Here is a 1,100,791-nt window from a genome sequence, read left to right on the forward strand (position 1 = left end):
CAAGCGACTGTAAGCAGGACAAAAAGTGCCTAAAATGAGTCGACGGAGCAGACAACGGACACTTAACGAGCAGCTAAAACGGAAGTAACACAGTTAAATTTGAACCACTGTGATGCAGCCCAGCAGCTGCTTTGGCAGTAAATCTCGAAAACTGACGTGGTGCTACTATCGGACCCATACCGCATATCAGCCAACAACGGGAACTGGGTGACGGATAGGTCTCAACAGCTAGCAGCTGCAGGGGCGACAGGACGATACCAAATCCAAGAAGTAGTCTCTATCTCAAATGACGGTTTTGCGATAGCAAAACTTGCTACGCTTAAAAGTGAGTGCCGAGTACACAAAATCGGTATCTCTTCATGCAGCACAGATTCTGTGCAAAGGGGGCTGAACACATTTTTGTGCAAACGGTGGTAAACAAACGGAATGAGTGAAATGCGCACAGAGGAGGAACGCTTGGAATGCGGAATTCGCTTCTGATAACATAAAAAAAAACATTTAGATTTTAAAGTTTTTCAGAGATTTTTTCATTCGAATAGCCGAAGCGGAAGCAAATGGGGAAAAAACTTTCTCATTTGCGACAAACTTCCGGCTTTTCGCTAGAAAAATCACAGAAAACTCCACATCTTACCAACTGCCAACTGTTTGCTGCCGCGCGGGAGATGATTGACAGTTCCGTTTCCATCGATCCCCGCACAGCCGAAGGCTAACACGCCGGCTACTCACAGAATGAGTGCGACCTACACAGAATGTTCACTCAGTCAGCCAGTTTTGCATTGGTTGCCTCATTCTGTGTAGTTTTAAGTTAAAACTTTTAACACATGCGCTGCGTGGAGCAGGCTTAGCGTGTAGTGTCACCGACTGCTGTTGTCTTTTCAGTATTTAATTTCACCTAGGGGCACTGACATTGCGAATTGAATATTAAAAATTGCAAATAAATTTTATATTACCGTTGTAAAAGAACGGCAATGTGAGGCCTCCAGTTGATAAATCATGATTGTCTTTTAAGAAAAAAGCACAAATTTAGCAGTTTACGGACGTTTTTGTGGGGTATTTTGATAAACATGTTTTTTTTTTTTCACAGGCGAAATTGAATTTGCTGCCACCGAATATCAGTAGGTGGATGAGAATCACCGCTGACGCTATGACGGATCCCTGTAGTAACTTGTCCGTATGAACATGAAACTATTGAGAACCAGAGCTACCGGTCCAAAGCCCGGATAAAGTGTGGATGGTTGTGATGGTTGTTATCCATGGCCATCATGTAAAGAAAATGGATACAGTGGGGGACCGAAATCCGTTTAGTCTCGAAATCGTAGACGTACGAATCTCGGCCCCCCACAATGAACCCCAACGCCAAGGTGTGATGCGACCCGTGCCGATGGAAGAATGGTTCAGGGGGTTTCATAAATGCTCAATCACACACGGAGCCTGAAGAGCACCAGGGCGAACTCTTCAGTATGCAGCTCTTGCTGCATTATGGCAGGGTAATGATGCAGTTGACCTTTATTTCCATAGCAACTCGTGGGACCAACAAAATAATACCAGTGTTAGCAAACCAATCAAAGGTGACGACTGCCTCACACAGTCGGAAAAGATGGAAGTGGAGAACTCACTAAGCCAGCTTGGGCTTACAGAAGACCAGCTACTGTGCAGTTCACAAGAGCAGATGGAATCTACTCCGTCCCAGAAACCCAACGCACCGGGCAAGTCCAGCGCGGGACATTCAGAAGATCCTGGTATCCCCTCGTCGATTGAATCGGTGAACACGGACGACGACAAGGATGATGGAATCAAGGTCGTTATCAACAACCCTAAACCTGTACCATCCAAAAAAGGACCCAAAATGGACGATCCTATGGATGGTGAGGAAGCTGAAGGCAATGTAACTCCCAGAAAAAAACCTAACGCGCTCACAAAGGAAGCAGCTCAAAGCTCTCCGGGAAAGCGGACTAAGCCGAAACGAGGCTTTATCCAAAATCCTGGCAAAAGAGGGTACTGTGCTTGCTTCTTCTAAGCGAACGAGAAACGACCTTGATAAATCTGCTACGGTTGAAGAGGATTCAAAGCCGAAGAAGATGAAACACCAGTTAGATCCCCGAGAGCGCGCTGAAAAATCCTCAAGCTCAGTGCCACAAAAAGGTGGGTCCAAACGACAAGCCACTGGTCAGAACTACAGCGATATGACCAAGCGTGTGAAGGTCACGATGGCTCAACTAGACGTTCTACAGGATGCTCTGTTGCTTAAAGTGGAACAACAGCGTGATGAGCCACTGAAACCCAAATTCTGTAACCTTGTCTACAAATCTGGCTACATGGTTCTAATTTGCAAGGATCAAGAGACCGGAGAGAGTTCTGAAACCTAACCCGAAACAAAACCGATGATCCGCAACATCCAAAGAAGGGCGATGCTCGCCTGGATAAAAGCGGAACTCCTAAATATGGCGCTTAAGGCAGTTCAAGTGAATCTCCACCACGTACAGAGTGCAACAGATGTACTCTGTCGGAGATTCACAAAAGAAAAATTGATGGTGGCGCTTATTCAGGAGCCGTGGGTCAATAAAACCAGGATACTAGGTATTCAACTAAACTCATGTAAGTTGGTATATGATGATAGCCAGCTATCTCCAAGAGCGGCTATCTTAATACGCAATAACACTAAATGTTTTCCTATTACAGAATTCATTAAAAAGGACATCGTGGCAGTCAGGATGGAGGTGCCCACCGCTAGGGGACCTCATGGTTTCAGCGTATTTTATTGGCGATGCGGAGAATATTCCTCCACCAGAGATAGCTGCGATTGTCCATTACAGCCGTATCCACAACATCCCGTTCGTCATTGGTTGCGACGCGAACGCGCATCACACCGTATGGGGAAGTACAGATATCAACACCAGAGGTAAGTATCTTTTACAGTTTCTTTCCTCCAAAAACATCAATATATGCAATGTTGGCGACAAGCCTACATTTTCAAACTCATTCGACAGGAAGTGTTGGATTTGACTTTATGTAGTCCATCTATTTCTGACAAAATAAAAAATTGGCATGTTTCTGATGAAACATCAATGTCAGACCATAAACACATAATATTCGACTGGGAAGGGGGCTAACGATAGAAAGAACGTTTAAAGATCCTAAGAAAACTGATTGGGAAACCTATTCAGCAATTCTCCAATCTGAATCATACATAATTGAAAATAATATTAAATCCATAATGCAGTTGGAATCGGCGTCCACCTGCATTAAAAACAAAATTCTTAATGCTTTTCAAGAGAGTTGTCCGACTAGAACAACTAGTTCGAGTAGAGATGTTCCATGGTGGAACAAAACTCTAGATAAGCTCAGAAAAACAGCGCGTAGAGAATTTAACCGCGCTAAGCGTACTTCCGATTGGAGCCTATACAAAAAAGCTCTAACAGACTATAATAAGGAGCTAAGGCGCTCAAAACGGAAATCATGGGTTAGTATGTGCGAGAACATAGAGATGACCCCCGTGGTAGCCAGGCTTCAAAAAACACTCTCAAAAGAACACTCCAATGGTCTGGGTAGTATCCGTAGAGTCGATGGTTCATTCAGCGATACAGTGAGTGAAATGTTAAGAATTCACTTCCCTGACTCAATTCCTCAATCAAGAATAAGTGACGAAGGTACTGAGATTGCTGTTTCAGTTCCACAAGAGACCATATCTTTGGTTTCTGGGACAAAAAAGACGCAATTAAGGTTGCCAAAGAAGCTTTTACTTGTGCCAGAGTTGAAAGGGCTGTGAGATCTTTTGAGCCATTCAAATCTGCTGGCATGGATGGGATTTTCCCAGCGTTAATCCAAAAAGCGGAGAAAACGCTAATCTCACACATGGTAGAGATTTTTAGGGCGAGCTTGATTTTAGGGCATATTCCAGATGATTGGCGTCAAGTTCGAGTTGTCTTCATTCCTAAAACAGGTAAAAAAGACAAAACAAATCCCAAGGCATTTAGGCCGATCAGTTTGTCATCCGAGATGCTTAAAATCATGGAAAAGGTATTGTGCGAATACATAAATTCTAAATTTATGAAAGCAATGCCTTTTTCACAACACCAATTTGCGTATCAGAGTGGCAAATCCACGATCTCAGCACTACATTCGTTAGTCAATAAGATCGAAAAAACTCTACAAGCTAAAGAAATTGCTCTTGTAGCATTTCTTGACATTGAGGGTGCATTCGATAATGCTTCTTATTCGTCTATAGGATCGGCAATGTTGAGGAGGAATTTCGACCCATGCATTGCCACCTGGGTACATGCTATGCTAGCCAATCGACAGATCTCCTCTGAGCTAAGTGGTTCGTGCGTCACTGTAAAGGCTACAAGGGGGTGCCCACAAGGTGGGGTACTTTCACCGTTGCTTTGGTCACTGGTGGTGGACGAGCTTCTAGATAGCTTAGAAAGGAGAGGCTTCGAAGTGGTAGGATATGCAGATGACGTGGTCATTATTGTACGAGGCAAATTTGAAGATGTTATATTCGAAAGGATGCAGCTAGCTCTTGATCATACCTTTTCCTGGTGTCAACGAGAGCAACTAGGAATAAATCCTTCCAAAACCACCATCGAACCTTTCACAAAACGTAGGAAGGTACTATTGAGAACCCTTCTCCTAAACGAAACACAACTGACTTGCTCAAAGGAAGCCAAATATCTTGGTGTCATACTTGACCCCAAGCTAAATTGGAATTCACATCTTCAAACAGTGGTGCAAAAAGGCCTCAATTCACTCTGGGTATGCTCCAGAGCACTTGGTAAGAAATGGGGCCTGAAACCAAGTATGATTATGTGGATCTATAAAACCATTGTTCGTCCTAGAATAACTTATGCTTCTCTTATCTGGTGGCCTAAAACAAAAGAGGCTACGGCAAGGGCAAAGTTAAACAAAATCCAACGTATTGCCTGTATAGCAATTACTGGTGCAGCACGCAGTACACCCACCTCTGCCTTAGACGCGATGCTTAATCTGCCCCGGCTGAATCAATTCATAAAGCTGGACGCTGAGAAAAGTGCGTTGTGGCTGAAACGAACAAAACCCTACTATCAGGTGATCTTACGGGTCACCTCAGTATATTAAATGAATTTTCTTTAAATCCAATTGTAGAAAAGTGTAGTGACAGGATGGAAATGGTAGTCAACTATGACATACCCTATCAGGTGATCATGTCTTCTCGTCAAGAATGGGAAGAAGGTGGACCCAACATCCCTCCAGGGTCTATAAAATTCTACACAGATGGTTCCAAAATGAATAATCTGGCAGGTTCTGGAGTTTACGGACCCCGAACAAAAAACTCAATTCACTTAGGACAGTGGTCTACAGTATTTCAGGCAGAAATATATGCTATCTTAGAATGTGCGTTACTATGCCTGAAGAGGAAATACAGACACGTAAGTATATGTATTCTCTCCGACAGCCAAGCGGCTCTTCAGGCGCTTAACACTTACACGTGTAACTCAAAACTAGTGTGGGAATGCATTCTAGCATTGAAAAAACTAGCTCTCTGCAATCGAGTTAACCTATATTGGATCCCAGGGCATGCGGGTCTAGAGGGAAACGAAATTGCTGATGAGCTGGCCAGAAACGGATCTGCTAATAGGTTCACTGGCCCCGAGCCATTCTTCGGAATATCAGACAGTTTCTTAAAAATGGAACTGAACAACTGGTTGGTAAGCCAGACCTCATCAAACTGGGATGCATCTCCTAATACGAGTCAGTCAAAAAGGCTTGTAAATATAAACCCAAAGAAAACCCAACAACTATTAGGTCTCAGCAAAAGGGATCTCAGTTTATACACTGGTCTAGTAACAGGACACTGCCCCAGCAGATACCATTTACAAAAGATCGGTGTTGTTCAAAACTCCAACTGTCGCTACTGTGACGATGAGCGAGAAACATCAGAACACCTCATCTGCTATTGCAGTGCACAAATCCATCGTAGGTCCAGGATATTTGGTAAGCCCTTCTTAGAGCCTGCCGATATAAGGATCGCAACCCCCAGCAATGTTATAGGCTTTATTAAGCTAATTGCACCAGACTGGGGGAATCCTCACACTGCAGCTTAGGACCATTATTTCTTAATAATAAGGTGTTCATGAGCTCAGAAGTACATAGATCATTTAGTGACATACATGTCACTGGATGATGTATGTACTATACATACAGTAAAAGGGGATATCACAATAGTTCAAGTTAATTGGACGCAGTGATTCAACACCCGACAAAGAAGGAAAAAAAAATGAGAATCAGTGTAGAAAAAGTAATTGAAAACTGAAAATATGTTCATGTTATGTTAATTTTTGTATTTGATTTGTTATATTTACTTAAAGCAGAAACTAAAATGTAATTAAAAAAAAGTAATAAGGAAGTAATTATGAATCATGCACATTCAAGAATTTAAATAATCAAATGTAGTACTAGATTAAGAAACATCAAAAACACAATTTGTTAAAAACGCACTCAACACGAATCAATACCCCTCATACGCACTGCTGAACAGTAAATCGAGCTGCCACATGCAAGCCAATTGGTCCATTGAAAAGAGAAAGAGGCAGATGGACCGGGAACGAATATAGGGATATTTGGAAAGGGGAGGCTACAAGCAAAGACAAATTAAAGACCCCCATGTCCATTGCAGTTGCCCAAAATTTTATGGCTCATAAGGTAATCTAGAATGGGGCCCAGATAGCCGTAGCGGTAAACGCGCAGCTATTCAGCAAGACCAAGCTGAGGGTCGTGGGTTCGAATCCCACCGGTCGAGGATCTTTTCGGGTTGGAAATTTTCTCGACTTCCCAGGGCATAGAGTATCATCGTACCTGCCACACGATATTACGCATGCAAAAATGGTCATTGGCATGGTAAGCTCTCAGTTAATAACTGTGGAAGTGCTCATAAGAACACTAAGCTGAGAAGCAGGCTCTGTCCCAGTAGGGACGTAACGCCAGAAAGAAGAAGAAGGTAATCTAGAATGTCGTTCAAAGTGTACTGCGATCTGTCAAACATGGGTACCTTTTGCACTACCGAGGGACCAAATGTAGTACTAGAAGTGGTACCCAATCTGAGCCCGAGTGGGACGGACCTGCTACAAGTGTCTCGGATACTATGCACCATCTTCTGTTCTCCTTTTGATGCTTTCGACTGGTATGTTTCGCACTGGGGGATTTTTTCGGCAATGCAGTCTTAGGAGCAATTAAAACGACAAAATTTGTTCTATGCCCGACGTTTCAATGGTCTATGCCATCTTTCTCTGTTTTCTGGCGTTACGTCACCACTGGGACAGAGCCTGCTTCTCAGCTAAGTGTTCTTATGAGCACTTCCACAGTTATTAACTGAGAGCTTACTATGCCAATGACCATTTTTGCATGCGTATATCGTGTTTTTTTTTTCGTGCAACTAGGAGTTTAAAAATCTTCATAGACTGGCCTGTATATGTTCATGCTCATGCCAGTGTAATTTTTGGCGCGGTGTGGGATCCACAAAGTGCTTTCCCCACTAAAAACACTCTCCTAGGTTTAGTACCATAACCCTCCGGAACCACCTTCCAGTATTACTTCGGAGGGGAGGCTAACGTGCTGAGCGCACCTCTTCAATTTGTTACTCTACATGCTGAGCCCTTCGGCTCCTGAGCCCTTCGGCTCCTGAGCCCTTTGGCTCCTGAGCCCTTTGGCTCCTGAGCCCTTCGGCTCCTGTTAGCAGTTTTAAAACCGTTCAACGTTGTGCCTCATGCTGAGCCCTTCGGCTCCTCGCGTTAGTAATTTATTAGTACCTATTTTCGCCCATTGGCGACCCGTCAATTTGTTAGTACCTACATGCAACATTCTGATCCCTTCGGCTCCAGTTTGTACACTACTCTGCACTCATTCAGGGCGCGTACTCACACAGTTACGATGACCTTCTCCTTTTCTTTGTTCAGCTGGTAGGATGCCGAGGTCGGTCCAACGATTCCGGTTGAGCATAACTTCCGGTTCGTAGGCGCCTCGACTACCCATTACCAGCGTCCCGACGTACTCTACTCGACTAGTCCCCGACGGTGGACCTAGTCTACACCGACGAAGAAGTCCCCGGCGGTGAAAATTCTCCCGAGACCGATTCTTCTTTTTCTACGTTTCGAGCCGACCGGAAGGGTGCCGAAGTCAGTCCAGCGATTCCGGTGGAGCCTAGCTTCCGGTTCACTGGTGCCCCGACGACCCTAAAACCGGCGCTATGACACGTCTACTCAACTAGTCCCCGGCGGTGGACCTAGCCTACACCGACGAAGAATTCCCCGGCAATGGAAGTTCTCCCGAGACCGATTCTCCTGCTGCTGCTGCTGCTGCTGCTGCTACTGCTGATCTTCGCTTTTTTTTACGGGACGACCGGTAGGGTGCCGAAGTCAGTCCAGCGATTCCGGTGAAGCCTATAGTCCGGTACACTGGTGCTCCTACGACCCGGGACCGGTGCAACGCCGCGTCTACTCAGCTAGTCCCCGACGGTGGATCTAGCCTACTCCGTCAGAGAGTTCCCCGGCAAAGGAATATCTCCCGAAACCGAGCAGCCATTCTTCCTTTTCGTGCGTTCACTCTAGCTAGCAGATCGTTGGTCGCTACGCCACTTCCTCTGAAGCTCGGACATTATTCTCGATACCGTGCTATCGACAGCGTTCCAAATGCTTTCTTTTCGGCACATATCTTCGACAACGTTATCGACAGTGACTCCTCGCATGTCCCTCCTCACTTCTTCGAACCTAGGACATTCGAAGACTACGTGCTCCGGTGTTTCCTCCACATTCTCGCAATCCGGGCAACAAGGTGAAGAAGCATGTCCGAACCGATGCAGATACTTCCGGAAACAGCCGTGTCCGGACAGAAACTGCGTCAGATGGAAGTTCACTTCTCCATGCTTCCTATTAACCTACAGTGACACATTTGGAATTAGACGGTAAGTCCTCCTTCCCTTCTCCGCGTTGTTCCACTCTTGCTGCCACTTAGCCAACGAGTCCGTTCTGACGATCCTTCTCACATTTCTGGTGCCTCTTCGCTCATAACACTCCACGTCCTCGGCCAGGGTGATGCAGATGGGCATCATGCCAGCGATAACGCATACTGCCTCCGATGAAATCGTCCTATAGGCGCTCGCTACTCGTATGGCCATGAGCCGGAATGTGCTGTTCAACATCCTCCGATTACGCTTGGTCTTTACCGCTGCGGCCCAGACTGGGACTCCATACCTGAGAATAGAGACCGCTACACTCGCTAGGAGACGCCTCTTACTACTTCTCGGTCCTCCGACGTTCGGCATGATCCTCGCTATCGTGTTGACCGCCTTCGACGCCTTTTCGCAGGCGTAGTCCACGTGAGCGTTGAAGTTTAGACGGTCATCTACCATCACCCCCAGATGCTTCAAAGCACGTTTTGATGAAATATCTTGTCTACCGATGTTGATTTCAACCCTCTGAACAGCTTTGAGGTTGCTAACCAGCACTAGCTCCGTCTTATGATGAGCCAGCTGCAGTTTTGCTCCAGTCATCCACGCTTCAATCGTGTCAATCGCTTCCGTCGTCAGCATTTTGACCTCTTCCAACGTCTTGCCAGTCACCGTTAGAACGACATCATCTGCGAATCCAACGATTTCCACTCCGTTAGGTAGCACCAGCATTAATATTCCATCGTACATCGCGTTCCAAAGCGTTGGACCAAGGATTGAGCCTTGTGGCACTCCTGCCGTAATCCTGATCGACTTTTGACCCAACTCCGTTTCATATACCAGGACTCTGTTTTGGAAATAGCTTTTTAGCATACTGCACAAGTAGCCAGGAACTCGCATTCTATGCAGTGCTAAGGCTATAGCCTTGAGGACGTTCTTTTTTCAACCAACTGACATTTTTCTCTGAATTTCAGGAGAGAAAATTTTCAAGTTGAGAGGATTTGGACCGTTTGTGATACGATTTGGAGAGAGGCTGATTATTGCTATTCCTGTGTGGTGCGGTAGGAGAATATATCCTGTGTGGTGCGGTAGGAGAATATAACCTGTGTGGTGCGGTGTTTGAAGATTTGGAAGCGGACGTTATTCGTCGGTATTCCAAGATCTCCTGAACAAGATTCAAAGGAGTGTTCGACTTTGGGTCATCTTTCCTGTGTGGTGCGAAAGAAGTAATTGCCTGTGTGGTGCGGAGGAAGTTATTGCTGTGTGGTGCGCGAGGAGAAAGTTATCAAGAGGACGTTACATCAAGTTTGAAGCTTGAAATCTCATCTTCGCGTGGAAATTTAAGTTTGGAGTTCCTAAGTATCTTTTTATTATTATTTTTATTTACTGTTTTCATTGAAAGTTTTGATTTTTTTTTCAAATTTTGATATTTTTGCACCCCAATTATGGATGTTGATGTGCATAATTCTGTTTTAAAAGATGGTGATCCTCCACCGGGACCATCATCTTCTACTGCTAAAACATTTCGTATAAAAATATATCCCATTTCTTTTGCTGGTCCATTTGTGGTATTTTTTCGGAAAAAAACAAATTCCAATTAATGTTTTACTAATTTCATCCAAAGTACTCTTCTGTCAAGGAAATCAAAAAGGTTTCACTTGACAAATTACGAGTCGTGTTTGGTTCGCGTGATGATGCAAATTCACTTTTAGAATCTCATCTTTTCGCAGAATCTTATCGTGTATATGCTCCAAGTAATTTTTGCGAAATTAATGGAGTTATATATGATGAGTCTTTAGAATGTGATGAAGTTGTAAGTCATGGTACCGGTATTTTCAAAAATCAAGCTATTTCACCTGTTCATGTTTTAGATTGTCATCGTTTGTCTAAACTTTTTTTGAATGACAAAGGCTCTGAATATGTTCATTCTAATTGTTTGAAAATTACATTTGCTGGATCAGTACTTCCTGATTTTGTAAAAGTAAATAATGTCATTTTTCGCGTTAGACTTTTTTTCCCAAAAATAATGCATTGTGAACGATGCCTTCTTTTTGGACATACGAATCAATTTTGCTCCAATAAACCTAAATGTGCAAAATGTGGTCAATCACACTTATCATCGGAATGTAATAAAAAATCTGATTTGTGTATTTATTGTAATCAAAAACATAACATTCTGAAAGATTGTCCTGTGTATAAAAATAATGAATCCAAATTTCATCAAAAATTGAAAAACAGAAATCAGTTTTCTTATTCCGAAATTTTGAAAAATTCGACGGATTATACTGCTCCGAATATTTATGAATCTTTAACTGATGATGAATTTGAAGACACATTGAATTTAGATAATTACATTTATAAACCACCATCAAAAAGAAAAAGAATTCAAAAAAATACATCTAAAGCTCAGGTTAAAATTGATTCTAATGCAAAATCATTCAATGAAAATTTTCCGCGATTGAGTTCTTCATCTTCTCGTATTATTCCAGGTTTTCAACGAGTTGATTCTGATCCATCAAATAGTAATGTGAATGAAAATGTCAATACTTCAAACGATAACAATAATGTTGGTGAAAATTCTTCAATTTTAGGAATTTTGGAGGAATTAGTAGAATTGTTGGGATTTAGTGATTTTTGGAAAAAAAATATTAAAATTATTTTACCATTTGTTGCCTCCCTACTTGATAAATTGAATGCTTTTTGACCCATCTTTGCTTCATTATTTTCATCGTAATGGCTTCAAATTCCAATAATTATTTGAATATTTTACAATGGAACTGTAGAAGCATAATTCCAAAGATAGATAGATTGAGAGTTATGCTTGAACATAACAAAATTGATATATTTTGTTTAAATGAAACTTGGCTTTCTGAATCAAAAATAGTACGCATTCCATCATTCAATATAATTAGAAAAGATAGAGATATTCCTTTTGGGGGAGTTTTGATTGGAATTCGCAATGGTATTGAATTTAAATGTATCAATTTATCATTGAATGTACATTTTGAATATATTATTATTTCTGTAAAACATACAGATTATCATTTTCATATTATTTGTTTGTATATTCCTCCTAATGTAAATTTTTCATTATCTGAATTGAAAATGGTTTTAGATAGTGTTCCTCATCCTTTTTATATTTTGGGTGATTTAAATGCCCATAATTTTGCTTGGGGTAGTGATAAAATTGATGGTCGTGGATCATTAATATTGGATTTGATTGATGAATATAATTTAAACATTTTAAATGATGGATCGTTCACCAGAATTGCTGTTCCTCCATTACAAAATTCATGCATTGATTTATCTTTATGTTCAAATAATTTATCTTTTAGGTCAACTTGGAGTATAATCAATGATCCAAATAATAGTGATCATCTTCCAATTTTGATTCGAATGAGTCATTGTATGCAAAACAATCATCAAGTAAATTCTTCTATTCCTGATTATTCAAAAAATGTTGACTGGGTTAAATTTTCGGATTTAATTTCTTTTTCACTTATTAATCTTAAAGATTCAAATACTCCAATTGAAAATTACACTAAATTCATCAAAATTTTGTTCAATTGCTTACTTAAATCTCAGAAAAATAAAATTGTTTGCAATAATAAAAAAAATAAACGTCCTACATTTTGGTGGGATAATGATTGTTCAATTGCTTTAAAAAATAAATCGGAAGCTTTTAAAAAATTTCGTCGTTTAGGATCTAGAGAAAATTATTTCTTATATTGTAAAGCAGAAGCTTGGTTTACCCGTACCACAAAATTTAAGAAAAGAAATTATTGGAAACATTTTATTGAAAACCTTGACAGAGACACTTCATTATCCACATTGTGGTCTGTAGCAAGAAATTTGAGAAATTATGATAATTCTTCTCCTGTTTTAATGGAGTATTCTGATAATTGGATTGATCAATTTGCATCTAAAATTTGTCCAGATTTTGTTCCTCAATCTATTAATTTTAGAACAAAGCAATCGATTAATTATTTTCCAGAGCTTTGTTCACCATTTTCATTAGAAGAATTGGATTTGGCATTATCTATTACAAATAATACTGCACCAGGTATTGACAATATTAAATTTATCGTACTTAAAAATTTACCCTATGAAGGGAAAGTTCATTTACTTGCAATTTACAATTCATTTCTTTTACAAAATGTTATTCCATTAGATTGGCGTTCAGTTAAAGTAGTAAGCATACTTAAACCAGGAAAAGATGCTTCATTGGCTGATAGTCGTAGACCAATAAGTTTACTATCATGTCTTCGTAAACTTATGGAAAGAATGGTTTTAAATCGTCTTGAGATATGGGCTGAGCATAATAATATTTTATCTCCATGTCAATTTGGTTTCAGAAAAGGACGTGGTACTCGTGATTGTACAGCACTTTTGGCTTCTCAAATTGAACTTGCTTTTAATAAAAAACAGGATACTTTTTCTACTTTTTTAGACGTGTCTGGAGCTTATGATTCTGTACTTATTGATTTGCTTTTTAATAAAATGAATTCTTATAAAATTCCTTTAATTTTATCCAATTTCATATACAACTTATTTTCATTCAAAATTATGCATTTCTATCACAATGGGTCGTCTAAATTTACTCGTAATAGTTATTTTGGCCTTCCTCAAGGATCTTGTTTGAGTCCTTTTTTGTACAATTTATTCACATGTGATTTTTCATCTGTTATCCCAAATGGTTGTTTTTTAGTTCAATTTGCTGATGATAATGTTATTTCCGTAAGTGGATATAATAGAGAAATAATACGTCATTATATGCAAGTTTGTTTAGATAATATTGATTCATGGGCTTACGATAATGGTTTTACGTTTTCAGTGCAAAAAACTAAATATATTATATTTTCACGTAAACATTCCTCAGTAAGTGTAGATTTATTTCTTAATGGATATGAAATCGAACAAGTATTTGAATACAAGTATCTTGGTATTTGGTATGATTCAAAATTAAATTGGAACTTTCAAATTAAATACATCCAGAAAATTTGTTCTAAAAGGATTAATTTTCTTCGTACAATTACTGGTACTTGGTGGGGTGCTCATCCTTCTGATATGATTATTTTTTACAAAACTACAATACGCTCAGTTTTGGAATATGGTTGTTTTACTTTTGGTTGTGCCACTCAAACTCATTTTTCTAAACTTGAAAAAATTCAATTTCGTTGTTTAAGAATTTGTTTAAAATTAATGAATTCTACTCATACTAAATCTGTTGAAATTTTGGCAGGAGTGGTTCCACTCAGAATTCGTTTTCATGAATTAAATTGTAAATTTCTAAGTCAATGTTTCACAAATCAGCATCCCCTTATTCAAATTTTAAATGATTTACACGGAATAAATCCTTCTAGTAAAATGTTAAACTCATTTAATCATTGTTCTACCGAAAACATATTACCTGGTTTTCCAAATACATTTTATAATTGTGATATTAATGTACATTCTTTTCAGACCTTTGTTGATAAATCTTTACATTGGGAATTAAATCAAATACCAAGACATATGTGTGTTCGATATGCCAAATTATGTTTTGAGCGAAAATTTTGTGGCTTCGACCAAAAATTTATTTATTACACGGATGGATCATTAATTCAAAATAGTGCAGGTTTTGGAGTTTATAATATTGATGTAGTCCATTTTCACAAATTGAAATCTCCTTGTTCTATTTTTGTAGCTGAATTGATAGCATTGTACTTCACATGTAACATAATAAAGGATCATCCTCCAAATATGTTCGTTATTTGTACTGATAGTTTAAGTTGTATCAATTCCATCGAATCTTCAAAATTTAATTTTAAAACCCATTATTTAATTTTATTGATACGAAAATTGTTATACGATTTGCATTCTCAGGGGTTTATAATTAAATTTGTTTGGGTTCCAGCCCATAGTAATATATTTGGTAACGAACAAGCGGATTATTTAGCTAAACTAGGAGCTACTCGCGGAATTATTTATGAACGAAATGTTTTTCATTCGGAATATTATGCTAAAATCAAAAGAAATGCTTTAGATTCTTGGCAAATTGATTGGGATTCTAGTGATAAAGGTCGATGGTGTCATTCCATTTTTCCAATTGTGGATGAAAGTACCTGGTTTAAAAAACTGTCTGTCGGAAGAAATTTCATTTGCATGTTTTCAAGACTTATTTCTAATCATTATATGTGTAATATTATTATTATTATTATTATCTTTATTATCGAGATTTTCAGCCATAGGCTGGTTCATCTCCTGATATATATTTGTAATAGTCATTTATATCGTATTAACATAATTGATTCAAATTTATGTGATTGTGGAGAATCTTATCAAGATATCGATCACATAGTTTTTTATTGCAAAAAATATATTTTGCCTAGGAAAAAAATAATAGAAAAACACAAAAGTTTAGAAATTACAGTACCTATATCTGTTCGTGATATTCTTGGTAGCAAATCGCTTCCTATGTTAAATATTTTATACAACTTTTTCAGAGATATTAGTTATATTGTTTGATACTGCTTTGCTTTTTATCTCTTTCGTTTCAGAAATCAAGAAAATAACCTTCCTTTGTACCCTGCAATAATCCTCCCTTTTTGGTTACTTCCTTTTCAAGAATTTGGCTCTGATATGGATCACTTCCGGTTGAGCCTTTAGTTTTAAGATTTATTTTTGTAACGTAATAAGAAAAGATAAAGAGGTTTTGTGCCCTTTTGAGAACGATTTCCAATTGATATCACTCAAAGGGGTTTTTCCCTCTTTCAAAATTTTTAGTTCAATAAATAAATAAATAAATAAATAAGGCTATAGCCTCCCAGCTGGCGCTGTTGAAAGCATTTTTGACGTCAATCGTCACTACGGCGCAGAACCGATTGCCTCTCCTCTTCTGTTTGGATGCCTTCTCCGCATTCTGTACAACTGTCCGGATTGCATCCACCGTCGAGACCCCTTTCCGGAATCCGAATTGTCTCTTCGATAAGCCACTCTCGCTCTCTGTGCATTGTGTCAGCCTGTTAAGGATGATCCTTTCCAGGAGCTTACCAAGTGTGTCCAGCAAACATATAGGTCTATACGATGCTGGGTGCCCTGGTGGCTTCCCTGGTTTTGGCACCAACACCAGCTTCTGAACCTTCCAACTGTCTGGGAAACAGCCTTCATCCAAGAGTTTCTGCAGCGTCGTCCTGAACAAATCCGGGAACGCCAATATCGCGGTTTTTAGTGCTATATTGGGGATCCCATCCGGACCGGGAGCTTTCTTCACCTTCAGACCCTTCGCCACTGCTAGTAGCTCTTCATTAGAGATTCGCACACCTCCGGGTTCTTCTTCCTCGTCTTCGTATGGCGTAGGCGGCCAAACTGTTGGGTCATGATGCGGAAACAGACCTTCCACGATAATCCTCAACTTGTCTGGACATGTTTCGACTGGTGTCGCCGGACCTTTAAACTTCGCCATCACAATACGGTAGGCGTTGCCCCAAGGGTTTTCTTTGGCTTCTCGACATAGCTCCTTGTAACAGCTGGACTTGCTCCGCTTAATCTCTTGTTTGAAAGCAGCTCTAGCTTCACGGAAAGCGATTCTCCGTTCCTCTCTCTCTACTTCGGTTCTTGCTCTCTGGACGCGTCTTCTGGCTCGGAAGCATGCAGCACGGAGGGTACTAAGCGTCTCATTCCACCAGTACGTTGGGCGCCTTCGGTTCCTAGGCTCCAACTTTCTCGGCATCGATGCATCACAAGCCGTTGCTACCACTTCTGTCAACTCTTCTGCGTCAAGGTTCGCCCTGCTGTATGTTCGAAGCGCCTCAATAAACACCTCCTTGTCGAAGTCCTTTGTCTTCCACTTCCGCTCGTATGTCCTCATTCTCATCGGCGCTGGGGAGATTCGCCGGCCGATGCTGTAGAGAATCGCCTGGTGATCACTGTGGGAATATTCCTCGCTCACCCGCCAATTCATGTCATCCAACAACAATGGGCTACAGAACGTAACATCGATGATGGACTCCCGACCGTCTTTACGGTATGTACTGACAGCTCCTTCGTTGCACAGCCTCACATCTAGCTTCGCCAGAGCTTTGAGTAAGCTGTACCCCCTGGCGTTGGTCAATCTGCTGCCCCACTCTACGGCCCAGGCGTTGAAATCTCCTCCTATGACTACCGGCGTTCTTCCCACCAGCGTATCTGTGAGCAAATCCAACATACTATTGTACTCTTCGTCTGTCCATCTCGGAGGCGCATAACAGCTGCATACGAAGACTCCGTTGACTTTGGCAATAACAAAGCCGTCGTGTGAGCTATCGACTACTTCTTGAATGGGGAACCTGCCCATCACCTGTATTGCCACCATACCTGCTCTATCAGCCACCCAAATACCGTTTTCGAGGGGAACCCGATATGGCTCCGCAATTATTGCTACATCGCACTTGGTTTCTGTCGTGAACTGCCACAACAGTTGCTGTGCAGTGTCGCAATGATTGAGATTCACTTGCGTGATCTCCATCCTTATTGGCCCGCCTTCGCTTTTTTATACGCCGGGCATTTGAAGCCTCCCGTCGGATGATCGTTTCCGTCCTCCGGCATGCATAGCAGGCACCTAGTCCGCTTTGTACAGTCCCGAGCAACGTGACCATTTCCGCCGCAATTCCAGCATAGGTCGGACCTGTCCGGGCCCTTACAGTTTCTTGACTGATGGCCGAATCCCCTGCATTTGAAGCATCTCTCCATTTGCTTGGCGACTCTAGGTACCAATCTCAGCGGGCACACCGACCAACCAACTTTGATCGTGCCTAGCGCCACCAGTTTGTTGGCAGCATCCACTGGCAACCGGATTGCCGCCGTCTGTGTGCCTCCATACGACTTCCTTAACCGCATAGACATCTGTCCTTCTAGGTTACACTGCTCGGCCAGTGCCCACTTCAGGTCTTCTTCCGTCGTGATCTCATCCAGATCTCTGCACTCGACCACTGCCTCCTGCGAAAGAGCTCTTACGTTGGCCTCGTCGCCCAAGGATTTGGCGATGAGCTCCTTGTACGCCGTGCTCTTGACAGAGGGGTCTTTCTTCAGAACGAAGATCATGTCGCCCTTCTGCGTGCGCCGCGTTTTGACAACGTTTTCGCCCAGTTCCTTTAGCTCCGGATCTTCCTTCACTCTTTTGAGGAGCGCAGCGTACGTTGTTTTGTCGTTCGCTTCCACGACCAGAGCATCACCCTTGTACCTCAGCCTAGGAGGTTGACGTGTTTCTTTTTTCTTCTGTTCCGGCTTCTTTCCTTCCTTCACTTTCCGGTTTTTCTTCTTCTTCTGCTGACTTCCGACGATACGCCATTCACCTTCACTTCCAGCATCTCTCTGGTTGTTGACGCCTTTCTTCTCGTTTTTGTGCTTCTTTGCATCCTCTTGTTCTCCAGGTGATTCCCTGAACCTTTTCTCCGAGCGGGTATTTTGGTGACTTCTCGGCGTCTCCTGAACATCCGTCGTAGGTCGTTCCGCTGCTTCCGTAAGAGCTTTCTCAGCCGTTTCCGCTCGCATTCTGAGCGCATTCTGCTCACGCTCAGCTGCTGATACGGCGGACCTAATGCTCGTCACCATGTGCTTAATTTTCAAGTGCACATTATTTCTCTCCTTCACGAACTCGTAGAGCTCGTTAACCTTCCTCCTAATGTCTGCCAAACTCGACTTCTCCAGTCGCGACTCGTTGTGGGTAGTGCTGCTACTCGAATTGGGTGTGAACACGCGGTTTAGCAACGTCCTCTCCTGCTGTGTTGCTTGTGGCTCACTTTGTACTTGGCTAGTACTCGCTACGGTGTCCAGTGGTGTAACTGGTGATCTCGCAACCCTACTACTTCTTGCGAACGCGTTCGCGTCTTCTCCAACTGCCTTGGTGTCATCAATACTCTCCATTTTAGTGGGTCCCCCCTCCGAGCTGCTATCTTCATCCGTCGTACATAGTCGCCTTCGCGATCCCATGGTTATCTCGTACCTATGAGCGTTATAGGCAGTGAGGCCATGCGTGGGTTGACACGGACCCTTATGGGGGTCGGGTACAGTGCCAGATCGGCGTAGATCGGGGATGCTACATCCGAACCTATGTACTCATCACGCTTGATGGACAGACGTCGAACGTACTTGAAGGCCTGCCACGGTTTTAACGGGACGGGAGCAACCGCACTATTGGCCCACCCGCCGTTTCAGGGAAGTGTCACCCATCCTTACTAAGGGAGTAGAATAGTGCGGCTGTCAGCTCTGTAGCGTAGATATGTCGTGTTCCTTGTTCCAGTTCCTCAGTCCATGCTGCCAGTATGCCGTAATTAAGATCTTACTGGCGTCGATCCTAATGTGCGGGTTGGCACTCCATATGATAGGCTAAGGCACTTTGAAAGCGGTACCAGGTCGCTTGTTCAGGGCTACTTGCAGATCTGTGGTTTTTTGTAGAGATTCGCCAGAGCCCACTGATGAACCCCCGCCACATCCATACCATGCTTGAGCCCCTGGTCAGATGGACCAGACGCTCGGCCACTTCCCAAGGGAAGTACTAAAGTTGGTATTCCATACGGCTGTATGTACTAGTTTCGCTTGGAAAAGGTAAGAATCCCAAGCTCCCACCTGGCACCCCCTCACTCTAGCTGATGTCAGAAGGACAACAGTGCCCAGGTTGCACTACCAGCTAAGTACGCAACCCTTAGCTGGCGGTCTTTGTCATCGTTAGACCCGTGGAAGCGTGAGGTAGGGGCTTGTGAGGACCAGAGCTATGTTGGTCGCTCCTTCCTAGTTGTCGACTCACCATTTTGCAACCCATGCGTATATCGTGTGGCAGGCACGAAGGTACTCTATGCCCTGGGAAGTCAAGAAAATTTCCAACCCGAAAGGACCCTCGACCGGTGGGATTCGAACCCACGACCCTCAGCTTGGTCTTGCTGAATAGCTGCGCGTTTACCGCTACGGCTATCTGGGCCCCCTATACTATGCACCATCTCAATCGCAATTTGTATTCGGACGAAGTAAAAAGCCATCTACTTAGAAAGCCACATCCTATATCCAAGTGTGGTGGAAGTTGAAGTGGAGTGCGTAAATCTCCCCTATATATTGCACGGAGTCGAATCAGGTATGATAAGCACAATAGAAGCACCATAGTAGCTCCCTAACCCATCCTTTCTACCGAATGTCTGTGTAAATCAGGACCCAAAGGTTTAACGTTCAGAGGTTAGTCCAGCGTTCCAGGACACAACCCACGTGTCCCAAATAACCCTATTCGGCTAAAAAGAGAAGTGGTACGTCATCAGAGTCACTGACCGTGTCGAGGCTAAGTGGGCCCAAGCTTTCAACAGTAAAACCCTGTCTTGAGGCCCAACCTGAAAGCTCCATGGTCCACCCGGATAGGCCACAGGAATCCTCGACATCATCATACCTACCTCACCCTACGTGGCTGGTCGAGACAGACGATCATCGCCAGCCCAAACAGATCGCAGCCGTGGCCAACACCAGTGTCGCTAGCCTGTCCATGCAATATCTCGATCCCCCGACACTCCAGATTAATTCGAGAGCCAAGTATCGGTCTTCACCAGAATACATACACACGATCGTTAGTTTGAAAATAAATAGTATAAATCTTAGCAAACGTTTGAAGCCTGTTTAGTTCAAGTAAGGAACCCTTGAAAGCCTCTAAAGTCGACCCTGGGAGCCCCAGGAACCGTGCTCTAGCTTGCCGGTATCTGAGGCACAAAGGTGGTCCTCCGGACCGCAAGTAACAGTACATTGAAATAAGCAGACATTCGTGAACAGTACGTTCAACAGCGCAAGTTGGAAAGCGATAGCTCACGCACTCCATCGCCTCAAGGTACTGGTACAGTTGTGTAAGCTTCTAGAAAGCTATTTAGGTAAAATTCTACTGTATAATACAGCGGAAAGGCACCAAGGCGTTCAAATTACCGCGTAAATACCTCAAGGTTCAATCCTGGGCCCGCTGGACGATATCACCCTAGTGGTCTATGGAGAATCTATGAAGGAAGTAGAGTTGACAGCAGCGCACTATATCTCCATAGTTGAGGAATAGATGAAGTCTAGGAAACTAAGGTTGACCCGCAACAAGACTGAGGTGGTGGTGGTTAACATCCGCAAGTCCGAGCAACGGGCGCTTCTCTCGGTTGGTAATTGCCCCATAGAGTCGGGATCGCTTGGACTCTATGGGGCAATTACCAACCGAGAGAAGTGCCCGTTGCTCGGACTTGTGGATATTAACCACCACCACCTTGGTATCTTGGCTCATCATCAAGGAAGATGTTCAATGTTTCAACCAAAGAGGTACCAGAGGAGTCCACGACACGTGCAAAGAGGAAACGCTCAGAACTCCACTAAAGGTAGATGGACCCGTCGGTTAGTACCAAATATGTCAGATTGGTATAAAAGAAACCATGGGATGCTTCCACCTGACTCAGTTTCTGTCAGGACATGGTTGCTATAGACAGTACCTGCATAGCTTCGGGCACTCAGAAACTCCTGCGTGCCTCAATTGTGCTGGTGTGGAGGAAACAGCGAAGCATGTCATGTTCGAATGCCCCCATTTCGTTGTTGTGAGAGATCGCATGCTCGCTACATGCGGAGGGGACACATCCCCCGACAATATAATAGAGAGAATGTGTAACTACGGCAGTCACTCACATTATGTTAGAATTACAGCGCCAATGACGCGCCGACCAGGAGTTGACTGCAGAGGTTTAGCACTGCCGAGGCTGGTCCCTTGTAACATTGTTTAAGTCAGCTAAGGGAAGCAGTTTGCCTATGCACTGGCTCCACTTTCTTTGGGGGTACTGTAAGTTGATTCCAAAAAGATGTAGGTCTGAGGCCAAGGGTAATGTCGGTGCACTCTGTACACCACTTGAGCAATTCAGTGAGAATGTACAATGCATGGGCTGGTTTTAGTGAGTCGTCGTTAGTTGGTGCGTCATTCCCGCACTCCCTGAGTTACCTTCTCAGGGGGTCTGTTTGCAGATTTCCCCCTTATAAAAAAAACAAAGGGTGGTAAAAAGTATTCTTTATCTTTTTGGAACTGTATCACTATTCGAAGATCCGGGTCATTTTGGAAACTAGCCTTCAGGGGAATGGCGTTCGGAAAAAAGACATTCGAGAAAAATCCCCCTCACCCCTCGTGGTCTAACAAAAAAATTAAAATTTGCATTGACCGTGATCCTTTCCCCCATAGATGACTACGTGCTTTATGGACGGCTGCTGTCCACTCTTCAGACCGCTTCGAAAATACCCATATTTCATAGGTTTCAAAGATTTTCACACACAGGAATTAGTTATATTGCTACTGTTTCGCCAACTTGGATTCCAAAATTGCGTCTGATACAGAACCGTCTTAGGCCAATAACTTGGTCAATACATGGTCTTTCTATGGCATACGGTTAACCAGATATCCCGCTCCTACTTCAAATTATGATTTCGAGTGTTTCTTTAAATGGCTATGCTTCGATGTGATGTAAATGTAAGTGTTTTAATAAAAGGATTATAAAGCTCTTGCAATTGGATTCCAACTCAGGCACAAATCTTCTTCGTTGAACCCAAACCCCACAGTGCACAAAACTCATTCAAACTTGTTTTTCCCGACTAGTAAATGCGCAAAAACGCCGCACACGGTTGATGGAGGATAAATTACCAACAATTTCGAAATTAACAACAGCCTCAAAGTCTGCAGCCTATACATAACTTTACTTGATGTGGAAACGTTGCTGGTTGGGCGCCCACGGAGTTTTCGGACTGAGCTGAATGGTATGATTTTTTTTTTTCATCTGGGGTAACCGAGTTTTTTTTTGTGCTGCCCCTCTCTTACATTAAGCTTTTACAATTGGAGAGATTTTTTCCTACATTTTGCCATTGCCTTTCGTGTGTTTTGTTCCATAGAAACATTCAAATTAGTAAAAGCTGGCAAACTATTCACACCGTGGATGGCGTTGGTAGAGGTCATTACCCTACATGAGCCGTAATTTCAATTATTTTTTACCTGGGAGGGAGGCACTGATATTACACACGAAATATGAAACAACGCCTACTATTTGTATGAAATGTATGAAATGTATGGATTTTGAGCCTGTACGCATTTCGGTCTCCCACTGTATTTGAAAATTTAAAACCGACAAATCTGGCATTCCCTCTATGTGCACGATTCCACGCTGAATTTCATTTGTTTTTCTTCGGGACTACTAGAAAAAACCTGAGTAAGAATAACATAGTGAATTCGCAATCTATTAAATGTAAGTCTGATTTTCTCAAAACCATATCCCTCATCCTTTTTATATTTTTTCTTGAGAAAGCACAAATCTAGCCCTAAGATTGGTCAAACAGCAGCCTATGTATCATTATGTAGATAGTGTAGTTATCTATAGTGAAACCTCCGATAAAACACGACAAGGGTTGCATTCGTAATGCCCTCACGGACGGATTAGCATTCCCACCCACCGAGAACCAATCCAACTGCTGCTGCAATCGTGTTAACATCTCGCGTATGATGCAGTTTTCGCGCGTAGATAGACGATTCCCACCACTACCCAATTCAATTTGTCTGGCGACGTCTGAATGGGATGCAATTTCCTTCGTCAAATTGATTTTCGTGTCGTCTTTGCGTCGTCTCGTTACGTCTGCCTTCTGCCGGTAGACATGCCACTTGACTGTTCGGTGCAGTGTGAGCGATTTCTCTTCAGGCCACTCGGTGGCAACCCATCCGGAAGATAAGCACGGTGCCTTTTTTCCACTTGAGGAAAAGGATGCTCCTTCACGGTGACTCGCAGACCGTTATTAACAGGAAAAAAAATCTCCATCAAATCTGTGCTTTCCTTGATTTACAGATATATGAGTTTTTGTTATATATTTCAATTTTGAACAACCTTCACGATATGATATTGAAGTTTCTCATTGGCAACATATGAACATGATTGATGTATTGGAATGCTTCATTAATATTTTTTAATACTAATACTTTTGATAGTAACGCATAAAATTTTGATGATCTACCTACTTATTGGAAACTTTGCTCAGAGCTTACAAGAAATGAATCAAACAAACTTTGAACCAAACTTTGATGGAACTATTTGTTATTTACTGGTTAATAATAATTATAAATTGAAATAGCGAGGAGATAATAAAAAGATTGGTTCAGATTAAAGCGGAGAGTGAATTAAGTGTGTTCAAGGCAAGGCAAAATATGATTAATCTATGAAATGAAGTTCACTGCAAACAAAAGATCGCCGGCGACCAGTTATTGTCATCAGCCTTCGTTGTAGCAGCCTCCACGCATCTTGCACTCTCGCACAAGAGAAAAATTTATGTTCGATCGCCTCACTAGGTCCAGCACAGTGAAGGCATTGTTCTCCATCTGTTCGTCGCATTCTAAACAGCAGCCGCCGGTGCGGCACTTTCTGATTTGTCCACACATAAAGCGCTGATTTTTGTGACGACTAGAGTCCACGCGTCCCAATAGTCTTCCATATACGAGGCCAGTTGCAATTTGGATAGTCGATTTCCAATTTCGGTTTGTCCGTTCGATCCACGAAGAAACGGTGGATGAGATCGGCGGAGGGGAGGTGACGGATTTGGTAGGGTAAGTTTGGGAGATTGCTTATGATTAGCTTTAGGCAAGGAAGGTCTGAGATGGAATTTGCTGGGAGAGGATTTACTTGGTTTATATAGGATTGGTAAAAAGGAAGGAAATCGATCTCTAACAGGTGTCGGTTAATAAGCAGTGATGGGCATTTCAAACTTGGAAGATGCATATTTAAACCGCCATCCTGCTTTCTGCGTGCCAGTTGCATCATTGGTATAGTCGCAGGTGCTCCACGGAACAAGGACCTTCGCATGGTCGCCGTCAGTTTTGCCACATGCACCGCCAACGGAGTCAAGTGTGCTGCCATGTACCACATTTTTGAAGACAAAAACGTGTTGAACAAAATCACTTTTTGGTGTAATGTTAAAGAACGTTGTGAATGCAGCCACACTTGATGGGAAAAGTTTGCCACAATTTTGTCCCAGTTCAATGTTACCATTTCTCGCACTGAGTTTGTGTTAACTATTCCAAGAATTTTGATGCTGTTCACCGTTTGCAACCATGGAACAGTCAAAGGGACATCGGTGAGCCCAACGTCGATTGCTGACACGCGTCCAAAACATCGAAATAATTCTCTCATTGCATTCAGTTTTTGAACGCTGGTAACAATGGCTCTGATGTCGTCAGCGTAGGCCACAATCAAATCTCTGCCGCACACTTGCCCCAGCCGACGCAGTAGAGGATGTAGGTGAATTACAAATAGGTGCATAGACAGCGGATCCCCTTGGCGCACGGACCGCTGAATCGGGAATGCGGCAGAGAGGAAGCCGTTGATGAGTAGACGAGACGAAGAGGCCGCTGCTATTTGGGATAAGAGGTTCACAAGTGCTGTGTTAAAACCCATACCACGCATTGTGTTAAACAGAAAACCATGATCGACTCTGTCAAACGCATGATCGAGATCGAATCCAATCAATTTAGCAGTTTGTCTGTTTGATTTTAGCTGGGCGATTCGGTCTTTAATCGCGAGTGTGGCTTGGAAAATGTTCCCCCTGCCGTTGGAACACTTTTGCGAGTCGGTTAAAACGTTATGAGTGCGCATGACGTTTTCGATTCTAGTTTTCAGGATCCGTGCTAGCATTTTGTAATCGTAATTAACTAAGCTGATCGGCCTATACGCACGAGCGGTGTCCCCAGCTCCCCGCTTTTTCACTAAAACGATCACACCGTCGAGAAAGTGTGGGGGGATGTTTAAATTGATCGCTTCGTTCATAATCAAATTGAGTTCCCGGTGAATCACGTTAAATACCCGGAGATAAAATTCTTTCGGGAGTCCATCAGGCCCTGGCGACTTTTTGGAAGCACTAGAACGAATAGCGGAGAGAATTTCCGTGGTTGTAATTTCATTCATGCACGACATATTAACGTGATCCTGCTCGGGTATGACTCGGACGCATTGAAAACCACTGTCTTGCACATCGTCTACGTTGCCTCGTGCGTAGAGGTTGGAAAAATATTCAACCATATGGTCTCGAATCCCATCGCAGTCGTCGATAATATTACCTTCTTCGTTTCGGAGTTGTTCTATTGTCGTTTTTTGGCGCGTTCTTTCTCCCAGCTGGTAGGTAGTGATCGCTTCACCGGCCACGTACCTTTCGTTTATGTGTACAAACATTTCGGTAAAGTGACGTTGGTGCGAAAGCATTTCAGCTTTCACGCGGTTGATTGTAGCGAGCATGGTGCGATCATTATGATAGTTGTCATACGCTTGCCTAAGCAACCCATAAAGGCGCTGTTGTTCGCGATGAAATAAATCAAATGCGATTTTGGACTTCCATTGGAAAAACAGATTTTATTTTAGGTTTCGCGCCATTCCATCCAGGACGGAAAATAACGGCGTTGACGAGTCCAATACTACCATTGCGTTTGTAGCTCTTCTATATTTTCGGTGGACAACAGATGCGGCCGAAGGGACTAAAAGCCTCGGCCAGGTGCTCTATCTGGGAGGGGGAGACATACTCTCATAGTGACGGCTTTGTGATCGGAGAAACAACAAACATGAACATCTGTTGTTCTCAGCTGTTCTCCTAGGCCAGCGCTGACGTACAGTCGATCGAGCCTGGAAGAAGAATTGTGCGTGACGAATGTATACCCCGGATCGCGAGAACGAAGCTGTTGCCACACATCGTGAAGTCGAAGTTGCTGTACGGTGGTTTTGAGTGCAGGACTCGGATTGGAGCCCGTCGCATCGCACTGACGAATCACACAATTAAAGTCGCCGCCAAGGATGACGTGGTCGGTGCGGTATCGAAGGTAGTAGGATACCGTGCTGTTAAAAAACCTTTCCCGCTCAGCCCGAAGAGCGGATCCCGAAGGGGCATACATTGCACAAGGTGGTATTGTGCACACGCAGAGCAAGCAATCTTCCGTCCAGGCTTTATTCGATGTGAGAGAACTTGATGTGGGTTTTGAGAGCGATTGCTGTTCCTCTTCTCGCATGGTCGACATTACACACTACGTTGTAGCCGGGCAGGGCAAGTTGTTCGTTTTCTACCTCTTGTAGGAAAACGATGTCTAGGTCGGCAGTGCGAAGAAATACGTGCGAAGTGCGTTTATTTTTGTTGCGTTCGTTATGATGTTGATGTTTACGGTGCCGATATTGATGGTGGTGTGCTCCATTACAGTTGCATTTCGTCTCCGGAGCCTCGGCTGTGTGTGATGATCTCGTTGGCATGCCGCATCTTTTTCCCTGGCGGCGATCGCTTGCAGCGCAAACGACGGCTAATGTTGGAGCTGAGTGAGGCTTGGGAGCTGTCCGTGTCATTACCATCAGGCTTCTGTTGTGTGGGGAGGCTGCCGATCGGGGTTGGGAGTGGCGAGATTTGGATGAGAGTTTGCGATCCAGGTTGTTTTCTGGCGGGGGGAGGCATCGTGTTTTGCTGCTGTGGTGTTGTAACTCGGGTCTCATTCGGTTTGATGTCTATCTGCCGTGACGAGTTCGGTTGTAACTGTGGCTGAGGTACTTGTGGTGGTTTACTTATTGAAGCCGACAACTTCGATTGCGCTGGCTGTCTCGCGACGTTGGCATAGGATTGGTCTGCTGCGAGTTTCTGCACGAGCAGTTTTTTGTTCTGTACACATGGTATTCCGATATGTACGAACTCTTGGCAATGCATACAGGTTTGGCGCTGCCCCCTGTAACCCACCGCCGTGTCTTCACCCCGAATCGTAATAAGAGAAGGAATATTTTTCTTCACCACCATTCGAGCTATGCGTACACCGGTTTTAACACCAGCTAATGGAGATTGTTCGTCCCATAGGAGATCCCGAATATTGAGCACGTCTCCATACTCCGTGAGAAACTCGGCAATTTGGTCGTTGGTGACGTCGTTGGAGAGATCGAACAACCGCACCTCCACAGCTCCGTCCTCCATCAGTATACGCAACTTGTACGCCTTTTCATCAAACACGAAATCGTGCTTGTTGTCGTGCTCTCGGACGATTGTTTCAGCAAGTTCAAGGCTGTTGACCTCCACGAAGGTGCAGCTCAGCCGCTTGCTTGGTTGAAGAAGACGTACGTTTTCTCGCGATAGACCGAGTTCCTTCCTGACGAATTTATGAATCTCGTCGTGGGAAAATTGTCTCGGAAACTGCGAGTAATCGACGCGAAAAGTATTTTTTTTTTACGGCGACGCGGCAATTGCGAATCTACAAATTTTGTAGCGACGGCCGCTTAAACCGATTAACTCTGTATGAAATCGTCCGTGAACGGCTTCCGAACTACGCTCTATCGAAAAGATCGACTGATCGGCTCGGGAGTTGAGCACTAACTGAGGATCGAAAGTCGAATGCGACAAAAACTGGCGATGTTCTTCGTGCAGAGATAAGGATCCTAATAACTCAAGTGATGTGGAAAGTGAAGCAGAAGATGTGATTTCGGTGGATGACACGATTGATGAAACTAGTAAAAGCGGTGCCGATAAATTCAAGACAATCTCGGAAGACGAAGAAGTTTCTGCGGCATTGAAAAAGATAAAGGTGGAGAAAGAGCGTCTGAAGAGAAGAATGGAACAAAAGCTGGTGCTGGCCAGGGCTCAAATAGATCTAGAAAATGAGAAGTTGGAAATGGAGTAGGCCCTAGAGAAGCAAATTTTAGAGATGAAAATTGCATCGAAATCGGTTTTCCAGAAGAAAAAGGAAATGGAGAAGAAGAAGTAGCAGGATCAGTTAAGGTGAAGATGATTCTAAGCCAAACTTCAAATTTTCAAGAGCACGGATCTGAAGAACCAAACATCCGTTTAAGCTAAAAAAAACTAATCGATTGATCACTAGCTGGTGGTGATCAATCGATTAGGTTTTCAGCTCAAACGGATGTTTGGTTCTCCAGATCCGTGCTCTTGAAAATTTGAACTTTGGCTTCGATTCATCTTCACGTTAAAACAGCTGTGTGATAGCGAAGTGCGGGTAGAATCGGAGATCCAGAAGCTGGAAAATCAGGAGAAGGAAGCGAAACGACTAGCAACTAATATCAAAGCAACGAGAGTAGCGAAGGTTGAAGAATTACCGATAGGGCCGTTGAGTTCCACTCCGATAGCGGATCTGGAAGAAGGTACGTCCACAGCAGGAACAAAGAAGAAGACCGTCGATCGGCTACAGTCGACGATATCCATTGTGAAGAAGAAAGGCCATGAAGCAAAGAAAGAAGAAACAGAATCGAAAGAAGAATGTGAAAGCGAAGAAGAAAGTTCCCTAGATGATTCACTTGTAGAGGATCTGGGCGAATCATCCAGCTGTAATACGAGCGAAGAAGAAGAGATCGATGAGAAGAAACGTAAGCGGAGAGAAGAAGCGGTTCCGTCGAGAGCTCAAATGTCTGCGAGACAGTCGGTGTGCACCCGGATGTTGCTGCCGGGGGCGGTTTCACATATAATTGACACATTGCGGATGCTAATGGACGGCCAGAGCATTTGCTGAACACACTGTTAGTGAAGTTGCGAAAGGCTGAACCCCGAGATCAGACCAATTTGGCTCGTTCATTAGTTTCGGGATGGTTGTTCAGCAGCTATGTGACCATCTCGAGGCAACGGAGCTGAACGCAGAGCTAGGAAAAGTTCTGAAATTCACCCTACAGTAGGCAAGCGTAGCAAATCACAGTCAGCGGAGCCAGTGAAACTCATACTATACAAAATGCCTTGAAAATAGCAAAACACCTGTTGCTAAGGGCAACTTAAAACTACTGTAGAAAAATGTTCTATTTCCCGCTGCATTTCCCGCATTTACAGCCTTCTATGACACTACTGATTTAGGAAATTCATGTTCCCAACATAGGCTACTTGATGAGATTCACAATTTTGAACTACTGTATTAGAAGAGCCACGTAATTTTCGCAAAAACTCAAGCCTACTAATATTACCATTCCCAGCACTGGCTGAACGATCGTTTAGTTAACCCATTGCTGATACAGGAGTTGATTGAGAAGCTACCACCATCGACGAAAATGGACTGGGTTAGATTCAAGAGACAGCACTCCAAGATTATCCTGCGTACGCTATCTGATTTTCTGTCCGATCTGGTCACATCAACACACATATCGAAGGTTCGTCGAAACCGAAACATAATAGAACGCCATGTCCGGTATGTCGTCGCACTGATCATTGATTGAGGAATTGCGAGGAATTTCGGAAGATGACTGTTCCTCAACGTCGACAGGTAGTCGACCGATTTGAGCTATGCCCATCTTGTTTGAATGCTCACGGGAAAAGTCGGTGCAAGGCAAACATCCGGTGTTGGCGAACCTTCGCCAGCGCGCCTCTATGATCTAATTGGCTCTATACAACCGACGGTTGTAACCCCCCGGCATTAGGTACGAAGAGAAGCCGAATTGGCTTCGATGGATCAGATGACAGCTTCACACACAATCATAGCGGTGAGTCGGTATCGTACATTATAAAGATGATAACGTTGATAAGAGTGAAATACTAAACATCGTGCAATAAAATTGAACTTACAGATTTGCCTATTAGTGCAGTAAATTTATAGTTGTTTTAGCTCAATAAGTGAATTTGTCTATATTTATAAGGTAGTATAACGTTGAATTGTGTTATCGATATTCGCTAATCTTTAATGACCAATCAGGAATCTATTGGCCAAATTCGTTACACACCTAACCCAAAGTGATGAATTGAATCTACGAATTAGTTTGGTAAAATAACATAGGATCATGAAATCATGCAAATACTTAAAAACTACCTTAAAATAATTGTACGAATTAAAAGTAGGGCTGGAACAACTATTCCCGAGTCATTCGGTGTTTCGAGGACAAGCAGTTAAACATTTACCTAACATTAACCTGGTTCATGACCAAGACATAGACTGGACGAGACACAGGACAAGATTAAACGTAAGTTGAACACATAAGACTTTATGATTACCTATAAATTTAGAAGAATTATTCAGTTTTGCTGTGAAATTATAACATTACTCATGCCTTGCAGGAAAATAATAATCCCCTATCAGTAAATCCCAGAAACGGTCGTTTAATTTCGGGGTTATTATTTCGGAAATATCTTCTTCTGTTGGCGATTTCCAACATCTGGTGTAAGTACGAAAGGTGCCAAGGTCAGCATAACACTTTGTTACATAGTCCAATGCCAGAAATGCGATCGGACTGCAAAACTCACAGCGCGGCTGTCCAGTTACCGATAATTTTCCGAATGATTCCGGTAACCTTGAGCTTCGGGGAAAAGTCGATACAGTGAGGGACCGAAATCCGTACAGGCTCAAAATCCGTACACTTCATACAAATAGTAGGCGTTTTATATGGAGTGGACAGATTTAGATTCATTTCTTAGGTGTACAGATTTCGATCCCGCACGGTAACTACCATGGCTTTCCTCGATGAAGGTAGCTCGTATTCGCTGATTGAAAGCTCCATCGCAAATCGATTGAAGGCAAACGGAAAGCCACAGCACGCTATGTTTGAACCAGACGACTATAAAAATCAAATGTACATCGGATTTTTTCTCGCAAGAGCTTAGAATTTGGGTTATATTTTCATATTCAGAAAATTTTAAAAATATTCCATCGGTGAAATTTAATTTTTTTTTACTTTTAAGCCATTTGTCATACTAAATCCCACGAAAATCGCGTTTCGATGCTTTTTAGCCCATATAAAATACATGGAAAAAATTTCACCGATAGAATATTTTAAAACCTTCCGATTATGAAAATATAGACCAAATACTGATCTCTAGCGAGAAAAAATTTGATGTACATTCGATTTATATAATCGTCTGGTTCAGACATAGCGTGCCAAGTAGAGATGGGCGAAATGGTTGGATTTTGGGAGTGAATCGTAGATGACTCACTCACAAAAGTGAATCGATTCTTTTGATCGATTCAGTGACTCATTTAAAAAATCATATCTAAATCATGTATTATGTATGAGAAAGGCAATATGTAAATGTACGAGATCATTTTTTATAAATTTACGTCAACTAGACAGATACTATGAAAAGTCCAATTCAAAAATATAATCCATGGTTAATTTTTAGACTCATCTATCAAAAAATGATGTGTTTGTGAATCGTGACTCTTTTGAAAAGAAGCGTGATTCGTTCACTCAATTTTGTGAGTCGACTCTTTTGAATGATTCGTGAGTGAGTCGCCCATCTCTAGTGCCAAGTAAACAAAAAGCACTTTAATTCGCCTTCCGTGCTAATTTAGGGCTATTATACAGCCGACGTGCCTGAAATTTGCTTTACAACAGCTCTACAAGCCCACAAAGCGAATACACGAGCTAGTGGTTACTTGGGAGACAACTTAGCCATGGAAAATATCTGGTGAGCAAAGATTAGTTGAATATTTTTTTATAATGACGGTTTATGGAGCACCGCGCTTCCTTCTTATGCCCGAGCGAAGGAAGGGCAAGATAATTTTTGAATCAAATCGTTTCACTCTGACTCGTACAAAATTTTTCAGAATCTCCCTGAAGTTGTTTACGTTGTCCCGGCTCGGAGTTCACTTTACGACACATTTCTTTAAGTGATCGTTGTGCGAAAACTGCGGCCAACTAGCAATTGCAGCTATGCAAGCGGCGAAAATGCTGCATCGAAAAATGGCCCATCTCTTCTTTTCATCAAACTTTATTCCATTCCGGGAGGAAAATGGCACTTTTAATAGAGGAAAATAATTATCCTCACGATTATGATGTTGGAAGTGATAATCATCCGAGAAGCTGGTCTCCCGCTCGGCTGATCGTTAGTGAATCTATTCATAAGAACCGAAAGTTAAGCAGAGAAGTCAGCGCTCGCAGAAGTGGGCACCGGTTGCTAGTGAACGAAAAACTTTTTTAATTATTATTTTATAGTTGCCAGTTTCTCATTTCATCGGTCGGGTCTTGACGATGTCTTCTCCCGTTTTTTTTTGCCTGTTCATCGTCACTGGCGGAAAGCAGTTATTGAAATTGTTGTCGCTTGGATTCTGAAGTTCCGTTACAGGAGAGAGTGCTATCATTTTCTGAAGCTTTCTTTGGTAGTTGATGCAATTTCACGGTTTTAACAATGAATTTGTGGCTGTCGATTGTTACAATAGATAGTTTAAAAATGTGGTAGAAGTTGAATTGGGTTGAATGATTCTAAAGATATTGATATACAAGCTGAAATGAAACTTGTTCAAAACAATAAAACGTCAGGTTGCATAAGTTTAGAATACCTTTTTTTGCATTGATTTGAAGCAATATGATTGCCTCTGACAATGATGTTATTATAATAATATTTTTAAAAGCAAAGTGCAGGAAACTATTACGACAAATTGACAAACGAAGTGTTATTTACTGAAAGAAAGGAGAATGGTGACAATTCACGATTCCCAAGCATTTTTCGTCTGTGCTGACGAACTGGTCGCTTAAGCGTCCAACTGGGATCGGAAATTGAACGTGGCGCTTTATGTTTGACGATACGCGAAATATTTGCGCACTGCAGATATTTTTGACGGTGGCTTTCCGCGGTGTATATGTTTTGAAGATGAAATCAATAATTTTCCATTTTATGTGGCAGTAATGTTTGCGCTTTATGTTTATCGAAAATCCAGTGGAGATTGGTATTTGCGAGTACACTGTTTGGTGTTTGAACTCGATTTAGCCCTGCGGGAGTCATTTTCGTGCAATTGGTGTTTGGTTTGAAGAATGATCCACTATTTAATTTCGATTGAAAACAAATCATATTTGATTTTTATGAAAGGCACCTAAAATCTTGACAAGGCATTGGTTTTTTAATAATAACCTTAGAATACCTATGGTCGTGAATCTATTCGGGTTAGAAATTTTCACGACTTTCCTGAACAATGAGTATCTTCGTACCTGCCACACGATGTACATATGCAAAACTGGTCAAAGTGCTCATAAGAATAATAAGTTGAGATGAAGGCTCTTTACCAGATGGGATATAACGCCAGACGGAAGATAAATACTAATATTTATTAGCCAAATATATTTTCTGACATCAAAGATTACACTTACAAAATACTAAACATGAATACAAAAGCATTGCTGTATAGAATGCTTTTGAGAATTCCAAATGATTGCACTTAAGCAACTTAAAGTTTAACAAAGTTGAAATTTTAGACAATTCAAAGAAGTTTTTTCAATTTTAAAGCATTTGCAATTGCTCAGAAATTATTCATATTTTTCGCATCCAAACATTTTTTATTAAAATTCTCCACGCACATAATACAGCATCAAGATTTTTTTATATTTTGTATAATGTTCGTTATCTGGCTCCAGAAAGATCTCCTTCAACATACACATGTGAATGTATGTGCATTCACATACAAAGGAGCAACGTGTTGCAACGAAACCTACGCAACCCAATCCAATCTGGTCGAAATCAAAAATGCGAATAAATCAAATAACCTTCCGCTTGATAGCCCCCAGCCAAAATCAGCCGTTTGAAGTGTTTGATGTTGTCTTTGTCAGCTCTTGAAAATTGAAATTGACACGGATTTCTTCCAATTGATTCCTTCATGTCGATTTCTAGATCCTTTCAGTAAGACGAGTTTTCGGGGTGCAATGCCAATAATTTCATCAATATAAATTGTATTTATTTTTATCATCGGTTTGATAACGACTAAACTGTTTTATAGAATGTTGTTGTATTGGAGGGTGAAATTCGTCAATTCGATTCAGCACTTCCCTATTGCATACTTTGCTTCGAACTAACAACGCATGTATGTGCTCATTGCTCAAATGACCGTAATAAAAATTCTTTCGAACTCAAAATTGTTAGTACTACACTAGGCGACAATAATAAGCCTCAAATAGGATTGCCTCATGTGCTCAACACAGTAGTCGAAATACTTGACTAACAAATGAATGCATATAAACAAAGTATGTAGAAGATAATAGATCCCGGAAATTGCTTACCACGCTTAATTGCTTAATTAAATGTGTTTTCATTCTTGCATTTGAAAAAAAAAAAAAAAAACAAATGAAATACAAAAACATATCCTGTAAAACTCTTTTTGCAATTGTGTTGCATATTAGTTGACTTTCTATCAAAAAGAACTAACAACATAACGTATTGTTCCTATCAACAAGAGAGTATTTAAAAGTGCTACTTTTTAGCACTCTTTCATAACGGTGATGAAAAGTAGTACTTTTCAGTTCTGTTTTTGGGAGTTGACAAATTAATGAATGAATGCCTCTACCAATTCCTCTCTTTTGGATGTCTCAATGAGTTAGTAAACTTGCTTCTGAATCTACATCAGTTGGACGATCTGAATTCGACTTAAGTGAGGAATTGTGAGTAAAAGTCCAACGACAAATTTCGCAATCGAAAAAAAAAAATGTTTGCTACTAGTTACTAGTACCAAAAAACAAAAACTTCATTTTGCAACTTGTTGCATAAATAACTTTTCTGCAATGTCTCATCATATAAGACTGTTTTTATTCATGCCGATTTGTTATGCAACGGACTACTTTTTTGTACTGAAATCAGTTACCTAATGACTATTACGCGAAGGTTTTTCATTACGCAACTATTCTGAGTTGCGTGATGAACCATTACACAACAATTTTTATATGTTGCCCAAAAATCATGGATGCATCCCGTTATGATTTCTAATGCCTGCAAGTAGTCTTCTACGACACTGCAAAAAATGTTGTACGCAACTCGTTGCAGAACTCGAATTTTACAGCACTCGTTGTTATTATCCAACTCGCAAGCCTTGTTCAATTAATGTACAACTCGTGATGTAAAAATCATCTTTCTGAAACTTGTTGCGTAAACTACTATTACGCTACTGATTTCAGTGGCGAAATGATTCATTACGCAACGCTTTTGCATGAAGCAACTTCTTTTTGCTCCTCACTAACGCATCAAGTGTCGGTATCACACTACCTTGTCAATTTACAAACTTTGAAATGAATCAATACAATTGTTTGAACTTGGGCTCGCTTATTGTCTTGCGTTTGCCTGTCTCTTGTACAACAAAAATCATCGAGACAACATCGAGATTGATTGAAAATGTTTGCGGAATCAAGAACAGAATTGATTTAAAATTTCGGCCCCAACCTTTCACGTGCTCATTTAGTCAAATTTTTGTAGGAGAGATGTTATTTGGAGGAAATCCTTCATGTCCCTGAAAGCGCGAAGTTGTATTGTATCATTATAAACTATTTGTAAATTTCTTGGAATTGACCAAAAAATCATGCTTTTTTGTTTGAACCCAACAGAAAACATACGAAGGTTTTTAATATGGAACTTACAATGAACCTGCTTTGAAACATGTTTTCTGCCTAGAATCTTGCGAAGAGAATTGCTAATCATCTCTCAGTCAATTCATCCAGAAATGCTCCGGAATATTCCTTATGAGATGTCTCCTGCGGTTGTCTCGAACGCTCATTGAGAAGTGATGCATCAAGTGGCCAGTCCACTGAAATCTGTCGAACGTTATATGCTTAATTCCTATATCACCAAAGTCAATTTTTCACACAATCAAATATTCAAATCGCTCTAACTTTCATGTTTATCGCTTTTTGCAATATTTTTCAAAAGTACTCAAAAATACTTATATTTCTAGAGTCTGTGTTGATTTTGATCATTGGTCAAATGATTTTGGACATATTTAGAAATTCCTTGGGGGACCGATGCGTTGCTAAATCTTTTTCGGTGTTACACGCGCTGCTGCGATACAGCACCTTACATTCGAAAGAGATATGCACGAGTATTTTTTTGTCTGCATCGCACCATTATCAACTCGATGCCGGGAGTTGACTCATATTCACTCTTTGCGTTTCGTACACGTGTCAAGAATTCCACTTGAATTCATTTCAGCATTATGCTACTGTCAAAACTCTTAAACACGATGAACACAATTTATTACCCACTTATATATCGGACTTTACCAAATATATTAGGATCCACAACTATAAGCTTTCACAGAACACTTATTAAGCTTGTCCGCTTTCAAAGCATACCTTGCTGAAATTTTCCTAGAGTGATTTTTTGTTTTAGCACGAAAGAGATTGAAAGAGTAGAGATTTTGCTTCGCATTTTCTGACACAAAAACAAATTGTCTCCTGCACCTTGCTTTGAGTTTACTCTGAAAGAATGGGAGACGTCCTTTTAATTGCGGAGTGACAGTCACCTTTTTTGCAAAGCATCACTTTTCAGACATTCCCTGGCTCAATAGGTTATCCCACGTAAATTTTTCAGGCTACAGAATTTGTCTCATGACTAGGAGGAGCTCGGTGCCAGAAGGAGCTCGAAGGACATAAAGAGCTCGGTGGCAGGAGGTTATGTGATGGGAATGAGTGTTGGAGAGCAGGTACATCACACACCTGGAATAGTCTATAGTAAGATTTGTAGAGGTAACGCATAGCGCGTAAGATTGCATGTACCTTGATACCCAGGCATGAAATAAAAGAAAGGTGCCAGCTGGTAGCGAAATCGGTCAGTAGCCTGTGGTTGAAACGGTAGCCTTGTACTATGGTTCAGTTATTTCCAACAGGTTATGGGCCATGCTGAGGGTCATGGGTTCGAATCCCACCGGTCGAGGATCTTTTCGTAAAGGAATTTTTCTCGATTCCCAGGGCATAGAAGTATTTTCGTACCTGCCACACGAAATACACATGCAAAAATGGTCAATTGGTGAAGAAAGCTCTCAGTTAATAACTGTGGAAGTGCTCATAAGAACACTAATCTGAGAAGCAGGCTTTGTCCCAGTTGGGACGTAACGCCAGAAAGAAGAAGAAGAAGATGGGCCCAAGAACACCTGGAGGACGCTGAGGCGGCTTCAATGAGGGACCACGAGGAAGCACCTATACAGAGAGACATGGCCTGGACGACGAGGCAGAACCTCAACGAAGGGTTTGAGCTGGGCTGCCCAATGTACGGCCCGTGGGACACATCCGGCCCGCGATTTAGATTTATGCGACCCGCGGAGAGTTTGAAAATTCTTCCCATATTTCCCATCCATGCATAATTGATCTCTTCGAGTCAGCATCATCGCTTCATAAAATTGACGCTCACCATAAGCCAATCATTTTATCGTTGGACGCCCGTTCTCGTCACGCAAGACTGCAATCATCTCCTGAGCTTAGTGCTGACTATGACTTCTCTATTAACAACTTGATAGCTTTTCAGGATTGGAATCAGCTTCTTGACTAAGACTCTGTTGATAACTCAGTGGCTACTTTCTACCACGTTATTAAACGAATCATCAGTGCAACTGTTCCTGTCAAAGCTAAGCGGTCTATGAAAACGTTCAAGAAACCTTGGTGGACACCGCAGCTTCGTAACCTCCGTAACTGTTTACGAAAAGCCAGAAAAAGATTCTATCGTAAAAGAAATCCCACAACGATCAGTAATCTTAAGACAGCGGAGGATGATTATTTGCGCCTACAACATAATCGTTTCCGGGAATATGTCAACAGCCTCCAATCGAGTTTTAAGCAAGATCCATCATCCTTTTGGACGTACATAAATAAGCGAAAAAGTTCAGCCACAATCCCTGCCGACGTTTCTTATCGCACGCGTAGTGCCGGCTCACCCGAAGAAAACGCAAATCTCTTTGCAGAATTCTTTCGCTCAGTATATGTTGAAAATCCACCTCCAATATCTCAGGACTATATAAACAGCCTTCCATCGTACAACATACAGCTCCATAGAGTCACATTTGACGGCGATAGTATTCGTGTAGCACTCAGCAAAGTAGATGCTTCAAAAGGTCCGGGCCCGACCTTATTCCGCCAAGCTTCATCAAACAATGCACTCAATCGCTTGCGACGCCGATTGCATCGATTTTCAACCGTTCGTTGATCGAGGTCTTCCCCGAAGTGTGGAAGCTCGCCTATATCATTCCTATACATAAATCGTGGAGTGTACATGACGTGGAAAACTACCGACCAATATCTATTCTCTGCTGCTTGGCGAAGGTCTTCGAAACTTTGCTACAAGATGCTTTGTATCCAGTTGTGCTGCCCGCAATATCTGAGTCTCAGCACGGATTCGTCAAAATGCGATCAACGACGTCGAATCTAATGACGTTTACTCATGTTGTGTTCGACAAACTCGTGAAACGTAACCATTTCGACAGGGTACCTCACAATTTAGCCATCGCAAAACTGAACCGCCTTGGACTGCCTTGTTGGACCATCCCGTGGCTGAAATCTTATTTATCCTTCCGTAGAGACTTTGTAAAAGTACAAGGCGCGAGATCTGATATATGTATTTGGTATACCCTCAGGAGTTCCACAAGGAAGTTACCTAGGTCGACTTATTTTCGTGCTCTTCATAAACGATTTGTGTGATCAGCTGAACTGTGGCAAATTACTGTATGCAGATGATTTGAAGCTATTTCGTAAGATCAAAACATTGCTGGACTGTTGCGCGCTACAAGATGATGTAGGTATAGTTTTTAATTGGTCCAAGATCTTAACGGTATGCAGATGAATGCTAACAAATGCAAAGTCATATTGTTCAGCCGTCGTCAGTCTACCACAGTATTTGACTATTCTTTAAATAGCTCATCGCTGGAGAAAGTATCGTCCATCAAGGATCTTGGAGTGATCCTGGATTCCAAACTCCGATTCCATGAACATATCGCCACGATGACAGCCAAAGCCAATGTTAATGTTGAAACGGGAAGTTACGACCATTGACTTAATGAGAAAAATGATTTCATCACAGTAATCCACGGCATGTCAGTGAAAAATAATATTGCTCTAGGCGTTTGGAATGCAAATGTCAAATGCGGGAACACCAAATGCGGTAAGATTTTCAACAAGGAAGGCGAAGTCAAAATTTGATTTTCTTTGCTAGGTTGGCGGTGATATGCATCATGGTTGCTAAGTATCCTTTGGTTACTTTGTGTTACCGCATTTGAAGCTCAGTTAGACTGGATTTGCACGTCAAACGCAAACAGCAATACCTCCACTATTGGTACACTGTTCCTTTAGTTGCAGTATATTTTTAATTTGTGTTCCACTAGTTGCGTTATCCGTTGTTTTCTTTTGGGATCCTCCACTATAGGAACACTTCACCGCAACTATTGGTACAAGCAAGTAAATTTTTATCACTTTTGGTGATATTTCATCAGTTTTACGGCAATTTGAAAGCTCTTTTCAACTATTCCGCTTATCAACAAGTGAATACATTGATTTGCAATGGCGGTTCTTCGGTTAATGTAATAAAATCAGTGAAAACGGAACTACCGCAACTATAGGAACACCCTCAACTAAGGGCACGCTTACCCTAAGTCACTTTATTGCGCCTTAGTTCGCAGTGTGCTTGAATACGGAGTGCAATTTTGGGCTCCGCATCATGCTGTCCATGTCGAAAGTATCGAAAGAGTCCAAAAGCGTTTCATAAGGTACGCTCTTCGAAGTCTGCCATGGATTTTTTCTCTTTTTTTTTTTTTTAATTTCTTTATTAGTATCATTCTAAACATTACATTCATTATTTCTTATATCAAGGTGTTCTGTGTTATTAGACAACACTATCATCCTAATTTGGTAACACAAATCTAAGATTTTATTAACATTTTGTTAACAACATATTACATTTCATTTGCCGTAGCAGTTCAGATTTTTTACAGGTGAGTTGATTTCACCTGCTTGTAAGAGAAAAAAAAACGTTTTCAATGTACTTAACCTAACTTTACCTAAACATATAACGCATTAATCGTGGCAATAGAAGATTGTAACGATTTTTGCCTGAAGTTATTGATTATTTTATTTGACATTTGTTCCAATGTTTCAACATTGGATATTTTATGTAACTCATTGGTACAATACTAGGGAGGAAGCCTCAGAATCATTTTCAAAATTTTATTTTGAATTCTCTGCAGAGCTTTCTTCCTGATATTACAATCCTGATATGGCCTGAAAATTTGTTTGTATATCGAAAGCTTGTTCTTAAGACAAAGTTTTGATTTTCTATTAATAAGTGGATAGAGACATTTTACACGTATGTTACATTTGCCTTGAATGCCCTCAATGTGATTTTTGAAAGTTAAATTCTTATCTAGCATGAGCCCTAGATACTTAACTTCATCTGACCAATTTATTGGAACCCCTCTCATCGTGACAACATGTCTACTTGAAGGTTTCAAATAAAGAGCTTTTGGTTTATGTGGGAATATTATTAGTTGAGTTTTGGAAGCATTAGGAGAAATCTTCCATTTTCTGCAAGTATGAAGAAAAAATATCCAAACTTTTTTTGCAATCGACTACAGATGACACGCAGGCTTCGTCCTTTGGCGGAGAGGCCTGTGTCATGCGCAAACAAAGATTTTTGACATCCCTGAGGTAACTCATGACGGATTCCATGTCAAATCGGTCAGTCACAAAACTCGACCATCTTCGATTTGGATTAAATTTTGCACATGTTTTTGGTATGGTAGAATAAGTGTTTTCCCTAGAAAAATTGATCATTTTGACTCAAGCGTAACTTTTGAAAATGGCCTATAAATGTTTGCATGCAACTTATTTGAAAAATTCTAACTCCGAAACTGTTGATTTTAGAGAAAAATGTTCTATGAAGAAGTTGTAGTGAACCGTTTGGACTATAAGAAAAAAATATACACTGGTAAAATATTTCATTTATTTTCATACAAAATTCAAATATTAAACTTAAATTTTAAATTACACAAAAACCCCATGTTGAAACATTAATCAAATTGTACATTCGATGAACATCACTTGCATGCAACTTTTCATCTGAACGTCATTTATAGCGTATAATATAACAGTTGTGATGCCTAGGTTAGATTTTCGCCCAATTAAATTGGCAACAATTTCACGAAGATGCACGAAAGCAAAGAACGTAGGTTTGAAGTTTCTCAGATTCGTCGTCAGCTGTTAGTTCGATTTGTACAGTTCAATAAGGTAGATCGGAGTAAAAATAAAGAAAGTGAAAGTTTAATTCTATGTAGTAACTCAGAAAAGGTTAGAGAATAAAGTGCAGTGCGAGAGTAAAAGTACGTACCTGTGTTTCGCTGCTCCATTAGTAGTCGTGCTGGTGCTGTTGTATCCTGTCTGCTGTCCGCTGCTGCTCCCGATCGCCGTTGTTGCTGCTACTATACGCTGGTACCTGGAAGAGAACCCCAACCTACCTGTGCTGCCCCGTAGTGCGACCGATTACCCAAAAACACAACGTAGGAATTTCGGTAAGCGCCAACATAAAATCTGGTGCCGTGACCAGGATCGTCGATACCGTCCGGGATCCAGCATCCGTAGAGGCACGTGAGACGATCCACTGGGCGCTGTCATATTGCCGTCGCCATACCGGTGGACGCAAATTGAATAGTTCAAGGCTCGATCATTCGGGCAGCAGGTAATTGGCTGTCCATCTTTTGCTGTGCGGCCCCCCGGGTACGCTTTAGATCTCTGTTCCCTCTTTGCATGTAACTTCTCGTCGTTACTGGCGATTTCCGATTGCTGCCAAGCCGTTTGGAGCACACCAGGAGGACGATAGCCGGTGGACTACCCGAGCCGGTAGATACCGCCATTACAGTTCGGCCATTCTGCGCCATAGAAGAAAGGGGCTTCTACCCAAGCCAAGCCACTCCGCCATTGCAATCCGGCGGGCTTCGAGAAGTATCGACGCTTCATTCCATCGACGCCATTCCGGGATTTCTATTGGATTTTCGTTCCTGTCCTCGCATCGCCGTTCAACATAGGGTAGCGGCGCCTGATACGTTCCGTTTGAATAATTCATTCAAGGCATTCACTTGCCTTGGAATCGGTGAGTACCATTCCAAGAAGATTAAAGCGTTTTTGCCGGGTCTACCGTGGTCTCTCTGTTTGCCAGATCCCTCAACCTGCAATCCACTTCGTCACCAGCGTTCATGATGGCGCTTCAGCAGCTCAAAGCCACGTTGATCTCGAGGAGGACCACCATGATCGATGCACTGGGTCGGGCAGAGGCATTCCTGGAATCCTACGATGAACAGCGGGACCAGACGCAGGTGCCCATCCGGAGTACCTAAACAAGAAGATTAAAGCGTTTTTGCCGGGTCTACCGTGGTCTCTCTGTTTGCCAGATCCCTCAACCTGCAATCCACTTCGTCACCAGCGTTCATGATGGCGCTTCAGCAGCTCAAAGCCACGTTGATCTCGAGGAGGACCACCATGATCGATGCACTGGGTCGGGCAGAGGCATTCCTGGAATCCTACGATGAACAGCGGGACCAGACGCAGGTGCCCATCCGGAGTACCTAAACAAGAAGATTAAAGCGTTTTTGCCGGGTCTACCGTGGTCTCTCTGTTTGCCAGATCCCTCAACCTGCAATCCACTTCGTCACCAGCGTTCATGATGGCGCTTCAGCAGCTCAAAGCCACGTTGATCTCGAGGAGGACCACCATGATCGATGCACTGGGTCGGGCAGAGGCATTCCTGGAATCCTACGATGAACAGCGGGACCAGACGCAGGTGCCCATCTGGAGTACCTAAACAGCATGTGGGCGACTCTAGAAGAAATTCAAGGGCAACTGGAGGACACGGAAGAAACTGAGGAAGGTAGGCAAATTCATCGTGACGTCCGTGCGAATTTTGAGCCTCGGCTATTTCGAATAAAAGCCGATTTGATCTCTAAAGTTTCTGTTCTTAATCAAAACGCTCGCATCCCTGAATCTGTTCCGCATGTTTCCGCTCTCTGTGGTCTGAAGCTCCCGACGATTTCTCTTCCCGAATTTGATGGGGACTATATGCAGTGGCTAGGGTTCCACGACACATTCTTGGCATTGATTCACTCTAACCCCGACGTTCCAGCGATTCAAAAATTCCATTATTTAAAAGCCGCTTTGAAGGGTGAGGCGGCACAGTTGATCGAATCAATCGCAATCAGTTCTGCAAATTACAATTTGGCCTGGCAAACTCTCGTCGACAGATACGCCAACGATTATCTCTTGAAAAAACGTCATCTTCAAGCTCTTTTTGATATTCAGTCAGCGAAAAGGGAGACAGCTGCCTCGTTACACGCATTGGTGGATGAGTTTCAGCGCCACACTAAGGTTTTGGGCCAGTTAGGAGAACCAACCGATAATTGGAGTAGTATTTTGGAGCATTTACTTTGTACCAAGCTTCCTGATGAGACACTAAAAGCTTGGGAGGATCACGCGTCGACCAGCAACGATCCCAACTACGCCTGCTTGATCGATTTTCTACAGCGTCGAATGCGTGTTCTGGAATCTATTCTAGTAAACCATCATCAGTCGCCATCTGCCTCGTATGGCTCTTCTCACGCTTCCAAAAAGCCTTCTCACTTTCGCCTTTCATCCCATGCTTCCACATCGTACGCCAACAGCAAGTGTCCGGCATGCAACCAGGAACATCCTTTAATGAAATGTGCCAAATTCAACCGTCTTTCCCATTCCGAACGACAGCAACTCGTCTCATCAAAGCGTCTATGTCACAATTGCTTAAAAGGGGACCACATCGTTCGTAATTGCCCATCAAACTTCAGCTGCAAGCACTGCAACAGGCGGCACCACAGCCTGCTGCATTCCGGTGATTCTTCGAGACCTTCTCATGATTCGTCTTCCACTCGTACTTCCATGTCGACTCAAGCAGTCCAGTCTACCAATCACTCTGCTGTAGAATCAATTGCTAAATCGACCGTCGCTGCTACTGAAAGTATTTCTCGAGTTGTCGCTAATGCCTCCGCTTCGCAATCTCGTGAGGATGTCTTCCTACTGACGGTATTGGTGAAGGTAGTCGATGCGTACGGTCAGGACCACCTTGCTCGTGCCCTTCTTGACAGCGCGTCTCAACCGAACCTCATAACAGATCGCCTTGCACGCAGGTTACACCTACGGAGAGATCCTGTGAACATTACCATCCAAGGGGCCGGCAATTTGTCTAAGAGGGTTCGTGAGTCCATATATGCCCGTATAAAATCGAGAAACGACAATTTCGAATGCGGCGTAGAATTTCTGTTGATGGACACAGTCACTGCAGATCTTCCAGCTAAGGACTTCCCAGTGAAAGATTGGCAGATTCCGAAAAATTTGCATTTGGCGGACCCCTCGTTCAATAAGAGTCAGCAAATCGACATGGTTCTGGGTGCAAAGCATTTCCACTCGTTTTTCCCAAGTACTGCACGCCTTCAACTGGCCGATAATCTCCCAGTTCTGATGGATAGCGTATTCGGTTGGGTGGTTACAGGATCCGCTAGTACAGTTGATATCACCAAACAACGATCTGATGAGAACAGCATTGTGGCAGTTTCGATGATGACACTCGAGGAAAGTGTGGAGCGATTCTGGAAAACTGAGGCGTTAACTATCGGTGATAATTACTCCATCGAGGAGCGTCACTGTGAGACTTTCTATCAATCTACGACGATTAGGGATGACATGGGTCGTTACATTGTTCGCCTACCACGGAAACCTGATTTCGATGCAATGCTTGGAGAGTCAAAGGGCAGTGCTCTACGACGTTACGATCAGCTAGAACGACGATTAGATCGAGATCATAAATTGAAAGAAGACTACCATAACTTCATGAAGGAGTACCTCTCCCTCGGCCACATGCGGCTGGTCGAGACGGACGACGGACAGAGCTCCCATAACTATTATCTGCCTCACCATCCTGTGATAAAGGAAGAAAGCACGACTACTAAGGTCAGAGTCGTATTCGACGGCTCCGCTCGTACTTCTACCGGCTTCTCATTGAATGAAGCATTATCGTGCCTATTCTGCGCGGCGTGTGAGGTGACACGAGTCGAATGAGGTGACAATTGTCGACTCGCTCCCATTTGATTAACATTAGTCGTCTCACGGCACTCGCGGTGAGAGCGAGTCGTCTCGACTCACACGCCGCGCAGAATAAGCACGTATGTGTGGGCCCGGTGGTACAAGAAGATCTTCTTTCAATCGTTCTACGTTTCCTTACCTATCCAGTAGCCCTTGTCGGGGACATCGCCAAAATGTATAGACAAGTCCTTTTGCATCCCGATGATTGCTCTCTCCAGCGTATCCTATTCCGTTTTGATAGAAATACTCCTATTCAGACGTATGAACTACGCACCGTCACCTATGGTCTTGCTCCGTCATCTTTTCTGGCCACTCGTACGCTCCAACAGCTTGCAGTAGACGAAGGTGACAAGTATCCGCTTGCTGGCCCAACGATATGTAAGAGCTTCTATGTGGATGACTACATTGGAGGAGCTGATTCGATCGAAGAAGCTATCCAGCTTCGGGGGGAGCTTTCTGAGCTACTCACTAAAGGAGGTTTCGAATTGAGGAAATGGACCTCAAATCGACTTGAAGTTCTTCAAGGGCTCAAAAACGACCAAATTGGAACGCAATCAAGTTTGCAATTCAGCCCTAACGAAACTATAAAGACCCTGGGAATTCGCTGGGAGCCAGAAACGGACCAGCTCCGCTTTGATTCGCAAATTCAATCACGAAATGATCCACCTACGAAAAGATCCATCTTATCCGATATTGCCAGACTGTTCGATCCCCTTGGATTAATTGCACCAATTGTCATGAAAGCAAAAATCATCATGCAGGAACTGTGGACGTTGGCTTGCGATTGGGACGATCCGGTGCCTAACACCATACGAGTAAAGTGGGAACAATTTCGACATGAGCTACCAAAAATCGCCGTTTACCGTATCGACCGTTACGCCCTGCTTCCGAAGTCCAGCGTGCAGCTTCACACCTTCGCCGATGCCTCTACGTTTGCGTACGGAGCCTGTACTTACGTTCGGTGTGAAGATTCTCGAGGAACTGTAAAAATACGATTACTCGCTTCGAAAAGTAAGGTCGCTCCCTTGAAACGACTATCGATTGCACGCCTGGAGTTATGTGCATGCGTACTAGCAGCTCATCTACACCATCGTGTGAAGGAATCCATCGGCGTACACGTGACAGCGTCGTATTTCTGGTCCGACTCAGCAGTCTGTCTTTACTGGATTCGCGCGCCACCGAGCACGTGGAAGACATTTGTGGCCAATAGGGTCTCTGAAGTCCAGCATTACACTCACGGCGGCCGATGGAACCACATCTCTGGATCGGAAAACCCTGCGGATTTGGTGTCACGTGGAATGTCGGTTGATGAATTCATTGGCAACGATGATTGGAAGCATGGACCAGCTTGGCTAGCGAATCCCCAACAAGAATGGCCGATCTCAAACCCAGCGGGTGTACCTGAGGAAGACATGGAGGAAAAATCAGTCGTCGTTTCTGTTCAAATCACGCCCAGCATCAATTCGGTTTTCCTGCGGTGGTCATCTTATACACGGTTGCTCCATACGATTGCATACTGCCTCCGGTTTGCTGCTAGAACCCGTTCAAAGGCCAGAACACAGCTACCTGCCTCTCCCCAAGAGAATCGTCTTGAAGTACTTACCGTTCAGGAGCTTGCTTGTGCCAATGCCGTCCTTATTCGTTTGGCCCAACAAGATGCTTTTAAGCCAGAGATTAGAGAGCTAGAGCGCGGAAATCCGGTCTCGAAGCAGTCAGCTACTCGACGTCTACATCCGTTCCTAGATAGCGAGGGTATATTGCGAGTTGGAGGTCGACTCAACCTTTCTCAGTTGCCTTACCAGTCGAAGCATCCTGTCCTGCTTCCGAAACAGCATCCGTTCTCTCGATTGATCTGTGAACACTATCACCGTCAACTTCTCCACGGCGGCGGGCGTCTTCTGTTGTCCACAATGCGTGAAGAATACTGGCCTCTCAACGGCAGAAATCTGGTCAAAAGTGTCGTCCGAAACTGCTTCCGCTGTATACACCATCGTCCTATTCTTGCTCAGCAGCAAATTGGGCAATTGCCAGCCTCCAGAGTTGTCCAAAGTCGTCCATTTTCGGTCACAGGTGTAGATTACGCCGGTCCGTTGTATTTGAAGCCAATCCACAAACGCGCTGCATCCGCGAAGGCTTACCTGGCAGTATTTGTATGCTTTGCCACCAAAGCTGTCCATCTGGAGCTGGTTGGAGATTTGTCCACACAAGGATTCCTAGCCGCCCTACGAAGATTCATTTCAAGACGAGGAATGCCAAACCATATCCATTCGGATAATGGTAAAAACTTTGAGGGAGAAAAGGGGGAATTAGCGGAACTCTTTGAAAGATTCAATAGCGACAAGGAACAGGCCGAAATCGCCTCGGCATGCGCCCTAAAGGGAATAACTTGGCACTTGACTCCCCAAAAGGCACCACATTTCGGCGGCCTTTGGGAAGCGGCGGTCAAGACTGCCAAAAAACATTTATTCAGGCAATTAGGGAACACTCGCCTTTCTTTCGAAGGCTATTACACAATTCTCGCACAAATTGAAGCAGCCATGAACTCGCGCCCACTGTTGCCCATGTCCGATGATCCAAATGACTTGGCAGCACTAACGCCGGCGCACTTCCTCGTTGGAGCCTCGATGTCCGCCTTGCCCGACCCAGACTATCAGCATCAACCGATCAGCGCCCTCGGAATGTACCAAAATTGGCAGCTACTGGTCCAACGTTTCTGGAGTCACTGGAAGAAGGAGTACTTGCAGGAGATGATCCGGGATACCAAATATGCGGCCCGCAATAACGAGATCCAACCCGGCCGTATGGTCATCCTCGCAGATGAATCGCTACCAGCAATCCGTTGGCCTCTTGCCCGCATCATCGCAGTGCATCCTGGAAGGGATAATATACCCCGTGTTGTTACCCTACGAACCGCAAAAGGAATAATCACACGTACCTTCAACAAAATTTGTTTGCTGCCCCAGCCAACTTCACCCGAGAACGAACATCAAAATACGGCCTCATCCAGCCTGGAGTCGCATCCCGCGGCTAGTCCTGATGACGATCGACGAGACGAACAACCAACTGTTGCAGTTCCTGAATCCTGAGAAGATGTTTCGCCTGTAAATAGAAGAAAAAACCTATCCCAATTGAGAAAATCATACTTACCTGTAATGTGAATGTAGCTAGATTTGTTTTGTTTTGATGTTTTTTGTTGACGTTTGTTGAACGACATAATCATTCAAGGCGGCGGGTATGTTGAAACATTAATCAAATTGTACATTCGATGAACATCACTTGCATGCAACTTTTCATCTGAACGTCATTTATAGCGTATAATATAACAGTTGTGATGCCTAGGTTAGATTTTCGCCCAATTAAATTGGCAACAATTTCACGAAGATGCACGAAAGCAAAGAACGTAGGTTTGAAGTTTCTCAGATTCGTCGTCAGCTGTTAGTTCGATTTGTACAGTTCAATAAGGTAGATCGGAGTAAAAATAAAGAAAGTGAAAGTTTAATTCTATGTAGTAACTCAGAAAAGGTTAGAGAATAAAGTGCAGTGCGAGAGTAAAAGTACGTACCTGTGTTTCGCTGCTCCATTAGTAGTCGTGCTGGTGCTGTTGTATCCTGTCTGCTGTCCGCTGCTGCTCCCGATCGCCGTTGTTGCTGCTACTATACGCTGGTACCTGGAAGAGAACCCCAACCTACCTGTGCTGCCCCGTAGTGCGACCGATTACCCAAAAACACAACGTAGGAATTTCGGTAAGCGCCAACACCCCATTTTTAATATTTTTTAAATTTTTACCATATAATCTTGATAGTAAAAACAGGTTTGGGACAAAGTTTCATGATGGAGAAATTTTTAATAAAAAAGTTTTTCTAAGAACAACTTTTGGACGATTTTCAAAATTTTGATTTTTTGTCAAAATAAATACGTTCTGATGATACTGTAAGCATCTTGAAATGATTCTAAGCCATAATGATTATATAAATAATTTCTCTAGAAGTAGCCATTTTCGAATTATTTCGAGTTTAATGCAAAAAATATTGTTTGCCATTTTCATTAGTTATTCGCGTTTCTCCATTAATAATAATTCGTTTTCGAGAGTAAAGACCATATTTCTTTACATTTACTTATTTTCCTTGATGGAGAATCACGAATAACTAATGAAAATGGCCTATTTTAATATTTAAATAATATTTTTTGCATTAAACTCGACATAATTCATAAATGGCTACTTCTAGAGAAATTATTCATATAATCATTACGGCTTAGAATCATTTCAAGTTGCTTACTGTATCATCAGAACGTATTTATTTTGACAAAATATCAAAATTTTGAAAATCGTCCAAAAGTTGTTCTTAGAAAAACTTTTTTATTAAAAATTTCTCCATCATGAAACTTTGTCCCAAAACTCTTTTTACTATCAAGATTATATGGTGAAAATTTAAAAAATATTGAAAATGGGGTTTTTGTGTAATTTAAAATTTAAGTTTTATTTTTGAATTTTTTATGAAAATTAATAAAATATTTTTTCAATGTATATTTTTTTCTTATAGTCCAAACGGTTCACTACAACTTCTTCATAGAACATTTTTCTCTAAAATCAACAGTTTCGGAGTTAGAATTTTTCAAATAAGTTGCATGCAAACATTTATAGGCCATTTTCAAAAGTTCCACTTGAGTCAAAATGATCAATTTTTCTATGGAAAACACTTATTCTACCATACCAAAAGCATGTGCAAAATTTAATCCAAATCGAAGACTATCGAGCACGATTTTTATTTTTTTCGACTCATTCTGCATGGAATTCGTCTCATGTAAGTCAGATGTGAAAATATTGTATAATATTGGTCCCAAAATGCTGCCTTGGGGAACACCAGCTCTTACAGGAAGTCTTTCAGATCTCGAGTTCTGATAATTAACCTGAAGTGTACGATTTGACAGATAACTTTGAATTATTCTAACAATGTATGTTGGAAAATTAAAGTTTTTTAATTTTACAATCAAACCTTCATGCCAAACACTGTCGAATGCTTTTTCTATGTCTAGAAGAGCAAGACCAGTAGAATAGCCTTCAGATTTGTTGGAACGGATCAAATTTGTTACACGTAAAAGTTGATGAGTAGTCGAATGTCCATGGCGGAATCCGAACTGTTCATTGGCAAAAATTGAATTTTCGTTGATGTGGGCCATCATTCTGTTCAAAATAACCTTTTCAAAAAGTTTACTGATGGAGGAAAGCAAACTGATTGGACGATAGCTAGAAGCTTCTGCGGGATTTTTGTCTGGTTTTAAAATTGGAACAACCTTAGCATTTTTCCATTTGTCACGAAAATATGCTAATTGAAAACAATTATAAAATATATCAACTAAAAATGATAAGCTTCTTTCTGGAAGTTTCTTGATGAGGATGTAGAAAATTCCGTCATCGCCAGGAGCTTTCAGATTTTTGAATTTTTTAATAACAGTTTTCACTTCTTCCAAATCAGTCTCCCAGGCATTTTCAAAAACGTTCTCTTGATTGAGAATATTTTCGAACTCCTGAGTAACTTGATTTTCAATTGGACTAGTAAGTCCTAAATTAAAATTATGCGCGCTTTCAAACTGCATAGCAAGTTTTTGAGCTTTTTCGCAATTAGTTAGTAATAATTTGTTTTTCTCTTTCAATGCCGGTATTGGCTTCTGATTTTTTTTTTCAAGATTTTAGATAATTTCCAAAAGGGCTTAGAGCCAGTGTCCAATTGAGAAATTTTATTTTCAAAATTTTTGTTTCTTAATTGAGAAAAACGTTTCTTGATTTCTTTCTGCAAATCCTGCCATATAATTTTCATAGCAGGATCGCGAGTGCGTTGAAATTGCCTTCTCCTCACGTTTTTAAGACGGATCAAGAGTTTAAGATCATCGTCTAAAATCACGGATTCAAATTGGAATGGAATTTATTAAAGTTTCAAGAGCATTGTCAATATCAAGTTAAGTTTCTAAAGAAATGTTAACATCAAGATTAGAGTCAACATATGTTTCATGTTTATTCCAGTCGGCTTGTAAATAATTGAAAGTGGAGCTGATAGGATTGAGAATCGCTTCATGGGATATTTGAAATGTAACAGGGACATGTTCAGAATCAAAAGTAGCATGCTTCCTCCATCAGTAAACTTTTTAAAAAGGTTATTTTGAACAGAATGATGGCCCACATCAACGAAAATTCATTTTTTTGCCAATGAACAGTTCGGATTCCGCCATGGACATTCGGTCACTCATCAACTTTTACGTGTAACAATTTTGATCCGTTCCAACAAATCTGAAGGCTCTTCTACTGGTCTTGCTCTTCTAGACATAGAAAAAGCATTCGACAGTGTTTGGCATGAAGGTTTGATCGTAAAATTAAAAAACTTTAATTTTTCAACATACATTGTTAGAATAATTCAAAATGATCTGTCAAATCGTACACTTCAGGTTAATTATCAAAACTCCAGATCTGAAAGACTTCCTGTAAGAGCTGGTGTTCCTCAAGGCAGCATTTTGGGACCAATATTATACAATATTTTCACATCCGACTTACCTGAATTACCTCAGGGATGTCAAAAATCTTTGTTTGCGGATGACACAGGCCTCTCCGCCAAAGGACGAAGCCTGCGTGTCATCTGTAGTCAATTGCAAAAAAGTTTGGATATTTTTTCTTCATACTTGCAGAAAATGGAAGATTTCTCCTAATGCTTCCAAAACTCAACTAATAATATTCCCACATAAACCAAAAGCTCTTTATTTGAAACCTTCAAGTAGACATGTTGTCACGATGAGAGGGGTTCCAATAAATTGGTCAGATGAAGTTAAGTATCTAGGGCTCATGCTAGATAAGAATTTAACTTTCAAAAATCACATTGAGGGCATTCAAGCCAAATGTAATAAATATGTAAAATGTTTCTATCCACTTATTGATAGAAAATCAAAACTTTGTCTTAAGAACAAACTTTTGATATTCAAACAAATTTTCAGGCCAGCCATGTTGTATGCTGTACCAATATGAACTAGCTGTTGTAATATCAGGAAGAAAGCTCTGCAGAGAATTCAAAATAAAATTTTGAAAATGATTCTGAGGCTTCCTTCCTAGTATTGTACCAATGAGTTACATAAAATATCCAATGTTGAAACATTGGAACAAATGTCAAATAAAATAATCAATAACTTCAGGCAAAAATCGTTACAATCTTCTATTGCCACGATTAATGCGTTATATGTTTAGGTAAAGTTAGGTTAAGTACATTGAAAACGTTTTTTTTTTCTTTTAAGCAGGTGAAATCAACTCACCTGTGAAAAAACAGAACTGCTGCGGCAAATGAAATGTAATATGTTGTTAACAAAATGTTAATAACATCTTAGATTTCTGTTACCAAATTAGGATGATAGTGTTGTCTAATAACACAGAACACCTAGATATAAGAAATAATGAATGTAATGTTTGGAATGATACTAATAAAGAAATTAAAAAAAAATCAACATGAGTAACTAATTTGATACAAAGATGACTAGAGTCAGTTAAGACCAAATCAATCGTAGATGGATTTCTAGAAGAGGAAAAACATGTAGGGCTATCAGGGTATTGAATTGAGAAATATCCTGAAGAGCACTCATCAAATAAAATTCTGCCGTTGGAATTACTTTGAGAATTATTCCATAACCGATGATTGGCATTAAAGTCACCAATGACAAAAAAATTTGACTTATTGCGAGTCAATTTTCGCAAGTCAGTTTGGAGCAAATTAACTTGCTGTCCAGAGCATTGAAAAGGCAAATAGGCAGCTATGAAAGTATATTTACCAATCTGTTTTTCAACAGAAACACCTAAAGTTTCAAAAACTTTAGTTTCAAATGACGAAAACAGTTGATGTTTTATACGCCTATGAATGATGATTGCAACTCCCCCACATGCCCCATCAAGTCGATCATTAAGATAAACAAAAAAGTTAGGATCTCTTTTGAGTTTAGATCCAGGTTTAAAATACGTTTCGGTAATAACTGCTATATGCACGTTATTAGCTGTAAGAAAATTAAACAGCTTTTCCTTTTTACCATTCAAAGAACGAGCATTCCAATTTAAAATATTTAAATTATTATTTGGATCCATTAGAAAAACGTAATCCGATAACAATTTGATTTGTAAATTTTACACCTACTTGGACTGCTTTAGTCATAGTGGTGGCTTTGGACATTGCATCAATCATTAGATTCAATTGTTCAGTAAGAATATTAAAATCAGAGGCAGACATATCACTTGAAGTGGGTACATTTGATGATTTCCCATTAGAATTTTCGGTAGACGAAGAAGCTGAGTAGATGTTACCTGTGGCGGTAGGGTTTTTTCCATTTGATTTGAAACAAGTAGAATGTGTACTCATGGAACGAATAGGGGAAGAGTTCAAATTACCTGCTACGATATCGGCAAAGGATTTACCGTGGGTAGATACATTCGAAATTGAAAGATTCGAACGGCTACGACGGATTAAAACTAGTTTGTGAATGAGCATGATTATGATCTTCCTGATGGGTATGATTCCTAATCAAGCGATCGAGCATTTTTCGATACTCTACCAGGCAAATTCCAGAAACGACCGTTATCGTAACGGATATTATCTTTCATCTGCCTGGCACGAGCCTCAATGACCCTTTTGCATGAAGGGCAATTCCAAAAATTGAACTTATGATTAGCCCCGCAATTACAGCATATGAACTTGGTGGTATCTTCCTTCACTGGACAGACGTCTTTGGCGTGAGCATTTAGCATCCATGCGACAATGTTTTGTACCATGACCCCACTTTTGGCATCGACGGCACTGAGTGGGGTTCTGGTAATTTCCTCCAGGTTTCTGGAAATGTTCCCATGTCACACGGACATTAAACAAAAGTTTTGCTTTTTCTAAAGCTTTAATATCATTTAGTTCTTTTTTGTTAAAGTGAACTAAATAAAATTCTTGAGATAGCCCTTTCCGAACAATGCCAGGTTGCGTTCTCTTTTTCATAATGATTACTTGGACTGGGGAAATCCAAGTAAATCATTTATTCCATTTTTGATCTCTTCAGGTGATTTATAGTCACTTGAAGAGACCTTTCAAGACAACATTGAACAAACGTTCAATTTTGTCGTCATAAGTAAAAAATGTGTGCTCAATCTCTTCAAGATGTTTGAGAAGAAGTTCGCGATCTTTAAGAGTTAAATCGCGACAGTCTCCTTTCTTTGCGATTTGGAAGGAAACCTTGATTCCCCTAATGGAGTTCAAGATCTCCTGCCTAAATCCCCCAAATTCGGAACAACTGACCACGATAGGCGGCACTCTTTGCTTCCTCACTTGAATCAAAGAGCATGGGCTAGAGGCTGCTTCGATTTGGTATTCGGAAAATTTGTCTAGAGCATCGAACTGATTGCTCATTTCGATACAATTATTCATTTCACCCTCGGAAGAAAGTTCGCATTCCGGGGAAACGTCCTTTCTTCCATTCTTGCCACGTGTAGTAACAGTTTTAAAACCCACTTTTTTGGAAGGAAGTAGTGAATTCAGAGATTCACCCTTCCTTTTGTTTGTTGTTGATACCATGTTTAATTAATAAACGAAATAAGACGTGACCTTCGAGAGGTTTTTTCCCAAGACGGTGTCCAAGAAGGATTACCACTGCTAGCTTTCGCCAACGGGTCCAACGAAAAATCGAAGGTACGGGTCCTAACAAGGATCGTAAAGGGATCAATAGTAGAAAATAGTACTGAAAAGTACTGTTTTAGTAGCACTGAAAAGTACTGTTTTTAATTTTAGCACTGAAAAGTACTGTTTATGAAGCACTGAAAAGTACTGTTTTATTGCTTTAGGTAGTTTTTAAGAAAACTTCCAAGAGCAGAGAGAATTCGTGTACGCATAGCACGAAGGTACGATGCGCACTGAAGATTTATTTTTAATTTTGTATAATGTTCGTTATTCGGCTCTAGAAACATCTTCCCTATCATACACATGTGAATGTATGTGCATTCACATAGCAAGGAGCAATATGTTGCAACAAAACCTACGCAACCCAATCCAATCGGGTCGGAATCAAAAATGCGAATAAATCAAATAACCTTCCGCTTGATAGCGCCAAGCCAAAGTCAGCCGTTTGAAGTGTTTGATGTTGTCTTTGTCAGCTCTTGCAAATTGAAATTGACACGGATTTCTCCCAATTGATTTCTTCATGCCATATTTCTAGATCCATTCGGTTAGACAAGTTTGCGGGATGCAATGCCAAGAATTTCATCAATTTACATTTTATTTCATTTTATAATCGGAAGAGATTCGGTTTGATGACGACTCAACTGTTCAATAGAATATTGCTGTATTGGAGCGTAAAATTCGTCACTTTGATTCAGCAAACAAATGTTTCCTTATTTGTATACTTTGCTTCGAACTAGCAGCTCATATATGTTTAGCAATCATCGTAATAAAAATTCTTTTGAACTCAAAATTGTTAACACGTCACTAGGCGACAATGATGAGCCTCAAATAGGATTGCTGCACGTGCTCAACACTCTAGTCGAAGCTTTTGACCAACAAATGGGTGCCTAAAAACAAACTACCTGTATGAACCGTAATCCGGGGCAAATTGATTACTGGGGTGAAACAAATCGTTGGTATCATTGACATTCCATGTTTTCTAGTTTATAGATGTCTAATGATGGTTTTAAACTGTTTCATTTTTATTAAGGAGCCTTCGTTAGCCGAGTGGTTAGAGTCCGCGGCTACAAAGCAATGCCATGCTGAAGGGGTCTGGGTTCGATTCCCGGTCGGTCCAGTATCTTTTCGTAAAGGAGATTTCCTTGACTTCCATGGGCATAGAGTATCATCGTACCTGCCACACGATATAACGAATGAAGAAATGGCAACGTTGGCTAGAAAGCTCTCAGTTAATAACTGTGGAAGTGCTCATTGAACACTAAGCTGAGAAACAGGCTCTGTCTCAGTGAGGACGTAACGCCAAGAAAGAGAAGAAGGACAAGAAGTGTCTCTTCGTTTGTAAACTTTGCTAAGAGCTACCAACTCATAGAATTTGAACAATGACCGTAATAAATATTTTTCACACTTCACAGTGAGACAATAATAAGCCTCGAATAGGATTTCTGGTTCTTTAGTTCTTCGTCATTCATACGCTCATACACTATAGTCGATATACTTGGCTAACAAATGGATGCCTAGAAACAAAGCACCTGTATATACAAGGTAATGGATCTAGACAAATGATTACCATGATTAAAAATATTTTCATTCTTACATCCGAAAATCTCAGCAATATTTTCAAAAGATTATCAGCTTCATTCACGTAGATCTGTCATGAAACGGCCTACTTTTTGTACCGAATTTATCATAGTATTATGCTGTTTTTCATTACACCAATCTGTGATGAAAAGGCTTGCTTTTCTGCACTACATAATGCAGTACTGTGATCAGGGGGCAAATTGATCACTACAGTCGCCTCTCCACATCTCGATATCGAAGGGACCATCGAGATAGGGAGAGATCGAGACATAGAACACATTTTTGATGAATACTAGATTTAAAAACACTCCGTTGCCTAGAAAGTAATACTCAAACAAACGTGATTTTGCGCTCCTAATTTGTTTTGAATCCCAAAACTTTGGTCTAGTAACCTTCGATATTGGTCATATCGACATACGGAGAGAAAATTGAGAACAAAATATGAACAGACACACATCGAGATATGGAGATATCGAGATAAGGAGGTTATCGAGATATGGAGAGTGAAATCGCATGCAGACCGAAGGGACTTATGAAATCATCGACATAGGGAGAGATATCGAGATGTAGAGAGTCGACTGTATTTTACAACTTTTTGTTGTGTTACCCTTCAGAAATCATATTTTGTCAAATAAATTTCGACAAAACCAGTGCTTCATTATTATTTATCAGTTTATGTAATCGACTTTTCATGAAATAATATTTAACATATTTTAAAAAAAGTTTTAATATCAAAAAATGAAAATGACACACTGGGGCGAAATTGATTACCATATAACAAAGCAGGTTTAAGAATGAAACATTTCCCTATGTACTAAATTTGAGTCTCCTGAATCTAAAAATAATGTCAAAATTTTTACAAGTCGAGTATTTGACAAATTTATTGCAAAATTAAACTTTTAAAATCTGACCAATACGCCTAAATGTAGACAATTTCCTTTGAAATAAGCACATTATTTGTGAATTAACGGTTTTATAAGCAAAAAAACTACACTTGCTGTGCTGTATAATATCAAAAATGTGTACTGTAGTGCATACTTGAGCTTACACAACATTTTGAATACTCAAAACTGACATGTAGGCGTAGCACCATTGGATTGTTTAGCATCGACATTTCCAACTGTATTGCTTACACCTACAAAAAGTGTGAATATTTGTATGCAAAACTGAACCTAATAAAAATGAAATAGTTCAAAATCATCATTGGACATCTATAAACTAGAAAATATGGAATGTCTGTGGTGCCAACGAAACCTTTAACATATTTGAAAGGAAATGCTTTTTGGTACCGACCTGATCAAATTCGCCCCAGTGATCAATTTGCCCCCGGATTACGGTATCGTGAAAGTCACTACCCAACTGATATCAGTTGTGTAATGACTGTTACGCAATGATTATTTATAAGGCAACTGTTCTCAATTGCGCAATGAGACATTGACGATTTTTTTCCGAAAATTTCAAAATAATTTGTGAACGCATCTCGATATGATCTACAGCAGTGATTCTCAAAGTGGGCGAATTCGACCCCTAGGGGGCGATTTTCAATGCTAGGGGGGCGAAAATTTGTAAAACTGAATTTGGGGGGCGAAAAAGCCAGAAAGGGGGCGAAAGTGCTAGTATTAGAAAAATTGGTAACTACGGCTTATAACATTTGTAGAAAACACTCATTTTAATGGAAGATTATACCACAGACAAACAGACGTAACACTTAGTACAAATCTCGATCAAAATCATAGTCACGAGGACATGTACGCCCAATGCAAAAATTACTGTGTTTGGCCGACAAGCCAACATATGGCGGAAGTGTGTAAACGTCAAACGCGAACAAAAACGATGCGAGCGCTGCGGGTGGCGGATTAGCCACCTACTATATTTTTGAATCGACCGTTAAAAAGGAGGTCGACGGACAATGATGAGAGTGTGACGTCTGTTTGTCTGTGATTATACCCTTATGCATTTGAAAAATTCCTTATTTTTCATCTGTCTTTGTTTATGCTCATTTTCAAATAATGTTAAGCAAAACTTGTCGATTGTCAAAAATATAATGGTCGTATAATGTATTCAGTTTTTTTTTGTAGGTTATGTGATTTTCAAAACATGAATCAGCAACTGAGAGTTTCCTTAAAAATAGCGTGGAATTGTATAATTTGTGGTCACAGTTGCATTTCAAATGAATATATCAAAATCGTAAACAAAATTTTTTTATGCCGAATTTTAAAGATTAGACAGTTTATGATTTATGATTGGTATCTACCTCCTCACGCACCGTTTGTTTGACATTACTCTTTAAAAAAAATATTACCTTTATACGCTAAGTTGCAGTGATGGTAAAGTTTTCTGGATCAACAATTATTTCTTTTTAGCTTTGGAATTAATGATAAACAGTCTTCAGTATCGTAAAATAATCATCAAAAATTTCTAAACTTTGTTTCAACAATTTCAGAAAAACAAGTGATTCAATAAATCTTCATAAGATTGGAGAAATAGGAAATGGGCCAAAATTGTATCGATGGTCGCTGTTAAGTGAAAATTGCTTCAGAAGCCAGTATTGAACGCATGATAACTGAACGTTTGCTATTATAAATTACTTATTGGTTGATAATTTTTATAATTGTCGATTTCAGAAAAGATATGTTGAGAAGGTTTATTTAAGATAGCAAACTAAAGAAAACGAGAAATTTTCTTATATTGGAAAGTTAATGAATATTCCATGAAACTTCTATGAATATGAAGTCGAGGATATTTTTGACATGGGTATACCGGACCAAGTGTTTCTTGGTGATTAAGTGAAAACGTACTATAAGCATTCAAAATACCATTCATTCGTTCGATACCTGTAGTATTTGAACTTAACTAAATCATCTGCATAAAATTAGCATAAAAAATTAGAATTGGTAGAGCCCTTGACTTAACTTCAAAAGGGCAAACTTTTCCCTAGATCAGTCTGTCTGAATACCTACGATATTTGCTTTAAAATCAAAAAGTTTAATATTTATCACATATAAGATATTATTTAAATGATTTTGAAAGTTCGATCATTTTTGTACACTTATGATTAGATAAATATCAAAATCTCAACACAGTTTAGCGATTATTTGAATCAGAAAAAAAAAAACAAATTATATATCAGGGGGGCGATTCTAAACTATATTGACCTCAAGGGGGCGAAAGTCAAAACAAGTTTGGGAAACACTGATCTACAGTAATCTGGGGTAACATTGATTGGAACGGCCCTTCCTCGAATCAACATTTATCAAAAGAATATTTTCAATGCATGAATGGTTATTTTTTCCTATAAACATGAGCTACTTAAAATTAGGGTTTTTGTAAAAATTGGGTTTCGTTGGTTAGAATTTTTTCAACTTTTCGAAGCAAATTTTTCCATGATCATGTATGACACTTCTTAAAATGTATGTCTCACATGAATTCTGCAAATGAGAAAACCAAAAAAATGCGATAATTACCTAAAATGTAATTGTGAAAAACAATTCCGTGGTCATAACTTTCATTACTATTTTCCATTCATTAAAATTGACAAATTTCTTTGAAGAATAAAGAATTCCATTAGGAAATTGCCTACCTGTAGGCGTATAGCGCGGTTTAAGGTGTTTTTAAATTATAAATATCTCAGAAAGTAAAATACTTGTAAGAGTTTGGCCTTCACATTTGGCTTCAGGGGCTATGGTTTCAGTAAGTAACGACATTTTCTATATTACCGATTATTGTTCACACATTAATAAGTTAATTACCCAATGTTACTCAAAACATCATAATAAAAAAAACACAATAAACATGATGATAATAAATCTTCGAGCTGTCAACAAGTCGAGTCTAGTACACGACACTGAAGACGGCCTTACAGTTGAGGTCGAAATACGCGTATCTGTCAAAGGATACAAACTCTAGTGGAATTAAATGGTATAGTACTAAATTCGGTTTTCTTCATCTACAATAAACATACTTCTTATTCTTGGCATTAACGTCCTCACTGAGACAGAGCCTGCTTTTCAGCTTAGTGTTCTTATGAGCACTTCCACAGATGTTAACTGAGAGCTTTTTTGCCAAAGTTGCCATTTTTGCATTCGTATATCGTGTGGCAGGTACGATTATACTCTATGCCCAGGGAAGTCAAGCAACTTTCCATTACGAAAAGATCCTGGATCGACCGGGAATTGATCCCAGACACTTTCAGCATGGCTTTGCTTAGTAGCCGCGAACTCTAACCACTCGGCTAAGGAAGGCCCCAAGTTGACATGTTATTTTCTTTAAATATATTTTTTTGAAGGAAGTTGCAGCAAATATTGTTTTACCACTGTAAGATTCTCCTCTTTAATAACTTTGGAGTGAACAGAATTGTAGAAGTTTTTCGATGTAAAGTTTAAAAATGCAAACACACCATAAATTTCTCAACCACAGGTTAAGTGTAAATTTTTTGATTAGAGATTGACCTTTTTTCAAACACAAGCTTGGATCGTAAGGCCCGATATGAATATTAATTTTCTGTTACGTCCAAGACCACTTGGAAGGAACGAAATTTATTTTTATTTTAAACTAGTGGGCCCGGCAAATTTCGTCTTGCCATCAAGTAGGCTGTTAAAAAACGCTATGGATCGTCCCATACAAAATGAAAGTTCTGTTCACGCTCGTTTTTCCGACTTTCCCGGTGAATATCCTGGGATTTTTATACACACAAACACATCGGAACACTTGACGAACAAAACGGAAAAATAATCATTCATATCAGTTGACCCGTTCAGAAGCCATTTCGTGACATACAAACACCATTCCATTTTTATTTATATATAAGATAAGGAGAAAATTTTTTTTTTTCAATCGTACTGTGGGTGGCCATTTTACTTGTTTATTTTTATTAACTTTAAATATCCAATAAAAAATGGGTCTTTTTTTATCCCCACCATAAGTTTTTGACTTTTTGAACTAGGAAGAATTGAACTTCGATCCAAATGAATAAGGAATGGCAATTTTAGCAGATTTTATATCATTGATCAATAACGGCGCTGACCAAGTCCTTACTGTCAGTAGGATTTGGAAAAAATGTTAGGGTGTAATGATTGTTGCTTCTAGAGAACGATAATACCTCTGCATCTCCACAATCACCACGGGAAGGGTATTTATTAGTGAGGGAGGAAAAAATCCGGGAGTCACCTTGGGTCGGTGAAGCGATCCATGGACAAGGGGGAAAATACGACTTATAATTGGAGATAGTTTTGTATTTTTGTCTCGAGAAGTTTTTGGTAGAAGATTAAAAAATACGTCAACATCTTTCATGTCGAACCATTTAAAATGGTTTTTATTAATAGCGAAAAGTATGCATATATGTATATATTTTAAAGTATATGAAACAGGAATAATGCCGACACTTGTATTGATATATATACACTCCCGTGCATAAGTTTGGGTTCACCCCGTAAAAAACAGGCAAAAGTGTTCTGGCCATATCTCTGTGATTACACGTCCAATTGAAACTCTCTAAGCCGCATTTGTAAGGCAAAGAGTTATTCTCACTTCGTATGTATTTTTCCAAAAACATTCTTTGAACTTTGTATACTAAATTTGTACTTAAAGTTGTGACATTTTTCAAAAAAACACACTGAAAAATCATATCTAATTTCCTCAGCATTGGATCGACCAAAATTTTAAAACAAGGTGTCATTAGAATCGTAATCTTATATACTTTGAAGAGCACTCATGAAATTTTGGCGGAAAAATCTGAAAAGTATTCAAAATCAATAAAACAGTCAGTCAAGTCATCGTGTTTGGGTTTGGGTTCACCCCTCAGTATGGTGTATCGTGCAAAAGTTTGGGTTCACCTGAACTTACTTAAATCTGTGAAATCTCAGACCAATCATGTAAGCGCCATTATTTGCGCTCAGAAAAGCTTTAAACTATTAAAATCGGTTGAAAAATGGCTGAGATATTGACAAAAATTATGTGCGTGCGGATCAGGTGAACCCAAACTTTTGCACGATTTGCATCATACTGAGAGGTGAACCCAAACTTTTGCACGATGACTTGACTGACTGTTTCATTGATTTTGAATACTTTCCAGATTTGTCCGCCAAAATTTCGTGGGGTCTCTTCAAGGAATATAAGATTACGATTCTAATGACACTTTGATTTGAAATTTTGGTCGACCCAATGCTGAGGAAATTAGATATGATTTTTCAGTGTGTTTTTTGAAAAATGTCACAACTTTAAGTACAAATTTAGTATACAAAATTTAAAAAATGTTTTTGGAAAAATGCATACGAAATAAGAATAACTCTTTGCCTTTCGAATGCGGCTTAAAGAGTTTCAATTGGACGTGTAATCACAGAGATATGGACAGAACACTTTTGTATGTTTTTGAGGGGGTGAACCCAAACTTTTGCACGGGAGTGTATATAGTTCGTTTGAAAATAACATATGAATATTACTGTGCATTTTTGTCACGAATTGAAAAGTTTCTGGTAGAAGTTTAAAAAAATACGTCAACATTCATAACGTCGAACAACTCAAAAGATAGTTTTAGTAATGTCAAAAAGAAAAAAATATTTGTATATTGAAGTTGTAGTGACGAACCATACAAAATTTGTTTGAGTATTACATAAAAGTAATGCTTTCTTAAAAAAATGTGTTATCATAACCATGAAACGAGCTCACCAGTTGGTAATCTATCCTCGACTTCAGATCCATATAATCAAACTGTTCATATCTTCTCGCACTAACACAGCGCGAACAGTAAAACTTCTCGGCGTCTCGACAACGAACCGTCTTGCTTGGGCTTTCTAAAACACTCTGAAGGATTATGTGTGAGATATAAATGCTTATAAATATAATATTTTTACTTGAATATGAAAAATTTCCAAGTTGAAGAAAATTAATGCCGATACTTGAAGTGACGAACCATGCAAAGTTTATTGGACAATACATAAACGCAACATTCCTTCTGCTGTCAGGAGAAAGCTTCTTCTTCTTCTTTCTGGTGTTACGTCCCAACTGGGACAAAGCCTGCTTCTCAGATTAGTGTTCTTATGAGCACTTCCACAGTTATTAACTGAGAGCTTTCTTTGCCGATTGACCATTTTTGCATGCGTATATCGTGTGGCAGGTACGAAGATACTCTATGCCCTGGGAATCGAGAAAATTTCCTTTACGAAAAGTCCCTCGACCAGCGGGATTTGAACCCACGACCCTCAGCATGGTCATGCTGAATAGCTGCGCGTTTACCGCTACGGCTATCTGGGCCCCAGGAGAAAGCTTGTATTATCTTATTTCCTCATTTGAAAAGTAGAGAAAAGTAAACTCGATTGATTGGACCATTTTAGAACACTTTTATGCCGACACTCACAGTGAGGAACCATTTATAGTTTGCTAAATAGTAATATCCACATAACATTCTCACCGTTGTAATGGAAATTATCTTCATCCGATCGGGCAGCTACACTATCGAATTTCTATCTCTTTCCATGTTACCCACATCACATCAGTTACTGACAACTCAATTATCTGAAGCGTAATCACCAAAATAGGCTCACGCTCAACTGATTGACCTTCCAATTGGCATGATGCTTGACATTTACACAAAACAATTCGGAATTCACCAGGCCCGTTTATGCCGTCGGTGGATGGTTTTTACTCTTCTGAATCTGAATTTGTGCCGAAACGAAATAATCAGCCCTCTTTCGGTTCGCTTCCCCAGAAAAACCGATAGCCCTTCCCGAGTAGAGGTATTGAATAACTAGTATAATAAATTTTTTAAAAGCTAAATTTACCTTTATCTAGAATACATATTTCATAACATTGTAGTAAATATCTCACTAATTGTTTATTTTGTTATTCGTTATTTATTCTATTGTCTAAATATTTTTGTTATTTTAATGTCAGAGTTTTTTTGACTTAAACAATGAGTTTATTTTTTTATGTTTTTTTTTGTTATTTAACAATTAATTCAAACAACTATCAAATTCTGACATTTCAACATTTTATTTCAATGATAGAATATGATACTAATTTATCATTATCCTCCAAACGGATTCCCTACCAAAAAACATCGAATTCAATCAATTTTATCCACTGCATCCGAACGACCTACATTTATCATCACACTTTTAGGGCATCCGTCGGTCAACTTGGACGAAAAAATGACAGCCTTCAAATCGATAAATGTTGGGAAACTCAAATTTCACGTCGGCTCCAAGCAGCAGAAAAAAAATATGAAAATGGAACAAATACCGAGCGGGGTAAAACTGCTGACCACCCATTGGCAGAGCCGTCGTCGTTTTCGTCGTCATCATCATCACAGGGATAATGGCTCGGCTCACGTTTGTTGGGCTTTTGCGCGAAATTGCACAGAGCTGGAAATTTCGAGTGCTAGCTACCTACCGCTAAAACGTAGGATGTGGGTGGATTTTTGCCTTTTTTATTTTTACACCTCTCATCAACAGCCGCGTATGCGACCGAATGCGTAGAGGAGTTACTGAATCAAATTCGTTGCCGTAATTTCAAATTTCAAAAATTAAGATATTTGATCCCGCTAAATTTCCATTTCTTTGTGACAAAATTGCGGAAACGTTAAAAGTCATCGCATAAATTGATAGCCACATTTATTATTTATTTATTTACCTCTTATTCTTCTTGGCAATACTTTTTCACTGGGACAGAGTATGCTTCTCAGCTTAGTGTTTAATGAGCACTTCAATAGTTATTGACTGAGAGTTTTGTTTGTCAAAGTTGCCAAGAATAGGGTCTGACTTCTAGATTGGTGTCCTGCAATAGTTATTGATTAATTCATATTAAGTTGTTATCGCTTTTCAGTCGATAACATGGCAAAAGGAGACCAAAGGGCAGACAGTAATATATGCTATGATTTACCCAAATTACTCCTGTGTGCGACCGGTTGTGGTGCTGCTGCTGAATGATATGGCGGAATACGTAAAGCTTCTTTTGATGGATGCAAAAATTCAGCAAGCGAAACGGCACCATTCACCAGGTCTGGTAGGTATTATATGGTTTTTGCGGTTGTAAGCAATGTCGTAAACTAAAGAATTCAGGACAGAGTTTGAAATGATAAGATATGTCTTCAAAAAATGTTTTCTTTGATAACAACCAGATTTAGTTTGTGCAAGGTTACTACGAATGTCTCATCTTTCAAATGGAGTTTTTTGTTCAAAATGTACTAAACATTTCGATCCGCACTGCATAGGTACACAACCCATCTCATCAACCACTACACTGCAAACTATGTAGGTGCCCGGTTATGTACACGGTCATCAACCACCACCGACAACATCATAACAGGTCCTTCAAAAAACCAGGATACAAAGTTTCAAACACCGTCATCAAGTGCGGCCAACCAAACTGGCTGAAGTTCAAAGTGTTGGGAGCTGGGAAGAACGCGGAATATTTTTCATTTCCTGCTCGTATCCGACACAACTTGTAGGGACCTAACAGCAGAGCAACATGACTTACCATTTGGGCTCAGTTTAAAACCTTTCCAGTGTGTCCCCTCATGAACACACATACACACACTCTCTCTCTATTAGTGGCACTGCTATGGAAATGCTATTCTGACGAGCGAGAACACAAGTCTTGCCAAAAACACACGGTTAATGGGTGTGCGGTTTAATGGTGGAAAACCACAGAACCACCGTCACGTTATCTGGATGCAATGGAAAAAAAAGTACGTTCGTCCATAGAGGATGCAGAATACTGTTTGGAATACAATTATGGGAAAGATAAGAATTCTATTTCGAATTCAATTACAACGCTTATAAATTCAAAATTATAGGTATTGAAGGTTGCTAGAAATATGGACGAAAAAGTATTATACTAGCTTAACATCGCTGAAACTACATATTCACTGATGATTGTCTATCTAGGCTTAGGAGGAAAACATTTTATTTCCTCCAGTGATCGATAGTCTCTTTCAATTTCTGTAGCATCTTTATCGTTATACCATAAGGACGTGGATGAATGGTACCATTGGTACCTCACGTAACTGCGGGATTAAAATATAACTTTTGTGTGAGCTAAGGATCTGCCCCCTTGGTAAGGGTATGCGAAATACCGAATGATTCCGTCAAATACGCTTCGAAACGAAATTCCGCGGAATTCCACGGAACTCGCACAGGCGAAATTTGTATTTTGCTATTTCGTTTCGTTTCGCAAAATTGTTAAAATATTTCCACGGAAAATTGAAAACAAACGGAATAAAACGGAATTTCGCGATATTCGAGTTTAATTTCGAACAAAAACAAGCAAAGCGTTCGCTTCTACTCCTAGCTACTGTCAAAAATGGGTCCGTATTATGGATCAAATCGACTCATATCATGGATCAGAACACTATAACAGCAAATTATCTGCGAGGCAAACGAATGGTGTGCTAATGAAAGCATACGTTTTGGCGTTTCTTTAGGAATCGTCTTATCTTCGATTCATAACTGTGGTATGGGTTTCAATGCCCCACAAATATGAATCAACGCGTCTAGGCATATGTATGATATTTTATTTCCTACGAATGGAACAAATGTGTTTAAGGTGATTATAAAACGAAGCCAAACTTCGAATTTTCAAGTGCACAAGACGAGAAAATCTGACAACAGTTCGCTTTGAAAATTAATCAAAATGCTTGCTTGCTGGTGGTGACCAATGGGATAGATTTTCAACTGCGGAGCGCTGTTTGGTTCTCAAGTCTTGTGTTCTTGAAAATTTGAGTTGGTGCTTCGTTCTATAATCACCTTAAGCATGTTATTGTTGATTGTGATGCTGTATAGATTTATGGTTCGCGTAGGTAAAATGGGTCCTGCGTAATTGTTACTCTATTTGATATGATGTTCTCCGTTTAAACCAACTTTGATCCATATATGTGTGCTATTCATAACTGTGGGATGACTGTAGTATCTCTCAAACCCCCAACGTCTGACTTTTCATTAAAAATGAACTTTAAAAAATCATAACTTGGCCAATTATTAATCAATTTTGGATCTTTTGGTCTCAAACGAACCGCATACTCCTCAAGATTTATTATGTTTCGGAAGAAATGGGATTGGCCACTTGGTTCCGGAGTTATTCCGGATACAAATGGGGTATATTCGTTCCGGAAGTGATAGATCCCTTAGATTTTTCAAGATTAGCGGTAAGAAAATTATTCATTGTGTACTTTCTATAAGTAAAAAGCTGCCAGAAGGTCGAATGACATTGGTTCTCATTGATTCTGGCCATTTCGGATACCCGGTCATCTGGCACCGGTTCCTGAATGTACCCAGAGAGGACATTTTCTGAAACTCAAAGAATACTACCGTGCGACGGCACAAAATTCCTGATTTTTTATCCGGAACATCATAAATATAATGCCAAAGACCAATATGAGGTTCTGGCCACGTCCGGATACCCCGGAATCGGTTCCGGCAAAGCCTCAGTGGGACACTTTTGTAATCTTACTCACTCATATCGTGCGACGGCTCAAAATTCATGATTTTTTTATCCGGAAGATCATAGATATAATGCCAAAGACCAATATGAGGTTCTGGCCACATCCGGATACGCCGAAATTGGATCCGGGAGGGCCTCAGTAGGACACTTTCGTAATCCTACTCATTCATATCGTGCGACGGCTCAAAATTCATGATTTTTTTATCCGGAAGATCATAGATATAATGCCAAAGACCAATATGAGGTTCTGGCCACATCCGGATACCCCGGAATCGGTTCCGGCAAGGCCTCAATGATACACTTTTGTAATCTTGCTCACTTATATCGTGCGACGGCTCAAAATTCATGTTTTTTTATCCGGAACATCATAGATATAATGCCAAAGACCAATATGAGGTTCTGGCCACATCCGGATACGCCGGAATCGGTTCCGGGAGGGTCTCAGTAGGAAACTTTCGTAATCCTACTCACTCATACCGTGCGACGGCTCAAAATTCATGATTTTTTATCCCGAACATCATAGATATAATGCCAAAGACCAATATGAGGTTCTGGCCACATCCGGATACCCCGGAATCGGTTCCGGGAGGGCCTCAGTAGGACACTTTCATAATCCTACTCACTCATACCGTGCGACGGCTCAAAATTCATGATTTTTTATCCGGAACATCATAGATATAATGCCAAAGACCAATATGAGGTTCTGGCCACATCCGGATACGCCGGAATCGGTTCCGGGAGGGTCTCAGTAGGAAACTTTCGTAATCCTACTCACTCATACCGTGCGACGGCTCAAAATTCATGATTTTTTATCCGGAACATCATAGATATAATGCCAAAGACCAATATGAGGTTCTGGCCACATCCGGATACCCCGGAATCGGTTCCGGGAGGGCCTCAGTAGGACACTTTCATAATCCTACTCACTCATACCGTGCGACGGCTCAAAATTCATGATTTTTTATCCGGAACATCATAGATATAATGCCAAAGACCAATATGAGGTTCTGGCCACATCCGGATACGCCGGAATCGGTTCCGGGAGGGTCTCAGTAGGAAACTTTCGTAATCCTACTCACTCATATCGTGCGAAGGCTCAAAATTTATGAATTGCCATCATGAACATCATAGATATATTGCCGTGGACCAATATGAGGTTCTGGTTACATCCGGATACCCCGAATTGTTTATCCAACAGCATCACTCCATAAATCAATATAAAGGTTCTGACTAGATACTTGAAATCTTAGCGAAATGCTGAGGCTGGTTCGAAGGAAACAGAACCAGGATTAGGACACAGAGCCTGGACGCGGAAGCAGAATCTCTTCGTGGAGATATAGCCTGGAGGCTGAGCTGTACTCTGGAGGAAGAGTTAGCATGGACGAAAATCTAATATAGATTTGAAGGTCAATACGCGTTGAACAAATTCAGCGTGATGCGAATGCTGACTCATCTAAGGAACTGGTCAACAGTGTTGGAAGGAACTTGGTAGTCTGGAGAAAATGATGCTAGGTGAATTTGGTTGGGAGGAGCTCACGGAAGAGCTTGGCAACTAATTTCAATACTGTCGTTAGCAACTATAATAAGGGATACAAGGTGTAAAAATATGGCTTCATTTTAAGGACGAATACATATTAATAAAATGATGTAGTTTATGAACCAGCATCAAAGCTTAACAAATGATATAGAATTTCATCATATGACTTTCAAAGACATTTTCAAATTTCTTTATTATTTATATTTGGAGCACTTCTGCCACAAGATTAACTGATATTCTAAAAATAAAATTATACTTTTCTCTAGTCAATTGCATCAAGGTTAACACACAATTGTATAAGAATGTATTTAGCATTGCAAACGAATTCCAAAAAACGACATGTTGTCATAAAGGATGTATAGGATGAAATAGTCGAAAGAATTTGTAGCGAACATGTCTTAGAATTTTCTCTAAATATTTATTTTTTTCAAAAACATTTATGAAAGGGACTCTATGAATTTTGATAAGGTATAGTGCCTTTTGATTTTGGCAGAATTCCAAAAAAAAAATCATGTTGCTAATATCGAACCGTGTCAAAATAAACAGTTGTTTTTAATCATACTTTTGTATATATAAACACGGATTAAATTTAACTATTTTGAAAAAAAAGAAACATTAAGATAACCAAGATCGGGGACTAACCCATGAAGTATTTTTTTTTTTGTATATAAATTTCAGTATAAGTCGGACTCGATTATCCGGGATTCGATTATCCGGAATTTTAGACTCGATTATCCGGAGTACGATATTTGATATTCTTGTTTTTCAGTATTTGTGCATAAATTTGAGATAATTTAGTATTGCATTATACAATACGAATGGTTTAGCAGTTTTAGACGTAGGTAAGAAAAGGGGGTTTGAAAAAGTTTTTTTTGTGTACGTTGGTCAAAAAATGATTTTTCTTCTCAAGACCCCCAAATGTTCCTAGAAATAATATCTTGCTGCGCCACTGCATCATATTAATATAATAACGAATGAAAAATATTTGAGTTCTTTATTCGCAGATTTCAACTTTTTTTAAGCGATTCGATTATCCGGAGGATTCGATTATCAGGAGGATTCGATTATCCGAAGTGAAAACAATCGATACTCGAGTCCGATCTGTAGTACCAATAGATAATTTAGTTGCATTGTGTAATGAAAAACAAACTAATCTTAATATGTCTGTAGATCAATAATTGGTCGCAATGGTTCTAATCCCAAAAAAAAAATGTCTGTAGATTTAAATACAGGTTGGACTCGATAATCGCTAAATCAACATTTAAATCCGCGATAAAAGCAATAAAAAAACACGATTTTTTATCGTGTTTTTTTTATGTTGACAAAAACGGTTAGCCAGAAATGTCTCATGGACTTATCGATATGGATCCAAAGCTATTTCAATGGATTCAACGAAGATTACACAGAGTGCATATGAGTCTTATCAGAACAATTTTGGAGTAATCGCATGTTACCAGAATATTATATTGATCCATGGCATAATAGCCATGATGTGCAGCATAAAAATCATGAATTTTGAGCCGTCGCACGATATGAAGGAGAAGATTTACAAAAGTGTGCCACTGAGGTCCTGTCGGAACCGATTCCGGGGCATCCGGCTGTGGCCAGAACCTCATATTGGTCTTTGGCACTATATCTATGATGTTCCGGATAAAAAATCATGAATTTTGAGCCGTCGCACGATACGAATGAGTAGGATTACGAAAGTGTCCTACTGAGGCCCTCCCAGAACCGATTTCGGGGTATCCGGATGTGGCCAGAACCTCATTTTGGTCTTTGGCATTATATCTATGATGTTCCGGATAAAAAATCATGAATTTTGAGCCGTCGCACGGTATGAGTGAGTAGGATTACGAAAGTGTCCTACTGAGGCCCTCCCGGAACCGATTCCGGGGTACAGTGGGATTCCGTTTTTGGCAACAAAGTTTAAATTTTCAGTTGCCAAAAACGGAACCGTGCCAAAATCGGAACCCATATTTCATTTTTTTTTTCAACTATTGGTTTTGAAAACATCATTACAGTGTTAATACATCATTTTTATGGAATCATAAGGCGTTGAGACTTCGAAAAGATTTTTTTTCGAAGCATTTTTTCGAAAGATTATACTATGCTATGTTTTTCTGGTGGCGTTTTTACGCCTCAACGTTTTCAATTATTTTTTAAAAGCTTTAAGTATAGCTTTTGTATAAGAGGGCCTTGTAAAACCAATAATCGCGTAAGTGACCTTTATTCAAGAACTGGACATTTTCTTAAAACTATGAGAGAAAACGAAAAAAAAAATATATAAAGACGTATTTATGAATGAAAAGCGCTGGGTATTGCAAAGTGGCATTAGCTTTTTTCTAATTGTATGAACATTTAAAATCAGTTTAACTTTGGACTTTAACGTAAAATTTGAAAAATTCGGGCGGTTTAGAATAGCTTCTTCAACTTATGTTTCTGATAATGAATGATTGACTGCAATCAAAAGGGCAAATATAAACATGAGATGATGCATAAACGTGACTCGTGATTTGGAGAATTTTGTTTTTACTTGAAATAATTTTAAATTGAGCTTGATATATGTTTGACCTACCTTATGAAATCAACTGAAATTCACAGGATCCTGTTATGAAACCTCAAGAACCTTAAAGGAATCTTCAGGTTCTCATAAGGCATCTACAGAAAAAACGCTTGAGCTCTAAAGCATCTTGCCAAGCACCCGTAGGATCTCGCATAGAGTTCTCAGGATCTTGCTAAGGATTTTGCTAGGAATTCCGCTGCGATGTTGCTGAAAATTCTCAAGTCTCCGATGAAAAAAATATTTAAAGTTTATTATTATTAGGCTACCACTAGTTCACCTCAAATTCCTCTGGGAACCTTTTCAACTCCTCAAGCTTTTGACATAAATTTTAAAAATACTACTAGGAATTCACATTATCCCGCTTAAAAATTACAGGACGCCCTAGAGATTATTAGGAATTACCAGATTTTGAATAAATTCTCGGATCCCTCAAGAAGCCCTCAGTGTCCACTTGGAATCTGCAGATATCCTCATGATTTCGATAAAATTTCTGAAAAGTCCCACAAGAACCAAGAATTCCTTAAGGTTTTCCAGGGTACAGTTAGGGAACTCATAGACTCAGCTCGTAAGGAACATTTTGATGTTGTTGAGACCCGTATCCTTGATTAACAATCTTGTACAGAATTCTGGATCATCCTTAACAAATCTAACGCCTTACAGAGCCTATAGAAAAGAGGGAACGTAGCTTTAAATAGTTGACGCAGAAATATCAATATACACACCAATACCACCGTAGTTATCGCACGCTTCAATGATATTATTGAGAATAAATTGTAGTTTGGACCGTACTCGCATTTGTCATATTATTTAATGAAATTTATTAAAAGTTATGATACACGACATTTTGCTGTACATATTTGTATCTATTATTGCGGTGTTTTTTTACATGCGCAATGTATTTAAATGCATAATAATAAAAACAGTGAGCCAAGAAGATGAGACAAGATTTATGATGGTAACTCTGTGTGAGTCATAGATTTTTTGTTGCTCTTATGCCGGTGCTGGTGCTTTGTTCAAACAAGCTGTTCCGAATCTGAAGAAAAGTGTTTTTTATTGTATCACCTATTGGCAGACTCAAGTGGGCTGGTCACTCGATATGAATGCCTAAGATAAAAGATTGGTCTTTAGTTGAGATACTGGTGGAGATTATTGGTCTCATGAAACGTTGTCAATGTACGACCAATGATCATTCTGAAGTAAATAAGCGCGTACCCGAGTTACTAAGGACTAAGGACTGGTGAGATTTGGGAAAATATCGACGAAAATGGAGCTCTGGAATGTAATTGGTGTGGAGTTGACATGCTTTTCAAATGACTAAAGCAACAGACACGATAATATTTACAAAAAAAAATACAATTTTTAATGGTATTGAAAAATGTTGCCAAAAATGGATCCATTTTGTTGCCAAAATCGGGGGGTGCCAAAATCGGAGCATGCCAAAAACGGAGCATGCCAAAAACGGAATCCCACTGTATCTGGATGTGGCCAGAACCTCATATTGGTCTTTGGCATTATATCTATGATGTTCTGGATAAAAAATCATGAATTTTAAGCCGTCGCACGATATGAGTGAGCAAGATTACAAAAGTGTCCCACTGAGGCCTTGCCGGAACCGATTCCGGGGTATCCGGATGTGGCCAGAACCTCATATTGGTCTTTGGCATTATATCTATGATGTTCTGGATAAAAAATCATGAATTTTAAGCCGTCGCACGATATGAGTGAGCAAGATTACAAAAGTGTCCCACTGAGGCCCTGCCGGAACCGATTCCGGGGTATCCGGATGTGGCCAGAACCTCATATTGGTCTTTGGCATTATATTTATGATGTTCCGGATAAAAAATCAGGAATTTTAAGCCGTCGCACGATATGAGTGAGTAAGATTACAAAAGTGTCCCACTGAGGCCTTGCCGGAACCGATTCCGGGGTATCCGGACGTGGCTAGAACCTCATATTGGTCTTTGGCATTGTATCTATTATGTTCCGGGTAAAAAATCAGGAATTTTGAGCCGTCGCACGGTAGTATTCTTTGAGTTTCAGAAAATGTCCTCTCTGGGTACATTCAGGAACCGGTGCCAGATGACCGGGTATCCGAAATGGCCAGAATCAATGAGAACCAATGTCATTCGACCTTCTGGCAGCTTTTTACTTATAGAAAGTACACAATGAATAATTTTCTTACCGCTAATCTTGAAAAATCTAAGGGAACTATCACTTCCGGAATGAATATACCCCATTTGAATCTGGAATAACTCCGGAACCAAGTGGCCAATCTCATTTCTTCCGAACACAATAAATCTTGAGGAGTATGCGGTTTGTTTGAGACCAAAAGATCCAAAATTGATTAATAATTGGCCAAGTTATGATTTTTTAAAGTCCATTTTTAATGAAAAGTCAGACGTTGGGGGTTTGAGAGGTATTGACTGGTCCGCAGGATATGATTAACTGCACTGCCGTTGTAAAGTTTCCAAAAACGCCCATTTGCCCTGAATTCCTCGCGGCGAATAGCCCAGGAAAGGAACAATTGTGTTTGATGAACTACCGCCATGTTATCTTCCATAAGAATGAAGAGAGCAAAACCACGGTTCCCTCCGGGGAACATCGCGTGTCCTTTTGAGCAAATTCGTTAATATATCGCAAAAATTGTTTGTACACAAATGTCAAAAAAGCTGCGGAGCGTGAGTCCCTGATGTTCTGGATTTGCTCAGGTGGTGCAGATTATTGATGCGCGCATTAGTTCTCTCTCTTGCTTTCCCGCTATGACGACACTTTTAACTCTGCATAAGAACAGCGGGAAAATATAAGAGAAACTAATAGCACGCATCAATGAGTAAAGGCTCTCCGCGATTTCGTTGTTGTGTCATGAAATTCTACATGTAGCAGCGAAACCGCAGCGATTGATTGTTGCCGTAAAAATAGCGTTGATTCTGGTGATCCAAAGCCACACCTCAAATCTTCAAGAGCACAAATCTAAAGAACCAACCGTCCATTCAAGCTGAAAACTCTAACGTTTGGTTACTCGATGGCCAATCGATCAAGTGTTCAGCTGTCGAGTACGTTAGATTTGTGCTCTTGAAATTCTGAGGTATGCCTTCGATTTATATTCACGTTAAACAAGAAAGATGCATACCTTTTTATATACGTACATTATTTTATATCGAAAAATGAATCTAGGTTTATTCACGCTCTACCACACCACCAACTCCCTCTCTCCTCTTATAGCGTGACATAATTTCCGCACGACCCCCAATTAAAAAAAATGTGAATATTGATAATATATCATTACAAAACTCTCTAGTTTCGCCATCTTTCGATCGATTTTGATGATTTGTTTTAGTAAAAATCACAAATCAGTTATAAATTTGCATGCACATCAAAATTGGTTCCGGATTGGATTCAAGTTTGGTGGGGTACCGTAAAACGGAGTAACTTTGATAATGCGGGTAACTTTGATACTGCGAGACCCACAACATACTGAACGAAATAACGAAGTTTCTGTCAATCAGTTAAGAAAAACGAATGCAAAAGTAAAGAGTATTAGTATGACACTTCATTTTAAAGCTGTTTTCGTTGGAATCAAGTGCATTTGAGAATTTATATGCAAATATTTGAAAATTACAAGATTTTAGTATTTTTGCAACGCTTACAAACAATCTGTTCTACGATCACTATTTGAGAAAGTCATAACGCCATATAAATGTTCCGTAATTCATTCAATTTTGTTCGATTATCAAAGTTACCCCAAAACAGAAAACCGACTTTCGATTATATCAAACATAATATATCCATTCAGAATAAATCTTTTGGCAATCTATCAAGTGCAATCGATAGCTAGGATGTCAGTAATTGTTTTAAAATTTCTTACGTGCCACACAATTTATTTTTAATTTTCATACAAAAAATCTTACCATGGGGGGAGGGGGTGTTGAAAAACCCTGAAAATTGTCTTACGTAATTAATGGATCGCCCCTTAGTTGTAACATTAAACCCACTCATTGCCTTGTGTGAGTGTCAGATATATTGAAATGAAACCTTATAACGTTATTAAGAAGATTTCAAACAAACAGAAAAAAATCTTATCAAAACATGTAAGGATTCCGCTGAGCAACGCTAAGGTTTCCATATGATAGAGGATTTAAAAAGACGTTTTTACTGCCTATTGTCAAATTTCCAGCTTTTGACAAGAAAAAAAAACTTAAACGTGTATTCCGCGAAACAAATTCAAAAATTTCGTTTCGTTTCGAAAAATTCCGTGAGATATTTGATTTCGTATCGAGTTACACGAAACATTTTTAAATTTCGTTTCGTTTCGTCATTATCAGCGTAAGATATTGCGCGTATCGTTTCGTTTCGTATCGACATGGAAAAAATCCATATCGCATACCCTTACTCAGTAGCCTGACCACTTAGAACGATGGCGTCGTCTTCGGCAAAGTTGCTCAGTATCACAAGGGCTAACATTATTTGAGCCGAAAGTTCCGAAATTTTGCCACTAGGCGGCGCTAGTGAGCAAAGAATTTTTGTTTCACGGATAGTTCAGTAGCTTGATCACTTAGAAAGACGGCATCTTCGCCGTTCTTCTTTGTTCATTAGTGCCGCCTAGTGTCAAAATTTCGAAACTTTCGGCTCAACTTTGCCGAAGACGCTATCGTTCTAAGTGGTCAGGCTACTGAGCTATCCGCGAAACAAAAATTCTTTACTCTCTAGTGCCGCCTAGTGGCAAAATTTCGAAACTTTCGGCTCAAATAATGTTAGCCCTTGTGATACAGAGCAACTTTGCCGAAGACGCCATCTTTCTAAGTGGCCAGGCTACTGAGCTATGCGCAAAACAAAAATTCTTTGCTCACTAGCGCCGCCTAGTGGCAAAATTTCGAAACTTTCGGCTCAAATAATGTTAGCCCTTGTGATACAGAGCAACTTTGCCGAAGACGCCATCGTTCTAAGTGGTCAGGCTACTGAGCTATCCGCGAAACAAAAATTCTTTACTCACTAGTGCCGCCTAGTGGCAAAATTTCGAAACTTTCGGCTCAAATAATGTTAGCCCTTGTGATACAGAGCAACTTTGCCGAAGACGCCATCTTTCTAAGTGGTCAGGCTACTGAGCTATGCGCAAGGAGACGCCATCTTTCTAAGTGGTCAGGCTACTGAGCTATGCGCAAAACAAAATGTTTTGCTCACTAGCGCCGCCTACTGGCAAAATTTCGGAACTTTCGGCTCAGATAATGTTAGCCCTTGTGATACTGAGCAACTTTGCCGAAGACGCCATCTTTCTAAGTGATCAGGCTACTGAGCTATGCGCAAAACAAAAATTCAATGCCTACTAGCGCCGCCTGGTGGTGTAATTCCGTATCAGAATGACCACCGCATGTCAGCCCTTGAGCTACCGAACAACTCTTTCGAAGACACTAACCTTCCAAAACATCAGGATCTAGAGATATCATATGTTACAAAACTGTGCATTCGTATCCCTCATGGTTCATATAGTGCAAATCAAATAAAGGGCCCCTACCGGCCAAGTTCTCAACTAAAAGGATGATCCTCAACTCCTAAAGGTAGATCGTACTTTGCACTGAAACTTCGCCGAAGACAGTACTGTGCTATCTCTTTTAGCATACGAGATATTCAACGACACCCCCAAAGTGATGAAATCCCATAAGCCCTGGGTCTCCTATAACGCCGATTCCTATTACGCCCCCAACCATGTGTCTAATAGGAGACCTGACTGTACAACACATGGACACTTCCAGTGAGAATGTTATTTTCTCTTTGAAGGAAGTGCATATTAATATCATTTTACAACAATTTCTTTCTAAAATCTAACAACAATTGTTGATACAGGTTGATGATAGGCGGTTTGTGATGAGTTGAGGCGGTGGGCGGTTGGCGGTGGGCGGTGGGTGATGGGTGGTGGGCTGTTGGCAGTGGTGGCGGGAGGCGGCTGGTGGAGAAAAAAAGAGCAGACACATGGCAAGTAAACGATTTGATAGTGACAATTTTCGGAACATAGTGGCAGGTGACTCCTTATAAGATGTATTTTGACAAGTTTTCTTTCAAATGTTTCCTCAGATTGGCTTTCAAGCAGTTGAGGCTTCGAGACTGTTACATACTGGGGGAATATCATTGTACAGTTTACTTCCGGTGTAAAAGAACTTTTTACGGCCGAATTCTGTGTGTGGACGTCCTAGAACAAGACTACCGTGCTGCCTAGATTCTCGAATACGTGGGACTCTTCTTAGTGCTGTGTTGTGATGTGTTGAGCTCTCGGTTAGAATTTTCCAAACTTGAACAAGTGTTTGATACTCGTACATAGCTTTAATCGGAAGCATTGAATCAGATGATTCCTCATAGAGCATGATTGTTGGGTACAACCAGGGTCTACCGTATATGATTTTAAGGCACCTATTCTGGATAACCTGAAGTTCCTTCAACGTTGATTTATTTGCTGATCCCCAACATGCGACAAGATACTGAAGTCGACTATTGAATAGCGCATGGTATAATTTGATTAGCCAATTTCTCGGAACGAAGTTGCTAAGTTTTCTCATGACTCCGCAGATTGAACTCAATTTGTTTTTGAGATCGTTGATGTGTCCACTCCATTTCATCGTTGAATCCAATTTAAGGCCAAGAAACGAGTATTCCGTAACCTCTTCGATGATGCACCCCTGAATATCCAAAGCAGTTCGAGGAGGGACCGGTTTTCGAGGTGAGTGAAACACTATGTACTTCGTCTTATTAAGGTTAAGCGACAACAAATTTGTATCATAATAATTCTTCAGCAGTATAACATCTTCTTTTATTTGGTTTAGAAGTTCATCAACGATGTTTGCTTCATAGACCAACGACGTATCATCCGCAAAGAGTCGCAGCTTACCATTCAGCCGTAGCTTAGACACGTCGTTAATGAACAACAAAAATAATATCGGCCCCAAATTACTACCTTGTGGAACACCAATACATCTATTCGTGCAAAGATTGAAATGTAAATCATTTCTAATGTACATCACTAGTCCTCCATGCGAATCGTCCCTGCATGAGAAGATACCAACATAGCCATTCGGCGAATATAACATTGTTATATCTCTCTTCAACCACGTTTCTCCCAAGACAACAATATCCACCCTTTTCCTGTATCTTTCCAACAGCTCTCCTATACAATCAAATTTTGATACATCGTTCATGCCCCTGATGTTCAATTGAATTATTCGAAGAGAAGTAATTTTAATAATCGAATCTTTATTTCTCAACCATGAATTTACACAATCAAAAGCCTTATTCGTATACATTGTAATCTATTATCTAGAACATCGATGTAACGTGTATTCAACGTCGCTTTGCTGCTGGTTCCTGAACTGGTGAAGACTGGATATCTGGTGAACTTGATTTATCAAGGTTCCTTTTTGCGCCAATTCGTTGTAACCCTTGAAGTTCGTATTGAGAACGAATGAATTCTGGCTTCGATGTATCTGTTCTCTTTGCCAGTATCACACCGTTCCGTCCAGGCCAGACGTATTTGTAGTTCACCCAGTCAACATTTTGGTTGGTATAACTTTTGTTATACATCACTCTATATGAATCAATTCAATCGTATAGAATGCATGAAAAGGCTATATACCTACCAAAGTGGAGGCTATATACGTACTTGGCACGACTTTTTCAGACTTTCTGCGACCAGAAGTTCTCAACAAGCCTCGAATACGGGACCTTTGGATTAGGAATCGGACATCTTACCATCTGTACCATCAGGGCTTTTATATCTTAAGAGTGATTATATGCCAATATTAATGCATGTTTCATGCACAGCGACATTTGCTTTGTTGTTCTTTGAGGCCCATCGTCAGCAGATACCAAGTTTGGGTGGCAATTTTTGATAAGTTATTGCGATTTCATATGATGCTTTCTAGATTGATATATGATCTGTCAGTTTATACAACTTCACGCGATTCTAAGTTGCACTATATACGACATGTTTTGCTTTCAACATAGATTGTCGTTTATGAATCGCATTGGGGATTTATATACAACTTGTGTTGACATTGATAACGCCTCATTTGGCATGTTGTACGATTTTGATTTTTGACGCACGAATATGTGATTTTGGATGCACATTCTTATACGATACGTGGTTCACTGGGCAGACTCTCTTGAAGCTCTCGCACTTGCCGGTATAGTTCCATACCACGTGGGGTCATCTCATCTCTGAGCATCAGTTTTCTCGCAGGGCATGATAATGATGGATCAATTGACGTAGACAGCACAGGACCATGATTACGTTTTTTGAGAAAGAACTCTTCCTTGAACTGCTCACTCGTAAAAACAATTTTTATCGGGGCTGGCTCCATATTCCGCTGCTTCACCTCATTCAGGGATAGACGTTTGGCACTAGCGATGGCACCATCTGGCAGTTCGTACCCGATGACGGTTGACAACTTTTCTACGATTTGCTTAACGCTCTCTTCCTTCTTCATCGGCATTCCTAGAAACATGGCGTTTTTTGAAAGCGACATCCTGTTCAAACGATCCACTTCAATTTCAAGATCACTCACGGTATTGCTCAGCTCCTGATGTTTTTTCTTCATTTCGAATGCTCCAGATTTGAGGGCAGCTTGTTCCACTTTCAACGACTTCACCTCGACTAACAGAGAATCCAACTGGTTCGGTTGGAAACGTTCCATTTCGGTGATTGTGTTCTTCATATCGTGCACCTCCGAACGGGTTCCTTGAATTTCCGTTAGAACCTTACGTAGCTCAATCATAACTTGTAACTCGGGTGTTGAGCTACAGGTCGCTCGTTGGTAAAAATCCTGACATTCCATCGAGCAGAAATATGTCTTCTCCTTCAGTTTGCGGATCGCATTCCCGAGTACATTCCGACACTTAAAGTGTTTACATTTGTGGCACTGTGCACACTCAATTACTTTTTTGGCATCCTTTTCCTCCTTTTTGCAGGTGATACAGATGATGCTTTCTTCGGACATTGTTTACGGCACTTACTGGAACAACAACAACATGTATTTCTCGAACGCGCAACTCCGACAACAAGTATTCAACCGACGTACGAAATATTTCAAGTTGATATACATAAGGTACCCCGGGGCAAGTGGGACATAAAAAACCGATAGTTCAAATATCATGTTCAGAATAATTTTCAAATGTCAATATTTTGCTAATCCAACAACACGCCCACATTTTGGCAACATATTTGCTGGTGTGTGCATGATTTTGATCGAAAAATTTCGAAATTGTGAAAACCTTAGAAAAAAGATGTACAATGTGCCATTAGACGCAGTTGCCTCGCTAAACGGGGCAAGTGGGACACATCCAGTTTCGTGCGTAAAACCATTTCAGTAAGTCAACCTTTGCAATAATAAGATTGATAATTCATAGATATTTTATTTTGAGTACATATTTGATGAACATAAGGGATCATCCATAAAATACGTAACGTTTTAGGAAGAAACCATACATATAATAATATGTCACATCGCATTTAATTTTAACTGAAAATTTCTCACAAAAAGCGTAAAGAAGTATGAAACATGTTCAAAATATATCATATATAAGTAATCAATCGAAATGCAACAAGTAAACTTTCAATAATTGACGAATTTTTTTATATGTCCTGTTATTATTGTAATGCATGGCGTAAATTATGTGGGATGGAATTGTTTTCCACAACTACTGATTTTGGTAGAAATAGCAAACAAAGTTCAATAAAAATAGAAAATTAATTGTTTCCATGGTGTATTTTAAGTTTTATTTCTTTCTTCGCTCAATTTTGAATTCGTATTTCAAAAATAAAAATAAAAAAAATATTCAGAAAAATTTGGCATTTTTACGTCTGTTTCAGCAATTACGTAATATAAGATTGATATTTTTAGGACAAAAAACATTCATTTGAATGTTTTAATGCTACTCTCTAAGAAAATGTTTGGAACGTGTATGAAAAGTTTTAGTTCTGGTGCTAGTTTTGATAGGTCCCACTTACCCCGGGTATTAAGATATTTTGGGGTAAGTTAGACCATCGAAATTTTCATATGAAATAATAAAAAAATCCTGTTTATTGTAAGCAGCTTGTAATCATACTTAAAGTTGTAACTTACCGATGGTAATTCGATTTATGACACAATTATTTTTTGCGAGCCAATGCAGAACGTGAAACGTGTCACAATTTATCATACAAGTTGAAAATGGCGCTGAGCTGATAACTGTTTCAAGGAGCACATGGTAATAAAAATAACAATATTTTTTGTACTAAATATATTCCTTATTATTGTATCTTCAACTGTCTAGAAGAATACCCCCTTGAAAAAGTTTTCCTAAACGAGCTATGACGGAAGGTCCCACTTACCCCGTATTCTCACTTGCCCCGGGGTACCTTACAGTAATGACAATGATGACAAATAATATGGACACCAATGGATGACTTATGAGAAACTTAGACAATCTGATTCGTCTTATAAGTAAGCTATCGCTGTTGGGTTGGTTTGGATAACACGTCCATCGAAGATCTGCCTGATGATTTTCCGGTATTTCGATTGTGCAGCTTTTAATTATCCAAAGAACACCTCACTTTTTAGTAATTATTCAGAGCTTTTGTGAAGATTAATACAACCGTAACAGTGTTGCCAGAAGCCGAAGTTTAACAACTCATTTAATAATTAATAATTAATTACTGGGGCGTCCGATTTAAAAACGGTCTTCGGCAAAGTTGTAGCTGATTATTGTATCTCATAGTATCAGCATAGTTCTAATCCCCAAGAGCACATGGGCAAACACTATGGACGATTGAATGAATTGGTTGCTTTTCTCATGGTAATTCCCATATAAACTTTAAAGGGCTTGTGCAGTCTCAGTTTTCATCCAAATGAGCTCAAATTTTGAGAGGACACTCAGGATTTGATTTAAAATCGAATGAGCGGTGTGGAGCAAAAACGATTTTTTGAACCACTCTAATGTCCAAGCTACAAAAAGGGCGACAACCTAGAATGTGAGAACTATCGAGCGATCACTACTCTAAATGCCGCCTACAAAATACTATACCAGATCATCTTCCGTCGTCTATCACCAGTAGCAAATGAGTTTGTGGGAAGTTATCAAGCCGGTCTCGTGAACGGCCGCTCGATGACGGACCAAATGTTTGCAGTTCGGCAAATCCTCTAAAAATGCCAAGAATAACAGGTCCCTACGCATTACCTGTTCAATACTCCGGTGAATTTTCCCAGGAATGCCTCTTAAGATCCAAGAATTTCTTATGGGATTTCCACCAGAAATAGCTCCGTGGATTTCCTTCAAAAATTTATGCGGGGATTTTTTTTTACAGAAATCCCTACGACATTCCCTCCAGGAATTCCTCCGGGAATTCATTCCAGAAATGCCTTCGGGGATTTCACCCAGGAACTCCTCTTAAGATTTTCACCAGGAATTTCTCCTTAAATCGCTCCAGGGATTTTGTTTTGGAATTTTTCATGGGATTCCCACCCGAAAATATGCAAGAATTTCTTACTAAAATTATCTGGGATTCCCTTCACGGGTTCCACCTGGAATTCGTTCCATGAATTCATCCAGGGATGTCCTTTAGGAATTCCTCTGAAGATTTCCACCAAGAAATTCTCCAGATATTTCTCCGGGGTTTTCCTCCAGGATTTTGTTATTGCTTCTGGATTTCTTACAGCAATTCCTTCGGTGATTTGCTCCAGAAATTCCTCCGGGTATTTACTCCAGGAGTTCATCCGGAGATTTTCATCAGAAATTTCTCCGGTGATTTTTTTTTTTCCAAAAATTCCTCCAGGGATGTTCTCCAGAGTTCCTCCGAAACCTTCTCAATATACTTCTTTAAAGTCTTTCCAGGAATTCTTTCTTTTAAAATGTTTGCCCGGAGTTTCTTCGGAGCTGCACCGGGAACTTTGGATTTTCTTTATTGATTCTTCAGGAAATCTTTCAGAGTTTCTCCAGCAACTCCTCGGATTTTCTCCAGAAATGTTTCCGAGCTCCTTCAGGATTTTTTTTTCCCTCCATGGTTCCATCAATTTCTTCGGTGTGCTTCTTAAAGTTCCTCCAGGAATTGTTTCAAAATTTTTGCCGGGAATTCCTTTGGAGCCCCACCGGTAATTCATTCGGATTCGCTCCATAGATTCCTCCAGGAGCTCCTCCAGGAAAATGCTCCAGGAAATTCTGCAGATTTCCTCCGGGATGTCTTCCATAATTCCTGCAGAAAGTTTCTCAAAAATATATTCAGTAGTTCTTCCAGCAAATCCTTAAGAGTTCCCCAAGAAATTTTTTGGAGGTCCTCCAAGAATTTCTTCAGAGTTCCACATGGTTTTTCTCTTGAGTTCCTCCGGGATTCTTTTGGAGCTCCACCGGAAATTGCTTCTTATTTCCGTCATTTTTACTCCAGGAAATTTATCGGATTTTCTACAATAATTCCTCAGAAATACCCCGGAGCCTCCTGGGAATTCTTCTGGAGTTAGTCCGAGAATTTTCCTAGATCCTCCAGAGTTATTCCGGGAATTTCTCAGAAGTTCTATAATTTCTCCGGAATTCCATTAGAGCTCCTCCAGAAATTCATTTCTTGCAGAAATTCTCCTGGATTTCATCCATAAATTCCTCGGAAGTTCTTCGCAAGTTCAATCGGGAATGGTTCCCAAGTTTAAAATCTACTGAAAAATTCTAGCTTCCGCCAATATACTTCAGAATTTGGCTGGTTCAATACTATTTGTTTGTTTATATTAATCATATTCGAAAAGGATCGAAAAAATGCAGCAAACGGTGCATGTGCGTGCGGTTTGGTCTATTTTCACTGGTCTATTTAAATTTGACAGGTTCATTTTTTACATAGATTTGGACCAACATATGGACCACCGGTGAAGTTGCCCTAAGCGTTATCCCTTTACACGCGTTGTGGACTCCTCTGATACCTCTTTGCTTGGGGAGTCATCCCGGCTATGATGCCCACAGACTTTTTAGAAATCGTTCGGTATGCGCTCGCTACTCTTAAGCACATGATCCTCTACGTGCTTTCCAACCGCTTCAGGTTTCTGTTCGTTCTAAGCACTTTTGACCAGATTGGTCCTCCATTAACGTCCTGAATTAACGTAAAAACTTACTTGTTATTCTAGTTTATGCTGCAACCTTATTTAACACATAGCTGAAATCAAGGATTCCATTCCAAAGATTTCATTCAATACCTGATTGTCATACGGATGAAATGTAGAATGCTTAGTTCAACGACCCACCACCTGCTGTCGATTTTCAAAGAGAAAAATCTCCACAATCGCAGTCTGTAGGCCAAGGCAAACCAAGAAGCGAAAGAACGTGACTCGTGCAAGTCGTTCCACCCTTAATCCCGACACTAATTGCGGAAAAGTTGCCTGGTGGAATTGCTGGTGGCTTTGCTGTAATTAAGTAGAAACATCGGTATGGGGGGGGGGGGATCCAGAATACGAACGCAAGGGAGATTCTCCAAATGGGAACGCAGAGAAGAAAAAAAACCGTCGTAAAACATTCATACATTTTTTCTATCCATCATATTATTCATGCACAGATGAGTGCTTACTTCAAGTGTTGTAGCTACAGAGCGGCGACGATATACGAAGAGGAATACGCCCCAGGTGATAAGAGGAAAAGTGAAGTACGGAATGTCGGTGAAATGGGAAAAAACTACGGAAGGGTGAAATCGAGACAGCAGAGAGAGACAGAGCCAAGAGGGATTCATCAACGTAAGGCGGCGGAAATGGCGGTCTCAGTCACTGCGAGTAAGATTTGTAGTGCACGAAGCAGCGAAGGAAGAGATACGTAGGGGACCAAGGTGTGAAATGGACCGTCGGGGTAAAACGTGTCACCGTAATCAAGATAAATGGTGTTTCAGTCAACTAAGATCATTTCATACGATATCTTTATAAATTTAAACCCTCTCACGGAAAAACATTACTCATTTTCACATCGAAAATAATTATATGTATCGAATACAAGTTTTTAAACTTAGGAGTTAATGACGGAGTGAAAAATGCGCACACCTAATGGTTGTTCATAAATCATTGGTAAAATGCAAGCTATGCGGCAAAAAACACAAATTCAGATGAGGCAATTGAGGCAAATTTTGAAGTTTTTCCCCCCTATGCTTAAACGGTGTCAATTATGATGAGAATCATTCTCCCAAAATTTTAAGTAATTTGGAAGAAATTTGATGGTTCGCATGCCATTTGAAGTTTATATGGAAATTACTATGGAAATGCCAGACCTTTTGTTTTCAGTCTTCCAACTGATCGTCATAAAAATCTATGGAAAAGTGAACAAATTCTTCTCATGTGAAATCTTCAAAGCTACAACTTTTCCAAAGACCACATTTTGATAATAATATTTTGTTATTATTGATAACAAATGATAAATCATACTGAGTCATCGCATTCAATAACTTTCGAAGCAACACAGCTCTTGTTCTGTAGAACATAGTAGCCAGGATTGCTTTGATGTATTTTACCTGCCAGGAGCACTACTGTTGCCTGCCAAACAGTCGGTGAAGCATGCTACATACAAACCCACTTTATAATGAAGAATAACATTTTATCCTGGCATCCAATCAAAAGGAGGTTTTCGACAAAGTTGTAGCTGGGAAGATTTCACTTGAGATGAGTTCTTTCACTTTCCGTATAAAATATTATGACGAAGAGATAGAGGGCTGAACACAAAAGGTTTGCGTTTTTCACAGTAACCTCCAAACAAACTTCAAATGGAGTGTGCTCAACCAAATTACTTCCAAATTATTTCAAAATTTGGGAAAATTCTATTTTCCATAATAAAACCGTTTAACCATAATAAATCGTTTAAGCATAGGGGTGCCAAAATTTCAAAATTTTGGTTTCTCTTATGCCGGTGTTTCAAGGTATGAAATAGCTTTGTAAAAGAGATGATGTAGAAATTAAATTTTTCAACAGCATGGGTCTGTTTTCAAATATGAGATTGGTCACAATTTTCAAAGGAAATACTTATACTTTTATATTAAATAAAACTTGACCTGTATTGTTATTATACAAACTTAAGGAAAGCGAAGTAGTTTTTAAAACTCAAGTACTTGTCAGAGTAATAACAATTCTTAGAAACTTGAAGGTTGCAAATAAAAATTAATTGTAATTTATGGGTATCCATAACGCTTATGCTTATGAGATATTCCTCTGAGATCTCTTACGTGGAGTCCATCACGAATAAATTCTGTACTTTTTCAGTGCTTTCTCCAAGAACTTCTTTACCAATTTTCTTAGAGTTCTTCCCAGGATTTCCAAATAAAATCATTCACGAGATTAGCGGTTATTCTTCACCAGAGAATACTTTAGAAATTCTGTTACCAATTTGCCGTTATTCTCGCGGATAAGTTCCAGTAAGAAACTCTCGGTTCATTTCAGATTGATTTTTACTACAATCTACAACTCTATTTATATTTTCTCTTCCCTATCGAGCTTGTAAGAAACTTCTTGTAATTGCATTGTTGTATAGAATATTGTGTTGAGAAGTAACTGTTATACAATTGATGGATTGAATCTTATGTAACTGTCAGACAATGATATAATGCAAAGAATGTTGCGATCAGGAATGATCTGGAATGTAAGCATATTTTAGTTAGCTAATTAGTTGAGCATCTAATGTTTTGTGTATTTCAGGTATGGTTTATTAACGTATGAGGCAATGAGCTTAGAGCGATAACAAGTGAACAAAGTGTTGCTAGTTTGTGGGTGGTGAATTTATGTAGTGTTTGTGGCCTTAACTTGAGACATGTTCTGTTCATCCATTGGCGTGGTGCGGTATGATACACTTGTAGTGTCCGGAAGGAGGAACCGGCACATTCAAAACTAATGGCTCAATCAGCCGAATTGCAACAGGAGCAATTCCATCGCAACTTCATCGCTCGAAACACTTTACAAGACTGACGTGACATTCGCCTTTTCCCGTTTGCTTAGGTTTTCATTGTTACTGGAACTACAGTATTGGACAAAACATTTGCAACTTTTTTCGATTTTCCATACAAAATGACCAACTTTGGTAAGCTATATCTCGGTTATTTATGGACCGATTTGAATGAAATTTTGGCAGAAGATCAGACATTACTTGAATTTCAACATATATTTTTGGGTGATTTTTCCAATCACAAGTTTAAGAGCAGTAACGGTTTGACAAAGTGAATTTTTTGACGATTTTTTATAAATGGCATAACTAAACACGTTGAAGAAATAGCTTCGTGGTATCTTCTGCAAAGTTGTAGATTTTAACAAGATGAACAAGTTTGCTGAAGACAGTTTTTGTGTAGGGCTATCAGATTTTGAGATAAATAGTTTTGAATTTTTCATCGAATATTACACTTTAGTTAAACCGTTATTACTTATAAACTCGTGATTGGAAAAATTATTCAAAAATATATGTTAAAATTAAAGTTATATCTGATGTTCTGTGAAAATTTCATTCGAATCGGTCCATAAATAACTGAGATCTAGCTTACCAAAGTTGGTCATTTTGTATGGAAAATCGAAAAAGTTGCAAATGTTTTGTCCAATACTGTATATGCCCTTCTGCTTATTTGATATCTTCTATAGTACCCCTCTCAATCCCTACATTCTCCTCCTTATCTACTCTTATAATTGTAAGATAGTTTCATCTATTATCTTTCATTCATTTCATGTTGTCCTTGAGTTCTTTCATATTAAAGACAACATACATATATTCCAAAAAATGAGACAACATTTTGTATCTACAACTTCATCATCATCATTCTTCATTCCTCATTCCTCACTCTTCATTCCTCATTTATCATTCCTAACTCTCCATTTCTTATTCATCACTCTTTATTCTTCACTCCTTACTCCCCATTCCTCACTCCTCATAACTCATTCCTTACCCATCATTCTTTGTTGCTCACTCCTCACTCCTAACACCTCATTCGTTATCCCTCATTCCTCACTTCTCACTCTTCACATCTGAGTCCTAATTCTTCATTCCCAACTCCTCTTTCATTATTCCTTACAAATCATCCATCATTCCTCATCTCTTCTCATTCCTCACTCCTCATTCTTCACTTCTCACTCCTCACTCCTCATTCCTCGTTCCTAATTCCTCACTCCTCATAACTCATTCCTTACCCATCATTTCTTATTGCAAACTTCTCACTCCTTACACCTCAATCGTTATTCATCATTCCTCACTTCTCACTCTTCACATATGATTCCTAATTCTTCATTCCTCACACCACATTTCTCACTCCTCATTCCTCATTCCTTAAACCTCATTTTTCACTCGTCACTCCTTCTTCCTCACTTTTCACACCTCACCCATCATTCTTCACTCATCATTCCTTACTCCTCATTTCTCACATCTCACTCTTCAAACCTCGTTCCTCAATCCTCATTTCTTACTCCTCATGCTTCATATCTCATTTCTCATTCCTTATTTCTTACTTCTCATTCCTCATACTACACTTCTTATTGTTCACTTCTTACGCCTCATTCTTCATGTCTCATTCCTTACTCCTTACCCCTAATTTCTCACTCCTCATTCCTCATTTCTCATCTCTATCTCCTCATTATGTACTCCTCATTCCTCAATCCTCATTTCTCATTCCTCATTTCTCACTCTTCATATCTGAGTCCTAATTCTTCATTCCTCACTCCTCTTTCATTATTTCTTACAAATCATTCATCACTCCTCATTCCTTCCTCTTCACTTCGCATTTCTGATTCCTCATTCCTCACACTTCACTTCTCATTCCTCACTCCTCATCCCTCAATCCTCATTCTTTACTTCTCATTCCTCACTCCTCATTCCTCACTCCTCATTCCTCGTTCCTAATTCCTCACTCCTCATAACTCATTCTTTACCCATTATTCCTTATTGCTAAAATGTCACTCCTTACACCTCATACGTTATCCCACATTCCTCACTACTCACTCTTCACATCTGAGTCCTAATTCTCCATTCCTCACTCCTCTTTCATTACTCCTTACAAATCATTCATCATTCCTCATCCCTTCCTCTTCACTTCGCAGTTCTGATTCCTCATTCCTCACACTTCACTTCTCATTCCTCACTCCTCATCCCTCAATCCTTATTCTTCACTCCTCACTCCACATTCCTCACTCCTCATTCCTCGTTCCTAATTCCTCACTCCTCATAACTCATTCCTTATTGCTAACTTCTCACTCCTTACATCTCATTCGTTTTCCCTCATTCCTCACTTCTCACTCTTCACATATGATTCCTAATTCTTCATTCCTCACACCACATTACTCACTCCTCATTCCTCATTCCTTAAACCTCATTTTTCACTCGTCACTCCTTATTCCTCACTTCTCACTTTTCACACCTCACCCATCATTCCTCACTCATCATTCCTTACTCCTCATTCCTCACATCTCACTCTTCAAACCTCATTCCTCAATCCTCATTCCACATTTCTCATTCCTCATCTCTATCTCCTCATTATGTACTCCTCATTCCTCAATCCTCACTCCTCGTTCCTCATTCCTCACGCCTCATTTGTTATTCTTTATTCCTCACTCATCACTGTCCACACCTCACTTCTCATTCTTCATTACTCACACCTCATTTCTCATTCATCACTTCTCACTTCTCATGCTTTAATACTCACTCCTCGCTCTTCATTCCTCCTCATTCTTCGTTTCTCACTCTTCAAACTCACTCCTCAATCCTCATTATTCACTGCTTAATCCTCATTCCTCACTCTTCACAATTCACTCCTCATGCTTTACAAACTCATTCCTCACTCCTCATTCAGCATTTCTCATTCCTCACTTTTCATTCCTAACTTCTCACTCTCATTCCTTATTCATCACTTCTCAATCCTTGTTCTTCACCCTCGGCTTATTTCTCACTCTTCACAACTCACTTCTCTTTCATTATTCCTCATTTCTTATTCCTTATTACTCATTCTTCATGCCTCAATTTTTACTCTTTATTGCTCATTCCTCACTCTTTATTCCTAACTCCTCATTCCTCTCGGAGAGTTGCTTTACCTCTGGGGAATTACTTTACCCTCTCAGGGGAATTGACTTACCCTTTCAGGTGAGTTTATGCATTGCCTTGATGTATTTGACCTTATAACAAATTATGAAGCATAACAAAATAAAGTCGGGCTTATTTGAAGGATTCGCGCAATATCATTTTCCAATAGTGTTCCAACTTAATTATTTACATTACACTGAATAATACTGGTCATTCATAAATATAAAATAACATTATTTCTTATCCAACATTTGAATTCATTACAAACAACAAGAAAAACAAATCTTAAAAACACATGAATCAACGACCTCTGAATTCCATCAAAGCAATTCAACATAAAATCAACAAAAAAAATTTACCACAAAAATATGACGTCACTATTGTGCTTATTCTGCTTGCAATACCAACACAAATTATTCCAATATCAACCTCTATCGTCTTGGTTTACATCAACGGCAATGCCAAACAAAACTGAAAACATTCAAAGTTTTTACCACTTTGTACTTCCGTTTCAGGCCGAGACTTTGAATGTTTGGGAGCGCACAATATACTTACCAACTGTGCCATTGTAGTGTCCGGAAGGAGGAACCGGCACATTCAAAACTAATGGCTCAATCAGCCGAATTGCAACAGGAGCAATTCCATCGCAACTTCATCGCTCGAAACACTTTACAAGACTGACGTGACATTCGCGTTTTCCCGTTTGCTTAGGTTTTCATTGTTACTGGAACTATATGCCCTTCTGCTTATTTGATATCTTCTATAGTACCCCTCTCAATCCCTACAACACTCTGTTGGCTTGTAGTTGACCACAACGGTTCCGGGTGTTCGCGAACCCACCGGGAATCCTGCGCATACTAGGTGAGTCCCGGTTTCGCCCTTTCGCAATGTACGAAAATCTCGTTGAGAGGGCGTACATTGTCAACGGGTGGAAAATAAATAAAACCAAGAAACTAAAAGGTAGAAGTAAAACGAGAATAAAAATTAAAAAGCCAGGTGTTTAGAAAGTAGCGGAAAACTAAAATAAATTGTGAATTATTTGATTTGAATAGCGTAACGGAAGGTAAAGAAGTGAAATTATAAAAAGTGAATTATACTTAAAATTATCTGGTCTAACAGGAATTAGGTTGCTGGGAATTTGAGAATTCTAGTTGGAAGGAGTTAGCCAGCGAGGTACACCAAAATGTAAGACCCATTATTAATAATCTAAAAAATTAAACAAAAATTATTAAAATCAAAAATAAATTTCAGCTTGAAGCTGCCTTTACCGTTGCTGAAAAGAGGTGTTAATCCATCGCCAGAATCCCGAAATTCTTCCCCCAACAATCTTCAAGATTTTGTGGTTAGATCCTGCGTGCGGCGAGTATACAGAGAATGAATCCAGCAAGTCATTGTATGCTGTACGATCGCCCGGACAATGCCGACGATTTAGTTCAATGCGATAAATGTGACGGCTATGTACATTTCGCATGTGCAGAAGTAGGAGACTCGATTGCCGACGAGGATCGGAGTTTCACCTGTCAGAGGTGCATCGAGAGATTAGAATCTATCACAGTTTCATCACAACGTTCCAGTAAGCGAACAAGTACGTCTACGCGCAGTAGCCTGAGTGCGGCCCGGCTAACATTACGTCTCCAACAGTTGGAAACCGAACGACAGAATCGGCTGAAGGAATTGGAGGATGCTGAAAGGTTTCAGCGACTACGAAGACAGGTAGAAGCTGATTTTGAAAAGCAGAAGCTCGAAGCCCTCGAGTCTCAGCTGCTAGATGAGGAGGAGAATCGAAGTACTAGAAGCAGAGTAAGCGCTAGAGTGATTCACGCAAACACACATAAGTGGATTGGTTCGACAAGCCAGAGTGACGATGTTGTTGGTAGACCCTCGAATCGGACGGAGGAAGCGAATGAGCAACAAATCTTCGAGTCGACATGCAACGTAGAGATTCAAAGCGGTAATCCCGAGATTCCAGCCACGTCGACGTCAAGACCGGCGTTGAAGAACATAGGTGTCCCAAAGCAGAAGACGAGTGTACCGGTCAGTTTGACCGGAGTGGGATCAGTGTCCGATCCGAACCCGCGTACCAGAGATATGTCCACTAATGAGTTCCATATCGATACATCCCGTGGTGCAGGCCAGTCTACTAGCAACTAGGTGAGAGATAGTGTTAGCGTTTCCAATGTAAGACTAGAATCTATTGCTGAATCTGTCCAAACAAGCACACCCAAGCCCCCAACCGATAATGTTAGCATTCCTAAAGTTCAAATAGCATCTAAACTTAGGGATAAAAGTCTAACAGTATCAAGTCAGATAGCCCAACAAAGATTACCATGTAAAGGGTCAACTACAGGGGAACCTCCTCCAAAAGCAAGTGTTTCACAACCGATTAGCGAGTTAGATCCAATGCAATATCACAAGTCGGGTGTACCGGGGAAGAGGCTGGGGCCCAAAGTTGGTCAGCAACTATCCGAAATTAAGTTGTCTGAACGTTTGCCTCCAACACAAGTACCATCTACAAGTACATCACAATCCCATCAACAACAGTGTGCCGAGCCAGTTTTGTCATCGACGGGGCATACGGCAACTAGAAGTTCGAACGAGTTTCCATCGACACAACGAAGTTTCCAGCAGTATTCGCAGTGGAATCAGTCAGCATTGCTACCACCTCCTGGATATAACAAGTTAGGGTCAAAACCAGTGATCCATTATCAGCAACAGTGGCCTTCATGAATGGCGCAGTGGAGCCAACCGCAGCAGCCACACCTTTTGAACAGTACCGTAATTTCACCAGAATCAAATCCCAATTTCGTCAGCGCCGTTACAACCACTAGGGCAGCATCCGATCCCATCTTCGAGTTTAACGGAGGCAGTACCAGTTCAAATTTCTCCTTCGTCAAACAGACGAACTGCACCAACTGCTGAACAATTAGCTGCGCGTCAAGTCATTCCGAGGGAGTTGCCTACGTTTTCAGGTGATCCACAGGATTGGCCACTATTCTTCAGCTCGTTTAATAATTCGACCGAAGCGTGTGGGTATAATGATTCTGAGAATCTCGCAAGACTCCAGAGATGTCTCCGTGGCCATGCACTAGAAAGTGTTCGCAGTCGTTTGCTGATTCCTGAGTCTGTTCCCCACGTGATGAATACACTAGCCCGGCTCTATGGCAGGCCCGAAGTTATAATTCATTCACTGTTAAAGCGAATGCGTGAAATTCCCTCCCCTAAAGGTGATGATCTCAAAACCTTGATCAAATTTGGGATGGGAGTAGGGAACCTGGTTGAACACATGATTCTAGCCGATCAACGGCAGCATATCAGTAACCCTATGCTGTTGCAGGAGATGGTGGACAGACTACCACCTAACTTGAAACTACAGTGGGCATCCCACAAAAGGATGTATCAGACTGTTGATTTGGGAGCATTTAATGATTTCATGATGGACCTGGTGACGATGGCAAGTGACGTTACCCTACACATGGATCCAGCGCAGTCGAGTTCCAGCAGATTGGAGAAGCCGAAAAAGGACAAAATGTCAAGAGAGAAGCTGTTCGTGCATCAACAAACTCCATCGACAACTGGATCAAAACACATCAGCTCTACACACCAAAAGGAACCAGCTGAAGTAGTTCTCAAGCCTTGTACATACTGCAACAAAACCGATCATCGCATTGCAGAATGTCAAGAGTTCAAACAGCTAGATCTCGATGGACGCTGGAAAGTTATGAGGCGAAAAGGACTTTGCCGAATCTGTTTGATCCCTCATCGCACGTGGCCGTGTCGCTCGAAACAGGAATGTGGAGTCGGAGATTGTCGAATGCGTCATCACCCTTTGCTGCACTCTAGAAAGGCTGAGCTCAGCGCGTCTCAGTCGCCTTCTTCGGCCGTCAGAAATGTGACCTACCAGCATCATCACGCCACTACATCGTATGCCTTACTTCGCTACCTTCCCGTGACGCTATATGGAAATGGCAAAAGCATTTAATTGTTTGCCTTTCTAGACGACGGCTCGTCGTCGACTATGCTGGAGGCGGAAGTGGCAAATCTTCTTGGAATTGAAGGACCTAATGAACCTCTGGCTTTAGGATGGACAGGAGATGTCACAAGGATCGAAAAGGAATCGCAACGCATTGAAGTCACTATAGCCGGGGGAAATAATGGGAAATGTTTCCTATTAAAAGCCAAAACAGTAGGCCCCCTCAAACTTCCATCTCAGACAGTGGACTACGAAGAGCTGTGTGAAACACAACCGCAACTAAGGCATCTTCCCCTGATGAGTTATACCAGCGTCTCTCCTCGGCTCATAATTGGCGTAGACAACGCTCGACTGATAAGCTCGCTTAAAAATCGTGAAAGTGCTGCAGGAGATCTCATCGCAACAAAAACCCGGCTGGGATGGAGTGTTTATGGCACTCATCTGGTAAATAAGACATCTGTCGGATACGTGAACACACACGTGAAGCTAAGCCAAGAAGACACAGATTTCACCGATCTGTTCAGACAGTTTTTGGCGGTAGAAGAGGCTACAATAAAGCAGAATCCACAATCGGAGGAAGACAAGCGGGCTTTGGAAATATTGCAGAACACAACACGAAGAGTCGGAGGAAGGTTTGAAGTAGGTTTGCTATGGAAATACGATGATCCGTGTCTGCCTGACAGTTCTCCTATGGCGATTCGTCGTATGGAAGCATTAGAGAAAAAATTGGAGAAAGATCCTTATCTGGACGGAAAGGTGAGAGAACAAATATCAGAGTACGTCGAAAAAGGATATGCGCATCGAATCACTGCAGCGGAATTAGAGTCCACGGAGTCAGGGCGCGTATGGTATCTACCCCTAGGAGTAGTACGCAACCCGCGGAAGCCGGAAAAAGTCCGATTGATTTGGGACGCTGCAGCACGAGTAAAGGGTGTGTCGTTCAATGATAGGATGCTGAAGGGACCGGACCTTCTAACAGCACTACCAACCGTGCTGCTACGCTTCCGTCAAAAATCAATTGCCTTCAGTGGAGATATTAGGGAAATGTTCCACCAATTCCTTATTCGTCAGAGAGATCAACAAGCGCAGAGGTTTGTGTTTCGAGAACGCCCAGGACAAGCACCGCAAATTTTTGTGATGGATGTCGCTACATTCGGCGCTGCCTCCATGTATCGCACAGTATCTAAAAAACCGGAATGCGGAGGAGCACGCAGAACAGTTCCCCAACGCGGTGAAGGCAATCATCGAGAACCATTATGTAGACGACTACCTCGACAGCGTAGACACGGTAGAGGAAGCAGTTCAACTAATACAGGAGGTGAAGCATGTTCATGCTTTGGCTGGAATGGAAATCCGCAACTTTTCGTCAAACTCCGCCGAAGTGCTTGAACGCGTAGGAGAAGTGAATAAGTACCACCATAAGTCTCTAAGTCCAGATACAATCGTAGAGCGAGTGCTCGGTATGGTGTGGAGGCCATCTGAAGACGTTTTCAGTTTCGAACTAAATTTAAAAGAGGAGATCATTTGAAAGGCCTGACGCACCAACCAAACGTCAAGTCCTTCGTACAATTATGTCACTGTTCGACCCGTTAGGACTGGTAGCGCACTTCACCATTCACGGAAAGATCATCATGCAACAGGTTTGGAGAACCGGAGCAGGTTGGGACGATGTCATTTCCGGTGAAATTCTGGAAGAATGGAGAAGGTGGAGCGGTCTGCTGAAGAAGATAGAAGATGCTCGAATTCCAAGGTGCTTCTTCGCAGACACGGGAGCTCATCCGAAAGATGCAGAGATCCACGTTTTTGTCGATGCCAGCGAGAATGCATATGCTTGCGTGGCATACCTACGAAGCACACTGCGTTCAGGAGTTCCGCGGTGCACGTTGATATCGGCAAAGACGAAAGTGGCACCGTTAAAGCCGCTCTCAATACCACGGCTAGAATTACAAGCAGCTCTAGTTGGTGCCCGTCTTCTAGATAGTATCTGCAAAGCGCTGACAATACCTGTTGACGCTCGATACCTTTGGTCGGACTCGACGACTGTACTTGCTTGGCTCAGATCCGAAACTCGACGATACCACCAATTTGTCGGCTTTAGAGTGGGAGAAATTTTGAGCACAACTTCTATCAACGAATGGCGCAAAGTTCCTTCCAAGATAAATGTCGCCGATCAGGCTACTAAATGGAGAGATGGACCCAATTTCGACCCCGAAGACTGGTGGTACGCAGGACCGACGTCCGAAGGGATCCGGATAACAGTTGGCTGAAGCAAACCGATCATATGTTTGAGACGTCGGAAGATTTGCGAAACGTCGTCCTACACCATCGGACTTTACCAGCACCGTTGGTTGACTTCAGCCGTTTCTCCAAATGGTCGAGGCTCAACAGGGCCGCGGGATACGTTGGGCGGGCAGTAAAGCTATTCCTCGGTTGGAAAGCAGAAGGTCCATTAACGCAGGATGAATTGCAGAAGGCAGAATCTCTGATCTGGTGTCAAGTGCAGATGCATGAGTATCCGGATGAATACACAACGCTCGTCTACAACAGAGATAATCCAGACAGGGAACAGAAACTGATTGTTAAATCAAGCCCTTTATACAAACTGTCACCGAAAGTTGATGAAGATGGAGTAATAAGGATGGATAGTCGAATCATCGCAGCACCAAGGATTACTCTGGACATGAAATATCCTATCTTACTGCCAAGAAATAATCAGGTCACGAAATTACTGGTGGAGAGCTACCATGAACGTTTTTTGCATCAGAATAATGAAACAGTTTGTAACGAGCTTCGGCAACGTTTTCGAATTCCTCGGCTTCGCACAGTAATCTCGAAAATAGCCAGGCAGTGTCAACACTGTCGAATAGGAAAGGCAGCACCACAAGTCCCCATCATGGCACACTTCCTGAATTTCGTCTAACCGGATTTGTACGACCGTTTACGCACACTGGGATAGACTATTTTGGTCCAGTGTACGTGAAACAGGGACGCAGTCAAGTCAAACGCTGGATAGCACTGTTCACGTGTCTGTCAGTAAGGGCAGTACATCTAGAAGTTGTACATTGTTTGTCAACACAATCATGTGTCATGGCCATACGGCGCTTCGTGGCTCGAAGAGGTTCACCAATAACGTTTTGCTCAGACAATGGAACCAATTTTGTCGGAGCTAACAATCTGTTGAAAGAGCAGCTCCAGAAGATCTCCAAGGACTGCGCTCAGAGCTTCACGAATTCACAAACGAAATGGCTGTTTAACCCACCCTTGGCGCCCCACATGGGAGGTTCATGGGAGCGCATGGTCCGTTCGGTGAAGGTTGCGATGGCAGCAATCGCAGATCATCCAAGACATCCAAGTGACGAGGTTCTCGAAACCATAATTGTTGAGGCCGAATCAATAGTCAACTCAAGACCGCTAACGTACATTCCCCTGGATAGTGTGAACCAGGAAGCACTTTCGCCGAACCATTTCCTACTTTATGGTACCCAGGGAATCAACCAACCTAGTCAAGAGTTGACCGTAGATCACAGCACATTAAGGGATAGCTGGAAATTGGCCCAGTATCTGGTAGATACATTCTGGCAACGCTGGGTAAATGAATATTTGCCCACCCTGACAAGACGCACGAAGTGGTTTCAACCGGTAAAACCAATGATGCCGGGTGATTTGGTGGTGGTAGTTGAGGAAGCGACACGCAATGGTTGGTTGCGAGGACGAATCGTGGAAGTTGTGAAAGGTAAGGACGGTCAAGTCCGCAGAGCTGTAGTGAAGACGTCGAGGGGAATACTCAGCAGGCCAGCCACCAAGCTAGCAATCTTAGATGTTCGAGGTACCACAGGGGCTCCAGAAAATGAAAATTCAAGCGAACCGGAACTACACGGGAGGGGGGGTGTTCGTGAACCCACTGGGAACCCTGCGCATACTAGGTGAGTCCCGGTTTCGCCCTTTCGCAATGTACGAAAATCTCGTTGACAGGGCGTACATTGTCAACGGGTGGAAAATAAATAAAACCAAGAAACTAAAAGGTAGAAGTAAAACGAGAAAAGAAATTAAAAAGCCAGGTGTTCAGAAAGTAGCGGAAAACTAAAATAAATTGTGAATTATTTGATTTGAATAGCGTAACGGAAGGTAAAGAAGTGAAATTATAAAAAGTGAATTATACTTAAAATTATCTGGTCTAACAGGAATTAGGTTGCTGGGAGAATTTGAGAATTCTAGTTGGAAGGAGTGTAAGGGGGATCCTGGAAGGGCCTCTAAGATCTAGCTTATGCGCCAGATGACATTAGTCATCTGCTAGAACTCAAGATCGGTTTTGCCCTGCTAGCCAAATTTTCCCCAACGCTTCCTATGAATCCGCCTTAATATAATTCCCAACAACCTTCCAGAAAACTCCGTTCCCAAGCAGGTAAAATATCTTCCAAAATTTCAATAATTCCAATCTACTTATTCCTAAGTATTTCCAAAAGATTTATTTAACATTTTATACTCGTTTATTGAAAAACCAATTTAAAGTAATTTTATTGCCTTGTTGGCGATTCCTTTAAAAATAGAGAAATTATTTAAAAACTATTTTCATTTCTAAGCCGAGGTTTTAATTGAGTAAAACAGATTTTGCCTAACGCTATCTGTGAACGGATCCGTTGGTGGTAATAATTTAAATCTATCTAATCTAATCTGAGTAGTGACGGCACTCTTTTGAGTTTTCATAAAATCTTGAGTACGTGAGTTACTTCTCATTAGCTTATTCCCTACTAATACAAATCGAGATCATTTCTCCAGAGATTGGTGTAAGGGTGCTCATGCTCAATAAATTTGGCCAGGTACTTACAGTCTTGTCTCGGTGAGTTACCTGGTCAACCGGCTAGCCGACGGTCTAGTGGCCGGCAACGGCGTCGATCTTCGTGCTGCGACCGACGGGCTTCTGGATCACAATCGGCTGATGTGATGATCTTCCTAGTGGTAGTTGACGAGAGCGTAGCTTGACCAATGCCACCTGAACAGGGATCGGTGCGACGCCGGCGTGGTGTTGGATGCAAAACACGACGCTAACTCTTGTGGTATCTCTCGCGTGTGGTGAGCACGAATAACACCAATGCTGTTTCTCCGATGGTGGGGTGGGAGTAGGAGACGATCGGGCTATTGTTGACCATGGACCCTTTGAACCCGGGACGTGAGTGTGGGGCGAATCTCGCTGGCTGTGGTTTTCCTTCCCCAGTCAGACCTCTCGCGTTCGTACAGAACCACGTGTAGCGATGTGGTTCACGCGAGGCCGAATCCTTCCATCCGTTGACCACGCACTCTGGGGACACCCTTAGCGGCACGAAGCCACGAGACGAAGAGTGCCTCCAGGGAACGCCTTAGTCCGATCGAATTAGGCACCAATACTGAGAGCGTCAGGTGCAAGAGCTGCTCGTGCACTAGGCGAGGTTGTTTGGCAGCTCTCCTCCTCTCCGAAGCTCCGAGGCTAATCCACAACCCCAATGCTCCACGCGGTTACATGCGGTGACTGTGAAATAAACACTATTAGCACCCCCAACACACCAAATGATTTTCCTGAATTTACCTCACGTTACTGCTTTTCACTTTTCAGCTAGTTTTCTTTTATCTTTTTTTTAGGTTCACACTCACGTACTTTTCCTACAGAAATTCATAATTAGCTTTCATATTTGTTATTCTGTTTTTTTTTTTCAAACAATGTGCTTACAATCAATAATTTTTCCGTACAACTTCACTCACGATTTCAAATGAACTGGTTTTAACCCTCAACTTATTTCTGTAAATAGCTTTTAAAATAAATTAAATTAATTAACCTTTCCTAGTTTTTTTTTTAATCTAATCTTACTAGCAATCACTTCAAATAGGTTTTAATCACTTGAAATAAGTTCACTTTATAACTGTATGCTTCGGCGGTCTGAACTGGAAAGAACTGGTAAAGATCTTGTCCAGACCTTCAGACCTCTGATTTCCAGAAATTTCCTTTTAATTCCGGTCCAAAACTTTCTTGAAAATATTGTTTTTGTTTCCAATTTTCTTCCTATTGATCGGCTGAATAATTTCGGCTATGAAACTTTTTCACGAGACCCTGATTCGAGCACGTACACTAGGTTGCCTACCTAATAGGCGCGAAATTATTTGGAATTTAGGGATGTCTATGAAACGACGATCAGACACCCGTTTCAGGAGTTAGCCAGCGAAGTACACCAAAATGTAAGACCCATTATTAATATTCTAAAAAATGAAACAAAAATTATTAAAATCAAAAATAAATTTCAGCTTGAAGCTGCCTTTACCGTTGCTGAAAAGAGGTGTTAATCCAGTGTGTGAAGTGCGACCCAATGACCCAATGACATCATCACAGTTATTGTGCTCAATATTTCTCACAGAATTACTACTATGCTTATCTCGGAAAAATAAGTATTTTTGGAGATATTAAGACTTATATAGTGAAACCTCCATGAGTTTATGTTCCATGAGGCGATATCGAGTCATAGAGCCATACTGAAACAAATATTTATGGTTACCATCAAACAGCTTTCGAAGCATTTCTGTTCCATGACTCGTTGGCCCTTTCAAATATCGACCCATGTAGGTTTGACTGTATTCAAGAGATATTTCAAACACTTTTTGTTGATATTTCTTGTATATTCATTCCGTAGATTTGAAGAATTTACAGAAAAATATCAATTTCTGATTCAACTTGAAATGTATTTTAAAAATTTAGCTGCAGGTCTTTTGATATACTCCGCAAAATAATTTCTAGTAAAAAATGTAGTAGTAATAATTCTAGAAGAACGATATAAGATCACTAGAAATTTTTTGAAATGTTTGGAGCGATTAAGAGTGGAATCGTTGAGCTTTTATGAGGTTGAGTATATATTTTTAGTTGAATCCGAGAACATGTGCTGGATTTTTTTTTCACTTGTATGAAAAGAATTCACGTTAAAATTTTCTCACAAATTAATTTCAATAATTTCCAACAGCTTTGCAGTCTAATATCTTAGACTACCCCTCTTTGTTCTCTAAGGTTTTTTAGTATAATCTGCTCTGGAATTTCTTGAGAATTTTCAATTTAATAAATTTACATAGCAACCTGTAGTTTGATATATGCTTATTCATACGAAAGCAATTTAAAACGAAAATGAAGAAAAAAACAAAGCTGGTGGGGTTTTTATACTGGGAGTACCGGTATTATCGAGCATTTTTTAGTACCAAAATACAGTCATTTTTCTATTACGAAGTTAGCATCTAAACAGATAACACTGAATCAACAATTTCAAGCCACAATACTCGGTTCGTGGCCGCATCTCTCCATCCTCGGTTCTGCCCACGCTCGATAAATCGATACGCACTTGATCCGCTCACTTAGCTCGCGGCGCTCCACGCCTTCTTGTACCAACCGGATCCGACGCGAACACCATCTTTGCAGGGTTGCTGTCCGGCATTCTTGCAACATGCCCTGCCCATCGTATCCTTCCAGCTTTGGCCACCTTCTGGATACTGCGTTCCACACACCGTTTTCCTGCACACCGCCGAAGATTGTCCTAAGTACCCAACGTTCAAAGACTCCGAATGCTTGCATCTCCTTCTCGAACATCGTCCACGTTTCATGCCCGTAGAGGACTACCGGTTTTATGAGCGTTTTGTACATGGTACATTTGGTGCGGGTGTGAATCTATTTTGACCGCAGGTTATTGTGGAGGCCATAGTACGGCCGACTTCCACTGATGATACGCCTCCGTATTTCACGGCTAACGTTATTGTCATCCGTTTGTAAGAATCCAAGGTAGACGAACTCGTCTACCACCTCGAACGTATCCCCGTCTATCGTAACACTGCACTGCTACCTAGGCGAGCCCTGTCGCGCTCGGCCCCACCAGCTAGCATGTACTTGGTCTTTGTTGCATTCACCACCAGTCCAACTTTTGCTGCCTCGCGTTTTAGGCAGGTGTACAGGTCTGCCACCTTTTCAAATGTTCGGCCGACAATGTCCATATCATCCACGAAGCAAACAAATTGACTGAATCTCGTTACAATCGTACCCTGGCTGTTAAGCCCGGCTCTCCGCATAACACCTTCTAGCGCAATATTGAACAACAGGCACGAAAGTCCATTACCTTGTCGTAGTCCCCGACGAGATCCAAACGAACTGGAGTGTTCGCCTGAAACTTTCACACAATTTTGCACACCTTCCATCGTCGCTCTTATTAGTCTCGTGAGCTTCCCTGGAAAGCTGTTCTCGTCCATAATTTTTCATAGCTCTACGCGGTCGAAACTATTGTATGCTGCCTTGAAATCGATGGAAAAGTGATGCATTGGAACCTGATATTCACGACATTTTTGGAGGATTTGCCGTACAGTAAAGATCTGGTCCGTTGTCGATCGACCGTCAATGAAGTTTACAAAAGTTGACAGACGACGGAAGATGATCTGGGATAATATTTGTAGGCCGCATTTAGAATGGTGATCGCTCGAAAGTTCTCTCAATCAAGCTTGTCGCCTTTCTTGTAGATGGGGTATACCCCTTCCTTCCACTCCTCCAGTAGCTGTTCTGTTTCGCAGATTGTGCCTATCAGCCGGTGCAGACAAATGGCCAGCATCTCCGGGTCCATCTCTATGAGCTCAGCTCCGATATTATCCTTACCAGCAGCTTTATTGTTCTTGAGCTGGTGAATGGCAAACCTCCCTCAAAGTGGGGGCTGGTTGGTTTCCATTGCCCGCAGTACTACCGAAGGCATTTCCTCCGTTGTCCCGTTCTTCATTGCCTGTGCTCTCGACGCCATTCAGGTGTTCGTCGATGTGCTGCTTCCAACTTTCGATCACCTCACGCTCGTCCGTCAAAATACTCCCATCCTTATCCCTGCACATCTTGGCTCGCGGCACGAAGCCATTGCGGGATGCTTCTGATAGAACTTGCGTGTTTCTTGAAACCGGCACAGCTGTTCCAACTCCTCGCACTCCCTCTTCTCCAGAATCTATGACATTTGGTCGAAAGACATTTGGTCGAATGACATTTAGTCGAATGACGTTTGGTCGAAAGTACGGATATTTCGTCGAATGGACATTTGGTCGAAAATGTTTAGTTACAACAGAAAGCATATGATATTTGACCGAACTAACTTTCGTGGAAAAGATATTGGTTAAATCTTAATAGTATGAAAACTAGGGTTTACGTTTAGTCTGACTATCGTTGAGAGTAGTATTTTGTCGCTAATACAAAAGTGATTGAATCATTGAAAAAGAATCAGTAATTTTACCAATAATCTATATGCGCAATCCAACAATCCAACGCATCGTTGAGCAATAAAATAACTTGTTAAGAAGTTTTGCAAAGAATGATGAAATGTTCAAAGAATAATAAATTCACTACACGGTTAGAAATCAGAAACCAAAAACAAGATTATGACTCATGATATCATGATTCCAGCGTATTTTCGTCTTATGAAAATACACCATGATTTGGACTCATGATATCATGAGTCAGATTGCCGTAACGCAACACACGCGTTAGGTTTTTGTAGCTGATTGCTCGGAATCATGATTCAAATGCCAAAAATGCTGAGTCGCGCATCCGTTTATGATCGACAAAATAAGAAAAAAAGTTAAAAATAGCATACATTGAGATTCGAGCCAAGAACCTTTCGATTGTGAGCCATGTACTCTACCACTCAACTACTTCTTGAATTTAGAGTGATCGATACGAATAAGATGAAGTAAAGTGCGCCGCTTAGTGTTTTCACACTGGATGTTACGCTTATGAGGAATTATGATTATGACTCCAGGAACCATGAATTGTGATCCTGATATTATGACCCAACCAATTTATGAATTTCATGATTTGTAAATCATGGTATGGGGATCAGATTTTTATCCGTGTAGAGCAGTGGTCACCAAACTGCGGCCCGCGGGCCGCATGCGGCCCTCGAGAAGGTTTTGTGCGGCCCGCGAATAGATTTTGAATGTTAAAGTGATGCGGCCCGCATGTTATAATTTTTATTCATATTGATGTTTAATCCTTTGCTCTTGCAACTCTGTTCTTGGAAAGTCAGTCATTGAAATCATGTTAAATGTTTCTGCGTTCATCCATCTTCATGGCATGAAGAGTAACATGAAATTGACTTCGACTCATTCAAAGTTTCTGAAAAACTTGATTTTTTTTAGAATTTCAAAAAGAAGGCTAAGGGCCTGCAAAAAGTCTTCAAATCTCTAACAATATCTTTGCTGAACATATTTAAGTTTACAGAATTGAACCATAATCTTGGTCTTGCAGAAGTGTCCGCAGAACGTTGATTTTTCACAAAGAATATTTAATTTTGACTTGAAAATGCCTCCTATTTCTGTAAATCCTTAAAAAATTATGTTATTCGAAATACATGACCATTAATTGAATGGTTTAGGAGCCCGAACGCAAAGAGATGTACAGTATTAGACAATACATTTGCTACTTTTTCGATTTTCCATACAAAAAGGTCTACTTTTGTGGGATAAATCTCAGTTATTTATAGCCCGATATGAATAAAATTAACACAGCATGTTTGAAATTACTTAAGTGTCAACATATATTTTTAACACTTCATATATCGCGCTGTTGTATTTTGTACAACACTGTTGAAAAAACCTCGCTTCCCGTTCACATCAGTAACGCGGTGGTTATGATGGTGGCAGACCGCGCGACCACTGAAAGATTAAGTACATATATAAAAATTAAATACAAAGAGATCAAAAACAATATTGATCCGATTAATGTGAATTTCACGAAAAAAATTCAAACAATCTTATTTCAAAATATAAAAGATCTACACAAGTATCTTCAGTATAATTGTATAACTCATCTAAATGTACAACTTATTTTCAGCAAAGTCAATCTATTTCGAATTTTGAAATTTGTCGAAAAATTTACCGTTATTGCTTTTAACTCGTAGAAGAAAAAAAAGTTACAATCATGTAAAATTCGAGTTATTTTCAAATTTGTTATGAATCGATCCATAAAACATTTAGATAAAAACCTGTACAGTAGACCATTTTGTATTATTAATCAAAAAGTTGCAAATGCATTGTCCAATATATGTGGTATGTTGATCGAATTTGAGTAAATTGTATTAGTAAAGCTCTGTTTCTAGCTTTTAAAATGTATTTAAAGGTGAGTTTTTTCGTCAAGAATTATTTTATGTTAGCTAACAAAATTCATTAAAAACTTGGCATTGTTTCTCTGTCACTTATATCTTTGCTTTCTTTAATCATAAATGCTTCTTAAATCATAAAGTTCCCAAAAATGTATTATCCGTTTTCATAGAAATAGTTATTTTTTGTAATCCTATTGAAAGCTGTTAAAATTTATCCTTATAAATCATGCGGCCCGCGACTTATTCTGAAAGCGTTGAGATGACCCGTGTAATCGGTTAGGCTGAAGACCACTGGTGTAGAGATAAATGTTTCAGGCAATGTACAAAAAACCTACATCTTAAACTGAACATCATTCGACCAAAATATTTTTTGAAAGCAATTCGACCAAATGTCCATTCGACCAAATGTCCTTTCGACCAAATGTACTTTCGACCAAATGTCATTCGACCAAATGTCATTCGATGAAATGTCCTAAAGCCCTGTCAGGTCCCTTGCTGCAGGAATCTATGACATTTGGTCGAACGGACATTTCGTCGAATGGACATTTGGTCGAAAAGGTTTAGTTGCAACATAAAGCATATGGTCGAACTGACATTTCATGGAAAAAATTATGCTCGAATCTAAATACTATGGAAACAAAGATTTAAGTTTAGTCTGACTACCATCGAGAGTAGCATTTTTTCGCTTAAACAAGAAGTTGAAAAAGTATCAGTCATTTTACCAACGATCTATATGCGATTAGCAAAATTTTGATATTCAGTTTGATGGACGCTCTTCCAACGTATTAATCTACCTCTTGCGTGTTTAATGTTTCATGCTGCTTTCTTGTCCAAGTATGTTCTAAGATTCAAGATAAGCTGATCTTAAATGGAAACAAGCCAACTTTTGTCACCTTAGTCAACTGATCTTTCCTTACCCGGTACAAAAAATCAGCACTTATTTAATTTTCAATAATCCAAATCTTCTACTGCAAACTCTGTTATTAACTCGAGGTCATCAGCTTTGTCAGCAAAACCATATATTTGCTTGAGGAATGTTATAAAGCTGGAAGTCACAATAAGCTAATTGACCATAGGTAGAGTTACCGACACCTAACATTCACTTCGCCATAAAGGTTTTCTTCAAAGCAAGTTTTTCCTGCCGTTTTAATTCTGATTTCCGCTTTGAAAAATCTTACCCACGTCCATTGAGCTGCAAGACCCGGAATGCAAAGAAAGATCCCGAGCTCTCTTTCCGAATGCTTCCATCAGATGAGCTGATCTTCATTACGAAGAACGATGATATTTCAAAAGAAGAATAAATGAAGAAAATATTATGTTCACATCATTGAGTAATAAAATAACTTGTTGAGCAGTTTTTAAAAGAATGATGATATTTTAGAAGAATAATAAATTCACTAGAGCTCAGTATTTCAGTTAATGACACAAAACTGTTAAATAGTTCATTTGGATAATCAGTGAAATTTTTGATATTGGCATATCTTCAAATTACAAATAAAAAGGTGTATCAAATTTGAAAATAAGACTACAGCAAATGTCCCATTTCTTATTCAACAAAAGTTAATGATTCAGATTATTCAAAAAAATACGTTAGCTTATCAGCTAACACATATCAACTAACAACGCAACTTTGCAAAACAAATATCAATTTTACCAAATGATCTTCCAATAAACCATTTCAAAATAAGCTTTCATCCAAACATCCGTTCAACTAAACATCATTCGAAGAAAATAAGTGTTCTAAAGACATTCGACCAAATGTCCATTCGACTAAATGTCCTTTCGACCAAATGGACTTTCGACCAAATGTCATTCGACCAAACGTCATTCGACCAAATGTCATTCGACGAAATGTCCTAAAGCCTTGCTGCAGCATGACCGCCCGCGCATTTAATTCTTCTCCTCCAGAATCTGCCTGCATTCCTCGTCGAACCAATCGTTCCGTCGACTCCGTCCCACGTACCCGTACCTGTTTCGAGTTCAGATAGGCCTATGTGCAGTTTAGTTCAGATATCTCGATGCATTTCCAACCATCTGAGAGCTTTGTGAAGTTCCGTCACCACAAGTTCGGAATATATACCAAGCAAATTAAGCTCCTTTAATGGTATCCACCATTCACTATGTACGAACAATGAGTAGTTATGCATCCGACTATTTATTAGATCTTTGTTGAAAACTATTGCGGTGTTTTAAGGGTTTTCCCTGCGACTAGTTTTATTTATTATCTAAAAAGCAATAATGTTTATTGCATCACAAGGAATCAAAACAAAGTGAGTAATGTTCCATGAGAACTTTTTAAAACTTTCAAGTTCTGTTTAGATTATAAGTAAACTCTTAAAAGAACTTCAAGTTCAGGGTAAGTTCCGAGGGGAAAAGATGAAGCCTAGATCTATGAAATCAGCATATCGGGTAAAAGAATGTGTCATTTCGCTACGCGTACATGCAGCAGTGGTAAGCACTCTGGTTTCAACGCAAGGAACTCGAGTTCTAGTCTCGACGTAAGTATAAACACAAAAATATAACTCAAACACAAATAGAAAACATATGTTCCTATGGTTCATAAAATCCCCTACCAATTAGCTAACAAAGAGCAGTGAGAAAGTGCAAGTGTTGTCAGCTGTATATTACTCGTTATTACCGAAGCTGTTGAAATGGACAAAGTTCAATACTACGAATACTATTCGCTATGCTGTAACCCCTTCGGACTGGACGGCCACAAATCAGTATGGATAAATTTACGCTCGATTAGCCATGGTCTCATGACCAAGTTTCACTCGAATGGAGTTCGGTGGATTACGGAAGAGATGAAAATCTGCATTAAGTGCATGATTATGATTAACCAGAAAAAATAGATAGTATTAAGATGAAAATGTAAGTTATATACTGAATAATTAAATAAATAAAATTAAAATAAAAATAATAATAATCTTATTTGTTCCATAGAAAAGAAAGAATCCCTTTCCAGTGTAATGAAAAATTGAGGTAGAAACAGTTTTTTTTTTTCAGTTTTTCTTAGCGGTGTAATTTTTTATGAAAATTTATCATTCATTCCGACTTATACTTCATTAAAACCAATCCCATATCTTTTTTTCAGATGTTTTAGAAAATTTGCAATTGCTTTGATAAAAAATCTTTGTTTTTCCGATGCTTCGATTGAAATATGGGTTTTCAAAGAAAAGGCTTATATGGTCATTTTCCACAAACTTGGCCATAACTCAAAAACGAAAAAAATACCATTTCAAAAATTTCAGCATAAGCACCTTCTCAAAAATATATTTTTGAAAGTTTTCCACTAATTGGAACATAGTTTTCTCGGCTTTTCTTTACGAATTTTCTCAACGGTGGAAAATTTTGTGGAAAACTGTTTCCAGTTAACATTTTTTTTTATTCCTGAGAAAATTTGCTTTCATTTTCATAAAAACTTTGTTTCTACGATGCTTCTTTCTTGAGTTATGATTTTTCAAAAAAAAGGCTCAAAATGGCACATTTGCACATTTTTTTAAAAAAATGGCCATAACTCAAAAACGAAAAAAAAAATACCATTTCAAAAATTTCAGCGATGAAAGCCTATGAAATGATCTTCTCAAAAATATTTTTTTAAATTTTTCCACGATTTGGAGCATAGTTTTTCCGGCTTTTCTTTACGAATTTTCTCAACGGTGGAAAATTTTGTGGAAAACTTTTTCCAGTTAACATTTTTTTATTCCTGAGAAAATTTGCTTTCATTTTCATAAAAAAAACTTTGTTTCTACGATGCTTCGTTCTTGAGTTATGATTTTTCAAAGTAAGTACTGTCAGGGGAAAACAAAACATTTCCAAATGAGTTTTCCGGGAAAAAAGGCGACCCTGAATTTTTCTCAATTTTTTTTTTATTCATATACTCATGAGCCCTACCTGTGGAAAAAGTTTCATGAAAATCTGAGACCTTTCGGCCCAAACCCGTACGGAAATAAAAAAAAAATCCCCATTACACACAATAACAAAAACACAAAACCCTATCCCTTTGAAGAAGGATAAATAAAATAACCGAAACGTCGGACGTAGGAGCAACACACGTGTTAGCTTATTTTTAAGACTGCAGTGCCGAAAATATTTCAAGCAAGAAGTGTCGGAAGTTCTCTCTTCTTATCCAATCTGTGGATTTGCGTCACCAATGACTATCTTGACGTCTTGTTTAGGGCACTCTCCGTAGGCCTTATCCAGGCTCTCGTAGAACTCATCCTTCATGTCATCGGGCTTATCGTTCGTTGGCGCATATATGCTGATCAGGCTGTAGTTGAAGAACTTGCCCTTCATTCTCAACACCAAATAATTCGCTTCATCTGCTTACCAATCACTATGAAGCCAACTCCACGTTATGCTCTGTCGCCACCGCTGTAGTAGATGTGGTACTTGAATGTTGTGTTGGCGATGGGGTCCACCGCTCGGAATTCGCGTTCTCTGGTTCTCGGCCAGCGTATTTCCTGGATAGCTGCCACGCTCACGCCGACATTCCACAGTTCACGAGCCAGGAGCCCAACACGCGCGGGTTCATTCAAAGTGCTCACGGTTCAAGACCCAACTTTCCAATCGTTGTCCTTTATTCGTTGCCGGGTTTGTTGCCGTAAAATCAATCCGTTTGCTCTACTTTTGCCTTTCTTGATTGGTGATGAGTCTTCGATAGGCCACCTAACCAGGGTTGCGCTACCATCGTGCTAGAGGGGCTGCCTTCTCGGTGCTGACACGATACAACATTGTCCGTTTGTTCTTTACATGATGACCACAGTCGTAGCCATCACAACCAACCATCAATAGTTTCAAGTTCTTTCGGACATGCTACTATGGTGAGCGGTCATGCGCTAACGGTGTTAGCAGTTGCTTTTATGCACCAAATTAACCACCGTTTTCGTCTAGTTGATGTGGTTAGTGTGCATGCATCACGATCGTTTTTAAAAATGTTCTAGGTTCGTATTCTGGCACCGACATAAGTTTTTGTTTATCAACATAGTGATAATTTTCGGGAGAAGTACGTGAGCGAAAATATGATGGGATGAAAAAGAAATTATCCCCAGAGCGGAATGATTTTCAATTATCCTCCATCGTAACTCTAGGTAAAATAAGTGTGAGCAAATAAAAAGATCCTCACGAAAGGAAGCGAAAAAGTATTCTCCTTTCGTATGATAAATCGTCGATTTCGCGATACGACAATTCAGAACCCTGCTTAGGGGCGCATATTACCCCGTCTTCCCATACCGTATGAGCCCGTCAATTGGGTGGGTTGTATTTTTTCACTTATGCTACCATGTGGCATCTTGCGCGACGACAGAGTAGAGATAGCCCGGTGGGATGCCACTCCAGAACACTAGAATAATGAGAATAGAAATCGGTTGCAGCGATGAAGGATAGGGACAATATTCAACACGGGGGAGTTTTAAAGCACTTTTCTGTGATGTTCGTAGAGATCTTTATGCGAGCTTTGAGAACACCATTATCAGTCGAATCAAGCAGATATTGGTGGTAATATAATTGGGACTATCATAGAGCGCTGAGTAACCACTAGCACGCTAATGCGCCTTTTCGGGTTGAGAGGGATGTTAAAAATCTAATATAGGGCATGTCCATCTTATTGTTCCGAAAGAGGTGCCCTTTGCGGAAAAGTACCACGTGATTATCGAGCTGAAATCGAATAATTCAGGTTAACTTCTGCGTCCATGGGCCCTCTCGTGGTGTAAGGCTAACGCGCCCTATCTAATGAGCAGTGATTCGGATTTCAATTCTCTCGAGTTGTTACCGAGTTATCTTCTTCGGAAAATTTCAAATTTTAATGGGTGTATCAAACAGGCTGCCTTAACTGATTGTTCTCTTCCTAACCCCAAGTCACATCTCTCGAAATGTAATGCTGAGCATCATGTCCCTCCCCCATACCCATCCGAAAAACATGCGACAATACGAATTCCCAGCACAAAAGCGGAAACTGAAAAACAAAATATTCAAGTGCATAATTGTGAGCCAAAGCCTCTGTCAACAAACTGGTAAGAGGTGTAGCTTCGGTGCAAAACATGTAAAACGGCTACAGTAAATACACCCGTCCATAATATCTACATATCAACGAGCCATCCCCCCCATACCAACAAACAAGGGTCCGAAGTCCCGTACAAATAAGCGACAAGCGGATACGAAAAAATGCCGACGTCAACGTTGTCGTGGTCGTCGTCGTCGTCAGGAGACGACATCTCGACACATTTTTATTCCGATGCTGCACAAGCATAAACATGGAATGGTCACCCTCGTCAGGGATCCGGCAGCAGCAGCAGCATGATGCATTCCAGGGACTGCGAAAACGCGTCCCAAAGCTCAATCGTCTGCTTTCCGGGGGTGAAAAAATGTTGGCGTAAAACTGGGCCCCTATGGCATTGAGATCATAAGCGGAACATTTTAAAAAAGGAAAAGGGATCACAGCTCAAGGAATTGGATTTGATTGGATTGGATTTGGATTGGATTTGGATTGGATTTGGATTGGATTTGGATTGGATTTGGATTGGATTTGGATTGGATTTGGATTGGATTTGGATTGGATTTGGATTGGATTTGGATTGGATTTGGATTGGATTTGGATTGGATTTGGATTGGATTTGGATTGGATTTGGATTGGATTTGGATTGGATTTGGATTGGATTTGGATTGGATTTGGATTGGATTTGGATTGGATTTGGATTGGATTTGGATTGGATTTGGATTGGATTTGGATTGGATTTGGATTGGAATTTGGATTGGATTTGGATTGGATTTGGATTGGATTTGGATTGGATTTGGATTGGATTTGGATTGGATTTGGATTGGATTTGGATTGGATTTGGATTGGATTTGGATTGGATTTGGATTGGATTTGGATTGGATTTGGATTGGATTTGGATTGGATTGGATTTGGATTGGATTTGGATTGGATTTGGATTGGATTTGGATTGGATTTGGATTGGATTTGGATTGGATTTGGATTGGATTTGGATTGGATTTGGATTGGATTTGGATTGGATTTGGATTGGATTTGGATTGGATTTGGATTGGATTTGGATTGGATTTGGATTGGATTTGGATTGGATTTGGATTGGATTTGGATTGGATTTGGATTGGATTTGGATTGGATTTGGATTGGATTTGGATTGGATTGGATTGGATTTGGATTGGATTTGGATTGATTGGATTTGGATTGGATTTGGATTGGATTTGGATTGGATTTGGATTGGATTTGGATTGGATTTGGATTGGATTTGGATTGGATTTGGATTGGATTTGGATTGGATTTGGATTGGATTTGGATTTGGATTTGGATTGGATTTGGATTGGATTTGGATTGGATTTGGATTGGATTTGGATTGGATTTGGATTGGATTTGGATTGGATTTGGATTGGATTTGGATTGGATTTGGATTGGATTTGGATTGGATTTGGATTGGATTTGGATTGGATTGGATTGGATTGGATTTGGATTGGATTTTGGATTGGAATTTGGATTGGGATTTGGATTGGATTTGGATTGGATTTGGATTGGATTTGGATTGGATTTGGATTGATTTGGATTGGATTTGGATTGGATTTGGATTGGATTTGGAATTGGATTTGGATTGGATTTGGATTGGATTTGGATTGGATTTGGATTGGATTTGGATTGGATTTGGATTTGGATTGGTTTGGATTGGATTTGGATTGGGATTTGGATTGGAATTTTGGATTGGATTTGGATTGGATTTGGATTGGGATTTGATTGGATTTGGATTGGATTTGGATTGGATTTGGATTGGATTTGGATTGGATTTGGATTGGATTTGGATTGGATTTGGATTGGATTTGGATTGGATTTGGATTGGATTTGGATGGATTTGGATTGGATTTGGATTGGATTTGGATTGGATTTGGATTGGATTTGGATTGGATTTGGATTGGATTTGGATTGGATTTGGATTGGATTTGGATTGGGATTTGGATTGGATTTGGATTGGATTTGGATTGGATTTGGATTGGATTTTGGATTGGATTGGATTTGGATTGGATTTGGATTGGATTTGGATTGGATTTGGATTGGATTTGGATTGGATTTGGATTGGATTTTGGATTGGATTTGGATTGGATTTGGATTGGATTTGGATTGGATTTGGATTGGATTTGGATTGGATTTGGATTGGATTTGGATTGGATTTGGATTGGATTTGGATTGGATTTGGATTGGATTTGGATTGGATTTGGATTGGATTTGGATTGGATTTGGATTGGATTGGATTGGATTTGGAATTGGATTTGGATTGGAATTTGGATTTGATTGGATTTGGATTGGATTTGGATTGGATTGGATTTGGATTGGCTTTGGATTGGATTTTGGATTGGATTTGGATTGGATTTGGATTGGAATTGGATTGGATTTGGATTGGATTTGGATTGATTTGGATTGGATTTGGATTGGATTTGGATTGGATTGGATTGGATTTGGATTGGGATTGGATTTGGATTGGATTTGGATTGGATTTGGATTGGATTTGGATTGGATTTGGATTGGATTTGGATTGGATTTGGATTGGATTTGGATTGGATTTGGATTGGATTTGGATTGGATTTGGATTGGATTTGGATTGGATTTGGATTGGATTTGGATTGGATGGATTGGATTGGATGTTGGATTGGATTTGGATTGGATTGGATTGGATTTGGATTTGGATTGGATTTGGATTGGATGGATTGGATTTGGATTGGATTTGATGGATTGGATTGGCATTTGGATTGGATTTGGATTGGATTTGGATTGGATTTGGATTGGATTGGATTGATTGGATTGGATTTGGATTGGATTTGGATTGGATTTGGATTGGATTTGGATTGGATTTGGATTGGATTTGGATTGGATTTGGATTGGATTTGGATTGGATTTGGATTGGATTTGGATTGGATTTGGATTGGATTTGGATTGGATTTGGATTGGATTTGGATTGGATTTGGATTGGATTTGGATTGGATTTGGATTGGATTTTTGGATTGGATTTGGATTGGATTTGGATTGGATTTGGATTGGATTTGATTGGATTTGGATTGGATTTGGATTGGATTTTGGATTGGATTTGATTGGATTTGGATTGGATTGGATTGGATTTGGATTGGATTTGGATTGGAATTTGGATTGGATTTGGATTGATTGGATTTGGATTGGATTTGGATTGGATTTGGATTGGTTGGATTTGGATTGGATTTGGATTGGATTTGGATTGGATTTGGATTGGATTTGGATTGGATTTGGATTGGATTTGGATTGGATTTGGATTGGATTTGGATTGGATTTGGATTGGATGGATTGGATTGGATTTGGATTGGATTTGGATTGCGATTTGGATTGGATTGGATTGGATTTGGATTTGGATTGATTGGATTGGATTTGGATTGGATTTTGGATTGGATTTGGATTGGATTTGGATTGGATTGGATTTGGATTGGATTTGGGATTGGATTTGGATTGGATTTGGATTGGATTTGGATTGGATTTGGATTGGATTTGGATTGGATTGGGATTGGATTTGGATTGGATTTGGATTGGGATTTGGATTGGATTTGGATTGGATTTGGATTGGATTGATGGATGGATTGGATTTGGATTGGATTGGATTGGATTGGATTTGGATTGGATTTGATTGGATTTGGATTGGATTTGGATTGGATTTGGATTGGATTTGGATTGGATTGGGATTGGATTTGGATTGGATTTGGATGGATTTGGATTGGATTTGGATTGGATTTGGATTGGTTGGATGGATTGGATTGGATTGGATTGGATTTGGATTGGATTTGGATTGGGATTTGGATTGATTGGATTGGATTTGGATTGGATTTGGATTGGATTTGGATTGGATTTGGATTGGATTTGGATTGGATTTGGATTGGATTGATTGGATTTGGATTGATTTGGATTGGATTTGGATTGGATTTTGATTGGATTGGATTGGATTTGGATTGGATTTGGATTGGATTTGGATTGGATTTGGATTGGATTTGGATTGGATTTGGATTGGATTTGGATTGGGATTTGGATTGGATTGGATTGATTTGGATTGGATTGATTGGATTTGGATTGGATTGGATTGGATTTTGGATTGGATTTGGATTGGATTTGGATTGGATTTGATTGGATTTGGATTGGATTTGGATTGGATTTGGATTGGATTTGGATGGATTTGGATTTTGGATTGGAATTGGATTGGATTTGATTGGATTTGGATTGGATTGGATTGGATTTGGATTGGATTTGGGATTGGATTTGGATTGGATTTTGGATTGGATTTGGATTGGATTTGGATTGGATTTGGATGGATTTGGATTGGATTTGGATTGGATTTGGGATTTGGATTTGGATTGGATTTGGGATTGGGATTTGGATTGGATTTGGATTGGATTTGGATTGGATTTTGGGATTGGATTTGGATTGGATTGGATTGGATTTGGATTGGATTTGGATTGAATTTGGTATTGGATTTGGATTTGGATTTGGGATTGGATTTGGATTGGATTTGGATTGGATTTTGGATTGGATTTGGATTGGATTTTGGATTGGATTTGGATTGGGATTTGGATTGGATTTGGATTGGATTTGGATTGGATTTGGATTGGATTTGGATTGGATTTGGATTGGATTTTGGATTGGATTTGGATTGGATTTGGATTGGATTTGGATTGGATTTGGATTGGGATTTGGATTGGATTTGGAATTGGATTTGGATTGGATTTGGATTGGATTTGGATTGGATTTGGATTGGATTTGGATTGGATTTGGATTGGATTTGGATTGGATTTGGATTGGATTTGGATTGGATTTGGATTGGATTTGGATTGGATTTGGATTGGATTTGGATTGGATTTGGGATTTGGATTGGATTTGGATTGGATTTGGGATTGGATTTGGATTGGATTTGGATTGGATTTGGATTGGATTTGGATTGATTTGGATTGGATTTGGATTGATTTGGATTGGATTTGGATTGGATTTGGATTGGATTTGGATTGGATTTGGATTGGATTTGGATTGGATTTGGATTGGATTTGGATTGGATTTGGATTGGATTTGGATTGGATTTGGATTGGATTTGGATTGGATTTGGATTGGATTTGGATTGGATTTGGATTGGATTTGGATTGGATTTGGATTGGATTTTGGATTGGATTTGATTTTTTTTTTTGGATTGGATTTGGATTGGATTTGGATTGGATTTGGAGGATTGGATTTGGATTGGATTTGGATTGGATTTTTGATTGGATTGGATTTTGGATTTTGGATTATTTGGATTGGATTTGGATTGGATTTGGATTGGATTTTGGATTGGATTTGGATTGGATTTGGATTGGATTTGATTGGATTTGGATTGGATTTGGATTGGATTTTGGATTGGATTTGGATTGGATTTTGGATTTGGATTTGATGGATTTGGATTTGGATTGGATTTGGATTGGATTTGGATTGGATTTGGATTGATTTGATTGGATTTGGATGATTTGGATTGGATTTGGATTGGATTTGGATTGGATTTGGATGGATTTGGATTGGATTGGATTGGATTTGGATTGGATTTGGATTGGATTTGATTGGATTGGATTTGGATGGATTTGGATTTGGATTGGATTTGGGATTGGATTGGATTGGATTGGATTGGGATTTGGATTGGATTTGGATTGGATTTGGATTGGATTTGGATTGGATTTGGATTGGATTTGGATGGATTTGGATTGGGATTTGGATTGGATTTGGATTGGATTGTTGGATTTGGATTGGATTTGGATTGGATTTGGATTGGATTTGGATTGGATTTGGATTGGATTTGGATGGATTTGGATTGGATTTGGATTGGATTTGGATTGGATTTGGATTGGATTTGGATTGGATTTGGATGGATTTGGATTGGATTTGGATTTGGATGGATTTGGATTGGATTTGGATTGGATTTGGATTGGATTTGGATTGGATTTGGATTGGATTTGGATTGGATTTGGATTGGATTTGGATTGGATTTGGATTGGATTTGGATTGGATTTGATTGGATTGATTGGATTTGGATTGGATTTGGATTGGATTTGGATTGGATTTGGATTGGATTTGGATTGGATTTGGATTGGATTTGGATTGGATTTGGATTGGATTTGGATGGATTTGGATTGGATTTGGATTGGATTTGGATTGGATTTGGATTGGATTTGGATTGGATTTGGATTGGATTTGGATTGGATTTGGATTGGATTTGGATTGATGGATTTGGATTGGATTTGGATTGGATTTGGATTGGATTTGGATTGGATTTGGATTGGATTTGGATTGGATTTGGATTGGATTTGGATTGGATTTGGATTGGATTTGGATTGGATTTGGATTGGATTTGGATTGGATTTGGATTGGATTTGGATTGGATTTGGATTTGATTTTTGGATTGGATTTGGATTGGATTTGGATTATTTGGATTGGATTTGGATTGGATTTGGATTGGATTTGGATTGGATTTGGATTGGATTTGGATTGGATTTGGATTGGATTTGGCTTTTTCTGTTCTTCTGCTTATATTAATTACTCTTTTGGTTTTGGATTTTTCTTTTCTCTTGGCTGTTTTTCTTTGGTTTCGTTTTTGTCCTAGTTTTGTATCTTTCTTTTGGCTTTTGGTTTGGCTTTGGCTTTTTCTTCGGGTTTGGCTCTTTTCCTTGAGTTGGGCTTTTTTGTTTGGTTTTATTCCTTGAATTTGGCTTTTTTCTCTGGCTTAGACTGATATCTTTGATTTTGTAGTTTTCTTTGGCTTGACTTTTTTTCTTTTGCTCTGGTGATTTTGTTCGGTTTTCTTCTTTGACTTTGCCTTTTTTCTTTGCCCTTAGCTTTTATCCTTGAGTTTGTCTCTTTTCTTTGTCTTTGTTTTTTCTTGGCGTTGGCTTTTTTCATTAGTGTTTTTTTTTTCGGATTTATTTCTTTTCTTTGGCATTAGTGTTTTTTCTGTGGCTCTGAATGTTTTCTTTGACTTTGGCTTGGCTTTTATTTCTTTTGTTCCGGTTTTTTTGTTTGGTTTTCTTCTTTTGATTTATTCTTTGGTTTTGGCTCTTTTCTTTGGCTTTGCCTTTTATTTCTTTGGCATTAGTTTTTTTCTAAGCATTTAGCTTTTTTTTTATTGGTTTTGTCTCTTTCCTTTGGTTTGGGCTTTTTGTTTGGCTTGGGCTTTTCCTTTTTTCTTTGGATGTGGCATTTTTTTTGGCTTTGTTTTTTTTATAAAGCTTCGGCTTTGGCTTCGAAAAACATATTAGAATTCTCATATTAAAATGTGTATGATTCAGTTGAAAAGGCTCCCCTATTTTCAACCTACGCCAATGCTATTCGTTGCATTGCTTTTACGTCTATCTCGACAGGCGCAATGTGTAATGTGCGACGCGACGTGATGCTTGTTTGGGACACACCGTCGAGCACTCGTCCCAGGTGACAAACGATGGAAAATGCATGTAGCTGTACGGTACGCCAATCCTGTTCTAGTAAACACGGTGACTTTGCTTGGTGAATTGCCGTATGCATTGCTGGTTCTGTCTAATGTTAGTAGTGTAACAAAAGGAAGAACTCATCAACATCAAGCTAACCAGCAAACAGAACTCTCATTGGGAGGAGTTGGTACTCAAGAGATCGCTGTTCTTTGATGTTGCAAGGACACGATGGATTTCCAACAATCAGTTGAGTATAGCTTGTTTCATTGCTAATATAGCATTAATCGATTCAAATATTTTACTACATTTCAGATTTTTTTTTTTCACAAATAATTCGCTTCGGCTTTATCAGGTCCTGCATTTGACATGCAGATCTCTTAGAAATAACCATCCAGCAAACGTTTCTGTTGGCCACGCAAGTGGTGACGACATAAAAATCAAATTTGGGTGGTGACGAGCAAAGTCTTTCATCCGTAAATGAGTGATTTGTTTTTTTTATGAAATCATGATCTGTTTACATGTAAACACATCAATCATCATTAGCAGGGAAGGATGAAATCATACTCTCCGTAAAGATGGCTCTTCACTGTACTTGATGGATGTTTACGTTGTCTCAAGCGGCAAAATTAGAAGAAATCCAGAAAGGTAGAATTCACCATCATCCCTTTGAAATTACTTATGTATTTCTGCGGGCATTTCTTACACAGTTTTTCTTGTGGTGTTTAAATACTGTAATAATTCCAGAAGAGAAGAGGAATTTCTGGAAAAAATCTAAAAGCGTTCATGGAAGAGTTCCCAGAGTTTTCTTTAAACAAACTTTCTGATTAGTCGCAGGTTTCATATAAAATTATTCTCAGAGAAAATTTCAAGAAAATAATTTGTAGAGCGTTATTTTGGATATAATTTTCGATCAAGAAAGAAATCATGAAGAAAATTGTTAAAAAAAACTATATAAAATAATTCCCGAAAGTTGCATCTCAGATGTTTAGAGTAATCTTTAAACATTTCCCAGTATGATGTTCGCTAGAGTTACTGAAACAATTCATGAATATTACTGAGGACTCTTTGGAGAATTCCAAGCTGCTGCCAGGAACGATTTCCAGAATCAATTATCAATAGGGTTGCCCCCTCAGGTTACGCCCATGGTAAATTTATTATACGTTGCGTTGTCAACTCGTTACGGTTATGCTCCTTTTTAACCCCAATGTCGGTTCCCCGAATGTCGTTTCCCAGTAGTGGCGTAGGGTCGATGTACCAATATTGGAGGTACTAAGCGCGATCGATCTTCATTTAACCACTTAAATTCAAGAAGCGCAAAGAATGTACATATTATCGTTGTAACGGGAAGCAACGATCATTGACTTAATGAGAAAAATGATTTCATCGCAGTAACCAACGGCATGTTAGTGAAAAGTAATGCCTCCACTATTAGTACACTGTTCCTTTAGTTGCGGTATATTTTTGTTTTCTTATGGGATCCTCCACTACAGGAACACTTCACCGCAACTATTGGTACAAGTAAGAAAAGTTTGAGCAATTTTAGTGACATTTCATCTGTTTTTAAGCAAATTGAACGCTGTTTTCTAGAATTTCCTGTTTCAACAAGCCAATACGTTGATTGGCAGTGTTGGTTCTGTTGATAATGCAATAAAATCAGTGAACCACAACTACCCAGACAACCAGAAATCGCATAACAGTTTACGAACAAATTCGTTTACTCATACAAATTGCATCACATCCGCACTTAATAGTGGTTGAAATCGTTTCATCGATGAGTTTCCTCGCATAAATGCTATCTTACGAGCTCATATGTACATTTCGTTTCGTTCCGAATGCTCGTACAATCCGTAGCAGCTGTCAAATAAATTTTGTTATCATAAATTAAGTCGCATAAGAATAAAGATTAGTTCGCAATAAAATCTACACAATCTACACTAAATGATTTTAAATAGTTTCCAGATGTTATTACCAAAAATAATGCAAGTGCTCATAAAACAGTATAAGAGTATAAATTTAATGCCGCATAATTTGAAATTTAGGTCGATCGGGAACATGCCATGTTTTTTTTTTTCAGTGTAATTATTTGAAAATAATACAAGTTCGAGTAAAAGTTCAACAAACACAATAAAAAAACGATTTTGTTTAAATTCAAACGAAGTAAGATAAACTCAGTGCCTTTTGCCATATACAGTTTCAATTGAAACTGTTTTATAGGCATAAGGTACAGTGGGGGAAGTGTATCAGTGGGGTAAGTGGATCATTTGTCCATATCAAGCAAAGTTACTTGAATATGTTGAATGTTTTTGCACCATTGCTTCGTTTTAGGTTATATTCTTATGCCCACACTGATACTATTGCAAAACTGATACTACATGTACACCAACACAATCAAACTTTTCAGCTGCAAAAATAAATTAAGTTGAAAATTGTTTTCCATCAGTGAAAATAACATTGCATCTCTATCTAAAATCGAATTATACTAGTTTTTTCAACACGTGTTGAGCATTTCAGTTCTAATTGAGTGAATAACAATGAAAAATATGTTATTTTTATAAATGAATACAGATATGTTGGACATGGTACACTTACCCCTACTTTTTAATGGGGTGGGGTAAGTGGATCAATTATTATTATCATTTATTGGCAGACTGCTTACGAGAAATTGAATAAGTTTTAATATCAGCAAATGTTGTTTTTCTTCAACTTTTTTCATTCCTAGCTTAAATTTGTCAAATTGATCATAGAAAATTTGAATTAATCCACCTAAAAGTGTTTTTTTTATCTTTCTGGTATAAAAATATATAAGAGAATGAATATTGCAAAATTCGAACAAAACTTTTTGTGGTTTATCTAAACTGAGTTACAAAAGAGCAAAATATACTAATTTTCCAATTGAAAGCATATTATCGTACCTTATTTGACCATATAAACTGTTCTAGACAGATGATACAAATATAATCATATATATAATAAAATGGCTTCAGTTTATTAAAAAACGCAAATGTAGCTAATATTTTCAAATAACGAATATTTTTTGAAAACATCGTTAGGAATAATCCTACAATACTTCTGTATAGCTTGTTTGTATAAATGGATGAATTTTCTCCAAATTATTCTAGTTACAATGCTTTTTTTTTGTTCGAATTAGTGTGAACGCATGTTTAAATATTTTTCATAATATTTTGATAAAATAAAGCTACTTTTCAACTTTCAAAGTACTAAAATGCAACAAAACTAGCACTAAAAATAAGAACGAGAAGAATATAATTATTACTATACAAAATAACACCAAATTTGATTTAAGAATAGATTTTTTTTATTGGTGATCCACTTACCCCACCATGATGGGGCAAGTGGATAATTTGGCGCAAATTTTCAAGTCCCTCATACTCAAAACATAAGAATTAGAAAAATCGAAATATGTGACGATTTGAAGTATATTAGTCCCTCATTTGTTATCCATAGAAAAAAAATTGAGTTACATTATTCACGTTAGCTGTACATAACAATGAAGTTGACTATTGATTTTTCTGTATCCACTTACCCCACGGTACCTTATTATAATTGTATAACAATGATGTTACATAGTATATAATTGTTATTGACAGTGATTGTAATGTTTATGTAGAAAAGATATGAGGTTTTTACGCCTTTTTGAGCAAGTCGCGAGTTGTTGGTCTACTCAAATCGGCTTTTCCTCATCAAACGCTTCATTAAGCAAAAGCAGATGAAGCTAGAAACCAAATAAACAAATAAATAAATAAATAAATAAATAGTATCAAAAAATACGGTGGCTTTAGTGGATACATAAAAGTTTATAGTATATTTTATCTTTTGATGCAGCTGAAGACTTCATTTTATAAAGTGCACACTGATCATGCTATATCTTCCTTATTTGGTATTGAAATCGTAATCGGTTTCTGTGCATCGTTCATCTACTATTAACGATGCTCTCAAAATTAAACATTATTTTTCGCATATCAAAAAATCCTCATTTTTATGAACAAGTTGTATATTGGTATCCTTCACTTTTTTATTGAAGGTAGAGCTTTAAAACTATGAATAAATAAATTGACGCTTATATTGAGCTTTTCGGTAGTTTAGTTGGTAAAGCGCTCGTCTAGCATACAAGAGTCCTGGGTTTAAATCCCAGCCGGCACGTGGATTTTTTTTTCATAATTTCACCCATAATTTGTCCATCTTTACCACGTTTCATGAGTTAATAATTTTATCAACAATATTTCACCAATGCCTGATACTAGGTCACTTTAAGGATATATCCATTATATTTGCAGAAATTCTTTTCTTATGCTCCCAGCAAAAAAAATAATATTACTACTCTATTTGTATAAGAGAAAGTGAAATCGTGAGTTTAAACCGCATGGTAAGATATAATTTCTACTCTTTCTGGCACCTTTCTCTTTTTTAATTTAAAAATCTCATGCTGTTTAACCCTCCAATACCCAAATTTTTATTTTTGATTTAACTATTATTTTTCGTTATCTAAAATCGTTCTAAATACGTTTTGGGCATTTATTTATTTATATTCGCAAATTTTTAAATTTTGGGTTTTGATTTTTATAATTTTTATTTTTGAACATCCCTAGCTTTTTTCATTTTTTCTTGAAGCCTTTTCTAGTTGTTGATTTTTGGCAATAATAAAAATTTTAATTGTTACGGTATTTTAAAAAATATTAAATATTTCGGAGCGTATTTTATTTTCCGAGTAACTAACGGAAAAACAGGTTTGAAATGATTTTAATACCACCAGGCTCTTCGTTTGTGATAGGTTAATCGTAGAAAAATATAAAAGGTACGATTTTTTATATTACACGTTAATTGAAGCCCAGGCATTTGTAGGTTATATAAGAATGCAATTTTTCAAACAATTTCTAAAAATACAAAAAAGTTTCAAAAGTCATAAGAAACTTTTCTCATATGCGTGTTTTGAGTCAAGGTATAAGCCAAAAATAAAATCATTTTGATTTCCGAGCTACGAAAAAATACACAAAATTCCAAAGTGTACCCCGTCTAAAGGCGGGGTTGAGTATTAGAGGGTTAAAACATTAATGCACAACATTAATACAGCAGTGTAGCCAATATTCACAAATTTTAAATTTTCAAAGTTTAATTTATTTCACCGTCTTCGACTTAAAATCACAAAAACTGAACTAACTATGCTTAGATTACCTATAGTCTACATATACGGTTTTTGAAAACGTTTTTGGATACGTCAAAATAGAGTTCGTCACAAATCTGCAAAATTAAAGAATATTAGTATGACACTTCATGTCAAAGCTAATTTGAGACTTAATATATATATATATATATATATATATATATATATATATATATATATATATATATATATATATATATATATATATATATATATATATATATATATATATATATATATTTATATATATAAATATAAATGTTACGTAATTCATTCAATTTTGTTCGATTTATCCTCCATTATCAAAGTAACGCCAAAACAGAAAACCGTCTTTCGAATATATGAAAAGTTATATATCCATTCGAAATAAATCATTCGGCGATCTATCAACTACATTCAATAGCTAGGATGCCAGTACTTGTTTTAAAAATATAAATCATGATTCTTTGAAACAGCATGTATAAATATTCAAGTTTTCTTCGAAAAAACCATCGAAGTTATCCCGTTTTACGGTAACTAGAAACATTCAAGAGAAATATTGTCTATTTCGTACTCAAAACAACTACACATTGCAATAACAAACTTTGTTGAGAACTGTTTTTGAATCCGACGTCTCGGTAATTAAGTATTCATTGATGATTATCTCATTGGGAAATCTTTGACAATTGTAGTAGAACTACTCTGCGAGCATCACTGAAATGTATGCAATGCAACATAGTATAACCGCAACCAATGTGTGCTATATTGCGTCAGATGGATTTTGTTGCCTTTTGGGAAGCTACTTCAGTACTGTTGAAGATTTTGTGCACAGCGACGTGAACGACAACAAGTGATGGGTCGATTTTCAATTGTGTTACAACGTTGCAACACATAGTATTTACCCAATCGAGTCGAAATTCAATCACATCAGGAGGAAAAACGTTCGTCGATGGTGGTTTTGTCGTTACTTCTTTGTTGAGTCGGTGTGTTACGAAATAATTTTCAATTTAGATTTAGGAGACGATATCAAAAACCATCAAAGAGTATTGGTAATATTTATTGAGAAGTGGGATCAAATTACACAAATTAGAGCATCTCCATCTATAACACACACAGAACATGTCCCCGTTCCCTAATAGTGGACCAATTTACATCAGGACTGCGGAGCGCATATATCTCAATCGTGATGCATACGAATGTGTAACACTGGGATCTGGATCATCTGGATCATTCTTTTCTGTTTCCATCTACAATGTTGGCCAGCATACCATCAATAATGTTGCAAACTGTCGGTGTCGCTCGTTTGCTTTGTAGTGGTTCTAGGCACGTTATTCATTAAAAAGTACTGGTTTCAACAGCTCAGTTAATTTTTTATGTATTGATTAAATTATTTGAATAATATTTTCTTACAGAACTTGCTTGAATCGTATTAATAATTTAGTTTTATGAACTAGATTGGAAAAGCATTTTTTAAATCCACGAAATTTTCTAACATCAAAAGTTATTATCTTTCAAATTAGCATAGATTTTTTATATTCTATGTAAATTACAATAATGACTGAAAAATCATTTGGTAAAAAAAGATTATTGTTTTCACTATCATATGTCCTGTGTAACAGTTGTAATTTCAACGTTTTTTCAGCTTGCATGGAAAACATCAGAACGTTTAACGTCTTGTGTAGTCTCGAAAGCTGTGTAGCTTAAGTGTTGAGTATTATAAAATGCGTCTTTCGTTATATAGAAATTTCGATTTCATTTATTATGCAATTTGTTTTGGTTCAAGTACCGACGGTATTAGGTACGTAGCGTACTCCTTGGCATTAACGTCGTCACTGGGACACTGCCTGCTTCTCAGCTTAGTGTTCTTATGAACACTTCCACAGTTATTAGCTGAAATCTTTCTTTCCGAAGTTGCAATTTTCGCAATTGTATATCAATCAATCAATCATCATCGTACTGAATATTATTTAGACAATCAAATTAGGGACCTTCCTTAGCCGAGTGGTTAGAGTCTGAGGCTACAAAGCAAAGCCATGCAGAAGGTGTCTGGGTTCGATTCCCGGTCGGTCCAGGATCTTTTCGTAATGGAAATTTCCTTGACTTCCCTGGCCATAGAGTATCATCGTACCTGCCACACGATATACGAATGTGAAAATTGCAACTTTGGCAAAGAAAGCTCTCAGTTAATAACAATGGAAGTGCTCATAAGAACACCAAGCTGAGAAGCAAGCTCTGTCCCAGTGGGGTCGTTAATGCCAAAAAGAAAAGGAAGAAATTCGATATCAAAATTAATTGTTTTAAATTTCCTATGTCTTACTGTTCTCTAACCGTTGCGAAAATCAGAATTTTGAAAACATTGTGCATATTTTGATTTGAGATACTAATCAATCATCTTAGGATGTATTGCAAAGCTTGAACAAGGATTGTAATTTTCTGCCAAACAATACTAATGAAAGTAAACTGGGAGGATATTGATTGAAAACCCTATTTTTCATGTTATGTAACGTCTAAAGATGATTCGTTCTATCAGCACCTATTGTTACTTCAATTTTGTGCTCGGTACTTTCTACCATAGGTTTTTTTTAAAGTTCAGTTAAAAAAGGCTCAATCTCATAAAAGTATTACGAAGCCGATAGGCATTTTTTGATCTCAACAAACACAAATTGTTGACATCGAATGCGCCTCGTAAGAACTCATATTTGATAAGCTCCATAGCATCTTAAGAATATTCTGTAATATCGTAGTAGTGTAATCGCAATATAAGTTGCGACCTTGAAATTATTATAATTTGATGAATGTTTGTTTTCAGCTTAAAGTGTGGATATAATATTAATATCCCTATATGACATTGAACATTGCGTGTAAGTGTTATTCGAAATCACATTTTTCATTATCATTATCGCTTTCTTTGACTTCGTTTTGAATCATACTGAACAATTATTTTCATATATTGCAGAAAACACTCAAAAAGCTGTTTATTTGATTTTGACACTCTGAAAAATATCATGTTAGCTATAAGATACCACAAGCTTGATACCATATTACATAATAATCGATATTTCCAAAAAATATACAATATTTTCGAGTTTTCCCCTTATTTTGAAATATTACCTGGGATGTTTGATTACTGCTTATAAATTACAGGAAAGTCTCGATGAGTTCATGCTTCATGAAACCATACTAGAAACAAAATATCATGGTTACAATGATGCTCCTTTCAAACACTTCAAACACTTTCCAAAGCATGACTGAATATTTCCGTGAGTCGATGAAGGTTGAAGGTTTTCTGTATGATTAGCGGCTGTATTTAGGGGGGGGGGTGGGTTGATATATGGTCTCTAGGTTGAAAAAGAAAAAAGAGACCGAAATGGACCAAGAAAACAGAAATACACAACATAACCTAATAGGAGGGGATTTTTTTTTTATTTCCGTACGGGTTTGGGCGGAAAGGTCTCAAATTTTCATGAAACTTTTTCCACAGGCAGGGCTCATCAATATATGAATAAAAAATATTGAGAAAAATTCAGAATCGCCTATTTTCCCGGAAAACTCAGTTGGAAATTTTTTGTTTTCCTTTGACACTACTTACTTTGAAAAATCATATTTCAAGAACGAAGCATCGTAGAAACAAAGTTCTTTTTTATGAAAATGAAAGCAAATTTTCTCAGGAATAAAAAAAAAATTAGCTGGAAAAAGTTTTCCACAAAATTTTTCACCGTTGAGAAAATTCGTAAAGAAAAGCCGGAAAAACTATGCTCCAACCCGTGAAATGGTATTTTTTTTCGTTTTTGAGTTATGGCCAATTTTGTTAAATATGTGCAAATGTGCCATTTTGAGCATTTTCTTTGAAAAATCATAGCTCAAGAAAGAAGCATCGTAGAAACAAAGTTTTTTTTTTATGAAAATGAAAGCAAATATTCTTAGGAATAGAAAAAAATGTTAACTGGAAAAAGTTTTCCACAAAATTTTCCACCGTTGAAAAAATTCGTAAAGAAAAGCCGGGAGAACTATGTTCCAACTCGTGTGAGATTTTCAAAGAAATATTTTTGAGAACAGAATTTTATAAATTTCAATCACTGAAATTTTTAAGATGTACTTCTTTTTAATTCCTGCGTTTGGCCATAGTTTTGTGAAAAATGCCCAGATTTCTCGCACAAGTCTTTTCGTTCGAAAATCATAACTGAAAATAAAAGCGTCACAGAAACATTTTGTTTTGTCAAGTCGGAATCAAATTTTCTCAAAACTTTGAGATTGTTTGAAATTGAATAAGTTTCCCAGGACATTTTTCACCGTTAAGGAAAATAAATAATGATAACCCGATTAGCTCCTGCTTACAAACAAAGTATATTTGAAAAAAGCGATCAATAAGATCCAATCCTGAACATTTTTTTAAATACGCTCATTTTTCGTTCTTAAAACATGATCAAATATTGCCAAGATGAGCTGTTTACAAATTTATATATATATATATAAGTTTATAAAGCTATTTTCAAATTTAAAAGTTTATAAACAAAACTACTTAAGAACGAAACAGCATAGAAACAAAGATTTCTTCAATCATAATGTAGGCATTTTTTCAGCTACCTGTTAGGTAACTACAAAATTGACAGTTAAATCAATGGGTAGACCAGTGGTCACCAAACTGCGGCCCGCGGGCCGCATGCGGCCCTCAGAAAGGTTTTGTGCGGCCCGCGGAGTGATTTAGAATATTGGAATAGTGCGGCCCGCACGAGAATATTTATCATAACATCCATGAGATTCAACAATCATTTTTCTGTAGTGAGCTAGTCAGGGTCTTCAGATTTTATTCATTCCCTTGTGCTTAGTACTAGAATGATTATCGAGAAACTAAGGAAAATTTATTCAATTTGTTATTTCTGGAGTTTTCCTGAGAACCCAAAGTTTCTTCAACGTTTGATACGACCCTTTAACTCAAAAATCCTATGTTTTCAACGTTCCAGCACAGACAAACAGATGTAACAGCTCGAACAATTATCAATTTAAAACATAGTCACTTGAACATCTTCGCCCAATGCTAAAAATACTTCATATGGCCAACCGCGAACTAGGTGGCGGTAGAAAGCAAACGTCAATCTCGAACAAAAGTGATGCAAGCGCCTCGAGTGGCTCGTCGGCCAACTACCAAATATTAGAATTGGGCGCTATTCTGCTGTGCGATGAAAATAATTAGAGTGTTAAGTCTGTTTGTCTGTGGTTCCAGTATGGCTTTTCTTCGAGTGCATTTGTCAAAATATTGAAAAAAGTGATTTTTACTAGTCATTCTATTTTTGTTCCAGAATTGCGCTTAAGTTTCAGTTTTTCTGGGGCTAAGATGTTAATTGCTGATTATATATTGTTCCTATTTTATCCCAAATTACCACGATGTATTGAATGACTATTTTATTAATTTTGGATAGCTTCCAGACTTTTCCGTCAATATTAGATTACCTCTATACTAGCAACATCATTTTTTTACCACAAAACATTATTTAAATCGCTACAAAGTTTTCAGTTTTTGAATATTCTTGCACCATTTTTTCACACATTCTCATAAAATATCTAATATTAGTATTTGTTTCGATTTCGATCGTGTTTTGAAAAAATAACCTTTTTTGTTTCTGGTACTCCTCTGTTTACGTCTTGAAAAGTTATTATTATCATTATCATTATCTTTATTAAAGAGATTTTCAGCCCTATGGCTGGTTCATCTTCGTCCATCTTGAAAAGGTTCAAAAAACATTATACTGTATTTTTTTGATTTCTTGGAGACAACTTTACTGATTTGTATGTTTTCTTTCAGCGATGCTCCTTGTTACCTGATATGATGATCATCTTTATTTTTTTGACTTGACTTAAAACAAATAAATTTTATATGGGAAGTGTCGGTCTCCTGAAGAATATCAAAATATAAATTAAAACGAGATGACCAATGCTCAATTACGACTAAGATTCCAAAACTAGAAGAGTTTTTTTGAGAACTTGTGAAAAAATAGTCTTAAAATATCAAGCAACAAAAAAAGTTATAAAAAAAATAGTCTTTGCTTGCGAAAATCTTCCGGCCTCTATAATTCCTTTACATCTTGTGGCCCGCGTCATGTTCTAAGAGCAATTAGATGGCCCTCACAACCAGTTTGGCTGAGGACCACTGGGGTAGACAATATGGCAATTAGGTATTTACCAATTCTGGTTTAAAGCGTTGAAATGGCTTGAGAATCATAAGTTAACCAAAAAACTAACAAAGAGCAGTGAGAAAGTGCAAGTGTTGTCAGCTGTATATTACTCGTTATTACCGAAGCTGTTGAAATGGACAAAGTTTAATACTACGAATACTATTCGCTATGCTGTAACCCCTTCAGACTGGACGGCCACACATCAGTAAGGACAAATTTACACTCGATTAGCCATGGCCTCATGACTAAGTTTCATTCGAATGGAGTTCGGTGGATTACGGAAAAGATGAAAATCTGCATGAAGTGCATGATTATGATTAACCAGAAGGCTAAAAGAAACACAAAAAAACGAAAATTTTCTGGTGTTAGCAACCAAAGACAATCTTCCCGGTTGAAAAAATAGATAGTATTAAGATGAAAATGTAAGTTATATAATGAATAATTGAATTAATAAAATTAAAAAAAAAATAATAATCTTATTTGTTCCATAGAAAAGAAAGAATCCCTTTTCAGTGTAATGAAAGATCGGAGCAGAAACAGTTTTTGTCAGTTTTTCTTAGCGGTGTAATTTTTCATGAAAAATATCATCCATTCCGACTTATACTTCATTAAAACCAATCCCATAGCTTTTTTTCAGATGTTTTAGAAAATTTGCAATTGCTTTGATAAAAAATTTTTGTTTTTCCGAAGTTTCGATTGAAATATGGGTTTTCAAAGAAAAGGCTTATATGGTCATTTTCCACAAAATTGGCCATAACTCAAAAACGAAAAAAAAGTACATTTCAAAAATTTCAGCGATTAAAGCTTATGAAATTACCTTCTCAAAAATATATTTTTGAAAGTTTTCCACTACTTGGAACATAGTTTTTCCGGCTTTTCTTTACGAATTTTCTCAACGGTGGGACATTTTGTGAAAAACTGTTTCCAGTTATTTTCTTTTTATTCCTGAGATAATTTGCTTTTATTTTCATAAAAAAAAACTTTGTTTCTACGATGCTTCTTTCTTATGATTTTTCAAAGAAATGGCTCAAAATGGCACATTTGCACATATTTAACAAAATTGGCCATAACTCAAAAACGAAGAAAAAAGTACATTTCAAAAATTTCTGAGATTAAAGCTTATGAAATAACTTTTTTTATTCCTTTTCTTTCATTTTCATAAAAAAAACTTTAAAAGTACATTTCAAAAATTTCTGAGATTAAAGCTTATGAAATAACTTTTTTTATTCCTTTTCTTTCATTTTCATAAAAAAAACTTTGTTTCTACGATGCTTCGTTCTTGAGTTATGATTTTTCAAAGTAAGTAGTGTCAGAGGAAAACAAAAAAATTCCAACTGAGTTTTCCGGAAAAATAAGCGACCCTGAATTTTTCTCAAATTTTTTTATTCATATATTGATGAGCCTTGCCTGTGGAAAAAGCTTCATGAAAATCTGAGACCCTTCGGCCCACTTTGTACGGAAATAAAAAAATCCCCAGGAACCAGAAGATTAGAGTTTGATTGTTTATCATAGAACTAAGCCAGATATTTCTCTCTTTTTTTATTATTTTCCGTGACATTACGGCAGTATTACTGCTTGTATTCCTACATGTATTTCTTCATGACTTTCTTTAGGAATTTCTTGAGAATTTAGGTATTTTCATAAAGGTTCATAAATTATTCCAAAGATTTCTCTAGGAGTTCTTCGGGTGATTTTTTCCCGTAGAATTCTTTCAAGAAGTTCTCTAAGAATTTTGTTAATTATGTTTTGGATATCTCAAAAGAGTAACTTGGATTTTTTCAATGGAACAGAAGTTGCCTGAAAGGTTTAAGAGATATTCATCCTTTGATTTCCTTAATATTTTATGTTTAGAATATCGTCAAAAAATCTTTTAAAGATCTCTTGAGTGACAACTGAAGAATGAAAAAAATACCTGGAGGAACTGTACATTTTTGAAACAAAAAATCGAGGTTATCCCTGACGATATTGCTGGAGATCGTATTGTTGGAGCGCTCAAGAATTTTCTGAAGAAAATTCTGGAGAGAATCCTCTAAGTGTCTTTCAGTGAAGTGAATTTCTAGAAAGATTTCCAGATGAAATCTCTAGACAAATCACTAGAAGATTTGTTGACGTTTTTCATCGAGGCACGCGAGACGAAATTCTTGAAGAATCTGCTGAATAGCCACTTAAAAGCCTTTGAATTATTCTCTGGAGCTTGTAGAATTTTGCATCAGGATTCACTGCAATCGAAAAAGGCACAATGAGACTTTAAAGACCATTTTGTTAAAGAAGTGCCGCGAGTGTCAGTAGTGTTTGATCCTTCGACCTGGTTGTATGCTCCTAAGGGGGCGGGCGACGAGGGCAGGTTCAAACATGTCACGCGTCGTTCGCGTAGCACGGTGGGATAGTATCGTGGATCGCGTTAATAGTGTTTGATCCTTTGATCTTGTCGCCTGCTCCTGTGGGGCGAGCGACGAACACTTTTTCGGCGTTCAATGCGGTTATCGAGTAATATCGCGAACCCGGTTAGGCGCATTCATTTAAAATTATATATTTATCGTTTACCAAAACGAATTTTTTACCTAAACCTTTCCTATTTCCTATTTCCTATTTACGGAGACGCATCATCAGTGGAAGTCGCGCCTACTATGGGCTCCAGAAGAAGCTGCGGTCGAGAAAAATTCATCCCTGCACCATATGTACCATGTACAAGACGCTTATAAGACCGGTGGTCCTCTATGGACATGAAGAATGGATAATGCTGGAAGAGGACCTGCAAGCACTTGGAGTGTTCGAACGAAGGGTGCTTAGGACGATCTTTGGCGGAGTGCAGGAGAACGGTGTGTGGCGGCGGAGAATGAACCACGAGCTCGCTAGGCTCTACGGCGAACCAAGTATCCAGAAGGTTGCGAAAGCCGGAAGGGTGCGCTGGACAGGGCATGTTGCAAGACTACCGGACAACAATCCTGCAAAAATGGTGCTCGCGTCGAATCCGGTTGGCACAAGAAGGCGGGGAGCACAGCGAGCGAGGTGGCTTGATCAGGTGCAACAAGATCTGGAGAACGTGGGCCAAAATCGAGGTTGGAGAGACACAGCCTTGGACCGAGTAAATTGGCGTAACATCGTTAACGAGGTTTTATCAAATTAATTGATGTAACACCAACTAAATAAAATAAATTTCCTATTTCCAAACTCCCAGTGTCCACTTGTGGAAGTGCGGCTTTCATAAAACAAGTAACACGTCAACATTTCCCTCCCATCCCCAAATTGACCTGCATTCAGACGCAGTCGGCGCCGTTATTGTTTGTTATAATAAGAAGAGCACCAGTACTTACACATTAAGGATGCTAATGATCCCGAATAGTGTCTGTTGGTTCCCTGAGTAAGTACAGCTGTTCTTCCAATAACGGAGTAGCACCTGCGGGCAGTCAATCATGCTCATGCGCATTTTGATTAAAATAGATTTTTTAAATAAAATAGATTAAAATAGATACCCTACAATAATTTCTTCAACTCAAAACAGTTAAATAAATCTGTATGTTCAACATGAATATTTTAACATGTGAATAACAATCATAATTTGGGTTGGGTGACAAAACGTTGAAAGATAAAATGTCAAAAGCCAAAACGTGGAAAAAAAATGCGAAAGTTTGACAAGATGTCCATCTATTCTTTTCAATAGAAGAAGTGTGTATTTCACTGTTCATGATCGACAAGGTCTGGACGGAGATCAGTATTTGATCATCTCTGAAAACCTATTAAATATTTGAAAATGTGCTTGTCTTTTAATTTCCCCCCATTCTCTTTAGAGGTTATCGAAAATCGGCAGGGTTTCGTTATGTTTGCTCACTGCGTTTGTCCAAATGTTCAATGCTGGCATACAGAATTCCCTCCTTTTCAATTTTTCATCCCTGTTTGTTTGGTTCAGAAACGCTTTCCTTGAGAAATTGTGGTCTACTGATACCTAAAATTAAAGGAATAATTTTTTTTCCAGTGAAAACTATTGACATTTCTATCAACAATCCCTTATTATTGCCTACTAATACTAAACTATAAAATTGATAGCCAAGAAATGTCAAAGCCAAATCACCCCCGTTGTTTTATAACTAGCGAAAAAATCTGGATTTGAGCTCCTTCGTCAAATCAAAGACACAAAAAAAACTTATCACTGTTACGGACAAGTGACTTTTAACTTTCAATTAGTTCCATTTCCATATCTTCTAACGTACTCTAAAAAATATGTAGCCAAATTGATCACAGAACCATCATGCACACCGTTGTATTCACACGTACACACGCATAGTGGAACAAATCTTCATCCACAGTAATGATTTTTTTTTCTTCTCGGCTACTCCTACAATGTTATCCCTCAGCCACAACACACTCAATGGACGTGTGTAAAACTGAAGAGAACTTTCCCAGATTGATGGCCCAGTAAACGCTACCCCCTTCCTTATACCCTAGTGACCCTAGTGAAAAGTGATGGAGGAGCCGGATCCATCGTGTCGAGATGGATGGCTCCCATGGCAACCGCCACCACCCACACGCTCACAGTTGCAGCGATGCACTTTTTCTGCATTCTCCCACTCACACCTCGATACGCACGCACGCTACTCTGGTATTCCACTGCTGTCCGGTGCATCCGGAAAAATGTGCCTACCGATATGCGATGGCTGCTCCTGCTGCTTCCATTTACTATCGCGTGAAGCAACAGTCTTTTTTCATGCAGCATGGCAAGTGCATTGGCGACGACGATGACACGAGAGATGTCTCTCAAACTCTCTCTGCTTCTCACTTCCTTATTTTAGGAGCCACAATACATAAGGCCTCAAGACGAAAATGTACCTACTAATTTGATTCAAATTCCGGGCAGCTCTAAATGTAAGTTGAATAATGTTTGGATTTCATCACGTTTAAAAAAAAATGAAACGGAAAAGTTAAACAATGTTTCTTGAAAAAGAAAAAAATCTCAAAAAGCACAATCCACAGTGGTTGTTCTTATATGCATAAATCCGTTTTAAAACAGAATTTTCAGCCAAAGCGATACTAATGAATATGCATAGCTAGTAATTAATTTGTTAGTGACATTTTGAACAATAAAATAACAGAAATACCCAAAATTTCATGATATTAATTTAAATCATTGCTGGACAATATAAGAATTCCTTTGTTCTCACTTATTCTTTCTGGAATAGAGGCCTTTTCAATTGTTGGTCTTGATTTGGAGAGCGCCGAGAGTCTGTGGTTGTCATGTGCAACTAGATCGTGAACCACGAGACACTGATGCTGGGTGGTTGGGTGGATGCAAATTCTCGAAAGCTTCTTCGGACGTGCAATGGAATCCTGGCCGAAGCGCATGCTCACCATCGGTTTCGGAGCTTTCGATGTTTGGCGCTCTTTTGAGCCGGCCGTGGCGGGTGGCCTTCAAAATAAAGAGCGGATACTTTGTTTGTGGCGATTCCGAAAGAAAATGATCAGGAATTTCGGCGCCAGACGAGAAATTCAAATTGATGTTATTTCGATAAATTTATGTTGGGTACTGATTGGCAGATGTGCTTTTGACAGTCTTGGTTGATTTTTGTCAATACAACTCAGATGAAACGATTGATGACTATGCCACTCAAGGTTACTTACCTAATTGTACTACGTGCAAAAAACTGTTAATTGTTGTAGTTTAGGAGATTTTACTTGTGTAGGATAAAGGAGCAGTAGTGATGAGCTCAGAGGGGCCCAGATAGCCGTAGCGGTAAACGCGCAGCTATTCAGCAAGACCAAGCTGAAGGTCGTGAGTTCGAATCCCACCGGTCGAGGTTCTTTTCGGGTTGGAAATTTTTTCGACTTCCTTGGGCATAGAGTATCTTCGTACCTGCCACACGATATACGCATGAAAAATGGTCATTGGCATAGTAAGCTCTCAGTTAATAACTGTGGCTGAGACGCAGGCTCTGTCCCAGTGGGGACGTAACGCCAGAGAGAAGAAGAAGAAGTGATGAGCGCGCAATGATTCAAATCCCGCCGTTCAATGATCTTGTCGAGTTAGAAATCGTGTTTTTATGATACATGATGTACACATGTAAGAATGACGAATCAGCAAGTAAATCTCTCTGCCTGTGGAACTGTAGAACTGCTTTTAAGGACACTTAGTTGAGGAGTCCTGAATATAGTAGTGCATAGTGAAAAAGAGTTTTTGAATGAAGATCAAAAATGTATTGCGAACTGTCGTGGGTACCGAAGATCTGAATATACACTACCCGTCATAAATACGGACTCCCTAAAATAAGTATTGCAACACTTAGCTGAAATTTGAATCATCCCCCAAAAAGTTTAGCATCACCTCAAAACAGGTAAATTCACATTGCTATATCTCGAGATCCTTACGACTTGCAAAGAAGCGATCTTTAGCAAAGTTGTTCAGAGGATCAAGAACATCCGGAAAACAAAGAGTTTGGTTCGCGATTTTGCCGCTAGATGGCAATAGTGAGCATGTAAACTTGAGCCTTTTAAACTAGTTTTAGCTTGTGATCCACAAGAGTTAGAAAGTTCGAGTCTTCGGTAAAGGTGTTCAGAAAGTAAAGGACACCCCCCGTTTGTTTCCCCAATTTTGCCACTAGGTTGCACTAGTACGCATATATAATGAAATTTATAAAACAAATTCTATCTTTTGAGCCAGATGAGATAGAAAGTTTGAGTCTTTGGCAAAGTTGTGTGAACTTATTCAAGTCAGAATCTCTTCATATACAAGTGGTTCAAGTTTGATTGACTTCATATCCAAGTGATTGATGTCTGATTCTCTTTATATTCTTGTCTTTCGGGTTTGATTTACTTGCAGGTTTGACTTGAATCATGTGAAATTCACTCCTTGATTCATTTTAGATTCAAAAGATTCAAGATTTGTTCGCTCCATACCCGCAAGTGTTTCACGTCAGATTAGACTTTATTATAAAGTGAATCAGAAATGATCAATTTCATATTCAAGTGATTCAGTTCGCTCCATATCTCAGTGATTCTTATCTGATTCACTCATATTCGACTGCATCAGGTTTGATTCACTTACTGTTCAAATGATTTCAAGTGATTCATGCTTGATTCACTACGTTTTCAAATGTTTCAAGTTTGATTCGCTTTATATAAAAGTGATTCAGGTCTGATTGATTTCATATTCAAGAGATTTAGGATTTATTTCAAATGATTTATGCTTGATTCGCTTCATATCCAAGTGATTCATGTCGGATTCGCTCCATATTCAAGAGATTCAGGTTTGATTCGCTTTATATTCAATCACTTCATATCCACCTATTGCAAGTACGAATTACTTGATATCCAAGTGGTTCAGGTTTGATTCATCTATAATGTAAGTGCATTTTCCACTTTTTCAGGTATGACTTCATGTTCAAGCAGGTTATGGCTGATTAACTTCATTTTCAAGTGATTAATGCTTGAATCACTTTATGTACGTGTTTCAGGTTTGATTGGTTCAATATCCAAGATATGGATGTTTGATTTTTGAAGTAAATTTAAGGCATTCAGGTCTCATTCACTTTATATTCAAGTGTTTCAGATTTGATTAGCTCCATATCTAAGTGACTCATGTCCAATTCACTTCATATTCAAGTGTCTTAGGTGGGATTCACATCATGTGATTCATGTCTGATTCACTTCATTCTTTTTCTTTTTTTCACTGGGACAGAGCCTGCTTAGTGTTTTTATGAGCACTTCCACATTTATTAACTGAGAGCTTTCTTTGCCAAAGTTGCCATTTTCGCATTCGTATATCGTGTGGCAGGTACGATGATACTCTATGCCCAGCGAAGTCAAGGAAGTTTCCATTACGAAAAGATCCTGGACCGACCGGGAATCGAACCCAGACACCTCCAGCATGGCTTTGCTTTGTAGCCGCGGACTCTAACCAATTTAATCAGATATGATTCGCTTTATTTCCAAATGATTCATGCCATGAAGTTTCACTCATTTTTGAAGAATGCAGTACTGTTTCATTTTATATTCAAGTGATTCAGGTCCGATTCACTTCATTTTCAAATGATTCAGTTTTGATAAGCTCATATTCAAGCGATTCACGTCTATCAAATCATTCACATTCACATCAAATAAGATCTAAAATTTACTTCATATTCAAATGTTTCAGGGATTATTAGTTCCATATCGATTCATCTGATATCAAGATTCATCTTCATATTCAAGTGAATTGTGTCTAAGTTACTTCATATTCAATTGATTCAGGTGTCATACATCCCAGACTACAGTTATTCAGGTTGGTTACGTCTCGTTATTCATTTATTAAGGTTTATTTTTATTCACGTCTCAGTTCTTCAGAGCTTATTTACTCATTTTAAAGTGGTTCATGTCTGATTCATTTCATATGCAAGTGATTCAGGTCTGATTCACTAAATGTTTAACAAGTTTGAAACGCTCAATTTTACATGCCCACTAGCGCCACCTAGCGGAAAAACGCGAACCAAACTATTTGCTTTCCGGATGTTCTTGATCCCCTGAACAACTTTGTTGAAGATCGCTTCTTTGCAAGTCGTAAGGATCTCGAGATATAGCAATGAGAATTTATCTGTTTTGAGGTGATGCTAAACTTTATAGGGTGATTCAATATTCAGCTGAGTGTTACAATACTTATTTTAGGGAGTCCGTATTTATGACGGGTAGTGTATACTTTAGTAGAGGAATGGACTCTAGATTGCACAATTCTTCTACTTTAGATGTGAAATCGTGAGTCCCTTCGTCCATCATCTTCCGAGCTGCATCAATTACTATTAAAAGTTCATTGAATCTTAAGAGTATGCTGCGTGAGAACAACTGATTTTTTAAACGCCAGCCTTATTCAGTGTAGTGGCCGGATACTTTAAAGAGTGTAATGAAGTCTTGAGTTGGTTGTCGTTTCCGTAATTCCTCAGATATGGAACAGAGACACTCTTCATGGATTCGTCAATAGAGAGCGCCGTCTAGAGTGTGCTGCCTTTCTTTCATGTTGCCTTGTCTAGAAAATATATTCCAGTTTCTTAGTTTTTCGTCTTGGCCGTCTTTCTACCTCTCAGGAACCTGTATCATGTGGAACATGAGATGGAAAGCTGGTATCTTAGGCTGGAACAAATAATTTGATGAGTACAGGATGGCTCGCTGTGTGCTTGAAGGTTTTGTGTAGATTTCGAAGTTGAATGATTAACTTTCTTCCCTGAAGATACATAGACCTTGAAAGGGTAGTGGTCAAAAAAGTCCTCGTAGGCGAACTTGTCATCCTTATGTACGCTGTAGATTGTACCAAAAATCCTGTGTAGATTTATTCCGCTTGATTACGCTGAATATATATTCCGGTAATACCACTTGTTTCTTTGAAATATTCCTACAGATTCGTTATGTCCATTTCACACACAAAAGGAGATAGATTCCCATGGGGTCCCTGCTTGTTGAAGTTTCACCGACGTTGGAAGTAGTTATCGTCCATGCACAACCTTGCCAACCCTATATCCTGAGCTTTCCTTCCCAAGCTGAATCCGTTGTTTGACGTAATAACCAGTACTTGAGTGGATTTCGAGAATCGTTTTCTTGAGCGCGGGGAAAAAGAGCCACTACGTCGAATGACATTATCATCTTGTAACCTCGATTTTTCCTTACTCCAAAAGTTTCTGGGAGAACTACTTGGCATTTCAAATCGACGTAGTAAGGAGGTTTAGGTGCCAACAGTTACCGATTTGAATGATTGTATCCCGTTTGGCATGATTGCCGTTTGGCATAATGAGTGGTTTAGAAAAAGTAGATTGAAACACAATAGACGAATTCAATGTCAAATCGGTCAGTCACAGAACTCGACCATCTTCGATTTGCAGATTTCTCTTTATCCCAGCAGGGTAGAGAAATTAATTAAAAATTTCATAGAAAAACTAGAAATTTTTATATTTTTTCATGTAAACAAATTTTTTAAGAGATTTTTTTTTAAGTTGAAATCGTAAGCTTTCATGCCATAAAAAAAGATTGGAAATCGGTTAAATAAAAAATCTAATGCGCTGAGACCTACAGTGTAAGCCAATGATAAATGTCTGATTTTTTTCCACTATAATTTTTATCCTTTGACAGATACTCGCATTTCGGCCTCAACTGTAAGGCCGTCTTTAGTGTCGTGTACTAGATTTGCAAACTTAATCTTTTCTCGTTCTCGTTGTACCTGGTGAAATTTTCCAGAAGTTTTCTGAAATACGCTTGCGAGGGAAAGAAGAACAGGGTTCAAAGAATATTTCGTTCTTCACAAAAAATATCAGGGAAAATGTATTTTAAATATGACTTGTTGAACAAGATTACAATATTCTGATATCGATTAAAACTACAGTTTTCGTAATTTGTTTGAATTGTCATACAAGCTATATCTAGATGCACATAATTCAGCGTGGAAGATCTTCGCCTGTGCTGTTTGTTTAATACGTTTCCAAACTTTTCAACGTTACAATAAAACATTTTGCGATTATTATAAGCAGTTGGTAGAGAGCAAAACAGCATTGCAAAAATTAAATCATTTCCAGTTTGCAAACTTATATTTGTGATTTTTTGGCCTTGAAGCGGAACCGTAATCTTTCCCAGGATTTTTATTTTTAATCAATTAAAGAAATTAAAACCAAAGAATTGCTTCTCCACGAAACCATGTACTCTCTGACGATCATGAAATTCGGCGAAATGCTAAGCTGACCAAGAGTTTTTTGAAGCATCGGATTTTGCATCAAACAGCTGTTAAAAAAATCTCAATTTGCGCACATATCAACATGCATGTTAGTTTATTAGTTGTCTTTATTGAGACGCTTTTACTAATTAAATTTACATGTATGTTCGACAAACTTCTCGTCAAAAACATTCAGTATATTTATCAGAAAAAAAAGCGAAAAATTAAAAGGTACACGGTGCTCCATCATTTTTAAGGGTGGTAGGTCATTTGGCATAAAGTCGTTTGGCATAAAGGCCATTTGGCAAACAGTCGCTTAGCATAATTGACGTTTGGCATAATAGTCGTTTGGCATAATGAGTCTGAAACCAAGAATATCTTAAAATGACATTCGTTTTTACGTTTCTATTGAATCCTTTCGATGACATCAAGCTTGTTGTGGAGTCAATTGATACAAAATGTCACTTTATTCAACAATCATATGCTCTTGAATAAACATAAGCATATAAGAAAAGTTATTGCCAATAGTATTTTATTATTTATCCAATAATTACCCTTCTTTCAAATATTAATTCTTTTTTTGAATTCCGCTATTGGAATATTTTTTTGCACTGATGATTTTGATATATTTATCACAAATTTACCCTTCTTGTAAATGTTCAATTTTTTTTTTCTAAATGTGATGTAATCATTATTGTAGGTATAAAAACTGTTGGTTCAAAATTTAAATAAATTTCACCTTCTACATAGGCTTTTATACGAAGGCTGTTCTTTGGAGCTATATATTTTAGATATTTTTTTTTCTTTTTGTTTCAACTGACAAGAGGGTGACAATCGATAACATTGATCTGCTCAAGTTATCAGCGTAAAGAGAAATCGATTACTACAGTTACTTCGATGGGTTGTGCTACTTTTCCCTCAATGACGGTTTCCCGAATGTCGTTTCCCCGAACGCCAGATCCTCGAATGCCAGTTCCCCGAATATTCCACTTCCCCGAAAAGTTTTTGGCACTCATAATTGTCGTAACTTTATACATTTCAGGGTGGTGAACGAACTGGCCTTTTGATATGCACCCTTCTTTATTTAATTGGCGGCTTTCGAGTTTTACAGTCCTCAGCATTTTTGCCAATTTTGCCAATAGCTGAGAATGACAGAATAACTCCTTCTTTTGATTGCTTCTCGTTCTGTCTCGTTCACCATCCATCACCACTTTTCGGGAAAAGGGGTTATTCGGGGAAATGACATTCGAGGAACCGTCATTCGGAGAAACGACATTGGGGGAAAAGTAGCACAATAACTTCGATGATTCTGAACGCAATTCATGTCTTTTCGTTTTGTTATGCCACTATATTTATTGGCGTCCAATTTTCTATTGGTTTAATAATAAAAATTGCCATCTTTTAAAATATGCTGTTATTTTTATTTATACTGTTTTATTTTTTTTTTATTTAGTTTAGCAAAGTGTTAACCATATTTATATTTTGCTGTTTTATCATTTTTTTGTGATAATTACTTTAGAACATGCCAATATTCAACATATTTTCCTTTCGAGATATGCTGGAAAATATTTTATTTCAATCACAAATTTTCCCTTCTTTCGTTAGTAGACAGTGTTTTGATGTACACTTCCAAAATTAAAATTTAAATTGAATCGTTCAAATGTTGCCACAAATATTTTCTTTCAAAAATGTGTTGTTCATTTCAGTTATGCTGTGACAAGATTTTTTTGCGTTAGAGCCTTAAATATTTCAAACGAAACATAATCTGCTCTAATAGATCTTTGGATAAGAGGTTTTCACATTTTGCAAATAAATTTTCCGTTCTTATACCAAGTAATTTTCATCAAGTGTTGCGAACAAAGTGGGACATAGCTTGACCTGCTGCGAAATGTTCTATGAGCGTTCCCTTTATTAATAGCTACGAATTTGCTTTGTCAATTCACTATTTTCAAATATGTATATCGCAACAAGCTCAAGGATTCTCTATGTTCTGGGATGTGGAGAAAATTATTATTCCGAATAGATCTTCCACCAGACCCGTCATGAGTTTATTTAGTTATACTCTCTAATGTCACTACAATTATTGACACCCATAGCTTTGAATATCTCTGAACAACTACCATGCTTATTGAGAACCTACGAAAAAATTTTGCTATGGGCTCGATGGTGTTGAACTCGGTGAAAGCTTCGAAAATGGTAATATTCATTCTAGTCAATCATTATTCCAAACGACTATTATGCCAAACGGCTTTATGCTAAACGGGGTGCAATCATTTTTAAATTTCTCTATTGAGATTCTGCTAAGAGGATTCGAATAAATTAATTAGAAAAAAAATCGTTTTTATAAAACTTTTTGGTGGTCTTCATAATAGAAAGCCACAACTTACTGCTCCATTATTTGTGAAGTGTTGAATTTCAAAAATATATTTGATAATTCTTATGTTTTTTCCCCTTGGTTGCGCCAATGTCACGAAGAAACACGATTTTATTCAACCTTGAGCAATCAATAAACTAAAATATAACGTGTTTTTACTGCTTTGTCAAAATCACTTCATCGCTCCCACAATGCAATTTTTTTTCATCGGAATCATAACGAATGTAACCCGTAAAAAGTTTGATTTGAGCATTAAGGTCTTTTTAGATAATCAGCTGTTGGGTTCTTGGTAACCTGCATGCAGGGTTGGGAAAAATTCTGAAATTCACTCTATAGTAGCCAAGCAAAGCCAATCACAGTCAGCGAAGCCAGTGAAACTCACGCCCTGGGAGGGAGACACAGATACTACACACGAAATATTGAACAAAACTTTTCCAAATTGCAAGATAACTCCCGTTCATCAACGACTATTAAGACAGGCTTGGGAAAACAGTTAGTTATCTTTTATTGTGTTCCTTCGATCTTTCTGGACAAACTAGGAAAACGAGCCATAGTTTTATGTGCATTTAATTCTAATTTTGATTGGAAAAAAGTAAAAAGATGCGTGTTTCAATACTTTATATTCGATCAAATTAAAAGGTGATATCGCGGCATTGCTTATGGGGTGCAGAAATTGATTGTTGTCAACTTTGTTAAAATGCAAAAATATGTATTGATCAATTACGCACTTTTTTCATGTTTATCCATTCTTTAAGATCTGGGCTCACGGTGACAGTTCGTGACAGCAGAATCTCGGCTCACTATGACGTACATACATTTTGTATCGGTTTCTCCCTCCCAGCTCACGCCCATCGCTGCTGTAGGCAAAAAGTCTTGAAAATTGCAAAACAGCCGTTGCTAAGGGCAACCCAAAATAACTGTAGAAAAATGTTCTATTTCCCGCTGCATTTCCCGCATTTAGAGATACTAACGATTTAGAAAATTCATGCACCCAACATAGGCTACTTGGTGAGATTCACAATTTTGAACTACTGTATTAGACGAGCCACGTGATTTTCGCAAAAACTCAAGCCTACTACTATTACCATTCTCAGCACTGCCTGTATGACGTGGTCGACTTTTTAGTCATAGTGTAAAACACGGTGCTCCAATTACCGTTATTATCAAATAAAATAAACCATCCAAACGGCAGTCGGCAGTTGATTCCTGACATTGTTCTGCACCTCTGGGCCGAATTTGAAAAAAATCCATAGTCATGATTTAGAGTTACGCATTTTTGAAGTTTATATAGTAGAAATCACATGAAGTATGCTTCTTTAACTTGTTACACTAAACAGTTTATAATAAAATTTTGTAGTTTTGTTTTATTTATCTGGTTTTAGATATTGAAAAATACATTTTTTCATATTTTTTCTAGACCATCATTTGAAAAGGGCCAATCTTATGTTTAGTTATAACTAATCAGCTAATACACGAAAAATGATATCTACCAATGTAACGCCTAATAGTGATTTTAAGAAATTGTCCAAAGCATTCAAATATGTATTAAACATTCTTGAACAGGATATGCAGATAAGCCCTTTTGAAGTGTATGGAATACTCGCGAGTTAATAGTGAAATTCAAAGGAAATAGGTCAACCCCCAAACATGCCACTTCAGGGGTTCCACAGGGCTCTCATTTAGGTCCACTTTTGTTTATACTGTTTGTGAACGATCTGTCGTTTATTCTTGATAAAATAAAAGTATTAATCTATGCCGACGATATGAAATATATACTGCACATATTTGAAATATAAACTGCATAGAACACACATTCATTTAAAAATGAAGTACAAATCTTCCACACTTGGTGTAAGAAAAGCCTACAACAACAGAGTGTAACCTGATATCTTTTAACAGGAATAAAAAACATTCATAATATAACAATAACTTCACTGCCCATAACTGCATATTTGACACATTCGACATTTTTGACAATTTCGAGTTAATACTGGGGAGAGTCATCAAATGATAAATACTTTCGATCAACTTACTGAAATCTGTGAGATTGTTCTAGAAAATTCGGAAAAAAATACCAAGTTGTTTTGTCACATTGGCAATTGTCACCGCATAACAGTCACATTGAGATTATACATGAGCCTCAAAATGCAGTAGCAACGAAATTTCTATCAGAATTATTTTCTGACTATTCACTAAATATGCGATATGAGCTGTACAAAATTTCAGCCTCAAATAAGCACTTTTGAATTCCTAGTGATTTTTTGAAATATTAGTTTCCTCCCATACTGCAATAAAATGCAAACTTGAGATGCCATTTACTCAATGCCTACTTTTGTCGAATGTTACAAATATGCAGTTATGGGCAGTTCAGGTAATCAAAATGTTGAAAAATGTAATAGAATCAGAGACTTAGGCATAATTTTAGACTCAAAACTCACTTTCATTGATCTCTATAACACTATGATAAATAAACCTAATAATATGTTAGGCTTCATTAAACTTCAATGATCCATACTCAATATAAAAATTGTTTATTGCCTGTGTTAGATCAATACTTGAATATTGCAGCATCATTTGGTCACCTTTTTCAACAGTACATGAAAAAAGGATGGAGGCTAGAGTGATGCAAATTTTGAAATGTTTGCTCCCCTATGCCTTAACGATTTTTATTATGGTAAATAGCATCCTCCCAAAGTTTGAAGTAATTCGGGAGAAATTTGACTGTGCACACGCCATTTGAAGTTTATATGGAGATTACTATGGAAAACGCCAATCTTTTGTGTTCAGCTCTCTATCTTTTCGTCATTATATTTTATGGAAAAGTGAGCATATTCTAGTAATGTGAAATTCTCCCAGCTACAACTTTGCCGAAGACCACTTTTTGATTGGACGTCAGGATAAATTGTTATTCATCATCATAAAGTTGGTTTGCATGTAGCATGCTCCACCAACTATTCGGCAGGCAACAGTGGTGCTCCTGGCGGGAAGAATAGGTCAAAGCAATCCAGGCTACTATGTTCTACAGCAAAAAAGCAGTGTTGCTCTGAAAGTAATTGAATGATCTTCTCAGCATGGTTTAGACTTTGGAATCAAGAATAACAAATAATCCTTACATCCCAACAAAATGTGGTCTTCGGCAAAGTTGTAGCTGTGAAGTTTTTACATGAGATGAGTGTGTTCACTTTTCCATAGATTATTATGACGAGCAGATAGAGTACTGAACACAAAAGGTTTGCCTTTCCCATAGTAATTTCCATATAAACTTTAAATAGCGTGTGCACAACCAAATTTCTTCCGAATCGTTTCAAATTTTAAGTGGATCATTTTCATCATAATTGACATCGTTTAAGCATAGGGGAGCAAAAACTTCAAAATTTGCATCAGTCTAATGGAGGCGGTACAAAAACAATTTTCATTTTATGCTCTTCGCAAATTAGGTTGGACCGAATTTCCATTACCATCTTACAAAGCTAGATGTATGGTGATTGATATTCAAACACTAAGAGAGCGTCGTAAATATGCAATGATTTCATTTATAAACGATATTGTATCTCATAAAGTTGATTCACCAGAATTATTATCTAAATTTAACTTTTATGTACCATCCAGACGTTTACGCTATCGAGAACTATTTGCAATCAACTATTATCGTACTAATTATGCGAAAATCGGGCCAATGAACCAAATGATGACTATTCATAATAAACATTACGATTTAATTGACTTAACTAGGTCCAAAGCGAAGCTGAACCAATACTTTCGCACATTATCTTAAGAAGGAAAATTACGTTATTGAATGTATTAGTGAAACTAACGCATAAGAAACTCTCTGTAACGGTCTAAACACATGATTGACGACAATAAATAAATAAGTTAATAAATAAAGAAGTAATGAGTCAACACTATTTTTGTATTAGAATACGTAGTGCTTGAATTTTGCTCAGCAATTGTAGTTCCAAAGCCCGCAGTGAATCCTGGCGCGCTCGGCCTTTCGTCATTCTTTCGATGTCTCTCCGCTAAAGTTTGCCGGCTGCTCACGATCACTGGATGCATTTCATCTCCGAAGCATTCGCTCTATTTTCCACCCCACGGATGCAATGATCACTCTCTCATCTCCATAGTAATGCACCCAGTTCCTTGCATCCACTGCACTGAAAGCTTCCCATAGCATTCGGAAGGAAGTGGCTCTCCCCCACGAGGAAACAGCACAGGAACAGAAATTCACCACGGCATCAATTCGGACGGCTAGGACACGACTGCACTCGGAATCGTCCGTTCAGTTGGTGAGTGTTCGTTGAGGTGTTCGGTTTGTCGAAATGCCATCGGGTTGAATCCTGTGTCGAGGGCCGGTTTCTCGCTGCCACCACCCACTTTTGTAGTCCCTCCAGTTTGAAGAGCTGCTAGAAGCTGCCTGCTGCAGTGGTGGATGTAGAAGGAATAAGAAGCAGAAGCTGAAGTGGCCTCTCGGCCGGAAACAATGTGTGCGAGCGAGTGAGGAGGATGAGGGTCGCCGTCATTTTCGGTCTCATTCCGACAGATGCAGATTGGATCGGATTGCATCCGGAAGAGAAGCTTTTCCTCCTAGAAGTGTTCTGAGTGCAACTCTGTGCTTGTGCAGGGGTGGAAAACTCAATCCAGAAGGGGAATGCAGTTGGGCGTTGGATGGGGATGACTAGTGTGTGGCGAGACGCTGTGTGCCAATAAGAAGAAAATTGTCTGAGGAGAAAGCGCGGCTGAAAAGGAAAAGTGAAACATACGAAGGAAAAGCGCCAAAATTTTGCCCGTCTGTGAACTGGTGCTCGTTTCTTCATGGTCGCAGGATGTTGTGAAGACTTTTCGGCAGAGAATTCGAAGGTGAAACGAGATGCGGTGTGTTTGTGCTAGTTTCTAGTTGCGGATTTCGGTCGTGGGTGTGTTCGAGGAAGATATTTTCCACCGTCGACGTTCTACTTGTGAATGAAACTGAGTGCATCTTGGATTTCGATGAAACTGAAGTTGTGCCAATGAATCGCTAAATGGGGAGCGGAAGGTAGAGTTTATCAGATGTAAACTATGCATGGAGCATTCCGAATGTGTATACATGGAACAATCTTGTCCGGAAAAGTTGGTTAAGCTCAGTATCGAAAAGTGTAACATTGCCGAGTGGGTACTGTGATAATATGTGACACAGTTTCTAATAGGGAAGAAAGCAAATAGAGATTTGATCTATGGACTGCTCAAGAAAATCAATATGGCTAGTGTGAACAAATTTCATGCAAAATGCATTGAAGCATTGTGTTCATCTCAAATTAATTCCACATTTTAGCGTCATTCCAAAACTGTTTTAAATGTCCACAATACATTCCGGTATCCAGTTGATTTTGTTGTTCAACTATATTTGTTAAATTAAAAACTTTACAACTGTAACAGGTTTACAATGTACAAGTAAAACTAACCTGATCTAACTCGAGCTGATATTATCATCACAAATTTCAATCGTTGTATAAGATTTTGATTTACTTTCAATGTCAGCTAGAAAATAAACAAAGATATATGCTTTATGACTAACTACGAAAAGTAATGCAAGGACCGTCCAGAAATCATGTGAAGCTCTAGGTGTAGAGAGAGAGGGTAGGCTCAAGCTTTACAGCTTTTTTTTTCCTCTCTGGCATTTCGACCCAGCTGAGACAGCACCTGCTTCTAGGCTTAGTGTCCTAATGATTATTTTCCTTAGTTATTAACTGATAGCTTTCATTTTCATACGCTTTCCATATTTGCATGTGTATATCGCGTGGCAAGTACGAAAATACGCTTTGCTCTTGGCAGTTGAGAAAATTTCCCATCCGAAGAGATCCTAGACCGGCGGTATTCGAATCCACGACACTTAGCTTGGTCTTGCGAAATAGCTGTGCGTTTACCACTAAGGCTATCAGGGCCCCTAGCGTTACAGCTTATACAGTTTTGCAATTTTCGATCGTAGAAGCGTTACAGAGCAAAAAACTGAGAATAAAAAATTGACAATTTTGTAGTTACGTAATGAATGAATACTACCGTCAATAATCTTTCAGTTTTCATCATGAAGGATTCGAAATGTTTTTCCATCAAGTGTTCTGTTGAGTCATAACTTCATAGAAAAACTTTTAAGAAAACGCATGAAATATGAGTTATGTAAGCAATTTGAAACGAAACGTGAGCTCAAATCCAGTGCTGCTTAATTTTTAGTAAACGTCACATTCATTCATACATCTCTCAAAAACAATTTCAAATGCTCAACGTCAATGACAAAGAAATGCTTAATACATCTGCTAATCAATAAATAAAACCAACTTTTAATTGTTTGGATACAATAACTCTCAAGAAGTTTTCCTATACTATTTCGTGCACAATTCATTAAAAGTTCATGTATTTAAATGGATGTGCGACGTTAGGCATAATTATGATAGGCATAAATACGAAAGGCATAATATACGTTTGGCATAATGGACGACTGGCATAATTTTCGAAATCAACTCGAAATTGTTCTGGCGACAGATTGAGGGAAAAAAGTAGGTTACTTCTGGGGATTTTTTTTTATTTCCGTACGGGTTTGGGCCGAAGGGTCTCAGATTTTCATGAAACTTTTTCCACAGGCAGGGCTCATCAATATATGAATAAAAAAATTGAAAAAAAATTCAGGGTTGCCTATTTTCCCGGAAAACTCAGTTGGATTTTTTTGTTTTCCTCTGACACTACTTACTTTGAAAAAATCATAACTCAAGAACGAAGCAACATAGAAACAAAGTTCTTTTTATGAAATGAAAGCAAATTTTCTCATGAATAAAAAAAATTAATTGGAAAAAGTTTTCCACAAAATTTTCCACCGTTGAGAAAATTCGCAAAGAAAAGCCGGGAAAGCTATGCTCCAACTCGTGGAAAATTTTCAAAGCAATATTTTTGAGAAGATAATTTCATAAGCTTTAATCGCTGAAATTTTTGAAATGTACTATTTTTTTAGTTTTCGAGTTATGGCCAATTTTGTGGAAAATGACCATATAAGCCTTTTCTTTGAAAACCCATATTTCAATCGGAGCATCGGAAAAACAAAGATTTTTTATCAAAGCAATTGCAAATTTTCTTAAACATCTGATAAAAAGATATGGGATTGGTTTTAATGAATGATGATTCAAAGAAATGATTTTTCAAAGAAAAGGCTCAAAATGACACATTTGCAAATTTTTTACAAAATTGGCCATAACTCAAAAACGAAAAAAAAAAGTACATTTCAAAAATTTCAGCGATTAAAGCTTATAAAATTATCTTCTCAAAAATATTTTTTTGAAAATTTTCCACGAGCTGGAGCATACTTTTTCCGGCTTTTCTTTACGAATTTTCTCAACGGTGGAAAATTTTGTGGAAAGCTTTTTCCAGTTAATTTTTTTTATTTTATGAGAAAATTTGCTTTCATTTTCATAAAAAAAACTTTGTTTCTATGATGCTTCATTCTTGAGTTATGATTTTTCTAAGTAAGTAATGTCAGGGGAAAACAAAAAAAAAAACTGAGCTTAAATAGGCGAAATAGGCGACCCTGAATTTTTCTCAATTTTTTTTATTCATATATTGATGAGCCCTGCCTGTGGAAAAAGTTTCATGAAAATCTGAGACCTTTCGGCCCAAACCCGTATGGAAAAAAAATCCCCGTATTTAATGTCATCTACTTTTTAACAAAACGTGAACGATTTTTGGAAACTATGTTGTAGCTCATCTGGAGGGCTTGCTATCTTCATCAGAGATGGAATCAGCTTCGAAGTGATATCCAACATGGAGGATAACGGATTGCATCATATTGAAATTGTTATTTTGGAGACTGGCATCAAGGTTCATGGAATCTATCGTCCTCCTGGATTTGAAACCGATCAGGTATCAGAAGGCCGGCTCCAAAGGCACGTTCCCCACCAGTTGGGAGATTTGTGCCATCGCCATATTTGAGCCTATTTCATCATCTACCCGATGGGAGAGGAAAGGGAAGGGAAAGATGGGAGGAAATAGGAGTGGGGTCCCTTGAAGAGGGAAGATCGCATAAGCGAAATGAGAGCATGTAGCTCCACACCACAATGGGTTCGAACAGCGCCCTAAAAAGGGCACTGCAAAACGCATGAGCGTAAAGAGAGCCTATAGCTCATTACCACAGCGGGTTAAGAATAACAGAATGTCCTGAAGATTCAGGCTTCTGAATTCAGTTTCACTTAATAAGTGTTTACCAAGTAATTGGAATCGCATTTGCGCAAAAACTGGACAGTCACATATCGGGTGATACGAAGTTCCATAATCGGAGTCACAACTATCACACACAAATGAGTCAGCACGCTGAATATTTGCCATGTGATAGTTGAGTCGGCAGTGGCCTGTCAACGCTCTGACCAAGAGACTGCAATTCTGCTTTGACAGATTTGTTAAACACTTCGCCACCCTTGGAGATGGCTCAGTAATGTACAATTTTGTTTGACGACATGACTCCAAACTATTCCAATATTGCTTGTGCTGAGTTGCCGCCCAAGAATTTATCTGAAGCTTCACCCAGCACTTCGAAATTGGAATAGCCGGCTGAGGGCCAATGAAGTCATGCGATGCTCCATCGCGAGCTAGCTCATCAGCCAATTCATTTCCAACGATGGAAGAATGGCCAGGTACCCATACAAGGTTTACAGAGTTGACTGAATTCAGTTCCTCAATTTGAGTTCGACATGCGATAACAAGCTTCGACCTTGAGTTGGCCGAAGCGAGAGCTTTTATAGCAGCTTGACTATCTGAACAGAAGTATATGACTTTACCCATTACGCGCTGTTGAAGTGCTGATTGCACTCCACACATAAGGGCAAATATTTCCGCCTGAAAAACGGTGCAGTTTCTACCAAGTGAGTAAAACTGATTCAGCCTTAGCTCACGAGAATATACTCCTGCACCAGCTCTACCTTCAAGAAGGGAGCCATCAGTGTAACATACTATATTGTTTGATATACTTCTTTCCAAATAGCCAGACGTCCACTCTTCCCGTGAAGGGAATTGTGTGGTAAATGTCCTGTAAGGAAAGTGACAAGCAATTGTGAGATCACTTGGAGCAAGGACAATTTTGTCCCAATTCACCAAAAGTGGAAACAACGAAGTGTGTGTAGATCTACGATTCACTGGATTTTTCTCCAGTAAATCCAGTACCCATAAACGGTAAGAGCAAGAAAGTGCTTCTTGTTTAAGATATATGTTTAGTGGCGCAACGTCGAAAAGGACCTCGAGCGCTGCTGTGGGAGTTGTAGAGAACGCACCAGACATCGCCATCAAGCACATCCTTTGGAGATGGCCCAATTTTGATTGGATTGTTCTCACTTCGCCCTTTTGCCACCACACAAGACATCCATATGCCAATATTGGTCGAACAACTGTTGTGTAAATCCAATTGATATATTTGGGTTTGAGGCCCCAAGTTTTACCAAAGGTTCGTCGGCATTGACCGAAAGCCATGCAAGCTTTTTTGACTCTGAAATCAATGTGAGGTATCCATGAAAGTTTGGAATCTAGAATGACTCCGACATACTTTACTTGATCAGTCACATTATTCTCAGTGTCAAAAAGACGTAAAGGTCGAATTCCATTGCGGTTTCGTCTTTCCGTAAACAGAACAATAGATGTTTTATTCGGGTTAACCGAAAGGCCATATTGGCGACACCAACTCTCGACTACCTGAAGAGCACTTTGCATCAGGTCGAATAGGGTGCTTATGTACATACCAACTATCAGAGCTAGATAGTCGTCGGCAAATCCATATGTTGGAAAACCGCTATTATTGAGTTGCCTCAATAGCGTATCTGCTACGAGATTCCACAAAAGTGGTGACAAGACTCCCCCTTGGGGGCATCTGCAGACACTCAATTTTCGAATCGCTGCTTGACGCAATGTCGAGAAGAGATGTCGGTTTTTGAGCATTTGATGAATCCAATTGGTAATCATTGTAGGTAGCCCATGGTTTCGTGCGGCTTCCAATATGGCATCGAAAGACACGTTATCAAAGGCCCCCTCAATATCCAAGAAAACACCCATGCAGGATTGCTTCTGAGCGAATGCTTTCTCGATATCGTATACAACTTTGTGTAAAAGAGTCACAGTGGACTTTCCAGATTGGTAAGCATGTTGATTCACATGAAGAGGCATGTTTGCCAAATAAACATCACGGATGTGATGATTGATAATGCGTTCCAGACATTTCAGAAGAAAAGAGGTCAGACTGATTGGTCTAAAACTCTTCGCTTCTTCATACGACGCACGTCCACCTTTCGGGATAAACTTTACAGTAATATCACGCCAGGATCTGGGAATATACCCGGTAGCGAAACTGCTTACAAGTAGCTTTTTCAAAACATGTTTGATAAACTCAAACCCCTTTTGGAGCAGAACAGGATAAATCCCATCCGCTCCTGGAGATTTGAAAGGAGCAAAACTATTAAGTGCCCATTGAATCGATTCAGTAGTTACGATACTGCGAGCCGAGGCCAGAGACTCGTAACTACATGAAAAGACATTTGGTTCATCCGTAGATGCTATGTCCACACATCCGGGGAAGTGTGTATTGAATAAACATTCTAAAACTTCTTCATCAGAAGAAGTAAAGTCACCATTAGGTAAGCGAATTTCGTTCACTTGGAAATCCTTAGATTTTGCAAGGATTTTGTTCAGCCGACTGACTTCACTCAAACTGGAAGCATTTGTACAAAGGTTTTTCCAGCCGGATCGTTCAGCAGAACGAAGAGCCTTCTTGTAAGCCTTGCGAGCCGACTTGAACGACTCTGATCCAGCTGAACGGCGTCTGTTCCAACTCCTTCTACATTGTTTCCTGAGTCTAGTCAGATCGGAATTCCACCATGGGGTCCCTCTTGTAGTCTTTACAGACCGCAGAGGACATGCTTCTTCAAAAGCTTCCATAATGTAGGATGTTGTAGTATCAACGGCATCATCCAGATCACTTGGATTTTCAATGGACGGAGAATATCTATGAAATTTGGTCGCAACCAATTCAATATAGAGTTCCCAGTTTGTTGACCGGGGATTCCTAAAACGCAAAGTCTGCGCAGTTACATTTGAATGTTCAAAGAAGATGTAGCGATGATCAGATAATGATTCCTCATCTGATACATGCCAATTCGTCAACTCGTGACTGATTCTATTCAAGCAGAGCGTTATGTCTAACACTTCTTCTCTATTAGAAACCATGAAGGTTGGGCGATTGCCTATGTTAAGTAATCCAAGGTCTGTACTACTTAAGTATTCCATCAGACTGGAGCCTCTTTGCCGTGTAGTTCCGGCGTCCAGAATAGAACTACGGACAACCCGTTCCGGTGGTAAGAGTCCACCAAACGGGGTAACCCCAATTCAAGGTGTGATGCGAAAAACCGTGCTGAGGAATGAATGGTCGAAGGGGTGAAAAAGATGTTCGGCCATTAACGGAGCCTGTGGGGCACCTGGGCACCCCTCACAGTATTTGTCCCTTACCGCGTTAATGCAGGGCTCTGGCGTGGTTGACCTCTTTTCCCGTGCTACTCGTGGGATCCAAAATGAGTACAAATTCAAATAATAATCAGATTAGTAGTGGTAGTGCAGGTAGTTGCAGTAGTAGGGAAGCGAACCCCTTCGCAAGAAGTGGGCTAGCTAGATCTCCGTTGAGGAGAGTAGAAGCAGGAGGAGGCAGCAGTGCACGTAGTGCCAGTGCTGGAACCCATATTTCATCCCCGGCTAACGCATCGGGTGAAGTTATGGATGGAGCGTGGTTGATGAGGGCCATCAATAAAAGTAGAGATGGGCTCTCTGCGATGGAAGTGGCTGCACAGCAGCTCGACTCCATAATTGACTTTGCGTCCTCGAAGTCTAACATCAGCAAGGACCTCAAGCAGGCCTTGCTTAGACTTCGTAAGTCAATGTTGGCGGCCAAGCAGAACCATGTTGAACCCATGGTGACTGTGGCTGCGGCAGAACCCGTGGAACTGAAGGTGCCGAAGTCTACCCAGACGGAACCCTTCGTTTTCGCGGGCAGCCCCAAAAGCGTGGAAGCGAATGCTTACAGCAAGCAATCGCAGAAGCGCGCGAGGCAGCCGTCAGGGGAGGAGCTACCCGGCGGCGCTCGTAAGGCCAGGCGGATACTGACCCCGAAAACCGGCAGAAGTGCCGGAAAATCGGACCCCAGCCAGGCGTCCCGGAAAGCCGAGAAGGGTGGGCCCGAAAAGGCTGGCCCCTCACGGAGTGATGGGAACAGGGGGTTGCGACCTTTGAGAGGTCCTCCATCACCACAGGTCAGGGCGGAGCAGGGGGGGGACGCCCCCTGGACAACCGTAGTGAGGAAGAAGAAGAAGAAGAAACAGGAGAATCAGGAGCGCAGGGATACCAGACCTAAGAAAGGTAGGAGGGTAGGTGCCAAGCGCGAAAAGGGTGATGCGATCATCATCAAGACGGAAGAGTCCAAGTACTCGGAAGTCCTGAAGGCGATGCGCAGTGACGCGAAGCTTGCGGATCTAGGAGCCGACGTACGCAGTGTAAGACGCACTCGTACAGGTGAAATGATCCTCGAGCTCAAGCGCGACAAGGAGCGCAAGGGCGCCGCCTACAAAAGTTTGGCGGAAGAGGTCCTTGGCGCTGGTGTTGAAGTGAGGGCTCTGACGCAGTCAGTGACTCTGAAGGTGATGAACCTTGACGAGATCACTAACGCAGAAGAGCTCGTCACGGCACTGCGGCAACAGTGCGAAGTGCAGGTGCCCACCACCGCCGTTCAGCTACGGAAAGGTCCGGCAGGTACTCAGGTGGCCTTAGTACACCTACCTGTGGCAGACGCAAATAAGTCCGCTAAGGTAGGTAAGATCAAGGTTGGTTGGTCAGTATGTTCACTGAACATACATGAGCAACCAGTGATCTGCTTTAGGTGCAGGGAACCTGGACACAAGTCCTGGGGCTGTAAAGGCCCTGATAGGACTAAGTTGTGCAGGCGTTGTGGTGAGGAAGGTCATAAGGCACTAGGCTGCAAGAACCCTCCCAAGTGCTTGATTTGTTCCGGCAAGTCCGTGAACAACAATCACCCAACGGGAGGCTCAAGGTGCCCGACCTTCAAACGAGCCATCAACGAATCACAGTGCAGGTAACGCAGCTGAACCTGAACCACTGTGACGCAGCTCAGCAACTGCTGTACCAGTCAGTTGCTGAGTGGGGGACGGACATCGCCATCATATCGGACCCATACCGAGTACCCGCCGGCAACGGCAACTGGGTCGTGGATGGATCCGGAAAAATGGCGGCGATATGGACAACGGGTAAATACCCTGTCCAGCAGTTGGTGTCTACTACCTACGAGGGCTTCGTGATCGCCAAAGTAAACGGGGTCCTCTTCTGTAGCTGCTATGCGCCTCCGAGTTGGTCGACCGAGCGGTTCACGCAGATGCTGGACTGCATGACGACCGCGCTGACAGGGCGAAGGCCAGTTGTAATAGCGGGCGACTTCAATGCCTGGGCCGTGGAATGGGGAAGCCGTAACACGAATCAGCGAGGTCAAATCCTGCTAGAGGCACTGGCCGTGCTAGATGTCGATCTGGCTAATGTTGGTGCCAAAAGTACCTTCAGCCGTAACGGAGCGGAGTCGATTATCGACGTTACTTTTTGTAGTCCTGGCCTAACGAGTAGTTCGAACTGGAGGGTAGACGATGGCTACACTCACAGCGACCACCTGGCGGTTCGCTACAGTATCGACTACAACAACAGCAGGCAGCGGGTTGAGGAAGCGGCTAGGTCAAGGCCAAGCCCTCGTAGGTGGAAGACATCGTACTTCAATGATGAAGTACTTAGGGAGGCGCTCCGCCGTGAGCGTAACCTACTCGGCCTAAGCGGGGACGAACTGGTAGCGGTGCTTACGCGTGCATGCGATGCGACCATGCCTAGAAAAGTCCACCCTAGGAATGGGAGACCACCGACATACTGGTGGACTCAAGCTATTGCGAACCTGCGCCGTGCCTGCCTACGGGCCAGGAGACGGATGCAGCGAGCACGTACCGAGCAGGAGCGTGAAGAACGACGGGCGGTGTTCACCGCTGCCAAAGTCGCGCTGAAGTCTGAGATAAGGGCAAGCAAAAAGGCCTGCTTCGAGGGACTCTGTCAGAGTGCCAACGCGAACCCGTGGGGTGATGCCTACAGGATCGTAATGGCGAAGACAAGAGGTGCAATTGCTCCTACGGAGCAGTCTCCACAGATGCTGGAGGGGATCATCGAGGAGCTCTTCCCGCGCCACAACCCTAGCCCATGGCCTCCTTTTGTAGGACAGCCGGGGATTGGGGCTGGTGATGAGGATAGAGTAACTGATGAGGAACTTGTAGGGATTGCAAAATCCCTAAGCATGGGGAAGGCACCAGGCCCGGACGGAGTTCCAAACCTGGCCCTCAAAGTCGCAATCTTGGAGGCTCCCGGTATGTTCAGATCTGCTATGCAGATATGCCTGGACGAGGGAGTATTTCCAGATGCGTGGAAGAGGCAGAGCCTGGTACTATTGCCAAAGGCGGGGAAACCACCCGGTGACCCGTCGGCGTATAGACCAATTTGCTTGATTGACACGGTGGGGAAAGTGCTCGAGAAGATCATCCTCAACAGACTGTCGAGGTACACCGAGGGTGTAAATGGTCTCTCAGGCAACCAGTTCGGCTTCCGGAAAGGGAGGTCCACTGTAGACGCTATTCTGGCGGTTAAGAAAACCGCTGAGATAGCACTCCAGCGTAAGAGGAGGGGTATTCGCTACTGCGCAGTAGTGACTCTGGATGTAAGGAATGCATTTAATAGTGCCAGTTGGGCGGCTATTGCTGATGCGCTCCTGCGTCTGGGGATACCCGAGTACCTGTACAAGATTCTCGGAAGTTACTTCCAGAATCGGGTATTAGTCTATGACACAGAGGTGGGTCGGAAGTGCTTTCACATAACCTCAGGAGTCCCGCAAGGTTCCATCCTGGGTCCGGTGTTATGGAATGTCATGTACGACGAGGTGTTGAGATTGAAATTCCCGGCGGGTGTGGTCATCGTTGGCTTTGCCGACGATATTACGCTGGAGGTCTACGGTGAATCGATCGAAGAAGTGGAATTGACTGCAGCCCACTCGATCGCAATTGTGGAGGAGTGGATGAGCTCCAGGAAACTGGAATTGGCTCACCACAAAACGGAGGCTGTTGTTGTCAACAACCGAAAGTCGGCGCAGCAAGCGGTGATCAGTGTAGGCGACTGCACAATCACTTCGAAGCGCTCCGTCAAACACTTGGGGGTGATGATCGACGACAAGCTTACCTTCGGTAGCCATGTCGATTATGCCTGCAAGAGAGCCTCCACAGCTATTGTGGCACTGTCCCGGATGATGTCCAATAGCTCTGCGGTGTACGCCAGCAAGCGTAAGCTTCTGGCCAGTGTCGCCTCGTCCATACTGAGGTATGGTGGCCCGGCTTGGGGCACGGCTTTGAGTACCGATAGCTACCGTAGCAAGCTAGAGAGTACTTATAGGCTAATGTGCCTGAGGGTTGCGAGCGCGTACCGTACCGTGTCACACGATGCACTTTGTGTCATCACCGGTATGATGCCTATTGGTATCCTTATCATGGAAGACATAGAGTGCTTCGAAATGCGCGGCACAAGAGGCATACGCAGGACTGCCAGACTGGCCTCCATGGTCAAATGGCAGCGTGCGTGGGACAGTTCCACCAAGGGAGTGTGGACTCACAGGTTGATTCCGAGGTTAGATATCTGGGTCAATAGGCGCCATGGGGAACTAACATTCCACCTAACACAGGTCCTTTCGGGTCATGGATGCTTTAGACAATATCTACACCGTTTCGGTCATGCGGGTTCTCCCGAATGTCCAGTTTGTGCAGGTTTAGAGGAAACGGCGGAACACGTTTTGTTCGTGTGCCCGCGTTTCCGCACAATGCGTGACCGCATGTTTGCCACATGCGGTCGGGACACGACTCCGGACAATTTGGTCCAGAGGATGTGTGCAGACGAGTTTGGCTGGAATGCCGTTTCATCGGCTATCACCCACATCGTCTCGGAACTCCAAAGGAGGTGGCGTGTGGACTCGAGGAGTGACTAGTGCAGACGCTAATCAACAGGTGGTCCAAGGGTTCGCAGTCGGCTACGTAGGTCATACCGGTGCCCTACGGTCGAAATCGACCCTTACAGCGATTAAGTGGCCGCGGGGAGAACATCCTGGTAGCGCTGCTGTCGTGGCGCCGGCCTACTGGGTGGATACGAGCCTCTGGTTGTTCGGGGCAGGTGGAGGCCCCTTCGTCAGCAATCCCAGCTCGTGCTAGCTGATAGGGCCTGAGCCTTCAGTAGGTCAAATTGCGAAGCCCGCAGTATCAGTTCTTGATACCTGCGGTGCAGCTGGGCGCGGGCTTAGTGGTCGACCCTGCCCGCCTTCAGCGGACAACGGGAGGTGAGGACCACCCGGGAAGCTGGCAATGCGCCAGCATGCTACCTTGGTGGACCCCCATAAGCGTGTCATCGATGTTCGTTGCTGCATGGCTACGCAGCTAACCTGGAGGATGCGATGTGCAATAGCCCCTCTCCGAAGAAATGCCTTCTTGGTGGTCCCGGAGAGACGAAGGGTTTGGCGGCAATGGAAATGGTTTAGTGGGTCGGGGGTGTAGTCCTGTTTACTGCTTGTACGTAGTAAATGGTCCCCAACCCCACACTCCCGGACCTCGGTCCGGAGTCTGTTGAGCAGATTATCCCCCCATTGCTTAGAAGGAAAAAAAAAAAAAAAGACTGGAGCCTCTCAAATTGATATCTGAGCTGCCCCAGATGATGTGATGAGCATTGGCATCACTGCCCACAATCAGCGGAAGGCCTTTTGTTACGCAGTGTACGACAACTCGTTTGAAGTCATCCGTTGGGGATGGTTCATCATGTGGTAAATATACCGAACAATAGACGTATTTCCTGTTGAGGTCACCAACAGAAACATCGATTGTGACAGCACATACATCTCTGGTAGTTAACTCAGAACTGAGTGTAGCAACGATTGCTTTATTTACGAGCACGCATGCGCGGGGCATGGAGCGCGAGTTAGCCATTTCAAGTTTGCTGAAAGTAGCAAAAACTGGGTCCACAAGGTTACCTAGATGGAAGTTCCCTCTATGAAAGTAGGGTTCTTGAACTAGCGCCACTTGGGCTGCACCATTTTGCATGAGTCTGCAAAGATTGATCGTTGCTGTTCTTTTATGCTGAAGATTGATCTGAGCTAACCTAACCGTAGCCACTACCCAAACTAGGCAGGATTAAGCTTTTTGCAATCTCAGCACGAAAAAGACCAGCAACGAAAAAACCAGATCGGTATCTATTTAAAGTCGCCAAAGGCGAAACAGCACAGAACACACTGTGTAAAACGCATATTGCGAATCCATATAGGTGATAATTTAAATTAAATGTCAACATATTCATAATCCCACCCTTATTAAGCCTCAGGATAGAGACTGAAGAAGGGCAGCCGATTATCTCGGAGAAACACAAGGTCACCTGCACCATTGCTCCGGGTAGCACAGGAAGGACTCAATACTGTGGAGGGCGCCCTGGTACCCCACAGGCTCCGTTAGCGGTTAGGTTTTATTTAGACCCCCCTAACCATTCATTCCTAGGCACGGTACGCATCACACTATAAATTAGGGGTCACCTGTGAGGTGGACTTTTACCACCGGAACAGGCAGTCCGTAGTGTTAATTCTTAACCAGTTGAAACAACCGCTACCGACACTACGCGGCTATCTAGGCTGCTCGGGAAAAGGAGGTTAATATTAGCTTAGCTTAGCTTAGCTTAGACTGACTACACATATCAATGGTTGCTATTCCGTGATTGACCGAAGTCAGTGAAAATGCACAAAGAATCAACTAGAAGTTCGGCCGGGATTGGCCATAATCTTCTTCAGTGTGCATAATTCAGTGCCTCTATTTATACAGGGTCAATAACGGCGCCGGCCACGTCCTTGCAGTCAGGTGGGATTGGAGGAAGGAATGTTAGTGTGTAACCTTTGCTATATGGAGACCGTGTTTACCTCTGCATCTCCACAAAGATTACTGGGAGGGATGTTTGTTAATAGGGAGGATCGTTGGGTCACAGGATTCACTTTGATAAGCGATTAGACCATGATAAATTATTTGACGCGAGCTAAGGATCGAACACTACCAACCTGCTTCGCGAACCGCGCCACTAATAAATCATGCCACGCGAGCGACGCGCGACACGATTGATCCTGCTCACATCACCCGCCCCCGCAGGAGCAAGCGACGCGAGCAAAGGATCAAACACAACTAACCTGCTTCACGATCCGCGACACTAATAAATCATGCCACGCGAGCGACGCGCGACACGATTGATCCTGCTCACATCACCCGCCCCCGCGAAAGCAAGCGACGCGAGCAAAGGATCAAACACAACTAACCTGCTTCGCGAACCGCGCCACTAATAGATCATGCCACGCGAGCGACGCGCGACACGATTGATCCTGCTCACATCACCCGCCCCCGCAGGAGCAAGCGACGCGAGCAAAGGATCAAACACAACTAACCTGCTTCGCGATCCGCGACACTAATAAATCATGCCACGCGAGCGACGCGCGACACGATTGATCCTGCTCACATCACCCGCCCCCGCGAAAGCAAGCGACGCGAGCAAAGGATCAAACACAACTAACCTGCTTCGCGAACCGCGCCACTAATAGATCATGCCACGCGAGCGACGCGCGACACGATTGATCCTGCTCACATCACCCGCCCCCGCAGGAGCAAGCGACGCGAGCAAAGGATCAAACACAACTAACCTGCTTCGCGAACCGCGCCACTAATAGATCATGCCACGCGAGCGACGCGCGACACGATTGATCCTGCTCACATCACCCGCCCCCGCAGGAGCAAGCGACGCGAGCAAAGGATCAAACACAACTAACCTGCTTCGCGAACCGCGCCACTAATAGATCATGCCACGCGAGCGACGCGCGACACGATTGATCCTGCTCACATCACCCGCCCCCGCAGGAGCAAGTGACGCGAGCAAAGGATCAAACACAACTAACCTGCTTCGCGAACCGCGCCACTAATAGATCATGCCACGCGAGCGACGCGCGACACGATTGATCCTGCTCACATCACCCGCCCCCGCAGGAGCAAGCGACGCGAGCAAAGGATCAAACACAACTAACCTGCTTCGCGAACCGCGCCACTAATAGATCATGCCACGCGAGCGACGCGCGACACGATTGATCCTGCTCACATCACCCGCCCCCGCAGGAGCAAGCGACGCGAGCAAAGGATCAAACACAACTAACCTGCTTCGCGAACCGCGCCACTAATAAATCATGCCACGCGAGCGACGCGCGACACGATTAATCCTGCTCACATCACCCGCCCCCGCAGGAGCAAGTGACGCGAGCAAAGGATCAAACACAACTCTGCTCGGGAAAAGGAGGTTAATATTGATGATTAACTCCTGACGTGCCCAAGCAGCCAGTTGGAAAAAGTTTCATGAAAATCTGAGACCTTTCGGCCCAAACCCGTATGGAAAAAAAATCCCCGTATTTAATGTCATCTACTTTTTAACAAAACGTGAACGATTTTTGGAAACTATGTTGTAGCTCATCTGGAGGGCTTGCTATCTTCATCAGAGATGGAATCAGCTTCGAAGTGATATCCAACATGGAGGATAACGGATTGCATCATATTGAAATTGTTATTTTGGAGACTGGCATCAAGGTTCATGGAATCTATCGTCCTCCTGGATTTGAAACCGATAGATTTATCTCTATTCTTGAACGTGTGATATCGTCTGCAGACCTGGATACTCCTTGTTTGATATTCGGAGATATGAATCTTGCCATAAATAACACAGAATCACGTGGAGTTCAAAAATATTTGCAGCTATTGGCTTCTTATAACATGGTTGTAACTAATACTCACAGTACTCGCCCAATAAGTAACAACGTGCTTGATCATGTGGTTTGTCCTTCAGATGTATCTGGACGAATAACAAATTTCACTATGGACTGTGAACTCAGTGATCATTGTTATATTTTGACTCATTTTGAAACTGCAACTATGAAAGTCAGTCAAAAACTTACCAAGTCTATCGTACACCACCAGCAAATAGACCTGCACTTCCGCATGTTTCTGGAAGCCACTGACTTCTCATGCTTGCAACCTAACGAACGACTGTTGGCAGTTACGGATCGTTTCATGCAGCTGAAGCAATCGTTTACTACGCAGATATCGGTAAATATCAAAGTCAAGAGGAATGTATGCCCTTGGCTTAATCTAGACATTTGGAAGTTGGGTAGAATTTCCAACAACCTTTTTCAAAGGTGGAAGAGAAATCGCCAAGATGTGCACGTCAAAGATCTGTTAACTCATGCAAATAAAAAACTAGCAGATGCTAAACGTCGTGCCAAATCTGCATACTACCAACAACTTTTTTCGACCAACAATCCCAAGCAGTTATGGAACCGGATTAACAATATGCTAGGAAATCAACTTGATTCAACTAAGCAACAAACGCTTATAGTGGATGATACTGAGATTACTAAGCCCGAAAATCTTGGAGATGCGTTCAACAACTTCTTTTCATCTATTGGAAATAGTACTGCTAGCTGCCTTAATTCAGACGGTAATATTAACAAATTCAATACTATGGACACTTGCGGTCAATCTATATTCCTGCGACCTGCCTCACCAACCGAAGTATCCAACATCATACGAGTGTTAAACAGCTCTAAAGCAACTGGAGTTGATGGATTCCCAGTATCAGCGCTTAAGAAATACAGTGATGTCCTCTCCCCAATTATATGCACCAGCTTCAACGATAGCCTTACTTCTGGAATCTATCCCGACTGTTTGAAAAAGGCGCTCGTTTACCCTATTTTGAAAGGTGGTGACCCTAAAAATCCCAGCAACTATCGACCTATATCTGTTCTTCCTGCTATCAACAAAGTATTCGAGAAGCTTCTGTCTGCGCGTCTCCAAAGCTTTTTGGATAGTACTGCTCTACTCAATCCCAAACAATTTGGATTCAGACATGGATCTTCAACAGAAGTAGCTGTTTTGGAGTTAGTCGACGATATTGCGAATTGTATGGATAAAAAATCGGCAGCTGGGGTAGTGTTCTTGGATCTCTCAAAGGCCTTCGATACGATTAACCATTCGATTCTTCTAAAAAAACTAGACGCATATGGCATACGTGGCGTTGCTAATGATCTGTTGCGAAGTTATCTGCTGAATCGTCAACAAAAAGTAAGAGTCTCCGGGATTAGTAGTGAGTACCGTAGCAGTAACTGTGGAGTGCCTCAGGGCAGCAATCTTGGACCTCTGCTGTTTCTTATCTACATCAACGATATTGCAAAGCTCCAAATTAAAGGACACCCTAGACTGTTCGCCGATGATACTGCAATCATGTATAAGAGCAACTCCGTAACAGAACTATTTGCAGACATGTCAAACGATTTGCGTCTGGTAACGGCGTATCTAGAGAACAATTTACTGTCATTAAATCTGCACAAAACAAAATTAATGGTCTTTGGAGCTAGAGAGAACCATGCTGCACCTCATCCAACATTGACAGTAAATGGCCGTAACGATTGAAGAAGTTTCGTATTATAAATACTTGGGCATCTACATTGACAACAAGCTACGTTGGGATTGCCATATACGAAATACTGTTGATAACTGCGCATCGTTGTGTGGAATTCTAAGAAAGCTGTCGAAATATGTGCCACAACATGTTCTACTAAAAATATATTTCGCTTTTATCCATAGTCGGTATCAATATGGTATAACGACTTGGGGTACAACCTTCAACACATACCTTAAAGACATCAGATGTGTTAAAGCAATATTCAAATTGGATTACCTGCACCCAACAAATCAGCTTTACAGCACCACTGAACATAATATTCTACCAATACAAGGACTGTACATCATGAGAACAGCCACGATAATGTTTAAAATCCTAAACAATCTCAATCTGCATTATTACTGGAACTTTAATGCTGCTGCACATCACCATCAGACTCGATATGCTCATTTGCTGCAGAGAACTGGCTTTAGAACGGAAGTTGGAAGAAGAAGATTTCAAAATTTAGGGCCGGCAACATACAATCGATTACCAGAAGAAATCAAGAGTGCTCGAACGATTCAACAATTCAGGCGTAACCTTATACTTTATATAAAATCTAATATTGATCAATTCATTGTTCGATAGTATTTATGTAGAACTTTCTCTAAACTGAATTCAATAATGTAACTCGACTAATTTAAATAGCTATTTCAATAAGCTCTAACGTCCCTTTTAAGGAACACTAGCTCGATAGGGATTGTGAGTATTATTCTTATTGCTTTATAGAATGATCATAAATATTAATAAATATTTATACATCAAACTATAAATAGTTTTTTTATACTATCAGCGACAAATTTGATATTCAAATAAAAGATTACCATTCAAAATTCAAAATAGTTTGGGGCTATGTATCTCAGATTCTAGTAATTCTAATTGGTTGAAGTTTGAATGACCTTACAAAAGCTGAAGTTTTGTGTGCACTGATTTCATTACATTGCAGTTTTGTTAAAAAAATAGTTGGTTGTTCAATGACACAAGAAAGTAACCCATATATTTTAATTGTATTTGAAAAGGGTAAGTTGTTGATGGTTGATGTGTTCTGCAAAGATGCGTAACAAGTAAACAACTTTGCTGTAGAAATCAACCACCCACTTCTAATCGTTTTATAATTAAGATAAAAATATCTTGGTTACCTACTTTTGTTTTTGGAAATCCTCCAAAACTCTTTGTTAAATGGCAGCAATGTAATGAATTCGTTAAAACTTCAAGTTATTTGTGATTCGTGATCAAGTTTCAGCCAATTCAAACTAACAGATTCCCAAACTTCGGACTTCTGCATGCGAAAATAGCATTTTATTTCATACTGTTGTCACTTACTCTAGATGAACCAATCTTCTAGGAAGTAGCATCGTGACCACCAGATCTTTTGCTTGATACGTGTGTTCAGCAGGAGATCAAGCCCATGCAACATCATTTGCGATCACTTTGTTCTGGGATGTGAGTGGTCAAGAATTTGAATTTCTTTTTATCCATGTAGACGTAGTTTTTCGTACTGATGTTTTTTGATAACGAAATAACGTCGCTTCCGGAACCAGTGTACAGACAAGACAGCTTTTGAAAATTTCCTCGGTGAAGGGCCCACTTGGCGAATGTTGATACGGGAGGTAGCTTGGACATGGTTCTGCGGTTCTTCATTTCGGGTTGCCCAGTGCAATCGTGAAACGTAATTCCAAGCACTCTGAACAAGTCCGGATTCCTTTTACACTTGTTCAAAATTGATCTTGAACCTCTAGGCTGGCACCCTCTTATACCCCTAAACAAGATGTTTTTTTTAACTTCCTTGGCTACGGCATTTGCATGGAAACAATTTGTTTATCGAAGTAGAGAAAATTTTCGTTGCATTTATACAGCTAAGACCTAGCTACACAGGTCATCTAATAATCAACGATAAAATTACCGCTGTTCGTTGACGTTGATTCAACGCAACCCGTTGACGCTAACGTTAACCAACATGAAAATCAACGGAACGCCGTTCACGTTTATCTCGATAAAAATTAACGTTAACGGCGTTACTCGTTGATTAACGTTAACAACCCTGGTACTTACACAGGGAAACAATATGCGCTACTCAGGATCAGTAGCATCCTCAATGTGTAAGGACTGGTGCTCCCCCCGAACAATAACAGCGCCGGCTGCGACCGAATGCAGGTCAATTTAGGGATGGGAGGGAAATGCACTTACACAAGAAAATACTGGAAAGAGTTTTTTTTGGTAAACGATACCTAAATATATAATTTGAATTCAACAAGTAAGCATATGAGCCTCTCTAATTATTTTGTTATAATAAATTATTTTGTTCTTTCGATCTTTACTGTGCGAAGTGTTTTGATGCTGTGTTGTTCTCTCTCACGGGCAACTTGAAAACAGGGCACACAGTAAAAGTCAAACTTTTTATAGCATGCAGAGGCTCATAGACGGATGATCGATACCGATGAATCTATGACAAAAGGTCGAAAGACAAAAGGTCGAAAGGACAAAAGGTGACGCGCTTTGTATTTTTCTCTATCTTAAAACATGAATTTTGTTTATCTTAAAAGTAAGTCAATCCGTAGCAGCTGCCATATATGTTATTATCACAAATTAAGTCGTATAAGAGTGCAGATTAGTTTGCCACAAAATCTATACACTTGCATTGTATGCTTAATTCTGTCATATAAAAAATGCTTATATGTCGCCTCCACTTTTGTTCGTATTTTTATACTTTTGTACGTATATTTTGGAAAAATCGCTCATATAAGCATCGTATAACACTTAAGGTGATTGCATTATACGTACACTCTGTTTCAGAGGGGCAATATTTTCTTAATCTTCTTCTCCGTGCCCTCAACATCATCCGAGTTCGGTGACATACTCTAGAGCAGCATGCTGCCTTTGCCTTTTTGCGAGGGAGCAAAAAAAAAATGCTTGGCAGAGAGGCAACGAAAAATGAACGAGGAAGATGCAGCACAAAACACAACAGAGTAAAATTACATCAAAACAGAAGGCTATCATAACTTCCCGAGGACTGTCTTGTTCGTGCGGTACCCTCGAGAGTTCTTGTGAAGGTGAGCATCGCCGCAACAAGAGAGAGAGAGTACTAGAGCACCTCGCATTTTTTTGCACTCTCACTTGAATTGCTTTTTACTCCTCAGAAAAGTGGCAAAATCGACCCATCTTTACAAAGCAGAGGAGTTGATATCAAGCCTGGTTTTCTTAGTTGATGCTAAAATTTGTAGAATTCTGGGAAATTGTTCATAGATTCCACCAAAAACTATGCGGAATATTTTATTAGAAAATGAACATCTCTAAAGAACGTTATTTAAGAAATTTTTCAGAATTTCTGCTGAACAATATTATACATATTTTTCCAAAACTTTCCCCCTAGAGTGCTAAATAAAACACATGTAGAGTAAGGTGGGGCAAAAGTTCAACCTTAGTGATATATTCAAAGTTTCCAGAAAAACAATACCAGTTGAAACAAAACAAACACCATACAGTGAACCTTCAACATATTGGCTATAATTTTGCTGAACAAACTTGTGTCAAAATATTTACCCATTTTTAGTTAAAGCAGTTTCAAAATTGATTGTCTTAAACGAACTTTTGTCCCACCGGTGGGGCAAAAGTTCGAATCAAGCGTGGGGCAAAAGTTCGCTGGCTAAAACACGAAATATTGATATTTTTATGACAGACATACTTTATACCAGCCGTAAACTTAGGTTTGACGAAAAATACACACTTAATTTTCATTTAAAAAAAAGCCTAAAACAGGATTAATTATAATATACTCAAAAATAGCGGTTTTTCGCAAAACTAAGTAGAAATGTAAAATTTTGGTGTCATTTTTCGCACGATCAGACAAATTTTGCTAAATTTGAAGATAATATGTGGATTTTAGGCAATTTGCAATTTTTTCCGTGAGTTTATACATGGGTCGAATTTTCGCCCCGCTGATTCGAACTTTTGCCCCACTATGGGCCAAAAATTGTTTTCAAGCATTTATGCAAAAACTAATGCAACTCAAATCATCCTTATGATAGGCGTAGAAACGCCCTTACATAAAACATTGAAAAAATCAGAGGAGGTTGTGTACAAGACACGACCGCATGACGTTAACTACGCCAAGTGATTTTCTACATTTGAATTTTAGTCGATTGACATAATTGCAGCCTTCCTATAGTTCGAAATCTAACATCATATCATGACGGTCGCAACATTTTAGATTTTCAATTGACACCCAGTATATTGCCGTAAGACGTAGTTAACGTCAAAAGAAGAATGCGCAAAGAAGAAGAAATCGGTCTGCTTTTGTAGTGCACTTGCCAACCTAAAAGAATCGTGGGTTTGGTTGCGTTAGAAAGGGGTCGACATTTTCCCAATTTTCGATAGTCTATCGTCAAAAATCAAAAGTTTTCTCCATTTGAGTAAAATGTTGTATAAATTTCCGACCAATTGGTGGGAAAATATTGAAAACCTAGCGATAAATGGCTGAGTTAATAGAACTCAAAATCTTACATAATTTCGTGACGGTCGCATTATTTTAGATTTTCAATTGACACCCAGTATATTGCCGTAAGACGTAGTTAACGTCAAAAGATTTTATCTTCAATTGGTTCCTCGCAACGAAAGTTTGACCAAAAATTACAATATTCACGTCAAAAAACAACAAATAGCCATAACTTTTTCAATACTCAATTGATTTTTATAATATTTGGAATGGAAGTCTCTTACTTGAATAGCATTCGAACCACCATGACATTTATAAGTTTTGTTTTGAATTGAGCCAGATATCTTTGAAAGAAACTCTTGCCCCACTTTACTCTACACCTGATTTATTATAAAAAGACATATCCAAATCGCAGCACATTTTTGAAAGCCATTGCCCACAGGTGACAATGTTATACCTATGTTCTATATAGATGAATTGTCGAAACAACTTTTACTGTGCGCCGTGTGTTGGTACTGCCTCGCTCCCTCTCTGACGGGTAACTTGAAAACAGGGTGCACAGTAAAAGTAAAACGTATTATAGCATGTATAGGCTCATTCTTCCATCGTTATAGCACGCCTTACCTTACGCCTGACACATAGGCAGTCTGGTAACCAAACAGCAAGCTTGTCTGCTATAAAATCAAACCAGCTCTACACCTTCCCACATGAACTGGCGTAGATGCAGTGGTATATTCGGTCTACTGTGGGAGCCAGTTCAATGCATCATTATTTCCTTCCCCTTCCCCTCTCTGGTCTACATTCTGACGTGGCAGGTGCCATTGTTGCTTTTGAATAGAAGATGACCAGCACTTATCTGCCCATAACTGCAAAACAGTCACATTCGACATTATGACAAATTGGAGTTAATACCATGGAGAGTTATCAAATGATAAATACTTTCGAGCAACTTACTGAAATCTGTGAGATTGTTCTAGAAAATTCGAAAAAAAAATACCAAGCTGTTTTGTCACATTGGTAATTATAACCGCATAACAGTAACATTGAGATTATAAATGAGCCTCGTAATGTAACAGCAATGAAATTTCTATCAGAATTATTTTCTGACTATTCACCTAGTATGCGATGTGAGTTGTACAAAATATCAGCCTTAAATAAGCACTTTTGAGTTCCTGGTAATTTTAGAAATTTTTTTTACGCATTGGCGACATCCGGTTGTTTCAGCCGCTCGAGATTGTACCGGGGCGGGCGTCGGTACCGTACATCATTGATGACGGATAGTTTTGGGCGCAGTTTCACCATCACCAGGTTGTGGTCGGAGTCAATGTTAGCGGCTCGATAGGTACTGACGTCGGTTATGTCGGAGAAGAGCCGTCCGTCGATCAAAACGTGGTTGATTTGCGATTCTGTCTGCTGAGGTGATCTCCAGATGTACCGATACTGGAGGCTATGCTGGAAATAGGTGCTACGAATGGCCATGTTCTTGGAGGCGGCAAAATCTATCAGTCGTAGGCCATTCTCGTTCGTCAGTCGGTGGGCGCTGAACTAAACCGAATAGCGCCTTCCACTTTTATACTAGAGCTGACGATCTATACAGCGCACTTCTTCCTACATTAGATTTAGCGCACAGGAAAGGCAGCGCTGGTAAAAAAGCGGAAGACGCTATTCGATTAAGTACTAGAACTTTTATATGTTATCCTGAATATATCGACAAAAATCGATTAACAGATATAATATATATAATAAACAGAAATATGTTTTTAAACGTCAATATAAATTATGTATAACACCGAGAGTTTCAATGCTCCAGAAGGTCGGGAAATTAAAAAAATACATGTTTTTATATCGGATGGAAGTTTGATATCAGACCAACCTTGTTATCTTTCATCATTCTGACAGAAAAAAACGATCTAATTGACTGTGTACATAATTAGATTGCTTCATGCATATCGTTTACAACTTACACGTGGGACTGAAAGTGTCGAGAAGAAAACATGAGTCCAAGTGCGAATATTGTGAATGGGGAAAACGACGCTCGGATTCAGTTATCGAATGATAGTGTTTTGTTTTCTTGCAGGATTCCGGAAAGAAAAAACTAACACAAAACTCCAGTGCTCAATTCCTAGGATTGAAATAGAAGTGACCTACGGGACGAATGTGCAGGAATTAAAAAAAACGTAAACGAAAGGCTGATCAATACATCGGTGGTGAGCGAATGGACGGGAGTCGCTAAGCGAGAGTGAGAGAAATTAGCCGCCCAGTCGGTGTGTGTATAAATTTTGCAAATCGACCCTCCCTGAGACCCAACCCCCCAAGTTATGGTCCAGGCAGGGTGACAAATTGTCCCAGCAGCTGCGAAAAGGGAAAACTCATACCGTACAACAACACATAAATTATTGATTGGATTTCGATCACATACGGAGCGTTTTATGGTGGAGACGTATATAAAAAAGGGGGATAAAACTGAGATTTGTGCGTAGTGGTGCAGTGCAGCATATTTGAGCGGCCATATCGGTGGATATCGGTGGAGTGAAAAATATTGTGTCGCCGTGCTCCGAGCAGGACTTTGTGCGGTTGCTGCAATCGATCTTTGACGGTGATAAAAATTGTCCCAGTGAATAGTTTTCGGGAGAGGAAAACCGTATATGACCAAGAATTTCGTGTCCAGGTTAAAGTGAGGAAGTGATTTGCAAATCGAAGAACGCTAGAAAGGAAAACGTTACAACCAGAATGAGGTGTATCAGGATAAACGACCCGATGGTTATGATAGCCCTGCTTTTGGCACTAAGCTGGATGAATTTCGGTAAGTAAAGCCGCGTGTATGTTCGAATGGAAAATAATAAGCAAGTTCGTTGGATTTCAAGATTCCGAAGCATTTTGGGTGATATATACATACAAATTTTCATAACAAATATAAAAAAAAAGTTGTTGCTCATCTATATTGAATTTTTATCTGAGTTCAACAGATGTTCACTCAATAATTCCGTAAGGGATTTTTTTTGTAAAAAACAGAACTTATTACCCATCCATGCATTGACAGAAATGTGAAATAGTGAAATGAAATAAGAATTTAAAATATTGAGCTTTTAAATAAGGCCCTTATTGTGAAAATTCAACAAGTGGGGTAAAAGCAACAAGGTTAAACAATGTATAATTAACCCCTCTACCGGCAGTTTCATTTTTTGCCGCAAAATAAATATTCAAATCGTTATAACTTTTTTGTTTTTCAATATTTTTGTACCATTTTTTCACAAGTTCTTAAACAACTCTTCTAGTTTAGGAATCCGTGTCGATATTAATCATTGGTGATCGGGTTTTGAAGATATTCCTATATTCCTTGGGGGACCGACATTTTCCATTTAAAATGTCTTTGGCAGCCATTTTGTTTTGGTCAATTTTTCAAAAAAATAAAATGTGGGCTATATAATGCCAGGTAGGAGCTACCCTGAAAAAATCATACAAATTCTTGGAGATATCTTAGAATTACTATATGATGTTTTTTGAAGTTTTTAAGATCTTTATTTGTCCAGGGTGGTACCAGAAACATAAATGCTCATTATCAAAGACGGCTGCACCAAATTGCTTCATTTTTCACAACATACTCTCATTAATGTATTGTTACAAAGAGTGAATATCCGAATACGATTAAAATTCTGTAGCCTGAGAAATTATCGGGGGTTTCTGGTTACGCGTCGGTCCCCCAATGAATTTAGGAATATCTTCAAACCCAGATAACCAATTATCAATATCGACAAAGATTCTAAAACTAGAAGAGTTTTTTGAGAACTAGTGAAAAAATGGTGCAAAAATATTGAAAGACAAAAAAGTGATAACGATTTGAATATTTATTTTGCGGTAAAAAATATTTAAATCGCAATAACTTTTTTGTTTTTCGATATTTTTCTCTTCTAGTTTTCGAATATGTTTCGATATTTATAATTGGTCATCTGGATACGGAGATACTCCTAAATACCTTGGGGGACCGTCACGTAGCCATAACCCACGTAAATATCTCAGGCTACAGAATTTTAATCGTATTCGGATATTAACTTCTCGAAATGATACATTATTGCGAGTATGTTGTGAAAAAATAAAGCAATTTGATGCAGCCGTCTTTGAGTAATGAGCATTTATGTTTCTGGTACCACCCTGGACAAATAAAGATCTTGAAAACTCTAAAAAACCTCATATCGTAATTTTCAGATTTCTCCAAGAATAATGAACCGATTTGTATGATTTTTCCAGAGTAGCTCCTTATTACCTGGTATTGTATAGTATACATTTTATTTTTTTGATAAATTGCCCACAAACAAAATGGCTGCCAAAGACAGTTTATATGGAAAATGTTGGTCTCCAAGGAACATCGGAATATCTTCGAAACCAAATCACCAATGATTAATATCGACACGGCTTCCTAAACTAGAAGAGTTTTTCGAGATCCCACCCTTATTAAGCCTCAGAATAGAGACTGAAGAAGGGCAGCCGATTATCTCGGAGAAACACAAGGTCACCTGCACCATTGCTCCGGGTAGCACAGGAAGGGCTCAATACTGTGGAGGGCGCCCTGGTACCCCACAGGCTCCATTAGCGATTAGGTTTTATTTAGACCCCCTAACCATTCATTCCTAGGCACGGTACGCATCACACCATGAATTAGGGGTCACCTGTTAGGTGGACTTTTACCACCGGAACAGGCAGTCCGTAGTGTTAATTCTTAGCCAGTTGAAACAACCGCTAACGACACTACGCGGCTATCTAGCAGCAGTGTAGCTCATCTGAAACAGCATTTGGGGTAATGACACATCGATCTGCATAGATTTGATTTTAAATTGGAAGTTTCCCATGGTAATTTTGCCACTATTGAAGGTACTGGCTGGTCCCAGTCCATTTTTTTACCGTTTTCGTCTTTCAGTGTCCGTCCACATCTGTTGCGTAAAGATCTTGTCTGATACCGTCGTGGCACCAATTAGGCCAAGAGGATCGGAAAGGGTAGCTATTAGTGATTTCTCAGGCGAGTGGCAGTATCGACATCGTCCGTTTCCGTGATGACGCCATCCATGTAGACATCTTCACCTATCGCTCTTGCCGCGAGCGGAAAATGGGTTCCTTCGTCGGCTGACAACTGTTGAAAAGTACGGGTCACCAAAATGGGTGCGGGTTTGGTTCCATATGTTATGGTGTTCAATTCACCCATTGCAACTTCTTCATCTGGAGAAAACCGGTAGAATATCTTTTGGAAAGGTCAATCTCCTGGTGAAATCTGGAGAAAACATTTTCTCGACGTCTGAACGAAACATTTTCTCGACGTCTGAACGAGGAGAGTCTGTTTCGTCCGTAGGAACTGGAAATCTTTCTGCTTTACTGGCCCTACCGGAAGCGCATCGTTCAAGAATATTCCGGGTGATATTTAGCAGGAAGTGTCGAAAACAACCCTAACCTTAGTAGTGATACTGTGTCCTTTCACATGTGTCCCAATTGTAGACACTCGTCTATGAATGAAACGTACTGTTTCTGCAACTCACCTTCCCTTGCCTATCTTCGTTCAGCTCCAAGCAAACGCCAGTAGGCGATATCTCGAGATTTGCCACCATTCCATGATTATATAAATTTAGAAAGTTCGAGACAGTTCTTCGTTGTGTTCAGTATTAGACGCCACCTTCTATGATTGATCAATTGAAGTAAAAAAAAACATCCTAAAAACCCAATGTCAAAATTCGTATTTATATTTTAGAATTGATTTTTGCACGTAACAAACACTAAAAAAAAATATAAAAAAATAACAAGATCGCATGGAACCAATATTTTTTTTTAATTACGAATTTATCGTCTTACGGACATCTAAGAAAAAGTTTTGGCATATTCTATAGCAGTGCTTCTCAAACTTTTTCAACTTTCACCCCCTTGAGACCAATAGTTACCTTAAATCGCACCCCTGATATGTGAATTCAATATTTTAATTTAATTTAATCAAATATGTATATTTCAAAATATTTTCTTAAATATCGATAACCCCCAATTATTAGGAATAATTTACTGGACTGCAATTTATAATAGCAATTTTCACAATATTTTGCGTGCACTACAGGCTACTAAATCAGTTTTCGATACATGTTCGGCACAGTTTAAACAATTTTAACGTAAAATATGCAAATGCGCCAACTTGTGGCGCAGTTGGGGGATGATTCGTTAGTTGTGATTCCATAGTAATTTATCCGCTATTTCTAAAATCACTGCAATAATTTTTGATATTTATGGGAACGCTTTTTTATGTAATCAAAAATCCAGAATATTTTTCAAATAATTTTTCAATTATGCAATAATTTTGTAACACCAAGAAAAACTTAGATTTTTTTTGGGCATACTGAAGGTTCAAATCCGACGCATCTCTGATATTTCTGAAATGATAAGAATTAGTGCCTCCGAAACTTAAAAAGGGGTACTGTAGATTTTTTTTCCGTAAAAAGCTGGATGCTAATAATTCCTAGCCTCAAAGTTCTCACACAAGAAAAATCCTTGTATTGTCGCGCGCCCACCAAATCGGAACGCGCGTGTGGGACACGTGACGTGTGACTTGTTCCCGACATAACTGTCATAATGACATGTGTGGCGCTGCATTCTTACGATGTTTATGAACACAACGCACTATTCAAATATTAGTCACGACGCTTGGAGATTGAGAAGAAATATATTTAACAAAAAATGTTTGTCCTTATTTCTGTCGGATCCATAATATAAAACATTGGGCATTTGCGAAAAGTTCTAAAAATTCTCAGGTACATTTTTTGTACATCTAAAATTTACTGTGTTTTAAATATTATCTGTGACTTATCATTCGACCTCGTGAAAATTTCAAATACCGACCATTCTGAAAATTCACATGATATTAAAACATTTTGTGTTAAAACATTTTGTGTTTGACAATTATCAAGTGTTGCGTATCATAATTTTGAAATGATCATTATTAGAGATATATCGATCTAAGGTAAAATATTCCTGGAATTAGTTAAGTTTTGAATTGATTAACCTTCAGATGTGTATCCTCCAAAGATTATGCGTAATTATTTTCAAATGATCCAGTGTTAGCCTTTTCGCCCCCTTTCTGGATTTTTCGGCCCCCAAATTCTGTTTTACAAATTTTCGCCCCCTTGAGCTTGAAAATCGCCCCCATGGGGGCGAATTCGCCTACTCTGGGAATCACTGTTCTATGGCTTCGCTCAAATTTCAATGGCTCACAAATCATTGCCAAGCAGCCAACATATTTCTAGCCTTGTTTTTAATTACTCCTTAACCGCATTCCCAAATCATAAATATTTATTCACACTTGCCAGCTTTCCGTTCCATGATCTCACAGCTTGGTGTACCAAAGCGGAAATCACCGCAATTTTCCCCCTCTCTTGGCTCAAAATCTTAATGAACTCAAACGAGGCGCTAATTTGTTTGGCACGCCTTCTCTCAGCAGCACCCAATTTCCGCGAAAACCCTCATTACAATGAAAAGCACAAAAGTGCGTTTTACTTTTCTGGACCAGCACCAATAACGGACACCCCCCGATCGAAACACGGAAAATCGATTACAAATCCTTTTGATTTAATCACAGCTCGTTGATTCATCTCATTGGACCCATGACAACGCCGATGGAACATCAGCGTGACAGCCCTGAACGAAACGAGCAAACAAAAAAAAAACGCCATTCGCTCGTAAAAAGGACATCTCTTAAACCGATATTTTTACGCTCGAACAAATTTCAATAAATTTTATTTCCCTCCGCCACTCGAAATTAATATAATCAGACTTGTAATCCAGCACGCGACGAGAACTCTCAAACAAGGCACGCTTCGAGCTTAGTCTTCCAATCACGGTGTGTCGAAAATCGAAAATATAACATTAATTCTGCAAGATATGGTATTCAAGCATCCCATTCGTGAATTTGAAAATGTTCCGTCAAGGGAAAAAAGTTAGTGAGTATTATCGGCTATGGAAAATCTTTATTTTATCATACAGAAAACATGTGTAAAATTAAATCCAAATCGAAGATGGTCAAGATCTGTGACTGACCGATTTGACATGGAATTCGTCTTTAACTTTCATTTCTGTCGATAAAACATGGACAAATTCACAAAGACTCACTCAAACGCTAGTGAAAACGCTCAATAACGCTAACTCAAACGCTCAATGCTAGTATATCCTTTTCCAATGGAGGGTGCAGACTTGATGGCCATTTTTTCTCGTTAATAACGGATTCAGACACACTGTGATAACCCGTTCCAGCGCATCTTTCCACTTTTCGGGCTTGTCGACGGTGAAAACTGGGTGGGTGGCTAAAAGCCGACGGCAACAAGCGTCGAGGCGAAAATCACGCCTTCCTGGAAGACGATAAATCCTTTCGCCTTTTGTTCGACTTTTTCCCCATTTTCTTAGCTTCTGTCTGCTTTCATTGGTGTTTTACCTCGACTTGTGAGTATGAGTTGGCGCACACATGGTTGTTTCCCTTGGCTTACGAAGATGATGGGTAAGAAGGTTGTAAGCATTTTGCGGATGAGGTAAGCTCCGGGTACCGAAAAGGTGTTGGTCGGGTCTTAGGAGTAAAAAAAAGGATCAATTTTGGGCTTCGGTATGTTGAGGAGAAATATTTAGAGGGCAAACGAGTTTGTATGTTGAAGTAAACGGGACGCATTCTAGAATGTCAACTAGGTGTTTGGGGATAGGTAGCATACGAACGAAACAAGTTTGCAAGAACAAAACAAATTATGCAATTCCAAGCAGGAGAGCAGGAACAAACTCCCGTGTAAAAGTTTAAGTTCACCCTTTAATAAACATATACACTCCCGTGCATAAGTTTGGGTTCACCCCCTAAAAAACATGTAAAAGTGTTCTGTTCATATCTCTGTGATTACACGTCCAATTGAAACTCTCTAAGCCGCATTCGAAAGGCAAAGAATTACTCTTATTTCGTATGTATTTTTCCAAAAACATTATTTGAACTTTGTATACTAAATTTATATTTGAAGTTGTGACATTTTTCAAAAAACACGCTGAAAAATCATATCTAATTTCCTCAGCATTGGATCGGCCAAAATTTTAAATCAAAGTGTCATTAGAATCGTAATCTTATATCCTTTAAAGAGACCCCACGAAATTTTAGCGGAAAAATCTGGAAAGTATTCAAAATCAATGAAGCAGTCAGTCAAGTCATCGTGCAAAATGTTGGGTTCACCTGAGCCGCACGCACATCATTTTTGTCAATATCTCTGTTATTTTTCAACCGATTTTAAAAGTTTAAAGCTTTTTTGAGTGCAAATGGCGCGTACATGATTAGTTTAAGATTTCACGGATTTTTCAGTGTGTTTTTTGAAAAATGTCACAACTTTAAGTAAAAATTTAGTATACAAAATTCAAAAATTGTTTTTGGAAAACTACATACGAAGTAAGAATAACTCTTTGCCTTTCGAATGCGGCTTAGAGAGTTTCAATTGGACGTGTAATCACAGAGATATGGACAGAACACTTTTGTATGTTTTTGAGGGGGTGAACCCAAACTTTTGCACGGGAGTATAAATGTGATTTGTTAATATCTCTGGGATTACACATCTAAATATAACTCTTTAATACTTCATTTACAGCTCTATATAACAGCTTCAAATTCCGGACAGTCTACCTTGTGTGAGAGACATTCAACACGAAATGTTTCAATTTTTGTTGTTTAAAAGCTCTCACGAGCCTCATTGACGATTTCAATTGATGAATTGACTTTTCTATTTATTAAAGTCAAATTTTTGCCCCACCTTACCCTAAGCATATTCCATTCATTTGTGAATAATAATTGTAGATTGCAGTGCCCTATGCTTTCCAAATACAAATTAAGTACAATGCATCTATATCAAGCAAATTTATTAAAATTAGAAAGACAACATTGAAGGACTTTCCTCTCGAGGTTTTTTGATCAAACAAATAATTCAAAAATGATTATGGATCATCATTTTTGGCCAGAGCTCCCTCCTTTACCCCATAGATAACCACGTGGTTTATGGTAGCCCCATGTTGGTAATACATATGGAAAAGATACTGATATTCGGTCATTATCACTTCGTTAAAATCAGATTCGACACTGTTTCTCTCTGGTCGCTCCTCTATAGATTTTATCTGGACCCAAGACAGACACAAAACAGAACAGAGCTTCCGTTGACCGTACTTCATCGACGACTGTTCTGCGAACCGTATTGAAAATCCCTGCATACTTGAACGATTGTTAAACAGACTGGAAGAATCCACAAAGTCATTTCCTTGGATTTTCAACCCTACTCGCTCATGACCTTGCCACCGTCGTCGTCATCTCTGTAGTGATTGTCATAAAACGCACGGTTCACCGGAATACCACCCAGACCGTTACGACCTGTCAGCGATACAGAAGAATCCAGAGAACTGATGCTGTTTCTTGGCTGGAATTTGATGATGAGCCGGCGATGGGGAAAGCATGCAGTCATTCTGTTGCTTCTTTTTCCTTTGTCGTGTTCGTCGATTTGTGACCAACATCATCAGCAACAACAGCCAATCGTCTTATCCTTCCCCAGGATTCGCACCCCTTGGATGACAATGTTGTTGCCACTACCCGAGCAAGGAAGAATAACGCGCTCCATAATTAACTATTCTTTAGTAGTCCAGTTATTATTATGGTTTTGAAACATTGTTTAAAACAGTTGAAAAAAACTTCATTGCGGTATCCAAAAGCTTTTTAGAACTGCTTGAGTTATTGATCTACTATTGAAAAGACAACACTTCTATATGAAAAATCATCATGTATCAATATTACCGCATTGAGGTACAATACCTCAAATAAAAACTCATATGTATTCTTCAAACACCAAACTGATAATTCAATCATATATTGCATTACCTTAATAACTCATGATAAATTTGCATATAAAAGTGGACTACTGAAGAATACCTTATTATGGTATAATATCAAAATATGGTATGCATAGATAGAAACGAGTTTTACGTTTCTGTTCGGGAACACACACCCCTCTTCTATATCTCCCACGTCTTATGCTTCTCCAACATTCTGTCGAGGGGAAAGATGATTGCAGATTCTCAATGACAGCATCAAAAACAACACAAAAAATACCATAGGATTTGCTGGTTCAATCTCGTCGCCCAGACGAAGGAATGTGTGCTGTACGGTGCAGGAGGACCCATCATCACCGTGGGAAAATTCACTCCAACTTCAATCCATGTTTATTCTTTGGGATGTGTATGTGATTTGTTTTCGTTATCAATTTTCACAAACTTTGTCCCAAATGAGGAATGGGTGAAAACAGTAGGGTAAGAGGAATAAGTTAAGACCTGTCACACGGTTTTGTATTCAAACACCCATATAGGTGGTTCAGGAAAACACGACGATTCATATAATAAAGAGGTTAAACATGACCAAATTTTGTCTAACGGCATTTGGATGATTCCTTTATACCGGATGGCCTTCTCCTGTTTCTATGCGTTTTTTTTAAAAAAGTATATCACATTAGAGTGGTTCAAAAATCGTTTTTGCTTTTTTTGAGCTCAATCGGATGAAAATTGAGACTGCACAAGTCCTTCAAAATTTATATGGGAATTACTATGGGAAATGCAAGCAAATCATTCAATCCGTCATAGTGTTTGTCCAAACGCTCTTGGAACTACGTTGATACTGTGAGATACATTTATCAGCTACAACTTTGTCGAAGACCGTTTTCAAGTCGGACGAATCAGAAATTTGTTATTGATTGATATCCATTCGTAAATTCTTCTTCAGTGCTCATGTATCTTCTGAACAGGCTGATTCTGTGGTTTGAACAACTCACAGAGATTAGAGTATCTTCGTACCTGTCAAACGATAAACACATGCAAAAATGGTCAATTGGCAGAGATAGCATTGAATTAATAGCCGTGACAGTGCTCAAAAAACACTAAGCTCAGAAGCTGGCTCTATCACAGTTCCAAGGGAAGTAACGACAGAAGATGGGTCAAACTATTGAAAAACTATCAACTAACTATTGTAATTCACTAAACATTCTTATTGATTTTGAATAATTAAGCTATTTACGACAAATTCTGTTCAAACATTTTTTTAGTGCTTTGTTCTGCCAGGAAAACCGTCAAACAAAGTTGTTGGAGGGAAAACGTTAATATTTTTAATCTTATAAAAATGGATTTCATTTTTTCCAAATTAAACCGCCAAAAGTTTTCGCATACTGTATTGATTGAGCATGCTTTCAAAATCCTGAGCAACTGTATTTTCGATTAGACTAATAGGAGCAGCATTAAAATTGCGCTAGATTTCAAACTGTTTTTTCTACTCTAAAATAAATAGTTTATTGCTTTCGAAAACGGTTGTCAAAAGCAATAAACTAGAATTTACAACGATTTTTATATAAATACTCTCCATATAACTGATTTCGCGGCATTTCACAAGAATTTCTAAATTACGACCATAAAATTCTGCGAAATCGCGAATTTCCGTTTCCACAAGTTCTTGATTATTGAAATGTTGTCCAGAATTGGCTTGCAAGGCTTTTTTCAACATTCGAGATGTTTTTCAAAAAATCTTAGATACAGAATTCAATTATGAGATTACATTTTTATTTCTGAATTCATAGAAATTTTTTCAATTTTTTTTCTTGTACATTCTGTCTCACCATTTAAGGGCATGCGATATGATTTTTTTTTAATGTCGATACGAAGATCTAAAATTCGCGGACGAAATGGAATATTGGTTTTTGTTCCGCGTGATAAATTTTTCATTTTTCGAATCAACACGCATTGGGGATAAAAAAAACGAGTCACGCGAAACGAGTTCAATTGATGGTGCGATCACAGAGCACTCTCGAGCAAAGCGCAAACAAAACATCACAAAACATCTTTGGTTTTAATCTCCGATAAAAAAAATCTATCTATCACTTTGAAAAACACGTTTCCACAGATCATTTGCACGTGGCGTAGCACCATCCGCCGAATCTAATTTTCACCAGCGAAATGAAAAAAAAGCGATAGAACGCGGACGAGGTAAACGTGATACAAAATTCAAAACGCAGCCGCCCGCGCGCATGGCTTACTGCGATTCCAATTAAGTTTTTTTTTTTCATTTGACGTAAAAATCATTTGAAAACACCAATAAAAAGCTTGGAAACAGCCCCTCAATTGATTCCGAAAGGTAATTTCATAAGACAGCTAAATATATGACGCACCATAAAAAAAAGACATGAGCAAGATTCGAGTACAATTCACGCTAATGTAAATAATTGAAACCTTATTCAACTTTCCAATGAAACTTCCAAAAGATAACTAAAGGCTGCCAACAAGCTTCTCAGCACTCCCAAAGGGCAGGCATTACAATCTCATCAGATCGTAGTGATCATCTTTGCATGTTGAAATAGTTATTTATGCAACAAGTTGCAAAATGATGATTTTTTCAGCACGAGTTGTACATTTATCCAACGAGGCTCGCCGAGTTGGATAAATACAACGAGTGTTGAAAAAAATGAGTTTTGCAACGAGTTGCATACAAAATTTTTTGACATTTCGAAAAATGCCGATTCAACTTGATGAGCTTTAAAAGCACAAACAAACATTTCAAGAAAACTCACATGGGCATTCAGCCATGCGTGAAACTACGCATTCAGTATTTTTCTATCACGTAGGCTGTGATACAGTAGTACCCATGAATGTCACAAATTTTCTCGCTCGCATCGGTATCATGTTCTATATTCCTTATTGGAGGAAAGAACAGGTAAGTGCTGTCTACTAGCTGACTACAAATGCTGGACGATCCAATCCCACATCAGAATCGCCAGCCTGTGTCAGAACCAGATCGCACAACGGATATATACTCTAGTGAAGTGACATGCCTTGTAAACCAAATGGAAAGTTACTTCACTCGAGTCGAGAGTTGTCACATCGCTATACGACACCGACAATTTTCACCTTTCTTTTTTTTCTGTTTCTGTTCGGGATGAACCACTGCGACCAGTTTTCTTTGATCTTTTGTGGTATACCCGTGTCCTTTGTTTAGTGCATGTCGTTCTACTCCATTACTATTGAGAAATAATGAAGTAGTCGTTTTTTATACAAATACCGTAATCCGGGGTAACATTGATCATTTTTCTGAATGTTTCTTCAACATTTCATTTGAAAGTGCAAATGTTGCAAATTTTATATTTTTAAAACAAGTACTGCCACCCATTACTCGAGACTATATACTGTATTTTGTTTATTGAAAGATTTAAACATGTTAAAAAAATGTTTTAGGCGATTTTTTGATTTAGCTGTTATGGGGTAACATTGATCACCTATGTAAACAACGTTCGGTAATACTTAAAATATCGTTACTTACTTAAACCATGGCCCCTGAAGCCGAATATGAAGGCCAAACGCTTACAAGTCATTTACTTTTTGAGTTATTTTAAAATTAAAAACACCTCGAACCACGGAATACGCCTAAAGGTAGGCAATTCCCTATGGGAATTTTACATTCTTAACAGTAATTCGATAATGTTGCCTAATTGAGCATACTTATAAAAGTTTTGACAACGGGATCGTTTTCGCCGATGCTATTTTTAGTAAGAATCACATTTTCCTTGCATATATCGTTTGCAGAACTTGTGTGAGACATGAATCTTTGGTAGTGTCATCCTTAACAATTAAAATCATTATTTCAAAGAGTTGACAAATTTACGCATAATGTGAACTCATTTTTCGCAAAAACATTAACTTTTATTAGCTCATGAATATAAGAAAGAGAAGCACCATTCATAATTTGGAAATGTTTCATCAATAAATGATAATACGTACTTTTGATGAGATGAGTCATTTCGACCAATGTTACCCCGCTGATCAATGATACCCCGGATTACGGTATCATTCTTTACCATTTTGCATAGAGCCTCTTTGGAAAAAGATACCGCTATTTATACCTTTGGAGAAAACAGTTTTTCACCATCAAACTCTCAAAAGCGCGCCCCTTAATCAGGTTCGGCCACTAAGCTGGTTGAATTATACTGATTTTGACCATGCATCGGTACTCTAGCGTATCAAATTATTGCTTCTACTTATAAGATTCAAAGTCGTTTTTTGAAACTGTGAACAGGTTTCATCCCATGAAACATTTAGATTCCTTGAAACAAAAAACTTATTTTAGAAGTTAAGAGGTATGCTACTCCACTGATTCGGAATCGTTTCCCTCCTAGATATCGAAAGATAAACTCTTGAACTCGGAAAGAAATTGGCTCATGAGTTGAAACCAACTTCAGATGCTATAAGTATTCACAAGAACAGATACAACAAGAGTACAATATGGTAGATCTTACCCCGTAACGCACCTCAGAAAGGTGATCTACCCGCGTTACGGGCAATTTTTCACCTTACGCCAGTCGAGAATAAATTCAAGAATCAGATGCAATTGTGCTTATTCTGTGCGGGTTGTAAGGCAAGACGAGTCGGTGAGGTTTTGACTTGCTTCCCACGTCAACCGAGGTGAGAACGACTCGACTCGACTCACACGCCGCGCAGAATAACCACAAATGACATGAAGAGACTGGGTTATTTGGTTGACGCATACAAAAACAGTACTGAAAAGTGCTACTTTTCAGCACCGAAAAGAATGAAAAGTTGATTGATTTGCAACGGAATTGCAAAATAGTAGTTTACGGAACAAGTAGCAGAATGATGATTTTTACAGCACAAGTCGCAAATTTGTCCTACGAGGCTTGCCGAGTAGGATAATTACGACGAGTGCTGTAAAAATCGAGTTCTGCAACGAGTAACGTACAACTTTTTTTTGCAATTTCGTAGAAGACCACTTGAGGGTATCAGAAATTATATCGGAATGCATTCACCATTATTTTACAATTTCTGAAGAACTCAAAACAGATGCGTAATGAGAAAGCGTTGCGTAATAAATCATTACAGCACTGGTTTCAGTTGCGTAATGACTATTCCCGCACTGCATACTTTAGTGCAGTAAAGTAGGTCGTTTCATGACAGATGGGCGTGATGAAAAACAGCCTATTACGATGAGAAATGGCAAAAAGATATTATCCTTAATCCAAGAGCACATTGGAATGATACAATCTTTTCACCTTGTGCATAAAATGATCATCTTGGCAGTTGATAAACGTACCGTTTTGATTCGAACTACCCGGACGCTTAGAATTTCTAACATCGGCATTTATTCACCCAAAACTTATTACTTCATCAACTTTTATGAATCCAGCATATAGAAGACGTCATATTCAACCGCAAATTGGGTGAAACGAGTAGTTGCAGATACACCGTAGAAATGTCATAGTGAGCAACTTTTTTGACCCTGAGTTACTTAAGAAATGTCAAAAACCTTTGTTTGCGGATGACACTGGCCTCTTCGCCAAAGGACGAAGCTTGCGTGTCATCTGCAGTAGACTGCAAAAGAGTTTGGATATTTTTTCTTAGTACTTGCAAAAATGGAAGATTTCTCCTAATGCTTCCAAAACACAACTTATAACATTCCCACATAAACCAAAAACTCTTTATTTAAAACCTTCAAGTACATACGATGTTATGATGAGAGGGGTTCCAATAAATTGGTCAAATGGAGTTGGATGAAGGATTCAAAATAAAATTTAAAAAATGATTCTGGAGCTTCCTCCCTGGTATAGTACTAATGAGTTACATAGAATACCCAATGTTGAAATATTGGAGCAAGTGTCAAATAAAATAATTGATAATTTTAGACAATAATCATTGCAATATTTTATTGCCAAGCTTAATGCATTAGCTTAGCTTAGCTTAGCTTAGACTGACTACACATATCAATGGTTGCTATTCCGTGATTGACCGAAGTCAGTGAAAATGCACAAAGAATCAACTAGAAGTTCGGCTGGGATTGGCCATAATCTTCTTCAGTGTGCATAATTCAGTGCCTCTATTTATACAGGGTCAATAACGGCGCCGGCCACGTCCTTGCAGTCAGGTGGGATTGGGGGAAGGAATGTTAGTGTGTAACCTTTGCTTTTTGGAGACCGTGTTTGCCTCTGCATCTCCACAAAGGTTACTGGGAGGGATGTTTGTTAATGGGGAGGATCGTTGGGTCATAGGATTCACTTTGATAAGCGATTAGACCATGATAAACAATGATTTGTGAGATATATACATGCTTATACGTAAATATAATATTTTCATTTGAAATGAACAATTTCTATGTAGAGGAAAATTTTGCCGACACTTGAGGTGACGAACCATTCAAAGTTTGTTGAACAAATACCTAAATGTAACATTCCTACAGCTGTCAGGACGAAAGCATGGGTTATTATATTTTACTCATTTGAAAAGAAACAAAAAACTCGATTGGTTGGTACATCATAGAACACTCTTATTCTTATGCCGACACTTACAGTGGCGAACCATCCAAAGTTTGTTGAATAAAGTGAACCTTTCGCAAGTCTACACTTGTAGTGTCGAACCATTCAAAGTTTTTTTAATTACAAAAATAAAGGTATATAAGAGGTGTTCTGAAAAAAAAAATGTTAAACATAAATAAATCATGAATCAGAGTTTGTGTCGACACTCACAGTGACGAACCATCCATAGTTTGTTGAAAAATCATATTTACATCCCACCATTGTAACGATTGAATGTGCAGTCATACATATTTTATAGATTAGAAATAGTAGCATGAAACGAGCTCACCAATTAATCCGTTATCCTTGACTGAGCAGCCACAATCCACTTTCGGCTTCACTCGTTTGCTCGGCTATAAAAAGCACTCAGGAAAAAAAAAATTAGCGCGCGACCCAAAAAGAATAAAAAAAAAAAAAACTGTTCGGGCTTTCTTGACGCACTGCCCAGGAGCAAGCGTCAAGGTCGAAGGATCAAACAGAACTAACCGATCGCGGCACTTTTTCACTTTCTTCAACCGAACTCACCGATCACGCCACTTTTTCACTTACGAGACCGACGCGCGACATGTTTGATCCTGCCCTCGTCGCTTGCCCCGGAAAAAGCAAGTGTCAAGGTCGAAAGATCAAACAGAACTCTTTATTGCCAAGCTTAATGCATTACTAGAAGAACAGCTAGTGGCTAAGACTGACGAAGTGCCTGAGCACAGCCCTTCTCCGATGAAGTTGCGTGATATAGTTCCGAGAGAGATCGAGGCATAGGAGCAGTAGGGGAACTTTTTAGGAGTTGAGCACACCTAACGTGTGTTCCGCATCGTGCCAACACAAAACAGGCCAGGCTCTTGAAGCTTTTTTGTATAATACTAAAAAAAACTTAAAACCACGTGGCCTTCGTCTTATTACTCAATTGCTATTATGGGGCCGACTTCGATACAGTCTTTTTTTTGTTTCCTCACAAACATCTGAAGGAATCAATTAAGTCACAAAGGTTTCGCTATTCAGACCCTTCACAAATAATTAACTCGACGAAGACGCGCCACTTATCAATCATAATAGATTCATTTTCTGTGAGAAGCAAAATATTAGTATTGATGTTTGGTCATGCTTTGGAAACCTAGTCTCATACTCGTTTTGCTGTTTGTCCCCTGGAGACTTCGAAATACTATGGTGCCCTTCAAGCATTTTAGCAATATACATAATACTGTTAAGTTGTTGATGTTAAAATTAAAAAAAAAACTAAATACTGCTAAGCCTTAAGTTACCAGAACGATAACCCTAGGAAGAAAAATGGATGATACTAGGCTTCGGTTCGGTAGATCTTAACTCGTAACGCACTACGTAAAAATGATCTACCTGCGTTCGAAACTGCCAATCACCTACTTTTTTGGTGGTCATCGATGCCGCAAAATTACCTTTATATATATTTAAAACAAAATATGTTACAACCCAATCAATGAAATCCTGCTATCTGGATCTATCCATTGCTAATTCAAGTCCAATAACACTTCGTTTCACTTTCATCTCCACTTGTCACTCAAAACCAACGCATCAACTATTCAAAGGTTCAATTTTGTTATTTCCGGAAGCCAAACATAAGGCAACGTTGATGCCAAGCACAATATTTACTATATAGTAAAGGTATTCCGACTGACTGAATATGCAAAAGGCCGTGACTCATCTGCGACCCACTTGTGTGAACACAGAAGCCTCTCCGATGCTATTCAGCCGGGCACCGCTTTCCATTCACGAAGGTGTCCTACTATACTCCAACCAAACAAGTGATATGTATTATGTAGTTTGAGTGGGCACATCCTAGTGGAGACCTCCTGTTCACGACCGCCTTCTGAAGTACCTTCGGTTGGGGAAACGCGATATGGATACTGTACACCTCCTGTCTTGAGAAACATCTGGACTTCAGCTTCTCTTTTTCATCGCTTTCGTCAAGTTTTCCAACCCCTTTCAAGTGTCCAATCAGAGTGAATAAATTATATTGTCGGTTTTTTTTTTTCATCACTCCAGATCGAAATTGTTCGCGTGCACTGAACATCGCCATATCATGCGTTGCGCTTCTTGGGGTGGTCAAATTTTCAAACGATTTTTCCTTTATCATTTCAAACAATACTTTCATTTCTTACATCAAGGTGTGCTGTGTTAGACAATACTTTTTCATCCTAATTTGGTATAACAAAATAAAGCTTATTTTCTTTCAGACTTGGAGTTCTGATAATTAACCTGTCCGATTTGACAGATAACTTTGAATTATTCTAACAATGTATGTTGGAAAATCAAAGTTTTTTAATTTAACAATCAAACCTTCATGCCAAATACTGTCAAATGCTTTTATTATGTCTTGAAGAACAAGACCAGTAGAATAGCCTTCAGATTTGTTGGAACGGATCAAATTTGTTATACGTAAAAGTTGATGAGTGGTCGAATGTCCATGGCGAAACCCGAACTGTTGGCAAAAATTGAATTTTCGTTGATGTGGGCCATCATTCTGTTCAAAATAACCTTTTCAAAAAGTTTACTGATGGAGGAAAGCAAACTGAATGGACGATAGCTAGAAGCTTCTGCAGTATTTTTGTTTGATTTTAAAATTTCTACAACCTTAGCATTTTTCCATTTGTCAGGAAAATATGCCAATTGAAAACATTTGTGAAATATATCAACTAAGAATGATAAGCTACTTTCTGGAAGTTTCTTGATGAGGATGTAGAAAATTCCACCATCGCCAGAAGCTTTCATATTTTTGAATTTTTTTAATAATAGTTCTCACTTCTTCCAAATCGGCCTCCCAGGAATTTTCGAAAACGTTCTCTTGATTGAGAATCGAATTCCTGAGTAACTTAATTTTATATTGCACTAGTAAGTCCTAAAGACTTAAACTAATATAATTGCGTTAAGTGTTGATATGCGGCAGAGATACGTCTCGATATAACTTTCAATAGACATATGGGGCCAAGCCCACGAAAAGCGAAAGATGCACACCCCCAGGAAAGCTATACCCGTAGCCTTCGCCCACGTCTTCTATTTTTGGCCTGCTCTGGAGTGAGGAAAACCGAAAGAAAGCATATTTCTATTGACATCTATTATGTATTCCGCGCCGGCTCCAGCTGTATTTGAAGACGGGCTTTGAACTGGAAAATGTAAAACAAAAAAGAATGCTCTGAAGAGCGAAATCCCAAAGAATAGGAAAACCGTAGAGCGGCAGGCAGCAGTGACAGCGTGGAAAAATGTGAAACAAGTGATCTGATAGCGCTAGAAATGACAGGAAAATCCGTTCAGAATCACGTCAGCACTTGAAAATCAAACACAATTGTGAGATTCGCTTTCGCTGGGACTGAAAGTTGGAGGAAATCGCGGCGCGGGCTGCTCTGCTCAAGTGCGAGGGATTTTGGGATCTGGTACACTTCAGAAGCAACTATAACATTGTACCGAACCATTGCCGCTTCGGCACAGGGACAGGGTATTACTATAGAACGAGAGAACTTCCGTCGTGGTTTTACCATTTTATTCACTATTGTTCTCGATTCGTCGGATGAGTAAAATGGGCCACATCGGATGACAGGACTGAAAGCTTTGTCGTTCGGTTTCTTTGAATATTGCGCTCAGGATGGGAAAAACGGTTTCCGATATGCGTACTCTTTTACGCTACGTATTTAGATGGGTCATGAACCCAACATATAAAGATTTACAAGTACCGTGAAACCAAAAAGGAAGATAAGGAAACTAAGGCCGTTTTTCAACGAAAGACAAATAGAAAATTCGACATTGTGAATGGATAATTTGGATCTCAATTGCAACACTATCAGATTTAATTGTATCTTACCCGTTCGGTATCCACTTATTTGACAAAATAAGAAAAGAGAAACTTAAAAGTAGACTTGAGTACCTTGTATCTTTTAATTCCACCCCAAATACTTATTTTTGACACATTCGCGTATTTCGACTACCAGTTGCAGTCTTCCTCATTGTCAGTTACTCGTATCCACTCTAAGCTACAAAGTGTTCCAGTCTACTTTTAAGTTTGCTAAACGATTTCGGGTTTTTTTTTTTGCACCGTAAATCGTAGGCAAATTGATCACATTTTTATTGTTTCTACCATTTTCATTAGGAATCTTATATGTATTGTCAACCTGTTTCAACATAATCAGTAAATTGTAGTCGCTGTCAATCAATGAACATGGTTTTTCATAAAACACTTCTGAAAAATTCATAAGTCAATTTTAAATAGCTCTGAGGCAAAATTGTTCGCATAACAAAACATATTAAACATAAAAGATTACCAAATATCACCATAGTTCTGTGAATTTCAATTTTTTGATTTTATTTTGTTGATTGAACTGTCAATAATTTTCACCTGATTTGTTATGCAGCTACTACATCTTCGTATTCAATTTGTTATACTTACATCAACCATTTTTCAATAATCTTGAATTATTTTTTATTATTTTAGGTAATCATTTATTAGGATTCATCAGAAGACATCCGATGTGAACGAATTTCAGTAAATTATTGGATAACGGGAATGAAATGGACGCGCAAAATAACATCGTCACTATCACGTCAAATGGGGCCCTACCACTATTTTTCAGCCATTCGTTTCCGATTATAATTGTTTTTGTTGAAAGGCCAACCATTTTAGGGCTCTGGAAAATCGGATAATTACACTTTTTGAACAAAAGCAATGCGCTTTGAGCTAGCAAAAAATATTGTACACCGCACGTTTTTTGCGTTTTCCAAATATCGGGTGCCGAAAAAATACATTTAGATAAATAACTAACTAACTAACTAATAACTAACTCAGAACTTTGAAGAGAAGCTAGCTGTATTCGCTAATGAACTATCCTTGTAAAGAAATATACTTCTCTTTTGCATTATCAATTTCTAAGGTCCATGGGAAGCGGCCGTACATAACGTCCTCAGGACCTTAATCTCCTTTGTCAAATGACCCAACCCCACATTGCTATAATCTGCACACTTTTGATAGGCTCGCTCAAGAGAGCTATCGTAATATCGTAGCCATTTTTTGACAAATCACTGGCATACATCTAGGTTCAGATGGGACTTCGTATTTTGTAATTTGAAATTCCTATTCAGTTTGTGAATTAAGCTTTAATCCAGATTCATCCACCTAAAATAAATAAGCATAAAAATTAAAATATGAAGAGAATACATCTGAAGTATTTTTTAGTTTTGGTCTCCTGGATACACGAATGAAAATATGGTTGGTTGGTTTGACTTTATTAACGAGATTTTTAGCCCTGGGCTAGTTCATCTCGGGACCAACGGTTTTACTTCCCTTCCGAAGGAAGTCGTCACTATAACTTTTTACGTCATTAGTAACTATGTCGGGGATGGGATTCAATCCCAGGTCCTCGGCGTGAGAGGCGAGTGTTCTAACCACTACACCAGGTCCGTCCCCCTGAATGAAAATATTTATTTTTCGTCAACATGAAAATTTGTTGAATTCCAAAGATTGCTATGATCCAACTGTAAAGTATTATAGTGTCAGAGGCAAGAAATTTCAAGAAGGGGTGATTCAAAATTTATGGCATGCTAGCGTAAAAAGCTGGATACCTGAATCCACTTGTTGCATGGGTGGCGAGCTACACCGATCGTGCCTGGATGTCCAATTCTAGAAAAATCTTCATTATTCCACCATTCCAGAAACGTGTCAACAATTTGTACTACGTTGACAGCTATACCCTTGAAAAGGGCCCAATACAAGCGCTAAAACGTCGGGCAAAGCAAAACATACTGTTTTGTTTTTTTTTTTCAAGACTGAGAAAACATATAACCGTAGTTCAAATCTCAAACATCCCACTAGAGTTCATCTACAACTATGTGTCAACAATGTCGATCTATGAACCAATGGTTCTTCCGATTGGGCGACCTTCGAAACCGCGCTACGCGTTGCTTCGCTCCGCAGTCCTTGACGGGCTTTTCGACTGCCATAAAACACCTACACTTGCTTAAATTTTCAAAAGATTTTTTTATCACAGGCTGTTTTTTTTTCGAAAGAAAAACAAAACATAGTTATTGTAAATAAGGTTCTCAATACGTGCATAAAGAGACTTCTTTTGAACAATTTTTTTTAACACAAGGATTAACTTAGGTGAGATGTCATTCTCCTCCAAGATTAAGAGTGCAACGTGAATTGAACTCTGCACCGTTGCTTGCGTGTAACAGTTAATCGAATGACTCGGTTAACACTTACATTGAAGAAGCTCACTGTTTCTCCATTGTGAAAAGAAGAAGCTATGACTTGTGGTTGCTAGAACTATGAAACAATTTACTTTTAAGCGGTTTCTTAACCACCGCAAACCTAGTTTAACCATATGGGTAAACGTGGTTTACTACTTAAGCGATGGGGAAGAAATCGCCGCATAGTACGATTCGAGGGATCGAAGCAACCCGAACCAGCATAAGGACGGATGAGTCGTGGACCGTTTTAGTTACTGTCAAAAGCTGACTACAAAAGCGAAGTAAAAACCTCTGCATGCAGTTATTACCGCTAGCAGAGAAGTGAATAATAGCTTATATATAGAATGTTCTTCTTTCAGCACTGACAATTTCTTGAACTAACACTAAAGAGCCAATTATCTGTGTGTTAATGATATTCTTTTTTCAGAATAGACTGGATAGATTCTTTGGATTTCATGCTTTGTTATTTGTTACAAATACAAGCTAACTATAATTCATTATTGTTTTCAATTTCGGCCAAACAACATTCGGCCAAACGGCACTCGGCCAAATGATCCTTTTGACTAGATGGCGTTCGGTCAAACGGCATTCAGCCAAACAGCATTCGGCCAAACCTCATTCGGCCAAATGACATTCGCTCAAATGACTCGGAACTGAAGTACAATATGGTGCTGTTTGATTCATAATAAGGATGCCCTTCTTTTACTAATCAACATCTCTATGATAGACAATTTGTAAAAAAAATACAAACTATACACTCAAATCTCTTCAACTCGAAATTGACCCGAGCAGAAGAAAATAACTTTTGAATACCAAACTAAGGTATTCCATACCAGATAATTTCCAATACTTACAACCTGAATGAGGTATGAATGAGCCCTGCATAAGAGGTAAAATACCTCAAATAATATCTCAAGCATATTCTACGAACATAAAACCGATAACTAGATCAGGTATTGTAATACCTCAATAATACTTGATGTATTTTCATATAAGAGTGAAATTTTTCAATAGTAGTTCAATACCTCCAGCAGACCTCAATAGCTGTTTAATACCTCAATGAAGTATTTTTAATTGTTTTAAAGATTTTTTTCAATACCATTTTAATACCAAATTGAGGTATTGACAGCTGAACAATACCTAATTTTAGTATGATACCAAAATATGGTATGCATAAGTTATTGGGGAGTTATTTTTTCCTAATCGGGAAGAGACCATCGAGTTAGGGAGGTATTGAATTACAGAACACAAAACCAGTGCAACTGCGATCCAAAGGACCAACAAGTAAGCCATAAAAACCTATTGTTACTATGGTTCTTTATCTCGATATCGAGATACGGAATATCGAGTAGGAGAGTTTTTGCTCCACACCGCTCATTCGATTTTAAATCAAATTCTGAGTGTCCTCTCAAAATTTGAGCTCATTCAGATGAAAACTGAGACTGCACAAGCCTTTTAAAGTTTATATGGGAATGACTATGGGAAAAGCAAGCAATTCATTCAACCGGTCATAGTGTTTGCCCATGTGCTCTTGAGGATTAGAGCTACGTAGATACTATGAGACACAATAATCAGCTACAACTTTGCTGAAGACCGTTTTCAAATCGCGGCTCCGTCCCATTACCCCGAACGCCACTACCCCGAAAGCCACTACCCCAAATAAGGCATTACCCCGAAAAGTATGAGATACAGGCCAGTCTCTCATTTTATGGGCAAAATTGTTGACCATACTGTTAAAAAGTAAAGAGACCATTGATGTATGCGTCTCTAATGTAAACCGGTAATTAAGGGTGCGTAAAAATCGTCGGAAAAATGTTCATCATACATTTTTTCTTCTTTAATATGTCACCTATTCGTTAAAAATATTTTGTTGGCAATTATCCTCTTCTCTTTCTTCCTGTAACAGTGCCTGTTTCTCAGCTCAGTGGGTACTTTCGCAGTTCAAGGGTTCATCAACAAATTTCATAACGCCAAGAATTGCCATTTTTGATACCGACCCTCTCGTAACAATTTGTGTAAGTAAATTCTACAAATTTTGTATGAGGTGTAACATTTCTAAGACAACCACCCACAAAATTTTTTTGCCACGTACATCATTACGAAATTTGTCAATATGCTTTTAATAAAACAAGCCTTCGATTGACTGAGAGCTTTCGTTGATGCATCGAAGCCAAACTTCAAATTGGTTCAAAAAGGGTTTGAGCTGAAAACTTAATCGATTAGTCACAAGCTGGTGGTGATCATTCGATTAAATTTTCAGCTCAAACGGCTGTTTTGTTTTTTAGGTTTGTGCTCTCGAAAATTTACGGTTTGGCTTCGATGCATCTTCATCTTAACCTTAACCTCTATGCCCAGGGATGTCAAGGAAATTTTCAATGCAATAAGATCCGTCACCGGAGGGTTTTGAACCTATACCCTCAATATGGTCTTGCTGAACAGCTACGTGCTCACCGGTATTAGGACTTTTCGGTGATGTTCATATTTCAATTTTGTTTTAAACAAAGATTTTCATCTCTTATAAATAAAGGTTGTGTGATAGTACCACATTAATACAGTTATTATTCACGTCATAGCATTTCACTAGAAAGGGCTTCTTCTTTAAATAGGCTGTTCTTCTAAGTTTTCCTAGAATGAGCTAGTCACTATTATTGTCATAAGGAACAGCTTTATTTAAATGCAGGCTATCTTAAGGTATTTATTGTTGTCAATCCTGCTATAATTCTCATCAAAAATTGTACCTTCCTTTATAATTATTTTTGTTTTATGGCTGCAGCGGTCATGTGATTCAAAGGTAAAGGGAGTCTATAGAAGCAAATGATGGAAACGAATAGGTGCATAGGCGTCGCAAGGGAGCGACAAGATTGAATTTTTTTTTAATTAGATGGTGAGCAAGCCATTTTGAAGTCGATAAGCATCGAAGCGTCCTGCACTCTTAGATTTTTTTCACGAGCTCGGCTGTGCGAATCTCGGTTTCCCTCATTTAACCGAGACTCAGCTAACAAATTTTCCGGTTGCTAAGCAACGAAGCACGATTTACTGATACTCGGCTTTAATTTGCTGAGATCTCAGGAAATTTATTTGCCGACTACTCGGCTGTGCGAATATCGGTGAAAATTAGCCGAGACTCGGCATTCTAAATTAAGTGTGTGTATTTTGCCTTGCTTCTCTACTGGAAAAGGGTTGGCTCAAAGCTTTGAGCTTTGCTACCAACACAGGCAAAATACAGGAGGCTTCAATGTGCTCCTATGCTGACGGCAATGAACCGAACAGTTCTATCGATCGATGACTGATATTGGGAATTGACACGCAGTCAGAGAATTTGTCTCTTTCATGTGTGCTCTTCCCGCCAGTCACCACATGATCCAGTTAAAACTGCATTTTTCTTATTAGCCAAATTTCAAATTTACTACACCCTAATTTTGTGCAAATTAGAGCTATCCCTTTCATAACAAATTCACCCTTCTTTTTGAAATAGGCTGTTCTTCAGAGCATTGAAGTGTGGCTTTTTTTATCTTCTAATATTGAATATGTAAAAAAATGTTATGGCAAACTTGTTCAATACTCATAAGGAATCGTACAATTATCTCCCCAGTTTCTAATTAGAATAAGTTTCCAAATGTTATACATTCGGGGTAATGGCGTACAGGGTTGTGACCCATTCGGGGTAACGGCATTCGGGGTAGTGTCATAGAGTCCAAATCGCACGTCTCAGTAATTAGTTATTGATTTACAGACAGTCACAAATTCTTCAACAGTGCTCATTTAACTTCTGAACAGGCAACATTGCTGCATCTGGCGCGAAAGATAGCACGCACAAATCGTGGCTATCATGTTTTACTGCATATATCCAGTGATGCCTGCAGGATAGCCCAATTATTATAGCATAAGTTTATCACCTCATACAAAACTCAATAACTAATTACTGAGGCTTCCGATTTGAAAACGGTCTTCAGCAAATTTGTAGCTGATGAATGATGATTCAGAAAAGTATTGTGTTACACCATATGAGACAAACAAAGAGTTTTGTATGGAGACTGTAGCATGTTGAAAAAGTCGATTTAGTCTGAATTCAATCGTGCAATTTTATCCTAATTGTTCCTAATCCTAATTGTATCTTATATCAGAGTTGAAGTCCTATTTTGCATACTTGGTGTTGGTTACGCCACATCAAGACCCGTCCAACTCTACATGCCCCAATGTGTCCAGCGTTGAAGGTAGAATCACGCCACACTAATGCCTGTCCAGAGGACTGACGCCACACTGATGACAGAGACAGCTAGGTACCCCGAAATCGGTGCGAACGAAAACAATAGGAGTATGATGTGCCATTGGTTTACCACTGAGTTTACTGCCTGTGAAAACTATTATAAGAATTTCTAAAAAATCCACTGAATTCGTCGCTTTAAGCAAATAATCATAGTTAGTTAAATTAGTGCTAATGCCACTGCAGGTATTGATAGTATTGCTATGCTCAATATGACTAGTGGTTTAATATGATCATGCCTAATATTTACAGCAACGCTTGCGAAATCTATATGAGTTGAACCATTATTGATCCCAATATATAGCACATCTTTATGAATGGTGAGGTTAAAAGCTGTTATGTAAAATCCTTCATGCATTAAGTCCGTTATCTATTGTTGCTGCTAAGTTATTATAATAATCATCCGTTATAACGCTAAACCTCTTGAATTTGAACCTTATAAAATCGTAACCTTGAACGGTAAGATGAATGATAATCGTAGTTCATTCACTTAATTTATAAATTAACAGTTTGACCATTCAGTTTCACAGCCTGCCAATTGTTAAACGTTCGCAATCGATCAAATAATCAGTCCTGTATCACTACTTATCAAAGGTGAGCAATCCATTGTGTAGCTCAATTAAGTTGCAGCAAAATCTATTCTAAATTTCCCGCAGATAGACTGTTAAGCAGAAACGGATACAACGAAAAATCATAGTTGTGTGGTAGCGAACACTACAGTAAGGCCTAAATAACAAAAATATGTTAGTGGATTCTAATAATGTATCATCCTCCATGAATTTTGTAATTACCAATCAATAAATTTACAAAATCGACAACCTACCGCTCAACATCAGGAATTTTGTAATTACCAATCAATAAATTTACAAAATCGACACCCTACCGCTCAACACTTGGTAGATAATTTGATCAATCGTACTTTGAATTTTATATAACCATCAATGAAACAGGTGTTTTATATAACTTTGGCGACTTTTAAACCGGGACTGATTGCGACTAATAATAACTCAGCCATGTGGTACTGGTAAAAAAACATGTTTAATAACACTCTTCTCGTCATAGATTTGGTGTTAGTTGCTCTTCTTTTCCCTAGATCTATTTCTTGCTTGATTATCACGTTGAGGACAGCAACACCGTCATCAAGGCGAAAACTTTTCAAATTAAGTGATTTTGGCGTGAGATTGCGCGGAAATTTATACATATTGAAATGAAATGAGTGTTCGGAGCATCCCTCGAGTAATTTTTCTCGGAGCAAATATATTTTCATCCATTACACTGCTTGTAAACGCTGCGCTTCCATTACATGCCTGCCGTGTGTGTTACGACGAAGGTGGGAAAAGATGATGGCAGTATTCTGTTCTCCGTTGTTGATTCAATTCATTGAGAAGTTCGTAATCGAAGCATCAGGTGTAATTTTTCGGAAGATTAAATTCAGGATCAAGTTCAGCGAAGCAAGTAATTTAATATTAGGGAAAGCTACTGGGAAAACAAAGTGATGAACAGTTTGGTGATAGAAATGAAATAGAAATTGCTTAGCTCATATGATAACTACAAGACAATAAGACGCCGTCCACAAATTACGTAACGCTCTAGGGGGAAGGAGAGTAGGCTCAACCATTACAGCTCATAAAATACAGTCGACTCTCCACAACTCGATATTCTATAACTCGATATACTCTATAACTCGATGGATTTTTCGGTCCCTTCAAATTCCCATACATCGTGCTCTCCATAAGTCGATATTTCTATAACTCGATATCTCCATTAGTCGATGTCACGTGAGAGGAAAATTTCCCTCCATAACTCGATATCCATTTTAAAATCCTTCTTGTACGGGGAAACTCGGACTAAATCTTGTTTGGAAGTGAATTAATTCTTGGAAGTTGTAATAAATGTTAAAAAACATAAAAATAAAAAAAAATATTGTAGGTAAAATAATGGGATTTTTCGAACATTTTGAAAAAAGTTTTCAAATAATTGATAGTAAAATAATATCAACAATATATGATTGCTTTCTTACAGTAGTAATCATATATGCATTGGAAATAAAGGAATTTGTTTCTTCGATTTTGGGGTTTTTTGCGTTGGTATATTCTGTAACTCGATAATTCTATAAGTCGATGGTCCCTTGAATATCGAGTTATGGAGAGTCGACTGTAATTTAAAAATTTTCCTACAAAAACCGTTACGAAGGGAAGGGGTCAAAAAATACATATTTTGGCGCTACGTAATAAATGGATGCTGCCTAATAAGACTGCATTATGTTCTGCTATTTGATTGACGTCTGGTCTAACTCAATCAAAACATGTTTAATTGAGATCCAAGCATTTTACCCAGAACTGGGCAGCTTAAAAGAAAATATCCTTCTCCAGTAGCAACGACAGACCAACAAAAAAATTCTACTCAATTTCCAATCAAGCTTTTGCAAAGTTCGTCCAAGTGTTGCGAGAAGAGTGAGAAGCTTGGCGAACCTGATACACTAATTGAAAACCGATGGGCGAAGCACTTTTTGCCGCCACGCTTCTTTGATCCGGTACAATAAAAATTCAATTAAACGCCCTGTTTGTAACCACTCCCTCCCCTTCCTTGCACCACCCCGCCCTCAACCCGTCAAATTCTCAATCACATCCCCCGATGGAGTAGAAACACCTCCCTTCAATTTACCGAGTTTCCAAGAATGAATAGCTTCTCCCGTTTTTCCTTTGTGTCGCATTTTTTTCGCACATTCACCTCAGCTCTCGGTAGAAATATATTTTTCTGCTGATTTATTTTTCCGAAGCGTGGGCACGTTCTGGAACGCGCTCAAGTGCAGGACCGGAGAACCATATACTTAGGGAACCTGCCTCGCTGCAAATTGTACCCCGCAGGGATGGATACGTCAACCTACCGCACTGTTGCCATACGAAGCGATGCACAGTGGGCAAAAACGGGCCGAAACCAGTGCGGATCGTACCCTCGTGCTGTGCGTACACAAATTCGTTATGCTCTCGGAAGTTATCTAAAGCAATATAACAGTACGAGCAGAAGTACTGTTAAAGCTTTAGAAAAAGCTAGACTTATGTTCAATGTCCGTGTGGGTTCATGGTACAAAAAATTGCCGCATGGATGCTAAATGCATGATTTGCGAAGGTTCTTCTCACGCCAAGGACGTCTGTCCAGTGAAGGAAGATACCGATAAGTTCATATGCGCAAATTACGGGGGCAACCATAAGTCTAACTTTTTGGCTTGCCCTTCGCGTAGGCGAGTCGTCGAGGCTCGTGCCAGACAGATGAAAAATAATATCCGTTACGATAACGGTCGTTTCCGGAATTTTCTTAGTAGAGTATTGAGTAATGCTCATTTTTCAGTTAACGATCGCTTGATTAAGAATCATACCCATCTGGAAGATCATAATCATGCTCATTCACAAACTAATTTTTAACCGTCGGGTAGCCTTTCGAATCTTTTAATTTCAAATTGATTTACCTAAGGAAAATCTTTTGGGGATATCGTAGCAGGTAATTTCAACTCCTCCTCTTTTTGTACTACGAGTAACCGTTCTAATTGTTTCAATCAAATGGAAGAAACCCTGCCGCCACAGGAAAATTCTACTCCACCTCTGCGTCTACCGAAAATTCTAACGGAAAATCATCACCCACGTCAAGTGATATGTCTCCTTCTGATTTTAATTTTCTAACTGAACAAATGATTGATGCAATGCTCAAAACTGACTGAAGCAGTCCAAGTTGGTGTAAAATTTACTTATCAAATTGTTATTGGATGGCGTGTTTCTTATAGATCCGATAAGAAATAATTTAAATATTTTAAATAGTTCTTTCAATACAAAGGAGGACGAGTTGTTTAATTTTCTAACAGCTAATAACATACATATAGCAGTTATTTCTGAAGCTTATTTGAAACATAAATCCAAACTCAAAAGACAACTTGGTAAATTTACTTTCTAAACCTGCAGATTATACAAATTGAATGTACGTCTGATTTTTTTTCCACTAGAGTTCAGTATTTGGAATATATTTCCATAATCGGAAGGTTTTTAAATATTCCATCGGTGAAATTTAAACTTTTCCACATTTTAGCTATTTTTTCATATACAGCCCATAAAAATCACGTTTTCCTACGCATTTCAGCCCATACAAAATGTATGGAAAAAACCTTCCGATTATGAAATAATAGACCATATACTGACCTCTAGCGGGAATCACTTAGAGATAGCGTGTAGCTGTCAATTTGCAATGCACTGGGCAGCAAGTATATTTTCTTCAAAATTACTATCGGAAATTGACTCGAAATAAGTCAAAAAAAATTATCATTGGTGACTTTAATGCCAAACATCGGTCATGGAATAATTTTCAAAGTAATTCCAACGGCAGAATTTAATTTGCCCTACATGTTTTCCCTCTTCTAGAAATCCATCTACGATTGACTTGGTCTTAACCGACTCTAGTCATCTGATCAGTGTTGTGAAAAACTCAATTTCTCATAACTCACGCTTGAGATTTTTCATGCGTGAGTTGTCAATCGCGCAACTCAGCAGTCAAAAAATCATGAAGTTGGCTCACCTTTTTGACTCATTGTCTCATATTTCCACAGTTTACTCACACACGGCAATAATTTCTGGTTAGTCTGGTAAAATTATAGTAATCCTTTCTAACGTAAACAACAACATTTGGGTTTCACGAGTTTTTGACGGATTTTGCGACTGAATCATTATTTACGGTTTGAGTTGATTGAGTTATATTTGCATCAAAATCTCAAGCTTGAGATTTGCAAAGCAGATCTCTAATAAGTTTGCTCTCACGGGAGAGCGTATTGATTGAGATTTGAGTGTGAGTCTATCAACACTGCATCTGATCCATCTGATTTCGATTCTGATCATGTCCCTGTTTCATTTCCCATGAAGCGATTCTCAGTCCAATTAGCTCAACTTTTTATTATTTTCGAGCCGACTGGAATAAATACATTCAAACCTCCATGAGTCGATATTGAAGGGACCATCGACTCATGGAAATATCGAGTCATGGAAAGCAATCCTTTGGAAAGCTGTTTGGAGGGGCCATCATAGTAACCATGATTTTATATTTTTAGTATGGTTCCATGAGTCGATATCGAGTAATGGAACATCGACTCATGGAGGGATGGCTGTATGAAACATTATTGACTCTAATCTTGATGTTAACATGTCTTTACAAACAAAACTTGATATTGACAATGCTGTTGAAACTTTAACATATTCTATTGCTAAAGCAAGGGGCACTCTGAAGTGAAATTTGAATCCCTGATTATAGACGAAGATCTTAAACTCTTGAACCGTCTTAAAAACTTGTTGAGAAGGCAATTTCAATGCATTCGCAAATTTTGAAAATGCTTAATATGTTTCGATACACTTCTTAAGTGGGATATGCGGAACATCAAGATTTGCAAAATTTCAAAGTGAGTTATACAGAACTAACTCCAATTATTTGAAATTACATTGGTCACCTAGATGTTCCATAACTGGTTCCAGAATTTTCGGTTGAGTGACCAGTACGAACATTTCGTACATCAAAATAAGCAGATTTTTTTTAATTAATCATCAAAAATATCTACAGTTATCTGAGAGGTGACATGGACACAGTAGGGATACTGTTAATCCAACCTATCGTTTTCTGGTGAGCTACAATCTTGGTGGCAATGATGATGTCGCGATACACGATAAGTGTTCATCTGCAACAACCTGACAGCTCACTAATCCATCCCGAGTTGTTGAATTGTGAAGAAGAGCGAAAGAAAGAAGGCGCACAAGAGTCTGTGTATGATTAGTCTTTCGAGTATCTCCCTGGGGTTCTTCCGGAAATCCTGCTGGAGGCGTTCATAATTTCTTTCAAATATTCCTACGGATCTTTTTTTCTGGAGTTATTCTTGCTCTTCCGTAAAACCTTTTGAGATTCATTCGGAAATACCATATCATCCAGATATCATTCAAGGATGCAACCGGAAGTTTTCCAGGGATTCAGCAGGCTCTGTCTCAGTGAGGACGTAATGCCAAGAAAAAGAAGAACATCCGAAAAAAATCTTGAGAATTTTCCGGAATAATTCCAGAGCCATGTGCCGAAAAACTCCAGTATACGGAAAAACTTCAAACAGAACTTCCGGAACTATTTCAGATTTACTTATGTAAGAGCTAGAATCTCAGTGGTATTTTATAAGAGTCCCAGAGGGCTTTCCATAAGTTTCAGAAAATTCCCAAAGAAATTAACTAATAAATCCAGAAAGATTTCTGAAAAAAAAAACTAGTGAAGGATTTCCGTATGAAGAAGTGAAGAAGAAAATTATTCAAGAATTTTATCAGAAATTTTTCAGAAAATTTCTCAGAAACTGTTTAGGATTTGGCCTTTTTATAGAAATCATAAAAAGGCCAAAGCCTAAACAGTTTCTGAGAAAATTTCTGAAGAATTTCTGATAAAATTCTTGAATAATTTCGAATGGGTTTCTATAAAAAAGTTTGTTAAATAAATCATCGAGACATATCTGGAAAAATTTCAACAGGGTTTCCGGAAGAATTACTAGAATTACAAATCCTGAGACAATCTAAAAGAGATATCCAATAAAGTCACCGGGACATTCACGAAAGGTTTACTGATGAATTTATGGAAAAAAAGTCTGAGAGTTGGCTATAATAATTTCTGGAGGATTCTTGTAAGAAACCCCGAAAGATTTCTGGAAAAAATTTCAAAATATATTTAGAAGGATCCCAGATCTTTTCAAAGAATTTCATCCCTCTGGAAAGCAATCATCGGAACATTGTTGGCAGAACTCCAGGGAAATTTTACGAAAGAAACGTAAAAATCCAAGTGGAATTTCCCGGATAATCCAAGGAAAAGTCCCAGGAAGATTTTCGGAAGAATCGAAGAACGATCAGAGATATAACTATAATAATTTCAGAAGGATTTCCGAAACAAGTTAAGAGGAATCCCCGCGAGAATCCTAAAAGGATTTTTCGGAAGAATCCAACAGGGATTCTTGAAATATTCTCTGAAAGATTTTCTGTAGTATCGTAAAGAAAATTGCAAGAAGAATGCCAGAAGCGTTTCCGAAATATTTCAATAAGGATTTTTGGACGGAACATTTGAAGATAGGTTTACGGGAGAACTATAGAGAGATTTCCTAATAAATTTCAGAAGGGTTTCGTATGAATACATGAGGATTGCCGGAAGAATCTGAGAGATTTTTGGGATAATCCCAGAGAAATTTACGGATGAATTGATGAGGGTTTCAGGAAGAGTCACAGTGAGATTTTCCGAAAAATCCCAGAAGGATTTTCACAAGAATTCCAGAGAACTGTGCAATTTCATGAAGAATCCTAAAGTGATTGAATTTATAATCTTAGATGAACTCCTGGAAGAATCCCAGAATAAATTAAAGGAGAATTAAACTTTAGCCATTCGGAATCTGTTTTTTCTTGAGAGAAAAAAATTACTAATTGATCTTTAACACTTCACTTCACATTTGCAAAAGAAAAAAAAAATACTAAAATCACTAGTCAGGCGAGCAAATACTTTCAAACTCTAATATGTTGCTTCTCTTGATAGATAGGCCTATTTTGTTTGCGACTTACAGACTTCTTCAGTGTCGAGCGATCGACTCAATTTTAGTATTTTATTTTTTCTTTAACAAAAGTTAAAGTATCATTATTTTTATTATTATTAGAGTTACATTCATCTGACACATTAGTCTACATGAACACTTAAACCTATTCATAAAAATTTGTCACTCGATTTTGAAATACTCTAGAACTAAAACTAAAGTCGAACATATTAAACAACACACACATGGAGGTATCTGGCTCGTTTCGTGCGTAGTCAGTTCGGTGTGGTTGAAGACGAAGGAAACTACGCTGCCTCAGTGCCTGCCCCGCCACATTGATATTGATCTGGGCAAGGATCCACGGTACACCGATCTCTCCCAAAAGTATTTTGCCTACAAATCCATACTTCCACGCGCATTTCTCCCGATTTCTACGTATATATAAAATCTTGATACTTTCGGCTCAAATAATGTTAGCCCTTGTGGTACTGCACAACTTCTTTCTAAATAATCAGTGCAATATGGCGGAAAAATCTTGAAATTTTTGGCTCAAATAATATTAGCCCTTGTGCAACTTTACCGAAGACGCCATCTTTCTATGTGGTAAGGCTACTAAACTATGCGCAAAACAAAAAATCCATGCTCACATTGAGCCGCCTGGTGACGTAATTTCGTATCAGAATGACCACTGCATCTCAGTCCTTGAGCTACTGAACAACTCTTCCGAAGACACCAACCTTCCAAAACATCAGGATCTAGAGATATCATATGTTACAAAATTTTGCATTCTTATCCCTCATGCTTAATATAGTGCAAATCAGAAAAAGCGCCCCTACTGGCCAAGTTCTCAACTAAAAGGATGATCCTCAACTCCTAAAGGTAGATCGTACTTAGCATTGAAACTTCGCCGAAGACAGTACTGTGCTATCTCTTATGGCATACGAGATATTCAACGACACTCTCAAAGTGATGAAATCCCATAAGCCCTGGGTTTCCTATAACGTTCTGGTGTGTCTTATAGGAATGCGCGTAATAGGAGTGCGTTTAATAGGGGATCCGACTGTTTATCTTATTCTTAGCAGTTTGCTTAAGGACATCAGTACCGAAATTTATGTTTTCGACCATCTATATCAATAAAAATGGAGTGGTGTTTGTATGTCACGAAATAGGTTGAGAACGGATGAACGGATTGTACATTAGTCACCGAAATAAGCTGAAAAGCATACAAAAAATTTTCAGAGTTCACTGAAATGTGAAAACTGCACATACGCCCTTTGCGCCACCTCTAAACCTTCACCAAAAATTCTCATTTTTCCACAGGATGTTATTTTGGGACCGATGATCATTTTCCACTTTGTAAATCCTGACTACGGAAGATTTTTGGAAATAAGCCCCACCCTACTGTAGCCCTTGCTATGGGGTTTTCAATTATGCAGGGTAGGGTGGTCCATGAAAAATTGATATTTTGACCATAACTTTTTTATTTCAAATTCTATCAAAATTACGTCTTCTACACAGTTTTAGAACTAGTTGAAACGCACATTTTGGTCTAAAAATTAAGTGGTTTTATTCACTTGTTCATGCGATCTGACCATTTTTATTCAAAAAAATCATATTTTTCAAAAGTCAATATCTCAAGAGGGGGAAAAACGGGGATACAATATGCGCAGGATCTGAAAGGTATAACTTAGAGGTTCAAATAGTATATTATATCTCTGGAGGATATTAGAGGATTTACTGTATCATTTTGATGTGAAAAATGAGCATTTTTTTACTCAAAATTCATGTTTTAGCTGAAATATAGATGTGTGCTGTTAAAACAAAGTCAAAACCATCGGAAATCTTCTCAATCGAATATTTCTTTTCATATTGTTCTAAAATAAATACAAACCTTTTGTAATAGAGATCGATGGCTACTTTATATTCACAACAGTTGTTTTAATACATCAGTAATAATATGTATGAAATGTATTAAATAGAATAAGCGAGATTATCAAAGTTTATATCAATGGCGTCGTTATGCCACTATGAAATGGCTTCTACAAGCATTTACACATTCTGTTCAATGAAGCTGAATGTTTATTTTTTGTAATGTAAACTGATCCAAGCTCAAGCTCATGCTTTTCAATGTTCCAAGTAAATGTTATACAAATCCAAAGAACATTGCCAATTGCATAGTGTAAATTTATTCATTTTTAAATTAAATTTAATCACTTTCAACCATACACAGCCTGATTTTTGAAAATGTACATCGAATCAAAACATTGTTTTCATTAATGTTTCAAAACATAAAACAATCATACACAAATTCCGAACACTTTTGCGAAAAACTTACAATTTAAGCAGATATATTAATATTTTTATTATCAGTTAAGGAGAAACTTCACGGTTCACGGTAAAATTATGCAAAGAAATTTAATATTTCATATACATCGGCTGATTTTTGCTTGTTAGTTGCATTTCAAGTCAGTGTAAGCCGCAAGTGTTCGGAATATAAATATAAACATTACATAAATAAGAATAATATGCACAAAAATATTCAGTTGAACAGTTTTTTAAACAAATTTTGTATAGAATTTTACCGTAATGTTTAATATTTCAACTAAAATCATAAATTTTCAGTAAAAAAAAATGCTCGTTTTCACATCCGAATTATACTGCAAATCCTCCAGAGATATAATATACCATTTGAGCCTCTTAGTAATACCTTTCGGATCCTGTGCAAATTGCATCTCCGTTTTTCCCCCTTTTTAAGATATTGAAAAATTTAAACGTTCGAAAAATATGATTTTTTTTGAATAAAAATGGTCCTATCTCATGAACCAATGAATAGAATCACTTATTTTTTTTTTATCAAAATGCGCGTTCCAACTAGTCATAAAACTTTGTAGAAGACGTAATTTTGATAGAATTTATGGGCAAAATATCAATTTTTCATGGACCACCCTACTCTACATTATTGAAAACGTCATAGAAAGGGCTACAGTAGACTTACAAGGTTGGCGTCTTCGGCAAAGTTGTTCAAAATTAAACAAAGAACAACTTCCTAGAACACGTCAAAGCGCTAACATGAAAAGCATAAAAGTTGTCAAAAATATTTCCGTATTCTATTGGACCACCATAATGTCACTAGATGTCAAAATGTAGTCCTCATCATATGTAACAATTTTTCCGAAGACACTTTTGTTCTAAAAAATCATCTTCACAGTTAAAATATTTTTTTCCTCCTAAGCTTGCGGTCTGGCCCAATGTGGATTGGCGTCAGTTTTTCACAGTTGCCAACGGCAAGGGACACGACGTGTTCGTGTGGGAAAAAAGTTTAAGAAAGTCTTTGGAATAATCGAGAAAACCGGGGAAGACTAATGTGTCATTTTGTATGGGGATTACATGACATTTTACAACAGCCTACTTTATGGCAAGACGAAGTTTGCCGGGATCACTAGTTAGCAATAATATTTATCGTTTTTAGTTGTAAATCATGTTATATCCACTATGGCGATAACTGGTACAAAAAGTGTATGATGACCCAATTATGGCAATAATCTGCGATTTGTTGATAAATTTGCGATAAATTGACTTAATATCAATTTAACACACTACATTCCTTACTAGTGATGCATTATCATTCGCTACAAATGGCATCGGAGTTCATTTCGTGCAAAAAATCGATAAACAATAAATGTAAAACTTTTATGACGAATGCCGAATGCTAACTCAGTAAGTAATAGCTTTAAATTCAATAAGAATATAGACATAAACAAGTGAAATTGTTGAAAATTGTTGTTTTAATAGATTTCATAACATTAGTTCGAAAGCTGGCCCTTATTAATCCAATGTTTGTTTGACATAACATAAGCAAAATTTTATGTCAAAATTAAAAACCCTTACTACATATTATTGATGATTATGATATGTATGTTTTTATGTATTTTCAGTTATATGGGGTAAAATGGGGTATTATCGTAGAAGACACAGACAAAATATTATCCAAAACGGTTGGTCAATATCTATTTTGTAGTATACAATGTTGTCTTAGATTAACGTAGATAAGTGGCAATAATCTAAATATGCTTCATTGATCGAATATACTCATATGTATAAAGAGCAATAAAGGTCAAAATGGATCGATATCAGACACTTCCCAAAGTATGAACAAGAGATTCCTCGCGATTTTCACACTTAAACTTTTCTTAAATCATTATGATAACATTTTTGCCCACTGTGCGCGGTGGTACACCGCCATCATCCCTCCGCTTCTCCCAAGGCGTGTAGCTCTAAATTAAGGTGCTCTTTACTAAATTCACTTCGATCTTGCATCTGCACGTTTCTACATTATTTTCCGGTTCTCGCTCCCAGTTAGGACACCTTTTGCACCGATTCGGCACGAGAAGGAAAAACGGAGAGCCGCCGAAAGATCTTTTTGGTCTCTCCAATGTCGACGTCTCGGTCCTGTTGGTCTTCAAATTGCTGCAGGCAACGATCCAATTATTGATAACAAGCTCCAAACAATTTTCCTACAGTCGACTGAGCCGGCGGTGGTGTAGCGGGACCGCGTTTTGGTGTAACAAGATTTATTTTGCTGGTTGTTAAGGACACAACATTTTTTTGTATATTTCCGATGGAATTTGAAAGTTATGGTTGCGTGATTTATTTCGTTTTTTTTTCGGGTGTCGTGAAGATTAATCGGAAATTGTTGTTTGGAGCAATCAGTGGGAGAAACATTCAACAAGCTTCACGCTGCAGGTGCACAAGTAGAATATCGAATAGGAAATCTGTGTAAGATCCTTACATATACAAAAGATTGTTTGATATTCTCTTAAAGCCAACTGAATTGAATTTGAAGAAATATTTTTTTTTTACTTTCCAACAAGCGTTGTAAAGTGAATCGAACAAGATTACAATTCAAAAGCGTGAACCAGCTCCTAATCAGTTTTGTTTCTTCAAGTTCTTTTCACGGTTTTTAACAATAAGAATTATTTTTAAGCGCAGCAATAAAAATTATGCCATTATTGTTTCATAAGGTCAGAAATAAATTCACATTGCAAACAATGCTTAACAATGTATTAATATTCAATTCTACAAATCGAGCGAGAAAATTAAAATCGTGATTGACCTTAGTTGTGAGAATTGTATCGTTTTGAATCATATTACGGACACTTAAGGCTTCAGTGAAGTGTAACTCAGCACTACTTAAGCTTTTGAAATAAATCTTTTTAAACGGTTTATGGACAGAAGGTCGAAAGACAAAAGGTCGAAAATGATTTGCTTGGTGGGAAATTTATCCTTCTTTGAAATAAGGCATTCGATCTTTTGTCCCTTTCTTTTTTCTTCTTCGACCTTTTGTCCTTCCGACATTTTGTCCTTTCGACCTTTTGTCTTTCGACCTTTTGTCCTTTCGACCTTTTATCTCTCGGCCTTTTGTTATAGATTCTCTTAAACCCTATACTTTTGAATGGTGGCTAAAGATTCTGCTTCCTTCTTGACAACTTGAACAATTCAAATAAATCTAAATGTGTGGTCTTTTCATGATTCTTATTCCGGACGCGTCCTCAATTTTGTCCAATATTCCGGACAGTTTGATTCGAATTCCGGACAGGTCTTGAAAATCATGTAAATTAAAAACTAATCAATAATTGAGTTCATCTAGCAACTAGAGAGACCAAAGCAATTGGACATCCTTAATGTCCATATCTATGGAAAATCTTTAATAAAACGGGCGTGGAACGGGGAAATTTTGAAATATTTCGTATAAAATGTTAACGATACAAAAGATAGTGTCCATAATTTGAATCCTTGAGATTTCCTATTCGACCATTATACTGCAGAACAAGTTTTTGTCTCAAGCACCAAAATACCATCATTCACTTAATTTAGCGTTGCTCAATTGATTATGGTTTCCAAAAATATCATAGCATGTCTAGTTTCTGCGATATTGGCTGTTGAAAATGCAGAATTTTATGATTTCAGTTAACTTGTTAACTTTCATAATGTTTTCGATGCTCAATGGCTATTTTCTGATGGTCTAGAAAAGTGTAGTATATTTCCATATGAGAGAAATAAAGAATTTTGTAAGTTCTGTTTGTTACTTCGACTTTGACGCTTGCTCCAGCGAAGCGGGCGATGAGGGCATGATCAAACATGTCGCGCGTCAGTTAAGTAAAGTGAACAAGTGCCGCGTTCGATAAGTTCTGTTTGTTCCTTCGAAGCTTGACGCTTGCTCCTGGGCAGTACGTCAAGAAAGCCCGAGCAGTCGTCAGTTTTTTTCCCTCTCGGGTCACGCGCCTATTTTTTTTCTGAGTGCTTTTATATAGTCGAGCAAACGGGTGAAGCTGAAAGTGGATTGTGGCTGCTCAGTCAAGGATGACGGATCAATTGGTGAGCTCGTTTCTTGCTACTATTTCTAATCTATAAAATATGTATGACTGCACATTTAATCGTTACAACGGTTGAACGTTAATATGATTTTTCAACAAACTATGAATTATTCGTCACTGTGAGTGTCGACTCTGATTCATGAAATATTCATGTTTACCATTTTTTTCAAAACACCTCTTTCTTTTTACCTTCATTTATGTAATTAAAAAAAAAATTGAATGGTTCGACACTACAAGTGTAGACTTGCGAAAGGTTCACTTTATTCAACAAACTTGGATGGTTCGCCAATATAAGTGTCAGCATAAGAATAAGAGTGTTCTATGATGTTCCAACCAATCGAGTTTTTGTTGTTGCTTCTCAAATAAGTAAAATATAATAACACATGCTTTCGTCCTGACAGCTGTAGGAATGTTACATTTAGGTATTTGTTCAACAAACTTTGAATGGTTTGTCACCTCAATTGTCGGCATAATTTTCCCTTACATAAAAATTGTTCATATCAAATGAAAATATTATATTTACATATAAGCATGTTTATATCTCACTAATAAGTATTTATCATGGTCTAATTGCTTATCAAAGTGAATCCTGTGACCCAACGATCCTCCCCATTAACAAACATCCCTCCCAGTAACCTTTGTGGAGATGCAGAGGCAAACACGGTCTCCAAATAGCAAAGGTTACACACTAACATTCCTTCCCCCAATCCCACCTGACTGCAAGGACGTTTCCGGCGCCGATATTGACCCTGTATAAGTAGAGGCACTGAATCATGCACATAGTACAAGATTATGGACAATCCTAGCCGAACTTCTAGTTTATTCTTTGTGCATTTTCATTGACTTAGGTCAATCACGAAATAGCAACCATTGATATGTGTAATCAACCTAAGCTAAGCTAAGCTAAGCTATGAGAGAACTAAAGAATTTTGTACGGAGACTGTGAGCATGTTTAAAAAACCGATTTAATCTTAGTTTAATCGTGTAATTTACATCATATTATATCTGAAATTGATATTAAAGTCCAGAAAAACCTCCAAGATGTAATCAATAAGTAAGACTACGTGTTTTGCCAGCTAGCTTAAACTGGTTGTTCTAAGCAGTGGTTTTTACTAGATGAAAACCCCCACCATCTTATTGCTTTGCGTATCGCAGAAACATTAGCAAACTGCCATTTGGCTCCGACGTATTTTTCTCATCCTCAAAGCAGCAGTAGTAGTAGTAAAGATCGGTGCTGATAGGCCATTTCCTTGGGATAACGTTGTCGGCTGTCTGGCCAGAAAACATTCCCCCGCTATCAAAGTTGCCAATCTAGGCAACTTACAGAGCTCGGCGTCCTTGATGGGCTGTTTCTGTTTGTTCTTTTTTTTGTTGATGTTTTGGGGATAGGAGCAGTTCCTAAATCAACGGTTTACTACCGTTGGAAGATGTGTGGCAAATGGCTCGGGAACAGTGGGGCAGGCCTCGTGGGAGCTATCAAACTTACAAGGGGTTGTAAGTTTTGCTGTAAATATGATTATGATATTACACTTACATTCAAAATATTTATGAGCTGTTATTAGTTTCTTGCTTGTTATTAAGTTATCGAAGAAATTTGTCACCATCATAATGAAGAAATCATGGTATAGCTCTATCTCATAAGACTCCCATAATAAATGGTATCGTAACTTGAAAGTGATTGTTTTGGTGAACTGTAGGGTTTACGCACAATGAGTAGTTTCAAAATGTTCCTTCAGTTTTATTTTTCAAATTTTGATACAGGTAAAATCGTTTAAATCCAGAATATTTGGTGAAATTCATATTATTCTATTGCCAGAATTTCTAAATTCGACAAAAATATTTCATATCCATTCAGAAATGTACCTGCAATAATAGTCGTAAATATGGACAGTCTTTTCTTCATTTACTCCAACCGGCGGTTCTTTTTAGAGACATGGTCACTATTTAGAGCGTATCTCTCAAATGTCTGAATTTTTAATAGTGGGTCTCTTGAAGTTTTTGCTTTGACCAAAATGGTCTCCATAGCTTTATACCCTCGTCTACTTGCAGTGAGTACTGGTGCAAAATTCTAAAGGTGCCAGAAACATCTTCAAAGTTTCATGTGGCCATTCCCCAGGTTTGGCTGAAAATTCTTGACGAGTTCCATGTCAAATCGATCAGTCACAAAACTCGACCATCTTCGACTTGGATTAAACTTTGCACATGTTTTTGGTATGATACAATAAGTGTTTTCCATAGAAAAATCAATCGCTTCGACTCGAGAATAACTTATGAAAATGGCCTACAAATTTTTGCATGCAACTTATACAAAAAATTCCAACTCCGAAACTATTGATTTTCGAGAAAAATGCTCTATGGAGAAGTTTTAGTGAACCGTTTGGCCTACAAGAAAAAACTATACACTGAAAAAATATTTTATGTTTTTTTCATGAAAAATTCCTAAATAAAACTTAAATTTCAAATTACACAAAAACCCCATTTTTATTTTTTTTTTATTTTCAATATAGAATCTTTTTTTTATAGGCACTCCGTGCTCGTGGCCACAACTGTGCCGGACTCAGTTGATCTGTAGCTTCTTTGTCGATACGGATCTATTTTCTACTTATCTATATTTACATCTAGTTTCACTCTCTCCTACTCTTTTACTCTCACACCGAGCAGGTAGGAGAGAGCTCTGCTATTAGTGAGGCTAGCTGCCTGCGAAGAGGGTCAGTTTGTCTCAGTCACCATCTGATACTGACGGAGGATGGATGTGCTCCCCAAAGCACGGTCCTCCGTGAGGCGTCTTCTGGTGGCTGGACCGGTTTTTTGTGGAGGGGCTGGGAATCGAACCCATGACCTTCCGCTTATGAAGCGAAAGCGTAACCTCAAGGCTACAGACCCGCCTACCATAGAATCTTGATAGTAAACAGATGTTTGAGATAAAGTTTCATGATGGAGCAATTTTTAATAAAGAGCTTTTTTAAGAACAACTTCTGGTAGCCATTTTCGAATTATATCAAATTGTATGCAATGAATGGATTTAAATATTTAAATAGGCCACTTTCATTAGTTATTCGCGATTTTCCATCAATAATAATACGTGTTCGAGAGTAAAGACCTTATTTGATTCCACTTACTTTTTTTCTGAATAATCACGAATAGCAAATGAAAATAGTATATTTAATTATATAAATAATATTTTTCGCATTTAACTCGATATAATTCGAAAATTTCTATTTCTAGAGAAATTATCCATATAACCATTATGGTTCAGAATAATTTCAAGATTCTTATTGTATTATCAAAACGTATTAATTTTGACAAAATATCTAAATTTTAAAAATCGGCCATAAGTTTTTCTTAGAAAAACTTTATTCATAAAAATTTCTCCATCATGAAACTTCATCCTAAACATTTGTTAACTATCAAAATTCTATGGAGAAAATTTAAAAAATATAAAAAATGGGGTTTTATTCAATTTAATATATGAGTTTAATTTATATTTTGTTATGAAAATAAATAAAATATTTTCTCAGTGTACATTTTTTTCTTATAGTCCAAACGGTTCACTCCAACTTTTTCATAGAACATTTTTGTCTAAAACCTACACTTTCGGAGTTAGAATTTTTCAAATAATTTGCATGCAAAAAATTATAGGCCATTTTCAAAAGTTATTCTTGAGTCAATTTGATCAATTTTCTATGAAAAACACTGTGTTTTACCCAGCAAACTTTTGCCTCACACTGGAATTTAACTCTTGCCCCAACAGTAGGTTTAATACAATCAATTTTTACAACTGTTGTAACAAAATATGGGTTAATATTTTGACATAAGATTATTCAGAAAATTTGAAGCCAATATGTTGAAGGTTCACTGTTTGGTATGTATTTATTTTTAACTGTTCTAGAATTTCTGGATATATTCATTAGAGTGACCCTTAAACAAAAAAGTTATTAAATTCAACGGGGCACCCCCTAGATATGTGCCTTAGGGTAAGAAAAAAGCTCTCTCAAAATTTCAACTCATTTGGTTGCTCCCCTAGCTGGCGCATTCAATTCGAAGTTTGTATAGAATATTCATTTCAAATATATTGGAAATTCACCCTACATCACTGTTTAGTTCCGTATACTAGTTAATCGCGTACAATTGAACCCAGAATGACGAATTCACTAGTTTATACTATAATTAACATAGTTGCAGAAGGTTGTCTCTGGATTTAAGCTCATTTTCAATAACTTTTCAGTTGTAGAAAGTTAGTCATAGATCAGCACTTACGTACAATCACATACAGTGATACCTCCATGAGTCGATGTTCCATGACTCGATATCGACTCATGGAACCATACTAAAAACAAAATTTCATGGTTACTATGATGGTTCCTAGAAGCAGCTTTCCAAAGGATTGCTGTTCCATTGCTCGATATTTCCATGAGTCGATGGTCCCTTCAATATCGACTCATGGAGGTTTCACTGTATATGCATGCACCTTGCACCGCAGCTCGCTCAGCGTCATAGGAGGCTCTGATGCGCTTAGTGGCTACCACCCAGCTATGTTGAAGAAATACTAAGCAGTATTGTTAATCTACTGCGTATAGTTAAAACACCAACTTTCTCAATTTTAATCATCATACAACCTTCTACAATATCATTCGCTATGGTATCAAGCAGTGTTTTTGACATTCTGAGTTCAATTGAACGTGATCAACATTTTTCCTGAACCTAACAGGAGATGATGTGCTGTTTCCCATATGTTTGAGCTGAAAATCTCATGTTAACTTCAATCCGATTGCGCCAGCTCATGGAACGACCAAATGAGCTAACATTTTCAGGAAGCCTGCCTCTAACCCTAAGGAATAATCCTGGGGGTGCCCCGTGGAATTATACAACTTTATTTTTCTCCCATACTGAGCTGGGCCGAACTTTAACCCCACCTTATTCTAGTAATAAGAGCAGCATTACGTTCCGTACTGTTACAATTTATGAAAAAACTCTGAGTATTATTCTTGGAGAAATATCTGACCAGCTTCTCTGAAAACAAAGACTTATGAAAACTATTGTCTCCGGATTCCTATTTGGTCTCCTTATTTTTGGTTACTGTTGGATATCGTTTTAGTATCTTCCGTCAAGCATGGAAAACCTCTATTTTTATGTCACGGAGTGGCTACCAGTCCTGGAATCTAATCATATCCACAATAGGTGATATCACGTTCTTAATCATCACAATAACTGTTTCTAATATCTGGATTCTGAAAACTGCCAACGGCTTAGCTATTTACCAAAAGCTCCCGTTTTAAATCTTGATTTCGGAAACATTTAACGGTCGAGACCCCTCCGGCCACCCAAACAGTTCCCGAACGTAATCAAGCCAAATCATCCTATAAAAATATGAATTGAAACCCTAAAATTTGCATACATTTTACAACGGACAGAGCACAGCAGCAGCGCCCGTTCCCAGATGGTAGACGTCTTTGGCGCTCGGAAGAAGCCATTAGCAGCCATTACGAGCCTCTGTGTAAATATATTCCCAAAAAAGCGACCCTAAAAACTCTCGGAAACTAGCAATGCTTCTAATGCCAGTCAATCGAGGGTGTTCAGCTGTAAAAAATACATAATACCTAACAGGCAGGCCAATGGACGGAATCTGAATGATTAAGTGTTAAGCACGCAACGCAGCAGCCAACTTGATAAGGGTCATTTTTCCTTACGGTTTGAATCGTGCTGTAAAGAAACTTTAATGTTGAAGGCACTGTTTCCGGCTGTTTGAGTTATTTGATGTAGGGCTTTTATTTTCTTGCTCCGACTTCTCTTACTTCTAACTGCTTAGATAATAGACAAGTGTACATTTCGAAACCGTAATTTCGGAACCACTGTTTTAGACAGATGCAATCCGGCCAATCATTGAGAAAACGGAACGATGGATTCCAAGGTGTGCTATGCAAACATAGGAACCGGCTGATGCTTTCCTCTCCCAAAAGTGGTCGATGTTCATGCTCTGACAATCAGCAGAGTGTAAGAAAGTGAAATTTAATCTTTTTCGTACCTACCCATGGAAACGAACTCCATTCTCTGGTTCATGGGTGTAGCCGTGGGATTTCAATTTCGGCAGATCGCTTGTGAGCATTTTGGGGATTCTTGGTAAAATCTTTAGTAAAAGCCTGATTACAATCTTTGGTTTTCATCAAAAGGATAATCTTCGTAACGAAAAAAGGGAGGCGTAGCTCTTCTAGCTACGTCCATGCTTCAATTACATCTGGTCGAATGGCAGCTTCAGCTAGCTGATGCTTAGAAGGATCCAGGCGAAAATACTCTTGTTCCATCTTCTATGGAATGTGCTCACCGTTCGCGGACTTCTCTAGCGTGGAGGTGGAGGACGTAGCGTTTCTTCCATTCGTAGGACTTGTTGAGCAAATATTTGCCTTAGCACGTCTTGAGCAACTTCCAGCGAGAAGCCAGGGCCCCATTCAATTGCGCTCGCTGCTATCGGTACTGTTCGGTACTCATCGACTCGACAAAAAGGTTGCTCCGCTGTCGGTTTGTGTGAACAACACTCACGTACGCGAGATGGTTTCGAACTAAAAGTTTTCCGAATACTGCTCGCAAGAAATGTGTAAGTGCAGTGTGAAAAGTCAAGGAGAATGCCGAACTATTATCCGATGGTTTGACTTTTTGATCGTTAAAGTTTAGTGAGCTTGGGTGTGGAATTACAAGCAATGAAAGAGAGAGAGTTCATAATTCTTGCTGCTGCAGGAATGCACACAAATCTGCGAATAATAAAACAGGACAACACAAAAGATAATAAAGTTTTGTTGATCTTGAAAAACTTTTTATAAAACGGTAAGTTATTTTTATCTTTCTCGTATTCCAAGGAGTATCAAATGGCAATATGGTGACCACTAACCTGAATGAAGGTTCTATCACAGTACCCAAGCAAATTCCAACATAAAAAAGCAAGTCGAAAACATATCATGTATTCAGCATCAAGTTGATGTCATAATTTGATACCAATTTATCATTGAAATATTCTATATGATATTTTGTTTCCGTTCTGCTGTCATTTTTAAAGCATTCGACAGCGTTTGCCATGGAGGCTTGATTGTAAAATAAAAAAAAAAAACTTTAATTTTCCGACATACTTACTTACTTATTTGGCTTTACATCAATTATCTTGATAAAGCCTCGCCAACAATATTTCGCCAATTCCCTCGGTTCATGGCCGCTTCTCTCCATCCTCGACTGTGACCCACGCTCTCCAGGTCCTGGTGTACCTGATCAATCCACCTAGCTCGCTGCGCCCCACGCCTTCTTGTTCCGACCGGATTCGTGGCGAACACCATCTTTACAGGGTTGTTGTCCGGCATTCTTGCAACATGCCCTGCCCAGCGTATCCTTCCAGCTTTAGCTACCTTCACGATACTGGGTTCGCCGTAGAGTTGAGCGAGCTCGTGATTCATCCTTCGCCGCCACACGCCGTTCTCCTGCACGCCGCCGAAGATCGTCCTTAGCACTCGGCGTTCGAAAACCCCAAGAGCTTGCAAGTCCTCCTCGAGCATAGTCCACGCCTCATGCCCATAGAGGACTACCGGTCTTATGAGCGTTTTGTACATCGTGCATTTGGTGCGGGGGTGAATCTTTCTTGACCGCAGTTTCTTCTGGAGCCCATAGTAGGCACGACTTCCGCTGATGATGCGCCTTCGTATTTCCCGACTAACATTGTTGTCAGCCGTCAACAAGGATCCGAGGTAGACGAACTCGTCCACCACCTCGAAGGTATCCCCGTCTATCGTAACACTGCTTCCTAGGCGGGTCCTGTCGCGCTCAGTTCCGCCAACCAGCATGTACTTTGTTTTCGACGCATTCACCATTAGCCCGACTCTTGTTGCTTCGCGTTTCAGGCGGGTGAACAAATCTGCCACCGTTTCAAATTTTCTCCCAATAATATCCATGTCGTCCGCGAAGCAAGCAAATTGTCCGGATCTCGTGAAAATCGTGCCTCGACTGTTAAGTCCGGCTCTCCGCATGACACCTTCAAGCGCAATATTGAACAACAGGCACGAAAGTCCATCGCCCTGTCGTAGTCCCCGCCGAGACTCGAACGAACTGGAGTGTTCGCCCGAGATCTTCACGCAGTTTTGCACACCGTCCATCGTTGCTCTGATCAATCTTGTGAGCTTCCCGGGAAAGCTGTTCTCATCCATGATTTTCCATAGCTCTATGCGGTCGATACTATCGTATGCCGCCTTGAAATCGATGAACAAATGGTGCGTAGGGACCTGGTACTCACGGCATTTCTGGAGGATTTGCCGCACGGAAAAGATCTGGTCCGTTGTCGAGCGGCCGTCGATGAAACCTGCTTGATAACTTCCCACGAACTCGTTTGCTATAGGTGATAGACGACGGAAGAGAATCTGGGATAGCACTTTATAGGCGGCGTTTAGGATGGTGATTGCACGATAATTTTCACACTCCAGTTTGTCGCCCTTTTTGTAGATAGGGCATATAACGCCTTGCTTCCACTCCTCCGGTAGCTGTTCCGTTTCCCAGATTCTGACTATCAGCCGATGCAGACAAGCGGCCAACCTGTCCGGGCCCATCTTGATGAGTTCGGCTCCGATACCATCCTTGCCAGCGGCTTTGTTGTTCTTGAGCTGTTGAATGGCATCCTTAACTTCCCCCATCGTGGGAGCTGGTTGATTTCCGCTATCCGCTGTGCTGACGTAGCCATCGCCTTCGCTGTCCTGACCTTCTGTGCCTGTGTTCTCTGCGCCATTCAGGTGTTCATCGTAGTGCTGCTTCCACCTTTCGATCACCTCGCGTCCGTCCGTCAAGATGCTCCCATCCTTATCCCGGCACATCTCAGCTCGCGGCACGAAGCCTTTGCGGGATGTGTTGAGCTTCTGATAGAACTTCCGCGTTTCTTGAGAACGGTACAGCAACTCCATCTCTTGGCATTCCACCTCTTCCAGGCGGCGCTTTTTGTCCCGGAATAGGCGGGTTTGATGTTTCCGCTTCAGTCTGTATCGTTCCACGTTTTGCCGCGTACCATGCTGCAGCATTGCAGCCCGCGCTGCATTCTTCTCCTCTAAAACCTCTTGGCACTCCTCGTCGAACCAATCGTTTCTTGAGCTCCGTTCCACATATCCGACAACGCTTTCGGCAGCGTCGTTAATGGCTGCTTTGACTGTCCTCCAGCAGTCCTCAAGAGGGGCCCTATCGAGCTCGCCCTCATCCGGCAACGCTGCCTCAAGATGCTGCGCGTACGCATTGGCGACATCCGGTTGTTTCAGCCGCTCGAGATTGTACCGGGGCGGGCGTCGGTACCGTACATTGTTGATGACGGATAGTTTTGGGCGCAGTTTCACCATCACCAGGTAGTGGTCGGAGTCAATGTTGGCGCCACGATAGGTTCTGACGTCGGTTATGTCGGAGAAGTGCCGTCCATCGATCAAAACGTGGTCGATTTGCGATTCTGTCTGCTGAGGTGATCTCCAGGTGTACCGATACGGGAGGCTGTGCTGGAAATAGGTGCTACGAATGGCCATGTTCTTGGAGGCGGCAAAATCTATCAGTCGTAGGCCGTTCTCGTTCGTCAGCCGGTGGGCGCTGAACTTTCCAATCGTCGGTCTGAACTCCTCCTCCTGGCCAACCTGAGCATTCAAATCTCCTATGATGATCTTGACGTCGTGGCTTGGGCAGCGGTCGTACTCGCGTTCGAGCTGCGCGTAAAATGCGTCCTTGTCATCATCAGTGCTTCCGGAGTGTGGGCTATGCACGTTGATTATGCTGAAGTTAAAGAATCGGCCTTTGATTCTTAACTTGCACATTCGTTCATTGATCGGCCACCACCCGATTACGCGTCTTTGCATATCACCCATCACTATGAAAGCTGTTCCCAGCTCGCGTGTGTTGCCGCAGCTCTGGTAGATGGTATGATTACCTCTAAACGTTCGCACCAATGCTCCTGTCCAGCACACCTCCTGCAGCGCTACGATGTCGAAACCGCGGGTCTTCAGTACATCGGAGAGTATGCGAGTACTTCCAATGAAGTTGAGAGATTTGCAGTTCCACGTACCGAGTTTCCAATCGCTAGTCCATTTTCGTCGCTGTGGTCTTTGCCGATTGTTCCGGTCCGTATTCTCTCGTTGACGTTCCTGTGCTGATGTGTTTTTACGGCTGGCTCGCAGGGCCTGACACCAACCCCCTAGATTTCCGGAGGACCATTCCCCCTAAATGTTCGGAGGGCCATAGTGCGCAGTTTAGCTTAGAGTCCTTCTCTGGCACTCGGACGATGATCAGCCGCCCCTGACATGGGGAACAGACGCTGTTGTGAGCCGCTCCTAACGTGGAGTACAGACGCTCCAGGTTTGCAACAGCAAACCCCGCCTTCCCTGTCAGCATACGACCAAAGTTCCCACCGGGGGTTGGTTACCCGATCTTCCCCAAGGTTACTCGTACCCCGGCCAGTACCACGAGGAGGTAGGGATAGGAGTTAGGATATCGAATTTTCCGACATACATTATTAGAATAATCCAAAGTTATCCTTCAAATCGTACACTTCAGGTTGATTATCAGAACTCCAAGTCAGAAGACTTCCTGTAAGAGCTGGTGTTTCTCTAGGCAGCATTTTGGGACAAATATTATACAGTATTTTCTCATCTGGCTTACCTGAGTTACTCCAGGGATGTCAAAAATCTATGTTTGCGGATGGCACAGGCCTCTCCGCCAAAAGACGAAGCCTGCGTGTCAGATCTAGGAGATTGTAAAAAAGTATGGATATTTTTTCCTCATACTTGCAAAACCGGAAGATTTCTCCCAATGCCTCTAAAACTCAACTAATAATATTCCCACATAAACCGTAAGCTTTTCATTGGAAACCTTCATGTAGACATGTTGTCACGATGTAAGAGGTTCCAATAAATTGGTAAGATGAAGTTAAAAATCTAAGGCTCCTGTAAAATAAATTGTGTATAGAACCTCATACACTGAATATTCAACCAGCAAATAAAAACAATGGCCCATTTCACATCGTGAAATCACTCATCAACTGGACGATATGGCTTCCGTTCATCTTCATTGGCATCCCATGTCCATCTGCCAACCCCACTCCTAGCTTATCTAATGCCTGAGCCTTTACGGAACTTCATCTCCGCATCCCAGCCGGACGTACATCTAATGCTGAATCTAATGCAGTTCCACGACTGGCTATTCTTTTGTACCTCCCAGGAGATGTATGCTCAGCCCATTTCATGAATAAACAATTGAAATTGAATGCCGGGCTGGATTTTCTTTTCCCGTCGGATCTTGTCGGATTTTCTCCACTCGCTAACCACCCGGCTGGGCCGGGTAATACTGACCAAAATTGCTCGCTAGAATTCCATCACCGAGCGCGCCAGTCGTCAACGCCCAAATCGCCACTTCGTTCCATTCTCAAGATGAGTGTTAGCCACCCTTCTTCCTATTGGCACCGGAATCCGTCGAACGTGATGGACCATCAAGAAAAGAGATTCACGAAGCGGCCGTCAGTCGAATGACTGAAAGCTTCGGAAGATTCAGCTTCGATGTATTAGTACTCCGTTTACCTTATGGCATCTGATTTCACATAAAATCAATTTGAAAAGTTTTACTTTAAGCTGATATCTTAACAGAAAAGTAATAACTGTCAAATTCAGTTTGAATACCCCATATATATTAAAGTTAATGAAACATCAATGAACAATGCGTAATCAAGTGCAATTAAGGATACATTACGATTTGCGTAAGCTTGCATGTGAATGTAATGAGAGGATTTGGTATGTACAAGGATTGAGGGACAAAAATGGCCAAAGACTTTAAGGAATGTTCATTTTATTAAATGGACACCTTTTGTATGTGTTTGACTAATATTGTAGAATAATAAAAAAGCAACCAAAATAATTAAATTTCACACGAATAAGGAACATCGTTCAAACCGGTAGATTTTTGAAGGTTATCAAAATCAATGATTAATTGGAATTGGCTGGAAAATTCGACAATGTATATTCTTTATTTAAAAAAACGGCTTGTCCTTCAAAAGCGTAATCAATAAGAATTTAAATGGAACTGAAATGAGTAGATTTTTTAGGTTTAAAAAATGTCCTCACGAAAGTACAAATTTAATCTATTTTCATATATTCTGGTAACGCAACATTAAATAACTTAATTAAAATCTATTGGAACAACAAACATCCCTTTGGTTGTAAACATAGTACAGCAAAATGAAAATATTCGCCTCTGTTTCTTGATACGAATGAAGACTCCCCCCAGTGCGCATCGGACCTTCGTGCTGTGCGTACACGAATTCTCTCTGCTCTTGGAAGTTTTCTTAAAAACTACCAAAAGCAATAAAACAGTAATTTTCAGTGCTACTAAAACAGTACTTTTCAATACTATTTTTTCTACTATTGATCCTTTTACGATCCTTGTTTGGACCCGTGCCTACGATTTTTCGTTGGACTCGTTGGCGAAAGCTAGCGGTGGTAATTCTTCTTGGACACCGTCTTGGGAAAAAAAACAGTAGAAGCATTAACTTAAGAATGCTAATGTCGCTGCTGTTCGTGTTACCAACATCTAGTTTGCTGCGATGTGACAGCGTGAGCACCGGGCCTCAAAGTGTCAAAGGCCAAAACAAATCATCTTCTATTGCGTAGGATCGATCAATTAATAAAAAATAACGATTAAAGGTAATAATTAGTTAAATCAGTTTAATGACAACAGCGTCACTAGCGTTCTACTACTAATATTTCTATTGAAAAACCCCTCTCGAAGGTCACGACTTCTTTCGTTTATTCATTAAACATGGTATCAACTACAAACAAAATGAAGGGTGAATCTCTGAATTCACTACTTCCTTCCAAAAAAGTGGGATTTAAAACTGTCACTACACGTGGCAAGAATGGAAGCAAGGACGTTTCCCCGGAATGCGAACTTTCTTCCAAGGGTGAAATGAATAATTGTATCGAAATGAGTAATCAGTTTGATGCTCTAGACAAATTTTCCGAACACCAAATCGAAGCAGCCTCTAGCCCAGGCTCTTTGATTCAAGTGAGGAAGCAAAGAGTGCCGCCTATCGTGGTCAGTTGTTCCGAATTTGGGGGATTTAGGCAGGAGATCTTGAACTCCATTAGGGGAATCGAGGTCTCCTTCCAAATCACAAAGAAAGGGGACTGTCTCGCTTTGCCGGAAACTCGTAAAAAATCGCGAGCTTCTTCTCAAATATCTTGAAGAGAAGAAGCACAAATGTTTTACTTATGACGACAAAACTGAACGTTTGTTCAAAGTGTTTGTTTGTTCTAGTGACTATAAGTCACCTGAAGAGATCAAAAATGGAATAAATGATTTACTTGGATTTTCCCCAGTCCAAGTAATCATTATGAAAAAGAGAACCCAATCTGGCATTGTTCGGAAAGGGCTTTCTCAAGAATATTATTTAGTTCACTCTAACAAAAAAGAACTAAATAATATTAAAGCTTAAGAAAAAGCAAAACTTTTGTTCGATGTCCGTGTGACATGGGAACATTTCCAGAAACCTGGAGGAAATTACCAGAACCACACTCAGTGCCGTCGGTGCCATGGTAAAAAAAAATGTCGCATTGATGCTAAATGCATGATTTGCGGAGGTTCTTCTCACGCTAAGGACGTCTGTTCAGTGAAGGAAGATACCACCAAGTTCATATGCGCCAATTGCGGGGCCAATCATAAGTCAAAATTGCCCTTCACGCAAGAGAGTCATTGAGGCTCGTACCAGGCAGATGAAAGATAATATGCGTTACGATAACGGTCGTTTCAGGAATTTCCCTGGTAGAGTATCGAACAATGCTCATTTTTCAGTTAACGATCGCTTGATTAGGAATCATACCCATCAGGAAGATTATAATCATGCTAATTCACAAACTAATTTTAATCCATCGGGTAGCTGTTCGAATCTTTTAATTTCAAATGTATCTACTCACGGTAAATCCTTTACCGATATCGTAGCAAGTAATTTGAACCCCTCCCCTATTCGTTCTATGAACACCCATTCTACTTGTTTCAAATCAAATGTAAAAAACCCTACCGCCAAAGGTAACTCCTTCTCCGCCTCTTCGTCTACCGAAAATTCTAACGGAAAATCATCAAATGTACCCGCTTCAAGTGATATGTCTGCCTCTGATTTTAATTTTCTAACTGAACAATTGAATCTAATGATTGATGCAATGTTCAAAGCCGCCACTATGACTGAAGTAGTCTAAGTTGGTGCAAAATTTACAAATCAAATTGTTATTGGATTACATTTTTCTTATGGATCCAAATAATAATTTAAATATTTTAAATTGGAATGTTCGTTCTCTGAATGGTAAAGAGGGCGAGCTGTTTAATTTTCTTACAGCCAATAACGTGCATATAGCAGATATTACTGAAACGTTTTTAAAACCTGGATCTAAACTCAAAAGAGATCCTAACTTTTTTGTTTATCGTAATGATCGACTTGATGGGGCATGTGGGGGAGTTGCAATCATCATTCATAGGCGTATACAACATCAACTGTTTTCGTCATTTGAAACTAAAGTTTTTGAAACTTTAGGTGTTTCTGTTGAAACACAGTTTGGTAAACATACTTTCATAGCTGCCTATTTGCCTTTTCAATGCTCTGGGCAGCAAGTCCTTCACGTCATCGGGTTTGTCGTTAGTCGGTGCATAGACGTTGATCAGGCTGTAGTTGAAGAACTTGCCCCGAATCCTCAATATGCAGATCCGCTCGTTGATCGGCTTCCACCTTATAACTCGCTTCATCTGCTTCCCGATCACTATGAAACCGACTCCGTGTTCAGCTTTATCGCCACCTCTATGGTAGATGTTGTATTTGAATGCGGTGTTAGCGACGGGGTCTACCGCCCTGAGTTCACGTTCTCCAGATCTTAGCCAACGCACTTCCTGAATAGCAGTCACGCACACGCCAACTTTTCGCAATTCACGAGCCAAAAGGCTCACTCGTCCATTCAGGTTCCAGGTTCATTTAAGGTCCTGACGTTCCAGGTACCGAGTTTCCAGTCATAGTCCTTATTTCGTTGCCAGGTCGGTTGCCAAAAATAAAGCTCGTTTCTACTTCTTTCTCCATTTTTCGTGGTGGATAATGAATTCGGTATGCCCGGGGTCACGCTACCTACATCACGCTGATGGGGCTGCCATCTTAGATATAGGTGACGTGATATAGCATTTCATACTCAGTCGCTGGATGCCAGAACAGACGCTGCTTGAGCCACACCTCCTGGTGTACAGACGCACGGAACGTACCTCCTCACTCTAGCTGATGTCAGAAGGACAACAGTGCCCAGGCTGCACTACCAGCTAAGTACGCAACCCTTAGCTGGTGGTCTTTGTCATCATTTGAGACGTGGAAGCGCGAGGTAGGAACTTGTGAGGACCATTTTGTAGCCCATCTCTGGGGGAATTCCTGGAGAAATTTCAGTAGGAATTCTGGTGGAATCCTTGGAATTATTAGAGAGATTGCTACAAGGATGAATGTAAACATTTTCCTACAGAAATCTCTAGACGAAAAAAAAAAATAAAAATCCTGGGGAATCATTGAAGAGATTTCTGAAGAAATTCTTTAAAGTCTCTTGAGTTTATATTATAGGTTATATTATTCTTTTTGATTGATGAAATATCGACAACGCAGTCTTTTTTGTTAAAAACGAGCTTTATTATCATTGAAAATACAGTCGAACTCTCAGCAGAAAAAAAATATTCTTTTTGATATAGGATCCAGGTGTCTTTATGTCTAAATTGTCCATACTTACAGAAATTTCATACCTTCCATTATAAGCTAGAAGAAATCATATTTGTTAAAAAATGGATGTTTGGGACCATTTTAAATAAATTGGCCTTTTGACGCTTAATACATAATCGTTAGCGTAGGAATAGGGGGAACAGGCTTCCTCAGAGTTTTGGATGATAATAAATTATCTATATAAATATAAATGGAATGGTGTTTGTATGTCACAAAATGGCTTGAAAACGGAAAATCGGATGAGGTGTTCCGACGTGTTTGTGCATATAAAAAGTAAAGGATATTTCACGGGAAAGTGGAAAAACCTGGAGGGAACGGTGCACGGGACGTTTCATGGCGTTTTTCAACAGCCTAATTGATGGCAAGACGAAGTTTGCCGGGACCCCTAGTAAGATATAAAATTTTACCGTGGAAAAAAATCTGAATCGATTTAGGTACATGGCACTTATTATTGACCAAAAACTTGTCAGTAGTTATGTTCTTTTATTTTATATATCATGGAAATTCTTACAATGCTGTTTTAAAAGTTTAAGGATAATGCAGCATTATGATGTTCCTTGATTTTGGAGGATGCTCTGTTCGAGGTGTCTGGTGATGATGATTCCCCTTATAAGAAAATACTTACGAAATCATTACATAAACTACAACTCGCTCGATACCCGACAAAATTATTTGAAAAAATAGGCAAAATTACAAAAAGAATTACTTAGACAATGAATAGCAGGACTTTTTGGTAAAAAGGGCTTAATTTATTATAGATCTTCTCAAGGAATGTCAACCTTCCTCAGATGGAGGGCAGAAATTCAACCTGCTGTGAAAAAGCACCACAAAATCTACCACAGTTTTTAATCCAGCAATATTTTTTTTAGTTATATATTACTTAATGTTTGAAAGTAATTTTGCGTGAATAAACTTATTGTTCAAACTCTGAACTACATTTTTACAAGATAACTTACTATGGCATGAATTCTTAAGACATTCCGATAAGTATTTAGCTAAATTCAATTATATTTATGACACAATTTTTGAAGCTACCTTTCGCTATCGAAAGGAGGCTTCAGAAATTTTGCAACAAATCTCTTAGTAGTTAGCCAAATTATGTTATGAGGTTTGTTGAATCTTTTAGAGTGAATCTCCTGGAGGACAACCATGCCTTTCATATTGAGTTTTTTGTTCATAAAATAATACCGGAGTATGTACACGGATTCAACTAAAAACACTTAACCTTTCAATACTTCGAAGCTATCCTATATCTTTATTAACGAGATTTTTAGCCCTTGACTTGTTCATCTCGGGACCAACGGCTTTACTTCCCTTCCGAAGGAAGTCGTCACTGAAATTTTTAGTGACTATCTCGGGGATGGGATTCGATCCCAGGTCCTCGGCGTGAGAGGCGTGTATTCTAACCACTACACCAGGTCCGTGCCGCTCCAATGATGGTTGACAAAGCTCACACTGAGAATTTCCGCTAAAGGTTCAATAGAAATTGCTCTGTGAACTGCTATAAATCATGCTTCCGAAAATTGTATTACAATTTTTTTGCCAGAAATTCTTCTATGGGGTTTTTCGGGAAACCTTTCTTCAATGGATTATACAATAATAATCTATGCAAAATGATTTTAAAAATATCTCTTGCCTTCAAGTCTTGTTTTTTTTTTTTGAGAATATCCAGAAATACTTTTGTTCTCGAAATTAGCATGGCAGTAAACCTGTGAAAAAAATCCATGTTAATTAAATTCTTGTGCAATTCCAGGGCGGAATGCCTAGAAACTATCTGGCTAAATTCTGAGGAATCCAGAAGTCAAGGGAAGATAATTGCTGAATAAGATTCTGGGGGAACTTCTTAAAAAAATATATTGAGTAAATCCTCCTATAGAAATAGATCATGAGTAATCACTTATCTTTTGTTATTCCGTTGTCCATCTGTTGTTTATACCTGCTTCACCAAATATATTTCTTTCTTTCACATCTCCTTCTCTCACACTGTCAATAGTCTAGAGAAAAAAGATAAATTCTAGGAAAAACTGCAGAATTCTTATACCATTTTTTTTTCAAATTCCGAATAATAATTGATAATCCTGTAAAGAAATTTAAATGGTTTTCATGAAAAACCGCTATGAAAATTTGAGTGTTCGGAATATGAGTCTTATTCGGAATTTGAGACATAAAATGTTTTTAGAAATGCCGTCGACATTTTTGCATTGAACTACTGCTGTTTTTTGACAATAATTAAGCATAGTCCTCCAAAAAAAAATTGTATGGAATTTATGCTAGTAGGAAAAATTGGTTTCTAGGTACACCAATCTTGTTCGTTAGTATCATGTAACGTAGGAGTTTATGCAGAACATTTTCTAAAATGTTAGATACGAATACGGAGGCGAAGAAGAGAGAACAGTAAATCCTACAAAAATCACTTTAGTTTTTATGTGAGATATATCGTCAAGAATGTTTGGATTTTTTTTTTGAATTGGAGAATGAATTGCAAAATCATATAGTTAATCTGCTTTTTTTTTTCTTAAAACCCAGATGTATCGCTAGTACTGTTTAATAAAAATATCTGTGGAAAAAGTTGGATCAATCTCTGGTAAATTTTTGAATGAATCTTTTCTAGGAATGCTTGCTTTTTTTTCTTACAATTTTCTTAGGAAGGCATTTAAAATATTATTTTTGAAAGAGTTTTAATGGAATGCAGAGAGCAACATCAAAACGATTTTTTGAGAAATCTAAAAAAGATAATTTTCTGTTAAAAAACGCAGATTTGCGCACAATTTCTCTAAAAATTACTAAGAAAATTTTCACAAGTAAATCTATTATAGTTGGTAATGAAAATCTTGTGTAATATTAAAAGAAGTCGTAAGAATAACACCTGAAAGAATGAATAATGTTTATTTTTGCGATTTTTTCTACCCCTGAAGAATTTTTAAGAGATTTTTCGAAAGATTTGTTGAAAAAATCTAAAGAGAAACATTAAGACGACCCTCAAAGTCAAGTTTGGAAAAACTGTTGGAGAACTCTCTGAAATATTTGTGGGAAGAATCTTCCCTTGGTGATCTAGAAGAAAGTTTGAAAGTTTCCTTGGTGATCTCAAGGAACTTTATACTTTTTTTCTGAAGAAATCCTCAATAATTCCAGAAAATCCTGGAGAAATCATATATGAACAAGTGTATGATATTTTTGACTAACAATTAGAATTTATATCTAAAAAGTACGTAGAGGAAGTTCTTGTCGAAATGTTTATAATAATTTCTTAAGTATTCTTTGGTGGAATTCTTCGTGTAGTTTGTTTTCAAGTATTTAGATAGAGATTATTTGAAAACAATTCTGGTAGCATCATAAAACATAAAGAAACTCCTGGAAAAAATCTGTTGAATAATGACTACTAATCCCTAAAATGGTTTTCCGTAGGAATCCCAGAAACTCAGTTGCTAGCCCCCCTTTTTAGGCTCCTTTTAGGCCCCTTACAGAAAAAATAATCATTGCTACGCTAATGTGCATAATGTATCACTTTTTTGTAGCGCCACTGCTCTACCCATTACTGCATATTAGTAACATTCAACAAAAGAAGGCGTAGAGTAAATAGGATTCCAAGTTTGCATTTTATTGCAGTATGGCACGGTAGACACAACAAGGTAGGCTATTCCCACGTGTAAACAACGATTTTCCTTCAAAACATGTGTCGCCCTTCCTATCGTCAAGCATGAGACCTTGGGGATAGTAAAGGAGAGCAGGCCTTGCTTTCATTTGCACTCGTTCGAGTTTGCGATAGGAATGACTTCACTGCCAAATGTCATTTTTCGGAATATAATACCTTGCTTCTTTTTACCGTGGCAGTATGGGATAAAACTAAACTGTCAAAAAATCATTAAGAATTCAAAAGCGCTTTTTTGAGGCTGAAATTTTGTATAACTCATATTGCATATTGTGAGAAAAGTCAGAAAATAATTCTGATAGAAATTGCGCTGCTACTGCATTATGAGGCTCATGTATAATCGTATTCGTAGTCGCATCATGCGACTGTTATGCGGTAAAAATTGCCAGTGTGACAAAATAACTTGGTATTGTTTCTCGAATTTTCTAGAACAATCTAACAGATCTCAGTAAGTTGATCGAAAATATTTGTCCCCGGTATTAACCCAAAAATATCGAATGTGACAAATATGCAGTTATGGGCAGTGCTAGTGGTTACTGAAAGCTTTTTTTTAGCAAGAATATGATCATTTTCAAAATGAACATGAGCATGAGCATGAGCTTAGATGACCGTACAATTCGCAGTTGCTACTCCGTGATTCACCAGAGCAATCGTAGTTTCACAGAGATTTAATGAATGGGGCTTGGGACTAGCTTACCATTCTCAATGTGCACACATTTTAAAAGTCAATAACGGCGCCGACCACGTCCTTACGGTCATCGGGGAAGGAAAGGAATGTTAGTTAGACAACCGTTGCTACTAGAGAGCGAGTATACCTCTGCATCTCCACAGTTGTCATGGAAAGGATATTGGGTTAGTGGGATAAGGTAAAGATCTGGGAGTCACTAATGGTTGGTTATGCGATCCATTATATAATCACTCCTAATCAGATTATCGATATAATTTGATAATCGCAGTGTACGCCGAACAAGTGTTCATCACTCGCCCAATAGATCAAACACTACTAACGATCTGTGGCGCTTTTTCCCTTCACTACGTGAACATCGCGCGACATGTTTGATCCTGCCTTCATCGCCCACTTCCGCAGAAGAAAGCGTCAAGGTCAAGTAATCAAACACAACGAGTATATGATCATTTTCAAAATTTAGAAAAAGTCGAAAAATCTCAGATTGCTGTCTGTTATCCTTACAATGTTATAGTTCCTTTACAGTGTCGATAAGTTTAACATGACCCTAATGCACAAGGAAGGATAGAATGCTGGCATTTATTCGCCACTGTTTTATCTTATCGATCCACTGTAATTATAAACGATAATTTTAGATGAATTAGGAATTATGTCCAAATCTTTGCCAATTTCCATATATTCTCAATTCGTAATTTCTGTTTGCTCACATAACAAGACAACGAACGATATTGAGGTGGTTGCTTCGCTCCATTACCATCATCGACGGTAAACGGCTCGGTTAACAGAGACTTATTTGACATCCTGTTTCCACTGACTGCTACTCTGCTTGTATTTCCGCCACACACTCCCGGTGAGGTGGGGAACTATATACCTTCATGGTGCGCAGAGGTATCCGTTCTTAAATTGTACATATAGAGGTATTTTGGTTCATGCAAGCAGCAGCCTTCGACCAAATAAGACCCATTTTCTACCTCGGTAGTCCCAACAACAAACAGCTGCCGAAGAAAAAGCACTAACTCATCGAGACACAGCAAAAAAGACGCCTCTTGCTTCGGTCCTTACACCCGCAACCTGACCGAAACGTTCTTCAGGCTGGTTCAGGTTCACTAAACAGATTAGGAAGCACATTTTCTCATCCACCCCATCAAAACATTTTTTGTCGTGATGTATCTGATAAACCTGAATTGTAAGCTTTCGTTGAACATATTGACAGTATTCAGGCATTTGAATTGATTTGTAAAAAAAAGTTTTTCTAAGAGTGGCGAATACAGGTACAGCTACCCTACCCGAGTGGGCGAAGAAGACTAAGTAATAGTAACCTAAAATTTGCTTCGAGAGAAACATTGGCCTATCACTATTAACTTTTTTAAGATCTGACCAATAGCTGCGAGCTATTCATTAGATCTGCAAACATTAAATTTAGCTATGGTTCAGGAGTTTCAGGAACAAAATTATGATCTTATCTTCAGATCCTATGTCAATTTAGTCCTGTTTTGATTGTCAGAACTTTGTTTCTACTTGGATATATGGTTATCAATTACTAAATATTCAAACCGTTCCTCAAAAACTCCAAAACATTCTTCAGAATTGCACCAGTCTACCGCACACAGTGTCGCGTTCCTAAGCAAACGCCTGGGAAATTGTTTGGCTGTGCTTTGCTTGCCACGTCGATGCCGTGTTGTGTGTACCGATGTGATTTACCGTCTTGAGATGCTCTATTAAGCTAATACACTACCGCTGCCTTCGTCGGCACCACCACACCAAGTCCTTCTGACGGCGGCGTTGGCGAGATATGTTGCCGGCAACTACCTAGTACTGGTAATACGACCACGGGGAACAACGAACGAGGAAGAGTCCTTTATCTTGCCTGCTTCTTTTATGAGGTTAGACACCCATGGGTTCGGCAACCGCGCACACTTACCCCTCTGAATCTTGGGGAGGCAGCGGAAAACAAAGACGTTTGTGAAAGCGGGAGACGGGTTAGGCTTGGCGCTTATGCTTGGCATCGATTCTTAATGGTTGTTGAGTGGGTTTGAGATGATTCTTGAATACTATGGTTGGTATCTGGGAATATTTAGTGTGAATCTTTCAGAGATGACTAAGTAGGTCGCAATGGGTCAATAATTATCCATGGGTTTGATAATTATTGACAAGCACTTTACTGCCGTGAATCGCAAGTCAGTCCCATCTGTAAAAAGTAGGCATTGAGAAAATCGACTTAGAAGTTTACAAACTCGTTTTCCACACGAATATTCAAAAAATTCTAGGAAATTTGAACATGTTCCAAGCTTGATGAAACTTTCACAATTTGCCTTTCACTATAATATCTATCCAAAAAATATAAAGATAATCAGAACAAGGTTATTTTTTTTTGTTACACGGTGCGGAAATCTGTAGTGGAACTGATATGCGGTTACTTTTCATTATGGGACAATTTGACTTGCTGTTTTATCTCAATTTTTCCAAACAAATTATATTGTATCATTAGTGCAGCTGATGATGATGGCCTCTCCAAAATTTTTGTTAATATGCTGTAATGCATCAAGGTTTAGGGGAATCCCCGACTTCCCCGAAGCCGCCGACCCTGCTGAATATTATTCCTGGTTCCCTGCTGAATATTATTTTCGCAATTCTTTCTTCCGACATTCGCGACAAGTGACTAGCCCATTGAAGTCTGGCGTATTTTACACGCTTGATAACATTCGCATCTTTGTACACCTGATACAACTCGTGATTCATGCGTCTGCGCCACACACCATTTGCGAGTTTCCTACCGAGTATTGTCCGCAGCACTTAACGCTCGGAAACACCTTTTGTATCCTGCAAATAAATAATAAATTAATATGTTAATCAGTCCACAGTCCTGGAAGTCTCTCTTCTGTTCCTACAGCAGCCAGTATTTATAGCTCAGAAATCTCGTAGGTACAAACGAGTAAAAGGCACCAAAGTAAATGATAGGACAGTGAATATCACTTCAGATAGGTAGACATGACAACACCGATAGCTTTCCGGCCTGACTCTTTCAACGTCCACGTTTCGTGCCCGTAGAGAGCCACCGGAATGATCAATGTCTTATACAGGGCGAATTTTGTTTCCGTTTGCAAGCTGCGGGACCTAAGCTGGTTACGTAATCCGTTAAAGGCCCTATCCGCAGCCGCAATACGGCTTTTCACTTCGCGGGAAACGTCGTTGTCACATGTCACAAGTGTTCCAAGGTAAACAAATTCTTCAACAACTTCGAACACATCCCCATCAAACACTACCTCAGCACTTACACCACCAGACCTGACTCTATCTCTACCTGCAAGCATGTACTTCGTTTTGGTAGAATTGATGGTCAGGCCTATCTTCGCTGTTTCCTAGGCACGAATGCCTCTTCCACTGACCTTCGATCGATTCCAACTAGAACTACATCATTCGCAAAGCCAAGGAGCATGTGCGACCTTGTGATAATAGTGCCATTTCTCTGCACGCCAGATCTCCTAGTAGCACCCTCGAGTGCAATGTTGAACAGTAAATTCGAAAGTGCGTCTCCCTGCTTCAACCCATCTAACGTCACGAACGAGGTTGACACCTCGTCTGCGATCCGAACACTTAATTTCAAACCATCCAGCGTAGCACGTATCAGCCTAATTAGTTACACCGGAAAACCATGTTCCGACATTATCTGCCAAAGCTCATTTCTTTTCACTGAGTCGTACGCCGCCTTGAAATCAATAAACAGATGGTGAGTCTACAAGCTATACTCCCGAAATTTATCTAGGATCATTCGCAAGCTAAAGATCTGCTCCGTTGTCGAACGGCCCTCACGAAAACCAGCTTGGTATTCGCCGACAAAGGACTCCTCGAGCGGTCTCAGTCTGTTAAACAGGATGCGCGACAGAATTTTGTACGCCGATTTCAGCAGGGTAATTCTTTTGTAATTGGCACACTTCATTTTGTGCCTTTTTTTGTAGATTGGGCGTATGAGGCTATCAAACCAGCCGGCGGGCAATTCTTCGTCCTCCCATGCCTTCAGATGTACTCGGTGGATCGACTAATAAATCTGCTCACTTCCGTGCTTGAGAAGCTCGACCGGAATCTCTCCTTACAGTTCTTCAGCTCGCTGATAGCCTTTTTAACCTGTAATGTTGATCCTGTTCCTCGCTACATTTCCATTTTCACCATTCAACAATTGTTAAAAGTGCTCCTTCCACCTGGCAGCCACCACCGTTTTATCGGTCAGCAAATTCCCTTCTCCATCATTGCACATGGCAGGCACTGGTACGGTATTGTGCCGTGCACCATTGACCGTTGCATAGAATCTCCGCATATCATTTCGGGTCATGCTTTCTTGTGCTTCAGCTACCACACTTCTCTCGTGCTGCCTTTTCTTTCTGCGGTGGATTTGCTTATCTTCGGCTCTCGCTGCCCTGTACCGCTCTCTGTACTGTCAGGTAACGGCCACAGACATACGGCTTCTGGCGACATTCTTCATGTCTGTCACTCTCTGGCACTCTTCATCGAACCAGTCGTTTCGCCTTCGTCGTTGACCAGTGCCAACCACTTCCCGCACCGTGGATAGGGTCCCACACATATGTCGACATCTCCAGCAACGTTGCTTCTTCCCAACTGCTCGTCTAGTTGCTGGCGGTACTGTGCAGTCGACAAGCGTTGTATATTGAAGCGCAGCGTTCTGTTTGCTCTAGATAACCGATGGATAACCGCGCCCGAATTTTAGCTACAACTAGTTAATGAGTCGAGTCTATATTAGGGTCTCAGAAGGTCCTGACATCCATGATATCTGAGAAATGTCGCCCATCAACCAGCTCGTGGTCTATTTGGGAGCAGACATCGCCACTCGGGTGTCGCCAAGTGTGTTTGCGGATATTCTTTCGTGGGAAGTAGGTACTGCTGATTGCTATCCTTCTAGCAGCAGCGAAGGTTACTAGTCCCAGGCCATCATCATTAGTAACGGGATGAAGACTTTCCTTTCCAATGACGGGTCGGAAGAAATCTTCTTTCCCGATCTGCGCATTTGCGTCGCCGACGACTATCTTGACGTCTTGTTTTGGGCACTCTCCGTAGGTCTTATCCAGGCTCTCATAGAACTCACCCTTCATGTCATCGGGTTTATCATTCGTTGGCGCATATATGCTGATCAGGCTATAGTTGAAGTACTTGCCCTTCATCCTCAACACACAGATTCGGTTGATTACCGGTTTTTAACTAACAATTCGCTTCATCTGCTTCCCAATCACTATGAAGCCAACTCCACGCTCTGTCGCCACCGCTGTAGTAGATGTGGTACTTGAATGAAGTGTTGGCGATGGGGTCCACCGCTCGGAATTCGCGTTCTCCGGTTCTCGGTCAGCGTCACGCTTCACGCTGACATTCCGCAGTTCACGAGCCAGGATCCCACCACACGCGGGTTCATTCAAAGTTCTCACGTTCCAAGATCGAACTTTCCAATCGTTGTCCTTTATTCGTTGCCAGGTCTGTCGCCGCAAAATCAATCCGTTTACTCTACTTTTGCTTTTCTTGGTTGGAGAAGAGTCTTCGATAGGCCACCTAACCAGGGTTGCGCTACCTACATCGTGCTAGAGGGCTGTCTCCTCGGTGCTGACACGATACAGCATTGTCCGTTTGTTCTTTACATGATCACCACGGTCATAGCCATCACAACCATCCACCTTTATCAAGGCTTTGGACCTGTAGCTCTGGTTCTTACAAGTTGCAAGTTCTTTCGGACATGCTACTATGGTGAGCCGTCATGCGTAAGAGGTGTTAGTCATAAATACAGGCTGTTGAATAGGAGTTTTCTTTTATAATGCGATTTTTGATAACAGAATAATTCTTCGACATATATTTGAATTCAGTAATAATGAATAAATAAATTCATAAACCATTGATTGAAATAAACAATCATTTTTTAACTGTTGTTCATTCAATGGAGTCCATAGATTGCGCGTTGGGACATAAGTAAATCTAGTGGTAATATCTGTAGTTTTAATGTGAAACATTGCCAAAAGTGCATTAATTTAGAATGGAAATCTTAAATTTGTGTGCAAAAAAAATCCTTGTTTTTTTAGCCATAAAGTATCGCTTTTACTACCGCCCAACATTCATGTGAAAAATAGCGAAATTGAAAGATGAGAAATAGGCTTTGTTCTAATGTGGAAGTAATGCCGAAACGCAGGTGAATCATTTTGAGGTTAGAAAACCTGGCGGCCGTCTTGGATTTCGACGCCATCATGGTTTTTAGCAGCGCTCTCATGTTGAATTATGAGGCCTCCGTTAAAAAATCCATTAAGATTCTTTCTTTCTTATCTTTTCTCAGCTGTTCAACTGATTGTACATTTCTATCAATGGTTTTAGATCGACTAAATGAAAGAATTGAAGCTAATTTTCAACTCGAAGATATGCAGAAGAATCATTCAGATATCAAATAAGCGTTAAAAAATCATATTTGATAATTTGTTTTTAAAGCTACTTAAGCAGAGGGGCTAGCTCTGTTCCAGTAGGGATGTAACGTCAGGAAAAAGAAGAACAATAAGAGGAGTAAGTGTAACGGTAGCATTAAAATTCATCTAGTTGAGTGCTAACAAGGTAAAAACTCATTGTACTGCTTAAAACCAAAATGGCTTCAAAATCCAATATGGCTGCCAGATTTATTCACTCAAAATGATACTTTTATTCTTCACTCGTATCGAATAAAACACCAACGATTGAAAACTTGTTTCTTTGTTGTACAAAAAACAATGTGTAATCCGACTGCCTTGCGAGTTTCTCGGGAACAAGTAAAAATGGCTTACGCGCCACTCCCGAGGGATTACAATCTTAATCTATGCCTATTCTATTACAGCATTACCTCTTTACTCTAGCTACTCTCTTTCTTTCTTCTGTGCAGTAAATTCATTTTTGTGCGGTGCTACTTGGGGTGTTCATTGGTAGGGTGATGTGCTAGTATCCATCGCATTAAGCACTGATCAGTGAGAACTGCAATTTTCCCAGTATTGCAGTGAATGATGCTGATACAATCCGATGCCAAACAACTCTTTCTCAAAACGGCTTTAGCATTGTACAATAAGATTTTGATAAATCTTGATCTCTTTTTGGAAATAATGAAAAAAAATGCATCTTACCGTATTCTCAATCCGTCGTATCGTTTTCATTTCTGTCGCAAGTTTCCAGATTCGGCTTACCTTACGGCTTACTGTGATATAGTGAGTAGTCAAAACACAACATATCAACGCTATAATAAAATGTTTTACTAGAATATATAGATCTAAAACCATCTCTCTCCATACCTTCAGCATGATGGAATAAACTAATTTCCTTTAAAATTAATTGTTCGTCATCAAAATTCAACCCAAACTTATAAACACAATTTTTTTTGACCGAACAATTATGGCATTTGCTCACAGTGCAGCGAAAACAACACAATCAAAGGAATTATATTTTTCCGTCGAGCATCGCGCACACATTGATGCGCACAAGCTTTTTCTCCTCAGTACGACGGATTGAACTTTGTTTACATTCTCTATTTTACGCGGTCGTTGAGGAAATTTCATAAAATTTCGTGAATTATAAAACATTTACGGCATGTTATTGGAATGAAATCCTTCAGTGAAGAAGTACGAAGGTTTTCCATAGTGAAAATAAGTGCCCGGGGAAGTAAGTCACACATGGGGGCGGGAAGAAAATTGTGTCATAAAGTGATGTGACTGGTGTCAATCGTTAAGCATTTCTCTCAAATCGTGTTCGTCTATGCGATTTCGGTGAAAAAGTGCAAAGTGGATAATTGAACTGAAGTTATTTAACGAAGTACAGTAGTTTTATTTAATCGTCTTCACGCATACTACTTTCTCTATCCGTCGGGAGAAAGCATTCAATTTCCCTAAGTGGGCACGATCATCCAACTCGCTGCCCACCCGAAGTCTCATAAAAGACTTAGGGGTTCAACGATACTTGAACCACAGACTTGAACCCAGGTCGATGCCCGAGCCTTGAACACGGTCTTCTGCTAAAAGATCGCTTGGTTGTCGATTTACGCTCAGAGCCAGAAGGGAACAGGGAACTCATTCTACAAATGGTATGCGGAGTGGAGCAAATGAACTCAAATTCAATATTTCACTCAAAGTGAGTGGTCTATATACAGGAGGTAATTCAATGATCTAATTCAATATAAGGAAATCATTCTGAACAACTTAAACTAATATTCATGTTAAATTCAATTATTCGTGGTACAAATGTTTGCAATGATTACACTCGCCATATACGTCAAAATCGTAGAACATGATTTAGAAAATCGTTCATTTCATAGGGTGAATACCATTCCTCACCTAGTTTCTGTAGCCCATCTTACGCAATTTTTCCTCAGCTTTCTGATGGTTATTTCAGAATTCAAAATTAGCGGTGCGCTAATGGTGAAAAAACTATTTTTCTAACAAAACTCAAGATGGCGGCTAAATTAAAAAAAAATATATTTTTTTTCAACTTCTAATGAAAGCTACATCCTTTCTCTATACGATGCCATTAAGCTTGATATGTGTTCTAAGGGAAATATGAGACATACAACGGGAAAAAATACCCAAGATTTATTTAAAAAAATTGATTTTTCGCAAACTCTTTAGCTAGCTGGCATACGAGAGGTCCACCAATTTGAGAACACCGAAAGGACCACCCTTAAGCTTTATTGAAAGCTAGCGATCAGTGACATAAAATTGGAATTCTAACAATGGGTGCCTATGGCGGACTGGTATCAGCGAGAATTGCTCATTGCAAAGCCTCATAGATTTGCCCGAGAAAAACCTCCCATGCCAAAGTGAATCATGGAAGTGCCCGAGTAGCTCTGCACTGCACCCTATCTGTAACTTTTGAATCAATATTTTTCACGCAGCTATTTCAATGGTACACAGCGCAACAAAAATGACATTTTTGCGTGTCTCAAGAATCAAATTATGTGTCTGTAGTAGATTTGGGGTTGCTGAATCTGATGCCGTTTTCAGAAATTTTCCAGCACGTCACAATTTTTAGCTACAGGTCGTCAAAGTTGTATAAAACATTGGTTTCGTTGATGTTTACCTAAAATTTGAAGTATATTTTATTAAACTTTTTTGCGATTTTACCCACCAAGCATGTAAAAGAGGACGTAAACTTTCGTTTTAGATATATTTTGGTTGAAATTTCACGATTGAATTTAGATTAAACCGATTTTTTTCAACATGCTAGCAGTCTCCATACAAAATTCTTCGTTACTCTTATATGGCAAAATACAATACTTTTCTAAACCATCGAAAAATAACTTTTCCGCATGAAAAGTATTATGAATTTTGATGATAAGTATTGTTATACTCATAAAGTTTGAATTCTGTGGCAAATTAAGCAAATAAATTTCCTTACAAGCTGGCAAACTTGCATGCAAGTTGGCTTAAATAGTCATTTTTGCATTTTCAACACCTAATAACTCAAAAACTAGACGTGCTATGATAATAATGTAAACGGCAATGGATTCAGCAACCCTTAATTAAGTAAATAGAGGTATTTTGATGCTGGAGACAAAAATGTGTTCCGCAGTGTTATCAAAAATTCAAAAGGTAATTTGTTGTTCGTCACAGATAAAATTGAAAGAATCGATTGAAAAACGGTGGAGACATATCAATTTGCTACGCTCGCCATTGGTAGTCTATGAAGTTGACTTTTTTGTAAGGGGAAACGGCTTAGGAGTATTTTGTTGTTAGTTTTGTTGACGAATAGATTCTCGTGCACATCTTCAACGTGGAAAAATAAATACTCACACGTCTGTTTATATGCCACTTCAATAGAAGCACGCACCTTGCATTCAATGTACAATCCAACAGAATGCGTTACATGTGCGTTACTGGTAGGTTTTGTTAGCTACCACGCCATCCAATATATGGAAAACATGATGGGAGAATATATTTGTGTGACAAAATTATATAGGTGTGAGTCTATTAAAGGGCAAAATCCTCAATAACGACCATAAAAAACAACGTGGCTGCATCCATTTATTGCATAACGAATAAATTGGAAAGTTTTGACCTCTATCCTCCCCTCATAACGCTTTTTGTATGAAAAGTTTCAAAATTTTGTATGAGCCACAACACTTAAGCTTTCCTCACTAGAATAATATCTTTCGCATTTAAACGATTCAAATATCCTCATATTCAAATTATAAACTCAGAATCACTTCAACCGCTATCGAACGTTCATCTTCGGCTCCTATAATATTCACACAGCTCATCTTTCGGTTATCAGCTTCTTATCGTCAGCGTAGGATGGATGCCGAACATCCCTTTCTCCAAGCAGTTGTTATGTGAGCTTGCCAAAATAGAAGAATAAATCTTATATAGATTTCAATTTCAGCGCCATTATCCTCTCATAAAGGATTCAAATTGAAAAAGATCCCCGACACGATGAGTTTTCGTTTCTTCTGTCTCCGGTATCGTCAGCGTCATCCTCGGCGTCTTTGAGATTCTCTTTGCTGAAGTTGAACCAAGATAGTCCTAGGTTAGGCAGATACTTACCACGTCAATAAACGATGCCAGCTCTCTCAAGATTTTCCCGAAAATTGAGTTTGTTCTTTGAGACCTTCATTTTCTTGCGCCGTGCAACGAAAGTTGATGGAATGAACTCCGAAGTGCGATGAAAGAATATGAACTTCATAAACTTTGAAACTTTCTTGCTACAAAGCGAAATGAAGCAGAGTGCGCTATTGACACCCTTAAACAAGTGATAAATTTCCACTTTTCTTTCTCATTTCAGGTAAGCAACCCGCATTATTTTTCGACCACGCTTAAAGGATGTCAGGTAATCAAATAATCATGAATGTCAAGATTCAATATGTTTGATTTGGCAAAAGAAAAATCTGCGAGGGGAAACCTCGCAATCTTCCTATTTTTATATGACAGACAAAATCTCCTTATAATAGGGCACTTGTTAAAATAAATTGAATTGAGCTGCCTTCGACCGGAAACGTTCTGGTCGTCCGCCGTCTTTTTGCAGAAACGGAAGCCAAGAGCCCTGAGTTGTCTTCCAGGGTGTGTGTGTAAAGACATTGATTGCGCGCGACAAATCGAAGGAAGTGAGCACAAAATGGACACATAAATACATTTGCGCAAAGCGATGGAGCACTTCTCTTCTAGGAATATACTGGGAGACGAAGCCGTTAAGGCAATTCCCGGAGTGCTTAGTCATAGGGGGAGTCAGATCTTTGAAAACATTGGGAAGAGGGTGTTTAATGTGTTTTTGTTGTTTTTTGTTTTAAACCCTGTATAAAAATCGTAGCTCTTTTGTTTAGGGCCTTGAAAAGTGCCCAAAAACAATAAACTAAAATACTGAGTGTAGTGGTTAGGGTAATAATGTTAAATAAAATGGTATGATTTTGTTGAGTGTGTATACAACCGAAATTAAAGGTATCGCTCGAGTTCTAATCGGAACAACATAAGAGAACAAGAGAAACACGAAAAATTGAACGAAGGCTTACTTCGGATTGAAGCGAGCCCAATACAGAAAAACGAATTGAAGCCACACGATTCTCGTGTGGAGCTCGGAAGATGATGAACGCAACACGAGTGACTTGCGTAATGTGATTATATATGTAGTAGTGAAACTTCGGAGATAAAGCTCCGAGATTGCACCTACTTGACTTGGCGGAGCGAAATCGGGATCGTTAGCTTAAGTTGAAGCGGGACAATTCATTCTGGTAACTATTGCGGTAACGAACAGATGTTAATTTTATTCGTCATCTTTCGTTTACTACAATGGCGCAGCCGGTAGGCCAATCGGTCGAATTTTCTGATTTCTGTGGCCTGTTGGAACCAGTAGTTCAAGTAATTATATTTTGGTACCTCAATTATAGTGTTTGTTACAGTGACAGTAGAAAAAGTGCAATTTATTGTGAAATGGAAGTGCAATTGGAATCGTAATGGAAATTGAAGTGCATGGAAGTAGAAGTTGGAGGAAAAGCGGTCAGGGAGTTGAAAGTAGTGAGTAATGGAGGGAAGCATTGCATAAAATGTGAAAAAGATTTGATTTGAAATGGACTGAGTTCGAAATTTGATTGCATTTGATTTGGATTTATGTGATATTTGGATTATAATTGGAATAGGATTGGTCTTTGGTTGGACTTGGATTGTATTTATATCGGATTTGGATTGGATTTAAATTGAAATTCGATAGGATTTAGATTGAATTTGAATTGGATTTGGGATGGATTGTAATTGGATTGGATTTATATTGGATTTAGAATGGTTTTGGATAAAAAAAGTATGTGCTTTGATTGAAAAATGAGTATGAGTCAAAAAGGGTTTCGATTGCATTGGAAATATGAAAGAGAAAAAAAATATGATGAAATTGCAGCTGAGAAGTTGAAAAAAAAAAATAAAGAAGCAAAACAAAATGCAAGGATTGGCAAAAAAATGAATGAAGCTAATGAAAAAATAAATTGTAAAAAAAAAATATGATGACAGTAAAAAAATGAGAAGAATGATAAAAAAAAATTATTGAAGTCAGTGAAAAAAAATGGCAAAAAAATTGAAAGGATCGGCAAAAGAAAACAAATGATTAAAGTCAATGAAAAAAAATAAATGGCAAGACAAATAATTGATCGGAGCAAAAAAAAAAAGGATTGGTGAAAAAAAAAACAACTTAATGAATGAAGCGCTGCTATTAAAGAGCAATCGAATGAAAAAAAAAAAAAGAATGACAAAAAAACAGCCCATTACAGATGGAAGTAAAAACAAATTGTATTTAAATGAGGAGAAACCGAACAGTAAAGAGTTATGAAATTGAAAACAAATAATGAAAAAAAAAACAAATGCAAAAGATTTGAATGCGATTTGAAATGAATTAAGATCGAAATTGTATTGCATTTGATTCTAATTTATGAAACATATGGATTGAAATTGGATTTGAATTTAAATTAAGATAAGATTCGGATTAAATTTGGATTGGAGTTCGATCGCATTAAGATGGGATTTCGATTTGATTGGGTTTAGATTTGATTTCGGATTGACTTGGATTGAATTTTGATTGGGTTAGGATTGTATTTGATATGGAATGGATTTCAATGGAATTCAATTAAATTTGGAGTTACTGAAGTTTAAAAAATAACGAATGGGAGTTGGATTGAGTTAGAATTGGATTACATTTGAATTGGATTTGAACAGGATTTCGATCGGATTTGGATTGGATATGAACTGAATTTGGGTTGGATTTGGATTTAAATTCCGATTGAAGTTGAATACGAATCTTATCGTATTAAATTTGGATTTGATTTGTGTTCGAATTGGATATGAGTTTGCTTTAATTAAGACAGGATTTGTATTGGATTTTGATTGAATAAGATTGGGATTCGAGTTTTGATTTTGATGGAATATGGAGTATATTTGTTATAGATATGAATTAGGTTTGATATAAATTAAATTTTGATTAAAGTTATAAAAAAAAAACAAAAAAATAACGAAATTTTGATCGGTTTTGGATTGATTTGAATTTGGATTGGATTACAATTGGATTTTTGTTAGAGTTGGATTGTATTTAGATTGAAGTTGTGTCGTATTTGGATTGGATTAAAAAAAAAAAAAACTTTGGATTGGATTTAAATATGAGTTGGTAAGGCTTTGGGTTGGATTAGATTAAGATTGGTTAGGACTGAAATTTGATTGGATTTATATTGATTGTGTATAAGATTTGATTTTGATTATGCTTAGACTTGGAATGGATTGGATTCGGATTGGATTTGATTTTTGGTATGGTTAACATTTGGATTGGATTTCGATTAGTTTTGAACTGGATTCGGATTGGATTTGTATTGGATTTGGATTGGATTTCGATTGTATTTTGATTGGATTTGGATTAAATTTGGTTTTGGTATGCTTAGATCTGGTTAGCATTTCGATTAGATTAGATTGGCTCTGGATTTGGATTGGATTTGGATTTGAAATGGAGTTGGATTGAATTTGGAGATTCGGATTGAATTTATTTCGATTAGACTTGGATTTCATTTATTTATTTGATTGGATTTTGCTTGGATTTGGATTGGATATCAATTGAATTCGAATTGGATGTGGATTGCATTCGGATTTCATTTGTATTCGATTTGATTTTGATCAGGCTAAGGTTTGAATTAAATTTGGATTTGGATTGGATTTGCATTGGATTTGGATTGGATTTGGATTGGATTTGGATTGGATTTGGATTGGATTTGGATTGGATTTGGATTGGATTTGGATTGGATTTGGATTTGGATTGGATTTGGATTGGATTTGGATTGGATTTGGATTGGATTTGGATTGAATTTGGATTGGATTTGGATTGGATTTGGATTGGATTGGATTTGGATTGGATTTGGATTGGATTTGGATTGGATTTGGATTGGATTTAGATTGGATTTGGATTGGATTTGGATTGGATTTGGATTGGATTTGGATTGGATTTGGATTGGATTTGGATTGGATTTGGATTGGATTTGGATTGGATTTAGATTGGATTTAGATTGGATTTAGATTGGATTTGGATTGGATTTGGATTGGATTTGGATTGGATTTGGATTGGATTTGGATTGGATTTGGATTGGATTTGGATTGGATTTGGATTGGATTTGGATTGGATTTGGATTGGATTTGGATTGGATTTGGATTGGATTTGGATTGGATTTGGATTGGATTTGGATTGGATTTGGATTGGATTTGGATTGGATTTGGATTGGATTTGGATTGGATTTGGATTGGATTTGGATTGGATTTGGATTGGATTTGGATTGGATTTGGATTGGATTTGGATTGGATTTGGATTGGATTTGGATTGGATTTGGATTGGATTTGGATTGGATTTGGATTGGATTTGGATTGGATTTGGATTGGATTTGGATTGGATTTGGATTGGATTTGGATTGGATTTGGATTGATTGGATTTGGATTGGATTTGGATTGGATTTGGATTGGATTTGGATTGGATTTGGATTGGATTTGGATTGGATTTGGATTGGATTTGGATTGGATTTGGATTGGATTTGGATTGGATTTGGATTGGATTTGGATTGGATTTGGATTGGATTTGGATTGGATTTGGATTGGATTTGGATTGGATTTGGATTGGATTTGGATTGGATTTGGATTGGATTTGGATTGGATTTGGATTGGATTTGGATTGGATTTGGATTGGATTTGGATTGGATTTGGATTCGAAGATTCGGATTGGGTTTTATTTTGATTTTATTTATTTATTGAATTGAATTTTGCTTGGATTTGGATTGGATTTCATATCAATTCGGATTGCATGTGGATTGGATTTGGATTTCATTGGTATTGGATTTGATTTTGATTAGGCTTAGGTTTGAATTGGATGTGGATTGGATAATGATTAAATGTAAATTTCTATTGAATTTCGATTGGATTTGGATCGGAGTTGATTTAGATTTGCATTGGATATGGATTGGATTAGGATTTGTTATGGATAAGATCTGGAATGGTCGTATTTGGACCAAAATTCAGTAGTATTTCGATAAGTTGTATACAAATGTATTCAAACCTTTGTTAATACTGTTGAACGTCATAAATAAACAAAAATATATTGATATTCATTTCGGAGAGTAGAGAAGGGGAATAATGTAGTGGTTAGGGTAATAATGTTAAATAAAATGGTATGATTTTGTTGAGTGTGTATACAACCGAAATTAAAGGTATCGCTCGAGTTCTAATCGGAACAACATAAGAGAACAAGAGAAACACGAAAAATTGAACGAAGGCTTACTTCGGATTGAAGCGAGCCCAATACAGAAAAACGAATTGAAGCCACACGATTCTCGTGTGGAGCTCGGAAGATGATGAACGCAACACGAGTGACTTGCGTAATGTGATTATATATGTAGTAGTGAAACTTCGGAGATAAAGCTCCGAGATTGCACCTACTTGACTTGGCGGAGCGAAATCGGGATCGTTAGCTTAAGTTGAAGCGGGACAATTCACTCTGGTAACTATTGCGGTAACGAACAGATGTTAATTTTATTCGTCATCTTTCGTTTACTACACTGAGTTTGACCAATTGGAGATTGATGCTTTACAAAAATTGTTCTATTTTAGTTTTATCTTATCAGATTAATAACAAAATGACAACTTCCTGATATACGGAGATTTGGTTGGTTTAGATGGTTATGTGTCTCTAGTAGATTTGCGGTTGCTGAATCTGTTGCCATTCTCAGAATAATTCCAGCACGTCACAATTTTTAGCTAAGGGTCGCCAAAGTTGTATAAAACACTGATTTTATTGATGTTTACATGAAATTTAAAGTACAAATAATCAAACTTTTGTAATCTAATCCTCCTAGCATGCAAAATAGAACTTAAACTTTCATTTCAGATATAATTTGGTTGAAATTGCACGATAAAATTTCGATTAAATCGATTTTTTCAACATGCTAGCAGCCTCCATACAAAATTCTTTGTTTCTCTTATATGGCAAAATAAAATAATTCTCTAAACCATAAAAAATAACTTTTCCGCATCGAAAGTATTATAAACTTCTAAGATAAATATTGTTTTACATATAAAGATTGAATTCTGTGGCAAATCATGCAAATAAATTGCCTTACTTGCTGGAAAACTTGCATGCAAGTTGGCTGAAATAGTCCATTTTTGCATTTTCAACAACCAATATCTCAAAAACTATAAGAATTTTCTCAGTATTCTTATAGGAGTTCTCATTAGAATCATCTCGAGGTGTTTATCAAAGTTCCCTTCAGATTTTCATCAAAATATTCTCAGAATTATCATCAGAATCTTCTCAGAACTCTCATCGGAATCCTTCCCAGAATTCTCATTAGAGTCCTTCCTGGATTCTCATCCAAAATCTTCCCTTCCAGGATTCTCATCCCTCCAGGCTACTGGTCAAAATTGTTCCAGAATTTTTATAAGAATCCTTCAAAATGCTTTATCAGAATCCTTCAAAGATTTTCATCAGGAACCATGGTTTTCATCGCAATCCTTTCAAGAGATTCTCTTCGTGACTCTTCCAGGATTCTCATCAAAATACCTCTAAGATTCTCTCAAGAATCGGTCCAACAACACTGCGGAACACGTTTTTGTCTCCAGCACCAAAATACCGCCATTCACTTTATTAAGGGTTGCTGAATCTATTGCCGTTTTCAAAAATATCCTAGCACGTCTAGTTTTTTAGATATTGGCTATTGAAAAGGCAATATCTGACAATTTCAGCCAACTTGCATGCAAGTTTGCCAGCTTGTAAGGCAATTTATTTGCTTAATTTGCCACATAATTCAAACATTAGGTGTATGACAATACTTATTATCAAAGTATCACATCGGAACCATTCCATGATTGTTATTTTATCAGTTATTTATTGTTATTTTCCAGTGATCTCATCAGGAACCTTCTAGAACTTCCATCATCCAGGATTCTTATCAGCTTACTTGCAGGATTCCCATTAGAATCCTTACAAAATTCAAACATGAATCCTTGCAGTAAATCATGAATTTCAAGAACAAACAATGATCATTCGAAATCAAACAGCGGAATTTTATTACTAAACCAGAGCTACTTCTGGAGAAATGATCATAATAACCATTTCGGTTTTAAATAATTTCAATCAAATATAGTATCATCAGATTGTTTTTATTTTGACAAAAAAAAACTTGAAAATTGACCAAAAGTTGTTCTTTGAAAAACTTTTTTATTAAAAATGTCTCCATCATGAAGCTTTTTCCAAAACATCTGTTTCCTATCAGGATTCTCTGGTGAATATTTTAAAAAATATTGCGATTGGGTTTTATGTGTATGTTAAAATTTTAATTTTATTTATGAATTTTTCATGATAAAATTAAAATATTTTTTCAGTGTGTATTTTTTTACTTGTAGTCCAAACGGTGCACATTGGGGAATTCCGAACCCAAAGGTGGAAAAAATTGATAAATTTCACAATGGAAAGATAAAAAATAAGTTTTATAGCTCATTCGAAAGGAAATTTTATCAGGAATCGATTGGTGATGGTTTAATGAATGTGGGGCCACTCTGGGATAAGCTATGGTGCCCGTTTTGCCCCGATTCCTTGAAAATTTTAGATTTTCATGTTGTTTTGAGTAAAACTGTTTTATTGTGGAGATTATTTTACATGAAATCTATCATTTCTAGTCCATTCAACAATGTTTCACAGAGAACGTTATAAAAAGATGGAAATTAAGGGGATTATGGGGCCTAATGTACAATGAAATATTTTTGAAGAGGAATTTTTGTTTTAATTTTTTTCAACGTGTTTTTATATTGAAATAAATTTTAAAATAGTCTAATAATCATGAATATAGCTTGCAAAAATAAAATGTATTAAAATTTTTAGAATATGTATGATAATTATGTATGCTCTATGCAAAATATTGTGAATAATTTACCTTCTTATATCACAAATTCCAAACATTTCCAAACGATGTGCGATAGTTTGGGTAAACTATATTGATCTACATTAGAGTTTTCAATCCCGGGAACATTTCCCGGGAAATGAGATTTCCCGGGATTCCCGTTTCCCGGGAAATGATTTCCTGTTTCCCGGGTTTCCCGTATTTCCCGGGATTTCTGTATTTCCCGGATAGTTCTATTTAAAAAGGATTGACCATCCATTTTCAAACCAAAACTATCGTATTATTTACTTTTCATATCATTCCAACCAATGACCTTACTAGATCACTAGTTATACTTCGATATTGATTTGTTGTTTTGTGTAATCAAATAGTTGTTGATAAAATGGATAGCTCTTTAGGATATGCCATACAAAATACAGGATTTTTCGAAGGATCATCCATGAATTGAATACGCTCATAAAGTTTTCATGAATTTAACCGTCACATTTTCCATCGTTAGACTCTAGTTGGTTTTTATTCTTGTGCTTGAAAGATTTGATTTAAGGTTGGTACAGGTCGGACTCGATTATCCGTTCTTTCGATTTTTTTCACTCCGGATAATCGAATCTTCCTAATAATCGAATCACTAAAAGAAAAATTAAATCTGCATTAAAGGAACTTAAATATTATCTTTTTTCGTTGTTTTATTTATATAATGCAGTGGCGTTGCCAGAAGTTATTTCTAGGAACATTAGAGGTCTTGGGAAGAAATTATTTTGACCGGCATACAAAAAACCTCTTATTCAAACCCCCTTTTTACCTACATCCAAAGCTGCAAAACCATTCATATTGTATATTGGAATACCAAATTATCTCAACTTTATGCATAAAATCTCAAAAACAAGAATATCAAAGAACAAACTCCAGATAATCGAGTCTAAAAGTCCGGATTATCGAATCCCGGATAATCGAGTCCGTCCTGTACATATTATTTGAGCTTCATACGGTTTATCAAGAATAATCTCCATATGGACTCAATATCATAATTTGTGTTGTTCTGAAGCCTAGCGTACGCAACGAAATCAATAGATTTTTTTGAGAAACATAAATAAATTACATACGAAGAAGAGAATGTAGGTACCATAGAAGTTTACTGGTATAAAAATATATGACAAAGATACGAATAATTAAAAACATCATCAAATTTGCTTTATATTTACGTTTTTCAAAATTTACCGGGATCCCGGGATTTCCCGGGAAATGGCAAATTTATTTCCCGTTTCCCGGGAAATCTAATCCCGGGAAATTTGAAAACTCTAATCTATATAATCGATTGCCGTTAGCCTCATTGATAGGATATAGTGGGAGCATTTTGGCTATGTTTGCCCCAATTCCCCTAAAAACGATTTCTTTCACTACTGAAAAAGTGATCATAAACAAACAAAGTCTTCCATATATTCCAATATGGCACATTTTGATTGAAGATGTAGTAGTTAATAAAGCTTTATTCAAAATAAATTGACGCTTATATTGAGGTGTTTGGTAATCCAATCCGCATGGTTATTTAATTAATTAACTCATTACGCGTGGTAAAAATGGACAAATCATGGGTGAAATTATGAAAAAAATCCACGTGCTCGGCTGGGATTTGAACCCAGGACTCTTGTATGCTAGACGAGCACTTTACCAACTAAGTTACCGAGCCCGTAAAGCCCGTAACAAATTATGGTTCACCATGAGGATCATTGATGTCAACCAACAAGCAATCTGTTAACAGCAAATGTAGAGGCAACATAACAAACATACTAACTATAAATTATACTAATGAAATGAATGATCGATTTTGGAAAAATCTAGAATTGAGCATTATTAACAACTGCATTATCACTTTTATGATAACTTTTTCTGTAGTGTATGATGGCAATTGGAATATTGAATACCAAATATCCATAAAAAGACACAATAACTTCCCGAATAGTTTCTTGTAAAATGCAATTTGACTCTCACGAAATTGCTACAGTAATGATTGAGTAACTAACCTGATCCTGAGTAATTTGTTGCAATCAGAAAAAACGGCTGATGATTTCTTGATAGATTCATTTTCGATTTTTTATTTCGTTAATTTTTTGTTTATGTGTAAAAGATCCTCAAAATCTCCTATGTTTTATGATTTAAATTTTGTATCAGATACAGAATAAACAATTCAGTACACAATAAATTTGATTTGGGAAGAAAATTTGAATTAATTACGAAAGAAATCGTGTTTAGGGGAATAGGGGCAAAAATAGCCAAAAAACTATATGCTCCCACTATCTCCTATCAATGAGGCTAACGGCAAGCGATGTCAGTATCGTTTACCCAAACAATCGCACATCGTTTGAAATGTTTGGAATTTGTGATATAAGAAGGTAAATTATTCACAATATGTTGCATAGAGACTTAGACATAATTATCATACATATTCTACAAATTTAACTACAACTTATTTCTGCAAGCTAGATTCATGATTATTTGACTATTTTAGAATTTATTTCAATATAAAAACACGCTGAAAAAATTTAAAACAAAAATTCCTCTTCAAAAATATTTTATTGTACATTTGGCCCCATAATCCTCTTAATTTCTATCTTTTATAACGTTCTCTGTGAAACATTGTTGAATGGACTAGAAATGATGGATTTCATGGAAAATAATCTCCACAATAAAATAGTTTTACTCAAAACAACATGAAAATCTAAAATTTTCAAGGAATTGGGGCAAAACGGGCATAATAGCTTATCCCAGAGTGGCCCACATTCATAAAACCATCACCAATCGATTCCTGATAAATTTTCCTTTCGAATGAGCTATAAAACTTATTCTTATCTTTCTATTTTGAAATTTATCAATTTTGGGTTCGGAATTCTTCAATGTGCGGTGGCTCAACTTTTTCGTAGAACATTTGTCTCTAAAATCAACAATTTCAGAGCTAAACTTTTTCAAATAAATTGCATGCAAAAACCTAGATATGCCGTGGTTTCAATGCGTCTAATCACAACATCAATATATTATTTTATTTGACCTTAAAAATCTTGTATGGTAAAATTTACTTAATATATCTGCAATCAGGGTTAATGGATGACTTTTGTCGATTTTATTTTGCAAAGCTAAGTTTTCTCATAGCACATCTCAGTAATTTGTCCCATAACACACCTTTAAAGTGGGCTGAAGCAAAAAATAATATTTTTAATATAAACGTGTCTCACGTTAATATAATTTTGTGGGTTCAATTCCCGGGAGGTCCAGAATATAAGCTTGATGGGAGAATTTATACTGAGTGAATGTATCATCGTACCTACCACACGGTATACGCAAGCAAAAATGATAACCTTAGCCTCTCAAATTATAACTCGGGAAGTGATCGTAGAACACTAAGCTAGGAAGTAAACTTTGTCCCAATAAAGTAAAACATGGTAATTTTCCCCTCGCAAACGCCTATGTATTTCTGCTCAAATACTCAGAAAAGATATACTTCACTCCGAGTGTGAAGAGAGCTTTATCGATGCTCACTTTAGTCAATTTGACGAGAACTGAAAGATCCTTCAATAGGAAATTGCAGAGTCTTCCCAACGGGCAAAAACGATGCATCCACTTGCGTTTTTCCATTTATCTGGTTTTGTTTGGGAGGTCCGTTTCCGATAGGTTTGGGAGAAATGTGAACAATGGAAACAGGGTCCGGCCATCATCAGATAACGAGAAGAAATAAAAACTGGAACATGTTACTTTTGCCTTCCGAAAAGAGTTGATATAAAGGTGAGACATCCTTCCCGGTCACACGGGTAGAAACTAAAATGGAGATACACAACGGCTTACGTGTAACGCAAAAAATAATTTAAAGTATTTTTTATTTATTCCAAGAGTAGTCAAATGGCTTATATTAGCTTTACATTTTCTGAGCACTACAGTTTTTTTTTTCACTTTTAAATCGCATGAAACCAATAAAAATCATACAACAAAATGTTGTTTCAAATGAAAACGAATAATCTGAACACCCCTCAAAAAACAAAATGCGGATTTATTTTCTAGGATCGAATAAGATAGAAATTCTCGAAAACTTATTCATATAGATTCAAGTAAAAAAAGTATACAAACTTACTTTATCGATCCTACGTGTTTCGCACACGAAATTCTACACGTTTCGCTCTGAACCAACTCAATTTTTCACTTTTAGAACGTTTCATTTTTGGATTTACAAAACGACTAAAGCAAGATTTTCAACTTTCGCAACCCAACCACTACTTTCGCCGCCTCTCTGTATGGAGAGACAAAGTGACTTAACCACGAATCAAAACAAAACACGACTTGAGTCGATTTTACACTGGTAGAAAAACGTCGCAAGTAACTGAATAAAACGGCTTATCATTTTGTTATAAAAATCCTGGGTGGAATAATAGGAACTCCATAGTTTTTGAACGCGATTTCATTGTATGCCAAATTTAAGCAATGTACATGTCGAAAAATTGTTAAAAAAGGTAATTCATTTTAAAACAGTTTTAGAAGACAGGTTGTGATTCTTCTGAATTAATTTTCTCAAAACCGTATGGAAGTTACTTTCGTCGATTTGAAAAAGTATTCGAGAATTGTTCTTTTAAACTATGGGTTTTTTAAATAATAACATGTTTGTAATTTTACATTTGCGATGTAACGTTGCATAATACCACCAGGTAGTATTACAGAAGCAAAATTCATTTTTTCTCAGTTCGTATTTCGATTTCAGTTCTTTCCAGCTGTGGTAATCCGCAGTTTAGTACCCTATTCAGCTCCCAGTAGTGTGATAGTCTATCAGCAGCGAAAGAAAAGGAAGACATAGAAATAAAGTCTCCCGCGAGTGCATGTTTCTCGTAGATCGGTTTATTAGAGAGATAATACGATTTTTATGATGAAGAAACAATTTCGGTTTGGCGCTTCGAACGGTGGCCTCCTCTTTGGTTCACCGGGGAGAAATAAGCCAAAGTGGCTATCGAGGGCTTCGGGGTCGTGACGTTCGTTTCAATTTCGGATTATAGTACTTGCTGCTGTTTGGTGATGGCTGATGGGTTCACAATTATTTGAAAATATATTACAGTTCTATTGTTTCGTTCCGACAGGAAATACTTATTTTTCAGACTGTGATGAACTTTAAATTTACACTCAAAATATATTTGTCATTAGGGAACAAAGCTAGAAATCTTCTTCTTATTCTTCTTTTTTCTTGGCATTTCGTCCCCACTGGGACAGAGCCTACTTCACAGTGTAGTGTTCTTATGAGCACTTCCACAGTTATTAACTGAGAGCTTTCTTTGCCAAAGTTGCCATTTCAACTCTTTTCCGTATGGAATTACGTACTTTAACAATTACTCCTTTCATCTCCAAAATGGATTGCCCTATTAATTCTTCAAGGAATCTTTTCTATTACCACCATCTCACAGCCGCATTCGTTATCGATATTAACACTTCAGCTTAAGTGCCCACTAAACGATCTGTGAAATGCGTGAAACTATGCGCCAAAGGGAATCAATTTTCCCTCGTAGTCTTTGGCTTGCTATACATTTGGTTCGTTTCCCCAAAAAAGGACCCTTTCCGCTCCTCTCTTCGTTCCTTACTCATTATCGGTTATTATTATTGCCATCGTTATTGACGCCATTGTCACTAAGGGGAATATGACAGAGTCTTTTGCAAACGAGCTCCCACGCAACGGCTTTTCGTCACAAAGCAGAAGTTTTTTTTCCTTCTTTATTTTCTTGGCGAAAAACTCTCATCAGAAGGCCATATCTTCTGCTCGAATGGCGCGGGGCTGCCATGGCTCGGGAATGATTATTATACAGCGCCACCTTTCGGTCTCGGGAAACGATGGTTTGAATATTTTCCATCCCCATCAACGGCTACCCAAATTGGAAAACCTTTCTGGAAGTGGAAGAACATCAAAATCGGCATCGGCAAAGTGGGGAAAAGGAACATCCTGTGCTATTCGCTCAAAGGATAGCGCTGATGGAATTTGGCGAGGAGAAGAAGGTGTTTGGGAAAATTTCCGTAGATCCGTTTTGGGTACAAAATACAGCAAACATCAGCCACAACTGGCTGCAGTCTTTCGCAACCGAAGAATCGACTCCTTTCCCGATAAGACGCCCAAGATGGCATGGGAGGGGGAATGAAAGCGGCACGAATAGACGTTGTAATAAAATATATTATATTCCTTTCTATATTGGCTTTCCGGGAACTCTGGGAAAACCGAGATGATATTGTGATTTAAGGATTCATTTTGCTTATGGCTTGTCACTTCCACCTCGAAGCTACAATCGTAAGGAGTTGGTTATATCTCTCGATGCAGGATGGACACTGATGGTGAATGGAAATATAATCTACTGTTACCCAATTGCCAAGCTGATTGGGAACCATCAAGATATGGAATTTTGCTTTGGTTTAGGAATCTGGAAAGGTATTGGGATTCAACATGGAATTATCCTTTTCAAGATGTTATGTGAAGCATTACTTTCTTCAATGTACTCATATTTTGAGGAGTACACTGGGAAATTCATTTATATAGCGGGTCGGAGGTACTTAAATAGATTTTATGTAGCGTAAATGTGAAATTTCGGAGATTGACTTCAAAAAGACTGAAAATAAATTTTGTTTGACAAAGCTTGTATAAATCTTTGCCAGCTAATACAGATTTGGCCCGATTATTTGGTATTCATGATCAGCCATGAACACCGTGTGAAAATGATCTTCAGATCATTAATATTTCAAAGGTTTATGAACAAACTGATAATCAAGGAAGGTATAAAGCCTGTCCACGTTAAATTTCGGACACCCAAATAATGGCAGCAAAAAAAAGTTACTCATAATTCAACAAAAACAATTGTTTATTTCAGAATAAAAGAGTTATATCTACAAAATAAACAGTTGACAAGGATGTTAATCCTTCTTTCTGTAAAATTCTCGAACTTTCTGTGGTACACCCGCCATCCGTGTCCGAAATTTATCGTGGACAGGCTTTACTCATTTTATATAACATTCCCTTGAATTCCTATAACTAACTACACTTTTCATAGTATTTTTTTTCTCATTTTCTCTTATATTTCTTTCTTGAAACTCACTTACACTAACCAAACGTGGATCTTTTAGACGATGTCCGGATTTCAAAGCACTGGCTCGTATTCCCGGATAGTCTTTTTACACACCAATATAAACATATTTCCCACATATTTAACAACAGTCGAGTCACAGAGCTTTCAAAATAAATCTTCTTTCACACTCATGGTTAAAACTTTCTGTATACATATATTTCACAAACATTTTATTGACCCAAACATTACACAGCTTAACAAAAATGACATTTTTGCGTGTCTCAAGGATCCAATTATATGCCTCTAGTAGATTTGGGGTTGCTGTATCTGATGCCATTGTTCCAGCACGTCGCAATTTTTAGCTACAGGTCGCCAAAGTTGGGTAAAAAACTGTTTCCATTGATTTTTACATGAAATTTAAAGTATGATTAACCAATAAAAATTGTGATATAATCCACCAAACATGCAGAATAAGACTTTAACTTTCATTCCGGAAGTTAAATCAACGTGCTTGCAGTCGCCATACAAAATTCTTCGTTTCTCTTATATGGCAAAGTACAATACTTTTCTAAACCATCAAACAATAACTTTTGAGCATCGAAAGTACTCTGAACTTTGTTGATAAGTATTGCTATACACATGAGGTTTGTATTCTGTGGCAAATTGAACAAATAAATTGCCATACAAGCTGGTATACTTGCATGCAAGTTGGCTGATATAGTCGAATATTCCATTTTCAACAGCCAATATCTCAAAAACTAGAGTGCTATGATATTTTTGAAAAGAGCAATGGATTCAGCAATAATTATTGAAGTTAATTTTGGTGCTTGAGACAAAAACGGGTTCCGTAGTGTTATTAGCTCGAAGAACTAGAGTTGGAGTTGAACCGCGACAAAATGACGTCCAACATGAACAAATTATTTGTTTTTATTTTTATTTATTATTTGACACTGGTTACTAGATTGAAAATGAATGTCAAATGACCAGCATTGTTAAAAATAAAACGAGAGAATAAAAATCAAATGTATGATCACTTAATTTTGACCAGGGACGAAAATACTCAATCTACCCTTGCCTACATTGATACTTGCTGGGTAGAATCTTCGTTGATTTTTATTTGTTTTTATCCTCGCCTTGACAACACAACAAAGATTGGCCACAAGATTGTCAGTTTCCATTTAACCTGCTGATACTCAACCGTTTTGTGATAATCGGAAACAAAAAATGATATTCATTTCAATCAGCTTGACTTTTTTTGCGAAATGTTGTTCGAGAAGTTGTAATTTTCGCACGAAGCAAACTAAAGACGCTTCCGTGCATCGGATTCCGTGCATCGGATCGTTTACACTGCGGAACACGTTTTTGTCTCCAGCACCAAAATACCGCTATTCACTTAATTAAGGGTTGCTGAATCCATTGCCGTTTTCAGAAATATCATAGCACGTCTAGTTTTTGAGATATTGACTGTTGAAAATGCAAAAAATGCATGCAAGTTTGCCAGCTTGTAAGCTAATGTATTGGCTTAATATGCCACAGAATTCAAACTTTATGTGTATAACAATACTTATTATCAAAGTTTATAATACTTTCGATGCGGAAAAGTTATTTTTTGATGGTTTAGAGAATTGTTGTATGTTGCCATATAGAAGAAACGAAGAAACTTGTATGGAGACTGCAAGCATGTTAAAAAAATCGGTTTAATCGAAATTTAATCGCGCAATTTCAATTAAATTATGTCTGAAATGAAAGTTCATGTTCTATTTTGCATGTTGGGTGGATTAGATCACGAAAAATGTTGATAAATCTTTAAATTTCATGTAAACATGAATAAAACCAGTGTTTTTTTCTGTGTGTTTACTAGAAACACATAACTTGATCCTTGAGACACGCAAAAATGTCATTTTTGTTACGCTGTGTTATTACCCGTAGAGCAGCATATTTTTTGTAATTAATATGATCTTCATTGATAATCAATTTTTAAAACTGATACTCTTCTGCTTCTGATAATCAAAAACACCAACGACCGTTTACTTTCTTCATCTACTCTTGAGCCATCTTCATTGGTACAATCATATTGGTGATTACTTTGGTGGTGGCATAAATATCAGAGAATTAAGTACCGTGATGCATCAAAATCCGGACGGCACCAATATCCGGACACTCAGATAATAATCATGTTTTTCACTGTTATTTAATTGAATATAATATAAATTGTATATCTGTCTGATAATATGAATTATAAGGTCTCATATTCCCTTTAAAATCAATTTAGTAATCCTTGTAATAAAACAGAAAATAAAAATGACAAGCTTGCCCCCTTCAGCAGTCGAGGTTCATCAGTTCTTTCGCACTTCTTTAACAAAGTCAGTACCTAACATGTGAACATACTTTGAACATTGAAATAAAAGAAAAATGTGTAATTTTACGTTGATATTGTGCTCTACTTTATATACAGCAGTAAAAAGCTTCAAGGATGTCATAAAAATTGCAAACTTGTGTTATTTTATGTGTATAAATAACTGTCCGGGAGATATAAGCACTGTTTTCAATTCCGGACGAATAGTGATTGCACTTAATATTGTTAATGAGAAACTGTGTTCAAACGTAAAATTCAGAAGAAAATTAAATACACATTACATAAAGTATAGATAGTGAACATAAAGTGGAATGAAGTAAAATATCTGTGGATTTTCCTCCAATTACGGTAATGCAGTCAAAGTCACATTGCAAAACAGACTCAGGTAATTAATATCATGTTTAGCAATGTAGTTTGCGCTCTTTTAATTTTATCGAGACAGAAATTACGAGATATAGGATAAATAAGTGTGAATTTGCAGGTTTGCGGTTAATATATACAACAAACTTTTTGTAAATGTGCCAATATTGCAAATGTCCGGATTTCAATTCCAGCGTGTCCGGTTATTGAGCCCATGATTGAACATCTGTCCGGATTCAAAAACACGACGAGCAATGTAAATGCAATGGTTTTGGTGAATAAATCGTAATAAGTACTACAAAATGTGTTACATTCATCAAACTTAGATCTCAATTGGTTAGTTCCAAAGCAAAACTTTTTAAAAACTGATCTAGAACATGTAGTAAATTGTGTTTGAATATTGCGCTCGTCTTAAGCGTCCGGGTATTGATGCATCACGGTATAGTGAGCATGATTTTTTTCGACCCTGATTTTAACTTTTTATTATTAATATAATCAGAGTGTGCGGATATAGGTACCGTCCGGATTTTGATTCACCACGGTATTCAATTTAAGTGACCTTAATTTTTAAATTGAGTTCGTATATAGGGAGTCGATGCCGGTTATGGACCCTTTGCGTATTATGGATCCCCAACAGAAAAAAAACCATAAAATTAACACTCAAAACAACCTTATTCCTATGAAAATCCACCGGGGGAACTTCGAATGCATTGTTAGTCAGCAGTTTCAAGCAAAATATTTAGTCTAAGGTGCAAAAATACAGAAATTTGAACAGTTTTGTAAATGAAACCACGCAAGAGGGTCTATTACAGGCATTTCCAGGTGGGTCCATTATAGGCACGTCGGCAGTGAGCCGGATTACATGGGAATCAAATGGAGCATGATCTATGAACCTCTAAGATTCTTTAATATAACAAGAAGTTCTGTAACTTATGGGGCAGCCCTCTATCCAGCATCATTGAGACCCCCTTCTACACTGCATCAGGGTCGGCATATGCGCTTGATAAACCGCGACCAAGAAAGCACTTGAATACCGATTTAGTGACACTTAAACCCACTTTATTAACGGTTGCTTGCACACAGGTACCATTTATTCTTTCCTCCCAGTTTCTTACAGCATATCTCCTACTTTCCATTATCTCTTCTTCTCTTATTCTGATGGCGGGGCCCCTTCTACGTTCTGCTACCATACCTTCATCCTTTCACCAACATCGCAGGTTCACTCCTTTCCTCGGTTGGACTACGACCGCGACTCCTCTCCTTGCTTTCTTCCTCAAGTCTTCACCTTCGTAGGCCTTGGCTTGACGATACTGCGTTGCTGTTGGCAAAATGGCGTTTCTAGACGCGGTATCAAGCACAAGGCACAAAGCACTTACATGTTCGCAGTCTCGATGTTAACGAATATCACTGTAGCGTTCTTCGAGGCGGTAGGATTACTCAAGTGCTTCGGATCTACTACGCGCACTCCACGGCCTTCGCACTACGCCAAGGGCTGTAAAACGGCAACGGTCAAGGTCACTCCAAGGTAACACCAAAGGTAACACTAAGGGTCCTCCATTTGGGGATCGAATATGGGTTTAGTGGTGATGGGGACAATTGGGGCTCTAGTCGTGGGTCTGTTACCTGGATGGTTCCGGATAATCCATACGGCTAATATTTTCTTCTGCCTTCACGACTTCTAAATCTTATAACACTTTTTCCTGTTCGAATACTCAAAAACCATCTTGGTTTTTAAAACATAAAAATACACGAATCTCACTAAATCGCAAAAATCTCAAAAACCTCGGACAAACAGACACACCACTGGTTACAGTTCAGAGCAATATATTTCTTCGATTCAAATGTTGTATTGTTGTGTTGCATTTCAGAGAAGTTTTGAGCCATCCATGAACCTCCTGGAGTACAGGTCTTCAGATCTACATACATAGACAATGAACGATGTAGTACATGGTCTTACCAATTAATGAAATCTGAATAAAGTTTATAGCATACCTTTCCCCCAACACATGCACTCTCGCATTGTCTGCTTGTTTTTTTTACAAGGGGGAAATCAGCAAAAAGACCCCCTGAGAAGGTATCTCAGGCAGTGTGGAAATGCCGCACCAACCACAACTCACTAAAACCAGCCCATGCACTGTACATGAGCAATTCTCGCTGAATTGCTTGAGTGGTGTACAGAATGCTGAGGCCTGCCCTGTCTGGGGTCGATTCCCGGTCGTTCCAAGATCTTTTCGTAATATAAATTTCCTTGACTTCCCTGGGCATAGAGTATCATCGTACCTGCCACACGATATACGAATGCGAAAATGGCAAGTTTGGCAAAGAAAGCTCTCAGTTAGTAACTGTGGAAGTGCTCATAAGTACAATAAACTTAGAATCAGGCTTTGTCCCAGTAAGGATGTTAATGCCAAGAAGAAGAAGTGTACAGAGTGCACCAGCATTACCCTTGGCCTCAGACTCTCCTCTCACCTGAACCACCTTACGGTATTTCTTCGGGAAAGGGCCTGCACAACACATCTAGCTAGGCTTCTCCTAGCCGACTTAAACAATCTTACAGGGGACCATCTTCCGAAGGGTTAATTCTCTGCAGCCAACTCTTGGTCGGCGCGACATAGGCGCTGCAATTCTAACATAATGCGAGTGACAGCCGTTGTAAGTGCATTCCAGCACTCGGCATCCGCCAACATTCTCTCTATTATATTGTCGGGGGACGTGTCTCCTCCGCATGTAGAGAGCAAGCGATCTCTCACAACAATGAATTCGGGCAATCGAACACGACATGCTCCGTTTTTTCCTCCACACCCGCACAATTGGGGCATGCAGTAGATTCTGAGTGCCCAAACCTATGCAGGTACTGCCTACATCAACCATGCCCTCACATAAAATGAGTCATAGGGAAGTTAACTTCCCTATAGTTTCTTTTATACCCATGTGACATATTTAGTATTGGCCGATGGGTCCATCTACCCTCAGTGGAGTTATCTCATTCCTGCTGCCAACCTCTGAGCGTTGTCTCTTTACACGCGTCGCGGACTCCTCTGGTACCTCTGTGGTTGAAGCATTGAACATCTTTCTTGATGATGAGCCCGATGGGCGTCATCCCGGCCTCTTTAGACACCGTTCGGTAGGCACTTGCTACTCTTAAGCACATTATCCTACACAGTACCAAAAAATAATGTGATTTACGTCTTTTGGGATGCACATAAAAGAAGCGAGCCGAATGACGTGAATTTGTGTTCAATTTCAAATACGTTAGTGTCTGATTCGTGAAATGTCGATCACAGTACCGTCATATTCGTGTCCTTTAACATGTAAAATTACATTTTTTGTTCAATACGTCTTCAAGGACACGTTTTTGTGTCGTTCCATCACTTACATCAAGTGTCATTCAGTCATAACCAGAATTACGTCCAGAGTAATTTTCATTATTTTTAAGAGTGTATACCTACGTGCTTTCCAACCTCTCTAGGTTGCTGCTCGTTTTAAGCGCTTTTGACCAGATTGGTCCTCCATACCTTAGTCTGGATAGCACCACGCTTGCCAAGAGCTTGTGTTTGCTGGCAATTACAGCAGAGCTGTTAGACATCATCCTCGAAAGCGCCGTTATAGCCGTAGATGCCCTTTTACAGGCATATTCAACGTGGCTAGCGAAGCTGAGCTTATCATCGATCATTACCCCAAGATGCCTAAGGGATCGTTTGGACTCTATGGTGCAATCACCTGACGGGCCAGTCCTAGTTTCCTAGACTTCATCCATTCCTCAACTATGGAAATAGAGTGCGCTGCTGTCAACTCTACTTCCTCCATCGATTCACCATAGACCTATAGGGTGGTATCGTCGACGAAGCCAACAATCTTAACACCCGTCATCGTACATCGCATTCCATAGCAGCGGGCCCAGGATTGAACTTTGAGGTACTCTCGCGGTAATTCGAACGCTTTTCTACCCCTCATCTGTGTCATACAGTAGAAAATCTTACCATTAAAATAGCTTTCTAGAAGCTTACACAACTGCACCGGTACCTTGAGGCGATGAAGTGCGTGTGCTATTGCTTCCCAGCTTGCGCTGTAGAACACATTCCTCACATACAGAGTGATATCCGCGCAGTAACGGATGCTGCTCCTTTTATACTCGATTGTCACCTCAGCTGTCTGAACGACCAACTGGATAGCATCCAGAGTAGATTTACTTTTCCTGAATACAAGCTGGTTGTTGGACAGGCCGTCCGCGCCTTTCGTATACGGTACTAGCCTGTTGTGACAACAACAACTTGCCCGTCGTATCTAGTAGACAGATAGGTCTATACGCCGACGGGTCACCTGTTGGTTTCCCCGCCTTTGGTAGTAGCACGAATTTTTGTCGCTTCCATTCATCCGGGAAGATTCCTTTATCTATGCAGCATTGCAACGTGATTCTGAACATGTCCCGATCCGCAATAACTGCCGCTTTTAAGAAAACATTCGGGATACCATCGGTCCCTGCCTCTCTGAATGCTGCACCGCGTTCTTCTCTTTGTGCTTCTGTGCGAGCGCGTTGCAATTGATTCGCACCACTAGTACAACGGCGGCCTGTTCTCTCTAGGAGGGGCTTTTCTCGGCATGGAAGCATCACACGCTCGTGATATCAGCTGTTGAGACCTATCCGTCACCCAGTTCCCGTTGTTGGCTGGTATGCGGTATGAATCCGATAGTAACACCACGTCGGTCTTCATTTCCGAGACTGACTGCCAAAGCAGCTGCTGGGCTGCATCACAGTGATTTAAATTTAACTGTGTTACTTCCATTTTTGCTGCTTTGATACTCCGCTTGTGCTCGGACATTTGGGTCCGCCCGTTAAGGTGAAACATCTCGGAATCCAAAGATGGCCGTCACAATGGCCGACTTGTGCCCCTACTCACGTTTTCAAAGGCACTAAACTGGAGAAATAGCTGGACAACGTTTCTGATCTTCTTATTTTAAGCTTTCTGCTAGTGCACAAAGCCAAAATAAAAAGCTCATTGTTGTTGGATGCTTCCTTTGCGAGATTTGTGCTTTAGAAGTTTCAGTGCAATCTTAGAAGTTGATTCCAAACTGTTTCACCTTAAGTGTTCGTTGTCTGCTCTGTTGCCACATATTAGGCACATAGCGATTTGCTTACAATCGCTTGCCGTATGGCCTTCGGTGCCGCATTTTATCCATATCACTTGAAGCAATCTTCAGGATGCTGTTGTATGCTCAGCCGGCAAACCGACCAGCCTACCTTCATCCGCGCAAAATCATTATGAAAATGTCTCAAATGACCTCCAGACAGACCCCATGAAATATCCGTATAAATCCGGAACCTACCGTCCGACTGAGAATTCCAGTACAGGTCCGAAAAGTGTTGTGTCAAAATTGTATTGAAATCGGCTGAAAATTATGGAATTTAAAGCCAAAAGATCACGAAAATTTGGTTGTGAAAATAGGTCAGGGACGCAAAGGTTAATGGAATTAACGTCAATAGATTCTACGTAAATGGCGGCTTCAATGTACAAGGCACATTTTTGGAGAAGCTGTTCACAAGTCCTTTGTCTTTTCGACATTACAACGCACAAAATTGTCTAGAACGGATACATTTTTCCCCTTCACGATTCAAGGGATCGATTTCCTGCTCTAAATTGTTGCACATCGCGATCAAAAATGTTCTCGGATAAGCACATCCGATATAGGGAAACCCTACAAGAGTCCCGTCATACCCAGCATAGCTGAACGGTTCATTCATTTTGCTATTTATTCGCTAAGGAAATTTCCCAACACCGCTCACCGCAATGTGCCACAGCATCGCACATTCCAATCGTTCTTTGTAGGCCACATTCTTCCATGGCTGATCGAAATCATTTACATACACAATATCCTTTGTCGTGTCGTCGTGTTTCGTTACTCTCCTCTCTGCCGCAGGAATAAGAGTGGTCTCTTCGTTCTTCGATGGAACACGAGCGAAGCCTTTCATTTTCCAATTCATTAGAATGGAAACGGGCATCGGCTCGACAGCATCCTGTTCCCGATGGGAAGAAAATAGCAAGCTTATAATAATCAAATGCCTGAGATATGATACCTTGACTTGTTACTTCATAACTTCTGAGGAAGTCTTGCAGGTTTTTCTAGATGAATTCGTAGGATAATGATTAAACAATATTAATTGAATCACTGGATAATTCCTACATTATTTTCCGGAGGCATTCTTTGAAAACCATTCAAAATCCTTGAAGAAATTTGTGTAAAATGGTAAGAATAATTTCTGGTGGTATTTTTCAATACTTCAAATGACATGTTGATGTCTTCATGGAGATTTTGTTTGGAAAATGATCATTTTGGAAGAACTTCAGAAGTAATTCGTGGTAATTTTTGAAGAAACAAGACTAGCTTCCAATATTGAACTCAAACTTTTAAGGCACTAATTTCGGAAAAGAAGCATTCAACAATAGTGATCATTTTATTTTCGTTAATGAACTATCAGAAAACATAAATAATAAACAGCGTAACAAAAAATACATTTTCGCGTGTCTCATCATTCAAATTATGTGTCTCTAGTAGATTTGTGGTTGCTGAATCTGATTCCGTTCTCAAAAAATGTTCCAGCACGTCACAATTTTTAGCTACAGGTTGCCAAAGTTGTAAAAAAACACTAGTTTCTTCAATATTTACATAAAATTAAAAGTTTGATTGATCCAACTTTTTACCAATCTTATCCATGAAACATGCAAAATAGGACCTAAAATTTCGTAATGGATGCAATTTGGCTGAAAATGCACGATTCGATTTACATTAAATCGTTTTTGTCAACTTGCTTGCAGTCTCCATACAAAAATCTTCGTCTATATGACAAAATACAACACTTTTCTAAACCATAAAAAAATAACATTTGATCATCGAAAGTATTATGAAACTTGATGATAAGTGTTGTTATACACATGAAGTTTGCATTCTGTGGCGATTTAAATAAAACAATGCCATACAAGCTGGAAAACTTGCATGCAAGTTGGTTAAAATAGTCGAATTTTGCATTTTCAACAGTCAATATCTAAAAAACTAGACTAGTGTTATGAAATTTCTGAAAACGGCAATGGATTCAGCAACCCTTAATTAAGTGAATAGTGGTATTTTGGTGCTTGAGACAAAAACGTGTTCCGAAGTGAAAGAATATCAAGAACATTGGCCTACTATTTCTCCAGTATATTGCCTTTGAAAACGTGAATAGCGGCACATGTCATTCATCCTTTGATTCCGAGATGTTTTATCTTTATAATGGAAATGTTTAATTATCTTGAAAAGAAATCCAGGAATTCTGTAGAAATTCATGGTAAGGACAACAAAAATAGTGACTTAATAGACCATTTTGGTTAAAAAAAGAGACTCTAGAGACTAATTTATTTATTAAGGGCAGCATTTGTTCTCATTTGATTTTGAAGCACGATCAAAGGAAGCGAGAAAAAAACATCTCATCTGTTGCGGTCCATGATCGGTAATGCATCGCAAGTTGTATTGCTGTGTGCGTTTGAAATGAAAATATCAAATGCGGGAATAGCAAATGCGGTAAGATTTTTAACAAGGAAGGCGAAGTCAAAATTTGATTTTATTTGCTAGGTTGGCGGTGATATGGATCATGGTTGCTAAGTATCCTTTGGTCACTTTGTGTTACCGCATTTGAAGCTCAGTTAGAGTGAATGTGCACGTCAAACGCAAACAGCAATAACAAGTTTGATAAAACCTAGCAGCGATTAAGAGCCTCAAAGAAAGAGTGATTACAAAACCATTTTTCTCGCAGGTGTTAGTAAGATTTTTGTTTGTATTTTGCCGCCTGATGTAGTGCATACTATACTATTCTATAATATGCTGGTATTCAATGTGAATACCTTGAAATGTTATTCGCTTGGCATACTTTTCTGCTCGGGTTTCAATGGCGTAGACGCGTTGCGGATATTTTCCCTGGATGCAGTGCTGTCGTCAGCGTTTCACTATTTTCTATCTGGGTATAAAAAAGAGGACAGAGCAGTTGTGTCACAATTTGGTCGACCGAATTTTGGTCGACTGTAATGGGGGAATGTATGTTTGTTTGGAAAATGAGTGGAAAGTGTGAGGACTGCAATATGCTGCGCGGACGTGTAAATAAAACGATTCAAAATATTGTTTCCATCCTACACTGCTTATTTGATTTTTCAGCTGAATTCCAAAAGACTTTCGTCGTTGACTAGAAACATAAACTACACGAAGAGACAATTTTTGTATTGATAATTTCTCTATTTAGTACTGATCCAGTCATTTGTGATGTTTCAAGAGTTCTTCCCAAGTAATCGAATGGCATTTTAATTTGCCTTGCGTGCTGCACAATATTAGCCGTACAATAGCCTTTAAGGTCAAAAACGCAAATTGGCGGGCTAGTGGTTACTTGGGTTGTAGTAATTTTCTTGTAAAAATAGGACAGACAACTTCATATATTTTTACAATGTGACAATTTGTTCTTCTCTTTTTCTTATTTTCATTTTTCTTTTTCTTGGCATTACGTGTCATTGGGACTTCTGCTCATCAGCTAACTGTCCAAACAGTAGTTCCACAATTATTAACTGAGCTTGATACCATTTTCGCATTTCGTTTCCAGGATTTCTCCGAAACAAGTTCTCTGAAATTTTACCTGAAATTATTAGAAAAAAAAATACTATTTTATTGCTTTGTCCTTGAATGATATAAAAAAACTGTCATCTTCGTTTAATGCATATACAATTTCATAAGCTTTTAATTTTTCAACTTTTGAAAGACTAAATCTTGAGCACTTTTCCATTTGCGAGCTCATAAAAAATAGAAGTTTGACTTTTAGTCATAAACGTTCATTTTTAAACCCAATTGATTCCTGTGAAATATCATAGCTATACATTCAATTACCAAAACCTCCACAATTTTCCCTACATAGAAGCCCGATCCCCAGTCAGCATAATTTAATATTGTTGCTTTCACTCCGGAAACGAGGAGCGTGTCCCTAGGTTGTCGTGATTCGCATATATCAGCACCAGTTATCCGTTTTTCTTCCGACGGCTCGTTTTTGCAAATCCCATCGAGACTATTTTACTCAACAGAACTTTCGCGCTCCGAATGCAATCAGGTTCTTGCTTGAACTTTTGGAGCGTATCTTGCTGCTGCTAGGATTACGTATGCACACAGCGACACAAGATCTTTGCCAGTGGATATATTGAGAGTTTTTCCACTATGGTGTTCCACTATACAGAAGCTTAAGCCCGAGCAAGAAGAACTATTTTCGCTAACGACGGCTGTGCACGCGACCCGCCATAAGACTGTTGGCAGCAAGCATCTTCAATTGGTCCCCATCTAGCCACAGAATTGGAAGTTTGCCGGGGTGTGGAATGAACACTTGTTGAATTCATGCATTCTTGGCACGGATCTAGCTAAAATTTGTTATCCAATTGCGTGGAACCTCCTTTTCCTACCAGACTGGTACAATGCACTCAGGGGTAATTTGGATCAATCATGGTCAAAATAAATTCCAGCCTCTCCGAGCAGAAAATTTCGGCAGCATATTCAGCTAGGGTATGCCATACCATACAATATTCAATACTTAACACCTTAATAAGGTGTGGAAGAGTCCTTAAAATACCTCAAATAATATTTCATGCATAATCTACAAACACAAAACTGATAATTTGACCAGTTATTTAATAATTAATGATGAATTTTCATAACGAAGTGACATTTTTCAAAGGTTGTTCATTATCTCAAGCAGTCCTGATTATAGTGACATAAAAAACTCAATTTTTCAAATTCTAAATTACGGTTAAGAATATGTTCTGGTAACTCCACTGTGCAACGGCAGGAACCATAAGCTTACGAAATATAAAAAGAAAAATTGTCTTCTTACTCAATGACCCGACAGAAACACGTCTTGGGTCGGTTCCATCACAGGCCCATCAAGCGGAAATCTAATCAAAGTGATTATCCACACAAATTGTACCTTCCGCAACAAATCCTCTCCAGGATGATTGATTAAGTGCGGGCCGATTGTGGCATGTCTGCCAAAAGCCCGTCCCAGCAGCGAGGTTTGCGAGCACAAGAAGGCAGTCTGGCAGTTACAGTCGCCGGTCGCCCAAGTAATCCACCTTCCAAGCTCGGCGCTCTCTCGGGTGGGACTGCGGCATCGCAAGAAAAACCGGAACTTTTCCTTGGAACTGACGGAACATGATTGATTGATGTGTGCTTTAGGTGGTACAAGCTTGAGCCTTACAAACCACCAGCTCTTGGAAGAGGTGTGCGCCTTTGGAGCGTTTCGTTATACTATTCGCTCTGATCTGATGGTGCACCAATCAAGTTGAAGTGTTGTGATGACATTCCGAACTGTCGACATTTGGGATTTGGACGCCCATTTTCTTATCGCTGCAGGGAGCCATCGCTACATGCTAAGATATTTTGTTAACCTGCCAATCATCGCGCGGTTTGCCAGCGTCAGAACCACCACGTTGCTGTTGTGAACGAAAAGCGAGGTTTTTTCAGCGGTGTTGTACAAAATACAACAGCGCGACGACTGAAGTGTTAAAACGTAAAAATAGGTACCATATATAGGTTCAATCCAATTGCAAAGTATATAAATGGTTAGTTTTACGGAAGTTGTTTAAACTTCCACTCGGCTGGTTAGCCGTAAGCGATAACTCATAGTTAAAAAATAATAATAATAGCAGCCTGGAGCCAATAATTATTTAAATATTATAACACAGATGAAGGGGGCCTAGATAGCTCTGGGGGTAAACGCTCAGCTATTCAGCAAGACCAAGTTAAGGGTCGTGGGTTCAAGGATCGTTCCGAAAATTTTCTCGACTTCCCCGAGCATAGAGTATCATCGTACCTGCCATACAATATACAAACGTGGAGGACCAAGAAGCAGTACGAGGTGTCTTCTGGCGACCGTATCATCGTCCATATTGAGATACGCAGTCCCGGCTTGAGCTGCAGCCCCGCTGTGGCAAATGTGCCGGCGCGCACGCCAAGACGACATGCCAGCTGATTGAGGGCACTGAACCAAAGTGTGCCAACTGCGGTTCCAACCACGAGGGCAGCAGCCGCAATTGCCCCAAACGAGCGGAGTTCCTGGCAATCCGCCAGCAAGCATCCACCAAGAAGCTGGGACGGCAACGCCAGCGCCAACCACCCCCGCCGCTGACTGAGGAGCACTTTCCGACGCCACGCTACCAAGTGCCCAAACTGCCACCGCTTCCACCAACCAACCGGCAGGCATCCCGCCAGCCGGCCCCTCCGTTCAGCATCGCCTCGCGGCCGCCGCCGCCGCTCCACCGGTGCAGAATGCTCCACCGGATGGGGGAATCCTGAATCCAGTGCCCCCGGCACTCCTCCCTCCGACAACGGCTCCCTGTACACACCGGAGCAAATGTTGGAGTACACCAGGGACTTGTTCCAACGGCTGCGTACCTGCCGTTCCAAGTCGGAGCAAATCAACGCCGCCAACTCGGTGGTATTCGCCTTCCTCGCAAAATATGGCCCGTGAGGCCATCACCAAGATTCTCAATTGGAACGCTTGTTCCCTGCGGAGCAAACTCGGGTTTGCTGTCCGCCTTCCTTGACCAGGAAGGCATCGACATAGCCGTGATCGGAGACGCACCTCAAGCCGGAAGTTAACGTCTTCATCCCCGACTTCCGACTCGTGCGGCTTGACCGGTGCGGATCCGAAGGAGGAGGCGTTGCGATTGCTCTGCGGAGGAACGTAAACTGCACCCTGCTGCCGAGCATCCAGCTGCAAATCATCGAAGCCGTTGGTGTTATGGTGGAAACCTCCATCGACCCTATTAAGATCATCGCGGCGTACTGCCCGAAGCATCAACGACGGAACATCGGCGGCCCTAAAACAAGACCTCACCAAGCTGACACGGCGGCAGGGGCAGTTCATCCTGGCTAGCGACCTGAACACAAGGCACGAGACATGGAGAAACCCCGGCGAAACCAGGAATCCTGCAACAGGACCTGGAGGAAGGTCACTACACCATCCTGAGCCCAGATTCACCCACCGGCCTGAGCTGGTCCGGGGCCCACTCAACCATCGATGTCTTCCTGACCAACATGGGCGGCAACATCTCCCAACCGGTCGTTCACCTTGGTTCCCTGGGCAACCGGCATCGGGTTCCCTGGCGCAACTACCACCGTGTCATCGGGGGCCAATTCCAGCGGTGCGTCGAAGAGGCTACCTCCGTTGCCCGAGAGCAGCATGTGCCAGCATCTGGTCAGGTGAGAAACACCCTTTTTATCGATCGTGTTACCAAAGATCTCATTGGTAACACCAAACGCAGGCAGTACCAACGCATATCCAAAATAATCAAGGCCAGAATGGTGAACCTCAGGAATGATGATTTTTTCCGAAAACATCCGCTCTCTCCCAGGTTGTGCTAGGCCATTCTGGAAGATGACCAAACTTTTGAAAACCAAACCCAGACTAATTCCACCGTTCATCCCATTGAACAACACCGACTCTAAGGATCACTTAATAACTCCTGCGGATAGGTCGGCATTTCGTTAGCTCCCACAATCTAGGGCTAGACATTCCTAGCCCACACGAAACTGCTGTTTTCGAACACGCAGCTAACCTACACCGATCTCCCAACGACTTCTCGGAGGAGTTGGAGATCACTGCTGACGAATTTCTGGCCTATCTCAAAACATGAAGGCCCCAGGTTTCGACAACATCCTGAACTTCGAGCTCAAGCAATCGAGTCTCCAGTTCGACCAACATCTGACACTGATTTTCAATCAGTGCCTCCGACTTAGCTACTTCCCCTCGTCGTGGAAGTCTGCTAAAGTAATCCCCATCAGGAATCCTGGGAAGGATCATTCCTCCCCCAAAAGCTATCGACCCATCAGCCTTCTCTCAGGGTTATCAAAGCTTTTTGAAAAAGCGATCAACAGATGGCTGCAAATCCTCTGCCATGGCGTTGCTCGATGTTGAAAAAGCATTCGACAAGCGTTAACATCTCGACTTTTGAGAGGCCTGAATGTCTTATCAGATTATTTGAACAGCTGGAAGATCTGTATCAACGCGGCGAAGACCCAGGTCATCCTCTTCCCCTATTCCAAATCCCTCAGACTTGTTCCGGCTGAGGATTGTAAAATCACCCTCTGTGGATCAACGGTGGAATGGCCTGATGTAGCCGACTACCTTGGTTTAACGTAAGAAAGCAACATCTTACTCAAAGCACTATATCCACTCATCAACCGGAAGTCAACTCTGTCTCTGAAGAACAAGCTTGCTGTTTACAAACAAGTCATTCTTCCAGTAATCTGAGGCAGAATAAGTTCCTCCGGATGATCCTCAACAGTCCTCCGAGAATGAGAACAACCGAGGTCCACCGTCTGGCTGAGATCAAAACACTTGAGGAGCGCTTTGGTGACTCGATCGATAAATACAGGGCTCGTTGCCACCAATCTGGCCAGCAGGTCATCCGGGACCTCGCTCGCCCTAGGTTATCAAATTTTTTAGTGTAAATAATAATAGTTAGGTTATCAAAATATATTTTTAAAAACTACCAGAGCCCATAAGGCCAAAACACCACTTGGGTAAAACCACAAAAACAACCAACGAACAAAACTATCGCAGTCAAAGTTGAAGGACTTCACGGGTTCAATCTCTTAAACTGCAAAACATACTTTGTACAAAAACCCAAATGAAAATAAACATGAATTTAATAAAAAAAAATGTTGGGTAAGAAAGAGAGAGGTATGTAAACATAAATAAAAATGCAAACACAGGCATAAACATCAACAAGACAAAATAGTGGATAAGGCAGCTAAAATATAAGTTTGGTGTAGGAAAGTGTATTGAGATTGTGGGAGAATCGCCTAGTAAAGTTTTGAGAATTTGAAGGTGAGGAAACTCGGAAAAATCAGTGCTAAAACTTATATTTTATAACATGGTGAACGTTTATTTTAAGATCAAAAAGCGCTTGGAAAGCCGCCATCAGGCTTGATAATATTCCTCAACATCATCAGAGTTCATTGACATACTCTAGAGCAGCGTGTTGCTCTTGCCTCTTTGTGACGGAGCGCAGAAATGCTAAGCAGAGAGGCAACGACAATTGAGTGAGAAAGATGCAGCACCAAACACACACGAGTAAAATTCTATCAAAAAAGGTTGCCATCACAACTCCTCGAGGACTGTCTTGTTCGTGCGGATTGCTCAAGAGTTCTTTTGAAGCGTGAGTAAAAGTGAGCAAAAAAGAGAGAGAGTACAAAAAAAATCATCGCATTTTTTGCACTCTCACTCGAATCGTTTCAGGATCTGTGTTGAAAATCTTGGGTTCAATTTTTTCTCCTCCGAAAAACAGCAAGACTTTGCATCACAGAGGTGTTTCTGTCAAGCCTGTCCGCCATACCCGATAAAAGAGCGGAGTATTGAGAAAACTATAAAATGTAAGTAATAGAATAGAAAACAGTATAAAAAGAAACGTAATTCTTTAATTTTTTTCGTCCTGTTCTTGAATGCTAGTAAGTTATATAAATATATAAATATATAAATACGAACAAACTAGAAAATTTTATAATGTTCGGAAAAAATCTCGAAATTGGAAATCCTGAAGAATCAGGTACCAACTGCGCGGCTTGTGACCGTCCTTGTTGTTTGGAACATTTTTCAAAATATCTCCATGGTAATTTCCATATAAACCTACATGGTCGTTGGACAATCTCTAAATCAACACCCAGAGAGCTGAAAATTTCACAGAACACTATTTTTATGGTAAGGATGGTATAGAAGATATGGAAGATTGGATTTTCAAACTTTTTTACATGTTGAATTGCCCTAGTGTTGGCGTCACATCGCAAATAAAGGATTTTTCGTGGTCCTGTCAAAAATGCATTGAAGGTGCAAGTGGTGATTCCAGGTCATCGGAAATGCAAAAGGAGTTAAAGAAACTTAAAGCGGGTAAGAAGAAGCAGAAGCGGAAAATGGACAAAGAGAAGATCTTGCACCGGAAGCGACTTGAGATGCAGCAGGTGCTTAACGAAATGCGCGAACAGCTCGAAAAGGAGAAACGGGAGATGGAACTGGAGTTCAATAGGGCGCAAATGGAGAAGAAAATCGCCGGAGAGCAGGCTCATCAGTTAAAACTTGCTGAAGTGCGGACGTAGATGGAGGAAAGGCTGTAGCAACTGACGCTGAAGTGTAGTAAAGTGCCAACAGAGACTGAAAAGAGTTCGGAGGTGCAGTTTGAGGCAACGAAGTGATGGGTTCGAAGAAGCGATCGTTGAAGACGATGAAACCGGAGGAAGTGAAGCCATGGAAAATGCTCGAGAAAGGAAAGTCGTAAAAAATACAGCCCGGGAAAGCAGATCCGCCAAAAGCGAGTCCGAGTGATCCTAGAGGAGCCTATCGAAAACATTCGACGCCGAAAGTTTTCCAGAAGCTCGCGAAGAAGTCGTTTGGAGTTGGAGGTCCATCGAGTCTGCCGGAAAGTTTCCTGATCAGTCGCGATGCGGCCATCCGGAGATCCCAAGAAGGAAAAGAAGAAGTACAGTAAAACGATGCAAAAGCTGTCAGAAGTTAGCGAATCGGAAAGTGAAGAGAATTCCGAAGAAGAAGAGAAGATGAAAGCTGTGAAGAAGGAGGTCTCGACGAGGAAGAGAGCTCCGAGAAGGAGGAAGTTCTTGTCGAAGGCATAGAGGTGAAAGAGGAGAGCTCCGAAGAAGAAGATAGAAGCAGGTCGCGTCGGAAACGTGGAGAAGGCGATGAATATCGCCGAGTTCATCAAAGAGGGCTGACAAATGCACAACTGTTCGCCCGGCAGTTTTTATCCAGGAAGCTGCCTACGTTTTCCGACAACCTGAAGGAATAAGCGCTGAAACGTTACGGAGTAGGCTGCCGAAATCAGTCCCGAAAATCATCGAGACGCTGTGCATTCTGTACGGCTGGCCAGAGCGTTTGCTGAACATGCTGCTATTAAAAGTCCGCAAAGCCGCGCCACCAAAAACAGATAGACTGGCGAGTTTCATCAGTTTCGGTGTCTTAGTTCAGAAGCATGCCGATCACCTGGAAGCTACCGGGCTAACTACACATTTGGTAAACCCGATGCTAATCCAGGAGCTGACCGAGAAGATGCTCGCTGGAACGCAGTTTGAATGGGCGCAGTACAGGAGGAAGACCAAACGGGTGACCCTGAAGACACTATCGAACTTCCTCTCGAGCATCGTGAGGGATTTAAGCGAAGTAGCATCATGCAGAGCTACCGTCGAAGAAAGGAAAATCCATGAGTGGAGCGAACGAAGGCTATGGACACGCGCACAATGCGGCCGAAAATCGAAGTTCGAGTCCACCGGTGAAGCAGAAGACGCCGTGCAGGAATTGCGGCAAAATGGACCACCGAATCCGGAACTACGCGAGGTTCAAACGATTCTAGCTTGCCGAACGTTGGAAGTGGTACGAAAGTGGAGACTGTGCCAATTATGCCTGAATGAGCAAGGTAGAGCAGGCTGCAAGCTAAATTTCCAATGCAACATCGATGGCTGCAAGGAGCGCCACGACCCACTCCTTCATTCAGGGAGATCTAGCCGAAACCCTCGATCATATTCCGCATGATGCCCGCTACACTCCACTGCGGAAAGTTCTTCGTCAACACGATCGCGTTTATGAATGAGGGATCGCCGTACGCTGGTGTAGGATTCATTGAACAACCACTTAGGTGCTCGTGGAGTAATGCAACCGCTACAGGCCACACGGACCACTGCAGCGCTGGTGTCTCCAGGCTCGAGAAGGACTCGCAGTGTGTGAGCCTTCTCATCTTTGCTAGAGGATCGGAGCAGCGCTTCCTGGTCAAAAGTGCGCACACAACAGAAAGCTTAAAGCTGCCGCTTCACACATTCGACGTTTGGAAAGTGGTTCAGCAGTTCTCACACCTCCGAGGACTACCGATCGTTGGCTTCCAGCAAGCTACCCCCGCAAATACTGATCGGACTGAAACCTGTCGGCGCCACTTGAGCCACGGATAAGCCTGCTGAAAGGTCCGGATATGCTAACTGCCCGGCCGGTGCATATATCAAGGAGATGTACCACCAGTTGCGGATTCGAGAAGCAGACAAACGAGTGCAGAATTTTCCGGTCAGTTTCCGGAAGCAGCGAAGGCGATCTTCGAGAACCACTACGTTGACGACTACTTCTAAAGTGCAGATACGATCGATCAAGCAGTGAAGCGAGCGAAGGAAGTTCGGCACGTCCACTATAAAGGCGGCTTCGAGCTCTGCAACTGGGTCTCCAACTCCGAAGAGTTCCTGGTAGGATGTTTTACAGCAAGATGCTTCTCCAAGACCTATGACAAAGTGGAAGTGAGTAGGTCCAGTCGAATGACCAAGTTTGCGTAGAGATGTGAAATACCTGGTTCAGAAGATCCCAGAGTTCAAGGGCGTTCGCATTCCTCGTTATTACTTCCAGAGAGGGCGTTCCCTAGACTACAGCAGCCTTCAGCTCCACGTTTTTGTCGACGCAAGCCAGGACGCGTACGGCGCAGTAGCATACGTCCGCACCGAGCAGCAGTCCTCGGAGCAAGACTGGCCAATTCTGTCGTCGACACGGAGTGGCATTGGGTGCCAACAAAGTGCAACGTAGCGGATGCGTTGACCAAGTGGGTGAAAGGGAACACCTTCCGTTCAGACGGGTCGTGGTTCCATGCCCCAAAGCTCCTCTACAAATCGGAGGACAATTGGCCGGAGCAAGAGCACATCACAGCGAATGTCCCCGAAGAAATTCGAGCGTGTCTGTAGCTTCACGATATTTTTGTGACCAAATCGACAGTGGATCCGCTGCGGAAAGTGTAAGGTTCTGGTACGGACGGTAGCATGCGCCTACCAGTTCGCATCGAACTGCAGGAGGAAGCGAGATGGTGTGGATATCGAGGCCGTTCCAAGCACGGCGAAAGTGAAGGAGGTGGTGAAGAAGGAAGTTCGCTAGACTGTAGTACCACTGAAGCGTAACGACTCTCGAAAAACGGTGCCGTAGATGAAGGAAAGCCGAAAGGCCTGCGTCTGGTGTAAGGTGCAGAAATGTCGCCCGACGAACCCAAGAATGACTCCACTTCCGGAGTCGCGTGTCACGCCGAACCTAACACCGTTCAGCCAAACCGGCGTAGACTACTGAGGGCCAGTGACAGTGGTTGTTAGCCGCAGAACGGAGAAACGTTACATCTGCCTCTTCACGTGCATGACGGGCTGGCCACCTTGAGATTGCTCACAGCCTGACGACTCAAGCGTGTCTGATGGCCATACGGTGATTCGTGTGTCGTAGAGGAAAACCACTGGAGTTCTATTCTGACAATGGCACGAACTTCCAAGTTGCAAGCGATTGGCTATTAAATGATAGCGGGGTAATTAAATACTCTTGAAGTTTAATATCACTTGTTGGCCAAGCACGGAGATAATCTATGACTTGAGAAGAAAAATTCCCTTCTTAAAAAAAATCGAAACTTATACTCTCCGCATATACTAGAAAATACTACTAATACTCTCCACATATACTATAAAATCAGTATGTTTATAGCTGCATGCATATTCAGACAACCGGAGGTTTAAGTCAGATTCAGAGCTGTTACACTTTTTTGCAATATAAAATCGTTGAAGCATTTGTCAATCAAAACTTTATTAACAATCGAAAATTTAATAATTTAAGATTGAAATTAGGGTTCTTTTTTCGTCAGAAATTTGCCCGGCTTTAATCACTATTAGACATTTTCTCAGCTCAGAAGGGGAACTAAGCCATCCGCCTCATCTTACAACAGTACCAAGTAGGACTGTGGTATATCGCATTACTTGGTTGAAGGTTTTCTTCGCAATATAAAGGAAGCGAGTGTGAAAATCTCATAAAAAGAACTCCATCACCACATCGCCGTGCGCTTACTGAAGCAGTACCTACATAGGTATCTACAGCTGTTTCGGTGTTGGAAGAGTAAATACGCTCACGCTGACACCTGGCAGAACACGCTGAGGATGGTAACTTAGTGGGTGCAGTGCTTCCCTTAAAAGCATAACGGTCCCATATGGATTTTTGATCCAACAGCTTTTAATAGCAAAATTCATGCTTCAATATATACTTTACTATAAACATTAAAATAACCACACTATGTTCAAAAATGTCATGTAAAACTATAGATTTGATGCTTGTCCCTACCTATGAACTTTCAACCTAACAATTTGCAATATTGTCAATGCCCACTTATGCCATATGGGACAGTTACACCTTTATCAGCAAAGCGAGTAGCATATAAATTGCGCTGATACCAGTTCACCGAAAAGGGCCACCACAACACGGCAACCATCAACCGCGACGCCGAGGGTGAAATTGCAACCCAGGAGGATCATGTTGCGTGGGTGGTGTTATTTACGAATGAATTTTTAAGGGATACAAACTTTTCTGCGTGCGGGGGAAGGGGGGGGGGGGTTTAACGATGCTTTGGCTTGAATATCCGGTCGAGGATTTGGCTTTAGAATATAATTATCTTCGGCCTGATACGTCACGTTAACAGTTCTTTGTAATAACAAATGTTAACTGAAAATTTTCAACTTGACCTTACTTAAAGGAGCTCTTGTGCACATAAATGCACGATGATTATCAAGTAAAGCTGACATAAGACTGATGATCTCTCATTTATCGTTAAAATTCTCTAGAATGTTCCAGAATTAACTTCAGAATATCCACCAACAGTTTTACCTGTGATGCCATCAAAAGTAATTCAGTGAATTCCTCTAGGGATTGTACCTACAAGGATTCCATTAGGAATTTCACCAATAATTGCTAAAGAAATTCAACTAAAATTCCTTCATAGAGTTTTTCGATTATTCCTTCCACCAGAAATTAAATAAAGATTTTGTCCAGTGATTTTACTACGAATTCCTTAAGATATCCCTTCCAAGCCCACACCTGAAATTCCTCATGGGATTCCATCAGGAGCTTCTCTAGGGAATAATTTAGTGGTTCTTCCAGACATTCCATCAGAAGAACATCAAAAGTTTCCATCAGCAGTTCTTGTAAGGATTCCACCAAGAATTCTTTTGGAGTTTCCACCAGGAACTCCATCGAAAGTTCCTCCAAGGATTCCATCAGGAGTTCCTCTAGGGATTAAATCAGAAGTTTTTCTAGAGATTCTATCAGGAGTTCCTTCAGAGATTCCATCAGGAGTTCTTCTGAGGATTTCATCGGGAGTTCCACCAGCGGTTCCATCAGAAATTCTTCAGAGATTTCAACTGGAATTCCTCCAGAGATTATATCAGGAGTCCCTCTGGGGAGTCCATCCGAAGTTCCCCTAGGGATACCATCAAGCGTTCTTCTAGGGATTTCATCAGGAGTCAATTCAGAAATTCCATCTAGAATTCTTCAAGAGATTTCCTCAGGATTTTCTTCAGGGATTCAGAACTCTTCCAAGGATTACACCAGGAGTTTCTATAGGGATTCCAACAAGCGTACCTCTTGGGATTCCAGCAGTTCTTCTAGGGATTCAATCAGGAGGCCTTCTGGTGATTTTGTCAGGAATTCCTCCAGGGATGCTATCTGGAGTTCGTTCAGAGATTCCACCTGGAATTCATCCAATGATTATATCAGGAGTTCATCGAGGAATTCCATCAGGATTTCTTCTAGGGGTTCCTCCAGCGATTTCATCAGGAATCTTATTAGAAATTCCTTCAAGGATTTCATCAGGAGTTTCTAAGGGAAATTCATCAGGAGTTCTTCTAGAGATGAGAAAGACTTTTCCAGAGATTATATCAGGCGTTCCTCAAGTTCCTTCGGAGATTTCACCTGGAACACTTCCTGGGATTAAAACAGAAGTTCTATGGATTACATCAGGAATTCTTCAGTGGATTACATCAGAAGCTCTTCAATGGATCCACATAAGAGTTCCTTTCCATGATTTACCTGGAATTCCTCTAGGGATTCTAGATAGAGTTCCTCCAGGGATACCATCAGGAGATGCCGAAGGGATTGAATTAAAATTTCCTCCTGAGATTCCATTACGAGTTTCTTCATGGATAACATCAGAATTTTTACGAAAGATTATATTTCCTCCATCAGAAATTCCACCCGGAATTCCTACTGGGTTTTTTTTAGAAGTACATCAAAAGATTTCATTAGGAGTTCCTTCAGAAACACCATCTTGAATTCTTCCAGGGATTTCCTCAGGAGTTTCTTCAGAGATTCGGAACTCCTCCAAGGAGTTGCTAGAGAGATTCCGTTAGTCGTAACTCAAGGGGTTCCAGCAGAAGTTCTTCCTGGGATTCTATTAGTAGTTCATTCAGAGATTTCATCTGGAATTGCTCCAGGGATTATATCAGGAGTTTCACTAGGGATTCAGAGATTGCATCAGTAATTCCTCTAGAGATTATACCAGGAGGTCGTCATGAAATTCAATTAGGATTTCTTCTAGGAACTTCATAAAGAGTTCCTCAAGGGATTCCATTAAAAGTTCCTAAAGGGATCCCGTCAGGAGTTCCTTCAGATAATATATTAGGAGCTCTTTCAGGTATTACATAAAAAAATCTTCAAGCGATTACAGCAGGAGTTCTTCTAAATTCGTACAGAAATTCTCTCAAGAGTTTCCCTGGAGATTCTATCAGGAGTTCCTCCATCTTTTACATCAAAAGTTCTTTCATGGATTCAAAAAAGGGACTCCTTCAAAAATTCCGTTAGGATTTCCTCCAAGGATCTCAACTAAAAATCCCTCACATAATTCCTCTATCGATTCTACCAGAGATCCCCCCCATCTATATTTCGCCAAATAATGCTCCAGGATTTCCATCAAGAAAACCTCCAAGGATTTCAGCTGATATTCTCATTGGGATTGCATTAAAAATTCTTTTAAAAAGTCCACCAATACTTTTCGATGATATTATCAGGAATTCAAAAATTCTTCCAGAGGATCTTCCAAAACATTCTGGAAAAAGTTCTTCAAAGATTCTGCCTACAGGGAATTTCTCAAGGGACTCGTTAAAAATTTTCTATGACGATTTCACGATTAATTTCTTCAGAGAGTTCACCAATAGTTTCTCTAGTTATTCCATCATAATTTTTATAGAGGAGGAATTCCGCAAAGAGTTCTTCCAGGGCTAACACTGGGAATATAACCAAAATTTTGCCAGAAGGTCCATCAGGAATAACCTTCAAAGGTTTTACCAGCATTTTCAAGCTTAGAATTTATTCAGGTTTGACAGAAATTCCTCTACGGAATTAACAAAAAAAAAATCTGAAGAGTCCACAAGATTTTTTCTAGAAAAACCACCATAATTTTCGCGAGAGAATCTACCACGAATTCTGTGAAGAATTGATCTAAACATATTTTTTTCTTCTTTGCTCTAGGATCAGGAAGCAACAAAACTCCAAAAGATTATTCCTCCAGGGATTAAACTGTTGTTTACTCAGAGGATTAGGCAAAGCATTTCTCTGAATGCCTTCTGGTTGAATCCCTGAAGTAATATCTGGAGGATATTTTTTTTTTTGGGAATTTCTGGCAAAAAATCATGGAGCAATAACTTGAGAAATTTTCGGAGGTATAACCGAAAAAATCACTGGAGAAATTCCAAAAGAATTCTCTGAAGAAATTTTTAAATATATCTCTGGAAAATCTTTTGTAGCAATCTCTGAAGAAGTTCCTTAATAAATCTCTAAGGTTATATCAGATGGATTTCTTGTAAAAAATGCTGCAAGAAATACTGGAAGGAATTAATGGATAAATTCATTAAGAAATCCTTGGAGGATTTTTTGGTAGTCTTTTGAAATAATTCATGAAGAAATCCCAGGACAAATGCCTCGTAGGGTTTCTTCAGGGAGGAATTTATAAAAGATTTTTTTTTGAATGTTCCCTTAAAGAATTGCAAGCGGGATCTGGTGGAGTCACGTGGAGGAAGTTCTGGTGAGTTCTTCTGTAGTATTTCTCGTAGAATTCTTAGAGGCTTCCAAAGGGAATCCTTGAAGGCTTCTAGGTGGAATCCTTGGAGGAATTCTTGGTGGAATCTCTGAAAGAATTCCTTGATTAATCCTTGGAGAAATTCGGCTAGAATCACAGTAAGTATTCTCGAGTAAATCTCTGCAGGTTTTTTTTTTCAGAGAAAATCTTGTAGGAATCCCTGGAGCAATCTCTGGAAGAATGTTTAGATCAATCTCTGAAGAATTTTCTGGAGGAATCTTTGAAAGAGAAATTACTAGAAGAATCACTGGAAGATTTTTGATAGGAAGAATTCCTGGTGAAAATTTATGGAGGAATTTCTGATGGAATCCCTGTAGTAATTTCTTAGGAGGGATTCCTTGAGATATCTCTCAAGGAATTACTGAAAGAATTCCTGGTGGACTCGCAGGATAAGAAAAAAATAAAGAAATAATCTGTTTATGAATTTCTGAAGTTTCGCTGGAGAAATTCTTGAATTAATTTCTGGAGGATTTTTGTGGAATTCTTTAAAGAAGCATAGGAAGAATTACTAGAGAACTTCCTTGGGGAATTTTTGGATACATCCCCGGTGGAATCTGTAGAAAAAAAAAAACTAGAAAGTATCGCTGAATAAATTCCTGGTTGAATTTCTGATCGAATAGAATTAAATAAGGAATCCTGGAAGCCCTGGAAAACTCTTGATTAAATCCCTGGTGGAATTCCTAGTGATGAATTTCTTAAGGAATCCCGGACGAAGTTTTTGTAAGAATTCGTGATGTGATTCCTGGAGTAATGCATGATGAAATCCATGGAACTAATTCCTGGAAAAAATTCTGAAGGATTCTTTGAAGAAATTGTTATAGAAATCTATGGAGGAATCATCGGAGGCAGCCTTGAAGAATCACGCAAGAAATCACTTGAGGATTAGTCTTTTAAGAAATCAGAGGAATTTTGAATAATTTGTTAAGAAATATTTGAAGGAATCTCTGGAAGAATGCCTGAATGAATTCCTGGATTTTCTCTTGAGAAATTGTTAGTTTGTATCTGAATTTGTAGATAAATTATCAATAAAGTTCCTGAAAGAGTTTCAAGAAGATTTACTAGTGAAATCCTTAGTAATCCCTGGAAAACCCCAAAGTAGAGCAGCTTTAGAAAGCCACTAAAATATTCTGGATAAAATGTTTGGAAAAATCTTCGTAGCCATTTCTATATCGATAGATGAGATAATAGAAAGCGGAAATTTTTTGTCGAAAAATAAGGCTCAATGCATAACTGATTTTTTCGAGAAATTTCAACCTGGTTGAGTTCTCTTCAGATGAATGCAAGAAATTTAACCTAGTGTGAAACAGACCATAGGTTAAGTCCTTACAATCAGTTGGGATGGGGAAGGAATGTTAGGGTGTAATGATTGTTGCTTCTAGAGACCGAGAATACCTCTGCATCTCCACAATCACCATGGGAAGGGTGTTTATTAGACTGGCCCTTAAACAAAAAAGTTGTAAAACTCAACGGGGCACCCCCTAGATATGAACCTTAGGGTAAGAAAAACGCTCTCTCAAAATTTCAACTCAATTGGTTGCTCCACCAGCTGGCGCATTCGATTTGAAGTTTGTATGGGATATTCGTCTCAAATATATTGAAAATTGATCCTATGGCACTGTTTCGTTCCGTATACTAATTATTCGCATTTAAATAAGCCCAGAATGACAAATACACTAGTTGATACCCTAATGAACATAATTGCAGAAGGTTGTATCTGGATTCAATCTCATTTTCATTACTCTTTCAGTTGTTGAAAGTTAGGCTTAGATCAGCACTCCCGTACAGTCACTTATATGCATGCGACATGTGCCTCAGCTCGCCCAGCGTCATAAGTGGCTATGATGCGCTTAGTGGCTATCTCCAAGCTATGTTGAAGAAATACAAGCAGTATAGCATGATATACTTCAGATGGTTAAAACACCAACTTTATTAATTTTGATCATGGTACAATCTTCTACAATATTCTTCGCTATTACATCAAGTAGTGTTTTTGACATTCTGGGTCCAATTGATCATCAATTTTCCTGAACCAAACAGTAGATGATATGCTGTTGCTCATATGTTTGAGCTGAAAATCCTATATTACCTTCAATTCAAATGCGCCAGCTCATGGAACGACCAAATGAGCTTAATTTTTCAGAAAGGCTTCCTCTAACCCCAAGAAATAATCCTGGGGGGTGCCCCGTCGAATCATACAACTTTATTTTTCTCCCATACTGAGCTGGGCCAGTCTAGTGTTTATTAGTGAGGGAGGAAAAGATCTGGGAGTCATCTCTGGTCGATGATGCGATCCATGGACAAGTGGGAAATAAACGACTTATATTTAAAGCTAGTTTTGTATTTTTGTCTCGAGAAGTTTTTGGTAGAAGCTTTAAAAAATACGTCAACATCTATAATGTCGAACAATTCAAAAGATGTTTTTATTAATGACGAAAACTGAAAATTACATGTATATTTTTAAAAATTCTATGAAACAGGAATAATGCCGACACTTGTAGTGACGAACTATACATAGTTTGTTTGAAAATGACATATGAGTAATACTGTGCATTTTGTCTCGATATGTTAGAAGTTTTTAAAAAATACGTCAGCATTCACAATGTCGAACAATTCAAAAGATATTTTTTATTAATGTCAAAATGAGAAAAATATATGTATATTGAAATTGTATAAGAAAAAAGCATAATACCGACACTTATAGTGACGGACCATACAAAGTCTGTTTTAATATTACTTAAAAGTTACGCTTTCAAGAAAAATTTGTTATCACAAGCATGAAACGAACTCACCAGTTGGTAATCCATCCTCGACTGAACACAAAACTGACACTGACAGCAAAACTTCTTGGCGTCCCGAAAACAAACCGTCTTGCTTGTGCCTTCCCAAATACCTACCCAGCAAGACGCTCCAAATCAGAAAAAAAATAAAAACAAAATCTTCGGCGACGAAAACACGCGCGAAACCGTGAGCAAAACCTATCTGACGACGCAAAATTGAACCGTCCTGCTTGGGCTTCACGAAGAACTACCTAGCAAGACGCTCCAAAACAGGAAAAAAAATCTCCGGAAACGAAAACACGCGCGAAACCGTGAGCAAAATCTATCGTATAAGCTCATCGTTGAATAAAATAATCACTTTTTACACCGATCCATCCTTTTATCCCACCCTCTCGCTTCTCACTTATCTTCATTCTCATATTATCACAACCACATCTGAGACGATTATGTATATGACCAACACTTTAACTCGTCTCGCTTCACTTGGATGTAGAGGCATGGATGGATTCATGCATGTGTAACGGATGAACAGCTTCGAAGTAGTAGTGGTGCGATGGAGAGGCAGCATGAGTAATGAAAATTTCATTTATGTCGTTTTTCTTTATTTGCACCGCCTGCACCGTTTTCCCACCGGTGTAGCAAAAGTTGCACCCAAACCGTTCTTTTATTCCGCAGGTAGCACACCGTTTTTACACTCGATTGCCACCGGTGCAGAAAATCCTACACCCTGATCGAGCTGGGTGTAGCAGGTAATGCACTCTTTTTACCAATACATGTATGGTTCTTAACTGTCAGTGGTGTTCTTGTTTTGGTCGTTTTGGTAGATTTTGTTGTTTTCGGTAACGAACAAGCAAGATCTTCATTTGCGCTCATTTTCGACTACGCAGATAAAATGTATTTATTTCGAAATTGAATATTCTTAGTATTTACTAATGCTACAATAAATACAGGTTTTATAAGAGTAATAAGATATACTGAGTATGTTTCATCAGTAGAAGCTTTTACGGCTTATATTAAAGAAAGGAAGGCTTCTCTCAGATGTTTGGATTGCATGTAACCAGTACTACAGTAATACATTAAAAACACTTTAGTTCGGTCAAATTTTCCGAAATTTGCTCATGGATGCCAACAAAATAGAATAAGCAGCGGCTGGAGCTGTATGTTCCCGTATCTTAAGCACGGAATTCAAAATCTCTGGTTCTATGTTTTTCAAAAATATTGACGAGTAATCGACATTGATTTTCCAATAGAATTAAATTCTAATGATGATTGATTTCCGTTGCTCTCTTCGCCTTATTACAAAAAAAAATCAGCTTTTGCATCGTGAGCTAGAAACATTGCGGAAGTATGAGTTTTGGCGAAATTATTAGCCAGAGAGAGGATCGATGAAATTAAATAAGTCCTTACAGTATTGAAATATGAAAATTCTGATTTTTTAGCATATATTCATGGTATCAATTCTCAGGAAAAATAAATTAATGTTCATATGCCAAACATTTATTTAAACATTTTACATTCAGCCATGGTTGTAAACACCATTAACAAACTATCCAAAACCCGAACGAATCTAATGTTTCCGAATCCCTTACAGCAAATCATGAATAACAGAAACAGCTGTTCTATCTGTTTGAAGAATGACATTTTGTTTTGATTGACGCCTTCACTAATACTATCATACGCTGTCAAAATATTGCACCGAAACCGTTCTATTTTCCGGTGTCAATTGTTACACTCGCACGGTGCACCGTCGGGAATAATCGAAAACGACATTAATGTTTCGCCCGGCATCCATTTTCTCTTGCCGTGATGCCACACGATACCACCACCACCACCACCACTAACACATGCTTGGGTATGTCACGTATAGGGACCACCATCTAGACACTCGCGGTGTAAATAAAAGAAAATCACTTTATTCCCTAAAAAACTCGTTTTTCCGCCGAACCCGATATGATGCGTCACTACCGGTCAATACTTTCACGGTCCAGATATCGAACACTATTTATTGTACTGAATACTGACTAAAACGGGTAGAATTATTCGCACGCGAACAGAGGCTTTCTGTTTCCCGGCAGTGCTCTTTTTTAACAGTGATTTCGCAGGAATAAACTTATTGGTTAAACTCCGAACATTTTTTATTTTTTTTTCAAAAAAACTCATTATATTTTTTTTTAAATCTTAAGGAATAACAAGAATTATTCAAATAATATCCAATCTATCGAATCTGTAGAAAACTTTAGAAGCCACTCTTCAAAGTTCCTTGATGAATTTTTGTATAATCGAGTTTTTCAAGAAATATCAAGAAGTTACATCATGATATTGTGGAGTTTGTTCATATGTTCCTACAGGACAACCATTACTTTTATGCCTACTTTTTATCCACAAATTGATTCCGTAATATGTTGCCGCACTCATTTAAAAAAAAAACTTACTTGACCTTTCAAAGTTTTCCCTCTAGATTCCAACAAAAATTCATCGACTTCTATAGGTACTGAGACTGAATAATCTACTAGGAAATTTTCAAGGAATTCCCACAAATATGTTTTCAAACATAAAGAAAATAATACAATTACCATTCAAATTGCGTTAATGCTTTTTTTTTTTTTTGAAATCCTGATTCAAATCCCTAAACTAAATAAGAATTAAGAAAGAAAAGTGTTTTTGAAATGTCTCCTACAAAGCGTAACAAAAATAACATTTTTGCGTGTCTCAATGATCAAACTATATGTCTCTAGTAGATTTGGGGCTGCTGTATCTGAGAAAAACCATCGTCGAAGTCCTTTGCGTGTTTTAATGATGTGATAACGCACTCGATATCTCCAAACACCACTGTACCATATGATATGTTAGCCTTAAGTTGGTGCCTTTTAGAGGATTTTTCGCAAGGTCGGATGTTGAACGCTTTTTCACAAAGCCAACTAGAAAAATCTACCCAAGGACCATCTTTTCCAGCTGGCTATGCCTTTTACTTTCTTGGTGTTCTACTTCCTTGCATCCATTCAGATGTTCATCACAGTGCAGCTTCCAGCTTTTAATCACCTCACAAAGCGGTATACAACCTCTGAGCGATGCGTTGAGTTTCTTATAACATTCTCACGTTTACTGAGATCGAAACAGGTGGTCCATTCCATCACAATTATTATAAATATTATAATGAATTTTATGAGGCAAAGATCGTTTTTATTGATGTTCAGTTAAGACTAGATTTGTGTTTCTAAATTAGAAGCAGAAGGGTGCGAGTAACAAAACCCTACGTATGAGATGTCACTTGGAGTCAATTAATTCCTAACACTGATCACTCAGCATAAGTATTCATAAATGTTCGAGTGGCTCCATCATTCTTCGCAAGTGTGAAAATAGCATCCCGAGAAACTCCAACGGACAATTGTTGCGCTTTCCAACTCCAACTCGAAGAGGTGCCACAATCGAGGACTAGCACAACATGGCTTCCAGCGCGGCAATCGGCGAGCTTTTCCGTGAATTTCCACTATATAATTTATCTTCTCCGCGCTACGCAGGGTTTCACACATTCCAGCTCCACCACAACCCGAGCTGCAGCCAACAGCTTTCTTCCGGCTGTTGCAGAAAGTGAAAACGGAACCGGAAGATTTATGGCGAACGCTGTGCAATAAAACTAACATTTTTATAACCTCCCTCCGCCGCCTTTTGGTTTCGTACATCGCTTTGTTGGTTTTCTCGGAACAGTGAAAAAAATATACAGTCGGACATGCGAAGGATCATGTAGCCCACACCATTCACCGCCGGCGGAAAAAGAAAAGTGAGATTCTTCTAGGAAGCCCTAAGACGCGTGAAAAGCTGCTCTGTGGGATGTTCTGAGCTTTGGCCACCGAGAGTGACTTGTGGATGAAGCTATGCCAACTTTTATATGTATAGTGTGAGTGCTTCGTTCAGGAAGCCAAAGTTTAATGGAGAGGCACGATGGGAAACATAAATTTTATATTTTCACGCTTCATTGACCTTTGGCCAAGGAAGTCTTTTATTTCGGCCTGTTGAAAGGAGGGATGGAAACACTTTTAGCGCATCACTGAGCTGTCAGTACGGAAAGCAAGATGTTGAGCAAGTCAACATGTTAGGAACAAGATTTACATTTTCTCGGTCAAATCCAAATAATTATATTGAAATAAATGATAAGATAGTTTTTATAAATTGAGGATTCCTGCCTTGAGTTCTAAGGTAATCACTGTATTGCTCTCAGGAAACGTGCAACATTTTACACAGGATTCGTACTACCATTGGCGTAGCAAGCTTGTTCAAAGAAAGTAATGTCGATAGTACTAATCACGATTTTGACAAATTTCGTAGTTTGTATAGATTTGTATTGATTTTTAATTGTTTGTGATTTTGTCTCATATCACTGCACATCAGTAAATTTCTATTTTCACTACGGAAAAACTGCTTCAATAATGTTTTCAAAGAATTTCCGACGAATATTACCCTATGTTTCTTCCACGAACTTCTCAGGGATTCAACCTTGAAATTTTGAAAGATTACTCTGAGACATTCCACTATGATTTCTTCATTAATTCTTTCAGTACTTTTTCAGTTTTTTTTTCTGCATGTACTCATTTACCACTTTTTACTGAGTTGCTCCTGGGATGCATTCCCAGGATCAGTAGCTATTATTCAATAGTTTTTTTTCCAAAAGATTTTTTTGGGCTATTATGTTTCTTCTTCTTTTTGGCATTAACGTCCCCACTGGAACAGAGCCTACTTCTCAGTTTAGTGTTCTTTTGAGCACGTCCACATTTATTAACTGAGAGCTTTCTTTGACAAAGTTGACATTTTCGCATTTGTATACTGTGTGGCAGGTACGATGATACTCTATGCACAGGGTAGTCAAGGAAATTTCCATTACGAAAATATCCTGGACCGACCGAGAATCGAACCCAGACACCTTCAGCATAGCTTTGCTTTGTAGCCGCGAACTCTAACCACTCGGCTAAGGAAGGCCCATATTATGTTTGAAAAAGTATCACAAATGAACAGAAACCTTATTTTCGCATTGAAAATCACGTTGGTCAATATATGTCACCAGAATTAGTTTTGGTCACATTTTCCCTAAATTGGCCAATCACATTGATTACCGATCAAAGTGCCTAAATAAGGAATATAATGGCTAAATTAGGTGTATGAAAATAATAATTCACAGAGATTTTTTTATTTAATTTTTTAAACCATTCGGATGAATATACGAATGAAGCTCTGACACGTTGAATGTTAATGTAACTTCTTGTAATTCTTGAGTTTAAGAGCTTGAGCTTGATTGGCCGTCTGTAGTTGCTAGGGTAAGCGATCTATTAGTTGTGGGTGTTCCTATAGTTGCGGTAGTGCCGTTTTCACTGATTTTAATACATAAGCCACATAACCGACACTGCCAATCGACGTATTGGCTTATTGATACACGGAATAGTTGAAAAGAGCATTAAAATTGCTTTAAAACTGATGAATATCACTTAAACTGTTAAAACCTTTCTTACTTGTACCAATAGTTGCGGTAAAGTGTTCCTATAGTGGAGGATCCCATAAGAAAACAACGGATACCGCAACTATAGGAACACAAATTAAAAATATACCGCAACTAAAGGAACAGTGTACCAATAGTGGAGGTTTTATTTTTCACTGATATGCCGTGGGTTACTGAGATGAAATCATTTTTCTCATTAAGTCAATGGTCGTTACTTCCCGTTACATACCGTTACATGTACATTAATTGCGCTTCTTTAATTTAGGCGGTAAAATGAAGTTCAATAGTGCTTAGTACCTCCACTATTGGTACATCTACCCTACTTCAGTATCCCCAGATCAGCTGCACTTACACCAGGAACCAACCAGATGAGTGCTTCAGACTAACAGACACCCTCAGTGTATAAGTATTTGTTATCTTCTAGTTTAGACAACAATGGCACCTCTGCCAGGTCAGAATGCAGACCAATGAGAGGACGGGGGAGCAATTGATGTTGAATTTGAAACTAGCCCACACTAGACCGGATCAGTGCTCGCATAACTTCTGATCTCGCCCTAAAAGCCATTGGTAACCATGTGTGTAGCTCGTTGTTTCTGAGCATTTGAATGGATTATCATGTAATTTAACAACGCTATGGGGAGGAAAGGATCAATATCTACCTGCCCGTGATGTTGGTTTGTATGCTTATTCTTCCATTTGCTCAGAAACAACGAGCTACTCACGTGGTTACCAATGGCTTTTAGGGCGTTATCTCAGAGTATGCGAGAGTGAATCAAATTATCATCAAAATAGACGAAAAACAAACAACAAAGCAAGCTCGCTCACAACCGTTTGTTGCAACCGTTGCGATTAAGGACACAATCAAAAGCAAAATTGTCATGACAATCACAGAGTGTAATATTGTTGCAACCTTTTCAACTCGCGATTAATCAGTTATTTTAAACACAAAACCAAATTTATTTTACGGATGCTGTTTGATAATATGTCAATGTTTACCAAAAAGGAGAAAGTTCTAGAAAATTGCAAATCGAAGCCCAGAAAATCGCTGCGCACGTGGTGATCGAGCTTTGTCATATTCTGTTCAAGTGATGATAAACTCATGTTGCGGAATAATGTTGTTGCAACAAGAATAGGAGGTGACAATGTCTTTGTTGCTGCGTGTTGGGTGACAATTGATTCACTGGACCGGATATACCGTTTTGATTCATATTACGGACACTTAAGGCCTCAGGGAAGTATAACTGATCAGAAAGCATATAAAATAAATCATTCTGCATGATTCCTCCACGTTATCTAGCCTTCAATGCGCTTAACTTTCGAAAGGTGGATGAAGATCTTGATTCCACTACATGAATAATTTTAAATAAATAGAAATGAGTGGACTTTTCATGATTCTTATTCCGGACGCTTCCTTACTTTTGCCTCATATTCCGAACAATTCGATTCGAATTCCGGACAGCTCGTGAAAATTAAAATAGAAAAATCAAATAATCAATTGAAATCGGTAAACCACTAAACAAACATATCAGGAAGTTGGGCATTATGAATTTGCATAGATATATATATATATGGAAAATGTTTATTAAAACGAGCCTCGAAAGAAAGAACATTTGAGCGTCGAAAATTGAAACATTTCGTGTGAATTGTTTCCCATTGAAAGTTGAGTGTCCGGAATTTGAAGCTGTTCGTAATATGAATCAAAACGGTATCAAGCGTAAGGAAAGGCGTGCTATAGTAATGGAAGAATGGAAGCGTAGGGAAACGGTTGTTTTTTATCCGTCTCTGGTTTTAGCAATTGCTATGAACTGTAATAGATTAGGAGTGAAAGATAGAAGCTACAAAGTACGAGGGAAGGTACGGGCCCGGTATTGAACCTATGACCTCCTGGTTATGAAGCAGAAGCGGTAGCCATCAGAGCATCAACCCCGTCCCTATAAGAATCCAAAGAGTACCTGGAGGAACACCTGAAAAAAATCCTTAATAAATCTTTGCAAATATTCTGAAGATATCTCTGAAAGAACTTCTGAAGTAATTTCTCAAAGGCAGTGAAATATATCGGTACATTTCCTGAGGAATTTCTGGCAGTGGTATACCTGGGAGAATCTCTTGGTGCGTTTCTGCAGATGTTTCTGGAGGAAATGTTTCTGAAGGAAATGAAGATGTTCCCAGAGGAAACAGGAAAAAAAAAATCATGAATTAAATTTTGCAAATACTTCGAATAGAATAGCTGGTAGAATTCCTGAAGGATTTCATGAAAAATTGTTTTTAAGATTTCCTTGCTGAAACCATGAAGCAATTACTGGAGGAATTGCTGGAGTAATTTGTAGTGCAATCCATGGAAAAATCAGAAGGATATTGTGGAGAAACACTTCTTCTTCTTCTTCTTGTTGGCATTAACGTCCTCACTGGGACAGAGCCTGCTTCTCAGCTTAGTGTTCTTATGAGCACTTCCACAGTTATTAACTGTGAGCTTTCTTTGCCTAAGTTGCCATTTTTCGTATTCGAATATCGTGTGGCCGGTACGATTATACTCTATGCCCAGGAAAGTCAAAGAAATTTCGATTACGAAAATATCGTGGACCGACCGGGAATCGAACCCAGACACCTTTAGCATGGCTTTGCTTTGTAGCCGTGGACTGTAACCACTCGGCTAATGAAGGTCCCACAAAAAAAGAAAGGAGAAATTCCTGGAGGATTATATATGACAATTTATTTGGAGGAATACCTGAGAAAACTCCTGGAGAAATCATTGCAAATATTTTAAAAGTGGTCTCTGAAGAGATTTCTGAAACACTGTGAAATCCCTTGATGGATATCCAGAGGAGTTTATGAAGCAATTCCATGACAGATTTTGCTGAAAAGTAGCTCTTAACTTATTTCAATTCAATTAACTATTGTTTACCTACTTATGTTACATGGAAATACTTGTAGATAATCCTGAGGAAATCGTGAATGGTTTATCAAGAAAATTTGTAAAGGATTACTTTTAAGAATTCTAGAAATAGTTACTGACCAAATTTGTTACAGAATACTGACAGAATCTATGAAGGAACTTCTGGGAGATATATACAGGAAGAATTCCTGAATGTTGAATAGGAAATTGTTGGGAAATTTAAGAAGGAATTTTGAAGAAATCTTTGGAGAATTTCCCAAAAAAAATTCCTTGACATTTTGCTCAAGAAATCTCTAAGTGATTTTCTTTAGAAGTTTATGTAGGAATCACTGACAGAAATGCTGGAGGAATTTCCTGAGGAAATCATGAAATTTGTGGATGCATTGTTTGTGTCATATCTGGAAGAAATTCTAGAAGAATCTATGATTTTTAGAAATCCCTTGAAAACAAGATTCCTGGAGGAATTTCTGCTCGAATCTCTGAAAAAAAAATCTGAAGGTATCCCGTATTTTAGTACGAATCTATAGAAGATATCCCGAAGAAATGTTTTGCAGTATTCCTAGTGGAGTCCATTGTGGATTTGTTGTTATAATTCTTAGAATAATTTAAAAAGAAATCTTATACCTCATGTAGTAATCCCTAGTGGGATTTCTGGATGAAACGCTGAAAGAATTCCTGAAATATATTCCGGACAAATTCCTGGTGCAATTTTTGGAAGATTTTCTAAAGGAGGAATAACTGAAGTAATTTGTTGGGGATTTTTTGATGAAAATCCAGGATAAATTTCTAATGTAAATATCTGGAAAATTTCCTAGTAAAATTTCTGATAAAAACCCTGGAGGGACTTTTGAGAGAAACTCTGAAGGGGTTTTTTTTAGGAATCCCTGGTGGAATTTGAATAATTCCTTGCGGAAATCTATGTTAAATTGCTGTCTGATGATAGCTTTTGAAGGAGTCCCTGAGACAATTTCCGGGAGTATCTGTCTGGGATTTTCTGAAGTAATCCTTGGTGAAATCAGTGGAAGAATTCTTGAAGGAATTTCTAAGGAAATCCCTAGATAAGTTTCTGTATAGTGATTCGTGGAAGATTGCATTTAGGAATTCCTGGATAAACCACTCGATAAATTACTGGGGAAATTTGTAGAGGATATTCTTGAGTAATAACTTGAAGCATTCCTTAATTCCATTATTGTATTCGGGAATATCATCAGTAAAAATTTTAGATCCAAGCGGGATAAAGAACTAATTGGTTACTTTTTTATTCACTTTGGCACTTAGGGGTTTTAATCCTGCTCCTTACATGTGCCCAATGATCAAATAACGGTATTTGATGATGAGCCACAATAAATGCGTGTCAAATTATTGAAGCTTTTTCAAGAGCCACTATTTGATTGAATTCGATGTTTTTCTGCTGCTCGTATTTACGTAACAATCGGAAATATTCTCCATTCAGATTGAACAATCACATTCTGAGATGAAACTCGCAAAGACGGTCTTCTTTTTCTGTGGTTGCTAAGTTTTTTTTTCTAATTCCACTTTGTGTTTATACCAATCATGCACAAACCGTTCAAACCCTCACATGAACCTCTTAGCAAAAAATGATTGCGTTCGCATCACATCGAATCACAAATAGCCTTTTGAGAGAAATTTAATCCCAGCAAACGTTGCAAACATTAGAGATAACTAATCTTGTGTTTATATTTATCAGCAGATTTGGAAAAAACTGCGCCGCCGACTAAGATTTTTAATAACAGTATATTTTGAATACAATACTTTTCACTTTTTCAGCCATAAAAACGGCGAGCTACATTTGACGTTTCGTGACAGCGGAATCTGGGCTGCATATGACGTTGATATTTTCCTCTTCGCAAGTCTCTCTCAGATCATATCTATACCTTACGAGCAGAGGTCACTCGAAATACGATGAATAATGTTGGTGCAACAAAATCTTACAGTTCGTCAAGCGGTCGTACGAACATAAATTGGTTTGACTAAAGTGGCTGTAATCAAGAGTGACGTCTTGTTCCAGCTTTGACAGATCTCTTGCTCGATTGGAACCATTGGAACGCGGATTTGTATGGAAATGACAGTTTGCCGCTGTTTCCAATTTTGACATTGACGCCACTCTTATTTAAATCCACTCTGGGTTTGACTAACTTGGAGTTGGTCAAACAGACTTACGCATATGCTTCTATTTCTTTGAATAGCAAAGGAAGAACTGTGTGTTCATAGATGTTTTATATATGTAGGTTCATCGGTGTTCACGCATGATAGATAGGGGAACTGTGGGTAAAATGAACAGAGGGGGGGTAAAATGAACAGATTTGTGTTTTACGATAATTATGTTATAAATCTATGCAAAACATAGCACCATCCTTAATCCTCAGACTAAGAAACTATTTCGACAACTATAAAGCAACCGAGAACTGTCAAAAGCTGGAAAAGTAATCAAAAACAAAATACGCCTCTTCGTTTTCTCATATGAGGTAAATTTTCACTCGTGGAATTTAAGGTTTTTATGACTAAAACCATCCATAATCTATTGAACTGCGCAGCAGATCATATCTTTTAGGTATTTATAATATGTAGACGGAAATTGAAAGAATTTTTATCTTCTAAATATATAGAACAAATGATTTGATTATGTTCATTCTTTGGGGGTAAAATGGACCACTCGAGATTTGGGTAATATGAACACCATGGCAGGGCGATTATTACCGGATTTTATTTCAGATGCCGAGAGTTTTCCGGAGAAAATACAAAGACAGACATGGACAGCCATCCAAATGATCGCAGCTAAACGTTCAATCGATTCCGGAATGTCTGTGAGATATGCATTGATCATGTACCAGATGCCGAGAAACATGCCGCAACCCGTTCAATTTGAATGGTGTTCATTTTACCCCCAAGTATATGTTCATTTAACCCCCGTTACGTGTTCATTTTACTCACATGTTTAGAACATTGACTCTGTGGAAAGACATTTTCAAATTTATAATAATGTTGATAAAATTCTGACAAATTTATAATAATGTTGATAAATTTTGACAGGTATTGCAAATGTCATTATATTTTCCGTTGGATCATATTATTGGAAGGAGATTCTCTATTTCCCGCGGGTTTCGTGTAAGTGTCTCTGCTTACGGGTCCGCCACACCCCATTTTGGCCCTTCATACAATGGTATGAAGTGGAACCGCATGCAGAGCAAGACTCAAGCTAGGATGGTGGCTACCTACATACATACATTTGTGACTTCATAGAACTATATCAAGTATTTGTTCAAGAATTTATGCTAGCAAAATCTTTCAAGAGTTATTTTAGGTTTTGTAGTGTTAAAATTTTTCAAGTAAACTTTATGCTAATATCTCTACAGTTACTTCTAAGAAACCCTCTGCATATTTCTTGTGTAATTCATTAAAGCATTTTGTTTTCTATTTAAGAAATCTATGTACTCTTGTTTGAATTACTCCTATAGCTCCTTCAGAATTTTTCCGGAGATTCCTGCAAAACTTTTCTAAGATTTTATTTTAGCATCCAAGAAGAAAATCAGTTTTGCTAGTAAAATTAGTCAACAATGCCATCAATGGACAATTCCCAGTTATTTTTTTTTTAAAGAAATACTCCTTGAAATCTTTCAGTAATACTTACATTAATACTCGCAAGAGTGTTCCAGATATATGTACTTTTTGTTAGAATTCCTTCAAAGATTTTTCCAGTGCTCGTTTCAGGGACGATTGAAGCTATCACCATTACGAATGTTGATCTTAGAAAGCTGTTTGTGGTGCCACAGTCGATCAGCCGAAGATACTTAATTATTTAAATACTCATACCTTTCTTACGAAGTCATCAACATTAGCACAAAAATTTCAGAACAAATCAAAACAACGTGGCTACACTTCTCTATAACAAATTGAAATTCTAAATTTAGTTTCTGTTTAGATTAAATGACACAAGGCACCAGGCAGATAAACTCCAAGGTTCCGGTATTTAAGAAATGAAAAATCTGTTCCTGTTTGCTGTATTGAGAAGCATGTCCGAAAAACTAAGACAGTTCAACGTTTGTGGTAGAGCTTTCTGAGAAATAACCGCTGCTAAGTGCTCCGTTCTCTACGGAGGAGGATCTGCTGCTTCTTTTAGTGGCACATTTTCCGGCGGACAGGAAAAAAGCTTACCCATCAGTATCCTTAAGCGCAATAAAACGGTTGGAAACTCGAACTACACTTGGCCCAGTACAGACGAACAAATCGCGGCAATAAATAAACGAACCAAAACAGAACTGGACCGAGCGGTGCATAAAATATGAGCATTTTAGGAAGCCGCTTTAGGAGGAAATAAATCCTTCATCTGTTTTTGCTGCTGGATGTGCGGGGTGGTTCGATTGGCTCACTTTATGGAGCATGGATTTTTCAAGCTATTAATATGAAAAACTGACACTCTTGCGAGCACTTGTCAAAATGGAATATTACTGATTAGTGAGCAAAACGCTGTGAGTTTTGAAGGAAAAGTGTTTTTTTAATTGTAATTAAATAATTCGGTAATACTTTGAAGCCTAATTATAGTATTAATTTATCAATTTCTCATCGTAATAGGCTGTTGTTCATGACGCCAATCTGTCATGAAACGGCCTACTTTCCTGCACTGAAGTACCCTTTGTTTGTTTTATTAAAAAAAACGGTTGAGAGTTTGGTTGAAGTTTCTGAGTTTGTACTGTTTATAAAGTTATGGCAGATGATTCTACTTCCTTTAACTCATAAATCAAACCATAGAGAACCCACCATGCAAGAATCTCTTAATTTGGTACACTTGATTGATCCCAAAGAATCATCCATTAACATCTCAGCTCTGTCACCAGCAACCATAACTGCTTCGTTGCAATTTGTTTGCGTTGGTACGTCACGGACGTCACTCCAGTCGAGATTTATGGTTTTAAAGCGTAACTTTATCCGCCATTAATCTTAATCTCTTCAATGGTGCATGGGACTTGTTCGGATTGTTCTTGCAGACAACTTAAAAACGGTCGGACTTTCTGCGCTGGCAGTCAGTGGAATAGAAAAGACGTTCACCACTCGCACAACTTTCCCTGGCATCCAACGCTTTTCCTCAGCAACAATATTTCGCCTGAGTTTTGTCTAATAAAAACAAATGATTAATTAATTGTGAGTCATTTTTCTTGCACTACACGCTTCACATACAAAGCAGCACAAATTGTCCTAATAAATGGTTTCTACTTTGAGTGAAATTTAAATTGGTGCTTTGGAAGGTTGAAGTTAAATGGAGAAGTTTTAGTTTGACGAAAAAGCTTCTTTGTCTAGAGCAGAAATCAAACCCTCATCATGAGCGTAACCAGAGGGTACAGAGCGGGATGGGAGATCCCATGATTGGTGACGAAACATTATTTTGTTCGAATTTTTCAATTGATTATATCTCCAGCACTTTTATTTATCAAACCAATTCGACATGATCATCTTCTCTACGACTTTTCGGAGTACATCAAACACCAACTACCAAGAACAACTACCAATGGGTCTTACGGGAAATCTGTAAAAAATTAGTCATAAAATTCGAAAGGTTGCTCCAAAGGGTCTTTTAGGTAGAATTATAATTATACTCTTCAGGGATAGCTTTATATATTCTCTAGTTATTCTTTCAGAATTTCAAGAATTTCTCTTATAATTGTAATAAGGACTCCACTTTATTTTTTTCATATTTGTTTCATTTATTTAGTTAACATCTAAACAAATGACACTGAATCAACTATTTGACGTCATTATATGCCACGGTTTACAGGATTGTTGTGTGGCATTCTTGCAACATGCCCTGCCCATCGTATATCCTCCCAGCTTTGGCGATCTTCTGAATACTTGGTTCGCTTTAGAGAGTTGAGCAAGCTCGTGGTGCATCCCTCACCACCACACACCGTTTTCCTGCACAAGACTCCAAATGCTTGCAAGTCCTCTTCGAGCCTCACCTAAGTTACATGCCCGTAGAGGACTACCGGTTTTATGAGCGTTTTGTAGATGAATATTTGCTGACCGCGACTTCTTGTGAGGATCATAGTAGGCCCAACTTCCACTGATGATTCGCCTCCGTATTTCATGGCTAACGTTATTGTCAGCCGTCAGCAAGGATCTTAGGTAGGCGAACTCGTCGACTACTTCGAACCTATCCCTGTCTAACGGTACACTGCTTCCAAGGGGAGCTGCAACTATCAGCATTTACTTTGTCTTGGACGCATTCACCACCAATCCAACTTTGGCTGCATTGCAATTTAGACGGGTGTGCAGGTCTGCCACCTTTTTAATTGTTCCACCGACAATGTCCATATCATCCGTGGAGCAAACAAATTGACTGGATCTCGCGAAAATTGTATGTTGGCTGCTGAGCCCGGATCTCCGCATTACACCTTCTAGCACAATATTAAACAACAGGCAAGAGAGTCCATCACCCTGTCGTAGACTTCGGCGAGATTTGAACAAACTGGAATATTCACCAAAAATCTTCAAACAATTTTTCATACCTTCCATCGTTGGTCTTATAAGTCTTGTGAGCTTCCCGAGGTAGCTATTCTCGTCCATGATTTTTCATAGCTCTACGCGGTCGATACTATCGTATGCCGTCTTAAAATCGATGAAAAGTTGATGCGTATAGACCTGGTGATCACGACTATTTTTGGAGCATTTGCCGTACAGCAAAAATCTCGTCCGTTGTCAATCAGTCATCAACGGAGCCGGCATGATAAATTCCCACGAACTGGTTTACTACAGGAGACATATAACGGAAGATGACATGGGATAACACTTTGTAGGCCACATTGAGGATGGTGATCGCTGGGAAGTTTTCATACTTCATGTAGATGGGGTTTATTGCCCTTTCTTTCCACTACTCCGGTAGCTGTTCTGTTTCCCAGATTGTGTCATTTGGTGCAGACAAACGGCCAGTCTCACCGGTTCTATCTTTATTAGTTCAGCTCCGATACCATCCTTACCAACTGCTTTATTGTGATGGGGCTGGTGAATTGCATCCTTAGCCATTCTCAAAATGGGGGCCTCCGTTGTCTCGACCTTCATTGCCTGTGCTCTCAGCGCCATTTAAGTGTTCGTCGAAATGCTGCTTCCGCCTTTCAATCACCTCACACTCGTCCGTAAAGATGCTTCCATCCTGATCCCTACACATCTCAGCTCGCGGCACGAAGAGCCATAACGAGATGCGTAAAGGTTCTGATAGAACTTCCGTATTTCTTGAGACCGGCACAGCTGTTCCATCTCCTCGCACTCCGTCGCCTATAGGCTCATTTTTTTTTCTCCAAAAAGAGGCGGATCTGCTATTGCTGTTTCCGTATAGGGTTTCAATGCTAGTAATGGACCCCTTAGTAGTTGAAATTCATTCTAGACGCTTTTCCGCAATTATATCTCAGACGCATACACGTTTTGTGGAATCTAACAACAAGTTCAATGTTTTTACTTCATAGTACGCTTATGAAGCATACAAAATCATTCGATTTTTCCAGCGAAATATGCATTTGGAAAATTGTTGTCCGAATACCTATTATGGACCCTCCCGGGGTCCTTCCATGTAATCCGGCTCGCTGCCGACGTGCCTCTTATGGACCCACCTGGAAATGCGTATTATGGACCCTCTTGTGTGGTTTCATTTACAAAACTGTTCAAGTATCTGTATTTATGCGTCTCGAACCAAATATTTTGCCTGAAACTGCTGACTAGCAATGCAATCGAAGTTCCCCCGGTGAATTTTTATAGGAATAAGGTTGCTTTGAGTGTTAATTTTATGTTTTTCTGTAGGAGGTCCATAATACGCATAGGGTCAATAACCAGCATCGACTCCCTATTCCATTCCACGTCGAACCAATCGTTCCGTCGACTCCACCTCACGTAATCGGCGCTGCTCCCAGCTGCATCGTTAATGGCTGCTATAACTGTATTCCAGCAGTTCTTTAGAAGGGCTTCATCAAGCTCACCCTCTTCCGGTAATGCAGCCACTAGGTCATACCGGGGCAACCATCGGTACCGTACGTTGTTACGATAGAGAGTTTTGGGACAAGTTTAACCATCACCAGATTGAGGTCAGAGTTGATGTTAGCGTCACGATAGGCCCTGACATTTTTTTTTCGATTTCTTTAAAAGTATCATTCCAAACATTACATTCATCTCTTGTATATTGGTGTTTTGTGTTATTAGACAACACTCTCATCCTAATTTGGTAACACAAATCTTAAATTTTCTTAACATTTTGTTAACAACATATTACATTTCATTTGCCGTAGCAGTTCAGAATTTTTACAGGTGACTTGATTTCACCTGCTTATAAGAGAAAAAAAAACACGTTTTCAATTTACTTAACCTAACTTAACCTAAACATGTAACGCATTAATCGTGGCAATAGAAGATTGTAACGATTTTTGCCTGAAATTATTAATTATTTTATTTGACATTTGTTCCAATGTTTCAACATTGGATATTCTATGTAACTCATTGGTACTATACCAGGGAGGAAGCTTCAGAATCATTTCCAAAATTTTATTTTGAATTCTCTGCAGAGTTTTTTTTTCTGGTTTTAATACAGTTAGTCCATATTGGTACAGCATACAGCATGGCTGGCCTGAAAATTTGTTTGAATATCAAAAGCTTGTTCTTAAGGCAAAATTTAGATTTTCTATTATCAAGGGAATTGAGACATTTTACATATTTGTTACATTTGGCTCGAATGCTCTCAATGTTATTTTTGAAAGTTAAATTTTTATCTATCATTTTCTTCATCTGAAAATATTGTATAATATTGGTCCCAAAATTCTGCCTTGAAGTTCACCAGCTCATACAGGAAGTCTTTCAGATCTGGCGTTCCGATAATTTACCTGAAGTGTACCATTTGACAGATAACTTTGAATTATTATAACAATGTTTGTTGGAAAATTAAAGTTTTTCAATTTTACAATCAAGCCTTCATTGCAAACACTGTCGAATGCTTTTTCTATGTCTAGAAGAGCAAGACCAGTAGAGTAGCCTTCAGATTTGTTGGAACGGATCAAATTTGTTACACTTAAAAGTTGATGAGTGGTTGAATGTCCATGGCGGAATCCGAACTGTTCATTGGCAAAAATTGAATTTTCGTTGATGTGGGCCATCATTCTGTTCAAAATAACCTTTTCAATAAGTTTACTGATGGAGGAAAGCAAACTGATTGGAAGATAGCTAGAAGCTTCTGCAGGATTTTTGTCTGGTTTAAAAATTGGAACAACCTTAGCATTTTTCCATTTGTCAGGAAAATATGCGAATTGAAAACATTTGTTCAATATATCAACTAAGAATAATAAGCTACTTTCTGGAAGTTTCTTGATGAGGATGTAGAAAATTCCATCATTTCTAGGAGCTTTCATATTTTTGAATTTTCAATAAAGTTCTCACTTCTTCCAAACCAGTCTCCCAGGAATTTTCGAAAACGTTCTCTTGATTGAGAATATTTTCGAAGTCCTGAGTAACTTTATTTTCAATTGAACTAGTAAGTCCTAAATTTAAAATGTGCGCGCTTTTAAACTGCATAGCAAGTTTTTGAGCTTTTTCGCAACTAATTAGTAATAATTTTTCCCTCTTTCAATGCCTGTGTTGGCTTCTGAGGTTTTTTCAAAATTTTAGATTATTTTCAAAAGGGCTTAGATCCAGGGTCCAATTGAGAAATTTTATTTACAAAATTTTTGTTTCTTAATTGAAGAATTTTTTTTTTAATTTGCTGATCCTGCCATATAATTTTCATAGAAGGATCACGAGTGCGTTGAAATTGCCTTCTCCTCACATTGTGAAACCGGATCAAGAGTTTAAGATCATCGTCTGTAATCACGGATTCCAATCAGTGTTGTGAAAAACTCAATTTCTCATAACTCACGCTTGTGATTTTCTATGCGTGAGTTGTCAATCACGCAACTCAGCAGTCAAAAAATCATGGATGAGTTGGCTCACCTTTTTGACTCATTTTCTCGTATTTCCACAGTTTACTCACACACGGCAATAATTTCTTGTAACCCTGGTAAAATTAAAGTAATCCTATCTAACGTAAACAACAACATTCGGGTTTCACGAGTTTTTAACGGGGTTTGCGACTGAATCATTTTTCACAGTTTGAGTTGATTGAGTGATTTTTGCATCAAAATCTTAAGCGTGAGATTTGCGAAGCAGATCTCTATTGAGTTTGCTCTCACGGGAGAGCGTATTGATTGAGATTTGAGTGTGAGTCTATCAATACTGATTCAAATTTTACTTCACATTTTGGAATTGCAATCTCCTGGATTCAACAATGGAATTTGTTAAAGCTTCAAGAGCATTGTCAATCTCAAGTTTTGTTTGTAAATAAATGTAAACATCAAGGTTGGAGTCAATATATGTTTCATATATAATTAAACTCCTTTCTTGAATAGGAGGGTTTAAAAAAAAAACTAAATCTATAACTAAAGTGGAAGTCGGAAAAGTGACAACTCGCAATGCTGCTCTGAAAGCAACTGAACTTTATTCCTCCTGTTCGGTACACATTTAATCTGAATCTAAAAATCTGTTTACCTTACATGCACGTACTTTCTGGAGAACGGTGACACGTTGAGCTAGATCCATCGTCTCATGGGAATGTTTGGGGTTATAGTTGTCCGGGATGAATACTAGGAATGATGTTAAGCTGAATTTGCGTTTTTCGTCTGGTTGGGTGTAAGATCGATAATGCCTGGGAATCTTCTGTTGAATGATGATCTGATGACTGGTTTGGGGATCGCGGATTCTATGGTGACGGTGGGTTCGTTGTTAACTTATATATTCCAGTAGGCTTGAAAACTTACTTTATAATTACCATCATAACTAGCACCCTTATACCGAGGAGTCATACATAAGATTTCTGACACACGATGATACCCCTGAAAGAAACAGACATTAAAACATTTTCTTAATTAGTATTTGACCATCCACCGAAAAACCACCCCAATCCTTAGATTTCCAAAGCTCACCAAAGAGAAAGACAAACTAATTCCCCAAACTCGAACACCCACGGAGCTTTCTGCCGTACTATTAAAAATCCCACATTCGACCGATCTCCATGATTTTAGTCCCCCAGCTGACTGACTGTGAGCCCAAAGATAAAACGTTACTAATCCTGGTTTAATTTGAGTATTTCCTTATTTAGAACGCTGCTTCAACGCCATTCGCCATTCGTGTCTTTAGGGAGCCCCATCCTCACGATGAACGCTATGTAGAGATATTCATGTAGGTATCCATCGAAGCGAAGAAACAAGAAAATGAAGCCAGTCTTAGTCCTTTTGTTTTAAAACCCCTGCCCGGAGTGGCAGGTTCTAAATCTCAATTTCCTTCGTACAGCCAAACTGTCCTGGGATTTTGGAAGGAGAGAAGATTTCTCAATATCGGTATGAACACATGTATCCTCAGAGCAGTGCAGCTCTACCTTCACTACCACCCGGTATTCACAGAATGGCAACTATGTTGGACTATTTTCCATTTTTTTTTTCTGATAAACTTTCATTGGGACTCAAATTCCTCTCGGAGATTGGCTGCAGGCGAGATGCAGTATCAAAGTCACCCAAGAGAGATAGTTCCAATGAATGGGGATACCCGGTGTGTATTCTGGGATAGTCGAGATTGACCTAAAAGCTTTCATTATTGAGCTCGTTTTGACATCACCACAGTTTAAATACGCCGCGTTGAACTTTTTTTCATACATTTTTCAGCAACATGCGTGTCTTGGAAACATAGTGTTTTTGCCACTCTCCTGAGAATATACGATTATTCAGAAAATGGACACTAGAGTGATGCAAATTTTGAAATTTTAGCTCCCCTATGCTTAAGCGATTTATATTACGGTAAATAGCATCCTCCCAAAGTTTGAAATGATTCGGAAGAAATTTGGTTGTGCACACGCCATTTGAAGTTTATATGGAGATTTATATGGCAAACGCCCATGTTTTGTGTTCAGCCCTCTATCTCTTCGTCATAATATTTTACGGAAAAATGAACATACTCATCTCATGTGAAAACTTCCCAGCTACAACTTTGCCGAAGACCACTTTTTGATTGGACGTCAGGATAAATTGTTATTGATCATCATAAAGTTGGTTAGCAAGTAACATGCTTCACCAACTGTTCGGCAGGCAACAGTGGTGCTTCTGGCGGGAAGAATAGATCAAAGTAATCCAGGCTACTATGTTCTACAGCAAAAAAGCAGTGTTGCTCTGAAAGTAATCGAATGATCATCTCAGCATGATATAGACTTTGGTATCACTAATAACAAATTATCCTTACGGCCCATCAAAATGTGGTCTTCGGCAAAGTTGTAGTTGGGAAGTTTCCACATGAGATGAGTGTGTTAACTTTTCCATAGATTATTATGACGAGCTGTTAGAGGACTGAACACAAAAGGTTTGCCTTTTCCATAGTAATTTCCATATAAACTTCAAATAGCGTGTGCACAACCAAATTTCTTCCGAATCATTTCAAATTTTGGGAGGATCATTTCCATCATAATTGACATCGTTTAAGCTTAGGGGAGCAAAAACTTCAAAATTTGCATCAGTCTAATGGACACAATATAATGTAATGATTAATGCATCCCGATATGATTTCTAATACCCCCGAGTGGCCTTTAAGACATTGCAAAAAATGTTGTACGCAACTCACTGTAGAACTTGATGTTTACAGCATTCCAACTCGGCATACTTCGTTTGATAGATGAACGACTAGTGCTATAAAAATTATCATTCTGCAACTTGTTGCGTAAGCTACTTTTACTTGATGCAAAAAAAAAAACTATTCATATAGTAACCCTGACAATCTCACCAGGATCAAAAACTATGTAAATCTGTATCGATAGATGAGAAATGTATATCAGAATTATATTCAGAACAGAAAAGGGATGTCCTTGCATGCACAAGTCTAAAAGAAAAATGTTTGAACATGCCATAGAAACCTTAACTAAATATTTTACCTTACAGACTGATAACTGTGTGTCATGGAACAGTGATTGGTTATCATTTTGAGCCCTACTTTTGTCCTTGTAATGCAGACTTTGACAATTTTCGTCACTCGATAAGTAAGGGCCTGTACCCACCGAATCAGATACTTGAGCTGTGTTGCAAGGCCATAGTTTTGGATTCACTCTCACGAAAATGGCAATACACCTCTGGAAAACCATGACAACAATGTGCGCAATACCTATTCTCAGAACGTCAGACGGATGTGCAATATGTGCTCGAAACTGTCCTCCTATCGAGGCACACCGGTGAAACAATGTTGTCCGATAGAGTGTGATACGACGCCATTCGCCAGAGCGCACTACTAGGCAGGTACAGTGAATGGGAGTAACTTTAACAGTGTTGTGGAAGAAAGTTTGATTGTTTACCTATGTTCTCTCGAAATATATATTTTATAATTTTAAAACGGTTGTGAAACTCACTGAAAAAGAGCTTGCTTCTCAGCTTTATGTGCAAAGTACACTTCCACTGTTATTTATTAACTAAAAGCTTTCTTTGCCAAGGTTGCCATTTTCGCATACGTATATCGTTTGGCAGGTACGAAGATACTAAGAAATAACCATTCCTAGACCGACTGGGATTCGAACCCAGACACCTTCAGCATGGTTTTGCTTTGTAGCCACAGACTCTAACCACTTGGCTAAGGAAGGCCCTTACGAAATATATTGTCCTAAGATTTTTAGTCATCAACTTCCTAAGCAAGAAAAGCAAAATATCGCCTACTTTTCATCGCTTTTGTTTTTTTTTTTCTAGTTCACTTTCTTGATACTAAACACTATTCATGCTCCTTTTTGCCCAACATTATTTTTATGAAACGGGTCATTCGGGGAGTACATACCATACCACTAGATGTTTAAAGTTATTTCGAAATGTCTATCTTTGATAACAAAATTGATTCCAATTAGTAAAATTGGTTTGTTTATAGGATATCCCAAATTCTATATATTTTGAAACAAAGTTAAAAATTGATTTAAAACCTAAAGTTTACAAAATTTTCTTTGCTCTGGGACGTTTGAAATGTGTATAAAATCACTTATTGACAAATTTTGGTTTGGAACATGTTCACGGAGAAAAAAATATAGTAATTACAAATATATTTTGGTTTGTTTCAACCAAACGGTAGTTGTCAAAACTTTAGGTTGAATTTTGCACATACATAAAACTAATATGAAACAACTAATCGCGTTGTTTGAAATGAACTAACATTTTGCGTTAAACGTTCAACGCCGTCTTAGTTGAAATCAACAAACATTTGTTAGAAATAACTAATTTGTAGGTTATTTGATTTTGACAGTTCTCAAAACAAACGGAGAAATTAGTTGAATCAAACATTTTTTTCTAGTTTGAATCCAACAAAAAAAAAGTTTGAAACAAACAACAAATTTTTTGAAATAATGTTCTGGTTGTATTCTCTCTATTCTTGTTTTTATCATTTAATAGCAAAAATTATAAATATCCAAACCGCAACTACATATTATATATTTCCTTTAATATATCAAACAAATTTCATATCATTGACAAAATCGAAGTTCACTGATGTTCCGGGATTGCATCCGTCGACTTCGTCCATCTAATTAATAATGCCGCTTATACTTGTCACTAAGTTTCCACGCCAAATCTTCCGCTACTAGTGGACATTTTGTCAACAGTAATACTGTAATAGGAAAACTAATACATCTCACAAAACGTAAACGAAAACTAATGAAAGAAAAACCTCTAAAAACTTGATATTTTGTGTTGTTTGAATCAATCTTATTTTTTGGTTTGATTTTCGAAATTCGTTAAGGTAATGTGCAAACTGAAATTTGATATAGATAAACAAAATTTGATTTGCCAACAACTAATATATTAGTTTGATACAACGTTAATAATTGTTATTCAATCAGAAAACTATAAGTTGGGAACATATTATGAAAATAAATTGATTCAAACAAAATTTAGGTTTACAAACAACAAATGTCAGTTTCGAATCGAAAACATTACTGATTTTCACAAAGCATCATCGATCGGCTGCTATGATACCTTGGAAACCATGCTGATGATTGTTGTTTTCGGCTGTTTTTCAAAGCTGTGGACTCTACCAGCATACTTTGATTAGATGGTTTCGTTCAATGATACAATGATTCGCAAGTCTGCGGTAGAACTTGGCGGCTACCGCAGAACGGAAAATTTTCAAATGAAACGCAATAAAAATTTTAGTTTGAATTTCAACTATTTTTTTTTTTTTTGTTATTTCAAACTAACTTGTTTTTTCTCCGTGTTGTCATTATTTTCATTTGACAATTCAATCAATGATAGCTTGTTTCGAAGCAAAATTGAGTAGACAGATTGAAATCTTTTTAAATCATGTTTACTGTCAAAACTGAGATATTAAAGCGCAATTATATTTTGTTATACAGTGATCTCTCCCTTACTCGATATTATGTATCCTGATATCGAGTTAGAGAATCATAGTTAGAGATGATTCCCATGGCTACCTCGATGGCCCCTTGGATCGCAGTTACTCTGGTTTTGTGTTCTATGATTCGATAGATTGTACCCCGTTTGGCATAAAGTCGTTTGGCATAATGGTCGTTTGTCATAATGACCGTTTGTCATAATAGTCATTTGGCATAATGGCCGTTTAGTATAATGATGTAGTTGTAATGAATATTGGCATTTTTGAAGCCAGAGATTTTCCAAGCTATGAATGTCCAACATTGTTGTGACATTATAGTGTATGACTAAATAAAACTCGTGACGGGTCTGGTGGAAGATCTTTTGGGAATCATAATTTGCTCTACATCCCAGAACAAAGAGTATCCTTGAGCTTGTTGTGATGTGTATATTTTAAAATAATAAATTGTCAAAGATAATTCGCAGTTATTAATAAAGGGAACGCTCATAGAATATTTCGCTGCAGATCAAACTGTGTCCCAGCTTGGACGTAACACTTGATAAAAATTACTTGATAAAAGAAGGGAAAATTTATTTGCAAAATATTGAAAGCTCTTATCCAAAGATTTATTAATGCAGCATATTGCAAAGTGGCCTATATACGTGAGCAGATTATTTTTCGTTCAAAATATTTAAGGCTCTAACGCAAAAAAAATATTCTCAAAGCATAATTGAAATGTACAACACATTTTTATATGAAAATAATTGCGGCAAAACTTTTTAAATATTCAATATAAACTTTAATTTTGGAATTGTACATCAAAAACACCATCTATTATCGAAAGAAGGGAAAATTTGTGATTGATATTTTTACAGCATATCTAGAAAGGAGATCATACGTCCCCAAAAAAAAATTAATATTGGCAGGTTCTAATGTGATTATCATAACAACGTCTTGCAAGAATTGATAACAGCAAAATTATAAAATGGTTAACAATAAGCTTTCCTAAATAATAAAATTTAAAACAGTATAACTCTAAAGAACAGCCTATTTTTAAAAGAAGACACAATATATTATTAAATCAATAGAAGATTGGACGCCAAAAATTATTACGGCATAATAAAAAGAAGAGACATCAACAATTGCGTTCAGAATTATCGAAGTGATTGTGCTTCTTTTCCTCGAATGCCATTTCTCCGAATGAATGGTTTTCCCGAAAAGTGGTGAAGTTTAAATAGGGATTATACCGAATGATAAGCATTCAAAATAGGTATACTATCATTATTTGCTATATACATATTGGCAAAAAATGCTGAGGGTGTTAAAACTCAAAAGAACCGCAAATTAAATAAAGAAGGGTGCATATTAGATGGCCAGTTCGTTCACCACCCTGAAAATGTTACGACAATTATTAGTGCTAAAACTTTTCGGGGCAATGGGCTAATCGGGAAAACGGGATATTCGGGGAACTGGCATTCGGGGAAAACCCATCAAAGTAACTGCAGTAATCTATGTCTCTTTTCGCTGATAACTTGAGCAGATTAATGTTATCGAATGCCGCTCTTCTATCAGTTGAGAACAAAATAATATTTAAAAAATATAGCTCCAAAGAACAGCCTATGTATAAGAGAAGGTGAAATTTATTTAAATTTTAAGTCAACAGTTTTATACCTATAATTATAGTTACATCATATTTAGAAATCAAAAATAAAACGTTTGAAAGAAGGGTAAATTTGTGCTAAGTATATCAAAATCTTCAATGCAAAAATTTATTCCAATAGCGAAATTCAAAAGAAGAATCGATATTTAAAAGAAGGGTTATTTCTGGATAAATAAGAAAAAACAATTAGTAAAAACTTTCCTAATATGCTTTACTTTACTGACGAGCATATGATTGTTGGATAAAGTGTCGTTTTGTGTCAATTGACTCCAAATTAAGCCTGATATCATCAGAAAGATTCAATTGGAACGTAAAAACGAATGTCATCTTTAGAAATTCTTGGTTTCAGACTCATTATGCCAAACGACTATTATGCCAAACGACCATTATGCCAAACAGCCATTATGCCAAACGACTTTATACCAAATGACCATAATGCCAAACGACTTTATGCCAAACGGCTCTATGCCAAACGACTTTATGCCAAATGACCTACCACCCTTTAGATTTACCAAACATTCTAATTGCATTACGTTAAAAGATATATAACCAAGTTCAAGTGCTACTATAAACTAATATATCAATAATTAGAGACGATCTCTTTAAGGCGATTTTAAAACTAAACCAAAACTCGAATTTTGAAGTTCACAGATCTAGAGAACCTGACAACCGTTTGCGTTGAAAATTCGATCAATTGGATGCATGCTGGTGATGATCTATCGATCAAATTTTCAGCTCACAACCCTGTTTAGTTTTCTAGTCTAGTGCTCTTGAAAATGTGATGTTTGGTTCCATGTTATAATCACCTCAAAACATCATGAGACTCTCATCAGATTTAAATGTTTGAATATAAAGCCTCCTTGATTCCAACGAATATCGCTCTTACATAAAGTGTGATACTTTTTTTTATGTTTTTTTTGTTTTTTCGACAACTAGGTTGTAGATCCCATAATATTAAAGAAAATCCGTTTCACAGTACCGTAATCCGGGTTCAAATTGATCAAAAGAACAAGAAAGAAATTTTTAAAATTCTAACAGTTAAGTGCATCCACAAATATTTGGATTCCGATGGCCAATCCGGATACACAGTTGGAAATGTAGTATATACTGTACTCTGTTTCAGAAAATCAGAACCGTTGAAAGTTGAAATATGAATTGATATTTTAAAGATAGAACTATCTGACATAAAAATGAAAATCTGAAGGAAATTCTCAGCATGAGATATAAATTCCAACTATTACGTAAAGGTTCCTGTTACAATGGTAGGGTCCATGCAGTCTTCCGATGAACAATATCGATTCATCTCTAAACCAGTATGCCACGCCAAACCCGGTACATGTGTACTTAGGTTCAAACATCGGTTCAAACTTTGGTGCAAATATTGGCACAAAGTAGACAGACCGAAAACTATTGAAATCGACGCGGATAAATTTATACGATCACATATGAAATTTCTTGATAAAAAATAGCAAGACGTTTGAGGCTACATGCTCCATTTGAGCAGATCAACTTCACGGTGCCCCGACTGACCGTTATTATGTAAAAAAATTGTCCATCAAATCTGAGTACAGGGCTCGATTCCTGAGGTCATTATGCACCTCTGGACCAATTTTTAAAAAAATCCCTAGGCGGAATCTCGAGAAATCCTGATTTGAAGTTTTTGACTTAAAATTTCAATATAATTTATATACAAATTACACAATAGCGCCGGGAAAACCTAAAAAATATCGCTCAAAAAGACGACCAAACTGTTCTTAACTAATATATAATTGTTATAGTGGTTATATTTATAAATATGTTTAACTAACTTAACTAACCAGATTGGTTTGAGTATGTTTTTATATGGCTTAAACCAGTAAGTTTAGTTCAATTGAATGAAATCTAAAAAACTAAATTTCAATATAATGTTGTTGTTATGTTCGATAAAAGTAAAACTTTCAATGGTTAATATTATTTATTAACAGCCCATTTTTCGACTTTCACACTACGTGACCAGCCCACTGAAGTCTGCCGTATTTATTTTATTTGAAAATATTAGCTTCTTTATACATATGGTTCTACTCTTGATGTATACGTCTAGTTTTCCACCGAGCATTGTCCTCAGTACTTTACGTTACAATTAACGTATTCTGTATACTTAGCCACAACAGGGTTTTGACTACACGTAGAGCATCATTCCCACATGCCAAAAGTGTTCCAAGATTAACATAGTTTTCAACAACTTCATAAAAAAAACCCCAATAAGTACTACTAAAGTTTCAACATCACTAGGAGTCCTAGTTCTTGTCTTACTTAGCTTGTTACCATGTAATTTGTTTTTATACAATTCATTGTCATCTGTTTATTGATTTCAAGGTCGCGTTCGACTCAGTGACGCAAATCTATCTGTGGCAGGAAATACTTTAATATTAACTGGGAAAGCTGATTTAGCTGATATATACAATCAAGTGTATAGATTACATACGAGGTGTTAACTTCGTTTGTGATATTACATAAATTATAAAAAATGCCTTTCGAAATTCACTAGTCACCATTACATTCTAATGTATATACTTTTGCAGGCTTTGTAGGCGATGACTTTATTGGAATCGATCGCAGCGCAGTTGAACGGGCTTTCACTATCTTGAAGACACACAACTAAGATAAGCTTGTGATGCCAATCAACCTACCCAAATGTACATGGTTGCATGAAGAGAAAGAAGCAGGTTCAGTTGTGTTGTGGCTGAGGCAGTGCTTGAAGGGGATGTAGTTGAAATTGTCGAAGAGCCTTGGACGTGTGACAATTATGTCTCCCGTGCAGTAAAAACACTTGTTCTGGCTACGATTATCAACTTTTACGGATTACGTAATTAGCTTGAGAACCCGTTACTTGCAATGGCAAATTACATTTCTACACTGTTGCCTAATAAAAGCTTATCTAACTTCATTCATTCTCTCTTTCGTAAATAATTTCGCAATAATAAACACCACTGTAATGTTTCTATCTTACGATATCGCGATGCTTTATCATAGAAAGTGAACTGAAAAATGTTTCGAAAATAAAAATCAGTTTTCAATTATAATAATAAAAAAATACATGATAGCAGGGCAAGAGAGTGAGAGTCCAAGTGATATTGAAACTCGGGAAGAACTAGGCATTGAAATTGTTGAAGACTTTGTAAATCTTAGAATACTTCCAACATGTGACAATGATGTTCCCCGAGTAGTCAAAATCATGTTAGCTCAATATTTTAGGTAACATTTAGTGAAAAAACGAAGGATTTAACTACATCATACATCAAGACACGATAAGTAGAAATTGATAAGCGTGGATTTCAACTGTTTTGGGTCTGTCTGTTTTGTGCTATTGTTCTCAACCTCGGAAGCAACCGAGGATTTGTATCAAAATTTGAACCGCGGTTGCAACCGAGGTACAAATGAACCGATGTTCACCTTACCCATGTTTGGGTTTTGGTTCAGGTTCGAGTGTTTTGATGTTCACTTGGGAAGACTGTCCACGTGAGTATCTTTTAACGAGTTCAATAAGATTCTTGAAGGGAGTTTGATGAAAATCCTGAATGGATTCTGGTATGAACTCTTGAAAGCTTTCAATGAAATCCCTGGAAGGTTTCTGATGAAATTTCTTAGCAGTATATGGTAACAGTATTGGAAGGTTTTTGGATAAAATCCTAAAAGGGTTCCGGTGAGAATACTGAAAATATTCCTATGAGAGTCTTGGAAGAATCTCTTTGAGGATCCTGAAAGAATTGTGATGAAAATCCTGATTTCATATACGATCTCCGTATTGCTTATGATGGAAATTCTAGAAAGTTAAGAAAGGCATCTTGGAAAGATTTGATATGACTCCTAGAAGAATACTGATGAAATTCCAGGAAGGATTCTATTGAAAATCCAGGTAAAATTATGTTGAAAATATAAGATGAATTCTAATGAGTATCCAGGATCAGAAATACTGGATGGATTTCGGTAAGAATACTGGAAGGTTTTCATTTAGAATCCTCGAAGGGTTCTGATCTGATGCGAATTCTGGAAGGATGTGGGCAAGAATCCTGGAAGGATTTGAATGAGAACTCTTGAAGGTTTTTTTGCGAATACTTAAAGAATTCTGATGAGAATTCTGGATGGAATCCGATGAGAATATTGGATGGATTTTTTTTTTTTTTTGAGAATTCTGGAATTGAAATTTGGAAGAGTTTCAATGTGAATCCCTGAAGGTATTCATTTGATAATCTTGAGTGGATTCTGATATAAATCCTGGAACGATGCTGAAATATATCCTGAAACAATTTTGATGAGTGTACTGGAAGGATTCTGATGAGTATCCTGAAACAATTCTGATAAAATTATTGGAACAATCCTAATAGGAATTCAACATTAATGCTGATGAAACCCTAGTCTCTGATGAGAATCCTGAGAAAATTTTGATGAGAATCCTTAGAGGATTTTATTAAGAACTTAGAAGAAGTCTTTCAATGCAGGGGTAAACTATCCGTTCACAAGCCGTACTTGCCTACGCAACTTATCATCACTAGAGGTACCATTTAGAACATTAGATGATGTTGATTAAGAGTTGGACGCCTCTTGCACAGAAAGTATGTCGCCATTAGCACTATCACGTGGCGATTTGTCAGCACCATTCTTTGAACTAGTCGCAGAAGTACAAAACAAAGCCGGGAAACTTGTTTCAGCATCACATGAATCGCCAGTTTGCGAAAACTGTGATTCGGTATTAACAATCTTACCAGCATTCGTCTAGGTGTCCTGCGTATTGACTCCGGGGATGTTGTTGGCAGCCATTTGGAATTGATAGGTTGAAATATCAAACCCTCGGAGGAGGTAGATGTTGATTCGACGAAATCCAACGAAGGAAAGAAAGAGTCTTCTTCACAAGAGCTCAAACATGCCACAAGAGGGTATTTGTGTGGAAACTCATTGTTCAGCAATCGTATTGTACTACAACGCAACAACTGAGAGTTAACATCTACAATTACGTTTATAATACGCTTCATTAGAAACACATTGGCAAAAACCACAAAACAATGCATATCAAACGTAAAATATCTAAGTAGGAAATTTTCACTACCAGTAGCAATCTGATTACTGCGATTTTATAGACAAATGGTCATCAGGCAACCACAAGACAAGCGCTTTGTAACCTCGAATGAAAACCACATATCTCACCAGATATTAGCTAAGGAGAGCAAAACACAGAGCACGTCGATGTATTTACTCATTTACATGACAGCCGTCGTCTATGGTCACGTACATTGAAGTAGAAATATGTCAATATGCGTACCTATATGTACAGTGAGATCGTTATATATCGTTACACATATTATTTAAAAAAAAAAACAGAAGCACAATCTAATAGGCTGACGATCGGCCATTTGCCGCATAGGCAACTAAGCAAACTATTTTTCAACTTATTTTACACTAGTTTTCGTACAAGACACTCTGACGCCGATTAATTACAAGATCTCTTGAGAATAAAAGGGTCAAAGGTTTCTTGGTTAGCCTTGATCTCCAAAAAGCATTTGACAGTGTAAGTCATGCTTTCCTCTGGAAAATACTACGGAAATATGGTTTTCCGATAAGCTTGTCACCTGTTTACAGCAATTATATGCGTCTGCAACATCATGTGTACAATTAAATGGATTTCTTACGAAAGAGTTCCCAGTTAAAGCATCCGTTAGACAAGAGTGTCCTTTGAGTATGGTACTTTTCGTAATTTACATTGAGCCTCTCATACGCAAATTACAAAATAGTATCAACGGCGTTCTTGTTTATGATAGGTTTTTGGTCGTTACAGCTTATGCTGATGATCTTAAACTCTTCGTGAAAAACGAAGAAGAGTTTGATTTGATGCTTGATATTATGAATTCCTACGGTATTCATTCTAAGATTAAATTAAATCTAGAAAAATGTTCATTTGTTAGAATTAACAATTGTAAAGGAAGACCATTTTCTATTAAAGAGGTTCGCCACCAAAAAATACTAGGAGTACATGTGTCATGCAAATGGACTGAGATGTCAAAAATCACATATGATAATATAATTAAAAATATTCAACTTCAATTGAAGAATAGTAAAATTAGGAATATGAATACCCACGCAAAAGCAATATTTTTGAACACATTTGTTCTTTCAAAGCTCTGGTACATAGCGCAGGTAATTCCTCCCAGTAACCTCCATCTAGGTAAAATCAAATCCATGGTGGGGCAGTTTCTGTGGGGTAGCAGTATATTTAAAGTAGATCGCAACCTACTACATTTAAGAGACGAAGACGGAGGAATTGGCCTTGTCGATGTGGAAAGTAAATGTAAAGCCTTGTTCATTAAGAACATTTTTTACGATCGTGATGGGGCTACAAATCCTGAAGAAAACTATTTATTGACACTAGATTGCTTAAGCAGGCTCACTAGAAACGCAAAAGAGTGGATAATGGAAGCCAAACATTTAGAAGAAAGCTTTGATTTGACGTCTGTAAAATTGCTTTATTGGTATTTTATTGATAAGAGGAACTTTGTTCCAAAAGTTGAAGAAAAATTTCCCCAAATAGAATGGGAAAATGTTTGGGAAAACTTTAATTCGTGTTACATATCATTAGAGGACAAATCCAGGCTTTACTATTTTGTCAACGGTTTAATTCCCAATATGGAAATATTATTCAATTACGGTATTGGCCGTCTTCAAAATCCGAACTGCGAAACGTGTTTAAGAGTCGATAATAACACACACCGCATCATGTAATTCTCTACTGGTGCACAGCAAGTCTGGGAATGGACAAAAGAAGTTCTAAGAAACCATCTCAAAATCAAATTCAAAAACGCGGAAAATATTTTATCGTGGAAGATAAATCCCAAAAATAGTAGACAAAAAATGGCCTTGTTTATTGTGTGTAGAGCAATTAGTTTTAATCTGTATAAGGAAGGGGGTTTCCCGGGTAGAGGAGAATAGCAAAAGAATAACAAAATTAACTATTAAAATAGAATGTTTGAATAGCAAAACTTGTGCTTTGTTTGTCCGAAATAAAAGATAAAATAACAAAAATAAAAACTGAGTTTGTATGGCATAAAAACTAAATCATAACATATTTTGCCATTGTAATAACAAAATAATAGCAAAAATATAGGCAACCGTAAATAACAAAATATGTTATTATTTGATATTGATAACAAAATAATAACTAAATAAGCTATTCACGAGTAGATCAAAATAACGGTAATTTTAGTTCTTTTACTTTAATATCGAAATTTAGCATGAATTAAATATAAACTGTTAGATTTCCTGCCAAAAAACTTTTTGCTTTTTGAATCTCTAATGAATATCATATAAATAGTAAAATGAGCTATTATGGCAAAATTTGATATTGATATGTTCTCATGAATTATTTGAATAAAGTTTTCAAATATCAAAATAATGACATATTTTACTATGATGGCGATGTTTGTTATTCTTTAGATATTTAACGTTTTTTAGTATTTTTGTACAAATAACAAGTTTTACCATGATAGTTTATTTTGTTATTGATTAGTTATAACATTTATTTTAAGTATAACATATCAATGACAAATTTTGCTATGATAGTATATTTTGCTATTGATGAGATATTTTATGTCATATTTTAATAACATAATTATGGTTAAACTAGATATGATTGCAAAATTTGTTCTTATTTTACCATTATTTTGTTATTCACCTCTACCCGGGTTGTACAGTTTTAAAAAGCAACTACGAGAGATGCGTTGGAACCATAGAGTTGCTAGTTTAAATAAATGTGTTAACATAATTATGTATAAGTTACGCTATGTTATGGATAAAAATCTCTGTATATTCTTAACTTTAATGAAATAAACAATAAAAAAAAACGATTTTAATGACACTACATTTGATTCACTGTAAAAAAAATAAACGTTATTTTAGGGCTCTACAGGCTTGCTGAAAATTACTCTTTTTTTAAAAAAGAGCATCTTGAAGATACGTCCACTACCCACTACCATTTGGAGTTGCAACTAAACCCCTGCATAAGAGTGTTAAAATTTTTATATAATTTAATTAAATGAATAATTGATTCAAAAGATATGAGCAAAAGAGAGCAAAAAAGTTGTCTACGCCTTTCAAGGGTTATAAACTATTTTGTTTTCAATAAGGATAGTTTTGCATGGAATATTCGCGGTTTTTGGAGGCCTTGACAATAGTTCAAACATATTTTCAGGCCACCCATAGTGTATGCTGTACCAATATGGACTAGCTGTTGTAATAACAAGCAGGAAGCTCTGCAGAGGATTCAAAATAAAAATGAAAATGGTTTTGAAGCTCCCTCCCTGGTAAAGTGTTAATAAGTTACATGTCAAATAAAACAATTAATAATTTCAGGCAAAAATCGGTACAATCTTCTATTACCACGATTAATGTGATATATATTTAGGATAAGTTAGGTTAAGTAAATTGAAAAATCTTTTTTTTTTCTCTTATAAGCAGGTGAAACCAACACATCTGTAAAAATTCTGAACTGCTCCGGCATATGAAATGTAATATGTTGTTAAAAAATGTTAGTAAAAGTTTAATTTTGTTTTACCAGAATGTTGATGATAGTGTTGTTTAACACAGAACACCAAGATATAAGAAATGAATGTGATGTTTAAAACGATACAAATAATAAAATTGAAAAAAGAAAAAGAAAATCTAAAATAGTGATCAATTTGTCCCCGGTTTGCGGTACCGTAATCCGGGGTAACATTGATCAGCGGGGAAACATTGATCAGTATGACCCTTCTCGTAAAAAGTTCAAATCATCATTTATTTATAGAATATTTTCAAAGCATGAATGGTGCCTCTCCTTCTTACATTCATAAGCTTATATTAATTGAGTTTTTTTTTTTTTCGAAAATCGCGTTTCTTTTATGCGTAAATATGTCAACTTTTTGAATCAATTAATTTTATCACTATGGATGACACTACCGAAGATTCATGTCTCACATGAGTTCTGCAAATGGTATGTGCATAGAAAATGCGGTTGTTGCTAAAAATGACATCGCCGAAAACGATCCCGTTGTCAAATCTTTAAAAAGTTTTTTCAATTTAGTAACATTATCGAACTACTATTAAGAATGCAGAATTTCCTTAGGAAATTGCCTACCTTTAGGCGTATTACGCGGTTCAAAGTGATTTTATTTTTGAAATAACTCAAAAAACATATGTCTTGTAAGAGATTGGTCTTCATATTCGGCTTCAGGGGCCATGATTTAAGTAAGCAACGACATTTTCAACATTACCGAATGTTGTTTACATGGGTGATCAATGTTACCCCATATCAGCTTAATCAAAAAATCACTTAAAACATTTATTTAAACTTACATAAATATTTTCAAAACTGAAATACAGTATACAGTCACGAGCGGTGGGTGCCAGTACTTGTTTTAAAAATATAAAACTTGCCACATTTGCATTTTCAAATGAACAGTTTAAGAATATCCCAAAAACTGATCAATGTTACCCCGGATTACGGTACCTACATCTACACACCTACATAATATCGAATGCTCAAAGCGAGACAACTAGGAAGGGGGGTATCGAACAGAAATAGAGCCAGGCCACACGGTTATCACTGTCGATTGCTCCGCTGGGAACACTTCCGGTGTGTGCGTGTGAGCGGTGGCAGAAATGGAACGAACCGGAAGCTGACCGGCGTGACACAAAAGACAAATAAATGTAAACCTCCACGAGCAACGGTATTGCATAATGTGCCGGCGTTTCTGCACTATTGGGTGGATGAGCGCGTACATGTACGTACATAAAACATTGTTATAGCTAGTTCTTCTCTTTCCTCCGGAATTAGTGCCTCACATGAATTGCATTAATTTAAGGATTAAGAATTTGAAATTCAATCGCTTAGATTTATGAACGCCGGTTGTCGGAGAAATTGCATACCGTCCTGTTCGGGGACGAAGAATGAGGAAGATCGTTGCGATGGCGATGGTTCGAAGGCCTCTGAGAAGGATGCAGGACGAAAATTAAATGATGGGGCTATAAATTTTATAGCGTCCACTGCTAACTGGCCGCCACTCGGGCGAGTTTTATTGTGAGACATGTGGGAAATGGGGCTCATTTATATACATACGAAACTTAAACCAAACGGGCAAGGATGGGACATGGTCAAGCTATCGGATATCCATTTGGAAATTTGTCAGCTTCCATTTATTGCCGGGTCGGGTCCAGTCATGTTGGCCGTTGGGCGCCCGGAAAAGACTATCGTGTTACTCTGATCACGACATTAGATTATCTGATAAACTGCTCTGTTATGTACAAACATCCCAAGCTGCTCGTTGTGCTGTCCGACTGTTGTAAACTAGGACGGGAGAGGTTGGAGTCGTTTACTCATAACTATGTCATCAATTTCACGCGCAAATTAGGTCATCGTCAGGAATATGTGCGTCTATTTGTTTTAGAATTTGTCTATTTTTGCATCAGTTGTATGACATTTGCCATGAACTCGTTTACTAGAGTCAATTCGAAAGAATGTTCTTCTTATTCTTCTTGGCAATAACGTCCTCACTGGGACAGAGCCAGCTTCTCAGCGTAGTGTTCTTATGAGTACGTCCACAGTTATTAACTGAGAGCTTCCTTTGCCAAGTTGCCATTTTCGCATTCGTATATCGTGTGTCAGGTACGATGATACTCTATGCCCAGGGAAGTCAAGGAAATTTTCATTACGAAAAGATAATGGACCGACCGGGAATCGAATTCAGACACCTTTAGCATGGCTTTGCTTTGTAGCCGCGGACTCTAACCACTCGGCTGAGGAAGGCCCTCGATCGACTTACTACCAAATGGCTTTCTGGAAAACATACAAGCTACTAGGGACGATGTACATATTTATTCGCATTATAGTTGAAGCGATTAAGTTTGTCATTTTCACACTAAACTTAACGACACGCTTTCCCTAATCCGCCTTCCTAAGCAACCGAAAGTGGGTTCATATCTCCCCCAGCATATAATTTACGATTTTAATAGGGCAGCAAAAATTGTCATCAGTGGCGGGCAAAATCTCACCGCAAGTCTCCCCAACCAACCAACCAACCAACCGATGAAGCTGTTGCCAGAAGCCGTTCATCTTGGGAGCTTCCTGCTGAGTTGTCACTAGCGAAAGCTCTTTCCCGGCATAACCGCCAGGGATTACGATGTGTACGAGGCTGCTGCCGCCGCAAGGTAAAATGTCCAATCTCATTTTGAGGTCATAATTCAACTAACTGTGTGAGTCTGCATTCCTATGAAATGCGGGAAAATGTTTTTATAGTATTAGGATATGAAAATGCTCCAAAGAAAATCAAAAACTGCTCCAGGATAAATGGAACTACACTGAAGCATTCTCAATAAAGAGAACGTTTTCGAAAATTCCTGCTGCATCATTCCGCCAGAAGAAGTAAGAACTGCTATTAAAAAAAATTAATGCCCCTAGCAGGACGAAACTTTTTACATCCTCATTGAGAAACTTCCAGACAGTAGCAAAGCACTTTTGTTTGATACATTTCACAAATGTTTTCAGTTGCCATACTTTCCTGACAAATAGCAATTTTAAAACTGGACAAAAATCCTGCAGAGGCTTCCAGCTATCATCCAATCAGCTTGCTTTCCTCCATTGGTAAACTTTTTGAGAAGATCATTTTGAACAGAATTGTGGTCCTCATAAACGAAAATTCAATTTTTGCCACTTCGACGAACTTTTACGTATAACAAATTTGATTCGTTCCAACAAATCCGAAGGCTATTCCATTATTCTTGCTCTTCTAGACATAAAAAAAGCATTCGAAAGTGTTTTACATGAAGGATCGAGGAACATGTTACAAATTGTAATGGATAATTACTACATTTTTAATGGAGAATTTTCTTTTTTTTTCTATTGGTGCATTAAATATGCTGCCATAAACTGCTGAAGAAATTGAGTTTACGAGCCAAGCAGTTATCTCGACGACTGACTTCTGCTGGCGTGGGACTAGGTTCGTATACCTTGTCAGCTGACGACACGATGTAGAAAAAAAAGGGGAAGAGAGTTTTCCCATTTTCTTTACTGCGACACCACGCAACCGCACGTACCCGTTTAACGAAACTGTTTATAATTCGTAATAATATTTTTATTTAGATTTATGATCACACACCACCGTGTGCCGTCTTCCTTCAGCAGCTGCTGCCTTCAAGCAACCGTAATAAGCGGTGGCATCATGTTGCGCTGTTGAATCAAGCGATTCCTACCCAGGCATCAAAATTATCAGATAGCCGATGATACTATCATCTATCTGATAGACAACGGATACTATCAGTTTAGCTAGATGATACTATCACTTCTTGTCTATCTCTGATAGTATCACTGAGAGAACGGTTTCTATCAGAGATAGAGGATAGAGAGATAGTATCCCTATCCCAAAAAATTCTCATGATGATACTATCAGTACAACATCTCTCAATTGATAATGATAGAGGTTCTATCTCTATCAATTGATAATATTATAGAATAAAAATTGTTGGACTATGGGCATAGAAAATTAACTAAATTCCATATTTAGCGGCTCCAGGAGTGTAAGAATTGTTAGCAATCCATGCAATATGGGTATTTTCGGAACGAGCGCGACGAGGGGATGACGGAAATCGATGTCCGACGCAATTTTGAAATTCAATATGGTGGCCTCCGGAGTAGTAAAATCATTGAAAACTCATGCAATATGGGTATTTTCGGAAAGGGCACGATGAGAGGATGACGGAAATCGATGTCCGACGCCATTTTGAAATCCAAGATGGCGGCCTCCGGAATAGTAAAACCCATTGAAAACCCATGCAATATGGGTATTTCGGAACGGGCACGAGATGGTATGACGGAAATCGATGTCCGACGCCCATTTTGAAATCCAAGATGGCGGCCTCCGGAGTGTATAAAATCATTGAAAACCATGCAATATGGTATTTTCGGAACGGGCACGATGAAGGATGACGGAAATCGATGTCCGACGCCATTTTGAAAATCCAAGATGGCGGCCTCCGGAGTAGTAAAATCATTGAAAACCCATGCAATATGGGTATTTTCGGAACGGGCGACGATGAAGGGATGACGGAAATCGATGTCCGACGCCATTTTGAAATCCAAGATGGCGGCCTCCGGAGTAGTAAAACCATTGAAAACCCATGCAATATGGGTATTTTCGGAACGGGCACGACGATTGGATGAAGGAAATCCATGTCCGACGCCATTTTGAAATCCAAGATGGCGGCCTCCGGAGTAGTAAAATCATTGAAAACCCATGCAATATGGGTATTTTCGGAAAGGGCGCGATGAAGGGATGACGGAAATCGATGTCCGACGCCATTTTGAAATCCAAGATGGCGGCCTCCGGAGTAGTAAAACCATTGAAAACCCATGCAATATGGGTATTTTCGGAACGGGCACGACGATGGGGTGACGGAAATCGATGTCCGACGCCATTTTGAAATCCAAGATGGCGGCCTCCGGAGTAGTAAAACCATTGAAAACCCATGCAATATGGGTATTTTCGGAACGGGCACGATGATTGGATGAAGGAAATCCATGTCCGACGCCATTTTGAAATCCAAGATGGCGGCCTCCGGAGTAGTAAAATCATTGAAACCCCATGCAATATGGGTATTTTCGGAAAGGGCGCGATGAGAGGATGACGGAAATCGATGTCCGACGCCATTTTGAAATCCAAGATGGCGGCCTCCGGATAGTAAAACATTGAAAACCCATGCAATATGGGTATTTTCGGAAAGGCACGATGAGAGGATGACGGAAATCGATGTCCGACGCCATTTTGAAATCCAGAATGGCGGCCTCCGGAGTAGTAAAATCATTGAAAACCCATGCAATATGGGTATTTTCGGAACGGGCACGAAATGATGACGAGAATCGATGTCCGACGCCATTTTGAATCCAAGATGGCGGCCTCCGGATAGTAAAACATTGAAAACCCATGCAAATTGGGTATTTTCGGAACGGGCACGACGATGGATAACGGAAATCGATGTCCGACGCCATTTTGAAATCCAAGATGGCGGCCTCCGGAGTAGTAAAATCATTGAAACCCATGCAATATGGGTATTTTCGGAACGGGCACGACAATGGTATGACGGAAATCGATGTCCGACGCCATTTTGAAATCCAAGATGGCGGCCTCCGGAGTAGTAAAATCATTGAAAACCCATGCAATATGGGTATTTTCGGAAAGGGCGCGATGAGAGGATGACGGAAATCGATGTCCGACGCCATTTTGAAATCCAAGATGGCGGCCTCCGGAGTAGTAAAATCATTGAAAACTCATGCAATATGGGTATTTTCGGAAAGGGCGCGATGAGAGGATGACGGAAATCGATGTCCGACGCCATTTTGAAATCCAAGATGGCGGCCTCCGGTGTAGTAAAATCATTGAAAACCCATGCAATATGGGTATTTTCGGAACGGGCACGATGAAGGGATGACGGAAATCGATGTCCGACGCCATTTTGAAATCCAAGATGGCGGCCTCCGGAGTAGTAAAACCATTGAAAACCCATGCAATATGGGTATTTTCGGAACGGGCACGACGATGGGATGACGGAAATCGATGTCCGACGCCATTTTGAAATCCAAGATGGCGGCCTCCGGAGTAGTAAAATCATTGAAAACCCATGCAATATGGGTATTTTCGGAAAGGGCACGATGAGGGATGACGGAAATCGATGTCCGACGCCATTTTGAAATCCAAGATGGCGGCCTCCGGAGTAGTAAAACCATTGAAAACCCATGCAATATGGGTATTTTCGGAACGGGCACGACGATGGGATGACGGAAATCGATGTCCGACGCCATTTTGAAATCCAAGATGGCGGCCTCCGGAGTAGTAAAATCATTGAAAACCCATGCAATATGGGTATTTTCGGAACGGGCACGATGATGGGATGACGGAAATCGATGTCCGACGCCATTTTGAAATCCAAGATGGCGGCCTCCGGAGTAGTAAAATCATTGAAAACCCATGCAATATGGGTATTTTCGGAACGGGCACGATGAGGGATGACGGAAATCGATGTCCGACGCCATTTTGAAATCCAAGATGGCGGCCTCCGGAGTAGTAAAATCATTGAAAACCCATGCAATATGGGTATTTTCGGAAACGGGCGCGATGAGAGGATGACGGAAATCGATGTCCGACGCCATTTTGAAATCCAAGATGGCGGCCTCCGGAGTAGTAAAATCATTGAAAACCCATGCAATATGGGTATTTTCGGAACGGGCACGATGAAGGGATGACGGAAATCGATGTCCGACGCCATTTTGAAATCCAAGATGGCGGCCTCCGGAGTAGTAAAATCATTGAAAACCCATGCAATATGGGTATTTTCGGAACGGGCACGATGAGGGATGACGGAAATCGATGTCCGACGCCATTTTGAAATCCAAGATGGCGGCCTCCGGAGTAGTAAAATCATTGAAAACCCATGCAATATGGGTATTTTCGGAACGGGCACGATGAAGGATGACGGAAATCGATGTCCGACGCCATTTTGAAATCCAAGATGGCGGCCTCCGGAGTAGTAAAATCATTGAAAACCCATGCAATATGGGTATTTTCGGAACGGGCACGATGAGGGGATGACGGAAAATCGATGTCCGACGCAATTTTGAAATCCAAGATGGCGGCCTCCTGAGTAGTAAAATCATTGAAAACCCATGCAATATGGGTATTTTCGGAACGGGCACGATGAGGGGATGACGGAAATCGATGTCCGACGCCATTTTGAAATCCAAGATGGCGGCCTCCCGAGTAGTAAAATCATTGAAAACCCATGCAATATGGGTATTTTCGGAACGGGCACGATGAAGGGATGACGGAAATCGATGTCCGACGCCATTTTGAAATCCAAGATGGCGGCCTCCGGAGTAGTAAAACCATTGAAAACCCATGCAATATGGGTATTTTCGGAACGGGCACGACGATGGGATGACGGAAATCGATGTCCGACGCCATTTTGAAATCCAAGATGGCGGCCTCCGGTGTAGTTAAATCATTGAAAACCCATGCAATATGGGTATTTTCGGAACGAGCGTGCCGAGGGGATGACGGAAATCGATGTCCGACGCCATTTTGAAATCCTAAATGGCGGCCTCCGGAATAGTAAAATCATTGAAAACCCATGCAATATGGGTATTCTCGGAACTGGCGCGACGAGGGAATGACGGAAATCGATGTCCGACGCCATTTTGAAATCCAAGATGGCGGCCTCCGGAGTAGTAAAATCATTGAAAACCCATGCAATATGGGCATTTTCGGAACGGGCGCGACAAGGGGATGACGGAAATCTATGTCCGACGCCATATTGGAATCCAAGATGGCGGCCTCCGAATAAGTAGAATAATTGAAAACCCATGCAATATGGGTATTTTCGGAACGGGCGCAACGAGGGGATGACGGAAATCGATGTCCGACGCCATTTTGAAATTCAATATGGTGGCCTCCGGATTAGTAAAATCATTGGAAACCCATGCAATATGGGTATTTTCGGAACGGGCACGACGAGGGCATGACGGAAATCGATGTCCGACGCCATTTTGAAATTCAATATGGTGGCCTCCGGATTAGTAAAATCATTGGAAACCCATGCAATATGGGTATTTTCGGAACGGGCACGACGAGGGCATGACGGAAATCGATGTCCGACGCCATTTTGAAATCCTAGATGGCGGCCTCCGGGATAGTAAAATCATTGGAAACCCATGCAATATGGGTATTCTCGGAACTGGCGCGACGAGGGAATGACGGAAATCGATGTCCGACGCCATTTTGAAATTCAATATGGCGGCCTCCGGATTAGTAAAATCATTGGAAACCCATGCAATATGGGTATTTTCGGAACGGGCACGACGAGGGCATGACGGAAATCGATGTCCGACGCCATTTTGAAATCCTAGATGGCGGCCTCCGGAATAGTAAAATCATTGGAAACCCATGCAATATGGGTATTCTCGGAACTGGCGCGACGAGGGAATGACGGAAATCGATGTCCGACGCCATTTTGAAATTCAATATGGTGGCCTCCGGATTAGTAAAATCATTGGAAACCCATGCAATATGGGTATTTTCGGAACGGGCACGACGAGGGAATGACGGAAATCGATGTCCGACGCCATTTTAAAATCCAAGATGGCGGCCTCCGGAGTAGTAAAATCATTGAAAACCCATGCAATATGGGTATTTTCGGAACGAGCGTGCCGAGGGGATGACGGAAATCGATGTCCGACGCCATTTTGAAATCCAAGATGGCGGCCTCCGGAGTAGTAAAATCATTGAAAACCCATGCAATATGGGTATTTTCGGAACGAGCGTGCCGAGGGGATGACGGAAATCGATGTCCGACGCCATTTTGAAATCCAAGATGGCGGCCTCCGGAGTAGTAAAATCATTGAAAACCCATGCAATATGGGCATTTTCGAAACGGGCGCGACGAGGGGATGACGGAAATCTATGTCCGACCCCATATTGGAATCCAAGGTGGCGGCCTCCGGAGTAGTAAAATCATTGAAAACCCATGCAATATGGGTATTTTCGGAAAGGGCGCGATGAGAGGATGACGGAAATCGATGTCCGACGCCATTTTGAAATCCAAGATGGCGGCCTCCGGAATAGTAAAATCATTGAAAACCCATGCAATATGGGTATTCTCGGAACTGGCGCGACGAGGGAATGACGGAAATCGATGTCCGACGCCATTTTGAAATTCAATATGGTGGCCTCCGGATTAGTAAAATCATTGGAAACCCATGCAATATGGGTATTTTCGGAACGGGCACGACGAGGGCATGACGGAAATCGATGTCCGACGCCATTTTGAAATTCAATATGGTGGCCTCCGGATTAGTAAAATCATTGGAAACCCATGCAATATGGGTATTTTCGGAACGGGCACGACGAGGGCATGACGGAAATCGATGTCCGACGCCATTTTGAAATCCTAGATGGCGGCCTCCGGGATAGTAAAATCATTGGAAACCCATGCAATATGGGTATTCTCGGAACTGGCGCGACGAGGGAATGACGGAAATCGATGTCCGACGCCATTTTGAAATTCAATATGGCGGCCTCCGGATTAGTAAAATCATTGGAAACCCATGCAATATGGGTATTTTCGGAACGGGCACGACGAGGGCATGACGGAAATCGATGTCCGACGCCATTTTGAAATCCTAGATGGCGGCCTCCGGAATAGTAAAATCATTGGAAACCCATGCAATATGGGTATTCTCGGAACTGGCGCGACGAGGGAATGACGGAAATCGATGTCCGACGCCATTTTGAAATTCAATATGGTGGCCTCCGGATTAGTAAAATCATTGGAAACCCATGCAATATGGGTATTTTCGGAACGGGCACGACGAGGGAATGACGGAAATCGATGTCCGACGCCATTTTAAAATCCAAGATGGCGGCCTCCGGAGTAGTAAAATCATTGAAAACCCATGCAATATGGGTATTTTCGGAACGAGCGTGCCGAGGGGATGACGGAAATCGATGTCCGACGCCATTTTGAAATCCAAGATGGCGGCCTCCGGAGTAGTAAAATCATTGAAAACCCATGCAATATGGGTATTTTCGGAACGAGCGTGCCGAGGGGATGACGGAAATCGATGTCCGACGCCATTTTGAAATCCAAGATGGCGGCCTCCGGAGTAGTAAAATCATTGAAAACCCATGCAATATGGGCATTTTCGAAACGGGCGCGACGAGGGGATGACGGAAATCTATGTCCGACCCCATATTGGAATCCAAGGTGGCGGCCTCCGGAGTAGTAAAATCATTGAAAACCCATGCAATATGGGTATTTTCGGAACGAGCGTGCCGAGGGGATGACGGAAATCGATGTCCGACGCCATTTTGAAATCCAAGATGGCGGCCTCCGGAGTAGTAAAATCATTGAAAACCCATGCAATATGGGTATTTTCGGAACGAGCGTGCCGAGGGGATGACGGAAATCGATGTCCGACGCCATTTTGAAATCCAAGATGGCGGCCTCCGGAGTAGTAAAATCATTGAAAACCCATGCAATATGAGCATTTTCGAAACGGGCGCGACGAGGGGATGACGGAAATCTATGTCCGACCCCATATTGGAATCCAAGGTGGCGGCCTCCGGAATAAGTAGAATCATTGAAAACCCATGCAATATGGGTATTTTCGGAACGGGCACAACGAGGGGATGACGGAAATCGATGTCCGACGCCATTTTAAAATCCAAGATGGCGGCCTCCGGAGTAGTAAAATCATTGAAAACCCATGCAATATGGGTATTTTCGGAAAGGGCGCGATGAGAGGATGACGGAAATCGATGTCCGACGCCATTTTGAAATCCAAGATGGCGGCCTCCGGAGTAGTAAAATCATTGAAAACCCATGCAATGTGGGTATTTTCGAAACGGGCACGTCAAGGTGATGAAAAAAATCGATGTCCGACGCCATTTTGAAATCCAATGTTTTTGCTTCACACCGCTCAATCGATTCTAGATCAAATTCCTCCCAAAATTTGAGCTCATTCGGATGAAAACTGAGACTGCACAAGCCCTTCAAAGTTTATATGGGAAATGCTATGAAAAAAGCAAGCAATTCATTCAATGGGTCATAGAGTTTGCCCATGTGCTCTTGAGGATTGGAACTACGTTGATACCGTGAGATACATTCATCAGCTACAACTTTACCGAAAACCGTTTTCAAATCGAACGCCTCAGTAATCAGTTTTTGATTTATATACAGTCACAAATTCTTCAGCAGTGCTCATTCAACTTCTGAACAGGCAACATTGCTGCACTTGGTGCGAAAGATAGCACGTACAAATCATGGCTACCGTGTTTTACTGCATATATCTAGTGATGCTTGCAGAACAGTTCAATAATTATAGCCAAAGTTTAACAACTCATTCAAAAATCAATTACTAATTACTGGGGTGTCCGATTGAAAAACGGTCTTCGGCAAAGTTGTAGCTGGTTATGTATCTCACAGTATCAACGTAGCTCTAATCCCCAAGAGCACATGGGCAAACACTCTGTCCGATTGAATTAATTGCTTTATTTTCCCAAAGCAATTCCCATATAAATTTTAAATGGCTTGTGCAGTCTGAGTTTTCACCCGAATGGGCTCAAATTTTGAGAGGACACTCAGAATTTTATCTAGAATCGAATGCGCGGTGTGGAACAAAAACAATTTTTTGAACCACGTCTAATACTCTAATCTAGGTACGACTGTATTATTATAATAATTATTGACAACACTTTTTCTTCAAAAAATTGTAAAAAGGGAGAAAGAAGTAGATCAATTCTTGACAATACTGTTCCTCGAATCAATCAGAATTCAATCGCCCGACTACCCTCTCACCTACTCGAACTAGTTTTCTCCACAAAGTGACCATAATGTGTCACCTGTGCTTCCGACATTACGTTTAACATTCAGGAAATGCACCGCCAGTAGAAAATCGAAAAGTACTATTCGGATTAATGCCAGAACGTTTATATCTATTTACCTATATATGATCCACGAGAGCTTTAATTTACGTAAATGTATTATGGATCTGGTAGAAATCAAGACAAACACTTTTTTATATTATTATATTTTCGGTCCCCGAGCATCGACTAATATCTAAATATCACGTCTCCAGTTGAAAGCCGGAATCATCGACACGCGAAAACCGATTTTTCTCTGAATCTATGCGTTGAACTTAACGTTGGGCATAGTGCGCTGGGCAGCGGATCTGTTGTGCTACACAACGCACCTTACCCGACGTAGCTCCGATCCATGGGTTTGGAGAAAATCCGTTTTTAGCGTGTCGAAAACTCAGGTTTACAACAGTGCGAATAATAGTGTTCATTAAAACCGTAAGAATGCAGCGCCATGCTAAAAATCCGGCTGCAAAACGGGGTAATTTGAAGCACGTCGCGAGTGTGTTGTGCGCTGTGTCCAGTTTGGTGGCGGTGCGATAATATTTCGTGGTGCATGTTGATCCAAATATGCTTGAGTATGAAGAATTTTTGTTTAGTGTGTGTGTGATCTGTCAGTTTTGAAATCCGTGAAACAGTTTCGCAACCGGAGTAAGAGGCTTTACGAGTTGGTGACTTCCTGTTCAATGAACACAGAACTTTTTTACGGTGTTGTGAGTCGGTTTGTGATTCGTTGATCTGCGAATTTGAGAGCAGTGTGTTTTCTGGATTTTATTGTGCTCTGCAAGATAAATCCACGGAATGCGATTATCTGAAAATGTCGATATACCGTCGCAGTGGTAATGAAAATCACCAAATGTTTCAGATTTAGCAAATTTGAAACATTTGTGCCCTTGAAGGACGAAAAAATCCAAGCCTACTTGAATTTTGACGTTGCGTTTGAATTGCGCGCATATCTTCTGCGCGTTACCGCCGCCGCTGGATGTGGATTTAATATAAGCGCCGCAATAATTGGAAGATTGTGAATTCGCGACACAAGTTAAATACATTTCGTGTCAGTGACTTCCCGTCGGGCGTGTAAAGTGTTGCTGTTGTGCTGTCGGTTTGTATTCCGTTTAGCTTCGAAACACCGGTTTCACCAGCAGTGTGTTCCAATCAACAGTGTAATTGAAAAAACAATCGGTAAGTATTTTATTGTTGCTGATATTGTCTTCCGGTATTCGCTCCCAATACGACGATTCGTCCGGTGGGGTGTGCTGCTGTCGTCATGATGATGATTGACGAGAGCAATGTCAAACTCATTCATGGTTTCGAAACATTCGGAACAAAATATTGATTTTCACCGCTTACTTCACTTATGTATGAAATTGAATGAGATCCAATGGTAGAGAATTCATTTATCTACCCAAAGGTATTTTTAGGGGCAGCGGAGAATGTCCCGAAGCGTGTTTTATTCAAGCGCAAAAATCGCTCAGGCGAAACTTCCAATGAAACTAACCTCACATATCCTGGTTTTCCAACCTCAAACTAGTGCTCCTACCAGCCGGATCTCAATTTTTATGAAAGTAGTGCAATAATACAAAAAACAAACGTATGTATAACATAGAGAATGGATATTCCTACCTTTTCCGCTTAACTGTTTCACTGTGAACCGTCTTATATCAGGAAAATAAAACATTTTTCCCCACACCGGCATGTGATGGATGCGTGAAAAATCAAATCTCTCATCATCTGATTAGTTGCGCTACCCAAGTATAGACGGCTAACAGTATGTTGCGTTTTGCGATTGGGAGCGTATTGTGTTTACACCGATTTGTGCGCTAGGTATTTAAACTCTCACATAAACGTATTACAGTACTGACCGGATTTTGTCTATCCCCGATTTTGTGTCAGCTTTTTGACCCGATTTTGTCAGCCTATTTTAAATGCATCAAAAAATTGTCTTCGTCATGTTTACATTCATGAGTAATTCTCGCTGAAACCAGGCCACCATCGGCACCCATAGCTAGAATTCCAATTTGATGTCACTGATCGCTAGTTTTCGTTAAAACTTAAGGGTGGTCCTTTCGGTTTTCTCAAATTGGTGGACCCCTCGTACGCCAGGGGTATTTCTTCACGTGATATGTCTCATAGCAATCTTAGTGGCATCGTATCGAGAAAGGCTATGGCTTTCATTTGAAGTTAAAAAAATGGTGGCCATTTTGAATATGGCCGCCATCTTGATTTTTGTTAGAAAAATCGTTTTTTCACCATTAGCACACCGCTAATTTTGAATCCTGAGATCACCAACAGAAAGCTGAGAAAAAATAGCGTAAGATAGGCTATAAAAACTAATTGAGCAATGGTATTTACCCTATGAAATAAACGATTCTCTAAATCATGTTCTACGATTTTGACGTATATGACGAGTGCAATCAAAGCAAACGTCATTTTTTGTACAGCAAAGAAACAAATTTTCAATCTAAGGTGTATTATTCGAGTCAGGTGAAAAATAGAAATTTTATTTTGAGTGAAAAAATCTGGCGGCTATCTTGGATTTTGACGCCATCTTGGTTTTAAGTAGTAGAATGAGTTTTCACCTTGTTAGCACTCAACATGTTGAATTTTAATGTTACCGTTACACTTACTCTTCTTCTTGTTCTTCTTTTTCCTGACGTTACGTTCCTACTGGAACAGAGTTAGCTCCTCAGTTTAACTAGCTTTAAAAACAAATAGGACTTTTTAACGCTCATATGCTCCCTGAATGATTCTTGTGCATATCTTCGAGTTGCGAAATAGTATCAATTCTTTCATTTATTTGGTCTAAAACCATTAATAGAAATGAACAATGAGTTGAACAGCTGAGATTAGATAAGATGTTTTATTTTCAACGGAGGCCTCATAATTCAACAAGATGAGCGCTAAGATTGTAAAATATTATTCTATTACTAAAAACCAAGATGGCTTCGAAATCAAGGATGGCCACCAGATTTTCAGCCTCAAAATGATACACCTGCATTTCGGCATTCCGTCCACATTAAAAAAATGCTTCTCATCTTTCAATTGCGCTATTTTTCACATGTATGTTGGGCGGTAGTGAAATGTCTGTAAATTTCTGAAATAATTCTATATAAATCTTAAAAATACTTCTGGATGAATTTTAGAATATTTTTTAGGGAAATATAAACAGAAATCTTCAGTTAAAACATTCCATGAATGATACTTAAAAGAATTCCAAGATGAGCTTCGAGGCAATTACTAATGCCATTATGAAAAAATTTCTAGAAAACGGATTTAAAAGAATTTTCATATGATTACTTTTAGGAATTTCGGTGTCCTAAGAAAAAATCTTAGAGAATTCAACGGTCATATAGAACTGGGATTCAGATTGATTTTATAGTTCATGGAAAAAGTACAGAGGGCCGGTCTTCTCCCCCTGGTAAACAAAAAACCTGGTTACGCCCATGTCCCTCGCCCCCTTAACAGTATAGGTTGTAAACGTGGTTCATAAGCAAATATTAACACGTCAAAATTTGAAAAACAGAAACAAAAAAATATGACCCGAATTTGTCAGGTTCTCCATTGTGTTAGCCTAAAATTCATCAAGGGGCTGATGAAATCGGGTCCCTACTGTATTGGCAAATCAAGAGTGTGCTAGAAAAAATGTCAAATGTAACATGATCGATTTCTCTTAATCGATTCCCTATTTTGTTCACAAGAAATGATTAAATTATATTCTGAAATTGCTGTCCATTCGGGAGAGAACTGCTTTTTTAAATTCGAAAATTTTCAAACATAAATTGAACCTTCGAAACAGCTCTTGATTTTAACGTTGCAATTAAAAAAATAACACCTCGTTAAAATGGTTAAAAAACGTGTGAGATTTATAAACCTCCCGAGGGATAGGGTAAATGTACCAATAGTGGAGGTACTAAGCACGATCGAACTTCATTTAACCGCCTTTTAATGTACATGTTAATGTTGTAACGGGAAGTGACGACCATTAACTTAATGAGAAAAATTATTTCATCGTAGTAACCCACGGCATGTCAGTGAAAAATAATACCTCCACTATTGATGCCCTGTTCCTTAAGCTGTGGCATATTTTTAATTTGTTTTCCTATAGTAGTGGTATCCGTGATTTTTTTTATGGGATCCTCCACTATAGGAACACTTTACCGCAAATATTGGTACAAGTCAGAAAAGTTTTAGCAATTTTAGTGATATTTCATCAGTTTTTAAGCAATTTGAACGCTCTTACCGACTATTATGTGTATCAACAAACCAATACGTCATATACTACAGGAGCACTAGGGCAACTACTAGAACGCGTGTACCAATAGTGGCTCAAGCGATTTTATGCCCAAAAAATGAATTTATCATTCTTTTTATATTTTTTCTCCTATAGGAGATGTTGGAATCTTTCTCTGTGTCAATACTGTTCATTTGTCGAGTAAATCCTGAGATATTTCGAAATTCCTTGGGGGACCGACGTAAAGCTATATTCACTCTTCGGAACAATACATTAATGAAAGTATGTTGTGAAAAAATGAAGCAATTTGTTAAAGCCGTCTTTGAGTAATGAGTATTAATGTGTCTGGTACCATGATGGCCAAATAAAGTTCTTAGAAACTTCAAAAAATATAATATACTAATTTTCAGGTATCTCCTAGAATACTTAATCGTTTTGTATTTTTCTTTTGAGTAGCTCCTTATCACCTAGCTTTGTGTCGTCCACATTTTATTATATGATAAATTAACTTAAAACAAAATGAACGGAATATCTTTAAAACCAGATCACCAATGATAGATATCGACATAGATTCTTAACCTAGAAAAGTTTTTTGAGAACTTGTGAAAAAATTGTGCAGAAACATTGAGAAACAAGAAAACGTCTACTTAAGAAGATACAGGGAACCCAAACTATATTCATAGACTCTCAGGGTGTCGACTCAATTTTGCAAATAAAATTCCCTGACTTTCCCTGACCGCCCAATCGTTTTCCAGAAAAAAAAAATCCAGACCACAAAATTGATTAATTTGAACCGAAATAAGTACGATTTATACAAGAAGCTACATATCCGACAATTTGTGTTATGTTTAGTTTATTTTATAGGTTGTATGATTAAAATGAGCAAAATCTTTTACTTTACTGATATATACCTGTAACATAACATTCTTCAGCGTTCATTCAACTTGATATGATAAAACTAGGCAATTAAGTAACAATACACTTTTCAAAAATAAAATCCGATGTGATCGGCTACTGAAGTACCTCAAATATAACTTCACAAAGTTTAGACACCTTCTTGATTATGCCTGATTATAACTTTTTATAAATGACGCAACACTATAACGATCATCCACCATTTTTTTTAGTAGACGAAAGTTATCCTGAAATTTGGCTTTCCAGGTAAAATTCTAGCCATTGGCAAAAAACTATCTTGGAGTATTGCTTCAAGGAATTCCACATAAATTTCTCGGAAATTCCTTTTGAAATCCTTTAACACATTGTTCCAGATATTCCTTCAATACTTCTCTATGAACTCTTCGAAGATTTCCCTTAGAAGCTCCTCAACTCCAAGTTCCCCCAAAAAATGTCAGAGAATTTATTTTAGTTTTGAATTTTTACAAGAATAGCATTTGGAATTCCTATGTTTATTTTTGGAATACTTGTAAAGATATTTTCCAGGAATCACATAGTTTTTTCTCTCAAAATGTTTTAATTGTTTTCTTGGAATACTTTGAATAATTCACGATGATTTGTTACTGATTGTTTAGTTTAGTTAATAATTTAGAATTCAGACATGAATTTCGCCTAGGTTTTCTCCCCTAGGAATTCATCTGAATATTCTTAAGGTGATTAAAACGAAGTCAAACTTTGAACTTTCCGGTTCACAGATTTAGTTCGAGGAACTCCTCTAGAAATTCTTATATGAGTATCTCCAAGTAATCTCACAACATGTCAATAGATTATCGAGTAGATTAAATCAAAAAATAATCCTTATATAATTAAAAAAATAGAAAGCGTCCTGTGCATACCCGTACATCTGAAACATACGTATTTTCGACACAATTTAAGATTTTTCATGTATTTTCTCATGTTGCATTTTTACATCCAATATAACAAAAGTAAAACTGTGCAAAACATTCAACCGAAAATATGTATCATCATCAGGAGCACAAATCGAGAAAACTTAACAATGTTCAGAGCTGAATGATTGTTCAATTTATCACCCCCAGCGTGTAACCATTTTTTTTTTTTCAGAATAAACTCATGTTTGGTTCGCTAGATTTATGCTCTTTAAATTTTCACTTAAATATGAGAATCCTCATTTATTTTTTATACATAGTTTCGCAAGTTTTTCTTTGATATTTTGAGCAAACTTGTAAATTTACGTAAAAATTGACATGATTTGATGAAGTAAACTCCATTTTTTTCAAGATTTTGAGAAAACAAAATACGCGAAACTAGGCAAATGAGTTGATCTAGGAAATATTAGAAAAAAATATGTTTGATGCATTCCACGCCAACTTCGAAGAAGTTGTTTGGTAGTGCTTTTTTTTCAGAAAATTTGATTTCTGAGGAAGCAGTAAAGTACGGTTTACTCTATTACGCATAAGAGCATTTTCTCAATGTTGAACTGCTATTTTGAAAGTTTGGTTATTTATTTTTTCGATGCGATTAATGCGTCGAAAAAATTGAATTGCGATATGAATGTTAACATCATGATTAATAACTACAGTCGAAGCGCGTTATAACGACATCGCAAGGGACCGTCGCAATAGAGAAAAGTCGTTATAGAGAATAGATATAACATTGAAAGAATTTTCATAGGACCGAAAAATGTCGCTATAGAGAGCTTTTGTCGTTATAAAAGTTGTCGTTATAACGAGCTTCGACTGTATTGTATTATTGACTTAACCTGATCGATAAATTTGCAGACAATCAACTCTTTTGATGTTGTAGTATTGATATTTTCCCTGACCTCAAATGGAATTCCCTGACATTCCCTGACATTCCAGATCAAAAATTGAATTCCCTGACATTCCCTGACATTCCAGGTTTTTCCAGGTAGTCGACGCCCTGACTCTACGGGATAGGGATGTTGTAGGGTGTGTAAGAGGATCAGCTCAATTCGACAATTTAGAGCATTGTAGATAACATATGATAATAAGATCATAAATATTAATTTTTAGTTTACCTGATATATTCGAACCATTACTGAAAGAAAAGTTTTGATTAGGAGAGAATACATAATATCACTGCAGTACGCGAACAATACACTACCACTATGCCACAGCACTACGCAAACAACGCAACTAACTCGATCAATCCTGACCGATTCACCCGCCTCCGCAGGAGCAAGCGTCGCGGTCAAAGGATCACACACTTCTGATCAAATTTGTGTTTGTTATATTTTTATCAGCAAAAAAAAAACTTAAGGCCAACAGTGACTTCAAATGCATCTAATAGGCATAAATTAGCAGATATTTGTGAGATTTATAATTGTTAGCTGTTGGGTGTGCTAAGCTGATAAAATTGTTCATTTAAACTTATTTGGTATTGATTACGTTAAAGAATAGAACAACATTTTAATTCAAATACCGAACACTGTTGTCATTCACCTTGATTCAAATTCTGAACTGCACGAATAAATCGTATTCAAATGAATAATTTAGAAAATATTTTTTTCTCAGCTAGTTTTACTGGTCTCGAACTAGAGAATTAACACTACTCCCTAGGCATAAAATAGATTGTAAGATGTTGAAATTGAAATATGAGTCTGTTCGGAATTTCAGACAAAACGGTATATTTTTTACAACTAAGTGGTCTTCAATCTAGTATACATTAATATGTTCATTGTTTCGATCTTTCCGTATCTCGATGGTCCCTTCGATATCGCGATGTGGAGAATCGATTGTAATTGCTACATTTTGCTTTAAATTCTAGCCATGCCGAAGCGTTTGGCAAAGGATGCTGAAACTGTGGCTAACAAAGTGAGAAGATTAACTAAGCGCGTAAGCGAAGGATGGAAATGTGATGCTGGTGATCCTTGTGGATACGTTCAGTATGGTGAAACTTTCAACGCATATAACTTCGCACGTCACATCAAACTCAAGCATCCTGCTTCATACAATGAACACAGTTTGGGGGCAACTATCGAAGAAGCAAGTTCTGAACCAAAATCCGAACATTCCGTCAAGGTTTTTATGACAATTGAAAAGTTTCTCGGAGGCGCAGTTAAGATGGTCACTCAGCATAAAATGCCCTACAATTGCTTCTCGTGGGAAGGCATAAGGCAATGGGCGGCACCGTACGAACGAGCATTCAAAGTAAAGGTAAACCCTTCAAATATACCGAAACTTGTAAGGTTCACGGCAGAAGAAATTCATAAGATCATCGCTGAAGAAGTCAAGAACAAAATTGTTTCCATACAATTTGACACAACTACAAAATATGGACGCTGCATAATCGGAGTAACAATGCTGTACATTCACGAATCTACAGTTGTGAAAAGGACGTTAGGTAACTTTTATTATAATAATTGAAAATTTATCAACTTCAACTATGTAAAGAATGTAACACTATTTTCTTGAAGTCTCATATGGTTTGAATTCCATTTTATTGCAACGATGTGTTAATTAGATATGGTCTGGCTTTCCATTTTACAAACCCGACCCGTACTCAACCTACTTTAATTTTCCAAACCCGGATTCGGCCCGAACCCCAGATTTTCTTCTTCCCGAACTGAAACGCAAAATCGTTAGGCAGCGTCTAAAAATATCGTAGCATTTTTCGGGCAATTTTTGACACTCCTCTATCGTAGCATATTTTCCCATACCTAATACAAAATACTTCACAAAACCGTAGATCCCCCCCCTAAAATGCTACGTCATTTATGGACGGACCCTTACCTGGCTACGACATTTGGGTTTAAAAATCCGAAACCTGACCATCTCTAATGTTAACGTGAAACACATATTGATATTATGTCACATATATGCGAATTTACAATTTAAAAAAATAAACTTCGTGAAAGCTGATAAACTGTACTTTATAAAAGTAGTAAACCCGATTTTTGAACCACATAAATGTGGTTTGTTACAGATACAGATATTTGAAGTTAGATAAATGTCTTTTAGATATTGACACATTCCACGCCAAATCAAGCAGATATTGGCAGCGTCCTCTCAGATTTCAACGAATTTTTCTGGATGTGTTGACCATGACAAACTTACACACTACACTCTTAAAAAAAGGGATTAATAGAGTTATGTTTAAGGAAAAGCTACTAGTTGCACTTGAAGTGAAGTGAAGTGTTAGAGTTCAACTAGTAGCTTTTTCTTAAAATTAGATACTTAGTTTTTTTTTTAATTTATTTGTACCATCATTTGAAAAGGGCCAAATTTTTAACCCAATTTTGCAAAGTGGCTTATTTTATGAAGATGTACGCATCCAGGAAATTTCATTGAAATCTGAGAGAAGGCTGCCATCTCGGAATAAGATTTGGGGCGAAATGGGTCTATTGAAAGAATAATTGCATTCCCATATATTGGTTTGATATTTGGCCTTAGGTGCTGTTGAGTTGAGCCAGCGTCATACTGCCTTCAATTTGAAGATGAAAGTGGAAGAGATATACGCATCCTTTGGAATCCAGTCTTGGCAAATATATGCCGTAACTGTAGATAACGCTTCAAACGTTGTCAAGGCAGTGGATATGATGGCCGAAGACCAGTATACCGAGCCGGAGGAGGAAGAAGAGGGCAATGATGAGGAGGCAGAGGAGAAAGAAGAGGAGGATAAAGACTCCACTACAGATGAGGATGTGCAGCACTTTAAGGAAGTGATAAATGAATACGAAAGTAGTCTGGGAGGGCCACGTCTCTCATTACTCCGGTGTGCCGCACACACGTTAAACCTAGTGGTTAACGATGTGCTCAAAATCGAAGACATTGACGAGGAAATGAAATGTATAATCCGAGTTGCGAAGGCGTACCGGAAAACACATTACAGAAAATTCATGAAAACACATGGTATCAAAAAACCGCCGCTGCCTGGTGTTACCCGATGGAACAGGCATCAGGAGATGCTTGTTACCATGCAGGAAAACCAGAAGAGAATCGAGAAAGCGGGTGAAGAATTTTCAGAGTTGGGTAAGAACTAGTAAAATTTCATTATACTTTGACTTTTTTTATATACTTAAAATTTCTTAGCAGCAATAAATCGTAATTTGATTTTTATTTCAGATATAGCTCAACACTGGGAATATATAACAGAGTTCACAGATGCCTTTGAGCCTATTTATATATGTTCCAAGCGAGTACAAGCGGTGGACTGTGGACTCAGTGACATGTATTGTTTCTGGATGCGAGCTGTATTCACTCTGAAAGAGCTTCCGAACAAAAACAGATTCAAAACCCCTTTACTTGATGCCATGGAAAAGCGAGAGAGAGCACTAACGAACAACATGGCGTTCAAGAATGCCATGTTTATGGACCCCCGATTTAATTATGCGGGCTCAACATATTTTAAACCAGATGAAAGCGATTCCGCAGTGGTATATTTTTAAAACCTTTTTCTAAATTGCAGCTACATATTTATATTTTTCAGAAATTTCTTATGGAGTTGGCAAAATCCATCGATCGCAGAGCGGTGACGGTGATGGAGACCGCACAATCAACACCAACGAAAACGAATCTTTCTTCGGCGTTTGCCGAAAAATTCGGAGAATGCAGTTACACTGCGACGGCGAATCCAGCAGTTCCGAAACTGGAAAAGGCAATTCGCAATATACAACTACAAATTCGAAAAGACCCCATGGACGATGCGTTCAGAATTCTGGAGTATTGGAGATCACAAAGATCCCAATACCCAGAACTGTGGTCAATTGCGAAAATCGTTTTTGCCGCACCGGCGTCCCAATGTACTGTGGAGCGTGATTTTAGCACGTACAATGAGCTCTACAAGTCGTCCCGAACGAACTTGTCGGAGGAAAATCTGAACTCCACGTTGTTTGTTGCGCTCAACAACAATCTGATCGACAGGGTTCCAATGGATCCTGCCGGTCCAATTCTTTCGGATGAGTAAGAGCTGAGAGAAAACAGGAAACGTTATCTTACGTTATAAACAGAAGAAAAAGGCAGGGCTAAAAAGTGTCAACAATGTAAGAATCAAAAAACGCATACTAAGAAGGAGTATTGCAATGAAATACAGTGCCTTCCCGATTTTGGCAACACCCGCTTTTGTCTACCCCCGAATTTAGCAACACCCGTTTATGGCAACATTTTCTTCCCGATTTTGGCAACACAATTAAAAACATTTCAAATTGATTTTTAAGTACAGAAACCTAACATTTTGAACTAAAACAAAGTTAAGATAAATCCAAATGAAAGTGGTGGTGGCCATTACGAGCTGAAAAAGTTAATGTGGAACGTACCGTAAGGACGCCATTCACCGCTCATTTAACAGCAATTCAACATGTTAAATTCTGTCAAAAATCAGTCGTTTGATATTTTTCATAACTATTGCATTAGACGCAAGATAAACCATTTGATTTTGTAGAAAAAAGTTGAAATGTGAAAAATGAATAATGGTACCGAAAGACATGTATGCCAATGATACAGGTTTAGGACGCCATTCACCGCTCATCCTAAGTATGAGGCCCTATACACTGCACTAGTTGGAATCAATTATTTTTAAGTTAGCTGATTGTTATCTTTGTACTATACTACGACAACATATTTAACATTAGCAGCTAAGAAGCATTTTTTGATCTGCCATAGTAAAATTATTGTTGAACTCATATTTGCCTTAAACAGACTTAAATTATTTTCTAGAAAAAATGTTTCAGATAAAACCATATAAATTTCATTCTGATACAACCCTTTTTGATATACCAATTCAGTTTGTATGGGGAAAGGCAACTAACTTCAAAATTCTCATGAACACAAACTTTTGCATGGGAGTGTAATTCACTAATTGCTATAAAAAATGCAGAATTTCCTTGGGAAATTGTCTATCCTTAGGAGTAATTCAAAGTGTTCTTAATTTTGAAATAACTCAAAAAGTAAATAACTTGTAAGAGTTTGGATTTCATATTCGGTTTCAGGGACTATGATTTTAGTTAAAAATGATATTCTAAATATAACCGAACGTTGTTTCAATGGCTGATCAATGTTACCCCATATTAGATATATAAAAATCACTTGAAACATTTTTTAGACATGCTTTAAATTTTCAGAAAACAAAATACAGTTTATAGACACGAGCAATGGGTGTCAGTACTTGTTTAAAAAATATAAAACTTGCAACATATGCTATTTCAAATTCAATTTTTAAGAAATATCCAAAAAAAATGATCAATATTACCCCGGACCACGATAACCATATACCAAACTAATTCACCATGCGTGCTAATATAGTGCTATTATAGAGGTGACATGCACTATACTGTCCATAAAGGCATAACTATGAAAAAGTAGGCATTGAGAAAAAAGCGCTCAAAGTTTGAAGATTGTTCTCTTATACAAATGTTCATAATTTTCTAGTACATTTTTGCATGCCATATTTATTCAACACAACCGTACAGATAACCCATTTTGCTCCAATTCATCAGTAAAAAAAAACTTGAACATATTTCACGTTTTGTAATTGCTATTTGGGTTGAAAGTTCATATAGAGACTGTTATGCCTTTATTTTTCAATATGGGACTGCATCAACTTCATATTTTTCCACAACATTTTCAAACATAGTGTGTCTATTTTTATATGCATAGTATACATTGAAACTTGAATATTTCAATGAAAAAAGGTGTTGGCTCGGAAATCCATATGGGACAGTTATGCTTTTATGGGCAGTATATTAGCCGTACAATAGCCCTATAAGCCTAAAAAGGAAAATTAGCGGGCTAGTGGTTACTTGGGAAATGCATTTGTACACAAATTTGTAAAAAAATCTAACGGTTTTCTTGGGAGAAAAGTTACTCAATGAAATGAATGAAATTTGGAATTTCAGTAGTAAAACTTTCAACAATTTTCACTGATAATATTTCAAAATTACTAATAATGTTGCTTTAACAACTCCAACATAGTTACTTCTTTAACATGTTTTTTTAAGAAATATCGCCCAATCTTTTGGTTATTCATTTTGCTACTCTCAGCAAAATATTTCCCGAGTCTTGAATGAGCTAGCTTGATGAGATCTTGTCATTAACTCTATTGCTGGATGCGTGGCGGTGCCAGTCTCAATAAAAAGCCTCAAAAAAGTGCCATGATCCAAAGAAAGGCATGTAGTTTTTTAACCATTACATATTTGATAGATATTTTTCATTTTCTCTGTTTCTATTCATTTCTGATATTACATTTCAACTGTGATAACATTAATTTTAACAAAGTAATTTATAAGCACTTTTTACTTTTTCAACTAAGAACCTTGTTCACTATTTTTTCATAAGACGCGTGGTAATCATGTTTTTATCATAGGAAATCCTAATAATAAATCAATGAAATAAATTGTTCTGTATTTTAAATCTGTTACTTTTGATATGGTTGTACTTTAAACTTGCACATTTGCACTCCAGAACAGCCGCAAATGGCCACTGAAGGTAATACAACACTTGTGCTGTGTACAACAAGCGTGCTTTTTATATGGTACAAATAATCAGTATATGATGTCTATGATTATTAGTCAAAATCTGATATAAAAAAGGCTCCCAGAAATTGTTCACATCATTCGTGATAGTTGCCATACATTTTCTGATACTTTTAGAGAATAAAATGATAATAAATAAAAGCATTTCAAAATTCCCGATTTTGGCAACATCCCCAATTTGGCAACATAAAAATCACGCCTTGTTGCCAAAATCGGTAAGGCACTGTATATATTTTTTGTTCTAAAAATACCCATATTGCATGGGTTTTCAATGATTTTACTACTCCGGAGGCCGCTATCTTGGATTTCAAAATGGCGTCGGACATCGATTTCCGTCATCCCTTCATCGTGCCCGTTCCGAAAATACCCATATTGCATGGGTTTTCAATGGTTTTACTACTCCGGAGGCCGCCATCTTTGATTTCAAAATGGCGTCGGACATCGATTTCCGTCATCCCTTCATCGTGCCCGTTCCGAAAATACCCATATTGCATGGGTTTTCAATGATTTTACTACTCCGGAGGCCGCCATCTTGGATTTCAAAATGGCGTCGGACATCGATTTCCGTCACCCCATCGTCGTGCCCGTTCCGAAAATACCCATATTGCATGGGTTTTCAATGGTTTTACTACTCCGGAGGCCGCCATCTTGGATTTCAAAATGGCGTCGGACATCGATTTCCGTCATCCTCTCATCGCGCCCTTTCCGAAAATACATGCCATATTGCATATTGCATATTACAACACTTGTGCTGTGTACAACAAGCGTGCTTTTTATATGGTACAAATAATCAGTATATGATGTCTATGATTATTAGTCAAAATCTGATATAAAAAAGGCTCCCAGAAATTGTTCACATCATTCGTGATAGTTGCCATACATTTTCTGATACTTTTAGAGAATAAAATGATAATAAATAAAAGCATTTCAAAATTCCCGATTTTGGCAACATCCCCAATTTGGCAACATAAAAATCACGCCTTGTTGCCAAAATCGGTAAGGCACTGTATATATTTTTTGTTCTAAAAATACCCATATTGCATGGGTTTTCAATGGTTTTACTACTCCGGAGGCCGCCATCTTGGATTTCAAAATGGCGCCGGACATCGATTTCCGTCATACCATCGTCGTGCCCGTTCCGAAAATACCCATATTGCATGGGTTTTCAATGGTTCTACTACTCCGGAGGCCGCCATCTTGGATTTCAAAATGGCGTCGGACATCGATTTCCGTCATCCCTTCATCGTGCCCGTTCCGAAAATACCCATATTGCATGGGTTTTCAATGATTTTACTACTCCGGAGCCTCTCCTGGCTACAACACTGGCCCATCACCCGAAAGGCTTTGGGGATTTTCAAACTTCGACATGTAGTATCTAACAAAAATAGTCTGTTTGAAAACCCCGTGTAACACCATCGTGACCTTCCCTTGTCTGTTTCGCGAATCTTATGCTTGAGTTTTTTATGCAAAATGATTCAATCACATCCAAACCAACCAAAATAAAATCTTGATTTCTTTTTCAAATCGACGTAAGGGGCAGTCCATTAATTCCGTAAGACATTTTTCGGGATTTTTCAACCCCCCCGCCCCCCATGATAAGATTTTTTGTATGAAAATCCAAAATAAATTGAATGGAGCGTGAGAAATCTCAAACCCCCCCTCCCCCCCATAAACCCTTACGTCATTAATGGATAGCCCCTAATAACGAAGTATCACAACCTGTCTTCTAAAACTGTTTTAAAATGAATCTCTTTTATAACACTTTTTCACCGTGTACATCGCTTAAATTTGGCATACAATTTTCCCAAAAAAAAAATGGGTGACAAAATGATAAGCCATTTCATTCAGTTACTTACGACGTTTTTGTACCGGTGTAAAATTGACTCAGGTAGTGTTTTGTTTTGATTCGTGGTAAAGTATCTTTGTCTCTCCATACAACGGAGCGGTGAAAGTAATGGTTAGGTTGCGAAAATTTAAAATCTTACTTACGCCGTTTTGTTAATTCTGAAAATAAACCAGGTCCGTCACACTCGGGCTCAGATTGGGTACCACTTCTAGTACTGCATTTGGTCCCTCGGTAGTACAAAAGGTACCCAAGTTTGACAGATCACAGTACACTTTTCACGGCATTCTAGATTACCTTATGAGCCATAAAATTTTGGGCAACTGCAAGGGACATGGAGGTCTTTAATTTGTCTTTGATTAAACGTTCCAAAAGTGAAAAATCGAGTTGGTTTAGAGCAGAACGTGTAGAATTTCGTCAGCGAAACATGTAGTATTGATAAAGTAAGTTTGTTCACTCTTCTGACTTGAGTCTGTTTAAATAAGTTTTCGAGAAATAGTCATTACACCCGTAAAAAACTTTCTTATTAGTTTTCTCTCGCGGGAGTGCTCTTTGGTTGAGGTTTGAGTATGAGTCTACCACCACTGTTAATTATGCGACTGTATTAGTGTGTTCACATCTAATTTCTGATAAATAATGCAGATCATGCATTGCAGAATTCGTTCGAAAATTGATGAAGCACGCTCAAAGCAAGTAAAGCAAAAAGAGAGCGTTGATAAAACCCATTTTCTCGCTACATCACGCAACTTCATCGGAGAAGAACTGTGCTCATGCACTTCATCAGTCTCAGCCTCTAGCTGTTCTGCTAGTTCACTGTTGGAACTTAATGTCGTCTAAAACGCTGCTCACTACGACATTTCTACGGTTTCTCTGCGGCTATACGTTTTGCCCAATTGGCGGTTGAAGATCTCACCGGGGCTTTGGACAGCTTTCTGTGCGACGACGCATACTTCCCTTGGGCTGGCCTCGCGTCAGAGCCCGTTGACGCCCATGTATATTTCGTTGCTCTACGACGACTCGTTCTCCGCTGGTGATGTTCAAGATCTCATGGTTGACCAGTTGGATGCCGAGGTCGGTCCGGCGATTCCGGTTGGAGGATGACTTCCTGTTCACTGGTGCCTCGACGACCCAAAACGGGTTTGTGACAATCGATGCTACTCGGCCTACTACCCGACAGTGGAGCTAGCCTACTATGGCTACGCGCTTCTTCATGCTTCGACACTGGCCGGTGGAGTGCTGAACTCTATCCAGCGATTCCGGTTGGAGAATGACTTCCCCGACGACTCAAACCGGTGATACGCTAAGTACTACTCAGAGTAGTCTTCAATGGTGGATTTATCCTACTCCGACGAGGATGTCAAGATGGCCTCATGGAAGCGCAGTACGAGACCTTTACGTGCAGAGCGTTGCACAACAAAGTCTTGTCTGAACCCATCCGGGTTGTAGCTGGAGTAAGGCAAGGATGTATACTATCACCTCTACTGTTCCTCATCGTAATTGACAAGATCCTGATGGGCGCCATTGACGCTGTGGCAGCCTATTACTATGGAGCACTTGAATGACCTTGATTTGGCTGATGATATTGCTATCATAGCTCAACGGCGCTCTGATATGCAGAGTCAGCTCGACGATCTTGCCGAACGCTCTTCAGCGGCAGGTCTCAACATCAACGTCAACAAGACCAAATCGTTGAAAATAAACACAACCAGCCCTTCCAGCTTTACAGTAGCCGTTTAAACAGTGGAGAATGTCGAAAACTTACAATACCTTGGTAGCCAATTGGTGTCTGACGGCGGTACCAAGATCGACATTGGTGCACGGATCAAGAAGGCGAGTTTGAGAAATATTTGGAAGAACAGTCAGATTAGACAACGCGCCAAAATTCTAATATTCAACTCCAATGTCAAATCTGTGCTGCAATACGCCAGTGATACGTGGTGTATATCAGCGGAGAACACTCAACGGCTGTAGATGTTCATCAACAGATGCCTACGGTATATAATTCGGACATGGTAGCCTCACAACTGGATCTCTAATCGTCGGTGCCACCAACACCGATACCACAGCGTAACAAAAATGACATTTTTGCGTGTCTCAAGGATCAAATTATGTGTCTCTAATAGATTTGGGGTTGCTGAATCTGGTGCCATTTTAAGAAATATTCCAGCACGTCACAATGTTTATCTACAGGTCGCCAAAGTTGTATAAAACACTGGTTTTATTAATGTTCACATGAAATTTAAAGTACAATTTATCATACTTTTTTGTAATCTGATCCACCAAACATGCAAAATAGAACTTGAACTTTCATTTCAGACATAATTTGATTGAAATTGCGCGATTAAATTTCGATTAAACCGATTTTTTTAACATGCTTGCAGTCTCCATACAAAATTCTTCGTTTCTTCTATATGGCAAAATACAACAATTCTCTAAACCTTCAAAAAATAACTTTTCCGCATCGAAAGTAATACAAACTTTGATGATAAGTATTGTTAAAGTTTGAATTCTGTGGCAAATTAAGCCAATATATTACCTTACAAGCTGGCAAACTTGCATGCAAGTTGGCTGAAATAGTCATTTTTTGCATTTTCAACAGTCAATATCTCAAAAACTAGACGTGCTATGATATTTCTGAAAACGGCAATGGATTCAGCAACCCTTAATTAAGTGAATAGCGGTATTTTGGTGCTGGAGACAAAAACGTGTTCCGCAGTGTACAAATCGAAAATCGACAACGAAAGTGGGGGTGTGTCGGTCACACTCTACATCGGGACGGAAACGAAATCTGCAAACAAGCTCATGGCGGCACAGCCTCAACAAAGAAATAAATGAAGTCGACGACTGCCACAGGTAAAAGCTGGCAATAGCCCAGAATGAGTGCCCATAGGATCCATAAGTAAGTAAGTACTCTAATACCAAGAGAGGTCAAGAAAATTTTCATAAGGAAAAACCTTTTGACTGGACGGGAATTGAATTCAGATTCCTTTAGCATAGCTTTGCTTTTTAAGGTCTGGAATAATGCTTTAGACTAGGCATGAGAATGCTCAAAATTCATGACATAAACTCAGCGTTGATGCTAGAAAATGTTTTATTCTAATATCAGATGACCAGATTCTGAGGTCACTTCAGGTGAAATGGGAATCAAATACCGTTAAGTCACCAGTCACCGTGCGGCCTCCATTCACCGTGCACGTATACAAATTCCTACAGAATATTCATACAATTTTCACAAATTATTTTTTTGTCAGCAAATTAAGATAAAACTGATGAAATGAAGTAGTTTTTGTCACAAAGCATTTTGAATAACCTAGTTTATGTAGTAAAAATCATGTGAATTCTGTTCGATAATAAGATTTTTCAACACTCTTAGTAGAAACACCAAAAATTCGCATTTTTCATTTTAACGATAGAGTATGATTATTTTCAAAATTTCAACAAGTTTTCATTGTGGATACTATAAGTAAGATGTATTTCATCGTATGAGCAATGAGATTTTATGCAAATTAGAATTTTATATTGTGTTTTAGTCGAAACCCAAATGCACGGTGAATGGATCCCTCTCAGTATGTATGGTTCCTATTACCGTGCATTAGTGTAAAAGGCATGACATTATTCGGTAATACTCGATTTATTGTTATATCGTCATTAAACTACTTAATATTTAGTTTTTGAGTGAATATGGAATGATTTGGACAATACAGTCAAACCTCCTATAACGATTTTAATGAAAAAATAATGATTTAGCCAATTTTTAAACTTTTTATGGATTTTATTGTAAATGAAGATTTGAACAGTCTTAAAAATGAGTGCGCTCTCTATTAGCAACATAGTTGCTCCATCAACAACGTTTCTTCAAGAAACAAAATTAAATCATGGCGAAATCTATACGCACGGTGAATGGTGCACTAGTGTGCACGGTAAATGGTAACATAGAACGGTACGAGGCGTCCTTAACATGAGATTTTCAAACATAATTTTTGAGTAATTTTTAGTTATGCATCACTAGTTTTAGATTTTTCCCTGAATTATTATATAATTGCACGCTACGTAGTGGTATTCTAATACGCTTCAAATTATTTGGAAAAGTTTTATAATTTTTTGAAGTGCAAATTTTTCTTAAATGCACGGTGAATGGTAGCTTGACGGTATGTATAAAATGTGAAACTAGGCATGAAAATACTCAAACTTTATAAAAACAAATGACACATGAGACTGAGTGTTTCACAGCACTGCTCTAGAGCAGCAAATTTGACCAAAAAAGATTTTTACTACAAAATTGTACATAATGGAAAGGCGCCAGCTTTGTAAAGATCCTTTATTTCCTAAGAAATACACTTTTATAGATCATCTGTAATTTATATGAAGCATTGGGGCATACTATTCATAATATTTTTTCAAATCTGAAATATTCACAAAGTTCCATTCCACCATTCGGGACTTTGCAGCAACGGTGTTAAAATGCTTGAGGGGTATGATAAACCATCGCAAATGCTCGAAAAAAAAAACTCACATTCTTGTGGTGTAAAAGAAGACATCCTTGCAACCAGTAGATATAGGAAGGAAGTTAGATGAAACGATGCGAAGAAAGAAGATATTGCGGGCCAATTCACGTGCAGCGCAGTAAATATAAATTAAAATATGTATTTATGCGTACAACCAATGAGCATTTTTTTTTTCACGGTTGTTGATGCTGGTAATGGATGAACCGGCTGCGATTTTTTTTTTCTACAAATTTCATGGTTAATTTGAAGGGGTAGATTAAAGATAAAATTGTGGGAATATCATCTTCCTGTTATGGGCTAATGCAGATATCTTCATGGTTCATATAAATGGGAATATTGTCAATTGAAACATTGACAAATTTTTATACGGTATAAAAAATGTATTTTGAGGCAGTAAAACTTTTTATGGGAACATTTGTGTTAAATTCTAGGTTGATATAAAGTTTTGAAATATAAAATAATTTAATATTTGTGAAATTATGTTTTATAAATAAATACTGTTTAAAACTCAATAAAATTTTGTTATCTCCCTCTCTTTACAGGTGAGTGTCATGGTCCCGTTATCTGATACACTAATCACATTTCCTAATGAGCACGAGTCTTCATCACAGTAAGTAACCCCCAGTCGAAGACCCTGCATTGATTCAGACCTATCCAATCTGTAAACTTTTACATTCGATGAACTCTTCTACGATTATTGTCTGCCGTTCATTGACTCCAACCTTCTGACGTACCGGAATGGTTCCCACGATGGTGTAAATATTTCCTCGACTATCGCTATCCATCCGAAGGCATCCAGCGAGAGCACGAGGACATCGTTGTCGCGTATGCAGAACAGATACATCATGTACAACTACTCATTTCAACACTTGCCTTGGCTTGGTGGTACGGTCGGTTGGTACTCTCGCCCATTCCATTCCGGTGCACTCCGGATCGATCGATTTTCCAGTCACTCATCATTTGCTGGTCCAGGGCATCAGCCAGTCATCCGCATCCAGCACGGCTACGGTACCACCCGCCAATATCCGCCGGCTATGACTTACCTCCATGAATAAACATAGTGCTGCAGGTGGAAGGAAAGTGGATAGGGATAAGGGTATGCGATATTTCGAATGATTGTTTATTTATTTGGTTCTACATCAATAACCTTGATAAAAATCTAGCCAACAATATTTTGCCAAGTTACTAGATTAAAGCCCGCTTCTCTCCATCCTCGTCTGCGACCCACGCTCTCCAGGTTCTAGTACACCTGGTTAATCCAGCTAGTTCGCTACCTCACACGTCTTCTTGTTCCGACCGGATTCGATGTGAACACCATCTTTACATGGCTCTTGTAGGGCATTCTTGAAACATGCCCTGCCCAGCGTATCCTTCCAGCTTTGGTCACTTTCTGGATACTGGGTTCGCCATATACTCGTAGCTCGTGGTTATATCCTTTGCCGCCACACACCGTTCTCCTGCACGCTGCCGAAGATCGTCCTAAGCACCATACCAAGAAAACTCCCGGTCTTATGAGCGTTTTGTACATCGTGCATTTGGTGCGGGGTGAATCTTTTTCGACCGTTTCTTCTGGAGCCCATAGTAGGCACGACTCAGCAAGGATCCGAGGTAGCCGAACTCGTCCTCTAAGGTATCCCGTTCTATCGTGTCACTGCATCCTAGGTGGGCTTTGTCGCGCTCAGTTCGCCTACTATCCTGAACTTTGTTTTCGATGCACCACCACCACCACCAGTCAGACTCTTGTCGCTTCGCGTTTCAGGCGGGTGAACAAATCTGCCACCGTTTCAAATTTTCTCCCAATAATAATATCCATGTCGTACGCGAAGCAAACAAATTGTCCGGATCTCATAAAAATCGTACCTCGACTGTAAGGTCCGGCTCTTCGTATAACACCTCAGATTGCCATACTGAACAGCAGGCACAGAAGTCCATCGATCTGCCGTAGTCCCCGGCGAGTTTCGAATAAACTGGAGAGTTCGCTCGAGATCTTCACGCAGTTTTGTACACCGTCATCGTTGCTTTTATCAATCTTGTCAGCATCCTGAGAAAACTGTTCTTGTCCATGAGCTTCCGTAGCTCTACAAGGTCAATACTATCGTATGCCACTTTGAAATCGATGAACAGGTGATGCATAGGGATTTACGTAGGTAATCACGGCATTTATGAAGGATTTGCCGCACGGAAAAGATCTGGTCCGTTATCGATGAAACTTGCTTGATAACTTCCTACTAGCTATAAGTGATAGACGACGCAAGATAAACAGGGATAGCACTTTGTAAGCATCGTTTACGATAGTGATTGCACGATAGTTTCCACGCTCTAGTTTGTCGCTTTCTTGTAGATGTGACATATAACGCCTTGCTTCCACGGCTCCGGCAGCTGTTCCGTCTCCTAGATTCAGACTATCAGTCAATGCAGACAAGCGGCCAATCATTCCGGGCCCATCTTGATAAGTTCAACTCCGAAAATATCCGTGCTAGCTGCCTTGTCCTTGTGCTGTTGAATGGCATCCTTAACTTCCCCTATCGTAAGGGCTGGTCGGTTTCCACTGTCCGCTGTGCTGACGTAGCCATCTCCTTTACTGTCCAGACCTTCTGTTCCTGTGATTTCTGCGCCATTCAGGTGTTCATCGCAGCACTTCTTCCACCTTTCGATCATTTCGCGTCCGTCCGTCAAGATGCTCCCATCCTTATCCCTGCACATTTTTGCTCGCGGCGCAGAGCCTTTGTGTGATGCCTTGAGCTTGAGATAGAACTTGACACTATTTTGTAATTTGCGTATGAGAGGCTCAATGTAAATTACGAAAAGTACCATACTCAAAGGACACCCTTGTCTAACGGATGCTTTAACTGGGAACTCTTTCGTAAGACACGTACCATATTGTAGCATTGCAGCCCGCACTGCATTCTTCTCCTCTAAAACCTCCTAGCACTCCCGTCGTTTCACTTATACGATAATGCACAACTGCGCTATCAGGTTATCATCAAATTCCTTCAAGAAATGGCCTTCAGTTCTACAAACTTAAACTGCTTGAAATTGAAGAAATTTATGGCTTTCAGTCCTAAATCTTTAATAAAAAAAAATATTCCTTTTATAGAGGTCCAAACACTATGTAGGACTCTGCATAACCCTATTGAGAACAAGACTTTCAAGCTGCAACCATAATAAGTGATTTGTCGAAGATCATCGAATCAGATTGATACTCAAGCAGACTCAAACAGACATATTCTATCAACTCTTTTTAATGTATGCCAATCCTCTGAGCAGAATCCCAATAGAGAAACAAATAGATAGATTGGAGTACCTTGTACCTTTAAATACCGCCCTGATTGCTTATCTTTGACAGATACGCGTATTTCGACTCTCACTTGCAGCCTTCTTCAATGTCAGCTACTCGTATCCAGTGGAGTGGATTTCTGAGGATTTACTGGAGGAACTCTGAAAAATTTCTGGAGACACTCCGTTGCAACTATGCCGAAAATTTGAGAGAATCCTCGGTGGAGCTCCAAAGGAATTTCCGGAGGAAATCTGAAGCAACTCCCGAAAGAACTCCAAAGAAAATCCAAGTGGAACTCTGAAGAAATTCTTAGAGCCCCTCAAATTCCTGACGGCACTCCGAAGGATTTTCTGGAGGTACTGCTGAATAATTTTCAGAGAAACTCCGGGAAAATTCCTGAAGGAACTATGAAGGACATCCCGGAAGAACTCTGCAGAAATTTCTGGATGACTTTCGAAAGAATTCCTGGAGGAACTCCGAGCAATTTCTGGAGGAACTCCGAAGAATTCCTACAGGATGTATGGAGGAAATCCGAAGGATTTGTCTGTGGGGCTACGAAGCAATTTCCAGCAATAGTTTTAAAAGGATTCTTGGCGGATTTTTTTTAGAGAAACTATGAAGGAAATATTGGAAAAACTACAAAAGAATTCCTGGAGAAACTCCGAAGGAATTCTTGAAGAAACTCTGAAGCAAATTTTGGAGGAATTCCGAAGAAATTTTTGAGAGAATGACCGGTCAACAGTGAAGGAATTCTTGCCGGAACTTTGGAAGAATTTCCGGCAGAGTTTTGGAGGATTTCCAAAAGGAAATCTGGAGGGATTCCTTAGGAACTCTTAAGGAATTGCTGAAAATATTCTTGGAGGAATGCCCGAAGCAACTCTGAAGGAATTTCCGGAGGCACTCTGAAGGAATTCTTGGAGGAACTCTTAAGAAATTCCTAGAGGAGCTTCGGATGAAATTCTGGAGAGATTGCTGAAGAAACTCCAAAAGAATTGATGGAGGAATTGCCTGATGGATCTGTGGAAGAATTCCTGAACGAACTACGGAAAAATCCAAACGCCACTTTGAATGAAATCAAAAGGGATTTCCGTTGGAGCTCTGGGGGAACTTGCTGAATAAAAACCAGAAGAATTGAAAGAACTCCGGAGGAATTTCTGGAGCAACTCAGGTGGAATTACCGATGAAGCTTCGAAAGAATTCCCGGAGCAGCTCTGCAGGAATTTCCGGAGGAATTTTGAAGGAATTCCTGGAGGAACTCTGCACAAAATCCTAGAGCAACTCCAAAGGAATTCCTGGTGGAACTCTAGAGCAATTCTTGGAGGAACTCCGGATGCGTTTCTAAAAAATACTCCAGAGGCGTTTCTCCGTGGTTATTGCATGAGGAACTCCAGAGAAAATCCTGAAGAAACTATGGAGGATATTCGAAGGAATTTCCGATGGAACACCGGAAGAACTTTTCCGGAATCACTGGATGAAATCCAGAGCAAGCGCTTGAGAAACTCCAGAGGAATTTCTGGAAGAACTCTGTAAGAATTCCTGTTGGAAATCCAGAAGAAGTTCCGAGGAATTTCTGGATGAAATCCAAAGGATTTGCCGGAGGCAATATGGAAGAATTTCTGGAATAACTTAAGAAAAATCCTAGATGAACTCCGGAGGAATTACACGAGAAACTATGGAGGACCTACCGGATGGATTCTTGGGGAAATTCCTGGAGAATCTTGTGAAATGCAATGCTGCAAATCCCCAGAAAAATCTCGAAGGAAATTACCGGATGAATTCTCTGAAAAAAAAAATGCTCCAGGGAATTTCGGGAGACAGTGCCCAAAATCTCCGGTGAAACTCTTGGAGCAATATTCCTGGTGGAAATCCTAAAAGGAATTTCTGAATGAAAAATGAATGAATTTATTACCCGAAGAGATTCTTGGATAAAATCCCTGGAGTAATTCCTGTAGCAAATCACCGGATGTCTTAATGAAATCCCCAGAGGAATGCCTTGAGGAAATCGAGCTTGGCTGTTTCAGGGAGAAAATCTGAACATGTGTAAAAACAGATTTGGAACAACTTGAATCTTAATCCAAATCCAGCCTGTTACAAACATCAGACCAGAAAACTGGTATAAAATAAAATTGGAACATCATTTGCAACACCGGTGCAAGGTCTAAAAATTTGTGACCACCGGTGAAGTGGCCCTAAGAAAAGATAACATTTTAGGTTCGTGGGTATCATATTCGATACGGTTCACGTTATACCGCATGGAAAATTTCGTCGATTAAATATAGTATATAGTAAATGTAACCACATTTTCAAACTTTGATAGAAAAGTAGAGCATGACATTAGCATAGATGACCGTACAGTTCGTGATTGCTATGCAGTGATTGACCAAAGCAATCGAAGTTGCACAGAGATTCGATAAATAGGGCTTGGAATTAGTTTACCGTTCTTGACGTGCACAAATCGAAAGCTAAAATTTGAAAAGTCAATAACAGCACCGGCCACGTCCTTACGGTCATCGAGAATGGAAGGAATATTAGTTAAACAACCATTGTTAGTAGAGACCGAAGAATCCTCTGCATCTCAACAGTTGTCTTGGAGAGGACATTGGGTTAGTAGGATAAGTTAAGGATTTTCAAAAAAATTATTACAAAAAAATCGTGTCGTTCGTATCAGATGAGACTTTTCCATAATTCGTTTTGTTATTTTAAGCGTTACAAGTTCCGTTTATTGTTCGATTTCGCATCGACATTAAAAAATCCATATCGCATATCCTTATCTAGCAACAAACATTGCTTCATTTTGCAGAGCTGCCGGTGACGACGCCGTCTTATGCTCTATAGGTATGCATAGCTGCAAATATAAAAACCGTCGTTCATCCGAGCGATATGTAGTAGACAGCTATACGCTGCAACTATCATCATCATACTCTGCAACCCCCTTTGCTTAGTACTACAGCTTGGGTACACACTACAGTTGACTGTCACAATTTTCCACCGTACCGTATGGAGTTTTCCGGTCGACTTGCCCCGCTTATAACCCAGAATGGAGAACCGACCGGTTTTGTGCATGTGAACAATTCTCGATGACGCTATTTTGTTTTCTGGGTGAGAAGTCCATTCGATGATGCTTAAGATTATCAAAATATGGCGAGGAATCGTGGAAACTGTATATCAAATTGATGATGATTCAAATATTTAGTCGTTTTGATAGATTTAATTCGAACCAAATGAAGCGTTCGATAAAATTCAAATTTATGTTCTCGTTTAGTGACCGACCTTATATGCCGTCAAAAGTTCAAAGTACCAACATTCGTCCAAAACTTATTATTCCAGGGTGCTAAATTTAACAAATGTTTTGAGTTGACATATTTTCCTGACAAATGAAAAAATGCCAAGGTGGAACCAATTCTAAAACCAGACAAAAATCCTGCCGATGCTTATGGCTTCAATGCAACTTTTGAAGTTAAGGGATCACTCCAGGACTTTTTCCTGAAATTCCTTACGGATTTCTGTTATACTTCACACATCAATTAAGCTAAAGACATCTGATAGATTACTTCAAATAATTTCCTGTCAGGTAGCCAGAACTCTTTCAGAGCTTTCGGTAAGCGTTCATCAAAAAACTTTTGTTTGGAAAATCTTCTTATACATCAAAGACAATTCCTGCAGGAGTCAGCTCAATTACTCTAGAGATTATCCGATTGTTTTTTAGCTTTCATCAATGACTAGAAACTACTAAAATAGTTTATGCAACAGTTTCATGTAGAATTACTTCAAGGGTCCACCAGAATTACTTTTAAGATTCTTAAAGAAGATCTTCGTCCGGATTCGTCTTGGAAATTATCGAAGAACATGAACAAAAAAATATCTGAGAGATTCCATATCTCTTCTAAGACAATTTCTGCATAAGGTTACGATTCATACAAAACTAAGCGCTAATTGAGCAGTTCAAATTCTTCCAGCTGGCTGGAACTATTATCAGAAAAACGAATGATGATTTTCACGTTGTACAGACTGCATAGTCTGTAACCACCATATGCTATTCGCCATGTGAAGTTGACTGAAGCTTTTATTCCTCACATTCAGCGTTTTCCAACAAGCAATGTCTGCTGCATGCATTATGATGGATTCAAATTTTGAATTTTTACATTCCTACATTATGGTTGATGAACTTTCTGCATCACTAGTCTGACGTGCATTCAAACGTGTAGGTTTGGTTCGCGGTCCTAGTCGGCTAACACGTTCCACCAGACATAATTTGTATACATTTTCACATTGGTGCACAAAAACACTACTATTCGCAAAAACATAAATTGAAAGTGAACGACTGCTGTTTTGCACATGAGTATTTTTTTCTACAGAGGGATAAAGACAGAAGGGAAATTGAAAACTCTAACCGTCGGCTGGAATCAGTGAAGAGAAACCAAAATGAAAGTTTATTCTGCAAAACATGATGAAGATATTTAATTCTTTAGTACTTGATTGCATTTTTATGGTACTGCACCAAATTGAATTTATCAGTTAACCAAGCCAGTAATATTCAATGACATTCATGATAAGGATTCAAATGTCAGAGATGTAGAGATTTAAGGAAAACATTTGAGATTATTTATGAGTATGTTTTTCTTTATCGAAAATTCCATTCATTTTAAAAAAGGAACCGGTACAAGCAACCCCCTCCGAAAGTCGGAAGAGCAAATTTGACCATGTATATCTCTGTCGTTTTTGAAGCGATTGTCATTTTTTTAAGCAATGTAGTCTGGGACACGGTTAGCATTAGCATTAAGCAATTCGCACAAATTCGTAGGTGGTACAGTCCTAGACCGCTGTTGTATAGGTTGCCTTCTTCCCGTCCGTTACCAAAGTCAGAGATTTGGGACTAGAGTTTTCAATCCCGGGAACATTTCCCGGGAAATGAGATTTCCCGGGTTTCCCGTTTCCCGGGAAATGATTTCCTGTTTCCCGGGATTCCCGAGTTTCCCGGGATTTCTGTATTTCCCGGGTAATTCTATTAAAAAAGGATTGACCATCCATTTACAAACCAAAACTATCGTATAATTTACTTTTCATATCATTCTAACCAATGACCTTACTACATCACTAGTTATACTTAGATATTGATTTGTTGTTTTTTTGCAATCAAATAGTTGTTGATAAAATGGATAGCTCTTTAACGATGTTTTTTTTTCCAAAATAGATTATATACTATACAAAATACAGGATTGTTCGAGGGATCATCCATGAATTGAGTACGCTCATAAAGTTTTCATGGATTTAACCGTTACATTTTCCATCGTTAGACTCTAGCTGGATTTTATTCTAGTGCTTGAAAGGTTTTATTTAATGTTGGTACAGGTCGGACTCGATTATCTGTTGTATCGATTTTTTTTCCCTCCGGATCTTCCTAATAATAATCGAATCACTAAAAGAAAAATTAAAATCTGCATTAAAAGATCTTAAATATTATCTTTTTTTTTGTTGTTTTATTTATATAATGCAGTGGCGTAGCCAGAAGTTATTTCTAGGAACATTAGGGGTCTTGGGAAGAAATTATTTTGACCGGCATACAAAAAACCTCTTTTCCAAACCCCCTTTTTTACCTACATCCAAAGCTGCAGAATGGTTTATATATTGTATATGGCAATACCAAATTATCTCAAATTTATGCATAAAATCTCAAAAAAAAAGAATATCAAAGAACAAATTCCGGATAATCGAGTCTAAAAGTCCGGATAATCGAATCCCGGATAATGGAGTTCGTCCTGTACATATTACTTGAAGTTCATACGATTTGTCAAGAATAATCTCCACATGGACTCAATATCATAATTTGTGTTGTTCTGAAGCCTAGCGTATACAACGAAATCAATAGATTTTTTTGAGAAACATAAGTAAATTACTTACAAAAAAGAAAATGTACGTACCATACAAGTTAACTGGTATAAAAAATATAACAAAAATACGAATAATTAAAACAAAAATCATCAACTTTGCTTTGTTTTCAGGTTTTTGAAAATTTCCCGGGATCCCGGGATTTCCCGGGAAATGGCAAATTTATTTCCCGTTTCCCGGGAAATCAAATCCCGGGAAATTTGAAAACTCTATTTGGGACTAATCCCTGCTTCTTAGACAAGAATGACGGTTTCTCCAACAGTCAAGGGCTGTCCTGGCCACGTCCTTGCGAATGCTGGGGAATGGGGAGGAATGGTTAAATGAACACCTATTTATGAAAGATGCAGAGAACTCTACGACCTGTCATAGGTGTTACGGGATATTGCGGAATGTTAAAGGGAAGGGATACGTTCGGTAGACATTCTGGCAAACAAATGAATAAAACTGGCACATCGGATACATATCGGAACAAACTCACCAAGTTATTTCTTAAAATCCCCTCAGCAAATTATCGCTCGTCTCACACAGGCGTACCGACGACGCGTCTCCACCGTCCGTCTTTGGCGACTCCACCATCCTTTCACTGAATCTGGGTGGCGTAGTTCCAGCAGAATCACGAAAAACGAGTGTGAAGAAACACCTAATTACACTCACGATTGTTCGGCCAAACCACCAGTGGTGTCACAAAATTTTAAACTTTACGCACACACTTTTATCACATTAAAATACATGTATCCATACAATATTTTCAATTGGCATACCACCATCAGCCGGGCTCAGATAGCCGTAGCGGTAAACGCGCAGCTATTCAGCAAGACCAAGCTGAGGGTCGTGGGTTCGAATCCCACCGGTCGAGGATCTTTTCCGGGTTAGAAATTTTCTCGACTTCCAGGGCATAGAGTATCTTCGTACCTGTCACACGATATACATGTACGCATGCAAAAATGGTCATTGGCATAGTAAGCTCTCAGTTAATAACTGTGGAGTGCTCATAAGAACATTAAGCTGAGAAGCAGGCTCTGTCCCAGTGGGGACGTAATGCCAGAAAGAAGAAGAACCCACCATCAGCCGATTCTATTTTTCCAAACTAAATAGAAACGCGTAGCCGAAAAAAACGTGACAGAAAATTCGAAACGCAGCCGCCCGCGTGCACGGTTTCCTGCGATAAATAGATAATATTCAATGTAGTCTGGGACACGATTATATGAATAATTAAGATCCTCGCTCCAGTCCACTTTTTGGATTGCATTTAGGTCCCATAAAAACTGTGCAAAATTTCAGCTCGATCGGTGAAACTATATTTACGCGCCAGCCGTTGACAATTTGTATGGGGTTTACTATGGGAAAACTTAATTTTGCAAAGAAAAATCACCAGAGGTCGCCCATTGACCTCTTAAAAATACTGGACACACGATGAACAACATTCTCAAAGACCGCAAAGCAATCTGTTGCTTGTGACAAAAGTTATAAAACAAATACTACTCGGAAATTTAGCCCAATTTTGATATTACTGTTATTCCTTTACGTGTTAATCAACGTCGCCTTGCTAATAGGTTTCAATGAATAACTTTTTTCACAAGTGTCGGATTGTTTTGCGGTCTTCTGCAATATTCTGCAATAGAAGTGCCTATCGAGGTCTTTGTTCAATATTTTTATAGTTGTCAATGGGTGACCTCTGGCGATTTTACTTTGCAAAAGTAAGTATTCCCTTTGTAAATCCCATACAAATTTTAAACGGCTGGCGCTTATATATAGTGTCACAGATCAAGCTGAAATTTTGCACAGTTGTTATGGGACCTAAATGCAATCCAGAAAGTTGACTGGATCGAGAATCTAAGTTTTGTCCCACACAATGCACAGTGGTCCAGAAAGCAGTTTTACGCGGAAAGATGGATTTTGAGCTTTAGAATGAAACATTAGACGAAAACGGTCTTTTAAAAAGTTGTTTGTATTAGTTAAGCCCTTTGTTTGGTGTTATTGAAAATTAGGGTGGTCCACATTTTCACAGAAATGGTGTAACTAACTTTCTTATTTGTAGAAATTATGTGATACATGCTTCAGCAAAGTTATAGACCATTCAATTGTAAGCAACTTTGCGAAAAAAAAGTATGTTTGCTCTCTTAAATTTACCGATTTAGATCTTTTTTCCTACGGTGACATAGGATGGTCCAAACATAACTTGTTTTTTGGCTCTAGTGTTTTCAATTCAAATTACTCATCAAAGTAGTCTATGATACACTTTTAGAGCTTTGAAAAATGCGTAGTTTGGACAGTGAAGAAACTCGCTATCTCCTTCCGTTTGGGAGTTATTGTTGTGTTTCTCACAAAAACACGCCTACTAGGATTGTGAATATCTCTGATTAGGGCAAACATAAAAATGTCTTTTGACGACATTCAAAAGACAAAATTGAATTGTATATTATTTCAAAAACTTACAGATGTTTTATTTTTGTAACTCTAGTGAAATACCTTGAAAAACAAAGGGGTTTTAGAAGTCAATTACTTCTTATACTAAAATAGATATCATCAATATTTTTGCATGGAAATTTGCGTTTTTAAGTTCCAAAAGTCTTTCATAGACTACTTTGACGAGAGATCTAAAATATGAAAGATAGGGCTACAAAACTATTTAGAAAATTTTCATAGTAGGGAGCCAGCTCCTATTCTTGGCACTTTTAATTCACTTCGGCAGTGGGGCTTTGGGAAAGCTACGAAGCACATATGGCCACAATATGCGTCGTACTGATGCGCTTCTCATTGCAAAGTTTCAGACAATTTGAAAGTTAGTTACACAATTTCTATGAAAATGTGGTCCACTCTTATTTTCAATAACACCAAACAAGAGTCTTAACCAAACAACTTTGTAGAAGACCGTTTTCGTCTAATGTTTCATTCTAAAGCTCAAAATCTATCTTTCCGCGTAAAACTGCTTCCTGGACCATAGTGCAATGGACTCAGATACTATTAAAATTGATATTAATTTTAATGTTTTTGAAATATATGCGTCTACCCAAAGTTATTAAGCAAAAAGCACTTTATAGTTTTATGAAAAATCCATTTGTATCACAAATTCAACAATATAACAAAATTCAAAGTAATGACATGTAAATTCATAACATGAAATTGCTTGTATGCAGTTAACGATTCTATACCATTACCCGAAATACCATTACCCGGAGTGCAATTTACCGGAATACCACTTACCGGAATGTACCATTACCCGGAAAAACCATTTACCGGAATGCACCATTACCCGGAAAGCCAGTTTTTCCATTTTTGACGACCTTTGTCAGTACATTTGTATACAATTTTTAGGCTCTTTCATTGATTCTCAGCACAAATTATGTCACGCTAACCATGGACATTCTCGACTCCCTCGGTTTCCATAAACAATTTTTCAAAAGACAAACAGCTATGGACTAAATATGTTTTTCTTCTTGTCGGCGTTACGACTCAACTGAGACAAAGCCTGTTTCTCAGCTGTTCTACGAGCAATTTTAATGTTAATAGCTGAGAGCCTATGTCAAAAGACCATTTTTGCCTTCGTTCATAGTTTGAAAAGTATGTAAGTACTTGTAGTGTCCGGAGGCAGGAACCGGCAAATACAAAGTTAGTGGCTCAATCAGCCGAATTGCAACAGGAGCAATTCTAACGCAACTTCATCGCTCGAAACACTTTACAAGACTGCCGTGTCAGTCGTCTCTTCCCGTTTGCTTAGGTTTTCCTTGTTACTCAAACTATATGCTCTTCTGCTTAGTTTTTATCTTCTCTAGTACCCCTTTCAATCCCTACATTCTCCTCCTGATCTACTCTTATAATAATAAGATCGTTTCTTCTATTATTTCAATGGAAAAAAAAAAATATTTACTTTCATTCATCTTTTGCTTTCGTTGTGTTCTTTCATGCTAAAGATAACATACATATTTTCCAAAAATGTTAGAACATTTTGTTTTAACATCATCATCATCATTCCTCATTACTCGCTTCTCACTCCTAATTCTTTTTTCCTTGTTCCTCATTCCTCACACTTCATTCCTCATTTCTCACTCCTCACTTCTCATTCCTCATTCCTCACTCCTCATCCCTCATCTATCATTCCTCATCTATTACTCCTCATTCCTCAATCTCCACTCTTCATTCCTCATTTCTCACTCCTTATTTCTCACCTCATTTCTCTTTCTTCACTTCCTTCCTTATTCGTTATTACCTACTCCTCACTCCTCATTCCTTATAACATACTCCTTACTCCTCATTTTTCATTCCCCATTCCCAACTCCTCAATCTACAAACTCCTTCTATTCCTGATTCCTCATGCTTTACTCCTCATTCCTCACATCTCACTTTTAAACCCTCACTCCTCGTTCTTCACTCTTCACTCATCATTCTTCTTTAATCATTCCTTATTTCTTACTCCTCTTTCCTCGTTCTTCACTCCTCTTTCCTCGTTCCTCACTCCTCACTACTCGTTCTTCACTCCTCACTCCTCGTTGCTCATTTCTTACTCCTCATTGCTAACTCTTCACTCCTCATTCCTCACTTTTCATTCATCATCTCTCATTTCTCATTCCTCATTCTTCACTCCTCTTTCCTCAATTCTTACTCCTCACTTCCCATTTCTCCTTCCTCACTTCACTCCTCATTTCTCATTCGTCATTCCTTACTCATCATTCCTTATTCCTCACTCTTCATTCCTTATTCCTCTCTTATCACTCTTCATACCTCACTCCTCTTTCCTCATTAGTAGTAAGTAATGAGAGAATGAAAAATGTTTCATTCCTCATTTCTCATTCATTCCTTCTTCTTCACTCCTCTTTCCTCACTCCTTACTTCTCATTTCTCACTCCTCACTTCTCACTCCTCATTTCTCTTTCCTCATTCCTTACTCATTAATCCTCTTTCCTCCTCTCTCACTCTTCAATTCGAACTCCTCATTCCTCATTCCTCACTCTTCATTTATAAGTACTCAACCTCATTCCTCAATCCTCATTCCTCATCCCTCATTACTCACTCTTAATTCCTCATCTCCTCTCATTGCTCATTTCTTACACCTCATTCCTCATTCTTCACTCCTCCTTCCTCATTCCTAACTTCTCATTTATCATTCCTCACTCCTCATTCCTCACTCCTCATCTCCCATTCCTAATTCTTCCTTCTTCACTCCTCATTCCTTATTCCTAACTCCTCGTTTTTATTTCTAACTTCTAACTCTTCTTTCCTCGTTCTTCACTGCTCACTCTCGCTCCTCATTCCTCACTCCTCATCCTGCACACCTCACCTCATTTCTTACTTCTGATTCATCACAGCTCATTCCTCATCTCTTATTCCTCGTTTCTTACTCCTTATTTCATTCCTCACTTTTCATTCATCATCTTTCATTTCTTATTCCTCATTCATTCTTCATTCTTCACTCCTCACTCCTCAATTCTCACTCCTCACTTCTTATTTCTCATTCCTCACTTCTCACTCCTCATTTCTCATTCTTCATTCCTTACTCATCATTCCTTATTCCTCACTCTTATTTCCTCACCTCTCACTCTTCATACCGAGGAGTGCGGTTACAAGTAAGTAATGAGAGAATGAAAAATATTTCATTCCTCATTTCTCATTCATTCCGTCTTCTTCACTCTTCATTCCTCAATTCTCACACCTCACTTATCACTCCTCATTTCTCATTCCTCACTCATTATTCCTCATTTCTCCCTTCTCACTCTTCAATCCTCACTCCTCATTCCTCATACCTCACTCCTCATTCCTCACTCTTCATTCCTCATCTCTTATTCCTCATTTCTTACTCCTCATTCCTCATTCTTCACTCTTCTTTCCTCATTCCTAACTCCTAATTTATCATTCCTCATCCCTCATTTCTCGCTCCTCATTTCTTACCTCTGATCCCTCACTCCTCATTCCATATTCCTCAATCATCATTCTTCACTCTCACTTCTCATTTCTCATTCCTCATTTCCTACTCCTCATTTCTCACTCTTCATTCCTCATTCTTCACTCCTTATTCCTCATTACTCACTCCTCATTCCTTATTTCTCATCTCTCAGTCCTCATTCTTCACTCCTTATTCCTCACTTCTCACATCTTATTCCTCTCTTCTCATTCCTCACTCCTCATTTCTCATTTCTTGCTCCTCATTCCATATTCGTCACTCCTCATAGATTTACCCTCTCGGGGGAATTGCTTTACCCTCTCGGGGGAATTGCTTTACCCTCTCGGGGGAATTACTTTACCCTCTCGGGGGTGTTACTCTACCCTCTCGGGGGTGTTTTTTTACCCTCTCGGGAGAATTGCTTTACCCTCTCGGGGAAATTGCTTTACCCTCTCGGGGGAATTGCTTTACCCTCTCGGGGAATTACTTTACCCTCTCGGGGGTGTTACTTTACCCTCTCGGGGGAATTACTTTACCCTCCCGGGGAAATTACTTTTCCCTCTCGGGCGTGTTACTTTACCCTCTCGGGGGAATAACTTTACCCTCTCGGGGGTGTTACTTTACCCTTCTCGTTATGTTCTTTGAGCACTTCACAGTTATTAATGGAGCTTTCTTTGCCGATTGACCATTTTTGCATGTTTATCGTTGCAGTACAAGATACTCTATGCCTGGAATCGAAAAATTTCTTAAAAGACCCGACCATCTCGAACCACGCCCGGGTCGTTACTCCTTACCCCCTCTTCGGGGGAATTACTTTACCCCTCGGGGTGTTACTTTACCCTCTCGGGGAATTGCTTTACCCTCTCGGGGGAATTACTTTACCCTCTCGGGGGAATTGCTTTACCCTCTCGGGCGTGTTACTTTACCCTCTCGGGGGAATTACTTTACCCTCTCAGGAGAATTCATACATTGCCTTGACGTATTTCACTGTCGCTGTCACAATACTGTTTTCTGATTGTGTTCCAAGTTAGTTATTTACATTACGCTGTGTCGTTTATAAACATAAAACAAAGTAAAATCTTATCAAACATTTAAATTCACTCAAGCAACAAAACATATTTTAAGATACTTTTATCGTAACTCCATCACAGCAATCTAGCATAAAATCAACAATTAACACATGTCTTCCGTTTAGTGCCGAAAATATGACGCCTCACCCTGAAGGAAAATAAACAGCAATCAGCATCGACTCAAGTCGCTCTGTGTTCCGTTCCAGGCCGAGGCTTCATATGTTTGGGAGCGCACAATACACTTACCAACTGTGCCATTGTAGTGTCCGGAGGCAGGAACCGGCAAATACAAAGTTAGTGGCTCAATCAGCCGAATTGCAACAGGAGTCATTCTAACGCAACTTCATCGCTCGAAACACTTTACAAGACTGCCGTGTCAGTCGTCTCTTCCCGTTTGCTTAGGTTTTCCTTGTTACTCAAACTATATGCTCTTCTGCTTAGTTTTTATCTTCTCTAGTACCCCTTTCAATCCCTACAGTACTCTAGCTCTGAAACGTAGTCAAATTTGCCAATCAGAAATAATTTTGAACCAGCGGTATTCAATTCTACCAACCTCAGCTTAATCTTTCTGAATAGCTTCACTTTGTCGCAACGTAGGCCTTAAGCTATGAACGAATATTACGATACCAAAATTTGATTGAACATGTAATTTATTTGCGATTTAATTAGAAAAGAATCACCTGATATATATCGGAAAACTTTATCTTCAAATTTAGGCTATAAAACAAAAATTACAGGCAAAGAAAAAGAATAATGAAAAGAATTAGTTTTGTTATACATATTTGATGCCGAATATTAACGAGGTCAATACAAACATTCCGAACAAATCATGCGATTTTACGTCTTTTGGATGCACATAAAAGAAGCGAGCCGAATGACGTGATTTTGTGTCACATTTTAAATACGATGGTGTCCAATTCGGGAAATGTCAATCATAACGGCATCGTTTTTATGTCTTTCATCATGCAAAATAACATTTTCTTCCAATACATTTTTCAGAACCCATTTTTACGTTATTTCATCACTTACATCATTTGTCATTCAGTCATAATGTGAATTACGTCCGGAGTGATTTTCATTATTTTTAAGAGTGCAGGTTGAAAAAATCGCCTAACAAATAAAGTAGGGTGCATTTGAGTAAATGCATTAAAAAATGCTTGAAGTTATGATGGTTTTCTCATTCCGTTAAGTTAAAACAGTAAAGAATCCAATTTTAATATTGTATCTAAAAAAACACTAATCTTGCGAGGGAAGCGATATATAACAGTGAAATTCTCATCTTAGTTGTAAGGCTCTATGGCTTAGACACGCTCAACTGTGCATGCAGCGACACATCAGCGAAATCACGGTGATTGTTTGTCACTGTTGCCGTAAAAAATCGCCTTAATTTGGTGGAGCCTTAATGGTATGAAAGAATAATAAGCAATCATAAAAAGAAGATATTTGGTCATTTTCTTCTAAACTCATTTTGCCAAAAATGCTGAGATCGGTGAAACTCGAAAGAACCGCCAACCAAATAAAGAAGGGTAAATATCAGATGACCCGAAATGGGTCATTCTAGAAAAAGAGATATACGGGGGATTTGCATTCGTTTGATTGATTGCGGAAACGACATTCGGTGAATTGACACTCGGCGAAAAGTAGCACAACCAATCGTATCAAATATTCTATTGTTTATTCTTATTCGAACACTTGGAGAACCGACGGTCGAATGTTAAAAGTAAAGTTAAATAGTTGTAGCCAAATTTAGCCAGTTCAGCCAAACCAAGCTGCAAAAATAAGTTGAAAGAAGAGCTTATTTTTAAAAGAAGGGTGAATCATCAATGAAATGCAAACATACGAAGATGATGCATATCGATATGATCAAGTGTGAAGATATCTTAGGCTCCTCTTCGATGCTTATGTATTTTGAAGTAAGAACCTGCCCTCGTCGATGGACCGTAATTCGGTTAAAAAGACGTTGATGAGAAAAGTCGAGTAATGAAGAAATAATTTTCCGGTAAATGGTTTTCCGGAAAATGCTCTTCCGGTAAATTGCATTCCGGGTAATGGTTTTCCGGGTAATGTCGGAGAACCCAGTTAACATTCTTAAGCAGAAAAAGAAATTTTTGATTACACTCAAATTTTCATCTACTTAAAATACTCTGAAAAACCCTGTATCTATATATAGTATTTTTCGATTATTTTCAATAATTCAATTTTGAGAGTAAAAAAAAATAAAGTTCTGCTCAGACATGTTATCATTATACATGTTATATTCACGTAGAAAAACAACAAATAGTCATAACTTTTCCAAATCTCCTTCAATGTTTATGATATTTGAAGAGAAAATCTCTTACTTGAATAGAACTCGAACCACAATGGCATTTATAAGTGCTGTTTTGATCTGAGCTATAAATCTTAAAAAGAAACTCTTGCCCACTCGAACTTCTGCCCCACTTTACTCTACTACGTGCCCTAGAAAGTCGAGAAACTTTCCATTGCTAAAGATTGTTGACCGACGGAACTCGAGCCCACGACCCTTAAGATGGTCTAGTTCTAGTGAATAGCTGCGGCTTCTTGGGCCCCAGCACTTATAATCATCAAACTATTGAGATTGCTATGTTGAATAATGAAGTTTGTAACTATTGAGATTGTTATGTTGAATAATGAAGTTAGTAAGTACATCACTCCATCAGACTTATACAGGTACAGGTACTAGATATTCCATCAGACTTGTTGTTCTGCATTGGAAATAAATTTTGCCGTACCTAAACTTTAATAACTATAGAAAACTATAATTTAATATGATTAATTAAAAACACTATTTTGATATGATTTGGAAGTTGGCTCCCTATCCTCGATCTGGCAGTTCAAGAATGGATGATAACAAAAGTATGATAACGAAACATAATATGCTCGGGTAAGCTGACTATGATTTGCTTTGTTTCTAGTGTGATACTAGGGCGATTCAAATTTCAAAAATGTTTGAAAATCCAATCTCCCATATGCTCCTTACCATCCTTACCATAAAAATAGTGTTCTGTAAAATTTTCAGCTTTCTAGGTGATGATTTAAAGGTGGCCCAAAGACAATGTAGGTTTATATGGCAATTACTATGGAGAAATTTTGAGAAATGTTTTAAACACGCTAGTACTGTAATGTAAGTAGAAACTTATCATCGCATATTGAAAATTCATTCTTCAAACCTTAATGATGGATGTTGCTGAAGAAACAAATCCCTTTTGAGCTAATTTTGTTAGGGATTATTGTACATGTTTGCAGGGCTATAATCCCATTTTAAGCTAAATAATAGCAAACAAACTCATGAATATCTCTTCTGCTATCCGTAGGATTGATTTTCTCTCTTTAGCAAATTGCTTTATTATGGTTTGAAGAATAAGTTTTTACTATGGGATAATAAATTTGTACTTACATTACAGTATTAGCGTGTTTGGAACATATCTCAAAATTTCTCCATAGTAATTTCCATATAAACCTATATTGTCTTTGGGCCACCATTAAATCACCACCTAGAAAGCTGAAAATTTCACAGAGCACTATTTTTATGGTAAGGATGGTAAGGAGCATATGGGAGATTGGATTTTCAAACATTTTTGAATTTTGAACCGCCCTAGTGTGATACTCACTTGTTCTCTCAACCATGATACTAATTTAGTTAATTATAATAAATCTTTGAGCTGTTTAGTTAATTAGTTATTTGGGTTTTTTTTCAGATTCCAATCTTCCCACAAGTTTAAGGTCACAAACACTTTTTGAAGTACCTATAGGTCTTCAGACTTGGTGATGTCTCGAAGGGGTAAAAAACAGTTCTCACGTCGAATCTCATTCCCGAGATAGTTACTTATGACGTTGTGGTTTTAATGACTACTATCTTCGTCAGATACGTTTATCCCAGGAATAACTAAATCATGACTAAAATACTAGTTGATAAAGATAAGAAACACAAAAAACAAGGGAACACACAAAGTTCAACGACTGCTATTTAAGGTTAACAATGAAATGATCTACAAGTCCAGCCAGTGGGCCTTCCTTAGCCTAGTGGTAACGTCACCGGCTACAAAGCAAAGCCATGATGAAGGGGTCTGGGCTCGATTCCCGGCCGGTCCAGGATCTTTTCGCAATGTAAATTTCCTTGATTTCCCTGGGCATAGAGTAATATCCTGAAAAATGGTAACATTGGTAAATATATCTCTAATTTCATATCTGTGTAAGTGCTCATAGAACACTATGCTGAGAAGCAGGCTCTGTCTCAGAGGGAAAGTAATGAAAAGAAGAAGAAGAAGAAACATAGCCAGTGTTTCATCGAAGGTTAATGACTCCCTCAAATTCATTGTGTTAAGTTTTGTGTCCAACAACTAAATGTTCTGGTTGCTGTAGATTTCTACACTATTACAGCTTTTTAAACGTACGCTTTAGATAAGCTCAGGGTTTCAGATTTTTTTTATCTCAAACCCTTGACGAGCATAGCTTATGATGGTATTGACAAATAATTATAAGAGCGTCGCTGTATAATTGTGTCGGTAAACGTACGACTCTTCAACAAGACAAAGTCTCTAATGACAAGTTCGAATTTCAGTTGCGTTGAGAATCTGTTCGGGTTACGAATTTTCTCTATTTTCCAGAATATACAGTATCTTCGTGTTTGCCGATAGATAAAGATATGCAGAAAATGGTCAAAGAAAGTTCTCAGTTAATAACTGTGGAAGTGCTCTTAGAATATGAAGCCAAAAAAAGACTTTATCCTAGTAAGCATGTAGCGCAAGAAAGAAGATGAATAGAAGCCTCAAATATCTCGAAAACTTTGAATGACTCCAGCATCCTACCAAAAGCATAGAGATGTTTCGAACAACCATATCATCAATCGTCACCCTGTACATAACTCTCCCTGGAGCTGAGAGTGGATTGTTAGATATTTTCAATACATCATCAGATTACAACCTGGCTTCAGCATTGGACATCGTATTTGCATTAAAAAGAAATGACATTGCCCTGTTACGTTCGGGCGAAATTACTACCCCAATCGAGGAGGATGTCACGTTTTGGTGTGGTAATAGGTATGCATCCTTCACATTCCGCCATTTCCACGGGAATGTTTCAAAACTTTTCCTCCACTAGACAATCGCCAGTTTTGTCTCAAACGTATCTGGATGATCCGAAAGTGCGGCAGAAGATCGATTTCACCAAACCGATCTTGCTGGTGACGCATGGCTGGCTAGACAACCATAACCTAATTTGGCTTCAACAGATAGCGCAGGATGCACAACATTTCCTCGATACGAATGTTTGCATTGTGGGGTGGGATCAACTGGCCAAATACAACTACTTTCAAGCAGCCAAGCAGAATTGTAGACTGGTGTCCGACTATCTGACGCGATTCGTTAATTTCCTGACGCAGGAAGGAATGTCACTGGATATAATTACGTTGGCCGGCCACAGCTTAGGAGCGCATATTTGCGGTCAAGTGGGGAACAATCTGAACGGACAAATTGCAGAAATTTATGGTATAGATCCAGCGGGGCCACTTTTTACCTTTCCGGTAGATGTGGGGAAGCAAAATCGTTTGGATAAAAGCGATGCCAAATACGTGCAAATGATTCTCACCACTCGGTACACTTTGGGTGTGGGTTCCGGTGATGGACACGAAAACTTTTACCCAAACGGAGGCACTTCCCCTCAACCAAATTGCGTATTTCCGGTCTCAAGCGATGCCGAGATGGCTGACCAGATTATCTGCAGTCACTTACATTCTGCATCTTTGTTTCGTTTCTCTTTGGACCCTTCGAATGCGTTTAAGGGCCGTAGGTGCACAAATTGGGTGAACTATTTATTGGGATCATGCATGTTCAACGCACGCGATTCGCTCGGAGTATACAGTCAAAAGCTTGGCGGGGATTTCTATTTGAAAACATCAGCTGTCTCTCCTTATGTCAATAAGTTCTAGCATCGATCAAAGTACCGTAAAATGGGGTAATTAGCGCAACATTTTTCAAAATCGAAGCTATATTAATAAAATACCACGCAGTATTTATGTTAACGATATTGAGATCCCTGGAATCAGAAGAGAAAAAAAATATGTTTTGTGCACTGCCCCAAATGCGGGACCATACAACAAACCATACCTTAAATTTCCTATAAAAAAAACAATTTTTATCATGTAGCATATTAAAACTGCAGGTCTGCCCAACCTTTTTTAACAGCAGATCAAACCTAAGAAAAAATATTGTACTGCGGGACATTTTTTTTTAAATCTTAAGCATTACTTACAAACGTGTTCGTTTACCGAATAGAACAATTATGCCGAAGGGCAAATAAATCCTAATATTATAAATTAAAAGTTATGTATTTTTGACTAACAATTTTATAACTTTGGTCAAAACCAGAGTTTTATTTTAACACATATGTTTGTTCATGAAAAAAACTACGAATTTCAGATCAATCGGAGTACAGGTCGGACTCGATTATCCGGTGACTCTATCCGGGATTCGATTATCCGGAACTTTAGACTCGTTCATCCGAAATATGTTTTTTTTTTCAATTTTTATGCATGAATTTGAGATAATTTATTGTTGCAATATACAATATTAATGATTTAGCAGTTTTGGACGTAGGTAAAAAGGGGGGTTTGAAAAATAGGTTTTTGTGTATGCCGGTCAAAAAAATGGTTGTTCTTCTCAAGACCCCCAATGTTCAAAGAAATAATTTCTGGCTTCGCCACTGCATCATATAAATAAAACAACAAAAAAAGATAATATTTAAATTCTTTAATCGCAGATATTAATTGTTTTTTAGTGATTCGATTATCCGAAGTGAAAAAAAATCGAGTCCGACCTGTACTAAAAATCAAGATCGACATAGCTAGACTAAAAGAAATGACCAAAGTATAAGTATTATGAGAGTGTTTTATAATATTTTCCCTCTCAAGTTTATGGCTCAACCCTACTAAGGATTTTGTTTCGAATTATGTCTCAAATTCGGCGGTAATCCATAAAAATATGTATAGTATCACATTAGAGATTCTTTAAGGAAACCTTATAAATAACCTAAATAAAGTCTGTGACAGTCCAAGTCTCCATGAACAGCATGTCTAGAATTTCTAAAAAAATGTTTCTTAGTTTTTGCGAGAACTCTGTCTGTGTCAATGCACAGTGGTCCAGGAATCAGTTTTACGCGGAAAGATGCATTTTGTGCTTTAGAATGAAACATTAGACAAAAACGGTCTTCTACAAAGTTGTTTGTATTAGTTAAGCCCTTTGTTTGGTGTTATTGAAAATTAGGGTGAACCACATTTTCATAGAAATTGTGTAACTTACTTTCTTATTTGTATAAATTATATCATACATGCTTTAGCAAAGTTGTAGACCATTTAATTTCAAACAACTTTGCCAAAAAAAAGTTAATTTGTACCTCTTTAATTGACCTATTTAGAGCTATTTTCCTACGGTGACATAGGGTGGCCCGAACTGGTTTTCCGGCTCTAGAGTTTTCAATTCAAATTTCTCATCATGAAACACTTTTAGAGCTTTGAAAAATGCGTAATTTGATGACTGAAGAAACTCGCTATCTCCTTCCTTTTGGGAGTTATTGTTGTTTTTCTCTCAAAAACATGCCTACTTTAATTGTGAATATCTCTGATTGGGGCAAACATAAAAAATATCTTTTGACGGCATTCAAAAGACAAAATAAAATTGTATATTATTTCAAAAAATTACAGATGTGTTATTTTTGTAACTCTAATAAAATGTCCTGAAAAACAAAGGATTGTAAGCAGAAAAACATCCATAACTTTTGAACTAAAATAGATATCATCAATATTTTTGCATGAAAATTTGCGTTTTGTTAAGTTCTTAATGTCGTTCATGATCCGCTTTGACGAGAAATCTGAAATAAGAAAGATAGGGCTCTAAAACTATTTTGAAGATTTTCATAATATGTATTTTTTTATTATTTTACATTTTGAGCATGAAAATAAAATGTTACCCAAAAATGATCTTCTACAAAATTGTTTCTAAAAATGAAAGCTTTCATAATACGTCATTCAAAACTAGGGTGGCCCACACCATCACAAAAATCATATAATCAACTTTTTAATTTGCAAAAATACTGGTATATGCTCTTAGGCAAAGCGGTAGAACTTGAAATTTTGACCAACTTTGCCTAAAAAAGTTTTTCTGTAGCTCAAAATTTGTCCAATCTAGAGCATTTTTTCCTAATCATCGCAGGGTGGTCCAACAAAAAAAAGTTGTTCAACTCTTGTTTTTTTTTTTCAATATTAGTTGCTCATCAAAATCGTATATGAACGACTTTTGAAACTTAACAAAACGCAAATTTTCATGAAAAAAAAGATTGATGATATCTATTTTAGTTCAAAAGTTATTAAAGTTTTTGTGATAAAAAATATCCGTTTTCCAAGACATTTTATAAGAGTAACAAAAATAACACATCTGTTATTTTTTGATATAATATACAATTTTATTTTGTCTCTTAAATGCCGTCAAAAGATATTTTTTATGTTTGCCCAAAACAGAGATATTCTCAATCAAAGTAGGCATGTTTTTGAGAGAAAAACAACAATAATTCACAACCGAAAGGAGATAGCGAGTTTCTTCACTCATCAAAGTAGGCATTTCTCAAAGCTCTAAAAGTGTTTCATAGACTACTTTGATGAGAAATTTGAATTGAAAACTCTAGAGCCAGAAAACCAGTTTTGTTCGGACCACCCTATGGTCCTTAGCTCTAAATCGGTCAATTTAAGAGATACAAAAAAACTTATTCGCAAAGTTGCTTGAAATTGAATGGTCTACAACTTTACTGTAGCATGTATAATATAATTTCTACACATAAGAAAGTTAGTTACACAATTTCTATGGAAATGTGGTCCACCCTAATTTTCAATAACACCAAACAAAGGGCTTAACTAATACAAACAACTTTGTAGAAGATCGATTTTGTCTAATGTTTCATTTCAAAGCTCAAAATGCATCTTTCCGCGTAAAACTGATTCCTGGACCATAGTGCAATGCTTCCAGAGATGCGTAAATTTCTAGACTTTGATTTCTAGATTTAACGAACAGATTTAACAAGTCCTTAATTACCGCAAATCCGTGTAGGATGCCGGTGCCAATGGTTGTAATGTACCAGTAGATTGGACTATGGAACAAATCGTATATATTTAGATAAAAACGACATACGCTATTTCTGGTGGATAGGTTGCCTCCAGTGTGATCGATTTACCTAATTTCGGCTTGTCATTTTATAAAAAAGACATATAAATAATTAAATTTTCGCAAAAGAAAAATCTCCTTTGCACCAGTAGTTGCCGTCGTGTTCCAGTAGTGGATCATTTGATGGAAGCAGTTTTTTAAATAGATATAAAAAATGGAGAAAACTCTCAAAGATGATCTGCATGCTTCATACGAAAGATTTTTGTTGTTGCTACGAGGGAAAAATGTTAAACCTATGTTAAAACCAACAGTTTTGGTTAAAATTTATAATATCATTCCCGAACGTCTACTTCTGGAGCACTAGCGCAACTGGAACACCCATAAAGTAGAGGTTGAAATTTTTCTGTTGAAGCCAAAAGATCTCTGTTAAAGCTTTTCGTTATTTTGTTATGATTTTTTTATTGCTTAGGTAGTTCACTAATGGCACCGGCACCCTACCAGTAATTTGTGCACTATAGGAGTAATCTCGAATTCCATGAAAAATTGATCATTCACAGAATTCGACCATCTTCGATTTGCAGTAAATTTTGCACATGTTTTTGGTATGGTACAATAGGTGTTTTCCAAAGAAAAATCTATCATTTTGACTCGAGAATAACTTTTGAAAATGGCCTATAAATTTTTGCAGGAAATTTATTTGAAAAATTCTAACACCGAAACTGTTGATTTTAGAGAAAAATGTTCTGAGAAGAAGTTGTAGTGAACCGCTTGAGCTACCAGAAAAAAAATATACACTGGAACAATATTCTATGTTTCTTCGTGAAAAATTCAAAAATAAAATTTGAATTTTAAAGTAGACAAAAACCCCATCTTCATTATTTTTTAAATTATCACCATGGAATCTTGATAGTAAACCGATGTTTGTGACAAAGTTCCATGATTTAGAAATTTTAAATAAAAAGTTTTTCTAAGAACAACTTTTAGTCGACTTTTAAAATTTTGGATTTTTGTCAAAAAAAAAAAAAAGTTCCGATGATACAATATATATCTTGAAATGATTCTAAACCATAATAATTTTCCAGATATCTTCTATAGAAATAGCCATTTCAGAATTACAGTTAACTCTCCCTTAATCGATATTCCGTATCCCAAAATCGAGTTAGAGAACCATAGTAAAAGTTGGTTCTCATGGCTAACTCGATGGTCCCTTGGATCGCAGTTGCACTGGCTTCGTGTTCTGTAACTCGATACCTCCCTAACTCGATGGTCCCTTCAATATCGAGTTAGGGAGAGTTGACTGTATATCAATTTTAATATAAAAAAATATAGATTGAATAATTAAAGAGGCCATTTACATTAGTTATTCGCGATTTTCCATCAAGGAAAATAAGTAAATGGAAAAAAATATGAGAAACGAAAGAAAAAAAAATAAATCGCAACAATCTATTTTTAATGAACCACTCTTCATCAGTCTGCAAAAACGGCTCTAAATCGGTCAATTTAAAAACTAGATAAAAACTTTTTTTTTCAAACCAGTTTAAAATTTTCTGATCTTAAATTTGGAAGTCGAACAATGCCAATATTAATAATAACATGATAATTACGTTTTAACAAAGGATAACCATAATAAAAATAAATGTTTTAATAACAGGAACAACTATGCAGAGCAATATTACTCCATCGTTCTTCATTTACTGTTATTGTCGAACCAAAATGGCCGTTAAACCTTTAAACGCCATGCAATCAATTTATGATATGGAATTCGAGGCTTTTCAGCTTAGATGAACTATTGTTGCTTTATTGTCTGACATATTGTTGTCTATTTAAAATGTTAATTTCCCAATGAATTTCCAATATTTTTGCTACTAAAACACAAGACATCGTCTACCTTAGATCGGTCCATCAATCAATTAGGCCACATAAAAAAATGTTAAATAAATGTTTTTCAGATTCACAGATCATTCAATTGTCATGTAGTTTTTTGAAATAATTAAAATTTTATGTATTTTATATATAACCCATTGTATTTGTACGGTTATTTTATCTTTTTTGGGAGTAATTTACTTAAGTTTTTTTTAAAAATGTTGGCGGTTTATATAACAAAAAAGTTTATAAAATTAAGCTAAATTCTATTTGGAGGTGATTCTAACCCAATCGGATGAAGTTCAAATAATATTTGCCAACATTTAATTAGTAGGCGCAAAGTAGGAAAGCTGTGCGCTGGGCGATACGATGGACCGATTCACGAGTTCACTAATTTGACGTTTGAGCTGTGCCGAATTCACTTGTTGCCATAGTCACATAAATAACACGGCACTGCTAAAACGTCAAATAGTGAACCCGTGCATAGGTCCATTGACGCTGCCTACGGATCGATGCACGAGTTCACTCATTGACGTTTTAGCAGTGCCGTGTTATTTATGTGACCATGGCAACAAGTGAACTCGGCACAGCTCATACGTCAAATTAGTGAACTCGTGCATCGGTCCACTGCAGCACGATGAATACGAACTGGCTGTTGATGTTTCGCCTGGATGGATCGCAAGGATCAACGAATGAACTGTTGCGCTGTGCGTTGTTCGTATGATATACACACAGCTACCCAGACATCCAGAAATCGCATAAAAGTTTACGTTATAACTCGTTTATTCATTCTAATTACGTTAAACCCGCAAAACACCGTGGATAAAATCATCATATTGATGAGTTTCCTTGCATTAAACACTTTTTTTTTCTTAGTTCATTTGAACATTTTGTTTCGTCCCGTACACGCCTTCAAAATGAGTCAAATCAATCCGTAGCAGCTGTCAAATCAACATTTGTTACCACAAGTTAAGTCACATAAGATCACAGGTTAGTTCGGCAGAATATTTATACACTCGCATTGTATGTTATTATTCATCACATAATATATAAACGTATATCGCCTCCACTTTCCGCCGCCTTTTCGCGACATCTTATAAGTGAAATTTTGCACATACAAAGCCTCCAGATGATTTCGTTGTACGTACATTTTGGTTTTCTGGGTAGTATTGACGCTTGCTTTGTTCGGTTGTTCTTCCTTTGTGTACAGAAATGTGGTTGCGATCGTTGCGATTAATGATGTGAAAACAGATGACGGTTTCGTAATCCAACAGAGTTAATGTGGGGAATAACTATTTCTAGTGCTATTGAGTTCTTTTTCCTAATTTTATTGATGCCATTGTTTATTTTTTTTTTTTTTTGGGAATAAATTCCAAAACATTTTTTGGAGGAATTATTGAAGAACTAATTGTGAACATTGTATCAAATTCCTGTTGGAATTCGCGACTACGAAACTAAAAGAGATTTACAAAGCACTCGCACTTATGGAAAACCTCGTAAGGAACTGTCATCGTGTGCGTGAAAAAAAAAGCAAAAAATATATCGCTCCTTGTTTTTCTCACAGAAAACCGAGGAAAACAGCAGCAGCTTCGTAGTCCCGAATTCTCAAACGATTCTACATCTGAAATCTTTGAAGAAATGCAAATAACAGCAGGAGGGATCCATGGAGGAATTCGTGGAGAAATTGCTGCGGAAATGCACAATTAAATTTCTGGTGAAATTTTCTGTGATTTTTTCATGAAAAATACCTGAAGTTGCTCATGAAGAGATCAATGATGATCAAAGATGAATTTCCAAAAGAATCCTGAAACAAATTAATTGTATTGAAGCAGAAATTTCTTGAATAATTCATTGTCGAATTTATAATCATGGACAAATTTGATGACGCTATTCCTGATCAAGTGCTGACATAGTTGTGAATTAGAAATGCAAAATTTTTCAATTTGTCCTGAAAACAGTCGTTGAACATAATTCGGACGAATTTGTTTGAAGAATTCCTGATGGAATTCTTGGAGATGGTTCCTTATAGGAATCCGAAAAAGCAAGGCTAATTAAATTCTTTGGAAACTCTTAAACGTATCACTGAATGAATTTCTAGACGAAATAATGAAGGACTCCATGGAAAATAATCCTGGAATTGTTTATGAAGGAATTCTTGAAGGATTTCTGGATTCAAATCACAACAGTATGCTCGTACAAGGGAGTATACTGTTGTACAAAGGGAGCAGGATCCTATTTTTGTAACTTTTGATTCATTTCGGCAGTGCATGCAAAATTGGCAATGGAGGTTCTCAGTCAATAACTGAGAGTACCAAGCGGAGAAGCAGGCGTTGTCCCGGTTGGGACGGTACTTTAGAGAGGAGAAGATTTAGTAGGCTTTATCGAGAGATATCTGTCTAAAACTAAGAAATATTCTTGGAACAATCCCTGAACGCAGAATTCATTGGAGAAAATATTGGAGAAATTTCAGCAATCTCGATAAAATTCATGGAGGAATTCTAGGAGGAACACCTGGATTATTTTTAGAGTGATCTTGATAATAGCTTGTTTTCGATTTATTACTGTCTTCAGGAAGAATAAGTGCTGACATAGCTCTGATTTCGTATTCTCCTACCAATACTAAATCAGAGCTTTTTTTTTCAATATTTGCGATAACTTCGAAGTGTGTGATAAAAATGGTGTGTGTTTTTTACTGCACAAATTTCGGAGCTTTACGTAATATATGGAAATCCAAGTCACCAAACTTGGTCATTTTGTATAGAAATCGGTAAATTGATCTTTTTTTTTTTTGCCGGTCACTGTATTAAATACTGTACATAAAAACGTGTAATGAAAATGATTTCAAAACAGGTACACTTTGGTTGAGTTTTGGATGAGATGAAAAAATTGAATGACATCGCGAAATCTTTTTTATCAAGCTTAAACCCAACCAGAACGTGGCATTCATTTATCCAGAAGTTATATCAAAAACTTGCATAACAAGTGAACATTCCCACTCGAAAAAAAATCACAAGCTTCACCGTCGACAATGGCCTTTTATCACCGACACATTCATTGTGTCAACTTTCAGCGTCAGATTATTCTTATCCACGTCTCCCCTTCTGGAGTGCAGCATGTTGCAACCAAGACAATGGCGCTCTTCAAAGAATGCCGAGAGCTGCCAAATGTTTTGAAATGAGTGAAGTTTGTCTGTTCGAAGAAAGAAAAAAAACCGTCTGGAAGACTGTAGTTAGCGCGACGAGCTGTTAGAAACTGACTTGGGAATAAGAATAAAACTAATGTTACAGTTTTGCCGTCGTTGAGAAACAACTTTTAACTAATATTAAAAATATAGGCAAAAAGGGATGGTATAGAGCAAGATAGGTCATTTTGATATAGAAGTGCAATTTATACATTTGTAGTGACATGAATAAAATTCCTATAAAAAAAGGATTATGGAGTTTTTTCTTCTAAAGGTATCGCTATTAACATTAATCACCTTTCTAGAATAGTGCCACCTTCGCATTTCTCATTCGCAACATAGGGTAGGTGTACCAGTTATGGACAAAGTGGCTCCCTATTTCGCCTTACGTGAATTCATAGCCCGTCCGTGGACTATGTATTGCACATCGATATGTTACTGATCTTAGTCTATTCCTAAATAGTTAGCAGTACCTGATTACCAGGTTGCTAAAGGGATGTTTCGGTATACACCAGAGGTGCATTGAAACGCATAGATTCAGAGTCAGAACAAGACTGCCTTGTTCCTTTCACATGGGTTCCTTTTATTTGCCTTTACAATTGATCGGTTACAATTTGGTTACAATGTCAGAAAGAGATAGATGGAGACGCCTGGGACGGCGGTGACAATATTTCGGCGATAGCATTTTTGGGTTGAAACCTGAGCCTTAGCGCATCGTCCAAACGGACGACCACCAGCGTGGCTAAAGTACAATCAGCAAAACATGTGGCGCACTCGAGTGCCTCGATGCAAACTGCTTACGCATGTTGCACCGAGGCCATCGTTCGCACTTACGCGGACCTGACCTATTCTGTTGTAACAAAACATAATATGCATTTTATTGCTTGCGCTGATTGACAAGGGAAATATGTGTTTGGGTCGATATGTGTATAGCACACCTCCCCCCTTTTGAAAATGATGTAATGGAAAGAAAGTGTAATGGAATCATTTATTTGATTGCCGGTCCCAGATGCCTTTACAGAGTTTTACATGAATTTGATTTTGTTAATATTTCTTAGCTCTATTTTTTTTTATAAATAACTTTATTACTAGACTAACCGAATTTTGCACTCCTCAGCATAAAGCTGGGAACTTTCACCTACCTCATCATGTTACTTTTTTTTTTTAATTTCTCTTTTTTTATGTGAGGTTAGGCTCGGTGGGGCTCTAGTTAAAGTTATGGAAAAAGAAACTAATTTATGCTTTGATTATTCTATTTTTGTGTACATTTGTGGTTTTACCTGTAAGTATATGTTGGATTTCACAATTTGGTTCTACAATTTTTAATATTTTATAAGGTCCAAGATAAAAAGAATCTAACTTGCTTCTGTTTTCATTTTTTAAGTAAACTATGTCATTAATTACAACGGAAATGGGATTGAGGTTGTTATCGAATTGCTGTTTTCTTTGATATTTATGGTCTAATAGCTTTTGCTTTACTATTTCGTGAGATCGACTCAACTTAAATTTCAATTCGTTTTTATAAGATTCGAAATTATAAACTGGTTCGTTACTGTTTTCTAATACGTCTTGAGGAAGGTTAGCCTTTCTGCCAAATATCAACTCAAATGGGGTGAAACTATGATCCGTGTGAGGGGTTGAATTGTACGAAAATTCATAAAATTTGATCCAATCATCCCAATCTGATTGATGCTCATTGGTGAATGATCGCAGATACTCATTGAGGCATCTGTGATTTCTCTCCAAAGAACCAATTGATTGTGGGTGATATGGTGTTGAAAAGGTTTGTTTGATTTGGAGTAATTTGCTAATCTGCTCGAGTACTTCATTATTGTATTCAGTACCCTGATCAGAACGTAATTCTAGAAAATGTCCGAAAGTCAAAATAAAATTTTCGACTAATGCTCTAGCTATGGTGTTTGCTTCCTTGTTTGGGATAGGGATTATGGTTATGTACTTTGTGAGATCGCATTGAATTGTAATGCAATAACGGTTGTTTTTATTTGACTTTGGTAGAGGACCTACTGTGTCAATGGATATTACTTCAAAAGCTTTAGACGGTGTTGTAGTTATAACCATCGGTTCCTTTGTGTGCTTGATAATCTTATTTCTTTTGCACAATTCGCAGGCCTGGACGAATTGGGCAATAGACCTTTTCATATCGCGCCATCTATATTTTTCTCGGAGTCTTAAGTACAATCTAAATTGACCTACGTGTCCTCCAGTGGGTGTATTATGATGATTACTTAATAATGCTTGAATTTCTTCCGGGTCATCTATAAAGGTTGGTTCTTTATAAATGATAACTTTTAAAGTTTTCAATATGTTATTAGCAATAGTTTTGAATAAATTTATTGGTACCATGGTAAAAATAAAATCGTTTGCCGGCAATGCTAAATTTTTCGCGCTTATTCTTTTTGCAATTTTTTCAATTTCTGGAAGAGCACACTCGAATGCGTGACTTCCATTTCTAACGTCTTGATGCACTTGTGCAACAATCGTTTTGCAATTTTTCTTCAATATCATAAATTTCAATGTATTGCCCACTACGGCTGTGCACAGCTTCATCATTTTTCTTGTTTCCGTAGGGCGTTCAGTTTCATATGTAGAGAGGTGATCAGTCTCCTTTTTTTCATTTTCAATGCTAATATCCTTTAAATTATTTTTAACTAATTTTTGTGCCTTACGGGTCATAGACCTAGTATTAACTATCATAACATTAGAAATTTTTAATTCGTCAGATGTAGTAGCTATTCGCGATAATGCGTCCGCTGCTACATTTTCCTTACCTTTAATATATACAACATCGTAGTCGTATCCTTCAAGATCGATACGAATTCTAGTCAATTTCGAGGTTGGATTCTTGATTCCGAATAGATACACAAGAGGTCTGTGATCTGTTCGTACTGTGAATCGTCTTCCATACAAATAGGCTTCGAAATAATTTATGGCCCAATGTATGGCGATTAGTTCTTTTAGTATGGTCGGTTTATTTCTTTCTGCTGGAATAAACGTCTTACTTGCGAACGCAATAGGTTGTTCTCCTGCTTCAGAAATTTGAGATAAGACAGCTCCGCATCCTATGTCTGACGCGTCTGTCGTTAGTATAAATTTTTGGGTAAAATCGGGGTATTGCAATAATCTTGGAGACATCAGCTGTTGTCTCAACAGATCGAATGCATTTTGACATTTATCAGTCCATGTAAAAGTAACGTTTTTCTTCAGTAATTGGTTTAATGGGTAAGCTATGTCAGCAAAGTTTTCGACAAATCTACGATAATAATTGCAAAAAGCAACGAATCTTCGCACATCGTCTACATTTTTGGGAATTGGATAGTCCCTAATGGCTTTAAATTTGGAGTCGTCGGGCAATATTCCCTGATCGGTTATTTTATGACCAAGATAGGTCACTTCGGTTTTTAAAAATTTACATTTGGATAAATTCAATTTTAAATTATATTTCCTCATTCGTTCAAATACTGATTCTAAATTTGACAAATGATGTTTCAACGAACATCCGATAATAACAATATCATCTATATAGATAAATGCACGCTCAGGTGTTAGACCTGCCATGGCAATAGCCATCATCCTTTGAAAACTATTTGGACTAATATTTAATCCAAAAGGTAATCGTTTGAACTGATGGTGCCCAGAGTTGGTAGAAAATGCGGTATACTTCCTGGAATTACTGTACAAGGGGATCTGATGAAAACCTGACATCAGATCCAGTGTGCTAAAATATTTTGCTCTACCAAGTTGGTCTAGTATACTTTCAATTCTTGGTAGCGGGAATTTGTCTGGCATAATTTTCTTGTTTAGTTGCCTAAAATCAACAACTAAACGCCATTTGTTTTCTGAATTATCCGACTTTTTCGGGACCAGCAAAATCGGGGAATTATATGACGAAACTGAGGGTTCTATAATTTCGTCTTTTAACATTTTCTGAACTTGCCTTTCGATTTCTTCACCTTGGGCATGAATAGTTTTATAGTTGGGTATATACACAGGAACATTATCGTTAAGACTGATGTTCTGCGTATAAAAATTATTGATTGACAATTTCTCATCTTCTAGGTTAAAAATATCTTCATATCGAATGATCAATTTTTCGAGTTCTCGTTTAGCTTGTGGAGTAAGGTGTTGAGTATCAATGTTTTTCAAAATTTTATTTCGCCTTGGGGTTTTATCAGTTGAGTGTGTTTTGCGTGGTACTACTTGGAAGTTACTTAGTGGTTCCATATAAGGTTTAAAATCTGTGTAAGTAATATAAACTGCTTTATCGGTGGTATTAATGAATTTTAATATAGGTTCTTTAGCTGATATGATCGTATTTCCACAAAAAATTCCAGGTTGAATTTCCTGTGAGTGTACCACCATATCCTCTTGTAAATTTTGATTTGGTATGTAACGGGTAACTTCGCATCGTGGAGGTAAAAAGAAATTGTTTTGGAAATTATCTTCAATAGGTATCAAAATAAGCTGATTGTCTACAGTAAATGACAACATCCACGGTTCGTAGTCAATTTTACACTTATATCTTGCCAAGAAATCTTTTCCAATGATTCCGTCCGTTGGAATAGGGAAATCATTTGAAACTATTTGGAATTTCTGCTGAATAGGTATACCCTCAACTAATATGTTAGCGAAAGTACTTCCTAAAGAGTGAATTCCTTCATCTCCTATACCTGATATGACGCATTTTTCTTCAGGGTAGTAAATTTGAGACGATTTTACTTTACGACTTTTAATGATAGATATATCAGAGCCTGTGTCAACAATAAAAGTACACTGGGTTTCCGATAGATCTACTTTTAAAATAACGTAATTGGAGGTCGATGCATTCACTGTAAATGTCGACCAAACTGTGTGCCTAAAAAAGTATTGTTTTGTGCCGGCTGTTGTTGCTGTTGATAAGTGGATTGCGGCTGCTGATAAACTGGTTGTTGCTGATTTTGTTGGTAACCTACAGGCGGTAATTGTTGAAAAACGGGTTGTATTGCCTGTGGTATAGGCTGCATGAAATAGGTAGAACGTGTTTCGTATCGTCCTCTTCCTCTATTACATTGGCCTCTGAAATTTTGTCCTCTGAAGTTTTGACCTCTAAAATTTTGTCCTTGGCCATAACTGTGTCCTTGGCTATAATTGCCTCGGAAATTTTGAAATCTTGGTTGCCCATGATTACGAGAAAATGATCTTTGGCAAGCAGAAAAATTTCTTCTGTCGCTGTTAAATCCACCACGGCCACGACCACGTTTGTTGGGATTGTTGTTTGTATAGAACATTTGTGCCATCGAGGATTTCTGTCTTTCTTCAGAATAGTTTTCCTGAAGTTTTTGGATGGCTTCATTGATCTTAGTGAATGTACCGGCTCTTAGAATCAGCTTCGAATCCGCATGGTCTATTCCGTTAATCAGAGATTCGATACCACTTTTAGTAGCCATTTGCATAGCCTTGTCAGTAGGTATAGTTTCGTCAATGTAGGTTGCTGCAAGCTGTTGGGTTAGTTTCTCCACCTCTTTGCAGAATTCTTCCACAGTGCCCCTTTTTTTTAGAGCACACATTTTAGCTTTAATGTTGTCCGAACTTATTTTCGGAGCACATTGGGTTTTTAGCTTATCCAGTGTTTCATTTAAATTTTGTGCCCCCGTTATTGACTGACGTGCAACTCCAGTCAACCTTGTTTTGATAAATTTAAAAACAGTTTCGTCTGCCGCTGTTTTCTGCGCCACTGTCGCGTCTGCAAATTCTCCATTGACGGTATCAGAGAATAATGCAACGGCATCGAGAAAAGAGTTGAGATGGTCCGGAGACCCATCATAAGTTTGGATGAGGGATGTCCCCAATTTGATGTCGACAGTAGGCATTTTTACTTCCCTTTTAAATGATAACCTTTTAGAAATAATAGCCGCTCTAACTACTGTTTTAAATTTAGGTTTTAATATAATTGAATTATTTAGTAGTTTTAGAGAGTCTTCAGTTATTGTTTTAAGAGTTTGATATTTTTGACATTCCGTATTCCATAAATCTGATGCGATGGAATTTTGTGCGCTTAGCAAAATAGTTTTATATTGTTTTAAAAGCTTTATTAAAAATTCCTTTTTTTGTACGATATTTTCTTGAGATCGTGGTCTTTTTATATTTTTGGTAATATTATTGAACTCTTTTGTGATACTAGCTTCAATTATCTGAAGCTCTTCTAACATTTAAAAGATATAAAAATTCTTCAGTAGATTTGAGATAATTATTATTCGCTATTATATATATAATTGCATTGTTTGTTCGTCCCGTTAACTTTCTGCGCTCACCCTGTAAATTAGATTGAGGTTACCTGCTTGCCTGCTTGTTGTCCGGGTTGCTCTCTGCTGCTTCAATAGGATTGTTGTTTATATTGTCTATAATTTTCATTGCTCACTGTTGTGTTGAGCAGGCGCCTTTTCTGTATTTTCTCGATCACCGGTATTAATGTTGTTTTGTTGCTGTTGACGCTGTTGTTGTTGTTGTTGGAGCTGTAGCTCCCTCGTCAATGCATCTGCCTCGCGATCGTCGTAAGTAAGTCTGATGTAATGGAAGACTTCCCCTGTCTGTGCATCGACTTGGTACACATTTGTTGCAAAGAACTGCATTTTCTTCCTTTCAATGGTCTTCCAGCAACACACAAATTTCTTCACAAGTCACTTCTTAGTACAAAATCGCTAACACGCGTCCGCCTAGGTTTTTTTCCGACGCTTCTTGATGTGTCATGAGTCCCTTGTCCGTAGTGATCACTACCGATCCAGTGATACTTGGGCATACCGTCGATGCATAACTTAATAGTTCGTCTGCTCTTACAGACCTACGATTCACTAAGCCAATGTTACTGAGGCTTATTTGTTTAACTTTGTACCGATTATACGATACTTTCTTCGCTTGTAAAAAGTCTTCTTTCATTAACAAATGGATAAATTGTTTACATATACCATTTGATACGACAATTGTACTATTTTTCTTCGTTGCCAAGTTGGCCACTAAATCTTGTAATTTGTTCATCGTTAATAAGCAACAATTAATTTCATTTCACTGTACTCTCCGTCTAACGTCCTCTACAAACGTTTGTTTTCCCGTATCACTGTCCAGCCATAATATAATATAGCTAACTGTGTTACGATGGTCACTATCGTTAATATAAATTCTTCTCTTAACATACTTCTAAAGCACTGAGTTTTTCACTTTTCTATCGTAAGCTCACTAAGTTTGCTTAGTTTGTTTGCCTTTTTTATGACTTGCCTAGTCATTCGCCTTTGGATTTCTCCCCACAAACTTAAAACAAGCTGAATTGTTACACCAGCCGATATGAACCACAACCAGGTTGTTATGGAGTTCAGTGTTGTCGTGTGCTCTAACTGGTTGTTCACAATTTCGATGTGACTATCACCGTTATGATTCACTTGGGCTTTTGATTCCTCGGAGCCCATTCTTCGTGGTGTTTCACTAACTTGCACGGGTCTGGATTATTCACAATTATTCTCACTTGACTTTTTCCGACGATTACTGGTTCGGATTAACTCACGGTCGCCATTTCATAGCCCGTCCGTGGACTATGTATTGCACATCGATATGTTACTGATCTTAGTCTATTCCTAAATAGTTAGCAGTACCTGATTACCAGGTTGCTAAAGGGATGTTTCGGTATACACCAGAGGTGCATTGAAACGCATAGATTCAGAGTCAGAACAAGACTGCCTTGTTCCTTTCACATGGGTTCCTTTTATTTGCCTTTACAATTGATCGGTTACAATTTGGTTACAATGTCAGAAAGAGATAGATGGAGACGCCTGGGACGGCGGTGACAATATTTCGGCGATAGCATTTTTGGGTTGAAACCTGAGCCTTAGCGCATCGTCCAAACGGACGACCACCAGCGTGGCTAAAGTACAATCAGCAAAACATGTGGCGCACTCGAGTGCCTCGATGCAAACTGCTTACGCATGTTGCACCGAGGCCATCGTTCGCACTTACGCGGACCTGACCTATTCTGTTGTAACAAAACATAATATGCATTTTATTGCTTGCGCTGATTGACAAGGGAAATATGTGTTTGGGTCGATATGTGTATAGCACAGAATGTCTTCAAATTTTGAAAACTTTGGTGTGCTGTAGTAGTTAGATTTAAGATATATCTTGTTGTTAAAACATTCAAAAAGATTTAAAATGTGAAAGTTATCGAAATTTCACATATGGCCAAATAGGGAACCACTATGGCCATAACTGGTACACTTTCCTAGCATCGCAAAAGCAATTTAGAAGCTAAAAAATGTTATGTTAGTTCTTAAGATTTGTTTAATTAAACATAGGTGTTTTTTTTCTAAGAAATTTTTTTTTCCTAAATGTCTGCTTTCTACACAAGAAGTTTAATTTCACATCATTTGCCGTTCAGAATTTTTATAGGTGACTTGAATTTACCTGCCCATAAACCGCTTTTCGATTAGCTTAACCTAACTGAACCTAAAAATATAAAGCATTTATCGTGACAATAGAAGATGGTAATGATTTCAAGCTAAATATATGAGTGTGTTCAATATAAATATTTATTTTATTTATCTAAGAGTAATTTTAGAGAACATCGGCCTTACTTCTTAAATCCTCCGGATGTACTACTTTAGAAATTCTTAAAAAAAAATACTTTCCTACAAAAATGCATACAAGCACCCTCTGTATTCCATAACAAAAGTGTAGAAAAGTCGTATGGAAAGCATTCAGCGAATTCTTACAGCAATTGTATGAAGTCCGAGTTTCTTACAAGTCAGGAGGGATTCAAAGCTTTGGGATGTCTCGTTTAATACCAAAATTATAAATGTGGAGAGTGGAAACGATGATCGTTTAATTATTTTATAATTATTACTACATATTTACTACTTTTGCACTTCATTGGGAGAGATTCTGTTCTTGAGATTTTCTTTCTATTCTTCTTAAACTGTAAAATTTATAATCCTCTTGCAAACAGATCATACAACGCGATCTTCTATACTGCCAGGTAAAAATCGCCTGTAATTTTTCTACTGCGCACCCCGAGAATATCGGTCGGTCTCGCGTTACAAAAACCTCGCATAAAAAGCACCCAATTTCTGCACTGTTTCGCCGTATAATTTATCGCGGGGTTTATCGAGCGCTGAAACAACACCGTAGCATACGAGTGACTGCATGATAATTCCTGTGCCCATTCATAACTGCTTGTACCGGACAACTCACAGCTCTTCTGTGGTGACGTGCCACCATTAGGATAGAAGTTCTCGTGCCCATCGCCGTAATTGCCGCCCAAAATGAACCGCGTAGTAACGATCATTTGTACATATCCTGCATCAGTGCTATCCAACCGGAAGCTAGACTCCCGTCTCGTCGGATGAGTGAACAATGGCCCAGCCGGATCCAGTCCGTATATTTCCCGGATCTTCCCTTTCAAATTATAGCCCACTTGTCCACAAACATGTGCTCCAATGCTGTGACCGACCAGGGTCATACTTTCCGGAGGCATTCCCTGTTGGTTGAGAAACTTGACGAACCGTGTCATGTAGTCTGACACCAGTGGAGCATGCTGCTGAGCTACTTGTGGATAGACGTAGCTTGCCAGGTGATCCCACGCCACTATGCAAACACTGTTGTTGGTGTACTTCAGAATATCGCTGGCCGTTTGAACCATCCAGAAGCTGGAGTGGTTTCCCAGCCACCCATGCGTGATGAGTGTGATTGGCTTGGCGAAATGAATTTTGTTGTGAATGTTGGGATCGTTAACGTGAACCTGCTGTAAGTTATCAGAACTTCTGCAAAATGATTGAATTTCAAAATTAGGAACGAAGGAAACACATATTGAAGAACTTACTCGCTCGAACACCAAAACGTAACCTCTTCCTCGATTGGGGTCGTAACCTCACCAATCAAAACCGATCCATTATCACTTCCGTTAAATGCTGCATTGATTATTGAATTTAAATCAAAATCGGAGCCGCTGTTCAACACATCGAATAAATCGCAATATGATCCTCTTATTACCAACAATAACAAAATACTACAAATTATCAAGTACATTCTCATCAAAGTACTACCAACCTATTTTTGGCTGAGATTTCGCTACTAGCGCTTTTATAAATATGCAAGAATAGCGAAATAGTAATTGTGGCAGGAAGTTACTTTGTTAGGCTTATCTAGCTGGCGATCGCGGTTATCACCGTGGGTATGGAAAGATTTACACAGTTCCATATCTACGGAGGGGGTAATACAATAATGCTGGATAATTTCGGTAAACAAACTTCCTCAAGGTGTGATTATGAACCGGCAGTGCCTCTAGCTCGTCAACATCAATTATCATATCTGCCTCAGGGAGATAAGCTTGGAAAAGATTAGGATTTGATTGTGTTATCAAATGTAGCAATATTCTCATGATAATTGTACCTGACTGGAATAAACCAGTCTCGTGAGCTTTACTACCCCGATGGTCACGTTTTTCCAATGTGGGTTCTCTGTTTTCTATTTTGGGTGTCGTTTTAGAATCACTGAGGGGCGTTTAGTAGTCACATTAGCATTAGATTACAGAAAACATCCTTTTATTCTTCTTCCTGGCATTACCTCCTCTGGTATACAGATTTCAAATGTTTTGCCGACAATATATATATATATATATCAACCGCGAAGTAAATAAATTGGCTACACTTATGAAAAACGAACCTCGGTTGTTAAATTCGGCTCTCCGTGTGACGCCTTATAGCACGATATATGGCAGCCTGTCTTTTTTTTAATTCCTTTATTAGTATCATTCCAAACATTACATTAATTTTTTGGTATACAAGTGTTCTTTGTTAAAAAACACTGTTATTCTAATTTGGAAAAACTAAATCAAGTTTTTATTAACATTTTGTTACCAACATTTTGCATTCCATTTGCCGTAGCAGTTCAGAATTTTTACTGGTGAGTTGATTTCATCTGCTGATAAGATAAAAAATGCTTTCAATTACCTTAACCTTGATATATAACGCATTTATCGAGGCAATAGAAGATTGCAACGGTTTTTGTCTAAAATTACTAATAATTTTATTATGCATTTGATTCAATGTTTACACTTTGAATATAATATCCCAAGTAACACCGAAAACATCTTTATTGGCAGTAGATAGAAGATATTGTTGTATAGGAGCTTTATAGGCGAATTCCATAACAGCGTTGATAATACTGAAGTTATAAAATGGTTTCCAAAAAAATTACTTTGCCTAAACATCAAATCGAGAAGTGAACATTTGACTAGGTATAAATGTTTCCCCAATTTAACTTATATACAGGGTGTTCACAAATTATCCGTACAAACTTTGAAGACATGGCTCTATACAATCAAGCATAATAAATTCAATATTCTTGCATGGTTTTAAACATTGGCTTATTATATTCTTAAGAAGTAAGTTTGACACATTTCCGATTTCAAATATTTGCAAAACGAAGCCAAATGTATTAAGGTTTCCTAAACGGAGATGTTTTTCGAGCTTTATGACGGAAGAGATATGTCCATAGAACCCACTGGATTTGAACCGTATAATTTTCTTTTTCCAGTCTAACTTGAAGCCACTAAGCTGTAGGTTACTTCAAATAATAATAGGACATTTGGATTCATCTCTTTTAGATTTTAGAGATAACACATTTTCAGTATGACTAGCGGCACTCAGGAAAAACGTCTCCGAAAAATTTAAACTTGCCTGTCTCAGTTACAAGCAATTATTTCGAAATTTTTTGTAGTTGTATTTTGTGTTAACGTATAGATGTATTATAAAAGGTACATAGACATTGATTTTTCATTGTTTTCAACGCGAGATCAGCTTTCCAATATTTTGCTGTTCGGATAATTCGCGGACACCATGTAGGACTTGTATCGCACTTTTTATCTCCAAGCAATTATTAGCTTTACAGATGCACTTTAAAATATGTTTCAAGTTAATTCAAATATCATAACCTATGACGTACACTATGACCAGCACCATTTAACCCTCACAACAACACAATAACTTAGGTCAGATTAGTTTGTACGCCTGCTCTAATGATGAGTTAATGACGTATATTATAAGTTTTATAAACCTGCTATTGAGCTATGAACCTCTAAATCCAAGCAAGATTGTATGAGTTGAGAATTGATACATGTGACAGTACCGGCTAAAAATATGAAACAATGCTAACGAATAAGAAATGCCCTAAACTTTAGATAAGGGATTGGTTGTGCGGTTATGATGGTAGATGATTTTAACCAATAAACAATAATGTATGGAATATATATGACTAGTACAATTTTGAGGTACAGTTATAGTTCATATATTTAATTCATACACATGAACCGTTCTAAATATTTTCCAACGTCACTGTAAGCTTCGTGCTATATTGTTTTTATTGTGGATCAAAACAAATCTAACCAAAAAAGGATTTTTCATCAATTTTTCTCTTTTGTTTCCAATAATTTTATTGGTGCATGAATTATTGAAGAGTACAATTAAAAGTTGCACCATAGATCTTGAACCGCATTGGAAACATGACGATCATTGGTTAATATGATGCTTTATACAATTTCATTATTTGATACCGTAATCCGGGGTAACATTGATCAGCGGGGTAACATTGATCGGGATGACTCATCTTGTTAAACGTTCAAATAAAGATTTATTGATGAAGCATTTTCGAACCATGAACGGTGCCTCTGTTTCGTATATTCATAAGCTAATGATAATTAAGGTTTTTGCCCAAATTGCGTTTAGTTCATGCGCAAATTTGTCAACTTTTTGAAACAATGATTTCTATCATTTTCACTGACACTACCGAAAATTCATGTATCACATGAGTTCTGCAAAAATGGCATCGCCGAGAACGATTCCGTTGTCAAATCTTTCATAAGTTTATTCATTTAGGCAACATTAACTAAATACTATTTCCTCAGGAAATTCCCTACTTTTAGGCGTATTACGCGGTTCAAGATGTTTTTTTAACCTTCGGGCTGTCGCGCTGTTGTACTTTGTACAACAGTTGTGATTTATATGCTATCATTTTGCAACAAAGATATCTATCTACACCAAACCAAAATGTATTCCTCAAGAATCTTCTTAAGAACAATACTCGACAGTTTTTATTTACAGTATGGCCCTTTATAATACGGTAAAATCAACAAATGTACATGGAAGTCGCATAATAATGAACGCACTATATACGGTTCAAGGAAACCACAGTTTCAAATCGTTATATATAAATATTCAGATAATATAGAAACTTGGGGTCTTTAGTAAAGTTGTTCTGGAGTTGAAGCGCTATCTGATGGTAACTCATTTAATTCGGAATTTGACCGCTAGGTGGCACTAGAGGGCATGGAAGTTTTACTTTTGTTTTGCAGATATCTCAGGAGCCAGTCCATTTAGAAAGATGATGTCTTCGGCAAAGTTGTTTAGTATGTTAAGGACTACCATTGTTCAAGCTAGTTAATTCAAAATGTTGCCACTAGGCTGCACTAGTGAGCATGAAACTTTTGTTTGCAGATATCTCAGGAACCTGACCACTTACACACTTAAATTAGAATGCCGAGTCTCGGCTTATTTTAACCGAGATCCGCACAGCCGAGAAGTCGGCAAACAAATTTCCTGGGATCTCAGTAAATAAAAGCCGAGTATCAGTAAATCGTGCTTCGTTGCTAAGCAACCGAACAAATTGTAAGCTGAGTCTCGGTTAAAATCGGGAAACCGAGATTCGCACAGCCGAGCTCGTGAAAAAAATCTATGTGTGTAGAAAGATAGTGTCTTCGGCAAAGTAGGTCAGTGGCTCAAGGGCTATCATTATTTGTACAAAAAAATAGGATATTTTGCCACCAGGCGGCGCTAGTGAGCATAATTTTTTTCTTTTACGGATACTGCAGGATCTTGACTTTTTAGACAGGCACCTTCGGCAAAGTTGTTCAGAAGCTCAGGGATTATCATTATTTTACAAAATCTCGAACTTTAAGGATTAAACAAAGAAAGAATTTGAGCTACTGAACAACTCTGCCGAAGACGCCATCTTTCTAAGTGATCAGGCTCCTGAGATATTTGCGAAATAAATAGTTTATGCTCACTAGCGCTGCCTGGTGGCGAAATTTTGAATCAATTAGCTCAAACAATGATAGTCCTTGAGTTACCGAACAACTTTGCCGAAGACGCCATATTTCTAAGTGGTCAGGATCCTGAGATCCGCCAAACAAAAGTTTCATGCTCACTAGCGCCGCCTAGCGGCAAAATCCCGAATTTTATGGCTCAAATAATGATAGCCCATGAGCTACTGAACAATTTTTCCGAAGACGCCATCTTTCTAAGTGTTCGTCGCGCGAATTTTTGTAACGCGAGTAGTCGCGCGTTGTACTTTGTACAACATCCTTGGTTTTGCGAATATCCCAGGAGTCTGACTACTTAGAAAGATGACGTCTTCGGCAAAATTGTTCAGTAGCTTAAGGGCTATTATTATTAAAGCTAAGAAAATCGGGATTTTGCCGCTAGGCGGCGCTAGTGAGCATGAAACTTTTGTTTCTCAGATCTCATGATCCTGACCACTTAGAAAGATGACGTCTTCGGCAAAGTTGTTCGGTAACTCAAGGACTATCGTTGTTTGAGCTAGTTGATTTAAAATTTTGCCACTAGGCGGCGCTAGTGAGCATAGAACATTTATTTCGCAAATATTTTAGGAGCCTGATCACTTAGAAAGATGGTGTCTTCGGCAGAGTTGTTCAGTAGCTCAAATTCTTTCTTTGTTTAATCCTTAAAGTTCAAGATTTTGCAAAATAATGAGAGTACCTGAGCTTCTGAACAACTTTGCCGAAGGTGCCTGTCAAAAAAATCGAGATCCTGCAGTATCCGCAAAACAAAAATTTCATGCTCACAAGCGCCGTCTGGTGACAAAATACCCTATTTCTTGGCTCAAATAATGATAGCCCTTGAGCTACTGAACTACTTTGCCGTAGACACTATCTTTCTAAGTGGTCAGGCTCCTGAGATATCTGCAATCAAAAGTTTCATGCTCACTAGTGCCGCCTAGTGGCAAAATTTTGAATCAACTAGCTCGAAAAATAACAGTCCTTAACTTCCCGACTAGAGGCTTGTAACAAAAATATAATAAAATTTTATCAGAATATGATATGCATATCATATTATGATATAATTTTTTTAGGCTCCGTTATCCATAGAACATAATAAAACAGAAATATAACATTATGTGTTTTATTTTCCTTTAAGATATTTTTTGTTCATTTTTAACAACTTTATAACAAAATAAATAGATAGTTATGCATTTCAATAATATACAATATTATCGTATATCGAACAGTATTATAATTTTGATACTTTGTATCAAACATTATAACTTGGTTTGATATGTTTTTGATAGAATTAAAACACATTTTGTTATGTTTATGTTACTATTCATGCACTTTTTGTTATAATTTTAGTTATTTTAACAACATTCTGCATCAAGTTTGTAACAACCTATGTTCGGAAAAAACTTATAACATAATAATATATGCTGATATAATTTTGATATGTACCCTTAGTCGGGTTACTAAACAACTTTGCCGAAGACGACATCCTTTCAAATAGTCAGGATCCTGAAATATCCGCAAAACAAAAGTAAAACTTCCATGCTCACTAGTGCCACCTAGCGGTCAAATTCCGAATTAAATTAGGTACCATCAGGTAGCGCTTCACCTCCAGAACAACTTTAATAAAGACCCCAAGTTTCTATATTATCTGGATTTCAAGATATAACGATTTAAAATTGTGGTTTCCTCGAACCGTACATAGTGTGTTCATTATTATGCGACTTCCATGTACAATTGTTGATTTTACCGTATTATAAAGGACCATACTGTAAATAAAAACTGTCGAGTATTGTTCTTAAGAAGATTCTTGAGGAATACATTTTGGTTTGGTGTCGATAGATATCTTTGATGCAAAATGATAGCATATAAATCACAACTGTTGTACAAAGTACAACAGCGCGACAGTCCGAAGGATAAATGTAGCTTGAGAGTTATACCACTTGCATTTTACTTGGTTATAACATATGCAAGTAGATGCAACCTGCATGTTTTTTGTTAGTGTTTATTGCTGTCCAAAAACATCATTATAACTTGTTACTGTTTTATACTTAATTGTTACTTTCATTATGTTGAGAGTACGTTTATAGATCGTGGATTAAACAAAATTCTAGTTCTTTGATTTTATTACGAGACATTTTTAAGATGTTATATAAGCCGCCATATTTTGGGCTTTTTAAGCTCTACAAGTTTTTGGTTTTTAGTCAGGTATGCTAGAAAAATACAATCGAACATGTATAAATTGTGTATTTTAAACTATTATATAACAAGTTGTGTTACTTGGGTATGATCTGATGATCGGGAAATTTGTCTAGAGCATCGAGCTGATTGCTCATTTCAGTGCTATTATCAACTTTGGAAGATAGCGCGCATTCCGGAGAATCGGCCTTTTTTCCATTTTTGCCACGATTAGTGACAGTTCTAAACCCTAAGTTTTGGAAGAAAGTTGTGAATTCAGAGATTCATCCTTTCTTTTATTCGTGGTTGTAATCATGATTAGTGAATAAACGAAAGATTTTTCCCATGCACTGCTAGCTTTCACTAACGGGTCCAAATAAAAATCGAAGGCACGGGTCCAAACAAGGATGGTAAAGAGATCAATAGTAGAAAGTACTATTTTTCTACTATTTTTGTAGCACTGAAAAGTACGGTTTCATTTCCTTTGAGTATAATAGTAGTTTTAAGAATTTCCAAAATTCGTCAGAATTTGAGTACGCACAGCTCGATAGATACGATATGCATTGAGCAGAATATGATTATTTTAAGCAAACAAGACAGAGTCACTGAGCATGCAGTTGACACGATATTCCCCGATACGTTGGGAGCAATGCCTTTACCGGCGAGCTGCAGACGACAACAAAGGAAATTTCCAAAAAAATAGTTTCTAGATCGAACAGTAATCCCAATCGACAACGCTTCCTATTTACACCGTCGAATTATTAATAGAGATTGAGCTATAAATATTGAATGTACCTTTTGCTGGTAGATAACCTTGAGGATACAGTTTTAGTTAACGAAAGTAAACAACAACCTCTATCAACCGGTGAGTAAACATGACTATGCATGGCTAGTAGACTCTGTCCTTCACCGGTTGTGCTTATCTCAATCAATTGTGATAAACAAATTCAATCATGCACCTCCAACCCTATATAAGCAACTCTAGGCCGGACTGATCGCAAGTGCAAACAGAAACAGTGATTAACTCGAGATGTTACGCGCCATATTCTTAATGGTCGCCCTCGCGGCCTGTATTGGAGTCAACGGTGATGTGTTCGAGGATACCTTCGACTTGAGCAGTGAGGAATCGATTGCCAAATCGATGAACGTCGCCTTTGGAGAGTACAGAAGTGAACTCGGACCTCTGCTGGAAGGTCCTGTGGATAGTTCTAACAAGGATGCCGCAGTCACTCTACGATGTGCCAGCAGGTTTGTATTACTTTGAAAAGGAACTGGTCGATTCGCATAATTTTAGTAGTATTATTATACCAAATAAGTCTGTTCCGTTTAGAAGTCGGATCACAATTGCTTGACAATCTTTTTTATTTGGAATTTCACAGATCTGAGCCCAACTTCAAAACATTCCACGATGACCGAAACTCATGGAAAGAATTGAAGTTCTCGCCATCATTAATTATGATAGTCCATGGTTGGCTGGATAACTCAAATGAACATTGGGTTCAAAAAACGGCTCATGAATTGCTCAAAATACGTGATTCTACCATTTGTCTTGTGGATTGGAACTACCGTGCACGGTACAATTACCGCCAAGCAGCTTTGGAACACACGCCATTTGTAGCAGATTTGATTACCCGATTTGTCCGATACTCGAGCGAAGTGGGTGTACCATTGGAAAAAGTTACCTTCATTGGACACAACTTGGGAGCTCATATTTCTGGACAGGCTGGCAAGAGCCTTGGCGGAAGAGTTGGTGAAATCTATGGTCTGGATCCTCTAGGACCTTTGTTTGAATACCCTAAGGATCGTGGATTGCAAATGCGTCTGGATCAAAGCGATGCGAATTACGTTCAGATCATCGTCACTTCCAGACACGAGTTGGGCCTTGTTAATGGCGAAGGTCACGAAAACTTCTACCCGAATGGTGGTGAATCAGCGTCGAACTGTCCCATTCCGGATACGAATTCGAAGGAATTGACGAGACGCATTGCATGCAGCGAGTGGGAGGCCACCGAATTTTTCAATCGATCACTGAACCCAAACAATATATACGAAGGAAGACAATGCAAAGATTGGCCGTCATTCCTTGCACATCGTTGCGATTCCAACAAAGCTAACGTTTTGGGTATTCACAGCCACAGAATTGGTGGTGACTTCTATTTGACCGCCGAGCCCATACTTCCAGACAAACCTGCACATTAGCTATGTTTGGTATATATTTTATTATATAAGATGACTGCAGTTATCAGTATTATTTTTGGTGGTGGATATATAATGATAAATGGAAAACATAACTTTATTACTGATCAGAATAAAACAAACAGGAAAACGCAAAAATATTCCACTAAGATAGTATCCAGAAAATCCAATTGGTGAATATTCAAAAGTTCTAATCTTCATGTCATTTTCTGCTGATACATCGTATCTCATTTCACGACAAATCGGATACTTTCAATAATGCTGTTTCTACCTAATTCATTTGATAGTTTAGATTTTTGACTTGTTGGTAGCTTTTCACTAAATTTTCAAGATATTTTTTTGTCTTGAACAGAATATCTAATCTGATAGTTTAAGCAAAAACGTCAAAATTTGTGCAAAAGCAAATACTTTATTCCACTCAAACTGAACTTTCTATCAAAAGAAACACAATTTGCAATATTTCTGTCTTCCTTTTTCAAAACAGTATCTCATTTTATCAAAATAGAATAACACAAAAATACAACGAATCATGCATTTTCGATAGAGCACAATAGTAGTCCTGCGCATGGAGTCCTGTCCTTATCTAGAAACTTTGTAATTTAAAGATATTGCTGTGTGCGTTTGAAATGCAAATATCAAATGCGGGAACACCAAACACGGTTAGATTTTTCACAAGAAATGCGGTCCTTTATTCTAATTCTTTATTACTATTCTAAGCATTAAGAAATAAATCTTATATCTAAGTGTTTTGTGTTAGGCAACACTATAATCCTAATTTGGTAAAACAAAATAAAGTATTTATAAAATTTTGTTAACAAAATATTTCATTTTTAAAACACGCTTTTAATTTACCTACCTTGATACCTTGATGGCTACAGCGTAACGTCACGTCATTGCCGGGCGTATTGTAGAGCTCCATCTTCGTCGGTCTTGGGTGAAACTTCTCCAGTTGCCCCGAACGTTTAGGGTCGCCAGGTCCTCTTCCACTGCGTACAGCCAGCGTATTCGTGGTCTTCCCCGAAGCCGCCGACCTCTACCTGGTTCCCTGCTGAATATTATTTTCGCAGTTCTCTCTTCCGACAATCGCACTAAGTGACCAGCCCACTAATGTCTGCCGTATTTTACACGATTGATAATATTATCTTTGTAAACTTGATACAACTCATGATTCATGCGTATGCGCCACACACCATTTTCGAGTTTCCCACCGAGTATTGTCCGCAGCACTTTACGCTCAAAAACACCGAGAGCTTTCCGGTCTGACTCTTTCAACGTCCACGCTTCGTGCCCGTAGAGAGCCACCGGAAGAATCAATGTTTTATACAGGGCGAATTTTGTTTCGGTTTGCAAGCTGCGGGACCTAAGCTGGTTACGTAGTCCGTAAAAGGCCCTATTCGCAGCCGCAACACGTCTTTTCACTTCGCGGGAAACGTCGTTGTCACATGTCACAAGTGTTCCAAGGTAAACAAATTCTTCAACAACTTCAAACACATCCCCATCTAACACTACCTCAGCACCTTCACCACCATGCCTGACTCTATCTCTACCAGCAACCATGTACTTCGTTTTGGTAGAATTAATGGTCAGGTCTATCATCGCTGTCTCCCTCTTCAGAGGCACGAAGGCCTCTTCCACTGACCTGCGATCGATTCCAATTCGAACTACATCATTCGCAAAGCCAAGGAGCATGTGCGACCTTGTGATAATAGTGCCATTTCTCTGCACACCAGATCTAATAGCACCCTTGAGTGCAATGTTGAACAGTAAATTCGAAAGTGCGTCTCCCTGCTTCAATCCGTCTAACGTCACGAACGAGGTTAACACCTCGTCTGCGATCCGAATACTTGATTTTGAACCAGCACGTATCAGCCTAATTAGTTTCGCCGGAAAACCGTTTTCAGACATTATCTGCCAAAGCTCATTTCTTTTCACTGAGTCGTACGCCGCCTTGAAATCAATAAACAGATGGTGAGTCTGCAAGTTATACTCCCGGAATATGTCTAGGATCATTCGCAAGCAAAACATCTGATCCGTTGTCGAACGGCTCTCACGAAAACCAGCTTAGTATTCGCCGACGAAGGACTCCTCGAGCGGTCTCAGTCTGTTAAACAGGATGCACGACAGAATTTTGTACGCCGAATTCAGCAGGGTAATTCCTCTGTAAATGGCACACTCCAGTCTGTGCCTTTTCTTGTAGATAGGCCGGATGACAACCAGCCGGTGGGCAATTCTTCGTCCTCCCATACTTTCAGCAGTACTCGGTGGATCGATTGGTAAATCTGCTCGCTTCCGTGCTTGAGAAGCTCGACCGGGATCTCGTCCTTCCTAGCAGCCTTACAGTTCTTCAGCTCGCTGATAGCCTTTTTAATTTCTCCTATGGTCGGTGGGTCCACAGCTTAATCGTCATCATCTATGTTCATCTTGTTCCTCTCTACATTTCCATTCTCACCGTTCAACAATTGCTGAAAGTGCTCGTTCCACCTGGCAGCCACTGCCGTTTTATCGGTCAGCAAATTCCCTTCTCGATCATTGCGCATGGCGGGCACTGGTACGGTATTGTGCCGCGCACCATTGACCGTTGCATAGAATCTCCGCATATCATTTCGGTTCACGCTTTCTTGAGCGTCAGCTACCACACTTTCTTTGTGCTGCCTTTTCTTTCTGCGGTGGATTCGCTTTTCTTCGGCTCTCGCTGCCCTGTACCGCTCTCTGTTCTGTCGGGTACCGGCCACAAGCATACGGCTTCTGGTGACATTCTTCATGTCGGTCACGATTCTATACCAATACCCGGAATACCATTACCCGGAATGCAATTTACCGGAATACCACTTACCGGAATGTACCATTACCCGGAAAAACCATTTACCGGAATGTACCATTTACCGGAATGCACCATTACCCGGAAAGCCAAATTTCCCATTTTCGACGACCTTCTTCAGTACATTTGTGTACAATATTTATTCTCTTTCATTAATGCTGAGCACAAATTATGTCACGCTAACCATGGACATTCTTGTCTCGGTTTCCATAAACACTTTTTCAAAAGTCGTCTTCAAACAGCTATGGACCAAATATGTTTTTCTTTATTCCGGCGTTACGACTCAACTAGGACAAAGCTATTCTAGTAGCATTTCAACAGTAAATAAAAATGGAATGGTGTTTGTATGTCACGAAATGGCTTACGAACGGGTCAACGGATTTGAATGATTCTTTCTTCAGTTTCTCAGTAAGACGTCAAGGGTTCCGACGTGTTTGTGTGTAGAAATATTCCAGGATATTCACTGGGAATGTTGAAAAAATGAGCGCGAACGAAACTGTCATTTTATATGGGACGATCAAAAGCGTTTTTCAACAGCCTACTTGATGGCAAGACGAAGTTTGCCGGGACCACTAGTAACTATTAATAATGTCAATCGACCACTTTTACATTCGACATTTGACAAGTATGTAAGTACTCCAGCTCTAAAACGTCGTCAAGTTTGCCAACCAGAAATAATTTTGAACCGGCGGTATTCAATACTACCAACCTCAGCTTGATCTTTCTGAATAGCCTCACTTTGCCGCAACGAACATTACGATACCAAAATTTAATTGCACATGTCATTTATTTGCGATTAAATTAGAAATGAATCGCCTGATATGGTGCAGAGCTGCTTGGGCACTTCCATGATTCACTTTGACATGGGAGGGAGGTTTATCTCGATAGAATCATCTGATATTTTGCAAAAAGAAGCACTACAGTACGACGCACATTGTGGCCAAATATGAATTAAGTAGCTTTCGAAAAACCCCACTGCCGAAGTGAATCAAAAATGCCAAGAATAGGATCCGGCTACCTATAGATTTTTTTTGTGTTATATATATATAATATAATATGATGTCAAATATTAACGAGGTCAATATAAATCGAAAAAATCGCCTATCAATTAAGGTAGGGTGCATTGGAGTAAATGGAACATCCCAGCATTTGAAAATGTTTGGATTTATGATAGTTTTTTTATCCCCTTCAGTTAAAACAGTTTAGAATCCAACTGAAATATTGCATCAAAAAATTAAAAAAAAAACTGTGCAGCACAGTGCAATTCTCATTTTAGCTTTAAGCTCCCCCAAATCAACACGATTTTTTAAGCGAATTCGACAAAAAATCGACGTGATTTCGTTGTTGAGTCGTTGCAAGCACTCTTATATGGAACCATCTAGACTGACACGACAAAAATCGCTGCGAAATTGCGTCGCTGTGGGTTAGACACGCTCATCAAACTGTGCAAAAACGCCTAGATTAAGACGAAACTAAGAGAGCCTTGGTGATCGAGAGTAGGGACACTTTACGCCATTGTGACCATCTCTGGATTCCGAGATATTGAACCTCAATAGATCTAGTTTTCCTTTGAATTTCCTTGATTGCGCTATTTTTCTACGAATGCCACTAAAAATTTCAGTGACGATTTCCTTCGGAAGGGAAGTAAAGCCGTTGGTCCCGAGATGAACTAGCCCAGGGCTAAAAATCTCGTTAATAAAGATAGAAAAAAAAATAACTCTGAATGTCTGTACCCCGAATTCAGTATAATATACTAGAAAGAATAGTAAGCAATCATAAGAAGAAGGTATTTGGTCATTTTCGACTAAACACATTTTACCAAAAAATGCCGAGATCGGTGGAACTCGAAAGAACCGCCAACCAAATAAAGAAGGGTAAATATCAGATGACCAGATCAGATGGGTTATTCTAGAAAAAGGGATATACGAAGGATTTGCATTTGGTTGATTGACGTTTACAGAAACAACATTCGGTGAATTGACACTCGGCGTAGCACAACCAATCGTGTTAAAAATTCTAACCATTGCTTATTTATTAACATTTGGACACTTGGAGAACCTTCAAGACGGTCGAATGTCGAAAGTAAAGTTACATAGTTGTAGCCAAATTTAGCCAGTTCAGCCAAGACAAGCTGAAAGATAAGCTGAAAGAACAGCTTATTTTTAAAAGAAGGGTGAATCATCTATGAAATGCAAATATATGAAGATGGTGCATATTGACATGATCAAGTACGAAGTATCTTAGACTCCTCTTCAATGCTTATGTTTTTGAAGGAAGAACATCCCCTGTTCATTATCGTTGGTGATCATTTAAAATATTTCAAGTCAAAATACTGACCTGAAGTACCGTAAAACGGTTAAAAGGACGTTAATGAAAAAGGCGAGAAACAGAGAAATAATTTTCCGGTAAATGGTCCTTCCGGGTAATGGTTTTCCGGTAAATGGTCCTTCCGGGTAATGGTCTTCCGGTAAATGGCATTCCGGGTAATGGTTTTCCGGGTAATGTCGGAGAACCGTCGTTCACCCTCTGGCACTCTTCATCGAACCAGTCGTTTCATCTTCGTCGTTGACCAGTGCCGATCACTTACCGCGCCGTTGTTGTCACAGCTTCGTGGATAGGGTCCCACAGGCTGTCGACGTCTCCAGCAACGTTGATTCTTCCCAACTGCTCGTCTAGTATCTGACGGTATTGCGCAGCTACCCCATCTGTCGACAAGTGTTGTATATTGAAGCCCAGCGTTCTGTTTGTTGTGGAACTCGTGACGCTGGATAACTGCGCCCGAATTTAAGCTACGACGAGATAATGATCCGAGTCGATATTACGGCCTCGGAAGGTCCTGACATCAATGACATCTGAGAAATGTCACCCATCAACCAGCACGTGGTCTTTTTGGGAGCAGGCATCGCCACTCGAGTGTCGCCAGGTGTGTTTGCGGATATTCTTTCGTACGAAGTAGGTACTGCTGATTGCCATCCCTCTAGCAGCAGCGAAGGTCACTAGCCGCGGGTCATTATCATTGGTAACGGAATGAAGGCTTTCCGTTCCAATGACGGGTCGGAATAAGTCTTCTTTCCCGATCTGTGCATTTGGGTCGCCGATTACTATCTTGACGTCTTATTTTGGGCACTCTCCGTAGGCCTTATCCAGGCTCTCATAGAACTCATCCTTCATGTCATCGGGCTTATCGTTCGTTGGCGCATATATGCTGATCAGACTGTAATTGAAGAACTTTTTTAGCAGATCTCTAATGAGTTTGCTCTCACGGGAGAGCGGATTGATTGAGATTTTGAGTGTGAGTCTATCAACACTGCTTGGTTGGTGAAAAGTCTTCGATAGGCCACCTAACCAGGGTTGCGCTACCTACATCGTGCTAGAAAGGCTGCCTCCTCGGTGTTGACACGATACAGCATTGTCCGCTTGTTCTTTACATGATGACCACGGTCATAGCCATCACAACCATCCACCTTTATCAGGGCTTTGGACCTGTAGCTCTGGTTCTCAATAGTTTCAAGTTCTTTTGGACATGCTACTATGGTGAGCCGTCATGCGCTAGCGGTGTTCGCTTTAAGGCTAAGTAGCCCGTCATTCGTTTTGGCAACAATGATGACTTTTCAGCTTGCATTTCAAAGTGATAAAACTCAGTCTCGATAGTTTATATTGACTTGAAAAAGTAACACTGTACGCGCTAACATGCATTAAGTATGCTGATACTTTTTCAGCTGTGTCAGTGCAAAACCAACTGATTTTCTTTGATTCGAAATCGTGAGATGAATTCGCAACAATCATCAACGACGCGTACATATTTCAATGACGGCCTACTTCGCCTTAAATTACTTAACCTAAAAAAAATTTAACGCATTAATCGTGGCAATAGAATATCCAAGTCCTGATGTACTTAGTCGTTCCACTTATCTCACAACGCTTTCTTGTCTCGATTGGATGTTTGCAGGATAGTTTTCCGGCATTTCTTACAACATGTGTTGCCCAGCTATTGAATCGGATTTGAACTTATCTCAATATTGGTTGTAGCTGGTTCGATTCCACTGTCCACTGTGCTGACGTAAACGTCTGTGCCCGTACCCTCTGTGCTATTAAGGTGGTCATTATAGTGCTGCCTCCACTTTTCAATCACATCGTTTTCGTCCTAAAAGATACTTTAACGGGCGACTGGATTCGAACCCGAATTCGGTTGGATTAACTTCTGCGGTTAGGTGCCATAAAAGCTTCAAGTTTCCCTTGCATGCGAAGAGACGTGATTTGTGTACCCGACGAGACTGTCAAGGCGAGTTCTTCAAAACGATCTGGCTACCGAACCGACAAAACACTCCACACCACCAGCTCCAAATCTTTGATCTTAGACTTGGTAATCAATGGGCACCACTGTATCAACGTAAATGAATCAGATTATCAAATTTACTCTCCTCTATCGACAGTCATGAACTCACGCATAATGGGAAGTATGCACTTCAACAGAAAAGTAATCGCCTATCTCGATGCGTGGGAAAGAAATGCTCAAGAAAAGCATTTTTCTTTGATCACAGTACGCAGTTGAAAAGAAATGTCAATTCAAATGGAGTTCACTGTAGAAAATTTCTTGACCATTTCTTGAGCAGAAATTTTTACTTTTCTTTAGCTGAACAGCATACCTAGCTTAAATATGTATTTCTGCACTTAAGGCCCAAGTAAAAATGGTGCAAAAGTCAAAACTGAAAAAGCAGTTTTCTAAAGGGTGAAGAAATTATAGATAGCAAATTATATATTTATTACCGATGAATTTTGATGTCAATTATCGGCATTGTACCTGGCATAATCATTTTATCTTATTTTCAGAATTTAGGTTCAGGTTATCTGGACCACTTGAGAAAAAATCATTAGACTTTGTCGGCTTTACTTAAAATTCAATATAGATCTGTAATACTATTCTTCAAACTAGCAAAAATTATGCTTCTGTACATAGCCTCTGCGTTAAGGACACAACATTATGACCAAAATCATCAGCATCGTCTTTGTTAAAGGGATTTATAAAATCCAAACGGGGTCGTTTAACAAAGTCAGCAAGGGTCTTCTGTATTAGTCTCCCAACTCCAGATATTCATTCAAATTTAAATGCGACAACTTTCCCATAAATCTATCAACACCAGTCTGAGATATTTCATCATCCGTATACCTAAAATATAAGAAATAGACATAAATTTGTTGAAACAGAGCACACTAAGAATAGTGTAAAATTCAAATGTGGTGAAATTTTTTTTCAACAAGGTCAGATCATTGCCTGCTGAGACGTAGTTATAAAATAAGCAGGCAAGAAATGTCAAAATCTAATCTCCCCTTGTTGTTTTATAGTCAACGTAAAAGCTGGATGCATACCATATTTTGGTATTATATCCTAAACAGATATTAACCACACCTCAATGTGGCACTATAACGGTATTGAACATATTGTTAAAAACAATTAAAAATTTCTTATTAAGGTAATCAAAGGTTATTGAGAAGTACTTGAGGTATTGAAACACACATTGAAAAAAAAATCATTTCTATACGAAAAATCATCATGTATTATTAAGGCATACCTGACTCAATTATCAGTTTGGTGTTTGTAGAATGCATAACTATTATTTTAGATATTTCACCTCTAATGCTGGACTCTTTCATACCTAATTTATATGATGATTCTGCAGCAATTTTCTTCTACTCGGGATGTGGTGTGATTTGTTCATTTTGAATATTTATGTAAATGTTAATTATTAACAACACGTATAACTAAACCAGTTAACCATACTTCCCTATATCACACCTGCAGTATCACATTTTCGAAATATTTGTATCGATCGTCACACTTCATAAGACTACTTTCTTCTAACAGTATTTCGTAATTTATGGACGCTCCCGTGCAATTCTCTTGTGAGTTACATAAATACATAATTAAATTAATGTATTTTTTGCAATTTCTCATCGTAATTGGCTGTTTTTTATCACGCCAATCTGTCATGAAACGGCCTACTTTCCTGCACTGAAATCTGCAGTGTGGTAACAGTCATTTCGCAACTGAAACCAGTGGTGTAATGGTTAATTACGCAACTGTTTTGAGTCGTGTAGTAAATCATTACACAACATTTTTTCAGAAATTGTAAAATAATGGTGAATGCATTCCGAAACGGTTTCTGGTACCGTAAAACGGTGTAGCTTTGATAGTTTTTCGAAAAAAGAACTTTAATATTTATGCATGCTGTTTCAAAGAATAACAATTTATATTTTTAAAACAAGTACTGGCATCCTAGCTATTGATTGCACTTGATCGATTGCCTAAAGATTTGTTTTGTATGTATGTATAAGTTTTCATATAAATGAAAGTTGGTATTCTGTTTTAGGGTAGCTTTGATAATGGAGTATAAATCTTACAAAATTCAGTGAATTTCATAACATTTATAGGGCGTTGCATACCTCTAGGCGTTTAACATTATATGGAAATTTCTGACATAGATTACATAAATGATCCCAGTTTGTAAAATTGGTTTCCGCTAAGAGATTTGAGACCATATTCTAGTTCTATTATAACTAGGCTACCAAATATAAGTGATGAACTATTCAAAACCACATCAATTAGTGATTGTAGAACAGATTGTTCGTAAACGTTTGTTTGTTTGAACTATCGTTTTTTATGTCCCACTTGCCCCGGGGTACCTTATTTTCGATTCAATCGAGTTGGAATAATCTCATATTTCAGAACTTACAAGTTTCAATTCCTGAAACGTATTTTTTTTTTCAGAAAAAAAAATGCCTAAATTCTCAAAAAGTGTGTAATGACTCTTAAGAATTCCGAAACTACCAAAAGTATTTTTTGATTGAAACGTGATTTTCTCATTAAAAAAATCAATTTGTACAGTAGTAATCGTAAGTAATGTTACGACTTGGTACAGCCGCAACACATTTCAAAATACAAACACTTGTTTATGCAGCTTCGTGTTAGTATCAAGCTCGTTCAACATGGCATTGCATTTAAAAGCAGATAACCTTGACAATGCTGTATAAATTAAACAACCTCTATCATTGGCAAGGTTTATTATACATGCTTGATTAGCTTTTCCCTTCACCGGTTATGCTTATCTGAATCAGTGATGATAAACAGATTCATTCATGCAACTGAATCCTATATAAGCGTCTTTAAGTTGGAATAATCGCACGTGCAAGAAGAAACAGTGATTAGTTAAAGATGCTCAGCGCATTATACTTATTGTTCGTGCTCGCCGCTTGTCGTGGTGATCAAGGGGATGTGTTCAAGGACACTTTCGACTTGAGTAGTGAAGAATCGATTGCCAAATCGATGAACGACGCCTTTGGTGATTACAGAAGTGAACTCGGACCCCTTTTGGAAGGGTATGTGAACAACTCTAACTTGGATGCTGCAGTAGCTTTGCGATGTGCTAGCAGGTTTGTATCTATTTGGATGGTGAAACACGAATGGTTGATTGTTTTTATCTGCTTCACAGAGCTGATCCCGATTTTCAAATATTCTACGATGACCGAATCTCATGGCAAGAATTGAAATTCTCTTCATCAATGACCATCGTAGTCCACGGTTGGCTGGATAACTCGGACGAAGTTTGGGTTCGAAAAATTGCTCATGAATTGCTCAAAATTGACGACTCTACAATTTGCCTTGTGGATTGGAACTATCGTGCACGTTTCAATTACCGCCAAGCAGTCTTGGATCACACGCCATTTGTTGCAGATTTAATCACTAGATTTGTCCTATTTTCGAACGAAAAAGGTGTACCATTGGAAAAAGTCACCTTCATTGGCCACAACTTGGGCGCTCATATTGCCGGGCAAGCCGGGAGGAATCTCGGTGGAAGAGTTGGTGAAATTTATGGTCTGGATCCACTTGGGCCTTTGTTTCAGTATCCAGAGGATCGTGGATTGCAAAAGCGTTTGGATCAAAGTGATGCGAAGTACGTTCAGATAATCATCACTTCTAGGTACGAGTTGGGTCTTGTGAATGGAGAAGGTCATGAAAACTTCTACCCAAATGGTGGTGAATCGGCCGCAAACTGTCCTCTCCCGGATACAGACTCAAAGGAATTGACGAATCGTATTGCTTGCAGCGAGTGGGAGGCCACCGAATATTTCAGACAGTCACTGGATCCCGACAATGTCTACGAAGGAAAGCAATGCTCGGATTGGCCGTCATTCCTAGCTCATCGTTGTGACTTCAACAGAGATAATGTTCTGGGTATATACAGCTATAGGATTGGTGGAGATTTCTATCTGAACGCGGAGCCAATTCTCCCCAATTTTCCGGCTTTCAGCAGCCATGCTCACTAGTTCAGTTAGGTAAACTTTTTATCTTATAAGAAGATATAAGTATTTATTGAAGGTGACGGTGAAATATTTTCGAAATGTTCATTTAATACGATTTTATTAGAATAGAAAAGAAACGTATTCCAAAAAACATACTAGTTACAGTGTTTAAACATCTTAAATTCACAAATCTCTTGGTAGAGATAAATGATAAATAGGGCTATTCCCAGCCTAATAATAGTAGGCTTGAATTTTGCGAAAGTCAAGTGACTCTCAGTAATTACTGCGAATTGCGAAACTCAGTAATTCAAAATCGCGAATCTCACCAGGTAGCCCAATAGCGTGGTTTAAAAAAACGTTTCTACTCCACACCTCTCATTCTATTCTAGATGAAATTCTGAATGTCCTCCCAAAATATGAACTTATTTCGATGATAGTTGAGACAACACAAGCCCTTCTAAGGTTGTATGGGAATTACTAAGTTTTTCATTCAATCGATTATAGTCTTTGCCTACGTGCTATTGCGAGTTAGTTAAACATGGATACTCTTAGATAAATTTATAAGCTACAACTTTGCTGAAAACCGTGGAAATTAATTATTGATTTTTGTGTAAGTTTAAAATCTTTGGCAATAATAATTGAGCTGCTCTGCAGGCATCACTGGATGTATGCAGTGAAACATAGTAGCCATGATTTGTTCTTGCTTACTTTCACGCCATTAAACTTTTTGAAAAGGTCATTTTGAACAGAATGATGGTCCACATCAACGGAAATTCAATTTTTGCCAATTAACAATTCGGATTCCGTTATGGACATTCGACTACTCATCAACTTTTACGTGTAAAATTTAAAAACTTTAATTTTCCAACATACATTGTTAGAATAATTCAAAGTTGTCTGTCAAATCGTACACTTCAGGTTAACGATCAACGCTCCGTCATCGCAATCATCGTCATCATCGAAACTTCAAAAGCAGTTTTTTTGTTCAAAACTGAAAATTATTCGATGAAAATGTGTTTACTGTGTTTCGGTTGGAGAATAGAAAACAGTGAACACATTTTCCTGTAAATTTTCTTGGTTTTGAACGAAAAAACTGCTTTTGAAAATTGCGAAATCAATGACCGATCCTGCCCCCTTAATTATCAGAACTCGAGGTCTGAAAAACTTCCTGTAAGAGCTGGTGTTCCCCAAGGCAGCATTTTGGGACCAATATTATACAATATTTTCACATCTGACTTACCTGAGTTACCTTAGGGATGTCAAAAATCCTTGTTTGCGGATGACACAGGCCTCTCCGCCAAAGGACGAAGCTTGCGTGTCATCTGTTGTCGATTGCAAAAAAGTTTGGATATTTTTTCTTCATACTTGCAAAAATGGAAGATTTCTCCTAATGTTTCCAAAACTCAACTAATAATATTCCCACATAAACCAAAAGCTCTTTATTTGAAACCTTCAAGTAGACATGTTGTCACGATGAGAGGAGTTCCAATAAATTGGTCAAATGAAGTTGAGTATCTAGAGCTCATACTAGATAAGAATTTAACTTCATTCTGATATTCCTTTGGCAAAAATATAAATCAATTTTTCGTTTGGAAAGAAAAAATATGTTGAAATTGCTATAACTTCAGAATGATACAATATCGATCGAATCATCTCAAGTAACTCTTTAAATTTGATGAGATAAATGAAATTTTGAAGCAGAAAAAAATCATTTCATATGTTCTAAAGACAATCAGTTCGTATTCTCGTTCATTTTGGGCCAATAGTTTTCATGTGATAGTGACGAAAATTCATTATCAAGTACGCATCAAAAACGGAATTTGCTGAAATGAGTTTGAAAACCTGCTGTAATGAATAATTAACAATTCTAAAAACCACTAATAGACCAAGGCCAAACTACTATATATTCTATAATAAACAATGGCGTAATATTTTGAAATCCAGGGCAATTGTCAATTTTTTGTACTTTTATATCACCTCAAGAGCGATATTTTATTTTGAAATTTAGCGATATATTTGGATGAAGTTCGAACCTCTTGTTTATTCCAAAAATAACTTTCTAGATGTCCTGCTTTGAGAAACCTTTAGCATTTGTTCGTGAACTTAATTTTTTGATTCTATGTTTTATATAAAATAATATAAGGAAATTTACGTATTTTCAGCAGTTTAAGCCGATGCTGTGATTCATTTGTAATTGTATCGGACATACGCAGACAAACTGAATGTTTGTTACAATTAAGCGCTGCTCAATCCTGTCTTGGATCCCACAGACAGGCTTGTTGAAAACTTTTTAGAAACGTTTAACAATACTTTAAATATCTCAAATAATTATGACTATTATCGTCATCCTCGTTTTTTTCGGCAGCCTTTCTCATAAAAACTGCAGGCAAATCTGTTCGGCAATTCCATATAAGCCGCATTTTGAGGCGTAGTTATTTCAACCAATGACATTTCTGGCGAAATTGTCTGTTCGGAAATTTCGTCAAGAGGAAGCAAGCTTTTTAGTGGATCCCTCTTACGCTAGCTAGCAGTTTGAAGAGAAGCTAATTTTTTGATACATTTCTTCACGTATCTTTCTTTCTAAAAAACAAATCAAACTGAGAAAGTATATAGCTTTTATATGAAATAATTTTGATCATTTTGAATTTGGTCATCTTGAATTTTATCAGAAAAAAATAATTTTCACCATGATGATAATAAAGCTTCGAGCTGTTTAGTAGAATATCTATAAGTAGATGAAAAACCTAATTTAGTACTATTCCATTTAATTCCACTAGAGTTCGTATCCTTTGACAGACACGCGTATTTCGACCTCAACTGTAAAGCCGTCTTCAGTGTCGTGTACTAGACTCGACTTCAGTGTCTAGTACACGACACTGAAGACGGCCTTACAGTTGAGGTCGAAATACGCGTATCTGTCAAAGCATAGCATAGCATAGCATAGCATAGACTGACTGTACATGCCAATGGTTGCTACTCTTGATTGATCGGACCTGGTAAGAATTGCATTACGATCCAAATGAATAAGGAATGGGAGTTTCCGCTTATTCTCGAAGTACAATTTTAGCAAATCTAATATTATTGATCAATAACGGCGCCGGCCAAGTCCTTACAGTCAGTTGGGATGGGAAAGGAATGTTAGGGTGTAATGATTGTTGCTTCTAGAGACCGAGAATACCTCTGCATCTCCACAATCACAACGGGAAGGTTGTTTATTAGTGAGGGAGGAAAAGATCTGGGAGTCACCATTGGTCAGTGATGCGATCCATGGATAAGGAGGGAAAATACTACTTAAACTTAAAGCTAGTTTTGCATTTTGTCTCGAGATGTTTTTGGTAGAAGATTTAAAAAATACGTCAATATCCGTTATGTCGAACCATTCAAAAGATGTTTTTAGTAATGGCGGAAAGAAAAAATATATGTATATATTATAAATAATAATAATAATAATAATAATAATAATAACAGGAATGATGCCGACACTTGTAGTGACGAACCATACATAGTTTGTTTGAAAATTACAGAAGAGTAACGCTCTACATTTTTGTCTCGAGATGAAAAGTTGTTGGTAGGAGTTTTAAAGAATACGTCAGCATCTATAATGTCGAACCATTCAAAAGATCTTCTTCTTTCTGGCGTTACGTCCCCACTGGGACAGAGCCTGCTTCTCAGCTTAGTGTTCTTGTGAGCACTTCCACAGTTATTAACTGAGAGCTTACTATGCCAATGACCATTTTTGCATGCGTATATCGTATGGCAGGTACGATGATACTTTATGCCCTGGGAAGTCGAGAAAATTTCCAACCCGAAAAGATCCTCGACCGGTGGGATTCGAACCCACGACCCTCAGCTTGGTCTAGCTGAATAGCTGCGCGTTTACCGCTACGGCTATCTGGGCCCCTCCATTCAAAAGATGTTTTTAGTAATGTTAAAGAGAGAAAATATATGTATATAGAAATTATGTAAAACAGCCATAATGCCGACACTTTTAGTGACAAACCAAACAAAGATTGTTTGAATAATACATAAAAATAACGCTGCCATGAAAAAATGTGTCATTATAAGCATAAAACGAGCTCACCAGTTGGTAATCCATCCTCGACTGAACACGGATATCTTTTCGCACTCACACAACGCGAACCGTAAAGCTACTTGGCGTCCCGAAAACAAACTGTCTTGCTTTGGCTGTTCCAAGCACTGCCCAGCAAAACATGCGAGAACGAAACACAAACTCCCGGCGTCCCGAAAACAAACTGTCTTGCTTGGGCTTTCCGAAGCACTCAGTTGAGGTCGAAATACGCGTATCTGTCAATGGATACAAACTCTAGTGGAATTAAATGGTATAGTACTAAATTCGTTTTTTTTTCATCTACTTACTTAATTTTCACCATTAGTGCACCATTCGTTTTCAATTTTGTGGTCACCATCAAAAAGCTAACTAAGGGGTCACCCAAAAATGACATCCATCATTTGAGAGAGGGGAGTGGTCTAAGAAAGTGTGACAGTGCATTAGGTATTGGAAAAAGCGTTACAGTGAGGGGTGGGGGTCTACAAATCCCGAAAAATGATGGACGTCATATTTGAAACTTCGCTAAGAAAAAAAAACTGAGTTAGTACTGCTGCAAAAACTAGGTGAGCAATGGTATTAGCCATTTGAAATGAATGATTTTCTAAATTTGTGAAAAGAACATATTTTGTACAATAAAGTAATAAGTATTCACTCGTGGGTTCCTCGAGTAAACTGAAAAATGGGATTAAATTGTGGGTAAAAATTTGGTGGTCATGAGTATGAGTTATTTAGTACGAAGTTTAAGTTAATTATAATGATGGGTGAAAAAATGTGTGGACTTCTCTTAATTCTTATTCCGAATGCTTACCTACTGTTGCTTCCAGACAGCTCATGAAAATCATAAACAGTCAAGTCAAATCATTAATTGCAATTGGCAAACCACTAAAGAGGCATCCAAGGCAGTGGCTTTAGGATATGTGGTCGAAAGTACATTTAGTCGAAGAGACATTTGGCCGAATGGACATTTGGTCAAATGGCTTTGAAACGTCTAGTCTAATAATATTTGTTCTACCAAAAAAAAAAAAAAAAGAAACCCAAAAAAAAAATCAAAGATTCTTAAAATACACATTAAGATATGCTTATTTAAGTAGCGGGAAAAGTCAATAATTTCACTTGCGCCATTTTTATAATGGCTCGTTAATATGCTTTCTGATGAGTTATACTTTACTGAGGCCGTAAGTGTCCGTAATATGAATCAAAATGGTACTTTTAACGAAAGTTTTCAAGCTTTGTTCAGTATAAAATAAATATAAGGTCTGGTTACGTCCTTTATATGTGTATTGAATACTTGGGGGCCCGGTGCGGAGGTAGATTTGTGGGCCCCTCAAATAAAAGTTTGCAAAATATGTGGTTTATTACCGAACTCACACGTACCTTCAACATTTTTTCAAAACGTTTAACATTTAGAAGAAAATTGCGTGATAAAAATATTTTAACGGTAAAAATTCCCCAAACGATGGCGTAGTCAGGATTTCCTCCAGGAAGTAGTTTTTTGTACTACGCCTTGTGAAATAAAAATAAAAATAAAGCGATTGATGCTTCAGAAGTATTCTTGGAAAACTTTCTGTAAGTTGAACGGTATTAAGTAGTATGCTTACGGTTATTCCTAGTTGAACTCTTGAAGACTAGTGAAAAAAAATCTTGAAATAATTCAAAGGAAAATATCTGGTGAGTTTCTTACTACAGATCTACGAGGTAATCAAGATAAAGTGTTTGATTTTATTATTGACGTTTTTTTTCTTGTAAGGCATTCCCAGAAAAACTCATAGATGTACTCTTTGTGAAAATTTTGAAATATACATTGAAAAAAAAAAACACGCTGAGATTCTCTTGAAGTTAAAATATTTTCATGGAGCTTTGTCAAAAATCCTTAAATTCTTGGATTTTATTGAACATTGTAGAAGAAGTCTTAGAAGAAATCTCACAAGAATATTTATAAAAATTCTTGAAAAATAAAACTGGTAGAATCGCTGAAGAGTTATTGGGGCAAATACGACTATTATTACTTGAAGAACTCCTTGTTCCTGTAACTCTCTTTGTGAATAACAAATCTCGCAAACTCCTAAGATGAAAACCAGAAAAAAATCCCAGGATAATTCTCAAGGGGTATATTTAAAATAAGTTAAATACCTCGTGGAGTTTCTTCCACGAGGGTTATTGGTAATGGAATACTTGGAAAAACAACGTGATTTCTTAGCCAAGGGTAGGCCAAGAAATTCCTTCAGTAGTTTTCATCGGAAAATGCTCAGAGGTCTCCTGAGTAGAATTCTTGGTTGAAACCTTGACAAATTTCTAGAATGATTCATGTAGGAACTCTTGAACAGAATTTTCGAAATGACTATGGCAATTTCTTCAAAAACTCCTCATAAAGTTCCCTGGATGTGTTGCTAATGTTGATTCTGAAGAATTCCAATTAGAATATTTGCAAAAAAAAACCTGGAAGATTTCCTGAACGAAGTCTTACAAATATTTCATATTTTAAAACGAAATATTAGAGGAATCTCTGGATACGAAAAATAAATGTAAAATACATGTCATAATTTCATATGAATTACCATCAAATTTGTTTTAAGATATATGCTGGTGAATTATTTAAATTCACACAAGATTAAATTTGGATGATTTAGGTCAGTAAAACTCGTCTAAAAATCAGCAAAATATTTCCTAAAACAATGTCAACAAACCATTGGTATAATTAATAGCAGCAACGCTGAAGTAATACTTGCAGTTAACTCTAAACGATTGATTTTGAGATAAAATTGATTCAAATAGAAGAACAATTTCCATGTCACCATGTCCCTCAAAAATTTGAAAATTTTGAAGGGGAGAAAAAAACGTTTTGTTTAACCCTACTAGGGTATTGTTGTTTTCAAAGTCACAGAACCCCATGGAACAGTGACCCAAAAGACAACCAAAAAACATGGAAAGTCTAACATTGCTTTTTTCACCTGTTTGAAATTGAACTAAAATTACCTATATTGTATCGTAAGAAAATGTGTACAAGCTTAAAGCTCATCAATGTCCCAGATTTTTGGAATACTACAAACTTGGGTAGATTTAATTGGAAATCGGAATTCATGAAGTAAATACTTATGAATTTAAATCCGTAATCAAACCAGGGCTGGAAATCGTCAATGTTAATAGAGAGAGTCGTGCGACTCCTACATAGATGCTTCCCTCACTGTCATCGGACGGCTAGACAATGACAGAGATTTTTTTTAAATTCTCTTCCATTTTTCCATTGCTACGGTTTGTGACGGAATCGTAAATTTGATAATTTTTAGTTCATTATCTGGTATGATTGTTATTTATATCGCTGTAATCATGGAAGAATATTCACTTAACCTTCTTCTTCTTCTTCTTCTTCTTGGCATTTACGTCCTCACTAGAACAAAGCCTGCTTCTCAGCTTAGTGTTAGCTTTCATTGCCAAAGTTGCCATTTTTGCATTCGTATATCGTTTGACAGGTACGATGATACTTTATGCCCAGTGAATTCAAGGAAATTTCCATTACGAAAAGATCCTGGACCGACCGGGATTCGAACTCAGACACCTTCAGCATGGCTTTGCTTTGTAGCCGAGGACTCTAACAACTCGGCCACATGGCCCCACTTAACCTATCAAACACATTTACTTCCCAAAATTATCCAAATGAGTTAGAGTATTTCATAGCAACACAACATTAAAATTGCTCTCGTGAGAGCTCCATCATTGCGACTTGAAGAAGTGAGCACATGAAATACAGCTTCGTCTAGCGACAGTGAGAAGATTCGCGTCGTCAGTGTCGCAAGTCGGTCATGATACTTAACAGCCCTGAATCAGACTCAATATCTTCAAAATAGGTATCTGGGCCTACTTAATTATCTACAAAAAGTTCGCGTTTAGCTATAAGAAGACTTAGTTCTCTCATGCGTGCAATCGATTGAACAGCAACAAGGAAAATAACGTACAAAACAAATATCTGTGAAGGCAAGGGACCCAAAGCCACGGTACCCTGGGCCCCTCTGCCCACTTTAAACCTAGTCCTAAAGTAATAAAAATAAGGGATAATCAAATTCATTCATTCATTTATTTAGTTAACATCTACACAGATAACACTGAATCAACAATTTCACGCCACAATACTCGGTTCGTGGCCGCATCTCTCCATCCTTGGTTCTGCCCCACGCTCGCCAAATCGATACGCACTTGATCCGCCCACCTAGCTCGCTGCGCTCCACGCCTTCTTGTACCAACCGGATCCGAAGCGAATACCATCTTTGCAGGGTTGCTGTCCGGCATTCTTGCAACATGCCCTGCCCATCGTATCCTTCCAGCTTTGGCCACCTTCTGGATACTGGGTTCGCCGTAGAGTTGGGCGAGCTCGTGGTTCATCCTTCGCCGCCACACACCGTTCTCCTGCACACCGCCGAAGATCGTCCTAAGCACCCGACGTTCGAAGACTCCAAGTGCTTGCAGGTCCTCCTCGAGCATCGTCCACGTTTCATGCCCGTAGAGGACTACCGGCCTTATGAGCGTTTTGTACATGGTACACTTGGTGCGGGCGTGAATCTTTTTTGACCGCAGCTTCTTCTGGAGGCCATAGTAGGCCCGACTTCCACTGATGATGCGCCTCCGTATTTCACGGCTAACGTTATTGTCAGCCGTCAGCAAGGATCCAAGGTAGACGAACTCGTCGACCACCTCGAACGTATCCCCGTCTATCGTAACACTGCTACCTAGGCGAGCCCTGTCGCGCTCGGCCCCACCAGCTAGCATGTACTTTGTCTTGGCCGCATTCACCACCAGTCCAACTTTTGCTGCCTCGCGTTTCAGACGGGTGTACAGGTCTGCCACCTTTTCAAATGTTCGGCCGACGATGTCCATATCATCCGCGAAGCAAACAAATTGACTGGATCTCGTAAAAATCGTACCTCTGCTGTTAAGCCCGGCTCTCCGCATAACACCTTCTAGTGCAATATTGAACAACAGGCACGAAAGTCCATCACCTTGTCGTAGTCCTCGGTGGGATCCAAACGAACTGGAGTGTTCGCCTGAAACCTTCACACAATTTTGCACACCTTCCATCGTCGCTCTTATCAGTCTCGTGAGCTTCCCGGGAAAGCTGTTCTCGTCCATGATTTTCCATAGCTCTACGCGGTCGATACTGTCGTATGCCGCCTTGAAATCGATGAAAAGGTGATGCGTTGGGACCTGGTATTCACGACATTTTTGGAGGATTTGCCGTACAGTAAAGATCTGGTCCGTTGTCGATCGGCCGTCAACGAAGCCGGCTTGATAACTTCCGACGAACTCGTTTACTACGGGTGACAAACGACGGAAGATGATCTGGGATAGTACTTTGTAGGCCGCATTTAGAATGGTGATCGCTCGAAAGTTCTCACAGTCTAACTTGTCGAGGGATAATCAAATGGCTCCTGTAAATCGATGATCCAAGTCTCTTTCAACTATTGTGCTTGCCATGCTCAACTGCGATTTCGGAGCCCCTAGAAGCTAGGGGCCCGGTGCGGATCGCACCGACCATACCCCCCTGGCTACGCTACTGCAAATACAAGATCATCTATACAAGTATTCACCATGTTTTAATTGCTGTTTCTGAACTCGCCACCTTTTTTGATTGTTTATAAGATATAGCGAATTCAGAAATACCACGAAATAAGTTGAAGAGGAGAAAACATAAAGTTCATAGTTTTAGAACAACGATGTTGCTATTGCAATGATATACGGTATTTTGTCAACAACGTGATATCGGAATCACATTCTTCACAAATAATAAAATACAAATGGAAATCACTGCTGATTTTGCGAGTTTTACGAAAATCGATTTTATTTTGTATACCTACTAATGCAAGTAGCAAGTCCACGAAGAAAAATCAATCATGGTAGATAGGGAGCCGGATCCTATTCACTTCGGCAGAGGGGTTTTTTAAAAGCTACTAAGCTCATATTTCGCCACATAATGCGTTTAATTGAAATGCACCTTATTGAAAAGTTTCAAACAATTCAGCCGAGAAAAACCCTCAATGCCAAAGTGAATCATGGAAGTGCCCAAGTAGCTCTGCACCTTACTCATGTATGACATTAAGGTGAAACAGTTTGGAATCAACTTATAAATTTGCACTGAAACTTCAAAGGCACAAAGCTTGCGAAGAAAACATCCAACAGCAGTGTACTTTTTATTTTGACTTTGTGCACTAGCAGAAAGCTTAAAATAAGAAGATCAGAAACGATTGCCTACTATTTCTCCAGTTAAGTGCCTTTGAAAACGTGAGTAGGGGCACAAGTCGGCCATTGTGCCGGCCATGTTTGGATTCCGAGATGTTTCACCTTAAACGCGAGAATTGTACTTTTCGTATTATTCTGTGCGTGAATATGATCTTATTTTGTGATTTTTCAGTCCTCTTTTCACAACGTAATCAAACCAAAGATTATTACCAAACGGCATCATACTTCCGATAGCATCAATGTTTACACTGGCACTATGAATGCATTTTCAGAGCAGCAGCATAACCGTTTCCTCTTGAGTAACACGGGAATTAATTTCCTACCGGAAACTGCATCTCCCGTTTATTGGGTCATATCTCTGCCGCCGCACCCAGAGGCCATTTATTGCGTCACAAAATCGCAACATTCATAGCGTGCGCCCCTCTGATGCAGCAGGACGTTACGTGAAGGTAGGTAAGTACTGGTTTTGCGTTTTACAGTATCCGCTGGTGGGTGGCGGGTGGCCGTCATCAGCTTGCCGAGTTTGCCTTCCTGCAGCTAAACTAAAATGGTTGGTTTTATGACAGTCGTAAAACACACGCTCGCAATCGGCTGGCCGCAAGGTAAATAAGGATAAATATTATGTATTGTAGCCGGTATGAGAAATATTTTTCATTTTTAATGTTTAAAGTAACATAACGATCATATTGAGAATTCGACAGGTTCATTTTAAAATTGCATTTTCAAGCACACATCCAATTATGGTGGCCAACAATGGGGAGAATGATTCATAATACGACCTGAAGTTGTGCACTTGACCACGTTTTGCCCAGAAATGCATCAAGCAATGTACTACGCATCTACGCAATCGTATCGACACATGCACACTCACGCAGAGTTCTTGCAAGTGGTATTGGTGATGCACTTTTCCATTCATGTGCGTGCGATGCGTTTGGCAGGGGTTCTTAAATGATTTCATCGATGGAGTGTGTTATTGAGGCATAACTTCTTGAATAAAAAATTGCAATTATTTTTAATATTTAACAACACCATGCGATGTACAATCGAGTTAATTCTCCACGTACACATTTTAGCAGCTCTCATATCATCAAAAACGGCACAGGCCAGGTCCTCATAGTCAGTTGGAATGGAGAAAATATGTTAGTGTGTAACGATTAATGCTTCTAGAAACCGATAATACCTTTGCATCTCCAAAATCATCACATAAAGAGCGTTGATTAGTGAGAGAGTAAAAGATCTGAAAGTCACCTTTGGTCGGTGATGCGATCCATGGATAAGGTGGAAAATACTACTCTTATTTAAAATTAGTATTGCAGTTTTGTCTCGCGGTGAAACTTCATAGCGGTTGAAGATTAAAAAGTATGTCTACATTAATAATGTTGAGCTATCCACAAGTTCAGATATCAGGTAGCAGAAGGCTAGCTCCAGAGGCACGTTCCCGCCAAATGGGAGATTTGTGCCTTCGCCATATTTGAGCCTATTTCATCTGCTACCCGATGGGAAAGAAAAGATAATGGAAAGATGGGAGGAGATTAGGATGGGGTCCCTTGATGAGGGAAACTCGCATAAGTAAAATGAGAGCATGTAGCTTCATACCACAATGGGTTAAAACAGCTCCCTGGAAAAGGCGCTGTAAAACGCATGGACGTAAAGAGAGCCTATAGCTCAATACTACAGTTGGTGAAGAATAATAGAATGTCGTGAAGATTCAGGCTTCTGAAATCAGTTTCACTTAATAACCCGAGCAGAAGAATACCAAAATGAGGTATTCCATACCACATAATTTTCAATACTTACAACCTGATTGAGGTATGAATGAGCCCTGCATAAGAGATAAAATACCTCAAATAATACCTTCTGCATATTCTACAAATAACAAGCTGATAATTGGATCAGGTATTGTAATACCTAAATAATTTATGATGGATCTTCATATAAAAGTGACATTTTTAAATAGTAGTTCAATACCTCCAGCAGTCCTCAATTCCTATCGAATACCAAAATGAAATATATTCAAGTGTTTTAAACATTTTTTTTTCAAATGCAATAACAATACCAAAATGAGGTATTAACAACTGAACAATACCTAATTACCAAAATACCAAAATATGGTATGCATAAGTTATGACGAGTTATTTTTTCCTCCTCGGGAAGTGTTCACCAAGTAATCGGAATCACAGTTGCGCGAAAACTGGACAGCTACATATCTGACGATACGAAGTTCCATGATCGGAATCACAACTATCACACACAAATTGGTCAACACGCTGAATATTTGCCATGTAATAGTTAAGTCGGCAGTGGCCAGTCAACGCTCTGAATAAGAGACTGCAATTCTGCTTTGACAGTTTTGTTAAATACTTTGCCACCCTTGTAGATGGCTCGGAGTACAATTTTGTTTGACGACACAACTCCAAACTATTCCAATATTACTTGTGCTGAGTTGCCACCTAAGAATTTATCTGAAGCTTCACCCAGCACTTCGAAATCAGAATAGCTGTGCAGGAACAATGAAGTCATGCGATGCGCCATAACGAGCTAGCTCATCTGGTGGATCGATCAGCAGATCGAAGAGCCTTCTTGTAATCTTTGCAAGCCAACTTGAACGACTCTGATCCAGCTGAACAACTTCTTCCTTCAACATTGTTTCCTGAGTCTAGTCGGATCGGAATTCCACCATGGAGGACCCCATTGTAGTCTTCACAGACCGCTGAGGTCGGACCCATACCGAGTACCCGCCGGCAACGGCAACTGGGTCGTGGATGGATCCGGAAAAATGGCGGCGATATGGACGACGGGTAAATACTCCGTCCAGGAGTTGGTGTCTACTACCTACGAGGGCTTCGTGATCGCCAAGATAAACGGGGTCCTCTTCTGTAGCTGCTATGCGCCTCCGAGTTGGTCGACCGAGCGGTTCACGCAGATGCTGGACTGTATGACAACCGTGTTTACAGGGCGAAGGCCAGTAGTAATAGCGGGTGACTTCAATGCCTGGGCCGTGGAATGGGGAAGCCGTACCACGAAGCAGCGGGGTCAAATCCTGCTAGAGGCACTGGCCGTGCTAGATGTCGATCTGGCTAATGTTGGTAACAAAAGTACCTTTAGCCAAAACGGAGCGGAGTCGATTATCGACGTTACTTTTTGTAGTCCTGGCCTAACGAATAGTTCGAACTGGAGGGTAGACAATGCCTACCCGACTAGAAGCTTGTAACAAAAATATAATAAAATTTTATCAGAATATGATATGCGTATCATATTATGATATAATTTTGTTAGGCTGCGTTATCCACAGAACATATTAAAACAAAAATATAACATAGTGTGTTTTATTTCCTTTTAAGATATTTTTTTGTTCATTTTTAACAACTTTATAACAAAATTAAATAGATACTTATGCATTTCAATAATATACAATACTTTAGTATTATAATTTTGATACTTTGTATCAAACATTATAACTTGGTTTGCTATGTTTCTGATATAATTAAACACATGTTGTTATGTTTATGTTACTATTCATACACTTTTTGTTATAATTTTAGTTATTTTAACAACATCCTGCATCAAGTTTATAACAACCTATGTTCGAAAAAACCTTATAACATATTAACATGTGCTGATATAATTTTGTTATGTACCTCTAGTCGGGTACTCTCACAGCGACCACCTGGCGGTTCGCTACAGTATCGACTACAACAACAGCAGGCAGCGAGTAGAGGAAGCGGCTAGGTCAAGGCCAAGCCCTCGTAGGTGGAAGACATCGTACTTCAATTACGAAGTACTTAGAGAGGCGCTCCGCCGTGAGCGTAACCTACTCGGCCTAAGCGGGGACGAACTGGTAGCGGTGCTCTCGCATACATGCGATGCGACCATGCCTAGAAAAGTCCACCCTAGGAATGGGAGACCACCGACGAACTGGTGGACGCAAGCGATTGCGAACCTGCGCCGTGCCTGCCTACGGGCCAGGAGGCGGATGTAGCGAGCACGTACCGATGAGGAGCGTGAAGAACGAAGGGTGGTGCTCACCGCTGCCAAAGTCGCGCTGAAGTCCGATATAAGGGCAAGCAAAAAGGCCTGCTTTGAAGGACTCTGTCAGAGTACCAACGCGAATCCGTGGGGCGATGCCTACAGGATCGTTATGGCAAAGACAAGAGGTGCAATGGCTCCTACAGAGCAATCTCCAGAGATGCTGGAGGGGATCATCGAGGGGCTCTTTCCGCGCCACAACCCTAACCCTTGGTCTCTTTTCGTAGGACTGCCGGGGATTGGGGCTGGCAATGAGGAGAGGGTAACCGATGAGGAACTTGTAGGGATTTCAAAATCCCTCAGTATAGGTAAGGCACCAGGTCTTGACGAAGTTCCAAACCTGGCCCTCAAAGTCGCAATCTTGGAGGCTCCCGGGATGTTTAGATCTGCTATGCAGATATGCCTGGACGAGGGAGAATTTCCAGATGTTTGGAAGAGGCAGAGTCTGGTACTATTGCCAAAGGCGGGAAAACCACCCATCTCACCATTCTCAACAGACTGTTGATGTACACCGAGGGTGTAAATGGTCTCTCAAGCAACCAGTACGGCTTCCGGAAAGGGAGGTCGACCGTAGATGCTATTTTGATGGTTAAAAAACCGCTGAGATAGCACTCCAGCGTAAGAGGACGGGGATTCGCTACTGCGCAGTAGTGACTCTGGATGTAAGGAACGCATTCAATAGTGCTAGTTGGGCGGCTATTGCTGATGCGCTCCTGTACAATTCTCGGGAGTTACTTCCAGAATCAGTTATTAGTCTATGACACAGAGGTGGGTTGGAAGTGCTTTCACATAACCTCAGGAGTCCCTCAAGGTTCCATCCTGGGTCCGGTGTTATGGAATGTCATGTACGACGAGGTGTTGAGATTAAAATTCCCGGCGGGTGTGGTCATCGTTGGCTTTGCCGGCGATATTACGCTGGAGGTCTACGGTGAATCGATCGAAGAAGTGGAATTAACTGCAGCCCACTCGATCGCAATTGTGGAGGAGTGGATGAGCTCCAGGAAACTGGAATTGGCTCACCACAAAACGGAGGCGGTTGTTGTCAACAACCGAAAGTCGGTGCAGCAAGCGGTGATCAGTGCAGGCGACTGCACAATCACTTCGAAGCGCTCCGTCAAACACTTGGGGGTGATGATCGACGACAAGCTTACCTTCGGTAGCCATGTCGATTATGCCTGCAAGAGAGCCTCCACAGCTATTGTGGCACTGTCCCGGATGATGTCCAATAGCTCTGTGGTGTACGCCAGCAAGCGTAAGCTTCTGGCCAGTGTCGCCTTGTCCATACTGAGGTATGGTGGCCCTGCTTGGGGCACGGCTTTGAGTACCGATAGCTACCGTAGTAAGCTGGAGAGTACATATTGGCTAATATGCCTGAGGATTGCGAACGCGTACCGTACCGTGTCATACGATGCACTCTGCGTCATCACCGGTATGGTGCCTATTGGTATCCTTTTGATGGAAGACATAGAGTGCTTCGAAAGGCGCGGCACAAGAGGCATATGCAGGACTGTCAGACTGGCCTCTATGGTCAAATGGCAGCGTGCGTGGGACAGTTCCACCAAGAGAGTGTGGACTCACAGGTTGATTTCGAGGTTAGATATCTGGGTCAATAGGCGCCATGGGGAACTAAACATTCCACCTGACAGAAGTCCTTTCGGGCCATGATTGCTTTAGACAGTATCTACACCGTTTCGGTCATGCGGGTTCTCCCGAATGTCCAGTTTGTGCATGTTTAGAGGAAATGGAGGAACACGTTTTTTTCGTGTGCACGCGTTTCCGCACAATCCGTGCCACATGCGGTGGGGACACGACTCCGGACAATCTGGTTCATAGGATGTGTGAAGACAAGCTGGAATGCTGTTTCATCGGCTATCACCCACATTGTCTTGGAACTACAAAGGAGGTGGGGCCAAAGCTGATAGGGCCTGAGCCTTCAGTAGGTCAAATTGCGAAGCCCGCAATATCAGTTCTTGATACCTGCGGTGCAGCTGGGCGCGGGCGTTGTGGTCGACCCTGCCCGCCTTCAGCGGACAATGGGAGGTAAGGGCCACCTGGGAAGCTGGCAAAGCGCCAGCATGCTACCTTGGTCGACCCCCCTAAGCGTATCATCGATGTTCGTTGCTGCATGGCTACGCAGCTAACCTGGAGGTTGCGATGTGCAATAGCCCCTCTCCGAAGAAATGTCTTCTTGGTGGTCCCGGAGAGACGAAGGGTTTAGCGGCAATGGGAATGGTTTAGTGGGTCGGGGGTGTAGTCCTGTTTACTGCTTGCATGTAGTAAATGGTCTTCAACCCACACGGAGTCTGTTGAGCAGATTATCCCCCCATTACTAAGAAGAATAAAAAAAAGTCCGCTGAGGTCATGCTTCTTCAGAAGTCTTCATAATGTAGGATGTTTTACTATCAACAGCATCATCCAAATGACTTGGATTTTCAATGGGCGGAGAGTACATTTGAATGTTCAAAAAAGATGATGCGATGATCAGATTCTATTCGAGCAGAGCGTTTTGTCTAACACTTCTTCTCTAATAGATACCATGAAAATTGGGCGATTGCCTATATTGAGTAATCTAAGATCTGTGCTACTTAAGTATTCCATCAGACTGGAGCCTCTCAAAATGATATCTGAGTTGCCCCAGATGCTGTGATGAGCATTGATAACACTGCCCACAATCAGCGGAAGGCATTTTGTTACGTAGTGTACGACAACTCGTTTGAAATTGATTGGGGATGGTTCATCATGTGGTAAACATACCGAACAATAGACATACTTCCTTTGAATGTCACCAACAGAAACATCGACTGTGACAGCACATACATGTCTGGTAATAAACTTAGAAATGAGTGTAGCCACCATTGTATTGTTAAAAAGTACTCATGCACGGGGCATAGTACGCAAGTTAGTCATTTCATGTTTGCTGAAGGTAGCAAAAACTGGTTTCACAAGATTACCTAGATAGAAGTTCCCCTTACGAAAGCAAGGTTCTTCAACTAGCGCCACTAAAGCTTCTTTTATTCTGAAGATTGGTCTGAGCTATCCTAACCGTAGACACTACTCAAACTAGGTAGTATTAAGCTAGTAGACCAACTGCTAAAGAAAAACAGATAGGTATCTATTGAAAGTCGCCAAAGGCGCACAAGCGCATAATACACTGTGTTAATCACATAATGTGAAACCATATAGGTGATAATGTAAATTAAATATCGACATATTCATAATTCCACTCTTATTCAGCCTCAGCCTAGAGACTGACAGACAGCTACAAGCTGCTTTAAGGCTAGGAGGAGGATGCAGAGAGCCCGTAACGACGCTGAAAGAGCAGATCGAAGACCAGCGTACAAGGCGGCGAAAACCGCTCTGAACAGGGAAATCCGGCTCAGCAAGAAATCCTGTCTGGAGGAGCTCTGTCGCAACACCAATTCAAACCCGTGGGGTGACGCCTACAGAGTTGCAATGGCGAAGTTGAGGTGCCCAGCTGTACCACCCGATAGGTGTCTGGAGAAGATGAAGACCATCATTGAAGCGCTGTTCCCCCGGCACGAACCGACGAGCTAGCCGTCCACACCTTACGGAGCACAAGATAACGACGAAGAAGAAGCCCAGATAACGAACGATGAGCTCATCGCGGTGGCAAAAGCCTTAAAAACCAGGAAGGCTCCGGGACCAGACGGTATGCCCAACGTAGCTCTTAAAGCAGCAATTCAAGAAAACCCGGATATGTTCAGGATCGTGCTGTAAAAATGTGTCGAGGAGGGTAACTTCCCCGACATTTGGAAGCGACAAAAGCTGGTGCTGCTGCCTAAACCAGGCAAGCCTCCCGGAGATCCTTCAGCATATAGACCGATATGTCTGCTGGAAACAGTTGGCAAAGTGCTGGAGCGAGTAATCCTAAACAGGCTTACGAAATACACGGAGGGAGAAAACAGCCTGTGCGACATGCAATTCGGCTTTGGGAAAGGTAGATCTTACGTTGATGCTTCCACGAGCTATGGAGACGGCGCGGAAGCAAAAGAGGAGAGGAAATCGGTACTGCGGTGTGGTCACTCTGGACGTAAAAAATGCTTTCAACAGTGCCAGTTGGGCTGCGATCGCCGAATCGTTGCACATATTGGAGGTCCCCGAGTATCTTTGTAAGATTTTGAGGAGCTACTTTCAAAATCGTATCACTAGAGGAAGTAGAGATACTTGCTACTGAACCAGTAGAAGCGCGGAAGAATGGATGCAAGGGAAGAAGCTTGTGTTAGCCCATCACAAAACCGAAGTTGTGATGATAAGCAACCGAAAGGCAGTGCTTAGGCGAGAATCTCGGTTGGACAGTACACCATCGACTCAAAGCGGGAAGTCAAACACCTGGGAGTGATGATCGATGATCGGCTGAGCTTCAACAGCCATGTCGATTATGCATGTGAGAGGGCCGTGAAGGTGATATCAGCTCTATCCCGGATCATGGTCAACAACTCAGCGATCAGCAGCAGCAAGAAGCGACTACTGGTGAGCGTGTCGACGTCGGTACTCAGATACGCTGGCCCCGTGTGGGTGACAGCACTGCAGACGAAGAAGAACCGCTCCCGGCTGAACAGTACGTTCAGTCTGATGGCCAGGCGTGTGGCGAGCGCGCATCGTACGATATCATCGAAGGCAGTCTGTTTGATTGCAGGATTGATCCCTATAAGCCTTCAAATCGAAGAGGACAGCGAGTGCTACAGGGACCGACGCACGCGGGGAATTCGGAAAAGAGCCAGAGATGAAACAGACGGAAATGGAAACAGCAGTGGGATAGCGCTGAGAACGGTAGATGGACCCACCGACTAATTCCGTGCCTGTCGATGTGGGTAAACAGGAAACACGAAGAAGTGAATTTCCACTTGACTCAGTTTTTGTCTGGTCATGGCTGCTTCAAGAAATACCTGAATAGGTTTGGACACGCAAGATCGCCGTTATGCACCGGGTGCGGCGATGTTGACGAAACCTCTGAGCACGTGGTCTTCGAATGTACGCGCTTCGACGAGATGACATCCGTCAGCGGCAATGACGTTAATGTGCACAATATCGTCCAACGAATGTGTGCTGACGAAGAGAAATGGGACGCGGTAAACAGGACAATCGTTCAGATGATGTCTCTTTTACAACGTAGATGGCAAGAGGAGCAGCGCCACTCATCACAGCGGACAGCACATGGCTCTGAATCGTTGGGGCAGCCCTAACCGTCGGACCGACCTTGGCGCTTGACAAGTCAGCCTGTTGAAGCGAGCGTATGAAGGAGATCAATGGGCGCGACCGGAGTAGGCTAGATCCTCCGCCGGGGACTAGACCGAGTAGGGCGGGCGTAGTGTAGTATCGGTAATAAGTCGTCGAGGCGCCTGCAAACCGGAAGTAATCCTCCAACCGGGATTGCAGGACCGACCTCGGCACTTACCGACGTCGGAGTAGGCTATGTCCTTCCGCCGGGGACTAGCCGAGTAGATCGCGAAACAGCTCCGGAAAATGGAAGTTTCTCTCCGCCGGAATCGCAGGACCGACCTAGGCATCTACCCGGCCAGCTTCGGAGTAGGTTAAGTCCATCGTCGGGACTAACTGAGTAGATCGTGTAGTTGCACCGGCAAATGGTCGTCGAGGCGCCTGTGAACCGGAAGTTTCCCTCCACCAGAATCACAGGACCGACCTCAGCATAAGCCCGGAAAGCATCGGTTCGGGAGATCTTCCGCCGTCGGGGAAATCTTCGTCGGAGTAGGATAGATCCACCGTCGGGGACTGTTCTGAGTATTCAGTAGCAAGTGGCCGGCTTAAATCGTCGGGGCACCAGTGAACCGGAAGTCATCCTCCAACCGGAATCGCTGGATCGACCCCGGCACTTCACCGGTCAGCAGCAGTGAAGCGGGAACAAATGCGTAACGTTAACGGTTTCGGGAGATATTCCTACGTCGGGAACGCTCCGCTGGAGTAGGCTAGCTCCACCGTCGGGGACTATGCCGAGTAGCGATCGTGACAACTACCAGTTTTAGGTCGTCGGGGCGCCAGTGAACCGGAAGCTACCCTCCAACCGGAATCGCTGAACCGACCTCGGCATCCAACTGTTTCAACCTGGACAACTCGAGAATCTGTAGATTAGCAGCAGGCGCAAAAGTTGCGCAGGGCTCTGGCGAGATGCCAGCCCCAAACACGTCGCAGCAGAGCAACGAAGCGTAGGTATCACAGAAGCGGCAGTAGAAACATGGCCCTGGCGCGATGCCAGTAGTACAAAGAGAGCAAGGTAAGTACAGGAGCGTTAGATGCACGTGAGTCACACGCAGAAAGCGATGCAAGGAGCAGTGCAGCGGTTAGCACAATAGCCTCCCCCATGAAGTAATGCCAAGAGACAGTTCCGGGGGAAATGGCTCGTGGACGATGGTGGATTTAGTCGGTATGGATTCGAGTCCGACACTCTGGCGCACACGATGGACGAATTCTATATGACTAGCCTCCATATCGAACGTGAAACGCTGGGTTAGTTCGTAAATGCAATTTATCACCTTCTAAAACTAAAAAAAAAAAAACAGGTGGAGCACAATACTGTAGAGTGCATCATGTACTCTACCGGCTCCTTTTGAGGTTAGGTTTCACTGATAGGCACAGTAAGCGGTTCAGCAGCTCGAGATATACGTCGGAGGACATGCTATCTCATCAAAGCACTCTCTAATACACCTTGGAGGAATGGTTGACGTCAGTTTAAACTTCAACGGCCAAGTAGACTATCCCTGCGAAAAGGCAGCGAAAGCAGCTAACACTGTTGCTAGGATCATGCCCCCACATTGGAGAAGCAGTACGAGGCGTCTTCTGGCGACCGTATCACCGTCCATACTGATATACGGATTCCCGGCTTCAAACGCAATGGAGAGAAGCTGGCAGACACGTTCCGGCTACCGCACTATATCGTCGGAGGCAGTGTGCGTTATTGCTGGAATTATCCCCATCTTCATCACTCTGGCTGAGGACATAGCTTGCTACCAGCAAAGAGACATAAGGAATGTGAGGAATACCATCAGATTGAATACAATGGCCAAGTGGCAGCAGGAATGGAATAACTCGGAGAAAAGTAAGTGGACCCAGGCTCATTTCTAACGTGTCTGTGTGGAAGACCAGAAAACATGGAGAAGTTATGGTGAAGTTTCGCCTGGCCCAGTTTTTGTAAGGCCATGGATGCTTCCAAAAATATCTGCACAGATTCTGTTCAAATATAAAGGAGACACCGGAGCATGTTATATTCGACTGCCTTCGATTCAGATCCCTACAAAGCGAGATGATGTCAGAATCCGCAAGCGTCCTAAATCCGGGCAACATTGTGCAGACCATGTGTCAGCATGAAAGCACTTGGAATGCTGTGAACAGAGGGATAACGCAGATTAAGTCGTCGCTGCAAAGGAGATGGCGTGAAAACCAGAGAGCTCCGGGCTGCGATCGAAGTAGGCTAGATCCTCCGTCGGGGACTAGATCAAGTAAAGCGGGTGTAGCGTAGTATCGGTAGTAAGTCACCGGGGCGCCTGCGAACCGGAAATCAACCTCCAACCGGAATTACAGAGCCGACCCTGGCACTTGGCCTTCCAACGTCTAGTCGGAGTAGGCTGAGCCCACCGCCGGGGTCTAACTGAGTAATTCGCGAAACAGCATCGGCAAATGATCGTCGGCGTGCCTGTGAACTGGAAGCTTCCCAACACCGGAATCGCAGGACCGACCTCGGCATCTGCCCGGATAGCATCAGTTCGGAAGATCTTCCGCCTCCGAGTAAGATAGATCCACCCGGGGACTACTTTGAGTAGTACGTAGAATATTACCGGCTTGAGTCGTCGGACCGCCAGTGACCCGAAACCCAACCGGAATCGCTGGACCGACTTCGGCACTCCACTGGCCATTTTCGAAGCATGGCTAGCTCCACCGACGGGAACAAGGCCGAGTAGCATCGATCGACGCGAACTAGTTTTGGGTCGTCGGAGCGCTAGTGAACCGGAAGTCATCCTCTAACCAGAATCGCTGGACCGACATCGGCATCCTACTGGTCAACCAGGAGAGCTCTGAAAGCAGTAGCGGATAACGAGTCATCGTACAGCAACGAAATGCACATGAGCATCCAGTAGAAGTTCAACAGGGGTCTGACGTGAAGCCAACGTCGTCGCACAGAAAGCTGTTCAAAGCCCCAGCGAGATTTTAAACCGTCAATTGGGTAAAACGAGTAGTCTCAGAGACACCGTAGAAATGGCGTAGTGAGCAACGTTTTTGACGACATTAAGCGCCAACAGTGAACTAGTAGAACAACTAGAGGCTGAGATTAACAAAGTGCATGAGTTCAGCCCTCCCCAGATGAAGCTGCGTAATGTAGTTCCGTGGGAGATTGAGGCACAGGAGCAGTCGGGAAAGTTTTTTAGTGTTTAAGCACGCCCTACGTGAGTCCCACACCGTGCCAATACATAACAGGCCAGGCTTTTGAAGCTTTCTTGTATCTTACTATAAATAAAAAAAAAATAAGCATGAAGTCGCATCACACCATGAAATAGAGGTCACCTGTGAGGTGAACGTTTACTACCGGAACAGGCAGTCCATAGTGTTAATTCTTAGCCAATTGAAACAACCGCTACCGAAACACTGAGACTTTCTAGGCTGCTCGGGAAAAGGAGGGTAATATTAATGATTAGGCTCTAGCGTGCCTTCAGCCTTCCGAACTTCGCCACCTTCTTGATACTGAGCTCATCCGTTCTTCGAGTGAGCTCGTGGTTCTTTTTTCATTTTTCGCCGCCACGCATTATTCTCCTGCACCTCGTTCGAGCACTCCAAGTGCTTGCAAGTCCTCTTCCAGCATGGTCCATGTATAGGACCACCGGTCTTATTAGCGTTTTGTACATGGTACATGGGGCCTTCCTTAGCCGAGTGGTTAGAGTCTGCGGCTACAAAGCAAAGTCATGCTAAAGATATCTGGGTTCGATTCCCGGTCGGTTCAGGATCTTTTCGTAATGGAAATTTCCTTGACTTCCCTGGGCATAGGGTATAATCGTACCTGCCACACGACATACGAATGCGAAAAAGGCAACTTTGGCAAAGAAAGCTCTCAGTTAATAACTGTGGAAGTGCTCATAAGAACACGTTAATGCCAAGAAGAAGAAGAACATGGTACATTTGGTACATCTCAGCGTTTTTGGCATAGAATACATGAAAAAAAGGACAAGCTGGACACTGTGATAGTAAACTGCACTAATAAATTGGGAACCCCGTCCCAGATCGCATAGAACTACCCGGATTACGTCAATCCGAGGCCTACACCAGTAAGCACAACCCCACCCAAAATCCAGCATCACCCGGTACAAATGTCGTTGTATGGAGACCACACCGAGATGATGTCGTGCTCAGTGACCTACATGCGTACAAACTGTGGACTTGTGTGTATTTTCCAAACAATAAAAAAGCCTCCGTAGGCATCGAATGAAATGGACCACACCCGCCACTTTATCCCAGGTGCATCTCGTCGTCCGTCGGCCGACGGAAAATCACGAATTCCGAACGAACAACACACAGGCTACATGATGCTGGGCTGGTGCAGCTGCTGCCAGTCATAAAATACGGCAACTAAACTGGATGCTACATACAATCGTACTATGAAGGGCAGAGTGGGGTCTAAAGATGCAATGTATTGAAAGGCCTAATTCTATTTACGTAATGGGTAGGGGACTTATTCTCGAAGATTATGTTTACGTCTGTCCAAAGTTATCCGCGCATTACTTGGAATACAGGTCATCAGATCTTCAAGCGTACCGAGTAACCTTTCAAAACAATGCAAACAAGAAATATACATATACTGGGTGAAACAGTTAAGTTCTATCATGTGTTGAGTTCAATGACTGACTGTTCAAGGTTATCCAATTATTTCCCAGAGTACAAGTTTTCAGATCTAAAACTGTCACCAGTGATCTCCCGAAGATTTATAAACAACTTGTATACGCAACCAAACCCCCTACATGAGAATGAAGCTCATTCTTAAGTTATCCAGATGTGTTTGGTTACGGCTGTTAAATAAGGCCTATACCCAAAGCAGTTTTTCAATAAGCGTAAACAACCGTTGAACACAAAACTTTATATTGTTGGCTTGATGACGAATCTCATTCATTAACCTCCAGATGCAAACTGGGTATGACGTAGATTAGAAGCTTTGTTCTCAAAAGAAGTGTTGACCAACCGAAAGCAATCAATTGCCTCGTAACATGCAGATTAAATTCATTTAAGCCTGCTTGAGTATGAACCTTATACAACAACCTTCGAGAGATCGCTGGTTACACCTGTAGATTCGAAGTCTTGCTCTTGTTGGACTCAAATATAGGACATTTTCCATGGTCCCATTGTTGGACTATGAGCAGGACATATTTCATTGCGCCATGCTCGTTAACCTTCAAGAAATATCTAGTTATGCTTGTAGATCAGAAAGCCTTCACTCCAAGAGGTTCTTTGCTAACCTGGAAGCTTAGTCAGAACCCAAACTTGGTTCAACATAATTGTATAAGCCCACATAAGTGTAACTCTTATTCGTTTATTTTTTAGAGATCATTAAAAACGTTTTTTGATCTAAAGTCCTGGGTTCAACGAAGTTCTTACATAACCCTAGTCAGTCCTCGTACTAAAAACTTGAGAGATATGTTTGTTCGAGTATGCATGAGTATGAGCCATATTCATTAACCTACGGAAGCCCTCTGGTTACGCATGTAGATTCAAAGGCCTTCACTCATAGTATTTTTTGATTATTCGAGAACAATTGTTGAAATCGAAACTTTATAGGATACATTGTATTAAACCAGTTTGGGTGTCAAACATATTCATTAACGTCTGAAAGATCATTACGCATGTAGATCTGAAATCCTCAATTGAAATGAGTATTTACATGACCTTAGATAGGCATTTAATCCAGAACACTATAGATCACAGTTAATTGATCTTGCGTGAGTATGAAACACAATGATGAAGCTCACCGATGATCATAAGTTACCTTCATATTGTTGATTACATGAAGATTCATTAAACTTTACGAATTAAAGAAGACTTATCTTAGATCACTTCAAAGAACGGAGTTATCTTCTTTGAGTTTGCACAAGCTCCAATGCGCCGAATTTACAAAAGATTCAAAATAGTAAGTGAAACGAATGCTTTCTCTCATACAAAATCTATGATGTAATTTTACGTTATTAGAATTGCCTAATATTACGAAAATGGAATAACAAAAAAGAACTAACGTGAATAGAAATAACGTAAATGTAGGTATAAGTGTAACACTAATTTGAAAGGACACCGTAACGGAAGCTTCAAAAGCTTGGTTTTTCATAAAATCTAGCAGATATGAAATCCCTCATAAATAAACTTTGCCCCCCTTCCCCTACATTGATTCATGTGTGGACTCCAGTTCGCTCCGATGCTTGAATTCCGACGCACAATACAACGATGAAGTGGGTGGCAGTCCAGGGGATAGGTTTTAAAAAGTCAAGGCCGTTCTCAAAATTGGGAGAAATCAACAGCACAGGACACCACCGCCTGCGTGGAGTGGATGAGTTTGAGTGAAACGTTAAAAGCAACCGAGCTCCACACACTGGATGCCGACGCAGAGAGCAATCGATTTTATTTATTAATGTGCGATAAATTTTGCATACACAATTTTCGGCAATTCCCCTGAGAAAACTCGTATCATACCCGTTGCTACAATCTGTGTCTCGGGTCTGGGAGCTGAATCAAGTGGCAGCGAATGACAGTGTATTGCCAATTGGGTTACATGGAATATTTAAATTATGTGAATGTCCCATCTATCTTACTTGATGTAACCGTATTCAAAAAAGTGTGTTCACAAACATTCTTTTATTTTCCTCTATGGATTTTCCATAATGTGTCAAAAAATAATCTCTTTTAGAAATGGCATTCAACACTCTATCATCTTACCTGGTTTTAATTTCTAAGTAACATTAAATAACACGAACGATAACTCAATCATAGAGTCATAGATTCTACCAACATCCTGTTCAAAAATACCGTATGGTTGCAGTTCCAATTTTTCCTGATACTAAACGAAACAATAAGAAGATAATTTTAGTAATTCATCTTTATAAAAATCTGAAATTACGAGTATCTCGAAAACGTTTGCCACAAATTGTTTAAAAGGCGGTTCAGATTTTTTTTAATTCTCTCCGTCGTTTTTTTTTTATTTTTATTTAGAAACTTTCCATGGAACTCATATAGAAATTATTTCATTCTTTCAAGAATTTCTTGAAATATACTTCCAAAATTGTCTCTAAGATTGCCGTCAGCAGATGTAACGCTGTATTCATTCTGCTTCATATTTCAAAGAGCAATAATTAATCGTATTTAAATGAATAATTGCACAAGATATTTTTGCAATTTATCATCGTAATAGGCTGTTTTTCAGCACGCCAATCTGTCATGGAACGACCTACTTTCCTGCACTGAACTATGCAGTGCGGAAATAGTCATTACACAACTGAAACTTGGTGTAATGGATGTGTAATGATTAATTACGCAACGCTTTCTCATCACGCAACTATTTTGAGTTGCGTAATGCATCATTCCATAACTTTTTTTCAGAAGTTTTGAAGTAATAGTGGATGTATTCCGATATGATTTCTGATACCCTCAAGTAATTTTCTACGAAATTGGAGAACTTAATTTATACAGCAATCGTCGTAATTATTAAACTTGGCAAGCCTTGTTGAATAAATGTGCTGTAAAAATCATCATTATGCAACTTGTTGCGAAAACGACTATTATCTGAGCAAATTGACCTTGAACTATAAAACCATTACAACTCCCAAAGTACAAAATAGATTAAAAGACATCTAAATGGGGCGATATTCAAAACTAAAAAGGCAATAGATAGCTCTTTTTCAGTGGAAGTAAAAACGAAATCCTAAAGCAAAGAAAGCACCGTGGAACATGAACTAAAAACAAAAAGTAATCTATTCACATTACGCTTGATTTCTAATCACTTCTTTTTCGATCCAGTTTCCTAATTGCTTGTAATTCACGTTTTTCATTATTTTCTATACGTTTTGACAATTTTCGACTACCATTCTTCCATGCGCTTGTGTTGGAAGTTTGAGAAATTTGAGAAACGAGCGTATTACGATCAGTGAGTGAAATGTAAACATCAGTGTCACCGCTCAGCGGCCAGTGAGAGAAACTACATGTTCGAAAGGTTGTCCATACTTTTTGCCGCTGGCGCCAACTATTAGCGGTTAAGAACGAAATAAACAGTCGTTACCCTATTGAATAGCAATTTACTCCAATTTCCTGGACATCCGATGAGATGACTTACTTACTTACTTACTTATTGGGCTTTAAATCAATTATCTTGATAAAGCCTCGCCAAAAATATTTCGCCAATTCACTCGGTTCACGGCCGCTTCTCTCCATCATCGACTGTGACCCACGCTCTCAAGGTACACCTGGTCAATCCACCTAGCTCGCTGCGCCCCACGCCTTCTTGTTCCGACCGGATTCGTAGCGAACACCATCTTTGCAGGATTATTGTCCAGCATTCTTGCAACATGCCCTGCCCAGCGTAACCTTCCAGCTTTAGCTACCTTCACGATACTGGGTAGAGTTGAGCGAGCTCGAGGTTCATCCTTCGCCGCAACACGCCATTCTCCTGCACCCCGCCGAAGATCTTCCTAAGCACTTGGCGTTCGAAAACCCCACGAGCTTGCAGGTCCTCTTCGAGCATAGTCCACGTCTCATTCCCATAGAGGACTACCGATCTTATGAGCGTTTTGTACATCGTGCATTTGGTGCGGGGACCGCAGTTTCTTCTGGAGCCCATAGTAGGCACGACTTCCGCTGATGATGCGCCTTCGTAATTCCCGACTAACATTGTTGTCAGCCGTCAACAAAGATCCGAGGTAGACGAACTCGTCCACCATCTCGAAGGTATCCCCGTCTATCGTAACTCTGCTTCCTAGGCGGGCCTTGTCGCGCTCTTTGTGCTTACCAGCATGTGCTTTGTTTTCGACGCATTAACCATTAGCCCGACTCGTGTTGCTTCACATTTAAGGCGGGTGAACAAATCTGTCACCGTTTCAAATTTTCTCCCAATAATATCCATGTCGTCCGCGAAGCAAACAAATTGTCCGGAACTCATGAAATCGTGCCTCGACTGTTAAGTCCAGCTCTCCGCATGACACCTTCAAGCGCAATGTTGAACAACAGGCACGAAAATCAGTCGCCCTGTCGTAGTCCCCGCCGAGACTCGAACGAACTGGATTCGCCCGAGATCTTCACGCAGTTTTGCACACCGTCCATCGTTGCTCTGATCAATCTTGTAAGCTTCCCGGGAAAGCTGTTCTCGTCTATGATTTTCCATAGCTCTACGCGGTCGATACTGTCGTATGCCGCCTTAAAATCGATGAACAAATGGTGCGTAGGGACCTGGTACTCACGGCATTTCTGGAGGATTTGCCGCACGGAAAAGATCTGGTCCGTTGTCGAGCGGCCGTCTATGAAACCTGCTTGATAACTTCACACGAACTCGTTTGCTATAGGTGATAGACGAATGAAGAGAATCTGGGATAGCACTTTATAGGCGGCGTTTTGGATGGTGATTGCACGATAATTTTCACACTCCATATAACATATAACGCCTTGCTACCACTCCTCCGGTAGCTGTTCCGTTTCCCAGATTCTAACTATCAGCCGATACAGACAAGCGGCCAACCTGTCCGGGCCCATCTTGATGAGTTCGGCTCCGATACCATCCTTGCCAGCGGCATTGTTGTTCTTGAGCTGTTGAATGACATCCTTAACCTCCCCCATCATGGGAGCTGGTTGGTTTCCACTGTCCGCTGTGCTGACGTAGCCATCGCTTTCGCTGTCCTGACCTTCTGTGTCTATGTTCTTTGCGCCATTCAGGTGTTCATCGTAGTACTGCTTCCACCTTTCGATCCCCTAGCGTCCGTCTGTCAAGATGCTCCCATCCTTATCCCGGCACATCTCAGCTCGCGGCACGAAGCCTTTGCGGAATGTGTTCAGCTTCTGATAGAACTTCCGCATTTCTTGAGAACGGTACAGCAACTCCATCTCTTGGCATTCCACCTCTTCCAGGCGGCGATTTTTGTTTCGGGTTTGCTGTTTCCGTTTCAGTCTGTATCGTTCCACGTTTTTTCGCGTACCATGCTGCAGCATTGCACCCCGCGCTGCATTCTTCTCCTCTAAAACCACCTGGCACTCTTCGTCGTACCAATCGTTTCTTGAGCTCGGTTCCACATATCTGACAATGCTTTCGGCAGCGTCGTTAATTGCTGCTTTGACTGTCCTCCAGCAGTCATCAAGAGGGGCCCTATCGAGCTCGCCATCATCCGGCAACGCTGCCTCAAGATGCTGCGCGTACGTATTGGCGATATCCGGTTGCTTCAGTCGCGCTAGATTGTACCGAGGCGGGCGTCGGTACCGTACATCGTTGATGACGGATAGTTTTGGGCGCAGTTTCACCATCACCAGGTAGTGGTCGGAGTCAATGTTAGCGCCACGATAGGTTCTGACGTCGGTTATGTCGGAGAAGTGCCGTCCATCGATCAAAACGTGGTCGATTTGCGATTCTGTCTGCAGAGGTGATCCCCAGGTGTACCGATACGGGAGGCTGTGCTGGAAATAGGTGCTACGCATGGCCATATTCTTGGAGGCGGCAAAATCTATCAGTCGTAGGCCGTTCTCGTTCGTCAGCTGGTGGGCCCTGAACTTTCCAATCGTCGGTCTGAACTCCTTCTCCTGACCAACCTGAGCGTTCAAATCTCCTATGATGATCTTGACGTCGTGGCTTGGGCAGCGGTCGTACTCGCGTTCGAGCTGCGCGTAAAATGCATCCTTGTCATCATCAGTGCTTCTGGAGTGTGTGCTATGCACGTTGATTATGCTGAAGTTAAAGAATCGGCCTTTGATTCTTAACTTGCACATTCGTTCATTGATCGGCCACCACCCGATCGAGCGCCTCTGCATATCACCCATCACTATGAAAGCTGTTCCCAGCTCGCGTGTGTTGCCGCAGCTCTGGTAGATGGTATGATTACCTCTAAACGTTCGCACCAATGCTCCTGTCCAGCACACCTCCTGCAGCGCTACGATGTCGAAACCGCGGGTCTTCAGTACATCGGAGAGTATGCGTGTACTTCCAATGAAGTTGAGAGATTTGCAGTTCCACGTACCGAGTTTCCAATTGCTAGTCCTTTTTCATCGCTGTGGTCTTGGCCGATTGTTCCGGTCCGTATTCTCTCGTTGACGTTCCTGTGCTGATGTGTTTTTACGGTTGGCTTGCAGGGCCTGACACCAACCCCCTAGATTTCCGGAGGATCATTCCCTCTAAATGACCAAATTCCAGAAACAAATTCTAGATAGTTACAAAACAAAACAAATTTATTTCTTTTCGAATGGGAACTGACGTATTTCGCACTACAAAGAATAGATATTGATAGCAACCTATCAGGTTTCAATGAAATTTTCTGGATGACTTAATTTTTCCAAAATGTATCTGGACTACCATTTAAAAAGGGTTATACTTCGTTACCCGATTATTTTTTTAATATAGTAATTGAAAAATAGCAACCCCTACAAAAAAGTCATGCATACAAAGACTTGTAGAGAATTTTCTTAATTTTTGAACAAAAATACTAGAAAATATAATTTGCGGCCTACACTAAAAAAAAAGTTTTTTTTTTATACAGACAATTTCAGTTAGACATGTAATTACAAAGGTAGCTCTAAAACCATTCGTATGTTTTGAATGGGTAACATCATACATTTGCACGTAAGTATGAATTTTATAGCAACATACAAAAAGACAAAACTCAAGTTTTCCGATCCTCGTGTACCTGTCAAGCACGTGAGTTGTCTGCCAAAAGTTCATAAATTTGGCGGCATATTTACCCGAAATTGGTTCACATTTTGTGGTTTTGGTAACACATTCTCGATAGCTGGAAACAGGGACCGGAACTATCGTCCTACTCGATTCGGTTAGGCTCTTAAAATTACTTCAAACCGTTAAAGTAGTGCGTCACATCTGTTATGATTGTATAATTTCCGGGTTTACTAATATTTGCGACAAATACAATTTACTATATGTTGATATTTACTATTTAGGAACTAGAAGTTTATTTTTTCATCGATAGCTCCACTTTATCCCAATAAATGTGAATATTACAGGTAGCATACAAGAGCATCAAAATCAGAAAGCAAACCAGAAACAGTAAAATCGTTCCCTTGGGTATTCCTCTTCACTGTTCCACACTGACTTGTGTTTGGTCGGTTCCATATCCTGATGCTCTGTTGTAATACGCCAAAGCGAAATGTTTTGTTTTAACCCTTCCAGTGGGAAAATGATAACGAAATGTGAACCGATCTCGAGCAGCTTGGTATGTTTTCTGTACAAATACCCACCGGCAGACTGGGACACATACATCGTTAGTGGGCTCAGCGCAAGGATAGGGAATATATATTTTTTCTGCCTACAGCAATTTCTCTGTATACTTCTACGTTTTGTACGTCTATTCGATGGACGTGTTTTGGAATCCCTGGATATTGCTGTTTTTTCGCGGTGGCATGTGTGTTTGCTAGCCGAATATCTAACCTGAACCTTTTAGTATGCACGTTTTTTTCATTTGTTAAAGGATGGAAATTTCAAACGTGAAATTGGAAGTATAGTTGAATCTAAGTGATAAAGCGACTCTAGATGGATATACGGTAAAAAATGAATTCTTCGATATCGAACAGCTCTTGAATTCAACGTTGCATTTTTTTTAATTTGAAAATATGAAAGTCAAAATGAACGTTTCCGCCCAACACAGATTTGAACCTTCCTTCTGAGTGCAAGTCTTGTATCTTACCTCGACGCTAACTGGCATCTGATAGAATGGGTCGAAATAATCTCAATATGTTATACACATAGTTGTCAATGATTGTTTCACCAAACAGACGTGATGTCCAAAATCAATCACTTTTCACTTTATATTGTTAAAGACAATTAAGCGAATTCAATGTTCAAACTCTACAAATCATAGTGATTAGTATTTTGAATTAAATCAAGAATTCAATCCAATGGATCGAAGGTTCTAATTCTTACCGTGTACACACACCATGGCTTCTTAGTAGTAAGAAGTTGTTAAAATATACGGAATTTACTAGACAAAAATAATATATGGGATATACAATGTCAGTTAATAGCTTCTCTGGAAAAATAATACAAAACGGGTTAGTTGTCTTCAAAGAATCTAAAATTCACAATATGATGAATAAGAAAAAAACATGTAACCTGAGATATTTACGTGAGTGCCCCAAGTAATTTCGGAATATATCCAAATTCAGATGACTAATGATCAAAATTTACACAGATTCTAAGAGAAGTTTTCGCGATTTTAATATTATTTGTTGTAATATTTAAGAATATGAAATTTTTCGAAATATCAAAAGGTTTCAATGAAAACTTTTCAAACGAATCTTTTGATCAATGCATCACGTGAAATATTTTCTCATCATACTTCATTGGCACAACCGACGGATGTTATTCATGAAATCTAAAGCATCATCATTCAAAGCATTACCAACCAACCCATATCCGAGCGATTTGTTCTGTTCATACCTAGGCTACTGACGGAAAACTTTATGGAGGCTCAACAGGATGAAAAGACGTACGAAAAAAAACACAACCAGCTCCACTTGGCTTTGGAACGCGTAGCTCATCTTCCACTTTCCGGACGGATAACTGAAAGGATGATGTAGGTCGTGCACGAAACCACATTCCACGTATACTCGTTGAACCAGTTTCCAACCTTTGACCCTCTTCCTCCTGATCCAGACGGATGTCCCAATTGCCATCCAACTTCTGCCAGTCCACCCTGTGAGCGGGAGTGAATTATTTAAAACCCATTTGGTAAATTAAAGTTGGGATGGATCGTGCAGCACCACCTCTATCTCTCTCTTTAGAGAATGGACAATGAGCGTGATGGGGAAAAAGAACCACGGGAAATGAAAACCACTTGATGGATTGAGTCTGCTAATCGAACGCAATGAGTTTATATGGTCGTAGAGTCGGTAATGAGATCAATCGAAAAGCTGAGGTGAAATAGATCATTCCTGATCAAATCATGCACGATATTCTTGTTCCCATCGTCTTCTTTGCATATTTTTCCATACTTTGATTAACATTCTGCTGAACCACAATTTCTAGCTTTGAGATGATTATTAATTCATAATTACCCCCGTACTAGCAGCTTCATTTTTTACTGCTGAAAAAAACTAGTCACACCGCCATTACTTTTTTGTTTCTTGATATTTGTGCACCATTTTTCAAAAGTTCTCAAAAAGTTCTTTTAGTTTTGGAACCTGTGTCGATATTGATCATCCATTCTACTACCTGACAGTAACACATATAATTGACGATTTATCCGTTAGGCGGCACTAGTAGCAAATGTAACAAATGTCCTTCAATCTTCAATATCTTAAAACCCAGATGAGCTAGAAGGTTGGTATCTTCGGCAAAGTTGTTCAGCAGATATGCCTACCTGCCCGTACCACATATAATTGAGAATTAAGCCGTTAGGTGTCGCTAGGTGTCGTGGTTGGTAAATGGCTGGGCATGGCGTAGCATTGGTATCTCGCGGACCTGAAGGAATAAAATAGACCCCTTTGTGCGGTCCTTAGCTTCTTGCCCAGCAACTCCTATCCCTACCTCCTCGCGGTACTGGCCGGGGTACGAGTAACCTTAGGGAAGATCGGGTAACCAACCCCGGTGGGAACTTTGGTCGTATGCTGACAGGGAAAAGGGGGTTTTCTTTTGCTTTTGCTTCTGCAAACCATGTACTCCATGTTAGGAGCGGCTCACAACAGCGTCTGTTTCCCCATGTCAGGGGCGGCTGATCATCGTCCGAGTGCCAGAGAAGGACTCTGTGGACTGTGCACTATGGTCCTCCGAACATTTAGGGGAAATGGTCCTCCGGAAATCTAGGGGGTTGGTGTCAGGCCCTGCAAGTCAGCCGTAAAAAAAAATCAAGCAACAAATAATCAACGAGAGAATACGAACCAGGACAATCAGCGAAGACCACAGCGAAGTAAACGGACTAGCGATTGGAAGCTCGGTACGTGGAACTGCAAATCTCTCAACTTCATTGGGAGCACACGCATACTCGCCGACGTGCTGAAGGACCGCGGATTCGGCATCATAGCGCTGCAGGAAGTGTGTTGGAAGCGATCAATGGTGTGAACGTTTAGAGGTAACCATACCATCTACCAGAGCTGCGGCAATACCCATGAGCTGGGAACAGCTTTTATAGTGATGGGTGATATGCAGAGGCGCGTGATCGGGTGGTGGCCGATCAATGAGAGAATGTGCAAGTTGTGCAGCTCGAACGAGTACGCCAGCTGCCCAAGCCACGACGTCAAAATCATCATAGAAGATCTAAACGCTCAGGTTGGCCAGGAGGAGGAATTCAGACCGAAGACTGGAAAGTTCAGCGCCCACCGTCTGACGAACGAAAACGGCCTACGACTAACTGATTTTGCCGCCTTTAAAAATATGGCTATTCGTAGCACCTACTTCCAGAACAGACTTCCATACCGATACATCTGGAGATCACCACAGAAGACAGAATCGCAAATCGACCACGTTCTGATTGATGGTCGGCACTTCTCCGACATTATCGACGTCAGGACCTATCGTGGCGCTAACATCGTTTCTGACCACTATCTAGTGATGGTCAAATTGCGCCCAAAACTCTCCGTCGTTAACAACGTACGGTACCGACGACCGCCCCGGTATGACCTAGAGCGGCTCAAGCAACCGGATGTCGCAGCGGCATACGCGCAGCACCTCGAGGTTGCATTACCGGAAGAGTGTGAGCTGGACGAAGCCCCTCATGAGGACTGCTGGAGAACAGTAAAAGCAGCCATCAACGATGCAGCTGAGAGCAAAATCGGGTACGGGGGACGGAGTCGACGGAACGATTGGTTCGACGAGGAGTGCCTGGAGGTTTTGGAGGAGAAGTATGCAGCGCGGGTGGTCATGCTGCAGCAAGGGACCCGGCAGAACGTGGAACGCTATAAAAGGAAACGGCAACAGCAGACCCGCCTCTTTCAGGAGAAAAAAACGCCGCCTGGAGGAGACGGAGTGCGAGGAGATGGAACAGCTGTGCCGGTCTCAAGAAACGCGTAAGTTCTATCAGAAGCTCAACGCATCCCGCAACGGCTTCGTGCCGCGAGCTGAGATGTGCAGGGATAAGGATGGGAGCATTCTGACGGACGAGCGTGAGGTGATCGAAAGGTGGAAGCAGCACTTCGACGAGCACCTGAATTGCGCTGAGAGCACAGGCAATGAAGGACGGGATAACGGAGGAAATGCATTCGTCAGTACTGCGGAAGATGGAAACCAACCAGCCCCCACTTTGAGGGAGGTTAAGGATGCCATTCACCAGCTCAAGAACAATAGAGCCGCTGGTAAGGATGGTATCGGAGCTGAACTCATAAAGATTGGTCCGCATAGGCTGGCCATTTGTCTGCACCGGCTGATAGGCACAATCTGGGGAACAGAACAGCTACCGGAAGAGTGAAAGGAAGGGGTAATATGCCCCATCTACAATGAGACAAGTTAGATTGTGAGAACTTTCGAGCGATCACCATTCTAAATGCGGCCTACAAAGTATTATCCCAGATCATCTTCCGTCGTCTGTCACCTGTAGTAAACAAGTTCGTGAAGTTACCAAGCCGGCTTCGTTGACGGCCGATCGACTACGGACCAGATCTTTACTGTACGGCAAATCCTCCAAAAATGTCGTGAATACCAGGTCCCAACGCATCACCTTTTCATCGATTTCAAGGCGGCATACGACAGTATTGACCGCGTAGAGCTATGGAAAATCATGGACGAGAATAGCTTTCCCGGGAAGCTTACGTGACTGATAAGAGCGACGATGGAAGGTGTGCAAAATTGTGTGAAGGTTTCAGGCGAACACTCCAGTTCGTTTGAATCCCACTGGGGATTACGACAAGGTGATGGACTTTCGTGCTTGTGGTTCAATATTGCGCTAGAAGGTGTTATGCGGAGAGCCGGGCTTAACAGCCGGGGTACGATTTTTACGAGATCCAGTCAATGTGTTTGCTTCGCGGATGATATGGAAATCGTCGACAGAACATTTAAAAAGGTGCCAGACCTATACACCTGCCTGAAACGCGAGGCAGCAAAAGTTAGACAGTTGGTGAATGCGGCCAAGACACAGTACATGCTAGCTGGCGGGGTCGCGTGCGACAGGGCTCGCTTAGGTAGCAGTGTTACGATAGATGGGGATACGTTCAAGGTGGTCGACGAGTTCGTCTACTTTGGATCCTTGCTGACGGCTGACAATAACGTTAGCCGTGAAATACGGAGGCGCATCATCAGTGGAAGTCGGGTCTATTATGGCCTCCAGAAGAAGCTGCGGTCAAAAAAGATTCACGCCCGCACCAAATGTACCATGTGCAAAACGCTCATAAGGCCGGTAGTCCTCTACGGGCATGAGACGTGGACGATGCTCGAGGAGGACCTGCAAGCACTTGGAGTCTTCGAACGTCGAGGGCTTAGGACGATCTTTGGCGGTGCAGGAGAACGGTGTGTGGCGGCGAAGAATGAACCACGAGCTCGCCCAACTCTACAGCGAACCCAGTATCCAGAAGGTGGCAAAAGCTGGAAGGATACGATGGGCAGGGCATGTTGCAAGAATGCCGGACAGCAACCCTGTAAAGATGGAGTTCGCTTCGGATCCGGTTGGAACAAAAAGGCGTGGAGCGCAGCGAGCTAGGTGGGCGGATCAAGTGCGTATCGATTTGGCGAGCGTGGGCAGAACCGAGGATGGAGAGATGCGGCCACGAACCGAGTATTGTGGCGTGAAATTGTTGATTCAGTGTTAACTAAATAAATGATGAATGAAATGAATGTGTCGCTAGTAATACAATTCCTTCAATTGTCAACATCTTGAGATCCTGATAAGCTAAAAGGTTGGGGTTTTTGGACAAAGTTGCTCTTCAGATCGCGGTTTATATGGCAGTAATAAATATAACTAGGAATTAATCCGCTAGGTGATGCTAGTAACAAATTCTTCAACTTTCTATGTCTAGAGATCCTGACAAGCTAGATGGTTGGTGTCTCCAACAAAGTTGTTTAGCCGATATAGGGCAACCTAGCAGAGGTCAACATGATTGGAAATTTATTCGCTAGGTGGCGCTAATAACAAATTTCGCTCAATCTTGAACATTTCGATATCCTGATGAGCTAGAAGGTTGTTGTATTCGACAAAGTTGTTAAGAAGTAACAATGCTTGTTTGTCAGTAACAAATATTATCTGTGAAACTTTTTCTTTAATTTTCAATATCTTAAGATCCTTATAAGTTAGAAGATTGATGCCTTTGACAAAAGTTGATCAGCAGATCAAAGGCTATCTGGCAGTAAAAATTTTAATTGCAAAAGCATCGCGCCAGATAAAATCTTCAATCGTTTGAATCTCAAATTTTGTTGAGCTAGAGTGTCGGTTCTTAAGCAAAGTTTTTCAGCAGATCGAGGGTCATCTAGCAGTGACAATTGATATACAAGGATGCGCTAGTAACGAATTTTCTCCAATCTTCTGTATCTTGAGATCCTGATCAGCTCGTCTTCGGCACAGTAATTCAGTACATCAAAAGCTATCAATCGGTGGGCGATGTAAAGTATAACACTAGGAGGCTCCAGTTTTTTTTATCTCATGTGACTTATGTGCCAGAAGGTTAGTATCTTCCGCAGAGTTGTTCAATAGATCAAGAGTTATCTGAGATGGAAAACTGAATAAATATTCATCCGATGGTGCTTCAATCCAAATTTTCTCCAACCTTCTGCATCTAAAAATCCTGAACAGCTAGATGTTGGATTTTTGCCAAAAAGTTCCAAGCACAAATATCTATTTGATAGTGATAAAACTGATCCAAATTTTGTTCCCCAGATGTCACTTTTCTATGTCAAGCACATTGTTACCAACCATTTGGGTAACAATGAATTTATGTGGTGGAAAGGCAAGCTTTTGGTTCAGATTAATTTAATTGATATATATTTTTTTATTTTGTATTATATAAATTATTTATTTAAATGTTTAAGTGTACGATAAACGTTAATCTCCACGGTTAAGTGTTTGAGTGATGTTTATTTTACGGTTAGCTTAGCTTAGCTTAGCTTAGACTGACTACACATATCAATGGTTGCTATTCCGTGATTGACCGAAGTCAGTGAAAATGCACAAAGAATCAACTAGAAGTTCGGCTGGGATTGGCCATAATCTTCTTCAGTGTGCATAATTCAGTGCCTCTATTTATACAGGGTCAATAACGGCGCCGGCCACGTCCTTGCAGTCAGGTGGGATTGGGGGAAGGAATGTTAGTGTGTAACCTTTGCTATTTGGAGACCGTGTTTGCCTCTGCATCTCCACAAAGGTTACTGGAAAAGATGTTTGTTAATGGGGGGATCGTTGGGTCGAAGGATTCACTTTAATAAGTGATTAGACCATGGTAAATAGTTTTTTGTCAAATATAAATATGCTTTTATGAAAATATAATATTTTCATTTGATATGAACAATTTCTATGTAAAGGAAAATTATGCCGACACTTGAGGTGACGAACCATTCAAAGTTTGTTGAACAAATATCTAAATGTAACATTCCTACAGCTGTCAGGACGAAAGCATGTGTTATTATATTTTACTTATTTGAAAAGAAACAAAAACTCGATTGGCTGGAACATCATAGAACACTCTTATTCTTATGCCGACACTTACAGTGGCGAACCATCCAAAGTTTGTTGAATAAAGTGAACCTTTCGCAAGTTTACACTTGTAGTGTCGAACCATTCAAAGTTTTTTTTTTTATAATTACAAAAATAAAGATAAAAAGAAAGGGGTGTTTTGAAAACAAAAAAAAATGTTAAACATATATAATTCATGAATTAGAGTTTATGTCGACACTCACAGTGACGAACCATTCATAGTTTGTTGAAAAATCATATTTACGTCCTACCGTTGTATCGATTAAATGTGCAGTCATACATATTTTATAGATTAGAAATAGTAGCATGAAACGAGCTCACCAATTGATCCGTCATCCTTAATTGAGCAGCAACAATCCACATTCAGATTAACTCGTTTGCTTGGCTATATAAAAGCACTCAGAGAAAATAGGCGCACGACCCGAGAGGGAAAACAACTGACGACTGCTCGGGCTTTCTTGACGCACTGCCAAGGAGCAATCGTCAAGGTCGAAGATCAAACAGAACTAACCGATCGCGGCACTTTTTCACTTTACTCGACCGACGCGCGACATGTTTGATCCTGCCCTCGTCATCCGCTCCCGCAGAAGCAAGCGTCAAGGTCGGAAGATCAAACAGAACTCCTTTGAGTGATGTTTATTTTACGCTTAGTAGCTAAAGGTGTCTTTATTTATCTATTTTGTTGTTGATTTCGAGTGCAGATTTGTTCTTTATTTATTTATTCACTTATTTATTTATTTATTTATTTATTCATTTATTTATTTATTTATTTATTGATTCATTCATTATTGCAATTACAAATTTATTTATTACCCAGACTTTTTATTTACAATATTATTCAGATTGTTTATTTATTTTTCATATTACATAAATTTCATATTGCGTTATTTACAACAAAAGGAAAACAAGTGAAAGGTTAGGGTATGTTGTAACCCACTCAGAATCTTATTTTTAAAAGTTTTGTAAGATACCTTGATAACTAAAACTTGTTTAGAGTGTAAGGAACTCATCGTTACCAAGACCCACTCATCACAATAAAAAAAAAACGTCTTCTTGTGATCTATCATCAAGGACATAGCAGGTGGATAAGGAGAGTGGCTAGTGGAAAGACACCCCACCCCAAATAAATTCTTTCCACGGCGGATAACTGGCTCCTAAAAATCCTATTAGCCTTCGCCTTGCATAAAGGCTAGATCAAAAAGAAACAAGAAACATTCAAGATGCTTGTTTTCCAAGCTTAACCCCTCTACCGGCAGCTTTATTTTTTAACATCAACAAAATATTCACATCGCTACAACTTTTTAGTTCCTCGATATTTTTGCACAATTTTTTCACAAATTCACAAAAAACTATTCCAGTTTAAGAACCTGTATCAAAATTGATCATAGATCATCTGAATCCGGAGATATTCCAAAATTCCTGGGGGGACCGACGTGTTAACCATAATCCACGTTAATTTCTCAGGCTACAGAATTGTTATCGTATTCGGATATTCACTCTTCGGAATGATACATTGATGCGAGTATATTGTGAAAAAATGAAGCAATTTGGTGCAGCCGTCTTTGAGAAATGAGCATTTATGTTTCTGGTACCACGCTGGACAAATGAAGATCTTGAAAATTCTTAAAAATCTCATATCGTAATTTTCAGATTTCTTTAAAAATATTGAACCGATTTGTATGATTTTTTTTTTCAGAGTAGCTCCTTATTACCTGGCATTGTATAGTACACATTTCATTTTTTTGATAAATTGACCAAAAACAAAATGGCCGTCAAAGACATTTTATATTGAGAATGTCGTCCCCCAAAGAACATCGGAATATCTTCAAATCTAGATCACCAATGATTAATATCGACATTGATTCCTTAACTAGAAGAGTTTTTTGAGATGTTGTGAAAAAATGGTGCAAAAATATCGAGAAACAAAAAAGCTATCGCGATTTGATTTTTTTGAGCGGTAAAAAATGAAGGTGCCAGTAGAGTGGTTAATGCATCTTTTTGTCCCAAAATATAATATATAGTTCAAGACAGGGCAATATTTTTAATACAATGAAGATTGTATTAACAAAAGTTTAAAATTTGTTCATTTGTGTCTTCATTTTAAATTTGCACAACATGTGATTTTTGAAATATGTTCGGCCAATTAATAAATACAATGCAAACAGGAACAGGGAAAAACTGCAAAAGAAATATTTTAAAAATTATGTTTACTTTATACATTATTAAAATAGAATCTAAAATCCCAATAGACTTCCGAAACCGTCTTTTTTGGTTTCAAGGTATGTTAGGAATCGATACCAATTTAAAAATATTGTTTTCCTGTTAACCGGTCATAATTGGTATAAACGAGGATCACTTTCTTCAATTTTTGTTATTTAACTGGCATTTTACATACAATATGATACAATTATTTTTGCTAAAAATTATTCTTTCCAAAAGATGTTTAAGAATAAGCGTAATTTACTGAAAATATTTCAGCAGTCTTTGCACTGTTTTTACAATTTTAATCTCTTTGAGGCTATAATGCTAATATTTCTTTAAAAACTCATGTCAATTATTTTAAAAGGCTTCAACACATTATGACAAATATTTTGAATCAGTATGACCCGTGCATCACTTATATCCAAGTAAACTCAACTACTGTTATTCTACTTGCTCTGCTTGCTTTTTATTTGATTTGACAAAAATGTTTGGTATACTTCTGGCTAAAATCTTAAAGGACCTCTCAAATAATTCTGAGATCTGCGGCAGGTTTGCATAAATATTGATTTCAAGAAATCTTTTTCTGGAGGTCCACGGGATGTTTGTAGAGCTTTGAAACGTGTGACCAAACGAACTTTCCCGTGACCATTGTAGAGATTTAAAGTTAAGCACGGTCTCCAAATAGCAAAGGTACCAAATTAACATTGCTTCTATCATTACTACCAGACTACAAAACGTGATCTGTACCGTTACTAGTAGTTATTGGGGCACTGAATGCAATTTCAACCAAATTATATCTGAAATGAAATTTAAAGTCATAATTTGCATGCTTGGTGGGTTAGAACACAAAAAAGTTTGATAAATAAAACTTAAAACTTTATGTAAACATGAATGAAGACAGTGTATCATACAATTTCTGTGACCTGTAGCTATTTTCAGCTGTCTTGTGACGTGCTGGAACTTTTCTGAGAATGGAATCAGATACAACATCCCCAAATCTACTATCTAGTTATGGAGCGTTGAATGTATTTTGATTTTTCGATTACATTTATAATTCATTAGAAATGTGTGTAGAACAATAATCGTACTAAAAAGGTCAAACTATTTCACTTCTTTCAATGCACTGTTTCTCCAAATATTTCATTTTCTAATACAAAAACTTTTATTTTCATTTATTTACAGGTAAGCTCGGAACAAACTCAAAAGTCTGTTTTGCAGGTAATAATCTTAACATTTATTATGTTTATTGGAATTCGTGGACCCAAACTGAAAATTTTCCATTTTATTGTTTAATAATCAATGCAATTTTCTACCATGAAAATATACAATGTGAACAATGAGTTGTCATTGATTAACCGAAGCGTGCCTGACTTGTTGATACAGCTGATTAATATTGCGAAACTTCTTCTGCATCATTAAGTAATCACGTGTATTGCATTATTTCATAATCAGCGGACTTCTTTAAAAGTGTCCTTTTTTCAATGTCAGAGATAAACATACAAGCTGGTATTATTTTAAAATTTTATTTGCTATTGCAGACAACCAGATACTTTTATCAATACTCATCATTGTTGTCTGTGTTCGAAAAACGCTTCATCAAAACCGAATCCAATCGAACAATGGCGATCTTTTTTGCGAAAACTGAATATTAGCGCGAATTTGTGGCACTTTCTATCATACAAGTTGTTGAAGTTGAATAAGCTACACTGAGCCACTGGGCAGTGGAAAAATGAAAATTTTACTAACAATTTTAGTGCTTGCCTTACTTGGCGACAGGGCATTTGCTGGATTACTGAACATATTCACCGCAGATACGGATTATAATGCCGCTCAGCTGATGGATAGTTTGTTCGGTGCACTGGCCAATGGAACCAAAGTTATCTTGAACGGAGGCTCTACTGGTAATCCATTATCGGTGGACATTACTTTCTGGTGTGGAAATCGGTAAGATGACGTTCAGAATTGATGGGAAACAGTTGATTTGATGAACATACACGATTTTAGGAACAACCCAAACCTGGTGCAGACAATGTTGGATGACAGCAGTCTGACTTCGAAGATCTCTACTTCAAAGCCATTGGTGTTCATCATTCACGGCTGGATGGATAACAGAAGTCGCAATTGGATCAAGGATATGACTACAGATTACTTCAAATATTTTGACACTAACCTTTGCGTAGTGGATTGGGGAAACCTAGCTATTTTCGGTTATTATATGGCGTTTAATCACACCTTTACAGTGGCGAAGTATCTTTCCCAGTTCATCTCGTCCGTATCCTCGAAAGGAATCGCCATGAAAGATATTACACTAGTTGGCCACAGTATGGGAGCTCAAATTGCAGGAAATGCAGGTAGTGCTCTAGGTGGTCAGCTTGGAGCTATTTACGGCTTGGATCCCGCCAGTCCCTTGTACATGATGCCCCTAGACATTGGAACTGCGAAGCGTTTGGACAAAACGGATGCCAAGTATGTGCAAATGATCATCACCTCGCGTTGTTTCTGGGGAGTCTGCATTGCCGATGGTCATGAGAATTTCTATCCAAATAACGGAATGGTTCCCCAGCCCAACTGTGCGATACCGCTGTTCTCGAATGCGGAAGTTGCCGAGCCGATTTTGTGCAGTCATGTCCACGCCCATACCCTGTTCCGATTGGCGCTGAACCCAAGCAACGTCTACATGGGAAATACTTGTCCAGTCTGTCTTTTTGGATTGCTGGGTAAAAAGTCGAAAATGGGTGTCTACAGCAGCCGTATTGCTGGAGATTACTATCTGTCGACCGGCATTTGGCCACCATATACTATCTAATGAATGGTTAACAATGTGTAAAGATTTACGTGTTGTTATAATAAAAGTATAAAGTTTATTTGGAAAGAATGTGACAATTTAAAATTTGATTCGAAATACTAAGGGGTCATCTATTATTTTCTTAAGGTGTTAAGGGGTTGCGTAACTTTTCCCCGAATTAAAATTATCGCGCATTCAAACTGTACTTTTTCACAATTAGGTAATAAGTAATAATTTGTTTTCCTCTTTCGTTACCGGAATTGGCATCTGAGGGTTTTTTTTTATTTTAGTTAGTTTCTAGTAGGACTTAGAGCAAAAAAAAGCATTCACTTAATATGTCCATTACGCCCCTAATTCCTCTATCAACAAGCTATAACACACAAGTATCGATATCAATTCAAAAATCAACAAATATAAAAACGCACCTTCATCATCAAGAAAGTAAACTTAAAGCGCAGCAAACGAAAACCTTTGCGATGCTACCGAGAATGACTCATCCCACCCAAGAATCGCCTTGTTCTCAGAAAGGACGAATGTTGTTTTTGTTTTCCCACTTTTCGGTCTGTGGAATCGCACTATTTTTACCATCTTGTTGAAAACAAGCTGCACTTGCCGCGGAAGCTGGAGGAAAGATTAATTTCGTGCTAAATGTTCACGGTAAACAACGATGCTGAAATCAACATCGTCGAGCCAGAGTCTCTTCCTCCATTTTCCTACAGAGCAGCCTTGCACTATTTCGGTTCCGGTAGCACCCTCTTTTTGCCATGTGTTGTGCTGCTATTATGGATCCAAGGGGGCTTTACTGTTGGGTAATGAGTTTTTAAGAAGTTTTACCTCTTTGCTGGTGTGTGTGCGAAAAGTTTTACTGGTAATTATGTGATGCTCTGTCTTTGGCTCGTTTCCGGTCTGTATTCAGAGAACGTGTGGAGGGGCAAAGGGGAGTTTGTGGTTTTGTCAACAAGATGTGTTGGTGTGGCGTATATTTGTAAGAAGACTTGATCACTCGGACTACAGATGGATTAAGATACTGACGACGGTTGCAAAGGATATGTAATGAAGGCAATTTTATGGGTAACGATGGTACAACTTTTTAGAAGGGATTACATATTACACATGTTTAAATCACACCCAAAAACAAGTAATTTTGCTAAAAGGGTGCTAGTTTTGAAGAAGGAGACTCATGGAATTTTGTCAATGATATTCTGCTGAGAAGCTCTCCGTTGGCGCAATCTAAAAACACACGTTCAGATGTTAGCACTTAACACGTAGAAAAAATAATAATACCTAAATACAATCAATTATTCGCTTATTTCAAACAAAGCTTTGGTGCAAAATAAAAATTACGGTTTAAATCAACAAACTAAGATTTCATGTTTTTCGTTCCAATATATTCTAAATAATTTCAACAATGCTTGATTAGAAATAACAAAATCTGTCAAAAGATACAAACTATAGTGGAATTAAATGGTATAGTACTAAATTCGGTTCTTTCATCTACTTAACAAAATTATTTATATTTGTTGTGTTTCTTAAATAATTTTTATCATAAATCCTGAAACAACAGGCACATTTCTATCGAAGGAAAGGTTTTTCTTCAGGCGATTTCTAGCCATGACGCACTTTTCTTAATCTGATATTATATTCAAGGATATTTTCTAAATCCGGACATCCAATTAACTCTGATAGTCTGTTGAAGAACCACTCTGATGAAGAATTGAATAGAACAATGGAGGGCTAAAAGCAACATCAGAATTTCTCTGCGACTTCGACGCATATGTATTTTCGCATCCATTTTTGCGGAAGAGATTAAGAGGACCTTGAAAAATAAAAATTTTGGTTGAATAAGATAAACAATAATAAATCACTCAAATTATTTTCACAAGCATATTGAATTGAAAAACATATCACTAAAAATAATCTCAATTATGGGGACGGACCTGGTGTAGTGGTTAGAACACTCGCCTCTCACGCCGAGGACCTGGGATCGAATCCCATCCCCGACATAGTCACTTATGACGTAAAAAGTTATAGTGACGAAAGCAAACAAAGAAGGAGATATTTCAGGACAAACGTTAGAAAAGGGCACATCGACATTGATAACCAATAGCGTAGCGCAATTCAACTCGATCACACACATCAATATCAAAAATTGGAGCCCTTTCTCTTATTTTATTTAATTAATTTTTACCCCAGACTACAGCAATCGGTAAATCGTTCGGCAAAACGATTTCATATCTTTAACCCTTACTATACAGTGGGATTCCATTTTAGGCAACTAAGTTGAAAATTTCAGTTGCCAAAAACGGAACCGTATAAAAATCGTAGCTCTTTTTTTTTAATTTTTAGGATATCGTTAGGATGCTGCTACATTATTTTTAAGGAGTCAAATAATGTTCAGACTTCGGAACCGTCCACATCGAAGCATATTTTCATATGGTAGGACTAAACCATGAATCTGTCTATCTGTCTATAATGATTCTATCATTATATTGATTCTGAAAGACGTTCTACATACCGTCAAACGGGGCTTCTTTTGACATTATTTCCACATTCTTCAACTTTGAGGATTTGTAGCTCTGTGAATAATGGATAGATTTCGATAATTCTTGTGCATATTTAAGTTGTATTTGTAAGCAACCAATATGCAAAATATGAAGCAAATCCATCAATAAATAAAAAAGTTGCTTGAATAGCGAAAAAAAATGTGTCCTTCAAGACAAAAAAGGGGCTACTCTGGACACTTATAGAAATAAATACGTTTTGATAGTAAAATGATTTTTCATCATAAATTTCAAACTGTTTCTATTGATTATCGTTCATTGTGATGTTTTCGAATGTTTTTCAATGATATACTTAATTTAGAAAATTGTAAAGCTTGAAAAAACTACACATACCTATACAATACTTTTCACAAAAACATGCTATTCATAAGTCTTAATTTACATGATGATATGTCAACTTTACTGCCTTTTAAATGTCAGCTAATAAAAAGTGACTTTTGCTTGATTGTTCAAGTTGATGCAAACGAATTGTGTAACTACCAAGTACTGCGATGAATAATTAGCTTTGTACAGAAATATTCGTTCTGATTCCTAATGTTATATGAACGATATGTAGAAAAATCTAATTATTTCCTGTAACTAAAGGTAATTTTTATTCCAAATACAATCCATGAAGTATAAGAATAATGATTCACAAGATCATAAACAATAAAATTATAATATTTTTGAGATGGCGTAAGTGGAGTTTATTTTAGCAGTTGAAGGATGCCATTGCTTTGTATAGCAGATTCATGTAAAATATGACTGAACAATATTTTTTAAAGATTATGTTGTGAGTTTACTGTTTATACGAGTTGAAATATGTATGCTTTACAATTATTTACTTTTCTTAATCCTTTGTTTATTTTTTATTGTGTTGTAAAATATAGGAACCAACACTTTATAATTAAATATGAGTCGTAAAATTAAGACATTTGATTATTTATTTTTCTAAAAAAACAACTTTCAACATAAATCTATCACAAATTTCTTTGAATCATGACGATTCGATAGTTTTGTGATGTTCCCAACAACTTTCCACGATATGTGGAAAATTCATACAATGTTTACATAGCAAATGTTTTGTAGCTTGTGAATATTTGTTTGGACTTTTTTGATATATTTTCTTGTTTATCCTGTTATTGTTGACGTTGTTCCAAAAATATTCATGCCTGATTGTTGAACATAAATTGGTTAATAAAAGTGCTGAAGACACAAAATGGCTCAGATTAATATTTATTCTGGAAATAAATCCAAAACGTGAGTGTCCAAAGTAGCCCCCGGAATCAAAAGTAGCCCCGTCTGACGGTACTTCTAATTGCTTAAATGTTCCAATGAAGGCTCCCCCAAATCTACGCGACTTTTCACGGCGACAGCGACAAAAAATCGTCGCAATTTCGTTGTTGTGTAGCTGCAAGCACTCTTTTGTGGAACCATCTTGACTGACACGACGCGAAATCGCGTCGCTATGGTTTAGACGCGCTCATCAAACAGTGCATGTAGCGAAACATCAGCGAGACCGCCACGATTGTTTGTCGCTTCGCCGTAAAAAGTCGCTTAGATTAGTGTTGCTGAACAGCGATCGAAAACACAAGGCACGATGGTTTTTTCTAGACATCAAAATACGAACATTTGTTTGTGTTTCATTTGCGGCTCGTTGCTTCTCCAAACGCCATTAATGTATCTACCGATGTACTAAATTCACTCGGTCCGGGAATTGTGAAACTTGAGCGGGGCACGCATCCGTATGCTCTCCTCGTGTTTTGACCCCGCTCAAGTTTCACAATTCTCGGACCGAGTAAATTTAGTACGTCGAACAGTGATGCGAGGGCGTAAAAAAGTCGAAAAATTTACTTCTACTAACTACCGAAAAGCTAAACATTACATATAATTTGCAATTGGATTAGATGGACTCAATTTGTCCATCTAATCCAATTGCAAATTATATGTAATGTTTAGCTTTTCGGTAGTTGTTAAACTTCCACTCGGCTGGTTAGCCGTGAACCACGATTCATAATTAAAAACAAGTATTACTTCTACTATTTATTTCCAAAATGTTTTTGTATTTTTTTATAGTAATTGAAAAGTCTTTTTTCAAAATTTCATGGATATTGAGTGGGAATTGAATTTTTAGAGCATTTTGGAAAACGTGACCAACGTAATTGCATTTTTTGCTCCTTAGTACAATATATGTGGAAAACAAAGAAAGAATTTAGAAAGTTTCTGAATGTGAGCACACACTCGCACACATATCACACTAGCCTTAATTTAAAGATTTTTCTGTCAAGTTTCAGTAATTCTTAATCTCATATTGCGCAACATAGGTTTTCTGTCGTTTGACTAACCGGAGTGGATGCGACAATACTGAGTACGGTCATATATTATTGAATGTAATAAATACTCCTGTTTAAGCTTTAAGGGCGCTATTTGTTTAAAAATCATTTAGTAAGAAACTAATATAACGATACTATTTGATTTTATTTTCAAACCATTCACTAGCTGGGCTCAAATGCCGTATAGCTTGACGAAGCCAATCACCCTCATTCTTGTGAAACGAGTTGACCCCGGGAGAAGATGTTCAGTCCCAGAAGGGGACTGGCTTAAGCCCCAAACAGCTGGTCTTGAGCCAACGGCCGCTTCCGGGGTGGGCACCAAAGGCCGTCTTCTGTCTCCCGGGTCCCAAGGCGTGTTCAGTAGGGGAGACTTCGGATGTGGGAGTCTTAAGAGAAAAACTTTAATTCAACTTACGTATATATATTGATCATAGCAGATGGTGGACGGTGAGGGGCAGAGGATGCAGAGGTTGATGGTGCTGAAGAGAGAACTTGGGGTTGGCAGTGGGGTGTTCGAACATTACGGGTGGTTGATACGAGGGAGCCGAGGGGCGGCCGACAAGAGTACACCGAGTAACTACCGACGGCAAGGCCAGCTTGTTATTGTTTTCGATCCGCCCAGTAGTATTGCCGGTCGAAGAACTGGTAGTTGCGGGAGCGAACCACTAAATTCGCGAGGGAAATCCAGCGGTCGTTGTTGTAATCTTGAGAGCCTTGCTAGATCGGCCGTAGCTATGCTCACTGGGCTTCCTCGTGGTAGCTAGGTTGGATGTGTCGCAGATCGGAGAGCTTGATGACTGGTGAGTCCCCAAATTGATGAGGTGGTTCCAGCGGTCGCAGATGGGCTAGACTAGGGTGTCGTTCAGCAGCTACGCCCACTGGACCTTGACAGGGCACCCGTCTCCACGTGGATACCAGGCCGGATCTGGCGATGGCCGAGAAATCGATTTGCTCCGTTCTCGGTACTTCGGGAGCCGAATCGATGAGCAAAAGAGTTGCGATCGTTCGCCGAGATTAGTGGGTGAAACCTCACCCCGAACGTAATAATCGCATAAGGGCCGGAACAACTCGTTGTGGTCACCGTAGTTAGCCTTCTACACGAGGTCAAACTTCTTCGCAAAAACGGTCCTGTGCTTACTCTTTGCTAGTAGCTTTCTAACTGCTCGCTCCTAGATCTGTTGAGGTTCAGCCCCCACTAGCACTCATTTCTCCGGCGTGGGTACTGCGTTTTGCCACCTCCGTTTGAAAGAGTGGCGATTCTCACGGTGCCACCCATTCGCAGGATTGCGTTTGGAGCGTTTGCTCTCCCTTCTTCTTCTTCTTTCTGGCGTTACGTCCCAAGTGGGACAAAGCCTGCTTCTCAGGTTAGTGTTCTTATGAGCACTTCCACAGTTATTAACTGAGAGCTTTCTTTGCCGATTGACCATTTTTGCATGTGTATATCGTGTGGCAGGTACGAAGATACTCTTATGCCCTGGGAATCGAGAAAATTTCCTTTACGAAAAGATCCTCGACCAGCGGGATTCGAACCCACGACCCTCAGCATGATCATGCTGAATAGCTGCGCGTTTACCGATACGGCTATCTGGGCCCCTGTTTGCTCTCCCAGCCGCCCGTTCTATTTGAAACGATCGTTATCTAGCTTACTACAAATTATTACTTGACCTACCGCCCACATCAAAATTGTGTAACTTGTTACCGTACGGTAACATTTGTTTACTGTGGATCTAACTTTCGATCGAATCCTATTCGTTCGTATCCACGGCCCACTTGATTTTGCTGGTGTAAACGGGAATGCAAAACGGTTTTCGATCAAAAGAGCATTCGAACGCAAACAAGAATTGGGGTGAATATCACATGTAGATAACATAGAATTCTGATATATGAAAAAAAATCACCTTAAATGGGTTAAAAATGTGATGAAGATAAATAATTCCAAAATGTGCAAAATCTGGTTTATCAGAGTAAGGAGAATTCATTAGAATATGAGAAATCTTATTCAAGATTTTTTCCATCTTTTGTATGGAGAGGAATCTTTGTGCGCCGTTGCATTAGTCGGGTGATGGTCTAATCCACCGGTGTAATAAATTCACTCGGTCCAAGAATTGTGCACTTGAGCAGGGCACGCTCCCGTATGATCCTCACGTGATCGAGTCTTCTAGTGTCAAAATTCTTCGAATTTAGTACAACGGTGGATAAAACCATTGGGTATCGCTCAGTTATATGAGCGGTACGATCCACGCAGCCGATGGTAGGTCATTGGACATAATGGCATATGAAGTAAATTGGCATAACGGTAGTTTGACATAATGGTCATTTGGTAGAAAGTCATTTGGCGTAATATTCGTTTGGCATAATGAATCTGAAACCATTACTTAAGGCGACATTCGTTTTCACCAGGGGGGTTAAATGAGTAAATAATTAGCTACCCAACATTGATTCAATATGGTGTCCAGTATCTTTGTTTTAATTCTTTGGGACTGACAAAACATATGATGTTTTGGATAGGAGACCTCAATGATACCTCACTGAGGCGAAAAATATTCAACAAAATGTTGCAAAGAGGGTAAAAGTCATCAAATACGACGATTCAACGCAATATATTTAATTGTCAGCAACTAGCACTAGCAGCACATGAGCCGTATACTCGAAAATCAGGAGCAAGTTAAGGCAAATCGACCACAAAGTGGGTACTAAAAACGATGTGAGGAGGCGCCGGAATGTATGCTGGATGACAACCGTGTCAATCCTCTGGTTCATGCTTATTATGGAATTACAGTCAACCCTCCATGAGTCGATATTGAAGGGACCATCGACTCATAGAAATATCGAGTCATGGAACATCAATGCTATGGAAAGCTGTTTGAGGGGACCATCATAGTAACCATGAAATTTGATTTTTAGTATGGTTCCATGAGTCGATATCGAGTAATGGAACATCGACTCATGGAGGTTTAAGGTGACACAGTTTGGAATCAACTCTTAAGATTGCACTGAAACTTCAAAGGCACAAATCTCGCGAAGAAAGCATCCAACAACAGTGAACTTTTTATTTTGGCTTTGTGCACTAGCAGAAAGCTTAAAATAAGAAGATCAGGAACGTTTGCCAACTACTTCTCCAGTTTTGTGCCTTTAAAAACGTGAATAGGGAGAGAAGTCGGCCATTGTGCCGGCCATCTTTGGATTCCAAGATGTTTCACCTTAACTGTAATTGGTACAAAACAAAATGATGCTTTAGCCAACAATCCCATGCCCTTAAATAAACTCGTTCATTACCGACAGTGGAAAAAATATTGCGAATAGTGTATTATTATTCACTCAGAGTTTTCCCGTTTTCCAAATATTCATTATTCTTTTGAGTTGAGCTATCGGAATAAATTTTGATACTGAAGCCTTTGACAGTTGGGTGCCAAAACTTCGAAAAACCAAACGTCGAATACCAAAACGTCGAAGAGACAAAACGTCGAAGGGACAAAACGTCGAAAAGTAAAAACATTAAGAAAACTAAATTTCTTGGAAGAATGATTCTCTTCCGGAAGAATGAATAGTTCAGTGTGCCGAATGTTATTCACAGCATATGTAATCGACCCCGATGTGAAAAAAATAACTCTGGCAAAATATGTTGAAAATTCGACGTTTTCGACATTTTGTCTTGCGACATTTTGTCCCTAAACCGCCTTTGATATATTTATCACAAATTTACCATTTTTCATATATTGGTTGTTCTTTGGAAATACAGTCAACTCTCCCTTACTCGATATTGAAGGGACCATTGAGTTATAGAACACAAAACCAGTGCAAATGCGATACAAGGGACCATCGAGGTAGCCATGAAAATCAACTTATACTAAGGTTCTCTAACTCGATAACGAGATACGGAACATCGAGTAAGGGAGAGTTAACTGTATGATGTAACAAGAATTAAAGTTGTTACAGCTATTAATTTCAATTTAAATAACTAGAAGGTAAACTCTTAAACATAGGCTGTATTTTGGACCTATATTGTTCCGATAGTTATTGGTTCTGAAGCTGATATTGGACTTCCTTTTTAAATAGGTGAATTATGACTACATTAACATGCCCAAGTTATAAAAATGAATTGCTGCAGTTACTTCGAAAATACTAAACGCAATTTTTACTTTTCTGCCGTTTTTATGTTGCAGTTTTTTTTCTCGTCCAATCTTCTCTTGGTTCTTCATTAGTTTGCCTTCTTTGAAAAATAGACTATTATTTAGTCATACTATTATAAGACAATATTTTGAGAAGCTTTTTACTACATTTTTATATTTTACTGCTAATGAATCAAGCAGTCAAGAATTGCTGTTAAAATAATCACAGCTTGCACATGCCATGGGAGGGAAAAACCGATACGAAATTTATGTACGTCACAGTGAGCCGAGATTCTGCTGTCACAAAATGTCACTGTGAGCCCGGATCTTAAACACTGGACTAACATGATAATAGTAATTAATCAAAACATATTTTCGAATTTCATCAAAGGTGACACAAATCAAACAAATATCAATTCAAAAGTACTCAAAAGTAATTTCACGATAACACCTTTAATTAAGATTGAATACAAAGTAATGAAATACGCATCTTTTTTACATTTTTGAATAGAAATTAATATTGAATGCATAGAGTACTGTGGCTTTTTTTCCATGTTAGTCCGGAAAGATCGAAGGTACACTATAAAAGAAAACTAGCGATATGCATCAAGTCTGCCTTGATTGTCGTTGGCAAACTGGAGATATCTTACAGTTTGAAACAACTTTGTTTAATATTTTGTGTGTAGTATCTGTGCCTCCCTCCCAGGCACATGCTAATATTTCAACACAAGTTATTTTTTTGCAATCACAGGATCTTGTATCAATGTTTGAAAAATCATTATTTCAATCACAAATTTGCCCTATTTACAAAAATATGTAATTCTTCTAATAAACACTTCTAAAATTTAAATTTAAATTGGATCTCTCAAAAATTCTGCCAGATATATTTACTTTTAAAAATGTGTTGTTCGTTCAAAGCATGTTTTGTGAAGATTTTTTGACATTAAAGCTTTAAACATTTTAAATAAAAAAAAATCTTCCATATAAAAGCTATTATGAACAATGCTGTAATAATAAGTTTTTGAATCAAAGCTTTTAATATTATGCATATAAATGTTCCCTTCTTAAGATCATTGAAAACCTGTTCGTAATTATTTCGGTCATACATAAACCTGCCTTCGACCAATTTCATATTTTCAAGAAAATGTGATGTTACAACAATTTTTAGCAACCACTGTTCATAGTTTAATTATAAACTCTACTACGACTTATTTTAATCAACTGTTTCTAAGATTTTTTTTAGTTTGCTTAGGTTAAAACATTAAGATGTAAACCCAACCTATTGCTTTCAGCATTTGTTATCACTGCTTTGTGCTCTAGTCTGCTGAGAACTAGTCAGAAATTTTTGCTATGTGGTCGGTGGTTTCAATCTTAATAAAATGCTAATATTGAAGGAAAAAAACAGTTTGTCATTTTGCAAAGGTGCAGAAGAAATCACAAATTATATATGATTTATTGAGTTTGAATCTGCTCATTTCAAATCACTTATTATGCCAAACGACCTTATGCCAAACGACTTTATGTCAAACGTCATAAGTGAATATCTCGAGTATGGGATAATCCAATTATCAGCATGAGAAGCGTGTGTTCTAACCACTACACAGGCTTGTCCCCTCTACAATTTTTTTTTTTTTGCAAATAAATATGGCACCTTATATCGAATTATTGAATGCAGTCAAAAGCGAAACATAAATTATGATTTTTTTTTTCCAAATAGAATATCGATTAAACCTCTACGTCCTCACTAAAACAGAGCCTGCTTCTCAGCTTAGTGTTCAATGAGCACTTCGACAGTTATTAACTGAGGGCTCAAAGTTGCCATTTTACCATTCGAATATCGTGTGGCAGATACGATTATACTCCATACCCAGAATTCATCAAGTAATTACTGACGTATACCTTATAGTAATTTTAGATGTTACGATTGAAGAAATATTTGATAGAACATCTTAGAGAGACACTCCATATGACAACACAAGCAAAATCCATAAAGGAATACTTTATGCTATCGCAAGAAAATCAAATCAGATTACTTATACCAATTCGCGGGAGATTTAAAGCATTCTTATTTTTTGTAAATACTTATGTTTCAAAAATTGAAGAACCAGAAACATGAAATTGCTCGGATCATCATCACAAAAACTGTTGACATTTTGTCTAATTTCCGCCAGTAATTGTGTCGAAAATAATGCCTGCTCAAGAAAATCAAATTCGATTTCGCCATAAATTCTCTAAGGTATATCGTCAATGCTGCTTTGAGAAATTTATTTAAAATACAATAATATTTTCAATACTGCTTGAAGCAAGATAGCAATGAAGCAATCTCTGAATTGAAAGATAATAATGGATCATTTTGGAGAGGAATATAATGGTGCAATATATGTATAATGAAATTTCTAGATAAATTTTTAGAAATTTCTGGCAAAATAAACCATAGAAATCTCATAGAAGCTTCTCAGAATAAATTCTAGCAGGAATCACTAAAGTAATTTGTGGATGAATTCTAGGATGGGTATTAGGAGCTGGTTCTGAAAACATCATGAAACTCGTAAATTATTGGAGAAATCTGCCTGAGGTTTGCGGGAAGTGGCGGGAATAATAGAGGCGCTCCTGAAAGCATCACTGTTTAAATTTCTGAAAATTTTCAGCATAAATTCAAGAAGGAATCCCATAAAATACATAAAAGGTTCTGTATAAAATCATGGAAGACGTTACGGATGAAATAATTGCAACAGTGAAAGGAATTAAAGGAATTTTCGAAAAAAAAAAACTGTTAGAGGTTTAAAACTCTTAAACAAAAATAAAATTTACGAAGACTACTAAGGGTCGATTTCTTCACACCGCTTAGGCCTTAAACCTAGTTTAATAATATGAGTAAACGTGGTTTACGGCTTAAGCGAAGGTGAAGAAATAGGCCCTAAGTGGGCAAAGCGATTTAAAATAAAATAATCATAGATCCGAGGAAATCATGAGAAGTAAAATGACTAAAAATCAACGAAAACTAAGTGACTCGCGAAATCCACGATTATTGTGATTATTACTACATTCGTGCCATCAGAACATGCCGGGCCCTCGGACCCCTCCAGAAAAAAATCCCTACTACGCCAATGACCGTGGTAAGTAGTCAGGACGTATATTGATATATACAGGCTACGGATAATTTTTTTCTGTTTTTGCCTATCATATTGCTAATTATTGATACAAATTCTATACTACATTTTGCCGCTGTCAATTTATTTACAGAATATATCAAACCGAATCGATGAAATACGTCAAATGACCTTTTTCTGTTCTCCTAAACTTATTTATGTGAAAGGTGTAAATGCGGATGTTTTCACATGGAAATTACCTCCAATACGGCTTGAATAAACACCCATTTTTGTGGTCGAGCTAAATAAACACATCAAAGCATAGTAGGAAAAGTAATCCACACAAGCTTTTCCGGTGAAAACATTTTTCGGATTGAGCGCCATTCGGAACAGCGTAATCGAGTGTGAGTGACTGCAGCTGATCAGTTCCGGGCTCTCGGCGTTAGACAGCAGCGGTATGCCACAGTTAACTTGGGGCACCCATCCTCCATTAGGGTAGAAATTTTCATGGCCATCTCCAGCGCAAACCCCGGTGGTACATTTCGAGGTAACGATCGTCTGTACGTACTTGGCATCCGATTTGTCCAACCGCTTTGAGGTTCCCACATCGAAGGGCATCGTAAACAGAGGTCCAGCAGGATCTAATCCATAAATTGCACCTACTTGACCACCCAAATTGTGACCAATGTGTCCACTGATTTGCGCTCCCAAACTGTGACCAACGAGCGTAACTTTACTCAATGGAATACCCTGATTGCTAAGGTACGTTATGAACTGTGCCACGTATTGACCAACGTCGAAGGTGTTCTTAACTGCGATCATGTAGCCAACGATGGCCAAGTTGCCCCAATCTACGACGCAAACGTTCGTGTCGAAATATTTGAGGTAATCATCCTTAAGCTCTTTAATCCAGAAGCGGTTTCCATTATCTACCCAACCATGCGTGATGAAAACAATCGGTTTAGAGGTGTCGATCTTCGCCTTCAGGTTACCGTCATTTATAACGGTTCTGGACAGGCTGGCTGTGTTTCTAGTAATGCAAGACGTTAATTTCGTTTGAAATCAGAAAACTACACTAACTTACCGATTACCGCACATCAGCTTCACATTAACCTCAATGGGATCGGTATTGTTTCCTTTGATCCAGAACTCTGTAGTGTTAATCACAAGCCCGAATAGGGTATCCATGGCAAATGCCAGATTATAATCCGTAGTAGTGCTCAAGATATCGAAAAGTCCTCCGAAAACTCCCCCGAAGCTCGAAAGAGCGACGAGTAAGAATAATTTTGAGTAATACATTTTCTTACGAACGAAGGATAGGTGCGCGTTCGAGGTCACAATTTATCCTTAAATGACGCCGAACCATATCGACTGGCTCAGTAATATAGAATTTGGCAATCGATCAACCAATATAAAACCTGTATGAACAAGTGTTCTGATCGCACGAAACTTAATTTATTTGGAGATACTGTAGTACAGGGCAACTTTGGAATAGTTTTCAAGCACTCAAACGTATTTGAGTAAAACATATGGAGGAAGAATAACCTATGAGCACATCAAATTTGCTTCAAAACATGCTTGCCATTCATTTTCAACAAATTCAAGCTGTCGATAACCTCATATCGAGCTAAAAATCGTTCATTGTTCTTGGTAGATTATAAACAACGGAATCGTCTAGAATCATTGAAACGAACTCATTGTTTCTGAAACACGTGCCGACATGGACAACAAACATAGCCGAATTGAAATTTAACCTTGAAGAAATGTTCGTCATTGCCTCATTGCTCCTTCGGGGTTGAATACGAATTTACGAAAATAATTCGAATCAACATATGATTGGAGGATTATCAGTTTTATTGATCAAAATTATTGTTTCCACTGGAACTGGAATCAAGAATGGAATTTCTTTTTCTCTCTGACATAACGTCCAAACTAGGACAGAACCCGCTACTCAGCTTAGTTTTCTTATGAGTTATCAATTAAGAGATTTTTTTGCCAATTGACAATTTTTGCATATGTACCTATATTTTGCACGAGCAGATACGAAGATACTCTATGATGTGAAAAGTAGAGAACATTTCGAATCGGAAAAGATCATCAACCGGTGGGATTTAAAACCACGACCCTCAGCCTCGTCTTGCTGAATAGCTGCGTGTTTACCGCTACGGCTATCTAGGCCCACGTGGATCTGCTGCTTGCTGCTATTAGCTAGATATTTCAGAAGAAAAGTTTAGATAAGGTAGAATGATCAAGTAACAATTTCAATGTTTTCTGATCGTAGCTGTTTATTATAGTTTTATTAGAGGTGCAAAAACTCATAACCGATTTAATAAAGCTTTAAATAGAGATAAACGGTGTTTACTGTTAAAAACACATCAAAATGCTTTGTAGATGCCTATAAGTTCTTCTGTTATTACTTATTTGTCGGTCTAGTTTGTTGATAATAAATTGTATTTTGAAGGAAATGTGAAGTGTACATTAAAACCTATAATTAAAACCTCATCATGTTTATCTAACAATGACAACAATTTAACTCATAAGACTGCACTAAGTCACATCATTCTAGTAACTCCACTAAGTGCACGTCTCACTAGTAGCTAAATGAATTCAATTAATTATTCGAGTTTTCTCATTATGATTTTCATTTACTGTCCAGAATTCGAATCACTTCCGAACACTTGTCCGGAATATGAGGCGAAAGTGAGAAAGCGTCACGAATAAGAATCATGAAAAGGTCATTCATTCATTCATTTATTTAGTTAACATCGAAACAGATAACATTGAACCTTCCTCAAACAAAATCCTCGGTTCTGCCCCACGCTTGCCAAATCGATACGTACTTGATCCGCCCACCTAGCTCGTTGCGCTCCACGCTTTCTTGTACCAACCGGATCCGAAGCGAAAACCATCTTTACAGGGTTGATGTCCAGCATTCTTGCAACATGTCCGGCCCATCGTACCCTTCCAGCTTTGGCCACCTTCTGGATACTGGATTCGCCGTATAGTTGGGCGCTCGTAGCTCGTATTTCATCCTTCGCCACCACACACCGTTTTCCTGCACACCACCGAAGATCGTCCAAAGCACCCGACGTTCGAAGACTCCAGGTGCTTGCAGGTCCTTCTCGAGCATCGTTCGCGATTTATGCCCGTAGAGGACTACCGGCCTTTTGAGCGTTTTGTACATGGTACATTTGGTTGGGTGACAAAACGTCGAAAGACAAAATGTCGAATGCCAAAACGTCGAAAGTACAAAACGTCGAAAGGACAAAACGTCGAAAGACAAAATGTCGAATACCAAAATGTCGAATGCCAAAACGTCGAAAGGATGAATCGTTGAAGGGACAAAACGTCGAAAAGAAAAAAATGGGAATATGTGGTAAAACTTCAACTTATTTGATTTAAATTGAGGAAATAAGAAGAAAATCGTTCAGAACTTAACGTGAAATGCAAATACTAAATAATGTTTTTAAAAATTCAGACAGTGAAGATTATATTTTCCTATATTTTTATATATATTTTCTTGATTCCGTTATTTTTAGTTGATCTTGGAAAGGGTAGTAAAAACTCAAATTGGAAATTGCTAAAACATGTTGGAATTGTTTAAAATATTTGTTTTTTTTTTAATTTTCAGGTTTCAAAACACTTTCATCAAAGTGCTTATTGTAGTCAAACACATGTTTTGAAGTGAAACTATCAAAAACCTTCAGTTGGAATTTAATGGTATCCTACTTAAATCGGTTATCACTTACTCGACGATACATGTATCGTTTTAACTATTCAGTACTTTTGTTTTAAATGATCAACTATATAAATTCTCTACACATAAAATAAATCGATGTTTGGTACTCCATTCTATGTTACATATTGGAAATTTGCAAGAGATACTGATATCTACATATGTGATTTTGAATATCTGTTTCTGAAAAGAACATCAATCATTCGATTTAAGTGTAATTATTCAATTAAAGTGTAATTATTCAAGGAAAGAATGAGTAAGTTGTTAAAGAATAAAGAATTTACTTTTTGCCAAAAATCACGTCTTAGTTGTCAGTAGTTAGCTCACATCACATTGAATTAGTTATACATTCAAATGACATTAAGGATTTGCAATGATCAAGGTCAGTAATATCATGCCACTCTATACAAACTGTTAGCGTTTGTTGACCTAAATAACATAAACTACAAACACTACTGCAACAATGTTATTCTCGGAACACAAAGGGAGGCGAAACTGATCAGTTTGTACAACACTAATAGATTATTCAGTGATCAATCTATATGCATGCAATAAAAAAGGCAATATTCGCGCGCGAGGTTTCACTGAAATAATGTGGTTTAATTGGATGTGACTGGTAGACATTATTATCGGAAGGAGAGAACTAGGATTTACGGAAGTTATGGTGCCTGTAAAAGAAGAGTTGGGGAAGAAAAGAAACGCGATCTTTCACACAACTTAGGGATCTGCGGAATGCATTGCTGAATGTATAAGCCACGAACCTATATTCCCCAACATAAAGATTGGCTAGTTTGATCAGTTCTGCATATATTGGACTTCAATTTCAATTAGCTTCCTAAGGTGCTTCTTTCCTCGCCAGAAATGGATGTAAGAGTGACATTTTTCTGAAAATTTTTTCTATGCTTACTGTGATGAAAATTGCAAATTTTTCTGTTTCCAACACCGTTCGCATCGCAACCATTTTTTCCTTAGCAACACTATTTATCCAAATACCTTCGCTAGAAAAATTACTGCTTTCGACGTTTTGTCCCTTCGACGTTTTGTCCCTTTCGACGTTTTGGGATTCGACGTTTTGGCATTCGACGTTTTGGGATTCGACGTTTTGTCTTTCGACATTTTGTCCCTAAACCGATGGTGCGCCTCCGTATTTCACGGCTAACGTCAGCAAGGATCGAAGGTAGACAATCTCGTCGACCACCTCAAACGTATCCCTGTCTATCGTAACACTGTTACCTAGGCGAGCCCTGTCACGCTCGGCCCCACCAACTAGCATGTACTACTTGTTCTTGAGCTGGTGAATAGCATTCTTTACCCTCCTTCAAAGTTGGGGCTGGTTGGTTTCCATCGTCCTCAGTACTGATGAAGGCATTTCCTCCGTTGTCCCGTCCTTCATTGCCTGTGCTCTCAGCGCCATTCAGATGTTCGTCGAAGTGCTGCTTCCACCTTTCGAACACCTCACGCTCGTACGTCAAAATGCTCTCATCCTTACCCCTGCACATCTCGGCTTGCGGTACGAAGCCGTTGCGGGATGCGTTGAGCTTCTAATAGAAATTACGTGTTCCTCGCACTCCGTCTCCTCCAGGTGGAGTTTCTCCCGAAAGTGGCGGGTCTGCTGTTGCCGTTTCCATCTATAACGCTTTACGTTCTGCCGGGTCACTTGCTGCAGCATGACCACCCACGCTGCATTCTTCTCCTCCAGAATCTGCCTACATTCCTCGTCGAACCAATCGTTCCGTCGACTCCGTCCATGACTGCGTCGACTCCGTTCATGACTGCCTTCACTATTCTCCAACAGTCCTTAAGAGGGGCTTCATCCAGCTCACCCTTCTCCGGTAATGCAGACTCGAGGTGCGTATGCAACAGCGATATCCGGTTGCTTAAGCCGCTTTAGGTCGTACGGGGGCGGCCGTCGGTACCATACGTTATTAACGACGGAGAGTTTTGGGCGCAGTTTGACCATCACCAAATAGTGAGAGAGTCGATGTTAGCGCCACGATAGGTCCTGACGTCGATAATGTCGGAGAAGTGCCGTCCATCAATAAGAACGTGGTCGATTTGTGATTCTGTCTGCTGTGGTGATCTCCAGGTGTATCGGTATGGAAGGCTGTGCTGGAAGTAAATGTTCGGAGGACCATAGTGCACAGTTTAGCTTAGAGTCCTTCTCTGGCACTCGGACGATGATCAGCCGCCCTGAAATGGGGAACAGACGCTGTTGTGAGCCGCTCCTAACATGAAGTACAGACGCTCAAGGTTTGCAGAAGCAAAAGCCAACCCCCCCTTCCCTGCCAGCATACGACCAAAGTTCCCACCGGGGTTGGCTACCCGATCTTTCTTAAGGTTACTCGTACCCCGGCCAGTACCGCGAGGAGGTAGGCATAGGAGTTGCTGGGCAAGAGGCTAAGGACCGCACAGAGAAGTCTATTTTATTCCTTCAGGTACGCGAGGTACCAATAGTACGCCATGCCCAGCCGTTTACCACCCAAAGTTATTTGGCAATAGGCACATCCTAGCATTTTGGAAATCAAAATTCAAAGCGATGGCATATATTTTTCGGCATTTATTTGCTTGTAGAAGTTCGGTGAACATGTTTAATGTGAAACGAAAATTTCAGAACACTCAAGAATTCAAAACTATGTGAAAGTAAATTTGAATTTAAAGCGACGACATTTAATTTTCGACACAAAGGTGTCTAGTGAATGTGTTTGAACAAAAATTTTAGAAAATACTAAAATTTTATTTTACTTGAAAAACTACTTGAAATCTTGTTTGTTACAGACTGTTTGCCTATATACCAAATTTTATGGAGAAAATCTGTATTTTTTCGATGGAATATTGATTGTAGAAGTCTAGTCAACACGTAAGAACAGAAATAAAACCTTTTGTTTACACTAAACATATTTTTAGCTTCTTAACTACTCAAGGTTTTAACCTGTAAATCAAAGTGCAGAACAATTACATGTTGTTTTTTGGCATTAAAGTGTTTTGTACCTATATACAGTGAACATATTTAAGCAGCTATAGAAATTTCTAATTACACTCAAAATTTATTTTACCTATACAACTAGGAAACATCCCATTGATTTTTTTTTACTGAAAATCAAAACTAAAAGCGATGCCATGTTATTTTTTCCACTTAAATTTAATTGCATGAGACCAATGATCATGTTTGGACAGAAACAAACAAATTCAAAAGTCATCGCATTAGGCTATGATTAAAAAAAACAGTTATTAACACGTCAGTCGTCGCGCTGTTGTATTTTGTACAACACTGGTGGAAAAACCTCGCTAGTGGTACACAGCATCAGCGTGGTGATTTTGACAGTGACAAACCACGCGACGACTGAAAGGTTAATATATTGATTTTGTTTATCTATTCAAATAAATTTGAGTATAAGCAAAATAATCTTTCCTACACATAATAATTCACTGAAATTCCACAAGCTGATACATGCTAAAAATTAACATGTGTTTGTTTTATTTTTTTATTTTTAGGCAAAAAGTTTAGAATGGATTTTTTGTAGTGAAACAGATTTTGAATGCAATCAAAAATTTCGATTTGGCCTAAACATATTCACAACATCTCCGTAATAAAATTTTTGTTTGTTTTTAGCCATAAATTTTATTATAGAATCATAACAGTCATCGCTTTAAATTTCGATTTATTGGCAAATAATGAAAAAAAAAATGCATTTTCATAGTATGAAAACTGAAATAAATTTGAAATGTAATCAAAAATTAATTTTTCTGCGCAAGCATATCTAATAAACTTCAGCAGTCTTTATTCAGCCAAAAAAAAAACACCAGTTATTGCACTAAATATTGATTTATGGGCAAACAGTTGTAAAAAATAAAGTTTTCCGTAGTTTTCGATTGAAAAAATATTTTGGAGGTAATCAAAAATTTCTATTTCTGCCCTAGCATGTTCGCTGCAAATTCATGTAGAAAAAACTACATATTACCGGGTCGGATTTAGAATTGCGGGAGAACAGTTTGAAAAGAGGGGTTTTCATGATTTGTTTAGTAAAACAAATTTTAAGTGTAGTCTAATATATATACATTAACCAGAACATGTTGATTGGGATTCTGAAAGTTATGCTTTGTCAAGAATACCATAATTTATAATATTATATATTATATTAATATTGTTACATTGTGTAGTTTGTGCCACAAATCCGTATCAGATAAAACTTGAAAGTATCATTAGTTTAGTAACTTTAGGTATACTATCTTTGAATTTAAGTAGATATTGGTCATAAATAGTGGCTGATAGCATTGCTACAAATATTTTTAAAATCGCTTAGAAAACGACGGAGTTATGTATTATCAAAGTTGATCTTTCAATTTTTTTATTGTGAGTCCTTTCCAGTAAGCTTAAATTTTCTCCCCCTTGGTAAATAATTACATCACTTACTGTTTCTAGAGGATCAGCTAGCATGGATTTTGTATTAATAAAATGCAAAATTTATTCTTTGGAGCTGGCAGATTTCGACGAGATACTTTCAAGATTTTTTTTTGGATCCTCACCATAGACTTTGATGTTTATGCTGAAACCGCGTGTATTTCATTGTAAAATAACTATTGATAACAATATCAGGACTCAAGTACTACTTTGGGATACTTTGGACGATAACGGGTTGGGTAACTTTTTGGGGTGGATTTTACATATAGCATTTCTATTGAAAAGTAGTCATGGAAATTAACCACCTTCACTGAAATTAAAAGTGAATTGAGTTGTTGGGTAAATGTCTGAGTTCCAATACCAACCCCCTCTTTTACATAATATTTTAAAAATTTATTTTTTTTTTCTATTAATTTCGTTATTATTATTAAGAAAGTCGTGCCAAAATGAAGGCCAAACAGCATATATGGAGAGTTTCAATATGTGAATCTAAACTTTGAATTATGTTAAAAGCATTTTTAATATAATTCAATGAAACTTTTCAGTTCAAAGCACTAAGTTCTATCATATATGGAATCTCGCTTAATTTATGATCTCGCCCTAAAAGCCATTGGTAACAAAGTGTGTAGCTTGTTGTTACTGAGAATATGAATGGATTTTTACGTTATTTTATAATGCTACAATGAAGATTAGATCCTCCTCTATCTCCCAGTTGTGATAGCATTAATTTTGTTCCATTAATTTGCTTGAAAACAACAAGCTACGCACTCGGTTACCAATGGCTTTTAGGGCGAGATCATAAGTTATGTGAGAAAACTAGAAATTAAGATTATATCGAAACACCCCTAACCTGGTTCGTCACCCGAAAACCATTACGTTTCAAATAACACATGTTATTACTGCTTTGCATATGTATGCTTATATCAAGCTGGTGTCACCGCGGACCATCCAGCGCGAACGACTCATAAACTCCGATTCAGTCGAAAAAAAAGAATGAAAGCTCCACCAGAGCAAAACTTTTTCCGTCGTCAAGTAACTCTCCGGCGCAGTCTATTTCTTTTTGGGAGAACCCGACACTCGTTTATGCCAACCGCAGTTGCTATTAATTTCTTCTGCTGCTGGCGTCCTTTCGAGCGCGCGCGTGTTCCTCCCCTGGTCCAGTAGATATTCCTGGCGCAGACTTAACTAAAGGCAATAAAAACAGTAAGCACAGCTGAGAAGTTTTCCTCGTTATTTTTTCCCCGCTGATGGTTCCCGTCAGTATCAGTCTTATGGCTCGCAGTTTCCTCTGCTCGTGTGGTGCAATCTAGGGGTATGCGATAATTTGAATGATGATGTAAAAAAAACCATCAATATCACGGAATCCAAGAAAAAGGAATTTATGTTTAAGTTTTTTGTTTCGATTCGTGTAATTGGGAAAAAACAGTCGGTGGGTATATTTTTTCGATAACAGACAAAATAAAACAGAATTTCGCAAAACATCGAGTTGCATTCCGAAGAAAAAAAAATAAATCCAAGACACCCACCAAATTTCAACCAGAAGTTTTGGTTCGATTTTTGTGTTCAGTCGAGGATGGATTGCAAACTGGTGAGCTCGTTTCATGCTAATAATAACATATTCTTATCATGGTAACGTTACGTTTTTGTAACAATCGTTTTTGTAATAATGGAAAGCTTTAATTCATGTTTTTTAAGGAAAAGTCTATGTTTTGTAAAAATAAGATTTTGATTTGTTCACAGTGGATGTTGAATATAGTCGTATTTTCAAACTGTGCGAAAGACGTTGCAAATTATAGCGTATAGTAGCGAAAAGTGTATTCCGCGGTATAAACTCAAAAATTTTGCTTCGTTTCGAGAATTTCCGTAACATATCGAATTGTGTATCGATCCACATGAAACATTTCCATATTTAGTTTCGTTCCGATATTATCATTATTGGGAATTCCGCATATCGTTTCATTTCGTATCGAAATGACAAAACAAAGCATATCGCATACCACCAACCTGAAGGCACCGGCATCCAGGCAGGAAGTACCGACTTGACTGTGCCAAAAGGGTTGCAAATGTTTCCGGCGGCATCGGTGGCAGTGCCAAACGCGGTGGCACTATCGAAAATTACTGCTGCATTAATACAGTGTACCAGCAGCGGTGGAAGTATATGCAATTTTATGTACGCTGTTGACGAAGGCTGACATCAAGTTGGATGTTTTCTGTTGAAGTTGGAATTGGAGCATTTTTTGTCACAAACATGAACTAAACTGGTACTTATTCTGGGTCATGCATCATTCAACCACACGAAATCTTGAGGCGTAGAGAAGTTTGCACTCTGTGTACAAGCTCAACAATAAAACAAAAATAATATCGGTCGACGTAATGAGACGCAAGCAAATTCAATTACATTAATTTTCACAATATTCCACTTCAGGGTTTGAATTCTGAGAAAATTGAGAGTATCTCTCACTTATCGCTCTCTGTAACAATCATGATCCGCAACACATCATGAAAGTCTGTTTATTGTCTACTGCTACAGCTCTGATTTGATCGGAGGGATAACAGTGCATGAATAAACCCATCAAAACAAACTCCCAACTTTGGGGCACTATTGCTATTATGCCGGGGATTGCTTATTATGCCAGTAAACTAAAGCACTTACCCCCAATGATAAATAAGCGTGAAAAACGGGTTTTATTATCGCTCTGTGTTTAAGGTTCTCGAACGCTGCTGCTACTTTTTAAGCTTATTACAACTTGCGATAGATAGCCGATCATGGACCGATACAGATAGGATGTTTTTCTCCGCTTGCTTTGATCATGCTTCAAAATCAAATGAGGACGAAATCTGAAATGCTTGTTCTGCTTAAACACGTCAGACATTACTTGAATATTAACATAGAGTATTGAGTGATTTATCCAATCACGAGATTATAATTTTCAGAACATTTCAATAAAAATCTGAAACATCAACAGTGCTGAGAGACTCACACTCCCGTGAAATAGAGTTACGATAGAGTTCACAATTGCCACGCTTTAGATTTTCATACAAAACCACTCAAGTCAGCAAAAATGATTTGGTCATAAAACCCGTCAAAAACTCGTAAAACCCAAACTAAAGATGCTTGAATATTACATGATCGTGTAAATTTAAAATGAAATCGATTGAAAAATAATGGATTGGTCGTTGAAATTTAGGTTTATATTGATGCCCCAAATATGTGCATGGCAATAAACTTAAATTTACAACATTTTTTTAGCTGTGTGGGGCATCTTTTTCTGGAATCATCAAAAAGCACTTGGTCCAGTCTGTCTGAACACCGATCAATTTAGCAGGAAAAAAGTATTATTTCTCATCAATGTTAGACGTTCGACGTCTTCAGAGAAGTTACTTGTAATTGAATTTGGCATCTTCTAAGAAAACAGTTGAATAGGCCCTTATTGACTCAAATTTTTTTGTTTGACGAAATTTAAGGCTCCCCTCTTTTGCAAACTTTTAGAAAATGTTATTTTGAACAACTTTGTCGAAGACACTTTTGATCTAACTCTTCATTTGAGCTTAGTAAATTGATTCTGAGGTTTTAGGATGGACCCGAAAAATCGGTTATTTTGGTCTAACTGTTTTTGTTTTTAGTTTTACGTGAATGTGGTCTTCAGAAGAGTTGTAGAAGAATTAATGATACACATTTTTTCTGAATATTGCAAAAAACTGTGAAAATGTAGTTTATTCCATAAAATGTTTCTTTTAGCGGCATTCGAAAGGCCATACTTTATGTCACTTTTGCTGCAAACATTGTGAGACGGTCTTATTTGTAAATTGAGAAAATTCACTTAAAAACTTAAAATTCTCCTCTACAACTCTTCTGAAGATCACATCCACGTAAAACTGAAAACAAAAAAGTTAGACCAAAGTAACTGATTTTTCGTGTCCACCCTAAGTTGAAACATTCAGAATCAATTTACTTAGCTTAAATGAAGAGTTAGTGTGAGTTTTAGTTTTTCACAACACTGAACACTAAGTTTCCTAAGCTGTTTTGATTAGCGAAGTCTGACGATTTAAACGATTGTACCGTGGTGTCTATCCAAACGTCATCTGAGAAATTCCAGTGTAAAATGTTGTCATGAAAAAAAATATTTTAACAGGAGTCGTTCTTGCTGTCAAACTTAAAAAAAGATCAAGATTGAAAAAAGTCATATCTCTTAATGAAATTGAATCCGTTTTTTTTTCTCGCTAAGAGTACGTGTTTGTTACAAGCCTTAGATCGAATTCCGAAGAACTCTTGATTAATTTTAAACAATTCCAACCATTTTTATTTAGGCCATTTTTATATATACAGTCATCCCTCCATGAATCGATGTTCCATTACTCGATATCGACTCATGGAACCATACTAAGAACATAAAATCATGGTTACTATGATGGTCCCTTCAAACAGCTTTCCAAAGAATAGCTGTTCGATGACTCGATATTTCCATGAGTCGATGGTCCCTTCAATATCGACTCATGGAGGTTTGACTGTAATAACACACTTAAAACCATTAACCATCAGAAATCTTGACGCTTACATTTTTTTTTAACAAAATTTGATGCGGACAAAGCTCACGATTAAATTCTATTGTTAATAGAAGTGGCTTTGAAATATAAAAACGCCAAATTCGTCTTAGTTACTAACGACGACGAACATAAAATCCTGACTTTTAAAAATGTGAAAAGATGACAATTCCTACTTCTGTAAGTACTCACAATCCTACTATAAAATATGTGGCAGGATCTAAGAATTTTGTATTTTTTTTATGGAATGGGGAATAAAAATTGTAATCATAATATCTTTCAAGTTGATGCTGGTATTATCAAATATTAAAGAAAAACTGTAAAAGCTTCAAACGTCAAGAGATGAATCTAATTTATTTTAATCAATTATAAAAAAGTCCGAGAACTTGCTTGGCAGTTTGAAACTCACACTAATCCAATTGGGGATCAATTTGCACAGGATACACATGTGAAGTTTTCAACAATCCGTTTTTGAAGAAATAAGAGCTAGGGGAAGACGGGGTAAGAACGCCCGCCGAGGTAAGACGGACCACCTTCAGCTTGGTATGAAAATGACGGTTTCCTTAAAAGTTTACCAAGCACTTTCCATAAACACAAGATTTTTGACATTCCGTACTATTTAGGATGATGTTTACTTTAAATTTTTCATAACAAATATCAAAAACAAAGTATTTGTTCGTCGATATTGAATTTGATCTAATTTTAACAGATGCTCACTTAAGGATTTCGGAAGGGATTTTTTTATAAAAACATAACAAATTACCCGTCCATGCTTTAACAGAAATGTAAAATATGGTTTATTAAAGTCAAATCTCAATTGTAAATATTTAGCCTTGAAATAGGGACCTAGTTGTGAAAATTGCGCAAGCGGGGTAAAACCGACCGCTGTTGATGGGGTAAGACCGCCACTCCTAATTTATACCAAATAAAATGTCCAAAACATTCAAATGTTGTAACTACATTGTACGTAATTATTCAAGTAAAATGAAATCAATTTTATTAAAAATACAAGCCAAATCTGCGAATTTTTCCAAAATATGTGTGTCCCATGGTAATAATAAGTATATATCTAAGTTTTTTTTTTGTTTTTTAATAAAATAACCCTAAAAAAGATTCAATATCCACGTTTTTTTTTAAGGCACTCCGTGCTCGTGGCCACTACTGTGCCGGAATCAGTTTATCTGTATCTTCCTTACCGATACAGTTCTATTTTTAGCTAATCTATATTTACATCTGCTTTCACTCTCTTCTGCTCTTTTGCTCTCACACCGAGCAGGTAGGAGAGTGCTCTGCTGTTGGTCCAATCGATTTCCATAAGCCATTGTCAATTGCTCTTGCGGTGGTTCGTTTTGCCGTGTTCCTGAGTCGTTTGAGGCTAGCTGCCTGCGAAGTGGGTCAGTTTGTCTCAGTCACCATCTGATACTGACGGAGGATGGATGTGTTCCCCTAAGCACGGTCCTCCGTGCGGCGTCTTCTGGTGGCTGGACGGGTTATTTTTTGGAGGGGCTGGGAATTGAATCCATGACCTTCCGCTTATGAAGCGAAAGCGTTACCTCAAGGAATATCCACGTTAATCAATGTTAAATTCATCAAATATCATACTTTTTTAGAATCACAGTGAACTGATATTTTTTTTTCGCAAAATTGTGTACGAAAATCGAGGTGGTCGCTTTTACCCCGTGGGTAGGCAGTTTTACCCCGTCACTAAAAATAATCGTGATAAGACATCACTTTTTCAAGTCTCAAGAAATAAATAATTTTTTACAAGTACAACACTTGTGATATTTTTTTATCATGCCCAAGGCTTGAAAAAACGACATGCTGCATCGAAAAAGTATTAATGGATTCTTGATTTTGACATATGAATGAAATTGCTTAGGCGGGCGGTCTTACCCCGTCTTCCCCTATTATTGGAAAAATCGGATATACGATGATTTTGAACTTTTTTAATTAAAATCTTTCTATAAAGTAGCTGATTATTCTTGGTTGATATATTAAGCAAATACTTCCAACCGGCATACTTGCCTATAAAATGGGAATATGTCAAATTAGTAGCAATTCCGAAAACATAGAAAAATCCATTCGAATTCTCTATCTCGTTCAAAAATCTAAAAGACTCTTTCAGTACACATTTTGTAAAGTTTTTTTTTTTTTTTTTTAACTGGATGATGTTTAACATAATTGAAACTTCAAGTTTTAGAAATAAACAGCACGGATTCCGTTTGACAGAAGCATGGCATGCATATTTGGCTATAAAAACTGATACCTCATTTTTCTAATGTACACTGTTAGCACACTTCATGTCAAATTGTACACTACTGGTTAGTTATACGAGCTTCAAGTCTGATAAACTCCAAGTCAGAGCTCCAAATCTCTGAAATAAAGAGTTGGGTGACAAAACGTCGAGAGATTAAACATCGAATCCCAAAACGACGAATCTCAAAACTTTGAAACGACAAAACGTCGAAAAGTAAGAAATAAAAATAAATTAATTCTTGGACGAAAGATTTCTTTTCGAAAGAATAAATAATTCATTATGTGCTTAACGTTATTCACAGCATATTTAATCGATCGAAAAAGATGCCTGGAAAACAATGTAGAAAATTCACTATTTTAGACGTTTTGCCCTTTCGACGTTTTGTCCCTAAACCTAAATGAAGACATATTTCGCTGGTTGGGTGACAAAACGTCGAATGTCAAAACGTCTAAAGGACAAAACGCCAAAGCGACCAAACGTTGAAAGGAAAAAACTTCGAAAAGAAAAAATGGAAGTAAACGAAAGTTTCTTGGAAGAATGAATCTCAATTGAAAGAATAAATAATTCACTTTGTGCCAAACGCACATTCCATTAACCACGATGTGAAACAAATTTGGAAAACAATTCCAAATAGACGTTTTGGCATTCGACATTTTGTCTTTAAACCGATAATTATGTTTATAAATTTTAAACAACAGGCTCTTGTTAGAGCGCAATATGGTTTGGTTGGACGACAAAACGTCAAATTCCAAAACGTCGAAACGACAAAACGTCGAGGAAACAAAACTTCGAAAGGAGAAAATTGGAAGGAAACAAAAATTTCTTGGAAGAACGATTTTCTTTTGAGCTTGAGCATGAGCTTGATTGGCCGCCCGTGGATGCTACTCCAGTATCGCCAGATCAGCTGCACTTACACAAGGAACCAACCAGATGACTGCATGGGACTAACAGACACCCTCAGTGTAGAAGTGCTGGTGATAAAAATAGAAGTTAGACAACAATGGCGCCTGCCACGTCAGAATGCAGACCAATGTGGAGAAGGGGAAGGAAATGATGTTGCACATATACTAGCCCACTGCAGACCGTGGAGTCCGACTGCATCTACGCCAGTTCATGCGGGAGTGTATGGATTGGGGGAAAGGCATGGCAGAGAGGTTTCCATTTGTGGTTAGCAGACTGCCTATGTATCAAGCGTAAGGAAAGGCGTGCGCGTGGAAGAATGGAAGCGTTAGGGAAACGGTTTCTTGTCCGTCTCTGGTTATAGCGTTTGCTATGAATGAATAGTTTGAGTGTGATAGATTAAGGATGGAAGATAGAAGCAAGTGAGAGGAAATATAACTACAAAGTAGGGGGAGATCCCCCAGTGCCGGACAGCACCCAATACCGGACAAAGTCGAAACATTGAGAAATCATGGTCCAATCAAGATGGTGTATTAGTAGAAAAGAAAGCTTTTGTGTAGACTATTGTTTGCGTAGAATAACACATCCTTGAAATATGCATCCCTTTTTAAAAAAGTAGAAAAGTTTGAAAATCTTTAAAAAATTGACGTACAGGGTGTCCGCAAATTATCCGAACAGCAAAATATTGGAAAGATGATCTCGCATTGAAAACAATGATGAATCAATGTCCATGTACCTTTTATAATACATCTATATGTTAACACAAAATACCACTTTAAAAAAAATCGAAATGATTGCTTGTCACTGAGATAGGCAAATTTAAATTTTTCGGAGACGTTTTTCCTGAGGGTCGCTAGTCATACTGGAGATGTGTTATCCCTAAAACCTAAAAGAGATGAATCCAAACGTCCTATTATTATTTGAAGTAATCTACAGGTTAGTGGCTTCAAGTTAGACTGGAAATACAAAATTGTACGGTTCAAATCCAGTGAGTTCTATGGACACTTCTCTTCCGTCATAAAGCTCGGAAAACAGCTTCCTTTAAGACACCTCAATACATTTGGGTTTGTTTTGCAATTATTTGAAATCGGAATGGTGTCAAACTTACTTCATAAGAATATAATAAGCCAATGTTTAAAACCATGCAAGAAAATTGAATTTATTACGCTTGATTGTATAGAACCATGTCTTCAAAGTTTGTACGGATAATTTGCAGACACCCTGTATCTTCTTAATTTTGAGCCTATTTAGTAATTATTTTGAAAATGAAAAAATACTTTGGATCCCGCAAGCATGATCGAACACAATCCTAATTTGATAGTATGAATGTATTTTGTACCATAATTGAAGTAAATATGGACAAATTACAATTTTGGTTAAGCACCTCCTGTCCCTCAGTTTCGGACAGCTTGATTTGTTATATGATATCTTTGTAATTATTGCATCAGTGTCTCAAAATACTTTCATTTTTCATGGGTTCCGTCGATCATGGTATCAAACATGCAATAAAATTAAGAAGAATGAACAATTCATAACAACATCGTAAAATGTGCTATTTTTCATCATATATGAAAGAGGTTTTTGATAGGCATCTTGCAAACTAAGAAAAATTCAAATTATTTTTGTAAATGTTGCAATTGCATTGAATTGGTAATTATAAACTATTTCTATAGTGTACACATTCAATGATGTTCAAATTTACAGAATTCGAGGCATTTCCAGATCGTGTCCGGTATTGGGTGCCACCTTTCAAGATCGATCAATTTGGTACTAAAATACATCATCAAAACTCAATGTCAAAATTCATATTTATATTTTCAAATTTATTTCTGTACACTATAAAAATGATAATATTTATCATAAATGGGTAACACGAGCCCATCAAATCAATATTTTTCGAATTATGAATTTAGTGGCTTAAGTGTCCGGTACTGGGGGATCTCCCCCTACGAGGAAAGGGACGAGCCTGGGATTGAACCTATGACCTTCTGCTTAGGGGTGGTCCATTAATTACGTAAGGGATTATGGGGGGATGGGGTTTTTTTGAGATTTCTTACGCGTCATATAAATTATTTTCAATTGTCATACAAAAAATCTTATCATGGGGGGGAGGGGGGGTCTGAAAACCGCCAAAAATGTCTTACGTAATCAATGGATCACCCCATATGGAGCAGAAGCAATAGCCATTAGACCACCAACCTCGTCTATTGGAAAAATGATTTTCTTTTGAAAGGATAAACAATTCACTATGTGCCAAACGAACAAACAATGTAAAAAATGAAATCTTAAGAACAATTCCAAATCGCTTTTGAAAATTGACTGCAGCATGTGACCTGGAGAGATGTCAGCTGAAATTGACCCTTTTGAATTTTTCAAATTTCGTGAATTTCGTTATTCTATGGAAATTGCAATTTCTGTACTAAATCATGACCAAACCTTTCTCAACCGGTCTCATTCGAAAGAATATACCTTAGGCTTTTTTTTGAAGATATTTTAAACCATATTTAACATGTTTACCATTTGAGAATGTCAAGAAGTGTATAACATAGAGCTCTTTAAAAAAAAGGCATTTTTTCAAAGGTAGTGCAAGATATCTGGGAAACGCTCTAAAATTATCATTTTCCCCTCAATGTGTGGCAAATATTCCATAGTATCCGATGTACCATGCCTTACCTTGCGCTTTTTTGCGCCAAGATATGAAAAAATATTTTTTACTTACACTACGAATCTGCCCATTAGACCATCATGCTTGATAATAATATCGCATTTTTTACCTTTATAAGCTTCCGGAATAGATCCAAAAACGACCTCGAGCGTGCTATTTTAAACTAATTCTGTCAAATGTACCGGAAATATCGATTTTCTGTTTCAGCAAATATATCTATCAAATTACCTCTAAAAATCATGTTTAGTCAAATAATTAGCATTTTTGAACGTTTTGAATGAGAATTGTACTTTTGGTCAGCATTTGTATGGGATGCGGCCACTGTGCGACGTTTTGGGATTCGACGTTATGTCATTCGACGCTTTGTTTTTCGACATTTTGTCCCTAAACCTCTTTTTCACATCTGGACTTATGCTATTATGCTATAATATGCTATTAATAATTAATTATTTATTCTTTCGGCAGAGAATCGTTCTTTCAAGAAATTTCGCTTTCTTTATTTTCTTTATTTTTGAAGTTTTATCCTTTCGACATGTTGGCATTCGACGTTTTGTCAGCCAACCATAATTATCTTAGAAAAAACCCAACACATAGAGGGTGACAAAACGTCGAAAGACAAAATGTTGAATGCCAAAACGTTGGAAGGACAAAACGCAGAAACGAGTAAATTGGAAGAAAACGAAAATTTCTTGGAAGAATGATTCTAATTCACTGTGTACGAACCGCACATTTCATTGGCCAAGAATGACTAAGAAACCTGGAAAATAATTCCAAATCGCTGTTTCAATTTTACTATTTTCGACGGTTTTCTTTTCGACGTTTTGAGATCCGACGTTCTGTCTTCCGACATTTTGTCCCTTTATCTCTCATAAATAGTAAAGTGGGCCAAAAGTTCGAGTGGGGCAAAGGTTTCTTTTCAAGATTTTTGACTTAATGCAAAACAAAACATATAAATGTTTTGGTGGTTCGAATGCTATTTAAGTGAGAGACGTTCACAAGGAATATCATTAAAATCGATTGAGATTTGGAAAAGTTATGTCTCTTTTTTTCCGTCTTTCGACGTAAATATTGTAATTTTTGGTCAAACTTTCGTTGTAAATCTTTTTCAATATTTCATGTAGAGGCGTTTTTAGGCCCATCATACGGATGCTTTGAGGTGTAATAGTTTTTGCATAAATGCTTGCAAGTGGATTTTTTTTTAATTTAAACGAAAAAACTGGTTTTTAATTTTTGATGATTGCTGATGACTGAATGATGGATTCTTAAGCCTTAAGTGTTTAGTAGTTTTCTTTAGACCCTTCACGGTATATTGAAGTGAAATATGAATCGAGAGAAATACGATCATATTGAATCACCAGAACGACATAAAAATGTTATTAGGAATAAGGTACCGTGGGGTAAGTGGATACAGAAAAATCAATAGTCAACTTCATTGTTATGTACAGCTAACGTTAATAATGTAATTCAAACTTTTTTCTGTGGATAACAAATGAGGGACTAATAAACTTCAAATCGACAATTATTTTGATTTTTCTGATTGTTATTTATTGAGTATGAGGGACTTGAAAATTTGCGCCAAATGATCCACTTGCCCCACCATGGTGGGGTAAGTGGATCACCAATAAAAAAACTATTCTCTCAACAAATGTGGTGTAATTATGTATAGTGAAAATGATATTTCTCTCGTTCTTGTTATTGGTGCAAGTTATGTAACATTTTGAGACTTTTTAAATTAAAAAGTATCTCTATTTTATCGAAATATTATAAAAAATATATATAAACTAATTCACACTCAAAAAATATTGTAGCTAGAATAATTTGGAGAAAATGTATCCATTTTATTTTCATAAGTTATGCAGACGTATTGTAGGATTATTCCTAATGATGTTTTCGAAAAACATTCGTAGTTTAAAAATATTAGTTACATTTACTTTTGTGTAACAAACTGAAATCTTTTTATTCTATTCGTGAATATAATTGTACCATCCATCTAGAACAATTTATATCGTCAAATAAGATACGATAATATTATTTCAATTGGAAAATTTGTTTATTTTGCTCTTTCGCAATTCAGCTTATATAAACCACGATAAGTTTCGTTTGGATTTTGAATTATTCATTATTTTATATTTTTATAAAACCAGAAAGATTGAAAATACTTTTAGGTGGATTAATTCAAATTTTCTATGGAACTTTGGCAAATTTTAGCTGGGAATGAAAAAAGCTAAAGGAAAACAACGTTTCAGCAAATTCAAACTTATTCAAATTCGCATGAGCAGTCTGCTAATATGCTATATTAATGCTTGATCCACTTACCCCATCCCATCAAAAAGTAGGGGGAAGTGTACCATGTCCATTATATCTGTATTTATTTATAGAAATCACAAACTTTTTATTGCGAGTCACTCAATTAGAACTGAAATGCTCACCATGTGCTGAAAAAAGTAATAGTATTGGATTTGAGACAGATATACAATGGATTTTTAATTGATAGAAACCAATTTTGAATATAATTGATTTTTGCAATTTGTTGTTTGCTTGTGTTAGTGTACGTGTAGTACCAGTTTTGCAAAAGTATAAGTGTGGACGTAGGAATATAATCTAAAACGAAGCAATGGTGCGAAAACATTCAACATATTCAAGTATTTATGCTTACTATGGACAAATGATCCACTTACCCCACTGATACACTTCCCCCACTGTACCTTACAACATTGGACAAAACATTTACAACTTTTTCGATATCCCATACAAAATGGTCGATTGGTTAGATCTCAGTTATTTATTGATCGATTTGAAAGAAATATTAACAGCTCTTCAAAAATAATGCAACATAAGTTTTTGAATATTTTTTTCAATCACGAGTTCATAAGCAACAGTTTTTGTGCGAGACTTTCAAGGTTTCGGATAAATCGTTTATAACTTTCCATCAAACTTTGCATTTTATTCAAATTGTTATTACTTAGGAACTTGTGGTTGGAAAAAATACTAAAAAATGTATGTTCAGTTACTTCTAAAAAGCTGTGAAAATTTCATTTATATCGGTCTTTAAGTGATTGAGGTCCAGCCTACCAAAGTTGATGATATTGTTTGGAAAATCGAAAAAGCGACAAATGTTTTGTCCAATACACATTAAGGCAAGTCAAAAGTGAAAAATATTTGAAAATCCAATCTCCAACATCTTCCTTACCATTCGTACCATACAAATAGTTTTAACCCAGACAACCAGAAATCGCATGAAAGTTCACGTTATAACTCGTTTATTCATACTAATTATATCAAACTCGCAAAACACCGTGGATAAACTCGTCAAATTGATGAGTTTTCTCGCATAAAACACTTTTTTCCTGAGTTCATTTGCACATTTTCTTTCGCCTCGTACACTCGTACAAAGTAAGTCGAATCAATTCGTAGCAGCTGTCAAATCAACATTTGTTATCATAAGTTAAGTCGCATAAGATCACAGGTTAGTTCGGTGGAATATTTAAACACTCGCATTGTATGTTATTATTTATCACATAATATATGCACGCATATCGCCTCCACTTTTGTACGTAGAGAGCCTTTTCGCGACATTTTATAAGTGAAATTTTGCACATACAAAGCTTCCAGGTGATTTCGTTATGCGTACATTTTGGTTGTCTGGGAACTCTACGATGATAATTTTGTGCTTACATTTCAGTTATAACGTGTTAAGAACATTTCTCAAAATTTCTCCATAGTAATTTCCATATAAACATACATCGTCTTTGGGCCACCTTTAAATCACAACCTAGAAAGCTGAAAATTTCACAGAATACTATTTTTATGGTAAAGATAGTAAAGAAGATATGGGACATTAGATTTTCAAACTTTTTTGAATTTTGGAACCGCCCTAACATACATACCTCCATATTTCAATGTCCAATATGGCTCCAACGATTGGCGGTCGGCTATATGCAAATAAAAACTTCACGAAGAAAAAAGCTCAACCAAAGTTCCGGTCGTTGCTGGCGGTAGAGTTTGATGCAGTCTGTCGGTGAGGAGCAAGAATGGGTAAAACTTTTTTAATTAATATTTTTATGCTCACGAAGGCCGGATCTTTGCCGGGTCGGTTTTTGTTTTTATTGGTGTGAATATTTTTCTCTGATTTTTATGCCGTCCATCGCATTCTTCCTTCAGCAGGTTTTTATTTTATGATGCTATTTACGACAGGCAATACGTGCGGCCATTTTACTGCTCCTGATGGCGCATTTTTGCACAGCGGTATTTATTACGACAAAAAGCATTATTTTTGCACATCTCTCCACCGGCCAATTGGGGCATATCTGCAGTTCTTTTATTATTTACTCAATATTCGATGAGCTTGCGAATTGATGCGTACTATTCAATGCGTATAAAACTTCAGTTAGTCCATGTTATACAACAGCAATTCCAACAAAAAATAAGACACTCCCGACTATTTCCTGTTTCTCACATGTATAGCCAAAACCATAACACTATGGACAACCACTTAAGTGCGGTTATTTGCCACCATTACCCCACGTCTTGAGCAATTTCTTACGATTTGCTGCTGCTGCTGGTGAGAAAGCTGTTGCTACCATTCAATGTTGCGCCCCAGTCATCCTCCTCGTACGATACAGCGAGAAAAGCAGGAAGTGCACCAAAAGTGTAGTTTTATAGTTTTACGTTTTGTTAAGTGCGATTTGCCGTTCAGCTGTGCACTGGCAAATTCGCTACAGTTGGCTTTGGAATGACTTTTCATCTTTCTCCCTATGTCCGGAAGCAAGTATTTTACTAGTATGCAAGGAATGGGGAAGTAAATCATGCGAGAAAAGTACGCCACTTTTTCGTAAGGATTCTGTTTTATGACTTCCAATGTTGTGATGAATTTACTATTGGGAGAATAACATTCAGTCTCATTGTTGCATTTTTGTAGCTTGTGATTGTGAAGTATGAAGAGAAATGCAATTTTTGGACAAGACAAGAAGACAAGAAGACAAGAAGACAAGAAGACAAGAAGACAAGAAGACAAGAAGACAAGAAGACAAGAAGACAAGAAGACAAGAAGACAAGAAGACAAGAAGACAAGAAGACAAGAAGACAAGAAGACAAGAAGACAAGAAGACAAGAAGACAAGAAGACAAGAAGACAAGAAGACAAGAAGACAAGAAGACAAGAAGACAAGAAGACAAGAAGACAAGAAGACAAGAAGACAAGAAGACAAGAAGACAAGAAGACAAGAAGACAAGAAGACAAGAAGACAAGAAGACAAGAAGACAAGACAAGAAGACAAGAAGACATGAAGACTAAACGACTATAAATAAATAAGTTTTGATACTTCAAAGGGACTCCTTCCAAAATTCATGGGGAAATTTTTACAGGTTTTTAACTCCATAAACTTTTTCAGCAATTCATCTAGGATTTTTATAGGACTTCTCCAGAACTTCTCAATTCAAAATTTTCTTCAAAATCTCAATGATCTCTATTTACCTTTTCCTAACATATTTAAACTTTGAACAAGTCAAACAGTATAATAATACTGGATGCTCATGTGCAGTATTAAAGTAACTCCAAAATGTGAAACTGACATAAAAATACATAGAAAATCGGTTGTGCTACTTTTCCCCGAATGTCGTTTCTTCGAATATTCTTCTTCTTGGCAATAAGTGAAACTCTAAAGAATCGCCAATCAAATAAAGAAGAATGCATAACAGATGACCGGTTCGTTGATCACGTTTAAATGTAGGAAGTTAGGACCAATAATGTTTTCGGCGAAATGGGTCATTCGGGAAACATGATATTTGAGGGGCTGAGAACGTCTAGTTCGGTTAACGGTTGGAATGAAAAAGGAAATTTATTTCATGAAATTAAATCTAGCCTACTATAAATCGATTCAGAGAAGCACAGCTGATCTTCAACACTCCCCATTAAGCTTTTTTTTTTTTAATTTATCATTCCAAACATTACATTCATTTCTTATACATAGGTGTTCTGTGTTATTAGACAACACTATCACTACACTAATTTGGTAAAACAAATCTAAGATTTTATTAACATTTTGTTAACAACATATAACATTTCATTTACCGTAGCAGTTCAGATTTTTTACAGGTGAGTTGATTTCACCTGCTTATAAGAGAAAAAAAAAGTTTTTAATATACTTAACCTAACTTTACCTAAACGTATAACGCATTAATCGTGGCAATAGAAGATTGTAACGATTTTTGCCTGAAATTATCAATTATTTTATTTGACATTTGTTCCAATGTTTCAACATTGGAAATTCTATGTAACTCATTGGTACTATACCAGGGAGAAAGCCTCAGAATCATTTTCAAAATTTTATTTTGAATTCTCTGCAGAGCTTTCTTCCTGGTATTACAACACCTAGTCCATATTGGTACAGCATACAACATGGCTGGCCTGAAAATTTGTTTGAATATTGAATATATGATTTTCTATTAATAAGGGGATAGAGACATTTTACATATTTGTTACATTTGGCTTGAATGCCCTCAATGTGATTTTTGAAAGTTAAATTATTATCTAGCATGAGCCCTAGATACTTAACTTCATCTGACCAATTTATTGGAACCCCTCTCATCGTGACAACATGTCTACTTGAAGGTTTCAAATAAAGAGCTTTTGGTTTATGTGGGAATATTATTAGTTGAGTTTTGGAAGCATTAGGAGAAATCTTCCATTTTTGCAAGTATGAAGAAAAACTATAAGGGTACATCCCTATGGGGTTGTACGAACTGGTGACGTAGGACCACGATGGTTAATTTAACTGAATTTGATGTCGTTCTTGTTGCTCGTTTTGACTTCATACTGTTTTCAGTGCTCGAAACATTCGTAAATATTTATGCATATAACGATTTGCAGCCAAGTGTACGTTTAATCATGTCCCAAATATACATTAGCTTTATCCGATGAATTCGTCATATTTATCTGTGAAAATGTGAAATTTCACTTCAGGTTGTATGATCATTTTGAAATTATATTAGTAACCTCCTATGAAATATAAGGTAGCATTGGAAAGAACAGTAGTGATTGAGGCTTGTTCATCATGCTGAAGCAAAATCAAAGTAATTCTAATTAACGAATATTTAACAGCAATGTGTCTATAGGAAGTTATTCGAGGATTATAATGAAAGCTTCAGTCATCGCTTTGTTGATCCTATGGTTTGAGAGAAATATTATTCATCGCTTGGCAATGTGATAAATAAAGTCTGAAATATTACTCTGTTAACTCTCTTACACACATTTGGTGGCCCTGAAAAGAACCAAAGGCTTTGTTAGCTCGGATGCTGTCATAGATGAATCGCACTACAGGATGTTATCAGTTGATTGCCATGGTTAAACGAAGAATCCCCAACGCAAGTGTAGAAATTTGTATAAGTTCTCTGCTTATAAGACGAACCAGGTGAATGTTTCGTGGTGTGGATGGCACACATCAGCAACAGGTATTAGATCACACGGCTGAAGTCGAAATCTGAAAATGTAGCTTAAGTTTGAAATCTTGTGCGATACCACAAGCCGAAAGCTCGATTTGTCTAATAATAGTAGTAATGATGCCTAACGGGCTTGATTCTTGACTGCACTACAGATGAGTTTATCATGAGCCGAAATCTCATAAACCAGATGCTGATCAACAGCTCAGCAGGCTTCTGGCTATGAGGTGCTCCTCGCTAAGCAGGTTCGGAGAAGCTCTTACCAGCTCGAAAGCAAAAATGGAATGAAACCGAATCCGGCTAAGGAAGCATGCTTTAATCCCTTAGATTAGCAGATGATGCTCCTCCTATTCGTGCTCTTCTCTTCTAGTCGACCAATCTGGAAAATGGGTATGTGCCAATAATGTTTTGGGCTTAGAATTACTTGAAAATTGCGAAAAATGATAATGCGTGAGAAATTGATCAAACATGAATAGTTGGAATTCTAGACATTTACTAAATATTCTCTAGTTAGCTATTGATAATCAATAGTTTTCTTTGGTATGAAAGTGAATTTCTGATTAATGGGTGCCAAAATGATGAAAATTGTTCAATCAGAGTTTCTCTTGAAAACCATTCTAAATATGTCGCAATTTTGTTACATGTGATCATTTTCATAATTGAAATGCTCCCATAAAGTATGGCAAATCAAAGACACTGTTGGAAATGCCACTCTAGTTTACAATCGTTGTGAAATGTTGAGCACTCACCCCGACGGCACAGCAGCAGCGTCCAAGAATAGTCTCAAATTGTCGTGCCATCATTCATGACAAATTAAATTTTGTACGAAACTGTGAGATTGATTGAGAAATAAAAGATGTAATAAGGTCGGAAATATTATTCTTTCAACTCTTTTCCACAAATTTGATGGCCTTGACAAGGGCCGATGGCTTTCTTAGCCTCGATGCGGTCACAGGTAAATAGCATTGTGGAATTGATCAGTTGATTGCCATGGTCCGTGGATGGCGCACAACAGCAACGGGTAGTGGATCACCGGGCACAAGGCGAAATCTGGAAACGATGCTCACTCATGAAATCTTGAGCGATTTCATAAGTCCGACGCTCGATTCGCTGCTCTTTTCTCTTCGGATCAGCTTCTGGAATTTAGCTCCTAACGGGCTTGCTTCTTGACCACCCACCACCAGACGCTGGATTGCTAGCTTATAGGTCAGCAGGTGCGGACGTCGCTGCACAGGATCGGAGGAGCTCTTGCCAGGTCGGAAGTCGAAACGGAATGAAACTGGATCCAACGAAGGAAGCATGCTATATACCCTTAGATTGGCAGATTATGCTCCTCCCATTCGTGCTCTTCTCTTTCTAGTCGACCAATCTGGAAAATGGGTATGTGCCAATAATGAGTTGGGCTTAGCATTACTTGATAATTGCGGAAAATGATAATGCGTGAGAAATTGGTCGAACATGAATGAAAGGGTTGACAATTACTAAATATTCAATAGTTCGCTATTGATAATCAAAAGTTTTCTTTAATATGAAGGTAAATTTTTGATCCATGGTGCCAAAATTATGAAAATTCTTCAATGGGAATTCCTTTTCAAAAGCATTCTGAACATGTAGCAATTTTGTTACATGTGATCATTTTCGTAATCGAAGTGTTCTCATAAAATATGGCAAATCAAAGACACTGTCGGAAATTCCGCTCGGAGAAGCGCCCAAGCCATCGTCATCGCCGCCGCAAATCAATCTTGCGTCTTCCTCTTCCGACGACACAAATTGGACTGTGACGCGGGTGCAAAAGCAAAGCGAGAATGACTCGCCCGACCGTGTTCACAGTCCGACCGCAAAAAGAAGACTGAGGGAAGAAGCAGGGACCCGTTTGCATTTATTGTGGGAAGCGACAGCGTCGAAAAGTGCTCGAACGTGATTGGTTGGATAAGAAAGGGATCAACATTTATCAAATTTTCAATATTTTAACAACAAAATTCACTTATCGGATATATTACTTACGATGCGTACATATATTTCTGATCGAATGATACTAAAATCGTAATAATTGGTTCATAAACAACGTTCAAAATCTCCCCTAATTTCGTTACATGTCTCATTCTCCGTACTTTTAAAGTGAAATGTTGAGCATAGCAGCAGCGTCCACGACTAGTCAATTATTCATAACAAATTAAATTTTGTATGAAGCTGCGAGATTGATTGAGAAATATAAGATCTAATAAGGTCGGAAATATTATTCCTTCAACTCTTTACCACAAATTTGATGGTCCTGACAAGGTCCGATGGCAGATGAATAGCACTGCGGGAAGTTATCACTTGATTGCCATGGTCAAACGGGAAATCCTCAACGCAAACAGCAACGGGTAGTGGATCCACGGGCACGTGTCGAAATCTGGAAACTCGAGCGCTTCCGACGCTCGATTAGCAGCAGCTCCTCGGATCAGCAACTCTGGGGGCTTCTGGTATCTGGTTCCTATCGGGCTTGCTTCTTGACCGCCAATGCTGAATTTATCACGGGTCGAAATCTGGGAGCGCGGATAAATTTGCGGCGGCGACGACGATGGCTTGGACGCTTCTCCGAGCAGCAGTAGTTTGCCGCTCGGAGCAGCGCCCAAGCCATCGTCATCGCCGCCGCAAATCAATCTTGCGTCTTCCTCTTCCGACGACACAAATTGGACTGTGACGCGGGTGCAAAAGCAAAGCGAGAATGACTCGCCCGACCGTGTTCACAGTCCGACCGCAAAAAGAAGACTGAGGGAAGAAGCAGGGACCCGTTTGCTTTTATGGGAAGCGACACCGTCGAAAAGTGCTCGAACGTGATTGGTTGGATAAGAAAGGGGTCAACATTTATCAAATTTTCAATAGTTAAACAACAAAATTCACTTATCGGATATATTACTAACGATGCGTAGATACATTTCTGATCGAATGATACTAAAATCGTAATAATTGGTTCATAAACAACTGAGTTATTAACGTTCAAAATCTCCCCTAATTTCGTTACATGTCTCATTTTCCGTACTTTTAAAGTGCACCCCAATATAGAAAACAAAGACGTAGTCCTACGTCAAAAATATCCAAACTTTTTTGCAATCGACTACAGATGACACGTAGGCTTCGTCCTTTGGCGGAGAGGACTGTGTCATCCGCAAACAAGGATTTTTGACATCCCTGAGGTAACTCAGGTAAGTCAGATGTGAAAATATTGTATAATATTGGTCCCAAAATGCTGCCTTGGGGAACATCAGCTCTTACAGGAAGTCTTTCAGATCTGGAGTTCTGATAATTAACCTGAAGTGTACGATTTGACAGATAACTTTGAATTATTCTAACAATGTATGTTGGAAAATTAAAGTTTTTCAATTTTACAATCAAACCTTCATGCCAAACACTGTCGAATGCTTTTTCTATATCTAGAAGAGCAAGACCAGTAGAATAGCATTCAGATTTGTTGGAACGGATCAAATTTGTTACACGTAAAAGTTGATGAGTGGTCGAATGTCCATGGCGGAATCCGAACTGTTCATTGGCAAAAATTGAATTTTCATTGATGTGGGCCATCATGCTGTTCAAAATAACCTTTTCAAAAGTTTACTGATGGAGAAAAGCAAACTGATTGGGTGATAGCTAGAAGCTTCTGCAGGATTTTTGTCTGGTTTTAAAATTGGAACAACCTTAGCATTTTTCCATTTGTCAGGAAAATATGCTAATTGAAAACATTTGTTAAATATATCAACTAAAAATGACTTTCTGCTACTTTCTGGAAGTTTCTTGATGAGGATGTACAATATTCCATCATCGCCAGGAGCTTTCATATTTTTGAATTTTTTAATAATAGTTCTCACTTCTTCCAAATCAGTCTCCCTGGCATTTTCGAAAACGTTCTCTTGATTGAGAATGTTTTCGAACTCCTGAGTAACTCGATTTTCAATTGGACTAGTAAGTCCAAAATTAAAATTGTGCGCACTTACAAACTGCATAGCAAGTTTTTGAGCTTTTTCGCAATTAGTTAGTAATAATTTGTTTCCCTCTTTCAATGCCGATATTGGCTTCTGAGTTTTTTTTTTTTTTTTTTTTTTTTGAAGAGTTTAGATAATTTCCAAAAGGGCTTAGAGTCATGGTCCAATTGGGAAATCTTATTTTCAAAATTTTTGTTTCTTAAACCTGCAAAACGTTTCTTGATTTCTTTCTGCAAATCCTGCCATATAATTTACATAGCAGGATCGCGAGTGCGTTGAAATTGCCTTCTTCTCACGTTTTTAAGACGGATCAAGAGTTTAAGATCATCGTCTATAATCACGGATTCAATTTCACATTTTGGAATTGCAATGCTCCTGGCTTCAACAATGGAATTTGTTAAAGTTTCAAGAGCATTGTCAATATCAAGTTAAGTTTCTAAAGAAATGTTAACATCAAGATTAGAGTCAACATACGTTTCAATATTTCATTCATCCAGTCGACTCGTAAATAATTGAAAGTGGAGCTGATAGGATTGAGAATCGCTTCTTGGGATATTCGAAATGTAGCAGGGACATGATCAGAATCAAAATTAGCATGAGTAATCAGTTGGCTACAAAGATGACTAGAGTCGGTTAAGACCAAATCAATCGTAGATGGATTTCTAGAAGAGGAAAAACATGTGGGGCTATCAGGGTATTGAATTGAGAAATATCCTGAAGAGCACTCATCAAATAAAATTCTGCCGTTGGAATTACTTTGAGAATTATTCCATGACCGATGTTTGGCATCAAAGTCACCAATGACAAAAAAAAATTGACTTATTGCGAGTCAATTTTCGCAAGTCAGTTTGGAGCAAATTAACTTGCTGTCCAGAGCATTGAAAAGGCAAATAGGCAGCTATGAAAGTATATTAACCAAACTGTGTTTCAACAGAAACACCTAAAGTTTCAAAAACTTTAGTTTCAAATGACGAAAACAGTTGATGTTTTATACGCCTATGAATGATGATTGCAACTCCCCCACATGCCCCATCAAGTCGATCATTACGATAAACAAAAAAGTTAGGATCTCTTTTGAGTTTAGATGCAGGTTTTAAATACGTTTTGGTAATAACTGCTATATGCACGTTATTAACCGTAAGAAAATTAAACAGCTCGTCCTCTGAATGGTAACAGAGCACGAGCATTCCAATTTAAAATATTTAAATTATTATTTGGAACCATTATAAAAACGTAATCCAATAACAATTTGATTTGTAAATTTTACACCTACTTGGACTGCTTCAGTCCGACCGTTATCGTAACGGATATTATCTTTCATCTGGCTGGCACGAGCCTCAATGACTCTTTTGCGTGAAGGGCAATTCCAAAAAATTGGACTTATGGTTAGCCCCGCAATTACAGCATATGAACTTGGTGGTATCTTCCTTCACTGGAGAGACGTCCTTGGCGTGAGAAGAACCTCCACAAATCATGCATTTAGCATCCATGCGACAATTTTTTGTACCATGACCCCACTTTTGGCATCGACGGCACTGAGTGGGGTTCTGGTAATTTCCTCTAGGTTTCTGGAAATGTTCCCATGTCACACGGACATCGAACATAAGTTTTGCTTTTTCTAAAGCTTTAATATTATTTAGTTTTTTTTTTGTTAAAGTGAACTAAATAATATTCTTGAGAAAGCCCTTTCCGAACAATGCCAGATTGGGTTCTCTTTTTCATAATGATTACTTGGACTGGGGAAAATCCAAGTAAATCATTAATTCCATTTTTGATCTCTTCAGGTGACTTATACTCACTTGAGAGACCTTTCAAGACAATTTTGAACAAACGTTCAGTTTTGTCGTCATAAGTTAAAAACTTGTGCTTCTTCTCCTCGAGATGTTTGAGAAGAAGTTCGCGATCTTTAAGAGTTTCCGGCAAAACGCGACAGTCTCCTTTCCTTGCGATTTGGAAGGAAACCTTGATTCCCCTAATGGAGTTCAAGATCTCCTGCCTAAATCCCCCAAATTCGGAACAACTGACCACGATAGGCGGCACTCTTTGCTTCCTCACTTAAATCAAAGAGCCTGGGCAAGAGGCTGCTTCGATTTGGTGTTCGGAAAATTTGTCTAGAGCATCGAACTGATTGCTCATTTCGATACAATTATTCATTTCACCCTTGGAAGAAACTTCGCATTCCGGGGAAGCGTCCTTTCTTCCATTCTTGCTACGTGTAGTGACAGTTTTAAAACCCACTTTTTTGGAAGGAAGTAGTGAATTCAGAGATTCAACCTTCCTTTTGTTTGTGGTTGATACCATGTTAAGTTAATAAACAGAAGAAGACGTAACCTCCTGAGAGGTTTTTTCCCAAGACGGTGTCCAAGAAGGATTACCACCGCTTGCTTTCGCCAACGGGTCCAACGAAAAATCGAAGGCACAGGTCCTAACAAGGATCGTAAAGGGATCAATAGTAGAAAATAGTACTGAAAAGTACTGTTTTAGTAGCACTGAAAAGTACCGTTTTGAATTTTAGCACTGAAAAGTACTGTTTATGTAGCACTGAAAAGTACTGTTTTATTGCTTTAGGTAGCTTTTAGGAAAACTTCCAAGAGCAGAGAGAATTCGTGTACGCACAGCACGAAGGTACGATGCGCACTGGTGTCATATCGACGCTAAAAATAAAATCTCTCACTGTTGTTCGTAGGCACGCTTAGGAGAGTCGAATTGGGCATCTCAGAGAGCCGAAGGAGATGTAGGGTTGTGAAGGAGAAAATGAGGTCGTGACGGACTTTGGTTTCAGGTTGGCCGTATGCGCTGCAGAATCGTTACCCATTCTGTGGCGTAGTTGGTTAACGCGCCTAGTCTAGCGTATTGGGAGTCGTGGGATCGAAGCCCACCTATTATTTTTCACAATTTTACATATCAATTTGTCCAGATTGACTTTTGTGTCTACAACCTTCAGGTATTTTCAAAGCACCGTCGGCTGGTTAAGCCGTAATAGACATGACAACCCTAGTTGAGTATCTGAGCTAGTTTAGTGGTCTCGAGCTAGAGAATCATCACTAATCCCGAGGTATAAAATTGATTGGAAGACGTTCAAATTGAATTGCAATTGACTGCCATTTCCTGGTAATTTGATGACATATTTCAGCGAAACATTTCATCCTAATCGCCATACAAAAACCGAGTGTTCGGAATATGAGTCTGTTCGGAATTTGAGACAAAACGGTATATGTAGTGCACAACCCATTAAATTTCCAGTTTGACCGGTTCACTAAAACTCGAGATTTGTTTCTGCAAAATTTAGATGATAATTGTTAGAGTGAGACAAAGAAAAGGAAAATAACACGGTCTCCCGTGATACCTTAAGGTGAAACAGTTTGGAATCAACTTCTAAGATTGCACTAAAACTTCAAAGGCACAAATCTCGCGAAGAAAGCAACCCACAACAGTGCACTTTTTATTTTGGCTTTGTGCACTAGCAGAAAGCTTAAAATAAGAAGATAAGGAACGTTTGCCAACTATTTCTCCAGTTTTGTGCCTTCGAAAACGTGAGTAGGGGGAGAAGTCGGCCATTGTGCCGGCCATCTTTGGATTCCGAGATGTTTCACCTTAAGAGAGCAACTCAATCCGATAGATGAGGGAAATTATATGCATGAGTATGTTTGTTATTATTTAGCTATGTAGGGTTATAGTCAGGCAAACTTTTACAAAAATCCAAAACAAAATTATCTCAGGCAGGATTTTTTTCTTCGGAAAATTTATTTATTATGGCTTTATTAATGATTTTCATTATACCGTAAGGACACCATTCACCGCTCATGATCCATTTACCGCTCATTGAATTATTTTGAAAAATCTGAACAAATTTTCGCAATAAAAGTCATAAGCATATATTGGTATAGCAAAATGGATTGTATCAGAACGGAATTCGTATGATGTTATATTATTTATATTTTTTATAAAAACTAATTTTAGGCTGTTTAAGGCGGTAAACATGAGTTGTACAATGATTTTATTATGGCAGATCGAAAAAATGCTTCTTAGCTGCTACGGTTTAATATGTTGTTGTAATATAGTACAAAGATAACAACAAATTAATGAAAGTAAATTAATTCCAACTAGTGATGTGTATATGGCCTCATACTTAGGATGAGCGGTGATTGGCACCCTATACATTTAAACTTTTTTCATACGGAAACAAATGCTTTATCCTGCGTCTAGCGCAAAAAGTTGCGAAAAATATCGAAAAACCGATTTTTGACAGAATTTAACGTGTAGAAATGCTGTTAAATAAGCGGTGAATGGCGTCCTTACAGTAAATCTGTACTGACATTACTGTACTAACGCATTTTTCGAAATCTACCTATAGTAGTTTCCAAATAAACCTACATCGTCTATGGGCCACCTTTAAATCATATAAAAAAAGCTGAAAATTTCAAAGAATACTATTTTTATCATTAGGAAGGTAAGGAATATATGGAGATAGATTTTCAAACTTTAAAATGGGCGAAAAAATTACCAGGCATTATGCTACAGTACTGCTCAAACTAAAGACACACTGATCGTTTTTCATACAAAATGTTCAATTGTGTTCCGATAAATCTGCAAATTTTACCACAGCTCAAAAATTACTTGAATGTTATTAAGCAGAAAATGCAAATTATTCCAAAAACAAAACTAGTGGTTACCGAATATTCCCCATTATGCAAATAAGGGCATTACTTTCATATCGATATATTTTGAAAACAATCAATTTTAAAAAAAACTATTATTCTTACCCAATTTTTCAAAATTGCAGAAATGTGACAACTTAAGAGATTGTCTATGCAAAGCTGCTAATTTCTAGCAGAACAAATTTCAAGTTCTTTTCCAGCTGTCGTTTAAATTACAGGTCATTCGGAACCCTAGAAGTCAAAATTGAGTCTCTTAACTTTATGAAAAAAAAAAAAACAACCAATGCGTACTTTATTCCGCCCAGTACTTTATGTTGGATAACGAATAATACTTGGGGCATATAAAAATGTATTACAATCCAAACTTCATTGTTGAACACAACTAACTGTCAATTTTTCGTTCCTCTATTGCAGGCACCACACAAGCATTCGATTCACATCTGAGGGGTCCCTCGTTCGTCATGGAACCACCGCCGCGGCTCGAGTTCTCCAACTCTTCCGGCGGTTGGTTGGACTGTTCAGCCTCGGGAAGCCCCCAGCCCACCATCGATTGGCTCTCGGTGGACGGAACATCCGTCGGAGACGTCGGTGGAGTTCGACGGGTGCTTCGGAACGGCACTCTAGTGCTGCTTCCGTTTCCTGCAGCGGCCTTTCGGCAGGACATCCACAATACAATCTATCGATGCGTAGCGTCGAACACCGTGGGGCGTGTAATCTCCCGAGATGTTCAAGTCCGAGCAGGTAAAAGAGATCACACCGCAAACAATGTTCAGATTAAATTCCAGCTCCGTGCGCCAGGATGCGTCCAAAGAGAACAACTCTAATCACGGCATCCACCTTTCTACGGAAACATCCAAAGCATAACAACAAACTGCAAAAATTTCATTATCCAAACAACAAACACCCACCATCTGGCAGAAAACTTCTCTACTAATGTCGAGAAACGACCAGAGAGAGCGTAACTGCCATTATCAGCCCCTATCGTTGTCTCTGCTAGGTACCAGACTGGCCACCCAGAACCGGGCAAAACGTCAGAAAAACTCTCACTCACTTTGCTTGGGGGGTGGGAAATTGTTCCGCTTGAACACGATCTCAATCACATTATAAACGAAATCTCAAAGTACGTGATTGGAATTAATTCCAGAAATTTCTGTGCCAAACTCTCGTCATCTTTTCCATCTTCAGCTCCAGTTTCCCCCTACTCTTGGTACCCCGGGGGGCTCCAAGTCTGGGTCTAGGTCTAACTCAATTCCGATCCGCAGGGCATCACGTTGGCGTCATCATCTTCAACGACTCCGAGGGTAGTCATCGCATTCGCTTTTGGATGAGTGACTAGCCGCTGCCGCCGACTGACTTGTGGAGAAATTCCATCAACTACAACTATCAATGGAGACGCAGAATTGTTAAGTCGAATAGCAGAAGGCCGAATGATTTAAGCGTTTGATTCTTTTCCTTTTGACAGAATCAATCTTTAATTACAGCTACTGCAGAAATTTATTTTTACTACAAATATGTAGACCTTTTTTAAATTACACCATTGAAGAGTCTAAATTCAAGATAAAGTGGTCCAAAAAACAAAAAAATAATTAAATCTTAAAACATTAGTAGGACGGTATTTTTTCCTGAAATCAATATCAAAGGATTTTAAAGTGAAGCTAAAATTTACTGGTATATACACAAGATATTCAATCAAATGTTGGACATAGCTGAAAGTTCTTCAATAATTCGCACCTTTTTTTTGTTCATTTGGGAGATTAAATTCCAGATACGTGGAGTGGTCCAAAAACCAATGATTTTGAAAGATTCAAATCTAAAAAAACATTAGAAGGACGTGATTGTTACCAAAAAAAATCACTGGCATATCCACAAGAAATATTTAAATTAAATCTCTTTAATATTTCAAACATTTTGGTTTGCTTTTCTGCTTAATTTATTTCTTTACATTATTTATTTTTATATCGTAATTTAGACGCTTGAGGTAGGTTGTGGATAATAGTTCGAAAATCAAAAGGTCGAACTAATAAAAGATCTGAAGACAAAGGGTCAACAGACAAAAAGCCGAAAATTATTTGCTTGATATAAAAATTTATTGTCTGTGAAAAAAAAACATATTTTCGACCTTTTGTTTCTTCGTTTTACTGTTCAATCCTTTGTCCTTTCGACGTTATGTCATAGAATCTGGCAGCGAAAGGATATTTTGATCATAGTCAAACCATACTCGACCAAACTTCATTCGACATGATGATATAGTAACCAACAGTGAGCTGGTCTAACCAACCTGATGACGAAGACAGACGAAATGATGATGAGATGCTGTACTACGATGATTGAGCACATGGAGATGTAGAAGATGAACGAGGAAGTTAAGACGGAGCATCACGTTTTGACTTGGTGAGCTCTCGTGCTCCAAGTTCAGCTTCTGGTTGAGTTGCAGAAAATCGGAAAATTCAGTCAGAATAAGTGTGATAGTTGCTCCGTGGAATCGACTTAGTATGGAAATGAATTCGTGGATTGTCCGATATTTCCCCGAATGCAATTTCTCCGAATGACGTATTCCCGAATGAACCACTTCCCCGAAAACTTTTTTCCCGAATGAACCATTTCCCCGAAAAAAATCTTAATGTTAGCTACATACTGAGAGCTATTAATAATCCTGCTACCAAAAGGTATTCAACGTACTAACTGATGTGAGATTAGATGAAAATGTGTTACATTTGTTATAAAATCCATGTAACTGATGCTTAAAATGACGTGCCGCGTGCATTAAATTTAAAAGCAAGCTCATGATAGGCAATTTTATTGTAAGCGGTGTGTTAAGCCTATGGCTGTTTGGCTTTTGGACATTTGGGCGAATGGACATTTGGCTGAGTTTTGTCTTCTTAGAATTATGGGCTAACATATCTGATAATAATTCAATTTGAATTTTCCCTTCTTTTAATGATAGGCTGTTCTTTCAATTCGCAAAAATTCATTATTCGGCCAAACGTTCTAATGTCATATATCTAATAAGTCAAACGATTATTCTTTCATAACACTTAGCGTTACATAAAGGACTGTAACTACAATAAGCCCAGCTTCAGTACGGTAGGCTAATTAAAGAATCTATTATATCTTGCCCTACATAACTAGACATAGATTTTTTCGTTCTAGAAATATTTAAAAACTGGCAACACCTTGCTTCTATTTAAATTTTCTAACCATCAATATTAAGATGTTAAGATAAATGTCTTTGTTATGTCTTCATTAGAAACATTTTTTCCCAAAAATGAATATCAAACCATCAAATAAAGTGAGAATGTTAATAATGAATACCCAAAATGCTAATAATCACTACTTAAATAAAAAAAAAACATGCCTATTCAATGAAAAAAAAAAATATCTAGAGTATATCGGAAGCATTGAAAATGTTTGGTCAAAACATTAAAATCTGTGATATTTGCATTTACAATACAAAATTTAACAAATAAAAGTTACCAGAACAAAATTTGCTTTAAGTTTTAGTAGCTCTGCTAGTTTTATGGATATATTTATCTATGACGAATTGGCATGTATCTGATGAGGAATCATTATCTGATCATCGCTACATCTTCTTTGAACATTCAAATGTAACTGCGCAGACTTTGCGTTTTAGGAATCCCCGCTCAACAAACTGGGAACTCTATATTGAATTGGTTGCGACCAAATTTCATGGATTCTCTCCGTCCATTGGAAATCCCGTATTCGGGATACATTCGTATAAGAGCACGCGCGGATTGCTCCCGTTTATATTTTTGCTAATTCTGCTGTTATAAGCTACAAACTCATCGTTATACTTTATTTAAGTGAAACCAACACCAAATCACATGCCGGAGAAGTGAAGTTTATGTGATTTTTGGCCTCAACATAGTGAAATAACATTAAAAACATTGTGTTAATATCACGCGACTAGAGTCGCCATTGTCGAAGTACCTACACCGTCTCACATTCGCTATAGACAACAACGCAATAAAAATCCGAGTGATAGGTTGTATCCACATTAGGATCTATTTCGTTCAAGTGCAGTGTCGTTAAACTGAAAGCTATTAAGTGTTAGTCGCCAGCTAGCTACGGCCTTATGGCCAGTAGCGCAACCGCCCCTCGGGGTGGCATATTCGAACAGCACAGTAGGAGCAATGTGCCTCAATGGATGCTCGGATCAGACGATATTGGTCAAGTTATGGTGTTTGTTCTGCGCCGTAAGCTAGATAAATCGAACGTTAGTGAAAATGAACGAAATCAAAACGCAGCTCTGCCAAATCCTTTCGTCGTTGGCGCATCTATCCGACAAGTAATTGGTGTGAAGGAAGCTAGTTCAATTGAGACGACCCGAGAAGGAAGGGGTTCTCGGTATTTACTCCGGACCAGCTCTAGAAGCATTGCCGAAAAGCTCACGAAAATTACCAAATTATCAGATGGTTCCGATATCGAAATTATTGCCCACCCCACCCTCAACACTGTGCAGGGAGTAGTTTTCGAACCCGACACTATCAACGTTGACGAAGAAAAAATACAAAAAGAACTGGAATCGCAAGGAGTCCACACAGTACGCCGGATTAAGAAACGAATTAACGGGAAGCTCATAAATACTCCGCTACTAGTCCTATCGATCAGTGGTACTATACTGCCGGAATATGTCTACTTCGGTCTACTCCGAATTCCACTCCGACAGTACTATCCATCTCCTATGATGTGTTTTCACTGCGGTCACTATGGCCACTCACGGAAGTTCTGTCAACAAACAGGAATCTGTCTACGGTGCTCAACATCTCACGACATTCTAGATGGAGAACAGTGCGAAAATGATCCAAAGTGTTTACACTGCAAGGGTGGACATTCGGTGTCATCTCGCGATTGCCCAAAATTTAAGGAAGAGGAAAAAATAATCAGATTGAAAATCGATCGTCGCATCTCACACGCAGAAGCTAAGCGTTTTTGCAGCCTTGAATCAAGGACAGAAGGTTTCAAAAATGTTGTTCAGGATCAAATTCAACAGGAGTTGGCGATGAAAGACCAACTTATCGCATCATTGCAACAACAAGTCGCCACTCTCGTCAAGGAAATTGAGTCGTTGAAGAAAATTCTGAAACCAAAACCCAAAGATCTGCCCTCCGCTACTCAAGATGAACAACATGCAACTCTACAGTCTGCAATGGATTCCCCGGTAGTAACGCCTGCCTCCTCGCAATCTAGTTTGTTGAAGCCAAACCGCTTATCCCGCAAAGATAAAGAATCCACTGTTCCACCTGGAAAACCTCCTGGTAGCCGCTGCAGTAGTAGACCTTCCTACGACGTCCAAACCCGGAGCAGAAGTGGAAAAAGGCATTACGACATTTCTCCAACTGATACCGACAAACATAAGGGTAAACGAATCTCAGTACCGGCGAGTACAAGCAACAAACCTATCGACATCGACGAATAATGCCTCGAAAGACACAAAGAAATACTCTGACTACCGATTTTTCTGACCCCGCAACGATAATGGACAAGAGCATAACCTTCCCGAATTACTCTCACGAACTACGACTTCATCCCACGCCAGCAACAGGCAAGCAATCATTGAAGCGGTTTGAAGATGACGAAAGTGTAGTACTCTCTTCACTTCCGGAAGAGGAAGCGAGACTGCAAAGCAAGGTGATCCAGGACGTCTTTCTCCAACCTGTTGAACACCAAGCTTTCAGTCCGGCCGTGATGTACAACAAGCCAAAGGATCTACCACACTCTGCGAAAATCAACAGTACGGCATACGACCAGTTCCGGCACATCAGCGTTATACCTTCCACCAGCAAGACCCAAATATTCGGATATTATGAATCGCCAAGTGCGAGGCCTCCCACGTCGACCCTGACCGGAGATGTTCCGGTTCAACCCGATGAGCCTCCGGCGGCAGTCGACGTGGACCACCAAACCCTACCGGCAAGTATCACTACAATAGTTTCTTATGACCAGTCAGACCACATCCAATCTTTCAACAATACAGCTCAACCAAAACCTAACGGAATGAACCATTTCGAGATCGACCGCAAAACTTTCCCGGACTACTCTCACGAACTACGACTTCATCCCATGCCAGCAACACACAAGCTATCATTGAAGCGGTTCGAAGATGATGAAAATGTAGCATTCTCTTCACTTCATGAAGAGGAAGCGAGACTGCAAAGCAAGGTGATCCAAGACGTTTCTATCCAGCCTGTTGAACACCAAGCTCTCAGTTCGACCATGAGGATTAACACTCTAAAAGTTCTACCACACTCTGCGAAAATCAACAGTACTGCATACGACCATTTCCGAAACATCAGCGTTAAACCATCCACCAGCAAGACCCAAATATTCGGATGTTATGAATCGCCAAGTGCGAGGCCTCCCACGTCGACCCTGACCGGAGATGTACCGGTTCATCCCGATGAGCCTCCGGCGGCAGTCGACGTGGACCACCAAACCCTACCGGCAAGTATCAATTCAATAGTGCCTTATGACCTGTCAACCCACATCCAATCTTTCAACAATACAGCTCAACCAAGTGTCAACGGACTGGAATATCCCAATAATTCATCCCTCGACGACGAAAGCCTAAGTGAAACGCGCAGTGCATGCAGCCACGAGCCAGAGACAAGGATGCTGTTCTTCCAGTGGAACATCCGTGGTTTGTGGTGTAACCACACCGAATTGTGCCATCTTTTGCTAGACAACCCTCCTATAGTCGTCAGCCTACAAGAGATGATGACTAAAAACGTAAACAACGCCCTTCGGAAAAAATACACCTGGAATTCCGTCAATAGACATTACTCCCAAGGCGCTGGTGCAGCTGGTCTCGGAATACTTTCCGAGGTACCCCACAACTTTATAAAAGTTGATTGTCCAATTCCTGTATGCGTAGCTCGGCTGTTAAACCCATACAACATCACAGTCGTCTCCATCTACGTCCCACCAAACAGCCCTGATTCCCACATGTTAGAAACACTGAACAGCATAAAAGGCAACACGGATCCACCCTATATCATCGGTGGAGACTTTAATGCTGCCCATGAAGCTTGGGGTAGTATCAAATCGTCAAGTAGAGGACTAAAACTCTTAAGTTGGATCGTCGATAACAACATGGTCTCTCTCAACAATGGTGAACCCACCTTCATTAGCTCCTCTCACGGAAGTACATCCAGTATCGACTTAACAATTGTTTCTAATAGCATCGCAAGTAGACTCTCCTGGACAATTGCCAAAGATACGCACGGAAGCGACCATTTTCCCATTCGAGTATATTCACAAGAAAGGCACCCCACAGAACAACACCGTAGAAGGTGGTTGTACAAAAATGCAAACTGGCCTACGTTTGAAAACAGCTTACTCGACGTACTGCAGCCGAATAAAGACATTTCCATCGACGAACTCAACAACGCTATCATAAAATCAGCTGAAGCTTCCATTCCTAGAACGTCAGGAAAATCTATTGGAAAAACTGAAATTTGGTGGACCGACGAAGTACAGAAAGTGGTCAAGGCTCGCCGTAAGGCACTACGAAAAATGAAACGAACTGCACCATCGGATCCCAGTTATGAAAGCATACGGAAATCGTTCCAGGCCAGTCGCGCTGCCGCCAGAAAATCAATAGTCCAAGCAAAACAGGAATCCTGGACTAATTTCTGCAGTAGTTTCAATCCACGCACCCCATCCGATGTTTTGTGGAACAATTTCAATAGACTTAATGGTAAAAGGAAAAAAGGGGTTAAAGGGCTCGTCATTGATGGGGCGTTCGTACAAGATCCTCCCATAATTGCTGAACGTTTTGCCAACTATTTCCAACAAGCATCTACAACTCCCGCAATCTCAGCTAGCGCAAGCAACGGAGAAACTATGCTGATATCTTCCACTGAATCGAATTCAGAGTTAGATAAAGAGTTCTCACTAGACGAACTCTTACGAGCTATAGACTCCGCTAAAGGATATTCCACCGGTAAAGATAACATCGGATATCCGATGATACGTCATTTACCAATTTCCAGCAAATATGCTATGCTGAAATGTTTCAACCGCATTTGGGCTGAGGGAAAGTTTCCACAACAATGGAAGGAAGGGATAGTAGTTCCTGTTCCAAAACCTGGTACCACCCAAAATACCATCGAAAATTATCGACCTATCACCCTCCTTAGTTGCATAGGAAAAATCTATGAACGTATGATAAATCATCGGCTGATCACTTTCCTGGAAAAACACAATATTCTCCATCCAAACCAACATGCTTTTCGATCTGGTCGTGGAACCTCATCATATTTTTCCGATCTAAAAGAAATCCTTGAAAATGCCAAACAATCGAAAAATCACCTCGAATTCGCTTTATTAGATATCAGGAAGGCCTACGACCAAACTTGGCGTCCACATATCTTGCAACAGGTGAACCGTTTGAGTGTTGGAAACTGCATGAAATCTTGTATTTCCAATTTTCTGAAAGATCGACTTTTTCGTGTTTGCTATGGGAGTTCACTATCAACCCAAAAACCCCAAGACAATGGCGTTCCTCAGGGTTCGGTTCTTGCTGTAACGCTGTTTTTGCTAGCAATGAATTCCGTATTTGAAGCAGTACCCAAGAACGTTCGAATTCTAGTTTATGCTGATGATATAGTTTTGGTCGCATCTTCCAAACAAATCTCAACAGTACGTCACCACTTGGCAAATGCAGTTAGCGCAGTTAACACTTGGGCTAAGCAAGTGAATTTTTCACTCTCGGCTACCAAATCCTGCCTCTTACATGTGTGTCAGAGATCAAGTCATAGGGGATCAAGGTCGCTGCCAGCAATAGTTGTAGATGGTGAAGCTATTCCGGAGGTTAATTCTGCTCGCTTCCTTGGAGTCTGGATCAATCGTAGAGGACAATTTTCCACGCATGCCGCTAAAACTAAACAAGCATTACGTAATAAAGTAAACTTCATCAGAGCTTTATCGCCTAAGGCTAGCAGATCGACACTTTGGAAAATCTCCAATGCAGTGTGCATATCAAAACTCACCTATGGTGTAGAATTGTTTGGAGATGGAATCACGGCGCTGTTACGACCAATCTACAACGAACTATTAAGAATCTCTTCAGGTGCTCTTCGAACCTCACCAACCCTTAGTCTGGCCACCGAGGCAGGTGAACTCCCTTTCGACCTACGTCTTGCAGAATTGTTGGTACGCAAATATTGTAAAATCATCGAAAAAACCAACAAAAACTATCCGTACTTCCATGAAACCGTAGATCGCATATTGAATCAACTAATAGAACATAATACTCCGTGTATTACTAAACTACGACGAGTTGGACGCCGTCCATGGAATTTTCCCCGAATTCGAGTCGACTGGTCTATCAAAAGAGAGTTTAAGAAAGGACAGAATCCTGGAATTGCTAGGATGTTAACATCGAACCGTATGGACGCACAATACGCTAAACATACAAAAATCTTCACAGACGGCTCTAAAACATCTAACGAGGTTGGTGTAGGAGTAATAGGACCAAATATTTATGTTGAAAGAAGTCTGCTTCCTCAATGTAGCATATTCACAGCTGAAGCTGCAGGACTTCTTTTTGCAGCACGAGCTGCCCCCAGAACACCTACCGTTATCTTGTCAGATTCTGCCAGTTGCTTGTCCGCCATCGAAAAAGGGAAATCTACCCATCCTTTCATCCAGGAATTCGAATATGTAGCAGCTGATAAAAATCTGGTGGCATGCTGGATACCTGGCCATTCTGGCATCACAGGAAACGAACAGGCTGATAATGCTGCTGAGAGGGGTCGCTCAAGTAGACTCCTATATCGGTCCATACCTGCTGCCGATGCCATCCAATGGATTAAACATCAACTTCATGCTAAATTTCAAGAAGAGTGGGCTAACAATTCAGTTACATTCTTGCAACGCTGCAAACCAACAGTCGAGAAATGGATCGACAGAGAGAACCGATTAGAACAAAAAACTCTAACAAGACTTCGTATAGGGCACACGAAAATGACCAAAAAGCATTTGTTTGACAACACCTTTTCTCCAATTTGCGATGTCTGTAATACTAATCTTACGGTTGAGCACATACTGATCAGTTGTAGGAAATTTGATTTAGTTAGGGATGAGCTCGGTCTAAGTAACAACTTGCAAATAATTCTAAGCAATACAAAAGAAAACGAATCAAAATTGTTAAAATTTATCAAAAAATGTAATTTATCTGATAAGATTTAATCCTTAATAAACAGAGGTGAATGAACCGCGAGGTTTAAAACCTCTATAATTAACTCAAAAAAAAAAAAAAAATTGGAAATCCAAGTGATCTGAATGATGCCGTTGATACTACAACATCCTACATTATGGAAGTTTGTGAAGAAGCATGTCCTCTGCGGTCTGTAAAGACTACAAAAGTGCTATAAAAGCTCCTGCTTCGGCCAACTCAAGGTCGAAGCTTGTTATCGCATGTCGAACTCAAATTGAGGAACTGAATTCAGTCAACTCTGTAAACCTTGTATGGGTACCTGGCCATTCTTCCATTGCTGGAAATGAATTGGCTGATGAGCTAGCTCACGATGGAGCATCGCATGACTTCATTGGCCCTGAGCCAGCTATTCCAATTTCGAAGTGCTGGGTGAAGCTTCAGATAAAATTTTGGGCGGCAACTCAGCACAAGCAATATTGGAATAGTTTGGAGTCATGTCGTCAAACAAAATTGTACATTACTGAACCATCTCCAAGAGTGGCGAAGTATTTAACTAATCTGTCAAAGCAGAATTGCAGTCTCTTGGTCAGAGCGTTGACAGGCCACTGCCGACTCAACTATCAAATAGCAAACATTCAACGTGCTGACTCTTTTGTTTGATAGTTGTGACTCCGATTATGGAACTTCGTATCACCTGATATGTAACTGTCCAGTTTTTGTGCAAATGCGATTCCAATTACTTGGTAAACACTTATTAAGTGAAACTGAATTCAGAAGCTTGAATCTTCAGGACATTCTGTTATTCTTAACCCGCTGTGGTAATGAGCTATAGGCTCTCTTTACGCTCATGCGTTTTGCAGTGCCCTTTTTAGGGCGCTGTTCGAACCCATTGTGGTATGGAGCTACATGCTCTCATTTCGCTTATGCGATCTTCCCTCTTCAAGGGACCCCACTCCTATTTCCTCCCATCTTTCCCTTCCCTTTCCTATCCCATCGGGTAGATGATGAAATAGGCTCAAATATGGCGATGGCACAAATCTCCCAACTGGTGGGGAACGTGCCTTTGGAGCCGGCCTTCTGATACCTGAAACCTGTTAGTTTTATGGACATATTTATCTATGAAGAACAGCCTTCTAATTAAAAAAGGGAAAATTCCTGTTGAAATAAGGAGCATCTGTAAGCTGAACAATATTAACACAGCAAAGATTCAAAGAACTGCCAACGAATGAAAAAATAAAAGCCCAGCTTTAGAATTATCACCTTTTCACGGTAAGTTATGCACTCAAGATCTACCACCAAACCTTAGTCCTGACTGCTTCAAACGAAGAGAACATGATGTTATAGTAATCAAAGGAACACTTATTTGCCCTTGTTACATCTTAAACCTTGTTGAAAGTGACATGTTTTCACAGTTGCCGAGAATGATCTTGAAGCAAGGAAATAAATTGAGTCGAATTCAACAATTTGTTTTCTTATCTTTTATTTATTTAGTTCTTTAGTTTGAAGAAGTAAGGATAAGGATTCTGATGCATGGACAATATCGGTGTTATTTCTTGGCTTCATCAAGGGATCCGATTTTAACTGATAAGAGGGCGCGCCTGTGAAGAGCGCACTCACCACACTCTTCGAAGGAAATAAATAGCGGAACCTTTCAATTAGAATCCTTTCCTGTGACCAAGTAAGGAATTACAACTGTAAGAACACCGAATGCTTTATCACATCTCGATAGCGACATGCACTTAACAAAGGACACGGGAAATACTACAATAGGTCAAATATTGGTCGCAGGGGTTTATGTTCCGAACAGAAAAAAATTAAATGATTTTTAAAGCAGTAAAACAAAGAAGAACAACCTAGGTTTAAATAAGGGACATTGATAAAATTGAAAACAAGCAACTTTTATGATATCAATTCATTTTCACAGAAAAAAAAACAGAACATTTGCCTATGTTTTATGAGACACAAATTACTAATGCGGGAGCAAAGATTGAATAATAGCCTAGAAACGATGTGCTAATCTGTCAGATGCGTCTCAAACAAACTTATCGACTCGTTTTTTCTTTTAAATTTCTTATGCAGTGAAGATCAAGATGTCCCTTTTGGGTCACGCCAATCAGTAAGACTTTATTTCATAATTTTTAACATATTTTTAAAATCAGGCCTTCCGATAAAAAACTGTCATCGATTTCCAATCCAAACATCTCGTCTGTCGTTTTTCGATAAAAATCTGTCCTACGAGAATCATTAATTTGAAGCAATTACCTATTTAACTAAATTCAGTCTATTAATCTGATAGTTGAAAGAAAAAAATGAAAAATGTGTTTGCAAAAAGCTTTCAGGGAAACAGTACATTCGGGAAAACAGTGCATTCGGGGAAATGGTTTTCGGGAGAAAACCTTTCGGGGAAAAATCATTCGGGGAAATGGTTTTCGGGGAAATGTCAATCGAATTCGTGACCTTCGTTAAGATGGAATATATCATTATGGACGATGGTTGATTACGAGCATCATGTTTGATCAATCGAAGTATACTTCTTAATTACTCCTGTTTTATTTAACTTTCAAAACAAATCTAGTTACTCAGTATTTGATCCTGTTTAAGACAAAGCATTTGAATTTTAATTTGACTAGGCATAATTTTTTGACACCTGAAATGATTTGAGGTAGGTACACGTTCGATATTTAAGTTTTATTGGAGCGCACTCTGGGGTTTTCCTCAGCCGAGTGGTCAGAGTCCGCGGCTACAAAGCAACGCAAGGTGTCTGGGTTCGATTCCCAGTCGGTCCAGGATCTTTTCGTAATGGAAATTTCCTTGACTTCCCTAGGCATAGAGTATCATCGTACCTGCCACACGAATTGGAAAGGCAAAAATGCAATTTTGGCAAAGAAAGCTCTCAATTAATAACTGTGGAAGTGCTCATAAGAACACTAAGCTGAAAAGCAGGCTCTGTCCCTGTGAGGGCGTCACGCCAATAATAAGAAGAATATGTGGAGCGCACAAATACTTTCACAACCCTGAGTCTATTAATAATAGAACACGGTATAAGCCCAAAGCAATAAATCCGAAAAACAAATCTGCAGGTTTCTGCATCAGATATTACCGTAATCTCAATAAACAATAAGGTCTTCCAAAATTAAACACTCACAAAATACTTCGAAGGATTTGTTCAAGAATATATTGAGGAATACTTATTCGAATTCGTATCGTAAATATTCAAATATATTTGATATTTAATTCAGGTAATTCTTCTATGAACTATTTCAGGAATTCTTCCAAAATTGTCCACGATTCCTGAAGGTGTTTCCTTGCATTCTTTTGAGAATGATTTAATCATTTTATGTGGTTTTATAAAACAGTATTAATCTTAAATTACACCCTAAATTGGTTCTTTTGGACAACTTGAAGTTTGAATGAAAAAAACGGTTTATTTTATCTTTCTAACTTCATGTTCATTTAACACGCTTTCAGAGTAGACAAATTCCGCTAAAACTTTTTCATAAGCCTAGGAAATATAGGAAAAACGGATTCGGTTATATTTTCTACCATAGATGGAAATTGTACATTGGCGATGTTAAGCTAATCTAAAACTCCGTCTGTTGATTTCTTGTTCGATTAGCTTACTTTAATTGACTTAAAAATGCTTTAATTACGAATCTTACGCCCTTAAATGTTTATGCTCATGGTCAGGATATTAATAAAAATCCTTCAATGCAAACACTCGTTTAAAATAATTTGATAATAAATCCTTAAAAAGATTCAACACAAATGATACAACCAGAGTTGAATTGCAATATAAGAAATTTGATGAGAGAAGAGCTCCAATTAGAATCACACTGTCAAAAGGGGTGGCACTGTGCTGCGGATAGAAAAAAAAGGCTTCGCGGGAATTCATTTGTCCCCGGTCTGAGTATGGCATGAAAAACCGTCAAAACGAAACAGGAAAATTCGTCCGGAAAAGGAAGAATTTTCCACCGGCTCCACTTTTAATTCTATCATCAGTGGCGCCGGCTTTTGCTCGTATTTTCGTATAATTGAATTTCGAGTTAACGACATAAATTCCGAATCCGAGTGTGGATTTCTGTACACTTCACAGAGCTTTCACGGCGCTCTGAGGCTGAGTGGCAGAACGGTAATTGAAGAGACAAGGATAATTGGCGATGTACATGCAGAAGAGGGATATAATAAAAAAAATGAATCCCACAATTTTTCAGGCGCTCCGACACGACGCACAGTGGGCAAACTTGAGAAGATGCTTGTTCAAACGTTTTCATTACCTCATACCATTCAAAAATCCTGAGGATCGATTGTGCTGACTTTGGGAAGTGCCCGATTTGGCTTCAGTTTTGCGCTTATACCATACGATTATTCCAACAACAAAAAATAGCTAAAGCTAAGTATGCTGTTAATCTCAAGAAAAGTAAAAATTTCTGCGGAAGAAATGATCAAGAAATTTTCTACAGTGAGCTCCATTTGAAATGACAGTTCTTTTCAACTGCGTACTGCGATCAAAGGAATATGCTTTTCTTGACCATTTCTTGCAAGAAATTCCCCATCTATCGAGATAGGCGTTTACTCTTCTGTTGAAGTGCATACTTCGCTTAAAGGGCGAACACGAAATTATTGCGACACCGAAATCGTCATGCCAATTTTCTTATAGTGTTTATAATCAAACCAAAATTTTAAGGTTGTGTTATACATATATTTACTTCATAAATCAAAAAAAAAGATAATCGATGGAGCCTTGAGTGTAAAATTGAAGGCATTTTCCATCAAAGTCTTTACAGTGTCATCCGGTACCAGTTTCTCTGTTTTTTTTTTTTTTCATTTTCTTAACATGTCCTTGGTCCTTCTCGTCTTTGACTGTCTTATTGCTCTTACAAAGTTCCTGCTTCATTACTGCCCAGTACTGATCCACCGGGCGCAGCTCCGAACAGTTTGGCGGATTCATGGCCTTTGGAACAAAATGGACAGAATTGGCCTCATACCACTCCAGGACACTTTTAGAATAGTGGCATGATACCAAATCTGACCAAAATAGCGGAACTTCGTCGTGCTACTGCAAGAACGGCAAAAGGCGCTTCTCGAGGCACTCAGATTTGTAGATCTCGCCATTTACTGTGCCCTTTGTCACGAAAGGCTCACTCTTCAGTCCGCAAGAGCAGATGGCCTGCCAAATGAGATATTTGGAGGTGAACTTCGACATTTTCGTCTTCTTAAATTTATCGTCCACATCGAACTTGCTCTTTCCGGTAAAAACTCCAACCCCGGAATTTGCTTAAATCGGCTTTTATATACGTTTCGTCGTCCATCACACAACAGCCATATTTTTACCGTCGATTGTTGCCGCTCATCGGGGTTTGGGAAGTTCTGTACCTTTTACGTTTCAATTTCCCAGCTCTCTTCTTTGCATTCTGGACGTAGCTCTGCGACATGCCGATATTTTTAGCCAAATCACGGCTTGTGACGTTGGGATTTGCTTTGATCATCCGCTTCGCCTTTCCCTCCGTCTTTTTGTTCTCCGGTCCCGGTTTTCTTTCAGTTCCTATGCCGTGGTCCAACGTCAACCGCTCCTGGAACCGCTTCAACACTCTGGAGACGGTTGAATGGTTAATGTGTGACAGGTCAGGAAATTCCAGGTGTTTGGAACGAATTTGTTCTCTCGACTCGCGTTGGTTCACCTCCATTTTCGTTGAATCGAAAAAACACGACTTCGAGTTTGACTGCATGTCAACAATACACATAAAAAAAACGATCAACTGATGGAACATGCACTTCTTGGTTGCTACTCCGTGATCAATCAGGGTAGTGATATTGCACAGAGAACCACACAGATGAAGCTTGGGTTTTTATTTCCATCTTGAATGTACAATCACACTACCCTGAACATTTCTAGATTGATAACGGCGCCGGCCACGTCCTTATGTCCATAGGGGAAAGGAAGGAATGTTAATTAGATAGCCGTTGTTACTAGAGAACCGGAGAATCTCCTGCATTTCCCACAGCTACCTTGGATGTAGGAGCGTTCTGTTAGTGATGGATGAGGTATTCGATAGTATGGATACCACTGTGGTAGGCGGTATAGTCAATTCTAGCGATAGATAGAACTGATGATGTTTGCGTCATAATGACGCAGAGAGATAGAGAAAGACAGCTATTAGGAAGAATGCTACAAATATGTGAAAGGGACGGGCCTGGGATTGAACCCACGCAGAAGCGATAGCCATCAGACCACCAAACCCGTCTTTATGTAAACAATACACATCAATGAGAAAGTGTGCAAAATTTGGTTGATTTTTACCCTATAGTAGAAAAGTTATGCCCTGTTGAATGTGTCGCAATAATTTCGTGTTGCCCTTTATGTGCAAAAAGTATGTTGTTTTGATGATCCTGTCCCATTTCCCCGAATCCCATTAGTCCGAATGCAATCAACCCGAATGCTGTTACCCGAATATAAAATAACTTGATATTGAACCATGATAATGGAATTCAGGGTTATGGGTCATTTGGGGATATGGAATTCGGGGTGACGCCATTTGAGGTAACGTCATTTTATAGAATCCTTACCGTAATCCGGGGGCAATTTGATCACTGGGGTAAATTTGATCAGGTTGGAACCAAATAGCATATCCTTCCAAGGATACTTAATGTTTCGTTGGCATCACAGATATTCCATGTTTTCTAGTTTATGGATGTCTCATGATGATTTTGAACTATTTATTTTTAATTGAGGTCAGTTTTGCATAGAAATATACATCTTTTTTGAAGGTGTTAGCAATATTGTTGGGACTGTCGGTACTAAACATTCATCTGGTGCTAAGCCTACATGCAAACTTTGAGTGCTTCAAATGTTGTGTAAGCCTAAATTTAAGCTACTGTACTCATTTTTCAAATCATATTGCATTACAAGTATATTGTTTTGCACCGTTTATTCTCGAATAACGTGCCTATTTCCAGGGAAATTACCTACATTTAGGCGTATTATGCAAATTTACAAAGTTTAATTTTGCAACAAAACAATTAAAAAACACGAGTTGTAAGCAGTGAATCAAATTATCATCAAAATAGACGAAAAACAAACAACAAAGCAAGCTCGCTCACAACCGTTTGTCACAACTGTTGCGGATAAGGACACAATTAAAAGCAGAATTGTCATGACAATCACAGAGCGCAATATTGTTGCAACCTTTTCAACTCGCGATTAATCAGTAATTTTAATCACAAAACCAAATTTGTTTTATGGATGCTGTTTGATAATGTGTCAATGTTTACCAACACGGAGAAAGTTCTCGAAAATTGCAATGCGAAGCCCAGAAAATCGCCGCGCACGTGGTGATCGATCTTTGTCATATTCCGTTCAGGTGATGACAAACTCTTGTTGCGGAATAAAATTGTTGCAACAAGAATAGGAGGTGACAATGTCTTTGTTGCTGCGTGTTGGGTGACAATTTATTCACTGGTTGTAAGTATTTTGACATAATTACAGATTCAGGAGACCCAAATCTAGTAGATAGGATTTTTTTATTCTTAAACCCGTTTTGTTATATGGTGATCAATTTCGCCCCAATGTGACATTTTCAATTTATGATATTAAAACTAATTTTATGCAATGTTAAATGTTATTTCATAAAAGTTGGATGATATAAACTGATTAAAATCAATGAAGTACAGATTTTATCGAAATTTATTTGACAATATATGAATTCCAAAGGCTGACATAACAAAAAGTTGTAAAAAAGTGATCAATTTGCCCCCGGATTACGGTACCAATCTTTGTTTTCATAGTAGATGCTATCAATAAGCGCATCTGGATACTTATTATTGCCTAATAAAATACTTCTAATCTAATCTAATCTAAGCGCTTGCACAGCCAATATTGAATTGCATCCTGGAAATACTGGAATTTTTTCTAGTATTTTCTTGTCAGCATTAATGTTTGCGGAATATCGGTGATACTACACAAATATTAAAATGGCCAGGCCCACTGTGCAGACTTGGTCTTGAAGATAACTCAAAAGTTCACGGCGATCAGATTATCCACTTATGAATAATGTGATAGACGTAAATGTTTGAATTGTTTTAATGAAGAAACGGGGACAACCGTACCAACCGTCTCATTTCAGGGGAAAAGTTCAAATCGTTGGGAGTGGCGTTGCTAAGAATGTTAATGCACACTCCATTGTTGTCGATGCTCTTCTTTCAGGGATGGGACACAGATATTTCTTCCTTATGTCCTGGCTCGGAAGCCTAGGCTAAAGCGCCGTTACTCGCTCTCTGAAACGAGACGAAAACATTAAGGTTGACTATCCCACCCCTTTTTTATTTGCAGAACATATATAATCGCAAATCGTATATAGGATTCAAACATTACGATAGTTTGAAAACTATAGTTTTGTTAGGTCAGGTCTTCAACGCCCATAAACATTTAAATATATGCATTCAGCGCATCGATGCATCGATTAATGTAAAATTTAATTCATAGTCTTTTCAAATGCTTGAAAAAGCGCTCGGAACAGAAACAGCTTTCATAAATGAAGGAGATTTCGAAAATTAACAAAACAATAATGAATCTGAACAATTAACATAAGACTATACTAATAATGAACGATCTCACCATATTACAGTCGTCTACCATCATTTGAATCCCCTCCTGGATATTGGCTTCCGCCTGTGTTTTAATGCCAGTGATTGGATGTTTTGCTGGAGGGCACTTTGCACTTCTTTTTGGTGTACACAACAGCCATATCCTTTCTCCTGTGCGCACTCCAAATCCTTCCGGAAAATGATGTTTCTTAGCAAGGCTAGTCACTTTCTCACACCTTTTCACTAAACACCAGAATTTAAATTTGAATCAATTAAGAAATTTCAAAATCGAAATCTGAAAAATTTGACGGGAGCTGTGTAGGAGCAAAATTTTTCACACCCGTTCACAGACGCGGCACACTTCGATTTCTATTATTGCCTAATAAAATACTTAACAGGAAATTTGATTTTTGTCCATGAAACAACGCAATGTGCGACGGTTCCAAAGAAGGGCAAAAAACGCGGCGAGGTGCGTCACCAGAGGTGCAGCGGCCGACCAACGAGTTCGTAATTAAAAATGCTAAACTTAGGGGAAAATCGGATGAAACAAAATTTTCCAAAGTGAGGTCGGGCCCGGAAAGAAAGCGAACAAACGGTACAGCCCCCAAAGGGTTGGCATTTCTTAATGAACTGATTTTCCCCTGAGCTTGTTTCGTACTTGTTTCCATGCTTCCATTCATTGAATTTACTCCGGCAGGTGGAGGGCACTGTTGTTGTTGCATTGGCTGGCCCTAACCTAATGATCCCTGCACACTGCCTCCTTTCAGTGCCAGTGGTGATCCTGCTGTGAGCAGACGATGTGGCTCGCTAATTACTCCGGTTGCAGCTTTGTCGTGTTGGAAAAGTTTAGACAAAAGAACATGATGGGTGAAAGCTCTCTGTTGAGATGGTAAATACCATGATGCAGGATTTTTTGGGCAAAATGTTTCGCTCGAATGCATTAAAACTTGGTTCATTTCTATTTGCTGGAATGTAATTGCTTGTAATTTGAATATTTATAATAGCTTTCGACGATGGCATGGAGAATTGGTTCCAGGTTTTGTTCAAATTATTTCTACTGGTGGAAGTTTTGATACTTCTCCTAACAATAGAAAACAATCGCTTTCTCAGAGTAATTTTCAATTTTTTATTTATCCGCTGCATAACTTTCCTCCTGGTATTACAAAAGCCAGTCCATATTTGTACAACATACAACATGGCCAGCCTGAAAATTTGTTTCAAGATCAAAATATTGCTCTTAAGACAAAATTTCGATTTCGTGTTAATAATTGCCGTGAATGCCCTCAATATGTTTTGCAAAGTTTAATTTGTATCTAGCACAAGTCCTAGATCCTTAACTTCATCTGACCAATTTATTGGAACTTCTCTACTCGCGATAACATGTCTACTTGAAGGTTTCCAATAAAGAGCTTTTGTTTTATGTGGGAATATTATTAGTTGAATTTTGGAAGCATTAGGAGAAATTCCATTTTTCCAATTTCCAAACATTTTTGCAATCTACTACAGATACTACAGATACCTGCGTGCCGGTTTCGTCCTTTGACGAAGAGGCCTGTGTCATCCGCAAACAAAGAAATTGACATCCCTGAAGTAACTCATCTAAGCATATGTAAAAATATTGGTCAAAGAATCTTTCCTTGGGGAACACTAGCTCTTATGGAAAGTTTTTCAGACTTGGTGTTCTGATAATTAACCTAAAATTTTAAAAAAGATTTGAAAATCCAATCTCCCATATGCGCCTTACCATCCTTACCATAAAAATAGTGTTCTGTGAAATTTTCAGCTTTCTAGGTGGTGATTTAAAGGTGGCCCAAAGACATTGTAGGTTTATATGGAAATTACTATGGAGAAATTTTGAGAAATGTTCCAAACACGCTAGTACTGTAATGTAATAGAAACTTATCATCCCATATTGAAAACTCATTTTTCAAACCTTAATGAAGGATGTTGCTGAAGAAACAAATTCCTTTTGAGCTAATTTTGTTTGGGATTTTTGTACATGTTTGTAAGGCTATAATCCCATATTAAGCTGAATAATAGCAAACAAACTTATGAATATCTCTTCTGCTATCCATCGGATTGAATTTCTCTCTTCAACAAATTTCTTTATTGAGGTTTGAATAACGAGTTTTTACTATGGGATAATAAGTTTTTATTTACATTACAGTACTAGCGTTAACACCGCTAGCGCATGACGGCTCACCATAGTAGCATGTCCGAAAGAACTTGAAACTATTGAGAACCAGAGCTACAGGTCCAAAGCCCTGATAAAGGTGGATGGTTGTGATGGCTATGACCGTGGTCATCATGTAAAGAACAAGCGGACGATGCTGTATCGTGTCAGCATCTAGGAGGCAGCCCCTCTAGCACGATGTAGGTAGCGCAACCCTGGTTAGGTGGCCTATCGAAGACTCTTCACCAACCAAGAAAGGCAAAAGTAGAGCAAACGGATTGATTTTACGGCAACAGACCCGGTAACGAATAAAGGACAACGATTGGAAAGTTGGATCTTGGAACGTGAGAACTTTGAATGTACCCGCGCGTGTTGGGCTCCTGGCTCGTGAACTGCGGAATGTCGGCGTGAACGTGGCAGCTATCCAGGAAATACGCTGGCCGAGAACCGGAGAACGCGAATTCCGAGCGGTGGACCCCATCGCCAACACTTCATTCAAGTACCACATCTACTACAGCGGTGGCGACAGAGCAGAACGTGGAGTTGGCTTCATAGTGATTGGGAAGCAGATGAAGCGAATTATTCGGTGGAAACCGGTAAGCGACCGAATCTGTGTGTTGAGAATGAAGGGCAAGTTCTTCAACTATAGCCTGATCAGCATATATGCGCCAACGAACGATAAACCCGATGACATGAAGGATGAGTTCTATGAGAGCCTGGATAAGGCCTACGGAGAGTGCCCAAAACAAGACGTCAAGATAGTCATCGGCGACGCAAATGCGCAGATCGGGAAAGAAGATTTCTTCCGACCCGTCATTGGAACGGAAAGCCTTCATTCCGTTACCAATGATAATGGCCTGCAGCTAGTAACCTTCGCTGCTGCTAGAGGGATGGCAATCAGCAGTACATACTTCGCGCGAAAGAATATCCGCAAACACACCTGGCGACACCCGAGTGGCGATGCCTGCTCCCAAATAGACCACGTGCTGGTTGATGGGCGACACTTCTCAGATGTCATTGATGTCAGGACCTTCCGAGGCCCTAATATCGACTCGGATCATTATCTCGTTGTAGCTAAAATTCGGGCGCGGTTATCCAGCGTCACGAGTTCCGCAACACACAGAACGCTACGCTTCAATATACAACGCTTGTCGACTGATGGGGTAGCTGCTCAGTACCGTCAGCAACTAGACGAGAAGTTGGGAAGAATCAACGTTGCTGGAGACGTCGACAGCCTGTGGGACCCTATCCACGAAGCTGTGACAACAACGGCGCGGGAAGTGATCGGCACTGGTCAACGACGAAGACGGAACGACTGGTTCAATGAAGAGTGCCAGAGGGTGACAGACATGAAGAATGTCGCCAGAAGCCGTATGCTTGTGGCCGGTACCCGACAGAACAGAGAGCGGTACAGGGCAGCGAGAGCCGAAGAAAAGTGAATTCACCGCAGAAAGAAAAGGCAGCACGAAGAAAGTGTGGCAGCTGACGCACAAGAAAGCATGAACCGGAATGATATGCGGAGATTTTATGCAACGGTCAATGGTGCGCGGCACAATACCGTACCAGTGCCCGCCATGTGCAATGATCGAGAAGGGAATTTGCTGACCGGCGGTGGCTGCCAGGTGGAAGGAGCACTTTCAACAATTGTTGAACGGCGAGAATGGAAATGTAGCGAGGAACAGGATGAACATAGATGATGACGATCAAGCTGTGGACCCACCGACCATAGGAGAGGTTAAAAAGGCTATCAGCGAGCTAAAGAACTGTAAGGCTGCTGGGAAGGACGAGATCCCGGTCGAGTTTCTCAAGCACGGAAGCGAGCAGCTTTACCAGTCGATCCACCGAGTACTTCTGAAGGTATGGGAGGACGAAGAATTGCCCACCGGCTGGTTGGATGGCCTCATCCGCCCTATCTACAAGAAAGGGCACAGACTGGAGTGTGCCAATTACAGAGGAATTACCCTGCTGAATTCGGCGTACAAAATTCTGTCGCGCATCCTGTTTAACAGACTGAGACCACTCGAGGAGTCCTTCGTCGGCGAATACCAAGCTGGTTTTCGTGAGGGCCGTTCGACAACGGACCAGATGTTTAGCTTGCGAATGATCCTAGACAAATTCCGGGAGTATAACTTTCAGACTCACCATCTGTTTATTGATTTCAAGGCGGCGTACGACTCAGTGAAAAGAAATGAGCTTTGGCAGATAATGTCTGAAAATGGTTTTCCGGCGAAACTAATTAGGCTGATACGTGCTACGCTGGATGGTTCGAAATCAAGTGTTCGGATCGCAGACGAGGTGTCAACCTCGTTCGTGACGTTAGACGGATTGAAGCAGGGAGACGCACTTTCGAATTTACTGTTCAACATTGCACTTGAGGGTGCTATTAGGAGATCTGGCGTGCAAAGAAATGGCACTATTATCACAAGGTCGCACATGCTCCTTGACTTTGCGGACGATATAGACCTGATTGGAATCGATCGTAGGTCAGTGGAAGAGGCCTTCGTGCCTCTGAAGAGGGAGACAGCGAGGATAGGCCTGACCATCAATTCTACCAAGACGAAGTACATGGTTGCAGGTAGAGATAGAGTCAGGCATGGTGGTGTAAGTGCTGAGGTAGTGTTTGATGGGGATGTGTTTGAAGTTGTTGAAGAATTTGTTTACCTTGGAACACTTGTGACATGTGACAACGACGTTTCCCGCGAAGTGAAAAGACGTGTTGCGGCTACGAATAGGGCCTTTTACGGACTACGTAACCAGCTTAGGTCCCGCAGCTTGCAAACCGAAACAAAATTCGCCCTGTATAAAACATTGATTCTTCCGGTGGCTCTCTACGGGCACGAAGCGTGGACGTTGAAAGAGTCAGACCGGAAAGCTCTCGGTGTTTTCGAGCGTAAAGTGCTGCGGACAATACTCGGTGGGAAACTCGAAAATGGTGTGTGACGCAGACGCATGAATCACGAGTTGTATTAAGTGTACAAAGATGCGAATATTATCAATCGTGTAAAATACGGCAGACTTCAGTGGGCTGGTCACTTAGTGCGAATGTCGGAAGAAAGAATTGCGAAAATAATATTCACCAGGGAACCAGGTAGAGGTCAGCGGCTTCGGGGAAGACCACGAACACGCTGGCTGTACGCAGTGGAAGAGGACCTAGCGACCCTAAACGTTCGGGGCAACTGGAGAAGTTTCGCCCAAGACCGACGAAGATGGAGCTCTACAATATGCCCGGCAATGGCGTGATGCTACGCTGTAGCCATCAAGGTATCAAGGTAGGTACTAGCGTGTTTGGAACATATCTCAAAATTTCTCCATAGTAATTTCCATATAACCTACATTGTCTTTGGGCCACCTTTAAATCACCACCTAGAAAGCTGAAAATTTCACAGAACACTATTTTTATGGAAAGGATTGTAAGGAACGTATGGGAGATTGGATTCTCAAACATTTTTAAATTTTGAACTGCCCTAGTATACGAGCACCATCTTATTTCATTTGTAAAAACCAGACTCCCAAAAAATGTATTGTTTCGAAAAACATGTCTATGTTCCTCGATTTCCCAATTTGATAGAAATGAAAAAGCGAAACGTATTACGCATCACTGATACCACTAATTTATCCTTCTTATACATTCCTATATCATACTTGAACTGCAACAAAATTGAAATCTTACAGCTTCTAGTTCCAAACTACGGATAGCTTTCTTACACTGACGTCTCACAGTAGCGCAATATAGTCATTCTTCATTAAGATGCCTTGAATCTCTTCCAAAGACGACAGGCACGAGGGATTTTCTCGTAGGTAATAAGAGAAACTTCGCTGTCAGACGTTCTCGCCTTTTGCAGTAGTAATTTGGTCTCCCATCCAACAACCGTAAGCTTCAGACAACGCCATACCTTCCAGTCCCAGATTCTCATCAACCGACACTCGTTGCTGCTGCTGCTGCTACGGGGTGAATTTATGTATGTAAAACTTTTAGCACCGCCGTGTCATGAATAGCAGGGGAGGTGTCATAATGCCTCAAGACGATTACATTGTATCAGTGCAGTGTGCAAGGGATATGATCCCTGTCGGCGTCGGATGAGTTAAGCCGGCGAACGATTCGCTGCAATTTTCTTCGTCATCTTGGCATTACGTTCCCACTGGGAAAGACACTGCATCTCAGTTTGATGTCTAAAAGTACTTTCACAGTTACTAACCGAGAGCATTATTTCCCAAAGTTTTCATTTTCACATTCGTAAATCGTATTTGCCGGTACGATAATGCTCTATACTCAGGAAAGCATAGCATAGCATAGCATAGACTGACTGTACATGTCAATGGTTGCTACTCCGTGATTGATCGGAACTGGTAAGAATTGCACTGGGATCCAAATGAATAAGGGATGGGAGTTTCCGCTTACTCTCGAAGTGCAATTTTAGCAGATCTAATATTATTGATCAATAACGGCGCCGGCCAAGTCCTTACAGTCAGTTGGGATGGGGAAGGAATGTTAGGGTGTAATGATTGTTGCTTCTAGAGACCGAGAATACCTCTGCATCTCCACAATCACCACGGGAAGGGTGTTTATTAGTGGGGGAGGAAAAGATCTGGGAGTCACCTTTGGTCGGTGATGCGATCCATGGACAAGGGGGAAATATACGACTTACATTTAAAACTAGTTTTGTATTTTTGTCTCGAGAAGTTTTTAGTAGTAGATTCAAAAAAAAAAAAAAACGTCAACATCTATAATATCGAACAATTCAAAAGAAGTTTTTATTAATAGCGAAAACTGAGAATTACATGTATATATTTTAAATCATATGAAACAGCAATAATGCCGACACTTGTAGTGACGAACCATACATAGTTTGTTTGAAAATTACATATGAGTATTACTGTGCATTTTTGTCTCGAGATGGTAGAATTTTTAAAAAATACGTCAACATTCACAATGTCGAACATTTCAAAAGATATTTTTAATAATGTAATTGTGTAAAACAAGCATAATGCCGACACTTATAGTGACGAACCAAACAAAGTTTGTTTTAATATTACACAAAAGTTACACTTCCAAGAAAAAATGTGTTATCATAAGCATGAAACGAACTCACCAGTTGGTAATCCATCCTCGACTGAACACAAATATCTCTTCGCAACACAGTGCGAACAGAAAAACTTCTTGGCGTCCCGAAAACAAACCGTTTTTACGAAGCACTATCCAGCAAGACGCGCGAAAACAGGGAAAAAAGAAGTTCTCCGACGACGAAAACACGCGCGAAACCGAGAACAAAACCTATCCGACGACGCAACAACGATCCATCCTGCTTGGGCTTCACGGAGCACTACCCAGCAAGACGATTGAAAACAGGGGAAAAAAAAAATTCTCCATCGACGAAAACACGCGCGAAACCGAGAACAAAACCTATCCGACGACGCAACAACGATCCATCCTGCTTGGGCTTCACGGAGCACTACCCAGCAAGACGCTTGAAAACAGGGGAAAAAAAATTCTCCATCGACGAAAACACGCGCGAAACCGAGAACAAAACCTATCCGACGACGCAACAACGATCCATCCTGCTTGGGCTTCACGGAGCACTCGATAATGCTCTATACTCAGGAAAGCGAAAAAACATTATGAAAAGATTCTGGAACCGACCGGCAATCGAACTCAGACACATTTAGCATGGCTATGCTTTGCAATCGCCGTCCTTACCACTAGGCTTAGGAAGACCCCTCTGCAACTTTATTCACTCCCACCTCGAAATGATGAAAGAATTTCACTAGATTCAATGCTCAATCATTGATATTGTAATCATACAAAATTCAGAGATTGGAAAGAACAATTAATCTAACGTTCGTTTGTTCTGATTGCAATCAACCTGCACTGGGCGTAGCCAGAGAGGAAGATTGATTGTATCCAGCATTAATATCTACATCAAATTCCGACATAAAATCAGGCCTCTGCCAACGATAATTTCATAAAAAAAATCCGCAACCAGTCTTGCAAGGATTCTGCCATTAATAAACGGTATGAAAACTACAAGAGTTCTGCCAAGAATCTTGCAATTTGAAAAGATGGCTCTATTCCGGTTCGGTTCATTATATTCAAGCCCTAACGACAATAGTAAAAGAGATCCAAAAAGTAGCAATTGGAAGCCCTATCGAAACCGTTCACCGAGTGTCTGAAAATGATCAGAACCATTTTACAATTCATGACATGGCATTTATTCACTTCTGGGTAGAAAATAAAAAACTTGAGCCGTCGTATCAGTGCATGATATTTTGAAAATGTCTCTTTAGGGTTCCTACCAAAACCGACATCCAGTGACCATGTTTCCGGAACGACCACAAAAGTCTCCAAACTGAAACAGGTGATACATTCTGTTAAGTAAATCAATGTTACATTTTTTTTAATTTTCGGAAAGGTTGAGTTTAAAATTTTCAATGCATGAATCAAAAATAAAACTCATATATGATTTATGATTTATTTTTTTATGAACGAATGCAAAGTTACAGAATGTTTAAACTTTGATATCATCACCCAGTACTGTTGAAGACGCAATTACAAATGGTGGTAGGTCATTTGGCATGAAGTCGTTTGGCATAAAGCCGTTTGGCATAAAGTCGTTTGACATGATGGTCGTTTGGCATAATAGTCGTTTGGCATAATGAGTCAGAAACCAAGAATTTCTTAAGATGACATTCGTTTTAACGTTTCTATTGAATCTTTCTGATGATATCAGACTTTTTTAGGAGTCAATTGATACAAAATTACATTTTATTCAACAATCATATGCTCTTGAATAAATTAAGCATATTAGAAAATTTATTGCCATTAGTATTTTATTATTTATCCAGAAATTACCCTTCTTTCAAATATTTTTTCTTTTCTTCTTCAAATATTTTTTGCTATTTGAATAAATTTTAGCACTGATAGTATTCAGTTTTATATATTAAGCACAAACTTTTCCCTTTTTTCAAACATTGGATGTTCTTTCTAAATACGATGTAACGCTAATAAAAGCTTAGCTTAGCTTAGCTTAGACTGACTACACATATCAATGGTTGCTATTCCGTGATTGACCGAAGTCAGTGAAAATGCACAAAGAATCAACTAGAAGTTCAGCTGGGATTGGCCATAATCTTCTTCAGTGTGCATAATTCAGTGTCTCTATTTATACAAGGTCAATAACGGCGCCGGCCACGTCCTTGCAGTCAGGTGGGATTGAGGGAAGGAATGTTAGTGTGTAACCTTTGCTATTTGGAGACCGTGTTTGCCTCTGCATCTCCACAAAGGTTACTGGGAGGGATGTTTGTTAATGGGGAGGATCGTTGGGTCAAAGGATTCACTTTGATAAGCGATTAGACCATGATAAACAATGATTTGTGAGATATATACATGCTTATACGTAAATATAATTGTTCATATAATTTCTATGTAGAGGAAAATTATGCCGACACTTGAGGTGACGAACCATTCAAAGTTTGTTGAACAAATACCTAAATGTAACATTCCTACAGCTGTCAGTACGAAAGCATGTGTTATTATATTTTACTCATTTGAAAAGAAACAAAAGACTCAATTGGTTGGGACATCATAGAACACTCTTATTCTTATGCCGACACTTACAGTGGCGAACCATCCAAAGTTTGTTGAATAAAGTGGACCTTTCGCAAGTCTACACTTGTAGTGTCGAACCATTCAAAGTTTTTTTAATTACAAGAATAAAGGTATATAAGGGGTGTTCTGAAAAAAAAAATGTTAAACATAAATAAATCATGAATCAGAGTTTGTGTCGACACTCACAGTGACGAACCATCCATAGTTTGTTGAAACATCATATTTACATCCCACCATTGTAACGATTAAATGTGCAGTCATACATATTTTATAGATTAGAAATAGTAGCATGAAACGAGCTCACCAATTGATCCGTTATCCTTGACTGAGCGGCCACAATCCACTTTCAGCTTCACTCGTTTGCTCGGCTAGCACCCAGAAAAAAAAAAAAAAAAAAAAAAAAAAAAAAAAAAAAAAAAAAAAAAAAAAATAGGCGCGCGATTCGAAAGAAAAAAAAAACACGGACGACATCTCGGGCTTTCTTGACGCACTGCCCAGGAGCAAGCGTCAAGGTCGTCGAAAGATCAAAAAGAACGAACCGATCGCGGCACTTTTTAACTTACTCCAACCGAACTCCCCGATCACGCCACTTTTTCACTTACGAGACCGACGCGCGACATGTTTGATCCTGCCCTCGTCGCTCGCTCCGGCAAAAGCAAGCATCAAGGTCGAAAGATCAAACAGAACTAACCGATCGCGGCACTTTTTCACTTACGAGACCGACGCGCGACATGTTTGATCCTGCCCTCGTCGCTCGCTCCGGCAAAAGCAAGCGTCAAGGTCGAAAGATCAAACAGAACTAACCGATCGCGGCACTTTTTCACTTACTCCAACCGAACTCCCCGATCACGCCACTTTTTCACTTACTAGACCGACGCGCGACATGTTTGATCCTGCCCTCGTCGCTCGCTCCGGCAAAAGCAAGCATCAAGGTCGAAAGATCAAACAGAACTCCCTATATATTTTTTCAAGATTTTTTCCAGAAACTAATCAGAAACTAATTCAGGAATTATTCTGAAGATTTTTGTCACTAGTTCGCATATTGATTTTTAACGGCTTTCCTAAGGAATTCTTTCATGAAGTACGTTCGTGTTGAGCCCTTCAAATCAACCTGGAATTTTAAAGGTAATCCCAGAAATTACTACAGAGATTTCAGTATGAATTTCTTGGGAATCTTTCCAAAGATTCTATCACTATTAAAAAAAAAAAAGCTAAATCCATGAGTGTTTTCACTGATTTGGCTACGATTTCGTCGAAGATACTGATTTCTCTCCAATGTTGTCTTTAAATATTTCTTAACCCTCTATTACTCAAATTTTTATTTTCGATCTAAATATATTTTTTCGCTATCTAAATCTGTTCAGATTGACACGTTTTGGACAATGTTTGTTTTTTTATTCGAAAAATTTATGATTTTTGTTTTTTCTTATTTTTATTTTTGAACACCCTTGTCCTTTTTTATTTTACCTTGAAGCCTCTTCTGGATACCGATTGACAATAACAAAATTTACGTTGACCAGAGACTAGGAGGTAGGAAAGTTCGCGCCAAGGAGTGTTCTTCTACAGTTGGGTGTCCATTCTTGGTAATTGCTATCAGGAACAGGCATCAAGAGAACAAAACGAAGCTTGGATCAGAATGTAAGAATTTGATTCCTGGTTCTATAAGATCAGACATTTGAGCAAAAGCATTGATAAGCGTACAATTCGTAGTTGCTACTCAGTTATTGACCAGAATAATCGAAATTGTACAAGGAACAAACAGATGGAGCTTTGGAGTACCATCTTCAGTGTATAATTTCGAAAATTCCAAATAAAATAGAAATAATAACGACGACGGCCACGTCCTTACGGTCAACGGAGAAGGGAAGGAATGTTAGTGTGACATCAATTGTTCCTAAAGACCGAGTATACTTCTGCATCTTCATGGTTGTCACGGGAAGGAGTTTTTGTTAGTGGGAAGGATTTTGAAGCTACACAAGTTGGATTCACCTTGGTAAGTGATGCGATTCATGTAACCTCAATTTAAAAAGTTATCTATTTACATTTCCATACCGTTTTTAATCCAAGATCAGTCGCATGCGTGTACTGAGTACACGCACCCTGAAAAAAGTTCGCTTTTCATACACAGCTCGAGCGAGGTGGTGTCGGTAATGGTTGAATGCGCGACCGCTATTGAGTTAAGATAGAGATATGTATGTGTAAACATATTTACCTCTTTGGAAAAAGAAGCATGAAACGAGCTCATCAATTGATGATTTATCGTTGACAAGGGAGCTTCAAATCACTTCAATTGCGTCACCAACAAGCCTAAAGCATACGGACAAGCTTTCTTGGGCTTTATTAAGCACTGTTCAGCAAGACGCGCTCAAATGAAAAAAAAAACCGGCGGTGCAAAAACGATCCTTCCTGCTTGGGCTTCACGAAGCACCCAGCAAGACGCGCGAAAACAGAAAAAAAAAACTCTTCGACGACGCGAAAACGAACCGTCCTGCTTGGGCTTTACGGAACACTCTGATTTTATAGCATTAGACATTTATCTAAAACGTAAAAACACATTGTTCCAAAAAAGACGTAAGAAAAACTCGGAAAAAGTTTTCTGATGCAGAGTATTGTACGTCGGTTTTTGAAATAACGCGTTTTTTACACGGTACCGCTTAAAAAAATCTCACAAAAATAAACCTCGTAAAAAACTAGTGTCCTTCTCGTGTTACTGTGTGCTTTTTTCGTGAACATCTTTAGGAATTTCGTCAGAAATTAATTTAGATATTTCCCCAAAGATTTAGAATTACTCCGAATATTTCTTCAGGAGTTCATTTAGGTAGTGATTATTCACCATGGAATTCTTCCAAAAACTTTTCTAAGTAATTCCTTGAATATTTTTTTTTAATTCCTCTAAACATTCTTTTGGATGTTCTTCAAGAAAGTTTTAAATCCTGTAGGATTTTATCCGGTGATTCTACCAAAGATTTTCTAAAAACATCCACAAGACATCTAGAACATCTTCAAAAATCTAACCACAGACTTCTGCATAGATGCTTTTGGATTTTCTTAGGATTCGGTTCGGAGTTATTCCGCTCATATTGGATCAAGTCGAATGAAAAATGATCCCGACTTTCTTTTCAATCAACTTTTACCCAACTTACTAGAATAAATCCGACTCCAACCAACTTATTTCTATAGTTTGGACACGGACGCTATGGAAACACTAAATGAGATACTAAGACCAGCTTTGACCTTGGGTATTTTTTTGGTTATTTATAGGATCTGCTTAGAACCCACCGAAGATAGGTTTTCTTCTAAACTGTCGAAATTGAGATTTTAAACATCATCACTTGTTAGAGCTAACTCAGATATGGTCGTGATGAATCATTTCAAGGATATTGGCCATCTAGATGGCACAGTGACTTGGTCGTGAAATATTTTTTTTACAATTTTTTTTACGAGATTGACGAATGTCAATCATTTTTCTATTTCTAGGAGGGAAATGCTCTTAACATGATCTAGTTCGATCAGGTCTAAGTTGCTCTTACGAAATAATAATGTTTAATACCCAAATTTGACAGTTTAGAAGGCAAAAAATAACCTATTTGGGTTTGGTTCAACGACGGTCCAATGAATAACCGTAAAAAAACACCAACAGCCAAAGCTGGTACCATTATTTAATTTAGTACTCACATCACGTCCGTAGTCAAAACAATAAAAATAAGTTGAGTTGGAGTAGGATTTATAATAATAAGTTGGGTAAAAGTTCATTGAAAAGTTGGGGTCATTTTTACAAGACTTGACCCAGTAACTCACCGGAATGATTACAAAGCGATGGACATTTACAAGAATCCCAATGATGAATGAAAAAATAAACAATTCGTTGAAAATTGCCGAAATGGCAGCAATTTGAACTTTTTCCTGTTTGCTGGGCGGATACAGGTTCAGATATCAACTATGAATTTATCTAAGTATACTTTCAGGAACTATTCCAGAGATTTCTCCTGTGATTATTTCAAATATTTTCCAGTCTTCAAAAGTAGTTTCAGGCATTTTCCAGGAGCTTTTCTTGAAGAAGCTTTCCTGGCGAGAATTTCTGTTGGTATCTTTGGAAGATCTCCTAGAGTAACAACAGGAGATTTCGGTCGAAGTCGATAATCAATTAGTGATAAAAATTGGTATGCTCCACTTGTATTTTATTTGTATTCTCTAGGAGATCTTCCAAAGAAAGCTACATAAATTCTGCAAGAGGATTCACAAGGGTTTATTCCAGAGTTTTTGAATAAATTCGTTAGGTGATTTTTTTTCCTTGAATAATTGAAACATTAATCCCTGAGAAAATAACTGGAGGCGTTGATATGCTCACGGATTCCTCTAGAGCAAATTCTGCCTAAGTTTCTGAAATCATGTTTTGAAAAATCACTGGCAGCATTCCTGGGAGAATTGGCATAGGAATGAAGAATTTCTGGAGAGTACAAATATCCCTCGCTGGAGTCGCTTAATGTACTCCAAATGAAATTTCTGGAAAAATCACTACGTCAATTCCTGAAGGTTTTCCCTGAAGAATCTGAATAGAAATGCTTGAAGAATCAGTTGATAAGTCGCGTAATTTTGGTCAAAACAGAGAACTTAGAGAAATAGAGGGACCAAGTATATCTGAATAATAATTGAATTTTCCTTTTTGACGATAACATATTAGTTTCAAACTTTTTACAATGTCAAGGAAGCACCTGCTACCAATTCTGTAAATTACAAACTTTTACATTACAAGCTTGGTTTTGGTCGAATTGCGCATAAATTACTTAATAACTTCGCAATTAACTAACGACCAGAAGCATCTTCCGAACAGCTCCGTTTTTCCATCCAATCAATATTCGTAGCCATGAAACGGCGACTTCATTCCCCAGAACACGATTCCAACACGACAAGCAACACTTTTCAGGAACCTTTCAGCACCAACAACACCACTGAGCCAAAACAGCTCCCGAGGAACAGAGGAAAAATATCACTCATGTTAAATAAAAGGTACGAGTAGCACTAGCGCTACGCCTGATGATGACGATAGTCTCACGGCTGGCTACAAAATGGCCATACTTTTTTCGCACTCTTGGCAGCTTTTCCATTTGGCTCGAATATCTCAATTCCGCGGCCGAGGGTGTCCACTGTGGTACCGAAAGTCATCCGGAAAATCTTTAACCTCTCGAATTAGGCACAAAATTCGATGAAATCGAGTGAAAAATACTAATTCCGTCGCAATTTTTCCCATCGTCCTACGATTGGAGGTTGGGGTTTTTTCCTCTTCGACACATCGCGGCCATTATGTGCTCTTTCCGTCCGTGGCACTTTTTTCATTGTCGAAATTATATAATTCCCCACCGTCGATTCACCAGATGGAAACGAAATTCGAAACTAGTAACTACTTACGGTTGCAGTCCCAGGAACGGATTAACCCACAGATTCAGGAAAAAATTGAAAATTTTATCGATTTAGAGGTCCACTTACTTTTTCTCATACACTGACTGAACAAAGGAACGAAAATGTCACTACAAGTACGGAGCGAACACTCTTCTCTTCGGCTGCCTTGCTTCGACTCTAAATACGATGTAACGCTAATAAAAGGTATAAAAACTATTGATTTAAAATTTAAATAAACCAGTCATTTAGGGAAATGGCATCCGGAGAAACGATATTCGGGATAAAGTAGCACAATCACATCGATGATCTTGAACGCAATTTTTTTGTCTTTTCGTTTTATTATGCCACAATATTTTTTGGCGTCTAATCGTCTATTGGTTCAATCATTAATTTTGCCTTCTTTAAAAAATAGACTGTTCTTTATATTCATACTGTTTTATATTTTATTATTTAGTTAAGCTGCAATTTGCAAGACGTGCTGTTAGAATGATAATTACTTTAGAACCTGCCAATATTCATCATTTTTTTTTTTTGCAATGATCTCCTTTCGAGATATGTATGCTGGAAAAAAATATTATTTTTCCATTCTTTCGATAACAGACGGTGTGAATATGATGTATACTTCTAAAATTAAAATTAATAAAACTGTGTTTTTCATTTTATTTAGGCTGTGAGAAGCCTTTAACATTTTAAACAAAAAATAATCTGCTCTTGTATATAGACTATTTTTGCATTTTGCTGAACTAATAGTCTTTGAATAAGATCTTTAAATATTTTGCAAATAAATTTTCCCTTCTTTTATCAAGTAATTTTCGTCAAGTGTTACGTCCAAACTGGGACAAAGCTTGATCTGCAGCAAAATATTCTATGGATTTTGTTTCTTTTTCAATTTACTATTTTCAAATATGTATATCGCAACAAGATCAGTGATACTCTATGTTTCGGGATGTAATAAAATTATTATTCCGAATAGATCTTCCACCAGACCCGTCACGAGTTCTATTTAGTAATGCTCTCTAATGTCACAACAATTTTTGACATGCATGGCTTGGAAAATCTCTGAACGAACCTACCAAAAATGTTGGCTATGGGCTCGGTGGTGTTGATCTCAGTAAAAGCTTCAAAAATGCCGATATTCATTCTAAGTCAACCATTATGCCAAACGGCCATTATGCCAAATGACCATTATGCCAATCGACTTTATGCCAAACGGCCATTATGCCAAACGACCATTATGCCAATCGACTTTATGCCAAACGACTTTATGCCAAACGGGGTACAATCTTACAAATTGTACTTTTATTTATCCTGAAACTATTTCAGAAAAGTTTTATCAGCAATATTCACAAAAATTGCTGAAAAAATCTTCTGTAGGTTCAGAACAAAAAACATGTATTAAAGCCAATATTTTTAAATTATTATTTAATTTCCTCCTCGAGCAACCCTCTAGTTATTTAAAAAAAGTGAAAGTTTGTGACAAGAATTCTTTTGAGAAGTAATAAAGAATTTTTAAGGAAATCGTTGAAATATTTTACCGTTCTGATTCAAATTCCGGACAGCTTCTAATTCCGAACACTCTACTTTGTATATGAAAAATTTCAATTGAAGTGTTTCAAAATTTCCCGTTCAAAAGTGCCCAACTTTCAGGCGCGTTTTAATAAAAATTTTCAACAGCAATCCATGAAAATTTATAATACGCAACTAGTTTTGACGTTCATCTAACGATTACGAGAGTTCAATTTATAATTTAACTATTTAAGTTTTGCTTTTCGTGAGCTGTCTGGAGTTCAATACAAGGTGTCCGTAAAATGAAGCAAAAGTTAGGTGGCGTCCGGAATAAGAATCATGGAAAAATCATTAATTTCTATTTATTTTAGGTAATTCAAGTGGAATCGGAATCTTCACCCACCGATCGCCGCAGGTACTTCAAGTCGTTTTGGTGTTTTCAGCGCAGTACTTGCGGCGATCTACACGCATTTCAAGCAGTTTTCAAGATCGCCGTCGCGATAAATAATCGCGCAATGCACAGTACATAAAAAGGAATAGAAAAAAATGGAATGTTTACTCGCAAGTAACACAGCGTAACAAAAATGACATTTTTGCGTGTCTCAAGGATCAAATTATGTGTCTCTAGTAGATTTGGGGTTGCTGAATCTGGTGCCATTCTCAGAAATGTTCCAGCACGTCACAATTTTTAGCTACAGGTCGCCAAAGTTGTATAAAACACTGGTTTTATTAATGTTTACATAAAATTTAAAGTACAATTTATCAAACTTTTTTGTAATCTAATCCACCAAACATGCAAAATAGAACTTGAACTTTCATTTCAGACATAATTTGATTGAAATTGCGCGATTAAATTTCGATTAAACCGATTTTTTCAACATGCTTGCAGTCTCCATACAAAATTCTTCGTTTCTTCTATATGGCAAAATACAACAATTCTCTAAACCATCAAAAAATAACTTTTCCGTATCGAAAGTATTACAAACTTTAATGATAAGTATTGTTATACACATAAAGTTTGAATTCTGAGGCAAATTAAGCCAATATATTACCTTACAAGCTGGCAAACTTGCATGCAAGTTGGCTGAAATAGTCATTTTTTTGCATTTTCAACAGTCGATATCTCAAAAACTAGACGTGCTATGATATTTCTGAAAACGACAATGGGTTCAGCAACCCTTAATTAAGTGAATAGCGGTATTTTGGTGCTGGAGACAAAAGCGTGTTCCGCAGTGTAATCGAACAAAGTGCGATTTATTATGATTTTAACAGACAAATCAATTGTATATCTATCTAATCGACAGTATGCTATCAGTTTGTAGTGAAATCCAGAAATCTTGGAGGCGAAATAGCTTTTGTCCTGAAAGCGCAATTGACTCCGAACATTTCCGAACACGTTGACGAATCACTTTAGCTTCGTTTACTCGCGAGCACGACCGATGCGAGTAAATCAGCACTGATGCTCGCGATCATTTTGTTTTGTTCTGGTTCAGCAGACATGTTCACCACTTCACATAACTGTAAAAGTTTCAATGGCTGTAGCGGGAATTGAACCCATACCCCATGACACGATGCGCCTAAATGCCTGACGATACTCACGACACGACCACGAGGCTCTTATACTTGTAAAAGGGGTCAAATAACAATAGCTACCACTAGTACTACGTAAACGAAGAGAGGATCTATTTCGGGTGATTCGTCTATAAATGTTCATGATTTCCTGATAGCCCTGCACAATCCATATGAGAAGTAAACAAATCTGATATAAAGGTCGCTTATGACACATTTCACCAGAGCTTGCAACGGTCTTCGTGGTTAGAGAGATTCAATGGATCGTTCCTGTGCAAAAATCATAGTTCAAATCTTACAAACTTCTTTTGCAAAGCCTTGATTGTTCAGTTGGTTCGGCAGTCATCTTGAGATAAAAACTTCTTATAATTATTGTGCCAATACGGCTAATATTTTGATTTGAAGTTTTGCCGTCCTGAAGTCACAAGCAATTCTTTGAATATACACAGACATGGTGATTATTTGCATTATAGATGCTTTAATTTTCATCTTAGATTATCCCTACTTGTAAACGAAGGCTGTTCCTTTAATTATTTGCATTGCATATGCTAATACTCAATTAGATTTTAGATTTTTCCTTCTTTTAATCATAAGCTTTTCTTATGAGTAGAACTGTAATAAAGCTTGTTGGCCTTATCAATTGTAAACTTTTCATAGGAGAATTTACCATCTTTAAAAAAAAAGGCTATTATTTCGATAGATAATGTAAGAATAATAACCTATAGGCACTATTCACTTATCTACATGAAGTGGTCTATAGCTGCGGGTGTGTACTGGATATCAACAAGCAGCCAGGCTGCTGTCAAGCTAAAATTTTCATCAAAATGATCCGAATATACCTAGGAGTGTGCGGTGATTTATTCGTCACGCTCAACTCTACAATACATTTTATGTGACACAAAAACTATCAACTGTTGAAATACGGTTACTTGGTGTTATTGATGCGTAAGTTTTTCAGAACTTTTGAAGATTTTTAACTAAATATATTAACTAACATACACTACCGTGCATAAGTTTGGGTTCACCCCCTTAAAAACATGCAAAAGTGTTCAGTCCATATATATGTGATTACACGTCCAATTGAAACTCTCTCACCCGCATTCCAAAGGCAAAGAGTTATTCTTACTTCGTATGTATTTTTCAAAAAACATTCTTTGAACTTTGTATACTAAATTCTTACTTAAGGTTGTGACATTTTTCAAAAAACACACTGAAAAATCATATCTAATTTCCTCAGCATTGGATCGACCACAATTTTGATTCAAACTGTCATTAGAATCGTAAACTTATATTCTTTGAAGAGATGGAAAAATCTGGAAAGTATTCAAAATCAATGAAACAGTCAGTCAAGTCATCGTGCAAAAGTTTGGGTTCACCGCTCAGTATGATGTATCGTGCAAAAGTTTAGGTACACCAAAATTTCGTGGGGTCTCTTCAAAGAATATAAGACTACGATTCTAATGACACTTTGATTTAAAAATTTGATCAATCCAATGCTGAGGAAATTAGATATGATATTTCAGTGTGTTTTTTGAAAAATGGCACAACTTTAAGTAAATAATTAGTATACAAAGTTCGAAGAATGTTTTTGGAAAAATACACACGAAATAAGAATAACTTTTTGCCTTTCGAATGCGGGTTAAAGAGTTTCAATTGGACATGTAATCACAGAGATATGGACAGAACAATTTTGTATGTTTTTTAGGGAGTGAACCCAAACTTTTGCACGGGAGTGTATAGTCAGAAACTATCTATCCAGACAACCAGAAATCGCATGAAAGTTCACGTTACAACTCGTTTATTCATACTAATTACATCAAACTCGCTAAACACCGTGGATAAACTCGTCAGATTGATGAGTTTCCTCGCATAAACCACTTCTTTTCTGAGTTCATCTGTACATTTTGTTTAGTCCCGTACACACGTACAGAGTAAGTCGGATCAATCCGTAGCAGCTGTCAAATCATCATTTGTTATCATAAATTAAGTCGCATAATATTGCAGGTTAGTTCGGTAGAATATTTATAGACTCGCATTGTACGTTATTATTCATCACATAATATATGCACGCATATCGCCTCCACATTTGTACGTAGAAGGCCGTTTCGCAACATCTTATAAGTGAAATTTTGCACATATAGAGCCTCCAGGTGATTTCGTTATACGTACATTTTGGTTGTCTGGGTAATTCATCTGATTTTTTAACTTATTGCCTGCATCAAACTACAGAAGCTTTGTGTGAAGTATTTTAAGTGTGCATCTTGAAAATGGTTTCCTGCGAGACAAGCAAACAAACAACGGTTAGCACTGGTAGAAAAATTTGTGTTCAAATTGAATGACCAAAATGTCAGAGACCGCAACCTTCAGGTCGATAGTAATGTTAGCTCGGCACCAATGTAATGCTCCCAGAAGACTCACAGTCGTACTCTGACAGTTTCATTCATAATGTATGGTTTAAATCAACCTAGATGAGATCTGAGCTTTGTATCGTGTTTCTGACTCATTAATGTAGTTTTTCGGACAAACGGCATTCGACTCTTTCGGCTAAATGGTGTTTCACCAAAGAGCAATGGCGTTTGGCCAGATAGCGTTCAGCCAAATGACCCGGAACTGACAATCTACACGTAGGGGTGTCTCTTGATTATTTATCCAGTTGTACCTCTCCGAATTCTTGCAAGAATTACTCGAACAATTACATCTATGAGTACCAACGGAAATTTTTCATAATTTTCGACGATTCCATTACCCGTATAGGCCTGAGTGAAAGAAAAATTACTAAAACTCTCCCCGCTCAGCGAGTACTTAACGGATTTCAATTATTTTTTGTCAGTATACTGGTACACATATCTAGTTTCTAAAAGTGGACATAGGATTTTGGGAATGTTCATGTGGCCGGAGTTATTGCGGTGGATCACTGGGTCAGGTCGGGTGACAAGGGTTCTGTGCTTCTGTGCCCCTGGAGGTAGACAAATTTCAAGTCACAGATAATTTCCAGAATCGGCTATAAGAAGTTTTAAGAAAAACGCATCAACGTAAACCTCCAGATAATCGATTAAATTGAATAATCATGTGAAATGCTTTTGTTTGATCCTACAAATGACCATTTCTGGGTGCCCGGGATGCCTCAAATTTAGGATAAAATGCACAATTTGTATCTTAACATCTGTGACAAGCTTATGGGAACGCATTCTAGTGAACTATTATGTTCGATCTATACTTTTAGAGATTTGAAACAGTTTAGTACCTAACAAATCTAGAGCCGGTTCTTCAGGGCATTAAGTCCGAGTGGACACATCCACAACATTCTAAACGGTTCAATACTCTTCATTTATAATGTTGAATAACAGAGCTTAATGATTTATTCAAATTAAAATGATTGCCATTGGAAATAAATTAAGACAATTTGACATGTCCCAAAAAAAACGCCTTTTTCTACCCGACTTGACCCAGTGACCCACCGCAATAACTCCGGCTACAGGACTTTTCTCGAGTTCCTCCGACCATTTCTAGAAACTAGATATGTGGGCCAGTATGTTGACAAAAAAATATTTGAATCCGTTAAGTGTTTGCTGAGTGGTAAGAGTTTTAGTATTTTTGCTTTCACTCAGGCCTATACGGGTTAAAGATTTTTCTGCTCGTCTAATCTAACATTTTTTCTCTCGAGTTCTCCTGAGGAATCTGAAAGAAGTTTTTCAAGTTAATCAAGTTTAAAACCTTATTACAATATCCATTATAAGTATGGAATTGCGCATTGCAACACTCATATTGAATATTGCAGAACCTTGAAAAGTTTAGCAACACCTAAAATGAATATTATCTCGTGATAATATGCTAAATGTGATATAGAATATGATAGACGTGATGAAGTGCTAGATCAATGTATTTTTGAGGTCATCTTCAAAAATACGTATTTGAGCCCCTGAGATGTTTTTCTAGAAGGAAATCCTGAATGAACTCTGAAAGGTGGTTTCTGAGATGTCTTAAGCCTCTATCCGCTATGCAACTTTATCTTCTTCTTCTTGGCATTACGTCCCCACTGGGCCAGAGCCTGCTTCTCAGCTTTTTGTTCTTATGAGCATTTCCTCAGTTATTAAATGAGAGCTTTCTTTGCCAAAGTTGCCATTTTCGCATTCGTATATCGTGTGGCAGGTACGATGATACTCTATGCCCAGGGAAGTCTAGGAAAAAAATCCCAGACCGACCTTTAAGCGAACCCAGACACCTTCAGCATTGCTTTGCTTTGTAGCCGCGGACTCTAAACACTCGGCTAAGGTAAGCCCCATGCAACTTTATAAAGATAATGAAATTATTTCATTTGATTCCATGCTAAATCGTTGATGTGCCGTAATATTGTAATCATATAAAATTCAAAGATGGAAAAAAAACTATTAATCAAACGTTCATTTCTTCTGATTGCAATCAACCATCAGCTCTTGGCGCTGCATCCTGGTGCACTTACTCATCTCTGGAATTTCTTTGAAGCGTTCTAGTTCATCAAGCCAGTAATGATCACCCCATCACTAACGATGCAATCATTTCTTTTCTCTTTCCAATCTGATTCTTTTTCATTTCCATGCAGTGGTTGCTCAAGCGTACAAAGTCGACGTCGAAATGCTGGCAGCGTCCCGAGGCTGTACCGCAATTCTGCGTTGTGTAGTGCCTAATTTTGTTAAAGAGCTAGTACGGGTGGTATCCTGGGTGCAGGAACCTGCCTTTTACATCTATCCCTCGCTGCAGGGTGGTAAGTGACATTTCGCCGTCAAGCGGAAAATCATCCTGGTCGATGGATTGTACCTGTATCCCTGTAACCACTCCACACCTTTTTCTCGTTCTTCACAGATGGAAAATATCACCTGCTTCCCACGGGCGAGCTTCTAGTGCACAATCTAGAGTATAACGACCGGTATCCTTCGTACCGGTGTAGGACAATGCACAAACTCACGCGGCAGGTCGTCACCAGCAGTGCGGCGAAGATCCGGATGAACGGTAGGTGCAAAATTTTCCTGTTTTCAAGACGAACAGAATGAATTTCATGTTAAGATGTCCATTGAAATAGCTTGGATTGTTGATAGTGTGTTTCGTAACTGTGCGATAATCTTGCGATAATCAGAAAGTTAGGATCAGTGTTGTGAAAAACTCAATTTTTCACAACCCACGCTTGAGATTTTTCATGTGTGAGTTGTCAATCATGCAACTCAGCAGTCAAAAAAACATGGATGAGTTGGCTCACCTTTTTAACTCATTGTCTCGTATTTCCACAGTTTACTCACACACGGCAATAATTTCTTGTTAGTCGACTAAAATTAAGTTAATCCATTCTATCGTAAGCAACAACATTCGGGTTTCACGAGTTTTTGACGGGTTTTGCGACTGAATCATTTTTTACGGTTTGAGTTGATTAAGTTGATTTTGCATCAAAATCTCAAGCGTGAGATTTGCGAAGCAGATCTCTAATGAGTTTTCTCTCACGAGAGAGCGTATTGATTGAGATTTTGAGTGTGAGTCTATCAACACTGGTTAGGATGATGTGCTAATATCCATCGTATTAAACTTTGATCAGTGAGAACCTGCAATGAAACTATTGATCTCCGTTGCCTGTATTCGTCGTATACATTTTCATTATGGTCAGAATCAGTTTCTATTCGTCTCATAACTAGCGGTTCGCTAAGATATAGTGTGCGGTCAAAATACAACACGTTAGTATTATAATACAATGTTTTACTAGATTATCTAGATCTACCCACTTCCTTAGTCGAGTGGTTAGAGTCTTGCCACACGGTACGTCTTCGTCCATGAGAAGTGAATTGAAGTGATTCATCGAAATACAGTAGTTTTATTGCATTTTTGGTATACAAGTGGACAAACCTTAACCCTAAGTTCAAGCATAAGGCATTTTTTTTTGCTATTATTTGGATAAGTATGAAGACCTGATGAGTACCTTATTGAGCTATCATAACTCAATTAGCTATCGATAAGCAAAGCCTTTAAACTTTTATCAATAAAATATTATTGAGAGTGAATTTACTTTGAAAATTAACAATGCTTGATTTGGTATTGATTCATAATTCATTTTAGAACTTATTAATTTAAGTTTCTATGTCAAACAAGAAAAATCCCACGCTTTTGTAGTGCCCTACAAGCGGTTGTTAAGACTATTCCTTAAAAACGTTTCTAATATTTTTAGCATTATAGCAAATGAAAACATCTATGTTTGTGGTGTGCTATATAATGCAAGTGTATCGATTTTATTGCGGAGTATCTGTATCCTTCTGCGACCTAATTTACCATAACAAGGCTGCTAAGGATTGATCCGACTTATATTGTACTTTTATATGGAACAAAACGAAATGTGCAAATGAGCTCATAAACAACTTTTTACATGAATTCTCAATCGATTTCTGGTTGTCTAGCTAGCATACCGATGCTGATATTCAATTTCCTTTTACATACTTCTGTACTCGGGAACAGTACAACTACTCTGACGCTGAGTTGGAGTTATATCGAGGCTGGCTGGTGAACAGGCTCGACTTATCAAATGTGGCCCAGCTCGGGTCGTGTAGTTTGAAGTGCGACAGAGCGGCATAGTAATGTCTGACCAAGTTAAACGAAGCGCTTAAATGGTTGACAGATGAAAGTGCGAAGCTGGTGTACGATACCAACCCCATCAGTAGGAGTAAAGATGGTAGGACTATTCGTAGGAAACGCCATTACGACGTCATTGCTGGAGAGATAGAAAGAGAGAAAACACTAGGATAATTTTGCATGAACCCGCTTCTAGCTTCAGTGGGTGTAAGGTAAAAGAAGCTACAGCGGACATCATTCTCAACTGTAGCTGCTGGATCAGTATATGAGTAGAAAACTGTAAGCAATTCTATCATAATACGCCAGAAATTTAATCGCCCAGAATCTACTTTCGATATCAATGGTTCAATCGCCGCGACTTGATGTGTCAGTGAATCATCGATTTGTTTTCGGCGAGAATTAACGTACAAATAAATTGCCAGATTGTCCGGACGTTTCGGTCGTTTTACTGGCCTACGACCATCTTCTGCGGACTCTAAAATATATTTTTTAACATTTAGAACACATCAAAAACATAAAATTAACACCTTACAATCTTCTAGCCGTTTGTTTACAGTTGGACGGCCATAACTTTTACAAACATCATAATACATAAATTTCTACATACAACATACATACAAATATCTTCTGGTCATGTGTTGGTAATAGATTTAAGCTTAGTTATAATAGAGTTGTACGCCGTCTTAAAATTGGCAGAGTCTTTCTGTTTGTTTACAACATTATCATCGCCTCGTATCTTAATGTGAAAAGTTTCTGTTATTAATCTAGTGTAGCTATTTGTAACTTTGTCAAGTATTTTTGTCTTGTCAAAGTCGAAAATATGTCCTTCTTCTATAGTGTGTTGTGACAATCCTGTACCAGATATGTTTTTTGTTTTTACATTATACTTATGTTGACTTAGACGTTTACACAGAAATTGACTTGTTTCACCAACGTACGATTTTTCACATGCACCACAAGGAATCTCATATACTACATTTATGTTTTTGTCTTTAGATATTGTGTCTTTAGTTTTTGTAAACAAACAGAAAGACTCTGCCAATTTTAAGACGGCGTACAACTCTATTATAACTAAGCTTAAATCTATTACCAACACATGACCAGAAGATATTTGTATGTATGTTGTATGTAGAAATTTATGTATTATGATGTTTGTAAAAGTTATGGCCGTCCAACTGTAAACAAACGGCTAGAAGATTGTAAGGTGTTAATTTTATGTTTTTGATGTGTTCTAAATGTTAAAAAATATATTTTAGAGTCCGCAGAAGATGGTCGTAGGCCAGTAAAACGACCGAAACGTCCGGACAATCTGGCAATTTATTTGTACGTTAATTCTCGCCGAAAACAAATCGATGATTCACTGACACAGAATCTACTTTCTCAGAAAGGTTACCTGTGTCAAAGATCGCCGAACTTTAAAATCGAAAAAGTGCGTATTCAAAAATATGGTTTCGACTGGGTTGTAACAAAGCCCTGCAGTGTATTTAAATACCGTAAAACGGAGTAACTGTGATAGTTTTTTTTGGAGAAAACTTGAATATTTATAGAGTGCCCCAGATAGTACGGGCACGACTTCACTATATTGCCATTTCAAGACTAATGAAAATACGAATCTGATTTTTACACATTTGATTATTGTGCCCAACAAGAGTAGACTGTGGTTTTATAATGAATAATTTATTTATTAATGTGTTGATTATGTAACATTTCTTTGAAGCATCTCTTATCAGTCTTGCACAAATCGCGTTATTTTTGAGCGACTTTGTTTTACACTATTTGTTCTTTGTCAGAAAATGTGTATAGTAAAAATCTGAAAAAAATATATTTATCAGTGACGATATGATAATTGATCGGACTATCACTTACTCAAATTTAAATTTTAAAGTTAAGCATGTAAAATTTGTATTGGAACTAAAAATCCGATTCCAACCGTGGTCGATTTAAAAATGGTCAAAAAACAAATCCTTATATTTTTGTTAAAAAAAATAAATTAAAAATAAAAGTTGGCTATCTGAGAGAATAGGGATTACTTCTTCTTCTTCTTGCATTAACGTCCCACTGGGACAGAGCCGGCTTCTCAGCTTAGTGTTCTTATGAGCACTTCCACAGTTATTAGCTGAGAGCTTTCTTTGCCTAGATTGCCATTTTCGCATTCGTATATCGTGTGACAGGTACAATGATACTCTATGCCTAGGGAAGTCAAGGAAATTTCCATTACGAAAAGATCCTGGACCGACCGGGAATCGAACCCAGACACCTTCAGCATGGCTTTGCTTTGTAGCCGTGGACTCTAACCACATGGCTAAGGAAGGCCCTAAGAAGAATTAAGGATTAACCTTTCGTAATTCTGCAATGTGTTATTTTTATTACTATTCAAAATACCTGAAAAGTTATAACTTCGTAATGTTGTCTTATGTGGAGAGAAAAATACAAGATTTTTCTAATTTAACCATTTTTTCAATTGTGTTCTAATAAAGCCAAATAAAATTTCAAACAATGTACTTAAACTCACCACGGCGAAAGATTTTGATTAAATCATTTTTAACTAATTACATAGCGTAACAAAAATGACATTTTTGCGTGTCTCAAGGATCAAATTATGTGTCTCTAGTAGATTTGGGGTTGCTGAATCTGGTGCCATTCTCAGAAATGTTCCAGCACGTCACAATTTTTAGCTACAGGTCGACAAGGTTGTATAAAACACTGGTTTTATTAATGTTTACATGGAATTTAAAGTACAATTTATCATACTTTTTTGTAATATAATCCACCAAACATGCAAAATAGAACTTGAACTTTCATTTCAGACATAATTTGATTGAAATTGCGCGATTAAATTTCGATTCAACCAATTTTTTCAACATGCTTGCAGTCTCCATACAAAATTCTTCGTTTCTTCTATATGGCAAAATACAACAATTCTCTAAACCATCAAAAAATAACTTTTCCGTATCGAATGTAAAACAAACTTTGATGATAAGTATTGTTAGACACATAAAGTTTGAATTCTGTGGCAAATTAAGCCAATATATTACCTTACAAGCTGGCAAACTTGCATGCAAGTTGGCTAAAATAGTCATTTTTTGCATTTTCAACAGTCAATATCTCAAAAACTAGACGTGCTATGATATTTCTGAAAACGGCAATGGATTCAGCAACCCTTAATTAAGTGAATAGCGGTATTTTGGTGCTGGAGACAAAAACGTGTTCCGCAGTGTTATTTTTCAACAAAAACACAATGTAGGGTCTGTGCTGACCAGATAAGAATTGATTTTCTAAATTCAAAATTATCAATGTAAACGATTATTAAATCAAATAAGTTTTTCACAGATGCTCATTGAAATAGCCTATTTAAAAATACAAATATATAAAAATATTTGATTGTTTGGAAAAGTGTTATGATTTTCATCATCAAAGTCGTGCCCATACTTTCTGGGACACCCTATATGCATGCTGTTTCAAAAATTTTTAATTGTTATTTTTAAAACAAGTACTGGAAGCCTAGCTATCGATTGCAGTTGATAGATTGCCGGAAAAAAATGTTTTGTATGGATATATATTTTTTCATATAATCGAAAGTCGATTTTCTGTTTTGTGGTTTCTCGCTAAGAGATTTGAGACCATATTCAAGTTCTATTATAACTTGGCTGTCAAATATAAGTGACGAACTATTCAAAACTACATCAAATAGTGATTGTAGAACAGGTTGTTCGTAAGCGTTTCGAAATTGCTAAAGTTGCATCAATTTTTAATATTCATATATTAAGTCTCAAATGTTCTCGATCCAAATGAAAATAGCTCTGACATGAAGTGTCATACTAATATTCTTTACTTTTGCATTCGTTTTGCTTAACTGATATTATCTTATTTCGTTTTGTATGTTGGGGTCCCGCACTATCAAGGTTACCCTGTTTTACGGTACCAAAAAATCTCTAGATACTCGGCAAGTGACTTGAAATATAGTATGGGAAAACGAATTTTGAGGCTTATAGGAAAAAGATAAAAAGGGTTGCAAACTTTGAAAAGATACTTCTTGCAAATTTACGGCTTTACCTTCTACCAAAATAATGAACAATTTAATAGTTTCCCGCCAACAAAAACAGTACTGAAAAGTACTACTTTTCAGCACTGTTTCATAACGGTGTTGAAAGTCGTACTTTCAGTTCTGTTTTAGAAGTAGGAACATTAATATCTGAGTGCTACCAACGAATTAATCTAGATTTCTGCCTGGGGGGCGTTAGTAGCTAATGAGGGGAGCTGGGGGAGTCTGCGAGAAAAAAACTAATTTCATATTTTTTGCATTCGTTGTTGAACGCTTCTAAGCAATATGTAACCAATTGTTTACAAATTGTTACTGATTCACAATTGTTACCAATTAAAGGAATTAAAAGTTTTGAGGTCCCACCATACTCAATTTAAATTATTCTGGATCTCATAAGTTTCCATCTATAAAAATAGCTCAAAGAATTTCGAACAAGTTGGCGCAAGCTGATGTATTCTGCAAGATGAACCAAGTTTTTAATAATTATCAAAATCTAAAACCCTGAGTATTCATTGAATAACCAAACAATAGATGGACATTGTAATTGCCCAGTTTTTAGGCTATGCCAGCCTGAGAAATTATAATGTTGTAAGGTTTTGACGTTTATGTGTGCCCACAGAATATATGTGATATGCACAAATCGAAGTTGAAATTGCGAAAAGTAACCACGTGCCCCGGTGAGGAACGATCTCACGGCTCCCTATTCGCTAGATGGACGCTTCAACCTACAAGCTGCGAACCCCTTTTAGAGACCCCGACGACAAACTGAATTCGATTACCCTAAAGCACAAAGTACACGGTGAAAAATTAGCACGATCGATTGAATAGATTGATCTCTTGACTCAATTCGAAACACCAATCACCATGATTTTAAGAGTTCCAACTTTGGATTAGCTCTACTGTCTCTGCACTCAAGCAAATGGACTATCGAAATTCATAGGAACCCCTTATGGAAATTCGCCACAAGAATTCAAAATTTGAAGAAACCAAAATTTGAAGACAAAAGCTTTTGCGGCAATCTGGAATCGAACCAAGAACCTTGCGATCGATAGACCCGTGCATACACCACGCGCATATTGACGCCGTGATACGGGGTGATGCTAGAACGATACATAAAGCGCTCTTATTGCAATAATCGTTCCATCGTTCATAAGGCAAAATATATGAATTTTGTCCAGTTTGCTGCGTGTAGCACTAGAATCTGAAGTGAAAAGTCGTTGATATTGAACATCATGTCTCTTGTATGAAAGCAATCATTGACAGCTGGTTGTAGAAAGTGATTAAAAATAATTCTATCCCTTCTAACAGATATAAGTTGGTGTCGAAGTAAGATACAAGATTTGCTTGCAGTCCAAAGATTGAAGGTTCAAGTCTGGGTTGGGAGAACACGTTTATTTTATCTTTTTTTTTTTAATTCAAATCAAAACAAGCAACATTGAATTCAACAGATGTTCTTTTGATATATTTTTTACCGCGTACGCCAAAGCGAGAGAGATACTGTTTATGTATCGGGCTTCGTGACAACGCTGCCTACCGATCACTTATCGGTCAGGCAATTCAGTATATGATCGTCGTCCCAACGGGTCGGATCTCGGACAACCAACTATTATAAAAAGACCGTTGGTCGTTTTAATTGGAACTTTTAATTTCCTAGTTTTAAGGCTGTTCCAGCCTGATGAGTTATAATGTTGTAAGGTTTAGACGTTTATATGTACACACAGAACCAGTGCGAAATGTACAAATCGAAGTGGAAATTACGAAAATAAACCACGTGCTCCGGTGTGGATCGAACCAACAACTCTCTATTCGCTGGATGGTGGTTCAACTTTCAAACTACGGAGCTCTTTTGAAAGTATCATCATTTCAACAAGTTCTGTGCTAGCTGGAAAAACTCCAAAAAATCATCAATTAAACTCCACGAATCAAAAACAAAGTGCAAAAATCATATTTTTTGTAGTTCGCTATATTATTTTATAAAATAAAATCCAAACGTCCGTCGATAAACCACCGATATCGAGGAATTGACAGCATGTTCATACGAGGTAACTGGATTACTTATTTTAGCAAATTTAAACAATTTATTTATATTCAAATAATACTCAAAGATATTCCAACAAATGTCAAACAACTAATTCAATTAGGGTTGCAACAATATGTCCACGAAATTCTTAGTTTTCAACGATATATCAAAGTTTTCTTCAAATTATAAAAACTATGTTAAGTTTAGGACTTATTCCCATTGAAAAGTATGCAATATAATTACCAAACATTGAAACTTAGAAAAATTGAAATAAGATAACACCAACTTTTTTACTGGTATTCTCTGCAGCGTCGTAAAAAAAATACTTAATGGCTAGGTGCTTCCGGAAAGTTTTTGAACCTATGACTTTGTCAAATAGCTTTTGATTTTACATCCCACTATCATTTCATGCCATCTTTGGAAATAAGAAAATTATTCATTAAATTACTATTTTTATGTGTAGTTTAGGCCAACATATCTGCTTCCGGCGCAAAATGGCGCAGACAACCAGAGTTGCTTAATATCAATCATATCAGCTGATGGCTGATGGTCTAAGACTATCAATATCACTTGCGAGCTATCAATATCACTTTGATTTGACAACCAACAGCAGTGATGCGACATCGCACTCTAGATCAAAATCACTGCAGAATGAGTGATCACGTGGTCATTATCCACGCTATTAATGTTTTTCAGTGACCAATACATAGTTTCAATCTATCTGCATCACTGTCGAAAATATTGTACTGGTAAATTGCCATTTGATCTGCTTAATTTAAAGCTAAACTTAACCTATCAGTGATATCCATAGTCTATCACCATCAATGCACTGGTGATGGAGTAGACAGCATGATGTTGATGTGATATGGAATGATCCGATTTGTATCGCAGTCGGCCTGTACAAATCAGCAAATTTTAAGCTGAAAATTTAACTCTCTGGTCACTCGCTGGTGCTGACCAATCGATCAAATTTTCAGCACGAACGGTTGTCAGGTCCTCTAGATTTGTGCTCTTGAAAATTCGAGGTTTGTTTTCGTTGCATCTTCACCGTAAGATATCTATCAGCTTTGTAGAAGACAATTGTGAAGTGAATTTTCTCAATTTAGAAAAATCACGTTCTAGCAGTTTTCACAGCAAAATGTACCTTATGTATTGCCTTTCATATGCCACTAAAAAAAAGTTAATGGAATGAACGCCGTGAGTTTTGAACATTTAAAAATTTCATTGGTTTTCACATAAATTTGTTTATAACTTCAAACTGACAAGAATTAAGCACTTGCAACGTTGATCAAAAATGTGTATCATCATTATCTCTAAACTCTTCTGAAGACCACATTGACGAAAATCTTGAAAAAGTTAAACCCAAAACACTGATGTTTGGGTCTAACCTAAGTTAAAACAGTATCAATTTTCTACGCTCAAATGAAAATTTTAATGAAAAAGTGTCTTCGGCAAAATTGTGCATAATAACATTTTCCAAAAAATTGCTTAAGAACGCAATTACAATTTCCTCAAACATTAAAGTGTGGTCCACAATCAAAATGTGTATAAGGACCACCTTATTCAACATATTTTTTTCTAAGGAGATGCAAAACTTAATTACAAACAACTTCTGTAAAGTATAATACCAACGCGAACAAAGAAAACACTTTACTCCTGCTAAATTGTCGATTTGAGCCATTGTGCACTGTGCCCATGCATATATTGATACTTCCATATAAATATCATGGTATTGAAATTGTTCACGGTTTATCCATCTATACTCAGAAACACGGATATTCACAGAATCACTGAATTTTGTAATTTATGCCTTTTTTTATCTGTCTCTCTTTCGCTCTGAAGTTGTTTGCCTTAGCTATTGTCGAATTATGTGTTGTGAAGTTTTTTGACAGACATCTATTAATTTCTAGTGTTAATCAATGATTTTGACATGGTGTCAACCTGAAAGTTTTGGAGAATGCTTGAAATGTATCCCTAAAACAGATTTTATCATCGAAATTCGTACCAATTAGCTCAACTAGTATAAGTTATTGAATTTTTGTAAGATATCTAAAGATTCCTTTGGAATTTACCAACATTTTAGACGTTTTCTGCGATGGTTTTGCATTTTATTGTTTATTATTTCCATAAATATTGCATTGTTAGAAATTTGGACTCAGAGAACCCAAATTTAATAAATAGAGTTGTTTTCAAACGTAACAATAATCATTTTATCAAGTGCTCAATTTCACCCCGAAATGGGATCCCTTGAATTTTTATTTTAGAGATGAATCACATCTGTATGAAAATTTCGGTACCTGAGCAAATCAGACTTACCGTCGTACTTGTTTTCCTAAATTCAATTGTTTGACATTGTCAATATTATAGAAAACAGATCAGAAAACCCGTAAAAAAATGATCAATTTCACCCAAAATTACGGTAATCGAAAAGTTTCCCGAACTGAAGCGGGAATCGAATCCACACATCTTGAATCACTAACCGCACGTCACGAAACCCGCGAAGCTTAAAATATGTTAAAAGCTTTCTTATCGCTGGTTGTTCGACTATAATTTCTTATTGATGTTGCTTTGGCTTTTCAGTCTTGACAAAATTTAAAAAAAAGCAGAACCTGTTATATTCTTATTCCAAAATAATGGTTTTTACAACAAGACTGAAAAGCCAATCCAACACAAAAGCTTCCTTATAGAACTTATTGAAACGAGCAAACGTCTCCTATTTGTTGCGGTGTTTTGACTTTGCGAGTACGTTACGGACTATGGTCCCTTCGGAATCAGTGCAAGACGGAGATGACATCCGAGCGTTGTGATTTCAGATATTGGAGATTTATGGCTCCGTATTTCCAGCTCACCCGTTATGTGTTGGACTACTAAACTCACATAGGTCAAAAGGTCATAAAACACTATAACCTACCGTCCTGATGTTTTTACCCATCTATCTATACTCACATGTTTTCGCATGAAACATGTGATCAATCATTTTAATTGTTCCTCTGTTATCTATAACCATTTGCATTAATTAAGTTATCACACTTAGCGACTTTAAAACTAACGGAATATGTACTCGTTTTCAATTTCAGATCAACGTGGCATCGTGTCGCCTAGCGTAGTGGAGCACACGTCACACGTATCAGTGTCGCAGGACGAAGGGGCCGTTTTACTTTGTGTGGCCCAAGGCTGCCCATCGCCTGAATATCGGTAAGTTTGCTTTCGCTTCTCCTAAAATTATTTATATGCATCAAGTACAAAATATAAGAAGAATTTTGATTTAAGTTAAATCATGGAAGTTAATTTTGGATCTGAAGAACATTTTGCATCATTGCGATAATATTAAGAAGACGAGGTGAGGTTGGTACCGTCCTAGATGGACAAATAGCTGTACGATACCTACCTTGATACATGGATGGCTATAGCGTAGCGTAATTCCGGGCGTATTGTAGAGCTCCATCTTCGTCGGTCTTGAGCGATACTCCAGTTGCCACGAACGTTTATGGTCGTCTAACCCTCTTACCTGCGTACAGCCAGCGTATTTACGAAGTCGCTGACTTCTACCTGGTTCCCTGCTGAATATTGTTTTCACAATTCTTTCTCCCGACATTCGCACTAAGTGACCAGCTCTCTGAAGTCTGCCGTATTCTTCGTACAATTCATATACATGTAACTCGTGATATATGCGTCTGCACCTCACTCTATTTTCTAGTTTCCTACCAAGTATAGTCCGCAGTACTTTACCCTGCAAAACACCGAAGACTTTCCGGTCTGGCTCTTTCAACGTTCACTTCGTGTCCGTAGTGAGCCACCGGAAGACAATGTTTTATACATTGCGAATTTTGTTTCCGTTTGCAAGTTGCCAGAGCTAAGATGGTTACGTAGTTCTTAATAGTTCCTATTCGCAGCCAGTAACACGTCTTTTCATTTTGCGAGAAATTTTAATGTTACTTGTCCCAAGTGTTCCAAGAAGAACAAACAACAACTTCAAACACATCTCCATCAAACACTACCTCAGCACCAACACCATAAGGCCTACCTCAAGTATATGCAACTGTGTGATCTCCTAATAGTACTCTCGAGTGCAATGTTGAACAGTAAATTAAAAAGTGCGTCTCCCTGCTTCAATCCTGTTCGACCTTGACCAAGGTCAATATTGCTGGCAGAAGAACACTGGTCTTAGTCGTTCCAACTTATCCCTTTTGAGTAATTGGGCCTTTGAGATTTCCTTTCCGAGGGTTTCTTCCTAGCAGTTGAACTCTAACACATTAAAATTCAACCAAGTGAGCTCTCCTATGCCCACATGTCTGCCGACCGATCGAGATACAACTGATGGTCCACTCTACAGATGATCCTCACCTACCTACGGAAGCAGCATTCGATGTTTTTATTCAGCTCAGTCCATCGGTCTTGTGAGTATCATTTAGTCTCATCTCCTCTCATCAATTATTCACCACTGCAGAACGTATAGGACTGACATCATTAGTCTGAGCATTCAGACTCCCTGTGTAGGAGGTAATCTTCGATCCGATTTGCTCCCGCTCATGATAGCCCAAACATCTATTGTAGCTGGACTTACGCTGGAGTTTATAGATGCTTGTTTTCTGCTGCGTTCGTTGAACTAGTTCAGAAGCTGTTCCAGGGTTGAAGTGACAGAGGGATTCGAGCCTGCTAACAGACAAATCCGTCTAACGTTACAAACGAAGTTGATACCTCGTCGGCGATCCGAACACTTGATTTCATCTAGCGTTGCACGTATCAGCCTAATTAGTGTCACCGGAAAACCATGTTCAGATATTACACGCCACAGCTCATTTCTTTTCTCTGAATTGTATGCCGCCTTGAAATCAATACACAGATGATGAGTCTGAAAGTTATACTCCCGAATTTTTTCTAAGGTCATTCGCAAGGTAAACATCTAGTCCGTTGTCGAGTGGCCCTCGCGAAAACCAGCCTGCCAAAGGATTACTCGGATTTTTTTCGACATCCCATACGTTCAGAAGAACTCGGTGGATCGATTGGTAAAGCTGCTCGCTTCCGTGCTTGAGAAGCTCGACCGGGATCTCGTTCTTTCCAGCTGCTTTACAGCTCTTAAGCTCGTTGAAAGTCTTTTTAACCTCTCCTATGGTCGGTGGGTAAACAGCTCGATCGTCATAACCAATGTTCACCCTATTTCTCGCTACCGCTACTGTTCAACAACAGCTGAAAATGCTCGTTCCACCTGCCAGCTACCGCCGTTTCATTTACTTGATACTTAATGGACTACAATTCGCCACGATGAATCTGCGCTGAATGGATAAGTATTCTCCACTGAGCTTGGAGCTGAACGTTGATTGCCCATAAGTCCTCCTAAACTGCAAATAACCATCGTGGCCTACCACGAAATCGACTGCCTCGTCCTGGTTCCTAGTTTATGCGCTTGGAAATATCCACCTCTTTATACACTTGGTACAACTCGTGATTCATGCGACGCAGCCAGATGCCGTCGACAAAGGATTGTTCATGCGGGCTCCATCTGTGGAACAGAATTCCGGACATGGTTTTGTTCGCCGAAGGAGTGTTATCCCTCGGTACTTGGCGCCAGTGATGCATTTGAACGCGTGTTCAGTTCGCGTTCCAGTTCAGTTTATTGAACGCAGTGATCAAGTAGGCTTGAACATCGATCAGTTCAAAAATATGAACCCGTGCGAGCCAAAAATTGAACCCAATTAGTTCTGACTGATTTACAACAAAAATCTATGTCAAAGTTTTATTTTTGATATGCATGATATCAAGGGCTGAATGCTTTTTTCTGTTCATGATAAATTACGACGATCAATATATTAATTTCCCAAGTGGGAGCTCCAATCATAATTGCGAACTGAACGGGCCGTTCTTGAGCAACGGCAGGCTCTTGCTCGTAAGTTCACTGACTACTGCGTTCAAGTGCAAATTTGACTCGGGATCCGTTCACTTTTGGCTCGCGTTCAGTTCAAAATGCATCATTGCTTGGCGCACTCCAGACGATGCCTTTTCTTGTACAAAGGGCAAAAGGGAGCATACAACCAACTAGGGTAGATGTACCAATAGTGGAGGTACTAAGCACGATTGAACTTCATTCAATCGCCTGAATTCAAGAAGCGCAATTAATGTGCATGTTGATGTTGTAACGGGAAGTAACGACCATTGAGTTAATGAGAAAAATGATTTCATCGCAGTAATCCACGGCATGTCAGTGAAAAATAATACCTCCACTATTGGTACACTGTTCCTTTAGTTTTGGTATATTTTTAATTTGTGTTCCTATAGTTGCGGTATCAGTGGTTTTCTAATGGGATCCTCCACTATAGGAACACGTTACCGCAACTATTGGTACAAGTAAGAAAAGTTTAAGCAATTTTAGTTATATTTCATCAATTTTAAAGCAATTTGAACGCTCTTTCCAACTATTCCGTGTATCAACAAGCCAATACGTCGATTGGCAGTGTCGGTTCTGTGACTAGTGTAATAAAATCAGTGAAAACGGCACTACCGCAACTATAGGAACACCCACAACTAAGGCAACACTTACCCTAATAAACATTTGTTCTTCCTCCCATATCCTCGAAATGATACGATGAAGGAGTTCGTGCAGCTGCTCACTTCCGTGTTTGAGCAGTTCGGTCGGGAGCTCGTCCTTCCCAGCAGACTTGTTGTTTTTCAACCTGTTAATAGCTTTCTTTACCTCATCTAGCGTTGGAAGTTCCACAGCCTGTCCATCGTAATCGTTTTGGATTCTGATTCTTCTGGTCTGTTCATGGCATAAACATAAATGATGACGGGATACGGCGCTATTATTCTCCGCATACCATCGACAGATTCGTAGAACCGTCGCATATCGTTCTGTACTGAAGCTTCTTGCGCCAGAGCAATTACTGCCTCTTCATGCTTCTTTTTCTTTCTGCGATGGATCCGTTTTTCGGCTGCCCTTGCTTCTTTGTACCGCTCTCTGCTCTGACGGGTACCAACGTTCTTCTCGTCCGTCATTCTCTGGCACTCCTCGTCGAACCAACCGTTCCTTCGTCTTCGTTAAGCAGTACCGTAAAACGGGGTAACTTTGATAATGCGGGTAACTTTGATAGTGCGAGACCCCCAACATACTAAACTAAATAACGAAGTTTCTGTCAATCAGTTAAGAAAAACGAATGCAAAAGTGAAGAGTATTAATATGACACTTCATGTCAAAGCTATTTTCGTTGGAATCAAGTGCATTTGAGGATTTTTATGCAAATATTAAAAATTTACAAGATTTTAGCATTTTTACAACGCTTACAAACAATCTGTTCTACGACCACTATTTGATAAAGTCATAATGAGTTCGTCACTTACCCATGACAGCCTAGTTATAGTAGAACATGAATTCGGTCTCAAATCTCTTAGCGAAAACCATTTTTACAAACTGGGACCATTTTTGTAATCTAAGTCAGAAATTTCCATATAGCGTTAAACGCCTAGAGGTATGCAACGCCCTATAAATGTTCCATAATTTATTCAATCTTGTTCGATTTATGCTCCATTATCAAAGTTACACCAAAACAGAAAACCGACTTTCGATTATATGAAAAGTTATATATCCATTCAGAATGAATCTTTTGGAAATCTATCAGGTGTAATCGATAGCTAGGATGTCAGTACTTGTTTCAAAAATATAAATTGTAATTCTTTGAAACAGCATGCATAAATATTAAAGTTTTCTTCGAAAAATCTATCAAAGTTACCCCGTTTTACGGTACCTACCACTACTGCGCTACTGTGTTCACTGCTCCGAGGACTGACTCACACAAATCGCTGAGGTTGATGCTCTTGTTAATTTCACCAGTCCGCTAGTAGAGCTTTTGATGGTAGTTCGCTGCTCACCATCAGCGTTGGTGACTGAAACGCAATAATTGCCAATATCTAGAACTCTAAAGTTTAGCGTCTAAACGGTTAATAACCGCGCTCGAATTTTGCTTAAAACGAGATAGTGGTCTGAGTCGATATTAGGAACCTTGAAATCTCTACCATCGATGACATCGGAAAAATTTCTGCCTTCTACCAGAACATGGTCGATTTGGTTACAAAGTTCACCATTTGTGTGTCGCCAGGTGTGCTTACGGTTATTCTTGCGTGCAAAGTAGGTGCTACTGATGGCCGTGGCAGCAAAGTTCACTAAACGTAAGTCGTTGTCGTTGGTAACGAAATGAAGGCTCTCCGTCCCAATGATAAAGCGTAAGTAGTGCTCTCTTCTGACCTCCGCATTAGCGTCGCCGATGTCAATTTTCACGTCGTGTTTTAGGCATTCTCCATAGATATTGTCAAGACACATTCGTAAAACGCATCCTTCACGTCATCGGGTTTGTCGTTTGTCGGGGCATAGACGTTGATCAGGCTGCAGTTAAAGAACTTACCTCGAATCCTCAATACGCAGGTCTCCTTGTTAATCGGCTTCCACCTAATAATGCGCTTTAACTGCTTCTCGATCACTATGAAGCCAACTCCGTGTTCAGTTTAATCGCCACCGCTGTAGAAGATGAATGAATGCAGTGTTTGCAACGGAGTCCACCGCTCTGAATACACGTTCTTCAGATCTTCGCCACTGCACTTTTTGAATAGTAGCCACATAGGGGCGATCCATTAATTACGTAAGACAATTTTCGGGATTTTTCAACCCCCCCTCCCCCCATGGTAAGATTTTTTGTATGAAAATTTAAAAAAAAATTGTATGGCGCGTAAGAAATCTCAAACCCCCCATAAACCCTTACATAATTAATGGACAGCCCCATAGATGCCAAATTTCCGCAATTCACGAGCCAAAAGGCTCACTCGTCCAGGTTCATTTAAGGTTCTGACGTTCCAGGTACCGAGTTTCCAATCATAGTCTTTATTTCGTTTCCAGCTCGGTTGCCGAAAGTAACGCTCGTTTCTTCTTCTTTCTACATTTTTCATGGTGGATAATTAATTCGGTATGCTACCTTACCGGGGTTGCGCTACCTACATCACGTTGATGGGGCTGCCATCTTAGGTGTAGCTGACTTGATACAGAATTTCATACTCAGCCGCTGGATGCCAGAAAAGACAATGTTTGAGTCACAGGAGGAGCATAGGACGTCAATTTGAAAATGCTTCTAAAAAATTCAAAACTTAATTTAATTAAATTCTGTTAAGTGTACGGGGTTAAATTTATGATAACCTATAGAATCCGCAGAATATTGAGGAATAAACATAAAAATCAAAATAAGGTGTCTAAAATGTAGCCCATCAAAAGTGTATCAACATGTACTTGAAAGATTTTAAATAGCTATTGTAGTTTATTTTATATAGACTTTAAAAATTTCACTCCCTATACCTTGCCGGGTAAAATTTTCGGCGCTTCACGCACAGAGTAAACTTTTTCCAGATGGCAGCACCGTACCTTCGTTGGTGTGAATTTGACCCGTGGAATCGTGAGGTAGGAACTTGTGAGGACCAGAACTTGTTAGCTCCTTCCTAATTGACGAATCACCGTTTTGCAGGCCAATCCCGCCGTTTTATTGGTCAGCAAATTCCCTTCCCGATCATTGAACGCGTCGAGCACTGGTACGGTTTATGGTCAAATCTCCACAGAATCGGTTACAGTGTACTACCAGAATATTTATACAAGCACAGTGAGTAGAAGTAAAAATCCCCAAAAGAGATGTAAGCGAATATGATTTCCCCACTTTTAGCCACAGTGGGTCAGATGAGGTCCATATGTAGAACACCCCTTTCCCACCCCGTTTCAACAACGTAACGCGTCTTTGTAAGTAAAAGTATTATAGAGTTAAAAACCAATAGGAAATTGTTTGATCTTTTTAAAATCCTTGATAGAAGTTGAATAAAACAACCGGAAACGTCGAACGACAAACTCGTTTTCGCCGTTATTCAAAATTGATAAAGCCTAATAAAATTTTCAGATTACATAGGTTTATTGATTGAATTATTTCTTTGGGAGGGCTTCCTTTCCACTAGTCTAAACAAGGTTTTAATTCATTTTCAAAAGAAACTTGAATAATGAGGAATCAACTTATTCCCCAACTAACTAATAAAAGGTGATTAAGTATTACTTTGGTCTGCCACGATCTTATTCATCGACCTGAAGAAGTTGTTAAAAGCCATCATCAGAACAAGTTATTTATCGAAGTCAAGTCTTGGAAGTAACAAACCTATCCTCTACCATTACAGATTTCAAATGTTAACAAGCAAGTGCAGAATGCGGAAATGAGTTTTCCCCTTTGTTTCCCAACATGTTAGTACACACCAACATTATTATTACCTACATAACAGCGGTTGGCTGATGGTCTGCCAGACCTGGTCTACCCCCTAGTAGGGGAACATGGCCCAAAATGCACTGATGAGATGAAAAGGCTGGACTCATCGAATCATTCCTAGAACGAATCAATGTGTATCTTAGCCAAACGATGGTAAAATACCTATGTTTACTCTATAGATGCCGTTACAAGCCTTTTAAGTAAACTTACAGGGTTTTCTCAAATTTTCAACAGATTTTCTATTTTTGTACCTGAAAGCTTACGTTGCCGATGATTTTCTCAACGAATAAGCATTTCATGCAATTTCATTATTAGACTCATAGAGAAACTTGGCTACTAACTCTTCGTTTACATTTATAAAGAATGGCGTTCTACCCGATTCATTCAAGTTTTGGAAATGTTTTCATGGTAGTAGCTAGCAAGCATTGTATAATTTCTGTTAGCACTTGGAATGATCTTAAAATGTGGTTCTTATTGCTAGAAAACTACACAAATCCTGACACACAGTGTCACTTTGGACCATTGTATCCTACCAACCCACCAAACCTATTCACTGTGAAAACTAAAGCATGATGAAGATGAACAACGCTGAAAAGACGACGAAGACGACGACGGCAACAATAGTGAGAATGATGGTACTGTTGATGATGATTGGTTGCAGGGGCTTATTTACCTGCTGCTATTTCTTTGGGCATACCGAAGGTATGAAAATGGTCTTTTCACACTTTCCGAATTGAGGCAAGATAAATTATAACTTTGCAAAAATATTCCTCGAAATGACTTTTTCACCCGTGTCGGCATGTGTCAGCTTTGGGGGTTTCCAGAACCCAAAACCTATTCGTTACGTGACCGAGCACTTCACATGCAGCCACCATTTGGGAATGATGATGGCTGGAAATATCCTTTCCGTTCGACCGAACTGAGGGACGGCCAGAGGAAATTGGAAATATCTCCGCCGGTTCGATTTGGGGCAGGTCTTTCCGGGAAAAAGTTTCAATTTTTGTATTTTGCGTTCGACAGTGAATGAAGTCTTATCAGAAATATCCATAGATTATCCTGTTTGTATTCCCCAGTCTGGTAACTTGAACAAGTTTAGAGTTGATGAGTGACTAAAAAGATAGGTCAAACGTAGTAGAAGCCAGGTCGTGCACCAACGGGAAGAGGATGGGATATTAGAGTGATGCAAATTTTGAAATGTTTGCTCCCCTATGCTTAAACGATTTTAATTATGGTAAATAGCATCCCCCCAAAGTTTGAAGTGATTCGGAAGAAATTCGACTGTGCACACGCCATTTGAAGTTTATATGGAGATTACTATGGAAAACGCCAATCTTTTGTGTTCAGCCCTCTAACACGTCATCATAATATTTTAGGTAAAAGCGAACACAATTATCTTATGTGAAAACTTCCCAGCTACAACTTTGTCAAAGACCACTTTTTGATTGGACCTCACGATAAATTGCTATTCTTCATCATAAAGTTGGTTTGCATGTAGCATGCTTCACCAACTGTTCGGCAGGCAACAGCGGTGCTCCTGGCGGGAAGCATAGATCAAAGTAATCCAGGCTACTATGTTCTACAGCAAAAAAGCAGTGTTGCTCTGAAAGTAATTGAATGATCATCTCAGCACGATTTGGACATTGTTATCAATAATAACAAATAATCCTTACGTCCCATCGAAATATGGTCTTCGGCAAAGTTGTAGCTGGGAAGTTTTCACATAGGATGAGTGTGTTCACTTTTACCTAAAATATTATGATCACGTGTTAGAGGGCTGAACACAAAAGATTGGCGTTTTCCATAGTAATCTCCATATAAACTTCAAATAGCGTGTGCACAACCAAATTTCTTCCGAATCACTTCAAATTTTGGGAGGATCATTTTCATCGTAATTAACATCGTTTAAGCATAGGGGAGCAGAAACTTCAAAATTTGCATCAGTCTAATGGGATATATATTGGGGTGAAAACTTGGTATAAAAACCAAACGAATTATTCACAAATTTCACGAACTTATCTGAATTCTTAAGGTGAAGATGAATCAAATTTTCAAGATCACATATCTTATCAGAACCGAGCATCCATTTGAGCTGAAAACTTAATCGATGGTCACTCGCTGTTGGTGACTTATCTATCAAGCTTCTAGCTCAAATGGATGTTCGGTTCTCCATATTTGTACTCTTGAAAATTTAAGATTTGGCTTCGATGCTTCTTCACCTTAAGGAATTTGTAAATTGTTAGGGGATGTTTCGATTTCTAATACAAAACATATCTGGTATAAATCCTACGATCTTGCGTGTAAACTTGGAATAAAGAAAATTTTGGTAGGATTGTGGAATCCTGGAGGCTTTAGAAATTTCTACACAAATTTCTCAGTTATTCCTTCTGAGATTCTTCGTTGAAGACCTTTAGCATTTTCAGGAAGATTCCTTCTTAAATTCGTTAATGAATATCTAGACAATTGTTTGAATCCAAAAATCGTCAAACTATTTCTACTAAAACTCTTGAACGATCTCCTCCAAAATGAGTCCCAGAAAACACTTCTTGAATTCTTCAAAGAACTTTTACGCATCCACAGGGATTGCTTCAAAAACACTCCTAACAGTTATTTCAGAATTTTTTGTAAGGAAAGATAAACTCACTGCATATTTACCACAAAACATACAGAATTTTTTACTGGAATTTCTCCGAGTTTTCCAAGGATTCCTCCATCAATTTCTTTGGAGACTCCACTAAAATAGAAGCGCAACAAATTATACTCTATGAATTTTCCAAGAATTCTTTAATGTATCCTTTCAAGAGTTCCTGCAGAAATTTTATCTAGGATTTATAACGGTTTTTAGACACCCCCCCCCCTCCCCTTCTTGGAAGATTGTTTATACAGGGTGTTTGGTTCCGGACTTTAAGAATTTTGAGGGTAGATAGATCTCCACGAGTTATGAATAAGTGCCTAAGGAACATAGGGTCGCAAGTCACTGCTAAGTGAATTAATCACAATTTAAAGTTTTTCAATTTTCTCATCTTTGCTCCATATCTAAATAACTATTAGTCGTACATTCAATCTCTGCGCACAAATCGAAAGCTTATGACCTCATCTTTCTTAGCTTCTTTGACATGAATTTTGTAGAAAATGGTTAACATGCATAAATAATGAAAAGTTTGCAAAAAATGACGAAAAAATCAGCATTTTTTCAGGTATTTTCATGAAATTTAATATGATAATGAAACTTCCTTTAAAAAAGTTCTTCTACAAAATATGCATTATCTTGTTAGCTGCCAAAGTTTCTTTGGGAGCAACATTGTATGTTTTGTAGATTCGTCACAATATCACTTTTAATGTTGTGCACCAAACAGTAATAAATCAATCAAATAATTGCCGGTTTACCCTATTCGTTCGTATGTTCGTTGATTGCTGCCTTCGCGTGGGAATGAAGTGGACGGTGACGACGGATGTTGGTCGTGCCGAAGCGGAAGGAAAATGAATTCGCTTTGCAATTTGCGCCATGTCATCTTCGCTGCGGCGTTTGGTTTGTAAACAGTTGCGCATACAGATTCAATGCGTGCGCCGCATGACTGTCGTAGTAGCGAATGTGTGTTTATAACAACCGATCCCTTTAAATTCTTCGCACTAGTAGCTGAGCTGTGCAGAGCGGATGGGGGGTGTGCGTGTGCGTGCAGCGAGAACTCAATTTGTGCATTTCTCGTGTTTGACGTTGAACTTTTAATGCATTATTATGCTATTATAAGTCCTTTATACTTGAATTACATGTGGGATATAGGGATTAATAATCTTGACCCATATTGTAAGCGATACATAAAGATGGGCGAGGGAGTCATACAGGGGGAGAGGTCGGTTTTTAAGGAACCATATAGGGGGGAGGGAGGTGTGGCCAATGAACACGGTACAAAAAAATTCTATTTTATGTTTTTGTATAAATCACGTGATTCATGGACAACATCTTTTCTCGCACCACGCGCGTCGTTGTAATGTTGTACTTGTAATGTAACCTCGTAAAACTTGCTCGTATTACACATCACAAGCGAGGTCTTAGGTCAATTCCTCGTTTACCGCTACGGCTATCTGGGCCCTATCTGGGTTTGGGTTTATAAAATGTGAATTCCGACCAAACCTACTTTCTGGAGTTTCTCCAAAAGTTACATTTGAAATACCTCCAGGAAATTTGTCTGAAAATCTTCAACAAAAACATATTTTTATTTCTGTAGAACACACTTTTGTATTTTCCAAGGACTTGTTTAGGTATTTCCACATTAAGTGGTTCTGAAATTATTGCAAAAGTTCTATTGAGAACTTTTCAAGTTGTTCCTTTTAGAATTCATGAAGAAGTTCATGATTTCTTCAGGCATAATTTTTGGAAATTCTAGATGAGTTCTATCTGGAATTTCTTCCTCCAGAAGTGTACCTTCAAGAAGTTTTGAAGAACCTCCTGATAGTAATCCTGGAACTCTGCATGAAAACCTTCGGATATTCCAAGTGATACCTCTGGGTTTTATGCAATATTCTTCTTGAAATTCCTTCACGGTAATTTGACTTCGAATTGATACAAAAATGCGTATAGAGATGCTCTCAGGAAACAATCCAGTGATTACTTCTAGGATTGCTTAAAATATTGCTTTAGAGACACCTCCCGGTGTTCCAGAAAGAATTCCTTAAAAATGTTTCTCCAGGATTTTCTAAGAAACACCCTTCTTTGATTTTTCATCTGTCCTCTCAAGAACATTGAACGTATTTTCATTATTTTTTTTCTACGGTTCATACACAATAATAGAGGGTACTTCAAACATTTGCAAAATGACTTGAATAACTATTTTAAAATTTTCAGTGGTTTTCAGGTTTTTCCTCCAAAATTTTGCAAGTACCCTTCTGGATTAAATTTCTAATGCCACATTGATTCAAAATATTGGTCAATTCAATGCTGAGAAAATATGACTTGTTTTTTCCAGTTCAGTTTTTGACATGTGTCACAAACTCAAGTATAAATTTGGTAAACAATATTCAAACAATTCCTACAAAGTAAGTTTTATTCATTCGACACGTCATCTGACCAAAAATTTATGTATGTTTATGGTGGTGACCCTAAACTTTTGAACGCGAGTTTATATTAATTTAAACAAACTTAAACTTAAACCACAAACGTACCCATAACGAATTAAACTATGTAATGAAATAAATTACCATCACAATTTTGCGGGATTAATATAGTTACTACTTCGTAGTACGAAATTCCTATAGCGGTTTTTTTTTCTTTTTTTTTCTATCTTTATTAATGAGATTTTTAGCCCTGGGCTAGTTCATCTCGGGACCAACTTCCCTTCCGAAGGAAGTCGTCACTGAAATTTTTAGTGACTATGTCGGGGATGAGATTCGATCCCAGGTCCTCGGCGTGAGAGGCGTGTGTTCTAACCACTACACCAGGTCCGTCCCCTTATAGTGGTTTTCCCAGGAATGTATCACAGGCTTTTTTAGGTATTTTACTAGGAATTTAATCTAATTTTTGTTAATGAAATTTTCAAAATAATCATCCAAGAATTCTTCAAGCAAATTCCTGAAGTACCAGGACTGCTTTTGCTTTTAATCACAACATTTTTAAACTTGCACTCCGCTAATCTGTACATTTTTCAAATTTAAAATGATTCAGTCGTTATTCAACTCATTAAATGGAATAAAGCGAATGAAAAATCATGAAACAATATGCAGAATCAAAACAAATAGCCAAGCAGAAACAGGTGACCAGAAGTTGAAATGAACCCTGATGGTTGGTAATTGCTTTCATTTAAATAACTGGAGGTACACAATACATCTTCATGAATTTTGTGGTGGAATTCCTGGTAAAATCCTTCAAGAATTTTTAGGTGGAACCCTAAAAGGGAACCTTGGAGGTAGAGCAGGGATACTTGGAGGCATTCTAGGAGAAATCTTTCGAGCCTCCATGAGTCGATATGAGGATGAAACCATCCATTCATGGAAATATCGAGTCATGGAACAGAAATGCTTAGGAAGCTGATTGAGGGGACCATCATAGTAACCATGAAATTTTGTTTTTAGTATGGTTCCATGATTCGATATCGAGTACTGGAATATCGACTCATGGAGGATTCACCGTATTGCTATAGAAATTTTTGCAAGTATTTCTGACGGAGTTCATGGAGGTATTCTTGAAAAATCTCTGGAGGTATTATTCAAAGAATCCTTTGAAATATTACTGGAAAAATCCTCAATATATTCCTGTAGAATATCTTGGAGGTATCCTTAGTGAAATGCCTAGAGATATTCCTGTGGAATACTACCAGGTTCTTGTTGCTAGAGTAATCTATGGAAGAACTTCTGCAGGAATAACTAAAAGAGAAATTCCTGGAGAATGTCCCTTCAAATCTCTGAATAAATGCCTTAAACAACTCTTGAAAGTCATCCAGGATGAATTCTAAGAGAGATTGCTGCAGGAAAATTAAAAGTTATTTTTGGGAAATCTAGCAGGTATTCCTGGAGGAATCCTTGAAGGTTTTCCTTGAAGAATCTTTGTAGTAAAATTTTGGAGAAATCTCTTGTTCCTAGAAGAATTCCTAGAGTTATGTTTGGTTTAAGTTCCCTTTTAGGGTTCCACCTAAAAATTCTTGAAGGATTTTACTAGGAATTCCACCACAAAATTCATGAAGATGTATTGTGTACCTTCAGTTATTTAAATGAAAGCTAATACCAACCATCAGGGTTCATTTTAAATTTGAATATCTGGTCACCTGTTTCTGCTTGGCTATTTGTTTTGATTCTGCATATGTTTCATGATTTTTCATTCGCTTTATTCCATTTAATGGGTTGAATAACGTCTGAATCATTTTAAATTTGAAAAATGTACAGATTAGCGGGGTGCAAGTTTAAAAATGTTCTGATTAAAAGCAAAAGCAGTCCTTGTACTTCAGGAATTTGCTTGAAGAATTCTTGGATGATTATTTTGAAAATTTCAATAACAAAAATTAGAATAAATTCCTAGTAAAATACCTAAAAAAGCCTGTGATACATTCCTGGGAAAACCACTATAGGAATTTCGTACTACAAAGTAGTAACTATATTAATCCCGCAAAATTGTGGTGGTAATCAATTTCATTATAAAGTTTATAGTTTAAAGACATATAGTTTAATTCGTTATGATTACGTTTGTGGTTTAAGTTTGAGTTTAAATTTGTTTAAGTTAATATAAACTCGCGTTCAAAAGTTTAGGGTCACCACCTGAAAAAAACATACATAAGTTTTTGGTCAGATGACGTGTCAAATGAATAAAACTTACTTTGTAGGAATTGTTTGAATATTGTTTACCAAATTTATACTTGAGTTTGTGACACATGTCAAAAACTAAACTGGAAAAAACAAGTCATATTTTCTCAGCATTGAATTGACCAATATTTTGAATCAATGAGGCATTAGAAATTTAATCCAGAAGGGTACTTGCAAAATTTTGGAGGAAAAACCTGAAAACCACTGAAAATTTTAAAATAGTTATTCAAGTCATTTTGCAAATGTTTGAAGTACCCTCTATTATTGTGTATGAACCGTAGAAAAAAAATAATGAAAATAAGTTCAATGTTCTTGAGAGAACAGATGAAAAATCAAAGAAGGGTGTTTCTTAGAAAATCCTGGAGAAACATTTTTAAGGAATCCTTTCTGGAACACCGGGAGGTGTCTCTAGAGCAATATTTTAAGCAATCCTGGAAGTAATCACTGGATTGTTTCCTGAGAGCATCTCTATACGCATTTCTGTATCAATTCGTAGTCAAATTACCGTGAAGGAATTTCAAGAAGAATATTGCATAAAACCCCAGAGGTATCACTTGGAATATCCGAAGGTTTTCATGCAGAGTTCCAGGATTACTATGATCAGGAGGTTCTTCAAAACTTCCTGAAGGTACACTTCTGGAGGAAGAAATTCCAGATAGAACTCATCTAGAATTTCCAAAAATTATGCCTGAAGAAATCATGAACTTCTTCATGAATTCTAAAAGGAACAACTTGAAAAGTTCTCAATAGAACTTTTGCAATAGTTTCAGAACCACTTAATGTGGAAATACCTAAACAAGTCCTTGAAAAATACAAAAGTGTGTTCTACAGAAATAAAAATATGTTTTTGTTGAAGATTTCCAGACAAATTTCCTAGAGATATTTCAAATGTAACTTTTGGAGAAACTCCAGAAAGTAGGTTTGGTCGGAATTCACATTTTATAAACCCAAACCCACCAGACATATTTTATTTTTTTAAAACCCGGGCTCGACCCAAACCCGAAATAATAATTTGTTTCCAAACTCAAACCCTAAATTTTCTGGAAGCATTTTTTTTGAGAAAATCCTTCTAAAAGCCCTGTTTGAAATTACTAGTAAATTAAACTTTTCTGACATACGTTGGAGTACGCTTGAGAGAGTTCTTTTCAATTCTTATTTAGCAGAAATGTTCGTTGGCGATTGTTGCTCTGTTCATAATGATCACCAAAGACGACTCAAACCCGACCGAAACTTAACATTTTCCAAGCCAAACCTCGACCCAAATCTCTTATACACGACCCGAACCTGAACTCATTTTTTTTAAACGTGAACCCGTCGGGTTGGAAACCCGAGACCGGACTATCTCTAGCATTCCAGAAATAAAAATTGGGAGATCAAGAAACTCCCAGATTAATTTTTGAAAAACCCTTCGTTGCAGTTCCTTGAATAATTCTTGAAATCATTCCTGATGCAATCCTCAAACGAATTACTATGTTGTTGTTTTGAGTTATCTCCAGTGTAATTTTCTTCGTGAAAAAGAGCAGAAAATTGGTTTAGCAATCTCTATTGAAAGTTCTGGAAATGCTGCTTGTGATTTTGAAAGGAACCTTCTGGACTTAGAAATGCACATAATGATCAATTGGAAAGAAAACCACTCGGTAAAATAACAGTGGAAGTACTAGCATTCAGCTGAGGATCAGGTTCCTGTTGAAACGTAACACTAGAAAAAAAATATCTCTCAAAAAATATGAGATTTATTTAGAGGAAAAAAAATCGTTTCATAGACTTTTCAAGCAAGGCACATTATGCAAAACTATGTTCTACGCGATTATAATATTCCTACATATCATATCATATCATATGCCAGCCGTAGCGGTAATTCCGCGAACCATGCTGTTGATCGTGGGTTCGAATCCCGTCAATTGAAGGTCGTTTAGGGTTATACATTTTCTCTAATTTCCACCGCATCGAGAAATTGACCTAAGACCTCGCTTGTGATGTGTAATACGAGCGAGTTTTACGAGGTTACATTACAAGTACAGGTATCAGGTATCAGGTATCAGAAGGCCGGCTCCAAAGGCACGTTCCCCACCAGTTGGGAGATTTGTGCCATCGCCATATTTGAGCCTATTTCATCATCTACCCGATGGGAGTGGAAAGGGAAGGGAAAGATGGGAGGAAATAGGAGTGGGGTCCCTTGAAGAGGGAAAATCGCATAAGCGAAATGAGAGCATGTAGCTCCATACCACAATGGGTTCGAACAGCGCCCTAAAAAGGGCACTGCAAAACGCCTGAGCGTAAAGAGAGCCTATAGCTCATTACCACAGCGGGTTAAGAATAACAGAATGTCCTGAAGATTCAGGCTTCTGAATTCAGTTTCACTTAATAAGTGTTTACCAAGTAATTGGAATCGCATTTGCGAGTGCTTCGTGAAGCCCAAGCAGGACAGTTCGGTTTTGCGTCGTCCGATAGATTTAGCTCACAGTTTCGCGCATGTTTTCGTCGCCGGATATTTTTTGTTTTTTTTTGTTTTTTCCTGTTTTGGAGCGTCTTGCTGGGTAGTGCTTCGTGAAGTCCAAGCAGGACAGTTCGGTTTTGCGTCGTCCGATAGATTTAGCTCACAGTTTCGCGCATGTTTTAGTCGCCGGAGATTTTGTTTTTTCCTGTTTTGGAGCGTCTTGCTGGGTAGTGCTTCGTGAAGCCCAAGCAGGACAGTTCGGTTTTGCGTCGTCCAATAGATTTAGCTCACAGTTTCGCGCATGTTTTCGTCGCCGGAGATTTTTTTTTCTTCTGTTTTGGAGCGTCTTGCTGGGTAGTGCTTCGTGAAGCCCAAGCAGGACCGTTTTTACATTCAGAAATGGAATAGTGAAAAGTGAAAAATGAAAAAGTGATTTGTTTGATTTGTGTCCTCAGTACTGTTGGTTTTTGGCCGCCCGAAGTTCACCGAACCATCCGGAAGTGACATGCAGCACATAAATTTAGAGAATCAATCCGGTGAGTTTGTTCCAGTATGATACTTTTTCTTTTGTGAGCCTTCCGGATCGTTTTTGTTCGCGTCGTGGAACTTCTGATCGTTTCTTGAACGGAAAATGTTATTTTCGGAGTTTGATAATTATGTTCAGATTGCGCATTCTGGGTAGTGCTTCGTGAAGCCCAAGCAGGACAGTTCGGTTTTGCGTCGTTCGATAGATTTAGCTCACAGTTTCGCGCATGTTTTCGTCGCCGGATATTTTTTGTTTTTTTTTTTTTTTTGTTTTTTCCTGTTTTGGAGCGTCTTGCTGGGTAGTGCTTCGTGAAGCCCAAGCAGGACAGTTCGGTTTTGCGTCGTCCGATAGATTTAGCTCACAGTTTCGCGCATGTTTTCGTCGCCGGAGATTTTTTTTCTTCTGTTTTGGAGCGTCTTGCTGGGTAGTGTTTCGTGAAGCCCAAGCAGGACAGTTCGGTTTTGCGTCGTCCGATAGATTTAGCTCACAGTTTCGCGCATGTTTTCGTCGCCGGAGATTTTGTTTTTTCCTGTTTTGGAGCGTCTTGCTGGGTAGTGCTTCGTGAAGCCCAAGCAGGACAGTTCGGTTTTGCGTCGTCCGATAGATTTAGCTCACAGTTTCGCGCATGTTTTCGTCGCCGGAGATTTTGTTTTTTCCTGTTTTGGAGCGTCTTGCTGGGTAGTGCTTCGTGAAGCCCAAGCAGGACAGTTCGGTTTTGCGTCGTCCAATAGATTTAGCTCACAGTTTCGCGCATGTTTTCGTCGCCGGAGATTTTTTTTTTTTTCTTCTGTTTTGGAGCGTCTTGCTGGGTAGTGCTTCGTGAAGCCCAAGCAGGACCGTTTTTACATTCAGAAATGGAATAGTGAAAAGTGAAAAATGAAAAAGTGATTTGTTTGATTTGTGTCCTCAGTACTGTTGGTTTTTGGCCGCCCGAAGTTCACCGAACCATCCGGAAGTGACATGCAGCACATAAATTTAGAGAATCAATCCGGTGAGTTTGTTCCAGTATGATACTTTTTCTTTTGTGAGCCTTCCGGATCGTTTTTGTTCGCGTCGTGGAACTTCTGATCGTTTCTTGAACGGAAAATGTTATTTTCGGAGTTTGATAATTATGTTCAGATTGCGCATTCTGTCCGGGCGGGTGTAACGCAACTAACAATCGGTTGTGGATGCTTTTTAACTGTTCGATGACCCTGGAGGGATCGATCCTGCTTTTCGTATAATTTTGAGCAGAAAAACCGACTGTGTCCTAGGGTGTTTAGTTCGAACGCGCTTCCTTTCGTTTTTCGATTATCTAAAAATACAGTACCACCCAGTACAGTTTTTCAATGAGCACAGTACAGTTTTTCAATAGGCGTGATTTTTTTTTTTTTACGCGTATCGTTACACAATCCGATGACCCTGGAGGGATCGGTTTTGCTTTTTACTGGTTGTTGAGCAAAAATATTACTGCACAATCGACAAGCATTTCGCGAAATACTATTTATACTATAAATAAGCTATTGTTTTCTCTTTTGATTGCCGGCATTCAGAAGATTAATTTGAAAACGCTTAAACAACAAATATTTATGGTCTATCGCCAGCTTTCTAGGCGAATCCTGACAATATACCTTCCCCAACCTCCAACTCCGTAGCACTTATGAGGGTGTCGCTGAGTCGGTGGCCTCTCATTAAGTAAGTGCTACATCAACATTTCCTTCCCCTATCCCAAGTTACGGTAAAGATGGGCGTGGCCGGGAATAGCGATATTCATGCTTTTAGTATTCTTGTTTATGATTTGAACAAGGTATACTCCCCTGCCTTGTTCTTGAAAGTAGTCAGGATGAGATTATTAAAAAGAAACATGAATGTTGCTAGTATCCAATCTACGAAGTATACCGTAACTACGCTAACGCTAACGCTAACGCTAACCAAGTAATTGGAATCGCATTTGCGCAAAAACTGGACAGTTACATATCAGGTGATACGAAGTTCCATAATCGGAGTCACAACTATCACACACAAATGAGTCAGCACGCTGAATATTTGCCATGTGATAGTTGAGTCGGCAGTGGCCTGTCAACGCTCTGACCAAGAGACTGCAATTCTGCTTTGACAGATTTGTTAAATACTTCGCCACCCTTGGAGATGGCTCAGTAATGTACAATTTTGTTTGACGACATGACTCCAAACTATTCCAATATTGCTTGTGCTGAGTTGCCGCCCAAGAGTTTATCTGAAGCTTCACCCAGCACTTCGAAATTGGAATAGCCGGCTCAGGGCCAATGAAGTCATGCGATGCTCCATCGCGAGCTAGCTCATCAGCCAATTCATTTCCAACGATGGAAGAATGGCCAGGTACCCATACAAGGTTTACAGAGTTGACTGAATTCAGTTCCTCAATTTGAGTTCGACATGCGATAACAAGCTTCGACCTTGAGTTGGCCGAAGCGAGAGCTTTTATAGCAGCTTGACTATCTGAACAGAAGTATATGACTTTACCCATTACGCGCTGTTGAAGTGCTGATTGCACTCCACACATAAGAGCAAATATTTCCGCCTGAAAAACGGTGCAGTTTCTACCGAGTGAGTAAAACTGATTCAGCCTTAGCTCACGGGAATATACTCCTGCACCAGCTCTACCTTCAAGAAGGGAGCCATCAGTGTAACATACTATATTGTTTGATATACTTCTTTCCAAATAGCCAGACGTCCACTCTTCCCGTGAAGGGAATTGTGTGATAAATGTCCTGTAAGGAAAGTGACAAGCAATTGTGAGATCACTTGGAGCAAGGACAATTTTGTCCCAATTCACCAAAAGTGGAAACAACGAAGTGTGTGTAGATCTACGATTCACTGAATTTTTCTCCAGTAGATCCAGTACCCATAAACGGTAAGAGCAAGAAAGTGCTTCTTGTTTAAGATATATGTGTAGTGGCGCAACGTCGAAAAGGGCCTCGAGCGCTGCTGTGGGAGTTGTAGAGAACGCACCAGACATCGCCATCAAGCACATCCTTTGGAGATGGCCCAATTTTGATTGGATTATTCTCACTTCGCCCTTTTGCCACCACACAAGACATCCATATGCCAATATTGGTCGAACAACTGTTGTGTAAATCCATTTGATATATTTGGGTTTGAGGCCCCAAGTTTTACCAAAGGTTCGCCGGCATTGACCGAAGGCCATGCAAGCTTTTTTGACTCTGAAATCAATGTGAGGTATCCATGAAAGTTTGGAATCTAGAATGACTCCGACATACTTTACTTGATCAGTCACATTAATCTCAGTGCCAAAAAGACGTAAAGGTCGAATTCCATCGCGGTTTCGTCTTTCCGTAAACAGAACAATAGATGTTTTATTCGGGTTAACCGAAAGGCCATATTGGCGACACCAACTCTCGACTACCTGAAGAGCACTTTGCATCAGGTCGAATAGGGTGCTTATGCACATACCAACTATCAGAGCTAGATAGTCGTCGGCAAATCCATATGTTGGAAAACCGCTATTATTGAGTTGCCTCAATAGCGTATCTGCTACGAGATTCCACAACAGTGGTGACAAGACTCCCCCTTGGGGGCATCCGCAAATACTCAATTTTCGAATCGCTGCTTGACGCAATGTCGAGAAGAGATGTCGGTTTTTGAGCATTTGATGAATCCAATTGGTAATCATTGTAGGTGCTGCTTCCAATATGGCATCGAAAGACACGTTATCAAAGGCACCCTCAATATCCAAGAAAACACCCAAGCAGGATTGCTTCTGAGCGAATGCTTTCTCGATATCGTATACAACTTTGTGTAAAAGAGTCACAGTGGACTTTCCAGATTGGTAAGCATGTTGATTCACATGAAGAGGCATGTTTGCCAAATAAACATCACGGATGTGATGATCGATAATGCGTTCCAGACATTTCAGAAGAAAAGAGGTCAGACTGATTGGTCTAAAACTCTTCGCTTCTTCATACGACGCACGTCCTCCTTTTGGGATAAACTTTACAGTAATATCACGCCAGGATTTGGGAATATACCCGGTAGCAAAACTGCTTACAAGTAGCTTTTTCAAAACATGTTTGATAAACTCAAACCCCTTTTGGAGCAGAGCAGGATAAATCCCATCCGCTCCTGGAGATTTGAAAGGAGCAAAACTATTAAGTGCCCATTGAATCGATTCAGTAGTTACGATACTGCGAGCCGAGGCCAGAGACTCGTAACTACATGAAAAGACATTTGGTTCATCCGTAGATGCTATGTCCACACATCCGGGGAAGTGTGTATTGAATAAACATTCTAAAACTTCTTCATCGGAAGAAGTAAAATCACCATTAGGTAAGCGAATTTCGTTCACTTGGAAATCCTTAGATTTTGCAAGGATTTTGTTCAACCGACTGACTTCACTCAAACTGGAAACATTTGTACAAAGGTTTTTCCAGCCGGATCGTTCAGCAGAACGAAGAGCCTTCTTGTAAGCCTTGCGAGCTGACTTGAACGACTCTGATCCAGCTGAACGGCGTCTGTTCCAACTCCTTCTACATTGTTTCCTGAGTCTAGTCAGATCGGAATTCCACCATGGGGTCCCTCTTGTAGTCTTTACAGACCGCAGAGGACATGCTTCTTCAAAAGCTTCCATAATGTAGGATGTTGTAGTATCAACGGCATCATCCAGATCACTCGGATTTTCAATGGACGGAGAATATCCATGAAATTTGGTCGCAACCAATTCAGTATAGAGTTCCCAGTTTGTTGATCGGGGATTCCTAAAACGCAAAGTCTGCGCAGTTACATTTGAATGTTCAAAGAAGATGTAGCGATGATCAGATAATGATTCCTCATCTGATACATGCCAATTCGTCAACTCGTGACTGATTCTATTCGAGCAGAGCGTTATGTCTAACACTTCTTCTCTATTAGAAACCATGAAGGTTGGGCGATTGCCTATGTTAAGTAATCCAAGGTCTGTACTACTTAAGTATTCCATCAGACTGGAGCCTCTCAAATTGATATCTGAGCTGCCCCAGATGATGTGATGAGCATTGGCATCACTGCCTACAATCAGCGGAAGGCCTTTTGTTACGCAGTGTACGACAACTCGTTTGAAGTCATCCGTTGGGGATGGTTCATCATGTGGTAAATATACCGAACAATAGACGTATTTCCTGTTGAGGTCACCAAAAGAAACATCAATTGTGACAGCACATACATCTCTGGTCGTCAACTCAGAAATGAGTGTAGCAACGATTGCTTTATTAACGAGCACGCATGCGCGGGGCATGGAGCGCGAGTTTGCCATTTCAAGTTTGCTGAAAGTAGCAAAAACTGGGTCCACAAGGTTACCTAGATAGAAGTTCCCTCTACGAAAGTAGGGTTCTTGAACTAGCGCCACTTGGGCTGCACCATTTTGCATGAGTCTGCAAAGATTGATCGTTGCTGTTCTTTTATGCTGAAGATTGATCTGAGCTAACCTAACCGTAGCCACTACCCAAACTAGGCAGGATTAAGCTTTTTGCAATCTCAGCACGAAAAAGACCAGCAACGAAAAAACCAGATCGGTATCTATTTAAAGTCGCCAAAGGCGAAAGAGCACAGAATACACTGTGTAAAACGCATAATGCGAATCCATATAGGTGATAATTTAAATTAAATGTCAACATATTCATAATCCCACCCTTATTAAGCCTCAGGATTGAGACTGAAGAAGGGCAGCCGATTATCTCGGAGAAACACAAGGTCACCTGCACCATTGCTCCGGGTAGCACAGGAAGGACTCAATACTGTGGAGGGCGCCCTGGTACCCCACAGGCTCCGTTTGCGGTTAGGTTTTATTTAGACCCCCCTAACCATTCATTCCTAGGCACGGTACGCATCACACCATAAATTAGGGGTCACCTGTGAGGTGGACTTTTACCACCGGAACAGGCAGTCCGTAGTGTTAATTCTTAGCCAGTTGAAACAACCGCTACCGACACTACGCGGCTATCTAGGCTGCTCGGGAAAAGGAGGTTAATATTGATGATTAACTCCTGACGTGCCCAAGCAGCCTGCACTTTAGCAATCTCTATTGAAAGTTCTGGAAATGCTGCTTGTGATTTTGAAAGGAACCTTCTGGACTTAGAAATGCACATAATGATCAATTGGAAAGAAAACCACTCGGTAAAATAACAGTGGAAGTACTAGCATTCAGCTGAGGATCAGGTTCCTGTTGAAACGTAACACTAGAAAAAAAATATCTCTCAAAAAATATGAGATTTATTTAGAGGAAAAAAAATCGTTTCATAGACTTTTCAAGCAAGGCACATTATGCAAAACTATGTTCTACGCGATTATAATATTCCTACATATCATATCATATCATATGCCAGCCGTAGCGGTAATTCCGCGAACCATGCTGTTGATCGTGGGTTCGAATCCCGCCAATTGAAGGTCGTTTAGGGTTATACATTTTCTCTAATTTCCACCGCATCGAGAAATTGACCTAAGACCTCGCTTGTGATGTGTAATACGAGCGAGTTTTACGAGGTTACATTACAAGTACAACATTACAACGACGCGCGTGGTGCGAGAAAAGAGGTTGTCCATGAATCACGTGATTTATACAAAAACATAAAATACAATTTGTTTGTACCGTGTTCATTGGCCACACCTCCCTTCCCCCTATATGGTTCCTTAAAAACCGACCTCTCCCCCTGTATGACTCCCTCGCCCATCTTTATGTATCGCTTACAATATGGGTCAAGATTATTAATCCCTATATCCCACATGTAATTCAAGTATAAAGGACTTATAATAGCATAATAATGCATTAAAAGTTCAACGTCAAACACGAGAAATGCACAAATTGAGTTCTCGCTGCACGCACACGCACACCCCCCATCCGCTCTGCACAGCTCAGCTACTAGTGCGAAGAATTTAAAGGGATCGGTTGTTATAAACACACATTCGCTACTACGACAGTCATGCGGCGCACGCATTGAATCTGTATGCGCAACTGTTTACAAACCAAACGCCGCAGCGAAGATGACATGGCGCAAATTGCAAAGCGAATTCATTTTCCTTCCGCTTCGGCACGACCAACATCCGTCGTCACCGTCCACTTCATTCCCACGCGAAGGCAGCAATCAACGAACATACGAACGAATAGGGTAAACCGGCAATTATTTGATTGATTTATTACTGTTTGGTGCACAACATTAAAAGTGATATTGTGACGAATCTACAAAACATACAATGTTGCTCCCAAAGAAACTTTGGCAGCTAACGAGATAATGCATATTTTGTAGAAGAAATTTTTTAAAGGAAGTTTCATTATCATATTAAATTTCATGAAAATACCTGAAAAAATGCTGATTTTTTCGTCACTTTTTGCAAACTTTTCATTATTTATGCATGTTAACCATTTTCTACAAAATTCATGTCAAAGAAGCTAAGAAAGATGAGGTCATAAGCTTTCGATTTGTGCGCAGAGATTGAATGTACGACTAATAGTTATTTAGATATGGAGCATCAAAGATGAGAAAATTGAAAAACTTTAAATTGTGATTAATTCACTTAGCAGTGACTTGCGACCCTATGTTCCTTAGGCGCTTATTCATAACTCGTGGAGTTCTATCTACCCTCAAAATTCTTAAAGTCCGGAACCAAACACCCTGTATAAAAATTAAAAATAATTTGTATGACGCGTAAGACATCTCAACCAAACCCCCACCCAACCCTTACGTAATTTATGGCTGATCCCATTATGTCAGAAAAGGTAATGATAGGAAACCTTAAAAATGCACTTTATTCAATTATCAAAAACTCCAAGAATAAACACCTCAGTCGTCGCGCTGTTGTATTTTGTACAGCACTGCTGAAAAAAACTCGCTCTTCGTTCACAACAGCAGCGTAGTGGTTCTGACGGTGGCAAACCGCGCGACGACTAGAAGGTTAAGCATCTAGCCAAATTGGGTCCTGAAATTTTTAAGAAAATCTTGTTTTTATTTGATAACATGGAAGAGCATGTTACTGCAACTACTTGAGCAATTTTTCCTGCTCAAATAACGGCTGTATCATATTAAAACTTTAATTTAAAAATTGGGTCCATAAATGAACCTTGACACTTTTGATCATGTTTGACGTTCGCTTAGTCGACAAAAACACCACAGGGGTTTTAGTTTCAACACTTGGGAAGGGACACGGAAAACAAAATATACCCATAATTTGAGTTTAAGCCAAGGGGTGTGACAAAATCTAAAAAAATGTTTTTTTGGATTTAACCCACAGAAAACATTAGAAAAATTAGTAAACATGTGTTTTAATCTAAACTTTAGCGTAAAATTGGGACAGGGCTTTAGGACCCTACTAGCTGAAACTAGACAATCAATTTGAAACTCAATTAATATGTGCCAATAGATATGTGTGCATTTCGAAGCTTTACGAACCCAGACATCAAATTGCAAAATTCATGGAGGTCAAGTCAGTACAAAGATGATCTATAGGAATTGGAATCCTAAACCAAAATTCAGCTACGAGGACAGGAATTGGTGTCACTGTCGACAAAAAGCTAGCTTAATAAAACACAAGTATGGGGACCTAAACATTTCAAATGAAACCTAGTCATCCCGTATAGCTCAAAGTACAACTATATAAGAGAGCAGGAGAACGTTACAAATGTAACTTTATACTCAGTGATTTGTTCACTTGTGTAATAAGTTGCCCTTAATTTATTTATTGTAACAGATTGTGTAAAGCATTCATTCATTGATTCATTTAAGAATTTTATGATGAATTCGTCCCTAAAAACTATCAGAGACTCTTAAAGAAATTCAAAGCCAATAATTCCTTAGAAATCTCTGTAGGATCATCGTCAGGGATTCCTTTCGAGACTTTTAATTGCCTAACATTTCTCTGGAGACTCATCTAATAGGAAAGCGGAACAAATAATGCTTCAAAAATTCCTCCGGAGTTTTCTCAAAAATCTCCCTGATTAAACGCTCTAACTTCAGCATTATTTTTCACCACAAAGAATAATCAAATTACAGTCAGGTCTCCTATTAGACACATGGTTGGGGGGCGTAATAGGAATCTACGTTATAGGAGACCCAGGGCTTATGGAATTTCATCACTTTGGGGGTGTCGTTGAATATCTCGTATGCCAAAAGAGATAGCACAGTACTATCTTCGGTGAAGTTTCAGTGCTAAGTACGATCTACCTTTAGGAGTTGAGGATCATCCTTTTAGTTGAGAACTTGGCCGGTAGGGGCGCTTTTTCTGATTTGCACTATATGAACCATGAGGGATAAGAATGCAAAATTTTGTAACACATGATATCTCTAGAACCTGTTGTTTTGGAAGGTTGGTGTCTTCGGGAGAGTTGTTCAGAACTTCAAGGGCTAACATTATTTGAGCCGAAAGTTTCGAAATTTTGCCACTAGGCGGCGCTGGTGAGCATGGAATTTTTGTTTTGCGCATAGCTCAGTAGCCTGACCACTTAGAAAGATGGCGTCTTCGGCAAAGTTGTTCAGTATCACAAGAGCTAACATTATTTGAGCCGAAAGTTTCGAAATTTTGCCACTAGGCGGCGCTAGTGAGCAAAAAAATTTTGTTTTGCACATAGCTCAATAGCCTGACCACTAAGAAAGATGGCGTCTTCGGCAAAGTTGTTCAGTATCACAAGGGCTAACATTATTTGAGCCGAAAGTTTCGAAATTTTGCCACTAGGCGGCGCTAGTGAGCAAAGAAGTTTTGTTTTGCGCATAGCTCAGTAGCCTGACCACTTAGAAAGGTGACGTCTTCGGCAAAGTTGCTCAGTATCTTAAGGGCTTACATTATTTGAGCCGAAAGTTTCGAAATTTTGCCACCAGGTGGCGCTAGTGAGCAAACAATTTTTGTTTTGCGCATAGCTCAGTAGCCTGACCACTTAGAAAGATGGCGTTTCCGACAAAGTTGCTCAGTATCACAAGGGCTAACATTATTTGAGCCGGGAGTTTCGAGATTTTATATATACGTAGAAATCGGGAGAAAAAGTTTTTTTTATAGGATTGAATTATCGTTTTGAAAAAGAAGGTTTATATTTTAAAAATATTCAAACAAGAGTGTCGTGTAACTCCTCGTGTCGGCCAGTCCTAGTTATCTCATCAAGATTGTTAGCGAATGGATTTCCCAATTGATTAGTAATGACTGATATTCCAACCTAACTTAATTTCTATCCAATCCATATCTTGGAAAATGTTCAAGAAATTAAGTTCATGAAATGACAAAATAAAAATAAACATACATATTTTTTTTCTTCGGTTCATATAATTAGCTAACAATCATACATTTGAGTAGTAAACGGATCCTCACTCTTTCTCATATAAAATAATTGATCAAAAATTCTCCCAATCCGTCAAAAATACTAGGATACTGGCCACACTTTTATCAGATTGTAAACAATAATGTATATATTTTTCTCTAGGCACTTTTACTTAAACGTGACATTTGCTCACTAGTGGCAAAATTTCGAAACTTTCGGCTCAAATAATGTTAGCCCTTGTGATACTGAGCAACTTTGTCGGAAACGCCATCTTTCTAAGTGGTCAGGCTACTGAGCTATGCGCAAAACAAAAATTGTTTGCTCACTAGCGCCACCTGGTGGCAAAATTTCGAAACTTTCGGCTCAAATAATGTAAGCCCTTAAGATACTGAGCAACTTTGCTGAAGACGCCATCTTTCTAAGTGGTCAGGCTACTGAGTCATGCGCAAATCAAAAACTCTTTGCTCACTAGCGCCACCTAGTGGCAAAATTTTGAAACTTTCGGCTCAAATAATGTAAGCCCTTAAGATACTGAGCAACTTTGTCGGAAACGCCATCTTTCTAAGTGGTCAGGCTACTGAGCTATGCGCAAAACAAAAATTGTTTGCTCACTAGCGCCACCTGGTGGCAAAATTTCGAAACTTTCGGCTCAAATAATGTAAGCCCTTAAGATACTGAGCAACTTTGCTGAAGACGCCATCTTTCCAAGTGGTCAGGCTACTGAGCTATGCGCAAATCAAAAATTCTTTGCTCACTAGCGCCGCTTAGTGGCAAAATTTCGAAACTTTCGGCTCAAATAATGTTAGCCCTTGTGATACTGAGCAACTTTGCCGAAGACACCATCTTTCTAAGTGGTCAGGCTACTGAGATATGCTCAAATCAAAAATTCTTTGCTCACTAGCGCCGCCTGGTGGCAAAATTTCCAAACTTTCGGGTCAAATAATGTAAGCCCTTAAGATACTGAGCAACTTTGCTGAAGACGCCATCTTTCCAAGTGGTCAGGCTACTGAGCTATGCGCAAATCAAAAATTCTTTGCTCACTAGCGCCACCTGGTGGCAAAATTTCGAAACTTTCGGCTCAAATAATGTTAGCCCTTGTGATACTTAGCAACTTTGCCGAAGACACCATCTTTCTAAGTGGTCAGGCTACTGAGATATGCTCAAATCAAAAATTCTTTGCTCACTAGCGTCGCCTGGTGGCAAAATTTCCAAACTTTCGGGTCAAATAATGTAAGCCCTTAAGATACTGAGCAACTTTGCTGAAGACGCCATCTTTCCAAGTGGTCAGGCTACTGAGCTATGCGCAAATCAAAAATTCTTTGCTCACTAGCGCCGCCTAGTGGCAAAATTTCGAATTTTACGGTTTAAATAATGTTAGCCTCTGTAATACCGAACAACTTTGCCGAAGACGCCATCTTTCTAAGTGGTCAGGCTACTGAGATATGCGTAAATCAAAAATTCTTTGCTCACTAGCGCCGCTTAGTGGCAAAATTTCGAAACTTTCGGCTCAAATAATGTTAGCCCTTGTGATACTGAGCAACTTTGCCGAAGACGCCATCTTTCTAAGTGGTCAGGCAACTGAGCTATGCGCAAAACAGAAATTCCATGCCCACTAGCGCCGCCTGGTGGCGTAATTCCGTATCAGAATGACCACCGCATGTCAGCCCTTGAGGTACTGAACAACTCTTCCGAAGACACCAACCTTCCAAAACATCAGGATCTAGAGATATCATATGTTACAAAATTTTGCATTCTTATCCCTCATGGTTCATATAGTGCAAATCAGAAAAAGCGCCCCTACCGGCCAAGTTCTCAACTAAAAGGATGATCCTCAACTCCTAAAGGTAGATTGTACTTAGCACTGAAACTTCGCCGAAGACAGTGCTGTGCTATCTCTTTTGGCATACGAGATATACAACGACACCCCCAAAGTGATGAAATCCCATAAGCCCTGGGTCTCCTATAACGTTCTGGTGTGTCTTATAGGAGTGAGCGTAATAGGAGTGCACGTTATAGGAATGCGTTTAATAGGAGACCCGACTGTATGATGAATTTCTGCCACTCAATTTATCGAAAAGGACTCCTTACTTAAGAATCCACGTCAGTTTTGATCATTGGTCAACTGGTTTCCGAAATATTCTGAAACTCCAAGGAGGACCTATAGGTAGCCATAACCCACATAGATATCTTATGCTACAGAATTATTATCATGTTTGTTTATTTGCCTTTTGAATCAAAATTTGGATGATAGTCTGTTGTAATAAAGTGAAACAAGCTGATGCAACCGTTTTTGAGTGATGATCATTTATGTTTTTGGTACCACTCTGACCATACAAAGATCTTGAAAACTTCAAAAAACATCATTTTGTAATTTTCAATTACATTCAATTTTCAAAGCTAGAATACATTAACTACAAAAAGAAGAAAATGTACAGTATTGGACAAAACATTTTCCACTTTTTCGATTCTCCATAAAAAATTGTCAACTTTAGAGAGTTAGATCTCAGTTATTTATGGAACGATTTGAATAGTTTTTTTACAGCTCAACAAACAAAACTTCACTTTCAACATATATTTCTGAATGATTTTTCCAATAACGAGTTTATAAGTAATAAAGTGAAATATTCAATGAAAACTTTCAAATATTCATCTGAAAACCTAAATGTTTTACACAAAAACTGTCTTCAGCAGTTGTTCATTTCGTCAAAATCTATAACTTTGTTGAAGTTATTATGACGCGATTCCTTCAATTTGTTTAGTCAATTGATAAAATTCGTAAAAAAATCACTTTCGTTAAGCCGTTATGGTGTTTGAGTGGAAAGCTCACTCAAAAATATGTTGAAATTCAAGTCATGTCTAAAGAGGTGTGGAAAATTTCATTCAAATCGGTCCATAAGTAACTGAGATCTAACTCTCTAAAGTGGACCATTTTGTAAGGAAGATCGAAAAAGTTGCAAATGTTTTGACTGTATATGAGGAGTCCACAAACGAACATCGGAATATCTTCAAAACTAGACGACTAATGATCAAAATTGACACAGATCGTGATAAAAGAATTTTTTTGTGTGCTTTATAAAAATGACCCAAAAACAAATGAAAAAATTTTCGTGATTTGATTATTTTTTGTGGGAAAAAAATAATACTGCCTGAATCCCACAGTCTTTACTGTGGAGTTTAGCTTATCCGCGGTAAACGAATCATCCTCCACGCGATGCATAAGTTCAGTATGCTTCTTCTTCTCTCTGGTCGAAGCTATCGTCTGACAGCTTCTGTTTCTGGCCCGGTGACAATGACCATATGGCCATAGTTCAGTATGCACCCAAGCAAGTGTCGGCTCGCAAGTGAGCCAGCATGAATGCACCAAGTATGCAAGTGACAGTAGCGCTTCACTCTGGGATACCAATACATGACAGTATGTATCACAGACAAACGTATAAAACTGGTTGCTGTGATCGATCCTAATGCCAATCTCAATCGCAGTAGATTCTATATCTCACTATTACTCCAAAAATTGCCTCATCAATTCTTACTTCTATCCCTCCAGTAATTTTTCTTTTCCCTTATTGGAAAAGATTTTTTGTCAGGGTTTTTCAAGAAATTTGTTCAGGAACTGCAATAGGATTTACTTTAAGGGGCAATTCCGCCAGAAATTAAACCGAAAATTCTTTCAGTACTTTTAGGAGTTCCTTTGATGACTTCTGCAGGCTTTTTTTAATCTTTCAGAACTTACTTCAAGGATCCATCAGATAAAACAATTCAGGGATTCCTAAGAAAATTCCTTCAGTTATTACTCCAGAAGTTTCCAGGATTCCTCCACTTCTTTCAGAGATTCATCAACGATTCCTTCAGAAAATTCTTCAGCGGATGCTTTAGAAATTTATCCAGGGATTTTTCCAGCAATTCTACCAAAGGATCTTCAACGGATTCTTTTAGAATTTCCTCCAAAATTATTTCTAGGATTTATAAATTTCTTAGTATAGTCGTTCTCCACATCTCGATGTCGAAGGGACCATCGAGATAGGGAGAGATCGAGACATTACTTTAATGAACACTAGATTGCAAATCACTCCGTTACTAGGAAAATAAACAAAAAAACTTCATTTCGAATTTCGAAATTGTTCTGAATCACTTAACTCTGGTCTAGTAACCTTTGATAATGTTCATATCGACGTATGGAGAGACAATTGGGAAACAAAAATTACAGGAATAGATCGAGATATGGATATATCGATATAAGGAGGATATCGAGATATGGAGAGGAAAATCGTATGCAGAATGAAGGGACCGAAGCAATCATCGACATAGGGAGAGATATCGAGATGTAGAACATCGAGATGTGGAGAGTCGACTGAAGTTCCTTCCAGAATGCTCTCAAAGATACCTCCAAAAATTCCTTAAGAGATTCCTCCAAGAGTTCCATAGCAATTCCTTCAGTATTGCCTTCAGAATGTCATTCAGGGATTTTTCAAAAAATCATTCTGAGAGCCCTACAAGAATTCATTCAATGAGTCTTGTTTCCAGGATTTCTACACTACTTTTTTCAGGGGTTATTCGGCAATTCCTCCAATGACTCCTCCAAGGATTTCTTCAGTGATTTCCGCAGTAATTTCTCCTCGAATTCTCTCAACAATTCCTCCAGGAACATTTTCTTGGATTTTTCCAAAAAATCCTTCTGAGATGTTTCCAAGAATTCCTGCAGGGTTTTTTTTCGGTATTCTTATAAAAATTCTGACAAGAATTTCTCAAGGTATTTGTTCAAGAATTCTTTCAGGATTTCATCTATACGGGTTCATTCACTCAGTGAATTCTCCGGGAATTCCTCCATTAATTTTCCCATGATTTCCTTCCGGAAAACGACTAGGGATTCCTATAGAAATTTGAGTGACAATTTCTTCAAAAACTCTTTCAGAAATCCCCAAGGGGTCAGACATTTCTCCATGATTTCCTTTAGGGATTTCTGTAGGATTTTCGTCAGGGATTTCTTTAAAGTTTTTTTCCTAATCAGTAATCAGTGTTGTGAAAAACTTAATTTCTCATAACTCACGCTTGAGATTTTCCATGTGTGAGTTGTCAATCACGCATCTCAGCATTCAAAAAATCATGGATGAGTTGGTCACCTTTTTGACTCATTGTCTCGTATTTCCACTGTTTACTCACACACAGCAATAATTTCTTGTTAGTCTGGTAAAATTATAGTAATCCTCTGTAACGTAAACAACAACATTCGGGTTTCACAAATTTTTGACGTGTTTTGCGACTGAATCATTTTTGACGGTTTGAGTTGATTGAGTGATTTTGGCATCAAAATCTCAAGCGTGAGATTTGCGAAACAGATCTCTAATGAGTTTGCTCTCACGGGAGAGTGTATTGATTGATATTTGAGTGTGAGTCTATCAACACTGCACGGGTAGAAATCAGAATCCAAAAACAAGATTATGACTCATGATATCATGATTCCAGCGTGTTTTCGTCTTATGAAAATACACCATGATTTGGACTCATGATATCATGAGTCAGATTGCCGTAACGCAACACACGCGTTAGGTTTATGTAGCTGATTGCTCAGTCGCGCATCCGTTTATGATCGACAAAATAAAAAAAAAGTTAAAACAGCATGCATTGAGATTCGATCCAAGAACCTTCCGATTGTGAACCACGTACTCTACCACTCAACCGATTCGTCATCTTGAAAGATGATTGATCGATACGAATGTAATGAAGCAAAGTGCGCCGCTTAGTGTTTTCACACTGGATGTTACGCTTATGAGGTATCATGATTATGACTCCAGGAACCATGATTTGTGATCCTGATATCATGACCTAACCAATTTATGAATTTCATGATTTGTAAATCATGGTGTGGGGATCAGATTTTTATCCGTGTGGGAGTAAAAAAAATATTTTTCCAGATATTCCTCCTACGATTTCTTCAACAATTTGTCCAAGAAATCATTCAGAGATAACTCTTGAAATTATTTTTACAATTCTTCGGAACAATTATAGTCGACCCTCCATAACTCGATATTCAAGGGACTTACAGAATTATCGAGTTATAGAATATACCGATATGAAAAAATAAAATCGAAGGAACAAATTTCTGTTCCTGTAAATTCAGCTGGCAGTTCCTCAGGTATTTCAATACTCTTTCAGAAGTTCTTTCAAGATGGCCGCCTAAAAGCTAAGACAAGCTTTAGAATCCAGGGGCTCCTTCATATATTTCTTCATGAATTCGCTCGAAGAAGTATTTACAGGAGTTTCTTTATAAGCATCCACCAAACTTTGTTCTATGAATTAATCCCTTCTATATGGCCTTTCTTTAAAATTACCGTCGTTACCATGAACCAAAGGAATTTTTTGTCATTACAAATTTTTAAACTGCTCTAAAAAGTGCAAGACACGTTATGTCAGATTTCTTTATTGTTTCATGTTCCTAAATGAGAGATGGGCTGTAAACACTTTTTCAATATATATATATGATTTTAAGAAATAACTAACTCTCAATATATATATGATTTTAAGAAACAACTAAATCTGAACTTTAGCCACATCCTGCGTTGGGATCCGGCTTTGTGATGTACATCATAATTATCGTAATAAACGGTGATTATTTTCCAATCACCGACATGTCGAGAACCATGACGTCCACCACAGTCACGCTTCGAAACCAATCTCTCTGTACATATTCGTATAAACGAGGAAATCCGAGACAAAAGTTCAATATAAATCCGCAGCAAATAAAACATTTTTCATCCAATATCGTATGTCAGCGACAGAAGTGACCAGCATTAATTATCATTCGCAAGTGGACCCGCCAAAAGAATGCCGATATTCAATAGTGTGTTGACCTTTTCGATTTTGCCGCTTCCATACACGCCCATGATTCCATGAGTGAAAGCGTACTTTTTTGGTACAAGAGAATTTTACAGAATGCATCGTTTGAAGTTTTTCAACATGGTGTTCAATTAAGAAATTCAAAACTACAATATCTGAAAATAGAATAGAATGATAATAAAATAAGAATGCTCATGATACTTATGACCTACAATCAGTGGCAGGTCACTTAAAAAAATCAGATAGTTTTTATTTTAAACACAACACCATGTTTGTCATGCCGACAGGAAGAATGTTTTGTATAGGCTACAAAACTTCTTCAAGCTTATGAGTTTCTAATCGTTTTTATACTGCATTTGAAAACGTAGGATGCAATATTAAAGTGGGAAGTCTACGGCTGCAAAGTATCGATAATGAAATAATCCAGCGGTCGTTACCCTCAGCCAATTTGGTCCATTTCTAAATTCAGAACCGATCACAACCGTTTTTCCTTCTCGGAGGAGCGAAACAACGGAAATTGATTTCAACTCGTTTCCTGCCTTCGTTCACAATTGAAGAGAAGTGAAACTTCTAGCTGCCATTTTCAGTGGGCAGCCCATCAAGAATACAACCTCTCCGTCTTACCACATTTGACCGGACGCTGGGAATCGGATTGAGTTTCTTTTTCAAGCATCGAAATAGGTTGGACCTATATCTTGTGCGTAGAAATTTTAACCAATCTTCAATCATAAATATTCCTTGAATGTCCAATATTTGTTTGAATTCAAGTGTTAATGATTAATCATAGATTTAATCGCGATTTGTGTTTAATAAATGTGAATTACAAACAATATGACCATTGTGAATTTATCAATTTTTCAAAGATACTTTGATCTCAGGATTCAAATTATATCTAAATCTAAATGTATCTAAATGGAAGGTAATTTTGACCCATTTCATCTAAATTAAGTATTTGAGTCTTTGAATGTCCCACCCAGATATTTTAGTATGTAGGACATGTCCTACCGGTTCCGGGTCATTTGGTTGAACGCTATTTGGCCGAACGGCCAAACTATAATTACAAGACAGCAATCGAGCGGTTTTTTTTTAGAAAGCATGAATTATTATTATACATCCAAAAATCAGTTTATTTTGACCCACCCTAAACTTCACGTTTCTTTTCCCGTTTCAGATGGTACACCCATAACGGACCGGAGCCGATTCCCGTCTCATCCGGGCCACGGATACGACTGCTGGGGCCGGTGCTAGCCATCGAAGCCGTCACAACGGAAGACGGTGGAGTGTACAAGTGTTCCGCTTCGAATGCCGGAGGTGAAGCCAGCGCCGATTTGCGGCTAACGGTTTCGACGCCGATCCACGTTGAGATATCGCCAAACGTTCTTAGTGTTCACATGGGTGGAATGGCCGAGTTCCGTTGTTTGGTTACGGCCAACGGAATGACAGCCGGTCCACAGCACATCACCTGGTTCAAGGACGGCCGACAGCTGCCCAGCTCTGGCAGGGTGGGAGACACGCTGCAAGTGACCGGCGTCACCAAAGAGGACAAGGGCATGTACCAGTGCGTCGTTCGGCGGCAGGAAGGGGACTCGTTTCAAGCGTCCGCCGAACTGCAACTTGGTGGTAAGTGTTTGGGGGTGCTTTTTCATTGCTGTGTTTTATGGCTAAGTAGCCCGTCATTCGTTTCGGCAGCCATTTTGACATTGCAGGTCGCAATTTCGAAGCGATAAATCTCAGCCCTCATAATTAATATTTGTTCCGAAAAAGTATCACTACATGCGCTTACAATGAAGAAGGTACGTTGATACTTTTTCAACTACATCAGAGCAATGCCAAACGATTTTCTTCAATTTGAAATTGTGACATAATTTAACAACAATCATCAACGACGCGTACAAATTTCAATGACGGGCTTACTTCGCCTTAATCAATAAAGCATTTGAGAACTTTTGGGAATATGGCCTTTTATGAACACCTATTTATCTTAGTTTGATCTAGTTCCAACGACTCCATCAGAAGTTCCTCCAGAGACTCCAACAGGAGCAGTGAACGAACATGTCAAAAATTCTAGTGAGTTTAATAATCACGCATTAACTACCTACCACTGAATTCATTCATCAAAAACATTCATGCGATACTGAAAATAAAAGTCCCGCGCGGCTGTGTCTTTTTTTTTTTTTTGCTCAGTTACACGCAAATAAATTGTGCGGTAGAAACTGCCATTGAAGGGGGTTAGCTTAAGCGCTCGCACCAATAATTTTCAGCAGACGATAAATGCGCATGATTTTACCATATCTGTAGTCGAAATCAGATCGACGAAAAACAAATCTGTCAAATGTACCAGAAAGGCGGGTTTTCCCTGAAATTCCATGGAAGTTTTTAGAATGGGCGTAGTCAGCTAAAATAGTAATTTTTACCAGAGAATTTTTTTCCTTGTATAAATGTATCATGGTTGTATTGAACTACTGTAGAAGACGTTGACCTGTATTTCCATAATGTGCTACTCACAATGTGCACCGATTGATTTTTTTTCTTTTTATCCTTATGACAGCCCTGTGTCCATAATTCACGGGATATATTTTTTTTTTATTTTTAGACCCCTCTACCTTCTTTCCCTCGTGGTTTTTTGTCTATACAAAACAAATGTGTCGATCGTGATCTTTGGCCAGACAAACCCATTGCCCTCTCCCCACCATGGATGACCACGTGGTTTATGCGAGATCGGCACGAAGCAGAAACCTACGAATAAAGAGAGTAGAAACAAACCTCAAAATATTAACTTTGGCGCTCCATTTGGGCCTTTTTCCCAATGAACGCCCAATTCCAATAGCGCGGCAGTAAAGTTAGGCATGCTGTATGAGTCACTGCACAAAAATCTTACTCTCTCTTTTACTCTTACATAAAATTTGTAAACAACAAGGTCAGTAAATGTCAAAATCCCATACAAATCAAAACATTGTAGAGCCCTACACGGAGAAAACGGAAAACTTATATTTGAGTATTTATTTTTCTCTCCCTTCTTTTGTGGTCAGAGAGCGAACAACCCAACAAACCCAAAAACCGTTACATCAAATTTGAGTAAGTGGCTAGTACTGAAAGTTGAGTTATTTGAGTTGTGTTTGATCCTTCGACCTTGACGCTTGCTCCTGCGGGGGCGGGCGATGAGGGCAGGATCAAACATGTCGCGCGTCGGTCGGGTGAAGTGAAAAGTGGCGTGATCCGTTAGTTGTGTTTGATCCTTCGACCTTGACGCTTGCTCCTGCGGGGGCGGGCGATGAGGGCAGAATCAAGCATGTCGCGCGTCAGTCGGGTGAAGTGAAAAGTGGCGTGATCCGTTAGTTGTGTTTGATCTATTGATCGCATCGCTTGCTCTTGCGAGGGCGAGTGATGAACACTTGTCCGGCGTCCAATGCGATTATCGAATTATTTCGCGAATTCGGTTAGGCGTAATTATATCATGGATCGCATCACCTACCATTGGTGACTCCCAGATCTATACCTTACCCACTAACCCAATATCCTTTCCATGACAACCGTGGAGATGCAGAGGTGATCTCGGTCTCTAGTAACAACGGTAGTCACACTAACATTCCTTCCCTTCCCCGATGACCGTAAGGACGTGGCCGGCGCCGTTATTGACTTTTAAAATTTGAGCTCTCGATTTGTGCACATTGAAGAATGGTAAGCTAATTTCAAGCCCCATTCATTAATTCCCTGTGCAACTTCGATTGTTCTGGTCAATCACGGAGTAGCAACTACGAATTGTACGGTCATTTATGCTTATGCTTATGCTAGTACTGAAAGTTGAGTTATTTGATCTACCGAATGAGTGAAAAGAACTTAGCCAGTAGATATTGTTTCGCATGGCTGCGAATTAAAACAACTTCTATCCCATCAATTCAAAATTAGGTTTAACCGCGAACCCCCCAAATTGAGTGGAATGAACGTACTTTTGCGTACTTCGTTTTCTCCGTGTATAGAACACTGAAAGATAACGTCATAAGGGATGATTCGGATAGGGTGGTAGGTCATTTGACATAAATTCGTTTGGCATAAAGCCGTTTGGCACAAAGTCGTTTGGCATAATGGTCATTTGGCATAATGAGTCTGAAACCAAGAATTTCTTAAGATGCCATTCGTTTTTACGTTCCGAGCTATATATTTTAAATATTTTATTGTTTCCAACAAACAAAAGGGCGGCATTCGATAGCATTGATCTGCTCGAGTTATCAGCGAAAAGAGACATCGATTACTGCAGTTACTTCGATGGGTTGTGCTACTTTTCCCCGAATGTCGGTTCCCCGAATGCCAATTCCCTGAATATCCCGTTTCCCCGATTAGCCCATTTCCCCGAAAAGTTTTTAAGCACTCATAATTGTCTTTACTTTACACATTTCAGGGTGGTGAACGAACTGGCCATCCACCCTTCTGTATTTAATTGGCGATTTTTTCGAGTGTTACCGTCCTCAGCATTTTTGCCAACATGTGTATATGACAGAATTCCTCCTTCATTTGATTCCTTATCGTTCTTTTTCATTCGCTAACCAGCCACTGAACACTATTATAGCACCTATTCAAACTGCACCACTTCCGGGGATACCGGTCATTCGGGGAAATGGCATTTGAGGAACTGACATTCGGGGAAAAGTAGCACAATCTTTTCGATGATTCTATAAATTTTACCTTTTTTTAAAAATAGGCTGTTCTTTATATTTAAACTGTTTTAAATTTTATTATGTTGTAAAGCTAAATGTTAACCATTTTTATATTTTGCTATTTTATCAATTCTTGCAAGACGTGCTATTATAATGATAATTACTTTAGAACCTGCCAATATTCAACTTTTTTTTTTCAAACACAGGCCTTTCAAGATATGCTGGAAACAATATTATCTCAATCACAAATTGTCCCTTCTTTCGATAATATGCAGTGTTTTTTGACGCACACTTCCAAAAATAAAATTTCTACTGAATTGTTGAAAAACTCCGCCACAAATATTTTCTCTTAAAAATGTGTAGTTCATTTGAGTTATGCTGTGAGAAGATATTTTTGCGTTAGAGCCTTACACATTTTAAACGAAAAAAAATCTGCTATCGTATATAGCCTATTTTTTACATTATGCTGCAGTAATAGATCTTTGCATTAGAGCTTTAAATATTTTGCAAACAATTTTTCCCTTCTTTTATCAACTTATTTTCATCAAGTGTTACGTCCGAATTGGAACAGAGCTTAATCTGCAGCGAAATATTGTGTGAGCGTTCCCTCTATCAATAACTGCAAATCTTCTTTGCCAATTTACTATTTTCTAATATGTATATCGCAACAAGCTTAAAGATACTCTATGTTCTGGGATGTAGACCAGATCCGTCACATGATTTATTTAGTAATGCTTTCTAATGTCACAACAATTTTTGGCATTCATACCAAAATGTTCTGCTATGTGCTCGGTGGTGTTGATCTTGGTAAAAGCTTAAAACATGTTGATATTCGTTCTAAGTCAATCTCTATGCCAAACGGCCATTATGCCAAATGACAATTATGCCAAACGGCCATTATGCCAAACAACCATTATTCCAAATGACTTTATGCTAAACGGATTTATACCAAACAACCTTATGCCAAACGACTTTATGCCAAACGGGGTACATTCTTCGGATAGTACGTAACGCATAATTTGCCAATTTAAACTCCCTCCCTTCCCCACGCATTTGTATGGATTTTTCTTATGAACCGTAACACTACGGATGACCCCCTCCCTCCTTCTGATGCGTTACGTAATATTTGAACGATCCCTAAAGGGCGTTTGAAAGAGCTACGATTGGATCTGCATCATGATTGTTTTTATATATATAACTATAGTTCGTTGCACACCTGACGCCTAAATTTTTCACTGAACAGGAGTTGCTTCAGGGATTTCACTTGAAATTCCTGAAGGGGTTTCTTCAAATTTTCTTCAGATGTTTCTCCCGAAGCTGCTACAGGGTTCCTACTACGAATTTCTCCAGGGTTCTCTAAAAAAATGGGCATTACTCCAGGAGAAGAAATTTCTACATTTTTTCAGGAATTCTTAGAGGACTCTCTTCAGATTTTTTTGGGACTTTTCCAGTGTTAGGAATTGCTTTGGATAAAAAAAACTAGAAATTTATCTTAAAATTCCTCCAATAATTCCTATAAAAATGTTTTGAGGATTTCGTTGAAAGCTTTTTTTCTGTGAATTGTCCTTAGTTTCCTATTCAAATATCTTCAGGACATCCTCTAGCAAATGATTCAGGTTTTTCTGTATTATTCGTCTAGAAAATCGTGCAAGTATTCTTTAGAGTTTTCTTCGGAAATTCCTCTACATATTCCACATTCATCCAAGGAGTTTTTCACGAGTTTCTCTTAAGTATCTTCCAGCAAGCATTCGAAGGATTCTTCAAAAACAATCTCGAAGGATTCTTCCAAAAAAGACCCTCTGATGCTTCCAAATGTTCTTTCATTCAACCCTTTCTGCAGGATTTCCTTTGAGAATTCTTTCAGGATTTTTCCTGGTATTTCTCTGAAAATCTGTCATGAGCTGATCTTAAGTCCCTCTGAAAATTTCCTCCCTGATTCCTCCATAGCATTTTCCAAGAATGTCTTCAAGGAATTCCTTCAATAATTTATGGAAGAATCCCTCCAGGGGTTCTACTAAAAATTTCTTCTAATTTGCCTGTAGAGATTCCAATCGAGATATCTCTAGGAACTTCCAGGAACTCTTTCAGAGATACCTCCGTGAACTTTAAGAAGGATTTCTCCAGGTATTAGTCCAGAGATTTTTCGAGTTATTCCTTCAAAAAATACTGTTGAGATATATCTATGTATTCTTCCTGAATGTTGTAGCGGATTCTTTCGGAATTACCACAGCAATTTTCTTATAAGAGTACTTTCAATGATTCATTCATGAATACCTGCAGGAATTCCTCCTAGAAATTCCTACAAAATTTTCGAAGAATTACTTTAGGAATTGGAACAAGTAAGTCTTCCCAGGATTGCTAAAAAAAACTACTCCATTTGATATCTTCTCTATTTTCTAAAACTTTTCCAGAAAATTCTTATGAAATTATTCTTGATATCTCGCCCTTAATTTCTGAAAGTATTTGTCGAAAAAGTCATGCAGATCTTCTTCTTGAATTCTCTCCAGATCTTCTATCAGGAATCCCCAAAGAAATTTCCTTAGGGATCACCTTGAGAGTTTATTCAGAAATTGCTACGGGAATTCTTTATGGAGTTTTGATTGAAGTTTTCTTCCAAGTTTGTCTCCTGTATATCTTCAGGAATTGTTTGAAAATTTCTTCCAGGGGTATTTGAAACATTCATCTGGAGATTAATAATTCATTCATAATTAATCCAAAATAGTTATTAGGAAATTGTTGATGTACTTCTCCAAAAAAGTTTTATATGAATTTCTCCCAGGATTCCTACTTGGAATAGTTCAGAAATTACTTTATATTTTTTTGGATTTTTTATCCTGATATTCCTTTTAAAATTTCTCATTATGTTTCTCCAAGTAACTTCGAGCATTTCATGGATTCTTTACCATTTTTTTAAGGATTTCTTTAAGAATTTTTCAAAACAAAATAACCAATTACACAACGTAACAAAAATGACATTTTTGCGTGTCTCAAGGATCAAATTATGTGTCTCGAGTAGATTTGGGGTTGCTGAATCTGATGCCATTTTCAGAAATGTTCCAGCACGTCACAATTTTTAGCTACAGGTCGCCAAAGTTGTATAAAACATTGATTTTATTGATGTTTACATAAAATTTAAAGTATAATTTATCAAACTTTTTTGTGATCTAATCCATTAAGCATGCTATTTTGCACTTAAACTTTCATTTTGGATTACATTTGGATGAAATTGCGCAATCAAATTTAGATTAAACCGATTTTTTCGACATGTTTGCTGTCTCCATACAAAATTCTTCGTTTCTCTTGTATGGAAAAATACAATACTTTTTTAAACCATCAAAAAACAAATTTTCCGCATCTAAAGTATTATAAATTTTGCCAATAAGTATCGTTATACACATAAAGTTTGAATTCTGTGGTAAATTATGCAAATAAATTACCTTACAAGCTGGCAAACTTGCATGCAAGTTTGCTATAATAGTCAATTTTTGCATTTTCTACAGCCAATATCTCAAAAACTAGACGTGCTATGATATTTTTGAAAACGGCAATGGATTCAGCAACCGTTAATTGAGTGAATAGCGGTATTTTGGTGCTTGAGACAAAAACGTGTTCCGCAGTGTTATTTTTAAGCGTTTTATTAACATTGTTTCCTGGAAAAATTGTCAAGGATATGAGTGAACAAAAAATGCTAATAATTTCTTCGCAAATTCTTTTAAAAATTTATTTCAGGCAAATCTCCTAATACTTCTGGAAGGACTCTTTCAGAATTAAATAAAAAGAATATAACTAAATCTAATCCAGGAATTCTTGTAGAAAATCCCAAGGTTTTTTTTTTTAGAACGCGTCGAGAAATTCTTTCAGGGATTTATTTTCTAACTTTCACAACAAATTCCGCCATTCTGAGTGCTTCTCGGTGGTCCAAGCAGTCGATTTCGGATTTTCGCATAGCCGGAGTGATTTGTTTTTGTGAAATGAGCAAGTTGATCAAAGGGGATTACGGTTACTCAGTCAAGGATGGACGATCAATTTGGTGAGCCCGTTTCATGTATTTATTTTGAGTGTACAATATATTATGAAACGTATGTTTATCATGAAAACGGTAGGAATGTCACTTATATGAATTGATTCACCAACAAATGAACAGTTAGTCACTGTGCCACAGTGTCGAGATAAACTCTTGTACATGTTTTACATAACAGTAGAAACACCATACCTTTGGATTTGCCTTATTTTTATCATTATAAAAATAACCTTTGAATGGTTCGACACTACAAGTGTCGACTTACCTTATGTTCATGGTGTCTTGAATTTTTTTGAACTGAGGTTGCATGAAACGCATCACTTACCAATGTGAATCCTAATCATGCAGCTATGATCCCTCCCCACTAGCAAAACTCCTTCCCATGACAACCATGGAGATGCAGAGGTTATCTCGGTCTCTAGTAACAATGGATGTCACACTTATATTCCTTCTTTTCCCCGATGACCGTAAGGACGTGGCCGGCGCCGTTATTAACTTTATAATGTTTGGAGTTCTCGAAAGTGTACATTTTTTTTTAAAGTTTATGAAAGTGTACATTGGAGATGAAAAGCTACTCCCAAGTTACAGATGTATGGTTCCTTGTGCAACTTCGATTATTCTGGTCAATCACGGAATAGCAACTACGAATGCTTATGCTTATGCCTATGATTGTTAAATTCCGTCAAGAATGGGTCAACGTATTCTTCAAGATTTTAATCCAGGGTTCCCTCCAATGAATTTTCCACGGATTCTTTTAGGGATTATTGTAGGTAGTAATTCCTTCTAAGGTTTTATAGTTATCTTTCCAGGAAATTCTTAGAAAGTTTTTCCTAGATTTTTCTACAGGCAGTATTTTTTAGGACATAATATCTTAGGGCCCCATATGAAATCTCTGAATCTTGCGCCAATCCATGAATTGTTCCAATTATTCTTCAGGAATCTCTTGATAGTTGTTAATGTAAATTCCAGTTATTTATCAAGAAATACTTGCAGGAAAGCTCATGACAATTAATCCAAGATTATCTACATCTGGCTGTTGTAATTCTTTAGGAGTGATGCCACTTCGTGTTGAATAATGTGTAGGACTAACTGTTTTGAGTGCTTTGCGAAGACCCAAGCAGTCCGATTCATTTTCGCGCGCTCGGAGTGTTTTTTTTTCAGTTAGCACTTCATTCGCGCGCCATCGGAGTTATTTTATATTCCTGCTTATACGTGTTAACGCTGCAATTGTAAATGTTCAGTCGAGGATGGATTACCAATTGGTGAGCTCGTTTCATGCTTGTAATAACACATTTGTATCATAACAAGTATTTTTTATGAATTTGTTGAACAAACTATGAATAGTTCGTCACTTTAAGTCTTGACATAAGCGCTCATTCATGTTTTATAAAATTTCGAGATTGAAAACTTTGAATAATTCGATGTTTAAGATGTCGACGCATTGATAAATAACTTTTTAAACAGAGGTTACATGAATCGCATCACTTACCAAGGTGAATCCTGATCATGTAGCTTTGAAGCCCTCCCACTAAAGAAACTCCTTCCCGTGGCAACCAGGAAGATGCAGAGGTATACTCGGTCTTTAGTAACAATGGATCACACTAACATTCCTTCCCTTCCCCGATGACCGTAAGGACGTGGCTAGCGCCGTTATTTACATTACTAATTTCAGAGTCCTCGAATATGTACATTGAAGATGGTATGCTACTCCCAAGCTACATTTGTTGGTTCCCTGTGCAATTTCGATGATTCTTGTCAATCATGGAGTAGCAACTACGAATTGTACGGTCATCAATGCTCATGCTCAATAATGGGTAGGACAAACTTTTGACTGCCCTTCTCAGATATTTTTGTGCGTAGTATAATGTCCTACTAGGACATGTACTACCTATCCTACCCACTGCCCGTACCACTGCTACCTATCATCAAATAGTTTTAATTTCTGAAAGTGTACAAAGTAACCCCGTTTACGCTATTACATTTTTTATCCATATTTTTTTTTTCATTTGTTGCGTACATATACAACTTCAATGTATGTAAGAATTATCCAAATCTATCCATAATTATTTAAATTTAAGAATGTCTTTTGACTCTATAAGACCATAAAGAATAATCTACAGAGAAACTTAAATGACAAATATCTGAATGAAGTAATTCAAATAATATTTCATGGCGAACTCTTTAGAGAAATAGCTGAGCGGTTCCCACGCGAATAATTTGACGGAGTTCTTATAGATATATACTGAGATAACTAGAAGTCACATAAAAATCACGTGAAAAGTCGTTTAGTTGTACGAATTACATCACATCCGCACAATACGGTGAATTAAATTATTTGATTGATGTGCTTCTTCGTATAAAACGCTATTTTCATAATTTATCAGTGCATTTTCGTTCGTTCCGAATACACGCACAAAGGAAGTCGCGTGTTGTCATAAAATAATTCGCATACGATAACAGATTAATTCGCAATAAAATACTTACACTCGCATTGTATACCAATTTTCATCATATAAACTATGCACATACATCGCATCTACTTTTGTATGTATAAGGCCTTTAACGACTTATACGGAATCTTTGCACATATAAGCATCGTATAACGCAAGATGATTTCGTTATACGTTCATTCTGATTGACTGGTTATCTACATCTAGATGACAAACGTGTGACCGTGCATAACTTAGTAACAGGGTTCACTCTGGAATCCCACGATCTACACTTACAGGAATTCTTGGATCTGCACTGGAATTTCACTATTCAAATTGGAATGCCAGGACTCACACTGTAATCCCAAGACCCATACAACCAAAATGTACGTATAACGCAATAACCTTTTTCGTTATGCGATGCTTTTATGTGCAAAGTTTCGCGTATAAGATGTCGTCAATACATGCAAAAGTAAGGCGATATAGGTGCACATTCTATTTAATAAAAAATGGCATGCAAAATGCCAGTGTATGTTTTTCATTGCGAATTGTTCTGTTATCTTATGCGACCTAATTTATGATAACAACGTTCATTTGACATCTGCTATGGATTTAAGTGACTATCTTTGTACGTGTGTACGGAAAGAAACATATCAAGACGAATGAACTAAAAATTTAGCGTTTTTTGCAAGAAAACTCGTAAATCAAACGGTTGTATCTGCCATGTAGTAGGAGTGTGTAATTTGTATATATAAAATGTATTTTAGGTGAACTATTATGCGATTTCTGGTTGTCTGGGGACCTACATTGGAATCTTAGGATCCTCACTGGAATCGCAAGATCCACATTGCATTGGTAAACGAGGTCCCACACCGGAATATCAGGATCCACTCTAGAATTACAAGATCTACACTAGAATTCCAGGATCCATAGTGATATGCCAAGATCCACACTGGAATCCATAGATCCACATTGGAAATTCAGGATTTAAACTGTAATTAAAGGATCTGGAATCTCAGGATTCACAAAAAAATGCCAGGATTCACACTGGAATCCAAAAATCCACATTGAAATCCCAGGATCCATTTTGGTATCCCAGGATTCATGTTTGATCGTGTTTGATTCATGTTCAATCTACGCAAGAATACCAGGATCTATAGTGAAATTTCAAAATTCACACTGAAATCTCAGAAACTACTTTTGAATCCCAGGATTCACACAGGTATTTTAGCTTCCACACTGGAATCCTTAGATCTATTCTAGAATCCCAAAATCTTTTTTTGGAATTCTAGAATCCTAAAATATTTTTTGATATTCCAGAATCCATACCTTCTTTCACAAAGTGAAGGGAAGCGTTAAAATTTGATTACATTTTATGTACATACTCTAACAATTCCTCAAAAGTGAAGGTGTAGTAGCATTATTTGTGGATTGTCTCCAAAATTTCCAAAGATTGGGGCATTCTGTATGAAGAAGAGCATATGGTTAATAACTTTTGTGACTGACTGTAGTTTTATAGATATCATCATGTACAAAAATCTAGAAAAATAATGTTCCTCCAGAAGGTTAATTAAACTGCAACTTTATCCGACCAGAGATCATCACTTTGGTCGTGTGCCAGCTGGTAACCATTTCGAAACCATCAAATCTCTTAGGCCTCATTCTCCCTCGGAGCTAGAATACGAAAGCTGATTGCGTGCTAGTAGGAAATCAGAATTCCCTGGTATCTAACGACCACGCTGCATAATCCCCAAAGCAAACGAATGATTCTAGCCTTTTGCTCGCTCCGTTGTCGACCCCGTTTCGCACCACAACTAGAATTCTCCCACGCAAACAAACACGTAGTCGGTCCGGCACAAATTCCGCACGGTTCGGTTTCCGGTCACAGCAGCATCCGTTGAACGCCCTAAGCAAATAACCGAAGCCGTTTATTTATTTACCTAATTTTAATGAAATCCAATTTAAATCCTGCTTAATTAACCAGAAACTGCCTTCGGTTATTAAATGGGTAATGAGATTCGGAGTTTTTTTTTTTTTTTTTCAATATGCGCTCCAATCTGGCAATTATTGGGTGTGAACATATCATCCCCAACGAGGGAAGACACAATCATAAGAATAATAAATTTAATTCCAACCCCCATCTATGATCAGCGCCACCGAGCTTAGATGCCACAAATAACAACGTGTTTATACTAATTTAGAGAATAATGTCTCATTCCAGTCGCAAACCATAATCCCTGCCCGAACACATTTTAATGATGATAATTTTCAACCAGAGCTTAAAAGGGCATCATCGTCACATCCTCCATCCGTGAAATCCTCTTTTCAGATTTTTATTCCTAAACACAGTGGTCGATAAAATGTATTTAATAGGAAATTTTAAAAATATATGCACAAGACATAACCTTTTTTCATCCTTTCAAACAAAATGAAATGTAATATGTTGTTGACAAAATGTTAATAAACGCTTAAGTTTGTTTTACCAAATGAGGATGATAGTGTTGTCTAGTTATAAGAAATCAATGTTATGTTAGAAATGATACTAATAAAAAAATTAAAAAAAACTTCGAGACATTTTCATATCACGAAAATTTTTGTACGAACAAAAGTGATCATATTTAGTAGCAAAAGGTAACAATATTGTATAAACACAATAGTTTTGAAGTTTAGAAATTTAATGGTTTAGCTATCTCCCCCGACTAATAAAGAAATAAAAAAAAGGAAATTGAAATTAATATCCCGACCACGGTACAGCCCTATAAAAGATCCGCAAAAAATTTGCGCCGGGTAGATCCGGAGAAAATTACTCAACCGCAAATTAATTATCAGCCAACTCTCGTAAATCGGCTGCTGGTGCGCCTCCTAACCCACTTCTGACCAAACACTCCGACCGGGTCTCTTTGCCAATTCTGCGCGGAGCTTTTGGCTTTCGCCCAACTTGAAGCAATCCTAGACAGACGAGAGCACACTTTGCGGTTTGTTTATCCAACCGTGCTCATTTATGCTCACTTCCTCGTTTGCTGCACAATCTTTATTTTCATTTTTCTGTTTTTTTTTCTCCTCTTCTTGCACAGATGCCCCGCCATCGCTAGTGTACAGCTTTATCGAGCAAACCCTTCAACCGGGACCAGCCGTATCACTCAAGTGTTCCGCCCAGGGAAATCCAACGCCTCATATCTCGTGGACGCTCGATGGGTTCCCCCTGCCAACCAATGGAAGGTAAGTCAACTGCTCGAAATGAGACTCGATTCTATGTGCCTGATGGTAGTTTTAAATTTACTACTATGAAAATAAACAAAATTGAAACAATCGAACCACTGTTCTACGTAAAACCTGTCAGATGAAAACAAGTTATAGGGTAAATCTCCAATTGTTGAACGGCCAAATACTCTCTAATTTTGAACATGCCATAAAAATACACGGGCTGTTCAACAATAGGCGACGTTTTTAGCCGTTCAACATTAGGCGACTTGCCCTACATGTGTTATTCCGATCAATGGTTGTACTGTATGTGTACTTAACCCGTATAGGCCTGAGTGAAAGCAAAAGTACTGAAACACTAACAGCTCAGTGAATCCTTAACGGATTCAAATATTTTTTGTCAGTTCACTGGCCCACATATATAGTTTCTAGAAGTGGCCAGAGGAACTCGGAAATATTCCTGTGGCCGGAGTTATTCCGGTGGATCACTGGGTCAAGTCGAGTAAAAAAGGGCTATTTTTTGGGACATGCCAAGTTACCTTTATTTATATGCAATGACAATCATTTTAATTTGCATAAATCATTAAGATCTGAAATTCAACATTATAAATTAAGAGTTTTGCCCCGGATGTGGCCATTCGGACGTAATGTCCGGAAGAACCGGCTAAGGAATTGTTGGATACTAAACCGTTAAAATTCTCTAAAAGTTGAAATCATACATGATTGTGCACTAAAATGCGTTCCCATAAGCATGACACAGATGTTCAGATACAAATTGGCCACTTTATCGTAAGTTTGAGACATCCCGGAACCCGAAAATGGTCATTTGTAGGATTAATCAAATACAAAACTCATAGTTATCCCATTCAATCATTTCTCATAAGGATTACACTTATGCAATTTTCTTAAAATTTTGTCATGTAGTGGCCACATTATAACCGATTCCGCAAATTATCTGTGACTTGATATTTGCCTACCTCCAGGAGCACAAACGCACAGTACCCTTCTCACCCGACCTGACCCAGTGATCCACCCGAATAACTCCGACCACAGGAATATTTCCGCGTTCCTCTGTCCACTTATAGAAACTAGATATGTGTGCCAGTACACTGACAAAAAATCATTTGAATCCATTAAGAATTCGCTGAGCGGTGGGGGTTTTAGAATTTTTGCTTCAACTCAGGCCTATACGGGTTAAAAGCAGCTAGTATGATTACCCCACGCAGTTGAATCACTCACAACGAATGAATCAGCTGATTTTAAAATGCAAAATTACAGTCGACTCACCACATCTCGATGTTCTACACCTCGATATTTCGCCCTATGTCGATGTTTTTTTCGGTTCCTTCATGCTGCATGCATTTTCGCTCTCCTTATCGCGATATCCTCCTGATCTCGATGTGATTTTCATTCCCTATTTTCTCTCCACATGTCGATACACTATGGGCGATCAGGTTGCCAATAATCAAAACAATTACTTGTTCTGATAGTTTCTTCCTATAGATACACTTATATTAAGATATTCCTGGGGAGCAAGATCTCTTTAAGTTCCATAGATACAGCATGCCAAAGTTAGAGCTTCGAAGAAAAACAAAGCATTCAGTACAAATACAAGGTATACGTAGGATGGAATATACTGCACAATCGTAATATTTCATACATATCTTTATACACTGTTCAAAAGCTTACTTAAGGCAAAAGTATCCCGTCACTCGTTTTGGCAACAATGATGACTTTTCAGCTTGCATTCCAAAGTGATAATACTCAGTCTTGATAGTTTATATTAACTTGAAAAAGTATCACTATACTACATTAAGTATGCTGATACTTTTTCAGCATCAGTGCAAAACCGAATGATTTTCTTTGATTCGAAATCGTGAGATGTATCAGCAACAACCATCAACGACGCGTACAAATTTTAATGACGGCCTACATCGCCTTAACCTTTCGGTCGTCGCGTGAATTTTTGTAACGCGAATAGTCGCGCGTTGTACTGCTGTATTCGCAAAACAAAAATACCATGCTTATTAGCCCCGCTTGGTGACAAAATATCCTATTTCTTGGCACAAATAATGATAGCCCTTGAGCTACTGAACTACTTTGCCGAAGACGCTATCTTTCTAAGGGGTCAGGCTCCTGAGATATCTGCAAACAAAAGTTTCATGCTCACTAGCACCGCTTAGTGGCAAAATTTCGAATCAACTAGCTCGAACAATGATTGTCCTTAACTTACTAAACATCTTTGTCGAAGACGCCATCTTTCTAAATGGTCAGGATACTGAAATATCTGCAAAACAAAAGTAAAACTTCCATGCTCACTAGTGCCACCTAGCGGTCAAATTCCGAATTAAATTAGGTACCATAAGATAGCGCTTCATCTCCAGAACAACTTTGCTGAAGACCCCAAGTTTCTAAATTATCTAGATTTTGATTTCCGGTGGTAAAAGTCCACCTCACAGGTGACCCCTAATGCATGGTGTGATGCGTACCGTGCCTAGGAATGAATGGTTAGAGAGGTCTAAATAAAACCTAACCGCTAACGGAGCCTGTGGGGTATTAGGGCGCCCTCCACAGTATTGAGCACTTCCTGTGCTACCCGAAGCATGCAGGTGACCTTGTGTTTCTCCGAGATAATCGGCTGCCCTTCTTCAGTCTCTATCCTGAGGCTTAATAAGGGTGGGATTATGAATATGTTGACATTTAATTTAAATTATCACCTATATGCAGTGTTGATAGACTCACACTCAAAATCTCAATCAATACGCACACCCGTGAGAGCAAACTCATTAGAGATCTGCTTCGTAAATCTCAAGCTTGAGATTTTGATGCAAAATCAACTCAATCAACTCAAACCGTAAAAAATGATTCAGTCGCAAAACCCAGCAAAAACTTGTGAAACCCGAATGTTGTTGTTTACGTTAGAAAGGATTACTATAACTTTACCAGACTAACAACAAATTATTGCCGTGTTTGAGTAAACTGCAGAAATACGAGACAATGAGTTAAAAAGGTGAGCCAACTCATCCATGATTTTTTGACTGCTGAGTTGCATGATTGACAACTCACACATGATAAATCTCAAGCGTGAGTTGTGAGAAATTGAGTTTTTCACAACACTGCCTATATGGATTCGCATTATGCGTTTTACACAGTGTATTATGTGCTCTTTCGCCTTTGGCGACTTGAAATAGATTCCGATCTGTATTTTTCGTTGCTGGTCTTTTTCGTGCTCCATGCCCCGCGCATGCGTGCTTGTTAATAAAGCAATCGTTGCTACACTGTAACCTCAATTTACGAACTAGATCGGGGTGCGTAAATTGAGTTGGTGCGTAAATTGAATCAGTGCGTAAAACGAGGGAGCTCAGTTCGTAAAACGAGGTTTTGCCGTTTGGAGCCTACTTGTATTTAATTAATTTATATTATTTAGAAAATATATGCTCTTTTAGCACCATTAACCTTCCAGTCGTCGCGCGATTGGCCACCGTCAGAACCATCACGCTGCTGTTGTGATCGAAAAGCGAGGATTTTTCACCAGTGTTGTACAAAATACAACAGCGCGACGACTGAAGTGTTAACATATTATTAATACATTGGGTTCTAAATCAGGCTAGAATGTGTACAAGTTAAAGTCTTCCAAGAACTCTTTGGAGTTTGGGCTTATGATTCTACATGAGTTAACGGAGATCAATTTATCATTTCTATGTAGAACATTGTCTCACAATACTTACAATACAATGTTTTCAAATACTCCACAGGCCCCTAACCATTCATGTGAGTAAACGGTGTATTGTAATAATTTATACGGATGCCCAAGTCCTCCAAGGACTCCATTGAATATAGGTCTTGGGATCTACGAGCGTAATAAGAGATTAGAGGTTATTTTTCAAATACTCCACAGGCCCCTAACCATTCATGTGAGTAAACGGTGTATTGTAATAATTTGTGCGGATGTCCTAGGTCCTCCAAGGACTCCATTGAATATAGGTCTTGGGATCTACGATCGTAATAAGAGATTAGAAGTTATTTTTCAAATACTCCACAGGCCCCTAACCATTCATGTGAGTAAACAGTGTATTGTATTAATTTGTGTGATGTCCTAGGACCTCCAAGATCTATATCGAATATAGGTCTTAGGATCTACAAGCGTAACCAATTATCAATAGATCCTTTTTTAATATGACACAGGCCCTTATTTATATGTAGCACTACATACTTCTCAGGAGCACATAAATGTACTGACGAGCCTCCAACCAAACCGTCTCTCAGCTCATCGGAATCCTAGTGTGCTGCGCTAGCCGGAGGCTCACGAAAATTCTAAAAGCGCGCGCAAGTCGATGTGCTCCCGATGAGACTCGTCTCATGCGCTGCTCGGCGCTACGGCTCACCATCGGTTTCCAAGTTGTGAAACAACTGCTTAGTAATGAAGAGCCTCTACAACTATTTTCGCCTCATTATGCAGGTGTCTTGATGGTCTACATGATATGGTCGAAGACTCATGATCCGAGAGTTACAATTTCGATCCTCGTTGAAAAATTTTGTCATCACTTCAATTATTGCGCTGAATTTTAAACAGCACATGTGACGGAGCACATGAGACCTCATTGAGACACATCTCAAGAATAATGAGGCGCACCAAAAAAGGTCTCACAATGTACAGAGCTCCCGTGCGCTTGCAAGCAATGAAGCTCCTGCACCTAAGGCTACAGCACGTGCGCAGTAACTCTATGTAGCAGTAAAATGAGTATTATTATAATTTGTACCGATACCCTAGGTCCTCCAACGACTTCATTGAATAAAGGCCTTTGAATCTACAAACGTGATCAATGGTCTATAGGTAGTTTTTTAATATGGCACAGTCTCTTAACCATTCACTTAAGTCAACGGAATATTTTATTGATTTATACGGATGTTTTGGTGCTCCAAGAACTCCATTGAATAAAAACCTTTGGATCCCCCCCTCCCTTATATTGGTGATATCGATTTTTAACACTCAATACAAGGCATTGTCATTGTCCCCTCTGGCTATGCCCATGCGTGCATTATCATCAATATAAACGGGGTGAAACATGACAATAACAATTTTTTGACAAATTTAAAAAAGGCAGACAAAATCGGGTCAGTACTATATTGCAAAGGCCTCTTACCGTCCATATTAGCAAACGAAATGTTGTATTGAGTTGTGTCGATGTTTTTGTACTTCCAAGGACTCCACGATATATAGGCCTAAGTATCTACAAACTTAAGTAGTTGTACATTTATTATACTTATTTATAGCATAAAATCTAAACTCTTACATACAGAAAGTATGCTGATACATTTTCAGCTATGTCAGTGCAAATACTAGTGATTTTCTTTAATTCGCAATCGTGAGACGGATTGGCCACAATTATCGATGCCCAGTACAAATTTCAATGACGGCCTACTTCGCCTTAATGTAAGCAAATGGTTCAATGATTCGTTAAACAAGTGATGTCAATTGAATTTGCGTAAAAACAGACTTCGTTGATTGAGGGTTTGGTGAATTGAATTTAAAAATAGCGTCAGACATCAATTTTCTTCAACAATATTCTCCAAACGGAGGTCGCCATCTTGGATTCCAAAATGGCGTCGGACATCGATTTTCGTCATCCCCTCGCCGTGCTCGTTCCGAAAATACCCATAATGCATGAGTTTCCAACGATTTTTTCAAACTAGGGGTCGTCATCTTGGTTTTCCCAAACCAGAGGTCGCCATCTTGGATTACAAAATGGCGTCGGACATCGATTTTCGTAATCCCCTCATCGTGCCCGTTCCAAAAATACGCATATTGTATGGGTTTCCAACGGTTTTCCCAAACCAGAGGTCGCCATCTTGGATTCCAAAACGGCGTCAGACATCGATTTTTGTCATCCCCTCATCGTGCCCGTTCCGAAAATACCCATATTGTATTGGTTTCCAACGATTTTCCCAACCGAGAGGTCGCCATCTTGGATTCCAAAATGGCGTCGGACATCGATTTTCGTCATCCCCTCATCGTGCCCGTTCCGAAAATACCCATATTGTATGGCTTTCCACCGGTTTCCCTAACCGGAGGTCAATAATTTCCCACAGAATTGTCAAAACTCAATTCACGCACTGCGTAAAAAAAGTGACGTAAATTGAGTTTACTTCGTAAAAAAAAAAGTGACTTAAATTGAGGTTTTAGTGTACACTCGTTTCTGAGTTAACTACCAGAGATGTATGTGCTGTCACAATCGATGTTTCTGTTGGTGACCTCAACAGGAAAAACGTCTATTGTTCGGTATATTTACCACATGATGAACCATCCTCAACGGATGATTTCAAACGAGTTGTCGTACACTGCGTAACAAAAGATCTTCCACTGATTGTGGGCAGTGATGCAAATGCTCATCACATCATCTGGGGCAGCTCAGATATCAATTTGAGAGGCTCCAGTCTGATGGAATACCGTAAAATCGGGTGTAATTGATCAGAAGGGTGAAATTGATCATCGTATCACACGATTTTATTTATTCGTAATGGAGCACAAATATCAATGTGAGCTGCAGTAAATGAACGTTGCTTGTCGTAACTATTGTCGAATTGTGTGTTGTGAAGTTTTTTTTCGTTAAAGAATGTTGATTAGTATGAAAATAACCTAAAATTTCAAAATCATGCACGGTACAGTATTGACAAACACCTATGAACTTCTATTTATAAGCAAGGATTTGAACATGGTATAAACCTGAAAGTTTGTGAGAATGTTTGAGATATATCCCCAAACCAGATTTCATCACCAAAACTTGTACCAATTAGCTCATATGGTTGAAATGATTGAATTTCTGTTAGATACCATTGAATTCCTAAGGAAATTGCATACATTTAGGCGTTTTCCGCGTAATTCTTAAAATTTAACTATTCGTTATTTATATAAATATTGCATTGTTAAGAATTTGACTAGCATATTCGGATTCAGGGAGCTCTAATTTATCATATAGAGTTGTTTTGGAAACTAACAAAAATGGCATTGACCAGTGATCAATTTCACCCCGAAATGAGATCCTCGGATTTTTGTTTTTAGAGGTATTTGTTAACACTAAAATGACATTTGTTAGAAAATTTCGGTACATGAGTCGATGAGGTTCACCCTCGTACTTGTTTTCCTGCATTTAGTTGTTTGGCATTGTTAACATTATAGAAAACAGACTAAAAAAATCGTGAAAAATGATCAATTTCACCCGAAATTACGGTACTTAAGTAGTACAGACCTTGGATTACTTAACATAGGCAATCGCTGATGATCATCGCTACATCTTCTTTGAACATTCAAATGTAATTGCGCAGATTTTGCGTTTTAGCAATCCCCGGTCAACAAACTGGGAACTCTATATTGAATTGGTTGCGACCAAATATTATGGATATTCTCCGTCCATTGAAAATCAAAGTGATCTGGATGATGCCGTTGATACTACAACATCCTACATTATGGAAGCTTTTGAAGAAGCATGTCCTCTGCGGTCTGTAAAGACTACAAGAGGGACCCCATGGTGGAATTTCGATCTGACTAGACTCAGGAAACAATATAGAAGGAGTTGGAACAGACGCCGTTCAGCTGGATCAGAGTCGTTCAAGTCGGCTCGCAAGGCATACAAGAAGGTTTTGAAAAAGCTACTTGTAAGCAGTTTTGCTACCTGGTACATTCCCAGATCCTGGTGTGATATTACTGTAAAGTTTATCCCGAAAGGAGGACGTGCGTCGTATGAAGAAGCGAAGAGTTTTAGACCAATCAGTCTGACCTCTTTTCTTCTGAAATGTCTGGAACGCATTATCGATCATCACATCAGTGATGTTTATTTAGCAAACATGCCTCTTCATGTGAATCAATATGCTTACCAATCTGGAAAGTCCACTGCGACTTTTTTACATAAAGCTGTATACGATATCGAGAAAGCATTCGCTCAGAAGCAATCCTGCATGGGTGTTTTCTTGGATATTGAGGGTGCCTTTGATAACCTATCTTTCGATGCCATATTGGAAACCGCACGAAACCATGGGCTACCTAAAAACCGACATCTCTTCTCGACATTGCGTCAAGCAGCAATTCGAAAATTGAGTGTTTGCGGATGCCCCCAAGGGGGAGTCTTGTCACCACTTTTGTGGAATCTCGTAGCAGATACGCTATTGAGGCAACTAAATAATTGCGGTTTTCCAACTTATGGATTTGCCGACGACTATCTAGCTCTGATAGTTGATATGTGCATAAGCACCCTATTTGACCTGATGCAAAGTGCTCTACAGGTAGTCGAGAGTTGGTGTCGCCAATATGGCCTTTCGGTTAACCCGAATAAAACATCTATTGTTCTTTTTACGGAAAAACGAAACCTTTACGTCTTTTTTGGCACTGAGATTAATGTGACTGATCAAGTAAAGTATGTCGGAGTCATTCTAGATTACAAACATTCATGGACACCTCACATTGATTTCAGAGTCAAAAAAGCTTACATGGCCTTCGGTCAATGCCGGCGAACCTATGGTAAAACTTGGGGTCTCAAACCCAAATATATCAAATGGATTTTCACAACAGTTGTTCGACCAATATTGGCATATGGATGTCTTGTATGGTGGCAAAAGGGCGAAGTGAGAACAATCCAATCAAAATTGGTTCATCTCCAAAGGATGTGCTTGATGGCGATGTCTGGTGCGTTCTCTACAACTCCCACAGCAGCGCTTGAGGCCAATTTCGACATTGCGCCACTACAGATACAGTATTGGACAAAACAATTGCAACTTTTTCGATTTTCCATACAAAATGATCAACTTTGGTAAGTTATATCTTAGTTACTTATGGACCGATTTGAATTAAATTTTGGCAGAACATCAGACATAACTTGAATTTTAACATATATTTTTGGGTGATTTTTCCAATCAAAAGTTCAAAAGCAGTAACGGTTTGTAATATTTGTAATGTAATAATTCCCTTACAGGGAAAATTTCAAGTTATTTGTAGTTCGTCATCCAAATTTCAACCAATTCGGACTACCATAAGCTGAGATACAGCACCCCAAACTTGAGCGTTTTGTATGGAAATACAGCATTTGGTTACTAATTTATGTTACTGACTGTACGTAGTTGAAAGAAGTACTCTCTCATGAAGAACGAGAAGTAATCTAAAGAAGTAGATAAATCATGAGGACTGTAATTTGAAATACCCGTGTGTAAAAAGTCTAACATGGGCGTAGCCAGGAATCAGAGAGGGGCAAGCGACCACAAAAGTGTATTTACGAATTTTACGCAAAACGATAATTATATTAAACCTCTGCGCCCTTTTTGCATGAAACCATAAATTATGAAGGACTTCCATCCTGCTTTCACACTGAGCAAATTGGATCCAAAAAACATTTTGATTCAATTTGTTGGCTGAGTAACGGGTCCACTAACATTTCTTACATGAATAATTCTCGAATGTTTCCAGGTATCTCGCAATTATGTCTCCAACGAATCCATGGAAGAAAAATTGACATGAATGTCTTTCGTAGTTCAATGTTTTATAGTACATCATGTTGCAGAGATTTGTACGGAAACTACTTCAGGGATTTCTTTTTTTTTTAGGATCGCACTTACTATTTTTCAGATATTACTCCTGATATTTTTTCTGGAACTTGGCCATAAATTTTCCATGTATTTCGTCTAAGATTTTAGCAACAGTTTTTTTGGAAATATCATTGAGAAAAACTTTGAATATCCTTCAGTATTTTCATCAGAACTTCTTGTTGGAATCTAGTCAAGCATGATTTAAAAGAATTTTTGCAGAAACTCATTCAGTTAATTGTACATAAATTTCCCCATTCATTCTTCGAATACTTATCCAGATGTTTCTAAAAGAATTTCTTCATGAAATACTTCAGGGAGAACGCCTCCATGGATTTCCTCATGAGTTTTTTTTTTTAATATCTCTTATTGAGACTTGTGGAAGCCAAGAAGCAATATGTTAAGAAATATCCTTTGAATAATGAACATGATTTTTTATGTTCTTAGAAATATGTATTGATAAATGATAGTAAAACTCGAGGTAAGGGTTAGAAGAATTCCTGGAAAAAATCTCTGAAAATGTTCCTTATGGTTTTTTGAAAGAACTCCTGTTTGAATGTTTGGACTAATCCAAAGAAAAATCATTACACTTTTTCACTGGTGGTACTTGCCGTTAAATCATAAAATTATTATCAGAACGCTCTATAAGATTATTTGAAAAACATTTAAAGAACTCTTCAAGAGAACTACAAGAATAAATTCAAGAAAAATTGATTAAGTTCGTAAATAAATGTTAAAATTGTTGAATGAATTAAAAAAAACTATAAATGTATACAGAACAATTCCCGAAAATGTACTCTTAGAAAAAAAAAATGAGGAATCTCATTGAATTTTACAGTAAGTTCTTTGCTGGAATTAATGAAAAAAATCCCTTGTGTTTTGGAAAAAATTTCTGCTAGATGCCAAAGATGCATTCCAAAAAATACCTAAACTCGTTATAAAAATTCGACGTACTCCCAAAAACAATTTCTGGGAATAAATTCTGGAGTGATTTTTCGAAAATCGAAAGAAAAATAACTTGAGGAATCCCAGGTAGAATCCCTGGAGATTAGGTGAAGCTTTCTTTTCAAATGCTTTAACGTAATTGTCGATGAATTCCTTAATTCATTTGTTTTAAGTCAACTTCGCACTAACCTTCTGAGTTCCATTATAGGTTTCTGATAAACTCCTCTTGTAATATTTTGCGGACTCAGAATAAATGCTGAAGTCAAATATTGTGATTTTCAAACACCAATTTTCAAATAAAGCTCTCATTAATCACTGTGGAGGTGCTCATGAACAAGCTAAGAAGCAGGCTTTGTCCCAGTTGCGACGTAATTCCAGAAAGATAAAGAAGAACACAATTTCAAAGTTTTTGGTTTTTCTTCATGGAAAATCTTTGCTCTAATGTATTGCTTCTAGGTAATCGAATAACTCTATTCTAGTGTCGCATGGGACTCCAAACGATAATTTGATTTTTTTTACTGATCATGATATCTGTAATGGAAACATTGGAACATTTTATTCAAATTTTAATTGTTTAGTAATTTCCATTTTCACAACCCTAAAACCATTTTTATCGCACAGTTTCAACACATTTGCCAGTCAGTTAGAACCGTTCTCGCCTCATATATTGATTTTCCCATCCATCTACTGAATCCATAAACTCCACTCCGTGAAATTGCTTCATCATCCGACGTGGAGAAATTTCCAAATGGATTCTGAATCAAATAAAATTTATTAGTTCGTATGGAAATCAATCTTTGGTGTCCCGGCTGCCAATCTGTGAGCGGAACGAACAAACGGAAGGATCATCCTTGCAAGGATTGGTCGGAGACGCGCGCCGTATCACATCCTACAGGTTTTGCTTCATAATAAAATTCCTTCCCATGCTTCGTACCGCTTTCGGTCGCCGGTTGGACGTCGATAGTGATTAATTAGTTTCAATACCCGACTACTTTTCAGGACGCCGTCGACGCCGCCGTGCCCTGTTTCATTCCTCAGATCGAAGGCTTATAACCCGGCATATGACCGTTCCGGACAAGTTGGCAACCAAAGCCCGAAACTTATTCCATCCCGTTTTGTACCTCCACATATTGGCTTCGGATTAGTTCACCGGTAGTCCCGAGCAGGCGGAGACATCCAAATTTCTATGTGGGGCCGATAGCCGTAGCAGTAAACGCGCAACTTTTCAGCAAAACCAAGATTAGGGTCGTAGGTTCGAATCCCACCGGTCGAAGATCTTTTCGTAAAGAAAGTTTTTCCTCGACTTTCCAGGACATAGATTATCTTCATACGATGCCATACGATATACCAATGCAAAAATAATATATTGGCAAAGAAATCTCTCAGTTAATAACTGTGGAAGTGCTCAAGAACACTAAGCTGAGAAGCAGGCTTTGTTCCAGTTGGGACGCAAAACCAGAAAAAAAACAAGAATCCAAAATATTTTGAATTGTTGTTGAAAAAAGGATTACAATACACAATGTAATATAAAACGGGATAACATTAATACGAATGACCGCCCTCTTAAAAATATCAAATTAACAAGAGACATTTTCAAAGCATGAATGCTCCTTTTCTTTCTTGTTTTCATAACTTATAGAAATGAATGGTTTTGACAAGATTCGGTTTATTTCACGCGTCTTTTTGTTTCAATTCTTCGAATCAATGATTTGCATGACTATTGACGGCACTATCAAAGATTCATGTCTAAAACAAAAAACGATTCCGATATCGAAAATTTCATAATTCACCAAAATTAACGTATAACTATAAAAATTTAGAATTTCCATAAGAAATTGGCTGTTTTCAGTTGTATTTCCGCGGTTTTACCTTCTGGCTGTCGTACTTTGTACAACAGTTGTGATTTACTAGCTCTCATTTAGCAACACTCGACAGTTCTTGTTTACAGAGTATTCAATAAGTTCGAATACAACCTTTTCATCGTTGTGAAAGTGCGCACCATGTGCATTTTGTGTTTTGATGTATTCTTAATACTGTCGATGGTCAAAAGTTATGTTTTTGGTGATTCAGGAAAGTATTGTATTTTGCCATACAAGAGAAACGAAGAATCTTGTAAGGAGACTGCAGGCATGTTGAAAAAATCGACTTTATCTAAATTTTATCTTGCAATTTCAACTAAATTATATCTAAATTGAAAGTTGAAGTCCATGCTTGGTATATTATATTACAAAAAGGTTTGATAAATCATACTTTAAGTTTTATGTAAACATAAATGAAACCAGTGTTTTATAAAACTACCACGACCTGTAGCTGGAACATTTCTGAAAAAGGCATCAGATTCAGCGACCTCAAATCAACACGCGAAAACGTCATTTTTTTTTGCGCTGTGTAACCAGTTGCGTCAGTTTTAGCCTCGTATATAGGTCTCGTATATAACCCAAGATTTCTTGAAGCAGTGCTGTCAGTCAGTGCTTCGAATGTGCAGTTATGCCCAACTAACAATTCAGAGCCACAAACAAGCATGTATGTTTAGTTATTGTTCAATAATTGTAATGACAGCTGAATAAAAAATTTGCTCTATAATGTGCTGAGAAGGTACTTTTTTAACCGAGCTTAGGACAATGTTCAACGTTAAGCATTAGAATGAACAAAAGTTGAATCGCCACTTATTAAACGTTTCCAAAGATTCTCATTCGACTAGTCAAGATTGTTTTCCTAATGAGCTGAACAAGACATGTTTCCCCCAATTAAAAAGCCAATATTCCACTAAACAAATGTACATGTATAAAAGGATATTCAGAAGACGAACTAACGTTTAATTTGCGTCGCACTTCAGCTATTTCCACTTGTTAAACATAAGCATGAAATAAGTATCTTAAAAAATCCTAAATCAGCTTCAGTATAATATAAAAAAGTTGATCTAATAGAGGCCAAAATGACGATTAATAAATACATTTTTCAACAATAAATAAGCCTTGTAAAAGCGATCACACTATAGCTAAATTTCATAAAATGGACAAAAATATCCGAAATTCGTGTTGAGTTCCAAACGCATTTCAATGCTTATAACTTATGCTTTCTCAAAACTTTTTAAATAGCTGAAAATAAACATCTTCTCCTGAAGAGATCAAAAATGGAATTAATGATTTATTTGGATTTTCCCCAGTCCAAGTAATCATTATGAAAAAGAGAACCCAATCTGGCATTGTTCGGAAAGGGCTTTCTCAAGAATATTATTTAGTTCACTTTAACAAAAAAGAACTAAATAATATTAAAGCTTTAGAAAAAGCAAGACTTATGTTCGAAGTCCGTGTGACATGGGAACATTTCCAGAAACCTGGAGGAAATTACCCCAGTGCCGTCGGTGCCAAAAGTGGGGTCATGATACAAAAAAATGTCGTATGAATGCTAAATGCATGATTTGCGGAAGTTCTTTTCACGTTAAGGACGTCTGTCCAGTGAAAGAAGATACCACCAAGTTTATATGCTCAAATTGCGGGGCTAATCATAAGTCAAATTTTTGGAATTGCCCTTGTTGGATATCAGATCCGTTTATCTATGGTTGGATCGAATGTCCACTACCAACGTGGGCACTCATCGCGCTCCATCAATCGGCGAGCGGTCAGTTAACACATGGATGGGACTGATCTGCCTGTGTGAGACGATATTCGCAAAATATATCAACCACATCTACGTCAACTATGACCAGCATAGATGAGAGAGGGATCATTGCATGCTATAGCTACACTGTTGGCTTAGATCATACACTCTGTCCGAGGCAGTGTTGATCTATCCTCCATCATCTTCTTGAGCGTAACCTTTACTCTGGCTGTCATAGCGATACGTTATTTGTTGTGTTTTGTGTAGTCAGTAGTTTAAGTTCCAATTTAATAAATTTAGAATTTCGGTAGTTTAAGAATAAATATGCACCTATCTTCGTCGTTCCAATAACTAATGTGTTGAAGTTCACCAGTTGAACATTATATGTGGCAAAAGGAAGAAATTTCTAATGCAAAGGGAACAGCCTGTTTGTTTCACAAATAGACCCACGAAAGAACAACAGTTTTATACGGTGAAACGGAAATTCACGTCTACTGTTTTTTGATGCTATCGAACAGCCCTTCAGGCAAAAGAGTCATTGAGGCTCGTGCCAGGCAGATGAAAGATAATATCCGTTACGATAACTCGACCGATTAATTAAGAGAACTACTGATAACTATCGAATTATAACCCGCCGTAAGCAAAGCTTCCGATCACTTACCCAATAAGGAGTAAACTGCCTCTCTTTCCACTCTACTGATCAAACTCAGCTTTATCTGTTAGGGTGGTCCGTTACAACACCCCCCTCCAGCGATCACTAGGAATGGCACATTCTGCAGTTTCGCGGTTTCATTTTTTTTTTGCCACTCCTAGTCTGATAAATTTTTCTTTACTGAGGTGGCCCATTTGGGCCGAAGTACGGCTTCAGTGAGCTAACATGAAACCGTCCTCTTTCCTTTCCATGGTGTGGATGGGTTAAGATATATACGTCGTCCTGGCAAATCTTTTCAACTTTATATGGTCCCTCGTAGATCATGAAAAACTTTTTAATCTCTCCTTCCAATTCAGAAGACATCGGATTGGCTCGAAGAAGTACCAGTTCACCAACGCGAAACACCTTTGTTCGGGGTGGGGCCTTACTATTTCGAGCATTGGCTTTTCTTCTCATAGTTGCTCTTACGGCTTCCAAATTTACGCACGCAGCATCCCCGGATGGGTATTTAATCAGGTTTCGAAGAGTATCTGTAGGCTTCACTCCAAACTGCAGCTCATACGGCGAACAATTTGTTGATTCGTGGCATACCGCGTTCAGCAATTCGGCAAAATTTCCTATCTTGTTGGCCCATGTTTTGTGGTTTTCCTGGCAGTAAGTGCGGCACAAGCGTGAAATCTCTCGCATAACTCTTTCGACCGGGTTGGCTTGTGGGTGACGTACGCAAGTGTGAATCAGTCTTATTCCTTGAAGTTCACAGTTTGCTGCCCAAACTTTCGACGTAAACTGGGTGCCCTGATCACAAAGTAGCGCTTCTGGTTTCCCATGGTCTTTGATATATTTCTCAATACGCCGCCACAGTACAGGGGCTGTGGGTTTTCTGATGCTACAAAGCGTTACAAACTTGGTGAAAACATCCAAAATAACAAAGATGTGTCTCACGCCTGCGGTGCCGATGGGAAGTGGACCATATAGATCCACTGAAATGATTTGGTTCTTTTCTCGTGGAAGGATACTCCGACATTTGCCTACCAGTTTGAAATTCTGGATTTTGGCAAGCTGGCAAACCAAACATTGCTTGATGAAGTTTTTAATATCATTACGCATTCCTCTCCAATAAACTGATCGTTTGATAGAATTTGTGGTTTTATAGACGCCGAAATGACCCTTCTCCTCATGGTAGACTTTGAGCAAGTTCGGAATCAATGCTTTTGGTAACCAGATTCGCCAATCTCCATCTTTAATGGTGCGCATGAATAGTATTTTATCCCCCATTTTGTACCGGTTCTTTCCTTTCGTTACCACGTCGGTATTGGAAAAGCTTTGCTTGATTTTCTTAATCTGTAGATCCTGATCTTGAAGTTCTTCCAGATCTTTCATGGAGGCACGCAACTCTCGTTCGGATGCTGACAATCGGGCTATCGTGAATAATGATTCGTCATCTTTTACTTCCCGGCTTCGCGTACCCGGAGGATACCGTGAAAGCACGTCTGCGATGGTGTTGGTTGAACCCTTGACATGCTCGATCTCAAAGTCGTATTGTTGCAAAAATAGTATCCAGCGAGTCAACCGTCCGTTGAGCAACTTACATTGTTTTAGAAAAATAAGCGCCTTATGATCAGTCATTATTTTAATTGGCCGCCCTAAAAGATATTGTCGCCATTTATCTAGCGCCCAAATAATAGCCAGCGCTTCCAATTCCGTAACGGTGTAATTTGCTTCAGCGGGTTTGAGGGCCCGACTGGCATAAGAAATAATTCGATTATTATCAAACTCATCCTTCTGCAACAAAACAGCTCCTATGCCTCTAATAGAACTGTCTGTTTGTACAACAAACTGTTGATTGAAGTTCGGATGGTTCAACATGGTATGTTCGAGGAACAAATCTTTCAACTCCAGGAATGCTCGGGCTTGGCTTGTACCCCAACTCCATGTTCGATGATTTTGGAGCAGGTCGTAGAGGGGTCTGGCTTTCATAGCGAAATTGGGAACAAAACGTGCAACGTAACTGGCTAGTCCCATGAAGCTGCGAAGATCTTGTACAGATGTTGGAGTTGGGAAATTTCGTATCGCTGCTGTTTTAGCGGGATCAATAGAAATACCATTCTGTCCTATTATATGCCCCAAAAAATCCACTTGCTCTTGGAAAAAAGTGGATTTAGATATGCTAACTTTGAGGCCAGCATCTCTAAGTCGCAAAAAGAGACGGCGTAGATGAGTTATGTGCTCCGAAAAAGTAGCCGAATGTACCATCAAATCATCTATGTACTTTTCTACGAACTCCAATATCTCAGGACCAAGGATGAGGTCCATCGCTCTAGAAAAGCTGGCGACTGCCGTGTTCAACCCAAATGGTAAGACGTTGAAAACGTATGTTTTTGAATTATGCATGAATCCAGTATATTTCCGATGCTCATGTTTTATAGGAATTTGCCAGTAAGAGGCGGTCAAATCGATTGTGGAAAAGTACTTAGAGCCATGGAATTTTTGCAAAATCTCCTGTATATTGGGTGGCTTTTCATGGTCTTTGACTAGCACCTTGTTAAGTCTGCGCGCATCTAGGCACACTCTGACATCTCCGTTTTTCTTAACGGTGGTAACAAGAGGATTCACATAGGCCGTTGCGCTACGGGAAATCACACCCCACTGCTCCATTAGATGCAATTTCTCATCGACCTTGCTGACCCGGGAGAAAGGAATAGGATACTGTTTCTGGTTGAAAGGCGTGTCATCTTCCACCAAAATTTCGTGGCAGTACTCGCTGGTCAGACCAGGTTTCTGATCTGAAAATATATCCTCAAACTCCTTCTGTAGCTCTTTCCAGGCCTGCCTTTCTTCTTCAGTGAGTACCAAGGAGCTGATCTGAGCGGCATCTTGCTCCAATTGTCTATCCTCCTCACCATCAAAGTTTATCATGGTTTCACATAATACAACATGTTCAATACAGCGCGATCTCTTACCACCTACACTGAAGTCCACCCACAGCTCGACGTTATTATGTAATAACCGAATCTTCTTTTCATCTTGGTGTATCCAAACAGCATAGTTATCTTGAAAATCCTCTCCTAGGATCATGGAGTTGATCAACTCTCGAACGACGACAAAAGGAACGTCAAACGTACGTTGGCCAATACTTATTTCCAACAAGACTTGCAAATTGACGTTTTTGCTTTTCTTCCCAAATGCTCCGCGTAAAGAGATAGTTTTCATTGGCAACTCTGGCATAGTAATATTTGCCTTCTTCAATTGATCGTATAGATCGATCGAGATGCAAGACAACTCGCATCCGCTGTCAACGAGTGCATTAAATTGCATACCCTCCAGGTCTACAGTAATGTAGGAGGATCGTTTGAACTTCCTGTTTTCTTTGACTTTTGTGTCACTTTCTGATTCTAGAAGTTCTTCACGACCGACAAACACTGTTAATACTGCAGGGTCTATTCCTTCGACAGACTCCTCCTCTTCCACCATAGCCATTCTTACGTTGTTGGTACCAGCGATCCCACCTACATTCAGATTAGGCGCTCCTCTCGAGCTTCTTACGGAGGGAGCTTCTCGATTTCGCCAGTTTGGTTGATTAAAATTTTCTCTCGCAAGCCCATTGTTGTATCGTAACGATCCATTGATGAATCGATCCTCTGATTGCAGAATGTTGTAGCCAGACCCAATATCCATACATGATCCCAACAAATGCTGAACATTTCGCGGAAAGTGTCGTGATAAATGTTGGATAAGTTCCCTTTCTGTAGGTGGCGGTGTTAAATATCGAGCCTTAGCCACAATTCCCAAAAAGTATTCTGCCATTCGCGATCCATTCCTTTGTACATAATTTCCTCGGGTAATTTCCTCGGAAACCTGACGCTGCGCCGTTTGTCCCCAAAAATTTTCTTTGAAATGGTGTACGAACGTGGTGTAATCTCGGAACAAGTACTCAAATCCTCGTGCCCAAACCTTAGCTTCTCCGGTTAGACAAGATAACACTACAGGAAGCTTTTCTAGTTCAACTAATCCTTGGTGGTAACAGAAGCGATCGAATTCTGTGAGAAATTCTATTGGATGGCGGTCGTCATTTTCACCTCGAAAGGTAGGTCTCGGAAAAAGTCCAATCCGGGAGGTTTGTCCTTCATTGAGAGAGGTGGGGGCCATACCGACGGTCCCGGTGTTGTGTTTTGACCCGATTCCGTGAGGGCCCTGCATTGGTTGAAAAAAACTTGGTTGCAATCCATTATCTCCTGTTGGTACGCTACCACCTGGCCATCCTGCATTTAGAGCATGTCCGCTAGTTGAAAATCCAGTCGCAAGCCCTGCAAATCTACTAGCGGGAGCTCCGATCGGATGATATATAGCATACGTTGGATCTCCAAAAGCTGTACTGTAAGCCTGAGGTAGTCTTGGTGGTACAGTAGCGGTAAAGTTTGGTGCTGTAAATCTCATAAAATTTTCTGGTTCCGGCGGGTTGTTGACAAACGTTGGTGCTGCGTGAAGTATTGTTGGATCGCATCTTCCTTCTGAATGCATTGCCGCTGACGATGGTCTTTCGTTGCGTGGTCCTAACGCTGGTTGCTCACTAGGTCCAGGTCTACTGTCAACTACATTTCTTTCCAGAGCCTCAATACGACGGTTTAATGTTCTAATCATATCAACCAAAACATTTTGGCTCTCTATGTTTCTCTCCAAAAGCTCCGCAGTATTATTTTCTGATCCTCCAGATATTCCTTGCCCACGTGCCTCTGATATTTCAGCCGCTTCGGGAATTGACGCAACACTCGGTTCCGCCTGCTGTGGAGCTCGATCGTCCCCATCAGGCAAATTATTATTTGCTTGCTGTCGGGGTTGTCCAACATGGTAATTTCCATCATTCTCGCCCACTGTGGATCGAGGCGTTGAAGCAAATTGCACTCTATGAATCCGCGGCATCATGGGTTGACTTGTTGGAAAGCTCAACCACGAATAATCGTTATTTACCCCTTCCATCTGTGTATCTCTACGATATTCTGATGCAACACTATCACTAACTTAAATTTCCTAATACTCTCTTCCAAACGATAACTATTTTCAACTCATCTCATAGGCCACTAACATCGACATTTGAAAAGCACTCCAGTACATGCTGCTGTTTCACTCATCGCTTCTGAATATCTCCACCCGAACAATCTCACTTTCTCACCACCTCGCCGAACTGTTTTAGATGTGACCACTCCTTGCTATTCACTTGGACCCATCCACGTTCTCCCTTATCTCACATGGATATCGTATATATTAGCCACCGCGAACAATGGATTGCTGGCGTCGTCGTCGCGTCTTTACCGAGAATTTTTTTTTTTAGATATATTTCGGGATGGCTTCTGATCCCGGTTTAGCCCCCAGATGAAGCGATTATACTTTATAACCGCTTCGGTTTTAGCACTCCCACCACTAGAACTCGACCGATTAATTAAGAGAACTACTGATAACTATCGAATTATAACCCGCCGTAAGCAAAGCTTCCGATCACTTACCCAATAAGGAGTAAACTGCCTCTCTTTCCACTCTGCTGATCAAACTCAGCTTTATCTGTTTGGGTGGTCCGTTACACTACCCACGGTAAATCCTTTGCCGATATCGTACCAGGTAATTTAAACTCCTCCCCTATTCGTGCTATGAGTACCCATTCTACTTGTTTCAAATCAAATGGAAAAAACCCTACCGCCACAGGTAATTCCTACTCCGCCTCTTCGTCTACCGAAAGTTCTAAGGGAAATTATCAGATGTACCCACTTCAAGTGATATGTCTACCTCTGATTTTGATTTTCTAACTGAACAATTGAATCTAATGATTGATGCAATGTTCAAAGCCACCACTATGACTGAAACAGTCCAAGTTGGTGTAAAATTTACTAATCAAATTGTTATTGGATTACGTTTTTCCAATGGATCCAAATAATAATTTAAATATTTTAAATTTGAATGCTCGTTCTCTGAATGGTAAAGAGTACGAGCTGTTTAATTTTCTTACAGCTAACAACGTGCATATAGCAGTTATTACCGAAACTTATTTAAAACCTGGATCCAAACTAAAAAAAGATCCAAACTTTTTTGTTTATCGAAATGATCGACTTGATAAGGCATGTGGGGGAGTTGCAATCATCATTCATAGGCGTATAAAACATCAACTGTTTTCGTCATTTGAAACTAAAGTTGTTGAAACTTTAGGTGTTTCTGTTGAAACACAGTTTGGTAAATATACTTTCATAGCTGCCTATTTGCCTTTTCAATGCTCTGGACAGCAAGTTAATTTGCTCCAAACTGACTTGCAAAAAATGACTCGCAATAAGTCAAATTTTTTTGTCATTGGTGACTTTGATGCCAAACATCGGTCATGGAATAATTCTCAAAGTAATTCCAACGGCAGAATTTTATTTGATGAGTGCTCTTCAGGATATTTCTCAATTCAATACCCTGATAGCCCTACGTGTTCTTCCTCTTCTAGAAATCCTTCTACGATTGATTTGGTCTCCGACTCTAGTCATCTTTGTAGCCAATTAGTTACTCATGCTGATTTTGATCATGTCCCTGTTACATTTCAAATATCCCATGAAGCGATTCTCAATCCTATCAGCTCCACTTTCAATTATTTACGAGCCGACTGGAATATATATGAAACGTATGTTGACTCTAATCTTGATGTTAACATTTCTTTAGAAACTAAACTTGATATTGACAATGCTCTTGAAACTTTAACAAATTCCATTGTTGAAGCCAGGAGCATTGCAATTCCAAAATGTGAAGTAAAATTTGAATCCGTGATTATAGACGATGATCTTAAACTCTTGATCCGTTTTAAAAACGTTAGGAGAAGGCAATTTCAACGAACTCGCGATCCTGCTATGAAAATTATATGGCAGGATTTGCAGAAAGAAATCAAGAAAAGTTTTGCAGATTTAAGAAACAAAAATTTTGAAAATAAAATTTCTCAATTGAACCCTTTTGGAAATTATCTAAAATCTTGAAAAAACCTCAGAAGCCAATACCGGCATTGAAAGAGGAAAACAAATTATTACTAACTAATTGTGAAAAAGCTCAAAAACTTGCGATGCAGTTTGAAAGTGCGCACAATTTTAATTTAAGACTTACTAGTCCAATTGAAAATCAAGTTACTCAGGAATTCGAAAATATTCTCAATCAAGAGAACGTTTTCGAAAATGCCTGGGAGACTGATTTGGAAGAAGTGAGAACTATTATAAAAAAAAAAAATAAAAAATATGAAAGCTCCTGGCGATAAAGAAAGATTCTACATCCTCATCAAAAAACTTCCAGAATGTAGCTTATCATTTTTAGTTGATATATTCAACAAATGTTTTCGATTAGCAAATTTTCCTGACAAATGGAAAAATGCTAAGGTTGTTCCAATTTTAAAACCAGACAAAAATCCTGCAGAAGCTTCTAGCTATCGTCCAATCAGTTTGCTTTCATCCATCAGTAAACTTTTTGAAAAGGTTATTGTGAACAGAATGATGGTCCACATCAACGAAAATTCAATTTTTGCCAATGAACAGTTCGGATTCCGCCATGGACATTCGACCTCTCATCAACTTTTACGTGTAACAAATTTGATCCGTTCCAAAAAATCTGAAGGCTACTCTACTGGTCTTGCTCTTCTAGACATAGAAAAAGCATTCGACAGTGTTTGGCACGAAGGTTTGATCGTAAAATTAAAAATTTTTAATTTTCTAACATACATTGTTAGAATAATTCAAAGTTATCTGTCAAATCGTACATTTCAGGTTAATTATCAGAACTCCAGATCTGAAAGCCTTCCTGTAAGAGCTGGTGTTCCCCAAGGCAGCATTTTGGGACCAATATTCTACAATATTTTCACACCTGACTTACCTGAGTTACCTCAGGGATGTCAAAAGTCCTTGTTTGTGGATGACACAGGCATCTCCGCCAAACGACGAAGCCTGCGTGTCATCTGTAGTCGATTGTAAAAAAGTTTGAATATTTTTTCTTCATACTTGCAAAAATGGAAGATTTCTCCTAATGCTTCCAAAACTCAACTAATAATATTCCCACATAAACCAAAAGCCCTTTATTTGTAACCTTCAAGTAGACATGTTGTCACGATGAGAGGGGTTCCAAAAAAATGGTCAGATGAAGTTAAGTATCTAGGGCTCATGCTAGATAAGAAATGTAACAAATATGTAAAATGTCTCTATCCACTTATTAATAGAAAATCAAAACTTTGTCTTAAGAACAAGCTTTTGATATTCAAACAAATTTTCAGGCCAGCCATGTTGTATGCTGTACCAATATAGCAGCATACCAGGAAGAAAGCTCTGCAGAGAATTCAAAATAAAATTTTGAAAATGGTCCTGAAGCTTCCTCCCTGGTATAGTACCAATGAGTTACATAGAATATCCAATGTTGAAACATTGGAACAAATGTCAAATAAAATAATCAATAATTTCAGGCAAAAATCGTTACAATCTTCTATTGCCACGATTAATGCGTTATATGTTTAGATTAAGTATATTCAAAACATTTATTTTTCTCTTATAAGCAGGTGAAATCAACTCACCTGTAAAAAATCTGAACTGCTACGGCAAATAAAATGTAATATGTTGTTAACAAAATGTTAATAAAATCTTAGATTTGTTTTGCCAAATTAGGATGATAGTGTTGTCTAATAACACAGAACACCTAGATATAAGAAATAATGAATGTAATATTTGGAATGATACTAATAGATTAATTTAAAAAAAAAATGCTTGTAAAACGTTTTAAAAGCTGAAAAATAAAGTTGGAATTCAACGATATGCTTTAAAGTTTCTCCAAATTTGTGTAAACAACGCCTGAACAAAGGTTGGCCATGAAAATTATTAAAATGTTATTAAACATGATGCTGAATAAAACTGCCATAATGGTGTTTGTTAAATGAGTGAATGTTAGTTGGGTGCCCAGTATAGAAGGTCGTAAAAAAAATCGGACGTTAATATATCAGGGTTATAATAATGTTGTTGAAAAATGTTGTTGGAAAAAAACCGTCTAGATGTGGAAATACTAATCCGTGATATTTGGCAAAATTGAAGGTATGAGAAGTTTCCAAAATGCATATTCGTTTCATATTCTGATAATAGACGGCAACATTTCTCGATTGTTATCATAAGCGCCAATTGTATGGGGGTGTAATATGTAGAAACCAATATATTTTATAGATAACAATACCGAATGTTAACAAAAATTGAAGGAAGTGTTGCATGTCATACAGTCGGCCGAAGCATAAATGTTCATATGGTTGGCAACACTGTTTAAGAATAATTAAGTAAAGATTAAAACCATAAAACTTGAGTGGAATATAAAAATAGAATGCTTAGCAACATAGAAATACTCTTCAACTGTTATCCAGTTTTTCATGAAGGGTTCAAAATGGCAACACTGTGCAAGTGAAATAGTTGAAACTCAATATATCAATTTCCTGAACGTTATATAAGTCGAATCTTGAGCAAAGTTCAAGTATGTATTTTGTATTACGCAATGCGTGCGGGAAAACGAATCATTTTTCTACGCTGGCAACACTGAAAAATGGTTCGAATAAGCTAAATACAGTCAGGTCTCCTATAAGACACAAATATGGGGGGCGTAATAGGAGACCTAGGGATTATGGGTTTTCATTAATTTGAGGGTGTTGTTGTCTTTGACGAAATTTCAAGACTCAGTGCAGTCTACATGTAGGTGTTTAGAATTATCCTTTTAGTTGAAAACTTGGCCGGTAGGAGCGCTTTTTTGAACTTGCACTTTGAGATGAGAATGTAACCTTTGAAACATATATTTGGAGATCCTGATGATTTGAAAGGTTGGCGCTAGTGGGCATTTTTTTTGTGCGTATCTTTACTATTATCTTAGTCAAGAGATTTCCCACCAGGTGGCGCTAATGAGCATGAAACTTTTGTTTGACAAATATCTTTGGGTCCCGACTACTTGGCAACATGGCGCCTTTGGCAAACCTGCTCAGTAAGTCAAGGATTATTTTTGTTCGATTGTATGCCATTGTATGCCATTCAATATTTTGCCTCCAGATAGCACTAGTATGATTTTTTGCCAAATATCTCTAAACTTCAGAGCTACTGAACAATTTTGCCGAAAACACTACATTTCTAAGTTGTCAAGATCCTAAGATATTTACAAATTAAAAGTTTTACGCTCACTAGCGCCGTCTGTTGGTGAAATCTCGAATCTCTGAGCTAGAATCATGATAGCCCTTGATCTACTGAACAATTTTTCAGAATACCCCACATTTCCAAGTGGCCAGGTTCCTGCAATATCCGCAAAACAAGATTCATGTTCACTAGCGCCACCTGGTATCAAAATATCGATTTCATGGCTTTGATAGCATTTGACTTACTGAACAAGTTTGTCGAAGGCGCCATCTTTCTAAGTATTCAAGATTCGGAGATATCGGCAGATCATGAGCATGAGCATGGATATAAATGGCCGTACAATTCGTAGTTTCTACTCCGTGATTGACCGAAGCATTCGAAGTTGCACAGGGATTTAATGAATGAGGCTTGGAATTTACTTACCATTCGCAATGTACACAAATCGAGATCTCAAATGTTGAAAGTCAATAATGGCCACTTTCTTACGGTCATCGGGGAAGGGAAGAGGTGTTTGTTAAATAACCATTGAATTGTTACTAGAGACCGAGTATACCTCTGCTGCAACAGTTGTTATAGAAAGGATTTTGGGTTAGTGGGGTGAGGTAGGGCTCTGTCAGTCATAAATGGTGTTGCGATCTATGATATATTCACGCCTTACCGAATTTGCGATATTTTACGATAACCACATTGTTCGAAGAACAAGTGTTTTTCACCCACCCCCACAGGAGCAAGCGACGTGATGTAAGGATCAAACACTACTAACGATCCGCGACACTTTTCCACTTCACTATGCAAGCGACGCACGGCAGCTTTGTTCCTGATCCCATAACCCGCCCCCGCAGAACAAGTGACAAGATCAAACGAGATAACGAGAGATTAGATTAATTCTACTGTGCTAGATTGATAATTAGGCCACGCGACGCCTCTGATTATTCTAATTATCAACAGCAAGTATTTCGTCAGTCATAAACCGCACATAACTAAACCTGCAAGCATATCTGATTAGTGGTGTTCTTATAAGTGTTCAAATTTAAATAAAAAATCTAAAGCGAATTTATTTTGAAATAACAAAATACTTTTAAAATTTGAAAACATTTAGTATAATCGTCCAATAATATTGAAAAACATGCACAATTATGAGTAACATTATTTCAAGGATTTAAGAATTAACTTATCCACCCTAAAAAAAATTACGTTTATCACAGCTCCCAACAAGGGATACCCGCCACAGACTTGGCAAGAAGCATCGAGTGAGCAAGCGAAACTTTAATTAATGGCTTCGGTGAATTGGTTCTTCGGGAGTAGCTGAACCCATACCCCCGCAAGACGCCATAGAGAAAAGTTACTGTCAAAAGTTAGTATCGTAAAATACTTTATTATGGTTCGTTGGGGGTGCCATTGATCAATCAGTTTCACACTTGGTAAAACTTGGACTAAACCACCTAATCCGCCCGGCTGTGCATCGATTGGCACATATTGGGCGTGGAGTTTGGGACTGTGAATGAGGTCGTAAAGTTCCTCAACCTTTTCCCAAGCTTATATTTCTATGTGCCACAGGCTGTGACTTCCAGCAAGAATGGGAGCGGCGGCGGCAACTGTCTTGTTTGGCCGGCGATTGAGGGGTTATTATCAATCCATCAGCCATCCATGCTCTGTACCTAATAAATGTGTACGAGTGTGACACTTTAAAATCAATTTGTTCTGATGTGCCATCGATCAAATTTGCCATCAACGTTTTAGATCTAATCTGACACAATTAGGCTGGAGATACTATCACATTACGCAAGTTGAGGCTGAAGGCACTCTGATAATGGCAATAATTTTGCAATTTATGCCTATCTTTTTGTTTCTGCGACCAATCTGGCTGTAGGCATAAGCATGTTGAAACAAACGAATCGTACTAAAAAAAATCACCATTCTACAACTCGTTGCATTCTAGTAGTTTACGCAACATGTTGCAGAAAGATGAGTTTCACAGCCCGAGTCGTACATTTATCGAAAAGACTTGACGAGCTAGATAATTACGACGAGTGCTGTAAAAATCGAGTTCTGCAACGAGTTACGTACAACATTTTTTGCAATTTCGTAGAAGACCACTTGAGGGTATCAGAAATTATATCGGAAAGCATTCACCATTATTTCACAATTTCTGAGGTATTGTTGTGTTATGATGCATTACGCAATTCAAAACAGTTGCGTAATGAATCATTACAGCACTGGTTTCAGTTAGATAATGACTATTCCCGCACTACATACTTCAGTGCAGGAAAGTAGACCGTTTCATGACAGATTGGCGTGATGAAAAACAGCCTATTAAGATGAGAAATTGCAAAAAAAATCATAATTCAGCAACAAGCTGCGTACAACATACCACTTGAAGATATCAGGAATCATATCGGAATCATTAGTAATTTCTTGTAATTATTGTGTAATGATTCGTTAATCTATAATGGATCTGTAATGAATCCAATAATCTAATGGTATGTTAGATGAATTTCTTACACAAACTTATAAAATTAAGCTTCATTTGACAAACTAATTCTTTTTTGCAATTTCTCATCTTAATAGGCTGTTTTTCATCACGCCAAGTTTTTCATCTCGGCAAGCCTCGTAGGACAAATTTAAAACTCGTGCTATAAAAATCATCATTCTGCAACTTGTTCCGTAAACTACTATTTTCAAACCAATTCAGTTCATGAGCCAGTTCGGAAATTTAGGTTTCAATGTAGTGTAAAAGTATATATTCTCAGAATTTTAAAGCAATATCGATGAAATATTAAAGTTTGAATAGTTTACCCCTTCGTTAATGATTGTTCCCTCGCAATGAAATACCTTCTGCCTTTCAGTTAGAGTACCACACAAGTATAAAGGCACTAGAGTAGCAATCACGTAATTTCATTCTGAAACCCTTTTCTACACGTCAACAACAGTTTCGCCTCAACATAGGTGTTATAACGAAGAAGTTTCAACGGTTACTCTGACAGACACAAACTTTTCCCGTCACATCAACCCACAGAGTTTACATAAATTCACATTTTAATGTCTTATTAAGTTTTGCTGGCGATAAAAACCTTGGGTGTGGAAGGGATGTGTCGAAACAGCCAGCTTACAGCAAACATAAGCCTTGGATTTCGCACCTTTCTGCCAGTTTGGGGCTGTCCATAAAACACGTGGGCTTTTACCCATTTAAAATATTTAAAATTTCAATAGACAGTGGTCTTTTGGTCAGACCCCTTTCCAACCATAAATTACCACGTGGTTTATGGATAGTCCCTTTACAACACTCCATAATTGTGTGGACCCAACAGAGGTGGAAGCCTTGTCAGATTTTTCACCTAGGTAAATAACTTTTGCTGGCCATAAGCTCGTAGTCGGGAGAGCTACGCAGTGCTTTTTTGGAACAAGAATATGTACGAAAACGACAAAAACTTACAGTGACGTCTACTAGTGTCGTGTAAAATGGTAGGGTCACACATACATCATATTAATATGCAAATCCTCAAATTTGATGGAAATATCAAGTTTTGATAAATTATTGAAAACAACTAATCCGCATAAAAAGATTTGTTCTATAAATTTTCTAGTGAAAGTTATTACTAAGCTGCAGTGAAAATTTCAGGTTGATTGCAGCACCTGATGATGAGATCCATGCCTTTAAGCATGAATTTTGTATGAGAATCGGCCAATATGCACTTTTCACTGTCTAGTACTGTAGAAACCTATCAACATTTTCTGCATAATTTGTTGATTCCTGCTGCAAAAAAATGCGATAACTAATATACTATGTGATATATTTTATATAATTGAAAACTGACTTTTGTAAAAACAGTACTTTGGAGCTATGTTTATCATTTTTCGAATGAACTAAAAGTGTAGGTAAAAAAAATAAACTCATACACTTTTTATGATAACCCTAAGCAATCGTACAGGAATGTACGCCCACCACCTACATTCCCAATAGACGTTTTAGACTGTCGCGTGCCAATTTCTCCCTGGCCCTTCTCCTACAATACATGCTCTTACGTTTACAGAAGCAGCGAGCATAGGCAACTGTATGTTCGTTTGTGGTTAGGAAACTTAATTATACATAACCCTAAATCTACTCGGCCACATTGTCCCCATTGTTGGGAACCGGAGAGGAGACCCAGTAAACGAATGTACCGTCGCGTCGTTGGAATTTCGTTGCTTGCTCTGCGTTGTTGAAATGCCACAAACTGTGTTATATCTGAGCAAAAAGTCACACCATTCCGAATGGGGAAAATGGCTTCGAAGGTTTTTGAAACCGTGGAAGTTCGTTTTGTTATCTTTCGATATAAACTGTTGGGTCGTGTTGCATTCTTATTTTTTGGGTACAAGCATTACTTTTTAAAACATTTTTACAAAGCAATTATTCAACTATGTAATAATTACCTTTTTTTATAATAAAAAAACAGCAACATAGCTCTAACAATATTTTTTTAGTCTTTAAAAATAAAACCTTCTATATCTATTACTGTTTCAAGATTCAGAACATAATAAGGAAGTTTTCTAATAAATATATGTGCAAGTAAAAACAAAGACTATCCCTACCATCAATAAGTTGACCTATTTTCTCGAACAAAACAGCCTTCCTAATAATAACTTCATGTCAAACATAATCCTATTCATTATGCCAGGCAACGTAGTATAGATACGGATTTCCTACATCCAACCAGCCAGCGTGACATAATCTAATCTGTATTCTATTCTTGTCGATAATCTCATTGCGATGGACGGACCTTCTAGTCCTACTAAATGACAATGTCGATCAGAGAGGGGTGATTACTGTTTGATAGTAATGAGTGGAAGTAGTCACTAACTACAGTAAGCCAAGCATAAAAGCGGTACTTTTATGCATGACTAACTCACAACGGAATAGAAGAAAAAGCTTTCGCATTCGTCTTGTGTTGATTACTGGCATAAATAAGATACAACGTAGACTAACGCACTTCAACATAAATGCATGATGTTGCATTGAAAGTTGAACATTTTTCGCGTAATAATCAATAAGAAGTGTCGCAATAATTATCGATACACCCTTTACACAAAACTGTTTAATAATCGTCCCTGCCAGCCATCTTCCCACTTTCGTGAGAGAAACCATCTGTTCGCGCTCATCACAGTAGCGTCATCACTCGTTGCCGCTCAATTTGCTATTGTTCCATTCATCGCTGCAGTGGAATATTCCACTCTCATCCAGCGTGCAGCGTATGTCTAGTTGGCGCCAATCTAACCGCGCGCCAAACTATTGAGTGCAGCGTGCGTCGTAAAAGAATCAATGGTTTAATTATTGTATGACCGTACTGTGCGCCTGTATATAAGGCGCACCCATTAGCATGTAAGTTTTGTAGTTTGTATCGTTTCCCCCACCGAGTAGGCACGCTGCCTCTCGGTGGTAATAAATCGATCAGTAAAGTGTAAAGTCGTTCGTATTATTCGTCGTCGTCCACGCTAGAAGTTAAATCACAACGTAGGGAAAGACATCCTGGCCGAATCACCATCTATGAAGAATATTTCGGTTAACCTTTTACCAGACCTGAAGTGGGTCGACAGCTTGTGGAACCATAATTTGAATGTTTTCGGAAGTCACTCAACCTTTCCAACATACACACGAAATCTCTAACAACCCCAGACCATACACCAATTACAATAAAACGGTAACTTTCACTTCAGAACCCATCGCCGGGAACAGTTTAAAAGGAAATTACCGCAAAACTGCTTTTATTTGAATTCATTTGGCAGCTGCACACTTGTCAGCAGTATAATCTTCAAAACTTAATTCACACTATGCTCAGCTTTGAAGCGGAGAGAGCTCCAACCCCTTCCGGACCTGCATATAAATAAGTTCCGGGCACTGTACGCTAGCCAGGAGACAACCTTGTTATCCGAAAACTAACTTTCACCTTCCTTTTCGGGCTACTAAACCAGATCATGCTCGCACAGTGGTCCACATTTTGAAAATTATAGTAAAAATGTGTAATTTTTTATATTTTACAAATTTTGATCATGACAAATGTTGTGGAACATATTTTAGGGTTACATATTTTATTTTGAGCATTTTTTTTTACTTTTTCTTTCTGAGAGCTTTGTTTGCCAAAGTTGCCATTTTCGCATTCGTTTATCGTGTGGCAGGTACGATGATACTCTATGCCCAGGGATGTCAAGGAAATTTCCATTACGAAAAGATTCTGGACCGACCGGAAATCGAACTCAGACACATTAAGCATGGCTGTGCTTTATAGCCGCTAACCAGTCGGCTAAGGAAGGCCCCATTTGTTGGACATGTGCACCTATTTAGGGTCCAAATATGAAAAGAAAAACAATTTTCCTGCAATTTTGACCTTGTTTTTTCAACTATTGATATGTTCGAAAATTGGGATTGTTCCAGATTTCTAAGAAAACTGGACCTCTGTCGGAAACGTCCCCTCCGGGAAAGATGGGAGGATAAACTTTGACTGTTAACATGCATAGATAGAGAAACATACATACAAAGTATACTCCGTACTGCTTCTTGCGTGAACTGTCTGTCAGCAAGCTTTTTATTGGTCCTGCCGACTGCTGTGTGGGTGCTCAAATTCCGACACCAAACTTCGGAGGTAATTTCCAGTCGACCCAGTTGATGCCCATAGTCACCAACCACCTACGTCATCGGAGTAGAGTCGTGTCCCATGGCGCAACCGACGATTGACAAAGTTCTAACTAATTTAAATTTTTGGGATAGTGCTTTGCGCAAACTTTACAACAAGCGTTTTCTTGGGAAACTAACAGTGGATTAGCGTGTTTCTATGTTAGACATTTTCGGTATAAAAGTAAATGAGGCTGGCTGCATCGGTTTGGAATTTCGTGAGTAATTGCTGATGGACGCGTGAAAGGGATTCCATTTTTCATCCTACAGTAGTTCTTTAATTTTGTTTAGCAACAATCGATTAATTTTCTTGCCATACGCAAACCGGAAGCTATATAAGATATCAATGGGTCTTATATTACGACTAATGCTTCATGTTTTGCACTGGCCATTCCTAAAAAAAATCTTAAGGAATTTCTTTCATTTGTGTTTTTAAGGTTTTCTCAGAAAAATCATTTAGCTATTTCTTGTTTAATTACCTACAGTTTCACCAAGGAATAACCAAAAGCAAATCATTAGAAATTTCTTCAAGGATACCTCCGAAAGAATGTACAAGTGCAGAAATTCTACCAAAGCTTTTCCATAAATTTCACCAGGCATACATCCAGGAACTTTCTCTAGGAAAATTTCATTCAAAGATTTCACCAGTTTTTCAGAGAATTCTTCAGCGATGTCTTTATGAATTCCTTCAGAGATGTTTTTTATGAAATTATCTGAACGTATTTTCAAAAATTCTTCTAATGACTTTTCCAAGTATTACACTATGAGATCTACTTGGACTTTCTTGTAATTCCTGCTATATATACAGTGTCTTACCGATTTTGGCAACAAGGCTCGGTTTTTATGTTGCCAAAATTGGGATGTTGCCAAATTCGGGAATTTTGAAATGCTTATGTTTTTATCATTCTAATCTCTAAAAGTATCAGAAAATGCATGGCAATTACTACGAATGATGTGAAAAATATCTGGGAGCCTTCTTCCTTCAGTTCAACTTTTGATTCAAAAGCAGATACATCATGTACTGATTATATGCACCATTTGAAAAGCACACTTGTTGTACACAGTACAAGGGTGGTATTACTTTCAGTGGCCATTTGCGACTGTTCAAATGGGCCATTTGCAACTGCGCAAATATGCAGCTTTAAAGCCAGATCATATTGAAAGTAGCAGATTGTGAATACAGGTTCGGTTGAAGATCCTTTTGGTTGGGGTTATTTTAGGGATTTCTTGAACATAGAGTGCAATTTTGGTGACCACACGTCTTAATAGTGAGCAAGGTTCTAAGTGGAAAAAAGTGGAAGTTCTTCTAAATTACTTCTTGCTATTACTATCAATGTTATCACGGTTGAAATGTAATGTCAGGTTTTTTGTCGAGACTGGCACCGCCATGCACCAAGAAATAGAGTTAATGACGAGTTTTCAAACATTACGCTCATTTGCTGAGATTCGAGAAAAATCATGCTGAGAGTTGTAAAATTAATGTTTAGAGGATTGGGGCCTTCCTGAGTCAAGTGGTTAGAGTCCCCAATTACAAAGCAAAGCCATGCTGAAGGCGTGGGTTTGATTCCCGGTCGGTTCAGGATCTTTTCGTAATGGAAATTTTCTTGACTTCCCTGGGAAATAGAGTACCATCGTACTTGCCACACGATATACGCATTCGAAAATGGCAACTTTTGGCCTAGAAACTTCTCAGTTAATAACTGTGGAATTTCTCATTAAAACTAAGCTGAGAAGCAGGCTGTGTCCCAGTGAGAACGTTATGCCAAGAAAAAGAAGGATTGGAAGATATACAGTATTGGACAAAACATTTGCCACTTTTTACGATTTTCCATACAAAATGACCAACTTTTATAAGCCTGATCTCAGTTATTTATTGACCGATTTGAATGAAATTTTCGCAGAACATCAGACATAACTTGAATTTGAACATATATTTTTGAATATTTTTTCCAACCACGAGTTTATAAGTTATAGGGTAATTTGCCCATTATTGCGGTATTCCCTATTATTGCGGTATAAGAATTAAACGCTCATTGTTAATCGAAAACTCTATTTACCATGGATATTATTGATGATGATGAAAGTTCAATTTATTCCCAAGCCGTACTACATAAATGCTTTAAAAATTAAACGATTTTGATCGTTGGAAGAACAGTTTTAAATGATGCATCAAGAAAGGCCTATATTTTTAACCAGTCCCTCTATCTACGGACGGGTTTTCATAAGCGTGATTTTTAAAGTTTAGAACCAAACCAATTATATGCAGCGGGTATTTCAGTTCAGTATGGATGTAGTTACATGATAAATATTGAATTTTGAATCAAAAGTTCTATATTTTTGAGAAAAAGCTTATACCGCAATAATAGGACAATGAAAATGCCAGCCTGCCTATTATTGCGGTATCTGTAAATCACATTCAAAAATTCGATATTTCAATAGTCATTTTGAATGTAATTGCTGGAAACATTGATTATATTATAAGGATACTATTTTGTGACACAATTTTGTGTCATTCATACATTTATTTGGTTAAACAAAAGATTTATGTTTATCTTTACCCTGTAGTTGCTCTTTTTTACAAATATATTGCAAATAAACGCAATGTTTTACCGAAAAATCACATAAACTGATTGAAAATCGGAACACATACCAAAATGCGTTGAAAAACCAAGATACAAGATGATCGCAAGGAACCAATCTTTTAAAATTGCATTGGATTTGTGAAAACTAGTGAAAAATATGTTTGAAAGCATCAAAGTTGTGGCTATACTTAAGTCAAAAAAATAATTTCCTATATTGCGACTAGTGGTCTCAGATGGAGGAACCTTGTCTAATGTAAATAACATTGTCCAGTAACGACGGAAAAGGAGACGAAACCCGCAGAAAATCATTCGATTCTGTTGATTTGTTTTCGAATCGTGACATAGAGTAATGAATTAGTTTTTTTATAGATATGTCCAAAGTCACACAAAATGACAGTACCGTGCAATTTCATTAGCATAGAGGGAGCTTATTTTCACTGCTAGAACATTGTGTGGCATTGAATGTGTACTGAATGTAATAAAATCTATGATTTTTGGTATACCGCAATAATAGGACAGCACTACCGCAATAATGGGACAAAATACCGCAATAATAGGACAGAGGAAGAGCTTCAGATTTATGTTACAAAAATGTATGTTTGGTTCCAAAATTTACTTTTTTACTTCACTGTACTCCAGATAAAGGATAGTTTTAACACTTCACATTGCAAAATACTATAATATTTAGGTTTTGGACACTGAAATACGATTTAAATTTCAACACCGTGCTTAAGTCCTCCATAATAGGACGGATACCCTAACGGTTAATCTAAAGTGTAATTTTCGACGAAAAATTTAAAACTAATTATCTCAAAATCTGATAGCCCTACACAAAAACTGTCTTGAGCAAACTTGTTTATCTTGTTTAAATCTGCAACTTTGCTGAAGATACCATGAAGCTATTCCTTCAATATGTTTAGTTATGTCATTTATAAGAAATCATCGAAAAGTTCACTGTAGTAAAACCATTACTGCTTTTGAACTTGTGATTGGAAAAATCGTTTAAAAATATATGTTCAAATTTAAGTTATGTCTAATGTTCTGCGAAAACTTCATTCAATTCGGTCAATAAATAACTGAGATCTGGCTTACCGAAGTTGGTTATTTTGTATGGAAAATCGAAAAAGTTGCAAATGTTTTGCCCAATACTGTATCTTGAAAAAAAAATCATGTTTAAGAAGAAATGAGTGGTGAAAGTCATATTCAAACTGAAAATTATTGAAAGTTTTGCTGCCGAAATTTCAAATTTCATTCATTTCATTGCATTTAGTTTTTCAAGAGAATACCATTAGATTTTTTACGAACTCGTTAAGAAGCTGCTTGCAAAATGTCTTTGGCACATTGCTCAAGGATTACACCAATTGATGCTTCTGGTAGAAATACAATTGCTACATGTATCGTTAGGTTCGATTTGATTTCTGTAAGACTCTGGAACATCCGTAAAAATGAAAACGGAGAATAAAAAAATGTAGCTTAGATGCGATGTCAGTGGAAAAAATATAGTAATCATTAATTCTTCCTTCTTTTTAATTGTAGAGGTGTCTAAAGCAGTGGTCCTCAGCCTAACTGGTTGTGCGGGCCACCATTTTGCTCTTATAACACGTCGCGGGCCACAAGATGTAAATATATAAGTCCAATCGAAACGACTCGATTAAAATTACTGTCGACAAAAACAATCGCTTAGCGCGACTCATTCAGTCGAGTTTTTCGACATATGTTACTGAACTTGAATGGGTATCTATTGGGATCGACCTGAAACGAGACTCGACAACACGTATTTAAATTTCGTTCCAAAATGAACCAGCCTCTGATTCGTCCGCCAGACAGCGTTACCAGCAATGATTATTGTTTAGTTTAGCTTCAGCACCTTCTGTGCTCAGCTTTTTTTTTCTCTTCTTTTCGATTTTCAATGATGTGTACCAGTTTTCTTACAACACAAGGATCATACAAAAGAGGAAAACTAACAAGGTGTAACATCTTGTTTTATAGGACGACAGGTGATTTCTGGAACATGCATGCGTATTGTGTCTGACAGTTACTAGCGGTTTCAATAATCTTTCCAAATAACTCTGATGTCCCTGGATTCTCGTGCAAATATAAATTTCAATAATTATAGGATTTCCGAAAGTGAAACATCATGATCATAATCACTTCAATACCGATTCAAGAGACAAGGCGGGTGGATTATTTCTTTAAAGATGAGAATGGATTTGATAAACTTTTAATATTATCAGCATCTTTTTATACAATAATTGTACAGTTAACTCTCCTTTACTCGATATTCCGTATATCAATATCGAGTTAGAGAACCATAGTAAAAGTTGATATTCATGGCTACCTCGATGGTCCCTTGGATCGCAGTTACACTGGTTTTGTGTTCTGTAACTCGATACCTTCCTAACTCGATAGTTCCTTCAATATCGAGTAAAGGAGAGATGACTATAACATTATAATAATGTCACAATTAACCTCCATATAATAGAATAAACCCTTCTTACTTGAACTTTGAAAACTGCGCTACTAGAACGTTGGAAACTTTGGTGTTTTGAAGAAACGATTATATAAGACTTGGACAAACTTTGGGTTATCGAACAAACTCCTGAAATAATTGGGTTTATTCTACGACTGGCGTGAGGTGAGAATTGTTGGTCTCGTATAGCGAGGTGACAATTCTCGACTCGAGTGAAGTGACTCGCCGTGTAAATCAAATGGAGAGTCACTTCACTCGAGTCGAGAATTGTCACCTCGCTATACGAGACCAACAATTGTCACCTCACGCCAGTCGTAGAATAAACCCAAATAATACGTATCATTATCATTTTCCCTTCGTTTCTTGATAACCATTCCACTGCTTAATGCATGAAAAAGAGAAAATCTGGAAAATTATTGAAGGGCTTACTACTTATTACAGAATACAACTTTTCAATTTCTGAAATCACAAGATGCGGGCCGCACTACTTCAATACTCAAAATCACTCCGCGGGCCGCACAAAATTTTGCTGAGGGCCGCATGCGGCCCGCGGGCCGCAGTTTGGTGACCACTGGTCTAAAGTATGCATCCAAATATTCTTCTATACCACACTTCAATTATCGCAAGGATGTGTTCAGTAAAACTTTTGACTGTTGAAGATTGGTCTAGATTGCTGGAGATGATTTCCAAATGTCTATATTCGATAAATGCGACAGGAAGAAGAACCATATGAACATAACAACGTCCAAAGATTGGAGAACCATTGGATCATGGGCTCTTCTTCAACTCACTCTGATAATTCTTCTATAAAAGTTTTTCAATGACTACTTCAAAACCCATTCTCAACAATTTGCCAAAATTGTCATCTAGTGTTATGAATAAACTTTCTCGATGTTTTTCTCAACAACTGTTACTGTATGCCTACATAAATATCCAAAAGAAATCACTCATCTTCAAAATCTTTTACGAATTTACTAATCAATGATCACGAGATAAAGATTTTCAGGATCTTCAGGCCGCCACACATAATCCGATTGATACGTTGAAAAAAAATACAAGCATAATTATAACAAAACATTGGTGATCTACACAGTAAAGCTGATCATCTTAATATTTGATGCTTTTATTACACTTGTTTTTACTATCGACTACCATCCTATTCCACCAAATGATTGTGCCTTTTAAACAATGTAGCAATTATTTATACAGCTTGCTATATTTATACACAATTCTCCTATACGTTAAACAATGACTTTGAAATATGCGCAATTTACTAATAAGTACGTTCAACATTAACTTTCTTAGCTCGCAATGGTCACCAACATTTTCATTTTGACTTATTTTCACTTAGTTTTAACTCACAATGTTAGGGTACAGTACTTAATAATCAATTGAAAATATTTTTCAATGTGTTGCCAAAATCGGGAAGAAAATGTTGCCAAAAACGGGTGTTGCCAAAATCGGAGGTAGACAAAAGCGGGTGTTGCCAAAATCGGGAAGGCACTGTATATATATATATATATATATATATATATATATATATATATATATATATATATATATATAATATATATATATATATATATATATATATATATATATATATATATATATATATATATATATAATATATATATATATATATAATATATATATATATATATATATATATATATATATATATATATATATATATATATATATATATATATATATATATATATATATATATATATCAAGATTTGCTCCTGAGATTCTACAGTTTCTTAGGAAAAACACCCATGAGTTCATTCTGATAATTCTTGCAAGGATTTCTCCAAGAATTCCTGTAGCATTCCAAATCCACTTCCAACTATTCTTTCACTGATTTATCTAGAGATTCTAGATAACTAAAGAGTGCTTCAGTATTTCCTTAACAAGTCGTACAGCCATTACAAAGATTCCCTCAAGAAAAACAAATACAAAGTCTCTTCAATTATTTCTTCATGAATTCACTCAGGATCTTTATTAACGAGATTTTTTACCTCTGGGCTAGTTCATCTCGAGACCAACAGCTTTACTTCCCTTTCAAAGGATGTCGTCACTATAACCTTTACGTCATAAGTGACTATCTCGGGGATGAGATTCGATCCCAGGTCCTCGAAGTGAAAGGTGTGAGTTCTAACCACTACACCAGGCCCGTCCCCACTCAGGAAATTTCTCCAGGAATCTTACAAGCGATTTCTCTTGCAGATTCATCACAAATTTAATTATGAAGAATTCCTACAGGGGTTAGAAATCTTACCAGTAATTCTACAGAGTTTTCAAAGGATTTATTCAATTATTTATTTATTTTTTATTCAAAAATTCCCCAAGGCATTTGCAGGAGATTTCTTCAGGGATTCGTTCGAGATAACTGTTCAAGTATTTTAGATTTCTTAAAAAATTATGCCAGGTATTCACCCAGGATTTGTTCAAATGAAATACTTTCCAGTTCCAGGATTGTTTCAGTTATTTCAATGATTGCTGAAAAACTTAACAAATACTTTAAAAAAAATGCTCTAAAAATTTAATCAGTTGCATAAGGGATTTAACCAGTTTTTTTTTTCAATTATTTTCCTATGAGTTCTTCCAGGAATTCACTCAAGAACTAAGATCCTTTCACAAATGAGGAGCCAAACGCAAAGGGGTGTAAGTGATTTTATGGTCGATTTTAAGTTGCGTAAACTAAAAAAATCTACTGTTTCCAAGCTTACCAATGGTAACTTAAGGTGAGTTTTCTGCTCAACAGAGAAAAAATAACAATAATTTCGTAGAAAATTGGCTTGTGGTTTTGGCTCCCATACAATTTGGAATAGTATGAAATGGAAAATTGCTGGAAAACATCAAAATAGAATTTTAAAAACTAGATTTTAGCTGGGGGATGCGAAATGAAAATCAACAAGCAGCCAGGCTGCTGTCAAACAAAACTTTTCATAAAAATGATCCGAGTACCGTTTTGTCTCAATTTCCGAACAGACTCATATTCCGAACACTCGCTTTTTGTATGACGATTTGGTTGTAAGGTTTCGATGAAATATGTCACCAAATAACATGGAAATAGCAGTCAACTGCAATTCAATTTTAACGTCTCCAATATAATTTATACCGCGGCAGTAGTGATTATTTTCTAGTTTGAGACCAGTAGAACAAGCTCAAATAAATGTATTTGTGAAATTTTTCATTTGAATACGATTTATTCGTGCTGTTCGGAATTTGAATCAAGGTGTTCGGAATATGAGACAGAATGAACACAGTGTTCGGCATTTGAATCAAAATGTTGTTCTATACTATTACGTAAAAACAATACTAAAACTAATAAAATCAACATTATTATCGGTACACCCAACATCTAACAGTTAGACTTTGCGAAGAAATAAAAATTTACACAAATATCGTCCAATTTATGCCAATCAGATGCATTTGAAGTCACTGTTGGCCTTAAGTGTTTGGAATATGAGTCAAAACGGTATACCCAGGAATGTTCGGTCATGATTTCGTCACGCTAAAAAATGTTATGCAATTTATATAACACAAAGACTGCCAACTTTTAAAGAAAAGTTGTGCTTGGTTCAAATTATGCAGAAATCTTTCACAACTTTTCTCAAATAAGTTTTCTTTTGGCACAATATCAGAAGCTTCTGATGAGGTTTGTTTATTGGGAAAATCGTCAGCATTGAATTGTTGATACTTTGTGTGAAGTATTTTAAGAGTGCACTTTGGATGTGGTTTCATGTGAGACAAGCAAACGAACAACGGTTAGCACTCGCGGAAAAGATTGTGTTCAATTTGAACAATTTGAATATTCTAGTCCGCATCCCCTAGGATTTTAGTTACTTACACTTTGCTTCTCTCAAATAACTCTACACTAATTCCAATTTGCAAAAAAAAACTCCTTTTGGTATGCCTCTATAAGATTCTGCAAGCATTCTTTCTAGCATAACTAGGAGCGATTCCTTGAGAAATCGTACCATGAATGTTAGAAATGAGAATTGGACCACCCTAGATATGTGAGCAATATGGAATTGTGTGAACTATACAAATGCTTTGTATTGAAGTTAGGCAGTTGATATTGTGCTCCATCACTGATCGGTGTTGACTGGAAGTAATAAAAAAGTTGAATTGATGTGTTACGTTTCGATGTCGTAATCCGAAAGATCTGTGGGCTTATCGGTTCAGATTTCCGGAGATCAATATGAATTTCTTCAATAATCAATCTGAGAATTTCTAAAATAACTCCTCCGTAGATTTTTCCAAGATGTTTGCAATACATCTGTTTAGAGATTATCCCAGGATTAATTCCAAAGATTGTTCTATGCGTCTCTTTAGAGATTCATCCAAAAATTCCACCTGCAATTTCTTTACATTTTTTTTTCTGTGGACTACCCATAGGATTCAACCTGGGATTCCTTCAGTAATGCTTGCTGTGATTCTGGGAAGAATTTTCCAAAAATTTCTTCTGATATTTTGCTAGAATCCTTTTAGTTAATTTTGTGATGAATGTTCCATCGAGTTCTGCAAAAATTTCTTCAAAGATTCTTTCGAATATTCCGTGAAGAATCCCTCAAATCATTTCAGGTAGAAACACTTTCAAAAAATTGTTTTTTTTTTTAATAAAATTGTCGAAATATGGTTTTGAAAACCTATTCTGTCATATATAATCACACATTCGCTTTAACAATCATCTTCATAAAATTGTATTCAAAATTTATATTTTGTAAATTAATTATGGATTTCAAATAAATCAATCAAGTTTTGTTCATTTGAGAAACTTATGTCTGAAGTTCTACCACTTTTTTCGTGTGACTATTGTTTATGCGAGAAAGTCATTCCTCCAGAAAATTCATGGGGCCTTGTTTAATTCCTCCAGCCTAGATATTGTAGAAAAAAAATCTCCTGACGATCGTAAATGAACATTCACACAAAATATGTCTTCCTACAAAACTTTGTTCTAAGATTCTTACAAGAACATCTTCCACAATCCTATTAAAATTTCAATACGATTCTTCAAGAATTCTTCTAAGGATATTTAATGGATTGATCTAGGATTTTTTGAGGATCTTTTTCTTCAAACCTTAAAGGAACTTTCAAGAATTTCATTAGGGTTTCAGTGCTAGTAATGGACCCCTTAGTAGCTGAGATTCATTCTCGACGCTATTTTGCAATGATATCTATGATATGATATATGGACCCTCCCGGGATCCATAATAGGAATGTTTACAAATTTGACGTTTCCTATTATGGACCCTCCATTTGATTCCCATGTAATCCGGCTCGCTGCCGACGTGCCTATTATGGACCCACATGGGAATGCGTATTATGGACTCTCTTGTGTGGTTTCATTTACAAAACTGTTCAAACCAAATATTTTGTCCGAAACTGCTAACTAACAATGCAATCGAAGTTCTCCCGGTGGATTTTCATAGGAAAAAGGTTGCTTTGAGTGTTAATTTTGTTTTTCTGTAGGGGGTCCATAATACACAAAAGGTCCATTACTGGCATCGACTCCCTATTTATTCTTACAGAAACTCTTCTTTTTTGTGAATTTTATTTGTCTCTTCCAAGAAATCCCCTATTAAATATAATATCATACCTACCTGATATTCCCTCAGAGAATCCAAAATTTTTGTCTTCAGAAATAGATCTATTAAATGTTTGACGCCATTTTGAAATCCGTTTTGGAATCTAAAATTACGTAAGACATCGATTTACGGCATCAACTCATCTGTTCCGTTTGAAAAAAAAAAATAGCTATATTACATGGGTTTCAAGTGATTTCCATAAACCGGAAGTCATCATCATGGATTCCAAAATTATGTCAGACTATGGTTTCCGTCATCCCTATTGATACCCTTGAGAAGAACCACGGATAAACTCCACCTCTTCGCAAAACTCCTTGAGAACTAACAGACAGCTTTAGAAGCGTCTAACTCTTTTTGCGCTCAAAATTCGTATTAACGCTCCCTCTTTTTGACAAACTCCGCCGGAAAATAAAAGAAAATTGTTCTCCCAACTTTTGCGTTTCAGGGAATAACTTAAATTGTTACCATCAATGTTGATAAATCATCCCCACTCCCCTTAAGAATTACTTGTTACTATAACTAACTTGTTTATAGTACTAGTTTTGTGGAACATAAGAGCAGGATCCTATTCTTGGCACTTTTAATTCACTTTTGCAGTGTTTTTTTAAGCTACAGAAGCTATATTTGGCCACAATATATGTCGTACTGTTGAGCTACTTATTCAAAGCTTTACACAATTCGGCCGAGAAACGCTATGGATTCGCCAATTCTTAATTAAGAAAATAGCGGTATTCTGGCACTTAGGGGAAAAACGTATTCCGCAGTGTATTAATTTGTAAAACATTCCACCATTACAATTATCCCATATTTGTAACAGGAAAACTTCAGGGAATTTAATGATGAATAAAAAAAAACAACAACAACAAAAAGTTTACCACATTGATTTTTTTCCTCAACTTTCACTTCCAAATAAATTATGTTATTATTTTAGTAAAAATGAGCTGATTGTAAGAATACAATGCTGAACAACATTTCAACATTTTCAAACATTACAATGTTAAACAATCAGCAAAATTCTACATATTTTGCCAAAGAATAGTGGTTTCCAATTAAAATTTTTGTTAACAATAATTAAGAGTTATTTCTTCTGCAATTGCCTTAAACCTAAAGGGTGTACGGAATCAAATTGCAACACACTCAAATAGTTGGCAAAATTCGTACGTTCAACCAATCATCTTCAAACTTTCAAGGAGTACAACAAAACATGTTATGAATATTTTCCCATGTTTGTTTTACTCAATTTGAATTCCATATCCAAATGCATGAACTTTTTCCTTCACACTACTCATATGGTCCTGTACAACACCCGGACTATTTTTTTTGCGTTGCGATCCATTTTTTCTTCATATCTTCCTCCGATTTCACTTCCTTAGGTTGCTTCCGAAGTGCCTGCTTCATGATGGCCCTGTACTTTTCAATTGGACGCAGTTGGTACTCATACTTTGAAAGAACTCTTGAATAAAAATGGCCTCGCGGACTTGTCATGGCACTCATTTTTGATAAAAAATTTTCCTCGTTGTGTTTTGTGCCGCGTCTTCCTCGGTCATTATTCGTTGCTACTCTGCAAATAATTTTTTTTCTCTCTCACACAAAGACGCAAAGACAGCACGCTGCTCTAGTCTAGAGCATGTTACCGAATTCTGGTAATGTTGAGGAGTATTATCAAGCATGATGAAAATCAAGGAACATTTTTCAAAATATCTTCATAGTAAATTCCATTAAAACCTTAAACAACGACAATGTGGGCCACCTTTAAATAACCACCGAAAAAACTGATATGGTAAAGAAATTTTCTTCTTCAACTGCGTACTGCTATCAAAGAAAAATGCTTTTCTTAAGCATTTCTTGCCAGAAATTTCCCACGCATCAAAATAGGCGATTACTTTTCTGTTCAAATACATACTTCACACAGTGTCGGATTTTGGCTACGGGGGCCCGGGGGTCAGATCTCGATACAAAATGAGCGGCAAACGCTAGGCATAGGAAAGTTTAGTATCGCGTTTCTTTTGAAATTTTTCCTTTCTGCGGTTGCCGCTCAGTTCTACAGCAGATGTCAAAGTTCTACCGCAGGCTCGAGAATCATTGTACCATTGAATGAAACTATCTAATCAAAGTATGCTAATAGAGTCCAAAGCTTTGAAAAACAGCCGAAAACAACAGTCATCAGCGTGGTTTCCAAGGTATCATCGCAGCTGATCTATGATGCTTTGTGAAAATCAGTAAGATAACAGCTGCGGTAGCTTTCTGTTCAACCGTAGAACGGAAAGTTATCTCTAAAATTGCAATATTACGGAAATAAAATATCCGGAAAACTGCAAAAAATAGTAAAAATGTTCCAGTTTAAATCTAGACTATATGATTCATCGAAGGTTGGATAACAATAGCCAAGATTTTGTGTTTTTTTTTTTCAATTTTGCTGCAGACAATTCCATTTAATGAACGACAGTCGTTATGGAACCAATAATCTAACCGATTTACTGCTTTTCTACCTTTATAGTTAGAAAAAATTATGCTTTCGCTACTGGATTAAACAATATGCTTTAAATATTCAAATTAATTTTCGTAACGTAAGGGAACAAATGATTGTTTAGCGTTGCTTTAATCAGATTTTTAACTCGTGTTTGTGAACAAAGGGCAGTCAACTAACAACTTCCAGAATCATCTATATGCGACTTCCCAAGGCTCATGTCTTAGTCCTTTGCTTAACCTTTCAGTCGTCGCGCGGTTTGCCATCGTCAGAACCAACGTGCTGCTGTTGTGAACAAAAAGCAAGTTTTTTTCAGCAGTGTTGTACAAAATACAACAGCGCGACGAATGAAATATTAAATTCTCAGCTCTTAGTGAAAATTGCAATATTTAAACAAAATTATGAAAATATTAACACAAAAAAAAAACAAAAAATCTGATACGAATGGAAAAAGAGTGGTAGTAAAAACAGTAGAATATGGAAATATCGCATTTCCTGCAGAATTTAGGAAGTGTTTGATAGAACAATAGTTTCAGTACCCTGACAGTAAAAGCAAGAAATGTATAATTTACCGAGTATCTCCGTCTTTTCAAGATCATCCCAGGACATAGATCACTGTAATTTCGACAGTATCTTCCCAGAAAGCAATGGAAGTTTGCTGTATATTAACAAGAGAAGATTTGTACCGAATAGAAGTATTTCCATTGAAACTGAAAAGTTCAGATAAAAATCCATAAGGAATTTATTACCAATTATAATTTACCATAGTCTCTTGTCATAATACCTCTGTTAGAAATCGTATCGGATTTGTATTTTAAACTTAAAGTATTGTTGTAAAAACAACTCATTGAATTCAATTGTGTTTAATTTTATTCGCCCCTTGGCACCCCCCAAATTCGGGACTTCACATAAGGTTGGTATAGAAGGTATGCAATATTGAATTTTCAAACATTTTAAAATTTTGAAGCGCCCTAGTGTACACTTCTAACACATGTCAAGACAAGTTATTGCTGATTGCAAAGCCTTTAAAGCGGCTTACCTATAAGGAATTTTACAAAAGTTTGTTTGTTGTTTCGTCGTGAGTAAATATTTGGATATTCTTAAATAGCTTTTAACTCATACTAGAAAAAGTATTAGTAATCCATTGAATATATGGGAATTGATATGCTAATTCCTAGGGCAGTTACCCTGCCTTGACCTACTCCTTTTGAGTGAAGCCGTAGCGTACGCATGAACTTGTCGAATTCGACAGCTAAATACAGTTTTGCGGAAAGTTCTCATCCATTGGGACGAAACCCTAAATCCAATTATAGAGCCACAAGATTAAACTTTAATATTTCATTCGGCACGCCGCCATCGGTAGCTAGCCTTGCCGGATAGTCGTAATTTTGAATTCATTATACCAAACCACTACTGACTGGCTGTGCGCGTTAGCCCCTTCCTCTATCACTCTCCTCAGTCACAAGTGGGCAGATTTCCAATAAAGGAAAATTCCCTCACATGTGGTGCCAATATCAAGGACAACAACGAAGAAATGGTATGGTATGCAAGGGTAAGGTGTTGCTGAGTGGTCAAGATTTTCGTGCTGGTGTGGCGTTCCTCTCTTCGACCCAAAACGTGAAGGCAATAACACTCGAGATCAGATTTTCAATCTTGTTTTCGTGATGGAATTGTAACAAGAGATTTGAGTGGTTCTGGTGGTGGGATTTTCGATTGTTTGACTTTACAGTTTACCGTTGAAGGTTGTAGGATTGTAGGTTACGTGATGTATTGAGTAGTTATTTTATGTGTTTCACTTTTATTTGCAGGTTCATGATTGGCCACTACGTAACGGTGCACGGAGATGTGATAGCTCACGTGAACATCAGTCACGTCATGGTGGAGGATGGCGGCGAGTATTCGTGCATAGCAGAGAACCGAGCTGGGAAAACGTCCCATTCGGCACGGTTAAACATCTATGGTAAGAGATTCGCTTAAATTTAAGCAATTTGCAAAGTTTCATTATTCGTGCATGTTGATTGAACAGGACTGCCGTACATTCGCCTGATACCCAAGGTGACCGCAGTGGCCGGACAAACGCTGTACCTGAAATGTCCGGTCGCGGGTTATCCCATCGAGGAGATTCATTGGGAACGAGGTGGACGAGAGCTGCCAGAGGATATGCGCCAGAAGGTGCAAACAGATGGAACGCTGGAGATCAAAGAGGTGCAAAAATCTCTGGATTCGGGCGTCTACACTTGCTGGGCACGAAACAAACAGGGACACAGTGCCCGACGGAGCGGTGAAGTTACTGTGATAGGTTAGTTGGTGAACTGAATGGGGGTCTTCCATTAATGTATTTTTAGAGCTGACAGATTGGCGGATATAGTATTCAAACAGGCGTGCACAACGTGGATTTAATTGATGGAACAGCTAATAGGATAGGTGTAAGGGTATCTGGGGTATTGTGCAAATCGACTTTTTTGGGTTTCCATGAATATTTTGGAAAATTTGAAACATTTTCCGTGGAATTTTTCTTGACATATCGTATGTTGAGAATCCTTACTATCAGTCCCTTATGAAAAAAAAATATTTCCAATTACTACACAAATAGCCTAAAAAATCACTCTGGGTCGTTTCACCTCAAGGGTACATATTACCCCAGATTCCCATACCAAATATGGATGCAATGTGTCAACAGTGCGTTAAGTATTAGCTACTAGTTTTTATCGCAAATTTGCGAAATTCTTATAAAATTAACTAAAATTCTATTATAGCAACAATACGTATTCAGAATTCGCTATAAAAGTGTACCAATTATGGATCATCAATTATTTGCACAAAATACCTCATATGAGCTGTGCCCTTTTCTAAATCAACTACTTTGACACAAACATAAATGATTGGTTTCTTAAATCAATCTTTATCAAGTAATTTTATCATGAAAAATATATGGAACAATCTTTGGAGTCCACCAAAACACAGATAATTGCAAAGATCAAATCAGGTATACCCAATAGTATTGTCTATAATACAAAAAAAAAACTCCTAAGTTATTCTACAGATGATTTTTCCAAGAGCTTCATTCAGGAATCCTTATCCTATAAAGTCTTTCAAGACATTCCTGTAAAAATTCCAGGGATTTCTTCATATTTTCTCCAGGAATTTTAGAAAATAAAACAAGAACTTGACTAGTAATTCAGGCATTATGTATTGCTTCAACTTTTTCATAAAATGCAATGAATTTGGCAAACATGTGTAATAAGCATTTCTTCAGGAATATATATCAGAGAGCCCTCTTGAAATTGCTTCATGTAATCTTCAAGGATTTATCCATGAAGCTTATGGAGAGCTTCCCATGTGCATAATATCTTTTAAAAAAATAACTCTGGTTTTCTTTTTTCCAATATATATAACAAATTGCAAGGATTACTCCAAATAATTATATTGGTGTCAAAATGTATTCCTCAAGAATCTTCTTAAAAACAGTACTCGATAGTTTTTGTTCACAGTATGGCCCAGACTGTCAGAGTGTCAGACTCGTTAGTGGCACACCTGGTGGCAAAATTTAGAATCTCGTGGCTCTAATAAAGATAGCTCTGAACAACTTTGCCGAAGACATCATCTGTCTAAGTGAACAGGTTACTGAGACATCTGCAAAACAAAAGTTTCATGCAATTCCTTGATCTCTTAAACAACTTTGTCAAAGATGTTTTCTCTATATTCAATCAAGATCGTGAGGTATTTCACGCTGAATATGAAAAACCAAGGGTGTTATACAAAATAAAACACGCGACTACTCGCGTTACAAAAAATCGCGCGACAGCCGAAAGGTTCAAAAATACCTTTCCACAATTCCTCCAAGGTGATTTTCAAAGAATGTTGTAGGGATTGTATTATTCCAATAAATCTCCCAAAGATTTTATAGAATCTGATTCAATATTTAGTTATTGCTTCAGGAATTCCTACATTTTCTTCAGAAATAATTCCACCACAAGTTTTTTAAGCGATTTCAGGGATTTGTCCAAGCGTTTTTAGGAACATTTGAACAGTATTGACTTAACGGATTCCCGTCTTAAGGATTCCTTGAGGAGTTTTATCATAAATTCGGTTTTTCATCTACTTAGAAAAATCTCATTGAATTTCACCAAGAAATGGTTCAAATATTCCTCCAGGAATTTCTTCATAATATGTCCAAGAGCTTTTTCCAAAGAATTGTGGATTCTAGGAATTTTAATTCAAGGAATTTGAATTTTTTCAATAGTTGAAAAAAGTACATTTATAAAATCTACTGTACCTTTGATCAAGAATTTCACCAAGTTATTTCTCCAAGCTATAAAGTGGATTCAACTATGATTTTTTAAAACTATTTCGCCTACGATAATTAGTTTTTTTTTCGAGTCTAGAGATTTATAAATTATTCCAGCATTTTTTCAGGAATTCTTCCAGTGGCCCATTTGAAGAACACTTCAATAATAATTCTTGGAATGCTCTAGAAGTTACTCCTAAAAATCGTACAGGTATTCGTACAAAAACCTGAAAACCAATCTTCTTGGAATATCTCCAGCAATTTCATTATGAGTTTCTGCAGATTTTTCTCCAAATATTTATGCAAGAACCATTCTATTTACCGCATAAGTTCCTTCACGATCAACGCTCCGTCATCGTCATCATCGAACCTTCAAAAGCAGTTTTTCTGTTCAAAACTGAAAATTATTCGATGAAAGTGTGTTCACTGTGTTTCGGTTGGAGAATAGAGTACAGTGAACACATTTTCCTGTAAACATTCTTGATTTTGAACGAAAAAACTGCTTTTCAAAATTCCGAAATCAATGACGGATCCTGCTCCCTTCAAGGATTCTAAGTGGAACGAAATCCTTCATTGATTCCATCAGAAATTTAATAAGAGAGTTCTCTATGATTTAATTCAAAGGATTCTCCAAGTAATGTTTGAATTAATGATCTAGAGATTTTTTTACACGATCCGTACCGTAAAAAATATATTCAGGGATTCGTCCAAAAACTGATTAATATCCCCAGATCACCCAGAAAATTCTCCTAGAATACTGCCGATAATCCCACCACGTATTAGTTCAGAAACTTCTCCTTGGAAAATTCCTCAAAAATAGTTCTTGTTTTGATGGAGTTTTCTAGTGATTTCTGAAATCTATTATAATTTATTAAAATAATTCTTGGGAAATTTATTCTTAAACTCTGTCTAGAAATTTCAAAAGGATTTGTTTGAAGAATTTTACTACGAATTCTTAATAATAATTTTTTTGAAGTTTCATAATTTTCTGCTAGATATATTCATGGACTGCTCAACATTATCTTTTTTAAAGAATTCAGAAAGATATCATTTTTGAATTTCATTCAGAGTTACCGAGTGTTCAAGGGTGCATCCAAAGATTTTTCCGAAATACATTTTTTTAAGGATTATTGCAATCGAGACTTAATAATAAACAATAAAAATAAAAAGAAATATAAAAATAAACACGGAAAAATACCGAAAAAATACGTAAGAAAGGCTAAAAATACCTACTAGGTCTATATAATCAGTTTGAGATCCATTTTCTCATCAAACAATACATGTTGAACGAAATTTGGAATAAAAAATATTTTGCTCCGATATAACGTAACCTCGATATAACGTAACGAAAATAAAAATCGAGTTACGTTATATCGAGGTATTACTGTATCTATAAAAATTTCTGAAAAATGTTTTAAGCAATTTTGATAGAAATTGCCGGAAATGTTTATAGAGATTCCTGAAAATTTCTCAAGTCTAATTATAGATGATGCGTACTGGATGGATCTCCAGTAAAAGAAAAATATAAATCGTTAATATATTATACAAGTATGATATTATTTTGGAAAATAAGTGTAAATTAAGGTCCTTTTTTCAATTTGATATTTATGGATCAATTTTTTAATATATTATAAAATCTGTCATTTTTATGTGTTTGAAGTGATTATTACTTGTAGTTATAAATGAGTTGTTTTGTAAATAGGGTCTCCTGTGCCGTTGGAGCCGACCTTCTGATACCTGGTACAAGGGCTCCAGTAAAAATCACTGCAGTAATTGAAGTAAACTTGTAGGGATGATTTGATTGACATATATCTGATAAATGATTTCTAGAATCTGTTAAAAAAAAATGTATGGAGATAACCTAAAAAGAAATGTATAAAAAATCACTTTGGAATCTTCGTACGAATCGAAAAAAACTTGAATCGATTTTATATTCAATTTTTGAAAGAATCTCAAAACAAATAGTCGGGAAAATTATTTGGAGCTTTTTTTTAAATTTATGTAGAATTAACTCGAACTATTCAAATAAAAATTGGTGGAGAAATCATTGAAAGGTCTTCCTTTTTTTGTGAGCAATTTCTGATGACTTCTTGGGAAATTCATGTGGATATCTCAGAAGAAATTTCTGGATTAATTTCATTCAGATCTTCAGGAGATTTTTGAATTGTGCTGGTTAGAGATGGGCAACTGATTCACGAATCATACAAAAGGTCGTGAATCACTAGCACTGCAATTAGTGAAAGGTCAGCTCCAAAATACCATGGAATCTGGGTCTGGCGGAAAACTTTATTAACTGCCACGCTACTGTGAGAAAAAAACGTAGACGCAGTGACCCCAAAACAGCGTTACACGGGCTTTTAAAAAATCACAACTTTACAAATATTTGTCAAAATGCTGAAAATTTCCTAACGAAAACATTGTGGTCAAACGCTTATAGAAAAATATCACTTGTGGTTGTAGCAAGGTAGACGGTCCGAAGGGGGCTGAGCGAAGATGGTTAACCCTTCGATAGAAAAATAGCTCAGAGAAACAGAAATAAAGGGCTTCCATTAAAAAATCGCCCAAAAATTTTCAAAAAATCATGCCTTTACGATGAACAAACCGATTTGATTTTCTTTTACCATTTGAATGCATGAAGTTATGTCTTTAATAGAAAAAATATTGCACATAGACCTAGTAAGGGGTATGTACTATTTCTTGGTCTCATTTGCCTGTAAATCAATATTAAAATTCATGGTAGAATTCAAGTTATTAAACTTGAATAGAGACATACATTTTTTAAAACACTCAAAATTAATTTTACCTAAAAAGTAAGGAAACCCCTTTTTTCTCGTGTTTGTTTGTAGCTCAAAATTCAATGCAATTACATGTAGTTTCTGTTTTAAGATAAATTTAATTGTTGAAACCAAGTAAAGCTATTTGAATAGGAATAGAAATTTCTGATTACACTCAAAATTTATTTTACCTAAAAACTGCAAAACCCCTATTCTATGAGTCTGTTTTTGTGTAATTTGAAATCCAAAGCAATGACAAGTAGTTTTTTGTGCATGCACTTGCTTATACAAGTTAAGTGAACACGTTTGAGAAGAAACGGACATTTTCTTTTAACACTTCAAATTTATTTAACCTACAAAACTACGAGAAACCCTATCTCATGAGCACGTTTGCCTGAAAATCAAAATTCTAAGCCATGACATGTACATTTTTCGGAATAGATTTGCTTATAGAAGTTAGATGAATATGTTTAAGTAGAAATATAAGTTTCTGACTTCACTCAAAATTTATTTTACCCAAGAAACTACGTAAAATCTTGTTCAATAAACACATATGCTTGTAAATAAAAACTGAGCATCCATAGTATGTTATTTTTTCAACATAAAATAATTGTAGAAGTGAAGTTAATATGTTTGAAAAGTAATACAAATTTTTGGTTACGCTGAAAATTTATTTTACCCGAAAAACTACGTGAAAACTAGTCCAACAGACATTTATGCTTGTAAAGAAATAATCAAAGCGAAAATATTTTATAGTTTCAGTCGGCTGCTTGGGCACGTCAGGAGTTAATCATCAATATTAACCTCCTTTTTCCCTAGCTCTAGGCTGAAGCTGCGTAGTGTCAGTAGCGGTTGTTTCAACTGGCTAAGAATTAACACTACGGACTGCCTGTTCCGGTGGTAAAAGTTCACCTCTCAGGTGACCCCTAATTCATGGTGTACCGTGCGTACCGTGCCTAGGAATGAATGGTTAGGGGGGTCTAAATAAAACCTAACCGCTAACGGAGCCTGTGGGGTACCAGGGCGCCCTCCACAGTATAGAGTCCTTCCTGTGCTACCCGGAGCAATGGTGCAGGTGACCTTATGTTTCTCCGAGGTAATCGGCTGCCCTTCTTCAGTCTCTATCTTGAGGCTTAATAAGGGTGGAATTATGAATATGTTGACATTTAAATTAAATTATCACCTATATGGATTCTCATTATGCGTTTTACACAGTGTATTCTGTGCTGTTTCGCCTTTGGCGACTTTAAATTGATACCGATCTGGTTTTTCCGTTGCTGGTCTTTGTCGTGCTGAGATTACAAAAAGGTTAATCCTACCTAGTTTGGGTAGTGGCTACGGTTAGGTTAGCTCAGATCAATCTTCAGCATTATAGAACAGCAACGATCAATCTTTGCAGACTCATGCAAAATGGTGCAGCCCAAGTGGCGCTAGTTCAAGAACCCTACTTTCGCAGAGGGAACTTTTATCTAGGTAACCTTGTGGACCCAGTTTTTGCTACTTTCAGTAAACTTGAAATGGCAAACTCGCGCTCCATGCCCTGCGCATGCGTGCTCGTTAATAAAGCAATCGTTGCTACACTGATTTCTGAGTTAACTACCAGAGATGTATGCGCTGTCACAATCGATGTTTCTGTTGGTGACCTCAACAGGAAATACGTCTATTGTTCGGTATATTTATTATCCCCAACGGATGACTTCAAACGAGTTGTCGTACACTGCGTAACAAAACGCCTTCCGCTGAATGTGGGCAGAGATGCCAGTGCTCATCATATCAGCTGGAGCAGCTCAGATATCAATTTGAAAGGCTCAGTCTGATGGAATACTTAAGGCTAAGTAGCCCGTCATTCGTTTTGGGAACAATGATGAATTTTCAGCTTGCATTTCAAAGTGATAAAACTCAGCCTTGATAGTTTATATTGGCTTGAAAAAGTATCACCGTACGCGCTAACATGCATAAAGTATGCTGATACTTTTTCAGATGTCTCAGTGCAAAACCAACTGATTTTCTTTGATTTGAAATAGTGAGACGAATTAGCAACAATCATCAACGACACGTACACATTTTAATGACGACCTACTTCGCCTTAAGTAGTACAGATTTTGGATTACTTAACATAGGCAATCTCCCAACCTTCATGGTATCTAATAGAGAAGAAGTGTTAGCAGGGCTGGTAGCAAGTCACTTTTTAGTGACTTGGTCACTTTTTTCGACCTGGTCACTTAAAAGTCACTATTTCCAACAAAAAGTCACTAAAGTCACTTTTTTCAGAAAAATGGTCACTAAAGTCACTATTTTCGTGATCTGCTGAAAATTAAATTCAAGGCTGGTGGAACTTTTCAAACTTCATCAAAAAGAAATTGATATTTGTAATATCAAATATAGTGTGATTGGGAAACGAAAGTGTCAAGAAAATAGGGAATCCTAGCTAGCTTTATGGAAGAATTTAGGTGAATATTTCGTAAACATTTCCCATAAAAAATGGCAATTTTTTTTCTGAGCAATTTTTTGTAGGAGATTCTGGCAAAACTTAGGGCAACTTCACCGGTGGACCAAATCACAGGTTTGGTTCAAATTTTTGGACCTTAGTAAAGAATTGAGCTTGAACCGATGTTGCAAATGAAGTTCCAATTTTATTTTATATCAGTTTTCAGGTCTATTTTCTGGAACAGGCTAGCAGCCTGGTATATTTTATGTCGGATTTGAACCAAGATTTGAGCTGTTTGATTTAAAAAGGAAAGCAAACATCAAGCTATTTTTCCGGGGAATCAAATAATTTCTACGAGAATACATCTAAAGATTCCTCAACGAAGTTCTCCAACAGAGCACTCCAGGAGCTCTTCCAGAAATTCTACCGAAGTTGTTCCGATGTGTCTAACACAACTTCCACCAGGAACTAATCTATGGATTCCCACCACTAGTTTCTTCTTGGATTTATTACGGGGACCTCTTTCAAGAATTCATCTGCGGATTCGCTACAGCAAAACCTCCGGGGGTTTCCTCCAGGAATTTCTTCGGGTATTTCCATCAAAAATTTCTTCGTAGATTTCGTCCAGAAATTCTTCCAGGAATTTCCTTCAGAAAATCTCGTAAGGATTTCCGCCAGGAATTCTAAGAATTTGTTTCTAAGAAATCCTTCGGGAATTTTCTCCAGAAGTTTCTCAGAGGATAATTTATCCGAGGATTTTCCCAGGAGGAGGATTTTGTCCAGAAATTCCTCTGGAGATTTCCTCCAGAAGAAAGCAAATTTAAACCGTTTATAGTGATATCAGTGGCGATTTCCATGCGTCAAATATACTGTTAATACATTTTAGCAACACATATGCGGTTTCAATCGTTTACTGTTTGTTTACAATGTAAGTACTAGATACCCCCATTGATTTGACCGCTTTTATTCTAAATTAATGATTAAACAGTCATTTAGCTCATGGAATGCAATGAAGTCAAATGGAACGTTGTGAAACGAAACGCTGAATCAAAACAAAACAGCCAGAAGACTAAACAGAAACACGGTTTTAAGTATTCAATTTCAAATGGTTTGCATGAGGTACCGTCCAAATTAGCGGGGGTGCACGGTATGCAAAATTAGTCATTTTCAGGGTCGTAGAACATATAAATCCTGTAACCTCACAAGTTTTACGATATGATTGTTTTCAGAAATTCATTTATTGGAACGTTCAGTTTAATTGTAGATATTAGTGTTATAAGTGTTTACTCAGAAGAAAGGGTTTTAATTTTACAGAAATTCTGCCACAAATTTTACCATTGTTTCAGTTTTTCTGCTTGTTTTTAATATTTGATAGGCAAGGATTTTTTTTTTCAGAATGTTCTGAAATTCATCCACTTTTTATGAATAAGTTAAATCTTAAATGTACCATCTTTCTGAGCAATCAAGGCTTATCCTGGACAGACAAATGTTAAGAAACATTTCCAGCCATTACTGCTATTCTCTACATTCTAAAATTACACAATATGTGCATTCGTAAATATCAATATAGAACGTATTTTCCTTTCTGGTTTATTTTATGACTAATACTTCTGGTTTTGAAGTCACTTTAAGGTCACTTTTTGGTCACTATTTGGTCACTATTTTGATCATTTTGGTCACTAAAGTCACTATTATTTTGGTCTTTGATTGCTACCAGCCCTGTGTTAGACATAACGTTCTGTTCGAATAGAATCACGAGTTGACGAATTGGCATGTATCAGATGAGGAATCATTATCTGATCGTCGTTACATCTTCTTTGAGCATTCAAATGTAACTGCGCAGACTTTGCGTTTTAGGAACCCCCGGTCAACAAACTGGGAACTCTATATTGAATTGGTTGCGACCAAATTCCATGGATATTCTCCGTCCATTGAAAATCCATGTGATCTGGATGATGCCTCTGCGGTCTGCAAAGACTACATGGTGGAATTCCGATCTGACTAGACTCAGGAAACAATGTAGAAGGAGTTGGAACAGACGCCGTTCAGCTGGATCAGAGTCGTTCAAGTCGGCTCGCAAGGCTTACAAGAAGGCTGTAAAGTTTATCCCGATAGGAGGACGTGCGTCGTATGAAGAAGCGAAGAGTTTTAGACCAATCAGTCTGACCTCTTTTCTTTTGAAATTGTGTTTTCTTGGATATTGAGGGTGCCTTTGATAACGTGTCTTTCGATGCCATATTGGAAGCTGCACGGAACCATGAGCTACCTACAATAATTACCAATTGGATTCATCAAATGCTCAAAAAGCGACATCCCTTCTCGACGATTCAAAAATTGAGTGTTTGCGGATGCCCCCAAGGGGGAGTCTGATCACCACTTTTGTGGAATTTCGTAGCAGATACGCTATTGAGGCAACTCAATAATAGCGGTTTTCCAACTTATGGATTTGCCGACGACTATCTAGCTTTGGTAGCAATAAATTCTTTATGTCGAAACTTCAGCAACATACTTCTGCAACGAATTTTAAGTCGAAAAAAAAACTACATGTAAATGTATTGAATTTTGAGCTACAGGTGAAAAAAGGTTTTTCCTTAGTTATTAGGTATAATAAATTTTGAGTGTTTTCAAAAATGTATATCTCTATTAAATTTTAATAACTTGACTTTTACAATTAATTTTATGAAGAAAAAAACTACTCTTCATCAATTTGAATTTTGATTTACGGGCAAACGGGTCCACGAGATAGGGCACACCCCTTAAAAAATCTTACTACGACTATGTGCAAAATTGTTTTTCCCCGAAGGATATAACTTTAAGCATTCAAATGTTAAAAATAAAATCAAAAATTGGTTTGTTCATCATAAAGTCTATGATTTTTTGAAAATATTAAACAATTTTTAGTGGCAACCCTTTATTCCTTTTTTTTTCTTATCTACGAGCATGTTTAGTGTTTGTCTATTTAAGATCTACACTAGATGTGTCGAATCGTGAAGCAAAATCGAAAAATTGGTTGCATAGCGGCACCGAAATATTTTTTTTAGGTTTGGTAAACATTTCAAATGGCAGCTCCGCATTCTCCATTTGTCTTGCTACAACTATGTTTGATATTTTTCCCTGCAATGCTAGTCTTGAAGGTTTCCAACGGTGAAATAAAATTATAATATTTTTGTCTGATGCCTGAGATATGAGCTCTGAACCATTGTAACGCTCTTTTTATAGGAATACATATTTTCACACCCCGTTCGGACTGTTCCTTGCTATGACTATGTAGAATATTTTTATTTATTAGCTAAAGAGTCCAGCTTTATGACTGTGAGAGAAGATTTGAAATCGAACGACTTGTTTAAGAGAAATGTCTGTTCAAAAATCTGTTATGACATTTTTTTATTTCCAAGCCATGACCAACATCCGTTCCAAGATTGAGCAGTAGTGCGAATCCAAGAGCAAATTTTTACTATTTATACTAACGGGCTGATTTTTTAACATGTTGAGATTATTACTAGAGAATGTTATTTTCAATAGAAGGCGTGCGACTTTAACAGAGTCGCTTTTCTCATCATCATCAGACGAGGCTCTCTTGGTTTGGTATAAAGCTATTTGGCATTATTCCGTTAAACATAATGCCACATATCGTTTTTTTATTGTTGGGATGCAAAAACATATGTGAACTATTGAAACAATCACACATTGGTAAAATCGAAATGTGATAAACCCACATACCAATCTGTCAGCTCATGCTAACAAACATTGTAAAATTTCAGTACCACCGAAGCTGAATCCGTTCCACTCGTCGATCCTGTCGTTGAACGTCGGTGACCGTGCCTCGATAACATGCTCCGTAATCAAGGGAGATATCCCACTTACCATCAACTGGCGCAAAGACGGCCGTCCAATCGATCCCAGCCAGCGAATGTCCGTCACCCAAGTGGACCAGTACAACTCGATCCTGGTCATCGAGAACCTGTCCGCCGACCACACCGGAAACTATTCCTGCGTCGTGCGCAACACTGCGTCCGAAACTGAGGGCAGCCAGTCACTGCTCGTCAACGGTAACCGTGTCGTGCTAATACCAAATAATACTCACGTGTTTTTTTTCTTTTTCTTTTCTCTTTCCGTTTCCGTTAAACTCTACCACACCACTACCACTTCTACTACCACTACTACTACTACTACTAAACTACCACTACTGTGCCTGTACGGTGGGAACAAATTGTAAAAACCAAAAACACTATGAACAAACCGCGAACACATCCATTACGTTCAGTTCCTCCCAATATCGAGCCTTTCTCCTTCCAAGACGGCCTGGCCGAGGGCATGCGAACCCGTACCGTATGTGGTGTATCCAAAGGTGACCAGCCAATGTCTTTCAAGTGGCTCAAAGATGGTGACCCGCTATCCTCTATGCTCGGTGCCAACGTGTCCACTCTCGATCAGTATTCGTCCCTCCTCAATATTCCCTCCCTATCAGCGGCACACTCCGGTGATTACACGTGCGTCGCCAGCAATCCAGCGGCCGAGGTGAAGTTCACTGCGTCGTTACAGGTAAAAGGTAAAGTAAAGTCATGCCACTGTTTGCAACACTGCACCCGTTCCTGCATTCGTTTCTTTCAAAATCTTACGATGCATACATATATCTTTATACGCGCAATTATAACCACCATTGTGTGTCCCTTCCCAGTTGCTTTGGCACGCAGTGGGTTTGCGGCCGATCACCAGGTAATTGTTTTCTGCACCACCTCTTTCTTTGTTTTCTCTTTCATTTCTTTTCTCTTCCAGTCTTTCGTTGCCCTTTCCGGTGAAGATCTCCATCACTGCAAACTGTCCTATCCTTCAGTCTACTCGTTCCTTACAATTTCAATAAAAGACGAATCTTCCAGAGATTCAGGAACCAGTGGATCATGCTTGATCTTTCTTCATTTCACTTTCCCCTTTCCTTCTTCCTCACTATGTCCTTCAACTGTCTTCTATTGCCTATTCCGAAGTCTTTTCCTCACTGTACACCGTTATTTCTCTTTTGTTCATGTTCGTTTTTCGTTGTTTTCGTCGGTAGAGCTCGCATGCCGTAGACGTTGAATTCAAAGTAGTTGTAGAGCAATGAAGTTGCTTTCACTCTCTATTTTTCCCACTTTTACTCCCCCGACAAAGCTGTGTTCTCAATCGGAATGAAAATATTTCCACAAACAAATCTCTGTTTCAATTGCCGTTTCTTCTAGAAACGGTACAGCGGTTCTTCTTGTGGCATAGCCATGAAATCCACGAAAGAATTCGCTTGTGAATATCACCCTGGATATAAGATTAAGCCCCAACCCAACCCTATATATAATAAAGCCTTGCTTGAATATCGATATTTGACTAAAGCTTTATTGCTTCACTGTTACCACTTTTGTTCAAAAGTTTGGTTCTATGAGTTTGTCGTTTTGAACGTACTATTTATGCGTTAAGTTCTTTCAGTTAATTACTGTTTGAGTTCGATTTGGACAGAAGGCTTCCGCAAACCCCACTCACAAACGCTAGTGTTTACTCTCTTTCTATGAATATAAATAATACACACATTCCCCCCATTCAATGCCTCTTATGATTTTAATCTCGCATCTGTTCCTCGACCCATTCAACTTCCCCAGTATACCTTCCTGCGCAATCAGTATCAGAACCAATCATTATCAACATCAAACGATTAAATAATAATAGCTTGAATACTGCTTGTGGCAATTGTAGAATATATTTTTATTTTGAACCGATCGAAACATCTGTCCGCTTTGATGCACAATTATCCAGCATAAAACACCCACATTGAATATCTTCCTGATCAGCAGAAACGAATAAAACCTAAATGAAACATTAAGATGATATCACAACATAGAAATTTATGATGAATAAATTGTAGACAGCAATACATATTTCTCTTAAGCATTATCTGCGACACATCAGCTTCTTTGTATAAATTAAGTCTTCAATATGTTATGCTAAATCTAATTTTGTGTAACACTAAATTTTTGTATTATAATAGTTATAATGTAATAAATGTCAGTTAAATTAATTATGTATTAAGCCTCCAAAAATGAATAAGTCTCAGCAAATTGTATATTAAACTTTTATGATTCTGCACACACTCAGATTGATTGAAGCTCCAATATTGTTTAAAGTTTGTAACGCGTCGTCTACAAATTACGTAACGCTCTAAAGAGAATAAAGATGACTCAAGCGTTACGGGTCATATAAAAAAATAACAATTACCATACAAAAAAAGCGTTACGGATGGGGGGATGAAATCAAAAATTCCCAATTTGTGTGTTACGTAACAAATGGATGCTGCCGATTTCAGACCACCTTCTCCGCCTTTCATATATGGTTCAAACTCATACTTTCAAATAATGTACGTTTTTAGAGTTTCTGTAGCACACCATTTTACATGTTAACTCCTCAAGCTTCATTTTTTATCACGAAAAAAAATTTAAATCGTGAAACATTTTTTGTTGCTTCATATCTTTGCGCCATGTTATCAAAAAACTCTTCCAGTATTATTATCCGTGACAATTGGTTTTGAAGATATTCTGATATTCTTTGGGAGAGCCGTATTTATACTACAAATATGTCAAATGCAAGCTTTCAATCCATATTATATGTGTAAAATATCGAAACTGAGCTATAACCATTTTTTCGCTTTGAAAATCCCGTTGGTCAATATAGGCCAACGGAACCAGTTTCGGCCAGAGATTTATCTACGGTTCCTAAATTGTCCAATCGCATTGATTTCTCATGAGAGTAGCCAAATTAGGAGTGCCCTGGCCAAATTAGGACAGGCATGGGAGTTAAAATTATAAGGAAAATGAAATGTTTTTCTTATGTTTTGAATCAATTTGGACGAGTAAATGAGTGTAGCTATATCATGTGAAGGGTATCTATTGAACACACAAGGTTTCATGCTGATTGTCTATGTAAAACGGTGTATAATCCCCTATTGCTACAACTGGCGTATGGCCAAAACCGGTGATTCTACCCTAATCAAAAAAATAAAATGTGCGCTATACAATGTCAGGTAACAAGGAGCTGTGCTGAAAAAAATAATTCAAATCGGTAAAGTATTCTCTGAAGATTACAAAATGATATTTGATAAATGATTTTCAAGATCTTTATTTGGCTAGCGTAGTATCAGAAATATAAATGCTCAAAAACGGTTGCACCAAATTGTATAATTTTTTCACAACAGGCTCTCATCCATGTATTTGAACAAATATCCGAACAAGATGAAAATTTTGAGGCTTGAGATTTTTACGTGAGTTATGGCTACGCGTCTATCCCCCAATAAATTTTAGGAATATCTCTGGATCTAGAAGACGAACCATCAATACAAACAGAAAAGAAGAGTTTTTTGAGAAGTTTTGAAAAATGGTGCAAAAATATTGTCAAACAAAAAAAGTTATAATGAATTGAATATTGTTTCGTGTTAAAAAAATATCGTTGCTAGTAGAGGGGTTATCCTTCATCCAGCCAACATACTTTAAACATGCAAAAAACACACTAAAATGTGCATAACGTTTTGGTTTCTCAATGGATTTTGTTGAAATTTTCAGAACTTCCAGAAAAACTTCTTTACTTTATGGTTCAGGAAGCTTAGGAAAACAGTCCTAGTGGTTCAGCAAAGTTGTTCAGCAGATCAAGGGCTGTCCGGCAGAAGCAAAGCTAATTGGGAATTGGGGGGACGGACCTGGTGTAGTGGTTAGAACACTCGCCTCTCACGCCGAGGACCTGGGATCGAATCCCATCCCCGACATAGTCACTTATGACGTGAAAAGTTATAGTGACGACTTCCTTCGGAAGGGAAGTAAAGCCGTTGGTCCCGAGATGAACTAGCCTAGGGCTAAAAATCTCGTTAATAAAGTCAAACCAACCAACTAATTGGGAATTTTTCCACTAGGTGGCGCTAGTAATAAATTTTCTTCTATCTTCTATATCTCAAGTCCCAGATGAGCTAGAAGGTTGGTGTCTTCGGCAAAGTTGTTAAGCAGATCAAGGGATGCCCAGCAGTGACAAAACTAATTGGAAATTTCTACGCTAGGTGGCGCTAGGAACAAATTTTATTCAGTCTTATGTATCCTGAGATCCTGATAAACCAGTCTTTGGCAAAGTAATTCAGCATATCAAAAGTTAAAAAGCGGATAAATGCTAGGTAGCTCCAGTTTGTCTTCGGAAAAGTTATTCACAGCCATTCACTTTTCGAAAATTTTGAATTCTCATATATCATGCTCGAGAATTTTGAAGCTTGTACCGTATGCAGTTTAACAGCCACAATACATGAGTTGGATCATCAATTTGTTTTATCTGCCTTTTTCCACTCAAAGCTTTATTTTTTATCTTTAAAAACGAGATTTTTAGCTATGGGCTAGTTCATCAACACCACTATACCAGGTCCGTCCCCACATGGAGGCCTTATTCTTTGTTTTTCTGCTAGAATTATAACGAACCTTTCTAATGTGAATAATAACATTGGGTATTGACAGACACTCAATGGGTCTTATGGTTGAGCAAGTGAGTTTTGCATCCGAATAGGGAGCCGGATCCTATTTTTGACACTTTTGATTCATTTCGGCAGTGGTTTTTTTTTTGAAAGCTACTGAGCTCATATTTGGACAGAATATCCGTCGGATTGAAGTGTTTCTAATTGCCAATGTGAATCATGCAAGTGCCCAAGTAGCTCTGCACCATATCATTCTTGAGTATTTCGAAGCAGATCTGAAATGATTTTGGGAGAACCTCATTATTGAGATTTGTGTTTACTGGTTGTTCAATAGATCAAGGACCACGATATTTATAGTTTCAGAGAATTTATCAATTTCAACAACATGATAAGCAAGAAGGGTGATTTTCGGCAAATCATTTTTAGTGGCTGAAATCTTCCTAATAAACTTGTTGAATATTTCTTGAAGTTATGAAATTTTCAAAATTTTCAAGAGTCGATGATCCTTAAGTCGGTATTAACAACATTTATTTACTGGAATTGTGTTAAAGGTTATTTATTTGAATAATCAAAATGCAAAGGGGTTCCTATACCAAAAGATTCGATACTCAACGCGTAATGCTTTGTATGGCAATTTCGTTTAATGAACTATTTCACGATATTGAAATATATGTTCACAAAAGTATTTTTAGTACCGGTTGTAAATAATGGAGAAAAATATAGATCCTCACAAATGTTTTTATATAAACAAAAGTTTTGATATTCGAGAAACTTGTAGTGAAATATCTTTCGAAAACGTATTTCTTAAGCTTTTTTGTCTGTAAATTATAATTAAAGGCTATGACATGTAGTTTTTGTCGACACGAATTTACTTGCAGAGGTTAAGCGAATGTTGCAGATTAGAAAGATATTTTTTGACTACACTCAAAATTGTTTTTACCAACAACACATCATAAACAACTTGTTTCCCGAGTTTGTTCATCGGTAAATAAAAACTCAAGACTATGACATGTAGTTTTTTCGGCATGAATTTACTTGTAGAAGTCAAGTGAACATTTTTGAGCATAAATTTAAATTTTTGATTACACTCAAAAGTTTTTTTAAATAAAACATTACGAAAACCCCAATTTTTGATTTACAATTAAAAAAGCTCAAGAAACACGTTTTTGTGTGGTTTTCTGGGTAAAATGAATTTTAAGTGTTATCGGATATTTTTTTCACTCAAACATATTCATTCGACTTTCACAATCAATTTAACGTCGAAAAAACTATATGTTATCGCTTTGAATATTGAGTTACAGGCAATGGGGTCCAAAAATTAGTGTTTATCGAAATATTTTGGATGAAAGAAATTTTAAGTGTAATCAAAAATTTAATTTTTCTTCAAAATGTTCACTTGACTTCTACAAGTTAATTAATGCCTAAAAAACTACATTTCATAGCCTTGAGTTTATATTTACAGACGAACAAACTCGGGAAATAAGTTGTTTATATTGTTTTGTTTGTAAAAACAATTTTGAGTGTAATCATTTTTTTTTCTATTCTACAATATTAACTTCACATCTTCAAGTAAATTCATGTCGAAAAAAATACATGTCATTGTAATCAATTTAAATTTACAGACAAAAAATCTCAAGAAATACGTTTATTGTGTGGTTTTCTGGGTAAAAAAAAATTTGGGTGTTATCGTAAATTAATTTTTTACTCAAACATGTTAACTTGACTTTCACAATCATTTTCATGTCGACAAAACTATACGTCATCGCTTTGAATTTGAGTTACAGGCGAACGGGTCCAAAAAAATAGGGTTGTTCGTAATGTTTTGAGTTAAAGAAATTTTGTGTGTGATCGAAAGTTTCAATTTCTGCTCAAAAATGTTCACTATACTCAATCAAGCAAATTATGGTCGAAAAAACTAGATGTCATCGCTTTGAATTTTGCTTTTTTGTAGAATTTTTGAAACAAATGCGTTTTTCATAAAACTAGGAAGTACCTTTTGCTTGATAACTTTGGGTAGTCGCATCTATTTCAAAACTTTTGACGAAAATAGTTTTGTGATCAATCCACCTAGCAGTGAGATAGCAAAACTATTTTTTCAAAACATTTAGATAGACATATGGTGTCTTCGGCAAAGTTGTAGAATTGGCAATTTGAAACAACTTTGTCGAAGACACAGTTTTTCTATCTCTTATACTTTTTGAGATATATGCCGTTGTATGTCAATGACCCCTAAAAATCATATTTTTTATCATAACTTGTTTCCAAGATTTTTAACATTTTTTGTGTTTTCTACAAAGTTGTTTATCATAAAAAAAACCATGTTAAGTAAAAAGTTATAAACGAAAATGATTTTAAACACTTTTTTTTATACAAATTTGTGTACTTTAAGTTAAAAAATTCGTAACTCTTTTACAAGATTTTTAACATTTTTCATGTCTTCTACAAAGTTGTTAAACATCCTAAAACGTGTGTTTTTGCTGAACATTGCACCTCTCTATCTCTAAAAGTAAAAGAGTCATCAGTCGAATTCGTTTTAATAAGGCTTATTTGTTTGATAGTAAAAACCCATGCAAAGACGCTTATAGACAAAAGTTTTTATCAACTGCCGAAAGGGGAGATATGGTTCTTTCATGATTTGTAAGAGTTGTCTGCGCCATTTTGCGCTGAAGCCAGTTTTAGAGGCCTAAACTACCCCTTGAAAAAAGAGTAATTCATGAATAACTTTGTTACTTCAAAAGATAGGGTGATAATATGTTCAGCAAAAACACAGGTTTTTCTATCACAAACAATTATGTTAAAAAACACAAAAAATGTTAAAAATCTAGGAAAAAAGTTATGATAAAATATATGATTTTAAGGGGTCATTCACATACAACGGCATGTATCTCAAAAAGTATAAGAGATAGAAAAATTGTGTCTTCGACAAAATTGCTTCAAATCGCCAATTCTACAACTTTGCCGAAGACACCATATGTCTATCTAAATGTTTTGAAAAAATAGTTTTTCTATCTCACTGCTAGGTGGATTGATCACAAAACTTTTTTCGTCAAAAGTTGCGCTTCAATATACCAAGAAACTTCTCCGAACAAACTTTATCGCTAAAATCAACGGTTAGGGCGCTATTCAAAAAGCGTATGAAAACGAGAAAATAAAACACAGTGCGTTGGCTGAATTTTTGGAAAACCTGGAGCTCATACTTCATGCAAAACATGAACATTTCATCTGACACTAGTTTATACAAACCATATATCACGTCAGAAGAAGCGAATTTTGCATGAGCGGTATGAACTGTTGCGAGAGCTATTTTTAGCGTGCGTAAGAAGCATTTGACAGGTCTCTTGCTCGATTGAAATGACATTCACAGATATATAGATAATAAATGTTTCAATCAATGATTTTTTCCCCTTGTTTCGAACTCTTATTCCACCAATGGGGAAAGTTACAAAACAATTTTGGAGACTGTCAGTTTGATTGTGTGCTGGGCATAATAATATTTTTTCGATTGATAAATAAATGTGCAAACTTAGTTCTTTCTCCCAAACTCAGCTATGCAAATCTCAGTTTATCAATTTTAGTCGAGATTCAGTTAACGAACTGGCAGGTTGCCTGGATTTCATAGTGATGAAACACGGTTTATTGATACTCGGTTTTTATTTCCTGGGATGTTGTGAAAATCGTGTGCCGAGTACCTACAAAGTCGGTTAATACAAGCCGAGAGTTGGCTTTCTAAATTAAGTGTGTACGAAACAGATTTGAGCAAAAATACTGTGACATAATGCATAATATTATTTTTTATCATATAGCGGAATTTTGGGCAAGTGTGTCGCCTTGAGTAATTTACTTTCTACCTTTTTCCTAAATTTATCAAATCCATCAATTTAGCTTCATGACTGTTATTCTCTATTCTTCCTATAATCACTGTTTTGTTTAACCCGTAAAGTGCTGGGACGGACCTACAATTTTAAAAAGGCTCGTTCTCAGCAAAACTTCGAAATTTTTGACTTTTAGTGACTTTTAACGTTTCCGCTCAACGCCTCTGAAACACTCCCCCATTCCATTTTTGGAGATGCGAATATGTCTGTGTTCTTTCTCGTTTTTCACACTGAGCTGAATTGATTGGTTGTACAGTTTCCCAAATCTTATCAGAGAGGTGGCGTTATGTGAGGGATGATTACACACATCTCGGGAATTATTTGGCACAACTTGGTTCTCCGGAAAGTTCGGAATAACCGGAATTGGGTCCTAAAATGTTTAATGAATTCTTGTTTTTATTTAATAATACGAAAGAGCATGTTCTTGCGACTACTTTAGCAGTTTTTCTAGCTCAAATAACGGATATGACCTTTTCAAAATTCAATTTTAAAAATAGTTCCAAATATGAACCTTGACACTTGTGATCATGTTTGACATTCACTTTTTCGACAAAATTGCCACAGGGCTTATAGTTTTAACACTGCGGTTGTTCCTATCTGACATTTCGGAAGGGTCACGGAAAACAAAATATACCCAAAATTTGAGTTTAAACCAAAAATCAAAAATCATAGAAAAATGTTTTTGTACTTAAATCAATGAAAATCATTTAAAAATTGAGTAAACATTTGTTTCTGCCCTAAACTTAAGCGTTTGATACTAAAATTGGGACAGGGCTTTAGGACCCTATTGTAAATGCGGAAGATCCTAGAAATGGTCATTTTGTGAATATTATCCTAAACCCCTGTTATTTGTTCCAAATATATTAGGTCATAACTGAAGAGCACAACAGATGACTTGAATTGTTCATGGCATAATTCGCCACTTTAATGGCCTCTGGAAGATCCGAAACATCCATAAGCCTTTAGTGCTCATAATATGAATCAAAACGGTACATGCCGAATTTTCTGGAGAACCATCGGAGCCAAGTTATTCCCAAGATATGTATAACCATCCCCTCACTGAACGCCACCTCTCTGATAAGATTTGGGTAACTGGACAACCAGGTCCAAGGGCTGAAAATCTCCCTAATAAAGATAACTAACTAACTGGACAACCAATCCATTAAAAAACCAGAGTTATTTGGTTAGCTCATCGTGATAAACGAGAAAAATAACACAGACATATTTGCATCTCCAAAAAGGGGGTGTGGTTCAGTCGGCATTACCGCTGAAAGTTAGTACATCTATTCATCGTCATTAAAAGCCAACAATTTCAAAAATCGGTTGACACATTGCTGAGAACGAGCATTTTGAAAATTGTAGGTTCGTCCCGGCATGTTACGGGTTAAATTGAAAAAGAATCCTAAAATGCAGCGTCCATTTATTACTCCTCCAGTCCGTAACGCTTTTTGTATGAAAAGAAAATCGATTTTTTGTATGAGCCGTAACGCTAGAGCTTATTCCCTCCCTCCCCCTAGAGCGTTAGAGTAAGGTGGGGCAAAAGTTCGACCTTAGTGGTATGATCAAAGTTTCCAGGAAAACAATAGCAGTTAAAACAAAACAAATACCATACAGTGAACCTTCAACATATTGGCTATAATTTTGCTGAACAAACTTGTGTCAAAATATTTACCCATTTTTAATTATAACAGTTTCAAAATTGATTGTCTTATTCGAACTTTTGCCCCACCGGTGGGGCCAGAGTTCGAATCTAGTGTGGGGCAAAAGTTCGCTGGCTAAAACCCAAAATATCGATCCTTTTATAACAGGCATACTTTACACCAGCCGTAAACTTAAGTTTGCCGAAAAATATACACTAAATTTTCATCAAAAAATTGCCCAAAACCGGGTCAATTGTAATATACTCAAAAATAGCAGTTTTTCGCAAAACTAAGTGGAAATGTAAAATTTTGGTGACAGTTTTCATACGATCAGACAAATATAACTAAATTTGAAGATAATATGTGGATTTTAGGCAATTTGCATATTTTTCCGTGATTTTTTACATGGGTCGAACTTTTGACCCCGCTGATTCGAACTTTTGCCCCACTATGGGCCAAAAATTATTTTCAAGCATTTATGCAAAATCTAATACACTTCAAAGCAACCTTGTGATAGGCCTAGAAACGCTCTTACATAAAATATTGAAAAAGATTTTATCTTCAATTGATTCCATGCAACGAAAGTTTGACCAAAAATTACAATATTTACGTCAAAAAACAACAAATAGCCATAACTTTTCCAAATCTCAATCGATTTTTATGATAGTTTAAGTGAAAGTCTCTTACTTGAATAGCATTCGAACTAGCATAACATTTATAAGTTTTGTTTTGAATTGAGCTAGAAATCTTAAAAAGAAACTCTTACCCCACTCGAACTTTTGCCCCACTTTACTCTTATTTGTGTACAACGCCAAAGTATTACACTGTTCGACAAAAAAAAAGTTGATCTGAATGCACAGAGACCGGACACCCCGGGCTTGAAAGTATGAAAATAAACAAAAATAATGGCGTTTTCAGTATGTTCGTGTCTGCCCCAGATCATTTTTAAAATATACTTGAACATTTTGAATTTTTTATTGAAAAATCTAATCTAATCAATAACCCGCCACAGGGTTTTATTTTCAGGATAGCAAAATGCATGTGCCATATTATGTTTTTAACTTGAAATTCAATATGAAGAGTTGTACCGTAATCCGGGGTAACATTGATAATTTTTTTAGGTTTTCTTAAATTTTTCATTTCACAATACAAATGTTACAAGCTTCATATTTTTAAAACAAGTACTGGCACCCACCGCTCCTAGCTATGTACTTTATTTTGTTTTTCGAAAAATTTAATTATGTTTAAATAAATGTTTTAAGTGATTTTTTGATTCAGCTGATATGGGGTAACATTGATCCCCCAAGTAAACAACGTTTGCAAATATTGGAAATGTCGTTACTTACTAAAATCAGGGCCCCTGAAGCCGAATATGAAGATCAAACTCTTACAAGTCATTTACTTTTTGAGTTATTTCAAAATTAAAAACACCTTGAACCGCGTAACACGCCTAAAAGTAGGCAATTTCCTCAGGAAATTCTACATTCGTAATAGTAATTAGTTAATGTTGCCAAATTGAATAAACTTATGAAAGATTTGACAACGGATTCGTTTTCGGCGATGCCATTTTTAGTAACACCTGCATTTTCCTTGATCACATCGTCTGCAGAACTCATGTGAGACATGAATTTTCGGTAGTGTCAGTGAAAATGATAGAAATCATTGTTTCAAAAAGTTGACAGATTTGCGCATGAACTAAACGCAATTTTGGCAAAAACCTTAATTATCTTTAGCTTATGAAAATACGAAAGAGAGGCACCATTGATGGTTCGAAAATGTTTCATCAATAAATCTTTATTTGAACGTTTAACAAGATGAGTCATCCCGATCAATGTTACCCCGCTGATCAATGTTACCCCGGATTACGGTACTAAGATTTGAATGGACCCCCTGCCCTTTTTTGTACCCTCCCCATTTTTAAAGTATCGCAAATGATGGAATATTTGATATAAATGATTGAAATAAGCGATTTTAGTGATACTGAAATCCACCAGCTATCTCTCCAGAAATATCATGGATTATGAATAACCCCTTGGCTATACTGTGTAGCCGTCCATAAAGTTGGTTGTTCATTTAAAGGGGCGGTCTGTTCAAAGGCTACGGTTCGTATGAACCAAAATAAAAAATTGAAGAGTTGACCACAAGGGTTTTAGGGGATGAAAAATAACCAGAATATAACCACGTGGTTTATGAAGGGCCCTTGCAGGCTATTTCATGTTTACAATATCCAATTTTAGATATTATAAGGGGCTATCCATAAACCACGTGGCATTTTCAAATATGGACAAAAGGCCACGACGGGGGAGAGGGATCTTGATTTCCAAAAAAAAAAAGTCCGCGTGGTTTATGAATGTTCCTTACAGATCAACGGACTTTGAACTAATTTTTGAACAATCCAACGTTTGTGTGATAACTATACCTGCTTATGAATATCCTATATTGAATGCTGAGGAGGAGGAAACTTCTTGTCCTGATAACCACGAGGAGGACTTACCGCTAATAGACTCGACGCCTACAATAGCAACAAGTTCATCATATCATTCACAACCATCTACGTCGGCTGGTCATGCTGATAATCCCGACCTGGGATCTAAATTTGCCTTCAAGCTTTTTTGAATTGTTAGGATCCAGATTGAGGGAGAAAAAAAAACTGTTAAAACAGGCGCAAGAACCGCAAATAGGTCGAAGGTCGATGATTTCCGCTCAACGTTCGATGACAGCAGAATAACATATTTAAGGAATCTTCGCCGGTTGTTTCAACTTTTCGAGGTCGAACACGATCCAACTAAACGGCGTCTTTTTATAGACGGAAGTGTAGAGTAAGGTGGGACAAAAGTTCGAGCTTAGTGGTATAATCAAAGTTTCCAGGAAAACAATAGCAATTAAAACAAAACAAATATCATACAGTGAACCTTCATCATATTGGCTATTATTTTGCTGAACAAACTTGTGTCAAAATATTTACCCCCTTTTAGTTATAACAGTTTCAAAATTGATTGTCTTATTCGAACTTTTGCCCCATCGGTGGGGGGGGGCATGAGTTCGCGGGCTAAAACACAAAATATCGATCCTTTTATGACAGGCATACTTTACACCAGCCGTAAACTTAAGTTTGACGAAAAATACACACTAAATTTTCATCAAAAAATTGCCCAAAACCGGGTCAATTGTAATATACTCAAAAATAGCAGTTTTTCGCAAAACTAAGTGGAAATGTAAAATTTTGGTAACAGTTTTCACACGATCAGACAAATTTAACTAAATTTAAATATAATATGTGAATTTTAGGCAATTTGCAAATTTTTCCGTGATTTTATACAAGGGTCGAACTTTTACCCCGCTGATTCGAACTTTTGCCCCACAATGGGCCAAAAATTGTTTTCAAGCATTTATGCAAAAACTAATACACCCCAAAGCAACCTTATGATAGGCCTAGAAACGCCCTTACATAAAATATTGAAAAAGATTTTATCTTCAATTGGTTCCATGCAACGAAAGTTTGACCAAAAATTACAATATTAACGTCGAAAAACAACAAATAGTCATAACTTTTCCAAATCTCTATCGATTTTTATGATATTTGGATTGAAAGCCTCTTGCTTGAATAGCATTCGAACCACCATGACATTTATAAGATTTGTTTTGAATTGAGCTAGAAATCTTAAAAAGAAACTTTTACCCCACTCGAACTTTTGCCCCACTTTACTCTATCGTTTTAAAAGCTTTGTTACTGCACAATAGAAATGTTTACTCCAGTGGCTTACACTTACATAAAGAGGAATATAACGTGCTGCAAGACATTTTGTATTTGATTAATTACTCTGATTTTAAATGGAAAATAATTGCAGATTTCAAGCTGATTAATATTATCATGGGGCTGAAAGGGTAATCCAGAGTTTCCATGTTTTGTTTGACTGTGGGACAGGAGCAATGATGGGGATAATGAATCAGCATGACCATCACGTCCTTATTTTGATAAGTACCCAGACAATAAACCAGTGCTATAAAAAAGCCTAGCTATAAAAAAAACTATATTAATGTACACTGCCCATAAAAGCATAACTGTCCCAAATGGATTATCGAACCAACATCCGTTTTCACCGCAACATGTATGGTTCAATATAAAGTTTACTACGCATATCAAAATTTACATAATTTGTTTGAAAATGTTGCGGAAAGATATGAGCTTGGTGAGTCCCATATTGAAAAATAAAGGCATAACTGTCTCTATATGAACTTCCAATCCAAATAGCAACTGAAAAAAAATGAATATGACATTCAGAAATACACTAGAAATTTATGAAAATTTGTATGAGAAGACAAACTTTTAACTTTTAGCGCTATTTTCTCAATGGCTTTTAATTCCATATGGGACAGTTATGCTTTTATGGGCAGTACAATGTACAATGAAAATGCATTCTTTGATTCGTCAGCTTGCAAGATTTCCTTCAAACCTTGGAAGTTTTTCAGACGAGCAAGGTGAGCGAGCACATCAAGATTTTAAAGACATTGAAATACGGTTTAAGGGGAAAAATAACGTCAATGCAATGGGAACATATTGTTGGAGTTTAGTTCGACAAAAATATCCAGAAGAACATAAAAGACAATCACCAACCAAAATATTTCGTTGTTCAATACAAGGTACCGTAATCCAGGGGCAAATTAATCACTGGGGTGAATTTGATCAGGTCGGTACCAAATAGCATTTCGTTTCAATAATGCTTAATACTTCGTTGGCATCACAGACATTCCATGTTTTCTAGTTTATAAATGTATAATGATGATTTTGAACTATTTTATTTATATTAAGTTCAGTTTTGCATAGAAATATACACAGTTTTTGAAGGTGAAAGCAATACTGTTGAAAATATCTGCGCTAAACAATCCACTCATAAAACCGTTTATTGTTGAATAACATGTTTATTTCATAGGAAATTACATACATTTAAGCGTATTATGCAGATTTACAAAATTTAAATAATATGATGTAAGGTGTAAGAATTTTGACATCATTTTCAGATTTAGAAGACCCAAATTTAGTGAATAAGGAAAAGTTTTATTTTAAAATATGGTATATTATATAGTGATCAATTTCGCCCCAGTGTGTCATTTTCAATTTTTAATATTTAAACAAATTTTACGGAATGTTTAATTTTATTTCATACAAAATCGATTACATAAACTGATAGAGATCAATGAAGTACTGATTTCGTCGAAAAAATATTTGAATTCCACAGGATAACATGACAAAAAGTTGTGAAATAGTAATCAATTTGCCCCCGGATTACGGTAACTAAAAAGTATTATGAAATATATATTCCATTTTATTATTCTCAATCGTTTTGAAAATGTATATTTTTGATATTTGTGAAAATGCTTAAGTGACCAATAACAATTAAAAGGCCTTTTTGTGATCAAATGAAGTATTGTCATTGTGCTGTTCATATGTATATGAGATATGAATAAAAGATTATATAACCATCACACTAGCATAGAATTTGATAGAAATAATTGAAAAGTTCGTTAGCCTGTTAGATTTTAAATTCATTATAGTAAACAAGAAACAAAACAACCTGCAAGGGATCCTCCATAAACCACGTAAATTTTGGTACTTTTCATCCCTCTTCCCCTTGTAGTCAACTCTTCAAATTTTTATTTTTATTTACGTGAACCGTAACCTTTGAACAGACCCTCCCAATGTATCGTTCCGAGGAGTGAATTTCCGAATACGATAAATACTCTGTAGCCTGAGATATTTACGTGGGTTATGGCTACGCGTCGGAATTTTGGAATAAGTGCGGATCTAGTATACCAATGATCAATATCGACACATATTCGAAAACTAGAAGAGTTTTTTGAGCGTTTGTGAAAAAATGATGCAAAAATATCAAGAAACAAAAAAGTCATCGCGGTTTAAATATTTTTTAACGGTAAAAATGAAGCTGCCGGTAGAGGGGTTAACTTCTGCGTCCATGATTCCTCTCGTGGTGTAGGGGTAACACGCCCTATCTAGTGAACAGGAAGTCGTGAGTTCGATTCTCTTTTTCGTAAATTTCACATCAATTTGTCCATTCAATTCAATTGCAAAGTATATGTAATATTTAGTCTTTTGGTAGTTTTTGAAACTTCCACTCGACTGGTTAGCCGTAAACCACGAATCATAATTGAAAAGTGGAGGTTATGTATAATATTGTCTTTTGTAATCCAGTACAGATAAACCACCACAAATTTTGTTTGAATTTTGCAACTTTATTTTTTTATATGTTTTATAACAGAGACACGGCCTCGACAGCCGTTATTATGCAAAAAAAAAACATTGTCCATCAAATCTGAGCACAGGGCTCGATTCCTGAGGTCATTCTGCACCTCTGGACCAATTTCAACAGAAAAATCCCTAGAAGGAATCTCGAGAAATCTTGATTTGATGTTTTTGAACTCAAAACTCAATATAATCCTTATCAAAATTTTGCAATAGCACTGAAAAAACCGACAAAAACGTTCAAAAGTTGGCTAAACTGTTCTCAACTAGTATGAAATTGTTTCTGTTGTTATATTAAGACATTTACAACTGACTTAACTTACCGGAGTGGCTGAAGTGTTTTTTTTTTTCATAGTTTACTAGTTTAAATTTAATTGATTGTTGTTTGCTATGTTGAACCGATTGAAATGTAAAACAAATAAATTAACATTCAACAATGTTGTTTTCTTTTTCATAGAAAAAGGATCTGAAAATAAATGTAGCACAAAATAGTTAGAAGATAAGCCATGTGAATACTTTTATAGTCGATTAGAGCTAGTATCAACCATTTGTTTCAAATCTGGAATGATTTGGTAGCTCTGGTACGCTCACGTCAATATCAGAATGAACTTACGGGGCCGTTGACCTCCACCTGAATGATGCAACTTTTTTTCTGGCCTTCTCACTAAATGACCAGCCCACTGAAGTTTGCCTATTTTATTCGCTCAATGGTTTTCGCTCCTGATTCTCAAATAAATGAGCTTAGAGAGCCAAGAATAAGCATTTTTTACAGGACAAATTGCCAATGGTGTTTCAATAGGGTAACGACAGTTGGCGCCAGCGGCAAAAAATACAGACAACAATCTTTCGAACATTCAGTTCCTGTCACTGACCGCCGAGCGTCGACACTGATGTTTGTATTCCACTCACTGATCGCGCTACGCTGGATTCTCAATTTTCTCAAACTTCCAACACAAGCGCATGGAAGAATGGTAGTCGAGAGCTGTCAAAACGTATGGAAAATAATGAAAAACGCAAATTACTTGCAATCAGGAAACTTGATCAAAAAAATAGTTATTAGAGATGAAGCTTAATATAAATACATAACTTTTTGTGTTTAGTTCATGTTTCATGATGCTTTCTTTGCTACAGGATTTGGTTTTTACTACCACTGAAAAAGAGCCATCTATTGCCTTTTCAGTTTTGAATATCGCCCTATTAGGCATGCTTGCATTCATCGTTGCTCTGTTTGCATTATTATTGAAAACTGATTTAGTTTTCGAAACACTTTTCAGGTTGTGCGATAAAGGATCGCGAGGTGTTTTGGCGAAGTTGTTAACAAAATAATGGATCTGTGAAATCAGATAATCATTTATCAAACAACAGTGTAGAAATGTCATTTTCTTTTGCAAGTTGCAAGTCCCTAAGCTGGTTACGCAATCCGTAAAATGAGATATTCACTCCAATACACGGGTGTTATCATTATTATCATCCGTCACAAGTGTCATATGGCTCTTCAACAATATCATCTACATCTCCTTCAAGCACTGCTTCAGCACCAACACATCTGAACTTGCTTCTTTCTCTACATGCAACCATATACGTATCGGTATTGTAAATGGCACTACGATTATCCTAGATGTCCATCTTTGAAATAGTGAAACCATGCTTTACTGCACTGCGATCGATTTCAATAAATTCATCGTCTGCAAAATCAAGGAGTATATGCGACAAAGCGCAATATTCAACAGTAAATTTGGAAACTCATCTCTTTTCCAAAAAAATAGGCTCCTCGTCTACAATTCTTACACTTCATTGTATTTGCCAGCTTAATCAGCTTTAAGTCTTATTTTTAAACCTTTGATATTACCTGCAATAGCTAGATTTTCGTTACTGAGTCGAGCGTAACCAAGAAATCAATAAACAGATTGACGATGAATCCCGAAAAAAATAAAACCAAGATGGTTGCAGGTATATTGTGACATATGGCAATCATGTTTCCCGTGTTCTTATAATCCTGCTGTGGCTGGAGTGTTGAATAGGATATTTTTACGCAAAATGTTGAGGGCAATACTCGGCGGAGTACTTGACGTATATATCAATAGTAGTACCAAATGTACAAAGAAACAAATGTTATTAAGCAAAACAAGTACGGCAGACTTTGGTGGGCTGGTTGCCTTGTGTGAAAGTCGAAAAAAAGGCTGTATAATAATAATATTCAGCATTGAATGTTTCACATTTATCGAACGTAGCATTAATTGAATATTAGAATTTATTGCTTGGATTTCATTCTATTGAACTAAGCTTACTGGTTTAAGCCATGTAAAAACATATTTAAGCCACTCTGGTATATTAAGTCAGTTGTAAACATTTCTAATTATAACAACGGTCACAGTTATGTACTAGTTGAGAACAGTTTGGCTAACTTTTTGGGCGTTTTTGAAGGTTTTTTCTGTGCTGTTGCAAAATTTTTATAAGGATTCTATTGAATTTTGAGGTCTAAAACATTCAATCAAGATTTATCGAGATTCCCCCTAGGGATTTATTTAAAAATTGGCCCAGAGGTGCAGAATGACCTCAGGAATCGAACCCTGTACACAGATTTGATGGACAATTTTTTAACATAATAACGGTCTGTCGGGGCACCGTGCTAATTCCGGACACTCTACTTTGTATGGGAAACATTTCACACGAAATGTTTCAATTTTTGCTGTTCAAAAGTTCTCACTTTCGAGGCTCGTTTTAATAAGCTTTTTTCATAAAAATCTCTGCAAACTTTTAATGTCCAACTGCCTTAGACGTCTCTTTAGTGGCTTGACGACTTCAACTGATGGTTTGACTCTTCTATCAATGATTTCCATGAGCTGTCCAGAATTCGAATCAAAGTGCCCGGAATATGAGGCAAAAGTGAGGTAGCGTCCGGCTAATATTTTCAAAGCTAAACGATCTCTTCGACATCTGATGGCTAGTAGGAGAACCGTCGAAAAAGAGGTTGAGTTGAAAACGCACCGTGTGCAGCATAGGAAGGAGCACACAATTTAAACTTTTTCTCGGAATAGTTATTTTGTAGACGATCAGAGAGCATTGAAAAACATAATAAACTTGTTTTCCAACGAAAATGTATATGTAAAAATGCGTTTGGCAACATAGCATAGCATAGCATAGCATAGACTGACTGTACATGTCAATGGTTGCTACTCCGTGATTGATCGGAACTGGTAATAATTGCACTGCGATCCAAATGAATAAAGGATGGGAGTTTCCGCTTACTCTCGGAGTGCAATTTTAGCAGATCTAATATTATTGATCAATAACGGCGCCGGCCAAGTCCTTACAGTCAGTTGGGATGGGGAAGGAATGTTAGGGTGTAATGATTGTTGCTTCTAGAGACCGAGAATACCTCTGCATCTCCACAATCACCTCGGGAAGGGTGTTTATTAGTGGAGAATGAAACGATCTGGGAGTCACCTTTGGTCGGTGATGCGATCCATGGATAAGGAGGAAAAATACGGTTTATACTTAAAGCTAGTTTTTAGTTTTGTCTCAAAAAGTTTTTGGTAGAAGATTTGAAATAAATGTCAACATCTGTAGTGTCGAACCATTCAAAAGAAGTTTTTATTAATGGCGAAAAGATAAAAATATATGCGTATATTTTAAATTATATGAAACAGGAATAATGCCGACACTTCTAGTGAAGAACCATACATAGTTTGTTTGAAAATTTCATAAAAGTATTACTGAACATTTATGCCTCAAGAAGAAAAGTCTTTGGTACAAGTTTCAAAATAAACGTCGACATTCATAATGTCGAACAATTCAAAAAATATTTTAAGTAATGTCAAAAAGTTTCTATGTGTATTAGAATTGTATAAAACAGGCATAATGCCGACACTTGTAGTGACGAACCACAGTGCCGGATTTGGGCTTCGGGGGGCCCGGGTCGATCTCATTAAGGGGGCCCTTTTATACAAATTTCAACACGTTTTGGGACTCCACAAACCTACGTATTGAGTTTGAGTTTTGAACGAGATGGTCAGTCCAACGATATGAGGGGCCCAAATGGTTAGTGGTGTAAAAGACATTTTCGATTGTGAGATATATACTTTGAAAAATTCAACTGTTTTCAAATTTTACGTACGATTTTTAAAATATAAAAATTCGTAGAAGAGTGGCTCGTTCTTTGGCTTCTATATAATTTTTATGGAGTGAAAAGTTCCAAAGCTCCTTTTGATTCTATTCTCTACAAGTTTCCAGTTTGACTCTGGTTGGAAAACAATTACAGTACTGGCAAGAATAAAGTCAACAAGGATTAATTTTAATTAAAAAAAACGGTCAAGTTTGGAGACCTGTTTCTAGCAAACCGATTGGCCTTAAAATTTGAACTGCATGTTGCAAATAACTTCAAATTAGATCTGCGAAAATATCATCAAATTCTATGCAAAAGTGACTAAGTTCTTAAAATTCGCCCATTTTGACAAAAATGTTCAAATTTTTAAAATAAGATATTTTGAAAACAAACAATTTACGATAAGTATAATCTTCTACAAAGTTTTGCATTTCATCGAAGTGAACAAATTTGCAGAAACATGTCTTCTTCCAAATATTTACATTTTAAAAATACTTCAAAATACTTTTGGCATTTTTTAAAAGTACTTTTTAATGCCTTGATTAATTTCCCTTAAATGTAATTCAAATTTCAGGTCAATCGGTTCGTTAGAAGCTGTCATACAGTTCCCTAAACTTGAACATTTTGTATGAAATTTGGCCTTTTTTTGTAGGAATTTCCCTTACACTTCAAGTGTCTGATAGAATTGCAAATATATTCAAATGTTAAAGTTCTGATTGGAACCCAATAAACTCTTGGAATCTAGCAATGCATTACAGGTTAAGCCGTATTTTTTAAAGATCCTGCAAAACCGTTAAGCGCATTTTAATACCAATATTTTTTAAAAACTAAGTAGAGAAGAATTTTGAATATTTTGGTTTAACATTAATGTTTTCGTGTAATATATTGAAGGATTATCATTGAACAAACTATACTGGGCGATTCAGCTATTTGATGGAGAAAATAATTGAATCAAATATTGGAAAGTTAACTTAAACGTTCAAATTATATGTTCAAATGACTAAATAGAAAACATTGAAAGGTACTTTTAAATGTTTTTTGTTCTGAATTATGATTCCTCGGGGGGCCCCCTTAATCGGGGGGCCCGGGGCATTTGCCCCCTTCGCACCCCCCCAAATCCGGGCCTGACGAACCATACAAAGTTTGATTGAATATTACAAAAAAGTAACGTTTACATGAAAAAATTTGTTATCATAAGCATGAAACGAGCTCACCAGTTGGTAATCCATCCTCGACTTAACACGAATATATTTTCGCACTCACACAGCGCGAACAGCAAAACTTCTCGGCGCCTCGAAAACGAACCGTCTTACTTGGGCTTTCCAAAACACGCGAACCGAAAACCAAACTCCCGGCGTCCCGAAAACGAAGCGTCTTGTTTGGGCTTTCCAAAACACTGCCCAGCAAAACCCGCGAACTAAAAACCAAACTCCCGGCGTCCCTGAAACGAAGCGTCTTGCTTGGGCTTTCCAAAACACTGCCCAGCAAAACCCGCGAACCGAAAACCAAACTCCCGGTGTCCCGAAAACGAAGCGTCTTGTTTGGGCTTTCCAAAACACTGCCCAGCAAAACCCGCGAACTAAAAACCAAACTCCCGGCGTCCCTGAAACGAAGCGTCTTGTTTGGGCTTTCCAAAACACTGCCCACCAAAACCCACGAACCGAAAACCGAACTCTCGGCGTCCCGAAAACGAAGCGTCTTGTTTGGGCTTTCCAAAACACTCGTAAAAATGCGTTTGGCAACATAGGTTATAAGCTTCCGGATTTTTTGTTAGTGGTTAAATTTGTTGTGAAATCACGTGTATCACAAGAATGAAGGGTTGAAATGATTATGTCAATGCAAAATAGTTCAATAATTAATTGATTATGACCTAATTTTTGGGTTGAAAAATTGAAATTTGGACGTAAACAAACATTTTCAGTGACATTTCTCGCCTTCTTCCCCAGCGACCTCTATGATGGTGGTGCATTATATTTGCCTATTCGAAAGCTTAAGGTTTCCGACGCTGAGAAATCATACAGAATGATTTATTTTATATGCTCTATGCTAAGTTATACTTCACTAAGGCCTTAAGTGTCCGTAATATGAATCAAACGGTATCTTAAACATTTAACAAATTTGTATAAACTGTGTAAGAAACATTTCAATGCGTTGAGATTCCACAGTCGATCAATCCAAGAATGCGTCGGTCGCTATGGACCTATGCACGTGTTCACTATTTGACGTTTTAGCGGTGCCGTGTTATTTATGTGACCATGGAAACCAATGAATTCGGCACCGCTCAAACGTCAAATTAGTGAACTCGTGCATCGGTCCATAATAACGTTCATCAAATTTGTTATTTATAAACAAACAAAATATCAATTTCAAAAACGAGTTGAACGTAAAACTTACAAATAAAATCGATTTGAAAATAAATACTGATTTTGCATGAAAATCTCAGTGCTCAGACACAACAGGAAAACGAGTGACCGTAGATTTGACAGAGCTTTGAAGAAAAAGATTGGAGAGATGTTACTGACGCTGATGAAGATGGTAGAATGAGCCAGGAGTTCTGCTCTCTCCTGGTTCTGTTCGTCCTGTTCAAATAAGTTTTTGTTACAACTAGAAGATATCATTTGATGGAAGAATGTGGTGTGTCTCAGCCAAATTGAAAGCAACGTGCATCGATTCCTATCATTTGCCACCAAATTAGGCTTCAGGCTGTAAAGGCACTAGCATTTGACTGTTTTATTTTTAGGACCATATGAATTTTATTCCATTTTAAAACCCTGGGATCACTTTTATGATCGTCAAAAACTATCCGAAGCAAGATCCAGACAAGGTCCCAACAATCTAAATGCCGAAAGCAATCAAACGACAGACATATCAAACCATTCAATATGAATAAGATAAGAGAGCAGATGGTTGATCTTTGGGGAAGATTCTGGGAATTGTGAAGAAATCAATCACGAGGTCATCAACAAAACTAAATTCTCGATTGACACAAATCGTTAACAACATTTTGAACTTGTAAAAATTATTTTTTGAGTACTCTGACAGTTTTGTTGGGTAGGTAGCTAGATTATTAATTCTCACTTTTCATCCCCTAAAAACAGAAAAGGAATATTTCATTTGAAATATTTCTTTATTGTTATCTCAGTTAAGTGAATACCCCTACTTATATTTGTTTGCTTATACGTGGAAAAAAAGTAATTTCCATAATATTTGTGAATATAATTCAGACTTATAAGAGAACATATTGTAACACTCGAAGAGATAAAAAAAAATCGTTGTTGTAAAAAGTAAGGATGACACACTTGCCCCAAACTCCGCTATACCTAAGGCTTGAGAATTAAAGTAGGGGAAACTGGGTAAGCTTTATCTTCGGGGAGCCTTGATCCCGCCCTATTTAATCTATTTACTCGAAATCTAAAATAGTTTTATTCCAAGTAATTTTATGTGTCTTTACAAAAAATATGTCTGAGCTGGAAATTCAACAGATGTAACAACGATTAATATTTGAGAAACAGTTTGCTTGTGTAAACTCAAAAAAAAATTAACAAAGATCCTTTGATCCTCTCTGATAAATCTTAGCAACTCTGCGTAAACGTTACATATATAAACAACTTGAATGGTTGACTAATAAACATCAAATAGATTTTTTTTTTTTCATACTCTAGATATATTTTTATTCAGTTTGCTTTGATTAAACATACTTTTGTTCCTTCAACTAATATACAGGCATTATATCTGTTGTGCAATAAATTGTATTTGAAAACATCTAACTTTTATGTTATTTCTGGTGTTAAAATGTATAACAAATAATTTATTCACTTGTTTACAGTGCAAATAACAAACAAGTGGGATCAAGCCTCCCCTATTTCATAAAACAAGAAAACTTTAATCAATCTTACATTTTCGAATATGCGTATTTCATTTGACGTTAAGTTAATATAACAACAAAATGATATGTTTTTCCAATTCAAGTGTCACCAAACTTTTTTCAACGTTTTTTTATACATGCCAATGGATAAAAGAAATTTCGAAAACCTCAACAGAATTTTACAATCATCCTGATATATATTTACTGAACGACCTGCGCAGATATTTCATCACAATTTGAATTCTCTGCATAATTACAACCGCGTTGAGAAAATGTGGTCAAGGCTCACCTGTCTCTCCTATGTTTATTGCACGAATTGAGAAGCACATATAATATAGGAATTGAAATTCATGCTAAGGAATAATCTAGAATCTTATATTAATTCAAAATTATGCTCAAATCAGTAGTTAATCGTTCAAGTTAAAAAAAATATAGGAGAAGATAAAAAGTTACAAACAAAAATTGTTGGAAAAATTATTACTCAGGATGCACACAAACTAATTCATTTCAAATTCCTTTTCATGTGGATCATATTTTCATCCGTCAATCAGAACGAAATGATGCATTGAAAAAAAAACAACATAACCGCCCACAGAACACAGCTTTTCCAAACATATCTCACTCATAAATACATTCTTGTTTCCGTAGAAACTAGTTGGAAAATCGAAACTCTCATAAAAGAGAGAAAAAAAAACCTCTATAAGTACTGTGTTTCCGAAATGATTTTTACCGCATATCCAGGCCAACGCCAGGCGCTAGCAAAAGCCGATAACGAAACCGACGATGCAATGAATCGAAATTTCCATGGATAAAAATTCCTGGGACGAGGCTTAGACGGAAAAAAATCCGATATTCCACAGCTCGGTTCGTGGTGGCAGAAAAACAAATGGGAAAAAAATACTACGCATTCCACCAATTCCCATAATTTGTTGAGCCTAAAACTGGCGGAAACTACTTTATTAAGGGTCCTTCAGAAATACCATCCTGTCCTGGAAATAACTCCCCCTCATCTTGCACACCCCGCGCTGAATTAAGCTTATTCGTAATAGGAAAAAAGTTTCTTTTGAACGTTCCATTCATTGGTTGCATCGGTTGAATGTTTAACAAAGGGAATTAGTAGTTGGATAATTTTCATAAATTATAAAAAAGTCATTGGTGAAACGGCTATCAATCAAAATCTTAGTAAGTTGGAGACCAATTTCAAAACTGAATGTATAATGAATAACACAGCGTAACAAAAATGACATTTTTGCGTATCTCAACTTAAACTGGGTATGTATCTCTAGTACATTTGGGATTGCTTAATCTTATGCCGTTCTCAGAAATGTTCCAGAACATCTCAATTTTTAGCTACAGGTTACCAAAGTTGTATAAACACTGGTTTTATTGATGTTGACCTAAAATTTAAAATATGATTTATCATATGTTTTGTGATTTAATCCACAAATTTCATATCAGATATAATTTGGTTGAAATTTCACGATCAAATTTAGATTAAATCGATTTTCAACATGATTGCAGCCTCCATACAAAATTCTTCGTTTCTCCTATATGGCAACATACAATACTTTTCTAAAACACCAAAATATATTTTTTTGAGCATCGATAGTATTATAAAGCATTGTGCACTTTGCGATTATTGAGTGGTGTATGGGTAACGCGCCTTATCTAGTGAACATCATTTTGTCCATTTGATCCAATTGCAAAGTATGTGTAATGTTTAGTTTTCCGGTAGTTATTAAAACTTCTACTTGGTTAGCCGTAAACCATGAATCATAATTAAAAATCATGAACAATTTTCAAAACAAAGCATTTTGAAAAACATGTAGGTAGGTAATTATTCAAAAATTTAAAAATGTTGTGATTGGCATAACATTATTTTTAAAATTTAAACACTTCAATAAATTTGGAAAATTAAAAAAAAAAACAACTAAACAGCTCGAAGATTTATTATCAAAAAAAACGTAACATAATTTCAATAAATTAATTCTAAATTTCCTAAAATACAAAGTCAAGATATAACCTTACTTAACAGTTTAATTCAACCGATGCAGCCATCATATGACGGTTAAAAAACAAAGCTTTACTTCTATCTTGATCGATGTTTTGTCTCTGCTTTCCTGTGATAAATGCGAGTCTAATGTGTGTTTCCACCACCCACTTTTCTATCCCCTAAACCACGTCAACAGCTAATTCTTTCCAATACATATCTATCGAATCAGTGCCAGGATAATTCTGGAACTGATGCTGATTTTGTTTTTAAATCATTCCTCCCATATCGTATTAACCTATAAATATATAACTACTCTCGACGGCACCGAATGTTATGAGCAGCTTTCGCAGAATCCCACCCAGTACACACTCACACCCACCATATATGCACCAGTATGAATATTATATATGGCATTTTTTTCGGTTGATTTTAGTTTCGATTTCAGTTTGAAATCATAATCCACAGCCCAGCCTGTATTGGAGTTCGATATCGGAAAAACATCCTTTTTCCTTCAGCCCCAACAAAAATCGTCAACTTACCTTCTACATCCCTTCCCTTGTCTTTCCTGTAATATTTTCCAATAATTTGTGATTTCAGTTTGGCTTTTTTTATTTTGAAACTCAATTCGGCGCATAAATCAGAAAGGTGGCAAAATTTTGGGTGATTGCCTGTCGCAACTGAAAAACGAACCGGAGTCGTAGACCCACAGCGTGGTGTGCATAATGCGTAATCAATCTGTTTTATCCACTTATTTTTAGAGCGCTATAGCTATAGCAACTGAATGATACGTTTGCCCCCTACCCAGCACCGGCTTTGTGAACACCTCTGTAATAATAACGCCTTACAGCTAATCAACAACAATCCAAATTTTATTTGTTCCCCGTTCTTTGCCAGCTTGCCGCTTATATTGTGATAATGAGTACCTTTTATTGGTTTTGCACTAAATAACACAGCATATCAACAACATATGATTGAATTTTAAAATTCAGTTCACCGTACAGCGGGATAAAATTGATCATTTTGACCCCTCTTAGGTATTCTTCGTTGAAACTTTTGCAAAACATGCATATAATTTTTAAATCTTCTATTTCTGAGCTTATGATACCATGGTTTTTACGCCAATTTTCAAAAATCTTGATTCGTATGATTATGAATGACTTCAAAAAATTCTCATGTCCTGCATAGATTTCCAATGATCTAAAAAAATAAATCAGGGAGTTGATATTCATACTTATAATGGAATCTTCGAAAATGATATTTCCATAAAAACGTTATCTGTGAAATAAACGAAAAACAATGAATTATGCAAATGCAGATTTCCCTTAGCAAATATATAACTTCTAGCCATATTCCGAATATAGAGTAAGGAGGAGCGAATGATTCATTTTGACTTTTGATAAAATAAAATTTAATTTTATGAATGGCGAATAAGTGCTGTTCAAGTAAGGGCTAGGTAGGTCATTTTCTCGTGGGACGTTACGAGTTTAAGATGTAAAACAGAATACTAATCCTGACCGACATTTCTGTAATCATTTTGGAAAGGAAATTTTACTACTCGCTTGTTACATTTTATGTCTTGTTGTAAAGGACAGGTCTCTGTTTGTTTTGCTGCTAAGAATGATCATGAAATAAGCAAATAAATAAACATACAAAGGTATCGACCATGATAATTACATTCAATTTGTTTATCGGCATATCGGTCTATTTTGCTCGAAATAATAGGGAGCATGGAGAGGAACGCAATGAATACTAGATGGATAGGCACCGTAAGGGAGCGAGAGAAATTGGATTAGGGGAATACGGGGTAAGCAGGTAAGAGGCGGGCGCTAAGTAATTAAATTAATATGTTAAAATCAAGGTGGTGTTAAGGGGTGAAAAAAAATTTGAACTTATTTTTCGATCAACTTTTAGTATGCCAATGAATGAACAAAAGACAGCCCTGCCATTCTCCCGTTGTGTATTTCAAAAGCCAATAGGATTGACAACGATTCTATGACAGATTTCTGAGATAATCATGAATATGTGTAATTTTTGACGGAAATGCAAAATGGGGTTTTAGGGAATTTGAGTTTTGTAAATAAATTGAATTGAATAATCTCCATCATCTCCAATCTAAATTTTGCCAACAACTAAATTTTATCCTTATGGCTAAAAACTTTTACGTTTTTATTCAATTTCATAGGTTTTGTTCAATCAAAAGGTGATACATCAAGCCTATTATATCAATATTATTCAAGTTCGTACTGCTGCAAACGCAAACCGTTTTATTTTAACGCTAAATCCTTCATACTTATTAATCCATTTTAGAAACCCTCAATACTTCATACATTTGTGTTGAAACTTATATGCATTAGGATCATAACCGATATATTTAACGAATCTTAGTAGCTGTGCAGAGCAACCTCATGAATAACCTGTCATATTTAAGGATAATTTCAACAAGCTTTTAGTTTTAACAGGAAAAATGGCCAATTCGCCTTTTAAATAAAGTACTGCACTAAACAACGTATTTGGTCGAAAAATTCTTTACAAAAAGTGTTCCAGTAGGGCACAGAGATTTAACATACAGCACAATCCGATTGATGCCCGACATCACTAAGCACATAGCCACGAAGCCTTAAATGTTTTCGAGAAGAGCACATTGTTTACCTATGTAGTGCTTAAAAGAATCAATGGCTTCAAAATCATTTCCAAATAAAATAATCATTCCTATTTGTGAACAATGTATCGATGTGATCTAATGAATTCGAATCTAGAAAAAAGTACCGTTTTGATTCATATTACACACTCTGCTTTGTATGGGAAACATTTCCCACGAAATGTTTCAATTTTTGCCGTTCAAAAATTCCCACTTTCGAGGCTCTTTTTAATGAACATTTTTCATAAATATCTATGAAAATTTGTAAAACCTAACTACCTTAGACGTTTCTTGAGTGGTTTGACAATTTCAATCGATGTTTTGGCTTTTCTATACATAATTTACTTGAACTGTCCGGAATTCGAATCAAATTGTCCGGAATATGAGGCAAAAGGAAGAAGGCGTCCGGAATAGGAATCATTGAAATTCTACAAATTTCTATTCATTTACAATTATTCATATTGCAGAATCAAAATCTTCATTTGCCATTTGAAAATTGAGTGTTTTGGAGGCTCGATAACGCGAAAAAATCATACAGAATGATTTATTTTATATGCCTTTTGAAGAGTTATACTTCACTAAGCCTTAAGTGTCCGTAATATGAATCAAAACGGTATAAAGATTAATCCTATACCGTTTTGATTCATATAACGGACAGCTCCAAATTCCGGACACTCTCATTTGTATAGGAAACATTTCACACGAAATGTTTCAATTTTCGCCGTCCAAAAGTTCTCATTTTCGAGGCTCGTTTTATTAGGTTTTTTCCATAAATATCATTGCAAATCTATAATGCCCAACTACCTTAGACGTCTCTTAAGTGGTTGAACGATTTCAATTGATGATTTGACTGTTCCATTAATGATTATCATGAGCTGTCCGTAATTCGAATCAAAGCGTCCGGAATATGAGGCAAAAGTGAGGGAGCGTCCGGAATAAGAATCATGAAAAGGCCACACGTTTTGATTTATTTAAAATTATTCAAGTTACGGACGTGTATTTTTTACCCACTATCCGAAAGTTAAGGGCTTCCGACGCTCGATAACGCTAAAAAATCATACAGAATGCTTGTTTTAATTATGAATCGTGGTTTACGGCCAACCAGCCGAGTGGAAGTTTAACAACTACCGAAAAGCTAAACATTACATATAATTTGCAATTGGATTAGATGGACAAATTGATGTGAAGATTTACGAAAAAGTTACACGTCTTCTCAGTGAGAATCGAACTCACGACTCCCCGATCTCTAGTTGGGGCGCGTTAACCACTACGCCATGAGAGGACTCATGAACGCAGAAGTTAACCTGAATTCGATTTCAGCTCAATAATCACGTGGTCCTCTTTCGCAAAGTACACCTCTTTCGGAAGAATTAGATGCCCATCCAAACACAACGCTTTCTATATATATCCAATGCCTAGCCCGAGAGCGCATTGTTTTTTTTTTTAGGTATAGGAATAGCACACTACACTAGCCAGCAACTGCGCTGGCTGAGGTTTCTATTGTGTGGGCTTCCAATGGGTCGCGACGTTCTCAAACGACCGGTTACGGAACATGAGTCCGTTGCTCGATAAATACTTGTTTTAATTATGAATCGTGGTTTACGGCCAACCAGCCGAGTGGAAGTTTAACAACTACCGAAAAGCTAAACATTACATATAATTTGCAATTGGATTAGATGGACAAATTGATGTGAAGATTTACGAAAAAGTTACACGTCTTCTCAGTGAGAATCGAACTCACGACTCCCCGATCTCTAGTTGGGGCGCGTTAACCACTACGCCATGAGAGGACTCATGAACGCAGAAGTTAACCTGAATTCGATTTCAGCTCAATAATCACGTGGTCCTCTTTCGCAGCGCAGTTGCTGGCTAGTGTAGTGTGCTATTCCTATACCTAAAAAAAAACAATGCGCTCTCGGGCTAGGCATTGGATATATATAGAAAGCGTTGTGTTTGGATGGGCATCTAATTCTTCCGAAAGAGGTGCACTTTGCGAAAGAGGACCACGTGATTATTGAGCTGAAATCGAATTCAGGTTAACTTCTGCGTTCATGAGTCCTCTCATGGCGTAGTGGTTAACGCGCCCCAACTAGAGATCGGGGAGTCGTGAGTTCGATTCTCACTGAGAAGACGTGTAACTTTTTCGTAAATCTTCACATCAATTTGTCCATCTAATCCAATTGCAAATTATATGTAATGTTTAGCTTTTCGGTAGTTGTTAAACTTCCACTCGGCTGGTTGGCCGTAAACCACGATTCATAATTAAAACAAGTATTTATCGAGCAACGGACTCATGTTCCGTAACCGGTCGTTTGAGAACGTCGCGACCCATTGGAAGCCCACACAATAGAAACCTCAGCCAGCGCAGTTGCTGGCTAGTGTAGTGTGCTATTCCTATACCTAAAAAAAAAACAATGCGCTCTCGGGCTAGGCATTGGATATATATAGAAAGCGTTGTGTTTGGATGGGCATCTAATTCTTCCGAAAGAGGTGCACTTTGCGAAAGAGGACCACGTGATTATTGAGCTGAAATCGAATTCAGGTTAACTTCTGCGTTCATGAGTCCTCTCATGGCGTAGTGGTTAACGCGCCCCAACTAGAGATCGGGGAGTCGTGAGTTCGATTCTCACTGAGAAGACGTGTAACTTTTTCGTAAATCTTCACATCAATTTGTCCATCTAATCCAATTGCAAATTATATGTAATGTTTAGCTTTTCGGTAGTTGTTAAACTTCCACTCGGCTGGTTGGCCGTAAACCACGATTCATAATTAAAACAAGTATTTATCGAGCAACGGACTCATGTTCCGTAACCGGTCGTTTGAGAACGTCGCGACCCATTGGAAGCCCACACAATAGAAACCTCAGCCAGCGCAGTTGCTGGCTAGTGTAGTGTGCTATTCCTATACCTAAAAAAAAAAACAATGCGCTCTCGGGCTAGGCATTGGATATATATAGAAAGCGTTGTGTTTGGATGGGCATCTAATTCTTCCGAAAGAGGTGCACTTTGCGAAAGAGGACCACGTGATTATTGAGCTGAAATCGAATTCAGGTTAACTTCTGCGTTCATGAGTCCTCTCATGGCGTAGTGGTTAACGCGCCCCAACTAGAGATCGGGGAGTCGTGAGTTCGATTCTCACTGAGAAGACGTGTAACTTTTTCGTAAATCTTCACATCAATTTGTCCATCTAATCCAATTGCAAATTATATGTAATGTTTAGCTTTTCGGTAGTTGTCATACAGAATGATTTATTTTGTATGGTCCAAGCTGGCTTATACTTCACTGAGGCCTTAAGTGTCCGTAATATGAATCAAAACGGTACTGAAATTAATATGTTTTTATCAATATTTTTCTACTAGTTTGTCCAAATTTTGGGATTAGTATTTTTATGATATTCAGTGACTAATAAAAGAGACCTCTAAATCTTTAGAATGCAGTTTTGCTTCATGAAACGAGCGAAAAGTATATTACAATATATTACGGCATAAATCAAATAAGTTTAGTAACTTAGAAAAAGTGGAATGGATGATCCCTTAACAGCAGGATTTCCTCCAGGGATTCCATCAAAAGTTCCTTCAGAGATTCCAACTGGAATTCCTCCAGAGATCATCAGGAGTTCCTCAAGAGATTACATCAGGAGTTCCTCAAGTAATTCCATCAGGATTTCTTCTAGGGAAATCATAAAGAGTTACTCTAGGGATTCTATCAGGAGTTCCATCAGGAACTCCTCCAGAGATTTCATTAGGAGCTCCTGTAGGCATTATATCACGAGATTCCATCGGAAGTTCCTTCAAAGATTCCACCTGGAATTCCTCCAGAGATTATAGCAGAAATTCCTCAAAGAAATGCATTAGAATTTTCATTAGGAGTTCCTCCAGATGTTCCACCAGGAATTCCTTCAGACATCTACTCAGGAATTCCTCTTGAAAATTTCCACCAGGAACTCCTCCAGAGAATTCATCAGAAGTTCTTCTAGGGATTACATCAGGAGTTCCTCCAGCGATTTCATTAGCAGTTCTTTTAGATATTCCACCTGGGATTCCTCCGGGAATTCTATCAAAAGTTTATCTAGGGTTTCCATCAGGAGTTCCCCTAAGTCTTTCCACAGAAGTACTTCTAAGGATTTCATCAGGAGTTCCTCAAGGATTCAATTAGGAATTCCTTCAGAGTTCCTCCAGGGATTACATCAGAAGTTCCTCCAGGGATTCCATGAGGAGTTCCTTCAGAGGTTCCACCTGGAATTCCCACAATGTTTTATTTTTCGAAGTTCCTCTATTCCATCAGGAGGTACTCTAGAGATTTCTTTAAAATAAATTCCTGGGTTTCTATAAGGAGAACTTCAAAAGATTCCATCTGATGTTATTGTAAGGATTCCATCAGAAACTCCTTCAGAGATTCCACCTGGAATTCCTCCTGAGGATTTCACCAGGAGTTTCACTATTGATTCCATCAAGAGTTCCGGGAGAGATTACACCTGGAATTCATCCAGAAATTCTATCACGAGTTTCTCTAGGGATCAAATAAGGAGTTCCTCCAATGATTCCATCAGGAGTTCCTTCAGGCATATCTTTAGGAATTGCTCCAAGGATTCCATCGGGAGTTCATTTAGGGATTCAATCAGAACTTCCTATAGGAATTCTATCAGGAGTTCCTTTAAGGCTTCCATCAGAGCTCTTCTGGGGATTTCATCAGACGTTCCTCCAGGGAATCCATCAGGAGTCCTTCATAGATTCCAACTGGAATTCCTTCAGAGGTTATATCAGGAGTTTCTCACGAGATTACATCAGGAGTTCCTCGAGGAATTCTTTCAGAATTTCTTCTAGGGAAAATGAAAAGAGTTCCTCTAGGGAATCTATCAGGAGTTCCATCAGGAGCTCCTGTAAGGATTACATATGAAGATTCCATCAAAAGTTCCTTCAAAGATTCCACCTGGAATTTCTCCAGGGATTATATCAGAACTTGCTCAAGGAAATGCATCAGAATTTATTTTAGGGATTTCATAAGGAGTTCCTCCAAATATTCCATCAGGAATTCATTCAGGCATCTAATCAGGAATTCCTCTAGAAAACTCCTGGAACTCCTCCAGAGATTACATCAGAAGTTCTTCTAGAAATTACATCAGGAGTTCTTCTGGAGATTTCATCAGGAGTTCTTCTAGGAATTTCTTCAGAAGTTCCTCCAGGGATTTCATTACCAGTATCTTTAGATGTTTCGCCTGGAATTCATCCAGGGATTCTATCAAAAGTTTCTCCAGAAATTTCCTCAAAGGATTCCATCAGGAGCTCCTATTGTGATTCAATTAGAAATTTCTTCAGGCATTCCATCAGGAGTTTCTTCATGGATTCCATTGGGAGTTTCTCCGGGGATTCCAATAAGAGTTCTTCTAGGGATCCAGGAGTTCTTTTAGGGATTTCATCAGGAGTTCCTTTAGGGCTTCCTTCCGAGTTCTTCTGGGGATTTCATCAGGAGTTCCTCCAGGGACTCCATCAAGAGTTCCTTCGGAAATTCCAACTGGAATTCCTCCTGAGATTTTATCAGGAGTTCCACAAGAGATCACATTAGGAGTCCCTGAAGGAATTCCATTAAGATTTCTTCTAGGGATTCTATCAGGAGCTCCATCAGGAACTCCTCCAGGGATTTCATCAGGAGCTCCTGTAGGGATTACTTCATTGCCCATAACTGCAAAACAGTCACATTCGACATTTTTGACAAATTGGAGTTTATACCATGGATAGTCATCAAATGACAAATACTTTCGATCAACTTACTGATTGGTTGATTGATTGACTGATTGATTGATGATTAAGTTGATCGAAAGTATTTGTCATTTGATGACTCTCCATGGTATTAACTCCAATTTGTCAAATATGTCGAATGTGACTGTTTTGCCGTTATGGGCAGTTCTGAAGTTCCTCTAAAGATTCCATCTGAAGTTCCTTCAGGTATTCCACCTGGAATCCCTCCAGAGATTATATCAGGAGTTCCTCATGGAAATGCATCATAATTTCTTTTAGAAATTTCATAATGCGTTCCTCCAGATATTCCATCAGGAATTCCTTCAGGCATCTAATCAGGAATTCCTCTAGAAAATTCAATAGGAGTTCCTATATGGATTCCATAAGGCGTTCCTCCACCAGGAACTCCTCCAGAGAATTCATCAGAAGTTCTTCTAGGTATTACATCAGGAGTTCTTCTGGAGATTTCATCAGGAGTTCCTCCAGGGATTTTATTGTCAGTTCCTTTAGATATTCCACCTCGAATGCCTCCAAGAATTCTATCAAAAGTTTGTGTAAGGATTCCATCAGGAATTACCCTAAGTTTTCCCACAGAAGTATTTCTAGGGATTTCATCAGGAGTCCCTCAAGAATTTAATTAGGGATTCCTTCAGAGATTCCAATAGGAGTTCCTCCAGAGATTCCTTCAGGAGTTCCTCCAAAAACTCCACCTGGAATTCCTACGGGGGTTCTTTCAAATGCTACCATTTGAAGTTATTTTAAGGATTTCATCAGGAATTCCTTCAGAGATTCCACCTAGAATTCCTCCTGAGGATTCTATCAGGAGTTCCACTAGAGCTTCCATCAGGAGTTCCTGGAGAGAATACACCTGGAATTCATCCAGGGGTTCTATAAGGACTATCTCTAGGGATTATCATCAGGAGTTCTTCTATGGATTTCATTAGGAGTTTCTGCAGGGATTCCATCAGAATTTCTTCGGTGGATCCCATTATGAATACTTCCAAGATTTCATTATGAAATTCTCCTGGGATTGACCATTTTCTGGTATTCCATCAGAAGTTCTGTCAGGAATTTTTCTAAAGGTTTCTTCAGAAATTCCTATATTGTAATTGTGGGTTTCATCATTTTAATCACAACGGATTACTCCCGGAAGTCATTAGGGACTTCTATCATAATTTTCTTCCAGGAGTTTCTCAATGGAACTCTTCAAGGGATTCCTCCGGGAATTCTTCAGAGTAGTTCTCCCGAAATTAATCAAGTGATGCCTCCCAAAATTCATCAAGGAATTAATCGTGGCCGTACGATTAGTGTTACCAAGCGTTTAGCCGCATCGAGTCAAGAAGTGTGGGTTCGATTCCCGCTGCAGTCCGGAAAACTTTTCGTCAGGAACATATTTCAACTGTGCCATGGGGTGTTGCATTCTAGTCCGTTGTCTAGTGTGGTGCTTCTTTCAAAAGGTAAATCTTCCAAATTAGCATGCCAGTGTTTTAAAAAAATCGGAATTTCACCCATAATATCTCCAAGAACTCTCAAGCGTTATAAGAAATTCCTCCAGGGATTTTACCATAAATTTATTATAAAGATTTCACTATCGGAATTCCTCAAGAGATTCCTTCCGGAATTTTTCAAGGGATTCCTCGTGAGATTCATCAAAAGATTCTTCCCGAAATTCCATAAAGAATTTCTCAAGGGATTTGCCCAAAATTTCCTATAGAGATTCCATCAGTAATTTCTTCAGAGACTTCATCGATTTCTCTAATTATTTCACTAGTAATTTTTCGAGAGAGGAGTTTTCCAAGGAATTTCATCAGGAATACTTCCGGGTTGACACTGGGAATATCACCAGAGTTTCGCCAGAATTTCCACCAGTAAAATCTACCAGAGTATCATCAGAGGATCTACCAGAAAATATTTCAAAGGTTTTACTAGGATTTATCTTCTTAGAATTTATTCAGGGTTATCAAAAATTCCTTCAAGGAAGTAATCAAAAAATTTCCAAAAAATCCGCAAGTTTTTTTTTATACATTTCCGCGATAAAATCTATCTGAAATCACGTGAAGGACTGAACTTAAAATTTGTCCTTTCTCTACTCTAGGTATTCCATCAGCTTTAACAAGATTCCAAAAGATTATTCATCCAAGGATTACACTGATATTTACTCATAGGAATAAACAAAGTATGAATGTCTACAGGTTGAATCCCTAAAGTAACCTGGAAGATTTTTTTTTTTTTTAATGCAAGGAGCCATTTTTTAGATATTCTTGGGGGAATCACCAAAGAAATCACTGGAGAAATTCCTAGAAAATTTCCTGGCGAAATTCCTAAATATATCCCTGGAAAAAATGGTTCCTAAAAGGTTCTCTGAGGTATTTTTTGGTGGATTGCTAGGAAAAATTCCTACAAGAAATGTAGGAAGAATCTTGTTTATCGTGCATTAAAACAGGAAACATCTTACCGGAAAATATTGAAAATTTCGGACCATGCGGAACTGATTCCCGAGGACCCGAAAAGTTACTAGTTTTGCTACTAAAACTTCATGGTTCTGTAATACGGATTGTCCAGCGGCTATTGCAGTCCCCAAAATGGGCCAAAATAATCAATAATCCTTTTGACCAATGCTCTAAACATTCGACATTTTTCGCGACGTTCGTATCGCTTCCATGATCAGCAGCCAAACGATTTCTCTGCACTCATTCGCTATTGTCACCTCTCACACACAGCATGAGCGGTACAATAAACATCGAGAAACAAATAAACCGTAAAATGAATGTCGTCTGACACGATGACATTTTCATCAATCATGAATAAATATATTCAAAAGTCAGAAATGTGCGATCATAGACAACTAGAATAGTATAATCCTGCTTGTTATGTCGAATGTGACACACATACAAAAACGATAGTAACAAACCGTTTTCTGGTGACGCCATTGACATTTTCTTTTCAAACGTCAATTTGATTGCTCATGTTGTGAATACTAAAGGCAAAGGCTGTCGAATGTGAACAAAAACGTGTTGACCACCGTGATTACTAACAACACGCTTGTGACAAAAGACATTCTAACATTACAAATCATAAAGGTTTTGGTGCCTTTTCAATTTGGCAGTTCACATGAATAGGGTAGAAGCACTATTATATCATACTCATTGAGCAATTCTCGCTGAAACCAGGCCGCCATCGGCACGCATCGTTAGAATTCCAATTTTATGTCACTGATCGCTAGTATATGCTAAAATTAGAGGGTGGTTTTCTCGAATTAGTGGACCTCTCGTACGCCAGCTAGCTAAACAGTATGCGAAAAAGCCCATTTTTGATATATCTTAGGTATTTTCTCACGTGATATGCCTCATATTTCCCGTGGAACACATAGCAAACTTTGTGGCATCATATAGAGAAAGGTATATCCTTCAATCTGAGGTCACCATCTGAAAGCTGAGAAAAAACTGAGTAACATAGGCTGCAAAAACTAGATGAAAAATTTTCTAATTCATATTCTACGATTTTGACGTATATGACGAGTGAAATCAAAGTAAACATATGTTTTGTACAAGAAAGAAACAAGTTTTCAATCGCTAGAATTTATTTGAGTCGAGTGAAGAATAAGAGCATTAATTTAAGTGAAAAAAACTGACGGTCATCTTGGATTTTGACGCCATCTTGATTTGAAGTAATAGAATGAGTTGAGAGTGACATAAAATTGGAATTTTATTGCCACCGGCACCTTGGTTTCAGCGAGCAGAACATTACACTACTCTTATTTTTTTTTAAGTTCTATTTTGAAAGTTTTAGCGCCAATTTGCAAAACAATTACCTAAAACTGTCATGTTATGTCCAATTGATGAGTTAACTCTTTCCGAAGTTCTTACATTACCGTTCGGTACCTAGCAAAAGATTAACCTTCACGGCTTTTATGAAGCAATTTATTGACGCTTACCTACCTTTCCCAGCTAAAAATCACTTACAATTATAATCACATCCGTAGGTCCTACTAATTCTACCCTATAAATAATTATCCAATTTATAAGATGTTCCAGAGCCCGACTGCAAATATAATTCGACACAAAACTACTAGCTAGCTACTTGTGAACCTTCTGCATTAAATGCCGCCACTGCTAAACCCGCCCTAAACTTTACTTTGAGTATCAAATTAACCGTATTGTACACGCTTTCTGGCCTGAACTGAATTTCAAAGTAAATAAAGCACCCCACTCCCAATATTGCCCACCTAATAAGAGCCTTATGTCTCCCATGCACCGCTTTTTAGTTTCGAGTCCTGAAATGTGTTTGATGTGGCTATTATGACGTATCATCGAAGGCTTATCGCCATAACAGCACCCCAATAGGAAAATGTGTTATTGAACAGAAAAAAATACTTACTTTTTAGCCACAGACGCTTAGAACTGTATCAAAAACTAATAAAACAAACTTTTCTCCCCACAAAAATCTGATTTTTCCTAGATAATCATCGGGATATGTCATAATTCGCCAAAACATAAGCAGCGAAAGTTTTACCTTTCTCTGTCGCACATCCCCTCGCCGATCGAACCTCAATCCTTGTGCAAAAACTTCAACCGAATTTTCAACAACTTTGTCATCTAATAGGAATCATTTTTCTTTTTTCCCTGCCATTCTCTTCCGTCTTCTTTTTGTACGACTCGACTGCCTGTTTGCCAATCTGCCCGGAAAACGCTAAAACAGTTCCACCTCGCTGGATTGTTGAACCGATCGACGTGAGTGTGGAACGAAACCGCCACATTATGCTGCACTGCCAAGCACAGGGAGTCCCCACTCCGACCATCCAGTGGAAGAAAGCAACAGGTGGGTCCCCAAACTTGGTCTGCCCGATGCCTTAGAATTCGAAGATATCCTATTGAGAAGATCTTAGTTCCGTTTATCGATAGTAAGCTAAAAATTTATTGTTTTAAGGAATTTTCAGTCTTCTCAATTTATAATCTTCACTGGCATACCAAAGCGACCAAATCAAGATAAATCACGTACGCGGAGAGCTGTGACACTAGACACTGCCTAGACCTACCTTGCGTATAAGTCGAAGATAAACGATAAGAAAATTTCATTGCTTTTCTTTGTCATTGACTTGATGTATTATCAACAGGAAGCAAATCGGGCGACTATGAAGAGGTTAGGGAAAGAGCCTACACGAAGCTACTTACGAACGGCTCTCTACTGCTACAACACGTCAAAGAGGATCGAGAGGGATTCTACCTCTGTCAGGCTCACAATGGAATTGGAACTGGAATTGGGAAGGTCATTCAGTTGAAAGTGAACTGTGAGTAGTCTCATTGAGTACTTGTGATAGTATTTATTTACCTTCAATTTATGTTTTCAGCATCACCCTATTTCTCGGGACAATCCAAAATGGTAACGGTGAAGAAGGGAGATACAGCAATCATGCAGTGCGAAGTTAAAGGTGACAAACCAATCAACGTGGTTTGGCTACGCAACGGAAAAGTTGAACTGAATCCATCCAACAACTATCGCGTATCGATTAAGCAAGATGCCACACCTGAAGGCATCCATGCTGAAGTGCAAATATCCAGCGTAGAGAGTAGCGACAGTGGCGCCTATTTCTGTCAGGCTAGTAACCTCTATGGACGTGATCAACAGTTGGTGCAACTGCAGGTTCAGGAACCGCCGCAACCACCTTCTTCTTTAGAAACAACAATGATCTCTAGCCGATCAGTGAATCTGAAGTGGCATCCACGGGGTGGAGACGCTGCCGAAGTAACCAAATATATTGTGGAGTACCGAGAAATTGATCGCCAGTGGATGTACATGGAACTTGACCCACCGAAATACGCAGCAAGTATCGAAAACTTGAAACCTGCCACCAACTACGTATTCAGAGTTATAGCTGAAGGACCAGCTGGTCGGAGTGCTCCAAGTCAAGAACTATTCATTAAAACCGAACCTCAAAGACCAGCAGGAGCACCTCTAAATCTCTCAGCTAGACCAATCTCCTCAACGGAAATTCTTGTCAACTGGATGCCACCTACCTACGAGCTTAGACACGGTGAAATTCAAGGCTACAGTATTGGATTCCGTTCGATGCACACTAATTCCAACAGCTATAACTACACCTCTGTATCAGGCGATGGCGAGGATGGCACTGGAGAGCTGCTTTTAGGGAACCTTGCCAAATACACTCGTTACACAATAGTAGCCTCAGCATTCAATCAAGTTGGATCTGGACCCCAATCAGAACCCGTAACCGCGCAAACCATGGAGGATGTACCTAGCAAACCTCCTGAAGACATACGGTGCTCATCGACAAGCTCTACTTCAATCAAAGTGTCTTGGCAGCCACCACCCCAACAGCATATGAATGGTCTACTGCAAGGATACACCGTATACTACGAATCCGTTTCCGAGGAATCCATCAGCAACGGAGATATGGAAACACGCAAGACAAGTTCCCTCATAGCATCTCTCACCAGCTTACGAAAATTCTCAAACTACAGTGTCCAAGTACTCGCTTATACTCGTATGGGCGATGGGGTCATTTCACCCCCAGTATTCTGCCAAACCGAGGAAGACGCCCCAGAAGCACCATCCGATATCAAAATAGCTATCAGCTCGCCATCTTCCTTATACGTATCATGGCTGCCGCCTAACGAGCCTAACGGAATCATCACACGGTACAATCTCTACATGCGCGCTGTTAACGGGCGCGAAGAAATTAGCAATGACAAACGTAATCTACTGCCCCATCAGCACTATTTTGAAGCAAAGCAGCTTCAAGGCCACACCGAGTACCAGTTCTGGGTATCGGCTTCAACTAGCATCGGAGAAGGCAAAAGCACTAGGGTAGTCTCGCAAATGACTTCCGGTCGAATACCAGCGAAAATTGTCTCCTTCGGAGGCTTGACAATCAGACCTTGGAAAACGTCGGCTTCGCTCAATTGTATGGCAGTGGGACAGCCAAGGCGAGAGTGGTTCAAAGGAGACGTCCTGCTCCGATCGGGCTCTCATCATAACATCCAAATTCTAGATTCAGGAGAAATCATAATCACTATGCTACAATCTGCCGATACCGGAAACTACACCTGTCAGGTGGATAATGGAATCGGAACCGACCGACTGACGCACAATTTGCTAGTTCAAGTTCCTCCTGGACCGCCGGTCCTGTACGTAACCAGTGCTACCTCCAGCAGCATTCTACTACATTGGAAAATCGGATCAACTGGAAATGCGCCAATCACTGCGTTCTCATTACACTACCGAAGAGTACACGGAAACCTAGAAGAACTACAAATTTCTCGGCATGGGCAAAGCCACGAGCTCAAAGGTCTGTTCTGCGGAACAACCTATCAAATTTATTTGGTAGCGCACAACAAAATCGGATCGTCACCCGCCAGTACTACGCTGAATCTACGAACTCAGGGACAAGCCCCCGGTATCCCGACGGCAGCAGCGCTGGTGGCTCCAAATTCTACGTCAGTTGTTCTGCGGTTGAACGCATGGCCCGACAATGGTTGTCCCATCCTGTACTTCGTGGTGCAGTATCGGTCAATGGCGAACAGTTTGGACGATGAGTGGCACCTGGCGTCCAATGCGCTCAAAATGCAACGCAGATATACCGTAGCCGGTCTGCTGCCGTCCACGCTCTACCAGCTGAAGGTCGAGGCTCATAATGTGGCTGGTTCGACCACTGCCGAGTACAACTTTGTGACGCTCACCAAAGATGGAGGTTAGTATTTTTCCAATCAAAAAAAGTTTTGGAATTGTTAAGGCCCAAACGCAATGATAGTGGCAACGGAAACGGGAAGCAGAACTGGTTCACCAGCATAAATCACATCATCTCGATTGAGCTGTCAACTAATGAAAGTGAACCAACACTGAATCAACAAGCATCTTGTAATTCATACTGGCGAACCGGTTCCGCTTTCCGTTGCCGTTTCACTATTACTGCGTTTGGGCCTTCACACATGGTTTTTCCTCGACAGAAATTTTTTAAGTTTATCGAAAGTCAACTTTCTGCGATCTATATGACAGGCGACTGAAGAATATCTGGAATTACACTTTGTTTGCGGCAATTATAATAACCTATGTGAAATAGGGGTAGTCAGGGCGGTTTGGCCAATGGGGTGGAATGAGCACTAGCACGGTTATATGAAAAATTGAGATTCTCGCTCCAGTCCACTTTTTGGATTTCATTTAGGTCCCATAACAACTATGAAAAATTTCAGCTCGCTCGGTGAAACTTTATTTACGCGCCCGCCGTTCAAAGTTTGTATGGGATTTACTATGGGAAAACTTACTTTTGCAAAGCAAAATCGCCAGAGGTCGCCCATTGACCTCTATAAAAATACCTGAACACAGATCTCGATAGGTATTTCTACGATGAACAACATTGTCGAAGACCGCAAAGCAATCCGATGCTTGTGAAAAAAGTTCTATTAAATTCTTGGTATTTCATCTGAAATAACATGCAACCCTAAAGCTGATAAGGAAATGAAGCAATAGGCATATTATAAGTCAGTGTTTTAAACATAAAGAAAAATAAATAAATGATGTTCGAAAAAACTGCCCATATTGCCCCGAATGGCTCTTTCAAATTTCATCTTTTCAGAATGATAAGGTTTGACTGTTATAATATTCTTAAAAATTTAATCTTCTTACACGAAGAGTTTATGAATACTAATAACTTTCAAGTGTATTTTTAGATTATATGAGATAATTTTACAATAAAAAATAAAGTGTTCCATCGGTAAAAAAATCGACTCAAAAAATGACAAATTTTGAAAAATCATTCATTCATTCGTGAACTTTATAAGACAACGGAAATCATGCGATCTAGTGTATTCATCTAAAAATTGTTGGAAATCATGCACAAATCCGAAGATTCCATAATATTTTCAGCACTTCTATCGACTTTTCCTTAAGGTGGCCAAACTGCCCCACTTTTCCCTATGGCCCCTTTCTTGTAGATGAAACATGTGATCATTCCTCCGCTAATTAATATGATTCCCATGGTATTTAGCTAATTTTTCGGGCTGAGATGGGTTCAACTTCCATACCATCCGTACCACTTTAGGATAAATTTGCTGAATGGCATCCTTAACTTCCTCTAAAGTGATGACTGATTAGTTCTCATCATCCGCTGAACCATCGTAGACATTTCCTCCTCTAACTTGATCCTCATTCTATGTGTTGTCAGCATCATTCAGTTGTTCAACTAAGTACTGCTTCCAACAAAGCCCCTTTCTTTTTATCCAATGCCAGTTGAGTTGATTCCCATATTCTATAGAAGCTTTTCTCGCACGATTTCATTTCTTACTAATAAAGCACCAATATCCATACAAAGTAAATGAACTATTTCATTTACTTTGCATGCATATTGGTGCTTTACTAGTAAGAAATGAAATCGAGCGAGAAAACCTTCTATAGGATATGGGAATCAACTCAACTGGCATTGGATAAAAAGAAAGTCTCAACCATTGTCAATTTGTGTATTGTGAAGTTTTTTTTGCGTTTGAGAATGTTTAGTTCTATGAAAATAATATAAAATTCCATAATCATGTTCCACGGTGCCCCGACAGACCGTTTTTATGAAAAAAAATTGTCCATCATATCTGATTACAGGGCTCGATTCCTAAGATCATTCTACAACTCTGGGCCAATTTTCAAAAAAAAATCCCTAAGAGGAATCTCAACAAATCTTGATTTGAAGTTTTCGACTAAAAAATTCAATAAAATCCATATTAAAATTACGCAATGGTACTGAAACAACCTACAAAAACGCTCAAAAATTTGGCCTAACTGTTCTAAACTAGTAAACAGTTGTTATCGTTGTTATAATTACACATATATACAACTGATTCAACTTATTTAAGTGGCTTAAGCATGTGTTTTTTTCATAGTTTACTGGCTTAAGTTTAATTGATTGATGTTTTGCATTATGTACTGATTGAAAGGTAAAACAAATAAATTAACAATTAACAATGTTGTTATTCAGGATTAAAATGATCTGAGAATAAATGTAGCACAATGATAGTTCAATAATAAGCCATGTGATTACTGTTATAGCCGAATAGAGCAAGTATCAACCGTTTGTTTCTAATCTGGAATGATTTGGTTGCTCTGGTACGCTCACGTCAATTTCAGAAAGAACATACGCGGATGTCTTCCACGGATGACCTACACCTGATTGATGCAACTTCTTCTTGCGGCATTCGCACTGAATGATCAGCTCACTGAAGTTTGCCGTATTTTATTCGAGTAATAGCCTTTGCTTCTGTTATTAAATAATTGTGCTTAGAGAGCCAAGAATCAGCGTTTTTTACATGGCAAATTGACAATGATGTTTCATTTGCACATGCTTGCATTCATAGTTGCTCTCTTTGCATTATTATTGAAAACTGGTTTACTTTTCGAAACACTTTTCAGTGTTGTACAATAAAGGATCACGAGGTGTTTTGCCGAAGTTATTAACGAAAGAATGGATCTATGAAGCAGATAAGATTTTATTAAGCAACAATGTAGAAATGTCGTTTCTCTTTGCAAGTTGCGGTTCCCTAAGCTGGTTACGTAATCATTAAAAGAAGATATTCGCAGCCAGAACACGTATTTTTACTACACGGGAAACATAATTACCACACGTCACAAGTATTCTATGGATTTTCAACGACTTCAACTACATCCCCATCAAGCACTGCCTCAGCATGAACACAACTGGCTTCTTTCTCTACATGCAACCATATACGTTTGGGTAGAGTAAATGGCATTACAAGCATATCCTAGTTGTCCATCTTTAAAATAGTGACACCCTGCTCTACTGCACTGCGATCAATTCCAATAAAGTCATCGTCTGCAAAATCAAGGAGTATATGCGACAAAATGCAATATCAAACAGTAAATTCGGAAACTCATCTCTTTTTATTTCATTTCTCTTCTACAATTCTTACATTTAATTGTAATTGTCAGCTTAATCAGCTTTGAGCCTTATTTTTAAGTCTTTGATATTACCTGCACCATCTAGATTTTCGATACTGAGTCGAACGCGACCTAGATGTCAATAATATGGATCCGGTAAAAATAATGACAAATTTTTTTCTCAGTCTCCAAGCGTCGCGACTAATATTTGAATAGTGCGCTGTGTTCATAAACATCGTAAGAATGCAATGCTACACTTAAAACTGATTTCAAAAAGCGGCGAGTTGAGGCACGTCGCGAGTCACACTGACGCGATCCGGTTTGGTAGCGGCGCGACAATAAACAGATTGACGATGAATCCCGAATAAATTAAAACGAAGTAAATTGTTGCAGATATATAGAATGGAAGTCCTAGTGATACGAATGGAAGTCCTAGATGGTACTTAATGGGGACGGACCTGGTGTAGTGGTTAGGTCACACGCCTCTCATGCCGAGAACCTGGGATCGAATCCCATCCCAGAGATAGTCACAAAAAAATGCAATGACGACTTCCTTCGGAAGGGAAGTAAAGCCGTTGGCCCCGAGATGAATAAACCCATGGCTAAGCAACTCGTTAATAAAGATAGAAAAAAAATGTTGATACTTAAGTAGTACTTATTTGGGATTTGTTTGAAGTTTTTAAAGACTTTGTTAATCTTCGAACACTTGTGACATATGACAATCATGTATCCCGTGTAGTTATAATCCTGTTGTGGCTGTGAATGTTTAACAGGATATTTTAACGTAAAGTGCTAAGGGCAATAATCGGTGGAAATCTAGACGTAAACATCAAGAGTAGTACCAGATGTACAAACAAGCAAATTTTATTAAGCAAAATAAATACGGCAGACTTTGGTGGGCTGGTGAATGTCGAAAAACAAGCTGTTAATTAATAATATTCAACACTAAATGTTTCACGTTTATCGAACGTAACATCAATTGTGTATTGAAATTTATTTCTCCGATTTCATTCTATAAAACTAAGCTTACTGGTTTAAGCCATGTAAAAACATACCTAAGCTACTCCGGTAAGTGAAGTTAGTTGTAAAATTTTCTTATTACCGTACACCCCCGTTAATTTGAACGGTACCTCATGCAAACCATCGGGGTTTATTTTTAATTTGAACATCTAGTCACCCTAGAAACGTGCATCTGGTTATCTCTTTTACTGTTTTGTTTTGATTCTGCGTTCCGTTCCACAGCGTTCCATTCCAGTTTACTCCGTTCCATGAGCTAAATGACGTTTGAACCTTTTTTAATCTGAACGATGTACAGGTTATAAATTAAAAAGTGTTCAGATTACATGTGGTCAAACCAACCAACGGGGGTACCCGGTACAACAACGGTAACAATTGTATACTAGTTGAGAACAGTTTGGCCAACTTTTTGAACGTTTTTATAGGTTATTTCATTGTTATTGTAAAATTTTAATAAGGATTATATTGAAATTTTTAGTCATAAACTTTAAATCAAGATTTATCGATATTCTTCCTAGAGATTTTCTTTTTAAATTGGCTCAGTAATCGAGCCTTGTGCTCAGATTGGATGGACAATTTGTTTGCATAATAACGCTCATTTTGTAAAAATAATTGAAATTCTGTTGGATGTAAGGAAATTCCTTTGGAATATGCCTACATTCAGGCGATTGTTTTCTGGAGGGGGCCTAGCAAATATTTGTTTTACAAAAGTAATGTCGATAGCAATAATCAAGATTTTTACAAATTTCGTAATTTTAACAGATTGGTATTGAATTTATTTATTTGTTTCATTTCATGGCACATTAGTAAAATTTGTAAATTTCAATTTTCACTACGGAAAAGATTTTGTTTTGTAATGCAGTCAAAAATTCTTCAAGAATTATAGGAAAAAAAAACTCACAAGTAATGTCTTTTTTTATTCAAACATATGCTTTAAAGAGATTCCTCTGAGAATTCCTACGGGGAATTCTTCATGAATTATTTTCGTAGTTTTTAGTGCTTTCCTCAAGAACTCATTTTCCAGTTTTCACTGAGTTCGTCCTGGGATTCCAACGGAAAATGATTCGTAAAAAAGCCTTATCTCACCAAAAAATTTCTCGAAAAATCAAATTTCTTAAAAAATCTCTTGAAGAGCACCGCCAGAATATTAAAGTATTTCTTCGGGCTCTAGAAATAACTCAATTTTTTCCGAATGATAATCTCAAGATTCTTCCATAAATAACATTTAAAAATGTATCCACTCTTCATTTTTTAGTTCAAAAACTACTCCAGGAAAACCTTAATATTTTTTAGGGATTGCTTTACAAACTCCTCTACAAATCACTCCATAAAAAATACAAATACATAAAAATTGAAAGAACTATTTTGGTATTTTTTTGAATAATTGCACCTTAAATATAATTCGGAAAATTTTTCTGAATTCCTGTCGTAAAGTTCAAGAACTATATCATAAAGTTTCTGAAACTTGTTGACAATGTACCTCAGAGAAAAGCTTAAGTGGTCCATTCTTGCTCTTTTTCCTTCGTCTTTTATAATAGAAAATAATTTATGTTAAAATGGATGGAATTTTCACTGAATGTATTTGTAACTAAAATCTAAGATAATATTTTGTATGAACTCGACAGTTTCATGATATGGTGAACATATTGATGTAGAACCCATTTTCCTAGCTTTAGAAATTCCAATCAAACTTTTTTGAAGAGTCTATTATCGATTATTTTGGAGTTGAACGTGAAATATGGCCGGTTTTTTTTTTAAGAACATTACGAAAGATATATTGTAGTAAAATTCGTAATGTAATGAATGATTTTAATGAATTTAAATCTTAAGGAAAATTTTTGCATTACTTTGAAAATTTGTTGAGGAATTCCTGATGGACTTTCACCATACGTATAAAAATTCTGCATCCTATGTATAGATTCTTTGAAATGTTGCTTTTTTGAGTATGGAAAGATTTTCGTACGAAGTTCCTCAAAGCGACATGTGAAGGAAGGAGAAACAACAAAATGTTGAAGCAGGATGGATATATGGACAATGGTATGATGAAAGTTGAGTGATTATTTTTACCCTTTTCTCTAGAGGCAAATTACAGGATAATTAAAACCTTTCTAATGAATTTACAAATAAAACAAATTTCTCAAGTAGCTTCATTAGAATATTCCTCAGAGATAGTCCTTGAAATATATCCTTCCTTGACTTCTGGTTCTCTGAAATTCTGCCAAAAAGCCTCTAAAAATTCCGCCCTCGTATCGCACAAAAATTCAAACCAAGAATATAAATTCTGCCAATAATGATTAAAATTATTTCTGAAAATTGATCTTCTAATACAAATTTCTTTATGAGTATCATAATAAATCCTTTCTCCCTTCCCTGTTATTTTGCTACATGTTTCTCTACAGATTCCTTTACCGCTATGCTTATTTTGGAAGAAAAAGTTTTCATGAGGTTTTTTAACAAGTTTCCTCTGAAGATTCGAAGGCAAGGGACATTCCAAAAACAATTTTCTTTTCAATTCTCGAATAATCCGAGGTTTTATAGCAAAATTTCTAGAACAAGAAAACATAGAAACATTTGACGCAATTTGTTTATGAATTTTAAAATATTTCTAAGGGGTTTTGATGAACATCGCAGAAGAATTTGTTATTATTTTTTTTGGGAAAATTATATAAAGGAATTCACAGAAGAATTTCTTGTAGAACTTTCAGCGAAATATCTCAATATATTTTTTGGAGGGAAAACTGAACTTTTGAAAGATTAAGTAAAGTTTTTAGGTAAATCCGGGAACAAAAAATAAAAGAAAAGAAAATAAGTCGGGTACGGGTCGGGTTCGGGTTTGTAAAAAATGAAACCCGACCATCTCTAGTAGACATTTCCGTCTCTATGTTGATCACTGTAAGTGTTCTCAGCACCATTCAAGAGTTAATCGAAGTACAACTTCCACCTTTCAATTTCGAGAAATCCCTTTTCGGGGTGAAATTGATCACTTACCAAAGCCAATAATATTTGTTTTGAAAACAACTCTACATAACTAAGGGACTTCAACCTGAATCCGATTATGCTTGACAAATTTATGGAAATAATCAATAATTAAATTCAAAGAATGATTGTCCGACATTTCCCCGAAAACCATTTCCCCGAATGCAATTTCCCCGAATGACGTTTTCCCGAATGAACCACTTCCCCGAAAACTTTTTTCCCGAATGTACCATTTCCCCGAAAAAATCTTAATGTTAGCTACATACTTAAAGATATTCATAATCCTGCTACCAAAAGGCGTTTAACGTGCTAGCTTTTTTGATGATTTTTTTTATAAAATCCATGTGTTTGAAGCAACTGGTGTTCAAAATTATGTGCGTGTGTGCATGCATTATACTCAAAGCCACTTAAAAATCGCTCATGTGATAGCCTGACATGAAAAAACAAGCTCATGATAGGCAGTTTCATTGTGAGCGGTATGATTAGCCTATGGCTGTTTGGCTTATGGACATTTAGGCGAATGGACATTTGGCGGAGTTATGCCTTCTTATAATTATGGACTATTATTTTATTTAAACTGTTCCTATAATTATTGGCAATTAGCTGATAATATTTCAATTTATATTTTCCCTTCTTTTAATTATAGGCTGTTCTTTCAAATTGTTTTGGAATATTTCGCAAAGATTCATTATTCGGTTAAATGTTCTTTTGCCATGTATTCATTTAGTCAAACGATTATTCTTTCATAATACTTAGCGTGCCATAAAGAACTGTAACTACAATAAGCCAAGCTTTAGTACGGTAGGATAATTAAAGAATCTTTTATATCTTGCCCTACATAACTAGACATCGATTTTTCCTTCTAGAAACTTTTAAAAAGACGCAACACCATGCTTCTATATCAATTTTCTGACAATATATCAGTTTGAAGATAAATGTCTTCATTGGAAACAAATTTCTCGAAATTGCCTAAAACTAATAGCCGAAAACATCAAATGAAGTGAGCATGTTAATAATGAATACACAAAATGCTAAAAATCACTAATTAAATAGAAAAAAACATGCCTATTCAATGAAAAATCTTTATCAAGGGTTGATCGGAAGCATTGAAAATGTTGATTCAAAACATTAGAAACCGTAATATTTGCATTCACAATAAAAATTGAAGAAATGGTATATAATTACCAGAACAAAATTTGCTTCAAGTTTCAGTAGCACTGTAATTTTTTAATGATATATTTATCTACGAAGAATTGCCTTCTAATTAAAGAAGGGAAAATTCCTGTTGAAATAAGGAGAAGCTGTGAGCAGAACAATATTAACACAACAAAGCTTCAAATAACTGCCAAAGATTGAAAAATGAAAAGCCTAGCTTTAAAATTATCACCTTTTCGTGGTGCATTATGGGATAAAGATCTATCAGTGAACTTCGATAGTGACAAAGTAATACGACATGCACAAAGAACACGAGAAATACTACAATAGATCAAAAATTGGTCGCAGTGGTTTGTGTTCCTAACAGAAAAAAAGTAAATGATTATTAAAGCAGTAAAATGAGGAATTACAACCTATGTTTAAAGAAAGGATATTTACAAAATTTTGAACAAGCAACTTTTATGGTATCGATTTATTGTTACAGAAAAAAATAGAACATTTGCCTATGCTTTATGGGACACAAACTACTAATGCGGATGCAATGATCGAATAATAGCCTCGCAACGATGCACTAATCTGTCAGATGCGTCGCGAACAAACTTATAAACTCATTTTTTCTTTTAAAATTCTTAAGCAGTCAAGATCAAGATCTTCCTTTTGGGTCACGCCTCTGAATCCCGCACAAAGTTTTCAATCAGTAAAACTTTATTTAATAATTATGTCGATGCCCGTTCAGCCAGATATCATTAAAATAAATTATGTCCGGACAAACGCCATAAGGCATCAGATTTGCTTACCTCTTGGATAATCTTTCAAAACCCACGTCTTCTACATTTTCTTCATTTTTATTGCTATTCTTAGCATAATACAATTTTTGGTTCTATCCCGTTAGGACCGGATTTTGTTAGGCCAAATGTCGTAAGGCCGATGGTCATTAGGCCGAATGTCGTTAGGACGAAAGGGTCGCTAGGCCGAAAGGGTAATTAGGTCGAAAATGACCGATTTGTGTTACCTAGAAGCTGCCGAATGAATTGTGAGGTCGAATGGATTGTTAATTTTCGATCAGTATAATTGGCATAGCATTACCTAGAAGCCCACAATATTCGCTGTGAAATATAACTAGAAAGAACAGCCCTTGATTAAAAGAAGGAAAAAAACACTGATGAATGTGTTGGCCTTATGAAAAAAAAGTAAATGATCAAATATTACCCTAACGACCCTTTCGGCTTTAAGACATTCGGCCTAACGGCATTTGGCCCAACGACCTGCACCCAAAATTTTAATACTGAACTTAATGTTTAACATATTTTTAAGAGCAGGGCTTCAAATAAAAACTGTCATCGATTTCCAATCCAAATATCTCGTCTGTCGTTTCCCGATTCATATCATTCATAAGAGAATTAGTTTGAAGCGATTACCTGACTAACTGAATTCAGTCTATTACTCTGATAGTTGAAAAAAAATGAAAGACGTGTTTGCAGAAAATTTTCGGGGAAACAGTACATTCGGGGAAACAGTGCATTCGGCGAAATAGTTTTCGGGCGAAAATCCTTCGGGGAAAAATCATTCGGGGAAATGGTCTTCGGGGAAATGTCGGACAATCTCATAGAATACCTCGGAAAACGGTAGGCAATTTCCAAGTACGAATTTTGATAATGCTATCTGTTTTGGGGATATATGTTAGACAATCTTTCAGGCTGCCACCATGACCAAATCCTTGTTTAAAGCTAAAAGTTGACGAATGTCTGCCAATACCACATGGAACATGGCTCTGGAATTTTACATCATTTTCATAGAAATGATCTTTCTGTAACACAAATAAATTTCACAACACACAGTTGGACAACAGTTAAGACAAATAACGTTCATTTACCTCAGGTAACATTGATATTGGTGCTTAATAACTAAGAAAAAAAAACCTATGACACGGTGATCAATTTCACCCTACTGATTGATTTTACCCGAATTTACGGCAGATGAGTTCAAAATATCTAGACCCGCTGTGTTAGGGCAACTTCACCAGTGGTCCAAATAACAGGTTTGGTCCAAAGTTTTGGACCATGCTAAAAATTGGAGCTTGCAATCCAATTTTATTGTATACCAGTTTATGAGACGTTCCGAATCATATGGTTTAGTTTGTTTACCAGCTTTGAAACTTGCCGGCGGGCCTATTTATTTACGTTTGTCATAGCGCCACATTTGAAAGGATCTCATTCAATGATGGCATGCAACGAACTTTTAAATATTCTCAAGTGAAATTAAAATCAGCAAGCAGGGAAAAACTTTTTTCATTTCCTGGTAAAATCAACCATGTAATTGGTTAGATACATATCCTGAAAGAGACGGGAACGTTATCACCAACAAAAATAGGACTAGCGCCATTTACATGTCATGCTAGTTTTTAGAACAATAACAAAAACGTCATTCGAACGTCTCGTAAAATGGCTTATAGCTTAGTAGTCTAGGAAGTGAGGGTGCAACAATTGAGTGATTTAAGAAGGAAAGCGATCATCAGACTAGGTAAAAAGCGCTAATTTTTGACCTACCAGAATTCTGTGCCAATTTTCGGATTTTCATACAAAGTAGGCCAAAATCGTATGGATGGGTCGAAAATTGGTGCTTTTCCCCTATTTCTCCTGAAAATCCTTTAGGAATTCCTGCAGGAATTCGTCCAGAGATTCCACCACGAATTTCTACGAGATCACATCGGAAGATTCCTCAACGAAGTCCTCCATGTGCTTTTCCAGGAATTCTATCGAAGTTGCTCCGATGTGTCCAACAAAATTTCCACCAGGAACTACTCCATGGATTCCCACCAGCAGTTCCCCCTTGGATTTCCTCCGGAGACGTCTTGCAGTAAATCATCCGGGAATTTCTCACATGAATCACTCTGGGTATTTTCATCAGAAATTACGCCATAGATGTTGTCGAGCAATTTTTGAGGGGATTTCCTGAATAAATCCGCTAAGGAATTTCTAGAGAAAATGCCTGGAGGAATTTAATAATGAAGTTCCTGCAGGTATTTCCCAAATGAATTCCCGAATTTGGGAATTACGAGCAGGAGTTTCTGCGGGGGTTTGCTCCAGGAATTCGTCGAGGAATTTCTCCGGGGATTTTCTCCAGGAATTCCTTCGGGATTTTCGTCCAAGGATTCCTCCGGGGATTTCGTCCAGGATTTCTGATGGGGACTTCATTATGAAAATCCTCCAGGCATTTTCTCTAGAATTTCCTTCGGGGATTTTTTCAAAGACATTATCCGATGATTTCCTCCAGGAATTTCTTTAGGGATATGCATAGAGTTTTCAATTTTCCCGGGAATTGACTTCCCGGGAAACGGGAAATAAAATTATCATTTCCCGGGAATTCCCGGGATCCCGGGAAATTCTAAAAACGTAAAAGTTATGCTAATTTGATGAAGTTTTTTGAAATAATGTCTTATTTTATTAATGTTTTGTTTTACCCATTGCATTTGCACGATTGGTTCTCTCATTTTATGAGTAATTTATTTATGTTCCTCCAAAAATATTTGCTTCGTTTTTTGCTAGGCTTTTTAACAAAAAAGTTTATAAAATTAAGCAAAATTATATGTGGAGGTATCGTTTGAAGTTCGAATAATATTTACCAACATTTAATAAATCTTTACAACGGTATTGCCAACTAGTTGTCCCGGTAAACGTTATATTGCCAACCAGTAGGCAGTGAAGTAAGCCATGTAGAAATCACACATAAAATGTCAAATACATCCCGTTTTCTTCCATTTTTTCGGTTGGTTTTCACCAATCTTTTAACTCACAAACACATCGTATCTCTTCTAGTGAGGACATTGTTTTGTATGATATGAAAAGTAAATTGTGCGATAGTTTTTAGCTGAATATACATGGTCCATTCTGTATTTAAATAGAGATTCCCGGGAACTACAGAAATCCCGGGAAATACGGGAATCCCGGGAAACAGAAAATCATTTCCCGGGAAACGGGAATCCCGGGAAATCTCAATTCCCGGGAAATGTTCCCGGGATTGAAAACTCTAGATATGCACCAGGATTTTCTCCGGGGATTTCATCCAGGAATTCCTCCGGAGATTTCCTCCAGACATTTTTCCGGGTACCTGCAGAGATTCCTCCGGGGATTTACCCTAGGAGTTCTTCATGGAATTTCCTCCATGGATTGCTCATGGGATTTTCTCCAGTATTTCCAGGGGATTTTCGATAGTAATTTCTCTGAGGATTTCGTCCAGAAATTCATTAAGAAATTTCTCCAAAGATTTTCTTCAGAAATTCTTTCGGGATTTTTTTAGAGAATTTATCCTGAGATATCCTTCAGGAGTTTCTCTGAGGATTTATACCATGAATATCTTCGGGTATTTCCTCCAGAAATTCCTCAAAGAATTTCCCCCATGGATTGCTCATGGGGTTTTAAGGATTCTTTCGGAGATCTTCTCCTAAAATTACTCCGGAGATTTTTTTCAAGAAATCCTTCTGGGAATTTCTCCAGGAGTTTCTCAAGCATAGCAGTTCCTCTGGTGATTTCGTCCAGGAATTTCTCCGGGGATTTCATAATGATATTCCTTCAGGTATTTTCTCTAGAAATTGTTATCCGGGGATTTATTCAGAGAATTTTTCCGGGGATTTCATCCAGGAATTCTTCCTGGGATTACCTGCAGAAATTCCTTCGGGGATTTACCCTAGAAATTTCTCCAGGAATTTCAAGGATTTCTCCGGGGATTTTCTTTACGATTTTTTTAGGGGATTTTCGACAGTAATTTCTCTAGGGATTTTGTCCAAGAATTCCTCTGGGGATCTCGACCACAAAATCATTCAGTAATTCCTCTGAGGATTTCTTTCAGAAATTTCTGCGGGGTTTTTTTCAGAGAATTTTTCGGAGATTTCCTCCAGAAGTTTCTCTGGAGAATTGCACCAGGAAAATCTCCAGAGATTTCCTCCAGGGATTCTTCCGAAAATTTTCTCCGGGAATTCCTACGGGGATGTCCTTCAGGAATACCTTAACGAACTTCCTCCAAGGATTTCCTTTAGAAATTGCTCTGGAGATTTCCTCCAGAAATTTTTCTGGGGATTAGCTACAGGAATTCCTCCTGGGATTTCCTCCAGAAATTCCTTCGGAGATTTTCCTTATACTTAAGCCACTCTGGTATGTTAAGTGTAGTTGTTTTCTAATTATAACAACGGTACCAGTTTTATACTAGTTGAGAACAATTTGCCCAACTTTTTGAGCCTTTTAGTAGGTTTTTTTTTCAGTGCTATTGCAAAATTTTAATAAGGACTATATTGAACTTTTAAGCCAAAAGCTTAAAATCGAAATTTTTCGAGATTCCTCCTAGGGATTTTTTTTTTAAATTGGCCCAGGGATGCAGAATGACCGCAGAAATCGAGCCCTGTGCTTAGATTTGATGGACAATTTCTTTGCATAATAACAGTATGTCGGGGCCATAAAATCATCCGGGAATTTCCTCCAGGAATTTCTCATGGGATTTCCATCCGCGGATTTCGTCCTCCTCTGGAGATTTTGTCCAGAAATTCTTTCGGGGATTTTTCCAGGAATTTGTCTGCAGATTTGCACGAGGAAGTTCTCCGGTATTTCCATCAGGAATTTCTTCGGAAATTTCAAGGATTTCTCCGGGGATATCCCCAAAAACATATCCTGGTATTGTAAAATAGCAATTACTCCAAGGATTTCTTCCAGGAATTTCAAGTATTTCTCCGGGGATATCCCTCAAGTACTTTTCCGGGGATTTTCTCAAAAAAATCCTCAGGAGATTTCCAATAGCAATTCATCTATAGACTTCTTCCAAGAATTTCAAGGATAACCCTCAAGACCTCCTCCTGGGATTTGCTCCAAGAATTCCTCAGCGGATTTCCAATAGTAATTCCTTCGAGGATTTTGTCCAGAAATACTTCCAGGGATTCTTCCGGAGATTTTTTTCCTCCGGAATTTCTAGGATTCCGGGATTTGATCCAGGAACAAGGATGGAAACAAATCGGCTCTAGCGATCAACAACATAGTATTGGAATAATCTAAGAGGGCCGTTACTCTCGCAGCAGCATGATTTCAACACCTAATTACGCGTGCGTATAGCGGATATATGAAGCATCCGATGCACTGTTTGTCGTGGGACAAAGAGTTTATTGGATGTTGTTACAAGTAGCGATCAACTTGAATCATGCCGCATTCGCGCTATTATTTATCGCTCAACCAATGTCCGAATGGTTTTAGAATTACAAACAACATATATGGAGGCAGATCAATAAATAAAAGTGGAAAAACCCTCGAAATAATCAAACTTTTTTTCGCGAACAGTTAATCGCTAGCTCACGTGCAACATGATGCATTATTTGCGGAGCGTAGTTTGTTGTGATAGTTTGACGACAAAGAGTTAATCGTTGTTGCTATGATCGCAGGATAAAGAACAACGCGAGGCATCATGGATTTTGTCATGATCACTAGATTTCCATCCTTGTCCAGGAATTCATCCGGAATTTCCACCTGGAATAGCTCTAGGAATTTTCTGTAGAAATTCTTTCAAGGATTTTCTCCAGGAATTAATCCGGGAATTACCTCCAGGAACTAGTCTTACGGTTTTTCTTCAGGGATTTTTTCCAGAGTTTCTCTAGCAAATCTTTAAGAGTTCCTCGGATTTCCTACAGAAATTTCTCGGAGCTCCTCCAGGAATTCCTTTGGAGCCACAAGGATTTTATCCAGAATTACTACGGGATGTCTTCCATAGTTCCTTCAGGAACTTCTCCGGAGTTTCTCTAAAAAATATTCCGCAGTTGCTCCTGAACCCCTGCTAGAAATCCTTTGGAGATCCTATAAGAAATTCTTCAGAGATCCTCATGTAATTTCTTCGAAGTTCCTCCGGGAATACCTTCAGATTTTCTCCAGGAATTGTTTTGGAATCCCACCGGATGTTTCTTCCAGAAATTCATCCGGAATTCCTCTAGCAATTTTTCGCCATTATCTCCGGATTTTCACCGCGATTTCTTCCAGAAATTCCATCCAGGGAATCATCTTAACAGGCGACCCTGTTAACACACCATCCTATTTAACGCTGTAAAAGAGTACAACAGATGAGGCGAAATACGTATGGGACTGTCCATTAATTACGTAAGGGTTTATGGGGGGAGGGGGGGTCTGAGATTTCTTACGCGCCATACAATTTATTTTTAATTTCCATACAAAAAATCTTACCATGGGGGGAGGGGGGGTTGAAAAACCCCAAAAAATGTCTTACGTAATTAATGGACCGCCCCTATATTGTTTGCATTTTGCACGTAACCAAATGGCACATGTGCATATATCGCTTCTAATTTTATACTCTTCTTCGCTATTATGGTCATTGGGGATGGAATTAATGAAAATTGATTTTTTATTTCTAATTGTTTATTTAAGTTTAAGTTTAATTCGAATTATCAATAGTGGATCTTGCGAGCGATCATCTAGTGTTAGTAGTTTCTTCTGACTTATTCTAATATGTAGAATTGCAATTAAATAGCTAGTTACTTTTTCAGACACTTCTTTCCATTGACACTGTTTTCGTAGAATTTCATATCGACTATAAATAATTCGAATTTCTTACTTGTAGATCCACCCCCACCGGATCTTCTGCACCGAGGCCACCGTTCGCAAGTATTCTACAGCAACATCCAGCTGCTGATACCGATCATCATCACCATCACGGCAACCATCATCTGCATAGCGTTCACGGTAGTTTGCTACAAATATCGTGAGTATATTGTCTTGTTCTGTTTGGGTTACGGCTCTGAGCCGCCTCGTTACTTCCCAGGCCAACGTGGTCGGGAGCGGAAGGACACGATGGAAGGCAACCAACAGAGTACGGACGCCCAGCGGGACCGGTACTACGCTACCATTCACAAGGTGGCACTGCAAGCTGGCGACAAGATACCAGGTAATACTGTTGAATTCTGAGTTCTTGTGTAGTTCTAAAGGCGGTTGAATTCTTCACAGAAACTTCCGAGGACATTTCCCCGTATGCCACTTTCCAGCTATCCGAAGCAAGCACCCTGGCTCAGCCTCACCACAGCGGACCAGCCAACACACTTCTGCACTCCTTCATGTACCACGAACGTGCCATGACCGAGGGATGCGCTTCGCCACCTCCAGCAGCGGTACTGAGACAGCTTCATAATCAATCGCCTTACTATAATATTGTGCGTTTAACTTATTTCTTTCTTGAACAAATCTGCACTCACACTCACACGCTAATTGGCTTCTAGTTGTTGCTTTATTATAGTTTGATCGAGCGATCATATTTTAAAATTGTACACTCATAAGTTTGGAACACCAACTTTTTAATCTTTGAAGTTTGCTTTAAGCGCGCGATAGAGGCATTATGCGTGAGCACGTGAGTTCTGGATGCTGGACATATCCCATATTAATGAATGCCACGTTTTTTTCTTGTATCGATCGTCAGAATTCATCGAAAGGTCGTCGGAGGCATTCGCGTAAAACAGAGCCTGAAAGTGAAGAATCGGACTCTGATCAGGACCAGCTAACGTCGAGTCGGACAGAGTCTTCGAATCAGCTGGATGCCAAGATCAAGCATAGTAAGGAAGACCTTCTACAACCAGCCGCCTGTGGGGATGATGAGCTCGTCTATAACCAGCATTTCATGCGTTCCATTCCAGGTCTCATCTATCATGGCACGCAATCGAGCACCTCATCCGACCTGTCACCGATGTCTGAACAAAAATCACTACCTCGTCGTGGCAGATCAAGGTACCATCACCTTCATCTCCATAACACCAACACCACACCACGACACAAATCCTCTCTCAGTAGTAAAAACACCGTTCAATCGCCAATCGCATCCCCTCGTAGTAGTTGCCAAAACGATACTCAAACGATTCAACTTCCTCGCATGCCGTCCCAGTTTCGTCCCATCCACAGTAGTAGAACAATCAACACTCCATCACGTCTATCCTCCGATTGTTGATGAAATTGTGCCAATCCGTACTAGAATTAGACGCCGTTATTGCAAAATTTTAAAAATCATAACTCGAATGATTGTAATCGTTACTTACGTTGAATTATGGAGCAATTGAAGACACAAAAACTGACAAGGTTTCTTCAACAACCCTTTAATCTATAACTGATTTTTAAAATACGATCCGTTCTCTCATTGTTGAACCATTGATCAATCAAATCAAAATCGTGTTGTTTCGAGTAAAACAACCAATAAAAAAATCGCAAAAAAGCAACCAACTACAATCAAACACACATCTATATGTATAGGGGAACAATGAGATCCTTACTTACACCACTACATTTACCCGACAATACCCCGGGAGGCGGTGGCGGTCCGCTGTTCCACCAGGTGCCGATCGAGAGCGGAACTCCGGACCGCCTGGAGCTGTCGGAGGCGGAGTGCGACATCGACACGATCAAGAAGCTGAAGCTGGGTATGCGTTCGTCTCTGTGGTCCCGACCCCAGCAAAGCCATAATCTGACAGCAGCCAATGCAGCGGCCAATGGTGCCAGCGGTGGACCTGGCGGGGGTGGCAACCTCAGCACAACCCAAGCCCCAGGTGGACACCCGTCCGATTACTCCATTGCGGTTTAATTGCTGGATACCTAAGTCAAAAATTCCTAGAAAAACGAACTTTCTTCGCGCAAAAGTACTTGATAAAAGCATGTATGCAGGATTTTTACGGACACACTTTTTTAAGACGGCAAATTGAACTGATCGGCATCAACGGAGGGGGCTCAGGCGAAGGGTATGACAGCAAGGAAAACTCTTTGTCGGTCATGTTGCCGATACCTATGAGGCTGACTATCGCTAACGCGTTTTAAAAATACAAGGGTAATGTTCCAAATTTTACAATCTACTTTACTGAATAGCGATCGATGACTAGCAAAGGTGAGTTTTGAAATTTGCTTGGAACTATTAGAATAACACATATTCACCCACTATCAGAATGAAAAATTGCAGTTCAAATCGATTCTAAGCTGGGCTACACACGATTGTAATTATTTCAGGGATAGTCATTATTCTGCACAGATTTTATACGAAAAAATCTAAGTCAAGTCTATTTAAGATGGGATTCCTATTAATTTCTATTAAGATAATAAGATGATCTGTTCCACTTAGAATTTGGCCGCACAAAATAAGTATTTTTTTTCAAAGAGAAAAGGGAAATACTGGGGAAAAGGATTTATCAGCTTTTCAGATGAGTTTTTGTTGAAGTTCACCAATAAATTCTTGCACAATACCATAGTTTTTCAAAACCTTACCGGAATTTTTTTTGTTCTTCAAGAATATTCCCTTTTCCTTTCTTTCCCACGACTTTGATCGACTATTTTTTCACAAAAAAAACGGTGTTAAAAATGCTGGAACAAATGTTGTTTTGATGGTGCTACGTCCTTCAAGACATGACCTGCGCATGACATGATCAATGTTACGTCAACAAACTCGGTTCATGGCTGCTTGCCTCCAGTTTTTCGATCGTCCCACACTTCCAAGATTCTGCTCCACTTGGTCCACTTGGTTACCTAGCTCATTGCGCCCCTCTTCGTCTTGTACCGGCCGGATACGAGGTGAACTCCATTTTTGCGGGATTGTTGTTTAGCAGTGCTTCCCAAACTGTGCGCCGCGGCGCCCTGGGGCGCCTTAAATCTTTTTCAGGGGCGCCGTGGGCCGATTAAAAGTAAGGCCTGGCAAACCTTCTCAACTTATGTTATAATTGTATTACATTGATCGAAAGCATCAGACGAAAGTTGAATACGAAAATCGAACAAAGAAGACAATTAAGCTGCTCGCCACAGAAGTTGAATGCAACTTTTTGGGAGTGAAAACATTAAGATAGCTTTGAGATATCGCTCACCAGTTCAAAAAAAAAAAATAATATCTATGTTCAAAGTTTTTCAAATTCCATGTTCCAAATTTATGTTGACAAACATTGTAAAGGTATATACAGTAGACGTTCGGTAACTGCAACATGTTTACGTTTCACTTAGCGAACGAAATTCGATAACTGCAACGACTGAAAAACGTCAACAACCCATCAACTGACGTAAAATGAACGTGAAATTCATTCGACTGTTCATTTGGGATAACAGGGGCTAACATGGCGCACCATTTTGACGTTTGGTGGTCACGGTGTGTTTCGTAGAACAAGTTTATTACAAAAAAATAGGTAAGTCTGAAACTTCTCCACAATAAAGTCTAGGTTTCTCGCGTTCATTTGCTGCTAAAACCAAAATAATCGGTCGGGGGGTCCAGAGTATTTTTTTTTTGTTTGATTTCGAGAGACTTGCACATATGTTTGAATTTGCCTATTTATGTGTTTATGTACATTAGGGCGGTTCAAAATTAAAACATGTTTGAGAATTCAATCTCACATATGTTCCTTACTATCCTTACTATAAAAATAGTGTTCTGTGAAATTCGCAGCTTTCTAGGTGGTGATTTAAGGTGGCCCAAAGACAATTAAATTTATATGGAAATTACTATGAAGAAATTTTGAGGTATGTTCCAAACACGCTTGTACTGTAATGTAAGTACAAACTTATTATCCCATTGTAAAAGCTCATTCTTGAAACCATTATAAAGAAATTTGCTGAAGAGAGAAATTCAATTCGACAGATAGCTAGCAGAAGAGATATTCATGAGTTTGTTTGCTATTATTAAGCTTAACCCCTCTACCGGCAGCTTCATTTTTCCAGCACAAAAATATATTTGAATCGCGATAACTTTTTTGTTTTTCTATATTTTTCCACCATTTTTTCACAACTTCTCAAAAAACTCTTCCACTTTTGGAATCCATGTCGGTATTAACCATTGGTCAACTAGTTTAAAAAAATATGTCGGTGTTCCTTGGGGGACCGACACTTCCCATATAAAATTTCAATATGATGTTTTAAGAAGTTTTCAAGATCTCGTTACGGCTAGAGTGGTACCAAAGACATAAAAGCTCATTGTCAAAAACAGTTACACCGATTTGTTTAATTTCTTCACAATAGACTTTCATCAAAGTTTAGTTTTGAAAAGCGAATAGCCGAATATAAGAAAAAAACTGTAGCCAGAGATAATTACGAGAGTTATGGCTATGCGTCGGTCCCCAAAGAATTTTGGAATATCTCCGAATATAGATGACCAATGCTCAAAACCGATACAGATTCTGAAAATAAGAGAGTTTTTTGAGAAGTTGTGGAATTTTTTTTTTCAAAAATATTGAGAAACAAAAAAATTATCGCGATTTGAATATTTTGAAAAAATGAAGCTGCCGGTAGAGGGGTTAATATGGGGTTATAGTACTGCAAACAAGTACAAAAATCCCAAACACTTTTTAGTCCCATGATGTTAGTTTCTGATCTTTTCATAAGCACTGTGCCATAAAGAAAGTAACATAAAAAATATAAGTTTTGAAACTTCCCAAATACCATCCAAATTAGCGTATTTTTCAGCACCATGGGGCAAGTATATTACATGCCTTATAACAAGGTTTATTACATGCCCTCTACTAGTTAATTCAAATAACTGAAATTGTGTTGTTTGAAAGGCGAATAAGTCACTTTTGTAACGAGTGAAAAGAGAAATCTCGCATAATTTATGATCTCGTCCTAAAAGCCATAGCTTGTTATTACTGAGCAAACGAATAGATTTACACTTTATTTCACAATGCTACGACAAAGAGAAGATCCTCCTCTATCTCCCAGCGGTGACAGTTTTTATTTTGGTCCGTTTATCTGCTTAATAACAATGAGCTACACACTCGGTTATCAATAGTTTTAAGGGTGAATATACATAGAAGCCAAACCTCAAATTTTCAAAAGCACAAGTCTAGAGAAGCAGACAACCGGTAACTCACTGGTTACTCGCTGGTGGCGACTAATCAATAAAATGTTCAACGCAAAAGGTTGTCAGGTTCTCAAGATACAAATCTACAAACAAGCTCTTGAAAATTTGAGGTTTGATATCGATGCATCTTCACCTATTAAAAATATTTCCTAATAACTTCTTACATCATTATGACCAATTTAAGTACGATTTTCAAGGTTTTTCATAAACAATAACTAAAATGACGTTTGAGACAGTTTTGCAATTATGCGTATATCATATGTCATATATGCTTATAACAGCTCTTTTGAGCAAGAACAACTTTACTTTCCAAGCCAAGGTGTTCAAATGGTTTGATCTTGCAGTTTGTCCCGTATCTATGTTCAACGCAATGTGTGTCGGTAAAAAAACACATATCCATGAATACTTCACACAAAATAAAAAAAAATGTTCTGGACCCCCCGACCGATTATTTTGATTTTGGTCGCAAATTAAAGGGCAAAGTCTAATTGTTTTTAGTTTGAAATTTCAGACTTACCTATTTTTTTTGTAATAAAGTTACTCCACAAAGACACCGTGGTGGTGCGATAACTGGAGAATTGTTGCAGTTACCGGACTTGCAGTTAAAAAGCATTGCAGTTAAACCGTTTGCACCGACCGAACGTCTACTGTAATAGAGTTTTCTGTAGGATTAGTTAGAACTTTCTCAGAGTTTATATATTGATGAAGTTCTGAAACAACATCCTCTATAAATGATATCAAATTGTTATTACGCTATAGTCACAACCTTGCTGGTAGGGATCTCAGTAACAAACAGATCTTCAGGCTGGATGGAGTTACATTGTGTTGTTAAAAGCTCCACTATGATTTTTTCATCTTGCTTGCTCGCTCTTCCTCTGTTTACCTGTGTTATACTACACATTTTCATAGAAACGGAAGAACTTATGTTATTAATTGTTCAAGAGAATTGCAGCCCTAGGCTGGTTCATTTCTGCGATCATATGTCAAAAAGTAAACTAACCTGGAAAATGCCATAATTTTTATTCTCCTTATCAAAATTAAAGTCGCTTAGTTATATCGAGAAGGGGGTTTCACAACACTGGGAGAAACAATTTTACTTTTCTTATTTCTTATTCTGATGCAAAAATGTTAACCATGTTAAAATCTTTCGCAAATGTAAAGACATTTTTATAGCCTCGAATTGAAAGGAATCCTTTGACGATTTTTTTAAATCCTGCTTCGATCAAAATTTGTCGTTTTTTCTATTTTTATGCTTTTACAATACAAGCGGCGCAAATTTAGCAAGAATTTAAAGTTCACTACAGGATCCAGAAACACCAGAAACTGTGATAGTTCAAAATATAATTTAATATTTTTTGCAGATTCCTATTTTTGTAAAAAAATGTGCAATTGTTTTTCATATCAATAATTTTAGTGAATTATCAAAGAACGTACTTTTTGCAAAAGTAGATTTTGTTCTAGCATGAAAAGTCTGGCAGAAACTTTGTCGAAAATATTCATATTTTTGTATAAAATGATAATAGTGCGCCGCGCTTCTGATAAAAAATGTCAAAGGGCGCCGTGATTACAAAAAGTTTGGGAACCCCTGTTGTTTAGTATTCTTACAACGTGCCCCGCCCATCGTACCCTTTCAGCTTTGGCGACTTTCTGGATACTGGGTTCACAGCAGAGTCGCGCAAGCTTGTGGTTCATTCTTCTCCTCCACACGCCGTTGTCACATATTCCTCCAAAGATCGTCATAAGCACACGTCGTTCAAAAACTCCTAGCGCTTGCAGGTCAGCAGATATTTCGTGTTCGACGTATTCACTTTCAATCCAACCCGTTCTGCTTCACGTTTCAGCCATACGTGTTCAGCAACCACCTGGAATGTTATTCCGACAATGCACAGTGGTCCAGGAATCAGTTTTACGCGGAAAGATGCATTCTGAGCTTTAGAATGAAACATTAGACAAAAACGGTCTTCTACAAAGTTGTTTGTATTAGTTAAGCCTTTTGTTTGATGTTATTGAAAATTAGGGTGGACCACATTTTCATAGAAATTGTGTAACTAACTTTCTTATTTGTAGAAATTATATTATACATGCTTCAGCAAAGTTGTAGACCATTCAATTTCAAGCAACTTTGCCGAAAAAAGTTTTTTTGTATCTCTTAAATTGACCGATTTAGAGCTTTTTTTCCTACGGTAACATAGGGTGGTCCGAACAAACTTGGTTTTCTGGCTCTAGAGTTTTCAATTCAAATTTCTCATCAAAGTAGTCTATGAAACACTTTTAGAGCTTTGAAAAATGCGTAATTTGGTGAGTAAAGAAACTCGCTATCTCCTTCCGTTTAGGAGTTATTGTTGTTTTTCTCTCAAAAACATGCCTACTTTGATTGTGAATATCTCTGATTGGGGCAAACATAAAAAATATCTTTTGACGGCATTCAAAAGAAAAAATAAAATTGTATATTGTATCAAAAAATTACAGATGTGTTATTTTTGTAACTCTATTAAAATGCCTTGAAAAACATAGGATTTTAAGCAGAAAAACTTTAATAACTTTTGAACTAAAATAGATATCATCAATATTTTTGGATGAAAATTTGCGTTTTGTTAAGTTCTTAAAGTCGTTCATAGACCGCTTTGACGAGAAATCCGAAATAAGAAAGATAGGGCTCTAAAACTATTTTGAAGATTTTCATAGTATGTATTTCTTTATTATTTTGCATTTTGGGCATGAAAATGAAATTTCAGACAAAAATGATCTTCTACAAAATTGTTTCTAAAAATGTAAGCTTACATACTGTGTCATTTGAAACTAGGGTGGTCCACAATATCACACATATCATATAATCAACTTTTTTATTTGCAAAAATATTGGTATATGCTCTTAGGCAAAGCGGTAGAACTTGAAATTTTGATCAACTTTGCCGAAAAAAGTATTTCTGTAGCTCAAAATTTGACCAATCTAGAGCATTTTTTCCTAATCATCGCAGGGTGGTCCAACAGAAATAAGTTTTTCAACTCTAGTTTTTTTAATATTATTTTCTCGTCAAAGTCGTATATGAACGACTTTTAGAACTTAACAAAACGCAAATTTTCATGCAAAAAGATTGTTGATATCTATTTTAGTTCAAAAGTTATTAAAGTTTTTATGATAAAACATATTTGACTTTCAAGACGTTTTATTAAAGTTACAAAAATAACACATCTGTAATTTTTTGATATAATATACAATTTTATTTTGTCTTTTGAATGCCGTCAAAAGATATTTTTATGTTTGCCCCAATCAGAGATATTCACAATCAAAGAAAGCATGTTTTTGAGAGAAAAACAACAATAACTCCTAAACGGAAGGAGATAGCGAGTTTCTTCACTCACCAAATTACGCATTTTTCAAAGCTCTAAAAGTGTTTCATAGACTACTTTGATGAGAAATTTGAATTGAAAACTCTAGAGCCAGAAAACCAGTTTTGTTCGGACCACCCTATGTCACCGTAGGAAAAAAAGCTCTAAATCGGTCAATTTAAGAGATACAAAAAAACTTTTTTCGGCAAAGTTGCTTGAAATTGAATGGTCTACAACTTTGCTGAAGCATGCATAATATAATTTCTAAAAATAAGAAAGTTAGTTACACAATTTCTATGAAAATGTGGTCCACCCTAATTTTCAATAAAACCAAACAAAGGGCTCAACTAATACAAACAACTTTGTAGAAGACCGTTTTTGTCTAATGTTTCATTCTTAAGCTCAATATGCATCTTTCCGCGTAAAACTGATTCCTGGACCATAGTGCAATGTCCACGTCGTCAGCGAAACAGATGAACTGGCTGGATTTATTGAAGATCGTGCCCCGCATGTTGAAGCCCGCTCGTTTCATAACACTTTCTAGCGCAATAATGAACAGGAGGCAGGAATGACCATCGCCTTGTCGAAGTCCTTTGCGTGTTTCAAACGGGTTCGACAACGCACCCGATATCTTCACAGAGCATTGTACACTATCCATCGTTGCCTTGATCAGTCTAGTCAGTTTCCCGGGAAAACCATTCTCGTCCATAATTTTCCATAGCTCTTCGCGGTCGATGGCCGATTTGAAATCGATGCATAGGTGGTGCGTAGGGACTTGATATTCGCGATACTTTTGGAGGATCTACCGCAACATAAAGATTTAGTCTGTTGTCGATCGCCCGTCCACGAAACCAGCTTGATAACTTCCCACAAATCTGCTTGCTAGCGGTGATGATCGGTGGAAGATGATCTGAGGAAGCACTTTACAGGCTACGTTAAGAATGGTAATTGCTTGATAGTTCACACATTCTAGCTTGTCACCTTATTTGTATATTGGATATATTACTCCATCCTTCCACTCCAACGGTAGCTGTTCTGTATCAGCAATCCTGGCTATCAATCGGTGCAGACAAGTAGCCAACCTGTCCGGGCCCATTTTAATAAGTTCCGCTCCAATACAATCCTTTCCAGCTGCTAAGTTGTTCTTGAGCTGTTTGATAGCATCCTTAACTTCACCTATTGTGGGTGTTGGCACGTCTCCCTCATCCGCCGTACTGATGGAGCCATTTCTCCTGCTGCCTTGGTCTTTCTCTGCGCCATTCAGGTGTTCATCGTAGTGCTGCTTTGTCCGTCAAGATACTTCCATCCTTATCCCGACACATTTCGGCTCGTGGCACAAAGCCTTGGCGGGATGCATTGAGTTTCTTGTAGAACTTACGCGTTTCTTGAGAACGATACAGCTGCTCCATTTCTTCGCACTCCAACTCTTCCACGCACCGCTTTTTATCCCGGAATAGTTGGGTTTACTGTCTTCGCTTCTGTTTATATCATTCCACGTTTTGACGGATACCTTGGTGCAGCATAGTCGCCCGAATATTCTTATTGTCCAAAACCGTCTGATATTCCTCGTCGAACCAACTAGTCCGTCGATTTCCTTCCACGAATCGAATGGCACCTTCCGTTGCGTTGTTAATTTGCTGCTTTGACACTACTCCAGCAGTGCTCAAGAGCGGATTCGGTGAGCTCTCCCTCATCCGGCAACGCTGCTTCAAGGCTTTGCGCGTAATCAGTTGCGACTTCGGGTAGCTTGAGCCGTTCTAGATCGTACCGTTTTGGGCGTTGGTACCGACTGTTATTCACTACGGAAAGTCTTTGGCGTAGTTTAACCATCACAAGGTAATGATCCGAATCAATGTTTGCGCCGCGATAGGTTCTGACGTCGATAATGTCCGAGAAGTGTGTTCCATCAATCAAAACTAACTGGTGTAAATTATTCAGTCTCGAGGAAGTAGAATTGCAAACAAAAAATGGGAAGCACAGGGAGGGCCCTACTCTTAAAACTGAAAAACTCTGCAAAATAAGGAAAAAACATTTACGGAAAAACGGTATTGTTTGACAACTAAAAAAGTTATCAGATTTACGGAGTTCTCGGTACACATCAGAATCAGTCCTCTGGTTCAAAAGGGTATTAAGTGTCACCTAATTTATTTAAATGGAATGTCAATAGAAGAACAACATTTTGAGTAATGTAAACGAAATTGATAACTATTTCGTAACGTATGATCTTGCAAAACATGTTAACTTGAGAGCCTTCGAAGAAATCTAGTATAATTATGATTTCTCTGCAGATTTCTAGCCGCTTCAAGAAAAGGGAATCGAATATCCCTAATCTCTCTTACTTTTTCTATATTTTACATCAATAATGATCCAAGTTTCAAATGATTCACAACATAACTTTGTTTCGTCTAATTATTATTTATAGCAAGTTTTAAATTGAATTTAAATCGAATTTGTATATTATCTTTTGCACAAAATCATATGAGGATCCACGAACTATATTTTCACCAAAAATTAAGAGGTTGTTTTTGAGTTACGACCGCCAAGTTGACGTTGGATAAAGTTAGTTTCTTCTATTTCCTGGTTTGAGACCATCACGAACTTATGAACGATTTGTACTGCTAAAAATCCAATCAATTTTCACATGTCATGTTGCATGTCAATTCTGATCTATTATATGCTTCTTCTTTCTGGCGATACGTCCCCACTAGAAATCCTTTATAAGAGAGATTCGCGGAAGCTGACATTTCTGTCAAAGTGTGAGCCAATCGAGCAGCGAGAGCTGTCAAAGCGTGAGCCAAACGAACATGCGTTATGTTTGTGTTGAACTTTTCTTGAGAAGTAATGTAATCCGCTTAAAATTATTTCGGTAAAAGTTGTTTTGCATAGAGCAAAAATTTGAATTATTTTCCTTTTTTGAATTTTTGTCAATGCAATGTTTAGTTGTTATTTTTTTCTGCTATTTATTAGCTTGACAATGTAGCTGAAAGATCTATAACGGAACAAAATACACTTTTCAGCAATGAGGAAGTCATGTCCGTGTTACAATATTATTCTCGACGCCGAGCAAATTCAGCACTTCTGGTCTGTTGCCAAATTATTCCATTTTACTTCCGCGTATCTCTCATATAAAGGATCACTAGTCCCCACTGGGACAGAGCCTGCTTCTCAGCTTAGTGTTCTTATGAGCACTTCCACAGTTATTAACTGAGAGCTTACTATGCCAATGACCATTTTTGCATGCGTATATCGTGTGGCAGGTACGAAGATACTCTATGCCCTGGGAGGTCGAGAAAATTTCCAACCCGAAAAGATCCTCGACCGGTGGGATTCGAACCCACGACCCTCAAGCTTGGTCTTGCTGAATAGCTGCGCGTTTACCGCTGCGGCTATCTGGGCCTATTATATGCATTGTGTGTTAATATTTAGTGTTAATACGAAATAATCACTTTACATGTATTCAGAAGTTTAGGCGATTGTATTGAAGAAATTATTTTTAAGTGTATGCATTATGATTGTCAATTTGGAACAATTAATTCAAGATAACTCTTTTCCATTGATTTCGTGACCCTGAAAAGGGCCGCTTGGTTTGTTTGTTGGTTGGTTCGGTTAACACTTCAACACCGATAGAACCGGTCGATGGAAGGAGAAGCATGAGCGGTAACTCTTGCTCTCCAAACAAATATTCCGGGTGAACGTTAAGTCCACGCATGATCCACTAAGATTGATTGCTTTAGATAGATCCGAAGCCAGTTTGAGGTTGTGGTACTTCTACATGAAGTCCGCAAACTCCATGTTGTTCTCTTTGCTCAAATCGATGTGCGCGTGGGTGATTTGAGTTTGGTTGACTTCGACTGAACACGATAGAATAAAGAGGAGTAATAAGAAGACCGAAAGAGGCGTTTCTCTTAAAATGACGAGTGGCTGAGATATCACGCAATGATGTCTGTGTTAGGGGTACACCAGGAAAATGGGCTTTTCTATGGAAAAATAGACATGCCTCGATATTTATCAACTTTTTAAAAGTTTAGTCATGAAAGTCAATAGTTTTCATAATTGGAGGCGATTCGTAAAAAGATTTCCAAGCGATTGCAAGAATCTTGAAAATCTATCCGGGCGTTAGCAAGTTATTACCTGGGAGGGAGGCACCGATACTACACACGAAATATAAGACAACGTTATTTTGAACTGCAAGATAACTCCAGCTTGACATTACTTGCGTTGTGCGCATGAATTGATTTTCATTCGATTTTTATCACTTTTGAAGAAATACGAAAATGTGTTTTAATCAGTTACGCGCTTTTTTCATGTTAGTCCAATGTTTGAGATCTGGGCTCACATTGACAGTTCGTGACAGCGGTATCTCGGCTCCCTATGACGTACAGAAATTTTGTATTGGTTTCTCCCTCCCAGGTTATTACCAGTCATAATCTTACCACTTTTCGTGACGCGAGCAATTTTCGTTTTTCGAAATTGTTCACCAATATGTTGCCGTAAGACTTTTTCCAACGTCAATAAATAAAGTGAAATAATCTATTCCCAAGGAACACATGTTATAGTTGATGCAGATTAACACTTATAAGACTATATTTAGTCATATATCAGTTGATATGTCTTAATTATAACATGTGTGTTACTCGGGTTTTTTGTCCATATAACACAATTTTGTAGTCATTTCTATTCTATCATATTGTTTTAAATTAAATTTCAAAACGCAGCAATACCGGCTTGATATTCTATTTATTTAACAAGTACGATCGGTCCAAAACGTGTAGACATAATGTGTGTGGACAAAAGCATTAAAAGTTAGCATCTTGCATGAAAACATATCAAACCAATATAGGGTAGATGTACCAGTTATGGACATAATGGTTCCCTATTTCGCCATACATGATAATTTGATTATCTTATAATTTTCAATCATTCCGTGTGTTTAAGTAGTTTGATATCAAATATCTCTTGATGTTAAAACATTCAAAAATATTCAAAATGTAAAAGTTTGCGGGAAAACTTATATGGCCAAACGGGGAACCACTATAGCCATAACTGGTACACTTTCCCTAGTATCAGTTACTGACGGCTGCTTGGGCACGTCAGGAGTTAATCATCAATATAAACCTCCTTTTCCCGAGCAGCCTAGATAGCCGCGTAGTGTCGATAGCAGTTGTTTCAACTGGCTAAGAATTAACACTACGGACTGCCTGTTCCGGTGGTAAAAGTCCAACTCACAGGTGACCCCTAATTTATGGTGTGATGCGTACCGTGCCTAGGAATGAATGGTTATATAAATAAAACCTAACCGCTAACGGAGTCTGTGGGATATCAGGGCGCCCTCCACAGTATTGAGCACTTTCTGTGCTACCCGGAGCAATGGTGCAGGTGACCTTGTGTTTCTCCGAGATAATCGGCTGCCCTTCTTCAGTCTCTATCCTCAGGCTTAATAAGGGTGGGATTATGAATATGTTGTTGTTTAATTTAAATTATCACCTATATGGATTCGCATCATGCGTTTTACACAGTGTATTCTGTGCTCTTTCGCCTATGGCGACTTTCAATAGATACCGATCTGGTTTTTTCGTTGCTGGTCTTTTTCTTGCTGAGATTGCAAAAAGCTTAATCCTGCCTAGTTTGGGTAGTGGCTACGGTTAGGATAGCTCAGATCGATCTTCAGCATAAAAGAACAGCAACGATCAATTTTTGCAGACTCATGCAAAATGGTGCAGCCCAAGTGGCGCTTGTTCAAGAACCCTACTTTCGTAGAGGGAACTTCTATCTAGGTAACCTTGTGGACCCAGGTTTTGCTACTTTCAGCAAACTTGAAATGGCAAACGCGCTCCATGCCCCGCGCATGCGTGCTCGTTAATAAAGCAATCGTTGCTACACTGATTTCTGAGTTAACTACCAGAGATGTATGTGCTGTCACAATCGATGTTTCTGTTGGTGACCTCAACAGGAAATACGTCTATTGTTCGGTATATTTAACGTATTATGAACCATCTCCAACGGATGACTTCAAACGAGTTGTCGTACACTGCGTAACAAAAGGCCTTCCGCTGATTGTGAGCAGAGATGCCAATGCTCATCACATCATCTGGGGCAGCTCAGATATCAATTTGAGAGGCTCCAGTCTGATGGAATACTTAAGTAGTACAGACCTTGGATTACTTAACATAGGCAATCGCCCAACATTCATGGTTTCTAATAGAGAAGAAGTGTTAGACATAACGCTCTGCTCGAATAGAATCAGTCACGAGTTGACGAATTGGCATGTATCAGATGAGTAATCATTATCTGATCATCGCTACATCTTCTTTGAACATTCAAATGTAACTGCGCAGACTTCGCGTTTTAGGAATCCCCGGTCAACAAACTGGGAACTCTATATTGAATTGGTTGCGACCAAATTCCATGGATACTCTCCGTCCATTGAAAATCCAAGTGATCTGGATGATGCCGTTGATACTACAACATACTACATTATGGAAGCTTTTGAAGAAGCATGTCCTCTGCGGTCTGTAAAGACTACAAGAGGGACCCCATGGTGGAATTCCGATCTGACTAGACTCAGGAAACAACCCAAGTAACCATGGAGCATTATATAATTGGATTGTTTAGGGGTATCCTGTTTTTTACATATTCTGATTCTACGTTAAAAACTGAGCCAGAATCCAAAGTTTCATAATTTTCCGTGCCCTGTAACTATTTTTAAAACACGTTTGAATTTCCTATGGAAATCGCGTTTGAATCACCCCTCGGCAAATTTTACTCCGGGACGAGCTGTCATTAAGTAAATGGAAATGTCATTGAGTCGACGGAATTAAATCTATTTTAATAATTTACTATATCAAAATTAAGATAATAAAGCGCAATAAAATCGTGTTACACTTAGAAAACTGTGCTCTTTCGATCAAGCTACAAAAATCTGCGAATTTTTCATCACTAAACAACCCAATTGCATATATAATGCAGCTGCATTGCCGTAAGCCTAGCATTAAAGTAGTTTAAAAGTGGAAAAGGGCACTTTTACAGTTAAATTAATGCAAAAAGGACGATAAAGCAATGAAGCAAGTTATAAAGTAATATTAATGCAGCAGTACAATTTATAAAGTGATGTTAGAACATTGATACATTTGTAATGTAGGGTTAATGCTTTATTGCTTGACAGCTCTTGAAATTTGTTGAATAAAAGCAATGTTGCATCAATGGTGTTGATATGCAGTAGAATACGTGCAATGTTATAATGCTTGTGGTTACTTGGGAATGTAGAAGGAGTTGGAACAGACGCCGTTCAGCTGCATCAGAGTCGTTCAAGTCAACTCGCACGGCTTACAAGAAGGCTCTTCGTTCTGCTGAACGATCCGGCTGGAAAAGCCTTTGTACAAATGTTTCCAGTTTGAGTGAAGTCAGTCTGAACATAATCCTTGCAAAATCTAAGGATTTCCAAGTGAACGAAATTCGCTTACCAAATGGTGACTTTACTTCTTCCGATGAAGAAGTTTTGGAATGTTTATTCAATACACACTTCCCCGGATGTGTGGACATAGCATCTACGGATGAACCAAATGTCTTTTCATGTAGTTACGAGTCTCTGGCCTCGGCTCGCAATACCGTAACTAGTGAATCGATTCAATGGGCACTTAATAGTTTTGTGCCTTTCAAATCTCCAGGAGCGGACGGGATTTATCCTGTTCTGCTCCAAAAGGGATTTGAGTTTATCAAACATGTTTTGAAAAAGCTACTTGTTTGCAGTTTTGCTACCGGGTACATTCCCAGATCTTGGCGTGATATTACTGTAAAGTTTATCCCGAAAGGAGGACGTGCGTCGTATGAAGAAGCGAAGAGTTTTAGACCAATCAGTCTGACCTCTTTTTTTCTGAAATGTCTAGAACGCATTATCGATCATCACATCCTTTGATAACGTGTCTTTCGATGCCATATTGGAAGCCGCATGAAACCATGGGCTACCTACAATGATTATCAATTGGATTCATCAAATGCTCAAAAACCGACATCTCTTCTCGACATTGCGTCAAGCAGCGATTCGAAAATTGAGTGTTTGCGGATGCCCCCAAGGGGGAGTCTTGTCAACACTTTTGTGGAATCTCGTAGCAGATAGGCAACTCAATAATAGCGGTTTTCCAACTTATGGATTTGCCGACGACTATCTAGCTTTGGTAGTTGGTATGTGCATAAGCACCCTATTCGACCTGATGCAAAGTGCTCTTCAGGTAGTCGAGAGTTGGTGTCGCCAATATGGCCTTTCGGTTAACCCGAATAAAACATCTATTGTTCTTTTTACAGAAAGACGAAACCGCGAAGGAATTCGACCTTTACGTCTTTTTGGCACTGAGATTAATGTGACTGATCAAGTAAAGTATGTCGGAGTCATTCTAGATTCCAAACTTTCATGGACACATTGATTTCATTTCGGTCAATGCCGGCGAACCTTTGGTAAAACTTGGGGTCTCAAACCCAAATATATCAAATGGATTTTCACAACAGTTGTATATTGGCATATGGATGTCTTGTGTGGTGGTAAAAGGGCGAAGTGAGAACAATCCAATCAATATTGGGTCATCTCCAAAGGATGTGCTTGATGGCGATGTCTGTTGCGTTCTCTACAACTCCCACAGCAGCGCTCGAGGCCTTTTTCGACGTTGCGCCACTACACATACATACATCTTAAACAAGAAGCACTTTCTTGCTCTTACCGTTTATGGGTACTGGATCTACTGTAGAAAAATCCAGTGAATCGTAGATCTACACGGGGGAGGGACGATTCGCATAAAGACGTTTTGCTTAAGGACATTTCGCATAATTTTATGGGTGGACGTTTCGCATAATGGACGTTTGGCATAAAGAGAATTATATGCCTTCTTTAAAATTCTACCTGTTCTTATATGAAACAGCTTTATGCGAAACGTCCATTATGCAAAATGTCCGTTTGCGAAATGTCCTTATGCGAAACGTCTTTATGCGAAATGGGTCACCCCCGATCTACACACACTTCGTTGTTTCCACTTTTGGTGAATCGGGACAAAATTGTCCTTGCTCCAAGTGATCTCACAATTGCTTGTCACTTTCCTTACAGGACATTTACCACACAAGCCAGAGTGGACGTCTGGCTATTTGGAAAGAAGTATATCAAACAATATAGTATGTTACACTGATGGCTCCCTTCTTGAAGGTAGAGCTGGTGCAGGAGTATATTCTCGTGAGCTAAGGCTGAATCAGTTTTACTCACTTGGTAGAAACTGCACCGTTTTTCAGGCGGAAATATTTGCTCTTATGTGTGGAGTGCAATCAGCATTTCAACAGCGCGTAATGGGTAAAGTCTTATACTTCTGTTCAGATAACTTACTTGGTAAACACTTATTAAGTGAAACTGAATTCAGAAGCCTGAATCTTCAGGACATTCTGTTATTCTTAACCCGCTGTGGTAATGAGCTATAGGCTCTCTTTCTGGGAGATATCTCAAGTGAATGGGACCGTCACCTATCAATGCTTCAAACATTTCCAATCAAGAACGGGCCAAACCTTTAACTGGACTAATAAAATTCGTGAATAAAGTTTTGAGGTCGTAATTTATAATCTATAAAAGAAATCTGGCAGAACTAAGCCATATATTTTTTTATGTCATTTCCGCTATTATTTCAAAGGAAAAACTAATCAGTAAGCATTCCTGATGCAATTGTTGTAGAAATGTCTGACAATATTGATGTAATTTCCGTAAATTTCTTTTTCGCAACGTCTCAAAAAAAAATCCGGGTTTTAATTGAATCTGGGTCAGGTTTAGTGAGTATTGTGAACAGAGCTGAAAGCTTCCTTATTGAGCAGAAACAATGAATTTACCACTTTCCAAACTCGGTTTTTGCTTAGGGTTTTCTTACATATTTTTTCGGGTTTCGGGTTTAAACATTGTTTTTTGAGGACGGTGACGGTTTGAACGATGCGAATAAAATATATTTCAGAGTTTCGCTAATGTTTGCAGTACGAACAAGTTGCATTCAATTTCTGTGAGCCTAAACTTGATTGAATCTGTTCATGTGCTGTATACTAGTAGTCTTTTTTTTTTTTTTTTTTTTTTTTTTTTTTTTTTTTTTTTTTTTTTTTTTTTTTTTTTTTTTTTTCTTCTAAGCAATGGGGGGATAATCTGCTCAACAGACTCCGGACCGAGGTCCGGGAGTGTGGGGTTGGGGACCATTTACTACGTGCAAGCAGTAAACAGGACTACACCCCCGACCCACTAAACCATTTCCATTGCCGCCAAACCCTTCGTCTCTCCGGTACCACCAAGAAGGCATTGCTTCGGAGAGGGGCTATTGCACATCGCATCCTCCAGGTTAGCTGCGTAGCCATGCAGCAACGAACATCGATGACACGCTTATGGGGGTCCACCAAGGTAGCATGCTGGCGCATTGCCAGCTTCCCGGGTGGTCCTCACCTCCCGTTGTCCGCTGAAGGCGGGCAGGGTCTACCACTAAGCCCGCGCCCAGCTGCACCGCAGGTATCAAGAACTGATACTGCGGGCTTCGCAATTTGACCTACTGAAGGCTCAGGCCCTATCAGCTAGCACGAGCTGGGATTGCTGACGAAGGGGCCTCCACCTGCCCCGAACAACCAGAGGCTCGTACCCACCCAGTAGGCCGGCGCCACGACAGCAGCGCTACCAGGATGTTCTCCCCGCGGCCACTTAATCGCTGTAAGGGTCGATTTCGACCGTAGGGCACCGGTATGACCTACGTAGCCGACTGCGAACCCTTGGACCACCTGTTGATTAGCGTCTGCACTAGTCACTCCTCGAGTCCACACGCCACCTCCTTTGGAGTTCCGAGACGATGTGGGTGATAGCCGATGAAACGGCATTCCAGCCAAACTCGTCTGCACACATCCTCTGGACCAAATTGTCCGGAGTCGTGTCCCGACCGCATGTGGCAAACATGCGGTCACGCATTGTGCGGAAACGCGGGCACACGAACAAAACGTGTTCCGCCGTTTCCTCTAAACCTGCACAAACTGGACATTCGGGAGAACCCGCATGACCGAAACGGTGTAGATATTGTCTAAAGCATCCATGACCCGAAAGGACCTGTGTTAGGTGGAATGTTAGTTCCCCATGGCGCCTATTGACCCAGATATCTAACCTCGGAATCAACCTGTGAGTCCACACTCCCTTGGTGGAACTGTCCCACGCACGCTGCCATTTGACCATGGAGGCCAGTCTGGCAGTCCTGCGTATGCCTCTTGTGCCGCGCATTTCGAAGCACTCTATGTCTTCCATGATAAAGATACCAATAGGCATCATACCGGTGATGACACAAAGTGCATCGTGTGACACGGTACGGTACGCGCTCGCAACCCTCAGGCACATTAGCCTATAAGTACTCTCTAGCTTGCTACGGTAGCTATCGGTACTCAAAGCCGTGCCCCAAGCCGGGCCACCATACCTCAGTATGGACGAGGCGACACTGGCCAGAAGCTTACGCTTGCTGGCGTACACCGCAGAGCTATTGGACATCATCCGGGACAGTGCCACAATAGCTGTGGAGGCTCTCTTGCAGGCATAATCGACATGGCTACCGAAGGTAAGCTTGTCATCGATCATCACCCCCAAGTGTTTGACGGAGCGCTTCGAAGTGATTGTGCAGTCGCCTACACTGATCACCGCTTGCTGCGCCGACTTTCGGTTGTTGACAACAACAGCCTCCGTTTTGTGGTGAGCCAATTCCAGTTTCCTGGAGCTCATCCACTCCTCCACAATTGCGATCGAGTGGGCTGCAGTCAATTCCACTTCTTCGATCGATTCACCGTAGACCTCCAGCGTAATATCGTCGGCAAAGCCAACGATGACCACACCCGCCGGGAATTTTAATCTCAACACCTCGTCGTACATGACATTCCATAACACCGGACCCAGGATGGAACCTTGCGGGACTCCTGAGGTTATGTGAAAGCACTTCTGACCCACCTCTGTGTCATAGACTAATACCCGATTCTGGAAGTAACTTCCGAGAATCTTGTACAGGTACTCGGGTATCCCCAGACGCAGGAGCGCATCGGCAATAGCCGCCCAACTGGCACTATTAAATGCATTCCTTACATCCAGAGTCACTACTGCGCATTAGCGAATACCCCTCCTCTTACGCTGGAGTGCTATCTCAGCGGTTTTCTTAACCGCCAGAATAGCGTCTACAGTGGACCTCCCTTTCCGGAAGCCGAACTGGTTGCCTGAGAGACCATTTACACCCTCGGTGTACCTCGACAGTCTGTTGAGGATGATCTTCTCGAGCACTTTCCCCACCGTGTCAATCAAGCATATTGGTCTATACGCCGACGGGTCACCGGGTGGTTTCCCCGCCTTTGGCAATAGTACCAGGCTCTGCCTCTTCCACGCATCTGGAAATACTCCCTCGTCCAGGCATATCTGCATAGCAGATCTGAACATACCGGGAGCCTCCAAGATTGCGACTTTGAGGGCCAGGTTTGGAACTCCGTCCGGACCTGGTGCCTTCCCCATGCTTAGGGATTTTGCAATCCCTACAAGTTCCTCATCAGTTACTCTATCCTCATCGCCAGCCCCAATCCCCGGCTGTCCTACAAAAGGAGGCCATGGGCTAGGGTTGTGGCGCGGGAAGAGCCCCTCGATGATCCCCTCCAGCATCTGTGGAGACTGCTCCGTAGGAGCAATTGCACCTCTTGTCTTCGCCATTACGATCCTGTAGGCATCACCCCACGGGTTCGCGTTGGCACTCTGACAGAGTCCCTCGAAGCAGGCCTTTTTGCTTGCCCTTATCTCAGACTTCAGCGCGACTTTGGCAGCGGTGAACACCGCCCGTCGTTCTTCACGCTCCTGCTCGGTACGTGCTCGCTGCATCCGTCTCCTGGCCCGTAGGCAGGCACGGCGCAGGTTCGCAATAGCTTGAGTCCACCAGTATGTCGGTGGTCTCCCATTCCTAGGGTGGACTTTTCTAGGCATGGTCGCATCGCATGCACGCGTAAGCACCGCTACCAGTTCGTCCCCGCTTAGGCCGAGTAGGTTACGCTCACGGCGGAGCGCCTCCCTAAGTACTTCATCATTGAAGTACGATGTCTTCCACCTACGAGGGCTTGGCCTTGACCTAGCCGCTTCCTCAACCCGCTGCCTGCTGTTGTTGTAGTCGATACTGTAGCGAACCGCCAGGTGGTCGCTGTGAGTGTAGGCATCGTCTACCCTCCAGTTCGAACTACTCGTTAGGCCAGGACTACAAAAAGTAACGTCGATAATCGACTCCGCTCCGTTACGGCTGAAGGTACTTTTGGCACCAACGTTAGCCAGATCGACATCTAGCACGGCCAGTGCCTCTAGCAGGATTTGACCTCGCTGGTTCGTGTTACGGCTTCCCCATTCCACGGCCCAGGCATTGAAGTCACCCGCTATTACAACTGGCCTTCGCCCTGTCAGCGCGGTCGTCATACAGTCCAGCATCTGCGTGAACCGCTCGGTCGACCAACTCGGAGGCGCATAGCAGCTACAGAAGAGGACCCCGTTTACTTTGGCGATCACGAAGCCCTCGTAGGTAGTAGACACCAACTGCTGGACAGGGTATTTACCCGTTGTCCATATCGCCGCCATTTTTCCGGATCCATCCACGACCCAGTTGCCGTTGCCGGCGGGTACTCGGTATGGGTCCGATATGATGGCGATGTCCGTCCCCCACTCAGCAACTGACTGGTACAGCAGTTGCTGAGCTGCGTCACAGTGGTTCAGGTTCAGCTGCGTTACCTGCACTGTGATTTTTCGTTGATGGCTCGTTTGAAGGTCGGGCACCTTGAGCCTCCCGTTGGGTGATTGTTGTTCACGGACTTGCCGGAACAAATCAAGCACTTGGGAGGGTTCTTGCAGCCTAGTGCCTTATGACCTTCCTCACCACAACGCCTGCACAACTTAGTCCTATCAGGGCCTTTACAGCCCCAGGACTTGTGTCCAGGTTCCCTGCACCTAAAGCAGATCACTGGTTGCTCATGTATGTTCAGTGAACATACTGACCAACCAACCTTGATCTTACCTACCTTAGCGGACTTATTTGCGTCTGCCACAGGTAGGTGTACTAAGGCCACCTGAGTACCTGCCGGACCTTTCCGTAGCTGAACGGCGGTGGTGGGCACCTGCACTTCGCACTGTTGCCGCAGTGCCGTGACGAGCTCTTCTGCGTTAGTGATCTCGTCAAGGTTCATCACCTTCAGAGTCACTGACTGCGTCAGAGCCCTCACTTCAACACCAGCGCCAAGGACCTCTTCCGCCAAACTTTTGTAGGCGGCGCCCTTGCGCTCCTTGTCGCGCTTAAGCTCGAGGATCATTTCGCCTGTACGAGTGCGTCTGACACTGCGTACGTCGGCTCCTAGATCCGCAAGCTTCGCGTCACTGCGCATCGCCTTCAGGACTTCCGAGTACTTGGACTCTTCCGTCTTGATGATGATCGCATCACCCTTTTCGCGCTTGGCACCTACCCTCCTACCTTTCTTAGGTCTGGTATCCCTGCGCTCCTGTTTCTCCTGTTCCTTCTTCTTCTTCTTCCTCACTACGGTTGTCCAGGGGGCGTCCCCCCCCTGCTCCGCCCTGACCTGTGGTGATGGAGGACCTCTCAAAGGTCGCAACCCCCTGTTCCCATCACTCCGTGAGGGGCCAGCCTTTTCGGGCCCACCCTTCTCGGCTTTCCGGGACGCCTGGCTGGGGTCCGATTTTCCGGCACTTCTGCCGGTTTTCGGGGTCAGTATCCGCCTGGCCTTACGAGCGCCGCCGGGTAGCTCCTCCCCTGACGGCTGCCTCGCGCGCTTCTGCGATTGCTTGCTGTAAGCATTCGCTTCCACGCTTTTGGGGCTGCCCGCGAAAACGAAGGGTTCCGTCTGGGTAGACTTCGGCACCTTCAGTTCCACGGGTTCTGCCACAGCCACAGTCACCATGGGTTCAGCATGGTTCTGCTTGGCCGCCAACATTGACTTACGAAGTCTAAGCAAGGCCTGCTTGAGGTCCTTGCTGATGTTAGACTTCGAGGACGCAAAGTCAATTATGGAGTCGAGCTGCTGTGCAGCCACTTCCATCGCAGAGAGCCCATCTCTACTTTTATTGATGGCCCTCATCAACCACGCTCCATCCATAACTTCACCCGATGCGTTAGCCGGGGATGAAATATGGGTTCCAGCACTGGCACTACGTGCACTGCTGCCTCCTCCTGCTTCTACTCTCCTCAACGGAGATCTAGCTAGCCCACTTCTTGCGAAGGGGTTCGCTTCCCTACTACTGCTACTACCTGCACTACTACTATTGTTTTGATTTGATATTGTACTCATTTTGGATCCCACGAGTAGCACGGGAAAAGAGGTCAACCACGCCAGAGCCCTGCATTAACGCGGTAAGGGACAAATACTGTGAGGGGTGCCCAGGTGCCCCACAGGCTCCGTTAATGGCCGAACATCTTTTTCACCCCTTCGACCATTCATTCCTCAGCACGGTTTTTCGCATCACACCTTGAATTGGGGTTACCCCGTTTGGTGGACTCTTACCACCGGAACGGGTTGTCCGTAGTTCTATTCTGGACGCCGGAACTACACGGCCTCGTATACTAGTAGTCTAGTAGAATGTTTTTGTACTATACTTGTTTTTCTTATGGGATGTTCAACAATTAGTTAGATTTCAAACTGCTGAGCAACTGGTGACTTATCCTATAATTCGAAAATTAAGTCTGTTTTACTTCAGTTCCAACAAATATCCCAAAACTCATTTCTATGCTAGTCATCTAAGTCACTATTCACCGACTAAGTTGTAGTCTAATAAATACAAAAGCCAATGGATACAGACCAATCAACTGAAGGTAAAATAAATCGGTGCCAAAAAAGCAACACTGCAAAGTAGCAAAATCAAAAAAAAAAAAACTGACGCGAAATATAACGTTATGACTTCTTTTTGATCGAATCTGTTGCAAAATTCGACTACAAGAAGACAATGATCGTTATCAACGTGTGGCCCAATCGGCACCAAATGAAAAGTGGTTATTAGTAATCAAAATTATTTAAGTAGAATTTGTAGATAAACTTTTATACTCTATAAAGCAAATATATACAAAAATGTTTTGGCACGAAGCTAGGTAATTTTCTGTTTACACCTTGTTAACGTTGTCACGATTTTGCTTTATGTCACCAATGATATTTCATTGTGATCCATTAATTTCCTACAAAATAACCGCAACTGTACTTCCCAAATGTCACGTGCCAATGTATGTAAAGTTATACTTTTGAATCATCGTTTTGTACTGAGAATCAACTACCGTAAACCTGAACGAATCCGAATGGAACCGTGTTCCGTAGATGTAACGTAAGTAAGAACTATCGAAAATTTGTTTTTATGGATTCCCATTTCTTTTATATTGAACTAGTTTATTGCCGATTGTGTCAATCAGACAAAAAAAATTGAACAAACTGACACAAACTTTAATGATACCTATATTTGCTAGGATTTTGTATCTATGTACAAAGACTGAATTTTCATTAAATTACCTTAAGCTATAAAAGATAACAGGAAAGGAAGCAAAAACACCGTATTATAGGATTATACTAGAAGAAAAATGAGAAGGCGTCGCTTAAGCGGTGCAATCGTCAAAGGTAGTCAATGGTAGTAATCGCAGAAAGTGTAAGAAGACGAAGAATAATGGAGAAATCCGGGTAAAGCAGCATGCGTGTGTGTATACCAATCAAATTTACAAAATGGCCGACAACTATATGGCCTCACCTAGTCAGAAATGAACAAACAACGGTTTAGTAACAATTTTTAAAATATTTGATAGTTTGTAAAGTTATGTAGTTGAATATTAAGCATCCTGTTTTACCCGCAGCTTTTGCGAACTGTAATCAAATTTTGTTACATTTGACGATTATTCTAAGCAGTTAATGCGATCAGTTAGGCACAGTGTAAACGCATTCAACAGAACAACCGTTTGGTTACAGTGAATAAAAAAACAGGAATTTAATTATTGACGAATAACCAAACGCAAAAGAAAATTAACTACTACATACAAGCTAGCCGAACAAACTACAAAATGAAATAGAAACAATTTATGAATTAATCCATCAACGAACTGTACGAATTTAATGCAATGATACACGCAACCATACACATTAGATGCAAAAAGTATTGTTTTCACTTGACGATTTTTTATGAAAAGAATATGCAAGACGAAAAAATTTCATCAAATCTGAAAACCAACTGTGTAAACAAAGTTTCCCAAAAACATAATAATGACAAGTTATCCAATAACGATACAGTGTTTATGAGGCAAAATAATACTTTGTGATATGTGTAATCAAATTACTACTAGATACAAGCAAACCATCAGTTACATGACTCACATAAGATAACCAACAAGAAAGATGAAACAAAAACAAACAATTAGCTCAGCAAGTTTGAAAATTAGCGAACAACCAATTTAATTGGAAGCATTCATATTTGTTCTGTTCAATCCTCAACAAGCAAAAAAAATCTGCTAATATTTCCCAAAAAAGAGTCAAAATCAAGTGTAAACGTAGCAAAACTTCTCACTAGAAGCGCACCTTGAAATAGAAATCTTCCGACGCACACAAAAACTTTCAAACGCTAACACACCCGTACATGAACACATACATACAGAATGAAAATCGACACTACCGACATCTATAAACACAAAACGTTTCGGCATATACGTTTCGGCCAGTTTGTAAATAAACGAGGAAAACCAAAAAAAAGCGACACAAAACGGAAACAGAAAAGAGTTCAAAATTTGACGCAAAATTTACCGGAGAAAGCAACCGAAAACACAAACAAAATCAGCAAATAAGACATACTGCCCTTTTTGAAGCAAAACTAATAAAATGTTTACCATCACAGAGAGAAATTTCATTATTAGAAGCACGACGTGGAATGTTTAGTAAAAGGAAACCACCAACACCCGTCACATTAGGAGCAAATAAGCAAACACTAAACCGAACTATATTTGAGAAAAACGAATGGTTTGGATGAGCAAACGAAACTGATAAGAGATTACTCACATCTGCAAGTATCGGAAGAGTAATTAGAGACGATGCAATAAAAACTAAAAAGAGATACAACAAATATGTACAGGAAGAGCGGAACAAAGACATGCAACTGAGGAGTGTGAAAACAAAAGAAAACCCGAAAGTTAGTTAGACGTGTATAGTTGTGAGCTGTAAAAGATGAATCAGAACTTGTACACATACTGTATCGACAAAAAACGTGAAAGCCAAGGCGGAAATGTTAATGAATGAAATACAAATGTACTATTTATATTTAATATGAGTATTCTGGAGAGGAAAACCGAAGACAAAGTAATGTTGCATTTGAGTACACGAATTGTTTAAGTTGATACTGATCCAAAAAAACAAACGGTTGAAAACAAATAAAAAATGACAGAAGAATAATGGCATTTTCCAGTGTTAACATAACAATCGTTACTCAGAGTATAGAGATGAAATAAAACAAAATGCTAAACTAATTTGGTGTTTCTTTTTATATCTAGGCATTTTTCACGCGACTTATAATTTTATGAGCACGCTTTATGTTTATGAACGAAAACAAAATGTATGTTTAAGAGTTTACACATTATGCATTTTATGTAAATACAACGTGAACGTATGTTAGTTTCAGTAAGCATTAACTATTTAAAAAACAAAATCACCAAATCGTTACCTAACATAACTGAAGGTTTTCATAATGTCACCAAGGATCAAGTAAATTTGTAAATTATCCGAACTAATCTGTCTTGAGATGGCCTACTTTCCTGCACTGAATTATGCAGTGACGTGCGTAACGATTCAACGCCTTTTCAATCTATCTTTGTCACCGCATTTGTTGTGGAAAAACTTATTGCATTTGGTGTTCCCGCATTTGATATTTGCATTTCAAACGCACACAGCGATACATTCACTTCTTATATATAGGTGTTCTGTGTTATTAAACAACACCATCATCCTAATTTGATAAAAAAAAGTTTTATTAACATTTTGTTAACAACATATTACATTTCATTTGCCGTAGCAGTTCAGATTTTTTACGGGTGAGTTGATTTCACCTGCTTATAAGAGAAAAAAAAACACGTTTTCAATTTACTTAACCTAAATATGCAACGCATTAATCGTGGCAATAGAATATTGTAACGATTTTTGCCTGAAATTTTTAATTATTTTTTGCAATTTCTCATCGTAAGAGGCTGTTTTTCATCACGACAATCTGTCATAAAACGGCCTACTTTCCTGCACTGAAATATGCTGTGCAGGAATAGTCATTACGCAACTGAAACCAGTGCTGTAATGATTCATTACACAACGTTTTCTCATTACGCAACTGGTTGAGTTGCGTAATGAATCATAACACAACAATTTTTCAGAAATTGTAAAATAATGGTTAATGCATTCCGATATACTTTCTGATACCCTCAAGTGGTCTTCTATGAAATTGCAAAAAATGTTGTGCGTAACTCGTTGCAGAACTCGATTTTTACAGCACTCGTCGTAATTATCCTACTCGACAAGCCTCGTAGGATAAATTTACGACTCGTGCAATAAAAATCATCATTTTGCAACTTGTTCCGTAAACTACTATTATTTGACATCAGCTTCAGAATCATTTTCAAAATTTTATTTTGAATCCTCTGCAGAGCTTTCTTCCTGGTATTACAACAGCTAGTCCATATTGGATGGCCTGAAAATTTGTTTGAATATCAAAAGCTTGTTCTCAGGACAAAGTTTTAATTTTCTATTAATATGGGGATAAAGACATTTTACATGTTTATTACATTTGGCTTGAATGCCCTCGATGTGATTTTTAAAAGTTAAATTCTTATCTAGCATGAGTCCTAGATACTTAACTTCATCTGACCAATTTATTGGAACCCCTCTCATCGTGACAACATGTCTACTTGAAGGTTTCAAATAAAGAGCTTTTGGTTTATGTGGGAATATTATTAGTTAAGTTTTGGAAGCATTAGGAGAAATCTTCCATTTTTGCAAGTATGAAGAAAAAATATCCAAACTTTTTTGCAATCGACTACCTACAGATGACACGCAGACTTCGTCTTTTGGTGGAGAGGCCTGTGTCATCCGCAAACAAGGATTTTTGACATCCCTGAGGTAACTCAGGTAAGTCAGATGTGAAAATTTTGTATAATGTTGGTCCCTAAATGCTGCCTTGGGGAACACCAGCTTTTACAGGAAGTCTTTCAGATCTGGAGTTCTGATAATTAACCTGACAGATAACTTTGAATTATTCTAACAATGTATGTTGGAAAATTAAAGTTTTTTAATTTTACAATCAAACCTTCATGCCAAACACTGTCGAATATTTTTTCTATGTCTAGAAGAGCAAGACCAGTAGAATAGCATTCAGATTTGTTGGAACGGATCAAATTTGTTACACGTAAAAGTTGATGAGTGGTCGAATGTCCATGGCGGAATCCGAACTGTTCATTGGCAAAAATTGAATTTTCGTTGATGTGGACTATCATTCTGTTCAAAATGACCTTTTCAAAAAGTTTACTGATGGAGGAAAGTAAACTGATTGGACGATAGCTAGAAGCTTCTGCAGGATGTTTGTCTGGTTTTAAAATTGGAACAACCTTAGCTATTTTACATTTGTCAGGAAAATATGCTAGTTGAAAACATTTGTTAAATATATCAACTAAAAATGATAAGCTACTTTCTGGAAGTTTCTTGGTGAGGATGTAGAAAATACCATCATCGCCAGAAGCTATCATATTTTTGAATTATTTAATAATAGTTCTCACTTCTTTTTAAATCAGCCTCACAGGCATTTTCGAAAACTTTCTCTTGATTGAGAATATTTTCGAAGTCCTGAGTAACTTGATTTTCAACTGAACTAGTAAGTCCTAAATTAAAATTGTGCGCGCTTTAAAACTGCATAGCATGTTTTTGAGCTTCTTCGCAATTGGTTAGTAATAATTTGCTTTCCTCTTTCAATGCCGGTAATAGCTTCTGAGGTTTTTTTCAAAATTTTAGATAATTTCCAAAAGGGCTTAGAGCCAGGGTCCAATTGAGAAATCTTATTTTCAAAATGTTTGTTTCTTAATTGTGCAAAACGTTTCTGTCATGTCTACCTATCTCAAGTGATATTCCTTATAACTCTGGTATCTTTTACTTGTTCGTACCTACGGGATTTCTGAGCTATAAATACTGGCTGCCGTAAGCGCAGTAGGGTAGACTTCCCGGACTGTGGACTGATTAACATATTATTTCATTCTTTATTTGCAGGATATAAAAGTGGCGACGAGGATCATGTAAACGTCATTTTTCTTTGAGGTGGCGAGTTTACCAATTTTATTTATTTGAGTATGGTGAAATTGCCAACTTTATTTATTTGAGTATGGTGAAATTACCAATTTGAGTTGAACTAAATTGTTCTTTAGAGCTGACGAAATTGTCGTATTCTGTTGAGATGAACGAAATTGTTCTTTAGTGTTGACGAAGTTGTCAAATGTAATGTTGAGCATTGTGAATCCAATGATTTGAATGTTTTGTTGTAGTTATGAAATTTCGGAATTTTTAGGTGTATTTTCGATTGTTCGTTGTGTGTGTTATAACGTGAACTTGGCTTTTAAAGAGTTATTAGAAAGTTTCTAAAGGAGAAAGGACTGTCATGTCTACCAATCTCAAGTGATATTCCTTATAACTCTGGTATCTTTTACTTGTTCGTACCTACGGGATTTCTGAGCTGTAAATACTGGCTGCCGTAAGCGCAGTAGGGTAGACTTCCCGGACTGTGGACTGATTAACATATTATTTTATTCTTTATTTGCAGGATATAAAAGTTTCTTGATTACTTTCTGCAAATCCTGCCATAAAGTTTTCATAGCAGGATCGCGAGTGCGTTTAAATTGCCTTCTCCTCACGATTTAAGACGGATCAAGAGTATAAGATCATCGTCTACAATCACGGATTCAAATTTTACTTCACATTTTGGAATTGCAATGCTCCTGGCTTCAACAATGGAATTTGTCAAAGTTTCAAAAGCATTGTCAATATCAAGTTTCGTTTGTAAAGAAATGTTAACATCAAGATTAGAATCAATATATGTTTCATATATATTCCAGTCGGCTCGAAAATAATTGAAAGTGGAGCTGATAGGATCGAGAATCGCTTCCTGGGATATTTGAAATGTAACTGGGACATGATCAGAATCAAAATCAGCATGAGTAATCAGTTGGCTACAAAGATGACTAGAGTCGGTTAAGACCAAATCAATCGTAGATGGATTTCTAGAAGAGGAAAAACATGTAGGGCTATCAGGGTATTGAATTGAGAAATATCACTCATCAGTACTTGAAGAAATTTCCTCGAAAGTGAAAGTAGTTCTCGTTCATGCATTGCACAATCTTGCCAACCTCAAGTATTTTCTATCCTTTCCTTTCCATGCTGCATCCGTCCTTTGGGGTAATAACCTGAGACGAGACTTGCGGAGACGGTCTTCTTTTTCTGCGATTGCTGAGTTTTTTTCTTATTCCACTCAGTGTTTACACCAATCTTGCGCAAGCCGTGCAAGCTCTCACTGACCATATCAGCAAAAAAAATTGCGTTTGCATCACACCGAAGCGTGAACGGGATTTTGAGTAAAACTTTATGCCTGAAAACGTAGCAGACATTATAAATAACCTGGGAGGGAGAAACCAATGCAAAATTTATGTACACTCAGAAACACGGGTAGTCACAGAATGACTAAATTTTAGTTATTTTTTGACTTTTTTCTATCTGCCTCTCTTTCATTCTGAAGGGAATTTTATTCCTATTTTCCAATTCGCCAGGGTTGAAGCATCGCTAAGCTTCAACCCAGGCGAAATGACATTTAGTGTAGAAATTCACAGTAGAATGAAAAAGAGGCAGACAGAAAATAGTAATTAATGCATAAACTTTAGTAATTCTGTGACTATTTTTATTTTTAAGTGTACGTCAAGGTGAGCCGAGATTTTGCTGTCACGAACTGTCACTGTGAGCCCAGATCTTAAAGAGTGGACAAACATGATAAAAGAGGATAAAAGCACGTAATTCATCAAAACATATTTTTGCGTTTCATCAAAGTTGACAACAATCGGTTGTAAAGCAATTCCAACACAACCAAAAGCAATGCCACGATAGCACCTTTTTTTATTGAATGTAAAGTATTGAAAAACGCATATGTTTACTCTGTTTTCAATAAAAATGAAAATTAAATGCCCAGAACCTTTTGGCCATTTTCTCATGTTTGTCCAGAAAGATCGAAGGTGCACATCAAAAGAAAACCAGCGATTTTCTTCAAGCCTGCCTTGATTGTCGTTGGTGAGCTGGAATTATCTTGCAGTTTGTAATAGTGTTGTATCATATTTCGTGTGTAGTATCTGTGCCTCCCTCCTAGTAAATAACTAGTCTTTTGTTTAGATTTCTCAGCATCCTTGGAAAAACTGCTCCGCTGACTGAGGTTTTTAATAATAGTTTATTTTGAATATTGCTGTGTGCATTTGAAATGCAAATATCAAATGCGGGAACACCAACCGCGGTAATATTTTTCACAAGAAATGCGATGTCAAAGATAGATTTTTCAAAGATAGGATTTTTCTTGCTAAGGCGGCGGTGATTTATTCTATCGTTGCTATGTGTCCTTTGATTGTTTTGTGTTACTGCATTTGGTGGACGTTTAGTCGAGATTTGCATCTCAAATGCGAACAGCAATACAATACTATTTTCACTTTTTCAGCCATAAAAACGACGGGCTGCATTTGACGTGTCCTGACAGCGGAATCTGGACTGCATATGACGTTGATATTTTTCCTCTTCGCGAGTCTCTCTCAGGTAATAACCTCGAAAAGATTTAGGGAATCCTTTGACTCTAATTGACTGTTTAACGATAAACTTGCGACGATCGACGCAACACCATATTTCATACAACGGAGGCTATTAGAACTAACTTGGAGGTGATTATTTGGAGGTTATTTGGCAAGTTGGAGGTTAAAATCACCTCCAAACACTAGCGATTTTGCGGTGGGATGTTGACGTTTGATCACGAATAGTTTCTGGGAGAACTCCTGAGTGTTTTAATTGACCTAGTGGGGAACAGTTTCGGCATACTCTGGAATTCCTTGACTAATCATTTTGCCAGTTTTTGAGTGGAGGATCGAAATGATTTTTCACATTTATTTTCCCAGCTTGCTTACTGGTACGGTTATCCACACTGTTTCCATGTCTACGCATGATTTTCTCTGGAAATTTGCAAACAGGTATCTACGACGCTACTCAACATAGACCAAGGCAAAGGCAATACATGGCTTTTCAACTTGATACATACTAATCAACATACATCACGAGATGAATCTCATTGATAGAAATTTGCAACAAACTTTGTTGATGTGATCTAGATTCTAGAACTATGATTTACGGTATGTTTTTCCTATATTTCGGTCATTTTTCCACTCATCTGAGCTCATCGTTGTAAATACACAAAAAAATACCAATTTGCAGAAAAATCGATACGTGCAACCTCTAGACCATTTTTTATTGAGTTTTCATGCATGAAGCTTTTGCTTCTGACAATTATCTAGGTATCATTCAAGAGGTGAACAAGTTAAGCTTTCCACACTTTTTTTGACACCCTTATGTACAACATAACGTAATGGATAAAATTTATAAATGTTGAAGCAACATTATTCTTGTTTGTAGATACAATTTATTTTTATTGTAACTACCGTGATGCTACCATATTTCACACAGGGGTCATGCACAAATTACGTCACGCTCCAAAGGGGGAGGGGTCAAGCCAAGCGCGACAAGCCTTACACAATTTTCGGAAGACTCATACAAAAAACGTGACAAAAGGGGGGGAGGGGGTCAAAAAAATTGAAATTTAGCGTGACCATGTGTTTAGTGTGTACCATCCGTTATCTAACCATGGTTGGAGTAGATTTATTCAAAATACTCCCCAACAAAAATTTCTTTCGCAAAACATATTTAAATTGTCAGTGAGCGAAATCAGGAGTGCGCGCGAAATATGGGTACCTTACGGTACAAACAAGAATAATATTAACTTTTTAAATATTATTTATCGGTTTCATGGCTAACCAGCCGAGTGGAAGTTTAAATAACTACCGTAAAACTAAACATTACAATGGACCTATGCACGGGTTCACTATTTGACGTTTCAGCGGTGCCGTGTTATTTATGTGACCATGGAAACCAATGAGTTCGGCACCGCTCAAACGTCAAGTTAGTGAATTCGTGCATCGGTCCATATACTTTGGATTAGGTAAATGGACAAATTGATGCGAAATTTGCGAAAAAGTTACACGTCTTCTCGGTGAGCATCGACCTCTCGACTCCCTAGATAGGGCGCGTTACCTCTACACCACGAGAGGACTCATGGACGCAGAAGTTATCCTGAATTCGATTTCAGTTTAATAATCACGTGGTCCTCTTTCGCAAAGCGCACCTCTTTCGGAAGAATTTGATACCCATCCAAACACATCGCTTTCTATTGTAGAGCGCATTTATGAGATATTGAAAGACCACACACTACTCGCCAACGACGTGCTGGACGAGATTTGTATAGTTCGGGCTCCCAATGGATCGCGACGTACGAGTCCGTTGCTCGATACATATTTTAAATTCCAATTGCGAGGTCGGTATATGACTAGACAACGTACCTATGAAACACAATGAAACGTTCAACGAGATATTCGGAAACCGTTTCTCCAACAGAGACATTCAGTTTTCATTTTTCTTTGTTGAAGTAATGTGTAAAATATCCTTACCTTCAAATACATTTAATGTGACCGCACGGACCGCACAGAGCACGATGGTTTTGCAGATATCAATTTCTGAGAATCAAACTTAGAAAGGCGTCTCGTGATATTGAAAAGCTACACCTTGGTTCAGGTGCAAAATAAGTTTATTTTCCTTGGACATAACATTACTTTTTACTAGGATTCTCGGTACTTTGCCGTGCTTCTTCAAACTTGAAATCGATCGGCTTGTCGTATCCCATGATTTTGATGTAATGGGTTGGATCGGGGAATAGCGAAGGATCGACAAACAGCGACTTATCTCCCACCATAAACGTGGTGAACATACCAGGCACTTCCGGTACTACTACATCCTCTAGTTTGAATTTTGTCTGAAATTGAATGAGACGTGTTATTATCCTTAGATAAAGGATCATTTTATACTATACCATTTGCTTCTGAAGCAAAAACGTGATTGTTGAAGCTGTGTACTCTTTCTTTCCCTCGTCATAATGAAGCTCCGTAACGTACCGCTTCGTAATAAGATGCAACAGGAGTGGAGTAACGAATGTGAAGAATCCGGCAAATCCGCAGATTGCGACAATCATCGGAGTTCCTCCGATTTTACTGGCCTGTTCCAATAGAATTGGCTGCGCGACAACTCCTCCCAAACTGGTGGCCAGAGAGAACACTTTCACCATTCGGATCTGGGGCGTCAGTATACCGTTGTAGACTTTGAATCCATGGCTGTCGGAAGCTGAACTACTGGAATTATCGGTCGCTTTAGAGCACAAGCATCTGGACGACGCAATCGATGGGCGGAAGTGACTGCCTCCAGTTACTATCTGCGCTATGCCATTTCCGGAAGTCGGTGACAAAGGATTCGACTGACGCTGAGCACATCGCACTAGAACTCGTAGTGACAGCATTTTTTATGTTACTATCGGTAAATACTATAACAATAATCCACTTAAAAGTTGGAACTTCACTTTAATTTCTGTGACTTCTGTTGTATAATCACGGTTTTGAGGCGCATCAGTCCCCGGCAGCCAAATCAAAACAAAACCAGATGCTCTCGCCAAATGACATTTATGGTAAACTGTGATGACAGAGCTGTGCCAGTTACCCGCTGCTTTTTACCGGTTCCTAAAGAGACTAAAATTTAAAGAGACGAAATCTGATTATTTTTAAAATAAAACTAGTTCAAAAGGTAATGGGAAAGCTGCCGAATAGAAGCGGTGCCGACAATGTGCATATGCAGCTATAAAACGTTGGACTTTAACTGTGTGCCCTGTTTTCAAGTTGCCCGTGCGAGCGAGCGAGACAGCACCAACACACGGCGCACAGTAAAGGATTCTGACTGGAATCCTTGGGATTCCGATTGTAATTGTTGCTGTTCTAATGATAATCCTTGCGAACTCTTTTCCAACAGTTTTAATGAATCTAGGTGAAAATTTATTAGAGTGTAAGTTTGATGAAAAGGATTCTGCAAAAGACGATCCAGCACATCAGCACTGGTTGAGCTTCCACACTCTAATATTAAAGTACCCTTTAAATGAGTTCCATGTACCCATTTTTTTAATCAGTATGGAAATGTCAGAAGAAGGGTATTTTTCAATGACATGAAAAAGGGTATTTAACCCCCACTTTAAAGTATCCTCTCTCGTAAAAATAATGGGTAATTAATGCACATGCTAGTTTGGTGCCATCATAACCTCCATTGTTTGTGTTTTCCCTCGCTGCTATCCGGAATTAATGAAAAGTTGATATTCAATGTGGAAATCACCGAGTATATAGTTCAATACTGGGCCGTATGAATAAAATGTAGTAAAGTTGAGTTAACTACATTCTCGGTAGTAAACGCTATATGTGGAACACGAGTGGAACATGTTTGTGTCATTTTCCTTTCTACACCTTTCGAACATACTACAAACAACGGATTGCTATGAATAAAGGTAGCATTTACTACAAAGCTACTGGTAGTTAGCTTCAGAGGTTGCTACACATGCTTTGAAATTGCAGAATTGAATGGAATAATTTACTTTTGAGTAAAAATCATGAGAAAACGATATGAGTTTTGATATTTCGGAAGGTATTTTGAGTTTTGTTTAGGAATTCTGAGGTTACGAAAACATTCGCCCCGCCAATGCTGAGATTCCGAAAAGATTACCGGCAGTATCAATTTGTAATATCCGTGTGAATCCTGGCATTACGATAATTATGTTATTTTCTATGAATTTTAGGATGTCGGTAGGAATTCAGATATTTATTATGTAATTCTGAATTTTACGTGTAAATTCTGACATCTCAGATTTCCTTTGGATTTCCGAAATTCCTGTAGGAACTTTGGGATTCCGATTGGGATGTCGGATTTTTTATGGTAATTCTGAAAGTTTAAATACCATTCTAGGAATATTGCGGAAATATTTGGTATCTGGTAAAAACTCTAGAATTGGGGTGGGAATGGGATTCCGAATATTAATCTCTTGGAATTCTGTGGGTATCTTTGAGACGGTATTGCTGTAAGAATCTATGAGATTGCGGTGGGATTCCTGCGAATTATTGTGTGAATATTTGTAATTCTGAAAATCAATCTTTGTAATTATTGTAAAAACCTTCAATAAGATTCCATTGATCTCCAGTTCCGTTGGAATTTCAAAGCAAAGCTTTAATATAAACGTTTTGAATGTCTGTAAATATTTTATAGATTTCAATAGGATTTATCGTTAAATCGATAAGAAATTTAATAATTTCAAAGGGAACCATGGTGTTTTAGGGGAGATCCTCATTGAATTCTTACGACTACCAATGGAATCACTACAATTCCCATAAAAATCTCGACATTCTAAGTTCTAGACATTCCAAGGATACTATCAGAAACCCCCCAAAATAACGAGAATATCACAGAAACACTTAGAACTTCCGGAATTCAACATGCTGTTAAGAAAACACACGGGGAGCATCAAAATTCTACCGCAATTTCCCCAGAATCTCAGTACCGGTGCTAGAAAATATGTGATTCCAAATTTGATAGCTGTAATCTCAAGATCTCTTCAAAGATGTTAAGCTAATATTTTAAAAAAAATCATCAATCACTGGCGTTGTCGAAGACCGAAAACCACCCAGAAAATTATTTGATGTACCATCATCATAAAATCATAAACATAAAGAGAATACCAGACTAAACGCAAAATTACACTACAAATCTTGTCAAATAACAGCACCTTCATGATTTGTGCAAATTGTCACGTAATCGATTAGATTTCATAGATTTTCTTCATATGCATGATTGTATTAATTTTAAGCGTCACTCTGAATAGATTGTTCTTTACGTGCAGAATCACTCTGCACTCTGAATGGAAATTTCTTAACGTGCAGCTTCAGTCACTGCTCATGTTCGAAAGTAGTAAGTACTACATGTTCGAAAAGTTTTTTATTCATACCAAAAGTGTAGTAAACTTTGTGGATTTTGTTTTTGAGTAGATGCTACATGTAGTAAAGTTCAAAGTTTTTTATTCATATCACCCACTGCCTCTAAAATGGAAACTATAGCAAACTAACCATCAACACATATATCAGACACGTAAGTAATGCCGGTATTTTCTTTTGGAATGACGATCTTCGCAATCCGGTTCTTTGTTTCAGACATTTCAACATCCCTTTGGAAGCGTATTGTAGTCCTAGAATATTATTATTGTCTATAGCGGACTCGGACACGGACAGCTGCATACCCGTGGAATAAGTTGTCTCTAAGTGGTCGGCTCCAGGGAGAATGTTTTGGCGCAGACAAAGTGAACCAGCATCTTCAATAGCATGGCCCAGTGTGTTTGGGAACTTCCAGGAAGAGAAACGATTCATACAATTTGTATATTTTTTTATGAATGATGAATATATTACATTGTGTTATCAATAGTGCTTTATACTTTTTCCTGACCTTTTCCTTGAATCTTGAAAAAGCTCAATCTGCGGCAGCATTCATAATAAATGAGGTTTTATTACCCATTTTATATTTTGAAAACCAAGAGTGAAAAATGCCCATTATTTGAAGTTCGAAGAGGAAACTCTTTAATGAGTAAAGCGACTTTAGTTAAACCATTTTTCGCGAAAATGGGTACATGGAACTCATTTAAAGGGTACTTTAATGTTAGCGTGCATGAACGCGTGGGTACCCGAATAAAAATTACTATACAAAAACAATATAACGTATTGTAACAGTACCATTCAATATATTGGAAATACAATACAGTGTATGTAAAATGACAATACAATTACAGTACAATATCACAGACAAACAGACGTCACACTCTCATCATTGTCAATCGACCACCTTTTTAACGGTCGATTCAAAAATATGGTAGGTGGCCAATCCGCCACCCGCAGCGCTCGCATCGTTTTTGTTCGCGTTTGACGTTTACACACTACCGCCATCTGTTAGCCCGTCGGCCAAATACACTAATTCTAGCATTGGGCGTACATATCGTCGTGACTATGATTTGGATCGAGATTTGTTCTAAGTGTTACGTCTGTTTGTCTGTGACAATATATTGTTTTGAACAGTTCACTGTATGGTATATGAGATTTTTGCAATATATGTATGTATGTATGTAAGGGTAACCACTCATTGTTGCATGGCACAGCCGTTAGACAGTAGACTGTCCATTTTATATGATGTTATCCAGTTGATTGTTTCAGCTCTTTGCTATTATTTAAGGTTTACCTAAGGCATTCCAAAAATTATAACCTAGATACTGGTCATCGATCTACCGGTCATTTCATCATACAAAAGGATGTCTCAATGAATGGGGTTTAAGGACCATCCCTCTATCAACAGTATGTTAGCGATAAGGAGTTGGCAATTCCACTCTCCTCATCCATATTGCTTCAATTGGGTGTCCTGTTTGATATATAATATATGAAAAACACGATTGGTGCTATTGATTAAGTTTTGTAATTATTTCACTTACCATTAAATTAAACCTTCCCAGAATAACGTATACTTGTTTGAATTCCGTATTACATATTTAAAACATTGATTTGTACTTACAATACCTTTATTCTGGCAATGCATAATATGGTGATCTTCTCTCCTCTCTTCTTCAACTCCAGTCGTTCTGAATCGCATCATTTCTCATTCCTCCTTTTCCATTTCCAATGTTTGTATCTCGAGTTTTGGTCCTCATCTGAAGACTCCCCATCCGAAATTTCGCTCTCCTCATTTTTATAAATTTCATCTAGTTTCTTTTTAATCCTTTCCCTGTCTTTTGATAGCTCCTCCCAACTACTTCTATTCATATTCTGATACCTTTTAAAGTCCTGATCTAATGATTTCAGCCATGTTAAGGATGGTCTGCCTTCTTTCTTTTTATCAAATTTCAATTTGTATGCTAACTTCAGTGGATGGTTTTTTTCTCTTCGTCTTACATGACCAAAATAACTTATTCTTCCTACTCTAATTCTTCTGTTAATGGTTTTTCCGTCTAATAATTTTCTAGCATTGAATTTCAAGTCTTTTGCACAGACAAACAGACGTAACACTTAGAACAAATATCGATCAAAATCATAGTCACGAGGACATGTACGCCCAATGCTAAAATCGGTGCGTTTGGCCGACAGGCCAACAGATGGCGGTAGTGTGTAAACGTCAAACACGAACAAAAACGATGCGAGCGCTGCGGGTGGTGGATTGGCCACCTACCATATTTTTGAATCGACCGTTAAAAAGGTGGTCGATGGACAATGATGAGAGTGTGACCAGGTCCGTCACACTCGGGCTCAGATTGAGTACCACTTCTAGTACTGCATTTGGTCCCTCGGTAGTACAAAAGGTACCCAAGTTTGACAGATCGCAGTACACTTTTCACGGCATTCTAGATTACCTTATGAGTCATAAAATTTTGGGCAACTGCAAGGGACATGGAAGTCTTTAATTTGTCTTTGGTGTGACGTCTGTTTGTCTGTGTCTTTTGGTTTTTTACAATATTGATAAATATTCCTGAGTATAAGTTTCTCATAATTACCTATTTTTAACCTGCTTTTCTTAGTCATAACAGACACTTTAGTTCCGTATAACAAGGACGGTGCTATCACGGTCTTATACATTAACTTTCCTAATTCCCAGCTTGGCTTGAAAGTTTTGCAAAATTCTACTATTATTCTCGATGATTTCACTGCACTCAAACACCTTTGCTTACATGTAAGTTTACGATTTAACGTTGCAGTCAAACATATTCCTAGGTAGGCTAAACTGTCGCTCACTTTGAATATCTTATTATTTAAAAGAATCTCCTTTGGGTGTTGAGCTTTATCATTTGGATATCTAATTAAAACTTGACTTTTGTCGCGATTAATTTCAAGGCCTACTTTTGCGAGTTGCAATTCTAATTCATGCAATATTTTCTCTAACTCCGCCTTCGTTCTAGCTATGATTAGAATGTCATCTGCAAACACTAGAATTAGTGGAAGAATCAATTGATTAATACCCATTAGTTTCAATTCTGGGATTTCTGCAACTACTGTTTTGAGAACATCTTGCATTAAATAATTAAAGAGTAATGGTGATAACGGATATCCTTGTTTAATTCCTTTCCCCCTCTTAACCTCAGCTGAATATCGATTCTCCCACATAATTCTAGTAACCTCATCTTTAACACAGCTCAGAACTCTATCTACTAATCTCGAAGGAACTCCTAAATCAATCAACACTTTTCCTATCGATTGTAGCTTCACATTATCAAATGCTTTACTAATATCTAACGCTAGAATAAAGAGATCCTGACCGGAGTTCCAATATTCCTCCATCATTCTCCTAGCCACAAATATATGATCGTCTGTTGACCTGTTTGCCGTGAATGCTGCCTGATGTAATCCGGGTTCACCTGCATATGCTCTTAACTGCTTTGCTATCCATTTTGCATATATCTTATACACTACATTACACAGCGAGATTCTTCTGAAGTGATCTGCTTCGGAAGCTCCTGACTTCTTAGGTATTGGTATCTGTGTTGATTTCTTCCATTCCTTCGGCATATCAATCCTTATGTAAACTGCTTTGATAATTTATATTATTCTTTCTAAGGTTTCCTCATCTGCAGCTTTAATGTATTCGGCTACCACTCTATCTGATCCTGGAGATTTTCCATTACATGCTGAGAACAGAATACTTTTAATCTCATCATTTGTTGGAGGATTAGGCAATGGAGTGTAATCATGTTCAGCACAAAACTCTACTTCAGGTCCCTCACATGTCTTCAGTATATCTTCCCAAACTCTCGAGCTAATCATGGCTTTTTTCTGCTTTTTCCTCTTTACGAAGTCTTTCAAATAATTATACGTCTTCCTTACTCTCACTCCTGCATCATAATCATTGAGGTTCTTGAAAAAATCAGTAATTTCCTTTTCTCTATGCTCCTTTACAGCTATCTGATATTCATGTCTTCTATTTGCGACCCTGTATTTATAATTTATCATATCCGGATGCTTTTTCGAAACTTTTAGTGCATCTCTTAACCTATCTAGTGCATATTTCCTGCGTGGTGTATTGGGTACTGTAGATACTTTAAGCGTATTGTAAGCTGCTATTCTCAATCTACTGGCCATTTCCTCGTAGCATTTGTGTAACGTATCTGAAATGAGATTTTTGCAATATAAGGCCCAAACGCAATGATAGCGAAACGGCAACGGAAAGCGGAACCGGTATGGTGTAATTCATGCTGGCGAACCGGTTCCGCTTTCCGTTGCCGTTCCGCTAACATTGTGTTTGGGCTTATAATGTATGGGTGGTTAAGTATCGTAACAATACAAACATAGATATTTTCTCATACAAACATTTTGAAAATACAATACGATATAATGTTCATGAATTGTCTTCACCAGCAATTCATGTATTGTTGTACAATACAAAAACAATTCAACGAACTGTATCATGGTTGCATTCGTCGTTACAGCTAATTTCAAGTGACTTCTAAAAAACTACTTATTTTTACTTTTTGAATTTTTTTCACCCAACATTTCTTGCTTTCTGAACTTGTTTTGTTTATTTCTTTCAGCAAAGCTACATAGAAAAAAGCAACAGTTGTTTTACGCGAAAATAGGAATTTGACCAAAATTGTAAGGTATAAAACCAATTAAAAACAATACAATGTTCTGTTACAATATATTATATTGTTTTTGAATTGTATATCCAAACTAGAATAATATTGCTTCGACATTCAATTACAATACGCTGTATTGTATCCAATACGTTATATTGTACATTAATGGTTTATTCCATTCACTGAATGATACGTTTTTATCCGGGTATGCCTGCAGATTTACCATTATTTGATGGTAATCCTGAAGATTTTTCCCGTATTCTATAGTCAATATAAGAATACTACGATGTTTATACTCATACAAAAAGCGTTACGAGGGGGTGTGTGGGTGTCAAAAATGGCCATTTTCAGCGTTATGAAATAAATGTATGAACCCTAACACGGCACCGCTCAAACGTCAAATAGTGAACTCGTGCATAGGGCCCATTCACAAATTTCATAACGCTAGAGAGGGTGGGTGGGTGTCCCAAAGAAGTTACGGCTCATACAAAAATTGAATAATATTCATACAAAAAGCATTACAAGGGGGTGGGTGGGTGTCCAAAAAGGCCAATTTCAGCGTTATGAAACAAATGAATGAGCCCATAGGTCCATTGGTCCATATGGACCTATGCAGGAGTTCACTATTTTGACGTTTGAGCGGTGCCGAATTCACTGATTTCCATGGTCACATAAATAACACGGCACCGCTCAAACGTCAAATAGTGAACTCGTGCATTGGTCCATGGTACGTTTTTACCCGGGAACCGAACTTCTTTTTATTGGACAATATTCAATAATAAAATAATTTGATAAATAATTTATTCGCGAAACGGAACAGATGGTCGGATACCCCCCAGCTCTAATCCTGTCAGTGTTCCCAAATTACCGGAGTGAACTCGTTGCATTACCGGTTCGTAGCCGATAAAAACAAACGGCACGTCATCGTTCGCTGTCAGTCAGGTTAAGTTTTTCTTACCGACAACAACATCGTCTCTCGTTCCTCGTTTGTGATTTGCTTTCGGATTCCATCCTGAGTCAAATTGTTTTCTCCATTATCACCTCGGTTGTTTGTGATAAGATTAAGGATTGGTGGTGTGCAAACCCGGTACCTGATACCTACATTTGTGTGCAATTTCTTATTTGGTGCTTACATAACTCGGGTCATTCCCGTTCCGCTGCAAGTACAAAAGCCGGTGTTGGAAGAACTGGACGATTCAGTTTAGTTGTGCGTGAATAATTGTGTGGTGTTCGATAGCAAAGCGGAACCTATATATCACTTGGGAAGATGTCTCGCAATCCGGCTGAGAATCAACTGAACCTGTTCAAGGAGTCCCAGAAGGTAGGTGGAATGCAATGTGCAATGGAAATGATAGTTTTTGTGCATGATCTGTGCTTATCCCCCGGATAATTCTCCGTGGGTCGAAGTGGTTGTTCATTGTTCTCTATGTTCTACTTGGCGAAACGTTACTGGTGGCGGTTATCATTACTCGCAATGACCCTTGAACCTTTAAGAATACATCGCAGCATTGATTTCTATATTTTTTATGTATGAGGGACGAACAACGTTCAATTAAATTATAATTGTATAACCTACATAATGTAAACACATTCAAATTTAAACTTTAAGTAACATGTTAAAAAAGTAACATCCTAGAATACACCAAATTGTAATTGCATGTATAGCCAATTTTTGATAATATAATTACATTTATATGTAATTTGTATATAATTAGAATCAAGAGTGTAGCCAAAGGGGGGGGGGGGGCAACCAAAAGTCTCCTTTTTTTGAATGATGATAAGTGTTGAATTTCTAAGATATTTGTTGTACTGTTTTTATTTTATGAAAATTTCCCTAGAAGTTCCCGGAATATTTTTTTTGTTGAATCTCCAAAAAGGCTGTGGAAGGAATTCCTATTAAAATATTAGTTAACAACGGTAATTGGAATGACCCCCGCAAATTTCTCGGAATATCATTAGAGAAACTTCTGCGTGAATTCTGGAAGAGATTTCCATATCCCATGAAATCTAGATGAAACTTCAACAAAAAAAAAAATAGAGTAAAAATCTTTGTAGCACATCCTGGTGTAAATGCATGAAGATAGAAAGATTTTTTTTTCAAATTTCCACGCGTAACCCCGCAGGTTCTCTAGAAATTTATTTGAAGATGCATCGAAAAAGAGCTATAGAAATTTTATTTCAATTCAATTCATTTTATTTATTCGATTTTATCAGTTTCAGTGTAAATTAATTATAACGGTTACAATTGCAGAGATTTCGATCACCTTTCAGCTGCGTAATAACAATGTTATTTATAATAGGAATTTAATGTTTTGGTGTCTGAAGTCAAGCAGTATAGGAAAAAATCTGTTCACAAAAAACCCTAGATCTAAAAATTTTTATTTCCGTGAAGGATATACTGGATGAATTGTAAATTTCAAGAAGGAAATTGGCCTAAAGATACCTCGATAAGGGGCCTTCCTTATCCGAATGTTTAGTCCACAGCTACAAAACAAAGCCATGCCATGTCTGGATTCGATTCCCGGTCGGTTCAGGATGTTTGTATTGATTTCTCATGAAATTCATTCAACATAGAGTACCACCTGGTGTATTTTTAAGAAAAATCCACAAAATACATCATGAGATTACCTCAGAGAATTGTTACTGTAATAACGTAACGTAATAGTTCACCAATTTAGTATATATTGTATTTGTTTCAATCCAGGTGTTTTATATATTTTGGTTAGGTATAATTTTCTTATAAATCATTTTACTTCTCGTTCAATAATAATATATAAAAAAATCAATTTCTTTGTTTGAAGACGCGATCTATATGACTATGAACTCGCTAATTTAAGGATAAGCACTAAATAGATTTTCGACCACCTTTGAATAATTTGCACTACCTGCAGTTTACTTGCTCAATGTACGCGATGTGATAATTTTTGGACACGGCGAATTTGCACTGCAACTCCACTTATAATGTAAACTTTAATCGAATATGACGCATTTTCAAAAATAATTCAAACATATTCGCCAAAGCTATTGCTGGAACTCGGTCAGATAATTACACAAACGGATTATGGCATCCAAATCAAACTGCGTTAGCATTCGTAAGCTCGGTGTCGGTGTTGATAATGAACCACAAGCAAAACAAACTGTCTCGCCTCATGTGTGTCCAATCGTCGTTCATTATCGGGGAACGGTTCGCCTTATCACTTGCCCAAACAGCCCGAAAATATACGGCTCAAGATAGCGCAAATTGTTTGCCGGGAGCTTTTGATGCACTCCAAGTTGGCAACCGAGGGGGGTAGAGATCCGACGACACGAGTCAGAATTTCTACCATTTATTTGTAGAAATGCAAACTCATGCCGATAGTTGGATTTCAAGCCAATAGATAGCTAGGACTTCTATAGCTCTGTTCAAGTATGGTAATAGTAAATAAGTCTATTTACTATAAAAATTATGAATCATGTTTTGCTTTGTGTTCTCTTTAGATTTATATTTCTGATCAACTCGTATGGCTTTTGTTTATTAAGCTCTGTTTATTTTTCCTTTTATGACTGTGTATGTTATCAGAATCATTTTGCGCCTCTCCGTTGACCAACAGAATTATTGAAATCTTTTACAAGTAAATCCAAAGATTACATGTAATTAACAAATATACAGTTAACTCTCCCTTACTCGCAGCAAACTGTTCAAATCTTAAATTGCACCCCTCAATTTTTTTTCATTTAGGCCAGAAGCTATAGCTGTGCGTATACTGTACAAGTTTTGGCGGTATCTGCAGGGTTGGATGCAAGTTACTTTTTAATGACTTGGTTACTACTTTTTTTCTAACAACGAATTTTTTAAGTCCAAATTTTTTTTTTTTTTTTTTATTTCGCTTTAAATAGTCTAGTATGCTCATATTTTGAAGTGATAAATGAGTTTTATTCACAAAATAGATTATATTTGTTTTATTGGGAGTAGTTAAAAGAAATAAAACCGAATTATACAGAGTTTTTTTTTATTAAATACAATTGATCTCGCACCAAACCGCTTATGAGAAAATGAACTCCGCCTAACAATCCGATGGGTTTTTAATGGTTGGAAAGATATCACAATAATATTTTATTGCTTATTTGGTCAAAGCCAATCTTGACAGGTGTCTTGAAAGGGTAAATATTATGCTTATAAAAAAAAGTCGTGTTTTTTTTTATCATGCATCATTATTTTTATTATTGCTATATATCCTAAAACGTAGTATCTGCACATGACTATTTACATTATTTTTGAGCTTTACTGAATAAATTGAATATTTTTGGTTCATTCTCTGAATTGGTATACCGTTTGGCTGCAATTTGTGTATCACTAATAGGCATAAAACAATGATATTTTTGGGTACCAGGGACAGTTTTAACCTTATCAAACAATTCCATCAATTCCTCTGACATTTTAACATACTGTTCATTAGATATATAACAGAAATTTAATTTGGTGATACATGTATCAGTTTGTTTCACTGCCCAGTCGAATAGTTCTCGCGGAGTTGCGATTGTGTTTCCATAGTCTTTTGCAAGACTTGCTCTTTTTGCCATTCGCTTGAGAGTGCCACCAATAGCGTCACAGGGGCCTTTGCCGTGGGATGTGGCAAAAAGTGCCATTCTGCTTCCAATCCATATATTTTCTTGAAATTACATAAGCTGGCAATTTTTTTTTTATTTTTATAATGAGCTGCAGCTCCATCTGACATAAAAATAACTTTTGAGAAATTTATTTTTTGTTTAGCAAAATTTATCAATTTTGAAACAAATAGCTGAACTGCTACTGTATCATGGGTCAACACTTCTGATATTATAATAAAACTAACGTTTTCCAATTTATTATCTTTATTATGGTAAATCTCGAATGGGTGTATCGTTGCTTGGGAATTATTCCAGTGATATCCTTGAGCAGCGTTTTGTATGATAAAACTATAATTTTCAGAAAAGTCGCTAATTACCAGTATTTCACCTTGTTTTAAGGAGTTTTTTTTTTTGTTTCGTAGAAAAGAAGACTGTTCTTTGCAAATAAAATCATGAGTTATTAGCTTATCAACTTTCTCCACGAAATACGTAACAAATTCTTCAACAGGCTTTATTATAGTTTCTTAATTACAGCGATCGGTGGTGAGCCATTGCTGAAAAACTACATCTTCTTTGTCGCTTTCCTCTAAGAGCGAGATTAGTTCTCCTGTAATACTTTCTTTGGAATTACACTTTTCACATTCTCGAAAAAAAAAACAATCAGTCGTTCTTACTAAAACATCGCATAACAGTTTTTCACAAATTTCTGACTGAGAGACAATTCCTAAACTGTTAAGCATTAATTTAACATTTTCGTGTTATGTGCACACACATACATTGTGAATTCCTGTGCTATCGAGAAGCCTACAATGTTTAGGCCTCAACATAGTAAACAAAGTAAAACCAATTTCTACATTTTGGCATCTTTCTTCAAAAATCATGTACGCCTCTTTAAGAGACATCATCAATAGACGCTTTTGAACTTGTTCTTTACTACCATTTCGGTACTCAGAAACCAAGTCATTGGCTCCTGGCATAGGCCTACCAATATCATCACTATCAAAGAAATCAATAACAACATGTTTATCTGTTTCACTAATTCCATGCCCACTTCGAGCCCTTGTGGTACATAGAATGCCATGTTCATTCACAAGTTGTTTCACTTGTCTTACCATGTAAATTGGTGCCTCGAACTCCTCGACAATTTTGTTGATCGACCACGACTTAGGAAAAACCGATAATATTTTCAACTGGTCATTTCTGAATTTTTCTTTCAACTGATTGATGATTTCCTCGAATGCCTCCACCTTGTCGACGTCCATTGCATCCATGCCTAGTATGTCATGACGTACAGCTTTGGTGATCTCCACTGACTTTTTAATTCGATAGTCCAAGCTCCTCATGTTTCTCGACGAGATTGGGGATAAATTCAAAGTTTCAATAATACTGTTGAATTTTTCCACGTTGTAGGGGCCTAGTAATTCATCCGCTGATGGGACGGATGGCAAAGATGAACAGGACGGGACTGCTTCTGAAATATACAATAATGTCGAATTAATATATTGGTATGGGTTCTATGTAAACAATCATTGTCGTTTAATGTACTGCAAAGTAAATTTATCTTACCTAGCATTTCATTGGAGGCCTGACCGCTTGTTGGCACGTATGTGTTCGATCATTGTTGGTGACAAGTTTCGCAACTGGCTACGCCTGCACTTAGGATTGTTTATACCGGCGCAACATCTCGAAATTTTAATGCGCGATAAATGTTGTTGATCCATCTTTAACTTCTTTTCACAAATGACTTAGATAAAATGAAAAGAGTTTTATTGACATCAAGCTTAAATAGTTATATGCATAGGTAGAACGACAATTATAAGTTAAATACCTATTTTTCTATACACTCACGCGGTGATTGTTGAGTAACTCAGGTCGTTAACGGACATTTTAGGTAGATAACAATACAAACATTATTTCTTATTCATCTGGCTTGTAACGCAGGTACGTTTAGTAGTATTTTCTAGAAGAAAATTTAATGGGGTATGGATCAGGTTGTTCCTTTTCAATGTTTGCAATTTTTCGAACCATAAAAATCCGTCGAATTGTTAGACGGAGTTGATTTTCTCATAGGCAGAGGCGAAATCCATAGATTGCCTTCATTTAAAAAACATAATTACTGCATAATTCCGTTTTTTAACTATTCTCAATAAAAATACAATTTATTTCTGATTCAAACTCATTTATCACTTGAAAACACGATCATATTTGACGGTTTAGAACAAAATCTTTGAAAATAAATTCAGTTTTGGACTTGAAAAATTCGATGTTAGAAAAACTTTTTTCCCTAAAATATGCCCAATTTGCAATGTATGGACGACTTTTAGTAAATTTAATTACGAAACTTTTTGCTTAAGGATGATCAAAATCTGAAATGGCCGTTTTTTTTAAATCGACTTTAAAGTTTTGAATATTTTTTTTTTTCAGTGTAGAAAATGTGTTTTTATTTTTCCAATATTTTTCTCTAAAACGTCAGGAAATTTCACGACAGTCCCCCATACAACACTTTTTTGTAGGTCTTACCGTTTTCGTGTTATACGGGTTTCTAAAAAAAGTAAAAAAAAACTTTGACCCTTTCCAAATGTTAGTCTAGATCGATTTTGAAAAAAAACAAAGTATGTAAAGTATCTTAGTTTCACATAGTCTTCACACCCAGAAAGTTTCATTGAATTCTGAAGGGGTGCTGCCAATCCCTTTGTCGAGTTGGCGTGAAATCCGTCATGCAACATTTCACCAGGCTTGATAGAAACTCCTCTGCGATGCAAAGAGGAGGCGATTTTGCCGTTTTTCTGAGGAGAAAAAAATAAACTCAAAATTTTCAACACAGATCCTCAAGCGATTCGATTGAGAGTGCTGAAAAATGCGAGGATTTTTTCAGACACTCTCTCTCTCTCTCGTTGCGATGCTCACCATCACTCACACTTCAAACGAACTCTCGAGTCTGCCGCCCGAACAGACAGTCCTCGGGGAGTTGTGAGAGCACCCTTTTTTGATGGAATTTAACTCGGTTTTTTTTTGTGCTGCATCTTCCTCGCTCATTTTTCCTTGCCTCGCTGCTTAGAATTTTTTGGCTCCCTCGCAAAGAGGCACTGGCAGCACGCTGCTCTAGAGTATGTCACCGAACTCTGATGATGTTGAGGAGAATTATCAAGCCTGCATTTCACTTATAAGATGTCACGAAAAGGCCTTTTACGTACAAAAGTGGAGGCGATATACGTGCATATATTATGTGATGAATAATAGCATACAAAAGTATACCGAACTAATTTGTGAGCTTATGCGACTTAACTGATGATAATAAATGTTGATTTGACAGCTGCTACGGATTGATTCGACTTACTTTGTACTAGTGTACGGGACGAAGCAAAATGTACAAATGAACTCAGAAAAAAAGCGTTTTACGCGAGGAAACTCATCAATTCTACGATTTTAGCCACCATGTCTTGCGGGTTTGACGTTTTTTGTATGAATAAACGAGTTATTACGTGAACTTTGATGCGATTTTTGGTTGTCTGGGTATGAGCCCCTACATGAGTTGCTGGTCGAGTTTCTACAGTTATTTTTGGGTGTAAGTCGCAAGGAATCTCCAAACTACTTTCTCGACAAAAAAGCTTTAGAAGGTAAACCACAGACTGTAGAATACAACAAAAACTATAGAACTTATGCTTAAATTTTATTTAGGAGTTCAGTAAAAAATCAGAAATAATTTTAGGAATTGACCTTATTATTCCAAAAAAATAGCAGTACTTTCTTTCCAACGAATCCTCATGCATTTTATTTTAGGTTTGCACGTTATTTTAGGTGACACGGGAGACCGTGTTATTTTCCCTATCTCTCGTCTCACTCTAACAATTTTATCAAAACTTTGCAGAAGCAAATTTCGAGTTTTAGTAAACCGATGAAGCTGAAAATTTAATGGGTTGTACACTACATATATAGAATTATATGATAAATTTTTCACATCGATATATGGAGTGGTAGGGTGCAGAGCTACTTGGGCACTTCCATGATTCACTTTGGCATGGGGGGTTTTCTTGGCCGAAATGTCTAAAACTTTGCAAAGAGAAGCACTTCAATACGACGCATACTCTGGCCAAATAGAAGCTAAGTAGCTTTCAATAAACCTCACTGCCGAAGTGAATCAAAAGTGCCAAGAATAGGATCCGGCCTACTTGAGATTTGCTTCTTCAAATGGATAGGGTGATTATGACGTGCCGTGCGGCCTTAAGATTATTTTTTTTTCTAGAGAATTATGAGCAGGACAGACTTTTCTAGATTTCAGAATAAAATTTCAAAACGAATTTTGAATGAGATTCCAAGATTAGAATTTTGGCATAATACTATCTGTGCTACTGACAAAATCCTATGAAAATTTATGACAGAATTCTGAGATTTTTTAACCCTGGACAACATACCTACTGACAGGACTCAGAGCAGAGTTTTTAAAGGAATCATGAGTTGGATTCTGACAAAATATCGAGCACAATTCTCGCAGAAAGTTTGAAGAGAATATCTATTCACTATATATTTGCAAATTCTCCAAAATACATTTCTATTAAGGAACGTCCATAAATGATGTGTCACAGCATCGTAGGCTCTCCCCTTCGCCATTAAATGCTACGTCATTTATATACAGTCCCTTATCTGATTCTATCCAATAGTTTGAAATTGCTGTTCTAAAAATAATTGGCCCGTCACTCAATATTGTATCTAAGATTTGGCCCGCGATTCAAAAAGGTTGGGCTGGCCTGCACTGTTTGGTCACTGTTTTGAACTTTTAAGTCACTAAATTTACTATTATTTTGCGGTCTGGTCGCTACCAGCCGTAAATCTGTCAACTCACAGGGAGGCTGAACTAGCTTGAAGTATGTATGCAGAAAACCGATCAAATATATGCAAGGCTGGTAGCGAGTCACTTTTTAGTGACTTGGTCACTTTTTTGAGGCCAGTCACTTTAAAGTCTCTTTTTTGAAGCCATTTCAACTAAAGTCACTTTTTACGTCAAAAAGTCACTTTTTTCAACTATTTTGAGCTAAATTTTCGGGAGAAAATAATGTACCGGCCTTTTTTAATTTAGGCTAAGTTTTAAGTTAGGTCATAACCAGAACATCTTCTTGTCGGTATCAAAATAGTGGTTCATGGTTTCCATGTGAAAAAAACTTTAAAAAAGTTAATCTTTCATTGAGTTCCACGTAACTTGTAATGCAGGTCGGACTCGAATATCCGGAGACTCGATTATTCGGTGACTCGATTATCCGGAATTTTAGACTCGATTATCCGGAGTATGTTTTTTACATTCTTGGTGTTCAGTTTTTATGCATATGCATTTGAGATAATTTAGTATTACAATAAACAATATGAATAGTTTAGCTGTTTTGAACGTAGGTAAAAAAAAGGGTTTTAAGAAGGTTATTTTTAGTGTATTTTTCTTTTTTCTTCTCAAGACTCCTAATATTCCTACAAATAATTTTTGTCTACGCCATTGCATCATAGAAATAAAAATAAATGATTATATTTAAGTTATTATATCGCAGATATTAATACCAAAGAATAAATATTTAATGTTCTATTTGAGAGTAAAAACTTATCATGCTTCCTAGGACAGACTTTATTTGCAAACCAAACCTTTAAAAATGGCCGGATAGATCTAAGCTAGAGTATACCCTAAGGTTTTTTTTTACGTCGGTCGACGTCCCGCGTAAAAAAAAACGCGTTGTTTCAAAAAACGGCGTAAAACCGAGTTTTTTTTTTAAAAACGACGTAAAAAAGACTCGTGTTTTTCGACTATTAATTTATGGTCAATTTATCGTTTTCATTGAATCGTTCATGAAATCTTGCATGCATTCTTCAAAGAAATGTGGAGCGTACTCTTCTTGGATTTTTTGATTCACTTCGGCAGGAGGTTTTTGAAACCCATAGAGTTTATATTTGACAATAATATGCACGGTATTGAAGTATTTTTTATTCCAATTCGACCAACCCCCAATGTCAAGTGAATCATGAAAGTATCCAAGTAATTTTGATTGAAATATTAGAAGATTAGTGCTATTAACTACTTTAAAAAAATAACTCAAAAGAACAGCCTGTTAAACCTATCGTCTTTATGCTAAATGTCCATTCAGCCAAACGTACCTCCCATTAAACTTACTGATGGAAAATTCCAATGTCACTTATATCAACCATTTGTTCTTTTTAAGCCGGCGTTTGAAGGACGCGCTTTTAAGAAGTATTTCAATCATATTCGATCTTCTATCATCATTTTTTATTGGAAATATTGATTAATGCCCAAGTATAACATTTTCCGTAATCTTGATCTGGTTACTTAAAATATTAACCTTATTAGGTAGGAGAGTTTGGATGGAAATGTGAAACGACAAAATTTTTATTTTTTTTTCAAATGTTTCAAATTGTATTGAAATTTACAAAATAAAATACTTTGGTGATACTTAGACACAACATTTTGAAAATATTGAAAATTTGCTAAAAAGGAATATTTATGTAAAAGTAAACTTTTCTGTTTGAAAAATTGTTGGGAATATCTTAAAGTTTTGGAAGTACAATAAAAATTTCCAAATATGGTACTCAACTAGACTTACTACCTGCAGAAGATCATATTGAATATTCCCAATCTATTGGATATTGATCGTAAAACAGTATATTAGAATTGAAATAAAACTGATTTCGGTTGGATTTTCAAGTCACTTTTAGTCACTTTTTCGAAAATCGAAAGTCACTTTTTAGTCACTTTTTTTCTCAAATCTGGTCACTAAAATAACTTTTTTCGGTACCAATTTTTGCTACCAGCCCTGAATATATGGGACAAACTGCTCCAACTACATTTTTGAGCGATGGAATTTGGAGACAATCAACTTTATTTTGTTAGCGACTTAAAGATTATCCTATCAATATAGATCAGACTGCAAAAAATCGGAAGTCTTTTCATTAAAGTTCATTAAAAGTGTAGCATTTGGATTTTTCGCTACTAAACAATTTTTAGAATGATTTTGTATCGTGGCTCAGCTGTACCAACTGAGTCAAGAAAGGATTCAAAATTATGAAAAGAGGAGAAGGGATTCCGAATGAGAGGAAGGCACTAATTTTATAAATGATTCAAAATATTACTCTTCTACTTGTCAACGATATCTAGAATTAATTTTCCTGTGGAAATCTAGTGCGAACTTTTACCCCTAAAACGAGGTATCAAAAACAAAAGATTTGTACGAAAAGCACTCACATTTCTATGTCAAATCGAATTACAAACCATCATAAAATTATACTCCGAATGTTGGTAGAGTTTCTTGGATTTTACCATACTCTTATTGAAAAAGTCATACAATATCAGATCTTGAACCGTTTTGATCAACACAACTTTATTCATAATTTCATGAAAGAAATACACAATATTATACGATGAAATTGTTTGTGGTTAGTTACTGTGATTTGCTGACCTAACGAGATGTCCAGTGTACTACGAACCTTTCCACTGTGCAAAATCATGCCCTGCATTACTCGATTGAAAATGCACAGCAAAATAGTTCGTTCAATAAAGTAAATTAAATTCAATTTCCAATTTCCATTTTTTTATGTCGGATGCACGATATAAAATGATTTGCTAACTGGCAATACTGTTCAAATATAATAAATAAAACTCAATATTTATCAATAAGGAACCATGGGGCAAGTGGATAATGAAAATCGTACAGTTGGGGTCGTCAGATTTTGAAGAATTTAAAATAAAATAAATGAGGTCATTTATGTTTTTTTATCTTGACTCCCACCAAATATAAATGCTATGCTGAAATTGATTTTTATGCAAAACTTTAGAAAAAAGTTTTTGAAAAACGTCGTTTTAAACAATAAATTGAACACTAGAAGTTAGGCAAACAATTTTTCGCTCTGTCGTAATGTGCTGAATAACCCCAAAATTTTACGCTTGAGTTTGGAACGTTAATTCATATAACCACTGAAACATACAAGTTATTTTCACTTAGCACATTTGCCCCGCAGTATCTTACTCTATTTTTGTGTATTAGAATGTTAGAATATTGGGATGAACGCCGAAGTACAGAAAATTTTCCATACAATGTTTTAGCATGTAACAGAAAATAGAGTACGGAATAAACAAATTCGAACAACTTTTGATGACGAAATTCGGAGATCTATTCCAAGCATCTACTTAAATTTTCAGGTTGTCACCATGTGTATTGACAACTAAGAGTTTGTGAATGTCGTGCTTTAGCCTGTTTTATGAAAATCATCAATTTTATACAGATTCGAACATTGTTGAATAAGATACCGCGGAACAAGTGGGTAAATAGGGTACTTGTATATTTTAGTGAATATATCAAAATTTTCTTTATTACACCTAAGTTGCCTTTCCTAACAATTTTAAAGTGAAATAAAAAAATTGAACACTTGATTTGATGTGGACCTCAAAAAAGCAAAATTAAAATATCATCAATTTTCGAACCACGTATGGTAAATGAAAAGTTTCTTATCAGAGGTTAAATTTGTGTGTTGCTTTTTGAAAAGACATATGTTAGCAAGGTTCGCAATTATCATAGAAAAACAGATCGTGCTGAATATTTAAAAAACACTTTATTCATAGCGCTGAAAGCTAATACAAATTACGATTACGAATATACGATTAAAAGCAAGACTTGGATTGAAAAGTTCCAATTTAAGAAACTACACGTTGATTTCGTGAAATGTCGATGTGAAATAAATTTTAAGTACAAAAAATAACATTATGGTCTATCCACATATCTAAAGTTCTAAATACTTTATTGAAGGATTTCGTTCCGAGGAATGAGTTATCCAACGACATATCTGACTTTCTTAAGCACAAATTACAAGCGGAAGAAATTCTACAACACAGAAATGTAATTACTGTTCCATGATGTAAGAAGTGATAATGAAAATGTTGTCTACTGATTTGAACAAACATGACTCAACTGAAGAAAATCAAATTGACAAAAATGAAGTGTTCATCGTTGACATGTTATTGTTTATTGGGACACCTTAAATTGGTAAAGTTATTGTAAAATTTTCTATTTAAAATGACAATATTTTCACTTACCTATTTCCATGGAAAGTGAAAATGAAATGTGGAAGTCGTTTTTCAAATACTTTTTCTGTATTTTTCCCGGAAGTTTTGCACAAAAATCTATTTCAGGATTCCGCTTATAATTGATGGGAGTCAACCCATTGTCCCACGGTACCTTACAAAAAAACTTTACAAACTACAAATGGATAATAGTTAAGTCCAACTACGCTCATATCCCACAGGTTATATTTATATTTCTACTATTTTTGTGAGAATTGAAATCGTGTAATTATGGTATTGTTCTTCCCACAAGTAAATACCTTTGAATGGAACAAATCACTATCCATCAAAATGTTTCGAGATTGATACACATCAATCAATCAATCTTGCTTATAAACCATTTGTGGTACGTTGAAGCAGGTTTAGGAAACTGGACATAAGTGTTTGGGATCACACAAAATAAGAACCATGTTCACAAGTAGTAATTAGCAGTCTGGAATCTGGAAAAAAAAACTTGAAAGTACAAACGTTTCATTTGCCTCTATATCTCAAAAGAATGTTATTTCAGAAAAGTAACTAAGCAGATAAAGCTTGTTAGCTAAAATTGAAAATAATAAATATACGTTCTTATCATTTTAATGGTATAGATAGGAAGAAACGTTCAGTTATGAATAGCATTTCTGAGATAAGCAAGTCAACCATATTTGCACCGATGAATAATGGCATCAAAAATTGCACAATCATTATCTTATAAATCTTAAAAAAGTTATTTGAATTTGCTGGTTATGTGATAATTTTAAAATTTGTTCAGTGGTTCATAATGTTACTAAAAGTCTGCAAGTCATCACTTCCACAGGAACATTTCAAATCATGTTCAGCGTCATTTCCCTTCCCTTGTGGATGATGAACAACAACTATTCTTATCGGTTGCAACTGCAGCCATTGATATCTCTGGGAGAGGCCCCTATCAATGTTTATCATGTAAACAACCCTACACTTTTCATATAGCTCTCTCTCGCTCCTAATGTGCAAATATTTACGACGATACGATTATTAGTGAGGTACGCTCAATTAACACCCTTTTGATGGGTGTTCTCTGAAATTCAACTACTGAAGAATGACAGAGGCCTCTCCCTGCATGAAAGATTTAATTTGTGATATGATAGTTACTTTCTCTTTGCTCGAAACCAGCTTCCAATGTGCATCACAGCTCTTAGCTATGGAATGATCGAGTTCCGAGTGCAAAGCAAACGACTTCATTACGAAAACGCTCTGGAACTTTTCCGTGCTTCTAAATAGTCTTGAAGTCTTAACCCGCCGTCTGCGTAGGTATATAAGGTTCAAGTTAGGTTGAACTTGTACCGCACACAGTGGTTCAGGAATGATAATTATTCTCTAACCGATTCCTTAGATGAAACAGTTGAGTTTTATTTTTTTGTGGACACAACTATTTCGGGTAAAAGCACGAAGAAGCACAATTTTCTTTTTCGTATGTGTTCTTTACTATCCGATGTTGTAGACGTATGTGACCCATTGTTCTTCAACTAAAAAGATGTTAAAAATTGTTTTATTTTGCACTTTTTTAGAAAATTAAACCTCTGTGCAGCATAAACTTAAAGCCGGGCCAAGACTTGGGCTCTAATGTGCGAACCCCCATTCACACCATTGCACACACGATTGACTAAAAAAAAACGTGCCCGGGTGTCTACTTTTGACGCAAAAACAAAAAAATGAAAGGAAAGTGCTGCGCAATCGTGGCTTCACGCAGTCGGTCGCCGCCATCAGCCGGTTTGGCGCACTATTTTGTAGAATATGTTGTGTTGTTAATAAGTAATAGGGCCAATCAGTCCAAAACAGGCGGTCACGCCATGTCACTTCGAAGGCGTTTAGGTCACACCAGGCTCGAAGGGGCAGCAATGGTGTTATGTCTCTCTTTTTCTCTGGGGGGATCGATTGACCGCAAACAGTAGGCAATAATGGCAGTGTTATCTTCTAACCTCATCTCACATTTGAACCGGGGTGATAAAAGAAGGGAGTTCTGTATGGGTTTATTGCAGGGCGGAATCGATGGAAATGGTTTGCGGTGCACTATATGGGGGATGATGATTACGTATTACGACGAGATAACAATGTTTTTTGTGTGTTCACATGTTCGAGTAATTGTTTAGATCAATCTCAAGGAGAAGGTCAAGGATTGAAGTGAACGTATGCGGCGTATTATTCATCAGTATACTAGGCTTGCTGTGTAAAGATAATACTCTCTAAAACAAATTTACTTAAAAAATCATCTAGCTTTTGAATAAATACATCATGTTTGTGATTTTTCTCATCCTGAAACATTTCTTGTTCATTTCCGCTTTTTTCTAACAATCATGATCCACTACACGTCGTGAGATCTTCACTCGGATTAGATCGGGGGAATAGCAGTTCCTGATAAATCCCATCCGAACAAGTTCCAAACCTATTGCTATCTGGTGTTTTGGGATTGTTGATTACGCCTGTAAAATAAAATATCTACCCGCAATGCAATGGTAAATATGCCAGAAGAATGAGTTTTATCATCGCTCTCTCTTTGGAGCTTTCGTTCGCAGCTGTTATTTATCAAGCTTGTTACAACTGCGAAACATTGCCGATCATAAACCGATACCAATGCGAGGTTTTTCTTGCTTTGATCATGCTTCGAAATCAATTGAAAACGAATTCTGCAATGCCTGATAAGGATTAAAAACTCGGTACATCGGTTGCTATTCTGAAGAAAAGCACTGATTTGATGACACTGTGAACATTGATATTTGAATTCGTGATTGAAATATATCATAATTTTCATAAACTTTCATAATGGTATTGAGCAATTTTGGAAAATAGGTTGTCGGTTTTGTACTGATATCCGACAAAATATTCTCCAAAATCGCTCAATATCATGACGAACTCTTCGAACCGCCGGTCACCGGTCGCAAGATAGTAATCAAAATTTCTTTCCTTCGCAAAGAAGTGCATGCATAACCCAAGTGATCCGTTGTTGGCCCGATCAAAAAGTTCATTGACTGCCCCGAGTCGTGATCGGTGCGCAGTTGGTCAATCGGCACAACTTTTTTCAACGGATTCGGACACTCCAACCAAGTGAATGGCTCTATGTTGGTTGACGACAAATTGGGCCACAGCGTGAAACTTCACCGAACGGAGCAAGTTAAAAACCAGTTCACTTGCAGAGGCAATGGAATGACTAATGGATCGAACGTTGAATTTTGATTCCATGTCCTCTGTGTAGGTGAATTTAGCCGGCTTAATTCGACGATATGTTTGTTGTTTTTCGGAATCCCTTCCATTTTTTGATACATTTTTTTTTTATTGCTTTCAGCAGGGCTGCTATTAGGTCTTTTTTTAGTTTTTTTTTTTCTCAACCGAAGATCTCTAATATTTTTTTTCAAGCAAATTGGTCTATAAAGTCACTTTTTCAATGTATCGATTCCGTCTTCTGATATTTGGCAGACAAAAAGGAAAAAAAATCAAGATTGAGAGCAGAAATTGTTCTTATAGAACTGAATGATTTCTTTTTATATTGCGACAAGTAAACCTTCAGGAACTCCTATAGAAATTCCTACATATATTACTGTGTGCGATCCTGGAGCAATTTTATGGGTGACAATGGAAAAATCCATTGAGTGAGTAAAATGGGATTTCTGAAACATTTCTATGGAGGAGAGGATCCAAAATTTCATACGTGATTCTTCGACAGGCTCTGCAAGATTCCTCCACAGATTGTTCGAGGAAGAGGAAAACTTTTTTAGTTCTTACTCTACAGATTCATCCAGATATGCATTTAGAGAAATTTCAAGAATTCCTCTGAAATCCTGCAACTTCTCCCAGTGATTCGTACAGAAATTGCTTCAGCGATATCTTAAAAATGTTTGGTAGAATTCTTGAAGAATTTCATCTAGGAAGCTCGTAAAGAGTTCAACAACGCTGATACCTCTCGTAATTTCGACATGCACTGTTGTCGGAATTTTCTTAGGAATGTTCCCACGACTTACTCTGAAGTTTCTATTGGTAATTCTTTCGTTGATTATTCCATTTGACTGCTACAGGAATTCTTCGATAAGAAACTATTTCCACATGGGCTCCTTCCAAACTCCTTTAGGAAATTCTACAGGGATCGTTTAAAAAAAATCCCCCAGGAAACATTTTTCAGCCGGTTCTTTTAGATTTTACTCCAGGAGATCTACTAGGATGTCTCAATAAATTCGTTCAGGACTCCCTTATGAAATTTCTTCAGGAATTTCTTACAGTGGTCTATCGAGCGATTTTCCAGCATTATCCAGGATATATATACTACTGAAGCAAACTCCCCCAAAGATCTCTCGAGTGATTGCTCGAGTTTATTTTTCATGGATTCCTCAAAAAGTTCGTTTAGAACATGCCACAGTATTAATTCTAGTAATATCTTCAATTATTCACACACTTTTTTTTTCAGAGGTTCTGCCAACGACTTTACCGAAATTACTCCAGAATATTATCCAGGGTTGGTGATTTTTTCCAATAATTATTCCAGCATTTTGTCGAGAGAATCCTCCAACGCTTTTTCAAGGGTCTTTAGAGATCCATTCAGAGTTACATTCAGTACAGTAGTCCATTAAGTAGTTCTTGAAAAGTTTCATCAGAGGCTACTTAACGATTGCCATTACAAATATTTCCTGCTTTATTTTGGGATTCTCTCTAATAATTCATGAATAAAATCCTGCTCAATTTTTGTATAAATTGCTTACGATATTTATTAAAAAATCTTTAATGAAACTGATAATTCTTTCATTTTTCCAGAAAAACCTCCAAGAAATCGTTTAAGAATTCTTCCAGGAATTCTCTCGCAGCTTTCCAGTAGTTTTTTCAAGCTATTTTCACAGGGGTCCTTCCAAAATCATCTGGGACACTTTCAGGAATAGCATTGGCTAGGGATTATTTAAAAAATACCCCAGGAAACATTCTAGCAATTTTTAAGCCGATTCTTTTAGCATTTACTCCAAGAGATCTACTAAGATGTCTCAATAAATTCGTTCAGGGTTCCTTATAAAGTTTCTCACAGAGATCTACCCAAGTGACCAAATAGCACTTTAATTCGCCCTGCGTGCTATTGTAGTGCTATTATACAGCTGACATGCCATATATTAGCCGTATAATATCACTATCAAGCCAAAAAGGCGAATTAACGGGCTAGTGGTTACTTAATATTGAGGGATTTTCCAGAGTATACTACTGCAGCAGACTCCTCCGAAGATTTCTCTAGTGACTGCTAGAGTTGATTTTCTATGGATTCTTCAAAGTTCATTTGGGATACAGTAATAATTCTACATATTAAACCCATTCATTAATAGTTTGCTGAACTTTGCCGAGCAGAAGTCTTCAGCAAACCGTATTTTCTATAATTTTCTGAATTTCAGCAAAATGCAAAAGTTACTAAAAAAAGGCTGATATCAGCGAAATGCTATGTAATAATATCTCCAATTATTTCAATATAGGTTTCTTCAGAGATTATGGCATACGTTCTTCAGGGATAGCACCTAAAAATTATCCAGAGTATCGTATGATGATTTCCCAATAATTATGTCTGCATTTTATCAGAAGAATCATCCGGGTTTTCAAATATCCTTGCAAAAGCTCTGCAGTTTCTATTACAAATATCTACTTATTTATTTCAGGATTTTCTCTAATAATTTATGGAAAAAATCCTTGACAAATTCCAGGAGGGTTTTTTGTATAAATTCATTATGAACTTTATGGAAGAACCTCCAATATAATTTATGAAGAAATTTTGGAGGAAACCATAAGATATTTTCTCTAAAAATGCTAATGGATTTCCTAGTGGAAGCTTTAAGAAATTTCCAGGTCTGATAGCAGATCCCTCCTTAGACACTGAGACACTATTTTAATTCAAGTGTTTAATTTCAACGGAGGACTTTAAAGACTCTTTTTTAACTAAACACGTCTCTAAACTCACTATTTCCTGTTTTGGCTTTGCAGTGCATCGTAATGCTAAATTCTAGAGACTCCAGATAAATCTTCATAGACTCTTACGTGATTATTCCCCAGAATTGTTTTCTTAGATTCCTTAAGGAAAAGTGTCACGATTCCTTCCAAAACACTTTCATGGACTTCTCTGAAAGTTATTTACAAATGTTTCAGGAATTCGTACAAGTAATTACTCCAGAGATCTTTCAAGAGGACTTAATTTCTTCAGAACTTTATTCAGGAAATCCAACGATACTGCCTCCAGTAATTTCTGCAGGACTTACCTTGAAACATTACTATCAGATACTATTCCAGGTTTTCCTTCGAAGTTTTTTTGGGGGGGGGGGGGGGGGCACGCTATGTCTGAACCAGACGATTATAAAAATCGAATGTACATCGGATTTTTTCTCGCTAGAGTTTAGTATTTGGGTTATATTTTCATAATCGGAAAGTTTTAAAATATTCCATCGGTGAAATTTTGATTTTTTCCACTTTTTAGCCATTTTTCATAGTAAATTCCATGAAAATCAAGTTTTCGACGCATTTCCGCCCATACAAAATGTTGGAAAAATTTCACAGATAGAATATTTTAAAACCTTCCGATTATGAAAGTATAGACCAAATACTGATCTCTGGCGAGAAAAAATCCGATGTACATTCGATTTTTATAATCGTCTGGTTCAGACATAGCGTGGGGGGGGGGGTGTTAATTAATTTGCTAAGGGATTTTTTTCTGGAAACATTCGAGAATTCCTGAGAAAGATCCAACGTCGATTTTTTCGATTATTCTTTCGGCAATTTTCTGATAGATTTCTTCATTAATTCGTCCACGGCTTGTCTCGGAAAGTTCCCCAGGGATTATTCCAGGAAATTTATTAAAAACTTTTCTAGGAACTCCTCAATAAATTTAACAAAGGATTTAGCGTTAAGTTCCTCCATATTTTGTTCTAGGAAAGTTGTCAACATTTCATCCACGAATTACGCTTATTATTTCATAACACGCAAATTTCTTCAGGGATTTTATTAGATGATGGTCAAGAATTTCCTTCAGACACTTCTACAGGATATAAGCCAGGAATTCGATTGACTATTTTTTCAATAATTATGTGAGCACAGTCATACCTCGATATAACGTAACCTCTTTATAACGTAACTCATTATAACGTAACTTTTACGATATAACGTAACTTTTATGGATCTCATTTATTTTTCCAATTTTTATTAAAAACATGATTTATGAACTACAACAAACATTCTTCAAGATTCAAACACCAACCAATACTAAATCAAAGCAATTCAAGTGTTTACTATAACTGAATACATCCATAAATCGATATCGAGTGAGCTTAATATTAAAACCAACATTTTGTCATTGCTGTACATGTATACATCAGTCTTTTTTATTTCTGTTGCACTTACGCTCCCATAGAAACCAAGCCTGCTACTCACCTCAATTTGAATTCAAAAACACTAGATCAAACTCAGATTAGATGTGTTTTTCACCAGGCTACGCCGCCATCGCCGATCCATTCAACGTTTATTTGATTTTTTTTCCTAAAAATTCTCAAAAAATATTTAGCCATTGCATGAGGAATTCTTAAAGATATTCTTCAAATAAAATTTCCAAGAATTTAACGTTGTTCCTGGAATTTCTCCAAGGATTTCAATTAGAATCATGCTGAGAATTCCTCCAGAGATTTATCCAATAATTACTTCACGCACTCGTCGTAAGCTCTCCAGATATTCGTGTATGAAACTGAAAACATATTCTTAAAATAATTCTGACAGGCTCTCCAAGAAATTCTACTAGTTAACCCTCCTGATATTCAGGTTGAAAAAAAAATCTTAGATTTTCTTCAGAAATGATTCCAAGGATCCCACCATTTTTTTCCTTTTTTAAATCGATTTCAGAGTTTCTAGGAACATTTAATCAGGATTCCTTGAGGAATTTCATCAAAAAGTTCTCATTAAATTCCACCAAGAAATGGTTCAAATATTTCTCCAGAATATATCTAAGAACTGTTTCCAAGGAATTCCGAATTCTAGGAATTTCAAATTCGACGATAGTGAATTTCTCCAACTTTTTTTTTCTATGAATTCTATTGTGCCTTTGATCAAGAATTTCACCAAGTAATTTTTCCAAGATATAAAGTGGATTCAACTATGAATTATTCAAACTATTTCGCCTACGATGCCTTATTTTTTCCGGAGTCTAGAGTTTCTCTAATTATTACAGCAATTTCCATGATTTTTTTAACAATCCTTTTAAAAAATAATCCAGTTATAATTCTTGGAATGCTCTACAAATTATTCCAAAAAATTATACAGGTATTCATCCAATAACCTGGTAAACCATTTTCTCGGAAAATCTTTAGTGCAGTGAATTTGCGAATGTGGAACGACATCTTTTATTGATTCCGTCGGGAATTTCTTAAGAAAGTTTTCTATGATTTTTTTCAGTGGGTTCTCCAAGTAATTCTTGAAATTATCGTCTAGAGATTTTTCTTTGGACCTTTTTTATTATAAAAATATATAGGGAATCGTTTAAAAACTTAGCAAGTTCCCCAGATCCCCCAGATAATTCTCCTAGAATACTGCGAATAATTCCACTACCTATTCGTTCAGAAACTTTCCATGGGAAATCCCTCAAGGATAGTTCTTGTTTTTAAAAGAGTTTTCTAGTGGTTTCTTAGTAAATTCCCTCATACATTTTTAAAGCAGGCTTGGAACATTCATTTTTCGGTGTAGAAATTATAAAAAGATTTGTCTTAAGATTTTTACCACAAGCACCTCATAACAACATTCTTCAAGTTTCATAATTATCTGCTTAATGAACTGCTCAACATTCCTTTTTTAAGACTTCTGAAAGATCTCATGTATAAATTTATTATAGAGATTCTCCGACTGTTTAAGGATTCATCAAAGGATTGCGGGAACTCGTTTCTTTAAAGATTAGCGCAATAGAAACGTAAACATAAAAAATTGAAAATAAAAAGAAAAATATAAAAAAAGGAAAAACATCGAAAAAATATGTAAAAAAGACTGAAAATGCCTGCTGTGTCAATAATATCAATTTTGAATCCATCTTCTCATCAAATAATACATTGTGAATTAAATCAATTCATGAATTCAAATTAAATTAAAGAAAAAAAATGTTTTGCTTCGATATAACGTAACGAAAATTAAAATCGAGTTACGTTATATCGAGGTATTACTTTGTTTAGAAAATCTACCAGGGATCATTGCAGGAGTTCATCAGTGATCTACAGATGTTTTATCAAGGATTACTACAGTATTTGTTTATTTTTTAAAATTTTTCAGGAATGTCTCATTATAAACAAATACCGTAGACAATTCCCTGGGCCATTCCACGAAAAAAATCTTGATAAATTCCTTGGAAAATTCCTCAGATAAATTCTGAAGAATTCATATAGAAATCTTAGGAGTAATTTCTTAAGCTTTCCTCAGATAAATTCCTGGTTGAATCCTTAAAAATGTACGTTAAATGTGCCTATAAAAATCCGACTGGATTCTTGAAGTTGTCTTGAACGGAATCGTGGAGGAATTCCTCACCAATGCCGTTGAAAAATCGATAAACAAGTTCCCGAGGAAGTATTTATAATAAGACCCGAAGTAAACTTTAGACAAATACCTAAATTAGTTTCTGACGAAGCTTCTGAAAAAAAAAATCTTGATGAAATGCATACAAGAAGCGAGCACGTAACGTAATTAAAAAAATACAGTCCGCATTCGCTAAAAGTTCTTAAGAGCTGTTTTTTTCCTGAGTCCTTTGTTTTTTTTTTTTGGTTTCTGGGGTCCAATTTTCAGTTACTAAATATTAAGGTGAATTTCAAATTATACTGACTAGTTTCTCACGCCTTTTCAGGTCCTTTTTATTTCCTGCTCGGTCTTTTTTTTACTTAGGCGCCGTCCACAAATTTCGTAACGTTCTAGAGAGTGGGGGATGTAGGCTCAAGCGTTACGGCTCATACAAAAAATGAAATTTTTCATATAAAAAGCTTTACCCCGTCTGGGGTAGGGGATAAAAAATTATCAATTTTTACGTTACGTAATAAATGGACGCTGTCTTATTAGATATCTCAACCCAAGTAACAATTTTGATTCTAACTGGTTTTATTTGAATTTATAACAGTTTTATAGTAGATTTGCATATTCTTCTAGGTTTATAGTAGTTTTCATCCAGTACAAATGATCTTACACCGTAGTTGGTTTTAAACACTTCTTCAAGAATACTTCGGATACACCATATAAAACCTCATATTTAATAAGAACAAGTGTCATTGGCAACAGTTTTATAAAGCTCTCGTACTTATCTCAAAGAACACGCTCTTGAGCAAGAGTGAGAGCTCTTGGCCGAGAACATAACATAATTTTCCCCCATCAATCAGCGCACTAAAATGTATATAATAGATTATAGCTCATTAATACCTACGACAGAGCCTTTTGCGTGGCTTGCCGACCTGTTCTTCACGGATTTCATTGTTGAACTTACGGGCAGATAACGTATGTGACTAGTTACAGAGATTTTCCTGCTCTTGGCCATGATGTAGGAGCGGAACTTTACCGCTGGATTTCCACTTGGCAAAGAGGTGTGCCTCTGGGTGTGATTAGATATCCACAGCCCATCGTTTTGGCCTAATTACGAAGTTCATCATTAAATACTTACCATTAGTCATTTCGTGCTCCTCTTAAATAACAAGAATAATTCCTATCACGTCCTTCAAGAAGATCAGTTTGTTTGCATCAAGATCGCCTTGAGCCTAAGAACTCTCAATTGATACTTGTTACACTTGCCCAAGTTCAGGAAAATCCATTATGATTCTATGATGGTGTTAAGTAAAACTGCAGCCATGATTGTGATAATCAATGCTTCGGGATGCAAGCCATGATGGGAGAATCCATGTATGCGGCAATGATCATCACCAAAGCGATGAAATTGTTTTTTCAATAATGTAATATTATCGAAGCGCATTGCGCTTTTCGGATGTTTCATGCATGATATTCACGATGTAGTAAGCGTGACAAGCGAAAATACAGGTAGGTATCGAAAATAAGAAAAGTCTTCATCACAGATGTGATTTTATTTGCATTTGGTGTTATTTAAAATATGCAATATTATGAAACAGTTTATATTGATTCGTTAACCAAATCAACAACATAGGATATTGTGAGTTCAACTTGTCTTGAGAACTACTTGTGGTAGGTTTATTGCAGTGTTGAGGACTGTCAAAAGTGCATGATCACAAGTTTCGAGAGATACTTGAAGTTTGCTCACCAACACCGTCTCTAGTATGGGCCTCTTTAGTCTTATGAGAGGTTTATGATTGGGTTAGCGCAGGTTTGAAGAATTACTGGTTTTATTCCTGGTTTTAAAGAATTGGTGTTAGGGATTACTTCAAGAATAGCATAAAATAAACTTTGCTACTTGGGATGTTTTTATTTTTAAGACACTCAGTCGTTACCATCTATGAAATACCATAGAAACAATATTAGATGCAATCGTGGAAAACCGAGGACTTCTCTGAGAAATTTGAGAAAAAAAATCAGAGGGGGTTGTGTACAAGACATGACCGCATGACGTTAACTACGCCAAGTGATTTTCTGCATTTGAATTTTAGATGATAATTTCGTGACGGTCGCAACATTTTAGATTTTCAATTGATACCCAGTAAATTGCCGTAAGACGTAGTTAAAAGCGAAGAAGCCAGAAATTGGTCTGCTTTGATAGTGCGCTTCCCATCCCATGTATTTGAACGTGTTTGGTTGCGTAGGAAAGGAGTCGACATTTTCCCAATTTTCGACAGTATATCATCAAATATCAAAAGTTTTCTCTATTTGAGTAAAATGTTGTATAAATTTCCGACCGATTGGTGGGAAAATATTGAAAATCTACCAATAAATGGCTGAGCTATTAGTATTCAAAATCTAACATAATTTCGTGACGGTCGCAACATTTTAGATTTTCAATTGACACCCAGTAAATTACCGTAAGACGTAGTTAACGTCAAAAGAAGAATGAGCGAAGAAGCAGAAATTGGTCTGCTTTGATAGTGCGCTTCCCAACCCACGTATTTGAACGTGTTTGGTTGCGTAAGAAAGGAGTCGACATTTTCCCAATTTTCGACAGTCTATCATCAAATATCAAAAGTTTTCTCTATTTGAGTAAAATGTTGTATTAATTTCCGACCGATTGGTGGGAAAATATTGAAAATCTGCCAATAAATGGCTGAGCTATTAGTATTCAAAATCTTACATAATTTCGTGACGGTCGCAATATTTTATTTCAAAACTTTAGAGAGATCTCTAGAGTAATTTGAAAGACTTTTTCAGTAAAAAATACTGATTGTATTCATAAAGGTTTCCTAAAGAAAACTTTTATATGAACTTCCAGAAAAAACCTATAAGAAAATCACAGGATAAATTAAAAAAAAACCTTGGGAATATGTTGAGCTAATGCCTTGTTAATTTCTGTTGAAATCAGTAAAAAATCCCAGGATAATACCTGGCGTAATGTTACGTAGAATCTCCAAAACAAATGCCTTTTGTAAAAAATACTTATAGGAACTCTAAATAAATCCCTTAGATATAAAATTACTCTTGAAGTATCCCCTAGTTCCTAGTTTCAGACATGCGGTCTCTAAAGTTCCTATTGTTCAGACACTCAATCGCTACCAGTCCTGGTTCATAATGTTTACGGAAATAAGTACCTCTAGTTAAGATAGCCTAAAGATACACTCTAAGTGGCGAACGATTTGTAAGGGTGTTCCACACTAACCCTCTAGCCAATAAGAGAAACATTGTAAACACTGTATCGATTAGTTTCGGTTGCAATTGCCTCACTTTCACGGTTCACCAGCAGAAACAACCTTGAGGAGGTTCTAGTAGCATAGAAACATTCGATCCGCTTCATCACCGAGGCGTGAACAACAACGGCGAATGCAAAACAAGTAATCATAACTTAATATTTCAATGAAAAGAAAATGGAAGTCTTTTTTCACAGCCGCAGCAGCAGCACAGAGTAGGTATTAGACTGGCCCTAAAACAAAAATGTTGTAAAACTCAACGGGGCACGCTCTAGATATGTGCCTTAGAGTAAGAAAAAAGCACTCTCAAAATTTCAACTCATTTGGTTGCTCCCCCAGCTGGCGCATTCAATTCGAAGTTTGTATGGAATATTCGTTTCAAATATATAGAAAAATGACAATATGTCACTGTTTCGTTCGGTATGCTAATTAATCGCGATCAATTGAGCCCAGAATGACAGATACACTAGTTGATACCCCAATGAACATAGTTGCAGAAGGTTGTATCTGGATTTAAGCTAATTTTCATTAACCTTTCAGTTGTTGAAAGTTATGCTTAGATCGGCACTCCCGTACAATATAAGCATGCATATAAGCATGCACCTTGTACCGCAGCTCGCCCAGCGTCATAGGTGGCTATGATGCGCTTAGTGGCTACCACCCAGCTATGTTGAAGAAATACTATGCAGTATTGAAAATCTACTTCAGATAGATGAAACACCAACTTTCTCAATTTTAATCATGATACAACCTTCTACAATATTGTTCGCTATAGTATCAAGTAGTGTTTTTGAAATTCTGAGTTCAATTGAACGCGCTCAACAATTTTCCTCACCCAGACAGGCGACGATGTGCTGTTTCCCATATGTTTGAGCTTAAAATCCCATATTAAATTCAATTCAAATGCGCCAGCTCATGGAACGACCAACTGAGCTGAAATTTCCAGGAAGTCTTCCTCTAACCCAAAGGAATAATCCTGAGGGGTGCCCCATGGAATAACACAACTTTAGTTTTCTCCCATACTGAGCTGGGCCAGTCTAGTAGGTATCGTCGGGGGAAAATGAAATCGTTGAACCCTGTTTAATCATTTATGCGCATACGAGGGCAGCAGACTTGCCAGACCACGCCATGTACTTATACGCGAATAAATAACTCACGGTAAAGGCGGCTAGTAGGTATCGGCAAGGACAAACAGACGTAACAGTTGGAACAAATTTCTAGGAAATCCATCGCCCAATCCACACTAGTATTAACTGGTAAGCATGTTTTGCGCAACAAGACCACTAGAATGCGCTCAAACTCGAAGAGAAACGATGCGTGCGCCTCTGGTTGTTAGATTTGTAACAGGGTGATCGATGGAAATTCCCTCAGCGTTACGTCTGTTTGTCTGTGGTATCGGTGTTGGGTATACTCAAAGTGCCGTGACGCCTCGATATGGTCGCCGGTATAAACCTCAAGTGTCTGTACTTGATCGAAGTTCCGGCGACCGGGAGTGTTTGTCTGCCGTTTGGTTGCATAACCACAATTAGATATGGCGATTTGCAAGCTAATGATCGAACGTGGTTAGTCATCTTTGGTGCGAGATAAAAACACCTGATGAACCGACTACTCATGTAAAAAATCGACGGCCATTCCAGAACAATTACGGAAGCTTTGATTTAACTTTGAAATTTTCCTCCATTCAAATAGGAAATTATTCTACACTGAAAATTCAACGCCAGTTTGCAACGACAGTTTGTGGTCTGCACCGATACCTAATGTCCATCCTACGCATATCGGTGCTGTTGCTAATGAATAATTCATCACGACACATTGCATTTTTTCTGCAAGAAACGGTTGTGTCCGTCAACGATGGAAATGTGTTAAAACGTTATTGTGGTGTGCTGGAGTGATAATAATCAAACTAAAACCAGTCCTGAGCTATCTGTATGGATGGATCGATCGCACACCCCCCTACCATTTGACATTGAACTTGTTCTGAAAAATGCATGCTCATTCGCGTGATGGTTCTAACCAATTAGGCATTCGGTTTGTGCATCTAAAACGCGAGAATTGATGGAAGGATTGTTCCGCTCCTAAAATTATGAAAACGAAGGTTCTACCTCTAATTGTGTTTACAGTAGTGATCTAATCGTTTTTGATTCATTAGCATTGGGCTGTTGTATGAGTTGAAACCTAATTGTAGGTGCAACGTTTAAAATTTACTAATTGATATCATCTAACTAAATGTTGATTAACCAAGTTGTTTCTAATTGTCCGTTAGATGACATAGCTTTGATTATTATATTTTTTATTTCTATATTAGTAATGTTTCGAACATAATTTCATGTCTTATGTCTTGTTACGGACTTGTGTTAAGCGAAAATATAATTGGGTGAAACAGATTTACACTATTTTTATCAATGTTTAAAATCCTTAATCTAACATTAACTCAAAGACGATTTATCGTGACAATAAAAGATATCAAAGCTTTTCGTCCAGTGCGCATCGTACCTTCGTGCTGTGGGTACACGATTTCTCTCTGCTCTTGGAAGTTTTTCTTTAAAAACTACCTAAAGCAATAAAACTGTACTTTTCAGTGCTACAAAATGCTACTGAAAAGTACTGTTTTAGTAGCACTGAAAAGTACCGTTTTTAATTTTAGCACTGAAAATTACTGTTTTCAGTGCTAAAATTAAAAACGGTACTTTTCAGTGCTACTAAAACAGTACTTTTCAGTACTATTTTTGTACTATTGATCCCTTTACGATCCTTGTTTGGACCAAATCAACAAATGTTTCCACTTCAAGTGATATGTCTGCCTCTGAATTTAATTTTCTAACTAAACAATTGAATCTAATAATTGATGCAGTCCTAGTTGGTGTAAAATTTACTAATCAAATTGTTATTGGATTACGTTTTTCTAATGGTTCAAAATAATAATTTAAATATTTTAAATTGGAATGCTCGTTTTCTGAATGGTAAAGAGGACGAGCTGTTTAATTTTCTTACAGCTAATAACGTGCGTATAGCATTTATTACTGAAACGTATTTGAACCTGGATCTAAACTCAAAAGAGATCCTAACTTTTTTGTTTATCGTAATGATCGACTTGATGGGGCATGTGGGGGAGTTGCAATCATCATTCATAGGCATATAAAACATCAACTGTTTTCGTCATTTGAAACTAAAGTTTTTGAAGCTTTAGGTGTTTCAGTTGAAACACAACTTGGTAGATATACTTTCATAGCTGCCTATTTGCCTTTCCAATGCTCTGGGCAGCAAGTTAATTTGCTCCAAACTGACTTGCGAAAATTGACTCGCAACAAGTCAAAATTTTTTGTCATTGGTGACTTTAATGCCAAACATTGGTCATGGAATAATTCTCAAAGTAATTCCAACGACTGAATTTTATTTGATGAGTGCTCTTCAGGATATTTCTCAATTCAATACCCTGATAGCCCTACGTGTTTTTCTTTTCTAGAAATCCTTCTAAGATTGATTTGGTCTTAACCGACTCTAGTCATCTTTGTAACCAATTAGTTACTCATGCTGTTTATTTAGTCTGACCATGTTCCTTTTACGTTTCAAATATCCCATGAAGCGATTCTCAATCCTATCAGCTCCACTTTCAATTATTTTCGAGCCGACTGGAATATATATAAAACACATATTGACTCTAATCTTGATGTCAACATTTCTTTACAAACAAAACTTGATATTGACAATGCTCTTGAAACTTTAACAAATTCCAAAATTTGAATCCGTGATTATAGACGATGATCTTAAACTCTTAATCCGTCCTAAAAACGTGAGGAGAAGGCAATTTCAACGCACTCGCGATCCTGCTATGAAAATTATATGGCAGGATTTGCAGAAAGAAAACAAGAAACGTTTTTCACGATTAAGAAACAAAAATTTTGAAAATAAAATTTCTCAATTGTACCCTGGCTCTAAGCCCTTTTGGATATTATCTAAAATTTTGAAAAAAAAAACCTTAGAAGCCAATACCGGCATTGAAAGAGGAAAACAAATTATTAAACTAATTGCGAAAAAGCTCAAAAACTTGCTATGCAGTTTAAAAGCGCGCACAATTTTAATTTAGGACTTACAAGTCCAATTGAAAATCAAGTTACTCAAACCTTCGAAAATATTCTCGATCAAGAGAACGTTTTCGAAAATTCCTGGGAGACTGATTTGGAAGAAGTGAGAACTATTATTTAAAAAATCAAAAATATGAAAGCTCCTGGCGATGATGGAATTTTCTACATTCTCATCAAGAAACTTCCAGAAAGTAGCTTATTATTCTTAGTTGATATATTTAACAAATGTTTTCAATTAGGGTGCCGGTGCCATTAGTGGACTACCTAAGCTTTAAAAAATCATAACAAAATAACGAAAAGCCTTAACAGAGATCTATTGGCGTCAACAGAAAGATTTCAACCTCTACTATATGGGAAAAATATAAAAAGAGTGATAAAACTATTTTTTAACATAAAATCGCTTGAGCCACTATTGGTACACGTGTTCCAGTAGTTGCGCTAGTGCTCCAGTAGTAGACGTTCGGGAATGATACAAGGAATTTTGAACAAAATGGTACAATTTTACATGGGTTTTACATTTTTCCCTCGGAACAGCAATTAATATCTTTCGAATGAAGCTTAAAGATCATCTCTAGGGCTTTTTTTCATTTTTATACATCAATTTTAAGAACTGCTTCCATCCGTTGATCCACTACTGGAACACGACGGCGACTATTGGTGCAAGGGAGCAAATTTTTTGCGTTAAATTAATTATTTATATGACTTTTTGATAGAATAAAAAGCTGAAATTTGGCAAATCGGCTAAACTAGAGGCGATCTATCCACCAAAAATAACACATGTCGTTTTTATCGAAAAATGTTCGTTTTATTCCATAGTCCAATCTACTGGTACATTACAACCATTGGTACCGGCACCCTAGCATATTTTCCTGACAAATGGAAAAATGCTAAGGTTGTACCAATTTTAAAACCAGACAAAAATCCTGCAGAAGCTTCTAGCTATCGTCCAATCAGTTTGCTTTCCTCCATCAGTAAACTTTTTGAAAAGGTCATTTTGAACAGAACTTTTACGTGTACCAAATTGGATTCGTTCCAATAAATCTGAAGGCTATTCTACTGTTCTTGCTTTTCTAGACGTAGAAAAAGCATTCGACATGAAAGCTTGATTCTAAAAGAAAAAAATTGAAAAAAATCTTTGTTTTCGGATGACGCAAGCCTCTCCGGCAATCGGCAAAGGACTTGCGTGTCATCTGTAGTAGATTGCAAGAAAGTTTGGGTATTTTCTCTTCATACTTGCAAAAATGAACGATTTATCCTAATGCTTCTAAAACTCAACACATAAACCAAAAGCTATTTTTTAAACCTTCAAGTAGATATATTGTTACGATGAGAGGGATCCCAATAAATATAAAAATATGTATTACTGTAAACTAACATTTGGAACTTTATTCGTCTAATTTCATGCAAGCATTTAAACTCTTTGATTTCATGTTAATTTACTGGTACAGCCAGACTAAAACTAGTATAAATTCAAAGCATAGTTGGTAACCGCTATATAAGACCGAATGAAGTAAAAAAATAACAACTTACCGGTCAAACCTGCGGCCGATCGTGGTAAACACATTCAGTATCCAGTGCAAAAACCGGTTGCTCACGATGAACGACAAACAACGCTTATTTTTAGGCGCAGGCACTGCGCTGCGACGACTGGCCACTCGTTGCGCATGGAGAAAGGAAGATATGACAGGTTTTGCATCGAAAGCGGTGCATTAAATGCTATAACTCTATCCGGTCTGACCAAGTTTTTTAGTTTAACAGAATACCGAAAAAATGGTTATTAATTAATTGAAAAAAAAAAATAAAATGTAATAACGAACCCATGTAATACCATTTGTATTTTCATTGCTACCAATCCAATCAATGTTCTGTAAAGAATAATCATAAAAATACAGCATAAAGACATACAATCAACTACAACTAATTTCATTTGCGTATATCATTTTTTTTTTTTTTATTAGTATCATTCCAAACATTACATTCATTTCTTATATCTAGGTGTTCTGTGTTATTTGACAACACTATCATCCTAATTTGGTAAAACAAATTTAAGATTTAATTAACATTTTGTTAACAACATATTACATTTCATTTGCCGTAGCAGTTCAGTTTTTTTACAGGTGAGTTGATTTCACCTGCTTATAAGAGAGGTTTGCGTATATCATTGTTCTGTAATTGTGCTGTCCATCATCTGCGTATTCGTTTTTCAAAAGTGCAGTTCCATTTGTGATCGTAAGTGCATGGATTCTCAACAATGGTGGTGCAAAAAATGTGATCCAATTCCAATAGTGAAGAAAATTTACTTTTTCCAATTCAAGGACAAAACGGTGTCGACTACGAGCACGGGAACTCCAGTGGGAACCAAAACCGCTTCCGTAACCGTTGGCGAACGGGGTCCACTGCTGCTGCAAGATGTGCACTTCCTCGACGAAATGGCCCACTTCGACCGGGAGCGTATTCCGGAGCGTGTCGTCCACGCTAAGGGCGCTGGAGCATTCGGATACTTCGAGGTAACCCACGACATTACCAAATACTGCGCCGCCAAGGTCTTCGACACTGTTGGTAAGAAAACTCCACTTGCTGTGCGTTTCTCCACCGTTGGTGGCGAGAGCGGTTCTGCCGATACCGCTCGTGATCCACGTGGTTTCGCCGTAAAGTTCTACACCGACGACGGAGTGTGGGATTTGGTCGGAAACAACACTCCGATCTTCTTCATTCGTGATCCCATCCTGTTCCCAAGCTTCATCCATACGCAGAAACGTAACCCAGCTACTCACCTTAAGGATGCCGATATGTTCTGGGACTTCATCTCCTTGCGTCCGGAGACTACCCATCAAATCATGTTCCTGTTCGCTGACCGTGGTATTCCCGACGGTTACCGGTTCATGAACGGCTACGGATCCCACACGTTCAAGCTTGTCAATGCTGATGGTAAACCGGTATACTGCAAGTTCCACTTCAAGTGCGACCAGGGCATCAAGAACATGGATGTGAAACGTGCCGATGAACTCGCTGGTGCCGATCCAGATTATAGCATTCGCGATCTGTACAACGCTATTGCTAAGGGAGAATACCCCAGCTGGACTCTGAAGATCCAAGTTATGACCTTCGAACAGGCTGAGAAACTGAGCTTCAATCCCTTCGACCTTACCAAAATCTGGCCGCAGGCTGAGTTCCCTCTGATTCCGGTTGGTCGAATGGTGCTGGATCGTAACCCAAAGAACTACTTTGCCGAAGTTGAACAAATCGCATTCGATCCTTCCAGCATGGTGCCCGGAATTGAAGCTTCTCCAGACAAAATGCTCCAAGGACGTCTGTTTGCCTACACTGACACTCACCGTCATCGTCTTGGAGCCAATTACACTCAATTGCCGGTTAACTGTCCGTACCGTGTATCGCTCCGCAACTATCAACGTGATGGCCCAATGAACTGCACCGACAACCAGGGAGGTGCTCCGAACTACTATCCAAACTCGTTCGGTGGCCCAGAACCGTGCCCATTTGCTCGCAAGGTGCAAAATTCTAAACACAGCGTTTCGGGAGATATCGATCGTTTCGAATCCGGAGATGAGGAGAACTTCGCTCAAGCCTCCGTTTTCTATCGTCGTGTTCTGGATGAGGCTGCTCGCAAGCGCATGATTTCCAACCTGGTCAACCATATGAGCAATGCGTCTCCTTTCATTCAGGAACGTGCTGTTAAGAACTTCGCTGAAGTCGATGCTGACTTTGGACGTCAGCTTTCGGAAGGTTTGAAACTGCGCAGCACTGCAAAGATGTAAACTTTTCGAACAATTGCATGACCTAACACTTATATCACATACTTACACCGTGAACACGAAGGAGCACCTACAATTTTAGAGTGGCTATATGGTTAATCAAAATATTCTACAAGCTCAGCCATTTATCTGAGTGATGGGTAATGTTAATATGAAATAAAAGTTTAACGATTTCCTATAGGATGGTTTTATTCCACATATCACAAGACGACGGCTTTTGGGTGAGATATGCTGTTTGCTTTGAAGATTTGAAGATAAAAAATATTACCGTAAGGACGCCATTCACCGCTCATTGAATTATTTTGGAAAATCTGATCAAATATTCGCAATAAAAGTCATCAGCATGTATTAGTATACCAAAATGGATTGTATCAGAATGAAATTCTGATTCTATATTATATGCTTTTTAATAAAAAATATTTTTAGGCTGTTTAATGCGGTAAACATGAGTTGAACAATGATTTTATTATGACAAATCTAAAAATGCTTCTAAGCTTCCACGGTTTAATATGATGTCGTACTAGAATACGAAGATAACAAACGGCTAATGAAAGAAAATTATTTCCAACTAGTGCTGTATATAGAACCTCATACTTGATGAGCGGTGAATGGCGCCCTACACAAGTATCATTGGCATACATGTTATTTGGTACCATTGTACGTTATTAACATTTCAACTTTTTTCCTACAAAAAAATGTTTTATCTTGTGTCTAGCGCAAAAAGTTGCGAAACATATCGAAAAAACGATTTTTGACAGAATTTAACGTGTTGAAATGGGGTCTTCCTAGTCGAGTGGTTAGAGTCCGCGGCTACAAAGCAAAGCCATGCTGAAGGTGTCTGGGTTCGATTCCCGGTCGGTCCAGGATTTTTTCGTAATGGAAATTTCCTTGACTTCCCTGGGCATAAAGTATCATCGTACCTGCCACACGTTATACGAATGCGAAAATGGCAACTTTGGCAAAGAATGCTCTCAGTTAATAACTGTGGAAGTGCTAATAAGAACACTAAGCTGAGAAGCCGGCTCTGTCCCAGTGAGGACGTTAATGCCAAGAAGAAGAAGAACGTGTTGAAATGCTGTTAAATGAGCGGTGAATGGCGTCCTTACGGTACTTACAAGTGTGCCATTATACGGGATTGAATTAGAACATAGATTTATTTGTCGGTGGTATTAAATAGCTATGTACCATAAAAACTTGAGGATAAAATTTTACTTCGATTATAATATATGTAGACGTCATGTCTAGTCTAGGTTGACGCTAAGTATTGGATAAGAAATCAAATATGAACAGTAATTGCAATACTATGAAGTACAAGTCTGTTTGTTTGCTTTTTAAATGTGATTAGCGACACAGTCAGGTTTCCTATTAGACGCTACCACCATTTTACGCGCACCGCAATTCCTCAGCTGTTATCCAATCGATTCAAATGAATTTCTGCAAGTAATAAGCTCATAGTATATTTCAGCCACAAACAAAAAATCAGCTTCATCCTATTAATGTCTAATGAGAAATTGCCCTGGAAGCAAGTAGGTAACAGCGTCTTACAGGAACCTGACTGTACGTTAAAATGATAAAATGATATCTGCACATCCAATTTTCAACAGTTCATAACGCATAACGTACAGTTCATAACGCATAACGTACCTACATATTGCAGTTGAAACATATTTGAAACCTGAATTCAAATGCAAAAATATTTTTTTTTTTTTAATTTTTTGAAACGATCAATTGGATGGAACTGCTCGTGAAAAAATTCCCAAAGTAATTCTAACAGTAAGATTTTATTTCACGAGTGCTTTTCAGTATATTTCTAAGTTAATACTTTTATCACATAACATAAGTGGAACTCGAGCTCAAAAAGTGATACCCACTTTAATATTTGCATCACATAACATAAGTGGAACTCGAGCTCAAAAAGTGATACCCACTTTAATATTTGCATGCTGGTATAAGGACATCGAAATGTCAAAAGTGTTATACCACCAATACTACAATCGCCTTAGTATTGAAATGAACCAAAGATAACATATATCCAGAGTGACAACGAAGGGAATGGAAATAACTATGTTTGGTACAACTTTAGAATTAGATTTACGCCACTCATATCCAATATAATTGAGTCAATATATAAGGTATCTATGTTGTATCTAGCATATGGTATTTTTTAGGTGAATAAATGGAAGGATTTTGGAAGGCAAATGTTTTTTCACATTATGAACAAGAAGTATTCTGATAGGGAATAATATTTTCGAAAAGATCACATTATGTGGCTATGAAACATGAGCATTGGAGAGTATGAAAAGGAAACATCTACTTTCTATGAAAAATAAATGTGTTAAGTCTTCAGAAATTGCTTACCAACGTTCTCGAACATCCCCCGATCTTAATGACTGCAGTCTTCGCAGCAACTGGTCTACTGCTCGAATCATATGGTTTTTGTTTATCATTGACAGTGACAGTTCGATGTCTTCTATACTAGATATACCACTTGCCAGCAGCTGAAAGTGGGTACAACTTTTCAATTCGCTTTCGCTTCTGAGTTCCACATATGTTATGTGCTTTTATACTCACCCTTTTTTTCCTCTAAAAACCCTTCTATGATTGATTTGGCCTTAACCGACTCTAGAGAGCTGTATAGCCAATCACAATCAGCGGCAATAGTTAGCAATCAAATGCCATTTTTCCATATAAAATGTCTAAAATTGTGGCTCTGTATCTCAGTTTTTAATATTTCTAATTAGGCTGATACAAATATTAATTTTCTTTTATGTCACCCCCCCCCCCTTCAAAAATCCGAAAATTTTGAAGGGGAGAAAAAAAAAGATTCATAATTTTTTGAACATAAGTTAGGTTTTTATCAATTTTTAAAGTAAAAACAAGTAAAATAATGATCCGGAGGACGATTGAAAAAAGTTTAACAATTATCGTTGAAAATAAAAATTCGAAAAATAACTTTTTTTTTCATTTTCATTTTTTTGTTCCTTATTTAGTTTTATCCCCCCCCCCCTCGTACCTTCCGAGTGGTCTCGGACATAAAAGAAATTTAATATTTGAATCAGCCTTAGTTGAAATTATAATGACGAACTCCAAAAACTTGAAGTTTTGTTTGTAGAAAATTCAACATTGCAGACATTTTTCGAAGAGTTTCAGAGTGTTGTTCAAAGACAAAATTAAGTATCCAAGAAATTTTTTTATTCACTTCGATACCGGTAAGTTTTGGATGGTTGTTTTGTTCGGTAAAGTTATTTACTTTCAGAAGTTACGTAAGTTTGCACAACACACCAAACACCTACAACTTACTATTTATGAATTAAATGAAAAAGTCTCTTGTTTACTTACACTTATCTTTGAACAACTTCTTGAAAAATAACTAAAATATAATGAATTCACTACAACCAAAATTTCAAATTGTTTTTAATTCGTCATATTCAAATTGCAGCCATTTCGGACTACTAGAAGGTGATATACAGAGCCCCAAACTAGGACGTTTTGTATGAAAAAACGGCATTTGGTTAACATCTCGGAATCCAAAGATGGCCGTCACAATGGCTGACTTGTGACCCAATGGGGGGTTGTAAATATAATAGTAATGCTTTTATGAGAAAGTAAGAGGCAGGTTAAACATTTCCAAGGAGAAAAATTTAAAAACATTTCTAGAGTAACAAAAAAAAACAAAACTACATTTGTAAACTTAAGGTTCTCTCGTCCACCCAAGACATACATTTTTACATAATTTACATCGCCAGTCTAGAGAAATCTTTACCTTCTTGGTTACGCTAATCAATCAATCTACCTACAAGGGGCAATGGGGGCAATATGAGCCACCCTGAATTTGACCTCAAAAACAGTGTTTTGATATCTAGTGTCATTATTATCTGCTAAAGGATGCTTCAAATAGCCACCACAATAAAAATCGTAAGAAAATTCGTTTCAACACTCGAAATATTCACAAAAATGTTCAAATTTGTACTTTGTCATGAAAAGCTTATAATTTTGGCAGTTTTTAATTAAGCTTATAAGACAATTATATTTATTATTCTGGTAAGTTATACCAATCCATTGAAACTTCAGATAATACTGAACAATTCGTGCGCGAAACTAGATTTGTTCGTAAACAAAATTATTAGAAAACATAATATTATTTAAAAAGTGAAAAGACGGGGCAAAATGAGCCACCTAAGTTAAAGCTAGAAAAACGATATTTTCAACACAACAATTCATTGCATAAATATACTAGATTATTTTACTGCATAGTTATCTTGGTGTAGGGGCTCAGATAGCCGTAGCGGTAAACGCACAGCTATTTAGCAAGACCAAGCTGAGGGTCGTGGGTTCGAATCCCACCGGTCGAGGATCTTTTCGGGTTGGAAATTTTCTCGACTTCCCAGGGCATAAAGTATCATCGTACCTGCCACACGATATACGCATGCAAAAATGGTCATTGGCATAGTAAGCTCTCAGTTAATAACTGTGGAAGTGCTCATTAGAACACTAAGCTGAGATGCAGGCTCTGTCCCAGTGGGGACGTAACGCCAGAAAGAAGAAGATTATCTTGGTGTATCATTACAAATGGAACACTTTGCTAGAAAATAGGTTGAACCAAGTGTCGCAATTTATTACTAGAATTACATTGTTTGCTTACTATGTCTTACGTAATTGTCAAAAATCAGCCGCTAGAATTAATAACTGCAAACAAAGATACTAAAATTGTCTTTCCAATATTGTAAAGTTTATTATTAGCTATTCTCTATTTGATTTTAAATAAAAATTATACGATTAAATGAAGTGGCTCATACCCCATTGGGTGACTCATAATACCCCATATGGTTGGCGAACACGAGTAAAACATGGTTTTCAAAAACGTTCCTAAAATAATTTTCAAGTTGATGTTAACACTAATCATCGACATAACACGGAAGAAAACATGTTATAGTACAAGTCACTTGCATTTAAACGATAGTCTTTGCTGTTTATCTATGCATTTCATGACGTTTTCCTTAGGCGGCCTATATTGCCCCGATCACCCCTATCTATTTTATCGTTAATTTACATAACATTACACACATTTTTTTTCTCTTTGCATTACGCTCTCACTGGGGTGGATGCTGTTTCTCAGCTAAGTGTTCAATAATCATTTCCACAGTTATTAACTGAGAGCTTTCTGTTCCTAATTTGCTATTTTTGCATTCGAACATTGTGTGATAACCGAGGGCGTTACCACTAGGCTAAGGAAGGACCCAATATTTCATATACACTACCCGCCAAAAGTATGGAATCGTTTCACCGAGTATTGCAATATTCACTTTCAATATTGCAACACCGTAAAAAATTTAGAATCACCGTCATAAGTTGCGATTTCATACTTTTGGCGGGATGTACGTTTATAACTATCTCTCGAACCATGAACGGTTAAGCAACCATTTGCTTTTTTTTATCTTTATCAACGAGATTTTTAGCCCTGGGCTAGTTAATTTCGGGACCAACGGCTTTACTTCCCTTCCGAAGGAAGTCGTCACTATAAATTTTTCGTCAGTGACTATTTCGGGGATGGGATTCGATCCCAGGTCCTCGGCGTGAGAGGCGTGTGTTCTAACCACTACACCATGGTCCGTCCCCTAACCATTTGCTTTGCTAAGGTTGGAATTTCGTCATTATAGCATGACTTTTCTTACTCCTGATACATTGGAAATCTATCTGTTTACCCAAGGAAACCTCTGCCATAAATTGGCGTACTCTCGATGCCTCTTTGTACGTTCCCGCATGGACTCGCGTAGCCGCAGTGTTATATACGGTTTACAGTGCGTGACCTAAATGCCTCTACCCTCCCATGCTTCTGCATCCTGATCACTTTTACACTGAAGAATAGTCCCAGCAGTCAACGGGTTGGTTGTTTGTAAAAGTACAACATCATCAAGTGCATTTGACAATATTGGAGTAGAAGTATCAACCACGAGCCAATGTCCAATGAAGCTCAAGGTCATTAACATCGAAATTTGATCAGGAATTCCTCCAAGAAGATGATAAATTATCTCAAATAATAAATGGATTTTTGAGGGATTTCTCTTGTACATAGCTTTCCAGGAATTACTCAAAGTATTACTTCAAAGAAATTTATGCAGATTTATGCAGCTTGCAGATTTTTTGTTCAGAGATTGTTTCAAGAATTTTATCTATGCATGCTAACTGCAATTTTCCTGGTATTCAAACAATTCTTACAGAGATTTAAGGAAATTTCAAGAGTTCATCCAGGTAAAAATCCAGAATGTGTCTCTTCATGTATTCTTCCCAGGCATTGCAGAATTCGCTCTCATTTGAGTATGAAGCACGATCAAAGCAAGCAAAGAAAAACATCCCATCTGTTGCGATCCACGATCGTCATTGTATCGCAAGGTGTAACAAGTCTGATACATGGAATCAGCGAGCGAGAGCCCTAAAGAGAGAGCGATGATAAAATCCATTTTTCTCGCTTGTTTACCTTTGGGGGTAGGCGTTTTTCTTTACTGGTACGATAAACAATCTACAAACTTCCAATAGCAATAGTGTCCTCCAGGCTTGGAGCATGTTTAGAGGGGTTTTATCATGCACTACTATCCCCCCAATCTGATCAAAGTTGTAGCAGTATACGATAAACAGTCTCTCATAATGTGCAGCATGTTATGATAGTTACAGAGAGCGATACGTGAGAGATTCTCTCAATTTTCTCAGGATTCAATCCCTGATTCTTCCACGTACTATATCTTGAGTTTATCCTGGAATTAGTTTCTCCAAAACTTGCTGCATTGGTTTCTTCAGGAATAAATTCTATGATTTTCTCACATTTTTACACACTTACATACATTTTCATTATTCCCCCGAGTGTTTGATCATAAATTCTTCTTAGGATACATTAGGGACTATTCCAGAGTGATTAATGTAGGAATTTCTCCTGGGATTTATCCAATGTTGAGGTGTTTTTCACAAAAATTCTTCAAGAGAACTTTAAGGGAATTTCCTCCAAAATTACTACTTTTATTTGAAATCTAAAACCACAAATAATAACGATAAATGATTGTTGTTGCAAGATATATATTTTGAAAGAACTCTTGACGAATCCTTGCAATAATTTCTGGACTTGTTTTAGAACCGGGCTGCCCAACGTAAGATTTTGAAGACCCGTTGACATACCAAGGATCATTATTGAAATTCAAGCTAATATTTCAGTAAGGTGATTCTGTTTTCTTTTTTCTAAATTTATTTGATTTCAAGACAACACTATCATCTTAATTTGGTAAAACAAATTTAAGGTTTTATTATCATTTTGTTAACAACATATTATATTTCATTTGCCGTAGCAGTTCAGATTTTTTACAGGTGAGTTGATTTCACCTGCTTATAAGGGAAAAAACACGTTTTCAATTTACTTAACCTAACTTAACCTAAATATATAACGCATTAATCGTGGCAATCGAAGATTGTAACGATTTTTGCCTAGAATTTTTAATTATTTTTTTGACATTTGTTCCAATGTTTCAACATTGGATATTCTGTGTACTCATTGGTACTATACCAGGAAAGATGCTTCAGAATCATTTTAAAAATTTTATTTTGAATTCTCTGCAGAGCTTTCTTCCTGGTATTACAACAGCTAGTCCATATTGGTACAGCATACAACATGGCTGGCCTGAAAATTTGTTTGAATATCAAAAGCTTGTTCTTAAGACAAAGTTTTGATTTTCTATTAATAAGGGGATAGAGACATTTTACATATTTATTACATTTGGCTTCAATGCCCTCAGTAATGACAAGAATGATTTGATTGATTACAAGATCATTCTGACATGACTTTCTTCAATATATGATAAGATAAACTGAACAGATTATCACTGCAAAGGCTTGGTTCTCGCAAAATTCTGTACATTTAATTTACGGCAAACGTGGGCAAAATTCTCACAAAACCATTAGCGGGATTTCTTAAAATTGCCAACATCCAATTTTTACGAAACTCTGGGCAGGGTTTTCAAATATTTCTGGGTGATCGAATTTCGGATTCATATAAAACCCTGGACAGATATTTCAAAGATTCCAGTACAATAATTGTATAATGAAAATTCTTGAACGAAAAACTGACTGAGTTTTGAACAAAACTCCTTCGCTAAATCATTATAGAATACTAAGAGGGCTTCTCATTGAATCATTACTGATTTTTTCCGAAATAAATTTTGCTTTTCGTATTAATTTAAACAGGTTAGAAATTCTTTGGCCCGCCGTACAATTTTGTTTTTGAGATTTGGCCCGCGGTTCAAAATAGTTTGAGGGACCTGTTTAGAAGTAAATTCTGAAGAAACATCTACAAGCTGAAAAATCATTGAAAGCAACCCATTCATTTTCTTCAGAGCAATTATGCTGGAAAGGGATGCAAAGAAAAATTCTTGCTGAAATTTATTGAATTACTTGTTGTACAATGCTAGAAGGAATGTCAGCATTATTGGAAGATTTTTTTTAAATCAATCTTAAATTCAATAATATAAAACCTTCTATCGTATTTGTGACACATATTCCTTTTCTAAAAGAATTACTATTGTAACTCCTGACGAGTTCAGGAAGAAATACATATGTATTTGAAGAAATCTGTTGAGGAATTCCTAAAGAGGGAGTTAGTTAAAATTTCAGTTAATACTCAAATAAATCTTTTTTTTGTATGGTATTCAGTTGGAGCTGCCTGACAGCTTAACTTGTCAAGGCTGAACCCTCGGTCTGGCTTTTGCCAAGTTTTCCCTCTACCAGGACCAATACTCAGACGGACTATGGTGCCCACATGAACACTGATTTTTTATTCGTATTGTGACGTGGTAGTTTTTGAAAAATACCCATATTCCCTTGCTTCCGAGAAAAGGAAGCATTGTGAAAATCAGCAGCTCCATCAGAATTTGTTTGAAATAGTAGTGTAGGAGTGTCATTACTAATACTGTCTAGTCGAATTGGTTTTAAATAATTAATCATTTAAGTGCTATTCTGATTACTCCTGTCTTTTACGTAAGATTAGAGTCTTAAATGTCAATTGTCGCTAAGTATTAACGAAATTAGGCTGTTTAGTTAATTTCTTTTTATTGTTAAAAGTATTTATTGGTCATTACGTTCATATATTCTTAAAGAAAAAAGTCACTTTTAGTCAAGTCATTTTTATAGTGAATATTTACGAGTAAAGTTACCTTAGACTTCTATTACAGTCTCCTACAAGATTCACTTTTCGGTGGCAAATGCATTGCTTCACAACGCCTACTTTCTACTTGTAAATTTTACGAGAATGAAGCTGGAATTAGATTAGTTAGGCTGATTCAAATATTAAATTTCTTTTATGTCCGAGACCACTCGGAAGGTACGAGGGGGGGGAGGATAAAACTAAATAAGGAACAAAAAAATGAAAATGAAAAAAAAAGTTATTTTTCGAATTTTTATTTTCAACGATAATTGTTAAACTTTTTTCAATCGTCCTCTGGATCATTATTTTACTTGTTTTTACTTTAAAAATTGATAAAAACCTAACTTATGTTCAAAAAATTATGAATCTTTTTTTTAATTAATGTCCACTTCGAATAGATTAATTATTTGAAATGGGCATCAATTCTATCAATGACGCAGAATGTCCGTTGGATCACATCCGAGATATTATTGCGTCTATGCCATATGAATTATGACGCGGCTTTAAGCAAAAAATGCCAAAATGTGATACCACCACTACAGGTTACGCCTTTGGTTTCCATCATATGGGCTAATGGATTATGCCCTCCCATCGCGGCAAGGTCGCATAACCAAGGGGAGGAAGTTAATACTCAAATAAATCTTTAAAGCAATACCTTCGATGGAATATTTGAAAAAAAAAATACCTGACAAACTACATAGTCACAGAGTTACAAGTAACTGGAGGAATGCCTAATTGAATTACTGGAAGAATCTCTAACGGTAGCCTAATGCATTTTTTGTGGAATTTCTGTCAGATCTCTAAAAGGAACACATAATAAAAACTGAGTGATGCATAAATCATGGTGTCATTCATGGAGGAAGCTTTGTAGGATTTTGTCCTAGAAAATCCTTAGAGGAACTCTAGGAAAATCTTATAATATCAAAAAATTGTGTACCGTAAGAAACTCAGGTATTGCCACAAGGCTGGTAGCGAGTCACTTTTTAGTGACTTGGTCACTTTTTTGAGGCCAGTCACTTTAAAGTCTCTTTTTTGAAGCAATTTCAACTAAAGTCACTTTTTTCGTCAAAAAGTCACTTTTTTCAACTATTTTGAGCTAATTTTTGGGAGAAAATTTTAAATCGGCCTTCTTAATTTAGGCTAAGTTTTAAGTTAGCAGGGTGTCTACTACTTGAAAAATCCTGAAAAACCTGGAATTATCAGGGAATTTTATTCAACCTGGAAAAAACCTGAAATTATAGGATTTCGGCCATACGCAGGGAAAATACTTCGAACCAGTAATTATTATGGCAGAATGTGTCCTTTTTGTAACACAAAATTTCTTCAATCAAAAAAAAAATTCGGCTGCGCCGCTGTTATAACTTGACTATTCAGTCAATTCATTTTAAGTTATTTTTAATATTCCGAATAAAACTTGTTTAAACAAGGAAGTAGGGCTCAGGATTGCTAAAATGGGAAAAGCAAGTACGATTTCCAGTTCTAGTTGGGTATCTTTCATTAGCATATGAAATAAATAATATTTGTAGGAAAAGATTATAGCTTACAACAGATACGAAAAAATGGTATATTTTCAGGTAAGCAGATATTTTTTAAAGGCTTGGATACTATTTAAATGCATATTTCTAAAAAGTGTTCATTTTTAGTTAAGGTTTCTAAAGACATAATCAATATGGTATCTAAAGTCACTTTTTTGCCTTAACCCTCTCATTCCCATGGTAGCTCCAGACTTACTATGGTTCTCCAACTCGATATCGAGATACGAAATATCGAGTAAGGGAGAGTTAACTGTAGATTATGATTCTATACTTATCAGATTAATCTAAAAGTCAACTAATGTTTCGAATAGTAAAACTATTGGTAAGCAATCAGTTTACTATTGTGAAACATCAACAAATTTTTGAACTGATTTTGCAAAAAATTAACCCTTTTAAATATTGTTTTTTGAATACTTTTTATAAAAACGCTTTTTCATAAAGAAACTGTCGATTAAAGTCGTCGGAAATAGATGGTTAATCTGCTTGCAATGAATTCTGGTGCAACATTCTAGAGGCTCCAGACAACCTTCAGATACTATTACGTAACTATTTATCCAGAGATTCCTTCTGGAATACTTTCAAGAACTCCACCAGGAATGCCACCAGCAATTTTTTAATAGAAGCTTAGAGGAATTTCTTCTTAATTTGGTACTAAAATTTTTTAGAGCATTCCTACGCTACTAGCTCCAGTAATTTGCACAGAGATTACTCTCATTATTTCCTCCAGATTACATCAGTAATCTGGAAAGAATCATCTTTCACAGATTTCTTCAATCGCTACTTCTAGGATTATTCCCGCAGGCTCTACAGAAGTTTTTCTCAAAGGTTTAGTACAGAGTTTTCGAAAAAAAAATCGACATTTTTACAAGAAACCCTACAATAATTTCTACACCTTTTTCATTTAATCCAGGCCTTTTTATAAGAATTCTCTCAAAAATTCATCCATAATTACTCTCCGGAATTACTCAAAACTTACTTAAGGTATTATTGGATAAAATCTTTTCCAAGAATTGCTCGATGAATTGCATCTGGGATTCCTCATTAGATTCCTCTAGAAATTTCTCCAGCATTTCTTCAAAATATTATTACGCCGGCTCAAGCACTTCACTGATATTTTTTTCAAATACAGTTTCCAAACCTCCATAGATTCTTTAAAATTTCATTCAAGCTTCTACACTAGTTAATACTACAGCAATTATTACAGTTATTGCTCCGACCATTGATGGATAAATATGTTTTTATTATCATAGCGATTTATCAAGAAATATATTCATCAAGAATTCGAGAGATCTTTCAGTGATCCTCGTAGGTATTCATCATTATAACTCACACAAGTTTAATCAGAAATTACACTAGGTTTTTTTTTAGAAATTCCTCGCGGATTTTTCAAAATTTTTCACAAAAAAATATGAAATTTTTTCTTGATATTTCCCTGAAGACAACCCGACTAGTGGATTACAAAAGGGTTAGTCATCGCATTTTCTCTAACAAAATATGTTATAATTTTGGCGGGTTGTAGTTAAAATAACAAAAATTAGAACACAATTTCTTCCACACTATACTAAATTGAAACAAAATCTGTCATAATTTAAGCAAAAATATTACACATTATGTTTCAAATCAAATAGAAATATAACTTGTTTTGTTATATTCCATTACTGAATTATTACAAAATTTGTTATTTTCTTTCCTATCAATTTTTTTATAACAAACCGTAGATTAATTCAGTTTTAAATTAAAATAGCTTTTATTATAACTGATTTTGTTTTAATTGTCTTATAATTACTTCCATCAACTCAAAGTGCTTCTAACAAAAAAAAATATTTGTAACAACTCTTGATATAATTTTGTTGTTATCCACTGGTCGGGAATCCAGGATGAGTGACTGGAAAAATTCTTTGAAGATTTACTTGGCTTTTTTTATTTGGAGCAGGTCCTAGGGAAATCAATGAAAGAATCAATTGATAAATTTCCGGGGAACTTGGGACTTCCTTGAAAAATGTCTGAGACGATCTTTGGAGCAGTTCTTAATGGAATCATCGAAATAATTTCTTCACCATGATAACCCGAGTAACACACATGTTATAATTGATGCATATTAACTCTTATATGACAAAATCTAGTCATATAAGAGTTAATATGCATCAATTATAACATGTGTGTTCCTTGGGAAAGAACCAACCACTATAATGATTTTTTGAGCTAAAACCATGGCTCGCATCAAGAAAATTGTAGAAAACCATCCGTGATAAATGTAGGAGAGTATTTTAATGAAACAACGTGGTCTTTCTTAAAAAAAAAACAGATTGAATTCATGAAGGTATATAAACGATTCTTAGAAGAATTACATAAAAAGTTCGTAAAAATCACAAAAAAAAACTCCTGAAGAGGTCTTCGGAGTAATAAGAAATTTACGGCAAAACGAAAAGTTACTTGTCGTTATTTCACGAGGAAGTCTTAGAATGTGAATACCTTCCATTAAACTTACTGAAGGAAAATTTCATTCTTATTCGGCGTTTAAAGGACGCGGTATAAGCAGTATTTCAATCAAATTCGATCTTCTGTCATCATTTTTTATTTGAAATATTGATTAGTGCATAAAAATGTTGACCTTATTAGGTAAAAGAGCTGGAATTTAAATGGAAACGTGAAATGACAAAAATTTCAATTTTACAAATGTTCAAAATTCTTATTAAAATACTTTGGTAATATAAAAGACACAACATTTTTAAAAGATTGAAAATCTACTAAAAAAGGATTATTTACGTAAATATAAACTACCCTGTTTGAAAAAATTCTAGGCGATATCTTGTAATTTTGGAAGCACAATAAAAATGTCCAAATATGGTACTCAACTACACGCTCAAAAAAGCGTTCTGGAAAACGTGAACTGTCAAAAATACACCGTGAACTACCATGATTGGTCTCGTATACATGATCTAGTTCACGGTGTATTTTTGTTGTTGACGAGTTCACGCCTGTTGTTCACGGATACGAGAACGGATTTTTTTCTGTGTAGACCTACTACCAGCAGAAGATCATATGGAATATTCCCAATCATAATTGATATTGATCGTAAAACAGTATACTAGAATTGAAATAAAATTACAGCTTGCTTTTCAAGTCACTTTTAGTCACTTTTTCAAGAATCGAAAGTCACTTTTTAGTCACTTATTTCTCGAATTTGGTAACTAAAATAACTTTTTTCGGTACCAATTCTTGCTACCAGCCCTGGGTATTGCCTTCTTTAGCATACGCAGCAAAGTCATGATGAAGGTGGAATCGAACGGTCCAGATTTTTTTATCGTAATGCAAAATTTTCTTGCATCCCTTCGGCATATATTATCATCGAATGCGAAAATGGCTAAATTATTGGCAACGAAAGCTCCCAGTTGATAAATGTGAAAGTTCTCTTAGAACACAAAGCTGAGAAGCAGGCTCTGTATCAGTAGGACGTTATGTTGAACAGAAGAAAAATGAATTCACGTTGATTCCAGATTGCTAACTGGTCGGATGGCCCAAGCCATTATTTTTTGCCATTTGATTTTTATAAAAAAGCTCTTCATGAGTTGTCCAGGATCAAAGTGCTCGGAATATAACGCAAAAGTGGGGAAGCGTCCGGAATAATAATCATGAAGGGTCACACATTTACATATTTACTTATGTTTCATGTCATTCAAGTAGTGCAAATACAATCTTCTTTCAAAATTCAAAGGATTATCGGACTCAAAGCTGCTGTTCAGGTATTATATTGAAGTATAATTTAATATAAATACTTTTTGATGAATGACCGTTTATGTAACTCACTGCGCAAATATTGCCCATTTCTATACAGAAGTAGAGAAGATCTAATCGCGACTCCCAAAGTAAGGCGCATACTATTTTTTAATTTCTTTATTAGTATTATTCCAAACATAACATTCATTTTTTATATCTAGTTGTTCTGTGTTAGACAACACTATCATCCTAATTTGGTAAAACAAATTTAAGGTGATTATAGAACGAAGCCACACTTCAAATTTTCAAGAGCACAAGACTTTAGAACCAAACAGCGCTCCGCGTAGAAAATCTATCCCATTGGTCACCACCAGCTAGCAAGCAATTTGATTGGTTTTCAACGCGATCTAATGTCAGATACTCTCGTCTTGTGCACTTGAAAATTCGAAGTTTGGCTTCGTTTTATAATCACCTTAAGGGTGCATGCTTATACATTATGCTGGGGCTTTACTTCTGCCCTTACAACGAATCCGATTTTCTTATTTAAGTCTTCCTGGTAATGAACAAAGCCAAATAAAAAATGCGCACTTGTTTGTTAGCTGGATTTGTGTCTATGATGTTTTTTGAAATTTTGAAACTGGATATTATGCAGTTTTACCTTAAGTAAAACTGATGACTAAGCCGTTGAATTGAAAATCCCGCAATAATCATAATTTCTCCAGATTTGAACTTTGCATTGGATAGGTCCAGCGTTTGAAAATCTTTCCCTACTTCAAACATACTAATATTCTTTTACGCCATCTTCTGAGAGTTACTACATTCTTATCAGTAATGGAATCAAAAACTAATATGTATTTAATTCTTCGTATCTCTTTTTAGGACAAATCCGTTGCCACTACCGGCAATGGTGCTCCATTGGGTACTAAAACGGCCACCGCAACCGTTGGTGAGCGTGGACCAGTTGTGCTACAGGATGTCCATTTCCTCGATGAGATGTCCCACTTTGACCGGGAGCGCATTCCGGAACGAGTTGTGCACGCCAAGGGCGCAGGTGCATTCGGATACTTCGAGGTAACGCACGATATCACCCAGTATTGTGCGGCCAAAGTTTTCGAAAAGGTCGGCAAGAAAACCCCGCTCGCTGTTCGATTCTCCACGGTGGGCGGTGAAAGTGGATCAGCCGATACCGCTCGTGATCCACGTGGTTTCGCTGTGAAATTCTACACCGACGACGGTGTGTGGGATTTGGTCGGAAATAACACTCCGATCTTCTTCATTCGCGATCCCATCCTGTTCCCAAGCTTCATCCATACCCAGAAGCGTAACCCAGCTACTCACCTGAAGGATGCCGATATGTTCTGGGATTTCATCTCTCTGCGACCAGAATCTACCCATCAAGTGATGTTCCTGTTCGCTGACCGTGGTATTCCCGATGGCTATCGATTCATGAACGGCTACGGATCACATACGTTCAAGCTTATCAATGCTCAAGGAAAACCAGTGTACTGTAAGTTCCACTTCAAATCAAACCAAGGCATCAAAAACCTGGAGGCAAGACGAGCTGACGAACTTGCTGGATCTGATCCTGACTATAGCATTCGCGATCTGTACAACGCCATCGCCAAAGGAGAGTGCCCGAGCTGGAATTTGAAGATTCAGGTCATGACCTTCGAACAAGCTGAACAACATAGCTTCAATCCATTCGATGTGACTAAAGTTTGGCCACAAAATGAGTTCCCTCTGATTCCAGTTGGCCGCATGGTGCTGGATCGCAATCCAAGCAACTACTTTGCTGAGGTTGAGCAAATCGCTTTTGCTCCTTCGCATTTGGTTCCTGGTATCGAGGCATCCCCGGACAAGATGTTGCAAGGTCGTCTCTTCTCCTACGCTGACACTCACCGTCATCGTCTGGGAGCAAACTATCTTCAACTGCCGGTTAACTGTCCGTATCGCGTTTCTATGAAAAACTACCAACGTGACGGCCCGATGAATGTTACCGACAATCAAGGTGGCGCCCCGAACTACTATCCCAATTCCTTCGGTGGACCAGAACCATGTGGATTTGCGCATAAGCTTCAAAATTCCAAATTCAATGTTTCTGGAGATGTAAACCGTTTCGAGTCCGGTGAAACCGAAGACAACTTCGCCCAACCCGGCATTTTCTATCGCCGTGTGTTGGATGAAGCTGCTCGTGAGCGCATGATCACCAACATGGTTAATCACATGTCCGCAGCTTCGCCCTTCATTCAAGAACGTGCAGTTCAAAATTTCTCGCAAGTTGATGCTGACTTTGGACGCCGTTTGACCGAGGGCTTGAAACTGCGCCGCTCAGCCAAAATGTAAAAGCACGGCGGGATGGTAAGCGACTTGAACATTTCTTCTGAGATAAGATAATTATACAATCACACACATACAAGCATAAAATTCTTATTCTTTGTTTCTATGCAATTCTATAAATGTACACGAAGGAGAGTTTTTAGATGTTTTTTGGAGGAACAAAATGGGCTTATGATTAAGATTTTACATGTTATCTCGAGATAATTTTTATATATTGTAGCGTGTAGTATGCTTTCAGATATTATTCTAATAAAGTTTAACGATTTCCTATAACTGACTTTTATTTTACAATATCACATTCCATTAGCGGGGACAAACGATGTTCTTCTTCTTTCTGGCATTACGTCCCAACTGGGACAAAGCCTGCTTCTAAGGTTAGTGTTCTTATGAGCACTTCCACAGCGGGATTCGAACCCACGACCCTCAGCATGGTCATACTGAATAGCTGCGCCTTTACCGCTACGGCTATCTGGGCCCAACAAAAGATGTTACATTTTTATAACAAAAATACAAAAATAGGTATACAACGCATCGTTGAGGTAAAAATCACAACAAAATTTTATTTTAAAAGTAAATGAAACCCCCATAGACGCATCGTCAACGTAAGCGCCAATATGATCAAGATGCATTTTGTCATTGGTATGCATTTTTACCTAATAATTCACTGGTTGGACATACGACTTGGGTTTATTTGTTCTGAAACATTTAACCTTCCTGTTGCATTCGGGTCAATATGACCCGAAACCGACTTTAGAGCACTTGTAACTTTTAAACGGAACCACCTAGCGCTTTGAAACTTTGTGACTTTTCCTATTTTCTGGAAAACTGTGTTTTGGCAAAAAATCAAATTTCTAGCATGTTTCTGAAGGGCGCCACAAAAAAAGTGACACTTAAGGCATTCGGGTCATATTGACCCGGATTTGACATTGAAATTTTGTAAGTATTTTCCAACCAAATTTCAAACTTTTTATACTCAAAAGAATCGTCAGTTCATGAATTTTATGAATTTGAGCGGTAAACTATGTTTTGGCTACTCGGTGGCCAAATAATCGGTTCCGTAGGTTCCAGAGGTCCCAGTAAAGTGGCCAATTTGAAATTTCCATAGAACCCTGCCATGCGACATATCAAAATTTGCAGAATTTCACGTGTAAAACATCCGAGGTAATCTGAGCAGCCCTGGACCAAGTTTTGGCTACTCGGTGGCTAAAGAATCGGTTCCGTAGGTTTCAGAGGACCCAGTGGCCAATTTGAAATTTCCATAGAATCCTGCCATGCGACATATCAAAATTTGCAGAATTTCATACAAAAAAACATCCGAGGTAATCTGAGCAGCCCTGGGCCATGTTTTGGCTACTCGGTGGCCAAATAATCAGTTCCGTAGGTTCCAGAGGTCCCGGTAATGTGGCCAATTTTCCATTTCCATAGAATCCAACCATGCGACATATCAAAATTTTCAGAATTTTATGAAAAAATCATCTAAGCTAATCTTAGCAGTAATGCGCCATGTATCAGCCATTCTTCATACATCGTGCTCTCCAAAAGTCGATATTTTTATAAATCGATTTCTCCACAAGAGGTCACGTAAGAGGTAATTTCCTCTCCATAACTCGATATCTGTTTGAAAATCATTCTTATTTGGGGTAACTGGTTCAAATTCTTGTTTTGAGGTTAATAAATACTTGCAAGTTAAGAAGTTCAAAAATAAATGCATATAAGAATATGTTGTCAGAAATAATAATAGTTTGTAAAATACTATCAGCAAAATAATATTGCTTTCTTACAGAAGTGATCTTATATGTATTGGAAATACAGTGATGTTTTATAAGCTTTATGTATACTATTTGTACACATGGACCATGTAAATCATAAGTGATAATCGCATAAGTGATCTTTATTCAAGAAATGAACAAATCGTCAAAATAGTGTTAGAATACAGAAAAACTATAATTTGCGGAAAATTATCAAGTCTCAAAAATTCATAAGGACTTTTCAGGCTGCCACTAGCAATCTCTGAATTTCGCTGTAAACCTACCCGACCAGAACCACATAACAAGATTATAACACATTCCTAGCAGCAGTAGTTAAAAATAACAGAAGTTGATAAAATTGTGTTATCAAGATGGCTTTGTTCTCAACTTGTTATATTTTAAGTTACACATTTATAACAACATTTCTTTTATTTTTGACATCGAATATATCAGCTTATTGCAAATAACATCCGATGTCATGAATAGTGATATAGATTGCAATAATTTTGTTATTTTGTTCACATTCTGTAATAATTTTGATATAAATGTAACAGTGTTTGTTATATTTTAGTTTATTGTGGTGCAAATTTTGTTAGAATTTTTGTTATTTTAACTACAAATGGTACATGTTTACACCAGTTGTCATGGTGATGTAAAAAAATCATATCAGGGAAACACATTCTGTTATAATCTTGTTTCTTCCGTCTGGTCGGGTATTCAAAATCCTCAAGATTTTGTCAGAAATATTAAAATAAAACTGGATATCCGCAGTACTCCGCTAGAAATTCACATGCCGCCTTAGAAAACTTAAGAGTTTACAATTAATCAACAGATTTCGCACAGCATCCCCAATAACTAAATATACATTCTCAAGATCCCACAAGAAATACTCAGATTTCGCTCAGTACTTTCAATATTCTCAGTAGCCCATCATAAACATACGATTCCATTAGGGTAAAAGAACTCCTAGCTCCAGCAAACGGTCGATAGGATATCATAAGGAACATTTTGATAAATTCATGCGGTCCGTATACTTGATTAAAATCTTGATATCTTACGCAGTATTATCCAGCCTGAGCATCACTGATATAGAATGTTGGATCGTTTTTTAAAAAAGTCCAACGTCATATAGAGTATCTATCGTATTCATTGAAGCGTGCATCGACCTTATTGAGGATGAAGTATAGTGTAAATCCTGTTCTTGTGAGTCATTTATTGCTCTAGGTATGTTATGCTGTTATGCTTCTACATACGCAATACATGTCATTGCACAATAAAAATAACAGTGAGCTGAAGTTGTGAGTTATATACTTTTTGTTCCTCTTATGACAATACTGCTTTGTTCAAACGAGCTATTCCAAATCTGAACAAAACATACTTATATTAACTGTATCATCTACCGGCATACTCAAGTGGGCTTGTAATACAGCGTGAATGCCTGAGTAAAGATGTTGGAACTCTAGTTGAGATACTCATAGTGATTAATAAGTTCGTGAAACGTTGCGAACATACGACTATCTAAAATTAAATAAGCGCGTAAAAGTTAGTGATATTTGGGGGAATATCGGCGGAAATTGAACTCTGAAATGCGGTAAGCGTGAAGCTGGCTTGCTTTTCAAATGACTAAATAAAAATAAATAATAATATTTACCAAAAATTATAACTTTTAATGGCATTCGAAAATGTTGCCAAAAACGGATTCATTCATTTGGGAGGGGAGTGATTCAAAAATGGAGCATGCCAAAAACGAAATCCCACTGAACAAGAAATTGTTTTTCCGATTTTGTGATTTTTTGTGTCGGTATATTCTATAACTCGATAATTCTACATTCAAACCTCAATGAGTCGATATTGGAAGGAACCACCCAAGTAACAATGAAAGCTGAACAGCAAGAGTATTTGCTGAATATTGGCTGATCAATGGTGTACAAGGCTGAACAATAATTTGAAGAAAAGCTTATTAAACACTCTTATTCAGCAGTATACTCAAAGCTGAATATTGAGTTGAACAAACTATTTTTCATCTACAATTTTAACTTTTGTTCAGCCAACCTGAATGATATTGATTAAAGGTTATTTAAAGCTTTAATCAAATCAACAGCCATTGTCGAAAAATTGTTCAACTGTATGTTGATAAAAATATACATTCCGAAATATATACCTACATAGGGTCGAACACTAAATTAATTATTATGAAACTGTTTCATCGAACAACAAATTTTTCACATCCCGAAGCAGACATGCTGTAAACGCACACGGGCCTATCATTTGTCGAAAAAAATCCTGAATCCGGCATCGATGACCTTGTGTAACAACAAGATAGAACACTACACTCGATGACGCAGATTTCTTCGTAACATGTTTAATTAACTGTACGAAATCATTACCAACTTGTGTTGACAACAATTGAATAGTAGTAATTAAAAATTACCGAGGATTCTATTTTGAAACAAAAATCACAACACACTTTGACAGCTAACTCAAGTGTTTTTGCATAGCGCTATTATCACTTCTTCAGCCTCAATGCAGCCTTTAAAATAGCCCTTATTCAGACAAAATAATATGTTAGTCCCTTGCTGTTGATGATGTTCACACAGTCTCATGTGGAGCAGATGTCAAGGTAAGTGGTAATAAATCAGCGAATCCCAGTTCAAATCTCAATGGCACATATTTACTAATCTTCATCTTTAAGGTGAAGATAAATCGAAGCCAAAGTTCAAAATTTCAAGAGCACGGATCTGAAGAACCAAACATCCGTTTGAGCTGAAAACCTAATCGATTGGTCACTCGCTGGTGGTGACCAATCGATTAGGTTTTCAGCTCAAACGGATGTTTGGTTCTTCAGATCCGTGCTCTTGAAATTTTGAACTTTGGCTTCGATTTATCTTCACCTTAAATTCCAGCACTATTCCACACTATGTGTTTGAAATTGTTAGTTGCGTTGATAAAACCCACAACTATAAATAGTTTTTAATATGTTTTTGGCTAATTGTTGAATAATGGATGAATAAGCGATCGTCAAGCTTTCGAAGGTTGCCATCTGTTCTAAAAATAGAAATATGGTTATTGAAAGAGGCCTGAATAAGCGCATGGTAGACCTTTATTCAGCCTTCTATATAGCTTCAATTAAGCTTAAGGTGAAACATCTCGGAATCCAAAGATGGCCGGTACAATGGCCGACTTGTGTCCCTACTCACGTTTTCAAGGGCACTAAACTGGAGAAATTGTTGGCAAACGGTTCTGATCTTCTTATTTTAAGCTTTCTGCTAGTGCACAAAGCCAAAATAAAAAGTGCGCTGTTGTTGGATGCTTTCTTCGCGAGATTTGTGCCTTTGAAGTTTCAGTGCAATCTTAGAAGTTGATTCCAAACTGTTTCACCTTAAGGCTGAATAAAATCGCCAGAATTAGATGTTTAACAGCTGAACAACAGTGAATGCAGGCTATGAACAGCTTTTGTTCAAACAAAGGCTGAATTGAATTAGCTATAAAAGCGTTTGAGCAGCTTCAAATTGTTACCTGGGTAGCTATAAAAGCGTTTGAGCAGCTTCAAATTGTTACCTGGGCATCGACTCATGGAAATATCGAGTCATGGGACAAAAATGCTTTGGAAAGCTGTTTGAGGGGACCATCATAGCTACCATGAAATTTTGATTCTAGTATGGTTCCATGAGTCGATATCTAGTCATGGAACATCGACTCATGGAGGTTCCACTGTATAAATCAGTGGTCTCTTGAACATCGAGTTTTGGAGAGTCGTTTTTATGCGACATATAAAAATTTGAAGAATTTCATAAAATAAATTAGCTGAGGTAAACTTAGCAGTCTTGGATACTTGGTGGCCATACAATAGATTTCGGAGACTCCAAGGATCCCGGTTATGTGGCCAATTTGCAGGCTAACCATGTTCAATAAAGGTACATTGGATAGGCAAAATGATTGAGATAGGCAAAATTTCACCTAAATTCAAATGCTTATAACCTTGTGGAAAATTGATTAAATTGGATGCATCTGGAAGAAGTCGGCCGCAAATTTGTTCTAGTTTCAGGAACTTGCTTGGCCAATGGCCATGTATATTGGCCACCGGACGCCGGAGATGTTCCCAGTTCCCCGAGGTCATGTTCAGATGGCATTTTTCATGTGGCTTGATATTTTCGTGCGGTGTGAGGTTATACAGATGTTTACTATTTTCCTTGAAACTAGAACTAGAGAGAAGTTGAATGCCGGCAGACGCAATATTCGTTGGAAATCTTCCGATATATGACAATTTCCGTGAAACTGGTTCCGGAAAATATAGTCAGTCATGTTTGTATTTCCAATCATATTAATATTATCTGGAGCTACCTACAGTCAGTGACATAAGTTAGTAATCAAATGCTGTTTTTCCATACAAAATGCTCAAGTTTGGGGTGCTGTATCTCAGCTTCTGGTAGTCTGAATTGGGTGAAACTTGGATGACGAACTACAAATAACTTGAAGTTTTGCCTGTGAAGGAATTAATACATTGCAGTCATTTTTCATAGATTTTCAGAGGGTTGTTCAAAGACAAAAGTAAGTAACCGAGAGACTTTTTAATTTAATTCGAAAACGGTAAGTCTTGGGAAGTTGGTGTGTTCTGCAAATTTGTGTGACTTCTGAAATTGAACAACTTTGTGAAACAGACCAACAACCCACAACTTACCGTTTTCGAATTAAATAAAAAAGTCTCTCGGTTACTTACTTTTGACTTTGAACAACCCTCTGAAACTTTATGGTAAATGACTGCAATGTAATAATTTATTCACGGGCAAAACTTCAAGTTATTTGTAGTTCGTCATCCAAATTTCAGCCAATTCAGACGGGCAGAAGCTGAGATACAGCACCCCAACTTACTAACTTATGTCACTGACTGTATATACAAGTGGGCATCGAACTTTGAAATGATGTGTCCAGCAGTATATTTAGAACCATCAGATGCACTGATCTTTTTTTTTTCTTTATTATTGAGACTTTCATCCCTAGGCTGGTTCATCTCATAACACTGATCATTCTATAGTAGGTTCCAGGTGTTCAGGGGAAGTGGCCGATAAGGAACATATCTGGAACAATATCAATATGGGCATCAAACTTCAAGGTTTTCAAAGCTGATGATTCCTGAATCATTTTCACTACCACCGGCTGCCACGACCATTGTATAGTTGGCTCCAGGTGCTCCGAGGGATGTGGTCAATTCAAAACATGTCCGAAAACACATCAATATGGGTATGAAACATCGAGATTTTTTAAGTTGATGCTTCTGGAAGTATTTACAAAGCAACTTATTTCTTTAACCATTATACAGTATGTTCCGGGTGCCTTGGGGGAAGTGGCCAATTAGCAATTTGTCTGGAATCATATCAATATGGGTATCAAACTTCAAGATTTTTTAAGGTGAGCATTTCCAAAACCACAGCCTGTTAGACCACTTTATAGCAGGTTCCAAGAGCCCCAGGGGATGTGGCCATGTTCCGAATTGGAAATTTGTGTAGAAGCTTCTGGAATCTACTATAGAATGGTTATTATGGATTAAAGTGGTCACATGAATCCTACTGTTCATGGTAGACGGTGATTCTAAAACTGCTTCCGGAAGCATGAATTTTAAAAATATTCAAGTTTGTTACCCATTTTGATATTATTCCGTGCATGGGTGAAATTGGCCACTTCTATCGGGGTACCTCGAACGTACTATACAGTGGCAATGGCAGCCTGTGGTTCTGGACGTGTTTTCAGAAGCATCACCTTCTAAAATATTGGTACCTAATTCTTATACTTGGCCACATTCCTCGGGGCACATGAAACCTACTATATATTGATCATAGCAGTTGGTGGTTCTGAAATACCTTCGGAAGTTTGATGCTCATATTCCTAATTGACCACTTCCCCCAGGGCACCCGGAACCTACTATAGAGTAGTCAGTGCGTCAAAAAGTTCTGAATATGCTGCTGAGAGCATCATCTTGAAGCTTGATGCTTACATGGATAAAGCTCCGGATAATATATACATGATTGGAAATACATGACTGACCATATTTTCCGGAACAAGTTTTACGGAGATGGTCATATTTCGGAAGATTTCCAACGAATCCGTATGCGTCCGCTGGCATTTAACTTTCTATAAGTTCTAGTTTCTAGGGAAAATGTAAACATCTATACAACTTCACACCACATAAAAATAACAAGCGACATGAAAAATGTCATTTGGCAATGACCTCAGGGAACCGGGAACATCTATGGCGCTCGGTGGCCAATATACATGGCCAAGCGAGTTCCAAACTTGCTTGGCCATGCAAACTAGACCAAATTTGCGGTCGACTGCTATCAGATGCATCCAATTCAATTTTTTTTATAAAGTTATAAGCATTTGAAATTAGGCAAAATGGTGCCTATCTACTGTAAATTTAATTCGTGATCATTATTACGGTGATAGATGTTTTATTGAAAACAACCGTTCGATTTTGACACGGTACGATTTAGGTAACATGAAACTTTTCGGCATGGTGCCAAAATTGGCCTCTGAAACCGCTACCGTAGACACAGTGAGTCTATTTCGGCTCAGGATAGCTATGATTACTTGCAGTGTTTGTTTTCCTGAAATTCTACAAGGGGTTCGTCTACAAATGACGTAGCTTTCTAGTGGTGAGAAGGGAGTCGACGGTTTTGTGACGAACCATGTTTTAGGTATGGTATGCGAAACAGGCTACGATGGGGGCGGTGGTGTCGAAATTGGCCAAAAAATGTTACGCAATTTATGAATGGTGCCAAATTTTGATATGTCGCATGACTGGATTGCACACAATCCGTAAACTAGCTACTTCACTGGGGTCTCCGGAGCTAAATCCGTGGCCACAGAGTGGCCGTTTTGGCTTAGGACAGCTAATATTATCTGGTGTTATTTTACACCAAATTCTGTAAATTTTGATACGTTGCATAGCTCGATTGTACATAAACCCTTAGCTGGCCACTTAACCGGAACCTATGGAACCGGTTCTGTGACTACAGGGTGCCCATTTTGGCTTAAGACAGCTAGGATTACCTGAAGTGCATTTTACAAGAAAATCTGCAAATTTTGATGTGTCGCATGGCTAGACTGTACATAATCCGTAAGCTGGCCAGCTTACCGGGGCCTCTGGAACCGATTCCGTGGTCACAGGGTGGTCATTTTGGCTCAGGATAGCTATTATTGCTTGAAGTTTTTTTTCATGAAATTCTGCAAATTTTGATATGTCACATGGCTGGGTTGTACATAATTCGAAAAATGGCCACTTCGCTGGGGCCTCTGGAACCGGTTCTGTGGCCACAACGTGGTCAATATGGCTTATGACAGCTAAGATTCCCTTAGATGTTTTTTATTCATAAAATTCTGCAAATTTTGATATGTCGCATGTTTGGGTTCTGTGTAAAGTGTCAATTGACCACATATCCGGATATCTCTGGTGTCTGTCTGGGGGCTCTGAGTCCTGTTCCGTGGCCACCAGACAGTTCTAGATGCTCCAAATGATTGATAGTAGCAATAATTTCAGTTCTGATAGGAAGCTTCTACATATGCATCCATTTGTAAACCAAAACAGATAAATTTCACGACCCCTATCGTTAAAAGCATGCCCTTACAAAAATGGCCAAACCTTGATCTGTTCGGCGTCGATTCTGTGCGGCCAAACCCGGTCAATCCTTGTGTCCGGCCCAGATTCTGAAAATTTATGAACTAACTGAAAATTTATGAACAAAAGCATTGAAATTTGGTTGAAAAATGCCTGCGATATTACTGTGCCAAATCCGGGTCAATATGACCCGGAATGCCTTAAGTGTAACTTTTTTTGAATGCAACAGGAAGGTTAAACTATAAGAGAAAAACGGATTAGCATAAGAACATATGTACACCAACTTATCCGAAGAAACACCCGGTTTGCAGAGAGTTTATTCGGTTAATTTAGCGTATAAAGCAGATAGCTATGACAGTGACTTGATGTTTACCATCAAACTCACTGTTAGCAATTTTAAAACCAGACAAAAATCCTGCAGAAGCTTCTAGCTATCGTCCAATCAGTTTGCTTTCCTCCATCAGTAAACTTTTTGAAAAGGTCATTTTGAACAGAATGATGGCCCACATCAACGAAAATTCAATTTTTGCCAATGAACAGTTCGGATTCCGCCATGGACATTCGACCACTCATCAACTTTTACGTGTAACAAATTTGATCCGTTCCAACAAATCTGAAGGCTATTCTACTGGTCTTGCTCTTTTAGACATAGCAAAAGCATTCGACAGTGTTTGGCGTGAAGGTTTGATCGTAAAATTAAAAAACTTTGATTTTCCAACATACATTGTTAGAATAATTCTGAGTTATCTGTCAAATCGTACACTTCAGGTTAATTACACAGCGTAACAAAAATAACATTTTTGCGTGTCTCAAGGATCAAGTCTCTCGTAGGATTGGGGTTGCTGAATCTGATGCCATTCTCAGAAATGTTCCAGCACGTCACAATTTTTAGCTACAGGTCGCCAAAGTTGTATAAAACACTGATTTTATTGATGTTTAAATGAAATTTTAAGTACAATTCTTCAATCTTTTTTGTAATCTAATCCACCAAGCATGCAAAATAGAACTTAAACTTTCATTTCAGATATAATATGATTGAAATTGCACGATAAAATTTTTATTAATCCGATTTTTTCAACATGCTCGCAGTCTCCATACAAAATTCTTCGTTACTCTTATATGGCAAAACACAATAATTCTCTAAACGATAAAAAAATAAATTTTCCGCATCGAAAGTATCATAAACTATGATGATAAGTATTATTATACACATAAAGTTGAATTCTGTGGCAAATTAAGCAAATAAATTGCCTTACTGGCTAAAATAGTCAATTTTTGCATTTTCAACAGTCAATATCTCAAAAGCTAGACGTGCTGTGATATTTTTTAAAACGCCAATGGATTCAGCTACCCTTAATTGAGTGAATAGCGGTATTTTAGCGTAGTTACGGTATACTTCGTAGATTGGATGCTAGCAATATTCATGTTTTCTCTTTGATAGTCTCATCTAGAATGCTTTCAGGAACAAGGCTTGGGAGTTAACCTTGATCTCTTCTGAAACAAGAATACCAAAACCATGAATTAATTGAGTGAATAGCGGTATTTTGGTGCTTAAGACAAAAACGTGTTCCGCAGTGTTATCAGAACTCCAGATCTGAAAGACTTCCTGTAAGAGCTGGTGTTCCTCAAGGCAACATTTTGAGACCAATATTATACAATATTTTCACATCTGACTTACCTGAGTTACCTCAGGGATGTCAAAAATCCTTGTTTGCGGATGACACAGGCCTCTCCGCCAAAGGACGAAGCCTGCGTGTCATCTGTAGTCGATTGCAAAAAAGTTTGGATACTTGCAAAAATGGAAGATTTCTCCTAATGCATCCAAAACTCAACTAATAATGTTCCCACATAAACCAAAAGCTCTTTATTTGAAACCTTTAAGTAGACATGTTGTCACGATGAGAGGGGTTCCAAGTCAGATGAAGTTAAGTATCTAGGGCTCATGTTAGATAAGAATTTAACTTTCAAAAATCACATTGAGGGCATTCAAGCCAAATGTAATAAATATGTAAAATGTCTCTATCCCCTTATTAATAGAAAATCAAAGCTTTGTCTTAAGAACAAGCTTTTGATATTCAAACAAATTTTCAGGCCAGCCATGTTGTATGCTGTACCAATATGGACTAGCATACCAGGAAGAAAGCTCTGCAGAGAATTCAAAATAAAATTTTGAAAATGATTCTGATGCTTCCTCCCTGGTATAGTACCAATGAGTTACATAGAATATCCAATGTTGAAACATTGGAACAAATGTCAAATAAAATAATTAATAATTTCAGGCAAAAATCGTTGCAATCTTCTATTGCCACGATTGATGCGTTATATGTTTAGGTTAAGTAAATTAAAAACTTTTTTTCTCTTATAAGCAGGTGAAATCAACTCACCTGTAAAAAATCTGAACTGCTACGGCAAATGAAATGTAATATGTTGTTAACAAAATGTTAATAAAATCTTAAATTTGTTTTACCAAATTAGGATGATAGTGTTGTCTAATAACACAGAACACCTAGATATAAGAAATGAATGTAATGTTCGAAATGATACTAATAAAGAATAAAAAAGAATCAAACTCACTGATTGAACGGATAAAACGAAGTACAGTGGGATTCCGTTTTTGGCAACAAAGTCGAAATTTTCAGTTGCCAAAAACGGAACCGTGCCAAAAGTGGAACCCATATTTGAAATTTTATTTTTCAACTATTGGTTTTGAAAACACCATTAGAATGTCATTACATGATCCTTATGGAATGATATGGCATCGAGACTTTGGAATGGTTTACTTCGAAGCAGTTCTCCGTAAGGTTGTACTATGCTATGAATCTATAGCTCCGTAATGTTAATTGTGACAATGGTTTTAAATACCTTTTTACTCCTAAACATCTTCAACAATTTTTTGGAAGCTTATTAGTATACGTGGGCATCGTAAAATCAATAATCGCATAAGTGACCTTTCTTCGAAAACTCTACATTTTCTTAAAACTGTGGAAGAATAAGAAAAAATAAAATGTAAAGACGTATTTACAAAACAAAAGCGCAAAAAATGATATTTTTTTTTTAATTTGATGAACATTAAAAAACAGTGTAACTTTTAGACTTCAGCGGAAAATTTTACAAAATTCCGTAAGTTTAGAATTGTTCCTTTAATCTTTGTTTTTTGATAAAGTAAAACATTTCATAATGAATGATTGACTAGTCAAAAGGGCAAACTTAAACGCAGAGGCGACTCGTAACCTCACATTGTACCTGTTCTACGAATCTAAAAATGGATAATTCTGCAAATTTGTTTATAGAACACAAAGTAAATAATTGTAATCTTCCTTTCTAACAAAGCTTTATTTGTTAGATGCTAATTTGTTGCTGAAAATCCAGAATTTGTAATCGTGGAACAGGTAGATTTGAGGTTAGGAAATCGCCACTACTTAAACATAAGGTGATCCATAACTGCGGCTGTGATTGTGCTCTAACAAGCTGTTCCAAATATAAAGAAAAGTGTTTTTGAGAATATCGCCTACTGGCAGACTCTAGTGGGCTGGTCACTCAGTATTAATGCCTAAGAAAAAAAATTGGTCTCCAGTTGCGATACTAGTGAAGATTATTGCCCTTATGAAATGTTGCGAATGCATGACCAATGACTAGGGACAATGGAAATTCGCGGTAAAGTTATTGAAATTTCGCGGGTGACCAAAGCAATAAAATCAAAATTTCGCGGCTTGTCGCGGTCCAATACATTTCGTCAAATTTTACACTAATATGATTGTTCTATCTAACTATCTTTTCAATGTCTAAATTAAGTTGTTTACAATAATTTTTGTTTTCATTTTATAAATAGAGATGACATGTTTATTACCAAAGTAGCAATACAAAATTTAAAACTGAAAATATGAGCCAGGGGCTTTCTTTAGCCGAGTGGTTAGAGTCCGCGGCTACAAAGCACAGCCATGCTGAAGGTCTCTGGATTCGATTCCCGGTCAGCTCAAGATCTTTTCTTAATGAAAATTTCATTGACTTCCCTGGGCATAGAATATAATCATACCTGCCACACGATATACGAATGCGAAAATGGCAAGAAAATGGAGCATGCCAAAAACGGAATCCCACTGTACCAATGCGTTTACAGATTACAAAATTAATAAATTATTCAAAAAGTCATTTTCTGTCAACTTTTTAATTTCAAACTTTAGCAATTGCAGAGATTATTTGATCGAAATTGTTGAAAAATTCAAGATTGCAACTGGGAACACAAAATTGTATCAACAGAACATCTGTGAAACTTACGAATGCAAAGGGATGTACATTAGGGCGGTTTAAAATTTAAAAATGTTTGAGAATCCAGTCTCCCATATGTTCCTTAACATCCTTACCATAAAAATAGTTTTTTTTTTTTTTTTTTTTTTTATTAGTGACACTTTACACCGCTGTGGTGCATTCATGTAATTGAAAAATTATTTTTTATTCGACCAACATTACAGATTTACATCGCACTTTTTGTTTTTTCTCGACCTTGTGTTGTGAACTCTCCACTCTGTACCGGGTTCACTCTGGTTGCAGGAACGCTTCGATTCATTTTCAATTCTTTCAATCGCTTCAGTTGACAACCGCCGCTTCCCAGATTCGAGCTCCGTTGTTTCGCTTCCGTGTTGATCATCATTTTGTTTCTTTCCAGTCTTCTCGTGTTCGTCATCTGATTCTGCTTCGCTTGTGTTTGACCCGTCAGTATCGGTCGATGATGGAACAGTGGTATCGCGGCGAATGTGCTGTTGGTTGTTTTTTGTTTGCTCATTGGCATCGCTTGAAGGTTTTTGAGCTTGCGGCTTTGGGTCGACACGAGCCGACTGATTGTTTGGGAAGTTGATGACGGTGTTGTGATTTTCGATCACAATGCATGTCGGCAATTTTTTTTCTATTCGCATTCTCACTATACGGACACCATTTGGCACGCCCGGAAAAAAGTGCTTCCAGACTTCGTTCTGCACTGAAATCACTTTTCCGTACTGCTGCAAGTGTTTAGTAATGACATCGTTCGACATATGCGGTGGAAGATCGAGGATCCTCACCGTTGTCGTTGGGCCATCCACGTAGACGGGAATGTAGTATGTTACTCCCTCATGCACAAAGCAGTACTGCAAATGGTGTTGCTTGTGCAGCCGGGGAGCTACGCTGGCGTCGATCATTTCAATATACACGCACTTATTCAGATTGTGTAATTGAATGCTCTTCACGTCGGCCATGTCGAGCTGTTCTGTGAAATTTTCAGCTTTCTAGGTGGTGATTTAAAGGTGGCCCAAACACAATGTAGGTTTATATGGGAATTACTATGGAGAAACTTTGAGATATATTCCAAACACGCTAATACTGTAATGCAAGTACAAACTTAATATACCATAGTAAAAACTCATTCTTCAAACCATAATAAAGAAATTTGTTGTAGAGAGAAATTCAATCCGACGGATAGCAGAAGAGATATTCATGATTTTGTTTGCTATTATTTAGCTTAATATGGGATTATAGCCCTGCAACATGTACAAAAATCCCAAACAAAATTAGCTCAAAATGGATTTGTTTCTTCAGCAACATCCTTCATTAAGGTTTAAAGGTTGAGTTTTTAATATGGGATGATGAATTTCTTCTTACATTACAGTACTAGCGTGTTTAGAACATTTCTCAAAATTTCTCCTACATTGTATTTGGGCCACCTCTAAATCGCCACCTAGAAAGCTGGAAATTTCACAGAACACTATTTTTATGGTAAGGATGGTGAGGAGCATATGGGAGATTGGATTTTCAAACATTTTCAAAATTTGAATCGCCCTAATGTACATTTTACGAATGCAATAATAATGCTCAAAATTGTCAATCTTTAAAAGTTTAAAAGTGTTAATGTGATGAAATATATTTAAAATTAAAGTTAAGTCCATCTAAAATCTTAGCATTGGTATATAATGCTTAAATCAGGTGATGTCTAAACTAGATTATGGCGTTTGTGTAGTTGATATAATTTGGTCATCTTATGAAATGCATTGCAATGTTGTATGCATGTATACTTGCGGGCGTATTCCGTGGATCTGGTGATATTTGCTTCTATTAAATGAATTTATTTATTATCACTAAAATACTGATCCGATAAGCGAAAAAAATGATTAACTCACATGCTTGATCACATGTAAACTCTTTAAACTTTATAATTGTGATATAACCGTCATTTCAAGAATATTAAGATAACGCTCCTGTCCAAATTATATTCACTAGCGTCCGAGATGTATAACAGACAGGCCCCTTAAAAACGCTATTTCGGAAGCTAATGCTGCACTTTACAAGCTTTTTCTCTTCAAAAACTCAAAGTACAGTACCGTAATTTCGGGTGAAATTGATCATTTTTCACTGTTTTCTTGGTATGCTTTCTAAACTGTTATCAATATCATACAACTAAATGCAGGAAAACAAGTACGACGGTGAACCTCATTGGCTCATGTACCGAAATTTTTCAACGAATGTGATGTTAGTGCCAAAAATCTGGTCTAAAATTATAAATCGGGGAATCCCATTTCGGGGTGAAATTGATCACTTGTCAATGTTATTATTGTTAGTTTCGAAATCAACTTTAGATACTTAATTTGGGCCTCCTGAATCCAAATCTGCTTGCCAAATTCTTAACAAGACAATATTTATGGAAATAATCAATAATTAAATTTCAAGAATACCGCGAAAAACGCAAACGCAATACCTACATGTAGGCAATTTCCAAAGGATTTCCCTACTTTATTGCAGAAAATTGAATTTTTCAACAAAACGAGCGAATTGGTAAGAGTTTTGATAGTAAAATCTGTTTTGGAGATATATTGTTAGCATCCTCACAAACTTTCAGGTTTACACCATGTCCGAATCCTTGTTTAGAACTAGAAGTTTATAGATGATGATCAATTTCACACTAAACTTGATTCTAGAATTTTACATTATTTTCATAGAAATAAACATTCTGTGGCACAAAAAAGTTCACTATACACAATTAGACATCATATAAGACAAACAACGTTCATTTACTATAAGTTGCAATGAGCTTGGTGCACTATTAGTAAGAAACAAAATCGCGTGACACGGTGATCAATTTCACCCTACTGATCAATTACACCCGAATTTACGGTAATACATTAAGCGTATGAGTAACAACAACGTATGAGATCGCGATCGGCGTACCCAGACTTATGCTCGGCAATACGAGTCTAGTACACGGTGATATTCATAATAAACGAACCAAATTTTCGTAAGTAAAGTTTCACTGTTGATGATAAAAAGCAACTTATGAAATCATAATAAAAGTGTATGATTTTTTTTAGTTATAAAATCATAGTACGAGTATAGGTATGCATAAAATATAATGGCTTGATCATCATTTCATGTGGTATAATGATAGTTACTTGATACGCTTTGAAAAGTTACACGATAATTTCCTTGAAATTCAAATTTGACCATTTGCGATTGTTTTATAATTAACTTTACGATAATCTTATTTTCAACTTTTGGCTAATATTCATAATATCGTTTTATGGATTGTATTAAGCAATGCCTCAATTTTTAAGAGCACAATAGCATAGGTCAATTTTAGAGACGTGTATCACAGCTTATACCAAACCAATTGATCTGAAATTTCAACTGCAAGTCGGAAATAACTTGAAGCTTTATCCTTTGAATATTAATGGAATTATATCGAAGAACTTTGAAGTTGTTCAAAAACTTCAATTTTGAGAAGAATTGTAAAATTTTCAAAATGTAATATTTTCGAAATGTGAATATTTAGACAAGTGAAATCAGAAATTCAAAACTTCGTAGAATGTAATTTTAATCCGAAATTGTTTGTTTTTCAATTATCCGAACAACAAAATTAGGCCATTTTTGTTAAAATGGGTTATTTCTTATAACTTAAAAATTCTTGCAAAGAAATTTCCTCATAGATCTATTTGATTTCCTCATAGAACTACACACTTAAAATAGATTACTGGGGTCAGTAGAATTTTAATGGGTTTTTGGACTACCAAGGGTCGTTCCTTAGCCGAGTGGTTAGAGTCCGCGGCTACAAAGCAAAGCCATGCTGAAGGTGTCTGGGTTCGATTTCCGGTCAGTCCAGGATCCTTTAGTAACGTAAATTTCTTTGACTCCCCTGGGCATAGAGTTACGAAAATGGCAAAGAAAGCTCTCAGTTAAAAGGAAAATATCCCTTATCGTTTTACAAATTTTCAAAACCAGGTTTTTTGCTCAATACCGAAGCAATGTATAAGACAATTCATCATTGCATTGCACTTGCTATCTGTAATGCAATGATAGATTCTCATGAGCATAACTTTAAACTTGAACGAAAAAACTGATTATTCGTTTTTAATGATTGCAGATGATTGAATGATGGATTCTTGAGCCTTAATAACTGAGGCTCATTGAACACTAATCTAAGAAGCAGCTCTGTCCCAGTGAGTACGACATGCCAAGAAGAAAAATAAGAACTACCAAAAAAAGAGCAAAACCGAAATTTGCGCCACACGTAATTAAATGACATTAGAATGCGATGTCTTATTTTTGATTAATCTATCTATATAAATAAAAATGGAATGGTGTTTCTATGTCAAGAAATGGCTATCGGATTTTGAAAACTGTTCAATAGTTATGTTCGTGAAGTGTGCCGACGTGTTTCTGTTTATTAAAAGCACAGGAAAGTTGAAAAAACGGAAGTGAATGGAACTGTAGATTTGTACAGGACGTTTCATGGCGTTTTTCAACAACCTTCAATGGCAAGACAAAGTTTGCCGGGACCACTACAGTCGCCTCTCCACACCTCGATATCGAAGGGACCATCGAGATAGGGAGAGATCGAGACAAAGAACAAATTTTTAACGAATACTAGATTGAAAACCACTCCGTTACCAGGAAAATAATAAACAAACAAACGTGTATTCGTGTTCCCGAACTGTTTTGAATCAATGAAATCGGGTCTAGTAACCGTTGATAATGAGCATATCGACATACGGAGAGGAAGTCGGGAGCAGAAATCAACTAAGAACACGTCGAGATAAGGAGATATCGACAAAGCCTGCTTCTCAGATTAATGTTCTCATGAGCACTTCCACAGTTATTAACTGAGAGCTTTCTTTGCCGATTGACCATTTTTGCATGTGTATATCGTGTGGCAGGTACGAAGATATGCCCTGGGAATCGAGAAAATTTCCTTTACGAAAAGATCCTCGACCAGCGGGATTTGAACCCACGACCCTCAGCATGGTCATGCTGAAAAGCTGCGCGTTTACCGCTACGGCTATCTAGGCCCCAGATATCGAGATACGGAGAGTGAAAATGTATGCAGAATGAAGGGACCGAAGAAATCATCGACATAGGGAGAGATATCGAGATATAGAACATCGAGATGTGGAGAGTCGACTGTAGTAAAGAATAATAAAAGATACCCTCTAAAAAGTTTAAAGTAAAATTTGTTTTTCGATTTATAACAATTTCTGTTAGTTTATTGACTTAAATCTTGACTTCTCGGAGGAAAAACATCTTAGTTTGAAACAACAAAATGTTTTGTTGTTTCACAACCTATAAAATCAGTTGTTTTAACATTGAAAATTAATGTTTCAAAGCAAAACATTTGGTTTGGAGTTGACATACGTATTAGGTTGTTTCTATCAATGCACTTCACATTGAAATAACCTAAATTTATCAACATTTTTGTAGTTAAAAAAAAATTGGTTTATTTTTACCAAACATTAGGCTGTTCATTTTTCATCACGCAGTTGTAATTATTTGCTCAAATTTTGTCAAGGCGTATCTTTAAAACGTGTTTGGCATTTTCATTTAGCATCAAAATCGTACTCTAACGTAAGTTGAAACATTTTTTATTCTAGCTTTCATAACAAATCTTTTTTGGAAAATGAAGCAAACTTATTCGAAAATGCATACTTCGGAGAAATTGCAATACGGAACAGGTAAAGCAGCTCAAAATAAAACAAATATGATCTAATTTAAATCATTCTTTGCTTTTCTAACAGCCTGCATCATGTTCGCCCTTCAATTCAACCGGCGTCTGTGTTGATTCGGATTAATAGAGATGGATGGAAGCTATAATCGATTTTAGATGAGTCAATTATTCAGAAAATAAAATTTTGTTGATTTATTTTGTTACATAAAATCTAGAATTTGAATATCGCCAACGCGATTTTATTAATATAGGTAATAAAAAATAATTAAAATACCAAAGAGAAAACAAGGCTTTTAATTTTTGAACAAAATCATTGCTTGAATCAACCAATTAGTTTGTTTGTTTTCAATTGAATTTTGGTTACATCAAACGATTCTTCTTAGTTTAAAACAAACTAGATTATTTGTTGTAACTACAACTGTCAACACAAACAACAAATTTATTAGTTGTTTTAAAGATTGGTTTTTTAAATTCAACAAAAAAAAAACTGTGTTAGATTCAAACTAATTATCCAGATCGTTTCTACTTTTGCACTGGCTTGAATCAAACTAATATTTTGGTTGTGCATATGTCAACTTGGAATTTAGTTTGAAAAAAAAAACTAAAATCTGTTTGTTATTACTATGTTTTTTCTCCGTGTATGCTTGAACTTTTTCGTTCTTTAAGAATGCGAATGTTTCCAGTTTGCTGAATCTGCAGCATAATCGCATTTCGTTAATTTTTCTTGCAGAGCACAAAATTATAATCATTTTACCGCAAAAGAAAATTATATTTAGTATCACGTGAAAACACTTTAGAGCGCCCCTCGTTTACAACGTTTACCGTTTAGCTGCACTTCGACCCGACACCCGACAAGTAACGGTACATTTGGCAACGCTCCTCCGTTTGATAACCGTTTCGTTCCATTACCGATTCGTCCCTTTTTCTGCGCTGCTTCTTTTCTTGTGAACCGTGTCTGCGTGGAAAGCGCCGCAAAAGAAAAGAAAAAGCACAAGTTACAAACAGTGCTCCCAGATGCAGGGATTTAGTACTACTGAGCAATCTGGTTCTGTTTGGAATTGAAACTCTGTTGGATTCAGAGTGCGAATGAATTTCTCGCATAACTTGTGATCTCACCCTAAAAGCCATTGGTAGCCCTGTGTGTAGCTCGTTGTTTCTAAGAATTTGATTGAAGTTACACGTTATTTAACAACGTTATGGAGAAGAAAGGATCATTATCTACCAGCCGTTTGTTTCGATGCTTATTCATTTATTTGCTCAGAAACAACGAGATGCATACGTGGTTACCAATGGCTTTTAGGGCGTTATCATGCGAGAATTAGCGTTCATTGTTTTTATGAGTATTAAATTTGTAGCAGGTGCAACATAGACAAGTCTTCTTCGTCTTCTCTTTGATGTTACGCCCTCATTGGGACAGCTTCTCAGCTTAGTTTTCTAAGACCTTCTACAGTTATTAAATGAGAACTTACTTTGCCAAAGTTGCCATTTTTCGTATATCGTATGGCAAGTACGATGATAATATACCTACTCTATGCCCAGGGAAGTCAAGAAAGTTTCTATTATTGTCTTATGAAGGCCAATGATCAATGCGCTCCAATAAGTTTCTTATAAAATTTCATCTGTTTAAGTTATGAGTATTAGGTACATATTTGATAAGTCTGCTGTAGATATTTACAATGTTTTCTAATTGAAAAATAAAAAAAACTCATTTCATTGTTCCATAAAAAAATCGTTTGTCGCTCGTACGTTGGGTTCATTCATATATTTCATAACGCCAAAAATTGTCATTTTTGATACCCACCCACCCCCTCGTAACGCATTTTGTATGGATATTTTAAAAATTTTGTATGAGCTGTAACATCTTAAGGACACCCACCCACCCCCTTCAGCGTTATGAAATTTGTGAATGGGCCCGTTCGGTTAGTTCTTAGAGGTTTTGTAGCATCGTTTCTAAAATATGTTTGTATGGGAACACTGTTCTTGCCCTCACATCGCCACAGAGCGAAAATTCGGGTCGCCGAACGTCTCGCCGTACACACATTCTCACTTCAGTCTTCGTCGTCGTGTCAAGAAAGTGAGCTTTTTCCCGTACTACAAACGAAGCAGCAGTTTTTTTTCGCTGCCTTCATTCCCATTCCAATTCTCGTCATTCGTCGGCCGTTTCGTTCAATAGTCCGTCGTCGTCATCATTCGTCTTCGCGTTTTCGTCTTCGGTGTGTATAGTGAACAAATTTTACGGAGGTATTTTGTCCGCGCGCTCCGCGATCGGGATCGGGCTAATAAAAGTTTCCGCTACTACAAAACTCTACTCGCGCCGCGTTCCCGAAACCCGAAAAAAGATGGACTCGGAAATTCCGGAACTTTCCGACGAAGCCGAAGAACATGTCAAACTCGAAAATGGCGATGAGGTAATCATCACACGAGCGCAAGCCAACTGCGACCGAAGAAAAACGGAAAATCGGCGCTGCCATTATTTTGTTTGTTCGGCTGCTGGTAAACTTTTCGGGTGGCCTGCCGCGAAAAGTCTACTATTTTGTGATTATTGTGGGAGAGGAAATATTGTGTGGCTAGTGTTCTGAGGAAAAAAAGGGGTTTTCCGAAGGATCTGCGAAGATCGGGGGATCGATGTTTTGTGCAATATTTGCGTGTGTGTTGTATTGGGCCCAAAAATGCCCTCTCCTAACAGGGAAAGAAGAAAAAGTTGAACGTGGAAAAATGGTGCCTCGTATGTCGGGTCAAGCTTATGGGTGTGTGCGTGTGAAAACGAGCAGGAGATCGCTTCGGAATCGAAGCGACACGACGAACATTCCGTCGCGCAGAGGGCCCCATTCGGGAACTACAACCAGGGATGCCAGGTGGCATTATAGGTTTGGAATTTATGGGTCTAATATTACGACCGGATCGTGTGTGGATTGAAACAATATTTTATTGATTTTGTACAAAATACAGTGGTTAAATTTCATATTTGTACAGGAAATTATTTTTATATCAAGTTGGTAAAAAACTATGAAATGAAAAGTGAGGTTAAGTTGCGAAAGTTTTTCAAATTGAAATGTATGTTACTGTTTCCTGTGTCTTAAGTTGCAAAAATCTTGTCAGTTAAATAATTGTGATTTTTCTTCCAAAGTTAACACTACAAATTTTGATTAAGATGCACTAATCCCTATTTTAGGAGCGCGCAATCTACGCATTTCAGCTTTGGATTAGATCACCAATAGGTACAGTAGGATTCCGTTTTTGGCATGCTCCGTTTTTGGCATGCTCCGATTTTGGCACCCCCCGATTTTGGCAACAAAATGGATCCGTTTTTGGCAACATTTTTTCAATACCATTAAAATTTGTAAATTTTTGTAAATATTATCGTGTCTGTTGCTTTAGTCACTTGAATAGCATGTCAACTCCACACCGATTACCTTCCAGATCTCCATTTTCGTCGATGTTTCCCCAAATCTCACCAACTACTAGGGACTCGCGTACGCGCTTATTTACTCCAGAATGGTCATTGGTCATACATAGGCAACGTTTCATGAGACCAATAATCTCCACCAGTATCTCAACTTAAGATCATTCTTTTTTCATAAGCATTCATATTGTGTGACCAGCCCACTTGAGTCTGCCAGTAGGTGATACAATAAAAAAAACACTGTTCTTCAGATTTGGAACAGCTTGTTCGAACAAAGCACCAGCACCGACATAAGAGCAACGAAAAATCTATGACTCACACAGAGTTACAATCATACATTTTGTCTCGCTGTCTTTATTATTAAGGATTTATATACATTGCGTATGTAAAAACACACCGCAATAATAGATACAAGTATATACAGCAAAATGTCGTGTATCATAACTTTTTTAAATTTCATTAAATAACATGACAAATGCGAATACAGTCCAAACTACAATTTGTTTTCAATAATACTATTGGAGCGTGCGATAAATACGACTGAGAGTGTTTTTACTTTTCGTCTGTGGTATTGGTGTGTATATTGATCTTTCTGCGTCAACTATTTACAGCTACGTTCTCTCTTTTCTATAGACTCTATAAGGCGGTAAATTTGTTAAGAGACGATCCAGAATAGCAAAATCCTTAGCTAGATCCTGAGAACTCTATGCGAGATCCTACGGATGCTTGGCAAGATGCTTCAGAGCTCAAGCGTTTTTCCTGTAGATTTTTTATGAGAACCTGAAGATTCCTATAAGGTTGAGGTTTCATAACAGGATCCTGTAAATTTCAGTTGATTTCATAAGGCAGGAGTACAACATATATCAAGCTGAATTAAAAATTATTTCAAGTAAAAATTAAATTCTACACAATTACAAGACATTTATGCATCTTCTCATTTTTGTGTTTACCCTTTTGATACAGTCAACCATTCATTATAAAATGCTTTACTTTATCAGAATTGAAGGAGCAATTCTAAACTAACCGAATTTTTCAGATTTTATGCTAAAGTCCAAAAGTTAAATTGATTTTAAATGTTCATTTAATTACAAAAAAAAGGCATACCGTATTGCAATACCCAGCGCTTTTGATTCGCAAATACGTCTTTAAAAGAAAACATTTTTGTTTTCGTTTTCTCTCATAGTTTTAAGAAAATGTCCAGTTCTTCAATAAAAGTCACTTATGCGATTATTGGTTTTACAAGCCCCTCTTATACAAAAATTAAATAAAGCTTCTAAAAAACAATTGAAGACGTTGAGGCGTAAAAACGCGACCAGAAAATCGTTTGCCAGATTTAATATTACGGAGCTATAGATTCATAGCATAGTATAACCCTTCGGGAAAATGCTTCGAAGTGAACCTTTTCGAAGTCTCAACGCCTTATGATTCCATAAAAATGATGTATTAACATTGTAATGATGCTTTCAAAACCAATAGTCGAAAAATAAAATTTGTAATATGGGTTCCGATTTTGGCACGGTTCCGTTTTTGGCAACTGAAAATTTCAACTTTGTTGCCAAAAACGGAATCCCACTGTATATTCTGTTCAAAACATGTCGGTCATCAGTTGAAAGTCTCGATAATAATAACAATAGATTAATGGAAAAGTATTGAATGTGTGTCTGAAATTGACCCAATTTCATATTCGTACACTTATCAAAATCTAAACATACATTTTAAATGTATGAGTTTTCCAATGGTTCTCTCTGTTCGTTTCCTTGATCCGATGTAAAGTCTAATAGGTAAAGATTTCATATATACTTTGAATTACAAACCAAACTAAATTATAATGCTCTTTTTTATATTTCAAGTCGTTATTACGTTGTTCAGGTGTAGTAGAGTACATTTGGACAATTTAAGGACTTTGCCAATAATTTTTACAATAAATTCCATTAAGTCTAACATCAACTTTCTATTGTTGATAGATCTATTTCAAAATTTGATATTCAAGAGCACTGAAAGAGTTTTTGTTTAGTAAATGTATTCAGTAAATAGGGATCAAAAGCAGTTTAAGGTACAAAAGTTCAGGAAATTGTTATGTCATAACTTTATAACTTTTCTCGAGAGTTATTTCTAATCAATTTATCCACATATAATCAAGAATTTTAACCACAAATTTAGATGTGCAATAAATTACCCTACAGCATGGTGCCATATCCTAGGGGCAAGACACTGTCTAATATCAGGATTAATAGTCTAATATTTCCAATACTTGTCAAAATCAAGGCTAAATTTTAACAACTATGCCATGATATACGAACGGTATAATAATGTCGTTTTCGTTTTTAGGAACTGAGTCGGTGATCAACACATAAACAAACTAACGTTAAGCAAATTGTAGTTCAGTCGAACCGGTTGCGCCAGTTCCAACCTAGGTTCAAAAACGAATTCGACATAAATAAAAAACCTGTCATGAGCTAGGTTCGGCAAAGGAACTTGTATACAAATTCCTTGTATTTCTAATCGAAATCCTAACTTTTAGGTTGTTGAATTTTAGTAATTGTTATGTGTTCATGTTAAAATTTGGAAGCGTTAGATAATAGTAGTTTACGGAACAAGTTGCAGAATGATGATTTTTACAGCACGAGTCGTAAATTTATCCCACGAGGCTTGCCGAGTAGGATAATTACGACAAGGGCTGTAAAAATCGAGTTCTGCAACGAGTTACGTACAACATTTTTTGCAATTTCGTAGCAGATCACTTGAGGGTATGAGAAATTATGTCGGAATGCATTCACCACTATTTTACAATTTATGAAAAAATATGTTATGATTCATTACGCAACTCAAAACAGTTGCGTAATGAGAAAGCGTTGCGTAATGAATCATTACAGCACTGATTTCAGTTATGTAATGACTATTCCCGCACTGCATACTTCAGTGCAGGAAAGTAGGCCGTTTCATGACAGATTGGCGTGATGAAAAACAGCCTATTACGATGAGAAATTGCAAAAAGGTATATTACTGTAATAGATCTGAGTCGAAGATTCAGTTGTACAGGTGCGGCTGCGCTTGTACTCTTGCTTGTAATGACTGAGAGGGATTTACTAACATGTCGACAGAGAGTAGGTGCAGCGTCCAAAAAAAATGGTGTCGTTGTTTATCCACTGTATACTTTATTTCTCCTTTATTCTACTGCTGTTTCTCAGATACCGATACAGATTCCAATTTGAGCAATTTCAAAAAAAATGTTTTTATTACATTACCATGCTTATGATTTATTTCAAGCTGTTATCGCATTTATAATCAATCCAAAAACGGAATTTACCTCCTAGAAAATTCTTGGATGTATCTATTTGTCATGCATAAACATGACAAACATAAATATATATCATAGATAACTCGATGAAATCCACCATAGTACAAGTACAAGATTAGGTGATACTTTCCTAATCTTAAATAATCCTGCTAATATTATTAAAGGTGTCTTGCCCCTAGGCCATACCTCCACAATTTTGATATCTCAATTCTCAATATTCAATTATCTTTGAATTTATATTAGACTTATACACAAAACAGGATCCTTTTAAGTAGTTTATTGTTATCAAAATAAAAAATAACTTGAATGAGTGGAGAGCATTGATATACTCTGTATTTAAATATAATCAGTAGTTTTTTATAATTTCAAAACACATATGGGTTGTGATTATGGTAATAAAATTTCTACTTTCAATGTCTGCAATAATGTTTGGTAGTAAAATATGAAATAAAATAAATAATTGAGCATTGTTTCAATACGAACATTTACCATGGACTATAAATGACCATGCAGTAGTCCAGCTGAGAGAAATTAACTAAGCTTTTTAATTTAGGATTTGTTATAAATCTTATATCATCCAAGCAGAGGCGTCGCGTGGTCTAATTATCAACCTGTGTGTGCACTTATAATTTAGTGTAATTTTATCTTATTATTAGGTACTTTGGGTTCAAACAATTTTTTTAAGTTAATAAACCAGTGGTTACTGACTGTCGTTTTCAAATACAATTTTCTTCTGGTCTTTCAGTTGATACAAATTTTTAACATTTCATATGCTAATCGAGTTGCTTAGTTTAATTTATCAACTCAACCAACAATTTTTCAGTTTTAACGATTAGTCATCATCATGGTAAATTGTAAAATTGAGTATAAAAATTCTAGCTTTGGGGGTCATCAGTGACGATTTATAATGCACTGGATTCTAGCTAATATTGCTGTAATCATAGCTTACATATCTTTACATAGAATTAAAAAAATCGGTAGCATCGTGTACTGAGTGCACGCATCATGAAACATGTTCGCTTTTAAAACACACCATAAGCGTCAAGATGCTGGCGATGATGGACCGCTCTTGAGTTAATTTTCAGGTTGTCATCTGATTGACTATCGCTTGAAAGTACCACCGTGCTAATACTGTATGTTAAAAGCGAGGTTTTTAAACAGTATTGTACAGAAAATAGCCGCGCGAGTACTAAGTGCCAAGTTTGAAAAAATTCCTACCGACAGCCGCCTGAAAAATCGGAAAAATCGCACCTGACCTGCTTTCATACCCCAAGCGTGGTAATGCTGAAGGCGCTAGGGTTCAAAAGAGCAAGCAAAATATATCTCTCCCGTAGATTGATTTTTCTCTTATCGCTCTCATCCGCACGCTTGCACTGATCGAGTTGGTTGATGTAGCAAGACTGTGCAAGAGTGCACGCGTTGGTTTTCAACGTCACAGCAACGAAGTGTAGCGTGGAACAGTGTTGCGTAGCATCCATCGCGATGAGCGCTAAGAAAAAAATAGGTCCCAGATCGTGCGTCGCACAAAACAGCTTTTTCATTTGATTTGTATAGCAAAAATTTAACAAAAGATATTTTGCTTGATGAAAATTCCGTTGCAAGCCTCGATTATTCTATAGTAAAATCTAGGATAATACGCGATTGGCGTATTAACTTCGATGGAGCTTACCACTATAAACCTGATTTTAAGTACCGGGAACCCCCGTTGGTTTGACCACATTTATTCTGAACACTTTTTGGTTTGTTTGTAACCCGCTAATCTGCACATCGTTCAGATTAAAAATGGTTCAAAAATCATTAAGCTCATTGAATGGAGTAAAGTGAAATGTAACATTGCGGAACGGAATACAGAATCACAACAAAACGCAGACTCGATATTTGCCTTGATTCGGAGGTGTTTCTTTATGTTCGTGCTTCGGCGCACAGAAACCAGTGGAGACACTTTGGCACTAGGAAACACTATCACCAGTTTTCTTCACTTTCTTAACCAAAAGTAGAATGTAGACTATATCCACAGGCCTTTCTGAGGCGTCACGATCAGCATAGATTGATCAAATGATCAGTTTCGTGGATTCACTAACGCATTTTACGATTTCACGCCTTCCGTGGATGGATATAGATTTCGGACGAATATGTTTCACTCTACTAGTACACGGCACTTTATTCGATGAATGCAGACAACAATGAAAAACCAACCGGGTATAGCCTTGCTTGCCATTTCCCGGATGGTATATTTGCTACTGATTGAATATATTTGCTGTTTCTTTGGTCAGGCTGAAAGTTTACCTTTTGTATTATGCTCTCAGTAGAGCTCGTGAGAGTTTATAAAATGTTACTGTGTTTCAAATTCATTACTTAATTCTATGGTTAGTGAGTTATTTACAAATTCATATTAGATTTACATTGCGCATGACACTAATGAACGCACAATCACCTAAAAGTATAGTCCATTGAACACGTGGCTTTAATGCTTGTAATGTTCTGATATGAAGTAAAAACAGTCTTAGGTGTTGTAGTGTTTCTTCTGCTGTGAAACATTTCTATAATATATTTTCATCAGGGATTGAATTCTGAGAAAATTGAGAGAATTGCTCACTTATTGCTCTCTGTAACAACCATGATGTGCTGCATATTATGATAGACTATTTATCGTATACTGATATAGCTATCATTAGATCGGAGGTATAGCAGAGCATGATAAAACCCCTCTAAACAAGCTCCAAACACGGGAGACATTATTGCTATCGGATGTTCGGGGATTGTTTATCTTGCCAGTAAAATAAAACACCTACCCCCGATGGTAAACAAGCGAGAAAAATTGATTTTACCATCGCTCTCTTTGGGGCTCTAGTTCGCTGCTCTGATTTACCAAACTTGTTACAACTTGTGATATATTGCCGATCATAGATCACTACAGATGGGATGTTTTCCTTCGTTTGCTTTGCCTGTGCTTGAAAACTAGTCGAGAACGAATTCTGCGTTGCCTGATTGTCATCTTTCGAAATAACAGTTGTAATGAAGGAATCATCGACTCATGGAGGTTTTACTGTAAATTACAATAAAAAAACTCGAATAATTGCCGCACATTTATCTCATTCATGTTTATATCACTTTTGCATATGTCGAATTAGTATTTGATCCTGATTTGGAAATGATGACCGATCAACTTCCTAAAAACGAAAACGACAATGGTGAAAAGTTCAAGAATATTCTACGAATTGAGAAGAACAATGTTCCAGAAAACTCTTAAGATTGTTCTGTCATATTGGTGATCTAACGCAAAGCTAAATTGCGAAGATGGCGCTGTCCTAGAATGGTGATTAGCGCATCCCAGTCAAAGTGACATATGATAATTTAGGAAGAAAAATCACCACAATCATTTAATTGATAATAAATTGGTAATTTAAAGCACAGGAAAGCGTAAATAAATATTCATTTGATATTGCTAAACTTTCGCAACATAACTTCACATTTAATCGCCAATAGCTGTTGTAGTGTTCCACAATTTACAATTGATATGTTTTAACGTTCAAATTGACTGTTGTGGTGATCTTAAATTGCTTGTGAAGTGTTCAACGAAACATGTCAAAATGTTACTGACAGACGGACAACACTCAAGCAAAAATACTATGAATATCCATTGTTGTCCCTTATGTTATTTACCACAAGAAATCGGATTGATTCATTGATTCACCTTATGAATTGATCTAAATCATGCCATGTGGTGTCTTGCTTATTTCATAAAACAGCCTTATGACTATTGATATAATAATTTAAGAATTTCTTCTTTCAGTAGTTTAAACTACATTGCTTTTTATAACACTAATTATTATTTCTTTATTCGTTTTTTATACATCGTGGGCAATACATTTCATTCTGAATATTTACAGAATTCCCAATTGACTTAATATTAGGTTATTGATAATCTAACGTGTAGAAATCGAATTTCCATCTGCTTTGTCGTGTTGCTGGCCGATTTAGAATAATAATATGCATATTATGCAGTACACTGAGGAAAGCAAACGTAAGACTGTCATAAGATTTGCTTATGGAATTACGACACAAGAAAAATCTTTGAAATTCATAAGACCATCGTATGGTTTTCGGCAGATGTTGTTTCCATAATACACTTCGAAGGAATTTCGTAAGATGATCTTATGAACCATCATTGACATGATAACAAAATCCATAGATAGTCTTATGAATTACGTTCTGAACCATTCTTGGTTCCATAAGACTGTCTTGTGTAATTTGAGCTTTAGATTATAAATTTCAATGAATGAATAATACTAATCCGCGTTGAAAAATAGGTTAACCAACTTGGGAAAATCAAATTTTCATCCATTTTGTCACGCCGCAATTCGATCAAAGCACTTTACTGTAAGCATTAGAATCGATTTGCGATACGACAAAATGGATGAAAATTCGATTTTCTCTAGTTGGCTAACCTATTTTGAACGCAAAGAAGTATATCATAGCAGCGAAACATTATTGAGAAAAGTTGTGAAGAACGCCTGAATTGTTGCAGGTTTACGTTAGGGGCGGATTAATGGATGAGGGGGGTTTGTGATTTCTTACGCGTCATACAAATTGTTTTGAATTTTCATTCCCAAATCTTATTGTTTGGATCCAATTCCTTAATCTGTTCGGAAGAAAGTATTAGTTACAGCGGAATTGATGATAAATAGAAAATATTTACCCTTTGATGCATTAGAAACGGAGTCAGCCAACGACAAATCAGCAAACACGTCCATTTCGGAAGCCATATTGAATTTCTGATAGTGAAATGAGAAAATTTGCCTCACGTGGTTCTTCACAATGATGAGCAATGGGGTTCATAAGCGTTCTTATGACATTGACAATTCAAGCATAATTTTTCAAATCGACGTATCTAACATTTGGATGGATTCGAGAAAAATGCGATGCAATATATTGTAAAGCATTTTAAATCCTATTTAAAATGTTTTGCATTTTTTCTATTGTTTTGTCTTGTACAAGTTGACAAAAAGAACACTGTTTCTAACCACTCTTAAACAATTCCGATTCGTTTTGAATTAGATTGAAAAACTGGTGAAATTATCGAATAAACCCTTTTGCTTTGTGCTGCTCACATACACCATGATGATTCGTCGATACCATACCTTGATTGATACATACACCTTGCTTGATGCGTCGGTTTGACAGTTCGTTTTTCACATGCGTCACGTCATATACACCAGTATTGTTTTGAAGTTGCACATACACCGGTTTGCAAATTCCCTTAAAACCTAATAGAGTTCGTTAATTCGACAGTTTCTACGTTCAACTACAACGAATATTGGTTTGCGAATGTTTCCAATTTCAACTCGACTAACAGGAGCACCCGACGGAGCTGTGAGTAACAAAAGTAGATGGAGAACAGTTCTTGTGAGAAATTTGGTAAGAAATATTGCCTAGAACCGAATACTGATGATGTTCCGCATCAGTTTGCCGACGCGTCAGCTAGCTACAATTGTAGAAATCCGAATTTCTCGATTTCCAACATGTTTAGTGGTTCGGAAACGGTATGACGTATCTGCTGATTCAAATTTTATGTTTTGATTCGCCATATAGGTCGCTTTACTATGAGCATATGTGCGGTGTATGTGCTAGCATGAAAATGTTGACAGTTGAGTCGCTTTACAAACACATGGTGTATGTAGCCAAATTAAAAACACTGAGTAAAGTGCACATAGGGCAGAATTGAAATTTATTTCAAAAAATCGAAAAATGGTTTTAGGAATACTTTTGTTGGCTCAATATGTAGATTATGCGTTTGTCAAGCCCATGCTAAGCAAATCTCGGTTTGTTTATTTTTGCAAATACGTCGGATTGAAGAATTATGCTTGAATTGATTGTTATGAAAAAATTACACTTGTCTTATGAATCTCAATCTCGTCGAATGAAATACACAAGTGTCTTATGAACCAACAAAAAAATAATAAAAAACGCGTTCATTAGTGTGATCTTATGAAAATCATGCGAGATTTTTGCCTCAGTGTAATGTACTATATAGTATTATCAAAGACAAATTAAAGACCTTCATGTCTCTTGCAAATGCCCAAAATTTTATGGCTCATAAGGTAATCTAGAATGCCGTGAAAAGTGTACTGCGATGTGTCAAACTTGGGTACCTTTTGCACTACCGAGGGACCGAATGCAGTACTAGAAGTGGTACCCAATCTGAGCCCGAGTGCGACGGACCTGGTATTATTGCATATCGAGTAGATACGAAAAATAAAAAATCCATGAGATGTCTACTATCATGCTGCTCTCCAGTCGAGTGACTGTTCTCTCTATGAAATTCTACCAGAAAATTCAATTCCGTATTAATTTCAAATAATCTGAAAAATTACCAACCTATTATCTTTGAAAATATTCTAAACAAAAATACGATGCTTGAGTAAATGAATCCGCAATCAGTGTCCAATTATGCTTCCATTTACAAATTTTCATAATAACAACCTTATGAGTTTTTCACACTAATGAGAGCTATGTGCTTCATGAGGTGGCTTAATGAAATTGATATACGTTAATAAGGTATAACATGCTTCGCAATTATGGTTGTTATTGAACTAATATGAAATCGATAATAGCCTTATGAAAGATGGTATCATTAACGAAATTACTAATGACATTACTAATAAATTTGTGAACGTTCATTATAATTAACTATGTTATCAATTATGATTATCATTTCAACGGTATGAAATCCATATTAGCCTTCTGAAATAGGTTTTTATAGATTTTTCAACGCTTCATAAGGGGAAAATTATGAAATTCGTTAATTTACTTCCTTAGTGAACTCTGGGATTTTATATATATATATATATATGATGTATACACCAAGCATGCTAGTCTTTTTTATTTTTTTTCGAATCCGCTGGTGAAAATTAGATTCGGCGGTGCTACGCCACGTGCAAATGTTTTGTGGACACGTGTTTTTCGAAGTGATAGATGTGTTTTTTATCGGAGATTATATCTGAAGATGTTGTGTGAAGTTTTGTTTTTTACTTTTATTCGATTTGCTTGCGTTTTGCTCGAGAGTGCTCTGTAATGGCACTCTGCAGTGCTTAGTTACGGCTCACACTATTGTCATTATTAGAGGAGCGACAGATTGCGCGGATATACGAAAAAGGAATTTGGTGAGTTTGTTCTAATCAGCAGCGCATGATCGCAATGCGTAAATAATTCATTTGTCTGCCAACGTCTACCAAACGTATCCCATGGCACTACCCTTTCCATCAACATTCCACAACATCCCGTAACACCTATGAGAGGTCGTAGAGTTCGCTGCATCTTTCTTAAGTAGGTGTTCAATTAATCATCCTTTCCCATTCCTCAGCTTTCGCACGGACGTGGCAAGTACAGCTCTCGATTATTGGAAGATGCGTCAATCTTGTCTAAGAGTTAGAGGTTAATCCCAAATCTCTGACTTTGGTAACGGACGGGAAGGAGGCAACCCAATGGTCTACAATGGTCTAGGACTGTACCACCTACGAATTTGTGCGAAATGCTTAATGCTAATGATGTATACACCAAGCATGCTAAGCTACTTTCTGGTAGTTGTTAAAATCATATAATCGCCTGGGGCTTTCATACTCATATTTTTTCAAAATGCATAGTGCTCTCAGTTCGTCCAATTCTCGCACTATTTATGAGAACGGCCGGAAAACGATTGGTATCACACCGAAAAAAGGAGAAGCGAAGTTGATGATGCTACATTAAAATAATGCCTTTTGGTGCGTTACCTAAAATGTTTTTTTTTTAATAATTAACATATTGTTACATTACTAAAAAAATTAGATAATTTCCAAAAAGGCTTGGATAAAATTTATTTTCAAAATTTCAACATCTCCATTCAGGTAAAAGTTGTTTTTGCAGATCCATAACATTGACTGATGTGCTCAATTAAATATTATTTCCGAAGAGACGTCATGCTGGAATTTTTCTACTATGGATATCAAGAATTCTACTTATTTAGTGCTTGTATGATGCTAAAAGTCAAAGAATAGCAGTGGAATTAATAATAGAAAAATAGTCGATTTGGTCAGATAAATACTGGAGTTATTTCGATTCAGTTTTTTTTTTGTTAGAGCTTGAATACAGCTCAGCGAATCTGGCATCACTGCACCCGAACGCCATGTTTGATTTTGCATCGCTCTGTTGCTTTTCGTTGCCATCGGTTGCCAACGAAGTCGATAGCGTAGACGACGGCTGCCAGGCCAGCATTCGTTCGTACAACGAATGGACACTGCTTTCGACGTTCCCCACTGAAATAAATTGAACAGATTATTCTATCAGAAATTTCATATAAGCTATAGCTTCTGCGCTACACGTACATTCCAAAAACACTCCTATACTCATCATTCGTTAAGCTATTAGAATACAACAAGGGTCAAATAAACATTAAAGATGCTGGGTTCATACATGTATCATATGCCGCAAGCATTTACCTGGTATATGCTTCGCATTTAAATTTTCCAAACAGACTGCCTCGTTAAATGTTATATGCTGGTATGCGCTGTAAAAAATATGATCGAGATGTCAGTAGGAAAAATGGAGCGTTTGTACGTAAAGTTGTGTTATACTTTCTTGACTTCTTTTAAAAGGTGATTAAATCATTAAAATACAAGGAAATTTAAGACAGCTAATATTTAGAAATCTATTTCCTAGATTCGTAACTTTTTCTAAATTGGAAGACAAGTACAAACGACATAAAACATCAAATCCAGTAGAAGTATTTTCAAAGGTAAATATTTTATCAGTAGTTCGGATAATAGACGGAATTCTAATAAAACACATTTTATTCCTCCACGATAGATTCGAGATTTTTCTTCCGGTCGGCAAAGCCAATTGAACATCACACTAGTTTCCTTGGAAGAGATTTACCATATCAGCGAAAGTGTCTCCCATGCCAAGCTATGGCAAAACATCTTCTTCTTATTGGCATTGCGTCCTCACTAGGACAGAACCTGCTTCTCAGCTTAGTGTTCTAATGAGTACATCCACAGTTATTAACTGAGAGTATATCGTGTGGCAGGAACGATGATACTCTATGCCCCAGGGAAGTCAAGGAAATTTCCATTATGAAGAGATCCTGGACTGACCGGGAATCGCATTGCTTTGCTTTGTAGCCGCGGACTCTAACCACTCGGCTAAGGAAGGCCCCATGGCAAAACATGCTTTTTATTATATAATTATATATGTAAATAAAATTGGTGTGAATGTTGAAATAAAAATAATAAAACTTGAATATGCAGTAAAAACACCTTGTTATTAATATTTGAAACATACATTCGAATTATTTGTTACATTAATAAATGCATATAATCAATCCGCCGGGCTTCATTTGAATATATTGCGTTTTCATATAAAACCTGTACACACCTTTCTTCTGCAGATATTAAATGGTTGGCATATAATACTATCATGCTCCTTCCAGCACCTCATCATATGCGTTGCATATAACTTGAAGTTACCTCTTCCGCCCTCAAGTTAATACTATATGAAAATCCAATAGTGCAAAAATATATGCGTAACATATAGTGTTTACTATAAGAGTTAGCTCAGTGCCGTTCCGTCGTCTCTATCTCGTTGAGCTCATCCTAATGTGTGTGCGTGTGTGCGCAAAAAGCACAACACGGGGCGAGTTGGCACGAGTGAAATGTTATGATGATGATAACGAAACTTCAACGGTGGATATGTGTTGGATAACACGACGAACAAGGCCGCGATCTTTCGTTCCGTTTCGTGCGGATTGGCGTTTGGCTGATGGAAGTCGATAATATACGAATATTTTTCAAAGTATTTTTGTTTACATTTTTTATGGTCACTGTTCGGGTTCTCGTGACTCGTGATTGCTTCTGTTTGTTACCACAAACATCACACCGTTTTCTGTCGGCCGACAGCGAAACCAAAACATGAATGACTAGCCGCGATTCTGTGCCTGCGGTCGTCTTCTGAAGCGTGGCGCAAAAGTTGATACATGTGATAAACAAAACCCGAAGTCGTTTGCTGGGACTCGGCTCAAAGAAGATTCCGATGATCTTTATCATCCTATTGGATTTTTGTTTACATCCAGCTCAGTTGCTTCTGCTCAGCGGACGAGGTGGCATGTAATTCCTTTGGAACAGTTTTACTCATGCGTAAACTTTTTTATCTGTTAGCGGCTCTGATGTTTTCAATAATTTTTCTAAGGCTCTACAATTTCGCATATCGATTTTATAGACTTTGTATTACAATTTTCGAGGACTTTCTCCGTGTTGGTAAACATTGCCATATTATCGAACAGGATCCATAAAACAAATTCGTTTATGTGTTTAAAATAACTGATTAATCACGTCATGCTGGTTATCATGGCAATTTTTCTTTTGATTGTATCACAATCTGCAAAAGTTGGGACAAACATGCTTGGATAGCTCGATAAAATAAAAGGCACTAGTTAGCACTGACATTTTTTCAATTTATATAGGGCGATGCAGATCCGTTAGAAAGCTGTTGTTTTTGGCAAAATTGTTCTTTAGACTAAGGGCCGATCTCTTCACCATGGCTTAAGCCGTAAACCACGCTTACCCATATAGTTAAACTGTTATGTGACTCCGGTCCTAAATGAGGCGCTTCAAATTATTATTCAGCACAATAATAATGCAATTTCGTCCCGAAAAGGATTTTAAATCAAAATTTCATCCAAATCAAACATGGCTTTTTTTAAATTGAGTATATTACATTTTAAAATCGTTTTTTTTTGCATTATTTAATGTACATTTATAGGCAGTCCCATAGAACTTTGGAAAACTGAGTCTTGTCCATAGTACGCTGAAATATGCCAATTTGAATTATGAGTGATTATGACAAACAGAAATGTATTAGAAATTTATGAACATGTACGGGAAGACAAACTCTAAGCAACATTTTCTCACTGGCTACTTTTACCACATGGAACGCATTTCCATTATACGCAGTATTGTACATTTTTCAAGTACAAATTGCATAAACGTGAAGCATCGAGCAATCAAAAGCAAACCACCCAAGACAGTTGACTTTATTTTAAAAGCGATTTGAATATGCACCAAAATAGACATTCGAATCGAAGCGAAAAAAGAAGTTTGCCTAGCTAGAGGCATTAAATGCACATTCGATCAAATCTCGGCTGCCTTCGCCTTGGAGATAATTGTCAACCGTTGTTGCGTTGTGTGGCGGTGCTACCACACAGAGGCTAGACGTATGCAAATCCTTGAAAATGAAAGCCGAGCAGTAAAAGTATATATTCAAACAAATCCAACAGTTGGCAAGTACCCCAGAAACAAGCCATGAAAGAGAGAGAATAGAAAATGCTGTACCTACCTTGTTACGAACTTAGGTTATTGCAGTTAAATAACCCAAAATGCTGACCGTGTACGCGTCGTCGGTTATTCAACTCTGTCGTCAGCAGAGTTGCTGCTGGTGGAGTGAATGGAAGTTGAGACCACAGAGCGTGCCACTCTACTATCTGGTCTAGTTTACTATACAGATGCGCTGCTTCACATTAGCATATTCTAGATAGGGTGTCATATCATATTTATAAGATGTTTTGTGTAGCTAACATGAATACATGAAAGGCAAATGGATTGTTCTTTATGCATCTTAATTTGAAAACATAAAACAAAATTGAAATTAACTGAGGAGAAATGGAATAACGAACTACCGAACACATGAATGTGTGTTTATAACATATAGAGTGCCGGTACCAAAGTTGGATTATCTTATAACAAAAATTCAGAACATTAAAACAAAAAATCATATAAATCTTTGGATTCAATCTCTGCTTTAAGGGAAAAACATAAAAAGAGAGGAAGAAAATAGCTTGTGAATGAGCATGATTTAAATTGTATAGATATTTTTTTAACATCACTAATCTGCAAAATATAATAATCAGTCAAATTAAAATTAAAATGTAAGCTATTTCTTTACAATAAACAAACAATAAACAATATATCAGAAACAACAAAATGTATCAATGTACAAATATGCATTCGTACATTTAGTAAGATAACTGCAGTGATCTAATTTTTTACAATTTCCTGATACGTTTTACTTGACTTGAACATATTTTCAGCTGCATATTAATCTCGTGTATCCGGCAGAAATAAAAAAAAACATTATTCTTAAAAATAATATGTGAATATTGTGTATTGGGTATTGTAATAACTGTAAATGAGTTAATAAAAATCACCAAATGTTTCAGATTTAACTAGTATGTAGTATGTTAACTAATTTGAAACATTCGCGTCCTAGAAGTACGAAAAAAATCAAACCTAGTAGAATTTTTACGTTGCGTTTGAATTGCGCGCATATCTGCGCGTTACCACCGAGGCTGGATGTGGATTTAAAATGAGTGTCGCAAGACTTGAAAACTGAATGAATACAGTCTAAGAGCACATCGCGTATGATTTGTACGCCGTCCGCTTCGGTGGCGACCCGACAATTCCTTTAGATAGGTTAATCCTTCTTTAAAAAAAACTACATAAATCCCACAATAAACTATAAAGAAAACAGATAAGTAAACGTCTATTATGAAAATATGGAAATTAGAGCAGTCTACGAAGAAAACAATTAATTTAATTTTATAATTGATACATTATATTCAATACAGAGTCATAATTAGTGCGAATGTGAAAGCTAATACATTCTCAGTCAAATCGATTTGAAGTTATGCGTTCATAATTTCAATTCCATATTAAGTTTCCGATCGATTTAATCGCATTATGCATTTTTTGCATGATCCATTATAATATTACTTTTGTAGCAAACCTTCTGATTTATTTTCATATTATGAACAACATGTTAAAATAAATAAAAATACTTCATGCGCCATTCATCAAAACATGGAATCATTGCGCCCCTCGGGTTTTCGTCTCCTTCAGTTCGACAGCCGCGATTGCGCCTTCTGACCTCGTCCTTCTGGTTTGACTATCATCAGCTTCGCCGTTTTGCTATCACTGAGCCAGAAATTGCGTACGAATTTCATAAGAGAACGCTTGTGAAATGATTTCTTGACTGGTTTTCACTCTTTCATAAGATTCGTATGAAACACAAAACTTCCGATATTCACAAGAAATTTTTGTCTTTATCATTAGAGATCTTATGAATATATTAATTTTTTTAAGTCCAAAGAGTGATTCTCCAAACACATAATGGTCCTAAAGAATTCCATAGTTGATATCTATGATCCTTCATAAGAGTATCTTTTGATATTATACCCATTTATATTATGAACGCAATGATCGATGGAAGTTCACAGGATTTTCTTATGAGTCTCATTAGATGCTTCTTATGTCTTTATTCCATAAAAAACTTCGAAATTCACATCACAGTTCGTATCGAAAGAGAATATCAAATGTGTCTTTATGTTTTTCTCACTTATTTCGTGAAAAACGTTATTTTTAACGAACAGCTATGCATTATATGATAGTAATTTACCAAATAAACTGTTAGGTGAATAAAACTCAGTTTGTTTACATTTGCCAGTTATTCCGTTATTTTGGTACTGTATTGAATATACATTCTTCCTGAACTTTTATCATCTTCCTCAGCCTGTTCAATCGGCCGGTTGATCGTGTAAAAAGAAAGCGACTTCGTATTGCATGAAAGTTAGCATCATACTTGCATGCTTTATACTCCAAAAACACTCATATTGACTGCGCTAACTTCACCAAAGATCAGATTTTTTTTTTAGTTCAACTCTCTAATACCCAACCCAGCCTTTAGACGGGGTACACTTTGGAATTTTGTGTATTGTTTCGTAGCTTGGAAATTAAAATGATTTTATTTTTGGCCTAAACCTTGACTCATAACACGCATATAAGAAAAGTTTTTTATGATTTTTGAAACTTTTTTGTATTATTGAAAATTGTTTGAAAAATTGTATTCTTATATAACCTACAAATGCCTGGGATTCATTTAACGTGTATTATAAAAAATCGTTCCTTTTATATTTTTCTACGATCAACCTATAACAGAAGAAAAGCCTGATGGTATTGAAATGATTTCAAATCTGTTTTTCCGTTAGTTACACGGAAAATAAAAAATGTTCCAGAAAAAAATTAAAAAATTCATATTTTCAAAAGTATAGTAAAAACTCAAATTTTTATTATTGTCAAAAATCAGTAACCAGAAGAGATTTCAAGAAAAAATTGAAAAGGATAGGGATGTTCGAAAATAAAAACAATAAAAATCAAGAAAAAAAATAAATCATTGCCCAAACCGTGTTTAGAATGATTTTAGATAACGAAAAATAATATTTAGATCGAAAACAAAAATTTGGGTATTAGAGGGTTAACAATGGATGAATCAAATTTACATATGCTTGGTATGCATTTAATTGTTATCAATTTGATTTTAATTAATAAAACCTCTCATGTTATAATGTGGATATACTTCTAAGTTGATGTAAATAGGTGTGGATGGACACTCGATCTATTCCGAACAAAATACTTCTTAGCGTGCACGAATCTTTCGGAGAGAAAAAGTGAAAATGGTTGAATTAATTTCGTTGAACGGATTGTTTCCACACAGGTATGCTTTTGAGCGTGTACAGATTACTAAGCTGTGAATGTATGTGGGACCTTGATGGGATTTGGTTCAACAGTGGCAGTTGAACAGGTTGAACGCACAGTAGCGTTTTCTCACGGCATATATTTTCAACTTTTGCGCTGTCTTTAGTAAAGTACCACGCTCGTTTTGTGGATATCAAGCGAGCTTTTTAAATGGTGCGAGAACTTAGCACACTACGAGATCGTTCTTGGCGCCTTGGGACAATTTCTATACTACAGTCTACTCTCCACATCTCGATGTTCTACATCTCGATATCTCTCCCTATGTCGATGATTTTTTTGGTCCCTTCATTCTGCATACATTTTCACTCTCCATATCCCGATATCTTCCTTATCTCGATTCCTCCCTATACCGTGACCTGCTCTAATTCCGTGTGTTGCCTAATACCGTGTATTTGGGAATTATGTGGATTTCTAACATATTATATTATTTATTTTTTCTAAATGATTGGCACAAACGTTAGCACATTAAGTAGTATTTAGAAAGCCATGACAAACTTGAACTAAAGTTGCACACACAAACACACAAAAATAATGTTAGAATGTAATCGCCTGGTGCCAACACACGGTATTAGGGCACGGTTGCTTATGTGTTCCAAATACCGTGTTTCAGTTATGATTCCAAAATGGCGAAGTGAAATATATATTTTATTTCCCGAATCAATCATGCAAACCTCAATACGTTGTTTGATACAAAAGTTTTATTTTTGATGCGCTTCGTTCATTCAATTCAAGCATGATTTTTTCATTCGAGTTTTCGCCATTGTGCATAACGGACGGGCGCATCTACGGATTGTTTACGAAAAACGTTTTTTCGAGTCATTTTCACCGAAAGTTATTAGTTTTTTGAGTTGAGTGAAAGGAAAAGAAGTGTTGAGAATAAATAGTGCAAAAATTCTATTCGAAATCCGTGTAATCAGCAGTGAAAAATACAATTGTGAAAAACGTGATTGAAAACGACGCCATTTTGAGAGGGATCCAGAGGGAACATAACCTCAAATGGGCGACACGAAGGAGCCGCCGGATCCTCCGGCGAACCAAAGCAATGATGTGGACATTCAAAATGACTGGACAGGAGCCATGAGTCTAGCAGCGCAGCGACAAGGAAACCAACAGCAACAGAAGGCGTACGCTAACGTGGTGTACACGGAAGTTGATACGGGCCCTTACCGGGTTTATTTTGAGTTGCGGAATAACGATGGAGCACAAAGAATAAACAAATTCGCGGTTGGATCTTCCCTAAGGAAAATGGAGCAGTACAAGCACTGCATAACGGACATGAAACAAGTCGGAAGAAATCGGATTTTGGTTTTCATCAGTAGTTACTTGAGGGCAAATGCGCTAGTCGAAGAAATCAACAAAAGCACAACGAGCAACTTCAAGGCATATGTACCGCTACACCTAGTCAGCGTAACGGGGATCGTCGATGGAGTCCCAGCGGACATCAGCGAGGAAGAAATCATGGGTGACATCGCAAGTGACGTGCCTATCATCAGCGTTAAACGGTTGAACCGTTTTGTGGACGGACAAAAGATACCAGCGAACCGAATCAGCGTGAGGTTCCGGGCAAATATGCTTCCGGACAGAATCCGACTGTTCTGTTGCTGTGCAAGAGTAAGACCATTTGAACAAAAGCTAACAGCATGCGGTAAATGCCTCAGATTCAACCACCACGAAGACAGATGCAAGGGAAATCGAAGATGTAAGAAATGTGCTGGACAACACGAAGCGGAGGAAGAATTTATCCAATGCAAAAATAAGCCGAAGTGCGCGCACTGCAGAGCGGAAGATCATACGATGCTGGACGAAAACTGTCCGGAGAAGATTCGACAGAAAAACATCAAAATGATGATGGCAAAAACAGCAATCACTTTTGCAGAAGCGAAAGAATGCTTTCCCTTGAAAACGCAAAACAGCTATGCCCTACTGGAAGATTTCAGCGAATTTCCAGCCCTAAGTGAATCGTACGCAGCAACACAACATGGCGAATCCCTTCGTCAACAATGGCAGAGGACTAACCAAGAAAGAGAAAGAATCAAACCAGCCATCAAAACGTACCCGGACCAACCGAAGAAGCACAACAAGCAAGGTGTCAAGAGAGCACGCAAAGAAGGAGACCAAACCACGGATTCAACGAATGCAATGAAAGCCACCAACGAAAGAAATCGGATGCTGATGGAAGAGCCAAGCAACTCAACGAACGGTGTTGCGCTGAACAACGAATCAAGGTGCAACGAGAAGGAAAGATGGGAAAGTCTAATGCGAGAAGCACACAGCACGGCAGAGTGGACGGCTAGTCAGAAGACGAAATCTACAATGATGACGTTTTACACTGACTTCCTCGGGCAGTTGGGAAACCAAGAGGATATAAAAAGTAAGTTTAAGCAATGCACATTGAAATATTTTAACTTAGCGAATTCAGTAGTAGAAGGAACAAACGCGTCAAAATAAGACGAATGCAAAAGCAGGTACAGATAAGTAAACATTTCTAGCTCAAGTAGGAAAACCAAACGTTTTCAAAACAAAATTCAATCCGCTTAAAATTATGCAATGTAACATCCAAAGTTTGGAGAAACACAAAGCTGAGCTACATCGAGTCCTTGTTAAAGGAAGCTATGAAATCGTTTTGCTATCAGAAACATGGACGAAAAGTAGTTTGGAACAAAGCAACCGTTATAAAATCTCACCGTACCACTTTATAGCCAAATCACGAGACGACAACTACGGAGGAGTTGCAATCATGCTACTTAACCATTTCAATTACCTGACAGTTCCGATGCCCACTACATCAGACTGGACTCAGGTATGCGGAATTAAAATATGCTCCCTAGATATAGTAGTAGTATCGGTTTATATCAGTCCTGATATTCCGGCGAATGTCTTCGAGGATGATATGGCCAAAATCATCAGAAGTTTAGATGGTCATAGAAAAGTGCTTCTAGCAGGAGACATAAACGCACATCACTATGCTTGGGGTAACGAAAAGTGCGACCGTAAGGGTAATATTCTGATGGATACGATCAATAGCAGCAGGTTCTTGATAGTAAATGATGGGTCAAGCACATTCGTTCCAATTCAGCTTAACAGAAAACCCACAGCCATCGATATCACGTTATGTACGGCGGAACTGTTCACAGATATCCAATGGAAGGTTTCGGATGTCAGTGTAGGCTCTCATCATATGGTCATCGAATGCGTCCTAAAATCCAAAAATGTGTCGTCAACCAAATACATCTACAACAACAGCAGAATTTGTGAAGCGATGTCAAATCTGGATCCAGAAGCTGTAAAAAAGGTCGAGGATTTAATACCAGTAGTCAAAAAGACATGTAAAGCAAATAGGAAAAAAGACACGAGGGTGCCGAAGCAATGGTGGACAGAAGAGGTTGAAAAAGCATGGATCAACAAGACAGAAGCAAGAAGGCAATTTAATCGAGTCTCAAGTCAAGTCAATCTATTAGAATTTAAGAAAAAAGCAGCCATTTTTCAGAGGTTAAAAAGAGAAGAAGTAAGAAAGAAGTTTAATGAGTTCCCAGAAGAAATAAATCCATTCGCCAGTTCTAAAGAACTTTGGGAAAAAATTGGTAGACTGACAGGGAAACGAATAAGGAGAAAAGAAAACAACGTAATGTATGACGATAAGGAAGTAGCAGAAGCGTTTCTCGACGAACACTTCGGACCACACGATCCACAACCGTGGATAGAACCTGTAGCACGACCTATAGGTGACATAATAGACAGGAGTATATGGGACAGAATCCTAGCGAAAAAGTCTAAACCATCTGCGCCAGGAGAAGATCGCATTTCATACGAAATGTTACGGAAGTTAAATCCAGGAGTAGTCGAAAACTTATTGTTAGATTTAAATAGAATGTGGAAGAGAGGTCTCCCTGAAGATGCATTGAGATCCATTCGTATAGTGGCGATTCCCAAACCAGGTCGCGATCAGTCTACCCCATCAGGAAAACGTCCAATCAGTTTAGTTCCTACGATAACAAAAGTAGTAAACACGGCTGTACTAGAAAAACTCCATGCCTTCATAGATGAGAGAAGCATACTGCCTGCAACTTCCTTCGGCTTTAGGAAAGGCCTTTCGACTACGACATGCTTAGAGTTCGTGGTTAACGAAGTAAAAAGGTTCAAACGGCAACGAATGAAGGTAGCACTAATTTGCGTTGACCTGAGCAATGCCTTCAATGCGGTAAAGCCAAACATACTTAATGACATCCTTGTAAGATTGAGCGTTCCCGATGAATTTGTTATCTGGATAACGAACTTTTTGCGTAACAGGCGATTGAACCTGCAAATTCGGGATAACAACATTTCCAGAATAATCAATAACGGGTTACCTCAAGGTGACATAATGTCTCCTACACTGTTCAACCTCTACACACTAAAGCTACATAGCATCGAAGATGAGGACGTTGTTCTTGTTCAGTATGCCGACGATTTTGGCATTATAGTAAAAGGTAAAACACTGGAGATGTTAAATAATACCGCACAGAACTATATGGACAAATTCGTTGAAACTGCAGACGCCTTAAATTTCAAAATAAATGCCGAGAAAACAAAAGCATTGCTCTTCCACAACAGCGACAGCAAACTGAAAGTCATGATAAATGGAACTCAAGTGGAAACCGTTAGAGTCCATTGTCACCTTGGAGTTCAAATCGACAGCTTTTTAACTTTTGGGGCAAATACGAGAGAGGTAGTAAGGAAGGTGACGGACCGCCTGAATATGCTGAAGATCATCAGTGGTGTTAGAACAGGATCACACCCTCAAACTATGGCTAACATATACAAAGCTCTAGTGAGAAGCGTTTTGGAATACGGATGCACAGTACAGAACAACGCCAGCGCTACGAATAAAAAGAAGTTGCAAGTTGTGAATAACCAGTGTTTGAGAAAAATAACAGGTTGCACGAAAAGTACCCCACTAAACGCATTAACAACCCTGGCAGGACAACAGCCATTACATCTTAGGCAAGAAGAGGTAGCAAACAAACAAATTGCTAGATCGTTCAACAGAAGCAATGTTGTGGCAGAACAACTTCGAAAATTGAACATCCCGGACGAACCAGATTTGGACAAGTATAGTTATATGGAAAAAATATACTTACGAAATAAAGGAATCTTCGACGATATCATGCCGGTTGTGAAACTACACCAAGCAACGGTTAAAGTCTCGTCATGCTTAGAAGGATTGAATACAACGAAAAAAGAGACGAACCCCTTTAAAATGAAGCAACTGGTGCTAATCGCGATGAACAACACGTACCGAGGAAGAAGGCGAGTTTTCACGGATGCATCGAAGGACAGCAACGTATGCGCTGTGGGCATATATCTGGAAAGCTGTAAAAGGAGATACTACTACAGATTGGAGCAGGAATCAAGCATCACAGCAGCAGAAGTAACTGCGATCAGAATTGCTATGTCTCTAATACAACAAACGGAGCTGCAGAACTGTGTGGTATACACAGATTCAAAATCGGCGTGCATGATGTTAGAAGATGCAGTAGAGGAGAAAGTGGGTCCAGCTATTGTGGTGGAAATACTACGGATCGCTCATGAGTATGGTACGGCTATACAGTGGATCCCCAGTCACGTAGCGGTTGAAGGAAACGAGATTGCAGATAAATTGGCGAAACTAGGACTTTCCGATGTAGCACCAACCTACGGTAATAAACTCTTTCTGAAAGATGCATTGCATAGATTCAAGATACAAACCCAACGGGAATCCAACGAATGGTATCAAGAATACTCCAAGGATAAGGGTAAACGCTTCCATGAGATTTGTCCGGATTTCTCTTCGGAGCCATGGTACAAAGGTACGAAAATGAACGGTTGCGATATTCGTCTGACGAATCGGCTGATGACCGGCCACGATTTCTCAAAGTTTTGGCTGGCGAAAATGAAGATAGCGGATGACGAGGACTGTGAGATGTGTGAAGTCCCCGAAACGTCTGAGCACATAATAATCCACTGCCCGAAGCACGGTTTCCTACGATCGAAATTTCAATTTGAGCAAAATTATTTGAGCCTTACTGACCTGTACAAATCAAAATGCGTTGAAACATACCAAGAGGTAACTGAATTCGTAAAACAAGCTAAGTTAAAACTGTAAGCAAAGAAGAAGAAGAAAGTAACGACTAGCCGTCACTCAAACAACAATAAGTCCATCGATTCTGGCCATATAGTCTGAGTTACTGGGCCATCACAGAAGCTGACAGACGTCGGCTTCAATCAGAAAGAAGAAGAAGAAGAAGAAGAAGCATGATTTTTCAAATAGGCGTAAATCCTATTTAAAATGTTTTGAATTTTTTCTATTTATGTATCTACTATAAGTTGAAGAAAAGAACACTGTTTCTAACCACTATTAAACAATTTGGATTTGTTTTGAATTAGATTGAAAAACTGGTAAAATTATCGAATAAACCCTTTTGCTTTGTGCTGCTCACATACACCTTGATGGTTCGTCGATATCATACCTTGATTGATACATACACCTTGCTTGATGCGTCGGTTTGACAGTTCGTTTTTCACATGCGTCACGTCATATACACCAGTATTGTTTTGTAGTTGCACATACACCGGTTTGCAAATTCCCATAAAACTTAATAAAGTTAGTTTTTACGTTCAACTATACAACGAATATTGGTTTCCGAATGTTTCCAATTTTATCTTAACTAACAGGAGCGCCTGACGGAGCCGTGAATAAGAAAAGTAGATGGAGAACAGTTCTTGTGAGAAATTTGGTAAGAAATATTGTCTAGAACCGAATATTGATGGTGTTCCACATCAGTTTGCCGACGCGTCAGCTTGCTGCAGCTGTGAAAATCCAAATTTCTCGATTTCCAACATGTTTAGTGATTTCCAAACAGTATGACGTATCTGCTGATTAAAATTTTATGTATTGATTTTGCATATAGGTCGCTTTACTATGAGCATATGTACGGTGTATGTGCTAGAATGAAAAATGTTGACAGTTGAGTCGCTCTAGAAACGTAGGGTGTATGTAGCCAAATTAAAACACTGAGTAAAGTGCACATAGGGCAGAATTGAAATTTATTTCAAGAAAGCGAAAAATGGTTTTAGGAATACTTTTATAGGCTCAATATGTAGATTACGCGTTTGTCAAGCCCATGCAAAACAAATTTCGATTTGTTAATTTTTGCAGATACGTCGGATTGAAGAATTAGGCTTGAATTGAGAGATGTTTCAAAATGTGACCCGGCAGTCGGGGTCAAATGCACGGTATTTGGAACACTGGTATGTTTAACAATATCAACTGTAACTATGTTTAAAATTTTCAAAATGGTTCAAATCATATTTTTTATGTAAAGTATATAAAACGGTCTACTATATAAAACATGAAATATTTGAAAATAATCATACGTTATTTTTATATGATCGATTGAAACTTTAATTTTTTTAACCTCACGGTAATAGAGCATGTCACGGTATCGATGTGATTTTCGTTCTCGATATTCTCTCCGTATGTCCATATACCCATTATCAAAGGTTACTAGACTAAATTTTAGGGATTCAAAACAGGGCGACTCGTAACCTCACTTTCTACCTGTTCTACGTTACTTAAAAAATAATATTTTGACATATTTCAAAAGATAAATGATTGAAATCGACTATTTAACGCATTCGTTGGGAAAATTCAAACATTTCAATACGTAGAACAGGTAGATTTGAGGTTAGGGAACTGATTCAAAACAATTTGCGAAGACTAAATTACGTCTTTTTATTTTTGATTTTCTTGGCAATGGAGTGATTTTCAATCTAGTATACATCAAAAATCTCGATCTCTCCCTATCTCGATGATCCCTTCGATATCGAGATGTGGAGAGTAGACTGTACTTTCTTTGTAGTGCTTAGAACTCACACTATATTGAAAACTCTCATGGTATATTATGATTTGTTGAATTTGATTTGCTTCTTTAAATTAGTTGTACGATTTTGATTCAAACGGTCTACCTGGTTAGAGGGGTCCGTGGCGTAGTTAGCTACACGTTCGCTTTGATAAGCGGATGGTCATGGGTTCGATTCCCAGCCACCCCAACAAAAAACCGGCCCAGTTGCTCAATGATTCACAATATGGAGCGATGATGGAGCCAACACATCTATCCTCCACTGAGGTCGGAGAGCGACTGAGGCAAATTGACTCTCTTCACAGGCGTTCCTGCACAGAATTCGAAATAAAACGGCAAACAAACCAGGCATCGAACAATGGACTATGGCTCGGAAAATAGACAGACATCGCCGCCCGAGAGGTAGACAACCACAATAACATCAGCTGCTGCATATAACAGTTCCACTCTCCGCATCTCGGGATGAGACGACGAACAAGAGTACACAAATAATAGGCCATGTGACAGCTCCGTGTATGCATTTGTTTACATCTGCCGAAGAGCGGTGCATACACGAGCCTGTCATTTCCGAAGAAGAACTGTCAAACAGCTTTGGAATCAGCTGATTTAAAACGTCTTGTGAAAAGGCCTATAAAATAGATCTTAGGTTTATACAATACAATGGATCATTAAAATAACCATAACGGCCGCTGTTGAAAGCATAGATAGCGCTACCGTAGCCTTGTGTGTTTGACAGAACAGCAATGCTGTCACCATGTTAAATCCCATATACAGTGGCGCCTTTGTTTTGATTTCAGAGTCAAAAAAGCTTGTATGGCCTTCGGTCAATGCCGGCGAATCTTTGGTAAAACTTGGGGCCTCAAACCCAAATATATCAAATGGATTTACACAACAGTTGTTCGACCAATATTGGCATATGGATGTCTTGTGTGGTGGCAAAAGGGCGAAGTGAGAACAATCCAATCAAAATTGGGCCATCTCCAAAGGATGTGCTTGATGGTGATGTCTGGTGCGTTCTCTACAACTCCCACAGCAGCGCTCGAGGCCCTTTTCGACGACACTTCGTTGTTTCCACTTTTGGTGAATTGGGACAAAATTGTCCTTGCTCCAAGTGATCTCACAATTGCTTGTCACTTTCCTTACAGGACATTTATCACACGGGGGATTCACGGGAAGAGTGGACGTCTGGCTATTTGGAAAGAAGTATATCAAACAATATAGTATGTTACACTGATGGCTCCCTTCTTGAAGGTAGAGCTGGTGCAGGAGTGTATTCTCGTGAGCTAATGCTGAATCAGTTTTACTCACTTGGTAGAAACTGCACCGTTTTTGAGGCGGAAATATTTGCCCTTATGTGTGGAGTGCAATCAGCACTTCAACAGCGCGTTATGGGTAAAGTCATATACTTCTGTTCAGATAATCAAGCTGCTATAAAAGCTCTCGCTTCGGCCAACTCAAGGTCGAAGCTTGTTATCGCATGTCGAACTCAAATTGAGGAACTGAATTCAGTCAACTCTGTAAACCTTGTATGGGTACCTGGCCATTCTTCCATCGTTGGAAATGAATTGGCTGATGAGGTAGCTCGCGATGGAGCATCGCATGACTTCATTGGCCCTGAGCCGGCTATTCCAATTTCGAAGTGCTGGGTGAAGCTTAAGATAAATTCTTGGGCGGCAACTCAGCACAAGCAATATTTGAATAGTTTGGAGTCATGTCGTCAAACAAAATTGTACATTACTGAGCCATCTCAAAAGGTGGCGAAGTATTTAACAAATCTGTCAAAGCAGAATTGCAGTCTCTTGGTCAGAGCGTTGACAGGCCACTGCCGACTCAACTATCACATGGCAAATATTCAGCGTGCTGACTCATTTGTGTGTGATAGTTGTGACTCCGATTATGGAATTTCGTATCACCTGATATGTAACTGTCCAGTTTTTTCGCAAATGCGATTCCAATTACTTGGTAAACACATTTTAAGTGAAACTGAATTCAGAAGCCTGAATCTTCAGGACATTCTGTTATTCTTAACCCGCTGTGGTAATGAGCTATAGGCTCTCTTTGCGCTCATGCGTTTTGCAGTGCCCTTTTTAGGGCGCTTTTCGAACCCATTGTGGTATGGAGCTACATGCTCTCATTTCGCTTATGCGATCTTCCCTCTTCAAGGGACCCACTCCTATTTCCTCCCATCTTTCCCTTCCCTTTCCTCTCCCATCGGGTAGATGATGAAATAGGCTCAAATATGGCGATGGCACAAATCTCCCAAGTGGTGGGGAACGTGCCTTTGGAGCCGGCCTTGTGATACCTGATACCTGGATCATTAAAATAACCATAACGGCCGCTGTTGAAAGCATAGATAGCGCTACCGTAGCCTTGTGTGTTTGACAGAACAGCAATGCTGTCACCATGTTAAATCCCATATACAGTGGCGCCTTTGTTTTGATGCGGTGAGCACTTGCAAAAACTATATTCAATGATCCAATGATAAAGTGATTCAGCCCAGTGGTGCCCAATGTATGCAAAGGGCTAACCAAATGAAAGTTAGAAAAACAAGGTCTACCTGTTCAATGAACAGGTTGAACAGGCTGACCAGACGCCTCTGCCCTAAACACCCCAGCAATCTAGATAGAATTTTCAAAAGTTTTTGTCTGTGTTATGATCTCAATTTCATCCTTTTTTCGTCTAAATTACTCACATACTTTTCTCAATGTTGTTTTCCTATTTATTTTAGATAAATGTTTTGAGGCCATAAAATTTGAACATATGTATTGAAACGTTTTCAGTGTCTAGTATCCACAATACTTCATATTAATATACAACCTTTATCACATTATGCAGCTCACAATCCTGCGAACAATTCAAGCATATCAGATGCAGATACATCGACTTTCGACGTTTTCTGTGACTTGTCAAACTTGATGGAGAAGTTCAATCCCTTAAAACTCCATGCGCTTCTAACGCCCCATTTTACGGTAATTAAAAATTGAATACAGGGAGTTGGGAATAGGGAAATTATTTGCTGTAGCAGTTTTAACAATGATTTTTGCAATGTTTATGGTAAAATCCGGGCCCCCATTGTCCCTATTTTATTACTATCATAGCAAAAAACGAATAAAGTATTGCCGAGGTTTGATCCTATTTGGACCTTCCATAGCAGTTTGTTCAAACATGTCTAGTCTTGTCCTGGTATGAGATAGCAAAGAATTTAATGAGAAAAAGAGCTACGTCCTGATCAGCTGAATTAATCTTTTACGTTCATCAGTTACCATTGACTAAAGTGGTTCGCCTATGATCAAAAATGCAGTTGGAACAGCTGTTGTGTGTTTATTATGGGCCACCCTAGTGTTCATATCATCATAACCTAATGGTAAAATCACCCCAACTTCCGCAATTTTGGGCCATAGAAAAGCACACACGCAAATACGCACTTGAATTTTTGCAGTTGGTATCATAATCCGTGAAGAGTTGAAATTATAACTTCGCTACACGTATGCATCTACGTCGGCAGGCCTCCCTTGGTATGAATATGTCCACCGGGTATTAACAGACTTTCCAAATTTATAGGTTGCATTACCCCCACGAACTCGTCTCGTGACCACAGCCGATGTGCAATCAGGAAATACGGTTGTCCAAGTGCCGGTATCGTTACCGGTTGGGACGCTTATCGGTGGCACTACCTTCAACGTACTCACGCCAGATCAGATCCAACACTTTAAGCCGATGATCTGCGTGGACAACAACGGTTTTGTATCGGGCAGTACGGTCGTGGGGGACCTCACCGGAGACCTTAAACCAACGCATATCGTAATCCAGCAGCAAGGAACGGACCAACAGCAACAAGTAACCGCAACACATGACGAGCAGAGCCTTGTGGACCACCAAAACCAATCACAGCAGGAGTATCGGATGGACAATAGTGTGATAGATCGACTGAACAGTCTCGATGTCCTGCCAGTGCGGTGCAAAACGACAACCGGGGATCTATATAAGAGCCGGCTCGGTTCCGGGGGTCGTGGAAAGTGTATTAAACATAAGGATGCGTGGTATACCCCGAGCGAGTTTGAAAACATCTGCGGTCGAGGGTCGAGTAAAGACTGGAAACGATCTATTAGGTACGGTGGACGGAGTTTGCAAGCGTTGATCGACGAGGGAATTCTGACACCACACGCCACCAGCTGCACGTGCTCAGCGTGTTGTGATGATGAATCAGGTAAGTCTGTCGCTGTGAATCCAAATAAACACTTAAATAGTTGGTTGTTTAAAACGTTCGTGTACTCAAAACAGTCAAAACTTCTTGGATTGGGTATCGTCCTGTCGTCCCTATAGCTGCTAGCTGTTTGTTTTTTTGCCCCATTACTTTATTTTCGGTACACTTACCCTATATTTCTTTTTTTTTTTCATTTTCAGCTGCCTCTGGTCCGGTACGATTATTTACGCCCTACAAGCGAAGGCGGCGTAATCAAATAGAACCAGAACAGCCAGAAAAGAAGAAAAGAATAATTGTAAATAATAATACAAACACTAGTAATAACAACATCCACATCAACAATATTAGCAACAGCGCCATCAGCAACACGAGTACTACTACAACCGCCGTAAGCCAGCAGAATACCACTGTAAGTCATCACCATGTTGCGGCTCAGCAACAGCAACAACAACAACAACAACAGCAGCAGCAGCAACAGCAACAACAACAGCAAGTGCAACAACAGGTCCAACAGCAGCAACAACAGCAACAAGTTCAACAGCAGCAGCATCAAGTACAGCAACAGATTCATCAAGCTGCAGCTACCATCAACGCAACTCCCATTATCACCAACAATACCAGCACCACAACAACGACCACCACGGTAAAGGTAGTCCAGCAGGAGCAACAAGAGATTGAAAACGAGCTCGCAATCGCCACCAAAGAAGAACCATGGCAAACCCTTACCGAAGGAATCGAGAGTGCCACCGAATACGTCGATCAATCGACTCAGTGTAAGTGTACGCCCTGTAGCAGGTAAAGGCCGCAGAGCATGATGACTGTGTACTTCCATCGTTAACTTCAGCATTGTCAATCAATTTGTTCCTTAAACCATATTTTTCTCTTGCAGTAATAACGGAAACGAATCTACCGTTTGAAAAGCTGAAAGCACTGTGCTCTCAAGTGTCGAAGGCCATGCAGGAGATGAAGAAGTGCATCGGTGAAGCCCGCGAAGTACACAACCGCCAGTTGGAGCGGTTACAGCGTGAGCGAGACGCTGCCATCCTGACTGTGACGCAGCTGGAGGAGCAGAACAATATCAGTAGTCAATTACCACCCGGTTCAGTTCATGCCAACAAAAAGGTAATTATTCAGTACATCAATCGATGAGTTTTATTCTTTAAGATAAAATTTTGTTAAACCTACCCAAATTTGAATTGTTTTCTATACATAGTAGGAGAAATTGCACATTGAAATAAAATTATGGTTTTTCACTTTAAGCGAATCTTTCCTCAGAAAAAATCTGAAAGACTCAGTCAAGTAAAAAGATCCCGCTGTTTAGACCCTTCACAGAGAATCAAAATGTTGTTAAAGTCAGTGGACAACCTTATAATTATTACGCTGAGAAAATGCAACAAAAAATTGCAATTCCGTTGCATATCACCCTACTTTTCATTAAGAGTATGGACCGGACATCATAACGGCTTACTTTCCTAACGAAAGAAACAGTACTGAAAAGTTAAAGTAGCAACTGGTGAGCTCGTTTCATGCTTGTGGTAATACATTTTAATCGTGGGAACTTTAAGTTTACACACTCAAATTTTGTTCGCGAGCTCGGCATTTGAAAATGCTGGATCAACTCGGCTTCTGCACATTTTGCTGAAAACTCAGCTAAAAAATAATTTTAAACGAGATTCGGCAACTTCTGAAACTGAAATCTCGGTTAATTCTACTTTTTATCCGTATCTCGGCAACTATGTAAGCCGAGCACCAACGCTAACAATGTTTTCACCGAACTCAGTTGTAGCAAATGCTGATATATCGGTTTCGACCTAAGTTTACCGAGATCCTCGGCATTTTATTTTATCATCTGCCATCTTGTTTTCATTCACATCGCTTTTGTGTATATGTGGAAAAGTAGTGTAAATATCGTGGAAAAGTTCTTACAATAAACCAAGTGCTGGAAATCATGAAGCGGGAGGAAGCTAGATTGTACAAACTCTTCAGTAAATACGCTCAAAGTTGTTGTTTTTATGTAATTTAGTGCTAGATATCGGATATTATGTGCTTTTTTTGCCGGGAAGTAATTATGAAATAATAACTCGAATTTAAAGGACACGTCATTAACCATTTCCATTTATGATATATGGGCAGCTCCAAAGTTGACATTGCTTAACCCTCTAATACCCAAATTTTTATTTTCGATTTAAGTATTATTTTTCGTTATCTAAAATCGTTCTAAACACGTTTTGGGCAATTATTTATTTTTATTTTCAAATTTTTAAATTTTGGTTTTTGATTTTCATAATTTTTATTTTTGAACATCCCTAGCTTTTTTCATTTTTTCTTGAAGCCTTTTCTAGTTGTTGATTTTTGGCAATAATAAAAAAATTAATTTTTACGGTGCTTTTAAAAACATTAAATTTTTAATTTTTTTTCGGAGCGTATTTTATTTTCCGTGTAACTAACGGAAAAACAGGTTTGAAAATATATTAATACCTCCAGGCTCTTTTTTTGTGATAGGTTGATCGTAGAAAAATATAAAAGGTACGATTTTTATATTACACGTTAAATGAACCCCAGGCATTTGTAGGTTATATAAGAATGCAATTTCTCAAACAATTTTTAAAAATACAAAAAAGTTTCAAAAGTCATAAAAAACTTTTCTTATATGTGTGTTATGAGTCAAGGTATAAGCCAAAAATAAAACCATTTTGATTTCCGAGCTGCGAACAAATACACAAAATTCTAAAGTGTACCCCGTCTGAAGGCGGGGTTGGGTATTTGAGGGTTAAAAACACTAATGAAAACTAAATAATATTCTGAGGCTAAAAGTGCCTCAACAATGATTGTTTTTCATTTTAGCTGAGATTTCAGTTTGTGAGATGCCGAGATTTTCGGTTAAACACGGTAGATAAAACTTTTCACAGAAACCGAGTTAATCAGTTAAAACTATTAAGCCGAGATGACTGCCGAGCGCTCGGCTGTGCGGATCTCGGTTTCCAAAAGCCGAGATTCGGCATATTATTCTAAGTGTGTATGTAATTTTCGAACAAACTAAGAATGGTTCGTCACTTCAAGTATCGGCATAAACCCTGCTTGTTTTACATAGCTTTCTTTTTTTTCATTACAAAAATATGAGTAGTTCGACATTTTGAATGTCGACGTGTTTTCTTAATCATCAACGCAAAATTAGTTTTTCATAAAAGTCGTATTTTTCCTCCTTATCCTACCCATGGATCACCGCCGATCAAAGGTGACTCCAAGATCTGTTTTCTTCCTCACTAATAAACACCTTTCCCGTGGCGATTGTGGAGATGCTGAGGTATTCTAGGGTTTTAGAAGCAACAATCATTACACCCTAACATTCCTTCCCCATCTCAACTGACTGTAAGGACTTGGCCGGCGCTATTATTGATCAATAATATGGGATCTGCTAAAATGTGCACTTTGAGAATAAGCGGAAAGGCCCATCCGTGGTATTCATTTGGGTCGAAGTGCAATTCTTACCAGTTACGATCAATCACGGAGTAGCAACCATTGACATTTACAGTCAGTCTATGCTATGCCATGTAATCAAGTACATTTTCGACCAAAGTCTTTTTTTGATCTAGATCAGCATAATATGTTAAGTAGTTGATGTTTAATTAAAAGGCTTTTAAAGATAAAAAGGACTTACAGTATGCTTTTGAACTATTAGAACGATAAACCTAGGGTGAAAAAGGGTGATGCTAGATTTTGGTTCGGTAGATCTTATCTCATAACGCACCATGTAATGGTGATGTACAGTATCGGACATATAAAATGCACCAAAGCCCATACAAAATGGTCAACTTCAGAAGGCTATATCTCCGTAGTTTCTCAACCGATTCTTTTCATTTGTTCTGTGACGAACTACAAATTACCTCAATTTTCGATAAATATTACAAAATTTGTGTAAAAAATATTGGTTCAAACGTTACAGATCGGTTTTAGCTTTAAAAATGCACCAAGACAAAAAGTGATGTATCAGACAAACTATGCGTCGTATCCTTTCGGTGTCTTCAGTGCATTTGGTCCTTATCACTCAATGGACAAATGCGCTTAAGACACCAAGATGGTTCGATGCTTAGTTTTTCTGCTACATATGTTTGTGACTTGGTGCATTTTTTATGTCAAAATTCAGCCTATCTGTAACTTTTGAATCAATAGTTTTCACACAGCTTTTTCAATAGTTTTCGAAAATTGAGGTAATTTGTAGTTCGCCACAGAAAAAAATTAAAAGAATCGGTTGAGAAACGGCGGATTGTACCGGCCGGATTCGAGGTGAACACCATTTTTGCGGGATTGTTGTCCGGCATTCTCACAACATGTCCCACCCATCGTACCCTTTCAGCTTGTGGAGTCCGTAGTAAGCACGACTTCCGGCAATGATGCGTCTTCGAATTTCTATGCTGCAGTTGTTATCCGACGTTACCAATGATCCGAGGTAGACAAATTCGTCCACAACCTCGAACTCATCTCCGTCGATCACCACGCGTCTGCCAATGCGAACTCTATCGCGCTAGGTTCCTCCAACCAGCAGATATCTCGTCTTCGACGTATTTACCTTCAATCCAACCCGGTCTGCTTCACGTTTCAACCTGGTATACTGTTCAGAAACCACCTGGAACCTTCTTCCGACAATGTCCACATCGTCAACGAAGCAGATGAACTGGCTGGATTTATTGAAGATCGTGTCCCGCATGTTGAAGCCCGCCCGTTTCATAACACCCTCTAGCGCAATATTGCACAGGAGGCAGGAAAGACCATCGTCTTGTCAAAGTCCTTTGCGTGTTTTAAACGGGTCCGATAATGCACCCGATATCTTCACACACTGTACACTATCCATTGTTGCCTTGATCAGTCTAGTCAGTTTCCCGGGAAAACCGTTCTCGTCCATAATCTTCCATAGCTCTTCGCGGTCAATGGTAGGTATACGCCGCTTTGAAATCGATAAATAGGTGGTGCGTAGGAACTTGATATTCGCGACACTGCGACACTTTCGGAGGATCTACCGCAACAGAAAAATTTGGTCTAGGAGGTGAACCAGCATTCGGCTGGAAGCCTCTTAAAGACAAAAAAAAATTGTTGGTCTGTTGTCGATCGCCCGTCCACAAAACTGGCTTGATAACTTCCCACAAATCTGCTTGCCAGTGGCGATAGACGGTGGAAGATGATCTGGGAAAGCACTTTATAGGCTGCGTTAAAAATGGTGATCGTTCGATAGTTCTCACATCACTGCAATCACCTAGATATCTAATTTTTCGATCATCATTGGAATTTTTGGAAATGTCCACCGGTTCGGAGTTATTTCGGTGGCTCACTGGGTCAAGTCGGGTAAAAATGACTACAACTTCCTTTTCAATTAACTTTTACCTAACTTATCAGTATAAATCTGATTGCAATTCAACTTGTTTTTATAGTTTCGACTACAGACATGGGAGAACTAAATTACACAGCCAGCTTTGGCCTAAAGTATGTGTTCGGTTATTTATGGGACCTCCGTGGAACCGCCCCAAATAGGGTAATTATATTTTTCTTCGAAACTGGTAAGTTGGTTGAGTCAGATTTATACAAATAAGTTGGTTAAAAGTTGATTGAAAAGGTAGTTGGAGTCATTTTCACTCGACTTGACCCAGTGACCCACCGGAATAACTCCGAACCGGTGGACATTTTCAGAAAACCCAATAATGATAAAAAACTAGACATCCAGGCGATTCCAATCCTACTAAAACGAAAGCAATTCGTCAAGAATTGCCAAAATGGCAACGATTTCAACTTTTTCCCATTTGATGAGCGGATACGGGTTTAATCTGCTTACTATAATCTTGAAAAGTAAAACAAATCCTTCTAGGGATTATTTCTGATAACCTATGAAACTCGTCCAGAAATTCGTTCATAATTTCAATGAGTGATTTCTTATGAAGACCCTTCAAAAAATTCTAGGAACTTATCCTTTCATCAAGGGAATTCCTGCAGTTTTCCAAACATTTCTCGTATAATTACACCAGCAAATACTACAGATATTGTCCAAGGTAATCCTGCAGGATATTATCCAAAATAATCATACAGTGATACCTCCATGAGTCGATGTTCCATGACTCGATATCGACTCATGGAACCATACTAGAAACAAAATTTCATGGTTACTATGATGGTTCCTAGAAACAGCTTTCCAAAGGATTGCTGTTCCATGACTCGATATTTCCATGAGTCGATGGTCCCTTCAATATCGACTCATGAAGGTTTCACTGTATATGAATTGTATGTAAAAGTATGAGCCGTTTTATATGACAGTCTAGATACATTTTGAAAAAAAAATGTAAGTATATAAAGTGACTTATTTTGTCTAGGTTTACACTTCCTGAAAATGTGATTAATATTTGTTCAAGATGGCCAAACACTACCACAGGATGGAAAAAAATAAAATTGAATGATTATTTCTGTATAAGTCCCTAGTTATTATATTTTAATCGTTCCACTTATTGTTTCAGTGTGCCAACTGCAATCGGGAAGCACTGGCCGAGTGCTCGCTCTGCCGGAGAACGCCGTACTGTTCGACCTTCTGTCAACGAAAAGACTGGATTACGCATCAAAACGAGTGCGTGCGAAGTACGCAGGAAGCTACGCATCAGATCATGCTGATAGTGGATGAAACTCAATAACCTTTAATTTTCTAATTGCGACCTGCGGTTCGGCGTGGTTGATGGGATGAGAGATCTGGATCGATTCTCAGTGCTGCTGCCATTACGGTACCTTAGAAGCGAAAGGTATTTATAGTAAGGATTCGGGGCAAAATCAGTCAGCAGCACCTGTGCACCACTGTTCGCCGCGGCTCCTCGAAGGTTTGCCATCTTCGTTGGTCGCAATGTATCAATGGGCAATGTTGCCAAACGGGCGGCACACTACTATTGAAATGAAGAAATTTTTATATTTAAATAGCAAAGTTTAAATTTTGTTTTTTATATCTAAATGTGGAAAACGAACAGAACTGGATTCACTCAAAAAAGGGACTTATCGGTAGAGGCCGAAGTGATCTACCCTGTTCAAAGTAGATTTTTTGTTTTCTTTTTTATTAGGAAATTGCGAGGAAGTACATATATATTTAATTATTAAAGTGTGTACGTAAGAACACGAAGAGAAAAGAAACTTTATTTAAAGAATAATTATCATTTGAATAATAAGAGACGTTAACTCTTAATTTCTGTTATGTTTGTTTTACTTCGTTTATATCACATCACTATTTTGTTTGAGCTTCCGTTGTAACGTAATTAAACGTTGTTTGTATTATGTTCAGATCAACCTATTCAAATCCAATATTTCCAAGTAACTTCGAAACAGGATTAGAGAAGTACTTTTCATTAAATTTTACATTGTTTAACACACATTGTTAGGACGTATGTCATTGAGAGTACCCTGTATGATGTAGTAGCAATTATTTCCCCTACAGATTAAAATTCCCGTTGTATATAAGTACCGATCTAATCAATAACTGACCATGTTCCATAATGGAACTCAATTCTCACTTAATATTTCCCAAAACCTTCCTTTCCCTTCTCAAGTGAAAGTGCATAGTTGTCTAGAATTAATTAGCCATAATTGATTGTGAGAAAATGGAATTTAGATAAATATATTCTCGTGATCGAATATCGTAAGTGACAGATGTGCAGGATTGTGGTTTGTGAAGCATAAGTTGAACTTATTTTATGAGTACGAAAAGTCGGTCCGGTTATTTCATAGCGAAACGATAATACCTTTTTAATTCACGTATGGTAAATTCACTATGCATATCAAACGGCGAACTTGGGGCATCTTCGGTAACGTAACAAATCGTATGGCAAGTTTTTCATTTTTGGATACAATTTGTAACTGTGCTGAAGATGGCCTTAAGATAAAATTATATTCATCCCTCTTATGACCGTAATTTTTCTTCCTTATCATTCTATTGTACGAATTTTTCGGGTTCCGAGCAAACTACTCACAAAATAGGGGAACTTACGTATTCTCGGTAGCCTAAGCCGATGCCGCGCTTCTTTTGTAATTTTCTCGGACATCAGCGTACAAATTCCATGTTTGTCTGTTTACATTTATGCGCTGCTCAATCCTCTATCGATTCACACTGACAGACTTGTCAACATATGTTTCGAAACGTTTTTACAACGCTGCGAACATCTCTTGTCAGTGTGACTATTGTCGGCAACCTCATTCTCTTCGGCAACTTTCCCATAAGAGCTGCTGGCGAATCTCTTCGGCAGCTCCAAATCAGTCGCATTTTGAGGCATCTTTATTTGAATTGATGACATCTCTGGCGATATTGTTTGTACAGACTGGGAAATCTCGTCAGTGGGAAGCGGACAGAGCAAGGAACCATCTGCATGTTTTCATTGATGTATTTTGATAGAAAAATACTGTGTATTTGGCGTTTGAAATTTGGTTGCCGATAATAGTCGAATGGTGCCGAAGCCGTAAGTCTCCCTATTGTTTTTCAAAAATGTTTCCAAAAAAATAAGTTACATTTTTTACAAAATACCACCAAGGTATGGAAAGGAATACTTCAAACTACAAATCAATACAAATAGGAGATTACTTTGTAATGTGTTTCTACGCTTTTCATGACCTCTTCCTTGGCATTAGGTTAATCTTCATTTTCTTTTCGGTTGAAACACGAATTACCAGTCACCCAGTTTATGCTGATCAGACACATTTTTTTTTCGATTAATATTTTTAAAATGGAGGGTGGGATTGCCATATAGCATAAAGCTGTTTAAAATAAAGCCATTCAGTATGAACGTTTTGTACACTAAGTGGTCATTTAGCATAACTGTACTGCCGTGAATCGCAAGTCAGTCCCATCTGCATTTTCGTCAAAAATGAGTTAAGGTCGGTTTTCAACATATCTTCCAATGCTCTTTCAGCTGCACTAATGAGATGTTATGATTTGTTCGGAAAAATCAGGAAAAAATAGCAAGTCAAATTGTCCCATAATGAAAAGTAACCGCATATCAGTCCCACCACAGATTTCCGTATTTTGATCATCTTTATATTTTTCTCGGAAGGATATCGTAGTGAAAAGCAAACTCTGAAATTTTAATTAAAATTTGAACATGATCAAATCCTCTGGAAAATTTTGAATGTTCGTATGGAAAACGAAATTGGAAACTTCACAGCCCATTTTCTCAATGCCTACTTTTTACAGATGGGACTGACTTGCGATTCACGACAGTGTAGTCCCATCATAATTATGCTCCCTTTTCAAATAGACTTTTAATGACATTTATGAATATGACAAATGATGATGGTCAAATGATCCTTGGCAATTATACTAATTATTGTTGGAAGATAAAATAAACATAGTAGGCGTTCAGACCGAACGTCAATCGTAGTAGCCTAGATTTAAATTTGAATAAAATTATTCTCTTCTGTTTCTACCACTGCCAAGAGTAGTTCGTTTTACTGCCTACTCCAATAGGTTATTGGCCCAAGTATTTTTTCAAAAGAAGATTCTCGAAGCAGAAAATGTCTCTCGGCGGAGCTGGCGACAACCAAGCGGAACGGATTCCGCAAATCCAGCAGCAGTTTCAAAACCACTCAAGCCTTCCTCCCATCGAGCGGTTGTGCGGTCGTGAAAACTGGCCCACGTGGAAGTTTGCGGTGGAAACTTATCTCGAGCTGGAGGAGCTGTGGGAAACAGTGAAGCCGATTCCCAACGCGGATGGAACGCTGCCGGCGATCGACGAGAGGAAGTGTAGAAGAGCACGTGCGAAAATTATTCTCCTTCTGGATCCCATCAACTACGTGCACGTGAAGGACGCGAAAACGGCCCGTGAGGTTTGGGCGAAGCTTGAAGCAGCATTTGAGGACACCGGCTTGACGCGCCGGGTGGCGTTGCTCAGGAAGCTCATCACCACATCGCTTTCGTCGTGCGGTAACGTGGAAACGTACGTAACGGAAATCATTTCCACCGCTCACCACCTCCGCGGCGTGGGGTTCGAAATTTCCGAAGAGTGGATCGGATCACTTTTGCTTGCTGGTCTTCCGGAGGAGTACAAGCCGATGATCATGGCGCTAGAAAATTCTGGCATTCCTATTACCGGCGACAGCATCAAGACGAAGCTGCTCCAGGAAGTCCAAATCCCATCGGACAAAATGGCGTTTGTTGGAAGAAAATCGTTTCCTCCGAAAACGAAGCAAAGCGTACCCGAAAACCGGTCAGCTGCGCAGCCCAAAGGTCCGAAGTGCAAGCGTTGCCATAGGTACGGGCACATTGCTAGGGAATGCCAGGTGAGAAGCGAGGCGAGGAAGGGATCAGCATTCAGCACGATGCTAACAGCAAATAGTTGCCATAGCAACGACGATTGGGTGTTCGATTCTGGCGCATCGGACCACTTCACCATGAATAGCCGCCTATTGGTGAATGCGCGACCGGCTAGTGGCGTAGTCATGGCAGCCGATAAAGGTGTGATGGAAATTGCTGCGACCGGGACCGTCAAACTTTTTCCAAAGTGTTGCCCAGAAAATCCACCGATAGATGTGAACAACGTAAAGTTCATTCCAACGATTTCCAGTAATCTTCTCTCGGTGAGTCAAATCGTGCGACGAGGTCATGAGGTGCGGTTTTGCGATAATGGCGTGAAGGTGATCGATTCGGATGGTGACGTCATTGCAACCGGTACCCACGATGTGTCGAATGGACAATTCCGTTTCGACGAGTCTGATGAACAGAAGGTTCTATCACTCGCAGCTTCGCCAGTCAACTTGGACGTCTGGCATAGGAGAATGGGTCACCTCAACGTACGCAGCCTGAAGCTTCTCAAGAACGGCCTTGCTACCGGGGTCGAATTTCAGGAAACAGCGATCAACAACTGTTCGGTATGTGCCATGGGTAAGCAAACTCGTCTCCCATTTCCAAGCAGTGGTCATCGTGCATCCGGCGTGTTGGAGCTTGTCCATACGGACATTTGCGGACCAATGGAAGAAACCTCGTTAGGTGGAAGCCGGTACTACGTATCGTTTGTGGACGATTGGACGCGGCGCATATTCGTCTACTTCCTGGAGACGAAATCCGAAGCTGAGGTGCTGAACGCATTCGATCAGTTTCGCGCTCTAGTGGAGAAGCAAACTGGCGCCAAATTGAAAGCCATCAGGAGCGATAACGGTAAGGAATCTATATAAATAAAAATGGAGTGGTGTTCGTATGTCACGAAATGGCTTGAGAACGGGTCAATGGATCGACGCAAGTTTTTCACTGTTGCCCTCCACAAGGAATGCGACGTGTTCGTACGAGGAATAAGTTCGGGAAAGTCTCCGGAATAGTCGGGAAAACGGGAGAAGACTAAGGTGTCATTTTGTATGGGGTCAAAAAATGTTTTCCAACAGCCTACTTGATGGCAAGACGAAGTTTGCCGGGACCACTAGTACTGTAATAAATCGTTTCAGAAACGCTTTGCCGAAGCCGGCATCATCCACCAAAAGTCCACCGAATACACACCGGAGCAAAACGGGTTGGCCGAGCGTGTCAATCGAACCGTTGTCGAGCGTGCAAGATGCATGCTCTACGAGGCGAAACTACCGAAGTCTTTCTGGGCGGAAGCGGTAGCAGCTGCAACGTATGTGATCAATCGGTCCCCCACAAAAGGTCACAATTTAACACCAGAGGAGGCATGGACCGGTCGGAAACCCGATCTTTCCCATGTGCGAGTTTTTGGTGCGAAGACGATGGTCCACATTCCCAAGCAAAAGCGGAAGAAGTGGGATGCGAAATCGACGGAGTGCATCCTGGTGGGTTTTGACGAGCTGACCAAAGCCTACCGGCTGTATGACCCGGTGAAGAAGGATGTAATCAGGAGCCGTGACGTAGTTTTCCTGACCGAGCTGCCTCAATCCGAGGTGAAGGCTAAACCAGCTTCTACAAAGAGCAAGCCAACGCGAGTGCGGACGTTCGTAAATTTGGACTTCGATGACAGTCCGATTGAACCGATTCCGCGAGATGAACCAGCCCGGCCTACACGTGAAGAAGAATCATCCGATGAAGGTGCGTCTGGATCCGACGAAGAGTTTTATTCGCAAGCTGAAACCAGCGGCGGCGAATACTCAGAAGGTGCTGAGGGTGACGTGACAATTACGGCGCTCCCACCGCGACAATCTTCAAATCCACCGGAGTCACAGGTGTTGAGGCGCAGCGGTCGGGAGCGCGCAATTCCAGGCAAGTACAATGATTTTGTATTTCCGAAAAAATGCTTTCCGTTTTCCCCTTCTACAGAGCAGCCTGACCAACCCGGTCAGAGTAATCGGCAACAAGGATTGAAGGCGAGTAAACGTTCGGCGAGCAAGTCGGGCGATCCCCAAACGCGAGCGGAGGCGTTGCGAAACGACGACGCGTCGCAGTGGCAATCCGCCATGGACGAAGAGTTTCGAGCGCTGATCGACAATGACACGTGGGAGTTGGTACAGCTTCCAGCCGACAAGAAGGCCATCGGCTGCAAATGGCTCTTCAAATCTAAGCAGGACGAGAAGGGCAACGTGATCCGTCACAAAGCAAGAATCGTCGCTCAAGGGTTTTCGCAGCGGTACGGGTCCGACTACGACGAGGTCTTCGCGCCGGTGGCAAAGCAAACGACATTCCGGACGTTGTTGACTGTTGCCAGCCGGAGAGGTTCCATCGTAAGACACGTCGACGTAAAAACGGCGTACTTGAACGGTGTACTCGAAGAAACCGTCTACATGCGTCAACCAGAGGGGTACCATGTCGGCGATGAAAGGACGGTCTGCCGATTGAGGAGGAGTCTGTACGGCCTAAAGCAGTCAGCGCGCGTATGGAATCGCAAAGTGGATGCGGTTTTCAAATCCATGGGGTTCAAGCCGACCGAATCGGATCCTTGTTTGTACGTGCGACGTATGAATGGTTCGGTTGCGTATATCCTGATATACGTAGATGACATGGTCATCGTCACGCAAACGACGAAGGAGTTCCAATCTATTCTGAAGTCGCTTCAGGAACAGTTTTCCGTGGCTGACCTTGGAGACATCAGCCATTTTCTTGGCATGCAAGTCGAGAGAAGCGAAACAGGGTACATGCTCAACCAGGAAATGTACATCCGCAAGTTGGCCGAACGGTTCGGCATGCAGCAAGCCGATGGAGGAGATGGATCAGCTGCCGAACAACCATGACTACATGAGCTTGATTGGAGGTCTCCTGTATGTAGCTGTGCACACGCGGCCAGACGTATCCGTGAGCGTGTCGATTCTGGCGCAAAAATCCAGCTGCCCGAATTTGCAAGATTGGGCAGAAGCGAAGCGAATTCTTCGGTATTTGTATACCACAAGCAATCATAAGCTGCAGCTTGGTGCTTCCAGTGCTGGGTTGAAATTGTTCGTCGATGCAGACTGGGCCGGCGACGCTCGCGACCGAAAATCGAATTCCGGCATGATTTTGATGTTCGGTGGAGGACCAATTTCGTGGTGCTCACGAAAGCAAACGTGCGTTGCTTTGAGTTCGACCGAAGCGGAGTTCGTGGCGCTCGCTGAAGGGTGTCAGGAGCTGATATGGACCAAGCAACTGCTGAAGGAGATCAGTGAAGCAACCGACGTTCCGATCCCCGTTTTCGAGGACAACCAAAGTTGCATCAAGCTGGTGGAAAGCGATCGTATCGAACGGCGCAGCAAACATATCGATACCAAGTTCTTCTTTGTTCGAAACCTGCAAGAGAGAGGAGAGATTAGATTGCAGTACTGTCCGACGGAATCAATGCTGGCCGATATGATGACGAAACCACTCCAACGGGTTCGTTTGGAGAGATTACGAGTAGCTGTGGGAATCCGTCCGGATCTGCCCGAGGAGGAGTGTTGGAAGATAAAATAAACATAGTAGGCGTTCAGACCGAACGTCAATCGTAGTAGCCTAGATTTAAATTTGAATAAAATTATTCTCTTCTGTTTCTACCACTGCCAAGAGTAGTTCGTTTTACTGCCTACTCCAATAATTATACCAAATGACTTCGGTAACGGCTTAATGCCAACTGACTTTATGCCAAAGCCTTTCGAAATAGCCTCTCTTTTTAACTCCCTCTTTCCTGGGCCGCAGTGGACATTTCTTGTACATATGCGGGGCTTATTGAACACATAGCAATGTAACTGCGTTAATGTGTGCGTTATGTCTGCGTTATGTAATGCGTTAATTCAAAATAATGCCACTTTTGGCCTATTTTGTCACATAATCTGCAGAAATAAGAATGTGGTAATGTACCCACCCAGTTAAGCCAATCCTCAAACTTTCAAGACCACAAATCTGGAGCACCAAAGAACCTTCTTCTTTCTGGCGTTACGTCCCAACTGGGGCAAAGCCTGCTTCTCAGATGAGCACTTGCACAGTTATTAACTGAGAGCTTTCTTTGCCGGTTGACCATTTTTGCATGTGTATATCGTGTGGCAGGTACGAAGATACTTCTATGCCCTGGGAATCTAGAAAATTTCCTTTTTTTACGAAAGACCAGTGGGATTCGAACCCACGACCCTCAGCATGGTCATGCTGAATAGCTGCGTGTTTACCGCTACGGCTATCTGGGCCCCTCGCACCAAACAACCGTGCTTACTGAAAATTTGATCGATCACCACCAGTGAGTGACCAATGAGTTAAATTTTCAGCACAGAAGGTTGTCTAGTTCTCTAGCTTTGTGCTCTTGAACATTTGAGTTTTGGCTTCGATGCATCTTCACCTTAAACATCAAGTTTGGTCCAATGGAGCCCTGGACTCTCTGTAATTGCGGAATCTTGAGTAAAGTGCAGGTTAACGTTATCGTCTTCTCCGCACTTATTCGTCACCTCATGCTGAATACATACGGTGAAGAAACTAGATCGACCTTTTATATGCACTTACACTTGTGTTTAGAATGATAATTGTGAAATCCATTTTTCATACAAAATCCTCAAGTTCGGCAGGATGTAACTTTGTTTCCGTCGAGTAATTGGCTTGACATTTTGGCATAGAACTACAAATATGCACAATTTTATTATTCCAAATTATTATTATTTTTTCGAAGCATCCACGCAGCGAACTGGACTATCGAAGTTCATACATTTTGCTTATGAAAGGTGGAACGATGATTGCAATACGAACACGCAAAAAAATTGTGCGGTAAAAACTACCATTTTAGGGGGTTAACTTAAGCGCTCGCACCGGCAATTTTCAGCAGACCAGAAATGCGCTTGATTTTACCATGTCTGTTGTCAAAATCGGATTGTTGTAAATTATTTCTGTCAAATGTACCAGTAATGTGATGGGATGTACCGTAAACATAGTAAATTGGTCTGAAATTCCATGGTAGTTTCAAGAATGGGCGTAGTCAGCTACAATAGTAGTTTTTACCACAGAATTTTTTCCCGTGAACGCTTTATGTATCGTTTTAGCATCACTCCACATTAAGGCGTCGATAGACGCGTGGTGTACTGTCGGGCCTATCGATCGCAAGGTTCTTGGTTTGATTCCAGGTTGCCGCGAAAACATTTTTTGTTTTCAAATTCTGGTATCACAAGGCAAATTTATGAATTTCAATCCGGGTTCCTATGTTTATCGATAGTCCATTTGCCTGAGTGTCTGTTAAAAAGATAAGCGCCAAGTGAAATCGCTCGAAATAATAGTAGGTAGTTTTTAATTTAAATGTCTGCCGAATTTTGAGTTGATTTTTTGTGCTCATCATTTTGTTTTTTTTTACATATCATGATTCTACGTTAAATACCAAACTTTTGCGTCATTGATCTTAGAGGTTAAAATATTTTTATCATTTATAACATGCATATTACGATATAAAAGCGCAATATCCTGTTTTATACTTAGAAAAATATGCTCTTTGGATCAAGTATCAATAACTGTAACCATTTCATCACTAAACAAGTCTCAGCCAAATTTATAACTTTGGGAAAGTGATCTTCAGCATATTCGACATTGGATAGGCATAAGAGAGCACAATATTTCTGTATGCCGTAACCTATTTGACACGTGTTGGAACACATGAGATTTGAAATTTCTTTCAATATTTTACGCTATTAGTGAAGTACTATTTGTAATACAAAAATAGGGTAATTTGTTCAGATCGCCGAAAGTGGTGCGTGTTTTTAACCGCTCTGATTTCTCCTCATAGTGAACCAAAAGTAGTAAAGTCGGGCCAAAATCGGCCATTGTAGTGCCAGTTGTGCCGCGTGGGAAGTTTCCGTGACTCTGTCGGTGGTGATTGCCACGATAAAGCACCGGTTCCGCCGTTACTCGCCGGGAAAAGTGAAGGCCACGATGAAGCACTGGTTTCGCCGTAGCCAGCCGGGGAAGTGCGACAAGTCTCCAGTGGGCCATAAGTGGTCCGTGGGTTCCGTCGGCGTGAGCAACGGAAACCATCAGGGTGTGTGACGTCCAAGTTGCAAGATTCTTCCCATCAACGAGTCAGAGTTCTCCGAACGAAGCCGGCGTGCCAGCAGATCCCTCTTCGCCATTCCAAGGGGTGCCCAGTTTTTAAGAAGTACGTAACCACGATCGCTTAGTTGTGTTTGATCTTTCGACGTTGACGCTTGCTCCTGGGCAAGCGCATTGTCAAGAAAGCCCGAGCAGTGGTCAGTTGTTTTCCCTCTCGGGTCGCGTGCCTATTTTCTCTGAATGTTTTATATAGCCGAGCAAAGGAGAGAAGCTGAAAGTGGATTGTTGCTACTCAAGGATGACGGATCAATAGGGTCCTAAAGCCCTGTCCCAATTTTAGTGCCAAACGCTTAAGTTTAGGTCAAAAACATATGTTTACTCAATTTTCTAATGTTTTCCGATGGTTTAAGTCCAAAAACATGTTTTTAAGTTTGTTTTTAATTTTGTCACACCCCTTGGTTTAAACTCAAATTGTTGGGTGTATTTTATTTTCCGTGTCCCTTCCGAAATGTCAGAAAGGAACAACCCCGGTGTTAAAAAGTCGAACCCCTGTGGTATTTTTGTCGACTAAGCGAACGTCAAACATGATCTCAAGTGTCAAGGTTCATTCAGGGATCCAATTTTTGAAATAAAGTTTTAATATGATATATTCGTTATTTGAGCGGGAAAAATTGCTAAAGTAGTTGCAGCAACATGCTGTTTCGTGTTATTAAATGAAAACAAGATTTCCTTAAACATTTTAAGACCCTATTGGTGAGCTCGTTTCATGCTACTATTTCTTATCTATAAAATATGTATGACTGCACCTTTAATCGTTACAACGGTGGGACGTAAATATGAGTTTTCAACAAACTTTGACATAACATAAACAAACTGATCCATAAATTATTAATGTCTAAAATTTTTTTTTCAAAACTGTTTTTTCTTTTTACCTTTATTTTTGTGATTTAAAAAAACTTTGAATGGTTCGACATTTCAAGTGTAGACTTGCGAAAGGTTCACTTTATTCAACAAACTTTGAAAGGTTCGTCACCTCAAGTGTCGGCATAATTTTTCTCAACATAGATATTGTTCATATCCAATGAAAATATTATATTTACATATAAGCATGTTAATGTCTCACAAATAATTATTTATCATGATCTAATCGCTTATCAAAGTGAATCCTGTGACCCAACGATCCTCCCCATTAACAAACATCCCTCCCAGTAACTTTTGTGGAGATGCAGAGGAAAACACGGTCTCCAAATAGCAAAGGTTACACACTAACATTCCTTCCCCCAATCCCACCTGACTGCAAGGACGTGGCCGGCGCCGTTATTGACCATGTCTAAATAGAGGCACTGAATTATGCACACTGAAGAAGATTATGGCCAATCCCAGCCTAACTTCTAGTTGATTCTTTGTGCTTTTTCACTGACTTCGGTCAATCACGGAATAGCAACCATTGATATGTGTAGTCAGTCTAAGCTAAGCTAAGCTAAGCTAAGCAAAAATAGGGTAATTTGTTCATTTTTTTACTTATTTTATCCATGTGGTAAACAAATATTATTTATTTTAAACACAAACTGCGATTCTCGAAGACGGTGTGAAGTATTTGAATGGACTAAATGTGTATTTTTTTAGCGAAACGGCCATATGAGAAGAAAAGAAAGGTCTTGTACTGGAAATAAACAATTAGATAAACTTCTTAATCGATCAGAAATTCTAACATAAGCTTTTTCATGTGAATAACACTTTCAAACAAATCAGTGAAATCATGATACGAAAATCGATAATCAGACATGACATTGGACGTAAATTAAATGTATCAATGTATTCAAACTGCGTGAGCATATATTGTGAAATATCCGAAATCCATGATCAAATTCAAATATTTAATCATATTCAACTACTCGGAAAACTTGGAATTATCAGGGAATTTTATTCAAGCTGGTAGAAACTTGGAAATCTCAGGGAAAGTCGGCAACAATCAGGGAAATTATTTTGAATCAGTAAGGGGTCTATTTTATAAGTCGAGTCGATCAAAATGACTCGACTGGAGTCACTGTCGACCGAAAAAACCGCTCGACTTAGCTCTGTCACTCGAGTTTTTCGACAGTTGTCACTCTATGTGACTGGATTACTATGGGAGTCGATGGGTGACATCTGAAATATGCATGCTTGCTTCGATCACACAATGAATAAAGACGAGTCACATGAATCTGCTCGATTTACAAAATAGGCCCCTAAAACTAATAATCAGTGATTAAATTGCCCATCTTATTGCACAAAACCTTTTTAATAACACAAAAAATCAAAACACTGCATGAGTTGTTCAGTTCAGGATAAAACATACTTAGACTAGGAAGCAGGACTTTTGATAGCCATGCTGGTAAGTGCAAGTGCTACACTCAAAATAATCCAAACGTCATTGTTACGTGAAAACATACGTGATTTTTTTCCATCGCACTTTTCACGTAGCTTTTACGTTAATCATAGGTAGCCCAGAATGAACGCATGAACTTTTGAACTTCGTCCATTCCACCGTCGCTAAACGTAAGAGCTACGTGGATTTTCCGGTAGCCTTTACGAAGCGTTTCAATAGGACCTATATGGTTTTGCATTAAATTTAACTGTAATAAAGACCAATCTTATTTCTAATAGGCTTTGGAAGAAAACTAATTCCCAATTGGAAAATGTAAACAAACTTAAAAGATTGTGATATTTTTATTGTCAATCTGAGCATTTTGATTCCTGTTCGTTTCCCCAATGTTGTAAGTTTGGTCTGTCTTGTTGTAGCCTTCGCGTGCTATAATTGATAGAGGTTATAAATCACGTATAAAATATGAAGTAATGCACGTATTCTTCGGTATTCAAAGTATATTTACCTTGAAATCAATCTTACACAGGGTTTAAAGCAGAAGCAGCTTCTGAAGTTCTTCTTAAATCAAGCGGGCGCCATCTTAGGATTTGAGCTCAACACCGAATGTACGTACACTATGCAGATGTCAAAATGAACTTAGGCACCTACGTGAATTCCACGTAAGTGCGATAGGTAACCTCAGTAAACATTACCGAGTCACTATTTGATGGTTATGAATGATTTAATGATCTTTATCTTAGTCAGGTGAAGTGGAGGTAAAATGAATTTGGAATGATCTACGTGATTTTTCACGTAGCAATGACGTTTGGATTTTTTTGAGTGTAGTTGAGTGTCGTTGCTGAGCAAATTTTCCACAGAAATATTCATTAGTCTATTACACAAAAAAATAAAATTTGTGAGAAAAGGGCATGAATTGAAACTGGTGCATTTCTCTTATGATTTCAGGGTGGCTAAAACAAGAAAAACGGAATTCGAATCCACCGGGAAAATCGTTTTCATCGAACATTTTCAAAGTAAAATACAGTTATACCTCCATGATTCGATGTTCCATGACTCGATATCGACTCATGGAATCATACTGAGAACAAAATATGGTTACTACGATGGTCCCTTCAAACAGCATTTCAAAGCAATTTTGTTCCATCACTCGATATTTCCATGAGTCGATGGTCCCTTGAGATATCGATTCAGGGAAGTTTGACTGTAATCTCTAAAAACACCAAAAAATACAAGTTATAGGAAGTCGAAATGTTCGTTTGTATTGTAATTAAGCATACGTGATTTTGGACACTATGCTTCTTAACATTTCAGTCGTCGCGCTGTTGTATTTTGTAAACACTGTTGAAAAAACCTCGCTTTTCGTTCACAACAGCAGCGTGGTGGTTCTGACGGTGGCAAACCTCGCGACGACTGGAAGATTAAAGGGGCTCCTGGGGTAATATACACTGCCGGGGCAAAACGCACCTTGTCATTTTCTCTGAAATAAACGAGTTTTGAGAGAAAAACACTGCGGATTGATGAAATGTTGCAAATTGTTGACACCCTGAGAATTTGATACATTTTGAAAAACTTTACTTTGTTTATTTTAGAACAATATATTCGAAAAGCACGATTCTGATGTAATTTTCCCGATCATTTCACTTGTTGTTTTGAAAGCGATGAATTGAGATTTTTACAACCTTTCACCGCAGAACAGATGACTGGGTAAGTTGTTGATGAGATTATTTGACGAAATAACACAACGATTTCTATTGCGTATTTCTTTCACTGCTGGACTGCGAAGTGCGGCCTCATAAGTGCGAAAGTGTGAATAAAAGTGCGGGATTGCATTGAATCCTGTCGGTGTCTCCAGAGCACTTATTCATTGATTTACGAAGAATAAGTCCCCCGAAGACACCTACCCGATTTGATGCATTTGCGCACTTTTATTAGCGTTTCCGCACTTGTAAGAACTTCTGTGGTGAAAGAAATGCGCAATATTTTCCATAACATTTTCCGTTAGGCACATGATGCACTCCATTGCTCGGGGCAAAACTTTAATTTATTTTTAACTCTATTACATCTATTCTCTACACGATCCATTTCTAAATAAACTGCAATCATAAAAGTTAGGTAATTTGAAGTCTTTACTAACGTATTTATGCACAATAGTATTATCTTGTAGACAAAAATCGTCAAAAACGCGTGTTCTTACGATAAATAAAATTACGTTTAAAACACGATGGTGCATCTTGCCTCATTGTTGTGGTGCATTATGTCCCTTTGTTTAGGTGCGTCTTGCCTCAATAGTGGTTATCACGCCCAATGGTATGGGTGCCCTAGTGTAGATGTAGTTGTGAACCTTAGAGCAGAGTTTATATACACAGAGTTGCGCGGAGAGACTTCTTTGAATGCTTGTTCTTCTTCGTCTTCGAAAACAGCCCCTATCTGTTTTGCTGGGCTGCTCGATAGGTAGACGGTTTGACAGTTCGATAGGTAGATTTGGTTTCACTCTTCGCGCAACTCTCCATTCATAGACTCTGCCTTAGAGGAAAACAATATGCACTCAGTCTAGAAAAACACCCAGAAACCGGGTGTAAATTTTTCAAATTGGGTAATATTTCCATATGCATTTTGATGAGTCTGGAAAGTGTGTGCAAGTTTCTTTGAGGAAAACAAAAACAAACTGTGTATGACGAGCGTATGTTAGTCTACGTGTGTTCAAATGTCACTAAGCTCTATGTTGTAGTGCGCTCTGCCAATAGAAGTAATAAACCATAGAAGAAAAATGTCGCTGGCGGAGATAGGCTGGGCTATAAATGTCAACGCGAAAATGTATGCAGTTTGACACTTATGTACCCAACATGTTTCTGAACGAGAACAATAGGCCTATTCATGTGACAGGTCCGTCTATGCATTTGTTTACATCGGTTGAGGACCGGTGCATACACGAGGCTGTCATTTTCATAGAAGAACTGTCAAAGAGCTTCCCGATCAGCTGTTTTGGAACGTCATGTGAATATGCCTATGGGAACACCAGCGACATTATTCTTTTATGGTTTATTATTTCTATTGTTCTGCCCCAAAAAGCGGTGCATCGTGCCCCGCATTATCTTAATTTACGCAAAAGTAGTGTTTGAAAAATGTTTAATTTTTCAACAATCTAATGTGGTTATGATGAAAATTCGCTCAACACCATGTAGGGTGAACCCAAACCAACTAGATTCGTGTATACATATACTACATACATGTTGTTTAGTGTTCATTTAGGCACATTTTCCTTAAATGGTGCATATTACCCCAGGAACCCCAATGTGTTTCGAGAGAGCCTCGAAAAAGTCCAAGCATAAAGTTCGTTTTTCCCGCGTCAGCGTCGAAGTTTTTTTTCGGTTTATTCTGTTTTTCTCGCGTCGGCGTCGAAGTTTTTTTTGTCTATTCTGCACGTGTTCTGCTGGGTAGTGCTTCGTTGAAGCCCAAGACAAAAGTTCGTTTATTTTTCGTCGTCCCATTTTTTTTCGTTTTATTTTGCACGCGTTCTGAGTGCTTCTCGATGGTCCAAGCAGTCGAGTTGGTGTCCGGCCATTTGTCCGAACGCCGTTTGGCCGAATGCCGTTTGGCCGAACGCCATTTGGCCGAATGCCATTTGGCCAAAAGGGTCATTTGGCCGAATGCCGTTTGGCCGAATCATGAACAAAAAAATCAAATTGCTACAACGCTGATGTTCTTCTCTCTGGCGTTACGTCCCCACTGGGACAGAGCCTGCTTCTCAGCTTAGTATTCTTATGAGCACTTCCACAGTTATTAACTGAGAGCTTACTATGCCAATGACCATTTTTGCATGCGTATATCGTGTGGCAGGTACGAAGATACTCTATGCCCTGGGAAGTCGAGAAAATTTCCAACCCGAAAAGATCCTCGACCGGTGGGACTCGAACCCACGACCCTCAGCTTGGTCTTGCTGAATAGCTGCGCGTTTACCGCTACGGCTATCTGGGCCCCTATGTGTAGGATTCATAAGTGTGACCCAATAACTGATAAGCTAATTAATTTGTTGATTTTTATGATGTGACGGGACGTCATGTTTGTCACTATATAAGAGCTCCAAGAGAATGATAACATCGACCCTTTTATTCAGGACGAAGTTGTGAACTCCACACTTCACGTTAAGACTCTGAGGTGATGATCGATTCGCCACTGGATTACCAATGGTGTAATAAGGTTTCAAGTGTTTTTAATGATTTCATCAGAAATTTTTCCTTCTTTTAAACATAGGCTATTCTTTCTAGTTATACTGGTTCCATTACTATCGGCAATGATTGACCTTATATTATAACTGGAAATTTTTCCTTCTTTAAATCATCGGCCATTCTTTGTTGTTGTACTGGTGAAATGAATTATTAAATGCATTGTACTTGTTTTAATTTTCATAAGAGATTTATCCTTCTTTTGTTCACAGGCTGTTTTTTCAAGAGGGAAATATTTTTCATAATTATTACGGTTATTAAGAAAATTTTCCGGTTTGCGGTAGCCGCCGAGTTCTACCGCAGCTGTAACACAAACCAAACAACGATTAATTCTATCCTAATTTATAGTATGAACAGAGTCCGCTTTCATTAGCTTTATTCACCATGCTTTTTCAGTTTGTTCAAGTATTTCGTGTTCTGTTCCGAAATCAGAAAAAAAATCAAGTTCAAGGAAAGACCAACATGTTGCCCTCATGTAAGTAGTTTTTAGTTCGCTAGCCTAAACTGAATTTGATAACAAAAAAATCAATAATTTATCGTATGTTTCAAGTTCCGGAACCGAATAGTGATGAAGAAGGCTTGCAACATCAATTTAAGGTTGAAACACGTTCAAATGTCGGCAAATTCATATCACCAAGAATCACTAGGTGGGTTGTATATTCTGTTTTAATTTGATATGAAAATAATTATTTATACTTTTTTCGATTACATTTCAGATCAAAACAGAATTTCCGATAAAGGTCACTGGGGCGTAATACATCATATTTTTCATGTAAACATTTCATCGAATCAGGTTTCAACATAAATTCCAATTCAAAAATAAAATTATCAAGAGGATCCAATTTTGCGTAATTATTTACAAATAAAAAAAAAAAAGAAAATGCAGGGAACGCTTTCTAACGAACATGTCCATTGTTTGATTCAAACAAAAATGTTGGTTGATTCAAACAAAATTGTTAGTTGATTCAATCCAAATATTGGTTAATCCAAAATAATCGATTTGGTTGAAACAACAAACATTTTGGTTTGTTTCAGGAGCTGTCAAATTGAAACAACAAATGGGATGGTTGTTACAAACAAATATTGGTTGAATTTAACTAGACGGCCCCTGAACCATTTACCTAAGATTTTAGTTTGTTTCAACAAACACGGGAAGTAAAAGCAAACTAACTTTTTGTTTGTGCAAAATTTAATGTAAAATGTTGGTTGAAATAAACTAAAGTTTGTTTGTCTTTACCAATATTTTTTCTCCGTGATATTCTATCATTGAAGCAAACAATTCAATCATCACGGAGGAAAAACACCCTAGTTTGAAACAACCAATTTTTTTGTTGAATTTCGAACTAGCGATTTAGTTGTTTTTAACCTAATATTTGTTGTTTCAAGCTAATGATTTTGTTTGAAACAAGCTTTTTTCATTGGCTGTTTTAAATTGAAATGTTTATGTTTTTTAACGAGTATTATGGTTGTTTTAAACTAAAGTTTCTGTCAATATTAAAAACAGCTGGTTTGTTTTAACTAAAAACTAGTTTGTTTTATGTCTCTAGTAAATTTTTAGTTTTAAATTAAAAAAATAGGTTGATTCGAAGATAACATTATATTGAAACAAACTAAGATTTTGTTTGGATCAAAAACAACCAACAAATCAGATTGAAACAAACCAACTTCCTGTGTTGTTTCTTTTATTGTTGGTTAGATCACAGTTATCTTTAGACCAAAACGAACCAGCCATGGGCTGAAAGTCTCGTAAATAAAGTTAATAATAATAATAATAATAAATCTTTAGAAACTTCGCCATCTTGAAATATAGTTGCAATTGAAGAACATTTAAGAATATATCATTTTCTTTAGTAAATAGTTTTTCAATTAAATCCATTTGTTCCGGAGGTAATTTGATTTGTTATATATTGTTTTTTAAACCATATTCAGTCAATAATTTTATTTTTCAAGTATGCAGTCAGAGGAAGGCCATACAACATCCTTCGAAGTGCAGAGAAAAATGCTATGGAGGTGCTTCACTTATTATTATTTTATTCCACAGCAACGGTAAAAGAGATTTTCTTTAACTTATTTGGATCTGTAAATCAAGCGCTAATCTAAAAATATCTTTTTCCTTTATAGAATCGAGAAAGTGCACAACCAAGACACGAAATCGCTATTCTGAATTTTGAATTCCTTGAGGAATCGTATGCTGTCGTTCAATCGCCGGAAGCCATTATTATGCGGATTTAGTTACTGTGATTGTCTTTGAAGCATTATTTTATTATAATATTTGTTATTTCAAATAAATAAGAACACATGAAAGATTTGTTGCATCAATTATAAATTGAGAAAATGAAAAAAAAAATACCATAATCAAACCCAAACATCAGGTTAAATCAACCAGCAAATTTGTTTACTTTGAATTGATTCTTGGTTAATTCAAACAGCTTTTCTTGGCTTGAAACAACCTATATTTTTGGTTGTTCTCAGAACTGTCAAATTCAGCAACAAATCTAAAGGTTGTTTCAAACTAAAAATTTGTTGAAATTACCTGGAAAACCAAAAAAACAAACAACCTGGAATTCTAGTTTGTTTCAAACGATGCATGTTGTTGATTTAAACCAGAATTTTGTTTGTGCATATTTCAACCAATAAATTTGTTTGAAATTAACGAAAAATTGGTTGTTTTTACTAATTATTTTTCTCCGTGATAGTATGCTTGAAAGAGAAAACGGTGTGGAAAATAGCAACAAACAAAAATCATCAAGACGGTATCCAAGGTATCATTGAAGCCTACTGATGATTTACCAGTACAAATCCACGGAGAAAAAATATTGGTAAAGACAAACAAACTTTAGTTTATTTCAACCAACATTTTACATTAAATTTTGCACAAACAAAAAGTTAGTTTGCTTTTACTTCCCGTGTTTGTTGAAATTCAACCAATATTTGTTTGTAACAACCATCCCATTTGTTGTTTCAATTTGACAGCTCCTGAAACAAACCAAAATGTTTGTTGTTTCAACCAAATCGATTATTTTGGATTAACCAATATTTGGATTGAATCAACTAACAATTTTGTTTGAATCAACCAACATTTTTGTTTGAATCAAACAATGGACATGTTCGTTAGAAAGCGTTCCCTGCATTTTCTTTTTTTTTTTTTATTTGTAAATAATAGAGTCCTAAAGCCCTGTCCCAATTTTAGTACCAAACGCTTAAGTTTAGGCCAAAAACACATGTTTACTCAATTTTCTAATGTTTTCCGTTGGTTTAAGCCCAAAAAACATTTTTTCAGATTTTGTCACATCCTTTGGCTTAAACTCAAATTTTGGGTGTATTTTGTTTTCCGTGTCCCTTACGAAATGTCAGATAGGAACAACCCCAGTGGTCGAACTAAAACCCCTGTGGTGTTTTTGTCGACTAAGCGAACGTCAAACATGATCAAAAGTGTCAAGGTTCATTTATGAACCAAATTTTTAAATTAAAGTTTATACATGTTATAGCCATTATTTGAGCGGGAAAAATTGCTAAAGTAGTTACAGTAACATGCTTTTTCGTGTTATTAAATAAAAACAAGATTTCATTAAAAATTTTAGGACCCAATTACGCAAAATTGGATCCTCTTGATAATTTTATTTTTGAATTGGAATTTATGTTGAAACCTGATTCGATGAAATGTTTACATGAAAAATATGATGTATTACGCCCCAGTGACCTTTATCGGAAATTCTGTTTTGATCTGAAATGTAATCGAAAAAAGTATAAATAATTATTTTCATATCAAATTAAAACAGAATATACAACCCACCTAGTGATTCTTGGTGATATGAATTTGCCGACATTTGAACGTGTTTCAACCTTAAATTGATGTTGCAAGCCTTCTTCATCACTATTCGGTTCCGGAACTTGAAACATACGATAAATTATTGATTTTTTGTTATCAAATTCAGTTTAGGCTAGCGAACTAAAAACTACTTACATGAGGGCAACATGTTGGTCTTTCCTTGAACTTGATTTTTTTCTGATTTCGGAACAGAACACGAAATACTTGAACAAACTGAAATGGTGAATAAAGCTAATGAAAGCGGACTCTGTTCATACTATAAATTAGGATAGAATTAATCGTTGTTTGGTTTGTGTTTTCTTTAAACAAGTTATCAATTTACTTCAACATAGTATTTTTGTTGAAGTAAACTAGAATTGTAGTTTGAATATCACAGCTCTGAATAAATTAAAATTTGGTGAAAATAAACTGTATTTTAGATAGAAATAACCAAAAATCTTAGTTTGGAGCAAACATATTTTTTGTTGACTTGACAAATATTTCGAGTTAGAATCACCCAAACATTTAGTTTGTTCCAAACTAATGACATAGTTTTAAAACAACAAAACAATAGTTTGAAACAACTAAAATACAAATTTGAAAAACAACAAACATTTTGATTGTTTCAAACTGTGCTGATTTTTCTCCGTGTCAGTGATGTGACAGCTGCGGTAGCTTTTCGTTGGACCGCAAAATGGAAAGTTTTCTCTGAAATTGCAATAATTTAATTAAAGCTTAAAATACGTTCTTTTCAAAACATATTTTTTTAGCTCAAGGGTTAACTTATACACTCCAAAAAAATCATGCGATTTTACGTCTTTTAGATGCACATAAAAGAAGCGAGCCAAATGACGTGAATTTATGTCTCATTTTAAATGCGATGGTGTCTGATTCGGGAAATGTCAATCATAGCGGCATCGTTTTCATGTCCTTCATCATGTAAAATTACATTTTTCTTTCAAAACATATTTCAGAACCCATTTTTAAGTCATTTCATCACTTACATAATGGGCCATTCAGTCATAATGTGAATTACGTCCGGAGTGATTTTCATTATTTTTAAGAGTGTAGATGAGATGTCATTTTCCTCCAAGATTAAAATTACAACTTGGGAACTGAACACTGCACCACTTCTTGAATATAGCAATAAACGACTCGGTGAACACTAACGTCAAAGAAGTACACTGTTTCTCCGTTGTGAAAAGAAGAAGCCAAGACTTGTTGATGTCAGAACTATGACATAGGGGAACTTATGTATTATCGGCCGATGTGTTCTCTTCGTCATGGGGGGTTTTTATCGACCAAAACTTCTGAAATTCGGCAGTAAGATGCACTTATATGGTGAAAGTATTGGTGCATAATTTGAGCCCAATATGTTTTAGAAAACCACCCAAGACGAAGAGAACAAAGCTGCCGAAAATACAACAAGTCACCCTATATTACAGTACGATTCGAATGATCGAAGCAAGCCGATTCAGCAGAAGGACGAATAAGTTTTAAACTGTTTCAGTTACGGTCAAAAGTTAACTACAAACGCGATGCCAAAACATCTGCTGGTGGCTATTACCACAGACAAACAGACGTCACACTCTCATCATTGTCGATCGACCACCTTTTTAACGGTCGATTCAAATATATTGTAGGTGGCCAATCCACCACCCGCAGCGCTCGCATCGTTTTTGTTCGCGTTTGACGTTCACACACTACCGCCATCTGTTGGCCCATCGGCCAAACACACCGATTTTAGCATTGGGCGTACATGTTCTCTTGACTATGATTTTGATCGCGATTTGTTCTAAGTGTTACGTCTGTTTGTCTGTGCTATTACCATTAGCATAGCATTGAACAACTGTTTACATTTAGGATGTTCTTCTTTCAGCTCTGACTGTTTTTTCAACTAACACTATAAAGCTTATGTATATCAATGATGATATTTCCTATTTTAATGAATAAGTTCTTTGAAATTCATAATAAATCCATGCTAACTGTAGTCCGCTTTTGTTTTCAATTTCGGCCAAACGGCATTCGGCCAAATGGCGTTCGGCCAAACGGCATTCGGCCAAATGGCATTCGGCCAAATGGCATTCGGCCAAATGGCATTCGGCCAAATGACCCGGAACCGTCGAGTTCGGGTTTTCGGATCGCCGGGGTGATCTTTTTGTGCAATGAGCATGCTGATTAAAGTCGATTACGATTACTCAGTCAAGGATGGACTATCAAATTGGTCAGCTCGTTTCATGCTTCTACTTTGAGTGTACAATATATTATAAAATATTACAATGACAACGGTAGGAATGTCACTTATATGAACTGATCTGACTTAATATGAACAGTTCGTCACTGTAAACTTATGTACATGTTCTACATTACAGTAGTAATCCCATACCACAGAAAAACAGACGTAACACCACAGAAAAACAGACGTAACACTCGAATATCTCGATCAAAATCATAGTAGTCATAGTCACAAGGACATGAACGCCCAATGCTAAAACCGCTGTGTTTGGCCGACAGGCCAACAGATGGCGATAGTGTGTAAACGTCAAACACGAACAAAAACGATGCAAGCGCTGCTGGTGACGGATTGGCCACCTGCCATATTTTTGAATCGACCGTTAAAAAGGTGGTCGATGGACAATGATGAGTGTGACGTCTGTTTGTCTGTGCCCATACCTTTAGATTTAGCCTCGAACATTATGGTCATTTAATTTGACCACAAATTTTTCCACCAGTGCTAACCGTCGTTTGTTTGCCTGTATCGCAGGAAACCTTGAAAATGGTTGCACACTTAAGATGCTTCACACTAAGCTTCTGCAATTTAATGAGAGCAATAAGTCCAATGCATCAGCTTAAACAGATAGTTTCTGACAGTATGCTAGCATAAATGTATTTTACAAAAGTTCTGAAATATTACGCATCAATAAGACCAAGTTAAACGTTTTTTCCACAATTGGTTGTTTCTGTGTGACATAAAATGTAAATGGCAGTAGCCTGGCTGCTTGTTTGTATCCAGTTCGCACCCCTCTGGATTTAGCTTATTTGTATCATTATATAAAAAAAAACATTTGAAATGTTCGACACTAAAAGTGTCGACTTACCGTATGTTCACGTTGTCTTTGAAGTACTGGTGGAGATTTTTTGAACTAAGGTGGCATGAATCGCATCTGGTAAGGGTGAATCCTGATCATGCAGCTATGATCCCTCCCCACTAATAAAACTTCTTCCCATGACAACCATGGAGTTGCAGAGGTGATCTCGGTCTCCAGTAACAATGGATGTCTTACTAACATCCCTTCCCTTCCCCGATGACCGTAAGGACGTGGCCGGCGCTGTTATTGACTTTATAATGTTTGGAGTTCTCGGAAGTGTACATTGAAGATGGAAAGCTACTCCCAAGCTACATCTGTTGATTTCTTGTGCAACTTCGATTATTCTGATCAATCACGTCCAAGTAACATTAGTAGCTGCACAATAGATTATTCAATTGAAATAAGCTTAAAAGTGATTGGTTCAGCTCTTATTCAGCAAAAATGTTTGTAGGGCGGAGTAGCAACTACGAATTGTACGGTCATCAATGCTTATGCCACAGACAAACAGACGTAACACTTAGAACAAATCGCGATCAAAATCATAGTCACGAGGACATGTACGCCCAATGCTAATATCGGTGTGTTTGGCCGACGGGCCAACAGATGGCGTTAGTGTGTAAACGTCAAACACGAACAAAAACGATGCGAGCGCTGTGGGTGGCGGATTGGCCCCCTACCAAATTTTTGAATCAACCGTTAAAAAGGTGGTCGATGGACAATGATGAGAGTGTGACGTCTGTTTGTCTGTGCTTATGCATTGATGCATGCATGTGTTTCGATTTTCTCAAATCTTCGAAATGGTTTTTTGATTTTGTTCCTCAAGTGAGCTTGCGTCAAGCATAGGTGTCTCGAATCTATATTTTGGAGAGCAAGAGTTCTTATACCAAATTTAGGGCTTGAGTTTGGGCTTTCGCTAGCCGAGTGGTTAGATCCAGCGACTACAAAGCAAAGCCATGTTGAAGGTGTCTGGGTTCGATTCCCGGTCGGTCTAGGATCTTTTCGTAAAGGAAATTTCCTTGACTTCCATGGGCATAGAGTCTCATCGATATCGATGCCTGGCTAAATAAAAATATCAAATTTGCCTTTTTCTAACATATTTTGTAAAAAAAACATTATTTCTTAACAAAATCGGTGCATAATATTGTGGTAATAATAGCAACATAGAATAAACTTAAATGATAGTGACATAGAGCGAACTAAATATGATAGTAGTAGTCGATGTTTAATTGTCTTCAACAAATATGAGCATCCCTAATCATTCCTTGGCTTGAGAGTGAAATAGTAGAATCTGATCACCAATACATTGAAGGTAGATCAGAAAGACGAGAAAACAAATAAAAGCTGTGTTCAATGACTTTGATCGAACTTGCTCGGGGTTGGTTGTACTAGCTCGTATTTTTTGTCAACAAATAACTGTCAAAGCTACTTCGAGCAGCTTCGAGCAACTCCAAGCTGCTTTCTCAATGAACGCTCTTTTTCGCTTCGAAATAAGCCATTTTATGAGACGTTTCGAATCATATGGTTTCCGTTTGTTTACCAGCTTTGAAAGTTTCTGGCGGGCCGATTTATTTACGTTTCTTCCAGAGTTTATATACACAGAGTTGCGCGGAGAGACTTCTTTGAATGCTTGTTCTTCTTCGTCTTCGAAAACAGCCCCTATCTGTTTTGCTGGGCTGCTCGATAGGTAGACGGTTTGACAGTTCGATAGGTAGATTTGGTTTCACTCTTCGCGCAACTCTCCATTCATAGACTCTGGTTTCTTCTAGCGCTACATTTGGAAGGAGCATATTCAATAATGGCGCTGGTGGCAATGCAACACAGTTTTTAAAGTTCGCATGTAAAATTTAAATCAGTAGGCAGGGAAGATATTTTTCATCTACGTTACCTGTAATACATGTAAACCGGGCAGAAACATGCGCTGAAAGAGACGGGGAAGTCATCGTCAACAAAAATGTGACCAGCGCCATTCAGATATCATGCTAGTTTTTTGAACAACAACAATGACCGGCCCGCCAGAAAACGTCATTCGAACGTCTCGTAAAATGGCTTATAAAACAATTCCATTTTTTAGTGAAAAACTGTCACTCTCCGCACTAATTTACCGGAATTCCACGTGAAAAAAAAATTCGCGCACTTAACAATCCGTATCGCTTCGGAATTTTGCTTTTTTTTCTCAATGTTTACGTTTTTAAACGTCAAAAACACGAGCTACTGCGAGCTGGTTAAACTAGCTCGGACTCTAGCTTCCAACCTGTTTCGAGCGACTCGGAGTTGGTTGGACTCGGCTCAATGAACGCAAACCCGAGCGACTCGAAGTAGGTTGGAGTGGCTCAATGAACACCAAAAGCTGACTCGCAAGTGGTTGCAACCAAGTTCGAGCAGCTCGTTGAACACAGCTATTATATAAAAACAGCCGATAGTTCGTGCAGCGGGGAGTTGATCGAAGACAGTTGTAAGAGGCGGTAGCAGTTGGAAAAAACAGCAGCAGGGACAAACGCTTATTTAAACCACAGCCGGACTGCAGTGAGGTTTTTGGAGTCTCCGGAGTCTCCTCACTGCTGCCGGCTTGGTTTACAATATTAGTTGTTTTAGGATGTCCGACGGATGAGTAAGCGAGTGGCTTCGCCCTCTGTCCGTCGGCATCGGTTACGACAAATATGGTAGTAATTTATTAAATAAACTGTTACGTAAAAAAAACAGTTTGTTTACATCTTTCAGTAACGCTGTTTCAGAATAGGCCAGGGCTGGGAGGGAGGCACAGATACTACACACGAAATGTGATATTTTTTTTCCAAACTGCAAGATAACTTCAGTTTGCCAACGACAATCAAGGCAGGCTTGGTGAAAATCGCTAGTTTTCATTTGTTGTGTGCCTTCGATCTTTCTGGACCAACATTGAAAAAGGGCCACAGTTTTCTTTGCGTTTAATTTTCAGTTCTATTGAAAACAGTTAAAAGAGCCTCATTCCAATACGTTATTATGTATCCGGTAGAAATCAAAACCAACATTTATTTATAATTATTGTTTTCTCGGGCCCCGTGCGTCGCAGCTAATATGTGAATAGTGCGCTGTGTTCATAAAAATCGTAAGAATGCAGCGCCGTACTAAAAAATTGATTTCAAAATGCGGCGAGTTGAGCCGCGTCCCGAGTCTCACTGGCGCGATCCGGTTTGGTGGCGGTGCGACAATATATTCGATTAGAATACACGCAAACAAATTTTCTTGTATAATCTACCGAATCCATGGTAGAATTGAGAACTGCACCAACGATTTTCAACCGACTACAAAAATCTGTTAAGTTTACTTTAATCTGGTGAAAATCACTGAGCAGTGCAGTAAATTTGACTATGTCCATAGCAGAGTCTATGAATGGAGAGTTGCGCGAAGAGTGAAACCAAATCTACCTATCGAACTGTCAAACCGTCTACCTATCGAGCAGCCCAGCAAAACAGATAGGGGCTGTTTTCGAAGACGAAGAAGAACAAGCATTCAAAGAAGTCTCTCCGCGCAACTCTGTGTATATAAACTCTGGTCCATAGTAGCATCCACTACAAAGCATTGTATTTCAATCCGTGACACCCACCGTACAACAAAGTGTGGTCAAAAGCTGGGAGGGAGAAACCAATACAAAATTTCTCTACGTCACAGTGAGCCGAGATTTTGCTGTCACGAACTGTCACTGTGAGCCCGGATCTTAAACAATGGACAAACATGATAAAAGCGCGTAATTAGCCTAAGCATATTTTTGCATTTTATCAAAAGTAGTAAAAATCGAATTAGAATCAATTGGGTCCTAAAATTTGTAATGAAATCTTGTTTTTATTTAATAACACGAAAAAGCATGTTACTGTAATTACTTTAGCAATTTTTCCCGCTCAAATAATGGCTATATATATTTTGTTCGTGTTTGACGTTTACACACTAACGCCATCTGTTGGCCCGTCGGCCAAACACACCGATATTAGCATTGGGCGTACATGTCCTCGTGACTATGATTTTGATCGCGATTTGTTCTAAGTGTTACGTCTGTTTGTCTGTGTTTAAACTTTAATTTAAAAAATTGGTCCATAAATGAACCTTGACACTTTTGATCATGTTTGACGTTCGCTTAGTCGACAAAATCACCACAGGGGTTTTAGTTCGACCAGGGGGGGTGTACGCAACGAGGTTCGCCTACCGTTCATGTTTTGTGGGTGTATTCGTTTGGCCCACAACGCTGCTAGGCATAACGCTGTTTGAGTGTTGAAATGCATCAGCATTTGTTGTCTGGCATGGTCCGCGTTTCGACCTGTGCTGTTTGGGTCGGCCCGCGTGAGAGATGATGCTGTTTGGGACGGCCCGCCCGAAAGATGATTGTTAGGCGAGCTTTGTTTGTAGTTGACAGCCGTACACCCACCCTGAGTTCGACCACTGGGGTTGTTCCTATCTGACATTTCGTAAGGGACACGGAAAACAAAATACACCCAAAATTTGAGTTTAAGCCAAAGGATGTGACAAAATCTAATAAATTTTTTTTTTGGGCTTAAACCAACGGAAAACATTAGAAAATTGAGTAAACATGTGTTTTTGGCCTAAACTTAAGCGTTTGGCACTAAAATTGGGACAGGGCTTTAGGACCCAATTCATGCACATTCAAAAGTAACGTCACGAGAGCACTGTTTATTCTAATTGAATGTAACGTATTGGAATGAGGCTCTTTTTACTGTTTTCATTAAAACTGAAAATTGAACGCATAGAAAACTGTGGCCCTTTTTCAATGTTTGTCCAGAAAGATCGAAGGTACACAACAAATGAAAATTAGCAATTTTAACTAAGCCTGCCTTGATTGCCGTTGGCAAACTGGAGTTATCTTGCAATTTGGAAAACAATTGTATGCAATTTCGTGTGTAGTATCGGTGCCTCCCTCCCAGTTCAAAAGTATAATGCTAAACTTCTCAAATCTAGAATGTTTCTTGTCATAAATACTACAACTCTGGTTAAATTAACAGAAGAAAATTTTTTGTGGAGTGATGTTGACTATGTTTTGGTAGAGTTAACAGATTAATGTAGTCGGTTGAAAATCGTTGGTGCAGTTCTTAATTTTACCATGGATTAAGTAGTTTCTACAATAAAATTCATTTCAGTGTAAACGGTGCTCTCGTGATGTTACTTTTGAATGTGCATGAATTGATTCTAACTCGATTTTTGCTACTTTTGATGAATGCAAAAATATGCTTTGGCCAATTGGGTCCTAAAATTTTTAATGAAATCTTGTTTTTATTCAATAACACGAAAGAGGATTTTATTGCAACTACTTAAGCAATATTTCCCGCTCAAATAACGGCTATATCATGTTTAAACTTTAATTGAAAAATTGGGTCCATAAATGAACCTTGACACTTTTGATCATGTTTGACGTTCGCTTAGTCGACAAAAACACCACGGGGGTTTTAGTTTTACCACTGGGGTTGTTCCTATCTGACATTTCGGAAGGGACACGGAAAACAAAATACACCCAAAATATGAGCTTAATCCAAGGAGTGTGACAAAATCTAAAAAAATGTTTTTTGGACTCAAACCAACGGAAAACATTAGAAAATTGAGTAAACATGTGTTATTGGCCTAAACTTAAGCGTTTGGCACTAAAATTGGGACAGGGCTTTAGGACCCTATTACGCACTTTTATCATGTTTGTCCATTGTTTAAGAACCGGGCTCACAGTGACAGTTCGTGACAGCAAAATCTCGGCTCACTGTGACGTAGACAAATTTTGTATGGACCGATGCACGAGTTCACGAATTTGACGTTTGAGCGGTGCCGAATTCACTGGTTTCCATGGTCACATAAATAACACGGCACCGCTAAAACGTCAAATAGTGAACCCGTGCATAGGTCCATTGGTTTCTCCCTCCCCGGGCCAGGGGTAGTGGTTCACCTAGAGTGAATTTATAGCAGAGGAAAAGTAGATTTTGTATGAAAATTGTCAGGAAAATGAATGACAAGTTCATCCACTTCTCCTGGCCTATGTTTCGGTGGAGTGATAGGACGTTTTCATATGATTCGTTCGATTTCTGATTTTACGCGAGCATCGATTTCCCACAGGCCCGCCGCAGTGAGTTGTCATAAATTTTGACGTTTTCCCTTCCACACGAACGCTTTTTGTGGTAGTATGCGTGCGAATCACGCACGATGAGCGAGGGAGAAAAGCGAATGATGACAACTCGACAAAGTCAGAGTCTATGAATGGAGAGTTGCGCGAAGAGTGAAACCAAATCTACCTATCGAACTGTCAAACCGTCTACCTATCGAGCAGCCCAGCAAAACAGATAGGGGCTGTTTTCGAAGACGAAGAAGAACAAGCATTCAAAGAAGTCTCTCCGCGCAACTCTGTGTATATAAACTCTGGACAAAGTGACAGCTGACGCACACATGTAACCGTTAGATTTCTTCATTCATCCATCCGCCTTCGACTTTGATTCGTGTCCGTGGTGTGACAAAAAGAGGAAAAGTTATATTTTCCTCCCCGCAGTATAAATTCTTATCAGCGCGATTCAACCTTCTGATATTGTTGTTCCATCTCCGGCCAGAGCTTCATATTGGTAATTATCGTCGGGAAATCATTGGAGGTGACGGGAAAAATGGCTAAATAAGTTCACGTTTCATCCTGTAAAAATAGTCCGATGAGAAAAAATTAGTGTAATATTCTGCGATCGGTAAAAGTGTGTGCGTGCGCGAAAATATGTGAAGTGTGCCAGCAAGAAAGGACAAGATCGTAACGAGCAGTGTTGCCAGACTAGTATGGGTTTTCAATATGTTATAAATACGCTCTTGACAAACATAAATTTTGTCTCTAAAATTTATCTTTAAATAACCTTTTATAAATTAGTAATTGAAAGTTGAGATTTTATCCCTATTTGCACATTAGTTTTCTATTTAAATTTTAAATGTTGGTGAAAAATGTCATCTTGACTGGGCAGCGAGTCACCTATTAATGACAAACAAAAAGTTACCAAAGTCATTTTATTCAGTGAAATGGTTGCGATCTGAAGAAAGTCGAACTGGAGTCAGTTTCTTAAACTTAAACAGCAAAAAAAAATTGCATATCTAATGTAGAACGTACTTTAGTGGATAAAAACTGGTAACTGGTGTATAAAGAAAATGTTTTTCTTAAATGACAAATAAAAATGAGGTTAAATTTTCCTGAAATCGATTTAGAAAACTCAAGATTAGTGTTTGCCAGACAACATTAATTTTGATTAAAATGTAGAAAAATGGTTGCGCTTAGAATTTTGACTTAGCTAGACTTTTATTCGTCAATTGTGCCCGAATGTTTTAAAAACATTTTGTTTGCAAGAACCTACAGTCAACTCTCCAGGGTAATGAAATTTTTTGAAATTCACTACTGTAGCCAAGCCAGAGCTGTTAAATTTCATGAATTTCACGTGACTTTGACATTTGAATATTGTTAATATCATCGCTCCTTGTGGAAAAAGTCATCTGAGAATGTTTTTACCGGTGACCTTTTCCGAATTACTATCGGTTGCCAATATTTGCTGATGCGATATATCGCATGGAAGGGAGCTATAAGCATTTTTTTTTTTCCAAAATTTTGACATTTAACAGCACTGAGCCAAGCAAAGCAAATCACAGTCAGCGAAGCCAGTGAATCTCACGTCTACCGCTGCTGTAGGCAAAAAGCCTTGAAAATAGCAAAACACCCGTTGCTAAGGGCAACCCAAAATTACTGTAGAAAAATGTTATATTTCCCGCATTTAAGGTGAAGATGAATAAGCCAAAACTCAAATTTTCAAGAGCACGAATCTTGAGATCCGAACACCCATTTGAGTTGAAAACTTAATGGATTGGTCACACCCAGCTAGCGACCAATCAATTAAGTTTTCAGCTTAAACGGATTTTTGTTTCTCCAGATTCGTGCTGTCGAAAATTGTATGTTTGGCTTCGATTCATCTTCAGCTTAAAGCCTTCAGTGACACTTACGATTTAAAAAATTCTTGCACCCAACATAGGCTACTTGATGAGATTCACGCTTTTAAACTACTGTACTGGGAAGAGCCTCGTGATTTTCTCGAAATTCAAGCCTACTACTATTACCATTCCCAACACTGATTGAAGGAACCACCGAGTTAAGGAGGCATAGAGCTATTGACTGGTAAACGAGAAACTTGTGACGATCGACGCGCCACCATAATTCATATAACGGAGAGTATTAGAACTAACTTGGAGGTGATGATATCGTTATTTGGAGGTTAAAATCACCTCCAAACACTAGCGATTTTGCGGTGGGATGTTGACGTTTGATCACGAATAGAACACAAAACCAGTGCAAATGCGATCCAAGAGGCCATCGAGGTAGCCATGAAGACCCACTTTTACTAGGGTTCTCTTACTCGATATCGAGATACGGAATATCGAGTAAGAAACAGTCCAATTTGTTTCAGAAACAGTAACAATTTGTCTACTTCTTCTTCTTCTGGACACTGAACAAAGAATTAATTTTTAAAAACTCGAAGAGCATTCAAAATTTATAGAAATAGTTATCAATGCACACAGATGTGTAAATTTTTGATTGTCTACCTTTCATTGATTGCTGATTGTTTTCAACTCGATGCATCGAGTTTATAGCACACAAAATCAGTACAACTGCAGTTTAAGAGACCATCGAGGTAGCCATGAAAACCAATTTTTTATAAGGTTCTATGACTCGATATCGAGTTATGGAGAATTGATTTATGGAAATAACGTTCTATAGTTTATATCTAAGGATATTTTTTTTCACTTAGATGGACTTTACCCAGAAGGGCCATTCGTCTCTAAGATTATCCCAATTAAATTTGAAAAGTCTTACATAATTTGAAACTAATCGTGAAACTAAACCCCTACCAGTCTGGCAACAAGTTGGGAAAATCGCACATACGTCAAAAGAGCAAAACGACAGACGAAAAGTCAGTCAGTCCATATCGAAAGACAGCAGCAGCAAAAAGTAAGGCAATCGCTCCGAATCAGCGCCACACAGTCACAGTGTCAGGAGAGCCTAGCAACGAACCACAAGTCGAGCGATACGTCGTCGTGGGAGTGCGAGTGTGTGAAGAAAAAAATGTCTTGAAAAAAAAATCACTTTTAACTTGCGCCGATTAGGAAATGTGTAATGTTTTTTGAAATTGCTGTTCAAGGTGAAAAATAATTTCGAGGAGTTCAAGAAAAATGATCCAAGTTGGCTTCGATATCCCCGGAGCGAGTTGGTGTTGATTTGGTTGGAAAAGCAAGCCTTGATGTGAAAATATTGCCTACTTTGGGAAAAGGCCACAGGTGAAGGAAAAGAAAAGAGCACATAAATGAAACAGGAAGAAGAAAATTAAGTGAACGGTGGTGCGTATGTCTGAGGAAAGGAAAAAAAGTGAATCATGACTTCCGAAATCCGGTTGGAAAGGCAACAGTAGGCCAGGCCAGCCAAAAGGCCCCCGTGGTCACAAGTGGAAAAAAATCTTGAAGTCGCACGGAATTGCGTCTGTGACAATGGAATAATGCTGTAGAAGAATGCAGGTTTCGTCGGAGAAATGGCACCAGCGACGTCGTCATCATAATCATCGTCTATATCGAGGTTTGGTGGGGACATGACAAATATAGGAAAATTCCTGTCTCCTCAGTGGTCTGTTGCTCTGATGGCAAAAAGCGAAGGCAACCATACCAGAGGGCAGTGCACGAATTACGAATTGTATAGACAGTGGCGCAATAGTAGGCAGGCAGGCAGGCAGACAAACAGAAGGACGGTAACGAAGCTCTCTCACGATCGTATGGTCAAGTCAAGTAGTCTGGGCAGTGGTGGAAGATCGACAAGTTTGTACGTTACACGTATACAATTCTCGCCTACTTGTAGCGAAACAATTTGGATATTGACTACTGACTGACTGGTCGAAGAAGGCTTTGACAATCGTAGATATGAATCAAATTGCTGATCCTTACAAATATTACTTTCATATATGGATTACATATCAAATATTAAATCTAAATCGGGTCAATGGACATGTATCACTATATTACATTGAGTCTAAAATTTTTAACGTAGATGCTTTCAGGTTTAAGTATTGTTAAAATCTGTAAACATATAATTGCTATCATGACACCAAACATATGTGAGCTTAGTCACTTAAAAAATAAATTGGGTGGATAATTTGAAGTCGCAAATCTAAGCTGTTTCTCTTTGCCGAATTATCCCATGTAGGTATATAGGAAATCACATAGAACATAAGTCGGTTATGCAGTAAGCAGTCCGTCATATGTTTGACCAGCCACAATGGCTTTGCCACAATTTCAAAGTCATCATAGCAAGTCTGGTGACGAGTAACTATTTTATGAATCAATTACGGATGAGGCTTTATTTCTTAAGAAAGACAGCTAAAGAGGTTTTGTGTCTTTTTAAGAACAAATTCAAAAGGAAATCACTCAATGTTTCGTTCTTTCAAAATTCAAGTTAATAATAATAATTACAGGTTTTCGTTGGTAAATGTATTGCCTAGTGAAAAGTCAACGCAAATAGGCTCCGGCCCACAGAGATTCCCCACCATACAAAAGATGGACAAAAGTCTGAGAATAAATTCCTTATATTCCAATGAAGTTTCCTTACTCTGATTGACTAGTTTGAAACTTTTTTGAAACTATCGATCATCATCGAATTGTTAACCCATTTTTGGGTAGTTTATTATTACATAAAAATTGTATGATACCATGATGAGTGCATTGTGGCTTTGTCAAACTACACGGCTCCTGAGCCTAAATAGTAAATGATACAAATATGGTATTTTTCAGTACCATTGTATGTAATGAAACGATATATGAACAAACGCCTTTTAACATTCACACAAGAGTATTCATTACACTCATTAAAATATTGCGTACTCAGTATTTCCGCATTCAATCGGCATACTCAATCGATAAAAAAAAAACCAAATTTTGCAGAAGATGACCCTATTTTTTTTAAATTTGACTGTGAAATCTTCAAATTAAGCATAGGGCGACAAGTGTGCACTCACAAAAGAATTAGAAATACAATCACGTTGGTCGCGTTCTGTTGAATACAGTAAAAAAAACAATTTTCATCCACTTGTCATGATATCTTGGAAAAAGACTATTAGAAGATCGTATAAAAATACTATGTCTAAGGGTTGAGATTTAAAACTGCTGTCACGAGTTTTTCTTTCTTCAAATTTCATTCTGCCGGCAGAATAGTCAAATGGCCGGTGCAAGAGCGTGATTTTTTTAATTTTGCTCGTGTTCGATTTAGTGCCGATTTTGTCACAGAGACTGTAGATTTTTAGGAAGAATAGCCCTTTGTTCTTGCAAGAAGAGGTTAGATTTGCGGAGGAACCCCGTTTTGCACTCAGTTATCCAAGGAAGAAAATTGGATTTAATTTTCTACTCCTCTACTTCTGTGTGCTGGAGTGTTTAAGCTTTCCTATATTATATTCAATGTTATATTTATTTATTCGTTAAACAAACTTTGAATGGTTCATCACTATAAGTGTCGGCATAAGCCATTATTCCTGTTATTTGAAAAAAAAAAAAAAAATAGATAGATGTACCTATTCTTTTATTCATTTTTCACTATTACTAAAAACAGCTTTGAATAATTCGACATTAAAAATGTCGACGCGCTGATAGATAACTTTTTAAATTGAGACTACATGAATTGCATCACTTACCAAGGTGTAGCTTTTGAACTCCTCCAACTAACAAAAACTCCTTCCTGTGAAAACCATGGAGATGCAGATGTAATCTTGGTCTCTAGTAGCAATGGGTGTCACACTAACATTCCTTCCCTTCCCCGATGACCGTAAGGACGTGGCCGGCGCCGTTATTGACATTACTAAGCTTGGAGTTCTCGAAATTGTACATTGAAGATGGTACGCTGGTAAGCTGTTGGTTCCCTGTGCAATTTTGATTATTCCGGTCAATCACGGAGTAGCAACTACGAATTGTACGGTCATCAATGCTTATGCTTACGCGTATTCAAATACTATATCTGAATGAACAGTGCAAGTTAGTGGATGCGTTGATTAGTTGTTTTTTTGTAATCTTCAGAATAATAAACATTATTCTTTAAACTTGACATTCAAAAGTCAAAAAGAGAGGAGGTTTCAGGAGACCTTTCTGGAAAATTTCAGGTCAACATTTCTGGCAGAATGCTCGAAAACTTGTTGTCAGGGTTTAAGAAAAATTGGTGGTGCAAATTCAGACAATAATTTGAAAATTAGTTTTGGACTGCATTTTATGGTAGACGTACTTTAAAATTTGGTCGAAAACCATAACTTGCAGGCCCATATGTGGCACACGGGATCCATAGATGTGACCCGTGGAGTAGAAAACGTTAGTAATTTGTTATTGATTTGAATTTAATTTAAACCTCGATTACTTAAGAAGCTGTACTCTGTAACCCACTGAGAATCCCCAGGTTCCAGCAAAAAAAAAAAACGGATTCAATTGGAATCACACTCAGATTCCTCGAAAATCTACTGGGCTAGGCCTTTTCGGTTTTCAATGAATGAGCAAGAGAGAGTCATTGGCCTTTCACCATGCTAAGGCCAATGACAGTTTGCGAAATTTTCCGATTGTAGGCCCTCTTGATGGAGTGAGAACCGATCATTAGCCGTTTCGAGCAGGGGGCCAATGAATGATTTGGAAAAAAAGCGGTTATAGCCGTTTTTAAAATCGAGTTTATAACGGTAAGTTTTATGATTATCAGTGGCGATTCCCTAACCTCAAATCTACTGTTCCACGAATAGAAATCCTTGAATTTCAGCAACAAATTTGCATGTAATGAATAGAGATTTGTTAGAAAGGACGATTTCAATAATTAATTTAAGGATTTATAACATAAATTTGCCGAAATAGTCATTTTTAAAGTCGTAGAACAGGTAGAAAGTGAGGTTACCGGTCGCCACTGATGATTATGTTGATAATGTTTGCATAGTTTGTGGTAGTGATCCTTTATAGAGAGATAAGCGGAAGTAAAATGGAATGATTTGGCAACAGACCAGCAGTGCTGATTTTGCTCGGCGTCGAGAATAATATTGTAACACGTACATGACTTCCTCATTGCTAAAACGTGTATTTTGTTTCGTTATAAATCTTTGAGCTACATATTAAAACTAATAAACAGCCGAAAAAATCAAAAACTAAAAATCGCATTGACAAAAATTCAAAAAAGTAAAACATTTCATTTGTTTGCTTCATGCAAAATTACTTTTACCGAAATAATTTCAAGCGGATTACATTACTCCTCAAGAAAAGTTCAAAACAAACATAACGCATGTTCGTTTGGCTCACACTTTGACAGCTCTCACTGCTCGATTGGCTCACACTTTGACAGAAATGTCAACTTCCGCTAATCTCTCTTATAAAGGATTTCTAGTTTGTGGGTGTTGGGAGATGCTATCGAATGGTATTTAAACCAGATTTGTTTACAATTTGATCATTGGCCCTTTAGAATTGTTACGCGAGATTACACCGAATTTCATAACCCCGAATTGAGCTTGAGCTTGATTGACCGCCCGCGGTTGCTACCGCAGTATCGCCAGATCAGCTTTACTTGCACAAGGAACCAAGCAGATGACTGTTGGGACCAGTGCTGTAAACATTCGACCAAAGACAAATTAAAGACCCCCATGTCCCTTGCAATTACCCAAAATTTTGTGGCTCATAAGGTAATCTAGAATGCCGTTCAAAGTGTACTGCGATCTGTCAAACTTGGGTACCTTTTGCACTACCGAGGGACCAAAAGCAGTACTAGAAGTGGTACCCAATCTGAGCCAGAGTGGGACGGACCTGATTCGACCTTTTACGCGACGTTCGTTTCGTTGCCATGGTCAGCAGTCATTTTATTTTGCTGCATTCATTTGCTCTCGACACCTCTCATTCACAGCACGAACGGTATTGAATGTCGTCTGACACGATGACATTTGCATAAATCATAAGGTCGGCATAGATTTCAGATATTTCCGATTACAAATAACAAGAACAGTTTAATCTTTCTTGTTATGTCGAATGTGACACATAAACAGTTAAAGAAGCGCCTATTACGAAAAATGCCAGGAACAAACAAAACCGTAACGTCTCCCAGCGAAGCTATCGTGGTCAGAGGCATTCAATTGACATTTTTCTTTGCGACATTCGTTTGATCGCTCGTGCTGTGAACGCTTAAGGGAAGCGCTGCCGAATATCAGCAAAAACGTGTCGACTACCGTGATTGCTAACAGACACTCTCATTGTATAAGTATTGGTGATCTTCTATTTTAGGGAACAATGGCACCTGCCGTGTCAGAATGAGAAGGGGAGGGATTGATGTTGCATTGAAAACCGGATATACCCCTGCATCTATGCTAGTTCATGTGGGAATGTATATGAGTTAGGTAATATCAGGGCAGAGATGCTTGCTTTTTGGTAAGCAGACTGCATATGTATCAGGCGTAAAGAAAGGCGTGCTATAATGGTTTCCTGTCCATTTGGTACTAGCGATTGCTATCGTGCTTATTCTGCGCGGCGTGTGAGTCGAGACGACTCGCTCTCACCGCGAGTGACGTGAGACGACTAATGTTAATCAAATGGGAGCGAGTCGACAATTGTCACCTCATTCGACTCGTGTCACCTCACACGCCGCGCAGAATAGACACGTATGAATGAACAGTTTAAGTGTGACAGATTAAAACTGAAAGATAGAAGCAAGTGAGAGATAAGAACTACAAAGCACGAGTAACGGGACGGGCCTGGGATTGACCATCTGCTTATGAAGTAGAAGCCATACCACCACCAAACCCGACACACTAAATTCCATAACTCCGAGTTTACAATTAACCCCATGTGGATTTACACCGGGCTTATGTAATTAGAGAAAACGGAATTTGAGGTCATGTCATTCGGGTTAAACCGTTCTGATATTTCATACCTAAGATGTATACAGTCGACTCTCCACATCTCGATATCTCTCCCTATGTCGATGATTTCATAATTCCCTTCAGTCTGCATACATTTTCACCCTCCATATCTCGATGTTTTTCTGTTGATTTTTCGTTCTCAATTTTCTCTCTGTATGTCGATATGACCATTATCTCGATGGTCCCTCCGATATCGAGATGTGAAGAGGCGACTGTATTACCTGGAAACCTTTGAATTATCAGATAATGTTATTTACCCTAAAGTTCTCATTGAATTCCAACAATTCAGAGGACTTTAAGTGACATAGTAGGAGAGTATATTCAAATACGCTGTTTACACAAGTTAAATGTGTATTTAAAATACCTACATGGAGGTATGTTTAGAAACTTTCTTCAAAATTCTAAAATTTTCCATGAAAATCTTTGAATTTTTAATCATGATCAATATTTTACAGTTTGATATAATATTCTTTCTGCAATACTGAAATTGCTACTGTGATCACGCATTTGTTTAAAAATAAACTCAAGAGATGTTCAATTCTCGAAAGATATGTTTGATTCTATTGATTCTCACTTTAGAAAATGAAATGACATGTCATTATCATTATTATGTACAGCAGGGATTCGCTGGTTGGAACACGACTGTCTTCCAGTTAGCGAATCCAACCCGTTAGTTGGAATGACTGACAGCTGGTGAAAATACTGCAGACTCACGCAGCTGGAGAGTAAATCGTAACGAAACGCACATATACATGCACATTTGTTCTATAAATGGAGACTTCAATGCGACGGTGGTCGGACGTAAAAGTCCGTTTGACATCTACTCTTGACATTCGAGTGCTTTTTAGTTGGAATTTTTTCCAACCATCGAGCCATTCCATGTAGCGGAGCACCAACGAGCGAATTCCTACTGTATCAACTTTATTTATTTGTTTTCGGTCGGTATCTTATTATATTCAATTCATTCTCGCCTAGAAACAAATATTTCTAGTAAGTTTCGAAAAAAGCATTTCCGAAATTATTTTGCTACATAAGAAAATTTTCAAATCATAATACTTGTTCAATCTGAATAAGGAGGATTGAGGAAATGGTGCAAACAACTGTGTTGGTTATCCATTTAAATTTTGACACCATTTGAGAACAATCTTTGCTAAACAGTTATCACATTTTAATGCAATACCAAATCTACCAAGAATAATTGCTACAGATATTGTCCAAAATTTCTAGAAGACTCCGTCAACAGTTTAAGTTGAATCAGAATTCCAGAATTTTGAATTCATTGAATCTCTTTAACAGTTGGAATCTGTGGAATCCCTCCATGGAATCTGTGTATCTCGTCTCTGTAACTTGAAATAACTTCGTGCCTGCACAAGATATGCAAATGCGAAGCGAAAAAAAATATCAATCAGTAAAAAAAGCTCTCAAGTAGACAAGTGTGGAAGTGCTCACAGAACACTAAGCTGAGTCTATATCCCAGCTGGAATATAATTCTTGAAAGAAGAAAACAATTAGATATCTTGTCGAACTATATTGTTCTTTTTTACACTTTGCTTTTACAATGTTGTTGGAAAATGGGAATAAAATTCTTTTAGTTACTCCAGCTCCAGGATTTTTTTTGTCACAGATTGCTCTAGTGATTTCCCAGCATTTTATCCTGGGATTATTCCGGCAGATTCTTCAGAAGATTTCTCGGGGAATTTTGTAAGGTAAAATTCCCACGTACCAATTCCTGCGATTATTGAACTTCCTCAAGAACCCAGAAGTTGTTTCAAAGATCCTTTCAGTAGTTCATCATCGCTTCATTTCATTAGTTTCATTGAAGATTGTATGATGTTTTTTTAGTAATTATTCACGATATTTCTGGATATCGATAATGAATAAAATTTTGAATGGATGTCTGCAGAAAACCTTGGAGTAATTCCTGGAGGTACACTTTGAAAAATTTCTGGTTGGAATCATAAAGAAATTAAACATTTTGGATGAAACTCTAAGAGAATCTATGGGAGATACACTAGATAAATTTATGGATAAATTGAAGGAAGAATGATTGGAAAAAAATCACCTAGAAATTTCTTGAAACATCTCTGGTGAAAATCATGAAAATATGAACCGGAAAAGAATCTGGAGCAATGCCTAAATATTCGCTTAGATAAATTACTGGTGAATTTCTTAAAACATAAATCTTGGTTCAAATCTTAGGAAATCACATAGAAGAATCATTAGATGGATTGCCTAAAAAAACATCAATGATTTCTTTCAAAAACGTTAGGCAACATATTTGAAGATATAGAAAACTGGAGTAATTTCTATAGAGATTTTCTTGGTAGATTTCTTGAATAAATTTTGTACAAAAAAATCGAAGATAAATATAAAATATGGAGTAAGTCCTAGGACATTCCATAGAAGAAGAAAAATTCCTGGAAGACTTCCGTAAGAATTGTCCTGAAGGGAATTTTGGAGGTATCTCTTATTCTTCTTCTTCTTTCTGGCGTTACGTCCCAACTGGAACAAAGCCTGCTTCTCAGCTCAGTGTTCTTATGAGCACTTCCACAGTTATTAACTGAGAGCTTTATTTGCCGATTGATCATTTTCGCATGTGTATATCGTGTGGCAGGTACGAAGATACTTAATGCCCTGGGACTGAGAAAAATTCACGATCAACGGGATTCGAACCCGCGACCCTCAGCATGGTCATGCTGAATAGCTGCGCGTTTACCGCTACGGCTATCTGGGGGTATCTTAGGAAAAAATCAGGTTGAATTTTTGAAAGTATCCTTCACAAAAATCTTGGAAGACCTAACATGCTGAACTATAAACTTATTTTCAGTTCTCAAAAGAAACATTTTGAATCCTGAAGCAAGGCACGCTCAAATATAGCTAAGTAGTGCTTTTCTTCTATAACCGTTTACATATAAGGAAACTGCCACGAACAGATATGCAAATTATCCTTCGACATCCTTTGGAAACGAGTACATTATTTCAGTGCTTGAAACCATTTGCTCTCATTTCCCGAAGCTCATTCATTCTCATACACACTCACACACACACAGAGCCACGATGCACAGAGAGCACTTGCGAAATTATGCCACGGCATCGCATGCACATGCAGCTGCACAAAGGTGTTAGATAATTTGCCGCTTAATAGATTGTATCTAGCTGCACCAGTTTTACCTTATCACTATAATCGTTATTGTTTCGGCGCAAAAAAAAAAACTGCATGCATAGAAACTTCTTGCGATTGAGAAAGTGAAAATGGTAATGGCCACCACCACCCGTAGGAAGTAAAAGGCAACGGAGTCGTAATTATTATCTTTCCTTCCTGCCCTGCCATGGCTTATTTTCGTACTCTTACGAGACTATGGGCTTTTGCTACCACAAACCGACGAAGTGCCAGTTTTAATTACTGGAGTTATCTTCTGCTGGTGTCGTTGTTTCGCGAGTATGCCACTGGGAAGATATAATTCTTTTCGTTGAACACTTTAGATTTACTTGAATTATCTAATCAGGTTAGCAGTAGCATCAAACTCACTTTAAAGTTTTACCTACTGCCTCTGAGCCGAAACATATGAACTTGATCATTGTTCCAATTAAAAACATTATATTATTTTTGAAAGGCCCTATGAAGTATCGTATTCGAGAATTTCCTTATATAATATTTTGGATTAAGAATTTCTGTTGATTTTTCAAAGAAGTCCTGAATTTCGGGGCGAATGAACTGGCTAATTAAGTTTAAAGTCTCATATATAAATACAAAAAAAGTAATGTAAGAATAATGGATAAATTACTGGAAGATTTGAAGCAACCAGGCTCAAAGGACTGTGATGAATTAATTTAGGAAAATTCGCATGAGGACGTTTCGCATAATTTTATGAGAGGACGTTTGGCATCAAGTTAATTAAATGCCTTCTTTAAAATGCTATCTGTTCTTATATCGTCCCCTTGATGCTACAACTAGATAACTCGAAATTTGAAATTTTTGACTTCAATATGTCAAAACATTTTTCTTAATTAGATCTGCAAAATATCCACAGGTCTTAAGCGTGTGATTCAAAATACACAAGTTAAAGATTATTTTTCAATCATAATCTCTGCGATTAACCATCACGTTGTTAAACGATCATACTTTCAAAGTTGCACATCTCAAAATTTTGATTTTCGAGTTATCTAGTTGTAGCATTAAGGGGACGATATGTAACTGATTTATGCGAAACGCCCATTATGCTAAACGTTCGTATGCAAAATGTATCTAATTCGATAATTAGCTGCAGAGATATGGGGGCCCAGATAGCCGTAGCGGTAAACGCGCAGCTATTCAGCATGACCATGCTGAGGGTCGTGGGTTCGAATCCCACTGGTCGAGGATCTTTTCGTAAAGGAAATTTTCTCGATTTCCAGGGCATAGAGTATCTTCGTACCTGCCACACGATATACACATGCAAAAATGGTCAATCGGCAAAGAAAGCTCTCAGTTAATAACTGTGGAAGTGCTCATAAGAACACTAATCTGAGAAGCAGGCTTTGTTCCAGTTGGGACGTAACGCCAGAAAGAAGAAGAAGCTGCAGAGATTTCTGCTGTTTTTTTAATACAAAGAAGAAAATACGTTTTTTTATCTATTGTCACTTGATAAACACATCATATCACACATGAGATGGTTGATTATTTAATGGACCAAACTTAAAGTGTATGTATTGGTTTTAAGGTAGCCATTGTGTAAAAGTTAAGTTTGTCACAATTCTTAGGAAGACACTCAGAATCAGCCCGAAAGCAGAGGCTGAGTTTAATTGTATATATACAATGTTTGATTACCTTCATCGAAATTCTTTTGAAAAGTTGGTTTCATGGTAAAATTCAGTACTGTGCATTGTACTTACAAAGTGCATTGTTGGCTGTTGTTACTCGAAAGACCCAATTAACCCAGTGAACGAAAGCTGGCGAATGCTTCCAAAAGTTTGGTTCTATCTTTTACCAACTCAATTTAAAATTCCATTGTAGTCGTCTCGTTTCTATAAAATGTACAAATGAAAAGCGGAAATGCGTCCAAAGACACGTATATACTGAACTATATTATATCACCTTATGACGCAGTGGTTGGAATAAACCTTTTATCAGCTGCTGGGAAAGGGAAAAATTCCAATGAATACCCGGCGCACGGTACGTATTCACAACGAAACCAAGACCCATGCTTCTTCTGATGCTTGGTAGACTCAATGGTTTGTGCTGTGCTGTCGCTACTGAAACACAGTACCGTAATCCGAGGGCAAATTGATCACTGGGATGAAGTTGATTAGTTCGGAGCCGAAAACCAATGCCTTTCAAAAATGCTAAACGTTTCGTTTGCATCACAGTTGAGCGTCTTTAGTTTTTTAGTTTTAGGTGTCTGATGGTGATTTTAAGTTGTTGTGTATTCAAAAACATTGGTTTGCACTGAATTATTAAAAAAATTTGAAGGTATAATAAACATTGCATAAACTTCAAAGGTGTAATAAACAAAGCGAGTACCGTTATCTGATCAAATTTTTTTTTAATATTTCATAGAAATTTCATGTAAAAATTTATATGTTGCAAGTTTTATATTTTTAAAGAAAGTAGTAGCAAACATCGCTTATGAATACATACTTTATTTTATTTTCTAGTTAGTTTGTTCAAAAAAATGTTATAATCGAGTTTACACCATTTTTTCAAACGCTTGTGTAGTCAAAAACACAGCGTAATAAAAATGACATTGTTGCGTGTCTCAAGAATCGAATTATTTGTCTCTAGTAGATTTGAAATTGCTGAATCTGATGCCGTTCTCAGAAATGTTCCAGCACGTCACAATTTTAAGCTACAGGTTACCAAATCTGTATAAAACACTGGTTTTATTGAGGTACAACTTCCTGGCACGGGTTTTGGTGGACTTGTTCTGCTTCTCGTCGCGATTAGGGGCCTTTTGTACCTTGAACGTTCGAAGCCCAGCCTTAGTTTTGGCCTTCTGGACAAAACTTCGGCTTAGGTGCAGGTTCTTAGCCACATCCCGAACGGAGGCGTTCGGGTTTCGGTTGAAGGCCCCAATCACGCGATTGTGATTTTTGGTGTTGTACGGAATACTTTTTCCTTCACTTCTGGGCTTCCGATCGGTGGTCAATCGTTCCTCGAGCCGCTTAATCACTCGCGACACCGTGGAATTCGCGATTCTCAATGTTTTAGCGATGGAACGATGCGAGAGATCCTTGTTCTCGTGATGAATGCGCAAGATTTGATCACGCACGAGCTGTTCTTTCGACTCCATTTCCGCGAGTTTTGATCACAGGACATTAAAACTGTAAATAATGCACAATGAATTAAATCCACCCAAATTTTCATTAAATTCTAACCAACCGTTAAAAAGTTAGAGCAATTTCATAGTGTGGAAATTTCATCGTGGACGCCCTTTATTATGCAAAAAGTATTTCAATGACGGTTCTATTGCGTTGAACGCCAACATGCAAAATAAAATTTCTCCGACTGCACCGTTTCTCCGAATTCTAACACTAAATGTAACACTACCCTGAATGACATATCGGTAGAGTATTGAAATTCGGGATTTTAGTCTATTCAGGGAACAGTAATTCGTACATGTAATGAGGGTTGGCTATTACGTCGTTCTATTAAGCACAAGGCCATGAGTTGAATCCCAGAACCGTATCTTTGAAAAAATGTCTGAAACGTTTAACGAAATTGTTTTACAATCCGCTGTAGCAAGGACGCGGGCAGCGTAGCTTTCGATTTTGAACGTCCTCTTTTTACAAAACCACTCCATCAAAATATTCTCCTTTCCAAAATTTTCTTCTGGTAAGCCTATCCTGGGCCTAGTTCTCATAAGTTTGGCAGATTTAGCACGGATTTCCACAAATTTTCTGGACATGATATTCACAGAAAACTCGGACAGGATCTAGGACTCTCGTTTCTCACACAATTTTCAGCAGGATTCTATAAAATTCCACTCAGGATTACCCCGGAATCTGGATTGTGGTTCTCTCAAAATTTTTAGTCAAAATTTTCAAATGTTACTAATCTTGTAATATCTTGAATAGAATTCTCACAGAACCGGCAAGATTTTTTTCACAGGGTTCAGGGCAGAGGTTTTGGAAGTGCCCTGGTCTAGATCCTAATGTTATCTTGAGTACAATTCGCACATAATCTTATGCTACGTTTAGACTAGACTGATATTATGTAATATTGGCTATCTAGATATCAAACGTCATACTTTTTATTTCCAGTGAAAGCTAGATGTAAGGTTTCTGATATCAAGAGAGCCTATATTACTTAATATTAGCTCTAGTCTGAACGTAGCATTATCATCTAATCGTGTGTTACCAACAACGAGCTTATTTTGAAAGAAATTACACACAATTGCACATGATTGTACCTCGTTTGGCATAAGGCCATTTGACATGAAGTCATTTGGCATACAGTCGTTTGGCATATGAGTGATTTCGAATGAATATCGGCATTTTTGAAGCTTTTACCGGGATCAACACCAACGAGCTCATAGCAAAAATTTTTGGTGGCTGAGAGATTTGCCATGCCAGTATAACTGAAGAGTATAACCAAGGCTGGTAGCGTGTCACTTTTTAGTGACTTGGTCACTTTTTTGAGGTCAGTCACTTTAAAGTCTCTTTTTTGAAGCCATTTCAACTAAAGTCACTTTTGTCGTCAAAAAGTCACTTTTTTCAACTATTTTGAGCTAATTTTCGGGAGAAAATTTTGAAGCGGCCTTCTTAATTTAGGCTAAGTTTTAAGCTAGCAGGGTGTCTACTACTTGAAAAATCCTAGAAAACCTGTAATTATCAGGGAATTTTATTCAACCTGGAAAAAAACCTGGAATTATTATAGGATTTCGGCTATACGCAGGGAAAATACTTCGAACCAGTAATTATTATGGCAGAATGTGTCCTTTTTGTAACACAAAATTTCTTCAATCAAAAAAAATTTTGGCTGCGCCGCTGTTATAACTTGACTACTCAGTCAATTCATTTTAATTTATTTTTAATATTCCGAATAAAACTTATTTAAATAAGGAAGTAGGACTTAGGATTGCTAAAATGGGAAAGGCAAGTACGATTTCCAGTTCTAGTTGGGTATCTTTCATTAGCATATGAAATATATAATATTTGTAGGAAAAGATTAAAGCTTACAACAGGTACGAAAAATTGTATATTTTCAGGTAAGCAGATCTTTTTTAAAGGCTTGGATACTATTTAAATGCATATTTCTAAAAAGTGTTTATTTTTAGTTAAGGTCTCTAAAGACATAATCAATATGGTATCTAAAGTCACTTTTTTGCCTTAACCCTCTCATTCCCATGGTAGCTCCAGACTTACTATGGTTCTCCAACTCGATATCGAGATACGAAATATCGAGTAAAAGAGAGTTAACTGTAGATTATGATTCTATACTTATCAGATTAATCTAAAAGTCAACTAATGTTTTGAATAGTAAAACTATTGGTAAGCAATCAGTTTACTATTGTGAAACATCCAACAAATTTTTGAACTGATTTTGCAAAAAAAATGACCCTTTGAAATATTGATTTTTGAATTACTTTTTATAAAAACGCTTTTTCATAAAGAAACTGTCGATTAAAGTCGTCGGAAATAGATGGTTAATCTGCTTGCAATGAATTCTGGTGCAACATTCTAGAAGCTCCAGACAAACCTTCAGATACTATTACCTAACTATGTATCCAGAGATTCCTTCTGGAATCCTTTCAAGAACTCCACCAGGAATGCTACCAGCAATTTTTCAATAGAAGCTTAGAGGAATTTCTTCTTAATTTGGTACTAAAAATTTTTAGAGCATTCCTACGCTACTACCTCCAGTAAAATGCACAGAGATTACTCTGAACAAAAAATCTCATTATTTCCTCCAGATTACAGATTCTTTCACAGATTTCTTCAATCGCTACTTTTAGGGTTATTCCCGCAGGCTCTACAGAAGTTTTTCCCAAAGGTTTAGTACAGAGTTCAGAAATTGACATTTTTACAAGAAACCCTACAATAATTCCAACGCCTTTTTTTTTCATTTAATCCAGGCCTTTTTATAAGGATTCTCTCAAACATTCATCCATAATTACTTTCCGGAATTGCTCAAAACTTACTTAAGGTATTACAGGTCGGACTCGATTATCCGGAGTATCGATTTTTTTTCACTCCGGATAATCGAATCACTAAAAGAAATTTCTCCAGCATTTCTTCAAAATATTATTACTGCGGCTCAAACACTCCACTGATATTTTTTTTCAAATACAGTTTCCAAACCTCCATAGATTCTTTAAAATTTCATTCAAGCTTCTACACTAGTTAATACTACAGCAATTATTACAGTTATTGCTCCGACCATTGATGGATTAATATGTTTTTATTATCATAGCGATTTATCAAGAAATATATTCATCAAGAATTCGAGAGATTTTTCAGTGATCCTCGTAGGTATTCATCATTATAACTCACACAAGTTTCATCAGAAATTACACTAGGTTTTTTTTTTTAGAAATTCCTCGCGGATTTTTCAAAAATTTTCACAAAAAGATATGATTTTTTTTCTTGATATTTCCCTGAAGACAACCCGACCAGTGGATTACAATTAAGTTGTTAAGTTAATTAAGGTTAGTTGTCGCATTTTCTCTAACAAAATATGTTATAATTTTGGCGGGTTGTAGTTAAAATAACAAAAATTGAAACACAATTTCATCCACACTATACAAAATTGAAACAAAATCTGTCATAATTTAAGCAAAAATATTACACATTATGTTTCAAATCAAATAGAAATATAACTTGTTTTGTTATATTCCATTACTGAATTATAACAAAATTTGTTATTTTCTTTCCTATCATTTTTTATAACAAATTGTGGATTAATTCAGTTTTAAATTAAGGTGATTATAAAAGGAAGCCAAGCTTCGAATTTTCAAGTGCACAAGACTGGAGAATCTGACAAAAATTTGCGTTAAAAATCAATCAAACTTCTTGCTTGCTGGTGGTGACCAACGGGATAAATTTTCTACGCGAGGCGCTGTTTGGTTTTCGAGTCTTGTGCTCTTGAAAATTTGAGGTGTGGCTTCGATCTATAATCACCTTAAAATAGCTTTTGTTATTATAAGAAATTTTCATTACGGCTGGTGCAAACGCGAAATGGCTGGTACAGGTGTATAACTTTACTAATCTAGCCGTATTTGTTTTATGTCGCGAGTTGATTAAAAGTGCAGAGTGAACTACGACTCAGGACCGTCGTGAGTTTGCAGATTTTTTTTTTACGCTGTGCATGGAATTATTGAAATCTCATTGAAAATTATGAATTACAAAGCTGAAATTGTATGTTTTGTTGCGAAGTGCGTGTTGGTAATCTACATCAAAGAAAAACGTAATATGCTAAACAGAAATGAAATGTGAAATCATCAAGATTCAAAAGTGAAAAACTAATGTAAACCTGGAAGTAACTATTGAAAACTTCAAGTCGATTGGTCCCCCGAATACCTGATGTTTGTGATGCTAGATCGAATGCAGCCATTTTATTGCTTTGGATTCGGTGAGATCTTTCATATTTGTACTCTAATAAAAGGTTTGCTCGCTGATAAATAATCAGTGTTTTCAAGTCTCGTAATGACATGCAAAGGGTTCTATAAACTCTGATTTTTTACATCAATTTTAATTCAGATGCTTGAGCAAATATAATCATGTCAAATATAATAATAATAATATCAACTGTTGCACATTTTTCTGAAGTCATCAACAAGCATGGTCAATGCTGACTCAGAGTCAATCAGTTGATTTAGTCATAACATATTATGACGGAGTACTAATCTGAATTCTATTACGATTTGTGAATAACTATGTGCTTTGATTCGATACGGTTTGTAAAATAAAAAGGGGGTAAGGGAATCAACCTTAATAATTTCTTCTCGTTTCAGAGAGCGAGTAATGGCGCTTTAACCTAGGCTTCCGAGCCAGGACATAAGGGAGAAATACCTGTGTCCCATCCCTGAAAGAAGTGCACCCAATGGAGTGTGCATTAACATTCTTAGCAACGCCACTCCCAACGATTTAAACTTTTTCCCAGAAATGAGACGGTTGGTACGGTTGTCCCCGTTTCTTCCTTAAAACAATTCAAATACTTACGTCCATCATATTATTCATAAGTGGATAATCTGATAGCCGTGAACATTTGAGTTATCTTCAAACCCAAGTCTGCACAGTGGGCCTGGCCATTTTAATATTTGTATCATATCATCGATATGCTGCAAATATTAATGCTGACAAGAAAATACTATAAGAAATTCCAGTATTTCCAGGATGCTCTTCAATATTGGCTGTGCAAGCGCTTAGAATAGAATAGAAAATAGCTTTTGTTATTATAACTGATTTTGTTTTAATTGTGTTATAATTTCCTCCATCAACTCAAAGTGCTTCTAACAAAAAAAAAAATATTTGTAACAAATCTTGATATAATTTTGTTGTTATCCACTGGTCGGGAATCCAGGATGAGTAACTGAAAAAATTCTTTGAAGATTTCCTTGGCTTTTTTTATTTGGAGCAGGTCCTAGGGAAATCAATGAAAGAATCAATTGATAAATTTCCGGGGAACTTAAGACTTCCTTGAAAAATGTCTGTAACGATCTTTGGAGCAGTTCTTAATGGAATCATCGAAGTAATTTCTTCACCTTGATAAAGAACCAACCAATATAATGATCTTTTGAGCTAAAACCATGGCTCGCATTAAGAAAGTTGTAGAAAACCATCCGTATAAATGTAGGAGAGTATTTTAATGAAACAACGTCGTCTTTCTTAAAAAAAAAAAATAGATTGAATTCATGAAGGTATATAAACGATCCTTAGAAGAATTACATAAAAAGTTCGTAAAAATCACAAAACAAAATCCTGAAGAGGTCTTCGGAGTAATAAGAAATTTACGGCAAAACGAAAAGTTACTTGTCGTTATTTCACGAGGAAGTCTTAGAATGTGAATACCTTCCATTAAACTTACTGATGGAAAATTTCTTCCTTATTCGGCGTTTAAAGGACGCGGTTTAAGCAGTATTTCAATCAAATTCGATCTTCTGTCATAATTTTTTATTTGAAATATTGATTAGTGCATAAAAATGTTGACCATTTTAGCTAGAAGAGCTGGAATTTAAATGGAAACGTGAAATGACAAAAATTTCAATTTTACAAATGTTCCAAATTCTTGTTAATATGTATATACAATATAAAATACTATGGTAATATAAAAGACACCAAATTTTTAAAAGATTGAAAATCTACTAAAAAAGGATTATTTACGTAAATATAAACTACCCTGTTTGAAAAAAATCTAGGCGATATCTTGTAATTTTGGAAGCACAATTAAAATGTCCAAATATGGTACTCAACTAGACCTACTACCAGCAGAAGATCATATGGAATATTCCCAATCATAATTGATATTGATCGTAAAACAGTATACTAGAATTGAAATAAAATTGATTACGGCTTGCTTTTCAAGTCACTTTTAGTCACTTTTTCAAGAATAGAAAGTCACTTTTTAGTCACTTATTTCTCAAATTTGGTCACTAAAATAACTTTTTTCGGTACCAATTCTTGCTACCAGCCCTGAGTATAACTGAATAAAACTCGTGACGGGTCTGGTGGAAGATGTTATCGAAGTAATAATATTCTCTACATCCCAAAACATAGAGTATCTTTAAGCTTGTTGTGATATACATATTTGAAAATAGTAAATTGGTAAAGAAAGTCCCAGTTGGGACGTAACACTTGATGAAAATAACTTGTTGAAAGAAGGGAAAATTCAATTGCAACATATTGAAAGCTCCAATCCAAAGATCTTTTATTGCAGCATAATGCAAACGTAGCCTATGTATATGAGCAGATTATATTTCGTTTAAAATGTTTAAGAATTTACCGCATCTTCTCACAGCATAATGTATGAACAATACATTTTTGAAAAAAAACTATTTGTGGCATAATTTTTGAACGGTTCAATATTAATTTAAACTTTAAATCAAAAACACCGTCTATTATCGAATGAAGGGCAAATTTGTGATTGAAATAATACTCTTTCCAGCATATCTCAAAGGAGACCATGTGTTTGTTTCAAAGTAATAATTTAAGTTGAATGAAATGTTAGCAGATTCTAATGTAACGATCATTCTAACAACACGGCTTGTAAGAGTGTATAAAACAGCAAAATATAAAAATGTTTAACATTTAGCTTTACTAAATTTTATCTTGTAACAGTATAACTATTAAGAACAGCCTATTTTTAAAAGAAAGCAAAATTTATAATTAAAACAATAGAACATTGGACGCCAACAATTATTGCAAACTCGTGATTAGAAAAATTATTCAAATATATATGTTGTAGTTCAAGTTATTTCTGATGTTCTGTGAAAATTTTATTCAATTCGATCCATAGATGACTCAGATCTATCCCTTTAAAGTTAACCATTTTGAATGGAAAAGCGAAAAAGTTGCAGATGTTTTGTCCAATACTGTAATAAAACGAAAAGACATCAAAAATTGCGTTCAGAATCATCGGAGTAATAGTAGTAATCGATTTATCTTTTGGTTGATAACTTGAGCAGATTAATGTTATCGATTGCCGACATTATATCATTTGGAAACAAAAAATATCTAAAAATATAGCTCCAAAGAACAGCGTATGGATAAAAGAAGGTGAAATTTACTTAAATTTTAAATAAACAGTTTTTATACTTTTAATTATGGTTACATCATATTTAGAAAAACAATCCGATGTTTGAAAGAAAGGTGAATTTTGCTAAATATTTTGAAATCTGCTGTGCAAAAATTTATTCGAATAACGCAACTCAAAAGAAGAATTAATATTTGAAAGTAGTACTTCTGGATGAATAATAAAAATACTATTGGCAACAACTTTTCTAATAGGCTTTACTTTATTCAACAGCATATGATTGTTGAATAAAGTGTCGTTTTTCTATCAATTGTCATCAAAATAAGACTGATGTCGTCAGATGGATTGAATAGAAACTTAAAAACGTATGTCATCTTAAAAAAAATCTTAGTTTCAGACTCATTATGTCAAACGACTTTATGCCAAATGACCTACCACCAACATTTTTTTACAATAATGGGATTCAAATTTAGTTTGTTGTTTTATTATGAAAAATCAATTACATAGACTGAAGAGGATTAGCGATGTGCTGACATGGTCGAAATAGCTTGACAACATCTGGAATTTTAAGGGTAATATAACATAAAGTCATTGGCGTAAATACGGAGGAGCTAGAGGGGTCTAAGCCATCCTTAGAAAAGTTTAAGCCCCTAGAAAATTTAAACTTCCATGCTTAGTATGCATCTTGCTGAAGGGATTGTTTTGGTCGATTGATTCAAGCCTCCTGTAGATTTGAGTTCAAGTTATGCTTATGCAGAAAGTCCTAACATACTGATCAATTTGCCCCCGATTTACGGTACTACAATTCCACCCGAGCTGCAGAGACATGCTGCTAGCTAGCTATATAGCTGCGGTTTTGAGAAGATTGCTCTTAGATGAACCGTTTTGTGTGTACTCCGTTTTTTTTCATCCAGATCTGTCTCTTGTGGTGGGCTGCTATCGTTGTAGATTCCCACGACCAAATCAAGCAAAATGAAACCTTGTCAAATGGGGAAAGGGTCATCTGCTGCCTCCCCGGACTGAACACAGTGGCAAAGCGGAAATTTCTTTCGTTTGGTTATAACTGCAAGAGGAAATTGCCGAGGACCGTATAACCCACGATAGATTATTGTTTCTTTTTGGCAACACGTAGACACGAACGCCTACCCCCTTTTGAAATTCCACTTTTGCTGTTTTCGCTTTCCGCTAGTCACAGTCTGGGCGGCTGATTGGATGCTTGCTTGCTTGATTTGCCACCTCTTGGATTTGCCATAATAGGAAGCAATCGTTCAAAGACACAACTTTGCTGTCTGTGTAGAGATGAGAAAAGTTGTGGAGCTATTTTTTTTCGCTTTCAGTGACTTAAATGCCACGAATCCGTCCTTCAGCATACAAAGACAGTAGTGGGTCAAGATTGATTAATTTCTCCTGGGGATTGTCGTTCGTTTGGCGCATTAGATAGTATGCGTGTGTGTGACGTGCAAGTTAGTGAGCTCACATTGCTGCTGATGCCTAGAGATTGACGAAAAAGAGTGATCGTGCAAGGGAATGGAACGTGCCCTATGGCGTGAACATTTAGAGACTTACACTCACGTAAGCCTCTAGAGAATGTCAGAAAAGAAAACAAGATTATCGCGCTCTGTAGTCGCTGATATGGTTCGTGAGTAATGGATGACATTGTAAGCAGCTGTTCGTCCTTGGAACGGATAGTCTATTGCACTATTGCAGTCGATGGACTATAGTGCAAGTGCAGTGCTGCTCAAATTTAAACTAAATGAGTAGATTGCTGAAGATTGTGTAACATTGATACAATAATGTACTTCTAGCACCTCCCAAAGTTTTAGATAATACTAAAACTGTTATGAGTATGCATTAAATTTCCTTAGCTTAGTGGTATCATCCGCGGCTACAAAGCAAAAACTGTGCCAATATCACCTCAGATAACTTGAGATATGTTTGATTATTTCTTTATGAAGCTCTGCCAATTTGGATGTGCTGAGCCATGCGGAATGTTTGAATTGATCATTTTAATGGGAATCCCGGAACCTGTTTTGGAACCACTAGGTGGCCAATGTTATTTTAAAAAAATGTAAATATCTGAAAAATTATTTATAAAATTCTAGCCACACATCCCAGTTTTATCAGATATTTGAATTGAACACTTATCCGGGACTCCCATAATCTGTTGCAGAACTTCTAGGTGATCAATGTTATATAAAGAAAATGAACAATTTTCCACTGAAATTCTATAAACTTTGATGTTCCTTACATCCCAGTTATATCAAGTGTTTGAATTGCTCACTTATGTGGCCAATTTTTTGTTTGATAACTGAAGAATTTTCTACTGAATTCTGCAATTTTTGATGTGCCGGATCAGTTCTATCAAATGTTTCAATTGACCATTTATCTGGGAACCCCAGAACCTATTGCGGAACTACTAGTTGGTCAATGCTACTGTCATCTCTAATGAATTCTCCATGAAATTCTGAAAAGTGTACAATGTCGCATCAAATGACTCTAAAAAATTAATGAAATGATCACTTCTCCGGGACCCCCAGGGGGTTTCAAGAATCTGTTATGGGAACCCAAGCATCAACGACGATTTATCATAAAATCGTGCTTGATTCTATCGAGAATATAAGCTGACTCGTACTCCGCGTGCCGTGAAAACCGTTTAACGTGAAACTGTAAAGTGAAATATTGTACAAAAACTTTCAAAGCAAAAATCTTGTGAAATACGCATCAAAACACCGAGAAATTTTTATTTTGACTTAGATCACTAGCAGAATTCTTAAAATAAGAAGAGTTTACTATTAATTCAGTTTAGGAAAGATTAAAAAATTACGTCAATCGTTTTTGTAATTTGTAGATTCTCCATCCCCCCTCTGAAACGCTTTTTCCAATACCTAGTACATACACTGTCAAACTTTCGTAGACCCCCTTTTCCCCAAATGATGGACGTATTTTTTTAAGGTTCCATTAGTACCTTTCAAAACGTGAGTAGCGACCAGAGTCAGCCATTGTGACGGCCATCTTTGGATTCCGAGATGTTTCACCTTAATGGACTCAAAGCATGGAGTCGAATTGGTTCTTGGCAACTTGGTAAGCAGTAATGCCCTGAACAACTAAACTGTTAATTGGGCAACAATTATCTTGAATATACTCCCTTGTAAAATATGGAACTGGTTCTGAGCGGTCAAATTCATTCAAACCTAGATGTGTACCATAATCCGGGGTCAAATTGATCATTGCGGCGACTTTGATAAAGTCGCAACTAGATAGTAATGGCCTTCTTGTATACTAGATATTTCGTCAGCATCATTTTCATTATGATGATTTAAGGCTATTTTGTTTTTCAACAAGGTTATTTACTTCAACACATTCACAGTTTTTGGAGATTTGCGAAAGCAAAAATACTAAAACCCTCAGCGTGCTGTGAATAATTAACAGATTCAAAAAAAAAATTGTCAATATGCTCGTACACACATATCTAATTTCTAAAACTGACCAGAAGAACTAGGAAATATTTCTGTAGTGGGAGTTATTCCGGTGGGTTACTGGTTCAGGTCGGGTAAAAAAGGGCTGTTTTTTGGGATATGCCAAGTTATCTTTAATTATTAGCAATGGCATTTTTTGCATGACATTTATAACATTTGTTTTGAATTGAGCTAAAAATCTTAAGGTGAAACATCCCGAAATCCAAAGATGGTCTGCACAATGGCCGACTCGTGCCCATGTTTCCAAAGGCACTGAACTGGAGAAATAGTTGGAACACATTTCTGATCTTTTTATTTTAAGCTTTCTTCTAATGCACAAAGCCAACACAAAAAGGGCACGGTTAGTGCATGCTTTTTTCGCTAGATTTGTGTCTTTGAAGTTTTAGTGCAATCTTAGAACGTTGATTCCAAACTGTTTCACCTTAAAAATAAAGTCTTGCCCTACTTTACTCTACACTACAGCATTAGAATAATAATAAAATCTTATATTCTTGGAAAGGTGCTTATTTACAAGGACATTGTCTACTCTTTGGCGTATGATGCTGGTTTTCTAAATTTAATTTTAAAATTATATTATCAAATTCAGGAGCTTTTTTCAGTTTTCGAGGACACAGATTTAGTGGATAGAATTTGGTTTATTCTTGAACAATTTCGCCCCAAAGTGTCATTTTCATCTTTTGACTTTTACGTTCATTTTACGAAATGATAAATGTGGTTTTATATAAAAAAAACAGTTGCGCATACTGACAAAAATTAACGATACTGACTCTGTCAAAATTCTTCTTCTGGGTTTACGTCCCAAATGGGACGAAGCCTGAGAACCAGGCTTCATATGAGCACTTCTACAGTTATTAACTGAGAGCCTTTTTTGCCAATCGACCATGGTTCTGAAGAAAATTATCAAGTTCGATGAAAAAAAAACCGTTTTTTCACTAATTTGGTCTTATTTCACCAATAACTTGAAAACAGTAGGATGTGGAATTTTGACGTCTTCGAGAGAGTTGTTTATTGTATCAAAATTAACAACTTTGCTGAACATGTCAAGTCTCTATAACGTCACTGTAAAAAGTTAGATTGTGGCGCCACCTATGCGGACGATTTACGAACCGTCCGTTTATGTCAGTAGATGGTCCTCGTTGTTACAAAAAAAACTTTGCCGAAGACACCAAATGCCGGACATGCTTCGTTACCGAGCTATTAATTTCGTCCCGCCAGATTGCGTCCCTGGCCCATAGTGTACTGTCATCAACATGGCAACTTAATGATAACAGCGTCACCATTATGTTGCTACTTGTGTTGTCATTTGAAACGACTGTTAATTGTCTTACACAGTGTTGTAAACAGACTTCGACGTCTGTTATCTGTGATATAAGCTTTGATGATAATTTTGAGTACGATCACTTTTATAATTGGTAGAAAAACGACATGACACTAATACCTTAAGGTGAAACATCTCGGAATCCAAAGATGGCCGGCACAATAGCCGACTTCTTCCCCTACTCACGTTTTCAAAGGCACGAAACTAGAGAAATACTTGGCAAACAATCCTGATCTTCTTATTTTAAGCTTTCTGCTAGTGCATAAAGCCAACATAAAAAGATCACTGTTGAGAGATGGTTTCTTCGCAAGATTTGTTCCTTTGAAGTTTTAGTGCAATCTTAGAAGTTGATTCCAAACTGTTTCACCTTAAACGTAACTTTTTTTGAACAACACGTTAGTACTGGACTGTAAGTACAAACATAGGAAAGAAATTCATGCAATTATTTTGCCTCATATGGAATTATAGCCTTGCAAACATCGACTGAAATCCCAAACAAAGTTAGCTCAAAAGAGATTTGTTTCTTCAGCAACACATTTCTTGAAGAATGAGTTTTCACTATTTGATAAACTTGTACTTACATTAACAGTACTAATGTGTTTGGGTAATTTTTCAATATTTCTTCATAGTAATTGTCTTTGGGCCGCCAATTTCACAAAGCACTACAGTGGGATTCCGTTTTTGGTATGCTCCGTTTTTGGTATGCTCCGTTTTTGGCATGCTCCGATTTTGGCACCCCCCGATTTTGGCAACAAAATGGATCCGTTTTTGGCAACATTTTTCAATACCATTAAAATTTGTATATTTTTGTAAATATTATCGTATCTGTTGCTTTAGTCACTTGAATAGCATGTCAACTCCACACCGATTACATTCCAAATCTCCATTTTTGTCGATGTTTCCCCAAATCTCACCAACTACTAAGGACTCGCGTACGCGCTTATTTACTTCAGAATGGTCATTGGTCATACATAGGCAACGTTTCATGAGACCAATAATCTCCACCAGTATCTCAACTTAAAACCATTATTTTTTCATAGGCATTCATATTGAGTGACCAGCCCACTTGAGTCTGCCAGTACACAGTTCGAACGAAACGTGTAAATTTCTGAGACATATAATGCACATAATCGGAGCGTGGTATAGCATGGACATTTACATGGTATGTCATGTAAACTTCAATTATATTTCAAGTAATCCGGCAGGATTCTATATGGTTACGTGACAAATAACACAAATTTACATGATTCAAGGCTTAAATTTACATGACGTCGTGTTTACATCGCATAAATAAAGTTTACATGACGTGTAATCTTAATTATTTTTAACTGTGTAGGTGATACAATAAAAACCACGTATGGTAGTGTAAAAAACACTGTTCTTCAGATTTGGAACAGCTTGCTCGAACAAAGCACCAGCACCGACATAAGAGCAACGAAAAATCTATGACTCACACAGAGTTACAATAATATATTTTGTCTCGCTGTCTTTATTATTATGGATTTATATACATTGCGTATGTAAAAACATACCGCAATAATAGATACAAATATGTACAGCAAAATGTCGTGTATCATAACTTTTATTTAAATTTCATTAAATAACATGACAAATGCGACTACAGTCCAAACTACAATTTATTTTCAATAAAACCATTGGAGCGTGCGATAAATACGACTGAGAGTGTTTTTACTTTTTGTCTGTGGTATTGGTGTGTATATTGATCTTTCTGCGTCAACTATTTAAAGCTACGTTCTCTCTTTTCTATATACTCTATAAGGCGTTAGATTTGTTAAGAGACGATCCAGAATTCTGTACAAGATTGTTAATCAAGGATACGGGTCTCAACATCATCAAAATGTTCCTTACAAGCTGAGTCTATGAGTTTCCTAACTGTACCCTGGAGAATCCTTAAGGGATTCTTCGTTCTTGTGGGACTTTTCAGAAATTTTAACGAATTCATAAGGATATCTGCAGACTCCAAGTGGACACTGAGAGCTTCTTGAGGGATCGTTAGAGTGTATAACTGGTTATGGAGGATTATGTCCAAAATCTGGTGATTCCCAATAAACTTTAGGGCGTCTTGTAAATTTTAAGCGGGATAATGTGAATTTCTAGTAATATTTTTAATATTTTAGGCGAAAGCTTGAGGATTTTGAAAAGGTTCACAGAGGAATTTGAGGTGTGCTAGTGGTAGCCTAATAATAATAAACTTTTAATTTTTTTCATCGGAGACTTGAGAATTTACGGCAACATCGCAGCGGAATTCCAAGATGTTAACTTATAGCAAAATCCTTAGCAAGATCCTGCGAACTCTATGCGAGGCAAGATGCTTCAGAGCACAAGCGTTTTTTGTGTAGATTTCTTATGAGAACCTGAAGATTCCTATAAGGTTCTTGAGGTTTCATAACAGGATCCTGTAAATTTCAGTTGATTTCATAAGGCAGGTGTAAAACATATATCAAGCTGAATTAAAAATTATTTCAAGTAAAAAATAAATTCTACACAATTACAAGACATTTATGCATCTTCTCATGTTTATGTTTGCCCTTTTGATACAGTCAACCATTCATTATAAAATGCTTTACTTTATCAGAAACATAAATTGAAGGAGCAATTCTAAACATACCGAATTTTTCAGATTTTATGCTAAAGTCGAAAAGTTAAACTGATTTTAAATGTTCATTTAATTAGAAAAAAAAGGTCATGCTGTTTTGCAATACCCAGCGTTTTTGATTCGCAAATACGTCTTTGAAAGAAAACATTTTTGTTTTCGTTTTCTCTCATAGTTTTAAGAAAATGTCCAGTTCTTCAATAAAGGTCACTTATGCGATTATTGGTTTTATAAGGCCCTCTTATACAGAAATTATGCATATAGCTTCTAAAAAATAATTGAAGACGTTGAGGCGTAAAAACGCGACCAGAAAATCGTTTGCCAGATTTAATATTACGGAGCTATAGATTGATAGCATAGTATAACCCTTCGGGAAAATGCTTCGAAGTGAACCTTTTCGAAGTCTCAACGCCTTATGATTCCATAAAAATGATGTATTAACATTGTAATATGATGCTTTCAAAACCAATAGTTGAAAAATAAAATTTTAAATATGGGTTCCGATTTTGGCACGGTTCCGTTTTTGGCAACTGAAAATTTCAACTTTGTTGCCAAAAACGGAATCCCACTGTATTTTTATGCTAACAATGGTAGGAAAGATATGGGAGATAGGATTTTCAAACATTTTTAAATTTTGAATTGCCCTAGTACACACTAACAATTCCCAAAAACCTAACATGACGTTTGTTTTTTATGGTCAAAAAGATCATAACTTGAAGATGTTTAATTTTGATTGAAAAATATAAAAAATCGTAAAAATCCAAAGCAAACATTGTTGCAATTACACGCTTATTAGTCGGTATTTTTAAAAACGAAAACAAGAACCAATATTAGGAGGTGCTGACAAATGCGGTCGAATCCTACTTATCTATACCGAAATTAAACTACTTATTTACCTGTAACCACGTTGTAGATCAGACAGGTTATATCATAAAGCCCCGGAACTGGTTGATAAATGTGTGTAAAAGTTGAAAAACAAATTCAGCTCACTTGTAATGAATACCTCTATCTGCTGCCACCACATAACGGTAGCAACAATGTTCATTGCATAGTCATACACTAAACACCGCACAACATACGTATGCTGTTATGGAAAACAAAACTTCAAGTAGCTGTAGCCTTTTGATGAAATATTTCCATTCGGCCTAGAGAAGGTCTCTTCAGGTATGTAGCCTAGCTGGAATAGCGTCAATAGCTAGACCGATATTGCCAGGCGACGCGACGGGTTACGTCTATGTATGTACAAAATCTCTCGACCGTAGAGCAATAGTGAAACTTTCACCTTATAGTTTACCCCTATAAAGTTGCTTTTTGTGTGTGCCTTCTCGGTATACCTACAAGCCGGTATGTGCGAAGCGAGCGACAACGTTGAGCGACTTGTTGATGGGACACGCGTTTAGCAGCAATGTTCAGCAATGTTACGAGTACCAAACGTATACCACTGTTTAGTGTTTCTTTTTCGTATATACGGGTTCATGAGAATTGTGAAATCAAGTCATGGAAATGAGCAAAAAAAAATGTTAGTAGTACCACCCATCAACGTTTGACTTTGATGTTGGTTCTTCGGTCATAATGGATGGTTACATTGAGAGTGAACGTTTCAATGCACAATCAGCTGCGATACATTTTGCATGAATGGAAATATGCGGTGAAGCCAGGTATCAATCTGCTGATGGATTTTTGTATTTAAAAGTTGGGGCTAATTGCAAAGGTTTTCACCGTTCGCTTGACTCGTTTTCCGATTCTTAATTGCAAGAATGGATGTCCAATCTTTGGGTTTCTTCCTACGTGTTTCTCTAAATAGCGATAAGCTGCAAAAATAGACGACAGGCATACTAGGCATCGTTAGTTTAGAATCGATGCAAATGTCCCAGACGGTACGTCTTTAATAAGCTTCCTTCGATTTTGGAATAAATGAAACAATAAACCTTACTTTCACGAATCTAATTTATTTCATATATAATTCTATACATCCAAAGTTTTTTTTTTGCATAAATCGTGTTATTTTTATTTAGGGTGCCGTAATCTGGGATAACATTGATCAGTCGGGTAACATTGATCGGAGTGATTCATCTCGTTAAAAGTACGAATATTTATTTGTTGGAACATTATCAAAGCATAAATAGTGCTTCACTTTCTTATTATAAATATAAAAAAGCTAACAAAAATTGAATTTTTTGCGAAAATTGCGTTTGGTTCATGCGTAAATTTGTCAACTTTTCAAAACAATGATTTCTATCATTTATCATCCATAATATACAGATTGCTACATGTATTAGAGTTCTGCAAACGATATGAGCAAGAAAAATGCGGTTGTTACTAATGGCATCGTCGAAAACGATTCTGTTGTCAAAACTTTCAGTCCAGTCCAGCAAAATTAATGAATAATTTAAAAAATACAGAATTTACTTACGATATTGCTCACCTTTACCTTACCGTATTCCGCGGTTGAAGGCGTTTTTAATTTAAAAAAAATCAAAAAGCAAATGACTTGTAAGAGTTTCGCCTTCATATTCGGCTTCTTTCTGCTTTATATGCCCTTAATACTTTTTCGAAACAATATCAACTAGGGTCGATGTACCAATAGCCGCATAACTAAGTATAAAATCGGAAAATAGAGCCAGTGGCATTAGTTTTACATCATCTGAAAGCTTTTTAACTTGGTTTTGTGGAAAAAAAAATGATAACTACGAAAACACATAGTTTTGTGTTAATTGTCGCTTGTGCCACTAGAGGAACACATGTGCTTATAGTAGTACTATTTATAAATTCTGTTCCTATACTAGCACTAGCTTCACAGCGTAAAAAAAAAACAAATCAAAAACGCATTTTTACAAAAAAATATATTTTTTTCCTTTAAAGTGTGGTCCAAAAGCTCTCGATTGATGTAAAAAAGTTATAAATATGGTAGTAGTGCTCTGCACTATAGGAACAATAAGTTCATTATAGGTGCAAGAAAGCTTAGATTTTAAGCAAGACTATTTATTTTGATAATTTTTTGAACAAAATCGAGTAGTGTATCAATGGTATGACCTAAGGACTGTTCATTTTATAAAGTGGACACCTTGTGCATGCTGTATCTTTTTAATTTATCAATGAAATTTCAATCGGTTTTCTGTACATAGTTCGACTAGTATTGTACAATGTTGTGATAATAAAAATTCTACAAAATAATTAAATTTAACACGAATATGGAACAACATTGAAAACGGTCAGTTTTTGGAGGATACCCAAGTCAATGATTGTTAGAAATTGGCTGGAAAATTCGACAATCTATATTTTTTATTTAAAAAAGGCTTGTCCTTCGGAAACATTATTAATAAGAAGCCTGATGGAAAAAATCAAGTTGTTTTTGGAGTAACAATTTTATAAATATAATAAAATCGTTTTTCCCCGATATTTTTAGAGAAAAATATTTTAAATTTGAAGGGAACTGATATGAGTAGAATTTTTTGGTTTAAAGTACGTGCTGACGGAAGTGCTTATATAGTATTAATATGAAAAATAACTTACGCCTTCATAGAGTTACTTATTTAGTCACATTTAAAGCACAATAGAAAAAACAATTGCTTTATTTTTAGAAGACCTTTCAAAGAACATTGACAATCATCAAAACTAGCAACACTGCTGTAATAAAATCGATTTTTTTCGCATATTATTTTCATAATATGTTATTCTGAGATCACCAATTGAAATATTCGAAAAACGTTTACAATTTGGTGTAGATTGATAAATATGCGTACATGATTTTAGAAGTATTAAACTTTGACGAGCAGCTTTTCTTAGGAGTTTTTGGGAACACTATTTATCTCTTCAACCAAAAGCATTTTCTAAGATCATTAGCCTAGACAATTCTGTTAATAACTGGAAGTGCTCTGGAAACACAGAACTGCAGCGGAGATGTTATGTCAAGAAGTACAGTCATCCACAGTTATGGATTAACTAAGGGTAATTTTTCAGAACAAAACATGATTAAAAAACATGGTGACGCTGTACAAAACAAAATTACCTCCCAGGCACTGCAGAATATAGTTGTTTTTGAGAATACACATCAAAATTCCTTTTACCATAAAGTATTGATTTCGATACAAATTTCAAACGATGTCTACCCACTAGACTGGCCCAGCTCAGTATGGGAGAAAAATAAAGTTGTATGATTCCACGGGGCACCCCCCAGGATTATTTCTTGGGGTTAGACGAAGCCTTTCTGAAAAATTCAGCTCATTTGGTCGTTCCATGAGCTGGCGCATTTGAATTGAAGTTAATATGGGATTTTCAGCTCAAACATATGAGCAACAGCACATCATGTACTGTTTGGTTCAGGAAAATTGATGATCGCGTTCAATTGGACCCAGAATGTCAAAAACACTACTTGATGTAATAGCGAAGAATATTGTAGAAGATTGTACCATGATCAAAATTAATAAAGTTGGTGTTTTAACTATCTGAAGTATATCATGCAACACTGCTTGTATTTCTTCAACATAGCTTGGAGGTAGCCACTAAGCGCATCATAGCCATCATAGTACGAGAGTGCTGATCTAAGCCTAACTTTCAACAACTGAAAGAGTAATGCAAATGAGATTAAATCCAGATACAACCTTCTGCAATTATGTTCATCAACTAGTGTATTTGTCATTCTGAGCTTATTTGAACGCGAACAATTAGTATACGGAACGAAACAGTGACATAAGCTCAATTTTCAATATATTTGAGACGAATATCCCATACAAACTTCAAATCGAATGCGCCAGCTGGTGAAGCAACCAATTGAGTTGAAATTTTGAGAGAGCGTTTTTCTTACCCTAAGGCTCATATCTAGGGGGTGCCCCGTTGAGTTTTACAACTTTTTTGTTAAAGGCCCGTCTACTACCCACCAGTGCTGGAAAAGTTCGCATCACGAAGCAGCTCACGAGTGTATACCAACGCATAACAAACATCACAGACTCGGGAACTGGCTAGGTGTGAGTAAGTCCGCACCCGTCTGCTCGGGAGAACATGTGAAAAGAAGTAGCAAAAAGCTCGGGAGCGTTTACTCGCTTGATTTATTATGGTTTTGACAGCCAAATTAGTTGTATAACCATCATATCGACAGTAAACTACTAGTTTGTAGTCAAAAGCCCTTGAAAACCATAAATCTCGGAGAGGAAACAGATTTTTTTTCCCAAAAGCACAATATGACTCTGAACAACTCCGAACACGTTCGGGAATCAATTTTAGCTTCAGTTACTCGGGAGCCGACAGATGCGAGTAAACCAGCGCTCTGACGCTCGGGAGCGTTTGGTTTTGTTTTTGTTCCAGTTCAGAAGAAGTGTTGGCCACTTTCCATCACTGCCCACAGATGTGGATCAGTGGGAGAGAAGAATCCTTATTATGGATGAAATCGACTCATGTTATGGATCAAAACACTATAACAGCAATTTATCTGTGAGGTAACTGAGTGGTTCGTTTTTTGCGTTTGTTTTGGAATTGTCTTATCTTTGATTCATAACTGTGGTATGGCTTTCAATACCACACAATGATGAATCAACGCTTCTGGGAATACGATTAACATTTTATTTCCTACGGACGGAAAAAAATATGCTTAAACGTATTATAATTTATTACGATGCTGTACAGATTTATGGTTCACGTAGGTAAAATGTGTTCTGCGTAATTGCAACTTTATTCGATGAGATATTCCCGTTTTAATCCGAATCTGATCCATATCTGTGTGCTATCCATAACTGTGGGGTGACTGTGGAAGGTAATGATTATAATCTTGTTTCTGCATTCGCCTAAAAATATGCTCTAACCCTTGGCTCTAAAGACACCGATACGTTAATGCTTCCAGTGGACGATTTGCCCTTTGAAGGAAGCACCACACTAGACAACGGACTAGCATGCAACGCCCAGTGGCACAGTCGAAATATTCTCCTGACGAAAAGATTTCCGGACTGAAGCGGGAACCGAACCCACACTCCTTGACACGCAACTTCCAAGCTTACCCAATGTGGCTAGCCACGTTCCATCGAAATTTGACAGCTTTTATCATAATCTTTCTAAGCGTGTGATGACACTAATGACCGCAAATTCGCCTAAATGTATGCTTTGACCATACTCCATGGAAGCCTTAATTCTGTAGGTAACGTTCTGATCTGAAATGACTATAGCTTCAAATGCTGTTGTAGTGTTTCTTCTGTAGTGAAAGATTTCAAAAGTTCAGATTCTATGAATTTGGGAGAAGAATCTTATCAATAGAATGCATATTCTGCTGAATAGCTGTTGGAGTGTTCTATACAGTGGAGGACCAAAATCCATACAGACTCAAAAGCCGTATACTTCATACAAATAGTAGGCGTTTTTGCTGTTTCTGTTCGGGATGAACCACTGCGACCAGTTTTCTTTGATCTTTTGTGGTATACCCGTGTCCTTTGCTTAGTGCATGTCGTTCTACTCCATTACCATTGAGAAATAATGAAGTAGTTGTTTTTTATACAAATATCATTCTTTACCATTTTGCATAGAGCCTCTTCAGAACAAGATACCGCTATTTATACCTTTTGGAGAAAACAGTTTGAAACAATTAAACTCTCAAAAGCGCGCCCCTTAATCAGGTTCGGCCACTTAGCTGGTTGTATGATACTGATTTTGACCATGCATCGGTGCTCTAGCGTATCAAATTATTGCTTCTACTTATAAGGTTCAAAGTCGTTTTTTGAAACTGTGAACAGGTTTCATCGCATGAGACATTCAGATTCCTTGAAACAGGAAGCTTATTTTAGAATTTAAGAGGTCTGCTACTCCACTGATTTGGAATCGTCTTCTTCTTCTTTCTGGCATTACGTCCCCACTGGGACAGAGCCTGCTTCTCAGCTTAGTGTTCTTATGAGCACTTCCACAGTTATTAACTGAGAGCTTACTATGCCAATGACCATTTTTGCATGTGTATATATCCGTGTGGCAGGTACGAAGATACTCTATGCCCTGGGAAGTCGAGATAATTTCCAACCCGAAAAGATCCTCGACCGGTGGGATTCGAACCCACAACCCTCAGCTTGGTCTTGCTGAATAGCTGCGCGTTTACCGCTACGGCTATCTGGGCCCCTAAGATTTGGAATCGTTTCCCTCCTAGATATCGAATGATAAACTCTTGAACTCGAAAAGAAATTGTCTCATGAGTTGAAACCAATCTCAGATGCTTATTGAGCCTTCGACCTCCTCATCATCTAGGACAAATAGGTGGATCTTAGTGGCTTGTTACTCTCTTATACTCTTCCGACCGTAACTTATAAGTATTCAAAAGAACAGATACAACTAGAGTACAATATGGTGGATCTCACCCCGTAACGCACCTCGAAAAGGTGATCTACTCGCGTTTTGTATGATGTGGATGGGTTGAAATTTATTTCTAAGGTGTACGGATTTCGATCCCGCACGGTAATTTATTATCATCTTTCAAAAACCGTTGTGATGGAGGGACCATGGACTCATGGAAGTATTGAGTCATGGAACAAACATAATTTAGAAAGCTGTTTTAAGCAATCATCATAGTAATCACAATTTTTTTTAGTATGTATCCATGAGTTGATATTGAGTTATAAAGCATTGACTCATGGAGGTTTCACTGAAAACAAAAATAGAATATTTGACGTACATTCACCTCATTCATGTATAATATATACATTGTATATCTTGCCTTTGCATAGGAAGCACAATTTTCGACCGATTCTTACAATTTTAGCCAACTTTGTATGAAAATCCGAAAATTGCCACAGAATTCTTCTATGTCGAAAATTAGTGCTTTTCCTCTATGTCAAATTCGTTTTTGATTCTGAGTTGGAATTGGCGAGACCCGTTCTGAGTATTAGTTTCAACACCACCCCGCTCCAAGTTCTACCGCACTACAATCAGATGTTGTATTCCTCTTGTATTCGTATTCGTAGCTGCTTCCACCCAGCTGTATCCTTTAGCTTGTTTATCAACAATATTGATGAGCACTGCCACAGTTGTTAACCGAAAGCTTTCATTTTAATGTTTCCACTTGTATCTCGTTTGGTAAGCACGACTCTACTCTATCAATTGAATTATGAACTTAACCATCTAATACCCAACCCCGCCTTTAGCCGGGGTACCTTTTGGAATTTTGTGTATTTTTTCTTAGCTTGAAAATCAAAATGATTTTACTTTGGATTGGATTGTCAGAATCACAGATATCACAGAAGAAGATCCTGATGGAATTTAAACAATTTCCGTTAGTGACGCGAAAAATAATATATATTCCAGAAAAAAGTAATGAATTTTATATATTCAAAGGTACTGCAAAAACTTAAATTTTCATTATTGTCAAAAATCAGTATCCAGAAGAGGATTCAAGAAAAAAATAAAAAGGAAAGGTATATTCAAATATAAAAAAATAGAAAAATCAAAAACAAAAATTCATAAACTTGCGAATAAACATAAATAATTTCCAAAACGTGTTTAGATCGATTTTAGATAGCTAAAATGTATACTTAGATTGGAAATAAATATTTGTGTATTAGAGGGTTAATTTCTAAGCGGCAGTATTATGACAGTACTTAGAACTTCATCAGTAAAGCATTATATTTATTTTCAATTCTTATATGTGACATTTTTGTTCTAATACTATTAAAATGCATAATTGTAAAAAAAAAACTACAACTTTTTTTTAGAAATTTTGGCACTATGCTTTCTTTTTCAAAGTACCAAGTACCAATTGCGTCGATACAAGTATTGTCTTGTTTTGGTTCGTTTTTACGTTTGCCTCTTTATGTAATGTGATGGTTAGGTTTTGAAAGTTGAAAATTTTACTTAAGTCGTTTTATAAATCCGGAAACGTTCCAAAAATGAAAACCGAGTAAGTGGAATATGTAGAATTTTGTCTACGGAATACGATGAATCGACAATGAAAGTTTATTTACTTCCAGAGATAAGACTGTTTGAATATTTATTCCTAACTTTTCGATGTTTGAGCCACAGTTGAGGATCATTCCCGATTAAAGGTTTTCTGGACTTTCCAAACTATAAACTATATTCGTGCTAGAATGACCAATTGCCAAATAATTCCAAATAAACTGTGTAAGTATTCAATGAATTCTGCAGGCTTTATTCCAGCTCATAGATATTACATAGAAATGTCAGAACATGTTTGGCCACAAGACTATAAGGCTAGTCGTTTATTTCAATATATTCATGCTTAGTTTGAGTGGGAGTGAAACAATTTTCTTTGCAAGACGATAAAATGTATAACCCGATTATTTCTCATATTGATCGGCCATCCAGTATGAAGCAGTCGCATACCTTTTGTTTACTAAAAGAATGGCATTAGATATACACAGATGCACCTATTCTAAGAAATTTTCAGAGTTCCTATTCTCCGAACGAGAAAGAATATTTTCTTTCGCCAACTTCCTTTTCGTTCGAAAAGATAGACAACTTTGAAATTCCTGGCGCATCCTGGAAAATTTAATTTAAAATTAATTCTAGTGCTGCTGGCAATGTGGGGTCCTCCCTCGGCACCGAATGGAGACCGGGGGTTATGTAGCCACACGGCAAAACCATTTCACTTTCTTGTGGCTGCTCCCATCTGCCAAAGTGTGTCTTGCATCGCATTCCGCCGGTGTGCTCACTCGGCGTTTGTGCCCTATTTACCGTTTATACAACTTTGGTATCGTAACAGATTTTTCTTTCGTTCGCGATCGTCTCACGCAATACCTTGGTGGTGGCAAGGTCTTTTTCTTTCGCTACCGATTGGGGTATGAAATGAAACACAAAATAATTTGCTATATTGTTTCGTTTTCGTCTGGTGGCTCGGTTTAATTTTATTTTACCTTTGCAGTGGTGTAGATTTTTAGATTCTGTGTCATTCAGTGTATATGATTCAGTGAATATGATTTTAAATGGAACGAGGGAAAAAATACAATTTTAAGTAGTGTTAATTAGAATCAAACCGATTATTTCTCTGTTTTAGGTAGCTTAAGGTGAAGATAAAATGAAGCCAAACCTGAAATTTTCAAGAGCACAAATTTGAAGAACCAAACATTCGTTTAAGCTGAAATCTTAATCGATTGGTCACTGATGTGACCTATCGATTAAGTTTTCAGCTCAAACGAAGGTTTGGTTCTTCAAATTTGTACTCTTGAAAATTTTAAGTTTGGCTTTGATCCATCTTCACTTTAAACAGCTAAGGAAAGGCATTTTTTGTAAAACTACATTATTATTCATGTACAATATTGTACAATACATTTGCAACTTTTTCGATTTTCCGTACAAAATAGTCAACTTTAGAGGGTTCTGAGTTATTTATGGATCGATTCAAATTAAATGTTCAGCACAACATGAATTTTAACCTTTTTAGTGATTTTTTCAACCATGAATTCAAAAGCAATAATAGTTTGACTTTATAACAAATTTTAGATAACGTAACTAAAAAAAACTAAATAAAAAATTTCCCCATGTCAAACTTAATTATGGAAGTGCCCAATCATTCTTTAATGATATACCCGACATACTTCCCATTGATATTGAGCAGCATTAATTCGACACCTCATACCATTTGTTCATTGGACCATAAGAAGCATGATATAACATTGCACGTTTCCAACTGCCTAGCTATAAATACACCGTTACACAGGATGTATTTGAAAATGGTCAATGAATTGTTTAAAAAAGCTCTTGCACGTTGCTTGCTAGCATGACTCAGAAACCCCATATTCTCCAACGAAATGGTTGCTGGCTTGTGAAGCAGTACCACGGTCAAAGAAGCAATATATAACACAAGCAATGGTCTCGTAGTGATAGGTATGCACCAAAAGCAACACATTTGAGATTCACACATAATCCGTGTACAAATGTAATTGAGTCCTCCTTTAATATGTTTTTTTTTTTTGAATCCTTTTTTGTCTAACTTTTTTGTATTTAAACCTTGTATGTGAAAAAATTCTACTTGTTGTACACAACCGCAACGTGATAGTGCTAGCATACAACATTATTATATGTTTAATATTCTTGGCATTTCGTCCTCACTGGGACAGAGCCTGCTTCTCAGCTTAGTGTTCAATGAGCATTTCCACAGTTATTAACTGAGAAATTTTTTTGCCGAAGTTAGCATTTTTTGCATTCGTATATCGTGTAGCAGGTATGATGATACCCTATGCCCAGGGAAGTCAAGGAAATTTCCATTACGAAAAGGTCCAGGACCGACCGGGAAAACCATCAGCAATGCATGAATTAGCTTTGTATCTGTCATATATCACAACGATTATGAAATCATTTATGACATTTGGACATTCATAGCATTAGTTGAGGATCTTTTTGTATATTTTCTCAATTTTTCAGGACATAGATATTTGTGCTACATAGAATAAACCTCATTACATCCGGGTTTGAATAACTGATAAATTTGACCTTTTAGCATACATTTGTTATACATTTCAATTTTCAAGATATGTTGGCATACATCTTTAGGATTCTTTAACAGAGTAGTTAGAAAGTTGATTGACATTTTACAAAGATGAACTTTTTTCTCACACCCAAAATCTTACATAACTCACTTTCCCGTACAACCTGGAATGGGCTTCCTCCGACTGCCGACAGTAACCTCTCTTCGTCAGTGCCTTTGAACATCGCATGCCATCTCCTCAACATCATTGCGCCAGACGTGTCGAACCACTGCACCACATGATCATCGGGCCCCGGATACATACCGACACAATTCATAGAAATAAAGAGGAAAAACAACAATCCAAATGGCGCTGCGGCGGGCGACGTGTGTTTTTCCTTTCATTTATCGAACGTGGCACCCAGCGCACAATGGTCGGGCTCGATGCAAAGAGGCGGCCAAAATTAGAAAAAATGTTTTTGAAATTATAATATTTCTTTATTATTGTAAAATTCATCTTATTTATTATATTCTGATTGAAATCGTACCGTAAAACGGGGTAACTTTGATAGTTTTTTCGTAGAAAACTTGGATATTTAAGCATGCTGTTTTAAAGAATTATAATTTATATTTTTAAAACAAGCACTGGCATCCTAGCTATCGATTGCATTCGATAGATCGCCAAAAGATTTAATTTGAATGGATATATAATTTTTTATATAATCGAAAGTTGGTTTTCTGTTTTGGGGAAACTTTGATAATGGAGTATGAATCGAACAAAATTGAAGGAATAACGAACATTTGTAGGGCATTGCATATCTAGGCGTTTAACGTTATATGGAAATTTCTAACTTAGATTAAAATTGTTAAAATGGTCCTAGTTTGTGAAAATGCTTTTCGCTAAGAGACTTGAGATCTTATTCAAGTTCTATGACAACTAGGCTGTCAAAGATAAGAGACCAACTATTCAAATCTACATCAAATAGTGATCGTAGAACAAATTGTTGGTAAGCGTTTCGAAAATGCTAAAATTGTGTCAATTTTAAATATTCGTATAAAAACCATGAAATGTTCTTGATTCAAATGAAAACCGCTCTTACATGAAGTGTCATACTAATATTCTTTGGTTTTGCATTCGTTTTGTTTAACTGAGTAACAGAAATTATGATATTTCGTTTAGTATGTGGTGGGTTACGCACTAACAAAGTTACCCGCATTATAAAAGATACCCCGTTTTACGGTACTAAAATTAGCATTTCTTTGAGTTGTACGTGGTGAAATTGGCTGAAGTCATTTTTTTAATGCGATGTCAAAAACAATGCAAAATTCATATAGGGGTTCAATGCTAGTAATGGATCCCTTAGTAGCTGAAATTCACTCTCGACGCTTTTCCGCAATGATATCTTAGACGGATATACGTTTTGTGGAGTCTAACAACAAGTTCAATGTCTTTACTTCATAATACGCCTATGAAACACACAAAATCATTCGATTTTTCCAGCGAAATATACATTTGGAAAACTGTTGTCCGAATGCCTATTAGCCAATTTGGAATAGTACACACTAAAAAGCATCATTATCTTTAGATCTCACAAAAAAAATATTGTTTGCTAGTTTTCAAGTTGGAGTTTTTCGGAAAATTTGATAGCTTTTAAGTAATTATTCCGTATAAAATGGACGAATTATGTATAAAAATGAACGAAGAATATTTGACACTCTCAGATGGTTCGATTGCTAGGATTCTTTAATTATACAATCAAAAATATCCGCCTGCGGCAGCTGTCAATTTGATGGTAGAAAAGGTCGTTCAGGAATACTTGATTCTTGAATTTTCGATATTTTCCTCCCAAAATAATGAACCCGAAAGACAATGTGAGTTCATGAATGTTTTTTTGTCTCATTTTTTGCATTTTCATGACATTTGACTCCTTTTCAAAAATGTATCTGCCCCCATGAACCAGTTGCGATATATTATTGGTTCAATATCAATTTAACACAACATTTCTGAGAAATGTTATAAGTAATCACTTCGTTGCTTGTTAGCGTTGCATTATTGATCACAATGGTTGGCATTTTAGTTCATTTTGTGCAAATGATCGAAGGTCTATAATTGGTACACTTTTATGGCGAACGCCAGGAACTCTATTGCCATAATTGGTACAAATGAAAATAATATTTTATTTTATTTTTTATTTTTTTATTTATTTGGCAAATACTTGCTAAGTAAGGTATGATAACTGTACTTATACACACTCAATCTGTGCGGTAAAAATAACTGGGTTTTGGAACTACCGAAAAAGTCAGTAAACTAAAAAAAAAATGTCAGAAATCGAAAAACAGAGATTTTTTACTGAAATTTTGCAGAGAGATTTCTTTTTATATCATATATCGATAAAAAATAAAACATGGTGAAATTTGCTTTTCAATTACGCATGGCGACAGTTTTCATTTTACTGACTTTTTCGGTAGTTCCAAAACCCAGTAAAATTTTACCGACCCCAGTAATATAATCTAAGTGTGTAGTCTGTTTCGCAAGGCTAGTAGTTAAAATCAACAAGTCACGTTTACGTTTTAGAAACACTGTTAACATATTGCATCCATAATTGGTCGCTAGAAATTACGTAGATCTCCCGGTTTTTTAGGAATTTCTGTAATAATGAATGTAAAATTTATCTGACATTTTTTTCAAGAATTCATATATAAACTCTTTTCTGGAATATCTGGAGGAACTCCTAAAAGAACCTAAGAAGGAATCTCGGGAGTATTTAAAAAAAAAAAAATGTCTTGACGAAATCCAAAATCTTGGGACATTCCACGGAAATCACTGGATTAATTTCTGGAGGACTTAGGACTTTCTTTAAATAATATTGAAGAAATCCTTAGCGGAATCTCTGAAATAATTTCTACGGTTTTCTGCAGAGCAATTCCAGGCTGAATTCTTAAATGTACCTCGAACAAATTTCTTGGAGACATTCCTCAGGAACTCCGTTAAAGCATCTAGTTATGCCGACGAAATCTTCTGGATAATATCTAAAGGAAACATTGGGAAATATCTAAAATAATTTCCAATAAAATTACAGTCTACAAAAAAAACAAATGAAGTGAAAAATTATTGATCATACTGTTACCTTATATCTGAATGATGCAAAACAAAATCATCTGGAATCAGTTTCAATGTAGGGAAGGATCCCCCAGTACCAGACAGTACCCAATACCGGACAAAGTTGAAAAATTTAGAAATCTTGGTCCAATCGAAATGGTGTATTAGAAGAAAAGAAAGCTATGGAGTAATGTTTGCGCAGAATAACACATCCTTGAAATATTTGAGATTGTAGAGATAGTAAAAAAGTAGAGATATTTAAAAATCGTTAAAAAAATTACTAATCAGCAATTATTTTAAATATGGCAAAATAGTTTGGATCACGTAAGCGTGATTAAGGCGAAGAAGGCCGTCATTGAAACTTATACTGGGCTAGTTCGTTTAACGATTGCGAATTGAAGAAAATCACTTGATTTTACACTGACATAGCTGAAAAAATATCTGCATACTTTCTGCATGTAAGCGTAAGTAATGATACTTTTCTGAATCAATATTACTTATGATGACTGAGTTTTATCACTTTGAAATTGTAAGCTGCAAAATCAGCACGGCTGTCAAAACGAATGACGCTCTTCTTAGCCTTAAATGTAATCGTAATTTGAAATTAAGAATGTATTTTGTATCATAGGAAAAGTTTACCAGTTATGGCCATAGTGGTTCCGTACTTGGACATATGTGAAATTTTGATAACTTTCACATTTTTAATCTCTGAATGTTTTGACATCAAGATATATCTTAAATCTCATTACTATAACACACAAAACCTTTCAAAATGTGAAGACACTCAGGTAATCACGTATGGCGAAATAGGGAATCACTATGTCCATACCTGGTACACCTACCCTATTTAAACTAAATTTGAACAAAGTACAATTTTGGTCAACCTCCTGTCCCCCAGTTTCGGTCAGTTTGATTTGTTATGATATCTTTTTAATTTTGCACCAGTGTCTCGAAATACATTCATGTTTCATGGATTCCGTCGATCATGGTATCAAACATGCAATAAAAATAAGAAAAATGAATATGAATATTCAGAACGTAAAATGTATTATGTTTTGTCACATATGAAAGAGGTTTTTGATGGGCCTCTTGCCAACTAAGTTAAACTTAAATTCAAGACTAACAATTCAAAAGGCCTCATCTCCAAAAAGTAAACAATGAGAAAAATGCAATCTTGTTTTGTCAAACAATAAATCAAATTTAAATTATGAATTTAAGCATTGTAAGTTATTTTATCGTCTAGAAAGTCGATAGATAAACTGATTTATAGCTATGAATATTCATTACTATCATTGTAGCAAAAAATCCTGCTAAACAAACGAGTCAAAGGAAATGAGGCTTTTATTTCACCAAAATCTGTGCAGCCCTTTTCATTTGTGGCCATAGACGCCGGCCGACGCTGATGAGGCCTGTGAGTTGACGCCTTTGTTACTCTAAAATGTGTTGAGGCCTGCTAGTTGTGGCTTGTTTTTTCATCATCTTCTGATGTGGCCTTTTGAAAATCATTTAAAATTATGATTAAATAAGAAATTTGAAGTGTAGAAGAGTGTTAAGTGGTGAAGTAAAGTACATGGAGATCCCTACAGCAAGAGAAGATTCGTGCGGTCGATTAAATATTTGATTGATTGAACCCTTCGTCATCCATGAACATTACGTATGTGCTACGCGAGTTTGTCGTCGAGAAAATGTATGGAAATATTGATTCAATTGAAATAATATTGCAATTGAACGTTATTTTTCATGCATCGCCGTTTAGACTGTATAAAATAATACAAGGAGCAGTCGCTCCGTAGTATAACCTGCATCTACTTAGTGAAATTGGAACGTTTTTCGCAATCTACATTGCAATTTTGATGTTTGTTTAACAGGCCTCAACTCGGTTTCCGTCAGATATAAAAATGAGGTCTTTTTGAGAAAAGGCCCCATTTGCGATGAATATCCTGGTTAGCGGAAAATGAGATGGAGCCTTTTAGAAAAATGTTATTTTTTCAACCTTTATGCATATTTTTAAATGACTATTGTATGTTTTAGTAAGAATAGGCTCTTAAACACTGAAATCAGCAGAAAACCGATGTTTACATTTTAGACTTGAGGCCTTTTCAATTGTTGGTCTTGAATTCTTCTTTGAAATGTTGCCAAATACAATCAATTGGCTATCAAATACTATTCATGGAGTAAAAACATTTGATGATGTACAAATTTACAGATACCGAACCATTTTTAGATTGCGTCCGGTATTGGGAGCTACCTTTTATGATTTTCCAATTTGGTACTAGAATACATCATCAAAATGTAATGTTTAAATTCATATTTATATTTTCAAATTTATTGGTGTACGCTACAAAAAATATATATTATTATTTATTAACGACATTTTACCCTCATCAGTGGATCTCCCCCTAAGGGATTGTTTATTAATTATGTAAGGTGACCCACAATAAGATTGTTGGTATGAAAATTTAAAACATTTTGTATGACGCGTAAGAAATCTTCAACACTCGCTTCCCCCAATAAACTGTAACGTAATTAATGGACGGCATGGTAACAGTAGGCCACCATTTTTTGGTGTTTTGTACAGGCTGACAAAATCGAGTCAAAAAGCAGACAAAATCGGTAAAGCACTGTAGTTCCTTAAGGAATTCTAGGACAATAAAAGCACCAAATATATTTCAAAAAAGTTTTCAAATAACCTTAACTTCGAATAGTAAACGAACTTGCATTATCTATCCATTGTATATCTCAGACAAAATTATACATATTCAACTTGGAACCTACTCGGTTTTTATTTTTAAAACGTTTAATTTACGAATTTACAAAACGACTCAAGTCGGATTTTTAAATTTCGAAACCTAACCACTACCGCTCTGTTATGTAGAGCATGAAAACATCGCATGTAGTTGAATGAAACAGTGTATCATTTTGTTGCCAAATTATTGTAGGATATAAGAGAAAATCCCTTAATTTTGAACGCGAGCTGATTTCATGCAAAATTTGAGCGATATACACGGCGAAAAAAATGTCAAAAGGGGGACAAAGGTTCTGATTTTTCTCAATTAATTTTCTCAAAACCTATGTAAGTACAGATACATACAGATTAGATATCCCTTAAAGTGAGGCGATAAAACTTGTTTTGACCAAACTTTAGTTTTTTTTTCGACCATAGTGCAGCGCACGAAAGAGAGTAGGTAGGTAAGACCACGCCAGCATATCGACGAAAAAGTATCCACGCGCAAATCAACCAGACATCAGACCCCTATAACCAGCTAGTTGCGCTTTCATCAAAGTTAGTGAGGTCTAGACCCCATAGTTAGTTTTTACTGATCGTTTGCTTTATAATTATTAGGCAATTCATGTAAATTAAAATCTTTTGTAAAAAGGATTATTCTTGACTAACGACACCAGTAATAGTATCCTACCGTCAATACGAAGATCCGCATAATTCTGGAAATAAATCAAAAAGGTCATGCCTATTAGTCTTGCAAAAACACCAGTACAGACGGAAGGCGTCTAATGTTTGTGATGAAAGATGAAAGAAATAGTGAATGAAGAGAGACAAATCCCCAACCGCACGCAAACCAACGAACGAACTAAATGGCACTATTATGGACAGCAGGCCATCAACTGGGACATTACCATTTCGAGACATAACTAGCAAGCGATTTCTGCCACATACCTACTTGTATTAGACGAGCGCCGAACCATTGAGCATAATTCCACTTCCACCACCAATGCAATGGGAATTCCCTGAGTGCGCTGTTAAACTGCCACCAAACGACAGAAACAAGCTTCAACGTGGCAATTGATGCAAAGAGACCACAGACCGGTTGAGTCATACGTATTCGCCGCAGCAAATCGAAATTCCTACCTGTTGCCTCTCTCGCGATGAAAACCGATTATTCGACCTTGAATGGCCTTGTGGCAGCCAGTTCTCTCAACTGCAACGTAAACTATATGCTTTTCACCACCAAACCAAATCAGCACCATCAAACGCGACACATGGAAACGAAACCAATGAGCTCATTGCTATTGAACACAGTATATTCATACTTAATTATAACGCAAATTCTAATGTAATGCTATCGTCTATCTTGCAGAATGCCGATTCAGGCGCCACAATGGACAGAATTCCTCAGCTGTCCGGTTTGCTGCAACGAATTTGCGGCAAATCTTCGTCCACCAATCAGTCTAGGATGTGGCCACACCATATGCCGTACTTGCTTGGCGACGCTGCACAGGAAGCAGTGTCCATTCGATCAGGTGAGTTGGGTAATTCTCCAATAAGATTTGCTAGTAATTAGCTAGCATGGTATGAGTAATCGGTTGTATGGAATCGTTTAGTGGAGTGTATTCAGCCAAATCAATGTTTGATTGCATATTTTGGGCTAAAAGCAACCGGAAACAATTTATGTGCAATATAATGAAAAAAGATAAAAACTAAATCATGAGTTTAAGTTTCTAATTCCCATAAAAGCATAAAAGGGAACTTTTTTATTAAGGATTATCATTTATTTATTTGGTTTAAAATCAATTAGCTTGATAAAAACTCGTCAACTATATTTCGCCAAAGGAGGATAAGGATTCTACTAAATAAAATTATTTACAGGAAGATCGCCAAAGATTTTGCACTTCGATAAATTTTTCGAGAATTTCTATCAAAACACATCACATTTTCTAGACTGACCTCCATCACTCCTTTACAATTACCCTGTAAATTGTCCATCCATCCGGAAAATTGTGAAATACACCGGGAAAAAGCGCTAGAAAATGTTGACAATGGATGCACGACTGTTCCTAGAGAGATAGTTTAATGTTGTATCAAGAAGGGTCTTCGTCAATTTTTGTTTTCACAATTGTTATTAGTTTGTTGTAAAATGCTTAGCAAATTTCTGGCTAAAGATATTAAGCACATTCAAAGGAGTTCTTAGGAAACATCATGGAGATCCTTAGAAAGTGTTTAGGTACTGAGGGGGTATAGGCAAGGTTTTTGATGAGATGCTTTATGAATTTCTATTAAGATTAATGGCACATTTTTCAAAAATTCAGTAATCTCAATGAAATTAAAGCGATAATTGATCAGTTACTTTGGAAAATCATTGAAAAGAATTTGCACATTGCAAACAAGAGATTTTTGTAAATTATGCAAAAGAGTATTGCCGGATTTTTCTTGTAATTTTGAGCAAATTCCTAGCTGCTGGTAAAAAACTGAGCAAATACAATAAAATTCTGGACACATTCATTAGGAATTACTTTTTTGTGGATTCCCTGAGAAACTGATCCGGATTCATGAAGAAGCTTTTTTGGGATTTAAAGCTTGAATCCGTGATCTATCTAAGAGTCCTTGTTAGGCCCCTGGCGAGATTTTGAATGGAATTCTGCAGATTCACAGCTAATTCTTACTGCCATTTTCAGCGTAATGCTTGCGAGATCATCATGGAGAGTTTTTGATAAGTACACAATTAGCAAGGTCCTTTGGGCATTCTTGGGCAGATTTTTTGTTGATTTCTCGACTACATTCTTGGCAAAATCTTAGATGGATGTTTGGAGTTATGTCATTATTTTCGGCAAGCAAGCAATCAAATGTTTTTGACGATATCTCATTCCTGTCATTAAGATCTCTCCTTGGATCCATCGAGAGTTGCACCAGCTCAACAGGAACACGCCCTGGACCATGTCTAAAGTATAATTTTGCACACATTCTTCGTAGGAGATGGGTTTGCCATTAGAAACATTGTTGATTTGTGATGACTTAAGGCACAGAGTAGATTTTTCTACAATTCCATAGTTTCTTTGGATTTTATAGGTAATCTAGTGAGTGCACGGCATCCTCCTTATGTTGGCCCTTTCGATTGAAAATAAATACTAGTAGGTTATTTCTACTATGCCAAAAGTTTACTTCAACGAATTCTAAAATTAAATGTTTATTATTTACAAACAATTGAATTGGTATATCCAGAATTCAAAAATCTTATGTAAGGCAAACTTCAGCAAACTTTAAGTTCTGACAATCCAATCGATTACGGTAGAGAGACCGTTGTGCAACTTCCGAATCTCGTTTGGCCTAAAGGGTCGTTTGGCCGAATGCCGTTTTTGCCTAAATTGCTAACAATAGTGAACTACAGTTAGCATGTATTTGTAATGAACCTCAAAGCTGAATTTTAATGAGCAGCTTACTCTTAAGGTGAAACATCTCTGAATACAATGATGCAGGGTGTCCATCCATCCGGGAAATCCGGGAAAACCGGGAAAAACCCGGGAATTACAAATAACCGGGAAAAATACGGGAAATACCCGGGAATTTGGTGAACACCCCGGGAAAACAAAACATAAGACTACCGGTTTATTTAAATTCTAAGTACTATGGGGTAAAACTAGAATTTTTAACAAGGAGTGCACCACCGTCTGTATTTCGTACTTCGCATTATGATTATTTATTGGTGAGGTGATAGAGAGATATTTAACGATTAGGATCTTTGAAACATTTTTAAAGGGGTACTTAAGGATTTCTGACAATGTTCTTGGCGAGATGCTTGTTCGATTTCCATTTGAAATCATGGCATATGAAATCTTTGCGGGAATCCTAACGAAAATCGAACCGATATTCGACCAGTATATAAAAATTCTTTTTAAAAGATCACTGAAATGGTTATTAGTAGATTGCTAATAAGATTTTCAGTAGATTCTAGAAAAGGTCTTTGGCTAATTTTGCTTTAAATTCTTAGAAGTTAATGTCCCTCTGACATTTGGATAAAAATATATTTTTCAAACAGCATAAATGGTGATACATATTTTTAAATAGCAGTTTCCTGAGTAAAATCATATTCATTCATTTTAAATTTAAGAAAAAAACAAACGAATTTATATGATTTAAAATTGTTTTATTGAAAATTTACACTAAGATATTTTCTTGAGGAATGCGCAGAAAATTACTGACATATTTTTGATTTTCCTCGGTGGATTTTCACTTATTGTACCCAAATCCTTGGCACAACTCGCATACAGTTAACTGGATTTATATTTGATTCTTTGTGAGATTTTAACATATTCCTGCAGTAGTACTTCTTGGGAAGATTCTTGAAGGTTATCTGACTAGCTTTTCTGATAGTTCCAGGTGAAATTCATCCCACGGTATACAATAGGCTATGAAACCCATTAGAAAGTGTCTTGAAATATTCACAGAAGCCGCCAAAGTTGATGCTTGCTATATTCCTTACAATATCTTCCAAAAATTGCCTGGCAAACATATCTCACTGGTAGATCCATACAGAAGACTATAGAAGACCAGACCAGAACAAATACTAAAATGTTCGTGAACATTTACTCGCGTGCAACTAAACAAGGTGAGATTTATTATGGTTTTGACAGACAAATCAAGTGTACATCCATCAAATCGACAGTAAACTACAAGTTTGTAATAAAAGTCCCTTGAAGTCTAAAAAACTCAGAGGCCTTTACTACCAAAAGCCCAATTGACTTCGAACAGCTTCGAATACGTACACGAAAAGATTTATCATCGACAGATTACAGCACTTTTATACTCGCGAGTATTTTGCTTGTTTTTGTTCTGGTTCAGTAGACATGTTCACCACCTTTATCACTGGTTCATTGACAGTTTTTTTTTCAATGTCATTGATCATAGACAAAAACGAGAAAGAATATGTTTTTGTAATTGTAGTTAATTGAATCTGATCCTTTTTCTGATCCGCATTTAAGTCACCTTATACTAAAAACCAATCAAATCTAAAAAAAAAGATATCTACAATTTTTGTTTGCAGGGGTCCGCGGGATATTTGTAGAACTTGAAAGGGGCCACAGCTCCAAAAAGGTTGGGAACCACTGGTCTAGACGGTTCTTATAAGGCCACTGAAGGGATTTTGTATAGATTTCTGCAGATTGACAGCGAATTCTTTCAATAATCCAAAACAAATGTCATGGCTAGTTCTTTGATGAATAAATAAATAAAGATGTCCTTTAGGTATTCTTGGTAAGATTTTTGTAAAGTATTTGACTAGATTGTTAATACAGTTAACTCTCCCTTACTCGATATTCCGTATCTCGATATCGAGTTAGAGAACCATAGTAGAAATTGGTTTTCATGGCTAACTCGATGGTCCCTTAGATCGTAGTTGCACTGGTTTTATGTTCTGTAACTCGATACCTCCATAACTCGATGGTCCCTTCAATATCGAGTTAGGGAGAGTTGACTGTATGTTCATTAAATCTTTTGAAGATTACTTGGAAGATGCAATCTTGGATTCATGTGATAAGTTTTAGCCAGCTTCATAGGAGAACAATAACATGTATTTGGAAATATTGTTTCTGTTAAAAGATCTTTTCTTGGATCCAACATGAGATTCATCACAGATCAATAATTTCTCCATAAATCAGGCATTTATTCTTAAGGCATTCTTAGAAGGTAATAGGTTGGCTATTAAACTTTGCTCTTTTGTGGAAGTTTAGATGCACAAAGCAGGCATTTATATTATTCCATAATTTCTCTGAACTTCCTACGAATTCCAGGGGGTAACGGTGTCTCAGATATTTCAGCAAATAAGCATTATTTTTTCATAAGGTCCTATCTGCATTCATCGATTTCTCTTCATCGTTGTTTCCTTTGCGTAATTGCAGAAAAATGATTCTGTTGTCGTAGGATGAAGAATCACTATATCTTCTTCATTAATAAGAAATATTGCAGATTTATATTAGCAATGTTATTAGCGGAAGAGAGGATCGATGAAGATGTGCAGAAATATTTTAAATCTTTTTGTCCATAACCCTTTTAATATGTAAACCGTTTTTTTTTTTAATTGTATTAAAATCAATTCATAAATAAATTAGATCATGTCCTCCAAATTTGTCCATATCGTAAAAAAAATAAAAAACAAAAACATCAAAACGCGGAATTTTTTTCCTATTTGTTTTTTTAATTTCTTGACACCCGGGAAAAATCCGGGAATTGGAAAACTGATTTTGAATGGACACCCTGATGATGGTCGTCATAATAGCCGACTTGTGCCCCTACTCACGTTTTCAAAGGCACTAAACTCGAGAAATAGTAAGCAAACGTTTCTGATCTTCTTACTTTAAGCTTACTGCTAGTGCACAAAGCCAAAATAAAAAGTGCACTATTGTTATGCTTCCTTCACGAGATTGGTGCCTTTGAATTTTTAGTGCAATCTTGGAAATTGAAATAAAAAATGTTCGACTTTAAGGTGATTATAAAACGAAGCCAAACTTTGAATTTTCAAGTGCACAAGACTGAATAATCTGACAACCGTTCATGTTGAAAATCAATCAAATTGCTTGCTTGCTGGTGGTGGGCAATGGGTAAATTTTCAATGCATGTTTGGTTCTCAAGACTTGTGCTCTTGAAAATTCGAGTTGTGGCTTCGTTCACCTTAGAGAAAGATAAATCATTTTTAATATACAAATGATTAGAACTTAAGTGTTACAGTCGACTCTCCACATCTCGATGTTCTACATCTCGATATATTTCCCTATGTCGAAAATTTTTTCGGTCCCTTCATTCTGCATACATTTTCACTCTCCATATCCTCCTTATCTCGTTATCTTTCGTTCCCAATTTTCTATCCGTAAGTCGATATGCCCATTATCAAAGGTTACTAGACTAGATTTTAGAGATTCAAACCAATTTGGAGAGACGAAATGACATCTGTTTGTTTTTAATTTTCCTGGTAACGGAGTGATTTTCAATCTAGTGTTCGTTAAAAATTTGTTCTATGTCTCGATCTCTCCCTATCTCCCTATCTCTATGATATCGAGATGTGAAGAGGCGACTGTACTTAAAAAAACAGTCCGTACTGTTATTCACTTCTCTGCCATGTAACAGTTTCGATTTTTTTTTTGTAGATCGTAACAAGGGGGGGGGGGCTTCCCTCTCTCAACCTGTTTCATTAAGTCAGTGGTCCTCAGCCTACCTGATCATGTGGGCCACACTGGTATTCTCAAAACATGACGCGGGCCGCTATGCATCCTTGCAATAAGATTTTCAAAAAAAATGTTTATACGCAGTATGTAATACCGAGACCCTGCTGTTTTACCTATGTGCATCAAAACTAAAAAACTTACAAGAAGCCACGCACTAAATTTTGGAGAGATTTGCAAAACTTGGAGAAACTTTCGACAAATTCCTTTCCTTGTACATGTCAATATTTCAACATTATTGTCAAAAAATTTTGGATTCAAAATAGTCATTTTGGAGTTAAGATATTTTTTACAAAAGTCTGCGATGCCATCCAAGCCTTGTTCCTGAAAGCATTCTAGATGAGACTATCAAAGAATAAAACATCAATAAAGCTAGCTCCAAACAACGAAATACGCCATTACTACGCTAACGTTATTTACAAGAATTTGCGAAGCCTCCTGGTTTTTCTTCAATATATGAGTATTTTCAAGACGATTGAAAAAAAACCTTATCAAATAAGCTTCTGTGCTCAGTTAGGGTAAACCTGAAGAAACCTTCAAAGCTCATCTGTCAGATCGAGCTAGCATAAATATCAAGACCTGGTTATTCTAGTTAAATTTTGAAGAAGTGTCCATTTCTTTGGGCAATCTAGTCGTACATATTGAATTCAAAAAAATCTTAGAACTTGGAGAAACTGAGTCTCAAATAATGTTCAAAATTCAGTTATCCCTGAGCTAAGCATTCAGTCAATCCCTCTTTAATTCATATCAAACATACATCGGTTAAACATGGATGAACAATGAAAATCTCGTCTCTCAATTTAAAAACATGTTTGAGCATAAGGAAATCACAACAGGCGGGCCACACTACTCCTAGGTTTGTACTTAGTTCACGGGCCGCACAAAACCCTTCGGAGGGCCGCAGTTTGGTGACCACTGCATTAAGTAATAATTGAACGATCACTTTTCTCATGAAAGAACAATTTATGATAAATAAAAGGAAAAGTCATGTTAATGCAAATAATCGTTATATCAGTACTTGTTTTTAATTATGAATCGTGGTTTACGGCCAACCAGCCGAGTGGAAGTATATCAGTATTCATAACTACAAAGAAGCGTCGATGATTTAAACAAGGTAAAATTTCCAATCCAAATATAAGCTAACTTATTGCTAATAGTAATGAAACCAGTATACCTCGAAAAAATAGCCTATGTTTAAAAGAAGAAAAAAATTCTAATGAAACTATTTAAAACACATTGAACCGTTGCACACCGTTGGTAACCCAACTTGACGCGATGTGTAAAGGTCACAGCTTCGTCCTGAATTAAAGGATCGATTTGATAATTCTCTTGGAACGCAAACATGACGTCCCGATCATTTATTGGGCCACACTTAAGAATCCTCTGCATCAGCGTTAAATCAATTTGATTATTTGTTGTTCCTATTTGGGCCAAACGATGCGTTTGATCAGATGGCATTCGGCCAAATGGCTGGACACTTTAAATTATTAGCATTAAATTAATTAATACCTAATTGAAAAAAGTGCGTACATTCTTCATTAGATCATCTCCCTTTAAGCAGCACATGAAAAGTAGTCATGGCTTTCACTTAATGAGTGTATTAGAGATACTAATTTTTTGAATATAGTTTTGTTCCACAAGGATACAATGTGTATGGAAAAAACATCTTTTTGTGGAAGGTGGTAACCACGTGGTTTTATTGACAACCCTAAAAATGTACGCAATGCTATTATGTACGTAACCAACAATTTATTATATGTATCATGTTGCGTAATCTCTGAAGCAGTTTCTCAAATTGACGTCATGAAAGTTTTTTGCTACTTTACGTAACGGTATAGCTACATGCACGCCATCCATAACACAAGAGTGTGCAAATTTCGCAGAAAATGAAGAATTACTCTTATACAATGCATTCTCGGTGCCAACCCGGTTTATGTTGATGATTCTTGATGACGTTATTAATACAGAGGTTGTGTATCACGATGACTAATGAAATTATTCCATCCAATCTGACGTATTCTGTCTACCGACCACGTTCAATCTCGGTACGTTTCTGATCTGCTGTAGAGGAAATGCTCCGCCTACAAATTGACACAAACAACTTCCCCCTTTGGGACTATCAAACACAAAACAGACCAGACCAAGAGGTCCCTAAAATATGCAAGGATTGGAGAAATTAAAATTTTAAATGCTTCGTCCGCCATGTCCGTGGTGCCTGTTCCACATATAAATTTTACAGAGGACATGCCAACCGACGATCGAAATCGGAACAAGGAAAACACCAGTAGGTACACTGTTCATCAAATAATAACGGTATTGCGTTCTGCATTCGCGACAATCAAACCAAACTGTAAACATTCGAGGCTAAGGTTATGCATAATAAGAAAAGGAGTACGGAGCGTGAATATTTAATGACGTCACCGAAGACGTTGCGACCGACCGACGATGTGAATCGTAATCTTTTACTATGCTATGCGTTCGACTTGACTTGGGGAAGTTTTCCTCAACTTTGGGGCAGGTATTAGGATTCACGCGCGTCATCGATTATATGGCCTTTGCTATCAGCCTCTTGTCCGTGGGCTATCTTTGAACCGGATACGTTGTAGTTATAGCCTTGTCGACGCATTGAATGGCAAGCAGTGTAATGCAGTAAAACGGAAGTCACGAGTGAATTTATCTGTATTTTCAACGAGTGTACAAGTTACGTGTATGGCTGGAGCGAAACATGATGAAGAGCATAAATGTTGTGAATTTTTCATCATTCTATTTTAGCGCCCCTAGTGGGATGAACCATTTGAATATTTAAACAATCGTAAATTGAAAATAGGATATAATTGAATCAGATGGAAGTGTAGCTACTAATAATAACTTACTGTTCATGAGGGAAGATCGGTAAAAAATAAAATTTATGTTATGCACTGGATCGTCACACTAGCCCACATTTTGCCACTATATGCTTTCTATGATTCTATCCTATTACCCCGAATGACATCATTCAGATCTAATGGAACTCGGTAATGGTGTATTCGGTTATAGAATTTGGGATAATGTTTTCGGAATTATGAGGTAGAATGGAAATTTTCGGGAGAAATTCTCAATTTAAAAGTTAAAGATATGCCGAATTTTGACAAAAAATAAAACAAAAAGTGATAATGCAGAAAGTTAAAACGTCATCGAATTAGATTATCTACACACTTAAGGTGAAACAGTTTGGAATCAACTTCTAAGATTGCACTAAAACTTCAAAGGCACAAATCTCACGAAGAAAGCATCCAACAAAAGTGCCCTTTTTATTTTGGCTTTGTGCACTAGCAGAAAGCTTAAATTAAGAAAATCAGAACCAGAAACGTTTGCCAACTATTACTGCAGTTTAGTGCCTTTGAAATTGTTGGTCATTGTAGCGTCTAACTCCGTTTGAGATTCTACATTTTCGCATGATTACTGTAAATATATACTGAATGGATCGGTGAAATGCCAGTGGAAAAAAACAGTTAATTTTTAAAATAGCATTGGGAGGTTCGATGAAAGCTGTAGCAATACATAATAAAATCCGCAGAACATTTGTGCAAAATCATCGAACTTTTCGGTAGTTTTGACAGATGAACTTTTTCAAGGTTTACAGATCGATCGGTGGAATAAAGAATAACCGAACGGTTTACCTTAACTTCTGTTGTTCAGTTTTCTGTAAAATTTCACAGAAATCTGTGACTGAATCTAAGCTTCATGTCAAACCTGGACGTTACACTACGCCTCCATATTCGTAGGTGTTGGTCAATACTTCTATATTTTTCCCAAAAAAATAGGATTTCACTACCTCAAGTCAGTGTAAACAATGCATCGCAAATTTTTATAATAATCTTAGGAATATTTAGTTGAACCTTTAAACATAGATAAACAGACGTAGCAGCTATAAAATCACCAATTCAAAACATAGTCACGCAAACATTAACTCTCAATTCTAAACATACTGTGTTGCCCACCCGGTAACTAGGTGGCGGTTGGTAGCGCCGAAACGTCAAACTCGAATAAAGGCGATACGAGCGCCACGGGTGAGCCGTCGGCCAACTATCAAATATTAGAATTGAGCATTATCTTCTTGTGTGATGAAAAAATATCGAGTTGTACGTCTGTTTGTCTGTGCTATAAGTAAACTGATGATCAGAAATTGATTGTGATAGTAATTCTAAAGAGATTTCTTCAGGAAGAGCTTCAGGGATTCTTTCTTGGATCACTCTAGAAATCACTCCACCAATTCTCCCTGGAATTCGCCTAGAAACCGATCCAGCCATTTTTCAAAGGATACTTAGAGGAATTCCTTCAAAATTTTCTTCGGGAAATCCTTGAGCATTCCCATGCTACTACCTTTAGAAATTTCCACGGGGATTACTCCGTGACTCATGGTAAGTAATATTATATATATATATATATATATATATATATATATATATATATATATATCTTCTTCTTCTTTCTGGCGTTACGTCCCAACTGGGACAAAGCCTGCTTCTCAGATTAGTGTTCTTATGAGCACTTCCACAGTTATTAACTGAGAGCTTTCTTTGCCGATTGACCATTTTTGCATGTGTATATCGTGTGGCAGGTACGAAGATACTCTATGCCCTGGGAATCGAGAAAATTTCCTTTACGAAAAGATCCTCGACCAGCGGGATTCGAACCCACGACCCTCAGCATGGTCATGCTGAATAGCTGCGCGTTTACCGCTACGGCTATCTGGGCCCCTGGCTATATATATATATTCGATCAGAGATTCTTCATAAAGTTCCTCCAACAATTTCTCCAGAATTTCATCCATGAATTACTTCTTCAGTTTTTCCACCAGTTCTCGAATAATTTATCAAACTTAAAAATCAACTTTAAAAGCTTCATGGATTCTTCAACAGAGTGCTTCTTAAAGCCCAAGCGGGATGGTCCGGGTTTTGCGTCGTCAGAAGGGTTTTGTTCTCGGTTTCGCGCGTATTTTCGTCGACGGAGAACTTTTTTTTCCCTGTTTTCGCGCGTCTTGCTGGGTAGGTGTTTGGGAAAGCCCAAGCAAGTCAGTTTGTTTTCGGGGCGCCAAGAAATGTTGCTGTTCGCACTGTGTAAGTGCGAAGAGATATTTGTGTTCAGTCGAGGATGGATTACCAACTGGTGAGTTCGTTTCATGCATGATAACACATTTTTTCTTAAAATCGTAACTTTTATGTAATATTAAAACAAACTTTGTGTTGTTTGTCACTATAAGTGTCGGCATTATGCTGGTTTTATATAATTTCTATGTATTTTACGGTAATTAAAAATTGAATACAGGGAGTTGGGAATAGGGAAATTATTTGCTGTAGCAGTTTTAACAATGATTTTTGCAATGTTTATGGTAAAATCCGGGCCCCCATTGTCCCTATTTATTACTATCATAGCAAAAAAAACGAATAAGTATTGCCGAGGTTGATCCTATTTGGACCTTCCATAGCAGTTTGTTCAAACATGTCTAGTCTTGTCCTGGTATGAGATAGCAAAGAATTTTAATGAGAAAAAGAGCTACGTCTGATCAGCTGAATTAATCTTTTACGTTCATCAGTTACCATTGACTTAAAGTGGTTCGCCTATGATCAAAATGCAGTTGGAACAGCTGTTGTGTGTTTATTATGGGCCACCCTAGTGTTCATATCATCATAACCTAATGGTAAATCACCCCAACTTCCGCAATTTGGGCCATAGAAAAGCACACACGCAATATACGCACTTGAATTTTGCAGTTGGTATCATAATCCGTGAAGAGTTGAAATTATAACTTCGCTACACGTATGCATCTACGTCGGCAGGCCTCCCTTGGTATGATATGTCCACCGGGTATTAACAGACTTTCCAAATTTATAGGTTGCATTACCCCACGAACTCGTCTCGTGACCACAGCCGATGTGCAATCAGGAAATACGGTTGTCCAAGTGCCGGTATCGTTACCGGTTGGGACGCTTATCGGTGGCACTACCTTCAACGTACTCACGCCAGATCAGATCCAACACTTTAAGCCGATGATCTGCGTGGACAACAACGGTTTTGTATCGGGCAGTACGGTCGTGGGGGACCTCACCGGAGACCTTAAACCAACGCATATCGTAATCCAGCAGCAAGGAACGGACCAACAGCAACAAGTAACCGCAACACATGACGAGCAGAGCCTTGTGGACCACCAAAACCAATCACAGCAGGAGTATCGGATGGACAATAGTGTGATAGATCGACTGAACAGTCTCGATGTCCTGCCAGTGCGGTGCAAAACGACAACCGGGGATCTATATAAGAGCCGGCTCGGTTCCGGGGGTCGTGGAAAGTGTATTAAACATAAGGATGCGTGGTATACCCGAGCGAGTTTGAAAACATCTGCGGTCGAGGGTCGAGTAAAGACTGGAAACGATCTATTAGGTACGGTGGACGGAGTTTGCAAGCGTTGATCGACGAGGGAATTCTGACACCACACGCCACCAGCTGCACGTGCTCAGCGTGTTGTGATGATGAATCAGGTAAGTCTGTCGCTGTGAATCCAAATAAACACTTAAATAGTTGGTTGTTTAAAACGTTCGTGTACTCAAAACAGTCAAAACTTCTTGGATTGGGTATCGTCCTGTCGTCCCTATAGCTGCTAGCTGTTTGTTTGTTTGCCCCATTACTTTATTTTCGGTACACTTACCCTATATTTTTTTTTTTTTTCATTTTCAGCTGCCTCTGGTCCGGTACGATTATTTACGCCCTACAAGCGAAGGCGGCGTAATCAAATAGAACCAGAACAGCCAGAAAAGAAGAAAAGAATAATTGTAAATAATAATACAAACACTAGTAATAACAACATCCACATCAACAATATTAGCAACAGCGCCATCAGCAACACGAGTACTACTACAACCGCCGTAAGCCAGCAGAATACCACTGTAAGTCATCACCATGTTGCGGCTCAGCAACAGCAACAACAACAACAACAACAGCAGCAGCAGCAACAGCAACAACAACAGCAAGTGCAACAACAGGTCCAACAGCAGCAACAACAGCAACAAGTTCAACAGCAGCAGCATCAAGTACAGCAACAGATTCATCAAGCTGCAGCTACCATCAACGCAACTCCCATTATCACCAACAATACCAGCACCACAACAACGACCACCACGGTAAAGGTAGTCCAGCAGGAGCAACAAGAGATTGAAAACGAGCTCGCAATCGCCACCAAAGAAGAACCATGGCAAACCCTTACCGAAGGAATCGAGAGTGCCACCGAATACGTCGATCAATCGACTCAGTGTAAGTGTACGCCCTGTAGCAGGTAAAGGCCGCAGAGCATGATGACTGTGTACTTCCATCGTTAACTTCAGCATTGTCAATCAATTTGTTCCTTAAACCATATTTTTCTCTTGCAGTAATAACGGAAACGAATCTACCGTTTGAAAAGCTGAAAGCACTGTGCTCTCAAGTGTCGAAGGCCATGCAGGAGATGAAGAAGTGCATCGGTGAAGCCCGCGAAGTACACAACCGCCAGTTGGAGCGATTACAGCGTGAGCGAGACGCTGCCATCCTGACTGTGACGCAGCTGGAGGAGCAGAACAATATCAGTAGTCAATTACCACCCGGTTCAGTTCATGCCAACAAAAAGGTAATTATTCAGTACATCAATCGATGAGTTTTATTCTTTAAGATAAAATTTTGTTAAACCTACCCAAATTTGAATTGTTTTCTATACATAGTAGGAGAAATTGCACATTGAAATAAAATTATGGTTTTTCACTTTAAGCGAATCTTTCCTCAGAAAAAATCTGAAAGACTCAGTCAAGTAAAAAGATCCCGCTGTTTAGACCCTTCACAGAGAATCAAAATGTTGTTAAAGTCAGTGGACAACCTTATAATTATTACGCTGAGAAAATGCAACAAAAAATTGCAATTCCGTTGCATATCACCCTACTTTTCATTAAGAGTATGGACCGGACATCATAACGGCTTACTTTCCTAACGAAAGAAACAGTACTGAAAAGTTAAAGTAGCAACTGGTGAGCTCGTTTCATGCTTGTGGTAATACATTTTAATCGTGGGAACTTTAAGTTTACACACTCAAATTTTGTTCGCGAGCTCGGCATTTGAAAATGCTGGATCAACTCGGCTTCTGCGCCCTGGGCTTGGGATTATATTTTCCAGGGAGCGATGAGTTTTGATAATTGATCGCTGTTGTTAGTAGCTTTGATTAGATGTTGGGTGAATTTCAAAGCAATGGCAACCTTTTTATTACAAAATTTAGATTTTGTCTTCTGACCTAAAGATTCTGGTTAAACTACTGCATAGTACGGCTATCACTCATCAAAATTACTTTCACTTCGGGAAAATATAATTTCAAACTGGCGAGAAGATTACAAACTGAGGGTGGGTTAGGAGCACAGTCAGACCCTTGAATGTGCAATGTGGGGTAATCATTGGGAATGCCATTGACGGTTTGTAATCTTCTACGAGGTTTTCGAAAACCAACAGGGCGCGTGCACCGGGTTGCGGATAGGAGCAAAGGGAGATCAATAGCATCTACTTAAAATAATAGAGCAAAAAGCCGTTCCATGATTAGGTAATGTTTAGCGATCTTCTATGGTGTTCTAGTTCTATAAAATTCTTCACTCACTGAGAATTCTGGCCTTGATAATATCAATAGTGCTAAACATAAAATAAAACCTAATACTCAATAAGTACAATGTAGTTTCAATGTAGTAATAAATGAAACAAAATCAATTTTCTATACTTGACAAGGTTTTGAAGACAATCAATGAGTGAAAAAACTACCTATTAGAAAAGCCACATCAGCTAAGGCTATACATATACAAATGTTGGTCATAGGGTCATGGCGAGCATTCGGTATGTATGTCTATGACTGATTCTGATCTAATAGGGGCACTAGAAGACCACGCGGACAATTTCGAAACAAATTATTTTTATACATCGGTCTTGGTGGGGATTGCTTATCAAACCTTCCGGTCCGCCTCATAGTTACGTACTATTTGGTGCTGGGTGTAGTTCTTGTTTTTCCAGCTGTATTGAAAAGCATGAGCCATAGTCTTTGGCATACAATCGGGTCTTTCTTTAGCAGAAAAGAACCGAAATGTCTATCGACGACCGGTGATTGCTAGCAGATATAGTGGAGAGCTTGTCTTGATACGTTCATCGCTTCAAGCTAGTTGAAAAACTGAATACACTGATTGCCTGTCGATCAGAGCCGAACTAGGCATAGATCGTCTACATACATCTGAATCTACATGTCTCCGATGTATTACATCGTTCCAGGTGGGAGTTATCTGATATGTGAATATGGTACCATAACAGAATTTTCCATCTGAACGAAGTGATAAATCATAATATTCCGCAAACTGTATCACACATCTACAGAATGTATTGCGTGAAGTTAAGACACAGCAGAGTATTGGGTACATAGGACCAAGTCCCTGCCGGGTGGCGCGAAACTGATGAGCGATAGACAATAGAATCAACAACACTGCCATAAGGGATAGTAAGCATGTGACTATTGTCGAAACTATGATTAGGAGGCAAATCAACATCCCAAGATCAAATTTTTGTTACAACCCAATGTAGGTATTATTAAATTAGGCTGTAGAAAATGATAAATATCTGATCACTTAGGAACCTTGCAACAGGTAATAAATGCCCGTAGTCTGTTTTATTCGAATACACATGTATAAATTGTTAAAATTGCCGAATCATACGCGGAATTTATTAAACGGATCATGAAATTAGGACTGAAATCATAATGATGATAGATTATCAACTTTCCTTTCGTCTTGCTATTTGTTACCGTTAGAATCACCAAACTGATTGGTTTCCCACTACTTACACCAATACAACAGCACGAAAACTGAAGTATTATAATCGCGCGTTGGAACTTTCAATATCCATATATTACATCAATAGTGAATTCTTGTATGTAGCCAGTATAAATAACAGAATCATCAACTTCTTGAACATTCTTCAACTGAAAACAGGATGCTTGTTTTATCAAACATGCTCAATCTGCACCTAAAATCTCGGATCCAAATAGTTTTCTAAATAAAAATTGTATCTAAATAAAACGTGTAGGCCAACAAAACATAATTGAGTAGGAGTTTACAAGTTACTTAGCACATGAAAAGCAGTTTAAATTAATCTATTACTAGATCAACACTAATGCTCACATTTTTATATTCTCATTTCATCATGGTCCTCATTGCTCGAGCGGAGACGAACACCCTGGAGATGGAAAAATCGACAGCGCTACGATAAGGAAACGTAACAGATGAGAAACTATCGATACATTTATCAATTATAAAACCCCGTTTTAATGTTAACACTTTGTTTCTGTTTTTTCTGTTTTTTTTTCGTTTCAGCAATCAAATAACCGAACCAACTCTACTATCTTTTCGTTTCTTCTTCGTTATACTTATAGTCCTTCTGGCACTGAACCGAGTGGTGCGCCTTCCGCTTTCTTACTGGTGCTGTTTTTCCTGTACATTTGGCATAGTGTCGGAGGTGGTGTACTGTATTTGCTATACAACGCACTACTTTCGATATTGTGCTTGGCGTGTGGGGAAGCAGTACTAGTGGTGAAGCGGAGGGCGCCATTCGGTTTAGTGCCAGAGGGACTAAATCTATTTAATGTATCTGAAGCTTGTGGGACCGCTTTAATTCCGGCGCCTGCTTGTGGAAGATCCCGGTGTGCTAAACGGTATAGGACATGTTAACGGGGGAGGCTTGGTAGGTCCTCACCCAGCCCGTGTCTAGATGGGCGGATAATTGTCTGCCAGGGTGTGGATTGAGCAATTACAATTACAATTACAAATTATTTTTATACATCGGTCTTATGATCCGAAAGGCTCAGCTATGCTGTAATGTCATTTTTTAAGCTATTCATTAGTGCTGTTTAATTGTTTATTATTCTCACAAAACTACATAATTATTCATTACTAATCACTGTTCCTAATTCTCTCTTTCTCACCTTCTTATCTGTTGCATGATTATGATCATTACTAATATAATGCATGAGCATGCACAATAAGAATAATTTCAGAATTGTAAGCAGTCAATGGATAACTGGATAGAATAGCTTCGAAAAAGATGCTCAAAACAGAATAATTCTGGTCAGGGAAGTATGACCATCATGAGTAAGTAACACATTTCATTTTAATAATATCAAATATTTTTATATAAATCAGCACCCGCCAATCAGTGAACTGAATTATAATTTGATATCTGTACATGATAAAAACAGATAAAGTTTGTACAGTTGTCACCATCGATTGAATTGCGTTCTTTATAGTAATGTTCAATCATTATCAAAAGCTCTTAAAGCGTCGCATCGTGCCATAAGCAGTTCTTAGCATCACTCTCATATTGTTATTACTTTGTTGTTTATTAAATTTATATAAAGCGATCAGCTCATTCTTTCTTACTTGTACAATTGTTTGAAATTTTAGTAAATCAAACCAAACTTCAAAACTTAAATTAAATTGCCTCAGCACATTTACATTTTGCAGCATTAATCGCATTACTGTGTCAAGTCTTCTCCAATTTCCTATACCCTACCCTAACCCTTCCTATCATTTCCGATGGTGTTCATGTGGTCCGCATAGACTATTACGGCCATTACCTATCCCTGCCCCCGGCTTTGGACTGACTTGCGCTCTCATTGCCCCACCAAACGCTGCAAAATGAAAATGAATGAATGAAATTTCTCAAACAATTTTTAAAAATACAAAAAAGTTTCAAAAGTCATAAAAAACTTTTCTTATATGTGTGTTATGAGTCAAGGTATAAGCCAAAAATAAAACCATTTTGATTTCCGAGCTGCGAACAAATACACAAAATTCTAAAGTGTACCCCGTCTGAAGGCGGGGTTGGGTATTTGAGGGTTAAAAACACTAATGAAAACTAAATAATATTCTGAGGCTAAAAGTGCCTCAACAATGATTGTTTTTCATTTTAGCTGAGATTTCAGTTTGTGAGATGCCGAGATTTTCGGTTAAACACGGTAGATAAAACTTTTCACAGAAACCGAGTTAATCAGTTAAAACTATTAAGCCGAGATGACTGCCGAGCGCTCGGCTGTGCGGATCTCGGTTTCCAAAAGCCGAGATTCGGCATATTATTCTAAGTGTGTATGTAATTTTCGAACAAACTAAGAATGGTTCGTCACTTCAAGTATCGGCATAAACCCTGCTTGTTTTACATAGCTTTCTTTTTTTTCATTACAAAAATATGAGTAGTTCGACATTTTGAATGTCGACGTGTTTTCTTAATCATCAACGCAAAATTAGTTTTTCATAAAAGTCGTATTTTTCCTCCTTATCCTACCCATGGATCACCGCCGATCAAAGGTGACTCCAAGATCTGTTTTCTTCCTCACTAATAAACACCTTTCCCGTGGCGATTGTGGAGATGCTGAGGTATTCTAGGGTTTTAGAAGCAACAATCATTACACCCTAACATTCCTTCCCCATCTCAACTGACTGTAAGGACTTGGCCGGCGCTATTATTGATCAATAATATGGGATCTGCTAAAATGTGCACTTTGAGAATAAGCGGAAAGGCCCATCCGTGGTATTCATTTGGGTCGAAGTGCAATTCTTACCAGTTACGATCAATCACGGAGTAGCAACCATTGACATTTACAGTCAGTCTATGCTATGCCATGTAATCAAGTACATTTTCGACCAAAGTCTTTTTTTTTTATCTAGATCAGCATAATATGTTAAGTAGTTGATGTTTAATTAAAAGGCTTTTAAAGATAAAAAGGACTTACAGTATGCTTTTGAACTATTAGAACGATAAACCTAGGGTGAAAAAGGGTGATGCTAGATTTTGGTTCGGTAGATCTTATCTCGTAACGCACCATGTAATGGTGATGTACAGTATCGGACATATAAAATGCACCAAAGCCCATACAAAATGGTCAACTTCAGAAGGCTATATCTCCGTAGTTTCTCAACCGATTCTTTTCATTTGTTCTGTGACGAACTACAAATTACCTCAATTTTCGATAAATATTACAAAATTTGTGTAAAAAATATTGGTTCAAACGTTACAGATCGGTTTTAGCTTTAAAAATGCACCAAGACAAAAAGTGATGTATCAGACAAACTATGCGTCGTATCCTTTCGGTGTCTTCAGTGCATTTGGTCCTTATCACTCAATGGACAAATGCGCTTAAGACACCAAGATGGTTCGATGCTTAGTTTTTCTGCTACATATGTTTGTGACTTGGTGCATTTTTTATGTCAAAATTCAGCCTATCTGTAACTTTTGAATCAATAGTTTTCACACAGCTTTTTCAATAGTTTTCGAAAATTGAGGTAATTTGTAGTTCGCCACAGAAAAAAATTAAAAGAATCGGTTGAGAAACGGCGGATTGTACCGGCCGGATTCGAGGTGAACACCATTTTTGCGGGATTGTTGTCCGGCATTCTCACAACATGTCCCACCCATCGTACCCTTTCAGCTTGTGGAGTCCGTAGTAAGCACGACTTCCGGCAATGATGCGTCTTCGAATTTCTATGCTGCAGTTGTTATCCGACGTTACCAATGATCCGAGGTAGACAAATTCGTCCACAACCTCGAACTCATCTCCGTCGATCACCACGCGTCTGCCAATGCGAACTCTATCGCGCTAGGTTCCTCCAACCAGCAGATATCTCGTCTTCGACGTATTTACCTTCAATCCAACCCGGTCTGCTTCACGTTTCAACCTGGTATACTGTTCAGAAACCACCTGGAACCTTCTTCCGACAATGTCCACATCGTCAACGAAGCAGATGAACTGGCTGGATTTATTGAAGATCGTGTCCCGCATGTTGAAGCCCGCCCGTTTCATAACACCCTCTAGCGCAATATTGCACAGGAGGCAGGAAAGACCATCGTCTTGTCAAAGTCCTTTGCGTGTTTTAAACGGGTCCGATAATGCACCCGATATCTTCACACACTGTACACTATCCATTGTTGCCTTGATCAGTCTAGTCAGTTTCCCGGGAAAACCGTTCTCGTCCATAATCTTCCATAGCTCTTCGCGGTCAATGGTAGGTATACGCCGCTTTGAAATCGATAAATAGGTGGTGCGTAGGAACTTGATATTCGCGACACTGCGACACTTTCGGAGGATCTACCGCAACAGAAAAATTTGGTCTAGGAGGTGAACCAGCATTCGGCTGGAAGCCTCTTAAAGACAAAAAAAAATTGTTGGTCTGTTGTCGATCGCCCGTCCACAAAACTGGCTTGATAACTTCCCACAAATCTGCTTGCCAGTGGCGATAGACGGTGGAAGATGATCTGGGAAAGCACTTTATAGGCTGCGTTAAAAATGGTGATCGTTCGATAGTTCTCACATCACTGCAATCACCTAGATATCTAATTTTTCGATCATCATTGGAATTTTTGGAAATGTCCACCGGTTCGGAGTTATTTCGGTGGCTCACTGGGTCAAGTCGGGTAAAAATGACTACAACTTCCTTTTCAATTAACTTTTACCTAACTTATCAGTATAAATCTGATTGCAATTCAACTTGTTTTTATAGTTTCGACTACAGACATGGGAGAACTAAATTACACAGCCAGCTTTGGCCTAAAGTATGTGTTCGGTTATTTATGGGACCTCCGTGGAACCGCCCCAAATAGGGTAATTATATTTTTCTTCGAAACTGGTAAGTTGGTTGAGTCAGATTTATACAAATAAGTTGGTTAAAAGTTGATTGAAAAGGTAGTTGGAGTCATTTTCACTCGACTTGACCCAGTGACCCACCGGAATAACTCCGAACCGGTGGACATTTTCAGAAAACCCAATAATGATAAAAAACTAGACATCCAGGCGATTCCAATCCTACTAAAACGAAAGCAATTCGTCAAGAATTGCCAAAATGGCAACGATTTCAACTTTTTCCCATTTGATGAGCGGATACGGGTTTAATCTGCTTACTATAATCTTGAAAAGTAAAACAAATCCTTCTAGGGATTATTTCTGATAACCTATGAAACTCGTCCAGAAATTCGTTCATAATTTCAATGAGTGATTTCTTATGAAGACCCTTCAAAAAATTCTAGGAACTTATCCTTTCATCAAGGGAATTCCTGCAGTTTTCCAAACATTTCTCGTATAATTACACCAGCAAATACTACAGATATTGTCCAAGGTAATCCTGCAGGATATTATCCAAAATAATCATACAGTGATACCTCCATGAGTCGATGTTCCATGACTCGATATCGACTCATGGAACCATACTAGAAACAAAATTTCATGGTTACTATGATGGTTCCTAGAAACAGCTTTCCAAAGGATTGCTGTTCCATGACTCGATATTTCCATGAGTCGATGGTCCCTTCAATATCGACTCATGAAGGTTTCACTGTATATGAATTGTATGTAAAAGTATGAGCCGTTTTATATGACAGTCTAGATACATTTTGAAAAAAAAAATGTAAGTATATAAAGTGACTTATTTTGTCTAGGTTTACACTTCCTGAAAATGTGATTAATATCTGTTCAAGATGGCCAAACACTACCACAGGATGGAAAAAAATAAAATTGAATGATTATTTCTGTATAAGTCCCTAGTTATTATATTTTAATCGTTCCACTTATTGTTTCAGTGTGCCAACTGCAATCGGGAAGCACTGGCCGAGTGCTCGCTCTGCCGGAGAACGCCGTACTGTTCGACCTTCTGTCAACGAAAAGACTGGATTACGCATCAAAACGAGTGCGTGCGAAGTACGCAGGAAGCTACGCATCAGATCATGCTGATAGTGGATGAAACTCAATAACCTTTAATTTTCTAATTGCGACCTGCGGTTCGGCGTGGTTGATGGGATGAGAGATCTGGATCGATTCTCAGTGCTGCTGCCATTACGGTACCTTAGAAGCGAAAGGTATTTATAGTAATGATTCGGGGCAAAATCAGTCAGCAGCACCTGTGCACCACTGTTCGCCGCGGCTCCTCGAAGGTTTGCCATCTTCGTTGGTCGCAATGTATCAATGGGCAATGTTGCCAAACGGGCGGCACACTACTATTGAAATGAAGAAATTTTTATATTTAAATAGCAAAGTTTAAATTTTGTTTTTTATATCTAAATGTGGAAAACGAACAGAACTGGATTCACTCAAAAAAGGGACTTATCGGTAGAGGCCGAAGTGATCTACCCTGTTCAAAGTAGATTTTTTGTTTTCTTTTTTATTAGGAAATTGCGAGGAAGTACATATATATTTAATTATTAAAGTGTGTACGTAAGAACACGAAGAGAAAAGAAACTTTATTTAAAGAATAATTATCATTTGAATAATAAGAGACGTTAACTCTTAATTTCTGTTATGTTTGTTTTACTTCGTTTATATCACATCACTATTTTGTTTGAGCTTCCGTTGTATCGTAATTAAACGTTGTTTGTATTATGTTCAGATCAACCTATTCAAATCCAATATTTCCAAGTAACTTCGAAACAGGATTAGAGAAGTACTTTTCATTAAATTTTACATTGTTTAACACACATTGTTAGGATGTATGTCATTGAGAGTACCCTGTATGATGTAGTAGCAATTATTTCCCCTACAGATTAAAATTCCCGTTGTATATAAGTACCGATCTAATCAATAACTGACCATGTTCCATAATGGAACTCAATTCTCACTTAATATTTCCCAAAACCTTCCTTTCCCTTCTCAAGTGAAAGTGCATAGTTGTCTAGAATTAATTAGCCATAATTGATTGTGAGAAAATGGAATTTAGATAAATATATTCTCGTGATCGAATATCGTAAGTGACAGATGTGCAGGATTGTGGTTTGTGAAGCATAAGTTGAACTTATTTTATGAGTACGAAAAGTCGGTCCGGTTATTTCATAGCGAAACGATAATACCTTTTTAATTCACGTATGGTAAATTCACTATGCATATCAAACGGCGAACTTGGGGCATCTTCGGTAACGTAACAAATCGTATGGCAAGTTTTTCATTTTTGGATACAATTTGTAACTGTGCTGAAGATGGCCTTAAGATAAAATTATATTCATCCCTCTTATGACCGTAATTTTTCTTCCTTATCATTCTATTGTACGAATTTTTCGGGTTCCGAGCAAACTACTCACAAAATAGGGGAACTTACGTATTCTCGGTAGCCTAAGCCGATGCCGCGCTTCTTTTGTAATTTTCTCGGACATCAGCGTACAAATTCCATGTTTGTCTGTTTACATTTATGCGCTGCTCAATCCTCTATCGATTCACACTGACAGACTTGTCAACATATGTTTCGAAACGTTTTTACAACGCTGCGAACATCTCTTGTCAGTGTGACTATTGTCGGCAACCTCATTCTCTTCGGCAACTTTCCCATAAGAGCTGCTGGCGAATCTCTTCGGCAGCTCCAAATCAGTCGCATTTTGAGGCATCTTTATTTGAATTGATGACATCTCTGGCGATATTGTTTGTACAGACTGGGAAATCTCGTCAGTGGGAAGCGGACAGAGCAAGGAACCATCTGCATGTTTTCATTGATGTATTTTGATAGAAAAATACTGTGTATTTGGCGTTTGAAATTTGGTTGCCGATAATAGTCGAATGGTGCCGAAGCCGTAAGTCTCCCTATTGTTTTTCAAAAATGTTTCCAAAAAAATAAGTTACATTTTTTACAAAATACCACCAAGGTATGGAAAGGAATACTTCAAACTACAAATCAATACAAATAGGAGATTACTTTGTAATGTGTTTCTACGCTTTTCATGACCTCTTCCTTGGCATTAGGTTAATCTTCATTTTCTTTTCGGTTGAAACACGAATTACCAGTCACCCAGTTTATGCTGATCAGACACATTTTTTTTTCGATTAATATTTTTAAAATGGAGGGTGGGATTGCCATATAGCATAAAGCTGTTTAAAATAAAGCCATTCAGTATGAACGTTTTGTACACTAAGTGGTCATTTAGCATAACTGTACTGCCGTGAATCGCAAGTCAGTCCCATCTGCATTTTCGTCAAAAATGAGTTAAGGTCGGTTTTCAACATATCTTCCAATGCTCTTTCAGCTGCACTAATGAGATGTTATGATTTGTTCGGAAAAATCAGGAAAAAATAGCAAGTCAAATTGTCCCATAATGAAAAGTAACCGCATATCAGTCCCACCACAGATTTCCGTATTTTGATCATCTTTATATTTTTCTCGGAAGGATATCGTAGTGAAAAGCAAACTCTGAAATTTTAATTAAAATTTGAACATGATCAAATCCTCTGGAAAATTTTGAATGTTCGTATGGAAAACGAAATTGGAAACTTCACAGCCCATTTTCTCAATGCCTACTTTTTACAGATGGGACTGACTTGCGATTCACGACAGTGTAGTCCCATCATAATTATGCTCCCTTTTCAAATAGACTTTTAATGACATTTATGAATATGACAAATGATGATGGTCAAATGATCCTTGGCAATTATACTAATTATTGTTGGAAGCTAAAATAAACATAGTAGGCGTTCAGACCGAACGTCAATCGTAGTAGCCTAGATTTAAATTTGAATAAAATTATTCTCTTCTATTTCTACCACTGCCAAGAGTAGTTCGTTTTACTGCCTACTCCAATAGGTTATTGGCCCAAGTATTTTTTCAAAAGAAGATTCTCGAAGCAGAAAATGTCTCTCGGCGGAGCTGGCGACAACCAAGCGGAACGGATTCCGCAAATCCAGCAGCAGTTTCAAAACCACTCAAGCCTTCCTCCCATCGAGCGGTTGTGCGGTCGTGAAAACTGGCCCACGTGGAAGTTTGCGGTGGAAACTTATCTCGAGCTGGAGGAGCTGTGGGAAACAGTGAAGCCGATTCCCAACGCGGATGGAACGCTGCCGGCGATCGACGAGAGGAAGTGTAGAAGAGCACGTGCGAAAATTATTCTCCTTCTGGATCCCATCAACTACGTGCACGTGAAGGACGCGAAAACGGCCCGTGAGGTTTGGGCGAAGCTTGAAGCAGCATTTGAGGACACCGGCTTGACGCGCCGGGTGGCGTTGCTCAGGAAGCTCATCACCACATCGCTTTCGTCGTGCGGTAACGTGGAAACGTACGTAACGGAAATCATTTCCACCGCTCACCACCTCCGCGGCGTGGGGTTCGAAATTTCCGAAGAGTGGATCGGATCACTTTTGCTTGCTGGTCTTCCGGAGGAGTACAAGCCGATGATCATGGCGCTAGAAAATTCTGGCATTCCTATTACCGGCGACAGCATCAAGACGAAGCTGCTCCAGGAAGTCCAAATCCCATCGGACAAAATGGCGTTTGTTGGAAGAAAATCGTTTCCTCCGAAAACGAAGCAAAGCGTACCCGAAAACCGGTCAGCTGCGCAGCCCAAAGGTCCGAAGTGCAAGCGTTGCCATAGGTACGGGCACATTGCTAGGGAATGCCAGGTGAGAAGCGAGGCGAGGAAGGGATCAGCATTCAGCACGATGCTAACAGCAAATAGTTGCCATAGCAACGACGATTGGGTGTTCGATTCTGGCGCATCGGACCACTTCACCATGAATAGCCGCCTATTGGTGAATGCGCGACCGGCTAGTGGCGTAGTCATGGCAGCCGATAAAGGTGTGATGGAAATTGCTGCGACCGGGACCGTCAAACTTTTTCCAAAGTGTTGCCCAGAAAATCCACCGATAGATGTGAACAACGTAAAGTTCATTCCAACGATTTCCAGTAATCTTCTCTCGGTGAGTCAAATCGTGCGACAAGGTCATGAGGTGCGGTTTTGCGATAATGGCGTGAAGGTGATCGATTCGGATGGTGACGTCATTGCAACCGGTACCCACGATGTGTCGAATGGACAATTCCGTTTCGACGAGTCTGATGAACAGAAGGTTCTATCACTCGCAGCTTCGCCAGTCAACTTGGACGTCTGGCATAGGAGAATGGGTCACCTCAACGTACGCAGCCTGAAGCTTCTCAAGAACGGCCTTGCTACCGGGGTCGAATTTCAGGAAACAGCGATCAACAACTGTTCGGTATGTGCCATGGGTAAGCAAACTCGTCTCCCATTTCCAAGCAGTGGTCATCGTGCATCCGGCGTGTTGGAGCTTGTCCATACGGACATTTGCGGACCAATGGAAGAAACCTCGTTAGGTGGAAGCCGGTACTACGTATCGTTTGTGGACGATTGGACGCGGCGCATATTCGTCTACTTCCTGGAGACGAAATCCGAAGCTGAGGTGCTGAACGCATTCGATCAGTTTCGCGCTCTAGTGGAGAAGCAAACTGGCGCCAAATTGAAAGCCATCAGGAGCGATAACGGTAAGGAATCTATATAAATAAAAATGGAGTGGTGTTCGTATGTCACGAAATGGCTTGAGAACGGGTCAATGGATCGACGCAAGTTTTTCACTGTTGCCCTCCACAAGGAATGCGACGTGTTCGTACGAGGAATAAGTTCGGGAAAGTCTCCGGAATAGTCGGGAAAACGGGAGAAGACTAAGGTGTCATTTTGTATGGGGTCAAAAAATGTTTTCCAACAGCCTACTTGATGGCAAGACGAAGTTTGCCGGGACCACTAGTACTGTAATAAATCGTTTCAGAAACGCTTTGCCGAAGCCGGCATCATCCACCAAAAGTCCACCGAATACACACCGGAGCAAAACGGGTTGGCCGAGCGTGTCAATCGAACCGTTGTCGAGCGTGCAAGATGCATGCTCTACGAGGCGAAACTACCGAAGTCTTTCTGGGCGGAAGCGGTAGCAGCTGCAACGTATGTGATCAATCGGTCCCCCACAAAAGGTCACAATTTAACACCAGAGGAGGCATGGACCGGTCGGAAACCCGATCTTTCCCATGTGCGAGTTTTTGGTGCGAAGACGATGGTCCACATTCCCAAGCAAAAGCGGAAGAAGTGGGATGCGAAATCGACGGAGTGCATCCTGGTGGGTTTTGACGAGCTGACCAAAGCCTACCGGCTGTATGACCCGGTGAAGAAGGATGTAATCAGGAGCCGTGACGTAGTTTTCCTGACCGAGCTGCCTCAATCCGAGGTGAAGGCTAAACCAGCTTCTACAAAGAGCAAGCCAACGCGAGTGCGGACGTTCGTAAATTTGGACTTCGATGACAGTCCGATTGAACCGATTCCGCGAGATGAACCAGCCCGGCCTACACGTGAAGAAGAATCATCCGATGAAGGTGCGTCTGGATCCGACGAAGAGTTTTATTCGCAAGCTGAAACCAGCGGCGGCGAATACTCAGAAGGTGCTGAGGGTGACGTGACAATTACGGCGCTCCCACCGCGACAATCTTCAAATCCACCGGAGTCACAGGTGTTGAGGCGCAGCGGTCGGGAGCGCGCAATTCCAGGCAAGTACAATGATTTTGTATTTCCGAAAAAATGCTTTCCGTTTTCCCCTTCTACAGAGCAGCCTGACCAACCCGGTCAGAGTAATCGGCAACAAGGATTGAAGGCGAGTAAACGTTCGGCGAGCAAGTCGGGCGATCCCCAAACGCGAGCGGAGGCGTTGCGAAACGACGACGCGTCGCAGTGGCAATCCGCCATGGACGAAGAGTTTCGAGCGCTGATCGACAATGACACGTGGGAGTTGGTACAGCTTCCAGCCGACAAGAAGGCCATCGGCTGCAAATGGCTCTTCAAATCTAAGCAGGACGAGAAGGGCAACGTGATCCGTCACAAAGCAAGAATCGTCGCTCAAGGGTTTTCGCAGCGGTACGGGTCCGACTACGACGAGGTCTTCGCGCCGGTGGCAAAGCAAACGACATTCCGGACGTTGTTGACTGTTGCCAGCCGGAGAGGTTCCATCGTAAGACACGTCGACGTAAAAACGGCGTACTTGAACGGTGTACTCGAAGAAACCGTCTACATGCGTCAACCAGAGGGGTACCATGTCGGCGATGAAAGGACGGTCTGCCGATTGAGGAGGAGTCTGTACGGCCTAAAGCAGTCAGCGCGCGTATGGAATCGCAAAGTGGATGCGGTTTTCAAATCCATGGGGTTCAAGCCGACCGAATCGGATCCTTGTTTGTACGTGCGACGTATGAATGGTTCGGTTGCGTATATCCTGATATACGTAGATGACATGGTCATCGTCACGCAAACGACGAAGGAGTTCCAATCTATTCTGAAGTCGCTTCAGGAACAGTTTTCCGTGGCTGACCTTGGAGACATCAGCCATTTTCTTGGCATGCAAGTCGAGAGAAGCGAAACAGGGTACATGCTCAACCAGGAAATGTACATCCGCAAGTTGGCCGAACGGTTCGGCATGCAGCAAGCCGATGGAGGAGATGGATCAGCTGCCGAACAACCTACACATGAGCTTGATTGGAGGTCTCCTGTATGTAGCTGTGCACACGCGGCCAGACGTATCCGTGAGCGTGTCGATTCTGGCGCAAAAATCCAGCTGCCCGAATTTGCAAGATTGGGCAGAAGCGAAGCGAATTCTTCGGTATTTGTATACCACAAGCAATCATAAGCTGCAGCTTGGTGCTTCCAGTGCTGGGTTGAAATTGTTCGTCGATGCAGACTGGGCCGGCGACGCTCGCGACCGAAAATCGAATTCCGGCATGATTTTGATGTTCGGTGGAGGACCAATTTCGTGGTGCTCACGAAAGCAAACGTGCGTTGCTTTGAGTTCGACCGAAGCGGAGTTCGTGGCGCTCGCTGAAGGGTGTCAGGAGCTGATATGGACCAAGCAACTGCTGAAGGAGATCAGTGAAGCAACCGACGTTCCGATCCCCGTTTTCGAGGACAACCAAAGTTGCATCAAGCTGGTGGAAAGCGATCGTATCGAACGGCGCAGCAAACATATCGATACCAAGTTCTTCTTTGTTCGAAACCTGCAAGAGAGAGGAGAGATTAGATTGCAGTACTGTCCGACGGAATCAATGCTGGCCGATATGATGACGAAACCACTCCAACGGGTTCGTTTGGAGAGATTACGAGTAGCTGTGGGAATCCGTCCGGATCTGCCCGAGGAGGAGTGTTGGAAGATAAAATAAACATAGTAGGCGTTCAGACCGAACGTCAATCGTAGTAGCCTAGATTTAAATTTGAATAAAATTATTCTCTTCTGTTTCTACCACTGCCAAGAGTAGTTCGTTTTACTGCCTACTCCAATAATTATACCAAATGACTTCGGTAACGGCTTAATGCCAACTGACTTTATGCCAAAGCCTTTCGAAATAGCCTCTCTTTTTAACTCCCTCTTTCCTGGGCCGCAGTGGACATTTCTTGTACATATGCGGGGCTTATTGAACACATAGCAATGTAACTGCGTTAATGTGTGCGTTATGTCTGCGTTATGTAATGCGTTAATTCAAAATAATGCCACTTTTGGCCTATTTTGTCACATAATCTGCAGAAATAAGAATGTGGTAATGTACCCACCCAGTTAAGCCAATCCTCAAACTTTCAAGACCACAAATCTGGAGCACCAAAGAACCTTCTTCTTTCTGGCGTTACGTCCCAACTGGGGCAAAGCCTGCTTCTCATATGAGCACTTGCACAGTTATTAACTGAGAGCTTTCTTTGCCGGTTGACCATTTTTGCATGTGTATATCGTGTGGCAGGTACGAAGATACTTCTATGCCCTGGGAATCTAGAAAATTTCCTTTTTTTTACGAAAGACCAGTGGGATTCGAACCCACGACCCTCAGCATGGTCATGCTGAATAGCTGCGTGTTTACCGCTACGGCTATCTGGGCCCCTCGCACCAAACAACCGTGCGCACTGAAAATTTGATCGATCACCACCAGTGAGTGACCAATGAGTTAAATTTTCAGCACAGAAGGTTGTCTAGTTCTCTAGCTTTGTGCTCTTGAACATTTGAGTTTTGGCTTCGATGCATCTTCACCTTAAACATCAAGTTTGGTCCAATGGAGCCCTGGACTCTCTGTAATTGCGGAATCTTGAGTAAAGTGCAGGTTAACGTCGGATCGGCTTGCTGTCTTCTCCGCACTTATTCGTCACCTCATGCTGAATACATACGGTGAAGAAACTAGATCGACCTTTTATATGCACTTACACTTGTGTTTAGAATGATAATTGTGAAATCCATTTTTCATACAAAATCCTCAAGTTCGGCAGGATGTAACTTTGTTTCCGTCGAGTAATTGGCTTGACATTTTGGCATAGAACTACAAATATGCACAATTTTATTATTACAAAATATTATAATTTCTTCGAAGCATCCACGCAGCGAACTGGACTATCGAAGTTCATACATTTTGCTTATGAAAGGTGGAACGATGATTGCAATACGAACGCTTTATGTATCGTTTTAGCATCACTCCACATTAAGGCGTCGATAGACGCGTGGTGTACTGTCGGGCCTATCGATCGCAAGGTTCTTGGTTTGATTCCAGGTTGCCGCGAAAACATTTTTTGTTTTCAAATTCTGGTATCACAAGGCAAATTTATGAATTTCAATCCGGGTTCCTATGTTTATCGATAGTCCATTTGCCTGAGTGTCTGTTAAAAAGATAAGCGCCAAGTGAAATCGCTCGAAATAATAGTAGGTAGTTTTTAATTTAAATGTCTGCCGAATTTTGAGTTGATTTTTTGTGCTCATCATTTTGTTTTTTTTACATATCATGATTCTACGTTAAATACCAAACTTTTGCGTCATTGATCTTAGAGGTTAAAATATTTTTATCATTTATAACATGAATATTACGATATAAAAGCGCAATATCCTGTTTTATACTTAGAAAAATATGCTCTTTGGATCAAGTATCAATAACTGTAACCATTTCATCACTAAACAAGTCTCAGCCAAATTTATAACTTTGGGAAAGTGATCTTCAGCATATTCGACATTGGATAGGCATAAGAGAGCACAATATTTCTGTATGCCGTAACCTATTTGACACGTGTTGGAACACATGAGATTTGAAATTTCTTTCAATATTTTACGCTATTAGTGAAGTACTATTTGTAATACAAAAATAGGGTAATTTGTTCATTTTTTTACTTATTTTATCCATGTGGTAAACAAATATTATTTATTTTAAACACAAACTGCGATTCTCGAAGACGGTGTGAAGTATTTGAATGGACTAAATGTGTATTTTTTTAGCGAAACGGCCATATGAGAAGAAAAGAAAGGTCTTGTACTGGAAATAAACAATTAGATAAACTTCTTAATCGATCAGAAATTCTAACATAAGCTTTTTCATGTGAATAACACTTTCAAACAAATCAGTGAAATCATGATACGAAAATCGATAATCAGACATGACATTGGACGTAAATTAAATGTATCAATGTATTCAAACTGCGTGAGCATATATTGTGAAATATCCGAAATCCATGATCAAATTCAAATATTTAATCATATTTAACTACTCGGAAAACTTGGAATTATCAGGGAATTTTATTCAAGCTGGTAGAAACTTGGAAATCTCAGGGAAAGTCGGCAACAATCAGGGAAATTATTTTGAATCAGTAAGGGGTCTATTTTATAAGTCGAGTCGATCAAAATGACTCGACTGGAGTCACTGTCGACCGAAAAAACCGCTCGACTTAGCTCTGTCACTCGAGTTTTTCGACAGTTGTCACTCTATGTGACTGGATTACTATGGGAGTCGATGGGTGACATCTGAAATATGCATGCTTGCTTCGATCACACAATGAATACAGACGAGTCACATGAATCTGCTCGATTTACAAAATAGGCCCCTAAAACTAATAATCAGTGATTAAATTGCCCATCTTATTGCACAAAACCTTTTTAATAACACAAAAAATCAAAACACTGCATGAGTTGTTCAGTTCAGGATAAAACATACTTAAGGCCCAAACGCAATGATAGCGGAACGGCAACGGAATGCGGAACCGGTTCGCCAGCATGAATCACATCAACTCGACTGAGCTGTCAACAAATGAAAGTGAACCAACACTGAGTCGACTAGCATTTTATAGTTCATCCTGGCGAACCGGTACCGCTTTCCGTTGCCGTTCCGCTGTCATTGCGTTTGGGCCTTTAGACTAGGAAGCAGGACTTTTGATAGCCATGCTGGTAAGTGCAAGTGCTAGTTGAGTGTCGTTGCTGAGCAAATTTTCCACAGAAATATTCATTAGTCTATTACACAAAAAATAAAATTTGTGAGAAAAGGGCATGAATTGAAACTGGTGCAAAAATAGTTCATTTCTCTTATGATTTCAGGGTGGCTAAAACAAGAAAAACGGAATTCGAATCCACCGGGAAAATCGTTTTCATCGAACATTTTCAAAGTAAAATACAGTTATACCTCCATGATTCGATGTTCCATGACTCGATATCGACTCATGGAATCATACTGAGAACAAAATATGGTTACTACGATGGTCCCTTCAAACAGCATTTCAAAGCAATTTTGTTCCATCACTCGATATTTCCATGAGTCGATGGTCCCTTGAGATATCGATTCAGGGAAGTTTGACTGTAATCTCTAAAAACACCAAAAAATACAAGTTATAGGAAGTCGAAATGTTCGTTTGTATTGTAATTAAGCATACGTGATTTTGGACACTATGCTTCTTAACATTTCAGTCGTCGCGCTGTTGTATTTTGTAAACACTGTTGAAAAAACCTCGCTTTTCGTTCACAACAGCAGCGTGGTGGTTCTGACGGTGGCAAACCTCGCGACGACTGGAAGATTAAAGGGGCTCCTGGGGTAATATACACTGCCGGGGCAAAACGCACCTTGTCATTTTCTCTGAAATAAACGAGTTTTGAGAGAAAAACACTGCGGATTGAGGAACTGTTGCAAATTGTTGACACCCTGAGAATTTGATACATTTTGAAAAACTTTACTTTGTTTATTTTAGAACAATAAATTCGAAAAGCACGATTTGTTGTTTTGAAAGCGATGAATTGAGATTTTTACAACCTTTCACCGCAGAACAGATGATTAGAGACTGGGTAAGTTGTTGATGAGATTATTTGACGAAATAACACAACGATTTCTATTGCGTATTTCTTTCACTGCTGGACTGCGAAGTGCGGCCTCATAAGTGCGAAAGTGTGAATAAAAGTGCGGGATTGCATTGAATCCTGTCGGTGTCTCCAGAGCACTTATTCATTGATTTACGAAGAATAAGTCCCCCGAAGACACCTACCCGATTTGATGCATTTGCGCAATAGAGATAGAAAACTATAGAGGACGAATGTCGCTGCTGTTCCCTTTGTTCTCGCTCAGAAACATGTCGGGTATATAAGTGTCAAACTGCATACTTTTTCGCGTTGACATTTATAGCCCCGCCTATCTCCGCCAGCAAAAGATGTTCCTGCAGCGACGCCAGCGACATTCTTCCTCTATAGTTTATTACCTCTATTATTTGCGCACTTTTATTAGCGTTTCCGCACTTGTAAGAACTTCTGTGGTGAAAGAAATGCGCAATATTTTCCATAACATTTTCCGTTAGGCACATGATGCACTCCATTGCTCGGGGCAAAACTTTAATTTATTTTTAACTCTATTACATCTATTCTCTACACGATCCATTTCAAAATAAACTGCAATCATAAAAGTTAGGTAATTTGAAGTCTTTACTAACGTATTTATGCACAATAGTATTATCTTGACGATTTTTGGTCAAAAACGCGTGTTCTTACGATAAATAAAATTACGTTTAAAACACGATGGTGCATCTTGCCTCATTGTTGTGGTGCATTATGTCCCTTTGTTTAGGTGCGTCTTGCCTCAATGTTGTAGTGCGCTCTGCCAATAGAAGTAATAAACCATAGAAGAAAAATGTCGCTGGCGTCGCAGTAGGAACATCTTTTGCTGGCGGAGATAGGCTGGGCTATAAATGTCAACGCGAAAATGTATGCAGTTTGACATTTATGTACCCAACATGTTTCTGAACGAGAACAATAGGCCTATTCATGTGACAGGTCCGTCTATGCATTTGTTTACATCGGTTGAGGACCGGTGCATACACGAGGCTGTCATTTTCATAGAAGAACTGTCAAAGAGCTTCCCGATCAGCTGTTTTGGAACGTCATGTGAATAGGCCTATGGGAACACCAGCGACATTATTCTTTTATGGTTTATTATTTCTATTGTTCTGCCCCAAAAAGCGGTGCATCGTGCCCCGCATTATCTTAATTTACGCAAAAGTAGTGTTTGAAAAATGTTTAATTTTTCAACAATCTAATGTGGTTATGATGAAAATTCGCTCAACACCATGTAGGGTGAACCCAAACCAACTAGATTCGTGTATACATATACTACATACATGTTGTTTAGTGTTCATTTAGGCACATTTTCCTTAAATGGTGCATATTACCCCAGGAACCCCAATGTGTTTCGAGAGAGCCTCGAAAAAGTCCAAGCATAAAGTTCGTTTTTCCCGCGTCAGCGTCGAAGTTTTTTTTCGGTTTATTCTGTTTTTCTCGCGTCGGCGTCGAAGTTTTTTTTTGTCTATTCTGCACGTGTTCTGCTGGGTAGTGCTTCGTTTTCGTTTTCCGTTTGGCCCGAGGGACTATGCCGTGATTCTATCATTGAAGCAAACAATTCAATCATCACGGAGGAAAAACACCCTAGTTTGAAACAACCAATTTTTTTGTTGAATTTCGAACTAGCGATTTAGTTGTTTTTAACCTAATATTTGTTCACGGAGAAAAAATATTGGTAAAGACAAACAAACTTTAGTTTATTTCAACCAACATTTTACATTAAATTTTGCACAAACAAAAAGTTAGTTTGCTTTTACTTCCCGTGTTTGTTGAAACAAACTAAAATCTTAGGTAAATGGTTCAGGGGCCGTCTAGTTAAATTCAACCAATATTTGTTTGTAACAACCATCCCATTTGTTGTTTCAATTTGACAGCTCCTGAAACAAACCAAAATGTTTGTTGTTTCAACCAAATCGATTATTTTGGATTAACCAATATTTGGATTGAATCAACTAACAATTTTATTTGAATCAACCAACATTTTTGTTTGAATCAAACAATGGACATGTTCGTTAGAAAGCGTTCCCTGCATTTTCTTTTTTTTTTTATTTGTAAATAATTACGCAAAATTGGATCCTCTTGATAATTTTATTTTTGAATTGGAATTTATGTTGAAACCTGATTCGATGAAATGTTTACATGAAAAATATGATGTATTACGCCCCAGTGACCTTTATCGGAAATTCTGTTTTGATCTGAAATGTAATCGAAAAAAGTATAAATAATTATTTTCATATCAAATTAAAACAGAATATACAACCCACCTAGTGATTCTTGGTGATATGAATTTGCCGACATTTGAACGTGTTTCAACCTTAAATTGATGTTGCAAGCCTTCTTCATCACTATTCGGTTCCGGAACTTGAAACATACGATAAATTATTGATTTTTTTGTTATCAAATTCAGTTTAGGCTAGCGAACTAAAAACTACTTACATGAGGGCAACATGTTGGTCTTTCCTTGAACTTGATTTTTTTTCTGATTTCGGAACAGAACACGAAATACTTGAACAAACTGAAAAAGCATGGTGAATAAAGCTAATGAAAGCGGACTCTGTTCATACTATAAATTAGGATAGAATTAATCGTTGTTTGGTTTGTGTTTTCTTTAAACAAGTTATCAATTTACTTCAACATAGTATTTTTGTTGAAGTAAACTAGAATTGTAGTTTGAATATCACAGCTCTGAATAAATTAAAATTTGGTGAAAATAAACTGTATTTTAGATAGAAATAACCAAAAATCTTAGTTTGGAGCAAACATATTTTTTGTTGACTTGACAAATATTTCGAGTTAGAATCACCCAAACATTTAGTTTGTTCCAAACTAATGACATAGTTTTAAAACAACAAAACAATAGTTTGAAACAACTAAAATACAAATTTGAAAAACAACAAACATTTTGGTTGTTTCAAACTGTGCTGATTTTTCTCCGTGTTGTTTCAAGCTAATGATTTTGTTTGAAACAAGCTTTTTTCATTGGCTGTTTTAAATTGAAATGTTTATGTTTTTTAACGAGTATTATGGTTGTTTTAAACTAAAGTTTCAGTCAATATTAAAAACAGCTGGTTTGTTTTAACTAAAAACTAGTTTGTTTTATGTCTCTAGTAAATTTTTAGTTTTAAATTAAAAAAATAGGTTGATTCGAAGATAACATTATATTGAAACAAACTAAGATTTTGTTTGGATCAAAAACAACCAACAAATCAGATTGAAACAAACCAACTTCCTGTGTTGTTTCTTTTATTGTTGGTTAGATCACAGTTATCTTTAGACCAAAACGAACCAGCCACGGGCTGAAAGTCTCGTAAATAAAGTTAATAATAATAATAATAATAAATCTTTAGAAACTTCGCCATCTTGAAATATAGTTGCAATTGAAGAACATTTAAGAATATATCATTTTCTTTAGTAAATAGTTTTTCAATTAAATCCATTTGTTCCGGAGGTAATTTGATTTGTTATATATTGTTTTTTGAACCATATTCAGTCAATACAGGGCTGGTAGCAAGTCACTTTTTAGTGACTTGGTCACTTTTTTCGACCTGGTCACTAAAAAGTCACTATTTCCATCAAAAAGTCACTAAAGTCACTTTTTTCAGGAAAATGGTCACTAAAGTCACTTTTTTCTTGATCTGATGCCAATGACAAGTTAATAGCTTTTCAAAATCAAACAGAAAGAAGATTATTGATACAAGAAAAATAAAGACTCCCGACTAAGTTTCTGGAAGAATTCAAGTAAATATTCTGTAGACATTTCCTATGAAAAATGTCAACATTTCCTATAATAATTTTTAGAGAAGATTCTGGCAAAACTTAGAAAGCATGATTTTTTTGTCAGAAATATTTTATTAAATTTTGGCAAAAACCAGGACCAATATCTGTTTTGAGTAATCTACAGCTACAGGGTGTCCGCAAATTATCCGTACAAACTTTGAAGACATGGCTCTATACAACCAAGCATATTAAATTCAATATTCTTGCATGGTTTTAACCATTGGCTTATTATATATTAAGAAGTAGGTTTGACACATTTCCGATTTCAAATATATGTAAAACCGAGCCAAATATGTTGAGGTATCTCAAACGGAGCTGTTTTTCGAGCTTCATGACGGAAGAGAAATGTCCGTAGAACTCACTGGATTTGAACCGTATAATTTCACTGCGGAACACGGTTTTGTCTCAAGCACCAAAATACCGCTATTTACTTAATTAAGGGTTGCTGAATCGATTACCATTTTCAGAAATATCCTAGCACGTCTAGTTTTTGAGATGTTGGCAGTTGAAAATGCTATATTTGACTATTTCAGCCAACTTGCATGCAAGCTTGCCAGCTTGTATGGCAATTTATTTACTTAATTTGCCTCCGAACCCAATTATTATGTGTATAACAATACTTCAAGCGTGTGCTAGAATAAGGGCGTAAGTCGCATGATCGATTTCTCTTCATCGATCCTCTCTTCTGTGAATAAAGGTGACAAGATGCGGGTTTGTTGGATTTTTTCACTTCAGACCGATTGGCAGTGATGCAATCTTGCGTCCTGAGGTGAAAAAATGCTGAGAAACTTGTATCTTGTCACCTTTATTCCCAGAAGAGATGATCGATGAAGAGAAATCGATCATGCGGCTTACGCCCTTATTCTAGCACACGCTTGACATATCTACAAAGTTCATCAGAATTCCGATGCTCAAAAGTCATTTTTGTTGGTTTAGAAAAGTATTGTATTTTTCCATATAAGAGAAACGAAGAACTTTGTATGGAGACTATAAGCATGTTGAAAAAATCGATTTAATCTAACTTTAACCGTGTAATTTCAACCAAATTAAATATGAAATGAAAGTTATGGTCTTATTTTGCATGATAAAATTGTTTAAATTTTATGTGAACATCAATGAAACCAATGTTTTATGCAACTTTGGCGACCTGTAGCTAAAAATTGTGACGTGCTGGAACATTTCTGAGAACGGCATCAGATTCAGCAGCCCCAAATCTACTAGAGACACATGATTTGATCCTTGAGGCACGCAAAAATGTTATTTTTGTTCCGCTGTGTTTTCTATTTCCAGTCTAACTTGAAGCCACTAAACTGTAGGTTACTTCAAATAATAATTGGACATTTGGATTTATCGCTTTTAGATTTTAGGGATAACACATCTCCAGTATGACTAGCGGCGCTCAGGAAAACGTCTCCGAAAAAATTAAATTTGATTATCTCAGTAACAAGCAATCAATTCAAAATTATTTAAAGTTGTATGTTGTGTAAGCGCATAGATGTATTATGAAAGCACAGACAAACAGACGTAACACTTAGAACAAATCTCGATCAAAATCATAGTCACGAGGACATGTGCGCCCAATGCTAAAATTATTGTATTTGGCCGACGAGTCACCACACACGGCCACGGCCACGAGTCACAGTTGCGGACACCATATATAGAAGAAATCTTGAACCCGCTTTCTCAAATAACATAATCAAAACTCCTCCGGAAAAAAAGCCAAAGACGGCTAGGAATAAAAAAAAATCAAAGAATTGGTCAGAAACTCGTCCAGGACGTCAAAAGCGAGTACTAATTTTACTGGAAATCATTTCAGAAATTACATTAGAAATTCCAACAAATAAACAATTGATTAACCCTTGAACGTGTTTTATCACAAGACTTTCATCAACTATTTATGTAGAAAAAACACGTTTCTTCAATGAGTGTTTGTACATTGTTTGACGATAGTTAATTATTAATAGTGATATCAGTGACTATACCCTAACGTCAAATCTACCTGTTTATAAATTTCAGTGATTTCTATCGTTTACTGTTTGCTATATAATCTAAGTAAGCAAAATTAGTCATTTCAAGGTCGTAGATAAAACGTGAAGTTGCGAGTCGCCACTGAGTAATATGATTATTTTCAATAACAGTCATCTTATTCGGTTTGTCTCGTATTCGTCAATAATCAATTGTGTTCTGGAGTTATTGTTTATTTGCAAGAAATGGTTTAATTTAACAGAAATTCTGCCACAGATTAGCAGTTTCGTCAACAACCAAAAATTTTCCCTCGATTTATTCACCAGATTTGTTGAGAAATGCTTCAAGTAATTCGTTTTGCATCGCTACTTCAAAATCTTCAATTATTTTTTGCCAGTAAGTTCCTTATGAACATGAAGTTTGCTAAAATTATACCAGAGTTTATGTATTTTTTTTTTTCACCAATATTAAACTAATGTTCGTGTCGTAAAAAATGATAAGTCAAGTGAAATCTCAAATGCGTCATCTTTTAAGAATTATTGACGGGGCTGTAACTTTTTTGTGAATGAACCGATTTGTGAAATTTTTACATACGTTGGTGAATTTCCGTGATAGGATTTTTTATCAATTATCTTGAAAAATAGTTCATCGAAAATTTTCATGAAAATAGTATGTTGTCTGTGTTTTGGAAAGCAAATTTAATTGAATTTAAAAAAAAAAATTAAGAAAATTCAAAAGGGGGCTGGTTCATTGCAGGGAGGGGTTATTGTGAAAAATTGTTTAAAAACAACGAATTTTTGAAACTTTGGACGCTAACATCTCAGAAGAAGTTCTATATAAAATTATACATTCTTCGGTGAAGATTTGCAATAGGGAGTGGGCTATTATATTATGTATTGGTCAGTTGGGAATTTCACCACATGATAGCGCTAGCTAAAAAACATGGTTTTCTGATTCCCCTAAGCGACTATGACGTTCTATAGATCATACGATGGTTCTAAATTCTGATGATTTGTAATATTGATGTCTTTGGCAAAGTTGCTCATTAGTCTAAAGGCTATACACTTTATGTTTGCTTTGTTGAACATTCTGGGGATCCCAAAACCCAAACAACGTAGCTTTTTTCGCACAGAGAGAAGGTTAATTTACACATAGAACGTATTTCCATTTCAAGTCATTTTTGTGACTTATACTTGTAGTTTTCAAGTCACTTCTAGGTCACTTTTTGGTCACTATTTAGTCACTTTTTTGGTCATTTTGGTCACTAAAGTCACTATTATTTTACTGTCTGACTGCTACCAGCCCTGTCAATAATTTTATTTTTCAAGTATGCAGTCAGAGGAAGGCCATACAACATCCTTCGAAGTGCAGAGAAAAATGCTATGGAGGTGCTTCACTTATTTTTATTTTATTCCACAGCAACGGTAAAAGAGATTTTCTTTAACTTATTTGGATCTGTAAATCAAGCGCTAATCTAAAAATATATTTTTCCTTTATAGAATCGAGAAAGTGCACAACCAAGACACGAAATCGCTATTCTGAATTTTGAATTCCTTGAGGAATCGTATGCTGTCGTTCAATCGCCGGAAGCCATTATTATGCGGATTTAGTTACTGTGATTGTCTTTGAAGCATTATTTTATTATAATTTTTGTTATTTCAAATAAATAAGAACACATGAAAGATTTGTTGCATCAATAATAAATTGAGAAAATGAAAAAAAATACCATAATCAAACCCAAAAATCAGGTTAAATCAACCAGCAAATTTGTTTACTTTGAATTGATTCTTGGTTAATTCAAACAGCTTTTCTTGGCTTGAAACAACCTATATTTTTGGTTGTTCTCAGAACTGTCAAATTCAGCAACAAATCTAAAGGTTGTTTCAAACTAAAAATTTGTTGAAATTACCTGGAAAACCAAAAAAACAAACAACCTGGAATTCTAGTTTGTTTCAAACGATGCATGTTGTTGATTTAAACCAGAATTTTGTTTGTGCATATTTCAACCAATAAATTTGTTTGAAATTAACGAAAAATTGGTTGTTTTTACTAATTATTTTTCTCCGTGATAGTATGCTTGAAAGAGAAAACGGTGTGGAAAATAGCAACAAACAAAAATCATCAAGACGGTATCCAAGGTATCATTGAAGCCTACTGATGATTTACCAGTACAAATCAGTGATGTGACAGCTGCGGTAGCTTTTCGTTGGACCGCAAAACGGCAAGTTTTCTCTGAAATTGCAATAATTTAATTAAAGCTTAAAATACGTTCTTTTCAAAACATATTTTTTTAGCTCAAGGGTTAACTTATACACTCCAAAAAAATCATGCGATTTTACGTCTTTTAGATGCACATAAAAGAAGCGAGCCAAATGACGTGAATTTATGTCTCATTTTAAATGCGATGGTGTCTGATTCGGGAAATGTCAATCATAGCGGCATCGTTTTCATGTCCTTCATCATGTAAAATTACATTTTTCTTTCAATACATATTTCAGAACCCATTTTTAAGTCATTTCATCACTTACATAATGGGCCATTCAGTCATAATGTGAATTACGTCCGGAGTGATTTTCATTATTTTTAAGAGTGTAGATGAGATGTCATTTTCCTCCAAGATTAAAATTACAACTTGGGAACTGAACACTGCACCATTTCTTGAATATAGCAATAAACGACTCGGTGAACACTAACGTCAAAGAAGTACACTGTTTCTCCGTTGTGAAAAGAAGAAGCCAAGACTTGTTGATGTCAGAACTATGACATAGGGGAACTTATGTATTATCGGCCGATGTGTTCTCTTCGTCATGGGGGGTTTTTATCGACCAAAACTTCTGAAATTCGGCAGTAAGATGCACTTATATGGTGAAAGTATTGGTGCATAATTTGAGCCCAATATGTTTTAGAAAACCACCCAAGACGAAGAGAACAAAGCTGCCGAAAATACAACAAGTCACCCTATATTACTTAGTACGATTCGAATGATCGAAGCAAGCCAATTCAGCAGAAGGACGAATAAGTTTTAAACTGTTTCAGTTACTGTCAAAAGTTAACTACAAACGCGATGCCAAAACATCTGCTGGTGGCTATTACCATTAGCATAGCATTGAACAACTGCTTACATTTAGGATGTTCTTCTTTCAGCTCTGACTGTTTTTTCAACTAACACTATAAAGCTTATGTATATCAATGATGATATTTCCTATTTTAATGAATAAGTTCTTTGAAATTCATAATAAATCCATGCTAACTGTAGTCCGTTTTTGTTTTCAATTTCGGCCAAACGGCATTCGGCCAAATGACCCGGAACCGTCGAGTTCGGGTTTTCGGATCGCCGGGGTGATCTTTTTGTGCAATGAGCATGCTGATTAAAGTCGATTACGATTACTCAGTCAAGGATGGACTATCAAATTGGTCAGCTCGTTTCATGCTTCTACTTTGAGTGTACAATATATTATAAAATATTATAATGACAACGGTAGGAATGTCACTTATATGAACTGATCTGACTTAATATGAACAGTTCGTCACTGTAAACTTATGTACATGTTCTACATTACAGTAGTAATCCCATACCACAGAAAAACAGACGTAACACCACAGAAAAACAGACGTAACACTCGAATATCTCGATCAAAATCATAGTAGTCATAGTCACAAGGACATGAACGCCCAATGCTAAAACCGCTGTGTTTGGCCGACAGGCCAACAGATGGCGATAGTGTGTAAACGTCAAACACGAACAAAAACGATGCAAGCGCTGCTGGTGACGGATTGGCCACCTGCCATATTTTTGAATCGACCGTTCAAAAGGTGGTCGATGGACAATGATGAGTGTGACGTCTGTTTGTCTTTGCCCATACCTTTAGATTTAGCCTCGAACATTATGGTCATTTAATTTGACCACAAAGTTTTCCACCAGTGCTAACCGTCGTTTGTTTGCCTGTATCGCAGGAAACCTTGAAAATGGTTGCACACTTAAGATGCTTCACACTAAGCTTCTGCAATTTAATGAGAGCAATAAGTCCAATGCATCAGCTTAAACAGATAGTTTCTGACAGTATGCTAGCATAAATGTATTTTACAAAAGTTCTGAAATATTACGCATCAATAAGACCAAGTTAAACGTTTTTTCCACAATTGGTTGTTTCTGTGTGACATAAAATGTAGAATTTAGCGTGACTAAAAAATGGCAGTAGCCTGGCTGCTTGTTTGTATCCAGTTCGCACCCCTCAGGATTTAGCTTATTTGTATCATTATAAAAAAAAAACATTTGAAATGTTCGACACTAAAAGTGTCGACTTACCGTATGTTCACGTTGTCTTTGAAGTACTGGTGGAGATTTTTTGAACTAAGGTGGCATGAATCGCATCTGGTAAGGGTGAATCCTGATCATGCAGCTATGATCCCTCCCCACTAATAAAACTTCTTCCCATGACAACCATGGAGTTGCAGAGGTGATCTCGGTCTCCAGTAACAATGGATGTCTTACTAACATCCCTTCCCTTCCCCGATGACCGTAAGGACGTGGCCGGCGCTGTTATTGACTTTATAATGTTTGGAGTTCTCGGAAGTGTACATTGAAGATGGAAAGCTACTCCCAAGCTACATCTGTAATAGAAGTAATAAACCATAGAAGAAGAATGTCGCTGGCGTCGCAGCAGGAACATCTTTTGCTGGCGGAGATAGGCGGGGCTATAAATGTCAACGCGAAAATGTATGCAGTTTGACACTTATGTACCCAACATGTTTCTGAGCGAGAACAAAGGGAACACCAGCGACATTATTCTTCTATGGTTTATTATTTCTATTACATCTGTTGATTTCTTGTGCAACTTCGATTATTCTGATCAATCACGTCCAAGTAACATTAGTAGCTGCACAATAGATTATTCAATTGAAATAAGCTTAAAAGTGATTGGTTCAGCTCTTATTCAGCAAAAATGTTTGTAGGGCGGAGTAGCAACTACGAATTGTACGGTCATCAATGCTTATGCCACAGACAAACAGACGTAACACTTAGAACAAATCGCGATCAAAATCATAGTCACGAGGACATGTACGCCCAATGCTAATATCGGTGTGTTTGGCCGACGGGCCAACAGATGGCGTTAGTGTGTAAACGTCAAACACGAACAAAAACGATGCGAGCGCTGTGGGTGGCGGATTGGCCCCCTACCAAATTTTTGAATCAACCGTTAAAAAGGTGGTCGATGGACAATGATGAGAGTGTGACGTCTGTTTGTCTGTGCCAATACGTTATATTCGATTAGAATACACGCAGAAGAATTTCTGTATGTTAAGATTACAATCCTGTCAATTACTTTTACTTACGCACAAATGGTTGTTTTGAAATAAAATTAACTTGCGCCAACACTAAATTAACGTCAAATTAAATACACACATTTCTTTGATTGAGCTATCCACTTGTACTTATAACAATTATACTTTTGATCATTATCACTATTCGGAAACATTCACCTCCCTAGACTACAAGTCATGCTCACAAATCTACTTACTTCTAACTTGCAAGGAATAGTGTAGGTGCTAAGATGACCACCTCTCACGCAGGAGACCACATATCAAGTTTGTCGACTCGCCCTTTGTTTTCATTTTTGCAATGTTATTTTTAGATCGATAAAGCAGCACCGAATCTTTTCAGATATGTTGATAAAGCAGAACAAAAGGCTGAGTAAACATTGCAAAATATTGTAAACTCAATAAAATTCACTTTGAGTCAACTAAAATATAGTTAAATTTTGACGTTTGACGTTTGTAAATTCAGTCAAAAATATAGTTGTCAACAACTATATGGTATAGTTATGTTTAACAATATCCTGTCAATTCAACTATATTTTTAGTTATCTCCAAATTAACCTTAAAATATAGTTAAATTGACCGGAAAAATGATTACGGACACTATATTTTGTTCTCCGTGTACACGCAAACAAATTTTCTTGTATAATCTACCAAATCCATGGTAGAATTGAGAACTGCACCAACGATTTTCAACCGACTACAAAAATCTGTTAAGTTTACTTTAATCTGGTGAAAATCACTGAGCAGTGCAGTAAATTTGACTATGTCCATAGTAGCATCCACTACAAAGCATTGTATTTCAATCCGTGACACCCACCGTACAACAAAGTGTGGTCAAAAGCTGGGAGGGAGAAACCAATACAAAATTTCTCTACGTCACAGTGAGCCGAGATTTTGCTGTCACGAACTGTCACTGTGAGCCCGGATCTTAAACAATGGACAAACATGATAAAAGCGCGTAATTAGCCTAAGCATATTTTTGCATTTTATCAAAAGTAGTAAAAATCGAATTAGAATCAATTCATGCACATTCAAAAGTAACGTCACGAGAGCACTGTTTATTCTAATTGAATGTAACGTATTGGAATGAGGCTCTTTTTACTGTTTTCATTAAAACTGAAAATTGAACGCATAGAAAACTGTGGCCGTTTTTCAATGTTTGTCCAGAAAGATCGAAGGTACACAACAAATGAAAATTAGCAATTTTAACTAAGCCTGCCTTGATTGCCGTTGGCAAACTGGAGTTATCTTGCAATTTGGAAAACAATTGTATGCAATTTCGTGTGTAGTATCGGTGCCTCCCTCCCAGTTCAAAAGTATAATGCTAAACTTCTCAAATCTAGAATGTTTCTTGTCATAAATACTACAACTCTGGTTAAATTAACAGAAGAAAATTTTTTGTGGAGTGATGTTGACTATGTTTTGGTAGAGTTAACAGATTAATGTAGTCGGTTGAAAATCGTTGGTGCAGTTCTTAATTTTACCATGGATTAAGTAGTTTCTACAATAAAATTCATTTCAGTGTAAACGGTGCTCTCGTGATGTTACTTTTGAATGTGCATGAATTGATTCTAACTCGATTTTTGCTACTTTTGATGAATGCAAAAATATGCTTTGGCCCAATTTGGGTCCTAAAATTTTTAATGAAATCTTGTTTTTATTCAATAACACGAAAGAGGATTTTATTGCAACTACTTAAGCAATATTTCCCGCTCAAATAACGGCTATATCATGTTTAAACTTTAATTGAAAAATTGGGTCCATAAATGAACCTTGACACTTTTGATCATGTTTGACGTTCGCTTAGTCGACAAAAACACCACGGGGGTTTTAGTTTTACCACTGGGGTTGTTCCTATCTGACATTTCGGAAGGGACACGGAAAACAAAATACACCCAAAATTTGAGCTTAAGCCAAGGAGTGTGACAAAATCTAAAAAAATTTTTTTTGGACTCAAACCAACGGAAAACATTAGAAAATTGAGTAAACATGTGTTATTGGCCTAAACTTAAGCGTTTGGCACTAAAATTGGGACAGGGCTTTAGGACCCTATTACGCACTTTTATCATGTTTGTCCATTGTTTAAGAACCGGGCTCACAGTGACAGTTCGTGACAGCAAAATCTCGGCTCACTGTGACGTAGACAAATTTTGTATGGACCGATGCACGAGTTCACGAATTTGACGTTTGAGCGGTGCCGAATTCACTGGTTTCCATGGTCACATAAATAACACGGCACCGCTAAAACGTCAAATAGTGAACCCGTGCATAGGTCCATTGGTTTCTCCCTCCCCGGGCCAGGGTAGTGGTTCACCTAGAGTGAATTTATAGCAGAGGAAAAGTAGATTTTGTATGAAAATTGTCAGGAAAATGAATGACAAGTTCATCCACTTCTCCTGGCCTATGTTTCGGTGGAGTGATAGTTAGGACGTTTTCATATGATTCGTTCGATTTCTGATTTTACGCGAGCATCGATTTCCCACAGGCCCGCCGCAGTGAGTTGTCATAAATTTTGACGTTTTCCCTTCCACACGAACGCTTTTTGTGGTAGTATGCGTGCGAATCACGCACGATGAGCGAGGGAGAAAAGCGAATGATGACCATGATGACAACTCGACAAAGTGACAGCTGACGCACACATGTAACCGTTAGATTTCTTCATTCATTCATCCGCCTTCGACTGTGATTCGTGTCCGTGGTGTGACAAAAAGAGGAAAAGTTATATTTTCCTCCCCGCAGTATAAATTCTTATCAGCGCGATTCAACCTTCTGATATTGTTGTTCCATCTCCGGCCAGAGCTTCATATTGGTAATTATCGTCGGGAAATCATTGGAGGTGACGGGAAAAATGGCTAAATAAGTTCACGTTTCATCCTGTAAAAATAGTCCGATGAGAAAAAATTAGTGCAATATTCTGCGATCGGTAAAAGTGTGTGCGTGCGCGAAAATATGTGAAGTGTGCCAGCAAGAAAGGACAAGATCGTAACGAGCAGTGTTGCCAGACTAGTATGGGTTTTCAATATGTTATAAATACGCTCTTGACAAACATAAATTTTGTCTCTAAAATTTATCTTTAAATAACCTTTTATAAATTAGTAATTGAAAGTTGAGATTTTATCCCTATTTGCACATTAGTTTTCTATTTAAATTTTAAATGTTGGTGAAAAATGTCATCTTGACTGGGCAGGTAGCGAGTCACCTATTAATGACAAACAAAAAGTTACCAAAGTCATTTTATTCAGTGAAATGGTTGCGATCTGAAGAAAGTCGAACTGGAGTCAGTTTCTTAAACTTAAACAGCAAAAAAAAAATTGCATATCTAATGTAGAACGTACTTTAGTGGATAAAAACTGGTAACTGGTGTATAAAGAAAATGTTTTTCTTAAATGACAAATAAAAATGAGGTTAAATTTTCCTGAAATCGATTTAGAAAACTCAAGATTAGTGTTTGCCAGACAACATTAATTTTGATTAAAATGTAGAAAAATGGTTGCGCTTAGAATTTTAACTTAGCTAGACTTTTATTCGTCAATTGTGCCCGAATGTTTTAAAAACATTTTGTTTGCAAGAACCTACAGTCAACTCTCCAGGGTAATGAAAATTTTTGAAATTCACTACTGTAGCCAAGCCAGAGCTGTTAAATTTCATGAATTTCACGTGACTTTGACATTTGAATATTGTTAATATCATCGCTCCTTGTGGAAAAAGTCATCTGAGAATGTTTTTACCGGTGACCTTTTCCGAATTACTATCGGTTGCCAATATTTGCTGATGCGATATTTCGCATGGAAGGGAGCTATAAGCATTTTTTTTTTCCAAAATTTTGACATTTAACAGCACTGAGCCAAGCAAAGCAAATCACAGTCAGCGAAGCCAGTGAATCTCACGTCTACCGCTGCTGTAGGCAAAAAGCCTTGAAAATAGCAAAACACCCGTTGCTAAGGGCAACCCAAAATTACTGTAGAAAAATGTTATATTTCCCGCATTTAAGGTGAAGATGAATAAGCCAAAACTCAAATTTTCAAGAGCACGAATCTTGAGATCCGAACACCCATTTGAGTTGAAAACTTAATGGATTGGTCACACCCAGCTAGCGACCAATCAATTAAGTTTTCAGCTTAAACGGATTTTTGTTTCTCCAGATTCGTGCTGTCGAAAATTGTATGTTTGGCTTCGATTCATCTTCACCTTAAAGCCTTCAGTGACACTTACGATTTAAAAAATTCTTGCACCCAACATAGGCTACTTGATGAGATTCACGCTTTTAAACTACTGTACTGGGAAGAGCCTCGTGACTTTCTCGAAATTCAAGCCTACTACTATTACCATTCCCAACACTGATTGAAGGAACCACCGAGTTAAGGAGGCATAGAGCTATAGAACACAAAACCAGTGCAAATGCGATCCAAGAGGCCATCGAGGTAGCCATGAAGACCCACTTTTACTAGGGTTCTCTTACTCGATATCGAGATACGGAATATCGAGTAAGAAACAGTCCAATTTGTTTCAGAAACAGTAACAATTTGTCTACTTCTTCTTCTTCTGGACACTGAACAAAGAATTAATTTTTAAAAACTCGAAGAGCATTCAAAATTTATAGAAATAGTTATCAATGCACACAGATGTGTAAATTTTTGATTGTCTACCTTTCATTGATTGCTAATTGTTTTCAACTCGATGCATCGAGTTTATAGCACACAAAATCAGTACAACTGCAGTTTAAGAGACCATCGAGGTAGCCATGAAAACCAATTTTTTATAAGGTTCTATGACTCGATATCGAGTTATGGAGAATTGATTTATGGAAATAACGTTCTATAGTTTATATCTAAGGATATTTTTTTTCACTTAGATGGACTTTACCCAGAAGGGCCATTCGTCTCTAAGATTATCCCAATTAAATTTGAAAAGTCTTACATAATTTGAAACTAATCGTGAAACTAAACCCCTACCAGTCTGGCAACAAGTTGGGAAAATCGCACATACGTCAAAAGAGCAAAACGACAGACGAAAAGTCAGTCAGTCAGTCAGTCCATATCGAAAGACAGCAGCAGCAAAAAGTAAGGCAATCGCTCCGAATCAGCGCCACACAGTCACAGTGTCAGGAGAGCCTAGCAACGAACCACAAGTCGAGCGATACGTCGTCGTGGGAGTGCGAGTGTGTGAAGAAAAAAATGTCTTGAAAAAAAAATCACTTTTAACTTGCGCCGATTAGGAAATGTGTAATGTTTTTTGAAATTGCTGTTCAAGGTGAAAAATAATTTCGAGGAGTTCAAGAAAAATGATCCAAGTTGGCTTCGATATCCCCGGAGCGAGTTGGTGTTGATTTGGTTGGAAAAGCAAGCCTTGATGTGAAAATATTGCCTACTTTGGGAAAAGGCCACAGGTGAAGGAAAAGAAAAGAGCACACAAATGAAACAGGAAGAAGAAAATTAAGTGAACGGTGGTGCGTATGTCTGAGGAAAGGAAAAAAAGTGAATCATGACTTCCGAAATCCGGTTGGAAAGGCAACAGTAGGCCAGGCCAGCCAAAAGGCCCCCGTGGTCACAAGTGGAAAAAAATCTTGAAGTCGCACGGAATTGCGTCTGTGACAATGGAATAATGCTGTAGAAGAATGCAGGTTTCGTCGGAGAAATGGCACCAGCGACGTCGTCATCATAATCATCGTCTATATCGAGGTTTGGTGGGGACATGACAAATATAGGAAAATTCCTGTCTCCTCAGTGGTCTGTTGCTCTGATGGCAAAAAGCGAAGGCAACCATACCAGAGGGCAGTGCACGAATTACGAATTGTATAGACAGTGGCGAAATAGTAGGCAGGCAGGCAGGCAGACAGACAGAAGGACGGTAACGAAGCTCTCTCACGATCGTATGGTCAAGTCAAGTAGTCTGGGCAGTGGTGGAAGATCGACAAGTTTGTACGTTACACGTATACAATTCTCGCCTACTTGTAGCGAAACAATTTGGATATTGACTACTGACTGACTGGTCGAAGAAGGCTTTGACAATCGTAGATATGAATCAAATTGCTGATCCTTACAAATATTACTTTCATATATGGATTACATATCAAATATTAAATCTAAATCGGGTCAATGGACATGTATCACTATATTACATTGAGTCTAAAATTTTTAACGTAGATGCTTTCAGGTTTAAGTATTGTTAAAATCTGTAAACATATAATTGCTATCATGACACCAAACATATGTGAGCTTAGTCACTTAAAAAATAAATTGGGTGGATAATTTGAAGTCGCAAATCTAAGCTGTTTCTCTTTGCCGAATTATCCCATGTAGGTATATAGGAAATCACATAGAACATAAGTCGGTTATGCAGTAAGCAGTCCGTCATATGTTTGACCAGCCACAATGGCTTTGCCACAATTTCAAAGTCATCATAGCAAGTCTGGTGACGAGTAACTATTTTATGAATCAATTACGGATGAGGCTTTATTTCTTAAGAAAGACAGCTAAAGAGGTTTTGTGTCTTTTTAAGAACAAATTCAAAAGGAAATCACTCAATGTTTCGTTCTTTCAAAATTCAAGTTAATAATAATAATTACAGGTTTTCGTTGGTAAATGTATTGCCTAGTGAAAAGTCAACGCAAATAGGCTCCGGCCCACAGAGATTCCCCACCATACAAAAGATGGACAAAAGTCTGAGAATAAATTCCTTATATTCCAATGAAGTTTCCTTACTCTGATTGACTAGTTTGAAACTTTTTTGAAACTATCGATCATCATCGAATTGTTAACCCATTTTTGGGTAGTTTATTATTACATAAAAATTGTATGATACCATGATGAGTGCATTGCGGCTTTGTCAAACTACACGGCTCCTGAGCCTAAATAGTAAATGATACAAATATGGTATTTTTCAGTACCATTGTATGTAATGAAACGATATATGAACAAACGCCTTTTAACATTCACACAAGAGTATTCATTACACTCATTAAAATATTGCGTACTCAGTATTTCCGCATTCAATCGGCATACTCAATCGATAAAAAAAAAAACAAATTTTGCAGAAGATGACCCTATTTTTTTAAATTTGACTGTGAAATCTTCAAATTAAGCATAGGGCGATAAGTGTGCACTCACAAAAGAATTAGAAATACAATCACGTTGGTCACGTTCTGTTGAATACAGTAAAAAAAACAATTTTCATCCACTTGTCATGATATCTTGGAAAAAGACTATTAGAAGATCGTATAAAAATACTATGTCTAAGGGTTGAGATTTAAAACTGCTGTCACGAGTTTTTCTTTCTTCAAATTTCATTCTGCCGGCAGAATAGTCAAATGGCCGGTGCAAGAGCGTGATTTTTTTAATTTTGCTCGTGTTCGATTTAGTGCCGATTTTGTCACAGAGACTGTAGATTTTTAGGAAGAATAGCCCTTTGTTCTTGCAAGAAGAGGTTAGATTTGCGGAGGAACCCCGTTTTGCACTCAGTTATCCAAGGAAGAAAATTGGATTTAATTTTCTACTCCTCTACTTCTGTGTGCTGGAGTGTTTAAGCTTTCCTATATTATATTCAATGTTATATTTATTTATTCGTTAAACAAACTTTGAATGGTTCATCACTATAAGTGTCGGCATAAGCCATTATTCCTGTTATTTGAAAAAAAAAAAAAATAGATAGATGTACCTATTCTTTTATTCATTTTTCACTATTACTAAAAACAGCTTTGAATAATTCGACATTAAAAATGTCGACGCGCTGATAGATAACTTTTTAAATTGAGACTACATGAATTGCATCACTTACCAAGGTGAATCCTGACATGTAGCTTTTGAACTCCTCCAACTAACAAAAACTCCTTCCTGTGAAAACCATGGAGATGCAGATGTAATCTTGGTCTCTAGTAGCAATGGGTGTCACACTAACATTCCTTCCCTTCCCCGATGACCGTAAGGACGTGGCCGGCGCCGTTATTGACATTACTAAGCTTAGAGTTCTCGAAATTGTACATTGAAGATGGTACGCTGGTAAGCTGTTGGTTCCCTGTGCAATTTTGATTATTCCGGTCAATCACGGAGTAGCAACTACGAATTGTACGGTCATCAATGCTTATGCTTACGCGTATTCAAATACTATATCTGAATGAATAGTGCAAGTTAGTGGATGCGTTGATTAGTTGATTTTTTGTAATCTTCAGAATAATAAACATTATTCTTTAAACTTGACATTCAAAAGTCAAAAAGAGAGGAGGTTTCAGGAGACCTTTCTGGAAAATTTCAGGTCAACATTTCTGGCAGAATGCTCGAAAACTTGTTGTCAGGGTTTAAGAAAAATTGGTGGTGCAAATTCAGACAATAATTTGAAAATTAGTTTTGGACTGCATTTTATGGTAGACGTACTTTAAAAATTGGTCGAAAACCATAACTTGCAGGCCCATATGTGGCACACGGGATCCATAGATGTGACCCGTGGAGTAGAAAACGTTAGTAATTTGTTATTGATTTGAATTTAATTTAAACCTCGATTACTTAAGAAGCTGTACTCTGTAACCCACTAAGAATCCCCAGGTTCCAGCAAAAAAAAAACGGATTCAATTGGAATCACACTCAGATTCCTCGAAAATCTACTGGGCTAGGCCTTTTCGGTTTTCAATGAATGAGCAAGAGAGAGTCATTGGCCTTTCACCATGCTAAGGCCAATGACAGTTTGCGAAATTTTCCGATTGTAGGCCCTCTTGATGGAGTGAGAACCGATCATTAGCCGTTTCGAGCAGGGGGCCAATGAATGATTTGGAAAAAAAAAGCGGTTATAGCCGTTTTTAAAATCGAGTTTATAACGGTAAGTTTTATGATTATCAGTGGCGATTCCCTAACCTCAAATCTACTGTTCCACGAATAGAAATCCTTGAATTTCAGCAACAAATTTGCATGTAATGAATAGAGATTTGTTAGAAAGGACGATTTCAATAATTAATTTAAGGATTTATAACATAAATTTGCCGAAATAGTCATTTTTAAAGTCGTAGAACAGGTAGAAAGTGAGGTTACCGGTCGCCACTGATGATTATGTTGATAATGTTTGCATAGTTTGTGGTAGTGATCCTTTATAGAGAGATAAGCGGAAGTAAAATGGAATGATTTGGCAACAGACCAGCAGTGCTGATTTTGCTCGGCGTCGAGAATAATATTGTAACACGTACATGACTTCCTCATTGCTAAAACGTGTATTTTGTTTCGTTATAAATCTTTGAGCTACATATTAAAACTAATAAACAGCCGAAAAAATCAAAAACTTAAAATCGCATTGACAAAAATTCAAAAAAGTAAAACATTTCATTTGTTTGCTTCATGCAAAATTACTTTTACCGAAATAATTTCAAGCGGATTACATTACTCCTCAAGAAAAGTTCAAAACAAACATAACGCATGTTCGTTTGGCTCACACTTTGACAGCTCTCACTGCTCGATTGGCTCACACTTTGACAGAAATGTCAAATTCCGCTAATCTCTCTTATAAAGGATTTCTAGTTTGTGGGTGTTGGGAGATGCTATCGAATGGTATTTAAACCAGATTTGTTTACAATTTGATCATTGGCCCTTTAGAATTGTTTCGCGAGATTACACCGAATTTCATAACCCCGAATTGAGCTTGAGCTTGATTGACCGCCCGCGGTTGCTACCGCAGTATCGCCAGATCAGCTTCACTTGCACAAGGAACCAAGCAGATGACTGTTGGGACCAGTGCTGTAAACATTCGACCAAAGACAAATTAAAGACCCCCATGTCCCTTGCAATTGCCCAAAATTTTGTGGCTCATAAGGTAATCTAGAATGCCGTTCAAAGTGTACTGCGATCTGTCAAACTGCACTACCGAGGGACCAAAAGCAGTACTAGAAGTGGTACCCAATCTGAGCCAGAGTGGGACGGACCTGATTCGACCTTTTACGCGACGTTCGTTTCGTTGCCATGGTCAGCAGTCATTTTATTTTGCTGCAATCATTTGCTCTCGACACCTCTCATTCACAGCACGAACGGTATTGAATGTCGTCTGACACGATGACATTTGCATAAATCATAAGGTCGGCATAGATTTCAGATATTTCCGATTACAAATAACAAGAACAGTTTAATCTTTCTTGTTATGTCGAATGTGACACATAAACAGTTAAAGAAGCGCCTATTACGAAAAATGCCAGGAACAAACAAAACCGTAACGTCTCCCAGCGAAGCTATCGTGGTCAGAGGCATTCAATTGACATTTTTCTTTGCGACATTCGTTTGATCGCTCGTGCTGTGAACGCTTAAGGGAAGCGCTGCCGAATATCAGCAAAAACGTGTCGACTACCGTGATTGCTAACAGACACTCTCATTGTATAAGTATTGGTGATCTTCTATTTTAGGGAACAATGGCACCTGCCGTGTCAGAATGGGAAGGGGAGGGATTGATGTTGCATTGAAAACCGGATATACCCCTGCATCTATGCTAGTTCATGTGGGAATGTATATGAGTTAGGTAATATCAGGGCAGAGATGCTTGCTTTTTGGTAAGCAGACTGCATATGTATCAGGCGTAAAGAAAGGCGTGCTATAATGGTTTCCTCTCCATTTGGTACTAGCGATTGCTATGAATGAACAGTTTAAGTGTGACAGATTAAAACTGAAAGATAGAAGCAAGTGAGAGATAAGAATTACAAAGCACGAGTAACGGGACGGGCCTGGGATTGACCTTCTGCTTATGAAGTAGAAGCCATACCACCACCAAACCCGACTCACTAAATTTCATAACTCCGACTTTACAATTAACCCCATGTGGATTTACACCGGGCTTATGTAATTAGGGAAAACGGAATTTGAGGTCATGTCATTCGGGTTAAACCGTTCTGATATTTCATACCTAAGATGTATACAGTCGACTCTCCACATCTCGATATCTCTCCCTATGTCGATGATTTCATAATTCCCTTCAGTCTGCATACATTTTCACCCTCTATATCTCGATGTTTTTCTGTTGATTTTTCGTTCTCAATTTTCTCTCTGTATGTCGATATGACCATTATCTCGATGGTCCCTCCGATATCGAGATGTGAAGAGGCGACTGTATTACCTGGAAACCTTTGAATTATCAGATAATGTTATTTACCCTAAAGTTCTCATTGAATTCCAACAATTCAGAGGACTTTAAGTGACATAGTAGGAGAGTATATTCAAATACGCTGTTTACACATGTTAAATGTGTATTTAAAATACCTACATGGAGGTATGTTTAGAAACTTTCTTCAAAATTCTAAAATTTTCCATGAAAATCTTTGAATTTTTAATCATGATCAATATTTTACAGTTTGATATAATATTCTTTCTGCAATACTGAAATTGCTACTGTGATCACGCATTTGTTTAAAAATAAACTCAAGAGATGTTCAATTCTCGAAAGATATGTTTGATTCTATTGATTCTCACTTTAGAAAATGAAATTACATGTCATTATCATTATTATGTACAGCAGGGATTCGCTGGTTGGAACACGACTGTCTTCCAGTTAGCGAATCCAACCCGTTAGTTGGAATGACTGACAGCTGGTGAAAATACTGCAGACTCACGCAGCTGGAGAGTAAATCGTAACGAAACGCACATATACATGCACATTTGTTCTATAAATGGAGACTTCAATGCGACGGTGGTCGGACGTAAAAGTCCGTTTGACATCTACTCTTGACATTCGAGTGCTTTTTAGTTGGAATTTTTTCCAACCATCGAGCCATTCCATGTAGCGGAGCACCAACGAGCGAATTCCTACTGTATCAACTTTATTTATTTGTTTTCGGTCGGTATCTTATTATATTCAATTCATTCTCGCCTAGAAACAAATATTTCTAGTAAGTTTCGAAAAAAGCATTTCCGAAATTATTTTGCTACATAAGAAAATTTTCAAATCATAATACTTGTTCAATCTGAATAAGGAGGATTGAGGAAATGGTGCAAACAACTGTGTTGGTTATCCATTTAAATTTTGACACCATTTGAGAACAATCTTTGCTAAACAGTTATCACATTTTAATGCAATACCAAATCTACCAAGAATAATTGCTACAGATATTGTCCAAAATTTCTAGAAGACTCCGTCAACAGTTTAAGTTGAATCAGAATTCCAGAATTTTGAATTCATTGAATCTCTTTAACAGTTGGAATCTGTGGAATCCCTCCATGGAATCTGTGTATCTCGTCTCTGTAACTTGAAATAACTTCGTGCCTGCACAAGATATGCAAATGCGAAGCGAAAAAAAATATCAATCAGTAAAAAAAGCTCTCAAGTAGACAAGTGTGGAAGTGCTCACAGAACACTAAGCTGAGTCTATATCCCAGCTGGAATATAATTCTTGAAAGAAGAAAACAATTAGATATCTTGTCGAACTATATTGTTCTTTTTTACACTTTGCTTTTACAATGTTGTTGGAAAATGGGAATAAAATTCTTTTAGTTACTCCAGCTCCAGGATTTTTTTTGTCACAGATTGCTCTAGTGATTTCCCAGCATTTTATCCTGGGATTATTCCGGCAGATTCTTCAGAAGATTTCTCGGGGAATTTTGTAAGGTAAAATTCCCACGTACCAATTCCTGCGATTATTGAACTTCCTCAAGAACCCAGAAGTTGTTTCAAAGATCCTTTCAGTAGTTCATCATCGCTTCATTTCATTAGTTTCATTGAAGATTGTATGATGTTTTTTTAGTAATTATTCACGATATTTCTGGATATCGATAATGAATAAAATTTTGAATGGATGTCTGCAGAAAACCTTGGAGTAATTCCTGGAGGTACACTTTGAAAAATTTCTGGTTGGAATCATAAAGAAATTAAACATTTTGGATGAAACTCTAAGAGAATCTATGGGAGATACACTAGATAAATTTATGGATAAATTGAAGGAAGAATGATTGGAAAAAAATCACCTAGAAATTTCTTGAAACATCTCTGGTGAAAATCATGAAAATATGAACCGGAAAAGAATCTGGAGCAATGCCTAAATATTCGCTTAGATAAATTACTGGTGAATTTCTTAAAACATAAATCTTGGTTCAAATCTTAGGAAATCACATAGAAGAATCATTAGATGGATTGCCTAAAAAAACATCAATGATTTCTTTCAAAAACGTTAGGCAACATATTTGAAGATATAGAAAACTGGAGTAATTTCTATAGAGATTTTCTTGGTAGATTTCTTGAATAAATTTTGTACAAAAAAATCGAAGATAAATATAAAATATGGAGTAAGTCCTAGGACATTCCATAGAAGAAGAAAAATTCCTGGAAGACTTCCGTAAGAATTGTCCTGAAGGGAATCTTGGAGGTATCTCTTATTCTTCTTCTTCTTTCTGGCGTTACGTCCCAACTGGAACAAAGCCTGCTTCTCAGCTCAGTGTTCTTATGAGCACTTCCACAGTTATTAACTGAGAGCTTTATTTGCCGATTGATCATTTTCGCATGTGTATATCGTGTGGCAGGTACGAAGATACTTAATGCCCTGGGACTGAGAAAAATTCACGATCAACGGGATTCGAACCCGCGACCCTCAGCATGGTCATGCTGAATAGCTGCGCGTTTACCGCTACGGCTATCTGGGGGTATCTTAGGAAAAATTCAGGTTGAATTTTTGAAAGTATCCTTCACAAAAATCTTGGAAGACCTAACATGCTGAACTATAAACCTATTTTCAGTTCTCAAAAGAAACATTTTGAATCCTGAAGCAAGGCACGCTCAAATATAGCTAAGTAGTGCTTTTCTTCTATAACCGTTTACATATAAGGAAACTGCCACGAACAGATATGCAAATTATCCTTCGACATCCTTTGGAAACGAGTACATTATTTCAGTGCTTGAAACCATTTGCTCTCATTTCCCGAAGCTCATTCATTCTCATACACACTCACACACACACAGAGCCACGATGCACAGAGAGCACTTGCGAAATTATGCCACGGCATCGCATGCACATGCAGCTGCACAAAGGTGTTAGATAATTTGCCGCTTAATAGATTGTATCTAGCTGCACCAGTTTTACCTTATCACTATAATCGTTATTGTTTCGGCGCAAAAAAAAAACTGCATGCATAGAAACTTCTTGCGATTGAGAAAGTGAAAATGGTAATGGCCACCACCACCCGTAGGAAGTAAAAGGCAACGGAGTCGTAATTATTATCTTTCCTTCCTGCCCTGCCCTGGCTTATTTTCGTACTCTTACGAGACTATGGGCTTTTGCTACCACAAACCGACGAAGTGCCAGTTTTAATTACTGGAGTTATCTTCTGCTGGTGTCATTGTTTCGCGAGTATGCCACTGGGAAGATATAATTCTTTTCGTTGAACACTTTAGATTTACTTGAATTATCTAATCAGGTTAGCAGTAGCATCAAACTCACTTTAAAGTTTTACCTACTGCCTCTGAGCCGAAACATATGAACTTGATCATTGTTCCAATTAAAAACATTATATTATTTTTGAAAGGCCCTATGAAGTATCGTATTCGAGAATTTCCTTATATAATATTTTGGATTAAGAATTTCTGTTGATTTTTCAAAGAAGTCCTGAATTTCGGGGCGAATGAACTGGCTAATTAAGTTTAAAGTCTCATATATAAATACAAAAAAAGTAATGTAAGAATAATGGATAAATTACTGGAAGATTTGAAGCAACCAGGCTCAAAGGACTGTGATGAATTAATTTAGGAAAATTCGCATGAGGACGTTTCGCATAATTTTATGAGAGGACGTTTGGCATCAAGTTAATTAAATGCCTTCTTTAAAATGCTATCTGTTCTTATATCGTCCCCTTGATGCTACAACTAGATAACTCGAAATTTGAAATTTTTGACTTCAATATGTCAAAACATTTTTCTTAATTAGATCTGCAAAATAACACAGGTCTTAAGCGTGTGATTCAAAATACACAAGTTAAAGATTATTTTTCAATCATAATCTCTGCGATTAACCATCACCTTGTTAAACGATCATACTTTCAAAGTTGCACATCTCAAAATTTTGATTTTCGAGTTATCTAGTTGTAGCATTAAGGGGACGATATGTAACTGATTTATGCGAAACGCCCATTATGCTAAACGTTCGTATGCAAAATGTATCTAATTCGATAATTAGCTGCAGAGATATGGGGGCCCAGATAGCCGTAGCGGTAAACGCGCAGCTATTCAGCATGACCATGCTGAGGGTCGTGGGTTCGAATCCCACTGGTCGAGGATCTTTTCGTAAAGGAAATTTTCTCGATTTCCAGGGCATAGAGTATCTTCGTACCTGCCACACGATATACACATGCAAAAATGGTCAATCGGCAAAGAAAGCTCTCAGTTAATAACTGTGGAAGTGCTCATAAGAACACTAATCTGAGAAGCAGGCTTTGTTCCAGTTGGGACGTAACGCCAGAAAGAAGAAGAAGCTGCAGAGATTTCTGCTGTTTTTTTAATACAAAGAAGAAAATACGTTTTTTTTTATCTATTGTCACTTGATAAACACATCATATCACACATGAGATGGTTGATTATTTAATGGACCAAACTTAAAGTGTATGTATTGGTTTTAAGGTAGCCATTGTGTAAAAGTTAAGTTTGTCACAATTCTTAGGAAGACACTCAGAATCTGACCGCTTTAACTCTAGCCCGAAAGCAGAGGCTGAGTTTAATTGTATATATACAATGTTTGATTACCTTCATCGAAATTCTTTTGAAAAGTTGGTTTCATGGTAAAATTCAGTACTGTGCATTGTACTTACAAAGTGCATTGTTGGCTGTTGTTACTCGAAAGACCCAATTAACCCAGTGAACGAAAGCTGGCGAATGCTTCCAAAAGTTTGGTTCTATCTTTTACCAACTCAATTTAAAATTCCATTGTAGTCGTCTCGTTTCTATAAAATGTACAAATGAAAAGCGGAAATGCGTCCAAAGACACGTATATACTGAACTATATTATATCACCTTATGACGCAGTGGTTGGAATAAACCTTTTATCAGCTGCTGGGAAAGGGAAAAATTCCAATGAATACCCGGCGCACGGTACGTATTCACAACGAAACCAAGACCCATGCTTCTTCTGATGCTTGGTAGACTCAATGGTTTGTGCTGTGCTGTCGCTACTGAAACACAGTACCGTAATCCGAGGGCAAATTGATCACTGGGATGAAGTTGATTAGTTCGGAGCCGAAAACCAATGCCTTTCAAAAATGCTAAACGTTTCGTTTGCATCACAGTTGAGCGTCTTTAGTTTTTTTAGTTTTAGGTGTCTGATGGTGATTTTAAGTTGTTGTGTATTCAAAAACATTGGTTTGCACTGAATTATTAAAAAAATTTGAAGGTATAATAAACATTGCATAAACTTCAAAGGTGTAATAAACAAAGCGAGTACCGTTATCTGATCAAATTTTTTTTTAATATTTCATAGAAATTTCATGTAAAAATTTATATGTTGCAAGTTTTATATTTTTAAAGAAAGTAGTAGCAAACATCGCTTATGAATACATACTTTATTTTATTTTCTAGTTAGTTTGTTCAAAAAAATGTTATAATCGAGTTTACACCATTTTTTCAAACGCTTGTGTAGTCAAAAACACAGCGTAATAAAAATGACATTGTTGCGTGTCTCAAGAATCGAATTATTTGTCTCTAGTAGATTTGAAATTGCTGAATCTGATGCCGTTCTCAGAAATGTTCCAGCACGTCACAATTTTAAGCTACAGGTTACCAAATCTGTATAAAACACTGGTTTTATTGAGGTACAACTTCCTGGCACGGGTTTTGGCGGACTTGTTCTGCTTCTCGTCGCGATTAGGGGCCTTTTGTACCTTGAACGTTCGAAGCCCAGCCTTAGTTTTGGCCTTCTGGACAAAACTTCGGCTTAGGTGCAGGTTCTTAGCCACATCCCGAACGGAGGCGTTCGGGTTTCGGTTGAAGGCCCCAATCACGCGATTGTGATTTTTGGTGTTGTACGGAATACTTTTTCCTTCACTTCTGGGCTTCCGATCGGTGGTCAATCGTTCCTCGAGCCGCTTAATCACTCGCGACACCGTGGAATTCGCGATTCTCAATGTTTTAGCGATGGAACGATGCGAGAGATCCTTGTTCTCGTGATGAATGCGCAAGATTTGATCACGCACGAGCTGTTCTTTCGACTCCATTTCCGCGAGTTTTGATCGCAGGACATTAAAACTGTAAATAATGCACAATGAACTAAATCCACCCAAATTTTCATTAAATTCTAACCAACCGTTAAAAAGTTAGAGCAATTTCATAGTGTGGAAATTTCATCGTGGACGCCCTTTATTATGCAAAAAGTATTTCAATGACGGTTCTATTGCGTTGAACGCCAACATGCAAAATAAAATTTCTCCGACTGCACCGTTTCTCCGAATTCTAACACTAAATGTAACACTACCCTGAATGACATATCGGTAGAGTATTGAAATTCGGGATTTTAGTCTATTCAGGGAACAGTAATTCGTACATGTAATGAGGGTTGGCTATTACGTCGTTCTATTAAGCACAAGGCCATGAGTTGAATCCCAGAACCGTATCTTTGAAAAAATGCCTGAAACGTTTAACGAAATTGTTTTACAATCCGCTGTAGCAAGGACGCGGGCAGCGTAGCTTTCGATTTTGAACGTCCTCTTTTTACAAAACCACTCCATCAAAATATTCTCCTTTCCAAAATTTTCTTCTGGTAAGCCTATCCTGGGCCTAGTTCTCATAAGTTTGGCAGATTTAGCACGGATTTCCACAAATTTTCTGGACATGGTATTCACAGAAAACTCGGACAGGATCTAGGACTCTCGTTTCTCACACAATTTTCAGCAGGATTCTATAAAATTCCACTCAGGATTACCCCGGAATCTGGATTGTGGTTCTCTCAAAATTTTTAGTCAAAATTTTCAAATGTTACTAATCTTGTAATATCTTGAATAGAATTCTCACAGAACCGGCAAGATTTTTTTCACAGGGTTCAGGGCAGAGGTTTTGGAAGTGCCCTGGTCTAGATCCTAATGTTATCTTGAGTACAATTCGCACATAATCTTATGCTACGTTTAGACTAGACTGATATTATGTAATATTGGCTATCTAGATATCAAACGTCATACTTTTTATTTCCAGTGAAAGCTAGATGTAAGGTTTCTGATATCAAGAGAGCCTATATTACTTAATATTAGCTCTAGTCTGAACGTAGCATTATCATCTAATCGTGTGTTACCAACAACGAGCTTATTTTGAAAGAAATTACACACAATTGCACATGATTGTACCTCGTTTGGCATAAGGCCATTTGACATGAAGTCATTTGGCATACAGTCGTTTGGCATATGAGTGATTTCGAATGAATATCGGCATTTTTGAAGCTTTTACCGGGATCAACACCAACGAGCTCATAGCAAAAATTTTTGGTGGCTGAGAGATTTGCCATGCCAGTATAACTGAAGAGTATAACTGAATAAAACTCGTGACGGGTCTGGTGGAAGATGTTATCGAAGTAATAATATTCTCTACATCCCAAAACATAGAGTATCTTTAAGCTTGTTGTGATATACATATTTGAAAATAGTAAATTGGTAAAGAAAGTCCCAGTTGGGACGTAACACTTGATGAAAATAACTTGTTGAAAGAAGGGAAAATTCAATTGCAACATATTGAAAGCTCCAATCCAAAGATCTTTTATTGCAGCATAATGCAAACGTAGCCTATGTATATGAGCAGATTATATTTCGTTTAAAATGTTTAAGAATTTACCGCATCTTCTCACAGCATAATGTATGAACAATACATTTTTGAAAAAAAACTATTTGTGGCATAATTTTTGAACGGTTCAATATTAATTTAAACTTTAAATCAAAAACACCGTCTATTATCGAATGAAGGGCAAATTTGTGATTGAAATAATACTCTTTCCAGCATATCTCAAAGGAGACCATGTGTTTGTTTCAAAGTAATAATTTAAGTTGAATGAAATGTTAGCAGATTCTAATGTAACGATCATTCTAACAACACGGCTTGTAAGAGTGTATAAAACAGCAAAATATAAAAATGTTTAAAATTTAGCTTTACTAAATTTTATCTTGTAACAGTATAACTATTAAGAACAGCCTATTTTTAAAAGAAAGCAAAATTTATAATTAAAACAATAGAACATTGGACGCCAACAATTATTGCAAACTCGTGATTAGAAAAATTATTCAAATATATATGTTGTAGTTCAAGTTATTTCTGATGTTCTGTGAAAATTTTATTCAATTCGATCCATAGATGACTCAGATCTATCCCTTTAAAGTTAACCATTTTGAATGGAAAAGCGAAAAAGTTGCAGATGTTTTGTCCAATACTGTAATAAAACGAAAAGACATCAAAAATTGCGTTCAGAATCATCGGAGTAATAGTAGTAATCGATTTATCTTTTGGTTGATAACTTGAGCAGATTAATGTTATCGATTGCCGACATTATATCATTTGGAAACAAAAAATATCTAAAAATATAGCTCCAAAGAACAGCGTATGGATAAAAGAAGGTGAAATTTACTTAAATTTTAAATAAACAGTTTTTATACTTTTAATTATGGTTACATCATATTTAGAAAAACAATCCGATGTTTGAAAGAAAGGTGAATTTTGCTAAATATTTTGAAATCTGCTGTGCAAAAATTTATTCGAATAACGCAACTCAAAAGAAGAATTAATATTTGAAAGTAGTACTTCTGGATGAATAATAAAAATACTATTGGCAACAACTTTTCTAATAGGCTTTACTTTATTCAATAGCATATGATTGTTGAATAAAGTGTCGTTTTTCTATCAATTGTCATCAAAATAAGACTGATGTCGTCAGATGGATTGAATAGAAACTTAAAAACGTACAGTGAGAGGCAAAATAAAGTGCCCACCTTACCAGTTTTCGAATTTCTCTCATTGATTTGGTTCAAATTAAAGTTAACACACCTAAATCTTTTGTGATATTTTATTTTTGATGTTCTTTTAAAGTTGCACTTACGAAATTTTGATTAAAAAAAGAATTTTACTTAAAGAAAAAGAAAATCAATTTGTATTGAAAAAAAAGTAGTGACAAAAATAAGTGCCCACTTCCTTCTTGGCCCCAGAAAAGATGATTTAAGAAAAATAAAAAGCAATTTAATAGTTAATGTGTCCTCCTTTGGCCTTAAGGACTTGCTGGAGGCTCTTCGGCATGCTTTTCACCAGGTTTTGTAGGTGTTGTGGATCTAGTTCTTCCCAGGCGCGCTCCAAGGCTTCAAAATAATTATTTTTGTTGGTAACACCAGTTTTTTCAACCCTAGCATCGAGAATCGCCCACAAATTCTCGATGGGGTTGAGGTCTGGGCTTTGTGGAGGCCATTCCAGCGGTTTAATCCGACAAGACCGGAAAAAAGACTTGGTCTTCTTTCCAGTATGCTTCGGGTCGTTGTTCTAGAGAAATATGAATTTCTCTTCAAGGCCCGTCTGGATCAGCGAAACCTCCAGATTTTCCAGCAAGATGTTAATGTAGGAATCTGCCATCATTATTCCGTCGATTTTCACGAGGTTTTCTACTCCAGTCCATGAAAAACACCCCCAGACCATCACATTTCCTCCTCCATGCTTCACCGTTCCTTGGATGTGGTGCTCTGCATCACACACGAGCCCGCCGCTCTCGGTTAGACAGCTCGAGCTTCAGGAGCGCCACATCCAAGGAACGGTGACGCATGGAAGTGTGATGTGATGAAATGTGATGGTCTGGGGGTGTTTTTCATGGAGTGGAGTAGGAAGCGTCGTGAAAATCGACGGAATAATGACGGCAGATTCCTACATTAACATCTTGCTGGAAAATCTGGAGGTTTCGCTGATCCAGACGGGCCTTGAAGAGAAATTCATATTTCTCTAGAACAACGACCCGAAGCATACTGGAAAGAAGACCAAGTCTTTCTTCCGGTCTTGTCGGATTAAACCGCTGGAATGGCCTCCACAAAGCCCAGACCTCAACCCCATCGAGAATTTGTGGGCGATTCTCGATGCCAGGGTTGAAAAAACTGGTGTTACCAACAAAAATAATTATTTTGAAGCCTTGGAGCGCGCCTGGGAAGAACTAGATCCACAACACCTACAAAACCTGGTGAAAAGCATGCCGAAGAGCCTCCAGCAAGTCCTTAAGGCCAAAGGAGGACACATTAACTATTAAATTGCTTTTTATTTTTCTTAAATCATCTTTTCTGGGGCCAAGAAGGAAGTGGGCACTTATTTTTGTCACTACTTTTTTTTTCAATACAAATTGATTTTCTTTTTCTTTAAGTAAAATTCTTTTTTTTATCAAAATTTCGTAAGTGCAACTTTAAAAGAACATCAAAAATAAAATATCACAAAAGATTTAGGTGTGTTAACTTTAATTTGAACCAAATCAATGAGAGAAATTCGAAAACTGGTAAGGTGGGCACTTTATTTTGCCTCTCACTGTATGTCATCTTAAAAAAAATCTTAGTTTCAGACTCATTATGTCAAACGACTTTATGCCAAATGACCTACCACCAACATTTTTTTACAATAATGGGATTCAAATTTAGTTTGTTGTTTTATTATGAAAAATCAATTACATAGACTGAAGAGGATTAGCGATGTGCTGACATGGTCGAAATAGCTTGACAACATCTGGAATCTTAAGGGTAATATAACATAAAGTCATTGGCGTAAATACGGAGGAGCTAGAGGGGTCTAAGCCATCCCTAGAAAAGTTTAAGCCCCTAGAAAATTTAAACTTCCATGCTTAGTATGCATCTTGCTGAAGGGATTGTTTTGGTCGATTGATTCAAGCCTCCTGTAGATTTGAGTTCAAGTTATGCTTATGCAGAAAGTCCTAACATACTGATCAATTTGCCCCTGATTTACGGTACTACAATTCCACCCGAGCTGCAGAGACATGCTGCTAGCTAGCTATATAGCTGCGGTTTTGAGAAGATTGCTCTTAGATGAACCGTTTTGTGTGTACTCCGTTTTTTTTTCATCCAGATCTGTCTCTTGTGGTGGGCTGCTATCGTTGTAGATTCCCACGACCAAATCAAGCAAAATGAAACCTTGTCAAATGGGGAAAGGGTCATCTGCTGCCTCCCCGGACTGAACACAGTGGCAAAGCGGAAATTTCTTTCGTTTGGTTATAACTGCAAGAGGAAATTGCCGAGGACCGTATAACCCACGATAGATTATTGTTTCTTTTTGGCAACACGTAGACACGAACGCCTACCCCCTTTTGAAATTCCACTTTTGCTGTTTTCGCTATCCGCTAGTCACAGTCTGGGCGGCTGATTGGATGCTTGCTTGCTTGATTTGCCACCTCTTGGATTTGCCATAATAGGAAGCAATCGTTCAAAGACACAACTTTGCTGTCTGTGTAGAGATGAGAAAAGTTGTGGAGCTATTTTTTTTCGCTTTCAGTGACTTAAATGCCACGAATCCGTCCTTCAGCATACAAAGACAGTAGTGGGTCAAGATTGATTAATTTCTCCTGGGGATTGTCGTTCGTTTGGCGCATTAGATAGTATGCGTGTGTGTGACGTGCAAGTTAGTGAGCTCACATTGCTGCTGATGCCTAGAGATTGACGAAAAAGAGTGATCGTGCAAGGGAATGGAACGTGCCCTATGGCGTGAACATTTAGAGACTTACACTCACGTAAGCCTCTAGAGAATGTCAGAAAAGAAAACAAGATTATCGCGCTCTGTAGTCGCTGATATGGTTCGTGAGTAATGGATGACATTGTAAGCAGCTGTTCGTCCTTGGAACGGATAGTCTATTGCACTATTGCAGTCGATGGACTATAGTGCAAGTGCAGTGCTGCTCAAATTTAAACTAAATGAGTAGATTGCTGAAGATTGTGTAACATTGATACAATAATGTACTTCTAGCACCTCCCAAAGTTTTAGATAATACTAAAACTGTTATGAGTATGCATTAAATTTCCTTAGCTTAGTGGTATCATCCGCGGCTACAAAGCAAAAACTGTGCCAATATCACCTCAGATAACTTGAGATATGTTTGATTATTTCTTTATGAAGCTCTGCCAATTTGGATGTGCTGAGCCATGCGGAATGTTTGAATTGATCATTTTAATGGGAATCCCGGAACCTGTTTTGGAACCACTAGGTGGCCAATGTTATTTTAAAAAAATGTAAATATCTGAAAAATTATTTATAAAATTCTAGCCACACATCCCAGTTTTATCAGATATTTGAATTGAACACTTATCCGGGACTCCCATAATCTGTTGCAGAACTTCTAGGTGATCAATGTTATATAAAGAAAATGAACAATTTTCCACTGAAATTCTATAAACTTTGATGTTCCTTACATCCCAGTTATATCAAGTGTTTGAATTGCTCACTTATGTGGCCAATTTTTTGTTTGATAACTGAAGAATTTTCTACTGAATTCTGCAATTTTTGATGTGCCGGATCAGTTCTATCAAATGTTTCAATTGACCATTTATCTGGGAACCCCAGAACCTATTGCGGAACTACTAGTTGGCCAATGCTACTGTCATCTCTAATGAATTCTCCATGAAATTCTGAAAAGTGTACAATGTCGCATCAAATGACTCTAAAAAATTAATGAAATGATCACTTCTCCGGGACCCCCAGGGGGTTTCAAGAATCTGTTATGGGAACCCAAGCATCAACGACGATTTATCATAAAATCGTGCTTGATTCTATCGAGAATATAAGCTGACTCGTACTCCGCGTGCCGTGAAAACCGTTTAACGTGAAACTGTAAAGTGAAATATTGTACAAAAACTTTCAAACCAAAAATCTTGTGAAATACGCATCAAAACACCGAGAAATTTTTATTTTGACTTAGATCACTAGCAGAATTCTTAAAATAAGAAGAGTTTACTATTAATTCAGTTTAGGAAAGATTAAAAAATTACGTCAATCGTTTTTGTAATTTGTAGATTCTCCATCCCCCCTCTGAAACGCTTTTTCCAATACCTAGTACATACACTGTCAAACTTTCGTAGACCCCCTTTTCCCCAAATGATGGACGTATTTTTTAAGGTTCCATTAGTACCTTTCAAAACGTGAGTAGCGACCAGAGTCAGCCATTGTGACGGCCATCTTTGGATTCCGAGATGTTTCACCTTAATGGACTCAAAGCATGGAGTCGAATTGGTTCTTGGCAACTTGGTAAGCAGTAATGCCCTGAACAACTAAACTGTTAATTGGGCAACAATTATCTTGAATATACTCCCTTGCAAAATATGGAACTGGTTCTGAGCGGTCAAATTCATTCAAACCTAGATGTGTACCATAATCCGGGGTCAAATTGATCATTGCGGCGACTTTGATAAAGTCGCAACTAGATAGTAATGGCCTTCTTGTATACTAGATATTTCGTCAGCATCATTTTCATTATGATGATTTAAGGCTATTTTGTTTTTCAACAAGGTTATTTACTTCAACACATTCACAGTTTTTGGAGATTTGCGAAAGCAAAAATACTAAAACCCTCAGCGTGCTGTGAATAATTAACAGATTCAAAAAAAAAAAATTGTCAGTATGCTCGTACACACATATCTAATTTCTAAAACTGACCAGAAGAACTAGGAAATATTTCTGTAGTGGGAGTTATTCCGGTGGGTTACTGGTTCAGGTCGGGTAAAAAAGGGCTGTTTTTTTGGATATGCCAAGTTATCTTTAATTATTAGCAATGGCATTTTTTGCATGACATTTATAACATTTGTTTTGAATTGAGCTAAAAATCTTAAGGTGAAACATCCCGAAATCCAAAGATGGTCTGCACAATGGCCGACTCGTGCCCATGTTTCCAAAGGCACTGAACTGGAGAAATAGTTGGAACACATTTCTGATCTTTTTATTTTAAGCTTTCTTCTAATGCACAAAGCCAACACAAAAAGGGCACGGTTAGTGCATGCTTTTTTCGCTAGATTTGTGGCTTTGAAGTTTTAGTGCAATCTTAGAACGTTGATTCCAAACTGTTTCACCTTAAAAATAAAGTCTTGTCCTACTTTACTCTACACTACAGCATTAGAATAATAATAAAATCTTATATTCTTGGAAAGGTGCTTATTTACAAGGACATTGTCTACTCTTTGGCGTATGATGCTGGTTTTCTAAATTTAATTTTAAAATTATATTATCAAATTCAGGAGCTATTTTCAGTTTTCGAGGACACAGATTTAGTGGATAGAATTTGGTTTATTCTTGAACAATTTCGCCCCAAAGTGTCATTTTCATCTTTTGACTTTTACGTTCATTTTACGAAATGATAAATGTGGTTTTATATAAAAAAAACAGTTGCGCATACTGACAAAAATTAACGATACTGACTCTGTCAAAATTCTTCTTTCTGGGTTTACGTCCCAAATGGGACGAAGCCTGAGAACCAGGCTTCATATGAGCACTTCTACAGTTATTAACTGAGAGCCTTTTTTGCCAATCGACCATGGTTCTGAAGAAAATTATCAAGTTCGATGAAAAAAAAAACCGTTTTTTCACTAATTTGGTCTTATTTCACCAATAACTTGAAAACAGTAGGATGTGGAATTTTGACGTCTTCGAGAGAGTTGTTTATTGTATCAAAATTAACAACTTTGCTGAACATGTCAAGTCTCTATAACGTCACTGTAAAAAGTTAGATTGTGGCGCCACCTATGCGGACGATTTACGAACCGTCCGTTTATGTCAGTAGATGGTCCTCGTTGTTACAAAAAAAACTTTGCCGAAGACACCAAATGCCGGACATGCTTCGTTACCGAGCTATTAATTTCGTCCCGCCAGATTGCGTCCCTGGCCCATAGTGTACTGTCATCAACATGGCAACTTAATGATAACAGCGTCACCATTATGTTGCTACTTGTGTTGTCATTTGAAACGACTGTTAATTGTCTTACACAGTGTTGTAAACAGACTTCGACGTCTGTTATCTGTGATATAAGCTTTGATGATAATTTTGAGTACGATCACTTTTATAATTGGTAGAAAAACGACATGACACTAATACCTTAAGGTGAAACATCTCGGAATCCAAAGATGGCCGGCACAATAGCCGACTTCTTCCCCTACTCACGTTTTCAAAGGCACGAAACTAGAGAAATACTTGGCAAACAATCCTGATCTTCTTATTTTAAGCTTTCTGCTAGTGCATAAAGCCAACATAAAAAGATCACTGTTGAGAGATGCTTTCTTCGCGAGATTTGTTCCTTTGAAGTTTTAGTGCAATCTTAGAAGTTGATTCCAAACTGTTTCACCTTAAACGTAACTTTTTTTGAACAACACGTTAGTACTGGACTGTAAGTACAAACATAGGAAAGAAATTCATGCAATTATTTTGCCTCATATGGAATTATAGCCTTGCAAACATCGACTGAAATCCCAAACAAAGTTAGCTCAAAAGAGATTTGTTTCTTCAGCAACACATTTCTTGAAGAATGAGTTTTCACTATTTGATAAACTTGTACTTACATTAACAGTACTAATGTGTTTGGGTAATTTTTCAATATTTCTTCATAGTAATTGTCTTTGGGCCGCCAATTTCACAAAGCACTACAGTGGGATTCCGTTTTTGGTATGCTCCGTTTTTGGTATGCTCCGTTTTTGGCATGCTCCGATTTTGGCACCCCCCGATTTTGGCAACAAAATGGATCCGTTTTTGGCAACATTTTTCAATACCATTAAAATTTGTATATTTTTGTAAATATTATCGTATCTGTTGCTTTAGTCACTTGAATAGCATGTCAACTCCACACCGATTACATTCCAAATCTCCATTTTTGTCGATGTTTCCCCAAATCTCACCAACTACTAAGGACTCGCGTACGCGCTTATTTACTTCAGAATGGTCATTGGTCATACATAGGCAACGTTTCATGAGACCAATAATCTCCACCAGTATCTCAACTTAAGACCATTATTTTTTCATAGGCATTCATATTGAGTGACCAGCCCACTTGAGTCTGCCAGTACACAGTTCGAACGAAACGTGTAAATTTCTGAGACATATAATGCACATAATCGGAGCGTGGTATAACATGGACATTTACATGGTATGTCATGTAAACTTCAATTATATTTCAAGTAATCCGGCAGGATTCTATATGGTTACGTGACATATAACACAAATTTACATGATTCAAGGCTTAAATTTACATGACGTCGTGTTTACATCGCATAAATAAAGTTTACATGACGTGTAATCTTAATTATTTTTAACTGTGTAGGTGATACAATAAAAACCACGTATGGTAGTGTAAAAAACACTGTTCTTCAGATTTGGAACAGCTTGCTCGAACAAAGCACCAGCACCGACATAAGAGCAACGAAAAATCTATGACTCACACAGAGTTACAATAATATATTTTGTCTCGCTGTCTTTATTATTATGGATTTATATACATTGCGTATGTAAAAACATACCGCAATAATAGATACAAATATGTACAGCAAAATGTCGTGTATCATAACTTTTTTTTAAATTTCATTAAATAACATGACAAATGCGACTACAGTCCAAACTACAATTTATTTTCAATAAAACCATTGGAGCGTGCGATAAATACGACTGAGAGTGTTTTTACTTTTTGTCTGTGGTATTGGTGTGTATATTGATCTTTCTGCGTCAACTATTTAAAGCTACGTTCTCTCTTTTCTATATACTCTATAAGGCGTTAGATTTGTTAAGAGACGATCCAGAATTCTGTACAAGATTGTTAATCAAGGATACGGGTCTCAACATCATCAAAATGTTCCTTACAAGCTGAGTCTATGAGTTTCCTAACTGTACCCTGGAGAATCCTTAAGGGATTCTTCGTTCTTGTGGGACTTTTCAGAAATTTTAACGAATTCATAAGGATATCTGCAGACTCCAAGTGGACACTGAGAGCTTCTTGAGGGATCGTTAGAGTGTATAACTGGTTATGGAGGATTATGTCCAAAATCTGGTGATTCCCAATAAACTTTAGGGCGTCTTGTAAATTTTAAGCGGGATAATGTGAATTTCTAGTAATATTTTTAATATTTTAGGCGAAAGCTTGAGGATTTTGAAAAGGTTCCCAGAGGAATTTGAGGTGTGCTAGTGGTAGCCTAATAATAATAAACTTTTAATTTTTTTCATCGGAGACTTGAGAATTTACGGCAACATCGCAGCGGAATTCCAAGATGTTAACTAATAGCAAAATCCTTAGCAAGATCCTGCGAACTCTATGCGAGGCAAGATGCTTCAGAGCACAAGCGTTTTTTGTGTAGATTTCTTATGAGAACCTGAAGATTCCTATAAGGTTCTTGAGGTTTCATAACAGGATCCTGTAAATTTCAGTTGATTTCATAAGGCAGGTGTAAAACATATATCAAGCTGAATTAAAAATTATTTCAAGTAAAAAATAAATTCTACACAATTACAAGACATTTATGCATCTTCTCATGTTTATGTTTGCCCTTTTGATACAGTCAACCATTCATTATAAAATGCTTTACTTTATCAGAAACATAAATTGAAGGAGCAATTCTAAACATACCGAATTTTTCAGATTTTATGCTAAAGTCCAAAAGTTAAACTGATTTTAAATGTTCATTTAATTAGAAAAAAAAGGTCATGCTGTTTTGCAATACCCAGCGTTTTTGATTCGCAAATACGTCTTTAAAAGAAAACATTTTTGTTTTCGTTTTCTCTCATAGTTTTAAGAAAATGTCCAGTTCTTCAATAAAGGTCACTTATGCGATTATTGGTTTTATAAGGCCCTCTTATACAGAAATTATGCATATAGCTTCTAAAAAATAATTGAAGACGTTGAGGCGTAAAAACGCGACCAGAAAATCGTTTGCCAGATTTAATATTACGGAGCTATAGATTGATAGCATAGTATAACCCTTCGGGAAAATGCTTCGAAGTGAACCTTTTCGAAGTCTCAACGCCTTATGATTCCATAAAAATGATGTATTAACATTGTAATATGATGCTTTCAAAACCAATAGTTGAAAAATAAAATTTTAAATATGGGTTCCGATTTTGGCACGGTTCCGTTTTTGGCAACTGAAAATTTCAACTTTGTTGCCAAAAACGGAATCCCACTGTATTTTTATGCTAACAATGGTAGGAAAGATATGGGAGATAGGATTTTCAAACATTTTTAAATTTTGAATTGCCCTAGTACACACTAACAATTCCCAAAAACCTAACATGACGTTTGTTTTTTATGGTCAAAAAGATCATAACTTGAAGATGTTTAATTTTGATTGAAAAATATAAAAAATCGTAAAAATCCAAAGCAAACATTGTTGCAATTACACGCTTATTAGTCGGTATTTTTAAAAACGGAAAACAAGAACCAATATTAGGAGGTGCTGACAAATGCGGTCGAATCCTACTTATCTATACCGAAATTAAACTACTTATTTACCTGTAACCACGTTGTAGATCAGACAGGTTATATCATAAAGCCCCGGAACTGGTTGATAAATGTGTGTAAAAGTTGAAAAACAAATTCAGCTCACTTGTAATGAATACCTCTATCTGCTACCACCTCATAACGGTAGCAACAATGTTCATTGCATAGTCATACACTAAACACCGCACAACATACGTATGCTGTTATGGAAAACAAAACTTCAAGTAGCTGTAGCCTTTTGATGAAATATTTCCATTCGGCCTAGAGAAGGTCTCTTCAGGTATGTAGCCTAGCTGGAATAGCGTCAATAGCTAGACCGATATTGCCAGGCGACGCGACGGGTTACGTCTATGTATGTACAAAATCTCTCGACCGTAGAGCAATAGTGAAACTTTCACCTTATAGTTTACCCCTATAAAGTTGCTTTTTGTGTGTGCCTTCTCGGTATACCTACAAGCCGGTATGTGCGAAGTGAGCGACAACGTTGAGCGACTTGTTGATGGGACACGCGTTTAGCAGCAATGTTCAGCAATGTTACGAGTACCAAACGTATACCACTGTTTAGTGTTTCTTTTTCGTATATACGGGTTCATGAGAATTGTGAAATCAAGTCATGGAAATGAGCAAAAAAAAATGTTAGTAGTACCACCCATCAACGTTTGACTTTGATGTTGGTTCTTCGGTCATAATGGATGGTTACATTGAGAGTGAACGTTTCAATGCACAATCAGCTGCGATACATTTTGCATGAATGGAAATATGCGGTGAAGCCAGGTATCAATCTGCTGATGGATTTTTGTATTTAAAAGTTGGGGCTAATTGCAAAGGTTTTCACCGTTCGCTTGACTCGTTTTCCGATTCTTAATTGCAAGAATGGATGTCCAATCTTTGGGTTTCTTCCTACGTGTTTCTCTAAATAGCGATAAGCTGCAAAAATAGACGACAGGCATACTAGGCATCGTTAGTTTAGAATCGATGCAAATGTCCCAGACGGTACGTCTTTAATAAGCTTCCTTCGATTTTGGAATAAATGAAACAATAAACCTTACTTTCACGAATCTAATTTATTTCATATATAATTCTATACATCCAAAGTTTTTTTTTTGCATAAATCGTGTTATTTTTATTTAGGGTGCCGTAATCTGGGATAACATTGATCAGTCGGGTAACATTGATCGGAGTGATTCATCTCGTTAAAAGTACGAATATTTATTTGTTGGAATATTATCAAAGCATAAATAGTGCTTCACTTTCTTATTATAAATATAAAAAAGCTAACAAAAATTGAATTTTTTGCGAAAATTGCGTTTGGTTCATGCGTAAATTTGTCAACTTTTCGAAACAATGATTTCTATCATTTATCATCCATAATATACAGATTGCTACATGTATTAGAGTTCTGCAAACGATATGAGCAAGAAAAATGCGGTTGTTACTAATGGCATCGTCGAAAACGATTCTGTTGTCAAAACTTTCAGTCCAGTCCAGCAAAATTAATGAATAATTTAAAAAATACAGAATTTACTTACGATATTGCTCACCTTTACCTTACCGTATTCCGCGGTTGAAGGCGTTTTTAATTTAAAAAAAATCAAAAAGCAAATGACTTGTAAGAGTTTCGCCTTCATATTCGGCTTCTTTCTGCTTTATATGCCCTTAATACTTTTTCGAAACAATATCAACTAGGGTCGATGTACCAATAGCCGCATAACTAAGTATAAAATCGGAAAATAGAGCCAGTGGCATTAGTTTTACATCATCTGAAAGCTTTTTAACTTGGTTTTGTGGAAAAAAAAAAATGATAACTACGAAAACACATAGTTTTGTGTTAATTGTCGCTTGTGCCACTAGAGGAACACATGTGCTTATAGTAGTACTATTTATAAATTCTGTTCCTATACTAGCACTAGCTTCACAGCGTAAAAAAAAAAAACAAATCAAAAACGCATTTTTACAAAAAAATATATTTTTTTCCTTTAAAGTGTGGTCCTAAAGCTCTCGATTGATGTAAAAAAGTTATAAATATGGTAGTAGTGCTCTGCACTATAGGAACAATAAGTTCATTATAGGTGCAAGAAAGCTTAGATTTTAAGCAAGACTATTTATTTTGATAATTTTTTGAACAAAATCGAGTAGTGTATCAATGGTATGACCTAAGGACTGTTCATTTTATAAAGTGGACACCTTGTGCATGCTGTATCTTTTTAATTTATCAATGAAATTTCAATCGGTTTTCTGTACATAGTTCGACTAGTATTGTACAATGTTGTGATAATAAAAATTCTACAAAATAATTAAATTTAACACGAATATGGAACAACATTGAAAACGGTCAGTTTTTGGAGGATACCCAAGTCAATGATTGTTAGAAATTGGCTGGAAAATTCGACAATCTATATTTTTTATTTAAAAAAGGCTTGTCCTTCGGAAACATTATTAATAAGAAGCCTGATGGAAAAAATCAAGTTGTTTTTGGAGCAACAATTTTATAAATATAATAAAATCGTTTTTCCCCGATATTTTTAGAGAAAAATATTTTAAATTTGAAGGGAACTGATATGAGTAGAATTTTTTGGTTTAAAGTACGTGCTGACGGAAGTACTTATATAGTATTAATATGAAAAATAACTTACGCCTTCATAGAGTTACTTATTTAGTCACATTTAAAGCACAATAGAAAAAAACAATTGCTTTATTTTTAGAAGACCTTTCAAAGAACATTGACAATCATCAAAACTAGCAACACTGCTGTAATAAAATCGATTTTTTTCGCATATTATTTTCATAATATGTTATTCTGAGATCACCAATTGAAATATTCGAAAAACGTTTACAATTTGGTGTAGATTGATAAATATGCGTACATGATTTTAGAAGTATTAAACTTTGACGAGCAGCTTTTCTTAGGAGTTTTTGGGAACACTATTTATCTCTTCAACCAAAAGCATTTTCTAAGATCATTAGCCTAGACAATTCTGTTAATAACTGGAAGTGCTCTGGAAACACAGAACTGCAGCGGAGATGTTATGTCAAGAAGTACAGTCATCCACAGTTATGGATTAACTAAGGGTAATTTTTCAGAACAAAACATGATTAAAAAACATGGTGACGCTGTACAAAACAAAATTACCTCCCAGGCACTGCAGAATATAGTTGTTTTTGAGAATACACATCAAAATTCCTTTTACCATAAAGTATTGATTTCGATACAAATTTCAAACGATGTCTACCCACTAGACTGGCCCAGCTCAGTATGGGAGAAAAATAAAGTTGTATGATTCCACGGGGCACCCCCCAGGATTATTTCTTGGGGTTAGACGAAGCCTTTCTGAAAAATTCAGCTCATTTGGTCGTTCCATGAGCTGGCGCATTTGAATTGAAGTTAATATGGGATTTTCAGCTCAAACATATGAGCAACAGCACATCATGTACTGTTTGGTTCAGGAAAATTGATGATCGCGTTCAATTGGACCCAGAATGTCAAAAACACTACTTGATGTAATAGCGAAGAATATTGTAGAAGATTGTACCATGATCAAAATTAATAAAGTTGGTGTTTTAACTATCTGAAGTATATCATGCAACACTGCTTGTATTTCTTCAACATAGCTTGGAGGTAGCCACTAAGCGCATCATAGCCATCATAGTACGAGAGTGCTGATCTAAGCCTAACTTTCAACAACTGAAAGAGTAATGCAAATGAGATTAAATCCAGATACAACCTTCTGCAATTATGTTCATCAACTAGTGTATTTGTCATTCTGAGCTTATTTGAACGCGAACAATTAGTATACGGAACGAAACAGTGACATAAGATCAATTTTCAATATATTTGAGACGAATATCCCATACAAACTTCAAATCGAATGCGCCAGCTGGTGAAGCAACCAATTGAGTTGAAATTTTGAGAGAGCGTTTTTCTTACCCTAAGGCTCATATCTAGGGGGTGCCCCGTTGAGTTTTACAACTTTTTTGTTAAAGGCCCGTCTACTACCCACCAGTGCTGGAAAAGTTCGCATCACGAAGCAGCTCACGAGTGTATACCAACGCATAACAAACATCACAGACTCGGGAACTGGCTAGGTGTGAGTAAGTCCGCACCCGTCTGCTCGGGAGAACATGTGAAAAGAAGTAGCAAAAAGCTCGGGAGCGTTTACTCGCGAGCAACCGAGCAAGGTGTGATTTATTATGGTTTTGACAGCCAAATTAGTTGTATAACCATCATATCGACAGTAAACTACTAGTTTGTAGTCAAAAGCCCTTGAAAACCATAAATCTCGGAGAGGAAACAGATTTTTTTTCCCAAAAGCACAATATGACTCTGAACAACTCCGAACACGTTCGCGAATCAATTTTAGCTTCAGTTACTCGGGAGCCGACAGATGCGAGTAAACCAGCGCTCTGACGCTCGGGAGCGTTTGGTTTTGTTTTTGTTCCAGTTCAGAAGAAGTGTTGGCCACTTTCCATCACTGCCCACAGATGTGGATCAGTGGGAGAGAAGAATCCTTATTATGGATGAAATCGACTCATGTTATGGATCAAAACACTATAACAGCAATTTATCTGTGAGGTAACTGAGTGGTTCGTTTTTTGCGTTTGTTTTGGAATTGTCTTATCTTTGATTCATAACTGTGGTATGGCTTTCAATACCACACAATGATGAATCAACGCTTCTGGGAATACGATTAACATTTTATTTCCTACGGACGGAAAAAAATATGCTTAAACGTATTATAATTTATTACGATGCTGTACAGATTACGTAGGTAAAATGTGTTCTGCGTAATTGCAACTTTATTCGATGAGATATTCCCGTTTTAATCCGAATCTGATCCATATCTGTGTGCTATCCATAACTGTGGGGTGACTGTGGAAGGTAATGATTATAATCTTGTTTCTGCATTCGCCTAAAAATATGCTCTAACCCTTGGCTCTAAAGACACCGATACGTTAATGCTTCCAGTGGACGATTTGCCCTTTGAAGGAAGCACCACACTAGACAACGGACTAGCATGCAACGCCCAGTGGCACAGTCGAAATATTCTCCTGACGAAAAGATTTCCGGACTGAAGCGGGAACCGAACCCACACTCCTTGACACGCAACTTCCAAGCTTACCCAATGTGGCTAGCCACGTTCCATCGAAATTTTACAGCTTTTATCATAATCTTTCTAAGCGTGTGATGACACTAATGACCGCAAATTCGCCTAAATGTATGCTTTGACCATACTCCATGGAAGCCTTAATTCTGTAGGTAACGTTCTGATCTGAAATGACTATAGCTTCAAATGCTGTTGTAGTGTTTCTTCTGTAGTGAAAGATTTCAAAAGTTCAGATTCTATGAATTTGGGAGAAGAATCTTATCAATAGAATGCATATTCTGCTGAATAGCTGTTGGAGTGTTCTATACAGTGGAGGACCAAAATCCATACCCGTGTCCTTTGCTTAGTGCATGTCGTTCTACTCCATTACCATTGAGAAATAATGAAGTAGTTGTTTTTTATACAAATATCATTCTTTACCATTTTGCATAGAGCCTCTTCAGAACAAGATACCGCTATTTATACCTTTTGGAGAAAACAGTTTGAAACAATTAAACTCTCAAAAGCGCGCCCCTTAATCAGGTTCGGCCACTTAGCTGGTTGTATGATACTGATTTTGACCATGCATCGGTGCTCTAGCGTATCAAATTATTGCTTCTACTTATAAGGTTCAAAGTCGTTTTTTGAAACTGTGAACAGGTTTCATCGCATGAGACATTCAGATTCCTTGAAACAGGAAGCTTATTTTAGAATTTATTTAAGAGGTCTGCTACTCCACTGATTTGGAATCGTCTTCTTCTTCTTTCTGGCATTACGTCCCCACTGGGACAGAGCCTGCTTCTCAGCTTAGTGTTCTTATGAGCACTTCCACAGTTATTAACTGAGAGCTTACTATGCCAATGACCATTTTTGCATGTGTATATATCCGTGTGGCAGGTACGAAGATACTCTATGCCCTGGGAAGTCGAGATAATTTCCAACCCGAAAAGATCCTCGACCGGTGGGATTCGAACCCACAACCCTCAGCTTGGTCTTGCTGAATAGCTGCGCGTTTACCGCTACGGCTATCTGGGCCCCTAAGATTTGGAATCGTTTCCCTCCTAGATATCGAATGATAAACTCTTGAACTCGAAAAGAAATTGTCTCATGAGTTGAAACCAATCTCAGATGCTTATTGAGCCTTCGACCTCCTCATCATCTAGGACAAATAGGTGGATCTTAGTGGCTTGTTACTCTCTTATACTCTTCCGACCGTAACTTATAAGTATTCAAAAGAACAGATAGGGTAATTTGCCCATTATTGCAGTATTCCCTATTATTGCGGTATAAGAATTAAACCCTCATTATTAATCGAAAACTCTATTTTCTATGGATATTATTGATGATGATGAAAGTTTATAATATTCCCAAGCTGTACCAAATGAATGCTTTAAAAATTAAACGATTTTGATCGTTGGAAGAACAGTTTTAAATGATGCATCAAGAAAAGCCTATATTTTTAACCAGTCTCTCTATCTACGGGCGGGTTTTCATAAGCTTCAATTTTTAAGTTTAGAACCAAAACAATTATATGCAGCGGGTATATCAGTTCAGTATGGATGTAGTTACATGATAAATATTGAATTTTGAATAAAAGTTCTATATTTTTTAGGAAAAGCATATACCGCAATAATAGGACAATTAAAATAGCTTTTTGCCTATTATTGCGGTATCTGTAAATCTCATTCAAAAATTCGATATTTCAATAGTCATTTTAAATGTAATTGCTGAAAACATTAATTATATTATTAAGATACTAATTAGGGACATAATTTAGAGTTATTCATACATTTATTTAGTCAAACAAAAGGTTTATGTTTATTTTTACCATGTAATTCCTCTTATTTACAAATATTTTGCAAATAAACACAATGTTTACCAAAAATCACGTAAACTGACTGAAAATCGGAACATATGCCAAAAATATGTTGAAAAACTAAGATATAAGATGATCGCAAGGAAGCAATCCTTTAAAATTGTGTTCCTAGTGGAAAATATTGTTAAAACCATAAAAATTGTAGGTTAAACTTAAGTCAACAAATTCATTTCTTATATAGCGACTAGTGGTCTCAGATGGAAGAACCTTGTCTATTCACTTTAACATTGTCCACCTACGACGAAAGAGGAGACGAAACCGGCAGAAAATCATTCGATTCTGTTGATTTATTTTCGAATCGTGACATAAAGTAATGAATTAGTTTTCCTCATAGATATGTTCAAAGTCACACAAACTGACAGTTCCGTGCACTGTCATTAACATGGAGGGAGCATAATTTCAATGCTCGAACATTGTGTGGTATTGAATGTATATGGATTGTAATAAAATCTATGGTTTTCGGTATACCGCAATAATAGGACGGCACTACCGCAATAATAGGACAAAATACCGCAATAATAGGACAGAGGAAGAGCTTCAGATTTATGTCAAAAAAATGTATGTATGACTCCAAAAATTACTTTTTTACTTCACTATACTTCAGATAAAGGATAGTTTTAACACTTGACATTGCAAAATACTATAATATTAAGATTTTGGACACTGCAATACGATTTTAATTCCAACACCGTGCTTAAGTCCTCCATAATAGGACGGATACCCTACAACTAGAGTACAATATGGTGGATCTCACCCCGTAACGCACCTCGAAAAGGTGATCTACTCGCGTTTTGTATGATGTGGATGGGTTGAAATTTATTTCTAAGGTGTACGGATTTCGATCCCGCACGGTAATTTATTATCATCTTTCAAAAACCGTTGTGATGGAGGGACCATGGACTCATGGAAGTATTGAGTCATGGAACAAACATAATTTAGAAAGCTGTTTTAAGCAATCATCATAGTAATCACAATTTTTTTTTAGTATGTATCCATGAGTTGATATTGAGTTATAAAGCATTGACTCATGGAGGTTTCACTGAAAACAAAAATAGAATATTTGACGTACATTCACCTCATTCATGTATAATATATACATTGTATATCTTGCCTTTGCATAGGAAGCACAATTTTCGACCGATTCTTACAATTTTAGCCAACTTTGTATGAAAATCCGAAAATTGCCACAGAATTCTTCTATGTCGAAAATTAGTGCTTTTCCTCTATGTCAAATTCGTTTTTGATTCTGAGTTGGAATTGGCGAGACCCGTTCTGAGTATTAGTTTCAACACCACCCCGCTCCAAGTTCTACCGCACTACAATCAGATGTTGTATTCCTCTTGTATTCGTATTCGTAGCTGCTTCCACCCAGCTGTATCCTTTAGCTTGTTTATCAACAATATTGATGAGCACTGCCACAGTTGTTAACCGAAAGCTTTCATTTTAATGTTTCCACTTGTATCTCGTTTGGTAAGCACGACTCTACTCTATCAATTGAATTATGAACTTAACCATCTAATACCCAACCCCGCCTTTAGCCGGGGTACCTTTTGGAATTTTGTGTATTTTTTCTTAGCTTGAAAATCAAAATGATTTTACTTTGGATTGGATTGTCAGAATCACAGATATCACAGAAGAAGATCCTGATGGAATTTAAACAATTTCCGTTAGTGACGCGAAAAATAATATATATTCCAGAAAAAAGTAATGAATTTTATATATTCAAAGGTACTGCAAAAGCTTAAATTTTCATTATTGTCAAAAATCAGTATCCAGAAGAGGATTCAAGAAAAAAATAAAAAGGAAAGGTATATTCAAATATAAAAAAATAGAAAAATCAAAAACAAAAATTCATAAACTTGCGAATAAACATAAATAATTTCCAAAACGTGTTTAGATCGATTTTAGATAGCTAAAATGTATACTTAGATTGGAAATAAATATTTGTGTATTAGAGGGTTAATTTCTAAGCGGCAGTATTATGACAGTACTTAGAACTTCATCAGTAAAGCATTATATTTATTTTCAATTCTTATATGTGACATTTTTGTTCTAATACTATTAAAATGCATAATTGTAAAAAAAAAAAAACTACAACTTTTTTTTAGAAATTTTGGCACTATGCTTTCTTCTTCAAAGTACCAAGTACCAATTGCGTCGATACAAGTATTGTCTTGTTTTGGTTCGTTTTTACGTTTGCCTCTTTATGTAATGTGATGGTTAGGTTTTGAAAGTTGAAAATTTTACTTAAGTCGTTTTATAAATCCGGAAACGTTCCAAAAATGAAAACCGAGTAAGTGGAATATGTAGAATTTTGTCTACGGAATACGATGAATCGACAATGAAAGTTTATTTACTTCCAGAGATAAGACTGTTTGAATATTTATTCCTAACTTTTCGATGTTTGAGCCACAGTTGAGGATCATTCCCGATTAAAGGTTTTCTGGACTTTCCAAACTATAAACTATATTCGTGCTAGAATGACCAATTGCCAAATAATTCCAAATAAACTGTGTAAGTATTCAATGAATTCTGCAGGCTTTATTCCAGCTCATAGATATTACATAGAAATGTCAGAACATGTTTGGCCACAAGACTATAAGGCTAGTCGTTTATTTCAATATATTCATGCTTAGTTTGAGTGGGAGTGAAACAATTTTCTTTGCAAGACGATAAAATGTATAACCCGATTAATTTAAAATTAATTCTAGTGCTGCTGGCAATGTGGGGTCCTCCCTCGGCACCGAATGGAGACCGGGGGTTATGTAGCCACACGGCAAAACCATTTCACTTTCTTGTGGCTGCTCCCATCTGCCAAAGTGTGTCTTGCATCGCATTCCGCCGGTGTGCTCACTCGGCGTTTGTGCCCTATTTACCGTTTATACAACTTTGGTATCGTAACAGATTTTTCTTTCGTTCGCGATCGTCTCACGCAATACCTTGGTGGTGGCAAGGTCTTTTTCTTTCGCTACCGATTGGGGTATGAAATGAAACACAAAATAATTTGCTATATTGTTTCGTTTTCGTCTGGTGGCTCGGTTTAATTTTATTTTACCTTTGCAGTGGTGTAGATTTTTAGATTCTGTGTCATTCAGTGTATATGATTCAGTGAATATGATTTTAAATGGAACGAGGGAAAAAATACAATTTTAAGTAGTGTTAATTAGAATCAAACCGATTATTTCTCTGTTTTAGGTAGCTTAAGGTGAAGATAAAATGAAGCCAAACCTGAAATTTTCAAGAGCACAAATTTGAAGAACCAAACATTCGTTTAAGCTGAAATCTTAATCGATTGGTCACTAAATGGATGTGACCTATCGATTAAGTTTTCAGCTCAAACGAAGGTTTGGTTCTTCAAATTTGTACTCTTGAAAATTTTAAGTTTGGCTTTGATCCATCTTCACTTTAAACAGCTAAGGAAAGGCATTTTTTGTAAAACTACATTATTATTCATGTACAATATTGTACAATACATTTGCAACTTTTTCGATTTTCCGTACAAAATAGTCAACTTTAGAGGGTTCTGAGTTATTTATGGATCGATTCAAATTAAATGTTCAGCACAACATGAATTTTAACCTTTTTAGTGATTTTTTCAACCATGAATTCAAAAGCAATAATAGTTTGACTTTATAACAAATTTTAGATAACGTAACTAAAAAAAACTAAATAAAAAATTTCCCCATGTCAAACTTAATTATGGAAGTGCCCAATCATTCTTTAATGATATACCCGACATACTTCCCATTGATATTGAGCAGCATTAATTCGACACCTCATACCATTTGTTCATTGGACCATAAGAAGCATGATATAACATTGCACGTTTCCAACTGGCTAGCTATAAATACACCGTTACACAGGATGTATTTGAAAATGGTCAATGAATTGTTTAAAAAAGCTCTTGCACGTTGCTTGCTAGCATGACTCAGAAACCCCATATTCTCCAACGAAATGGTTGCTGGCTTGTGAAGCAGTACCACGGTCAAAGAAGCAATATATAACACAAGCAATGGTCTCGTAGTGATAGGTATGCACCAAAAGCAACACATTCGAGATTCACACATAATCCGTGTACAAATGTAATTGAGTCCTCCTTTAATATGTTTTTTTTTTGAATCCTTTTTTGTCTAACTTTTTTGTATTTAAACCTTGTATGTGAAAAAATTCTACTTGTTGTACACAACCGCAACGTGATAGTGCTAGCATACAACATTATTATATGTTTAATATTCTTGGCATTTCGTCCTCACTGGGACAGAGCCTGCTTCTCAGCTTAGTGTTCAATGAGCATTTCCACAGTTATTAACTGAGAAATTTTTTTGCCGAAGTTAGCATTTTTTGCATTCGTATATCGTGTAGCAGGTATGATGATACCCTATGCCCAGGGAAGTCAAGGAAATTTCCATTACGAAAAGGTCCAGGACCGACCGGGAAAACCATCAGCAATGCATGAATTAGCTTTGTATCTGTCATATATCACAACGATTATGAAATCATTTATGACATTTGGACATTCATAGCATTAGTTGAGGATCTTTTTGTATATTTTCTCAATTTTTCAGGACATAGATATTTGTGCTACATAGAATAAACCTCATTACATTCGGGTTTGAATAACTGATAGATTTGACCTTTTAGCATACATTTGTTATACATTTCAATTTTCAAGATATGTTGGCATACATCTTTAGGATTCTTTAACAGAGTAGTTAGAAAGTTGATTGACATTTTACAAAGATGAACTTTTTTCTCACACCCAAAATCTTACATAACTCACTTTCCCGTACAACCTGGAATGGGCTTCCTCCGACTGCCGACAGTAACCTCTCTTCGTCAGTGCCTTTGAACATCGCATGCCATCTCCTCAACATCATTGCGCCAGACGTGTCGAACCACTGCACCACATGATCATCGGGCCCCGGATACATACCGACACAATTCATAGAAATAAAGAGGAAAAACAACAATCCAAATGGCGCTGCGGCGGGCGACGTGTGTTTTTCCTTTCATTTATCGAACGTGGCACCCAGCGCACAATGGTCGGGCTCGATGCAAAGAGGCGGCCGAAATTAGAAAAAATGTTTTTGAAATTATAATATTTCTTTATTATTGTAAAATTCATCTTATTTATTATATTCTGATTGAAATCGTACCGTAAAACGGGGTAACTTTGATAGTTTTTTCGTAGAAAACTTGGATATTTAAGCATGCTGTTTTAAAGAATTATAATTTATATTTTTAAAACAAGCACTGGCATCCTAGCTATCGATTGCATTCGATAGATCGCCAAAAGATTTAATTTGAATGGATATATAATTTTTTATATAATCGAAAGTTGGTTTTCTGTTTTGGGGAAACTTTGATAATGGAGTATGAATCGAACAAAATTGAAGGAATAACGAACATTTGTAGGGCATTGCATATCTAGGCGTTTAACGTTATATGGAAATTTCTAACTTAGATTAAAATGGTTAAAATGGTCCTAGTTTGTGAAAATACTTTTCGCTAAGAGACTTGAGATCTTATTCAAGTTCTATGACAACTAGGCTGTCAAAGATAAGAGACCAACTATTCAAATCTACATCAAATAGTGATCGTAGAACAAATTGTTGGTAAGCGTTTCGAAAATGCTAAAATTGTGTCAATTTTAAATATTCGTATAAAAACCATGAAATGTTCTTGATTCAAATGAAAACCGCTCTTACATGAAGTGTCATACTAATATTCTTTAGTTTTGCATTCGTTTTGTTTAACTGAGTAACAGAAATTATGATATTTCGTTTAGTATGTGGTGGGTTACGCACTAACAAAGTTACCCGCATTATAAAAGATACCCCGTTTTACGGTACTAAAATTAGCATTTCTTTGAGTTGTACGTGGTGAAATTGGCTGAAGTCATTTTTTTAATGCGATGTCAAAAACAATGCAAAATTCATATAGGGGTTCAATGCTAGTAATGGATCCCTTAGTAGCTGAAATTCACTCTCGACGCTTTTCCGCAATGATATCATAGACGGATATACGTTTTGTGGAGTCTAACAACAAGTTCAATGTCTTTACTTCATAATACGCCTATGAAACACACAAAATCATTCGATTTTTCCAGCGAAATATACATTTGGAAAACTGTTGTCCGAATGCCTATTATGAACCCTCCCGGCCCCCCCCCCCCCCCAATTAAGGGTCCCCCCGATTAAGCCAATTTGGAATAGTACACACTAAAAAGCATCATTATCTTTAGATCTCACAAAAAAAATATTGTTTGCTAGTTTTCAAGTTGGAGTTTTTCGGAAAATTTGATAGCTTTTAAGTAATTATTCCGTATAAAATGGACGAATTATGTATAAAAATGAACGAAAAATATTTGACACTCTCAGATGGTTCGATTGCTAGGATTCTTTAATTATACAATCAAAAATATCCGCCTGCGGCAGCTGTCAATTTGATGGTAGAAAAGGTCGTTCAGGAATACTTGATTCTTGAATTTTCGATATTTTCCTCCCAAAATAATGAACCCGAAAGACAATGTGAGTTCATAAATGTTTTTTTGTCTCATTTTTTGCATTTTCATGACATTTGACTCGTTTTCAAAAATGTATCTGCCCCCATGAACCAGTTGCGATATATTATTGGTTCAATATCAATTTAACACAACATTTCTGAGAAATGTTATAAGTAATCACTTCGTTGCCTGGTAGCGTTGCATTATTGATCACAATGGTTGGCATTTTAGTTCATTTTGTGCAAATGATCGAAAGTCTATAATTGGTACACTTTTATGGCGAACGCCAGGAACTCTATTGCCATAATTGGTACAAATGAAAATAATATGATAACTGTACTTATACACACTCAATCTGTGCGGTAAAAATAACTGGGTTTTGGAACTACCGAAAAAGTCAGTAAACTAAAAAAAAATGTCAGAAATCGAAAAACAGAGATTTTTTACTGAAATTTTGCAGAGAGATTTCTTTTTATATCATATATCGATAAAAAATAAAACATGGTGAAATTTGCTTTTCAATTACGCATGGCGACAGTTTTCATTTTACTGACTTTTTCGGTAGTTCCAAAACCCAGTAAAATTTTACCGACCCCAGTAATATAATCTAAGTGTGTAGTCTGTTTCGCAAGGCTAGTAGTTAAAATCAACAAGTCACGTTTACGTTTTAGAAACACTGTTAACATATTGCATCCATAATTGGTCGCTAGAAATTACGTAGATCTCCCGGTTTTTTAGGAATTTCTGTAATAATGAATGTAAAATTTATCTGACATTTTTTTCAAGAATTCATATATAAACTCTTTTCTGGAATATCTGGAGGAACTCCTAAAAGAACCTAAGAAGGAATCTCGGGAGTAATTTAAAAAAAAAAATGTCTTGACGAAATCCAAAATCTTGGGACATTCCACGGAAATCACTGGATTAATTTCTGGAGGACTTAGGACTTTCTTTAAATAATATTGAAGAAATCCTTAGCGGAATCTCTGAAATAATTTCTACGGTTTTCTGCAGAGCAATTCCAGGCTGAATTCTTAAATGTACCTCGAACAAATTTCTTGGAGACATTCCTCAGGAACTCCGTTAAAGCATCTAGTTATGCCGACGAAATCTTCTGGATAATATCTAAAGGAAACATTGGGAAATATCTAAAATAATTTCCAATAAAATTACAGTCTACAAAAAAAACAAATGAAGTGAAAAATTATTGATCATACTGTTACCTTATATCTGAATGATGCAAAACAAAATCATCTGGAATCAGTTTCAATGTAGGGAAGGATCCGCCAGTACCAGACAGTACCCAATACCGGACAAAGTTGAAAAATTTAGAAATCTTGGTCCAATCGAAATGGTGTATTAGAAGAAAAGAAAGCTATGGAGTAATGTTTGCGCAGAATAACACATCCTTGAAATATTTGAGATTGTAGAGATAGTAAAAAAGTAGAGATATTTAAAAATCGTTAAAAAAATTACTAATCAGCAATTATTTTAAATATGGCAAAATAGTTTGGATCACGTAAGCGTGATTAAGGCGAAGAAGGCCGTCATTGAAACTTATACTGGGCTAGTTCGTTTAACGATTGCGAATTGAAGAAAATCACTTGATTTTACACTGACATAGCTGAAAAAATATCTGCATACTTTCTGCATGTAAGCGTAAGTAATGATACTTTTCTGAATCAATATTACTTATGATGACTGAGTTTTATCACTTTGAAATTGTAAGCTGCAAAATCAGCACGGCTGTCAAAACGAATGACGCTCTTCTTAGCCTTAAATGTAATCGTAATTTGAAATTAAGAATGTATTTTGTATCATAGGAAAAGTTTACCAGTTATGGCCATAGTGGTTCCGTACTTGGACATATGTGAAATTTTGATAACTTTCACATTTTTAATCTCTGAATGTTTTGACATCAAGATATATCTTAAATCTCATTACTATAACACACAAAACCTTTCAAAATGTGAAGACACTCAGGTAATCACGTATGGCGAAATAGGGAATCACTATGTCCATACCTGGTACACCTACCCTATTTAAACTAAATTTGAACAAAGTACAATTTTGGTCAACCTCCTGTCCCCCAGTTTCGGTCAGTTTGATTTGTTATGATATCTTTTTAATTTTGCACCAGTGTCTCGAAATACATTCATGTTTCATGGATTCCGTCGATCATGGTATCAAACATGCAATAAAAATAAGAAAAATGAATATGAATATTCAGAACGTAAAATGTATTATGTTTTGTCACATATGAAAGAGGTTTTTGATGGGCCTCTTGCCAACTAAGTTAAACTTAAATTCAAGACTAACAATTCAAAAGGCCTCATCTCCAAAAAGTAAACAATGAGAAAAATGCAATCTTGTTTTGTCAAACAATAAATCAAATTTAAATTATGAATTTAAGCATTGTAAGTTATTTTATCGTCTAGAAAGTCGATAGATAAACTGATTTATAGCTATGAATATTCATTACTATCATTGTAGCAAAAAATCCTGCTAAACAAACGAGTCAAAGGAAATGAGGCTTTTATTTCACCAAAATCTGTGCAGCCCTTTTCATTTGTGGCCATAGACGCCGGCCGACGCTGATGAGGCCTGTGAGTTGACGCCTTTGTTACTCTAAAATGTGTTGAGGCCTGCTAGTTGTGGCTTGTTTTTTCATCATCTTCTGATGTGGCCTTTTGAAAATCATTTAAAATTATGATTAAATAAGAAATTTGAAGTGTAGAAGAGTGTTAAGTGGTGAAGTAAAGTACATGGAGATCCCTACAGCAAGAGAAGATTCGTGCGGTCGATTAAATATTTGATTGATTGAACCCTTCGTCATCCATGAACATTACGTATGTGCTACGCGAGTTTGTCGTCGAGAAAATGTATGGAAATATTGATTCAATTGAAATAATATTGCAATTGAACGTTATTTTTCATGCAATTGAAACCAAATCGTGTTTTTGTTGATAATTTGCGAAGTACAGACAGGCTGACACAGGTATTATTAGGTAGTATGATACAAAATACATCAGTCTACAGGAACCCGATAACGTTCGCCGTTTAGACTGTATAAAATAATACAAGGAGCAGTCGCTCCGTAGTATAACCTGCATCTACTTAGTGAAATTGGAACGTTTTTCGCAATCTACATTGCAATTTTGATGTTTGTTTAACAGGCCTCAACTCGGTTTCCGTCAGATATAAAAATGAGGTCTTTTTGAGAAAAGGCCCCATTTGCGATGAATATCCTGGTTAGCGGAAAATGAGATGGAGCCTTTTAGAAAAATGTTATTTTTTCAACCTTTATGCATATTTTTAAATGACTATTGTATGTTTTAGTAAGAATAGGCTCTTAAACACTGAAATCAGCAGAAAACCGATGTTTACATTTTAGACTTGAGGCCTTTTCAATTGTTGGTCTTGAATTCTTCTTTGAAATGTTGCCAAATACAATCAATTGGCTATCAAATACTATTCATGGAGTAAAAACATTTGATGATGTACAAATTTACAGATACCGAACCATTTTTAGATTGCGTCCGGTATTGGGAGCTACCTTTTATGATTTTCCAATTTGGTACTAGAATACATCATCAAAATGTAATGTTTAAATTCATATTTATATTTTCAAATTTATTGGTGTACGCTACAAAAAATATATATTATTATTTATTAACGACATTTTACCCTCATCAGTGGATCTCCCCCTAAGGGATTGTTTATTAATTATGTAAGGTGACCCACAATAAGATTGTTGGTATGAAAATTTAAAACATTTTGTATGACGCGTAAGAAATCTTCAACACTCGCTTCCCCCAATAAACTGTAACGTAATTAATGGACGGCATGGTAACAGTAGGCCACCATTTTTTGGTGTTTTGTACAGGCTGACAAAATCGAGTCAAAAAGCAGACAAAATCGGTAAAGCACTGTAGTTCTTTAAGGAATTCTAGGACAATAAAAGCACCAAATATATTTCAAAAAAGTTTTCAAATAACCTTAACTTCGAATAGTAAACGAACTTGCATTATCTATCCATTGTATATCTCAGACAAAATTATACATTTTCAACTTGGAACCTACTCGGTTTTTATTTTTAAAACGTTTAATTTACGAATTTACAAAACGACTCAAGTCGGATTTTTAAATTTCGAAACCTAACCACTACCGCTCTGTTATGTAGAGCATGAAAACATCGCATGTAGTTGAATGAAACAGTGTATCATTTTGTTGCCAAATTATTGTAGGATATAAGAGAAAATCCCTTAATTTTGAACGCGAGCTGATTTCATGCAAAATTTGAGCGATATACACGGCGAAAAAAATGTCAAAAGGGGGACAAAGGTTCTGATTTTTCTCAATTAATTTTCTCAAAACCTATGTAAGTACAGATACATACAGATTAGATATCCCTTAAAGTGAGGCGATAAAACTTGTTTTGACCAAACTTTAGTTTTTTTTTTTCGACCATAGTGCAGCGCACGAAAGAGAGTAGGTAGGTAAGACCACGCCAGCATATCGACGAAAAAGTATCCACGCGCAAATCAACCAGACATCAGACCCCTATAACCAGCTAGTTGCGCTTTCATCAAAGTTAGTGAGGTCTAGACCCCATAGTTAGTTTTTACTGATCGTTTGCTTTATAATTATTAGGCAATTCATGTAAATTAAAATCTTTTGTAAAAAGGATTATTCTTGACTAACGACACCAGTAATAGTATCCTACCGTCAATACGAAGATCCGCATAATTCTGGAAATAAATCAAAAAGGTCATGCCTATTAGTCTTGCAAAAACACCAGTACAGACGGAAGGCGTCTAATGTTTGTGATGAAAGATGAAAGAAATAGTGAATGAAGAGAGACAAATCCCCAACCGCACGCAAACCAACGAACGAACTAAATGGCACTATTATGGACAGCAGGGCCATCAACTGGGACATTACCATTTCGAGACATAACTAGCAAGCGATTTCTGCCACATACCTACTTGTATTAGACGAGCGCCGAACCATTGAGCATAATTCCACTTCCACCACCAATGCAATGGGAATTCCCTGAGTGCGCTGTTAAACTGCCACCAAACGACAGAAACAAGCTTCAACGTGGCAATTGATGCAAAGAGACCACAGACCGGTTGAGTCATACGTATTCGCCGCAGCAAATCGAAATTCCTACCTGTTGCCTCTCTCGCGATGAAAACCGATTATTCGACCTTGAATGGCCTTGTGGCAGCCAGTTCTCTCAACTGCAACGTAAACTATATGCTTTTCACCACCAAACCAAATCAGCACCATCAAACGCGACACATGGAAACGAAACCAATGAGCTCATTGCTATTGAACACAGTATATTCATACTTAATTATAACGCAAATTCTAATGTAATGCTATCGTCTATCTTGCAGAATGCCGATTCAGGCGCCACAATGGACAGAATTCCTCAGCTGTCCGGTTTGCTGCAACGAATTTGCGGCAAATCTTCGTCCACCAATCAGTCTAGGATGTGGCCACACCATATGCCGTACTTGCTTGGCGACGCTGCACAGGAAGCAGTGTCCATTCGATCAGGTGAGTTGGGTAATTCTCCAATAAGATTTGCTAGTAATTAGCTAGCATGGTATGAGTAATCGGTTGTATGGAATCGTTTAGTGGAGTGTATTCAGCCAAATCAATGTTTGATTGCATATTTTGGGCTAAAAGCAACCGGAAACAATTTATGTGCAATATAATGAAAAAAGATAAAAACTAAATCATGAGTTTAAGTTTCTAATTCCCATAAAAGCATAAAAGGGAACTTTTTTATTAAGGATTATCATTTATTTATTTGGTTTAAAATCAATTAGCTTGATAAAAACTCGTCAACAATATTTCGCCAAAGGAGGATAAGGATTCTACTAAATAAAATTATTTACAGGAAGATCGCCAAAGATTTTGCACTTCGATAAATTTTTCGAGAATTTCTATCAAAACACATCACATTTTCTAGACTGACCTCCATCACTCCTTTACAATTACCCTGTAAATTGTCCATCCATCCGGAAAATTGTGAAATACACCGGGAAAAAGCGCTAGAAAATGTTGACAATGGATGCACGACTGTTCCTAGAGAGATAGTTTAATGTTGTATCAAGAAGGGTCTTCGTCAATTTTTGTTTTCACAATTGTTATTAGTTTGTTGTAAAATGCTTAGCAAATTTCTGGCTAAAGATATTAAGCACATTCAAAGGAGTTCTTAGGAAACATCATGGAGATCCTTAGAAAGTGTTTAGGTACTGAGGGGGTATAGGCAAGGTTTTTGATGAGATGCTTTATGAATTTCTATTAAGATTAATGGCACATTTTTCAAAAATTCAGTAATCTCAATGAAATTAAAGCGATAATTGATCAGTTACTTTGGAAAATCATTGAAAAGAATTTGCACATTGCAAACAAGAGATTTTTGTAAATTATGCAAAAGAGTATTGCCGGATTTTTCTTGTAATTTTGAGCAAATTCCTAGCTGCTGGTAAAAAACTGAGCAAATACAATAAAATTCTGGACACATTCATTAGGAATTACTTTTTTGTGGATTCCCTGAGAAACTGATCCGGATTCATTGAGAAGCTTTTTTGGGATTTAAAGCTTGAATCCGTGATCTATCTAAGAGTCCTTGTTAGGCCCCTGGCGAGATTTTGAATGGAATTCTGCAGATTCACAGCTAATTCTTACTGCCATTTTCAGCGTAATGCTTGCGAGATCATCATGGAGAGTTTTTGATAAGTACACAATTAGCAAGGTCCTTTGGGCATTCTTGGGCAGATTTTTTGTTGATTTCTCGACTACATTCTTGGCAAAATCTTAGATGGATGTTTGGAGTTATGTCATTATTTTCGGCAAGCAAGCAATCAAATGTTTTTGACGATATCTCATTCCTGTCATTAAGATCTCTCCTTGGATCCATCGAGAGTTGCACCAGCTCAACAGGAACACGCCCTGGACCATGTCTAAAGTATAATTTTGCACACATTCTTCGTAGGAGATGGGTTTGCCATACGGGAAATACCCGGGAATTTGGTGAACACCCCGGGAAAACAAAACATAAGACTACCGGTTTATTTAAATTCTAAGTACTATGGGGTAAAACTAGAATTTTTAACAAGGAGTGCACCACCGTCTGTATTTCGTACTTCGCATTATGATTATTTATTGGTGAGGTGATAGAGAGATATTTAACGATTAGGATCTTTGAAACATTTTTAAAGGGGTACTTAAGGATTTCTGACAATGTTCTTGGCGAGATGCTTGTTCGATTTCCATTTGAAATCATGGCATATGAAATCTTTGCGGGAATCCTAACGTAAATCGAACCGATATTCGACCAGTATATAAAAATTCTTTTTAAAAGATCACTGAAATGGTTATTAGTAGATTGCTAATAAGATTTTCAGTAGATTCTAGAAAAGGTCTTTGGCTAATTTTGCTTTAAATTCTTAGAAGTTAATGTCCCTCTGACATTTGGATAAAAATATATTTTTCAAACAGCATAAATGGTGATACATATTTTTAAATAGCAGTTTCCTGAGTAAAATCATATTCATTCATTTTAAATTTAAGAAAAAAACAAACGAATTTATATGATTTAAAATTGTTTTATTGAAAATTTACACTAAGATATTTTCTTGAGGAATGCGCAGAAAATTACTGACATATTTTTGATTTTCCTCGGTGGATTTTCACTTATTGTACCCAAATCCTTGGCACAACTCGCATACAGTTAACTGGATTTATATTTGATTCTTTGTGAGATTTTAACATATTCCTGCAGCAGTACTTCTTGGGAAGATTCTTGAAGGTTATCTGACTAGCTTTTCTGATAGTTCCAGGTGAAATTCATCCCACGGTATACAATAGGCTATGAAACCCATTAGAAAGTGTCTTGAAATATTCACAGAAGCCGCCAAAGTTGATGCTTGCTATATTCCTTACAATATCTTCCAAAAATTGCCTGGCAAACATATCTCACTGGTAGATCCATACAGAAGACTATAGAAGACCAGACCAGAACAAATACTAAAATGTTCGTGAACATTTACTCGCGTGCAACTAAACAAGGTGAGATTTATTATGGTTTTGACAGACAAATCAAGTGTACATCCATCAAATCGACAGTAAACTACAAGTTTGTAATAAAAGTCCCTTGAAGTCTAAAAAACTCAGAGGCCTTTACTACCAAAAGCCCAATTGACTTCGAACAGCTTCGAATACGTACACGAAAAGATTTATCATCGACAGATTACAGCACTTTTATACTCGCGAGTATTTTGCTTGTTTTTGTTCTGGTTCAGCAGACATGTTCACCACCTTTATCACTGGTTCATTGACAGTTTTTTTTTCAATGTCATTGATCATAGACAAAAACGAGAAAGAATATGTTTTTGTAATTGTAGTTAATTGAATCTGATCCTTTTTCTGATCCGCATTTAAGTCACCTTATACTAAAAACCAATCAAATCTAAAAAAAAAAGATATCTACAATTTTTGTTTGCAGGGGTCCGCGGGATATTTGTAGAACTTGAAAGGGGCCACAGCTCCAAAAAGGTTGGGAACCACTGGTCTAGACGGTTCTTATAAGGCCACTGAAGGGATTTTGTATAGATTTCTGCAGATTGACAGCGAATTCTTTCAATAATCCAAAACAAATGTCATGGCTAGTTCTTTGATGAATAAATAAATAAAGATGTCCTTTAGGTATTCTTGGTAAGATTTTTGTAAAGTATTTGACTAGATTGTTAATACAGTTAACTCTCCCTTACTCGATATTCCGTATCTCGATATCGAGTTAGAGAACCATAGTAGAAATTGGTTTTCATGGCTAACTCGATGGTCCCTTAGATCGTAGTTGCACTGGTTTTATGTTCTGTAACTCGATACCTCCATAACTCGATGGTCCCTTCAATATCGAGTTAGGGAGAGTTGACTGTATGTTCATTAAATCTTTTGAAGATTACTTGGAAGATGCAATCTTGGATTCATGTGATAAGTTTTAGCCAGCTTCATAGGAGAACAATAACATGTATTTGGAAATATTGTTTCTGTTAAAAGATCTTTTCTTGGATCCAACATGAGATTCATCACAGATCAATAATTTCTCCATAAATCAGGCATTTATTCTTAAGGCATTCTTAGAAGGTAATAGGTTGGCTATTAAACTTTGCTCTTTTGTGGAAGTTTAGATGCACAAAGCAGGCATTTATATTATTCCATAATTTCTCTGAACTTCCTACGAATTCCAGGGGGTAACGGTGTCTCAGATATTTCAGCAAATAAGCATTATTTTTTCATAAGGTCCTATCTGCATTCATCGATTTCTCTTCATCGTTGTTTCCTTTGCGTAATTGCAGAAAAATGATTCTGTTGTCGTAGGATGAAGAATCACTATATCTTCTTCATTAATAAGAAATATTGCAGATTTATATTAGCAATGTTATTAGCGGAAGAGAGGATCGATGAAGATGTGCAGAAATATTTTAAATCTTTTTGTCCATAACCCTTTTAATATGTAAACCGTTTTTTTTTAATTGTATTAAAATCAATTCATAAATAAATTAGATCATGTCCTCCAAATTTGTCCATATCGTAAAAAAAATAAAAAACAAAAACATCAAAACGCGGAATTTTTTTCCTATTTGTTTTTTTAATTTCTTGACACCCGGGAAAAATCCGGGAATTGGAAAACTGATTTTGAATGGACACCCTGATGATGGTCGTCATAATAGCCGACTTGTGCCCCTACTCACGTTTTCAAAGGCACTAAACTCGAGAAATAGTAAGCAAACGTTTCTGATCTTCTTACTTTAAGCTTACTGCTAGTGCACAAAGCCAAAATAAAAAGTGCACTATTGTTATGCTTCCTTCACGAGATTGGTGCCTTTGAATTTTTAGTGCAATCTTGGAAATTGAAATAAAAAATGTTCGACTTTAAGGTGATTATAAAACGAAGCCAAACTTTGAATTTTCAAGTGCACAAGACTGAATAATCTGACAACCGTTCATGTTGAAAATCAATCAAATTGCTTGCTTGCTGGTGGTGGGCAATGGGTAAATTTTCAATGCATGTTTGGTTCTCAAGACTTGTGCTCTTGAAAATTCGAGTTGTGGCTTCGTTCACCTTAGAGAAAGATAAATCATTTTTAATATACAAATGATTAGAACTTAAGTGTTACAGTCGACTCTCCACATCTCGATGTTCTACATCTCGATATATTTCCCTATGTCGAAAATTTTTTCGGTCCCTTCATTCTGCATACATTTTCACTCTCCATATCCTCCTTATCTCGTTATCTTTCGTTCCCAATTTTCTATCCGTAAGTCGATATGCCCATTATCAAAGGTTACTAGACTAGATTTTAGAGATTCAAACCAATTTGGAGAGACGAAATGACATCTGTTTGTTTTTAATTTTCCTGGTAACGGAGTGATTTTCAATCTAGTGTTCGTTAAAAATTTGTTCTATGTCTCGATCTCTCCCTATCTCCCTATCTCTATGATATCGAGATGTGAAGAGGCGACTGTACTTAAAAAAACAGTCCGTACTGTTATTCACTTCTCTGCCATGTAACAGTTTCGATTTTTTTTTTTGTAGATCGTAGCAAGGGGGGGGGGGGGCTTCCCTCTCTCTCCCTGTTGCATTAAGTCAGTGGTCCTCAGCCTACCTGATCATGTGGGCCACACTGGTATTCTCAAAACATGACGCGGGCCGCTATGCATCCTTGCAATAAGATTTCCAAAAAAAATGTTTATACGCAGTATGTAATACCGAGACCCTGCTGTTTTACCTATGTGCATCAAAACTAAAAAACTTACAAGAAGCCACGCACTAAATTTTGGAGAGATTTGCAAAACTTGGAGAAACTTTCGACAAATTCCTTTCCTTGTACATGTCAATATTTCAACATCATTGTCAAAAATTTTTGGATTCAAAATAGTCATTTTGGAGTTAAGATATTTTTTACAAAAGTCTGCGATGCCATCCAAGCCTTGTTCCTGAAAGCATTCTAGATGAGACTATCAAAGAATAAAACATCAATAAAGCTAGCTCCAAACAACGAAATACGCCATTACTACGCTAACGTTATTTACAAGAATTTGCGAAGCCTCCTGGTTTTTCTTCAATATATGAGTATTTTCAAGACGATTGAAAAAAAACCTTATCAAATAAGCTTCTGTGCTCAGTTAGGGTAAACCTGAAGAAACCTTCAAAGCTCATCTGTCAGATCGAGCTAGCATAAATATCAAGACCTGGTTATTCTAGTTAAATTTTGAAGAAGTGTCCATTTCTTTGGGCAATCTAGTCGTACATATTGAATTCAAAAAAATCTTAGAACTTGGAGAAACTGAGTCTCAAATAATGTTCAAAATTCAGTTATCCCTGAGCTAAGCATTCAGTCAATCCCTCTTTAATTCATATCAAACATACATCGGTTAAACATGGATGAACAATGAAAATCTCGTCTCTCAATTTAAAAACATGTTTGAGCATAAGGAAATCACAACAGGCGGGCCACACTACTCCTAGGTTTGTACTTAGTTCACGGGCCGCACAAAACCCTTCGGAGGGCCGCATGCGGCCCGCGGGCCGCAGTTTGGTGACCACTGCATTAAGTAATAATTGAACGATCACTTTTCTCATGAAAGAACAATTTATGATAAATAAAAGGAAAAGTCATGTTAATGCAAATAATCGTTATATCAGTACTTGTTTTTAATTATGAATCGTGGTTTACGGCCAACCAGCCGAGTGGAAGTATATCAGTATTCATAACTACAAAGAAGCGTCGATGATTTAAACAAGGTAAAATTTCCAATCCAAATATAAGCTAACTTATTGCTAATAGTAATGAAACCAGTATACCTCGAAAAAATAGCCTATGTTTAAAAGAAGAAAAAAATTCTAATGAAACTATTTAAAACACATTGAACCGTTGCACACCGTTGGTAACCCAACTTGACGCGATGTGTAAAGTTCACAGCTTCGTCCTGAATTAAAGGATCGATTTGATAATTCTCTTGGAACGCAAACATGACGTCCCGATCATTTATTGGGCCACACTTAAGAATCCTCTGCATCAGCGTTAAATCAATTTGATTATTTGTTGTTCCTATTTGGGCCAAACGATGCGTTTGATCAGATGGCATTCGGCCAAATGGCTGGACACTTTAAATTATTAGCATTAAATTAATTAATACCTAATTGAAAAAAGTGCGTACATTCTTCATTAGATCATCTTCCTTTAAGCAGCACATGAAAAGTAGTCATGGCTTTCACTTAATGAGTGTATTAGAGATACTAATTTTTTGAATATAGTTTTGTTCCACAAGGATACAATGTGTATGGAAAAAACATCTTTTTGTGGAAGGTGGTAACCACGTGGTTTTATTGACAACCCTAAAAATGTACGCAATGCTATTATGTACGTAACCAACAATTTATTATATGTATCATGTTGCGTAATCTCTGAAGCAGTTTCTCAAATTGACGTCATGAAAGTTTTTTGCTACTTTACGTAACGGTATAGCTACATGCACGCCATCCATAACACAAGAGTGTGCAAATTTCGCAGAAAATGAAGAATTACTCTTATACAATGCATTCTCGGTGCCAATCCGGTTTATGTTGATGATTCTTGATGACGTTATTAATACAGAGGTTGTGTATCACGATGACTAATGAAATTATTCCATCCAATCTGACGTATTCTGTCTACCGACCACGTTCAATCTCGGTACGTTTCTGATCTGCTGTAGAGGAAATGCTCCGCCTACAAATTGACACAAACAACTTCCCCCTTTGGGACTATCAAACACAAAACAGACCAGACCAAGAGGTCCCTAAAATATGCAAGGATTGGAGAAATTAAAATTTTAAATGCTTCGTCCGCCATGTCCGTGGTGCCTGTTCCACATATAAATTTTACAGAGGACATGCCAACCGACGATCGAAATCGGAACAAGGAAAACACCAGTAGGTACACTGTTCATCAAATAATAACGGTATTGCGTTCTGCATTCGCGACAATCAAACCAAACTGTAAACATTCGAGGCTAAGGTTATGCATAATAAGAAAAGGAGTACGGAGCGTGAATATTTAATGACGTCACCGAAGACGTTGCGACCGACCGACGATGTGAATCGTAATCTTTTACTATGCTATGCGTTCGACTTGACTTGGGGAAGTTTTCCTCAACTTTGGGGCAGGTATTAGGATTCACGCGCGTCATCGATTATATGGCCTTTGCTATCAGCCTCTTGTCCGTGGGCTATCTTTGAACCGGATACGTTGTAGTTATAGCCTTGTCGACGCATTGAATGGCAAGCAGTGTAATGCAGTAAAACGGAAGTCACGAGTGAATTTATCTGTATTTTCAACGAGTGTACAAGTTACGTGTATGGCTGTAGCGAAACATGATGAAGAGCATAAATGTTGTGAATTTTTCATCATTCTATTTTAGCGCCCCTAGTGGGATGAACCATTTGAATATTTAAACAATCGTAAATTGAAAATAGGATATAATTGAATCAGATGGAGGTGTAGCTACTAATAATAACTTACTGTTCATGAGGGAAGATCGGTAAAAAATAAAATTTATGTTATGCACTGGATCGTCACACTAGCCCACATTTTGCCACAATATGCTTTCTATGATTCTATCCTATTACCCCGAATGACATCATTCAGATCTAATGGAACTCGGTAATGGTGTATTCGGTTATAGGATTTGGAGTAATGTTTTCGGAATTATGAGGTAGAATGGACATTTTCGGGAGAAATTCTCGATTTAATAGTTAAAGATATGCCGAATTTTGACAAAAAATAAAACAAAAAGTGATAATGCAGAAAGTTAAAACGTCATCGAATTAGATTATCTACACATTTAAGGTGAAACAGTTTGGAATCAGCTTCTAAGATTGCACTAAAACTTCAAAGGCACAAATCTCGCGAAGAAAGCATTTAACAACAGTGCCTTTTTTATTTTGGCTTTGTGCACTAGCAGAAAGCTTAAATTAAGAAGATCAGAAACGTTTGCCAACTATTTCTGCAGTTTAGTGCCTTTGAAATTGTTGGCCATTAAAACGGAACGCAGAATTCTGTAAAATAAAACACAGAATGTAAACTGTAAAATATGATTTTACAGATTTTTCTGGTAAATATCAATTCATCCAACTCAACTGTCAAAAATTCAAAGAACATTCGGTAGAGCCAAAGGTTTTACAAACAGCGAGATTTTCACCGAAAATCTGTAAAATCAATCGTCGGTCATCCAACTGTAAATTTAACGAGAATTGATGTTCGTTAATGTGAAGATGAATCGAAACCAAACCTCCAATTTTCAAGAGCACAAATTATTACAGGTCACCAGCAGGTGACCAATCGATTATGTTTTCAGCTTAAACAGATGTTGGGTCTCCAGATTTAATAAAGTAAATAAAGTAGAACGTTTTGCTCGTGTTTCAAATAAAACTGCTTTTTTGGATTTCCAGCTCATGTTATTATATAAGATGTGATTGTTCATTTTAATTAAATAACGTGGAGTTAACATAAATTTAAAATGTTTTTATTTTCTAATTGTTGTTAAATGTCTTCACTTCAGCCACCGCGTTATAGTGTCTAACTCCGTTTGAGCTGTGCGTTTTACAAGTCGAGAATGAGGCTACAATTGATTGATTGAAATGAAGAAACATTACAGAAAATCCGAAATAAATTATTCTTTCTAAATTAGGTTCGATGAAAGCTGTAGCAATACATAATAAAATCCGCAGAACATTTGTGCAAAATCATCGAACTTTTCGGACAGATGAACTTTTTCAAGGTTTACAGATCGATCGGTGGAATAAAGAATAACCGAACGGTTTACCGTAACTTCTGTTGTTCAGTTTTCTGTGAAATTTCACAGAAATCTGTGACTCAATCTAAGCTTCATGTCAAACCTGGACGTTACACTACGCCTCCATACTCGTAGGTGTTGGTCAATACTTCTATATTTTTCCCAAAAAAAAAAATAGGATTTCACTACCTCAAGTCAGTGTAAACAGTGCATCGCAAATTTTTATAATAATCTTAGAAATATTTAGTTGAACCTATAAGCATAGATAAACAGACGTAACAGCTATAAAATCACCAATACAAAACATAGTCACGCAAACATTAACTCTCAATTCTAAAAATACTGTGTTGGCCACCCGGTAACTAGGTGGCGGTCGGTAGCGCCGAAACGTCAAACTCGAATAAAGGCGATACGAGCGCCACGAGTGAGCCGTCGGCCAACTATCAAATATTAGAATTGAGCATTATCTTCTTGTGTGATGAAAAAATATCGAGTTGTACGTCTGTTTGTCTGTGCTATAAGCAAACTGATGATCAGAAATTGATTGTGATAGTAATTCTAAAGAGATTTCTACAGGAAGAGCTTCAGGGAACCCGTGGTGATTGTGGAGATGCAGAGGTATTCTCGGGCTCTAGAAGCAACTGACTGTAAGGACTTGGCCGGCGCCGTTATTGATCAATAATATTAGATCTGCTAAAATTGCACTTCGAGAGTAATCGGAAACTCCCATCCCTTATTCATTTGGATCGTAGTGCAATTCTTACCAGTTCTGACCAATCACGGTGTAGCAACCATTGGCATGTACAGTCAGTCTATGCTATGCTATGCTTAAAAACTTCATGGATTCTTCAACAGTGCATTTGAGGTTTCATCCTTGGGAGAATTCCTAGATAAATTAAGTATATGAGGTCTTCCTTATTTCTCAAAGAATTTCTGTTGGAATTCGTAAATGAATGCTAAGAGAAGCTCATGCCCTTATTTCAGTAATGCTACCTATATCTTCGACTCAAATTTAGTCATTTCCATACGTTTATCAAGAGATTTCTTCATAAGACCCTGCAGTATATCCAAAGATTCGAATGGTTATTTTTTTCCAATAATTATCTTTACAATTTTCGTCAAGTCCAGCAGCTGTTTTGGAGGTCCATGCAGGAGCTTATCAGGAATTTGTGCGGATGTTTCTTCAGTGTTTTCTTTACGATTTCTATTGATAAACACTCCCGGTTTTTTTTTTAATTTTATTTGTGAGAATTTTTTTCTTGACAATGTCCTGGAGACATCCTTGGAAGAATTCTTATATAAATTCTTTGAGGACTTGGTTTTGAAAACTTTCAAAAAATCTCTGGTGTAATACCTAAAAATAGGGTGCAGAGCTTCTTTGGCACTTCCATGCTTCACTTTGGCATGGGGGGTTTTTACCGATCGAAATGTTTGAAACTTTGCAATAAGAAGCACTTACCTACCTCGATACCTTGATGGCTACAGCGTAACGTCACGCCATTGCCGGGCGTATTGTAGAGCTCCATCTTCGTCGCGACGCGTCGGTCTTGGGCGAAACTTCTCCAGTTGCCCCGAACGTTTAGGGTCGCCAGGTCCTCTTTCACTGCGTACAGTCAGCGTGTTCGTGGTCTTCCCCGAAGCCGCCGACCTCTACCTGGTTCTCTGCTGAATATTATTTTCGCAATTCTTTCTTCCGACATTTGCACTAAGTGACCAGCCCACTGAGGTCTGCCGTATTTTACACGCTTGATAATATTCGCATCTTTGTACATTCTTCGTCCTCCCCATACCTTCAGAAGTACTCGTTGGATTGACTGGTAAAGCTGCTCACTTCCGTGCTTGAGACGGAGATCTCATTCTTCCCAGCAGCCTTACAGTTCTCCAGCTCGCTGATAGCCTATTATACCTCTCCTATGGTCGGTTGGTCCACAGCTTGATCGTCATCATCAATGTTCATCCTGTTCAACAATTGCTGAAAGTGCTCCTTCCACCTGGCAGCCACCGCCATTTTATCGGTCAACAAATTCCCTTTTCGATCATTGGCCGCGCACCATTGACTGTTGTATAGAATCTCCGCATATCATTCCGGTTCATGCTTTCTTGAGTTTTCTACCAAATAATTCGCTTCATCTGCTTCCCAATCACTATGAAGCCAACTCCACGCTCTGTCGCCACCGCTGTAGTAGATGTGGTACTTGAATGAAGTGTTGGCGATGGGGTCCACCTCTCGGAATTCACGTTCTCTGGTTCTCAGCCAGCGTATTTCCTGGATAGCGGCCATGTTCACGCCGACATTCCGCAGTTCACGAGCCAGGAGCGAGTTCATTCGAAGTTCTCACGTTCCTAGATCCAACTTTCCAATCGTTGTCCTTTATTCGTTGCCGGGTCTGTTGCCGTAAAATCAATCCGTTTGCTCTACTTTTGCCTTTCTTGGTTGGTGAAGAGTCTACGTTCTTTACAAGATGACCACGGTCATAGCCATCACAACCATCCACCTTTATCAGGGCTTTCGACCGGTAGCTCTGGTTCTCAATAGTTTCAAGTTCTTTCGGACATGCTACTATGGTGAGCCGTCATGCGCTAGCGGTGTTATTTTGACAAAAACTTGGACCAATATCTGACAGACCTGCTGAATAAACTACTGAAAAAATAATGAACATTCGGCAGTAATCTGCTGCTACAGAAGGAATCTTAAACCTGCTTTCTGAAAGAATCTCATCATAACTTATTTGGAAGATTAGCCAGAGAAGGTTGGGAATGACAACCAAAAAAAAATCAAAGAGTTTGTCAGTAACTCGTCCATGATTCCAAAAGCAAGTACCAATTTTGTTAGAAAATTTTTTTTTCCCTCCCCTTGGTTATGCGACCTTGCCGCGATGGGAGGGCATAATGCATTAGCCCATATGATGGAAACCAAAGGTGTAACCTGTAGTGGTGGTATCACATTTTGGGATTTTTTTGCTTAAAGCCGCGTTATAATTCATATGGCATAGACGCAATAATATGTCGGATGTGATCCAACGGACATTCTGCGTCATTGATAGAATTGATGCCCATTTCAAATAATTAATCTATTCGAAGTGGACATTAATACTATTGGTGATGATCAGTTTGCCTTTTGCTAACCAAAATGATCCGTAGCCACTCTTACTATTAGCTAGCTAGACACATCGTTATCTTTTACGGCGTAGGGAATATTACTCTGAGGAAAATGAAATAAGTGGCCACAATCTTCTTTTAATATGGTTTTTACATTGCCATAATAAGAAATACCTCTTTTGTAACAACGGTATAAATAATCTAATTCCAGCTTCATTTTCGCAAAATTTACAAGTAGAAAGTAGGCGTTGTGAAGCATTGCATTTGCCACCGAAAAGTGAACCTTGTAGGAGACTTAATATAAGCCTAAGGTAACTTTACCCTTAAATATTCACTATAAAAATTACTATAGAAAGTAAGACGCTGAGCTCAATCATTAGGGTACACTTGCTAGTTTCGAGAAATTGAACAGACAAGGAAAGTGACTTTTTTCTTTAAGGATATATGAACGTAATGACCAATAAATACTTTTAACAACAAAAAATGAAATTAACTTGAACTACTACTAAATAGCCTAATTTTGTTAAGACTTCACGACAATTGACATTTAAGACCCTAATCTTACGTAAAAGACAAGAGTAATCAGAATAGCACTTAAATGCACACATTATTCAAAACCTTTTCGACTTGACAGTATAAGTAATGACACTACTACACTACTATTTCAAATAAATTCTGATGGAGCTGCTCATTTTCACAATGCTTCATTTTCTCAGAAGCAAGGGAATATGGGTATTTTTCATAAACTACCACGTCACAATACGAATGAAAAACAGTGTTCATGTGGGCACCATAGCCTAGTCCGTCTGAGTATTGGTCCTGGTAGAGGGGAAACTTGGCAAAAGCCAGACCGAGGGTTAAGCCTTGACAAATTAAACTGTCAGGCAGCTCCAGCTGAATACCATACACAAAAAAAAAAATAATAATTTTAGAAAATGCATTATAAATTCCTACAAATATACATTTTTTTTTTCCTCTGATTAACCCTTGATACACTTTTTTACACGACTTCAACTATTTCTATAATAAAAAAAACACGCTCCTATTGTAAATGCTTCAATATTATTAGGCAATAATAATTAATCAATAGTGCTATTTGTGGCTATTACCTAACGTTAAATACACCTTTTCATGAATTTTAGCAACTAATACGGTTCCAATCGTTTACTTCTTGCTTTATAATCAAACTATACACAATTAGTTATATTCAGGACCGTAGATCATATTAAATGTGATGTTACGAGTCGTCATTGAGTGACATGATAGTTTTCAATAATTCATTTATTGGAACGTTCAGTTGAAATGCATGGAATCATAATCGATGTAGTACATGACACTGAAGACAGTCTTACATATGAGGTCGAAATACACGTATCTGTCAAAGGATACGAACTGTTGGAATATTACTAAATTCGGTTTTCATTTATTCGTCTTAAAAGCTCAATGATTCCTTATCATTTTCTAATTACTTATGCACAACATTCATCTAACTCGGTTTGTCTCAAGTTCGTGGATAATCAATTGTGATAGGGAGTTATTGTTTATTTGGAAGAAAGAGTTTACTTTTACAGAAATATTTTTATCCTCCTAATTTAGCTATCTGACCTAATGTGCATAGCCGGTTTATTCTTAACATACGATTATAGCCATCACTACTGGTTCTCCAAAGCTTCATTTTCTTTAAGCCATGCTACTACACTGTTCGACAAAAAAAGTCGATCTGAATGCACAGAGACCGGACAACCCGGGCTTGACAGTATAAAAATAAACAAAAATAATGGCGTTTTCAGAATGTTCGTGTCTGCCCCAGGTCATTTTTAAAATATACTTGAACTTTTTGCATTTTTTATTAAAAAATCTAATCTGATCAATAAACCGACACAGTGTTTTATATTCAGGACAGCGGAAGTCATGTACCATATAATGTTTAAAACGTTAAGTCCAATATGAAGAGTTGTAATAAGATTTGCAGGAAGCCCTCCCCCTTTTTTTGCACCCTCCCCATTTTTAAAGTATCGCAAATGATGGAATATTTGATATACAGGGGGTTGTCAAAATAACTGGGACAGGCAAAAATTGGGCCAACTTTGGAATGCTGTAACTTTGACAAACATTGACCGATTTCAATTCTTTAAGAAGTAATGGACGGGTCAACTAATCTAGTTTTGAGGTGCATCCACGGAGATGAACTATGACCACCGGATACCGGTGATAATCCGGATTTCCGGAAGCATGTCTTATGCAGTAAAATTATGACATGTTTTTAGCAAAGGTCTCGGCTAAAAATTCAAAATTTTATTACACATGAAGATAGAAGATCAAATTCTGAAGCGATTGGTGCGCCAAGTATTAAGATCGATCCAGAAACAACCAAGATATGGCCATTTCCCCGGAATCGGTGCCGGTAGTGGATCCGAATTGGGATCAAACAATTTATTCACTCAAAATATGTCGCGCAATATTGTTTTCTCCCTAGCTTATCATAAAATACCCTATTATAAATTGAGAAAGAGTCTTGTACAGATTTGGCCACTCATGGCGCCGCCAAGTGCCCCGGGGGAACCTTGCATAGGGGACATTTCGATTTCGACACCAAAGCATATCATGCGACGGCTCATTCTTCATGTCTTGTCGTAAATAGGGCAACTGTAGACTCAAAACGGATAGTTGACTACAGTGACTACTTCCGGGACCACCGGATGTCCCCGAGGGAACCTGTAATTAGGGACAATTGAAATTGAACTCCAATACATATCGTGCGACGGTTCATTTTTCATGTCTCGTGCTAAATAGGGCTAATGTAGACCTAAAATGGATAATTGACTACAGTGGCCACTTTTGGGACCACCGGAATTTCCCGGAGGAACCTGTCATTGGGGACATTTCTGTTCTTACACCAAAACATATCATGCGACGGCTCTTTCTTCATGCCTTGTCGTAAATAAAGTAACTGTAGACTCAAAATGGGAATTTATTTGAATTGGCCACTTTTGGGACCACCGGGTGTCTCCTAGGGAACCTATGATCGGGGACAATTGGAATTGAGCTCCAATACTCATCGTGCAACGGCTCATTCTTCATGTCTAGTCATGAATAGATCAACTTTAGACCGAAAATTGATATTTAACTAGAATGGCCACTTTTGGGACCTCCTATAGTTCCCTAAGGAACCTATCATTGGGGACATTTCGATTTTTACACCAAAACATATCATGCGACAGTTCGTTCTTCATGTCTTGTCGTAAATAGGGCAACTGTAGACTCAATGTGTATATTTAAATATTGTGGCCACTTTTGAGACCACCGGATGTTCCAGAGGGAACCTGTAATTAGGGAAAATTGAAATTGAACTCCAATACATATCGTGCGACGATTCATTTTTTATGTCTCGTGCTAAATAGGGCTATTGTAGACCTTAAGTGGATATTTGACTACAGTGGCCACTTTTAAGACCACCGGAATTTCCCGGAGGAATCTGTCATTGGGGACATCACAGCCTCCCTCAGGGATATCCGATGGTCACAAAAGTGGCCACTGTAGTCAAATATCCACTTAAGGTCTACAATAGCCCTATTTAGCACAAGACATGAAAAATGAACCATCGCACGATATGTATTGGAGTTCAATTTCAATTGTCCCTAATTACAGGTTCCCTCTGGAACATCCGGTGGTCCCGGAAGTAGTCACTGTAGTCAACTATCCGTTTTGAGTCTACAGTTGCCCTATTTACGACAAGACATGAAGAATGAGCCGTCGCATAATATGCTTTGGTGTTGAAATCGAAATGTCCCCTATGCAAGGTTCCCTCGGGGCACTTGGCGGCGCCATGAGTGGCCAAATCTGTACAAGACTCTTTTTTAATTTATAATAGGATATTTTATGATAAGTTAGGGAGAAAACAATATTGCGCAACATATTTTGAGTGAATAAATTGTTTGATCCCAATTCGGATCCACTACCGGCACCGATTCCGGGGAAATGGCCATATCTTGGTTGTTTCTGGATCGATCTTAATACTTGGCGCACCAATCGCTTTAGAATTTGATCTTCTATCTCCATGTGTAGTAAAATTTTGAATTTTTAGCCGAGACCTTTACTAAAAACATGTCATAATTTTACTGCATAAGACATGCTTCCGGAAATCCGGATTATCACCGGTATCCGGTGGTCATAGTTCATCTCCGTGGATTCACCTTAAAACTAGATTAGTTGACCCGTCCATTACTTCTTAAAGAATTGAAATCGGTCAATTTTTGTCAAAGTTACAGCATTCCAAAGTTTGCCCAATTTTTGCCTGTCCCAGTTATTTTGACAACCCCCTGTATATCAAATATTCCATCATTTGCGATACTTTAAAAATGGGGAGGGTGCAAAAAAAGGGGGAGGGCTTCCTGCAAATCTTATTACAACTCTTCATATTGGACTTAACGTTTTAAACATTATATGGCACATGAATTCCGCTGTCCTGAATATAAAACACTGTGTCGGTTTATTGATTAGATTAGATTTTTAAATAAAAAATGCAAAAAGTTCAAGTATATTTTAAAAATGACCTGGGGCAGACACGAACATTCTGAAAACGCCATTATTTTTGTTTATTTTTATACTGTCAAGCCCGGGTTGTCCGGTCTCTGTGCATTCAGATCGACTTTTTTTGTCGAACAGTGCTATAGTGGTCCGTCTTGTGCTAGCGGGATCTTATCAGAAAAACCGAAATGTAGTAATTTGTTATGATCTATTTATTCTAGTTTTTATTAGTTAGAAATTTTCAACCTCAATTAGGAGCAAATAGTAATAATACTTCTATCTTTGCCTTTTCAGACTATTATATCGACGGACTTAGATAATCTACCGGTGAACAATGCTCTGTTACAATTGGTCAGCACTAGCAACACCGCTGGCAGCAGTCCTGGAAGTGGCAACGGCACCAGCAACACCTCGTCCGGGTCATCCACCGGGGGTCCTGGTACTCCCGGTGGATCTGCGATCGATCCAGACCTGAGCTCACCAAGTGTTCAAAATTTGAGCCCCGAGGATTTGCAGTGCTACAAGACTGCGCGAGGATGTATTGAGGAGCTAGCACTTTACCTGAAACCTTACCCAAATGGTAACGCCGGTGGACTTCTGTCGCGTCCGATGCAGCGCAAACTGGTCACCCTGGTCAATTGTCAGTTGATTGAGGATGAAGGACGTGCGCGATCGTTGCGTGCCGCTCGCTCGTTAGGCGAGCGAACGGTCACCGAGTTGATACTGCAACATCAAAATCCACAACAGCTAAGCACCAACCTTTGGGCAGCGGTGAGAGCCCGAGGATGCCAGTTTCTAGGGCCAGCCATGCAGGAGGAAGTGCTGAAATTGGTCCTTCTAGCTCTGGAAGATGGGTCGGCACTTTCGCGGAAGGTGTTGGTTATGTTTGTAGTGCAACGATTGGAACCACATTTTCCACAAGCTTCGAAAACTAGCATCGGACACGTAGTTCAGCTGTTGTATAGGGCAAGTTGTTTCAAAGTATCTAAACGTGAGGGAGACTCATCTTTGATGCAGTTGAAGGAAGAATTCCGTACTTATGAAGCACTGAGAAGGGAGCATGATGCACAAATAGTACAAATTGCAACCGAAGCAGGTCTCCGGATAGCCCCTGATCAGTGGTCCTCCTTACTGTATGGCGATACGGCACACAAGTCACATATGCAAAGCATTATAGATAAACTACAAACACCGCAATCTTTTGTGCAATCAGTACAGGAGTTGATAATCGCACTCCAGCGAACAGGTGATCCAGCCAATCTGTCCGGATTACGGGTGCATCTCAAGCATCTAGCCAGCATTGACTCAAATGCTGAAAATCATGTGCCAACGTGGCGCGAATGTTCCACAGCATTGGAAGCAGTCAAGCGGGTCGTTATAGGCCTGGTCGATTTTGTACAGCATCATGGCAACCGCAAGTTGCAAGAGCCAGGACACTTAGCTCATAATAGTAAATATAAAATTAGCCTGTGTCGCGACCTGAATCTCCGAGGAACCTGTCCACGCGGACCGAACTGTACTTTTGCGCATTCGGAAGAAGAACTGGAGAAATACCGTACAAAGCTGCGAAAGAACAACATTCGTACGCCGAATGGGAAGGATCATAACGAATACATAGGAGATCTTGGGATGCCATCCACTTCGCATGGATATCATTCGTCTGGAGAAGAAGCTTCCCCAATGCGATATCCGAAGTCAACTCCACAAATGAGATATCTAGATAAATCTCCTATGAGTAGTCACAGCCACGCCAGCGGAAGTAGTAATAGTAACAGTAGTCATAATAGTCACTTAGCGCCAATTCCACCTCTCCAACATCCTCCGTACTCGATCGTGCCGCCCCCACCAACACCACTGCAACACGGTGCCAATGGAAGAAATTTCAATTTTAATCCAAATTATCCAAATGGAGGAAACGGGAACCTTCCATATGGTACTCGACCTCCTCCTCCACCGATGCCGCCTCCTCCTGTCCACAATTCTGGGCCGATAAGAGGAAACTTTATCAGGCCTCAGAATGGAAACTTCATGGGACATCCTCCTCCGCCGCCCCCACCCATGCAACACAATCCTGCGAATGGCCCCCCAATGAATATGCTACACGGTGGTAATCATCCAACATATCCCGCTGCTCAACCGCCACCACTAGAACAAATGCATCAACAGATGATGAATGGACCTCCTCCGCCATCATTCGTTGGCAATCCAGCTTATCCTCCCGACTATCCGGAGAAAATGGACCAAAGGCGCCAATTCAATCCATGGGAAAACCAACCACCGCCAGCACTTCCAAATCCAAATAATGCACCGCCAGGTGCACCTGGTCCGCAACACTCTGTAGTTCCTCCAGTTAACATACTTGGGCAACAGCATGCACCCAAATCAGGTATCAATCCGTCTTATCCATCCGGTATGATGGGCAATAAAAACCATCTACCGTCACCGCCAACGATGGCAACACACTCACAGCATCCTGCAATGCCTCCGTTAGCTTCTCAACAACTCCAACATCAGCAACAACCACAACTACCACCACCACAACAACAACAACAGCAACAGCATCATAATGCTGCAGGAAGCGGTGGCAAGTACTACCAAGGCAACAATCCATTGCACCATAAGCAGCGTGACTACCGAGATAAGCAGCACCTCGTAAATCCAAATAACGCTAGACTGCATATGCCTCATGCACATTCACAACCACCGCATCCTGTACCTTCGATGCCACCACAGCAGCAGCAACAACAACAACAACCAACAAACTTCGGTAATGGCAATAGGAATAATCTGCATGCTGTTATTTCTCAAGCCACGCAAAATTTGGTAAGCAATGGGAATGTAGCGCCCTCTGGAAACAATGGTGCAATGAACAACGGATACACTGCAAACGCCATGTCACTCAGCCGCAGTGATACATTAGAGTTGTTGAAGATGCTCAACCTAAGTGCTAGTGCCGATCTAGCAAATCCAACCGGAACAACCAAGGACATGTTTGTGCGGTCGGATTCGTTGCTGAATGACGACGATTTTTCCATCTCCGAGAATGACTTTTCAAATGCCATCATCAACAAGTTTGGACCAATATCGCGGACGAGCAATCAACTTGCAAAATCAAGAGGCGATTTCCCATTTGCGGGAAACCTGATCGACAGTGACTGGCTTCTGAATGTACAACAGCAGTTGTACAACGAAGCGGCCGGCCTTGGTGATCTATCGTCTTCGAATTGTTCATCGGCATCGTCGTCGTTTTACCAGCAATCGCAACCGCATCCTGCAACGTCTCAGACGTCGAGTATCAAGAGCGAACCCAACAATAACAACCTCGAGTTGGACCTCTTCCAGGTTGAGAGTAAAATGACAGACTATACGAGTTCCATTGGCGGCACCAACCAGTCCAATAGTACATCACAACTTCTACATCATCATCAAGTCGAGGCACAGTTGCTGCAACAACAGCAGCAACAGCAACACCATCTATCTCACACTACTGCCCCTCAGCATATGGCTGCTGCAGTGCAACTTACCGGAGGTCATCATGCGACCGGGTCACTTCTTTCATCACATCACCAGCAGCAGCAGCATACTCCCCATTCCCATCATTCCTCAGCTCAGGCACATCACCACCATCAGCAGCAGCAACAACAACAGCAGCATTTATTCGTGCAACAGCAGCAGCAACAACAACATCATATGCACCAGCAGCATAATATGCAGCCACACAAGCTGCCGAACCATCTGGTAGATTCCATGCGTTTGAACGATTTGATGGGAAGTAGTGGTAGCGGCGATTTGAAGATTCCCAGCTTTAAAGAGCTGAAGGAGTTGAAGGTTAGTATGGTAATGCTTTAGTACCTTTATTGAAAAAAATATCACTTGATGAGCGTTCTTCACGAATCACAACTCTTTTGAATAGATAAGCTACCGTGAACGTACCATATTTGACGCGGGTCCAAACTTGACGCATTTTCTAATTAATGTTATCATAAATTAATTCTAGATCAGACTAGCACTCGAAAAAGTATTGCTTAATCTTTATTTGCATGTTATTGAAAGATTCCAATCAAAAAAAGTTTATATTTGATTGATAATAGTTAAAAAATAAAATTTATTTGAAAATGCATCCGACAAGGGCGTCAATTTTTCATTCCTTAGTGAATGTGCTAACTATTGTTGATCAATTTTCGTAAAATTATTGTGCTGTTTGACAGCAATATCATCAACAACAATCAGTAATATTCTTTTATTCATGAATTGACGTCGAAAGTTTTCTACTTTTAAGCTTTAAGACAAATTTTTGTATGAAAATCTTGTGCGTCAAGTTAGGCACACAATGTTCCTAATTATTTGCTATTTTGTTCAGCATGTTTTGTTGAATCGAAAATTGGAAAATAAATATTTATGGAGCTTGCATTCAAAAAATCCGTCCGCAGAACAACCCAAGGCTTTATGTAATCACATGTAAAGGGTCATCCATAGATTACGTCACGTTTTTAGGAAGAGGAGGAGGTTCAGGGAAACGCAACGATTCATACAAAATTTTCGCACTTTTCATAAAATAAATGTGGCCAAGGTTGAGTGGGGTTGAAAATTGTACAATTTATCGCGGTTTATGGACTTCCCCTAATGTTTCAAGGAAGCTTCAATAAATGCGTCAGGAGGTGAGGTGTAGGTTCAATGGTCTGTTTCGTATAATTTATACAATAGGGGGTGTTTTCTACAAAAACCCCGCCCATCCGCCTTACTTCACACTTTTTATATGGAGCCTTCAAAAAACTTGTATGATTCGTCACATCTTGCAGAACACCTCCTTCCGCCTAATAACATGACGAAATTAATGTATGGTTCTCCCTGGCCACGATCACAGGGTTTGACGGTGCCAAAGTAGAAGGTGCACCATAATAATACCCGTCTGTGAAACATATCACCTTCCCAATACTTTGGCACACCTCTAACGGTTCATGATTTATCATGAAACGGCTGCATTCAGGCGGAGGACCTGTTAATATGTTTCGGCATATTATCAGGTCCTCTTCGAACGGAGGGACCGCCAGGGCTCATTAGTTACTTATAAACCAGTGCTGGTTGTTGATGGTTCAGTTCGTTCAACACGAGCTGTAGCATCCTTTGTACTAATCAGTAATGGTTGTTAAGTTTCGAAGCTAACGTGTGATCAATCGTTTTATAATGCAACACAAGAATGGGTGTTTGGTGGAACTGCGCGTAACACTCGTTGTTATTAAATTTAGTGATTGTAAGGGTGCTAATAGTGATTTTATAATAAAATCTATGGTGATGAAAGTTTGAAAATGAAATTGGAAGTGATTCTGATAGTTTTGTTTATTTTTAACAAATAATGATTATGTATAATGATGTGAACTCTACTAATTTAATAAATGCCATAACACATTTTGCAATCATTTCTCTGAATATAAACATTATTGCCTAGTTCTTCAAACATGCATGATAAAAGTGTTAATAATGACAGCGAGTGCAGAAGAATGGATCGAAGTAATTTTGTTTTACTGTAACTTTCTTGATAGTGCTAAATTGTAATTTGAATAGTAATGACTCTACAGCAATAAAAATAATGAAACATTTAATTGAATATCTTTTAATTACTTAGTAATGCTAACGGACTGTAAATGGTAAAAACAATGAATTTATATGAAGTTTGTGTGATGTGAAAAGTAATATAATGGAAAGTATATCTGAAGTGTATTACGAAAGTTGATGAGTGATAATCGGTGATATACGTGATAGTGTCGAAAACAAAAGTGACGATAATGAGTGATGAAATGAAATGGGGAATGAGGACCTTTTAATAAAACTATTTCGTTCTTCACTTTAACCACTCTAGTAGCGTTTCAGGCCTTATCATAGTTTGATAGTAGTCTGCACTACTAGACTGCAAAACTACGGTAAGGGCTGATTGCTGCTAGGGTACACAGTGACCATTTGAGCAACATTGCTTAGGAACGTCTGTGTGATGAACGCAATAGAGGCTTATAAAAGCAAATGCTGGGAAGGAGCTTAGGGCAGATTAAGAGTGCCAGTACTACCCCTATCGCTACCGACAAAAAAAAAAAAAAAAAAAGAAATTAATGTATGGTTCTCGATCTATTTCGAGGCTTATACTGCCGTTGGTTCTACGCATATTTGTTCCGCGGTCCATAAGGGTGACATAGAACATGGGACAAGTAGGTGTAGTTCACGTGTTATAAGTAACGAAGATTATCAAACGGCCATTTTTGGAACCGGTTGTTTTCGTTCTAGTTTTTGACCAATTTGTCCTTATTTTAGCAACTACCTTCCCCGTTCCAGCGCAACGTAGTTTTCAAACCTTTCCCTTGTTTGATCACGACGAAAATACATCAAACTAAACAATAATGCTTAACTATGGATTGAACTCAATCGCCGGTTTTATTTTCTACACTAACTAAACGCATAACAAAAGTGACTACCGGATGACGTCATTCAAAACTTTTTTCAAAGGTTCTAACTTTTATGTCCTCTCTAAAACGCTTTTTTCAATTAATTGAACTATTGAATACTGAAACTGTTGTATATTTTAAACTTGAGCAATTATTTGTAAGTGCGTCAAATAAGGAACATAGTGCGTCAAATTAGGCACATTGAAGAATTGATGCGTTAATTAAGGAACCTAATGTGTTCCACAAAAAGTCAATCAAACATGAAGAAAAAATTGTTTAATATTTTTTACTGATTTTTCCCTAATTCTATAATAGTTGAGCAAGCATAAATTCAAATTTCAACAAAATCGGATAGATTTACACGATTTGACAAGTGTTTGAATTTAGAATTTTCTTAACCGCGTCAAATATGGTACGTCCACGGTAGTTAGCTCTGAGAATGAAACTGTTCTGACCAGACATTCTTTAGCAACTCTAACGACAACATCTAACGCTAAATAGTTATATAAACAACGAAAACGTTTATATATCATGGTGTGTTAGCATCATTTTTTAATGATGATGCAGTCGGAAAAAGACTTCAATTTTCAAAATCTAACCTGACTGTGATATTGAAAGAGATTATAAAATTGCTAAAAATATTATGAATGTTTACAGGACTACAACTGTTTACATTTTATTATAATGTTTACAAATGAATGAATGGTTTTTGAAAAAAATATAATTTTTCTATGTCATGTCAACCACCATGACTATAAAGTCCGGCTCTCCACATGACACCTTCAAACGTAATATAGAACAGCAAGCACGAAAGTCCATCATCTTGTCGTACCGTGAACGTACCATATTTGACGCGGGTCCAAACTTGACGCATTTTCTAATTATTTTGATTATAAATTTATTCTAGTTCAGAATAGCATTCAAAAATTTATTCCTAAATCTTCATTTACATGTTATTGTAAGATTTCAATAAAAAAAAGTTTATTTTTGAGTAAAAATAGGCAAACAATGTGACCGTTCATTTCGGGTCACAATAAAATACTTGGTGAGAAAGCGAGTTAGAGGTTTAGTAACAATATGATGTAATATATGTTTTGTGCTGTCTTAAAAATTTAAATGTCTAAATGTGAAATAAATGTCTGTCTCCGCTTCAATTAGTGTTTGAGTGACGTTTATTTTGTATTTAGTAGTCTCTTGGTTGATGTCTTTCAGAAAAATATTTATTTTTGTTTGTTACCTTACTCCGATCGTAGTTAAGATTTATTTATTTATTTACCTATTTATTTATTTATTTATTTATTTATTTATTTATTCATTCATTAATTAGATTATTTACATTATTTCGAATATATATTTACATTATTATTTACATAGATTATTTATTTACTCAGATTGTTTATTTACACGAATATATTCATTTATTTATTTATTCAGAATATTTATTTACATTCATATATTTGATTATTAAATTATGCGGAAACAAGTAGCAGGGAATTTGAATTTTGTTAAGGCAAAGCATGCAGCCAGTTTTGTCGGAGTAAGTGTGTAATTTAGTATAGGATATCAACCAAGCCCCATTTAGAGTGTAAGTTTTTGCCGATCAACTGTCATCGTTCGTCCTTCTTCGTGTCCACGTATGTCATCGTCATCATGATCGTCTAGACCTTGACCATGAAATGCTAGATCGTCATGGACTATAAATAGCGTACTCGAAATAGGGTGCGCTCTCTTATATTGAACAAAGTCCGGAGGAGTGAAGATAGAGACGGTTCACGGTTTAGTTCGTCATTTAAACTAACCGTAGTAGTTCCGCGTAAGTGAAAGTCAGTGGATAAAATCTAAAACTAAATCCTAAATCTATAGTAAAACTTACGGACTAAAAGGTGAAATTAAAATCAGCTAAAATACCATTAAAATTAAAACACCTTAAAAGCTTATTAGTACGGATCATTAGTGAAAATCACCACGAACGGTTGAGGAATGTGCACCTATAATTAGAAAAGTAAATCCCAATCGCGTTAGAATCACAGTGATCAAAAAAAAACGTACGACAGAAAATCAAGCGAGCAAGTGGTGAATGACATTGACAATGGACATAAACTGCAGTGAACAATAGTGGTCGAGCGGACAGGAATATTGTTAAGTGGTATTACGAAAAGACTGATACTGTCCTGCTCAAAATGGTGCAAGCTCGCTTGATGAAGACCACGACGTAGAGTGCGCGCGCGATCGGTACCACTCCCCGGACTCGGAACTGTGGCCTTCGCTACACTGGCCAAACCGTCTGTGAAGTGATTCCCTTGTTAAGAGTGGGAACATAATGAGAAGATGAAGTAGAAGAAGAAGAAAAAGAAGAGTGAAGCAGACGATCCAGCTAGTGCGAGAAGATTACCCCCCCCCCCCCTTGGATTCCAGCATGTCGACCAACGTTTCAACCGGCCGCAACGGTGAGCTCCCAAATTTGTAACAAAGAAGCAAATAAAATGAACAAAAATAGTGCACGAAAAATTTAACATTTTTTAATAAAATTGTAAGGCCAGCTAAACCCTAACTATTGTTTCAGTTTACTTTGTTTAAAGAAAATCTTGTTTCCGCCATTTTGTTATTGTATTGTCCGCTTTGTCACCAAGTATAAAAGGTAAGATTGTCCGGGAGAAAACTATTGTGAACGACCCTGAAAAAGTGTGTTGGTAACCCCTGCCCTATAGGTTTTCCCATTACAGGGGTTCCCACCACGCTTTGAAATAGTATCAACAATAAACATTATTTGAAAATGCATCCGACAAGTGCGTCAATTTTTTCATTCCTTAGGGAATGTGCTAAATATTGTTAAACATTTTTCATGAAAATATTGTGCTGTTTTACAGCAATATCATCAACAACAGTCAGTAATATTCTTTTATTCATAAATTGATGTCAAAATTTTTCTATTTTTAAGGTTTAAGACATATTTTTGTATGAAAATCTTGTGCGTCAAATTAGGCACACAATGTTCCTAATTATTTGCTATTTTGTTCAGCATGTTTTGTTGAATCGAAAATAGGAAAAGAAATATTTATGGTAATGGCATTAAAAAAACCGTCCGCTGAACAACCCAATGTTTTATGTAATCACATGTAAAGGGTCATCCATAGATTACGTCACGTTTTTAGGAAGAGGAGAAGGTTCAGGGAAACGCAACGATTCATACAAAATATGTGCACTTTTCATAAAATAAATGTGGCCAAGGTTGAGAGGGGTTGAAAATTGAACAATTTATCGCGGTTTATGGACGTCCCCTAATGTTTTAAGGAAGCTTCAATAAATGCTCCAGGAGGTGAGGTGTAGGTTCAATGGTTTGTTTCGTATAATTTCTACAATAGGGGGTGTCCATGAGTTACGTGTCACAAAAAATACCATTTTCTAGAAAAACCCCGCCCATCCGCCCTACGTCACGCTTTTTATATGGAGCCTTAAAAAAACTTATATGATTCGTCACATCTTGAATAGAAGAAAAATTCGAAAAATTGAATTGAAAGTGAAGGTAGAACATCTCCTACCCCCTAATAACATGACGTACTTTATGGAAGACCCCATATATGGTTCTCGATCTATTTCGAGGCCTATACTGCCGTTAGTTCTACGCATATTTGTCCCGCGGTCCATATGGGTGACATAGACTATGGGACAAGTAGGCGTAGTTCACGTGTTATAAGTAACGAAGATCTCATACGGACATATTTGGAACCGGTTGTTTTCGTTCTATTTTTTGACCAATTTGTCCAATTTGTTTGCAACTACCTTCCCCGTTCCAGCGCAACGTAGTTTTCAAACCTTGCCCTTGTCTGATATCGCGACGAAAATTCATTAAACTAAACAATAATGCTTAACTATGGGTTGAACTCAATCGCCGGTTTTATTATCTACACTAACTAAACGCATAGCAAAAGTACTACCGGATGACGTCATTCAAAACGTTTTCCAAAGGTTCTAACTTTTATGTCCACTCTAAAGCGCTTTTTTCAATTAATTGAACTATTGAATACTGAAACTCTTGTATATTTTAAACTTTAGCAATTATTTGTAAGTGCGTCAAATAAGGAACATAGTGCGTCAAATTAGGCACATTGAAGAATTGATGCGTCAATTAAGGAACCTAATGTGTTCCACAAAAAGTCAATCAAACATAAAGAAAAAAACATTTCATATTTTTCTACTGATTTTTCCTTAATTCTATAATAGTTGAGCTAGCATATGTTCAAATTTCAACAAAATCGGAAAGATTTAGACGATTTGACAAGAGTTTGAATTTAGAATTTTCTTAACCGCGTCAAATATGGTACGTCCACGGTAGTTCCCGGCGGGATCCGAACGAACTGGAGTGTTCGCCCGAGATCTTCACGCAGATCACGGGAAAGCCTATCTCGTTCATGATCTTCCATAGCTCTACACGTTCAATACTATGTCGCTTTGAAATCGTTCAACAGGTTGTGCGTAGAGAACTGGTACTCACGGCAGTTTTGTCAAGCGGCCGTCGATGAAACCGGCTTGATAACTTCCCACGAACTCGTTTGCTATAGGTGATAGACGACGGAAAATAATCTGCAATAGCACTTTGTAGGCGGCGTTTAGGATAGCGATTGCACAATAATTTTCACACTCCAGTTAGTCGCATTTTTTGTAGATAGGGCATATAACGCCTTGCTTCTACTCCTCCGGTAGCTACTTCGTCTCCCAGATTCTGACTATCAGCCGATGCAGACAAGCGACCAACTTCTCCGGGTCCATCTTGATGAGTTCGGCTCCGATGCCATCCTTGCCAGCGGCTTTGTTGTTCTTGAACTGTTGAATGGCCTCGTTAAGGTGATTATAGAACGAAGCCACACCACAAATTTTCAAGAGCATAAGACTTGAGAACCAAACAGCGCTCCGCGTTGACAATTTATCCCATTGGTCACCACCAGCAAGCAAGTAATTTGATTGATTTTCAACGCAAACTGTTGTCAGATTCTCCAGTCGTGTGCACTTGAAAATTCAAAATTTACCTTCGTTTTATAATCACCTTTACTCCCCCCATCGTGGGAGCTGGTTGGTTTTCACTGTCCGCAGTGCTGACGTAGCCATCATCTTCGCTGTCCTGATCTTCTGTGCCTGTGTTCTCTGCAGTGTTCATCGTAGTGCTGCTTCCACCTTTCGATCATCTAGCGTCCACCCATCAAAATGCTCCCATTCTTATCCCTGCACATTTCAGCTCGCGGCATGAAGCCTTAGCGGGATGCGTTGAGCTTCTGATAGAACCTCCGCGTTTCTTGAGAACGGCATAGCAACTCCATCTGTTGGCATTCCACCTCTTCCAGGCCGCGCTTTTTATCTAACCCGCCTATTGGTTACTTGTTTTCGCTTCAGTCTGTATCGTTCCACGTTTTGCCGCGTACCATGCTGCAGCACTGCAGCCCGCGATGCATTCTTCTCCTCCAAAACCTCTTGGCACTCCTCGTCAAACCAATCCACACTGGGCCAGGAGCAGAATTTAGCCAGACAAAATCTCTAGCGCTTAAGAAGTGCATTTTTTCGAGTTGGTGACAAAGGAGACTTATCTTGGATTTATTTGTTCTTTAATTTGATGATAAAAGTTAGTTGGAAATTTCGTCGCATAGGTGGCGCTGTGATGCAAACTTATTGTTATTTCAATTCCAAGAGCTTTTGCGTTTTTGGAAAAGTTTTAGAATGTGTAAAAATACGACAAGTTGTCGAAGTCGCTACAGTTCTGGGACTTCAAATAACAAACAAATCTATTCTATTTAAGGAGCCGGATTTTATTCTTGCAACTTTAGATTCACTTTGGCAGTGAGGTTTTTGAAAAGCTACAGATCTCATATTTGGTCACAATATGCGTCGTACTGAAGCGCTTCCCAGACAACCAAAATGTACGTATAACGAAATCACCTGGAGGCTTTGTATGTGCAAAGTTTCACTTATAAGATGTCGCGAAAAGGCCTTCTACGTACAAAAGTGGAGGCGATATGCGTGCATTTATTATGTGATGAATTATAACATACAATGCGAGTGTATAAATTTTCTACCGAACAAACCTGTGATGTTATGCGACTTAACTTATGATAACAAATGTTGATTTGACAGCTGCTACGGATTGATCCGACTTACTTTGTACGAGTGTGCGAGAAAAAACAATATGTACAAATAAACTCAGAAAAGAAGTGTTTTATGCGAGGAAACTCATCAATTTGACGAGTTTATCCACGGTGTTTTGCGGGTTTGATGTAATTAGTATGAATAAACGAGTTGTAACGTGCACTTTCATGCGATTTCTGGTTGTCTGGGTTCTTATTGAAAATTCGGCCAAGAAAAACCCCCTATGCCAAAGTGAATCTTGGAAGTGCCCAAGTGGTTCTGCACCCTATATAAAGAAGACAAATTTAAGCGATTTTCACATTTTTTCACCATAAGTTTGTTATTTGAAGTCCTAGAACTTTAGAATCTTTGGCAACTTGTATTTTTACACGTTCTAAAACTTTATCAAAGACTCAAAATCTATAGGAAGCGAAATAAAAAAGATTGCATAGTAGCGCCACATATACGGCGAAATTTCCAACTAACTTTTATCATCAAATTAACTCAAGAGCGGTCGCGCATTCAGCTATCTCCAGCACCATCTCACTCGTGTTGTGTATAAAAAGCGACCCTTCCTCAGGGTGCGTGTACTCAGTACACGCATGTGACTGATCTTGGGTTAAAGAACAAATAAATCCAAGATAAGTCTCCTTTGTCACCAACCCGAAAAAATGCACTTCTTAAGCGCTAGAGGTTTTGGCTAAATTCAGCTCCTGGCCCAGTGTGCAATCGTTTCTTGAACTCCGTTCCACGTATCCGACAATGCTTCATCGAAACTCTTTTTTTTACTAAATGTTTAGCGGAGGGCTAATTCCACCTTTCCATTACCTCACATTCATCCATCAAGATGCTTCAATCCTCTTCATATCTCGACATCTTCACATATCGATGTGTTCTTGTTAATAAAGGTGAAGATTCTCCGAAGCCACATCATATTTTTTTTTCTAGAGAACCAAAAAAACATTCGTTCTGAAAGTTCGATCAATGAACCAATGCACGAGTTCACTAATTTGACGTTTGAGCGGTGCCGAATTCACTGGTTTCCATGGTCACATAAATAAGACGGCACCGCTAAAACGTCAAATAGTGAACTCGTGCATTGGTCCATTCGTGTACATTTTGAATTGCAGCACACTAAGATGCGTGAACTCCCCTGTTATACAGTCAACTCACCCTTACTCGATATACCGTATCTCGATATCGAGTTAGAGAACCATGGACCGATGCACGAGTTCACTAATTTGATGTTTCGCTGGTTTCAATGGTCACATGAATAACACGGCACCGCTAAAACGTCAATGGACCGATGCACGAGTTCACTCATTTGACGTTTGGGCGGTGCCGAATTCACTAGTTTCCATGGTAACGTAAATAACACGGCACCGCTAAAACGTCAAATAGTGAACCCGTGCATAGGTCCATAGGTCCATAGTGAAAGTTGGTTTTCATGGCTAACTCGATGGTCCCTTAGATCGCAATGGTTTTGGGTTCTGAAACTCGATGGTCCCTTCTATATCGACTCGGTCCATGGCTGCTTCTCCATTGAATTTCGAAAATAAATCCGAGCTGTTTATAAGTTTTGGCGATAGTGTCCAGATAATGGGGCTTAAAAGTTAGAGTTGAATCTAATGTGATACCTAGGTCCCGGATAGTATCTACACGATGTAGTGGCAGATCATCAATGGTATAGTTGAAGATAATTGGCTTTTTCTTGCGGTAAAAACTGATAATATCGTACTAAGCACACGTCGTTTGAAAACTCCTAGCGCTTGCAGGTCCTCTTCGAGCATCTCACTCTTATGGCCGTAGAGGACCACCGGTCTTATCAGCGTCTTGTACATGGTACATTTAGTACGGAGGTGAAGTTTACCAGACCGCAACTACTTGTGAAGTCCGTAGTATGCACCATTCACGGCAATGATACGTCTTCAAATGTCTCTGCTGCATTTGTTATCCGACATTACCAATGATCCGAGGTAGACAAATTCATCCACCACCTCGAACTCATCTCCGTTTATCATTACACGGGCCCTGAGAAGCCTAGTCAGTTTCCTGGGAAACCCATTCTCGTCCATAATTTCCCATAGCTTTTCGCGGTCGATTGTAGGCCGCTTCAAAATCGATGAATAGGTGGTGCGTAGTAACTTGATATTCGCGACATTTTTGGAGGACCAAACCAAGGGGATGAATTCTGAGAAAATTGAAAGTATCCCTCACTAATCGCTCTCTGTAACAATAATGATCCGCTGCACATCATGAGAGTCTGTTTATCGTCGCCTGCTACAACTCTGATTATATCGGGGGGATAACAGTGCATGATAAAACCCATCTAAACAAGCTCTAAACCTGAGGGCAATAGTACTATAGTTTGGAGTTTGATTATCATGCCAGTAAAGTAAAACACCTACCCCCAATGTAAAATAAGCGAGAAAAATGGGTTTTATCATCGTTCTCTTTTTGGGGCTCTCCTTCGACGCTGCTGTTTATTAAGCTGCCGATCATGAACCGATGCAGAAGCAATTGAGAACGAATTCGGCAATGCCTGGCCGTAACGTGAAGATTTGATCCGTTGTCGACAGCCCGTTCACGAAACCGTTTTGATAACTTCCCACAAATCTGCTTGATACTGGTGATAGACGGCAAAAGATGATCTGGGAAAGCACTTTATAGGCTGCGTGATGAATGGTGATCGCTCTATAGGACTCATATTCTAACTGGTCACCCTTTTGGTATATTGCGTATATTACTCCCTCCTTCCACTCCTTCGGTAGCTGTTCAGTATCCCAGATCCTGGTTATCAATCGGTGCAGCCAACTAGACAACCTGTGCGACCCCACTTTAATAAGTCCCCCCCCCCACATCCGGGGAAGGATGTCCAGCTGCTTTGTTATTTATGAGCTGTTTGATAGCATCATTAACTTCAGCATTGTTGTGGAAATTTGCACGTCTCCGTCATCCACCGTACTGATGAAGCCATTCCTCCGGCTGGCTTGGTCTTCCGCTTCTGCGCCATTCAGGTGTTCATCGTAATGCTGCTTCCACCTTTCAATCGCCTCACGTCAAAACACCTCTTTTTAATTCTTGTAGAACTCACTCTTAGGTAGATAGGTAGAACTTACTCGTTTCTTGCGAACAATGCAGCTGCTTCATCTTTTCGCACTCCAACTCTTCCAGGTGGCGTTTTTATCACCGAATAAATGAGTACAAATGCAGTCTTCGTTTCGTTTAGCATCGTTTTTCATTTTTACCACAATAGGCACAGATTCTCAAAATAAGCATCAAAACAAAAAAAAAAAGATACTGAGGTTACAAAATAAGGACCAAAAACGATGCTAACGTTTGAGGGGTTAATAAAAAGAGTTCTTTCAAAATATACAGATTTCTCTCGCTCGTACGATGAATTTAAATTAAATGTAAAAAACTAAATCTATAATTTCTTCCCCAGACCCAGCAAACAATGAGCGGTTTGTCGCCCGTGTCGAGCGTGTTGACAGCAGCAACGCCTTCATCGTCGTCAGTGGGAATGGCGCCACTGTGGAACAACCTGTTGGACCTATCCGGTCTGAAACCGAGCTCCGATGGCAACGATTTGGTGGTCGGTGTAGGAGGAGTGCATGGCAGCAACAGCACCGGTGGAAGTGCTAGTGCCAACAATAGCAACAATACCATCCTGAACAACAGCACAGCCAGCGCTAGCATTAGCAACATTAATAGCAACAATAGTAACAATAATGAGGATTCCTATGAAGCGGGAATCGCTGACGATATGCGAGAGTTAGCACTCCGTCTTGAATCCGAGCTAGAGTTGGACGAAAACGGAGTGTAGATGTGTGTACACTAACACAAAACACACACTCACGCATTGACTGATTGTGATCAATATCTCCTATAAATGTCGCTAAGGTGTAGGCGTAGATAAAGTAAGAGCTGGTATTGAAGCTCATAAGGCTCCAGAGTAGTAGACGCAAAAAAAATCAGACTAAGACTTAGCGGAGAGCAACATTTCATTAAATGAAATCAAGATCGATTCAAATTTTAAAAATTACTAACACAGGAAAACGATCCAGATTGTGGCGGGATTGAAACACGCTTTTGTCGCCCTGTTGAGGGTGACACCCATTTGCATGCATTGGGGGCACGTGTAGAAACGACAAATAACGACAGAAACAGTTGGATACAGTGCGCTGAAGGATTAGACAGAGCGCCACTTACTAAGCTAATACTATTCAATGTTTGTTTTAGAAACTTTTCTTTTCTGTTTTGCAGAAAACGTGTGTTTTAGAGATATTTTTCGGATCGAAACAAAAATGCTCTATTTAGATTGAGCTGAACCAGAGGAGCAACAAATTGCATCATGTGAAACAAATTCAAGATGACTAGCTAATATATTGATACATATTATATATATTTCCTAAACAAAAGTGGGTCGTGCACTGATAATTGGGACGGGAAAGCAGAAGGAGTGACAAACTGTGTACGAAACAACTCACGAGTTCTAGTAGGGGAAACATAAAATTCAAAAGGAGCCAAGCAACCGATAGCGTGATACAGACCAGGAAAAGGTGATTCATTATTATTATTGATGGTTATACTACAAATTGAATATTATAATTATTCTATTTATTATACGTTTACATTGCTATTATCAACTTTAAATCGCTATTTGTTATTTGTAACAATTATTCTTATTCATAATATATGCATATTCTTTATGGAATTAACGGCTAGGAACTTCAAACAATTAAACTAAATACTTTCGAGAAATGAATTGATGCGTGTTTTAGCTTATTACAAAAGAATTAGCTCATTTCTCGTGTTAAAAACAGTAAAAATATAATTGAAAATTATATTTTGTTCAGCATAAAAAAAAATCAACAATCAAATGTTTATATTAGCCAATTATTAACCTTTATTGTGAAACGTTCGTCAGTTTAATTCATTGATTAGTCTAGTTTCCAATCTTTTATACGACATTTTATGTGTAGGCTTTTATATCATTGTATATTTCAATTTTTTTACATAACTTGTGGGCAGGTTGTGTAAAAGCAAGAGTAAAACTATGTTTTTATTTTTAACCGAGTAACACGTATAGTTTAAGCATAGTACTAGCAACAAAATTACTTATGTACTGTTTCCTTTTAGAGCAAACTGTCTTTGTTTTTTAAATGTAGAACAGTTCAACTGATTATGTCGATTACGGTGCGTAATCGCATTGTATAGATTTTCAATATCTACAAACGTCGAAAACACCGGCAACAACATTTAACAGATTGATTATTTCATTTTAGATTATTCGCCTAATATTGCTTTGTGCAACGGTGAGTTAGTGGAAAGCGTCGCGGAATTTCTAACGTCCAAAAAAAAAACAAATTAAAAAGAGAAACAATTACAAACAATGATGCAAGCGGTAGATGGCTTTACTGCTAGTGTTAGTTAAGCGTTATTTTTTTTTGTTTCTTATATACTAGATGCAACGCGAAATTCTATTTCGTGTTATGAAGGAAACTTAAAACGGAGAACCAGACGGTCATTTCGAAGGTTAACATTGAACTATTGAGATCATTGAACACGCAAACATAAATTTCGGAAAGAGATTGAGACGGAATGTTTCTTGTTTTAAAAGAGATTGCTTTTTAACGACGATAGAATATCATTGTGTTTGTCACCGATTTGATCTAGTGGTTCCGTATTCGGACAGAACTGTAACCATATTACAATTACAAACAACAGAAGATTATTTTATTCGCTAGTAAAAGGCGCGGATGATCATTGTTATATTATAGCGAGCGTAAAAAAACGTACTATTGTAGGTTTGTTTTCTGAGTTGATAAATACTGTTATTTGAAAGCATTCGACAGTTGAATGCGTTTTTGACTAATTAGGATGAAAAGCGTAACTACGCCAACGCTAATTAGGATGAAAAGCGTTTTTGAAATAGGGAACAGCAAGGGAACGTATTAAGAGCCAGCATCCTTTCAGCATATATAACAGAGATGATGAACTGAAATCAAATTGCAAGTCAATGTAGAAAGTATCTTCACTACAAGTAACAACCCACAGAACACAAGAATATTGAAAGGATCCACTGTGCAAACTATCGCAAAATGACAAACAATTTGGGCTGTTGAATCACTATGTTGTTCTCCGAGAGGTATATTCAACGACAAAGATGGGAACAGACTACGGTAGTGTTGGTGTGGTTTAGTGCATGTGATTAGTGAGGGATCAGTGTATGGCGATAGGTACCGCTTAAGGTGATGGTGCATTGCACGCACTTTTACATGGATCATGTCCGTGCGCTTGGAATGCGAGTATGAAGCAAAATGGCCGTGGTAACAGCCATTTTGAGATTCTTGCAAACTTGTTTTTAGTTACACAAAAGCACAGCGTAACTTTTTTTTGTCCCAGACATCAAAAACCTAGTTGCTTAATTTGGAATTATTCGATGCGTTGTAGTTTACAAAATTACTTTTATCACATTTACCCTGTATGATGTTAAACCTACATGGTATAACACTTCATTTAACTTTCCTTAATATTCGAATTCGCTGTCTTTCAATGGTTCCAGACTGACATGCAATAAAGTTAAGTCTATGCGACCAGTGCTGCTAGCTATCTAATAAATTTGTTTTGTACTCAATACGACTTAGATTATAGCTTCATTTTTTATTATCCACTTCATCATTACTTGAAATTCAAGTTTTCTATCTTATTTTGATTTCAAATTATTGAGATTTATTTGAATCCACTGGAATAGTGTTGCCATTCAACCACAGAACTATGGAAGGCGCCACTTTACAATTGCAATTGCAATTACCTTTCGCTAACATTTAAGATTTCTCTTTTGCAATGGTTTTAGATCGACTTGCGGTAAGGTTATGCCTATGTACGCAGTGTTGCCAGCCTTGTAATAAGTTTTTTGTTTTGTATTCCATACGACTTTGATTAGTGTTTTAATGATTGTTATCCACAACATCATTGTACATGTAAGCTGAAGAGCTACTTGGACACTTTCATGATTCACTTTGGCATGAAGTTTTTTCAGCCGTATTGTCTGAAATTTCACAACAAGAAAAAAAAGCACTAAAGATTTCGCAAAAAAATGTCTGGATTTGTACAACTGCCTGTCACTCGTATTTGCATCATGACTAATCTTTGGTGAATTGTTAGAGGGACATTTAACGATTAAGATCTTTGCAACATTTCTAGAAAGGTACTATGGGATTCCTGGCAAGTTTCTTAGCGAGATGCTTGTTAGATTTTCATTTAAATTCATCATTTTAATGATATCTTGACAAAGTTCTGATAAGGCTGTATAGATTTTTAAAGATTTATAGCGATTTCTGCCAATTATCCCAAACAAATTTCATGACATGATCTATGATGAATAAATAAATAATGAGATCCTTTAGGTAGTCTGGGCCAGTTTTTTGATAAGTTTTTGACGAGATTCTTGAACAAACCTTTTAAAGATGCTTGGAAGATGCAACTAAAGTCAATGTCAAAAGTAGCAACCAGTTTCAAAGGAGAACAACAAAATGTATTTTGAGAAATCATCTCTGTTAAATAGATCTTTGCTTGCATGAGTTTCGACAGATCGAGAATTTCTCCAGGAAACAGCCATGGGACCATGTCTAACGCTTAACTCCGGAGGCATGAAGTTTAGATACACAGAGCAGAAATTTGATGAAAATCTCAACTTCCTTTGAATTCTAGGGGGTGGACGGTCTTTTGGATATTTCAATTATTATTTTATACCTTTTTGTGTAAAACATTAGAAAGCGTTTTTTTTTTTTCAAACCGTTTTGAGCTCACAGGGTTTGATAAATTTTATTAAAAATAATATTTCATGATCATGAGATGAGGAAAATAATACAAAAATTTAAAGCCGTAGGATAATTTTGTCAATCAGTTTTTTTTTACTTCCTCCGCGAAAAATCCGGGCATTGGAAAACTGATTTTGAATGGACACTCTGCAAAAGTTTAATGAATAATGTAGTTTAAAACCCATTTAAACATCAATACAATCAAAATGTTATAAAACATTGGTAACCTGTAATTAAAAATTAGGACGTACTGAAACATTTCTAAGAGCGGCATCGGATTCAGCAACTTCAAAATTATTAGAAATCCTTTGAACACGCAAGAAATCAATGAAATAAATAACATTCTCTTGAAACATAACGATTTAGGGCGGGGCTACCCCAAATGGCATCGAACGTCAGTTGGCGGGAAGTCGTTTGGCATAAATTAATCAAATTACCAAAGGGCCGTTAGGCATAAAGGTCATTTGGCATAACAAGAAGAACAGCATATTTCAAAAGAAGTAGTATAACTATGACAAAATACCAGAATGGTACTTTGGCATTCTGCAACAATTGGGCAAGATCTGTCAAAGCATCAGCAGCACTACCCTCCAACTCGCTTTGAACGTTCTTATATTAAGAGCGCTTACAAAGGAAGATCAAATCTATTGCAAAACCACACCACCTACAAACAAACGTATGTCCTAAAGCACCCAAAAAAAAAAACACGAAATCAGCAATGGCGGAGAACTAAAACGTGGTGCAGTTTTTCTTAAACCCAATGGGTTCATCGTGAATGAATTACATTCATTATTATTTATGTTTATTATAAAGCAAGCAAACAAAACGAAAGAAAAGTGGAGAAACGCAATGAAATTTTAACTACGGCACTAGGTGAAAACAACTATACAAGAGCTGGAAGCAACAATCGATGATGCAGCAACACGAAGAACAGTAAACAGTGGAATGAGAATATCGAATCCAATCAACAACGTTCATTAAACAGCAAGATGGGAATACCAATACGTTAAATCAGTGTGAAACACTTTTGGATAACGCAAATCCTTACTAATATAAAAAAAACTATGACATAACATAAAAAATGTATCTACTAAACACAACTAAACCGATTTTGAGTCTTAAATCGTTTAGCTAGTGGAATACTAAAAACATTATTAATGCTAAATTAAACAGTTAAAACAAATGTTAAAAAAAATTATAGCAGTAAAACAATACCGAAATGCGAAAAAAATGGATAAGGTATATCATAACATTTGAAGAAAGCCTGTGTGTATGCATTTTTGATTATTTGAACCATCGCAAAAAAAAAGATAAAAGATAAATGCAAGAGAGATATGAGAACTATATACATTTGATTATATATTAGGATTACTGAGATGAAAAAAAGAAACAGTTAACATTTGATATATATTATTGTGAGATCAAACAAAAAAGAACCCATAGCAAATCGCAATATTGTCAGAATGAATATATGAAACAAAAGAAAAATCTTTTAAAACAAAAAAAATCAATACAAAGCATATTTACATCTTTTCAACGCGAAACCGCAACACACTGTACGAAGTTTGGGCTTGTTTCATGAGTTTGCCAATATTTTTTTCATCCAGTTTCCATACAATTTCTTTTCATTTTTTTCTTCCCGCTCAACATTGCGATACAATAATGGCTAGGTTGAACATCAATCACCGAGATTGGAGTCGTAATATTGTTTATCCCCTAGGATTTTATGCTAAACAAATTGTACAGAGTCCCTTCCAGACGTTTAAAGTGCTTATATTTTTCGCTCTTAGTTTTTCCCTAACCGCCAAGTTCGCCGCAATATACTGACAGTCGTGAATTGAAAGGGAGCGAGTGCAGCAAACGGTTCACGATGAGATTTATACGCTCTGTTGTTTAAATGATGTTTTCTCTTTTTAGAAGATTATAATTACTAAATATATCTATACATTTTAAAGAAAAGCCACAAATTCAACTGCAACAGTAGGTGGAAAGCATGAAAATGTTCTCATTTTTCTTATCGACTATTTTTCATTATCAGATATTATAATTATTATTATTTTTTAACTTATTACTACAAACAATCTATTTTTTTCCTATGTTAATACCGCTGGAGAGCAAAATATACCACAATCAAAAAAGAAAATGGCTAGCAAAAATATAAGGTTATTAAAATAAACTCGGTTTCTCGTTTTTATTTCCCTATTGTTTATCTTTAATTGATTATGGTTACTGGTTTGTAAAGCTTTCAATATACTGTCTATATGTTGGAATGTTTTCGTTGTTGTTTTTTATTTTATTTCCCCATTCGTCGCGTCTCTGTCCCCTCCCCTTGGTTCGATCCGATTAGTTTGTTCGACGTTGCCAGAAATCACACGTGAAAGAAAATATTTCCCATGAACTTTGAGTCAGGGCTGCCCATAAATGTCCCATGTTTGCTGGATTTCTTATTGACATGATACAATTTTGCGTTTATGGATATTACAGACAACGGTACACTGCAAGATAATTTGGACGCGTTCCTCTCGAATTATGGATTTTACGACCATAGTTGTATCAGAAGGGTCACAGGGTAATAAAGCACCTTTGGGATAATCCCAGGTACCCATTGGTAGCTGAGTAAGCCTTTTTCTAATGCTTTATTAGTATCATTCCAAGCATTACATTAAATTCTTATATCTAGGTGTTCTGTGTTAGAAAACACTATCATCCTAATTTGGTGAAACTAAATTAAGTATTCAATTACATTTTGTTAACAATATATTACATTTCATTTGCCGTAACAGTTCAGATTTTTTACAGGTGAGTTGATTTCACCCTGTTTATTAGAGAAAAGAAAACGCTTTCAATTAACTCGACCTAACTTAAGGTGAAACAGTTTGGAATCAACTTCTAAGATTGCACTAAAACTTCAAAGGCACAAATCTCGCGAAGAAAGCATCCCACAACAGTGCACTTTTTATTTTGGCTTTGTGCACTAACATCAGGATCATTTGCCAACTAGTCCTCCAGTGTTGTGCCTTTGAAAACGTGAGTAGGTGGAGAAGTCGGCCATTGTGCCGGCCATCTTTGCATTCCGAGATGTTTCACCTTAACCTAAATATATAACACATTAATCGTGGAACAGAAGATTGCATCGATTTTTGTCTAGGCTTATTGTTAATTTATTTGATATTTGTTCCAATGTTTCAACAATGTTTCAACATTGGATATTCTATGTAACTCATTAGTACTATAGGGTGTCCCAGACAGTATGGGCACGACTTTGACAACGAGAATCACAATATTTTTTTGAACAAATAAATATTTTTATATTTTTTTTATTTTTCCTCGAGGAATTTTAAGTATTGTCTGTGAAAAATTTTGTTTGAAAAAATAACCTTTGACATTGATATTTGGGATTTTAGAAAATCAATTCTTATCTAGCCAGAACAGACCCTACTTTTGTGTTTTGTTGGAACTTAACTAGTAATGAGTGTTTTTATCAAAATGCTTTGATGTAGTGAATTCAAGTACACTGTATCTAAGATGATCCATAAGAATTTTTGTTTAAAATTTTATTTGGATTTGCTAGGAAACATTTGACAAAATGGTAAAATTCTAAAAAGACGCTAGTTTATCTCTACAAATAAAACAACTTAACGAAATCATAGCTTTTCAGGTATTTTCAATATGAATAAAAATTATTCATTTCAAATTTACTTATGTCAAATATCTAAACTTCCGGATAGGCAACAACAATTTTAGATTTTTACATGTTTTTATTTTTATTTATTTTTTTTAATAGTTTTTTTTTTTATTAAGGCACTCCGTGCTCGTGGCCACTACTGTGCCGGACTCAGTTGATCTTGTAGCTTCTTTACCGATACAGATCTATTTTCAACTTATCTATATTTACATCTAGTTTCACTCTCTCCTACTCTTTTACTCTCACACCGAGCAGGTAGGAAGAGAGCTCTGCTGTTTGTTAGTGAGGCTAGCTGCCTGCGAAGAGGGTCAGTTTGTCTCAGTCACCATCTGATACTGACGGAGGATGGACGTGCTCCCCAAAGCACGGTACTCCGTGAGGCGTCTTCTGGTGGCTGGACGGGTTTTTTGTGGAGGGGCTGGGAATCGAACCCATGACCTTCCGCTTATGAAGCGAAAGCGTAACCTCAAGGCTACAGACCCCCCTAACATGTTTTTATGGACATACATGATGACCTAGCACAAATTTTGCACGACAAAGTCGCTCAAAAAAAAGATAAGCTTTCAGAAATGTAACATCATCAACAAAGAGGTAGCGAAAAAAATCGCTCAAAATGCATAATCTGCTCTTGATAGGTGTAAGAACATAATGTATGAAAATCAGATTTTTGTCTGCACTAGTATCGAAATGGCAGTGTGGTAAAGTCGTGCCCATACTTTCTAGGACACCCTATATACCAGGGTGGAATCTTCAGATGACACGCAGGCTTCGTCCTTTGGCGGTGAGGCCTGTATAATTCGCGAACAAAGATTTTTGACATCCCTGAGGTAACTCAGGTAAGTCAGATGTGAAAATATTGTATAATAATGGTCCCAAATGCTGCCTTGAGGAACATCAGCTCTTACAGGAAGTCTTTCAGACTTGGAGTTCTGATAATTAACCTGAAGTGTACGATTTGACTTTGGATTATTCCAACAATGTATGTTGAAGAATTAAAGATTGTTTTAAATTTTACAATCAAGCCTTCATGCCGAACACTGTCGAATGCTTTTATTCTGTCTAGAAGAGCAAGACGAGTAGAATAGGCTTTAGATTTGTTGGAACGAATCAAATTTGTTACACGTAAAAGTCGATGAGTTGTCGAATGTCCATGTCGGAATCCGAACTGTTCATGGGAAAAAATTGAATTTTCGTTGATGTGGTGGACCATCATTCTGTTCAAAATGACCTTTTCAAAAAGCTTGGATTGAGGAAAGCAAACTGATTGGACGATAGCTAGAAGCTTCTGCAGGATTTTTGTCTGGTTTTAAAATTGGTACAACCGCGTACAACCTTGGCTTTTTTTCATTTGTCAGAGAAATATGCCAACTGCAAACATTTGTTAGATATATCAACCAAAAATGATAAGCTACTCTCTGAAAGTTTCTTGATCAGGATGTAAAAATTCCATCCTCGCCAGAGGCTTTCATATTTTCGATATTTTTTGATAATAGTTCTTTCCTTTTCCAAATCAGTCTCCCAGGAATGTTCGAAAACGTTCTCTTGATTGAGAATGTCTTCGAAGTCCAGAGTAACTTGATTTTCAATTGGACTAGTGAGTCTTAAATTAAAATTATGCGCGCTTGAAAACTGCATAGCATGTTTTTGAGTTTTTTTTTTGCAAATACACCCGATTCTGTTTTTGCACGGATTTTTTTTTTACACGGCCGTGCAAAACAAGTTTCCATACATTTTTTTTCGCCAAAACCTTATTTTTGCATGAAACGTCGAGAAATGGTGTTACTTTTTTTGCACGGTTTTTGAAATTTTGAACTGAAAACTTTTTTTGCACGGTACGCATCCCCCGTGCAAAAACAGAATCGGGTGTAGTTAGTAATAATTTGTTTTACTTTTTCAAGGCCGGAATTGTTTTTTTTTTTTTTTTTCAAAATGTTTGATAATTCCCTAAAGCCAGGGTTCAAGCTCTAAGCCCTTTAGGAAAATTTTATTTTCAAATTTTTGTTTCTTAATTGAAAACAGTTTTTTTTTATTTCTTTTTGTAGATCCTGCCATATAATTTTCATAGCAGGATCGCAAGTGCGTTGAAATTGCCATCTCTTCACGTTTTTAAGTCGGATCAAGAGTTCAAGATCATCGTCTATAATCACGGATTCGTATTTGACTTCACATTTGGGTATTGCAATGCCTCTTCAACAATGGAATTAGGTAAAGTTTCGAGAGCATTGTCAATATCAAAATTTTGTTTGTAAAGAAATGTTAACATCAAGATTACTATCGAGGTATGTTGCATATGTATTCCCGTCGGCTCGTAAATAATTGAAAGTGAAGCTGATAGGACTAAGAATCGCTTCAGGGATATTTGAAATGTAACAGGGTCATGATCAGAATCAAAATCAGCATGAGTAACCAGTCGGCTACAAAGGTGGCTAGAGTCGGTTAAGACCAAATAAAATCGTAATAGGGTTTCTAGAAGAGGAAAAGCAAGTAGGGCCACCAGGGTATTGAATTGAGATATATGGGTTAATTTTACGAGTGGCGTGAGGTCACAATTGCCGGTGTCGTATAGCGAGGTGACAATTCTCGACTCGAGTGAAGTGACTCGCCGTGCAAATCAAATGGATCAAATCGAAAATTTCCAATTTTAGCGTTACGTAATAAATGGACGCCGCCTTGAGAAATATCCTGAAGAGCACTCATCACATCAAATTCTGCCGTTGGAATTACTTTGCGAATTATTCCATGACCGATGTTTGGCATTAAAGTCACCAATGACAAAAAAATAGACTTATTGCAATTCAATTTTTTCAAGTCAGTTTGGAGCAAATTGACTTGCTGCCCAGAGCATTGAAATGGCAAATAGGCAGCTATGAAAGTATATTTACCAAGCTGTGTTTCAACAGAAACACCTAAAGTTTCAAAAACTTTAGTTTCAAATGACGAAAACAGTTGATATTTTATACGCCTATGAATGATGATTGCAACTCCCCCACATGCCCCACCAAGTCGATCATTACGATAAACAAAAAAGTTTGGATCTCTTTTGAGTGCCATTCAAAGAACAATGTTAAAATATTAAACAAAAATTATTTGAATCCATTAGAGGAACGTAACTCGATAACAATTTTATTAGTAAATTTTACATCAACATGGACTGCTTCAACAATTGTGGTGGTTTTGATCATTGCATCAATCATTTGATTCAATTGTTCAGTTAACAAATCAAAACCAGAAGCAGACATTTCTCTAGAAGTAGCTGCATTTTCTGATGATTTTTTGATGAGATTATCCGTTTATGAAGAGACGGAGTAGGAGTTGCTTGCAGCAGCAGGGGTTTTTCCACATGGTTTGAAACAATTAGAACGGTTATCCGTTGGAAGATAATTTGAAGGGGTGGAGTTGAAACTACCTGCTACAATATCGGCATACGAGTTCCTTTGGGTAAATCCATTCACAATTAAAAAATTGGAACGGATATCCGTCGGAAGAAAATTTGCTTGTGAATGAGCATGACTATAATTTACCTGATCGGTATGATTCTTAAGCAAGCGATAGTTAACTGAAAAATGAGCATTGTTCGAGATTCTGCCAGGGGAATTTCGGTAACGAAAAACATTACCGTTCATCTGCCAGGTACGAGCCTCGACGACTCGCCTGCGCGAAGAACAAGCCAAAAGTTAGACTTATGGTTGCCCCTGCAATTAGCGCATACAAACTTTTCGGGATCTTCCTTCACAGGACAGACGTCCTTAGCATGAGAATAACTTCCGCAAATCATGCATTTAGCATCCATGCGGCAATGTTTTGTACCATGACCCCACTTTTGGCACCGACGGCACTGAGTGGGGTTCTGGTAATTTCCTCCGGGTTTCTGGAAATGTTCCCATGTCACACGGACATCGAGCATACTTTACAACTAAACTTGAACCAAATCATTTCAAAGCTGGGTGGGATTATTTTTATAATAATTATCGCATAATTTAGGATAACGCCCTAAAAACCATTGATCACCAAGTGTGTAGCACTTCGTTTCTAGGTGCCACCTATATTTGGATGGATTAACACGTTATTGACCAACGCTGTGATGAAGAGAAGACCATTCTAGTAGGGGTTATGGTTTGGCTGTTCATTAATTCAATTATTCAGAAATGATGTGCTACACACGTGATTAGAGCGTTATCGAGAATAGAGGGAGCTAGAAGTGGCAAAAAACTATTTATCTTTTATGCTATTAAAAATGTGAGGTTACGTTTCGATTCAGCTTTGAAACGTTTTTTTTTTGGCACCCAAACAATCACGTAAAGTTTTCACATACCTTTTCATTTTTTTGGAACCAGTTTTGAAAGGTTTTCTGAAAACTCTTGTACACCGAGATATGTACTGTTTGCAATCGGCGGATGTCTGATTTCTAACGACGAAATTGTGTTATTTTATTAAACAAAACATCATAAAACAATTTGTTCAATACATTATGTTTGCTGTTATTTTCAAATTAGTATGTTTTAAAGTACATTGTACAATAATAATCGATTCTTTTGTTCACATCATTATTCTTAAGTTACTAAACTAAAACGGGTGTATTTGCGGTGAGATATTTTCGTTTGAGAAGATGTAAACATAACAAAGATGAATGCTACTATCGTAGCTTGATTTATTTTTAATAACAGTAATAAATGCATTTTCGCATGTTCATTAACCTACACATTAAATACTAATGACACGATTTAAAATGATATAAAGTCATATAGCTAATAAGGAAAGGAGATAAATAAATGGAAAGGTACATAAACTATTGATAAACTTAAATGTCTCTAGGACGCAGTGTGTTAGCAAATCCTTCTGTAGGAGTATAAATCGTAACTAAACAAAAAAATCATAACGAAAGTGTGTATAAATAGCTTAATTGTAATCGTTGTTCGTTAACATTTTGCTAACCAGACGTATTAAAAGAATATGCATCTCATTAAACCACGAAGGATAAGACACAATTTTCGCAATGGTACATTGCTGATGTCTACGTTCTAATACAAAATTTAAACTTACATTATATCACAATCAAGGACTGCTTTCAACTGAAATGAGGAACAACATTTACTAGCGAAAGCGAAAACATAAAAAAAGGAAAATACGATATTTCATATTAAATTTTTCTACATCATTGTTGAATTGCCCTTGAGAGCATGATTGTTATATTGCTACTTAATTGGCAAATCTAGTATAAATCTATGCAACCAATTTTGAACACTTTTCCCTATACTATACGCTTAGCTCACGACTAGAGCAACATTTTGCTAACCTACATCATATGTTGACCTGCATCATATATTTATTTTACGTCCCAAAAAGATGTCGGTCGTTGTTGATCTACAAGCGTTATAATTGTTCTTTGTCCCAGTTATGGATTTTGCTAATAATTTCGTACAACTAAACCAGTCAATGCTGAATCAACAACAAATATTTCTCATACTAACTTGTTATCTACCTATTAGACAATAATCTACTTGGCATTGCAAATGTACCGTATTGATTCAAACTTTGGACGCGGCATGGGAAACTTCAAACGAAATTTAGTGCTACGAATGACCGTGAATCTGTCCTTGGCTTGAATCAAGAAGGGTACGGTACACACACTGTTTCTTTGAAGGGCAAACAAGGCGAAAGTTACGGTTGGTTTATAACCAGTCTGTCTACACGAATAAGAATATTTCGAATTATATGAGAGGGTTTTGAAAGTGCAAATCGAATAAAAAATGTCTATGAAAACATTAAAATGGTATTTTAAGGACTGTATTGAAAAGTAGCAACCAACATTAGAGATGCTTCAAGTATTTTTTGTACCGGAATTTTCGTCAAATCTTCAAATTTATACACAGTTTAAGATAGGACGGCTCTATCCCATTTGACCGTTTGGCATAACGCCACTTGAAAGAATGGTCATTTGGCATAATGGCCATTAGGCATAACGGTCATTTGGCATAATGGCCATTAGGCATAACGGTCATTTGGCATAATTTCAAGAATACATTTTTACATATTACTTTTTAAATTTTAGACTTGTCGAAATCATACGATTCATGTAGGCCTCCATCAATCCACAACTGACCAGATTCGTCGTGATCAGCTTGTGGAGCAGATACCACTGGCAGGTCAATCCAGTGTCCTTGAAAATGTTCGAAAGCTTCTTCCACACTTCGGCTGCAGTTTTAAACTCCTCGATGTGAATAAAATTCACCGGGTCGAGGAACAAAATAATTTTACCTCGTGCAATTCTGTCCTTCCGAGGGTTCACTTCGGAGAGCGTATCGTCTTCATCGGGCGTTGGTTCCACTGCTTCCCAGAGATCTTCCACTTCCAGATAGGTATTGACTGCAAACTTCCAGGTCCTCCAGTTCTCGACCGACCAGCCGCTCGATGTGGGAGTGGGCATACAGGGCAGTTGAAAGTCTGCTGCTGTCGTACCACAACGTCATCGCCGGATGCGCTGCTTCCTGCATTTGGATTCGCTATTCTTGAAGTGAAAAAAGCTTCAAGTCTTTAATTTTCTTCCGCTAGACACGTGTCGACGGCCCTTAATCTATTCGGGTAGAGTCAATAAAATACGCGTGTGGTCTAGACGGTTTAACAACTACTAAAATGTTATTTAAACTCAATCTTAACACTGAAGCCATGGATTGCTCAGATTGCAAATTTGCTTCTGTTGTATTGACACCCCTTGCCTGTGATCTCAGTGCTATTCGGGTGTTCATCGAAGTTCTGCTTCCAATTTTCGATGATATTACGCTCGGTCATCAAGATGCTCGCATGCTTATCCCTGCACATTTCGACTCACATCACGAAGCTATTACGGTATGCGTTAGGGGAAACGTACTAATTTTCGACCTAGCACTAATTTTCGACCCATTCATACGATTTAGGCCTACTTTGTATGGAAATTCGAAAATTGGCACAGAATTCTTGTGGGTCGAAAATTAGTGCTTTTCCCCTATGCGTTGGGCTTATGATAGAACCTCTGTGAAACAGACGGATCTGCTGTTTCCGCTACCTCCTTTTTTCCAAAGCCTGCCTGAACTCCTCGTCAAACCAATTGTTCCGCCGTCTTCTTGCCATGTATATGACGTTGTTTTACGTAGCATCGTTGATGGCAACTCCAGCATCCCCCAAGAAGGGATCCATCAACTCACCCTCTTCCGGTAATGCAGCCTCGAGTTGGTACGTGAGTGGCGTAAGCTTCTAGTTGCATAAGATGCTCTAGGTCACACCGAGGCAGACGTCGCTACTGAACATGTTGATGGCGCATAAAGTATCATAAGATAGAACTCAGAGTCGATGTTAGCACCACGACAGGTCCTTCAGAACATGATCGATTTGTGGTGCTCCCACAAATGGTGGAGTATCGGAAAGCTGAGAATATGTCCCAGGTAACCCAATAGCACTTTAATTCGCCCTCCGTGCTAAAATAGGGCTATTATAGAGCTGAAATGCCCTATTTTAGCCGTATAACAGCCTATAAACCCAAAAAGGCGAATTAGCGGGCTAGTGGTTACTTGGGGTGCTATGAATTACCATATTTACTAAGATCAATCATGGATCAATTATGTTCTTCTTCTTCTTTCTTGTAATACGTCCCCACTGGGACAGAACCTGCTTCTCAGCTTAGTGTTCTTATTTGCACTTCCACAGTCATTAACTGAGAGTTTACTGCGCCAATGACTCTATGCCCTGGGAAGTCGAGAAAATTTCCAACCCGAAAAGATCCTCGACCGGTGGGATTCGAACCCACGACCCTCAGCTTGGTCTTGCTGAATAGCATAGGAAAAAGCATGGAATAGGATCAATTATGTATTCGAATCTAAAATCGAACTTTCTTCACCTTTTTGAAAACGAAGTTTTTTATATGCTACATACAGACATGACTGCAACTTTCGCAGAACAGGTTTTTCTAACCCTTCAATTATTAAATTAATGCTAGCAAATTTCCTAAATCAACAATATCGTCCGGGTTGAGAACATCGCTTATAAACTTTTTATCGCGTACAGCATGTCAGAAAGTAGATGTTAAAGAAGTATATAGAGAAAAGCAGAGGAAGCGGTAACAGATATTATTCTAAATGCATCAGAAGCTGGAAATTTAGATAAAACAGTGAAGGATTTTTTACTTGATGAAGCGTATTGTCACTATAGATGTAATAGAAAAGAAACAAAAATAGGTCTAAAGTACACATACATTATGATGTGCAACATATTATGGAATAGCATCCAGCTTTAGCAGTAATACCAATAGAGAAAGAAAAACGGACATTTCATGCGAACGGTTACAATCAGATATTCCAACATAGCAAACATTAAAACTCACACAAACCTTATCAGTAGCCACTAACATGTAATAGTAATTTTTCTGGCTCTTTTACTCCAATACGAGAGATATGACACAAAAAAAAAACAATAGATTCGAAACAATTGAGATTATACAATCAAACCTTTTCAGATATAACTGGTTAAATTTCAATCCACCTTGGCTAAATATGTACAGTGTGTAACATCGAACCCAAACTTATACAGTTCCGAATAGTGTGGCCACGCAAGTATAACAAAAAGTTGAAACTCATAAGCAAGACACTTAGAAATACCTTCATGAACGAATATCGCAACAATTTATACAAACAATAGATCCATTTACAGCGTCAAGCAAACCCATTACTTTACTATCCCCGTATTTTTCCTTCGAACTTGTGATGTGGAATTTAGAGTTAACACAAATTTCTCCAGTTTCATGGAGGAAACTTATTTAAAGAAACATTGACATTGTAGCTATATACCAGAGAGCAGAGTGTAATACCGTTAGTTCTATGAATCTAAATGAAGGTAAATTAATTATATAGTCATATTAACACAAGCTGTAACAGCACCCGTAAGACATATGTGAAAGTGTTTTATCGCAAGAAATAAATAATAAAAAATATAAGCGTATTTGTCACCGATATCCGTTGCGATAAGAGTACACTCAACAGTTGAAAAGTTTTTTGCTTAGGAAAATGAAATTGTATGAAGGAAAACCATATGAAATGATCAGTTAACATTTTTAGAGTTTCTCTGGCTGTTTTGTATACACATGGAAACATTACAAAGAATAAACCGAATACCGAAACACGGAGAAAATGTTTAAACTAACAGAAAGGTATATATTTATCATATTTACATTTTAGCTTAAAAGTATATTTAGATAATGTACGAAAATTTGTCGAGAAACTTTATCCAACCAGCAAGTAATGATTCTATTGAAAACTTCTATTCTATCAGCCAAATTACCAACGAGGAGAATCATAGACAAACTATACAACATTATATGCAAGTCTCCAGAAGCAGCTCCCCAATTGACAAGAACATTCGTTTCTGGGTAATAAAATGTTATCAACAGTGGTGTTGTGTTGCGTTACGACTCAAGTTGACTTACTTTATTACATTAGTAGGATTATAAAAAAATCAAACATTTAGTTCTTCAGCTTAGAAACAGGGTTTTCTTAAAACTCAAACTTTCAAAAACCAAGATTGATTGAGAGTTCAGTTATTACAACCGGGCATATCACTGTTTACATAATAAGCTCACCATTCATTGATTCATCTGACTGTGAAATAATTACATTTATGAGTAATTTGTCACACATTATTCTACTGTCTCCGAATATTTAAACCTAAAACTAAATACTACGTCGTTTTGTTTCAGCATGGCTGAAAGAACTTGCAAAATGTAAGGGCAAATGTCTATTCTAGAACATTCGACGTAACTAAATAATACAAGATCTAAAAACATAAATCTCTACGATATGCTTCTGACTTCCTGAAACAGGAATAAAATTGCATTCTGTAAAATTACGCTAAATAAAAAAAAAGAAGATAATTGGCACTCGCAACCGATTTTTCGTATTGATGTAGTGTGCCGAGCAATCGTTAATCATAAAATTCTAATGAAAATTAAACAAACAAATAGATCGATAAATGAACGTTTAGAAGAAAAAAATAACGTGTAATCAATATAATCAAGAGATATGGAATGGTCCTGATCAATAAATGTAAAATAATCGTAACTCATAATTTTATAGCCTTTATTTAGAACAAAACAATAGATATTACATAATTTTATTAGCAATCATGGGCCAGTAGCAAAAAATAGAAGCAAAGGACAAGCGAATGAGAACAGAAACCATGTATAAGAGACATAGCGGCGGCAGCTAACAGAACCAAACGTAGCAAAATTTAGCTGAAACTCGCATTTAAATAAATATTAAGTCCATTTGCTTTGAGTAGTTCCAATCGTGTGTTGAATTTGAAACATTTAAAATTTGTTTACCACTTCGCCACAGGGAAACTGGTAACAGGTAGAATGAGGTTTTATCACTTCCCAATATAGAAAACACTTCTCAACGGTATAACTTGTTAAGATATGAATCCGCCATAGCACATGACATGATCCTCAGAATAGAATGAAAGGCAATATTAGGAGTAGGATAATACGAGTTACTATCAAAGTCACGTTTTGTGGCTTACTAGTGCCAGTTCAACAACTTGGATCTCAAAGTGTTTTAGAACCATAAACATCAACGACCAATTTAAATTCAATTGTTTGATAGGGTTCATTTTGGCACGGGCAAGATAGTATAATTGTTTTGAAACCTGCGAGGGATCCGTTGCAGAATGGAGAAGCACAAGTATGGAGGAAACTTGCAGACTTGCAAGTATTGTAAACCGAGGTGATGTAGGATATCCGTTACGGAGAATAAGCAAGTATATCATGTATCCCATGGTTAGAACACGAAGAGGACAAGATTGTAAGAATCATTAATTATACTGATTACATTAATCACGAATATGTATTTGGTGGACAGTATATTAATTATACGTTACTGAAAAGAACAACACCGTGTTTCTATTTTTGGTATCCGAAAAGTTGAAATAAAAGGTTTGGTATGAATTGAAGGAAATCTTTTAGCAAGTCAATTTTAGTCAGTTATATCTCGCTTCATAATACAGGGTGTCGACTCAATTTCGAAAATAAAATTCCCTGACTTTCCCTGACCTTCCAGTCGTTTTTAAGGAACATTCCAGACCACTGAATTAATTAATTTGAACCGAAATAAGTACGATTTTTGAAGATACGAATGATGCTTAGTTTGTAAACACCAGTTCCCTGGCTGGTGGGGCATGAGAGCATAAGCTTCTACCATCAATGTAGTTGGACATAACCCAAGCAGTGACATAAGTGTTCCTAATATTGGAAGATTAGATATCCCATGTTCCATTTTCCATTTCAACTTTGCCGAAATAATTAAAATTTTAGCGCCTAACGATGGGGTGTATTGAAAAACATTTTTTTGTGATTTTTCGAAACCTCGCCTCCCCTCCATGTATGATTTTTTGTATGAAACATTATTTTTTTCTATATGGCAAGAAATATTTTTTCAAACCCGGCCAATCTCCCCGCTCTCCCTACCCCTAAATTCTTACGTAATTAATTATCGAACTCTAAAATGCAATTACTACATCTACATACGACGACTAATTAGCTCCAAATGTGAAAACAATGCTTCAGTTTGACTGAGAATTTATGAAATCACATTATTGCTAATTATTGGAAAATAACGGTTTTTTTATGGAAAGTTTTACTTAAATATTGGAATTTTCTACAACATTTTCATGTATTGATTGTCATTTTGAATTGCTCAGTTGGGTTTGTTTATTGCTACTTTGCATTTACTGCTATTGCTCTTTTTGATTTTTTGAATGCAAATTTTTGATTTATTGTGGGCGAATTATTATTTATTTATTGCAAATTTTGGCTTTTTTTGTGGAAAATTTATAATTATTTCTTGCTTTTTGTGAAGAAAATAAGGACATTTTGAGGTTTTTAAATGTAAAATTCGATATTTTTAGTGAGATTATTGTCGATTCTACTGCACTTTTGAATCTATTTATTGCTCAAATTTTTTTATTTATGGAAAATTTTGTTTTTTCTATGCGCTTCTTTATTTTTTTTATGTAAATTTTTAACTTTTCTGTTGATTTTACCCTTGTTTCTTTACTGGCATTTTTATGGAAATTTTCTATTTTTTATGGGACGTTAATATTTTAGCCTTTGATTTAACTACGGATTGTTTGATTTATATACAGTCATTGCACTAGTGCCCGTGTAAAGTAAAGTAAATAAGTAAATTTCTCGTTCATTTAATCTTCTTATTTTCAAATTGAATAATGAGAAACAGTAACAGGATTACAATATTTTAATAACTTCCATTGAAAACTCATCTCGAATCTATTGAACCGCTTTGTAAAAATACGGGAGAATTCACGTAGCTCTTACGTGTAACGCCGGTGAAACGGACGAAGTTCAATAGTTCATGCGCTCATTTTGTGGTACCTACGATTCACGTAAGTGCTACGTAAACAATGCGATGAAAAAAAAAACTACGTATGTTTTCACGTAGCAATGACGTGTGGATTATTTTGAGTGTACAAACTTTCTCGAGCGTTTTTTTGAAGGCAACAGAGATTTCTCTAGAAATTTCTTTTGAAATTCTTAGACGCATTTTTATTTATATTCATTCCATCTTTCTCCAATAACTTCTTCATGAACTTCTCCAGGAACTTTTCTAAGATTACGTCCAGAAGCTTATTTTCTCCTAATGTTTTTTTCTCATATCACAAGGAATTATTTCATTGATTCTTTTAACAACTTTTACATTGTTCCGTCATAAACAAATCCAAAGATTCTTCTAAGAATTCCTCTAATATAAAGAATCATATCGAGAGCTTTCTCTAAAAGTTGTGAACAATTGAGGAGGCTAGAAGCAGAAGGGTATCAATGAAAAAACCTAGTGTTGAGAAAATCAAGCCAAGGTTTTCAGTTTTGCAATTTTTTAAACATGCCAATCTTTTGCGGATTATGTTATTTTTTTTCTGTTGGACTAAAAAGACCTAAAACACCGTTGGAAAGCTTAGAAACAAAAAAAAAATCAAGTATATCTGACTCAAAATCGACCAAAATGTCCCTTTGCGTTTAACCCCTTTTTTCAGCCATTCCGCCTTGAATATCTCCCAGAATAGCATTTTTTCTGAGAATATTTCAGGAACACTTCACGATGATTCGTTACAGGTAATTTATTTTAGGTAATATACCGTAAGGACGCCATTCACCGCTCATTTAACAGCATTTCAACACATTAAATTCTGTCAAAAATCGGTTTTTCGATATTTTTCGCAACTTTTTGCGCTAGTCGCAAGATAAAACATTTGTTTTTGTAGGAAAGAAGTTGAAATGTGAACAGCGTATAATGGTACCGAAGAACATGCATGCCAATAGGATAGGGATAGGATAGGATAGGGCGCCATTCACCGCTCATCCTTAGTATGAGGCTCTATATACATAACAAGTTGGAATTAATTTACTATCATTAGCTGGTTGTTATCTTTGTACTATAGCAAAACAATATATTAAAGCGTGGCATCTAAACAGCATTTTTCGATATGCCATAATAAAATCATTGTTCAACTCATGTTTACCGCCTTAAACAGCCTAAAATGATTTTTTATAAATAGTATATACACTCCCGTGCATAAGTTTGGGTTCACCCCCTGAAAAACATGCAAAAGTGTTCTGTCCATATCTCTGTGATTACACGTCCAATTGAAACTCTCTAAGTCGCATTCGAAAGGCGAAGAGTTATTCTTACTTCGTATGTATTTTTCCAAAAACATTCTTTGAACTTTGTATACTGAATTTTCACTTAAAGTTGTGACATTTTTCAAAAAACACACTGAAAAATCATATTTAATTTCCTCAGGATTGGGTCGACCAAAATTTTAAATCAAAGTGTCATTAGAATCGTAAACTTATATTCTTTGAAGAGACGCCACGAGTTTTTGGCGGAAAAATCTGAAAAGTTTTCAAAATCAAAGGCTGAAAGTCTCTATAATAAAGATATAATAATAATAATCAAAATCAATGAAACAGTCAGTCAAGTCATCGTGCAAAAGTTTGGGGTCACCCCTCAGTATGGTGTATCGTGCAAAAGTTTGGGTTCACCTGAACTTACTTAAATCTGTGAAATCTCAAACCAATCATGTACGCGCCATTATTTGCGCTCAAAAAAGCTTTAAACTATTAAAATCGGTTGAAAAATGGCAGAGATATTGACACAAATGATGTGCGTGCGGCTCAGGTGAACCCAAACTTTTGCACGATTTGCATCATACTGAGGGGTGAACCCAAACTTTTGCACGATGACTTGACTGACTGTTTCATTGATTTTGAATACTTTTCAGATTTTTCCGCCAAAATTTCGTGGGGTCTCTTCAAAGAATATAAGTTTACGATTCTAATGACACTTTGATTTAAAATTTTGGTCGACCCAATGCTGAGGAAATTAAATATGATTTTTCAGTGTGTTTTTTGAAAAATGTCACAACTTTAAGTAAAAAATTAGTATACAAAATTCAAAAAATGTTTTTGGAAAAATACATACGAAGTAAGAATAACTCTTTGCCTTTCGAATGCGGCTTAAAGATTTTCAATTGGACGTGTAATCGCAGAAATATGGACAGAACACTTTTGTATGTTTTTGAGGGGGTGAACCCAAACTTATGCACGGGAGATACTACACTCCAAATGATATGAATTTCATTCTGATACAATCCATTCTGGTATACAAATACATGTTAATGACATTTATTGCGAAAATTTGTTCAGATTTTTCAAAATAATTCAATGAGCGGTGAATGGATGATGAGCGGTGAATGGCGTCCTTACGGTATTATGATTCCGACATGAATTTCGCCTAAGTTTTCTACCCTGAGGAATTTATCTAAAGATTCTTAAACGAATGAACTCAGGGATTTAATAATGCGTTTATAATAATTTTACTGATATGAAAACCCAGCCTAGGACTGAAAATCTCATTAACAAAGGAAGGAAAAGTTTTCTGATGTCTTTCTTGCATTTGTCGTGCATAAGGAACTCCTCAAGATCTTCTATGAACATCTACAAGAATTCTCACAGAATTCTAATGCATATCGAGGAGATTCTTTGAAGTCAAAATTCTGCTCTCAAGGAATCGTCTAAATTAGTAAAAAAAAATCATTTGAGTACCTAACTATTCAGAAAGCTTTTCTCAATTATTCGGTAGGAAATTTCAAGAGACATCTTTAGAAGAATCTTCCGAATCTATGAAAAATTCCTGAGTATATTAGAAAAGAAAAATAAAAAAGAAGGAAATACATATCCTAACACAATCCTGAAGTAACGCTTAGACTCTAATTCAGCAATGTTTATTTTTTTTTTTAAAAGAACCATACACCTTAAATTATAGCAAGGTCGACCACGTGGTTTTGTCGGATTAGAGAAAGTGTTGTTTTGACATATAGTAATGTTTTGAGTTGAGTATTCATGAGCTGTGGCCATTTCACCTGTTCATTTTATCCAAATATTCTTCAAGTAATCCTAACCATACATATTTGAAATGATCTTGAGCTTTCATATATTCCTGAACAATCTTAATTTTGTCAGAAGTCCTTAGCATTTACAAATGACCTTTAAAAATTTAATACTTTCTTAATATGTCAACTGTCAATTTTCATAATTTTTCGAGGGTCTACAGAAAAAAATAATTGTAAAAGAACAAATAAAATAATCAAATAAACGAAATAAGTAAAAAAATGTTGCTTTCATTAGAACGTATGCAATTATTGCTATTCAGCGTAGTTCTCAGAGAAGCATCGGAAAAATGTAAGTAAATTCTAGAAAATCTTCACAAGAATAATGATGAATACTTGAGGATGAACCACTGAAAATCTTTGTATATGAATTGTGTAGGAAATTTTGATTTAGTTATCGCAAGTATTTCTTAAAAATTTACCATTTAGAGAATCGCATTGTGAAATTATTAATAATTCACCATTTATTCAGAAATAATCTCATTTTTTTATACACCCAAAAAGTTTTCTCCCATTTTTAGTCATCTTTACATTGTGCCATTTTGCCTTATATTCGATTTTTATATTGGCTAGCATATCTTTCTATAACAATGTTGAATATTTTCACCTATTCAATCACAGTTCTGAAGCATTTTTTAAATTTATGTGATTTTGAAAAATGCTTCCGGAAGTATCACCTTTGCAAATCTTGAAGTTATATAAGGGACCGTGGGGCAAGTGGGTAATGGAATTCGCATAGTTGAGATTCTTCAAATT

General features: G+C 38.1%; 10 protein-coding genes and 5 long non-coding RNA genes across 27 annotated transcripts; 11 read left to right on the forward strand and 4 right to left on the reverse strand.

Annotated features, from left to right (window-relative positions):
• Positions 1 to 148,653: 148,653 nt before the first annotated feature.
• LOC5577895 (Down syndrome cell adhesion molecule-like protein Dscam2) lies at positions 148,654 to 723,320 on the forward strand. Of its 8 annotated transcripts, none has more exons than XM_021842944.1 (19): positions 148,654 to 149,389; positions 172,527 to 173,252; positions 503,172 to 503,498; positions 544,345 to 544,506; positions 544,605 to 544,751; positions 555,487 to 555,604; positions 591,173 to 591,621; positions 604,178 to 604,322; positions 650,775 to 650,926; positions 650,993 to 651,265; positions 662,218 to 662,505; positions 701,716 to 701,835; positions 702,131 to 702,304; positions 702,365 to 704,725; positions 720,658 to 720,981; positions 721,041 to 721,201; positions 721,507 to 721,639; positions 721,721 to 721,811; positions 722,328 to 723,320. In XM_021842944.1, exons 2-19 carry the CDS (start codon positions 173,180 to 173,182, stop codon positions 722,653 to 722,655), a joined length of 5,826 nt encoding a protein of 1,941 aa, XP_021698636.1. In that variant the 5' UTR covers positions 148,654 to 149,389; positions 172,527 to 173,179; the 3' UTR covers positions 722,656 to 723,320. The 8 variants fall into 8 exon arrangements, with proteins under 8 accessions (XP_021698636.1, XP_021698634.1, XP_021698635.1 ...); XM_021842942.1 differs by having other exon boundaries at positions 720,658 to 720,798; positions 720,859 to 720,981; positions 721,041 to 721,243; positions 721,507 to 721,811; XM_021842943.1 differs by lacking the exon at positions 662,218 to 662,505 and adding an exon at positions 662,721 to 663,005 and having other exon boundaries at positions 721,041 to 721,243.
• Positions 286,794 to 288,000, forward strand: LOC110676158. The gene is made up of 2 exons (XR_002500119.1): positions 286,794 to 286,979; positions 287,822 to 288,000. It is a non-coding gene; the product is annotated as an uncharacterized LOC110676158 (long non-coding RNA).
• LOC5580076 (pancreatic lipase-related protein 2) lies at positions 399,705 to 401,675 on the forward strand. Its single transcript, XM_001654782.2, has 2 exons — positions 399,705 to 399,963; positions 400,095 to 401,675. The coding sequence occupies exons 1-2, from the start codon at positions 399,746 to 399,748 to the stop codon at positions 400,912 to 400,914; spliced, it is 1,038 nt and encodes a 345-aa protein (XP_001654832.2). The 5' UTR covers positions 399,705 to 399,745; the 3' UTR covers positions 400,915 to 401,675.
• On the forward strand, positions 410,805 to 412,119 carry LOC5580075 (pancreatic lipase-related protein 2). The gene has a single exon (XM_021842946.1). It carries the CDS (start codon positions 411,188 to 411,190, stop codon positions 412,049 to 412,051), a length of 864 nt encoding a protein of 287 aa, XP_021698638.1. The 5' UTR covers positions 410,805 to 411,187; the 3' UTR covers positions 412,052 to 412,119.
• On the forward strand, positions 455,013 to 456,221 carry LOC5568373 (pancreatic triacylglycerol lipase). Its single transcript, XM_001657977.2, has 2 exons — positions 455,013 to 455,290; positions 455,351 to 456,221. Exons 1-2 carry the CDS (start codon positions 455,076 to 455,078, stop codon positions 456,150 to 456,152), a joined length of 1,017 nt encoding a protein of 338 aa, XP_001658027.2. The 5' UTR covers positions 455,013 to 455,075; the 3' UTR covers positions 456,153 to 456,221.
• LOC5568375 (pancreatic lipase-related protein 2) lies at positions 468,309 to 469,572 on the reverse strand. The gene is made up of 2 exons (XM_001657979.2): positions 469,287 to 469,572; positions 468,309 to 469,232 (listed from the first exon to the last, which is right to left on the reverse strand). The coding sequence occupies exons 1-2, from the start codon at positions 469,499 to 469,501 to the stop codon at positions 468,419 to 468,421; spliced, it is 1,029 nt and encodes a 342-aa protein (XP_001658029.2). The 5' UTR covers positions 469,502 to 469,572; the 3' UTR covers positions 468,309 to 468,418.
• Positions 723,321 to 755,126: 31,806 nt separating the features above from the next.
• On the reverse strand, positions 755,127 to 756,083 carry LOC5577894 (transmembrane protein 70 homolog, mitochondrial). Its single transcript, XM_001663551.2, has 2 exons — positions 755,446 to 756,083; positions 755,127 to 755,388 (listed from the first exon to the last, which is right to left on the reverse strand). Exons 1-2 carry the CDS (start codon positions 755,923 to 755,925, stop codon positions 755,185 to 755,187), a joined length of 684 nt encoding a protein of 227 aa, XP_001663601.1. The 5' UTR covers positions 755,926 to 756,083; the 3' UTR covers positions 755,127 to 755,184.
• Positions 756,084 to 764,000: 7,917 nt separating this feature from the next.
• LOC5577893 (catalase) lies at positions 764,001 to 814,432 on the forward strand. 2 transcript variants are annotated; one of them, XM_001663550.3, is made up of 2 exons: positions 764,001 to 764,407; positions 812,705 to 814,432. In XM_001663550.3, the coding sequence occupies exons 1-2, from the start codon at positions 764,354 to 764,356 to the stop codon at positions 814,166 to 814,168; spliced, it is 1,518 nt and encodes a 505-aa protein (XP_001663600.1). In that variant the 5' UTR covers positions 764,001 to 764,353; the 3' UTR covers positions 814,169 to 814,432. The 2 variants fall into 2 exon arrangements, with proteins under 2 accessions (XP_001663600.1, XP_011493719.1); XM_011495417.2 differs by lacking the exon at positions 812,705 to 814,432 and adding an exon at positions 795,938 to 797,573 and having other exon boundaries at positions 764,004 to 764,407.
• Positions 814,433 to 835,518: 21,086 nt separating this feature from the next.
• Positions 835,519 to 874,078, forward strand: LOC5577892 (deformed epidermal autoregulatory factor 1). Its single transcript, XM_001663548.2, has 5 exons — positions 835,519 to 835,888; positions 866,235 to 866,880; positions 867,078 to 867,650; positions 867,767 to 867,999; positions 873,372 to 874,078. Exons 1-5 carry the CDS (start codon positions 835,820 to 835,822, stop codon positions 873,540 to 873,542), a joined length of 1,692 nt encoding a protein of 563 aa, XP_001663598.1. The 5' UTR covers positions 835,519 to 835,819; the 3' UTR covers positions 873,543 to 874,078.
• Positions 874,079 to 885,963: 11,885 nt separating this feature from the next.
• On the reverse strand, positions 885,964 to 886,174 carry LOC110675373. The gene is made up of 2 exons (XR_002499426.1): positions 886,144 to 886,174; positions 885,964 to 886,064 (listed from the first exon to the last, which is right to left on the reverse strand). It is a non-coding gene; the product is annotated as an uncharacterized LOC110675373 (long non-coding RNA).
• A 4,212-nt stretch (positions 886,175 to 890,386) lies between these two features.
• LOC110675374 lies at positions 890,387 to 890,698 on the forward strand. The gene is made up of 2 exons (XR_002499427.1): positions 890,387 to 890,508; positions 890,578 to 890,698. It is a non-coding gene; the product is annotated as an uncharacterized LOC110675374 (long non-coding RNA).
• Positions 890,699 to 903,142: 12,444 nt separating this feature from the next.
• Positions 903,143 to 951,643, forward strand: LOC110676159. The gene is made up of 3 exons (XR_002500120.1): positions 903,143 to 903,336; positions 905,642 to 905,928; positions 951,334 to 951,643. It is a non-coding gene; the product is annotated as an uncharacterized LOC110676159 (long non-coding RNA).
• A 10,618-nt stretch (positions 951,644 to 962,261) lies between these two features.
• Positions 962,262 to 973,527, forward strand: LOC110675146 (deformed epidermal autoregulatory factor 1-like). The gene is given in 6 exon segments (XM_021839528.1): positions 962,262 to 962,280; positions 963,056 to 963,535; positions 963,538 to 963,699; positions 963,896 to 964,468; positions 964,585 to 964,817; positions 972,821 to 973,527. Coding segments are annotated over 6 exon segments (1,638 nt in total). The 3' UTR covers positions 972,992 to 973,527.
• A 12,672-nt stretch (positions 973,528 to 986,199) lies between these two features.
• LOC110676160 lies at positions 986,200 to 986,511 on the reverse strand. The gene is made up of 2 exons (XR_002500121.1): positions 986,390 to 986,511; positions 986,200 to 986,320 (listed from the first exon to the last, which is right to left on the reverse strand). It is a non-coding gene; the product is annotated as an uncharacterized LOC110676160 (long non-coding RNA).
• An 11,333-nt stretch (positions 986,512 to 997,844) lies between these two features.
• LOC5579155 (roquin-1) lies at positions 997,845 to 1,082,857 on the forward strand. Of its 5 annotated transcripts, XM_021842949.1 has the most exons (6): positions 997,845 to 997,995; positions 998,073 to 998,192; positions 1,000,142 to 1,000,436; positions 1,043,423 to 1,043,585; positions 1,060,800 to 1,064,333; positions 1,076,493 to 1,082,857. In XM_021842949.1, the coding sequence occupies exons 4-6, from the start codon at positions 1,043,424 to 1,043,426 to the stop codon at positions 1,076,871 to 1,076,873; spliced, it is 4,077 nt and encodes a 1,358-aa protein (XP_021698641.1). In that variant the 5' UTR covers positions 997,845 to 997,995; positions 998,073 to 998,192; positions 1,000,142 to 1,000,436; position 1,043,423; the 3' UTR covers positions 1,076,874 to 1,082,857. The 5 variants fall into 5 exon arrangements, with proteins under 5 accessions (XP_021698641.1, XP_021698640.1, XP_021698642.1 ...); XM_021842948.1 differs by lacking the exon at positions 998,073 to 998,192; XM_021842950.1 differs by lacking the exon at positions 998,073 to 998,192 and having other exon boundaries at positions 1,000,214 to 1,000,436.
• The last annotated feature ends 17,934 nt before the right edge of the window (positions 1,082,858 to 1,100,791 follow it).

Source organism: Aedes aegypti, chromosome 2, assembly GCF_002204515.2.
Source record: "Aedes aegypti strain LVP_AGWG chromosome 2, AaegL5.0 Primary Assembly, whole genome shotgun sequence".
Taxonomy (NCBI): Eukaryota; Metazoa; Arthropoda; class Insecta; order Diptera; family Culicidae; genus Aedes; species Aedes aegypti.

Bases quoted from the DNA above. Each gene is read 5' to 3' on its own strand.
- LOC5577895 (XM_021842937.1), top strand. From the start codon at position 173,180: ATGAGGTGTATCAGGATAAACGACCCGATGGTTATGATAGCCCTGCTT. The intron at 503,499-544,344 runs GTAAAAGAGATC...ATTTCCATGCAG, and splicing joins AGATGTTCAAGTCCGAGCAG to TGGTTGCTCAAGCGTACAAA. The intron at 555,605-591,172 runs GTAAGTTTGCTT...TTCCCGTTTCAG, and splicing joins TGCCCATCGCCTGAATATCG to ATGGTACACCCATAACGGAC.
- LOC5580076 (XM_001654782.2), top strand. From the start codon at position 399,746: ATGTTACGCGCCATATTCTTAATGGTCGCCCTCGCGGCCTGTATTGGA. The intron at 399,964-400,094 runs GTTTGTATTACT...GGAATTTCACAG, and splicing joins ACTCTACGATGTGCCAGCAG to ATCTGAGCCCAACTTCAAAA.
- LOC5580075 (XM_021842946.1), top strand. From the start codon at position 411,188: ATGGTTGATTGTTTTTATCTGCTTCACAGAGCTGATCCCGATTTTCAA.
- LOC5568373 (XM_001657977.2), top strand. From the start codon at position 455,076: ATGAAAATTTTACTAACAATTTTAGTGCTTGCCTTACTTGGCGACAGG. The intron at 455,291-455,350 runs GTAAGATGACGT...ACACGATTTTAG, and splicing joins ACTTTCTGGTGTGGAAATCG to GAACAACCCAAACCTGGTGC.
- LOC5568375 (XM_001657979.2), bottom strand. From the start codon at position 469,501: ATGTATTACTCAAAATTATTCTTACTCGTCGCTCTTTCGAGCTTCGGG. The intron at 469,233-469,286 runs GTAAGTTAGTGT...TTGCATTACTAG, and splicing joins AAGCTGATGTGCGGTAATCG to AAACACAGCCAGCCTGTCCA.
- LOC5577894 (XM_001663551.2), bottom strand. From the start codon at position 755,925: ATGCTGTCACTACGAGTTCTAGTGCGATGTGCTCAGCGTCAGTCGAAT. The intron at 755,389-755,445 runs GTATAGTATAAA...ATTCAATTTCAG, and splicing joins TTTTGCTTCAGAAGCAAATG to ACAAAATTCAAACTAGAGGA.
- LOC5577893 (XM_001663550.3), top strand. From the start codon at position 764,354: ATGTCTCGCAATCCGGCTGAGAATCAACTGAACCTGTTCAAGGAGTCC. The intron at 764,408-812,704 runs GTAGGTGGAATG...ATCTCTTTTTAG, and splicing joins TGTTCAAGGAGTCCCAGAAG to GACAAATCCGTTGCCACTAC.
- LOC5577892 (XM_001663548.2), top strand. From the start codon at position 835,820: ATGGACTCGGAAATTCCGGAACTTTCCGACGAAGCCGAAGAACATGTC. The intron at 835,889-866,234 runs GTAATCATCACA...CCAAATTTATAG, and splicing joins AACTCGAAAATGGCGATGAG to GTTGCATTACCCCCACGAAC. The intron at 866,881-867,077 runs GTAAGTCTGTCG...TTTCATTTTCAG, and splicing joins GTGTTGTGATGATGAATCAG to CTGCCTCTGGTCCGGTACGA.
- LOC5579155 (XM_021842949.1), top strand. From the start codon at position 1,043,424: ATGCCGATTCAGGCGCCACAATGGACAGAATTCCTCAGCTGTCCGGTT. The intron at 1,043,586-1,060,799 runs GTGAGTTGGGTA...TTGCCTTTTCAG, and splicing joins AGCAGTGTCCATTCGATCAG to ACTATTATATCGACGGACTT. The intron at 1,064,334-1,076,492 runs GTTAGTATGGTA...TTTCTTCCCCAG, and splicing joins AAGAGCTGAAGGAGTTGAAG to ACCCAGCAAACAATGAGCGG.